Here is a 1,130,461-nt window from a genome sequence, read left to right on the forward strand (position 1 = left end):
CTGATCCTTTCCCTTCATGGGAGCGTCAAGCCCTCTCCCCAGTGCAAGCAGCCAGGGAGCTGTGGATGGTGGTATAAGCTAAGGCAGGTGCACACGGATGGGGCTGTGTCCTGTTCTGTTTCTTCCCAAAGCCCCTGCAGAGGGGGACAGAGTGGTCCAGGAGATGTGTCCAAGGGGACAGTCAGGTCTTCACCCCACTGGACCATTTCCTAGGCTGATGGGAAGAGCTGGGACAGGGCTGGTGGGAGAAGTGGGTGGGACCGCAGTGCAACGGGAGAATTTTCCGGTAGCCACATCAAAACAGGTGAAAAGAAACAGGCAGTACTAATTTTCTTTTTTTTAACATCTTTATTGGAGTATAACTGCTTTACGATGGTGTGTTAGTTTCTGCTTTATAACAAAGTGAATCAGCTATATGTATACATATATCCCCATATCTCCTCCCTCTTGCGTCTCCCTCCCACCCTCCCTATCCCACCCCTCTAGGTGGTCACAAAGCACCGAGCTGATCTCCCTGTGCTATGCGGCTGCTTCCCACTAGCTATCTATTTTACATCTGGTAGTGTGTATATGTCCATGCCACTCTCTCACTTTGTCCCAGCTTCCCCTTCCCCCTCCCGTGTCCTCAAGTCCATTCTCTACATCTGCGTCTTTATTCCTGTCCCGCCTCTAGGTTCTTCAGAACCTTTTTTTTTTTTTTAGATTCGATATATATGTGTTAGCATACGGTATTTGTTTTTCTCTTTCTGACTTACTTCACTCTGTATGACAGACTCTAGGTTCATCCATCTCACTACAAATAACCCAGTTTCGTTTCCTTTTATGGCTGAGTAATATTCCATTGTGTATATGTGCCACATCTTCTTTATCCATTCATCTGTCGATGGACATTTGGGTTGCTTCCATATCCTAGCTATTGTAAATAGAGCTGCAATGAACACTGTGGTACATGACTCTTTTTGAATTATGGTTTTCTCAGGGTATATGCCCAGTAGTGGGATTGCTGGGTCGTATGATAGTTCTATTTTTAGTTTTTTAAGGAAACTGCATAGTGGCTGTATCAATTTACATTCCCACCAACGGTGCAAGAGGGCTCCCTTTTCTCCACACCCTCTCCAGCACTTATTGTTTGTAGATTTTTTGATGATGGCGTTTCTGACTGTTGTGAGGTGATACCTCATTGTGGTTTTGATTTTTTTTTTTTTTTTTTTTTTTGCGGTACGCGGGCCTCTCCCTGTTGTGGCCTCTCCCGTTGTGGAGCCCAGGCTCCGGACGCGCAGGCTCAGCGGCCATGGCTCACAGGCCTAGCCACTCCGCGGCATGTGGGATCTTCCCGAACCGGGGCACAAACCCGTGTCCCCTGCATCGGCAGGCGGACTCTCAACCACTGCGCCACCAGGGAAGCCCTGTGGTTTTGATTTTCATTTCTCTAATGATTAGTGATGTTGAGTACTAATTTTAATGACGCATTTCATCTAACCCAGTAGGTCCAAATGCTATCACTTCATCATGTAATCAACATAAAAAGTCTTCACGCAATATTTCGCATGCTTTTTTTCCACTAAGCCTTCAAAATCAGGCACATGTTCTACACTCACAGCACCTCTCAATCCAGGCGAGCCACGTCCCAAGTCTCCCATAGTTGCCTGTGGCCATTGGCTGCCATACTGGGCAGTGCAGGGGTGCCCAGGCCCTGGATCTGTTTCCTGCAAGTCAGAAAGGGCCCGGGCTGAGCCTGGGGCTGGGGCAGCAGAGGCCCGAGGAGCTGGGCCTCCTAAGGATCGATTCCTGCCGTGTTGACCTCATGGAGGTCCACGGGGTCCTACCACCGCCGGACTCTGTCTCCTGATTTCAGTTTGAGGTGATGTCGGAGGGTTCCGATGCCCTTGTTCTGCACAGCAAAAGTCACGAAAAGTGGTTTAAACTTTCTGTAGAACAGTTAACGTTTTTAACATATCTGCAGTGAACTTTAATGCGATTCCATAAAAGCTGAACAGAACTCTGGACTAGCTGGAATAGTCAGTGAGTGACCTTGGTGTTTTTAATTAAACCCAAAGTGAAATTCAAGAATGTGAGAGTTTTACGTGGCTGGCTATGCAGAAGGAACCAGGAGCCTACAGGAGGGGACCAGGGAGTGAACGGACCACTCTCCCTGCCCAGCTGATGCTGGGTTGATCTGGACCAGCTCGTTCCCAGGTGTGAGATCAAGTAATTATTCAGTGTGTGATGCCCAATAGCTGAAAAGTTTTCCAGCAGGGCAGGAAGGACTTCTCCTGGATAACTAACTCCCACTCGACCTTCTGCCCTCACCTAGAAGACCTTGCTTTGTTTGTGCTGGCAAAGGCCACACATGTTATTACAATAATTTGTTAAACCACCTGTACTTCCTGTGGAATGGTGAGCCCAGGTAAGCTAGAGATGTGTGTGTTCCTGGGGTGAGGAGATGGATGGATGCTTAACATGAGGACCAGCTGGTAGCAGGTTGTCAGTCAAATCTGTGAATGGTCTATTTAAGGCAGAACCCAACCTGAGTTACAAAAGGGCGCAAACTGATTCCTTCACGTAGTAAATCTATCTCATCACTCCCCTCCATCCCAGGAAACGTCCAGAGCGCACTCACACATTCATCAGAGATTAATCAGAACAACTGTGTACAAACCAAACGTGGCTTCCACAACATCCCGTTCGGAAGCCTTCCTTGGCCCCCAGACAGTGATGTGTTCTTAGTTCTCTGAATCTGCTGGTCATCTCGTCCCAATTTTTTCCAACCACTTATCACAAATACAATGTGTTATAATTTCGTGCATACTTGTGTTATCTCCCCTGCTAGGTTAGAAGATTTTTAAACACAAGGTCTGGTTCATTATCTTCCTGTCCCTCAGAAGTGCCCAGCACAGAGCCAGAGCAGAGGAGAAATTCAAAACTGTTGGTTGAAAGAATTCATTGGTGAACTTGACTGCCAATCACTCCTGGCACTGCCCCCAACCCTATATCTCTTGGGTCTGATTCTTTCGGGGCTGTGTCATCTTCATCTCTCACATTCCTTTACCCTCTTTTCTTGCTTTGCAAGAACCACCATGAAAGTCTCAATTAACTACTGGGCTTGGGTGAGATGTTCTTGTTAACCAAATGAATGGGTGATTAAAGTTAACTGAAGAGTTATCGGCAAACATTTTTTCTGGCTGCCATGAAAATCCTCATTGTTGAACATCTTTCTAAGTATAGAAGTGCCCATCTGTCTTAGGAACAGCCGTATAATGAACATAACTGAGTTTCTCCTTGGTGGTTGGAGATCGTTATCTGATCATCACGTCTCACAACAGGTGCTTTCCCGGGCCGTCCCTGTCCCCCTCAACGCTGCGGGCGCTCATCTCCTACAAACTTCTTTTTTAAAGGATCGTACAGCTGTCAGGCAGTTCTTATCCTAAATGTAAGGCAACAGTCACCCGCCCATTTTCATCCAACGCTCTATGAGAATGTGGAGTAGCGGGTCCCAAATGAAAGGCCTAAATAATTCTATGAAATTTACTTTGTAAAAACCACAAAAGAAGTTGGCCCCTACCATGGACCCAAACCTGCCTCCTCGCTTAGAGAAAAAACACCTATTGTGTTCATGCATCAGGTGACCATTGATTTAGAGAAGCTGGGGACCACGCTCCAGCCCCGGGAGGGCAGGGGGGAGGGAAATAAATCTTGATTAGTTAAACCAATCATCTGGAGAGTGATCTGTTTAGGAGTTCCTAAAACAATTAGCATATGTGACCACAGGGATTGGAATCGAGGCATGAAGGACAGTCTGCTGAGGGGCTTCTGGAGAAGGTTTTCTACCTCTTAAAAGGAGGCACAAGACTGTCCTCTCTTCCTGCCCTTGGGTGATGTTTTCTAAGAATGAGATGCTAGGTGCTGTCGCAGCCACCTTGTGACCATGAGGGGCAGGTCCTGGAATTAACGCCAACAGGACGGCAGAGCAGAAAGGTGAAAAAACCTTGTCCTTAAGTATGTCACTGATCACCAGGTCAGCCATCCTGGAATCTCCAGAATTTCCCATTTTGGCTTTAGGATATTAAGTTAGTCTTTTGTGACTCAGCCCTGAAACCTTAACTGACGCACAACTCTTATCTTCTAGTCTCCAAGTAGAAGGCAGTGGAAAATAAAGAGAAAAGCACAATCTGGATAATTAAAGTATTCTAAGTGGCCTGGTTCTGGTTAGTTATAATTTATTTATATTTTTAATATTTTTAATTTTCTAGGGGCATTTTCAGCCGTGGTTTCTAACCTGCAGGGGCTCCCACACTGCCCCGTGTGTCTGCCTGGCTCCATGATGCTTTCCTCGCTCCTAAACCTCCAAGCTGAAAGCTTCGTCTTAGAGCCTCACACTGGGATCCTGAACAAGCACCTCTGTCTGCCTAGACCTCCGCTCTCATCACAAGGTGGTAACTCCTTGCTGACTATAAGCCCCTGGACAATCTCAGAGCCTGCAAGACAGCCTCACAGGATGGTTACAGCCCGTGCGTGAGGAGGCTGCTCCCCGAGTGTGGGTGTCTCTACTGGTCACTCTGCTTAAATGGAAGGAGTTGGAAATCCAACAAATCATAAAACATATTTATTTCCCCTTTGTTCTCCAGTTTAAAATTTTTTAAATTTACATACAGTGAAGTTCACCCTTTTTGTGTCCAATTCAATGAGCTTTTCCTTGTGCATTACCTCTCACAGAGCAAGTCCAGCGTCCTCAGGTCCAATTTGTATTCAAGGCCTCCACCTCCTAATCTGTGGTGACTTCTTTCTTCCTATAGTTTTGCCATGAAAATGGTGTGATATAAGATGGATGGAGCCTTTGTGTCTGGCCCTCTGTCATTAACCACAATGCGTTTGAAGTTCATCCCTGCTGTGTGAGCATCAGTTCAATCCTTTATTTCACCGAGTAATATTCCACCATCTGGATGTGCCAAAGTGTGTTCGTCCAGCCACTCCCTCACTGAAAGCTATCTGGACTGTCTCAACAAGCCTGGAGAGGTCATGAATAACACTGCTATGAATATTCACATACAAGTTTTACATGAACATTCCTTTTTATTTTTCTAGGGCGACTTCAAGAAGTAGGAGTCCTGAGGACTTCCCTGGTGGTGCAGTGGTTGAGAATCCACCTGCCAGTTCCAGAGACATGGGTTCGAGCCCTGGTCCGGGACGATCCCACGTGCCATGGAGCAACTGAGCCCGTGTGCCACAACTACTGAGCCCGCATGCCACAACTACTGAAGCTCGCGCGCCTAGAGCCTATGCTCCACAACAAGAGAAGCCACGGCAATGAGAAGCCTTAGCACCGCAACGAAGAGCAGCCCCCCGCTCGCTGGAACTAGAGAAAGCCCGCGCAGCAATGAAGACCCAACGCAGCCAAAAATAAATAAATAAATACATAAATAAAATAAATTTTTTTAAAAAAGGAGTCGTGGATCAGATGGTTGTTGTATGTGTAACTTTTTATGAAACTGCTGAACTGATTTGCAGGGTGGCTGTCCTGTTCCGCGTTCCCACCAGCCATGTACAGGTGTACCTGTGGCACCAGACCCTTACCGACACTTGGTATCATCAGTATGTTTCATTGTGTCCATTTGAACAGGTGTTATTAACAATATCTCATCAAGGTTTTAAAGGGTGCTTAACACCAGGGGTTAAAGGAAAGAGTGGCTGCAGAGAGTAGGGGACCCAGGCACGTCACCGTGGTCGTGGCACCATGATCAGTGGTGTCCCCTCAGAGCAGTGGATTTTAAAGTCAGATCAAACAGGAAAGAAGCATTTCCTTGAAATAAAAGGCTCTCCCAGTGTAATGTGTAATATTCCCCCAAGAAATAATCTCCCTAATTTTTCCAACTGAGTTTTAGGAAATCAGTCTCAGGTAGGTGACCAGGCAGTTCTCAGCAAGTGAGGTATATGAAGAGGACGCATTTCTAATGTCCGAGGATGAGAATACGATGTGAGAGCTCCCAGGAGGGCAGGCCCCCAGCCTCAGAGCATTCCAGTTTTAGGAAAGCAGACGGGTGTGTAAGGGTCTCCGTCGGGCACCGGTGGGTCAATTTGATGAAGGGGCTGGGGGAGGGGGTGCACTGCAGACCCACTGCCCGGATGTTCACAGGCTCCCAGAGCCCGACCACACAGTGGAGGTCAGGGGGGCACAAAATAGGGATGGTTAGGGGGTGTGTCGGGTGTCTCCGTGGCCTCCTCCACCACAGGCTCTGGTTCAGCAAAGTGGCTCAGGGGACAGACGGCAGGGCAGGGACCACAGGTGGAGCTGGCTTCCCGGATGGGGCTCAGCCCAGGCAAGCAAAGCCCTCTGGCTGCTTCAATGCTCCACCACATGTGCTGGCATCTACTTCCTGCCAGCTGTCCTGTCCACGCGGAAACCCGCCTTCCCGATGGAGTGGCGGGGCTGAGGTAGCCCAGTCCTTGGATCCTGGGGAAGGACTCGTTTCACCTGCACATAGTAAGGGGGTGCTTGAGCGTGTGGCTGACCCATGAATATTAAAAATAAAATACGCTGATGAATGAGAAATTTGTTTGCAGCGCAAGAGTGCTGGGTTCAGCTAGACCAGCTCTCACGGCTTAATTACTGTCATCGGAGTGTGGTTTCACAAAGGAACAGGGTGTTTTGACATGCATTGATCTGCCATCATGATCTGAGGCTTTCAGAGATGAATACCCACCCCATCCCCTTTCTGTCTGTATCAGGGACACGTCAGAGCCATTGACATCCAGCCACCTCGTATTGATAAGCAGGGAAGCTAAAAATGCCTGTGATGGCGTGATTGACCATTGCATATTAACTAAGGTTATTAGAAAAGGAAAATATGATGCTTCCCTCACCTCCACACGGTGCTGAATTTGACTATCTATCTTCCTCCTGTCCCTGGGTCTCTGCTCTCTCTGGGTCCGTTTTTGTCCCTTTTCTTTTCTTTTTTTTTTTTTATCCTCAGTGAATTACAGTCAATTAGAAGATGAACAAAATAACCTTTCCAGTGCCCCTGAGGACACTTCCTCTTGGGGGGAGTTGTTCCAAAGCAAAACCGTGGCAGGTTGACTTCAGAAAACCTCAGAGAACCAGAAGAGGAGCCAGAGATGCCCCAGCCCCTTCCCGGGGATTCAAACTCACACCAATTCCCCTGCCTGGACTTGGGTATCCTTTGTGTCCACTTGGTTTTAGCAGAGACGCGTCTTGAAGCAGGCCCTGTGTTCTGCACATTGCCCTCAGTTTGTGGGACGGAAGAAGGACAGGAGAAAAGTCTCCATCCACCGGCCGACAGAGGACGAGAAGCCTGAACCTCAAGCGTCAGAGTCCCCATCGCGCCAGCCTCACGGTGTATCCTGTGTTCTGCTTCCCTGGGGCATAGCTCCATCCTGTGTTCTAGGAAGTCTCCCTTGAAACAAAATAAAAGAACCCCAGCAACGCCTTATTCTTTCCCTCCTTAAGCATTTAGTGAGCCCCTGCTGTATGCACAGAGCTGCAGGAGGGCTGTGGGGACTGGGGACAGGAAGGACTCAGGGGACCTGTGCACCTGACAGAGGAGTGGATCCGGGCTCGAGCTCTGGAAGGAGACGTGCTGCCTCTGAGCCCCGGCCTCCTCACCTGTAACGTGGGGACAGGGCATCCGTGTCCCTGGTGAGACATGCATTTGATGATTTCCCTTGCACCCGGAAAGCCCAGCAAGTACTTTGCCCACAGCAGTGACCTGGCCACTGAGTTGACAAAGTAGACAGTCAGTGAGGTACCAGCTCGGTTTCTGCCACCTGGTACCCCGCCACGTGCCATGATGGCCAGGTACCCACAGCTGAGTGTCTCTTGGACCGTGCCTGCCTCTCGCTGAATAGCCAGGGCTCAAAACGCCTGCCTGGAAAGGCCGGAATCCTCTCGAAGCAACACCTACTCTAGTGACCTTTGACCAAGTGCGTGGCCTCCTGGAGCTTCGATTCCGGCACCTGTAATACAGCAGTGACAAAAGTCATCTCACAGCCACTGTGGTCAGAATTAAATGGAACTTTATATGCACCGTGTAGCCAGGGTCCGGCAAAGTTTGCTTTCAGCCCAGCCCCTTCGTTCTTGAAGTAGCAAGGAGGCAGGCTGCCCAAACTGTGAGGTGGGAGTTTCTTCTAGGCATCTAGGAAAGGGTCCTTTTGCTGTACTTGTCTGACAGGGAGGAGGGGGCTTCAGAAAGGAGGCGCGTGCCAGGAGAAGAGAGTCCCCCACGCCGGCTCCCGGGGCAGCGCTGAATGTGGGAGATCCTGCTGGAAACGGTCTTCCGTTACTCAGAGGTGCACCCTAACATCACGGGGTGACACACATCTGTCATTGGTGTGGATGTTTCTCCTTGATGGTTGAATTCAGCACATGGTGTCAGCAGCCCCCTTGCTGGTCCTCCAATGTGCTGAGCTGCCCCAGGGTCCCGATGCCTGCGTTCTTTCTGTCTGGAACTCTCTCTCTCTGATGTTCACGTGGCTGTACCTCCTTCGAATCTCTGCTCAGATATTGCCTTGTCTGTGAGGTCCCTCCAGGGCCATCACAGCCGCCGGTCCATGCCCTGTGCCCTGGCCTGGTTCCCTGGAGCACTTCTCACCCAGAGCATATGTGCTTACTGGGCTTACTGCTTTTCTCCTCTCCCTGGGATGCCAGCTCTGGCAGCTGGGGCTGTGCCTGTCCTGTTGGCTGCGTCCCCATGCGGCCTCGTGCTATTTGCTGAGTGATGGAGGATCGCCATGTCCTCCACCTCCACCTGGTTTTGTCCACGTGGAGCTATGCCCCATGTTCATGGTGAGGCACCCATCTCCCCATCATGTGAGCGTCGGGGGGTGATGGGGGCGGGGACAAGGAGGTCTGAGCAGGTTCACAAGCTCTTGTAACTGAGGGGCTTGGGCCCTGACTGTAGCCCCAGGTCCAAACCAGCAGGATTCAGCCCCACAAGTGAGACCTGCAGGATTGGGCCCCAGCCTGCACAGAACCTGCGTGTGTGTCCTGGGATGGCCCTAGCAAAGGGCCACACACTGGGAGGCTCACACAACAGAAATGAATTCTCCCATCGTTCTGGAGGATAAACTTCTGAAATCAGGGTGTGCCCAGGGCCAAGATCTCAGGGAGGATCCTCCCTACCTCTTCTGGCCTCTTAAGCCCACGTGAATGCAGTCTCTGCATCCATCTTCACTGGGCCTTCCCTTCTTCCCCGTCTCTCCTCTGTGTCACTTATAAAGACAGCTGTGATTGGATTTGGGGACCCTCTGTATAATCCAGGGTGATCTCATCTCAAAACACTTAATTAAACCTGCAAAGATCTTTTTTCCAAATAAGGTCACACTTCAAGTTTCCAGGGGTTAGAATGTGAGCCCACATTATGAGGGGTCACCATACACTGTTCTGTGTATCCAACACAATTGCTAACGTCCAGGAGACACCAGTGGTTGTGCCCTGTGTGGTGTGACCCCCTTGCCTTACGCCCACCCACAGGGAGTTACACTGACTTACAAAGGTAAAGGGAGGTGACTTTATCCCCATTTCACAGGTAAGGAAACTGAGGGTCAGAGAACATAGGACCAGCCTATGGCAAATCCCAGAATTCAAGTCTGGGTGACTCCCTAAGCCATGTTCCAAAATCCCCAGCCTGAGCTGCTTCTTCAGATGGAGGATGAGGCCCAGAGGCTCTGACGCTGTGGCAGACACAGAGCCGAAATCCCTTTACTTCCAGGTTTTTCTGACGATGAGCCGCTGCTCCCCTGGGACCATAACAGGTGGAGCAGCTGCAGGGTCAGATGGTACCAAACACTGGGTTACAGCTCAACAAATATTCCTTCCCCTCTCCCTTGGGGCCAGTGTACTGTGTGGCCCCACTGAAGTAGGGCTGGGACATGCGATGTTTAGCCTTCTGGAGTGTAAGCAGGGACAACGTGCCATTCCCGAGCCAAGACTTGACAGCACCTGCTTCTTCCTCATGGCCAGCTGTGCTTCTGTTGTTGCCCCTGGTAACCACAAGTTCAAGGATGGAGCGGGGTCGTGAGCAGAAGTCAACCCAGGATGCAGCCCGGAGCCTGGAGCCTGGAGCCAAGAGTCGGGAGATGAGTCCAGCCTCACCCACCCAAGGATCCGGGCAGCTGCCTGCCCACTGGTGAGTGAGAAAGAAACACTTGTTGCTTCAAGGCTCTGGGTTTTGGGGAGGTTTGTTACTCAGCATTCTTGTAGCAGCTGTTGATTGATACAGACGGGTCTGAGCTTGGATGGTTCATAGATGTGGAATGTACCTCAAAAATAACATGGATGGAGCATTCCCTGATCCAGAAAAAGAGCACAGAGACTCTTTTTGAGCTCTGTGATGACTAGATGACTCCGTGTTGACTGGAAACCAGTACTCAAGCTAGCTCTTTACAAGTTAAAGGGAAATTCGAATTTGAGACAAGACAGTCTCAAATTCAAGATGGAACCGTCTTTGGATGAGGTCTTTTGAATGAAATGCCAGGGTGTCTGTAAACCGCTTTCTTTTCAATCTAACTTTTGAAAGTTTTTTGTGTACCTCTAATACTTAACTGACGTTAGATTGTTCATATCAGTTGATAATCTGATAGGGTCTTTGAAGAATATTCAATTTACATGTAACTCAGTTGACAAACACAGTCCTTCCACCAAAGTCAGCCTCCACAGAAAACTTCCTTCCCACATTTAGTTCTAATGTGTGGACTAATTTTGTTTATGAATGACAGCTCATCTGCTTTCTCCTTGTAATAAAATTATTAAATTAGTTTTTGCCCTCCCATTTGTTTTTTTTTTCAGGGTAATCCTTTCATTAAAAGCCATGTAATGTTTTCCTGTTCTGTTATCTGCTATATTTCAACTTCTGTATTTTCTCTGCTCTCCTGTCATGTTTCTCATTAAATTTCCCCTTTTTATTCTCTTGCTGTGATGTCTTTTTAAATTTTTTTCCCCCAACACAAGCTTTGAACTAAAAGACTGGAAAACTATGTTATTTGGAATAAAAGAATGTGGAGTGTCACACATTCGCCAGCTAATGTGTTACTTCTTATGTTTTAATTTTTCAGAATGATTGTTTATGAACAAGGTCTTTTGTTTCTTCCAGGCTGGTCTGGTTCTCCGGACCCATCCTTCACAGGAAATGATAATCCTCTGATAACATAATCATCACCATGGCAACCGGACGCAATGTCTCAAACAGGATTATGACTTCAAGGACCCAGATTTGCATTTTTACCCACTCCTGAAGCAGCAGGCCGCACCTCTACTGGTCCCACTCCACAGCACGGTGTGTGAGAGGCTCTGGAGGGCTGCAGGACGGCTTCCCAAGCTGAGAACAGCCAGTCGGGGAAAACCATTGTGAATTCAGAACCCGCTGTGCTCCACCGGCATCGGACACAGGCACGAAGCAAAGCGAACGGCTTTTCAGTTTTTTCAAATCTGTGTTTTGTTGTGTCATCCTGCCTCGCCACCACCCCTCCCACTGAGGAGCGATATTTTAAAACACAGGTGAGCATTTCTTAGGTGACGGCCAGGCAGGAGCACAATGTCTGGAGCCATCGGCACTCTCTTCTAACTCAGGGTTAGCTGGTCTATCTAAAGCTAGGGGAGAACTGGCGGACAGACTGATGTGTCTAGGGTGAGAAAAGGACAGCACTGCCCCTCCAGCTCAGTGGACGATGACGTGGGGATGACCGTCTGCATTAAGAGCCCCAAATCTGGCGCTAGACCGAGTGGTTTCAACTTCTGCTTTTGAGCTTTGACAAGTTACTTAGCTGAGTAATGTCTCCGTTTTTTACAGTGGTTTAAAAAAAAAAGATTGGATTGAACTACTCAGCGTGTTCAGGAAGCCAGCAAAGGAAGCCCAGGGGCAGGGAAGTTGGTGCAGGCCGGGTCCGATGGGCATAAGTGCTCAGGAAGTCCACAGAAATGGTCCACATTCTCAGAGGCCCGGTCTGGGTCCTGCAGGCATCCCCAGAAGGTGAGGCAACTGCCTATTTCACAGATGTTGAAACTGAGGCTTAAAGAGCTTCCGTGAAGCTCCAGGTCACAGAGCTAAAAGCAGTAGGTAACGGCTCAAACGCAGACGTCCCCAGTCAAGCACTGGGCTCGGCCAGAGCCTCAGAGGACCCTGAAGGGCACGAACAGCTCTGAGGCAGCAGGTAGCTGATACAACCCAGCACGTTTACTGTTCATTAAGCACCTCGTGTGTCAGCCGCGGCACCTGGTACTTCACAGGCTCAGCTCTGGTCTAACCATGATGTCAAGATGCAGTTGTCAGGATTCTTATTTGTGCAGATAAGGGTGTGTGCCTTACACAGGAGAGTTTATAAGCAGGAGAAGCTGGGTTTGAACCCAGAGCAGTCTGCCACCAAAGTCCCTCCTCTTCCCTCAAGCCACCTGTCCCCACACTGCCAAGTCCCCTGGAAATTCACTACGAACCGAAAGCATGTGAGTGTCTGAAAGTAAACACATGCGCTGGGCATTCTATTTGCAGCTGCCCGTTGGGGTTTTATCATGTTGGCTCATCTTCCCATGATGCTGCGTGATGGGATCACTCCAAACAACCCCACACATGGGAAGCCTAACCCACTGCATCCTTCGGGATTACCGGATTCCCACTACAGGGAGTGACTATCATTCTCCACTGCAAGTCTCCCGGCTGAAATCACTCACCCTGTGGCCTAAATGGAATGTACCTGCAATGGATCACATTCGTCCAGCTCATCCTGTTCTCCATAGGCTGCTTAGCACATTCTAGCCCCTTCTGGCTGCGTAGGAAGGTGTCTGAATCTGCCCTGTTCCCCTGATGAGCCGCTGACCTGACGCGGGTTTTCTTTGTCATCCATTGAGCATGGTAACAAGTAGGATGAGTAAATATTTGTTGATGAATGAATAAAAAAGTGTACATACACCACCAGCCCCGAAGAGCATCGCAAGATGCTGGAATTGTCAACTGCAAGCCTGCAGACCGGCTAGTCTCAGAGCAGAGCCACGGCCTTTGGGACTTACCTGCCTCTGAAAGCACGGCGATGATGGATATTGTCCCCTTCAGCCTAGTTAATGAAGCATCCAAGTCATGCCAGCTTTTATCTGTCCGTAAAACACCAGCAAGCAGGGTGGAGAGACCAAGCCAAGCGTTGTTCTGAAACATGAACTTCATGTAAATCGGGAGACAAGAATGGCTGGATTTCTCTAGAAGACTCATCATAGGAAACCAGCCGACCCTCTGCCTGAGCTTCTGGGCCCTCTGTATCCGCTCCAGGACCAGCAGGGGCAGAGGTTGAAGCACGGGTGTGTCCTTGGCCAAGGGGCCAGGGACTTCTGTGGATCCTGGACAGCCAGCCCTACGTGCGCCCAGCCAATCAGGCTGCAGGGAGGAACGTGTCTCCCACATCATGTGAATTCATCAACATGCAACTGTTTTAACTCCCTAAAATAGCAATCTCATAGGCTTCCACTTAAACGGGGGAAAGGATTGTCTATTTTATTGGAAATGTCTCTCTCGAGGATGATGGAAAGATTGTCGCGTGGTTGGCTTCTGGACTCACTGTCCCCACTAGCTAACCAGCCACAGGGCCCTTTGGCCACTGAAAATCTTCAAGTCACGTTAGCCGTCTGGTCCAGTCTCCTCATCTGCGAAAACAGGGCATCGGACGGCAAAATAAAGGTAGCTGACATTTTCCAGTATTTGCCATGCTCTGAGGAATGTGCTAAGTGATTATTTAAAGACATTTAACAGTTCTAGGTGATTATCAGCCCTTGACAACACTGGGAGGTAGAGATCGTCCTTACCCTGTTTAATAGATCAGGATGCTGGGGCCAGAGAGATGAGTGGTGTCCAAGTGGAGACTCCAGGACTGGAAGGAGGGGGCTGAGGGTCACCGCTGTAGTGCTAACTCTGAGACCCCGCCTCCTTCCATGAGCGGGAGACTCCTTCCAGCTGTGGGATGTGATGATACTTCGTTGACCTGTCATCTTGCAACCTGTTCACTACTGACGACTCATCTGCAGTGGCATTCGTAGAAAGAAGCCACAAAGGCCTGCTGGTGACCAGATGTGCATGGAGGGATTGTCACTTGCTTGTCTAGATCCGGGGCCTCCCTGGATGTTGTTTAATTTCCTCCTGCCCACTGATACGGTCAATTGGCACTTAGCATCCACTCACACCTCCTCCTTGAGTGCTTCCTGTGCTACCAGTGTTGACGGGCTGAAAGGTACATTTTCCAGAATCCCTTGTGCAGTGAGCTGACACTCAGGTGGCCCCAACAATCCCTTGATGGTGGCCTCCAGCCAATAGCCTGCAAGGAGCTGAGGCCTCAGTGCCACTGCCCTGGAGGAATGGACTCTGCCAACAGTTAAGTGAGCTTGGAAGCAGGTCCTGCCTCAGTTGAGCTTTCAGATGAGACACCAGTCCTGGCTGACACCTTGATGGCAGCCTCTAAGAAACTCCAAAACAGAGAGCCAAGCCCAAAGCACCTGGAGCCCTGACCCCTGACCCACAGAAACTGTGAGACAATTAGTGTGTGCTCCACTTAAGGCAGTTTGTTAACCAGCACCCGAGGGTGAGCGTTTAGTTGTGCTGATCGGATGCTCTTGTCGAGATGTGGAACACACAAGGGAAGCATCTTCTGGCTTCCTTTGGCTGCTTTCAGCCAGTCTGAATGAGGTCACCAGCCTGCATCCCAGCAACGGCGGCCGCCAAGATGCAGTCTGAGCATCTTTGTGGTTTTGATGGCAGCCTAGTGCCCAGCTGGGAGATCACAGTCCCACGGGTCATCGGGATCAATAGTTCGGTGGCGATCTCCCAATTTCCCAGCTTCCTGTTGGCGGAAGAGGTGGTAGCCCCTGGCAGGTCATTTCTGCAGGACATCCTGTCTCTGCCGGCTGGTCAGTCTGGGCATCACTAGTGTCCACCTTCTACCCATCCAGCCAATTCATGAGCACCTGATTCCCCATATTAAGTCACTTTCTCCTTCCACTGCCTCGAGTGGTCTCTGTGTCCTGCCCTGAGCCTTACTAGATCCACCTGGTTTCTGGATTGTTTCCTGGAAAGTAAAGAAAGCCCTTCAATTTTCTCACCATGTACCTGAGCACTTTCTCTCTGTGCGAATTCAAGATACTTTGAATCTTGGCCAAACACGAATTAGACGACATAATCCTACCTCAAGTACATATGGGACATGGTAGTTTACCAAGTGGTGCTACAGAAATCATGGGCTTCACGTCTCAGAACAGCTCACTGAAGTGGGTGTATGTCCCTCCACCTGTTTTATAAACAAGGAGACCGAGACTCAGGGGGAGTCAACCTCGGCCAAAGTGAGCAGGGTCGGAGCCAGGACTCCGCCCAGATCCCAGGGCGGCTGTGGTCCCTTCCTCCCTAGGATGAGGTTTCCTTTGATTTCTTCTCCTGATTTCCTAAATCCTCCCCAGTTTCTACAAAAGAACCCAAAAGTGAAAATGGCCTTTGGACGCTATTTCCTTAAATCCATCCCCACGAAGCTTGCTTGTCCAGTGAGTAAACCCCTGCTGTGTGAGAACCAGCACACCATCTGTTAATTTCTAAAACATGAGTGCCTACTATTGGCAAGATCAGGACCTCGTCCAAAGACCCCGACCCTCAGGGTGAGCAGGGGTTGAAGTTTCCCACAAGCCCTTGGTCCCCTCTTTGCTCTCACAGAAAGGCCTTTAGCTCAGCCCTACCCCCACAGGGCTGTGTCCACCCAGAGAAAGTGCCTTTCCTTAGTTCACCCACCCAGATGGACGCTCTTCTCCTGGCACAAAGCCACCGTATCGGCTGGTGGCAGCCCTGTCCAAGCTGCGGAGACAGGTGTGAACAGGGACTTTGGAGGGCCTGGGAGTGTGTGACCAGCAGCAGGAAGGCTTCCCAAGGTCACAGAGGTCCCTTGAAGCACTTGAAACACTCTCTCTGTGTAGAAAGTTTATTCCGAGTCTGTGTGTTGTCACAGAGGTCAGAGTTAAGAGCAATGAACAGAAATGTCTGGAGAGATATGTGGGGTGTGCCTGACTATTCAGGCTCTCTGCGAAGATCCTTCTCTAACATTAATAGGGCCCGTGTCTCTGAAGGTGGTGACCTCTGTAGGAAGCAAGATCTTAGCAAGTGATTCGCGGGAGTTCCTAGAAGTCCGTCTGCTTTGACCGCTAAGATCACCTTTCAGTGCCGTTCCAGTGACCACTGGGTGGTGAATACTTTCTAACACAACTATCCTCATCTTCACTCTCAGCCCCTTCGTGACATGTACAACCCAAGCTGCTGAAGCAGCAGCCCTGGGCTCACTCCCCTGTGGCTGGCCTGCGATGGGAGACAGGTAGGCCAAGGGATAGCTTTGTCTTGTAATCAGGCAGATGTTGAATGGCAAAGATGACAAAGATACATTTTTAAAGTAAATGATGAGAAGCCGCATTAGAACATATCGTGAATGTTTGGGAAGCTACTGGAATGTAATTGGGTTCTCTAAACACCGTGCCATCTGATTCAGACTTGGGAGAAGTGATACAAAATGGACTTGAAATAAAACTCACCAATCGTGTCCTACAGCTCAAGCCCAGCGCCAGCAAAGAAGCCTAATTATCCGCTGAAGCTAATTGCTTCCATTTGGGCTGGCTGCTGGGACTTTCCACAAAAGACTTGGAAATGAGATGGATCAGAGAGTTGCAGGCCAGAGACAGGAGCCCAGGAAAGCAGGACGTGCTCATGGGAGCAGTGCACAGGCAAGGCAGCTTTAAGAGTCATTTCTTTTTGAGCTGCTGCCTACGAGCCAGCCAGAGCGAGAGGGCTGCTTCCTCTGAAGGTGCCTGGAACGACTCAGAATCTCGTTGAAAGTGGCAGGGGGGAAACAGGCTCCGGATAACACGGTGCACACACACGCTTTGATCTCCATCAAGCTCTCTGCAAGGTGAGTCCTGGTGTCAGGACTCCAATGAGCCGACACCAGGGAAGACAACCTGCTTCCGAAGGGAGCCCCTCCCCACGGATGCCCCGGGGACTGATGTCAAAGGAGCCACATCTGCACATCAGCAGCCTCCAGGGGTCACGGTGGGCGTGCCCGAGGGATGACCTGCACGGTGACAGCTCCTCTAAGAGACCGAAGCCGGCTTCCCCGCTGACACTCGCCTGCTCCTCTGCTTGGTTCCGGGTCTCCTGGAGATTGCACTCACCTGGGGAGGAGCTGCACTCACCAGGCTTTGGAATCTCGGAGGCCGCCAAGCACATGACGCTGGGCAAGAGGAAATGGGTGTCTGCTGCAGGACAAACCCCCCAGGTCAGCACTGACTCTCTCCCCTTCCCACCCCACCTCCAGTGGATCAGCTAATCTGGCCAGAATCATCTGTGAAATACACGGAGACTCTGATCGCTTCTCCCCATTTCCACTGTCACTGCTTGGGCCTAGGCCACCATTGCCTTGGCCAGGCCAAGAGCAGTCAGGGATGCAGTGGACTTTCAAGGGCACTAACTGATTGGTTTTGCCTTCATGGCCCATTCTTCCATTATAGCTACCTATCTATCTATCTATCATCTGTCTATCATCTATCTATCTATCTATCTATCATCTATCTATCATCTATCTATCTATCTATCTATATCTATCATCTATCTATCATCTATCTGTCTATCATCTATCTATCATCTATCATCTATTTATCTATCAACTATCTATCTATCATCTATCTATATCATCTATGTATCTATCTATCTATCTATATCTATCATCTATCTATATCTATCATCTATCTATCATCTGTCTATCATCTATCTATGTATCATCTATCATCTATCATCTATTTATCTATCTATCAACTATCTATCTATCATTTATCTATCATCTATCTATCTACCTACTACCTACGTATCTACAGTTGACCCTTCAACAACATGGGTTTGAACTACGCAGGTCCACTTACACAGAGTCTTTTCAATAAATGTATTTATTCCTACAGGGTCCACAGTTGGCTGAATCCACAGATGCAGAACATATGATATGGAGGACCCACAATGGGACATGATCATCTTGGTTCTTGCTATCTGTGGTAGGTTCTGGAACCAAACCCCCATGAGGGTGGATAACCAGGGACCACTGTATATCTATCTACCTACCTATCTATTTATATCACATATATAAAGCAGTCGTTGAAATATATAAAACATGTATATATTTATACGTATAAATATATATATAAATATATGTAAAACATATGCAAAACATTTGAACGACTTGTATACATGATATCAACTACAATATATGTATGTAAAGTACGTATAGATGTAAATGTTTAATGACTATGTTGGTATAAAGACAAACACAATCCAGGTCGGATTGTGTTCCTGTGTTTCTTCAGATTTTAAAGGAGATTAAACTGTTTCTTGTCCGTAAAGTCCAGGGAGCCCTGGGCCCTAGTGGGGAAGCCAGGCTGCCAGCCTGGGCCCTGGGTCTGCCACACAGCCCCGCAGGGCGGACCCTCCATTCGAAAGCGCAGCACTTTGGGAGCGTTCAGTCCTCTGCTCCAGCCTTTTATGCCTCTGCTCACATCACACCCGTGGCTCCCAGTGTGCCCTGAGCTGAGCAAGGGTCTTCGCCTGGCCTTCAGGGTGCTGCCTGCCCTGTTCTGGCCCTTCCTCCCTCTCCCCCAAAGCTCTGCTCCAGCCACACTTGCCCCCTTACTGTTTCCAGGTGCACCACCCGGCCTCTGACCCCAGGGCCTTTGCACTCACCACTCCTGCCGCGCCTCTGCTCAGAGGGACTTGTCCAAGAGCTTCTCCTGGCTGGGGACCCAGGAGCTTAGGGCCACCGTCACCATCCTGTGCTCCTTCAGAGCACCTTTACCACCCTGTGTGTTTAGCGTCCGTTTCCCCCAACTGGAATTTAGGCCCAGACTGGATCTGTGTATCCCAGATGCCTGGCATGTCAGTGGAGTCTTGGATATTACCCTCTGTCTCCATCTTTAAGGAAATGAAGGCACACCACTAGCAGGTGGAGAGATGATAAATGGATCAACGACTTGATGGTATGAATTAATCTTAATGTGTCCATAACTCTCAGACAAGTCATTGACAAGGACCCAGTTCCCCTTTGAATGCCTGGGTGCGGAGCCTACAAGTAATGATTTTATGTTCTTTTGGGGAAAAATGTACAGAATTACCAAACTCTGGATAGTCTCTGGATGTCACGTGAGACATGGAGCTGAGGGAGGGACCCCTACGAAGCTCCTAAGAGACCCGTCTTGGCCCCAGATGCAGCCCTTGGTGGCTCGTTGAGTCTCACCTGAGGGCGTCCACTTATGATTGGCTATTTCTGTGCCTCATTTTTGGCCCAGGGAACGCAAAATATGGGCCCATAGACCTTCATCCTTCTGCAGCAGTGAAGAGGTCTTGAAAGCTCTTTGAGTCCCATCTTCTTTAAAAAAAAACAAAAACCATCCAAACCAACCAGACATTTGCAAAAAGAAGTTGCTGAGCAGTCAGAGAGCAGAACCGGTGTGGGGGCTGCATTGTCTGGGGTGGAGAGTGATGGACCCGTAGAGCCCACCTCTAACCAGCTTGGATCTCTAGAAAGTTCTGCCCTGTCGTCCCCCCAAAGTAACCAAATAGTCCCGGCCCAGAGGAGGGAATCTCTGATTTCGGCAAGGACCCAAACCAAATTATTTGGCTTTCGGCAAATGACTCTGGTTCTCCTTTTGCTTTTGAATTGAGGGATAACTTATCAGGATAAAGTACGGAGAACTTAAGAGATAAATGAGTCCCTAACTCCTCACCCATGTAGTCACCCCCCCAACTGCAGACAGAGTGTTTCCAACACTCCGCAGGCTCCTCTGTGCTTCCCGCGGTCAGCTCCGCCCACCACCTGTTCTTGAACTTCCCGCCCACGCAGACACGCGGGACACACGCTTTCACATGTGGCTTCTTTGGCTCCATGTTTGTCTTCCGGGTGGGACCGCGTGTCGTACATTTAGAAGTTCACTCTCTCTCTTCCTGTGAAGCTTAATTCACTTATTTTACGTTTATACGTTTGAGTTTCAGGAAAGTAAACTGCTGCCTCTTTTTTTTTTTTTTAGATGTTGGGGGTAGGAATTTATTAATTAATTAATTAATTTTTGCTGTGTTGGGTCTTCGTTTCTGTGCGAGGGCTTTCTCCGGTTGTGGCGAGCGGGGGCCACTCTTCATCGCGGTGTGCGGGCCTCTCACTGTCGCGGCCCCTCTTGTCGCGGAGCACAGGCTCCAGACGCGCAGGCTCAGTAGTTGTGGCTCACAGGCCTAGTTGCTCCGCGGCATGTGGGATCCTCCCAGACCAGGGCTCGAACCCGCATCCCCTGCATTAGCAGGCAGATTCTCAACCACTGTGCCACCAGGGAAGCCCACTGCTGCATCTTAAAGTGGCATGAGCTGTATCAGGTGGACGTGGTGAAAACTACGAAGGCAGTAGACCATTAATTCAAGTCGGAGGGAAAAATTGGTGATCAAGAATCTGACCAGGAAGTCCCTAATCAGAGCAGAATTTCCAGCTGGAGGGAATTACAGCGGAGAAACAATGGAGAGCATCCCTCAGGTTCCGCAAAACGGGCACCACCAGTGCGAACGGGAGCTGGGTCAGGCCTTTGAGGACCTCCAGGCACAGAGACCACCAGGTCAGAGCAGGCAGTCGGAGGGGACACGGTGGTGCCCATGGGACCCGACTGATCCACTTTCCAGGCACCGTTGAGGGAGATGGAGCAGGCCAAGGCCCCGGATGGTCAGTCCATTGCTGGGCTTGGACTAGGGTTTCAGGTCTGCCTGTTCCCAGGCCCCCGTGGAGTCCCGAGGCAGGACTTCCCTTCTGCTTCTGGTAGCCCAGGCTGAAATGGACACGACTGTCCTGACAGAGACGCACACCCACCCTTTCGCGGCACCATTTTGCAGCACAGAAGTCAGACCCATACAGAGCTGCTCTGTGATGTTCGAGGGTGCACCTGTTCATTTATTTATTTTTAACCTCGTGGGTTCCCCCGCCCCGTCCTGAACGTCAGGCCTGTCCCGCCCCAGCCAGAGCCGCTGACGTCACGCGGCGACCACTGGCTGGAAGGTCTCCATGTCCATCGCTCCTGAGTTCTCACCCCTCCAGACCTGCTTTGTTGCTTGGTAACAATTTTCACGGCCACATGAACAGGAGAGCTCTGAAAAGAGGATTGCTTAAAGCCTGACAGCAATTACAGGCAAGGCAGTCCACTTCCTTCATTTCAGAAACCAATACACAAATGGATCTTCCCATTCAGTTAGTGTTTTATTATTATTTAAACAGCCTCCCCACTGTGCTCAGAGCCAGCTCTGTGTCAATACTAATTCCACACCCCTCACTTCTGAGCCTCTCAGTCACTAAAGAGGGAAGGTTCTTCCTCACCATCTTTTGACTTCCTCTTGGCTTTGGAGTTCGTGGAAGGCAGGCATCCTACACTCAGATCACAGCCCCAAGAGGAGGAGTGGTCTTATGCCCCTGCCTTGGCCAAAAACCACGTCCACGGCCGTTCCTCCTTCCCCATCCTAGTTAAAAACAAGCCACCACCAAACAGCTGGTGACCTGACTCATGCATGAATGTTCTGGACGACTCTGAGACCCCTAAGGCAACAGCAGTATGTGAGCTGATTTTCTCCAGGAAGCCCAAGGGAGTCCTGGGCCCATAAAGAATTCTCAATAAACGCTTCCCCTGTTTCATGACCCGCTGGCTCTTATACACAGAGATGGGTCATAACTTTGGTTAATTTCAACTTGTCAAAAGAGAGGTTTTGACAACATCATCAAGCTTGTAGAAAGACTTGGGCAGGCCCAGTTGACATTAGAAAATTCCCCACCCCATTCCCATTTTTTGTTTTATTTTATTCAATTAAACCGAGCTCACGAAGGCTATAATAGAATTATGTCGAAGCCCATGTCTTTTACATAGTGTGTGAATGTATATGTGTGTTGTAATTTCCACAAAGTGTATTGTACTGTACGAATCTGTATGGTGAGTTATTCAGTAGAATGCCAAGTTTTTACACCCATCCATGCTGCTATACGTAGTCAGTCTGTTCACATCAACTGCTGTCTGGTAGTCCAGACTTGACCGTCTCCCCTAAGGATGAGTAGTTTGTTTTCCCCACTATTTCCCTCTTACTAACGTACTACAGTGGACAGCCGTAGACATTCTCCAGCTGGAAGAGCACAACGCGTAGGTACCAGGTGTGGAATTGCTCAGTATAGACTCGTGTTTCTCCTGTGTTCCTAGGTGTCCTCAAATTGCACATTGCTCTGCAAGGAATGAAGATGCCCCCTGCCCCCGCCACGTGGCTTCCGCCCTCTGCACATCCTTGCCATTGTGTGGCGTTCTCTGACTTTTTTTTGGCGTCTGCAAGTCTGATCTGTATGAAATGACGTCCACTTCTGTTCACGTTGCATTTACCTAAATTCTGGTGTAGTCAAGTGCGCTTGTGTTTGTTCACTGATCTTTCCATGCGGATGACATCAACCCTGGCATGTCTGCTGTCCCTCATTTTCTCCCCCCAAACCCCTAAAACATGCATTTGACAACTGGGCCAATGTGTCTGGTGACTGTTTTGGCTTTTTCCTCCCCAATAGTGTATTTGAAGGTGATAAAATAATCTTCACTGACGCACTTTTTATATGTGTTTGATGCCAGGATAATTTACAAAGGTACAAGTCTGAAAAATTGAATAAATCCATTCCTGCTGCTTCACTTATGGTTTGGTTCCTTGTTCTTTTATCTGGCAAAAAGAAAAGTTACAGGCCAACAGAGTTCTTCTTTTTTTTTTTTTTTAGCAAAGAAAAGGCAGAAAAAAAAATGAAGAAAAGAAGGAAAGAAAGTAGAAACAGGCAAGATGTAAATCACTCTGTTGAACATGGTGCCGTGCCACAGTGGCGGCGCAAGCTCAGCTTCCCCATCTCACCTCCTGAAAGAAATACCACAATCCCACAGATCCTGTGTGTGATGCAGGGAGCTAGTGATCACTGGTAACAGCGACATCTCACACGATTGAGGGCTCACTGCCTGTTTAGAACTGGAATGACGGGTAATAATGTGATAACAGCACAACAATAACGATGACTCAGACCATGTGTTCAGCTCTCCCTTCGGGCCAAGGCTGGGCTCCAACCAGTCACCTGCGTGGTCTGATCCGCTGTCACGGTGGCCTTGGGCAGCGGGCCTACCGTTCATCAGCTGAGAAGAGGAAGGCTCGCAAGGTTTAAATAACCAGCCGAACGCCACGCTGCAGGTGACACCCAGAGATGAAATTCAAGTCGAGGGTTATCTGCAGGCAGAACCAGAGCACATAGGGACCACAGTGGCCAGGGCAGAAGGCTCAGTGCCCTGCTGGCTCTCCAGCCACCAGGGCAGCACTGCTCTAGTCCCCTGAGGCCAGCGGCACCGTGAATGCAAACGGGAAAACTGCTGCTCCCTGGAAAGACAGACCAGCACCCGCACCCCACTCCCCACTCGCCCCACCTCATTTCCCTCACTGGCCCCACTCCGTCCCCAGGATTTCCAGCCAGCCAAGGAGCGGGAGATAAAATGCAGACTGCCTCCCACATCACGGTGGGCCGCGGCAGGAGGCACAGGCACCAAAGTCCCTGGTGATCGAGCTCCTCTGTCACTCGAGTGGCAAGCAGCTGACACCCACGGCCCTCAAGGAAGCTCCCTCTCTGCTCCGTCCAATTTCTCGGCAAGCGAAAGAAACGAGACCCTTGATCTAATGAAATAGTCCAGCAAGAGGGTAAATAAACTTCCTCTCCGACTTGTCCAAACTATTTATTGTAAATGATTCAGTCAACAGGAAGTGACTCCGGCACCTGGGAGGAAGCTGGCGGCCTCCAGGGTCTGCAGAAAAGTGAAGGACAAAAGGTCCCTGAAACTCTTCCCAGGGGTGTTTTCTTTTCTTCTTTTGAAAGGAAAATGTTTCTCCTAGCAAGTTGGTAATACCAATTAAAATATAAAGATTTCTTTGTTTGGGGGTCCAAATTTCCCCAAATTTCCATGTGCAAATTGCTAAAGCAGCCCTCAGTCATTGACCAGGGACTTCTAGAACTTCTGGGAAAGAGGGGCAACACATAAAGCCGTCATACGGCTGTGAGGAGACCAGGCCGGCATGAGAAGTTCTAGCACGACATAAATAACACACTAGGTCTTAGTCACTAGTCCTAGAAGCACAGTGACCGTCCAAGAGAAACTCAGGGAGCCCAAAGCTGGTCTTTGGAAAGTTCTCCCAAATCTTATAGTTCATATTTGAAGTAAATTTGGCAAAAGATTTCTCAAATTTGAAAATGATCCAAATATTATATATGACACGGGCTTCCCTGGTGGCGCAGTGGTTGAGAGTCCGCCTGCCAATGCAGGGGACACGGGTTCGTGCCCCGGTCTGGGAAGATCCCACATGCCGCGGAGCGGCTGGGCCCGTGAGCCATGGCCACTGAGCCTGCGCGTCCGGAGCCTGTGCTCCGCAACGGGAGAGGCCACAACAGTGAGAGGCCCGTGTACCGCAAAAAAAAAAAAAAAAAAAAATTATATATGACAGGAATGAGAACATTGTGTGGTGTGAAATGAAACTTCCTGATTACTCATAATAGAACATCCATTTTCTATCGGACCAAACAACCTTCAGCAAATCATTCCATTTCTCCACCCCTAAGGTCATTGTCTGCACCCACCATGGTGACTGGTGAAACCTGGACTTCCTGAAAGGCCCCGTATCAATGGTGGTTGTTATCATTCTCATCAGATTATCAACAACCCAAAATTACACTCTTTAACTTCCCTTCCAGAGGGAGGTCACCTGGACCAGCCATCAGCTATAGGGACCTCTTTTCCCAATTCCTCTGGCCAACTTCCCGAGAACAGGAGGGGCACACACACCTGCATCTGGGGGTCCTTCCATCTGCCCCCAGAACCATTTCCCCTAAGCTGCACAGACTTCAAACACCATCTCTCTGCTGCACTTTTACCTGCCTATCCATCCTCTACATGGTATCACTCTTTTCTATTTCAGTTAATTAATTATCTGAAATTGCCCAAAACAGCCTGAAGTCTCACAGCAGTTACCCCTTACTCATTGGTGAGAAAGTGGCTGCCGTCTCTCTCTGGGATTACTTGTGCTGAGAGGTCGAAGATGGCAAGAGAAATGAAAAGCCGTTTGCTTTAGCACCATTAGTACCCTTTGTAGATAATTATATAACTTTCCAGGTATTCCTGGGGACTCACTTCAGCTGCCCAATCTTCTGAGTGAACTTTGACAAGAGAAAACTGAGGGTAATTTCTGTTTGTTTGCATACTCTTTCTATAGTAAGAAGGATAATTATTTTAAAAAGGAAGGAAGTTGTACTAGATCTCAGTCAATAAGTAAGCTCAAATTTTTCCCTTTAAAAAAAAAATGCTCACAGTGCAGATCTAAAGAGAAAGAAACAAGTAAAGGACATCTCATAGTTTTGCTGTCCTTTTTTTTTTTTTGGCTTATCTTGCAGGTGAGATATGATTCTCAATTTAATTAAAGTCGGAAGAATAATGGCCTCAGGGCTATATTTCTAGCCTGGATCCCAAATGCTTGTGAATTTCTCTAACAAGAGAAGGGTCAAGGTCACCCATGTGTTTTAAAGACAAGTGTCCTCCTTTCCCCCCACCTGCCCCCACCCATGAAAAGCTTAGCACCTCCCGCACAGTCGTAAAGGAAGAGAAAATAACACAGTCTCTTCAGCAACGACTGTCTGTTCTGTCTCTGATAGTCAAATAATTAGGCACATTTGGGCCCCAAACCAAGGCCCCCCACCCACCCAGGCCAACCAGCTTCCTTCAATTTTCTGGTTGGCTAAACAGTGAAATGAGCACATGTGCCTTTCTTCATTTGTACCAACTGGAGCTGCGCCACGCGCCAGGAAGGATGCTCTGGACCAGGGATGCGATGGTCAGACTGGCAGGAAGACATCCTGGAACCCCCAGGAGCTCATCCACCCGGTGAGCTCAGAGCAGGAACCACAAAAGTGTGACAAGGGTCCCTGCCTTCACGTCGGTTCCCCAAGAAGCAGAGCCTGAGGCAAGGATTCAAGGGCCAGACGTTTATGTGGGAGGGAGTCCCGGGAAACCCCAGCAGGAAGGAAGGCAGTCAAGGTGTGTGACGAAGGCAGCTGCCACTGTGGCACCTGGAGTTAGTCCCACTAGGGACCTCGGGATCCAGCGAGGGACCTGCACCTCAGAGTCGTCCCTCCCGAGGGCGGAGGGAGCTGGGGTATTTCCACACAGTCTCCCAAGATGGATCGATCGAGGGCCGCTCCTGGGAAGCTCTAGTTCTCTGCCACTTGGCCTGCTGGGCACAGAGGTGGGGACTGTACAGAGCAGGGAGGGCCCTGGACAGAGACGCACACGCTGGCAGAGGCAAGTCAGGCTACAGGCAAGAAGGAGGTGTGGGCGTGGGGTCTCCAAGGTGGATGAAGAGCTGGGGCGCCATGGGGACAGAGCACGGGCTCCTTCCCTGACCGCTGGACCAGGGGAAAGCTTCCAGGTGAAGGGAAGGGACGTCGGAAATGAGCCTGGAAGACGGGCAGGAGCTCCCCAGGGAAGGAAAAGGGGGGACGCTGCATTGCACGGGCCCAGAGGGAATATAAAGACGGTGATATCAGCATCCCACAAGGAGCCCAGTCCCCCTGGGGCTGAGACTGAGAGAGGGAGAGAGGAGGGAAAGAAGATGGTGCTGGGAGCCTACCAAGGCCACGTAATGGGAGAGTCCCGTGACCACCAGGGGCACCAGGAAGAGTTTCAGGAAAGAGAATGACGTGACCCAAGTTCATGCTTTGAAGGAAGGTGGCCTGTGGCCTGAAGGGTAGTTTGGAGTCAAGGAGGCCTGACCAGCGGCTTTGCAGCAGCTTGGAGGAGAGCCAGGCGGCGGCGCTGGGGCTGCAGAGAGGTGGCTGGGTAGGAGGGAAATCGATCCAATCCAGCAGCAGTGCCACTGACAGAGCTGGGGAGACACCGGCTTAGCCTTTTCAAAGACAGAATCCCAGCATTATTTTGGAAATGAAGGATAAGACCAGCCGACCTAGGTGATCAGTTTGGCCATAACTCTGGGAACCTCTGGGAAAACCAAATGCACCTGCCTTCTCAGGCCCCCACCCTGTTCCGTGAGAGGAGGACACAGCAGATGTCACGAGAAGAGACAGGAAGGCGTCACTTTCACTCCTTCCCTAAGAAAGAGCCATCGGATGCCGAGGCTTAGCTGCTAATCCAACGTTCCTGCACGTTCTCTGAGCTGAAGGCTGCCAGCTTGGCCTCCACCAAACTCACCTCCTAGACACCGATTTTATTTTTAAAGTGACGGCCGCAGTCAGATCCAGCCAGCGACTCTGCTCTGAACCTCACGTCTCCTCCTTCATCTGTGCTCTGCTGCAGAAGTTCAAACCATCTGTTGTCCCGTGACACAGTCTAACTAGACCCTTCACTACCCATTCTGACGCGTCTATTAGAGAATTATCCCAATGTGCTCCCTTGAAATGCTTTGACCAGACAAGGGCACCTAGTTTACAAATTGCATGAAATGGTCCCTGAACTGGCCCGTGGGAAACAAAAGATGCTACCCACCCTCACCAGTCTCAGCATCTCACAGACGATCCCTGTGAGATGCCACCAGCACGCTTGTCACAGCAGTCACGCTGCGGTGTTCATTTTCTACTGGGAGATGCAGAAAAAAGGCCATGACACAGCGTACTCGGGGAGCTATGGGTTTGGGACAGGCATCTTATGATTGTTTCCAGGTCCTGATGATGCTTATTCAATATCCATCAGTCCTCGTGAAGGAACTGAGTGAGCAGCTATTACGTGCTTAGTGCAGTTCGGATGAAAGGTCTGTGCTGCAGGTCCCTGTGGTCCAGGTGGGGTTCTCTGGCTCGGATGCAAACTATAGAAAGGAAAGCTGCCTGCTATAACCCAAAAATACAGAGAGAGAGGGATGGAGTTTATCGGGAGGCACTGTGATTACCCAGAGAGAGAAAGACGAAAAGAGAAGGTGAAACAGGTCCTATGGACAGAACCCCGAACAGAGCCGGGGATCCAATGCTGGACCCAGTGGAAGAATATCCCTGTGTCTCTGCATCCTGTCCATGGGGGAGACCCAGCACCCACACAGAGAGAGCATCAACCTGCATGGGTCTCTCCTGCAGTCACCAAACAGCATCCTTAGGCCATCGAAGCCTCTGCTCCGACGTCCAGTTTGCTCTCCCGTTCCTGGGCCAAGCATGGAGCCCAGCACAGCACGGGCACTAAGGATAGATTTGCTGAATAAATGATTGGAAAGTTCCCCATCAATTGTATACATGAGAGGTGATGTCACTAGCAGCGTCACTGATCTTGATATTTCATGAGAGGGAGAAGAATTTTCAAGAGAAAATTGCTTACAGTTCCCTTGTCTTCATTCAAAATGAAAAAAAAAAAAAACAGAAACTTTACTGAACTCCATGGCTGCAACGTCTACTTGTAAATTTTGGTCCATTACGCTTTTGTCTAAAGCAGGATTCCACGATCTACAGCCTGCAGGCAATCTTCAGCTGCTCCGAAGTTTTATCTGTTTTTGCAAATGATAACTTTTTACTGGAACGTGGCCGCACCCACTCGCTTACCTCCACAGCTGCTTTCACACTCTGATGGCAGAGTGGAGTAGTTGAGACAGACCTCAGGGCTTCAAACCTGAAAATATTTGCTATCTGACCCTTTATAGAAAATATATGATATTGCTTATATGTGGAATCTTTAAAAAGGATACAAATGAACTTATCTACAAGACAGAAATAGAGTCACAGATGTAGAAAACAAACTTATGGTTACCAGGGGGTAAGGGGAGGGATAAATTGGGAGATTGGGGTTGACATACACACACTACTATATATAAAATAGATAATTAATAAGGACCTACTGTACAGCACAGGGAACTCTACTCAGTACTCTGTAATCATATATATGGGAGAAGAATCGAAAAAAGAGTGGATATATGTATATGTATAACTGATTCACTTTGCTGTACACCTGAAACTAACACAACATTGTAAATCAACTATACTCCAATAAAAATTAAAAAAAAAAAAAGATCAACCTCAGCATGTTAAAAAAAAAAAGAAAATTTTGCTGTAGGTGGACATCGATAGACAAAGGGCATTGACACACAAAGATACTTACTGCATTGCAACTTCTAAATGACGTAACATCAGGCGCAACTGTGGGCAGGTGGGGAGAAAGGGAAAAGCCCTTCCCTTTAGAACCTTGAGAATTCGGGGTGACAATGGAAGATGCTCCGGGGAAGATCGGGCACAGCTCAAACGTGCCCCCAAGGACTGGGGCAGACAATCACACCCCGGGGTCACCTCCTCCCCGTCTCCATGAGGGAACACCCAGCACAAAGACCCCAGACGTTCAGTGAAACCCTGACTCATCCTAACTGCAGCCCCAATCTCACCAAACTCCCCCGAGGCTTGGCGTCCTCAGCTGAAAAGTCGAGACGTTAGTATCTGCCTCTCAGACTGAAGCCAGTGTTGGGATTAAAGGCAACAGTATGTGAGGGGCACCTGCCTACAGTAGGTCCAAAATATTAGTTCCATACCTCCTCCTAGCTCTAAAATCAGTGGGTGTTGGCAAGTGTTTAACCACCAGATTTCTGGGGGGAGGAGAGGTAAGGTCTGACTGGTAGCTTTTGCCAATCGCCGTGGTGTAAATACCTCTATCATCAAGGTGACAAGCCACCAGCGTGACATCCTGAACCCGGAGCAGAGAGGAGATGCTGACGTCAGGTCTCAGCAGGGATTCCCGGCAGCCGTCACCTGGACCCCAACGCTCTGCTGGGAGGGCAGCCTGCAGGTCCCGCCCGTCCTCTCCCTATGTAGGCAGACCAGAGTCTGTGTGTTCACAGCCATGACCTTCTGGACTCAGATGCGGTCAGAAGCAGAATATTCAAGTTCTTTCCGCAGGGAGGACCACTCATGGGCTGGTGGCAGGTCCCCTCGTCTTGGAATGAGGTGGTCATTGATGTTAAGCTTTGGGGATCAATGTTTACGTAAAGTGATGGCAAGGCGTGCGGCTTCCTCCTTGTGCTCTCTGGCGGGCGTGAGGGAGAGGGGCCAACACCGCGCCTTTGGCCCCACTGTTCTGCTCCCCCGGGTCAGAGGTCACTCTGATGGGCTTGGTGAGGCTCCTCCCACCTCCATTAGAACCACCCGTTGCCTCTGGGGACACACCTGAGCCGAGGAGCCAGCTCCTCATTGACCAGGTGGCTTTGACTATAAAACCCCAGTAGAGAGAAAGCCACCTTCCTATGCTGTCCATGTTGTTGGGCCGGCTCTCCCACCCAGGGCGAGAGGGCAGGGGCTCAGGAGGGGGGTGTCCGTGCCACACGGTTTGGCCAGAGGCAGATCCCGGCGACAGGCTGAGCTGACAAGGGCTTCTGTTCCATCGCTGCGGGGACCTCATCACCTGCATTGCTGGGCTGGACTCTTATTCTCTGCAGACTTGGAAAGAGAGAATATTAAGCAGTCATTTTTTTCCACCAGTATTTTCCAGGAGTCCAGCTCTGTGCAGCTGCGGCTTCTCCTTCTTCGGGCATTTTGTTTCCTGTCTCACACTCAGCCGTGTTAGGTGCAGCATCTTCACGGCTACTCCCAGGGCTCCGGGCACCCATTTTAGGGTGTCGTGACTCCTGTCATCTCCCTGCAGCTCATTCCAAATGAGAATAAGAAGCAGGTGATGGACCTGCTGATTTTAAATTTTTTAAAGAATAATAATACCTGGTAGGATAAGAATTGCACTGTTCTTTTTTTTCCCTCTATAATCTGCATTTGCAGCATTTTTCATCAATTCAAAGCATTCAAATAAAGATCGTCCAGCATACCTGGGATAATTACGTCTATCAGAGAACACTCATGGGTGCACAAAGCCCAGGAAATGCTATGCTGACTATTTGTTTGAAGTGCAACCAAGGAGAGGAATATCTATAGTAACCACAGGCAGGTATTCAAATACCGCTGTATTTCCCGATAATGGGTCCATTAATGAAATAGCGGTTTGATTTTCAATCGCAGTTAATGATACCTTTTGTGTAACCAACATCCCTTTGTGCCGACATGTTCCAATGGGCCATTGCAGGTGGAGGGACAAGGCGGAGAGGGGGACAATTATTTGAGGCTCAGCTGGAAGAGAAGAAGCACCATCTCAGCTGGAGCCACAACGACCTGGCTGATGACATTCAGATCAGTCCTGTGGGTTTGGAAACCCTAGGGTTGCCTAGGTCCATGCCTTCCACTCTTGCCACAGAGAGTGAACATGGGTACCAGTGGTCAGCCGAGGCCAGCCGCATAAAGGTCTAAAGAGATTAGGAAAACCCCGGGAATCAGCCCTGTGGCACTGGCTGCAGAAGTTGGAAACAGTGGTCACCCCGCCCAAGTGGAGCCCGTCAGCAAGTCCCTCTGTAGGACACGGCATTGAGCCCGAGAGAGCCTTCCATCCCTGCCGGCGGCTCAGTGCGATGGCAGGTAAAGAAGAGAACGCGAAGGAAGCCCACTTTGGCCCCGCACACTTGGAGAAGCAAAGGAAAACAGTGGGGAGCGGGAAGGAGAGGCAGAGACCCTGGGTCCATGGGACCCTCTTCCTAGTTACAGTCCCTCATGAGACTCCGGCATCTTCCTGTTCTTGGAGCCCCTAACATCGCCTTCAGTCCTTATTCTAAATTCGCCATTTTCCGGGGCCACTTGCAACGGACCCCAAGCAGAGGGACCCTGTCCTTGCCACATCAGCCGCCTCTCACCAGCCCATCTGGTGCGGGGGAAGCGTCCTTCTAACAGCCTTCCAGAAACGACACCATTTCTACCAAGACCCTCTGTCCTAGAGTTTCGGGGTCACGTTCTCCCCAACTACTTCCCTTATCTGACCCCACATGGCAGGTCTGGGGGGCATGGGGTGTCACACACACGGCAGAGCCAGGCAGCCTGGAGCTGGTCCTACAGCGTGGCAGCCCTGAGAGGCTGCCTCTTCATAATGGGCTTTGAGTGATTTTGCTGTGATTCTCCTGAAATCCCTCTCAGTCTGATCATCTGGACACACCACAAAGCTGGAAAAGAAAACACTAATATTTTGAACGATGACAGTCTCACTCTGGATCATTTTTTTCCTTCCAGTTAGAGATTGATGGAACCATTCCTAACCTGTTCTCTCTGTTTTTACATCTGAAAAAGCTCCTATTCACTTGGAAGTCAGCGCCATGTTCATCCTGTTGGGAATGTCTGGAACCAAAGGCAAGGTGAGCCTTTTAGAAACCCTTTCTTTCTAACCAGCCTCTTTTGTGGGCTCAGCCATGGGCCCAACCCCCAGCCAGGAGGGAGACCCCACTTAAAGGGGGATCAGGGTCTGCCTAAGCAGGGGGTTCGGCCACGTTTCCCAGTGTCCATTCCCTGAGACCAGAGTGACAGTCAATAACACTCCTTCTGAAACATCATTGATACCCAAAGGGCATGGCCAGAGCCTTAGGTACCCAAAGGACATGGCCAGAGCCTTAGGTACCCAAAGGACATGGCCAGAGCCTTACGTACAGGGATGGGCATTGCGGCAAGATGAATTACAATGAAAAGTTTCATGCAGCCGAAATGATCTATAAGAAGAGAACAGCTGTAATAGAAAAAATGATGCAAGAGCCACGTGATGGAATATGACACAATTCATAAATTCATTCTCATCTGAGAATACGGGAAATGCTGATGCCATGTGAATATAAGAAAAAAGCAAGAGAGAAATTTGTGAATAAAGGACTGACTCAGTTTTGCGTTGTACACACACACACACACACACACACACACACACACACAAGTAACCCAAACACTGGCAGGAGAAAATTGAAAGGAGGCATACAGGAATGCTAGGATGACTGGAGACCTCAATTTTCTTCTTAATATTTTCCCAAATGTACGTAAAAACATGCATTTCTTTTTTAATTAGAAAAATGTCATATTTGTATAAGTAAGTAAAAGAAAATATTGCAAATTCAGTACCAAAGACTGTGCAATCCAGAGATTCGTAACATGCCATGGAGTGGCGGTGAGGTGCTCAGAGCAGACACCTTCCTTGGCTCAAGGACACCAGATCACATCTTGGAAATCCATGTGCGTAAATAACAAATTTCAAACTCAGATAAAACCTTTGTTCACTGATCATTCCCCAGACGTGCTTCTCACTTTCCCACTGTACGCAGTTTCCAGCCCCAGGGGCCATCTTCCCTGCCCACCATCCTCCCCCGCTCCCCAGGGACAGGCTCGTCCCTCCATCCGAGGATGGGCTCCAGGTCCCCTCTCTGCCCCCCTGGAGGAGGAACCTGGGAGGCCTCCATCTCCCCACCCCCCGGGGGAGGTCAGAGGCTAGAAAACACACTGAAATGACCCCATAGCATGAACTGACACAGAGCATGTCCTCTGCCCAGACCCCACCCCCCACCCCAGGAATGAGGGTCTCCACGCAGTGGGTGGAGGGAGGGAGCAGAGGGTCAGAGATGCTCTGACCTTTTGACAGCACATAAACGCTGCTTCTGCCATTCTCCTCCAGCATACCATATTTCCTCATTATGCCAGACTAATGAAATAAAGGAAAACCAAGAAGGGAGTGAATTTGGAGAAACATTTAAAAACATGTAATTGTGGCAAAATTTAAAGTGTTTCTTTGACTCCGACTTAAGAGACACATTTATGTTTCTTTCTTATGCGTTCAGATAACTTCTTAATGGAACCACCGTCTCACACAAAATTGGGTTCTTCTTGGATTGATATCTTTGAAAATTAAGTTGATTTATAACCAATTTTCTCCTCATTTAAACAGTGACCTGCAAGGGCTCCTCTGGGGAGCCCGCAGGATCGGAGAAATGATGGGTCGCCAGGAAGCTCAGGAGAGCAGAATCTTGGGAAATATGGGCATATGGGAGTGGATGCTAAGGGAGCAAAATAATGCATTTCCTTGTTTTGCATCCCTGCCTTGACTCTGGAGTTATACATGCACTTTCCTGGGGCTGAGGAGACACTAACTGGGTAATTATAAAACAACCCCATCCGAATTACGATTTTCCAGAGTAACAATTGTGTTTACCTCCACTGGATCCTCAGTCCACACCAGCCAGGTTGCACCTGAGTCTGCATCTTCCGAACATTGGAGAGATGCCCCCCAACACAGGGGAGCCTGAGACTCAAGCCACCCTCACCTGAAGCTTTGAAATGAGGCCAGTGGGTCCCCCTCCTGCAGCCAAGGTTGAAAGGCCGGATTTATTTAGAATGGTCCACTAGATGCATCCGCAGATGCAAAGAGCAGACTTCGTCAGGCGGTGCACCCATCCCTGCTGCTGAGAAAACACTGTGCTTCGTGATTTTATGATTATTCCGAGTAACTTGCACACGTGTCTTTGTGGCAGGGACAGAAAACGGGTGACGTGGCTGTCCGTACAACAGGGTAATAATCAGCTACGAGTGTGGGCATCCACTGTGTGCCGAGTGTGTGTCACCCCCACCACCTGTCATGGGACTCCACCAGGCTGTTACTCCATCACCTGCTTGTTCATAAGTAAGGAAACGAGGTGACCTGCTGTAAGGATGTCCCGGCAGAGGGCACCATCATAGCCACTTCGCTTTCCCACCCACGGGAGCATGGTTTTCATGAAGCATCCAACATGATCTCTATTTCAGGCTTCACTCTGTGATCACTGTCCGTAAGTCCTGATAAGGCTAGTGAATTTCCTCACTGTTCACTGGCTGTTGAAGTCCCAGGAGAGACAGTGCTCAGTAAATATTTCCTCCATGAAGAGACGCATGCATGGTCTTGGCCATCTTCTGCTACCCGATCTAGATGATTCCAGTTCCTGTAACTCTTCCCAAACCAACAAATGACTTTCCAGAAGTGTTCCAATCCAGGCTACTAAGTTTCTGCTGTTTTCAATGGTCAGCCACATCGCCCTTAGATTTTCTGCCCATTCAGACACCCCTGGGCCTCTCCATGGCCCTGGCCTTCTCTTGCAGGGCCACCCAGGCACGTGGTCAGCCCTGGAGTGCAGCTCTGCAATGCCGTTGCATGGGCTCCTAATTGCCCCAGGGTCTCCAGTGGGCAGTATGCCTCCCTGCCTGTGAGCAGCTCCAGGGAGTGGGGTGCAGCCCAAGAGCAGCTGGAGCCAGACGGCTGGGGCCGCGGATACTGACAGACTCTTTAGGACGAGGCTGTCAGCCGCGATGCCCCAGAGTCCCCAGCTCCAGGCTGGGAAACAAAAGGAAAGGGCACTTTGGAAATAACTTGGGTCTCTGGGATTTTGTTCCTCCTGCAGCTCAAATTCCAGAGACTTTGTTTTAAAATTCATTTAATAATGAATATTTAATAATAACAAAGCAATTAAAAATTAATATTAATCCTATTGTTTTTCAGGTGCCTGGCCCACGCCAAGGGCTTTTCCAAGAGCTTCCCCTGGTCTGTTGCCCCGAATCTGAACAAGCACCTTATGAGTCAGATCCTGTTGTCAGTCTCTTTTTAAAGAGAAGGTAAATGGGGCTTTGAGAGCCTAAGAAAGCTGCATTTTCTCCCCAAATGTGCTCAAAAAATGACTTGTCCAAGGCATTGTCACCACCTCCCATCCCGACCTGGCTTCTCCTGCCTGCAGGTGTCAAAATTCATTCTGCAAACAGACGTCTGAATCATTGGGGTCACACGTATGGTCCAGTGGTTTCTCAGGGGTTTTGTTTTCGCAGAATGAGCTTGGAAGGATAAATTTACTCTTTGGGGTCCCAGGAGAGGAGGGAGGCCGTACCCCCAAATGCAGAATGGGCACCCAGGCTCACCTGCGCCCGCCTGCGTTCACCAAGCACTCAGAGAGGAGCAGGCAGGTCAGGAGCTCACGCTTCTCTTCCGATTGTGTCTTCCCCGAAAATTCCCAGTGACGTGGACCTGGATCACTTTTTTTTTCTGCGGTACGCGGGCCTCTCACTGTTGTGGCCTCTCCCGTTGCGGAGCACAGGCTCCGGACGCGCAGGCTCAGCGGCCACGGCTCACGGGCCCAGCCGCTCCGCGGCATGTGGGATCTTCCCGGACCGGGGCACGAACCCGTGTCCCCTGCATCGGCAGGCGGACTCTCAACCACTGCGCCACCAGGGAAGCCCCGTGGGTCACTTTTAATGGGGGAAAAAAAGAAGCCAAGCAAGCGACTGCCTTTTGAAAACTCAAAAGCAATGCCCCTGTATTCACAGCCCTGGGGTTCCTTTGTCTCAGTCAGGCAGGGGAGGATGGAGTGGACCCCCCACCCCAGCCCTGCCCCAAGCCCAGGAGCTTCCTTTCCTGCCAAACAGCAAGAAACCCATAAAGGCTAACAAAACCCAGGCATGTGATACTGTAAAAAGTAGAGCAATTACTCAAGAGAAATTGCTCAGAGCTCCGGTCCCTGTGTGTCCCTTCGTTTTATTCCCGAGAGGACTGAGGCTGATTCAAGGCTAACTGTGTTGTTCTGGAGGTGAAATTGGGAAGGTTATTCTCGACTCAGAGGACACAGACTGGGCCCATGGGTTACCCCCTACTTGAATGCCTCTATGGACCTGGAACTCACTATCTAACAGGGCAGACTGTACCAACTGCAGCAATCTCTTCTTTGTAGTAAGGTTACATCTATAAATTCTATGGTGACCTGTAAGAGGAAGAGGCATAGATGGGGCTGGGACCTTGATTCTAGCATCAGCCTGTGGGGCAGACTGCTGCCGGCCGTTTATTAGCTAGACTTTGGAAGAGATACTTGACCTCTCCTCATTGTAAAGTGGAGAAGCTGATGCTGTAAAGGTCATATCATTTTAGGTACTTTATATGGAATGGAACAAAAACAAGGTCTTAGCTCAAAGCAAGTGAGTTTCAGGTCTGGTTTGATCCAGGACATAAATGATGCAAAGCCATCACGCACCTGTGAGGGCAGGTCACTGCCCCTCACATCACAGCACAGACCCCCCAGCTCACCCTGTGTGACAGCCCTGGATGATTCCAAAAGGCTCAGTTCTCTCCAAGTGCCTGAAATGGTTTGCATCGTATGCAGTGACCCTGTGAGAGCTCAGGTGCTAACCATAGTAATTCAGGCGAGCAGCCTGACACTTGCTACCCAGGGTGATAATGTATACCTTGAAGAATGCCTTTAATGAAAATGTTTAGGATATCGGATTCAGCTAGGACACCTGCGGGAAAGCACTATCCCCCAGAGCAGCACGTCCCACTGCCCTGGGCCTCAGGAGGAAAACACAAGGTAAGAAGGGGGCAGGTCGGAACCTGGCTTCCCCGGGGTCGTGGGGAGCACACTGGGATTTTTTTAATTTAATTTAATTTTTACTGCATTTTTTAAATTTCGTTTTGAACTGGATGCAAGCAAATTACTGACCCGATACGTCCAAGAGCCTGGCTCCAGCAGGATGCCTTCACTCCACCAACAGATATCTACTGAGGTGACTATGTGCTCGGCAGATGTTTTCCCCGGGGGCGGCGGGGAAAGCACCCTTTGCAAACAGACCAAGCATCTGCTCTCACGGAGCTTCCACGCTTCTAGAAGAGACACAGCCCAGCCCCAAACACCTAGCCTGTCTGTCACCTGGCGAAGTGTGTAACTGAGAGCAAGGAAGCCGGTGGGGATAAAGAAGGATGCTGCCAGCCACAAGTGCCGACGCTTCCTGCACTCTGCCTCATGCCCTCAGCCCTAACTCGTCCCATCGTATTTTTTGGAAGGAAAAGCAGAGGGGACTGGAGGGAAATGTGTGGAGTACACACCGAACTCTAGCGCTGACTGTATCCATTTCCTGTGCCGCTGAAAGAGATTACAGCCAACCTCCTTAGAACAATAAACACAAACTTACCCTCCCCCAGTTTGGAGGCCAGAAGTCCAAAGTCAAGGTGTGGGCCAGCAGGGGTGCCTCCTGTTGGAGACTACAGGGGAGAATCCTTTTCTGTGCCTTCCCAGCTTCTAGCGGCACCCACATCCCTGGACTCACGGACTCTTCATCTCCAAAGCCAGCACAAAGCATCTGCCCATCTCTCCCTGTGACTCTGACCCATCTGCCTCCCTCTTATAAAGATTTTATGATCACATCAAGGCCACCAGATAATCCAGGATCAGCTCCCATCTCAAGGTCCTTAACATGATCATATCTGCAAAGACCCTTTGCCAAGTCAGGTGACATAGCCACAGGTTCCATGAATTTGGACGTGAACATCTTTGGGGACCATTATTCAGTGGACCACACTGACCAGAGAGAATCCTCTGGGCCTCTCCCTGGTTAACTGAGAATCCACCTTTAAAAATATCAGAACGTGTACCTCTCTGTGGCAGGGAGAAACACATTATTAAGGGAATTTATTGTTTTCCTTGCTAAAAGGTTTTTTAATGCAATGATTTAGGATTTCTTTGCCTTAACAACAAGGAGAATAAATATCTTGAAACAGTTGCGCCTGCTTTTCTTTTTTCAGAGGATGGGGAATCTTTTGGGGTTAAGAATATTCTTGAGTTTTCTCTCCAGCAAGTTCTTCCAGAAAAAGAAACTCCTGTCAGTAAGAGGCTTAGGACCAGCCGATGGGTCGGGAGGGGATGGATATGAGTTTACTCCGTGCATCCTGCTGTCTCACTGCTCGATCTGGGAGCCTTGTCCCCCAGTATGCCACCAGTGGGCGTGATCGCTAGGAAAGCCACTTTGTTTACACCGTCTCCATGGAAATGGCCCGCACGATGGCCCCTTTGAGTCTCTGGAATGTGAAACGTTTTCACAAAGCATCATTAACCTGCTCAAGGTTTGATGCGCTGCCACGAGGGGTGAACGGGAAAACAACAGCTCCAAGTCGAAGGGATGGGAGCAGGGAAGCAGGGAGCCGGGTGGAGACGAACATTTCCTCTGGATACTGGCTGGGAAGGGGGAGGGGCAGCAGCACAGGATGACCTCTAGGGCACGTCACTTCAGCCCAGGTGTCCTCCGTGACAAGCTTTGAAAAGGAAAGTCCGTGGAGGCCACAGGGGCCAGGGTAGCCCCCCGTGGGTCCAGTGCCCTTGTCAGAGTGTCCGTCCTTCTCTCTATGGCGTGTGCAGGGTGGAGCTTGACGGTGACTCGGGCTTCATGGACCTCGGGGAACCTGCAGTGGCTGCGGTGAGCGCACTCACTTGGAGGCTGGTGCAGAGACACTCGGCTGACACTCCCTGGCCCCGCGGACAGAGACGGTTGGCAGGACGGTGGCAAAGCTGAGCTCCCTGTCCCTTGCTTGTCAGCCAGGCGACCCAGAAGGCTGCATCTGCTGCTCTGACCTCAGGCTGAGGGAGTGCATGGCCCATGCTAAGTATCACCAGACAAAATAAAACTAAATCCCAGGACTAGATAGATGATCGGCCTGGCGAAGAGTCCAGAGGATGGGCCAGGGGTTTGGCTGTCTGTCTGCGTATCTCCTTGGTCACCAGGCGCTCAGGGGATCGGCTTCTCTCTGCTCTCCCATCACCTCTCGTCCTGCAGCCTCCAGAGGTTACCTGTGCTCATCCCCCCGGAGTCTCTCTTCTCATTCGTTTGACCTCTGGCCCAGACTCTCCTCTGTGGGTCCCATGTAAGGATTCAGTCATCGTGTGTGTGTGCAGTGCAGGGAGGGGCACGCGAGAACCCTCCAGACACACGCTGAGCTAAGTCGGGGCCCCGCATGGCTCTGGGCCTGGTCTTCTCTGCCGCAGCAGCCTGAGACTTGCTGGACCCCTCTGACGGTTTCCCCAGGAAGGAGAGGAGAGACTCCCCACGGGGCTCTGGCTGGGACGGTGACCTTCAGGGCCAGAGGAAAGAAGGTGATGCTGGCAGAAATTACAGCAAGAACATACAGTGGCTCAAGGTGTGTGCGGGGCTGCTCCTTCCGGGGGCTGTGAGGGAGCGTCTGCTCCGGGCCTCTCCCCTGCTTTCTGCTTCTTTGCTGGCATCTTTGCTGTTCCTCAATTTGTGCTTGCATCTCCTGGGTCTCCCCTCCTTTTCTGCAGGGCGTTCTCCCTTTTGATAAAGACATATTGTTTTAGGGCCCACCCTAGTGACCTCATTTTCACTTGGTTATCTCTATAAAGACCCTCTCTCCAAATAGAGGCACATTCTGTGGTCCTGGAGGCTGGGAGCTCAGCATATGAACGGGGTGGGGGGTTACTCAATTCAATTCACAGCAATAGACCACCCCCTTTCATCCTCAAGACCGGAGAGTATTATTTTCCTCCATTTACAGACGTGGAAAGTGAGGCTTAAACAGATTAAGTAATGGGGCCCGTCCGTAACATCAGAACGCTCTGAGCTATCATCAGCCTGCATTTCTGAAGCAGAGCGGGCATCCCGTCTGCAGTGAGGCGGTGAGTGTGTCATGTCACCTGGGGCTCCGGTGGGGAGGCCACAGTAGGTGCGCCAATGAAGGAGAAATAGAAGGGGATCAACCTGGATTTTGGACAGTCCTGAAGGGCTGCGGCATCGAGGTTGTGAGTCCAGGATTTAAGACTCAGGATGGTTGAGAAAGAGACTCCACACACCCAAGTCCCCAGGGAGAACGCCGGGGTTGGAGGGGAGTTTCTGAGCATGCTCCAATAATGGATGGAGATTAATTAGGATTTTTTCGGTTGCAAGAAATAGAAAACATCTTGAGCTTGCATAAGCCAGGAGTGTGAGAAGTCATGATAAGGATCCCCACGGTTCGGAGCCCTGGGTGTGGGGTGCAGGCTGAGGCAGGAACCACACCATCACCTGCCTCTCGGGGCTTCTGCACACCTCTCCCCACTTCCCGCACCAATGACCGTGAGCACAGAAGCCCCTAGGCCCCCAGGTTCTGTCTGTTTGCATTGGTGAGACACCCACACGAGAGTGTCTCAGACCCAGGTCCAAATTCCCAGGACACAGAATCCGATTACGCCCATTCAGATCAAGCGTCCAGGCAGTGGCGGCCGGATCCGACACGGGAGGCTAGGGGAGGGTGGAGGGGAGCACGGTGCACAGCTGAGCAAGGAGCACCCTACTTCCCGAGCTCTTCCTCCAGGGCGCTGCCTGCCTCTGACACAAGCATGTCTGGGCTTGGTCTTGATTCTCTCAGGACTGGATGTAGAAACCAGTGGACCATGATAAGGAATCAGAGACACCTTCTTTGTTTAAAAAATGCCCTTGTGGCTGGGACGGCGGAGCTGGGTTCTCCACAAACCAAGCGTTTCAAACCCCACGGCGAGCGGCATTTCCATGGTCTCCTCTAAACGGGCTGCTTCTTCGGTGCCGTTTCTTAGCAACTAAATACCTGACTAATATTCAATTTTTTCCAGGGCTTTAAGAGCTGCAAGATGTTAATTCAAAACAAGACATCTAAATTGTTACTCTGGAAACTTGTGTAGTACCCCTCCGTAGATTAGCTGATAAAATGCCACATTAACAATAGCCCTGATTATTTCACTAGCCTTCCCAGAAGGACGATCAGAAGACCTGTTCTTAGGTCTGTTTTACTGGCCACTGACGGCTGTGAGTGCCCCACTCCCCTCCAGCGGCCACCGCAGGAAAGGGGGCAGCTGGGGCTCAGGGTCTATAGCTCAGGCTGTGGACGTGTGCGGAGGCTGGCTTGAACGCCAGATGACCGCTCGCTGTCTTGGTGACCTTGAGGGCTCTGTAACCTCTCTGAGGCTCAGTTTGCTCCCCTGGAAGGTGGGAACATTAGTGCACTTGCAGGGTGAGGCCCACAGGCGACTAGAGAGTTCCACGCGGTGCAGAGAGCAGAAGCAGCCCTGGGAGGTTGTTGGAGACTGGGGACGGTCATTCACGATGAACAGCAATGGGCAAAGGGAACACGGCCCATCTGGGATGCCGGGATCTGTCCTAGTGGCGCTCAGAGTCAAAGGTACAGCTTTAGAGGCATTTATTAAGGAAAAATATTTATAGACAAAGGACTGACCAGTTTCCAGTTCTACATGGAAGGAGTTTGGAAGTCACCACTTCATACTAACAAGTGAAAAGCTGAACTGACTAAAAAGTCAACAATTTTTTTGGCTCCTAAAAAAGGAAGACACAGGCAAACGCTGCCCCAAGGTTGGAGAGACAGACAAACACAAGAAGCTGCAGCATCCCGGAGCAGAAGCCAGCACCAGGGCAGGAGACCCGAAGGGCACGTCGCGGACGTCCAGTGGGGACAGCGCTGAGAGCTAGAAACCCCAGGGGGACCTGGTCGTGGAGGTCCCACGGTATTGTGAGACGCACGCCCCAGAGCTGGCCAGGCTCCCGCAGTAACTATCAGAGAAAACTCCCTCAGGCTTCCAGCAGGCGGAGGGACAGGGACCATTTTCAACTACTCCAGGACTCTGTTCTTCTTGACAAGATTTGTCCTCACGGGAAACCAGTTAACCAGAGCTCCCAGAGCCTAACCTGCTGGGTTATCAGAGCCTAAATGACCCAGGGAAAGGAAATACCCAACTCCAGTCTATTCCCGTCATCCTGCCCCTTTCTCTCTACAAAGGGGAGAAAACACCGAGAAACCCTGGAGAAGTTCACAGTCAAGAGACGTAAGTTCACGAAAGACAGAGACCAAATCACAGGCTATAGGACCCTTCCCTCCCCACAGGCACTGCTCACAATGTGATTAAAGGTCTATTTACAGCAGTTCTCTTTACCCAGAACATCACGTACGGCTATCAGGAACAAGCTAAAACCATACCAAAGGGAAAAAAAGCACAATTTGAAACACCACAGCAGCCCCGGACAAGGCAAGAATGTTGGAATTATCAGACCGAGAATTTCAATCAACTATGAAAATATACTAAGCGCTCTAATGGATAAAGCCATGAAGGAACGGATGGGCAACGTAAGCAGATAAATAGATATAGGGGAAATCCTAAGAAAGACCCCAAAGAAATCCTTGAGATAAAAAGCACTGTAACACAAATGAAGAATGCCTTTCACAGGTTTATCAGTAGGCTAAACACAGCTGTGGAAAGAACCTCTGAGACTGAGGGTTTCTCAAAAGAAATCTCCAAAAACCAAAAAGCAAAGAGAAGAAAGATTGGGAAATAAAACCCAGAGAATCCAAGGACTGTGAGACAACGCCAAAAGGTAACATACACGTAATGGGAATACCAGAAGGAGAAGGAAGAAAGAAAGGAACAGAAGAAATTTTTGAATCAATAGCAACTGAGAGTTTCCTCAAATTAATGTGTCAGACACCAAATTACAGACCCAGGAAGCTCAGAGAACACCAAGCAGGATAAATACCAGAAAAAACTACACACGGCACATCATCATCAAACTATAGAAAATCAAAGATTAAGAAAAAAAATCCTGAAGTAGCCAGAGGAAAAAGCACCTCATCTATGGAGGATTAAAGGTAAGAATTACATCTGACTTCTCCACAGAAACAATTCAATCAAGGAGGGAGTGGAGTGAAATATTTAAAGTGCTCAGAGAAAAAAATCCCCACCAGACTAGAATTCGGTAACCTGTGAAGTTATTCTTCAAAAGTGAAGGAGAAAGAAAGACTTTCTCAGTCAAACAAAAATTGAGGACGTTTGTGTCAGTAGACCTGCCTTGTAAGAAATATTAAAGCAGTACTTCAGAGAGGAGGAAAATCATACAGGTCAGAAGCTCGAATCTACATAACGAAAGAGCATTGAAGAGCGGATGTGAAGGCCAAAGAAAATCTTATTTTTCCAATGCGTCTTTGATCTAAGAGATAGCATGTTATTCAAAATAAAAATGGCAAAAATGAATTTGATTATGTTTTGCCTATATATATATAATATATATATGCTTATGTGTGTTTATATATAAGTGAAATGAATAACAGCATGATACAAGGAATAAGAGAAAAGTATTAGGATTATTTTGTTATAATAAGATACACTATTCGTGAAGAGGTCCAGTGTTCTTTAAAAGTGTACTCTGATTAGTGGTAAATATATACTGAAAACTCCAGGGCAAGTACAAAAAAAAGTTTTTTAAAAAAGCTGTATAGGGCTTCCCTGGTGACGCAGTGGCTGAGAGTCCACCTGCCGACGCAGGGGACGCAGGTGCGTGCCCAGGTCTGGGAAGATCCCACATGCAGCAGAGCGGCTGGGCCCGTGAGCCACGGCCGCTGAGCCTGCGCGTCCGGAGCCTGTGCTCCGCAACGGGAGAGGCCACAGCAGTGACAGGCTCGCGTACCGCAAAAAAAAAAAGGTGTATAATTGATATGCTAAGAAATGAGAAAAAACAGAATGATATTAACTGCTTAGTTAAGATCACAAAAGGCATAAAAAGAGGAAAAGCAAAAATAGGAACAAACAACCAGGGCAACAAGTAGAAAACAGTAATGAATACAGTAGCCATTAATCCAACTACATCAATAATCACTTTGAATGTCCATGGCCTAAATGCACCAATTAAAGACAGAGATTGTCAGAGTGCCTCAATAAACAAGATCCGACTATATGCTGTTTACAAGAAACCCGCTTTAAACATAAAGACACATACATATTGAAAGTAAGTGGATGGAGAAAACTGTACCATGCCCACATGAATCAAAAGAAAGCAGGAGTCACTACACAATTGCAGACAGTGCAGACTTCAAAGCAAGGAAAGTTATCAGGGATAAAGAAGGGCTTTACACAATGATAAAGGAGTCAGTTTTCTGAGAAAACAACAATTTTTAACAAGTACGGGCCTAACCACAGAGCATCAAACTACATGGGGCAAAAAACCGGTAGAACTGCAAGGAGAAACAGATAAACCCACTATCATAATTGGCAGTTTCAACACCTCTCTTTCTCAGAAATGGACAGACAGAAAATCAGTGAGGACATAGCTGAACACAACAACACCATCAATCAGTTGGATATAATTGCCATATATAGACAACTTCAGCGATAAAACAATACACATTTTTTTGAAGCTCACGTGAACATTCACCAAGACACACCACATTCTGGGCCATAACACACTCCTTAACAAATCTAAAAGAATAGAAATGACACAGTGTCTGCTTCCAGACTACAACACACTAAACTCAAAATCCGTAACAGAAAGATATCCAGAAAATCTCAGAATATGTGGAAATTAAACAACACACTTTTAGATAGTACATGGGTCAAAGAAGAAAACTTAAGAGAAATTTTAAAATATTTTTAGCTAAATGAAAATATAAACACAACTTACCAAAACTTGTGGAAGGCAGTGAAAACAGTGCTTATAGCACTGATTGCATATAGTAGAAAAGAAGAAAGATCTAAAATCCAATAATCAAAGTTTCCACTTCAGGAAACTAAAAAGAAGGAAAAAAAGTAAATCCAAAGTAAGCAGAAGAAAACAATAAGAATTAGTGCAGAAACCAATGAAATTAAAAAAGGGAAACCAATATAGAAAATCAGCGAAACCAAAAGCTGATACTTCGAAAAGATAAAAAAATTAAAAAAGAAATCAGTAAGCCTCTTGCCAGACTAAGAAAAAGAAAGAGGACAAAAATGACTAATATCAGAAAAAAAGAGAACATCACTACAGATACCATGGAAATTATAAGGCTAATCAAGGAATATTATCAACAACTCTGTGCCCACAAATTTAATAACCTAGATGAAATGGACCAATTCCTTGAAAGGCACAATCTGTAGCAACTCACACAAGAAGAAATAGACTATCTGAATAGGCCTATATCTACTAAAGAAATTAAATAAATAAGTAATAACCTTTCAAAGCAGAAAGCACCCAGCCCAGATGGGCTCACTGGTGAGTTTTACCAAACGTTTAAGGAAGAAATGATACAAAATCTCTATTATCTCTTTCAGAGTTTAGAAGCAAAAGGAATGCTTCCTACCTCATCCTATGAGGAAAGCATTACTCTAATACCAAAACTCGACAAAGACTTTACAATAAAAGAAAACTACAGACCAATATTTCTCGTGAACATACATGCAACAGTCCTCAACAAAATATTAGCTAATCAAATCCAAAAGAGAATAAAAAGAATTACACACCATGACTAAGCGGGATTTATCCCACGTACCCAAGGCTGGTTCAATATTCAAAAGTCAATTAATGTAACCCATCACATCAACAGAGCAATGAAGGAAAATCACATGATCATATCAAAAGATGCAGAAAAAGCATTCAACAAAATACAACATCCATTCACGACAAAAACTCTCAGTGAACTAGGAATAGAGTAGAACTTCTCAACTTGATAAAGACTGTCTACAAAATAGCTGACATCATACTTAATGGTGAGAAACTTGAAGGTTTCCCCTTAAGATATGTACAAGGCAAAAATATCACCTCTCTCCACTTCTTTTCAGCATTGTACTGGAAGTCCCTGTTAATGCAATTTTTTGAATTTTAAAGAAAAAGAAATAAAACGTATACCGATTGGGAAGGCAGACATAAAACTGTCTTTGTTCACAGATGACATGATCATCTGTGAAGAAAATCTGAAAGAACTGACAAAAAGAAAACCCTCCTTGAACTAATAAGCAATTAATGCAAGGTTGCAGGATACAAGGTTACCCTACAAAAGTCAATTGTTTTCCTATATACCAACATTGAACAAGTAAAATTTGAAATTAAAAACAAAATACCCTTTACATGAACACCCCTCAAAAATGAAATACTTATGTATGAATCTAGCAAAATATGTACAAGATCTATATAAGGAAAACTACCAAATTATGATGAATGAAATCAAAGAACTAAACAAGTGGAGAGAGATTCCATGTTCATGGATGGGAAGACTCAATATTGTCACAGTGTCAATTCTTCTCAACTTGAACCTAAATTCATTGCAATCCCAATCAAAATCCCAGCAAGCTATTTTAAGGATATTGACAAACTGACTTTAAAGTTATATAGAGATGCAGAAGACCCAGAATAGCCAACTGAGTATGAAGGAGAGGAACAAAGCTGGACGACTGACACTACCTGACTTCAAGCCTTAGTATAAAGGTAAGCGATCAAGACAGAGTGGTGTTGGTGAAAGAATAGAAAACTAATCTATGGAGCAGAACACAGAGCCCAGAAAGAGACTCATGTCACTATAGTAACTGATTTTTGACAAAGGGGCAAAGGCGATACAATGGAGCGAAGATATTCTCTTCAACACATGGTGCTAGAACAACACACCAACAAGATGTCCTTCAGTAGGTGGATGGATAAATTGTAATCCATCCAGACAGTGGAATATTATTCAGCCCTGAAAAGAAATGAGCTATCAAGCCATGGAAAGACATGGAGGACGCTTATTACCTAAGATGCATATTACCTAGTGAAAGAAGCCAATCTGAAAAGGCTACAGGCTACATAATTCCAACTCTATGACATTCCGGAAAAGGCAAAACTATAGAAACAGTCAAAAAAAAATCAGTGGTTGTCAAGGTGTGGGTGGGAGGTGGGGGGGAGGGGTGATCCTATGGAGCACAGAGGATTTTTAGGGCAGTGAAAATACTCTATAATATTATAATGGCAGATACATGTCATTATACATTTGTCCAAACCCACAGAATGTACCACAGAGGATTTTTAGGGCTTTGGAAAGAGCCTGGCTTTCACCTGCTGGGTCCTTCAAGCAAGTTTCCCCCATTATTCCCCTCCTTCAGCCTCAGTCTTCTCATCTGTAAAATGGAGCAATATCTATAAAACAGGAACAGTAATAAAATCATTATTATATTATTATAATATATATTATTATATAGTGTGGGAAAAAATAATATACCATCAGAATGGTTCATGGTACATGCTGTGCAAGCATTAGCTAATGTTACTATAGAGTCTTATTTTAGTCTCACAGCAACCTTTGTTTGGTGGGACTGTCATCATTACCCTTATTTATAGGTGAGGAAGCCGAGGTGCAGGGAAGGTGAGAGTTTGCACCTGCAGAGTTTGTGGCCAGCCCTCAGCTGGATTTGTTGTCCAAAGTTCTTGCTGGAAAAAACACATGGATTACAGGCCTATCCAAGCGGGCCTGCACTGCGGGCAATAAGGCCGCTCAGTTTGGCGTCCCATCAGCTGGAAATCCTTATCAACTGGGGATCATACCATACAGTGATCATCGATATTCATAAGGAATTTAATTGAAACGAAGTTTAAAATAGCTTTAGTGTTAACTGCATTTTATTCTGATTCCTTAAAAATTGGTCATCCGTGTACAACAGATGAGGTAACAAGAAAACATGCTTAATAAAACCACTCGGTCCTGACCTTCCCAGATGCCCAAGCTCCCTGTGAGAGAAGAGGGGTCAGCCGAGGAGGGTCAGCTCCCGCATGTTGACCCCACTATAGTGGACCCCCCAAATACACCCAAGCCCTAACACCCAGAACCTGTGAATGTGACCTTATTTGGAAATAGAACTTTTGCAGAGGCGATGATGTCAAGCATCTTAAGATGAGGTCATGCTGGACTTGGGGTGGCCCCAAATCCAGTGACTTGTAAAGAATAGGCAGAGGGGAGGTCACAGAGAGACACCTGGACGGGGCAGGGCCCTCGAGGACGGAGGCTCCAGGGGAGGGTCCTTCCTGCCTCTCCCGGCTTCTGGGGTCCAGGCATCCCTGGCCGGTGGCCGCATCCCTCCTGCCTCTGCCTCTGTCCTCCCACACCTTGATTTTGGACTCTGGCCTCCAGAAGTGTGAGAGAATAGATTTCTGTGAAGCCCCCAGGTGTGGTTCCTTGTTATCACAGCCACTGGGGACTCTATAGGGTCTCCTTCGTAATCTTCTGTATGTCCTGGGGGGCGTCTCTTCCTTGTCCCACCCAGGTCTGTGAGATGTCGGTCCTCTGGTCACGGCTCCCTGCACAACCATATTCATTCATTCATTCATTCATTCATCCATTCTCGGTTCACTCATTCATTCAGAACCCTTGGAAGGCACATTCAAGTGTCACACATTGGGCCGAGCTCTGGGTACGTGCCGTGACCTCGGCAGGGCTGATTCAACCCCCAAGACCCTCCCGGAGGAAGCTCCTGATGAGGACAGATGATAAACGGCCCCCAGTGTCGGGGGATCGGGGAAGGACGCGTGCGAGTCCTCTGGGTCGTACCCGCAGCCTCCTTTGGTGGTGCCCAGCTCTTGGCCTCACCTGCACACCCAGAAGGTGAGCTCTTGCAGCTGCTTCAGGCTGGATGGGTCAGACAGCAGGGGTCCGGGGACTTGAAAGCAGAGGTGGAATGGGGAGAGTTTGGGGGCAGAGCAAGCATCGGTAATGAGGCTCAGGCTGCTCTGTCCTCACGTGAGCCAAGACCACGATCCTGGGCCTCCCACTGCCGGGTCCCCTTGGAGCCAGTGCCCACCGCAGTCCCGGCCCCAGGCGGGAGCCACCTCTGCTCCGTCCTCTGTCCAGGCCCTGAGAATGTCGTGGGAGCCCAGGAATTAGCACGTGGCTATGAGTGATGAGCCTGCGTTCTTAGAGATACACACACGAAAATGAGGTCACGTTTTAGCCACCCACAAACTCAACCAAGAACACAGCCCAGAAGAACAGCCTTTCCACGACCCTCAGAGTCCGCAGGAGCTAGCGGCAGGGGTTCTGAAATCTGCAGGGAGGACAGCCCCAGGCGTGGGCTCCTCACCGACCCTGATCTCCCCGCCCCAGGACCCCGACACCCACCGCCCAGCCCTGCTGGATCACCTCATCTCATCTCATCGAGCGCGGTGCTGCCAAATCAAAGCCCAGTCAGTCTGAGCGTCTTGGAAGCACACGTTGAAATGCAATTTGCATATCAAAAATACGGCAGGGTAGGAAGGGAGCGTGCTGGCGTTTCTCAACCCTGCCAGCGTCATCCTCTGGCGGCGTCAAAGACACTTTCCTAACGAAGTAACAAAAACACTCTGAAATTTAAAGCCACCCAAGGACATCTTTAAACGACACCCTCTCCCCTTCCTGCAACGATAAGAAGGAAATGGCTTAGATGTAACCGACCACAGTGTGTTCCCCGGGCGACCCCCATCAGGGTCCGGATATTCATACTGGTGTCTTCTCACTTATTGCCGGGTCGCCGCCCCAGGGGGCACCTGAAATACTCCTTCCAGTAGTGCTGTTTCCGTAGACTAACTGCCTACGTACCTACAGTGCCTGGTTATCTCCTATCGATTCTAGTTTCCCAAGCAAAAGTGAAGATTACTGATGTAAAATCTACTGTGTATGCTCATTCTGTCTTAAAAAAAAAGTTTAATGACAACATGCACAACTGTGAAGACAGCCAGGTGCTGGAGGGAGACTTGCCTTTAAACGAAGATGCATCTTGCACTTACTGTCTCCGGGTGTGTATATGTGAATTCCACACAGCCCTCTGCGGGAAACCGCGCCGGGTCTAAAGAAAACTCCGTGGAGGCCACGCGGAACAGTCTAGGAAACCAGTCATGTGACTTTCCAGAACTCGACGCCCTCGCGCACACCTGTCCCTCGGGAGAAGGGGAGGGTCCCTGGAGCTGGCCTGGGGAGGAAGCGTTTCCAAGCTCTGTGCCTCCAGCCCCTCAGCACGGGGCGCTGCTGGGGACAGACTGGTTGACAGGCAGTCGCCTCCCAAGAAGCAAATCCCAGATGGGGAGGGACAGGCTTTGGGCTCCCCAACCCCTGCCGTGTCCACACACAATTCTCACCTTACAATACACCGTCAGTGCTTCCTTTCTGTTGCTGTTGTTAAACACTTTATTTGTATTATTATTATTATATTAATTTTTACTTTATATCAGAGTATAGTTGATTACCACTGTCGTGTTAGCTTCAGGTGTACAGCAAAGTGATTCAGTTATACATATACACGTATCTATCAGTTTTCAAATTCTTTTCCCCTTTAGGTTATTCCAGAGTATTGAGCAGAGTTCCCTGTGCTATACAGTACATCCTCGCCGTTTATATAGCAGTGCATATGGCAATCCCAAATCCCCAATCTATCCCTCCCCCGACCCTTGCCCGTGGTAACAAGGTTCTCCCCTGCCTAGTTAATACCCTCCTCGTTCTACGCCTCTCCTTTCACACCGGGTTTGCATGGCCTGGCTCCCCTGGGCCCTGGAGATGCGCCCCAAGGCCAGGGCCCCAGAGAGGTCTCACCAGCCACCTCAACAGCCGCTGCCCCGACCCAAGTCACGCAGAGGCGCGAGACTGCCTCGTCTCTTTGGGGATTTTGTTTTCTCCATAGCACTTATCTGGAAGAATCTCGTTTGTTGCCTTTATGTGTGTATTGTCGACCTGGAGCCCCCCACCAACACCGCGATGGCAGGTCCACACGGGGTAGGGGGGGACCATGAAATTTCACTCACTGGCCCCTCTACCAGCACAGGGCTGAGCACACAGACAGCTCCCTAAACACACATTGAAAGAACCAAGGACGGGACTTCGCTGGCGGTCCAGTGGTTAAGAAGCCACCTTCCAATGCAGGGGACGCAGGTTTGATCCTTGGTTGGGGAACTAAGATCCCACAGGCCACGGGGCAACTAAGCCCACGAGTGACGCAGCTACTGAGCCCTCTGGAGCCCGTGTGCCGCAACTAAGACCCGAAACAGCCAAAAATAATAAATAAATAAATATTAAAGGAACAAAGGAACATGGTGACCCTGCTGGGAACCCAGCACGGGAGACAGAAATTGTGCCTCAAGAACTGTGCGTTGCTTGGACCCTCCTACCCACCTACTGGCGGCTTGCAGAGCATTTTAATTGTCACAGGTGAGAGCAGCACCCTGGGCTCAGATGGGGATGGCGGTTTCTGAGTGCGAGGGACATTTCATGTTCCATCATGACATCAGTGCCACTTGGACCGACTTATATTCGGGGCAGAGACCATCCGCTGAGTTCTCTTTAACGAAGGCACCTCCCTGGGGATGGTGAATGGATCAGGAGACATATGGTCACAGACCCAGAAGCAACAAGCAATGAAAGCATGAGGCTGGGTCTAAAATTCAACTCAATTTCACATCATATCCAGAGTAATGACTCTTCCAGGTGATGACCCCAAAACCCCCTCTTGGGTCATTGCCCTGCTGTCTTTTCTCAGGGGTAACTTTTCTGACACCTTCCTTAAAATTAAAGCCAAGCTGGCCCTCTCTAGCGCCCCCACTCCCGCTCATTTTATGTCTTTATTTATCCCCCACGTCCTCCCACTAGAACATATGCTTCAGGAGGCCAGTGGCAAAACATCAACGATTGAAAGTCATTGGAGGAAATGGGAAGATTGTTTCAGCAGGAAACCTAGAAACACCGCCAGGCTGGGTCAGGGCACAGGGAGAAGCCGAGGATGAATAGTGGTACCAGTCTGCGTGGCTGGGGGTTTCTCCAGAAATCCGCAGCAGCCTGGGTGTAAGTATGGAGAATGCAGACTGTTCCGTTAGCCCAGGCACGTTCTGCAAGGGAAACAGGGCAATGGGGAAGCCAGGAAAGAGAGGTTGCTTCAGGAAGAAAAGACTACGAAGGTACAGGAAGAAAGAGAGGGTGAGAGGCTTTTATCTCAGGACAGCAAGGAGGATAAGGGCGTGAGGCTGAGGGCGCTTCGCAGACGGGAGAATGGCGGCAGCGTCCCCTGGTGAGTTGGAGTGAGCACAGGACTCGGTGTCCCGGGGGGGCAGCAGCGGGCTGGATGGATGGCCCCCCTTCCTGGCAGAGTACTGGTCTCGTCCAGTGGCCCTGCATCAGCTGTGGTTGGTCCCTTGCTCCAGGACCAAGGCTGCGAGACTCCAGCTCCCCAAGTCTGTGCTGACCCTGGAGACCAAGGCAGTCAAGAGTCTAGTCCGCTCTCCAGTCTATACAAGAGCCTTGCAGGATTCCTGTGGTCCTCCTTATTTTAAAGAGAGGATGACACGATTCCCCCAAGTGATGAACGGCGTGCTTGGAATGCCCCGTGAGGGGCAACTGTATAGCCTGGAAACTTCATAACAGTCTTGGGAGTGAAGCCAAAAGACCTTGGATGGTTTAAGCACCCAGCTGTAGGAGGGATACACAAACCTTGTCTGAATTCTCATGATGTGCTGGGCACTTTGACGCTCCATCCCACTTGATTCCTAGGATAATCCAATAAAACAGGCATGTGCCTTCCAATTCTGTAACAGTTTCCCAGGCTGGATTTCCAGGGCTGCATATCAACCCTTTCTCTTCCATTCTAAGAACCAAATCCATGAATCAAGGGAATCTGGAAAGAAAGCTGGAAATGAAAGACGCATCGGGAGGGGACCCTTCCAACATTTTACAGCGTGTACATTCATGATAGGCACCACGCCTAAAACTCAGGATGTGTTTTTATTCTCCCAAACTGTTTGGAAATATCCTCAAAAGGCTGTTGAAACCAGTAGCAACTGGAATCGCTGGAATTAATTAACTGGAATTAGCAGTTAACAGAAGCACATTCAGCACCTAGGCAATGCACCCAACTGATGTATTTGCAGATTGAATTCAGTGAAGTGAATGATGTTAGATTTCAGGGATTCGGTCCTGCAGCAAAGCGCTCATTTGGTGAACTGACTGACCACGAGTTAGTTCTGCCAGTCAATGTTTTGGTCACAAAGCTCATCTCCCCCTCAACCACAGACCCTCTTGACCACTCGGACCTTCTCCAAGGAGCTTGCCCTCTGCTGTCTGCAGACGTATGTATGTTCCATTCAGAGCCTTGTTCCGTCGGTTCAGCTTTACCAATCCATAGGCTGACCACATGGACGACTCTGCTAAGCATTGTTTCCAACGCCTCAGGGGTTAGAAAGACGAGGTCGGGGAACCAGTTCCCCCTACTTTCCCGTGGAGGAGGGAAAGAGATGTGAAGTGAGTGCTTCTGGTCCAAACAACTGCAGTGAGACCCACCATCAGACGCTGTCTTGCACGCTGTGCTGCATAAACGCGGATCCAGGTTTGGCTGCTGACAGATGTTTTTCCGCCAGAGATCCCAGCCCATCCAACCCCTCCCCCACCGTCCCCATACAGATGTGACTTAGGCATCATGAATCAATCACCACATTTGGAATATCAGCTAACAGCTTTCCTCTTTAAAGGTTCGAATGCAAACTGTTAAGCCGCAGATTCCTGTGCTTTTTTTTTTTTTTTAGAAGTACCAGTTGTCTGTAAAGATGCCAAATGGCACGAACGCTATTTGGACACTGGGCTTACGGACAGGTCTTCCTTGGACAAAATAAACGCATCTCATGGAACAAACATGGGTTGGGGGAGGCGGTGCCCTGGCTGAGCTGGCTGCCACAGATTCCAGCTTGAACCAGGAATGTCTTCCAGCGGGAAACAGACCCACAGCAGAACATCCGAAATTAATCACTGCTGTTGGCATTTTAATAAACAGCTGCTTTGGAAAATGCTTTGGAATGAACACAATCCTGACCACCAAATCGTGCTGAAAGAAGGTCGGAAGTTATAAAAGCTGATGCTTCTGAAAGCAAAGAGAAAACAAACTTGAAAGTCATTCTTAACCAGGCTCCAGAAATGAGACCCTGCTACGTGGCCCTAAGCAACCCGTCATGAGGTCAGGCCCCAGAGGAAGCACAGAGCCGTGGAAAGCGTGCAGACACCTCACCCAGGGCTGCGCTGATGCGCCCTGTGGATTGAGGGAGTCTCTCACCTCCTCTTCCATGAAGCAGTGATGGGGCAGCTCCCCACCAGGGCTTTGGCAAAAATCTGACGAGGTGATGGGCGTGGCCATTCTTTGAGCGGATAAAGAGGCCCCCAGAGCCTGTCACCACTCACATCCTCCAGAATGGGACGTGGAAGCAGCTCCACTGGCAGCATAAAGAGAATTCTAGTAAAAGTCAAACCCGTGTTTCTCTGCCTGGTTTCCGAGGGTAAGACTCTCGGCCTTCTTTCCCAAACTCCCGTGGTGATAAATCGGAGAAGGAAATGATTCGAAACAACAAAAAGGTCAAATGCTTTGCCTTCCGCGGGCCTCCTCCGTGCTGGGAAGGTCCATGAGTGGACGGACGAGGGCCACCCACACCCTGCAGAGCAGGAACCCAAGCCCACCAGCCTCTCCAGTTACTGTACTCCCCCCTCTACAGATCCATTTCTGTTCCTTGAGAAGCCATGCTCCCCACGGACAGGACATTTTAAAAATTCACCCAGAAGGCAACGCAGTCACTGGAGCACTTCCTTCCCACGTCCGAACTAGAAGATGCAGCCCGGGGGAAGGAGGAGCCCTGCCCACTCCAGGTGAGGGGTCGGCCGGGACCAGACAGGCCAGGGCGGCTCCCCCCGTAGCAGCACCAGCCAGAGATGACACCTCCGCTCCGTGCCACTAGGAGCTTAGCCATGGTAGACGTGGAAGTAATTCCCCGGCAGACACTTCACGCGGCTCAGTGACAGGACAGAGATATGCCATGAACTCCAGGCTGCTGTCGATGGCCCGCATGTCGAGGGTGCCTCTGTGGGCTCCGCGGGCGCCTCACCTCCCCGGCTGGCTCTGGGGCCAACCTCACACCATCTTCCCTGAGTCTGGGGCAGGTCTGGCCTCAGTGGCTTCGGTTCATCACACGGACAGGAAGATCACCGTGTCCATGACACTTGTTACCGCCAGGGCTGGTGAAAGCGTCTCAGGCCTTGCTCAAGACAGCCGGGCCCTCTGTCTGACATCACTGGCAGCACGTCCGTGTCGGCGAGCCCTGACTCCCTGGAACCACGTCCGGGGACGTAAGACAAGAGCGAGGGACAGCTGTACCACCCGTGGAGAGCAGGGCCCCATGATTAGGAGGGAGCAGCTGACTTATTCAGGGCAGACTCAGTCTAAAGGTACCGATGTTTTAGACGATGTTTGCTTCCCATCCACCACCATTCTATTCCTACAGAGAAACTAATCAGGTGGCCTAAAGAGAAAATAAACCAGTACCTGTTGATTAGCTTAAATATAAGTTTTAAACCTTAATGTTCAGCCGGTTGAATTTGGAAGCTGAGAGGCCAAAGAGAAAGTAACATCCACTATTTCTCAGAGGCTAGATGTTGATGCTTATAAAAGTCAAAACAGAATCCAGTGTCTGAGATCTGGGAGTGGGTGGGCTGGGTAAGAAGGTGAGAACAGATAGGCTGCGTGTTCATGCTGCTGGATCTGGGGGATGGATGCTGGGAGCTCATTGTACCAGTCTCTCTACTTTTGTGTATGTTAGAAATGTTCAGTAATTAATGCTTTTTAAAAAAAAAAATCGATACAAGTACCACACTCTTAGCTTTTGGTGTTTCTAATAGTTAAGTGTTAAAAAACAATTTAGAACAATGCTCGATTGTCACTGAGACCAACCATGTGATTGACCCAAGGCTCAAGGGGAGGGGAGGGAGGCTGCCAGCTTTCCAACCTCACTGCCAGGAGGACTCTGCATCAGGCCTTCCCAGTGGCTCATGGGACAGTCGGAGTCTCTTTTCCTACCCCCTCCCAACAGGCCTAGAATCCCACAGACTTGTGACTTGAGTGGGGCAGGCCCCTCTTCTGAGTTTTAAGAACAGCCACGGTGAGCGGCCTGAACCCATCAGTCTCAGGTCACGTGCGGACACAGTGGGTGCAGGACTGGGGCACACGACCTGGGCACTGAGGCCAGAGGGGCTCGACCACTGACGAACCCAGGACAATCGCCTCGTTCCAGGCAGACCGAGACCTCTGGGGACCCTGCTTGTGACCTGAGCTGCCCCAAGCAAGGAGGATCTTGGGAAATTGGTTCAGGCCCTTCCCGCCTGTGAATGGAAGAGTGGCCGATGCCATGACGGCCACCTGGAGTCCACAGGGGGGCCAGACAGAGGAGGAGTCCCAGGGACCCACCAGAGGCCCACTCACACCTCATCTGAATCCCACCCGCCCCCTGCATTTTCCAGACACATCGGCCGACAGACACACTCTTTCCCTCCGAGCATCTGAGGCTGTGCCTCAGTTTCCTGCCGCCAGCACGACTTGGAGATTGGCTGTCACAACCCCAAACAGAGGTGTCACAGCAGTTCTTCCCCAGGTAGGCGTTTTTCCTCCTGAAAGACACAGGTCAGCTTTCGAGATGCCCCTGAGTGTATCCTGTGAGTATCATTCTGTTCCTCGAGCGCCCGGTGTCCTGAGGTCAGCCGCTGCCCTTCCGTGTGGTCTCTCTGTCCTCGGGGCTTCCCGACTCTGGTGAATCATTCCACCAGCGAGCCCTGCCTGCCCGTTAAATAAATTCAGAGCCCTGGATGAAGCCCTCAGGATCCCTGTGACAAGGTCCGGAGTTTCTCCACATCAGGATGCAGCGCCTATTCTAAGGTTTTTGTTTCCAAAGACACGTTATTATAACTAAGGGGCTTTGATAACACATTTCTGAGCAAAAATATACAGAATCTCGTCGACGTGTAAATGAGAAGGGCTCTTGCCTCGTCCTGGACGTGACGCTCCGGGCTGCATCCCGCGGAGCGTGGGGCTGCACGGCCTTGGGGGGTATTAGTGCACCTGAGCATCTCCACACGGGCCGCTCGTGACCGGCCACACGCCATCGAGACCCAGATCTCTTCTCCTCTTCTGGTTACTTAACACCAATTCTTGGGGTTCCTGCCCTCCTCCCCTCACCTCCTTTCTCTCTCTAACTTAACCTGGGTTTGGATTTTTTTTTTTAATTTTTTTTAACATCTTTATTGGAGTATAATTGCTTTACAATGGTGTGTTAGTTTCTGCTTCACAACAAAACGAATCAGTTATATATATACATATGTTCCTATATCTCTTCCCGCTTGCGTCTCCCTCCCTCCCACCCTCCCTATCCCACCCCTCCAGGCAGCCGCAAAGCACCGAGCTGATCTCCCTGTGCTATGCGGCTGCTTCCCACTAGCTATCCACCTTACGTTTGGTAGTGTATATATGTCCATGCCTCTCTCTCGCTTTGTCACAGTTTACCCTTCCCCCTCCCCATATCCTCAAGTCCATTCTCTAGTAGGTCTGTGTCATTATTCCTGTTTTACCCCTAGGTTCTTCATGACATTTTTTTTTCTTAAATTCCATATATATGTGTTAGCATATGGTATTTGTCTCTCTCTTTCTGACTTACTTCAATCTGTATGACAGACTCTAGGTCTATCCACCTCATTACAAATAGCTCAATTTCGTTTCTTTTATGGCTGAGTAATATTCCATTGTATATATGTGCCACATCTTCTTTATCCATTCATCCGATGATGGACATTTTAAACTTGGTGACTGTCACACGGGGACTTCTTTGAGTTTGCAGTTGAGTGAGGCTGACTGTACACAGTGAGACCACGCATGTGTCCATCGAGGGGTCAGAGCGGCTAATTTGATGGTACCCATGGACTCTGGACACCCTGCCAGCTCACCAGGTCTGTAGTCATCCTTAGAGGGAGCATGGCTGTTTATTTCACTTCCTCCTCCAAACTGTCCCCACCAAGGATGTTCAAAACTAGGCCCAGCTCTCCACCTAACTGGCATTACAAAGCACTCCAAGTATGGATGGCTGAGCTGGGGAGAGAGGCTCTGCGCCGCAAGACGGCCCCTGAGTCGCCAGTAGGTTGGGCCCCATGCACAGCTGCCTCCCTCTGAGATGCTCGCCTTGCCCGGGCACCTTTGCAGCTTAACTGCCCCTCTTGTGAAAGCGCCAACGGCTGCCTTGTTCCACGTGGACATTCATACGCAATAATAATTCATACCCAATAATAGAGCCCGCTACACAATGAGCGGTGTGGGTGCTTACATGGGCCCTGTGATTAACATAGCCACGCAGTGCCCTCAAAGGTGTGATTAAGCACCACCCTGGATGAAAAGGAATTTCAAAGGCAGCTTTCTCTCCCTCACTCCTTTGAATCTGCCTGTAAAAAAAAAAAAAAAATCAGAACTTGATTCCAAGCTTGTTCTGGGGGATGACAAATTAATGAACTGTCCTCATGTCGCTAAAGGCTCAGCTCAGAACTCAGGTTACCGGGCGGATCGGGTTTTATTAGTCGCCTTACTCTGGGCTCTTGGCAATTACAGCCTTTGATTGTGGTTGCAGAGGGCATTGTATGAGGCTGATGAGTGTCTCCGCACGAAGACTGAGCAGAAGCAGAGATGAAGTGGTGTGTTTCTCCCCATCCCACTCGCCTTTTACCCCAGTCAAAAGAAGCAAGAAAGAGGAATTCCAGTGGAAACTAAGCAGTGCGTAATTCTCAAACGCAATCGTTAAACGCCCATAATCAGCACAGCGGCTATTAGACCGGGGCTTTGCACAAAAGGTTCAGATGCTTGTCTTGCCTTTGAAAGGATCTGCTCCTTGAAATCTGACTTAGGGGGGATTCAGTCAGCATGAATATCTTTGAGGTACTTTCCCCACGAGATGGCTGTCAACTCTGGAACAAATCAAGCAGTTTACAACGTATTTACGCGGGGGTCCACGTGGAGGTGGCTTGAATAAGTTCATTGTGCTCCCTTCAAAGTGGAGTGATGAGGAATCAGAAGACATTTTATAAAACGGGAAGAAGGTCATTTGCCTTCCTGTGACACCTTTCATGCTCAAAGGGTCCCAACAGTGGAATACTGACGAAGGATAAAGTGCTTCTGCTCTGTGAGACAGTGGCGTTGCAGCAACAGGGCTGGAAATGAAACAAAGACGAAACCGGACATGAGTCTGAGCCAGATTTACGTGGGTCTCACTTGGGAGCCCAGCATGAGGTGGGTAGAATCTGTGCAAATATTTTAAGTGGCCAAAATCAAGCCTTCCCCAAGCTAATTTGGGCGGCAATAACCCTGCCGCCCAACGCTTCCTTGGGGCACGATGACCAGATCTATCATTTGTTCTTATCTGCTTGAGAGATGGTTGTCCCTCTCCTTTACTTAGTTTTTAAATGAATAATTCAAACAAAATTAAGACGACATTAACATGTTCTTTTCAGTTTTAGTCACTGACCTAATGTTACCCCTCCCATTCTTTCTTGGTTCCCTTTTGGTCCTGATTTGTAAGCATAAACCATTACACACAGTCACATTCCTGGGTCAGACTTTGCACTGCCACCCCGCCTTGCTGTAATCTGGGGAGCACGGCAGTCTCGGGGAGATGTGTGTTTAATGACTGGGTCCTCTGGCCCCCTCGGGGAGAACGGACGTGGGGGGCTGGTTCTTAACTGTTCTTAGTCCTGCAACATCTTCCCTGGAGTAGGTTCCTGGGAGCTAAGTGTCTTGTGTCTAAGGTTGTTGATATTTTTATGTTTATTTTTATATATCGTCAAATTGTTTTCCCAAAGAACTAGACCAATTTACGGTGCCATCGGCAATGTAGGCTCATAGCACACGATGTCCCCAACAGTATTAAAGATGACAGTTTTTTAAATATGTTAATTTGACAGATTTTTCTGCAGTTCCTTATTATTTTTTGCTACGTCAGGGATGTTGACCGCTGCTCCCGCATTGCCCACATTACAGCAGCACGTGGACCATGCGTCCAAGGGCTCCCACTGCAGCTGTAGCCCCGGCCTCACCCCAGGGCCTCCCTCATCGAATGTCTGTCGACTGCGTTAATGATTCAAGGACCCTGTTATTTCTTTAATAATGTCACCTACAAAGTGTGCTGTGTCTCTGCTTTTCCCTCCAGAGCACATCTGGGATGGGAAGTTAAGTGTATTTTCCAATGTGGCCTGTCTGATAAGTTCAGTCTGATCTTACAACTCACCTGATTTGTGGTGGAAAGTTGCCAGGGAAACAGCTCTCCCAGGAATGGGAGGCTCAGGGCCGGGCTCGCTTCCCTGCCTTGTGGGCGTGTGAAGCCCCTCTGTTCTCAGCAGGTCAAGATGCAACACAGCCCCCCGTCTGACCCCAGCCTTAAGCCAGAGAGAGCCTGAGTCCCTGCTTGGTCTCCAAGGACCCCCACGGCCAGTGGTGCCTGGTGGTTGAAGGGAGAGGCTAAGGGCAGTGAGCCCAAGCATTGGGGAGGTCAGATAGTGTCTCATGCTCACTCCGTCTGACACACGGACACAGCTCTGTGTACCCAGCACGCCTGCTGGAAACCTGTGACTTGCCTGTCCTCCACGAGTATGATGTCTGCACGTGAGACTGAGTGTTCCTTCTGTCAGCACAAGTACACGTGCGTTCAGCTTGCCCTTGGTTCTGTGAAGCAAAATCAGCACGACACGATGATTCTAGGGCACATAAAAATATTTTTAAAGCTCTATCTCCTTTTCTTGGGTGTCACACATAAAACACAGACTTAGGTGCTGGCTCTTCCTTATTGAACAGGTGCGTGTGTGGTTCTTAGCCCACAGTTTAAAGAATCACCTTGTTTTGTCAGAATAAAGTGTTATTATCCTGAACGAGGCCAACCTTCCCAGGACGCCTTTATTCAGATGGTTCCTGGAAATCCTGGGCTGGGGGTCAGCTCCTAGGTGACAGGGAAACTGGAGGCTGCCAAGAGCCCATGGATTCTACCAGCAGGATTGCGTTTCCCAATCTGTGGGGGGCGGGGGTGGGCTGTGATTCCAAGGTGCAGGTTGGGATGCCCCTGGACTTGTGCGCGGCACCGCCTTGGAGGGGAAAAACCACCCTCAGAAGACGGGAGAGCCACAGGCCCCAGGACTGGCAAGCTTCTTAGGCCTTGAGCCCCACACCCCCTAGGAGCACCTCAAAGCCCAGCCACCTCCGGGGATGGTGACCCAGCTCCACCGCGTGCCAGAACTGGGCTTGGCAGGGCCGAGGAAGGGACAGCGGGCACACCGCAGCTGAGGGTCCCGGGCACTCACTAACTGCCTGGCAATCTGGTTGCGTCTCTAGAACCGGGGGAGCAGTGGAAGGTTTCGAGGGTTTGATTCAGTCACGTGTGCCTTTGGACAGACGACTGTGTGAGCGGATGGGGAGGGGGGTGGGTGGGCAGGGATGCTCTAAAGCCCACTGCAATCGTCCGGGGGAGAAATGGTGGCAGAAGTGACGTTGGTGAGAAGAGAGAATGTCAGCATGTCAGCAGTCAGGGTGCAGGGCACGGCTAGACGAGCAAACCTAGATGGAGAGATGTCTGTCCACACATCACATACAGCTGGAGAAACAGAGGGCTTTGGTCATCTGGCCACATTTTTCTCAGGTTAAAGCTCTTGGACTCTACCCTGAAAGTGATGGGACTCCATGACAAGATCTTAAAGAAGACAGCTGACATGATCAGTTTTAAGACTTAGAAACTTCACCCTCTGGGCTGGGGAGGAGGGGTGAGCTGGGAGGGGAATGCTTCCCCAGACTTCTGTGAAAATGAATGTGTCAAATCAGTTTCTTCATCTTTAAAATGATGCTAAAAATAACTTGTCTGGGGCTTCCCTGGTGGCTCAGTGGTTGAGAGTCCACCTGCCGATGCAGGGGACACGGGTTCGTGCCCCGGTCCGGGAAGATCCCACATGCCGCGGAGTGGCTGGGCCCGTGAGCCGTGGCCGCTGGGCCTGCGCGTCCGGAGCCTGTGCTCCGCAACAGGAGAGGCCACCGCAGTGAGAGGCCCGCGTACCACCAAAAAAAAAAGAAAAAAAAAAATGTCTGGGGCGTGGGGAGCATATAAAATAGCCATTGTCATATCTATCTTCATAGTTTGCTTAGGCATCACGCCAAAGCCTTCACCTACAAAATCTCACTTAATTTAATCTTCAAAACAATCTACAGGACAGATGTGATGGCCTGCCTTTCAAGGATGAGAATATCAAGTGTCAGAGAGTTTGAACATTTGCCTAAGATCGTCCAGCTATTATGGCAGAGCAGGGCTTTGAAATCACAACTGTGGAACCAGGGAACATCAGTGTCTTAAACTTCTCGGGTCTTAAGATGCCTGCCAACAACAGCTCTGCGGTGCGAGAAGGATCTGTCAATATTTCACAGGTGAGGAACTGAGGCTCAGAGAAATTGAGCAATTGTCCCACCCCGGAAGAGCTAGTTTTAGCACCGTGCTTGTATACATCAGAAGGTAAGATGCAGATGGTTTATGCAGCTTCATCACTTGCTGAGATCCTGGCCTCATTGCCTACTAACCTCCCAGGTCCAGTGAGTGTCTGCAGATTCATGCTTTCACATAGACAAGACCTGGAGTGATTTGGAAGAGGGCGGGGCATTTTTATTACATAGAATAAAAGGAAGATTCTGGTCACAGAGTTCCATCAGAGAAGCCAGGTACCAAGCCAGAGTGAGAGACAGGGCAGATCTGGGAGAGCCAGGGGTTGGGGCCCCTGGGCTGTGGCAGGACAGAGAGCGACGAGGGTGGGGTGACCCGCTTCTGGCGGGTGATCGGATCTCCACGCTGCAGGGCGGCCCTGCTTGACCCCTCCCTGGTGCTACTGAAGGCTTTCCGTCTTCAGCAATGAGGAGTGATGCTGGAGGTGGCCACCCCGTGTCCCCACCAAGTGCAAAGACCAGATAGCAAGGGCTCTTGGAATTGAGTCTCCCCAGACAGTTTCCCTTCTGACAATCTCCTTTTTCTTGTGATTAAGCTATTGTATACAATTGCTGCTAACATCTGGATTTCCAGAAAAGCCCAAGCAATTTACTTGGGAGACAAATTCAAGCCCTTGGACAAACCACGTAGAAAATTGTGACCCAGACTAAAATTGAAGAGATGAAATGTTTGGGTCTTTATTCGGTATTTGTTTTTCTCTTTCTGTCTTACCTCACTCTGTGTGACAGACTCTAGGTCCATCCACCTCGCTACAAATAACTCAATTTTGTTTCTTTTTACGGCAGAGTAATATTCCATTGTGTATATGTGCCACATCTTCTTTATCCATTCGTCTGTCGATGGACACTTAGGTTGCTTCCATGTCCTGGCTATTGTCAATAGAGCTGCAGTGAACATTGTGGTACATGACTCTTTTTGAATTATGAGGACACAGAGGGGGAAGGGTAAGCTGGGATGAAGTGAGAGAGTAGAATCAACATATATCCACTACCAAATGTAAAATCGATAGCTAGTGGGAAGCAGCCGCATAGCACAGGGAGATCAGCCTCGTGCTTTGTGACCACCTAGAGGGGTGGGATAGGGAGGGTGGGAGGGAGACGCAAGAGGGAGGGGATATGGGGATATATGTATACATATAGCTGACTCACTTTGTTATACAGCAGAAACTAACACACCATTGTAAAACAATTATCCTCCAATAAAGATGTTAAAAAAAAAAAGAAAGAAAGAAATGAAATGGCCAGTGGCATTTTCTAAGTCTGGGTTTCTGTGAGCTTCCAGCTGGCGAGGTGACTGGACACCCAGCCTTTGGCATCAGACCCCCTGCAGCCTGATCCCATCACACCCCCCTTTCACAGAGTAGGGTAACGTGTGGTCCTTGGCTCACCAGAAACAATGAGATCCCGGGTTACTCAACCCTCACTTCACTTGAAGCACTAATTCCAGTCATATCAAATGACAGCCCTGCTGACCAGAGTCATTACAAAAATGCTTTTCAATTATTTTGTTAAATCATTGAGGTGAAAAAAAAAAAAACTGTTCCATTCTTCCTCCACTCTTTGACACCGTGAATTGCAAACTACACATTGTAAATTGAAAACAACTTTCTGGGAGGGAGGGAGCACAATACTGACTGTACTCTTTTATTTTTATGACCCAGCCTTATTTCTGTAAAATATGAAAGAGAAAAATATTGATCTTTGAATTGAACCATAAGGAATTTGCCTAAAAGAACATTGCTTCCACATTTTCCATTAACATCTTGGAGAAATCTTTAAACAGTCTCAAAGCTTTTCCTTGAATTTTACCTTAATTTAGCTTTTGGAAAATGTTTGAGGTGTGAGGAGACGACGAAAGTGTGCCACCTCTGCTTCACGCTTGGCCAAGAGCAGATGAGCATCTTCTTGAATGGTACCCACATGCAGACACAGAGCAGAACGGGAATCCGCATCACTCGTTCTAATCACTAATCACTCGTTCATGGTTTCTCTCCTATGACCATCACACCCAAAAAGATAAGGAAACCCACCTTAAGGCAGTGGCCTCAGGTACAGACTCTCAGAAATTATGAGCTGCCGGTGTATGATTTTCCTATGGCTGCTATAACAAATGACCACAAATTCAATGGTTTAAGACAACACAAATGTGTTCACATATGATTCTGCAGCCGGAAAGTCGAAACCAGTTTCCCCAGGCTCAAATCAAGGTGTGGGCAGAGCTGGCTCTTTCTGGAGGCTTCAGGGGTGGATCTGGTTCCTTGCCTTTTCCACCTCCCGTGGGCTGTGTGCATTCTGTGGCTGCATCCTTGCATCCCTACACCCTTGTGCTTTCACCTTCGTGTCTGACAATGTGTCATTGACCCTCCTACCCCTCTCTTATAAGGACCCTTGTGGTTACATCATGAGGCTAACCCAGCTGGTCCAATATAATCTCCCATCGCAAGGTCCTTGACCTAATTACATCTGCAAAATCTCTTTTGCCGTGTAAGGTGACGTGTTCACAGGTTCCACAGGTTAGGATGTGAACATCTCTGGGGACCGTTATTCAGCCTATCACAAAGGGAAAGCAAAATGAGAGATAGAGGACATCATTTTATTTTTGTGCGTATTTTGTTATATATATTTTTTCTATCTCTATTTTGACTTCTTCTTTTAGGACCTTACCCTGTGAGCTATGATTGGTGTCAGTACTGTAGCTTTGAGTCCATTGCAAATGTGTCTATTCATCCAACCAATATTAATCAGCTGGTGTATTTCAAGGTCCTGTGCTGGAACCTGGTGGATGGGCGGGCTGGGGGGGGGCACACAATTATGTAAATTAGCCTCTGCCCTATAGGAGCTTGCAAATCCAGTGGGAAGACCAGATACTCATGAAAACAGGCAAGACTTCAGAGGAGAAGATGGCATAAAGGTGAGTGGTTCAGAGAAAACTTCCTGTGGATAGGACCTCAGGGAGGGACAGCCAATACTGACAAGAGAGGGCAGGGTTGGGCACCTTGGAGGGGAAGTGACCTGGGCCAGTCCTAAAAGACACAGGTAGAGGGAGAAGATCAGCGTCTCCAAGAAGAAGAGCATGGTGGGTAAGTCCCGGAGGTGAGAACGCGTGTGATTTCTTCTGGGCGTAGAGCAGACGCTGCTGCGATGGAATTCAATGTTCATTTGATAAACGCAGAAGGTGATTTTGGCTAAATGGGGCAGAGCTGGGTTTTGAAGTATCTGCATCCAATGCCAGGTATTAGGGCTTTACCCTATAAACAGGGAAAAGTTATGGAAGGATTTTAGAGGGGAAGTGATACAATGAAGTCAATAATCTGACAACGTGAGGCACAGCGGGAGGGGAGATCCTCACTGTATAAAAGGGAGGGGGGCCTAGGAAGCCAGGGGACCCACCTAGGTGCTTGGTGGGATGGAGAGAAAGTGCATTTGGAAGGCAGCTCCGGGGACAAGTCCAGGGTTGGGCTCCTGCATGAAAATGGGTGGAGGTTGCAGGAAAGAAGATAGACAAGGCATCCGTGAACCAAGGACAGACGCGGCAGAGATGGGATGAATTTGTGAATTCACTGCTCACTGGCTGAATGGCCTTATTTCTTCCCCTATAAAATGGAGATGCCCAAAGTAGATGAATGCCCCCACTGGGTGGGTTGGTGTGAGGGTAGGAACATCGTATGCAAAATGCCAGAGCCACCTTTGTGGAAGGTGCCCAGTAAAAAGGGAACCATCACCCAACACCACAACGCAGGCTTCTATCAGCCCAACGCAGGCCTCCATCAGCCATCAGCCCAACCGTCCTCTGACACTGGACTTCCACCTTCCCCACAGCTGCCCCACATAACCTTGAGAGACTTGGTCTCTCTGCCAGGCCTCCAAAATCTGGGCAGAAGCATCTCGTTGGCTTCCCTCCAGCTCTGGCGCGAGCTCGTTCAGCCGGGAGGGGAAGGAGACCCCTCTTCCCTCTGGCCTCACCCTCTGAAGGGCTGACACACCTGCCTTCCACCTGCTCAGGATTCCAAAGACAGTAAGAGCATCTATGTGTTTAGAAGCCAAAATGGCAGCTTCCCCAGCTAGATTCCACCTGACATTTTCCCCATGGCATGAAATATTTTCCTACAATGTTACTTTTTGTAAATTCCTTGGTACAGATTAAACATTTAGATTGTTTCTCTTCGTCATCTTCTTTTTTTTGTTGTTATTTTAAACAACACTGCAGTGAACATCTAATTAGTCTTTTGGGCATATCCTTGATTATTTCCTTAGGATAAAATTCTCAGAGTTTAATTTCTATATCGATGGTGCTACAAAACCAAAGGTCTTTTGTCCTAGATGGCTAATCCTGCATCGCTTACCTGGAGACAGCAGCCAACCTTCTTGTGGTTATAACACACATTCATATGAGACATGAGCATTTACAATCGTACTGCAGCAGCAAAAGTAAAAAAAAACAGAAAACATCCTGACATTAAACATCGTGTTTCACGCGGCTCCATGGTAGCATCTGAGGTTCTGTGTTCCTTCTTCATTTTGGAGACACAGGTGCAGGGAATTAAAATAATTTCACACTCTATCATTGGTATTAAGAAAGGTTATTATTTCAATGATACGTGTACTAAATGTTAAAACATTTCTGTTGCTTAGCAAATGTATTTGCCTGTCCTTTAATAGGTCTTAGAGTTAGTATTGAAAGCATGATCAACGGGGATTTGTCCATTTCTTGTTAGCTTTCCAATGTAGATGGTGCAGTCTGAATGCTATCCTTCACACACACACACACACACACACACACACACACACACACGTATGTATGTACAGATTCAAGTTCCAACCGTACCCATTCCCAATTAAAAGATTTCAGATCAAGAATGAGACGCAAGACAGACAGAAGGTCCTATGCCCACCTTACAGATGTTGGAATTGGTCGAGTGTCCATGCAATTCCTTTACTGTAAAAATATTCTTTTTCCTGGGTCCATGTATATACAGTCCCGTTGCTTGTAGACAACATCTCCATTCTTTGTGCCTGACTTTTCAACTCTTACCCAGTGGTTTTCCAGTTAATAAGAGGGTGAGGTGCAATACAGCCAACACACAGGGACCTCAAACGGGGAGGTTTTGTAATCGATGAAAAAACTCGAACTGAATTAGTATTAGACTTTTCCTTATGTTTAATTAAGTCTAATTAAACAATGCCGACATCTTCCTGGCACCTGTGGTGCGATTATGTTAAATATTTAATGCTTGTGAAGGGTTAGGCTGCGCTTCTAATCTATAGCTAACAATCTGTTCCCTCTCTGGAGGATTTTTTATTTAGTTCTGCTTTTGTATAATGAGTTACATTTCAAAGGAAACGGTGAAACACTCCAGCACGGACTGGCCAAGGCGTCGCCTGGCGAATTGGAGAAAGACGCATCTCGCCAACGTGACTTAACATGCGCGGCGGGCTGGCTTTGCTGGACCACAGCGACAGTGTCCCAAGAAGAGAGAAAGGAGAAAGCAAAGGGCACCACAGAGGCTTCTGGAGACTTTTTTCAGCTCCATATGCTGCCAGTGATTAAGGGCTTGGAGCGTGAGGATGCCAAGTTCACATTGCAAACACCGCTGAACACTATCTCACAGCTGCACTGCCTCCATCCCCCGTTTCCCCAAGGGCGTCAGCTGTCCAGTGAAAAAATACACTTGTATGTTTTTACACCTCCTCCCCTCCCTGTCCCCAGGACCCGCACATCCATCCTCCTCTGGAAATAAAGCGTCTCCAAACCTGAGCTCCTCTTTCGAAGAACTCACTTCAAAGCAAAGGCCGTGGTTACTTCTGGAAGCAAAACTATAAATGCTGAGTAAGGGTGTTCATAGAATGTCATGCTTCTCCTCCAAAGGAAAACCGGGGCCTAATTATTCATCTTGGCCTGAAATGCTCCTGAGAAAAGAAATTCAATGTGTTCTTTGCCTATGTAACACTTGGTACAAAGACGCTTGAAACTTGCAGCTTTGTTTCATTCCTCTAATGATTCCTGATATTTTTAACATATTAAGGAACAAAAGGCAGATTTCTGTAATGAGGTTTCTAGGGGTGGAATCTGTGTAATCAATTTCTTAGGGTTTTTAACGATTCTTCTTCCTCAGCAGAGCATGGCAGCAAGTAGGTACTCCTTCCATACAAGTTGAAAAGGAGCTGCAGGAGCCCCGTTTGTTAAAGCAAATGGGCTTCTTAAAAATTGAATGAGCACAGCTGATACACGTTCTGGTGGTGGATGAATTACCTTCAACATTTGGGGCAGAGATGAAGATCAACTCGACTCCTCCCAGTTAAACTCCACGGCTTCTGAAAGAGCCCCAGAGAACGATAACCTGAAACCTGCAGCTCCTACCGCTGAAGCCCTCCCAAGGCAGGATGAGAGGGAGGGAGGGGGCAGAAAGCCAGGCACATGCTCAGAAGCAAGCCTTATCCAGGAGATGCTCAGGCAGTCGCAGAACCATGGGAACTTTTGCAAGCTGCAGCTCAGTCCATATACTTTTGGGATGCCGAGGTGACATTCTGCTCCAGAGGGGCTGGGCATGGGTGGATTTGAAGCGTCCCTCCATGGGAAGCCCCTCCCCTTGTAAGAATGCATCCCAAGTGAAAACAGGGTGGTGCCCTGTCCACAGTGGCAAAAATTAGGAAACAGCTCCCTGCCACCTGTTAGGAGGCCGAGTCACGTGTACTCAGGAGCAACAATGGATTTTCAAAAGTAACTTTGCACTTGTGTAAAATTAATAGGGTGCTCATTACCACATCCATGCAGCATCTCGTGAATCGCTTCCTGTCACTGGAAGCAGAAGGTAGAGGCTCCTTAAGCTGGGGTTGTGTTGCCCTCTAGTGAAAGAGGTCAGCATTATGCATGCAAAATTATTTTGATCACTGCATAATTAATGTTTACGAAGGGAGGCAGAAGAGAAGCCCCAGCCTGTTTAGAAGGGCTAAGTGTTTATATATATATACATATCCACGAATATATACGTGTATGTGCGTGTGTGTCCCCATCCCCCTAGCCAGCCCCCCCATCCCTTCACTTGACTTAGCATATGGAAGCCATTTCTTCTTCCCTGTCACTTTTATTCCTTGGCATGGAAGTTTCGTTTTATATGGCTATCAACAGGCAAAGATCCAAGCATAAAGAAAAAATCAACAGAGCTGATCGGAGACACAGAGCTTTAATGCATAGGTATATATTTAATGTGTCTGCTGAAAGAATGTCTAATTACCCTGTCATTGAACAAAGCACATGCTCAGCTGTGGCCAATTATGCCGCCCTTTACTTCTGCAAAACATATTGAGAGTTAGGAAAGCAGCAGCAAAGTCACAAAGATCTACCCAGTGGGACAAGCCAGCACCCAGACATCTCGGCCGCAGGGGTAAGGACAGGGCAATGCCCTAAAGGCTGCCACGTGTGGCACGAAGCAAGACCTCCCTGAGTGGCCTCTTTCTGAATCCGTGCTGCTCCTTTCTTGGGCTTTTATTGGGCCTCTATTCTGCCCTTATGAACTCCACGTTGCCACAGGCTGGATTCCAAAATGCAAACCAGTGTACATTTCAGAGAAAGGGAAAGGGAAGGCCACGTGTGCATTTGTAGTCACGCCTCTTCCCACGTGAGGCTGCAAGATCCAGACACATGGTGTAGAGTCCCTACGAAGGTAGCCCCCCAAAGGGTAATAGATATAAGACGGCAAGGTGCCCCGGTAATCTACGCCAGGTAGATTAATTTGGGGAGGGGATAAAGTGGGTTAACGGTGGGTTGTAAGAAACTAACCAAAGTGCAGCGCACTGATGGATCTAGACCATCGTGCGCTGGGATGCAGCTCAGACGGTAACATCCGAGGAGCGCCCCAGAAACCGGGGACCCAGGGGCTCTTCTGGAGCGGAAGCCAAGCAGGAGCTCCTGCTAATGTCCATCCAACGTGGATTCATTTCACCAAGTTCCCTCCCCTGCACGCCTGCCTTTGTCATTCCCACCCACCCCCCTCCTCTGCTGAGTCTTGGTTCTGACGTTTCTTCTCCCAGATGCTGGTCATCACAGGTCCCCAGACTCTCCAAAAGCCCAAGAGGGAGTCTGGCTGAGGGTCCCAGAACTCAGCATATTTATCCTGCAGCGTCAGAGAAGAAACCACGCTGTGCTCTGTGATTTGTGCAGTCCTCGGTCCCATGGACACAGAAGCACTGGGTTTCTATTTATGTCAGCAAGAGACAAAACAAACCGGGGAGAGAAAATATGAATTCATCCTGCCTGGGTATCTATGCCTTTCCTGAGAGGATGCCCAGAGTAGCAATCTGTTTCCTCAGGGGCGATTATATTTCTTATTTCTTTGATTACCTCTTGTTATAGTATTCTTTTATTTACTGACATAGAAGAGAAGGGTTTACCATGATGTCGCCACCGTGTGTAAAATATACAGCCAGGAACATCAGTCCTTTTATGCTTTACTGAATTGTGATCTATCGACTGAAGGGCCCATGAAAAAGAGAGATAAAAAATCTATTTCTGATACCATATTGGCTCTAAAATGTCAAAGTCTTCTTTATTGCTTTAGGAGAATTGTATCCTTATTTATCTTTCTCAGTTTATTTTCAGAGGCTGCTGTCTCCATGTTGTTTGACAGGCTGCTGTTTCCGTGTATCATCAGGACCCTCCCTTGCTGCTTTTGGGATCTTATCAAGGCCACCTAAGGCTGCTGAGAAAGAAAAGCCAGGGAACCCAGGCCAGCAGGGGATGACAGGTCAGAGGCACGGATGTGTCACACGGGCAGCCGTGGGCCATGCGTGCAGGTTAAGCTCTTTTTAGTGAGGACCTAAGAGACACTCTGATTCTTTGAATATTGAGAAATTGATAGACACACTCACTACTGTGCTCTTAAGGGAACATTGAGTCTGGAGTGGTTCGGCCAGAACTGAGTAGCCCAAGCTGGGCTCCATGATCATTTGAAATGGAAACACTCTGAGTTAGACAAGATTCCTCTGCTCTGGGAAACAAAATGTACCTTCAGAATGAGGCTCTGTTCCAGGATGATGGACTAAATGGAGAATGTAATCAAACAGTGCTTAAAACAAAGGAGGGGGTTGTACCAGAGATACTCACTCTCTCTCGTTACCTCTTGTGTCCAAAATGCACAAGCAGCCTCAGCTTCCCTAAGGAAAGGAAGGGAAGGCCGAGAAGACCTCCCAGCCTGGAGCCAGCAAGGCGACCAAAGCGTCCATGTGTCAGATGTGAAACTGTGCTCCCCTGTGGGGAACCCACTTCTTTTTTAAAAAAATTTTATTTTATGGCTGAGTAATATTCCATTGTATGTATGTGCCACATCTTCTTTATCCATTCATCTGTCGATGGACACTTAGGTTGCTTCCATGTCCTGGCTATTGTAAATAGAGCTGCAGTGAACACTGTGGTACATGACTCTTTTTGAATTATGGTTTTCTCAAGGTATATGCCCAGTAGTGGGATTGCTGGGTCGTACGGTAGCTCTGTTTTTAGTTTGTTAAGGAACCTCCATACTGTTCTCCACAGTGGCTGTATCAATTTACATTCCCACCAACAGTGCAAGAGGGTGCCCTTTTCTCCACACCCTTTCCAGAATTTATTGTTTCTAGATTTTTAACTGATTCACTTTGTTATAAAGCAGAAACTAACACACCATTGTAAAGCAATTATACTCCAATAAAAATGTTAAAATAATAATTTTTTTATTTTTATACAATTTTTAAAGGTTACTTTCCATTTACAGTTATTACACAGTATTCCCCGTGTTGTACAGCACATCCTTGAGCCTGTCTTACGCCCAGTAGTGTGCACCCCTGCACCCCTAGATTGTAATCCCCCCACCAACCCTCAACCACCTGTCTGTTCTCTGTGTCTGTGAGTTTGCTGCTTTTGTGAAAACTCACTTCTCACTGGGTGAAGTGCTGTGTGAGTTCTCAGTCCTGCTATAGCAGCCAGGCTGGATTCACATGGGGCGCTGCCTTCTCCTGGGCCCGATGCTCGCGGAAGCACAGCCAATGCCGCGCAGAGAGGCCGCCTCTCAGGGCCCTGAAGGTGTCGGGGGTCATGAGCTGCGACTTGAGATACTCCCTTCCTTCCAAGACGGGTGAATTGAGATTTAGAAAAATGATGCAGTAATGAGTCTGGAAAGGCCCGTGGGTGCTCCCCTGTAGCTCCTCCAAAGCTCTCAGTGCTGAACTGGGAGCTTCCTCGTCCGCATCTTGGGTGTCGTGGAACTGGCCCCATCCCGAGCAAACTGACTCAGTGATCGCAAGACACCATGAATCGCCTTCTTTCTCACTTCCTTTGACCTTTCTTAGAATTTCACCTTCCAAATACAAGCCCACGAGCTCCCCAGAACCTCCCACTAACACTCCACGTGACGGTTCTTCACTGCACACCCACATCATGCCTGGCACTGGGACTGAAACCCTGGGTCTTCAGAGCTGGTGGGGAGGGTCCATCTGCAGGTTGGGGAGGTGCAGGCTAGAGAGAGAGCAAAGGGAACGTGCGTGAAAGCCCAGAAAAAGGGCCTGGCTTCTCTCAGAAACAAAAAAACCAAGAGAAGGGAAGAAGCCTCATACTGGAGGAATATTGAAGTGTTTTCCACCCTGGCCCATAAATTAGAGCCCTGATACCTGACTGGGGTGACTGCCCCCTAGGGGACATCTGGAAACATCTGGAGACATTTTTGGTTGTCACGACTGGGAGAGGGGAGACGGGGTGGTGCTGGCGTCGAGGGAGTATAGACCGGGGATGCCCCACAACAGAGACCTATCTGCCCAAATGTCCACAGTCAAGGTCAAAAGGTTGAGAACCCTGCTCCAGAGAGACTGCCCCACAGATTAGCACTAGCTGCTCTTAGCCGTTTCCAGTGTCTTGGTTTTGTTGTTTTAACCAGGTGATTAACTTCCTGAGAGACATCTCCACCGCCCAGGATGATCTTTCATCTCCTGAGCCCCTTGCACAATGAGAAGGAGTTGTTATGTCATCTGCAGAGAGCAGTGTGCCTGGCGCAGAGGTGGCGGAAGCTCAGAGACCTGTGCCTGCCCCGCGAGGCAAGGTCACAGCCTTGGGGCAGAGGAATTGAGGACAACCGAGACAGCCACCTGGATGCCCTTGAAGAGGGTTTTCTGCAAGTAAGTTCTCCTAGAGGGCCGCCCTCCCATTATCCGAGCGTCACTGGCCCCACTGGGATCCCAAGGCAGGAGCCGCCACGACTCGGGCTCATGGTGGGCCACGGCCACACAGGCATGCCACCGCAGGCAAGAGGGTGCCTCACGGGGCCTCAGATGCCACGTTTGAAAAACGGAGTTGACGATGATAAAAACTACCTCTCAGAATATTTTGTAATAACCTATGAGGGAAAATGATCTGAAAAAGTACATATATATGTGTATATATAAAATTATACATATTTTATATATATATATATATATATAACTGAATCACCATGCTGTACACCTGAAACTAACACATTGTAAATCAACTATACTTCAATAAATAGTTTAATTAAAATAAATTTACAAGGGAAAAAACTTCACTCCCAATGTAACTCACATATTCTACAAATAGAACATCTTGAAGAGGCCCCAATGCATCTGTGTTGTCTTTGGGCTACTAAGCAACTTGAATTTGGGGTCCATTCTTTTCTGTTTTAAAAGCTGTTTGTCAGAAAGAGAAAAACAAATACCGTATGCTGACACATATATATGGAATCTAAAAATAAAAAAAAAAAGGTTCTGAAGAACCTAGGGGCGGGACAGGAATAAAGACGCAGACATAGAGAATGGACTTGAGAACACGGGGAGGGGGAAGGTTAAGCTGGGACGAAGTGAGAGAGTGGCATGGACATATACACACTCCCAAATGTAAAACAGAGAGCTAGTGGGAAGGAGCCACATAGCACAGGGAGACCAGCTCGGTGCTTTGTGACCACCTAGAGGGGTGGGATAGGGAGGGTGGGAGGGAGGGAGATGCAAGAGGGAAGGGATATGGGGACATATGTATACATAAAGCTGATTCACTTTGCTATACAGCAGAAACTAACACACCATTGTAAAGCAATTATACTCCAATAAAGATGTTAAAAAAAAAAAAAGCTGTTTGAAAAGCCCTTCCCATATTTCTACTCTCCCTCCTTTCCTTTCCTTCTTTCCATCAATAAACTCCTCTCTGCTAGATACTGTTAAGAGGAAGGAGAAGGAGAATAAGAAAGAGAAGGAGAAAGAGGAGAAGGAGAAGGAGAAGAGGGATTCAGGACCCAGTGAACTTAACATGTGTTGAAACTTTCCACCCCAGGTGCTTCGTCCACCTGTACTTGGGTCTCAGCTCTGCGTCTGTTTTGGTCCCTGACTCTGGAGCCGTGACATCAGACCAATGGTTCCAAGCTTTGGAAACATGTTATCTGGCTCTTCCTGCTGGCTATTTCTGGGAACGCCCAGGAGTGGAGTTGTGGCTGCATTCTCACCTGTGGTCAACCAGAGTCCTCTGCCACCTGTGGACATAGGCGCCTTTGCTCATGGGCAGTGGAGGATTTCATGACCCCTGGCATAAACAGGGTGCTCGAGGCCTGATTTCATTCTTTCTAAATCTTTATTCTTGTGCGAAATGCATCAGTTCTGGCTGGCTTATCTAGCCAATTTCATGATAATTCGCTGACAGAGTAGACACTGCTGCTGCAAGAGGGTCCTAGCGCCCAGTTCTCACATCAGACACGGGAGCCACCGGCCCAGCAGTGAGGGGGCCACGTGCATCAGCAATCTTAGCCTAAGGAAACTAACCACGTAGGTCAACCACCATGATCACAGCTGAGCTTGGATGGCGCCCACCGTTTTTTTTATACTCTGCACCACCTCAGCCGCCACTGTCCAGCAAAACCTTTCAACCAGGAGATCATAGCCCTCCTGTTGGTAATCAAATATAGCACAGTCCTTTCCTCTCACCTCTGCCAGGAGACAGGATAAACTGTCCAGCATTCTTCAAGAGAAGGATGCCACCTCAATTTCCTAGCAACCAGTCTATTGATAGAACAACTGGACAGGATTGTTAGCCTAGAATAATCACAATAAACTACGCTTGGCATTTTTCACTCATTGAGTAATATTCATAGAGTCACGTTTACATTTTCTGGGTAATAAATCGAAAGCAAGATACCACGGTTTCTAATTTATCTTGTAGACTCTGCTCCCGTGATATCTTGCCGCTGTGAATATTTCTCACATTTCTTAAAAATCCTAAGATAAACGGCTTCTGAATGTTGAATGTGGCGGTTATATTCATCCCCTAAAACTTTATTTCAGGAAAGGTGCTTTCTTTTCTTTGCAGTTTCTAAAGGAAGTAATATACAAATTATGTCAAGCAAGCATTAACTGTCAACATTAAAATATTAACATGGCTCAAACCCTGTCTTACAAAGAGAAAACATTAACAGTGGAGATCATCAGAAGACCTAGTACACCAACCATATGAATTATGAATCAAAAGATAAAAAATGTGGTTTTTTTCTTTTCCACAATAGACATGGAACAGGATATTGTAAGACTAAGGGAAAATAAGCGTTCGTGCTCTTGAAGCATTTCACCTGTTTATTCAGCAAAATGAACATACCCCCATTTGTTCTTTTTCCAAATACATAGCACACAGAGCATAGCTGTAGCACACAGCCGGCCAGGAGTGCCGATTGGTTGCCTGATAACAACTCTAACTGTAGGAAATTGTCGTTAATGTGGACTCTGCTACTTCGGAATTTGTGATGCAGGCAAGCTCTGGCTTAAAAACTTTCTTTATAATCTTTAGGAGGAATATTAGATTTAGTAGACAAACCTTGGTACAAATATAATTACTAGCGACAGGCACACTATTACTTAAGGGCACACCCTGATTCTAAGCAGGTAGGGGACATTCGTTTCCCTCTAAATTCTTATTATATACTAATTACAAACCATATTAACCTGTGTTTAATTTTTATTATGAAATCACATGGCTTCTTCTTTTTATCAATTTATTAATTTTTGGCTGCGTTGGGTCTTCGTTGTTGCACACGGGCTTTCTCTAGTTGCGGCGAGCGGGGGCTACTCTTCGTTGCGGTGTGCAGGTTTCTCATTGCGGCGGCTTCTCTCGTTGTGGAGCGCGGACTCTAGGTGCACAGGCTTCAGTAGTTGTGGTGCACGGGCTTAGTTGCTCCACGGCATGTGGGATCTTCCCGGACCAGGGCTCAAACCCGTGTCCCCTGCATTGGCAGGCAGATTCTTAACCACTATGCCACCAGGGAAGCCCCATGTGGCTTCTTATAATAAGAAACTAGTTCCAGCGTATGTAAAGGAAAATGTGACATGTTCTATGATCACACTTCTCTGCCGGGGAAGATGGCTCGCCCCTCTCCCCACCTGTTTTTAATAAGAGGATCCCAGTGGGCGCTTTCCTGTGGACTGAATTCAAGATGAGGTCAACTTGCAAGTAATAAAGCTGTTTTAAAATGAATTGTCACTAACTCAGAACTTCCAATGAAAGCAGAGGCCAGTCAGTCATCCGAACGTGCTCGTTTATGGCGTCCTCACTCATCCTGGCGATGTCACAGGAGTCTCACGCTTGTGTGAAAGGATGAGATTTTGGGGACTTTGAGTTTTCGTCTTCTCTCTGAGAGTGCATGTGTGCCCTTGCCCAAAAGGCAGGGCCACGTGGAGAGGCTGTCTGGAGAACACATGAAGCCCAGATTGAGAAGAGCTTAGATTCACTGAGGAGTTCCTGAGACAATGAGGAAGAGATGGTGCCTTTGAAAGTGTGGAAGCAGAGGTGGCCAGAGGATGGAGATGAAGATGGAGACTGCAGGTCCTGAGTGGTCAGGAGGGTCCAAGTCCCACCCTTATACGAGATGTGGCCCCAGGGATGCTCCTTGGGAGTGGACTGAACTTGGGGTGGAAGTTCCAAAGAGCCCCCTTCCAGGGACTGTGGGCCCTGGACAAGAATGTATGTACAGTGACCCATGAAGCCAGGTCAGGAGGTGACTCCCCAGGTTTTGGGCCCTGTAACCCCTGCTGCACACACACACCTTCGCATGGACCTGGTATGGGGCTGGAGTCTCTGCAGTGATGCCATTGGATTACCCAGCTGGGGGGCTTGTGTGCATCCGGGTTCCCAAGAGAAACAGACCAATAGGATGTAGAGAGAGAGAGAAAGAGATTTATTATAGAGAATTGGCTCCCACAATTATGGAGGTTGGAAAGTCCCCAGGTCTACAATCAACAAGCTGGAGACCTAGGAGTAGCCAAAGTTTCGGTTCAAGTCTGGAGGCAGGAAAGGAACAGCGTCCCAGCTCAGCAGTCAGGCAGAAGGGGTTCCTCTTAGTCGGCCTTTCTGTTTTATTCATGCCTTCAACTGACTGGATGAGGCCCACCCACACTGGCGAGGGCAATCTGCTTTCCTCTGTTCACCCATCCAAATGGACATCTCATCCAGAAACACCCTTGTAGACGCCCAGAGTAATGTTTGACCGAATATCTGGGCATCCCATCAACCTGACACGTAATATTCACCACTACAAAGCCCATTAATGAGTCCACACGTCTCAAACTCCAGGACGTGCTGTATGTACCTCGCCTGCCCTTGTTTACAGGATGGGATTAGCCCTTTCACAGCAGCAATGACGTTGCACTCCTCACGTGTCATCAGATGTGGACGCTGCACCATCCCTGTGCCCATCTGCCTCTCCTCCCAGCTGTCCCGCGTGGAGTCAGCCCTCTCGGACCTGCTTTACTGTATATGAAGCGAACTGTGGCCAAAACAGCCCTCTCTTTGCACGTCACCAAGCCAAGGATGCTGTGGGTGCATTTAGCCCGCGGCTAGACGAAGCACTAACAGTAAATCGTGCGCTCTCTCTAAGCATCATAAACATAAAGGGCTAGTGTGGAATGCATTGCAACTGCCTGCCCCCAGGTCTAGATCACTGCCTATTGATGGCCATGAACGGCAGGGCACCGAGCGGCCTGTGACAGTCCAGGGGCTCCCCTTTCACTTTTGGATGCTCTGTGCCAGAGCCAGGACCAACTTAGAAGGAGGAGCATTTGCCATTATTCAAATCTTGCCACTAATTAAATCTCTCCCTTGCTCGGTGACTGTTCACTAATAGACGTGCTCCTGGATGTGCCTGGTGCGTTGAACAGAAGCAGAAACGTCTTTGCCCCTGGCAGACCCCAGAGTCCTGTCCCCTCCCATGCGCCCCACGGTACAGCAGGAGCTCCTCCAAGTCCAGATGATGGAGTCCAGTCCTGTATCCCTGCAACACCCACTAGGGTCCCTCCCCAGCATGTCTGAGAGGCCCACAGGGTCTGCTTGTGTCCACAGGACTCATGCGAAGTCAGGGTAGCAAGGGCTCCTCATGGCGCCCTCGGGCTGAAACTTCTCCCTGCAGAGGGGATGGGGTCCTGGTTCACAGCTGGAAATCCAGGCAACTGGAAGAAGCAGCTGGGGTTTGTTCTTGCTGCCAGCGCCAGAGGGGACTGCCGCGCCACTGCCTGCACAACCCTGGAGCTGCCCCGTGTCCTCAGAGCTTTGCCCTACTGTGATCACCCAAGGAAAGTGGCACTGTCCCTGACGGGGCCCCTGCAGCATAGCCTGGCCTCCCAGGTCCACGCCTGCCCCTTTGCTCCACCCAACTCGCTGCGAGGGAGTGGCTTCTGGCCTTTCTGACCCCTGATGCTTCTATCTTAGGGGCCTCACCATCCTTGCAGGAGACCGGCCTCGGGTCAGTGCACACAACCTCTTTCAGTAACCTGGCACCTTGGAGGTGACTTTGGGGTCACCTTCCCAGTGGGTATGCAGGATGGTTGCTCCGTCAGAGCTGAGACTGCTCGTCCTGGTGGCCACTGACCGCCACACCCTCTGCCCAGGAAGCCCTGGAGCGCGTGGCCGGCCAGACGTTCCCTGAGTAGCAGCGTGCTTGTGATCATAGCCCTCAGGTGCCGAGCGCTTGGGGGTGATTCAAATGCATCCACTTGTACAAGAAACATTCGCATTCGGGACTTTTCTGCTAAAAACCACCTCAGCTGATTTGCAAAACTGTCAGGGATAAAGTTTTTGAGCAGGATGCAGCAAAAGGGGAGCGGCTACACCTAAATGCACACTTTTTCCCAAGCCCCTGCATCCCTTGCACAAGCCCGGGGCTAGGCCCCTGTGCCCCAGCTGGTCACAGATGTGCTGGGCCCGGGGACAAGGCTGCAGCTAGAGCCAGGGACGTGTGTGCCTTTTCCTGGATGGTCAAGCGCACAGCCAAGGTCTAGAGCCTGAACTACTCTAGTCCTTAACCAGACATATTCACACGAGGGTTACCCCCACCTTGTAGTGAACCCTTGGGTTCCAGGCAGAGTCCCCGCTCCTGCACGGGATGCTCTTCCTTCCAGCACAAAGCCCCACACCCACTGAGAGGGAGGAAATGAAGCTGTCTTGTTCACAAACATTGTTTCCTCCATAATTAAAGGGAAGAAGCATTGTGGCTGCTGTCAGAGCAGGTCTAACTACCACACTGGGGCAAGGCCCCCGAAGAGCTGATAAATCAACACGCGGACGACGGTTGCTGTGATTAACACGAAGGGATCCTAATTCAAGTGTGCACTTTGGCTGCTCCAACATCCAACGTGCCTTAAAATATCCTGCATCTGAGTGACAGAGATGTTCTCGTGCGGGCATCCCACAGGCAGAAGGGGGAGCGCGCCCGGCTCCAGCGCAGCAGCTGGTGGTCGAGGCCGCTGCCTTTTGGGACAGAGGAAATGGCTCTGGGGCCTCGAGTTCAACTCCCGGAGACCAGGTCTTCTGGGAGCCAACGGTGGGTCCATCTAGGAGGGGAAGCGCCAGAGTCATGGCCCACCAGCCATAAGGTCATTCGCCTGACCCCGTCTCCATCAGACTGGGTCTGTGCTGCAACCTGCCTCCTGCCGGGGACGGTGGCGCCCAGTCTTCCTTTGGGAAACCGCCCTCCCCTCTCTCGGTCCAAGTGGCTCAGGCTGGGCTCACCCTCTGCCAGCCCCACCCTACACGCTCACACACAGATGCACACACGCACTCGTGCACACACATGTTCCCCCACAAAAACCCCCACTCACACGTTCACACTCCACATACTTCCTCACCTCAGGCTGGGCTCCAGACATGGTCGGATGAGGAAGACTCCCCCCGGCAGCTGCGGGGGCTTCTGAGCCCTTGGTGGGTGGGGGGGGGGACTGCTGCTGGACAGACTAGGTCAGTGGGTCCCAGGAGCCGCCCTCACAGGGGAGTGGGGCATCGTGAGACCCTGGATGTGTCAACCCCACTCACCTGTGGACCCTCCTCTCCACATGCACCTGCCCGAGCTGGGTTCTCATCAGTTCCTCCTCCAAACGCCTGAGGGTTCCCGCAGACACCCCAGAGAGGATAGCACGGTCCCGCGGCAGCTGTTCCGAGCCACTGGCCTGAAGACACCTCGCCGATACTACAGGGCCCTGTCCCCTCCCTCTGGCTCCAGCTCTACCTCCCCATCCCCCGAGCCCCTGCAGTGGGTCCCAGCCGCAGGGCAATCCTGTGTGGCTGCAACCCTCTGCGACAACCTTAGCACGACAGCTTGTGAGTAACGGACCCACGAGGACTCGTGACGGGGCAAAGTCACCTCCCAAGAGGGGAGAGGAGCCGGAAGCACGTGAGCCCAGTCACCGGTGTGACGGCCACCGAGGCGGGCGTCGGTGCAGGAACACGGCACTCGGGCCGTCCTGCTGACGAGCTTGTGTGGGGCACCCAGACCCCTGCCCCTGCTCCCACCCTGAGTGCAGGCCTCCGGGCACCGTGGGCTGAGCCTCGCCTTGTCGGGACTCCCGGCTCCCAGCCCCTCCGGCCGGCCCAGCGGCGCCTCCGCCGCAGTTAAGGGAGGGGCTTCTGGAACAAGACGCCCTCAGGAGCCAATCTTCTTTTCTACCATTTCCCAAGGTTTGCTATTCAAGGCGGGCAATCATCTCCTCACGTCAAGATCCTTCACTTAATCACATCTGCAAAGACCCTTTCCAGTCACAGTCACAGGCTCTGGGGACTTGGACGTGGGGAGAGCTTCTAGGGGCCACCATGAAATCCCCCCACAGCGACTTGCTGGCAAGGCCCCCTTTGTGTTTCCAGGTGAGGCAGACGCAGCCTCAGGATCCCTGCGCCCCAGGGGACTTGATGGTTGACGGAGGCTTCTGCAGGCTGAGCCCAGCCCTGCAGGCAGGTCTCGGGAGCCAGAGAACAGACTTGGCAGCTGCAGGCCCAGGGGGACAAGGCTGCTTTGCTTAAAAAAGTGTTGACTCTGCAAAGTGAAGCGAAACAGGTGGGGGCAGGTGCTGGGAGCATATCTGGGCCCTCCTGGGTGTGCGCTGGAGCGCAGCGTGTGCCACCAGGCTCTGCCCTCTTCCCTTCCCGACTCAGCCGCTTGCCTGCAAAACAAAAGGAAGTCGAGGAGAGAGATTACGATGATGATGACAATGATCGTTTCTGCTAATAATGTACTACAACAAGCGCTGGCTGCTGGTTCCCGGGTCTGCAGACCCACACACAGGAAAGAGGGGGGTCCCTCCCCTAGGGAGTCTTCCTTCTAGAAAGAGCCGAGAGCAGTCCTCCCCAGGCAGCCTCACCGGACACATCTCATGATGGAGCTCGTTTAATATTTCCTCTCAAGTTATCCACTTTCTCCCACAGGGTGTGTTGGAAATGTTGCCTCCACCCCAGAAGGACCACACGTTTTTCTGTCCCTGGTGCTATAGGTTTTTGGTTGATTGTGTTTATTGCAAAATACTCCAGGTCAGCTATAATAAACGCAGATCACATAGTTATACGTAAAGTGAAAGCCCACCAAAACAATACCATCCACAGAGATGACGGCAGAAAACGGATGCAGGTGTGATCGTCCAGACATGTTCTGTGATGCATAAGAGCACACCTGTGCACACACCTGTATACATGTGCGCGCGCACGTGCAAGTGCAGAGGGACACACGTGCAAACCAATCCACACGTGTACACACAGAGATGAGCATATACATAAACATGCGCACCCATGCACACGTGTACACATACCTACGCATACATGCACGTGCCTGTACACACATGCACACATTTGCATGCAGAAAGAGAGACACACACTCTCTCACACACACAGGAAACATGAGTTTCCTACAGACTTTGTAACGAGATTAAGATTCGAGGATTCACATCATCCTACAATTTGCTTTTACACTTAACAATATACGAGGACCCTTCCCACGTCAGGGCTCAGGACCGTCCCACCCATCTCAGGGCTGCACCATATTCCATTATGAACGCCCTTCAACGTGCTCGCCTGTTTCTCCACTTCTGCACATTGAGATGGTGACTCTTGGCGATTTCCTGACACAAAAGATGCTGCGTTGAACCTTGTTTGTAACACATCCTTGCACACTCATACTAGTATTTCTGTAGCATAGAACTGATCCGTGAACTTAAGGAACAGACTGCCCAGTAAGAATGAGCTTCTGAAAATCATACTATGGGAAAAATAAAGTGTTCTCTTCAGTCTAAATTAAATTCTTCCAAAGAAACGGGCACGGGATGTCAACGCACCCATCTGCATGAGTCTCATCCAAATGCCAGCCCTCGAAACGTTCCATTTACCTGAAACATTCCCATAGGCTGTCTACATTAATCAGCCTCAACGGATAATTGTTTGACGAGCTACATGTTGTCATAATGTCTTTGATACTTTGGGAGGAGGTGACATAATATTGTGACAGTGTACCGTAACACTTACGAAATCTTAATAACCCATGCATGCCGAAGGTCATGAATTCCCAGCCAAGCCCAGGCCTCACACCCCGCAGTATCTTTGCCGGAGACAAATTGCCTCTGCTTGGGAGGGGCTGCAGTCTTCAGGGAGACACGAAGTCACGTCACTTCTCACCGTGCTTCATTTGTGAACAGGATGTGACAGGTCTCTCCTTTGAAATATCCAATTGGAAATATAGAAAGAGGGATTGAAGTAGGATTTCCCCGCAGCTACGTGTTTCTCCCTCCTCTCTTTGAAGAATAAAATATTCCAATTAAGACTTGGTAACTAAATAGTATTGCCTAAGGAACTACATATGAAGTCGAATGTTCTCTCCCTCGCCCTTGACAACAGCAAAATGTACTTTTAACCTTAGCAATGAGAGTCACAGAGACTCTCCTACAAAGACAGGGTTGCATTTTTTTTTTCTTCCAACCCATGAGACCCAGATACATACACGGGAAGCTTGATTTATTTTGCAAAGTGAGTGTCATCCAGAGGCTGAAGTGTTTAAAAATCAGTCATTCCATCTAATTAGACCTCTCAGTAGCTCTGAAACTTAATATTACACCAATCGTGACACTAATGAGCTCGATGATGCTGGGCGTTTTGGAGAGAACCAGCTTTGCAGGCGCCGTGGGATCTGGACACTTGGGTGGTTTTGGGGGTACGTACAGCATTGTCTCAGCCTCGTTTCTGCAACTTAATTTAGGATCCAAGAGCCTGTTTTAACAAGACCACCCGCATCCAAGGGCTCTGGCTGTTTAGCTTGCTCCATTTGGGGAGGAAAAGGGAAAATACGTACATAACCAACCACGACTTAACAGAACCGACCTGCCATTTATTCAACTTTTTTCAAAACCCCATGTTTGTAGCATCGACATCATTAAAAAGCCTCTAAGCAGGATGAGGATCTGGGTCCTGTATATATTAATACAATCATTGATTTTCACCGAGCCAACACCTCACCGGCACCGGGAAACCTAACAACACGGTGTGAAAACATCGCTCATGTCAATTTCCACTGTACACTGTTAACATCCAATTTTGAGAGCACATCTTTCATTTGTAAAAGCAAATTGCTAGGAAAAGCAATTGCTACTGGCATTCTATGTTTCTAGTTCCAGCATGTATCCTCATGGAAAATTTATAGGAAAAAGTTTGTACGTTTCTCTACAGCCCGTATAGACCTGGTGTTTATCATACATTTGGACACATATGTGGCCTGATCATCTTTTTAAATGATGACCCGTATGAATTCAAAACGAGGTTACTTTAGGATGCATCCATTGAATAACGTTTGCACGGAAGGATTAAAAATAAAAGGCAGAAAGAGAAGATGCTATAGACCTACTGAAAGACACGAGCTTGAAGGATCTCTAGCATCTCGTACGGGTGCTTCTCAACCAACAGCCCAAAGCCGTAAAGCTGTAAATCTCACTCGACTGGGGAGTTAATACGAATGACTCTGGGAATTAAAGCAAGGAAATTAAGGATATTTGTGGGAGAGTTCGGGGAAACCAATTGTTCTCTGGAACTGTTGATTGAATGATAAGTCAAGTAGTGTTAGCATCAAGCAGAGAGTGCAGACCAGAGCAGTAAATAAAAGAACGATACATTTGAAATGCAATTATTGCAAAGGGCACCAAGCAATCACCTATTAAATGAACTGCTTGGCGCTGAACGCCTTTGAAGCTCCCAGTATGTCTTTGTATGTGTGTAAAGTATAGAAAAACGGGGGGGGGGGAGGAATGTGAGTAGAATAATAGTGGGAGCAGAACTGAGAAAACCTGTCAGATCAGGCAGCTGATAATAATAATTCGGGTGACAACAGATCATGAGGCAGAGCCATAAAGTGGGTAACTATAAGTATTAATAAAAACGAGGCAAAAATGTGCTAGTATAAAAGCCATGATGTCCAGACCAGGCGCTCAGAATAATTAACCTGTCAAGGATACGATTCAAGGAGCTGCTTAGCTCTAGCCTGACCTCAGGAACGGAGCAAGAATTCAGGTTGCAGTGTGCCCGCATCTGTGGCCTGCTGGTCTGCTGTGCTTGGCTTGCGTCATGCTTTTCATTTCGGTTTTTTAATGAGCCGCCAATATTTAAGACTTGGGCAATTTTGCATCAAACACCGGGATTCCTGGCTTTCCTGGGAAATTAAGATCTGACAGCATTGTGGCCCCCTTACCACATGACTGGAAGGCACTAGAGCTACGGGGAGGTGGGGGGGAGGGGGAGTTCCTCTCTCTCCTCTGCACACCAAGTGTGTTTTACTTATTTACACACCCTGCCTGACCCCTTTTGAGGCCTCTTGTTCAAGAGCACACGTGGTGTGAGCTGCATCTTCTTTCCTAACAGACCAATGAGGCAGCTCAGTATCATTTGGTCCAGGGGCTGGGAGACACGGGCTGCCCTGGCCTTCATACGTTTATATGCATAGCAGCTTTCTTTATAATAGATCACCGTAAAGATTATATGAAGATTACAGGAGTTTGTGAGCTCCGTGTTGCCCGGGGAGAAGACAAATTTCTCATTCTTCTAAAAAGCTCACTTTGCAACTGGAATTTCACCTGAACCAAGTAAACAAAACTGTCATCTAACTTGAATGGGGAAAAGAAGTATTAGGAAAGGATCACTCTATTTTCAACTCTCCTATTATTAAGTTTGACTGATTTTTCCAGGGATGGGATTGTTACGGGGCGACTTTAAAATGAACCCAGCAGAAACCACTCTTCAGGGTTTATAATAGAAACATTTAAAAATTTAAATCACCAGTGAAAGATTGAAGCCGTGTGGTTTGGAAGCTGTGATTTTTTTGGAAGGGAGCATCTATTTTCCATGAAAAGTGCAGCCTGATGCAGCACTTGCCCCTCAGCCTGGGCCTAACCGCACGGCTGGTGAAGCCACTGAGAGGTGAGCAAGTGACCTTGGACTTGCCAAGGTCAGGGTAACAAGCTGCCTGTCTCCTGGTTGTAGACCTAGGGTACCACCCTGAAGATGCTGCTGAGAGAGAGGAAAAGCTCCTTACATTTGAAGGTGAGGACAGTGTTCCAAGCTGGCTGGGAGCCCATCTCTGTTACAAGACCCCCCCAGAGGGCTTGTGTACTCAGCGGGGAAAAAGTGGGCTTCAGAAACCACCCACTAGGCAGTGGTCCCTCCAGGATATGGATGTGCCTTATTGGTCGACAACAATTCTTGAGCACTCAGGGAGCAGTGACAGCACACGTAACATGCTTAACACACTGCCTGGCACACCGCACGTGGTAGGGATGTGCTGGCTCTCGGCGCCGAGGGACTGCTCTTCAAGTTAACGGTTCAAGGGTAAGGAGTGCAAATCCTGGACCCCTATTTGTCGTCTGGGAAAGTTATTTGATTGTTAAACTTCATCTCTAACATTAGAATAATAACTCCTACTTTGTAAGAATTCCACGAGGTAACATGAAAAATGTTAGCTCAAGGCAAGCATATAGATATTATTATTATTACTACATACGGCCTATGTCTTCCCCAGGACTCACCTTTCAGGAATTGAATGGATGTGACCTAATAAATTGGATGGCTATTGGCCCTGGCACCAATAACTCAGAACAACTTTTTTCAAACAACAATTTAGGAAATGAGGGCTGGGCAAAATACTTCTCATAGCCCGTCTACTGCGTTAACTGATTCAAAATGTGCACACGGGGGGCTTCCCTGGTGACGCAGTGGTTAAGAATCCGCCTGCCAATGCAGGGGACACGGGTTCGAGCCCTGGTTAAGGAACTAAGATCTTACGTGCCACGGGGCAACTAAGCCTGTGCGCCACAACTACTGAGCCTGCGCTCTAGAGCCCGTGAGCCACAACTACTGAAGCCTGTGTGCCTACAGCCCATGCTCTGCAACAAGAGATGCCACTGCAATGAGAAGCCCGTGCACCGCAACAAAGAGTAGCCCCCGCTCGCTGCAACTAGAGAAAAGCCCGCGCGCAGCAACGAAGACCCAACACAGCCAAAAATTAATTAATTAATTAATTTAATTTTTAAAAATGTGCACGTGGGTGTGCCTGCCAGAGGGACCGGAAACCCGAGCCTTGTCCCCACGGGCACCTGCCACCTGTTACGAGACAAAGGGCTCACTGCACAGTCTGAGCTGATGTGCTGTTTGCTCCTGGTGGCCGAAGCAGGACTTCATGACTCATGCACGATTGTAAACTTTTATTTTCTTTCGTAGACTTGGTTATTATTACCATTCCTACTCTCGAGGAAGGAAATATGGATTTAACTCAGTTCATAAAAGCATGTGGAGATAATGCCTCCAGGACCCAGGGCAGCACCAAGATACGATTAAGGGAGGTATTTGCTTTCTTGCTGTTTCCCATCAAGACCCACTGTTACCACGGCTTTGTCAAATCTTCTGCCTCACGAGGTTAACGTGGGCTTGCGGGACACTCAGGCCGGCTAGCAATCACAGTGGAACTGCTGTGAGAGCTGTTGGGATCTTCTTTGGAACAAACTACAGGCCATCCAAAGAAATAACCAAGTTTTAACCCTGTCCACGGATGTCTGTCCCAATAAAGCATCTAAATGTTCACATTACACCGTGACTGCGTAGCAGAGGGAGAAGTTGAATCGTTGCTTGAAGTATTCATTGGGTGGAATAACCAAACCTAAAATCCATGTGTTTTTTTCTTTTTAGTGGTTTGGGTTTTTGTTTGTTTGGGTTTTTTTTACATCTTTATTGGAGTATAATTGCTTTACAATGGTGGGTTAGTTTCTGCTTTATAACAAAGTGAATCAGTTATACATACACATATGTCCTCATATCTCTTCCCTCTTGCGTCTCCCTCCCTCCCACCCTCCCTATCCCACCCGTCCAGGCAGCCACAAAGCTCCGAGTTGATCTCCCTGTGCTATGCGGCTGCTTCCCACTAGCTCTCTACCTTACTTTTGTTAGTGTGTATATGTCCATGCCTCTCTCTCGCTTTGTCACAGCTCACCCTTCCCCCTCCCCATATCCTCAATTCCATTCTCTAGTAGGTCTGTGTCTTTATTCCTGTCTTACCCCTAGGTTCTTCATGACATTTTTTTTTCTTAAATTCCATATATATGTGTTAGCATACTGCCAACAAAGACATGAAAGAATGCTCAACACCATTAATCATTAGAGAAATGCAAATCAAAACTACAATGAGATATCATCTCACACCAGTCAGAATGGCCATCATCAAAAAATCTAGAAACAATAAATGCTGGAGAGCGTGTGGAGAAAAGGGAACACTCTTGCACTGCTGGTGGGAATGTGAATTGGTACAGCCTCTATGGAGAACAGTATGGAGGTTCCTTAAAAAACTACAAATAGAATTACCATATGACCCAGCAATCCCACTACTGGGCATATACCCTGACAAAACCATAATTCAAAAAGAGTCATGTACCAAAATGTTCATTGCAGCTCTATTTACAATAGCCCGGAGATGGAAACAACCTAAGTGTCCATCATTAGATGAATGGATAAAGAAGATGTGGCACATATATACAATGGAATATTACTCAGCCATAAAAAGAAACGAAATTGAGCTATTTGTAATGAGGTGGATAGACCTAGAGTCTGTGATACAGAGTGAAGTAAGTCAGAAAGAGAAAGACAAATACCGTATGGTTTGGGTTTTTAAAATCATGATTATTTTGTTTTCTAATTGGCTAGAAAATTCCATCTTCAGGTCCATAATAATTGCCTTAAATTCACCTTCTTTGGCAGACAGCGACCAAGAAGTTAACTGCAGCAAGGCAGGTGTTGGTGCCCCAAATAATCAGAACGTAAGGGGCCCTCGGGGTGGAGGGCACCAAGCACTGGAGGGGCAGCTCGGCTTTCTTTGAGCAAAGGCCTGGGGGCTCACAGGTGATTCTGGAGAGGAGGAGTGTGGGTTTCTGTCTGGGATTCACGGCCTACACCCTCCAGAAGGAAGCTGAGTGCGTCTCTTATTAAGTGGCACATGCGCACCTTTGAACACCGGATTCACCACCCACACGTCCAGGAAACAGCCGCCCACCCAAACTCGGCACCATCAGCGACGGCATTTCATCCTCTCAGTACCCCACCTTCTCAGCCAGGACCGAGAACTCCTCTGGTCGTTTGGTACGATGGGATTTGATCCTATTTTCCAGCTGGCGACCTCACTCCTCAAGAGGAAGCGCTAACAGCTTGAGGTTTTCTGGAAGGTGCCTGCAGTGGAAGGAGAGAACGTGCATGTTACAGCAACAAAAGCCCATGTCGTGAGTTATCTCTTCCTCTGTGTATTCGAGGGAAATAATTTCTCATTTGAACTCCTGAATTTTCTCCTGACCAGCAAAGAGTTTCCGGCTTCTGGGTGGGCAGCGTTCTGCTAATGGGACCCTCGAGGGCCCCTCCCACTAGCTGTCTTGCACCCGATCCTTATTTTTACAAAGACATACCATCTGCTCCCAGACACTCCGAAGGGATCCTCCATGTCTTACGGGGTGTTTATCGTATGTTAGCCATTTCTGTGCATGCAGAAATATTTTGAAAACTGCCAAGTCTACACGTATGAAAAATGCATTGAGGTTGCTATTTGTCAAGCATTTCCTGCCATTTGTCTCAATTCATGCACCAATTTCAACATCCATCTCAGAAACCCACAGCGTGGCTCTAAGCCCTGCACCCGCCCCCTTTCCTCTCAGAACCAAACTATCTACAGTCTATTTTCTAAGCATAGGAAAGATGTCACTGCATTTGGTTCTCAGTCTATACCAAGAAATGGTATAACGTATGGGAGGGGAGCCTAATTTTTACCAATGTATTGAGCTCTCTGGCTGTAATCGCAAATGGATAAAACACGGTCTGCCATTCAGAATTCTCTTTATGTCTTCAGAATCCACATTTGGAAGTGTAATTTTTATAGTGGTAGTGCAAGTTTTAACCCTGTCCGTGGGTGTCTGTCCCAATAAAGTATCTAAATTTTCACATTACACCGTGACTATGTAGCAGAGGGAGAAGTTGAATAGTTGCTTGAAGTATTCATTGGGTGTAACAGCCAAAGCTAAAATCCATGTGTTTTTTTTTCTTTTTAGTGGTTTGGGTTTTTTAAATCATGATTATTTTTCGTTTTGTTTTCTAATTGGCTAGAAAATTCTGTCTTCAGGTCCATAATAATTGCCTTAAATCTACCTTCTTTGGCAGACAGAGACCAAGAATTCAACTGCAACAAGGCAGATGTTAGAACAGCTTCTTTCCAAATAGCTCAAAGTCTCCCTGTCAGTGAAATCTCAAATTCTATCACTGTAAAAAAGTAAAATAAAAAGGGAACCAGCATATCCATTTCCATCTGTTTTATCCTCTCATTATACCTTGTTATTTAAAGGGAACACGATCAAGCCACATGACTTGTACCTGACAGTAATACTGCAAAAATGAAGTCCCTACCAGAGAACTTGAATAAAGAAGATGATTCCTACTAACGTATCAAATTGTATCAATAAACCTGCATGGCTCTTAGGTGTCACTAACAGAATTAAATGAGTGTTTAAGGGGTTAAGTAGGATCTAGTGACATCTGTCAGCCAGCAAAAGGGAGCCGGGGGCATGGGAGGGGCACTTCCGTTCCAGGTCAGTCCACCCCTGTCTGTCAGGCAAATACAATAGGAATTACTTAATTTAACACCGTTTCAGTTCTAATTAAATTCTATTTTCTAAATCCTGAATAAATACATTACAATTGTCTCTTCGGTCAAACGGAGAGAAAGAGTCATCTTTTAATGACTCCCCTGAGAATTTAATGCCTATTCTATCTGTGAGAAAAATGATTCCAACATCCCTGGAATACATTGAAGGGATAATGGTTATTTAAACATGCCAAGTCTTTATAGAGTAGATAAGTATTTGAATTTGCATTTATGAAAATCAAAAAGAGAGCTCGGGAAGCAGGTACCAGGTTGCGACTTCCCAGGCCACGGAAACCATCGAGTTGGAAGATCAGGAAGTGAGGAGGGGGAAGCTGTTCTTTCCCCAAAGGACCTTCCACTGGCCTCTCTGTCCCCCACCACTGCATTCCTGCAAGTGGTCTTGAAAACAGCGTCACCGCTGGCCCGCCGGCCGCTGGCCCGCCGGCCTGGTTTATGCCATCAGCAGCTCCCGTGACTCTGCCGTCAAGACCAGAAGAGCCGACGTGGATGCCGTGGCCAGCTTGGCCCTCAGGGCTCTTCACCACCACAGCCTGGGCACTCTTTTGTTTCCTGCCCTTCCTGCTCACTGTTCCCTTGGACCCCAGGACCTTTGCACATGCTCTTTTCTGTTTGTAAAGCTCAATCTCACACACACACACACACACACACTACAATTTGTAATCACCTAATTACTGATGTCATTATTGGATACTTGCTTATCTCTCCTGATCGGCAGGAAATTAGGGCCCTCATCTAATTTGTTCAGTATCACAGCGCCAGTACATTTTTGCCCAGCACGCAGTATGCGCTCAATAAGCTTCTGATTGAACAAATGAGTGAATCAATCAATCAATGCCCTACTTTGCAAATTCTGTTGAGCCTAAAAATAAACAAGCCATTTAGTCAAGCTATTTCCTGATTACTCCCATAATCCAATACGTCGTACATTCAGAACGACTGAATGTTCATTAATATCCCTCTAATACCCCTTTATTCCATTCCTTACAATTTTCAGAGGGGTCAGCCCATCACAATTTACCCCAGAGACGTTGAACTCCTCTCCCAGCACCACACTTAAGCCCCTTCGTTTTCTGTGCCTGTGTTTCCTTCCTGGGCTGCTTCCAACGCCCTGCAGCTACATTCCCCTCCCAAGTTCTACGCACAGGGACCGGGCTTCCGGAGACATGGGCCTCCTTCTGCCTCCACGCCCCTGCCTGAGAGGTGTCTGTGACCCCCGGGTGCTCTTTGCAAATGTGGCCGTGTGTGTTCCCCCCCGTCTGAGCTCCAAGGGACGCCTGGGGAGATGAGCCGTGGGTTCCAAGCTGGAAAGGCAGCCTGCGCCTTCCAGCCAGCAGCTCAGCTACGCCAGGGGGAGGCGTCACGGACAGATAGAGCCCGCGGGGAAGGGGTGGCTGGCAAGTGTTAACCACCAGCTTTCAGGAGAAAGGATGGGAAGGTCCTGATCTGCAATGTTCGCTGATTTCCATGGTGTAAACTCTCTCTTTGCGGTCAAGGGTGGTCAGGGATGTGGTGTCCCAAGCATGGAGGGAGGAAGAGGTGGTGAGCACAGTCAACTGTCCCAGGCCCCAGGAGCCGCCTGGAGCACCCCGGGGACTGTGGGGTTCATGCGAGAAGATCAAGGAGCTGAGAGATCTCCATCCCTTTTGCCCAGCTGGGTCCTTACCCTGCACCCACCCTGTGTCACATTCTTCACAGCACTGACCCCTCCACCTGCAGTGACGTGCTGATTTCCCTGCAGTGATGTTCAGGGGAACAGAGGCCTTGCCCGTCCTCTTCAGAGGAAGCCCGGCCCGCCGCCCGGCTCCGTGCTTGTTCATCACCTCTGTCTTGATTCCTTCCTTCAGTGGAAGATGGCTTCTGCCTCCGGCTACCAGAAGCTGCCAGAAGCAGCTAGATTAAGTCTCATCTCTAAGTGCTCACGGGCCGTTTTCTTCCCGGAGGTCTTAGAGTATTTACCTAATGAAAAGCCCGCACACCTAATTCAGATATTTCATGGAAGCCATCCCCGCAGCTCTAAAAACTTCCGTTTAAAACATAAGCAACATTCTAGAATATCTGGATGAAAATGATCAAAATAAGAATAATGGTAAAATGTGCAAATGTAGACCAGGGGTCAAAACACACGAGAAACCTCGAATCTCCAGTTCCTTTTACCTTGAACCAGAGCCCAGGAAATGCATCTGCTTAGCCTGACTCTTATATTTCAAATTCCAACCTCTCTCACTGGTCCTGCCTTCTTCTGGTAGCTAAGGAGACACATCTCTTCGAATAGAAACCCAAACATTTACATCCTGTGAAACAGGCTTGGGAATCAGACTCCAGATCCTGGGGCCTCTGGGAGCCTGGGAACCAGATCTCCCATCTGCCCTGAAGAGCCGACCGAAGGGGCTTGTGGGAGGTGGAAGGAGAGGATCCCGGGCTTGCAAAGCTCTCCAGACTTTGACTTCGTTCTGTGTTTGTTTGGGGGCGCAGGGGGTGCTCATGTCGAAGAGAGAGACAGAGACAGAGAGAGAGGGTCCTTGTTATAGACGAGGAAGAGCAGCCTCTTTGCTGAGGAGCTATATAATCCAAACGGAGGCAAATAGCAAGGCTGGAAGCACAGCTGCTTATGCAAATTTGCGTCTCAGAAGTTTGAGTCAGAGGTCAAGTATGAGCCGCAGAATCATGCCAGCACTAACGAAGCAGCCCCCCGGCCGAGAGCCAGCTTCTGGGCACGGGGGCGGTGGAGGAACGCCCCTTTCTACAGGGACAGCTGAGGATCTCCATCCGCCATCACCTCTGACGCTGGGCACAGGGAGCCCTGTGTGTGCGATGGTGGAGCAGTGGTGGGGCCCCTGCGCAACGGCGTGAGCAGCTGTCTGAAAGCAGAACTCATCTTGACAGTCGTCATTCCTGCTTGTCCCTTTACAAATTGAGCTACTTTTTAAAGGCATGATCTTGCCACCCTCCCCTTCTATTCATTGGTCCCCCTGGGATCTGTCCCCGTGGCAATGTGCCCCAACTATGCCACTGCCCTCAAGATGGTAGGGTCAGCCACCCTATTATCTTAAGGGAAATAGCGGAGTTGTCAGCCTTGTTATCTGAGTGTGACGCTGCTGAGGGTTGTGGGGAAGGAGCTCTCACACTGTTGATGATGATGAGAGAGTAAATCTGTGGAACGTCTTTACATTGTTCTTTGTTTCTTTCTTTCTTTCTTTCTTCTTACTTTGCAGGGCACGTGGACCCTATCACTTAGAAGTTAAAATGTGCATCCCCTTTGACCCAATTCCATTTCCAAATCTATCTACAGAAATAATACCCTAGACGAACAAAGACACACATATATGGATAATCATCATGAAGGATAGTAGAAACCTGGAAACAACCTAAACACTTACCAAGAGTAGTCTGTTTAATTTGAGGGCGCCCGTATAATGGCATGATCTGTGCAGCTCATACAGGGCTGCAGATCGAAAGATAATGGGGAAAAGATGCTCTCCCAGGATGTTTTAGCAATCAGTTCTGTTAAGGTATAATTGACATTTAATAAACTGCACATATCTAAAGTGTGTAATTGGATACATTTTGACATAGGGCACACTCATGAAACCATCCCCAATCTATTTATATCTTGGACCACATCCCCATCCGAGGCTGCCTCCTGCCCTTCCTCACGCCTCCCTATCCCACTCCTGCTTCCCTGCCCAGGCAACCACTGACCTGCTCTCCGTCACTTTAGATTAATTTCCATTTTCCAGATGTTTATGTAAGTGGAAGCACACAGGGCATATTCAGCTCTGTCAGGCTTCTTTCACTCGCCTAATTGCTTTCAAATCCATCCATGTTGCTGCTGGGACCATAGGCTCATCCCGTTTTTATCGCCAAGAAGTTTCCATTGCACGGATGCCTTGCAGTTCATCAGTTCTTCTGTTGATGGACATTTGGATTGTTTTATTGGGGGGTTAATACAAATGAAATAGCTACGAACAGTCTTGTATGTGTTCTTGCACAGACACGTGCTTCCTTTTCTATAAATACCTAGGAATGGAATGTCTAGATCATATGCTAGGTGTAGGTTTAATGTTTCTTTAATGAGGTATAATTGACATACGACATTGTATCAGTTTCAAGCGTACGATAAGATGATTTTATATTTGTATAAGGATTAACTTTTTAAGAAACAGCCTAACTGCCTTCCAAGGTGGTTGCCACATTTATATGCAGATATATATACATTTATATATATATTTGTTCATATATGCATAAACCACCACAAAAATTTGTACATAAACAGATTCAGGTGTGTGTATGTGTTTGTATCCTCATCACGTAGGACAATTCACATCAAATTCTTTTTTTTTTAACATCTTTTTTGGGGCACAATTGCCCCACAATGGTGTGTCATCCCCCGCCCTACAACAAAGTGAATCAGCTATTCATATACATATGTTCCCATATCTCTTCCCTCTTGCGTCTCCCTCCCTCCCACCCTCCCTATCCCACCCCTCCAGGCTGTCACAAAGCACCGAGCCAATATCCCTGTGCCATGCGGCTGCTTCCCACTAGCTATCTACCTTACTACGTTTGTTAGTGTGTATATGTCCATGACTCTCTCTCGCCCCGTCACAGCTCACCCTTCCCCCTCGCCATAACCTCAAGTCCGTTCTCTAGGAGGTCTGCATCTTTATTCCTGCCTTACCCCTAGGTTCTTCATGACATTTTTTTTTTCTTAAATTCCATATATATGTGTTAGCATACGGTATTTGTCTTTCTCTTTCTGACTTACTTCACTCTGTATGACAGACTCTAGGTCTATCCACCTCACTGCAAATAGCTCAATTTCGTTTCTTTTTATGGCTGAGTAATATTCCATTGTATATATGTGCCACATCTTCTTTATCCATTCATCTGATCACATCAAATTCTTAACCACACTTACCTCCACAAGGTACAATTGAGACTCTGAATTTTTACTTGAGTTTTGGAATAGTTTTCCAGCATGTGTTACTTTTATATGTTTTAAAAATTATTTTATAGATAATAGAGTGTGTCTGGGATTGAAAATTTGAATCCATCTCAGCCTTGACCCAGTGAAGGTCCCTGTCATCACCAACGTGGGACTTGATCCAGGTGTGCATTACAACCCACTCAGGCCTTTATCTGCACAACCCCGGGCACCTGTCCCCACCTATGGAATGACTGTAGGACCTCCAGGTGAGAGTGTGCAGTCAAGTTCAAAGGAGCAGCTCCACCACCCAGGCACCCTAGATTCTGGGGTCGACCAGCCCAGCACTCACAGCCTCTGTCTCCCCTCAATAAACGTGCAGTGTGACTCAGTGACCCCAGATGTCTGTTCCAGTGATCAAAATCCTTTGCTGTATTTTTTCTTTCAAATGATAATCATGTATCTTACAAACATACTATTCCATGAGGTTGTTTTACTAATGTTTCTGAGGGCACCTAGCCAGCCCTTTATACCATTAAAAAACAAAAGAAAGACTATTTTGCAGATGTTAGGTTGCAACTGTGTTTTGAACAGTGGCCTGAGAGCAACTTTTCTAAGCAGTGTCAGCTCTCTTCTCTTAGACTAACAGCAAACTCTGCATTTTTGAAAGACCAACTTTTGAGCAGATGCCACATAAGCTCTGGGGAAAGCTTAACAAACACGGCTCCCCATGGGTGAAGTTTACGAGACGCACCTCTGTTGGGGGCCACATCCCAGCTCCCAACGCACCACGCAGCTTACTGATGCTCTGCAGTAAGGTGACACTCGGAGGGCGTGAGAGGGGTCACAGCCATCATGCGCGAGGACCAGACCGCCCAGGGCTCCTTCCCGCCCAAACGAATTCCAACCTGTGTTGGGACTCGTCACAGTTCTCAGGAAAGAAACTCCCCTCTAAGAATTAGGACACTGCTGGGGTAGAGACCAGACACTCTTATTTCAGAAGACATCGGTTATAGCCATGGGTCCGTGCACTGGGCCGAAGCATGCAAGGGTTGCCAGAATGATCTGCAGGCCCTCTCATGCCTTTAGTTAAATATAAATGCTTCAGGGTAGAATTGACTTAAGTTACTGTTATATTAGTACTCATTTTTTAAATTTTTTAAAAGTTAGTTGTCCCCATTTGTATCAATAATATAAAATCGAAACATCATTTTGAGTCAGTTTTATGGATTTCTATAAATGGACACACAACTTACTTTATGACTTTTGTAAATTAGTGAGTATCTGTAGATATCAATTTTCTCATCTGTAAAACGAAGATAATAGCACCTGTCTTGCAGGCTGGCATGTGTTAAATTACTTAATTAGAAGCAGTAGTGAGTGCATGATAAGGGCTACGGCAGTGTTGACTATGAAAGTTCATATTATTTCTTTCTAAAGCTGGATCCCCTTTTCTGCAATATAAGACTCCTATTATCACTCATTCATTCATTTATATGACCAATATTTATTGAGTGCCTACTATAAGCAGGTGGTAAAGTCTCAGCTAGTTGTAGTGAACAAAGCAAAATTTAAAATCAGGGAACAGAGGCATGATGTGGAAGTGCAGATGCCCCAGGACGCATCAAGGGGACCCACCAGGGACAGTGATAGGAAACTCAAGGGATGGAAATCAACAAAGGCTTGGAGTGGAGCCATGAGTCCGTTTTAGAAAGAACCCTCGGCAGAGGAGCAGAGAACAGCTGCAGGGGAAGCAAATTCACAGGCAGTTGCACAGTTCTGATGGAAGGATGATGAAGTTTTGGAAGGGAGGCCAGGAAATGTAGGAGAGAGTCAGGAAGATAAGGTTTGGAGATGGACCGAATATGAGAGTTAAGGAGAAAGAAGTAATTAGGAACGGCTCCTAGATGTTGAGCTTCAGTTTTGGGGTGGGTGGCAAAGACGTTGGCTGCAGTGGGGGGACACTGCCCAAGAAATGGTTCTGTCCCTGGGAAAGGGCCACAGGGGATGAAGATGCAGCTATTCTGAAATAAGAAGGGATTATTGCTTTCATGGATGTCTTCATGGGTGTCTACCTAAGAATCTTTCCTAAAAAAATGGACTCGATACTTTTATTGAGTTATTCAAATACTGATCGTTTAATAGAAGGCACCTTACAAGACAAACCAAACGATGGATGCCTGGGTTGTCACTTATGTTAAAGGAATAATGCATAATTACACATATCACCCCATCAAAGGAGACCTAGAGAGATTAAGAAAATTGACTTTGTTCTTCAACTAAAAGTGGTAGAACATGAATTTGAACCCAGATCTGCATGACTCAAGGCTTTATTGCCTTTCTAAGGGCACCCTGAAGAATTCTCGAGAATTCTTTTGTGGAGGTTAAAAGAAAGAAATCTTGAAAGTAATGAAAAGGTGAGATAACGTCTTGCAGATTTCTAGTGTGAGATACAATTGGTAGGTATTCACGAGCCTTGGCAGGTACTCCAACAGTTTCTTAGAAGATGCACCAACCAGATAGCCAGATAAGATCAAGTTTCTGTAATGGAATTTTTGTTCACTGAGAGAGAGTGAAATACAATTCAAGCAAAGTAGAGTCAAAGACTTCAGATTTTACTTCAACGATGGAGAGACCTGGAAGGATTACTGTTTCCATCTTCAGAACAAGTAAAGGACAAACCGCAAGCCACTGACTTGTTGAACCCACCAAAGAACGTAGGTTGCAGAGTAAACAAAAACATCAAAACCTATGGAGAGGGGACTTCCCTGTGGTGCAGTGGTTGGGAGTCTGCCTGCCAATGCAGGGGACATGGGTTCAAGCCCTGGTCCAGGTAGATCCCACATGTAGCAGAGCAGCTAGGCCCATGCACCACAACTACTGAGCCTGCACTCTAGCGCCCGTGAGCCGCAACTGCTGAGCCCACATGCCACAGCTACTGAAGCCTGCGTGCCTAGAGCCTATGCTCTGCAACAGGAGAAGCCACCGCAATGAGAAGCCCGGGCACTGCAATGAAGAGTAGCCCCAGCTCTCCGCAACTAGAGAGAGCGCACGCACAGCAACGAAGACCCAATGCAGCCAAAAATAAAATAAATTAAAAATAAACAAGACCTGGGGAGAGACAGATGCTGGCGGAGAAAAAGAAGATCCACACATCTGTTATGCAGAGCAGATGTCACCTGATCACATATATACTATAAAAAATTCAGCTTTAAACTGTTCAGTAATTGATAAAGGCCGAGCATGGGTGAGCGTGAGCGCGTAAAGTGCATAGTGACTACAGGCATTGGGAAGGGTCTGCACCGTCTCACAAACACACCAAGTACCACATGTTTGTATGTAAAAATGAAATCTGTGACAAAGATGGCACAAAGGATGGGAGGGAGGAATTAGGAACATATTTCTATAAGTCCCTCACACTGCATATGAAGTGGTAGCATGAAGGTGAACTTAGATTTTTAAAGAGTATATTGTAGATACTAGGGCAAATATTAAAAGAATTAAGAAGTATAAATATGCAATAGAAGAAATAAAACGTAACCATAGAAAGGTTAGTTAAACCTAGAGAAGGCAGAGAGGAGAAATGTTTTTAAAAAGTAAAACAAACAGAACACAGCAAAGTGGTACCTTTTCACCCAATGTTATCAACAATCATTTTAAACGTGAACGGTCTAAATAAAAGACAGTTGAAAGACAGAGATTGTCGGCTTGGATTAAAAAAATGGAAGACTCAACCATATGCTGTACAGAAGAAATCCATTTTAAATGTAAATACATAGATGCAATAACAGTAGAAAGATAGAGAGTGATATACACGCAAACACAAAACGACAGGAAGCTGACGCGACTATGTTATTTCACACAAAGCAGAGGCAGAATTTAGAACAGGAATTTTATCAGAGCTAAAGAGGGGTGTTACATAACGATAAAAAAGTCAATTATCCAGGAGGAGATAATGCTCTAAAATGTACATGCAACTAACATCACAGCTTGGAAATACTTGAAGCAAAAAAACTAATCCATCCGAAAAGAGACAAAAATAATTACAGCTGGAGACTTCAACACTTTTCTTTCAGTAACTGACATAAAAAGTAGGCAAGGATCATTAGGATATGGCTAACCTAAACAATACCATCATGATTTTGACCTAATTGATATTTATAGAACAGGCCACACAGCAACAGCAAAATAGGCACTTTCTTCTAAAGTGTGAGTGTAAATTCACCAGGAGAGACTATGTTCCACACCATAAAAGAAACCTTAATAAATTTAAAAGAATAGAAGTACTATAAAGTATATACTCAAAGATTCAATTAAACTATAAAAATCCATAACAGAAATACATCTGGAAAAATCTCTAAATATTTGGAAATTAAATAACATACTTCTCAAAAAGACATGGATAAAAAAAGGACTTCTCTGGGGAAATTAAAATAATTTTGAACTGAATGGTGATAAAAATATACCATCAAAATGTGTGGGATGCAGTTTAAGCAGTACTTGGAGGACAGTTTATATTATGACATGCTTATACTAGTAAAAAAAAATTTTTAAATCAATAACCTAAGCTTTCCACTTTGAGGAATTAGAGGAGGAATGTCAAATATTCCTTAAGGAAGCAGAAGGAAGTAAACACTAAAATTTAGGGCAGAAATAAATACAATTGAAAATAGAAAAACAATAGAGAAAATCAGAGAAATTAAAAGCTGACCCTTAGAAAGTTCAGTAAAATTTACAAACCACTATCCAGGTAGAGCAAGAAAAAAAGAATGGATCACAAATTATCAGTACCAAGAATGAAAGAGAGGTGATCATTACCGATCCCCTAGATATTAAGAAAAAGAAGAAAATTTACAAATAATGTTATGTTATAAATTCAACTTAGATGAGATATACCAATCCCTTGAAAGATACAAAAAATACCAAAACTTACTCAGGAAGAAATAGATAACCTGAATAGACCTACGTATATTAAAGAAATTAAATTAGTAGTGAAAAACCTTTCAAAAAAGAAACCTCCTGATCCAGACAGTTTCACTAGCATATTCAATCGAACATTTAAAAAAGAAATATTACCAAATCGAGATAATATCTTCCAAAAATCGTTTTTTAAAAAGAGAACACTACTGCTGTTTCTAACTTCTTGGGGTGGTATATTTCGAACCACGTGTCCTTCCTATAATGAATAACATAATCTCCATTTTAATTCTTAATCACATGTATTTATCAATTTGTTAGGTTTATGTATTATTTCCTTTTAAACAAATAGACATGATTTTTAATTAAAAAAAGAGAGAACACTACTCAAATTATTTTATAAGGTAAGCTTTATCTTAATACCAATAGCAGACAAAGATATTACCAAGAAGGAGGAGGAGAAGAAATAAATACATATTCTTATATTTTAAATCTCTAGGAGTAAGACATAAAGTATTAAAATTCTAGAAGAAAACATCCTCTAGAGATTTCCTAGGGAGAAAATCTACCTGACCTGGCTTTGGAAATAAGTTTGTAGCTGTAACACCAAAAACTTGATCCTTAAAAGGAAAAAAAAATGGTAAATTGGACTTTTTAAAAACAAAAACTTTAACTTTGTGAAATATACTGTCAAGAGAATGAAAAGACAAGCTACAGACTTGGAAAAATATTTTCAAATCACATACCTAATAAAAGACATATATAGTACATATAAAAACCTCTTAAACTCGACAACCCAGTTAAAAACGGGCAAAGATCTGAATAGACACCTCACCAGATGATACATGGATGGCAAGCAAGCATAGGAATAGATGCTGAACATCATTCACTATTAGGGAAATGTACGCTAAACTGCAGTGAAACTCCCCTCCCCCTTGGCAATCATAAGTCTGTTCTCTATGTCTCTGAGTCTATTTGGAAGCTTTATTCTTAATTGCCCCAAACTGGAAACAATTCACATACTCGTTAACAGGTGAATGGATTAGCAAACAGTGGTATACCTGTAAAATGGAATAATACCCAGCAATAGAAAGGAATAAGTGATCCATTCATACAACAATATGGATAATTCAAATGCATTTTGCTAAATGGAAATAGTCAAAGCCGAGAGGGAACACACTGTACGATTCTATTTACACAACACTTGTTGTTTTGAATGTTTATTGGAGTCTAGTTGATTTAAAATGCGTTAGTTTCTGCTGTACAGCAAAGTGAATCAGTTACACATATACATACGTCTACTCTTTTTTAGATTCTTTTCCCATATAGGTCATTACAGAGTTCCCTGTGCTACACAGTAGGTCCTTATTGGTTATCTATTTTATATATAGCAGTGTGCCTTTTAAACAACATTTTGGAAAAGCAAAACCACAGGGTGGAAAAGAGACAAGTGATTGCTGAAATTTGGGGCTGGGGGAGGAATTAACTACAAGAGGCCATACAGAGAAGTAGGACATTTACATGGCCACAAAGTCTCTCTCCCCAAAGTGTTTATTAATTCTTGGAGTGGGTTTAACATATGTCCACACTTTCTTTAATATTCCTCCCTCCAGGAGATGGGGGTTGATTCTTTCCCTTGAGGATGGGCTGGTTTTAGCAATTCACTTCTAATGAAGAGAGCATGGAAAGGGAAAAATAGTAATTTTACAGAGGAGAAGTCTGGGAGACCACCTTATCCAAGTGATCAAGGTTTCCGTCATCCATAACAAATCATCCACAAGCAAGTACCCCTGTGTGGTGTGAGGTGACCCACCTCTGGGGTCTCCTTCTCCCAAGTCCGTAACCTGGATGTGAACATGAGAAAACATCAGACAAACCAAAATCGAGGAACATTCTAGGAAATGCCTAACTGATACCGGCCAGGGTTCTTGGCCTTCCGCAATCGATAGAAATTGATTAGAGGCCAGACAAGAAATTCAGGCAAGGCTTTATCGGGGCTCCTGCTGCAGCAGGGGGAGCGGAAACAAGTAACATCTTCCCTTGCTAGCTCCCCAGGAGAGTTGATCTGGTTCCTTATATGGGGTGAGTGTAGCGGTGGGTCCAGGGCTCGGGCCAGAGGTGGGGCTTGGGTGGTCTGCCCGTCCTTTTGGTGGTGTTGAGTGCTGGAGGCACGAGCAACACGCTGTTTTTCCTCCCGACCCCGCTCTGCTCTTCAGAAGTAGCAGTTGGGTTTTTCCGTCTTTTTGTATCTTCTCTTCTCAACCAGAATTTGCCCCAACGGCACATGCATGCAGTTATTTTTAGTCCTTTATGGTTTCTTTGTATTTTGTTGCTCAATGAGACATTTGTCCAGGTGCAAGCATTGCAGCAAAGGGTCCCAGGTCCCAGACTGTCCCATGACTACCACTCTTCAAACGCTTAGAGGTCAAGAGAGACAAAGAAAGATTGAGAGGTTGTCACAGATTGGAGGGGACGCAGGGACAGGGAGAGTAAACACCACGCTTGGTCCTGGATCTGACCCCGGAACAGGGGAATCTGAGTAACATCTGGAGTTGAGTTAGCAGTATGGCGTTGACAGTGCTCATTTCTTCGTTTTGATAAACATCCTGTGGTTTTATAAGAGGTCTCCATTAGGGGAAGCTGGGTGACAGATGTGTGGGGGGGGAACTCTCTGGACTATCTTTACAACTCTTCCACAAACCTAAAATTATTCCAAAATCAAACCTTTAAAAGCATACAAAAACTGGACTCAGCACAGTAGAGTGGGCTGGGCATTTCCCATTTACCACTTCGGGTATCCAGCAGGCCGGGGAAACAAAGGAGAGGAGATCGGGCAGAAGTCTCCCATCCTCACAAAAGTTAGCATTTGCGGGAACGGGGGACTCCCACCACCGACCCTCAGACACTTTCTGCTATCGGCACCCAGGTAGCCCAGATGCAGAAAGGCCATGATCGTGGGCACTATGGAAGGCTGGAAACATATGCATGGGAAGGTAGACGCCTTGCTTCTCAGAGTGTGGTCCACGGACCAGCAGGCTGGGCATTGCCTGAGAGGGTGTTAGAAACGCAGGGCCTCAGGCCCCGCCCCAAAGCTACTGCATTTCAACAAGAGCCCCAGCTCTTCCTCTGCACCTCCATGAGTGTGTCCACCCCTCCCACCCTCCATCACGGCCCTCCCCGGGGGCTGTCCCTTGTCCTGGATCACGGCCCTCCAGACACACTTGGCCTCTTTTATTCCTTACAAGATCCAACTTTTTCTGTCTGGGACACTTTGACCAGAAATGTTCCCCCGACATGCATTCACATACAAACTCACACCTGCTCCTTCACACACACTTACACACGCACAGACTTACAGCCATGCACATGTGGATTCGGGCTACACACACACACACACACACACACACACACACACACACACTGACTTCCCCTCACTCACATCCTGCACGTACGCCCCAGCTTTCTCTGGGCGTCCACACCCATGATTTTGTTGGCTCGTTCACTTGTCTGCTGCCTGTGGCTGTCACTGTGGTCCCAGCTCTGGAAGGGACTTTTGGTTCCATCCATCTCTCTTTTTTTTGTTGTTTTTTTTTGCGGTGCGCGGGCCCCCCACCGTTGTGGCCCCTCCCGCCGCGGAGCACAGGCTCCGGACGCGCAGGCTCAGCGGCCATGGCTCACGGGCCCAGCCGCTCCACGGCACGTGGGATCCTCCCGGACCGGGGCACGAACCCGCGTCCCCTGCACCGGCAGGCGGACCCCCAGCCACTGCGCCCCCAGGGAGGCCCCCATCCATCTCTCTTGCCATCTGTTTCCCCAGCACCCGGAACAGAGCCTGGCACAGTACAGAGACTCAGTAAATATTTGTGTTTGAATAGAAGAGAGAGAGGGCCCAGGTCCAAAGGAAAGGGAAAGATAAAAGGGAAGAGGGAACTGCAGACAAGAAAAGGCCCATCTTTGCTGACCACGCGTGTCACCCTCTGAGTCCTGGGACTTTTCTCTCACACAGGGGACCACAGGTCTCCCGCAGGCAGCCTTATTACAATGAAACTCCACAGCTTTGATTTGAGACAGAATATGGACCTGCCTTCCCACGAGTTACGGTCTCGTAACCAGCCAACATGGGTTCTGCTCACGAGCTAAGAATGTGTTTCCATGGTGACCTTCTGGTAATTAACTCCTTGGAAGGTAGCCAAGATAGGCCAGCATTCTCCAGAATTCAGCACCACCAGGGGTCCATCCTGCCCAGGGCTACTCATTTTGGAAAATTAACCTGCGTGTTCAGGTTGTGGGAAGGGAAATTTGTTTCCCGACAAATGTCATCAACCCTTCCTTCTGTATTTTGCAGAAGAACCGGCTGGGAGGTTTATCAATGGACTCAGGTCTACTGTGAGACCCTGGAGACAGACCCAGAGAGAGGGGTGGGATGGGCCGTTTCTAAACTTTCATCACTGTTGGCCTGGCTTTGGAAACAACAAGCAACTCCTTCTAACAGGCTGTGGAAAGGAACGTGAGTGCCGGGTGGAGGACTGAAGACAGACATTTTTGTATCATGTGTTCTTGGACGGGGTGTTTCTTGCCAACATTTTGAAATTCATTGTTTAGCTCCCTTATGCTTGAGGCAAAACCCAAGAGACAATGATAGCGCATCGTTGAAACAATGGTGATAAATCCTAAATAGCTATAATTACCCGGTGGCTTGAAAAGAGATCTGCACACAATTAATAAAGAAATTTGGCAAGGGCACGATCTAAAGAAACATATAATTTATCAAGTAAGGAAATTTTACGGAAGTTCCATCATGTAGCCCTGTGTACGGCATCTTCTGCAAGGAAGCAGAATCCCACTGTGGATCAAATGCACGGAGCAGGGATTTTAAACAGCGGTGCGTACAAATCACATGGCCCGTTCCCACCTCTATAACGCCAGTTCCAGCGCGATGCTGAAAAAAATTCTCAAGCGTCGGCTGGGAATTCATGTGCTCGAGGAAACAGGCCTGTTTGCAGCACAGACTGTCAAGCTGTTGCAGTCATACGCAACATGAGATAAGGCGGTTCAGTTCTCCGGAAGAGCTGGCATAGACCGTTTTGATGTGGAGAGAAAACTGGGCTGCATCTTTGCAAGCTGAGCAAGGTAACGAACAGAGGGGGCAGCGGGCACAATTTGGAGACATTGACATTGGTGTGAGCAAACATTCACCTGCTTCGTACCCTTCAGGGCGAGGGTTCAGCCAGCCGGGGAGCCTGGGAGTTAGGAATATGGCTGGAATTAGCCCATCTCCATCCCTCAATGCTCCCACTTATTTGCTTTGAATCTTGACAAGTTCTGTAAACTTTCTGAGCCCCAATCTCCTCACCCCTGTAACAGTTACCTCTTGGGGTTGAAGATAAAATGAGGTTAACAAAGTACCCAGCACATAGTAGGCCCTCAATAAAAAACAGCTCTAGTCTCCGCAGTGCCACTGGGTGCCTGGGTGTCCAATCAAGCATTCAGGTCCTCCTGGAATGAAGCGGAAGTCAAATTAACAGTTCGCCTTGAACCTACGTAGTAAGCATTCAATGGGAATTAACCTAAGTGCCCTAGAAGTTCAAACTACCTGGGATCCCGTTCCTGAGAGAGGCATGCGAATGGGATTCGAGGGTACCCAGGGAAGAGCTTTAAACATGCACACTTGGACTTATATACCTTTAGGAAAACTAATTTCCCTGAGTCTATTATTTCATCAGAAGGATGGAGAGGGAAGTCCTTCCGGGGGTCAGGGTGTCTGGGGTCCCCGCAATGAGCTGCGCCCCCCCGTGTCTGCAGCACTTGCTGACCCAGATCATTCTGCCGCTCTCCGGTCCTCTCCCGGCAATACAAGCTATTCCAGGCGGCAGCGACGTCCTCTCCCCCACCTCCCATTAAAACAGCTGTTTTATTTCTGATTGACTCTCTTTTGAGCAAATCCTCCAGAATCAAGTTGCTTGAAGGGTAATTGTTCCTGACAAATATCTTGTTTTTTCCTCTGTGCAGCTGTGGTTATTCAATCTCTGTCACACCATCCATTGACTGGCATATTTATTGCTTGACTTTTTTCCCTCCTTTTATTGTGGTTCTGTGTTGTTTGGTTCTCTTAGCTTGGGGAGGTTATGTTCTATACGCTTGGCAGGGGGGAGCTCTGTTTTGCTTTACTGTAGTCCTAGTATATAGTATAAGAAATGTTTATTTTTAAATTAAACTAGTTTAAAATTAAGTATCTCAATATAACATCCTAACATTTTGATATGAGTCCATTAACTGCAAGATCTGTGTTTCAAGGAGAAATTGACCAGTCTCAGATGTTCAAAGATCACCTTTACAAATTCTGGGAGCATGTGTCAATCAGTTACATGGAATCTCCCATAACTTCATACTCACGTGCATATTTAATCCATCACCAAAAATGTCTAGGAGGTAGCCATCGGCCTCCTGAAGCTGTCGAGGGACAGAAGTTCCATAATCTCACATGAGTGTTAACAACTCCTAGGGTTTCCCCCTGGGGCTGCAACTTCTAGAGCAACCTTGTAGGGGAGCAGCATCCTCTGAAGGGAAGGGTTCACAGTGAGCAGCCAGGGCACGAGTCCTAACAGAGTCAAGACGGGAGTGTGAGAATGGGGTGGAAAGTGAGTACCAGGGGCGCACAAATGAGAAAGTGTTCACAGTCTTCCTGAGCACCTGGATTGCAGACCCCAGTGTCCCCAGCAGGGTTATTTTGGAGGTACCAGCCCACCAGCTCCTGCACCACAGTCCTGTCTCGGAGAACCTGCCCCCACTCCACCCTGAAAGTCCACCCACACAACACTGAATCTCACTCCCACCACAGATGACGGGACCAGGGGTCAGAAAACAGTGCTTGTATAGGATGCTTAATAGCCAGAGAGATATGGGGATGGGGCACAGGGACGGGCAAAGAGAGAAAGAGGAGACAGAGCAGAAAGGAAAGGTGATGGACCCTTGAGAGACGGAAGAAATGGCCACATTTCCTGACCTCACAGTTTCTGCTTTGAGCCTGGAGTCCAGCCACGCTGCACTTGCATGGTACTCATGGTTCAGCACAAGCAGTTCTCTGTGTGTGTCCTCCTCTGAATCATCAAAGCTCAAGGTCCAACACCTGTGTCTGCCTGGTTCCGCACTTATGCCCAGGACACAGCTCCAGGCCTGGCACCAAATGGCTTCCAGAATAAACAAAGAGTGAGCTTTGGGCCAAGAAAGGGGTCGCAGGTCAACTAGGAGCCCACAGCATGGTGGTCAACAGCACAGGTCAGAATGACCATTGCAATTATAGTGAAACACAGGTAAATATTTTAAAGGCAAAAATTCCTTTTTTTAAAGATTAGAATAAAAAGTGTTTGATAGAGTTAGTGGTGTGATTATTAAATTGTGAACTCATGCTTTAAACAATAAGTACCTTCCCCATGGGATTTATGCAGGACACTCTGATCCATCCCTGGTTTTGATCTTGAATACTAGTCTTCCATAAGAGGAATCAGAGATCCTCAGAGAGCAACTGATCTGACATTCAGCAGAAGAATAAAGTCAAGATGGTCCTAGAGCATCCTGTTGCCAGAGGGCAAGAATTCTTTCCAAAATGTTTGGGAATAGTATGAAAAGGACAAAGGAAGCTAACCCAACATGCTCTCAATGGACACACTGTGACAATGGGACCATCACCAAGAAAAGGATAATTATAAACAATCAGAACTAAGTCAGTTCAGTGAAAAACCATGGGTCCTTACGGATACTCAAAATGGGCCAAGTAGTATAAAGTTTGCAAAGCCTTCTATGAAAGATCGATGGGGGTTGGAGACGTGTTGGTGCCGCGTTGTAACCCCACAGATTACTTGCTGGTTAATGGGAGAAAGTATAACTCCACAGTGGAGGCATCTGGCAGCCCCCTCTTTAAGCCAACAACGAAACTTATCGTCACTCGTGGTGAAGTAGCCCGACATGCATGTGTCCACGATGAGACCCAATATGAAGTACAAAGAGATCTCCTATAAGGCAGCCCCTCACTCAGACTTCTCAGGTATACGAGCCAATACTTTCCCTTCATTGTTTAAACCAGTTTGAGTTCGATTTTTAGTATAACTCAGATAAGAAGCAGCAGGTAACTTAGAGCCGAATGCACAATTTGGGGCTCCTTGGGAGAGCTTATCCTCCCTTCCTTCCGGTCACCGAGAAAAGTCCTGAGAACCTGAGGCTCCTGGAACTATGGCTACAACCCGCAGGATGGAGTGAGGGCGCCCATGCCTTTATGAAACACTGAGAGGCTTCCCTTTGCCTCCTCCACCGCACTCAGATTTACCCACAAAGCGTAGGAAGCCAGGTTTGGGGGCAGCCGTTGTGGTCTTTGTCAGGATCACAGAGGAAGGCACTCTGTTCACCACTGGGTCTTCCTTTTATTCAGACCGATTTCTCATTCTCTGAAATTCTTCTGGGGCACATCGGGGATCTCAGTGTCTAAATTCTAAATGTATCTCTTTCTAACTCCCGTTAACTCTGCTTCTCGGGGTGTCGCTTCACTTCTCAAATCTTTAAACTGCTGGCAGAAAGCGATGCCTCCTTTGGAATGCAACCGTTTTGCAGGGCCAGTAATATCTATAATTATCCTCACCACATCTGTGATGCATTTCACTGGCTTTCCACTGGAATCATTAGTGGAAATCATGGTATCACATATCTCAGTGTTTAAAAGGTTTTCTCTCTGAAAGGGGTTTAGGAGGTGGCAGTCTTCCCATTATTTCATTAACCTCCAAGAATACATCCAGGTGTGTGATGCTGAATTTCGTGCGACCGGACAGGGGAGCTGGCAGTGAGGTTTTTCTGCACTGGTTCGTTCATGCACCTTTTTTTTTTTTCTGGTATTGGGGCTCCCCTGCTCAGTGTTCCTCGAAAGCCGAGTTTTTAACAAAGACTTCTTTCCACAGCATCCAATGTATTCAAGGGACTGAGACATACATGTCAAATATTTTAAGTCATTTACAAAAGTATTGAGATTTCCTAAGCTAAATGAGTAGAACGAGGCTGTGGATGGCAAAATTACCAGTTACCTCCAGTAATTCAGCAGTTGTCTATCACCCATACAAGACACAGTGGAGAGGAGGCCTGGCTGATTTAGCAACTCATTGGATGCATCCAAAACACCACTTAGAACTTAGTATATATTTTCCGTAGAAAAGAATAACTGCACTGTTTCCTGCTGGGAAATTTACTACGCCTTCCTTCTGTTTAACCAATATTACCTTATGGGTGCTTGAAAATTATATTCACCTAAAGATCGAACAGTCATTTTCATTTGTGCTGACAGAAAAGCGTAAATTGCGATTGGGTGTACAGAGCCCAGGTTCACTCACTGTTTTGCTAGGATAACAATGGCCACCACCAAACTCACTGTCGCTCAAACTTGCCTTGTTCCTGTCTGGTGCTAAGGCTTTGCTCAGGCCACTCCCCTCACCCAGGGAGCCACTCCTGGCCAAACCTTATTCTTTCCTCGAGGTCCAGTCTTAGTCTTCCCTTTCCATGAATTTCTTTCCAGATGTGTCTACACTGACCTCTGTCTCTGTGGATGCCCATGGTAGGTGAATTCATCTCCAAAATCCATGCCCTTGCTTTGTAGCTTTCCAGCTTCTCTTACTAAACATACAGTGTGTTACCATGCACCTAAGTTTTGGTTTGGGCCACATGGTTTGTTTGGGCCAATGGGATGTGAATAGAGGGGTGTGTGCTAGTTCTAAGCCTAGGACAGTGGTATAAAACTGCCAAGCACAGCCCAGGCAAGATGGGCAAACCCACCTAGCCAGTGCACAGACACATGAAAAATAAAGGCTTATTTCTATATACAACTGAGATTTTGCAGTTGTTTGTTATACAGCAATACCTGACTGATACAACTGATATACCTACAGTATAGTTTTCAAATGGTACAATGAGTGTGGCAGACATGCAATTCAGCTAATTGATACACATAATTAATATATGACATTTTCTTCATTTTCCAAAACTCAACCGAATCCCCAGACTCCATTCTACTGAAGTGGGAGAAATTCAATCTGTCTGTTTAACTCTGCACAATCCGTTTACCCTGTGCCTATAGCTAAGTTCTAAAAGTTTACAAAGTGAGAAGACAGAGAGAGGGCAGGGCCCCCTCTGGACCCTTAATGTCATCCATCTGTACAGCCAACTACTGAGATGTCTCTCTGTTGTGGCCCACTTAGACCACCTTGGAGACATCCTCACTCATGCAGGCCCTTCTGACCCAGAGCCCCTCTCTTCCACATCTATCACATGGGGACATTCTGTATTTCCAGCCATGTGCTCAGATCCGACCTGCTCTGTGCTGTGCTCTTGTACCTTCTTTGACTCATCAGAGTAATCATGTTCTGTCTAAACTATTCCCAGGAGGAAGGCATTGCTTCCCTCTGTTGTGGGAGCTAAGAAGCCTCTCTGGGCTTAGCCTCCTTTCCTGGTGCTTAGTCCAGGAAGCAAGGCACAGGACCCATTTCTACTGTGCCAGCTAGTGATCGACCCCCTCAGATCATCCCAAATTCTCCATCACTACAACCTCTCCATCTTCCCAAGGATGCTCTTCTTGTCCCGAAGGACAAGAAGGAACGTCTGTCCTTTGCTCCCTCCCAAATTTACTGACTATTCCCTGCATCTTTTTGTTTGCCTAGGGACCTAGACTTTTGAAATACAAAACCCAGGAAGAGATTCCATGTTTCTGTACATTCTGATGTCACTATTTTCCTTCCAGTCAAGAACCACAGACAACAGTGATAACTGCTTGTCAATTTCAAGGCAATCTAACATTTTGGAGAGGGATGAAAGAAACAGTATGTGTTTCTTTATGTGTTAACAGAGCTTATTATTTGGCTCAACAACAATAACAGCATAACAAATTTAAAAAGTAATTAGTTTGTTTAATTAGTCAAACTTCACTAAAACTAATCTCCCAGTCTCAGACGAAGACTTTTATTGAGTGTTTTGTGCCACGGTTTTAGTAGAAGTCTCTATAATACAATTGGTGTTTGGTTTGTTGATGTGTTTCACTTGTCCATCTCAAAGTCATTCAATAATGACAACAGACCTTGACGGATAAATCTTCAGTTCATTGAAAGTTAAAGAAGTACAGAAAACGCAGTGATGCAGGGCAAGGAATAGAGCAAATCACCTCTGCATGACCATTTCTGATCCACTAAGCCAGGGTTATGTTATCAGCCTTGGCTTCACTTTAGAACACACTGTGAGGAAATTCACAGAAAGAGCATCTTGGAGCTTTATACAGAGTCCCCCTTGAATATTCAGCTGAGTACTGATTAGCACATACAGGTAAGGGACCTACATGTGGCTAGGGAGAGAACCACCTGAAAGGATTGGAGGGAGCAGTGGCAGGTGTCCATACGGGACCAGGAATAGTATCTCTGTTCCCCAGCCAAGTTGAAGAAACTCGTAATTCATGGGACATTTAGCAAAATATTCAGGAAGCTTTTACATCAATAGAAGTAAAAATTAGCCCTAGATTGAGAACAGCTCTCAAGCCACCTTAACCATCATAAAAGACCCCAAAGGACTAAACTGTCTCCAACTAACTTCATTGCATTTCAGGAAAAAAAAAAAAAAAAAAAAAACACTTCAGAATAAAATACAAAAATATGCAGCCTTCAAAAAGGTAGAAAACCACACAATGTCTGACATGTAACCAAAGATTACCAGACACACAAAAAGGAAGGAAAGCACTACCCATAATGAGAATAACTCATTGAAACGAACCCAGAACTGATGTTAGAATTAGCAGAAAAAGACATTAATACAATCATTATAACTATATTCCATATGTTCAAAACATTATATTGAGATATAGAAAAATGTAAAAGAGACATGAGAAGCTTTTGAAAATACTACCCCCACACAACTAAATTAAAATCTCCAGGAATGGGGCCCACGTACGAGGGTATTTTTTAAAGCCACTCTGGTGAGTTGAGTTGAGAAAGACTGCACTAACAAAAAACTAACACGACCAAAATGCTCCCAGCTTCGAAGAACTACTTATTTGCCTTCAGGAAGCCACAGAACACTTACCAGTTACTAGCCATCGAACAAGACTCCTCTAAAAGAGAAAGGAAGACTCATGGCCTGTGTGTATCCTCCCCACAAAGCCCCCGACACATCATAAGAAGAATACTTAGTACAATGACATATTCCTACCACCGCAAAATTAAACGTAAAGCCAAAGGACAAATCACAGGTTCTGGAAAAATGTGTGTGATGACTGTGACCTATTGCTGTAATGCACATATGTTTAGCAATTTCCAACACCTGACATCATTTTCCAGGTTTCGAAACATCCATAAGTTCAGTCTCTCTTCATTTCTTCCTATAGAGCACGTAGTGGGACTCAGAGATGTGTTTCTACTAGGTACTAAAGAAACACTTGCTGAATCTATTTAAATGAGGTAATACCTGGAGAATTCTCTTGTAAACTGAGCTATTTTTGATGACCATCACAAACATACACACAATTACAGACTTAGAAAATCTGTACACAGTGTGGAGCTCTGAAAATATCCGGTGCCTGGGTTCCACCCCACACCAGTGAAGTCAGAATGCCTGGGAGTGACCTCAGCATGGGTACTTTTTAGAAACACTCTATGTGGTTTCAGCAAGCAGCTACAGTTGCACAGGCAGGAGTACCAGAGTTAATTTTGGTGCTACAGGTGTGGGTGTTGACTAACAATGAGCTTATTCAATCCTTTGACTACTCAGGCAGAAAGCTTCATTCAGTATTAGTAAGTCTTTAACATGTCTTTAACTGTTGTGGGGATTTTTGGGGTTCTTTTTTAATTGAAACGTATTTGACATATAACAGTGTGTAAATGTAAGGTGTCCATGTTAATTTGATCACATATATTGTAATATAATTGCCATTGTAGCGATAATTAGCACCTCTTTCAAGTCCCATAATTATCAACTGTTTAGTATTTGGAGTGATTAAGATCTAGTCTCTTAGAAAGTTTGATGATTGTAATACAATTGTTGTCTATATTCACTGTGCTCTGCCTTAGATCTCTAGGATTTATTTCCCACTCCTTTGTGCCCTTAAGCAACATCCCATCCCCAGTAACCACCATTTTACTTTCTGTTTTTACAAGTTTGGCTTTTTCAGACTCTGCACATAAGTGTTGTCACACAGTATTTGTCTTCCTCTGACTTCTCACTCAAGTTTCATCCATGTTACAGCTCATGGCAGGATGTCCTTCTTTCTCGTGGCTGAATAATATTCCTGTGTGTGTGTGTGTGTGTGTGTGTGTGTGTGTGTGTGTGTGTGTGTATTACATCTTTTTTATTCATTCAGCTGTTGATGGACACTTAGTTTGTTTCTATATCTTGGCTATTGTGAATAATGCTGCAATAAACATTGGAGTGCATGTATCTCTTTGATATCCTGTTTTCATTTCCTTCGGATAGATACCCAGAAGTGGGATGTCTGGATCATATGGCAGTTCTATTTTTAATTTTTTGAGGAACCTTCATGCTGTTTTCCACAGTGGCTGAACCAATTTGCATTCCCACCAACAGTGTACAAGGGTTCCCTTTTCTCCACTTTCTCACCAACACTTTTTATCTCTTGTATTCTTAAATCTTGTTTATGTGTTCCCTTGACATATGGATCTCCAACCCAGAGCCTGGGAAGACAATGGTACCTTTTTCAAATTTAATAATGTTTTTCTGGTTCACTCAGGTTCCTAGTGGCTGTCAGACTCACAAATAGGCAGAGCCACGATTCCAGCCTTGCCCTGTCTGGCACCAAAGATACGATCATACAGAGCTTTTACAGATATAAAAAGTGATATAATGATACCACTTACAAGGGTCTGTGGGTTATACATTGTGTAGTCTGAAGAATTAAAGGATTAATTATTTTATTTTATTAAAGAATCAAGGAATTCATAAAGGAGACATATTTGAGGTGAATCTTGATGATGGAGCCTTAGGAGGGGCAAGGGACATATATTTCAAACAGAAATATCAGAAAGTAAAATTTTAAAGGATGTTGGGGGAGGGGACTGGTAGGGCAGGAATACAGAGTAGAGGGATGGGTCCTAGCAAGAGGTGAAATAGATGAGTGACAGAGTTTTCAATAAATGATGATGAGCAATTGGATATTCCTGAAGGAAAATAAGTTATACCTCTCATTCACATCATATGCAAAACCAGTTCAATGTGGTTTAAAGGAATAAATGTGAAAGATAATTCTTTTTGTAGATTGTAGGAAATTGTAGAGGGGAATATGTACGGTCAGGATGGACAAGCCAATCAATTGCCTATTAACTGTCATAAACTTGTGAGCAATCTGTCTTTTCTCTCTGGTTGCTTGAAGATTTTGTCTTGTCTTTAGTTTTCAGCAGTTTCCCCAAAATGTGTTTAGAATTGTGGGGGGCTTTAAAATTTTATTTATCCTGATTAAGATTAATTGCACTTCCTGAATCTGTGAATTGGTGTCTTCCATCAGTTCTGGAAAATTCTATCCATTGTATCTTCACATACTGTCCCCACCTTTTTACTTCTTTCCTCTGCTTTGGAACTCTGAATACATACATATTGTGTTTTTACCGTTCATGTTTCACGTCAGTCTTCCTCCCATATTTTTCCATTTCTCTGTCTATCTGGGCTACATTTTGGATAATGTTTTCAGATACATATTTCCGTAAACTAATTAGCTTTTCATCTGTGTGTAATCCACTGCTAAACCATCTGCTGAGTTTTAATTTTGATCCTTTCTACGTTTTCACATTTGTAATTGGTTCTTTTCCAAATGTGTTTGGCCATTTTATATTCTCTCACTTTCCCCATATTTGCAATCCTTTCATTTATTTCCATAAACTAAGTAAACATAACTTGATAATGTTAATATCTAAATTTCTACATACTTATTATACTGTCTGTTGTTTTGTTGGTCCTTGTTCACAGTGCCTGGTGTCCCTGTGAGTTTACAATTTTTGAATGAGTTCATATGTATTTAGAACTTTATCTATGGCAATTCCTTGTGCTCTGTGTTGAAGGTGAGATTACTTCCTTTTGCTTCTACACGTTTTTGAGAACGTTACCAACTAGGACTACATTAGACTACATTCTCCGTTTGAGGTTCTACAGATTCAGTATTAATATAAATTCACCCACAACGCTGAATTCTCAAGTTATCAATTTCGGGATAGATTTTCTCTTTCTCAAATCTGCCTTGAGGTTTAAGAGGACAGTGGCCTTGCAGCCCCTGAGGGTGGATTTGTTTCCACGTCCCCTTATATTGGGTGCAGCCCTTTGGGGGCCCAGGTTTATGTGGAAAGAACTCTTGGTTGACTTAGCACCTTGGACAGATGCCGAGCTTTGCTTCCTCTTCCTTCACCCAGTGGCTCTAAATGAAGCTCAGATGTGCTTGGTTGTCAGACGCCCTCAAGGTAGAGCCAGCTTCCCTGTTCTTATCCCCTCTCTGGGTCCCGAGTAGTAATCAGTTGCCGGCCTCCACGTATAATTTACTTTCTTGACGGCACATCATGCATTTTAAAGGTTTGCTTTTTTTCTTTTTCTTTAATCCATCATTTTTGGTTGGTTTCAGTGGAATTTGTCATATCTAGCCACCATTCTGCCAGAAGACATTCTTTGTAATAGCTGCATAAAATTCCGTATTATAAATGTCCCACTTTTTAATCATTGATGGATGGTTTGTTTCTGGATTGTTTTGTTTATTTTTGATGCAAAAAGGGTCCTTACGCATGCATTTTTATGAGTGTGTGCTCTCATTTCTGAAGGACTGGTTCAAAATATCAGAATGCCTATATCCATAGGAGAGCTGTATTTGTAGATACACAGACATATTCATACACATACCTGCAATATCTCACAATGTACACATTTACCTCTTCTTTTGTCCCAAATTTTTATTTTGAAAAATAGGTGCAAGACTAGTACAATGACAAGTGCGCACACACACAGACACTGATCCATGTTCTTGCAGTATATATTGTTTTATTGAACCATTGGGATCATATAGCCATCAGGACACTTTATTACCAAATATATCACCATGTATTTTTTAAAAACAACCACATAACTACGACATTGTTATCATACACAGGAAATGCAATGCTAAAATCATTTTATTATCTAAAATGCTATCCATATTCAAATTTCTCCAATTATCCCAATAACCCTTTTTACAGATGTTTTATTTTTTAATCCAGGGTCAGTTAAGGATCACAAATTGCCTTTAGTTGCAAAATTCCCTTCATTCCTTTTTAGTCTGGAACAGTTCCCTTGGCTTTATTTTTATTTCTGTCTTTCATGGCATTGATCTTTTGATGAGTCCAGGGTAGTTATTTTACAGAATATCCCTCAAATGTATTGATCTGATTATTTCCTCATGATTTGATTCAAGATCATCATTTTTGGTCAGAACACCTCGTAGGAAATGTTTCCCTCCCTGGGCATCACATCAGGGCATAAGTGCAATCACTGTTTCCCATTATTCACCATGTTAAATTCGAGCATTTGTTTAAGATGGTGTCCGCCAGTTTCTCTCCTATTAAGTTATCCTTTGCCCAAAGCAATGAATAAGTAATTTATGATACCAGACTTCGATCATGTGGATACCCTCTTCACCGGCAGTCTTTCACCCAGTGATTTTAGCATCCATTGATGATTCTTGCCTGAATCAGTAGTTATTATGGTAGCTGTAAAGTGGTGATTTCCTAGTTCTTTGATTCCTCTACATTTAGTCATTGATATTTTTCTGTAAAGAAGGGCTTTCCCATGTACCCCAGCTTTTCAAATGTTCATTCATTGGATTCTTTGTTTCTTTCTTATTCAGTGTGTTGTAACCCATTTCCTAGGCCTGGCCATGGTGTCCTTTTCTGTCTCCAATAATTTTTGAGTGCCTCCTGAATTTGGGCACAAGAGCATGTTCTTTCCATCCCTCGTCCCCTAATCCATGGGGTCCCATAGGTCCTGGCTCCTTTTGGAAAGAATCCCATTTAGAAGCCGACACCTTGCTGTTAGTTTCTGACACTCTTCCCCTTGAATTTTACAGCTGCACTTTCCCCAGCCCCGCTGCTGCGTCTGTGCTTGTTTTGCAGGCTTGTCTTGTACACACGTCTCTGCTGTTGGTCCTTCTGTGACGCCAACACAATGTTCTTCTGGTCTCTCCTTGGATGATTTCACCCACTCCCAAGGTTTTAGTAATAATTTATACACTGTCAATTCCCAAGCTGTCATCTCCCATTGCAGCCTGTCTCCTAAACTCTAGTCCACTATTTACAAGTATATCCTCAACGGCCACCTCAATGCCCTGCAGACACTTCCAACCTACTCACTTCAGTTTCAGTTAAAGGCATCTCCACCCACCCAGTCTCCCAGTCTTAAACGTGTCACCTTCTTTCTCTGTCGCTCAATTTCTCTATTTAGCAACCAGATTCTGCCAGATCTACCCCAGAAATGTCTTGGGCACTGCATTTTCCTCTCCAACCTCACTGCTATGTAAATATCAACTCTCACTCAGACGACTGTCTCTTGTTCTGCAATTCTGTGACTTGTCTGATTTCTATGCCAGAATTGCCTCCTGTGGAATAATGAGATGACATGTGTGGTGTGCATTCTTTAACCATATACCCCTGTTCCTTCTTAGAAAAATATCCTGGTGTTCATTAGCATACGTAGACACCTAACCACCTGGCTGTCAAAAGGGCTGCTTTGCTTCACACAAGCAAAAGTGTGATTTGGGATTTGATGAAGGACACCTCTCTCTCCCTCTCTTCTTTCTTCCAGACCACAGCTCAGAAGGCTGCTACTCCAGCAGTCATCTCGGACCATCAGCTGATCTGAAAGATGAAACCCATGTGCTGAGCTGATGGGCAGAAAGATGGAACCCAGAACCCCAGATGACACCACGGAACTGTTTTCTACCACATCCTTGGAGGTGTCTTCCTCCAAGCTTCTGCCTGCAAAATATCAACTTTGATCTTTCATAAGCCATTGCTTTTGGGTAGGAGAAGAGTATTTTTCTTTTGAGCAACTACCCCAATTCCAGCTGATACCATGTGGCATAGTGATGGAGCACATCACCTGGGGAATTAGCCACCACTGCCCTTACAATTAGCTGCAAGGTCTTCATCAAGCGACATAACTACTTCAAGATTCACATTATTCTCCACCAAGCATACACCTTTTCCATTCTTCAGTGGCCACTTTCTATCCTTGCTTCAATATCTAAGTTAATTGTCACCTCAAGAGCAGAGAGGCTTCTGGGTGTTGGGCATGCTCTACATCTGGACGGGGATTCATTGAAGAAAGCCATAGCTTTAAGACCTACACATTTTGATATGTATCTCTCTGTGTATAGATGATGTGGATATATATGTAGAGGCAAAGGTAGATGTAGATGTAGGGGTAGGTGTAGGTGTAGATGTAAATGTAGGTGTAGCTATAGATGTAGGTGTAGAGGAAGACGTAGGTGGAGGTGTAGAGGTAGATGTAGGTGTAAGGGTGGATGTAGTAGATGTAAGTGTAGATGTAGGTGTGGATGTAGATGTAGGTGTAGGTGTGGATGTAGATATAAGTGTAGGTATAGGTGTAGGTGTAGGTGTAGGTATAGGTGTAGGTGTAGGTGTAGGTATAGGTGTAGGTGTGGATGTAGTAGATGTAGATGTAGGTGTAGGTGTGGATGTAGGTGTAGGTGTAGGTGTGGATGTAGATGTAGGTGTAGGTGTGGATGTAGATGTAAGTGTAGGTGTAGGTGTAGGTGTGGATGTAGTAGATGTAGGTGTGGATGTAGTAGATGTAGGTGTAGGTGTGGATGTAGATGTAGGTGTAGGTGTGGATGTAGGTGTAGGTGTTGCTGTAGGTGTAGGTGTGGATGTAGGTGTAGGTGTAGATGTCGGTGTAGGTGTGGATGTAGTAGATGTAGGTGTAGGTATAGATGTTGGTGTAGGTGTGGATGTCGGTGTAGGTGTAGGTGTAGGTGTAGGTGTAGGTGTGGATGTAGTAGACGTAGGTGTAGGTGTGGATGTAGATGTAGGTGTTGCTGTAGGTATAGGTGTGGATGTAGATGTAGGTGTTGCTGTAGGTGTAGGTGTGGATGTAGATGTAGGTGTGGATGTAGATGTAGGTGTTGCTGTAGGTGTAGGTGTGGATGTAGATGTAGGTGTGGGTGTAGGTGTGGATGTAGATGTAGGTGTGGATGTAGATGTAGGTGTTGCTGTAGGTGCAGGTGTAGACGTCAGTGTAGGTGTAGATGCAGGTGTAGGTGTAGTGGTAGATGTAATCACTGTCATCTTAGGGAAGGTGTCCTTAACCACCTAAGGCAGGATCAGCACTTTGCTCATATCTCTGACATTTGACCCCTTCCTTACTTATCTATAACCTACAGGTTTCCCAGACTGGCCAGTAAACTTGAGTGTCCCCAGGACCAGCCACGCCAGGACACACACAGAGTTCTCAGCAAATGTTCCTAAACACACTGGTGAATTGAAATTCTTTACGAATAATGTGTATTTTGGGCCTTTAAGAAATGACTTCCACATGCCTGATTCCAAATTCATGAAATCACACTTCCTTTATTTAATCTAAGACAATTTTCTTTACATTGCACAAAAATACCTCCTGAAATTGGGAACTGGGATTTGGAAAACAAACTCTCCTCCCTCCCTTCATTCCCTTCATGCCTGAACACATTTCATACACATACCCTGACCTTTCCATTTGGGAAATGATGCATCCTCTGGGCCTGTCTTCTGGGGAAGCCACAGTCTCTGCTCCATGTCAGGGTGACAGCCTTGGGGATTCCCTGAGCCACGCTGACCAGCACCACAGATGGCACCCAGGTGCAGAGACCACCACCTTCCTGGACACTTGGCAGAGAAAGAAGACAAAGCCTCAATGTGGAAAAGAGGGAAATGTATTGGACTTACATAATGATCATAGTAAGGTTGCCAGATTTAGCAAAAAAAAAAAAAAAAATCTAGTTAGTTATATGTCAATATCAGATAAACAGATATTTTTTCAATATCCTAGAAAATCATTCCCTGTTTCTCTGAAATTCAAGTGCTTTGTATTGATGGGAGAACCTGAGATCGTGGTGCATTTGCCCAACCTGTACTCACCAGCGACAAAATGCCGTGTCGGATAATATCGTTCTACTCACTTCTCACAAAAGCCCAGTGAGATGGGCAGAGCAAAGGTCACTGGCTGCATTGAAATGAAGATAGTTAACAAAAATTACAACATAGGTAGCAAAACGTTTACCAGACTCAGGCCTTCTGGCTTTTATTTTACCCATCTCCATGGCTTTACTGGTGTGACAGGTGACCCTTCCCACAGAAGAAGGTGACTCATGCCTGCTTTCCACAGTTTACCATCAGGGCACCATTTTTCCTTTGGGAAGGAACCTTGCCCCATCCTGAGTCCATGTGTTCAGCTGAGACTGATCTCAGACCCAGGCATGGAGTCTGCAGAGCCCATCTCCACAGCCACAATTATCAACTCATTGCCCACACCTAAGACACACCAATGAGACACCATCACAGCACTTTGGCTGGAAATTCCTGAGAAAGAGAACTCTCTTACCAACTTGGTAGCCATCATAAAGGAAAGAAAAAAGAGAGAGAGTGAAACTTGACAAAGTAATTTGATCACCTGGATCCAGCCATACCTGAAGTCTAATGGCCCTGGACTTCTTTTGCACATGAGCCTGTACATGTTTTGTTTTTTTTTTTGTTCAGTCCAGATTTACGTGGATCTCTGCCACTTGCCAACAAAATGGTCCTGAACACCTACCTCTACATTTAAATGTCAATTATTGAAATCTGTCCTGGCCAGAAATTGGACAATCATTTATGAAGTGCTTGCTATGTTCCAGACACTGTGACAAGCGCAGAGACTCAGCGTGAGCAAGACGAGCATGCCCTCTGCCCTCGTGGAGCTGACTTTAATGCCACACAAGCTCTCAACATGCCGTGGCCATGCTGTGCTGCTCGGTCTGAGAGAACAAGACTCTCCTCTGGTCTGGTTGGGTTCCTGCCAAATGTCTGAATCCCAGGTAGATCAGCACTTCTTTCCCCCAGAGAGCAGAGCAGTGGTTCGTAAGGGAGGCCCCACCCCATCCCCGCTGTGCTCCAGTTCAAGCAGACGCCACCTTCCAGCATCACTCACCGATCTGCCCATTCTCCAGCTGCCAACTGAGGAATAAACCATCCTGTTAAAATACATAAATGCCAGACTAAGACCCCAGAAGGCGATGAGTCCTACCTAGTCCCAAGATTTATATTCCGAGTGTGAAAGTCAATAAAAACTAATTAGATGTTTACCTCATTTCCTTGGTAATGACCCTTACACGCTGCCGATTGTCAAACGGAATCTACGTACAGGCACTACCTCTCCTGGGGTCAGGGCTGTTTTCTGCACACACAAAGAAACAGCACTGTGGTTATTTATACCTGGGCCCCGGATGTTCTGTGCAGAAGCTGGTAAGCTCATTTCCACAGGAGGAGGAGCTGCAACCCCGATGTGAGTGTGCTGAGCAGGGAATTAGGTATGCAACAACCATCAACAATAACGAGAGTTATGCACCTAATTCCCCAGCATCATTTAAAAATTTGTTTTATTAAATAATGCTGTAATGTTAAGTAATGCAATGTTAAGTAACATTGACTTCAGCCTCATTAAATAATCTCCTTAACTATCATACTGGAAAACTAGTATCATTAAACAAAGGCGATTTGTCATCAGCCATGATGTAATTGTTACAGAAGGTTCCAGGCTAAGGAATTAATTAATAAACAAGTTACCACATATATAATGCCATCAGTGTACAAAAGAGAGTGTGGGCAGGTCTGAAAAATACCTTACAAGAGAGAGAGAATGCATAACGCTCCCTAATCATTAGCTCAGAAAGGGGAGAAAACACTAACCACCACCTCTGGTCTTACTCCTTTGTGCCTGGCTGAGGGCTGGCATCTGGGGGAGGCCTTACTGTGATGTGTTTCTGGGGAGGAAAGGAAACATGACTCAGTTGGTTGGTTTGTCAACCCTCCTCCCTACTAGTAAGAAACTGGAAAAAACACAGTGGAGTTTGTCTCAACATTTCCACCTTTGACATGTCACGATGGTCCATTTTACAATTAAAGCTATGATACCATAAAGTAAAACACTGAGATTTTTGCTTGCCTTTTACTATCTTCAGTAGCAGTTATCAGAACAATGCCACCCCCCTCAAAGATGGCCACATCTTAATCTTCCAAACCCGTGAATATGTTAGGGTGCGTGGCAGGGGGAAATTAAGGTCACAAATGGAATTAAAATGGCTAATCAGGGGCTTCCCTGGTGGCACAGTGGTTGAGAGTCCACCTGCTGATGCAGGGGACACGGGTTCGTGCCCCAGTCCGGGAGGATCCCACATGCTGCGGAGTGGCTGGGCCCGTGAGCCATGGCCGCTGAACCTGCGCGTCCGGAGCCTGTGCTCTGCAACGGGAGAGGCCACAACAGTAAGGGGCCCGCGTACCGCAAAAAAAAAAAAAAAAAAGGCTAATCAGGGGACCTTAAGAAAGGGGGAGGAGCCTGGATTATCTGGGTGGCCCCAGTGTAATCACAGTGGTCCTCAGAAGTGGGACAGGAAGGCAGAAGAGGGAGGTCAGGGTCACAGAAAGCAATGTGCGGATGACAACAACAGAAGCAGTGTCCGAGCCATACGATGGGAGGGCTCAACCCGCATGGCTGGCTTTGAAGATGGAGGAAGAGGCCACACGCCAAGGAATGCAGGCGCTTCTGGAAGCTGGGAAAGGCAAAGAAACTCATCTTCTCCAAGAGCCTCCAGAAAGAAAGGCAGCCCTTTTGACACCCAGGTTTTAGGCCAGTAAGACCCATGTCAGACTTCTGACCTGCAGAGCTACACAATGATAAATAGACTTTTTAAGTCGCAAAGTTTGTGGGAATGTGTTACGGCAGCAGGAAAAGACAAAAGTATCCACTATCTGGAACATCTTACTGCACTTCCCAGGTGCACTTGGACAGTTAATACACCACCAGGGAGACACCCTCCACCCACGAGCCAGCTCCTGCGATGGCTGGTGAGAGTCGGCTGCCTCGCCATAGACATTTCAGCATCAGAGGAGAGAGATTCAGGAGCACGAGATGGGCTGCCAAAGAGCACAGGGAATGAAGAGAGGCCGATATCTCCTGGGGCTGAGTCCGTCCCCGGGTGCTCTCGGACCAGCTTCCTCTCCTCACCCAGCCTTGATTATGAGGGAGGACTCTCTTGACTTTACAGCCTAGGAAATAGATACTTAGCTGGTTCAATACAAGTTCAGAACTCTTCCTAGTAAGAATCCACGAGCAGGAGTTGAACCTCCTTGAGTTTCGGCTCCCAAAACCAAATCCTGCCCGCTGTCCTGCAACTCCTAGAGTCCCAACAATTTTCAATAAACTTCTCACTTCAGTAAGAGGTCATTGCAAGGTCAGTCTTCTGTATGGGAAACATCTTCCCTCAACTGTGGTTTACTTCTTGCATTGTCCCTGTTAAGGGATCTTACAAAAGGGATCCTGAATTCACATCAAATTCTCTGGAACAGAAGAATAAACGTGAGAGCACTTTATCACTCCTCCAGGCTCATGGCTGTACGCGTTAATAGTGACAGAATTCTGAGAGGGGTGCTCGGTTACTAACCCAACCTTTAAATATGCAAACGGAAGTGCAATCAGCTAATTGCCCACTGGCCAGTGGACATCAGCTCATCAGGGATCTTCGACCAGGTCTTGTGCACTCACGTGTGTTCACTCCAGAATAAAAAAGTGTCAGTGGTATGTACATATGAGAAGTCCTCCCCTGCATTGGCAATCGCCCATTTTATTACAGCCGTGGAAGATAAAAGTGCAAAGATTCAAGGAGACAAGAAAAGGGCATGATTCGGAGGGTTGGCTCTTACTGTTCAGTAGAACTTTGGGATGCTGGAATGTTCTATATGTGTTCTGTCCAATATGTTGGCAACTACCGACAAGCGGCTAGTGCAGTGCACCCAAAGAATATAAAAGTTAGGTTCGTTTCAGTTAATTAAATTTAAATAATTAAATTAAAGTTGGAAGAGAGAAACTTTGTACTCTGGCTCTTGTACTGGACAGCATAGAATTGAATAAACATGTGTGAACCTAAAACATGTCCATGACACTGGCCTTGGGATTGGCCATTGGTCTTCAGATGGTCAGCCTTGTGGTCAGGCTCGTCCCAACCTCCAGGATCTAGATATATAATCCTTCCATGAAAACTGTGCTCATTCATCCATCACTCTGTCATTGTTGGTTTTTTTTAAAAAAAACCTTTAGTCTGAATGTCTTATATCTATTTCTTTGGCTACTGTACCTGTCAATTTGCATTACACATTGTACCTCAACTGAAATACATACCCTGGGGTACTTCCCTGGTGGCGCAGTTGTTAAGAATCCACCTGCCAATGCAGGGGTCACGGGTTCGATCCCTGGTCCAGGAAGATCCCACATGCTGCGGAGCAACTAAGCCCGTGCGCCACAACTACTGAGCCCGCGCGCCTAAAGCCTGTGCTCTACAGCAAGAGAAGCCACAGCAATGAGAAACCTGCGCAACACAGCAAAGAGTAGCCCCCGCTCGCCGCAACTAGAGAAAACCCACACGCGGCAACAAAGACCCAATGCAGCCAAAAATAAATTTAAAATAAATAAATAAATTTATTTTAAAAAAAAACATACCCCAGGGGTCCAACTTGCGGTGCCTTTTTATTGCACATGTGGAATTAATACAAGGGCTAATTACAGCCAGCAATTAAAACATCGCTGGTAATGAAAAATAACCTTGAACTTTTTGGAGTTAACAAAATCACATGTAAACGACACCTTGTCAAGTAAGGACCGTCCTGGGCGCCGCTACCCGGGTCTCCTCACTGGACGTGGGGGGGCGGGAGGAGGAGGGCTTTTTCTCTCTTCCAACTCCTGGAATCCGGTGACGAGCCTTGTAGCCACTGTCGCCCTGGCAGGATAAAGACCATTCGAGATTCACATTTTCAGCTTCACTTCAGCAGCAGTAAATATCTCCTGATGCATCAGAGCACCCAGGCCATAATCCAGAGTGAATGACATTTTTAAACGAGGAAAACAAGATTTATAGATTCACTTGCCAGTTTCAGCGTTTTGATCCTCATACTAAGAGCCCTACATTTGACAAATGTTATTTAGGATGCTGTCCGACTGGGCTTCCCAGGAGAATGACAGCCCAAGATTTTCTGGCCCTGCTACGGGATGGTGGAGATTAGCCACGCCCGTCCCATCGAACTCAATGGGAGGATATTGTCTTTTCTCCTTGAGAACCCACATCCTAGTCCAAACACTTGCTCTGAGGTTATTGTATTGATCGCAAGGGAGCGGCCGTCCTACTGAAACGTGATCTCTCAAAGTCAGCCCTGCACCCATGGGGTGTGCAGCTCTTCGATATTTGTTCCGCTAAGGCTGCTGCTGCTCCTAGACCAGCGAAAGGGCACCGGGTCAACACCGCAGGCCAGTTACATGCTCTCCCAGACATTCAGATCCTCATCTGGGTCCTCCGCATGGGGAAGGGAGACGGCTCCCTGGGAGTTCCAGCAAGAGGAAGTCAACACTCATCACTCCTAAGGAAAGACAAAAAACCGAAAACCAACCAGGGCTGGCCCAGCCTCCTACATCCAGGCACATACTGGTTCCCAGTGTGTGTTCCTGGGCACACTGCAGCGTTCTTCCTTTACAAGTCAAGAGACTGATTCCAACCACATTAAGGGAGAGAAAAGGGGTTTAGTTTTGGAGCGGCAACCTCAACCCTGGCTCTATGTTAGAATCACCTGGGAAGATTTTAAAACGTCAATACCCAGATCACACGAGCCAGTTAAAGAATACTTCCTGCGAGGGTGGGGCTGTGGGAATCAGTCCCTTTTAAAAAATATCACCAGGGGATTTTAACAGGCAGTTGGGTTGGACACGACGGACTGGGGTGTCTGGAACGTTCCCAGTGGGAAGGTGGCCGGAGAAGCAGCTTAGACAGAGAAGATCCCGAGAACCTCAGGGCTGGTCCCGCCCACAGGGCCCATCCTTCCTGCCATCCTCAAGCCACAGGCCCAAAGGCCAGAGTTCATGGAGAGCAGGCTGACGGCGCTCAGACGTGGCCAGGCCCTCTGATGGCAGGGGGTAAAGGCAGAAGGAAGCCACCCCGTCCCTCTGGCCTCTTGAATAGGTGGCAGCCGCTGGCTCTGCTTCCTGCCTCAGCCCCACCCGACGGGGCAAGGGTCGCTCCCTGGAGGGACGCTGGCGTAAGGCCAGGAGGGGGAATAGATGTCGGGCCCCCCAAATGACCCCAACAGCCTTCATCTCTGTTATCCATAGGGTGGAAATCATGCGTATTAGTCTGTGGGTTAAAAAAAATTATACAACCTCTTTGAATGCAAGAAGAGGATGTTCCACATTTTTCCAAAATATTTTTAATAACCACAAAGCCCTTCTCCCCATCATATGTTCTAAATTTACTGTTTGAATCATTTTAAAGAAGACAGTGCGGTGGCATTAAGCGTAACATCACCGCTATGTAGTTCTAGAACTTGTTCACTTGATGGTGATTTGTAGAGTGTGTGGGGCAGGCCAATCCCTTCGAAAGACACCAGGAGCCCAAGAGGGTGGATGCCAGGGGGCGGATGCACCTCAGAGCATCAGTCCATCTCCTGGGGCCGCGGCCAGGACAGTGGCCATCCCTACCTGGGCTCCTGTGTCTCTCAGGGTTGGTGGGTGATCCTGTCTAACTTTAGAAGTTACAGCCCCACAGCTGGGGCCCAGCCAAGGTCCAGGTAGGATGTGGGAGGCTCATGTGTGCTCTGCCCAGCAATGAGCTTGCGTGTGGGGGGGATGAGTCTGGTTGCCCCAGGGTCAGTTCTACTCACTCACTGCTGTCTGACTGCGGCCACAGTCCACTGTGGCCTTGGGTGTCTCACAGAGGAGATGGGGGTGCTTCCCACAGCACGGCTGGCTGGCAAGTTAATTAAATTAAGGAACTCACAAGGTGCCAGGAGGTGAGCACGTGTATTGTGTCCTTCATCCTAACATGAGGTCTAGCAATTGAGTAAATGCTAAATAAATATGTAAGAGCAGGAAGTATGCTGAATCCCTTCCATTATTGCACGGAATTACTTTTTTCTTTTTTTTCTGCAGGAGTTTAAGCCCTTAAAGCAAAACAATTCATGCACAAGGTTAGTATGTGTCTGTGTCTGTGTGTCTGTGTGTGTGAGTCTGCATGTGTCCGTACATGCATCTGTGTTTGTGTCTCTCTGTGTGTCTGTGTGCAGAAAAGAAGACTCACACTTGCGTGTGCGCGCAGTAAAGAGAGAGGGGAGTGACAGAGGATCATTCTGGGTATTTTCTTTGCATGTCTCTCTCTGCTGGGTCGGTCTTTCCTGAAACCCTTTCACCTTTATACTCCCAGAACCTAGTGTGCTCCTGGTGTAAATCGGCACCGGCAGCCACAGGTGTATTTCAGCATCCTTGAGGTTGGAGGAGAGCGAGTGAGAATAGACTTGGCTAAAAGAGGTGGAGCTGAAGGCCATAAAAAAGGATGAAATAGTGCCATTTGCAGCAACATGGATGGACCTAGACGTTATCATAGTAAGTGAGGTAAGTCAGACAGAGAAAGACAAATACCATATCGCATCACTTATATGTGGAATCTAAAATATGACACAAATGAACCTATCTACGAAACAGAAACAGGCTCACAGCCATAGAGGACAGACCTGTGGTTGCCAAGCGGGGAGGGGTGGGGAATTGAGGGATTGGGAGTTTGGGATCAGCAGATGCAAACTATTATATATAGGGTGGACAAACGACAAGGCCCTACTGTAGAGCACAGGGAGCTATATCAAATATCTTGTGATAAACCACAATGGAAAAGAATATGAAAAAGAAGGTATATATATGTACAGCTGAATCACTTTCCTGTACAGCGGAAATTAACGCATTATAAGTTAACTATACTTCAATAAAATAAATTTTTTAAAAAGAGGTGGAGCTGAAGCCCATCCAGGTTCCCCACTTATAAGAATCCCCTGGACTTTACCCCGGCCCGAACCTACACTTTCTGGGGAGCGGCCCGGGCGTCTGCATCTTTCACAAATGCTTCCAACTTAGGGAAACACGGACCTGCCCCTGAGCTTTGGCAGGCTGCCTGCGATCAGAGTCCTGCCCGAGCTCTCTGCTGCCCACTGCGTCCACCCCCTCCTCTCCGTGTCAGCATCTCAAACTGTCTTCACCCTCCAAGGCAAACAGCGGGTTCTGGCTGAAGGAGGGTGTATTTTCCCATCCCCACGTCCCCTCTGCCCTCCACGCACAGGCTCACGCCGTTTGCCGCTCAGAACACGCTCAGGGTCCACGCATGAATTTCAGGTTGAAAATTTATCTCACACACACTCTGAGCAAATTAAATCCGATCAGGCAGAAATTGTCTTAAAGGGAGTTGATATTCTGGCGAAATTCCTGCATAAAGTGGCCACACTCCCCAGGCCTGCTGCACTTAACCTATTATCTGGATCAGATAAATGAGCAAGCCAGCGGCCCTTGGGGTGGGGCATCTTTTTTGGAACTGGCCCTGGAGAGCCCCACTCACCTTGGAGCTCTGGGTTTGGATTTATGGCAGAGGTGAGCTGTCCACCAAACAGTGGCAGACGTGGAGGGGCTGTGAATGGGGACATGGGGTTGGGATACTGTCTATGCAGAATGTGCGAAATGTACACATTGTTTGGGGAGCATTTAACATAGAGGCAACAATTTTTACAGCTAGAAATTGGAAAACTCGCAAAAGCCAACAGCAGAGGGTAGGAAGGCAGATCATGAGATACAAAACGGAAGTGAAATCACCATCTGAAATGATGGTTGTAAGGCTTGGGCAGACGACTCGGGCAGCTGTGGTCACTTGCGGTCAGCAGAATAATGTGACCCCCCAAATATGCCCACATCCTAATGCCCCAAACCTGTGAATATGCCACCTTCCATGGCAAAGGGACTTTGCACCTGTGATTAAGGCTGTCAGCTTTGAGGTGGGAGATGGTCCTGGGTCATCTGGGTGAACCCAATGTCATGGGTCCTTGAAAGCAGAGAACCGTTCCCCGCTGCGGTCAGAGAAAGAGAGATGCGATGATGGAATGGGTGTCAAAGAAGGTGTGAGAAAGACTTGACTCACTGCTGCTGGGTTTGAAGACAGAGGAAGGGGCCAGGAGCTGAGAGACACAGGCACCTCTAGAAGCTGGAAATGCCAGGAAATAGATTCTCCCCTGGAGCCTCCGGAAGGACACAGCCGTGTGGACACCTTGATCTTAGCCCCATGAGACAGATTTCAGACTCTGACCTCCAGACTGTGAGATAATACATTTCATTGTTTAGGCCACGAAGTTTGCGGTAATTTGTTCCAGCAGCTGTAGGAGACTAATGCAGCTCTGGAGTCAGGTTGCCCACCTTTACTTCTGCAAAGTGGGGGCAGTGGACGTGTCTACTCTGCAGGACTGTTTGAAGGGTTAAATGAGATCTGCCATGAGGAGAGCTTGCCCCGGGCGAGTACTCCATGGGAGTTAAGCCACGATTTAGAAAGGAAGTTAAAAAAAAGGAAATAAAAAAATTTTAAAGGACTGAAAAAGGGAAAGGGCTATGAGCCACAAAAGGCGAACTTTAGAACTCATAATGACAGGACGGCTGTAAGGAGATAGAGGCCTATGGCAGAGTTCTTTTTAATAGTTACAGATTTGCAGGTCACTTATTCTCTGGTGAGGGGAGCTGATGATAATTTTCTGCCTCTGCACCACTGGCCTCGCTCTCTGGCCCTGGAGCTCTACCCTGGCTGGACCCTGGGGAGACTCGGGCCTCACTGATCTCCATGCAGTGCCCAGACGGGAGCCTTCAGCCGATGGAACAGACACAAAATATGAAGAGGAAAAGTGAGAAAACCATCTCGGGCCCCTAATCTGAGGTCAGCCCTTTGCAGTCTCTTGACAGTGCTGGCAAGGGCGGCATTGTTCCCTACACGAGGGAAAGATGTTTCATTTCCCACACGCCAGAGCGTTTTGAAATGTGAACTATTCTATTTTCTTCTTACTTCCTGGAGATAAAACCAAAGGCCTTGTATTTGCGCCTCACGATCTCTGCACTTTATTTGCCCTTCACCGCTTTTTGCAAGCAAATTCCTGCCTCTTTTCAGTTTTCCCTGCAACCCACCGCCTTGTGCATCTCATGTGTCTTCGTGGCCTGGGGAAGGACAGGATCCATCACTGCTGGTCGGATGATAATGCCCAAACCTCTAACCTCCCGACAGGCATGGCTACCGCTCCAAACCCAGCCGAGCTGCAGACAGCGCCACTTAGCGGCTGAGAGCCCCAGGCGGGCCCGGCTGCCAGTCTGGCGGGTTTCAGTGACTGAGGGAAAACCTTTTTTTTTTTTAATTTTTGTTGGAGTAGAGTTGATTTACAATGTTGTGTTAGTTTCAGGTGTACAGTAAAGTGAATCAGCTATACATATACAAATACCCACAATAGCCAGGACATGGAAGCAACCTCAATGTCCATCAGCGGAGGAATGGATAAAGACGATGTGGTGCATATATTCAATGGAAAAACGGGTGTTTTTTTTTAAATCACTTTTTCGTTTTGTCCCTAGAGCTCTCTGCATATCCTAGAGCTATGTTGGCATTCACAGACAGTAACAAACTATGAATGAAATGGAATTAGAGAATGCACACGTGTCTGTATTAATGGGTTGGCAGAACCATGTGAAATGATGAAATGGTCTAGTGGTCCAACCTAATATTTGTGTGTGGGAGGTGCTGACACAAAAGTAAGATCTATCTATCTGTCTATCTACCTACCTACCTACCTACCTATCTATCTATCATCTACTGATGGATCTATCTTACCTATCTGTATGCACATATACACACATTCCAAGGAAATAAGTGATCATGTATTTAAGAAAAACTAATAGAGCTGCACGCTCCTGAACCTAAAGATGAAGCGCTGGACCCAATAATTTATTGTATTTAGAGCCGAGCACATGTATTTCTCCACTCAGGTGCTTTTGCAGGCTGTGCGGTGAGACCCTGGATGTTCAAAGAGAAACGTAGACCCCGATGGCTGGCTTTGGGGTGAGGGTGGGGAGTGTTCCTTTGCCGTGGGGACAGGGCACACCTTTGTCCCTCCAGCAGCCGCAGAGCAAGTTGTCCACAAATGAGGAGCTCTGCTTAACCAGAGGCAGAGAGTCGTGACCGTCTGGCCGACAGTGGCCAGCATCCTTCTAAGGAGGGGTCGGACCACCTCTTTTCTTCAGTGGTTGACTTGATCGTCACACCGACTGTTTTTAAGGCAATGTCTTGCTGTTTCTCATAAGCGTCAGGCTCCTGCTCTCTGTCTGAGTCACATCTGCTTCCTTCCTGGCCCCCTTGTCCAGACAGGACTGGGATTGCCTGCCCCATGCCCACCACGTGTCCGGCTGGTTTCCCAGCTGCCGGCCACTGACCTCTGGGACCCATGTCCATCTGTCTGCTCAGCTGAGGCCAGGAGGGGCTGGCCAGAATGGGCCCCTCCCAGCTTTGGCCTGGCCACTCCCTCTGCCTGGGATGCTCTGAGGTCACCTCTTCGGGGGGCCTTCCAGATCCCCCAGCAAGGGTGGGTCCCCCCCACACAGATATTCTCCCCCAGAAGTTCTGTCCCCTGTCCTCTCAGCAAGGGTCCCCCGACTGCAAGCCTCTGGTATGTGCATCCCATGTCTGTCCTCGCCTCTTTCACCAGAAGGGAAGGCCCCTGTGAGCCGGGCCTGGGCCCGACTACTGTTTCCCCATGTGCCAAGCACAACCAGCAATTGTTAAAGTAAGGAAAGGCAACGCTTCCAAAGAGTGTGCTTCTCACCGTCAAATGCCCAGAGAGGAGCAAAGGTTTCTGTGGTCGTGAGGGAACGGCTGCTGCTCGCCGGTGGGGCCCGCGTCCATCGCCCTTGGCCTTCAGCTGGAGGTTAGGAGGTGATTCTAATTCTAGCCCTGCTGCCCACACATGGCGCTTTCAGCAGCTTCCCAGCCTCAGCACTAGTGGCCCTTAAGACCCAATTCTTCTCTGCAGTGGGGTCGTCCTGTGCACTAGAAGACGTTTAGCAATATCCCTGGCCTTTACCCACTAGATACCAGTATTGACCTCTGTCCCCACCCCTGCCCTGGTCCCAACTGTGACAATAAAAGGTCTCCAGACATTGCCAAAATGCCATGTGGGGCAAACGCACCCCTGCCCTACATGTATCAAATTCACCGTTCCTCACCATCTGCCTGCACGTGAGTCGTCATTATTTCTCTACAGAACAGGAAGCTGAGCTCAGAGAGGTTAACTCACTTGCTCAAGGTCACACAGCAAGTAAGCCGAGGAGCGGGGAACTGAACCCATGCCTCAGCCTCCCTGGAAGTCTCCAAAAACGTGTCTATGTCCCTCCACCCGTGCGGACGATGCTTTCATTGAGGTCCTCCATGTTGCAACCCCAGGAGCTAGTATCAGCCACGTCCAATCTAATGGACCAGGTCCGGGTTGTAAGTTATCCCTCTGATGCTGAGTGACTGTGATGCCGTCACTAACTGAGCAGGTGAGCACAGGGTCTCAAGTTAGAGCTCAGCTCCTGCCCTCACTAACAGCCTGCTTCTCACCTCATCGCAGGGCAACGTGAACGGAGATTCAAGTGAAGGGGGGCGCTGCACATCCCGACTCTCCCACCAGTGAGAAGCTCTCATCCGTCATCACTTCTGAGGCAGTGTGCCAGCAGGCCCCAGACCGGGGTGAAGTAAGTTAGGCCCTCAGGATGTAGGCCCCCCAGGGATGCCCCTGCACCTGTGGAGCCCTGGAGTGACGGCTGCCTCACACCTGCACCCTGCGTGCCTCCGTGATTTCCCCTGGTCCCAGTCCCAGCTCTTAGTCTTGGACTCACGGCCCCTGGATTCATATTCATCCCAGCTGCCCTGCTGGAGCCCCTGGCGTCTCCCATGCCCACCCCAAAAGCTTTCCCGGGTGCGTTCAGAGAAGGGCGTGTAGCCTCAGAGCAACCCTTCCCAGGAGAAATGCCCATCCTCCAAGAAGCCTCAGGGGAAGCTGGGCCTAGAGTGAATGGTCAAAGTCAGGCCAGCCCGGGCCAAACCCAGGCCAAACCCAGGCCAGCCCAGGCCAACCCAGGACAATCCAAGCCGAATCCAGGTCAACCCAGGACAACCCAGGTCACCCCAGGCCACACCCGGTCAATTCACTCTGAGTGGCCTTCAGCTACTTTGTCACCAAATGAATAGGTCCCTGAGCTCCAAAGATGGGGGAAACTGAGGGTGCAGACCAATTCTATCCTGTTCGAGGGTCTCTGACTGCTCGTAAAAAGCGCCTATTCCCCAATCAAATGCTGCCCATTGAAGGGTCTGACAGAGATAGGCACCTAGTAGCGGCCAAAACAAAGGCCCCACCAAGTCCGCACCCCCAGCTCCACTGTCTGACAGCACTTCCTGCCAAGGCGTCATTACACTGCCAGCAACTTGATGTCACTTTCAAACCACTGCTTTATTGCAATAATTATAAAGCTTTCTGGCCTCTGACAAATAAATGGGAATCCTTCCCACGTGCCGACAGAGCTGGGAAAGGGAATGGCACCCCAGCTGGGCCACCCTCCTGCACGGTTTCTGTTCTTCCTCATTTGTGTTTGCTCAGAGCTATGGGAAACCCAGAGGCTGGCAGACGTGCTGCTCACCTTCCACCCCTGTCAATCTTGGTGAGGTTTCACATGGATTGATTGGATATGAGTTTGGGTGAATTATTCAGGTTTCATATTTTGATGAATGGGAAAAAATGCCCATAGAGCACACGGAACTGTGTGCATTTGCACGTTTCAGGAAAACAAACATCACCTTTGCCAATCCCCATTTCTACCTCCTGTAAAGACTTTTCTGCAAATCTTCTGTGCCTGGTGAGCCAAGATCGCCCGGTGGGTGGGAGCCCTGTCTGCCCTGAGCTCGTGGGGAGAGACTTGCCCATCTCTCCGAGCGTCATCTGCCTCCTCATTCATAAGTGGCAGTGAGAGTAATAATAATGCCCTGCCCTGAGCTGTGGGACTGTTATTTACAACACGTGCCCTCAAGGACTGGGCAGACGATCCGCCATCCGCCCAGCGGTGAGGCGCTAGCCTCTCCCAGCACCATCGGGGAAACAGGGTCGCCACCACGAATGAGACTGGAGACCTTCCCAAATCTCATGGAGCTTGCGTGTAGCTTGGACCGACATCGGAGCCCCTTTGTGATGGTCTGCTAGAAGCACAGCTTCGTGGTTATTTTCACATGACAGCTCAGGATCACCAACCGCTCACACCGTCACCTCGGAGAGAAGGGGAGATGTACCCACAGATGTCGTGCCTACGTTTCTCCATCTGTAAATGAGGGGCAACCTCCTCCTGTTTCCGTAACAGCCTGCTTGGCAAGAAGACTGGACATCGAGGACCCTCAAAAACACCGCGATGGAGGGACGTGACTTTGTTTGACAGCTTCCCCCTCCCGGATTCACCCACTAGCTAACCACGTGCACGAGGCAGCCCCTCCTCTCCCTAGTCAGGTAACCCCCAGGGCGTCTGGGTCAATTGGCAATACACCGCAGTTGTTAGAAACCTCCCTCTCTTGGAAGCTGATCTCTGGTCTCCAAGCTTAGCCAGCTTCAGTGATGTGTTATTACTACACCTCCTCCACCTTGTATTATTAATTTCATTTATAGCAGAACCAATAACTCATACATTCAAGGCAGTTTGTCATGCATACCTGTAAATAGATTGAAAGTCTACTGAAGCATGCTGGGTAAACACGAGGCCCGTGTCTACTCATCTCCTGGACCCGCGCCACGTCCTTTAGAGCCAGGCCATATTTTTCACAATGCATATGAATTTATGCCTCCCCCAGCCCTTGCCTCCATCACCCCTGAAATTCCATTTAGTCTCAGCGTTACTGCTCAAACCCGCTCTGCTGGAGCCTCACCCTGTGAAGGTGAAAAGCCGCAGCCGTCATTTTCCTATTGATTTACAAGAGACACTTCGCTCCTCGGGTCTCTGTTCAGTGACCTGAGCTGAAAGCACTCCACTCCGTACGAGGGGAGCACGTGCAGGCTGGGCTACCTGGGCAGAGGGGTAGCAGGAGCCGCGGGGCTCGGGAGGCAAGGGTGCACCCCCTCCATGCTGGCCCCGCGGTGGCCTAGAGTCACGGTCATGAGGAGGGTCCGCTGTGCGGTAGTCTGAATAATTAAAGTGGCTCGTTCTGGCCAGAGACGCAAGTTGCTTGCTTAAAGCAAGTCTTTTATTTATTTATTTATTTATTTTCTTTTAGGGCTGCATCTAAAGAGAGCAAAATAAACGTTTAGGAATTTTACAAATATATGGACCTTTTGACAACAGCCCATTTCCCAAAATTTATGCTTAGATATACTCATATATAAACTCCCAGAGGACATACCTACAGAGTAAGGGCTACCTTGGGCTGCGAGGGAAGGACCCCAGACCCAGGCCTGAGCGCTCAGGCTCAGTGTTATTGTTTTGTGGGTGTCTGTGGCTCCTGCTTTCCCAGCATCCATCTCCCTTCTCCTGGTAACAGACCCTCAGTGTTCATTGGGGGTTAACTTCCCCATCAGTGAGGTTCAGGTGGATTGACTCAGCCCCTGTCTCCAGTGTGGTCATGTGACCCAGACCTGGCCAATCAGAGCATCGAATCAGCCTGGCACAGTGACTAGTTCAGAGAGCTAAGATGACCAGCTTGGTCCAATGAGGCTCATTCCAGGACTGTTGCTGAGACGGTTGAATAAGGTCAGTTATCCTGCTGCTTGTGTTACTGGGAAGGCAGGGTATGAATGTCGAGCTGCTAGTGTAAACATCTTGCTACTAGAAGGAGAAAGCCTCATTCAAAATGAAGCTATGCATGCAATACAGAAGGGGACAAGTGAAGTCTATGCAGCACCTGGATCCAGCCATGCCTGAAGCTAATGATGTCTTGGCTTTTGGGTTACCTAAGCCAATATATATTCTTCTATTTTTTTAAACATAAGCCAGTATGAGTTGGGATTCACTCTCTTCCGACTGAAAAACAATAGCCTGATAATACAACTTAGAACCCAAATACCAAGAATCAGAGTCTCCCCAACACTTTGCAATTGTTTAGATTTCCTTGCAACCACAAAAGTCTAATTCGAAGTTAGTGATAGTTTTTGAATTCCTTCAAGTTCTGTCCTTTGTAAATCCAACGTCTCAGGCTGTCAGCGTGCAAAGTGATCAGCTTGTATGGAAGAAACGCATCACTTTAAGATAAAAAGGGAAAGCAGACTTTCTCCGTGGTCTTTTCCTTGCAGCTGTGTATCGCCTATTCCTCTCGGCATTTTATCCCCAACCCACTTTTTCCTGCTTTAGAGGCAACCCGATATCCTCCCAGCCTCTAGATGGGCTTTAGTCCCAGCTCTCCCAGCTCCTGACCTTGGATTCAGAGAAAGGGTCAGATGACTGAGATCTCTGCCCAGCTGGCTGCCATGGGCTCCCCTCTCCCAATGGAGGGAACATGTGTAGATAATATGCATGAACACACTTAAGTTGAACTATTAATTTCACTTTATTTTACGTAGCTGGAGTCAATGGCATCTTGAACACAACAGGAAAGTCTATGTAAATGAGTACACACAGTTACGTATAAGGCTGTGCACACATGCCCCTGGATGCGGCAGGGCTGCCATTGAATTTTGTGACACGTGTGGCCACCATCCTGACTTTGTTCTAACCTCAGGAAAGTAGCGGGGAGCTCAGAAAATACCTGGGTTTCTGATTACCATGAAAAATGCTGGCTCGGCTGGAGGCCTGCGTCTCCCATTGAGTGGAAGCTTTCCTTCATTCAGATGAGCCTGGGAGGTAAGAGCCCCATGTCAGATGAGTGGTTGGAAAACCAGGACTTGGATTTTTATTTTATGTAAGTGTGATTTAAACTTTCTGTCTGCCTCTGCCGTAGTTTTGTGACTTTCAGGGCAGCCAGCAACGTGGTTTTGCAGAGTCGATTGCTGTGGTTGTGCAAGGCACAGGGCCAGTCTTTCTTGATGCAGGGATGCTTCTGGGGAGGAGGTCCTGCTGAAAATACACGCGGACCGCGTCTTGGGTCCTCTGGTCTCAGTTGGATTCCCTGAAAGTAGAGCCTGAGACAGAGACTAAGGTGCAGACAGTTTATTTAAAGATAATCTCAACTGATTTCTGTATGTTGTTTTTTATCCTGCAATTTTACTGAATTATTCATCCTAACAGGGTTTGTGTGTGTGTGGAATCTTTAGTGTTTTCTACATATGTGATCATGTCATCTGCAAACAGAGATAACTTTACTTCTTCCTTTCCCATTTGGATGCCTTCTTATTTCTTTTTCTTGCCCAACTGCTCCAGCTAGGACTTCCAGGGCTGTATTGAACAGAAGTGATCATCCTTGCCTTACTCCTCATTGTAAAGGAAAAGCTTTTAGTTTTTCACCCTTGAGTATGATGTTAGCAGTGTGATTGTCATATATGGCCTTTATCGTGTTGAGAGAGTTTCTTTCCATTCCTAGTTTCTTGGGAATTTTTACCATGAAAGGATCTTGCATTTTGTCAAATACTTTCTCCAAATCTACTGATATAATCATGTGATTTTCCCTTACTTCTGTTAATGTGGTACATCACATTAATTGATGTTTGTATATTGAACCATCCTTGTATCCCAGGGACAAATCCCTGGGATGGATTATTCTTTTAATGTACTGTTGTATTCAGTTTGCTAGTATTTTGTTGAGGATTTTTGCATATGTTCATCAGGGATAGTGCCTGATGAAAATAACTTTCTTGTGTCTTTTTCTGGCTTTGGTATCAGGGTATGCCAGCCTCACAAAATGCATTTGGAAGTGTTCTGTCCTCTTTAATTTTTTGGAAACATTTGAGAAGGACTGGTGTTCATTTTTCTTTAAATGTAGAATTCACCAGTGAAGGCATCTGCTCCTGGGCTTTTCTTTGTTAGGAGGTTTTTGATCACTGATTCAATCTCCTTAGTCATTATTGGTCCATTCAGATTTTCTATGTCTTCTTTATTCAGTTTTGGTAGGTTGTATATTTCTGGGAATGTATATGTTTCTTCAAAATTGTTTAATTTGTTGGTGTACAGTTGTTCATAGTAGCCTCTTATGATCCTTTATATTTCTGTGGAATCATTGTAATGTCTTCTCTTTCATTTCTGATTTTATTCATTTGACTTCTCTCTTTTTTTCTTAGTTTTTTTTCTTAGTCTAGCTGAAGTTTTGTCAATTTTGTTTGTCTTTCCAAAATAACAACTCTTAGTTTCATTGATTTCTATTTTTTTAAGTCTCTATTTCAATTATTTCTTCTCTAACCTTTACTATCCTTCGGTCTGCTAACTTTGGGCTTAGTTTTTTTTTTTTTTTTTTTTTTTCTAGTTCCTAGAGGCATGATGTCAGGCTGGGTTTGTTTGTTTGTTTGTTTGAGATGTTTCTTCTTTTTCATGTAGCCATTTATCATTATAAATTTTCCTCTTAGTACTGCTTTTGCTGCATCCCATAAATTGGGTAATGTTGTGTTTTTGTTTTCATTTGTCTCAAGACATTTTCTAAAATCCTTTTGATTTCTTCTTTGACCCATTGGTTGTTTAGGAGTGTGCTGTTTAATTTCCACGTACCTGTGAATTTTCCAGTATTCCTTCTGCTATTTATTTCTAGTTTCATTCAATTATGATCAGAAAAGATACCTGACATGATCTCGATCTTCTTAAATTCGTTAAGACGTGCCTTGTGACCTAATACATGATCTATCATGGAGAATACTTCATGTGTGCTTGAGAAGAACGTATATGCACTACCATGATCACTGCAGCATTATCCACAGTAGCCAAAAGGTGGAGACAATCTACATGTCCATCCACTGAAAATGTGGTACATACAAACAATAGAATATTATTCAGCCTTAAAAAAGAAGGAAAACTACCATATACAACAACACAGATGAACCTGGAAGGACAGATACTGCGTGATTCCCCTTATATGTGTTATCGAAAACAGTCAGACCCACAGAAATAGAGAGTAGGCCAGTGGTTTCCAGGGCCTGGGGGGAAATGGGGAGTTACTGTTCAATGGGTGTAAAGTTTGAATAAGTTCTAGAGAGCTCCTGTTCAACATGGAGCCCATAGTTGCCAGTACTTTATTGTGTCCTTAAAAATTTGTCTAGAAAGTAGATGTCATGTTAACTGTTCTTATCACAATAAAAAAAAAAAAAAAGAATGAATGAGCCAATGAGTGAATGAACTTGCATTCATAAAACAATAAAGATGGTCTCAGGAGCAGGGAGACAGGGAAGATGGAGGGTGTGTACAGAGCTCGTTTCTGACTGAGCGCCTGGGCTCCCGCTCCAAAAAGTGCTGCTCTCTGTTCACTATTAAGTGAAACGTTTGCTCTGTACAATGGGACCACTTTGCACTCCGATGACTTGAGAAGTTGTCCTGGCGAAGGATGGGAACGGGGGCAGGGGTAGTTATCCACTAAATCCCACCCACCACTGGTTGCCGGTTTCCCCCAGGAAGTGATCTGTACCCCGACCTCCGTGCACACACTTTGGGCTCAGCTGTGTGGGGCTGAGGCTCCCCTGGAGGTGGAAGAAGGCCCTGCAGGGGCTTGAGCTGGGCAACCGCCACTGGCTGCTACGTGCACCTGAGTGGTGTGACCCGACCAGAGCACACACTTCAGCGCAGAGCCCACCGCAGGGCCCCCGAGACCCCGGCCAGGACCCTAAACGTGTCTCTGCTCTTCCAGGGTCTGGGACTGCATTTGCCAAACGGCACGTCCCAAACGTCCGGGGCAAGGTGAGCTTGTAGAGCAGGGCCAGTCGGGACAAAGCCTCCTGCTGCTGCTCGGGGGACAAACCAGCTCCCCGGAGTCACCTTTGGAAGGTTTTGTTCCTTCCTTGGCCGTGCAGCTGGATTACTGGGGAGCAAGCCTCACAGACGCCACCCCTCCAATGCAGGGGTCCCTCAGCAGGGGCTCGGGCCAGTGTCACGGGGTCTGGCCTCCGATGTCAGGAAAACCAGGAATGATAGAAACACATCCCTGGCTTGGTTCCCACATTTACCCTTAGAGATGGGTTATACCCCATCTTCCCCAACAGATTTTCCCGTCACGGTGCACGTCTATTCAGGGAGCAGTAAGAGGCAACGAGTGCCCCAGCTCTCTCTGCGATTGCTCCAGACCCAACTCACCACAGCCGACCAGCACCTCCCAGGACCCTCTGGCCTCATCCCAGGCTGCTCAGTCTTTAGGAAAACACCAGGGCAGAGTCCCAAGGAGGGACGTGTAACCTGTATTTCGTCTCTTTGAAATGTATTGTTTCACTCTTTTTTTTTTTTTTTTTTGCCTTTCCCCTCCTCTTCCCCGTCTCCTTCTGGGGTTGGAGAAAACATGAGTAGAGATGCAAGACTCCCGTCTTGCTTTTCCCCTGCAAACAAGAGTGTGAGCAGAATGACGCATTTCATATGTGAAGTGGGGGATGTCAAAGGGCTTGCGCGCTGCACTGAGGCCTCCTGGGAACGGCTACTTCCTTCCGGCTGCATGAGGGAAGCAAACATCATTAGGCACACGGTTGGATTTCCAGGGTCCAGGTCCTGTGATTGTGGCTGAATCAACGAGATGCCTGGCTAACTCTGCTGTTGTGGAATGGCTGTTCCCTGCAAGCCCAGGATGAGCACACCCCTCCTCCCTTCTGCACATCAAAGGGCAGCAGTGGGACGGCCTGCGAGCTTACCTGCAACACGGCTCCTAGAAGTGATGCTTCCTCTCTGTGTCTCACCCATGAGCAGCTAAGTGAGCAGGCACTGGAGGCAGCTGAGGTGGGTCTGCGGTTTCCCAGCCTTGAAGGTGGGTGTGTTACAGCTAGTTATCCACTGCTGGGTAACAAATCACCCATAACTCAGTGTCTTAAATCATTCACCTCCGATTGCATCTCACCATGTTGCGGGTCAGGAATTGGAACAGGAATTCTGTTCCACGTGATATCAACAAAGGTCCCTCGGAGCTACTCAGCTGGTGGATGGACTGGTCTGGTGGGTCCTGGGGAGTTTCACTCATGAGGTGGGCACAGCTGGAAGGCCCCCTGCACACGGCTTTCTCAGCAAGGTGGCTTCAGGTGGTTAGACTTCTTACACGGCAGCTCAGGGGCCCAGAGAGGGGGGTCCCAATGGGCCCCCGGGAGCTGCGAGGCTTCTTATGACCTATTGTCAGAGGTCCCAGAAGTCAGTTCTATCACGGTTGCCCAAACAAGTCAGGAAGGCCAGCCGGGATTCAGGGGAGGAGAGTCCAGCTTCACTTCTCAACGGAAAGAGAACAAAGAATTGGCTGCCACCTTTAATCCCCTACAGGCAGAGTGGCTGCTTTGTCTATAAGCCTCGTTCCTTCCTGAGTAAATGGGGATCACGATGGACCCTCCTTCAGAAAATGGTCATGAGAATAAAATGAGATGATGCGTTTAAACCACTTTGGCCCAGGAATAGGGTCAGTAGCGAAGGCTCTTCTTTCCTGGTTCCATCTGGACCACGGGAGTGGCTACTGCTGGCCAGTGACGCCAGCCCTCCTCCGGCTGCATTATGTCTCTGGTACTTTCACAGTATTCCTCTGGACACTGAATTTCCAGTGCAGTAAATTGGCTCCTGGGTGGGGAAGGCCCTGGGGCCCAGCGAAGATCATTCTCTCTTAAGAGCAATGAGCATTTATTGAGAATGTGCCTTCCCCAGCAGTAATTTATAAACGAGAGAGCATTGAAATCCCCAGAAGAAGGAGACTGTTTATAAACGCAGAGTGCTTCGTGCTCGCCGCTTCCCAAGTGGGAGAGGGTGAGGGCAACTTTGTAAACGGTGTCTACAAATCCCTGCTGTGAACGGTGCTCACCAGGGCTCAGGAGACGACGGCCGTGACCAGCAGGGTCCATGGCAGGTGGCTCACGCGGGGCCAGAGGTTATCGCCCTGGAGGGGGCAGTGATGGGAGGGAGATGCCTGAGCACCATGACCACCGGCCCCACCCGCAAGCTCACGCCAAAGGCTGGGGGGGGGGGTAACCCAACCCATCCACCACCTCCAAAGTTGGGATCATAGATGCAAAGGACCACGTGAGTCAGGAAAGAAGCCGTTGGCTTATCTGAAATTCACGTTGGGGGGAAGTGGGAGAGAAGAGCCTGTAGTCTTCACTAGTTAAAAACCCAGGAGTGTCGGAAGCAGATAAGGTGTCCTTAAATAGGTGAATGGATAGTTAAACTGTGGTACATCCATACAATGGAGTGATAAAAAGATGTGGAGGAAAGGTAAAGGTAAACGCACATTGCTGAGTGAAAGAAGCCAATTTGAAAGGGCTACATCCTGTATGATTCCAGCATCCTTCTCCACCAACCCACCCAGCACCTGCCTTTTCCGAGTGCAGCGAGGATCAGTCCTAGGCCATGTTCTATGGTAGGAGCCTTGTTCCTGGGGATCGATTCTACGGAGTTTAGCTTCAGAGCTGGGTCGCCTGCTGCGTAGACCGGTGACCATGTCTGTACTGTCCCCCCCGCCTCCTTTCTTTCTTCAGGGCTTTTCTCATTTCACACACAGAGCCCAGCAGCCTTGAGACCCTCCCAACCATCCTGAGAATCCCCTGCCGTACCCCACCTGGATAGGTGATATCCCTGCCACCTCCAGACCCCTGGCCACATTTCCCTCCCTCAAATCACGCATTCATTTGGCCAACCCATGGGAGTGCCCTTTCTAGAAAGTTATCAGAAATCAAGTCGCCTTTCAAGATGGAAACATTCAGAAGTGGCTCCATGCCTTACCCTCCGGCGTGCATCCTAACTCAGCTGGGGACGTGGGGAGCAGAGTTGCTCAGGCCCTACCTGACATTAGCTCAATGGGTATCGCCGGGGCTGGCTGGGCTCCACGCACCCATATTTGGAGACACTTGTCAGGAGGTCCTGTGGCTTGACTAAAGTTTGAGAATCCCTGCCTTATCCCAAAGAAGTGAATCTCTAATGGGGGTTGTGTTTTTTGAGCAGGTGGCTTCGTCCATCTTCCTCTGCAGACTCTTCTCCATTACAGCTTCAGCCACAGACCAAGAAGCAAAGGCAAATCGAGGGCTTGCTTCTTGAGGACAGGACAGCCTCCCTGGCCTCCGCACTTAGCAGAATGCCCCCACTTAGGCCTCCGAGGCACGTCCCACTGCACCTGCGCAGAGTGGACCGGGGCTGTCACCCCCTGCCAAGGAATCCAGCCACCTCTCAACAGTCCTGAGACTGGTGTTCTGGAGAAGGTGATCAGTGCTAACCCCCCAAAGTTCAGTACTAAAACCAGGTTAGACATAACTTGAAAGGATCCGACCAGTGACTGTAGGTAGAAGCCGTTTCCCCTGGGAACCCAGAAGAGCTGAAGCCAGCAGGACATCATCCAGCTCAGAGAAGCTCATAATTCCAGGCAGATGGTTTAACTTGGGAAGGCCGCTTCCCACTTCCTTTGCATTTTCTTGGTCTCTCCTGTGTTTTATTGCCACTCTCAGTCTACTCATATTTCCAGCGTCTCCCCCGTTTTCCCCTTCCGCTTGAATCTAATATTATCTATTTTACTGTTTCATTGGTTTCCTTTCCTCACACATTTGTTTCTATCATCCTCCTCGCACTCCCTCACCCACCCGCCTTCCAGATCCCTTGCTGTTGGCGCCCTCACGCTGAACCACCTCCTCTGGCCCCAATTCTCGTCCTTCTGCCCCAGAGTTTATGAGAAGAGAGAAGGGGAACCATCCGTGTTCCTCCCTCCTAGGCGTGGGGCAAGTGTTCGGTTGCAGCATCACCAGACCCCTCCCCACTCCTCCAAAGTTGCCCAGAAGATGCTTCAGCCCTCCCGGATTTTCTGATCATCCACTGAGACGTTTATTTATTCAGAAATTTGCCCAGGCTGGGCTGGCACTGTCAGGGCTGGGGAGAGAGCCGTGGGTCAGGCAGAGGTGGCCCTGCTCCACTGCAGACATGAGACAAACCAAGAATCAGGTGTGAAAAGTCCTGGGTGACTGGGAGGTAGTTCAAGCCCTCTGCTTGCTCCGGGCCTCGGTTTCCCCTTCTGTCTAATGGGGGCATGTAGGAAGGTACCCAGACGCTCAGGGGAGCTGCTGATTCGAGCCAGAATTGTCGCTGCTTTATTCATCCAGCCACTGGGACTGGATCCTGTAGAGAGAAGTGACTACACCGGGCCCCCTGCCCTCAGACTCTTGGAGTTTCGGGGGGTGGGGGGCATAAAGCAAAAACCTCCATGACAATAGGACAGTGGGACAGTGTGAGGTGTATATGCAGTCGGAAGGCAGCCAAAGACAGCCCCTTGCCCCTGAAGAAAGGCCGGTTGGAGACAGAGGGGTCGCCTCCCACACGAAGGCTGGTGGGTTCCCGACAGAGGGCACAGTGGGGGCACAGGCGCGGAAGCCGGAAGGACGCACGTGCTCCCTGACAGGGGTCCAGGGCGGTGGCGGGCTTGGCGTGACTGGCCTAAAGGGGGAAAAGGAAGAAGATGGGGTGAGGCTGGGAACGTGGGAAAGACCACCTCCTCTGTTCGTGAGGATTACAGGAGATAACAGTTCGAAAGCCCTCCACGCAGGGCCCGGCCCACCCTAAACATCAACACGTGTTAAGGGAGAGGTGATGTCAATGAAAACAAAAACAGTAATAATAGCGGCTGTGGGGGGCGTGCTGTGATGAACTGGGCGATTGGGATTGACATGTATACACTAATATGTATAAAATGGATAACTAATAAGAACCTGCTGTATAAAAAAATAAATAAAATAAAATTCCAAAAAAAACCCCCAAATAATAATAGCGGCTGTTCTCTTTCTCCCCAGCATCAACCTTCTCCGGGGGTGAGAGTCAGTGGAATTGAAGGCAGAGAGCTGTCTGTGCTGGCCTGTCTCTCTCTCTCTCTCTCTTGCTTTTTCCTTTAAGATTGTTCTTCTGGGTTCCGTGTGGGGAGGTTTTCTCAAGCGGGTGGCAGGCTGATTGCACTCCTTTCTGTAGCGCCTGAATATCTTCAATTGTCCACAAAGATTCTGTTTTATTCTAGGGACCCGCCTTTTGCTAACTTCTCCCTGCTTTCTTTACAAAACAGTTTTTTGTCTAATATTGAAGTATCTAAACAATAATGATAAATGGAGGAGAAACAAATGAACATCAGAGGACAAGGTAGGGAAAAGTAGCCCCGATGCAAGCATTCGGTTTGCTTCCAAAGCTGAAGCCCTTCCCACCAGCAACCTCAACAAGGAGTCTTAGCAAACATCTGCAGGGCCATCAGTCAGAGGAGACCGTCACTCACAGGCTACCCTCTCCGTGGAATTTTCTTACTCTCTCTTAGAAACAGAAACACGCTCTTCTCTGGGGGCTCTACCCAGCAGCCTGAGAGGATAGCTCCTCGCCAGGTGGGCTTAGCCTGCTGGCACTGGGCAGAGCCGGGCGGCTGGAGCCCTCCCTCACGGCAGCTGTGTCTCCAACCCCAGCTCCGCCCTGAAACACCCAGATTCAGTAGGTCCAGGGTGCATGCGGCCCAGGAGGTAGCATTTATAGATGCTCCCAGGAGCCGCCTATGGCCTTTGGGTAGGCCAGTGGTTCTCAAACACTAGTGTGCGTGAACACCAACCTAAGAGGCTGTTAAAAGGCCAGGTCCTGGGCCCCATTCCCCAAAGCTCCAAGTCAGTGGGTCTCAGGTGGAGCCCAGGAGTCTGCATTTTTCACAAGCCCCTCTAGGATTCTGAAGCAGATCACGTGAGGACAGAGGTGGGCTGGAGGGAGGGTGGGTTCCCATGCAGACTCCCGTTCAGGAGGCCTGGCGTGTGGCCTGAGGGTCCGCATTTTCAACAAGTCCCCGAGGGGAGTCTGTGCTGCTGCTCTGGGGACCGTCCTCTGGAAGCCACTGGCCTGTATTTCAGACGGTCTCTTCCTTCCTCTCAGGGTGCCCTCTGCTTCATTCACAGCAAGCCTGATAAACCAATGCTCTCTACTGGACTTGCATCAGTTACTGCAGTGTTTCTGAAACCATATTCCTAAACATGTGAGTTCCCATAAGACATCATATTCAACATATTGTGTACGAGGTCTCCTCCAGCAAATGAGTTTGGCGAAGAAAAATGCTCCCCAGGCCAGGGGTGCAGGGCCGGGGTGAGAACACTGGTCCTGCAGCCTCCGCCTGGCCTCCCCACGCCTCCCCCTCCCCTGCCCAGGGGAGCAAGGGGTATGACAGCAGACAGGACGGCTCTAGGAGTTAATTCACACAAAGCTCCCCCAGGTGCTCCTCCCCCAAGGCTGACTAGAGTCAGGATGGGCCTTCCAGGTCTGCAAGTCATCACGCACTTCAGCGGACTCAAGACTCTGAGACACTCAGCGGCAGGAGACGGTGGGGGGGGGGGAGGGAGGGGGAGGGGGTTTTCCCCCAGTGTTTGGGCCTCAGGACCCCCCGACCCAACACCACTGTTTTTGTAATTTAAGTTGGCACACGTGTTTGCACGCGGAGCAGTTTCAGGAAGCACAGCAAGCAAGTGCTGGGTTCTGGAAGTCTCTCCCGAGAGCAAAATCTGCATCATACTCGGATCTTCTGAGACAAAGGCAGGTCCCCGTGATGGACATTTCAGAACTATTGCAAGGACCGTGGCCGGCCTCTGTCAGCTCCCTGCTGTGCTGAAGTACCCTGAGTAAGGGGGGAATTGGAGAGGTCTTAGCACAGCGCTGAGGAGTGGAACTTCTCCCAGCGTGGGTCTTGGGTGGGTCTGTCCATGAAACGTCACTGGTGACAAAGGATCTGTGCTGAAGTCTGAGCGTAAAGGTAAGCCAGGCACACTCAGCCACGTACAGGGGCACCCTGGCCCTATCCCGCCAGGCTGGGAACCGATGGGGCTCTGGCCAGGTGTGGCAGGCCGTTACTGATGCAGTGTCCCCTTTAACTGTCACACAGTTACTGGGTGAGAAGCCACAAGTCGCCGTGCTCTCAGATACACACTTGCCTTGCCCCTCTGCAGTTGTCTAGACCCTGACTTCCTTCAGTCCAAGGCAGCACGCTAACCAGCAGGCCCCCCAGCCCAGGTGCAAGGGTTCCAGGGGAGGGCAGGGCTGTGCTACAGCTCTCCTGCTCTCCTGCCCAAGTTGGCCCTGACCTTGGAGCTCAACAGTTCAGTCAATCTTCTTCCCCCTCCTTTGCAGCATATTTCTTAAACCAGAACTAATGTATTCTGGACACAGAGCTCTCCAAACCAAGACAAAGAAAATTTGAAATATCTGAGCAAACAAAACCACTTTTCTTAAAATCTCCAAACCAAAAGGGAACGTGCAGAAACATTTACTCACTTTCCAAGCTGTACACATTTTTCACTTGATGAGCCCTTAAGGAAGTGTTCCCCCAGTTCAGAAATCGCCCAAGCAGGCCCGCCTGGCCCGTCCGGCTGGCGCTCCTGCCCGCTCTTCTGCGGGGGAGTTTCTGCCTTTTCTTCCTGGGGCCTCTAAATTCTTTCTTCGCTTCTCAGGCCTAACAGTGTATTTTGATGCACAAACAGGAATTAGCCCCTTCCTTGGTCCTTAAGGGTCCACCACAGCCAGGGCCCAGACCTGGAGCTTTCCCTCACCCTGGGTGTCCATGCAGCCTGCAGGCCCTCTCTCTGCGCTTTCCGCTTTCCTAATCGGCTGGTCTCTCGGGGCTAATTCCTGGGAGCCCCAAAGATACGCAAGGCCAGGAGGTGGGCCTGGGACAGGAGAGTTAGTGGGAAGACACCTGAAGCATACAGGACAGATGGGGGTGCCTACCCCCACTGTGGGCCCAGGCAGGGATCTGGACTAAGGCATCAGGGTCTCCCCATCCCCAAGGCGTACCCATAGTTTGGGATCTGGGACCACCATCCCTTGTTCAGACCTCACAGCTCCCCCCGCCCCTTTTTCCCCAGTAGACTTTGTGTCCTCGGCCCCTTCGGCTGAACCGGGTTCCAGATGCCCTGTCCGGGCCGAGTGGTAAGGTGGGGCGCGGCGGCTGGGCGGGGACGCGGGGTGCGCGGGTGCGGCGCGGAGGGCGCGGCGCCTTTAAGGCCCGCGTCAGGCCCAGCGAGCGCAGGGGCCGGGCGGCGGGGCGGGGCCTCGGCGGGGCCGCCGCGCGGCTTCACCTGCAGTTCCGAACGCGCGGAACAGAGGCGCGGGCGGCTGAGAGGCCGGCGGACGCACCCGCCCGAGGGAGCCCGCCGCCGGCCGGACTTGGCCTCGCTCCCGGAGCCGGGCGGCAGTCGCGGCGGCGCAGCCTGGCTGCAGGAGCTGGGCCCGCTTGAGCGGCGGCGGCCGCGATCGGAGCGGCGCTATCGGGGCGGCGGCGGGGAACGGGCTCCGGGCGCCAGGCATCGGGCGGGCGCCGGGGCGCGGCGCGGCGGGGAAGATGACCGTGGGCTCCGGCGTGCTCCTCGTGCTGCTCTCGCTCTCCGGCGCGCTCCGGGTAAGTTGCGCCTCGCGTCCGGGCCGCTCGGCAGCCCAGGCAGCGCGGGGCCGCCCCCGGAGCCGGCGGGGCGCGCACTCGCCCGGCGGGGCTTTCCCGGGCTTCCCCGGCCCGCGCCGGGCGTCCCCGGCGCGCGCACCGCTGCATCCAGCCGGCTCCCGCGCTCCGCGGAGCCGCCTGCGGTCGGCAGGAGCGAGGAGCCGCCGGGTCAGCGGGGAGCGGCGGTGCGTTGCGGAGTGCGGGACGCGGGGAGCTCTGCCCGAAGCGGACCCGCCGAGCATCCCTCAGCCACCCCAGGTCCGCGGCCGCTGCCCCGGAGCTTGGCTCTCCCGCGCTGGGGCAGGCTGCCCGCTGGCGGAGCCGGCGAGCCCTCCGTCGCCCTCTCGCCGCGCTCCTCCGGAGTTGGCGAGCCCAGCCCGGGCCAGGGCTGAGAACGAGGGGAGCTGGCGGCGGCCGGCCGGAAATCAGGGTGTTGGGGACACCGGCTCTGGCCGCCCCTGCTGGGGGCCGGTGCTCCCGGCGCGGCGCCGCATCCGTCCTCGTTCTCTGGGTGCTGGCAGGGACCGCCGCTGCTGGTGGGCGGCGGATGTGGACCGAGGGGCATTCTCGCTGCGGACTTCCCGCGGCGCCTGCTGCAGCCAGTGTTCGGCGGGGCCCTCGCGGCTCGGAGCGGGGCCGGAGAGCCAGGCGCCAGGCAGGAGCATGGTGAGGTGCACCGGGGAGCACGGTCCGGGCACCCGCCTTCTTCCTGCGGAGCCCCGCGAGCTCTGTCCCCAGCCCTGCGCTGCGCCTGCAGGGTGCAGGTCCCGAGGGCAGCGTGCAGGCTGCGCCGGGGGGCGCCCCTGGGGTAAGGCAGCGGGGCCGCGAGAGTTGCAGGAACCCCCTCTCGTGGCCGATCGGCCTCGCTGCTCCTCCAGGGCCTCGCTGTTGTAACCTCGGAAATAAACAAGTGCCCGCGGCCGGAGGCCCGCCACTGAGGCTCCGGGCGCTTCGGTGCGCTCGACCCACGCCCGGGCAGGTGGAAACTTTCCTGGGCGAGTTAGGTATCCCCGGGCTTCGGTCGTATTTGGAGCTTCGTTCTCGAGGCACGGAGCCGCGGTGCGGAGCTTTACCCGAGGAGTGACCCTGCGCCCTGCCCTGCCTCCCCTTGGTGATTTTTGATGGGGGCGCCGCGCCCAGGCCGGCGTCGGGGTCCCGGGAGCTGCGGACTGGGGCAGCCTCCGGTGCCGAGGACGGGCGGGCGTCGGCGCGCAAGCCTGGAGGAGGCGGGGAGGTGCGTTCCGCTTGGTGGCCCCGCGAAGGCGCGACTGCGGGGCTCGGGCTGCGCCCCTGCTCCTGCGCTCGCTGCGGAGCCGGGAGCTGTGGCGCTCCTTCTTCTGACGCGGGGCTGGCTTCCCGTCGCACATGCAGCCTCTCCCTCCGTTCCCCATCCCTACGCAGCTGACCTAGCTGCCACTCCCCGCAGCCTGGGAGGGGCTCTTCGCCCACCTCCACACTTCCCTGCCCTCCCAGCGATCAGGGTTCTAGACCTCACACTGGGCAGGATAGCCCAGGGTGCGCCGGGGGACAGGACAGGAGGACACCCATCTTCTTTGGTCAGTTAGGGAAGCTCTGGCCTGGTTAGGCTGGAGATGAGGGCTCCAAAAGTGGACAAGCGTCCAAGAAGTGGAGGGGTAGGACTGGAGGGTGGGCGGAAGCCTCGGCCGCCTCCCTGCAGCCTCCCCGAGAGCCAAGCTCCGAGGTGGAGCTGAGTCTTAGAGAATCTCCTTTCCTGCCCTGACCCTCTCCTTCCTCCTGGCCACCACAGGGAGGAGAAGGCCTGCTGGCCCACCTCGGCCCAAGCCTGAGCACTGGGGTGGGAGGGTGACACGGCCCGGGCAGGAGCCTGCTCCCTTGGCCGCCCCTCCTCTGTGTCTGCATTTGCTAACTCCTGGCTCTGCTGCTGGACAGTCCTCAGACCTTCCCTTATGCCACGTGTGGGTGAGGCCCTGACAGGCCCTCAGCCTCGCCATCCGCCGGCCCTCCCTCCCTGCTGCATGCCCCCTGTCCTCGGCCAACGTGGAGACCACAGGGGCAGACCCCAGATTATGTCTGGGAGGAGGCTCTGGTGGACCAAGGCTTGTCATAGCTGGAGACCTTGCATGCAGGAGGCCCGACTAAACGTGGGTTGGATGCAATTTCTGTGAACCTGTGTTTTTTCTGACCTCTGTTGTTTTTGTTCTCAGGCCCACAATGGAGATCTTGCAGCCAGGGAGACCTGCAAAGCTGGATTCTCTGAAGAAGATTACACGGCATTAATCTCCCAAAATATTCTGGAAGGAGAGAAGGTCCTCAAAGGTAAGGCAGACATGTAAATGAAATGGCATACCATGCTCTGGATTAGGGAAACATTACCACCCACAGAAAAAGAGGCTCGGCTGGCTTTGAGCCAGGCTCTTTGCAAAAAAAAAAAAAAAAAATGGTGGAGAGGTCAGTGGAGGTGCAGCTCGGTAGACCTAAAAGGCCTTTTGCAGCACAGGTGAATGATTCAGAATCCCTGTCATTTTTGAGTGAGGTGAATCATTTCCTGGGCAACAAACTGGAATTCGGATGTAGCGTCACCCAAATAATGTGCAGAGAGAGAGACCTTCTTACCAAGTATTTTTGTGTATGAAATTCTGGATTCTCAAATTATCCCTGCTTTGAAATGCATGATAAAGCAGACGATGTTGTTGGGGACGCAGTAAATAAGCCCACAGACGTTCTGTTCGCAAATGTGCCGTGAGTTTTCGTTACTGTCCCACTGACAGCACGGAAGCACACGTGCAGGAGGGAGCTGCCGATTAGCTTCATTGTAACCGCAGGACGATATCCACATTTGTGATGGGGAAGTCGGAGGCAGCTTCAGAACTCAAATGACAATAGATCATTCTGCATATCGACCTGTTGCCCTCTCAAGACAAACTAACTAACCTTTATTTGCATGGGAGGGGAAATAAATCAGTTCTTTCTTCCTTGAGGTTTCAAATTGGCACCACAGACACCTCGGCGCGTGCCTTCCCTCCCCGCATCGGCTTCCCAGAAGCGGCTGCGTTTAGCCGATTCCAAAGTGATGGAGGGAACAAACTTTAGTGGAAGCATCAAAGCTAAGTTTCAATATTCAGGGCAAAATCATGCTCAGGCTGCTGACTTCCTGCCCAGTTTTCTGTTTTAGGGAATACGGCGTCCCCGCCACAAGCACTGACAGCAGATCCTTCGTGTGCGGGGGAACGCTCACAGAGTTGGTTGATTCTTCACATCCTGTCTGTGGAGACAGCTCGTTGACCTACTGTGTGCCTGGTTATGTGAATCAGGATCTTACTTTGCACCGAGTCCAGCTTTTCTAACTTATTTGTTGTCATCTGAGTTGACTATTAATATAGGGGTGTGATACTATTGACTCTTTCATTGATTACCAAAAAACAAAAAACAGCAACAAAAAAACCCAACCTCTTGGCAGTTGGCCTGGAAGCGGGCTGGGTAGCTGTGGGAGGGAGCATCTATGGTAAGAGTTTTCAAGAGATGCTTTGTTAATTGCACAGTGTGTGTCATTTTAGACCGCCTTTCAGGATCTGTGGGTTTATGAGAATCCCTGTGTGTGCACAGAGAAGGCCCGGAAGACTCTCTCACTCTCAGTGCAAATCAGGGGCGGCTAACTGCGGTCCTGCTGTTTGTGTGTCCTGAGGCTGGCATCCTTGCCACCTCCCCAATATGCAGCTAAACTTAAGATCTTGGCATATCAATTTTACTCAGGAATTTAAGAAAAAGTACCTCTATTTTTGTAACAGCAGATGCTACCTACTATGGAAGAGAATGACAGATGATTCTCTTACTTTTCTTAATAAAATGTAAGATTTCCAGCTAGCATCTCCTCTCTCTCCTGGTGGACCGTGCGGGTCCAGGCTGACCTGCCCTCTGCTCCTAGCCCATGTGATGGGGAAGCCTTGGTCGCTGGCTGGATGCTGGCCCGCCCCGTATGCCCCAGGAGTCCATCATCGTACGTGAACTTGGACCAGCTCACGGACTGTGTGGATGCAAGACTCATATTCTCTTCACTTACTTATACCCGCGATGAGGCCCAACCCAAACCTGGTTGAGGGGGAAATCACAGAGTATCTCCCTCACCTGCGTGTGCCACTCCCTCTGTGTTCTCAGGGACAGAGAGGTTTTGCCTTAGAAATAATTTTACACATATGGAGGCAAAAGCTACCACTGCATACACTCAAGCCACGGCAGATAAAAACCTCTGTTTATGTAGAAAACTTTGCAAACGACAGGACCCCAGTGAAGATGCATGTGTCGAAAATAAATAAGTGGCCCAATATTTCTGTTATCCTGGTAGGAATCAAGTTAAATAGGTAATGACTACTTACAATTGAGTTATGCCAGCGGAGAGAGCTTAACCTTAATTTGACAAGCAAAGCTTCACAGAGTCCCCGTTTTATTCTAAATGCGCCGTAAGCCGTTAATGACTGCTTTGCGGTTCCTTCTCTTTGCCGGAGTAAGCTCACCGGCAGCCCCAAACATCCAGGCTCCAGAAGGAGAGATTTGTTACACAGTAATTAACTTGTTGATGATAAATGGATGGAAGAAATGTTGTGGCATTTTGTTTTATGTCTAAATGAAAAAGCATTTGCATTCAAAAAATTTCACGCTAATTAGCCTTAAAACCGTTTTCCCCAGTAGGGTAGCAGATACTATGGTATTGGGATCCTTTTGAATGGCGGGCAGAACCGCTACGTACGCCGTCTGGAGTGTTTGTTTAGCTGATCTGTAGTTCCTAGATCCCCTCCGCGTTGCGTTTCCCGTCTGTGCTCCTCCTGGCGAGCACTCGAATGTAACTGCACACGCTGTTACCCCGTGGTTTGTTTCCAGGATCGTTCACTGATGGCCACGATCACTGGTGCATGGTAATATCTAAAATAGGATGGTGGAGCCCTTTTCCTTACGTGACAACAGAGCGTTCTCTGCACCATAGTTTAGCATTGGGTAGTGGCTAAGCTGGTGTCTTTTTCTCGGCTTCGTTAATAATTAACGGTCAGCCCGGCCCGAGGCTGCAGCTGATGCGCTGACCTGCATCGCTCTCTCATGGCGGGCAGAGTTCTGCGAAAACCCAGAACAGCTTCAAGGTAAAACCCCACAAGGATGGGAGATTGAGGGGCGGCTTTGTGGGAAACCAGCACGGATGGGTCGTATCTGTCCTCGCTCCTGGAGAAGAGGGTGATGTGTGTGAAAATGTTGTCTGCCAGGGCAGGGGAAGTGGGGTCTGGACATTGCCCCACGAGTTCAGAGAATACAGAAAGAGGTGCTTTGTTTCTGATGACTTCATTTACTGAGACTGCCTCAGAAAAGCCTTCCCTCTCCCATATCCCAGTGAGTTTATGACCATCTTGTGCCGTTGACCACACTTTGCTTTCTCATTGGAGAATTTATATTATCTGGTCAATCATCTTTCTTACTTAAACTGTAAGGTTCATGAGGGCAGCAGCCCCGTCACTCTGGTTTAACATTTAGAATGTTCTGGGCCAACAGGATAAAACCCAATTAACAGAATCTTAAATGAATGGGGTTTAATTTTTCTCACATAACCGTGAAGAGATAGGTAGTCAAGGACTGATCAGGTCAGTGGCACCATCTCATGCCTGATCTTTATTCTTATCGTTCTACCATCTTTAGTTTGTCAGTGTATTGCCTGATCATTGTAAACTGGCTGCTGTGGCTCCAGGCATTGCATCTGAGTTCACAGCAAGCTAGAAAAAGGAGGGAGTAGTAGCACCATCTTCATCTCTTCCCTGTATCAGAAAAACAAACACTTTCTCAGAACCCTTGCTGAAGTTCTCACTGGCAAGGACTAGGTCACATTCCACTCCTGGTGGAAAGAGGTGGGGAGGCTGGGAAGCAGAGAATTGCACAGTCTGACTTAGACCTGTTATGATCCATCACCTGGTAGATGAGTAAATTGCTACTTGGAGCAGAGTTGGGCATCTTAGGAAGGAAGACGGGAGGAATGGGTACCGAGGAGACAAGCATCAGTGTCTGCCACATAAAGGTTTCCCCAGCTTCCAGTACCCAAAGCAGAGTAACAGGCAGTGCCTTGTAGAACGAATGACTCATTTGTGTATCAAGTCACACAGAGGGAAGGATGGTTGAGGAGAGACCAAATGCATGCAGGGGTCTGGAATCGGCATCTAAGAAATCGCCACAATGTAATGACTGTGGCCAGAAGTACCGCTATCTTGTCTTTACAAGTATGTTGAAAATAGCCTCTTTACCCTCCTCTGTGAAGACAGGTAACACTCTTGCCAGGGTGGAAGGTGTCGCTAGATGCATGGACCAGACGCTGAGCGAGTCTGACTGCACACCTATCACCCAGTGTCATGCCTGCCTTGTGGGGCCGTGGGTGTGCAACCAGTGTTGTCAAGTGAAGTCATGAATAAGCCGGAAAATGCTGACACTGTGGTGTTTCTGAGTCCCCTCCGTCAACTCACAGATAAGCGGGAGCTGCTCGGAATGTTCAAATAAATGGCACGCACGACAAAGCCACCCTGTGTGCTGTGAATCGCTGGACACTGCAGGTTGCCTGTCCAGTATCCATTCTGTCCCTCTTCCTTACTAACAGAACCTCTTCCTTACTAATGAAACCTCTTCTGTCCTGATCCGGTTGGCTCACACTGAGCCCTGTTTAATATACTCACACCTCTGGTAGACTTTTACACCAAGGTGGCAATATGGCCCTTTTCTGGTCAATGGGATCTGACTAGGTTTTTCTGTTAGATGAGACTTGTGGGAAAGCTGTTTTTTTCATGGTAAAGAGTAACAGACTCAGCTGGCCGTGCCTTCTTTCTTTTGCCCTTACCTTTTTCTCCTGCCTGGAATATGAATGTGATGTCTGGGGCAGAGCAGCCATCTTGTGACTGTGAGGATGGTGGAGCGGGAACTGGATCTCAGGTGGCATCCTTGAAAAACTGCAGACCTTTCACTGTCCCCTGAGAGATGAGAAAAATAAGGATAAAACACCACAGTCGAGTTTCTTGTGACGTGCAGCTAAATGCAATCCCTGCCTTTGGGAAAGCAAGAGCTGTGCATGCTAGCAAGTGCTTGTCTTTCCCTCTGGAAGCTCAGAGCATGTTTCATGCTCTGCCCTGAGCCTCTATCCATCCTTTGTTTCTTGGGCCTTGGCCTTACTCTTGCTCTAGCGGCCTTCTGCTCCTTTGTAAATTAGTATCCACGTCCAGCACACTGGATTGCAGAGAGCATGTCTGGGCACTCGGTACATATTTGTTGAACAGATGAAATGAATAGTCACCACTTCAGACTTTCTCTTTGGCCAGGATATGACTGAATCATTACATATATTAAGTCAGGGCTATCTATCTCATCCACCCATCCCAGAATGTGAACTCTCTGCTGGCTGTCTTAGCCACCCTCTTCCAGGAAGCCAGGAGATTATGCACTGGGAATCTTGGTCTTAACAAAGACATGGAGTTGAGTGGAGGTGAAGCAGGACTGAGCCCCAGCGGGTGGCTTCCACTGGCTCTAAGCCAGGACTTTCCTTGCTCTTGAAGCCAAAGGAGGCTCCTTTGAGCACCCAGACCTCACTGCCTTCTATTGGTGGTACCTCAGGTGTCCCCTGAAAAGGAGCACCCGGAGCCCGTGGTAGTGGTGGAGACCATGGTACCCCTCTGGCTGTCTTTGGGGCCAGCCTTGCCTTTTCAGGGACCAGTGCTGTTTTGGGTTCCTCAGCAGCCTTTCCCTGCTATAATTTTGCCTGGTCACAGAGTTAAGAGGTTTAGAAAGAGTTTATATACTTAGAAAGTGGCTTCTATCAGATAAGAGGTAAGAACAGCACAGTGATAAAGCACGAAAAGCCTGCTTTATGCTCTGCCCACGCGCCAAAGCTCACGCCGATGGAGGGCCCTGATAGCTGTGTTTAAAACCAAAAGCAGGCCAAGGACTGCGGCCCCTGCCCTCGGCCACCACACCGCGTGCGGGCCCGGCCCCTGCTTCTGTTGCTCCCCCTGCAGCCCGGAGGGAGGTGCTAGTGCCTGGCCTTCCTCACTGGGTCCCTAAGGCCACGGATCAGGAGCGCCCCCCAGCACCCTCTACCCCCTGTGCCCTCTCTAGTCAACTGTCATGAAATAAAAATCCTCATCTCAGAGGCACACACACCAGTTAGACGTGAGAATGACGGACTCATCCACGCTGCAGTTTGAAGATTAAGATTTTTGCATTTCAGAAATATGTATTTTAATGGAGTCTTGGGATGAGGGAATGTGAAACTTTATATACTTATAACATTGCGTCCCAGCTGGGTCTGTGCCAGCCTCGGCGCACGTCCCGTGTAATCCTCCCAAAAGCCTTTCTGGGGAGGTAAAATTATTCCCATTGTTTGGATCAGAAACTGAAGATTGAGGAGGTTGAGAGATTGGCCTAAATGCATGCAGTTTGCTCTGTTTTCCCTCATGTTCAGACCCACGCTCTTAGCTTGTTTACATCTCCCCTGTAATGTGAACGGAGATGGTTTCTAGAGCACTTGAGCGGACAAGAGACACCCCAGATGTTCAGGGGCACCGTCATAAAACCGGCAATTATCAGGCATCCAGACGTGCTAATTGTTTCTCACCTTGAACGTTTGGAACAAACAGAGGCCCCGTTTATCCAGAAGTGCTTGACTGCAGTTGCTGATGTGGAAGGGCCCATCTGAAGCGGGTCCAAACTTGGTGGACACCTTGGGTTGGCAAAACTGGCCTTGGTTTTAGAAGAGCAGGATTCTGTGATGCCAGCAGGAATGTGCGATTCCGGGCATGTGGCAGACAGTCCCAGAACCACACTCTCACTCAGCTCTCAGACTCTGCCCACGTCGGGGACACAGCAGAGAAAGCCTACAGGAGCCAGCCGTCCTGGCACACACTTGATGGGGGCAGGGCTGAGGCTCGGGACAGCGTCATAAACCACTCCCGCTGCGGCTCAGAGCCTGGGGGACCTCGATGAGGCTCCCAAGAAGAGCTGACAACCCTGGTCTGAAGGAGGCCGCCCACCTGACCAGGCCGGGCTTCCTGGCACCACCTCTGTGGTATGCGGGGGCTGCGTGGGAGAGAGGGCCCTCCGTCTGCAGGTGGTCCTTTCTGCCTGGTTCTGGGGTCCTCAGTGTTTGCAGGGGCCCCCGATTCTAGGTCCTTCCCTCCTTCCTTCCTTGTGTCCTTCTTTCTTTTTCTTTGGAGCATGGTTAGGTGGATGCCAGAACTAACCACAAACTGAGAGCGAGTGAGGAAGCCAGCACTCATTTTTTCAAAGAATGTTCCTGTTATTCTGACTCTTTGAAGGAGCAATTCTTACTCCGATGGGGCTTCCCTGGTGGTGCAGTGGTTAGGAATCCACCTGCCAATGCAGGGGACATGGGTTCGAGCCCTGGTCCGGGAAGATCCCACATGCCGCAGAGCAACTAAGCCCGTGCGCCACAACTACTGAAGCCCGCGCTCTAGAGCCCGTGAGCCACAACTACTGAGCCCGCGTGCCTACAGCCCATGCTCTGCAACAAGAGATGCCACTGCAATGAGAAGCCCGCGCACCGCAACAAAGAGTAGCCCCCACTCAATGCAACTAGAGAAAAGTCCGCGCACAGCAACGAAGACCCAGTGCAGCCAAAGATAAATAAAATAAATAACATGTATTAAAAAACAATTCTTACTCCAAGTGAATTCCACTATACAAAATACTGTAAGCTGACTGTCTTTCCGTCAAGGGTGGAAAGTGTGCTCTTGTAAAACCTCATGGCACTTGTTTCTCTTGTAATCTTCAGAGAGGGCTGTGCTATGTTGTAAGACGGGCTGGTAAAAACGCTCCCTTTTTGCTTAAAAACTAAGAAGTTTGGTGACTTTTTGCCCAGGCTCTAGGCTGCCCTCTCCTGGTGGCCTCTGGTACTGTCTCAGCCACCTCTCCCCACCTCCACTCCTTTTCTTAAACAAAAGAGAACAAAACTGAACAAAAACCTACTTAATTATCTTGGACTAGTGTATGCTACCAAAGGCCCTTTCCCTTCCAGCCTGCATCAGGGGCACGTGGTGTTCTTTGAGGACTTATTATATGCTAATATGTACTCACATTTAATGCCTTCAAGACACCTGTGGGCTCAGGGCAGTCAGAGGCCACGCCCCCAGACCACCTGGTCTGTATGGGCTGTAGGACTTTCCGCTCCCACACTGCCTTTTCCAGGGAGGAATTTGCTTAGATTGAGGACTGTAGGCGTTTCTTAGTGTGGTACAAGTGACCCATAAATGTAGCAGCTTAAAAGACACCGATCTTATCAGCTTGTTCTTCTGGACATCAGACTCCATCCAACATGGGTCCCCCTGGGCTAACATCCAGGTGTGGGCAGGCTGGATCCTTCTGGAAGTTCCCGGGAGAATCCGTTTCCTGCCTTTGCAGCTTCTCGAGGCCCCACTGCTGTCCTTTTCTCGCGGCCCCTTCCTCTACCTTCACACCAGCACCGGTGCAGCTCCCCACGGTCACATCACCTTCCCTGACTGCCTCTTCTGCTCATAAGGACCTCGTGAGGACCCTGGGCCCCCCACCCCCCGATAGTCCAGCATCACCTCCCATCTCAGGTACTGGACTTGAGCACATCTGCAGAGGCCCTTTTGCCACGAAGGTGACGTACTCGCAGGTTCGGTGATTTGGACATGGGTGTCCTTGGGGCCTCCCGCAGGCCGCCGCCTGCTGAGGACCTGCTGTGTCTCGGGCATTGTGCTGTGTTCTTCACTCGGCTCCTGTGGACCCTCAGCGATTCATGCGGGCACCCCCGCTTCACGGAGAGGAAAGTGAGGCCCAGGGCGATTCAGTCACCCAGTGGGAGACGGGTTAGGGAGACCGGTTTGCATCCAAAGCTGCAGCTCTGAGCCCTGCCCCCCCGTGGCCCTCAACCCACCCTGCCTCACTCTAGGAGCTCCCGCCTACGGTGTCTCTAGTTAGGACTCTGGTTGGCAGCTTCCTCGTGGGTCCTGAGACGGGGATTTGCCACTCTGGAGACTCTGAAGGGTGACGGGGGCCACAAAACCCGTCCGAAGCAGCTTCCAATCCAGCTGCTTTAACTGCGCCTTGTTTAGCTTCATTGTGTTTTCTTGCCTCCTGTGGAGATTTAGGAAGGCTTAAGGTAAGCCTTCAGTGACAGATAAATATCTGCAGGGCAGGGGAGTGCCACCCCCTGCCTGTCAGGTGGGAGGATGGGCCTCCTGGAGGTGGGAGCTTACCTGCCCAGGGAGAGGCCCCGGGAGAAGCCGCAGGCCTTCCTGGCCTGGAACTGGTGTGCTTTCCATTTAGAATACAGTTTAATTCAGTTCCAGCCCCGGGGTTGGGGTGCAGACCCCATGTCTGTCCAAGGAGGGGGCCTCGCTCTCCTTATCCTTGAGCCAGGTAGAGAGGACGGCTCGCCTTCCGGACCGGCCCCCTTTGGGGGTGCGCACCCTTGCGTGTGCGTCTGACCTGGAGAAATGTAAGAGTTTCATTTTGCTTGTTTTTTGCTGCCCAGATGTGTTTGAACACCTTCAATGTTGATCTGCCTGGAAAGCTGAGAGGGACCCTCGTTGTGCACGTGTGCTAAGCTTGCCGTCCCAGTCTTCTGCGTCCAGCGGGGCAGGGGAGGAGTGAGGGTGGGGAGTTCTCCTGGGAGAAGAGCTGAATGGGGGCGGCCCTCCCTTCTCTAGGCCTTGGTTTCCTTATCTGCAGAGGGGCAGGATGTCCAAGTGTGGTCCAGGAACTGCCTGCTTGGGGGACACTGTTAAACCCGGCAGGCCCCTGGGTCCCCTCCCACACCAACTGTAGCGGGTTGGATGGTGTCGACTTTAAAAAAATGCAGTGTGAGAGTCGTGAGTTAAGTTTTACTGGGGGCAAAATGAGGACTATAGCCTGGGAGACAGCATCTCAGAGAGCTCTGAGAAATCGCTCCAAAGAGGTGGGGGGGAAGGTCAGTATAGATGTGATTTTGGCGAAGGGGGAGTACATGCAGTCAAACACATATCTTTTTGCAGAAGGTTTCTGCTAGTCACGAGGAACAGACGTCACCGTGAAGGATTTTAGTGCTTTTCTAGATACGAGGAGATACAAGAAGTGGGCTCATAAAATTGGCTCCTGAAAATATCTAACTATCTGAACACCTGTTCTGCCACTTTTTCCCAGAGCACAGAGTCCCTCATCTCTGCTCTCCACCCTGAGCTCCTTTCAGGGGGTGTCGAAGGTCAGCAGCTGCAGCAGCATGTGATTTAACCCTTGTAGAGGTGGATGGCAAGTGCCCCTGGCAAGGGCCAATTCGTGGTTGACAACGGTGGCCCCAAAAGATACATCAACCCAGAACCTGTGACTGTGACCGTGTTTGGAGAAAGGGTCTTTGCGGATTCAACTAAGCTAAGGATCTTGAGATGAGATCACCCGGGATTATCCAGGGCCCTACATCCAGTGACAAGTGTCTTTATAAGTGACAGAAGAGGAGACACACACACAGGGGAGAAGCTGTGTGACGATGGAAGTAGAGCCTGGAGTGATGAGGCCACAAGCCAAGGACACCTGGGGGACCAGGAGCTGCAAGAGGTGGGAAGGATGCTCCCCTGGAGCCTGTGGAGGGAGTGCAGCCCTGCCGACCTGGATTTCAGACTTCTGGGCTCTAGAACTTCAAGAGAATACTTTTTTTTTTTTTAAGTCTGTGGTCACTTGTTACAGCAGCCCCAGGAAACTCACAGACGCACTGAACTAGAAATCCTGGGTCTGTGCCCTAGGACTCTGCCTATTTAATCCAACTGCCAGGGAAGCTGATGTTCCTTAAAGCCTGAAGGCTTCAGGTCTAGAGGACGTTTACCTTCAGAATTCCAGCGCTCAGCATCCCTCGTGAGAAAGTGTGTTTTCCATGAGGGGCTCTGCCAGGAGGTAACCAGCATCCTAAAGTGCTGCTCAGGTGGGCGGTGGGAAGGATGCTGTGGTTTCCATCTCCCCAGAACAGTAAATGGGGCACGTCAGTATAGAAATGTAGGATCTCGTACTATAAAGCCTGACATGGAACAGTTTCATTGGAATTAAAATGTATGTGAACATTTGCTCTCTCCCATTATCCTTCCCGGTCAAATGGAATTTTAACAAGGATTATAGCTCAGATAATATCACATAGATACACTGTAAATATTTTGTTAACCTGAAGGTCTGCATTTGGGAATGTATCGTTGAACCACTGCTGCTGCAGAAGGAAAGGCACGCTCCCTCTGCCACTGTGGAGATGCGTGTGAAGGAGCGGGTGCCCTCCAGAAGGAAAGCATTCATCGAATATGCCTCTTCTCTCCCCAGAACTGCTTTACTCTGCAAATGCAAAAAGGCATTATTTCTGGCTCCCAGTGTCTCGTTTCCGCGTCTCGAGCAGCCGCGTTTTTGCTGCCTGGCCCCTTAGCTCTCCGGAAAGCAGAGGTGAGCGGGCTTTCCCCAGGAAGGCAGCTGCTCAGCTCAGGTTCCAAGGTTCTGACCCTGTCCCTGTCCGTCTGTGGCTGCGTTGCAGGTAGCCTCCTGCATTCCTGGGACCAGACTGTTGCAAGCTGCCCTGCCTGCTGGGTCTGTGTTGACGGGGAGCCCTGGATATCCCAGGGGGCTCCAGGTCTTAACTGGGAGGGAGTGGCTGTGGCCATCCTGTCTGTCTTTTGGGGTTGGGATGGGCAAGCAACCCAAGGGCCAGTGACCGGCATGGGAATGGGCCTGGCCTTTCCATGACCACTGCCACTGGGCACCAGGATTCTCAGGCCCCAGGTGCTGCTCCAGCTGGCCCCTCGGGCTGCATGCGACACATCTCCCCAAGAGTGACCCAGGGCAGCCGGAGCAGAGGCGGAAGGGCCCTCGGGTTGGAACGTTCTGGATCAGCCGTGTCGTTGCTTTCTCTTGATGGTCAGGCTGTTTGCACGGCATTGGGTTATGGACACTGTAAACTGGGTGAGCTGGGTCATGCAGCCCCCGTGGTGAGTACCAGGCTCCCACGGGCGCCCTGTCCCATGCCTGCATCCGGTCCCACCCGAGGAGTTGGGAGGACCGTTGTTCTGTTTTCTAGTCTGTGGATCTAGGCTTCCCCTGCACCAGGCACCTTGCCGGTGCCAACCACCACCCTCTGAGGAGAGCGCATTATTAGCCCCCTTTTACGAAGCAGGGGACGCTGATGCTGGATGGTTTGGGGACAGTTGTTTAAGTGGGGCAGCCTGCCTCCTGAGGCCTGCCCTTGCCCTGTTCTGTCCATCACCTTGGCCCCAATTCCCCCCACGGAGACCGGGCACCCCCGAGGCAGGGGGTCTGATAGCCTGGGTGGTGCAGACCCGGCGGCCCCGTCATCAGGTCTGCCAGCCTGCATCGTGGTCACTGCTCTTGTTAGATGACCAGACTCTCCTCCTCCTTGCCCCTGAGATGTGATGAGCTGGCCTTTGGAGCAGTAAGTTTTCCATTAGACGGCAGCTTGATTTGATATTTTTTATGGTTTTGTTTGGGGGCTTTTTCCCTTCTTGACCTTTACATTCTTACGTGTGGCCAGAGACGTTTTGGCAAAAGGCATGCTTTTAAAATTGAATAAACAAATGATGGAGAGGCTCATTTAAAGCTTTGTAGGCTCACGGGGAATGGAGGCCGCACATGAACATAATTTCACAACCGCTATTTATTAATAGGGCTGGGTATGATTGGATTATGTCATATCACATTTAATGCTGGGGCGTGACGAGCTAATGGAGTCATTAGGCAATGAGTGTCCAAAGACAGCTGTCACCATCCTGCAGGCTCCTCACTGTTTAAAGCCGGAGGCTTTTTTCTCAAGTTATCTTACTCTTTCCCACCTTCCCTCAGATGCAAAGAAGGGATTATACCACTTGTCTTATCTAGTTCTTACATTTTAAGATAAAAACAGAATACCAGCAAAGGGCTGAAGGCGATAAAATTGTGATCAAAAGTCCGTAAAATTATAGAACTATATTTTCTTGAGAACAGAGAGGTTTCACAGTGACTTTTAAGGAGCTGGACAGCTTAAGGATTTATCTGCAGAGAAGTGTAAGGTATACTTCCATGTTAGAAAAAAAAATTGTTCCGTGCTTGAAAGGTTAATGGCTGGTAAACGTCAATTTTCTACCATGCTGCCAAAATTGCAGCGGCCTTTGAAATCCATTTTGAAGTCTTGGATCCTTTGAAAATGACGAGGGGCAGGGGTACCGCCTGAACCTCGAGTGTCTTTCCTTCCGGCTGAGCAGTGGCACCTTTGCTGGAAGGGAGAGTGTCTCCCAACTGGTGGGAGTGTTTCACTGGGGTATTTTTGGTTTAAACACTTAACAAATGCTCTGGATTTCTAGTCCTAGAAACTGCAGATGCGTCTTTATGACATAAGATCTGTCCCCCACCCTGATAAACCTGAACTGTATTTGTAGGTCGTCCTGGGATATTTGCATTTGAAATACTATAAGCATAGCCTTCTCTAAAGATCTTTGATTTTAAATATGATGACAGCGACAGACTTTTGTTGCAGCCCCTGGAATTAGAATGGGGTTGTCTCCACTTTTTGGAATTCCAGCACACAGAGGTTCTGGAACTTTCCAGAGTTTCACAGGATAGACTAGGGTATGGGATGGGAGAGCCTTCTCATCTGAGCCTCTCCCACCTCTCTCCACGTCTTCTGTGCTTTACCTGGGCTGCAGGTTTGCTCGGGCAGAGCAGATGCCTGTAATTAGAGGAAACTTGTAGGGCCCGGCTTGAAGGATCATCCCTTGTGTGTTAATTTCCCAGTGCCCTTCGATTCCCGCATCTTCCGCTGTATTAAATGCAGCCCATTGACAGAGGTGCTCCTTCTTCCTAAGTGATAGAAGACGGTCCTCACGTCCAGCCTCGCTGAATCAGCGCAAGGGAGGGGCCAGGGGGCTGCCTTTCTGATTTCTTTGTGAGCAGGACTGAATTCCCCTTGGGCTGGCGTGGAGCCACAGGCCTGGGCTCCAGCATCTTCCACCGTGAGGCTTCAGCCTGGAGGGTCACGTGTCTGTGTTTAACTCCTCTGTGCTCACCTGGTGTAGCACTGGTGGTTCTCACCTGTCAGCCTCACACAGTGGGCGAGGCCACGTGAACCTAAAGTAGGAATTTGATTTTTCAGCACCGTCAGCCTGGAGGTTGTGCCTTTCCCCCGGAAGAGGTGCCGCTCACGTGATGGTTCTGTCACGATGTAAGAGAATCTTGGTTTTGCCTTTTCCCGCTTGAAAGATAAAAATGAAAGGTGACAGGTCTCCCCTCAATGCGCCAGGTTTGGTGGGGGGGGCAGGTCGGGACTCGGAGGCTGTGTTTAAATCAGGCAGCTGATTGTGGGCGGGGATGGGAAGGGGTGCTGGGCTGAGGGAGAAAGACCAGAAGAGAGGGGACTTGGTTGCTTCCTTCTTTAACATAAAATTGTGTCATGAATGGCCTTTCCTCCCCGCACAAAAGAGGCACCAAGAAGAGAATTCTTTTTTTTTTTTTAAACATCTTTATTGGGGTATAATTGCTTTACAATGGTGTGTTAGTTTCTGCTTTATAACAAAGTGAATCAGTTATACATACACATATGTTCCCACATCTCCTCCCTCCTGCGTCTCCCTCCCTCCCACCCTCCCCACCCCACCCCACCCCACCCCACCCCACCCCTCCCCTCCAGGTGGTCACAAAGCACTGAGCCGATATCCCTGTGCTATGCAGCTGCTTCCCACTAGCTATCCACCTTACGTTTGTTAGTGTATATATGTCCATGCCTCTCTCTCGCCCTGTCACAGCTCACTCTTCCCCCTCCCCATATCCTCAAGTCCGTTCTCCAGTAGGTCTATGTCTTTATTCCTGTCTTACCCCTAGGTTCTTCATGACATTTTTTTCCCTTAAATTCCATATATATATATATGTGTTAGCATACGGTATTTGTCTTTCTCTTTCTGACTTACTTCACTCTGTATGACAGAATTCTCTTCAAGCCAGGCCTGTGTCCTCCTGGCAGCCCCTGGGCTGGCAGACATGCTCCATTGTTGGGTTCTAAAAGGAGGATTCTGGAAGGATGTCACTCGGTGACATGCAAATAGAAAGTCCCCCAGTGGCTTTCTAAGGTTACAGCTTCAAGGAGGCACTAATTAGTCACCTCGTCCAGCCCCAGGGGAGCAGAAGGGCTGCTCCCAAGATAAGGAGGCTGCGGGGGGGGGGGGGGGGCCCTCCCTCCCTCTAAATCTGCTCCTCTCCGTGGGCAGAAAATCCCATTGTTTTCTCCCTTTGAAAGGTGTTTATTTTATCAGGGACGCATCCCCTCCTGCAGCTGTTTAGGCGTTGCCTTACTGCACTTCTCTCTTTTCAGTTTTGAAATATTATTTCCTTCTTAAATGCCACGCGGGTAAAAACTTTTGTTGATGGGAAATGGCATCGTGGGTGAGGGCGTTGTTTCTTGCCCAGCTTCCTGGGCTCTCTCCTGGGTGGTGAAGGCTGATGGTGAGATCGGGTGCGACTCTGGACGCTTGCCTGTATTTTTCTGAAGGAGTCTTGAGCTCTGAGTGTCAACCAGCAGCTGCGGAGGCAAACGCTTATCTGTTTATTTCCTAACATATTGTGCTGTTAATCTCAACTCAACTGTCTACCAGTGGAACTGCTCCTGGTGAGACTGTAGCCTCTCTCCAGGAAGTTATTTGATTTTTGATGTAAGGAAAAGGATTAATGCAGTTGGGCTTTGATAAGGCTGGCCGTCTAGCGTGGCACAGACACGCTCATCCCAGCCATATCACTGACAGTCGGATGGTTACAGGAGCACTGCAGAGCGGCGATACAGGACGTGCAGAGATAATTGTAGTTTCGCTATTTAAAAAATAAGTCTAGTGCTTTACAATGTTAAAATGATAACCTGTTTAGGGAAACTCGCGGTGCCTGTCTCTTGGCACAGAAAAACCTCTTCTAGCAGCTTGACTGGACCCTATTAACCTATTTTTATTTTCCCGAGCAAAAATTAAAGTCTCATTTCTGTTTGAACTCTTAAGCTTAGAACGTAGGACCAGAAGTGCGTATCTGCAGTTTCGAACTGAACATAATTCCATAGATTTTGTACCTGTGATGTGGTTATGCCTTTGGTTTTAAATGATCTGAGGGTTGAAGTTAGATGCACTTGGTTAGACTTGGGATAAGTGCCTTGATCTACGGGGGCATTTTTTTTTTTCTTTTTTTTTTTTGCGGTACGCTGGCCTCTCACTGTTGTGGCCTCTCCCGTTGCAGAGCACAGGCTCCGGATGCGCAGGCTCAGCGGCCATGGCTCACGGGCCCAGCCGCTCCGCGGCATGTGGGATCTTCCCGGACCGGGGCACGAACCCGCGTCCCCCGCATCAGCAGGTGGACTCTCAACCACTGCGCCACCAGGGAAGGCCTACGGGGGCATTCTTGATCCAGGTGCTGATCTCGGGGCTGGGGGAAGAGACGATTAGCGGCCACCGTGGAGCAGTAGATAATTGTGACCCCGTGCTTCTGCCATCTTCCTGTCCCCACACTTGTCACTAATACATTGCGTTGTTCATTTTGCCGTTGGTGATGGTGATTCACTTCATAAACCCTGTGGGTCTTTGGATTCCTAGATGTCAGAGTAACCACAGCTATCCTTGACCCATTATCAATGGATCCCGGAGAGTCTTAGGCCCTTCGTGCCATGTTCCCCATGGCTCTTTCCCTTCTTCCCCATGGCATGCCCACCGTGCCAGGCACCAGCATTGAATCACCTGCCCAGGTGGCTAGAACCTGCCAGCCCTCCCCTGCTCTGTGCCTTTGTCTCGGCCACCACCCTTCCCAGCTTGCCCCTGCATCTGGGGAATCTTCCAGGGCCTCCTGATTGAAATGTCATCTCTCCACTGGGCCCTCTTTTGGGGTCTTCTCCCTTCCCTTCTGCCTGAGCTAAGTGAAATTAATTCCCTCCACCTCCCTTGTCTCATAGTTTTATTAAAATATGCAATAATGTAATGTTGATTGTACTCTCCTCTATGGCTGCCCCAATTATGGTCTTACTCTGAGTGTGTGTGTTTTCTAGGTAACTGTGTGTTAGGTCTGGAGAGAGAAGATAGATGGCCCAGCACCCAGGGAACGCCTTCCCAGGAAGGGATCTTTGCAGGAGAAAGAGATGAGCTTTTCCCACCTTCTGGAGGAGGCAGAGGCTGGAACTGATAAGCAAGAAAATATGAAAGTGAGATAATTAGAGAATGAGGGGCATAAAATGGAAAAGCCAAAGTATTTTTCATTTTGCAACTCTGTGTTAGGACTCACTCAGTTTATTTATTAAGCCGTTATCAAAGTAAAGTGAGACACGCGGGTCTCAGTCTAATGGAATTGCCCCTCTGTGGGCCGTGTTAGCTTCAGGTATTCCGAGCATAACTGGATAACGACGACAGTTACTGCACCGGGAGTTTAGTGCCGGCCAGCCTCTCCCTCTGTGCTTTTTTCTGCACAGAGGCTCATAGGCCTTCTGATGAAGCTGGGGCAGGGCTGACTGTTCCAGCTCCAGTCCAGACCAGGAACTGCAGACTGGGTGCCCATCAGGCCAATAGGCCCTCACATTTCAGCTCCTGGCGCTTTTCTCTGTGTTGTAACCTGGGTGAAAAGCACCTCTGCTGTCATCTGGTAAACTACTCAGCAGGCTTTTGGCTGGTCTGGGTATCTGTGAGGCAGGTGGTTCCTCACCCGGGGGTCAGGGCGCCAAGGACAACCACCTACTGACTTCTGATTTGTTTTTAAAACTGTTTGACCTATGCCCCCTCCCTGCCACCTCCACCCCTCCCCAGGTAGGCCTGTCTGCCAGTATCATTTCACTGCTGAGAATCGGGCCCCTCTGTAAAATTATGCTGACCTGAGGGGATCGAGATCCAGAGGTGCCTGTGTGCTTAAATGTGCAGGAATCAAACCACTTGGCTGAGAACTTGGTATCGATTCATCTCCTTCCCCTGCTTTGCTGAGCCCACGGCCTCCCGGATGAGGTAGTGATGTTTTGGGGCTGTAGTTAGGCAGGTAGTTCTCATTCTTGATGCTGAAATGACGTGTCCGTGGGCTGAGGACTGGCTCTTTATCAGGGCTCGGCTCACAGGGACCCCAGGCAGCAGCCCACCTGGCTGGGGGTGGCGGGGGAGGGCATGCCTTTCCAGCGCAAGAACCAGAGGCCCTATCCTGGGGCTCAGTCCCCAGGAAACAGCTCAGGGCTTACAGTAATTGTTCCAAGAGGAGAACGTTCAAAGTGCAAGAGAAACAGAGGCTACTGGGCAGGAAGGGAATGTGGGAGGGGATGGAGGGGGTCTCCTCCAGGAGTGCAGAATTGAGACTCTACAGGTCACCCCTCGCTGCTCTGGGTGATGAGCCTGTGGGATGCTGGAGGCTCTGAGGAAGGGCCTGGGGGCCCTGGGGCCTCACCTGCACGGGGGGCCAACTGACTCAGTGATCCGGAAGGCGTGAATCTGATGAGCTTCACTTCTTAAGCGGGGGCTAGCTTCAGAGTCCGACAGCGAGGCTCCTTCCGCGTGGAGACTGAAGACTGACCCGCGGTGTTTGCTGCAGCCGGTGCTGTAACAGACACTGGAGGCCGTGGAAGCGTGCTGAGCTTGCTGGGAGCTGCGGACCTGGGGTGGGTCTGCTTCTGGCTGCCCCCGCCTCTCGTTCTGAGGGCCGCCCACACTCCTGCATTTCTAGGGATGAGAAGCCCTGTGGCCCCATGACTGCCTTTCCTGAGAGCTGTCCCCTCTGGGTCTCCACTGCAGCCGGGCTGCACGGAGTGCACACCCAGGAACACTTGCGTGCTGGGCAGGCGGCCGGGCACAGCCGGGAGGGTCCAGGCACCTGGGTCTCCTGCCCGGCGGATGGCTCAGTCCTCGCAGGGGCCTTGCTGCCTCTCAACTCTTGCTTTCAAATGCACCCTTTGCCAAAATGCCAGAAGGAGCTTCGGAAGCAGAGCCGCAGCCACCCTCAAGGCTGTGTTCCCTCGCTGGGCTCCTGGCTAAGCCACGTGCCCTCTGCCCCTGGTTCCCTTCTCTTCTTCATCCTTGTCCTGGGGCCCCTGCGAGGGACCCTCTGCTCTGCTCCGGGCACTACTTCCTGTCTCAGGCACTGGGCTCCTGGCCCCTCACCGGGGGGGTGTCCCTGTCCACCCGTCGCCCTCCTGGCCTCCCTCTTCTGTCTGCCTTGGGGCACTGTGGCTGCCCAGAAGCCCCTCCTGTTATCCTCTTGCCCGTCACGCCTCCCTTTGCTGCATCATGGTTCTGAGAGCACACAGGGCCTGTGCTGGCCGGGCTCAGAGGGACACTCACGGCCGGTCGCTGAGTGGGTGACAGGTCGTGTCCCTGCTCTGCTCTAATCCCGACGTCATCCACAGCCCTGCCTGCGCAGGTTCTCGTGACTGTCACACTCCTTCCCACTCCCCCACTGCAGCTCCCTGCCCCCCTCTCGCCCCCATTGCTGGAATTCCTTGGCCCTTCATCCCTTTACTTTCTTTCCTTGGGAAGGGCCTACCTCTTCTCCCTTCAGGCAGCAAGTCCTCTCTGGAGGCCCCCTGCCCCTCCTGAGGGGCCTGGGCCCCCACCTCTCCCCTGCCCCTTGGTGGTCCCTGCCGTAGAGACCATCATACGGCTCGGCCTGGGAAGGTCAGCAGCTGGAACTTCCACACACACACCCCCCCCCCAGTGCACCTGCTGGGGCCAGTCATCCACGGGTGCTGTCCTCCTGGGTGGGAGAAGGATCCTGCCCCCTGAGGCCCCCCAGGGGCCGGGGGGCAGAGGGGAGACAGTAAGGGGTGTTGAAGACTCGGCGCCTCTGAGGGTGATGCCCTGGCCTGAGCGCTGGGGGGACGCAGACTTGGCCTTGTTTCCAGTTGCCGGACACACAGGCAGTCTGGACCCTGGTGTGAAAACTCCCAATCTTGTAACATTCCACGAGCCAAGCACAACAGGTCCTGGGCCGAATACCAGGCCGACAGTCCGTGACCGCGGGTTGGACTCTGCTCTATGTCACAGGCCAGCACTCCTGTGAGCCTGTGACACCGTCTTGGAGCTGCATTGCTGGATAGGAGGGGACACCTTAACCAGGGCCCACTGGTTGCAGGGAAGAAACCTCTCTGGGGAGGAGGAGACGGCCTGGCATCTTTGGAATAGGGCTCCGTGCTGACCGCAGGCCAGAGGAGGCCCGAGTGGACGGTGGTGCCCAGGGCCTCCAAGGTAGGCCCAGCCTCCTGCTGGCCGTGAGCCTTGCCTGCTGGGGCTGGGTGGGCGGGATGCGTGGTCCCTCGGGGCTGGGCCGCGGGGCTGGGCGTGGTGCAGGCCAGCAGTGCTGTGAGGACAGCTTGTTTTGACCAGAAGCCCCCACCGAGGTGGGAAAGCGGATTTTAACCGCACTTTGCTCACATACAGGCTATCGGAGCCTGAAGACCCCCAAAGCGTCGGGCTCCGCGGTGCCTCCCCGCATCCAGAAGGATGCAGGGTTCCCGTGGCGCATGCAGCGTAGGAGAAGCCACCGCCCTTTACATTCTCTGCCAGCATCAAGGCCTCAGGTGGGCACCAGGATGTCCTCACTGTCTCACAAGGGAGCCAGCGCCAGGCATGGAGCAAGAATTGAATGATACTATTTTGCTCTCACTGCCTGTTTACAAGCGCGATGTTAGCCGGCGATACAGATTCTCCTCTTAAATGCAAGTACTTCCGTAAAACCACAGAGTCAGTTAACATAAAAGCCTTGGGGGGACCGCAGTTGCGTGACTCGGTGGCGTCGCGCGTGCAGTGTGCCCCTGCCGCCCTGGTGAGGACCTTGGGGCCAGGACGTCCTCGGCAGCTTTCCAGTCGTGCTGCTCTCCCTGGGAGGGGCCGGGGGCGAGGGGCAGCAGCGTCCACGTAGATCTCACAGCATCACTGTTCCCAACATTTTGACAGTTCTTGACAGTTGCTTCTCCTTGTGGTACGTGCTACTGGTTTTCCATTTTCCCTCGGTGATGAAATGTTTCCTTGGAAGTTGTGAATTTTTTTAGAAAAATGGGAGGGAAAATGGTAAGATGGTCCACAGATGGGGCAGAGAGCCGGGGCTGGGCCAGCTGTGGAAAGAGCTGCGCTGGAGTCCTAGACAGCCCAGCGTGTGGGCAGGCCTCTCCGGTGGCTCGGAGCTGTCAGAGTTCGCGGTGGACGAGGCTTTCCCTCCACCCACCCCCGCCACCCCCTGCCGGCTCCAGCACTAACGTGAGGCCTTGTGGGGACCCAGGCGAACCCCGTGTGCACCAGGACAGCACCAAAACTCATGGTGGGAGTCCACATGGCCAGCACCGAGGCCCAACGGGACATGTGTGTCTAACGTCCGTCAGGGGGTGGACCCCAGAATGTGCATCTCTCACAAGAGGACCCAGCGTCTTCTTGTCCACCAGCCTGGCTGCTCCCAATAAACCCAAATAAAACACCCTGCCCCTGCAGAATGAGTGATCCTTGGCCCCATTCTGGATCTGTTTGGATGTTGCTTTGAAAATTCCAGCTGCTGTGGAGAGAGCCACACAGAGGAGGAGAAAGACAACTGGGGAAGAGGCCGGTCAGGAGCAGAATTAATGAGGACATAACGCAAGAGTTAACCTCTGGGAACACATGTTAGATAAGATGCTTCTTTCTCAAAAGCAACAGCTTTTCATCCTTCTCTCTCTTACTTTAATAGAACATTTTGTGTTTTTAAAATGTCAAACAATTTACTTTGGAAAACTTGATAAGCTGAAAAACACACAAAAAGTAAGTTAGTGTAAGTTTGTCTCCCTCCCCTGAACAGCCACATTTAATCACTTGGCATGTCAGGCGTGTGCGTGTGTGTGCGTGCGCACACGCTGTGTATAGGCATGGTATGATATCACGAGTACACGTGTGTGTGTAGTCATGTGGGCACCCTTGTGTATTGTTATGTACCTGTGTGCAAGCATGTGGGTGCTATTGTGTGTACATACCACACGTGCACACACATTCAAGTGACTGGTGTGATAATGTGTGATCATGGCTATAGCGTGTGTTCGTATGTGCACATGTGCTGGATGAGAGTGGTACATGCATAGAAGCGTGTGAGTGTGGTGTGTGCATATGTGCAGACAGTTGGGTGTTTGTGCACGTGTGCATGCATGTGGCACGTATGCATATCTGGTACGTGCGGGGTGCCTGCATGGTGAAGGACTAGAAGAAGTTTCCAGTTCTTTGCTGCTGAAAATGATGGATGCTGAAGAAAATCTATGTAAACGCATCTCAGGGCACATCTCTCATTACTTCTTTATGATGAATCATTAGAGGCAGAATTCAGAATTTCTGGCTCAGAGGCTCTGTTTGTTACATGGCCCTGGATCCACGCGTGTAAAGGATGTTTCAGGGGAGGTAGTGGGAATTTGTGCTCCCAGCCAAGACTTGGGGGATACCCGTGTTCCCGGGCCTCCTTGGCCCGAGGCCTGTCATATGGCCATTCTTTTAAAAGTGTTTTGTGGCCTGACAGGTATGAGACGATGTCATTTAATTTTGCATTTATTTAATTAGCAATTAGTAGAGTGGTAGGGAACTTTTAAAAAATCTGCTTTTCCTTCCCCTTTTTTTCTTTTGCAAATTATGTGTCTGCGTTTGTCAGTTTTTCTCTCGGGTGATTGGAGTGGCCTCATACAAATGCTTTCGTTTAGCCCTATCACCACTGAGATCCCTCAGGAAAGTTTTGTAATTTTTTCCAAGTAGTTTTGGTGTATTCTTAGAGTTTGTCCCTAAGTGCGTAACATGTGCTGATGTGTGAGCAGTGTGTCTGCAGGATGGAGGTGTCACTAAAGTATGCTTGATGGAACCTATTTTAACCAGGGACCATTGTTTACAGGCGTAAGTAAGCAAAGCCCATGCAAACTGGCGGAAGTCCCAGCACAGACTCTTGGAAAGGCAACAGGGCTTTCTGAGGGCCTGGAATCGAGGGTTGAAATCTAAGGCTGCCAGGACAAGGCATTGGCAAGCTTCTTCTGTAAATGACCAGATGATAGTTATTTTAGGTTTTGCAGGATAGGTCTGGCGGGACCTGCTCACCTCTGCTGCCGTAGCACAAATGCAGCCGTAAACAGTTCGTCATGAATGGGGTGGCTGTGTGCAGGTTACACACACAGTGCCCCTCCTTTCTGCATCTCTACCAGACGGCCTGTTTTTCTGTGCGTGTGGAGGAAAACTGTTCCCGGTTGAGAACCGTTGCTCTGAGTGCATTTTTCTTTAGCCCTCATAGCCACATTATGAAGCTTGGCATTGCAGCCCCATTTGACAGATGAGCAAACTGAGGCCAGCAAGCTTTGATACCATAGCAGAGGTCAGGTAGCTAGTAAGTGGCAGAGCTGGGCTTTAAACCCACGTCTGCCTGACGGGCACAGCAGCCACGTAAGTGCCGTTCAGAGCAGGGCCAGGCACACAGGTCAGCGGCCACGGTGCTGGCCTGGGGGCTGCAGTCCTGGGTCCAGAGAGGCCGCAAAGAGGGAGCAGAGGAGGCAAGGATGCAGAGAGCTGGGTCCTCCCAGCCCCGCCAGGAGCGCTTTCTGCTGGCACATAATGCCACCATTAGGATAGCTGTGATAATGGAAAAGGAAGTGAAACATGATGAGCCCTTGGTGGATGGTGTGATCAGCCTTCAGTGTCAGATCTGCACGTGAAACTAGAGTTAAGAACGGACGACTGCTCACCTCCTTTGTGCTCTGTTTATCCCAGGTGTGGACTCGGAGAAGATGCTCCACATACTGGGCCCCGAACGCCAACGTTCGGTCTCATTAGAGGGACCGTGCTCGGGGACGTCGCCGCTCACCTGCTGGGGCCTGGATGGCAGCGGAACCCGGCATGGGCGCGGGTCGTCCCTTCCGGCGCGGGCGCAGGCCGTCCCTCCCGGCGCTGGACGCCTGCGGCCGCTCCTGCTTCCCAGAATGCCCACACTTCCGGTTCTGTGCATTCCATCCGGGTCAGGGGGCGCAGGGGGGCGTGAGGCGGGGTCAGCCATGAGCACAGGGCACCGTTTTGAGCCGAGGAGGCTCTCCTGTGGTGGAGTCCACTCGGGAAGTCCCCGCCTGTCCCCGCCGGGCGCGGAGAGACTGAAAGGGACCTCAGGTGCTCAGATGGGGGGCGAGTTGACCACAGTGGTCGCATCTGGTCGCCTCCCTTGCGATGCTCCTGTCCGTGAAGCTGAGGCTGGAAGCCGGGGCCCGCAGGTCCCCTCAGTCCTGCGAGTGGCCTGTGGCCGCTGGGCGCCTGCAGCGCGGGCGGGGAGGTGCTGGGGGCCCTGCACCAGGGACCCTGAAGGCGGGCAGCTTTCGAAGGCGGCTCTCGGTGGCACCTCCTGTCAGCCGTCCCGCCCCGGCGACGGGACCGTGGCCCGGGTGGGCGGGTTCTGTTCCTGGACTCGGGCTCGGCCGGCGGGGAGGACTCCCCAGTCGCCTCGGCTTCGCGGTCACCCGTCTACGGGCCACATCAGCGTCCCGCCTGCCGCCCGGGGAGCTCACATCCTCTGCCTGGTTGATCTGGACTCTGGGGGACAGACGCTCGCCCCAGGTTTAAGGTCAAGCGCACCGAAGAGTTAAAGCCGGAAAAGCGGCCGATGACATTGAAACACGTCCGACGTCAGACTTGTCCACGGCGCCTCCTGAATTGTCAGCTTGGTGGCTCGTCGTGTTCGGGGGACCCGGAACCCGAGAAGGAACGTGCGAGGACTCCAGGCCCGACGCCCAGCGCGTCTGAGCCTCCGTCTTCCCGCCTGTGAATTGGGGTAAGAGTCGCAACCGCCTCTTAGTGTCTTAAAGGGTCAGGGGAACGTGGGTGGCGGTGACCTTGCGGGTACTTGGCAGGCGGGGGGTGTCGCTCAGCCCACCGCGGCTCCTTTTGGGAAATAAGCCCAGTGAAGGGCGCGTCCGGGGGTGCCATGAGCCCCGGTCACGTCCCACGGTGGCGAGGCATTCTCCGGAGATGCCAGCTCCCTCCCGGGGCACCCAGGTGTGTGTCAGAGCCTGGAGTCAGGTGGACAGTCACGGGCGCGATGCCCAGCACGTCAGGGATCTGCCTCACCTGCACGGCCTCCCTGTGCTCACCTGGGGGTCCTTCCAGAAGGATGTGCTGGGGACCCGGGCGTCACTCTGGGCCGTAGGTGGGCATCCTGGCATCCAGCCGGCTCCCTGGCAGGTGAGGGTGTTGGTCAGACCCATACACACGACATCCCACGTGGGGAGCACGACCGTGACCCGGGCCCTGGTTTCTGGGGTGAAAGGCGGTCCAGGCCCGGGTGCCCGATGGTAACTCAGCGCCGACCCGTTGTCTCCTGGGAAGTGACTGCTTTGTGGCACCTCCAGGGCGGGCAGCAGTCCATTTGGGGGTAAAATATTTTCAGTGACGTGGAGTTTCGCACAATGAAAGAAAATCACAGCCGGTAGGACTTGGAAGGACAGTGGTCAGCATTTAATTATATTTATCCAGATGCACTTGGTGAAGGAAGCTGCTGGTGTGTTTCTATTCTCACGATTTCGTTCTTCCCAAGTAGAATGCATTCCCTGGTGGAATTCTCAGGTTACGTTTTCCCAGAAAAATCTCGTTTCGCGGATTGGCCGTACTTCTGGCTGATCCATAAAAATGGGATTTTCCTGTCTTTGGTTCAGGCCCCTGCAGTTGAACTGTGTAACCTGTTTTAGCTGAAAAAATCGCGTTTGTCACTCTTTTTTCTCTTGGATTTGTCACTCAACTGACAGCCACATGCCCTCACCCCCTGTGTTTAAGGTGGCGGCTGTGGGTTGGGGGGTGGCCGGGGCCACCTGTGGGGATGTGGACGCCTCTCCTTGGGGCCGGGGCCTGGGGTGGGGCGGACAGGCAAGGCCTTGCCTGTTAATCGCACGATCCGCTCAGCGCTGTCACGAGCCCCGGGAAGGGAGTGGACGCCGGGCAGCCCCTGATTAGCAAGGCTGCTTGTCCAGCAGCCCCAGGGCCCTGGCCGCGGTGGGCAGGTGCAGCTGCGGGTGCCAGGGGCCCCGGGGCAGCTGCTGTACGCGAGGCGACACCGCCAGTGAAGGCGCCTGAGACCCGGGCCTGTCTGCCCAGCTGCCCCTGCAGGCTACCCAGCAATAAAAATATAAGCAGTTCTGGCGTTTCTCTGTGCCGGGAGGGTCGAGGTGTTCGTCGTCTTCAGGCAGTAATAAAATCATCATGTTCTGAGGCAAAAGTCACAGACTTAGGCTTCTTGCAAGTAAACTGCGGCTTAAAAGGCAAGTGGCTTATTGAGATCCTGTTAGGAAAGAACAAAAAGAATTCAGAAAGCCAGGAATTAATTCTTTCTCTCCAGCCATTATAATGGGAGAGTGGTTTATGTCATGCGCACCTGCTTTAAAAGGGGCGGTTGCGTTTGCTCCCAGGCCAAATGGAAAATTCGCAGGTGCTCCCACATGGGGTTCTGGGGTGATGGGGGGCCCAGGGAAGGGGTGGCTCCACTGTCCCCCCGCCCTACTTGGCGGGCCTTGTCTGTTCCCAGGGTGACTGTGCTCAGGGCCTCCTCCCCACTGGCTCCGGCTTGTGGGTGCAGTGGCCAGCCCAGAGGGACCCCAGGCTCCGCCCTGCCCTCCAGGGCAGGTGGATCGGGACTCTGCCAGCTTTTGTTCCCCTGCCTTCCCACAGTGAGGGCACTGAGCCCCACCAGCTAGCAGCGCTTGGGAGGAGCCTCCCTGGTGCCGGCTGGGGCGGGGGCTGCCTGGAAAGGATGGCCACGGCCAGCAGCGTTTCCAGCTTTTGCATGAAATAGGCGTCAGACGCTGGCTCGGTGACCTTGTGTGAAATAGGAAGTGACACCAGAATATCCCCAGGGCCAGCAGGGCTCCCTGGGTTTAGAGCCACAGAACCCTGGCTCAGCGGAAGCGGCCAGTGTGGCAGGGACGGTGCTGTGCGTTGACCACACGTTCTGATCCTTCCGCTGGTGCGGAGGGGATGTGGCAGTTAGGAGCTGGGGGGGGGTGGGCTCCTCCAGGCTGACAGATGACAGAGTCGCAAGATGGACACAGCCCCTGTCCCTGTGTCACAGGAGGGAGAGGACCCAGCAGCCCACTGTGGGCTGGGACATGGGGTGAAGGCGCTCTGTTTTTTAAAATGCAGTTAAAGTACTCCCCCGCTTCGTGGAAAGAGTTTTAAGTTTGCTGAGGTTGGGACATGTTTATCGATGTTTTAATGCACGTTTTTCACAGAGACCTGGCGTTACAAATCCCCCCATGGGGCTCTGGAGTCTGGCAGCCTGGAGGCACACTGATTAAGTGTGTGGCCTCAGACAGGGTACCAGGCCTGTTGTCTGCACAGGAGGGTCATGATATTCGTCCCCATCCCCTCTAAGACTGTAATGATGATAAGATGCTATTGTAAATGCAAATGCACTTTGCAAACATCTTTCATGAACATTGCAAAGTGGACCTACCAGCGATGGTCAGAATGTCCCTTTGGTTTTTGGAATCTGTGATTTCGATGTTCGAGCCCACAGTACATCGATATTAATTCTAGGAAGTTGCAGACTTGCAGATAGCCTTAGGTACCTTCTGGGGGTCTTGTATTTACACAGGTGAATGGCATGTGGCCAAGAATAAGGAGACGATAGTCCAGAAGGCCCCTCACCCTCAATCCAGCCCCTCAGGCTGGTGGCCACCACCCTACCTGACATCTGCTCCCCTACTCCTCAGTGCTCAAGGGGGTGGTCCTGTGGCGGCCATGGGGCAGGGGGCAGGCTGACTGCCTTTATCCTTAACCTTGGTTATTGTCCCTGACCACCCGCTCTGGATTCCCCGCCCTCACCCCAGCCCCTGTTCTTGCTTCACGCACATGGTCCGCCCCTCTGGTATACGGCCCTACTGTCACCTGTGCACCAGTGCTGGGCTGGGCTGGACTCAGAAAATAAAGCAATAAACACGGCACTCGCCCCTCCAGGTCCATTGGAGGGAGCAGACAAAGCAAAGGACAGCTGCAGAGTGAGATGGGGCTATGGGATTGCGTGAGTGGGGGCAGCGGGAACTCGTGGGAGCGGGGACACGCCAGGACGCGGGAGGTGGTGGTTGGGAGGTTAAGGGGGTCGTGGCTAAGCTGATACTAAGGGACGAGACAGAGTCGTCTGAAAGGAGAGCAGAGTGCAGGCAGCAGGTAGACCAGACGACTGGTCTGTTCCACACTAAGGGGTCACCATGCTGGAACCCTCAGGGATTGTATGAGACAACAAGGGGTGGGTGGGTGGGTGTGTGTGTGTGTGTGTGTGTGTGTGTGAGAGAGAGAGAGAGTGAGAGTGAGAGAGAGAGAGAGAGAGAGAGAAAGAGAGAGAGAGAGAGAAAGTGAGAGAGAAAGACCGACCCACTGCCTGCCAGACACAGTTCTCAGCTCTGGAGCTGTTGTATCAATAGGTAACAAAACAATAGGTTTCCATGAGCTTATGGAACATAGAGTTCAGACAGGGTGGGTTCTGCAGGGCACAGGTTCTCAAAGATTTTTGACCATAACTCAGAAAAAAATGAATTTTAAAATGGAAGGCAGTAAACACTCCCCCTTGCCCCCATACAAACATAAATAAATCTTACAGAATCATATTTGCCTTCCTAGCGCAGGTGACACCATTACCATTCTGTTGTACTTTGTTTTAGAATGTTTTTCACAGCTCACTAGGTTGTTGGCCACAGTTAGAAAAGCACGTTTTGGAGGGCAAGTTCTGGGTGGGTGTTCAATCAGTGTTTGGAAAAAAACAGGTTTGGCTCAAGGTCCCTGAGCTGGATATTTCAGGCCAACTCAGATGAAAGGATGAGTAGATGGATAGATAGATATACAGATTCATAGATGGAAGGATGGATGGAGGATAGATGGATGGGTGGATATTAGGATGGGTGGAGGGAAGGATGGATGGATTAATTTGAGTTTCTTCGTAATGGTTATTACTCAGCATATTTTTTTCTGGAGCTGCTGGTGTTGGCAGGACTTGGGGGCTGATTTAAGTGAGCAGGACCTGGGAAGCTCACCTGAGCTTCCATTGGAGCAGCTCTCTGTTTACCTACAGTGTATTACGGTGTTCCTAACGTGGGTCCCTCTCTTTTTAAAAAGACATGGAAAAGCACTGGTCTTGTAGTGTGAAGAGTGCATCTGTATTTGGTATAAAGCAACGCCACGGATGGAGGGCTTGCTCACCACAGAGCATCCTTAGAAGGTGACTTTCAGTGATCAGTTGGTGCCTTTGCGCACGTGCACGTCATCCCACTGACAGGCCAGCTCCCCCAGGGGTCTGTCTGCCTCGGTCACTGCTATTCCTGGGGCCAAGGACAGGGCCTGATTCACAGTAGACGCTTGACTGTTTGTCCATTGAATGAAGAGATGTGTCTTTCCGCCTTGCTGTGAAAGCTGGGTTCTGGAAGGCCATGAGCACGTTCTCCACTCCCCAGGTCTCTTGTGTGATAGAGACATTAGCGCGTCAGACCCTTTAGCAGGGCTTCCCATTGCTGTAGGACGTTCCTTTAATCTCGTAAATATGCGCCCTTGGCTGAACTTTCCTGAATCTGTGGGGAGGCCAGAGTGAATGTGTGATGATTATGGGGTTTGAATGGCAATCAGGAGGTGCTTCTGGTCGCTGTGGAGACACCTAAACTGTTGGAAACTGCTCCACCTTCTTCTGGGTTTGGTGGTTCCGGCTGGCTCTGAAGGCCCACTATCTGCTTCAGGCACACCTGCACAGAATCCCAAGATGGCTTTGGCTCTCACAGGGTGGCTTCTGTGCGGCAATTTCAATAGCTCTGCTATTTGGGGAGCTCCCTTGGTGGGGCTTGGAGAAATGGGAGAAGGTAATGCCGTCAGGGTGACCCGTCCAGGAACGGGGCTCCTGGCCGGTATTTGACGGCTGCCTGACCTTGGACACCAGCAGAGTATCTTGGTCCTGGGCCACCACAGGCATCCCAGTCACTGGCTCTGAACCGGCATGGAGATCAATTAAGTCGAGTGCGTTTATGTTGGTAGGATTAGATTGAAGTCCGTGTGCTTTATTGATTTTATTGATCAATCATCCTGGACAATCAAGTTCCCTCCTAGCACCAAGGACCCGCAACCCAGGGAGGCCTGGCTCAGTCTCTCCCTCGCCCCTTCCGCTCGGCTTCCCTGCCTTCCTCTCTCCTGGGTTGTGTTTCTGGACCATTGTCACTGGCCGGGTCCTATTCAGTCCTCCGAGTATTGCAGGATGACAGGCCTGTGTGCATTTCCACAGACCGTTGGAGGATCTGGGTCCTGGTGTTGACACGTCAGCACCACTTCTGCTTTGAAACATAACACATTATTTGTGACAGACGCTCTGAGCCTTCTGGCAACCGCAGGACCCTCAAATTCTACTATAATCATCACCTTTTTCTCTTGCCAAAAAAAAAAAAAAAATTTAAAAGAACACGTAGTAAAGAAAATCATTTCCGAGTCAAGCTGCAAAGGAGTCTGAGATTCATAGTGGCTAAGAGTCAGTCCCCCTTTTTCTGTGGGAATGGCAGAAGCAAGTGCAGGTCTGTGCACGTGGTGAACATAATGCTTTGCCTAAATTCGGGAACTAGAAATGCTCTGAAAGAACAGCGTTGGTTTCTGAAGACAGTGAAGTTGCAGCCCTAGTGGCAGCATTTTGAATGAGAATATCGCTGAGTATTATGGGTTCAATTGTGTCTCCCAAGAAGATATGTTGAGATCCTTACTTCTTGGTACTATGAGCATGGCTTTATTTGGGGGGAAAAAGGGGGTCTTTGCAGATGTAATCAAGGTAAGATGAGGTCACACTGGATTAGGGTGCGCCCTAAATCCCATGACTGGTATCCTTATAAGGAAGGAAGAAGACCTTTAATCCAGTTTTGGGTAGAGACCCACAGCAGGAGGGTGGGGACAGCGCAGGCAGGCAGAGTGGAGTGATGTGTCGGCAGGCCCAGGCCGGCCTGGGAGGGGCAGGAGGCTCCCTCCCCCACACGCTTCAGGGGGAGCCTGGCCCTGTCCACACCCCGAGGGTGACTTCAGTCCTCCAGACTGTGAGAGAGTCACCATCTGTTGTCTGAAGCCCCCCAGTTGGTGGTCCTTTGTTACAGGAGCCCCAGGAGTGGAATACACTGGGGGATATGGCAGTTGTGGAGGGGCACAGGAAAACACGGTGGAACAGAAGTGTTGGTTCAAATGCATGCTGGTGACTTACCTTCTCAGTGACACCCAGGAGTGACTTTTTAGGGAGGAACTTCTGCTCTGGGTGAGTTTTCTGTTCCCAGCTCTCTTTATGATGGAACAGTGGTGTCACTGCAGGAACAGGGTTGGCATCAGGAGTCTGGGTGTCGTTTTGCTGATGTCTCAACATTGTGAGCATCACTCCTGAAAGCCCCTCAAACACTCACAGCTCCCCAAGTTGCCTTCTTGCCTTCATCCCTCTTCATCCTGTCTTGTGAGAGTTTCATAAAACCGTATTCTGTATGCAGATGATGATGAGGCCTAAAGCCGAAAAAAGCAACCTATAAAAGTGTTAGGGGCCCTTTGAAATCAGCCATAAAAATCAGCCTGCGTCTTCCCCTCAGGGTGTGATGCTTGCAGCAAGCGTCCAGGGCTGGCTGTTTTGCCGGTGTGACCATTTGAAGTTTTAGAAGGAGGACCGGGTTTGGGACCAGTTCTCATAAAGGATCATTATTAAAAATAATATTTTATGGAAGCGTGTATGTCTTAGTTCACTCAGCAAACAAGCATGGCCTGTCCTGGGTACTGATAATTTATTGGTGCATAAACAGAAGTTCCTTCCTTGGAGAGGGCATCGAACAGGAGAGGCAGGATTGACAGTCATGTGAACCAGGAGATCCCAGGGGGAGGGGTTGGTGCTCCAAAGCCAGACAAGGGGCTGAGGTCAGAGATGGGGTCGGGGGAGTGCCTGTCAGGTGAAGTGACATTAAGAGGATTCCTGAGTAATGGGGAGGAGAGGAGCCTGTCACGTGTGGCTCTAAGGAGACAGCTCTGGGCAGAGGGACAACACACACGTGCAAAGGCCCCGAGGTAGGGCGCATTCCAGGAACAGGAAGAAGCCCAGTGTGTCTGGGGCAGAAGAGTCAGAGGAGGAGAGGGGGGCAGTCAGAGCCTGTTCTGCAGACCTTGCAGGTGATGGAGGTCTGAGCCCAGGGCCTCGTTTGTCAGGACCAGCTCTCCGACTTTCCGCAGCCAAGAGCCTTCAGCTCGCCCCTGCTAAGAGCCTTGGAGTGTAGGCTGATGGGCTGCAGCTGGGCTCCGGCCCCCATGGGTGGGGAGAATGCCCAGTTCTTACCGGGTGCAGGGCTCCCCTGCCTCTGGCTGCCCTTCTTCCCACCCCACACACACTCACAGGTCCCCTGAAGTGGGGCGACGCAGACTCTTCTGCTTCCCACGATGCCATTTCTTTTGGGTGGGAAAGCCCTGGTTTTCTGGCAGAACCCCCAGGAAGGCAGGCGCCCCCGGGAAGCAAACCCCTCCGTGTCCTTCATTTAGAACATTCTAAAGCGGTAGTGATAGGCCTCCACCCCTGCGGACTGGTGGCTGGGCCCACGCTCCTGCCCATGTAAGCCATGGGGAAGCCACACGCACACGTCCTGTCTCGACTCCGCTAAGCCTCCCAGGCCTCCAGAGTGAGGAGGGAGATGGGCAGCCAGCAACCACGGCTTATGATGTGCACGGTCTCTGCCAAGGGTGCATCGCGGGGTCCCAAGCCCCCACCGGCCGCCTACATCACAGACGGGGGAGCAAGACTTCGCCGTGGCCCCTGGACAGTGAAGGGACAGACCCCGAGCCTGCCTGTCCCTGAGGTCATTCCCATAACTGCCTCAGGTCTCTGCCATACAGACACGGTGGCGGGGTGGTGGTGGTGGTGAGGTGTGGCGGTGTGTGACAGGGAGCAGCCGTGTATGTTTGCAAGGGCACCCGTGTCGACACACTTGAAGGACATTGACCGTCCCACTCGGGAGAATAGCCCCGCGCCTGGAATCAAACTTGGTTTAATTGAAGCGAGGTCTGCCTGTGCTCCCTGCCTTGGCGGGAGGTGTGTCACCGACGTTTGGGGCAGACCTGGTCTGCTGAGTCCATGTTGTTCCCAACGCCACTCAGCTTGGGCCGACGCCCTCTGGGGAGTTTTCCTGCTTCTCTACTTGTTTCCAGGGATGATCCTCAGACAATAAACTTCATCTCTAAAAATAGGTCACATAAAGGCCTTGATATTTTTTCTAATTAGTGTAAGAATATATTGAATATACATCATACGTGTAGATCACAATATTATTAAAATTACTGTGAAGACTTTACACATCAAAATAGTTCAGGCAGTGGGGACACAGGCAGCCCGATGTTCCCTGAGAATCATATCTGCATTAGCAAGATAAAGGACAATTTAGGACGATTACAAAAGTGATGATTCAGAGTACAACATAAAACTCTTCTGAGAACGAATTCGTAATGCCAGCTGCTGCTAAGCTGCTTAATCTTTATCTAGTTCAATTAAAATCTGAATGTTTGGGATTTCATTAACAGCTGGGGGTTTGGAAATTACATGCGCTCTTCCACTGTATTCCATTGCTGACGTACAATAGTGGAAGTTTCCCAAAACGTCTTCAGGTAGACTTAGGTATCATTAAAACTTAAGTACGTAAAGGACGACACAGAGGTGAGAGAAGATTAGTGTAGTTTTTCGACCAGATCCAATTGGCAAGAGTAGGAAACCCCCTTGAAAGCAGCGCGACTTTTGTCCGGGAGAGAGAAGTATCGGAGCCTGGCTGAGACGCCGTCTGAGCCCTTTGGCCACGCCTGATGCTTCAGTTTAAGGACCGGGAGCTGGTCCGGGTGACGCTGGCCGTAGCGGTGTGTGTGTGGGGTACCCTGCCGATGCCCCTGCTCCTGCGTCCCATGCCTGGTCCTCACTCCAGTGCACATGGCTGCGCTGCCTGTCCATTCATTATGCATTCTCCAGACTTTGCAGGCGGGTTTTTCTAAAATCAAACCAGCCAACGTGATGAGCCAGCCTAATGTATCACTTCACATTAAAAACGAAAAGCAGAATGAACGTTTCATGTGTGTGTTTTCCCTTGACCTGGGTGTCAAGGTCTGTTGTCGTGAACTTTATTCTCCCAAGAATGGGAGGGTCCCTTTTTCCTCCTGCAGAGGATCTGACTGAGGTCAGGGTGGGGACAGGGAATCTGCATTATTAACTGCGCCCCCCCATGTCATCCTGAGGCAGGTGGTCTCCTCGCCAGGCCCGGCACGCCCCTGAGGGAGCGTTTGAGGTTTGGGACGTACCTGCTTTCTAGACTTGGATACCTGTGTGTGTGTGGGGGGGGGGTTGCTGAATGATGGCCCCCAAACATGTCCAGGTCCTGATACCCAGGACCCGCAAATATGTCGCCTTACATGGCAAAAAGGACTTTGTAGATGGGATTTGGTTAAGGACACTGAGGTGGGAGTTGATCCCGGTGGGACCCCTATGGCCCTGAGGGCCCTTCTAAAAGGGAGAGAGGAAGGCAGAGTTAGTAGGAGATGTGACAGTGGAAGCAGAGGTTAAAGTGATGAGAGGAGGGGACCATGCACCTCCAGAAGCTGGAAAAGGCACAGAAACAGATTCTCCCGGAGCCTCCTGGAGGATGTAGCCCTGCCCACACCGTAATGTTCACCCAGTGAGACCCGAGTTGGACTTCTGACCTGACGAGCTGCAAGATGATAAATCTATGTTGTTTTCAGCCATAGGGAACTAATGCTCTGTGGGGCCTGGAGCAGGCCACTTCCCTTCTGGCCTCATTATTCTCACCTGGGAAACGGGCATGGGAGGGGGCACGTCAGGGGGCTGAGCGAGGGTGGGATGGGACGTGGATGCTGAGGGGAGCCCGCCGAGAGCGAGGAGCTGTCCACGGCACACTGCTACTTGATTGGTGCAGGTGCTGCTTTGAGGGCCCCCAGGGAAGCCGGGGGAGGTGGACGGAGGCCTCCCACATAGGCTCACGTCCACGGCCTCTCCATGTCTGTTCTCTCAGCACCTCCGGCTGCCTCTTTGCCCTCCTTCCCCCGGCTTCCCGGGGAGGTGCCTTGGGCAGGAGCAGAAAAAGGGTCCCTTACCAGGTGCCCTGTGATTTGGGGTCAGTCCCCTCCTCCCCATTTCTCTGGGCAGCGATGGAATGGCTGAGCCCCCTCTGCAAGGTGCCCACTCATCTGGGTCCTCCCCATCTCCTCGCTGCTCTCTGTCCGTCCGCCTCACCTCCAACCAATTCCGTGCCTCTGTGTGCATGGAGGAGTGGGGGAGGAGCATCCCTGTGCCTCTTGGGCACACTTGGTGACAGGGAGACCCTAGGATGGAAGTTCTTAGGGCACCAGCTGGAAGGAGGACTTTAGAGGCCGTCCTGAGTCCCACAGGTTCAGGGGACACATGGCAGTTTCTGTTTTCGTTAGTGTGGGTGACATATCCCTGCCCTTCAGTACTTCAGAGCCCACTTCGGAATCGAGTTGGCGTGACGCACTTTCTGAATTTTCAGAGAACCCAGCTCTCCCACTGACAAAGGAGCAGCATACTGCAGGGGCCCCCAAGGGCTCTGCCCCGCGATTATGAAAACGGGGCTGCAACCCCGTTCTCCGGGACACCCAGGCACTCGCATCCTGCTGTATGAGACAGACAACCGGACACTGCTCTTCTCAGCCACTGACCACCATCCTACCGGCCCCACACTTCCTCCACGTGTATTTTGTTTTTACTCCTTTCTCCCGGCATCCTCTGAACCCCTTTTTTGAGGTCGATATTTTGGGTGGAATAGAGTGGAGAGCACAGTCTTTCTCTAGGGAGGGTGATCACATGAACGGCCCCCCTAGGCAACAGTTGAACTATTCAATATTTGTCATTTCAAATCATCCTAACACTGTGGTTTTCTGTGTCCTCATTTTATTATATTTATGTCTTTCTGCCTCACTGTCTTCTCTTTAAACCATGAGCTGGAGGCTTGTGTGTGTTCTGTGTGTGTTGTGTGCACGTGTTGTACGTGTGCTCTGTGTTGCATGTGTGTTCTCTGTGTGTGTGTGTGTGTGTGTGTGTGTGGCATACAGATACTGTATCTGATACCGAGTTTGACAATCCATGAGTATATATCACATGTTTTGCATGTAAACTTGTCTTTTCATTTGGTGATTTCTTCCCTTTGTCCTGGTGGTGGGAAGTAGGGGGAAAGAAAGAAGCATTATATCTACAACCTGTGATGCAGAGTGTTGGGTGTAACTGGGACATCTAATGCCACATCTTACTTGCTTCAGATTTCTTCTTAATTTCTTCTCACACTTAATGTGTTGACAAATCACATCAGAGTCCTGTCAAAATACTTGTCCTGATTCAGAGGATCTGGGCCGGGGCCTGAGGGTCTGTACCTCTGCAGGCTCCCAGGGCTGCCACCACTGGACTGGGGACCACAGTTTATGGAGCAAGAGTCACACTCCGCCCACCCCCTGCCACACACACACCTGGTGGCCTCTGTCAGCCAAGTCCCTGCGCCAGCTCCTGAGGTTGCAAATAACCCCTTGATGCCTTCCTGCTCTCCCACCTCCTCCCCTTGGTCTGAGAGCGTCCCAGGACGTAGACGGACACAAGCTGGCACCTGCTCAGGAGCCCGGCTTGTTGCTCAAGATGAGAGTGAGCTGCCACCTTTTGGTGCTTGTACAGAAGAAAGACGTGAAGGAGGAATACTGCATGTCCCACAGGGCTCCGGATAACCCGCAGGATGGGGTGTATCTGACACCCGGCTCCCAGTGTGGAAATCTGGGCCTCACATTGATCCGGTGGGCAGTGAATGTCTATGGCCTGTAATTGCTCTTGAACTGGGTAAGCCTTCTGATGGCACCCCTGCTGTTTTTGCTCTAGGCCCTTTAACGTTTCTACAAACAGCAGCCGCACTAACACAGGTCAGAGTCCGAGACGGGAGGGACCGTGGGTCTGCTCAGTTCCTGGCTGTCCCTCCTGAAAAGCTGGGAAGCTTCCCCACTTCCCTCTGTTGCTGAGGGTTTCATTTTCATCTGTTGACTTCAAGGGTCTTTCCAAGGTCTTGGGAAGGACGGTGATTGAGAATCTCGATTCCGCAAGTTGCTTTAGAATATCGTAGGCAAAATGTCCTAGGTTCCTCCAAAACTTCAACTTATGCTACAGGAAGTGGTTGATGGGCTATGTTGCTGCAATGCCATTGGCTTTTTAAAAACTTTTGATTGGTCTAAAACTACACGCAGAAGAATCACACAGGTTGTGAGCATCCAGATGGCGAAGCTTCTTAAACTAAGCACATTGTGCCACCGGCACCAGCCTTTCTGAGGGGCTGAGTGGGACCCAGGCTCCGGGGCCTTCCCTAGTGGTCACTCCCTTCCAAAGGGGTCTGCTACACGTCGGTTTTGCCTGGTTTTGAACTTTAAGTCAGTGGAACCCTGTAGCATCTGCCATCACGCATCTGGCTTCTTTGAGCTCTGTGAGTCAGCAGATTGTGGCTTCCCCGCAGCACGGCTTCTGCCCCCTCCTCCCCTAGAGCTTTCCTTCCCGTGAGTGTCCACATTTTATTTGTCCAATCTATGCTGATGGGCACCTGGGTTTTTCTAATGGTGCCACGCCAGGCAGTGTCGCATGGGGCCCACCGAACAGCCACGTGCCAAGCTTCTGCACTGGCCTTTTGGAGCACAGCTCTCCTGTGTTAATGAAAGGACCAGAATTTTCATTTGCAATGAAAGCTGGCAACAGTGGAGTGTGTCAGGGCGGAACTCAGCGCCCAGGGGAGAAATGCAAATATCCCTGCATCTTTTAGTCCCTTCCAAGTGAGCCTCTTGGTTCTAAGTGTACGTAGTGTGTTTTCACATGGATTCGTACCATGCCAGGGGCAGTGTGATATTCAAGGGGTCTGCAGACGAGTTCTTTACTATGAAACACCGTGTGCGTGCACACACTCACCCAAAGCTGTCACAAAACTACCCTGAGCTGCACGGTTGGGCGGGTGGAACTGGTTTTCTGCAGATGGAATTAGTGGGTTCCAGTGTCTTTTGCGGGGGCGGGGAGGCAGGGAGCGGTGAAGCCCAGTGACACCGTCTTTCGAGCTGCCTTGTGCAAGAAAGCATCGCAGACAATTAATCCTTGTCCACCTGCAAATCCTGGCAGAAGTCAGACACGCTGGCAGCCTCTGAGGTTTTTCTGCTGAAACGGCTGCTGCTTCTGTTCGTCAGAGTAATTGCCTGTGCTGGGGGCTGGAGAAGGTGCGGGGAGCCGGGCGCAGCATTTAGCACAGTCCAGACAAAATGCGAGGCGCCTCTGCTTCTCCAGTGTGTGGTTTTCCTCTGCTGATGGGGACCTGCTCAGGCACCACCCCCAGCCCTGAGGTCTTGTCTCTGATGATTGCAGGTGGAGGAGAGCTGGACACCACGATCTCTGGGGCTTAGACTTTGCTGCCAGGAACCTGTCTTGGTGCCTGAAATAGCCCCTTCCTGTACATCTGAAGTTGCTCAGAACCCGTTCAAAGGCTGGTCTGTGAGAGCAGGGCTTGCAGCCCACAGTTGGCAGGAGGACTGATTCCTTCCTGCTGGGTCTTGATTCCAGCAGGTGAGAGCTGTGCCCAGACTGCCTGCCCTGACAGCCCTTGGCCGGGGCGGGGCTGGCTGCAGATTTGCAAGGCCCAGTGCATGGTGACAGTGTGGGTCCCCTCGTTCAAAATTATGAGGAGTTTTAAGATGGTGACAGCAGAACATTGAGCCAAGCACAGGCCCTTCCAAGCGCCGGGTGCCGTGGGACTGTGAGGGTCACGCACCCTGAGGCCAGCCCTGCTCAGGGGGCAGCTGGGGCCCAGAAGATCCTGTGACTTCCTTGGAGCCGGTTCTGAGATCTGGCCGAGTGCTGGGCTGTGGGGGCCGGAAGGGGCTCCCCCCATTCTTGGGAGCTCAGGCGAGTGCCTCTCTTGAACATCCTGGGATGCGGGGAGGGGCTCCCAGCACAGGCCACGCCTTGCAGAGCTGTCCTCTCCCCTCTTCAGCTGCCCTGGACGTGGGCACCTTCCTCTCTCCTCTGGACGTTTATATGCGGTGGTTTGTGTAGCATTGGGTGGGCTGTTGTGAACTGACAGCAAAGTAAAAAAAGGAAAAACTAACATAACAGAATGAAGGAAGAGAAATGGCTGGTAGGTGTTATAAAACCTCCAGAACCATTTCCCCAGATCATCAGTGCCTTTCTTTTTATTTATTTATTTTTACCTTTTTTTAAATTTATGTATATTTATTTTTGGCTGTGTTGGGTCTTCATTTCTGTGCAAGGGCTTTCTCTAGTTGTGGCAAGCGGGGGCCCCTCTTCGCGGTACGTGGGCCTCTCACTATCGCGGCCTCTCTTGTTGCGGAGCACAGGCTCCAGACGTGCAGGCTCAGTAGTTGTGGCTCACGGGCCTAGTTGCTCCGCGGCACGTGGGATCTTCCCGGACCGGGGCTCGAACCCATGTCCCCTGCATCGGCAAGTGGACTCTCAACCACTGCGCCACCAGAGAAGCCCCATCAGTACCTTTCATACCACTAGTTGCAGGAAACACATGACCTTGATTGTAATATTTAGTAGAAGATTTGAGCAGTAGAAGGACTGATTTGTAGATTGCCTTATTCATTCAATAAATATTTCTTGAATGTGTACTAAGTGCTGGGGCTTGGATATAACAGTGAACAAAGTCCAAGAATGATTTAGGGAACGTAGTCATAGTGAGTGTCTTACATGGGAGTCTTGGAGTTGAATGTGGCTAACTCCAAACCCGTTTTTAAAAGTCCTTTGGCCGGAAGAAACATGGGTGTGAAAGCAGTTTCCCGTGAGGGAGGCTGGTGCAGGTAGTTGCAGTCCTACCTCTCAGCCACCCTCTCCACTCTGCTCACCTCCACAGGATGACTGTGTCTGCAGGGGGACCTTCCTCTTGGTCAGAGAGACGGCACAGTCATCGTCAGGGCTCATGCCTATGGGTTGGCTCAGGTCACCAGCCGACCTCTGCTGACCTCCGATTGTGCCCACACAGGGCCACGTGCAGCTGGCTTGGTCTCAAACCAACCCGGGCCCAGGGTGATGGGCAGGCCTCATGCCCCCAGCCAGTGGGGGTTCCTCACTCCAGTGGGCAGGTCCTCTCCTACCAGCCGGGTCGGGAGGGAGAGTCTTCCTATATCCGTCTGCTCAGGCCACCCATCATAACAAAGGACCACAGACTGGATGGGTTTAAACCACAGAAATTTATTTCTCTCAGTTCTGGAGTCTGAAAGTCCAAGATCAAGGTGTCAGCAGGGCTGGTTTCTCCTGAGGCCTCTCTCCTAGGCGTGTACACAGCCGACTTCTCCCTGTATCCTCATCTGGTGGTCTCTCTGTGCATGTCTGTGTCCTCATCTTCTCCTCTTATGACGACAACAGTCCTCTTGGATCAGGGCCACCCCAGTGACCTCATTTTACCTAAATTACTTCTTCAAAGGCCCCATCTCCAAATGCAGTCATGTTCTCAGGTAATGGGGTTGGGACTTCAATAGATGAATTGGGGGGACGGGCACAATTTATCCCATAATACTTCTTCCTAAGGTGCCACTACTGGGCTTGGAGAGAGCCTCCCCAGGTCACAGCTGGGCCAGACTCACAGAGGCAGGAAGGAATTCTCTAGAGACTCAGGGTCGGACCTTCTGGGTGAGCTGAAGATTTAGCTGAATCCCAGATGTGTTGGTCAGACACTTAAAGTTAGCCAATTAAAAAAACAAAACAAACAAAAAATATGGTGGAATGAGCGTTTATTCAGGCTCTGAATAGTGCTGGGAACATGCTTGCTGAACAGAAAAGCAGGAGATAAAATCAGAAAGGAAAAGATGGCTGGATCTGAAAAAAATAAAGATTTTAAAAAAATTTTTACAAAAAATTTTTTCACAATGAAAGCCAAACAGATTGGGAAAAATCATTGCAATAAATAGGACACGGAATTTCTCACCTTTAAATATAAAGAGGTAATATAGAGCGGTGAGGACAATGCAAATTAGAAAAATAAACCAAACCTTAAACAAAAATTACAGAACAGCAGATATTTAATAAACATAGTGGAAAAAATGTTCAATTTCACAAGTAACCAAGGAAATGACCTGAAAACAATGTGTTGCCACTTTTGTCTACCAGTTCTACAAAGTTTTTTCTTTTAAGTGATATTACTCAAAACTGGCCCAAATCTGTTGAGTTAGCGTTTTTACACTGCATCCAGAAATGTTAAATTGAAATAGAAAAGGCATTGACGAAACGTGCCAAGAGCCACAGAAATGGTTGTGCACTTTTACTTGGTGATTCCAGATGTAGTCAATACAAAAAAAAGAAAACCAGGAGAAACCCACAAGGGTGGGTGGGGACCTGTAGGACGCAGCCCCCTGGGTGGGCAGGGGCACCTGCACTGCAGCCTAGCTTTCTGTGCTCTGTGGCATCCATGGGTGAGCGGTTCTGCTGTGCCCGCTGCGCCTGCCCCAGGCCACAGGGTCAGGAAAAGCCGTGGTCTGGCCGGCTGCACTGTGGCTCCTCCTTCCTCCGCTTTTTCTCCTTTGTGTTCCCCGTCCAACTGCCCTATGAGCTGGGAACCCCGGGAGACGGGGCCCGTGTCCCTCTGTCCCCCTGTTCCCTGTCGCACGCAGCAGATCCGCAGAGAGTGCTGACTGAGTGGAGGGAGGGGCCGAGGGCGGCAGTCAGTTCTGTGCATTGCATGGGGCCACCTTCCAGAATGGATCTCAAGTCCCTGCACCCCGGGGGGACACGTGGGGCAGCCGGCACCACCCAGCTCCTGTCCCGAGCCTCCTCTCAACCCAGCACTTCCTGCGCTTGTCTTCTGCCTGCTGCGACCCCCCAGTGCAGAGTAAAGAGCTCGACCTCCGGGCCACGTGGGAGCCGGCCAGGACAGCACCGCCCTCCCTCGTTCAATGTCCAGTCGGCTTCCCCCTCCCCCGACACACACACAGCCTCATCCCCCCGGAGTTGGGGTGAGCGCGCTTTTCTCCCGCTGAGCCCTCACCCCTCTGCTCCCCAGGGCAAGCCCCACCTCGGGCCTTCCAGAGGTGAGACGGCGGTCCCTGCACAGTGCACACCAGGCTGACGACACAGTGAGGAAATTCTTACTACAGGCTGGCCCTAATCCAGGATGGCTTTCATGTTGTGGCTTCTCAGGGCCTGGTTGTGTTTGGAATCTACTTATGCCTCCCTTCCTGATCCCGTGTACTACACGGGCCTGGTTTAGCCAAGTGTGGGATAACGGTCCTGCTAAGATGGTGTCTTTACTGGTGCTTTGCGATGAATCCCCTGCCACCCGGGCCAGATGTACCAGCTGGGGCCCCGGAGGCCGGGCCGGAGCCCAGGGGCCGGTGGGGAAGTGGGTTTAAGCGAGAACCCCAGGCGGCCCCTGTGAACACTGCTGAAGTTCCTTCAAGGAGGGCATACGTCTCTCTGGTTTCTTAGCTCCCACCAGGTTGCCCCCGGCACCTTTGTTTTAGTGCAGACAGACCCTGCCAGGGAGCCAGCAGTCACTTCTCACGGTGCATAGACCTCGGTAAATATGTTTTTAGAACCAAACAGAGGAGCTGTTAATATCGCGTGCAAACAAAGGCAGCCTTGGTCGCAGCCTGCGTGGGATGGGCTAGGACTGTCCACCTGCGGGGGCCATGGCACGTCTAGGAAGTCGTTTTGTCTCCATATATTTTAGGTAGGTGGGCCTCTTTCCTTCCAGATAGAATCGGTGGCACATGGCTGCTGAGCCCTTGTGTGGGAGAAAGGCCTTCCATCCCGGGGGCCCCACTGGACCCTCTTCCAAGCACAGCAATCTTCCAGTCATCTATGCTGATCTGAAGGACCTCAGAGGGAGGAATTAACAGTTACCAATGCCTGGGGGACACAGGCAGCTGTGCCCTGGGTGTGCAACGAGCTTACCTTTCGGACCTCAGGGGATGTGAGGGCTACTTGGGAAGCAGAGGGTCTGTTTTGTTAGTCTGTCCCTCACCCATTCAGGGATCTTTGGTAATAGGACCTTCATTCGTGTCTGAGGAAAGTGCCACGTGCTCTACAGAGGGTCCTCCCAGGCTCAGGGTCCTCTCAGGCTCAGGCTGTGTGGGGGCCAAGGGGGCCCAGCCTCATCGGCAGCACCTCACCTTCCTGCGGCCGTCCATTGTGATTACACGGGGTGGGCTCGTGATCACACAGGACCAGTAAAACGTTTGCAGCTTTCTGGATTCCTGGACAAGAGAAACTCTTCCTGGTTGCCCGGCAGGAGTCTGGTGTCCAGAAGGAGAGGAACCTCTGGAAGTGGTGCTTCCGGGGAGCACGGAGCTCAGAGCAGAGAGAGGAAGCTGACCCTGGGGACAGTGACCCCAGCAGGTGAGGACATGGTCAGACTCCAGACACCCAGCTGCAAAATCACACCAGTCCCATGTTGCTTAAGCTACTTGGTGTGAGGCTTTCCTTCTCCTGCTGCAGAAAGAGGAGTAACAGGTACAAGGGCTTGAGAAGGAATCATTCCCAAAACTGCCAGAGCCAGGCAGCGAGGGACGGGGTGAGGAGAGAGTGTGCTGGACCTCGTCCTTAGGATGCCACTCTCTGTCCTTGGGGTGGGTTAGGGGGGAGCAGATCTAGGGAAAGGTGGGCTTCCTGAGGCCTGGGAGGGTGGACTTGGGATGCGGGTGGCGAGGGTCATCCCAGGGGAGGGAAAGGCCAGCGGCTTCCCCCACCTACATACCCGCACCCTTGTCCTCTCGCCTCCCCAGTGCTGGGTTAGGATTGGTGGGCTTCTGGGAAGCCTGTGACACAGAAAATGGAAGCTCATTTTCCAAATGGAAGGGTGTTTTCAGATGGGCTTTTTGATGGATCTGCATTTTTCAAAACCCATTCCATCAGGAGAACTTAAGAAAAGGAAAATCTGATTTTCTGGAACATCGGAGATGGAAAAGGCCCAGGTCCTCGCAGATGGAGACCAGGCTTAACTAAGTTTATAATTTGAAGGCTCTAACAAGTTTGGAAAAGTCCCCTTGTCCCCTTAAATCAGGTTCAGGTGGCAAAACTGATGTGTTGTTCCAGCAGAGATGGAATAAACCTTTGGCTGGAAGGAAGAATAAAGCCATCAGCCCTCTTACGGGTTTCTGCCTCTCGCCTCTCCCCATCCACCACGTGCCGCGTCTTCGGAGTGGGATCGCTTTGCCTGTTACAGGAAAAGTGGTTGCTTTTCAGCACAATTAATTTAGTAGGACACAAATGTTGCTGACTGCTGGGAGTAAGGTTTGATCAAACAGATTGGCTAATTGGCAGTGAAGAAATGTTGACCATGTGAAAGAGGAGGAAAGTGAAGTTGGACTCAGCTGTCATTAGGGCGGCCTTGCCCCCCATTGCGTGAGGCAAGATCCTCAGAGGGATCTCTGAGTTGTTGCCCAGAGCTGGAAACTGGCCACCATTTGTTTTATAATCATTTGTTCAGTGTGATAGTCAGAGTTGAGATGCTGGCCGGGTGGGGAGACACCTGGACGTGGGTCCTCCCTCAGGCGGACATGGCCGCCTCACCTGTTCATTTCCCGGCAGTCTTCAGAGCACACACCTTGACATGGAGCTGGAAGTCTTCCACCCACCCCATTATTTCTGAAACTGGATAAATGAAGGTGCCTGAGCAGCCCAGCCTCTGGGCGCCTGCGCTGTAATTCTGTTGAATCATGCTTGAAATGAAGCCCCGAGCACATGACCTGTTTGGGGGCGGGGAGGCTGCAGCTGCAGCGCATTCGGCTAAGGCACATGCAGGGCCACAGCCCCGTCTGTCTTTGCCCTAGACCAGATGCTAGGTACCCAACCTGGGCACTACTGGGTGATTCTGTTTTGGGGTCTGTCCTGTGCACTGTAGGATGTCCAGCAGCACCCCTGTCCTCTACCCACTCCATGCCAGTAGCACACCCCCTAGTTGTGATAACCAAAAGTGCCCCCAGACCGTGCCCAGTGTCTCCTGGGGCAGAATCCCTGCTGGTCAAGAACCACAGCTCTAGACAAAGGGCTGATGTTGGTTCAAAACCTGGCCCCGCACACAGAAGGCCAGGAGAGGCCTAAGAAGGGAGCAGCCACTCCAGATGGGCAGGTGGCAGGTTTCACAAGCAGGGAACTTATATACGAGGCTTGACTTGGGCGCCACAAGATGAGTAGATCTCTGCCCCGCTGGCCAGAATCTTAAAGTTTATGTAGAGGCCTTAACGGGGTTCAGTCGGTCCACCGTCCACATGGTCTCAATCATGTCATCACATAGGATACAGTCTTGCCTTGTGTTTGGTTTCATTCAGGATCTGCTGCTTTGCATGATAAAAACCTGAGTGTGTAAAAATCCTCCAAATGATGCTCGTTTTCCCTTCCCCTTTGCCTATTTGTTTATCTCTTAGAAGTAATGTTGACTGTTTCCTAACGAAGGCTTGTCCACTCAACAGCTTCATTATTAAACAATGAATCAGGGCATCAGGGTGGCTTAGTGATGTGGATGCATCCTCTATCGGGACAGAGCAGGACAGAAGAACGGGGGTGATTAGGTCACCCCCACTTACACGCTCAGCTCAGAGCATTGCTCCTGATTAGAAAAACAAGTTCCATGAGGTCAAGGAGTGTGTCCTGTTTGGCTTCATGTCATCAGTTACTAGATAGCCTTTGGCAGAGAGAAGGAACACTGGAGAGTCATTGACTGAATCGATGACCTAGCCTGCTCCTTTCCCCATGTACTGTTTATTATCATTCGTCCCTTCACTCAGCAAACATCTGCTCGTCCTCCTTGTGCTGGAGGGCTGAGCAGAAGACCCCCCACTCCACCCCCGAGGCCTTGGGCTGGTGACCTTGGCCTTAGCCATGGCTGATTCTGCATACAGGTGTTGCTCTGTGTGTAAGGTCAACAGGACAAGTTGGCATTTCTGATACTTCCCAGGTTGGAGCATTCAGCTATCCAAGATTTCCTTCTGTAGTATACCAGGAGGTAGGGCTAGGTTGCATTTTTCTTACTGCAGATTTTGAGTCGCCTGTACCCATTCTTCCATCCGTGGACACTTGGTTTGTTTCCACACCTTGGCTGTTGTGGGTAGTGCTGCAAGGATGTCAGGGTGCAGATATCTCTCTGAGAAGCTGATTTCGAGTCTGCTGGGTGCGTACCCAGCAGTGGGATTGCTGGAGCTTGTGGTAGGTGGTTGCCGGGGCTGGGGGAGGGGAGGTGGGATGAAGTTTCAGTTGTGCAAGATGAGCACCTTCCAGAGCTAGCCGCCCACGGTCCACAGACAGGTGCTGTGACAGTCTGTTCAGAGAGCAGATCTCATGTTAAATGCTCTCATTTTTTCAGTGTCTCTGGGGCGGTGTTCACGCCTGGGTTTATCTGGGGCCCGTGTTGCTGGTACAGCAGCACCTAGGTGTGTCCAGGGAGCCCGTGAGTGAGTCGCTTCCTGAGCATCTCAGGTGTGGGCGTGTGTGTGTTCTTCTGGCTGTTTTTTCTGTTTTTGTCGTGGTCGTTCATTCATTCAGCCAGCATTTGGGGGCATCTACCAGAGGCCAGCTGCGCTTGGCACAGGGACTCATTCGGTGGTTCTCATCCGCGGTGGGCTACCCGAGCTCCAATCCCGTGACCTTGGAGGAGAAGGCAGGGGCAGCCGTGGAGGCCGGAGGAGGCCGAGCTGGGGTGGATTGGGGGAAGGAGGACCTGGACAAGGTGCAGCCTCTGCCGGGGGTCTCAGCCGGGGCTGGTCTGCGCCCACGGACTTGGCAATGCCAGAGCCTTTTAATGTTTGTCACGACTGGAGGATGGGGGTGCTGTTCGCATCTGATGGGTAGAGGCCAGGGGGCTGGTTACACCCTACAGCTTATCAGCGTGGCCCCTCAGGACAGGGGGTTATCCAGACAGACTGTCCCTAGTGCCGAGGTTGGGAAAACCTGACTTTAGCTGAGATCTGAACGGTGAACGGGAGCCAAGCAGGTGAAGAGGGAAGAAGGTCAGGGCGGGAGGAGCAAGGGTGAAGAGGAGCTGGGAGAGATGCCGGGGCCCAGGGGCGGCAGGACCGGCTTGAGAAAGGCCCTGGGGGAGGGGCTGGTGGCCGGGACCTGGGTGCCTCCGAGGGGGCAGGGTGGGCGTCGTCCTACTGCCTGGTCTGGGGAGGTGGCCTGCGGCCTGGCGCTGGCCGCTTAACCACCAGCTCCTCCAGGGTCTCAACGCTTGGATCCCCCTTGGGGCGGTGTTGACCTGCCTAGTCTAGCCTTTGGCTAGTGGTCAGAAAATGAAAGCAGCCCCACCGCACATTTCCGGGGAGAGGGGTGCTCCGTGGGTCTCGGTAGTCGTCGATTGAGGCCAGAGGGCTCCGGCGCTGATTTAACTCTGCAAATTAGACCAGTTAATTTCCTGGGAAGTGAATACAGTCGTCTTGTTGATCCGGGAAAGGCAGGTTTCACCTTAGCAGCAGAGGGTGAGGTAGAGCTGGTTTTTTGGATTCTGAAGGTGAGGTCGCATTTTAACCAAAACACCTCGATCATCTTTGCTTTTTTTTTTTCCTACGTCTCCTAAAATGAGGGCCTTGGAGTGCTGATGCTAAAATTTTCCTTAAAAAATATGAGAAGTTGCATATGCATGTGAGTGTGCGTGCATGTATATGCGTGTGTGAGTGCACGTGAGTGCATGTGTGTGCGTTGAAGACAGGAATCCCCAGAGTATGGTTGGGAGACACTGCGTATCCTCACCTCCCTCCTGGCATTCACCGGCACCGCCATTGGAGGCTCTGCAGTGAGCAGAGGCCTCTGGGTTTGTCACACTGGGCTGGTGCCGTGATTTGCTGGCAGGGCCCCCGCCTGGAGCTGTCATGCAGAGGTGCTGCTGCTCAGGACGGGCTTTGGTGAGTGCTGGTCTCCTCAAGGATCACATGATGCTGTGATGAACGGATGACTTGGTTACAGTAACCTTGGCAGCAGCCGCCGCTCAGCTTGCACCAGACCTGCTACAAATGGTCACCACGCATCGCTCACTCGATTCTCTCCATGACCTGATGAGAGCTGTGTTAGCAGCAGCACTAATCTCTCCGCATTTTACGGACGGGGAGACTGAGGCACAGAGACACCAAGTCACTTGGCAGGCGGCTGGGGGCAGCTAGGCTTCTCACCGTGAGCTCATGTCCCAGGAGCGGTTATCGGGTGTGCTCCACGCGCCAGTTGACATGCTGTGAGTTCACGAACATCATCCTCGTTGACGACCTCAACCTGTCAGGATGCTCATCACCTGTGTCTGACAGGTGATGGAACCGAGCTCAGGAATGTCTGGGACCTCACGCTCATCCCATGGGTACAGAGGGTAGGAGTTATGGCCGGCTCATCTGCCCGTTCTGCCCTCGCCTCCCCAGATTCAATGTCAGTAGTGACAGTGGCAAGAGGGGACCAAGAACAGGGAAGATTCCCTTCAGAGTCATCTGAGAATTGAGCTGAATATCCCCCCATCTCGTGTGGGTCCAGAAATGCTCTCTTCCTTGGCGGTGACTACTGGCTGTGCTGTGGGGTGACTGAGTGGATGGCTAGGTCAGCCCCTCCCCCTTGCCTTGAAGTCGTCGGCATCATTCATTATCCTGACATGCCAGGAGGGTTGGGAGTCCTTCGTGGAGTGACCTCTTCATGGGGTGGCTGCTCTCTTGGAGTTGATTGGATGGTCTGTCCAGTTGGCTGAATCCACCAGGAAAAATGATGCATCACACACAAAATAATGCACAACATGTACTTTGAAGCTACCCCTGGTCAGATCCAGTGACACTTGACTCGTTGCCATTTTGTCATGTCACCGGGGGCTTCTGACACCCCCGAGTGCCCTGACGGTAGTGATTTACTGAACTGGTCATGGCATAGATGAGTTAGTCGCCAACTTGGATAAAGTGATCAGAGCTCCTTCTGGATTCCCAAACTGCTACCTTGGGGTCACTGGGATGGGGTCCAGGTCCCTGAAGGAGGCTCCCGGTGCAAGGGGGGAGGTGGTATGCTCATCACGTGAGTAACAAAACGCCATGACCTTTGGCACGTGTAGCTGTGTTTGTGATAGATCTTCTGGGTGTCTCAAAGAGGCTTGTTGCAGTTAATGCCTCCTTGTTGGGGAAACAGTGAACTCAACAATTTATGATAGAGTGGAGAGAGGAGATTATCGCTGTGACTTACTTGGAGACACAGCCTTTGTTCCTGAAATTATGGGAGAATATTAGCTCTGCCATCAGTACACTGAGGGGAGATCACAGAGGTGATTTCCAACAAGCTGGAACTTTATGTAGCAATGATTCCATTTACCTTTGTATAAAAATCCATCTGTCTGTCCTCATCGGCTGCCAGGTGCCTGTGAGAGCGTGTGTGGTGCTAGGTGGAATTCCAGGATGTTCTGATGTGACCCTGGCCTTCAGGTGTGTCACGAGTACCAGCCCTGGGGGTAGATTTGGAGAGGGCCCCTGAGCCTTGCGGGGAACCTGATTTGTGGGGGGGTTGGGGGGCATTCTGTGTGTGCTGCAGGTCCAGGAAAGCTTCCTGGAAGAGTTTGGATATTAAATTGAAACTGTGTTAGTGTCCCAGGGCTGCCGTAACAAATTACCACAAATTGGGTGGCTTAGGACCCCTCACAGTTTTGTCTGAAATCAGGGCATCTTGGCAGGGCCTCACTTCCTCCAGAGGCTCTGGGGGAGGGTCCTTCCTCTCTGCTCCAGCTTCTGGGGGTGGCCAGATGTTCTGGTGCTCTTTGGCTACCAGGCTCAGCACTGCAACAACTGCCTATGTCATCACATGGCCTCCCCCCACCCCACCCCGTGTGCTTGAGTCACCTCTGCTTACAAATTTCTCCCTTATATGGATGCGAGCCACTGGATTAGGGTCCACCCTAATCTAGTATGACTTCTCCTTAACTTGATTACATCTGCAAAGACCCTATTTCCAGATAAGGGCATATTCTGAGTTTCCACGTGGACATGAATGCGGGGAATGCTATTTAACCCAGGACACTGCTCGGCAGTGAATATGAAAGAGGTGCAGAGGGAGAGTTTCTCACACCCAGAAAGAGTCACATTTATTCATTTATTCATCCTCAGGGGCACGGCCTTGAGGCACTGTGGCTGTCTGTCAGTCTGCACATCCCCCATTTATAGATGACACCACACCAGGCACTCTACCATGAGAAGAACTCTGGGACTCGGAACTCCCCGGGAGGTGCCAAACAAGGAGGTCCAAGATCAGCTTCCTAGACCATCACCTAGCTTCCCTCCTAAGCGTGGAGGGAATACCTATGGTCACCCCGGTGTGAATCCTGGCCTCCACCACTTGTGATCCCAGAGGTTCTGGGCAGGTGTGTAACCTGTGGCCTCAGCTCTGCCATCACAGATGCACTTTGCTCCCAGGGCTCCTGTGGAGGTTAAGTGAGATGATGCTCGTCAGGTGCTTCGCACAGTGCCTGGCACGGAGCTCACTGTTGGGAGGGTGTTTCCACTGGCTTCTGCAGCAGCATTCCTTACCCTCCTTGAGGGTCACAAAAAGAGGTCGTTGGAAGAAAGGGCTTAGCGTTTAAATGCTTTCACGTAGAAAGTCTCCTGAAGATGTTCCGAGGAACCCAACATCCCCAAATTGCGTCTCCGACAGCCGGGAGGCAAATCCAAAATAGCCTTCCCTTTCTGGTGTGAAGCTGCTGTTTTAAATTCTGTTGGTGTTTCCTTACCTGTACAGAGCAGGGCCTCGAAACTTCTCATTTTTCTGACAAAAGGTACGAAGAGAAGATGATGAATCTTTGTTGAGGGGTGTCAGGATAGGGAGGTGGGTGTCTGGGGAGCAAGGAGATGTCCTTCCATATCACTGGGTCTGGGGGGAAGAGAGCAGACTGCGGGGTGGGGTGCGGGGACAGAGTTCAAGTTCCTTGGAGTAAATGCAAAGCCAGGAGCCCTGGTCCAGGTGGAAGTCTTGACAATGTGCTCTGTCTGCAGACGTGTCATGGGTTTATTTCTATAAAGGGCTCCATGGCTGTCAGCTTTGGAGGGCAGCCTCCAGTGGTTAGGAAATGAGATGAAAACCTGCACACAGTTTGTGCTCTAATCCCAGATGCTTGATCTAATGGGTTTGATCTCCTTTTCCCGTTGGAACCCGTCCAGTTGGCCTTGTCAACATAGCGCCCTGTTACAACACCTCTCAATGTCCCTGATGATGGGGTCACCCTTCCACACCCATCAGGAAATGAGAAATCACCGTTCCTAGTAGAGATCTTCCTCGACTTACGATGGGATTGTGTCCCGATAGACCCATGGTAAATTGGAAATATTCTGAGTGAGAGACGCATTTAATACCCCTGACCTACCGACCTGCCTCGCCCACCTTAAACCTGCTCAGAACACTGACATCAGGCTTCGGTCGGGCCAAATCGTCTAACGCAAAGCCTGTTTCATAACAAAGTGTTGCACGTATCACGTCGTTGATTGAACGGTGTCCTGAGTGTGAATAACAGAGTGGTTGTTAATGTGTTGGTTGTTCACCCTCCTGGTCGCGGGGCTGTGGCCTCCACTGCCCAGCATCTCGAAAGAGGACAGGATTGCATACCGCCAGCCCGGGAGAAGGTCATGAGTCAAAAGTCTAATAAGTATGGTTCCTACTGGATGTGTATTAGCACCATCCTAAAGTCAGAAAATCGTAAGTCGGGGACCATCTGTACCATCTTTTCCCAGAGAGAAACTAAGTTGAGTGGAACTAGTTGTAATTATGTTTTCCCTTCTGTTTGCAGACACTAACTTTAGGTGACAAATATAGTGAAGGAATGAGGTAACTCTTTTGAGTTTCCCTCATGGGATCTTTATTTAGGCAGGTAATTAATAGTTACTCTCCACAGACTTCTCCACTTAAGTGATTTGTTTTAGGAAAAGTTTAGCCCAAAGTTGAGTTCACAGCAGGTTTCTATGAATATATATCAAATGAACAAATGACTGAGTGACATGTTTTGAACTATATTGTCTCACGGCTGCAAAATTGCATGCATAACAGGAAGCTTGCTTAGGGAAAAAAAATGGTTATTCTTATGAAATACATGATTTTCTCCCGAGTGTGCTGTGTGGCTTCAGAATCTCCTGGAAAATGCATAGCACACGTGTTATCTGGCCAGCTCGGAGGGTGTGGAATGTGGGCTAATCAAATGGGGTGGGGGCATGAGAGTGTCACTCTATGCAAACTAGATGACCGTTTTTCAGATTCAGTGTAAGACAATGTGATTAACATTAAATTACACTTCATAGATTTCAATTCCTCCTTGATCCAGAAGGCTCACAGGCATCGTGGAGGATGCCAGGGGGTCATTGGAGACCCCAGGTTACTGCATGTTGGGGGGGGCGCTGACCCGCTGCCTGAGAGCATTCGGGGTGAGATTCCATAGGACAGAGGCTTTTCTCTCTTAGGTCACATCCATCAGGAGCACAAAATGAGTTGTTTTTCATTTTCTTGGAGGAGAAATTGATTTGGTTTTCAGTGGTACGAGGGCACAGGTAAATGCAAGATACGTTCCTTCTTAGGACTTTTCACCTCGGTAATCCTTAAGCATCTGAAGGACCAAGATATCACTGCTGTGAAATACAGTGAGATAGATGAAATAACCATTTCTGGTATTGCCTTCCTGTATGTCATTTCCAAATAACTTGTTTGTCGGGCACATTTTTACGGACTGTAAGACAAGATTTACCTCTACCAGCACGATTAGGGCGTCCTCTTCATCCTTGCTCGCAGAGCAGTTCTGTGGCAAAGGAGAGGGAGGGTGCAGCCCTGGGATTCTGTGAGCATTGCCTGAAGTGGTCTGCTGGAAGCAAATAATTGCTTTGAAGTTTCATATTTTATCTGAAAAATTCATGTGCCCAGAAGCCATATAAGAAAAGACAGTTACATTTGTATAAAAATTAAAGTTCCTGATTGTCAAAAGCATACCATTTAAATCTTATAGGAAAACATAGGATCCTAGGGAAAATGTTTTTTAATGTGTTTGACAGTTTTCCTTAATAAATAAAGGGATTTTTAAAATCAGTGAGACAAAGAGCTCAAATTGGTGGGGAAGGGGAGCAGGCGTGTTGAACTAAATTATGTGACTTTGTAGCTAAATTATGTGAACAGGCAGTTAACGGGAAAAAAGGATTTTAGATGGTTGAGAAACATTTTCCATGCGCTCACTCGCATTCACGTAAATGCAAAATGAAATTCTGACCTACCATTTCACCACTAATATTGGCCAAGATTAAAACGTTGGTGCACAGGGTTGGGAGGCTGTGGAACTCTGCCCTTCATACAGGTGGTGGTAGGAGATGTATAGTCAATGTATTGGGTGGTCACTTGACCACATCCACAGGAGGTAAGATAGACACACCTTTTTTTCTGAATTATATACTTTATTTTTTTATAATTTTATTGGAGTATAGTTGCTTTACAATGTTATGTTTGTTTCTACTGTACAGCAAAGTGAAGCAGCTATACATATACATATATCCCCTCTTTTTTGGATTTCCTTCCCATTTAGGTCACCACAGAGCACTGAGTAGTGTTCCCTGTGCTATACAGTAGGTTCTCATTAGTTATCTATTTTATCAATAGTATCAGTAGTGTAGATATGTCAATCCCAATCTCCCAGTTCATCCCCCCCTTCCCCGCTTGGTGTTCATATGTTTATTCTCTACTGGACACACCTTTTTTTTGAGTAGCAAATTATTATTGGTATGATTCAAGGGAAAAAAGGAAAGTTTAGAGGTACAGTTTCTGGAAAAGACATATTTTCAACCAAGTCTTTTTGCTGTTTATTTGGCACCTCAAACACATACCCATCTTTATCCTTGTATGTTAAAGAATTTAATATACTAAATCCTCAAGAATTTTTTTCAAGATTTTTATAATATTCTTTAATTAAAATCTCCTTGGGAGTGGATGTGTGTTCATGTTTGTTGCAAACACACACACACACACACACACACACACACACACGCACGCACTACAACTAGTACAGTGTTCTGCACGTAGTGAGGATCTGACATGTACAATTACATGAGCAATTAGATATTAACGTTATTAATGGTGTAACGAGGTAGCACCTTGCATTTAAGTAATAAAACGAAAAATGAAAATGATATCTTGAAAATTTAAAAATCCAAATTTTTAAAAGTTATTTTTATATTTTTTTGGCCATGCTGCACAGCTTGTGGGATCTTAGTTCCCCGACCAGGGATGGGACCCGGGCCCACGGCAATGAAAGCGCCGAGTCCTAACCACTGGACCGCCAGGGAAGTCCCCCAATTTGTTAAAGTATTACTATATTAAAGAAAGCTTAATGAACATTCAGAAGCAACACGTTTAGGACCTGAACACTATCAATTTGTAGTATAAAAATACAACCACAAAGAAGAAAGGCTGGAAGGATGTACACATGCCAGCCCTGTGTGATTTGGGCATAGTCCTAAACAACAGCTCTCAATGGCATTTTGGAGGGCTACAGGCTTTGAGTCTGTTCAACCAATTTTGTGCTTATAAATTACTTCACCAAGTCACTTCAAGGATATAGATATTAACCACTGTAACAAAACAAAACAAAACCAAAAAACATCAGCATGGTTGGGGCACAGTGAGGGGGAGAATCAGGGAGAGGTGGTCAGGGGCCCCCCATGCAGGGCCTCACGGAGGGTGTGGAATCTGTGTTTTGAGTGCTCTGGGACAAGGGGGAGCAGAGGTGCCGTGGTTTGTGTCCTCCTCCAAAGATATGTCCAATCCTAACCCCCAGTACCTGTGAACGTGACCTTATTTGGAAAGTGGACACACCTTTGATGCAGCAATTCCACTTCTGGAAACTTATTCTGTGTCTGTACTCCCAGGTGTGCAGGTGTGTTCACTGAAAGTTTATTTATTATAGGAAACTGGAAACAACATCTTTATCAGTGGAGAACTGTCTCCAGTACAGAACAGAAAACCTGCCAGCCTTTATGGAGGATGAGGTATAACTCTATGAATGGCCACGGAACTTTGGTTAATAACTAACCGTATGTGAAAAAAGCAAATTTGTAAGAAGATACATTCGGACCCTGTTTGTGGGAAATAGGGGACTCTATTTGACATTTGTGCTTGTGTATATCTGTAGAACATTTTTGGAAGGACATACAGAAAATGTTACACATTCCCCTGGGGGGTGGGAGAGGGGAGCAGGGAGGGAAGGGGCTTTTCCTTCCTATTATGAGTTGTTTATGGTGGACTTGGATTGGTTTTTAACAGAATTGCTAATTTAAACAGTTGGTTCAAGGAGGAAGCTTACCTTTTCTATTAGGTGTAGAGAATGATCACATTCCCCATTATACATTGAAGTAATAAAAATATTTACAGACACTTTGCATTCTAATTCTCAGTGCAAATTGTGGCCCTGGGCCCACATGCAGGAGGCTGCTGGTCATGCTGCCGTTGCTCCAACGTTGACCCTCTCTTGTGCTCTCCTGCCTTTGGAGGGTGTGCTGGCCTCCGGGAAGCTGTCCCCTCACGCCCACAGGCCCTGGGCAGTCACTTTTAACTGTTTGTTGTCACCCACGTGGTCTGTGCTTTGGCTTAACAAGGTTCAAGCTGTAGTCACAGGTCCTTCAGGAATGCTGGTGTCTTGACCTCAGCTGCCTGCCTTCTGGGCAGTGGCACTGCTGCCTGTCCTGGGATCCTGCGGGTGTCCTGCAGCCCCGCTCGCCACCCGCACAAGCCCCTGCATATATGGCACAAATGCCAGCAGGACCCCTGCACCCGTTGGCCTGAAAAGGTCTCTACTGATGGGCACAGGCCAGTAGTGGACAGTAACATAGATGCACGTAGAAGTATGAACAGGTCAGCCCTCCAGCCCTGTCCCCACAACTGTCCCCATTACAGCAGAGCCTGGGATGTAGGCTTGTCTCAGGGGGATCATTGGAAAGAGGCTGGAACATGTAAATCTGTGTCAGAGTGATGATGGAGAAAGACCCCAGATTTCCTGGCTGGAATAGGTTTTCATCACAGTTATGGCTTCAGAGCCAGCCAGGTCCGGCAGCATCCCTAAAGAATCCAGGAAACCTCCTGTGATGTGATGCTGGCCTGCAGGGCATGGTTCCTTTCACAGGGATGCTCCTGCCTTTGCCCTGGGCAAGTGCAAGAGCTCAGAGGCCCTGGGCCACCCGCGTGGGGGCAGACGTCCCTGTTGCCCTGGGAAGAGCACTTTTCCCAGCCCTGGGGTCTCCTTCCTGTTTCTCACTGGTGCTGGGGGGATTCTTGGTGCACCCCATCATCCTGCGTGTGTCTGAACTTCCCCGGCCCAGGCTCAGACCCTTTCCTGGGTGCAGGGAATGCTGTGGGCCTTGCTTCCCTCTGCCCTGCGGGGGGTGATCCAGGGGTCTCTTAGCTGCACAAAATCCCATTCTAGGCTAATTCAGAGACTGACTTTCCACGGTCCCTCCCTTGGCTGAGAGCACCCTTGTTTATACTCATGGCTCTCGCTTGGCATCTTGAGGTAAGAAATCCGCCCTCTCCAGATGCTACTCGCCCTGCCCACGGTGGCCCTAGCCCTTCCTGGGCCTCACTCTGTTAGGGCGTATTTCGGGACAAGGCTGCAGTCTTAGTGCTTGTCCCATGGCGGCTTCTCCGCCCCGCCCCGTGGAGATCTGGGCCCCTCCCCTGCCAGACCCAGGTCCTTTCAGAGCCTCATCCAGGAAACAAAGCCTCAGCCTTGCCTGCCCCAACCTGGAGTCTTTATTTTTGGACTAAGCTGGACTTTGTTTGTGAAGGGCGGTGCTCTTCCCCTCTGAAGAAGCTACCTGGGCGTTGTGGACTGCCTGCTTGGCCTTTTGAGAGTGGGGAATTATTTCTGGCGGCGTTTCAGCAGCTCTCTTAAAGAAAAGACACAGAAGTAGGTGCAACCAGCGCTCCAGTCACACAAACACCTGGGGCCGGGGGCCTACGAGGCTCTCCTTCCTGGTTGGAGTTTTAGGGAAGATTACAAGGGGGTGGGCTTCCCTTGCAGGTGGAAAGTTCTGGCCTTTCTTGTCTAAACCCTTCTGTTTCCTTGCTCCCCCCTCCTGAAGCACCCCTGCAGCCCGCCCAGCTGGCCCCTCCTCATCGCTGGGGTGGGAGCTGCCCCTCCAGGCAGGGCACCTGTCCTTCACTCCCCTCCCAGCAGTCGCCATGGTTACTGTGTCCTCCCCTTGCCCTAGAGGGGAAGCACCAGGGGCAGCCACCTTGCCTGCTGTGTTCTGCGGTGTGGTCCCAGAGCCCAGAGGCTGCCGGGGTGGGAGTTCAGTGGTGAGCTGGTCAATGTGGAGGTTGGGAAGGGTGGACGGTGGCCTGCTCCATTGCTGCCCCAGGCCTCGGGATGAGGGACCTTCCCCCTCTGGAGGACACAGCCTGTCCAACTCAGCCAGGGGTGGAGTAGCCCAGGGGTGGGGGTGGGGGTGGGGGTCTGGCCGCAGCTCAGAGTTGGGTGGAGAGGGGCAGGGGAAGATGGGAGCTCCAGATGCCCCCAAGAGGGGAGCTGACCCCAGGAAGCACTCCCAGCCGCACCCTCTGAGGGCCCATCGGAGCCGTTCTCCAACCAGCCCAGGCTCCCTCCCTTTCCTCCCAGTTTTTGAAACCGTGTTCTGTTCACTATACAAGCTCCTCTGACCTGAGAGCAAGGCTTATGGAGCCCATGCTCTGTCAGGCTGTGCCACACGTATAGTCCCTGGTGAGTCTCGCCAACCCGTGAGACAGGCACCGCCACTAACCCCACTTTACAGGTGAGGGTCAGGCTCAGAGAGGTCGAATCCCCACCCAGGGTCACACAGCAGTGGATGGTGGAGCAAGATGTGGGCCTTGTCTCTATTCCTCCCCTTATGCTGGCAAAGCATGGCCAGTGCTCTTGACCCAGCCTGTACCGGGTACTGCGTTCATTTTTCATAACCTTTGGCTTCCTTCCCGTAATAGATGTGGTTGGATTTGCTGAGAGACCCCACCCTTGCCTCCCTCTTTCACTTGATGGCCTGAGCCTTACGCACAGGATCTTGAAACCCTCCGTTTCCTGGGCCAGTGAGCCCCGCTGTCCAGGGACGTTCCTGCAGCCACAGGTCTGCACTGCCCAGCACGGGGTGGGTCAGCAGAGGGACCGGGCTGTGCGCACTGAGCCATGGGTGTAGAAGAGGCTGGATTCCCGAGACTCGGAGTGGAAAAGCCTGCACGACATCCACTAATAACCTTTTGTGCAGTGTGCAGGTGTAAACAATAGCATTTTGGCTGTATTGGGTTACATAAAACATATTAGGGAAATCAATTTCACCTCTATTTTTACCTTTCTAACATGGCACTAGAGGTTTAGGATTGCACACGTGGCTCGCCTTATCTTCCTACTGTACGGAGCCCCCTTCCAGCTGTTTCCTCCTGACTGGCCGGGACTTGGGGTCACTTTTACTGTGGTCAGTTTCGTGGTGGGGGAGGACTGCCCACCGGACGCTCCATTCATGAATGTGACTGGATTCCTTGGGTGGGGAGGACCCACCTCAGTGGCTGTGAGGGTGAAACTCTAGCTGAGAGCCTTAAGGCGGGTGAAATGCTAGAGCCCCTTTCTCAGTCTCATCCTTTGGGATGCCCATGTGCCTTTGCACCCACTCGGCCCTCCCTGCCCGATGCCCAGCACCGTGTTCCCCCAGCCTGTGTCTGCAACCAGGTTTCAGTCCAAATGTCCTAAAAGCTCTGGGTTATTTAAGAAGAGGCTTGGCCATCTCACAAGTTGACAATTCCCTCACCCAGCAGGTCACGGGGCAGAGGTGGCTCCTGTGACTTGGGGATGTCCCATGGCCCCAGAACATCAGTTTCCTCATCTGAGAAAGGACGGGGTCTGATGCCATGTGGCTCCCATGCCTGGCTGTGCTTGACAAGCCAAAGAGTGTGGACTCTAGGACCCTTGCAGACCCACTGGGTCAGAATTCATAAGGCGGATCTGGGGATGTACGTGTGTGTGTGTGTGCGCGCGCGCGTGCTTGCATGTGTGTATTACATGCACATATGTGCACATACACATACACAGTCTCCCCTGGAGACCTCATTGTCCTCACTCCCTCAGTTTCCCTCATACCACAGCAAACTCCATCACTTCCAAAATGCGTTTGAAATCCACACACTGGGCTCCTTGTCACTCTAGACCAAAACAGGGTCATCTCCCAGGGTTCTGAATGGGAGTCTGCCCACCACCCACACCGCAGGTAGCAGAGCTGGTCTCCACCCAAACATCGCTCCATGGGGGTAAACCTGGAGTCACCATACCGCCCAGCAACCCCACTCCTTGTATCCACCTGAGAGGATGAAACCCACGTTCCACAAAAATGTGTACACGAGTGTTCCTAAAACCATGACTCATCCAACAAAGCACACCCAGAAAGAAAGCAAGGACGTTCCTTCTCACCTGCCGAGATGAAGCCGCCAGGCCGCCCTCCCTGGTTGAAGGGACCGCAAGGAAGTGGCAGAGCCTTCAGTCACTGTTAAGATCTCAGAGTCCTTTCGACAAATGTGAGCGGTATTGCGTGTCTTATTACTAAGCGTGATGGCGGCAGTAATGCTGCTGCAGGACATTAATGAAATAAGACATCCGACAACTCCCTGTAACGTGGTGGCTCCACAGACGAGGGAGTGGGGGGCATGTGGCTGTGCACAAATGTCGAGTGTTTGCGTTGACTCGCTCCTTACTGGCCCAGCCGAAGTGGAAGGAGCAGGGCCCAAGTCAGCAGTTTTCTCTCTTCCGTGTAATAGCTAAAGTCGCAGTGTTTCTGGTCCAAGGGAGATCGAAGGTAATTATATTCACTTTGTTCAGAAATTTAGGAATAAGCCACACGTGAAGCTTTTAAAGATTCCAGACACGTGGATCCGATATTTAAAACATTTAATTGCACCTTTTTTGTGATACGCAAAGTGTGATTATGTCGCCATGGATACAGCACACCTGGTTTGGATGCCTGCTTGCCAGGTACTCAGCCAGGCAAGGTGGTCTGTCCGCCCAGAGGTGGCCCTGTGAGGGCCCTGATTACACAAACGATTGTTCCTGATAAGACAGTAAAGCATATTGAATATCCATGACTCAGATTCCTGTGAAAGAATCTGCAGAAAATTCACACTGAGATGGGATTCGTACATCGTGCAAAGTCGGAGAACTCCCTGTGTGGAGAGCATCAAAGCAGAGAACACAGTGGGTCTCACCCAAGCATCACCCTGGCCAGGAGCCACAGTGCAGGGTTTGGTCCTGGTGGCTGCTGGGGAGTGGGCTATAAAGGGTTTTTACCTTCTGACTGGGCTGCCAGGGATGTTTCAAGAGTGACTTTGGTAAGAGCTGGCTCCCTAAGCCTTGTTTCTCTTACCTATTCAACGGGGTAAGAGCAGTGCCTGCCTCACTTGCGGGTCATTTTGAGGATGAAGTAAGATGATGTATGTGTGAGACGTGGCACTGTGCCTAGCACGTAGTAAGGCTGTGAACTCCTCCTCCTCCTCCATCATCAGCATTGTTGTGGTTCAGTAGGAGTGTTTCACTAATTCTCCTGGCCTGTTATCTCCTGGTACCTGTTCCCAGCATACTGAATGGTCTTTTTTCAATTCCTTTTTGTTCCCTTCCAGGAAGGCCTTTTTGTGGGCCTCTTCCAGTCTCCCTTGGTCAGGGCCAATCCTGTGGCCACAGTAGGTCCTCACTAAGTGTTTGGTGGAAGGAGGCCAGTACCTCCCATGTGCAGCCTTGTGTGTGTGTGTAGGGACCAGCTTCTTTTTAACCAAAAATGGGGGAGGTTGTCAGTATAGAATCTCCAGTCCTCACTGTGGAGGGCAGGTGGCCCAAGTCCTGGAGAATCAGATGGAGCCCCTGAGGGCCTGGAGCCTTTCTCGCTGCCCTCCTTCCCCCACTGGGCCTTACAGGGAAGGGTCTCTCTTCCCTCCCTGTCTCTCTTCTGTGGAAACAACACCCAGTATAGAAACACATCCACTCACAGGTAGAAGTAAGGACAGGCCCTCTGGGTGGAAGTTAGATTTTGGCCTCAGTCTGGCTGATTGGGAACAACCATCGTCCTTCTCTCCATGAGGCTCACAGCAAGAGCTCGAGAAAAACGGGCCCGGGCTGGAATCCTGACTGCGCTTCTTGGCCCCAGACAAGTTACTTCTCTCTGAGTGGCAGGGGCTTTACTGTTAAGTGGGGGTATTTTCTTGATTGTGGTTGGCAGAGTGCATTGTCAGGTGATGATGATGATGATGTAGGTAATGATGAGGAAGAAGAAGATGGTGGTGATGATGGTGAAGATGATGAGGATGATAGTGTTGATGAAGAACATGATGATGATGATGAAGAAAATGATGGCTGTGAGATGATGACGTTGATGACGTTGATAGTAGTGATGTTGGTGATGATAATGACGAAAAGATGATAATAAAGAAGATGATACTGATGATGATGAAGATAATAAGGATGAAGATGATGATGGAGATGATAAAAACAGAGATAATGATGATGTTAACAGTGATGCTGCTGATGACAAGGAGGGTGAAGTTGATGAGGAGGAGGAGGAGGATGGCCCTGGACAGGTACCCCCTGGGCTAGTCCTAAAATTTCTCCAGTGTTTACATTCAAGAGGCTAGGTGGGTTGTTTTCAAAGCCTTGTCCCTGAGGGCGTCCACCTCAGACATTCACACTGTGCTGCCTTGTACCCCGTGTTTGGGAGGTTTGACATCTTGTTCTGTGACCTTTGTCATCTTTAAGATTTCTCTGTCTTTGAGCTGGGATTTTTCCTTTACTGTGTGTGCGAAGTTTCCTGCTTTCCAAGCTGTGCCACACCACCGAGTTGCCCTGCTGTGAAGAAAGAAACAGCGCTTCCTTCCTTCCTTCCCCTGGTAATTTTGAAATGTGTGAGTTTCTGCCCCCGGGGTTTTTAGTTTTCTCCAACTGCAGGGGGTTAATTAGTTTGCTTATTTCACAGTAGCATTTACAGTTTTCTTATTAACTGGACAGCTATCCAAGGACTCCTACTCCTTCCTCACTGGGGTCTTCTGTGAGGTTTTACTCCCAGGGCTGGGCGTGAGTGTGGGGGGCTTGCAGAGAAGCCACAGACAGGGAGAGATTTTGAATAGCTGCAATAACCTCTAGCCGTTCCCAAGAAAATCACGGGCTAGGTTTGCCTTTTTGGTCTGACCCAGGAGAGAAATATCAGCCATTTTGCAGACCATGGTTCAACTATTCCTTTTCTACAGACTTTGCTTCAAAACACTTTAAGAAGCCCGTTATCAAATACTTCAAGAAGGGAGATTGGGAAGAGGTTGAGGAGAAGAAAATCAGGGTTTTAGAACCAGCAAAAAGTTTTTTTTTTTTTCCTGCAACTAAAAATTTCAGAGGAGAACATTCTGTCTTGGCAGACTGAGCAGTTGTAAATAAGACTTGGGCGAGAATGGGGGTGGTAGAGTGAGGGAGGCTGGTTTTCTCGCGGTGAAGACGTGTTCTCTGGAGAAAGGGAACCAGAGAACGGGCAGGCGGGCTGGGATCTAAGACAGGGCTCTCACCGTATCTTTTACCCAGACACTAGCCCCTCCTTCCTCTGTCCGGTCCTCTGACCACCCACTTTTAACTGCCCTGTACTCAGGGAGTCAGACCCTCCAACCTCATCAGTCCCTGATTGACTTTTACTGTTTATTTTCAATAATAATGTCAAACACTTGCCCAATGCAAAGATTTAAGTTGGAATTGGAAGGGAGCTTTGTAATTATACTAATGGCTCTCTGGAAAGTGTTTATTTTTTAATTGTTGGACAGTCCTTAAAGGCCATGATAACATCATCTTGGAGAATTTTAGAGAGAATCCTGTCCTTCGTCTTATGCTCCTGGAGGTCCTAAAGTGAATTTGCTGTTTCTATGTATATCCTCCAGAGACATTCTTGAACAAGTCCCCAAGGAAAATACACAGGAACATTACTGTCAAATCGTTCATAATGGCAAAATCAAACAAAATAAAACCAAAATGTCCAATGATAGGAGAATAAATGTGTGAATTGTGGCATATTCAAACAGTGTAATTGTGTGATAAACCATTTCTATATACATATCCCCGTGGATAAATCTCTAACATAATGTACACAAAAACTGCAGAGCGATATTGATTAAATGGTATCATTAATATGATGTTTCAAAATGCCCTCAAATACCATATTTTCTTTTTTTATGCAAAATTGTAATATTTTTTATTCTTTTCATAACTGTTTATCCTAATACCATTTTGTTTTTGTTTGTTTTTTAATAAATTTTTAATTGAAGTATAGTTGATTTACAATGTTGTGTTAGTTTCCACTGTACAGCAAAGTGAATCAGTTGTACATATACATATATCCACTCTTTTTTAGATTCTTTTCCCATATAGCTCATTACAGAGTACTGAGTAGAGTTCCCTGTGCTATACAGTAGGTTCTTATTAGTTACCTATTTTATGTACAGTAGTGTGTGTATGTCAATCCCAATCTCCCAATTTATCCCTCCCTACCCTTTCCCCCTTGGTAACCATAAGTTTGTTTTCTACATCTGTGACTCTATTTCTGTTTTGTAAATAAGTTCATTGTACCATTTTTTTAGATCCCACATATAAGCGATATCATATGATATTTGTCCTTGTTTGACTTACTTCACCTTCACTCACTGTGACAGCTCTAGGTCCATGAAAGTATAAACATGAGGAGAGAAGACACACAAACCAAATTCCAAATAGGGGCAGCTGATGTGAAGGAGGAGACAAGATGGAAGACAGTGGGCAGCAAGGGCTCCCACTGGGATGTGTGATCGTTCCTGAGATCAAAAGCTAATGTTTCTCGTTTCTTACATTTAGGTGGTGCGTGTGTGTGTGTGTGTATGATTATTTCTTGCACTTTTTTGCAGGCTATGAGATATTTCATAGTTAAGTATACACTGTTGGTCATGTTATGGATTTGAAGAGATCTTACATAATTGTTTTTGAACATCAGAATCTCTCAGAGGTAGAATTCTTGGGTCTAGATAGAAATTGGGGTGTGCTGAATAGGACTTTGTAGAGGATTCTGAGACAGGTCGTGACATACGTTTTCTGCCTGCACCTTGCCTTTCTCCAGACCTATGACATGAACACTCTGGTGTTTTCTCAAGCTCTGTTCCCTCCCAGGCACAGCTGGACATCATATGCCTTAGAGGGATTTATTATCTGATGGGGAATTTGAGAAGGGACCCTCCACGGGCTCAGATCAGAGCAGTGAATTCAAAACCCCATATAGAACAGCCAGTTTAGAATGTTTGAAGGGAAAAGCCCTCTGAATTAGTCATACTCTTAAAGAGTTATTTGCTTGCATGTTATAAATGCCATCTTATTGCTTCCGAGTTCATTATATGAATATAAAAAGAGTATTACCGAGATTAAAAAGATGAGTTAATTAAGAAATCGTAATTCCCAGAAAGCCTCTTTGACATAATTTAAAAACCCAGGTAAATGTAATCCCATCATTTAAAACCTTAAATCAAATGGGAGACTAGAAAATACTATTTAACTGTACAAGTAATCCCAACAAGAGGGTCGCCGGGTAGGGAAAGAAAGTTAGCAAAGGAACGGAGGTCAGCCGTTTGGAGCACGACAGGTGGATGAGGAAGGAGGCTCGTTCTGGTCCCGAGGTCACAGAAACCAGCGGGGGCATCGCGGAGATGGTTTACGTGAGCATATGGATGCGTTAGCCACGACCGGAGCCTTCCAGCAGTGGGCCACCAACCAGCATCCCTCTGTTCACCACATAAGGGCGTCGCCATCTTGGGTGGATAAACAAAGGCCAGTCGTCCATCTCAGGGATCTTGCCGGAGGGATGGTGTTTTGGATTTTCTAGATCAGATTCTATGATGACTCATATTAAAGTTATTCATCCTAAAGTAATTGCTGGGCCAAGAATTTAGAGCATGTCGTAAAACAAATGACGTTTCTTACCCCTTTGGGTTTGTGTTTGATTCTGTTTCCCTAACAAGCCCCAAATATTGAGACACAAATCATCACATCTGGCATTTGCCCAGCAAGGGCTCCATTGGCCAGATGCGTGATCACAGTTTTGGAGTGCGAACTCTAAGATGTAGATGTGTAAGTAAGATGTGTCCTTATGTCTCCCGTGGAATGGAAAGTAACCTTTCCGTTGTAGAGCAGCGGCCCGATTCCCTCCCATGTGAGGATAAAACCCCAGATCTTCCCCTGAAAGGCACGATCCCGGGCTCCACAGTTAGCACGCTTGCTGGCCCAGGGTGATGGAGGATGAGCACCGGGCAAGTGCATCCCAGTGTGTGACCGCTGTTGCAGGGTTGCTCTGTGCACCATCCCACCGTTTCCAAGACAGAAGTCACATGGTGGATGATACTGCCCTTGGTTGTGATTCAAACGGAGGTGAAGTGAGCGCTCAACACAGAATTCAGCCCGTGGCTTTTTCTCAATGAATGTTCGTCGTTGTTACTACTTCTGTGGAACTTTTGCTTCAACTACGGAAACTCAGGGGAGGCGTTAAGGACTCCACTGACAAAGCGAATCGTATGGCCTACCAGTGACCAAATTTAGGAGTTGTGAAGCAGTCCCCACACAGCATTCCCTTGGTTTGACAGAACTGTCGGGAGCAGATTACATGGTTTCATTCACTTAACGTATGTATGTCTTTATTTAAGACAAACTGGAGTTGAGGAGGGAGATGGGGATCTCTAATCTTAGCCGTCTTGGAAACTAGCAGTGAGAAGATTGGTGAATAATGCGATTCCTCAGCCAGAGCTCCTTCTTCTAAGATGATAAACACCTTTGTTGGTTAATTGCCATGTGCTACGAATAGGAAGCTGAGTAATTGGAAGTGACTGGCAGAGAGTCTTGTAAACCCATCTGTTTGTTGCATTTTTATGACCGTTTTTGGTGCAGAACATCTTTAAGGCAAGAGGGAGAAGCATGAATGGTGACGGACCAAAGACCAAGTTTCAGGGCTCTTAGTGGCCAGCCCTCACTTGCTTACTCCCTTGGCCCTGGGGAGAAGTAGCATTGTAAGGATTAGTAGACTCGGGGAGCACGCTGAAGCCTGGTTGTTAATCCAAGGTCTAGAGCTCATAAAACTCCTTGAAAATGCACAGGCCACAGTCTGTGAGGCCTGCTGGCCCTGGTGACACTGTGACAGGATCACGGATCACTGCCAGTCCTGCGTTTCGGGTCTGAAGGATGGTGAGCTTTAACTCCCTGGAAGAGCACAGATTGTGAAGATTCAGCTGCGTGATTTAGACCGTTTGTTGTGCTGTGGCGGGGAAGGTGGATGGCAAGGGTGGACGCCCTGTATGACCGCTTCTCTCTCTGGGTATCTCCTTGACTCAGAAGTGGCTTCCCCCAAATCGCCCAGGCTGTGGGAGCTGGATTAGGGATAGCAGATGGATTTGGGAAATGGGAAGTCTCTGTTTTAAAATTCTGCATGGCAATTCTGGCCGCATGTAAAGATGGCATCTTAAGTGAAATGTACATTTAGCCTTTTAAAAAAGGTAACACAAGGAACTGAAGAATCCTAAATATTTGAACCAACCGTAATGCTGTCAAATGTACCTTTCCTCTGATCCTCACCAACGACTCACCAACTATGAGGAAAAGGCCACTCTGCCTGATGTCTGGAGGCACCCGTACTATTAGTCCATAGAACTTCTAGTGGCTCGTGGTGTCATCTCTGAACTTTGCTTGCTGGTGAAGGTGGAAGATGCGCTTTGTGCTGTAGCTGGGGGAGTGAGCATTTGTTTATACCTCTTGTGAAATGTATTATGTTCCTGAAGAGTTTTTTCACTCAGCCAACGTCATGTGGACCTAAGGAGATGAATATCTGTTCTAGGCTAGAAAATGAGATGCAAATGATTATGAATTAAGGTAAAATAAACTTCAGGTTCATAGTCCTTGCCAAAAAATAATTTCCATTCAGCTTATCTCAAGAGATTGGCTGGGAGCCAAGAACATAAAAAGAACAGTATTTAACTGGAATATTTGAGCAGTTCTGTGAGGAGATGTGTGTGCAGGCGTGTGTGTGTGTATGTTGTGTCTCTGTGTGGGAACCCAGACAGATCTCAGCCAGCAGTTAGGATGTGTTCAGGGGCCTAGGTTCGTGCGTGTGGATAAGATTCCAGCGAGAGCTTGTGTAGTTGCCTGTCTTCTTGCTCCTCCCTCCCCTGTGTTCCAGCATAAAAACCTTCCACGGTTCTGGTATCAACCAGCATCGGTAAGTTATGGTTGCAGTAACAAATGACCCCAAGCTGTCAGTGTAAACCTTCTGGAAAGGTTTACATTTTGCTCAGAAAATGTTATTGTGGGTTGGCTTAGTGACTTCTTTTATACCAGAGTCCTGGCTGAAGATGTTCATTGCTCTTCTGGCACCTGTGCCTTTTAAGGCTCTTTTCAAAGCTCATATTATGAATGGATGGATTTTTTGATGCAAGTTTGTTAGGCTCTCAGCTCCAAGACTTCATGGGCCATTGTGTCAGCATCATATAGTAGAGTGCCCATCACAGCAATGACAGTTGGTCACGTCCGCTGGGCACTGTAGGGCTGAGATAAAAAGCAAATAAACAGCAAAAGGCTCCCTGAGAAACTGACTTGACTTAGACCTAAAGGATTGTATCTCCGTGAAGGACGAAGAGGGCATATTCCAGGAGGAAGAAGAACTCTGGACAAAGCCACAGAGGCATGATGGATCTTAACATGTACCAAGGACTTCCTGGAAATTCCCTGGGAGTGTTCGGTGTGAGGCAGAGAGATGCCCGATGGGGAGAGGAGGTGGGTCATGCTGGCCTCGTGGGGTCAGTAGGACAGTGCTGGCCGGGGCCGACAGGGACACCTCCCTCTTGGGGTATATTTTTGTGCTTTTCTTGGAAGGGACCTGCTGTAAGGCTTTCCTCCCACCAGGGTCACACGAAAGAGAGAGTAGTCATATGCCCTCAGTTTACGTGTTTGTTCTGGAATTACCTCAGGTTTGGAAATTATTTAGCTACTCTGTTGGGTTTTCCATATTTGTTGCTTGTCCTTATTCTTCTGTCCATATTCAGAAGGGATTTGATGTGATTTTCAATAAAATACCATATACACTAAGTGTTAAGATGGAAAGAGAGAGGGGTAACTCATTGAAATGTCTGTTACTTTCTTGTGGATGCTCTCAAGTATTTTTGTTTCCTAGCTTTGCTGTTTTTTCCAGTGATGAGGTAGCCAGGGACTGACCTACCTGTTCATAAAGAAGTAAGGAGTTGCTTTTCCCTGGTGCTTATTAATTTACAAGGTCTATACATTTTGACATTTCCTATATTAATTTTTCATTGTAAATTTTGTCTGAGTCCTTATTTTCCAGTGTCTTCTATTCAACTTTAATTTTTTGGTGAGAACTGTGATACCAACACAAATTCATAGATACACACTCAAAAGAAGACTTTCCTAAGTTTAAAATTGATACTATGAAGTCACCCTATAAAGGGACAAAATAAGTAGAATTATATAACAGTTAATCATTAGATTCTAAGGGACACGGTATAACTCCTTTGAAACAAAGTAATTTTCTGCTCTAGCCAGTTATCTGTAGAATTGGGGTCCAGGACCTATCGTGATGCTCAATTCTGCAGTGTAGTGAGTGGGATTATAGCAAGAGTCTAGGGTAGGACTACTTATGCTCTGATAATGTTAGGGGCAGAAATCTTTTTATTTTGGTTCCTACCTGTCCCTTCTGGTAAATGATCAAACTCTACCAAGAGTCAACATTCTCCTAATGAGAAATATGAATAGATTTGTATGAGTATTTTGTGCCAGTCCTAATTTGTTTCCCTCATTGTTGACGTATTTGTTAGATACATTCATCTATGAAGGTGCTGTTTCTCCCCCAGTGAAATGGAGATGGATGGCATGCCATTTCTTCTTTAATTTCTTACCTGGAGTAGCTGTGAAACGTCACGTGACACCTCTGAGCAATTATTAGCCCAGTGACATCCAAACCCTCCCGTTCTTAGAAGCAGTGTTAGTCCCTGTAATTAACTAGCCACATTTCATTGGGAATATGTTTCATTGAACAGTCAGTGTTTAATTTTTACTTAGCTTAACATAGTGTGGGCTAAAAGAAGGCCACATTGGTGGAGGAACCGTGCCTGTGTGGGATGCCTGGATGTCAAATCTGTAATAACCGTGGAAGGCAGCCTAACTGGGACAGTGCTAATAATTTATTCATCTTATTCAACTGAGCGAGTGTTGAGTAAACTGTCAGGTTTACTGTCACCTTTAACTACAGTTGGGAGAAGAGAGAGTTTGGTAGTCGTCCGTGTGCTTGGGACCTAAGTGGAAGCAGGAAAGGAGGTTCAGGGACCATCTACCACCCAGTTCTCAGGAGGGGACCCTGAGCTTTGAGTTACAGGCTCTGTGCTGGGCAGGTGGACAGTGCTGCTGGCAGGAATGACAGGAACTGTGCAGGGTGCTGTCCAAGGTACTGTTTCCACCCAACACACATTTACTGGGCACCCACTTTGGACCGAGTACTTTCCTCGGCATTTCAGCTGTAAATTCTCCTTTCCTCATGGGGATCACATTCTCGGGGGAGAGGCAAAAACACACAAGGAAGAACCTGAGTGAGGTGATTTCACCTAGGAGGGTGCTATGAGGGAAACAGAGCAGGCGGTATGACAGGAACTGCTTTCTGCCTCAGACTGAGTGCTCAGGACGCGTCTGTCGGGGCCAGGAACAGGCATGGATTCAGTCAAGCTGTGGGGCTGTTCCTGGCAGAGGGAACAGCAGGGGCAGAGGAACTGGGACAGGGATGGACCAGAAGTCCTAAAGGGACAAGAAGGTCCTCGTGTCTGGGGTACAGTGAGTTGGAGGAAGGATGCTGTTTGTGGTTGGAGAGGTCGGGGCCACAGCAGGGAGTCTGGGTTCCATTCTGAGTGAGCAGGAAGGCTTTAGAGGCTCTTCAGCAGGAGCTGTGTCTGGAGCGTGGGTTACAGGAGCAGGCGTGGAGTGGGCGCCGGGGGGGGGGGCGGTCAGGGGGAGCCACCATCGCCGCTGTGCATCCTGCAGGGGAGAGGCCTTGGGGAGGTGTCTCAGGATAGGATGCAGGTCCTACTGGTTCCATATTCAGGTGGCAGCCAGTCTGTCCCTCATCCCCATCACACATCCACAGACGGGGCAGCCCTCCAGCTTTTCTGGTTCCCACTGATTGGCACATGCAGCTAATAAGCCACACATCACACTGTCTCATACTTTGGTTTCCTCCGTCTCCCTCACCAGCCTGTGGGTTCTTCCAGGTTGGTAACCATGTTTTTCTCTTTTATCTCCAGGACCCCATGTAGGTCCTGACCTCACAGCAGGATCCCACAGCACCCCTGACTCGCCGACTCTGGTTATTAGAACCTGACATTCATGAAGCCAGCCTCGCAGCTTCATCCCCTGCGTGGCCCCAAGACCTTAGCTTTAATCTAAAAGAACCATTTCCCAACCCATCCTTGACCTGGCAGAACACTCAGTGGATGTATGTTATTAGTTCCCCCTGGTTGGCGTGTGGTGGCTGACCTGTGTTTAGCAATATGCCTGTGATCCAGTTAGAAAAGCCTTGTTTTAGATTGTTCTAAATGTTCTTGGATTTCGCTTAAATGGAAAAAGATCAACACATTTTTCCTACTTCATACTTTACCAAAGGGAAAAAAATGACAGGACAGGGACCTCCCACAATTCTTCCTGTGGTGACTAAATACAAATATCTATGACAAATCTCAGAAGGAATCATTAATGGCAGCTGTCCGTGTTATTGAAAATGAATTAGACCTTCCTATTTCCCCTCTAATGAACACTGCGAGAGACAATGAAGGTTTTTCCCATTCATCACACACCTGGATGTATGCCGTTCAGCTAAGTCAGGCATCGCAGGTGCTTATAAAGCAAAATACACCCAGCTTGAGTGTTTGTGAAATGTCAACTCACCTCCCTTTGTCTTAAATAGACTGTCTTTGTCTCAAGAGGATAGGCTGTGCTTTCTTGGTTTGGAAAAAGACCTCGGTCTCTCTGACTCCAGCTGATTTGGCCTACGGGGGTGTGAACCGCTGGTGCCTCAGGGTATGTGAAGATTCCTACGGAGAATCACCAGGTTATACTGGAGCTCTCAAGTCTTATCCGCCAGAGTGAATAGCAACTTTGTAAAATTAGGGATAGCCCTTTACATGATTAAAGAAAACTCCAGAAACCCATGTATGTGTTTATCAGAGAAAACTTTCTTCTGTGTACAAGTGAGCCTGTACCATGATGACTTCCATTGGGCTGTTTTCTCACCATAATGGTAAAAATTTCTACATTGGAAGTGGAGGAGTCAGGAGATAGTAGAAAATCGTTTGCCCCCTTGACCGAGGAATTATTGCAATTATTGCCAACAATTCTCTTTCTCTTTCTCTTTCAAGAAAGCCCAAACTTTCCTGAACCTTAAAACCAAACTTCCAATGAGAACGTCATTTTCACTTTCTTTCATTTTCGTTTACTTCCTGCGCTGCAGGAATCCAGGATCAGTTTACAGTTGATGGTCTCTTCTTCTGAAGATTTGGCCCAACCTCTCCAAATGGCATGGAGGTTATGGCTCCCAGCAGGACCGGCAGGTGTGGAGAAGGAAAAGTAAGACTTCTGGAAACATAAAGGCTTCGGCATTTCAGAAGTCACTTTCTTCATGGCTTTGAAATAAGCAATCCGATGACAGCTAATAACTGCTTCTCACTTCCATAAGGAAGAGAAAAACCATTTGGATTTTTAAATATAATAATTAACTCAAGGTTTCTAGGAACTCCTAGTTTTTGCTTTTTGTTTTCAAACTAAATTTTTTTATTGGAGTATAGTTGATTTACAATGTTGCCTTAGTTTCAGGTGTACAGCATCTATCTGTAGATATAGAGATATTCTTTTCCAGATTCTTTTCCCTTACAGGTTATTACAAGGTATTGAATGGAGTTCTCTGTGCTATACAGTAGGTCCTTGTTGTTCACCTATCTTATATGTAGTAGTGTGTATATATACATTAATCCCAACCTCCTATTTCATCCCTCCCCTCCCCCTTTCCCCTTTGGTAACCATAAATTTGTTTTCTATGTCTGTGGGTCTATTTCTGTTTTGTATATAAATTCATTTGTGTCGTGTTTTTTAGATTCCACATAGAAGTGATATTATATGATATTTGTCTTTCTCTGTCTGACTTACTTCACTTATGACAATCTCTAGGTCCACCCATGTTGCTACAAGTGGCACTATTTCATTATTTTTAATGGTTGAGTAATATTCCATAGTATATATGTACCACATCTTCTTTATCCATTCGTCTGTCGATGGACATTTAGGTTGCTTCCATGTCCTGGCTATTGTGAATAGTGCTGCAGTGAACACTGGGGTCCATGTATCTTTTCTAATTATGGTTTTCTCTGGATATATGCCCAGGAGTGGGATTACTGGATCATACGGTAGTTCTGTTTTTAGTTTTTTAAGTAAACTACATTTTTTAATAAAAAGCACAGAGATGCCCCACATGCTTCCACCTCCCTGGAGGACACAGCCCCCATCCTTTCTTGGCCATCCAGGGCTTCTATGACTGATGAGGCGGGGACAGGGGAGGGCCTTGCTTTGTCCCAATCACCCAGTATGTATTCCGCTTTCTGTCTTGCTTTATGCTGTGTCACCCTGGCATCCAGGATTTCTTGCTGGGAAATCACACTCTGTCATGGGCTACACAGGACATGGACCAGATCTCTGGAGCTGGCCTGGGATCTCGAGGATAGATCACTGTCATCACGAATCGATGATGGGGGGCCCACTGTTCTCTCTGGGTGTGCCCCGCCCAGTGGCTGCTTTGTACCAGCAGGGGTTGGGCAGTTTGAAGGAGATAGCAGAATGCAACGAGGGTTCATCCCACCCATCCCTGCTGTGGGTGGGATGTGCCATATCTACTCTGGGAGTTGCCCTCTTGAGCACTGGCTAACGTTTGCTGTGAACTGAATCCTGGGGAAAGACCAGCCACTTGAAGTGTGAGTCAGTTAATTTACAAGGTCGGTGAGGAAGAACCCCCCAAGAAACATGGGGGGCGAGCAGAGTGATTTTTCCACCTCCTCCATCGGCCGAGATGTGGGTGTGGGGCTGGGGGCAGGTGCAGACTCCGTGCAGACACACTCTGGTCGGGAGGCTGGTAGGGCCAGCAGCTCCCGGAGCCCGTTTCCATTTCAGGAGCTTGGGAATGTGCCCCGGTTGTTTTGAAGAGTAATGACATTTACATTCATGAACAGCTCAGGGGGAAAGTCATGCCCATTTGTCTGCAAAATAAGACCCCTTGGAAATGAAGCATGAGCTGAAGAGAGGGAGACCTGGTCAACAGACACTTTGCTCCAGGGGAGCAAACCGTGTCCAGGTTGGGGTTGGCCCAGCGCTCGTCCCCTCTGTGCCTGGGACAGTCTGTTTGGGGACAGTCACGTAGGAGAGGGAATGGACATGGCCCCACCCACTAGTGCAGCCCAAACAACTGTGGCCCCATTCTTCCCACACCCGAGGTCAGTGGAGACCCTGACCAGGTGCATGGAGACCAGCCCTGTGGCTGATGCATCTCTGCCCTCCTCTCTGGAGGTGGGGGGTCCTCTGCGTGTGGCCTCAAGGGAAAGGCTCAGTTTTGAGTGACTGTGTACTGCAAAATAAATAAATAAATAAATAAAATTAATTTCAGAGTCTCCAGAGAAGTGCCAAATCATGGCAGTTGCATGATGCCTATGACTCTGGCCTGTAATTTCACTTCACCACTCTTATCTAACTCATTCCCTCGTAAACCATCTTAGTGTACTGAGGGTCCACGGAATACAGTCTTCACAGGAAGCCAGAGTTTATTCCACAGCTTGAGAGTGGACACCGTTCAAATCAATCACTCCCCCTGTAGCCCATCTTTTAATTCTGGTTAATTCTGCCTTCTTTGTCTTGTTCTTTTTTTTTTTTTTTTGACCTGTAAAAGTTGCTGAAAGCGCAATATTTATGATTTGTCCCAGTTCACCTTCCAACAGACGGGCAGCCCTGCAAGTCAGAGCTGGGATGCGCCACTTTAGAAGCATCTAAACTGAAAATGCTCTTTAGCTTGGCTGCATTCATGAGATTGATCTCTGGGCACAGTGGAGAAAGGTGGTTTTTCACCCCAGTGGTCCTGCCGTGTGTTTAGAGGACTTATCTCCGGTTTCAGTGTTAGAAGACTTTGTTTTCCTATTTCTAGATATGGGGAGTACGGAATTTACAGCAAGGGCAGTGATTCTGAAAATTCTATGGCACTGGTTTTCAGCTAGGAGTGATTTTGCTCTCAAGGGACACTTGGCAATGTCTGGGGACATTTTTCGTTGTCGTGACTGGGAGGATGCGGGTAGAGGCCAGGGATGCTGCTCAACAGCCTCCGGTGCCCAGGACACCTCCCCACACAACCAAGTGTCCATGGTGCCAAGGTTGAGGCTCGATGCCCCACAGGCTCCGTGGGGGCAGGAAGAGCACAGGTTTTGCCAGCAGGCACTTTGCTGGACTCGGGGTCCCATACCTGTTGAGTTCCAAGCCTTACCTCTTATTAGCAACTTAGCCTCTCTGAACCCCAGTTTCCCATTATGTCCACTAGAGATAACTACCCACTCTTGTTGGGTCCTTATGAAGACCTATCAATAGGACCACTCACATTTAGAGTTTAGCAAAGTACCTGCAAATGGCAGGCGTCGAGATGGTACTTTCTGCTGCGTTGTTCGATATAAATCATTGTCCCAGATTTGATGACCACACTCCTCGTCAAACTAGGAGATTGTGAAACGGGCTAGGGATGCACTGGGTGGAGGCTGAGGAGGGCTTTTTGCGGGGGATAACAGGGCCCAGGGACCCTGTCCCTGGCTGTGCTCTGGCAGCTACCACACCTAAGCACACCCTGTTAATGAGGAGTTGCGGCCACGTTGAGAGTCATGCATTAACATTTTATAGGCCATTTGCTCATAAAGGAAAGCAAAGCCAACTTAATTCTTGCTGGCTTTGAGGTTTTGGCTTCACACTCGGCATATCCAAGGCAGCTCCTGTGAGGATAAAATCCCTCAAATGTGGCCGTATTCATTGAGCAGGGGGGCAAGCGCTCCACTTGGGTTCCTTTGACAAAGGCTCCCAAACCTTTAATGTCCAGGCAGTAAAAACTGAACGAACCTTCCCTGGAGAATTGCAGACCCCGAAAGGAAGAAGAAAGCAGAGGTTGAGGGAGGCTGGAGCAGAGGACTTGTCTCCCTTTCTGCCTTTGCCAGGTAAAAAAATGTGTGTTTAGATGGGAGGGAGGCATAGTCATTCAGAGAGCTTTGCATGTCCTCGGGGCTCATAGGGACTTCGGCAGGACCAAGGGGAGGATGGGGAGGGGATACAGGTCAATCTTGCTCTTGTGGGGACTTTTACATCTAAGGCAAACACCAAAAATGAAGCAAAAGGCCACCTGCATCCAAAACAGAAAACAGAGTCCATCTGAGCTCTTGCGCGGGCCTCACCGAAGACTGTTCTCTTGCACACACGTTCAGCCGTCTGGTCTTCTGGTTTAAGAGAAGAAACATAGGGCTGAAGACACACACTGGGAAATAGTAGCTGATGGTTAGGACACAGGGAAAATCATGTGGACATGTGTACGTCTATGTGTGAGTGTGTACACAATCTGTGCATCTATCTATGCATTATGTATGTGTATCTGTTTATCTTCCATCTATATATATCAGTCTGTCATTTATGCATCTGTGTATCTATCAGTACACACACACACACATTCACACACGCAAACACACAGCAGTCACAGAAACTGAAAAGCATTAGGAAATTTGGAAAATCCCCTCCCTTCTTCATAGCCCGTAAGGTGGGAACTAGATACTGATGGATTGTTCTGGAAATGATCAGGTTGTCAGGAAAGCATCCCAGGGTTTCAGAAGGCATGAAGCTTATCATGAACTTGCTAAAAGTTTGTTTCCAGAAAGGTTGAATTTTTTTTTTTTTTTTTTTTACTATTTTTCACTAGAGGAATTTTTGTTGATCTGGGCATTCCACTGAGGTGGAATGATCAGATACTGCAGTGACATTCATGGAGCATTTATTGTGTGCCCGGTGGGGAGCTGGGACATGCTGTCTCTCATTGGGGATTGTCATTATTCCCACTGAATAGATGAGGAGCCCATCTGCGTAGAGGGTCGAGCCCCTTGCCCAGGATCCTGCAGCTGGAAGGTGACACAGCTGGTCTCTAACGGAGTCTGTCCTCTTATGGTGCCCACACTCTCCCACCTGGCAATACAGCCATTTCCTGAGTTGAGAGCCACCGTTTCCTGGGAGATCCTGGGTAAATGAGGTCTTCTGTGTTAACCCCACCCGTTTCAGCCAAGAGCCCCGAGAGTCTTTATGCCCAGTTGTTTACGAGTTAAGCCAAGTGGAGAAATGCCACGGCCCGTACTTGCGTTTAATCCCCTCACCATTAATTGTCTGACTACATTTTCTTCAAGAGGCCATGCAGTTGCTTTTCTGTTTAGCTGGTTGTAAATATTCAGCCAGAATTTGATTGGCAGTGCAATGTTATATTCCCCAAAGCTTGTGCCGTATGTGAATATTTTAATTAGGATTGTAACAAGCTATTGAGAAAGTTTGAGCTAAATTGGTTCAGCTGTTTTTGCATTAGTGAAGCATGAAAAGGAATTTTTTTCCCCTCTATTAGAAAATATCCCTTTAAAAAACATTAAGCCAAAGCAACTGAAAATCAGCCAGTTTGGAATAGTTATGTAAAGTCAGGAGATTGGATTGAGGCTGGGATTAACTGGACAGATTTTTAAAATGTAAAATGAAGTTCAAAGCGGTTACTCCTGTTCAACCTCTTCCCTTTCACAGCTGTTTGGAAGGAAGAAGTGGTTCTTACAAGGACCCCATGTTCTAAGAAAGGAAGGAATCTAGCAGGTTTGGATTCCTCGGGGTAGCATCATCCAGGAAGGTGTACTGCTCGCCACCAAGTCCTCAGCACACAACCCTCACCTTCATCCGACGGACCCCCCAGACAGCACATCTCCAGCGGTGAGGCATGGCCAGATCCGCCACCTGGGAGCGCTCTGCTAGAAATCCTGTGCTGCTGGGTGGAAACATGCCTCCTTGTTCGTGCCTCTCCTTGGACATCGAGCATACCTTTTGGCTTTGGGGGAGGTTGAGTGAGACAGGAAGAGAAGGACATGGCTGACCGATAGCTCATGTTAATCCTACATGCTGCCACTACCCTGGGCTGTTGGGAAACCTCTCAGCTTCTCTGAAGCCATCCCTCTCTCTCCTAGGTCTCAGGTGTGAGGAGTTGTTCTCCATTCTGGTGGTGGTGGGCTCTTCTTACCCATCATGGTCCTATGCTCCCATTTCTGCAGGGACCAGACGGTCCCCTCAGGGAAACCGGAGAAACTGGGCAGCCCAGGACCCATCGTAGGGTCACAGCAGCCCTGAATGTGGGCCCAGCTTGGCCAGATCTTCATGTTTTTCAGAAAAAGCCAGAAATCTGGAATTAAATGTGAAATCTACCATTATCAAATATTGGCAACAGTTCACACGTTTTTAAAACACTGTGCAGGCCCCACAAAGCAGAGCCCGCTCCAGCAAGGACCGCAAGCCCAGCAGGCCTCTCCCGCTTTGAGTCAGTGATCCTTGAGAGCAGGAACCACGGTTCTCCGTTATTTTTCTCCTTGGGACCCGCTGCAGCACCTACATAACTGAGCACTTGGTGGTTGTTAATAATTTTTTTGAAAAAAAATGTTTTTTTGTTCTGTTCAACATTTAGAACAGTTTTACCTAATGCACAGTGTTTATAGATGTTAGCGTTTTAACCGTTAGTTCCAATAAGACGTGTTAATGTTAATAAATAGGAATCGCCCTGATTGTCCTCTGCCTGGATATGCACACTCTGAGAAATTCCCATGAGCTAAGCCACAGGAGTCGCTCCTGCACAGAGGTCTCAAACCCCTGGCCCTAAATCTCTCCTAGGGCTGTTAGTTTGGGATGGTCAGTGGTGCTGTCTGCTTCCCTCTCCCACTGCCCATCAGACTGTGAGTTCAGTGGGGTCTTTATCCTGCTGCCCCCTTGCTTCCCGGAAGCACCAGGCCCCGCACTCAGCACACAGGGGCATCGGCCACGCCTCACTCCCACAGTCCTGTGGTATTTCCCGTGAACTGTAAGCTGCACGAGGGCAGGGCCCAGGCCTGGCTGTTTCTCCGCCAGATGCCCATGCCTATCAAAGGGCCCTGGGCGGAGTAAACACTCCTTAAATACTTGTCGAATAAAGGCTGAATGAGCTGTAGGTTTCCCATCAGCTCCCTTCCAATTGCTCTGCTGTTGAAACGAGGACGTTTTAAATCATCAGCCTTATATTGTTAATTGGTAAAACCTGAAGTCCAGCCCCTTGTAAACAGATGGACCTGTATTTCTCTAGGAGAGGGTCAGGTGCATGGCCCTTCCCTATTCTGTTGCAGACCTCGTGCAGACGTTGTCTGGAAAGCACGTTCACTTCTGTTTTTAAGGGCTGGTGTAGAGGCTGAGGGCAGCAGTGAGCCTGGCCTCAAGCCGAAGACAGTAATTCTTACCAAAGGGAACAATCCCATTAATGCAGGAAGAAGGAGAGGAAACCACATGAAACCACGTAAACCAGTGTGCCCCGCAGGGAGCCGTCCTGCCGAACGCACGCCATCAATTTTCAGCCTGGGTGGGATGAAGGGACAGGGCTTACTCCATGGCGCCCCCGGCCTCTGGGCACAGGACGCCCCGCACTAGAACACGGCAGGGGAGGGGGTCTCTAATCAGAGGGTCTGCCGTGCTGCCGTCCTTCCCCTGTCAAGTTCAGATGGGGCAGCCAGGATGTGGAGAGAACGAGGCAGAGGTGCCCAGAAGGCAACCAGCAAAGAAGCATGCCCATATTTTACTCCCTGGCAGCCCGAGTTCATTAATTCCAAGAGAAGTTTCTGGGTCAGTGACTTATCTTGGCTTTCTTTTTGTAAAGAAACAGTGAACTCACACATCACCCCCACAGGAAGGGCCCTCTTAAACCTGGCGAGTTATTTACTCTGTGTCCTGGGCTCACTTTCATAGGCGGTGAAGGGGGGCTTGTTACGAGGGTCAGTCTGCACATCCCTCCGAAATTAAGTGTGTGCATCAGTGTATGTGTTCCTGTGTGTCCATGTGTGCACATGTGCGTGTGCATATCCATGTGTGTGCATGTCTGTGTTCATGCCTGTTCCTGTGTGTGTCCATGAATGCACATGTGCATATGTGTCTGTATCCCTGTGCATGTGTGTGCCTGTGCTTGTGTGTGTGTGCACATGTCCGTGTACATGTGCTCCCCGCCTTCCCTTTCCTGGGAAAACCCGCAGGAAAATGCATCTGGATCCAAGTGCCAGGTTCACTCAAGAAACACTCGTCTTTAAAACTCCCGAATTCCCAGCACTCAGATGGCCTGTGTTGTGATGAGGCTGGTTTGTTCTCACCGCTTCCTGCGTGGTGTGTGTGAAGGGCTGACAGAGGGCTGGGCTGGGGTCTTTGTTCTGCCCCACAAAGTGGTAAATGAAGCATGCGGCCCGCGGCCCTGGCGCTGGCAGACCCTCCGTGCCTTTCTTTGGGGATGAGGGATTTGGAGCCATCATCTCCTTTCCCACATGCTTCATCTTTCAGCTTTAGAGAGAAAGGCAGAAGGGAAGGGAGGGAATATAAAGGATTCGTTTTGCACTCACTGCTCCCATTAGAGTCTGCGGCATGTCCTGATGAAAGCCGGTTGTGATGGAGGGAAATCAAGAGGACGACAGCGATTCCACCCCGCGAGATTGCACTTTACAGGGAAAGGCCTTGGAAAGAAGTGCTTTATTGAGTAATTAGCCGTAATAAGCTGAGATAAGACAGCAGATCAAACAAATCCTCTGGAAGGAAAGTGAACAGAGACGATGACTTTCTGGAAGGAACAACAAGTAACGTCCAAAAGCTGAAACCTGGAACTCTTGGCGAGATCCAAATAGAAGTAGACTGCCACACACAGTTTTCTTCTCCCATTGAACCCAGATTATAACCAGCGTCATTAAAATCCGAGCGAGGCTGCCTTGGAGACAGTCTCTCTGTATACGTAGTATCTTGGGGAAATGAGACTCCGGATTTGTTGGGAAGAGCAAAGGACACTAAAGTGCGCCCCATGTGTGTGCCATGACCAGAGTTGTAAGACAGTGAAGGAATGAGTTCCTTACCCTCGAGGACCTTTCAGAGGGATGAGGGGTATGAGGTGGAAGTGGGGAGGACCCTTCAGTGGGAGGAAGCAGAAGAGATGCCGGTGGGGCTGGCGTTTGCCCGTGGAGGGGCTGCGTGGGGATCTCTGGATCATTTCCCAGTCGAATCCCTCCTTCCATCAGCCATTCATTCCAGGATGGTTCCCATTTATTTGTATTTGCTGTGAGCCAGGCACAGGGCTCTGCCCAGAGCTGCAGAGATAAGATGCTCCCTGTCTAGGAGCTCACGGTCTAGGGTGCCATGGTCAAAGCAGACTGTGAGGAACACAGTGATGAAGGTCCATTTGGGATGTCACCGGGGCAGAAAGAGGCCACCTGGGGAAGGAGTCCAGGAGGAGGGGAGTCAGAAGGACAGAGATACTCCTTAGGGCTCAGTTCTGCCTCAGATACCGGTGAGTCACGGGGCTTTCTGCATTTGACACAAAGTAGAAAAAAATCTTTACACAATCTGTTAAAAAGCAGCTGGAACGATCAGATGCATATAAACTCAACTTTGGGAAGAACGTTTTGATAAATAAGAGCTGTACACATGTAAACTGATGATTTTTTAAACCTGCTGCCCAAGAAGAATGTAGCCTGGCCATTCCCATCTCCACAGAGTTCCAACAGAAGGAAGGGAGGTGAAATGCAGCAGGAGGAATCCTGAGCGAGGTGTCAGAGAATTTAGATTCCAGGAAGGGAGCATCCTGTGAGCTCTGGTCCAGCCTCAGTAGATGAGAAGCTCATGGAACCTGGTTAAGAGGGTGGCCAGTGTCAGAGTTTAGAAGCAGCGAAGTTGAGATTGAAACTTTCCTGGGGGCCTCGGGGTGTTTGTCATGGTGAGATTTGGAGAGAAGAGGCCACCGAAAGCTTAAGTCTCCATCTGCATGGAGCATGGGGCTCGCCGGATGCTCTGGAGACCCTTCCAGGTCCTTCTAGACTTTTCTAGAGTCGCGAGTGGATGCCTCCCTTTGCCAAGAAACGTGTGCACACATGAGCTCACGAGTGGGCTGTGGCAGGGGAGGAGGAGGAGGAGAAATCATTTCTTAGCTTTCGGGACTGAATGTGTCAAGAAGAGGAAAGCGAACTTGGGGAACTGGAAGGTAAGAGAAGGTCTTGGCACGTTGTGTATGCAAATCCCTCCAGAGTATGATTTTCCGGGGGGAGGTGCATGCAGCGCTGGTGATCAAAGCAGATGAGTCCCAGACACGTTGGCTGGACCTCCTCCTTCTAATCCACACAGCGTCTGTCTGTCGGCTTTTGGAAGAGAAAAATGCTCCCATGTTAACTTGGTTTCTGATGATCGCGTGTGAAGGAGGCTAGCCGCGATTCCTTCCTTGAATGGACATCTGCTCAACAGCCGGTGCCAGACCAACAGGAGCATAGGGGCTGAGGAAAAAGAGCCAGCGTCCAGCCGGGAAATGGTGCAGGTGCGAAGTGAGGGGAGAAAGGGCTTTGCATCCATCCACTCTTCCACGTGTCCAGCTCCAAGCCCCCAGCGTTCAGGGCACCAGGTCCAGGGCATCCAGAAGGGGTGCTGTGATGTGGGACTGGCGGTGTCTCCCCTCCAGAAGGTCAGCCCAGCATCTGGCCACCCCTCACACACTGTTCCAGGCACCAGGGATTCTGAGCATGGTGTGCGAGTGGGCTCCTGCCTTCATGCAGGCCACAGAGGGGTGACCAGCAAGCACGTGACTAACCCGATGGGAGCAGCTCAGATGCTGGAGGGCAAACTCAGCAGGGCTGCCGGACTCCCTTTAGCAGCAAGATCAGTGAGGACCCGGCCGGGGAGCAGCCGTTTGGGCTGAGTCCTGAGGCAAGAAAGAGCCAGGCAGGCAGCATCTCGGGAGAAGAGAGGTCTAGACGAGGGCACAGCACGTGCAGGGGCCTGAGAGGGACGGGACGTACGCCGGGCCCCGTGGACAGCGGGAAGGAAGCCCTGAGCATGGTCAGCAGCAAGGGAAACGTGCAGACTCAGGGGAGCTTGGGAAGCACCAGGAAAAGGGTGATGGGTGAGCAGAAGCAGCCAGGGAATGTTTCTCCTGGTGAGTGAGTCAGAACAAGCAGATCTGGAAAGCTTCAGGTCTGAATTGTCCAGGGCCAGCATTTCCATGTGTCTCTTATACACTTACCAGGAGTTAACCGACAGACCAATATCCAGCCTGAAGCAAGGCCTTGAAAAAGCATGGTGCCTGGTTCTGATAGCACTCTCTCCACCTCCTTCATTGGGGCCTTTCCGATCAGTGGCTGGGCACCCCGGGAGGTGGCATCTCCCAGAGACGCAGCCTGTGGGCTGGGGACAAGGCAGCAGCACCCTCAAAGCCCTTTGCCTTCCTTCTGCTGATGCCTCTGAGGGCTCTCCCGCCTTCACATCGGAGACAGGAACATTCATGGCCCCACTGAAGCCCCAGGAGCCCCCCAGGGCCTGGCCTCTGTGGGGACTCCTCCAGCTGTGTCTGCAGGGCTCAGCCCGGGCTCCTCTCTCTTCTACAGTCAGTACAGAGGTTCCCAAGGGGAGCTTGGGGCCCATCTAGCCAGGTCATAGCCCACCATATTCCTGGATTTCAGGCTTCTGTGGGCATCTGCGTGGCGTATATGCTGTCCGCAAGTGGTCAGGAACATGCACAAAATGTTGCTTTCTTAGAATCCAAGGATGGCAGGCTGACCTATGCCTTGCTTCTAGTAAGTGGACTTTGAAAGGAGGGGAACATCTCTGGTTCAAACCCAAGCAATGGTGAGGCTGTTTCCATAAGAGATAATGAAGAGCAAGGAGGCTTATATGATTCCCAGCGGTTCTCAGAGTGTGGGCCCCAGGCCAGCAGTGTCAGCATCACCTGTTAGAAATTCAGATTCTCTGTGGACCTACTGACTCTGGAACTCCTGGCCTGGGGACCAGCATTGTGTTTTAACAAGCCCTCCAGGGGTTCTGATGCACTCTGAGGTTGACGACTCGCTGCCCTGGACTACATGTACATACTTGCTCCATCCTGGTTGTCAGCTGGGACACTTGTAAATACACTTTCCAGGCTGGATCAGAGGCCAGGCTGGTGACCTTTTCTCCTTTGATTTGGTGTGTGTGGTTGTTTTTATTTTAGTATTTTTCCCCCTGAGATGGTTCCTGAACAATATCTGAAATATTAATGCCAACAAGAATGTATAACTGTGTTTTAAAGAATAGAAAAATAAGCTCCCAACATAAAGATAGACCCTTACGTGTCCAATAGGAGCCCCTGCCTGACTGAATTGTGTGTTCATCATTTCCTGTAACACTCATTGTTTTGTTTTGCTTGTTGATTGAGCTTTACAAAAATGGAAAATCATACCAGATGCTCTGTGATCTGGCTTTTCTCACTCAGTGCTGAGAACCAGCCTAGAAAAAGATTAACCATGTAGACTCTGGAGCCAACCATTGGGTTCAAGTCCCAGTGCTGCCCCTGGGGTCTGGAGCAAGCCCACCCAGCCCCCTGGGCCTCTGCTTTCTCGCCTGGAAAACATACTTCTGGTGCGTTTACAAAGTGCAGTTATGTGCATCTGGTTGTGCCTGCAGCTTTTTTGTTTTTAATTTTTGGCTGCGTTGGGTCTCAGTTGTGGCACGTGGGCTTCTCTCTCCTTGTGGCACACAGGCTCTAGAGTGCGTGTGCTCCGTAGTTGCGGCACGCGGGCTTAGTTGCCCTGCGGCATGTGGGATCTTAGTTTTCCGACCAGGGATCCAACCCACGTGCCCTGCATTGGAAGGCAGATTCTTAACTACTGGACCACCAGGGAAGTCCCCTGTGCCTGCAGTTTTTTAAATTAAAAAATACATGTTTTACGTGACTCCCTCGTGTTGCTGTTATAGTTGTGATTTGTTCATTGTCACTGCCCCACAGCTTGTATGAATATAGTGTAATTTATTCACCTGCCTGTTGATGGACATTTGATTTGTTTCCAGTTTTTTTCCTTTTATGAATGGTACTTCTCTGAACTTTTTAATTTCAGGTTTCTCATGTCGATGTGTAAGTTTCCCTTGTTAACAGACCCACAATGAAATTGCTGGCTTGTAGACTAAGATCTGCTTACTTTCAACTTTAATAGAAAACATCACATTGTTTTCCAAAGCGATAGGGAAAACGGACACTCCCATCAGCAGTGTATTAGAATTCCTATTGCTCCAAGTACTTTTCAGTCTTTGGTCCGATATTTAAAAGATGTTTGACTTGTCATTGGGTGGTATCATTTCCATTTCCAAAATTCTTAATGAGGTTGAACATCTTTTCATATGTTTGCTTGACCTTTTTCTTTTATTTCTGTTGTTAAACTTTCGTTTGGTCTTTTACTCATTTTTCTGCTATCATTTCCTTACTGATCTATAGTAGTTTTTTTATATACTCTAGATACTAATTCTTTATTAGATTTGTTTTGGGAAATATTTTCTCCCTACTGGTATCCTGTCTTTCAGCTTTCTTTATGGTGTCCTTTGGTAAACACAAGTTCTTAATTGAGTGCTGGGGAAGTTATCAGTCATTTTCTGTATATATTGATTCTTTTGTGTGCCTTACTTAGGAAATTCTTCCAAAGTCGTATAAATATTCTGCTACATTTGCTTCTAAAATTTTTCTAAAAGTTCAGGTTTAAGTTCTTCATCCTTTGGGAACTGGTTTTGTCAATGATGTGAGCCAGAAATCCAATTTCACTTCATTCTTTATGAATAGCTGATTGTTCTAGACAGTAGATTGGGTAACTATTCCTTTTCCTACTAATTTTCAATACCAGTTCTTCATATGGAAATTTTTCATATGTGTGTGGATGTGTTTCTGGATTTTTTATTTGTTGAAACCTGCACCAGTGCCACCCTAGGTTAATGAAGCCCTTATTCTTAAGTCTCGGAGTCGTGTAGGCACAGTTCCCCCTCGTTCTCACCAAGACCGTCCTGCCTCTTCTTGATCCTTTGCTCTTCCATAGAAAATCTCTTTCCACAAAAATACTCTGAACTTTTCATTAGAATTTCTTTGAACCTAAAGGCCAGTCAGGTGAAAACTGACATATTTACGCTAGAGATCTCCATTATGCAGATATTCTAATTTTTCTGTAATATTGTATAATTTTCTCCCTAAAGTCCTTGCACATTTCTCGTTAGAGCTACTTATGGTTACTTCATATTTTTTATGTGATTAGAAACAACATCTCTTATTAAATTACATGTTCTACCCATTCTGTGGTATTGAAAAGCAATGAACACTTGTAAAATTCTATCTAGCAATCTGTTGTTTATTATTTTTAATAAATTATAGGTTAATTGGGGTTCTTCCAAGTGGATAATCATATCATCCATGAATACTGTTATTTTTGTTTCTTCCCATCTTTGTATCTTTGACCGTCCTTCCTTACTAATCAGTCAGTGTTAACTGGAGATATCAGTAGCAGGTGACTTTGTCTGGTCCCTCATCTGAAGACCCTAAGGACTCATCATTAGCTGGTGTTTGCTGTATGTTTAACAAGATTATTCTTCATGAGCTTTAAGAAGGGGCTCTTTCATTCCCAGTTTGCTATGACATTTTCTTGGGACTTTTTTCCTTCTGTTGAGATAATCTTGTAATTTCCCTCTTTAATCTGTTCCCGGAGAAAATTGCATGAATACACAAATTTGTGTCGCTGGGATAAACTCTGCCTGGCCATGGGAGACAATTTGCTGGATTTAGTTTGCTGAGTTTTACATCTGTGCTGAAGAGGAAGATTAACTGTAATTTATCCTTGTACTTTTGTGGCTTGATTTTGGCATTAAGGTTATACCAGCTTTGTGAAACCAAACAGGGAGGGCTCCCTCGTTTTCTGCTCTCTAGGGAAATTACATAGGATTAAAATCCTCTCTTGATTGCTGGGTAGAACTTACCTGTAAATCCCCCAGGCCGTGTTTGCATGTGTGTCCTCACATGTGTGAATGTGCGGGCGTGCATGTGGACACATGCATGTGTGTACCTGTGTGTATGAACACTGTTGGTGACCAGCGTGTTTTCCTCGGTGATTAGAGGACCAGTAGGTCCTACTTACCATCTTGCTTATTGCTGAGCTCCTGCATCTAGTTCATCTCTAGCAAGTGTCTGCAGCATTGGATCTCATCTTAAGGTGAGGCTCCTGTCTTGGTTGAGAGTCCCCTAAAAGGAGAGCCTGCCACAAGGATGGGGTGCAAGCTGCTTATTTGGGGCATGAGACCAGGAAGCTTAGGGAGGGGTGACAGAGCAAGGAGGAAAACCAAAAAAGGATGTATTAATGGGGGTCACGGACTTGAGGAACTTCAGCTCAGTCTCTCTGGGGACCCCCTAGGAGGCCAAATAGATCCCACTGCAAGGAAGGAGGAGGCCAGCCTTCACCCAGCACCCCACCCGCCAGTCACTGGCTGGGGTGTCCACCCGGCAGGCCCAGTCTGCCCAGGCACTGACTCACAAGTGTCCCAGCCGCAGTCACACTGGGGCCCAGGGTTATGGGCAGGGCTCCTGAAGTATCCTCTAGGGTTCCCGTGAACACCTGGTCCCGCAAGCTCCCCGGGTCTGAACACATCTGATGCTTGTCTTTGGTTAACTGCTCGCTCTGTGCCAGATACTTTCCAGAGCTGAAGGCGCCCCAGTAAATGAGGTTGACATTAAGACAAGCTAGTAACTAAGGAGGTAGACACACAAGTCAGCCTCAGAATTCCAGCTGCTTCTAAGCGAGGCCGGTTAGAACAGCCTTGTATACACTAAGGGAACATGCTGAAGAGACACGGGACTCAGCCTGAAGGGGCTCCTGCTGGCCCCGTCTGGGGACATTTGAGAATCAGAAACGAATGATGAATGAGGACAGTAGTGGGTCATAACCTATAGAATAAGGTAAGAATCCTTGAGTCCACACTGACAGTTAAAAAAAAATGACGGTGGGCAGGGTCAGAGGCTCCTTACAGCAGAACATCAGCTAATGAATGAGGAGTGAGTGACGGACCCAGAAAATCACCGTTTAACAAGCACATAATAATAGTTGATATAGGGAGGAGGCGCCAGTAGGTGCCAAATCTAGTTGGTGAAGGTTGAGGAGCAAAGGATGTGTATATAATACCTCTCTGAAGATACTGTTTATAAGATAAACAGTAAATTTCATGGGAGAAACCTGGCAGACACTGTCTTGCGAAGTGATCGAAGTTAACATCACCAGAAACAGAGCAAATCGTGACCGCGTGCCTCCTGGCATAAGGCACTGAGAAGGACACAGCATTCTGTGGTATCCTTAAATATCCTGAATTTACTCATGGGGAACCATCACACAAACCCAAATTGAGGAACATTCTGTAGTAACATTTACATTCTAAACTAAATGTCTTAAGTCATGAAACACAGAAACTGATTAAATTTCCAGTCAAACAAAATTTGAGTGGAAGCAACAGAGTACAATGCCCGATCTGGGATTTTTCTCTTTTTTTTCTTTTTTTCCCTAAAAGGACATGCTTGGGACAGTTAGTGAAATCTGGGTAAGGTCTGTAGATGAGATTAAATGTTGAGTCAACGTCATCGCCCTGATCTTGATACCTGAACTGGGATGTGTAAGAGGACGTGCTTGGCTCTAGAGAATATGCATGAGAGTACTTATTAGAGATCAAGCAAGTGGGGGTTAAGGAAATGTACATGAAGGGAATATGGGAATTATTTGCCGTATTCTTGTAACTTTTCTGTAAGTCTGAAATTATATTGAAATAAGAGTAAAAAAAAAAAATGTAAGTGAGCAATGTCAGATTCAGAGAGATGGGATCCAGGGAGCTCTTTAGATCAGATGGTCAGAGAAGACCCCTGCAGAGGCACCATTTGAGTTGAGATGTGAATGAGGAGAAGGCAGCGGCCACACTGATCAGAGAGAGCAGAGGTGCAGGTGGCCACAGCGGGAAGCTTTCCAGAGTCCTGGGGACACAAAAAGGCCCTGTCTTGAGGCTTTAGCTCAGGAGGAGGAGGGATAGTGGGAGAGGGGCAGGAACCAGAGCACGGGTAGGGTGTGGATTCTATCCTGGGTATTGGGGAGCCTGGGGGAAGGTTTCTAAGCAGCACAGTGTCTGGTGTGTCACTTGTCTGCTGCTGATGGGAGAACTGATTGGGGACCAGGTGGGCCTTCCAGCCAGGAAGGCCATTGCTGCCATCCAGGTGGAGTTGCCATCCATGCTGGAGGCCCACACCTGGGAGAGCAGTGGGGGAGGGACGTGAAGAGGAGTGGATGGTTCAGATATGTTCTGCAGGTGGAGCTGGGGGGCCCCGGGGGGAGACGAGGCTCAGAGATGACCCTGTCCTTTCATCTTGAGCACCTGGGTAGAGAGCTGGGCTGAATCCGTAGGCTCCGTGCTTTCAAGGAGCTCCTGGCTCTGAGATAAATGCCGATGGTGGCCTGTGTGATGCACGCAGGATGGGAAGGAGCTGGTGGCGGGCATGGGGCGTTGGGGCGGGGGGGCATTCTCCGAGGCCAGGGCATCCAGGGGCCTTTATACCTCCCATGGCCACGCCTCCTCCCTCTGACTGGCAGGCCTCTGACCTCTCGTGGGTCATTGTTTGCACCAGGACGGGGCATTTCATCCTCAAAGGTCCAGGACCAACTATTCGTTGGTTCTAAGTCCTGGAGAAGGAGTCAGACGCTGCTATCCCGGGCTTGTAACATGACCACGTTAGGATAAGACAGATCATTCCAGCGAGTTGCTTAAATACCGATTGCATCTCTTAACTTTGTAAATAAATCAGTGGTAAATTTTTACAGTATTGTTTTTACAGAGGCTATAATGTGAAGGCAATTTTTTCCCCGTCGCCTGGATATCAAGCTCTTTTAATGAGAGTACCCAAAACGACTCCGTAAAACTTGGTTTGGGGTAGGCTGCGATGAGGCTTAGTGCTGTGCCCAAGCGTGGAGGGGTCCAGGAACCCACGGCGACCCTCTTGCCAGAGCCAGGAAACAGCAGAGCGCCTGCCTTGGTCCTGTCTCTTGTCTCCGCCCCGCCTGTCCCCCCAGGATGTCAGCTGTGAGGGTGGTGGTCACTTCCTGGGAAAGATTGGGAACGCACAGCTTGGGGGTTTTTATTTGGGAGCTTGCCTACTTTTTAATTGGCCTCGGTGTGAATGAATGGATTTGTTCTGTGTGCAGCCAGCGGGGCTGGGCGCTGGAGCGTGTAATCTGATCGCAGCCTGGTGCACTGAGCCCTGCACAAGCCTCTGGAGCCGCCCTGATTGCTTTGGCCGCGGGCTGCACAGGGCCTGGTAGGGACTGTTCGGGGATGGTGGGGGGAGGGGAGAGGAGGCACACTCGGCCCTGGAGAGCCTCCACTCTGAGTTTGGAGGCCAAAGGGCACTTTTGTCAACTTGCAGCGTCTTCTGGAGACCACCCTGGGGCTTGTCCTGGGGGGAGGGCGGAGAGACAGTCTCTTCCTGGGACAGCGCCATATACACACACAACACACACCGCCAGCATCCAGGAGGCATCAGTAGACTCCCTGCTTCTCGCTCAGGAACTGGGCGACTCTGCAGACATACTTCAAACTGCCAGGCCACAGTCCAGCCAGCAAAGGCCATCCAGCTAGTGTGGTGCAGACAGACCATCTGGTCACCCTCCAGACTCCTCCTTGTTTCTCTTTCGGGGGCTTCTCAGCCCTTTGGCCATTCTGCGCTTGAACACCTCCCTGCCCCCCCCCCAGACCAGCAGGCCTTTGTCGCAGGGTCCACACCTCCAGGCGATGTGGAATGTGCGTGCTTCCAGCTTGGTCACTGGATCGCGGCCCTGAGAGTGAGGGCTGTGTGTTCCTGTGGGACCCCAGAACTGCACTGCGAGAACCCAGCGGAAGACTCGGGTGCCGGAAACCAGCTTCACCGCAGTGCTGGGCATATCTCGGAGGCAGGTTTAGCATCTGAGATCTTCCTCTGCCATGGTGTGGCTCCATCTTCTGCCCCTCACCTCTGCCAAGTGTTTGCTGCTGTCATCTGTGGACACACAGCAAGCCGGTCTCGTTAAGATGACTGAGAAGTGGGGTTTGATCCGGTGTTTGTAAACGCACTGCCCATTTCAGGTGAAGGAAATCACTCTACGTGAATCCACGTTCCCACGCTGGGGTTCCACGTTCCCACACTGGGATCCACGCCTGAATTCAGTGCTTTTGTTCTACGTCTGTGATCCTGTGTCCACCTCTGACACTTTGTGCTGGCTGGGTCTTTTGGCCCCAGAAGAAGCACGTGGCCAGCTTGGCTGCCCAGTCGTCCCTGAGGGCCAAACACCACACCCTCCCAGGCCCCATCCATCCTTTGTGTCTGACTCAGCCCCTGTCCTGCAGTCACACGGCCAGGGTGTGGCCGGAGTCACACGCAGCTGTGTCAGGACCTGGTACCCCAGCCTTTCCTGCCCAGTATTCATGTCCAGAGAAAACCAGCAAGGCCGGTGCCTCAGCACACAGGCTCGCTCTGTCTCTCAGTCACCACAGTCTTGCCCGGGTACTATGCTCCGTGGACACTGTGCTCCACGGACACCGTGCTCCGTGGACATTGCTCCCTGTAGTTTAGGAAAATCCACGTGCAGATACAGTGGCTTCACTTGGACCATGAGTGGCAAATTCCTCTCTCAATAAAGTGGGAGCAGCCAGGAGCAGCCTCCAACCTGGCTGGACCACTGGCACCTTGGCAACACTCATGAGCCTGCAGAGATCTTGGTCACCCTGGCACCACTTCTGGGGGACCCCCAGGCTGGGCCTCCCTGGCACCAACCCCAAGCCAGCCAGCTATCAATGTCATCTCACATGAGGAGCAAACCTTGTCCCCCAGGCCTTTGCCAGGTGGAAGGAGGGCCAGCTCTTTAGTAGTAGGACACGGTCACTGGGTTAGAATGCAACATCGCATGTCTAGGGTCAGGCCAAAAGTGCATTGCAGCTCCTGGCAATGAGATGAAATGTTCTAAACCTGCAGCATAAAGGCGCAGTCAGGCCAGATCCCGTGTCTTTTATGTGCCTCGTGCAGTGTTTCAGATCTTTGTTTTTTCATTCAGATGTCAACACTTAATCATATTTTTCATAAAAATCATTCTTTCTGGCTTGTTTTCTAACACAGTGGAGGCTCTGGCTGCGGGACCCATTCCTGCTGGCAGAGATGGCCGGCTGGGGCATCAGTGGCCCTTGGTCAGGATGGGTTCCCTGTGTCTTCACCGCTCCCACCCAGCCCTGTTGCCCGGGGTTAAAGTCGTGTGCCTTTGTGCACGTGACACTCAACACCAGTCAAGTCCGGGGCCCAGGACAGTCATAGCTCTGAGGGGAGAGCCAGCAGAGATCGGTGAGCAGGAAGGCTGTCTGCACCGTTTTGCACCAGATGAGTGAAACAGGCTGTGCCCTTTCAATCGCTCATTTTGGATTCTTGGAGACTCATTCAAGGGCTCCTTTTATTGTTCTAAAAACAGCAGTGATATTCTTTGTTCTTTGCAGATAGTGCAGCAGAATTTCGTCCTGGGCCTCTCAGGACCATTTGGACTTAAATCGAGAAAAAGCAGCAGATAAAACTATACAAAACCCTCGCTGTCTCTGACCTCCCCGCTAAACAGGACTAGAAACCAGAAACCAGGGCCATCACTTCTCATACCAGGCTTACACCTGAATTGTCTGGTGACCTTGGCCAGTTGTGGGCGGTATCAGGGCTATTTTGTCAACTGTGAAATCACAATCGTAATTCTTCCCTTCTGGATGCTATTGGGTTGAAAACATCAAGGGCACCATAAGTGCTCAGTGTGATTTATTCAAATGCGTGGTGGCATGAAGAGGTGGAAATACGTGTGTAACGGTGTAAACTCTTGGGACTCACATTGAACACGTGGGACCCCCTGGCCTCTGCAGAAATGACGGAAACAGACGTGGATGCTGCTACTCACAGAGCAGGGGGTGGTCCCTGGGTGCAGGTGCAGGCGCCTGGGGTGCACGTGGCAGGTTTGGGGGAGCCTAGAGCTACGAAGATCATGGTGCTCCTGATGGCAGGGAGTCAGCCAGCTTTGACAGCTCAGCCCCTCTGAGTTTCTAAACATTTGTCAAACACCTGCTGTGGATTAGGAATGGACCTTGGTGCTGGCTTTCTGACAGTAGGATGGCATGGCCCCTCCTGAGGAGCTCACGGGCTAATAGGGGAGGAAGAGTTAGAAAGGAGAGGTATGACCCCTTCACACACAGGATCCGGGAAGGCTGCTCAGAGGAGCTGATGGCCAGGCTGGCGGGTGGGGAGGGCGTGAGCTGTGAGGTCGACCAGGGCATCGCTTCACAGCAGCGTGGCATGTCAGGGCACACCTGGGGAGTTCCCAGGGAGTCCAGAGAAGGGGGTGCTCTCGGGGTTGGAGTTAAGAGTGTTGACTTGAGTCAGACTGCCTGGACTCAGGTCCTGGCTCCTCCACTACTTCCCCTGTGGCCTTGGACAAGTTACTTAAGTTGTCTGGGTCTCTGTTCTCTCATTTGGAAAATGGGATAAAAATACCCACCTCACAGCGTTTTTATAAGGTTGGTACTTAAAAGAATGCTTGGCATCTGTTAAGTGCTCAGTAAAGTTAATGGTGATGGTGGTCCTTGTGGTAGAGATGGTGCTAGGTGATGGTGGTGACCATTACGGTGGTGGTTGTGATGCTGATGGTGATGAAGGTGATGGTGGTGGTGACGACCAAAGTACTGGAGGTGATAGAACTGGTTGTGGGCTGGGGGTGGTGGTCATAGTTCATAGTGGAGGTGATGGTGGAGGTCCCTGCGGTAGAGATGGGATTGCTGATGGTGGTGATTGTGTGATGGTGCTGGTGGTTATGTGGTTGTATGGTGTTGATGATGGTGCTGGTGGTGGTGATGTGGTAGAGATCGTGGTCCCGGTGGCGACTGTTATTGTGTGTTGGTGGTGAAGATGGTAGAGTGGGTGGTGAGGTTCTGTTGTCTGCACCCCACTGGTGTTGGTGAGGTGAGCATAGAATCCGTGAGAAAGTGGCCACGAGGATGAATCACCCTGGAATTCTGTGGTGTGGAACGTGAGTGCTGTTAGAAAAAGCCTCGGGAGAGGGAGGGCCAGAGTAGCGGGGGTCGTCTTCCTGGAGAGAGCGAGGCTCGGACCGGGACTAGGAGGGGAGGCCAGCTTGCCCCGGTTGGAGAAACGGCCCCAGTGCAGGTGTGGAGGCTGGACAAGCCTGGGGCCAGCAGAGCGAGCGGGCGAGATCGAGGGGGTAGGGGCGGGAGCCATGGACTTGGGCATGGTGAGCATGGGAGACGCCTACCCGGGGCAGAGTTCAGATTAGCCGTCGGGGGAGGGCCTGCCCTGGAACAGCCGCTTCCTGTGTGTTCTTCCCCTGTGGTTCACGTGGTCCCTCCTTTCTGTGGGACCAGCACGGACCCTCCGGCCAGCCCTGGGAGGGGTGCTGAGATTTCCACGGCACAGGTGAAGGACACAGGCTCAGGGGTATGGTGAAACTTCTCCGAGTCACCCAGATGTGTGCGCCAAGCCAGGACCGCAGGCGGTATGAGGCATGCCCACACGGCCCCTCTTCCCAGAAGGTTCCCTTGGCGGGTATCCTGGAACCACCGGCTTCCTGGGTGGTCCCCATGGAAAGACGTGTTTCCTGAGTCGAAAACCCGCTTCTCCTGCCTGTAGGGCTGCCTCCTTCATCCCCACCCGGGAGCACTAGTCAGGCAAGCTCGGAGCCGTAGGACGATCAAAATACGAACGTGCACCCACCGCCAGTTCGTGACGGGCGGCTGCTGTCGTTCATGTCTGCGTTGCCAAGGTAACTGGGGATTTGGAAGGGACGGCTGGTGACATATTTTGCAAGCAGCGCTCTGTAATTATTGAAGACTTTGTGGCTTGATCTAAAACTGAGCAGGGAGCGTGGCCGTCTCTCGTGGCCTGTTCACCGAGGAGCTCGGGCTGCCGCTTCTGCTTTTCCCGCTTTCTTTAAAGAATGCTGCGGGTAGGGACTCCTGGGTTCTGGCAGGTCCAGAGGGTCCGGCCCCGTGTGTGCCAGTGGACGGCCGAGTTGTTGGGTGGCCTCTACCCTTCTGTCCCTGTCTCTCCCACTTGCACCCCTGGCCTCAGTGCGAAACATCCTGGCACCAAGACTTTGCCGAGTGCCACTTGGATGAGAAGTGATCGTTAAGGTGAACTTGAAGTGTCATCGATCCTCGGGGGCGTGTGGGATGCTCGGGATGGTACTGGGCCCAGGGGCCCTCCCACCCTGCGCAGGTGGCGACCTTGCTGCTTTAGCTCCTCAGTGCATGTAGGGACGGAACCCATCCCCATCCAAAGCCCCGATGCCCCTGGGAGCTTTGAGTAAGACTGACCTCATGCGAATTCTAAGAGCCTCTGGAACTTCTCTCTGGAAGGAAGGGAAGCTGGTCTTTCTCCTCTCAGCTCAGATCTGAAACAAAACCGCCTGCCAATGGCTTTCCGTAACCAACTGACCACCTTCGCTTCCAAACCTCAGAGTCTTTAATCAGGTCCAAAGGGCGTGCACCGAATTCTCAGAAACAATTCCGTGTTAAGCTCATTTCGTGTCCCTTTCAGAACCAGAAGCTCCTAGGCTGTTACAACGTAGGAATCACGGTTTAAGGTTTAAGGCAACCCTTCAGTGCCCTGTAAATGGCGCTACCATCCCTCCCCATCTGACTTCTTAAGGTGGCGCCCCACACAGGTCTGGACCTCACTGGGTCGACCCCTAGGACTGTGGCTGAAGAGCGGTCAGCATGGACCCCGTAAGGAGTGGGTAGGCAGGTCCAGGGTCCCTCCTTGTGTCCCCATGTGTAAGCACTACTGTGACTGCTCTGTCTTTTTAGTTCTTAATGTAGTGCTGGCTTTGCTTGATCTGAATGAACATGTTTGGGGAAAGTGGTTTTACAAGTTTCATTGGGCTACAGGTTTCCTTCCTTGAAAAGTTTGAGCGTACAGTGGACTAGGTTCCTGAGGCTGCTGTAACAAGGTGTGGGCAGGGTTGTGCCCCCTGCAGGCTCTCGGGGAGGGTCCTTCCTGCCTCTTCCAGCTTCTGGGGCCTACGTCCCTGGGCTTGTGGCCGCATTCCTCCAAGCTCTGCCTCCGTCTCCACAGGGCTTCTCTCCTCTGTGTGTCTCTTATAAGAATCCTTGTCACTGGATTTGGGGCCCAACCAGATAACCCAGGATATTCTCTTTATCTCCAGATTTTGAATTATGTCTGCAAACTTTCTTTTTCTAAATAAGGTGACATACACAGTTTCCAGGGCTTGACATGGACGTATCTTTTGGGGAGGGAGCATCATTCAACCCACCATATGTAGTTTTGGTTAGAGGAATAAAAGATGGCTTAGCATAACTGGTAAACTTTTACTTTGAAGTAATTACAGATTTACAGGGTAGTTGCAAAGATAGTACAGAAAGGTCCCTTTACCCAATTTCCCCTACCTGTAACCTGTCCCATGACTCTAGTACAACATCGCAAGCCAGGAAGTTGACGGTTGGTACCGTCCTCATATTGGAGGCATAATCTTTCGAGGGCTTAATTTCAAGCCAGAGAGATGTGTGTTTACATCCCAAGCCCCCGCTTCATAGCTGTGTGACTTTAAGTAAAGTCTTCACCATCCTGACCCCAGGGTTTTTTTGGGGTTTTTTTACTTATGAAAGGGGAGTTTGAGAATGCCAGGTAGGGTGACTGTGAAAATTAGGAGGTGATACGGATGCTGGGCTGCACCATCTCGCCTGCCTGTGGCGTGGCGGGGGCGCTTCCTTTTGATAGATTAAAGCTGGAGCTTAGAACATGGTGCGTTTCAGGATCTGCTCCTTGGGAGGGTCTGGAGATCAGATGTGAAACACATACGTGGTTTCGGAGTGAGCCACTCGGCTAGGTCTCCTTGGCTCCAGGAAGAGCTCTGCTCTCTCAGCCCCTGATGGGCAAGCCCACAGGATAGAGCTACCTTAACTGGCAGTCAGCCATGCAAAGTATTCCTGCCCTTCTCCCAGATACCAAGCAGGACAGAATAGTTACAATACATCCACGATTTTTATAGTTATCGAAGTTAGTCCAGCGTAGGAAAATCCTGAAGGCCATTAAGCAAATCCGGAACCTCCTCTCCCCGAGGGAGAAGGCACTGGTGGAGGTGCTCTTATTTAAATACCCTGTCCCTCCCTGCAGTTTACAGCGTAACTATCACTTTTTGCAACCTAAAATGGAGGAGAGGGATGGTCCTACTTTAAAAAAAAAGGATATTCAAATGCCTCATTAAAATGCATTGATTTGGCTAAGGATCCTTCTAAGGAGCAGTAGAAAAATTGCAGTGACATTCTTTCCCGTTCTCACTGTTGAACCAACTCTACTCACCGCCCCTGTGCTGGAACAGTCTTTGCTTAAGTCCCCACTGCAAGTTTTAGAAGTGTAGTGTCAACTTCAGGAATATAAAACAAGAAGAATCGCTTCAGGTAGCATTGCTTAGAGCGGAGACAAATCATTCAAAGAAAATCAGACGATAATTGGCCTTTGTTTAAAGTGGAGAGTTATGCAGATAAGGATGGCGTAGATAATTTTGTGGCAGACTTTTTTTTATTACACAGTCTAATTTGATATTGTCCTGGGAAGCCGTCCCTTTGAATATTCAACAAAAGCAACAAGGCACCCAGAGAGAAGGTATTAAGGGTATTATTTTTGCATAATTTATATTCAGTGACAGCCATTGCCTGCTTCACTTCATCACACATTTATGGGGAGACTGCTCAATTCTTCCGATCTCATTAAGCTATTTATTCATTGTAATGAATGGTTTTAATGTACAGCATTAAGGTTATGCCACACTGAACTGTTAAAAAAATCCATCTTACTGTACATATTTTAATGTTTGCGGCTAAATTAATACCTTTATTGCTGCCTCGTGGTTGAACGGACACCGTGTGGATGAATCACACCCTCTGCCTTGCCTCCCGGTCCTGGGCCACGTCTTCATGGAGTTGTGATCCCCTCTCACAGACGCCATGTCTGTGGACAGATGCATTGTCCGTTTTGCATAAACTCACAAGGTTCAGGGGCTCCTCTTTGCAGACTCTCCTTCTCCTCTGCCACCTCCCACCCACGTACACCCCTCCCTGGATCCCTCAAGATGTTGTTGGCAAGTTGCGAAGACAGGAAGATGCGGTCTTTCCGGAAGATGGAAGGGCAGTTCTAATAAAAAGCTGTCATTCACAAAACCAGATCCACTGTCACACGACATGCATTTTAAAGACCATATGAACTGTTAAATGGCTCAATATGGGCATGCTTTTTACAACTGGGAGATTTTTAATGGTAAGAAAAGGGGGCGTGGGGCCTATCATAGCTTTGGCCAAGGAGAAGTTTGGGGTTCTACAAAGAAAGATGGCATCAGAGCTCCTTCAGAGTTCTCCCTGCTGCACCTGCTTCAGAAGCCACCAGCGGCAATCACCCAGAGGAGGGAAGGACGTGGGCAAATGTGTATGTAATGAGAACACTTTTTAATCTTTTATAACCTAGCAAATATTTGAAAGCTACAAGCCATGCCGAATGACATCGCCACCATCTGAAAGCGGCAGATGGAAATTCAGAATGGTGCTTTGCAAGGGGAAGCTTGGGCGGGCCTCAGGGTGGAGCATCCTCACTGTGGAGGGCAGCGGGGGGCCTGCGCTCCCAGCGCCCGCACCACCACCTCCGCGTGAGCTGCCTGATGCCTGAGCTCTCCCTGATGTGTCCTTTGAAGGAGCCATGATGGTTTCGCCCTGAAAGGTCACTAGGACATTTGTGAGTGCCACTCGATATGAGATCCTGCTCATTTTATAGATGATATCACCAGGGCCCAATCAGGAACTTGGGCTTTGAAATTTAAGGGAGAAAAATACGTTCTTCGGGAGAAAGAAAATGCAGAAGTTTATAACAATTACTCTGGGCTTGTTTTAGACCCTGCGGAAATAATTAGTCCATCTCACACAACCCAGCAGTTGACGATAAACAAAAACGTCCACGTAGAAGATTCTTTAGTTTTAGAGGAGGAGAAACGAGGGAAGAGTGTGCTCCACGCCCCCCCCCCCACTACCCCCTACCAGGTGGCTCGAAGCTCAGAACAAAGTGACATCGTTACTAAGGAGGAATCCAACAGAATCAGTAGGGCTTGGACCTTGGAAAGTCCCACTTTGAAAATTTGAGCCACCCACCTGCCCACTCAAAGGAATGTGAGTTACAATCTTTTTTTTTTTCCCAATCTGATTTTTACATAATCAAGTAAAGGGAAAAACCTCAATCAGAAAATGTCTTTCAGAGAATTGTTGGAAAACATCACTGTCATCAGCAGAAATGTCTAATAGAAGGGATACCTGCTACCTCCGGCCAAATCCTTCATTTAATTAGAGGCTCAAATGTAAAAATAAGAAATGAGAACTAGAAACAGATTTCACTTGCTGCTTGTTAACTCTCTAGATGCTGAATGGAATTTTCAAGCTTGGTGGTGCTAACTTACTACGTAAAGACCAGGGGTGGGGCATGGGGTCCCTTTTTCATCGGGATGAGAAGAAGGAGAGGCGCAGGCTCTGGAGGGGGTGCATGTGAGCACACAGACAGGAGACTCTGATGTGGAAGGAGCCAGCCCAGGCATGGACGTCCCCGTTAGCAGGTTACCAGGGTCTCCTTCGCCACCCCGTAAAAAGGCAGAGGGCGTGACGGTGGTGTTGGTTTCCTGGGGTCATAATGAATTATCACAACTGGGCGGCTTACAACAAAAGTGTATCCTCTCACCATTCTGGAGGCCAGAAGTCTGAAACCGAGGTGTCGGCAGGGTCAGCTTCCTCTGAACGTCTAGAGGAGGGTCCATCCTGCCTCTTCCAGCTCTGGTGGCCCCAGGCATCCTTGGCCTGTGGCCACATCCCTCCAAGCTCTGCCTTCGTCATCACATGGCCTCCGTGTCCTATCTTCTGTCTTATAAGGACGCTTGTCACTGGACTTAGGGCCCACCCCAGTCAGGATGATCCTTAGCTCGATGACACCTGCAGAGACCCCTTTTCCAAATAAGGTCACATTCACAGGGTCCAGACATGATGTATCTTTTGAGGGGACACCATTCGTCCCACTAGGTCGCCCAAAGTAGGGACAGTGGGCGCAGTGGAGGGGTTGTCGGGACTGACACTGGGGCAGAAACCTGAGGCTGGAGTCAGGGTCACTCCACAGCGTGGAAACTGGGTCAGAACCGCGCCACAAGTGGCCCGGGTAGGGGTGCTGAAGAGGTGGCGTCTCATCCAGGCCCCATCCAGGGATGGAGAAGCCCCACGCCCGCAAGGGGCCGGGGGTCAGTTTGCTGCCCTAGTTCCAGGAGCTGGCCAGTGAGCTGGGGACCTGGGGGTCCCGCGAGTCTCCTTGAACTCATGTCCAGAGGTCTTACGGCTTCTCCCTCCTCCACCACCCCATGCCTCCTGACGTTCTGTCCAACCCTTTGTCTCTGCACAACGTTCTAAATAATCCCTTCCGACCTACCTTCCAGCTCACTTTGTCCTCCCACCAGTCCTCCTGCTGTGGTCCTGGCATGCGCTGAGCCTACGCTAAGCGCTCATGCCTTTGGGGGAGCAAGGAGGGAGGGAGGGTCTTGAGGTCTCCGATGGGCAGACAAGACAGGGTGGTGCTGTGAGGTCACGGGGGCCCGGGTTCCCTGGCTCTGCCATTATGCAGGGGCTTGGACAGATTCTTCCACCTCCGAAATGCTTAACTCCCCCCCCCCCGCCAGGGACGGTGCGTGTACTTCCAGATTGCTGTCAGGGTCGAATGAGGGAGCTTTGCCGAAGTGCTCAGCACGGAGCCTGGCATGTAGCACAGAGCTCAAGTCAATAAACGGTAGCTGCCGACCTTGATATTTGTGTCTTCAGGAAACTTGATTTTTGAACTGCAGGCACCAAACGGCTTCTTGGAAGAGGTCAAAGCTGGACCTTCCAGGGAGACCAGGTGTGGCCCGTGGTCCCCAGAGGAGGGAGCACTGGCTGTCCTGGCAGCCCACCCGCATGTGACCTGAGAGGGGCAGAACCCACCCAGCCCTCCTGTGACTGATTTTCCAACCTCTGATTTGGGTGGGATTCTTTTTAAAGTTTGCCATTTTGTTGAAAAGAATGATAAAAGGAAAACATACCCGTGGTTAGAAGAAAACGAAAACCCTTGCAGGTCAGAATGGTTGAAGGTGAAAGATGTGTGTCCCTGTCCCATCTCCGGGTCTGCTAGTGTACCCCACTGACAGAGCGGACACCCCGTTCTAGCTGACGCGCAAATTGAAGCAAGCATGCCATTCAGTTAATCCTAACACTTGGCTCATGGAACGTTCTCATTTTTATAAATTCATTTTTAGTAATAACCCCCTAAAACAAGAGCATAGACAGCGTTGGCACCCGCCTTCATGACCCCTCCCCCATACCCTATCCCCACCTCCCACTGCCCCACCCCTCACCTCCCCTGCCAGGGAACCACTGTCCTACATCATGCTATCTTCTGTTCCCAGTTTGACTTCTAATATGGTTTTATCACATCTGAATGTTTAACTGAGAAGTATATATTCCTTGGTTTTGGTTATTTTAATTTTAATAAATGGGCATCTTTGTACATAATTTTGGGGCACTAAGTGTTTTTCACTCAAAATTATTTTGGTAAGGGTCAGAAAGTGTACCTTTTGACCACCATCTCACTCTCCGTTATGTGAGTCCCCAGTTTGTCCACACCCCCGTGTGTGGACTTGAGGGTGTGGTCCACGTTTCCATGGACACATAGGTGAGTTTCTCTCGCTTGAGTAGAGGCTGAGGAATTCGAATGTTCCACACGTCGTGATCATGCCCGATTACTCTCCAAAGTGTAAATAACAAAATATACTCCCATGAGTCCCGGCCAAGGAGCCTGGTCCTCGCACCCCCATCACATGTGGCAACGCCGGGCTGCTTAATTTGTGCACTGGGACGGGTCCAAGATGATATCGTGACCTCTGATTTACATATTATTGACAGCGAATATGGTTTACCATCTCCTCATGTACTTAGCAACATACGTGTTACTTATGACACTCCTAGTTATCTCTTCTGACCATTTTTCTATCTTTTTGTTATTTTTTAACACGAATAGATTTACTACATGCTGTGCTACAACTTGATTTTTAAATATATCATGGACAGCATGACAGTTGATGGAGGTTGCGTGTATATAAACACACACACACACACACACACACACACACACACACACACACACACGAGACCCATTTTACTCTTTTATGGTCTGCTTTTTCTCATTTAACAGCATCTCCTGAAGCAGTTTCATAAAAACAAATTATGCCAAAACATAACTTTAATTATGCTATTGTGTGAGTACAACATCCTATATTTAACTAATCCTTTATATTTTCAATTTTTCACAATTATAAACAGCTTTGGGATAAAGAGCCTTGAAGTTAAATCTTTTTACATTTGAATTTCTCTGCCCTCAGGAGATATTTTAAGTAGTAGAAGTGTTGAGTCAGGGACATACTTTAAAGGCTTTCTGATATATTTGGTAAATGGGTGGAGGTGTTTTTTGGTGGCAGCGTTTGTTTTTGTTTTCAGAGAAAGAAAATAACCAAAAGTTCCCAGGGAAGGCGGAGTGTGAGCCGTGGCCGGGCCAGGCTGTGACTGTGCTCTGAGTGTGGCTTTCAGCAGGGAAGACAGAGGGTGGAGGCAGGGCTGGTCTTCCTCTCCCCCTCCCTCTGGCTGGCTCCCCCTCGTGGTACAGCACTGGCTTTTCCACCTTCCTGGGTGGGGTCTCGCCCCAGATACTCGTTATCCCATGGCCCCGTGCGTTTCCCAGGGAGCACTTGCTAGCACTTGGGGCAACATGTAAATATCTGTTTGTTCCCTTAAAAAAGTGAGCTTGTCTTTCTCACCACAGTGTCTCTCATACCTCATTCCAATGCCCGGCACATAGTAGGTGCTTCACAAGTACCTGTTGAATGAGTATTTGATTTGATATGATTTGATTAACGTGTAGAGCGAAGATGAGAAGAGTGCTGGCCAGCGTGTTAGAGTGGTTGTGTAGGTCAGGACAGGTCAGGACTGGCCAGCTGGGCCACATCTGGAGACATTTTTGTTCGTCACAAATCAGGGGTCAGGGGAGAGTTGCTGCTGACATCTAGGGGTGGGGGCCAGGGATGCTGCTAAACGTCCTGCAGTGCGCAGGATGGCCCACCACAGGCAAGGATCCGCCCAGGATGTGGGCAGCGCCAACTTTGAGAAACCCCATTCTAGGTCACGAGGTCATTTCTTCTTTTTCATTGTGTCAGTTTTCCAAAGTCTCTGAAATCATTTTGTAATTAAAAATTACTTATTAGAGAGGTGTTTTTAACTGCAGTGAGCTGGGAGTGAAGCAGCTGGGAGTCTCAGGAGCTCTCTGCCCACAGCCACCTGCCGGCTGGCTTTGTCCTGCAGGGGAGTCTCTGCACTTGCCCTCAGGCCTCAGAGCCCGGGGGTGCTCAAAGCATGTGCCAGAAAACTCCCTAGAGATGTGCCCACTCTGACCTGCCACGTATGTGAGCCTCAGAAAGCGGTAATTCACCCAAACGGACAGAGCCAGCATCATTTAGGGAGGGAGGTGGGGGGCCCAGAAGCAGGTGGGTGGACTGGGCTGGGCTGGGGTGCGGGAAGAACACACTCAGCTGACACCTGCAGCATCACACGTGCCAGTCAGGCAGGGCAAGAGGCTGCCCGCTGGACCCCATCCACTCCCCGAGCCCCTCTGTTGGACTAAGGGCCATCGTCTGGGCTGGACAGTGTCCCCACCACTCGAAACGCCATTCCTACAGTCTCGAGGGAAAGTCCCATCCCGCGCGCGGGGCTCGGGGCCTGGGGTGTCTGAGCTGAGACAACGCAGTGTGTTCTACGTCCGTCCGTGTTGTTTCCTGTGGGAACGTCCCTGCTTCTGGCATGTGCCTGTGCTTGGGTAGTAAGGGCAGTAGTTCCAGCTTCCCTCCTGTCTCCTTCAGGGGACATAAGCACAATAATCCTTAGGTAAAAGACGGGGAGATGATATTTTTGCGCTGGTGGACTGCCCTCCTCCAGGCCTGAGGGACAGGCAGTCACGGTGTAGGACACGGCCTGTCCCTGCGTCTGACCTGCCTGCATCGGGTAGCTCTCCTGGGCCTTCCCCAGGTGCACAGAGCCGCAGGAGAGAGAGAGGCACCCTGGCTGCAGGGTCTGGGGGATTCATTTCTGCTGGGCACCCTCCCTCTCCCTGCAACCAGCAGAAGGTGACGAGGAGCCAGCGGAAGAAATGGCCCTTCAGGAGCGGTGCACAGAGATAATCCTGGTAAACAGGAAAGCGAGGAGAGCAGGCCAGTCCCCGCCTTCCCCAGGCCTGGCACGCAAGGAGGCTGTCCTGGGAGCTTTGGGTGCCTTCTAGGGTCTGAATGTAAGGTCAGGGTGAGCTTGGCTTTAAGCTTCACGGGGGGCTTTTGGAACACACCCTTGCCGAGACCCTTGCCGAGCAGATGTGGAGACCCTCGTGCTGCAGGATGTGAATTGGGGATGGCGTACAAGAGCCCCTCTGTTTCCAAGCAAGCCTAACATTTGGCCAGCGTGGACTTTGGCAGCAGAGTGTCAGCCGGGCCACGCTCCCGATGGTTGGTGGCGACGTGACGGAGCCCCCGTGGAAGCTGGTCCCCATCCTGCAAGTCTCCGGAGCAGCTGCCCTCCCAGTGTGCGCCCTCACAGGGAGCTGCCGGCACGGAACACGTGAGACTCTGACGTTATTTTCCAGAGAACTGAGTTCCTTGCATATGAAAATTAACCTTTTTTAATAACAAAAATGATATAGTCCATTGAAGTAGGGCTGGATTTATCTTGTGACAGTGCTTGTCATGGCCTTGAGTATTTATCGAGTAGTTTTAAAACTTCATTAAACTCCAGAGATTAAGTGTTGCCCTGAGCAGTGTCCCATAAAGGGGAAATATGGTCCTATTACTTGGTAAAATGTTGTGCTCTGTGGTTAATTCAGCTCCCCTGAGCTCCCATCTTCTGATTCAAAAGACATTTTCCCATGCTGTTAAATTTGACATTTTCAAAGAACCTGGGATTGTTTCTCACAGCACTCACCAAAAACTCAATATTGCATATTTATTTCATGGTGGGGGGCAGGGCTGGAGAAACACTAGCCCCCCAGTGTTTCTCCAGAAATGTCAAATGCATTAGCCCTCACTTTTCTCCACCGCTGTCTTCCTGTGTCACTTAGCTTAGAAATAACCAGTTGACCAACACAAAGTCTCCCCAGTGGGGAGCAAGGTACAGAGGCCCTGTCTACCCTTGGGAGAGACTCGGGGCCCTGGCTGGGCTTGCCCACATCATCCACTGGAGGACGAACAGGACAGAAAGTGTGAGGGGGGAGGCACATTTTCTACCTACTGGGCCCAGTCTGTGATTAGTGCCATTTATTTTGCTTCTAATTTCTTTTTGAGTCAGTTCCCACTGAATCTCCGTAGGAATATCCTTTTTATTATCTTATTTGACCTGAGGGCCTTTGTTTGCTTTCTACAGTGAGGTCTTGGTGACATTGACAGCACTGTTTTAATTAGTCCTCACGTAGGCCAGCTGGGGCGGCTGCGTCTCCTTTTCCCCTGATGGGGGACCCCGTGTTCCTCGAGAGAAAAGCCAGAGCAGTGCTTGGCCTCCCATCAGTGTGTGGGGCCGGGGGGCCTTCCTTACCAGTATCTGATGCAAGGATGAACAACCTCCAGCCTCACTGATCCAGACGACCCCCAGGCACTGGCAAAATTCAGCCTGGAAGCTTTGATTGGCAGCAGGGGCATCCTGAGACGAGGTGCTCTCATGGAAGTGATTCTGAGTTAGTGCCCAGCCTGGGTCCATTCCCAGCACATCCATCACTGAGCAGGTGTTTGCTGAACAGCTGCTGCAGTTGAGCCCCATGTTAGGTGTCAGCCCTGTGGCTGTCATGCAAGGACGCCCCATGGCAGAGCAGAGCCAGCACGAGTTTTGGAGGGACTTCCTGGCTGTGTGTCCCAATCACTCCAGGCCTCTAACTCCTCCATCACATCAGGAGAATAAGAGCTCAGCTCACTGGGCTCTTGTGAGGATTAAATGAGCGAATGAAATGCATGTATGGAGGTAAGCATCATGCCAGGGATAAATGCTCAATAATTAATAACGACAGTCACCACCACCAGCAGCAGCAGTGCCAGCGTTCATTAAATCCTCGCACGTGCCAGGCAGTGGTCCAAGCAACACTTTACTATTAGCGCGTACAGTGTTCAGAATATTGTAGATACTCTTACAATATACATAACAGGAATATTGGGCTCAGAGAGGTTAAGTAACTTGCCCAGGGTCACACAGCTAAGAAGCAGCAGAGCCTGGATTCATACCTAGGCTGTCTGACCTGGCGATTGTGCAGCTGACCATTATAACAACAGTGTCAGCTGCTTCCGCCCTTACTGCCAAGATGGGCCTGGGGTCCACATCCACGGAACTTACATCACCTGTAAGATGGGTACGTAATGCACCAGGCAGAGTGTGCACTCAGTAAGAGTGAGCCATCACCATCCACATTGTCGTCGTCGTCATCATCATCATAAAGACTGTTACTATCTTACTATATTAATGTGGTCTGATAACAGTCTATGTGCACGTATCACACGTGTCATATCGTAATATAAAACACTTATACAAGTAATCGCACTGTTATTATCATTGGGGTTGTTATCGTTACGAATCTAACGTGGTGTGGTGCGTTCTGAGATATGTGAGAAAGGGGATGGGTCACCCTCCACCTGGAGGGATTCCTAGGTGGTGTAGGCTTGCGTCTCAGGTGAAGCCAGCAATTCCTGGAGAGCGTCTCTCCTCTCGAACTGCCCCCATACCTTCGACCTCAGGCCCCCTCCATCAGATGTGTCCTCTCTCCCCTGAGGTCCTCCTCTTCGCTTGTCAAGGCTCAACTCAAGGATTTACTCCTCACCAGAGGCTCTCCCACCCCACCGGCCTCTCTTGGGCGAGTGAGGGAAGCGGTTCTGGGAATCGCTGTATGTCCATGAAGAAAGATTGTGCTCTCCTGGACCTTGGGAGACTTGGCTTTCTAAAGCCCTTTCATGTTCCCACTCTGATGGGGACATAGAGGGACAGAAGTGAGACACTGCGCCTGAACACTGCTGTAAGGAGTGGGTGGAAGACACTGGGGAGGGTTGCGGACTGCAGCAAAGGGTGGATGTGCCTCAATGGGAGCGGTCAGCTCTCCTCCCCCCAGCAGATCCTTGAGCCAGAACCACCACGTCTACCAACTTCTCCAATGGATTCAAATCCAGATTTTATGTGAAATCTTTCCATTTTTAAATGTTGGAAGCTTCCTATTAAAAAACAGAGAAACCACAACAGCCATCTTGTGGGCCAGATCAAACACTTGTGTAGTTTGGAAGCCTCAGCAACTGCTGGACCGTGAGCGCCTCAAGCCCCCTCCCCTCGCTTCCCTGACACCCACAGTCATTCTGCAGCCTCCCCAGGGCCTGTTGTGAAAGTCTGCCCCCCGGGCTCAGAGCCGCTGGCCCGGATCCCCAGCCATGGATTCAAGCCAGGGGGTCAGCATGTCCCAGAGAATTAGGAATTGTCACCTCTCTATCTGAAGCTGGGCTCTCCCCCGGGAGGGCAGGACATGCCAGGGCAGGGCTGGGCCTTTGGGGAGCCCCTGGGGGTCCACCTTCAGCTTCTCAGTCGCTCGCCTCTTCCTAGGCCTGAAAGTTCGATGCTTTGTAAAAAGAAGATGTGCTGGGAAGCTTGTCACTGGATCAGTGGCTCCCAAACCCCAGAGGAAAATATCTGACCACTTAGCCCATATTTGCTATTTTATAAATTATATGCAGGAGCTCCTGTATTACTGTTGTTTAGTAAAAACACACAGCATAAATTGACATGTCAAAGGATGAGGAAAACAGATGTTTACTTAATTTATTAACAGTAAAAGAACTTTTCGCACTATTAATATGTATATGGCGTTATTAATAACTTTACTAATATTCTAACACAGCTTTTGAAGGTCTTGCTAACTCTGCTATCAACACTTTATCTCCAGGCTCAGTAAACACTTAGGGCAAGCTCTGTCACTAATGAGGTGGGGCTAAATCCATATTAAATCCAGAGTCTCATTAACTTCAGATGTTTGGCATGATTTCATCAAGTCTGCTTTGTTCCTCCATGGCCTTTAACCTCTTAATGTGGCTGACAGACAGCTTGGTTTAGGACTATAAGTAGGGCCGCTCTATCTGGCCCTCTGCCTGTTTTTATAAATAAAGTTTTATTGGCATAAAGCCTGCTTGTAAGGTATCGGCTGTGGCTGCTTTTACACATGACCAGGGTCTCTCGAGGTACATCTGTCCTCAGACCATCTACATAGGAAGAGTCCAGCTCACAGGGGTGCTCACAGCAGACGCACATCCTGCCCCTACCCCCACCGCCTGGTGGGTGATCTGTTGTTTTAACCACGTCTGAACCACGGCTGTGTGGCAGGGTCCACGCCAGGCACAGCCTCGGGGCAACCCGTCTTGTGTCTGGTCTCTCCCCAGCTCAGCCTTTCCAGGTCTCTCAGGCTCAGAACCCTGAGGGCCGTACGGAGGCACCAGAGGGGTAATTGTTCCCCCTCATCTCTGTCACCGCCCCACCTGTAACCCCATTTGAGCCTTGGGACACAACCCCAGGGGGCTGGACGCCCCAGGACTGGGGAGTGGGTGATAGGGGTCTGGCGGGTTTCTTGATATACTTTTTGATACTACTTAAATCTTTAAACTAGGTGAAAATTATTTTGATAAAAATATTTTTTGAAATAAGGGCCATCTAGGAAGTCTTTGAAAATGGGCCTCTTCTGGGTGATTCCTTTGGGAGGCGGGAGGCCGGGTAGTTCTAGGAGGCTGTCAGGATCCTTCCCCGATACAGGCGGGGCTTTCCAGGTGGGTTCGCTTTGTGAAAATCCATCAATCTGTACATTTATGACTTCCATGCTTTTCTGCATGTATTATGTGCTTTCCTAAACACACTTTTTTAAAATGCAGGCTTTTGAAGGTAGGCCCAAGGTGACCTAGAGTCACCTTGATGTGCTGACGGGATTGAACTTGAAACCTGTGCCCTGGGAACTGGTACTTTTTAATAGGTCCTGTCATTTTCTTCAGAAAGGCATTGTATTCTTTTCTTGTTTAAAATGTTGATGTACAGAATACAAATATTTAAATTACACTACAGTTTTCATTTGAAAGAGAAACAATTTCTGCCCAAGTAGGAATCCCATTTGGTGGGTGTGGGCAGTGCTGGCGGGGCCTCTGCACCTGCCTCAGGAAGGAGCTGTTACGTGGATGGAGGGAAGGAATGATGAGATTCTTTCATGCGTCAAAGTTTAGGAACCAGCCTACGAAGACAGTCCCGTAAGGGCCTGGCTGTGTCACGGTTACTATTTTTTAAGCACCCCATCCACAGAATGAATTTTTTGCTGAGGGGGGAGGTTTACTTGTGTGATGGACAACCAGCTGTTGACCAGTGGGCAGCTCTGCGCACCATGTACTGTGGGGAGTGAGCTCAGAGTGTTTGTGCAGGATTCACTCGCTGTTTTCATTTACAGAGACTTGTATTCTCACGTTAGCATTGAATGAGCATCCAAGTAGATCAGTCTTGCTTATTTATCTTGGGATTGATGATGTACCTCGAAAGATTTTCAGCTTTAAATATTTACGGAGGCTTGATTTTGCATTATGATAGATTTGCATCTATTTACAACTTACGTAGAGAAGAGATGATGTTCCCAAGAGTGCTATTTAGAGATAAAGAAGAAGACTCGAATCATGTTGTTTGAGACTTATAAGGGTAAAGGAAACAGGAAGGACTTTGCATTAGTGGCTTCTCCAGAGAAAGACAACTGGTAGGATGTGTATGAGTGGAGAGAGAGAGATTGACTGTAAGGCTTTGGCTCACGCAAAGATGGGGGGAAATCTGCAGAGCAGGCTGGAGACCCAGGGAAGAGTTGATTCCATGGTACGGCTGCATCGGAAGGCAGTCTTCTGGCAGAATTTTCTCTTTGTCGAGAGACCTCACCTGATTAGATGAGGTGAAGCCTTCACCTGATTTGTGAAGCCTTCACCTGATTAGATGAAGCCCATCCACATTACGGAGGACCTTCTGCTTTATTCACAGTCTACTTGTTTCGATGTTAATCTCATCCCCAGATACCTTCAGCCACCTGTAGACTGGTGTTGGATGGGACATCCGGCCCGAGTTGACCCACAGCATTAACAATCACAGACCTGGTCTGCTTCATAGGTTCACTGATGGCTGCGGGTGGGGGAACCACCTGCCTCTTGAGAAAAGCAGGTCGTGTTCTCCATGAGCCACTGAGACCTGCTCTAATGGGAAGAATTGTGCCTACCAGTGGGCAGGGAACGCCACTTGCCATGCATGCCGGGAACCCTGTCATTTCTCCTGGAGAGGAAACCAGAGCGATTAGAGGCACGAGGATGGCCTCCTCCTCTGCCAGTGTCCTCCACTTTTCACCTCCCCAAAGCCCGAGGCGTGGCACCCAGGCTACACACCCATGCCTTGGGCCAGTAGAATCCAGCTGAGCGAGGATTAATTTTGACACATTTCTTGGGCATCATACATTCTATCCTGATGTATTCAGATACAGGTCCCAGAAAAGCACTGGATTTGGACATGTTCCAGACTGCCTTTCTCATTAAGATTCTTTTTTTTTTTTTTTTTTAGCATCTTCATTGCAGTATAATTGCTTTACAGGGTTGTGTTCGTTTCTGCTGTATAACAAAGTGAATCAACTGTACATATACATATGTCCCCATATCCCCTCCCTCATGCATCTCCCTCCCACCCTGCTTATCCCACCCCTCTAGGTGGTCACAAAGCACCGAGCTGATCTCCCTGTGCTATGCAGCTGCTTCCCACTAGCTATGTTTTACATTTGGTAGTGTATATATGTCAGTACTATTCTCTGACTTTGTCGCAGCTTACCCTTGCCCCTCCCCGTAACCTCAAGTCCATTCTCTATATCTGTGTCTTTATTCCTGTCCTGCCCCTAGGTTCATGAGAACCTTTTTTTTTTTTTTAAGATTCCATATATATGTGTTAGCATACAGTATTTGTTTTTCTTTCTGACTTACTTCCCTCTGTATGACAGACTCTAGGTCCATCCACCTCACTACAAATAACTCAATTTCGTTTCTTTTTATGGCTGAGTAATATTCGATTGTATACATGTACCACATCTTCTTTATCCATTCATCTGTCTATGGACACCTAGGTTGCGTCCATGTCCTGGCTATTGTAAATACTGCTGCAGTGAATATTGTGGTACATGACTCTTTTTGAATTATGGTTTTCTCAGGGTATATGCCCTGTAGTGGGATTGCTGGGTCATGTGGTAGCTCTATTGTAGTTTTTTAAGGAACCTCCATACTGTTCTCCATAGTGGCTGCATCAATTTATATTCACACGAACACTGCAAGAGGGTTCCCTTTTCTCCAGCAATTATTGTTTGTAGATTTTTTGATGATGGCTATTCTGACCGGCGTGAGGTGATACCTCATTGTACTTTTGATTTGTATTTCTCTAATTATTAGTGATGTTGAGCATCTGTTCATGTGTTTGTTGGCAATCTGTATATCTTGTTTGGAGAAATGTCTATTTAGGTCTTCTGATCATTTTTGGATTGGGTTTTTTTGATATTGAACTGCATGAGCTGCTTGTATATTTTAGAGATTAATCCTTTGTCAGTTCCTTCGTTTGCAAGTGTTTTCTCCCATTCTGAGAGCTTTCTACTCGTCTTGTTTATGGTTCCCTTTGCTGTGCAAAAGCTTTCAAGTTTCATTAGGTCCCATTTGTTTATTTTTATTTCCATTTCTCTAGGAGGTGGGTCAGAAAGGATCTTGCTGTGATTTATGTCATAGAGTGTTCTGCCTATCTTTTCCTCAAAGAGTTTTATAGTGTCTGGCCTTACATTTAGGTCTTTGATCCATTTTGAGTTTATTTTTGTGTATGGTGTTAGAAATTGTTCTAATTTCATTCTTTTACATATAGCTGTCCAGTATTCCCAGCACCACTTACTGAAGAGGCTGTCTTTTCTCCACTGTATACTCTTGCCTCCTTTATCAAAGATGAGGTGACCATATGTGCATGGGTTTATCTCTGGGCTTCTATCCTTTTCCATTGTTCTATATTTCTGTTTTTGCGCCAGTACTATACTGTCTTGATTACTGTAGTTTTGTAGTATAGTCTGAAGGCAGGGAGCCTGATTCGTCCAGCTCCATTTTTCTTTCTCAAGATTGTTTTGGCTATTCGAGGTTTTTTGTGTTTCCATACAAATTGTGAAATTTTTTGTTCTAGCTCTGTGGAAAATGCCACTGATAGTTAGATAGGGATTGCATTGAATCTGTAGATTGCTTTGGGTAGTATAGTCATTTTCACAATGTTGATTCTTCCAATCCAAGAACATGGTATATCTCTCCACCTGTTGGTATCATCTTTAATTTCTTTCATCAGTATCTTATAGTGTTATGCATACAGGTCTTTCATCTCCGTAGGTAGGTTTATCCCTAGGTGTTTTATTCTTTTTGTTGCAGTGGTAAATGGCAGTGTTTCCTTAATCTCTCTTTCAGATTTTTCATCATTAGTGTATAGGAATACAAGAGATTTCTGTGCATTAATTTTGTATCCTGCTACTCTACCAGATTCATTGATTAGCTCTAGTAGTTTTCTGGTAGCATCTTTTGGATTCTCTATGTATAGTACCATGTCATCCACAAACAGTGACAGTTTTACTTCTTTTCTGATTTGGATTACTTTTATTTATTTTTCTTCCCTGATTGCTGTGGCTAAAACTTCTAAAACTATGTTGAATAACAGTGGTGAGAGTGGGCAACCTTGTCTTCTTCCTGATCTTAGAGAAATGGTTTCAGTTTTTCACCATTGAGAATGATGTTGGCTGTCGGTTTGTCATATATGCCCTTTTTTATGTTGAGGTAGGTTCCCTCTATGGCTACGGTCTGGAGAGTTTTTATCATAAATTGGTGTTGAATTTTGTCAAAAGCTTTTTCTGCATCTATTGAGATTATCATATGGTTTTTATCCTTCGATTTGTTAATATGGTGTGTCACACTGATTGATTTGCATATATTGAAGAATCCTTGCTTTCCTGGGATAAACCCCACTTGATCATGGTGTATGATCCTTTTAATGTGTTGTTGAATTCTGTTTGCTAGTATTTTGTTGAGGATTTTTGTATCTATGTATCTATGTTCTTCAGAGATATTGGCCTGTAGTTTTCCTTTTTTGTGACATCTTTGTCTGGTTTTGGTATAGGGTGATGGTGGCCTTGTAGAATCACTTTGGGAGTGTTCTTCCTTCTGTATTTTGGAAGAGTTTGAGAAGGATAGGTGTTAGCTCTTCTCTAAATGTTTAATAGAATTCGCCTTGAAGCCATCTGGTCCTGGGCTTTTGTTTTTTGGAAGATTTTTAATCACAGTGTCAATTTCAGTGCTTGTGATTGGTCTGTTCACATTTTCTATTTTTTCCTGGTTCAGTCTCGGAAGGTTGTGCTTTTCTAAGAATTTGTCCATTTCTTCCAGGTTGTCCTCTTTCATTGGCATATAGTTGCTTGTAGTAATCTCTCACGATCCTTTGTATTACTGCAGTGTTGGTTGTTACTTCTCCTTTTTCATTTCTAATTCTGTTGATTTGAGTCTTCTCCCTTTTTTTCTTGGTGAGTCTGGCTAATGGTTTATCAATTTTGTTTATCTTCTCAAAGAACCAGCTTAGTTTCATTGCTCTTTGCTATTGTTTCCTTCATTTCTTTTTTATTTATTTCTGATCTGATCTTTTTGATTTCTTTCCTTCTGCTAACTGGGTTTTTATTGTTCTTCTTTCTCTAATTGCTTTAGCTGTAAGGTTAGGTTGTTTATTTGAGATTTTTCTTGTTTCTGGAGGTAGGATTGTATTGCTGTAAACTGCCCTCTTAGAACTGCTTTTGCTGCATCCCATAAGTTTTGCGTCATCATGTTTTCATTTTCATTTGTTTCTAGGTATTTTTTTATTTCCTCTTAGATTTCTTCAGTGATCTCTTGGTTATTTAGTAGCGTACTGTTTAGCCTCCATGTGTTTTTATTTTTTACAGTTTTTTTTCCCTGTAATTGATATCTAGTCTCATAGTGGTGTGGTCGGAAAAGATACTTGATACGATTTCAATTTTCTTAAATTTACCAAGGCTTGATTTGGAGAATGTTCCATGAGCACTTGAGAAGAAAGTGTATTCTGTTGTTTTGGGATGGAATGTCCTATAAATATCAATTAAGTCCGTCCTGTTTAATGTGTCATTTAAAGCTTGTGTTTCCTTATTTACTTTCATTTTGGATGATCTGTCCATTGGTGAAAGTGGGGTGTTAAAGTCCCCAACTATTCTTATGTTACTGTCAATTTCCCCCCTTATGGCTGTTAGCATTTGCCTTATGTATTGAGGTGCTCCTATGTTGGGTGCATAAATATTTACAGTTGTTATATCTTCTTCTTGGATTGGCCCCTTGCTCATTATGTAGTGTCCTTCTTTGTCTCTTGTAATAGTCTTTATTTTAAAGTCTATTTTTTCTGATATGAGAATTGCTACTCCAGCTTTCTTTTGAGTTACATTTGCATGGACTATCTTTTTCCATCCCCTCACTTTCAGTCTGTATGTGTCCCTAGGTCTGATGTGGGTCTCTTGTAGACAGCATATATATGGGTCTTGTTTTTGTATCCATTCAGCCAGTCTTTGTCTTTTGGTTGGAGCATTTACATTTACGGTAATTATCAATATGTATGTTCCTGTCACCATTTCTTAATTGTTTTGGGTTTGTTTTTGTAGGTCTTTTCCTCCTCTTGTGCTTCCTGCCTAGAGAAGTTCCTTTACCATGTGTTGTGAATCTGGTTTGGTGGTGCTGAATTCTCTTAACTTTTGCTTATCTGTAAAGATTTTAATTTCTCCATCGAATCTGAATGAGATCCTTGCTGGGTAGATTAATCTTGGTTGTAGTTTTTTCCCTTTCATCACTTTAAATATGTCCTGCCACTCCCTTATGGCTTGCAGAGTTTCTGCTGAAAGGTCAGCTGTTAGCCTTATGGGAATTCCCTTGCATGTTATTTGTTGCTTTTCCCTTGCTGCTTTTAATATTTTTTCTTTGTATTTAATTTTTGATAGTTTGATTAATATGTTTCTCAGCATGTTTCTCTTTGGGTTTATCCTGTATGGGACTCTCTCTGCATCCTGGACTTGATTGACTGTTTCCTTTCCCATGTTAGGGAAGTTTTTGACTATAATCTCTTCAAATATTTTCTCAGACCCTTTCTTTTTCTCTTCTTCTTCTGGGACCCCTGTAATTTGAATGTTGGTGTGTCTAATGTTGTCCCAGAGGGTCTGACACTGTCCTCAGTTTTTTTCGTTCTTTTTTCTTTATTCTGCTCCTGGCAGTTATTTCCACCATTTTATCTTCCAGCTCACTTACCCGTTCTTCTGCCTCAGTTATTCTGCTATTGATTCCTTCTAGAGTATTTTTAATTTCAGTGATTGTGTTTGTTTATTTGCTCTTTAGTTCTTCTAGATCCTTGTTAAATGTTTCTTGTGTTTTCTCCATTCTGTTTCTGAGCTTTTGGATCATCTTTACTATCATTACTCTGAATTCCTTTTCAGGTAGGTTTCCTATTTCGTCTTCATTTATTTGCTCTTGTAGGTTTTTACCTTGCTCCTTCATCTGTAACATATTTTTTTGTCGGTTCATGTTTTTTTAATGGGTGGGGCTGTATGCCTGTCTTACTGGTTGTTTGGCCTGAGGCGTCCAGCACTGGAGTTTGCAGGCAGTTGAATAGAGCCGAGTCTTGGTGCTGAGATTAGGACCTCCGGGAAGCCTCACTCCAATTAATATTACCTGGGGTCTGACTTTCCCTGTTAGTCCAGCAGTTTGGACTCTGAGCTCCCACCACAGGAGCTCAAGCCTCACCTCCAGCCTGGGAACCAAGTTCCTGCAAGCCTTGTGTCGTGTTAAGAAACAGGAGGAAAGAACAAAAGGAACAGTATAATATCAAAGAATAAAAAAGAAAATAAAATTAGAAAGATAAATATATTAGGAAAAGTAAAACTATAATTGAAACAACTGCAACAAGGTAAAGTAACACCACAACAGAAAAAAGGAAAACAAAAAATGGGGAGGGGGGAAACAAGCCCAAAAGAGGGATCACTAACAAGGTATAAAGAATAAAGGAAAATTAGAAAAATAAAAGATTTATTAGGAAAAAGAAAAATATAAAAGAATCAACAACAATGAACCAATAGGGTAAAACAACCCCAATCTAAAAGAGGAAAAAAGAAAAGAAAAGAAAAGTAAAAAGCCTTGGCTCTCCTGCCGGAGTTTAGGTTGGGGGTGGAACTTAGGCAGGGGTGGGGTTTAGCGTGGGGCGGGACCTAGGCGGGTGGGGGGTGACTTTTGAGCCTGGGGCAGGGCCTAGGCTCAGGACCCGTGTAGCTGGATAAGGCCATGGGGGCGGGGCTGAGGTGGGGTGACGTTTGAGCATGGGGCGGGGCCTCTGCTTAGGACCTGCCTGGAAGGGGAGCAGCAGCACGTGGAAAGGCGGGCCTCTGGAACGTGGGGTTCCGGTGTTTGGGGCTAAGGACCTGAGTTGGGTGTGTGTGTGTGGAGTTTAGGCCCAGCGTGGTGGAGGGCGTCTCCGAGGGTAGACGTAGGGCCCCGGGTAGGGTGCAGGGGCGGGGTTTGGGCTCTGCGCGGCAGGAGGGAGGCTCGGAGGGCAGAGGATTAGGTCCCAGCAGCCTTCCCGCACCTGAGTGGACAGGGAAAGCGCTGGCCGCGTGCCCTTCCGATCCTCCGTGCCCCTCCCCCACTGTCTCCCCTGTGGTCTCCCCCAGGGTCTCCCCCGTCCCCGCTGCACCCCTAACCGTGGGTGGGTCACCCTGGGTGTGGGAACTCCTCCCCTCCCCCAGCCGCCCCTCAGGGGTGCAGGCCCCGGAGGTCCGGCCTTTACTTTTGCTCCCCCTTCCCTTCCCTCCCACTCCCTCAGGACCCCGTGGCTGGAGGGGTCCTCAGTGGGCAGAGGATCAGGCCGGGCTCTCAGCAGGTTCCCGGGGGCCCAAGTGGGCAGGGGAATCCTGGCCACGCTCCCTTTTGGTCCTCTGCCCTCCCAGTGGTTCCCCCCATTTCCCCCTTCGGGCATGGGATCCCTTCCCCTCCCCCAGCCACCCTGCAGGGGTGCCAGTCCGTCCCACCTCCACTTCTCCTCCTCCCTCACTCCCCCCATGCCCCACGTCCTACCCGGTCGCAGGAAGTTCCTCCCGTCCCCCTTAGGTGTCTGCGATCCCCCGCAGGTGCCTGGTAGGTGCCCTAGCTGTGTGGAGACCAAACTCCACATCCTCCTGGTATGCCATCTTGACTTCGCCCCCTCTCATTAAGATCCTTACCAAACAACATCCTTGCTCTTGGAAAAGCTAGGGAAGTGTACATTTCCTTGCTTGGTTTTCTTGTCATAAAGTTGTTGCACAGACGTTTGTTTAGAAGTGACCTGGAGCTGTGGCCACAGTTCCTGACCATGATGGTTTCAGTCAATGAAGCCAACTCTTCTGAGTCACTTGGTGAAAGCAGCTGAGCTGGTTTCTCACTCGCTCTGGGTCCCAACAGACCACCTCGGCTCAGCCACTGACCCCTCATGAATCAGGATATCCCCTGGGCCACTTAGTCTACTCTTGGAAGTTGGGCTACAATCCCCCTTTCCTTCCACCTACTGGCCTTTTCTCTAGAACGAGGAAGAGGGGCAGCATTTATATTTGCCTTGTACACACAGAGAGAAACCTTCCCCTCCACTCCATGGCTTCCTCGTTTCTGGGAAAACTGTTTTACTTGCATTAGCCATTGTTGTCCCTTAATCATAGTGACAGTTGTAAGCAGAGTACCTAGAACAGAACACCCACCTTTAGACCCCAGGATAGAACACCCACCTCAGGTTACCATATCACCCTGCAATCCCACTTCTGGGCATATATCCAGAGAAAACTCTAATTCACAAAGATACATGCACCCCAATGTTCATAGCAGCGTTATTTACAATAGCCAAGGCATGTAAGCAACCTAAATGTCCATGGACGGATGAATGGATGAAGAAGATGTGGTGTATATACACAATGGAATATTACTTAGTCATAAAAAAGAATGAAATTATGCCGTTTGCAGCAACATGGATGGATCTAGAGTTTATCAAACTAAGTGAAGTAATATAGACAAAGACAAATGTCATATATTATACGTGGAATCTAAAAATGATACAAATGGACTTACTTATGAAGCAGAAACAGACCCACAGACACAGAAAACAAATTTATGGTTACCAAAGGGGAAGGGGGGGAGGGATAAATTAGGTGTTTGGGGTTAACGTATACACACTGCTATATATAAAATAGATAACCAACAAGGACCTACTGTATAGCACAGGGAACTATACTCAATATTTTATAATAACCTGTAAGAGAAAAGAATCTGAAAAAGAATAGCTATATTTACATATGTATATAAGAAACTGAATCACTTTCCTGTACACATGAAACGAACACATTATAAATAAACTATACTTCAATAAAAAAAATTAAAATTAAAAAAAATAACACCCACCTCAGACTCCGACTGAGCAGGCCCATTCTGCCCCATCACCCCCGCCGTGGCCCCTCCTGTAAGCTGGCCTGCACGTCCGTTCCAGGATTTCTAGGTTGTGCAGCCTCTTGTAGTGGAGGCATCCCTCTCGCCTGACTGGGGTTAAATTTGTTATCAGCTGGACCTCAAATCTTTATTTATACTAATTTCTTCCAAGACTGGACCCTCTGAACAGGATTGTCAAGTTTGTTGTTTTTTTTGTTCTAAGAAAAAGGAACTACTCATTTTTTTAAAAAGATCTGTAATGGAAATTTTCAAACATACTCAAAAGTAGAGAGGAGAATATTCTGAGCCCCCAGGGTAAGTCTCGGCTTTCCAACCTGCGACATGTCTTTTGCATCCGTGCCACCACAGAATCACCTGCCCTCCTTCGCAGAAGCAGCGTAAAGCACTGAGACTGACCCACTGTTGTCTATCAGGCCACACGCCGCCTCACTCACTCCTGACATCCATCGTTAAATCCTCCACATGGCCGGTCTGTGGTTTGATATCTTTTAGCCAGTGTTGTATTTGGTGCCTGCTTTCATATGTGATGCTGAACCTTGAGAGGCTGGGATGAAATGAACTCTGCACCTGCTCTGCAGAGGCTCCCAGACAAGTGATGGCCTTCCAGGCAGGGGCTGAGGACAGGGGTCATGGGCTGACCTGTGCCATTTAGGGTGAGGGAGCTGTGAGCCCACGGGGCTGCCCCCGAGGCCAGTGGTCCTCGCACAGTCCCCACTGCAGGGACCCCACTGGACAGCTGCATTCAGGTGCCAGGGGTGGAGTGAGGGTTTGCTGGGTGGCCCTCCCACCTGGACCCCCTCCTGTCCTCTTTAGACAGGTGCGCTTGCAGGGACAACTCTTCTGGAGGTGGGTCATGGCCTGACCCTGACTGCGGAGGATGGTGACATGGAGGACGGTTCACTCCATGCTCACGGCTCTGGTCGCAAAGCAGAGCTACCCCTCCATCTTCAGGGGGCTTCTCCAGGGGGGTTTCACTCCCCTCAACTTGCAGAAACCTTTGGAGGCCAGAATGTTTTTATACCTGTTTAACACAACGCACTAGGATTTAAGGCTGTTAAAATCTTGCTTGCAATTAGCAGCATCTCTCAGAAGCCATAGTTGAGTACAGAAGTACCTGTTGAAAGGAAGGAAAGACGGAGCCTGTTAGTGTTGATACAAGGTGAGGTGGGGGTGTTGCTGAGCTGTGGCAGCCCAGGGGAAGGGGTGCAGTCCCGCTAGCAGCCTGGACGAGCTGGGGTCTGCTTGGGGGACAGACACCCCCCAAGTCTCAGGACTAACATCAGAGGTTACATCTTACTCCTCCTCCCCGTCCCCATGAGTCTCTAGGGCTCTGCTCCACACAGTCAGGCAGGGATCCAGGCTTCACCCTCTCCTTCCCATCCAAACCCGGGACTCATCTGTCACCACTGCAGCGACCCACCCACTGGGAGGAACCCAGGGCCAGGGCGTCCATTGGGCAGAATTAGACTCACGGCCATACCAGAGAAACTGAAGTCACACAATATAGGGGAAGGGCCGGGGGTGGTGGGGACGTGGGAGCACCTTCAGGTCCATTGGTGGGACAACGTGTCTCCTTTGGCATTGATGCAGCCCCACCTCACAGACCTGTCGTGGGGACAGCCAGTGGGGGTCAGATGCAGTTTACGCAGCCTGGAGATCTCCCCTATAATGTCTGCCCTGGTTATTTAGCTCTTGGATGTAGCAGGGAGTTTTTAATAATGAGTATTTGCGAAGAGCTTTAGTCTTAAGGCACATACTTCTCTTACCTGAATGAGTGTTAGACCAATTTACAGATGAGAAAACAGAAAGGTTAAGCCACGTTCTCGCAGGGCGCCATGGTGGAGTCTGTTGGAGAACATCCTTTTTCCCTCTCTTCCTTTTTTACAAATCCACAAATTTATCCAGGAAAAATGATATATCAGCCAAAAAGCTTGTTTCCTATGTTCCATTGTAGCTAGGTGTTGCCATGTGACTAAGTTATCACCAAAAATATTTCGTGGGACTTCTGGAAAGTTTTTTTTTTTGCAAACTTTCCCTTATGCCTCCCCCCTCAACCTCCTTCCTTCCTCCTTTTTTCCTGTGTGGAACATAGAAGTGATGGCTGGATATCCAGCAGCCACCTTGGACCATGAGGGGACTTTGAAGATGGAAACCCCACGTACACAGGGCAGAGAAATACACCATCCTGCCAGCAACTGTAATCCTCTGGATTGCCAACCTCTGGGCTTCATTTATGTGAGCAAATACACCTTTACAAGTTTGAGGGAGTGTCTGTGTGTACAGTTGAACCTAATGCAGCTTTTCCTACAGCATAACTTTTATTTTTGCTGGGGGAAGGGGTAGTACTTCAGTTGTAGCTTCACTCATCTTGGGTTGTTGTCATACTCTGTGGTATGTTGTCACCTCTCTAGAAGTCAGGACATTCTGGAAAGTGACCACTTTGTGCCACCAGCACCATCCCCCCCCCCATGCAGGTGCAATGATTCCAATCAAATAATCTCAGGGAAAATGTGTAAGCCGGATTCAGAGAACAGGAAAGGGTCCTTCTCCACGTCACTCATTTCTGCCCCATACTAGGGTATCACTTTCCGAATTATTCTCCAGGTGTCTGTGCTTCACCTTACATGTTTCCGTGTCTGCATCTTTCTTCCAGCAACTTCTGCCTATGTCCCGGATTTTGCATGGGACACTTTTTCTGCACAGATAATAATAGACCTTGAATTCTCTTTATCCCTTAAACCAAAAGGGCGAACGGGAAAGCAGCATTTTTGACTGTGGAATCACTTCCCCCTTTAGCTAAATACAACAACGAAGTGGGTGGCAGGACACAACTTATCAGGAAAAATCTAGAAATCGCAATGTGCTATCTTCAGCTCATGTAAATATCTCCACATGTTATTCTTAATTAATTATATTTTATTGAAGCAATTAGGTGAATGACAACCTCGGTTAAGGGCTAATGAGAGGGCCATGTCTTTTCACGTGCTACTGATCAGAAGGTGCAGCCAGGAGTCCCAGTGGCCGGACGCCAGGTGGGGAGGGTGGGGAGGGTGCCCAGATGCTGCTGGGAAGCCAGGCGGGCAGGGGCCCAGGACCACGACTCCCACCGTCCCGGCTCAGGGAAAGAGGCCCTGCACTTTCCCCCCCTCATTCCTCTGCTCTTTTCCCGTTTGTTTTAATTTCCAAAAACAATTAAGACAGCTGCTGAGTCCTAAGCAATGGCGCTTCTCTGGAAAGTTGAGTTGATTTGTCTAATTTTCACACCTTTTGCTGTCCTCCACAGTGGTAGAGTGTTTTTGTGTCAAGGCATCAGATAAATTTCATGCTTCCTGCCTTTTCTCAAATACCCAGTGGCACCAAAAGCACCCGGTGCACCTGGCCCTGCCCCAGTGCTTCCAGGCTTCATTGTGATTATGACTGTCAGAGGAGGAGACGTGATGATCCTTGACGTAGCTGAGATTGAGGGAGGGATTTGGGTGGAAATAGCACCCTGTTCTCTTAAGGCCAAATTTCCTATTAATCTGCATCCTTTCCTAAGGGAAACACCCAACGTCCGGGGCTTCAGGGATTTGCGATGGGGGAGGTCTTGTTCCTTTTAGGAGGAACATTAATAAGAAAACCATGGGTTGTTTTTACTTGTACCGTTGATACATCATCTAAATACCTTTTCAGGCTGATTTTGTTTAGGGGTCTGGTGACCACAGTTAAAGCTTTCAGTCCCCCTGTCTTTTGCACCTGCCTCCCCGGGAGGGGCAAGAGCTCTGGTCCCACTTCCCAGAAGCTATGCCAACCTCACTGCTCTGCACTGCCCTCCTCGGGCCTGGCGATTTCCTCTTGCTCTGTCCAGTGAACACTGTGCTGCTCCCACACCCGTGCCACGAGGAGATGCCCAGGCTTTGATCAAGCACCCTGGAATCACCCATCCCCGTGGCACTGATATTTCCCAGCGGGGCACAGTGCCACATCTTAGAGATGGACCTGGGTGCCCATGTAGGATCTTAGGGGATGGAATCTACTCTGTGTTCAAAAGTGAATAAGAAATTAGAGTGGTTGAACCACGTACATGTAGCTGTGGCCCTAATGCCTCCTGTTCACATTAGGAAAGTAGTTAATATTCTCACGTCTGCAGCAGAGGGGGGGGATCTGAAGATGAAGTGAAGGTGTAACCCAAGGGTCTCGGCCCCTGTAGTTGTTCAGATAAGTCGTTTTCAGTGAAGAAGAGGTAAAATTGTGTTTAAAAGTCATGATGAAGGTGTGGAAGAACTGTACTCTTGGCTGTGTTGGGTCTTCGTTTCTGTGCGAGGGCTTTCTCTAGTTGTGGCAAGCGGGGGCCACTCTTCATCGCGGTGCGCGGGCCTCTCACCGTCGCAGCCTCTCTTGTAGCGGAGCACAGGCTCCAGATGCGCAGGCTCAGTAGTTGTGGCTCACGGGCCCAGTTGTTCCGCGGCATGTGGGATCTTCCCAGACCAGGGCTCGAACCCATGTCCCATGCATTGGCAGGCAGATTCTCAACCACTGCGCCACCAGGGAAGCCCAAGAACTGTACTCTTATTCACGGCTTATGAATAGTGGTAGAAATCAGTGCAAACACTTTGGACAAGGATTTGCCAGATTTCCCTAAAGAGAAACAGAGACTTCTTTATGAGGTTTCTCTAGAAATTCTACCCCTGGGTATATTCCCAGGAGGCATGAGTGCGTATATCACAACAAAAGATAATTTTTAAAATGTTGAGGAATGTTCCTAGAAGCTTTATTCATAGTCGCTCAACACTGGGAACTGCCCAAGTGCACACACAGGGGAGAGTGGGTAAAAAGACCAGGGCACGTGCATCCCGTGGGATCCAGCACAGAAGTGGAGGGAAGGAACTATTCACGTGACATAGATGAGGATCGTCACCCGGGTGCTGAGCAAGGGAAGCCAGACTCCAAAGGGCACATGCCGACCACTCCAGTTACGTGATGCTCGTGAACAGGCCAAGCTAAACAAGTTGACACCTACACGTGTTTGCTTACAGTCCTGGGGTTGGACACCTAGTGTAGGTCAGCAGGGTCCTGCTCCTTTGGAGGCTCCAGGGGAGAATCTGTTTCTTTGCCTTTTGCAGCTTCTGCAGGCGCCCACACCCCTTGGCTCCGTATCACCCCGTCCTGTGCTTACATCATCGCGGGTCCTTCTCTGACTCCGACCCTCCTGCCTTCTCCTTAAGAGGACCCTCGTGATTACCTTGGGCCCACCCAGAACCCGGGAAGATTTCCCGTCGCAAGGGCCTTAACTTAATAGCATCTGCAAAGTCCCTTTTGTCATGTAGTCACATCTTTACAGCTTCTGGGGACGAGGACGTGGACGTCTTTGCAGACCATCCTTCTGCCCCCTACACTAACGGACGGCCACAGAGCAGCGGGCTGCCGGTGGGGTCTGTGAACGGAGAGGAGGGAGTGTCCAAGGTCTGCATCTCGGTGTTGTTTACCCGGCACCCGCATTTGTGAAACTGATCAGGCTGTTGCCTGAAAACCAGTGCACGTTACTACTGTATATATTGTTACACATCGGTACACATTTTTTAGAAAAGAAAAAAAGTTAAGGTCAGCTTCCTTGCAGACACTACACTGTGTGGAGCTGACACCCCCATGCTCAGCAGGATAAAGGAAGAAGGAGCCAGATTCTGGTGTGCGTTCGCCCTGATGGAGCTTGGGGTCTGGAGCACAGGGTGGGTGGAATGAAGCCCTGTTTTATGGATCCTCTTTCATTTTTGCATACCATGCTCATGGAAGCAACAAGCTTCTGGAAGGTGGGATAACTTACTTTTGTAACGGGGCCCCTGACAGTCTGCAGTGTGGGCCTTCCACAAATGCCTGTGGCACAAAGCTTTTTGTGATCATGGGTGCCCCAGCCACTTGTGTGTCTTCAAGGAGCCCAGCCCCATGGCTGCCAGGGGACCAGGTCCACTGGGGCTGGGGCCACACGCAGAACGTCTCCCTTTGAAGACACCGATTTCCGCTGGCTTCTTCACTCCTGAGTGTGACATTTAAGCTTCTGCACATTGAGCAGCTTAGAAAACTGCCGGGTAGTTGTGTCAAAAGCAAAGCACCATGGACATTTGCAGGATGTTTTTGGTTTCCAAAGCCCAGTGTGGGCTGGCACAGGCATGGAGGACTTGCCAATACTTCACTGATCTTGGAATAGCCCAAGCTGCCCTTGCAGCCGCCACGGGGAGTGTGGCCTTGACCTTGAGCTTGTCCCTCATTTGGTACCAGAGTCAGAACCGGCAAAGAGACGTTGAAACAGATGGGATTCAGAGAGAAACACACCACACCCCCGTAATGCTCTTTAAATAACTTCCACGTTGAAAGGGGTTCCCTCCCTCCCCATAAGGAACTAAAACGTGTTCTTCACAGATAAATATTTCAGACTAGACCAACTCATCTGGATCAAATGTTACCTTTTTAAAGATGCAAATTGAAAAGTAAACATCGGACTTCCCTGGTGGCGCAGTGGTTGAGAATCCGTCTGCCAGTGCAGGGGACACGGGTTCGAGCCCTGGTCTGGGAAGATCCCACATGCTGCGGAGCAGCTAAGCCCATGTGCCACAACTACTGAGCCTGCGCTCTAGAGCCCGTGAGCCACAAATACTGAGCCCATGTGCCACAACGGCTGAGCCCACACACCTACAGCCCATGCTCCACAATAAGAGAAGCCACTGCAACGAGAAGCCTGTGCACTGCAAGGAAGAGTAGCCCCCGCTCGCCGCAACTAGAGAAAACCCGTGTGTAGCAACAAGGACCCAATGCAGCCAAAAATAAATAAACTAATTAATTTAAAAGAAAACCGAAAGAAAATTAAGCATGAAAACACAAGGGTTCGCTAGGGCCTAGGGAGGGTTCCATGCTCAGCAGAGCCAGTGCATGTCAGAAATCGGGACCCCAGCCACCTCCGACCTGAGGTGGAGCTCAGGGCATGCTGTCGCTTCACTTTGTGTATTTTAGAGTTATTTTAAAGAGGAAATAGGATAAGACCTACTAAGCATGTCTCAAGCAGGTGAAAGCTGCCGTATATGAGAGATATGAGTCCCAGAAATCATTCTGGAAGGATTTTAGGAGCTGTTCTTTAACACTGCAATTTCCCCATGGCCCTGAAATGTCATTTATTTTTTAATGTTCCTAGTTTAGAAATTTTGAAAGGGGATCAATCAAAGCTAGCAAAGATATAGCATTAAGTAGCTAAGAATATTCAGTTTTTTTTTTTTTTTTTTTTTGCTGTACTCGGGCCTCTCACTGCTGTGGCCTCTCCCGTTGAGGAGCATAGGCTCTGGACGCGCAGGCTCAGCGGCCATGGCTCACAGGCCCAGCCACTCCGCGGCATGTGGGATCCTCCCGGACCGGGGCACGAACCCGCGTCCCCTGCATCGGCAGGCGGACTCTCAACCGCTGCGCCCCCAGGGAAGCCCTGTTCGGTGTTTTAGAACACTAATAATCTTAGTTCAGGTTTGGGAGCTTACAGACCACAGACCATCCTTGCCCAGACCTTAAGGTTAGTGTCATTTCACCCTCTTTTCCCAGACGAGAACTAGGAAACTCAGAGAAGTGAAGCAACCTGCTCAAGGGCACACAGCTCGAAACTGAGCAGGGATCTCAACCAGTCAGTCTAGGCCCTGAGATCAGGCGGCTTCCCCTCCTACGCTGAGCCAGGACGGGCTGGTGTCGTAGGGAAGCCTGGTGACACTTTAATGCCTTTCCCATAAGTTATTATAAAAGAAGAATACCTTGTGACCATACATCCATACATCCACTCAGCTACCCATCTGTTTACCCACCCACCCATCCATCCACTTATCCATCCATCCACCCATCCATCCACTTATCCACCCACCTATCCATCCATCCACCACCCCACCTACCCACACATCCATCCACCCATCAGTTCACTTACCCATCCATCTATCCATCCACCCACCCACTCACCCACTCACCCATGCGTCCATCCATCCATCCATCCATGCATTCATTCACCCACCTATGCATTCATGCCTCCGTCCATCCCAGATAGTGAGGATTCTGCAATCAAACAGGCTGACAAAGTCCCTACTCTCATGAATCTAGTGTTCTTATTGTTACTCTTCACCATCCTATACCACCCTCAAAACGGGAGACTGAGTGGTATCCTGACGAGGGTCCCCTGTGCCTCCACCTTCAGGCTCATCTAGGACGAGTCTGATTTCAAAACTGCGTTAGTCACTCCCTCGTGCGAGGACAGGCTTTCAGGGTGTAAAGGCCTTAGCAGAGACTGCACCTAGGTGATTGCTTTGGCACGGCCTCAGGTGAGACTCTTTCATCTTCTCTATTTTAGTTTTCACAGGGACAGCTTTCCCACAGGGTCAGAAGGCCCAGCTTCCACACGGAGGCTCAGCTGCCAGCTGGGCTCACTGTGTCACCACCTCAAAGATGCCGCCAGCAGCAGCGCTCCGACAGGGCCCGCCATATGCTCTGCATCTGCGCTGGGCGGCTCATTTCCTGGAGCTCTCTTAGGTGCAGAGTGAGTTTTCAGCTAAAAGAATTAATAAAAATAAAGTGAGCAGTGAGTGCTGGGCCTGGAAGGGAAGCAGTATGTGGATGGTGGGGCATATGTGCGGGCCGGGGTATGTCCACACGTGAGCGGACCAGGGCAGACCACCAGCTGGCATGTGCAGGGGGGACAGAGGCTCAGACCACGAACTGGTCAGCGCCACCAACACGCTCACTCCTCAGCGTGGTCCAGCAGGAGGACCATGGATGAGGCCACATCTCATTGTGTGACCACGGGTTCATCCCTTCCCCTCTCTGAGCCTCCTGCCTCATCCAGAAAGAGGTGGACAAGATCCCCCCACCCTGAGAGCACAAGAGCCCGGCCCCCTCGCTGTCATTCCTCTCAGCAGAGCAGGTGAAGGGCGCTTGGGTCACTGAGACAATCGACCCTCCCCTGCAGCCACCACTTTCTCCTCTGGGGTTGCCCCCCGCCTGGTTCATCACCTAATCCTGGTAGGCAGATGAGTACTGTCTTTAGCCTAGTTCATACTAAGATGAACCAGGGTAATTTCAGTGACTGTTAACAGGAAAATCTGGGTGCTGGGCATGAACCGGGGTGACTGGAGTTGGCTCGCAGCATCTCCCCAGAGCAGCCTCTCCCGGACTCTGGTCAGTAGAGGCACATAGGGGCCTGAAACTGGCGTGGAGGGAGCAGTTACACCAGGAGACTGGCAAATGCTACACATCAGCCTCCTCCCAGAGGGCCAGCTGTTAGCATCCACCAGCACCTCCCTGGCTTGGCCTCCTCCAGTTCCTTAGTGTTCAAGGCCCCTCCTGCTTTTCTGACTCAAAGTGACGTAAGGGCGAGAGGGGTATGGGGAAGGGATTTATTGGCTCACATGATGCATTTCCATGTGTTGCTGCGTCCCTAGATCTGGGGGCTCTGACTGTCCTTAGACTGGTCTGGCTCCACCCCAGCCTCACCTCCCCATGCCTGCAGCTCCGGGTCCAAACCCAGAGAAACAAGAGCTCTTCTTGCCAGGAACCCTAGCGGAAGTGCTGGGATTGCATCTACGTCTTGGTTTTCCCTCAAACCAGTTAGGGCCTGGGTCGTGTCCTCACCCCAGAGCTGTAGGGGCAGAGTCAGCCCACTGAACTCGGGGCCAAGTCAGAGGGAGCCGGGGGCCCGGTTCCGAGGACGGGCCGTGGGTGCTGGGCAGGCCGGATCCTGGATGCTGGGGTCTCCTCTTCGCCTCTGGAAAGTACTGCATTGAACCGGTTGTATGTCATACCCGTGTCCCTGGCTGTTTGACTTTGATGTTACTTCCGTGCAGAAGCCCTTCTGGCTCTGCCTGGTTTTAAACCCTCCCTCCTGAGGGCCCCCTGCGGCGCCCTCCCCGCCCTTTCCTTTGCAGCAGAGGCCCCACGCCTGGAGCCCACCCTGCACCACCGCCTGGATCCCTGCCCCTGCCTCGTTTCCTCCTTGCCTTCCTTCCTTCTAGACGAGGGAGCTCCCTGACTTGTGTCTGTACCCCTTCAGCTCCCGGCGTTGCTCTGTCCCCGGGGGGAGGGCGTGAAGGAGAGAGGGGGCCTGGCACGTTCTTTTCCTGCTGCAAGGTTGGGGAGCTGCTGGGAGCCGCTTGTCCTCCCGACGCACGTGGGCCACTCCTCCCTGGGACCAGGCTCTGCAGAAGCCTCAGGCTCCTCACCTGGAAGCCAGGGTGGTGACAGCACCGCTGCAAGCTCAGACGAGCCCAGTGTGCGCCCACACAGCGTAGGACCCAGGTCATCACTGTCACCGTGTACTGATGAGGTCACGGCCTGGCACACAGTAGGGACCCAGATTGTCACCGACGCCCCCTCCCCCGCCCCAGGAACTTTCCAGCTTCTCCCCGACACCACCCATTTGTGACCGGCTGCTTCCTGACTCCCAGCCAGCGCTTGCCCCCCACCCAGGGAAGCTGTCAGAAGGTCTTTCCTATGTGTCCCCTCGAGCCAGCGAGGTGCGGACCACAGGCACGTTTATGTAAATAGACATTTATCTACTCCTAGTCCTGGAGGCTGGAAGTCCAAGGTCAGGCTGTAGGCAGTGCTAGCTTCTCTGAGGCCTCTCCCCTTGGAATGTGATGATCATCTTCTTGCTGTGTCCTCACAGGGTCATTGCTGTGTATGTTGTCTGTGTCCTAATTCTTCCTTCTTGTGAGAACATAGTCCTATTGGATTAGGGCCACCCTAGTACCCTCATTTATCCTTAATCAGCTCTTTAAAGACCCTGTCTCCAAATACAGTCACATTCTGAGGTCGTGGGGATGAGGACTTCAATGTATGAAATTTGGGGGGACCCAGTTCAGCCCATCACATTACCCACCAGCCCCTTGCTGCACACGTGTCACATAGGGCCCCTGGAGTGGGCACACCCCCGAGCCCAGCTCAACCCTGATGCCAGCAGGCAGGGAGGGGGCAGTGGGTCAATGCATTGACCACATGTGTTTTCCCTGCACTTGGTCAGCTCATGCAGCTTGCTACTTCGGCTGCAGTTATGAGACCATCTGGGAGGAGAGGGGTTCCCTCTGTGGCCCGCAGTTCTAAAGCAGAGGCCCATCCAGCCCACTTCCACGCCAGCTCGTCATACACGCCGTTCACCAGCAAGCCCCCGGCAAAGCTGACGCCCAGCATTTCCATGTGATCTTATTGTCCTCCTGGCTGTGGTACTGATAACACTCGCATCTCGCAAGGACAGCAGAAAGCCAAGCGGCCGTGCTACGGTGGAGGGTGGGATGGCTCTGCAGTGGCTGAGGGGCTCCTCTCGGCCGGGTCACTTCTCAGAATCAGAATTCCAAGTAGAGCCACAGTTGGGAGGTTTCCCCGGTGGGAGAGGACTTTGAGAAGCCTGTTGCTGTCCTCTTGTTAAAGTCAGTTGGTCTCCTGTGAATCAGGCTTGAGCAGCTGGGCTGGACCTGCCACCCCCAGTAAATGCCGACTAGAGAACAGGAAGAGAGGCCTGTTGCAGTGGGTGCTTTGGTGCCCGTGTGCCCCTCTCCTGCCAGGTTGGGGCATCGCGGTCCTGCGTCCCTCAGAGGAAGCTGGACCCTCTGCCAACTGGAAGTTTCAGAGCCACTGGGAGGCAGGTGGCATTTGAGATCCCCTCCAGCCGTGGTTCTGAGAGCGGGGTCAGTGCCATCAGCATCACCTGGAAAGTGTTGGAAGCTCACCTTCTCAGCCCCACTGGAGACCTGCTGAATCGCAGCCTCGGGGTGGGGCCCAGAGATCTACGTGTGCCCAGCCCTGAAGCGCTGCCCAGGCCAAAATGAGGTCGTCACAGCGATTTTAAATGGTCTCATAGCCACATCAGAAAAAGAAAAAGAAACCGTTGAAATTGATTTTGTTTTTACTGTGGTAAATATACATAACATGAAATTTACCACCTTAATCAGTTGTAAGGGCCCAGTTCAGGGGCATTAAGCACATTCACATTGCTGTGCAGCCATCACCACCATCATCCCCAGGATGTTTCCATCTCCCCAGACTGACACTCTGGCCCCGTTAAACACCAGCCCCCACATGCTCTCCCCCCCGCCCCTGGCATCCAGCACTCGGCTCTCTGTCTATGAGTTTGACTCGTCGAGGGACCTCCTGTAAAGGGAATCATGCGGTATTTGTCTTTTTGTGACCGGCTTATTTCACGTGGCATAACGTCCTCAAGGTTCGTTCACGTTGTAGCCTGTGTCCGAATTTCCTTCCTTTTTAAGGCTGAATAATATTCCATTGTGTATATACCCCACATCTTCTTTACCCATTCATCTGTTGATGGACACTTAGGTTGCTTCCATGTCTTAGCTATTGTAAGTAATTCTGCAATGGACATGAGAGTGCAGATACCTTTTCAGTATCCTGTTGTCATTTCCTTTGGATAAATACCTAGAAGTGGAATTGTTGGGTCACATGTTAGTTCTACTTTTGACTTTTTGAGGAACCTCCATACTGTTTTCCATAGGCACTGAACCAATGTATATTCCCACCAGCAGTGTACTAGGGTTCCCTTTTCTCCACAACCTCAACAATGCTTGTTAACTCTTGCCTGTTTGCTGGTAGCCATTCTAACAGGTGTGAGGTGGTATCTTATTGTGGTTTTGATTTGCATTTCCCTAATGATTAGTGATGTTGAGCATCTTTTCACATACCTGTTGGCCATCTGTACCTTTTCTGGAAAAATGTCTATTTAGGTCTTCTGCTCATTTTTTAATTAGATTTTTTGTTTGGTTGTTTTTGGGTTTTGCTATTGAGTTCTGTGAGTTCCTTATATATTTTGAATATTAACCCCATATCAGGGAAATTATTTTAAATATTTTTTCCCATTCAGTATGTCACCTTTTCATTTTGTTGATTGTGTCCTTTGCTGTGCTGAAGGTTTTTAGTTTGATGTAATCCCACTTGTCTATTTTTGCCTATGCTGTCAAATCCAAAAGTATCATCTCTAAGACTAATGTCAAGAAGCTTACCTTCTGTGTTTACTTCTAGGAGTTTTATGATTTCAGGTCTTATGTTCAAGTATTTAATCCATGTTGAGTTAACGTTTGTGGATGGTGTAAGATGGTGTCCAGTTTCATTCTTTTGCATGTGTCTGTCCGGTTTCCCTAACACTAAGAGATTGTTCTTTCCCCATTGTATATTCTTGACTCCTTTGTCATATATTAATTGGCCACATATGTGTGGGTTTATTTCTAGTGTCTCTAATCTATTCCACTGGTCTCTGTGCCTGTTTTTATACCAAAAATTACCATTTTGATTACTACAGCTTTGTAATATAGTTTGAAATCTGAAAGTATGATGCCTCTAGCTTAAGATGGCTATTCAGGGTCTTTTGTGGTTCCATACACCTTTTAGGATTGTTTTTTTCTATTTCTGTGAAAAATGTCATTGGAATTTTGATAGGGGTTGCAATGATTCTGTAGATCACTTTGAGCAGTATGGAAATTTTAACAATATTAAGTCTTCCAATCCATGAGCACAGAATATCTTTCCACTTATTTGCATCTTCTTCAGTTTCTTTCATCAACGTCTTATGGTTTTCACTGTACAGGTCTTTCACCTCCTTGGTTAAATTTATTCCTAGGTATTTTATTCTTTTTGATGTAATTGTAAGTGGGATTGTTAATTTCTCTTTCTGTTAGCTCATTATTAGCGTAGAGGAATGCAAAAGATTTTTGTGTGTTGATTTTGTACCCTGTAACTTTACTGAATTTGTTTATTAGTCCTAACAGCTTTTTGGAGTCTTCGGGATTTTCTACATGTAATACCATGTCACTCAAAAACATGATGGTTTTGCATCTTCATTTCTGATTCAGATGCCTTCTACTTCTTTTCATTGCCTACTCGCTCTGGCTAAGACTTCCAATACTGTGTTGCCTAAAAGTGATGAGAGGGGGCATCCTTGTCTGCTTCCTGACCTTAGAGGAACCGCTTTCAGCTTTTCACCATCGAGTATGATGTTTGCTCTGGGCTTGCCGTGTGTGGCCTTCACTGCGTTGAGGTGTGTTCCCTCTGTGCCCTCTTTCTGGAGAGCTTTTATCGTGAATGGATGTGGGACACAAGGTTTCTGAGTATGATTTGGGGTGTGTGGGTTTATGCATTTTAACTAAAGGCAGTTTTTTTGAGCGGGTAAGACCGGGACGGTTTCTTCCTGACTTGCTGCATCGGGGCAGGTTGGGTGTCTGCACATAGACGTGGGGTGCGTGTCTTGGGAGCTGGCCCAGTTGTTGGATGGGAAGACTTTGGACCCAAGGGGAGGCTGAATTGAGATGTTTGGAAACTCTCATTTGGAATGCAGCAGGACTGGCCCAGGCCGGCTCTACTGCTCAGTAGAGAGATGCGTGGCCCACACAGCTGAGCAGAGCTCTGTGGGTGAGGCCTGGATTCTGCGGCCGCTTCCTTCTTCCGAAGAAGAGGCCTCGCTTGTGGGGGCTGGGCTGTCCGGGCCTCTCTGTCCGTGCCCCCCCCCATACCAGCAAACCTGCCGAGGTGGCCTCTTCCGCCTGGAACCAGCTGTGGGGTGTGGGGCGCCCGCTGAGGCGCCAGCTGTTGCCGCGACATATACTGCGGGTGTGAGCGGGCGCCGCAAGGGTGATGCGCCAGGCAGCCAGCGCACCCCCTGAGCCACTGTCTCCACACACCCGTCTCTGGCCGCAGTACCTTTATAGGTACTGATGTCTCAGGATGCTGAGATTGGCACCGCGCACCCGGTAGCGCATCTCTAGCTGTTTACCTCTCAGAATGTCGGCCAGTTTTCCAGACTTGCATTATTTGTTTTACTGCTGAAACAGCTCCGGGAGGGCTGGAGACAGACGCTGTGCATGTGCAGTGGGGGGAGGGGGACACACGCGTGGACGTGACCCCGTCCCTGTGGCCTCTGATCTGAAGGTGCTGCCAGAGGCCCGACTCCCTCCCCATGTGCTGAGTGCTGGCCGTCTTGGTCCAGCAGTGGGGCCAGTAACAGCCAGGCCATCTTTATACTCAAAGGCACGTTTGGAAAGGACAGGCCCCAACTATCCATTAGACTTTCTGTCTGGACACTTTCTGCCCTGTAGGAACCGCACGGGTCTGGCCCGTCCACCGCTCCTCTCTCCTCTCCGCAGGCCTGGCTGTCTCTCTCTCTGTCCTCGAGCCAAGGCCGTCCCCGCTCCCAGCCTTTGCCCCCCGTGCTGTTCCCCTTTGTCTGGCGAATGCCTGCTCGCCCTTCAGGCCGTGGCCTAACCGTCCACCTTGCAGAGGTCCCTGCTTTCTGTGCCCTGTGAACCCCCTGTGGTCTGTCTCTCCGCACTGTCCCCTCATAGCTGACGTCGATTCTGAACTACACAACCATAGGTGTCACCTGCCCGTGTGGCCCTGAGGGTGGGGATCAAGCCTGAATGTTTGCAGCCTCCTGAGAAGCACCCAGCGTGGGAGGCGTCTGTTGTGTGCACTGTTTGCAAAGCCTGTGAATTCTCATCGAATTCTAAGCTTAACCCTCTGAGTGGGCATCCATGAGCCCCATTTTACCAGGAAGCGTAGGGAGATGAGGAGGCCTCGGACCCACAGCGGTAGAAGATGCCAGGTGCTGACCCAGTACTGTCTGGCTCTTTCCCAGCGTAGTCCTGATGATGTGGTCCTAGGAGTGTGCGGCTCCTCCTGCTGCAGGGAGACCTGCAGGGGGCCTGGAGGCCTTGTTGGTGGGAGGGGACAGGTCAGGGCCAGGCCTGGTGGGGGTGGAGCTAAAAATGGCTGAAAGAGTGGGAAGAGAGAGGGGCTGCTTGCAGGTGCCCCTCACTCTGGGTGTGATCCCGTCACCATGGCAACGTGGGTGGACATCTCAGCAGGGAGACATCATCTGTGTCCTGTGGGCAGCCATCCCCACGTGGGCCATGTGAGAATGTCCCTGAAAGGCTGGGAAGATCTTACTACAACTTCCATTAACATTTTTTTTGCCAATAAAAAGAAAAGAAATGGCCCAACCATTTTGGAAACCCACATGGCAGGTCTTTTAAAGCTGAACGTGTGCATTTCCAGGGACCCAGCTACCCCCCTCCTAAGGTTATGCCCAACGAAAACTTGTGGTGTGCATGAAAATCACATCCTAGAGGGTTCACAGCAGCATCTTCCTAACAGTCCAGACTTGGGAACGACCCATAGCTGATGAATTGGGATTTCATGGAACTGAACAATATAGACAGCGATAAAGAGTGGCTGCAGGTGAATCTCAGAGATATGAGATCAGTGGAAGTAGCCGGCCTCAGAAGAGTACATGACTCCATGACCTGGAGCCCGAAATCAGGCAAAACTAGCCCATCGTGATGGAGGTCATGAACGGCTCATTTTTGTGGGAGGGTTGACCTTGTGGGGCATGGGGAGGCCAGAAATCTTCTCTAGCTTCACTGGCTGGCGGTTACATGGGGTTGCACAGCTGTGAGATTTGTCGTTAAGAGTGTATCCTTTACTCCAGCAATGGTACGCTTCAATTTCAGAAAATTACCCTTGGAACAACCTAAATGCCCCTTGAAAGAGGAAGGGATAAAGAAGATGTGGTGCATACAGACAATGGAATACTACTCAGCCATAAAAGAGAATGAAATAATGCCACTTGCAGCAACATGGACGGACCTGGAGATGATCATGCTAAGTGAAGTCAGTCAGAGAAAGACAAATATGATATCACTCACATGTGGAATCTAATTTTTTTAACCTCTTTATTGGAGTATAATTGCTCTACAGTGGTGTGTTAGTTTCTACTTTATAACAAAGTGAATCAGCTATACGTATATCCCCATATCTCCTCCCTCTTGCTTCTCCCTCCCACCCTCCCTATCCCATCCCTTTTAAAAAAGATACAGATGAACTTATTTACAAAGCAGAAGCAGGCTTACAGTTATTGAAAACAAACTTATGGTTACCAGAGGGGAAACGTGGCAGGCAGGGAGGGATAAATCAGGAGCTTGGGAGGAGCGTACACACACTGCTATATATAAGATGGATAACCAACAAGGACCTACTGTATAGCACGGGGAACTCTACTCAATATCCTGTGATAACCTGTATGAGAAAAAAATCTAAAAGGAATGAATATATGTATAACTGAATCACTTTGCTGTACCCCTGAAACTAACACAACATTGTAAATCAACTATAAAAAAAAGGAAGATAATTACCAAGAAAATCACCAGGAAATCTTCCTTAAATCCAGTAGTAAGAGGAGACTTCATAATTCTAGACAAAATGGAAGCCACCAGAAGGGACATGGGTGAAACACGTACACAAACTTTTGATCAAAGGAGCCAGACACCAAAGGGAGCATCTGGACGCTTCAGTTGATAGGAAATACCTAACAAGGTAGAATTTGTCTACACGGTTAGAAGTTGGGGTAACGGTGTCTCTTTGGGGTGGAGGGTGTTTCAGGGCTAAAGGGAATTAAGGGGGGTTTGGGGTGGTGGTTACACAAGAGAGGTAAGGTGGTTTTCACAGTGAAAATCCATCAGGCTGGGTACTTGTGATGTGTAGACCCTTCCCTGTTGTACTTTGATGTCTACTTCAAGGAAAAACAGAAGACATTGAACTTGACTGATGTTCATGATGGGGGTAGAGGAGAACGCTCTGCCTGTGCCTGGATCTGAGGAGCTGAGTTATGTCAGGAGGGGAACTGAGGGGAGCGCAGAGCAGGTGGGGCAGGCTTGCTCACTGCCTGCAACCAGCCCGTGGAGGCTGGGCTCATTGGGAGCGCACTTGGTGAAGTGTATTTATGAATTACTGCCTAGTTTTAACTAAACTCGCCTTAACACAATAGACAAGTGGCTTTCAAAGATTCCTACAGAGGAACCTCAAGCTGGAGACAGTCCTCACGGCATCAGTGTTAAGTGAGCCAGAGCTCCAGAGCTGACACCCCTTCTGGGTGAGGGCCAGCCCCTTCCCGGCCAGAGTCAGGGGTGAAAAAGCAAAAACAAACAACAAGTGATGATCCCATCACATCTGAGACAAGTCAGCCCCAAACATGCAGTGTTACCAGGAGGACTTTCCAAAATGTAAATCTATATGCATTATCCTTATGGAAGAAACCTCTCCCAGCCTCCCCTGAAGGGAACCCTGTGCCTTAAACTACTGAGTACTGACGGCAGCACGTTTACAAGCATGTAGATATCCACATAATTAGGGTGCATGCCAAAAAAGTCCTTCTGTCCACGGGGTACCTGAGCACAAAGTTTGTGGCCTCTCATCTGGAACATCCAGAGTCTGGCCACAAGTTCCGAGTCAGGACAAGGGCTGCAGCCGGGGTGCAGGTGGGAGGTGTGTGCCCACCACAGACGCAGCAGCCCCTGCCCTTGTACCTCTGAATCAGTTCCCTCCTGTGCCAGCCCTGCCCCATCCGGGCAGTGAGGGAGATTCTTCTGTCCTGGCTGCACTGGCCAACGGCAAAGCTTCCACAGCGTCCACAACAGAGACAGGGTGTGTGGAGCCCCGGGCTCTTTTCCTCTGGCTCTGGTTTTGTTTTATTTCGCAAATGGACTCAGATGAACTTGGTTCGCATCGACTCAGATGACGCTTTGAGAAATTTCACTTGCGGGAGACTTGGTGGGGGATTTCTCTGCGTGTGACTTGCATTGGATCCCTTCTCTTACTTGGCAGGTACATTTGTCATTTGCTTTTTTTTTCAGTTTGAGATCTACATACTTACACTCTCTGAGTTCTGCATGATGAATAGTGCTTTACTTGGTCCTTCCCTCTCTCTGCATCCAGGCAAGCAGTCCTGAATGCATGGTCCTACCTTATTGGAGGCTAGACTTCAGCAGCTTCTGGAACCTTCCCCCACCTGGCCTCTGCCTGCTTCTCCAGCTCATACCTGATCACACGCTCATGCACGCATGCACACAAATTAACATCCGTGTGCATGCACATACCACGCATACCCATGTGCACACATGCAGGTGTGTGAATATGTTCGTGCGCACAAATGCACATAAAAACTTACAAACACACATGTGCCGTCACACAAGCTGAAACCTGACCCACAACCCCAGAGCGCACGGGGTCCACTGCAGGAGGGGGGCCTGCGGGCTCGGGCTCTCACCCATGCAGGCACATCCGAGGAAGGTTCGCAGAGATGGGCTCTGTGTCAGGCCCTGGGGCACCAGCATCAGACAACCTCTTCTCAGGGAAATGAGAGTCAGTGCAGGAGACAGTCAGAGAGACCCACAAAGTAGGACGAGGCCGTGCTGGGCTGGAAAACCACGCCGGGCATTGTGGGGCTCCAGTGCAGAGGTGCAGAGCCCTGGAGGCCAGGGGAGGCTCTGGAGGACCGGCCTCGAAGCTACACCTAGAGGGACGAGGTTCACCTGTGAGAGGTGGGGTAGGAGAGATGGCATTTCAGGTGAGGAGGCAGAACAGGTTTGGGGTCAGGAAACCCCAAGGGTGGACCCTGGACAGTCCCTCCCTCTTTGGGTGTTTCTTGCTGCTGCTGTTGCTCTACCTGCCATCCAGGTGAGGCCCTGGTGCACCCAGTACGCGGCCCAGCCCAGCACACGCAGTCCTTCCCCGGCCCTCAGGCCGCGAGTGTCCCGTTTTACAGCCAACTCTACATCTGTGCTGTGTGCGGGGCTCTGACGGCGGTGCTGGGATCACGCTGGCCCCTCGGACCGCATACCCTCTCTCTTGAGCGCTGCTCTGCCCACAGGAGGGTGGGGGGAGGAAGGCGGCCAGGATAGCAGCTCAGCCCTGACGCTGGAGCAGCCACTTGGCCCCCTTGGGCACTTGGGGTGAAACGAGGAAGGGATCTGCCAGGGAGGGTCATCGGAGGCCTGGGCGGAGCCAGGGGGAGGGGGCAGGGCTCTAGGGGAGGCTCAGGACAGGGCGGTGGAGCCCGTCCCTGTGTGGATATGCAGAGCCCAGGTCTGCAGCAGGCACCTGCTGGGGCGCAGTCCTGAGGTCAGGCCCAGGAGAGACCCTTGAGGGAGGGAAGACACTGCAGTGATTGCCTGTGAGATGAGGTGAGAGCCCGTGGAAGGCCGTCCAGATGCAGAGACAGGGAGCAAGTGGCACCAGAACCCCAGTCGCCCCCCTAGTCCCCTAGTCCCCATAGCACCAGGGCCAGTAGTTCTGGTTGGCACTGCCCAGGAAAGGACCAGGACCACCTGCTGCTGATCACATCAGTGGCCTTGGCCCAGCCGTGAACCCAAAAGCTGCTCACATCCTCTGTGTGATAATTCAGGGAAACACACAATAGACAATTAGCAATACATCCCTCGGGGGGAGATCCCAGGGACTTTTATTCTGTGCTCTTTGCAGTTAAAAAACTGATGAGTTATTTTATGAGAAAACAAAAAATGATAAGACAGAGGAATGCATAATATATTTAATAGAGGTTACTAGTTTTTTTTTTTTTTTTAATCTGACAGTTAAAGGAATGATCTTGTTTTTCCACCGAGTAGTGTTTTAATCCCGCTGATTGTGATTGAAGTTTTGCTTGGAAAATACTCTAGCTTCATGTATTAAAGATGAGAAATACAGGGAAACGTAGGTGTATATGGTGAATAATGTTATGTCCTACAAAATGTTATCCGTAGCCATACACACTATTGCCGTTTGACTTAAGTTCAGTGAATGTACGTTTACATCATGTTGATAGGATTGTGGGCTACCTGGATCCTGGTGTGCCAGGTGGAGAACTGCAGAACCTCCACATCTTCCTCAGGTCTGAGCTTCGGAGACTGCAGAGGACACGTTTGCCTGTTTGCTAATTCCGTCCCACCACCTGCATTTCTGTTTCATGTGTGAGTGGCTCATGTAGATCCCAATTATGATTGCCGGGAACATGGCCGATGACACTGTGATGGTGCCGGGCAGGCTTGGCCTTCCCAAACTTTTTGGGATCACGGTGTTGCCTCGCTTTCCAAGGTCGCCTGGGCTGTCAACACCAGCGAAAGTGGCAGAGGGTGTTAGCCGGGAAGGTTCCCAGGGAGGATGAGGCAAGAGCAAGTGTTTGCTGCCTGGTATTCTTTCTGGGTTGTCTCAGAAGCACGGGATGTGTGTAGGGATGTGTTTGTGTGTTTAGGATTTCAAAATAAAGATACTCTTCTACGTAAAGATCTTGCTTGTGAACTTTTACTTAAAACCAGCTGTCGGCTCCTGGCTAATTGTTAGTAATTTTTCTGTTGCTGGTTACCACATTCATTGTAGGTGGTGTTTTCTTTAATAATGTCTGTGTCACTCATTTATAACCGAAGTGAGCACTGTACATATGACGGCAACTCCGGATCTAATTAGGGAGAAGAAAAATCAGAGAAGTGGGGGCTTCACGGGCTGGCATCTTTGGAACAAGCAATTAACACAATCTTGAAGCCACTACCTAGCTTTCTGCTGCATTTTCAAACAGCGAGGTGGAAACACCCTGTCTTCCCCTCTCTGCTTTCCAGCTCCGTGCTCCCAGCCCTGCAGAGGAGACCTTGGCCCTGCATTGTGTGAAGAGCACTGGTTCTGTGTGGTGGCAGCTCGCCCTGTTCTGCCCAGCTCCGTCTGTTTTGCACAGCTTTGCTGATGGGGCTCAGTGGCCTGTTTCTCAGTGGGCCAGGAGGGAGGATGTGTCTTTCTCCCGGCACAAACAGATCTAAAGGCCAAGGGCGTTCCCAATTTTCCTGCAGGGGTTTTAGGGACTGTTGCATGAAGTCAGAACATCATCATCTCTGATTCTCGATTTACATGTCATCCTGCATCAGTCAGAACTGTTTTCCAGCTGAGGTTGTCTTTGGACCACCTGGCCCCTTCCAGCCCCTCCGCTCCACCTCTCAACCCCACACTGTCCACCCCTTACATGTTACTCTCCACCTTCCCAAACTGCTGCTTCCAGGATCCTGAACAGGATCATCTACGTGGAGCCTCTGGTGTGTGCAGCCCCTGCTCCGTCTTCTGCCTGGAGTGCCAGTTCCAGACCCCGAATTTTATGACAGGCAAATGGCTATCCGGTCATTATTTACTTTTCTGCTAGTAGCTCTTTCCCACCTGCCCCTCGCACCAGGCAGTCAGTCCATACCTATCGACCGGGACCTCCAGGTCCAATATGTCAGAGCAGCTGGTATCCAACTAAGTCACCAAAAATCAAAGGTTGCATTAGGTGGGAAGAAAGAAGGAAGGAAGGAAGGAGGGAGGGAGGACGGAAGACTTGAAAGCATCAGAAAGCAACCACGGCAGCTAGGGCCTGAAGGGCCAGTATCCCAGAGCAAAGAGAACTACAGAGAACAGGGGCCAGCATCTGCGTGGCGTTTTCCCGGTGGGTGCTGACTTCTAGGCTACACATTCTCGGACGGGAGAGACGCCAGGCAGAAAGCAGCTGCTCAGGGGGTGAAGAGTGGGGCAGAGTGGGAAGGCCTGTGGTCCAGAGCCTCTCAAGGCCGGGAAGGTGGGTTCATTCAGAGTCCTCCTGAAGGGGAAACTCGGACACTGCCCACCGTGGGCAGAGGTGTGCAGCACCTGGAATTCTGACCCACTGTGGGGCGGAAGGGAGTGTCAGCCGGTCCGGCCATCAGGAAAACTGTTGACAGTTGCTATCAAAGCTGAGTGTGGGACTTCCCCTGCGGTCCAGTGGTTAAGAGTCCGCACTTCCAAAGCAGGGGACATGGGTTTGATCCCTGGTCGGGGAACTAACATCCCGGGTACCTCATGGCATGGCCAAAAAATTAAAAAAGAAAAAAATCTGAGTGTAAGCATATCCCATGCCCCAGGAATCCCACTCCAGGATGGGTCCCTAACAGAGAGGCATGTGGATGGGCACCAGGAAACAAATACAAGAATGTTCTCAGCAGCACCATTTGTGATTTCCCAGACGTCCTACTGCCCATCGGTAGTGGAATGCACAAGAAACGGTGGGATGCGTGTGCAGTGGAATACTACACAGCATTCAAACACAGTGAACGCTGCCTTCCTTACAAGGACGGCTCCCAGACTTGGTGCTGGCAGAAGGCAGAGTAGTGGCCACCTTTGCAGGTGGGCGCTGGACTGTGGCACGAGGGGGCTTCCGCGGTCCCAGTGATGGATGCTTCCAACAATGTGGGTGTGTTCACTCTGAAAGTCCATCGAGCTCTACACTTACGGTTTGTGCTTTTTACCAGATGTGTGCTTCAGTATAAATCTTAGCTAAGCAGATAGATGATGGGTAGGTAGGTAGGTGGAGAGAGACCATGATTGCTGACTGTGTTCCAGGGACAGCTGTACACAGAGCCGTTCCCCCATGTTCTCAGCACGTGTGTATTCTTCTTCCGCTTCTCTAGAAGTTTTGTTGTATTGTACTTCTTTGCATTTTTCAGACTCTGGGTTCCTTGTTCACAGGGATGACAACAGAGTGATGAAAATAAACGCAGCTTATATTTGACTGCTCACTCTTTCCAGATACTGGTCTTCATTTATGAACTCATTTAACCTTTACAAACAAGTCTTGAGGTAGAGACCGTTATCACCTCCATCTCACAGATCTCACAAATTTGAGCCTCAGAGAGCTTGTTCAGCTTGCCCAAAGTCACACAGCCACGCAGCATCAGAGGTGCCATCCCAAGCCTCACGGGCAGCCTCGGAGCCCACTTGTGCTCTGACCATCAGGCCTTCTCACCTCTCCTAGTGATGAGGTAGACTAGGCGTCAATTAGTTTAAGGCCAACTGTGGGCTGGAGACACAGAGGGTACAGCACCCAGTGGGCCTTCTCATCCCTGGGTCTGCAGTCCCAGGCAGGAAATCAGCGCCCAGTATCTGTTGGTTGAGTGGATGGATGGATTGGATTGGTGGATAGATGGGGTAGGAGTGGAGGGTAGGTGGATGGAGGGAGGGATGAATGAATGAAGGGATAGGTGGATAGCTGTGTCAGTAAGTGGGTGTGGATGGATGGATTAGATAGGATTGGATGGGTGGGTGGATGGGTGGATGAATGGATGAGATTTTCAGTAAGTGTTTCCCCTGAAGCCTCCCGCTGAGCCTGTCTGGCATCCGTGTCTGCAGGTAAGTGATTTCTGAGAAAAGCACCAGAGACACAGGCGTGCTTGAGAGCCAAGAACAGGGCTTAGAGCTGCACTTCTCACGTGAAGGTGCCCGTTAAAACAGATCTTTGGGTCCACCCCCAGAGATTCTGAGTCAGCAGGCCCCTGAGGGGTCTTGGGACCCTGAATTTCTAAGGAGCTCCCAGGAGAAGCTGCTCTGCTCAGCTGTGGGCCACACTCGAGGCAAGGTGGCAAGGGCGTCGAGAGCTCTCCAGCCCTTCTGGTGCCCATGGCTCTTGCGACGACACTTCATAATGTTTCCCTAAACCCTCTGTTAATTGGACCAAGCAGCGCTAATGGGAGGACGATTTCTAAGGCGTGTCTTAGGGGCTCTGCAGAGTGGGTGCACGCAGAGAAGGGAGGGATACGGATTTTCGGCAGCCCCCCACCTCTGCCCCGAACGTGAGTCTGCGCTCAGCTTTGAAGCCCGTCCATCAGCGTGCCAGGCAGCCTTCTGCCTCGAGGCCGTTTATAGTGCTGAAGTCTGTGCAGCTAAAGCAGTTTGATGTTAACTGCAGGAGGAAAGGGGAGCCTGCTGAGCGCGGCAGGATGCGGTGCCTTATCACGCTTTATGTGTAGCGGCTGCTTGCCGGCGTCGCCAGCAGACCCGCACCAGGGACACAACGGTGACACTGTTCATGGGCCGCCGTGTTCTGAATCAGCACTGCAGCAGTGCGATCAGAGGGAGGGAAGGAAGCGCGCAGTCACCGGCCGCTGCCGACAGTCCGGCGCGAGGCCTGCCTCTCTTATTACCTGCTGTCTGGTGTGGTATGCAAAGCAGCTTCTCCAGAAGCACTGCACCTTCACATCACCTGAAAATTGAGTTTTATTTGGTGGCCCGCATATAATTTATAGCACTCCTCCAATACACTTCAGTTCTCATTTAGCTAAAAGTGTATTCTGTATTTCCCACCGGCCAAGAGACGGAGAAAGAAGCCCGAGTGTTCCTTTGTGCTGACACCCCCCCAGGCCCCGGGTTCTCTGCAGAAGTGGGTTTTAAACTGTTCTGCCTCTTCGTTGACAAGAGATGCCCACGCTCCACAATGCCCCGAGACGAGGTGCCTCCTTCTGAGGAGGTGCCGCCATCAGCGTTAACAGAAGAATGTTCTGGAGCTGTTGTTTTTCTGCTTGGAGTGAAATGAGTCACCTGATAGGAACCACCTACCAAGTACAGCACGTCAGTCAGGGGTGGGGTGGACCTGAACCTTAAAGGCTCACTGAAGTATTTTTCTTTTAAACAAACAAGCAAAACCCCCCACCCCGACTATTTCATAAAGTACTGAATGGGGAAGATCTCTTCGACAAATCTGGAGTTCCAATGCAGGAGAAAATCTTGCTTGGTCAAAATTACTCTTTTTTTAAATCAAGTTTATCGAGATAAAATTTACATACAGTAAACTCTACCCCTTTAAGTGTACATTTCGATGAGTTTTGACAGATGAACACACTCGTGAAACCACCACCATAACCAAGATTTAGAGCTTTTCGTTCCCTCCGAAAAGCTCGCTTTGCCTCCCTGCAGTCAGCTTCCCCTCTGCCATCCCCTGGCAACGCTGATCAGCTTACTGTCACTGTAGAGTAGTGGGCATTTTCTACAGCCTTATAGAAGTGGAGTCATTTGGTGCTTGGCTTCCTTCCCCCAGTGTAACGACTCTGAGACCCGTCCGTGTGGTTTGTGTGTCTGTTGTTCCTTTCTGTTGCTGAGTAGCGTTCCCTTGTGTGGAGACGCTTTTTGTTTATCATGCACCTGCGGATGGACGTTTTGGATTGCTTCTAGGTTTCTGCTGCTGGGAATAAAGCTGCTCTAAGCATTTGGACTCAAGGCCCCCATGTTCTACCTGTCTGGGGTGAGCCCCTAGGAGTGGAACAGCTGCTGGTAGGGGTATGTTTACCCTTCCTGACAGTTTTCCAAAGTGGTTGGACCATTTTACATTCCTACAGCAGCCTGAGAGTTCCACATCCTATCCCGCAGGTGGTGTGGTCAGTCCTTTAAATTATGGCCATTTTGGCGAGTGTGTCATGGGATCTCGTGGTGGTTAATTTTCATTTCCCTGGAGACTCATGATGTGGGGGACCTTGCCATGTTCTCATTGTCATTCATACCTCTTCTGTTAAATCTTCAATCCATTCTTAGATTGCATTGTTTGTCTTCTCATCGTTACCAAACCGAACTCGGGTCGCTCTCCTGACATGTGGTACAGCCAATCTACTGACACCAGGTTGTGGTAAAGGAAAGTTCAGTGTTTATTGCAGAGCCAACCAAGGAGAATGGGCAGCTCGTGCTCAAAAGACCCAAACTCCCTGATAGCTTTTAGGAAAGGGTTTTTAAAGAGAAAGTGAGGGAGGAGGGTCACAGGGTATGTGATCAGCTCCTGCACAATTCTCTGATTGGTTGATGATGAGGTAACAGGGTGATGTTTCTGGAATCTCAGTCATCAACCTTCTGGTTCCAACTGGTCTGGGGTCTACATGCTTGTGGTCAGCACACGGTTAACTTCTTCCAGCTGGTGGGAGTCTTAGTATCTGCAAAATGGCTCAAGGATATGGCTCATAAAATTATCTATAGCCCTTGAGGAGGAACTCAAGGTCCTTGACTTAGTTTTATGGCTAAACAGTTATTGTTTTGTCTTGCTTGACTGTTTTCCTTTGTTTCTGAATTTTCTTACTTCTCTGATTAAATTTGCTCTTTGGAACTTGGGGAAGGCCAAGGAAGCTAAAAGTTTTCTACAAATGAGAGGCGGGGGACATGGGAGGAATCTCTCCCCCGGAAGGCCCCACAGGGTCCTGCATGGTTTCATTATCATTGTGTTGAACTGATCTTTATATCCTAGATATAATTTTTGTCTATATAGTAAAACATTCTTTGCCATTCAGTGGCTTGCCTTGTTTTCTGGGGAGTGTCTTTCAAAGAGCGAAAGATCTCATTTTGATAGAATCCCATTTGTCGATTTTTCCTTTTGTGGATCACACTTTCTGTGTTCTATCTAAGAAATCTTGTCCTACCCTGAAGTCTCAGCATCTTTTCTCCCATGCTTTCTTCTACAGGTTTCAGAGTTCTAGCTTCTGCATTCAGATCTGTGATCTGTTTTAGGGTGAACTTTCTGTATGGAGTGAGTTAAGGATCAATGTATCTTTTCCTTAGGGATATCCAGTTGTTCCAGCACCTTTTGTTGGAAAGACCTTCCTTTTCCTATTTGATTACCTTGGCAGTTTTGTCACATAACAGGTGATCTTGTGTGTGGCTCTGCCCTTAGACTTTCTGTTCTGTGCATTGTTCTACAGGACGTCTTTCTGCCAATACCACCTGCCTTGATTACTGCATCTTTATAGGAAATCTCGAGATCTGGGAGTGTAAGTCATCCAATTTTATTCTTTTCAAAATGTCTTTGGTTCTTCTGGGCAATTTGCATTTTCATGTAAATTTTAGAATCTGCTTGTCAATTTCTTTAAAAAAAAAAACAGAAAACCTGCTGGAATGTTGATTAGGATTGTCAAAATCACTCTTGAAAATCACATAAGTTGACTCTAAAGAGCCAATGCAAGGCTTTGGGTGTGCCGCCCTTCATGTTGATTAATCCTCATGCGTGCAAAAGTGTGAGAACCACTGTGTTTCCGTAGTGTAGAGGTTACACATTTGCCTGATAGAAGTGTGAGAACTGGGGAACTAGGCCAAAGGAGATGAAGAAAAGAATGAAGCTGTACGGCATTCTTGAAGGCCTCAGTCTGCCTTCCGAGAGCTTCCTTTTCCTTGGAGTGACCCGCAGCTGGATGGAGGGGGATTCCGTGGCATTCCTGTGGGGCCTTCCGTACTATCTTATCTGTTAGACTCTTCAACTTTAATAAGAGTTAAAAGAGTAGCTTATGGTTGAGAGGATTAAATAAGATATGGCAGCTTGCAGGTGAGCTGCAAATGTTTGTGGATTGCAGTCTAAACCCAGCTGGTAGACCCATTTACCATGTTTCTCGGTTGGTATTTCTTCAGCAGCATGGCTTTCTTGTGTCGGGGCCATCAGTCTCCTGACCCCTGGGAGGTATGATGGCTCTACGACGTGCCATTCTGCAGGGACTTCTGTCCCGGGGTGGATGCTACGTGGCTATTCTTTGGTCATTTCTACCTGTACGTATCAGGTGTCACATCAGACAGGAGCTCATGGAACTAACATTTCACCCCTGGATACCTGCCCGGTTAAGAGTTGGCTTGCAGCTCATACCCGCCATAGCTCCGTCGTGTTTCTGAAAATCCTTATTAGATATGCGCGATGTAATTCATCCCGGCTCTAAGAAGCCCCGAACGAGCCCGAGCTCTCTCTCTGAGTTTGAGAGAATAATAGATCCATAGGAGAATTCATTTGTAACTCTAAGCCCCGAGTTAAAGACGTCTCGGGGGATAAACGTGGGTGATTTGTGGAGCATTGCGATGCATTTATGAGATAGATTGCGTGTTGGCCGAGCGCGGCGAGACCAGATCAGCTTGCAGTAGAGGCACCAGGCTGTGCCCCACCTAAGGCAGCTCTCCTTTGGGGCGAGAAGGGAAGCTTTACGGAGCGCTAAGTGTGAAGAGCAGCAGTGGAAATTGCCGCCGTGGCACCGGTGCTGGGAGCAGGTCCTGCTCCTCCCTCATTTAAGCACATTAGGGGACTTGATAAATTCTTACGTGCCTCGCGGGATGCTTAATTTCTGGGCCCAGCCTCACCTCCTCTGCCGTCACAAGGAGGCCACCAGAAAGCGCGTCTTGTGGGTGTGACGGCGGAAAGGCAGCACCAGGCCCATGGCAGCATTGAGACATTGAGACAGCCTGTGAGAGGCTGAGGGCTCTTTCCTCAGTGGCCGCCCCTCCGTTTGCCCCCACGCCGTTCCTTTTTATGCCCTTCCCACACCTTCTTTCTCATGCTCCCCTTGTTAGGGACTCAGATGATTTGACCATTTGCTTTTCTGGAGCCCCACTGGGACGTAGAGTAGGTGAAACAGTGAGCTGGTTTGCCTTTCTTCTTCTTGATGCACAGATGCCACGCAGCCTTTACCCCAGCCCCCGCCCACGTGTACAAAGTTGGATGAACTGTCTCTGCTCGAGCCAGCTTGTGTAGGCAAACATGGTTTTTCTTCTGACACCGTGAAGCTCCAGGATTCGTGACAATCAGTTTTCGTAGAAGCTACGGCTTACTGCGTCTGCATGATCTCTACATCTTCGGAATCTTCAGAATGCCCGGGGGTGTGGATTCCATTGTGTGCCCATTTCCAGCAAACTGAGGCTCTGCCCAGGTCTGCAGGCAGAGGCAGAGGAAGGAGGATTCGAAGCTGCATCTCCGAGACCCAGCCTGTCTCCTGCCCTGAGCACAGCCCCAGGGATTCACTTCCGAGGCTCCTACCTGGGGCTGGGATCCCCAGGAGGGCTCTGCTGGGCCCGCAGGCCCTCCAAGGATATCCAGTCTGGCCTCATCCCGTACCCTGACCTGGGTGCACAGAGGGGGGAGAGGTGAAGGATGTAAAGTGAGGTTTCAAAGACACGAGTGGAAAGGGGAAGTTAGACAGAGGGGCCTGGGAGAAGGAAAGGCTTGCAGCGGACACAGGCCCAGCCCTGCCCACGCGGCAGCTCCCTGACCCTCTCACCTCCAGGAGGCCTGGGCTGCTCTTATTCCAAATGTTAGCTGAGGGCTGACACCCCAACAGGTGACAGGACACAGGGCATCCACTCCCCTGTGGCCTCCCCGACCTCGCTCACTGTCTGTCCCCAGCCTGGCTCGTCCCTACTGTCCTGGTGACTCATGGCTTTTTGCCCCTAGCAGGGCCTGAGCCCATCCTTTAAGTGGATTTGCCACTTTCCTTCTAGAGGCTTGTGCCCAAGGACGAATTCACAGCCTCGACAGCCACTGTATTGAGAGATCACGGGGTTTGTGTGACCAGGGGAGGAAGCTTTCCGATTAGCCACGAGGACCAGCCGCAGGGGTCGCAGGTTCTAACTGTAGAGGTGAGAGGACCTGGGGCGCCCATCTGGGTGTTGGGGAGAGTCTTTCTGGGCCTGTGGTGCTGGGAAGGGGCTCCTAGGGGGTGGGAACACCTCCTCCCTGACCATGGGGCCGCCTCCTCCCTGACCATGGGGCCGCCTCCTCCCTGACCTTGGGGACATCTCCTCCCTGACCTTTGGGGACACCTCCTCCCTGACCTTTGGGGACACCTCCTCCGTGACCTTTGGGGCCGCCTCCTCCCTGACCTTGGGGCCGCCTCCTCCCTGACCTTGGGGACATCTCCCTGACCTTGGGGATGCCTCCTCCCTGACCTTGGGGCCGCCTCCTCCCTGACCTTGGGGCCGCCTCCTCCCTGACCTTGGGGACATCTCCCTGACCTTGGGGACGCCTCCTCCCTGACCATGGGGCCGCCTCCTCCCTGACCTTGGGGCCGCCTCCTCCCTGACCATGGGGCCACCTCCTCCCTGACCTTGGGGACATCTCCTCCCTGACCTTGGGGCCACCTCCTCCCTGACCTTGGGGCTGTCTCCTCCCTGACCTTGGGGCTGTCTCCTCCCTGACCTTGGGGCCGCCTCCTCCCTGACCTTTGGGGACATCTCCTCCCTGACCTTGGGGACATCTCCTCCCTGACCTTGGGGATGCCTCCTCCCTGACCTTGGGGCCGTCTCCTCCCTGACCTTGGGGCCGTCTCCTCCCTGACCTTGGGGACACCTCCTCCCTGACCTTGGGGCCGTCTCTCTCCACTGGGGCGATACTGTCTCCTCCCAGTCCTGCCACGGGGCCTTTGCACTCGCTGTTCCTTCTGCCTGGAAGGCCCTTTCTGGGCCTGGTTAGCCCTGCTCGCCTGTCAGATCCTGAGAGAAGCTGCCCCAGACCTCTCCTTCTGGGTCAGACCTTCCTAGTCTCAGGTTGGACTCACGTTGTTCCTCTCTGCAGTACTGTCACCATCACTGTTCGCACAGGTCAGCCCATCCCACCCCAGCCAGGTGTCTTGCAGTTCAGTTCTGACACTGCCCACCCAGAGTTAGCTCAGACCCCATAGGTTACGGGCAAATTCCTCCAAAAGACACCCCCGATTCTGATGCCAGTTACAAGTCTTGAGGGGTCCGCAGGTCACCTGCACTTCTAGACACCGGATTATAAATTGGAGACTTCCCCTGCCTCCCACCCCGCCCCGATTCAGTATTTCAGGAGAAAGACTCACAGAACTCGGGAAGGCAGCACTTCTGGTTACAGTTTTACCATGAAGAGTGCATGTGGGGTGAGGTCGGGAGGCCGAGCACCCCTTCCATCCCCGTCCCCTTGGAGTCAGGGCCTCACCCTCCCAGCACATCTGTGTGTTCACCAACCAGGAAGCTCACTGAGCTTCTGAGTCCAGAGTTTCTACTGCGGTTCATTACCAGGCATGGTTGATTGCATCATTGGCCATGTGACTGTCCCCCCTCCCCAGAGGTCAGGTGGGCTCAAAGCCCCCAGTGCTCCAGGCAAGTGGTTAGTCTTTCTGATGACCAGCCCCCCTCCTGCAGTAGGCGCCCACAGTGAGTCACCTCATCAGCATAACAAAGACACTCCCATCACTCAGGAAATCCCCAGGGTTTTAGAAGCTCCCTGCCAGGGACCAGGGATGACGAAGACCTAATTCTTATTACACAGCAGTGTGGTTGTTCCATTCTTGTCTGCGGCCTCAGTGAAAGCTCGGGAAGGGCAGGGCCTTGCCTGGTTTTCCTCTCTGCTGTATCTTAGCCCCGCACAGTGCCTAGAACTTGCGGGCGCTCCCCAAATATTAACATGAGAAGGGGGTGTCAGTCTGAGTGATGGCAGAGAGCCGGCAGCAGACTCGGGAGGAGACAGGAGAAAAACTGTTCACCAAAACGCACTGGCACCTTTGAAGGCCAGAGTGCAAGCCCCGGCCCCGGCCCCACCCTGCGAGCACCCTGCTCTGTCCCTTGCTCTTTTTAACTGTTTCTCATTCAGAGAAAAAGTCCTAGGCCCATGAGAGGAATCTGTTTGTCTACCTTGATGTTGATTTTTTTTTCCCTTTTTGGTGTGTTATAATCTTCCTCTGGCAAGGTCCCTGTTTTCTTTGGAATGGTGCTTAAAATGATAGCATTTAGTGGCAGAAATAGCAGCTCTCTCTCCATCTCCCTGTGACACCGCAAAAATGCTGGGGCCAGTGGAAACGCCTCCTTCTCTGCAAGCTCATGCCGGGCATGATTGCTGAGTGAGGCTTCCTGGCCCACTAGTTTCATCCTGAGAGCAGTTGTAATCAGAGTTTCAGCAACACGGACCACGCTGTGGGGAGAGAGCACGCAGGCCGGGCTGACTTTTAAAAATGGATCTTCTGTGTGTTCAGGTAACAAAAAAATGAGAGTGTTTTTCTTTTGCTCCCAAGTGCCACTGCCTGGTGGTTTCGATTGTGTAATTCAGGTCCACTGCACTCCATTTAAGGGGAACTGAGTTGCTAGGGGTCTTAGAATGACGGCTCTGCTGTAGATCTTCTCATTGTGCAGACACGCCCCAGGAGACTGATAGGAAAATTCCACCGGGCCTGTGCCATCCCCTTAGAAAACTAAAGTCACAGTGGTAATTCCAAAGGGACCGGCCGTTCTCAGTCCAGAAGTCAGCAACCTTCCTCCATTAAGGCCAGACAGTGAATGTCTTCTGCTTTGTGCCCCTCCCTCCGTCACGACTACTCAGCTGTGCTATTACAGCAGGGAAAGAGCCACAGGTGGACGGTCTGGATTCCAGGAGCATTTCTTCCCACAAGCAGTGCAGACCACTGTGGGTGGTGGGTAGGAGTTTGCCGGCACCTGAGCCAGTCTCTGACAATGCTGATTCAACGCCCCAAGCTAGACAAAATGCACCACACATGTCCCTAATTTACGGATCCAAGTGTACCAATTGTGCTTCGAATGAAAGCCCCAGCGCTTGAGAAGATTTCATGTTTTTTCAATTTATACTATCATTAAAAATAAACATACCCACCAGTAGGAGAGTGCAGTGTCCACGAAGAATTCACATTAGAAAATACAAAAACCCATCCCCCATGTCACGTGTTATTCTTCTGAAAAGCCAGGAAACCTTTCTTTAAGTCCCAGTTTTATACGTGTGTTTTGTTCTGCCACCGAAGACCTCATAAATCAATTGGACACATTTTGCTATAAAAGAAATATTTTCTGTGTGAAGTACTTTCTTCAAGATTTTCTCTTTTATCAGGGGTTTGTAAAAGTGCAAAACGACACGTGGATATAATGGGTTGGCCATAGTCCTTAACTGTGGGTGCCTTACATCTCTGCTCATGCAAAATTTATTTGAGTGTCAGAACTTTAAGTGGACAAGGTGGGGAAGCTGCCCTGAAAACATTGTATATCAGAAAGAATGTTCTGTGCTTCAAAAAACTTTTCGCAAAACTTTGCAAACCTGTTTTGATAGGATGCTGAAGTAACCCACCCTGACCCTGTCCTGAAACATATCCCGGGTAAAAAATAAATCCTGCTATCTTATTAAATCAAGAATGTGCCCAATAACCAGAGAGCAGAAGCCCAGTTCATTTCCAAAGCCCCAAACAGATAGCAAAAATTGGTAAAAACACTTAACTCACTTAAAAACGTCAAGAAAACAGAATTCCATTATTATTCACACAGTGGAAACATGCTGGGTGAAGTGTTTGAATGCTTCTTTTATTTTTCCTCTCAGCCTAGCGTTTGTCTTCCGTGTTGACTGTTCTGACTGAAAATATTTTTAACTTTAAAAGACTTGTCTCTTAACTGGAGGATAGTTTGACTTTTTGTCAAAATGGTCAAAACAATCTTGGTGCTTGAAGTCATGTTATTGAAGATGCGGGCCTGTCTGTCAAAAGCGAGTGCCCAGGAGGAGTGTTGATGTGTGCGTTTCAGTTGCCTATCACTGCAAACAAACCCCGCCACCCACCCCCCCGCCCCCAGACTCGGAGGCCTGAGACAACCTCGTACTGCTTCCTCCTTGGTTCTGGGGAACTGTGGTGGGATGTCCCATCTGTGGACGGGCTCGGCTGGACGGCTCGTCCTGGGCTCCCAGGCACTTGCAGTCGGCTGGTGCTTGGGACTGGAGTCTCCCCAAGCCTGGGTGTCCAAGATGGCACACGTATGTGGCCATCACAAGGGAGATTGGCTGGGACTGTGGGCTGGACGTGGATCAGGTTCTAAGGGGGGATGTGTCCCAAAAGAGAGCATTACAAGAAGCCCAGGTGGAAGCTGCCTCCTGAACCGGCCTCAGGAGAACAGGAACATCCCTTGCTCTGCATTCTACTGGTCAAAGCAGTCAGTGGCCAGCTCAGATTCAAGGGGAGGAGCTTAGCAGCCCCCTCTGTGGGGAGAAGCAGCCTGCAAGTATAGAGAAGGGAGGGTCAGTGGTGCCACCCTTAGGGACCACCTACCACAGCCCCAGTGGGCGGGTCCTCACGCCCTAGCTCACTCTCGGCCCCCGTTACGAGGCTGTCTGGGGGAGAGAAGGACACCCTGGTACAGGCCTCTCATGCACTGAACTCCCACTTGAGTGCCTCTGCTTGTCAGTGCATAATGCGCCCTCTTTTTAGGTCAGTCTTAACTGATTATCCCGTGTTGGAAATAGCCCATAAGAAGCCACAAACGCAGTGTAAATTGATAGCAAAGTGACAGTGCAACATAATGCAAAAATGCAGGATTTCATGAAGATGATGAGGGTGTTTTTGGAAAACTGTAGAAATTACACTCACAATCATTGACAAATGAAGAGAAGGTGAAGTTCAGCCAGAAAATCATTGAAGAGGTGACAATCAACTTTTTGCCAATGATAGTATATGTTCATACAAAGAGAAGTATCAAAACATTAAATGATTAAGAGTACACCTTTGGGAAATTAATGAGATTCTAGACTATTTTTTTATAGAAATCACTGTCTTTACAACTGGGCTCTAAAAGTTGTGTGTAAAAGGGAGTAGCCTATAGGGGCTGCCATAGACTTTTGTTAGCAAGCTATGCTGAAGAAACAGACACTTATCGAATTATTCCTTTGCTCTAAAGATTAGCATTTAGTTGTAATTATAGTTGAAATTTTATTAAATGTAAAATAAAATCGATGTATTTTTAATATATGTTAGTTTTGTTTTGGATATTAAGTACTCGATTTAAGTGTCTCTCTGAGGGTTTGAGTTGCCTTCCGTGATAAGGATGTAAATCCGAGTGACCAGGGTTGGGATTCTAGCTTTCCGCTTAGGAATGTCAAGCTCCTCGGAGCAGGTGCTGTTGCTGGCACCCGAGTGAGGGTCCTGCTGTCCCAGGTTGCCACGTGCTTTGCTGACACAGGGTAAGGAGTGCGAGAGGTCTGGTTCCGTGTCAGGACAGAGGAGCTGCTCCCGCGAGGGTACAGTCACGGGGAGAGCCCAGGCGAGCCCGTCTGCGGCAGATTACCCACGGGAAAGGCGTCGCAGCCATCGGCACAGACGTGAGTCTGAGACGGAAGTTTCTGTTGAGTTCAGATAGAGCTTCAAAGACAATTCCTTTCTCTAGCTTGTCTTGGGGTGAAAAAGATCCAGTTGTTTGCAGTTTTCAAAGTAGGGAGCACCTCCTTGGAGCGGGCAGACCTGTGCTTTGTGACTTGAAACGCAATCTCAGACTGGAAATGCAACGTCAGAGCAGAAGCCCTGGTGTGGTCCTGCCCCTCACGGGACCCGAAGTGTCCGTCATCTGGGAAAAGTCAAAAGAGACGGGACTTGGTCTGAGCATCGGGGATTTTAGAAGGAATGGAAAGCAGAAGGAGCATCCTCACCAGCCCCTTGATTTCAGAGTGAGGCCGGGGGCCCAAGGATGGGGCCGGGACCACTCAGCGAGCTGGCCGGAAGTGGGCAAGGCCCTCATGGCCAGTCAGCAGCACCAATCGTACGGACCCAAACTGGGAGAAAAGCCTCCCTCTTCCCACTGCCATTTTATCACCAACTGGTCCATAAAAAAAGAGAAGAGTCAGAATTGTTCGTTTTGTAAAGTGTGTTGACTCAGGTTTCACGGCATCCTTCTCAACTAAGAAAACGTGGTTTCGGGAAAATGCGAGCCCTGTTCAAATACCATCTTTGTGTATCTGTGTGTCCTTCTGAATGACAGTACGGGGCATTCATCTGACCCACACAGGGGATCACCTAGAAGCAAGTGCAGCCTGGCTTCCAGGAACAGTTATCACTGTTTCGCTGCTGCTAATCAGCAGGATGGATTTTATCAGTCTTTGCTAAATTGAGCAAGTAAATGCGGATTTATTCAAGATGTGTTTAAAGGCGTGTTCGTGCAGTTTTCGCAAAGACCACAGGCAAGGAGAGCTGGCAGGTGCTGCGTCCAGAGCCTGCGTGTGAGCTGACTTGGATCGAACGTCTCCCTGACGTGAGACCCTCCACACACTGTACCTTCAGAACATACTGTTAAACCAACATCATCGCTGTCAGATCGATGAAACCTCTCTGTATCCTTTACGCTTATCCTGCTGTGAAAATGTGTGTGGTGAAACTAATAACAGAGTTTGAGAACTCCAATAAAACCACTGCCGAACTAACCACCATTTTAAGTAAAAGTGGCATTTCCGACTGGCCTACCTGGGCGTTTCCGGGCTTCACTTTGGGGGCGTGCGTGTAACTGCGTTTAAGCTGCCTGCTGTCATAAGCGGGGCTTTGCATTCTGGAGAATGAGACACAAAACCCTGGACATGAACTTGCGCTCATCAGCGCCTCAGGCACCGCCGGTGACTTCCAGACAGACATAAGGGGGCCGAGGAGGCGCCAGGGGATGTGCAGATGCAGCCCCTTATATAAAATAAGTAACAAGGAAGAACTTTAACCCTCTTTGTGCTGATTAGAAGAAATACACGTTTGTGAGAATGCGCTTCCTGGGTTTGAGCACTGTGGGGTTTCTCCACTTGGACACTATTGACATTGGGGGCTGGATCATTCTCTGCGGGGGGGCGTCCTGTGCCCTGTGGGGTGTTCGGCAGTAGCCCTGGCCCCTCCCCACCGGATGCTTGTAGCACCCCGCTCCCCATCCCCAGGTGTGACGATCAAGAATGTCTCCAGACATTGCCACATGTCTCCTGGAAACCAAACAGCACCTGATGGAGAACCACTGCCTTAGTAATACGCCTTTTTAAAAATGTGCTTTATCATATGAGCCATGGTGGAAATGCCCCAAGCCCTACCTGTGTGCAGAGCACCTCGATTTACCTGGAAGGCTCTGCACACTGAAATCTCACTTCCCAGGTCTCTTATTCGCCACAGGAGTTGTTCCTGCTCTTTAATTGGTACAGTAAATATTCCTTGTCATGCCAGAGCCCTTTAGAAGTCAGCTTTGGCACGTGGCTGCTGTTTTAGGGATCATCACACATCATCTGCTGTTTGGTGTCAAACCCAGAGCCACTGTTATTTAACACTGATTAATAAATGGCAGGTTGTCAGCACCGGTTGTAAAGACACTTGAAGGCGCCATTGTTCTTTTAAATTAAAACATTTAAACATTTAAATCCAGGGCTGGTTCTGGTGCCTCACTGTGATTATTCCTTTTGTCTCTGTGCCTCTTTCTTCTCCTGGTCACACAGCTGTCAGCTGACAGTACCTGGAGTGGGGCGCATGACAGCCCTTCCCTGTGCACTGCCGTTATTTTTACGAGGAAAGCTGGAAGCCACTGGAGCAGATACAAATTTTGTGGGAGGACTGCCGGCTTAAGTTATTAAAATGAACGTATCTGAAGGCTACAACTCATTTCATTTCTGTTTCGGGGCGGGCTTGCAGGGCTGGGCCGCGAGTGTGTGTGTGTGTGTGTGCGCGCGCGCGCGCGCACGTGTGCTTGGCGCTGGGAATGCTTCGGCCCATTCTTTTCTTTCCCTCCACTCCTTCCCTGCTCCTGATTGCAGGAATCACAAGCGACTCTGGTGTCTCCAGCAAACAGGGAATGCTGCAGACCATCGGGGGCTGCGGAAGCGGCAGGGGTTGGCCTGGCCTGTCTGGAGCCTCGCATTGTGCCCCTGGCCCTCCTGCACAGAGACCAGTTAGTGTTCAAGACTCCCATCTCCTGGAGGAAGGGTCCGGCTGGCCAAGCCCAACCTGACTCTGCCTGGTCACCCTGGGCCAGCCCCTTCCAAGTGGGTGGCAGGAGTACCCCGTACCAGGACTGAACGTAATGTGGGTCCATAAAAGGCAGACCGGAGTGCTCATGATAGGAGGGTCGGAATTCTGGAGAGAAAATTAATGGGCACCCACCTCCTTCTCTCCTCTCCTCCCCTCCCGTCCATCTTCCTTCCTGTCTCCTACAAGTCAGCAGTAAGCTAAAGGACCATGGCAGCATTACTTTTAGCTCTAAAGATGCAGTTTTCTCACCAACTTCAAATCCACCTGGTTCATGTTATATTTAGCTTGCTCTAAATTTTAAAAAGTGGGGGAAAGAAAGACACATTGCAGAATTAAACTGCTGCAAAATGCAGGACGTTCCTTGTGGGTTATTTTTATGTTCCCTGAGTCTGGTGTTCAAGGCAGTGATTCCTGGCTTGAGTCACACTTTCTGGATTTGATGCGGGGGTGGGGTGGCTGGCACTACCCCTCGTCTCTGGCGGAGGGAGCCTGGGAAAATCCGTGGCATCTTTCTCTTCCAGAAGAACCCTCACCCCAGCATCTCATTCCCTCTGGCACCTGGAGCTTGGTTGTGATGCAGCAGACAGACAGCAAGACTGATACCAGGGAACCTTGGGCAGCTTACTTACAAGTGCTGAGTCCTAGCGCCACCTGAAAAAAGACTAACACTTTAAATATATACAATTATATTTGTCAATCATCCCTCAATGATTTTTTAAAAGATAACAAAAATTTTAAAACAGTGAAGTCTGTATGTCTAAATAAAAAAGAGACAAAATGCAAATATATTTAATAAAGTTTGACACTGCATACTAGACTATAAAAAAAGAGAGAAAGGAGGAAAGGCTGCTAAAAATGAAAGATGACTTAACTCACACTTTTTTAGGGAAATGATACAGCTCATGTTCCCCCCTTAAATACAGTATAAAGGTTTCTTACATTGGGAAAGTAGTAATTTTCATAGACAGAACAACTAATCAGATATTTACTTACAGCACGTAGAAACTTGTGATATCATGCACACCCAAATAGATCAGGAAGGGTGGGTGACTATTTGGAGGAGTTAGTTTTACTGAGATCACCTCAGAACACAGACTTCCATGATCTAATTAGGAAGGAGAAAGCTTGCCGCACACCAGGCAACGCTGGCCAGAGGATTACTTACAAAAACTTTCTTAGACCAAAACGGCTAACTCCTATTTCTCTAAAAACTAATTCATAAATTTACCTTGGTTTCAATTATGTATTTAAAAAGACATTGGAGAGCAAGATTTAATGTTATGCAAGTAAATATTTGACTAATTGTTTTGCCTATGAAAGTTACTTTTCCAATTAAAAAAAAACTTTACACTTTAGTCACACCCATATTATAAATTAAAACAATTTTAAGCCAAATCAGGAGTTACCCTTTTGAACAAACATCTTTATTCTGCTCGTCTCACAATGTTCCGTACCATCAAATATGCACAGCTCCGTAAGTGTCCCATCATACGGATTATTCCTGTTTAATGGATCCACCGTATGCTAAACAGTTAGCTCGTTTCCACTTTTCATTAGGGAGAGAGTAGCGCTGACGTGTGCAGCCCTGTGCATGTTTTTCGTGAGCTTCTGATCATTTCCCTGAGGTTGAGTCTGTTTAAGGATTGTCACACCTGTTGCTGAACTGCCCTTGGAAAACCCAGCAGGTGTGTATATTCACTAATTGTAGGAATCCCAGGGTGGGGAGCACACAGGTGGGGTGCCTACCTTTATGCATATCCATTAATAAAGATATCCATTTCTGCCCGTTTGTAAGGGGAAGGTCTGAATATGTTGTTTACATTTTTACGTGCCATTATTACTGAAGCTGAACTTTCATTGCCACTAATCTATTGACCATTTGTTTTTTCCTTGTAGATTAGTTGTCTTTTTGGATTTACTTACTTATTTTTTCTCACCTAAATACATACCTTTTCCTGTTTGATTTGTACGAATTCTTCAGTGCTGTTCATGAACCTTTCTGCCTCCTTTACCCCCTGCACACATAGCCCCCAGTTTTTCTTCGGTCTTTCGGTTTTATTCATGTTTTCTGACTTAGAGTTTCACTTATTTTTTTGTCATGTCTGTTCATCTTTTCCCAAGTGCATCTCTCTTACTTGCCCTTTATCATTCAGTGTCTTTAATTTTCCCCCTTTCACTCTCTGATCTGTTTTCTTCCCTGTTCTTCTTACTTTTTGTCACTTATTTTTTCCCTGATGCTCCACTTCTTCATTTTTATTCTCATTTTGCTGACACCAGAGAGTAACCTCCCTTTTTTGATTTCACTGACTTTCCCAAGTTTCTGTCGTCAGCTCTGCATTCATACCCCTTTCCTTCAATGGGCACTGACTTCCCTACGTAACCAATTTAGAAATGGACCCGAAGAATCTTAAAAATGGGTGGCCCAGTACCAATGCCAGAGAAATTTGTCCCTAATCCTTCCGTGTCCAGAGTCGTGGGCACCTAGGGACTTGTTTCACCTTCTGCTGATGATAAAGAAGGTGCTTGTATAGTTTCCATAAGAGATTTTTTATTAAACAAACCTGCACTCTCCCACACTAGAAGGGCATTATGTGAACGTTTTATGAGCAGAAGGTAGAAATTAATGGAGAAAAAACATACTAGAAATTTGGGTTGTTTGGCATTGTTTGCCGCTCGCACCCAATGGAATACAGTTAATCGTACATCACATTGCAGGCTCCTCTCGTCTCCTTCAGAATGTGTTTTTTATTTTCATTTGCGTTGGAGGTTTTGTAAAATAAACACATGTGTTCTCTGGGAAGATAACGGGTGCTTTAAAAGGACAGAGGCGGCTCTGAGCTGTGATAGGAGATGGAGGCGTGGTTGGTCCTGCATTATCACCGTGTTGCGGGGGAAATGACTTAAATAGGCTGAGCCTCGGAAGCCACAGTTGTGTTATACCTTGTTATGGTGAACTTTCCCTGCGTGGATGTGCAGTTCTGTTTAATTAATATACAAATAGGCACTCCACACATATCCGAGGGTTTTGGGGTTTTTTTTGATACTCTGAAAAGGCTATTCTGTCTTTTTGTAGGTCAATCTGCGAGTTTAGTGATGGAAAAATAGCAATAATAGTAACAACAGCACACACCAAAAAACAAAGCGAAATCAAAAAGCCCTGAAATATTTAAATTTTTATTAGGAAACAGCTGCGGTGACTTGATTATGCAGTAGGTCATGTGGAGGGGCTTCTGGGTCTTGAATATGCAGTGCTTTTCTCTACCATTTTTAAAAACCTGGGCTCTCATGAACTTCTGTCACTTCGCACACAGCCTCCCGGGAGGGCAGTGGGGAGTGGGGTGGCATCTGCCCAGCACGACTTGCAGCACTGGGGCTGTGGGGTCATCCAGGCTTAACCTTTGCTGCCTCGAGGGGCACTAGAACCCGCGGTGCTGACGTTTTTAACCCAAGCTAAGGCTGTCCTTGGAGGCCTGCAGCATGGCACACTCATCTCCACTGGGGGAAGGACCTGGCAGCAAGGGTCAGTGCAGATGCTGGGCGGGCTGCCACCAGACCCAAGGAAAGGGGAAATTAGAGCCATTCATTTTCGTATCCTCCAGAGCTTGGTTTTCTCCCAAGCTCTTTGATGGACTAGCCTTTGCTCTGCTCATTCCCCAGGTCCCTCTGCTAATAAGGACCATCTATCCCTGCCTTCTTAGTCTCAGGCGCCATCTCACGTGACATGGAGGGTATTTTTTAAGTGAACATACAGCCCATCTTGCTTATGATGATTTTGCACAGTCTCCTAATAAGGGCAAAAGAAAGGACTTCAACTTTTATTGCTTTCTAAAACTTCTTTTAATAGTAGTGTATATTGACGGTAGAAAATTTTAATAAAAATGGATAAGAATGAAGAGCGTAAAATCGCCACCGTTGATGGTTTGATCTACAAATATCCTTTCTAGCCTTTTTCTTTAAAGTGAACAGTGAGATCATTGCCAACTTGTCTGTGAGCTGCGGCTGTTTTCCATGTTGCACACAGATTTCAACAATGTTTTTAAGAGCTGCGTAGATTCCGTAGTACCCCGTAGTAGTGTTGTGAAGTGATTGCTGTCACCAGTTCAGAATATGCTTTATTTCAGTGCTCCTGTCATTAAAGGGGGAAACGGCTCCATCAGGAACTGTTTAGGCTTTGTTCTGAGGAGTGGGCAATTTGCAGTAGGGTTGGTCTCTGCACCTGTGGCTGAGCCACACCCTTTTTTAGACTGGGAAACCAGGGGGTGTTAATTTCTACAGTCTTGACAATGATGCCATTATGACCGAAAGTGTCTTAGTGGAATCTTGGAAGTCTTCCAGAACGATTCTCTGTGGGCCGTGTTTGTAAATGTTGAACCTGAGTCTTTGAGTCAGGGCTGTCTCTGAATGAACCCCCTTCATGGGGTCACCCCCGTAGGACTGGCCCTTTGTGAGACCCCAAGCTTCAATCTCTGGACCGATTGGGGCTGGGGAACTGGTGCTTCCCAAGGAAGCTAAATAAGACCCAAGGACAGGAGACACACACACAGGCCTGAGCCCAGGGCAGTGCCCCGCCCCGGCAAGCCATCTCAGGCAGAGGACCAAGCGCTGGACCTGTCCCCAGATGCTCGGTGCTCACATAGGTTGGTTTTTGCCTGCAGTGGGAGAGTGGTTTACACCAACCCCTAACCTCTGGAACATGACTTGTTTCAACAAACCCCAGGGCTGTTCTTCACTTGACACAGGATTTATTGAGGGAGACTTCAGGCACAAAAGGTGGCTCTTATGTTGAAATATGCTTTCAGTTTTGAAAATATGGCTGGTAGTGTGTCTATTAATGTCTGGGTTTCCTTACACCTAGAAGGTGTCCGAGCGTGCTCTGATGGAGGACGTTGGGCATTGTTGTCCTGAGCAGAGACCCTGGGCTGCATGGGCACCTCCCTCTACTCTGAATGGCTCTGTGGGTCTACATGTTTTCTCCCTGGTCCAAGGGTGGAGGCCCTGGAGTGGAGGTCTCTCTGGCATCATCCCAGTATCCTGGCAGCTATGGCCACGCAGCGGTTCTGAAGGAATCCTGGAGCTGTGGACCAGCACCTGGGCAGTGCTCGATATGGCAGGATGCCACGTATCTACATGAAATCCAACACGGCCCATTTATGAGAAATTCCACGTCCCAGCGTCACATCCCCCACTGAGGGGTCTGCAATGGTCAGGAGAGACAAGGTGGTGTTCTGAGTAAAGAGCCTCGTGGCACATCTTCAGAGATAGATCGTTATAGGGCCAGAGGGACGTGCGTCTCCAGACCTAGGGTCCTACAGCAAGGATGATTCCCAGGCGGGATCTGGCCCAAAGCCCCGCGATGGGGAGCAGCCCCAGCCCGGCCACCTCCAGCTGCCACGTTGGTCTGGTCAACAAGATAGCTGTTCCTGGTCCAGGTCTAGGTCTGTCTTCCGAGGAGCCTTACCCACAGCAAGCAGGTCTCCGCTGCAGTTTGTTCCCAGAGACCTGATCTGCACAGCCAGGTTTGGAGGGAATTCACTCTCCTCCTCCAGCCTCTCCCTCATTTATGGGCACTTAGATGATTTAGGCAGAAACCATTTGAAAGTTAATTATCCACATAATTGCCCAACACTTAACTTCACTTTATAAAATGTAAACTTGATCGTCAGCCTAACGTACACTCATTTTGCATCCTCCGGACAATCGCTCTGGCCCCAGCCTGAGGACTGGGCGCCCTTGGGCATCTAATGCTATTTGTTTATTTGTTTGTTTGTCATGGGCTCAGGCTCCACTTAGATCTGTGGCTGTCGCTGTATTGTGCCCAGGTTGGGCCCAAAAACCGGTGGGCGGATTTACATGTCGAGCTTCAGGCGTCTTTGAAATTAATCTCATGGGTCAGAAAATTATACGAGATGATGCCTGATTCTGCTGGCCTGTAATGGATCTTAGTTCCTCGTTTAGAGATTCCCTTACACTGTCTGATGGAGGAGATAAGCCAAACTTAAGTAGCTTTATGTGTGTCGTTTGATTTCTGAAAAGATTGCCAATCCTAGTGGGAGTTTATGTAAAAGCACTCAGACCCTGCAGAATAGGCAAGGTTTCCATATTTATCAAGCGTGGCTCTTCTCGTGTGAATAATGTATTCTGGGGCAGGCTTGGTAAGTTGCCTTGGTTAATGAATTTCAAAGGCACAGGTGGTTGTTGAAGCATCTTATCTGGTGGGCTTGCTGTGTGAGTTTTCTGAGGTACTCAGTTTCTAAATTTCTGTGATTGTGGAAGGGTTTTCCACCATTCCGCATGGAAGTAAGGCAGGGAAAGCAAGAAATGTTGCCTGACATTTTTCTCTTCACAATTAATCCTCAAGCTACATTCTTTTGATATGTGCAAAGGCCTTGCTTGTCATGCACGCATGTTTCAGTAGATGAAGCCTTGAGAAAGCAGAAAGGCAGAGGTAGAATGGGGGTGTGATGAAAAGAGAAAAACATGGGCTTGTATTATTTCTTCCCTTTCTTGCCCTCCATCCATCCACACCCCACCCCCCAGCTGTAACTCGTCTTCCTTCTGTAATAACACAGCAGCAAACGCAGAGCTGCCGTTTAATTTAATTGCAACGTCTTCAAGTTCGACTCGTGATGTGTCCCCTCCCAAGCTAACTGTATAGGAAAAGATTTTATTAAGAAGCAAATGAAGAAATGAAAATCAAACTTCCTGGGAGGTAATTATCCCATTTTATAATAAGCCATAAGAATTTTGAAAGGAAGGGGGAGAGAAAGCAACAAAAGAGTATCTTGAGGATATTAGATTAAGTAATTTTAATGCCACCATTTAATATCTAGGAACACGAACAATTTATAGTTCTCGAAACTGTCAGGTTGAAGCATTCGTCCTTCAGGGGTGGGATGTTGGCATTGGTGGGGGTTAGAGAGCTAAGTTCATGGGGAGGGAGCTCGGATTTCACTTTGGAGACAAGTTTGGAGGGGAGAGAGCCGGGCAGAGCGGCAGCCTGTGGTCTCTGGGTTCACACACCTCCCACCCTGCTCACCGTGAGGTTCGGGGCAAGTGGCTGGACCCACCTTCGCTCGGGGTCCTGTCTCGACTTGAGGAGGGTGCTGATAGCACCGACTTCACAGGGTGTCCGTTTGGGGCCGGGTGCAGGGGGGCACTCGGCACCGTGGAGGAAAGGTGCCGGCTGTAGATTTGTTTGTGTTTAATTTAGAAGCCAAATCTTTTGCCTGTCACCCTTGATGGGATGATAGGATGCAGTCTGAAACACCGAGAAGTGCATCCCAGTGGCCTGCTGTGGTCCCACGACTCTCATGGGAATGACCTGCTCGTGGCTGCAGCCAGGGGCTAACTGGCCAGGCGCCTGGCTTCCATCCCCGCCCAGGGCTAGTTACCTTTGCAGACAAGAATCTGTCTTCAGGGCAAGAACCCCCTCTGCAGGCCTAGACCGTGGCTGGTGTGTGTTCAGGGCCTCAGCTGCTCCAGCTCTTCATCTGCCCCTGGGGGACCCCGCCCTGCCCAGAGCATCAGACACTGGTTCAGAATCACCCACCAACGTAGGTCAGCCGTGACCTCCCACTGGGCCCCTCCCGTTGAGGTGCCGTCTCTAACTAAAGACTTCAGACTTCGGCCCGTGTGTGGTTGTGAGGGGAAGAGCTCTGGGACCCCGGCCTGGGCGCCCCTGCCCTCTGTGAAGGGTCCCCAGACACCCCGAGGAGGCGGAAGCAGAAGGCGGGGTGCCCGGGAGGCCAGGGCACCATCTAGCACTGGGGGCAGCTGCTCTCAGCCCTGATCATATTTAGGGATGTTTATTTTGCGTAATTGGAAAAGGCAGATTGGTGATGGGCTCAGAGCATACGTTGTAGATTTCCTATCATTTTCCCCCAAATAAACTCTCTGTTTATGGCAAGGAGGCCTTTTCCCTGAGAGAAGCTGGGCCTCACCTTGCCTCAGTCGCAAGGCGGCCCTGGCCCTGTGCCCGCCGGGCAGCCTGCAGGACCTCCCTTCCTCTCCGTCCTGTCTGCCACCATCGAAGCATGGCAGATGGGACGCCGTGGATGACGCCAGGGCTACATGATCTCATCTAATGTTCTGTCCACTCAGACATTATAAGAGTGTCCAGCCAATGACGGCGAGGCACCAGACCCTCAGGAGGTAGAGAAGGTGAGGCGAGGGGCCTGTGGCTTGTCCAGGAGGGTGACAAGGGCAAACGTTTACGGACACGGATGCGTTAGATTGTTGATTCAAGGGCCTCAGGTCAGCGTTGCTGTCGGTGATGTAATTCTCTTACGGTGAAGAAAGTTCTGACAACCCAAAGGAAAACCTTCCTTCTGTTTCTGTGGCAGTTTCACTCCTGAAAAATTCATTGTAGATTAAACTCCTGCAAAACCAGGTGATGTTTATATGTAAAACAAAATTAAGCTCTGGGCTCAAATAATTCTAGACTTACAGGATGCACCAGTGGGCCGTACCGCTGTGTACAGATGTAACTTCTCATGCTTTGTAGGACGCCTTGGCATCCCTAGCCCTTGCCCACAAGCTGCTCTTGGCACCCAGACATTGTGATAACCAAAACATACCCCCTATATTTCCAAAACTTCTTCCTGGGGTGGGAGAGCCACCCTCATGAGAGCCACTGTGCCCGACTATGAGTTAGTTCCTCAAGGACCCTGTGTTTAGTCCTTACATCTCGTCTGTAGCATGGGCCCTGGCAGGTGTGAAGTAGCCAAACAGATGATGGATGGATGGATGGATGGATGCATGGATGGGAGAGAGAGAGGGATGGGTGGATGCATGGATGGATGGATGGATGGAGAGAGAGGAACGGATGGATGGATGCATGGATGGGAGAGAGAGAGGGATGGGTGGATGCATGGATGGATGGATGGATGGATGGAGAGAGAGAGAGGGATGGGTGGATGGATGGATGGATGGATGGATGGATGGAGAGAGAGGCATGGATGGACGGATGCATGGATGGGAGAGAGAGGGATGGGTGGATGCATGGACGGATGGATGGATGCATGGATGGCTTTAACTGTCACTGCACCTGGGAAATCCTCAGGAGCCACTGCCCAGCATATGTGCTGAATTCACCATCTCTGGCCTTCAGGGATGGACGGACCTCCCCACTCCTAAGTAGTGTGTTGATAACTTCGTGGGTGAAAATCATCATCTGGCTGTTGTACAAGCACCAAGTTATGTAAAGATCTGAGGTTTTACTGTAGGTCAGGTTCTCAAGAGCTGATTTTGCCCCCAGGGATCATTTGGCGATCCCTGAGAACGTTTTTGGTTGTTACAAGTTGGGGGAGGGTGCTACTGGCATCGAGTGGGTAGAGACCAGGGACGCTGCTAAACACCCTGCGAGCCCAAGGTAGCCTGCACATCAAAGAATGGTCCAGCCCGATGGTCAGGAGGGCTGGGCTGAGCGTCTGCTCAAGGGGCTCCGCCGTATTATTTTTTAAAGCCACCGTAAAGTAAATTAATTGACTTTGGAATACTGAAGACGGCCTTGAACAAAATGGATACACAAAGAGCTTGTGCATCTGTAGGAAACAAGAGACATGGGAGAGGCAGATCCTGAGGTGAGGTCTGCGAGGAAGTTTCTCCAAGTGTCTTTAGCACGGAAAGTGTGCCCTGTATGTTGGATGTACCATTAGCATGATTCTGTATATTTATGTGAAGACAGGTGTTCTATAAATGCAGCGACGCTTCTGAGAACAATAGGAAAACTTCTCCTGGGGGTGAGCAAGTTAACACCTAAAGAAGGAGAAGCCTGGATTCACAATGGGGTAATAAATGGAAACTCGCTGCACAAAGGAAAATCGGTGTTTTAATTTGTCAGAAAATTACTGACCAGCAAGCGGCTCTTTGTACCAGAGTTGTCTTTTCAGAGTGTGAATTTTCCTTAAAAGAGAACAAACCAATGTGTACAGTCTCTGCCGAAACAAAGTCATTTGAAAACAATTGGTACCTACATGGAGTTTGTAGACCAGCCTCCGTGTTGCAGTCACTGCCCGTGCTGAGGCTGCTGCAGCCCAGCTTCTCCGTGTACCTTGGAGGTTGACAACATCTCCAGTTAGGTTCTCTGCTCACCGGGGCTTCACATCTCCCTGTGCTTCACATCTCTGAAGGGGTGGCTTGTTTATCCTCCTTCAAGGAACTCTGTTAAAGGTAACACCTCTCTCCTGGTTCAGGAGAGAGCGCTGGAGACAGTAGCAGGGATAGAGCCACTCTGAGAAAATTAAGTGGCGGCAGTCATGTGACAATGAAGGTGGCAGTGATGATGATGAGAATGATAATAGTGCTGATGATGGTGGCGACAATGTGACTGTAGAGGTGGCGGTTTTGGTGGTGATGATGATGGTGATGACAATGGCAGTAGCAGTGATGTGACTGTAGAGGTGGCAGTTGTGGTGGTGATGATGGTGATGGTGACAGCGGTGATGTGCAGATGGAGGTGGCGGTTTTGGTGGTGATGATGATGGTGATGACAATGGCAGTAGCAGTGATGGGTGCAGCCTTGTCAGGGTCAGCAGAATGGTCCTCGGGCCCCACTTCCTCCTCAGCGATCTGCACTATTCCCCCGCACGCCTCTTGGCTGCAGCTGCCCCCAGGCATGACCTCTGAGCACCGGCCATTCCCATTCTCCTTCCATCCTGGAGCCCAGCAGGCTTAGTCCAGCCTCTGGGCTTTGCATTTCTGTTCTCTCTGGAAGTTTCTCACCCAGACCTCCTCCTGGCTGTCTCCTTTTTTGGATCGGTTTGCATCTCAGACCATCCCCTGGAGAGGCCCCCTCTCCATGTCCCGTCACCGTCTCCATGTCTTTGTGCCTGGCATTGCCTGATGGACGGGTTTAGCGTCTCTCTGGCCTGTTGGGCCATCGCCATCCGAGAAGGTCAGTCACTGAGAGCAGGTGATCGCGCTGGGCATCACTGTATCCCAGCTCCTGGTCAGTGGAGGTCAAACGGGAAGTCACCTCTGAGAACCCCAGCCTAGAGCTTTCTGTGCCCTCGCAGGGTCGCATCAGCATTTGGGTGGCTGTTAGGTCAGATCCCACGGGGACCTCCATGTGGGGGTGTCAGGCTCAGGAACCACCACGGGGTGGGGGGAAGGAGGGCGGGATTGCTGAGCGGGGAAGCCAGGAAACGGCCCGTGTATCAAGCAGGCGGCAGGCGCTGGGTCCAGGTCACGCTTTGCCAATCTGTGGATATTCTCCATTAGTAGGAAGTCAGTGACGTTTGCTAAATGAACTCGCACAGGTGTAAAATTCAAGGAGAAGAGTGTCATGAGCGCTTCGCCACGTGGCACGCAATAAACACTGAATAAGCGCCTGCCCCTGCTGTCACCCTGCCGTTGTCTGTTGGCACCTCTGCTCTGTTACGGGAAGGGAGAACGTCATCGGCTTCGTGTGGTAGCAGAGAGAGGGCACTGCCCCGCAGGAGTGCAGATGTGCCTAGGCCACTGGAAGTGCGACCTGCTTCCCTACTCTGGGCCCAGGAGCCAGCAGGTTCCCTTGCTGCCTGGCCTTGTTGGAGTGGCTGGGAGATGCGGGTCCCAGTTTTGCCTTGAACCAGTGCCGTAGGCGGCCCCAGAGCCCTGGACTAACCTGCCTTGGGAGCCGCCTGGTCTGTACGTGGGACAGAGACTGCTGGGACTCCTGTGTAAACAGAGGTGTCCCCAGGTGCGGAATGGGAGGCGGCCACTGTAAGAAAGGCACCTCTGTTGCGTGGGGGCCCCAGGGACCCCTGAGGGGTGGCAGAGCTGGCTCAAGGGAGCAGTGGGTGCTGAACTTGGCTTCGAGGGGCAGCAGGCCTCCAGGGCTAGGGGAAAGGGACCAGGTCATCCGTGGGAGCGCCCTGCTGAATCCATGGCAGCGGTCCCTCTGTCACTGCTGCATGAATAATACCACTGTCATTCCTCGGTGGCCCTCCTGGCAGCTGAAGCTCTGCACTTCAGCAACCCCATCCCATTAAGGGGACCCCCTCCACCTGATGCCCCAACAGGAGGTGTCCTGCTCCAGTCTGTTTGCACCTTTTTCCAGGGACGTTACCTTTGAGAATTCACAGAGGCCCCTGTGTCTGTGAGAATCCACAGAGGACAGAACCGGGCTGCGCTTGTAGACGTGTGTATCTAAATCCGAAATTTAAAAAGTGAAGTTGTATCACTCACCCCTCCCTCCCCCCAATTTTATGCAAAATATTTTAGAGGAATATTGGCAATTTCAGAAGCAAATTGGATTAACAAATGTGAAATCCCTCAGTCTGGAACTCTGAGCACATCAGGGGGGAAGACAGTCTTGCATACAGCCCCTCCGCTTTTCCTGCATTTAAAAAGGGTATTAAGAAAAGCAAAGCTTTTCCGGCACTCTCCCTTAATGGTCAGTCGTGCAGGGTTAATGAACTACATTAGTTCGTTGAACAATAACATACTGACTCTCAGAACTTGACACACCAGCACTGGGATGGAGCCTCCATAGAATATCTTTGTAGGAAATTAGAAGCGACTTTCCTTCCTCTGGAAGGATGAGACTGAAGGCCTGGTGATGAGGCATCTTCCAAAACAAGCTTCTTAGGTGCCCGGGACTCCAGGCAGAAGGGAAACACTCCTGAGGCCGGTGCAGATGCCTGGGAAACGCAGAGGCCCCAGGTTGTGGGGAGGCACTGCAGGGGGCGGCGGCTTGATTACTTTTCCCCTAAACTGCTGCTCTCTGGAATTGGTGTCTTGTCCTCCTGTGTCATTTCTGCATTTGTGAGGTTGTTCACTTAACCTGCACGCTGACCTGGAGTCGTCCCCGCCGGAGACGCGTGCTGTTTGCAGAGGAATCTGATGGAAGAAGCACAGACTCTTTACACTTGACTAGCAAGTGATGAGAGAGGGATTATTCAGCACTTTGCTGCCCAGAGCGCCGGAAGGCTGTGTGAGTTCCCGGGGCCAAGGAGTCAACGTGAAACCCAGTGGAAAAGTCCATGAAAAATTAAGATGCCATTAAAAATTGAGTTGACAAAAGGATTGCCACTGTTCACACTCCTGGTTCAGGCTCCAAGGTGGCATCCACACACACCTGAAATTATTGTGTGATAGTGAGGCTTTCTGATGAGAAAACTGTCAGGGACTAGGTGTTAGCGGGATTGACGAATAAATCCAAAACTAACCCAGGACTCGAAGTGCTGTAGCTTTGCAAGGCCGGCGGATGAAATGCTCTCCTCCTTCAGCCTTTCCAAAATCTTGTTACAGATTAGAACTTTCGGTTGAAATTCTGCCTTCATTTCCCCTGAGTCCTCGTGAAGACAGAAACACCCCGAGAACTCAGTAATTCAGACACCGCTCTCTCTCTGAAGGTCCAGCCCAGTCGCACGCGTGACTGGGGTTCCCCTTGCATCCTCTGCAGGGAAGGATTTGCCTGCAGGGGTGGAGGAGACCGTGTGTGTGCCAACAGTTGGGATTCTGAGAAAAATTTATTCTTACCTGTCTGTTAAATCAGAGGATCCAACAGTCCTGATTCTAAGGGTTCCCTAACCTTTTTCTGCATCTTTGTTCTGAAAGTAATAAAATCACTTAAAGTAAACCGTTATATAGATGTCTTGCCAGGTTGTCAGAAGATCCAGATCCGGAGACTCTGCCCCATCTTCTCCCTTCTGAGCCCAAGGCTCTAGGCACCACGCACATTCCTCTCTCCCTTCGTCTGGCAGCACATCTGGGTGCATCATGGGTCCTCCATCTCTCCCTCCCTTATCCCATCGGCCCCCGAGTCCTGCTGACCATACTTCCTGAAGTGAGCTCCACACCTGCCAGGACCCCGGCTTCCACTCCATCCTCCATCCTTGCCATTGGGCTCACCTTTCCCAAACGCAGAGTGGAACAGTTCTCTCCTTTGCTATCATACTGTCCTTGCTCTGTTAAAGCTCCTGATTATTTTTAGTAAAACCATGCCAAAGCGGAGGGAAGTGGACACAGTTGGCACCATAGTGATGAAGCAAGAGTCTGCGGGGGAGGCAATCAGAAGAGTGAGGTTTCCTGTGGGGAAGGGAGGCACCAAAGTAACAACAAAGAAAGAAAATCTGAACGAGGTCTGCACAGAAAAAGCATCTGCTAAATACCAAAGAACTGAAGTTCAACCCAGTGAGATCTCAGTGAGCATTTCCCATGTTCTAAACCACTGGTTCTTCTCAAACAAAGATGCCCAAAACTCTAACCCAGCCCCAGGACTGTACTCAGAATCGTAAGAATCAAAACTGTCCCAACCGTGTTTCAAGTGGACTGCCGTCCAGGCCACTGAATTAAGAGTCGGACTCACCAGTGGATGCGGATCGGTCAGGAGGGAAGACAGAGGCTTTAGAGATGCTGCCCTGGGCTCCTGGGTGAGAGATCTGAGGGTCCAGTGATGAATCCCATCCTGCCTGAGTCACGGTGCCAGAACTGCAAGAGAAAAATTGTACCCAGTGGCTGAAGCAGGCAAGAGAGGCTTTATCCAGGACTCTTGTAACAGAGGAGAGAGATTTGAACTTAACTCTGCTGGAACATCAGTGGGGGTGGGGGATTTCAGGGCTGAGCCTGCAGGGAGTCCTGAAAAGCACTGGAGGTAGGTGGTCACTGTGAGCGGACCACGTGGGTTTGCTAATTGTCACTTACGGAAGTTAGGCTCCTTCCTCCCACACAGACTGAGCTGGCCAGTCTCCTTCAGGGATTCATTTCATTCAGGTCCTTGATAAAGTCATTCCTGGTCTGCAGAAGATTTACCTCTCACAGGGGCAGGAGAAGAGTTTACAATAACGAGTTTTCTAAAGTAGGTGCTCTAAGAAAAGGAGAGTCAGGGGCCCATAGTCAGGAAGAAACTTGCCCAAAGTTTGGTCCAAGGGTGGAGTCAAGATGGCGGACTAGGAGGACACGGGACTTGTGTCTCCGCACAAGTAGGGCACCTACCAGGTGGGGGACCACAGACACCTAAGAGCACGGGAGGAACCCCAGCCACCAGCTTGCAGGAGCTTGGTTCCCAGGCCGGAGGTCGGGCCTGAGCTCCTGTGGTGGGAGCTCCAAGTCCAAACTGCTGGACTAACAGACAACCTCAGACCCCAGAGAATATCAATTGGAGTGAGGCCTCCCGGAGGTCCTCATCTGAGCACCGAGACCCGGCCCTATCCAACTGCCTGCAAACTCCAGTGCTGGACGCCTCAGGCCAAACAACCAGTAAGACACTTTCTTCTCAAGTGCTCATGGAACATTCTCCAGGATAGATCATATCTAGGGTCACAAATCAAGCCTTGGTAAATTTAAGAAAATTGAAATTGTATCAAGTATCTTTTCCGACCACAACACTATGAGACTAGATATCAATTACAGGAAAAAAAAAAACTGTAAAAAATAAAAACACATGGAGGCTAAACAATATGCTACTAAATAACCAAGAGATCACTGAAGAAATCAAAGAGGAAATCAAAAAATACCTAGAAACAAATGACAATGAAAACACGATGAGGCAAAACCTCTGGGATGCAGCAAAAGCAGTTCTAAGAGGGAAGTTTATACCAATACAATTCTACCTCAAGAAACAAGAAAAATCTCAAATAAACAACTTAAGCTTACACCTAAAGCAATTAGAGAAAGAAGAACAAAACAACCCCCAAAGTTAGCAGAAGGAAAGAAAACATAAAGACTAGATCAGAAATAAATAAAAAAGAAATGAAGGAAACAATAGCAAAGATCAATAAAACTAAAAGCTGGTTCTTTGAGAAGATAAACAAAATTGATAAACCATTAGCCAGACTCATCAAGAAAAAAAGGGAGGGCTTCCCTGGTGGCTCAGTGGTTGGGAGTCCACCTGCCGATGCAGGGGACGCGGGTTCGTGCTCTGGTCCAGGAGGATCCTGCATGCCGCGGAGCGGCTGGGCCCGTGAGCCATGGCCGCCGAGCCTGCACGTCCGGAGCCTGTGCTCTGCAACGGGGGAGGCCACGGCAGTGAGAGGCCCACGTACTGCAAAAAAAAAAGAAAAAAGAAAAAATGGAGAAGACTCAAATCAACAGAATTAGAAATGAAAACGGAGAAGTAACAACTGACACTGCAGAAATACAAAGGATCATGAGAGATTACTACAAGCAACTATATACCAATAAAATGGACAACCTGGAAGAAATGGGCAAATTCTTAGAAAAGCACAGCTGTCGTAATTGAACCAGGAAGAAAGAGAAAACATAAACAGACCAATGACAAGCACTGAAATTGAAACTGTGATTAAAAATCTTCCAACAGGGGCTACCCTGTTGGCGCAGTGGTTGAGAATCTGCCTGCCAATGCAGGGGACACGGGTTCGAGCGCTGGTCTGGGAAGATCCCACATGCTGCGAAGCAACGAGGCCCGTGAGCCACAACTACTGAGCCTGTGCGTCTGGAGCTTGTGCTCCGCAACAAGAGAGGCCGCGACAGTGAGAGGCCCGCGCACCGTGATGAAGAGTGGCCCCCGCTCACCGCAACTAGAGAAAGCCCACGCACAGAAACGAACACCCAACACAGCCAAAAATAAATAAATAAATAAATAAATAAATAAAATTTAAAAAAAAATAATAATCTTCCAACAAACCAAAGCCCAGGACCAGATTGCTTCACAGGTGATTCTATCAAACAGTTAGAGAAGAGCTAACACCTATCCTTCTCTAACTCTTCCAAAATATAGCAGAGGGAGGAACAGTCCCAAACTCATTCTACGAGGCCACCATCACCCTGATACCAAAACCAGACAAAGATGTCACAAAAAAAGAAAACTACAAGCCAATATCACTGATGAACATAGATGCAAAAATCGTCAACAAAATATTAGCAAACAGAATCCAACAGCACATTAAAAGGATCACACACCATGATCAACTGAGATTTATCCCAGGAATGCAAGGATTCTTCAGTATACGCAAATCAATCACTGTGATACACCATATTAACATATTGGAGGATAAAAACCATATGACCATCTCAATAGATGCAGAAAAAGCTTTCGACAAAATTCAACACCCATTTATGATAAAAACTCTCCAGAAAGGAGGCATAGAGGGAACCTACCTCAACATAATAAAGGCCATATATGACAAACCCACAGCCAACATCATTCTCAATTGTGAAAAACTGAAACCATTTCCTCTAAGATCAGGAACAAGACAAGGTTGCCCACTCTCACCACTATTATTCAACATAGTTTTGGAAGTTATAGCCACAGCAATCAGAGAAGAAAAAAGAAATAAAAGGAATCCAAATAGGAAAAGAAGTAAAACTGTCACTGTTTACAGATGACATGATAGTATACATAGAGAATCCTAAAGATGCTATCAGAAAACTACTAGAGCTAATCAATGAATTTGGTTAAGTAGCAGGATACAAAATTAACGTACAGAAATCTCTTGCATTCCTATACACTAATGATGAAAAATCTGAAAGAGAAATTAAGGAAACACTCCCATTTACCACTGCAACAAAAAGAATAAAATATCTAGGGACAAACCTACCTAAGGAGACAAAAAACCTGTATGCAGAAAATTTTACGGCACTGATGAAAGACATTAAAATGATACAAACAGGTGGAGAGATATATCATGTTCTTGGATTGGAAGAATCATCATTATGAAAATGACTATACTACCCAAAGCAATCTACAGATTCAATGCAATCCCTTCCAACCAACAATGGCATTTTTCACAGAACTAGAACAAAAAAATTTCACAATTTGTGTGCAAACACAAAAGACCCTGAATAGCCATATCAATCTTGAGAAAGAAAAACGGAGCTGGACGAATCAGGCTCCCTGACTTCAGACTATACTACAAAGCTACAGTAATCAAGACAGTATGGTACTGGCACAAAAACAGAAATATAGATCAATGGAACAGGATAGAAACCCCAGAGATAAACCCATGCACATATGGCCACCTTATCTTTGATAAAGGAGGCAAGAGTATACAGTGGAGAAAAGACAGCCTCTTCAGTAAGTGGTGCTGGGAAAACTGGACAGCCACATGTCAAAGAATGAAATTAGAACACTTCCTAACACCATACACAAAAATAAACTCAAAATGGATTAAAGACCTAAATGTAAGGCCAGACACTATAAAGCTCTTAGAGGAAAAGATAGGCAGAACACTCTATGACATTAAATCACAGCAAGATCCTTTTTGACCCACCTCCTAGAGAAACGGAAATAAAAGCAAAAATAAACAAATGGGACCTAATGAAACTTAAAAGCATTTGCATAGCAAGGGAAATCATAAATAAGACGAGAAGACAACCCTCATAATGGGAGAAAATATTTGCAAATGAAGGAAATGACAAAGGATTAATCTCCAAAATATACAAGCAGCTCATGCAGCTCAATATCAAAAAAACAAGCAACCCAATCCAAAAATGGGCAGAAGACCTAAATAGACATTTCTCCAAAGAAGATGTACAGACTGCCAACAAACACATGAAAGGATGCTCAACGTCACTAATCATTAGAGAAATGCAAATCAAAACCACAATGAGGTATCACCTCACACGGGTCAGAATGGCCATCATCAAAAAATCTAGAAACAATAAATGCTGGAGAGGGTGTGGAGAAAAGGGCACCCTCTTGCACTGTTGGTGCGAATGTAAATTGATACAGCCACTATGGAGAACAGTATGGAGGTTCCTTAAAAAACTAAAAATAGAACTACCATATGACCCAGCAATCCCACTACTGGGCATATACCCAGAGAAAACCATAATTCAAAAAGAGTCATGTACCACAATGTTCATTGCAGCTCTATTTACAATAGCCAGGACATGGAAACAACCTAAGTGTCCATTGACAGATGAATGGATAAAGAAGATGTGGCACATATATACAAGGGAATATTACTCAGCCATAAAAAGAAACGAAATTGAGTTATTTGTAGTGAGGTGGATGGACCTAGAGTCTGTCATACAGAGTGAAGTAAGTCAGAAAGAAAATCAAATACCGTATGCTAACACATATATATGAAATCTAAAAAAACGATGGTTCTGATGAACCTAGGCTCAGGACAGGAAAGAAGACGCAGATGTAGAGAATGGACTTGAGGACACGGGGAGGGGGAAGGGTAAGCTGGGACGAAGTGAGAGAGTAGCATGGACATATATACACTACCAAATGTAAAATAGATAGCTAGTGGGAAGCAGCTGCATAGCACAGGAGATCAGCTCGGTGCTTTGTAACCACCTAGAGAGGTGGGATAGGGAGGGTGGGAGGGAGACACAAGAAGGAGGGAAAGTGGGGATATATGTACACATATAGCTGATTCACTTTGTTATACAGCAGAAACTAATACAACATTGTTAAGCAATTATATTCCAATAAAGATGTTTAAAAAAAAAAATTTTGGTTCAGCTGAGGGGAACATTACCGCCATCTTGGTCAACAGGGAAGGGATGAAACAAGGGTTTGAACTTGAGCCTTTCTGACTATAACCCCACAGCAAGTGACCCTCCCCTTAGCAATTAATTTTCCATTCTAACGTCATTATGCCCATGAGCTTATGGTTCAGGTAACAGAATTAGTGGAACTATCAGTTTCTGGGAAAGCTGGTATGCTGGGGGCCCTGATTTGTGTTGGGGAGAAAGTGCCTGGAGGACGGGGTAAGCCTTGCTGCAGTCAGTAGCTGAACAGTATTCAGTGAGCTCCAGAATATTACATTTTTTAAAGTCCCAGTAGGTTAGTTTCCAGGTATAATATGAAGGATGTGATCTGGCTAAGCTCCACTTGGAATCCAGATTGAATGTAAAGAGTGAGTGTTTGGAGTATGTTCCTGGCCATTTTCAGCTTGTAGGAAGGTTAATGCCGCCCTATAATTTACTTAAGAAACGACCGTCCATGTTGGGCTGTTGACCAGAATGTGCTGGTTTATTATTACCTCTGAGGGCCTGGCCAAGACCTCATTTTGCCTTTGAACACAGCATTTTGTCCCTGAGTAGGCAATAATACTCGAGAAGGTTAATTGATTTGGGCAATTTTGGGCACCAACGGCTTTCCCGGATCTTGGCATTGAGGATAGCGCAGCCAGCTGGACCACAGGGTCTCTGGGATCTGGCTTTATTAACAGTCCAATAACTAACTTGGATGTATCCTCTGTCCCCGGAGGGAGAAGCAATTCAGTCTTCCTGCTGCCTGAGCCCAGTGCCCTCCCAAGCAGAGTGGACCCTCTCACCAGTATCTGCCGGTGGTGGAGGGGAGGGGGGCGGGCGCCGCTTGCTGTGGACTCGGAGCTGTTACCAAACTAATTTTCACTGAGAACAAAGAAGCCGGCTTCAAATCCAGGAGCCCAGTGAGAAGAATGGCTCCTTTATCCAGGTCATGCATTTTACATTTTTGCTGTTTAATAAGCGAAGAGTCTGAAAACGTCGAATTTGGATCATTTATGAAGCAGGTCCTGAGACCTGAGGCCTTCAGACGTGCGTGCGTGCGAGTGTCATATGCCTACACATTTAAAGGATGTGTTTGAACATCCCAGGTGACCATCAGTAGGGACTTTGATCAGGCAGAGAGAAAGGTAGAAGGGGCAGCGTATTGTGTGTTTTCTGTCCCTCTGGGAACGAGGAAGGGGTCTGTCAGAGAATTTGTAGGAGAGTCTGCGTTTTGCTTATATGAGAACAGCTAACCTGCAGCTTTCCAGTTTTTATCAGAGCATTCAGGAAGAATGGAATTTCTGTTGGAATTATGCATGAAAATAGAAAACTTACCAGGGAGATACGATAGTGGGGAGGGGCAAGTGTGTATCAAACCAGGTGGTTTTTTTTAAACCTCTGCTATATTCCCTCTATACAAACGTGTTCAGTATTTCCTAGCAAAATGTACTTACTCATGATACTGAAGTTATCCATTTATTGTCTTAAAAATGATTATACTTGGCGCAGGGAGACTCTGCCTGATAGATGACATGTGACACCTCTCTGTAGATGATACGTACATATTGACTTGACATAGAGATGGCTAAGTGCATCTGAAGGAATTGCATCTAGGTGGACATTTTTTTGAACTGCTGTTGGCGTGAAGTTAAATGGCTGTACTTTAATTTTGAATATTTATCTCCTGGTGTTTGTTTCTGTAAATTCTTGCACATTTTTAACTCAATTTTCATTTGTGAGCAAGTCTTATGCTTGCAAAGGTTCCTTTCAGTTTTGACCTCAAGGAATTGTTAGAAACTACAAACCAGAATCACACATTCTCAAGTCTGGTGTATTCGTTTATGGGGTATAAAATATGGCCTCTTTTCTTTTCTTTTCTCTTTGGACAAATGTTGACTTTCCTATGTTCTCTATGGGCCAGTTTCCAAATGACTTTGCCTGTGTGAGTTCACTGATGGAGGAAGCGTCTTGTTTGGGATGGTGAGGAAATAGGATCAGATCTCCCCTTGGGACAGTCTTTAATTGTGAGAGTGCATCAAATTTAGTGCAGCGTGTGGATGGCATGTAATGTGCTCCTGTCCACCAAAGGAGATGTGAATTTCCATTTATTTTTCTCTGTGGCTACCCCTGTACTACCACAACAGCAGGCTGAAAATGTAAAGATTTAGTCAGAGATTTGCAAAGAGCCAAGCAGCCCAGACACCAGATGGTTTGATTTGAATGATTTATTTTAAGCTTCTCTCCAGATGTTTGACAATATGTGAACACAGCTGGATTATCTTTACCAAAATAGGTGATTTCGCTGCAGTCCTATTAGATAACATTTCCTCCCATGCTTTCTTTTTCTTTTAAAATATGGCTAAGAAGGGAAAGGCTACACCACAGTTGTAATAAGAGAGCAAACAAAAAGTGTATCACATAGGACTTCCCTGGTGGCACAGGGGTTAAGAATCCGCCTGCCAATGCAGGGGACACGGGTTCAGTCCCTGGTCCGGGGAGATCCCACACACCGTGGAGGAACTAAGCCCATGCGCCACAACTACTGAGCCTGTGTTCTAGAGCCTGCGAGCCACAACTACTGAGCCTGTGTTCTAGAGCCCACGAGCCACAACTACTGAGACCACATGCCTAGAGCCCGTGCTCCGCAGCAAGAGAAGCCACCGCAATGAGAAGCCCATGCACCGCAACAAAGAGCAGCCCCTGCTCACCGCACCTAAAGTCCATGCCCAGCAACGAAGACCCAACGCAGCCAAAAATAAATAAATAAATTTATTTTTAAAAAAAAGTGTATCACATAACCAAAAGAAGAAAAGCATAGTGGGTGACTCAGCACCATCCCAGAATCACCATCCAGGACTGACAAACTCATTTCCCAAGTAAAAGATTGCAGCATCCTGCTTACAGTGATAATGAGCTGAGAATTAGTCCTCTCCGAGAGGCAGGGCTCAGCTGACCAGTCACACTGTTGTTTCTTAACCGTTGCTGAAACATTTATTCAGGTTTGAAATTCCCATCTCTACCTACTTTTCCACTGAAGCAGTGATATTCTCAGTGATTTTAATAGTATATGATGCCGTTCTGTGATTGCTTCCTCTGTGCCAGGTTCTTCATAAACCCTTGCAGCGTTATTTCTGTTCATCCCCATAGATAACCTTTGGGGAAGTTGACTCTTCTCTGGTTCGTGGATGAGGAAACTGGCCTGGGGAAGAGTCACAATGTGTGACCAAGGTCACATTCTCCTTATTACAGGTTCTCAAAACCACCACCAGTTCACCTAAATCAAGCCCACATCAAACCAATAAAGACCTGTAAAGGATGTCTTACACATGTTAACTCACTAACATTTGTTAAACACTAAGTACTGGATTTCCATTTCAATTGGTTCTTTTCGAAAGTTTACATTGTGAGGTCTTGATGTCAGTTCTTTTGAGGGGCTCTGTGGCCAGTTCTCTGAAACGTTGTCATCTTGGATAGGGTAAGAATGGGATGAGAAAGGCTGCCAGCGACAACTTCTACCCCTGTCGCCCCCTGACGGCAGGGTGTGTGGAGTTTGACTCTCCCCCAGCCATGCCTGCCCCCATCAGTCCCATTCGTGGTCTGTGCAGAGGTAGACAGCTAGGAAGTTAGAGGACAGCCCACGAGACCACCCTCACTTCGAACACCAAGTGCAGAGTTTGGGGGCCCCCGGGACTACCCTCAGTTTTGATAATTTGCTGGAACTCACTGTTATGGTTACGGCTTCTAACCTCAAAAGAACACAGATTAAAATCAGTCCAGGGAAGAGGCTTGTGGGCAGAGCGTAGGAGGGCACCAAGTGTGTGGTCTTCATTGGTTCCTCCCGGTGGAGATGGAGCAGGGCTCTTCTCCCAGCATCACTGAGTGGTACCCGGACTACTGCCAACCCGGGAAGCTCGCTCAGGGTCCAGGATCTTGATGTGGGCTCCATCACGTAGGCATGATTGACTGCCCCGTGGCTGACCTCATCTCCAGCCCCTCTGGCAGAAGACTGATAGCACGTGACCCAAAGCCCCCAGCCTATGTAAAATTGTTATTCTCTGGCTGGTCCAAGGTCCCCAGGCAAAGAAAGACTTCTATCAGGCAGGACCTTCCAAGGGCTTAGAGATCACCTCCCAGGAGCCTAAGGCCAGACCTCTCCCTGTGTAAGGTTAGTGCCTTATCACGCCGCGTAACTGTCAGAATTGTTCAAATACTTTTGTAGTCATGACTTTTTCACTTCCCAGGAAGCCACCATTATTCATGGAGTTTGTGTGGTTTGTTCTGTGAAGTCTACGTTTACCGATGAATTGCTTTAGCAAACAATACCATTGGCTCATATTTTCCCAGTAAGCAGAATTGAATACGTGTCTGCTCTGTGCTCAAGTACGAATCATCTGTTTCCCTTTTGCTAGAACAGAGACTTAAAAGTTCTCTTCAGGATTAGACTGCATGGTGAAACTTTGTTTCTACTTAATTCTCTTACAGCTAGAAAGTGTGACATAAAATCGGTGAGCTGTACCCAGCAGTGTGCTGGTAAATGGTTGTTGACAGGCCCTGATCTCTCGGGACAGGAGAGGTGAGAGTGGAGAGTCCTGATTCCCAGCGCTTGCCGATTACCAGGGTGTCATTCTGTGCTCTGTTTCAAGCTATAGCATGACATCATTGGACATGAAATTGAGAAGAGATGAAAATAATACATCATCATATGGTATTTCTAACCTTAGGTAGAATAGACTGAAACAACCTCGGTAGCATAGATATTAATAGAAAGTAGTAAAGTTATTAAAAAGTGAGAAATTTTGAGTATTCGTTACCTCTGTTTTTAATATAATGTATTAATTGTGAGTTTATACAATTTAATTTTTAACAGTGGCTGTGATTAACAACAGGCTGACACATTTTCTAGGTATTTAACAAGGGGCTCTGTCATGTCTGTAGGAGTCAGCTGCACACAGCTGGCTATGCCCCACCCCTGGGGCCTGTGGCCAGAGAGCTTGTGGGCTGGGCCCCTCCTGTGAAGAGCTATGGGTCTCCCTGCCTTATCTCAGCCAGCATGTTATTTTCTCCGACCTAAGTAGAAATAACCAACTTCTAGAGCTCACATTTTAACCAACAGGCCCATAACTTAACTCATGAGCAGAAAGTTGAATTTCTGGTTCATTTAGCAGATTGCTTGCAGTTCTCGGTTCTGTGCACTTGTAGTGAAACACATTGTGGGAGAAAAGTCCACCGTGTCTGTATGATGTTGTTAAAACAACTTTAATAAGGCAGTGAGCGTGGAATAGCTAACACAGGCACGTGCAGGCACACACACAGCACTTCTTTTTACATGCATGTCAGGGCAGAGACAACAGTGATTTTGGAATCAGCTCTGAATGCACAGCTGTGTACCGGTGGTTTTTCTCTCGCCTCTTTTGCTGGACACCAGCTCATGTTTTCATGGTGCTTCTTCTGGACTCCATCGTAAAAAGGACCACAGAATATTGGACCATATTGGTTCTCTGTAAAGATCCAGGCTGTTTTGCTGAGGGTCACAGAAGATGAAATTTAAAGTTCCTCTGCTTTCCGGATCTTCAGAAATATCCATTCAGTGAGATGTTCTTTTGTAATGGAATAGTACATTAGTATCGGTATTCCTTGATATAAAAGAAATGCAATTCTTTCGGGGTTGTAAACATCACGGATTCCCAGAGGTTGGGAGATGCAGCAATATTTTTTAGATTATTAAGAAGGCTCCTCTTCCCTGAGATTGGAAGAGAGATGAGTTTTACAATCATTGTGCCCTGGGTGACTTAGTGAAGCAATCAAACCCTCTCTTTAAGACATAATTCTGATTGCTTTCAACATTCTCTTTTCTGGAAATATCCTTTCTTTTTTTTCTTCTTTTTACCTTTTTTGATACCGCCTGGGGCATTTTTATGTGTTCTATTAAGGAAGCTCCTGCTGTGGCAGATGCTCCAGCAAATAGTCTGGAGCAGTCTGCTGCTTCTGCCTCGGCTGAGATTTTACAGCGTTACTGAGCTTCTCAGAATGTTGTATCAGGAGTGCGAGCTGCAGGGTTTGGCTGTAAACTTAGGGCTTTTCGTTGTCCATTTAGAAACCTGCTTCCCGATATAATTTATTTCCAGCATCTCTGGAAATACAACGACTCCCAAGGCAAATAAAGCACAAACAGTATCTTCCTGTTCACTTTGGATTTGTGATGCTCTTTGATTAGAGCAGCCCCCACGTAATTCATGATGTGCTTTATTTGCGAAGCCTGCAGTGTATAAACCAGCTGCGAACGCGCCGCACAAAGGGGAGATGTGTGCTATGAAGTCAGAGATTGCACGGCCACTTCTTTTTCTTTGAGCACAGGACTAACAAGCCCTCACGCACATGTAGTTGTGTCTGGAGAGAAAACTCAGCTGAACTACGGGGATAGAATTTAGAAGTGCCCACTACTCCCACCCCCAGCCTCCTTCAGACTCAGTCACCTTCAAATGCCCAGACCGATATTCTGCTCCACCAAAAAAAACTGCCCGGAGGTGCGGGAGTTCCGAAATGCAGCCTTCAAAGGCCAGGCCCCAGCCCCATCTTCGCTTTCTTTCCCTGTAGGATTTATGTCTCTCCCTCCCTCTCTCACCCTCCCTCCCTCTCCCTCCCTCTCTCCCTTTCTCTCCCTCTCTCCCTTTCTCTCCCTCCCTCCCTCCCTCTCCCTCCCCCCCTCCTCACCCCCCCACCCCCACAGCTGTGGGCTCTGAGAAGCTAGCGCTGAACTTCACACCTCAGGATAAACCTCCCCACTGCTTCCATGGGGGCCTCTCAATGTCTGTGCATTGTTATTTCATCACAGACTACAAATGAACACCACTTGTGAGATAAATTTACAAGGTGTTGATGTACTGATTTTGCAAGAAATCTTCCTTGGGCAATGTGGCTTTTGCATCTGCTTATGAGTACTGTGGCCAAAGATGGAATTCCAGGTAATGTCAGAATTATGAACCTGGTCTGAGCAAGAGTGAGAGTTAATGACTGAAGGGACCTGGTGTTGTTGCTGCCGGCACAGTAGTACTAGTAGTAATCAGTGTTATTGGATGGACAGTACCGCTACCAATAATAGTCATCTAGAAGCACTCAGAGTGCAGACTTGATTCTGGTTAATGGCTCTTGGCTGGAACATTACTCAGAGTTAAAGACCAACCGCACGATTTTCACATTAGATGTAATTTTGACTCGAGTTTTAATATTTTGTCGGCACTTCTTTGAGTTCTTATTCCAGTAATGGTTTTTTAGTTTCAGTCCCGTGTTGGGCCTTTTTTTTTTAATTTAATTTAATTTTGTTTTATACAGCAGGTTCTTATTAGTTTTCTGTTTTATACACATTAGTGTATATATGTCAATCCCAATCTCCCAGTTCATCCCACCACCACTCCCTGCCCCGCTTTCCCCCCTTGGTGTCTGTACTTTGTTCTCTACATCTGTGTCTCTATTTCTGCCCTGCAAACCGGTTCATCTGTACCATTTTTCTAGATTCCACGTATATACGTTAATCTACGATATTTGGTTTTCTCTTTCTGACTTACCTCACTCTGTATGACAGTCTTTAGGTCCTTCCACGTCTCTAACAAATGACCCAAGTTCGTTCCTTTTTATGGCTAATATTCCAGTGCATATATGTACCACATCTTCTTTATCCATTCGTCTGTCGATGGGCATTTAGGTTGCTTCCATGACCTGGCTATTGTAAATAGTGAGCTGCAGTGAACATTTGGGTGCATGTGTCTTTTTGAATTATGGTTTTCTCTGGGTACGTGCCTGTAGTGGGATTGCTGGGTCATATGGTAATTCTGTTTTTAGTTCTTTAAGGACCATGTTGAACCTTAAAATAGGAAAAATCCCAGGAAAGTGGAGAGGTATGAGTACTTGTTTCTGTCCTTGGGAAGACAGAAGTCAGAGCGAACATTTCCAGAACATTCACTGCCTGCCCAGCGGATCAATAAGTGTGTGTATGTGTTCTGAACATATGCTCCAGACACAGAGGTGTGTATGTATTTTTTCTAAACAAAGACACGACACGTGTGTATGTACAAATTTATACACATAAAGATGGACACAAGCAGTGAGGGGCCCCTCCCCCTGCCCGCCTGGCACCAGCTCTGCAGAAACGCAGATTGTGTCCAACTAGCCAGGTGCGTCGGGGTTAAGAGTGGCACGTGAGAGGAAGCAGGTGCTGGAAGCTGCTGGGATGAGGAGGAACTAGGATGGTGGTTGGGGCAGCTGTGCCAGCGACAGGTGTTTGCAAGAACTGTGCTTGAGGAACAGCTGAATGGAGACTGGAGTGGGCGGCGGGGAGGCGTGCGTGTCAGGGTATTTCAGGATACTTCTTTTGTTTGAGGTTCTTTTTTTGAACTTCTTTAATCTTTGGATTTATAGATTTTATCAAATTTGGAAACTTTATTTCTTCAAATATTCTTGGCCCCCTGCCCGCATCTCCTTTGGAGTTTCTAATTACATGCCTATCAGGCCACTCAAAGTTGTCCTACAGCTCACTGATTCTTTGTCCTTTTAATTCTTTTTTTCTGTGTATTTCGTTTTGGGTACTTTCTATTAGTATATCTTCAAGTTCAATGTTTTATTTTCTCCTGTAGTATCCAGTCTACTATGAATTTCATCTGGTGTATTTTCATCTCAGGGGCTATAGTTTCATCTATAGAAGTTTGATTTGGGACATTTCTGTGTCTTGATGTGCTATGCTTTCCTCTACCTTCCTGAACGTATGGGATAGAGTTACAAGAACTTTTTAACGTCCTTGTCCACTGCTTCTCTCGTTCTGACCTTTTTATTGATTTGCTTTTTCTCCTCATTATAGGTCGTATTTTCCTGCTTCTTCTATGCCTGATTTTTTTTTACTGGATGCCAGGTGTTGTGAATTTCGCTTTGGTGGGTGTGGGTATTTCTATATACCTGTTAATATTCTTTTTTTTTTTTTTTTTTTTTTTGCGGTACGCGGGCCTCTCACTGTTGTGGCCTCTCCCGTTGCGGAGCACAGGTTCCGGACGTGCAGGCTTAGCAGCCGTGGCTCACGGGCCCAGCCGCTCCGCGGCATGTGGGATCTTCCCGGACCGGGGCACGAACCTGCGTCCCCTGCATCGGCAGGCGGACTCTCAACCACTGCGCCACCAGGGAAGCCCATCTGTTAATATTCTTGATCTTTGTTCTGGTACGGAGGTAACTTAGAAACAGTTTAGTCCTCTGGGATCTTGCTTTTAGCTGTGTTAGGCAGGACTAGAGCAGTATTTAGCCCAGGGCTAAGTTTGCCCCACTCCTTAGGCAGGTTTTTTCTGAGTTACCTGTTCAATGTCCCATGAATCACGAAGTTTATGCATGCTGGCTCGTGGGAACACAGACCATCACCTGTCATATATGAGTTCTGGGTGTTATTCTCTCTAATGCTTTCAGGTGGTTCTTACAGGCTGGGGTAATCTTTTCACATGTGTCCTCTGATCATTTTCAGCTAGAGACTGAAGGAGACCCTCTGCTGATCTCTGGGAGTCCTGGCCCCCTCTCATATTCTGCCTTATTATGTCTATACCCTGCCCCCTCCCAGACCCTCACCTCTATCTCCTCAACTCGGGGGACCCCTGGGCTCTGCCTAGCTCCCCCTTCTGGTGCCCCAGCCTGGAAACTCTTTTCGGGACAGTGATCCGGGGCACTCCTGGGATTCCCCTTATGCGTGTCCCCTCTGAATAGATCCCTGTCCTGTGCGCCATAGCGTCCAGTGTCTGAACACCGTGGCCCATATACTTTGTTTAGATTCTCTGATCCACGATAGGTGGCATCCCCCCGCCAGCAGGAAGCCTCCTCCACCGTCCAGACTCTGGGTCCCATCGGAGGGCCTGACAAACAAATGCAGAATTAGTAGCATCTGCTGAAGATCCTCAGAGGGGCAGCTCCCTGCTCTTCCCAGGAACAAGAATCCATGTAATGATCAAGTCTTGGTGGTTGACTGGTGCCAGGGTGAGGAAAGTGCAGGAGGCTGTGGTGGAAGCACGGCGGCGGGAGCCTGGCGGGGCAGGCGGGGAGACGCCCACACTCCCCCGGAGGTCCGGGCGGCGGGGCTGTGGGAACAGAGGAGAACATCTGTGTCTGGCGGTCTGGCTTCCACTCCGGCTGCGCCAAGAGGTCAGAGAACTAGAATGCGAGTCGAGGTTTCTGGTTCCTGCACCTGCTCATTTGAATGTATGGAAGCCAGGCCCCTCCTCTGCACCTCCAAGTGTTAGGCTCTACATTGGGGTTAATGCTACATGCTCTGTCCATAGAGCGTGGGTTCGTAGAACAAAGATAACGCAACTCAGATGCTCCTGTTCATTTTAGGTGTGTTCACCCTGATTTTTCTACTTGATTCTCAGACGTCTTCTGTGAGAGGCAGGGGGCAGGCAGCTTTGTGTCTGTTCCCCAGATAGACCAACCCAAGTGCACGCAGTCTGAGGCAGTGCTCAGTGCACAGCGGCCAGAGGCCACAGCGAGGCAGCAGCCACCTCGGTCTAGAGCTCAAGTCTCTCGATGCCAGATCTCTACACCTGTCATTCTCAACCGAAACCTTGCCCCCCAGAGAACATTTGGCAAGGTCAGGACGCCGTTTTGGTTGTCACAGCTGGGGTGGGGCAGCAGGACGCTACTGGAATCTGGGGGGTGGAGGCCAGGGACGCTGCCCAGGAAGCCGCCAGAGCGGAGGGTGATGCACCCCAAATGCGGAGGAGCAGGGTTGAGGTGGAAAACCCTTAGTCCACGCCTCCCTGTGAAAGTGCTCTGAAAACCAGGAAGCGCCTTGAAAATCATATCTCACGATTCCAGCCCGATTATGCAGTAGTCGTCAAATTCCTGGCTCTGTCCCCCTCATCACAGCTAAAGGAGATGCATCTCTTTAAACCGCTTCTGCTGTCTGGGCACTCACACAGGGGGATTATGCTGGTGGTCCAGGTGTATACAGTAGGCATTTCCTTACAGGGTGTGCGGAGGTTGAATAAAAGCAAAAACCACACCTCCTTTCTGAAGCACAGCCTCGGCTAAACTGTGCTGGCTGCAGGCACCAGCAACAGATAAGACCAATTTGCTGCTAAAAATGCAATAGCAAGTTAAGAGAAGATGTAGTTTGCCTTTCATTCTAGCTCTTTGTGCATTTCTGTGTGTAAAAGAGAGCATCAGAATGGGTTTTTACCTCCCCAGGAACCGAACTGCTTCAGCAGATGCTTTTCAAATACAGTAAAATGCTCAAATTTTCAGTTGCAGTGTTGTCGTATGGTTTTTTGCAGGTCCATCCGTATCCATGACTTTCTGTTTCCCTTCTCTGTCTCTCTCTCTGTCTCCCTCTTGAGATCTAGCTGGCTGGTCCCGGGCAAAAGGTCTGTGACTTCATTTTTCAGGAAAGTGTGCCCCAAAAGTGTGCTTTTGAGCCTCTGGAACTCTGCTTCCTTTGGCCCCATCATGCCTGCTTATTCCAGTTGCTTGAATTCTCTGTGCTGCCACCTGCTCCGCAAAATGCGGATTAACAGAGGAACGATTCTGTTGGGCCCTGAAAATGTCAGGTGTTACCAGAACTCTGGCAGTGGAACGAGGCCGAAATGCCCTCATACCAACATTTCTCAGAATATTGGTGTATGTCTGTCCCCAGTTTGCATTTCTTTTATTCATAAGGAGATGCTCATGAAAACAATTGGTCCATTTCAACCGCAGGGATGGCAGTCAGAGCCCCGTTAGTGCATGCTGGTGACAGGAAGGGAGGTGGGGCTGATTTCCCCCTCCCCAGTGCCCGACTCTGGGGCCTCCTTGGGTTCTCCCCACCCTTCTGCTCACGGGCCGAGATGTTGCTCACCTGACTCCCCCCTCCAGTGTGGTTGGACATGGGGAGATGCATCATGTGACCCAGAGCCAGCCAATCAGTGTGCACGTCGCCCTGACCATGGCCCTCCACGTGAGATGGGCCATGGCCCACGTGGTTGATGTGAAGACACTGACAGCAATAGCAGCCACGGATACTGTACGCTTACCCAGTGCCAGACGCCATGGCCACCCTGTGAGATCCATTGTGCCAACATCATCCCTGTTTTACAGATGAGGAAACTGAGGCACGGGCTTGGACAGCCAGGGAATGGCCGGCCGGCGGCCTCCACCCCTGTTCTCGCCACCCCACTGAGCTGACCAGTCTCGCCCGCCTCTCCAAACTGGTCACGCCGCAGCCCTCAGCGCAGCCTCCTCTCAAATAAAAACCTGCCACCACGTTTTGTTCTTTGGCCCGAATATTCCCTTCTCAAAATTGTATACTCTTGTCTTCCCTGAGATTCTACTAACTCTTAAGACCCAGCTCCTACCTCCTCCTAAAACCTTCAAAGACCACGTCACTGGGCAGGTTCTGCTCTTCTTGACCGGTGTACCCAGGGCGTCCACAGTGGGGCAGTCCCGCCATCATTTGTCCATCCTGCTTGCCATTTCATCAGCACCATTTGTCTTCCGCTAATTCGCCACCTTGGACGCAGAGCAGCCTCTGGCTTCTGTGTCTCTCATCACCACAACCAGGCAATAAGCAGCCTGAGAGCCTGGGCTGGCTTTGTACGTGGTCCGCCCACAGTAATTTTAGTCTCCAGTATTTGCTGGGTGCACCCGCCCTGGCGGGCACCCTGGGCAGGTGTCGCATCTATTCTCATCAGATCCTTAAGACCAGTCCTGGGAGAGGAACTGTAACAACCCAGTTCCCCTGAAGTACAGAGAGGTTAAGTCACTTGCCAAGCAGCACAGCCAGGATCTGAGTCCCACGTCCTCACGGTATGGAGCCGGCTCCTAACCACTGTGCCACAGTGCCTCCTGGCGACTGTTTTATCTCATCTCTTTTCAGAGCAGGTCTGATCCGATCAGAGTGTGGAGTCATCCATGCTTCCTCCTGGGGCTAAGAAAAGACTCTTGGGCAGCACCCGTTAATTTAGCATGAAAAACTTAATGTGGTAGACCAGTTCCCTGCTAGGAAACAAGCATTTCATCCCTTTCCAGCGGGCGGTTTCATTTCATGAAATGCATTGGCACACCGAACCTCATTTTGATGATTTTGGCAAGAGTGGGGTTCTTCAAAATTAAAGTCAGCACCCCTGTTTCATCGTGGGATGTCTTTGGCAGCCATGAGCTTCTAAAGATCTCTCTGATAGAGAATTGTATTCAGTTTACTTTTTAAGTATGATTATAGGGTGACAGGGAAACCTGCCCAGCTTCTCTTACTCCGTCCCCTGAGCTCCGCCTCTTTGGCCGCGTCTCGGGCAGCTCCTGTGCATCACAGCTCCGCAGTCCTGCCCAGAACATCCAATGTTATGAAGGAGGCTGAGGCTAGCACTCCAGACTCTTGCAGACTTATGGTTCCAACCAACAAATGTGAGTTGAGCCTGTCCACTCTGCCAGGGGTGGTGTTGGGTCCCGGGAATGTACAGCCTGGGGCAGCTGACCCCAGGGCACAGGTCTCCCCTATACGCTGCCAGACATGGCCAGGTGTGAGCGTGGGACGTGCAAGGTCCCCGCGGGAGGGCTCGTCGGCCACCTCCAGGGCCTCAGTGAAGCTGCTTTGTGCCAGTGGTCAAGGATACCCCTGCCTCTTGCAAAGGGCACGGCGGCTGTGGAATGAATCAGCACTGGCTGCGCACTGCTGCCCATCTGGACACCATTCCTCCCACCAACTGCCAAGTGCGGGTTTCAGCCGACATCCCCCCGCCGACTGTCCAAGGCCTCGGGGAGCAGCCGCTGAATTGCTTCCCTGTCGGTCCTGGTCCCCACGTCCCTCTGGGTTCTTCCAATCGAGGGAATCGACACAGGGACGCAACACCGTTTCCTCTGTCTACACCTTGACGCACAAACCAACGATGCATGAGCTCACGCTCACTTGCTTAGATAATTCTCTCTGAGGAGTTAGCTGCTGGAAAGCCAGGGTGTGCATCTTGCAAAGGGAAGTGTCAAGTATCTGCCTCCATGATGAGCAGTGCTTTTCATTTCTGAGATATTATGAACCAGAAAAATCCACAAAACATAAAAGAAACTCAGCTAAAGGCAACACGTCTAATTCTGCTGTGTTCCTTTGTTCTCCCTTCTCCCCCATAGCATGCTGTGAAGTTCATACACCGCAGACACTTCATGGAGGTACAAACAGGTTTCTCTGCACAGCAGCCCCGCGGCCCAGGTTTGGGAGCACGGGGACGTGATGGGTCAGTGCCCGCTGCTGGGGTGAGGACCGAGGGGGCTGGGTGAGGGCCAAGAGCTCTGGAAGGCTCACATTCACCTGACGTCACCGTTCAGTCCCAGGGACACGTCCCGATGCCCTGCTGGACACCTCATCCCTGCGCCCTGGTTCCCACAGTGGAGAAGGCGTTATCAGGTTGCAGGTGGGAGGGTGAACACAGGACTCTAACGAACACCGATCTAATGCAGACAGAAGCGATCACGTGCCATCCTATGACTTGAGCTGTTGTTAGAAGCAAACGACTTACGTTACTACTTCAGCTGGGAATCTGCTTTCTAAGATGCAGGTTTTATTTTCCTGAATAAATATTGAAGGTGCTTGAAGGGAGTGACCGTGTCTTACTGTCGTTTATACGCAGAGCTGCCTGGTACAGTGAGGGGCACCGGCGTGTGGTAGGTCTATTCCTTCATTTCCTAATCCAGCATTATTTACTGAGCATCCCCATAGGCCTGGTGCGGAGAATGTGGACCCAAACAAGGGAGGTGACCCCTGCCCTCACGGAAGTTACAGGCAAGAGGAGAGACCACAAGTAAATAATGTCATGAGTCAATGCATATATAAATGTGAGAATGCCATGCAAGAAAAGAGATGCTCGGAAAAGGTGTAATGGCGGGGGGGCTTGTTTCATTGGGGAGGGAAGGTCGGGAATCCCTCTCTAAGGAAGGGCCTCCTTCAGGGAGGCCCCTGAGGAGGGGGAGTTGGGTGTGTATTAGTCACAGCACAGGAGACAGGCCTTCTCAAGGGAACGGCACGTGCAAAGGCCCTGAGGCGGGAGTAGGCATGTTTGGAGAAAAAGTTGAAGCCTGGAGGAAGGGGGACAGGGTGGTGGAGAGGGTGGGTAGGGGCCACATCCCACAGGGACTAGTGAGCCCCACTAAGGGTCGGGGCTTTGACCTCAGGGTGTGGCCTTTTGAAGCCAGGGAGCCACCTGAGTCAGACTGTGGTGTCCACTGAGGTCATGGGTGTAGACAGGACCGGACAGAGACCAGTGGGTGGGCTAAAGGCCTATGTGGAGGAGGAATTGCCACCTTCTGTCACGGTCCCCGGGGAGAACTCAAGGGGACTCGGCGTCTGGCTGTTTGCACCCGGGCGGCATTGGCTGGGACAGTGGTGCCTGCAGGGGGGTCGGGACAGGAAAGATGGAGAGTGCGTTTGGGGGCCTGTGAACACGGGGGCACCTCGGGGTCTCCAGGAAGGCTTGTCACAGAGATGTTTGGATACAACCCTGGAGCTGGGAGAGGGGGTCGGGCTGGAGTGAGGGGCATGGATGCCCACCTGGCCACAGACACAGAGGAAGCCGGCTAGGACGCCTGCCTGCCAGGCTTTCTGACATCCCAGGGGAAGGGGCACTTTGGTCCTTCATGGCCTGGAGGAGGGGAGGAGACTTGAGAGTGAGAGGGTTCCCAGCAGGGTGGGGGTGGGGAGGGAAACTGGGATGGACTGCCGCTTTGCGCCCTGCGACCGTCAGTGACTCTGGGCATGATGGCGATGTCTGTACTTACTTAGCCTCGATAGCGGGGCCTCCATTCCTTCCACAAGCTTTGGCCTCCATACAAACGGGACCAAGATTTCAGGGTGACACCCTCAAAGAGCGCAGGTCTCAACTTGCCCTTTTTTTTAATTTTTATTTTATATTGGAGTATAGTTGATTTGTAATGTGTTAGTTTCAGGTGCACAGCAAAGTGATTGTTACGCATTTACGTATATCTAAGTATTCTTGTTCAGATTCTTTTCCCATTTAGGCTATTATAGGATGTAGAGTGGAGTTCCCTGTGCTCAACAGGAGGTCCTTGTCGTTTATTTTACATACAGTAGTGTGTGTATGTTAACCCCGAACTCCTGATTTGTCCCTCCCCCCATCCACTTGCCCTTTTCAACAGCTGGGCTTGCAGTGCTTTTCCGGTCCTCACTCTTCACCATTCCTCCCAGGACAAGCCTCGGAGGGAAATGAACTGCCTGCTGACAAGGCAGCCCTTCAGCACGTTAATTTGTTCTGGCTCCTCGGTTTTCCAGCCGGAAACCTGAGCCGAAACGCCCTTCCCAAACAGCATCCGTCAAAGCCCAGCACGGGGCCACCCAGTGAGGGTGCGTCAACGTGCCAATCTGCTTTGCGATTGAAGTGCAACTCAAAATGGGTAAGCCCCATGCACAGAAACGGTGTGCGTGTGGTTGCAACCCCGGTCAGAGGTTGCCTTTCCCAGTAGGAGGACCCGAGGATACCTGAGTCCTCGGCCACCATTGGCGTGTCTACGTTTGTTCCTTACGTTTTTTCCTTCCACGTCGGAAGGAAAAGCGATCCGATCAGTGATTCTGTGGGGAGAGAAGGGCTTGGTCGTTCGGCAAACTCCATGTGGTTTATTTCTTCCAGATGGCCCAGACGCTCACCACTAGTCTTCGCCTGGTATTAACAAATGCGATTTGGCGTTTTTGAGAAATGGGTCGGCACGTGCTCCCTTTCCCGTGGTTCACCACCCTGACGTCCTGCAAAGAGCAGGGGGTGGGCATAACAAGCCGCCATTGCCGAGACTCAGAGTGTTTTAATGGAACAGAGCCGTTTTTAATTTCTTTAAAGAGCATTCCAAATTAACTCATTTGTTGAGTGCCTCTATAAACAAACACTTGGAGTTCACATGGGTCCCCCCGGAATGATCCTTCTAAGTGGCTTTGGCTAAGAGACGTCCTGCAGGGGTGATTGCTCTGCAATTGCTTCTGTTGGCGTGAATTATACTTGCGGTAGAATTTGTACTGGGCTAATTTATTTTCAATTGTAGGATAAGTTCTAAAGCACAAGGAGCATGTGCTCTGTGAGAAGCATCCTGGGGCCTGACTGGTAGCGGGAGGGTTGCTTGAGTGAGGAGAGGCCAAACATAAGAGAAGTCAGGGGCTTCCCTGGTGTCACAGTGGTTAAGAATCCACCAGCCAATGCAGGGGACACGGGTTCGAGCCCTGGTCCGGGAAGATCCCACATGCTGCAGGGCAGCTAAGCCCGTGAGCCACAACTACTGCGCGTGCGCTCTAGAGCCCGCGAGCCACAACTACTGAGCCCATGCACCACAACTACTGAGCCTGCGTGCCACAACTACTGAAGCCCGCGCACCGCAACAAGAGAAGCCACCACAATGAGAAGGCCGCGCACTGCAACAAAGAGTAGCCCCTGCTCACTGCAACTAGAGAGAGCCTGTGCAGAGCAACAAAGACCCAACACAGTGAAAAATAAAATATAAATAAATTAATTAATTAAAAAAAAGAGAAGTTGGCTGTTGATATTTGAGGACCCTGTTCCTCACTTTCCCAGCTTGTAAGGCTGGAAATGTCTGTGATAACTGTTTAAGAATGGGACACCACCCTCCTGCTGGCTCTCCTGTGTTCCTTGAGCATTCTCTAAGATTATGAGAATTTGGAGGTGCACGCACAATGTTTACTATGCACCCTGCTTTCTGGAGTGTGTCCTCGGACCAGTGTGCCTTGGGGGCACTTATCAAGTTTAAAGGGACTTCCCTGGTGGTCCAGTGGGTAAGATTACGTGCTCCCAATGCAGGGGGCACGGGTTCAATCCCTGGTTGGAAAACTAGATCTCACATGCTACAACGAACACCAGGCACAGCCTAAATAAATAAATTTTTTTTTAAGTTTAAAGATGCAAAGACAGGAAATAAGTGTGTCTCGCTGTTTTATGTGAGTCAAGTTTACTTTTTTAATTCATCCGTCAGTTTGGAAAAGTAATGCATTTCATCAATTCGTGCTTTGATATGTTACCTTGAGATCCATCCTTTGGTGTCCCTACTGCAGAGAACAAGTGTTTCCCAGATCTTCGTTTGGAGGCTCTGGGTATCAGTTTCCTGTCCTTCTCCTGCCCTTTGTGATTGACGGCTGTTACTCCATGGAGCTCCCAGCATCTCCTAGGAGTGCAGACAGACCCATGGTGAGACTCAGACACAACAGAAGGATGACTTGTTTCATAAGTAAAGTTGTGACCGAACAGCGCTAACTTGAAACCATGCCTGACTCGTTCTTGCCTGTTCCCAAGGGCTGAGCACCTACAGCCAACGGTCACAGCCGGGGTCGAGCTGAACCCTTGACCAGGCTTGAGTGGACAGGCCAGTTGGTTCTGATAATGATAGTGACGTGTTCTGGGCTTCATGGCTAGACTCTAAGCACCGGGTGTTTATTAAGCTCTTTCATCTTCAGTTCACAGGTTAAAGTACTTGCTGATGCAGGGTGGTTGAGTAACTTGCTTTTGGAACCCAATCCAGCTGGTCTCAGAGTCAGAATCCAACCCCAACTAAATGGCTGGTGGTCTCCAAACATGGCCCCTCATCAGCATTATTTGGGGAGCTTCTGAAAAATGCAGCTCCCTTGGGCCCCTCTCAGGGAGCTTCTAAGTCAGTAGGTGGAGGGCCCAGGAATCTGTGATGATGGACCCAGTTTGAGAACTGCTGTTTTAGCTCACAAATTCCTGGACAGCAGTCATGTTATTTGTTATCAAAAAAGAAAATCAAACCTACACTCACCCTTTGGCTCAGCTTTTCATCCCCTAAGTGTTATCTAAATGAAACGAAAGGCTTGTACCAGAGTGCTCACTGTAGGCCAAAACCTGGAAGCAGCCCAAGTGACCACAAACAGACAGGTATATCCGTGCAGTGGAATTCTGCTCAGCAACGACAAGGAGCAGACTGCTAATACATGCAGCAACGTGGATGAATCTTGAAAGCACGCAAAGTGGGAAAAGGCTCACACAGTGGAGTGCACGCTTAGTGTACGGTTCCGTTGATGCGCCATCTGAGAGAGACCAAACTAATCGATGGTTTGAGAAAAAACCATCAGGGTGTTTGCCTCAGGCAGTGGTGGGACTTCGAGTGGGTGGTGAGGGGACTTTTGGGGACAGTGACGATGTTCACTGTCTTGGCCGGGGGCTACCTTACACAGGGGTCTGCCTTTGTCACCCCAAAGATGTTTGCATTTCGTTCCAAATGCATTTTACATCAAAAAAGACCACAAATGAAATATTGAGCTCTTGTTAATAACGTGCCTGGTAAAATGGTTAGGGATGAGTCATTCTGAAGTCGAGCTTGCTTTGATGAATCCCAAAATGAGCTGGATTGTCTGGGGAGCAGAGGGATGGATAAATATGTGATAAAGCAAATATAGGCTGTGGTCCAGTTGATATCTGACTGTCTTCTGATGCAGGAGCAAAGGGGTCTCTCCCTCGTGGAGCTGCCCCGGGATGCAGGACGGTCGTTTGTGATCCCCTACTTGTGGGGGGTCTGAGGGACGCTCATGGACCAAGGAGTCGTCGTCTGTAGATTCCAGCCGTTGCTGAGATACGGGAGCCCAGTGGGGATTCGAGTAGTTCGCACTTCATCGCTGTAAGGCTGGATTGGAAAGTGGGACTGCCTGTCCTCCCCTGGAAGTCTAGACCTGGGCACAGGAGGAGCCCCCGGAAGATGGTGGAACCCCTCTGGCATTCTTTTCCCAGATCCAAATGGCAGGTAGCGGAGAGAGAAGAGGCAAGTCAGGTGACACTTAGGACCATGGTGTCTAGTTGTCCCAGGGCACTGAAGTGGCCCCAGACAGCACAGCCCTGCAAAGGGTCCTCTTCTCCTCCTGCCCCAATTAGTTCCTCCTGTTAGGACCAGGTGCCGTTGGTCTGCTGAGAGCTGCTGCCCTTTTGTAATTGGAGCAGTTTTAACCAATAACAAGGATTGCTAGGGTTTTCTTTCCACAGGTCACTGTAGAGTGGGAATCACTCAGTAGCTGATTCTCCTGTGCTTCTCCTGTGAATGTTCTTTTCCTGTCACGTCATGCACAGGAGTTGGTGCCCAGGCTGGCATGGCACACCTGCACCAGGTGAGTGGGCTCTGCTCTCAGTGTGACTTGGGCTCCGGTGACTGTTCCATGCCCAACTTGCTGTCACTCCTCACTCTCTGTGTCCTCTCAGTGTACAAGGTGTGTCATCAGCATACATCATATGCTCCCTTACCAATGACATTTCAACAGCACTGTGCCAGGGGACATCAGAGGACATTATGTCCCGGGAGAGAAGTCTTCAGGAGCAAGGTCTGAGTTTGTCAGAGGAAGGATGCAGGGCTGCCAGTGGCTGAAGCTGTCCGGTCTGGAAGGAGCAGTGTGGGCTACGTGTCACCATCACCCAGAGCTGAGCACAAGGGAAATTCCAGAATATTTATTTTCACCACCTTTCTCGGTATCGTTACTGTACCTGTTGACGTGAATTGGCATATTTTTACGTTCGCAATAAGGGGAGGTGGCACTCGCCGGGACTTCTTGACTAAGTGGGCCCTTTCATGCGTGCAGCACATGGCCACATAATTGTCATGGGACAAGCCCACTGCAAGGATCCTAAAATACTCCCTGAATCATTAACAAAAGAGAAAATGACAGTCAGGACAATCAAAGTGCTATCAAGGATGGCTCATTGGACTTTAATTGCCCGCAATGGACAGTTCCTGTGAGATTGGTGTGGTTGCACTCGAGGTATATTTGACTAATCGGAAATCCTTCCCTGCACTGAATTACTGTTTACCAGACCTCTGCTGCCTTGAATCCTTGCGGGTGAAGGGCCTACAGAAGAACCACATAGAATTTTATCGCTGGTCCATTGCAGTACAGCATACGGCACGTGATATAACCAACTGCACGTTACCTCGAAGCCCTTTACACGGGGCTCTCCAAGCACCAGCGTGTGCATCAGAAGGATAAGACCAGAGGGAGAACACCGGTTTTCGGGAGTTTTCTGTGTGACGGGCTGGACCACGGCAGCTGAGACCCAGCCTGCTCATTGCTGTGTAGATCACTGATAGGCCAGGCGTTTGGCCCTGATGTTCATCACTGACACTCCGAGGTGGACCGTCCAGAGCGTCACCCCAAACTTCTTGCGGAACAGGTGTTCTGAGCACCACGTGTGTGACTGGTGTTGCTGGTAAAAAGAGGGACAACCCAGAGTGATGTATGTCGAGTCACGTGTGTCCTGTGGGGCTGATAAAGTGGGTGGGTTTTTTTTTTGTAGTTGGGAAACTCTAGGTTTCCCAATTTCTTTACTTTAAGGCTTTTCAGAATTTTGTTATACATAATAATACGTTATTTTTCTAAATTATAATGCTATGACTTTCCATGAGGGAGATAAAATATATAGTATTTCTCAAACGTATTTGACCGTGGAACCTCCCATCTTGTTTTGTTTTTTTAACATCTTTATTGGAGTATAATTGCTTTACAGGGGTGTGTTAGGGTGGGATGTTAAAGACACACAAAAACTGTGATGGAGAAAGAACGTCCTTCCGGGGAATTTTCAGACAAGTCCACCCTTTTTTCTCTGTTCTTTGACCCTGTGTATATGTGTTTCCTCTGTTTTGTTGGTGATGTTGGCGTAGGAGGGCTTCTTTATGCGTTTGTGCGTTCCTGGTGAGAGACTCTTTTGGATGGATGGGTGGGGCCCACTGTGTGCCAGGACCAGGGGGCTGGAGAGACCGCGGTGAAAATGTCAGATGAGATGTTGTCCTCTGCAGCTCCCTTGCAGTCTTGGGAGGGCAAGCATATAATGAACAATCAACATACAATGACAGTATCAGAAGGCAAGAAGCACTAGGTACACAAGAAAAATGTTAAATATTGGTGGGTTGATGGAGAGTTGAGAGAGGGGCTACTTTCTTTTCTTTTTGAAAAACAGATTTGTTGAAGTATAATTGTCATGAAAATACTGTACATATTTAAAGCATACAATTGGAAACTACATTCAAGGTAACGAATATTTGGACTTCCCCGGTGGCGCAGTGGTTACGAATCTGCCTGCCAATGCAGGGGACACGGCTTCGATCCCTGGTCCGGGAAGATCCCACATGCCACGGAGCAACTAAGCCCGTGTGCCACAACTACTGAGCCTGCACTCTAGAACCGCGAGCCACAACTACTGAGCCCACAGCGAAGAGGAGCCCCCACTCGCCACAACTAGAGAAGGCCCATGCACAGCAGCGAACACCCAGTGCAGCCAAAAATTCATTCATTCATTAATTTTAAAAAGATAGTGAATATTTTCATCACCCACAAAAGTTTTTATTCTTTTTATTCTTTTTTTATTGAAGTATAGTTGATTTACAATGTTGTGTTCATTTCTGCTGTACAGTAGAGTGATTCAGTTATACATAATCCATTCTTTTTCGTATTTTTTTCCATTATGGTTTATCACGGGATACCGAACATGGTTCCCTGTGCTGTATGGTGGGACCTTATTTTTTATCGAGAGGAGCTACTTTAAATTGAGTGTCAGGGAAGGCCTCTTTGGGAGACCACAGTTACGCCAAAACATGGTGGGAACGAGAGCACAGACACTGGGTGCCGCAGTGGGAGGCCCTGTGAGGGCAGACTTATCAAGTGCAGCAGGACCTGAGAACCTTGCCGGTGGGCGGGGTGGGGGGCGGGGAACGGAGCGTCATTTCTGGCATTGAGTGCTGGCGAGTGTCAGGCTGGTTACCCAGGGCCTGGGTTTTGACCCGGACTGGGGAGATGAACAGAGCAGGCAGAGCTGAAGCCCAAGTGAAATATTTGAGACGCAGGCAACTCACCCAAACCCATTGAGTTTTAGCTCGGGAACTTTTCTGGAAGTTCGCCATCTCTTGACCTTTTCCTGGGAGAAGGCTGGTGCAAGCCCACCCAGACCGGCAGCGCACCCTCAGCGTGGACCCTCCTGAGCCCCTCAGCACAAGATGGGCTGCACCCGCTCCACGTACACACCTGTTTTCCCCACTCCTGGGCGATGCTCAGAAGTAACCTGTCGGTTCTCTGAATATTTTTGCTTCCTACAGAGCAGTCTTCCCCGCCGGGGGTCACTGCCTCTGTCGTCACATAAAAAGGTTTTGGGAAACCAGAAACTGAGTGCTGATGAGTTGCCATAGGGGATGCCTCATGGCCGAAACCCTGTGCACCATTGCTTCTCTTCCCCTTCGCGATGGTGGAGGCATCGACGCAAATGAAATGGCCTGGAGCCCGTGTGCCTCTCTGCATGGAACATCCCGCAGGATGGATCCCCACGTAGAGGATGGGTTCCCACTCCATCCCCGGAGCTGGGCAACAGAGAGACCCGTGGTCTGGCCTGGTTGGGTCTTTCCTTCCCTCTCCACCTCCCTCTGCTGTCCCCCTCCCCCTCCCCTGGTGAGCCTGTCTCCTTGCTCAGTCTTCTCGGGGAGGGCATGCAGGCCAGAGTCATGATAACATCCTGCCCCGTGAGGTTGGTCCCCCCTCCAAAAAGAGAGCAGATCCAGTCTGCATTCCTCTAAGTGGAGCCCCACCCCAGTCCCGGGAGGACAGGGCAGGAGGCTGTCCCTCAGATCCTGCTCTGTGGTCCTCTGTGACCCACGGACTCTCCCTCTGAAACAAGACCCAAAAAAACCGTGATGTGAGACTCCAGGCTTGTGTTTAGCTGGTTTAGCTGGATAGTTCTCCAGTAAATTGCCAGGACGAGATGTGGGGTGGGAGGAAAATGGCCATTGGATTCCAGCTCATTACAGGTAACTCGATCCCGGAGCCCGTTAGCGAGAGCAGTGTCACTGGGCCGGTCCCCGCACACTGTGCGTGAATCCCCACGCGTCCTGGAGGCTACGTCCCAGCTTGTGATTATTTTAGAAATCATTGCTCCCATTCATCCTGAAAGTTTAGAGAAGTTTCGCGTCAAATGCTGTCTTCATCTTCCTTATTTTTTCTAAGCTTGATAACGAAATCTCCCTCTCTGCCCTCACATGCTGTGTGCAAATCACCAAAATCCATAAACCTTGAGTAGATTTAGAAAATCATGCTCTGCTATGAAAGAAACCCGTAAATGAATCTTTATATTTGAAGTTTTGACATTTAACAAATGCATTGTTATCCATTATCCCTTCGTACTTAACAGACAGAAATACAGAAAGACACAACTGGGAGGGCTTTTTTCCGCTCCATTCTTTCAAAAGCGGCCATTTCCTTGCAGGTGGTAATTTTGTTTCAAGAAGAGGGTTGTTTAGTACTAGGCTTTTTAATAAAATACGTGTGAGAGAATAATTCTTCTAAAACATTCTGTATCTACAAAAATCTATATGTGGGAGAACTTGAATTTTCCCTAATAGATTTTATTACATAGCAGTTAAGAATTTTTCTAAGGGACATCTAGTCAAAGCCATCAATTTTGGGTAACAAAGCATGGGAGAGAATGGAACTTACTGAAAACTGACATTATTCCCTACTTAGTGAATGCTCTATCTGTTCTCTGGCTATCATTTTCTTTAGAAGGTAGAGCTCTTTGGGCTGTTAGGTTAGCATCATTAACCACAAATAAGTGATTGACATTTATTCACTTAACCCACATTCTCTGGACGTGTTCTGTCTGCCAGGTGCAGTGTCTGCACTGGGAAACTGAGGCAGGAAGGGGACTGCCCGGGGATCATACCTTCAATGGCAGGAGGAACAGACAGAGACTTGAATTCATAAAGCGAGGAGTGGGGAACCAGGGTAGGGAGACCCATGGCAGGGGTTCACCCGCTGTTTTAATAAATTAACATGTGATCCTGTACGACCAAATGCCAGTCACGTAGGGGTGAGGTGCAGAAAGAGAGGGCCACTTATTCAGTTGTTTCATTCAAAACTGATTGTTGCACACCTTTTACGTGTCAGGCGTGGCTCTGGCACCAAAGCTACGAGCAGGAGATACATGGCCCCAGGGCCCTGGAGACAAAAAACACTCCACCGTTACTCACGAAACGTAACAAGAAACGCGGGACCAGGGGTGCGAGGGAGTCTGGAGCTGTGGACCGAGGTGACCCAGCCTCATTCGGGGAGGCCACCGGTGCCCCCTGATAACACGGCATTGGAGGGGGTGGATGGTCAGGGATTGGCCAGGTGTGGGAGGAGGCCAAGGGGATCTGGGGTCCAGGAGGCAGAGAGCTGGGTGGAGTGAAGAAGCTTAGAGGAACCTCCCCTTCTCCTGCAGGGAGCCGGGGGCAGAGACGGAGAGAAGGGAACATGGCAGGCACCTGCTGCGCAGGGGACAGCGGCTCCAGGGTTCTCCCCTCCAGTGTGTGTTGAATGTGTTAAACTTGCAGAAAGCTGAGCGAACTCACCCTCCGTGAAAATCCTGCACTTCACGGGCTGCCGTCTTGCTTCACCTCGTACCTGTCCTCCTTCCGTCCATACGGCCGTTGTGCTTCTTACGGATTTCAGAGTGAAACTGCAGAAACCGGTATCCTTCCCTCCTAAACCCTTCAGCAGGTGTCTCGTGAAATAGAGTTCACTATTTGTTTGCATTTTGAGTCAAAATTTATAGAGAGGAAAATACACACGTTTTAACTTTGAAGAATGCATACACCTGAGTAACCGAAGCTCCTGTCCAGGTCTAGAGCATCCTCGTTGTTCCAGAAGGTCCTCTCCTTTGGTGACCCATCCCTGCCCCCGGGGCCCAGAGGCAGTCCCTGTGCTGTTCTGGTGTTTTCAGCGTACTTTGCCCGTAGTGTGTATACCAGTCCTGCCCCTTTTGGGGGGTTTGGTGTGCGTTTTGCCTTTTACCAGTTGAAAGGCTACAGCCAGTCTGGGGTGGCTGTGAAGAAAGCTGCCGTGGACGCCACCGTGAACCTGTCGTGAGAAGGTGCTGCTCTCCCTGGTGGACGTCTCTTTTCTCTGACGCTGGTGGAGCAGCCCTGGCCGCGCATGCTCACCGCGGCCCGTGCGTGTTTTTTTTTTTTTTTTTTTTGCGGTTCGCAGGCCTCTCACTGCGGTGGTGTGGTCTCTCCCGTTGCGGAGCACAGGCTCCGGACGCGCAGGCTCAGCGACCGTGGCTCACGGGCCCAGCCGCTCCGCGGCATGTGGGATCTTTCCCGACCGGGGCACGAACCCGCGTCCCCTGCATCGGCAGGCGGACTCTCAACCACTGCGCCACCAGGGAAGTCCCCCATCTCTGTCTTTAAGGGAGGCTCTTGTGGACAGCATGTGTTTGGATCTTGATTTTTTTTCTATCTTTTCTGACAACTCTGTGTTGACACTGGAGTGTTTACTCCCTTTCAGGTTTATGACTGATGCGGTTGGAGTTAGGTCTGTCACTTGATGTTTGGAGTTTTGTTTGTGTCCCTTTGTAATTTCTCTTATGCTCCTTTGTTATGTTCCTTAATTTTTCTAGAATTTTATCTGAAGTTCTCTGTTGGATTTTTTTTTTTTTTTTTTTTTTGCGGTACACGGGCCTCTCACTGTTGCGGCCTCTCCTGTTGCGGAGCACAGGCTCCGGATGCGCAGGTTCAGCGGCCATGGCTCATGGGCCCAGCCGCTCCGCGGCATGTGGGATCTTCCCGGACCGGGTCACAAACCCACGTCCCCTGCATCGGCAGGCGGACTCTCAACCACTGCGCCACCAGGGAAGCCCTCTATTGGATTTTTAACTCTCCCTCTTTACATTATGTTGCAGGAGTTGCTCTGGGGATTTCTAGGGAACCAGAGTCTATTCCAAAGTTCCTTAAAAGGCAAAGTCGAGGCAGCAGCCGTGGGAAGGATAGGTGGGCAACAGGAATAAGGCAGATGGGTTAGGAGGTGGCTGACATCGGTTAGCTGATTTCACCATTAGCTGAAGGAGGACATTCAGAACGTTCTGGCCTGGATGACCGAAAACATACAAACTCTCCCCACCTCGTAAATTTATCAGCATCTTAATAATTAATGGTAAGCAAACTCAGGGGACAGCATGGTTCCGGCTTTTAGTTACCTCTTTGAAAATAATTCAATCTAATAACTGCTGAATTTTTTAAACCACTCAATATCATTGGACAGTCAAGGGAGGACCTCCCAAAAACCCGACATGGTTTTTTTGTTTGTTTTGTTTTTGTTTTGCGGTACGCGGGCCTCTCACTGTTGTGGCCTCTCCCATTGCGGAGCACAGGCTCCGGATGCGCAGGCTCAGCGGCCGTGGCTCACGGGCCCAGCCGCTCTGTGGCATGTGGAATCTTCCCGGACCGGGGCATGAACCCGTGTCCCCTGCATCAGCAGGCGGACTCTCAACCACTGCGTCACCAGGGAAGCCCCCGACATGTTTTTTAACCGTTATTACCGCAGCTGTCTTGTGTAAAGAGGACTCAACCTGGAGTTAGGGCCCTGGGAGTCTTGACTCCTCTGGAGGACCCCCTAACCCGGGTGTGGACAGAGCCATGGGCCCTGAGCCCAGGACAGCAGACACGGCACATGGGCGCAGAGGCCGTGCCACGGGGGTCAAGTCTCCAGGCTGCCTGGGGAAGGCTTCCCAGCTTGCCCAGAGCAGCTGGGGGCGGCCTGGTGGTCTGCACTGCACACGGGAAAGGAGTACAGGCAGTGCTGTCTCTGGACACCCCAGTCCCTCGGGAACACCCTGGACTGTGGCTCAGGAGGTGGAGATGTCGTCTTTGTGTTTGGTGTACCTGAGGTCACCGAGCCAGGAGGTGGCAGAGCCGGAATTTGGGCATCGGCCTGCAAACATCCTGCAGCCTGGCAGGGCCCCCTCCTCCTATGGGTGGTGCTGTGTGCGCAGGGACCCCAGGCATCGTGCTTGAGTGCATCGCGCATCCACTCCCCGCTTTCCCCGGGGTGGGAGTGGTGCTGAGTGAGGTTCTGGGGACAGTGATGGACCCTCGTGGGCCGGGGCTACGTGAATTCATCTCAGCCCCGAGCCAGAGGCCTCCCATCAGTCCTGGCTCCCCCGGCACCTCTGAGCCTCATGTGCTCATCCCCAGATCGTGGGTGACAGTCCTGTCTGCTCCACAGGTGACTGAGGGGGTGTCCGTGGGGTAATCTATACGAAGCACTTAGGGGACCACCAGGCCCATCTCGAGTGTCACCAAGTTGTCACCTGGGCCATAAATGTTATTAATTTTATGAGCGCTCTCGTTGCCATGACGATGGCCATCCGTGTGAGGACAGTCGCTTTCCTGTCGGGAACCACCAGAGCGTCCTTGACAAGGAGGGGAGTCACCCAGCTGGGCAGGGCCTCCTTTGGCTTCAGCATGGGGGGAGGGGTGTCAGTAATTCGTTTACTGTAGCTGCTGTGTTTGTCAAATAATGAAGGTATTATAGGCTGCGCTCAGAAATGGAAATTAAATTTTAATAAGGTATACAGTCATAATCGGAAACGAGGAGCACAAAGGAGGGCCCTTTTGCAATAATTACACATTATAAAGTCATTACTCACACTGGCTTTGGAACTACATTGCGAATTAAAATGCTTGTTTGGGAGCGGAGCCTGCATACAGTACTTGCTCATTAAACTTCTGCGTTGTCGAGCGGAGAGAAGTGAATGCCAATCCCAGTGTCCACCTCCCTGGGCTTCGGGCTCCACCTCAGGCCGCGACAAAGCCGCCTCGAAGGGACTTCTGTGACCAAGTCCACTAGCGATGGGGAAAAGCACGGTAGAGACACGACCGCTTGTTGTGACTCGTGTCCCTTCCCCTGGAGGTGGGAAAGGCCTGCCAGGGCCCCGGTGCCCGAGTGTCCTCAAACCACGGTATAATGAAAAGATTGGCAGTTTGACAGCATCTCTGTAGTGTCAGGTGGAGGCATTTTCTATAAATGTTCATATCCCATCCTTATAAGTCCTGTTCTCCTAACATCATGGGCCCATGGGCTTGTGTCCTACAGCCTCATGGCCCCAAGTCCCAAACCAGCCTGGGTGCTGAATACGTGGGATGAGGCCCTCGACACGGGCAGTGCAGGTGCCCACGTGGACTCTCTCGGCTTGGACGTGGGAAGGCAAACTCATTATTTCTAAGGTTCTGCAGCATCAGCCTCTCCAGGAGGCTGTGTTATTACTGCATTCACAGCAGTAGGGCCACTGACAGGGTTCCTGATGGTGGGAGAGAAAGAACCTCCTTCTCCCATGGAGAGTTCCTGATCTCCAAGGGCTTTCCTGGTCAGCGCCAGAACAGTGTCCTCTCTAGAGCCCCGGCTGGACCAGGCCTGCTTCTGCAGAACCAGGATCAGGGAGGGGGGCCCACAGCCCAGCATCTTCATGCAAACTGCTTCTCTGTATCTGATGTTGAAAGCTTCATAGCACTGATGTCCTCGGCTGTCCCTTTAAGCCTGCAGCTTTAGATCGTATAGATAACACATTAATTTGTCTGGCTTCTGTGCAGAAGAACAGTTACAACTGGTGGAAAAGAGTTCCCTGGGGAGATGGAGAGAAATGGAGAAACGGCATTCTTAGGAAATGCCACCGATTATGGGTATTTACCTGGCTACCTGTGCGGACACTGAGTGTCCAGTTAGGAAGAATTTATTGGCGGGGGCGAGGGCAGGGTGCCGTGGGAAAGAAGCCTGGCTGAGAGATCAGGAGCCCCATCAGCCGGCCGAATCTCAACCTTTGAGCCTGTGTCTCCGGGACCGGCAGACGCCCACCCTTGCCACCCGACAGCTACCGTATGGCCTAGAGAGCACGCAGAGGAGCGTGTTCTGGGCAGCGTGACATGCCGTGCAGAGTGCAGAGGCTGCTAGTCTTGATAACTAGTGCACCTGTGCACGTCAGCCCGGTGCGTGCTGGGGAGGCTCCAGGCTCCGCTAATGACCTTTCCTTTCTCTCCCTCCTAGGTAAGTGATCCTGCTGCTAAGCGAACACGTGTCCTCACACACCTGTTTCACCTGCGAGAACCTGTCTCTGCTCCCCGGCTCCTCCTCAGCCCAGGGAAGGTGTGAGTCAGGCAGATCCAGTGAGAGCGAGCGATGGGGTCACATTTCCCAGGCTGTGACAGCATCGCTCCATCTTTCTTGGTGAAACCTGTCCTGGTGAAGAAGGGGGTGGGGGGAGAATGAGACAGCTAAGCTGGAAGCAGGAAGAAGGCAACTGATGTGGAATCTCTAACTTGAGAAGCCAGCCTGGACGACAGTTCGATTCTACTCCAACCCAAATAAGATTGAGCCCAGCATCTCGGGGAGCTCCAGAACCGGCTCTCACTGTGAGGCGCTTTTCCTATCTGAGTGACCTGGCGGTGTGGTTTGCGTCTTTTCTCGAGTCTGACCCGGAAGCAACTGCTTCTAAATTTGGCACACTTTCTGGGGTCTGCTTTCCCCTCTCCCAGGTAGTCCTTGGGCTGGCTTCTCAGGAGACTAAGGTTGCTCTTGTGGTCTGTGGCAAATGGTTCAAAGGTGTTTTCGGTTAAAGAAAATGTTAAAAGTAAATAGCTGAAGATTTTTCTCTGCTTGTGGAAAAACAGCTATGGGTGCAACGTGAGGTGTGTGTGGTCAGGAAATGCTCTCTGACCCTGAGTCGTGTGGGAAGCTCTCACCTCTAACCCTTACTACACTCTCTATCTTATGTGGAAACTTAACTTGCGTTACTCTCTAAAAAAAAAAGTCCAAGCCACTGGCACGCCCACACCTGTGATGACATAGGTTCATAGTTACCCAGCCTCGTGCCATGAAGGGAGTTAGGAATGGGGAAAAAAAGAGAGGCTAGAGGGGCAGGTGTAAAGAAGAAACAGGTGAAGGCCCTTCCTCAGCAACATAGAGGAGCCTCACACTTGGCTGTCAGCTTCCTGGTGTCCAAAGCACAGAGGTAAACATAAGCAATTAACATGGTTGCAGACATCATGAAAGAGAAACACTCATTCTTTCCTCCTTTTTTTTTCCGGCAAAAAATACTCTTACCAGAACTAACGTCTAAAAGAACAGTCCCTTATTGGGCAGGTCTCCTGTGTTGGAGACACTGAGTAATAAATATATTAGACAACATCCTGAATGTTTCTGGACAAAACACAACGGAGGGTTCTGTGTGGTGGTTTGACCATTTTATTTAATAAAACAGTGGGAATAATATTAAAATACAACTCATTGAAAGCATTTCTGTAGGCCAAGATGACTAGGCCCAAATGAATATTCCTTTCATGGCTTGGCTGGGCACCAGCCTGGAGTCATGTACCTGGAGGAATAATAGATGCTACAGACTGTGTGGGCAGCACGCTCCCTGGTGGAACACAGATGAGGGTGGATGGGGCCACCTCGCAATCCAGTCATCCCACGTGAGACCCGACTGCAAGGGTCCTGGGGTTTGGGTACAACAGGACACCCACTGTCAGGTGGGGCCCTTTGGGGAAAAGAAGATGCTCCTTGCAGACCAAGCAGAAGGGTGTCTGTCTTGAGCTCTGAGTTCGGGGAGTCTGAGTTCAGGCTCTTCAGGTGTGAAGGACCTTTTCAAAAAGGACAAAGAGAAATAGAAAAAGAGGTCCTAAGGTATTAGTAGCAGTGAATATAAAATCTCTTTTGAAAAAGCCCTGTTTTCTTGGACAGGCCCACTGTTCGGAGCATGAATGTTGGACACAAGTGTGGTCAGGATGTTCCAGCTGTAAGGGTGGGGTCCACCCCCTGCCCTAGCCTCCCTGGGTCTGTGGAAGGACATAGGTCGTATGGCATGGGTTATATGTCGTAAGGATGTAGGTCATGCTTTACCAGAAATCCAGCATAGTGTTTGGCCTCAAGGTGGAAGGAGCCACATGCTGGATGAACTGGTGAATTCTTATTTATTATTTGCTAAATGTTATTTAACGTGCCTCATAAGTCTGTGGATAAAGTGGACACAATTTTTTAAACTCCATTTGAATACTGGCATTTGTTCTCACAAGGAAACATGTTTTACCATTTGAACTCAGTGTATCTTGGACTCACCCAGAGGGAGAGGAGGTAACTGGACAGGTGGGCTGAGAGCCCTGGCATGTGGCCTGGTTTCTGTGGGGCGTCCCCTCATGCTGGCCACTTGAGCCCGGGGTTTGCACCTGGGGTTAGACGCGCTCCCCTCCCCGCTGGCTGTGGCTGCCGCCCTGGGCTGCCGTGGCCTCTCGTACGTCCTAACCTTGGGTCAGGCACCGCTCTCCTCGTATTGGAGATCTCGTTACTCACCGATGCCTCGAAGGGCACTCTTGTCCCAGAATCCTGGCGCCCAGTGCCCTAGGTGGCACCAAAGAACGGAGCCCGTTCGGGTGGGGACCTCTGTGGCCGGACACCCACCGGGGCTGGGACCTGCGATTCTGTCCAGGTCACTTATGTCTTTGTCTGACCTGAGACTGTCTGGGTCTGAGATCCTGTAAGTCTCTATTCGATGTCTGATTTCAGACCTTGTGTTCTCTACACTCTCTTCAGAGACACATTAGCTACTGAAGTGATGCTCTGACTTGGTCCTTAAACATCATCTTAAGAGGGTTTCTACACGCGGGTTACTCAGTGTGACACCTGGGCTTTCTCTTCTGTTAAGTCAGTGGTTCTCCACAGGGTGCCTGACCCCCTGGGATGTTTGGCAAAGTCGAGGCATTTGGGGTTGTCACCATTCTGGGGGAGAGGCACTACAGCATCCAGTCGGTACCGGTCAGGGAAGGGCTCAACTTCCTCCAGTGCACGGGACAGGCCCTCAGCACCAACTCACCCCACCGCCAATGTCAGTAGAGCCGAGGGTGCGAGACCCTGGGGCAACCGATGACAAAAACTTTAAAAAGCACTACTATTAATGCCGTGTAAACACCGACGTAACGATTAGGTGCAGACCTCTGTTCATCAGCTCATTTAATTCTTGGCCCCATGAGGTGCACGTGGTTCCTCCCCTCACCTCGCAGGTGGGGAAACGAGGCTCAGAGAGGTTAGGCTGCTGCCCGAGACCGCAGCACGTCAGGGCTGGAGCAGTCCATTCTGTCCTGGCTGCACAGCCCCTGCTGCATCACTTGGCTGTGTTTTATCACCCAGACGAGAGTAGGGCCGGTAGGAAACCCGCACGGTGTGAGCGGTCGCTCTGTTCTCCCCAAGTGCAGACACTGCTCCGGGGACACGAAGCTCCAGTCTCCTGCCCCTCCATTTAATAACTGGCTGCGGGCAAAATCCGGCGATCGCAGCCCTGGCGTCTCTGCCCCATGTGATTCTGACTAATGACCTAAATGGGCACCAGAAGCACAGTTACGCTGGTTCTTTCCCGGCGGCTGCAGGTGGTGACGCTCCCCTTGATCTGGGCGCACAGCAAGGTAGGAGCACACGTCCCGCTCCTGTCCACACAGTGCCTTCTCATCACTTTCCTGGTTCCACCCCGAGGGCTTGATTTAGAAGAAGTGTCTGATTTAATGGTGGGGCGGGGGGAGATGAAACAACAAAAACAGGCCATTGGGAGCCCTCCGAGTACAGGGAAGGTGCTTTTCTTTCATTACACAGCTCAGCATTCTTTGTTTCTCGTTTTAACATTTTGCTTAAGATGTAGGGCTGGAGGCTGTGTTTCTCCTGGAAATTATTTTTCAGTTCGCATCTGTTTTCATTCCCATCTCAGAAGGAAGGTCTGTGATGGGAGGCGTGTTAGGCAGGTTCCACGTGGTGCGGGGCATCCAAGAGTTTACCGCGAGCTGGTGGCTGACAGGAGCCGAACGGGGACAAGCCGGGGAAGGCAGGGCCGCCAACCGCCGTGACTTTCTGTTATGGGCCATCTAAAGGGGGGTTGAGGATGAATCTCGAACCCTCGACCACAGCTTCTGTAACTCCCTCGCCCACCAGGAGTGCGCCGTCGCCTTGGGGAACAGGCTTTGCAATCCAGTCAGTAGAAACGGGATGTGAAGTCCGCGGGGGGAGGACCCTGCTGGGACCCTCATTCTTGTCTGAGCTTCTCGTGGGTGACAGAGCCTGTACCCAGCTTTCGGCTGTGCAGCTGGCCCCTCGACGTGTTCATGAGGCCACGTGGGCCACAGAACGTGAGCCTGCTCTCACCTGTCCTGTGAAGCATGGCAAACGCACGTGTTCACGAGAGGCGGTGCAGGGGCCCAGGGGACGTGATTTTGTTGGTGATGCTGGTTTGCTTCTTCTGCTTGGCATCCTGCCTGGCACATGATATGCACTCAGTTAATGCTGGTGGAAAGAAGGAAGCTGGGAAGCGTGAGCGGATGAGCATGACTTCACTCCCAAGAGGCTAGGAGCCTGATGTGTTTCAGGAGAAGCCCAGTCGTCATGCTGACTGGCACGTGATGAATGCGTTTTCTGCTTCCTCCACAGAATATCCAGGGCCACATGAGTTCCCTTATTTAGTTTTCATTCTTAGTTAAATCTTCCCTACTCATAAAGGTGGAAAAACTCCGTTGATAAGTTGACAGAGAAACTCGTATGCATCGGAGAGGTCCAGGTCCATTAGAAGTCCAAACATGGTGTCCAAACGTGGAGCTTAAATTGGACACATGCAATTACAGCTTCATAAATTAACCTCATACCATGTAGGATTTGATATTCGTTTGCTCCCCCATAAGAATTCTGAGTGCGAATCACAGCAAAAATAAAGTGACTTTATTATTAGTGTTAAATATTTACATAGTTTATAGAGGGGCGTAAACAAAGGACGACACATTGTGATGGAAATGAGTTTTTTCCGAAATTATGAGTGAGGAAACTTGCATATTTGGTGGAGAGTGAAGGAGCTCACGCATCATATTTTCAAATGTGGTGCAAGCAGGAACCAGAACTGCAGACAATTCTCTGCCGTTATTAAGATGCAGCTACAGTAACAGCGCAGCCTTAAACTTGGAGTATTATGGATGCGATGTAAACGTTTAACCAGCTGGGTTGCATGTGATATTTCTCACCACTGGTGATCCTGTTCTCATTTGTAGCTGACTTTCAGGGGTTTGTTTGGTAAAAGAAATGTGGGGGGGGGGGGATTGGTGAAGCATTAAGTCCTATCTGCGTTACTTTTACTTTTCCCCTTTAGGACCCTCCCTTTTACTGACGCAATGAGTTAGGCCAAAATGTATCAAAGAAATAATTCAGTGAATATTTATATGGCACCTACTGGGGGCAAAGACTTCTTCCCTGGGTGATACAAACACGAGCCAGCCTGCAAGACACGGGGAAAGAAAAAGGCTTTGCGGCCTCACCCATACGCGGTGCTGACAGCAGTCCAGGGAAGCTCTCTGGGGTCCCGAGGTGAGGAGTATCGATCAGGGCCTGTTCTTCTCTAACTCTGAGCGGGACGAGGGTTGGAGGGTGGGCCATGGTGCTGGTTAGGGTTTAAATGTTTTATAAAGGAGCCCTGGTCTGTCAGCCAGGAGGTTCCACGTGCACAGAAACCTTCAAAGCCCACCACTGAGACACGAGGCTGTGCACCCCCAAGGCCACTGGGAGAACAAACGCCACTCAGCTCAGTGGCTCGTGACTACCCCGGTTTCCCTAGGATTTGGCTTTAGTGGAAACCTGCCCCGTTTGAGAGTCTGGGGTTTGTTGGGTTTCCTAAGTGAGTTTGTCACACGCTGTGTGAGTTTTTTAGCAGAATGTAGTTTCTTGAGTCAGATGCAACAACTAAAAATAAATGTACACGTACACACATACACAGACATTTACAAATACATACATTTTCTCCAAAGGTAATTTTTTCTAAAAGCCAGAATAGCTTTTGGTACCACATCTAATTAGGAGATTGTAGAACAACGCAGAACCATCTTGATTATAATAACCGTCTTCAGATAATGCGCTGTTAAATTAGCTCACGCAACATGTATTTTGTAAGTAGATTCGGTTTATTTTTAGTCCTTGTTTGAAGCCAGGAATGCAAATGGAGAGGAAGGGTTTTCAGTGAGCATGGAGACCAAGGAGACGGCCGGCGGTGCTCAGCCTGGCAGCTCCTCTGAGAAGTTGGCTTTTGCAGGAGGAAGCTTGAAAAAAAGCCCGCAGCCAAGGTGGGTGCACCGTGTCTCAGAGACAAGCTCCCGCTCTAGGAAAAACAAACGGTGGCACACTTGGAAATAAAGGGTGCCTCCTACGAAATGCCTGATGGGAAACGCCTGCAATGCGTTTACCTGGCAAGGGGTTCATGCTCAAAATAGACGCGACCCACAACTAAATGGCAGACAAACAAACAGCAACAACAGAGAAACAACTAACAACCTGATCTTTAAATGGGTTAAGGACTTGAATAGACACGTCTCCAAAGAGGACATGCAAACGATAAACAGGTGTGTATAAAAATGTTCACTGTCAGTAATTTCAGGGAAATGCAGATCAAAACCACAATGAGATAACAACTGTCACGATGGCTATGATCACAAAAAAGGACAAGTGTTGACAAGGATGTGGAGAAATTGGAACATTTACACTCTGTTGGTGGGAAAGCAAATGGTGCAGTCACTAGAGAAGACAGTGTGGAGATTCTTCCAAAAATTAAAAATAGAGCTACCATATAACCATATATCCCACTGCTGGGATCACAAAGAGATGCCGACTTTCTCAATAGACCATCTCTCCTGCATCCCAGACTGCAACCAGGCCACGTGTTCACAAAGACACAAATACCTGATGGAGAAAATATGATTGCATCGGGCAAGCTGACCATTTTCATCACATAAAGCTAGCTTAGGTAGTACCTGTATGTGTAATCACTGGAGTTATTCAGTGGGTGGTAATCAATGGCTAAGGAAAAATGATGTTTTTTATGGCACTAATGAATTTAGTCATTTAGTTTTTTCCATGTTAGAAATTGACATCAAGGTTTTCCATAAACCACATTTCCATAACCTAGACTTATTAATCCCCAAATATTTCCTTACATATTCACTGAAAAATTCCTAGTCATGATTGGGTTTCATCTATATTTCTGACGGTTGAACCTGGGCTTAAAACAGAATTTAGAGAATAACAAAACGAAAAACGGGTACAGTGAGGGGAAAAAAACCAAAAAAAACCAAACTTGACTGGCAATCCTCCAACTATCAAAGTCACCAAAAACAAGGAAAATCTGAGAAACTATCACAGCCAGATGGAGCCTAAGGAGAGTGACAGCTAACTGTCGTGTGGGATCCTGGGCAAAAGAAGGACAGCCGGAAAAAACTAAGCAAGTCTGGATAAAGTATGGACTTTAGCTAATAATAATGTATCAATGTTGGTTTGTTAATTACAACAAATGTACCTCTTTAGGGTGAGATGTTAACAGTAGGGAAGTGAGGCTGAGGACTGTGTAGCTCTCTGTGCTGTCTTTGCAACTTTTCTGTAAATTTAAAACTATTCTAAAATAAAGAGCCTGTTTTAAAACATATAAACAAGATAACTTGGAACACCCACTATTCCACCGCTGAGAAGAAAAATCACTGTCGATATTTTGGCATCTTCCTCTCTTTCTCTGCACCGTGCTTCACAGGGAGAAACCACACCAGGCACGAGAGTCCGTACCATGCTTTTTCCCGTTAATGAGGTAGGAACGTAAACATCATCCCTGTGTCACTAAAAATGATTTGGTCAGTCAGTCAGTCGGTCAATCAATATATGACTAAATTCAGTCTCAGAGAACATGACATCCTTCTGAGACTGGAAGGAAATTCAGAAATGGATTCTGCATCGCAAAACCCTCCAACCCCAGGCAGCCTGTGGGCCTCACAGTGTCGGTCTTCGTGCTCCAAGCTGGAGCCGAGTTCCGGAGAAGCCACTCTCGCCTCCTGGAAGCTGGTCGAAGAGGCACCACTGAGAGCTGCTGTGAGAATTCAGCTGGGGGGGTGGGGGAGAGGGGAGATCTACCAAGGCTTCCTGTGGGAGGTGGCATGTGAGGTGGGCCTTGAAGGAGGTTGAGGATGCGAGTGACAGGTGACAGGAAAGTTCCTCCCGAGGGCTGAACAGTGAGGCAGCGGGTGGAGAGGGAAGGGTGTATGAGGCACGTGGGAGTCATTCTGCGGAGCCAAAGGCAGAAGGGCGGGAACCCAGGTGCGGTGGTGGAACAGGGAGGGGCTGAGCTTCAGAGACTCTGCAGGGCCTCTGCTGGACAGCACCGGCCTCGGGCAGCGTCAGCCAGCACAGGGAAGGGGAAACCAGGACCACTTAGGTCTGGTCTGAGGGAAGGACGGCACACGACCACTCACAGAGGCTGATAGACAGCAAGCTTGCTGCTCGCAGCTGGAATAGGATGCTAAGGAGAGGAGCGTCGTATTTTAGGGGTGAAAAAGGAGGGAGAGAGGAAAAAGGGGTGGGGGCATCTTCCCATATGGTGAAGGTTCTCATTAGAATCAATTGTAAACTTCACTAATGGCTGGGTTCACATAATTTGAAATCGTAAGTATGAGCTGCATCTGTGTTCAGCGTTTGAAACTTCCCTTTGGAAAGCCTGCATGGCTTTGCGTGTGCTTTTCAGTGGAGTGTTGTGCATCAAAGTTGTTTGAAAGTCTGATCACAAAGAACTTCAACCCGGAAATTTAGTGATTTGAAATACGCTAGTGTCCATCCTCTGGGTGCTCCTTCTGAATGATGCTTAGAAAAAGGACAACTAAAAGCTATATCCCTGCTGTGCGCCTCGCAGTGTGTGCTTTGGGACAGGCCATGGCTTTGCGTTCTGTGAGCTTGGATTTGCGCTTGAGGATTGTGGTTTAAGGCACGAGGCTGCTCCCTGGGGGAGTGCGGGCGGAAGTTTACGGTGGAAGCTGAGGCTGACCTGGCCTCTCCCCTTCGCTTCCATCCAAGGGGTGGGGGGCACGTTTATTATCTGAAACTGACCTGCCAGAGGGGGTGACGACTCCCCCTGAGAAAGAGAGATGCATCCTGCATAAAATTCCACCGAGGTCGGCTGCTAGAAGAAAAGCCTGTGGGGTCCAGGAGGTGGCCGGCCGCCCCACCTTACTCCCTGTCATTGCTTCATGGTTGGACATCCACGTGGGACTGTTTGGGGGACTACATGAGTGATAAAAGTGGTAGAAATGAGTTTCCTAAATTATTTTAGAGGAGGCGGACCCTAAGTCCGTGAGGCTGAATACACGAGTCGGGCGGGACATGCTGTCAGTCCAGAAGGAAGTGTCCGTGTCACCTACTGTGCTACTGCTGGTGGGTGGGCGTGCGTCGGGCTCACCTGGGGGGCCTCACAGCCCCCAGCCCCTTCAGTTTTCAGAGGTAGAGCCTAGAAATCCACCCTGGGGACCACTGGCCTGGAAGACATCTTACATCTTCTTTCATCCCTCTAACATCCCTCTAATTCCGTGGCTTGTGCTGTGATTCTCTTGTCCATTCCCCGAAATGAAGAATTCCTTGAAAAAGCTCTTGCGCTAAATCAAGTTAGCTTGGATGATACTGTGGACTTAGAAACACACCCCTCCCCAGCCACCAAGAAAGAGAGTCTAAAAGAAACCTTCCCCCCTGCTCCTCTGACTAGCACTTGCTACTTTCAGACGTGTATTGAAACAATCATTAATCATAAAATAGGTTTCCGCATTAAGTGATGTGGTGACCCTTGGGTAGATGGAGGAAGAAAGGGGAGAGAGAAGGTTTAATGCTTAGCGAGTATCTGGCAGATCTCCGAGCTTCCAAATCAGAAACAGAGCTAATCGCCCTGCCGAGATTAAGTCACTCTGGACGCTCAGCGCTGATTTCCTGCCCTGAAGGCATCGATAACACTGGACTGTGAGACTCCTTTTCTTTCCTGGCTGTCCTGTAGAGTAACTGTCTGGAAAATTCCTAGGCTCCTCGTCTTAATGCCTGCAGAGAAAGAGTCCTCTTTATCTGCTCTTGAGAACTGTGAAGCTTGCCCCTGGGACACTGACATTTCACAAAGAACACCCTTCATCTGCACTGATTGCAAACTCTGTAATCAAGCCCGTCACGTAAGCGAGGTTGCTGGCTCCAAGAGAGTAAATCAGAGCCAGGCTCCCGTCCTGCGGCCAGCCAGCGGTCCGGCCTGCGCGTGTTGAATGCCCTCTCGGATCTGTGCTCGGGCTCCCTACCTGCCTCTCCAGAGCCCCTACGGTGGTGACCAGGGTGTGCATATGCGTTTAAGTGTATGAGCTGCTCTAAAGACCCCTTGAGTTTTTACAGAGGGACCCCCACGCACAGGGAGACGTGAGCCGGGATCATTTAAATTGACCATTCTCTCCTCTGAGTAGCCTGTTTGCAGATTGAATAATAAGCCTCATCCTGTCTCAGGCCCAGAACAGTGGGGGATTAAATGACTGAGTCTACGAAAACATACATCACTGAAGCCTCCCTCCTGTCATGACCCAGTTCTCCAAGTGCTGGCTTATGACAGACCAAAAGTAGGCCATCAGAGGGAGATGAAGTGGATGAGGGGGGAAATAATCATCCTACGAGCAGTCACTTAGAAATGTGCCAGTGCGGGCTTGCAAAGATCAGCTAAGAGGCTGGAGCCCGGTTCTCCAGACTCGCCTCCTCCTTCCCTGCGGTCCCTGGCGGCCTGCTCGGATGCTCCTCTGAGGCAGGTCGCTGGTGACGTGGAGCCTGCAGACAGCAGGACAGTCTGTTCTCGCCTCTCCATGTAAACGCACTGGGTTCACATTCAGCGTTCACGGGGACAGTGTTGGCTTTGTAATTCAGGCTGGGTTTTTTGTTTGTTTGTTAGTTTTGGCAAATTATAAATTCAGTCCATCAAAATCGGATTGTTTTTCCGAAGCAGACTCCGGACACCAGTCGAGTTCTTTCTTCCATGATTAAAGCGTATGTGCCCGCTAAGGGTGGCACCCAGGAGGGGAGACACACCGTCCACTCACAAGGCAGCCTTTGACACCGCAAAGGACTGCATCCCATGAGGTGGGCTTCCTTCCACTTGAAGAGCCGTTTCTGCCAACCTGGGACCACTGTCCTCCTGGAGCTGGCCCGGCCCAGCCTCCTGCTGCCCCTCCGGCCACCTGGTGTCACTGCCTGGGAAGAGGTCCCCAACCTGTGATGCCACAGGGTGCAGGGGTGGAAGGGAAGCCGCAAGGGTCTCAGTGGGTGGCCAGCGCCCAGGGCCCAGGTGGGGTCTTCGGTGTCCACTCCTCCGTCAGCTCCGCAACGCCACAGGCAAGGGTGGGAGCGTCCTCAGAGCCTCCTGCACATCCTCTCATCCCAGCCCGCAGCCCACAGGCCACACACTTACTGCCCCCCCCACCATTTACAGGGAGGAAACCAAGGCACAGGAAGCATGATACCCATAACCACAGCGATGCTTCAGCACGTGGCCACTCTTACGTCCACCTTCAACACGCCTCCCTTCCCTCCAGCCAAATCTCATCCCTGAAACACAACCAGTTTTCTTTTCTCTTAAAAACATTGAAGGGCTTCCCTGGTGGCACAGTGGTTGAGGGTCCGCCTGCCAATGCAGGGGGCGCGGGTTCATGCCCCGGTCCAGGAAGATCCCACATGCCGCGGAGCAGCTGGACCCATGAGCCACGTCCGCTGAGCCTGCGCGTCTGGAGCCTGTGCTCTGCGACGGGAGAGGCCGCGTCAGTGAGAGGCCCGCGTACCGCAAAACAAACAAACAAAAAACATTGCAAAGAAAATCTGACAACTCCAGGCCTGCGTCCTGCCGTGGCCGTGAGTCCCTGTCCTGCTCACCCTCCCACCCTCCCAGCTCTGCAGGCCTGGCCCCCAGTCACTGCCGGCGCCCGTCCTTTTCTTTGTCACGGGTCCGTGCAAGGGCCGTGGGCATCAACTGAGTGACCAGGTCTTACTGGAGCCAAATACTCATGGGGATGAAGGTGGCTGCTAATGTACTGACGTGATCCTTGCAGGGAGCTGAATGGAGAGCCATAGATTTATTTTGCCTCGGGAAACACAGACGGAATTTGGTACAAATATTCATCATCTCTAGAGCAGCTCTGGAATTGTGGTCAAGAGGATTTGGATGGCCATAAATATGACGTTTTCTAGGAGTGGTGACTAGAGGCACGTGGGCAGCCGCAGGGGGCGGGGGGAGGGGAGGCGGCTCTCTCTGAGGCCTCAGCACAATTGGCCTTGGTCCTTGCATGGCCTTGGGCCTAGACAATGGCTGGTCACCCCGCTGGGCCTCTACCCCGTACCAGGAAACAGAGGCCTGTTGTCCCTGAGTCCCCATCAAAGTGTCAGGCGCCGCACAGGCTCATAATCACGTGTGGAGGTGAGAGAAGAGGGAACTGGAGTTCTTTTCTAACATGGAATTGGCTCACTTTTACATTTTGGCAAATGGTTGAAAAGCTTTAAGTCACCACGTGGCCCAGCACCCCGCAGGCCTGGCCATTGCCCACCTCCATTTGCGCTCCTGGCTCTGGGGAGTCACCTCTCGATGTGGGCGAGCGCCCAGGGGAGTGTGGGCCCCAGAGCCTGCAGGTCCTGGATTGGCACAAAAGGACACTGCAGTCCATGAAGGTCACTGCCCCGATGGCCGGTCTGCAAGCCGAATAATTAGCCAGGATTGTGGTTTTCTAGCGGACAGAGCAAAACCCTCCTAAGACGGCTACAGAATGACCAACGGCCCGAGGTGTTGTCCCTTCCTGCTTGAGCCGTGCGCGCTCTGTGTCGGGAGCTGGGTTACCTCGCTCCCTCCCGGGGCTCCTCCCTGGGGATGTGTGTGGGCTACAGGCTCCGTCAAGTCCAGGTGTCACTGCAGGGAAATTCCAAGGACAAATGCACAGCAGTTCCTCGGTCTCCGTGCTGCAGGGCCATCCACCCACTGCAGGGCGCTGCCTTTCTTGTAACTGTCACCGGGAACGGAGACTGTTATGCACAATTACAGATAAAGGCGGAATCACTGCCTCTTTTTTGTTCTTCCAGGAAAGCTAATCTGACAGCCATCTTCCTCCATCCTGTCTCCCTCTCTCTCTGGCTTGTCCAGTTTTCGTGCACACTGTCTTCTGACATCTCCCATTGCTCCTGGGTTCAACCCAGGGGTCCTCTTCCCCTCATGGGCCAAGTCCCTGAACCCCCTAGTGTGATTCCCACACAAGGCGCCCTCTGCCCGCGTCTCTTCTCACCATGCGTCACCAGCGTGGGGGAGGTGGGGGGGCTGGGCCTTCTGGCCAACCAGGTGGGGCCGTGGGCCGGGAAGTGGGCTCAAGTCTCCTCTTCCCGCCACGGGCCTCCAGGCCTGGGGACTCAGGACAGCTGACCGCACAGCCCGCTCTAATGGGGGCCGTCCGTTCAGCGCTCCTTCCTGCGCCGCGATTGTTCAGGTGACCGTGGCTGTCATCGTGGAGCCCAGGTCGACACCATCCTGTCCCTTCTCTCCCCACTCCTCTCCTGCCTTCGAGGTAGAAACGACCTTGGCTTCCATCTTACAGATGGGGAAACGGAGGCACCGTGACCGAACGGCGTCACAGCCGGAGGCGGGACCTGCGTTCTCACCACCCTGGAGACTACGTCTGCTTCCACGCTGTCCCTGAGTCACGGCTTCATGGAAACAGTCCACAGGGTCATTTGGGAGAAAGCTCGGCAGCTGAGCTATTTTAAAGCAAAATATCAGAACCTCATGGACCGATTCTAATAACCCAGGGCCCCGCCCCGGCCTGGGAGGAGGAGTCCACCTGCGGTCCTGACGAGGGCGTCACTGCGAGTAATGGTCAGTGAGAGCGAGTCCAGCGCGCATGTCCGCTCTTTTCTGGGAACTCAGAGCTCTCCACTCACGAGTCCCGGGCCCTGGATGGGTGTCTGTAGTGCCATTGCCCCTTTATTGAGCATCCCTAGTCCCCAGGCCCAGGAAACCACATCGTCTCCACAGCCAGCCTGCAAGGGTGGTGGTACAATTCCCATTTTAGAGCAGAGCAATCTGGGGTGTGGGAAAGATCCCTAACCTCCCCCCTATGCTAATTCTTTTCCCTCTGATAGGAAAAGGACTGTTGGGGGCAGACTGGAATCTGGACCGAAGCAGAGTCTCTATTATGATGGGACCATTCGCCCACCCACCCTCCCATTCATCCATTCATCCACCATCCATCCATCCGCCCATCCTCCCATCCTCCCATCCATCCATCTGTCCATGGGACACATGCTCCTGGGCCCCCATAGTGCTGCCTCCTGCTGGGCTTTCTGTAAGGGGCTGAGTGTGAGTGTCACCTCTGAAGTGACCAAAGCAATGAAAGTGAGGTTCTTTCCTGGAGGTTTCCACTGCGGATTTCTGGGCTCTGGGGGTCCCTCAGTGTCTTCAGTCCCTTAATGTTTAATGACATTTGGCAGTGTCACAGCACGGCATGCTCTGCGGTCTTTGAAACTGACTTCAACTCACTCCTGTTAACACTTGATGACTTTTTGGAAAACTGGATGTCTCCATTCTGGACATAAAGATGTATGATGTATCCCAGCACTCAGCACCCCTGTTTCTAGCTGCTGGGGATCTGCTTTCATCCCCCTGGATAACAGTCCAGCAGGCGGAGCTTGAAGATGTAATGGTTGGGGGTGCAGCTGGTGGTTCCCTGAGGAGCCTTTTCAACCAGCGACCTGCATTTGCTGTCTGTGCTGTTGCTCCTTAAACAGCACTGTTCCTTTTCCACAAAGACCTGACGATGCAGTGGGTCGCGGCTGTCCTCACGTCCCCTGAGCAGCGTGGGCTCCGTCACTGGCAGTTGCCATGTACTGAACGTCAGGACAAGCATGCCCACCCACGGCTCCGTCCGTGCGTTTCTGCCAAGTATCTTATTTGAGAATTATTCTGCCAGGTGCCGGCAAGCGGGCATCTCAAACAGAAACGCCCCTGTGGATGGAGGCGCCAACACGAACCGCCTGGCCTCAGTCTTCTGATCTGTGAAAGGGGGTGGTGGCAGTTGGGAGGGATCAGCCAGAGTGAGGGTCAGGAACCTGACTCCAGAGCCCAGGCCCAGCCCTGAAGGCTGTGTGGCCTCAGGAACTTGTTTTGCGTCTCTGGGCCTCAGTGTCCTGAACTGTCAAGTGGAGTAAATAATAGCACCTTCCTTGTAGAATTGTCTCTGTGAAGTACTCAGAACGGTGTGAGCACAGAACGGTGCCGCCTAGGAGTCACCGTGTGACCGCACTTCCTTGTAAAGTTGCTGGGTTGGCCGAGCCCCCCAGTGGGTCAGGCACCAAGATTGGCATTTGGCCTGTGCCACCTTCTTTTTTTTTTTTAATTTTTTTATTGTTTTAACAGCCTTAAATTTTATTTATTTTTTTAACATCTTTATTGGAGTATAATTGCTTTAGAACAGTGTGTTAGTTTCTGCTGTATAACAAAGTGAATCAGCTATACATATACATATGTCCACATATCTCCTCCCTCTTGCATCTCCCTCCCTATCCCACCCTCCCGTCCCACCCCTCTAGGTGGTCACAGAGCACCGAGCTGATCTCCCTGTGCTATGCAGCTGCTTCCCACTAGATATCTATTTTACATTTGGTAGTGTACGTAAGTCCATGCCACTCCCTCACTTCATCCCAACTTATCCTTCCCCCTCCCTGTGTCCTCAAGTCCATTACTACGTCTGCGTCTTTATTCCTGTTCTGCTCCTAGGTTCTTCAGAACGTTTTTGTTTTTTTTTAAGATTCCATATATATGTGTTAGCATACGGTATTTATTTTTCTCTTTCTGACTTACTTCACTCTGTGTGACAGACTCTAGGTCCATCCACCTCACTACAAATAACTCAATTTCGTTTCTTTTTATGGCTGAGTAATATTCCATTGTATATATGTGCCACATCTTCTTTATCCATTCATCTGCCGATGGACACAGGTTGCTTCCATGTCCTGGCTATTGTAAATAGAGCTGCAATGAACATCATGGTACATGACTCTTTTTGAATTATGGTTTTCTCAGGGTATATGCCCAGTAGTGGGATTGCTGGGTTGTATGGTAGTTCTAGTTTTAGTTTTTTTAAGGAACCTCCATACTGTTCTCCATAGTGGCTGTATCAATTTACATTCGCACCAACAGTGCAAGAGGGTTCCCTTTTCTCTGTTTATGGTTTCCTTTGCTGTGCAAAGGCTTTTAAGTTTCATTAGGTCCCATTTGTTTATTTTTGTTTTTATTTCTCTTTCTCTAGGAGGTGGGTCAAAAAGGATCTTGCTGTGATTTATGTCATAGAGTGTTCTGCCTATCTTTTCCTCAAAGAGTTTTATAGTGTCTGGCCTTCCATTTAGGTCTTTAATCCATTTTGAGTTTATTTTTGTGTATGGTGTTAGGAAATGTTCTAACTTCGTTTTTTTGCATGTAGCTGTCCAGTTTTCCCAGCACCACCTATTGAAGAGGCTGTCTTTTCTCCACTGTATATTCTTGCCTCTTTTATCAAAGATAAGGTGACCATATGTGCGTGGGTTTATCTCTGGGCTTTCTATCCTGTTCCACTGATCTATATTTCTGTTTTTGTGACAGTACCATACTGTCTTGATTACTGTAGCTTTGTAGTATAGTCTGACGTCCAGGAGCCTGATTCGTCCAGCTCCGTTTTTCTTTCTCAAGATTGCTTTGGCTATTCGGATCTTTTGTTTTTCCATACAAATTGTGAAATTTTTTGTTCTAGTTCTGTGAAAAATGCCATTGGTAGTTTGATAGGGATTGCATTGAATCTGTAGATTGCTTTGGGTAGTAGAGTCATTTTCACAATGTTGATTCTTCCAATCCAAGAACGTGGTATATCTCTCCGTCTGTTTGTATCATCTTTAATTTCTTTCATCAGTGTCTTATACTTTTTTGCATACAGGTCTTTTGTCTCCTTAGGTAGGTTTATTCTTAGGTATTTTATTCTTTTGTTGCAATGGTAAATGGGAGTGTTTCCTTAATTTCTCTTTCAGATTTTTCATCATTAGTGTATAGGAATGCAAGAGATTTCTGTGCATTAATTTGGTATCCTGCTGCTTTACCAAATTCATTGATTAGCTCTAGTAGTTTTCTGATAGCGTCTTTAGGATTCTCTATGTATAGTATCATGTCATCTGCAAACAGTAACAGCTTTACTTCTTCTTTTCTGATTTGGATTCCTTTTATTTCTTTTTCTTCCCTGATTGCTGTAGCTATAACTTCCAAAACTATGTTGAATAATAGTGGTGAGAGTGGGCAACCTTGTCTTGTTCCTGATCTTAGAGGAAATGCTTTCAGTTTTTCACCATTGAGAACGATGTTTGCTGTGGGTTTGTCATATAAGGCCGTTACTGTGTTGAGGTAAGTTCCCTCTATGCCTTCTTTCTGGAGGGTTTTTATCATAAATGGGTGTTGAATTTTGTCAAAAGCTTCTTCTGCATCTATTGAGATGATCATATGGTTTTTATCCTTCAGTTTGTTTATATGGTTTATCACGTTGATTGATTTGCGTATTTTGAAGAATCCTTGCATCCCTGGGATAAACCCCACTTGATCATGGTGTACGATCCTTTTAATGTGCTGTTGGATTCTGTTTGCTAGTGTTCTGTTGAGGATTTTTGCATCTATGTTCATCAGTGATGCTGGCCTGTAGTTTTCTTTCACTGTGACATCCGTGTCTGGTTTTGGCTGCACCTTCTTCTTTAATCCTCCGAGCAGCCCTTCGAAGGGGGTGCTGATCTTTGCATCCTTCCCCAGCCCAGAAACCGAGCTGTAAACAGAATGTACACCCAGGCTCCCCTCCCAGGTCCTGAAGGCCTGATGACCCTCCTGCCTGCTTAGTAGAAATCATTAACCTCAGGAAGCGTGCAGCCTCGTTGGGAAGATGAGATTATAATCATCCAGACTACTGCAAGAAAATGAAGGGGATGATTAAGTGTTCAAATGGGTAATGGGTCCTCGCCTGTGCTGGAGGCCCACGAGGATTTGTGGGGGGCTGCAGCTTCTTAGGGGCAAATAGAATTGATATCATACTGGGAATGCAGGGGGGCCTTCCAGGCCAGAGAAGGGCCTGCACCCGTTATCAGGGATTGAATGTGAACCCCAGCACTTTGGTCTGCTTTGATTTGAAGAACACTTACAAGATGGTTAGTTTCTTTCGTGATCATTCCATCAGAAAGGACTTCCACTCCACCAAAGCTTGCTTTTTATGGTTCTCCAAGTATGTGCCACCATTGCTGGTTTCCAAGACCATGGGGAGAGTTTTGTGTCTCTGTACATCCAGCTGGACCCCCAGCTGCTGCTCGGGGCAAGGACAGCCCGGCCCATCCTGTATCCTTAGCACCTTGTGTAGCAGAGTGATGGAAAACGGCCTCTGAGATGAGGAGGTAAATCGACAGGTGAATAACACATGATTTTCTCAAACTGGATCAAACGGACCTCTCGGGAAACCCATCTTGGAAGGAAGAAACAAGTCCAAAGGGACAGTGACAAGAAGTGGGGGTGCTCAGCCTCACATCTGTGCTTTGCTGAGGGCGTTGTAAGCTGAGTTCTGGACAAACGTATCACTGAGGGAGCTGGCCGTGAGCGCACAGCACGCATTCCCTCAATCTTCCGAGGACCTCAGAGGATGAGCACGTTCCCACTTTACAAAGGGGAGACCCAGGCACAGAAAAGTAGGTTCAACGAGGTCTTGGAGTGGCCAGGTTTCAAACGCTGTCTGTGCCCAGCTCTGAGCCACATCCTGACCTGCCTGACCTGGATTTGATGGGTGGACACTCACCGTTCCCAGGAAGCCATGTGGAACAGCAGACTAGAGGACTCCGGGATGCATTTCCTACGGGAACACTGCCAGAGCTCCAGGCCCCCTGAGTGTATCATGTGAGCTGGGGCCAAGCTCAGCCATGCAGCCACCTGTCTGCCAGAGCTCTCACATGGTGCCTTCCTAGAGCTGGAACACTTGGCAGGTGGGCGGGGCCTGAAGGCGGTGCTTCCAGTTGTGGGGGAAGGAGAGCCAGCCTGGCGAGCAGGGGAGCGGGGCAGACCCCCTGCCAAAGACCCCGCCCCGCAGCTGGAGAGTTGGTGCAGGTGGAGTTGCAGCCTTGAACTCTGAACATGTAAGCGAGGCGCCTTGCCGTTTCTGACACCCGGTGTCTCATCCATTACAGTTTAATTTGATCTTTTTTAATATCACATTAAAACGTTTCCATCCTGGAATGCATGGTCATAGCAAGCTTAAATCTGCCACACCCACAGTGCTTCATTTATATTAGCTTTTATTTAACTTGGTGAAAGGTAATTTGTTTTTATTAATTGATTCATTTTCCCCCTCCGGTCAGGCAGGCTGTGGCCCTGGGGGCACGTGTGCACAACAGCTCCCGGCGCGAGCCCAGGCTGCCCCTTCACCTCTGTGGAAACTTTAATTGACCGCCCAGGTGCCTGTGCGTCTTATTATCCGCTCCAGGGCCTCTCCTCTCCCTTCAATTCTTTATTTTTAGGTTATCCTGGCCAATTGATTAGTCGGATACTTGCTACTGAGATGGGCTGCAGCCCTCTTCAGCGTTCTCCTTTAAGCCGAGTGGGAGAGAGATACACAGAACCGTTGACTCGTGGGCATGTCTGGGCAGCTACATTGCATTCAGAATGCGTGTCCTGTGGTCAGGCTGGCTGGCTCGGTCAGCCGCTGGTGCCTCGAAATGAGATGCTTCATAACAAGCAGCCTGGTTTGGCTTCTGTCTGCACTTCCTCTGCTGATGTTTCCTTGGCCCAAGTTACAGATGGGTGAATCCGGCTTCCCCGAGCTGGCTGGCCTTGTCCAGCCACCTGTCCACCCTCCAGCCGTCTCTCTAACCAGAGGTTTCCTCCTTTATGCTGGAACCTTTGAGGCGTCATCGGGAAGCTCTGTCCACTCACGGCCTGTTGCTTCCTCAGGGGATTCCTGGTTGGGTTGGAGAGTGCTCGGGGGACTGTGAGGCTAACCCAGCCTCATGTCGGGTGCACCCCTGCCCACGGCCCTCTTCCGTGGCCCTCTGGAGAGCACCCTTTGTGAAATATTTCTCCCTCCAGCAGCCTCTAGGTCCAGAGCCGTAAGTTCCACTAACATTCATTTTAGGAACACCTTGACTGATCGCAGGTGCCATGTGGTCTTCGGGGAGTCTCCAGGGCCACTTGCCTTTGGCACAAATGGCCAGGGTGGGAGTGGACATGCACGTTTCTACCATTCATTTGGGGAGGACACACCATCCACCTGCCTCCCCGACCATCAGGGTGGATAACTTTGCTTTCGTCACCTGTAAGCAGTGAGTTCTCCTCTTTACCAGGAAGATATGTACCCGTTTCCCATGTGGGATCCTACTGTTGGGTTTTGCTTTTCTATAAAAGTCAAATCAAACATGGTTAATATTCAGGGAAAATTACTTATGATAGCCAAGAGCTGTTGGTGGCTGTGTGCTAGGAGAAGCCAGACCACTTTGCTTGGTTTTTCTCATGTAAAGGGAGCAGATATCTCATTAACACAATTCTGTCTGCCTATCAAAAGGGAAAGGAAGCTACCTTTGGCTTGAATTTTGAGACAGGCTGTCTCTATAGGGCTGTTGTCTGCATTGTGCTCACTCTTCACTTTCTTTTGATGCAGTAACGCAAGCGAAAGTGATTTGTAAATACCGAAGCAGCACAGACAACGCGGGTCTGTTATTACTTACCCATGCAAATGTCCCGTAATTATAATTGGGACAAATGGTTTTTCGTGGTTTCGATGATGACATTTTATATGTATATAGTGCTTTGAACTCTTCTCAAAGTTTTTCATATCCATTGTGTCATTTAATCCAACTAATTGAACTTAAACTGGAACAAAGAAAAACATTGATAAATTAATTAAATCCAGTCCTTTTATTGGGGGGAGGGAACAGGAAGGGTGGAAAAACACAGCTGTCACAGCTGGTTTGTGGACGACTATTAAAAATGCGACTTTGGGCTTCCCTGGTGGCGCAGTGGTTGAGAGTCCGCCTGCCGATGCAGGGGACACGGGTTCGTGCCCCGGTCCAGGAGGATCCCACATGCCGCGGAGCGGCTAGGCCCGTGAGCCATGGCCGCTGAGCCTGCGCGTCCGGAGCCTGTGCTCCGAAAAGGGAGAGGCCACAGCAGTGAGAGGCCCGCGTACCGCAAAAAAAAAAAAAAAAAGAAAAAGCGACTTTATGGGAAAAACAAGAAAAACATACAAGATTTACACCCCTCCCGGCTTCAGATTATTCATATATTTAATAAAAAGGGAAAAAAAACCAGGAAAGAAATTCAGTTCCTCTTTTAATATCACAAAATACTTAGACATTGCTCCCCTGTTCTTTTCTCTGACCCGCCACCATAGCTAAGTTGTGAGAATGTTTTCTATTCTTTTCTCCGACCCGCCACCATAGCTAAGTTGTGAGAATGTTTTCTATTCTTTTCTCCGACCCGCCACCATAGCTAAGTTGTGAGAATGTTTTCTATTCTTCTCTCCGACCCGCCACCGTAGCTAAGTTTTGAGGATGTTTTCTATTCTTTTCTCCGACCCGCCACCATAGCTAAGTTGTGAGAATGTTTTCTATTCTTTTCTCCGACCCGCCACCATAGCTAAGTTGTGAGAATGTTTTCTATTCTTCTCTCCGACCCGCCACCATAGCTAAGTTGTGAGAATGTTTTTTATTCTCAAAAATACATATTTCTGCAAGGTTGATAATAGGAAGTTTTTATAAGAACGTGTGATGATCAGAAATCTTTTCATAAGAGAGTCAAAGACATAGGTCAGTGTTTCTCAACCTGGACACTGTTGACATTGGGGCTGACCCACCCTCTGTTGTGGGCTGCCCTCGGTGTTCAGCAGCATCCCTGGCCCCCACCCGCTAGGTGCCCGTGGCAGCTCCCCCAAGCTCTGACAACCAAAGATGTCTCGCCCAGTGTCCCTGGGGTGGGAGTGGGGCAGACCAGTTGCCCCCAGTTGAGAAGGGCTCACGAAGACCTGATCGTGCTGCAGAGCGTTTGACGGGCCTGCGAAGTCAGGCTCCCAGGCAGGGCTCAGCTCCCATGCAGTGGTCTGGGCGTCTGGCGCAGCGTCTCCCAGTATTGGCTCATCCTCGGATCAGAGCGTCGGGCCGTCGCCTGGATCGTGACATCAGCTCCCGCTCATCACGACCATCCATTACCTCCTCTGCTTCCACGGGGAAGAGCCTGCCGGGGCTCCCAGGGCAGAGAGGAGGCCAGGGTCCAAGCAGGGCTTCATCTTCCAGAAGCTCACAGTATCTGAGGAAGAAAACCAGAGTAATATCCTAGTAGCAACAACTGAGAAGACATCTAGAAATTGCTTCTTGATATCAGATTGTGCTCTGAGGCTCCCCCGCCGAACCTCCCCCGCCCGCCTCTCCTGCTTCAGGGAAGATGCTGTGTGGGCCCCAGACCAGGAGCTGCTGGGGCAGTGAGCGAGCCTCCTTCCCTGCTGTGTGTACCTCGTTGAGGGGCTGAGAGAGGTTTGGCCTTATGCAATCGTGCCGCTTAAATAAGACGGCTCCTGAGAGGGCGGAGCACCTACCCCAGGCGACACTGAGGCCAGGGTTCTCCGTTCATGGGGGACCGAGGGTAGACAGGCCTCCCCACGGGGTGGTGCTTTGACCCAGGGTGAGGGAGGTTTCCCCACACGCCTCCTGGGGCGGTCTCTTGGATATTTCTGGGCCGCAGGAAGAGAGTAACCGGAGCGTAGGTACAGACCATGGAGACTCCTTCCCTTTGGTCCCGCGGCTTGAGCAGCTGCAACAGGAGACTGAGAATTCTGATTTAGGACACGGACCAGAGGAAGGACGTGATGGGTTCTGCTTGCACCCGAAGGGCCCACATGACAAAGCAGGTCAGCTAAGCGTTTCCCCAGCACCCCGGTGTGGAAGGGTTATGGACACACACACACACGTGTACACATGTGTACATGCACACAAGTCGCGCATACATATGCACACAGGCACACACACAGGGTTCCTTTCCTGCATTAACTCTTCGCTAAATCCTTCAGAGTAGGGATTCATTTCATTTTGATGGTGCAAAGTGGTAAGAGGCTGAAAGGCCAGAGCAGCCCAGGGAGAAGGCTGCTGCTTTAGCTCAGTGCCCAGGAAGACGCCGGGGCCGCCGGCTAAGCTGAAGACCTGAAGGAGGAGAAGGGAAGCAGGCGCAGAGTCCCTTGTGCACGTGTTGTAAGTGGCGCGCTTCTACTTGTCTTCCAGAACCAGTACCAAAGTTTTTGAAGAGCCCGTGTTGGAATAGGGCCATGTTCCCGGAAGTCAGCTTTTTGCTTTAAAAAGGGGAAGCTCTGCAGAAGCAGATGGGGAGTTGGGAGGACTGGGCGTTGCTACGGCTCTGCAGGCCACTTCCCTCCTCGAGGGTCCCCGCCACCCCGCCGGAGCGGGGTTGTCGGGGGGGACTTGCATGGGGGCCGCGAGGTTCCGCCGGGCTGCTCTGTCCCCCAGGTGCCAGGGGAGGGGATTGTGTGCTCTTCGGTCATGAACCGTGGGGCTTCCCTAAAGCCCAGCAACAGTGTATCAGTCTGTACCTAACATTCCTCTCCGTCATTCTTAGTGCCATTTATTAAAGCTACAAAGAAACAAACTCACTGAAATTCAATAGCTGCTGTCGTCAGTCATGCTACTTTGTATTTATGCCACGGGAGCTAGAATATTGCAATGCAACAGCCATGTTTCCACTTGGAATTCTCCCTGTTGAATATGTTCAGAATAGATGCATTAACTATATCCACTTAAAAACGAGGGCACTTGGAAACTGGTAATCTGAACAGGGTCTGCCCCGGGGTTCCTTGTGTCGTGACACTGTCCTCGCCCTGCTCCTGGGTGTAAGGTGTCATCGGGGAGCCTGGGGAAGAAAGACTCAGGAATTCTCTGCACTGATTTTGCAGCTTCTGTGAGTCTTAAACTATTCCAAAGTTAAAATTTAAAAAGCTCATATTCACCACTTTCAATTCTCATTGGATAATAACCCTAGATGGATTTCTTGGGTTGAGCGATAAACAAATTCTCCAGTCTAGCCTTTAATGAAAAGAAAGCAGAGCTTCACATACAAAGGTGCCTTCTCTTTGCCGCTCTTCACCCTCCCCACCATTTAAAATTAATCCTTCTTTCTAATGTGAACATTGAAATAGGCATTAACGTTGCAAGGCTGGTTCCAATGCCAGCTTTTTATTCCCAGGTCAGAAACGACTTAGGACAGGTCATTTTCTGAATGATAGCTCTGTTGTTATTAAGCTCAAATGGTACCTTGGACAGACCTCTCAGGAGGCGAATTCCCTGGTTCATCCTAATGCCCATTTGCTCACTCATCCCCTGTATAATTTAGCACAGCTGGAAGTTTCTGGTGACGGGAGACCAGGCTGGAACAAGAGAGGTTTGCCCAAGGGGTTGAGCTGCTGCAGCTGTGCTTTTGGAAGAGCTTTCGTGGGAGTTTTACTGGGAGTGAGAGGGTCACGGGTTCGTTTCTGTGCCCCACTCGGGTTTGCACGGTGCATCCTTGGGTGGTTCTCATCGCTTGCGAGCCAGCACACCCGCTTGGGAAGGGCAGCTCTGGTCACTTCTTGCAGATGCCTCTGCAAGATGCTGAGGATGCCTTGGGAGGTGTCTGCAGGCTGCTCAGAAATGGCCGTGACCCCAGCAAACATGTCCTTTGTATCCAGGGTCCACTTCAACTGAACACCCTCCACGTGCAGGAGCCAGAGACTTGCTTAAAGCTAAGACAGAGGGAGGAAAGCAGAGACTGACGGAGCGTCCGCTGGGTGCGTGACACCACGCAGCGGCCACCGCCTGAGCCTCGCTTTCTCTGCAGCAGCCACTGTGGCCTCGTTGATTAGCTGCTGTAACCAAGAAACCCCAGCTCCCCGGGACTGTGCAAGCCCCTTTCTTGCTAGCGTCCCAGAGCTCTGCAGATGTTCCCCACTCACCCTCGCGCAGAAACCGAGACTCCTTCTGTCTTAAGAGTCCAGCTTTCTCTGGGTCCCTGGAGTTCTCTCCATCCAACTGCTGGAGTTGAGAGAGACTAAGGGTGGACACACATGTGTCTTCAGGATGGAACAAAGGGCCGTCCCCACGTGGGCATCTGCTCCCATGGAGGGGCACACGTGCTCGGTGGTCAGCCACCTGGCTTCACACAAAGTTAGCACTTGCATTACCTCCATTTTACAGATGAAGAAACAGAAGGTCCGAGAACAGCCATCTTTCCCCAGAGCACGTAGCTAAGCCAGGGGAAGGGGCTTGGACCCAGGCTGTCCACCTCCAGGGTAAACGTGCATCCCGCCGCCCCCTCCCTCTTGTCTGATGGGCACCGACCGTCCAAGTGTTTCTTTTCTGACTTTGCAGAAGCCCCCACTGAACATGACGCGTTCGAAGCTGCTTTTTCCTCTCTTTGCAGGAATGAGCACAGCCACTTAGCATCTATGTCACGCATGTCACACAGGGGCTTAGCGAGGGTTCTGTCTGAAGAGGGAATCAAAGACCTCCCTAGAGCTCGTGTCCTGTGGTCTGAATTCCCGGGCACTTCTCTACAGAACAGGCTCACTGCTGGTGTTCTGAAGGCTTCACCAGAGCCAGGAGTTTCCTTCCCATGATGGACTCATCTTTTTTAAAGTTTAAATAAAGACCGTAGCCTCATTTGTTTTTCTTTTTAAAATGTTATGGGGAAAGATGATTTATTTCATATTCTTAGATATGAATGATGGAGAGAGTGGTTTCCATTTCATTATTGCAGTTGTCATATTTCAGAACTTCCTAAATATAGCTTTGTTTTAAAAAAAAAAAAGCCTACAGCCTTACATCAAGATAAAAAGTTTCTGTCAAAATCAAATGATATGTCAGTTTTAATGAGCAACTGAAAAATTAACAAATGTAACATTCTAATCTAATTATGTTCTTCCGGAAAGCTCTTTGAAAATTGACTCAAGTTTGATTGTCAAGTGCTCTGCCCCCAAGACATTAGCGACAGCGTGTGGGAGACTGGAGAGGGGCCTTCCGGGTGTTCTGAGGGGCTCTTTGCCCATCTCAGTACTTCCTAAACTTTGGGATTGTTGGCTAACATTCTCAAACTTTTCATAAACTACAACACGTACAGAAAAGTGAACAAATTTCATGCAGTATCCCTCTGAATTTTCACAAGAGAATGAACCACATAACCAGCACTCCAGTTGCCCCCCTCCCCATGTTTTTCATAAATAAGAGCTGTTTTTAAAAGCAGAGAGCCTGTGTCTTCTGCAAATCCCCTCGTGCTCCGTGTGTTTCTGTGAAAGATGGCTGAGTCCTGCCCTGGCGTCTCCAATGGGCGGGCGCTTGGTTCCCGGAAGTGGCCGTGGTTCCCAGCTCCTGCATTTAGGAGGCATCCCGTTCCTTGTCCCACTCACTTGAGCGCCGCATGGATAGGTCGTGACACCCCACCGTGGTCACAGAATGCGGCAGAAGAGCGGCCCTTAACTAGAAGCAGCCCAGCAGACCCTCCCTTCCCTCGTCTCACGTTTGCCCTTGTTTCATGGCACTTTGGTTTTGGAGAGAGGGAGGTACGTCTTGTGCCATCAGACGCGTTGGACAACCTAGGAGTGTGATTCTGAGCTTCAGAGGTAGTAGAGGCTGGAGCGGCCCCTCTTCTTAAGGATTTTACTGATTAGCAGGGGAACAGGGCACATGCAAAAAAAAAAAAAAAAAAAGGAGAGACAAGGAGAAAGAGGAGAGAGGGCAGGAGATGCTAAGTAGCAAATGTGGGAGAGAAGAAAAGACCAGAACTAAGGGAATTGAGAGGCGGAAGACAGATTATTTAGCCGATCTAGAAATTACCTAAAAACAAAGCTTAGAAACATCATCAGGGCACAGGATGAGGGCAGTGCAAGTCCAGTCTCCTCTTCCTTGTCTCCTGGTCCTTAGAGAGGGAGGTGGTGTTGACCTTGCTTTTTGATGTGGTTTGTTCTCTCTTTACAAATGCAAGGTCTTGGTCCCTGGTTATTAAAGACTGGGTGTGGTCCACGTACTGTGCTTGCTAATGCCGGGAGATAGACAGTTTAGAAAGATTTCCAACAGAGGCCCAAGTAAAAAGGGTGCTCTGTTTCATGTAGAGTCTTCTACTCCTAATCAAGATTTAATCCTGCAGACTGTGGATTTCACATCTGTAGGAAGGAATGGCTATTTCTTGGTGAGACGTTCATACGTGACGCCTGAGACCCAAAGCCACGCTTTTGACCTTCTCTTGAGATCCTTTCTGATTGTGTAAACTTTGGAATTTGGAGATCTTGGATATCGGGAAGATAAATTGACATAGACGTATACCATAGTTCCTGTTCCTCATATATTTCACATTGCATCGTTTACATATGCTTTAAATATCCAATGAATTGTAATAAATGGGAACTCATAATAACACTGGCAATAAAATGGCTTATTCAGGTAACGCTGTTTTGTTACGGTCTCATTATGATTATATAAAATCCTTATTAAAATCTGGATCAAAGATGAACTTCTCACTGGAGGCCCTTCACAAGTACTTTAATAAATTCTATTTATTGCACAATCCCGGGGTGGATATTGGCTTTTATAATTTCGTACAAATGTGTGTGATACGACATGGAACCCCTCTACAGGAAATCTGTACCGTGATCCCTTGAGAATTTGTAGCTTTACTTTCAGAACTTCCTGTTCTTACTCTAGATTATTTCATTTGAAGAGATGTTTGCTGGGTGGAATATGTTCATAGCATCATTTTTCATCTTCAGCTGTTTTGCATGTTGCCCCCAAATGGCCGTTTTCCTTAGAGTCTCTTTCTGACAATAGCTGGGGTCCTGTGGTGTTGATGAAGGCCACAGAGGGTGGGTGGAGGCAAGCTGAGTGGACGTGTCGGAGTGATGGAGGGGCCCGAGGATTTACTCACTGGAGCCACACAGCTGAGAACTGACAAAGCCGTCCCTGACCTGGCACCTCCGGGTTAACTGGATGAGATGCACAGCAAGGCAGCAAGAACGGTCAAAGGAAACGCTTGGAGCTTCTCCAAAAACAGACCCACAACGAGGATGCTTGGCTGGAAAGAGGCTACATTGGGAGTGTCTAACATCATGAAAGAGACGGACCTGCTCCACCAGGCATGGCTGCCTGGTCCAGGAGGCAGGTCCGGGAGCACACATGCCTCACCAGAGAAGGGGGGCCTGCTTTCCGCTTGACCCAGCCGGCGGAGACAGCGTTACAAGAATCTTGCAGCCTTTTCCCTCTGTGGGATCCGTGTCTGCTGGCACGGTGCTGTGCACGGAGGTGGTGCTGCGTACGTGCTTGGAAGACGGACTTGCTCTTCGTCATTGCCAGGATGATTAACACTCATGTCTAGGGGTCGAGGGAGAAATCGAACTGAGCAATCTTAACATCGTTGGAATCACTGCCCACAGCTGCTCTCCAAACAGGGAGGCCCTGGACCCAGCCTGCCGTGTCCGAGTTCCAGACCCAGAACTCCGCGGCTGGGTGGCCTCCTCTTGCCTTGGTTTCCCTGTCTGTAAAATGGGCAGAAGGATCTGCCTCAGTGTCGCTATAGGGACTGAACATGAAACTGCTACAGGGCCTGGCATGTCATGACGTTTGCTGTAAAATGTTTCCCAGATTAATTTAAATGAATAGATTTTTCCGAATGGGACTTGCAGGCCATCCTTGGCGTGGGCTGGTGGAGGGCAGGGTGTCAATCTCATCCACAAGATACCGAGACCCTCCTGGTTCTCCCGGGCGGCCCTCAGGTGCCACGTGCAGACAGTGGAAGCAGCACTGCCTGAGTCCCCGCTCGTGGGGCCTAGGTGGGCCTGAATGAGGCGGGGAGGGGAGCCTTGGCCTGGCTGTGGAGCCCAGGGCTCACGCTGTCCAGATGCAGCCTAGAAATTGGATGTGGAAATGCTTCCACCAGCATCAGACAGGGAAGCCAATTTTAGAACTGCTTATTCGTACAGTGAGGATTATCCAGGATTCTAAAGTTTGTTCTTATCTTCTGCGCTGCTCAAGTGTGGGGACTTGAGGAGATTTGGGCCCCTGGTTGGGGATCTGCAGCTGGAAAATGCATCAGGTGGCCTCACAGAAGTGGCACCTGCGGCTGGCCCTGCGGCTTCCTGCCACCCTAGGCAGAGATGCTGATGAAAACCAGAGCCAGCAAAACGAAAATAAACCGCAGGGCTCTATTTCTGCGACTGTGGAATACGGCCAGCCCCATCTTGATCACCCGCAGAGAACGGACCCCAGATGGTTCCACAAAGAGGCTGATTCCACAGGTGCCCCAGGTGGTGGAGTCTTTTCTCCATCCCCCACCCCCAGGTGGGACGGTGACCAAACTAAATCTCTGTTCTTACCTGGTCTTAATGCATAAAGGACATTCCAGGTGTTGTGTGATGGTTCCTGCACCCTGACCAGCATGAGGGCCAGATACTGAAATGGAGGCACGTCATCAGGACCAAATATTAAAACAGATCCCTAAATCTCAGACCTCCCCACCCCTCGAGTCAAATGCAACTAGTCTGTAGAAAGACCTGCTTCACATACAGATCAGTACGAAAAAAACCACGCAACAGAAAAAAAACGGAGAAGTGGACAAAAGACATAAATGGGAAAACACAAAACAAAGTGGTAAACAGACATATCTAGAAATGTTTTACCTGCCTGGAAATCACTTAAAAGCAAACCAAAGTGCCCTGCCTGCTCATCTGAATAGCAAAAACCTAGAAGTTTGGCATCATTGTTGAGAAGGCCCTGGGGAAATGGGGCCCCCCAGTGGCGCGCCATGGGCCCGGTCCGGGGGGAGATCAACAGGTGCATGAGTACTGGTCTTCTGTCCTGGGGTCGCAGTTACCACAAACACGGCAGCTTCAGACAAGACCCACTGATGCACCCAGGCCTGTGGGTCAGAAAGCCAGGCCCGGCTCTCAGCTCAGGGTCTCACGGTGCTAAGAGCACAGGTCAGCTGGGGCTGTATTCTGTTCTCATCAGGGCCGGGGTCCCCCAGGCTCACCAGTTGGGGCAGAACTCGCTTCCTTCTGTTTCCCACGTGGCATCTTCCACAATGAAGGCCACCCAGCGAGGTGGGGCCAGGGGAGAGAGTTCTAGGCTGAGGACCCTGGGAGATTATGGGGAGGGGCCGCAAGGAGGAGGGACGGCCAAGAGGACGGTGTCGCCGAGCTCAAGGGGAAGCACGTTTTGAGGGGAAGCAGGGATCCACAACAGCTGAAAACATCGGGGCAGGTGATGCAGGGCAGGCCAGGGGCTGACAGGTGAGCGAGGCGGCCAGTCCACTGGCGCCTTGGGCTGAGGGGGTGTGCCCGCTGCTTCCCTCTGTCCCCAAGAGCGTACAGACCCTGCAGCACAGACCGGTTAGCAAGCCGTGCCCGGACTGAGTGGCCGGTGTCCCCTGGGCGTGGGAAAACCCAGTGACCTGAGAGGGCAGCTTGGTGCCAGGACCCCCAGCCAGCATGACCTCTGTTAGAGTCTCCCTAGCCGCCTTTCTCTGCAATCAGAGCTGCTCCGCTAGTGGAGACGTGAACGGGGCCACCTTCTGCTGCATTACTGAGGCCAGAACGAGCCTCCCAGTCTTCAAAGAGAATAAATAGGGTGAGGATGTGACCGTGGGTGTGAACTGTGCGAGCCTGGGGGCTGCAGACCTCACGTGTGCCAGGCCTAACTACCCCCCTGTGCTGGGAGAGGAGGTGAGAACCCCACGCGGCGTTAGACCTGTGGGGTGGAACCAAGGAAGCTTCTGGAAAATTAACCCCATGTCACCTTGAAGAAGAACAAGCCTCCCCAATTCCCACACGAGCATCTGGCCTTGCCGTCTTTCCACCCAAAACATATTTGGGGAGGTTTTTCTCACCATCCTTTTGCTTTTCAGATGGGAATCCCCGCCTGCTTTGGTTCACAGAGACAAATTGACTGAATGCTAACAAATTTGTTCTATTAAACACATTCAGCGGTAGGCAGGCATGAGGTAACACAACTGCACTTCTATCTTAAATCGTTGTTCTAATCTGGCACTTGAATATCATCATTTAATTTGTACATCCACCTGGAAATACTGATTTTTCAGAGACATTTATTCTATGCATTATGTAAAATTCTATTTGCACTTTGCTATAGAAATATTACTTTGTGGCTTAAAATATTATTGAGATTGTTCGATTTTTTTTCCCCTCATTTCCCACGTGCTCTTGCATCTCATGAGCCGGGGCACCGAGTGACTTCCCTATGGAGGTGGGAGAGGTCCAGCCGAAGACCCAAAGGGAAAAATCAGTATCTGCTTGCTTGGTTTCCGGGACTATGTGTGTGCCTAGGTGTGTGCCTTCTGTATTCAATACAGTTGTTGAAAAGCTGGTAAACGGTGAAAAGCAGGCTCGAGACTTGACCGGGGCCGGGCGCCCACCAAGCCCCCAGCCAGCCGTCCACAGGCACCTGCTCTGGAGGCCACAGCGGCTGTCGTTGGGTCAGTTGCAGGGTCTGGACCTGCAGAAGTGGCCCTCAGTGTCTGCGCTGATCAGGTTCTGTTTCTTTCCCCGAACTTCTGAGGTCTTTCCCCGAAGTTGCACCTTGTCTGGTCTCCCAAGGCCTCACCTCATGGGGATTCCATAGAGCAAGGATGCCACCCCTTGTGACAGCCTCCTGCAGGTGTGGCGGGCAAGCAACCTTCGTCCAGATTCACTCAGAAGTCACCCTGCCTGTCTGCAGGGACAGTCGGATACGGGAATCCCATGCCCACTTCACAGTGACGGTTACAGTCTTATCCGTACGGACCATCTGCCCTTAACTGAGTCTTTCGTCCAAGGGGCGTCTTCGGCTTATGTCACTGGAGCCCCCACCTTAGTTGATCTCTCGTGACCCTGGCTGGGTGGTTATAGTTATTTCCATTTCACAGATGAGGAAGTTGAGGCTCAGAAGCAAGAGCTAATGATTTACGGACTTCCATGGCAGATTAGAGGCCGACAAGGAACAGGTCTGATAGCCTCCCCTGGGTCTCCAGCAGCCCCACGGAGGGTGAGTTGAGTCACGTGGGGGCCCTGGCCATGGGGACGCCCCCCAAGGGGCCCGCGGGGCTCAACCTTACATGTGCAGATCCCATCCACGGGCCGGTTTCTTGAAAATGGCTGCTAATACAAAGCGGACAGAACTGGACTTAAAATAATGGTCCTAACACCAGGCTTAGGAAAAAAATGAATTTGTAGTTGTCCTGAAAGCCTTTTATGTAACATGTTTTTCGAAATAAATTGTATGCGGAGAAGGTCAGAGGCAGAGCCATCATTGTGGGGCCCAGTGCAAAATGAGAACACAGGGCCCCTTCTTCAGGGTATTAAGAATTTCAAGACGGCAACAGCTGGGCAGTAGGTGCGCTGGGAGGCCCTTGGCATCTAGCTGCAGAAGCCAGAGGTGCCTTAGGGAGGCAGGAGGGGCCCTGTGTCCCTTCTTGTTTGAGCAGCCTTTTCCCAGGTAGGCGGGTTAGCCTAGTCTCCTCCACCCCTCCCAACCCTCAGCTGCACCTGTCCCACACCCACCCAGCACTCCCTGCCTCTGCCAGGCAGGTGCCAGAAGTGGGGAGATTGAGAGCAGTGGGTCAAGCAGGTTTCTTCATAGAGAGCCCACCCCTTGGGCACGAGCCCTGGGGGAGATGCACCAGGCCAGTAGGACATCCTCTTGGGCCCTGGCTCCTCCAGCCCCTCTGTCCTCATTGGGGGCACCCAGGCCAGCCCCACCCCACCTCTGGGAGGGTGAGTGAGATGCCCACCTCCTTTGTGTGCAGGGAACCAAAGGCTCCGACTCTCCAGCCTCAAGCCCCTGATGAGGACACATGTCCCGCGATTTCCAACAGGGCTGATTTGCTTTGCTGAAGCCTGGGCCAAACTGTGATTTAGGGGCATGTGGGTGCAGACGCACCACTTCTAATTGGTCCAACACATATTTGCTGAGTCCCTGCTCTGGGCCCCCGGCACTGAGCTGGACTAAACCACAGGCACATGGAGGCCCCAGATTGGCCAGGGGCCCTTGGTGGGGGAGGGGGGGTGGGCCGGGATGCTGCTCCACTTCTGGAGGCTGGAATGTGGGATCGAGGTGTCGGCAGGGCTGGTGTCTCGGGAGGCCTCTCTCCTGGGCGAGCAGATGGCCACCTTCTCCCTGTGTCCTCACCTGGTCATCCCTCTGTGCAGATCCTAATCTCCGTCCTCATCTCTTCTTGTAAGGACAGAGTCCTGGTGGATTAAGGCCCGCCCCAAGGACCTCATTTTAATTTAATTATCCCTTTAAGTATTCTGTCTCCAAATACGGTTACATTCTGAGGTTCTGGGGGGTTAGGACTTCACTGTATGAATTTGGGGAGCAAAGTTCAGTCCATAACTGTGGGGGCCTCTCCTGGGCAGTTGTTGGCCATGAGTTGGCTCAGAGTTCCTGTGGCTCTTATCACATGCATCTCTCCCCCCGCACCCCATACATGTGCGTCTGTAATCATGGCAGGACGAGAGGGGGCAGAGCCCACTGGCTCTGTACACATCTCATTGGCTGGAGCCGGTGACGTGGTCACACTTCCTTCCAGAGCCTGGAGACAGTTCTCTGAGCGCTGGGACCTCGGCGAGCAGCTCCCACTCCTGCCCTGCTGCCCCCAAATTCTGAGCAGCCTCAGCCAGGGTTGGTGACCCATTAGTTTGTGGTCAGCTGTGGACATGAGGGCAGAGCAGGACTTGGGAGCCCCCGCTGTGCCCGGCACCCAGACGGGACACCCCCCTCCCCAGGCGAGCACGCAGGAGGCTGGGTGGGCAGTGAGCAAACGGTAGCGTACTTCTTATCCAGTTTTAGAAACCACAGTTAGAAAGCTCTTGCATGTGGTAGCACATTTAAAGAGCTGACTTTATTGAAAGGCAAAAAATTACATGAAAAGACCCATACAGTCCAGCCAAAAACGTATCCGTCAATATGGCTTGTGCTCTGGAATTTGGGACAGTGTTGGAAACTATTCATGAAGCCACCCAGAGCCGTGTTTGACATGGGAGACCGCAGAATACAGGGGCACAAGTGCCCCACATTTTGTTGTCTAATTCATGGTAAGTTCACTCCCCTGTGACCAGCGGGGCAAGCAAAAGTGCTCTTCATCATGTAACTTCAGCTTCTGGTCTTGGGGTTTTGGTTCCATTCATAAGCTCTGACCAGGGATTTTCAGTGCACCCCATAAATGCTGGGTGCCATGGGTGCCCACAGAGATAACTGGGGGAGTCTCCTGTCCCAGGGAGCATCTTACACAGCCACCAGTAATGAGAGATGATTCAAAAGAACCCTCCCGTCTGATAGATGTTTCCTTTTCTTTTTTCTTTTCTTTTTTAACTAATTACAATGTTGTGTTAGTTTCTAGTGTACAGCAAAGTGATTCAGATATATATATATATATATATTCTTTTGCAGATTCTTTTCCATTATAGGGTATTACAAGATACTGAATATAGTTCCCTGTGCTATACAGTAGGACCTTGTTGTTTATCTATTTTGTATATAGTAGTGTGTATCTTTTAATCCCAAACTCCTAATTTATCCCCCCCTTTTCCCCTTTGGTCACCATAAGTTTGTTTTCTATGCCTGTGAATCTATTTCTTTTTTGTAAATACATTCATTTGTATCATAATTTAGATTCCACATATAAGTGATATCATACGGTATTTGTCTGTCTCTCTCTGACTTACGTCACTTAGCATGATCATCTCCAGGTCCATCCATGTTGCTGCAAATGGCATTATTTCATTCTTTTTTATGGCTGAGTAACATTCCATTGTATATATGGACCACATCCTCTTTATCCGTTCATCTGTCAGTGGGCATTTAGGTTGCTTCCATGTCCTGGCTATTGTAAACAGTGCTGCTGTGAACGTCGGGGCGCATGTATCTTTTAAAATTAGAGTTTTCTCCAGACATGTGCCCAGGAGTGGGATTGCTGGATCATGTGGCAGCTCTATTTTTAGTTTTTTAAGGAACCTCCATACTGTTCTCCATAGTGACTGCACCAGATGTTTCCATTTCTAATATCTGATTTTGGGATAAATTCTTCCAGAATATCGATGGAATCCACGCATCTCCAAGGCGGGAATCTTCATTTCTTCGGCAGCCCTTGATGTGTGGGCGCTCAGTGGCTCCCAGTGATTAAGCTGATCCTGAACTGTTCCACTAAGGCAGTAATCAAACGGGCCGCTTGGTTAAACACCCTCCCGGCCTCTCCCCAGGCACTGAAGCCTGGCGCTTCCTTGAGTTTCTCTCCCATCCTGTTCCACCACATCCTGTCAAAAATGGGAGGGTGGGTGGGAGGACAAACTTGACGACTGCTGCCTAGAGTAGCTTATCATCTGCCATTTACCCTTGTGCCCAGAAGGTGTCAGAAGGGGAACTTAGTGTCTTCTCTGTACCTTTCCAGAAAATAGTCAAATGCCCCAGTCAGCATTAATTCCGTATGTATTTGCATGGGTTTTTAATCAAAACACAGAACTTTCGATCAACTGCTGTCACACAACTGGAGTCTATAGTTTATGCTTGTGAGTTAATGTGTAGAGAATGTTTGTGAAATTGAACACATGGGAGGGGAATAAGACGCAGAGAGTTCACACCTCAGAACAGCAACGAAGCTCTGCGTGGGGTTCACCAGCCCCAGGTTCAGCCTGGCCATCCTCAGGCTCTCCTGCGTCTTCCTGTGTGTCACCCTATGGGGTGTGTTACTCTGTTTTCAGTAAGCATACTGGTGAGCTTTGTATCTGTCCAAAGAATCAATACGACACTGAAAAGTGCAAATGACATAGCAACACTGGGACGTCCACCATCTAGAGTTAATAGATGTTAATCGATTTTTTACAGAAATAAGATCATTATAGGAAAGGTGACAACCCCTTCTGTCCCCAGAAGCAACACTTTTGAGTGTGGCATCTCTCCACCCATGCTTTGGTACTTTTTCTATATCATACACATACAGAGATTATGCCAAATTTTTATGTTGACTTATTGAAAATGTGTGTACATGGCATCACACCCTGGCATTCTGGAACTGGCTTGTTTTACGTGTTGTTGTTTCTGAGATCTCTGCAGTGTCCCCACTCTGCTCCCTCCAGAGCAGCTGAGACGGTTGCTCCAAATTGCCCCATGGGGTTGGGTGTGGCCATGCAGCTTGCTTTGGGCGATGAAATGACCGCGGGATCATGTGTGTCACGTGTGTAACCACCCCCATGAGGATGTTCAGGGCCCTGTTTCTCGTATGGAAATCCTCCAGATCAAAGCAGCATGGAAGGCTGAACCACATCTACAGGGCAGCTGCTCCGCAGGGCTGCCTAAGCTGGAAGTAAACTCCTCGTATGGGGTTAGGCTACTGAGACTCGAGGGCCGGTTGTTAGTGTAGCAGAACCCACCCTGTTTGGACTAATAGGGCCCGTCCCAGCTCTGTATCGTCACAAGCAGTGTGGCAGTGAGGAACCTCACGTGCGTGTCCTGGCCCTAATGTTCACATCTCTCTAGAGCGGTTACCTGGATTTTCTGGGCCAAAGGGCAGTTGCATTTTCAGCTTTCCTGGTGTGGCTGACTCGCTCTCCAAAGAGGCTGAATCAGCTTACCCTCCCACCGTGCACAAGACAGTCCTTTCCTCTGAATGACCCCAGCACATTTGCCAGACTGAGGAGGGTGAATTCCATTATTTCATTGCTTTAATTTTCCCTAGACGCCCTCTTTATAGACACAGTGTAAGTTGTGAGGCTCTGAAATATTAGAATTCCCTGTGATCATGAAAGTAACAACCCTGTTAATGAACAGTAATTCGTACTTCGCACAATATTGGGGAATTTTCTATGTTGACATAAGAAAAGAAGAAGCTCTTACCAGTTCAGTGAACTTTTGGTAACACACAGGGGATATTTTATAAGCAGAACATCTTAAAAGGGTCTTTCTGTTCCTTTTAATAATGACTCTTGCATTGGAAGGGCCGTCAGTCAGCACGCATCCTGTCACTCAAGATGAGGGCTGGAGTAGCTCCGGCCCTTTGGAAGCATCCGACATGACTCTACGAATGATGTTTCAATTTCCCGGGATTTGGAAAAGTGACAGTTTCTTGTGTTAGTAGAAGTTTTGATGGCAGGGTTGGGCTGAGCCATAAAACTGTTGCTGAGTTCACGGATGTCACAGCTCTGCTAATTTCACAGCCGTAATAGGTTTCATTTGTCACTCGTGACACTGCCAAACGGAGCACTATTTTCCTCCTAACTTCTGTTATAAGAAGTTTTTTAAACCCAAAATGCTGAGGGCACATCTGAGCTCCATCGGTGCTGAGACAAGGCTGAGATTGAAGTAAGAAGCCGCACAGCCAGGTGACCACACACAGCAGGGCAGCTGCAGACACTCACAAATCGCAGCGTTAAAACACCGCTGTCCTGAACGCCACCTGATTACACGTGATCTCAAGAGTGCCAGTGGGCTTTTGGTAATGGGTCGCAGAGTTGGTACCTTCCCTGCCCTAAAGCTGCTAAGAGGCAGGAAAGCTGAAAGCCGTTTGTCCGGGTGGGGCCCCTAAGGGAACCCCTGCCCCGTCACCTCGCCCCCTCCGGGGCTGTGGAAGCAGCTCAGATGCTGACCTGTGTCATCAACAAGGATGCCTTTTCAACTGGGCTAAAAAGAATATGGCAGTGTCGCCTCCTCTCACTCACCGCTGAGGCCCGAGGACCTCGGGAAGGGCCCCTCCTCCTCCAAGACCCGCAGCCGGCCTCGGTGCACATGGACCCACAGGTGTGTGATCCACCTGCTAGTGGGTCTCTTCGGAGGGAGTTTCTCACCCAGGGGCAGTTCTGCGCCCTCGCCCCAGGGAACGTGGGCAACACCCAGGGACAGTCTGGGTTGTCACGACCGCCAGGTGGATGCTGCTGGCAGCCAGTGGGTGGAGGCCAGTGATGCACTCGGGACAGCCCCACGACAGAGAATCATCCAACCCCAGTGTCACTAGTGCCCAGGAGGAGAAGACTGCTTTGGGACGGCCCGCCCTGTGGGGGTGTGGCCTCTGCCATCAGACCTGTGAGCATTCTGGGATGTTCTGGGAACCCGAGTGCATCCCGGAATCTTTGGAAGAAAGCCCGTGTGGGATGCATGTCCCTCAGCTAAGACAGGACACGTGATGGACAGTTACAGTGTCTCTCTGTTGACGCTGGAGCAGCCAGAACCCCTGACCCCAAGCTGCCGCGCTCCGCCCGGGCCCCTCCCCCAGCCAGTACCTGACCGCGCTTTGGCCACCTCCCGCGAGAGCCTGGTGCCAGTTTGGGATCATTTTGGAGGAGAGGGCCCGGAAGAACTGAATAAATTCGGCTTGGCCCGCAGGCTGGAATTCCCACTCTGCTGGCTGTTTGCTTGTGAGACGTGCTTGGCCCCTCTACTCCCCAGGAAGGAGAGTTTCTATGAATTATGAACTTGAGTTTTACACTTAGGGAAGGGAAAAGACGACTGGGATCTCGGAGTTTGGCAAATACCGGCGCTGGGTCAAGTCAAAGCTATGAAGAAAGAATTAAACATGTGGATGAATACGGAGGATCAATTAGCAAATGATTCTCGGGCAGGCCCTCCGGGGGCTCTGGGGGCCTGGCCTTGGCCTGCCTGGGGAGGGAGAGCCAGGCTGGTCTCCAGCATCCCTGGGCCACTTTCAGAGCCTGGGGTGGTGCAGCCAGAGGAAGTCACCCGCGAGCTTGGCCGAGCAGCCTTGGGTCAGCGTGGCGTTAATTGTTCCCACCTAGGAGCAAACACAGCCTTTCTAAAAGGCCAAGCCGACCAACACATTAAAAATTACCTTTAAAATGCTAAAATTGCAGCCATTTCCAGGAAGGGTACATTTGGGAAGTGGTGGGAAACTCATGAAAGAGCAATTAACATCCATCAAAGGGCTGCTGGAAATTTACTAGAACTGTGGAGGCCCAGCAGAGTCTTTTCCCTGGGGTCTCTGCTGTCAGTCTGTCACAGGCACGGGAAGGACGCCGACCGCCCACGCAAGCGTCCCCCCGGCCTCCTGCGCCTGCGCCATCCCCAGGCCCTGGCGTCGGATGTTGGGTCGTCCGTCTGGGGTCCCCCAGCCCCCACCCTGTCCTCCGCTGTCTTTCAAGTCCAGCCGAGGACGTGGGTCCCCACTTCACAATCGTGGTTCAGGTTCATTTCTCTGGTCATCCTTCATCGTCCAGCTGTCGGAGCCCCTGGAGACCAGTGCCACCCATGCTCTGTCCTGCACGTGTGCATGTGTGTGTGTGTGTATGTGATGGGAGTGTGTGCATGTGTATAGCGTGGCGTGTGTGCACATGAGTGTGTGCTATGTTGTGTGTTACACACACAGAACATGTATGCTTTGAGCATAAGCCTCAGAGGCACACACTTTGTGTTGTCAACGTGCACGGGGCTCACAGTATCTCTGGCATGTGTGACCTCCAGCTGTCTGCAGCATTTTTGAAAAGTCTCACCCCCAGAACACGGTTGACTAAGGTGCTAAGTCCTGCTTGCTTCTCAGGTGAGTGTTTACCTGAAAATCTAGCTAGGTAGGTAGGTTTGTGTTTCCCTCTCTGTTACAACAGAGAAAAGAGATTAACTGTGAAAACGGAGCTGGTAGAGTGATTTGCATGCTGCCTAGAGATGCCATCCTGAACAGGATACGGGGGCCCGTCTGGGAGGCTGAAGTACACCAGCAGGACCCAGACCTGCTTTTCTTGGGGGAGTTTGCGGCCTGGCTGGAAATGCAGCTGGGATGTGCTGGCGGCAGCTGCTGTGCCCACGAGCATCCTGCCAGGAGGCCAGGGCAGCGCCTGCAGCCCAGACACAGGTTCAGAGACTGGGTGGGGCCTCAGCTAGGGGCTGTGATGGACCGCGCCGGTCAGGATGCTGTTGGATAAAAGGTTACTCAGGAAACCAGCAGCCGCTGCCCCTGACCTCCATCTTCCACACCCTTCTCTCTAGTTTGGTGGCGTCACCATTTACTCCAAGGTTCCCTTCATTCACTCACCAGTTCATTCCAAAAACACATTCAGGGTTTTGTCCCCGGGGCTCCTGGCCGTAGGACATAGGATAGGACAGACACGCTAGCTGCCCTCAGGCCAGTGGACGTTCATTCTGTCCCTGAGGCTGGAGCTCGGGGCCCAGTCCCTCCTGTCCTGCCACGAGGCTCTGACCCAGGGGCCCCTGTGCCCCCTCTCACATGGGCCCAGAGCACAGGGATGCTTGGCCTGTTTCTCACTGAAATCAGCTCCTTGATAAAGCGGGGAGTCTGCAGGGAGGGAGGATCACTCTTCCGCCCTCTGTGATTCCTGGCGCTGTTAATGGGGGTGATGGTAGCTGCCAGTGAGGGTTAAATGATTCATGTGGACGAGGGGCTGGCTAGCACAGTGCCTGGCTCCGTCACAGGAAGCACCCCATGAATGCCAGCATTGTTACGCAAGCTATTCTTGTGTTGAATGAAACACAATCACCAGTAAACCTTTTCATTTTCCCTAAACTGGCTACATGCAGACCCTGTGAAGGCAAAGAACAAACACTCCCAGATTTCCTGCTACTGATCTAGAGCCTAATCACATTAAATCTCATGCTAGACCCATTTCACAGACCAGAAGCGTGAGTCTCAGAAAGGCCGAGGCCCTCGAGAGGCAGTTCAGGATCACGGTGAAGAGGCTGCATCCGACTCCAGGCTCAGCCACCTCTGGGCAGGCGGCTCTGGAGCTTTCTCACGGCCCCAGTGCTATGTCACCTCCCTTGTAAAATGGTCCTGCTTGGGGTTGTTACAGGACTGGGTGTGTGTGCACAAGCACATATATAAGCTTAACGTACATACAAATCTGAGTGCATGTATGCACATGCATACATGCTTATATACACGCATGTGTATGTGCCCTGTTCAAATACACACAAAACGATAATGCATGGGGTTGTTAAAAGGACTGAGTTAGGGTGCATGCACATATGTACACATGCGCACGTGTGTGTATACAGATATATGTAAACGGTGCATCTGTACACACGAACATACACACTAATATGTATGGACACACACCTATAAACATGCACACATACAACCCACATGCAGGCATGCACACATACACTGATGTGCACATACATGCCTGCTTGTTTGTTTTCTATACACGTGTGTGCATTGACACACATATGCGTGTGTGCATACATGTAGTGCTTGTGTGTGTGCGCGTGTGCATGCGTGCCTGTGTGTGCACTTACACAGGTGTGTGCGCACGAGCACGTACTTACACCTTGTACCTGTGCATATCCTCGTGAGACGCTTGGAGCAGTGTCTGGCTGCCGGGAGCCGGGTTGAGGAGTGCCAAGGCTCCAGGGATGGAGGTTTAAGCCCCTCCCCACAGCTCACTTAGCAGCCTCACGAGGAGGGCTTCCCTGGGTGGATCATCCTGTCAGATGCAGGGAGAGAGGTGAGAGGTGAGAGGCAGCAATGATAAAATGTGATGGGGCCCTGGGCAGGGGTCCCACCAATGAGCTGGCTTCTTCGGGGAGTCTTGCCCTCGGAGCCTGGCAGAGTTTGCAGGGTGACCCAGGTCCTGGCCGCCTGTTAAGTGGGTTAATATTTGAAAAGCCTTCAAACAGCGTCCTGGCGTAGAGTAAGCTTTGTATAAATATTTGTAAGATAAATAAAAAATAAAACAGCATGCCGTTTGCGCTCAGGGAGGGAGAGGCCTTGCTACCAGCTAATGTGTCCTGTCTCCCGGCTGGGCCGTGCGCTCTGTGGGGACCAGTGCGCCCCGCTGGGGAGCTGGTGGAGGAGGGGGGCCACGTGAGTGCAGCGGCCATGCCTGCGGCGCTGGGCATCCCTGGACAGGATTCCAGACCCGGGGGATCTTCCATACCGGCCTGTGGGGTGTCTGTTCCTCCAGTCACCTCCACGAGCAGGTGGAGCTGACCCCCATGGAGCCAGTGGACCGACCGCAGCCACCTGAGGGGAGCGAGGATCAAGGCAGGCCCCGGGTGAGGCCTGGGCTTGTGGGGTGTTGTGTGCACCGACCCCTCGCCAGGGCCACCGGCCTCCACAGGACACAGTTCTCTGTTGCTGGAAGGGCCAGGTGCTTCTCCAGGCCTGTGAGGGGTGAGGCAGGAGAACGGGGGTGTAGAGCCAGGAGGGTCCACTTCCCCTCGCCCCCCTGGCACCTGCCACCTTTTGCTCTGAAACGGATGAACTTGGGCACCATGGTTTAGCACCAGGACCCAGCTTGGCTTGGGGATTTCTTTGAACACACATTGCAGAGGAGGTGGTTCCCTCCGTGCACCCCGCTCACCAGCCACACTGTCATCACACCTGAAAGGTTCTCTGCCGTCCCCTGGTCCCCTGGCGTCTGCCGCGTGCACACGCCCCGGGGTTCAAATGTCATCTTTAAATATGGATCCTCTGAATTCGGATCCAGATGGGTCCACACCGTGACATCAGCTGAGGCACTTGTGAAGTGCCTTTTCACTGACTGGTTTTGTCTTTCCAGTCTGTGGCTGAGGAGACAGTGCTCTGCCCTGTAGACCCCCACTCTGGGTTTGCATCTGTATCTCCCACGTGGTGTAACAGGCTCCTCTCCCCCCGAGTGCCCCCGGCAGTGGGAGTTGGACCCAGAGGCCCCAGCAGGTCCACGGCGATTTGTTTTGGGGAAAAGTCCAGCTCTCTGAAGCCGCCAGACCTTCCATCAGGCATGTGAGTTCCGGCCCCCATGCGCTTTTAGAAGTTAGAAATGATGAGAGATGCAGGGTGATGGAGATGCAGTAGGAGAAATATTCCAGGACCTCATAACTAACCACTGCAGGTCTGCAGGAGCTCAGACCTGGGGTCAGAGGGCCCTGGGAGCTCCAGGCTCAGGCTTGGGAGGCAGGAGCGGGGCAACAGAGGGAGGGAAAGGGACCGGCCTTGGACACAGTCCTTGTGGAAGTCAGGGACCGGGGTCGGCCTCAGAGGAGAAGGTGAAGAGAGAATCGGGAACGGGCCACGGAGGGGCAGAGCTGGTGTGTCTGTGATGTTCGATTAATCCCTCCCCGTACAGCTTCAGAATATTTTACATCTTACTGTTTTAACTATCGTGCCAAATTCTTGGGGCAACATCTTTATTCAGATGGGTTGCGTTTTCATGGCTTAACGTCTATTAAAAAGTTAAAGCATGTTTACAGAAGTCTAAATTCTCAGGGTGTAGCAAATAAATTGGCTCTAAAAGCACTCGTTTTTAAGCAATTCAAAGAGAAAAGGCAGAGATTAGTAGCTTTTGACTGCGCAGCCCAACCTTGGAAGATATTAAAGAACAGTTATCGGGTACACCTCGACGCTTGTTCTTCTAAAAAGAAATGCCACCGATTAGGAGATGGAAAAAGGAGGAATTGGGATATTACAGGAACTGGCAGGTGGTTGGAATGTTATCATCCAACTAATGGATAAAGGTGGCTCATTCGGGGCAATGAATTAGGAAGATTACGGAGCTGAAACCTTCAGCGAGAAAGCGCTGGGTGTCTGGTTGTATGAAATTACAAATGGCTTCGGCTTTTCGGGGGAGAGGCGGGTGGAAGCCGCGCGGCAGGATGGAGGTTACGGGGGTAGATTAAGGCCCACAGGAGTTATTTAAGAAGCGTCGTCCGGTCACAACAAATCTAGACTTTGCAAACGCATCAGGAGAAGAACGGCAGTATCTTCCCTGCTTTTTACCGTCACGATGAGAAGCCATCTTCCTGCAGTCTTACAAAACAGTGCTTCTGACCCCAAGGTTGAGCCAATAGCAAGTGATATAAAATACACCATTAGCGCCGCTGGTTAGAGCACTGAGAGTTTCACGGGCAGGATACCAGGTGACAGATGGAGCATGCGGGCGGGGGGCGGGGGGTGTGCTGAGAGCGCTCTGCTGCCGGAAAGGAGCGTCAGGAAGGCCCTTAGAAACCACAGACGCTGTCTTGGTATCTCTCCAAGAACAAGATCCAGCTCAACGATGCTAACGTGGGCGCTGTTTTTCAAAAACACGTTGGTGCTTTGAAGGAAGGTGGCGGGGCAGGCTCTAAGCGAGGTGCTCGCCCACAGTTTGCTTTCTGTGTGCACAAACTTATAAACTCAGGACTTTCCTCGTGTAATTTCAGGATCTGCAGCCCTTTCTATTCCCCCCTCGTCCTGTTCACTGAAAGGGCATCATCCACGTCCCTATAGCATCTTCTTAATGCTGAGAGATGAAACAGCCAAGCTTCCAGGTCACGGAGGGCTGCACCAGCGACGTGGCCCAGCTTCCCTGGGGCAAGTGCTGAGCCCCCTCCTGCTGCCTAGAGGGGACGAGGGGAGCGCAGAGGGGAGTGGACTCTGAAGTCGGACAGGATGTTGGAAGCCGGGCTCCGCCTCCCATTCATGTGATGTGGATTGATGGATCCTCAGTTACAAATGCAGGTGACAATAGTTTATAAACCCCTCTTCCTAGGGGTTTGTAAAGATTTCATGAACGGAGGTGTGTGAAACATTGTAGGCACTGGAGAGCTGTTAGCTGATAAATACGTGATATTTTATTTTGTGTATTTCAGCACACAGCATACACTAAGCGCCCAATAGACGTGTGCCAGAGTAGGAAGGCTTCTCCTCCCTGTGTTGTCTGACCCTTCATCACATCAACTCAGCCTTTTTTTTTTTTTTTTCCTTCGGTACACGGGCCTCTCACTGTTGTGGCCTCTCCCGTTGCGGAGCGCAGGCTCAGCGGCCATGGCTCACGGGCCCAGTCGCTCCGCGGCATGTGGGATCTTCCCGGACCAGGGCATGAACCCGCGTCCCCTGCATCGGCAGGTGGACTCTCAACCACTGTGCCACCAGGGAAGCCCGAACTTAGTTTTTTTCCTTTCCTTTATCTGGCAAACTTCACTGGAGTATAGAATAGTTCGGAAAAGTCCCCTGACCACTGGATTGTTACAGAGTGAGTTTGCACATATAGCCAGCAAGTGGATCAAGGGACGGGACCTTTCCAGCATCCCCAGAAGCCGCTAGTGCTCTTGTTCTGTCAGTCCCAGCCCAGGAGGCGGCCCACTGCCCTGACCGGTCTCAGCACAGGTGACCTTTGCCGTTCATGAGCCCCATGTCCGAGGGAACACCCAGCACCTTCTGTGTTGTACCTGCTTCCTTCACTCACCCAGCCTGTGGGGAGGCATAGCCCGTCCACGCTCTTTGCGGGACAGTGTCCTGTTGTGGACGGGCCGACAGCACTGCCTCCCTGCCCAGCTCCCCCTCTGCCTCAGTCACCAGGTGCCACACCCAGAGGGGAAGCCATCAGCTGCTTTCCGTCTTTCTGATAATATTCACCTCTGGAGCCATTTGTGCAGGGACTAAAACGGACTTGATGTGATGAATCAAAAAATCGCACCCTTTATTCAAAAACCACGCAAACAGCAATTCCGTTTGGGATGAATTGGACCCATACAATGAGTTATGGGCTCATTAGAGTGGCACAGCGCCTTCCTTTATCATATTAAGTTTATTTAAATCACACAGAGTGTTCATTTTTAGGAACAATTTGCACTCACCTCAAGGAATCATCAGTATTGCTCCAGGAGATACGACACAATCCTGTTTTTAACGGGATGCACACAGTTTGCAATTGTCTGACAACTAGATTCCATTATGCCTTCCCTATGGGGACAGCCCATAAAGATTGATTACACATTAAAAATGGTATTAAAGAGACAGCCTGTGTCTATTCCTGCCTGTGGCTCTGAGCGTGGCCCATGCTCTGCCTGGCTCAGACGCCTTCCCTGCCGTGGTGGGATCGCTCTCGGCACCCCTACCCCCAGGGAGGCATTCACATTCCTCTGCCTTTCTTTGGAAGAGCTCTCATCACCCCAGCATGTGCTTTGGTGACAAGAATGTGCACTAGGGCATCACTGAGTCCTCACATCTTGGAAATAATGCAGGATGATCTGGGCAGATGCAGGCTTTGTTCTCTTGCAGTTTCCCAATGTGTGTGCCCCGTGGATCCAAAATGGGGTGGGGAACCACTCAGATCTTTTTATGATTAATAAGAAAGAAATCCCGGAGAGAGGCTCTGGGGTGGAGCTGTGGGCATGTGTCCTCTGTGCAGAGACTGTGTTCTGATAAAACCACCAGGACCCCCCGGGTGCTCTTCCCACAGACTTTTATTAAATGCAGAGTCCTTCAAATGAAGTGGCCGGAGTCCAGACGTGAACATGAGTGTTTCTTAACTGAGCCACGATTGAGAGCAAATGGACCGCGGGAGCTCTCTTACCCGTCCCAGGGAACTGCTGTGATCTCAGATTCCCACGCTGGGTAGCAACCCCCTGAAAACGTGCGGTCTACAGCCTGCTCACCTAGCAGTACTGTTCACAGAGGCCACGCATATAAATCCTCGAAGGCCCCAGCCTTCCGGCTTGCATGCCCCTTGGGTGTCTGCCCCTGAACAGGTGGGTGGTGGCTCGGCTCTGCCCAGGGATGTCACAGACAGGAGGCGCGAGGCGTCAGGGCACCCCACTCCTCCTTCCGCGGCTCTGGTCTCTGCCTCGATTTGGGGCCCGAGGAATAGAAATGTCACTGGAAATTGATTTTCCATTTAGTCAAAAGAGAAATTTATTTCTGGGTCTCTCCAAATGTAAGGTCATCCCTTGATGAGCTGGTGAAATTTTATTAAGTTTTAACCTTGCTGTTGCGTGCTTCTGGGTGTTGTGTTCCACGGGGGGGCAGCCTCCCTGTGAGCCGTGAGCTGATAGCTACAAAGGTCAGAATTGGCGGAGGGCAAGAGAACTGAGCTGGCAAAGGCAGCCTCACTCCCCAGCTCCTCTGTCACCAGGCAGCTCACTCTGGTTTAGAGGGTTCTGTGGTCTAAGCAGGGGTTGAGAAATGTTTTCCATGAAAGGGCCAGATGGTACATATTTTAGGCTTTGCAGCCACGGAGCCTCTATCATAGTCAACTCCGCGTGTAGCCCCAAAGCAGCCGTAGACAGTAAATATACAAATGGGGGTGGCCACCTTCCCACAGAGCTGCTTACAGAAGCAGACAGGGGTTCCGATTCAGCTCTCAGGCCATAGTCTGTTGACTTTTGGTCCAAGAGACCTTTAGTTCTGTGTGACTTGACTAAGACAACACTGGGTGTGCAAAAGCAATTCAGTTCCAAGGCTGCCTTTGAGTGGAAGTAAGTTTTATGTACAGCAAGACCTGGATCTGCTTACGCTAGATTCTGCCTATAGACTAATTGAGTTTCTTAACGTGATGGCTGCTATCCCGATGGCTTAGAGGGGTGAGAGGAGGTAATTCAGGAGCAATATTGCTGCTCGTTTACGATGTTATTCCGAATCGAGCCTTCGTTTTAACAGAATCGCTGCACTTTTGGATGCACTTGGACTTCCAGGGTAGAGGGGACCATTGAGCTCTCCTGGATTGTTTGTGAATTTCTCGGATGGATGGCTCTGCTGGAATCCACAAAGTCTTGTTAACGACATTAATGTGTAACTACCTGCGTTTTAATCACGCAAAGACAAACTCGGGCCATTTTGTTCTGGTGGAGCGTCACTAATTCTAGTTACACGATAACTAGGCGATGCTGGATTTTAGAAATTGGGCCTCCGAGATCCACTAGTGGTGTGGTGCGCGTTGCTGAATGGATGTCTGTATTATTATCAAGGTAATTCAAAACAAATTTCAAGCTGTGACAATAAAATGGTTCTTGTAGTAGGTTGGGGTTTGTACAGAAATTGCCAATTTGAAGGAGACCGGTTATGTTTTCAAGTTGGAATTTTGGTGGACTAGTTTCACTTTTACTCATTTTCATTAATTTCTGAACATTATTTTTTACCAGTGTGATAATAGCATACCAGGGCAAACTGTGATTATTGGTTAATAATGACATGGTACTTTTTCACCCCGTTTAGCCTGTGGTGGTTTTGGGTATAAGATTATACAGTTCTCTTCCATGTCCAGGAAAAAGAGGAATATTCGGTAATCACACCAGGAATCCTGTCCCCGGGAAGAGTTTGTCCTGAACCTAGGACCATCCTTTGGAGATCCTCAGGCTGGCTGTGCCTGGTTCTCAAAGCCCTATTTCTGTTCTCCTTGCCCATTTTCACTGCAACCAGTACCCATGGAGAATTTAAGTTCTGGGGGAGAAGTGTGAGTAATTAGGTTTCCTCTTAAACCCTTTCTCTTGTTCTGATGCTGGAGGGATTGGAGAAGAGCATTTTACAGCTGTCTGTGGTTATAGGACCATCCTCTGTCCCCCGTACTCCACTGTGCCCTCTGCATCTGCCTTCCCTGCCCCCCACAGAGCCTCTCACAGTGTAGTAGATGCTTAGTCAACACATGTGAAATGAATGAAGGTCGCGATCGGATCGTGTCCTGGGGGTCCCCGAGGGAGCCTTGACGAGAGCACCAGAGCCGGATAGCTCAGGAATCCCGTGCTCATCCTCTCCCCTTGCCCGGTGTCCACACTCACAGTCTTCATCACAAGCCATCAGCATCACTGACCGAATGTCCCCCATGACTCTATGTATTGCATTAACTCATCGAACCCTCCCTGCAACCACGTGGGGCAGATACCATTACTGTCCCCACTTCACGGGTGAGGAAACTGAGGCACGAGGGGGGCAAAGCCACAGAAAGAAAGTCAGCATCAGTACTGACCGTGTAAAGGTGGTTGGAGAACTTCATACTGACCTACATCCCTACGACATAGGGACGGTCCTCTGACATGTACCGCAGCGTCCTCATCTCCAGAACTGCCGGAGAGCGACGGTCCCCATGGAGAGGGCTGTGGGGCCTCTGCATGGGCTGCTGGCTGCCAGTTGGCTCCGGCCTCACGTTCCCCTGGCTAATAAGTCACCACCTGTGCTGAGTGGCTTTAAGACTAAATCCTTTTCTCCCTGCTGGGCAGACCTGAGGGAAGCTCAACAGGGAAAGAGTGTCTGCTCATTGGAACAAATGGCCTGTTCGGAGAAGGGAGGACCCGCGTGTCACGAGCAAGAGCCGGCATGCTGGTGACAGAGGAGGGGTGACGTCATCACAGTCTGAGCTTAGTGCCCCCCGTGGGTTTCTCCATCCTTTTGCTGTGTACCGAGGGCCATGCAGCTAGCTTCCCAGGGTCCCCTCGCTTGCCAAGATGGTGCTCATGGGCAGATGCTGGCCCTCTGGGGGCGCTGAGACCCTCAGCTGCACACACTTCAACTGCAAACACCACATCTGAACCTTTTGTCCATTGACATCAGCTGATTCAGTTTCCCAAACACCTGCTCACCTCCCTACGCTGCCATCAATTGTTAGGCGCCCTGAGTCCCCTGCAGTGTCTACAGAGAAGAGGTGAACCAAGCCACATGAGGACATTTTCTGCGATTATCCGGGCACCGGGTGAAGCAAGACCCCCGCGGGGCTGACAGCCTTGGGAACCCATGTAACGTCAGCACCACAGTCGGCGCTTCCTCACCTGTGGTTTCTGTGGTTTTATCAAGCCCAGGATAACAGGCTCTAAGGTCATGTATCTTTTAAATACATACATAATGTTTGGGGAGCAGCTCTTAATTGATCCGTGCGTGTGACCGTCGTGGTAAAAGTCGTTCCGTGCATGTCTCCAGGTGTCATTTTATCCAAGGGGAGAAGAGTGACAGCTCACACCGCCTGGGTCCAAGCCGCCGGCCCGCCACTTGCTGGCAGGTTATTTAGCCCTCCTGTGCTTCGGCTTTCTCATTTGGAGCATGGAGATGACAGCACCTCCCACCCTGTAGGACTTGTAGGGACTTGTGTATCCCCTCCCTCAGGTCCCACCTGGACAAGTCACTGGAAGGACCTGGGCGTTTAAGGGTAACAGGTGCCTTTGCTCCTGGACACAACTGCCCCTCCAGCCATCCCCACCCCTGAGACCCTGGGCGCATACGGACTCACAAAAGAATAACTTTCTTTTCGGCGTGACAGTAAAGACAGGAAATCAGATATCAGTTCTCTTTCCACCCTCTGGATCCGGTGGCTGTACGTAAACCGCACCCATATGGTGGGATCGAGGCAGGGGCTGCGTTAGGGGCTTCTGTGGGCTTAGCTCACGTTAGTCCTCTCTGCAGCCCTAAGAGAAGCCACACTGTTACCCCATTTTACAGACGAGAAGCTGACACACAGGGCAGGTTAGTAATCGCTCCAGGCCACACAGCTAGCAGGACCCAAAGCCTGTGCACCCTCCCACCCCAGCCTCAGCCTGCACCTGTCCAACAGCATGACGAAAGGGATCCCGTTACTTAGGAATTTCCCATGAAAAGTATTGGGGATGGGTCACCACCTTTATTCTGATGGGCCCTGGCAGGGACTGACTATGGCCTATGAGCCCAGCCTGGCCTGCTTCCTCTTCTTACAAAGTTGTCTTGGAAGACATAGTGTCCATTTGTTTTCTTACTGTCTTTTTTTTTTGGAGTATAATTGCTTTATAACGTTGTGTTAGTGTCTGCTGTACAGTGAAGTGAATCAGCTCTATGTGTACATACATGCCCTCCCTCGTGGACCTCCCTCCCCACCCCCCACCCCAGCCACCTAGGTCATCACAGAGCACCGAGCTGAGCCCCCGTGCTATACGGCAGGTTCCCACTAGCCATCTATGTTACACATGGTAGTGTATTCATGTCAAACCTAATCTCCCAGTTCACCCCACCCTCCCTTTTCCCACGGGTCCACATGTCCATTCCCTACGTCTGCCTTTCTGTTCCTGCCCTGAAGATAGGTTCATCTATACATTTTTGTAGATTCCCCATATATGCGTTAATATACGATATTTGTTTTTCTCTTTCTGACTTACTTCACTTTGTTTGACAGACTCTAGGTCCATCCACATCTCTACAAATGACCCAATTTCATTTCTTTTTATGGCTGAGTAATATTCCATTACATATATATGTACCACATCTTCTTTATCCATTCATCTCAGTGGACGTTTAGACTGTTTCCATGTCCTGGCTATTGTAAATAGTGCTGCAGTGAACATTGCGGTACATATGGTCTGTGTTTCTTTCCTGCAACCATGGCAGAGTTGAGTCATTGTGATACAGTCCTTGTTGCCCACCAAGCCAAGAATATTTACTGTCTGGCCCTTCATAGAAAACGTCTGCAGCCCCTGCTCTAATAACGTGGGCAGAAGAGAGAAACAAACAACCCACAAACACTTAAGCTTTTATCCCCGGGCTCAAGGATCAGCCCTTCTCCTGTTCTCGCTGCTGACACTCCCTCTTTCTGGGCAAAGTCTGGGACCAGGATGGTGGCAATGCCATTCCCTGGAATCTTGACCCACTCGGCTGCTGGTGCCTTAGTGTGGGGTGCCCGGTGCCTTCTCTCATTCTCGGAGCAGTCACCACCTGGGAGAACTGGGGGGTCTGCTGGGAGGTGGCCATGTGCACCCCGACCTGCAGCGTCTGGCAGGACCAGAGCACGGGGCAGCCCTCAATGGCTGGGCCTGCAGAGTGGGGAAAGTCACCATGTAATGTGGCCGTTCAGACTGGGAGTAGCTGAAGGGAGGGGTCCAAAAGCCATCCAGCTCCTCCCACCCTCCCGCAGGAATGGGTCTCTGATTTGTTATTTTAATTAGGGGCTTTTAAGCTTTAATTTTAAAAGTTTAATAAGCTGTCTTTCTGTGTCAATCGTGGCTGAGCAAACTATCACACGGTAACACATCTCAGGCTCTCACCCGACCTGAGATCACTGTCCTGACGGGACCCCAGTCCCCGATGGGCATCTCGGCTCCCGGCGGTAAGGCCAGGCCCCCTGCCTTGATCAGGGCCATTCCCACTGGCCGCAGGCACAGCCTTCATTGGCCTGTGACATGTGGGCATGAACTTGTAGGAACCCAAGCTTGGCCGTGCGTGGCGCCAGCTCTGTTTTGTTCCCGCAGTCCTCTTGCTGGCTCCAGGAAGGCAGCGCACAAGTAGCCATTTTCAAAGGCAAACACTCACTGTGTTACGACACGGCTTCTGGTTCTGAGTACCCAGCGGATACGCAGTGAACACGTCAGGATGACGCACAGGGGGCACCAGGCCAGACTCTCTGAGCTGAACAGCACCCTTTTCCTGCTGAGATTCATCAGTGCCAGCGTCCTGGCCAAACTGTTCTTCAGGCCCATTCAGGCCAATCAGCATGGATGATATGATGCTGGAGGTGCTCTGTGCGAAGTTCCAAAGGCACAGGGGCCACACACGTGCGGTTCACCGTGAAGCACAGGCGAGGAGCTGTGGGCAGAAGAGGGTAAAATAGTGTAAAAGAAACTTTCTTATTATTAAACAACGACGACAACAAAAAAAGAAGGCTGCTCTTCATTGCAGTGCGTGGGCTTCTCACTGCAGTGGTTTCTCTTGTCCTCTTCCCAGGAAGCGCCTGGGAAGAAGGTCCCTGTGGACCGGAGCGCCAAGGCTGGGCTTGCAGGCGTACCTGGTACCTGCCTGCCTCCGCGCGCTGCATCCCACATCTTGCAGTCAGCCTTGAGGGAACATCTGCTCCTGATCGTTCACTGCCCTTTGGGTCAGCGTATATGCACTGACCCGGGGCTTTGAGCTGGAGGGTCTGCTCTGGGGCGGAAGGGGCGCACTTGCAGTTAGTCCTCACAGTCGTCCTGTGAAGCAGACCCTCTGGCCGCCCCATGGGGTCTGAGGCTTGGAGAGCCTCAGAGCTGGAACCCAGGAAGGCAGGTCTCCCTCAGGGAGTTAAACGGCCGCCTTTCCCAGAATGATTCAGTCCCTAGAGGAATGGGATGGTGGATGTTGTAGATCATGGGTTTGGTCCCCATGGTTTATCGCTGAGCCTCTGAGATGCAGCTGTGTGTCAGCATCTGTTGCCGTGGGGATGAAGGGAGCGGGCACCTGGGACCCACACCTGGCTCATGGCGGGCTTGCCACGCCTTCACCCATTTGCTGCTGGGCTGCTTTGGCTCCAGCTATTCCTATGCTGCTGCCCTTGCCTCTCGTGCCTGAGCCAACCCACGAGCTCGCCCTGGGGAGTTTGTAGGGAGGAGCTCAGCCAGCTGCTCTCCGCTGTGAGCTGGTGTTTCTGTGGCCACCGGGTCCCGGCCGTCCCACCCACATGCCTGGGCCCCTGGAGGCCCACATCACTCAAGAGTTAATGTCTAGCGGCCACAGGTAAATTCCAGGAGCAGGTGGTGCAATGTCACTGCACCACGCACAAGACAGGAACTTCTTAGCCAGCAGCGGGGACAGCAGACTCCTGGCCAAGAGGACCGCTCAGCCCCGAGAATAGAGGCAATGCAGACGCGGAACAGAGGGAAGGGCTCCTGCAGGCAGCAGGTACAGATCTTCCCACAAGGGCTGCCCGACAGGAGCCAACCACCGCCTGCATCCCGCTAGCACATCCTCGCAAGGTGCCCGCTGGTGGGCGCTGAGCAGGCTCTTCTGCCGTTCCCCTCCCCTGCTGTGCCTCATCAGTGATGGCCCCAGTCCTCCCCCAGTGCCGGATGCCACCACGGTGAGCTGGGAACTCTGCCTCCCAGGGTCCTGTGGCTGCCGAGGTGGCCCCCTGTGAAGGATGGGCCGATTTAGGGTGGCTCCTTGAATTAGGACAGAGCGTGCTTGTCGAGGTCATGGCAGCATCTGGGAGCGTGAGAGGTGCCCCAAGGTGACTCACGTTGTCACTGACCATCACGACAGGGTCTGTCCCCCTGGACGGGACCCCCCCCTCCTTTATCCCACTCCCTTGCCTCTTTCACCCCATACTGGGCCTGGGGCCTCCGGGCCCTCCTGGAGGGCTCATCATGACACCCCACTGCCCTTGTTTCCTGCAGATTTGACCCAGAACCTCTGCTTTAGGGGTAGCAAATCGAATTTAGCGTTTCGCCTTTCAGTTGTTTTGGTTCTTCCAAAGATATTGAAAGAAATTGAACAACAGTCTGATTTCCTTAGGGATCACTTTTTAGCTTCTGTACCATTGATGAAGAATTGGATTAGAAATTGCCTCTACAGCGGCTGAGTAACTACCCACCTAGTTACCGAGCGCGAGGGAACTGTGGCACTCGCCAGGGCAGGACGCTTTGTGAGTTTTTAGCTGCGTCTCCTCCCAGCTGCCCTTCACTGAGGTGGGTGGGACACAGCGTGAGCTGGTGGGGGGGAAGCACTGTTTCTCTGGGCGGGGTCTACAGGGCCCAGCACCCTCTGGGGGAGGCCGTATTTACCCACGCCTCACTAAGTCACTTTCTCATTTGCCAGTCACTGCTTGAGAGTCTAAGAGATTGAAACCCCAGAGGACTGAGGCTGCATGAGGCCAGGTCTATTCAGAGAAGCGGTCTCTGGGGCCAGTAACAACTCCCTTTTTTGAAAACTCTGGGCCTGCCCAGACTTGAGTGAGCTTGGGGGTTGCCATAAGAGTCTGCTAAAAGCATCCACCGCGTCGGAACAGAGCAGAACAGACTGTGTGTCTTCTGGACCCAGAGCACACGGCACTGTCACCAGCCCGCGTGTTGCTGGCCTGGGGTTGCTCTGCCCGCCTCCAGGAGAGGTGAACGCCTTCAGTGCTGGGATCCAGGCACTTAAATCCAACCAAATGCCGTCCAAGAATCGCTGTTCATTTCTCTGTTAAAGCGGCCATCAGGGTCCCCTTTAAAATGGAGTGAACCTTTCCTGTTAGAATGTAGCCCTGTGGACGTGGCCAGACACGAGGATCCTCTTCCTCCCAGAGTCTTCTGGGGGTTGCAGTAACTAACCCGCGATCTTGCTGGTCTAGAAGTTGCAAGACCAATTTTTCAGGGAAAACACTCGTATCTCTGAGCCGGCGTGTCCCTGTCAGCACTGCTTAAAGGGGTCAGTGGTCACTGTGGGGCTGATGTGATGGGGAGTTAGTGGGAAAATAGGCAGTTGACCTAAAGCAAGTACAGCAAACATTGAAAATACCCAGGGCCTGTCCCTTGGGGAGCCTTGTGGAAGGTTCTAGAAGAGGCCTATGAAACCATAATTCCACTTCAATGATCCGGACCCCATATGACCCATGGTACCAGACAGGACGCTTATATACACACAGGAATACGTGTCTTACTTGACATTCAGAAGGAGAGTCTTCAGGTGCCAAAATGACTAGCGTGGTGTGTGAGCGACACCCGGCACCGCCGCTTCCCGGCCAAATGGGCAATACTGCTTCCATTACACACGCACAGGCCTGGATGCAGAAGTGGGTCGTGGGTCCTGGCAGCCCTGATGCTACTTCAGGCTAGATCTGTGTTGCTTGTTTCCAGAAGCGGGGTCTTCTGGGGCCGCCTTAAGGATGGGAATGAAAAGGTAGATGACAAGAGGTGGTCTGTTTGGGGTCTGGGCGTCGAGTTCTGTGCTTTCTCAGCACGGATGCTGGGCCAGGTAAGGGTGTGGTGTGTGGACGCCTCTGTTTGTAATGCGACGTTGGACTATTGATCTGGAGCTCAAGTTCCAGGGGCGCAACGCCAAATAAAGCGGGCTCAACTGGGAGAAATCAGACTCGGTAGAGGAGCTTCTTGACCCATGGTTTGCAATGATGCTCCTGTAATCAATGCTAATTACCTTCCCAATGCACCCTGGGGCTGCTGGCCTTTCTTCCTCTTCCGAGTGTGTTGGCTGCGCGTGTAGAGGCTGTTGAGAAGGTTGACAGCTTCTCCTAAGAAAACGTGGCGTCTGGGTGCCTAAGTGGCTCTGTGCTGGCGCGGGCGGCAGGGAGACATGCCTTTTAAGACTCTCCGTGTGTGTTTGTGAGGCTGCAAAGCGAGCGCCCCGCCCCGCCCCCACTGCCTTGCGCTTCTCTGCTCGGGTGGGGCGCTGCGTCGGTGGCTGCTGACTTCCGGCTGCAGGGCGGGTCAATACCCAGCCTGCGGCTGCTTTCTACTGCACGAGTGGTGTGTGTGGTCTGAATAGGAATTTCAGCCCCAGCCCTAACAGGACCCCAGGCCTTGCAGTCCGTGGACACAGCAGGTGTGCGTTCTCTGCCGACTCAGAGGTATTGATCCTGGCGTTCAGTCACCTTTCTTCAAGGTCCCCTTGACGCCCAGGAGAGAGCCAGGCTCATCCAGGGCAGAGGAGCTGGAGACTCCAGGGGCACCTGGGGCAGAGGGTGGGGTGAGTGCAGGACCAGCGGGAGCGGGGTCCCCTGGCTTCAGGGGCCTTAGGACCAGGACTGGTGAGGTTTCCCCAGGTTCCTGCGAGAGCCCAGAGAGGCGGGCGGGCGTCCCCACTCGACAGGCCCCCTCCAAACCCTCTGCAAGGCAGTTTCTGCAGGAACGGGGCCCAGCTGACGGCTGAGGTCCGGGCCAGTTCGCAGGAGCCCGAGAGCTCCAGCTGCAGCTGAGCCTTTAGAAGCTGAAACCGAGAGTTTCACTGCTGCAAGGAACGGGGGTGCTTTCCCGTCCTCCCCAGCGCCCCCTGCCCCAGGGACCTTTCCGAGTGGCACCTCCTACCAGGGCCTACACTGCTGCAGATGCCAGTGTGTCAGGTGCCTACAGAGGAGGAAACAGAGGCACAGACTCACAGGGTCTCACAGCTGGAAGGGGACAGAGCTGGATTCAGCCCCAGGTGTAGCTTCCCTCAGAGCCAAACCCTAAACGAGTGAAGCAAACATAAACAACGGGCTGGAAGCCCCAGGAGTTCTTGTTCTGGGGCCGTGGCCTCCAGGAAGCAGGGCTGACTTAAGAAGGAAATGGCCTCCCGCACACTTGGGTGGAGGCGCGTCCCCTGGACTTGGGGTTCATCACATGAGCTCTGAGCTGGGCTCATTTTGCTTAAAAATGGGATTTTCCTTTGTCCTTGATACCTGCGTGTCCCTTAGATTAATTGTGTATATATATCACACGATAGTGTATACAGTACGCATACGTGTATTAAGTTCAACAGAGCAAAGGTCGGAGTCTCCCCAGGTGGCCTTGCACAGGTGGGTGGAAGGGCAGGGCACGGGTACAGGAGGACTGGCCTGGGTGCAGTTACCTGAGTGGTGAGGCCGAGGGGAAGTGAGCAATGACGTGAGCCTGGGAGAAGCCTGGAAGGCTCGGGGGCAGTGGCAGAGACCCCCAAATCCTGCCTGCTGTCCTCAGGAAGACTCTCGGATCTGCAGAGGAAGGAAGGGCGGCTCGGAGCCATGCGACGGGGCGCCCCAGGCCCTGGGACGCTGCCCCCGCTTCTCAGGTAGAAGAAGGCCTTTCCCCACACCTCTGTGTGAGGCTGCTAGGACAGCATTTCTCAGTTTTAAACGTTCCATATTCCCACCGTCTTGCCTTGGTTTGCATCTCACCCACCAGTGAAGAATCATCTCTGTGCACAGTAAAGCAGGTGACCTCTAGGAAGAGAACCTTAAGACACACGGAAACGAGAACTGGCGTTTTCTCGCTCTTCCAAGTGCGCTGTGTTTGGATGTGGAGTGGTTGTTGAGAAGCTTGATCTTCTTGTGAGGATCCTGCTTAGAAAGTATACCTGGTTCTCCGCTGACTGAGGAGTGGATCAACTGACTGTGCTGTAGCCACACAACAGAATATCACACCGCCTTAAATAGGAAGCGGATCCTGACACAGGCTACAACATGGGTGAACTGTGAGAACGTCGTGCTGCCGAAAATGAGGCAGTCACAGGAGGACAATTACTGTGTGATCCCACTTATATGAGGTCCCTAGAAGAGTCAAATTCATAGAGACAGAAAGTAGGAGGGTGGGTGCCTGGGGCTGGGGGCAGGAGGGATGGCGGCTCATTGTTCAGTGGGTACAGTTTCAGTTGTGCAGGATAAAAAGGTTCTGGGCTGTGCTACACAGCGATGGGTGTGTAGTTAACGCCGCTGTTCACTTAAACACGGTGAGGATGCGAAATTCTACGCCACGTATTTTCTACCACAGGTTTTAAAAAGCCCCTGTTGTAGATGGATGGACGGGGGGCAGGAGCCCACCCTGGATGGGGGGGGTGTGCTCCCCCTGCAGGTCCTGCCACTGCACCAAATCTGTCTTCAGGGAGAGCGAGCTGACTGGGGAGGGGCTCCCATTTCAGCTGAGCTCTGAGCCCGGAAATGAGACCCCTGTCAGGGTAGAGACCCCCATCAGAGAGGAAGGTGAGGGAAATGCCATCCCAGTAACTGCAGGGAGGGAAGGTGGAAGCCCTATTCCCGGACGATCCCTAACGCCGGTCCGTGCTCAGGACTCGCTTTGGCGTTTACCTTGCGATTCTCTCATTTCAGAAACAAAAAAAGTAGAGGATTTGGAGATTTTTGTGAAAGTGTCACCTGGTTTGGCACTTTGGGAGGTAGACCGGATGCTGTTGAGGGTGGAACTTAGGTCCGGAGCGCACGTGATCATTCCAGAACATGGCCTCGACCCCGCGGGGTCCCCCTGGCATGTGGTCGTCTCCTGTGGGGGGGCCCCTGAGGTCCCGTGGGCAGTTGCGAGCACGCCCAGGGCACGCAGGCAGCCTCTGTGTCTCCTGGCCATGCAGAGCCGTCGGCGCACACCATTCATGGGGACCCCAAGACCCTGGTGCCCGCCGGGCCAGGAGTCAGCCCCCTGCGCCCCCATGCTCACTGCCAGTAATGCCGTCTTCTCAGCAGCAGCCGAAGAGGAAGCGGCAACAGCGTATGTGTCCTGGGTCCTCGCACGGCAGAAACTCCCTCGCGCCACAGCTGCGGTTGTGTACATAACTGCACGCAGACACAGTTGTGAGAAACTCAAACCCAGGACGACGGAAGGGAGAGCTGTGTGCTGGTAACAGCCTGAGCACCGCCAAGAACTCCGCTCCTCCCCTCGGCCCGCCCTGCCTGCAGCCTCGCCCCCCGCGAGTTTTAATGGCTGCAGCTCCTGAGTCCTACTCGGCCTCCTGGCTAATTGATCAAGGCGCCCATGGGGGCCCCGTGAAGCCAGTGGTCTGCGGGTGGACATGCCAGCCAATTAGTGCCCCCGCCCTGGGCGGTGCCCCAGGAATCTCTTTCTCACTGGCGGCCCCAGCTGGCACCCGTGGCCTGGGCCCCTCCCACATCGAGCCCTCGGGCTCCCCACTCTCCCGGCCGTGGCCTAGAAGGCACCCCCAGCCCCTCGGCTCGGTAGCCCAGCTCGTGTGTTAGATTCAAAAGAGCATCTCCTCGCTCGTAACCATGCCAAGGTTAATATTTTCATTGGGGATCTTGCCCCATCGCCACGCGAGCGGGCAGACACGTGCTCCACCGAGCGACCGAGGTGCTGGGGAGAAGGCACGTGAGCCCCGAGTAGCAAAATGAAAGGAAAACCGATGCAGGTATTTTATGTAACAGGGAAGCCAGGGAGCACACCAGGAAGGGCAGCCACCACCTTTACGTTGCTGCGGGAGAAGAACGTCGTTCACAGTCGCATCCTCGGGTTCAGGCTGGCTGCACCCCCTCCTGCATTTCTTCCCCAGGTGTGAATGCCACGGAAATCTTGTGGGTCTTCTTTAATTATAGAGAAAAAGTAATTTTCAGTTTAAGTTAAAAAAAAGATATTTCAGAGCTTCAGCAAATGACCCAAATGAGAGAAACAGTAGATTCTGATCAGATGAGCACGTTCTGACCCGGCAATCGTTTGTCATGGGCAAGATGCCTGAGATTGAGCCCCGGCTTTTCCACCGAGGGATACGGCTGTGTTCACGTCTCTGCTTTAGGAGCTGGTTGTATGCTCTTCTCTGTGGGCTCTGGACCGAGTCCAAGATTCTCATAGTTGTGCCAACTGCCATATGCCCCAGTGATGGCCAGTTAAATGCCCGGGCATTGTTCCAGTGAGGGGAGAACTAATACAGCAGAGCCTTTGCTGGGGGAAGGTCCTCTCAGGATGGAGCAGGGATAACCACCCGTAAGACGGCTCAGACGCCTGTCCACGAACCCATGGAGAGTTCTGCCACCTTAAACACTGGAAAAGCGTGGAAATGTTTCAGAAACAGAGCTCCGTGTTTCATTAATCAAATTCTTCATTTAGGACTCTTTCAGCTGTAGGTGGCCGCACTGAACTCAAACTAGCTAACCTGAAAAAGTTAAGTAGCAGAGGGTAAGATCCAGGGGGTAGCTTCGGGGGCTGAAGATGTTATCCTCGGGGCCTGGTTTCTCTTATTTTGCTACCTCCAGTTTGGCTCCTTTTAATCAAATCTCTCCCCTCAGTGAGGCAAGTTGGCAATGGTCAATCCAAGCCTACCTGTTCCCCATTTTAAGGAGAGGGGGGAAGAGAGGTTTTTCCTGGCAGTGTTAATACAACTCCCGGGATATGGCTTATGGGTTGCACAGCTCCAGTGCCAGGCTCAGTGCCACATTTCACAAGCATTTATCAGATGGGCTATCATGGTGGTCAAAAGACACAAATTTGTTCTCATGGAGTTTAAATATGTTAATGAAAGACAGACACTAACTGAATCTTGGAATGAAGAAAGAGCAATGAGAAGAAAGGAACATGAGCCTATAGAGCTGAGGTCTGCAAACTATGGCCCTCTGCCTGTTTTTGTAAGTAAAGTTTTATTGAAACACAGCCATGTCCATCATCTACATATTGTCTATGGCTGCTTTCATGCTACAACAGCAGAGTTGAGTAATTGCAAGTGACTGTGTGCCCCACAAAGACTAAATTAATTACTCTCTGGCCCTTTACAGAAAATGTTTGCGGACTCCTGCAGAGCATGGGAGACAGACGCATGCTTCCCTGGGGACACATGAACTGAAATCTCAGGAATAAATAGGATTTAACTCAGCAGAGACGTGGGAGGCAGGAAGAGAAGATGCGGGAAGGGCTGGGGATATACGCAGGGGGTTTGGCTCTAAGACATGGTGCTCCTCCTGGGATTACCTTTTATGAGTGGGAGGGGTGGGGAGAAAGGACACATGCAGGAGGAGATGAAGGACGGACGCAGAGGGTTCGTGCTTCCCCCTCTGAAGTGGCAGGCGTGGGCACTGAGTCAAAGCTGCAGGAGGAACTGGAGCACAGCTCCTGGGAGCACGGCTTCTCAGTGTGGGTTGTATCTTGACTTTTATTATGTGTGTGTGTGTGTGAACATAAAACAAAGCTTCTTCCTGCAGCAAAACAACTCGTCAGATCCATCCTCACTGGGTTGAACGCCAGTGGTGTCGTTAACCCCCTGCCACCATCCTTCCTCCAGCCAATGGTGTTTGTAGATGGCGGGCCGGGTTCAGGAGAGAATAAAGCACGCCTTGGTGCTGAGAATACCGGGCCTGAAATGGATTAACCTTCTACCCGAACCCATGTTCTTGGCTTCACTAGTGCCTGTCTGACCAGCACCTGGACAGCACCGTGTGTGCGGATGTGGGCTTGCAAAATGATGGCATCTGTACAACTACCTCCCCTTCTCCAACTTGAGGCAGACATCACTAATCAATCCTCGCTGGGCTGGATGGAGCCTCGTGAACTGCGTAGCTCAGACAGCCACTGCCACCACTCAGCACCCAGAGAAGCCCATCTGCCACCCTAGTCCTGGGTGCTCAAAAATGACGGGTGAATGAAAGAAAGAGGGCTGCTGTGAAGCTCATTAACATCTCTGTGGCAGAAAGTGTGCCCCTAAGCAGTTCGTCTGGAAGATTGAAAACGCAAATCTACAATTAGCCCCAATAAGCCCTGGGACTCTAGGGTCTTGGGAGATTTATTTATTTTTAATGCCGAACAAGAAAGTCATTGCAAGAGCCATGAAGTGCAGTAGGAAATTAAAAAGCAGCATTCAAAACTCAGCTGATGGCTGTAAGAAGCACGAGGAGACGTTTACCTGTGTCATCACGTGGATTTCTTGTGCACTGATGCCTCTGTGCATTGGAAGGACTTCATCACAGTCCGCAGCAGCTGAGCTGAATCTCTCTTCTGCCCGGACGCACCCGTGGGCCTAGGGTCTGGGTCCCGAGGAGGACAGATGGAGCTAGCAGGCTGCGCGGGGTGGCATGTTTGGAAAGCGGCCTGTTGTTCTCTCGGTTCTGGAAGCCTCGGTTGGTGGGAGTAGGCGGCTCCCCTCGGTGATTAAATCTTGCTGGTGGTGGCCCTGGGCAGCCCCAGGAGCACTCGAGGAGAGGCGTGTGTCTTGACATAATTAACATTTCTGATCCCTTTCTTCCCTTCTCGGTACCGGCTTAGAAGCAAACTAGCCCGAGGCAAAGCTGTGAATAGGCGAAGCTTGTCTTCATTTCTCTCCCATCTCATCCCTTTTAATTTCCTTTCCCTCCTTCAAGCTTCTCTCCTTCCCCCACCGCTGCGCCCATGCAGCCTCCCAACACGTCTGGGTCCGACTCCCAGGGTGGCACGTGACACTTCAGATCCACTCCCTGGAGCGCAGAGGCTCCGTCCCAGCCAGCCAGAACAGCTGTGCTGTGCCTGGTCCACTGGGCACCAGGCAAGGCGGGCAGGGTTTGGGCTTGGGCATGAACTGTGTGTGCTGTGTGGCGATGAGCAGACACGGCTCTTCTAAAACGGTGTCACTTTTGGGTTTTGTCAGAAGGTTCTGTACCACAACTTTCTGTGATTTCACTGGATGTAACTGCCGACTTTCTCTTCAAATTAATGCAGAAGGACTGGGTGTGTTCTGGCTTCCCAGGGCTGGGCTTGGAGCCGTATGTGACAGGTCCAGAAAGACCATTTACCGCTTAGCAAAGGGAAACAAGGTGCGCGGCTCAGCACTCTCCACCCGCACCCCCACCTCACAGGACGGTCATTGGAGCCGTTCGGGTGGCAGCTCCAGGTGGCCGTCTGCCAGGAACCCTCCTGCAGGTCGGGCCACCGCCTTCTCATCACAGGTCGGTCTCCTGCTTGCTGTGCAGTTCAAAGTCTGGGTTGTGAGGGACTCAAAACCAAACTCAAAATCCATCCAATAAGAGCTCATGTCCCCCAAGCATCCTTCCTTCCTCATCCTCCCATGGCATCCCTTCGTGACAGCCTGTTTCCAGTCTCCCCCATGCCCAGCCTGGGCCGGTCCCACCCTCCTATCTGCAGTAAGATGCCACCCCCGCCCCATCCAGGGGCAGAGAGAGCAGCCCCCCCGTGGGTCCGGGGAGGAGAGGGGATACTCTCTCCCCCCGTCCCTTGGCCAGGACTGGGTTCCAGCCCTGAACCACCATGTGGCTAAGGGGTAGGCAACACTGATCATCCCTTTGGGGCCCAAACATGGCACTGGGGAGGGGGGCCTGTCGCCTGAGAATGGGGGTGAGGGGCGTCCAGAAAGAGAGGCGGGGTCCCAAATGACAAATATGCATTACACTCGCTCTTCCCAGGACTCCTCGGACTTGTGTCTGCAGGACCCCACCCCTGTCCGGGGGAGCACGTAGGAGGACCACCCTGAGCCAGCTGACCTGGGAGGACTTCCTCCTGAGTCTCCCCCCTTGGCGCAGAGTCCCAGTTTGCGTCCCATGAAAACAGAGCCCCGATCTGGTTCACCTCCCCGCCCTCTTCCCCATATGCCCACGCGGAGGAGGTACCTCACTGCTGGCACATCTGCACACAGGGACAGGTGACATCTGCCTTCACTCGAAAGTCCAGTCAAATTGATGTGTAAGGCTGGGCTGCTTACTGGGAAGGCTACTCTCCCTCTATAGTAGAGTTATTCAGAAGCTCTCGGAGCCAAAATGTACCTTTTTTAATAAAATGGCTAATTATATTGCACACACTTTCTGAATAAAAAGAAAACTCTCGAATAAACATCTGTACACCAGAGGTCCATCCAGCCCGTTCCGTGCATGCTGCCTCTTTATCAGCTGGAAAACAGCCCATGTGCTGAGTGTACCCTTTCTGTTTATAACGGAACCCGGGACATAGGCCTTGATTTACAGACTCTTGTGCTGCTATGAAAAGGGGGGGAAATCTGTATAAAGTCAAGGCAAACTCTGTTTTTTACAAAAAGATGTTTGAGTGCATTTTTGTTCCCATTTCATGAGTGTGTGGTTGGGACCTGTGCAGCTCAGACCCCATGCCTTAATTGGAAGCGTATGGGCTCATTTCGGCTACGTTGCCTGTACACCAAAGGCGATTCATTGATTTTTGAGCTGACGCTCGAGAGGGGAAATCAGTCCCCTGTATGTCTTCTACTGGCTGAAGCCGAGATGCCTTGTTGTAGAAGACTCGTGAGTCTTTGCCTGCAGACCATCGCCTGCGAAAGGTGCAAGAGCACGAAATGAGATCGTGCTGACCAGCGGATGGTGGGACTTCAGAAGTGGGCCAAGAGGCTCCCCAGCCCCACTTTGTTCATGTGAAGGGTTAAGCGCTAGGGCCTTGACTCCCTGAGAGGTCAAGGTGACCCTGGACCTCACAGAGACCCCCTGAGCCCTGAACCACAGCCAATGACAGGAGGCAGCCCGTCTGGGACCCGAGGGCCTGGGGACATCGGGGTCACCGAAACGAGTCTGTCCAGGGCCTGGGTCCCTAGGCCTCTTGTCCATGCGGGCTTATCCTCAAACCGACAGCCAGTGAACACACCCCAAAGTAAACCGAGGGGCCAACTGCTCTGCTAGAATTAGGGGGAGGGGAGGGGCTGAGTCTTCCAGGGCCATCTTGCTCTTTTCTGGCCTGGTTCTCAGAATAGGCAGAAAGTGTAAGAGAGACAGAGACAGAGAGAGCAGGGGCGCCCACGGAAGCTGCCTGCCAGGGCCTGGCTCCAAATGTCCACGAGTGGGCATGTTGTGCGTATTAGCTTCTTGGTGCTGCTGTAACAGGTGAGCACAGCGGGGCTTCAAATAACACAGACACATTATCTTACGGTTCCGGAGGTCAGAAGTCCAGGTGTCAGCAGGGCTGGTTCCTTCTGGCAGCTCGGGGGAAAGATCTGGATTTCCCAGCTTCTGGAGGCACCCAGTGTCCTGGACTCACGGCCCCTCCTCTGTCTTCAGAGCAGCAGCACAAGGTCTTCCGTTGTCACATCCCTCCTCTGACCCTCCCATCTCCCTCTTAGGAGGACCCTGTGATGACACTGGGCCCCCCGGGGAATCTAGGGGCACCTCCCATCTCAAAGTCCTTAATCCCATCTGCTAAGTTCCCTTTGTCATGGAGGGCAACATCGTCACAGCTACCAAGGGTTCGAACGTGGACATTTGTGAGGGCTGTTATTCAGCCGCCACGTTATGACTTTCTGTAATGCCTGGAATCTCTCCTTGTTGCTCATGGCCGTGGGCAGCATAAGACCCCTCCCGTCACCGCCCCCCCTCCCCCCGTGGGGCTGTCTCAGAGTCCCACGATCTCACCAGGTGTGGGCCAGCCTGTCCTTGGGTTGTCTTGTCATCGCCGTGGACATGACCCTGGTGGTCCTCCCAGCGTTTGTCCTTCAAATCTCAGCGAAAACATATGTACGCAAGCCCCCTCCTCATGGAAGCCTTTCCGGCTGCCCCATGGAAAGAACCAGGCCCCCGGCTGGTGTGGGGACATCTGGGAGAGGAGGACAGGAACAGGCAGACCTGCAGAGAGGTGGACACGCGTCCTCTCCTCTCTGGGCAGCCCGGCCTCTCTCCGTTCTCACTGACATCAGGTCAGCGTCACCATTTCCCCTTCTTTTCACATTTAAGTATTTGGGGTTTCATTGTGACATCGTATTACTCGGGGTTTACGAAGCTCCTCTCCTCGCCAGCTTCTCCCCCTTAGGCCCGAGTTAGGACAGCGCTTCACGGGTGCCGGCTGTATGCGCACACTGGCCTTCCAGATAATAGACGGACCTTTAATAATAACCTTTAACAAGCATCAGGTCGGGATGCCCTCTTCTTAGGTCCTTCCCCTGGCTTCACCTCTGCTCCTGGAATAAAAGCCCTACCCCTCTAGATGGCCCAGCCCCAGCCAGCCCTGCTCCCTGGCCTGGAATGTTCTGTCCTGGGCTCTGGGTGCCCGCGGCAGTGTCCACTCCTGCAGATCTAGGCTGAGAAGCTCCTTCCGCTGGAGAGGGCTCGCTCAGCCCCTTACAAGTCAGAATGCCGCCCCGCCCACCTGCCCAGTCACCGTTTATTTTCCTCCAGGCTCTTCTCACTCTGCAATTGTCTGCCTTTAGCAGATTGATTTAGCCTGTCTCTCCCCCTGGAGAGCCCACTCGGGAGACGGCCCGTCTCACTCGCTGCTCTCTCTCCCACTGGAGAGCCCACTCGGGAGACGGCCCGTCTCACTCGCTGCTCCGTCCCCAGGGACAGCACGTCCCCGGCCACGGCAGGATGAAGGTTTGGGGGCTTTCTCGGGTGTACGATTTTCACTCGAACAGTAGGAAAATATATAGTAAACCAAAGAGACTCCTGCGGGACTGCGCGGGGGTGGGTGCTTGGATGAGGGAGGCCGCGGGCATGAGTTAAGGGAAGAAGCCCCGGGCGACAGAAGCAGTGACCCAGAGCCTGCCGTCAGGTCACTGTGAGGCTAGATGGCATAAGCGTCAGGAGGACGGAGCTCCCCCGTGAGGAGCGACGACACTTCCCTGGGAGGTCACCTCCACGGGTGCCACCGACAGCCCTCTACCTCCTCGTGGAGCCTGGTCAGCCGCTGTTGTGCGCACATCGCCCTGGGCTCTCCCCGTCCTCCGCCTGCACAGCACAGATAAGGAAAATGGGGCCCAGAGCTCAGGAATCTTGGCTCAGGGTGGCCGGTGTGGTAAGTGGCAGTGCTGGAACCCAGCCACAGGTCTGCTCTGAAACATTCCAGCAAACAGCTCTGCTGGAAAATACCATCTGTTTGGTTGAGTGTCGTGTGGAGCTGCAAAGGCTCAAATCACAGGGCCGCTGCTCATTTCCAGCTAGCTCCCCTTTGACCTGGTAGAAATTCTCCTCACCCTCAGTCTTCCCTGCCCTTTCCTACCTCCCCCTTCTTCTCCTCCTATCCTGTCAATTCCAAACCCACCGGCAAATCACTTCTGTTTAGTAGGGTCTTGTTTGGGTGCAGATCTCTTATTTATATACAGGTGTTTATGTCTTGCAAAATATATGTTATTTATGTGTCATTTCCCCTTAATTTTCAGTCTTTGTATTCAGAGGATGATTTTTCCTTCTGATTATTTGGCCAAATTCAATTCAATAGGATTTTATTGAAGATCTACTGTGGGATCCTCCTGGAATTTGGTGGCACATTAGAGATGATGGTGATGATGGTGATGATGGCGGTGGTGATGATGGTGGTGATGGTGATGGTGATGATGATGGTGGTGATGATGATGATGGTGATGATGGTGATGGTGGTGGTGATGGTGATGATGGTGGTGATGGTGATGATGGTGATGGTGGTGGTGATGGTGATGGTGATGGTGGTGATGATGGTGGTGATGATGATGATGGTGGTGGTGATGATGGTGGTGATGGTGATGGTGGTGATGATGATGGTGGTGATGATGGTGGTGATGATGGTGGTGGTGATGATGGTGATGGTGATGATGGTGGTGATGATGATGATGGTGATGATGGTGATGGTGGTGATGATGGTGATGGTGGTGGTGATGATGGTGGTGATGGTGATGGTGGTGATGATGGTGATGATGGTGGTGGTGATGATGGTGGTGATGGTGATGATGATGGTGGTGATGATGGTTTTGGTGATGGTCATGATGATGGTGATAACAGTGATGATGATGAAGACTGCAGCTAACACTCTTCAGCACTGATGGATTCCTTGGCACAGTCCTAAGACCTTTACACACATTAACTCATTTCATGCTCACAGTAGCCTTATGAAGCATCTTGCTTCTGCAGACAAGGAACGTGAGGCACAGGAAGTTGGAGTGACCTCCAGAGTTACTCGGGCAGTGAGTAGCCGAGCTGCAATCTGAACCCAGGCCGCCTGGGACCACAGGTCCTGCTCTCAACCTCCATCCGACCCACCTTTGTAGAACGCACCAGGTTATGGGAGACAAGACACACTCACATATACACAAGCACACACACCTGCATCCTCAAAGCAATTAAATAACAGTTCAAAAATTATCCACTGTGTTCATTCATTAATTTATTCATCGAACAAACATCTGAGTGCCTACTGTGTGCTAATAAGCCTGGGCATAGAAGTGTGAACGAAGCAGACGTAGCTTACGGAGCTTGAGGCGGGAGGGGAAAGCTGCCCTCGCGCTGTCCCGGGCGCCCCACGACTGAGGAAGGAGGTGTGGAGAGCAGTGCCTGCGGGATTCAGGGTCCCAGGGTGACGCAGGGACTGGAAAAGGTGGGCGTGGCTTCCTGGCATTGCGGTCTTCATCTGATTGCTGTAGAGAGACTGAGAATTGGGAGGCCTCAGGGCTCCTGGGAGGGAGGAGGGAGAAACCCCTGAGGAAGCGGTGGAGGGCCGGCGGTTTGAAGTGGGGCAAGGAGTATGGGGGACACTGCGATGGGGGAGCCTCTCCATCCTGCACCTCGGCCCTTGTCTTTCTGCTCACTTCCTCGTCCCCAGAGACCCCCACTGCAGGGTGGGGTGGTGCGTAGGTGTACAGCATCTCCTCCACTGGACTTTTATACTGATTTCCAAGTCGGTTTAACCGAGGAAATACTGACTCTGAGACCCGGGAAGAGAGCTTCTGTCTTCCTGTCGAGGTCTTGTCTTAGCTTGTCGCATCAGAAGTGAGGCCTGGGCAGAGAGCAAGGGAGGTGAGGGCCAGTGGAAGAAGGCCCACTTCCCCCTCCTCCCCCAGCCGACCCACCACCGGCACCTTCCACGTCACTTTGTTCCCGGGGCACCAGCTGGCACTGCCTGGGTGGTTGGGTGTGGAGGACCCCAGCCCGGGGCAGGGGGGTGGGTACCCTGAAGGCTGACAGCCTCACGGTAGCCCACCCAGTTCTTAACGCCTTTTCTGAACGAAAGCTAAGCAGCGGGAAGCAGCCACTTTCATTGGTATTGTTTTGACTTTAATTCATTTTTTAACTGCACGAGTAGCAGATGAGTGACTCCCCATCATTGAAAAGTCAAGCCACGCCATTCAAGTACACCACGTTCGACTGATTCTCCCCTGGGTAACCGGTGCGTCTAGCTTTGTGTGTTTACTTTCCTGCGCGGTTGAAAATATACGTGAAAGTGCACAGATCTGTTTTCCATTTTAGAGATATAAACGATGTCATGGTGCTGTTACCTCCAACTTGCTTTTCTCGCTTCGGGGATCCTTCCGAGGTGCGCGGCCTGGAAAGTACTTAGCAAAACACCTGCGTGGTAGCCGTTCTGGAAGCATCACCTGTTATTACTATTACCATTATTTGCAGCAAGCCAGAGTTGGGAAGGAGACGGAAATGGGGCTTGCAAACTGGGAGAGCTCCCGATTTTTAAGGTGCTTTCCAAAACGGTTTAACCAAGTTAACACTGAATCCAAGGCCCGGGGAGAGGACCGACTCCTTCCTGTAGCCATCCGTCTTAGGTCCTGTGGTCAGAGGTGTCATACCGTTTCCAGAAGCAGGGTCTGGGCAGGGAACCAGGGCAGTGAGGGGAGAAGACAGTGATTCTTGCTCTGTTCTATTCGGCTCACACGGAGGATCAGCCCTGCGCTCAGGGCGGTTCCAGGCCCTCGGCAGGGAGAGACAGTCAGAGAAAAGACCCTGGGTTCTATGTAGAGGGACCAGTCCCAGATACCAGGGGTCGTGTTTACACCTGAGCAATAGCACTTCCCCCTGAGGTGTTTGGACCTGAGGCACAGGTGGCCCTTGGCTTTCTTACCTGAGGGTCCTGCTTTTCCCTCCCCAGCCGACCTCCCCCTTGGACACGCACCCGCTCTTTTTCTCCTCCAGCTCAGGGCACTTGTACCTTTTATTCAACTTTCCTCCTGAAACTCACTCGCCCATGGTGGTTCTCAGTAATCTGGCTCCCCTCTCGGTTCTGCCTTTCCTGGAAAAGCCAACAAACCTTGCACCTCATAAATTTTAACAGGCTTTCCAACTGATGTACTTCATGTCTGAATTGTTTTATCTGCCTCACTTTGATTGTAGGCCCCAAGGGCCGAGACCTCGTCCTGTTTCATCCTTTGTGCAGCTCCGAGCACACTCTTGGCCCGCTTGTAAAAACACACGAGACGATAAATATATGCAAACATCTATAATTGTTTTATTTAGAGTCGTTTGCCAATAGATCAGAGATGTGTGTGTCCCTACACATCTGAGACCTGAACACGACTTCATCTCACGTCTTAATCTGTTCCTTGGGTGTTAGTAATTTATAAAGCAGGATTTATTTGCTTAGCATGTTTCTTCAAAACTTTAAACGTGTGCATACTATAAAGGAAAAATTTAATCTCCAGCGTCTGATTAACTTTGTCGAACACGCTTCTCAGAATTATCTGTGCTGCGTGGAGACTTACAAATAAGACTTGAATCATTTGTCTTTAAAAACACAAGTCTTCCTTCTGCCTAAGCATTAAGTGATGTTAAAACAAAAAGGTTCCATTGGGATTTAAGAAAGATGCACATTAATCAGGAATAATTTCTTCTTCATCTGGGCTTTTCAGTGTTCGTGGCTGGGAAATAATTGAGCTGGGTTTGTTTTAACCTCTTCATTTAACTTTGTTTCTAACGTATAAACTTTCAGGGTTTTTCTTTCTGCTGGAAAATTTCTGTTGGTGAATATAACATGCCTGTAGCTTATGTAATTCAACAAGTGACATACAGAAACAGGTGAGCCCACAAGAACATCCAAAGCTTACCTGATTTCTTCCTTCAATATGTGTTTGTGGAACACGTAGTGTGTGCCACGTAAAATAGTAGCTGATGCAGATCCAGGGGTGAAATAGAAAGACGAGGCTTCCAGCCTCAGGGACCCCCCGACTTTCGAGGGAGGCAATTAGAAAGCAGATGGAACACCACCATAAACAGAAACTGTGATCGGCACCACCAAGGGCTCCACCGGCGCTGAGACTGGTTCTCCCTGAGAAGGGGTGGCCAGGGGGCGGCTGAGGTTCCTCCTGCAGGAAGGAGAGCTGGGAGAGTGAGCCTCGGGCAGGGGAAGGACAGGTACAAAGGCCCTGGGGTGGGAGAGAACCGGGTGGCTCCATGGACAGAGACACTGGAAGATTTTATACCAAGAGCGCAAGTAATTTGATGAAACGTTGCTTGTGTTCACTCCAGCTGCTGTAGGGAGACTTGTGTGGAGGGATTAAAGGGAAGGGGGAGAGAGGGTGGCCCCTGTTCAAGGAGATTTGCAGACAGGAGGAGGGATGCCATAGGGCCAGTGTCCGGATTCGGTAAGACAGATGGAATCGGCCAGAAGGCCATGCTGAGCTGGGTGCCCTGAAGGCAGGTTTAGGTTTGCTTTGCTGTGATCCCAGGAGCCTTGGCGCCCCCTGGGCAGGTGGGGGTTGTGGAGGGTTCCCACACGCCTTCCCCGCTGCGTGCAGGGCCTCAGCACCCAGGCAGGCAGGAGGATGCAGGTGTCCAGCCACACCCTGGGGACAGGGCTGCACTCTCTCACCCCGTCAGCGACGGCAGGCTCAGGCTCATGCCAACTCTGACAAGAACCTTTTTTCCTTAGAAAATAAATGGTCTCCATGCTACAACTAAGACCCGATGCAACCAAAAATTAAATAAATAAATAAATGGAAGGAAGGAAGGAAGGAAGGAAATGGTCTCTTTGCACATTTCAGTCCAGAACAGTGGAAAGAACATTTGAAATCGGTAGATTTCTGGAATGCCTGGCCAGGAAAGGGGACGGGCAGGACACGGAGCCTTCCGCCTGCTGTGTTCTGACCACTGGGTGTCCCCTCGCGCTAAGGACCCATACAGCTCCGTGGGCCGCCGGTCAGGGGCAAGGACGGTGGTCAGCACACCGCCCACCATCCTGATGTTGTCACTCTAGATGTTGGGGTACAGTTCAAATACGTGTGCCTGACCGTGGTGGGGTCCCAAGTCTCCAGGCTCCAACCTGAGGAGTAAGGCCCATCCCCGCGCCGTGACCCCTCGCCATCGGGGCCTGCACTGCCCTGCGGAACCTGGGAGTGGTCCGGGACAGCGTCCGGCAGGGTCTCGAGGCTGCGGCTCCCCAGGCTTCAAGGTTGCCTCCTGCTGGCACCTCCTCCCCTGCCCCACTGACGCCCCCAGCCCTGCCCCTCGACCTGAGTTCTCTCCGCCTTGCCTGTTCCGTCTGCCGCCCGCCTCCCCCTTCTAGAAAGGTACGCCCCGCTAGTGCGTGCACGGTGCCTGTTTGTCGGTCATGTCCTCAGAGGGGTGCCCGGCGCCCAGGAGCTGCTCACTGAAGACTTGGTCATGGAGTGAGTGGACCTGCTAGGTCCTCCTGGCTCCGGCACTGCAGCTGGCGGTTCCCCGCAAACAGCCCTCGTGCCGCGTGCCCCGCTCCCTGCCCCCAGCCTGAAGTCTGGGATGGATGTGAAAGAAATGGGTCCACTCTGACTGCGAACTGCGGGGGTAATTCGTGCAGGAGGGGGCTGCAGAGGGATTGGCTGGCCTGGGAAGGCACCCGTGGGAAACGGCATTTAATCTGCCATCAGAAGGAAGAGGAGCCTTTATTCCAGGTCAAGGAAGTAGCCTGTGGGGGGACAGAGGTGGGCGGGGGGCATGTTCCGGAAGCAGAAGAACCAGAAGGCTGTGTGTGAGGAGGGTGCCCATTCCCGCAGGCCCCGTGGGTGCCAGTGGGGAGCAGGCTGGGCCGCCGAGAAGTGGGAGCCCTCTCTCGGGCAGGAGGTGGGGTGGGGCGCAGGGGGCAGGGGCTCCGTGGGGAGCTGGGCTGGAGCCGACCCTTGTAGTCCAGGGGCCCCAGAGTCCCGGCGTCCAGAGCCGGCCAGGCGGGGGCGGCGACTACCCCGAGCTGCCCAGACCAGGGGCCGGCACAGAGGAGTGGGAGGCGACAGTCACATCCTCCTGCCGACAGCACGGCGGCCCTGCCGTGTCAGAGCTGGCAAGTGACGCCATCAGGGAATGTTCTAGAAGGACGATTCTGGCAGCTGTGAGACCAGGTTCCTGAGACGAGCACATTAAACTTGGTCTCCCCTCACCGCTTTTCATGCGTCCAGACGGCGCAGAGCCGCCGGCCGCAGCCAGCTGCCCCCGGAAGCCGCGTTACCTGACGCCTCTGACTCCACGGGTTGGTCGGCACGGCCGTTCTCTGGGAAACGAGGAATTACTGGTCTTGCAAACGCACGGTTCCGAGGAGGCATTGAAGTGGGATCTACCAGGCAGGCCTGGTAGAGTTGCCTCTCTCCTCAGCAGCATTTCTAGTTGCTAGTTATGGGGCTCTTCAGATTTTTATTTACTTTTTCATGGCTCGGTTTTGGTAGGTTGGATATTTCTAGGAATGTATCCATTTCTTCCATGTTATCCGATGTGTTAGCACATCATTGTTCATAGTGTTCTCTTATAATCCTTTTTATTTCTGGTGGCATCCCTCCCTCTCTCATTTCTAATTTTAGTTATTTGAGTTTTTTTTTTTTCTTAGTCTAGCTAAGGATTTGTCACTACCAAAAAAAAAAAAACAGAGCAGCAAAACACAAAAGAAGGCCGCAGGAGAGGAAAGGAGAGCAATAAGACACACAGAAAACAGTAACAAAATGGCAAGAGCAAGTCCTTCCCCATCAGTCATTACTGTAAATGTAAATGGACTAAACTCCCCAAGTAAAAGACACACATTGACTGAATGGATCTAAACAAAATAAGAAATCCAACCATATGCTGTCTTGGAGCGACTCACTTCAGGCAAAAGAACACCCATAGGCTGGCTTTTTGTAATGATGTGTTTTGATTGCCTTCTCGTTTCCCTTCCTGTCTATTCTATTGATATTTTCTTTGTGGTTACTATTGCAGTTACGTAAAACATTGTAAAGTTGTAACGATCTCACATAAATTGATAAGAACTTAGCTTCAGTCGCATATGAAAACTCTCCTCCTTTACGTGCCTGCCCACCCCCCACCATTTATGTTACTGTGACACAAATTACCTCTTTTTATACTGCATGTTCATTCACATGGATTTATAGTTACTTTCTATGCTTTTTTTAGAAAAAAATTCTACACTATAATTAAAAGTGATTTATGCTCCAACGTTACAATACTGCAGGTATTTTATTTGTCTGTATATGTACTTCCACCAGGTGGTTTTATGTTTCATGTGATTTTGCATTACTGTTGAGCATCTTTTTCATGTCAACTGGAAGGACTCCCTTTGGCACTTCCCTCAGGGCAGATCTAGTGATGAACTTCCTCAGCTTTTGTTTGTCTGAGAAAGTCTTAATTTATCTTTCATTTTTGAAGGACAGTTTTGGCAGATACGGTTTTCTTGGTTAACAGTTTTTGCTTTAGCACTTGATACGTCACCCCCTCCCTTCTAGTTTGCAAAGTTTCTGCTGAGAATCTACTGATAATCTTACAGGAAGCTCCCTTGTGTGACAAGTTACTTTTCTCCTGCAGCTTTTAAGATTCTCTCTTTGTCTCTGACTTTTAATAGTTTGATTATAATGTGTCTCAGTACAGGTCTCTTTAGAATTATCATAGTTGGAGGTCTTTAAGCTTTTTGAATTTGTGTGTTTGTTTCTTTCCTCAGATTTGGGATGCTTTCAGTGACTGTTTCTTCAGATAGGCTCTCTGCCCCTTTCTCTCTCTTCTCCTTCTGAGGCTTCCATAACGCATAAGTGGTTCCACCTGACGGTGTCCCATAAGTCCCTCAGGCTCTCTTCACTTTCCTTCATTCTATTTTCTTTTTGTTCCTTTGACTTGATCATTTTGAATACCCTGTCTTTGAGTTCACCAGTCTCTCTTCTGACGCATCAAGTTCAAGGTTGAGCTCCTCTAGTGAATTTTTCAATTCAATTATTGTGCTCTTCAGCTCCAGAATTGCCGTTTCTTTCTTCTTTATCATTTCTCTTTGTTGACGTTTTCCTGATTTCATGTCGTTGTCCTCCTGCAGGACCTCTTCGTTCACTGACTGTGCTTATGATGGTTACTCTGGATCCTTTATCTGGTAAATCATGTATTTCCATTTCTTTAAAGTTGGTTTTGGGAGATTTAACGTGTTCTTTTTATCAGGCCACATTTCCCTGTTTCTTGGTTGGGATTTACACATTTGGAAAAAATGACCACCTTTCTCATTCTTTATAATCTGGCTTTGTACATGGCAGACCTTCAGCAATCGGCTGGCCAGAGACTCTGGAGACGTCTCAAGACTTTCTGGGGCTGATCTTCTCTGGGCTGGTGCATGTAATCTCCTATTTGAGAATTGCCTGTTTCTACTCAGGATTTCTCCCTAGTTTCTGTCTGTGGTACTTCAACCTCTCTGGTGCTGGACCGCCATGGAATTTCTTTTGTTTTCAGTGGCCTCCAACCCAGCTCCCTTACCTGTCAGCATTTAGGTTCAGGTGAGGCAGAAACTAGTCTCTCAGCTATTCCCCTTAAAAGTCAGAGTATTGGACCATGTTTCATTCCTCTCTTTCCCTCCCAAAGGAGAAGCCAAGAGTTGGGAGTTTTTACCAATCACACTCCTCTGTGCTAGGGGAGGGGCTGCGGTGAGTAAATGTCATGAATTTTCCTGCCAGTTTTGATGTGGTTCTTCTTGGTTCATCTCAGATGCGGGACTCTCTTAACTGGTTTCTGGATTTTTCTCAAAGGCAGTTGATCTATGTATTGTTGCTAAGTGATTGTTCCCATGGGAGAAGAATGATTTGGGGCTTCCTATTACATTATCTTGCTGATATCACTCTTAAAGAGCTCAGTTTTGAATACTCTATGCTTGAGGGACAAAAGCATCTTCTGATGGATCTCCCAGCACCCACACTCATCCCTGCAGTTAATGCCAGGGGTCTGCAAACTCGCCCTGTCGAGGGCCAGGTAGTAAATATTTTCAGCTTTGCTGCCTGTACTCAACTACTCCACTACTCAACTCTGCCGTAGACAGGATGTAAATGAGTGAGTGTGGCTGCATTCTAATAAAACTTTATTTACAAAATCAGATGGTGGCGGGCTGGCCGTAGTTTGCTGACCCCTGATCCTTGTTCAGTACGGCAGTTGAGGGATCCTGCCAAAGCCTGAGCCAGGCCCCTCACTGGTCAGCCCCCAGTACTTCAGAGAGTCCACTTTTCGCTCAAAGCAGAGTAAGATCTTTGTAGCAGCCACGCCTCTCACCACCCACCCTCTTCCTACTCTCGCCATCACTCTGTTCCGGCCGCCACTGGAGCAGCTGCTTAGTCACGTGCTGTTCCCACCTTAGGATCTTTGCGCTCACTGTTCCCACTATGTGGAATGCCCTTCCTCCTTGTATCTGCTTAACTGCTTCACTTCTTCAAACATTGTATGACCCTCCCAAGTCAGCTTGGGCGGCCATAACAAAATACCACACACTGGACAGCTTAAACAGCAGAAATGTTGTGTCTCACAGTTCTGGAGGTTGGCTGTCCAAGGTCAAGGTTTGGTCTTCCCAGGCCTCTCTCCTTGGCTGGTAGATGGCCATCTTCTGCCTGTATCCTCACAGCATCTTTCTACTGTGTATCTGTGTCCTAACCTCCTCTTCTTTTAATGACACCAGTCGAATTGGATTAGGGCCGACCCATATGACTTCATTTAACCTTAATCACCTCTCTAAAGACCCGTCTCCAAATACAGTCACATCTTGTGAACTAGGGCTTCAACATACAGATGTGAGGGGGCACAGTTCCCCCCACACACTCCCTCTGAGGTCTGCCCTGACCACCCTATTTGGTCAGCAGCCCATCTCCCCTCAGTGCTCTGAATTTCCTCGTTCTGCTCTCTCCCCACTCAGCATCACCCCTGCTGACATCCAACGGGAGGTACCAGCATTTCTACAGGCTCTTTTATATTCTGAAAACTTATTGACGACCCAAAGAGCTTTTGCGCAGACCAGTGAAATCTTTCCATATTTATCGTAGTAAACATTAAAACTAAGACCTTTGAAAACTAGTTATTGATTAATTCATTTAAAAATAAGAAAAATAAACCCATTACATGCTAACATAAATAACATTTTATGAAAACTAACCGTATTTTGCAAAAACAAAGCCAAATTAGTGAGAAGATTTTTGCAAATCTCTTTAAAGTCAGGAAAGAGACTGCTGTATCTGCTTCTGCATTCACTGTGTGATATGTTGTTTGGGTTGAAAAACATGTGACAAAATTTAGCCTCACTCAGATGTGTACATGAAAAGGAAGGGGTATTTTAATCATCTTTTCAGATAATGGTGGATACTCTCCTTTGATATTATACCAAAAGTTGATGTGTTAGTTTCTTAAAGGTTAGTTGCAGTGTGAAAGCTGAAACCATCTCATTGAACTTTTCAGACTCTGCTAAATTAAAGTCCATTGACCTATGTTGTACTTAGAATGAATCTTTAACCGATGCATAATTTTATAACATCGTGGATTAGTCTTTTGAAATTGTTTTTCTGAGTTATGTATAGCTTCAATTATATTTTAAAAATCACGTTTGTTAATATCAGCACCAGTCTCATCTGAAAAGTCTCTGATTGTTGGGACACTTTCAAGCTCACAATGGCAGACACAAGTTTTCTGGAAATCTAATTTTTGCTTGAAAATTTTCTAACTTTTATCATTGGCAATAAACGTTGTCAGTTGTTTTCCTTGAAGTGACAGACACACTTTGCTCATTTGCGAGTGAATGTCTGCCAAACACTCGAATATGACTAACTGAGGTTTGCCTGTCAGTTGTTCTTTTAAGTAATAATAATCTTCCATGAAAAAAAGTGGCTAGTTCAGCTGGCAACTCAAACAGTCACACAAGTGCTTTACATCAAGACAAACACTTTCCTTTGGTATTTACTTTATCTGTACTCTCCCTTTCATCACACTGAATAATAAAAAACTATGTTTAAGAGTCAAGATTTAATAAAAGTAATTTTTTCTCCTTCTGCTTCATCAAGGACATTCTTTAGTGAAATAATTTTTTCCCACAGTGAAGGCTTCGTGATGAAAGACATGATGACTTGATTACCCTGGTTCTTGCCAAGGCGCCCACCATTTTACCATTTTATTTTAATAAAAGTTATGTACCAAAAAATTTACTCTTTCAAAATGTAAAATTCATAGTTTTTAGTGTATTTGCAGAGTTGTGGGACCATCACCATCAATATAATTTTAGAACCTTTTCATCACCCCAGAGTAAACCCCACATGCGTTAGCAGTTGCCTCCCGTTCCGTTTCTAACCCCCCCTCACGGCGCACATGCACACACGCACGCACACACCGCCTAGACAACGGGTCACCAGTGTATTTTTCTGTCTTGGTACATTTGCCTGTTCTGGATGTTTTATGTAAATGGAATCATATAATATGTGGCTTTTTGTGCCTGGCGTCTTTCAGTTAGCACACACACACTGTTTTCAAGGTTCGTGCACATTGGGGCGTTATCAATACTTCATTCTTTTTTATTGCTGAATAGTTTTTCATAGCATGATGCCATAAACAGAACAGTGGCCCCCCAAAGAGGTCTACCTCCTAATCCTGGAACCTGCGACTGAGTCACAATGTATGGCAAAAGGGACTCTGCAGGCTGGTCCAGTTAAGACCTTGAGATGAGGAGATCACCCTGGATCATCCAGGTGGGTTCCGTGTCATCACGAGGGCTCCTATGTAAGAAGGAGGCCGAAGGTCGGAATCAGAGAAGGAGCTGTGACAGTGGAAGCAGAGGTTGGAATGGGGTGGGTCATGAGCCAGGAATGCAGGTGACCTCTAGAAGCTGGAAAAGGCAGGAAGCAGATTCTCCCCCTGAGCCTCCAGAATGAACACCGTTCTGATTGCAGATTCCAGACTACAAAACTATAATAAGTTTGCGCTGTTTGAAGCCAAGTTTGGAGTCACTTGTTACAGTAGCCGTGGGAAAATAACGCGTATGGATCTATCGCGGTTTGTTTATTCATTCTTCAGTTGATAGACGCTTGGATGGCTTCCACCTTTGGACTGTTATGAATAATACTATTAGGAATATTTGTGTACACATTTTTTGTGTGGACATATGTTTTCAGTTCTTTGGCATATATACCTGGGAGTGGAATTGCTGGATCGCATGGTAACTCCATGTTTAACATTTTGAAGAACTGCCAAATTATTATTTTCCAAAGCAGTTGCAGCGTTTTCAGCCCACCAGCAATATATTAGGGCTCTAATTCATCCACATATTCACAGACACTTGTTATCTTCTAGGGTTTTTTAAAGTTATTATTACCTCCATTCCTAGTATATGTGAAGTGGTAGCTCATTGTGGTTTTGATTTGCTTTGGTTTTCATTAGTCCATAATAATGATGTTGAGCATCTTTTCGTGTACTTATTGGCCGTTTGGATCTCGTCTTTGGAGAAGTATCTATTCAAGTCTTTTGCCCGTTTTTAATTGGGTTATTCATCTCTTTATTATTGAGTTGTAAGAGTTCTTTATGCACTCTGGATTCAGGTCCTCTATCAGATACGTCATTTGCATGTATTTTCTCCCCAGATGCTCAGACCTCTGATTTATGAGTGGTGGGTGGGGAAGGGAGCCCCAGACCTCTCAGCCAGGAGTAACCCTTCAGCACAAGAGCCTGGGGGATGGGTGTGAGAAGCGCTGAAGCCCTGCTCCTCCCAGGGAGAACCCACTGCCCTAAACGGGGAACTGTAGGCAGGGAACCCCCTTTTCGTGGCCACACCCACGTGGAGTAGGCTTTTCCCCACGCCGACCCGGAGGGGCAGGGGTGGAGCAGGTCTTGGCTCAAACGCCCAGAGACTCACACTGTTCCTACTGAGATTTAGCACGTTTTCCTGGATGAGTGTTTCTCTACTTGCTCTGTGCTCTTAGGACAATTTCCAGAGATGTTAAATGGTTGCTTTTTAAATACCTTTTACCAGTTCCATGTGTTTCACTGGGGAAGGGGTCTGTTCAGGTCCTCACACCTCCACTCCAGGACTCTCTGGGTGCAACATCTTAATATTATTATAAAAATCGTTGGACACAGCAGAGGTCCTGAAAGTGTTTTGAGGACAGCTATGAAATCACAGGAAACGGTGTGCCCTCCAGCGCAGACCTCCCCCGTCGGAACAGACGCATCCCGAGGACGTGTGTGTTGTTGGCTGACATCTCCCCAGCACACGTCAGGCATTCAGGATTTTATCATTTACCAAATATCCGGATGGCACGTGGAGATGCAGGCTCAGAGGTCGGGAGAGCGGGCAGTGTTTGGGGGGATGTGCGGGTCACCTTCAGGGCTAGGCCTGCAGCCCTGGGAGGAGCCAGAACCCACGGGCACCCAAGAAGGGACTGACTGTGCGGTTCATCTGCCATGAGGTTCTAGAATCCATCTCAGGTGACTGCCCTGTCGCTGCCCCAACAGGAAAGGGGCATCACCTGTGCATCAGCTCACTTTCTACAGCAGCAGGAGTTCCCAAAACCGCACGTTACCTGAGGAGCGAACAGGCTCAGGGGACGCCTGGCGCAGCTCAGGGCAACGCTGAGTCTCTCCCAGCCCTGAACGTCTCCTGTATCTTCGCTCTGGCCGCTAAGGACAGAACACGCTCCGGACTCCGCTTGTGTTCATACTTCCAGCAGGAAGGATAAATGGGCTGCTTTAGGAAAAGGACCTGGACGCTAGTGCCAGGTTTTAAACACAGCCTGTGCAGCCGAGCCCCGGGCCCCAGGGCCGACCACACAGCCACCTGTGGAGGCTGAGTCATTTTCATTGCACCATAGACACTGATGCTCTTCAAGACCAATAAATAGGATAAAGTTAGTAGCAAAATTTGAGGACTTTACATCCGTTATCTCACTACATCCTCACTGTGGCCAGCCATCCGTCCATCCGCCCATCATCCATCCATTCACCCAATATTTATCGAGTACCTGTTTTATGTCTGCATCGGCCGCTCACTGAGGACGTAACCGTGACCGTGGGGCCGCCCGCCATTCGGGGACCGTCATTAGGCCCATGTTGCACAAGAGGAAATGGGCTCAGAGGTCAATAACGGTCTGAGGTCGGCTCCCTATGACCTCGCACCCCCTCTCCTTCAGGATTAGGGAACCCAAGTGCCATTGTCGGCCTAAAAGCACTGGGGGTTAACCGACCCCTGCTGCCAGCATCTGACCATGTCCCCGCCTGGTCCCACCTGCCAGGCTCTGCACATGGGAAGGGCGGGATGCTGCGCGGCCTCAGACCCTGTCCTGAGCGTCGAATGTCATCAAAGCCACGGGAAGTTCCCCGAGCAGCTTCCTTCATGCGGAGTGAGCAGGCGGGGCCGCCTTTCCGGGGCTCTGTGAGCCGCCGGTGTGAACTCCGGAGCCCCTTCCCCGCAGAGAAGCCGGAGAAGGGAGGAGGGGACTTGCGATGACCCGTTCCTCCTTACTGTCCCAAACAAGTAAGAACAAGAAGAACAAACAGGAAGAACTACACAGGAGTTAACCTTTCTTTCTTTTAGGAAAATGTTTTTATCGATTCTTCTTCAGTGTTTAAAGAGCATTCGATGAGGTTCCTCGGCACCGTGCAGAACGGAAGAAGCAGGAGCTCATTTAGATTCCAGAGACAGCCCCCGTCTGTCTAAGCTGCGTGGCGCGTTATACACTGCAGACCTGTGCCGTGTGGATTAATTCTGTGGGCTGCTTTGCAGGAGTGCATTGGTGAGAAAGATTGAACTTTTGGGGACCGGGCTCTGCCTCTGATTGAGGAGATGGCTGTGGGCTTGGGTGACGGGCCTGTTTCCCATAAAAGCCTTCCCCTATAACGTCTGCCCCGGAAGAATTCAATCTCTGTTGGCTCAGGACAGGGAGAGCCCACGCATTCCCCACCAGAATGTGTGAGCTTGTAGGTCCTCCGGGAGTACAGGCGCTTTCTGTTACAGCGACAAGCCCCAGAACAAATGCATCCCTCAGCGCGAGGGAAGTTTGACCAGGTTGAGTTGAGAAATCTCCAGGGACCAGAACGGCATCAAGCACTGGGATAAAATAGCTCTGAAGTCAACCTCTAAAATTTTCTTCTCACTCTCTCTGAATACTGCCCGCCACCATGAAACAAAGGAATCCAAGGTATTTATATGGACAAGTGAAAGAGGCGCTCACAGGTGTGCTGTCATTAGGATTTCACCCCGAGGCCGACACACCCTCTCTGGGCTTGCGGAAAGGGAGGTGTCCTGGTCCAGCAGCTCACAGGACACAGGCCGCACTAGAAGGGTAACAGCTCGTTGCCGGCGGAGGTGACAAGTCCCAGTGGCTGGAGGGGCTGCAGCAGGTTTCTTCCTAAGGGAAGCTCAGTCTTCTCCATCGTCCTAATGCCCCCATGTCCATAAGAAACACTGGCTGGAGGGACAGAGGCAGCAATAGTGCTGACTGTAATAAACCAGTAGCTACCCTTTAATTAAAGTCATTTAACTTGAAAACATTAAAGTCATAAACGCTTCTTGGGCCATAAGCACCCGCTCTGGTCTGGGTCTGGGGGCACAGTGGTGAGCTCAGCAGAGGAGGTCCCGGGAGCTCTCGCGTTTAGTCATAATGATGACACATAACGTTCCCAGTGGGGCTGGTAAGTCCCCGATGAGGCCACCCGGGCTTCCCTGCTTCGTCCGCACTCTCCCAGCCCCAGCTGCTGCGCTTCTGGTTCTGAGGCGCTTGTGCCCTTGATCTTGTTGGCAGACAGTCGGAGCTGTGCTGTGATTCCCCCTTTCCAGAGCAGTGTTTTCGGATGCGTACAATGAAATTCCTTGGATCACAAAGGCAAGCAATTGTATTGGAATGTGGTTATCAAAATAGGAAAAACAAATTTGTGACATAGAAGGGTATATTTTTATTAACCTGCTAAGTAACAGTATCCAGTGGTGGGTCTAACACATTCTGAAACTTCCCAGGGGTGCTGACCGTCAGGCCACACACAGCTGCAGTGCAGGATGTGAAACCCGGCCGCCATGTAGGGCGCGCTGCCCACGGGCGTGAGGAGGGGAGTGCTGGGGGCGGGGGCTGGTGTGCTAGCTTGAGCCCCAGGCGCACGCCCCCGGGTCCGGACCCCTGGCCAAGAAGGCCCTTCCATCAGTTCCACCCGTACCTCCGTCCTCTCCTGCTGCTGTCCTCGCCCTGGGCATTTTCTCGAGCCCTGACAGCGTAGATCTCCCACGACCCCAGCCCACCGCCCTCCCCACTTCTGCCTGGATTTGTTCCCCTCTGTGCCCTGCTGTCTGGTCCTGGGCGACCTCTGTAGGAGGTCCTGGGGGGCGTCCAGGCGAGTGGAGGGGCTGATTACTTCACTGCAGGAGATGCAAACGTGTGGGGAGACGGGTCCTACTGAGGAGGGAAGAGTCGCGGGAGAGGCCGGGCGCCACGGCCGTGGAGCCCACAGTGTCAGGGTGAGTGCCGGGGCAGGAAGGGCTCTCATGGGACAGAGACCATGTGGCTGCGTACGTGTTAAGTGGACACCCCGGCCTGAGCCCCAGCCCCTGAGCCGGCAGGGCAGGCACGCGGCGCAGCACAGCCCCCCGCTGGATTCAGGGACGCGCCGGAAGGGACTGCGGGCCACGCTTTCCCTCTGAGAGCACAGACTCCTGTGAAGCAAGCCCTGAGCTAACGAAAGAGGCAGAGACGGAGAAGCACCTAGAATCTTCTCTGTGCCCCCTCCTTGATCACCACGGCCACTGCTCGGCCTTCCCTCCCCTCTCCCCGCACCTTTCTCCTCCTGACACTTCCTCTCCCCAGTCCTGGTTGAAGCTGAACCCCGCTTCCGTGCACCTCGCATGACACTGGAGCCGCCTTTCATCCTGTGCGCATCACTCGAAAAACAAAGGCAGGGACCCCGGCCACAGGACAGCATCAGCCGTTCCAGAGGGACGCAGCCGGTGCTGAGTTGAAGTGACAGGCACGTGGGTTTAATGACAGAACGTGTGAAGGCTTTGTTATAATTTAGGAGTGCTCGCTAGTTGAACAAACTGTCTGCCTATCCGGAGATGTTTCTCAAAACCGGCTGGCTCCCGGAATTCTGCTAAGAATATGGGGCGGGGGGTTGGAGGGGACATGTAAGAACGCAGCCCAGGCACGGGTGTACGCGGTGCCGGAGCGGCGGGGCCGTGGCCGTAGAGCAGCAGTTGCGTGAAACTGCAAGGGTTATGTCGTGTCGTTTAATTCTGGGCCAAAACGTTGTGAAAGAGGAGGGCAGCGGGGTCGACAGTCAGTTCCTGGATTCGTTGCTTTCCGAATCGCGAGCACACGGCACCTCCTGGCGCAGCAAAGACAGGAGCCGGCTCTGCAGCCGTGCTGTCTTCAGGCGCCGCACGTGTGTGTGATGGTTGAGGACGCAGACTTCAGTGCCAGGCAGGGATCTTCCACTTCTCAGCCACAAGGCCTTGAGCTGAGCCTCAGTTTTCCCATCTCTGTGGTGGGAACCCCAATAGTGCCCGTGTCACCAAACTGCTGTGATACTCTAACACAGGGTAAGCACTCAGCCAGAGACACCTGTGTTAATTAATATGGCCTCGTGGACCTTTTACTTTACCTGCTCACTTGCTGGTGAACTCCTACTCATCCTTCAACGCTTTGGTCATTTGTCCCTCGTTGAGGCACCTCCCCTGCCTTCCACTCCTCTCCTACCCCAAGTTCCCACACACTCCTGACCTGTGGCCCTGATGTCTGTCTTGACCTCTCAAGGCCCAGCACACAGTCGGTGCTCACTGTACAGACTCGGGACAGACCCTTGGCTTTGTTCCTCCTGTGGCTGGTTCAGATGCCACTGCCTGCCTCCCTGTACCTGCCTAGGTGCCACCTCACCACCTCTGCCCACATCCAGCCCCGCCCGCTGGGACGGGGGTGGAAGCAGAGGTTGGACCTCTTTGGGTCATCTCTGTGGCAGTAGTTGATGTCCACTGGTTTGGTTCCGATGTTCCATCCTCTGCCATCGAGGTGGTGCAGAAGAAAGTCGAGGCTCCGCCTTTTAGCTCAGCTGCATTCATCCTGGTGCCTGCTGGTGCCTGCCGTTCTCCATGCTGTTCCCTGCTGTGGAGTTCGTATGTGTATTTATTCAGAAAGTATTTGGGCAGCTGCCATGTGCCACGCACTGTGTGTGCCAGGCCAGCAGCAGTGGTGGCAGATAATAAGCGATGCCTGGCAGGCCTGCCCAGGAGCTGTGGGGTCGCTGACTCAGTAAACGTATGTTAAGCCCTCGATGCTCTAAGTGTGATCCCTAGACCAGGAGCGTCGCATCAGCTGGGGCCCTGCCCCACACGTGCCGAGTCGGGCTCTGTGTTTTAACCGGATCCCAGGTGATTTGCGGGCACGGTGGGAGCTCTGGATGCAGCAGCTCTTGTGCACCAGAGGCCGTGTGGGTACAGAGGGCACAGAAGAGGGCAGCGTGGCTCCTGCTCTCGAAACTCTCCATCTAGGTGAGGGGTGGGCCACTTCTTCGTTCTTTGAGGCAGCCAAGACCTCGGTTGACCGCTCCTGTGTGGGGGGCCCAGCGGGGGTGCTGGGACGCGGCCGTGGATGAGAGCGCCTTTTTCCAGTGGGAAGTGGATGAGGAAGCCACAGCCTGGAAGCGCTACTGGTGGAAAATCAACCCAGGCCATGGGCAGAGAGCCCTGGAACCAAGCAGCCCCTCTGAGGAGGTCGGCAGGACAGCCTGGCCACGTGCGGATCTAGACAAGGACGCACGAGGAGAGGGGAGCCCTGTGGGGCAGGAGAGCCTGCAGGCAGCATGACGGAGCTGAGAGAAGCCTGCCCCTGGGGGGAGACGGTGCAGCAGCGATGGGAGGGGGAGCCCGGAGGGACCCTGAGCAAGAAGACCTTCCCAGGCACTCACCCCAGGAGGTCCTGTCTCCCAGCCCCTCCCAGGCCCCCCAGGACAGAGTTCCTAGTGTGCAAAGTGCTGGGGATTCTAGTGAGGCTTCCTGGAAGAGGTGGCATTTGAGCCGCATCAGGAAGTCTGCAGAGGAGTTCTCCAGCTGGAGAAGTAAGGATTCCGATTCCTGTAACTATTTCTGACAAGACAGCAGATAAGGCAAGAAAAGCCTTAGGTATATAATAAGCCCAGGGAGTGTTCTATATGTGTGTGAGTATGCAGTACACGCACACACATCCACACGTGTGCACGTGGGCACACACGCACGCACACATGACGGCCACAGTCCTCTGCGCCTGGCCCTGACCGGCTCCCTCTTCTCCGCAACCTAGCAGAGACCGCGCTGTTCACACAGTGCAGCACGCTGATGTCACCGCTTTCTTCCCAATTAACTCTTGTGTCCGAAGCCAAGAATCCAATGTTTTTAAGCCCCAGAGGAAGAATCCTGAGATGGTGACCACCTGAGAGTGAGAGGCAGAGAGCTTCCACGGAGGATGAGGTGCAAACATAATTACGGCGTCTCCCTGCGGCCCTGTGCTTCCCCGTGCAGCTAATGAGCCTTTCTGAGCGCTGACGCTGATCTCCAGTGAGCCCTGCTACTGGGATGCACCTCAGATGATTGCAGAAGAGCACAGGCCCCAGAATGGGCAGTATCTGCCCTCAGAAGAGACGCTTCTCTGGCCTTTGCGTGGGCGCGCTCCCGGGCAGGGAGGCTGGCCCAGAGCCGTGCGGGCTGCTCCGGCACGCTCGGGGTTCAAGGCTCAGAAAAGACGTGGCCTCACGCTCCATGCTGGAGGCCACGGGGGCGGGTGGGAGGAGCTCTTCTGTTTGGCGTCTGCTCTTCCTGACGCTCCCCTTCCTCCACACGCGTGCACACGCACCCCCCCACACACACACGCATGGACTTCTTTCATTTTTTATTACCATTTTTTGGACAAGGCATTTGACAGACGGCTGCTCCCCGACCCGGGGGCTCACGATAAGGGTGCAATTACGGAGCGCCCGGCGAAAGTTGCTGTGGGCATCACTTCGGGCGAAACAGGGAACGGAGTAGGGATGCTCGTGTAATTGGGGGAGACGGTCCTGGGGGGGGCTCTGGCCCTGGAAAGCGCAGGTCTCGTGACCCTTGTGATCGGGACTGGGCTCAGGCTCCCTGCGTCGCGAGTGAAATTCCAGAGTGTTTTGTGTGACCACGTGGAAGGCCAGGGCCTGCCTGGTGCCTGTTTTCACTTCTCCATGAAATGCAGCTCCACACGCTCAGGAAGACCAGGCAGCGAGCCTGGAGGTGATGAGTCCTGCCCGCCCTTGGGCGTGGGTCAGCCCCCCAGGGGAGTCACTTTTGATGAAGGAGGGCCCTCGGGGACCAAGGGTGACGAGGCCCCTCCAGGAAGGCAGGACAGAGCTCTGCTGCCAGCTGGGTGGTACAAGGCGTGGTTCGTATACAGACTCTGTCACACACACGTGCACACACACGTGCACATGCACGCACACACACCCCTTTCCCACCCCCTCCTCCCTTTCCTCTGACACCTCCGTCCCAGGGAACAGTGAGAAGGGCGCCATCAGAACCTGTTACATGGCAGACTGCACACAGGATACAGGTTTTGCACACGAATCCGACATCGTCGCACCACCTTGACGCGATCCCGGTGCAGAGAGGGAGTTAGCACGTAACCCAAGTGCAAACATGCCCCCAGCAGCGGTCAGTGCTGTGGAGATAAAGCGGGAAGTAGGGCCACGGTGAAGGCACTGGACCTGCCCGCTGGGCTGGGGAGGCCCAGGAGGATGTGTTGTGGACGCGGACCCACCGCTTAGAGGGGAGCGGAGTCTGGCCATGATGGTCCTGCTGGCCTCGAGAACAGGTGGGCCCGTGATGCACCTGCACGCACTGTTTGGCAAACGGACGCCAGAACCGCCTGCGTGCAAGGTGGGAACAGCTGCCCTCCCAGCACCTGAGGGCCAGAACGAGATGGAAAATGTCAGAAAGCAGAGTGAAGCTTTGTGTGGCCTCCGTGGCTCAAAGTCCCGTCCAGTCGGTATGCTATTTACCCCACCCCACCCCCATCTCCATGTGGGCTGCCTGGGCGGCGCCACACATCCAACCCGCAGACGAGGAAACAAGCCCCGGAAACTGAGCAGAAGAGGCTAGGCAAATGGCGACCATCACAGTAAGGGCCATTCTGCCTGCGAGTGCCCACGTCTGGCAGTCTGCCAGGCGCCCGGCCTGCTGTCATTCTCTCGACAACCCTATGAGGGGTGGGGGCTACCGCATCCCCATCCTTCAGAAGAGAGGACTGAGGCACAGAGAGGCTGCGTTACTCCCCTGGCATCACACAGCAGTGAGAGCCAGAGAGGCAGGATTGGTACCCAGGCCCACCTGGCCCTGAGCTTCATCTTCGTGGCAACGTCTGAGGCTCTCTGCACAGCTAAAAAAGGGCAGCGAGTGTCCCGTCCTCGCTGTACACGGAGGGCTGTCTTCCCCTTTTAATTCTTTTGGACTCGTGTTGCTTAGTGTTGACAAAGAGACCAGAATGTATCAGGAAATCGGTGGATTCACTGTCTCCTAACGTGGCTTCATCCTCTCCACGGCCTCCCTCCACTCACGTCACACACGCATTTGCTGGTGCCCAGAGTTATTTCTGGAAGGGAAATGAATTTCTAATCTGACTCGAGTTAAGTGACTCCAGTGACCTTATTTGGAGACGCCGGTGGGAAAGGAGATGACGCTCAGACGCCACCACCTCCAGCTTGGCCTCGGGGTCCCTGCTGTGATACCTAGTGGGGCGGGGGGCATGGTGTCCAGAAGTGATTTTTCTAACTGGCCCTTGGGAAGTTGGGCCAAAGGTCTGACAGGCAGCTCGAGGCAGGACAGAGAAGGGACGGAGCTGCGGGGCTGGCCGTGGTCGGTGGCGGTAATTTGTCCATTTCCTGGTCTGTTAACCTTTACAGTCTTGTTTTAACACCATCGCTGATTTAAGCTGCCTTTGCCACGCGTCCTGAAATGCAGAGGCTCAGCTGAATACACAAAGGTGATGGAAAGCAAACAGCCGTCAGCCGAGGGCCAGATGGGTTTTGAGTGCATACATCACGGAAGTGGAATTCTCCCCCGGCCCCGGGATGCACTGACTGGGGTATTTTCCTTTTCAACATTTGTTTGCTTTTTTCCCTTCGTAAGAATGCTAAGTAACATCATGACCTTCTGGAATGCAAAAAGATTTTTAAAAATCGAAAAGCTTTTTGATTCCATTTAAGAAGAAAAATGTCCTATTTTGAAAACACATTTGGTGCCCCCACTCAGTACTTATGATTTTCTCATGAATTATCTTTCCCATCTTTTAAAAAATGGACATAAAACCTAACCAACATGGTCATGCAGAAAGGGGGAGATAGCGCACACAGTGGTTGGCAGCCGTGAAATCCACGCTGATGTAATAAGCTTCGTTAAAAACCGTGTGACTTTTTAAGGGAGTTTTCTGGCACGGGGACTCATGGAAGCCTCAGTGAGACCCGGAGGTGGGGAAGGAGCAGAGCTCTCTTCACCTGGGCCAGGGCTCCCTTGAGACCCATCTAGCTCCTGGCTGAGTTTTCATTTGGGCCCCTCAAGGTGGCCCAGGGAGATTTTTATTAGGAATAAGAAAGGGTCTTCCTGGCGGGGGGGTGGTGCTGTGCATTCATCTGGTGGCCAGTTCGGAGACCTGGCTCTGGCCCGAGTCTGACCTGCCAGGTACGCCTCCCTCCCGACCACAGCACTCAGTCAACACCTGCTCCTTCCTCCTTCCCTCCTGCTTTCCCATGTTCCGAGAACTCTCCGCTTGTTAGGTTTCAGGCGTCACCGGTGTAAAGACGAGCCTCCCCCCGGCCCCAGGTCTCACCGTCTCCACCCCCGGAATGGCTGCTGTGTCCTGGGCTGGAAGGCGAGGGATCTGGCCCTTCTGTGTGCAGCTCGCTGTAACACAGGCGCCCGGCCCAACACACACAATCTGGGGGAGGGCAGATTTATTTTTAAGCCACACCAGTTGGCAAGGAAGTGTCTTGATCATGTCCAGAAAGTGCTAACAGTACATTTACCCAGTGGCTTCAGTCAAGTGGGAAGTTGCAGCTGTCATTTTGAGAACGAAGAACGTCAATGGGTCGACCAAGTGTCCTCCCCGCCGACAGGCTGGCCTACTGCTCGTCTGAATGGAGCAGCCATGAACCCCGGCAGGTGCGTGCCAGCGCCTAAAGCTGCAGCCTGGACTCGTCAGCACCCTGGACAGAGCTCCCCAGCCTGGAGCCCGGGGGTCTCCGTGGCTGGACCGTGACTGCCCGTCCCCCCGTCCCCCGCCCCGGCAGTGGAGCTGCGGCCTGATTCTGCAGCGTTGTTCTTTGCCCTTCTCACAGTTCTGCTTTGTGATGTGAGAAGGTGCGACATGGCCCATTGCAGATTTCCTCGCTTCCTCTTATTTTATTCAAGGAGTTAGTTCCACGGACCTGCGTGCTGAATGCTCACTCTTCAGTCACGGGTCCCACCACCTGCACGTACTCATCACTGCTGAGGGTGTCTGGAGGTATTTCCCAATGAAGCCGTCACGCGCTCATCCAAACAAGGGACAAGCATGACCTCCTGGGTCAGAGGGCAGATGCCCACGTTCCGTGCAGGACCGGGCCTGGCCACCAGGGCCTGAGGCCCCTGCTGCAAGCTTTGCTCTGCCACAGCTGCCTGAAGACCTGTACATCAGGACCAGCTGTGCAGCCCCGTGCCTCATGGCAGCACTGGGCATCGAGAGCCTCGCCCAGTTCCTCCACCTTTTGCTAAATCCCAGGCCACTTGCCCCTCTCGGGCTTCAAGGCTACATGGACCCCTCAAGTGGTCAAGTGTCCAGGGCATGCAAATATGGCTTTTGAAGTTAGTCTAATCAAGCCTACAAAGGGAGGATGTCTCATTCTGTCTCCATTATCACTTAAAACCAAACATACATGAATGTTCTTAAAGCTTCTTATTGCATTCACTAGTACCTACTGACAGGATGGCCGGAAGCACTTGGTTTTACCTGCTTTGAAGTCACCTCTAGGGTTTTCTCCACTGAGAAACCTTTGCTTGGTGCCTGTATGTGGTTCGCACTAACTCCTGACCTGGGAGGTGTGAGCCCACCTCCACCCAGCGCCTTGAAGGTCTGCAGAGGGTGTTCTCTGTTTGTTTTATTTTGTTTGTTTTGCTTTTCATGTAGAGTACTTTTTGACAGTGCTTTCCAAGTTGAAGCAGATGCAAAAAGAAGAGTTTGGTGGTGGCCCTACCCTGAGAAGATCTACTTTAACGCAGCTACAGAGGCGGGGAGGGGGCTGAAGGAGAAGAGGTGGAGAGGGGAGACCTCAAGTTCTTGTACCTGATACACAAATGTCTCGTCCTGTAGAAACCAGATGTGAAACAAGCAAACCAGTGGCCACGCTTGGGTACCTCTTGTGTTCTCGAATCCGGTGGGCATAGGGGATCTCTTTTTGCTTTGATGAACATTTGTCTGATATCACGTCTTTTCATATACTTAGTTCTCATTTGACTTATACCCCATCTATGAATTCTCTACTTGTATCCTTTGCGATTTTAAAAATATATATTGTTCCTGCCTTTTCCTTGTGGTTTTGCAAAGGTTTCTTGGGTTTCATACACATTATTGATTTTACAAGGTGGAATGTCTCCAATACGGTACTCATGGGATGACTTTGTCAATTGTGGACATTACTGAACGGAAGTCCTTCATTCTGGTGCCATGTTTAGACTCTCAGGTCTTATTTAAAGAATCTCTCCCCACCCCCAAGTCACAAACTGTCCCCTCCTTTTTCCATTAATGTTACAGTTTTTTGTGTTGCACCAAGGTCTGTGACCTGCAAGGACTTGGCTTCTGCATTTGGTGTGAGGCAGGGGTTGCACACACATCTGTTTCCGGGCTCTCCTTTCTCTCGTAGGTCTGTCTGGTCCTTGGCCATCTTTTCTTCTGTCTCATTTCTTCTGCAGAGAACTCAGCTCTCAGGAACCTCTACCACTCTCTCTCTGTGTTGCGTGTGAAGCAGAAAATGATGTGGGAACAGCCCACCACACCTCTAGGAGGGCAAGTAAAGGTGTGATCAGAGGCCCTGCTTTGCCCAGAGAGACGGGCTTCTGAGCTAGCGCTTCTCATGCACCTGTTTAGAGAATGTTCATCTGTCCTCCCAAGTGCTTCCTTGAAAAATACAGGGTTTTTCCTTCTCTGTCTCTCCACCCCCCCACACCCCCACACCCCCCACACCCCCACACCCCCACACTCCCGCTTTCTGTCTCCACTTCACCCTCCCAGCCTCATTACCACAGACCCGGTCTTCACCCCAGTGCTTCAAAAAGCTAACACACCTTTGGAGGGGTTTAGAAATCCGAGCTGGCTTAGAGAGACACAGCTGCCCTCCAGGCAGAGTGAGCCCAAGGCTGTACCCCGAGTATCCTGAGCAGCTCCTCTTGAAGTGGCAGGGACCTCCGCCGCCCCCCCCCCCAATTACAGATCCGACCAGACGTTTATTTGCGTGTGTCAATCAGCAGGAGAACCTCAAGTGCAAGGTGGCGATGTTCTCACTCCTTAATATTTCCCCAGAAACATGCTTGCCTCCGAGTGAACATTTCCTTTCATCACTTCCACACTGGTGTTAGTGAGAGTCGCTTATATACCGTCCATGTCTGAGCAGAACCCAGGATGCAACACTAGAAAAACTGAAAAAAGGGGCTTCAAAAGATAAACACATCTAGTGAACTGGATACCTAAACCACCAGGGAAATAATCAGTTCTAAGAGATTTAAAGGAGAGGAGCAGCTCGGCTAGGGTGTATCCAGCCGCTGTGCCTTCGCCCCTCCTGCCCGAGTGTCTTGGGCGTCCTCGCGGACGGGTGTGTGCGGCCCGCCTGGAGGCGGGGGAGGGGCGGGGTACGGGACGGGACTTGTTTGTTTCCCCACCGCAGTTGCCGGTGCTTGATTTTCCAGATGTGCTGCAGCTAAATATTTGCATGTTTGGGGTCCCTGTGATCGCTGAGCCGGCAAGTCTCCGATACAGCTGTCTCGCCCTGCAGAGGCAGGATGTGCAGGTCTTACTAAATGTATTTCTTGCCTCTGAAAGTCTTGGCATCTCCTAGTGATGGGAGTGCCTTTTGTTCCTTGTAAGGAGCCATTCTCCATCCCCCTGAGTTTACACTAATGAGGAGACTTAGTGCCGGTCCCTGGAGAGCCTCAGAGGGGGCTGGTCACCAGAGAGACCAAGTGGTTAGAGGGTTGGGACTTTCAGCCCCACCTGCCAACCTCCAGGAGGGGAGGGGATGGGGCTGGAGGCTGAGCTCTATGAGAACCCCAGAACCGTGAGATCCTAAGAGCTCCCCGGCTATGTGGGAAGGATGGGGAGCCCGGAGACCGTGTGGAAGGTCTGCCCGCACCCACACCTTGCCCTGTGCATGTCTTCCATGTGGCTGAGCGAGAGAGGTGTCCTTTATAATAAACCAGCAGATGTAAGTAAGCTGTGCTTCTGAGTTCTGAGCCATTCTAGGAAATTATTGAACCTGAGAAGGGGGTCATGGGAATCCCCGGTTGATCACCCCAGGTGGCAACCTGGGACTTGTAACTGTGTCTCAAGTGGGAGCGGTCTCGTGGGACTGAGCCCTGAACCTGGGGGATCTGTGTTCGCTGCAGGTTATTAGTGTCCAATGGAATTGAGCGGTTGGACATCAGTTCTGTCGTTGGGGAACTGGTTGGTGCCAAAGCAAACACTCCAGAGGGTGTTAGCAAAAAGCTATGGAAAAATTCAACCCTCGCGTTTTGGGAGGTGACCAGAGATGTGGGCACTGTTGTGATGAGGGCACTGTTCTCGCAGACCCCAGGGGTGGGCCACCTGCCCAGATCCCGCCCGATGCTCTCCCTCCCCTCCCTTCCCCACCCTCGCTGTGAGAGCTCCGCACCCCTGTGGTCTGTCTAGTGACAAGTTCAGTAAGGAAACGGCGACTTCTGCCCACCCAGAGAGTGCAGGGGCCGACGGGCACCCAGCCCTCGCTGGAAGAGGCCCTTCGCTGTGTTGGAATTCCGTGTACTTGAAAGGTATTCACATATTCTGCATGTTTTCGTAAGTGAGCAACTTCCCATGATGAAAAATATTTATAATCAGTTAAACCTCAAAGTGCTCAAGTGCAGCTGATTTTATGAACTTTTAAGTCTCGGGCATTAATATTTCGTAAAGAAAAATAAGTTAATGAACGGCGGGGAGTTGGAAGCTTATATGCTAAGGATACTGCCTGTACCGCTGATAAGTCACAGTTTGGTGTTTCCTCTCTTCTCTTTGTAGTGTCTTAAGGAGAAAGTATGCATCTGGGCCCAGCCCGCTCTACGTTTCCCAACAGACCTTGTAATTATTAATGTAGGGACTTGAGAGAGAGCAGAATTAGCGATTTCTATGAAAATCATCGTGCATGAAAACGAGGGCAGCAGAGACTTGCATTTCCAGACCTAAGGTAATGGTGAGGGATAGTTCATCAAGTTGGGGAACTTCTTCTGCCACTGTCATGGCTCCTTTCTTACCAGCTGAGTGGGGGGCCGTCTCCTCTCCTAGATCCAGGAACTCAGGTCCCGAGCATCTCCATCGGGAGGAGGGGAAGCATCTCAAGTTGCCCCCGTGGCTACGGCCCCACGTGCATGGCTCTGTCACTCCTGTGAGGACTGATCCCCCAGAGAGGTGATGGGGGAGGGGCAACCGAAGGCCGAGTGCCCAAAAAAAGGGGTGCGCTGTGTGGCCTGGGAGCCACGGAAGGTTTTGTGTGAAGGAATATCTCGGATGGAGCCCTGCTGCAGGAAGATGCAGGCATGGCATGGTGCTAGGTAGGACTGCAGAGGGGCACAGAGCCCCTTGACTCCTGCTTCCTGGGCACTTCCTCCATCTTTTCTGGGATGCCCAGTGGAAAGGGGACTGCAGCTGGTGACATCTCTAGCCCAAAAGTCAGGAGGAGCTGGGCAGGGAATCACAGCTGCTTTCAGTGCTTGTCTTCTTGGGCTTCCTGTGGCTGAATAAGCTCAGGGCTGTGGGATCAGGAGGGCATCCTCGTGGGCATGGACGGATAAAGCTTTGTGCCGTGATAGCGCTAGAGGAGATGGATGGATGGGCGGATAGGAAAGAAGGAAAGAGAGAAAGAAGGAAAAGGAAGCGGGGGAGGGAGGGAAGGAAGGAGAGAATGAGGGAAGGGAAGGAAAGAAGGAAGGAAGGAAGGAAAGAAGGGAGGGAGGGAGGGAAGGAGGAAGGGAGGGAGGAAGGAAGGGAAAAAAATGGATGGGTGATGACTAGATGGATGGATAGATAGGAAAGAAAGAAAAGGAAGAAAGGAAAGGAAAAGATGGATGAATAATGATATCTAGCAGATGATACATAAATGATAGATGTAGATACAGACAGATAGATGATGAGTATGATGGGTGGATGGATGGATGGATAGATAGACAGACAGATAGATATGCAAATATAGCTAGAAGAATAGAGATAGAGGTTGCTGTTTGCCAACATGTTCCATAATTCATTAGCAAAGATGTTTAAATTATTTTAATTTTAGTCCATTTAATTGAAACCAACATCTTCCATTTCCCATTGGGCTGCCTGGAGAGAGATGTTTGTTATCTGTTTGCAGAGAGTGGCCTTCTATGCTGTAATAGGTCAGATACAAAAGCGAAGCGTTTTGGGCACACCACCCCAGCAGTCACGGGAGCTACAAGCCCGTTTTCCCAGCCCTCTCCTAGTGAGAGGTCTTCTTCCAAGGAGCAAGATTCAGCTTCCCTGTGTCTCTGGGTTTGTCCCAGTTCAGTCTGGTCCCTGTCCATCACATCTGCGGGTTTGTGGAGATTTCTCTGTTAAGTGTGTTTGTTTCCATATGTTCAAGGGATCCTTAGCACCTGTTTCTGTTTTCCAGTCACACTGTTAATACTTGCTCTCGAGCATTTCTTACTATGGCATCGCTAACATTTCTTCAGTCAAAGGTCAGTGTTGGGAACTGAGGTTTCTGTAGAAAACCCAGCCTCGGGTAGAGTCTGAATGTAAGAAAAGAGCCCTCGAACGGACCACAAGCCCAGACTGGGGCGCTGGCTCCCCGGGGCAGCCTGTTGCCCCTCGGCACAGAACGCGGCTGCCGGGTGTGTCTGCCGTCCTTGACTCTTCCTCAGACAGCACTCCATCTCCTCTGCTGACAGGGAACATGTCGCGAATGAAAGTTCATTAGTCTATGGAAACGTTACAGTTAATTGCAAAGCTAGTCCCCAGAATTGTCAAGTTCGTATTTCCATCTGTGCCTGAATGCAGTAATAAAGAATTATTTTGGACAGGTTAATTTGCCTAAAATACCATGCAGTCAGTCAGAGAAACAAAGTTGTTGATGCCTGCATCTGTCAGACAGAGCTTTCATCACTGCTGTCCTCCGGCTGCACAAGTTGGCAGAAATACAGTGAACAAGAGCGGCGGCTGCGCAGGGAAATGTTATTCCAACGTGAAACACCCAGCAGCTGGGGGCTGTGCTGGTGAGGATGGTTTATGGTTCAGGGTCCTTTTTGCAAGCGATATGTAATCATTGAGATAGAAGATGGCTTTAATATGTAATTCGGGTTGCTGATATTATTTACATGTGTTAATTTTCTATTTTACTTAATTTGCCAGGGATGAAAACCCTCTTTGAAATGAAGTATGTGTGCTTCTGTCTCAAGATCCCTAACGCACATAGGTGTTTAATTTAAAAATAAAAACAGATTACGTGCGTACACTGTAATTGTTAAAGCAGGCTCCCTGTCAAAGCCCGGCCACATAGAAAAGCGTGCTCTGCAGGTGCTGGGCAGCCGGCGTTAATTTGTGGTGATCAATGAATCATCTCACAATTGGGTCCTGTCCTCTCCGGGAAGGACCAGCCCTCAAAGACTTGCAGCAGGAGAGGCGGGAAAAGGAAAAGTTTCACTGTGATGCTGTGTGTCCATAATTTCATGCAGGAGAGCTGGGAAGAAGTGACAGATGGGTTTGTGCTGTCTCAGTCCTGCTGACTGTGACAAATTCCACAGATGGGCAGGTGAACAGCAGCACTGATTTCTCACAGTCTGGCGGCTGGAAGCCCAAGTTCAGGGTGCTGGCGGATTAGGTTCCTGGTGAGGACTCTCTTCCTGGCTTCTCGCTGTGTCCTTGTGGGGCAGGGGAAGAGAGAGGAAAGAAGCTTCCTCGTGTCTCTTCTAATGAGGGCACTAATCCCATCGTCGGGACTCCACCCTCGTGACCTAATCACCCCCCGAAGGCTCTACCTCCAAACACCATCACACTGGGGGTTGGGGTCTCAGCTCATGAGTTCGGGGAGCACAGGCTCTGTCCATACTATGCTGCATTTAACATGATGCTACATTCTCTCAGCCCATGTGTCATAGAGGAAATACACTTACATCAACCACCTTAAGTTATCACCAAAAGTGTGTCCAGACGTTGCCATTTGTCCCCTGGGTGGGGCAGAATCACCCCTGGTCGGGAATCTTTGCATTCAAGTTAGAAGTGATGGGAGATCAGGGGCAGGCTGCAGGGGTGAAGAGCTAAGCACGTCTAGGGTTCCGTGAGGGGCCAGGTCATGAGGACTGGAGGCCATCCACCACTTGGAAGCCACTTGGGGCAGTGGGATAAACATGAGCTTTCAGTGTGGACCATGATAAATTATCTAATGTCATTACACCAACTGGGGAGGCACGCCTTTGAGGCAAACTGATATTTAAAATAATGACATAGACATTTGGGTTGAGTGGGGACACAGGAGAGGTAGGGTCAGCTGAGAGCTTGGACTCGACAGTGGAATAGACCTGGGTTCACATTCCAGCCCAGCCTCGGGCCGGCTGGTAGCCAGGAGATTATTGAACGTATTTCTGAGACCCAGTTTCCCCATCTGTAAATTCAGCTGGGTCGATGAGAGGATTAAATGGGGTCGTGTCTCTCGGGGGCTCCCACAGCGCCTGAAGGTGGTGGAGTGTTGAGGACATCTTATCACTAGCAGACATCTTGTCCTCTTGTACTTGGGACAGGGGACCTTCCTGGGAGAACACTGGGATTTACCTTTCTCCACGCCAGCCTGGGACCCCTTCTCAACTCCCTTTTAGAACAGATGTTGAAGGTGCGAATTCCATATGTGTCTTCTTTATATAGATCCCACCTTTTGTCCAAGCGTTTAGGAATACCACTACAGTAGAAATGATTTCAAGAACAAGTTGAACACCTAAAAAAGCATAATTGCTTTTAATTAAACCATAGAAAGAGCCCAACAGGCTAATTGAGAGCCATATCCAACGGCCACATTGTCTGTTCTGTACATTAGCATCATTTGTTGAAAGTGTTTCACAGCTGATCTTTAGGGAGGTCCTGACCTGTCACCATGGAGCCCTGGGGACCAGCCATCAACAAGAAATCTGTTTTAGCAAGTCGTAGAGTGTAAAGTATTTTTGCGAACAGAATAAAATCTACTTAGAATCTAAACAGGAAACACAGAGAGACCACTGTCTTTGGAGAATCTGACTCTGGCGGGACATACACCCCAGCACAGTCCTTAGAGTAAACAGGCAAAGGCGCTAGAATCAGACGGCTTAGGTTCACATCTGGGCCGTGTCCTCACTCTGGGTTTTGGGGAAAGTAGCTTATTCTTTCTGCTGTTGCATTTCCTTATCTGTAAATTGAGGGTGATCATAGTTACTATCTTGGAGGATCTTGGGAGGATGAAACAGGATGCCCCAGGTGCCCAGTAAATGTTCCATGAAGCCATCCTTCTGGGCCAGAGGACAAGTGGCTGTCCTCATCATGGTGATTTCACCTCAGGAAAGGTCCCATCCCCATGCAGGGTCCAAACAAAGCACCACATTTATCCTTCTTTCCTAAAACTTGTCCCTGCAGCCATGTCAAGGACTGCTGGACCTACAGTGTTCCATTGGCCAAGTCCCAGCATCAGGCATTGTTGACTTTGGGCTTCCTGGTCTTCAGATGCCGCCCTGGGAAGTAGACGTAGCCCACATTGGGGAGCCTTGCACTCGCCCTTCCCAGCTTCCCAAGAAGGTGGTTCCAGGCAAGAGTGAGGGTGTCTAGAATTTGATTCCATCACATGGACTCCAAGGCCAGGTGGGTAGACTGTGAGGCCAGCCCTCAGTGGCCAGACCCAGGGGTGAGAGGATGAGGATTCTTGACGTGAGGATAAGGACGATGCAAAAGGAAACGACAATGTCAGCTTCGAGGGACAAAAATACTGCCAGGAAATTGCCCAGGGGGAGCAGTGGGGGCTTCTCTGGTGAGGAGACAATGAAACAAAGAGCTAAGACGTGTTTGCAGAATGGGGAGGAGTGGGTGAGGCCTGGGTGCGAGGGAGCAGAGTGCCACCTTCTTCCCAGGGCTGATCTGGGCACCCTCAGCGCCGACCCAGGTGACCCCAGCCATGCCGGCTGCAGAACTGCAGCAGTGGAGGCTGAGAGAGGGTCGACCAGTTGGCCAGGACCACACAGTTAATGAGTTAAGCCCTGCATCATTGATGGGATGTGTAAGAATCTCCATGACAAGACCCACTAGGGCAGGACCAGAGGGGAGTGTCTCTCCCACGTGGTGCCCGGAGCCTCTGCAGGATTCTCCTGATTATGCCAAGGTCCCCTGAAGCACCCACACCAGGCACGAGAACACAGGAAGAGCCGTTTTTAACAAGTTTGTTTTTCTCTGGGTATTTAATTAGTATATTCATTCGTCATTCAAATATTTAATGAGAACTTTTTCCTCTTCCATGACGTCAGAAATCTCTGACATTTGCTGAACCGACCTGGCATCTTCATTAAGGGTTTGAATTTGAGGCGTCCACAGTTTTGAGCAGTCTGTGTGGTAGTTTGTTCCAAAAAGGTTGTGTGGGAGTGGGAAGTAGGGAAAACACAGGTCTGTATTAGGGTCAGAAATAATAATCATCTACTTACCATGAGAAACAAGTATCAGCAGATCAAGGGAAACAAATCTGAAGGCAGTGAAAACAACATCATTTTAAAGAGGGGAAAAAACAGGGAATTTTGTTTGTTTTTCAGGGTTTTGTTTTTTTTTTTTAGGCTTGGCTGTCTATGCAGACACTCAGATGCTCACAGCCTCCATGCTTAAAAAAGGCTGATGTTCTCACAGACTTCAGAGGGCCTCACCATGTGCTCATCTTCTCCGCGCTGTGCTTGCCCTCAGGGCAGGGCAGTTTTGGTCTCATCACCCCGTTTATCAGATAAGGAAATCAGGGGACGGCTCCTGGGACGCTCAGCTTCCGCACACCCTGTCAGGGGTCCCCGTCCCACCTCCTCATGCAGCGCAAAGCGGGTTTTCATCTCACTTTTGGGCCCCCCCCGCCCCGTGGCTCTCTGAGCCCTGGAGCAGCTGCCTTCCTTCAGGCATCTCTAGGACTCTCCCATGCCAACCGCCACCTGCCCTCACTCCCAGAGGTCCATGCGTCTCTCACATGTGCTGTTTCCTCTCCCTGGGACGCCCTGAGCAAGGTCAGGTTGAAAATACCGACAGGTCCTGTGCTCACTGTAGAGACAGGCACCACTCACGTCACCCTTTTGCTCCCCGCCGCCCCTGCGCATACAGAGCCGGGCACCCTCCCTGGACGGGCTCTCCTCGGTTACAGCCTTTGGGGACTGCTCATGGGCATCTGGCTTCCCTACTGGCCTCCGGAGTCATCTGTTTATTTTTTAGTTCATCCATTTGCCCATGTAACTCAGGCTTCATGAATTCATATTTTATTTGTATTCATTAAAGGCAGAGCATGGGCACGAGTACTCCCACCAGGAGCCTGGCTGGTCTTCTGGGTACAGGAGAGAGACGCGTCCGTGGGCTGGCAGGGCCCCCAGTCCCACGGACCGTGCATCCAGCCTGGACGGGGGCGGGGCTGGTTGGAGAAGCTGCCCAGCTTCCCAGGCCTGGCACTGGGCTTTCACATTCAAGTGTGAAAAGCACGGATGCAGCAGAATAGTGAGAACACGCGATGGATGGATTGCATCCAGACCCTCCTGGTGCAGCCGCACGACCACGTCCACAGACGGATGTGTGAGGTCAGGAGTGCACCACGGACCGCACACCCCCTCTCACCTCCCTGCAGGGTGGGATGGTGTCTCAGACTTTCTTCATCTCTCCATCATGGTTTCAGGCAGTGCACTGCATACAGTGGGGCTTCATAAATGCTTAATGAGTGAGCGCCGGCATGTGCTTCTCCACCAAGGCATCTGGCAGACGTGTCCGGGCTCTCTCTGCGGGCATCTCTGCTCCTGACCAGAGGGCAGGGTCTCGGCTGCAGATCCCGAGGGGCCTGCCTCGTTCGCGGCTACGCAGGAAACAGGAGCGCGGGGTGGAGGGGTGGTTGCCCCGCTTGTCACGGGACAGCAGTGGCTGCCAGGGGCTGGAGTCAGGATGCTCTGGCACTCGGCGATGCCAGAAATGAAATAAAAAAAGATAATTCAGAGCCTGGGCTCCGGGGTCTCAGGAATGAATCCCCCAAGATGGAGCGAGCTGTAATCAAAGGCACGGCGGGCCCTCATCTGCCCCCAGTCGTGTCACCGCGGTGCACGCAGGTGGCTTTAATTACGGATATTTCCTTTTAAGTTAAAGATGGATCTGAGACAGCTACAAACTTGGAAGGTTTATCTTCCAATTACAGGGAGACCTGTTAGAAACGATCACTGGAGGTGGCCGCGGGCTTTCCAGCCATTACCAGAGGTGGCTGAAGCCGTGGGGAAGAACTGGGGGCTGCGGCCTTCCCGAAAACTGCGGCGCTGTCCACCCTGTGCCCTGAGTGCCTGGACGTGCCGGATCCTGAGTCCCCTCCCTCATCGCAGCTAGACGGCCCGAGCCTCGCCAGGCTTCTCCGCTAGACGGTCTTGGGTCTTTACACAGGATTCTGCTTCTCTTATTGGACAGATGGGTGCACCTTGTGGTGACCCCAGCACGGGAATCAGGGACACACAGTCCCCTGGGATAGGGAGCTCTGTCTCATCCCAGTGTCCGCCTCTCCCTGGGCTCCAAGGCGGGTGACAGGCTCTGGCAGAGCTCCTGGTGCCCATGGAGGGCTGGAAGGAGGCAGCCTCAGCCCAGGACATCCTGCAGAGCGAGCTCGGAGGGCGAATTCACCCCAGACCCTTGAGACCCCAGCCACCCTCCCCAGGCTTTCTCACCAGCCCAGCTGGGCTTGGCTGCCGTCCCGCCTCATCCTCCCGTCCTCCCAATCATCCACTCACCATCTATCCACCATCCTCCCCTCATCCCATCATCCCAGCCACCCACCACCCATCTACCCATCCATCCGTCCATCCATCCATCCGTCCACCCGTCCACCTGTCCTCCCAACCATCCATCCGTCCATCCATCCATCTATCCACCATCCTCCCCTCATCCCATCATCCCAGCCATCCACCACCCATCTACCCGTCCATCCGTCCATCCGTCCACCCATCCACCACCCATCTACCCATCCATCCGTCCATCCGTCCATCTATCCACCATCCTCCCATCATCCCAGCCACCTACCACCCATCTACCCATCCATCCGTCCATCCATCCATCTATCCACCATCCTCCCCTCATCCCATCATCCCAGCCATCCACCACCCATCTACCCATCCATCCGTCCATCTGTCCATCTATCCACTATCCTCCCCTCATCCCATCATCCCAGCCATCCACCACCCATCTACCCATCCATCCGTCCATCCGTCCACCCATGCTCCCAGCCATCCATCCGTCCATCCGTCCATCCACCCATCCATCCGTCCATCCGTCCATCCGTCCACCCATCCTCCCAGCCATCCATCCGTCCATCCATCCATCCACCCACCCATCCTCTCAGGCATCCATCCGTCCATCCTGGTCCCAGTTGCCCAGAAAGGAGATGCTGTGGGTCTCCATTGTCATCCCCAATGAGGCTCGACCCTGAGGGAAGCAGCTTTGGAATTCTGGAGGTCGGAACACAAGAAGGAGGTTTCTCCAGTGGCTGCCCAGCTTCACACACACCCAAAATCCCCTTCTCCTGAGCACTGGCATTGAGGGTACCATTCTTCTGGCTCCCGCACTTCCAGACAACCCCCCATATCCCCAAAGCTTACCCGGCTGTGGCCTACCTCATAGACCTCAGAGATGGTGGCTGGACAAAGAGAGGCCTGCAAGCTGCCACAGAGGGGTCTGCTTCTCTACTTGGAGGTGGCGGGGGCTTCGGGAGTGCTGCCAGGGACAGGGGAGGGCCTTCTTCTGAGCCCAGAAACCATGCCCTGTGACAGCCGTGCACGGCCAGCCCTCCCGGGCACAGACAGCAGGGTCTGCTGCTCTGCTCATCAGAGCTGGCTTCTGCCCCGGGACTGAATCTTGGTGTCACTGTTATTTTTCTCTCATCTCATTTCCAATATAAAGAACTTGCTACCTCTCATTCAGACCCTCGTGCTAACGGCCACTGGAGAATTCCATGGGCATTTGTCCTCTGCCTGCACACTAGGGAGGGCTCCTGGAGACCCTGAAATGGAATGTGGGGAAATCAAAACCTTTGTCAAAAGGCAAAAAGTCGATTTCTGTTTAATCTAGGAGACTTTGGCTCAAACCATTAAAAATTAGAGAGAGAAAAACTTTCTTTTTTAGAGAGGCTCTTATTACATTAATAAGTCAAGTGTGGTTTTTAAACTGGGATTTTTGCTTGAATAATTAGTTTTCTCATTTACCAGCTGAAATGGAATCTCCATCTCTGTTGAGTTCCTTAGTCTCCTGTGTGGGGCCCTGTCGGTTCCTGATCATCTGAACACGATTTTTGTGTCTCTCCTCCTGGAGCCCTTTTCGCCACTTTTCACAGGACTTTCAGCCCTAGCTGTGGCCCAGGCTGGAAGGCAGGGGTGGTGGTCACTGGTGCCCACCTGCTGCCACCCTCCCTCCCCCTTCACCACCTCCCCAGGGCCCAATCTCCCGACTTTGAGCCCACCCGTGACCCCTCCCGAGACATCTGAAACCCTCGGTCACTGGACGTGTTGGAGGCCAACAGTCTGGACTCAGAGTGTGACAAGTCAGATGCCCAGGAAGATTTGTCCAGGCTTTGCTAGAAGAGTCTATGACTGGAGTCCAGGTGGAAGGGGTGTTAGCCCCGGGGCAGGGACAGGATCCCAGCCGCACCCCTGCCAGCCCGCTGACCTTCTCTGGGTGACCCCTGCACAACCTGGAGGGGCTAGTTTAGCTGACCCTCCAGTTCTGAGCAACCCATGGTTGCTGGGAGAGCCCTGGACGCTCATCAGCTGCAGACTCCTAGATCCACCCTGGAGACGGGGATCCAGTGAGTCTCCCCGTGGCTTTGGGGTTCTGTTTGTTTTCCGGCTTGTTTTGCTTTTGTTTGTTTTTCTTTTCATACTTTTCTAACTTTTTTATTTTGAAGTGGCTGTAGATTGGTAGAAAGTTGCAGGGATAGTACAGAGAAGCCCGTGCACCCCTCCCCGAGCCTCCCCCGGTGGCTGCACCCTCCGCAGCCATGGTGCAGAAGCACAACCCAGAAATTGACCCAGTTCTCTGCCATTTATCACACGTGTAGATTCATGCAGCCCCACAGCGATCAGACACAGAGCTGTAGCAGGGCCACAGCGACCTTCCTCTTACTGCCCTAGAGTCACACCCGGCGAGGCTGTGGGCCACTCACTTCCCACCAGATCTCCTCCCAGAGCCCCTGCTCGACCCTGAAGCTGCAGTTCTTCATAGAAACCGGGAACCATCCTCTCTCACTGGCCTGTGTTGAGTTTTCTGTTAATTCACCTTCTCCCTTTCCTCTTTTTCATTTTATTTTTCTTCTATGCACTTTCCTCACGTCTTAACAAGCATCTAAACCTTATAAAATATTAGCTTTGTTCTCTTTCAGGATAGAGCATCTTTGTCATTAGAAGAAAAGTGACATAAAAATAAATAGCATGTTTACTGTATTTGAATTGTTGCTAAACAAGGTTGTCCTGCGCTGGGAGATATTGAATCTACTTTGGGGGAATAATCGATTACAAATTATAGATTGTAAAGCCCAGGAGATGTCTCCTGAGCACACAATTTAATTCTTTGTTTCTCTGATGCTCTGAATTGTCCACCATTCCCTTCACAGCCTCGGAATCCCCTGAAATGTGTACATAACGAGATATAGAATCACGTCTTCAGGCTGATTTTGGTTAGGTTTGGTTGTTCCCTGTTTGAATTATGATCATTTTCTCCTTTGGACTTGGTCTCTCTCGGTTGGCACACTCCCTTCCTGGCCCCTGGACTCAGAATCTCACTAAGAATCAGGACTGTGACTCAGCGCTTTCCTCGCTCTCGTGTCACCTGCCCTCTCTCAACTGATGTTCTTAAGTGCCTTCGTCTGAGGCTCACCTTTGAAATGGACCAGGTTGCTTTGCATAACTCTGAATGCTTTGTAAGATTCATTCTCTAATTTAAGTCCTTGTGTAAGTTCTCAGTGCCACGGGGCACCTGAAAACTCTGGTGGCCCATAGAATGGATCGTTTCTCTGGCCGTTGTCAGCCACAGGCCGCCAGTGGGGGTGACGGATGCTCTGGGCTTTGGGCCCCAGCCTCCACTCCATGCACTCCGTCCTCCACTCACTATGGAGACATGATCCTGCCCCAGCCTGGCGCCCGGACCGACTTGGTAATAAGGAGAGCCCGTTGCTGCCGACTTGACTGGCTCCGTGAACATGCAGCCACTGATCTCTCGAGTAAACTGTGGCAGCTGATCGTTCAGCTTACCACAGGCTGGGCTTGTGAAGAGAGAGTTCTGGAACGTTTCCATCCTTTGAGAGCCAGCTTCCCCCTTCCTCCCTCTCCCAGCTGCACTAGCGTGTGTTGGTTTTTCCTAACCTCCTCCTCTCCCTGTATGGTTGTTGTATTAGCTAACATTTGAGTCATATCTTCAAGACGTATGGTCCAGTGCAGCACACCCACCCCCAAAGAGGCTTCACTCAGGATGCTGGCACACAGAGGCCTGACCTCAGATTGGTCTGGTGGTGACAAGATTCTGGAAGCTTCCAGAAGAGGGCTCACTGCACCCTGGCTGGGGGTGGGGTGTGTCTGGCTTCTTGGAAAGTGGATTGGAAGCCAGATGACAGGGGAGGAGGCATGTAGGTGAATATGATTAGAGGACCCAAACCTTTCAGGAGGGCAGAGCTACAGGAGGAACCCAGGTTGGAGGTGTTGTATGTCTCAATCATTGATGGCCTCAAAGGTCCTTCCATGGAACTTGGAGGGAGACAGTGAACATAGATGGATGGATGGGTGGATGGATGGGTGGGTGGATGGTGGATGGATGGATGGATGGGTAGATGGATGGATGGGTGGGTGGGTAGATGGATGAATGGGTGGATGGGTGAATGGTGGATGGATGGGTGGATGGATGGATGGATGGATGGGTGGATGGGTGGATGGTGGATGGATGGATGGATGGGTGGGTGGGTAGATGGTTGAAGGGATGGTGAATGAATGATGAATGGATGATGGAGGAAGGTGAGGGTGAGGTCAGACAAGGTCCCCGCTCTCATGGAGCTCGTAGTCTAGTGGAGAGAGACAGTGAACATAGGGATGGATGGATGGGTGGGTGGCTAGGTGGATGGATGGATGGATGGATAAAGGTGAAGAAGTGGGGTCAGGGGCTTGAGGCTATTGGGGGAGTTGCAGGACAGCTGAAGATATGGGAAGAGAACAGCATCCACTGTGGATGAATAGGAGGGGCAAGCAGCAATACGGGCAGACCCCACATATAAGCTTTGATCTGTGGACCTCCTGCCCCAAACAGACCCTCTTCCTGATCTCACAGCACCCAGCACCGTGCTGAGTATTTACTCCTCACTGCTCTCTGGAAATTATGGTTGAGTGAATGAGTCATAAAGGGGCTTTCTAAGGAGAGTGCGTCCTGATAAACAGGAAGCCCTGTCGGTAGAGCATCCTGATGGATTGGAATATGGCAAGCTGGTCTTAGAAGCAAAGGAGAACTACTGGTGTCCTCAAAGAGATGGAAGTTGTCTTAAACTCTGGAGGTACATTTGGGAGGGAAGTAATGATGGGAAAATAGGATATAGGAGAGCTGGGTAGAGGCGTCTGGGGGTGACATGAGGTTGTCTGGAGACCAACAGGGAGAGAAGGGCTCCCGTGGTGTTGGCTGGAGGACCCGGTGGAGCAGAGATGCCTCACATTCCGTTGAAGCCACACTGTGGGTTCAGACTCCCCTGTCTTCCTTCTCTGCCCATCTTGAGTTCACTGCTTCCAGAAAGGATTGGTTTAGGGTTTTGCTTTGACATTTGGAGAGATACAGTGCAGAACAAAGATACTCTGTGTGGACGTGGAAGCAGAGGGGACCCTGAAAACTGAACCTCCCTAAAAATCCCCAAAGATCTCAGGGAAGCTTTGGGCTTCCACACAATGTGTGATGGGGGATTGGAGCCAATTCAGGTCCCAGCAGACGGGATGATAAAAATAATAGGCATCGCATGGTGTCATCACAGGAGTGATGTGAACTACCTCACATAGAGCACAGAAGTGACATGTAAGGACGTCACCAAGTGTGGTTGCTGGTGGAATGAATGAACGCATGAATGAATGAATGAATGAATGAGGAAGACCACCCACCTAGATCACGTTTCTGTGCAGGACAGGTGATGTTCTACAATATTTGGCAACCATTCTGAAGCTCGTGCAGGGCGATGAATTGGTAATGCAAGAGGGGCATGAATTTATAATGTGGGTACCTTCCCCTGCTTCAGTGGTGGTACTCAGTACAATTATGGTCTCTGCTGTTAAGTGCCCACAGATCACACGGGCTTCCCAGAGCTCTCTCTGCATCATCTTCCTCCCAAGGGGGCAAGCGTCGGACCGACTACCACCTCCCTCAGCCAACGCGGCCACCGAGCCTGGCAAGTACCAGGGAACTGATTCCTTCCTCCAGTTGTGTCAGATTGCTGCCCTGCCGTTTCCTTTGTGTGCTCGCGAACTATCCGATGTTCACAGTTCCCAACCTGAAATAAAACCATTGACGGTATTAATTTAAGCACATGACCTCTTCAAAGACATGATAAAGACGCCGGGCAGTGGGTCATCTTGATTAAAACTGGAGTTTAACGTGATGGTTGGGAGTCAAGTATTAATCGAGCTTGTGCTTGTCCAAGATGGGCCATAACCCTGCAACGTTCTAAAGGGAAAGGGGTCGTTTTCCTTAAAGCTCCATCTTGGTCTCCTCTGGCAACTTATATCCTTACTGCGGAGCTGAAGGCTTGAGCTTCTCAGGAACTCTCGCAGCTGTGAGTAGCATCTTTATTTCTTGGTGGACTGGAGGTTAGCTGGCCAATTATTTTATGTCCTTTTTTATATTAAGAATGCCACTGTGAACAGAAAACAGTCTGGTTATCTGGGCATGAAAATGCCCATCTTTGTCGTCTTGGAGCCATTTTGTCAGATGCTGAACCCAAAAGCGGTTCTGTCTTGTCATAATTGCCTTCTGTTCGGTTTTGCAGTAATTACTTTCTTATAGGAGCTTTTGCTGTTTTATCTTCATGGATGGTTCACTTGGGAGAGCCGATGGGAGAAAGAAAGCCATAGATCTGGCGTCTCTGTGAAACTTTGCAGCTTTTGATGTTTAGTGTAGATTTTGATAGAAAATCCCAGAGAAAATGGCAAGATCTCTCTTTAGCTGGAGGAAGGCACGTGCTCAAAATCATTTACTTTTCTCGGTCATTGTGACATCTGAACAGTACAGCCAGGCCAGCCTTCCTGCATGGAAAGATGGAAAGCCAGCTCGTCCGAGCACAAATAGTGATTTTAGATGTGTCTCTGCCACCAAGCCCACCACGACCCACACGGCCCCCCTCTGGTCCTGGTTGCAAGGGGCCAGCCTCCAGAGGTGAAGGCAAGCCTGCACTGGGCAAATGCAAATACAACTCCGGAGGCAGAGTGCAGTGAGCCAGATGGTTAGACCAGCCAGAGGGTAGACAGCCGCCTGGCCCTGTGCTGGCTGCCAGGGCCAATGCCAAGGGCTGCCACTGTCCAGGATTGTCAGTGAGTTTAGACAAGTGTACAAGCCACCACAACCACCGTGATAAAGATGAAAATAATCTCTAGATGTGAGTCCCCGTCACACCCCGTGGGGAGGAGATGAGGGATGCTTCAAGGGGGAGAGGGACGTGAGACGGTTCTTTAGGAGTTGGCAGGAATTTGCTGGCAGCGTTATAGAAGAGCCTTGAATACATACGTGTTTTTCCTACTGATAGAAAATTCTGCTTTTATCACCGAGCAGACTCAGCAAAGATTAATCAAACATGAGACATTGATTAATGTTTGAAGAGTAACGGGAGTCTGGGCTATGCTGTTGGTCTGTCTCCTGGCGAGTCTTGACTCTGTGTATACTAAGGACTCAGTACTGCGCGTTTCAGCTCCGGGTTAGGGGAAAGGAGTGAGAATCCATGCTGGGCACCAGGCAGAGCAGCTGCTCAGGGAATGTTCCGTGTGCATCTCTGTCTCCCTAGGGAGGTCAGCGGGCGGCCTTGTGTCTGCGTCCCGTGGCTTGCAGGTCGTACCAGGAGGCCCACGTCAGTGGGTGTTCAGTTCTGTGTTGCCTCCTGCTTGTGCCACGTGTTTGGGCCACTCTTCTTGCCTCGTTTCGTGCTGCCAAGGCTGGTGAAACGCTCTGGGCAGCTGGGATCGAAGAGGCCCTGGGGGGCAGGTCCTGCAACGTCATAAGGGGAGCCTGACAAGGAGGCAGCTTGACCAGGGGAAAGTTGCAACGTGCAGGGCCTCGCTGGGGCCTTCCACCAGTGATCTGGGGGCAGTTTCAGACTTGTCCCCATTTCATGATTGGAGAGGAGCTTGAGGAGATGACGAGGGTGGGGGATTCTTGCTAAAGGCAGGCCAAGGAGTCAGCTATGAAGGGCGGGGGAGTCTCCGTAAACCAGCCCCAACAGGATTCTCTGGTGGAACCTGACTCAGCAGGCCAAGGTCTAGGCCGGCTGGAAAAGAGGGCTCAGAGGACTCCAATGAAAGTTTGGTCAGAGAGGGAGCCCTGGCCCCGGGCACATGTTTGATTCCTGAGAACAGACACTGTCATCAAGCCCTGTAGATGTGGAGACCCACGCCAAGCCATTGGGGGTGGGGAGTGAGGGTTCGGAGCTGGTGGTGGTGACCGCAGTGCCCTGCTCCGTCTCGCCCTGTGCCCTGGAAGTGCCGCTCCCGGATCTTAGTCATGAGTCACTTACTGAGCCCCCCTGCCCCGGATTGCATGAGAGGACTGTTGACCAAGGGCAGCTGGCGGGCATGGCATGAGCTCTAGCAGGAGCAGGAAGGAGAGGTTTTCACCCACGTAGGTCCAGCAGGTGGGGAGGCCACGCCCAGACCCCACTCAAAGCAGGTGGGGAGGCCCCGACCCCACGCAAAGCCAGGGAAGCCCTACATAGGGGCAGAAGGAACTGTGTTCCTTGCACCCGGCCTCTTCCCGCGGCCCTGGTTCCTTGCCGGTTCCTGAGATGCTCTGTGAACAGGCAGCCTCCCACCTTCCAGGAAGAGCAGAGCTGACAAGCCAAGGTGAAAACCAACCTCCCCCGTCCTGTGAAGGCTCCAGAAAGCAGGCACTTCAAGCTGGATCCCAAAGACAAAAGCATTTAGGGAGGACCACTGGAGCTCGTACATCCTGGAAGGGAATTCCGCCAGCCGGATTCCAGATGCGCGGTGGCGCCCGGGAGCTGCACGGCTCCCCATAAACATAAATGAATAAAAACAATGAATAAATTGATTCAGGCCCACTTGTCTTTAAGAAAACTCAATAAAAAATATGTAAATTTATAGTTACAGTGGATACCTAGCAGGGTTTTCCTCTTTTCATTTGACAAATAGAGCCCTCCCTGTATTAGTCTGCTCAGGCTGCCATAACAAAATTCCGTGGACTGGGCAGCTTAGACACAGACATCCATTTCTCATAGTTTGGAGGCTGGGAAGTCTGAGACCAGCGTGCCAGCGAGGTAGGTTTCACGGTGAGGCCTCTCCTCCTGGCAGGTCAGCCGCTGCCAGCCCGCTGTGTGCTCACGTGCCCTTTTTGAGCGCAGGGAGAGACAGAGAGAAACGGAGACAGCAAGAGCTCTGGCATCTCTTCCAATAAGGACATTAATCCCACAGGACCAGGGCCCTGTGACCCTTATGACCCCAATTAACCTTAATGACGCCCTTAGAGGCCCCATCTCCAAATGCTGTCACACTCAGTTTACACCCAGCATTTCTGTCCCTTCAACCCAACTAGCTTCTTTGTTCCCTGGTATTCCTCTTTCTCTGCGTTTCCTACAATTTCTATGGTCAGTTGCTTATAATACTTGATCACATCTGCCACGTGGAACACTGGTTAAGAGTACAGACAGCCTGGTCTGGAATTCCAGCTCTGTCCCGCACAGCTTTGCTCTGTGACCTCGGGCCTGTTACTTAACCTCTCTGAGCAGCAGTTTCATAATTTAAAATGATCTCTAACACTTCCTGGGTGCTTCACAGTGTGAGGAACTGTTCTGATTTCTGTACGTGCATCATCTCACTACATCACCCCAAACCTGAACCAGAGGGTACTTCAATCATCACCCACATACACACAGGAGGAACTGAGTCACTGAGAGGTTAGGTAACTTGCCCAAGGACCCACAGCCTGCAAGAGATGGAGCCATGACTCGATCCTGGGCTGTCTGACCCCAGAGCTGTGCTCAAAACCAGAGTCTGGGCTCTCTTTCATAAAATAGAGGTAACAGTGGTTCCTTCCTTGTAAGACCAACCTGAGGCTCAAATGTGATTGTCTGATTCCGTTCTGAAGGGACTGGCCTCGCCCTGTAGTATAGGGAGCACGCTGCATGTTGTAACTGCCTATAGGGATTACTCACAAACCATGTCATCACTCCTACAAGGGTGTAATTGTACCCCTTCCCTCTCCCACCCTCCCCCTAAGGCTGTACACGTAGTGTTGTGTGCGCAGTGAGAAGGGGGCTCATGAGGGATTCCGCCACCTAAAGCGGGGTCATTTTCCACCCGCTGCACCCCTGGTAACACACACAGCTCCGAGGGTCACCCTCAGTCACCCTCCTGGACACTTCCCCCTCATCCTGAGCCCTGGCGTAGCCCCTTCTGCAGGGTGAATTGTTTATTTCAAATCTGCCGCGTCAGCAGAACAAGGGTTCTGAAAACATGACTCATGTGACTGTAGAAAGTCAAGTCAGAGGGGGGATTTGCATAATAAAATGAAAACTGACAAATGCCAGAAATTCGAGCTCCGTGTCTTTTTACCTCAAAGTGATAAAGGCATTGAACTGGGGAAAGGCAGGTGCACACGGGGGGTCGGCGTGTAACAGGGGCAGCTCCAGGCACCACGGGGAATCGGCCATGAGTTCCTCACCCGCCTGCTGTTCCTGGAGGGGCGTTTGCTCAGGACACATTGGCGATCTGGCCAGACCCCGTGCAAGTGGCCTCAGTGGACAGTGAAACAGTGGCCGTTACCAGAGGCGGGAAACCAAGGCAAGCCCTGCGGTGATGTCCCTGTCACTGTCTCAGCCACGTTAGTGCTCTCCCTCCACAGGGCTGCTGACCCACAACCTGCAGGGCCCGCGTGGGTGACAGCACAGGTGAGCCAGCAGGAAGCCCGCGGACCGTGACAGCAGAACCACAGAGGTCGAGCACCCCAGTTAGAATGTGCTCACTGTGGCCTGGGTCCCCCCAGCTCCTGCCCGCCCCCCACTGGCCGCCTCCCCTGCCCCTTTGGTGGGGCACAGGCGGGCGGGGCGCAGGTGCAGAACACCGGCCACCTTCGCCCCATCAATTAACAGAGAGTAGCTCCTGCAACACAAAGAGAGATGAAGCCTGTTTCACAGGCTCATTCAGCATCTGGGTCTTTCTGGTGGACCGGCAGCTGGGGAGGGGGCACAGGTCTTCAGATAGGAGCCCCCTTCCCTCTCCAGGTACCTGGGAGGAAGGAGAGGGTCAGAGGGCTGGGAGCTGCCCACAGCAGCTCACTGTCATGCATACGGACCCTCCTCCATGAGAGGTGAGGTCTGGGCGTGACGGGGCTGGGTTCCAGTCCCAGCTCAGCTGCTCTGCTTCAGTACACCCACCAGGCAGGCTGCCGTGGGAAGGAAGTGCTGGGAATGTGTGTTCCCCACCCCTTTCTCAGTCTCCTTTTGGTGAGTATCTCGTTACCCTCCTGCGACGGAAACAGGGTGAGGCCAGGGGCAGAGGCATGTAACACGTGCAGAGGTAGTGGTTGGAGCACCTCCCTGGGCTCAAGTCAAACCACGGTCAGACCCCCTTCCAAGTCTTAGTTCCTGCCTGTGTTGAAAGCATCATAATAGTAATAGTAACGGCTCTGGGAGAGGTGTGTTAACGTGCAAAGTGCTTCAATGGCGGCACCAGGGTCCGCTCTTCATTGTATTACTGTTGAAAGGCATTTCAGGAAGGAGTTCACAGTGGCACATAGGGCCTGACTCACGTTTAGGATGGCCTGAGTATAACTGTAGTCACAACTGTGCTGATACACCCCGGTTGAACCTCCCCTGCCGGTGGGACCCGCCCTCCTCTGTCGCTGCGACCAGATCTGGACAAAGCCCACGGGACACAGGGCCTTTTACATTCCACCGCCAACCTCTGGTGGGAGCCCAAGGTCAAGGGGAGAGGGCAGGAGGTGAGGTCAAAGACGTGGGCCAGGCTCGGCCCTGCTGGGGCCTCGCGGGCCAGCTGTGCAGCCTGTAACTTATCCTAAATCCTTTAGCTCTCTGTCTGGATTCTTTTTTTAAAAATATCTCCCTCTTGCATGCTACTTCATTGAACTCATTTTTGAGATTCTAGAAGTTGTACATCCAGGTCACAGTTTATAAGTTGTCGTAAAACTCCACTTCAGAAGTGAAGAATTGACATTTTCGCCTGCAGTGGAGACAGGGAATCAAGGAACTCTGCGTTAATTACAGTACATGGCTTCCTGCAGGGAGAGACTTGCAGGCTTGGCACCTGCCAGGAAAGGCTCAGGCTTCAGCTCCTGCTGGAGCAGCTGAACGGGGGCTGTGTATCAACGTGGGAAGATAGGATGTCTCAAAACTATAGGATGACTTGAATGGAGCATCTGGGCTTGTGATTAGTTTGCAAGGAAAGCAGAGAAGCTGTCTGCAGCCTCTGTGATCTCTTACTCCCAGGATGTTCCCAGGGGCCAGGGACTCACTTGGCAGTCACGTCCAGGGCTGTGACACCTGGGAGAAGAATGTTTCAGGACTTTTGCTTAGATGTTCTCATCCCCAGCTTGCTGAGAGATGGCCCGGCTGTGGAAGGGCACACAGTGCCCAGGGAGAGCTTCCTGGCTTTGCTGTCCTTGGTCCAACAGTGAAATTCACTGTAGAGGAAGGGGTGCCTGTGCTGCAGCAGCCGAGTCTCCCAAGGTTTATGTCCGTACTTAAAGGTACTAGTAACTACAGGCCTTTAGTGTAGCTAATTCCGGAATAAATATCCCAGCCCTGTCCTCCTAGGCGGCTTGCAGCTTTCCTGGTACCCCAATCTCAGGTGCCAGCTCTTCTTGCCTTTTCCGATTTATTCTCCATGCAGCTGCCAGACCAGTCAGTATTTCTGTAATAAAAATTAGATCAGTCACTGCTTTGCTTAGAATTCATCGATAGCTTTCCATCACATTTAGAGTAAGTGAAGTGGGCCCCAGGCTCTTCAGCATGACCCGCAGGCCCTCCGTGAGCTGGTGGCTGCACTCGAGCCTGTTTTCCCCCATGGTCACTGCGTCTCCGGTTTCCTTGAGCAGGCCAAGTGCTTCCTAACCTCAGAGTCCATGGCTCATTGCTGCTGGAATGCCATTTCCCCTGCATTCCACCTGGCAAGCTCCTCTTCTCCCTTCAGGAAGGTCACCCCCTCCAAGAAGTCTGCCCTGACCACCTCAGTGTAAATTAGATCCTCCCCTGCCCCTCCCTGCACTATTCTCTCACAGCCCTGTCCTTTTCCCTCTGTGCATTTTCCCATTCAGTAATGTATACTTACCATTCACAATGAATCTCTTCACCAGACTGTGAGCTCCGTGAGGACTGGGACTGTGTTTTATTTACAGCTGAATTCCTGTTGCTTAGGATGAAGCCTCGCACGTAGTCAGTATATACTTTTGAATGAATGCTGCATTTGCTCTCTATAATGTGACGTGTATATATGGATTTGAGTATATATAAAGGTAGTATATGCCTGTGTACTGGATATCTGGAAACATGGGCAAATGCTCACTGACACTGTCATTAACTAGTTCATCTTAATATTAGCCAGGAAGCTCTATTATTAAATATGTCATCCTTTTTCTCCCAAAAAATGTTTATTGAGCGTCTACTGTATGTCAGCCATTGTGCCAAGCAATGGGATGTAGTCTTGATAAGAGAGGCCAGTTGGCAGCCACATAGCACAGGGAGATCAGCTCGGTGCTTTGTGACCACCTAGAGGGGTGGGATAGGGAGGGTGGGAGGGAGACGCAAGAGGGAAGAGATATGGGGACATATGTATATGTATGGCTGATTCACTTTGTTATAAAGCAGAAACTAACACACCATTTGTAAAGCAATTATACTCCAATAAAGATGTTAAAAAAATTTTTTTAACTGAAAAAAGTAAAACATGAAAAAAAACCCTATCCTTTAGCATCAACATATGATCACCCACATGCTGTGTTTATACTATATTTTAAAAAGTTTATTTCCATACTTAAAGGTAATAATAATTACAGGTCTTTAGTGCTGCTAATTCAGAAATAGGTAGTATTTTGTTAATTTTTCCAAGAGCTAACAATTAACTTAGTCTCTCTCACTAGTGTGAAATTTATTTCATTTAGACATTAGCGAGGCTTTTAGTCAACACGTCCATCCATAGACTATCTACATAATCATCTTCTTAAATGGCCCTCATATTCATTTCTACCCAGGACCAACATCACACCTTTACTGAGGGAGGTTTTAAAACCAGTAACATTACAGCGAGGACATTCCAGTCCTCCCGTGGTGCGTGAGTTAGAATCGTGCTTTTCCATGGCATTGCCCTCTGACTGCGTCTTCATATTCAGGGAAAGACGGCCACTTCCCAGGTGAACTAAGGGTCATCTGGTCAACGTGGCTGTAGGGGACTCCCACCAACCTCCTCTTCTCTAAGTTAGAGAATCCCCAATTATTTCTTTTGCCTATGCTAATTTATTCTCCAATAATTCAATGATTTTAGTTCCTCTCTCGGGCTTCTGTCCGTTTCCTTAGTCTTAAACACAATGGTAAAAACATGGTGTTTCCTCTTTTAATTGACTGGGCTCTGAGGTTGCGGGTGGTAGGAGCTCAGAGCTTTCTGTGTTCAGGGACGAGACCTCAGCTCTGGGGTGAGAGGCAGGCCCCTGTAGTTGTCCTGCTACCCAGATGAGACTCCCCTAACAAGGGCTGGTGGATGCTGGTGGCAGAAAACAACTGATCTTCCACATGTTTACTCAGAGGATGTCCTTGGTTAGGGCTGCAGCCTGTAGTCACAGAAAAGAGAAAAAGAGAACTGAATAATATGAGGTTTGCGTCAATGTCAACATTTTTTTTAATGTCACCATTTCTTTAACCTTTTTAAAGTACATAATAGATATTCATGGTAGAAAAAGTGAAAAATATGGAAGAAAAAAGAAAAATCATTCATAACCCAATATCTATGCAAAACCACTTTTACATAGTTCCTTTTATGCATGCTCTTATTCCCATATGTAAAAGAATATATATATATTCCTTTATATATATTTATATTCTATCTATATGTTCATTTACTGCAGTGGGGTTGTACTATCTATATTAAATAGCAAGGTGCTTGGTTCGTTAATAAACCATGCGCAGCTGTCCATGTTATAAATTTACATCATCGTTTTATTTTGTTTGTTTGTTTTGTTGTGTTTTGGCAGCATTGGGTCTTTGTTGCTGTGTGCGGGCTTTTTCTAATTGCAGCGAGCGGGGACTACTCTTCATTGTGGTGCGCAGGCCTCTCATTGCGGTAGCTTCTCTTGTTGCGGAGCACGGGCTCTAGGCACGTGGGCTTCAGTAATTGTGGCACGCGGGCTCAGTAGTTGTGGCTTGTGGGCTCTAGAGCACAGGCTCAGTAGTTGTGGTGCATGGACTTAGTTGCTCCGTGGCGTGTAGGATCTTCCCAGACCAGGGCTGGGACCCATGTCCGCTGCATTGGCAGGCAGATCCTTAACCACTGCGCCACCAGGGGAGTCCCTACATCGTCATTTTAAATGACTGGATTCAATATTATAGGGAAACTGTAGTATGACCAGTCCTGTGTGACTGATGTCTATGTTAGTTCTAATTTTTCAGTATTATAAATAATGTGATAATAAATAATGTGATAATTATTTATATATTTATTTTACTTATTTATATATTCATTTTATTTATTATTTATATACTTATTATTTACAATATTGAAAAATTAATGTTATCATTTTTGCATTTGTCTATTATTTCCTTAGGATGAATTCTTAAAAATAAAATTATTAGGTCATAGTGCACGAACATTGGTAGTGTTTTTATTAGATACTATCATATTGTCCTTCAGGAAGAAAATGGATTATAGCATCCCCACTGTTAGTGTTTGAGAAAAATCCATTCAAATCCATGGAATCTTGAAATTTAATTTTACCTGCTTATTGTCCCCACGGTAAATGCCTAGGACCTTAATGCATGGGGTGATTTTTCATTTGAAAAAAGAAAACACATTTTCATTTCCTGTACTTACTCCAAAGAAAGCTCGAGATTTTCATAGAAACTGTAATTGTTAATTAGTGCATTTATATTGTGTGACAAAGAGATGTCATCTGTTTTTTAAAACGGTCGTATGCGTAGTTATTTGATCTTTTCACCTTGCTGTTTTGTAGTTTATTACAGTTTTATTTATTAGGTGTGTCTTAACCCATTGCCGAGGTTCGTTTGGCATCTATAACACTAAAAATGTTTACCAAAAAATAACATAAAACAGTTAATGAAATCAGGTAAAACAGTAAAATCAGGATATGAAATTTTATAGGGAGTGTGACCTCACCAATGAAAACCTTGACTAGAAAGGTCATTGAACCAGAGGACGGAACTCTAGGTGTTCTGGACAGACAGGGGGACCAGATCTGCCAGGTGGAGCAGTGTCACCTTGGTCTGGCCAACCCAGCAGTGTCTGTACAGAAGTGCTCCCGGCCGCCCATGGGAACAGGCAACTGGGGTGGGAGGCAAGTGGGAACCAGGGGCTCAAAGAAGGACTTTTATTTTTATTCCATTTATTTAAGTTTTGCTCGTCTTCTTAATAAGAACGTTACATTTGTAACTGTATAAAACAGCGTGCATATATGTACGTGTGTACTTACGTGCATGTCAGCATGGGGAAGTGGTTGGGAGCAAACATGGAAATACAGGCAAGGCTCCTTCCTGGTGGTGGGATTTGGGCTGAGATTTGTCTACTTTATAATCATATGTGCCCTCCAGTTTTTTAACAGATATATTACTTCTTTAACAGAAGAGATGTATGTGTGATCATTTTTACGGTACACACGCACACGCATGCACACACACACGACTCTTTCCTTTTGGCCTTTGGACGGTGAAATGGCACGCGGGACCCAGTTCAAAGAAGTGTCCGTTGTCCCAGGCACTGCCTGGCCTCCCTGACCACAGGTGCATCCCCTGCTCTGGGAGGAGAGGCCACTTCCTGCTGGGCCCAGCTTCAGCAGAAGGTCTCAGCCAAGCAGGTCATCACATCCTTGGTCATGGGTGGTTTGTGCATTCCGTTAGCAAGTCGGCTCTGAAAGCAGGTTTGTTTGCTCATTCGTTCATTCCTTCGCTCAGGTGCCTGGCTCTGTTCTAGGCACTGGGGCAGCACAGGGGACAGCCAGCCCAGGTCCCTGGGGTCCCCTCGCACGGTCCCCGGCACAGCCCAGGTGAACGCAGGCAGCTGATAAGAGCAACCAGGCACTGAGCACGCATCAGCCTGGACCAGACACAGCTTTGAAATGACCCTGTTGCACATGTGTAGAGCCTGGAAGGTGTGGCATTAGCCCTCATGGTGGTCACAGGAGAGAGAAAAGCAGCTCATGCGAGGACTGGGGAGGCTGCAGGAGTTGCCTCCGGAGTGAGGTCCTCCCTCGGTAGAGGGATGGGGCCCCCGCAGGCCGTCTGACCTGCTCCTGGGGCAAGGCACCCATGGCGGGGGTTTGCAGCTTTGGGGACGGGGTCAGGCCGGGCAGATGGGGAGACGGACCAGGGCTGGGGTCTGCATGTGCTGGCCCGGTTCTCCCACCTCGCTCTCCAAAGGGCCTTGGTGGGAGGATGTGGTGAGATAACTGCACACTTAGCCACCAATTGCTGGCGCCCGTTGTTATTTCTGCCCAGAAACACTCACCGGGGATGTGCCAGGCTCAGCTGACAGTGGCTGAGTCCCGCGGAGGCCGCCATGGAGACACCCCAGCATCTAGAACATTCTTGGACCAGAGCAGGGCCTAACAGATGTGTGAGTGAACCATGTGACGTTTCAGGGACCAGTTGTCTGGCTGGGATCCTTCCGTGGGTGGCATGCATCACGGCTGGGCCCGGTGGACGCAGGTTTTTCTCTGTCCCACACCATGAAAGTTTTGGGTTTTTTTTTTGCGGTACGCAGGCCTCTCATTGTTGTGGCCTCTCCCGTTGCGGAGCACAGGCTCCAGACGCACAGGCTCAACGGCCATGGCTCACGGGCCCAGCCGCTCCGCGGCATGTGGGATCTTCCCGGACCGGGGCACGAACCTGTGTCCCCTCATCGGCAGGCAGACCCTCAACCACTGTGCCACCAGGGAAGCCCATGAAAGGTTTCTGACACATGAACATGCAAACCTAATTGCTAACAAAACAAGGCCAACTCTTCTCCATGCTCTGAATTAGGAAGAAGTAAGTTTGTCTCCCCAGACAGGCTACTTCAGCAGAGTCTCAGATGGTAACTGGTGCACATTTTCATGAGTGTATTTCTGAGTGATTTCAAGGGTTTGGGGGTTATAAAGATAAACCCACAACGTGACTTTCAAAGCACTTACGAATGCCTATCTGATGCTATTAGTTTTATGCCCTTTTCTCTCGCCTATCAGAAACGGTTCTAAAGCACCTCTGATGAGGCAGATAAGTTGTTTTCTAGTTTCCCAGATTAGGAAAATGTAGGGCAGAGGTGTCTGTGACTTGTTCAAGGTCACAGTAAAGGGAAAAAATAAACCACTACTGTGGAGAGCTCCAGAAGGGCTTAGATGTCTGATCTCTGGGTGTGTGTGTTGCTGGAGGTACGTCAATCGGAGGGTCTCAAAATGAAGATGTTTTCAGAATACTTAATAATATAAACGCGGCATTCGCCTCATAGTGAAACGTGGCATGGCGTGGGATTTGTGATAGACCAAAACCAACAGTGTTAAATCCCTGCAAGTGAAAAGAACCTAAGCGTTTAAAAACATACTGATGTGCCCGCTTCTGGTGACCCCAGGCATGTGGCTATGGGCAGGATGCGTGGGAGGGCGTGGGGGTCACCCCTACCCACCCACGAGGTTCTGAGTCAGTAGGTCTGGGTGGGAGCAAAACTGTGCGTCTAACAATTCCCAGGGGCTGGTGGTCTTGGCAGTCGCTCTGAGCACCGCCGTCCTGACGAACAGTCACTCTGTTAGTTGCTGTGAACAATTAGTGAGACCAGTGTGTGTGGATGCTCCGAGCCCGGGGCCCGGCCACAGGGGAGGACGGACTCTTGAACGGTATTGTATGAGACTCCGGAGACACCAGTCTTTAAAAGCTTGCAGCGAAGAGCGTGGCCACCTGCCTGCAAAGGGGCGTTTCCCCGCAGTCAGCCGAGCGGTCGGGTCGATCACCCCTGGGGGGCTAGTTTGCGCAGCCAACAGTCCTGAGGGCCCAGGGTGGGGGTCGGCGCTCTCGGTACAAAGCCCCGGGGACAGGGGTGGCCGCCGGGGGTGGAGCTCGCGGAGTCCACTGTTGGGGGACCTCCCGGAGAAGCTGGAAGTGGAGGAGGAGGGGGGAGCCAGCGCACCAGGTTGCCTTGGGGTCAGGAACAGCAGGGGAGCTGCAGGGAAGATCCCGAACGAAGCCGGAAGAACAGCACCTTCCCGAGAGAGGAACAGGGGTGAGTTACAGCAGCCACCTCCTCGGAAACCCTGGAGGGACACGTTTAAACTGTTGAACGATCAAACCCACCACCCTGGACTTCTGCATCCAGCAAAAGCGCCCTTCAAAAGTGAAGGAAAGGGCTTCCCTGGTGGCGCAGTGGTTGAGAGTCCGCCTGCCGGTGCAGGGGACACAGGTTCATGCCCCGGTCCGGGAAGATCCCACATGCCGCGGAGCGACTGGGCCCGTGAGCCGTGGCCGCTGAGCCTGCGCGTCCGGAGCCTGTGCTCCGCAACGGGAGAGGCCACAACAGTGAGAGGCCCGCGTACCGCAAAAAAAAAAAAAAAAAAAAGTGAAGGAAAATAAAGACTTCCTCAGACAAACAAAAACAGGGAATGTCTCACCAGTAAACCTGTCTTGCAAGAAATGTTCTAAGAAGTACTTCCAAGCAAAGGAAAATGGTATATGGGTCAGACACTCAGATCAGAGAAGGAACAAATGAAGATAAAGTACCATCTTTTATTTTTCTCATTATGAATTTTATGAGTTGACCTCATAGAAGACTTTATTCAAAATAATAATAGCAACGAGTCAGTCTTGCTTGCCTGGTGCAGTTTTTTGCAACCAGCTGCCAACATTTAATCATCTCCAGCAACAACCGTCAGGGGGCCGCTCTGAGGCCTGGCTGGCCTCCCAGCCTTCGGAGTCTGCGGGCCTGCCCTAGGCTGGTCGCCGGCAGGATCCTCCATCCTTGTCTCCTCCAACTGAGAACTGGAGCAGAATCTGAGAGCAGATTCTAAACATCTAAAAGTGAATTCTACAAGTTCTAAAAGTATTTTTCAGAAGACAGCAGCCCAAAAGGAGGCATGGAGGGAATGGAACAGAGGAGAGGGGGAGGGGGAGGGTGGGACGGAGGGCCAGGCCTGCCCTGATGCAGAGCAGCCCAGCTGGCCTGAGACTCTGGCCGGAGCCCGGGGAGAGCAGGAGGGAAGCCGGGCTGCCCCACACCTCCCGTGGTTCTCACACAGCCCACGTTCTCTCCCGCAGGGGCCAGCTCTCCGGGGCCCGGGCAGCTGGACGGGACAGGAAAGCCCCGTCTCACGAACCTTGGGCCTCAGTTGGGTGTGTGGACGTCAACGAACCACTGGCCTCACGACCTGGAGGGAGAAAAACGTCACCACACAAACCTGAGTTCTGTATCAGGGCCAAATGGCGCCTCTTAGGAGGTCTTTAAATCAACCTGGCTTCTGATGGGTTTGTCTGACACCTTCATAAATGTCAGAGTTGGGTCTGGAAGGAAATTCTTTTTTGATAGCTGGAGAAGGGACCAGTGGTTGACACCATGTACATCATGGAGTGTGATGGCTCACGGGTCCCCTCATCAACTTCATACTTGAAAAGGGTGTCAGGAGCCTTTTGTGTTTGTCGATCTCATAGCAGGTTGTCACAGAAACGTTCTAGCCACAAAACTAGTTCCTGCTTTGGGTCTGGGCTGACCATGTTTGAGTATCAGCCCGTGGTTCTCAGAACATTGATTTAGCTCTTACGATGAGGCCAGGCCTTTGGCGAGGCCCCGAGGGGTGGGTACACCTTATATTCATTCCCATTTAGAAGATGTAATTTGTTTGATATTGTGCCGGAGTTTGCCTAAGATCAACTATTATAGGAAACCAGGTGACCGGGACTTGGGACCTCTCCGTACTATCCTTGCAACTTCCTGAAAATCTGTAATTATTTCAAAGTTAAAACCGTTTTTAAAGGATTTAATCTGTTAAATCCCAGGTGTGTTGGGCTGTCACATCCTACCTGCCTTCCCAAGCCAGGTTCTCCTGGGACTTACCTCCAAGAAGTCGCCTCCATGAATGAACCCCCAACACACATGCACAGAACCCACTTCAGGGTCTCCCCGGTCCCCTGGGCTCCAGTCTTACCCTGTGCAGAGCCATGTCCGTCTGCCCCTTCCCTGTGTCTCTTCTACCGTGAGCCCCATAGGGAGACCCCCCAGCCACTTTCTACCCTTATCCCAAAGACCACCCTGGGCCTCAGTGGTCCATGCTGGAATATGGTCATTGATCGAATCTACAAACATGTCAGTGGCTGGGCTGGGGACAGATGTCTGGAGGGAGGGAAGGTCACCCCGTAGGGCCACATGGAGCAGAATCCTGCCCTGAGTGAGACGGGGCAAATCGGGGACCATTTGAGGATAAGCCTGACTCTTTTCCTCTGTAAAGCCCGAAAGACATTGGAGTGAGCCTCCAGGCTGGGAACCACACCCAGAGGGGAAACAGGATCTTACAGGGTGGCCGACCACCTGTGCACTTAGCAAAGGTGCTCAGTACTGAGTACTTCGAGGTACCTGAGTACTTCCCAGGGGTGCTCAGTACTGAGTACTTCGGATGCCTGAATACAGAGGTGCCCAGAATTCCCATCACCCCCTCCCTGCCAAGCCCACCCCTCCTGTGACTGCCCTTCTTCAGGGGGCTTGAGGCAGGTGCAGGAGGGGAGCCTGCATCGCTCTGGATGGATAACACACCAGCGGGCTCGGTGCAGGGTGCAGTGAGTGCATGCACGGAGAGGACCCCCAGGGCCCCGGGGCCATGGTGATGAATAACTCAGGTTCTCAGAGTCTATAAATAGCCCTCACCACAAATACCAGCACCGGCCTTCCGCCTGGGGCCACCTTTGATGTTTCATTCAGGGGAAGCCCTCTCAGTCCGGGGCCTGTTTCAATTTGTTTCATTCCCCATGCTCTGCTGCCCAGTATCTATGAAAAGCTGCTCCTTATGGAACTTGAAAAAAGTTACATCTTGAGCTGTCTTTGGTGTTCTTCCTGGAAAAATTGTTTCCTGGCCAGGCAGCCTCTGCCTCTGGGCTCCGCGAGGCTGGGACCCCGGGTCACTGGCGTGGGGCTGCCCCCCTCACCCCGCTTCCTGGGAGTCATCAGAGGATGCAAGTGGTAGAACTTCCGACATGCACAATCACCAAATTAGGAATTTAATTGCATGTGACATCAGACAGGGGCTCCTGAAGATGGAGCCCCTGGCCACTCCAGGAATTAGGATTTGGAGGTGAAATCCCCATTCGCTGTCTTCCTGCTCTGCCAGGGTGGCCCTGGAATGCAAGCCGCAGGCGGCAGAAAGAGGAACTAGGGCCAGGTTCCTGGGCACCTGGGCTAGCTGGGTCAGGACACTCGGCCTTGTCGCCAGGCCACGAGGCACCGCGTGTGGCCTCCAGCCTCTTCCTACCGCCCGGCCCCCATACAGGTGTTTGGGGAGCATCCCAAGAGGAGGAGCTGTGAGGAGCACAAGAATGGCAGGACTTCTTCCAGGACCCCCAGCTCGCCAGGACGCGTTCTGTGGGCCTTGCTCTGCCGGGGGGGGGGGGGGAACGAGGACCCAGGGCAGGCACGGGAAATACAGGGGCACAGATGGAAGTGTTTGCTTTCTAACGCAAAGGCTCTTCCATCTGTTCTGACCACCTCAAGGAGAAAATGCCCGTTCTCAACAAATGTGTCTTTGATACTTGTAATCTCTTTCAAAGAGCAGGAATAGACCTCGGACACAGAACTTCAGCCAGGAAGTAACCATCAAAGCCACACTAGTAACATAGCTATGACAGTAACAATACCAGGAACACTTATGTCCTTTAGCAGACACTGTGCTAAGCCCTTTGGGAACAAACCCGTTAGTTCACAAGACTCGGTGATGTGGGTTCTTTTATTACCTCCATTTCACAGGCGATGAAACTGAGACACAGAGAGGTTAAGCAACTTGTCCAAGGTCACACAGCAAAAAAATCTCCAGAGTGGAATTTCAGCCAGGCAGTCCAGCCCCGGAGCTCCTGTTTGTAACCATGGTGCACCCTGCCTCCGAGCACTGTCTGGCCAGAACATAGTAACTTTCCTTTGTCGCTTACAATGACCCGTTCTTTGTAGCAAGTGATATGATACTGGTTTTCCACCTAAGGGAGATTTAAAGAAGTGATGGAAAAGGGCATGTGTATGTGTACATGTGCATACACGTATATATGCACATACATGTGTGTGTGCGCACCTCCATGTATATGTGTGTGCATGTCTCTGTGTGCATTTGCATGTGTGTGTGCACACGTGTTGCATGCACTGTGTGTGCTGCGTGTATATACACATATACGTGTGTGGGTGTGTTTATATGAATAGACAGTGTGAAGAAAAATAACATGCAGATGATGTGGATACTATAACACGGTGAGGTACTGGGGGCGGTAGGAGAATGCAGAGGCATCTGGGTGGGTAGGAAGCCTTTACGGAAATTTCCACGGCCACCTCTGTTCTCCGTGCATTTGGCAGGCGGGCCATCAGGAAAGTAAGTGGACCACATCTAAGTGAGTCTCTCTCCCTGGGCAGGTTGAGAATGACACGCGTGCTTGGTTCCTGAGTTACACCCCGCCATGAGGCTGCAGAGGCTGGGGGTCAGTCCTCTGGGGCCTGGCCTCACGCAGTCACCACGTGGGCACCCACGTCCCTGTTCTCTGTGAGAGGAGGCTGACGCCAAGTCCAAGATCACACACAGAGCTGCAGGGCTCACGGCGCACGTTAACCAACCTAACTGGGTGTCTTCCCCCCTGAGATTTCTCCATTATTCATCTTTAGGGAAGTTGTAAAAACACGGTCCTTCCAAATCAGACCTGATTTAAATTGCACGTTTAGATCACGGAAATGGCTGGAGGTGGAGGTGGCACTGGGAACACGCTGGAGCTTGTGCCGGCTTCCCGGAGCCACACTGTCGGTGGGGAACTGAAAGTGTCCAGGGTGTGCTGTCAGCATTCCCAGCATCAAGCGTGGCTTTGCCATTCGGAATAGACTCAGCTGCGCAAAGACGTGGGAAGAAAAGCAGTAACGAGGCTCAGAAAGGAAGGGAGGGGAGGGAGAAGAGGAAGGGTGAGCAGAGTCAGGGCACGGTGGGCAAGGCGACCTCCGTGCTTAACATCCATTCAGCCACCAAGTCAATTCAGGGGAGGGATGGGGACACTCTTTGTGGTCAAGGTGTGCTACCTCCCCTGCGGCCGTCGCAGAGCTCGCCTGGATTCCCAGCGGGGCTCGGGCCTCCTCTCCGTGGTCCCTCACAGAGGGGAACGCCCACCTCTGTGCAGAGAACCTGCCCGTCCTTCAAGGCCCTAATCCTCGCCCTGGAGCTGCCGCAGAACCCGGAATACAGGTCTTGCATCGAAGACTCATGCACCCCCTCCCCGAGGTAAACCCTGGTACACAGACGGAAAAGGGCTTCCCTCTCGGGATCCTTCCGTGAGGTCCACAGAGGTGTCTGCTCAGTCCAGCCTCACCTCCAGCCCTCCTCCCTGGTCCTTTACTCCAGAGAAGACAGCAGACACCCCTAAATGCAGAATCTTTTGTGGCAGCATTGAGTATTGGATTCCACAATGACGATTCATCTTTTCCATGTTTGTTCAGAGGACAAAAGCAGCGGGAATCGAAAGAAGTTTCTTGAAATTAACAAGTCATCAAATCCGAACAAAAACAGAAAAGAGCCTTGATAATTGAAATTATTTCTAGCAGCTCATTAGTCTGGGGTTGAGTAGATTCAGATCTTTGGTTGCTAAGAGATGGCGATTGCCGGGCAAAGACGTCGCTGGCAGTGGTGGCTGCTGGCCAGCGGTCGGGAGGTGGGGTATACGGGACCGTCCCGGCCGGGCTGAGTGCTGGAAGGAATGCGTGCGAAGGCCTGCAGGGCACAAGCTCTCCTGAGCTGATGAAAAGTCTCAGTTGCACATCGTCAACTAGAAGGCAGCAGCTACACCGGTGAGCTTGTGGTGCCTTGGCTTCCAGACCCAAGCAGCGGCCAACAGGGCATCACTCACTATAATCCAGACGCTCTTTCTCCCGGGCACTGGCCAGGATGGACCACTCACTCCTGAAATGGCACCGGGAACTCTGTGATCTTTGATCAGTTAAGTGACCCTAAAAACAAAGCAGTCTGCGTTTTCAGCTGTGGACGTGAGAGAAAAGGCTGTTGACAAGCAGACGGGGTGACTTCACGTTGGGGCTCCTCTTTGAATATGCAGTGAGTCCCTTCCCCTGGGTTCTGCCTCCTCTGAGATGCAAGATCCCTGTTGGATCCGCTGAGTGAGTGATAAACCCCGTGCCTTCGAGGGCTTACGGGGTCTGGAGAGGTCACGAGCAGGGCTTCAGGACGATAGCGAAAGTGAGCGGGCGCTCCTGGGCAGGCTTCTGTTTATCCATTTTTGATGAGGTGTGCGTAGCCAAGGGCAACCGAACTGCTTATGATACACGGGGGTCACAGAACGTCAAATTTATCTCTGACCTTTGAGTGTCTGACGCGCAGGCTGGCGGCCGCCGCCTGCAAAGTTTATACAGTGCTCCGACGTGGCCCTCGGCGCGCTCCCCGGACTGTCTGCGTCTCCGACCATCTTGGCTGCTGACAGGGAACAGAGAAAACAGCGGCGGCGGGAGAGAGGGGTCCCAGCGGCAGCACGTGAAGGTCACGGGCTGGGAGGTCGGTTCATGCAAGTCAGGGCAAAGACCGAGGCAGGAGAGGGGTCCACGCCCAGCCGAGGTGGACGCTGAGGCCCGGGTACCAAACGACGCAGATGGAAACCAGAAGCCCTATCCCAGCCTTGGCTGGCCAGCCGGCTTGCAGGCGAGGTGACTGCCCCCCGCCCTCCCAGTCAAGCTGTGGATCCCGGCCTCCGAAAAGTGGGGTGGTCTTTGCCACGTGTGGCCCGACGGCCACTGCGCTTCCCCAGAGGACGCTGCACGGACGGGAACAATGGGCTGGGCTGGGAGCTGGGGGTCTGCTGCATAGGCCAACCTGAACCACTCTCCTCCCAGGAGCCCCGAGATGTTCGCTTCTGCCCTCAGTTTTATTTGTAGCCACAAGCCCTGGTGGCGTGACTTCCCTTAGAACGGCATGGGGGCTGGCCGCTGAGGCGCCTGGTGTGCACAAGGGTCTGGGGTCATGGGTGAGACTTGGGGGCACCTGGTTTCATGTCCCTGCACCCGCTGCTCTCAGCCCACTGGCCTCAACCCCCAGGGTCCTCAGCACGTTCACTGGCTGAGCAGGTGCTTAAAAGAGCAAATGACAGAGCAGACGACCGGCTCGGGTGCCCGTCACAGGAGGGAGGCCATGGTGGGAGCGTTGCGTTTGTTCTGAGGCCACTGGGAGCCTTTGAGGGTTCTAGCAGAAGGGTGAGCTCTGGCTTCGACTGAACTTGAGTGGCCTCTGCTGTATTCTCAAGCCCAGAGGAGTTGGAACATGGTAAGAAAGTGAGAAAGGATGCCCCAGACCCCCTCAGAGAGCTAGCCGGGCGTAATGTTCCCACGCCCCGGAGAGAAGCCCTTTCCTGACATTCGAATCCGCCGCTGAGCCCTAAGGGATCATTTTCCCGTGATGGCTGTTCCTTTTGTGTGGCAGAGGAGGGCCCGCCCCCTCCCTCCCTCTCCCCTCGGCCACAAAAGGCTCTAATGAGCATAACTTCTGGCAGCTGTGTTTATAAGACACTGATGCAGGGTGGGATGTGACGTTTTCGTATAAATACGTGCAGGGCGCAGCTCTGGCTGCTGAACAGGTGGCCCAGGCGGGCTGCGGCCCCTCCCCGGATTATCCAGAGAGGGCAGCGCCTTTCAGGTCAGGGCAGCACCCTTTGTAGAAGGATCTGCTCTGATGACACGGGGTTGGCGGGGGGAACGTGGCCGCAGAAGGTGGAGCTGGCGGGACGCGGGCCTCGGGCAGGGCTTTGGGGCTGCAGGCGCCAAAAGCACAGCTCAGAGCAGCCGGGCAAGCAGCACGGCTGCCACGGCAACAGCCCGGGAGGCCTGGGTGGAGGGACGGCTGGACCCGGCGTTCGGGGGGCCCCCAGCACACTATGGCTGCTTCCCCCTCAGTTACTCCATCCTCAGGCAGGTCCCCCCACAGGCCAGTCCCCACCCTGCTGACTTCCGTCCTTGTGCTCCGGCCACCCCAGCGTCGAGAGAGCCTTCTCGCTTCCCCCATAGCTCCAGGCAAACACTGGGAATGACTGTCACAGATCAGCCTCAGCGGAGCCTCATCTCTGGACTGAGACAGGGAAGGGTGGCTTCCTGCACAGCAGTCGAGGTGCTGTCACCAGAAGAGAGGGAGCCATCGAGAGCAACGTTCATCCAGGAAAATGTGCAAAGTGCTTGCTCGTGTGTGTGGAGGCGATGAAGCAGTTCGGGAAGAGTCAGGCTGTGCCCCGTGTCCCTGCCGAGCTGGGCTGTCTCCTCCCGCGGCACTCGGCTGGGTGTGGTGGGACAGGGGCACAGGTGAGCGTGTGGCCCGAGGAGGGAAGGGCTCGGGGGAGACGGAGGCTCCCAGGACGTGCGGGACGAGGCTGAAGACGGCGTGGTAGTCGTGACAGCAGGGGAGCAGGGCGCATACAGGTCACCCGCCTCGTAGCGGGCAAGGGGCTTTCCGGTGGAGCAGAAATGACCCAGATGGGGTCTTGGTATTGCATCCAGACTGAAGTCTGAGACAGCACCTATGGCAGACAGAACAGCGGCTCTCAAAGGGGTCCACTTCCTGCTCTCCAGAACCTGTGAAGACGTCACCTGACGTGGCAGATGGGAGTAAATTAAGGAGATGATCCTGGGTGATCTGGGCAGCCCCGAAATGCCATCCAAGGGTCCTCATATGGAAGGAGGGAGGCAGGAGAATCAGAATCAGAGAAGCAGACATGATGGCAGAGGTGGGGGTCAGAGGGAGGCTGGAAGACACTGGCCTTGGAAGGGAGGCAAGAATGCAGGCACCCCTGGAGAACAAGGAAGTGGAGCCCTGCCCCTCGAGCCTCCAGAGGGAACCAGCCCTGCCCGCACCTTGATTTTAGCCCAGTGAGACCCTCGCAAGACCTCTGACCCCGAGGACTTTGGAATGACAAATCCGTGCTCTATTAAGCCGCTGCGTTTGTGGCCAGGCGTTACAGCAGCCCCTCCACACCTGTTAGCCACAGGCCTCCAGCTGCACACGGGGTCTCTAACCTTGGAGAAATGAGGACAGACAGCTCACAACCAGCTTCCTTTTCTCCAGTTGTCTTTTCACTGCATCCTTTTAGAAACTCCACAGTGAGGATGACCTCAGAGATCCCGTTGGCTGCCGTGTGCACCTGAGATCTAGCGGTCGGTCTCTTTACCCCGTGTGCCCGGTGAGGAAGGGGCTGCCGAGAAGCCCGAGGATGCACCGCGAGTGAAACGTCGGATCTGATGCTCCAGGCGGCCGTCTGCATCCTCGTCAAGGCTGCGTTACCTCAAGAGCACATGCCGGGGCCCAGCACAGCCCCCGCATCTAGTCTTTGTTCATCCTTCCCCAGTGACGTGCCCTTCGCGGGCTGACGAGGGTCGGTCGTCAGCACAGAGTTCATTAGTTTAATGACGTCTCAGGTTCACGGTGCTTTCAAGAGACATCACGAAATAAATTCAGAATGGACTATGGAGATGCCCCTGGGCAAATAATACACGCAAATCACCTCTCTGCCGAGGAGGAAATCAGAGTCCGTCTCTTGTCCAGACAGTGTGACAGAGCGAGATGGGCGTCAGGGAGCGTGTCCTTCACGAAACTCAGGTCCCTGGTTCCTCGTCACGTGAAGATGGTCTTCAAACTGGCACCGACAGAAAGAGGGCATTTTTCACGCTAAACTTATATCTTAATAGAAACAAAAGGAAGACCCCAGAAGAAGTGCTTGATGAAGAAGCAAACCTGCTTTTCATGCCCCTTGAGAGGACTGTCCGAAGGGGTAGCTGAGGGGATGCTGCCCTCCTTGTAGAGGTGGGAGTTAAGCGAAGGAGAATGGGCGTTAAGTAGGGCGTCAAGGACGGCGAGGCAGACTAGGAAGAGCCTGAGACAGATGGGGGAGCGGGAGAAGCAGGCCACCCGGGGCCGGCGGAGGGAGCCCTCCTCGGAGCAGAGCCGACCTGCAGGAATGGAACTTGACCGCTCATGCACGCTGCCTCTGCAACTGTTCATTTTCAAGTGGCTACATTTAAAACATAAACACAAGTGAGATTAATTTAATACTATTTAGCCCAATATATCCATAATTTTATTTCAATATGCAGTAAACATAAACACCAGGTTCCCTGGTGGCGCAGTAGTTGAGAGTCCGCCTGCCGATGCAGGGGACACGGGTTCGTGCCCCGGTCCGGGAAGATCCCACATGCCGCGGAGCGGCTGGGCCCGTGAGCCGTGGCCGCTGAGCCTGTGCGTCTGGAGCCTGTGTTCCGCAACGGGAGAGGCCACAACAGTGAGAGGCCCGCGTACCGCAAAAAAAAAAAAAAAAAAGATTATTAGTGAGAAATTTTTCATTCTTTTTTTTTTCATGCCAAGTCTTCAAAATCCAGCATGTGTTTTACACTGACGGCTCACTCAGCTCAGACCAACCATGTTTCAAGTGGCCAGTGACTGCAGTACCGGACAGCACAGACCTAGGCCAGGGTCAGCAGCCTCCCCGTCCTTGAGCTAAATCCAGCCCCTGGCTGTTTTTGTAAATAAAGTTTTATTGGCACAGGGCCATGCCATCATTCACATGTTGTCTGTGGCTGCTTTTGCATTTTGACAACCTGGTTAAGTAGTTGGAAAAGAGACTTCATGACCCACCAAGCAGAAAATATGCTCTCTGGCCTCAGGAAACACTGCGGACCTGCTCTATAAGGAGCTGGAGTAGGCTCTTCATTTTAAGGGCAAAGGCAGGGGCCGCAAAGGGCCTGAGCAGGGAGGGAGGCTCTGCCGTGCTGTTGGCAGGAAGCCCTCCAACCACCGGCTGGACAGTGTGTGGAGGTTGGTAGCAGGTCCAGGCAGCAGCGTGCCCCCCGCTTTGGGGGAAGGGCAGCCACCTCAGGGCCTAAGGTCTGGGCTCAACAAGCCCCTACCGCCTTTCGGGGTTTGGGGTCAGACCCTGTGCTTCAGGAGGAGCCCAAGTCCGGTGTGGACGGGTGCCTCACAGGCCCTGCCCCTCCCCCACAAAGCCCAGAAGCCCTGCCCTTAGCTTGCCTGTCTGGGACCCTCCAGGCGCCTCAGGATGTAACAGAATGTGATTAATTGCACAGTCAGTTTGGGGACCTGGGTGGCGGCCAAGCGTGGGTCGAGCTCTGGGGTTTCACCCCGTGAATGTCGTGTGCGGATGCCTCTGCATGAACCCACATCTTCCCATCAGCCCCGCTCCCACTCACCTGGCGTCGGGAGTATGTACCTGGCTCAGGTCTGTCTGCCGCCACAAGGCAAGCTCTGTAGCCTGATGGTAACACGCCCCACAGTCCATCAGCATCTCCTTTCCTGTTCTGATTCCATCCTCTGAGGCTTCCACCTTCCCCTGAAAGGACCTGCTTCCAAAGGCTTGGAAGCAGGGTGGGAAGGGACAATGCCAGGTGGGGGCCCTGGGGCTCCCCCCGGGATGGACCCCTCAGAGTGGGCGGAGCGGGGACGGCAGTTGGAAGAACAGCCGGCGGAGGCACGAGGACCACCTGCCTGCAGAGGAGGGTCAGCCAGGAGGCCCTGGCCTGGGCTGTTGTGCTGTCTCCAGCGGCTGCCCATCTAGTTGGGAGTTGCTGAGTGTGCCTGGCGCTGTTCTAGAGCCTTCCACGTACCCTGAGCAAACAAGCAAGTCCGCCCCTGGATGGAGCTGTGTGTCAGAAGGGTTTTGGAATGAAAAGAGGAAAAGGGGAATCAGGGGTGAGGCTGGGAGTGGCAGGGGTGGCCACAGTTTCCAGTCGGGAGGCCAGACCTGGTTGGGGTGACATCTGCGAGAAGTCTTAAAAGGGGATGGAGGTGAGCCAGGCTGCAGGGCCTGGGGGGGCCGGAAGTGCTGGACGGTTCGGTGGGTGAAGCACCCCCGGGAGGGCTGGGACTCTCGCTCTGCATGTCCTGGGCGCCTGGGAGAGGTCACCACCCACCTGCGGTTTGACGGGCTCCCTTTGGCTGCCGGGGGTGGGGGGGTGGCAGAGGTGCCCCTTTGCCGTCGGGGAGGAGGGCAGACTCCCGGTGCAGATTCAGTTACAGGAAATGGGCACGTAACCTGCTTAAGAGGACGGTGTGTATCAGACACATTAGCAATGCCGTTCACATGCAGCAAACGTGCTAACTGCACAGAACCAGGCAAGGTGCCGGGGAGGAAAACAGACCTTCCCTCTTCATTAGGACAGGTCCAGCCAGGCTCCTACCTGCGGACACCCAGCTCATCTCTGTTCGTGTGCTGTCATCGGTGTTAAGACTCAAAAGTGATAGACTGCTTTCTTCTTTAAGAAAAAATCAACAGCACTTTACTAAATCAGACTCTTCCAGCAGGGCCCCCAGCCCCACCAGGCCCACGTGAAGAGGGGTTAGCGTGATGTGGTCTAAGAACCGAGAGGAGGTGAGAGATGGGTTGATGATAGGTGGTCGATAGATACATAGACATGTAAATATCTGGTCGGTAGGTAGGTAGACAGATAAATAAACAGATGATGGTTTTCTGAAGATGTTAACTAGTTAATTAGTTCAGAATCTTGAAAAGTAAGTAAATACTTACAGGGCCGTAAACATGTAGATGAGCTTTAAACAACGTAAATTGTGGTAGAAGCCTTGGCGTCCCGTAGCCAGAAGAGAGCCGTTCAGCCGAGCAGTTGGGGCCTGCCCTGGGCTGCCACACGGAGTGCTGCACACTTCGGGGCTTAGAACAGCAGAAGTGCGTTCTCTCGCGGTGTTGGAGGCCAGAAGTCTGAAATCAAGGTGTCGCAGGGCTGGTTCCTTCTGGAGATCTGAGGGGGAATCTGTCCAGGCCCCTTTCCCAGCTTCGGGTGTTGCCATCAGTTCTGGGCATCCTGGGTGTCCTCGACGTCCTGGGCTTGTGGGTATGTCACCCTGACCCCTGCCTCCATCTTCAAGTGGCCATCTTCTCTCTTCCTGTCTCTGTGTGTCCACACTGTCTCTCATGCGGACACGGCCATGGCATCCGAGGCCACCCTCATCCAGCATGGGGTCCTCTGGGTCCTTACCATCATTATACCTGCAAAGTCCCTGTTTCCAAATAAGGTGACGCTCTGAGGTTCCAGACGGATGTGAATCTGGGGGACACTGTTTGATCCAGGACAGTGCACAAGAGAGCAGCATGCATGCAATGTACATGTTTTGTCCCGTGGGTTCAGCAGGTGCTTGTGCGACTCCCAAGGAGAGGCCCTGGGTGTGTCGTTCCCGCCGCACCTGGTCCTGGCCGGGTGGCCCGGGAGGGATAGACTCGAGGCTGCAGGACCTTCCCCGGCGCCCTTGCAGTTTGCACTCAGTGCTCTCCTCTCTCCCCGCAGTCCTCTGTCCCTCTGTGAAATGCGCCAGGTGACACTGTCATTCATGCCACCCTTCCTCCAATTCCCAACCTGCCAACCTTTCTGCAGCAGCACGGGCTTCTCCAGTTTGAGGGAGCATCAGGGTCCCTGAAGGGCAAAGGCTGGCCTGGACCCCGGAGACTAGGGGTGAGTCCCGGGTGTTTGCACTTCTGTCCAGTGCCCAGGGCTGCTGATGCTGCAGCCGGGAGGGGAGCGCAGAAGAGTCTGCACCCTGAGTGAGCAGAGCAGCTCCTATGTGAGAGGCAGGGGAGGGGGACTGGGAGGTGGGACCCCTGCCCTCAAGGGCTGTACCGAGGGCAGGGCAGATAAAAGCACTGAAGAGGTCAGCGTGAGGCTGCGTCGCACCTGCACGAGCCGGTGCCACCTCCCTGGAGTCCCCACACCTTACCCTGCCTGAGGCTGGGGCAGCACCTCGCCCATCACAGCCCAGTCACAGCCCCTCCGGCCGGCTGTCGCGCCTGGCACACAGGACGTCAGATGGCACAGCGAGAGCCACAGCTTACCTGGACTTTGAGGAAGAGCAGTGACCTGGGCAGGGGGCTGCAGGGCGCTGGGGTGGGAGGGGGGAGCACGGGCCAGGCTGAGGGACACGGGCACTAGACGGGGTGGGGAGACCTCCGTCTGCAGGTGGCATGGGGGCTGGCGCCCCCGCATCAAACCGAGTCAGTGCCTCCTGCACTTTCTCATCTCCATCCTGAGCAGGTGCACAGGCGAGGGAGGCGAGAAAATCAGGTTCAGAGACATCTCCCAGGCGTGGGGTGAGTCAGAAGCAGGACGAGTGCTCCAGCCTGTTGTGACAGACCAGCCAAGGGGAAAATGCCTCCGTGAAGGCAGAGGCCGTAAACTCGGGAAGAGAGAGGCAGAGATGGAGCCCGAGAGGCGGCCGAGGGGTCAGCACAAAGAGGCTCACGCGGTGACGGTCAGGGCGCCGGAAGTGGTGTTGGAGTCTCATTTCTGAAGCAATGGTTAGATACAGATGTTAAAAGTTCCAACAGCCTCAATCTGGATGCATTCCTGGTGGTGCTGGCGGGTCCTGGCTGTCTGGGTAACCCTGTCTTCCACGCCACAGGGTGAGACAGCACCTGCAAGAGCCCTGGCACCACTGCTCTGACCTAGAGTCCTCCGACGGTCAGCTGGAGGGAGGGCTCGGCCTGGTCACCTGTCTCCCAGGGGGCAGTCCCTCTCACGGAGACTCAGCAGGTGCTTCTGAGGGACCACAGCCCCTGGGGGTGGAGGCAGGGCATCCTACCTCCTGCCCTCCCCTCTCCGCCCCACTTCTTTGGGAAGACCAGTGGGTCACTTTCCAGAAAGAAAAATGTCTTTAAAGCAAAGTGGTTTCTGATACCCGTTCAACCCGGGCATTGATTAACGTATCGCTTGGCCGTATGATCAAAGGGAGAGGATTCAGATCCCCTAATATCCTTTAAGGAGATTTCACATCCTCATTGCTTTTTTTCCCTCGTTCAACCACACACAGTCAAATTTGAGGCATAATTTGATGTGAATTACCTACAAATTGTACACAGTACTTCACTGCTAAGTAGCTTTTTGCAGGGCTCAGGATGCATTGTCCCTTTTGTCCAAGTAATACCACATGCTCTTTCTGAATTGTTAAGACTCTCTGCCACGCATATAAATGAGACTTAAATCACCCAAAAAGTGGCCAAAATGAGATAGACAATTCTTTATAACTGTGTATACGTTTAAGAAATCAGTCCCCCACCCTCACTCCCAGGGGTGAGGAGAGAATGGGGTGCTGGCCTGTGCGTGGGAGGGAAGCCATGGTCCTCTAGAGAGGCCCAGGGTCCTTCCCGAAAGGCATGGGGCCCTGGCATTAGGAAAATTGGGGTGTCCTCCACAGCCTGGGATGGGGTGCCTTTGGAGTGCCTACAGTAGGGAGCTCTGTGTCTGCTTCTGGAAATGATTTCTTCATTAACAGGTCTTTGGTTTCCTAACCGGGGAGAAGGCGGAGAGAGTTTTGAAGTTTGTCTTTTGTGGGTGTGGGTGGCGTGTGTTGTTATGTTGAACCTGGTCCCGTGAGCCTGCATGAGCCGCCAGGGCCCCAGGGTGGCAAGACTGTACATCTGTGTCCCCGACGTAAGGGGGATGCATGGCCCTGGTTCTGCTTGGCTGGTGGGGGCTGAGGACCAAGCACCCAAATCTCCATCAGCACCCACCGCCCACCAGGGGATCATAGAATCGGTGAACAAAGGACAGAGGCAAAGCTGAGGTCTAAAGTCATCGGACTAAGGATGCCACAGTTCTGTGAGATGAAGGAACCAAGTGGATGTCGCCTGCTGCTGGGAAATGAGGACCTCGGCCCCCAGCTCCATGGGGCGTCAGGTCCACCTGGAGGCCTGTTAACACACACATTTGCGGCTGCATCCCTGGAGTTTCCGAGTTAGTAGGTCTGAAGTAGAGCCTGAGGAGTTTCATTCCACCACTTAACCACTGGACCGCCAGGGAAGTCCCAGGATTTTCATTTTCAACAAGTCCCAAGTGTTTGAGTCTTCTCTGGCTGCTGTAACAAATTATCACAAACTTAGTGGCCTAAAAGAAAATGATCTTCTTGCAGTTCTGGAGGTCAGACGTGTAAAATGGGTCTCGTGGGCTGAGATCGAGGCGTTGGCAGGGCCGTGCTCCTTCTGGAGGCTCCAGGAGAGAAGCTGACGCTTCCAGCTTCCAGAGGCTCCCGGCACCGCCCTTCATCTTCAGAGCCAGACCGTAACATCTGCCCATAGCATCTCCCTCTGCTCTATCTTCTTTCTTCCACCTGTAAGAGCCCTGTAAGGGCAGGGGCCCACCCTGGTAACCAGGATCCTCTCTCCCCTCAAGCTCCTCAGCACCATCGCACCCAGAGTCCCCTTGCTGTGGACGGTGGTACAGGACAGGTTCGGGGACCAGAACGTTGACACTTTTGTGGGACCATTATTCTGGCAACCACTCCAACTGGTGCTGACACTGGTGCTGTTGGTCTGGGACGAAACTTAGTCCCCGAATCAGAGGAACAGACTCAGTTCTGCCTTCCATTGATGTGATATTGGTCCCATCCCGGTTCTCTGTCTGGCCGTCTGTCCAGTTCCCTGGTCAGGTCACCACGCAGATGGGGCATCCAGACCAATCCCTGCGCCTCCTCCGTGGCCAGCCAGCGGGATGCCCCCTCCCCGGGGGGGGGGCGCGGCTCGGAATCAGCCCCTCCCCTCTCCGAAGCAGGGACTCCACACCTGCTGCCCCGGCACTCGCGTTCTCGCCACGTTTAAAGTGTTTCATTTACTTTAAGCACAAAACAGGTAGCCTTGAGGAGTGAGATGGTGTGTTCAGATCTGGTTGCCCCAGGCCAGGTCACGTCAAGTTCGTCCTTGGATGAGGCTCTGGGATGTGGCTGTGTTTGTCTAACAGCAGCAGGACAGGATTGTCCGGATAACAAGGACAGTCAGAAGCCGCCCCCCGCCCAGCACTCTCTGAGCCGCAGCCCCCGCACGGCGGGAGACACGGGATGCCCAAGCCCCAGCCGGACAGAGCCGGGTGCCCAGTGGAAAGGTGCCAGTCACACCCCAACCCTGGGCCTTGATGGTGATACCCGGCGCCCCCCCAGCTGCCGCAGGTCCCTGAGTGCCCCGATCCTGCCTGGGTTTCCGTAGCCCCAGCAGCAGTTGGGGTCCCGAGGCCACTCCTCGGTGGACCCCGTGTCTGTCCAGCTCAGTCACTGACTCCTGGAGAGCAGATAAAATGACATACCCGCGTGGTTTCCAGGAGGAGTGTGAGGGACTCAGTAGCGACAGGGAGGGAGGAAATGGTCCAATGGGTTTCAGCACCAGTGGAGCATCTGCGCTGCTGGTCAACGCATAATCGCCGGGCATCCGCCTCCATTCTGGGTCCTGGTATCTGGGCGTGTCCCCGCCTTTATGGTACTTACCTTCAGTGGACATAAGAGGATAAGGGGTGGGTGGAGGAGTGGATGGATCTGTGGGTGGATAGATGGCTGGACGGATGGATAAGTGGACAGAAGGAAGGAAGGGAAAGAGGGAGGGAGGGAGGAAGGAAGGAAGGGAGGGAGGGAGGGAAGAAGGAAGGAAGAGACAGCTGTGTGGACAAATGGATGGTGGATGGATGGATAAATGGAAGGAAGGCAAAGAAGGAGAGAATCGGGCATTAAGGATTCATTAAGGATAAAACAATAGCTGGAGGAAGTGTGGGTTTTATCTCCCCAAGCAATGCCTGATGTTTCTGGCTTATTGAAGAGGAGCCTTGGGAAAATTCCAGTAGATTCTAATCTGTGTAACACTGTATTACTGTCAAATTTGTAGGTTTTATGGCATTTGTCATGGAAACCTTTTTTTAACTGTGGGACAATATGCCCATAAACAAATATACTGAAAGTAGGTATTAGTTCCTCACCCAACCAGCATTACCCTTTCTTTGGAAAAATGCACCGAGTGAAGGGATGTATAAGAACCAATTGTGAATGGCTCCCTCTTGGCTGGTTTTCTAAAAATCCAGCATCTTTTTCTATAGCTGTAAATGACAGCTGGGAGTCTATTAAAATCAATACGAGGTCACCATGCCATTCAGGGCTGGCAGCGGGACTCACCTCCTATGATTCTGATACACTGTTTTCTCCCTGGAATGTGTTTATGTGAATTTACGTGCTGGGTATAAATATGCAGAGGGTGAATAAGTACACACAGCTGTATTCTCCACATCTGTGCGGTCTAGGGCATATGATAAATCTTGAGACCCATATGTTAGTCTTGTAAAATCCTGATCTTTGAAAGTAGTGGGTAATAGACATTAGGATGGCAGAGGGGAACGGTAGTCACAAGAGGAAATAATCCATTTCAAAGACTGCTTCCGCGACACAGAAGAAGGATCGGGCAGAATCTCTCGTCCCCCTGCCCTGAGCAGCGTGTGTTGGCTTTTGGCGAGCTGTCCCCCTGCATCCCGGTGCCCTCACACTGCGGCTCCTGGAAGCAGGGGGCAGACGCCCCGATGAGCGTGGGCTGGGCGGGGGTGGGGGGAGGGATACCTGCCCACCTGTGGGCTGGAGGAACGTGCCAGACACCGAGATTTGTCACCGTCCTGCAAACGGGCCAGCGGCTCAGAACCTTGCTTGTAACCTGTCAGCTGCCGACGTGGTGAAACACATACTTTATGTAATGAAATTTAATCTTCAAGCCAAATATTAAAATGCGTTGGCTTGCGCGCAGCGTACCTCTTTCTGGAGAAGACGGGTCACTTGACACCAGCTCCCAGTTACAGGCCTCCTGCTCTGAGCCAGGCCCTGGGCTGAGTGCATGACCCTAATTAACAGCCCTACTTTCATGAGAAGCTTCTCATGCTTCAGCAGTGTCCCCCGCCTCGGGCAGGTGTGATGAACTCTGGCTCTTGTCTGGCTCTTGTCCATAACGGAGACAGACTGGAGGCCTTCCCCCTGGCGGGGTGGGCCACTGGGGTCGTCCGGCCACTGGCCAGAGCGGGATGTGTCCACCCCTGTTCACGGATTCCTTAGCAAGAATGGCTGACACCTCGTGTGTGGCAAGGATGTAGAGAGTCCTTCCAGACAAGGCCCCCGCTCTCGGACACAGAGCATTCTAGAAACCACCAAACAAAGGAATGAAACCACTGACTTTGGAAGGGTACTCTCAGGAGTGCCGTCACTGAGGGCAGGGACGGCCTGCCAGGGTCCACGGAGGGCCCCCCACGCAGAGCCCCACGGAACTTTCCAGCTAAGGGAGCAGCAGTCATGGAACGGTGGCTTTGAGCCTCCTTGTCTTAAAAACCCATGAAGTAGGTCTGATTTAACGTGTGTGTCTCAGACCCTTTTACAGAGCACACTTTATCAGCCCAAAATGAGAGCCTGCGCCTGCTGCCCCAGCCCGACAACCGCTGTGCCTTCCGTCTCCACCTCTGCGGGTTCACCTACACCCAAATGCAGTCGCACCACATGCGGTCTTTTGTCTCTGGCTTCTTTTTCATTTAGCACAATGTTTGTGAATCTGCTTTTTAGCTAATGTCGTTTCTTGAGAGCCATACGTAAATTCCCACTGGCTTCAAAACCCATCTCCACCTACTGATCTCCGAAAGCGTCTGCCACCCCGAGCGTGAGGTGGGAGTGATAGCCCCCGGCATATGATGGGGATTGACTGTGTACACCAAGCCACTCCCACCCTGCCTGCCTCTCAGTGAACTCAGGGCGTGTCAGCTGTCCCAGGAGAGAGCGTTTCCCTGGTCCCGCCCCTCTTCCCTCGGGGCTGCCCTCCATCCTGCCGTCTGTGCTGACGGTGGTCCTTCCCATCTCCTTGCGTCCAGGTTGGACACAGCCTGTGCAGCTCGGGCTCTTGATACGGTCATTCCCACCCTTGGACAGTATGAGACCATCTTCTGGATCCCCTTCCACTGCCCTGATGTGGGGCACCCAAGACCCCACCCTCCTAGAGCTCTAGGATCCAGCCCTCCCGGGGTAAACCCTCACCCACATCAGAAGCCTCGGAAGTGCCTGGTGCGTAAACCTTCCGTCATCTTGGGCAGCGCAGATGGCCCACGGGTGACGCCCACAGGCCATTTGACATTCCAGATGGCAGCATCCTGGGAGAAAAGCTTTTCCTTTCAAACCCCTCTCCCTCCTTTTATCAGAGATTTTGAAATTCTTGAAGATTCTGATAAATACTGAAGATAAAAATAAGACCCATTCTAGCACCATCAGAGGTGGTGGGATTTTTTTTCCAGTGAAAATAGACCACTGGCGTCTGTACCAATAATTTTACGTATTTTTCTGCCAAGAGAATAAGGGTCCTTCCAGCTTTTCCTAAAAGAATCAGAATTTCCTTGAGACGCCTGGAGTTTTACAGACTGTTCGTGAATTTGATGACAGGTGGTTTCCCTGCAGAGCCATCTCCCCGGCTAGGTGTTTGCCCGTCCCCTCGTCTGCTCTGCTCAGGAGACCCATGAGCCTGCTAGACACTGATGTGTGTGTACCCCCAAATCCGTGTGTTGAGTCCTAACCCCCAAGGTGACAGTGTTAGGAGGTGACCTTTGGGAGGTGATGAGGTGGTGAGGATGGAGCCCCATAAATGGGGTTAGTGCCCTTATAACAGAGGCCCCGTCCACCAAGTGAGGACACAGAAGACGGCCATCTGTGAACCAGACACTGAATCCTTGATTGTGGACTTCCAGCCTCCAGAGCTGCGAGAAATAAGTTTCTGTTGTTTATAAGCCCCAGCCTATGGTATTTTGTGATGGCAGCATGAACAGACTAAGAGTCAGAAGCAGAAGCCCTTGTGAGTGCACGTGTGCATGTGTTGTGCACGCATGTGCAAGCACCAGCTGAGGGTGATGCGCTGATTACCGACCTCGCTCGAGTCAGATTAAAGCCTCCTTCGAAGCCCACTGGAGGCTCTGCCCCCCACTGAGAAAATGTCGCGTGGTCTCACCATCTCACGACCCAAGCACACAGTGGGCAGTGCTTTCCCCCGACAGTGGCCATAAACGGGCGTCACTGTCCTGGCCAGCCCCGCCCAATGTAACTGGCAGAAGTGGTGCTTGTCTGGCTCTCACTGAAGGGAAGCACCTCCTTTCCCGAGAGCCGCAGCATGACTGTCCCCCCTCCTCAGGGCTCCCCTGCCCATCTGTATCTCTGACACCAAATGTAATCCACTGAACAGACCCGGACGTGTCTTTTTCCCCTCTTCCCCCTGTGGATGTGACTCGTTAACAGCAGTTTCTTGCAAAACCCAGAGTCTCCAAACTAACTGTCCGGACTTGGAGGCATCCCGGGGCCGGGGCTCACCAGATGCACAGATGCCGGCGAGCAGCCCGGCAGCCCCTCTGTCCACGGCTGCGGGGAGCAGAGGGCACCTGCTGACTCAGGCAGCCCTCTAATCAGCGAGCTTGCTTTAATTCTAACAAACAGCCGGGGAGTTATTTTTTGGAGTCGTTTTAAGCACAAATAACAACCCTATTTAAAAATAGATTTTGAGGGCTTCCCTGGTGGCGCAGTGGTTGAGAATCTGCCTGCCAATGCAAGGGACACGGGTTCGAGCCCTGGCCCATGAGGAACCCACATGCCGCAGAGCAGCTGGGGCCGTGTGCCACAACTGCCGAGTCTGCGCTCTGGAGCCCGCGAGCCACAACTACTGAAGGCCGCGTGCCTACAGCCCATGCTCTGCAACAAGAGAAGCCACCGCAATGAGAAGCCCACGCACCGCAACGAAGATCCAATGCAGCCAAAAATAAATAAATAAAACAAATTTTTTAAAAATAGATTTGATAATGTGAAATTGGCGACGAACTTTCAGGCAAACAAACTCACTTCAGATTCCTTAAATTCCCAAGTAAACGGTTTGGAAATTCTTTCTCCCTTAAAGCCTGATCAAAGGGACATCTTGACACGTAGATTTGTCTCAGGGAGCATCTGCTAGTGCAAGAGCACCTGATGAAGCAGCTTTCATTTGAGAAATAGAAATGCGGTCTGTAGTCACTGTGTGTCTAGAGCATGAAGACATTTCCTAGAAAGAGAACTTGGCCCACTTCGTAACCACAGGAGAAGTGTGAGAGCTTTTCGGTGTGGGTTGGGTTTTTTTTAGTATCTGATCCTTTCTTACAAGGAAATTAACTCCCGTTAGTTAAGGGCTATCAGTTTAGCTATTATTTAGTTTCGATATTGCTAGTGTTTCACTTACATGATATTTAAGTTCAGCAGACCAAGGCCTGGACAAAAGGCAGGACCTGCCGGCCAAGATGTAACCGAGTCTCAGAAGCTGAGTCTTCAGGCTGGGGGCCTGTCCTCCAGCCCTCAGAGCTCAGAGACCCTCTCCTAAGCTGGACTATTGCCTTAACTCTAGGGGTTGATACACAGCCTGGAATATTCTTATCCAACAGGAGTGTCTCTCCACCATCATCAGATTAAGCATTTCTGCACACACAGTCACCAAATCAAGTTAAACTTACCTGCTCTGGTCCTTGTCTCCCTCCCTCCTCCCCGCTCTCCATCCCCCTCGCTCTCTCTGCCCCTTCATTTGCACCCCCTGATACCCACCACCCAGTGCTCAGATGAACTTAGTTCTAAGTGATGTTTGCTGAGCACTTGTGGAATAGCCATCATTCTAATAAAGATTAAAATAACAGCAGACGGAGCTTCCCTGGTGGCGCAGTGGTTGAGAGTCCGCCTGCCAATGCAGGGGACGTGGGTTCGTGCCCCGGTCCGGGAGGATCCCACGTGCCGCGGAGCGGCTGGGCCCGTGAGCCATGGCCGCTGAGCCTGCACGTCCGGAGCCTGTGCTCCGCAACGGGAGAGGCCACGACAGTGAGAGGCCCGCGTGCCGCAAACAAACAAATAAGTAAATAACAGCAGACAGTCTTGCTTGGGCTTGGTGGGCCTCGCCCTGCTGGCAGCACTCTGCCCCGTGGCACCGTGGGCAGGGCCTGAGTCCTCATGCCCATCCTCCTCGGGCTCAGCATCAGCACCACGCAGTCCTGCAGAGGCCCACCGGCTGCAGGCCTGTCCCCCAGTCACTGCACGACTCTGCCTCTTCCCTAGAGTGCCTCCTGAGAGCCTCCACCGTGAACCTAGAACTCAGTGTCACCCACAGGACCAAGTGCTTCCAAGGAATCAATCAGTCTTTTTAATTCCATCTTTTCTGATAACAAACGTGACACATATGATGCAGGAAAAGTTGGAACGTGGGCGCGTGTGGCATCCGTGGGGAAATGTCCCTGTAATCTCAGCCGCGTAGAGCTGCCGTGAGCCAGGCGATAGTCCTCCGAGAGCTTATCTTCTGCGTACAGTAAAACATGCGTAGACGTAATGGATTTTATTCTTTCAAAATTGAAATCCTCCCGGACGTACCTTTCAGCTCACTCTTTCACTCCCCAGCGTGCCTTGGGCAGATACGCGGTCTCCGTGTTGGCTGAGTCTCTCCTGCTTGTGGGCCCCACGTGTGGGTGGCCACCACTGACCCCCACAGCCTAATCAGGGCACCGGGGTGGCACAGGGGCTCCATTGGATGAGGACCAAGGCTGGAGGCTGGGTGACGAGTGGGTGACAAGGGTGAGAGGCCGGGCGTCAGCAGTGACTGATTCCTGGAGGCTTCCGGGAGGTGGTGAGGCTGTGTGTGACTGGGCTGGCCAGGCAGGTCTGTGTACTCAAAGGCCGGTGCTCAGCATGGGGCATCAGCTCCAGGGACGGGCGGTGACAGCCGAGGGCAGAGGAAGGACCATTGCATCCCCTTGGCCTCCCATCCGCCTGCCAAGCCTTCTTTCTGCAGGACTCTGTGGATCTCCCTGTACCCGCTCCGAGTGGTGGTACCTGAAAGGCCTCTCCAGGTGCACCTGGTGCAGGGAGAGAAGAGCCGTGATGACCCCAGCTCGCCGCCCCGAGACTGTCCAGCTTCCCCATTCGGGCGGCCAGCTGTGGCTCGTGGCCCTGGTGCTTTGATGCCAATGGGTCTGGCCTGACAGAGGAGACAAGAGAAAGTGGCTGCAGGTTTTGCAGGTTTTAGGGACCAGGTGGTGGTGTTGGTACAGATTCTGGGAATGGACACACTCCCCAGGGCTCGGCCACAGGCTCTGCAGAGCCGCCGTGAGCAGAGCATCCCTCCCAGAGATGAACCTACCGGATGACTCTTAGACTGATGATGACTGTCTCCTCCTGGGGGGATTCCACCTCTGACAGCAGCTGTAGATGAAGGGACCAGACCCCACCCCAGCCCCCCGCCAGCAGATATGAGTGTGTGTGTGTGTGTGTGTGTGTAGGTATAGGTATAAATACATAAATATTTGAGTCCTTAAAATAAATTAGCGCCCATTACAACCTTCCTTGAATTTCTAAGTATTGTGTGAATCTGCAAAGAAAAGAGCCCTTTGTTTCTGCCAAGGAAGGGAAATTCTTCACCTTGTCTTGTGCAAGGAAATTTCTAGACATGAGGGAAACTGAAGTCCATTGCGGGATAAAGATGTGTGTGTGTGCAACTTTTTATATTTGTTTGCATCACCTGTGTCCTCAAGTTTAATCAAGGAATTTAGTTGGAGTAGTTCTTTATTTCCAGAGACATCAAAAGCATTTGATTTTCTTTCTGGTCAACATATTCCTAAAAGGATCTGTTTTAAACCGATAGACTGAACTCACGCTAATCTCCCTTTAGGCTTAAAAGTGGAAAATAATATGAGAAAAAAACTCAGCATGTATCTAAAATCACATGAATTTGCTTACAGTGGGTATATATTGTGCCACGTTTCCTAATAAGCATTTATTGATCAGACCAGGAAATTTTCTCAGATATGTGCCCTCACCAGCAATTCCCTGAGCATTGGAGTGCGATGGGGCAGGGGGCAAATTTATAACAACTTTACGCCATCGCAAAAACCCATCTGTGCTCCCTAGGACTCAATTTGCAGCCACTTACGTACATTTCTGCCACAGTTGATCAGAAAAATTGATGTGGATTCTATTTTAATGCTCTATTTTCTACCAGCAAGTGAATGTTTTTTTTGCTAGATAGGGCCTCGGAAATGCCCATTGGATATTGGTCAAAAGTTAGCACATTTTCCTGAAAGCCTTTAAACAAATAGCATCAGGGGGTTTATGGAAGAAGGATTTTTTTTCAGTTATCCAATCAAAATGATCCATGAGGGCAGCCAGCCCCAGGGACACTAGGAAAAATGGTATTGGGGGTTTTGAATAGCTAGTTGGGGATCTGTTACCCCATCACCAGATCTGCGGGTCACCCGCTGGGCTCAGCAGAGCACGGTGGGATGGCTTTCTGCAATGGGGGTGGGTCCCTAGGATGGGGGCCGGTCACCAGTCCGCAGGCTCGCGTGGTCATTCTTTTCCTTTGTGCGCGCCGTTGCCGCCTGCTGTGCACCGGACACTGTGCGGGGACGTCAGCGGGGGGCCTGGAGAGTGGGCAGGAGGGGCGACTGAGAGAAGTGGGCGTGCCCCACCCTCCGGGGAAGCTTTGGGGGCCACTTCTGCTGAAACCGCTTAGGATACTTTGAGCAAGGGGAGCAAGCAGCCACGTTCGGACTCATCAGGGCCCCTGAGCACAGAGGCATCACTTCCATTCTCTGCCCCTCGGAGCCCCTGCTCTGTGGTTGCCCCCCGCCCAGCCCCCCACCACTTCCATGACTTCTGTCCATCACCCTGTGTCCCTGTGTAGCCCGTGTCGCTCCCTGGGATCGTACTGACTTGGGGTTTTCAGCCTCTCCAGCTAGAATGTTGGAGAGTAACAGCCGTGCCTTGTCTGTGTCCACCCCCGACGCCTAGACAGACCCCACAGGCAAGGTGCCCCGGAAGGTGTGCGGAATCGGACAGTGCTGATTCCCCCATAACTGTGCGTGAATGGCAGGATTCCGTGCTTTTCGTGAGAAACTAATATTGTCACTAGTAGCTCCAAGTTACCCTCCAACTGGAACCAGTTCTCAGACACCCAGAATGGCATCCTTTTCTGAACTTGCAAAACAGAAAGACAGACGGGTTTCGATGGGAAAGAGTGAGCCGGTCTCTCGTGTGTTTTGCGTTTTTCAGGAACCGTGATGTTGTTTTTTGCAATCCTATTGGCCTGTTCACCTTCCCAGTATTGACGTAGAAGAGAAATTTATTTCTCATTTAGGTCAAGGTGAAAATATAAAGAGGAAAATGAGGAAGTACCAACGTTTAACTCATTTTTGCCAGAGGAAATGTGAACTGGAATTTCAAACCAGAAAAGGAAAGTGCTTTCCTGGAGGCCATGCTCCTTGGGAGCGCCAAGGATCCCCCAAGATAATGAGCTCCCTTGGAGGAGGACTGAATCAGGACCCTGGGGTATAAGTAAAACCTCGGAGGCAGGATGCCCCACAGATGTGCAGCAGGGCAGGTTCAGTCTGCCTTGCATTTTGCAACCTCCCACGTCCTTTAGAGACCACGGTCCCCCCGACCCCCAGCCCGATACCATGAAGAGGAGATTAGCAAGCAGTTTTCTGCTTTGCACAGGAGGCACCCTCAGAAGTCTCTGCCGTGCACGGCGATGCACCGGGGATACTGCCGGGACAAGCTAAGTGAAATGTCATACTTGCCGATCTGAGGCACCACGGACGGGCTGGAATGGGGCCTGTCGTGCTTTCAGAGACTGACAGCTAAATCTTTCATTCCTTCAGCTCCCAACATATGGCATGAAGTAGGGTGTGAAAGATGGATTTCTTTGGATAGGTGCAGAAAACATGTGCACCGTTTTCACTGCTTGGCTGTAGAGAAAGATCAAAAGAGCCATGTTTTCTGAGAGCAGAAATTTAATGCTCCGAAGCCATGCCTCCCTGGTAATGTCGGTACGGAAGTAATACCTACTTAGAGTAATTAGCACTTTCACGTCACGACAGGCAGGGTGAGCCCAGCAAGGAGACACACACCTCCCTTGGCCAGAGGTCAGCGGGCCGGCCTGGAGAGACCTCCCTGCCCAGAAGCAGTACCGTCCATCGTCCACGCCATCCTAGGGATCGGATGTACTCAAGGTGGACCTGCAAACTTGCACCAGGCCCCAAGGTGGGCTGCTGGAGTGCCCTGGGGCTTCATGGTTTGGGAAAGATTGACCCCTGATCGCCGTCCAGCCCCTCCCCCCAGCGGTTCTCCTCTGGAGCCTGAGCGCCATGGATGGGGGCTGGTCACGGAGTAACCGAGACCCTCAGTCAGCTCCAGGCCCCGCGAGGAGAGGCGCGATACTACTGTGTGTCAGGGGACACTCAGAACCACAGCACAGCGCCTACACGAGGAATGAAAAACGCCAGCGAAGCAGCTGCCAGCATCTGAGCGAGAAGCATCAGCTCGGAAGCGACCGACCTGACACCTGGCCGAGCCCTGAAAGTCCTCCTCCTCTGCCTCCACCCTGACCTCGCTTCTCCAACCCCCGCCTCCCGCAGGAGGACCGCGGGCTTCCCACTGCTTCCTGGCCATGGGCCTTGGGGTTTCCTCAACACTCTACGAGGGTTTCCCAGCCTTGGTGCCGCCAACTCGTGGGGCCTCCTGGTTGTGGGGCTGCGCTGGGCATCATGGGACGTGTAGCAGCGTCCCTGACCTCTAGCCGTTAGGTGCCGTTACGTCCACCCCCAGCTGTGACACCCCAAAACGCCACAGACACTGAGCTGAGAACTACTGCCCTGGGGTCGACGTTAGGAAAAGGGAAGCAAACCTCAGGTGCGCGAGCCTGTCGGTGCCCCGGGACGCTGGTCCATGCTGCAGCCGGCTGCTAAGCACCTGTATGACTTGTCATGTTACACGAGGATGGCCTCCGAGTCCCCCTGGAGGACGTGTGTTTCCATGGCCTTTATCTGGAGAAAGACGACTCTTCCTTCCTCATCACAGCCTCGGGCGTGATTTCTCAGAACCTCAATTGCGTTTCCTTGGCTGGTCCCCCCATCCTCCTGTAAAGGTCATCGTGGCTGTAAATGCATGCTGGGGATGACTGATAAGGTTGGAGCAGAGAGGCTAGTCCCTGAGGTTCACACGCCACCCACCGTGATCAACCCGAGTGCCCCCATCCCCCAGGCGGTGTGAGACCCCAGAGGGCTGCAGGGGGCCGGGTTCGTCTCACCCTCTGGCAGCCTCTCGTGCTACGTGCTGCTGTCACATCAAGAATTATTATTTTCAGCATGTTAGGTGTCACCAGTGCCCTTGCCAAGTTATTTTTTCCGGGTCCACCCAACCTTTGCTGCTCCTTCCACGCTTGTCTCACGGAGGTCACCATGTCGTTAGGTGTTAAAATGAGATCAGAGCTGAGGATAAATCCGGATGAAAGAGGAGACCTGAGGGCACGGGCTGGGTGGGAAGTGAGCAGAAAGCCTGGGGGCTCCCTGAGGCTTTGCACTTCCTCTGTGGCCTGCGACACGCACTTCTCCCTGAGAAACCGACAAGCGCGTCTTCAGACGGGGGGTGCAGGGTTGTTAGCATGGCAGGGCTGGCGGTCCCCGCATGAGTCCTGTAGGGGTTCAGAGCATGAGAAGAGGGGCCTTCGTGAAGCCCGTGGTGGCCTCTGCAGAAAACCCCAGGATGTCAGGAACTGGGAGATGTCAGAACAGGATGTCGGGCTGCGAGTCTCACGCCGACTGGCGTCCTCACGCTGCCGGCCGCTGCCTGGACTTCACTCTGCGGCCGCTGTGTAACTCCAAACGCAGAACCACGTGGACGCGGGGGTGCTGTGGAACCACGGCCAGACGTGCGGGCACCGGATTTTATGCCACAAGAGCACACGGGGGCCTGGGGTCTGCACGTATTTGCCCACAGATGCCGACTGCTTCCTTTGGGGGTCGAAATGTCAGTCTTTGCATCATGCAAAGGCTCAGTCCTGCAGCCCCCAGGCCATTGAGAGGGCGGCGGCATCCGCCTCGGAAGTGCTCCCCGCCCGAATCTGCAGGAAGACACTCTGTATCACCCGTGTTCCTGCTGAGCTTGGTGGTGGGGATTAATCTCTGGGCTTTTAATTCTCTCCGACTGGCAGGCAGGTGCCCAGCTGGGTCCCTCGCGAGGTCACCAAATCCGCGAGAGGGGAAGACGGGTGTCTCCAAGAGCATCCCAGCGGGCGGGCTCAGACGGGCATTCCCCCACACAGGCGGGAGTTCTGAGCCCAGAGGGTAATCCCCTCCTTCCCTGGGGAGAGGGAAGGGGGCCCTCTGGCAAAAGGACGTGGGGGCTCTGCTTCTCCGGGCCCCCAGGGGCCGAGTTAGGTCCGAGCCCTCGTCCGGGGGTCCTCCCAGACCCGACCGCCCGGCGCTGCCGGCCACGGAGCCTGCTACAGTGGTGCATGCCGTCGTGCCTGCCCGCTGACGGACGTGCCCGCTCTGCACATCAGGAGGGCAGCCAGCAGCCACAAGGAGGCGGTCTCTCATCGGCGGTAATTCTGACTGCCTGGGATACACTCTTGGTCTGTCCTCAGGGCTCCTCTTAGACTCTCAGGGGCAGGCCTCCCTTGCATCAGGAGCCTGGATCTTTACTCCCATCCTTTACGGACTTCCTGGCTGGGCCACAAGCCCGCGAGGCCTCAGGGATGTCCACCAGTGCAGGCTTGCTGCGTGGAGAGTGACCCGGCCTAGACCAGCTCCACTTGGGCGGGGTCGCAGCCATCGCCCTTGCGGCTGTCTCGCCCGGATGTAGCGCCACACCGGCCCCACGGCAGGGGCTCGGGGTGTGCGCTACGCGAGTCTTTTTAAAGCTGGAGTTCGTTATCTCATAGGGAACCAAAGCCTTCCTCGGAGTGAATGTCAGCTCCCATTTTTTGTAAAACAGTTTCAAGGGATGAATTAGTTTCCTAGAGCTGCTGTGACAATGTTCCGCCAATGGGGCAGCTTATGCAACAGAACACGTCTCACAGTCTTCGGAGGCAGGCGTCTGAAATCAAGGCGTCCACAGGGTTGGTTCCTTCTGAGGCTGGAGAGCAGATCTGCTCCAGGCCACTCTCCTTGGTGTGCAGACGGCCGTCTTCTCCCTGAGACTCTTCACTCATCTTCCCTCTGTGCACATCCATCTGTGCCCAAATCCCCCCTTTTTGTAAGGACACCAGTCATATTAAGTTAAGGGCCCACCTTACTGCACTGTGACCTCATCTCAAATAATTACATTTGCAGAGACCCAATTCCAAATAAGGTCACCTTCTGAGGTGCTAGGGGCTGGACTCCAATGTATGAATTTGGGGGGGACACAATTCAGCCCATGAAAAGGGGTTTCGGCGGGGTCCTCCCTGGGGTGTCCCAGCACTGACTAGCTCCTGGGCTGTAGTTCCACCAGTTCAGCTTGGAAACTTGAGAGCTGCTGGGCGTTGCAGTGACCTCCAAGGGATGTGACCAGAGGACCCCCCCAGGCCACGAGAGTGCGGGCCAGTCCCGAAGCCATCGAGGTGTCGGGGAGTCACGTGGGTGGTAAGCTTCATTCCGATTTGGGGAAGTCGGACAAAAACAGACGCCAAACGAGGGGTCACACAGGCTGGGTCTTCAGCACACAGATCTGGGGTCAGGCCGGTGGTTGGCGAGACGTTTCCAGGTTTGGAAAATCCAGGTGAACCCGGAACAGGGTCTTCCTCAGTCAGAAGAAGACGGCCTTCCTTCTCGTGCTGGGAGCTCGATGTTATCACGAAGGAAGGGGAGTTGCTCAGGCAAAACAGAAGTTCATTCACCTCAGCTACGCCTTGTTTCCTTGTTCAGACAGCGGTGGGCCAGTGGCCAGGGGCAGAGCCAGGCTCCAGGAGGTCTGGAGAGGCCCTGTCTTCACCGGACAGAGGCGAGTTCTGCTGGACAGAAGTCACATGACTTCAAATGACTTCATTGTCATTTCCACCGTCCCCTCGGCTCTGGCCATCGCTGAGCTGAGAGTTGGCCCAGGAACAGGGGATGATGCTCTGTTCCTACCCCGTGGAGCCCAGTCAGCCTTCCTGTAGGACAGTTTCTGAGAAATGGATTTTATCGAGAACCAAGAAGAGATGGCAGAGCAAGAGTGGCTTGTGACTACGCACTCTGTGGTCCTTGTGGAATCGGGCGGCCTGGGCGGGAGCTGAACTAGGGTGAGCGAGGCAGGGACCGTCCCAGCGGATCCCTCTGCCCTCCAGAACATTCCACACCAAACCCCACAGAGCCTTGATTTGTGAAAGGAAAGCAGGGGCCGTCCTCCCAGAGCAGCCGGCGTGGCCAGCTCAGGTGCAAGTATTTGTACACTTTGTGGGTTGTGAGTCCTCACACCTGTTTCAGTGATGCCGTAACCGTTCCGCCACCTTGATTCAGTTACAGCCGCGCAAAATGGCCGCTTGTGGTTAAACACATTTTTATTTATCTGAATGTGCATCTTAAAACCATGAAGTCTGTGCCTGAGCCGCAGTGTCCTGAGTGCTCCATGAAGCCGGGGACAGGCAGTGTGGCCTGGAGAAGGCCCAGGGCGTGCGTGCCCGCCTGCCTTAGCGTGCTGTCTTTTCCAAAGTGCTGTGAAGGATTTTGCAACTAACCCGCTGTTCCATTTGATGGAAATTTGGAGTTCTTGGTCTACATCTGTCACTTTCCTCCAGAGCGATAGGGCCTGGTTTTTCCCGACGACCTGTTCATTGCACGAGGAGGTCCCCTAGGTGTGTGCCACACGGGAAAGCATGTGCGTGCGTGTGCCGTGTAGAGGGCGTTCGGTGTCTTCCTCTGCAAACCTCTGTGCCATACGCTGGGGGAGAGCAGTGATCACGGTAGACATCACCCCCTCTTGCCAAATGTATGGGCAGGCGGAGCAGAGGGCTCACAGCCCTACCAGGGCCATTGGACGCTGCAGATGCCTCAAGGACCAGGCTGACCATCAGACGTGGTCCCGTCTTCTCCCTCCTCATTGTGTCATGGAGCCCCTGCTTCCTGCCGGGGATGGTCTACGCGCAGGAACCCTGACATCACGGCGCTTCCTTCCTAGTTTGAGGAGGCAGGTGAAAAACACACATACACAGGCAAAATGGAAGGTGGCAGTAAGTGTCCCAGGGAAAGCGGGCCTGGCGTGGATGGACGTGGGTGATGTCTGAACATGGATGAAGGTGTCCTCGGAGTGCAGTTCCATAGAGGAGCTGAGAGGGCAGCGTGGCTGGGAATGGGGGTGGGGTGTGACCTTGCATTTGCAGAGTATTTAACCCAATCTTGAAAAGACGCCATTCGTGTCGGTGCCCACGAATCAGTGGGAGAAAGAGGAATGAGGTTAGGGCAGGAGGACCTGAGCCTCTAAATCCTCCCCTTGTGTCCCCTCCCCCACCCTCCCACGGGCGCAGCCATCTGGTCTACCACACAGGACTCGGTGGCCCCTCTGGACCCCGGACTGGGACATTCCCATCAGACCCTGTACCCTGGTTGGCCTCCCTCCCCTAATCTTTTCCTTTTTGTTTTGATTTTAAGCACATCGGATTGGATGTGGATTTAAGCAATATTTATTCAGAGCTGCTCTACCTTGTGTTTTGCCGTTAAAAATATTAATTGTGACCTTTCAGAACTCCCAATTAAACTCTTCCGATAAAATGAAAAGGTTGAACAAGCGTAAGCGGGGGCGGGAGTGGGAGCGGGGCAGCTCCGTGCAGTGGGGATGCCGTATGCAGAGTCCTTGCCCCTGGAGTGGCCAGACAGGTGGCCACGCCCCTGAGGTCTGGGAAACCTGGTCTCTGTCCCGAGTGTGGAGAAAGGCTGAGTCCAGAGACCCGTCCTCCTGACCTCCTCCAAGGCCAGGCTGTGAGCCCGTCAGAAGCAGCAGAATGAACCAGCTGGAGATCAGGAGTCAGTGACTGAAATTAATCTGCCGCGGTCACTGGCGTCCTGGCCATTTCACATGCGGACCGGGGCCTCTGGTTCTCCCTGTGTGGCCACCAAGTGCCCAGTCTCCACAGTGGCTAGAGGGATATGAATGCTACAGGATCCCAGCCTCCTGTCCAACAGGGATGCTGGCAGGAGCTGCTGCCTCCCTCCAAGGGGTTCAGGACCAGCTTTCTCGGTGGAGAAGGAATGCTGATGCTAATTCAGGTGGCTCGGAGTGGAAGAGGCCACTGGGCCAGCAGCAGGGGCTGCCTTTGTTCCGTGGGGTGTGCTCTGGAGTGACTCTCTGCCTCGCTTCCTGAGCAGCGCCTGCTCTTCTTGACGCCCAGCCTTGTCCTAAGAGAGACAGCAGCCTGCTTCTGAGCACGGCCAGCTGGAGGCTCAACCATGGGTTCCTGGAATCCAGCGGCTTCAGGGTCAAGGCAGATGAGGTCAACCGGGAAGGCAGGCAGCAGGGGCAGTGGGACAGGACGGAAGGGAGGGGGACCTCTAGGTGGGTGGGCTCACGTCCCACCTCCAGCTGGTGGCTGCCGCAAAGAGGCCTGGGTGTCACCAGATCTTTGGAATTTCCCAGAAAAGCTGAAAATCTGGATTTTTTTTTTAAAGGTGAAATTTGCCAGTACCTAATCTCTACAGCCTAGTCCGGGCTTTCCCAGTCTCAGTACTGTTTTCACCATGAGCCAGCTGGTTGTTGTGAGGCCGTCCTGTGCCTTGAAGGACGCTTAGCTGCATCCCTGGCCCCCACCCACTGGATGCCAATAACACACTCCCCAAGCTGTGACCACCTCCCAAGATGTCTCCAGGCACCGCCAGTGACCCCTGGGGGCCAAAATCACCCCCAGGAAGAACGAGGGATTTAGACTGTGAATCTTCCTTTTGTGAATTCTGTAAGAGACCAACCCAAAAGACCACATATGAGTCAATAGGCAGCTGGGCCCAGAAATGCATGGGGGCTCAGAGGCTCCCCTAGTGCCCAGGTGTCCCCAGCCAGTCACTGCCCCCCGGCCAGCCCCATCCCCTCTGCCTGGTGACACCTCAAGCCCAGGGCATCCCTCTCCTCAGCACCATACCTGAAGTGGGCCAGCTGCAGGCAGACCCACCACGAGCTCTGGGAGGTTGCTCCGTACAGAGACACTTGTTCCCACCTTCTTCCCAGGCTCCCTTCAGATCCTCGGGTGGGGCTGCAGGTACGGATCCCGTGACGTGAAGAGAATACTGTTCAGCCACCTGGGGAGGCCATGCCCCTTCCAGCCAGAGAGGGGCATGGCAGGTAACAGCCAGCCTGTGGGACCAGGCTTACCCCACACCAGAGTGAATGGTCAGCCCTTCAGCTGCGGCTTGCGCATTTTGTTTTATGTGTGCAATATCGTCCTGCTCCCGGGCCGACCTCACCAAGCAGCAGGGGTTGCAGCGCTCAGAGGACCGTCCCCAGCAGCATCTCCTTCAGTCTTGGAGCCCGTGGCCGACAGCCGTTCGTGGAAGCAGCAGCTGTGTCCTCTCCTGCAACTTCAAAGGGACCTTCCATCAGGAGACCCACTCGCATGGGGCTGGCTCTGACCCTTACAGGTCTGGACGGGGCATAAATAACAGGCGGATTAATGGTGGTGTTGCCTCTGCCAGTTCAGCCCACCCGGGCTTGTGAGGCAGCATCTGGTCGTCTCCAGCATCAGACACTTCAGCAAAGTTTTAAATTAGGCAGAAGCCTGCAGAGTGGCCAGAGGGCTCCATTTGCTAGGGGGCTGCTGGGCTCTTCTGCACACATTTGTGTCAGCCATGAAAAGCTGCACCACCGACGGCCAAATCAAATACCCTAGTTGTGTCAAGATTCCCCAGATGTGACGTGCAGAGCTCAGAGCGCCTTGTAGATTCCATGTTGCTTCCTCCCCTTAATGATGCCTGGAGATTTCTCCGTCACGGAGCCCTGGCCCAGCTGAGTCCCTCTCTTCCCCTCCGGGCAGAGAGCAAGTCCTCGCACCCCCTGTGCTCGCACCCCTGGGGCGGAGGGAGCAGGCCACCAGGCTGCCGCTCGTCTCTGGAAAACCTCAGGTGAGCTGCTCCCCCAGCTCTGCCGTGGGGGTCCCAGGACCCTATCTCAGAGCTGGGCGGCATCAGTCCAGCCTTTAGATTCCTTGCTGATCGGAGGAGGCCCAGGAGGGACAAGGGGGCAACCCAGGCACCGCCCGTGAAGCTCTGACAATTGGCGAAAAGCTGCCGTCGGCCTCATTTGCAGGAGACCCACATCTCTCGAGAGTAATGCATGTGGATGGTTTTCATATATTCAGTACCATGAGGGAGCAAAAGGCATGTGACAAAAGGATGGTTTCTCGGGATCAGAGGAGGTTTAGCCTCAGTGTGGGCTCCAGGGGAGAAAGGACAGACAGAGAGACTGGCCCAACTAGGCGGTGGCTTTCCAAAGCCAAGGACACGGATGGTTGGGTCTGCGGGAAGAGACGTGAGCCGAGCGGCGGAGCCCGTTTTCTCTCCAGTTGCACATAAAACGCACTCACTCCCTCATATTTAGAAAACTCAGGGCTAACTCCTCTTGCGTGTGATCGCAGGTCAGATAAACGTGAACTTCAGCAGAGCAGGGTCAGTCAGAAGTTAATGGAGAGGCTCAGCCCCGAAGCACAGCATTTGGCGGTCAGCTCTGGACTTGCCCTTGAACTGCGCCACCCACTGCGGACTTGGCATCATAAAGGGAACCCGAGCCTTTCATAAAGACGAAGGACATCTGAACCTAGGTCAGCTGGCCACCACAGAGCTTTTTTTTTTTTAAATTGGAGTATAATTGCTTTACAATGGTGTGTTAGTTTCTGCTGTATAACAAAGTGAATCAGTTATACATATACATTTGTCCCCATATCTCCTCCCTCTTGCGTCTCCCTCCCACCCTCCCTATCCCACCCCTCTAGGTGGTCACAAAGCACCGAGCTGATCTCCCTGTGCTATGCGGCTGCTTCCCACTAGCTCTGTACCTTACGTTTGGTAGTGTATATATGTCCATGCCTCTCTCACTTGTCACAGCTTACCTTTCCCATTCCCCATATCCTCAAGTCCATTCTCTAGTAGGTCTGTGTCTTTACTCCTGTCTTACTGCTACGTTCTTCATGACATTTTTTTTTCTTAAAATTACACCACAGAGCTTTGATGGTCGCACTCCACATGCCCCCCCCCAACCCCCTACTCGTGCTGGGTGAATGTGTGATGCAGGAATGTGTGTAGTGATGTAAAAACAAATCCGAAAAGGGCAGCTTGGTGTCCTCGCCTCGCCTGCGCAGAGCACACAGCATCCCGTCCTGGCGGGCAGTGAAAAGGGCGCCCCGTAAAGGGGGAATGAAGCGAGGAGCAGTGAGCACCCTTCATGTGCTCCTTCTGGGGACGCGCAGCGCTCGGAGGGATTACGACCCTGAGCTTCAACGCAGGCAGAGCCGGGATCGAGGTCCAGCTGCAGGGCCTGCAGGGCTGGGCGCTTTGCAGAAGCAACCCACCTCTCCGAGCCTCCGGATCTTCACCCGGAGAAGGGATAGAGCTCCTGGGAGGCTATTGGGAGTTGTCACTGAAGCATCTGTGCCGGGGCCAAGAATCTGGCTGCCCCAGGCCCAGGTGGAGGGTCACACGTTCCCTCGAAAGCAGCAAACTCAGCCATCATGGCCCGTGGAGAGAAAGCCAGGCCTGTGTGCATTTCATCTCGAGGAGACAGAGTCAGGGAATCCAGGATCAGGGCCACACGGCAGCGTCTGTGGAGCCCTTTTCACAACCGTGCCGGCCTGCAGCCTGTCCAGGCTCAGAGCGAGAGGTCAGCTCAGGGGACTCGCTCCCCGGGGGCCCGGGACGGCTTGGTGAGGCCGGCAGCCCAGGTCGAGCCCCCGTCCTTGGTGTCCGGCTCTGCTGGCCGCATGCAGTGGACGTCCCAGGGCTTCTTGCGTGAATGTTCAGTGCTACTGTTTTTTCCTGCCCCATAGCAGGCACCTAAGAGGTATTTGTTAGCTGGGGCGCCACGGGAAGTGACCCCAAGAGAGAAGCCAGCCTCTGCTTTGAAGGCCTGACCTTGGTTTGCAGACGGGTGCGGGGGATGGCCTCTCCTGTGCTGGTCGCCCCACCTCTGAGCAAACCGCAGGAGGACTCGCGGGCGGAACCCCAGGGGGCCAGTGACACCAAAGCCTCGGTGTGGGCCTGTGGGAGATGGGCAGCCACTGCCCCTGGGCCCCCTCAGTTCCACGAGCTGGAGCAACGCCAAGGCAGCTGGGGGAGGGGTTGTCTGGGGGCTGGATCCCTCTTCAGGGAGGGTGACAGAGAGTTTGGGGTTCATGTGGGTCAGGCCAGGCTGGGCTCCCAGGACGTGGGACCGGTTTGTCCCCAGCAGTGCCCACCTCTGGACCCGTGCCTTGCTGCCCCCTAGCCTGTCCTCCACACTCCCATGCGTGCCACCCCCTCCACGGTTCTGAGTGCCCCGTACAGTGTCCTTTTTCTTTAATTCCTCTTCTGTCTTCCAAAACATCCTCACCATCTTCAGATCAGCCAGCCAGCCCTGAGGAAATTGCTGTGATAACTTAGCAGTACCCACTGCAGCCCTTCTATAGAGCTTCTCCTGATGGGCGGGCACTGTCTGTGCAGGGACAAATGAGCAGGTGTGGTGCCTGCCCTGACCCTCTTTTATGGGAGGGTCAGAGGCTAAACATGTAATTCTGAGTACACAGAAAGCTGGGAAAAAAGGCAAATCCAGTGAAAAGGAGATATGTATACGAGACGGTCCTATCCTCGTGTGGAGCACTGCGTCTGTGCATAGAGGAACGCGCAGCAGTGCTGATGTCGTGCACTGGTGGAACTGATTCTCGCTAAAGCGTTAGTGATTGATAGGTCGAGTGTCCTATTTCCCCGGGAGTCATTGTTTTTAATGGATAACAATTCAAATGTTTCCTTATGTCAGAGGGTCTGTGCGCAGCCGTGAGATTCCAGATGGTTCTGTTTGGCAGTGGCTGGCATTTGTGTTCAAATGCTGGGGACGTGGGGTAAGGGAGGTGGGGTCTCTACAATGCAGAGATCCCAGTGCCCTGGCCACAGGGGGTGTTCTGTGAAGGAGAGAAGGGGTGGGAGTCGGGAAGGGGTTAGGCCAAAGGGGTGGCCTCCGTCGGGGGGCACGGCGGGGGGGTGGTGAGACCAGGAGAAGCCCGGCCTGGGGCTGGGCTGTGCTGGCCCCGCCCAGCGTGGATGGACTTTTCTGCCTGGCTTGTCCTCGGGGACGCACCCCCTTCTTCTTCCGAGTGGTCGGTGGCTGGGTGTGTCCCGGGGCTCCCTCCCCGCGGGCCCTCTCCCGGCCCCTCGCTGGGGTCCCTACAGCTCCCTCGCTCTGCTCTCTCCCAACACGCCCAGCTCTGGCAACTTTCCAGCTGTTTGTTTTCCCTGAAACACGGGTGGATACTATTTATACAGAAGAGTTGTAGAGGGAGAAGCTGAGAAGGGGCAGCCGGGCCTCCTTGGAAGACGGGGGCTGCCGTGGGCTCTGGGACGGGGACGGTCACGGGTGAGGTTGGGGACAGGATGCTCCCCCAACTCTGCCCACGGGTGCTGGACAGAGAGGGGGAAGGGCCATGTCTGTCGGCCGCCTTTCTGGGACAAGACTGGCCTTGTCACACTCTCCAGAGGGCAGTGGAGCCCCTCTCATCAGGGCTGCTCCATGGACGCTTCCGTGCCACCCGCTGTGTGCCAGGCCCCGCACGTGGCCCACAGGGACCTGCCCCAGACGCCCAGGCTGGTTCACAGGGACCACCACCTGGGCCAGAGGCGGGCTCTCTGGGTGGAGGAGGAGAGAAGGTCCTGCATCGGGGCGTCGGGGTTGGTGTTTAGGGTGTTTTGGAGGAGAATCGGGGTGGGGTGGAGAGGCCTGCCTTGCCCATCTCTTACTGGGAGCCCGAGCCTTCCCAGCCGGGAATTCCACCTTTCCATAGGACGCGACCATATGGTACCACCGTGTTGTCAGTAACAAAAGTAACAAACCACGCCCCAGTTTAGTGGCTTCCAGAGCACTGAACACTGATGACCGCACTGCTCTGCTTCCCGAACGTGGGGCGGCTTGGCGGAGCTGCTCTGGCTTAGGGCGTCCCATGTGCTTGCAGTCAAGCTGGTCCCCCGATGGCCTGACCAGGCTCGGGGATCCACTTCCAACATGCGTGACCCGCACGGCTGTCGGCTCGAGGCCTCAGTTGCGGGCCACGTGGACTCCCCACCGGGCTGCTTGGGCGTCCTCACGGTGTGGCGGCTGGTCCCCCAGAGCAGGGCATCCCAGCAGGGTGGAAGCCGCAGTGTGCTTACGGCCCCGACTTGGAGTCCTGTGGGTCGAGTCTGTCGCACTGCTAGAGCCCTGCTTCGTGGGGAGGAAGGTCCACCAGGACTGGCCACCATCTCTGGCCTGGCTGCCTCAGTGGAACTGGGAGAGGGCTACCGATGGCGGGTCTGCCCGGGCGGTCCCAGGGGCTGGCACGGTGGGAGATCCTCCTTTGCTCTCACACCTCCTCTGGGGGTCCTGTCCCTGCTGCTCGGCCCCCCACCCCAGCACCTCTGCCCCTGGGTCCGGGAGCCCTCCACATGCCCCGATCTCAGTTCAGGGACACGTTTTCTGGGTTTATTCCCACTGTGGTGACCCCTGACGTTATGCAACATGACGCCTGTGGAAGGATTACCGCACAGAAGCTATAATCCAGGTGAGGGGCCTGGCTGGGGAAGCGGGCTATGGCATCTGCAAGGGCTGCTGCCCAGGGGAGCGGGCGGGCAGCGCAGCCAGGTGCATCCCCTGCCCTGAGCCTGAGGACCTGCTGACTCAGACCCGGGCTGCCCTTGAGGGGCCCAGGCATTGCCATCACCCGCACACAGCCGTGGCTTCAGAGCGACAGTCCAGGAAGAAAACCCAGGTGGAAGGGCCTGCTGCAGCCCACGTGTGCTGAGACACACAAGACAACGCATGTGGAGTTTTCTTCAAAAGAATTCATCTTTTCAGAGAAATTTTAGGTTCACAGCGAAACTGAGTGAACTGTGGAGATCTCCCATACACCCCCTGCCCGCACACGCACAGCCTCTCCTGTTAATCACATCCCCCACCAGCTGGTACCTTGTCGCAATCGATGGACCTACATGGACACATTATCATCACTCAAAGTCTGTAGTTTACATTAGGGCTCACTCTTGGTGTTGTACCTTCTGTGGGTTTGGACGAACGTATGATGACGTGTATCCACCTTTACAGTATCATACAGGGTAGTTTCACTGCCCTAAACGTCCTCTGTGCTCTGTCTTTTCATCCCTCCCTCCCCACTAACCCCCTGGCAACCACTGATCTTTTTACTCTCTCTATAGTTTTGCCTTTTCCAGGATGTCATGTAGATGGAATCATACAGTTTGTAGCCTTTTTTCAGATTGGCTTCTTTCACTAATAACAGACATGTAAGTTTCCTCCGTGTGTTTTCGTGGCTTGATAGCTCCTTTATTTCTAGTGCTGAGTACTATTCCATTGTCCGGATGAACCGCAGTTTATTTATCCATCACCTACTGAAGAACAGCTCAGGTTCTTCCAGGTTTTGGCAACTGTGGATAAAGCAGCTTTAAACACCTGTGTGCAGGTCTTTGGGTAGACATGAGTTTTCAGCTTTTGGGGGTAAATACCAAGGAGCACAACTACTGGACCGTGTGGTAAGCGTATGTTTAGTTTTGCTAGAAACCTCCAAACTGTCTTTCAGAGTGGCTGCACCACCTGGCATCCCCGCCAGCAGTGAGCGAGAGTTCCTGCCTCTCCACATCCTCGCCAGCATTTGGTGGTGCCGGTGTTCTGCATCTTGGTCATCCTAATGAGTGTGTGGTGGTGTCTCGTTGTTGTTTGGAGTTGCATTTCCCTGATGACATGTGATGTGGACCATCTTTCTCATATACTTATTTGTTATCTGTATATCTTCTTTGGTGAGGTTGATGTTAAGGTATTTTGCCCACTTTTTAAATTGGGTTGTTTTCTTATTGTTGAGTTTTCAGAGTTCTTTGTGTATTTTAGATAATAGTCATTTATCAGATGTGTCTTTTGCAAACATGTTCTCCTAGCCTGTGGTTTGTCTTCTAATTCTCTTCATGTTGTCTTTCTAAGAACAGAAGTTTTTTATTTTAACGAAGTCCTACTTATCCATTATTTCTTTCATGGATCATGTCTTTGGTGTTATATCTAGAAGTCGTCACCATACCCAAGGTCACCTAGATTTTCTTCTATGGTACCTCTTGGGGGTTTTATAATGTTGCATTTTACATTTAGGTCTGTGACTCATTTTGAGTTAACTTTTGTGAAAGGTGTAATGTCTGTGTCTAGATTCATCTTCTGCTTGTGGAGGGATGTCCCGTTGTTCCAGGACCATTTGCTGAAGAGGCTCTCTTTGCTCCTTGTATTGCCTTTCCTATGTTGTCATTGTATTGCCTTTCCTATTGTGTCAAAGATCAGTCGACTGTATTTACGGGTATCTATTTCTGGGCTTTGGGTTCTGCTCCATTGATCTGTTTGTCTAGTCATTCACCAGTACACACTGTCTTGATTACTGTGGCTTTCTAGTAAGTCTTGAACAAAGTCCTCTGACTTTGTTCTTCAATGTGGTGTTGGCCCTTCTGGGTCCTTTGCCCCCTCTTCATATAAACCTTAGAACCAGCTTGTCGATATCCACAGAATGACTTGCTGGGATTTTGATTGGGATTGCAATGAATCTGTAAATCAGGTTGGGAAGAACTGACATTGTTGTTCTGACAATATTGAGTCTTCCTATCCATGAATATGGAATATCTCTCTGTTTATTTAATTCTTCTTTGATTTCGTTCATCAGACTTTTGCAGTTTTCCTCACATAGATCTTAAACATATTTTGTTAGGTTTATACCCAAGTGTTTCATTTTAGGGGGTGCTAATGTAAATGCTATTGTTTTTTATTTCCAATTCCACTTGTCCCTTTCTGGTATATAGGAAAGTGATAAATTTCTATCTATTAATCTTATATCCTGTAACTTTGCTATAATCACTTATTAATTCCCGTTTTACAGACAAAAACAGTTTTATTTCTTCTCTTGCATTCAGTATACCTTTCACTTCCTTCTCATTAACAAGGACTCCAGTGTGGTGTTTGAAAAGCAGTGATGAGATGGGGCATCTTGGCCTCGTACCTGATCCTAGCAGGAAAGCTTTGAGTTTCTCATCCTTTAGGTATGATGTTTGTTGTTGATTTTTTTGAGACAGTCTGCATTAAGTGGAGAAGAATACCCTCTATTCCTAGTTTACAGAGAGTTTTTATCATGAATAGCTATCAGATTTTTGTCACATTCGTTTCTGCATCTATTGATGTGATCATATGATTTTTTTCTTTCTTAGTCTTTCGATGTTATTAACTGATTTTTGAACATGGAACAAGCAGCCGTGCATACGTGGGATAAACCCACTTAGTCGTGGTGTATAATTTTTGTACATGGTTGGACTTGATTTGCTGATATATTCTGAGAATTTTTGTATCTGTGTTGGGGAGTGCTGATTTTCACCCACACCAGAGGTGCTGAACACTGAGCTGATCCAGGCTGCCCTCCTCCTTGCCCAGTGCACTGGCGGCTCAGCCCCCTCTGCCTCCTCATCAGGTTGGAAAGCAACTGCCCTCCTTTCTGTGCCGTGGCCCCGGTTGAAGCCACCTTTGTCCCCTACCAGGGTGATGCCTGGCGGTGTCCACCATCCTGCCACAGCAACGGGGCCTGCCTCCCTGCGACACCCTGCCCCCGGCTCCTCGCCCGGGTGCCTCTTGTCCCAGCTCCCAGTCAAGCCTCACACAGCCGTCGCAGGCCCTCCTCTGCCTGGAGCCAGCTGCTTCCCCAGCTTTTTGCAGCCCACCCCTTCCCCTCCTATGGGTCTCAGAGAGATGTTGCCTCTTCCAGGAAGCCACCTGGAATCCCCCAGCCGAGGCCCCCTCGTTCTTCCACCCGGCTGCACGGCTCTGTCTGCCCCGCCCTCACGTGGGGCAGCGCCGCCTTTGCCGCGGGCACTGCTCAGAGTGGGATCGCAGACGGACAGTGGGGAGGCTGCCGTCCAGGACGCTGGACCGCAGCCTGGGGAGGCTGTTCATTACAGAGCAGGACCAGATAAGCACACAAGAGTGAGCATTTAAGAACCTGCAGCAGCACCTGCAATCTCTCCGTCGTCGTTCATCTTTCCTGTATTTTACCAGACTATCGGCATGTGATGGAGATGGAATTAAAAACCGAAACACTGGGCTTTCAGCAGGGTGGATGGGGCAGTGGGGAGTGGGCTTTGCCCTGAGCCTACCTTCTCCCTGCACGCAGGCTCCCGGGGGGCGGGGCAGGCCCGGGATGCCTGAGACCACGTGCAGGAGACAGGCCTGAGGAACAGATGACCGGAGCCCCGGTACCCGCTGCCCATCACCCCTGCACCTGGACTCCGTGGCCAGCTGCCCACATTGTGAACCCGGGCGCGCCTGTCCCTCTCTCCAGGGAGTGGGAGCGAATTCGTGAGGCTGCGGCCAAGGCCGGCCACTTGCCGGACAGCTGCTGTCCGCAGATTCAATCAGGGCTGTCAGGAACTTCAACTTATTACTTTCTAATGACGAGTCGTTACTGCCAGCTCATCACAAGGTGAACGAGGAGCATGGCAGAGCTGGTGCTACGGCTTCCCGAGGGGATGAGGGCGAAAGGGCGCCGTGAATCGGCACGTTTTTGGCGATGCCCCCCAGAGGCTCTCGGCGTCTTCACAAACCCAAAAGAGCGGGTGCGGCTGGGAGGGAGGTTTTGTCTCCTTTCTTCACAGATGGCACAAGCTAATTATTCTCATTTGTGTAGCACCTTACACCTCTGTAGGCTTTTCTCAAAATGTTGGGAAACAGATGATCACGTCTGTTTTTGTAGCTGTGTGAGAGCTCTTCCATTAACAGGATCGGGCAGGACCATCTGCGTATTTAGTGGAAAGTTTGCCACCAGCAGCGAGTTTAAAACTTTGAAACAAGGGCTGAGCAGCATGTTTCTCACCTGTGTGTGGGCTGCCCGGGAGGGGCCGGGATGCGGTCCAGAGGCCGGGTGGGGGGCCTCCTACAGCCCTCAGCTCTTCTCAGCCGGCTCACCTTGCCTGGGCTGATGGTAATCAAGCCAGAGAGCATTCCAGAAAAACACGGTGGCGGGAAGTCCCCCTACTGCCAGCTGGTCCTCAGACAAGTGAGCTCACGTCCCCGAGCCTCAGCGCCTGGAAGAAATTGCAGCCGACGGGCCCCCGGGGCTCCCGGTCCTGGGAGGTGAGGTGGGGTGTGTGGGCCCGACGCAAGGGTCCCGAGGATGAATGGCAGCACAGGAGATCTGCAGCCACGCAAGGCCCTCCGTCTCTGTGCAGCTCCCGGGTCATCTCTCCTGTGGCAGAGCACCCCTCCCAGCCAGCTTCAAGTACACGTTTACGCAATTCGTCATTAAAGCAGCGACATCGCCAAGGGAACTCACAGCCCGCCTGCCTCGGGGGCCCTCGGGCTGCAAGGGTGGCAGCCTCAGCAGGAGCTGGTGGGCCGTGGCGAGGAGGAGAAGGGGCCTGGGGGGAGCCGGTGTGGACAGAGCCGCATTCATCCGACACGTGTTTACCCGGTGCTGTAGATACGAGGTGAGCTGATTGGCTCAGGCTAACAGGGCAGCAGACCCTCATTCATTCACTCAACAAACGTCTGCTGAGTGCCCGCTTCACATTGGGGCCGTTCTTGGGTGCTGGAGACGTGAAGGCCGGGACGGCCGGCCTGCCCGCGGGGAGCGGGCGTTAGACTCCTGTGGCCGCTGTCACGAATGCAGTGGCCTAAAGCCATATCCGTGTGTTACCTGACGGCGTGAGGCCGCATGTCCAAAACGGGGCTCGAGTCGCCCCCACGCGGACGGGGCTGCTTCCTTCTGGAGGCTCAGGGGGAGCGAGTCCTTGCTCTGCATTTTCCAGCTTCTAGAGGCCATTCCTTGCCTCACAGCCCCTTCCTCTGTCTTCAAAACTAGCAGCACAGCATCTTCCGATCTCTCTCTGACCTGCTTTCCTCATCGCATCTCCTTGAACCCTGACTTCCTGCGCCCTTCTCATCAGGACCTTGTGATGACATTTAGGGCCACCTGGATGACCCAGGATCATCTCCCATCTCAAGATCCTTAACTGAATCACATCCGAAAAGTCCCTCCGGCCCTGGAAGGTGAGGTATTTGCAGGTTCTGGCATTAGGACGTGAACCTCTTCGAGGGGCCATCATTCTGCCGAACACAGAGGGGAAGGAGTGGCCCTTCCACGGATTTGTATACCATGAGTAACACCGACGTGGGTTTGGTCAGAAAAGGCAGCGAGATACGGGGTGGAGGGCGAGGACAGGGTGGTCAAGAGAGGGGTCTGCAAAATGATATTTCACCTGCAGGGAGGGAGGGAGCGAGCCACAGAGACAAGGGGACGGTCAGTGCAAATGTCCTGGGGTGCTGACAGTGGATGCCGGCACACCGAGATGAGTCGCCGGGAAGCTGTGACAAAGGCTTCTGTGCCGCGGCAAGGGAGGGGTCCACAGGAGGATGAGCAGGTGAGGGCCAGCCCCCAGGACTGATGTCACAGGCTGGGAGAGACGCTGAAGGAGACAGAGGTGCACGGGAGACACCTCTGAGACAGAAGAGACTCAGTTCCTGGCGGGGCTGGGAAGCCAGGGGAGACCAGCGAGGTGGGTGGCCTAATCGCAGGGTGTGGAGCCCAGCAGGCCAGTGAGGGGGGCCCTGAGGTTTGAGAAGGGTGCCGGGGCCGTGCGGGTGGGGAGGGGGTCACACTGCAGCCCGAGAGGCAGTGGGAGGTGTCATGGTGGGAGGCGAGGGGGTGAGAGGGTTACAGAGGGCCCGGGAGAGGGTGCTTGGAAGCTCACACAGGCTCTGGCTGATCCAGAGCAGGCCTGAGCTGGCCGACCGCCCTGGAGGCCCGGAGAAGACGGGGAGGACAGACCCAGGGAGCGTGTAGGACGTCCCAGCTCAGTGGGAAGGTACCCAGCCCCTCCTCCCCCCGCCTCCTTGACGGCTTAAAGCCTGCATCGGCCCCACTTTTGCAGAAACAATGCTGCCGGCCCATCCCTGGTCCTACAGGAGCGTCCACTCCCAGGGACAGGCCCATAACCACAAGGCAGGGTCTGAGTGGTCAGAAGGACAGCAAGAGTGGGGGAGGGCCCGGAAGCACGGGAGAAGGGCCCCTCCTGTCCAGCTGCGTGCTGGGCACCACTTAGAGACGCCAGCGCAGTGCCCAGTGCTTCCAGCTCCTGGCCGCCTGGAGAGTCAGCCTCTGAGCTTCCAGCCGGTGCTGGTGGCCAGAATTCCATGTCAAAAGGCAGGAAGCTATATTTTTTATGTTAATGAACTAATGGGAACAAATAGCAGAACCATTCCTGGCCCACAGGGGCAGCCCTGGGGCTTGTGGCTGAGCAGTTAAGGACCACGAGGGGGATGCTGGGGGGTCCTGTGCCACCAGGGCCAGCTGCACAGAGTCGTGCTCTCATGCGGCAACCCTGGCCCCGTTTCCTCATCCTGACATTTCAGAGCAGCCTAATGTCTCCTCTGTCTGGGCAGACGCACAAAATATGCCCAAAAGGATGCTTTTAAAATGTACTCTGCACAGCCTGACGAAACACCTGCACCCACGTCCCCGGACAGTTGCCGGGTTCGAGGCCTGTGTAAGCTATGGTTTTAGGACGCGTCTTAGAATGCCGAGGTGGGGAGGCCACCCTGTCACAGGGCAGGAAGGTTGAGGTCCTGCTGCCCTCTCCAGGGGGTGGAGGGAAGAAGGGCTGTTGCTGCCTGGGGCCGCAGCGTCTTCCGGAGCCATCCTGGGGAGGTACAAACCTGCCTCTTGCCCAGATCCCTCGCCCCTTTCCTGTCTCTGTTCTTCCTGGCAAGGTGGGACCACGGGAACGCGGGCCCCCTGGGAGTTTGAGGAGACAGTTCAGGTGTGACAGGAGGAAGGCTTCTCTTGGCGTCAAACACAGAAGGAGGAGTGACTGGGCACCCTCTGCTGGGGCAGTGCCCGGACCGCCTCACCCTGCATCCTGGGCTGCACCGTGATCCGCACGCTCTGGGGGTAGAAGCGCCACTGTTTTACCTGTGCAGGTGTCGCCAGATGACCCAGGACCTCAATAGAATATTCACGTTAATCCAAACAAGAGCGGGTGCCTGGAGCTGTGCGAGTTGCTTGCCCCGTTTAGCTGGACAGTGCTGGGTGCTGGAGCCCAGCCTCGGATCCACGTCCCTCCTGCTGCCCTGCTCTCCAGGCAGCAACCGGGGAGGTCGGATTTCATCATCTGCTGAGTCACCATCCCCTACAAGTTGGGCAGCGGGTGTGAGACGCTGACCATCCCTGGAACTCGCATGGTCCCGTCTGGGCCCTGCCCTGAGTGAACCCCAAGTTCTGCAGGTGCGAGTGGCTCTCCCGGGGATGAAATCAGATGGGGAGCAGGGCCCTCCGATAGGAAGGGAGGCAAAACTGGGGGACCAGTATCCACGTCCTCAGTGTTACCTGCAGCCAAACGGAGAGCTTCAGTGGGTTCCTGTCAGAGATTGTTTTTGAGTCTTGGCCTTTTTTTTTTCATTACTAATGCAGAGAAAGATGCAGCTCACTCTTTTTTTTTTTTTTTTTTTTTTTGCGGTACGCGGACCTCTCACTGTTGGGGCCTCTCCCGTTGCGGAGCACAGGCTCCGGACGCGCAGGCTCAGCGGCCATGGCTCACGGGCCCAGCCGCTCCGCGGCATGTGGGATCTTCCCGGACCGGGGCACGAACCCGCGTCCCCTGCATCGGCAGGCGGACTCTCAACCACTGCGCCACCAGGGAAGCCCCCGCAGCTCACTCTTTGGTGCCTGAATGTAAAAGAACAGCTCCGAGCTGTAGCCTCATTGCAGAATCTTCCAAGGTACAAGTCAGCCACGAGGCCTGTTAGGTTTTTATTCCTCACTTTCAAAAACACAAGCTGTTTCTCCCCCGGAAGAGTATGTAATGTGCGAAAACATTAGGGATATTGCAAAATGGTTGCATGAAATAACTGGAAATATTTCACCAAAGCATTAACCTTCGCATGCTGCCCTCCCCTCCCAGCCCAAGGAGAGATGATAATTTCTTCGAGTCTTTATCTCGTGCCCCTATATGATTGCTGCTTTAAATCACAAAAGCCTGTAGAGTTATGAACGCAGAATGTGCAGAACTGTATTTAGACCGTGCTCACCTACAAACCTCCCGATCCAGCGCCCCCCGCCCACCCCGGCCCAGAAGAGAAACAGTGGGGAACGGGCGGGACGTCGGCGGCCTCACCCCCAAAGCGTCTGTGAACATCCATGGAGGTGCTGTACGACAAGGGGGGGCTCATGTCTTTCTGTTGGTGCTCTTTGTTCTTTCTTCCTAAAGGATGGATAATTCCTGGGAGTTTGTGTTTCACTCATAATTGTTTTTTAAATTAAGGTACACTTTGCAGCCCTGACTGCTGAGATAAAGACGTGCGTGGCTGGTGGGGAAGCACCTTGCTCTTGTTAAAAGGAAGAAAGGCGATAAGACACTGCGCTCTGGTTACTTGCAGAGCTTAGAAATCAAAGCTACCCCTGTGCATCTTGTTGTAAAAGCCATTGTCTTGTTCTTTCGTCTTCCTTGCGTTTCTCTGGGTCGCAGAAGGGGAGGCTGGGAGTGGAGAGCAGACCCTGGAGCTGTGGGGGAGGTGCACCGAGAGTCTTCACCAGCTTCCTTCCGCCCCCAGGCATCATTGTGCCGGGCTCGCTCTGTGTGCTGCCTCATTGGATTACGGCAAAAACCCTTCAAGGCGGAGGTTGTTAGTTCATCGTGGTATCTCCCTTGTTGCAGTGAGTCCATGAGTCTGACTGCGGGCTACAGGCTCGTGCCTCACGGTTGGAGGGTGATGGTGCTGCGTCAGATATGGAATCAGAGAGGTTTAGGGAGAGCTCCAAGGCCACACAGCTCATGCCACTTGCTTCCAGACCTCAGACCTTGGCAAGGCAGCTCGCCGCACTCTTTTGCACCCGCCACGGTCGGTGCACACAGTGGGTGCTGATCACATAGTAGGGACCCTGAGATGAACTGCAGCCTCCTGCCCACGACTTTCTCTTTTCAGCAGCCAGAAGAGTCTAGTCCAAAGGCTGCCTTTCTCTGAGAGATGCCTTGTCTTTCCAAGCAAAGTCCAGAAACTTCTTTCGCCGTACTCTACCGTGCACTCGGCAGGAGCGAGGCCCACTGGGGACAGATTGCGTTTGGGCCGGGGCAGTGGGCTCGGTGGGCAGGACAGCCCTCTGCAGGCAAAGGCTCGGGCAGGCGTGGATGACGCCAGGGGCTCGCCCTCTGCCTCCAGTCTTCCCCGTTCTCATTGCCTGAAAAAAACCACTCCTGGTTCATTGACCTTTCTGCACATTTTCGTTTACACTCAGGAGTGAAATGTCACGTAATCTTTATGCATCTGGCTGAGCTGCTCTGCCGCTGTGTTAAAAAAAAAATTCCTTATCAAGGTTTCATGTCAAACTTGTACAAGGGGTAATTACCCCGGGATAAATGCTGCATTTGCATACAGCTCGTCGGGCAGTGCCCTGGAAGGGAGCGTTGGAAGGTCTGGGGAACTGGGGTAAGGACTGTGCGTGGCCAGGATCCATCGCCTCCAAAATGACTTCATTAACTGGCTGCTTTTCCTGCCGGGGGTGAAGCCACCACAGTGCAGCTCAGGTGGGCGGGAATCTGCAGAGACATTCACCTGCAAGACCCAGCCGAGCGCCAGGCCCTCTCCCCTGGCTTTGGGGTTTAATGGCCAACACTCTCCATCAGCCTCCATCAGAGAAATGGGTGCGAAGGAGTGGGCGAGGGCTTCCTGGACCTCACCTTTCTGCTCAAGGTGAGCAGAGTGTCAGCATCACGACCTCCACTTTCAGGGAGTCTAATATGAGGGAAAGAACAAACAGAAAAGGCAGGGAGGCCGGGAAGCCTTTGCCAACCTGCGCGCCCCAGGCTGAGATGAAACGGCATTGGTTTTGGAGGCATCTATTAAACCTGTTTCCTTAGATGCAGGACTTGCTTTGGGTGTGTATCGTTCTAATTGCCATTTTGTTTATGGTAGAAGAGAAATCCCAGCTGGAGATGCTGTGACAGGTCTGTGCAGGAACAAGGGTCTCACTCAAGACACCGTCATTACCTTGGTTGCTACGTGCATGTTAACGTGTTACTGACAGAGTCCACCCTTACTTCATCCCACAGGGTAGGACGTCGTTCCCTCCCTCCTGGGCAGTTAGGACTGGCCTCGCGCTCTGCTTTGGCCAGTGAACCAGGAGCAAGCATCCCTCCCGGGAGGGAACCAGGGAGCCAGTGACTCCCGTTTCTCAGCAGCAGATGCGCCCAGCTTGGCGATCACGGAAACAGAAGAAACCTCTCTCAGGATTCCATAGCAGAGCCTCCCCACTGGCCCACAGCGGCAGGTCAGGTGCTTTGGGAGCTGCTCATTGCTTCGGCGTAACCCAGCCTCATGCCGACTGATACACCCTGCGTTCCCAATATGCATCTCTTCCAGTGGTCGTAGCAATGGTTTTAGGTCATACAGTCCCCTGGCCCTCGCAGGACGTCCCGGGCCCCTGGCGTCTAATGGAGATTTCCGAGAGGGAGCTGCAGTGTGCACCGTGGCCACAGGTGTGAAGCCGTGTTCCTGCCCCTCCCCCACACTGGCCCTGGACCTGGGGCCCGAGGCATTCTTCGGATGGTGATGTCGTGACCAGTAAATGATGTGCTCCTGCTTCCTTAATGCTCTTCAGAAGCGGGATTAGGACCAGAAACAACCAAACAGGTGTCTCGGGTCTTTGCCTCCTTTGGGACGGTCCCTGGCCAAGGAAGGGGATGTTTGGGGAAGACAGTTGAGAGGAAGAACCGTGTTCTTTCTTTCCGTGTCCCGGTAGAATTCACTCTTCACCACCGAGCGTTCCTCGTCGTGAACCTGGCGAATGTGTCCCCAGGCCCCGACCATCAGAGCCCAAAGTATGTCGGAAGGAGGCCCCTCCTGGAAAGCGCTCAGAGCGCACCGCGTGTGGCCCCGTCCCTTCTGAAGAGCTGCTCTGTGGTGCCCTGAAGGGCCTCATGGAGCCCAGACCGGCCCAGGGCGGGGGGCCCCGGGTCTCTGTGGGGCTGTCCCTCTGCCCAGGGCGTCTTAGCCTGGCCGGATTAGCTCCTGCCTTCCTTCAACCCCTGCCGGGGATCCACCACCAGGATCCCTCCTGGGCTCTCCCAGCACCTTGCACCCCAGAGTCCCCAGCAAGCTGCCCCCGCCTGAGCTCCTGGCTGCATTTGCTCAAGGCCCACCTGGCCCCTGAGGATGTTTCCGTCCTTGGTTGACGGGCACCCCAAGGGTCTGCTCGTCTCAAGGGGGTCCCCAAACATCACAAAGCCAAGTGTGACATGAATGCGTCCAGAACAAGAAAGCTCTGATGAGGGAAGACCCAGGGGGAGGTTGCCGGCCGTCGGTGCGATTGAGGGGGGGGGAAACGTGTTCACGCTTCCTGAGTTCTGATTCCTTTAGAAAAATGCTGGCCGCCGACCCACGTGTGTTTGCAGAGGGAGCAGCTGGTAAAGTTCAGGGGCGGGTTTGGATTCAAACGGAGACTGAAGATGTGCCCCGCGAGTGGGGTTGTCAGACACCAGGGGCCCCGAAGCCGGTGCAGGAGGGCGGCCCGGGGGCTCTAGGCTGTCTCGGCCGTCCCTCCCACCCACAGGGAGCGACCCCTCCCGGGGTGACAAGCGTGCCCCCGTCTCGGCACTGGCGACCTCAGGTCGGGGCCAGAACAGCCGGGCAGCAGCCTGGTTCAGACCCCACATCCTGCCCGGACTCCAGGGAAGTCCTCTCCCTCGGAAGCCTGGGTGACCCTGGAATTTGTGGGCTCAGAGAAATGGGGAGGAGGCCTCAGCCTTCCAGCCTCCGGGTGCCCGCTCCAGGCCGTTCGCCCACCTGCAGCCTCAGAATCACAAGTACTTCTGAATCACAGTGGTGGTTTCTACACAAATGAAGGTCCCTGCCCTGGAGACATCTCAGGTCCCTCCCAATCGCAAACATAAGCGGAGGGGATCCGGCTCATCCTGTGGCCACGTGGCCTGGGGTAAGCGGCCCAGAAGGAAAGGCCCCTTTAGCACCTCTGTGGGGTGTAAATGAGTTACCGTGTGATCGGTGTTCTCATTTGTGCACGTGGAGGGGCCCTGTCTGCGCCAGCTGCCCGGGGCTGTCCCCGGCCATCACACGTGTGCCCGAGTGCGCACGTCACTCCCTGGTGTGCGTGAGCGTGTGCCCCTGCGTGTTCCTCTGCCGTCGGCCCTCCTCCACTCACTGCCAAGAGCCCTTGCGATGTCCCCGTGTCCCGGGCCTCCTGGCCACCCTCGCCCTCTCCGCGCCCGGTCTGCCTGACCAGCCAGGCCGCCCTGTGACACCTGCCCGTCCGGCTCCCTCGGCTGGAGCGGCAGCCGCCCGAGCTGCACCAGGCTTGGCTCTGCGCTTTTTGGAGTGTCTCCCCTTTTTGGAGAACAGGGGCTCCCTGAGGAGCATGTGCCCGGCAGAGAGCAACGTGCGAGGGGTCAGTATGTGGATGGACAGATGGACAGACACAGATCGTGTGTCTGCTCCTTTCTTTGCCGGGTACCGAGCGCACTGTCCCCGCGTGAGGTGCCCCCTCCCCCGCCCCGGCGCTGGGAGGGGCCGCGGCCAGGAGGCTGATCCGGCCTCTCCGAGCTGGACTTGCCTGGAGTCACACTGCCAGATGTGGTTCCTGTGGTCACCCAGAGCCACCCTCCCGAACCTTAACCCGGCCTTAAATAGCATGGCCTCCCTAGATGTTTGGAACAGCCTTGCGAGCGCTTTGAGAGGAGAATGAAACTGAATGGGTGAGTCAGCGGAGCGGGAGTGCTCTTAAATGCTCTTAAAATACAGAGAGCAAGAAACAGCCCTTTTGGTAAAATGAAGTAAAATCATAAACCAGATCTGGGGGCCCATCCAGAGTCTCCCCTTCCTCCTGCTGGCCCCCCACCTGCAGAGAGGACGGTGGAGGAGGAGGGAGTGAAGGAAGGGGAAGTGGGGGAAGGGAAAGGAGGAAGGGGGAAGCGGAGGGGGAGGGGGGAGGAGAGGTGGCCTCTGGGGACGGGAGAGAGCCATCTCTCTACCTGAGCCTTAATTGCAGATGATTTCATTAGCTCAGTCCTGATGCGCAGGAGCTAATGAGAGAGAGGCCGGCAGGTCTAAAAATAGCAGTCCCGCTCCTTGTGTTGTAAAGGGTCCCCCCAGGGCCCGCCCCCCTGGCCTGCTGCCAGCCTCCACTCCCTCCTCACCACCTCACGAGGGCCACGTCCAGATATGACAGGAGCCCAAGAGGGGACCTGGCCCCAGGCCGCCAAAGCCGGGCCCGCAGAAGGAGAAGCTCGTGGGCGGAAGGAGCCGTGGAGGAGCTGCAGACCCACCCTGTTCTTGTAGCAGCTTGTCTGGGGCGACCGGGTGCCGGGGCGGCGCCCCAAAGGAGACTAAGGCAGAAGAGCAGCCAGGCGCCCGTGGGGTGACCGCCAGACGAGTAGGCTGCCCACTGAGCCCCGCCGGGGTAGGCTGCCCACTGAGCCCCGCCGGGGACTTTTCCACCCGGGAGGGGCCTTCGGTTTCCTCTCGGGAACCCCTGGCCCTGATGCTCCTCAAACAGAGATCACTTTGGAGGCTGCCGTCCCCTCTCTATCTCTCGGTGCCCTCACCGGTAAAACGGGTGACAGCTGTCCCTGCCCGAGCTGTGGGGACGGCGTATGGTGTGGGCATGGAGTGTGGACCAAAGCCTGGCAGGAGCCGAGAACTCTCTAAGCAACTGCAGCCGTTATTCTTACAGTGATCACCATTATTATCGTCACCAGGGCCCCTGAGAGACGTGCTAGCTTGCACTTGCCCGGCTTAGAAACGGTCATTCATTGCCAGCAACACCGGGGGCAATGACACCTCCACAGCCGGGGACGGTGCAGGGGGCCCCTGGGTGCAGCGGCGGGTGGAGCGGAGCCCTGTTCAGAGCAAGCCTGCCGTCTTCTCCCTGCGTCCGGGGACCACCCAAGCCTTATCCTCTCTTCATGAACATCATCATCGGGAGAGCAGGACGTTTTGCAGCAGGCCAGTGCCACCCTCTCCCAGGCATACGAAATCACAGCCGCAAACCTGACCCGCCCTTGTGGATTGTCAAGACTGTCAGTACGCGTGCGGCTACGTTTCTCATGGTGGCTTGAAACGTAGGTGTGACCGTGTGTTTGTGAATGGACACCTGGGTATGGTTTTTATATGTAAAGCTCTTGGTAGCAAGAGCTGATGGAAAGAATAGGGGGGCCTCGGAAATAACTGAAATGACGTAGCTGTTGGGAGGAGTGACGTTGTTTAAATAAAGCACGCGGTTCCCTCAGCCTGGTCTGTGTCCCTGGGGAAGGGCTGCAGGGCAGGGACGGCCTCGGTCACGTTCACAACCAGAAGGAAGGGGGCGCTTCTGGCACAAAACTGGGGGCCAGGAGCCCCCTCACCCTCAGCACTGGCTGTGCCACACGCTGGCCGTGGACCTGAGGGGGTCCGGTAACCTCTGTGAGGCTCGGTTCCCTCTTCTGAACCATGGAAAGCCCAGGACTCCTGACAGGTTTGTGAGATTCAATACGACACGGTGCTCCAGGTGCCTCGCGGGACACCTGAGTGACAACCGCGTCAGGAGTGAGCGAATGAAAACTCCGAATGTTCATCAGTTCATGAAATGTTGGTCTAGATCTTCAGTAAGATCACAGACTTCTTAACAGTCAAAAACCACCCCCCATTTTTCCAAAGAATCAGATGGACTCCTGGAATCTTGGACGAGAGAGTAAAGGTCCGGGCAGGGCCACCCCCTCCAGGGTCCTCAGGAACCCCCAATTCCTGGAGCACCCCCGACCACAGCCTTGGCCGTTAGCACGGCTCCCGCATCCCCGAGATGGAGCTGTGGACCAGATGGCCCTTCCTCCCTCCAGTGACGCTGGGCCCTTGGGGGAAGAACATTCCTCCCAGCCCAACTCTGAACATAGGAATGACACGCTTGTTGTCAGCCATCCTCTGGCTGTGAGCACAGCAGTGCAGCAGGGGGCCTGGGCATCTCCCACGCCCGGGCGTCTTGGCGGGTCTGCGGCCGGATTCGCCGCCGTCACCCCTGCTGGCTCTCCTGTGAGTGCGGGTGGGAGGGTTTCATCAGAGGTGCCACCAACTTAAGAGCCACGGGCTCCGTTGTGGTGGGGCGTCAGTGGGATTTACTAATGAGGAGCTCAGACCTCCGTTCTGACTGCCACTCAGGAAAGACCTTCTGCATAAATAACCCTCCTCAGACCTGGAACCGCTGCCTGCCTCCTCCACCCAATTCCTGTGTCTCCCGAGATTCCTGCATCTCTGTTTTCCTCAACAAAGGACTGTTAATTAGTCCCAGAACCTAGAGAAATCCCTCTCCTTAGGTGGGCTCAGAACCGTGCTGAGACTGAAGCCTTGTGGTGCAGTCGTGGCAGGGCGGTGGGCGACGAGCTCTGCTTCTCCCATCAGCATCCCCGTCTTCACAGGGTGCGTGAATATTAGATTAGGACCCCAGGAACTTGTCAAGGCCACACTGGGAGTGGGAGTCACGCTGGAAAACAAGTCGCTCGGACCAGGGCTCGTGGTTGTTGCCGCTACGGCTGATGTTTCCTGGACAGGGAAATGGATGTGAATTCGGGTGTTGGATCACAGCGCGGCATTCATTACCAAGGAAACCCAGAGGGAGAGGCAGGTTTCACGCTCCCTGCCGTAGACGAGATGGCATGAGACAGGTTTCAATGTTTTGCTTTAAGATGAGACTTTTAACATTTCTGAGACAGAGTGTTTTCTCTGGAGACGATGTGTCTAATGGCTGGTGAATATCCATTTTCTTAATAGATGTTACATTTTAGAGCAGTTTTAGATTTCTGGAAAGACTGAGCAGGAAGTACAGAGCTGCATGCGCTCCCTCTCTCCGTGCACAGTTTGCCCTGTTATTAGCACCTTGCATTGTTACAGTTAGTGGGGAACGTTGTTACAGTGGATGAACCTGCACTGCCACTCATCATCACCCAACGTCCATAGTCTACCCCAGGGTTCCCTCCTGGTGTTGTGTGTTCCGTGGGTTTGGACAAATCTGTAATGAGACCTGTCCATTTATTACCGTGTCGCCCAGAGTGTTTCCACCACCCTACAGATCCTCTGTGCTACCTGTTCATCCCTCCCTCCCCTCAACCCCTGGCAACCCCTGATTTTTTTAGTGCCTCCATAGTTTTGCCTCTTCCAGAATGTCATGTAGCTTCTTCAGGTTGGCTTCTTTCACTAAGTAAAATGCATTTACGTTTCCTCTGTGTCTTTCCATGGCTTGAGAGCTCCTTGGATATCCATTTTTGAAGCTAAGAGAAATGGCATCTGTGCCTTTTCCAGATTCTCAAGCAAATCCTGGGTGCCAGAGGACCCCGGTGGGAGGTGCTGGGACTCGTGCTGAGGAGGGCTGGCCCAGTGCCTCGTGGCCCAACTTACTTGGCAGGAGCGGCTGGAGCCACGTGAGCCAGGCAGTGGCCTTGGGGGCACAAAGGACGGCCCCCAGCATCCTGGGGGAAAGGGGACCCTGAAAGTGGGCCAGGGCTGGGTAGGGGAGAGCAGTCCTGCACACAGAGTGGAGGGGAGCGGGCAGGATGCAGGGTGGGATGGGACAGGCTGAGCCACAGACCACGCGGAGGGAGACCCGTGGGCAGTCAGGTGGCCCCCCATGGACATACTTGTACCGCCCAGGACACCTCGGAGTCTGCACCCCACTGCAGCAGGGCTCCCTAAGGGCCCACTCTCTCCCACGAAGTTAGAGGCTCTTCCATGCGGCTGGAGGCCAACGCTGACAACACAGTCTATGTGCGCACGTGAAACCTGGGGGTGACTGAGAAGACGTGGAAAATGCACGGAACCGATTGGAAGGAATCGGCTCTGCTCTGCGCCCACATCGCTGCAACGGGAGTTTGGCGAAGAGGCACAGAGGAAAGCGTGGGGGGAAGACTCCTCGGGTCTGAGGTTTCCAGCAGTTGCAGACCTGGCCCTGGTTCTTGCCGGAGCCTTCTAAGCAGATCGTGAAGGGACTCGGGTGAAGGGGCATGTGACTCCGCCTGTTCCCGGCCAAAGGCAGGGCCTCCTCAGGAAGGAAGGATCCCATCATGGTTTGAACGCACACCAGTTTTAAGTTTAAAGGCCCAGCTGAGAAGCCAACCACACTCATCCTCATGGACACGTCCTCCGAGAGGCAGGGCGCCCCCAGCCCCATCCTCGCGGGTGACGGGACTGGAGGGTGGCGGGCAACCTCTTGCCCGTGGTGCTGGGAGACGTGCCACAGCAGAGCAAGCCGACCCTGAGCACCAGCCCGGGGGTCCTCTGATGGGCGCACCCCCCTCCCCTGCCCCCGTGATCCGCGTCGGCCCCCGGGGGTGCCTGTCCCCCCCGCCCAGACTCGCGCCATGTGGGGCTTCGCACAGACGTCCTGCTCATGGAGAGGGTCAGCAGGTACCCTCACACTGTGCTGGAAATGGCGCTTTTCCAACTTGTGTCAGCAAATGTCCGCCTCGGGAATCTGTGCTGAGCAAAATGATGGCAGAAGAAAACAAGAAAACACAGCCAGCCACAGTCTCAGGCGTCCATCCTGGCCTGGGGCAGCTTCCTGAGGTCCAGGCGCGCCCACGGCATCTGCCGGTGACCACACTCAGGCCGGTTGCTCCGGGGGTCCGCCTGGTGGGCAGACCACCCCCGGGCTCAGTAGATGCAGGGGCTCCATCCATGACCGGCTTCCCTGACTCCACAGGCAGGAGGGGTGGGGCCGATGCCTGTGTGCGGTCAAGGGAGATGTCTGATTCGGATTGAGTGGAAAAGAGGCAAACGTAACAACATTTTATGTATAAAGTACACATTTCAGGAAAGAGTCTGGAAGGACAGCCAAGGATGCCAGTTACCTGGGGCTCCAGTGATGCCCCGTCCATCCCAAGGCTGCAGGGGGAGCAGCAGTGCGGGGCCTGCGACAGCCCGTTCTCAGGGGAGTCCACTCAAGCACAACCCCCATGCCTGTCCCACATTAGTAAAACCCACCGAACCTCTGTCCGCCGCTTATGATCACCGTGCACTAGCAGTTCTAAACAATGTCCACCCCGCCCCTGGAGTGGACAGCACTGGAGTTGAATGAAGCTCTGGGGAGAAAGGACTCAACAGCTGAGATAAATCCAGGAAGGCTCCTCGGAGGAGGCGGCCCGTGTGGTAAAGGGCGTTGCAGAGCATTTCAGGCACGGGAAACTGAGGCTGAGCGCTTGGAGCATTTGGCCCACAGGGAGGGGATGAGCTATGGGAGAGTCAGGGTGCAAGTGAGCTTGGAGAGGCAGGTGGGGTGTGAACAGCCCACGAGTCCTCTCAGCTGCACCTGGAGGGCATGGTCTTTGGGGCCACTGCGTTCAAGCTCTGCCTCCATCACTTTCTGGTTGGGAGACTGGAGGCCAGGGACGCCCCCTCTCCTCCTCGTTGCCCATCAGTAGAGCAGAGGAGGATAAAGGTGGTCTCCTCCCTGGGGGTGGGCCGTGAGGGTAAATTTGAGGATACAGTGCAGCGAAAGGCTGAGCTCCGAGTAGGGCTCTCAGTGGCCGCTTGACCATTCTCCCCGTGGCTTTAGATACAGTCAGGCAGGGAGAGGGGTGCATCGCGTGCTTGGTGCCCACCTCCCTGAAGCCTAGGTCCCCCCCAGGGACAAGTCCTGTTTTGGAGAATCAGTGAGGGAAGAGGCGTCCCTGGGGGCACTGTGCAAAGAGCAAGCCCCCCAGGGCTGTGCTCAAGGCCTCCGCTCGGCCTTTCTCACCTTCTGAGATGGCCCACACCCTGTCTGTGGAGTGTGTTTCTCTCTAAATAAATCCGCTTCTTACCTATCACTTTGTCTCTCACTGAATTCTTTCTGCAATGAGACATCAAGAACCTGAGCTTCATTAAGTCCTGAAACCAGGTGTGTGATCTCAGTTGGAAGACTGTGGGTTTGGGCTGGGTTCAAGTCCCACTCTCAGGTGCACGGTTTCAAAGGCTCAAGTTGATTCCCGCTGAGGCCTCGCACCTGGCAGAGCCACTCAGGACACTCAGTGGGGGATAAGCCGTGTTTATTCAGAATACTCATGGACCTTAGTGGAATTACTTCATTTTTGAGTCTTGACTTCCCTATCCCATCTTTGCTCCCTTTTGAACTCCACAGCAGGTCCACCAATAATGAGGCCAAGCCCGGGGAGGACCCAGAGGCCCTGTATATCACGGTGCTCCACGGGGAAGATGGTCCAGTCCTGAAGGTGCCTTTGATTCCAAATCTACTGCCACAAGCAGAAGCCAGGGAGCACAGTGGGGGATGTGGTTCAGATCAGGCCATCTCTGAGCAGATCGGTGTGATTCTGTGCACAGAGCCCTGGTATGAGGTCAACTCGATTCAACTGCATTTCACTGCTCAGATCACTCTATAACGACATAGTAACAGAAAGTACAGAGAATTCAGTAAAGCCACCGTGGAGTCCATAGAGGGGAAGTGGGGTGGGTGACCTTTACCTGAAGCATGTGCTGCCCCTGGGGCTGCCCTGGTCTCCCCTGGCTGCCCAGCCCCTGGCCGGTGCCCGGAGCGTGGAGACGCAGTGAGTGGGGGATGGTGGACGGAAGGAGGGAGGGAGGGAGGCTGACTCCGCCGGGAGAGCGTATTTACTCCTCAGCACAGTGCCAGCTACAAGCTCACCTCTGGCTCCTTTGATCTTTCTCAGCGCAACTAACAAGAAAAATAATTTAAAAAGCAAAAGGGGGGACTTTCAGCACCACGGTGCACATCTCCAGTATGCCAGACTCGGGGAGGCACAGCCCCCTGCCCCGTGAATGTCAGCAGGCTGCCGCCAGTGCGGAAGCAGACGCGGGTGTCGCTCACGCCTGTTCGCAGCATGCCGTCCCCTCGTTCTTCTCACGGAGCGAGCAATTAAAAATGATGAGGGTAGAGGGTTAAATGTAAACCCTCCTGGTGGGGGAGCCGCCGGGCTTCCTCTCATGGGTGCCGCACGTTCTCTGCAGACGCTGTGGATAAGCATGGCTGCACCTGTCTGCTGCCAGCCAGCGAGATGGGCGCGGGGGAGAGAAAAATTTTCTAAGAAGGGCTTTGCACCGTCCTGGAAAAAGGAAAGAAGCGGGTCTCTGCTGTTTAGCCGAGGGCCTAATTATGGTGCTGCACAGGCAGCGTAGGGAATCGGCGTGATCTTCATATTTCAGAACTGGTCGGAGCCAGGACCCCGTGCCGCAGTTTCTAGCACGTGGACTGCAGAGTTTTCACTTATGAGGTGGGCACACCAGCTGCAAACGTTAGGAATGCACAAAATTCTAAGAAAAGCAGGCTTGCCGCACGCTTTGCATTTTGGGCGTCAGTTAACTAGATACTAAAAGTGCCCGGGGCGCTGATGGAGAGCGCTGGTGTCTGTAGCGACTCTGGGCCTGCGTATCGCTGGGCACACTCTACAGTGTCATCTTCTCTCAGCAAATTCAGTTTGCTCATCGATAAAATGAGGGGCTGGAGGAGATGATCTCTGGGGCGCCTTCCAGTCCTGACATCCCAGAGGCTTGTGACACTCCTAGGAGGCGCTGGAGACCCGGTGAAGCTTTCGCGGGTCCCCGCGTGGTGCGGTACCCAGCACGCAGACACGCGGCACGTGAAGGCACGCAGGCAGCTTCCAGGATGGCAGCTCAGAGCCCCGCTTCGTGAAGGCTTCATCTCCCTCCCGGGCCCCAGAGCGCTCTCCCCTCCTCTCTTACAACGTCAGCATTTCCCCGTCTCTTTGGCCTGCACTTGGGCCGGGAGCGGAGAGACTGTGGGGAGGGGAGCTGCGGTTGTGGATCAAGGCTGTTTCCAGGGAGGTTTTGTGAAGCTCTGGGCACGTGGGGCCTGAGGGGGCTGGGGGTCTTGAGGGGCAGGAAGCTGAGGCCGCCCTTCTCCCTGTCCTTCCAGCAGCCAGGAGGCAGGGACTCAGGGAGGCCCTGGAAACTGCTTCAGGGTAAAATTCACGTACATAAGTTTCACCACTTCAAGTGAACAACAATGCCGTGGCGCTTAGTACATTCACGTGCTGAGCAGCCGTCAGCTCCCTCTGGTTCCAGAACTTCTTGTCACCCCAAAGGAGACCCCGTGCCCATGAGCAGTCACTCGCCAGCCCCCGGCCGCCACCCAGCTGCACCTGTCTACGCTGGCTGCAGTACCAGCCCTCCCGGATGGGCAAGGGCGGTGGTGACGGCCACCAGGAGGCCCCACAGTCAGCAGACAGCACCCTCGGGGGATAAAGGGAGACACCCACAGGGACGCAGCCGCGCCCGGCAGATGACCCACGGGAGGCTCCCTCGGGGGCCCCAGGACCAGTTCGGGGTGGCTGCATGTCCTGAGGTTTTGCCGGCACTGCTGGACTTGTCTCCTCTCCCCCTCCCCCGCAGGGTCTCCCTGCGCCGTCTCCCTGGGGATGCATCGTTGCTGGGCGGGTGGCTGAATCACCTGGTTGAGGACCCGCCCTGGATTCCTTGCTCTCTTTTTCTTCCTTTTCCCCTTCTTTTCCTGGCTCTTGAATTTCTCTCTCCCAAGCAGAAGTGTGTGCAGGAGTCCTGTGATCCACTGTAGCTAAATTTGGAGGACGTAATTCTGAAGTCACACCGGTGGACCCCTAACTCAGTTCACTGGGTGTTTTTATGGCTGGAAAAGGCTATGACCTTCTCTTAACATTGGCCCCAAAGGGAGGCCGTCACATCCGCTCAGGACGCCTCCTCAGCGCCACAGGCTGCTGGACCTTCCTAGAAACCCCTGGAGTGACACGGAGGCCCTTCCCTCATGGCGGGGAGTTCCCTAGCCCTGCCCATCTCTTGGAGTCTGCAGGTCATCCCACTGGCTGAGGACCTTCCTGTGCGCTTGTTTTGACTCTTGTTCACCCCAGCAGCCTGGTTCCCGTCACACTGGCTCTGAGTCCTTGACACCCCACACTCCCTCTGCTCAGGACCTTTGCACGTGCTGCCGTGTGGCCTTGAAAGCTCTCCCCTGCCCAAGCTCTCCTCTTGCATCCCTCGGTGCTCAGCAGAAGCACCAGGACCTCATCCTCGGGAGGCCCTCCCGCCGCACATCTGGGTCAGGCTCTCTCAAAACCGGCCTCCTTCCTTCACGCAGAGCCCCCTGCCCCCCGCCAGCCCCTGGGAGGCGCATCCGCAGTGTGACAACTCACTCCCACTCTGAGTCCATCTGACGGTCACTGTGCTTTTTGCTGACTGTTGTGTCCATAAATCAACACGAATGGATGGATGTTGGTGCCCCGGGAGCTCTGCGTGTGCAGCTGCCTTCACCACAGGGCAAGGGGTTCCACCAGGGGAAGAATCGGGGGGCAGCCCTGGGGCAGGGGAGGCCACGGGGGTTCCAGCAATAACTCAGTGGGCCCTCAGGGGACGTGTCAGCAGGGACACCAGGATGACAGACAGAGACTAACATTTACGCAGCGCGAAGGAAAATGCATCTCGATGACAGATGGCCAGCCAGGTGCGCCCCTGCCCTTCATCTGGATGGGCAGCGCCCCAGCCCGAGGCCAGCCAGCCCAGGCTGCCGATCAGCCTCAACACTGCTTCCCGATTTCACGGCGAGGGGGGAGGGGGGAGGCCCCCTGGAAGACGGAGTCCTGCACATAGTTCATGGCCTTCCCACCGTGTCCTGCTGGACGCGTTCCTGGGCGTTGGTCTCTCACGTGTGCTTCTCGCATAGCCATGGACGGTGCTGTTGCCGCTCTAAATGCTGGGCCTTTGCAGCGTCGAGTCACATTTCGGGAGCAGCGCAGACGCGGGCGGGGATCCGTTCTTCTCTGGACGGCTTCTCGGGATGAACAGGGCTTGGAACCGGAATCCGTCCTGTCCAAAGGGAGAGGCGGGCGCTGGGGGCCAGGCCTGGGCTGGGGAGGGGGAGCCAGCCCCCAGTCGTGCGAGAGGGTCAGAATGCCAAGTGCTGGCTGACCCCACACATCCCGCAGGGCTCCCCTCCCCATCCCTTGGGCCGGCCCTCTTGGTGACCCCGTACAAGCCTGTGCCAGTCCACCATCTGCGCTGCCATTTCCCAGTCGCCTCCCACCCGGAGCCTCCGCTGTGTGTTCCTAGGTAGATCCCCAGAGCCAGGCACCAGGGGGCCCATAAATGTTTGTGGGGTGAACAGCCTCGTGTGACCTTGGCCCAGTGCTCTGCTCCCTGTCTCCTCAGGTGGGTGACATGGGTACTGGCCGGAGCGCAAGACAAGTTGTGTTCATCCAGCCTCTACGCTGCGCTGGCCCCGTCCGTCCTTTGCTGCTGCTCCCAGAGGCCTGTGCTCAGAGAGGCCACTGCTGGCCGGGTCACACAGCTGGCGTCCCAGCCCCATCCCGAAGGGGCCTGCCGGTGTGGGCGTGGCTGCAGCGCACACCTGCGCCCGGAGCTCACGCTTGCCCTCCTCCTCGGCAGGCATCAGTGCATACACCTCCCCACCCTCCCGGGACCCCGCCCTCAGGCAGGTGTGCTGAGTCCTGCCCCCAGGGCCCAGCCGGCCTCCCCCCGGCGCTGGCTGCCCAGGAGCCACGGCCGCCACCCCTCCGAGGGGACGAGGCAGCGGGGGCTGTGACTGTGTGTGTTTAACCAACTGGACCTGCTTTCTCTCGGGAGTCCTCCCATCTCTTGTCACGTTTTTTTAAAACTAGTGGAAGTAGTTAGCAAGCCGCAGAGACGCACAGCAGGGCTGGGTGGTGGGTGACGAGCGCCCGGTAGGCCCCACATCCCAGCCTCGGAGGGAAGGAGGTTCTGTCTCCCTCCAAGCAGATCTCCTCTGGTGGAGCCTGAAGGAGGTTGTAAGCCCGGGGCCTGCACATCCAGGCAGGCATTTTCTCCCCACGAAGTGTGGAAGACCTTCTCGGACCCTCATGCTGGGACCACAGCACCCGGCCTGGCCCGCACAGGAGCTTGTGAGCATGCGACGGCCTGGCAGCACCCTTGCCCGTAAAAGAGGATGACGTTTAACCTGCAGAGATAGAGGCAGACTCCAGAAATAAAAAGGAAGCAAGAGGAGGAAAGTGGGTTGCAGAGGAAACAAAGATAGAAAATTGGGCAGAAAGTGCTAAGGTTGGTAAATGCCTCAGCACTGCTAGGTCCCAGCTACCACGTTGCCTCTGAGCTTCCTGGTGGCCAAAGCGAAGAGGGAAACTGCCTTGGGGCAATTCACCAGAAAAAGGCAAATGGGCTTCTGGGTGACAGGAACCGTTCCTGCCCCAAGACCTCAGACGCGTCTCTGGAGAGTCTGCCCCTCAAGTGCTCGCTTCCCTTTTTTTTTTTTAACATCTTTATTGGAGTATAATTGCTTTTCAATGGTGTGTTTCTTTTGTACAACAAAGTGAATCAGCTATATGTATACATATATCCCCATATCTTCTCCCTCTTGCATCACTTCCCATTTTTATGGCAAGACGTCGTGTTTGTAACCTGAGCAGTGTTTGCATGTTGAGAAATTTAAACCCACGTTCCTCAGGGTTTCAAACGGGAGTTCATTTGTTCAGAGCTGAAGCGCCGTGAACGCCCCTGGTGTCTCAGAAGAACAAACCTTCCTGATCTTTCCCTTTGAAAGAGAGACACAGCCCAGGCGCGCACAGGAAGGCACTGTTTTGAACTCCCTTCCTTCTGGAAAGCTGGCACCCCAGCACCGCGGGCACTCGGAACGGCCCCCATCTCCCCGCAGGCACCTTCCAGCTCCTGCTTCCTCACTGACGAGGGCTCGGAGTCTCAGACGTGATGGTGAAACCAACCTGTTGGGTTGAGCCATCAGCCAAGCCTCAGTCACACTGAAGCTGGAGGCTGGGTTCCACGTTGTCCCAAGGCCCCCATGCCTCCTCGCGTGGAGGGCCCGCGTCAGACCCAGGCTGGAAAGATGTTAAGAGCAGCTGCGAGGAGAGGCCCAACTTTATCATCACAGGTCACGTCTGGTGGTGCCACCTTTAATGTCCTGCGGGCTCCCGTCCACTGAGGACGCCTGTGCCCTGCAAGGTCCCAGGCTCCTGTGGACGGTGCTCCGACCTTCCTGTTGGGGCAGCTCCTATGAGGGTGATTTTTTTCTCTGACAGCAATGTCCACACTTCCCTCAAATGCCACCAAAGCTGTGCGCCTGTTTTTTTAAAAAATACAACGACACCATCACTTAATCCTGGAGAAACTCAGACCCTCCCACTACCGTCCAATCCCATTCATGTTATTGGAAATCTTCTTTCAGAGAACAAAGGGCTTATTCATGTACTTTGGGCTAATCTCCCGGCAATCATAGGACTGTCATTTTTATCTTTGTCCACGACAGTCGGGCATCAGAAATAATTGATCCACTCAGTTTTTTGCTGATTTTAATTTGTTTACCGACGGGGAGGACAGGACTACAAAGGCAGTTTGGAATTTTCCTGTCACTGGAAAAAGAATGTGATTATCCCCCCACTAGGGGGGCATTTCCCTGGAGCCACAGCGCACTCCTCACCTTGGCTGCCCTCAACCACCCGAGGACCCCTGTCTGCGAGCTCTGGAGTCTGTACACACACGGAAATGTCTAGTTTCCTCAATTTAAAGACATTTTTATATTAAACCAACACGTGGGGATTGCTGGGGACTGGGGAGAGTCTGAAGTGAAGGAGCTGAAACAAGGGAACGTTCTGTTACTTATTATTTCAAGGCAGCCAACAATAAAAGGTGAACGCAGAGGCAAACACTTATCAAACCTAACAGTGAGGAGCTCCTTTTCGTTTCTCGAATAAATAGTAATTAAATCATGTAAGCTGTAATTTCATGCCAGTGAAATTGCTTAAAAACACCAATCGTCCCACCGTGATTGGGAGATACCCACACTTCTATAAACACCAGGTAACTTCATCCGTCGCTTGTATCAGCAGAATGTGACATGGCTGTTGGCGCCTCGTAATTTACCACATTAGGTGGCAGCTGCGAGAGCACACGTGTGAAAAAGGCACTGATGTGATGCCGGTGAATGGGCGGCTTCCGAGATGCCTTTTCTTGCAGGGGGTTTACCAACGGTCCAGGTGATGGAGTCACTGGGGGGGGCTGACAGTTCACTGCCTAATTACTGTTTGGGAAGCACAGCAACGTGCCTGCCCTGCAACGGCAGTAGACCATCCGCCTTCCACGCCTGCTTCCAAGTCACCGAGAAAGCTCTCGGCTGCCCCAAGGTCACCAGGGAATTGGTTGAGGGTAAAGAAACTCCTCCCCCCGCAGGGCTCAGACTCAGGGTGAACCCAAAGTTGATAGTGACGGGGAGACGCGTTTGCAGGAGTGAGAACAGCTGTGTTTCAGAGCGAATGAACGTGCATTCATTGCTTGGGGTCGATGTTCCTTTTCCTAAGGCCTCAGCTAATTCCCTACGGGGTAGAGATAAAACCCAGTACCTGAAGGTCGAAAAGTCAATTAAATCACCGCTTTCTCGAAGCTCATTAGAGACCAAGGACCCGCTGCTGGAAATAAGCTGTGAGTGGGCGCCTGCCCGCCAGGCTGGTCCCCAGCGCCCTGACCTTCTCCCCCTCCTCTTGCAGTCAAGTTCAGCAGCTGCCTGGGGACCAAGGGGACACACTATGAGACCGACAGCATGGACTTCAAAGTCGGGGCTGACGGGACGGTCTTCGCCACCCGGGAGCTGCAGATCCCCTCCGAGCAGGTGGCCTTCACCGTGACCGCGTGGGACCGCCAGACGGCCGAGCGCTGGGACGCCGCGGTACGGCTGCTGGTGGCCCAGACCTCACCCACGCGGTCCGGACACAAGGTAAGGTGTGACTACATGCGGGGGGGCGGGGAGGCTGGGTAGGGGTCCTTCCTCCTTCAGGTCACCGAGCAGAACCTCTGCAGAGGCTGACACTTGAGTGGGCGGCGTGGGCTGGGAGGGGGACCCCTGACCTCCCACCTTCCCAGACAGGGCTGCCCACAGGCTCCACCCCCGCTGAGTGTAGTGCACAGCTGTCAGCACCCTTTTTCGGACAAGGGCCCCACAGCCCCGCTTCTCACCGGGCACCTCTCCTGCCTGAGGCTTGTAGCCCACCAGCCCCAGAGGCTCCCAAGACCCAGAGGGACAAGAAGTAAGACAGAGGCCACGTGGCTGGCCTTGCGAGGTGGCCAGAGTAGCTGGCGTGAGACTGATTCAGAGAGAGGGAAATGGGGAGGGGGAGGAGGGGGAGGGGGAAGGAGGGGGAGGGGGAGGGGGAGGGAGGGGGAGGGATGGCACCCTTCACGTAGACACACACCAGCCACTGTCACCGGCCTCCGCAGCCCTCCCTCCAGCTTCACCTCTGACTCGGTTGCGTGGCCCTGTTGACCGGACAGGAGGGGTGAATTCACTTCCCCTGGTCCTGAAAGGCCTCTCAGCCCCACAGGCCCCAGGAATCCAGGACCAGACCCCTCAGCCCCCAGAAATCCCCACATTAGGTTTCCCGTGCCTGAGGGGGACCAGGTCTGCTTACCTCTGCCCATCCCGTGTTTCGGCAGCTGCGTTGGCCTCCGCGTGAGGGCTCCCCGGTCAGCAGAGAAGTTGCTGCCCAGCTGACCTGCATGACGGGTCCAGCTACACACGTCCACCTACATGAAGGGTGGACCCGTGGGGAGGGAGACACCCTTACAGTCAACAGGAGGCCTCAGGTCATCAGTGTTATGATGTGTGTGCGGTTCACCAGCAAAAGAAACACACCGGTTAAAGCAGGACAGGCCATCGGGGACAGCGTTTGTGGGTATTCCCTCGGAAAAGGGTTCGAGGGAAGTAGAGGGTTAGACCAAGTTGACCAGATCCCTTTCTGCAAATTTGCCCAGAACCTCACAGGACTAAAGGGCTCAGTGAACCTCAGTGGGAGACAGTCTGCAAGTTTCCCCAAACCTGTTTGACCAAGGAACCTTCTTAATGGGACATCTTACAAGGCAGGTGTTCCGAGGAACCCACTTTGGTAAACAGGGGCTGTGTTTCATGTGTCTTGTTAAACAACATAGAGGTGGTTTTGGTGAGAAAAGGGAAAGTGGTGACTCGGTGGATAGCCTTATCTTGGTGGTGAGTGACCCCGTCGGGAAGGACGTCCTGAGCGCCCTCGCGGGTGTGCTGAACCAGGTGTTGAAACGCGCTTCTAACGGGCGCCCCCCAGATCGTGAGCCTCACCTTGGGGACGTTGAAAACCCTCAGACAGATGGATGTGGTTTTCCATTCCTTCCCGAATGGCCATGACAAATCACACCCTGGTGAGAGGGCAGCGTGGCCCACGCAGGGGCCCCTCCCTGTCGGCAGCCAGGCCAGGGACAGCAGTGGGAAGGCTTACATCCCTGACTGTGATGCAAAAACTGCGCCTTGTGGGCAAGGAGTAGGGCTCCCTAACGCCCGTGGATGGCCTCAGATAAAAGGCATTAATTAAAAATATAGGGACTTCCCTGGCGGTCCAGTGCTTGAGACTTTGCCTTTCAACGCAGGGGGTGTGGGTTTGATCCCTGGTTGGGGAGCTAGGATCCCACATGCCTCGCGGCCAAGAGACCAAGACATAATACAGAAGCAATACTGTAACAAATTCAGTAAAGACTCTGAGGATGGTCCACATCAAAAAAAAATCTTTAAAAAAGTAAAAAGAAGATAAAAATAATGACACCTTTTGTCAGGCATGTTAATGAAGCATTTCTGATGCAGTTAATCCCCGAATCCTCCAGAAAGCGTGACTGCAGTTAGTCCTTAGGACACGTGCACCTCCAACCCCACAGCAGGCAGGCCCGAGAAGCACCCGATCTGCAGATCCCACATCCCAGGCCCAGAGCATCCTTGGGGCTGACTTTGTGGGGTTACACCCTGAGCACGTGAAACATGACCCTGTAGGTGGTGGGCAGAGTCTCTGCAGCCCACCTGACCCAGTCCTTCCCTGTTTATTTCATGTCCCCTTCGTTGCTGATGGCTCTCTGCTTCCTCCTTCTTCAAATCCAAAGAGCCCTGCCCTGACTTTCTAGGACCCCACCTAGACGCTGCCCTAAGTGCGTCCACATTGATCCTCACAACATCTCCAGAAGTGGGCGCTGCCACTGTCCCCACTTTACAGGTGGGGAAACAGAATCATGTGACTGCAACCTCTTTGCTGCATGGGAGAACCGATGTTCTGGAAAGGAGTGCAAAAACGACTTTCTAGGGACAGCTGAGCCCGGCATTGTAATGGAGCCTGGCTGGCCTGGATTGTCAGTTTGAATCAAGGCTTCTCCAGCTTACTGGCTGACGTTCTAGGACAAGCATACAACCTCTCTGAGGTTTACTGCTCTCGAAAATGGGACAGCTGTGTTACCTACATCCTATCCAAGGGTTGTTGAGAGGATTATGTGAGATTATGTGAGGTCAGGCAGGGTGCAGGCTCTGTGAGAGCCCTGTCCCCAAAGAGGCAAAACAGAGTTGCTCTTACTGCTGTCGTTGGCATGGTCCCAGCCCTCTGCGTCACGTGCTCATCATGGCCACGGGGCCCTCACCAGGGTGGTGCCAGGGGGACAGGGAGGAGGGTCTGTGTGGGACACCGGGTCACTCAGTTGATGTGCCCTTACAGAGACCAGTGCCAACCTTTGAATAATGTCACTCTGTGTAAATGGGTTAAGGTGATGCCAGATTGCTGGTGTCCTTGGTCGCCTGCCAGAGGCAAACGTAACTCTTCTCCAGTGGAAGGTATCATATACCAGACCTCAGATTACATCTCCTTTTATATACAATGTCCAGCGCTCAACTGAAAATGACTGGAGGGACAAAACAAGGTAAATAAAAATCAAGAGGAGGAGCAGCTGATAATCAAAGACCCACAGGGCTCCAGGTAATAGAGTTATCAGACACAGATTTTATCATAATTATGCTCACTGTCTTTGAGCACATTAAATGCAAGATTTTGACAAAGGATTGGAAGATTAAAGAAGAATTAATTGGGCAGTTTAGGACCGAAAAATATAACAAACAAAATTAAGAGCTCAACGGACAGATTTATCTGCAGATTAGACACAGCTGAAGAGAAGATTAATGAAGCAAAAAACATCAGAAGAAATATTCAGGCCAAAGTGTAAGGAGATATCCAGAGAGAAAACACAAAGGAAAGAGTAAGAGATATTGGGAAAATGGTAAGAAGTTCTAACATGAGTATGTTTGGAATATGAGAGGGAGAGATAAAATGGAGCAAAAGTAATATATGAAAAAATATCGGCAGAAAATATTCCAAAACTGGCAACAGACATCCAGGCATAGATTCAAAAAGCCCTGTGAACTCTAAACAGGATAAATATAAAGAAAACTGCACGTAGACACTTGCTTAGTCCATTCAATAGGCTATAGCAAAATACCATGGACTGGGGGGCTTACACACAATAGAAATTCATTTCTCACTCTTCTGGAGGCTGGAGGTCTGAATCAGAGTGGCATAGGGTCAAGTTCCCATGAGGGCCCTCTTCCAGATTGCTGCCTTCAGACTTATATCCTCACATGGCAGAGAGCAAAGACAGGAGGCCAGCTCACTCACAACTCCTGTAAGGACACTAATCCTGTTATGGAGACTCCATCCTGATGACCTCCCTTAATCCTAATCACCCCCGAAAGGCCTCACCTCCTAATATCATCCCATTGGGAGATAGGGTTTCAACAAAAGAATTTTGGGAGGACACAGTCCACACTAGGCATTTTAAGGTAAAATAGTTGAAAGCAAAAGTCAAGGAGAAAATCTTGGAAGCAAATAGAAAAGACAGAGCTTCTTTGAAAGAGGAATAATTCGATGTAAAACTGACTTCTCAACAGGAACTATGGAGGTTAGAAGACAATGGAATGGTATTTTTTAAAGTGCTAAAGAAAATAGAATTCTATTATTCAGTAAAATGTCCTTCACGGAGTGAAGGTGAATAAAGACATTTTTAAACAAATAAAAACTGAAAGAATCTGTCACAAGTTGTGTTCTTCAGGCAAAAATAAGATGATTTGAAGTAGAAAACCAAGAATGAGAAGATTAAGTAGATGGGAAAATACCAGTGTATAATTACAGGGTGATGTTTTGTGGGATGTAAAGAAGATGACTCAAATTCATGACAAGAATGGCATAGATTTTGAGAAAGGATAAATGGAGTCAAAGGGATCTAGGATGCTTGTGTTGTCCTGGAAGACGATGGAAATATCAAACTAATATTATACTTGGATGAGACACATCATTAAGAGCCATAGTGATGGATGCCTTACTTTAAGGTGCATATGAAACACTGACCACGACTGACCATAGTCTAGGTCCCAAAGTAAATCTTAACTTCAGGAGTTACCTAAAGTCTACATAGTGTCTAAATGAGCACTAAATTGATAAAAGTGTATCTATTATAAAAACAGATATTTATTTCTCTTGGAATTTTCATATAATTCTAACACTACCGTATATGAAGATCTTATGCTATAGCTGGATAATTTAGTATTAGTAACACAGCACTGGGCAGGGGACAGCTAAATTCTCCCTCCATTCTAGATGTATTTCTTGTTTATTGTCACCTTTTTAGTCTTCATATTTAGGCAGTATTTTTTAAAACACCCTTAAATAACATAATTTGTCATTTTCCCCGGTAATCAATGTGAATTTTCAAATAAACATGCTTCTTAAACAATAAAAAATAGTCATAGGGTTAAGTTCTAACATAATAGATGGAAAATAGAATAATAAAACTTATCAATCCAAAAAAATGCAAGGAAAGAAAAGTGAAATTATAGAATAGGTGAGATATTTGTCTTTGAGTAGGATGGTAGATTTACAAATATATTATTAATTATAATAATTGAAAATAGATTCATTCATAATTAAAAGAAAATTGACAGGTTATATTTTAAAAAATCCAACTATATGCAGCTTACAAAAGGTACATCTAAAAAGTATAAGGATAAAAAACAAATACCGTATGCTAACACATATATGGAATCTTAAAAAAAAAAATGGTCATGAAGAACCTAGGGACAGGATGGGAATAAAGACGCAGACCTACTAGAGAATGGACTTGAGGACACAGGGAGGGGGAAGGGTAAGCTGGGACAAAGTGAGAGAGTGGCGTGGACATATATACACTACCAAATGTAAAACCGATAGCTCGTGGGAAGCAGCTGCATAGCACAGGGAGATCAGCTCTGTGCTTTGTGACCACCTAGAGGGGTGGGAGGGAGGGAGACACAAGAGGGAAGAGCTATGGGGATATATGTCTATGTATAGCTGATTCACTTTGTTATAAAGCAGAAACTAACACACCATTGTAAAGCAATTATACTCCAATAAAGATGTTGAAAAAAAAAGTATAAGGATAGAGAAAGTTGAAAGTAAAAGCATAGGGAGGGAAATACCATGCAAATACTAATGAAAAGGAAGTTGGTGACGAGGGCTCTGTTACTATAAGAATCAAATTTGTGTGCACTTGTAATATGACTTCAAAATATTTGAGCAAAAATTGATAGAACTAAAAGGAGAAATAAATAAGTATACAATCAATGGTAAATTTTAACAGCTATCTCTGAGTAAGTAACAGAACAAGCAGACAAAATATCAGAAAGGAAATAGAAGATTTGGAGCACAGAGTTAAGAAGTCTGACCTTAGTGAGATGTACATAAAACACAGAAACCGACCGCTGCTAAATACAGATTCTTTTCAAGTGTACTCAGAACTTTTACCAAATTTAGCCATAGGCTGAGCCTTCAAGCAAAATTCAACACGCTTCCAAAGTTTAGAATCAAACATAGTTTGTGTTCTTACCTCAGAGCAATTAAGCTAGAAATCGATAACAAAGAAAATAACTGAAAAATCCCCATAGATTTGGAAGTTAAGTAAGTGCCTTCTTATTAACCCTCGGGTAGAAAAGAAATCACGTGGAAATGAGGGAATATTCTGAACTGAGTAATGAAACTAGCTGGATGTAGCTGAAGCCACACCAGATAGAAACGCATAGGCTTACCTACGTACGTTAGAAGATAAAAAGGCCGAAAATCAGTGATGTTACCGTTCATCTCAAGAGATTATAAAAAGAACAGGAAATGAAACACTTTGTGTTTCCACACAAAGGAGAAGATAATGAAACAGAAAATAATAGAATCAACAAAGACAAAAGTTGGTTCTCTACTGAACTGTAGACTCAGTAAGAAAAAAACCCTGCAAATAATCTCTATCTGGAATGGAAAGAGGACGTCGTGACCAATCGCACAGACATTAGAAAGGTCATTTGCGGGCATTATGTACAATTTATAGCAATATATTTGAAAATATACGTGAAATGGATAACATTCTAGAATATAAAATTTACCAAAACTAACATGAAAGGAAAATCTGAACTGTTTTATTATTATGAACAAAATTTTAATTCAAGTTTTTATCACAAAAAAATACCCGCACCAGGATGGCTCCACTGGTAAGTTGTAACCAAGCTGTAAGGAGTTAAAACTCATCTTACAAGAGGGGTCACTTCCCCAACCAAATGGGCACCATGCTGAAACCAGCAAGAACCTTGCCCAAAGCCAGCACGAACCTTGAAAGAACAGTGAGAGAAAGGGTCATTACGTGCCAGTCCACTCATAAGTAGATGGGAAAAAGCCAAAGCAAAATATTAACACACTCAAATTCAGCCATGTTCACGTGGGATATATAATGGCCGCATTCGTCTGTTCCAAGAATGCGAGATTTGCTTTAACACTTAAAAGTTACTCCAAGTAGGTCAACACAGAATAAAGAGTAAACATCACATGATCATCTGAATACTGACTGTTAAATTTAACTTCATTCAGGATGAAAATATTCAACAAGTTAGGAAAAGAAGAGACCATTCTTAATCTCACAAAGCGTGTCCACAGCAAACATTCAGTCTACAGTCGGAATATTCGAAGCCTTCCTTGACATCAGAAATAGGACAAGGACACTCTTACATTACACGCCAGAGCTTCAAGCCAGTGAGGTGAGGCAAGAAAAAGAAATAGGAATAAATAGAACTAGCGTTATGTGTAGCTTATATAATTGTGAATGGAGAAAATCCGAAATAATCTGTAGATAAGTAACTGGAATTAATGAATGATGTTAGTTTAGCAAAGGCGCTGGATATAAAGCAATTGCACCTCTACGGACCAGGAGTAAATAGTTAGAAAATAAAATCTGAACCAGATACCAATTACAATAGCATGAAAAATTATAGTTAGGGCTTCCCTGGTGGCGCAGTGGTTGACAGTCCGCCTGCCGATGCAGGGGACGCAGGTTCGTGCCTTGGTCCGGGAAGATCCCACATGCCGCGGAGTGGCTGGGCCCGTGAGCCATGGCCGCTGAGCCTGCGCGTCCGGAGCCTGTGCTCCGCAACGGGAGAGGCCACAACAGTGAGAGGCCTGCGTACCGCAAAAAAAAAAAAAAATTATAAACCTAACAAAAAATTTTCAAGACCCTTACATATTACTGAGAACATTTAAAGAAGATCTTTAAAAATAGAGGGATGTGCCCTGCTCATAACATAAGAGACTCAAAGTTGTGAGGGTGTCAGTTCTACCCAAAGGTTTCCATAGATTCAACACAATCCCAACAAAAATCCCAGCATGTTTTTTCTTTGCTTGTCTATAGAAGGGTTAAGAGCTGACTTTAAATTTTTAAATAGAAATACAAGGGGCCAAGAATAACCTAGAAGCACACAAAGATGCGAGGACCTGGTGTTTCAGACATCAAGACTACAAGTAAAGCACACCGCTACTGGCGTGTGGGGCCCAACGTGGGCCGCCCTGTGCACTGCGGGGTGTTCAGCAGCATCCCCGACCCCCACCCGCTAGATGCCAGCAGCGCCCCAGCAACCCCGCTTGCACCCAAAGCTGTCTCCAGTCATTGCCAAATGCTCCCCAGGGGCAAAACCGCCCCATCGGAGAACCACTGAACTACAGTAATTAAATGGTGTCGTTTGAGAGCAAAACAAGTGGAACAGAATAGCAAGCCCAGAAAAAATACTTAATGTTTTAAAAAATCGTCTTCATGGAGGTTTAACTTTTATTCACCACAGTTCACCCACTTCACATACACGACTGGATGAACCTTGTCAGATGCACACGGCGCCGACACTTGATTTGAGTGGCACCAGATGGCAAAGGCCAGAAAGCTTCAGCCCACAGGTCGCGTCTGACCTGCCACCTGCCTTTTGATGGCCTGAAAGCTAAGAATGGTTTCTGTATTTTTAAATGGTTGTATAAGTGCCTGTATTAATATCCTCGACTTTGCTTCTTGGCCTACAAAGCCTAAAATATTTAACTCTCTGACCCTTTAACAAAAAGCCTGCTAGGCCCTGCTTAGAATAGTGGGTAAGGACTATCTCTTCAATACGTGATGCTGGGCCAGTCGGGTACCCTTAAGGGGAAAACGTGAAGTGACTCTGTACCACACTCCACACCCCAGGTCAGTTCCAGGTGGACTGTAAGTCTAAGTGTTCAAGACAAACCAAATGGAAGAGACTATAGGGAGTGATGTGTGGGGAAAGCTTCCTTATACACAACCCACGAAGCACGGGGTATCCAGGGCAGGTCGATGACTGGACCTGGTTACAAATAAGAATGTACTCATCAGAGCCCATACTTAAGAAAGTGAAAGGATAAGCCAGAGCTGGAGAGAGGATATTTGTGACCCTTAATGTCTGACAAAGGAGGCACGTCCAGAATATATAAAGAGAGCCTCAAATCACTACAGAAAGACAGATAACCTAATGACAGAAGAAAAAAGAACACAGGCTGTCCCCCAAAGACAAGAGCCCGTGTGTGGATCAGCAGGGCAAGGCAGATTAAAGGCGAAAATCCACCAGGATGGCTAACCTTAGAAAGACTGGAGGTACCAAGTACTGGTGAGAAGGTGCAGAACCTGGAGTTACCACGTGCTCTCCATGGGCGTGCACAATGGTGCAGCCTCTCTAGCAACAACGGGCGTTTTCATTGGAAGCTGAATATACGTTTGCCTGGTTGAAAGGAAAACCATTCCTCTTCTCACACTTCTGACACCAAAGGGGTAGGTTTTCCACCCCAGCCAGTTCTCTGACTTTCCGTGGACACCAACTGGGTGTTCTCTAATTTCATTCAGTTCTGACACTCGCAGCCCGGAGTCAGCGCAGACCCCGCACGCTCAGGGTTCAGTCCCAAAAGCCCACCCCCCTTCGGGCGTCAGTTACAAGTGGTGGGTCTCCAGGTTACTCGCTTCCGCCCGGCTCGGTTCCCACGACCCCCACCTCAGTTCAGTAATTTGCTACGATGGGTTACGGAACTCGGGGCAACACTCACTTACTATCCCTGGTTTACCATGAAGGATATTATGAAGGAACCAGAGGAGCATCAGATGAAGAGTTACTTAGGGCGAAGTCTGGAAGGACCTCAAGTGCAGGCGCTTCTATCCCTGTGGCGAGGGGGTGCACCACCCTCCTGGCACGTGGACGTGTTCACCAACCTCGAAGCTCTCCACACCCCAGAGTTTAGGGATTGTTATGGGGGTTTCGTCACGTAGGCGTGATCGATTAACTCGACCTCCAGCCCCTCCCCTCTCCCCAGAGGATGGGGTGTGGGTCTGAGAGCTCCAAGCTTCTAATCATGGCTTTAGGCTTTCTGGTGGCCAGCCCCCTCCAGGAGCCCACCCAGAGTCACCTCACTAGAACAAAAGATGCTCTCTTGCCCAGGAAATTCCTAGGGGCCTAGGAGCTCTGGGTAAAATACTTCTGTCAGCCCATCACTGCAGGGATTGGTTTTGAGAGCTCTGTGTCGGGAATAGAGGGCAAAGGGCAAATGTGCATTTTGTATCGCGCTGCTGGTTTTAGGCACAAGCCCAACGGAAGTGTGCACACATCCGTGCCGTCAGCTCTGCACCAGAATTCGATAAACCTGAAAGGGACCCAAACGCTCATCCTCATTGCGTTGGATAAGTACCTGGTGGTGGATTCATACAGGGAATTGCTATATAGCAGCACAAATGAACAAAGCAGCAGGATGGGTAAATCTCCCAGACACGTATCGAGGGAAAGAGGGCGGGCACCCAGGCAGGAAAGTGCAGACTGTGAGTCCAGACGTGGACAGCTCAGAGTGCGTGTACAGCCACGCAGGGGACCGCTGTGGGAGGCGAGAGGAGGTGGCCCTGGTGGGGGCCTGAGGGACGTGAGGGGTCCTGGGGGCAGGTGTTCATTCTGTGATCATTAGTGTGTCTGTTCACTGACGTTTCAAGCACTTTCCTGCATGTTGTTTATAATTCACAATTTTCAAACATTTTTTAATGCATGCAGAGGGCTTCCTGGCTGGGTTTGGAAAGGTGGGGTGTTCAACAAGAACGTCGCCAGCGGGAGTTCTGTTAGCAGAAGTTTCTAGAAACACAAGGGCCTCCTTCAAAGGAGCCATTTGCAGTGTTAAAAGTCCCGAGAAGCTTTTAGCAAAAGGAGCCTTGAAGCCAATCCCTGGAGGAGGGCGCGAGGGGACCCCCTAATTTCCCGGTTCCATAAATTCCACCTCTCCCGTGTCGAGGTCCTGTCAAGCGCAGTCTCCCTTGTCCGTTATTCCAGCGACTGTGGAGCCAGCAAAACTGACAGCTTTCCAGTTAGGTGAACCATAAAAATTTGGCAACTTCTCCCCTTTTCCTTTCCTTTCTTAGCAACAATTTAAAGGCGGTCTTTTTGCGGGGAATACAAGCAGGGCTGGAATCTGGAAGAACTTTTTTGTGTGCAGTCTGGCAGGAAAGCTGACAGCAATTCAATTAGAAAATTTAATTAAGTCACGCATTTCCCACGGGAATCGCCCCCGAGGAATGAGCGCAGTATTCCAGCCCAACAGTAAATACCGAAGATAAAGTTCCTCGCGCCGTTGTCATCTGACTGGCGGCGGTAGCGCCGCGGTAGCGCTTGGAATTGTCGATGGGACCTGTGGGTATAGTTTGCAAGAAAGAAACTGTTGTTTATGAAACTAATATTGGGTCTTAGAGTGTGTCAGCATCTATGAAAGATAAACTCAGCTGAGCGTTACCCAGCAGCCGGACCAGGCCCAGACGCTGAAGCGCCTTCTTTCCTTGGGGTCTTGGCCTCCACGGGTGGATGGGCTGAACTTTGCCCCCCAGAGTTCCTGTGTTGAAGTCCAAACCCACAGAACCTCAGAATGGGACTGGGTTTTCAGATGTGGTTAGTTCAGGTGAGGTCCCTAGGGCAGACGGACCCTAATCCAACATGACAAGTGAACTTATTAAGAGGGGAATTTGGACGCAGACACGCTCACGGACAGAACTTCGTGTGCAGATGAAGACAGGGATCGAGGTGCTGCTTCTACGAGCCGAGGAACCCGGAAGACTGCCGGCAGCCACCAGAATCTAGGAGAGGGGCTGGGCCAGATCTGCTTGGCCCTCGGGAGGGACAGCCCCGCCACGCCTGCGTCTTGGCCTGTGGCCTCCAGAACTGAGACATGAACGTCCACTGTGGAAGCGCCCCAGTCTGTGGTGCTTTGATTCGGTGACACCAGGACACTCAGTCACCAGGGGTGTGGCCAGTGCCTTCCAGCTGAGGTGGACGCCCAACCCTGGGGCTGTGCCGACAGACCCAAGGCAGCCTCCCAAAGGTGGGATGTGAGTCCGGAGCCGGGCATCCAACCCAGTGTTCCTGATGCCTCAAGTCCTCTCCTCGCCTCTGCTTGGGTCTCCAGGACCGGCAAGGACAAGTCTTGCCAAGACCCCGATTCTTTAAGCCCCTGGGGTCCATCACCCCCATCCCCACAGTCTGCCCCCTGCGAGTGGGCAGAGCCCATCTTGGTATCATGGATGCCCAGGTGGGTTACAAGACAATGGAATGGAGAGGGCCTGGTTGAGAAGCAATTCCTGCAACCCCCTGGAGGTGCAGCCCCTAAGGAAAGTCTGGCCCATGAGCGACCCTGCATCCCAGCATCACCCGCTTTCCATGAGCGCCAGAGGGCTAGTGCCCGCGCCTGAACCCCTACACTGCCGACTCGGGGTTTTAACCAAAGGGGGCGCGTGGCGCTTTCCACGCCAGGCGTCACCTTGGGAAGGCACCTGAAGGTCATTAGGTGGAGCTGAGTGACAGAGTGCACACCTTCAGAAAGGAGCAAGACGGTCCTTTTATGCTTTTCCAAAAGACGGCCTCAATGTGACTGAGGAACAGCAACTCCCAGAAAACAGACAACGGTGTGGTCAGCGAGCTTGCAGACAGCCGTCTACGCGCCTCTTTTCCCCCGGAGGGTGGCAGCTGCGTTAGTGATGATGAGCTCCTCGCTCCTGCAAGTTCAGATGGTGCTGCCGACGCAGGCCTGCTTCAGGCGCGGGCTTGACTGCCTGGGGGATGGCGGGAGAAACAGGTGTTTCCTTCTCCACGGCAGAGACCGTACAACTGCCGGGAAGGAGGCTGGTCCCTGTCCAGAGTCTGCGGTCATGACCACAGCCCGGCGGCCCGCCCCGGCGACAGGCGATCAGTAGTAGATCTCAGCGGATGCGCAGAGCTCCCCAGAAGACTGCAGCGTTTAACTCTGCCAGCGTGAAGGCGTGAGTGATTTCTAATTGCTGGAAGGTGCGTTTTCTGCAGTTGTGGAGAGCCACCCTGGGGTCCACAGGTGGAGGAGGTCCAGCTCGGTCTATGTTTCAGGCTGCAGACGGCCTTGAGCGAGTGTCGGGGTCAACCTTTCATTTTGCAGAGGAAAGGTGCCCAGGGTCCCACAGCCCAGGGAGAAAAGCATCACGGTCATTGGTCACTTTCCTTGGCCTGTCCCAGGGGGTGGCGGGGAGCGGTGTTGCAGCCTGGGCACCGTCTCACGGAGATTTGAGGGGGACGAGGGAATGAAGATGACGGGTGGCTCACTGACTCCCACGGCTCGGGGGAGCAAAGGGCACGAGAAAGAGGGGCCACTACCAGGCAGGGAAGCCTCGGACACGCAGGCCAGGGGAGAGGAATGGACCGCACGATCCTGCCCTGTCTCGTTCCTGTGGGCCAAGGAGCGAGAGCCCGAGGGGGCAAGTGAGCGGCGGGCGTGCTCGAAGGACTCTGAGCCCCGTGAGTCAGAAAGATCCCAAGTCGCTCCCTTGGTCACTGGGTGAGTGAAGACGGTTTGCATGTCCCCGCCGGACACTTGGTAATGTTCTGAGATGCAAACGGCATCACCGGGAATGGTCCCACGAGGGCGGCGACAGGCCTGACCACTGAGCAGCAGCCACGGGGTGGGGTGGCTGGCGAGGGGCTGGGCCGGGAGAGGGTAGAGGCTGCGCTGTGTCCTGGGGGTCAGGAGGGTGACATCTGAGTCGAGACCCGAGATGAGAGAAGCCATCTTTCCCACAGAGGGAGCATCGCAAGCGGGGGCAGGTGGCCGGGCAGGTCCCTGGCCAGGCGGCCCTTGGTCAGGCTCTGAGTCTATTTTAGGGTGTGTCAGGACCCCAGGGAGGGCTGAAAGCGGGTGGGAGGGTGGCTCCTTCTGCTGCAGCCCCGGGTCGGCCAGCACAGCACTCAGCCTGCTTCCTGCTTGTCTCTGCAGGGCTGGTTTGCTAAGTGGGAGGGAGGCCCCCAGGGGCCGGCCCAGCTCCGTCTCCCACCCCGTGGGGTCCATCACCCCTCAGCGCTGTGCTCTGGCCACTGTCCCCTCCCTGCCCTGGGAGGTCCCGCCACCCAGTACCCCTGCCTGGATCCTAGAATCTCCCCTCTCTCAGCTTCTCCTTTTCCTGAAACAAAACAAAAGCCTCAGAGAGCACGAGGCCATGCCCACCCCACCAGATCCACCACTTTGCCCCCATGTCCCTATGGGGGTGATGTCACGTCACTTCTGCAGGACCTGTCCCGCCCCCAGCAGTGCTCTCCTGCAGCAAAGCGAGCACTGTGATGTGAGTACAAAAAGGAGAGGAGAGAGACCCTCCCTCACTGCCTGTCACACGCTAACCTTCCTCCTGACCAAAGCCTTCCAGGACCACCCACACCAACAAAACTGACCATTTTTCTCACTAATTGACACCAATATGAGTGATGCCACTCGGTCCCGCTGCAAACAACTCCAGGAAAAAGTCATACATTCTGGCCTAACTTGCTAGTTTAATTTTTTTTTTTTTACTGTGATTGTATTTTTTTTCTGTAAACTACAGAGTAATTTCATTTACTTTGTTCCTAGCAAAACATAATTTTCTGGATTCTCCAGAGCCAGTTACCAGCCAGGGTACTCGCAGGAGATGCCTGGAGACAGCTTGGCTTGTGTCAGCGGGAGGAGTTGGGGGCAGGCGGAACTGCTCGGGCGCTGGGGGTCCTTGCCGTGTGGGGTGGGGAGGGGGGCGAGGATGGCCGAGCAGCCTGGCCGGGCTCGTGGAGGTGACACACACACACACACACACACACACACACACACCACACACACACACCACACACACACACACGGTGGGGCAGACTTGTCTGAACATTCGGGCATCCCGCCAACTTCCTTACCATGGCCCGTAAAGCAAACATGTCCTCCGCTGTGCTCCCATCCATTACACCTGCATCCTGCCTGCTCCCTGGGCTGCACGGATGGGCGCATTGTCTTGTGTCTTCATTTCTGGGTGGACACAAGGCTGAAGAGGGCAAGGGGTGTGCTCTGAGCGTCTGTTAAAAGAAGTGTGGCTTTGACACTACTGAAGTACGTGAAGCCTTCCCTCGGGATGATGGTGACGGATGCAAGTTGCCTAAAGAGCTGCGTCTCAGCTGTTCCCCCCGGGCTGCTCCCACCCTGAGTCCCTGGCCCATCTGCCTAGGACACGGGGGCACTGGGCGCCAGGGTCGCAAAGCACAGGCAGCATCTCCCCTCCATGTCAGGGCGCCCCCGTCCAAGCCGAGGAGCAGGGCGGGGCCGAGGGAGTAGCCTGAGTTCCGAACCCAGCCCCGTGAGCCTGGGCCAGTCCCCAGACCTCTGCCCAGGTGTGAGTGAGCACCGTGCCAGCCCCTGCCTTCCTGGGCTGTCACGGGCGTGAGTGAGCAGGCGGGAGGGGGCTGGGTTCGGAACTCCCTGCCCCCTGCCCCGCACACAGCAAGCAGCGTGTACAGGAGTGTTTGCTTAAGACTGTCCTTCCAAATATAGATGCACAAGAAATAATCATGCTATTTCATTCAGGAAAACTTTCTTTGTATGATTTCTACGGGAATTTTCAAAACAATCTCCCCTTCTTAGACGAGATCGCAAGTAAGAAATACCGTAGTGCTTTACGGGGCATAGATACGGCATTTTTCTTCCCTATAGGGTCGTGGATGTAAAAAAAAAATCCACTAAGTGCCTTTTCAGAACCAAACTCATGCAAATGTTTGTTTAGAATGGCTCCCATGCTCTGTTTGTTACAGAACGGAGATATCTTTCTGTTGTTTTATTTTGTGTTTGTTAAATACCGTTTTAGTCTGTCGGTCCTTAGCTACCATGGAAACCAGGCAGAAGGCTGCAGACAGAACCCTAGTTAAATGTTTTAAATATACATGCTTGCAGGCAAACAAAAAGTACCATTTTTCAAATGTATATTGAAAGGGAAGCGAAGGGAGAGAAATGGACAATCTGTATAGATTTTGGTGCCTCTTTTTTTTTTTAATGAAATCTAATTATCCTTAGTGAAAATCAGTACTGGGTTTGACATTTGGGAGAGTTGAGGAGTGGAAGGATGCTATTTCCCTTATTGAAGCATGTTTAACCCAAAACTCTAAGGAAGCAATGAAAACAGGAAGGCTGGGGAATCAGAGACAGGGGAGAGGGTCGTAAACAACACTGACATTTGGGGAATGAATCTCGTCTACCCTTGTTCCAGCATAAGCAGTGTTAGTCTACAATGCAGACGTGGCATGTCATTCCCCAAGTGTTCCATTTTGAGTACAGACCCATGAAATTCGTAACCCAGGGGCCCCAGGCCCTACATTGGTCGTGTTTCCGTGGCTGGGACGAGCCACCTCCTTCCCCAACATCGGGGCCACCGAGAGGGTCAGGTGAGACTCTGTGAGTGGGTCTTGGTCACTCTGCATGGAAGAAGGTGCAGGAGCCTACAGGGCTGGACGCTGGACGCTGGTTGAAAGGAAAGGGGTCCCGGGTGGATGCCCCGGTGTTGCTTCGTGCGGGGAGACACGCGGGCTGGTTGACCTTCGTGGCGAAAGAGAAGCAGCCCGGCCTCATCAGGGCTCCATCCTGAGGGCCTCCCCTGCCTGCATCTCGCGGGAAGCTCAGTGCAGGTGCAGGTCCCAGACCCCTGTCCCTGAGCTGCGCACCCACTGCCCAGAGAGGGGCTGGATGCACTGCTCCTCGGCACATGGCCCAGTCTGGAGACCAGAGAGCAGGGAAGAACAGGGAAGTTAAAAACCACAATTCCCTCCAGCCTGCCCATCCCCTGCCTCCGCATTCAGGGTCCACGCGCTGCCAGTCAGGGAAAGAAGATCACACAGGGCACCTTCCCGAGAAGGCACTGCCCTGGGTAAGGAAAGCCCATGATTCCATCGCAGGGGGGGCCGGAAAGCTGACCCCAGGCCCCTTGATCGAGAAGGTGTCCTCGTGGACGCTGGCGGTCAGCTCGCCTGGTTGGCACATCCCACGGGGAGCTAACTTGAAAGTGTCCCCATAAATGTAGCTTTTGTTGAATTGGTGGACTTGTGTTCATGCTATTTTCTCAAAAGTGGGGGGAGTTTACAGTGCTGAGGCAGGGCGGCATGGGACCCAACAGCTGTGTGGGAGGGCCCATGGGGGGTCAGGCTGTCATCTGTGACCCCATCTTCGAAGGTCAGGGCTGCCAGGCGCTCCTTAGAAACGCACTGGGATCTGGGACTGTTGAAGCCGTTTTCATATCCACGTCACCTCTTGAGGGCAGTGGCTTCTGCTGGGCCATCTTCTGGAGAACAGTGGAGCTCGTCGCACTCTGCAGAAGTGGCCGGGCGTCCGTGGGGTTCTGTGTATGGGGTGAGGATAGGGGTGTGTCCAGGGCTTGGGCCAGAGGGGTGGCTTTGGTGGTGGTGAGTGCAGGGCGCACGCGCAGGACCATGCTTTTGCTCCCGGCTCTTCAGAAGTGGCAGTTGGGTTTTTGGACTCTTTGTATCTTGTTCAGACTTGCCCCAACTGCGCCGTGGGTGCAGTTCTTTTCAGTCCCTTATAGTCTCTTTGTATCTGTTGCTCAAGGAGACGTCTATCCAGGTGCAAGCCCTGCAGCAGAGGGTCCCGGGTCCCAGGTCCCTGCCTGTCTCGCAGTGGGACCCGTCACCTACACTCCCGTCACCAGGAGAGGTGAGCAGTACATATCGCTTATTCGCTGCTAAGCAGCTGTCACCCTCCTCAAACCATGATGGCTGGGAAGGGACTTGCTGCCTTGAAGACAGTCTGCATTGTTTATATTCCCTGCTCAGCGCCGCTTCTGAGTGTTTCGTGAGTCACCTATTTGCTTATACTTGGCTCTTCATAAGTCTGTGTTCCTACCAGGCGAGTGGTTGGGTGATAGAAAAAGATGACAGATTGTAACTTCCTGCATGTAGATTGGAGGAGGTGCATATGACTGTCGTCCTCCCCTGACACTTTCCTCTCTCTTTTTTTTTCCTTTTTGAAAAAAAGAAAAAAAAAAAGAGGCGATAATTTAAAACCTGCCCCAGGTCGGTTTTACATTATTCATCTTTCACTTGTGAACGATGATGGAAAGGAAGTGACCCAGCTTCTTCCTAATGTCGGGGAGTCCCTGAAGACCTCACCTAGAAGCCACACTTGATTACTCTCATAGTCAGACACACAGAGCGACGCTCCTTACAAGGAGAGCAGGCCCCGGGCAGGCACAGGGCTGCTGGGAGCTTAAGAAAATAAGATAATATGCCCGGTGAGGAGATAAAAAACAAAAGCCACCTTGGGAAGGCGGGTGTGCGGGTCACTGCTGGGCTCCAGGTTTGGGCTGGTGCCAGGAGAAGGTGGAAAATGATGACTTTGCGGGAGGATGGCAGTCGTGCAGCTTGCCTGTGAATCCGGGGCCTCGGCCTTCCCGTGAGAGTGGAAGACGGTCCTTGTCTCCATTCCTCCCCTTTTCTCTTGAGTTCACTGAGCTGTGTTCCTGAGCATGGGGGTTTTGTCACTTTGTCCCTGGAGAGAAGATGCCTATGCCTGAGGCTGTTCCTGAAAACCTGCCGAGAGAGAAGCGCGAAGCCCAGAGACGAGGTGACCTAGAAGGGTCTTAGACCCCCGTCCTGGCCTTCCCAGACCCCCACGTGCTCTAGACAGAGCGGGTGTGCACACCCCTCGAGGGGGACCAGCCCAAGCAACCGCACAGGCACGGGGTGGCGTTTCGTCTTTGCAAAGTGCGAGTCCGCTGGGGCAGTGACTCCGTAGCTCACCTGTATCACTCAGGAGCGAGACCACGGAACCCCCCCAGGTTGTGACGTGAAGAAGCTACGCTCCAGAAAGTACCCCAGCCTCCTGCCCACGCCCCAGCTGCCCCCAAAGCGCAGAGCTTGTCCAACTCCGGGGCGGGAAACGGAGGCCCAGAGGCAGGATAAGACTCATCCCGGGCCCCAGGCCTGGCGCTCGGAGCCCAGCCTGGGGAGGCTCCTCCCCTAGTAAGTCACCATTTCAGAGCATCGTCAGCGGAACGATCCGCTGCTAAGCCCGATGGATGAAGGCTCAGTGGGAGAGGCCATCTGAGATGAGAAATGCTTTGTAAATAACAGCTGATAAGGAGCAGACGGATTTAGGGCCTCACAAATGAGCGCCTGGCCTCTGCGTGATCTGTACCCGGGAGCCACGGCCCCTGCCCTTCCTCTGCCCCTTTTGGGAAAGGCCCGCTGCCGGCGGAACAGGGCAGACGCGTGTCCTGAGCGGTCCTGGCCCCTCAAGACGCCCCTGTAAAAGCCCGTCTGCCGCCCCTTCCTGGGATCAGGGCTCCGAGGGGTCCCCAGGGGCCGCCACCCCCGCTGCACACCGTGCCCCGCTCAGCCGCTGCTTGTCGAGCACCAGCTCCTCCCTGGGGTGGGCTGGGCTGAGTCCCATCAGAGGACCAGGCGATCCCTCAGCGCTCGCCATCCTGCGAACCTGCAGGGAGCAGCTTGCTGGCTCCAAGGCCAGCGCGGCCGTCAGGACCCCCTCCGACCCCCACCAGTTACAAGACCTCTGACTTGGGCTGAACTGTGTGTAAGGAACAGCCTGTTGGGGCCGGGCTGTTGGTTCTGAGAAAATTGTGACGCATTACATACACAGAGAGAGAAACAACACACACACACACACACGTGTACACACGTGCATGTGTATATGAGACATAGCACAGAGGCACATGCACATGCGTGTGTGCATGTGTGTCTGTATGTGTCTGGCCTGTACATACATGCGTGTGCCTATGTAGGAGAACGTGCACACGTGTATCAGGAGCATAGAGGCCACATTCACGTTATCACCCAACACCCGCCATCATTGGCTCAGAAACACGGGTGACCAGGGCGCAGTGGGGAAATCGGCAGCTGTCGTCTGTTCGGAAACACCTTCGAGAGCGGCCAGAAACATGATTTACCATTAGTATGATTACGCGTCGGGGTTTGCGTGCCGCACTCTGAACGGCCCGAGGTCCGCGCGGGTCCCGAAGCGCGTGCGCGCCTCATCAGGTGACGGGTCATTGTCGTCATCGGCGTTCCTCCCCCGGAGAAGTGGGTGTGTCTTCCCAGCTGAAGCTAGTGCAGGTCTGGCATTGATCTTCGCCAGATTTTGTTATTACACTTGTCTCACAGCTTTAAAATAGTAGCCAATATGTGCAATTTATTTAAAAAACACTAGGGAAATTAACGCCATGCAAGCTCAGCCTAAGCAAATGAAGACAAAGCAGGTTTTTAAAAGGAGAACGGCTCGATGAAAACCGTGACAATTCCGAGTCTAGAATGAAGAGGCTCGGTGAGCTTCTGCAGGTGCCCAAGCATCAGCGGGCGAGGCAGACCTGCATTCTCTGTGCCGCACGTGGGAGACATGGCGGAGCCGGGACGGCCAGGCTCCACCTCCCAGAGGCCGTGCTTGTGGCCGGGACCCCTGCCCCAGCACCCCACACACGCACGCAGACGCGCTCAGAGCAAACACCAAGCGGGTCCCCTCTGCTGAGGCAAGTGCCTGTGCCGGGTGACCCTCGTTTCCTGTGAGGCCGGGAGCCCCCGCAAGGTCATGCGTCTGTGGAGCGTGGCAGTCCCCTGGAGGGCTCACTGAGCACACGCGGCAGGCGTCAGCGCAGAGGTGGGGAGTCCAGGTGGGAATCTCACACTTGGCATTTCTAACCTGGAAGCTGACGCCGCGGGAACTCAGAAATGCCTCTGCTGGTCCGAGGTTTTTCACTGACGTCCTTGGGCCTCTCCGATGGGAATGTCCATGTCTGCCCAGCCCACTGCACACTGACATGAGGACCCGTAGAGCGGATGGGGCCCCATGAAGAAACCCCAGAAGTGAGGGGGGCACACAGATCCTGCCTCTGCCTAAAGAGCTTTGTGACCTTCAGAAGTTACTTGGCCTCTCTGAGCCGCCCAGTCGCCTCCCTGGTAGAGGGGGGATGACCTTACTGTAGCCTTGGCAGCAGGGAAGATGCAGGCAGAGACGGTTCAGAACGCTCAGTGCCCACAAGGCGTTGGCTGCCCCTGACACGTGGAGAGCAGTTGTCTGCATCCTGGCTGCAAGGGGGCAGGGTGTGGCCAGGACCATCCTGAACACTGTTCTGTGATGCTCATCAAGGAGTCTAGAGATGACCCCACCCCTGTCATCGTGAGAGATGCAGGGTTGGTGACAAGGCAGCATCTGTTAGTTTGACTTGAATAGGTGTTGAGAGAATGTCATGTTTCCGTAGAAATCAAGGCCACTGGGGATGCACACACCTCGCGTGGATTCTTCTCATGAAGGATGGGAAGCGACCTAGGGAAGCCTTTCGGTTTTTAATTGCTGCAGACTCTTAAGTGCAGGAGCTCAACACGAAAGACAGCAGGACCCCTTTTCCCTGGTGGGGAAAGTCCCAGAGGGGGGTCTCTGGAGTGTGGCTTGTCCAGATGGGTTTTTCCATTGATGTAGCATCAGGTTTTGGCGTTCAGGACTGATCTGTTTTTTTGGTTTTTTTAATTAGTTTTGTCGACGTGTGTCTAACTTATTCTATGCAGCTTTTTTGCAAGAGGGAGTGGGGAAGGTTCAACGGGCAATGGCAAGACCAACAGGTTCTCACTGGGTGGGAGCTCAGCTGGAGGGTGGGGACCCCGCCGTGATTGGAGAGGGGCCACCGCCTAGGGCCTCCAGCCAGCTCTGTCCTCTCTGGCTTGGGCTGTCCTGGTCCAGGGTCTGTCTCTGCCACGTGAGCTCTCATATGCTCCTGGCTCTGAGACTCGAGTGAAATGAACATCAACCATGAGAACGGTGCGGAGGCGGCCACACGGGGCACCTTGAAAATAAACATGGAGGCGATATAGGTGCAGATGTCTTGTGTATACGTGAGTCCTGTTAGCTCTTCTAATTATACAATTTCATGTACATTATAACATTCAGAAATACAGAAAGGTAAAAGGAATAAATTAAAATAAAAACTCACTGGTGACCAGAGAAAACCAGAGTTTACATTTCTATGTATTTCCTTCCAATCTTTTTTCTATCCTTTTAAAAAACATGGGGACTTATGCTGCCTGTATACTTTGGTGCCATTTCTCCACTTCCTATCAGTGTATGGAATTTCTTCATATCTTCAAAGAGTAACTTCTTTTTTTCTTAATACATCTTTATGGAGTATAATTGCTTCACAATGCTGTGTTAGTTTCCGCTGTACAACAAAGTAAATCAGCCATATGCATACATATATCCCCATATCCCCTCCCTCCTGAGCCTCCCTCCCACCTTCCCTATCCCACCTCTCTAGGCCGTCGCAAAGCACCGAGCTGCTCTTGTGCTATGCGGCTGCTTCCCAGTAGCTATTTTACAGTTGGTAGTGGATATGTGTGATGCTACTCTCGCTTCGCCCCAGCTTCCCCTTGCCCTGCCCCGTGTCCTCAAGTCCATTCTCTATGTCTTCATCTTTATTCCTGCCCTGCCACTAGGTTCATCAGTACCATTTTTTTTTTTTTTTTTTAGATTCCATATAGATGCGTTAGCATACGGTATTTATTTTTCTCTTTCTGACTTACAAAGAGTAACTTCTAATGACACGTAGTATCCCAAAATATGAACGTAGTGTAATGCATTTAAATATTATTTACCACCATCAGACTTCCAGAATTTTTTCCTGGTATTTTTACTATTTCACATATACATAATGTTATTATAAAGACAGCTACAATGAACATCTTTATTTGGCGGGTTTGTCCACATGCAGTTCCGCTGGGACAGACTTCCAGCTATGGAGTTATGGGGTCAAAAGCGAGGACCATTTTTGAGGCTTCTGATAGCTGTTGGCAGAATGCTGCTCCCAGCAGTGAGGAGCCCCATTGACTTCAGAGCAGCCGACATTCAGTCCCGCCGGTTCCCGCCAGGCATGGGCTCTTATCAGTCTAATTTCCATAGCAACCCTCTGAGTTCAGTGCTGTTATTACCAAGCCCGTTTTATAAAAGAAGTAGCTGGAGCTGAGAGAGATTAAGGGCACTTGCCCCGTGTCACATGAATCTTTGGATGCAGGTAAACATAAGACACCAGGTCTGTTTAACGCCAAATCCCACAACCTCAACCATCACCCTCTGCTGACTCACTCACGACACGCTCCTCAGGGGGGAGGATTCATTTTGTTTACTCTTGTCAGTTTGATGGGTGAGGAGGATCTATTGCTTTAATTTGCATTGTTTGATGACTGGACATTTTTCATGAGTTTATTGATCCTTTATATTTACTTTGCTGTTAATTATCTATTTGTGTCTTTTTCCTGTTATAATGAAGTTCCAATTTTTTCTTATTGATTTGTAGGAACTCTTTATATAGTCAGGCTCTTAGCTGTTTGTCAGATTTGTTGTAACTTCATCAATTGCTTTTAGGGTATGTTTTCATAAACAAGGGTTTTAAGTTAAAATGTATGAATATTATCCTTTGTAATTTTTTTCCATCGTTTTGGGCCCTGATGTACTGGTTAAAGAGTCAGCTATATTTTCTTCTTTGTTTATGGTTTCTTAACCCCCATTTAATCTGTAGTCCATTTCTTTGTAGAGATGAGGGTCTTGCTAGATTTTTTTCCCTAACACGTCCCCACTTTTCCCAACACCATCCAATCTTTCCCTGGATCTAGGATAGTACAAATTCTAACAGATGCCTTTTCCTCTGCAACACCTAACCAGGCTTCTTTTCCTCTTCTCTCCCTTCCAAATAATGCTGCAGAAAGGAAAGAAGAGTGCACCCCTGGACCCTGTCCAGCCGCCAAATGACACACTGTTGCCGTGGCCACAGCATCAGAGCTCCAATGGTCTGAGGCGGCAGAAACGGGACTGGGTCATCCCGCCCATCAACGTGCCAGAAAACTCCCGCGGGCCCTTCCCGCAGCAGCTGGTGAGGGTAAGTGGAGACGCTCCTGCCGGTGGGGAAGCTCTCGGCTTTAGCCCCTGCCTGTCCTGGGATCTCGCGAATCAAGTCTGATGGGCTTGTTCCTGGAGCCTGGGACCGGCTCTGCACTGGGTGTCTAAGGTCAAGATTTTGCCTTTTCAGTAATGAGATAAGTAATACACAGAACAGAAAAGTCAGAAGGGCAGTTGCATCCTCCAGGGTGGACGGGCCTGCTTGCATTGGGTCCTCTCTCTCCGGTTACTGTCCAGTGACTGTTCTGGTGCGTGGAAGGAGATGGGATGGAGACTTGGGTCATGGCCTTTGACCTCTGACACCTTCCTTTGGTCTGCATGTTCACACTTCTTCCCGATTATGGCTAAGATATTGAATGGAGAATGATGGCTTGTCCACGCTGACCATGATCTTGGTGAAAAGTCAGAGGTGCTGAGACTGAGCCTGAGGTGCCGGGGGGGGGCAGTTCTGTGTCCCTTCCCTTAGGGTCACCTGCTCCCAGCAGCCACCACGAGGTTGCTTTTCCTGAAGGACTGAAGGACTCATTTTACAAATCTGTTTTTCAATGATCAAGGCCACCAACTAGCGTCATCTCCTTCCCTTTGAAGGAAGATTGCAGCCCAATCTGAACAACAGTTTGATAAAATGGTGGTGAGAACCCCGTTAGATAATCCCATCCGTGGCCAGCGCCTCTCCCCACCTGTGGAGCTGGGGCCCCTCGAGTGTTATTAGGGCGTCGGCTTCATTCCTTGGCCTGATTAGTCTGTTTTGTTTCCTGTTCTTTTTGATGCAGAAAGCTGGGGGGTGGGTATTAAAATGCAGAGCTGAAGCAGCAGACCTCGCAGGGCCATCCAGGTCAGTCACCCCACCATACACACCACAGCCACGGAGCCGTGTCGTGACTATCGCCCTGCCTTCACCACATGTGACGCTGTGACTTAGTTTGGTCTTTGTTCCTGTTTCTGGCCAGAACTCGTAAAACCCGTGCAATTTCCTAAATGATAAGAGTGAAAAAGATGTCTGCAGACATCCACAGCAAACCCCTTCTAGCACACCTGAGCTCATGTGCATGAGGGGACTTTGGGGAAGTCCCAGGGGAACCTAAGGCCGGGGCGGGTACCAACCCTGTGACTGCAGGGCTGGGACCTTCACGTTCCCCTTCCCCCCCAGCCACTCACCCCAGGAGGGAAGAGGGGCTGGATGCTGAATCAGTCACCAGTGACCCATGATTTAATCAGTCGTGCCTACGTAACGAAGTCTCCATAAAACCCCAAAAGGACAGGGTTCAGAGAGCTTCCGGGGGGTGAACACATGGAGATTCAGTGAGGATGGCTCTCAGGGAGGGCGTGAAGTCTCCGGGAACCTTCCCACACCTCGTCCTACGCCTCTTCCCTCTGACTGTTCCCGAGTTCGTACCCTTTACAATAAACCAATAATCTAGCGAGTGCACTGGTTTTCCGAGTTCTGTGAGCTGCTCTAGCAAGTTAATCGAACCCAAGGAGGGGGGTGTTGGAACCTCAGAGTTACAGCCAATCGGTCAGAAGCTCAGGTGACAACCTGGACTTGGCAATTGACGTCTGAAGTGGGAGCATCTCGGGGGACTGAGCCCTTAACCTGTGGGATGGACGCCCTCTCCGGGTAGATGGTGTCAGAGTTGAGTTAAATGGTAGCACCCCCAGCTGGTGTCACAGAGAATTGCTGGATGTGGTGACACCTCTGGTGTCAGAAGTGCTGTGTGTGGCAGTCGTGGAAAAAAGGAGGAGCAGGAGGGTGTGTCTAGCTCAGCATATCACCGAACACAAGTGTGTGTGCCTGTCGCATGGGGGAGGCCAAACAGACCGAAATGTTGGAGTTTGGAGCAGAGAAGTGTTTACTGCAGGGCCAAGCAAGGAGAATGGGTGGTTCGTGCTCGAAAACTTCAAACTCCCTGATTTGAAGGGAGTTTCTCTTGGGGGAGAAGTTTTTATAGGCAAAACTTGGGGTGAGGGCTGCAGGGTGTGTGACTTTCTTCTGACTGGTTGCTGGTGAGGTAGCAGGACGGGGCTCTAGGAATCTCGTGCTCAGCCTGGAGCTGCCGTCCTCCACCTGCGTGGGGTCCTCAGTTCCTGCAGAAGAACTGAAGATGCAGTTACGTACACTCCTTGAGCAGGAACCAGGATCCTGCTTTGATCTCTGCACTGTAGTGTGATTGTTCTCCCTTTGTTTTTCCGCATTCCCTTACTTCCCTGGTTAGCAAGTGTTTGAATCTGCTCTTTGGTATTCAGGCAGGTCTAGGAGACTGAAGCCTTTTTCCTGCAAGTAAGAAACAGGGGACACGGAAAGGCTTTTGTGACCAGGAGGGCCCCATAGGGCCCTGCTGAGTTTCAGTCACACAGAGCCACCCTCCTGCCTCAGTCCCCTGGGATGGGAGTTCACTTCCAGAGCCATCACGCGCCCTTGAGAGGCCTGCCTGGGAGGGCGGGATCACAGCGAAACGGAGGTGAGGACTGGAGGGAGGCGCTCAAGCATCGACCCCCCCAGCCCGGGCGCAGTTTCCCAGACTGAGCGTCCTCTGGGCACATGGGCCAGGCCCAGGGCACAGCCCACGCCAACGGGGGTGCTGGTGACGGCTCTGGGGCCCCCGCCAGCCTCGAGGCCTTTGCCGCGTTGGACTGCCACTTGCCATTTACTTGAGATTTTCTCTAGTAGCTCATTTTCAGTATAAATACATTTATTCCAAAAGGAGGCTTTATTGGCTCACAATTGGAAAGCTGGAGGTATCTCTGCATAAAGCAGAGGAAACATAGCTCTGGGGCGGGAGGGGGCGGGGGGGGGGGGGGACATGCAAGTGTTGACGTGTCTGAGATACACCGGAGCCAGAAGCTTCCTCTGAAGTGTCGCCAGGATTGAAAGCAAACTGGACAGGGAGCCAGGTTTTCATTGTGTGAGCCAGTTTTGTTGAAGGCCTTGGGCTGTGCTCCCCAAAGGTCATCTCTAGTAGAAATCTGTCCATCTAACTCAGGGATTGGCAAACTTTTTCTTTTTTTTTTTTTTAACATCTTTATTGGAGTGTAATTGCTTTACAATGGTGTGTTAGTTTCTGCTTTATAACAAAGTGAATCAGCTATACATATACATATGTTCCCATATCTCTTCCCTCTTGCGTCTCCCTCCCTCCCACCCTCCCTATCCCACCCCTCCAGGCGGTCACAAAGCACCGAGCTGATCTCCCTGTGCTATGCGGCTGCTTCCCACTAGCTATCTACCTTACATTTGGTTGTGTATATATGTCCACTCTCTCACTTCCTCCCAGCTTCCCCTTCCCCCTCCGCGTGTCCTCAAGCCCATTCTCTGCGTCTGCGTCTGTTTTCCTCAGAGCCCTTGGCAAGCGTCTTCTGTGAAGGACCAGGTAGTGAATGTTCTAGGCTTTGTGAGCCCTGCCGACTGGCCTCTGTTGAAACTATCCTGCTCTGCCTTTGTAGCGTGAAGGCGGCCCTCGGCAATATGTAGACCAACGGGCGTGGCTGGGTTCCGATAAAACTTTATTTACAAAAGCAGGCAGTGGGCCCGATTTGACCCGCAAGCCAGATCCACCTCATTTCCCAAACTCCGGAACGTCTGGCCGAGTCATCCTCACCAATACTCAACGCTTGGCGGGAACCTTCTAGTGACGGGTGAGTCTGTAATGAGCCCCGAGGGGGCGTTTGCTCACTCACACCCTCACACACGTGCGTTTGGCAGGCATCTTGCCGCCACTGGGATATTCTGTCGTCCTGGCTCTCAGAGCTTTCTCAGAGTTGATGATATGGGTACCAACACGAGGAATTTCCCTCCTCTGTGCCCAGTCGTACCCAGGCCTGTGAAAGGTCCCAAAAGGGAAGAAGGCCACTGTGGGCAGAGCCCTTGTCCTGCAGGGGTTCCCAAGATCTGCTGGGTCGTCTGTCATCTGCTGGACAGTGGAGGAAAGACACCCGTGTGCTTCCAGCCTGACCACTGCCGGCAGCCCAGAGGCAGAGAGGTCGGGTCTGGCAGTAGGAGAGGGGAGAGCCGGCTTCCCCGAGCAGCAGGCACTCGCGCCCCGCGGGCCTGTGGCTGTGTTGAGGGGGCACAGTCTTCTCACGAGGCCACAGTGACGTCTGTGTGCCCTGATGGGGGACGTGCACCGCTCTGAAGCAGGGAAATGAGCCCCCTCCCCAGTGAACGTAAACCTTGCAAAATCCGGCAGGAAAGCAGCGACGGCGGGAGCTCTCGGGCCCCTGCACACGCAGGCTCCTGGGGACTCTCCTTGCTGGTGATGTTTCTACGCTGGAGCTGTGGGGACAGGAGGTCCGGGCGTGGTGTCTGGCGTGCGATGAGCAGAGCTGCGTGCTCCACGGACTCACTGAGGGGCAGCCTCTCCTGTCTTCTAGTCGGCAGTGTTGCTGTGGTTTGGAGAGACCGCGTCCTCTGCTGCTCGGACCCCCCGATGTGTCCGCAGCCCCTGGAGGGAGGCTACCTCCAGGTGGATGTCAGCTCCAACGCGGACTGCAGGGAGGGCTGACGCTCTGACGGGCATTCCCACAATTTCAGAAACCGAACAGAACAGAGGTTTATTTCTTGCTCCTGGGAAGGTCATTTGGGGGCTGTCATGCGGGGCGCCAGAGGGAGGAGCGCAGGGTCGGCTGGGCCTGGACGTGGGAAACACCATTCCCGCCTGAATTCCATTGGCCAAGTTGCAGAGGACCCCGGGGAACGCGGCCCAGCTCTGTGCCCAGGAGGAGGGGTACGTGTGGGAAATGGCTGCGTGCTGCCCCAGTGGGTTTCCCCAGAGGAGAAAGTGTGCGTCCTTTCGGCTCGAAGGGCCCCGCAGCGCCAAGGAAGGGGGTGGTCTAGGTGAGCGATCAGACCTGGCTCACCTGCCCTTCTCCAAGCCTGGTCTGTCTTTACCACACTGTCCCGCTGTGCTTCCGCCGTAGCACTCAGTACGGTCTGACGTCATGCCCTGCTATTTATTCACCCAAGGACAGGCCTCCTGAAGGCAGGGGCCCTGCCTGCATCTCTGTACTGTAAACGGCAGGCACTGCGCGTGTTGACTGAATGAACAAATGAGTGAGGGAGGGAGTGATGGCAGCAATCCCGATGGCGAGCCGTCCCGGGCACCCATGGGCTCACACAGCATGCTGGCCGTGGCATGTGGCATTTGTGGGGGGGTCCTGGCACTGCTTCCCCTGGCGTCGGCCTCCAAGCTGAGCTGATCCTCATGCGGAGGATCATGCGGAGATGGTACCTCCAGCAAATGGAAAATGGAATCTCTGTTACAGTTTCTGTAAAAGATTGGTTTTTCCAATGGATTCCGAGTCATTACGGGAGAACTCAGCCCAGAAACTCATGCAGGCAGATGCACACACGCGTGCGCACACAGCCCCCCCACTTCCACGTGGGCGCACACTCGTGTGCTCAGCGTCTGCCCCCGCACCCTCCCTCGCTCCTTCTCCCCGCTTTCTCCCTTAAACTCTTACGGAGCACAGGCGAGGGTTTGGGGTGCTTTTCTACCCCACTGTGTCTGCAGGAGGTCGATGAGTTTCCTGTCAGTGGTTTGTTTTTTTTGGGGGGGGGGTGCTGCCCCGAAAGACGCCCAAATCACAGCAGCGTGACTGCAGCTTGATGGGAGTGGGAAGCTGAGTGTGGAGCTCTGGAGGCTCAGCTGGGATCAGCTGCAATTCTGCACTCACTACGGCGTTTCCTTCTGATAAGATGTTAAATGAAAAAGCGGGAGGGAGAGCAGCCGGCAGAATGTTCTTCCCAAAGAGACCTGTGTTACTTACAGGCGTTTTCCTTGGAAAGAGTATCTTGTCTCTTTGTGAGCCTTCGCTGGGCCATGCAGGGAGACCCTCGCTGAGCATTCGCTCGCCCCGCCGAGGGGGCCCTGGGCAGGGCGAGGCAGCTATTGCTGGCAGGGCTGCCGGGAGCCGTGACGCCCCGGGCGAGGCCGGTACGCACTCCCGGTGCCACGCCCACCAGACTCCCGGTGCCACGCCCACCAGAATTAGAGCGCACTCTCAGTGAAGTGGTGAGTGAGGAGGTGCAGCCGCTTCCCGGAGATAGCGCTCAGAAGATCCAGGCTGTCCTCTCAGAAGGGAGGAGGAACCAATTCACAGTCGCTAAGCTGATCCCCTGGGAAGCTGGGTAGAGGCTTTTCATTATGGCGGGGGGGGGGGAATCATGGGGAATGGCAGGAGGGGACATCCAGCAAAGATTAACAAGAGACCTTCCCACTCCCAAATTCCAGCCCTGGGCTCTGGACAGAACAGTCTGGGGTCATCCATGGGTGTCAGGCGCCGCGCAGTCACTGGGGGACTCAGAAGGGAGAGAACGCAGAGCCCTTTTGTGGCCTCAAGAGCCACCAGGCATCAGCTTTCTGCCCGTCATCCAGAACTTGGTCCCTTCCCTGCCTCGGTTAGGATTCCTTCACATGTCGACTAGAGGAGGGTTTTAAAAAGACACTTGCTTTTCTAGCATGGATGTTAGGTTTGACTTCCAGCAGGATTTAGAATGAGAATCAAATCAAACTTTTAGAAAGAGGATGCATCTCTTAGCTGAGTCTAATAAAAATTCAGAATCTGTTAACTTGAGAGGCTGTCCAGGGCGACCGTAGGAATCCGCTGTAGGTGACGAGGCAGAAGGTAATGCTCTTGGGACACAAATCCTTTAATTTTGGAAGTTGACATTTTACCAGACAAGAAGTCATGCAGACCCATCCTCGGGGTCCCTGCCAGAGAGTCTGGCAAGGGAGCTCTAAATAGAAGACTCTGGAAGGAAGTCCTTGCATAATTGCTTAGCATGAAAGATGGCCTCTTGGAAAAGGCAAGCAGGAGGCCGTTTCTAGAGCAGGGAGCTCGGCTGCAGGTGGTTTGGAAAGGGTCGTGAAAGTCAGCCCCTCACGTCTGACAATCCAAATGATCTTGAACCAACTGAAGTCAAAAGTTTTCTTCACATTTTCTCGACAATTTCGTTCCTGTTTTGTGCACGTGCACCGCGTAGCCTCACATCCAGCCACAAGTATTTATCGACCTTTTGTGTAAATGGAGGAGGATCTGGGTTTGGGGGACTAGAGCTCAGGAGCTAGTTTTGTGATGAAATGTGCCCTGGGCTGGGGTCTGCGTTATGAGACGTGTGACAGGGAGATGGTGAGTGAGCCCGTATCTGGCCGGGTAGACTCTCGGTGAGTGTTCATCAGATGTGTAAGTACATGTGAGGGAGCTGGCTGGCGTTTAACTCAGTGTTAGCCTGCAAAATGTTTGCTGGGTGACCTGTCAGTGTAATTGCCACTGAGTCCACCTAGGAGCCTATGTTCTGGCACTCTGAAGGTGTCCATCCATGAATGAACAACTGACGTGGTCATTATGCACCTTCTCGTGGAAGAAGGTGACCTTTCAAAGCACGACGTGTGTGTGTTGTTCCCCTTCCATCATTTCCCCTCTGTCCCCAGGAGAAAACCTAACCCTGGAGCACATCACACGGGGCCCCACGATCTGACTCTGCCCCTTGGTGCACCAAACTCCAGCCATGCTGGGCTACTTGTAGCTTCCGGTCCTGATCACACCCTTGGTTACCTGGAGTCCTGTGTTTTCCCCCTGTACCTGACACCCCCCAACCTGGCTACTTCCTGCCTCCTTTAAGAATGCCCCACTTCTCAGGACCAACACGGGTCCTCCCCATTGCCTGCCATTGTGGTAGAGTTTTTGACGCTGTTTTTTCCGTGATTATAGGTCTATCTCCCCAACACGGGTCCTCCCCATTGCCTGCCATTGTGGTAGAGTTTTTGATGCTGTTTTTTCAGTGATTATAGGTCTATCTCCCCAGTAAATGTAAAGGGCCTTGAGGGATAGTTCACCTGTCAGGCACAGCAGCAGGGACAGAGTAGATGTCATTAAGTACTTATTGAGTGAATGAATGATACAGCCATCATGCCCACCTCTACTAGTCAGCCTTTCACGATCATTATGAAGATGGTTAGGTTAGATAAACAATCCTTGAAAATACTGAAATTGGAAGTTCTGTTTCTGGTAATGGTGGAGTAGTTTATATCAGACTAACACTCCTCAAATAACAATTATAAACTCTAGGGGAAATTCTTTGTTAAAAACTATTTGAAGTTACTTGAGAGTGATGAATAGTAGGCAGAAACTGTAGGGGACTCCACCCGTGAAAAGAAAACAGCACTGGGTGAGACCTGTGTTTATATGGCTTTCCCTTTGAAAGCACCCCCCAGTCCATCCTTGCCTCAAAGTATGGCTAGATCTCACGAAGAAACCCAGTCTTACTGGCCAGAGGAGTTGGAAGATGGGGTTTAGAACTGACAAAGCAGCTGGAATGTGAGGGGATAAATCCTATAAAATATGTAGCCACAGATGGAGACTCCCAGATACACTTATAAGCTCTGTCCAGCTCCTTGGCTACCCCTTAAACTGTGCACGCACAAGGAGAACTCCAGAGAACCCAGAGAAAAGCAACAGCTAGAAGATTGAGAGCGCAGAGAAGAGACTTCAGCTGCTGCCTACGGCAAGGTAAACAGAGTTAAATTTCAGTCCAACCAGGTTAACAGCCTCCAGAGAAAGACAACAGAACCAGATTCTCTGTATAATATCATCTACAATGATTACAATGATCAGTATCCAAACAAAAATTACAAGACATGCAAAAAAAAAACAAAAACGAAAAAGGAAAACGTGACCCATAATTAGGCAAAAACCGCTCATAGAATCTAACCCTGAGGTCACCCAGATACTGGAATTAGCAGCAAGGCTTTTAAAATATCTCTTAGAAATAGGGTCAAGGACTTAAAGGAAAATATTGTCAGAATGAATGAATACATCGAGAGTCAGAGCAGGAGAATGGAAACTCTAAAAATATAACCAAATGGACGTGGTAAACCTGAAGAGTATAATGTCTCTAATGAAAAACGCACTGGATGGGCTTACAAATAGATTGTAGAAGGCAGAAGAAAGGTCAGTCAATCGATAAAAATTATCTAGCCTGAAGAATGGCAGGGGAGAGGATTGAAACACACAGAGTTTCAATGGGACGAAATTAAGTGGCCTAACGTGTGTAACTGGAGTCCCAAAAGGAGAGGAGAGATAATAAGATAGGGAAAAGGGTTGAAATTTCCCCAAATTTAATGGAGAAACAAACTTATATATCCAAGAAATTCAGTGAATCTCAAGTAGGATAAATACAAACAAAGCCATACCTTGATTATAGTCAAACTGCTGAAATTCTAAAACTAGAGAGAAAACCTTGAAAGCAGAGGAGAAATGCAGCACAAACAAAGGACCACAGTGGGAACAAGGGCTGGCCTCTCTTTAGAAGTGATAGAGGTCTCTGGGCAATGACATTTTCAAATTGCTGAATGAAAAGAAACCATCAACCAAGAATTCTGTATCCAGAAAAAAAAAAATCCCTCAGAATTGAAGGTGAAATAAAGGCATTTCTGATCAACAAACTTAAGGAACTCATGAGCAGCAGGCCCACATTAAGTAGTAAAGGATATCCTTTTGGCTGAAAAGAAATGACACCAGTTGGAAATTCAGATCTACAGGAAGGGATGGAGAACACCGGAAAAGATAAATGTGTGGGTTAACATAAAAGACTGTATTTTTTTTTCTCTTGACTCATTTAAAATACAGCTGACCATTTAAAGCAAAAGTATAGCACCGTCTTGTGGGGTTTATAAGCCTTGCTTGTTGCGGGGGGATTGTCCGATGCACACTGCAGTGTAACTGGGACGTGCCCCTCTGGCTGTACACCTCCCCCGGGTGCCCGAGGGCCCTCCCCCAGATGGACATTGCCCTCCTAAATTTCGGCGTGCCTCCCTTTCAAGGAGTCGCCTGGGAGCAGGTTTCAGGCAGACGCAGCTGCTTTCTAAGAGGCAGAGGCTTCAGATGCTCCACTTCCTAACCTCTCTCGTGGATCTTTAAGGCCTGTGCTGCAAAGCCAGAAACGCGTGTGGGTGAATGAAGAAGTGGATTTTCTCAGACTGAAGGCTCTGGGAAGAAACCGAGGTGGGGCTTGCTCCAGGAGTTTGCTCGTGTCTGGGTTTTCTCCCCCTTAGATAGATCGTAACAGGTTGCGGAAATGTCACCTCTGCCTTCACCACACCGTCCACTGTTGTGAGGGTCACTGGAACAGAAGGAACCAGGAACAGTTGAGGAAGAGGTTCCAGGGGCTCCAGCTCATCCCCACCAGGAGACGTACCTCCTTGAGGAGGTGCTCAAGTATTTGGAGAAGCATTTTCGTAGAAACAGCAGGACTCCTTCCCCAGTGAGGGGACGGGGGTGCCCATCACGTCACCTGCAGTGCAGGGTCCACCCCCTGCCCAGCCCCCCGTGGGGCGGGTCTGGCACCATCAGCCCCCACACGGTGTCAGTTCTGAAAGTGCGGCCCCAGCACGAATGTGCCGTCGGGGGTCTTCCGTGGCAGCCTCCAGGCCTCCCTGTAATTATACACGCAGTCGAGACCTGCGGGGAGTGTGCTCTGTCCTCGCAAAAGCCAGAGGGACACGAAGAAAGCATCCCTGAACGACTCAGCCGCCTTGGGTTCCGTGATCTAATCATTCACGCAGAAGAAACGTACAGACCCTTTGTGTTAACCGGTCCCTCATCTGAGCAGAAAATGTTCCCTTTCTTGAATCGCTTTAATGGCTATATTTATGCAGCTGAAAGTTCCTTAAGAAATGAAAGTAAAATCAAATTGCTGCAAATGCTCAGATAATTTATCAGAGAATATTCAATTAGAATATATTAATATTTTAGATTTCCATCATTAATTTAATATTCAGAAATTTGATTTAGTCATTGAGTCGCTGTAGCACCCTGGGTGGATGGGAGTTTAGGATGAGGGCTCCAGGCACCTGCGGAGCGTGGTCAGCTCCCAGGCGGCTCCCCCAAACCGTCTCCTGCCAGCCAGCGTTCTGCCTCGGCCCCAGGGCCTCGTGTCTGCAGACCAGACGTCGTCCCCAAGTGTGGGCACGTCCACGTGTGTGGTTGGGACACACTGTCAAGACCAGGGAGGAGGTCGGACTGATCAGGGCTTGGAATATTCCATAACTCGGGGAGCAGTGCCCCGTAATGGAGGGAGGAGGTGTCTGTGAGAGTGAAACCTGTTTCTCCCCCACCCCCAGCCGGCAGGACTAGTTCATCGTTCTTTTACTCCCAGCCCACCCCCAGGACAATGTGGATGTTACCGGGGAAACTGACGTCTGTCCCCTCAGGTTCCCACACTGATGACTGTGGTCCTGGGGCTGCTGCAGGGCGGGGCCTGTGGATAAACTTCAGAGGAGATACAGACTTTGGAGTATGTCAGGGCAGGGTTGCCAGTGGCCCCTTCCTGGAAGGGGCACCCTTCGCTCCTTGGTGTGGCTGTCTTTCTCGTATGAAATGATGACAGAAGGTCGTGGTGAAGGTCGTCTGTTCATCCTCACATGTTCGTTAAGCCTGCACGTGCATACTGAGCACCCCCTCTGCTGTTCTAGGCTCAGAGGACTCGCAAAGACACATAAGAGGCAGAGAGAGCCCAGCCCTCCCAGAGTTTATGTTCGGGGAGAAAGATAAGCTACCGATGCTTACATATTAGGGACCAGGGGGTGTGGGGTGCAGGTGGAGTTCCCATCACATGGTGGCCCAGAAGCCTCCTCTGGTGCGAGAGCAAATGCAGTGGCAGAAGAACCATGGTGATACCGAGGGGAAGAGCTTTCTAGGCAGAGGGAACAGCAAATGCAAATGCTCAGAGTCTTGGAGAAAGAGCCAGGAGGTCAGAGTGGCTGAATGGAGATGGGCAGAGAGAGGGTGAGGGTGATGAGGTGAGGGAACGTCAGGGCCAGGGCATGAGGTGCTTGCCCTTCAGGGGCAAGAGCTCCAGTTGGCTGCAGTCCCCACCACCCCCTGATGCCTCCCTCGCCCTGCATCACTGCACTGGTTGGGCCCCATGGGCACTGGGCAGCGTCCCCACTTTGGGCTGCACTGAGCAGCTCTAAGAGAAGCAGGCGCACAAACTTCCCCCCAGCACGTTCCTGGGAAAGACAGGACGTGCTCCTGGGCACAGAGCGTCAGACAAGGGTGCGAGCAGAACGTGGGGGCCAGGGGCCTCGGACCTGTCCGGTGGGATTGTCAGGGTGAGGGCCCAGTTAGAGGCTGGGATTCTATTTCGGCTTCACGGGAAGCCCGTGGGCCGTTCACAGCGCCAGGGCCTGTTGCAGGAGAAGCAGCCCCAAATCTCAGTGCACAGCGGGCTGCTGGCCCTCCCGCCCGCCTTCCCACCCCCGGCATGGCTCCGCAGTCCAGGCTGCTCCCACCTCCGGCACCTCCAGGGCAGGGCACAGCTTACCGGGGAGGTGAGCTCCGGCCTTTAATGCAGCCACCTGGAAGTGACGTCACTGCCGTGCCACGTCATTGGTCCACGCAGGCCACGTGGCGTGACCTGGCTTCCGGGGGTGAGAGCAAGCGTCGTCGCATGAGGAATATTGTGAAGAGAACTGGGGCCAGGCCGCAGGGGTGAGGTGTGATGTGCTTCAGGTTTTGCGGGAGGGACGAGGGGCCCTGTGGGGCTCTGCTTCTGGGCAGAGAGGACAAGAGCAGGCCCGGCTCTAGCTGCCCTGCAAGGCCTCGTCGTGGATAGGGTCTGCTAGTTTCCACACGGCCACTTGGGCCAACCTGGGGAAAGATGAGAGGCCACGTCTGCTCCTGCGTTTGCACTGCTGTGGTGCATCTGCTGCAGGATGACCCGATTCTCGTGACCCTCAGAGAATGAGGGGCTCCCTTTGGTCACTCTGCGTCCACCCCGTGGCCAGGGGCCCTGGAGCTTCCGACTCTCAGTGCGCATGTGATATGAGAAGCAGCCGCAGGGTGACCACCAGAAGGACACACCCCTCCAGGGTGGTTGCAGACGGGGGTCCTTGCAGGGTCCGAGGAGGGAGAACGCACAGTGTGGCTTTCTTTGTCTGAGACGCCTCCAGGCTTGGGAGGGAACTGACAGCAGAGGACACCGCTGCAGATAGAAGCCCATCTCTCCAGGGCCGTCCAGGTGCCCATGGCAGGTGCTCCCTGGATCCGAGAGGGAGAAACCCTCAGGCCTTCTGCCTTCCTGGGATGGCGACAGGAAACCCTCACCAGGCACGTGGTCCTGCAGGAGGCCCAGTCGCGTTTCTGACACTTGCTGTTTCCTGCTAATTACTTCCAAACCGCTGACAGCTAATTTTGAAGACTCTTCTTCTGAATTAAACGGAACCAGGCCGGGGCGCGGGGGGAGAGGGAGGGCATCTGTCTCTACAGAGCTCTCAGTTTGAGGACCTGCTTCCACTCACCGAAACATGGCGCGGAGACGCTGGCTTAAAAGCAAAGCCAATCAGAGCAGATGGCGTCCGGGGAGGGTCGTGTCTGGGAGCTCGGGCTGCCTCTGAGCTACAGGAGGCAGCAGCAAACAGCGCTGTGGCTCCAGCCTCCCGGTGAGGCCGGAGCAGTCAGACTTACGTCTCCGGAGTTATTCTTTAAAATGACGCCCGAGAGACAGACTGTGTTGACGGCCCGGCTTGTGGCTGGACTGCTGTGTGCTTTGTTCGCTTCTGGCTACAGTCCCGTCCAAGAGCGGCTGGGTCTCAGGCCACCGCGGCCCCAGGCTCAGGGCCCTCTCTGTATCAACCATCAGGAAAGGGCCTCAGAGCGGGGCTGTTGTAACCGAACCCGAGAGGCCTGAAGAGGCATCTGCACCTGCACGTAGGTGTTCGGCCTGCTGGGCTGCTTGGCGATTGAGTTAGTGTTTGATCTGGACTTTGGGGCTTCGGGAGCTGTAAATGCTTATTTAAGTCAAGAAGCTGATTTCATTTTCCTGAAAAATGGGGAGATAAAAACAAGAAAAGCCATGGAGCCTCAGTGTCTGTGTGTTCAAAGCAAAATTAAGCAGACAGCTAAGCAGCCTCTCGAAGAGGCCTGGACCCTCCAAGGCACCCCCAGGCCCGGGGAGGGCATCCCCCCGGGACGAGGAGCCAGCAGCTTCCCCACCCACATGCCGCTTACCTCTCCCTGTGCAGCGCGTCACGAGGACGCAGTGGGGGCTCTTACCTGACTCGTGGCTTTAGGAACCGTCTACACACGTGAAACAGACTAGGCAAGAGGGCTGATGGCTGATGTGTCCCGTGTTTCGGCGGAAACCACAAGGACCGGCGTTTAGACAGACCCAGACCGGGGACCCAGCAGCCTCCTTGGTCTCCAGCACCACCAGCTGGGCCCAGGAGGCCCCGAGGCTCTGCGTGGGCAGCCGTGGGCCCCCCAGGACACCCAAATGATGATGGATTCCCGTGTCACATCATAGCTTGGTCCCCGCTTGGGCCTGGGAGCACTGAGCCCTGGTGGCCACCTGGTTCTATTAGGTTGGTTTCTTCTGCTCCTAAGGAGTGACAAGGCAGTGCCCCAGGCGTGTCCTGGCACACCAGCGGCCACTGGCCTGACATGGCCTGGCGTCTGGGCCTCCTCCCGACCCCCCATCAGATGAAAGGCCTGAGGTGGACCTGGCTGGCTGGTGTGAATGGCAACTGCCCACAGGGTGGGATGCCCCCAACCCCACCCAGCCCGGCTCCCACCTGCTCCTCTGGACTCCACACTCAGGCCTCCGCTAGTCCCGCAAAGCTGTGCACAGGCACGCACACACACACCTGGATCTCCACGTTGACCCAGAGGACACTGTTTACCACACAGTCCTCAGCCTGTGAAGTAAGGGGTGATACCATTTTACTCCCACAGGCAGGGACTGAGGCTTGGAGAGGTTGAGTGACTTGCCCAAGGTCACACAGCCAGGAAACAGCAGAGCAGAACACCCACCCAGCCCTGCCCCAGTGCAGGGGACCTAAGTGATCAAAGCCCTTTCCTTCTGGCCTGTGGGCAGCGCCTTGTCAGTGGCCCAGCCGACCTTGATGAACTGCTTACAGCCCAATGTTGGTGATGCCACACAGGGCAAATCCAGCTTCGGTTCTCCCCTTGGCTCTGTGTCCTGCAGCCCCCTGGGCCCACCCCAGACTCCCACCTCCCATTTCCCCGGAAGGGAAATCCTACAGAAGCGGACAAGGTCCTCCTTGCCGTCTTCCTGGGCCCTGCAGGCCCTGCCTGGGGAGGGGAGGACGAAAGGGAGGAGGGGGTAGGATCCCATGACCTCTCAGCCGGTCAGACCCAGGAGTGGTCGACCTGGAGAAGGCAGCTCCAGGTACAGGCTGGGCTCGGCGCCCAGGGAGCTGCAGCCTGCAGCTCACCCCGCTGCTGCTGGCATGTGAGGAGAGAAGGACGGAAAAAATAGAACCGCCGAGCAAGCGCTGTTTGCAGGGGCTCCTGCTAACGTGGAAAATCTTCCACTTCATCGGGAGATTAAGCTTCATGCCACTTCCCAATGGTGACAGAAGCGCCTGTTGGGTTTGCTGGGAGAGCACCATATGGCGCTCAACTCCGCAGCTCCGTTCGGTATCCCCAGTGTCGGGGGGGGCCCGCAGGCGTGAGCCACCCTCCCTCCTGGCTGCGCGGAAAGTGGGGCCCCGGCCCAGGGCCGACGGGGGTGTGCTCTGTAGGCTGGTGACCGGGGGCCAGCAGGCCAGTGGGGGAGCCACACGAGTCCCTCCACGCCGCCGTGAGTTGAAGGGACACTACTGTCACCACCGATTAGAAAGGTTCACGCCATCCCGTGTTTTTCCTGTGAAACGTGGCAGAGCCTAGGGCGGGAAATGACCACGAAAGAGGCTGAAACATCACAGCAGAAAGGTAAACGTTTGTCTTACAGCAGAATGTGTTTCTCCAGAGCCCAGGTGTTTAAATGAAGCAAGCTCTGGTTTATGCGCAGCTATGATTGTATTTAGAAATAATAATAATAACACACCTGGGAGCTGATAAAATGCCGGTGCCAGGCCTCTCAGAGCCCTGGGCTCTGATGGAGACAGGCCGGGTGGGAGCCATGTCGAGCCCCCAGGTGGGAGGCTGGGGCCCAGGACGCAGACCTCCTATAGGGCCAACTGTGGACCCCACAGGCCCTCACACTCGGGATGCTGTTTCGCTAAAAAAAAAACCAGGCTGGAAAGCGCAGCTCCAGGGTTGGGGAAGCCAGAAAAAATTAGCCCAGCTGACCCGTCTCATTCAGAACCAGACGCTGAGGGGCGGCAGCCACTTCATGGAAGTCGAGGACCCTGGAGATTTCGCTGAGCTCTAGCCCTCCTTAATGCGAATTTTAAAAGCTTTTAATGTACGTTAAATACATACCAGCTACTTGTCAGAGCTGTGGTTATGGAGGATTAATTTTATAGCTGCTATATTTCTGATCAACGGTTACATATAATTGGCCCCTATAAATGTTTCTAAATAATCAGATAATATTTGAATAGTTTAAATAAACTAAATGACTGTCTTATTGCTTCTATCGGGAAATCACATTTAAACTGGGAAGTTCACAGAGGCAGGTCTGTGTATCTGGCTGGTATAAGGGTGGAGTTGGTTGACACCCAGCTGTTACACTCCAGGGAAAAGAACGGTTAAACGTGTTTCAGAACGTAAGAGGATTATTTTAAACATTCCCATGAATATCAGGAGGATTCAAGCAAGCCATAAACGTTCCTGAGTCCAAATTCTCGAAAGGCTCGTGGGGACTTTGTGGGGCGACACTCATTCTCACGCTCAGCTTTCGCGGCTGGCACCTGTGCCCGGCAGCCCCGGCCCGAGTCCCAGTTTGCTGTGTGTGGCCCCTCGTGGTTTCCGGGGGCAGAGGCTGGCACGCTCCGTCAGAAACATGGAGGGCCCTCCCCCAGCCGGGACGAGCGCGCTCCCTCTGGGGGTCCCGCTGCGGGTTGGTAGCTGGGGTTTCTGAAGACGGGGCTGGTGAGCTCAGCGAGAAGTTTCTGCCAGCACTGTCGCCCAGGTCCCTCGAGCGCCCTCTCCCTCCAGCCGCTCGCTCCGTCTGGGGGCGTCCTGGAGAGATGCGGGGCCCCATCACGGTGGCAATGGACTTCCCCACGCTGCCCGGCACCCACCCGTCTGCCGACCCTCGGGGGCAAGGAGTGCTGTGCCCCGTGCCCCGCTCCCCCCGCACTCCCGGAACAGCCTACTGTCCCTCCTCGCGTGTCCCAGGGCCGGGTTCCCTTCGAAGCCTCCGGCAGGGCTGATTCCTCCCCATAAGAGCCAGTGGCCTGCAGTCAGCAAGGCCCCCTCGAAGTGCTTTTTTTTTTGCGGTACGCGGGCCCCTCACTGTTGTGGCCTCTCCTGTGGCGGAGCACAGGCTCCGGACGCACAGGCTCAGCGGCCATGGCTCACGGGCCCAGCCGCTCCGCGGCATGTGGGATCTTCCCGGACCGGGGCATGAACCCATGTCCCCTGCATCGGCAGGCGGACCCTCAGCCACTGCGCCACCAGGGAAGCCCTTGAAGTGCTTTGAAGCCCCCAGAGCCAAAGTCCTGAGCAGGCCCAGGGCCCCGACCCTGTGAGTAGGAAAGACGCCACAACCTGAGAGCACGGATGCTTCTTTCCGGAAAGCTGCCCAGCTCAGTGCCCGAGAGGGTGGACAGAACCAGGACAGATCAAAGTGGCCTTTCTGGGGGGTCTCGAGCTGCTGGCAGTGGGGGTGGCAGTGTGTGGGGTGTTCGTTCACGGGGCTGCAGGGGAGGAAGCAGCAGTAGCCCAGGGACGTTTACCTACCAGGTAGGGAGGGGAGTCCTGGAGAGACCCGTGTATGAGCATCCTGTGCTCAGAGGGCCGGTGGACCGTGACTCAGGTCAGGGATTTCCCAGGTAAACGCGGCTTCCCCCGTGTGGTCTGGTGCAGAGCTTCTTGTCCGTGGCTAGACGCCGTGGAGACTCTCCTGGGGCAGCCAGGCCAAGGGGCATTCGGGGGGTCAGCCTCGGGATTCGATCCAGCTCTGGCCCTTCCCAGTCGTGTCCCGGGGTGGGGAGCATGGCCTCGCTGTGCCTCAGTGGCCCCTGTGAAGCAGGACCCCTCTATGGGCCAGCGACGGTCCGTGGGAACTCTTGGTGCTGGTCCGGCGCCTCTGAATGGAAGGAGTGCTGGGCCCCTCATCGTCCCGCATCCTCTGCAGGCTCAGGGAGAATCCTGGCCTTTTCCACCCTCTGGAGGTGCCTGCATTCCTCGGCTGGTGCGTGGCCCCTCCTCCGTCCCCAAGGCCAGCAACGCAGCGTACGCCCCTGGCTGCTACCTCTCTCAAATCCCCTCTCTTCGGTCATGTAAGGACCCTTAGGGCCCGCCTGGCTGATCCAGGATCATCTCCCAGCCCAAGAGCCTGAACGTAATCACGTCTACAAACTCGTTTTTGTCCTGTAGGGTGACATTCATGGGTCCCAGGGATTAGGACCTGGATGTCTTTGAATAGAACACCTGGTCCTGTTCAGCTGGTCAAAGGCCCAAAGTAGGATGCTGGGGGGCCCCTGTAGCTGGAGTGAAATGGAGGTTCTGTCTGGTCTCTGCCCCTTTCCCGCGACGCTCTTTCACCTGCTCTCCCAGAAACAAGGAAGCTCACAACAGCTCACCTCTACTAGCCTCCCTAGGAGCCGAACCCTTGTGACACCACCCTTGCTCTATTCAACCCCTGAGCCCTGGAGGAGAAGCGTACTCTGACCCACCTCTGTTCCCAGCCGAAGTGACAGGCTCAGAGAGGACAAGGTTCTCACTGGAGGTCACACAGCTCGAAGCACAGAGCTGGGCTTTGAATCCACAAAGTCTGTCTGAAGAGCTCCCCCATCATGCCTGGCAAAGTGTGCGGGGAGCCCAGAGCCCCCAGGTCCGGGGGGTGCCCCATCATCCCCGTTTTCACCATCTCCGAGTTAGCAGTAAAGAAATGCATTTCGGGCTTCCCTGGTGGCGCAGTGGTTGAGAGAGAGTCCGCCTGCCGATGCAGGGGACACGGGTTCGTGCCCCGGTCCGGGAAGATCCCACATGCTGCGGAGCGGCTGGGCCCATGAGCCATGGCCGCTGAGCCTGCGCGTCCCGAGCCTGTGCTCCACGACGGGAGAGGCCACAGCAGTAAGAGGCCCGCATACCGCAAAAAAAAAAAGAAATGCATTTCTTCTGCAGGATATTTCTTTGAAGGAAAACTTATTTGGGGAAAGAAAAACAAGCTTCTCTGTTGGAGGGAATTAAAAGTGGGAAAAATCTATGCTTGTGTTTTTCACGTGCTGTTTCAAGCTAATCAGCTCCAGGACGGCTGCAAACAAAGACAGTGACTGAGTCCCCGGGGCAGCGAGGGGCTGAGGACCTGCTAAGCAGAGACACCTGTGTGGGTGGGGCAGGTGACCTGAGGGGCACAGAGGAACCGGAGTCTGCCCTCCACTGGCCCCTACATCATTACTGGGGTGGCCGGTAGGGGTGCACCCTGTGTGCTTCAGGCTGGGCCCTGCACTCCCCTCCGCCTTCCTTTGCACGATGCCCACTGCCTGAGTCTGGCTCGGGTGTTTCTCCCTCATCCTCCGTTTGGGGTGGGTGTGGCAACCTCGCACATGGCAGGTGGGGAGGAGGGTCCGTGTCTGCGTTGTCGCTGCTGGAATCCGACTAGCTCTGGATGGCAAGGAGCCTCCTCTTGTCGCCACGCCCCCCTCCTTCACCCATGCCCCGCAGGCTTCGCATGACCACCTGCTAATTAACCAGCCAGTCCGTGAGCCGTCCCATCTCTTCAGTGAGGTGTCCGATGGCATCCACCACATCCGTGTGTCCGTGAGGCACTGCAGGGTCCCCTCTGGGTGTGGCCCCAACAGGTTCTGACCTCCCGATGCGTTTGGACCAGCAAGGAGCTCGCTCGCCGGTACTTGGCATGCCGGTGGCGATCCGTCCAGCCAGCGATTACCGGTGCCACTGAGAGGGACACGCAGCCAGAAAGTCTGTCCAAACCAATTTCCTCAGGCTGCTTATTTCAAAGTCTGAAAATCCCTAATTCCGGGAGGCAAGCTGTATTTAAATTTAAGCTTAGTTCCCGAATGAGCTCTTTGCCTTCACCTGTTCAACTTTATTTGGAAATACGAAACGGTAACTTGATTACATGTTAAGGTGGCTTTGGCCAGGGGATTGTAGCCGAAATCTCTGTTCCTCTGAGCTTATCCCCCGATGATGGAATCCATCCAAATTAGGAACTCGGTTCCTCTGCCGCTAGAGAAGCATGGGCCAGGCTCAACCCGGGCGTTCTGCAGGCGGGGCATCCTGGGGCACTGTGGTTTCACAGGGTGTCATCTGTGGACCTAGGAGGGGGACATGCCAGCTCCTTGCTTGGCCCCAGAGGAAGGGCCATCCTTAGAAACTTTAGTCTCGTATTTCCCAGCCTCCCATCAAGGAGGGAGGATTATTAAACTGTCGAAATGAAAATCCGTTACAAGAGAAGCTGCCGTTTCCAGAGGTTCTGCAGCTTAGAGCACCCAAAGCTGAGAGAACACAACCCCTTGGAGATGGGCCACGTGCAGAGGAGCAGCCCCACAGCCACGTGGTGTCGCCCATCCCTCTGTCTGTCCGGTGGCCCCAGGAGCCACAGCAGGCGCTGTACAGCTAATGGATTGTGAACAAGTTAAGCTTTCTGTTTTCTGCGTGAGTCTCTTGTCAGGGAAGTTGCCAAACCTGAGAATTATCTTGACAAAAAAGAGGCGCATGTTCTCCAAATAGGCTTGTTTTCTGTAAGGGGTGGAGGGATGATTGAAAACAGATATCAAGCTGGGGAGACATCGTTCAGGCCGTGAAAACCACAGCTCACCAACCGTCCAGCCTGCTGTTTAGGTGGTCTGAGAGTGGCCGTGCTGAGGACGGGACAGAACTGGTATTTCCTCGAGCCCCCGCTGGAGGCCCGCTCTGCAGAGACGCCTCCCGTGAACAGTCCATCTAGTCTGGGCTGCCCTGTGCACGTGAGGAAGCAGGAGGGGGCAGGCAGCAAAGAATGGAGAGCAGAGGGTCCCTGCCGCCCCCCCCCCGACACCCCATCCTCTGCGTGCCGGCCTCCAGCCTCACACCTGCCATCCGACTCCAGTGGAGAGGTGAGCTGCACCCAGTGGGCAGCTCTCCCTTCTCCTCCTGAAAGTGCTTGGTGCTCCTTCCTTCCTGAAGCCCCCAGACCCTGCCTCTCCTGACGTGTGCATCCTAGGCTAGCCTCCCTCCTGTCTCCTGCTTGGACCCGCCCACCGCTCACCTGGGGGCTAGTTCAGCTTCTGGTGTGTCAGGCTTGAGTTGGGCGGCCCAGAGTGGGGACCCAGCAGAGCAGTGGCAGCAGCCTCAGAAGCCCAGGGAGAGGTCTGAGCGGTGGGAAGCCGCTGCCACCCAAGTACAGAACCACGAGGGCAGAGGTCTGGAGCAGAAGAGTCAGGACTCTACCTGCAGGTGGCAGAAGCCAGCTCCCACATTTAGGGCGTGTGTAAATGGGACACGGTGAGGTGGGTCAGCTTCAGGCACGGCAGGATCTAGGAGCTCAGGCGATGCCTGCGTCGTCAGGTGGCTTTCTCCTCACCCTGTGGCTCTGCCATCCTTGACATCAGCCCACCTCGGCAGAGCCCCCAAGCCCAAGGCCCCGAGCAGCACAGGGCTCGCACACCCCCCCCCCCCACAATCCCCAGTTCCGTGGAAGGAGAGAGTCTCAGAACCAGCGCGGAACCAGCGCAGTACAGGGCCCTCTCCAGGGGTGACTGCAACACAATAGTTCTTTCGAAGACCCCAGGAACAGGGGCGTCCTCATTCCCTTCCCAGGGCTAAAGAGTGCACCCGAGGTCTCATGCCCGGGACAGAGACCAGACTCCACTTCCACCCACGGCACCCCTGAAGTCAGGCACCAGAGCCCTCACCTCACGGACCTGTACCCCGAGGACTTAGGAGGTGCTCTGCTGCCATGAAAAACCATAATGCAGGGTGGGGGGCAATTCTACGCCCATTTGAGGGTCTGAGGGAAGTTCCAGACCCTTTCCCCAGAGAAATGCACACACGTGCACAGGCACATACACACGCACGCAAGTGCACACACGGGCACCAGCAGAGCCACACGATGCTCCCGTGGGTGTTGGGCGCTGAAGCGGCATCTGGATGCAGGTCAGGCTGGCCGTGAGGGCTGCTGGGGAAACACTGCACTCCCTCTCCGTCTGGCGGCTCTTTAATTCCTGGGGTGAGGGTCGAGGGAACGAAAGGCAGAGCCGCGGGGTGCCCATTTCAGCCACACGCGTGTACAGCGCCTCTTTGCGTCAGGCTCCGCCAGGCCAGGCAGGTTGGTGGAGCGGCCGTCTGCCACCCACTGCCGTCCCTGAGAGCGATGCAGGGCCACACTGGCCCCAAGGACATAGTTAAGAGTCATCTTCCGCCAGGTGACACCCGATGCCAGGGACAGAGAGCATCTGGGCTTCTTGAAACCAGAACCACACCTTCGAGAGGAGCAGATCTTATTTTAACTACCAAGAAGCCCTCTAATAGTGGGTTGCTAAGAAACCACCACAGCAGGTGATTCTGCAAACGAAGGAGACGTTCGTTCCTGATCTATGGGTTTCCAGGGCCGTGGAAACACCCCCACCACCACCCCCCCCCCACACACACACGCACGCACGCACACACACACACACCACACACACACACACCAACATACACACACCACACACACACCACACATACACACACGCACGCACACACACACACCACACACAAACACACGCACGCACACACAAACACACACACCAACATACACACACACCACACACATACCACACACACACACCACACGCACACACGCCCGCACACGCACACACCACACACATACACACACACCAACACAACACACACACATACACACACACCACACACACACACAACACAGACACATACACACACACCACGCACACACACACACCACACACACACACAATACACACACACCACACACACAGACACACACACCACACACGCGCGCGCACGCACACGCACACACCCGCCCGGCTTTGGCACTGCTGGGGTGCGGGTAGCTCTGGGAGGGCCCAGGAGGTGCCTGGTGGCATCGCCAGGCTGAGGAGTGGCTGGTGGGGAGAAGCCGCCTCGGGGAAGAAAGCGGGTGATGTCGGCAGAAACAGTGGGTGTCGTGAAGGCCACAGTCGCTGTATTCCAGAACCGCAGGGGGGGCCAGGCCCCCTCTGCCCAGCTGGTGTCTTTGATGGGGGCTGGTGGGGGGTCTTAAAACAGGCTGTTGACAAGGATTTTCTGTGCTGTGGACTTGACTCCAAGCCTCCGATGACGGGGTGTCGGGGGTCAGGACACCAGCCGTGTCTGAGTTTGGGGCTCTTCAGGCTAAACTGATTGGCTCCAGAAACTCCCTTCCGTCCACTCCCTCTCCTGCCCGCAGGGAGCCCGAGGTCCCTGGGCCCCTGCCTGCGGTTTGGCAGCTCCGCCATCCGGGAAGGAAGGTTGCCACAGGCAGGTCTTGCACGCTGTGATATTTCTGTGAAGTAGCCACACAGTAATGACCTAAACAGTGTCCAGGAAAATAAACGGAAGCAAGAGAACAAGACGCGATGCGAAATTACTGACAGCTCTCCAGGCTCAGTCGACACGATGGAACAAACCGGGTAAGTGTCTTGTGTCAGGAGAATGGGCAGGTATCCAGGGATTCTGCACGTAGCACTTTATCAACCCCCAGGATGTCTGGAGTCATCAGTAAAGCCAGAAAGCTCACAGCCAGTAATGTCATCTGTCATTAGGTTAAATCACGTCCACGCAGTGGTGGGCTGGCGGGCATGGCGGGATGCAGGCATGGGGCGCTCCAGAACCATGCTGGGTGGACTGGGCTGTGCTGGGCGGGGCACGACCCCAGGGTGAAGAAGGCCGGTCAGCCAGCGTGCCCCGATCCAAACAGGAGTGCGCCCGAGACTGACGAAGGCCACGAGACGTACTCCTGCCACGTTTAAGGTGCCGGGAGATCACCTGTGGCCGCACACTGGTCGTGGCTGTGGCGGCTTGGGAACCTTGCCCAGACGGCTAAGGGAACGGGTGCCGCTGTGCGGGCAGGGCTGCGAGGGCACTCACCCCGCAGAGCCCTGGGTCACGAACGCTGTGTCTCCGCCGGTCACCCGGGAGTCTGCGCTTCCAGAATCGTGACTCTGATTTCAAACCTAATGGGTACGTCTGTTTTCTTGGCCTTGTTTCAAATGCAGCAATGCCAGCTGCAAAAAATACAGCTAAGCCTCCATGCAAAGACCCACTTACAACCACTGTACCCAGTAGTGAGAGAAAAAGCCTCCATTTGGACCTCATTTGAGGCCGTGGGCACGTTAAGGACCAGCTCTAGATCTTAGTGTTGTGTGGGGTTTTCTCCGGTCCCGGCTTTGCCCCTCCTAGAGCTCACGCATCTTGGAACATTAAGGGGATACATGCAGAATTCGTTCCCAATGTGATTTGAACCAGAAGAGCCACCGGCTCTGTGCCTCAGAGCAGCTTCTCAGTTCTCACTCCTCACTCCTCGTGCTCAGAGCCTACTGTCTGCCTCTGAAGTGGGCGCTGTTGCCCTGCGGCTTCCCTGTTTACCGTCAGCACGCGAGCCGCGGGGTCGAGACAGCCAGGGAGTGGGGGAGGTCTTTCACGACTCACCTTCACGCCTTCTGCCTTTGGTCAGATACCACATACGCTGCTGTTTCCCTGTGGTGTTACTTAAATCAACTCACCTGTCATATGAAACAAGTTTCTTTTGAAGGACATTTTAGGTAACCATCGTCTAATGAAAAGCCCCCATCACTAGACCTAAGGAGAACAGACCCCCCCCCCAAAATGGCAGCAAAATGATGTTATTGTTTAAAGGCAGTGTTTGTCCATCCACCACCGAACACCATCTCCAGCCCCAGCAGGGAGGCACCCGCCACCACTTGGGAGATGCCAGGGTCAGTGACGGCAGCCGTGTGGTGATGGTCCTGCCGGCTTGAGACCTTTAGCTTGTGGTGAATACGTATGATCGATTCCACCAAATGAGGCTTCTCCGTTTTCCTCAACTATGCAGAAGTGTTTCTAAGAATGATGTGCTGTTATCACCAGCCCGTCTTTCCGGGGATGGCGAGCTGGACACACAATGGGTGTGATGTGTCAGCACAGCTCAGAAATCAGTTAATCTGGGCTCTTCAGTGTTGTGGTGAATGTAAACGACACCCAGGAAGACACCCTTGCCTGTCGTCTTCACCGTTTACATAACTAAGGCCCATCCCCAACTCGGAGGCACCTGGAAATGAGGGACCTCTTCTCAGCGATCAAGGTCCCCGAGTGCTGATGACTGAGTGTAATTGTATCCGTGCGTCCGTGACACCAGGACTAATTAGCATTTGCACAGAGGAGGAGAGGCAGAAGCTGGAGCACGCAGAGGTGTAGCCCGATCCAGTTGGAGATGACGCGTGAGGAGGCCAGAGAGGGAACTCGTGTTTTAATGCGTGAGGACTTGCGACAGAAAGCAGGCTTCCTCCGACCTTGTGTTCTTGTGTTGTGTTGTGTCTTGTGTTCTTCGTGGCTGGGTTCCTCGGGGACAAAGGCAGAACCTTGGATGCAAACGTTACAACCAGCACACAAGACAGACGGGCGTCCAGTGGGCAAGGGCAATGAGGCTGGAGGGCAGCGATGGGGAGCCTTCGACTGAACCCGGAGGCTGCGGGGAGGCGTGTGGACGTTGTCCCACATCTCACGGGGTCTGTGGGGATTTTATGAGGGGAGGGAGACCAGGTGGGTTTTATCTGAAAAGACCATAGTGTCTCTTGCGGCAATATTTTTGCACAACCCCCGGGACTGCTGCTCGTGCCTGGGGGCTTGGCTGGAGTTGGAGGGATGGCCTCCACCCTCCAGCAGGGTCTCCGGACAGAAGCAGAGAAGCAGAAGGGCGGCCAAGACCAGTAGCTAACGGCCCCTGACCAAGCAAGATGCGGGCTGACCCCAGGGAAGGGGAGAGGACAGCAGATGCAGAGATGTGGGGAGAGGGTTCAGGCCTGATTGAAATCCACCCATCGTCACGGACCTGCAGTGGGGGCTATGTTGTAGCTGTTACTATTATATCATCATTCTGGCCCCTATGTGTACTGTAGTGGTTTGGCTTGTAGTTCCCAGTATTCTTTTTTTTTTTTTTGGCTGCATTGGGTCTTCGTTGCTGCGAGCGGGCTTCCTCTAATTGCAGGGAGCGGGGGCTAGTCTTCGTCGCGGTGCACGGGCTTCTCATTGCGGTGGCTTCTCTTGTTGTGGAGCACGGGCTCTAGGCGCGTGGGCTCAGTAGTTGTGGCACGTGGGCTCAGTAGTTGTGGCTCGCGGGCTTAGTTGCTCCGCGGCATGTGGGTCGTCCTGGACCAGGGCTTGAACCCATGTCCCCTGCATCGGCAGGCGGATTCTCAACCACTGCGCCGCCAGGGAAGTCCCCCAGTATTCTTTCCAGCAAAAAGTGACTCTGGTCAAGGGTGGAGGGGGAGGGGGAGCGTAATTAGTGTTTAGTGGGTACAGAGTTTCAGTTGTGCAAGATGGGAATGTTCTAGGGATCTCCTGCACAATAGTGCAAATGTGCTTAACACACTTTAACGTAAACTATACACATAAAAATGGTTAAGATGGTAGATTTAACGTTGTGTGTTTTTTACCACAATAAGAGAGAATTGCTGTGCAAAGCAATAAAATAAAATGAAATCTAAAAACCCCTTATTTTAAAAAAAAAAAAAGAATTTGTCTTTTAAATAGAAACGCTGAGCCGGATTCAAAGCTCTCTCTTTAACTTGACAAGTTTTTCTAGAATATATTTCACCGTAACTCTGATCTGTAGTGACACTGAAACGTTATGTTCCTACTTTCGCTCAAAACCCATTTCTTAAATGAAATTAAATGACACCCCACAATCCCACTGCTCGAGGTCGTAATCAAATAGAAATTGAATACAACCTGCCCCGGGGCATGTGCCTGGCCTGGATTCTCAGACCCAATTTGTGACCCCCTCTGTTCACTCAATGGGCGTGTCAGGAATCATAAAAACCGAGCCACTCCCGCTGGAGATCAGAGTCTGTGTGTGTCCCCACTGGGTTCCCTTTCGCACCCCCATCCCTTCTCCCCCATCTCTGCCGAGCCCCCTCCCCAGGCCCCTGCCAACCCCAGAGCAGCCCCGAAGGCTGTAAACACATCTGACTCTGAAATCATCCGTTCTCTGCAGAACCGAGCAGGGCCACCGTTCCTGAGAACTTCCCAACCCTGGACGCCTGGGTCACCCCCCGGGGCCTCAGAGCTTCTCCGAAGAGCTACTGCCCCCCTCCCACACTGCTGCCCAGGCTGTGACCCGCAGAGCACGGGGCCTCTGCACTTTCTGGGCCGGGCTTCCTGGGGGCTGGAGATCCCGACCTCCCGCTCTCCACATTATGCCGCATTTGTAACGGGAGCTGGAAAGGAATCGGTCACATGAGCTCACGCGCTTCATCCCTGCAAAACCGGCAGTGATGTGCTGACAGCTGCTTCATCAGCAGGCCCGGCTCCTGCCTGTCAGGCACGCCGCTCCGCAGGAACACAACAGAAAGCGCATTTCTAAAAACCGCAAACATCCCCGAACTCTTAGGGAGAAAAAAATACAACTTCTGCTGAGGATGTGATCCAGGTGGAAGTGAAAAGTTGCTGGAGGAAAGATCCAAACGACTCAGGCTTAAGAAACGAGATTTTCCTGAGACGCGGGATCCGTACTCCCGGCATCTCAGGACGGCTTCATTCGAGGTTGTGAATAAACGCGCGTGCTCGACTCGCACAAAATCACCCAGAAGGGAGCGCGGTGACCATTACTCGCCTGTAGTAAAGCTCAGACTTTGGATGGTCTGAAGCCAAGAGAAACCAATAAATAGCTTTTATGCCTTTGCGACAAGAAAAGGACACTCACCACACAGCAGTGAGCAAAGCAAATGGAATCAACTGGTTGAAAATGGAAAAGCAAATTGGAAAATGGTTGTTGCCCAGTCCGAGAGGTCCTGAGGTTCCTGGGGCCCCGGCCTCACCAGCGTCCTATCGAGAAGCCCAGCAGCTGCCCACGCAGGGGCCCCTCCCTGGCAGCCTGCAGCCCGGCCATCCGTCCTCAAGACTTTCCACTTGGGCTTTGCATCGAAGCCCTGGTGGTCCTGCCGTCCACCCACCCTCGTGCTTTTAGCGGTCTCCCCCGCCGGGGGCCTCTCAGGCCTTTCGGCCTTCTCAGTTCATCTGCTCGCAAGGGGGCTGCTTCCACTTGGCTGGGGCTTAGGTGCACGTAAAGGGGGTGGGGGAAGCGTTATCAGGAGAAGAGGCAGTGAAGCAGGATGGGCAGGGGAAGAAGCCAAGAAAGGAAGTGGTCTCAGCTAGAAACCAGCCTCAGCCTGGTCCCGGCAGCCAGGGAGGAAAGCTGTCCTCCAGCCCTGCCCACCCTCGTGCCCCGCAGCGGTCACGGCCATGGCTGCCGGGGTGGGGAGCAGAAACTTCCCGTGGGAGGGGGAACTCCCCAGCCCCCGTTCCAGCAGCTGGAAGAGAGGCCACTGCCCAGGGAGGTGGGTCCTGGCAGAGCGCCGGCTCCAAGGGCACCTGCCTCTCTCTTTGGTGTGTTTTCCAACATCCCAAGAGGATTTCTCCTGCCCCACGTGGCCTAGATCTTAAGTCAGACCATCCCAAACATAGCACTGAAAGTTGATGAGCACATTCCCCACGCTCGGTGCATAATTCAGTCACCAACTGACAGACATCCTTTGTGTTTAGGTAGAGGTGGTTCATTACCGACCCGAGCCCTCTGGGGGAGTCCAGGGAGTTAGGACTTGGACGTGTGCACTTCGCAGGGTTTGCATCTTGTGCAGAATGCACCGGGCCTCCTCCACCGCCCCCATCTACCGTCCCCCAGCTGTGTCAGAGCAGAGCAGAGCTTCCAAGCCGCTGCTCTGCGCCCCAGGCCGTCACAGCAGAGAAGGGCCTCTTCAGGCAGGTCGACGACACTGGCAGAAACAGACTGGGAAACCCCACAGCATCCTGGTAACAAACAGGACCTGACATGCTGGCCGGCAGGATGGCTCTGAGGGCCCAGACCGCGAGTCAGGATGCCACCGCGGCCACCTGTGCCTGGGTTCCAGGGGCTGCAGGCGCCGGCGTAGACTAGAGAGCGACCCAGAGTCATGTGTGCCACCTTCCTGCCCCAATAGAAGGAGAGCCATCTTAAATCACTGCTGCTGCAGATTTCAAACAGAATTTCTAACGTCCCTGGCAAACCCCTTCAGTTTTGAGAATTAACAGAGTAAACAAGATTGCAAGGGGAATGTTTAAAATGTGCTTCGAGCTCCCTCCAGCACTTCAGAGGCCCCCAGCCTCGTTCCCGTCAATCCGCTAATGAGCCTGGGTTCTTACCCATCCACCCAAGCCACGCGCCCTGGGGAACCCACACGGCTTCTCGCTCCCTCACGGAGTTTCCTTGGAGATAACGGTGCCCTCTTGTTGGGGTGCTCAGGGGCCAAGTGCTGTGCCTCACCTGCGCCTTTCACCTGGTTCCCATCTCCCAAGGTCAGATGGAGTGAGTATTTCCAGGAGGACCCTGCGACCCTTCTCTCTTCACAGATGAGGAAGCTGAGGATCAGAGAGGCTTAGTCACCTGCCCAAGGTCACACAGCTGGAAGGCAGCAGCTGCAGATCCAGGCCCGTCTGCTTCCAAAGCTGTAGTGTGACCATCAAGAGCGCCTGGCGCTCGCGCCCCAGCACCTGGGCCAGAGGAGCCGCCGGTGCCGCACGCCCGGTCCACCCGACTCCAGTCGCGCACAACGGCAGGGATGGTGCCCGGCCTCTCCTGGCTCCTGCCAGGCTTTGTTTCGTTTCCTCCACCCAGTAGTGTGACTCCCTTCCCTGGGGACCCCAGAGCCTGGCCAGCTGTCCTCTCCAGTACGGTGGACGATGGTTGCCCTGGATGCTCCAGCACGGCCCTATCGCTCGCAGCACGGACACGCGCACGCGGCTTGTGGGCCAGAAGAGCCCCCGCGGCATGGGGAGGGCTCAGCATCTGGGGCTGGAGCTCTGGGTGCACATCAGGCGCCCCTCCAGCAAGTGACTGGGGGCCACCCGCCTGCCCCTCTGGGTCCACTTCCTCGCCTGTAACATGGGGATAGTAACGGCCCGCCTCGTAGACGGGGTGAAGACTGACCCCCCCCCCACCCGCAAGAACGTCCCAGGAATTATCTCTTCTCACCTGCACCTTGTCACCTCAGCTCACAGAAAAGCAAAGTGAGGCACAGAGACTGCAGTAACTTGCCCGAGGTCACACAGCTGGGATGTAGGGGCAGGGCTGGAACCCAGGCCAGCTGAGCAATCCTTGGGGCCCTCCCCAGGGTCCAGGGCTGCTGACCTGCCCTGGGAGCCGCGTCCTCACAGCTGTTATGTTTGGTTTCTGCTGCCTCTCACTGGCGAACTGGAGGCTCCCAAAATAACTGGCAGAAAACTCCCTTGTGCAAGAGACCCAAGGCGGAGCCCCCGTTTCGAGAGGATGTTTGCAGCGTGCAATTAAACCCTGCTTGGCGGTGATAAGAAAATGAGCCCGGTTAGGATGTGCCGGTAGATACATTGCTAAGATGCTGGCGAGTCTGTCAGTGGTCCCCTCGTTAGTTCATGGTCTGCTCATCCCAGTGCTTGAGCATCTTCCGTGTCAGCTGACGAGCATGTAATCAGCGTCTGCGGGTCCTCCGGGCCAGGCATCTGCTCCCGAGTGAACATTTGGAAGGAAGCACATTCTCACCCCTGGGGTCCTGCTGCACGTGGAGCGGTATTAACACCGACACTTCTTTGCCTGAAGCCCCCCCCCCCAGTGGAGGTCGGTGCTCCTTTATGCCCCCCACTTCCCCGCAGGGCCCTCCCTGCCCAGCGGCCCAGGGCACCTTTGCGACACACACGGCTTTCCCACGCCCGTGTGAGCACAGGTGCGGGCGCTGGGAGGGCAGCTCCTGAAACTGGGATTTCTTCCAGTCCGTAAACCGAGGATCCTGTGCCTGCTTTTGCAGCAACCCGGGACCTCTGAAATAATTGATCGAATGCCAGAAAATTCTGCAGGCTGGGTGCACTTGAGTTCACAGGAATGTGTGAGCTGGACATAGCGCGTGTCCGAGGGCAAGCGGCGGAGAAGGATTCGGGGCAGAAAGGGCTCGTGCCACATGACCCGAGAAGTCCTTCTGACCCGAACACCGCGGTTCCTGGCCTGACACCTCCTCCCAGGGGAGGCCATGATGGATGGGGTCGCAGCGCCACGGCACACCCAGGTCACCCCCCACCCTACCCCCCGCCCAGGGCAGTGAGGCCACACGTCCTGCGCACCACGCTTTGTGACCTTGGGGTGTTTGTCCAGGCCCAGGAGTGGCCCCTGTGGCAGTTCCAGCAGCTTCTGTCCTCATGAGCGGGGAGGGTGGCCCACGGCTGCTTCCAGAACAATCAGATCTCCTGACCGGACCTTGACCCCATCAGTGCAGGAAGGCTGCGAGATACAAGGGAATTCGGCCTCACTCTTGGACTTCTGGAATCAAACTCCTCGGTACTCAGGAGCCCCGAAGACCCCGCTGGACCCCCCAGAGTGGAATCTATCTTTGCAGCGAAGGGGTGCGGGGTGGAGAACTTCATAAAGCTTAGCGGTTACGTTCTCCGTCCTCGGAGGCCACAGCCAGGGGATTCCAAGCTAGAAGGAAAATAAACCGAAGGAACACTGCTTTTCTGATTCTAAGTCTTTGAAACTGTTAACCCCAGATTATCGAATGCAAAATACACCCCGGACAGAAATGGAGGCTCACAGCAGGGGAGGTTTGGGGCTGGGAACTGGGATGTCCTTGGTTCTCCTGGCTGCCTCGGATATCTGTGCTGACTTTTTAAACTCCCACTTCTCTCATTTACAAAAGAGTAAACGGAAGCAATTTCTCTTGGCCTCGGCACAGAGGAGCCTGAAGTCACCTAAACCTAGGGACTCAGGCACCTCCATTTGGGGAGCAGTTGGGGGCTTCCCAGGGCGGCCCCCGGGGGTCCTCCCGGAGGCTGGTGAGGCTTCGCCGTGGAGCACAAGTCCCACGGAAGGGCAGTCGGGGGCCCGAGCTGTGATGTGGGAGCTTCTTCTGCAGCAGCCTTGGGAGGAAGGAAGCTAGGGGCGGGGAGGCTATTGCGGGAGGGGCGGCCACTTTCCCAGCCTGAAAAGTTTGCTTTCACCATCATTGGCCCAATAACAACATCTCCCTAATGTTCAGGGCGTAAAATACTCAGCACAGTGAGCAGCCTTCTCAGCTGCTCCCTGATTTTCTAAACACAAAAGTAGCGGCTCTGATGGCAGCGTGCGGCTGAGATTCTCAGCGAAAGAGGATGGAAAATTCTATTTTCCACTTCCTTAAACACCGAATTTATTTTCTTTTATCCTGTGAGATGTTAATTTCTATAATAACAGAGGCCATGTTTTTGCCAACCGGAGACATGAAAAGTAGCAGCTATTATAGATGGAAACCATGCCCTCAGCTTCTCGGGACTTATGCAAATGACTGTTTAAACCCAAATGTGACCTCTTGGCTTCCTGCAGTCGGTGAGCCACTGGTGAAAGACGGAAATCTGTCCCCAGGCAGGTGGGAGCTGGTGGAGTCTGGAAGAATTGTGGGCACGACCCTGGCCATCGCAGTTTGGCAACGGGCAGAAGTTCTCCTAGCTGACAGCAGGTGCGGTCACTCCCCGGGGGCACGGCCATGACCTCGCCGGCCTGAGGGACCTGTGGACCCTCTGCCACAGGCTGCCCTCTGGTTCCCCACACCGTCCGTGCCCACCAGGGAGTCTGGGCTCGTTCCTAACCCCCGTCTCTGCCACCTACACTTGTTTCCATAAGAAACTTCAACGTCAGAGCAGCAGCTTGTGCAGGAAGGGCCCCAGGGCCTGCAGCGGCCTAGGAGCATTTCAGACCCCAGGGGCATCTCCTGGGGACCCAGGACTGGAAGGTGCCCAGACTCCCAATAATGCAAGCAGAAGGCTTGCGTGTCATCCTAGTTAACGACACAAATAGCCGTGGGTTCCCGGAAGCTTCTTCTCATGGCCTCTGCTGGTAGGGCTGCTTAGGACGAAGAAGGTAGAGCTGTTGGGAGAGACCCAGTGGAACTTCCTGAGGTTGGCGTTGTAACAGGAGCCCCGTGGCTGCGCCCAGATGCCCCCTGCTGCCTTCTCCCGCCTCGATGGGCCTCTGGGTTCCCTCCTCTGTCCTCAGCCCCACCTCTGAGGTCTGGGGTCTTTGGACCTGCAAGGACTTCATCTCCGTTTCCCAGCAGGACCTTGCTTTGCAGAGCATCTTGGCCAGGCCCGTTAGGGACTGAGGATGAGCGAACTTGAAGGAGTGTCAGATGCAACCGCAGGGAAACAGCATTGGCCTTGAAACTGTCCCCTTCTGAGAGGGGGACCCGGAGAGAGAGACCGAGAGCGTACTGGTATTTGCATCCGCTGTTCCTTTCTCAGATGTGTTAAAGCGCGTCATCCTTTCCCCACCCCGAGGAAGATTCCAAATGCGTTTGTATCCTGGAGACCCCCTTAACCCCGTGACTGATCGCATCTCCTCCAAATACGCCATCAAGAGGATCGTCTGCGTTTCTGAAGGCGGCCGAGCGGGACCGCGACTCTCACGTTATGACGACACCCCCCTCCCCCCCCCCCCCCGCACTGTTTCGCCAGGATCTAGTACCTGTGTACACCAGTTGGGAGAAAGCACCACTTTCCATCCCCCTGTGGGTTTTTTTCCCTCCGCTGCTGATTGGTATAATTTATATGAAGCGCTAAGCCCCCTGCCGGGCTGGGACTGCTTGTGACACACGTATAATTACCAACCTTCTCCCCAGCTCTGTGTGCTCAGAGGAGGAAAGACATTTCTAAAGGAGCTATTTTAGTTGTACTGATGAAATGCATATTCATTTACGGGGCGGGGGTGGGCTTGGTTATTTAGCTATTAATAACGCACGCTGGGTTCTCGGGGACAGGACCGCCAGGCTGGGGACACGTGTTACCGATCTGACTCTGTGACCTTGAGCCGTGGCAGACCTGCTTTGAAAGGCTGGGGGTCAAACTCCTGAGGCACCGGCTCTTGGAATCTGGGGTCCCCTTTCTCCTACAAGATCTGCTGGTTTTCTCTGGGGAACGTCTCCGACCTCCCTTCATCCCCTTGGCCGCACCTTGTTTCAGACTTGGGGGTCCCCATCTCCCCCCCAACTCCATCCTGTCTTCACACTCATCTCCCCCAAGCCTTGCCTTCCCCAGAGAACCCCAAGGTCACTTAGGGTCCCGAGGGCACTGGGCCTTGGAAACAGCTGCCATTTCTCTGGGGCCCCCACGTGCCGGGCACTGGGCTCGTGTGCAAACACGTTTCATTCTAGGATTTGTAGCTGTCGTGAAAGCACCAGAACCACCCGCCTAAGCTCCACCTCCTCCTGCCTCTGTGAGCCCGTGCTTCAGCCCCACTCTTGTGCTTGCAGTGATCCCTAGGATGGGTTTGCGGTTTGAAAGAGGAAAGGAAAAGAATCTTATAATTCAGTTCAAATTTGCAAGCGTTTAGTGGGCCCCCTATGACCTGGGTACCGTGCACCTGAGAGAGACACGAGGAAGCAAACATCACCCAAACCCAAAGACACAGGCACAAATCCAGTAACCACAGCGCCACAGGGCTGTGGGGAGAGATGCCGGGTGGTATGGGGCCTCCCTCTCTCAGGACGCCACACTCCAGAGACAACATGCAAGCCTCGTAGGTAATTCACATTTTCTACCAGCCACAATTAAAAGAGTAAAAATGGGGCTTCCCTGGTGGCGCAGTGGTTGAGAGTCCGCCTGCCGATGCAGGGGACGCGGGTTCGTGCCCCGGTCCGGGAAGATCCCACATGCCGCGGAGCGGCTGGGCCCGTGAGCCGTGGCCGCTGGGCCTGCGCGTCTGGAGCCTGTGCTCCATGACGGGAGAGGCCACAGCAGTGAGAGGCCCGCGTACCGCAAAAAAAAAAAAAAAAAAAAAAAAAAGTAAAAATGAAGATGTGCAGTTGATTTTTTTGTTGTGGTCAAAGACATAGGACATAAAATTTGCAGTCATAGCCATTTTTAAGTGCACAGTTCAGTGGTTTTAAAATACATCTGTAATGTGTGCAGCCATCACCTCGCTCCATCTCCAGAACCATTCTCAGCCGGCAAATCTGAAACTCTGTCCCCACTGAACACTAACTCCCCAGGCCCCAGCCCCTAGCGACCCCCTATTCTGCTTTCTGTCTCTATGAATTGACTCCTCTAGAGACCTCACAGAAGTGGAATCATATAGGATTGTTCTTCTTGTGACTGGTTTATTCCACTGAGCATAATCTCTTCAAGGTTCACCCATGTTGTAGCACATGGCAGAATCCCCTTCCTTTTTAAAGCTGAATAGTATTCCATTGTCAGGACGGACCACAGTTTGTTTATCCACCGCCCGCGATGGCACTTGGGTTGTCGCCACCTTTTGGCTGTTGTGAATAGTGCTGCTATGAGCATGGGTGTGACGTTAAATGTAATAGTGTATTTTATTTAACTCAGCGTCTCCAAAAATGCTGTTTCAAGTTGAAATCAATATTTTAAAAATTGGCTAAGATACTTTACAGTCTCTTTTTCTGATACAAAGTCTTTGAAATCGAGTGTGTTTCCTCTACTGACAGCAAACTCAGTACGGCTCCGTCACATTTCAGGGGAGGCCACCTCGCTGTACGGCACAGGCCCAGCCAAAGGGGGCTCTAGTGACTGAGGAAGAGGACATTGAAACCACGGTCTGGGGCTATGGTCAGGCCCAGGCTCACCTTGTCACGACCTCACGGAGAAACCCCACCTCCTCCCTGAGGGGCAGCTGTCCCTCTGCCATCGCCCCACGGTGTCACCATAGACGACAGGTAACACCCTGGCCCCCGTGCCCACGTGGGTCAGGCAGGGACAGCAGTAGCTGTGCCTCCAGGGACAGTGGACAGGCGAAAGGTGAGGCCATGATGCACAGGTGCCTGGACGGTGCCTGGTCCCCAGGAAGCACTCACTGTGGGGGCTGTACGGGGGTGCGGTGGGGGGATCCCAGCCCAACTGAGGGACAGAGGAAGCCACCCCGTCTGGGACCATTAGAGCCACGTGTAGTAACGTACCTGAAACAGACCCACACATCCCCATGCCCATGCCCGTTAGCTTTTCCTGAACCAGAGGAGGCCTGATTCCATCGCTCCGAATGTAACGAACTCGGGGTTCCGAGCAGCTGCCCGAAGGCATGGGGTCCTGATCTGCGTGGACACAAGGGAGGCGTACGTGGTCCCCTCGAGGTCACATGATGCCTTTTAGCCTGGGAGGGTGACCCGCTGGCAAGGTTATCAGCAAAGGAGTTGTTTATTTAAAAAATATGTAACATTCCGGGGACTTCCCTGGCGGTCCAGTGGGTAAGACTCCGCGCTCCCAATGCAGGGTGCACGGGTTCGACCCCTGGTCGCAGAACTAGATCCCGCATGCACTGCCGCAACTAAGAGTCCACGTGCCACAACTATGAAGCCCGCATATGGCAACTAAGACCCAGCGCGGCCAAAATAAATAAATAAATAATATATATATATCTAAAACATTCCTTAGATTTTTTAAATACAGAGAAATAAAATAAGAACAATAAAATAGCTTCTACCCCCACTCAGATGCCCATCATTGGCCTTCTATTTTAAATAGAAGTAATATGTGAACATGCTTAGAAAATTCTTTTGAAGTTCCACAAAGTAACCAAGTAGAAAGTAGAGGCCTCCTCCCTCCCTCCGCCTGCTTGTGGCCTTTCCTAATTTCCTTCACGAAAGAATCAGCTGATGCAGATACACATGCACGTACGCTCGCGAGGGTCGGATGCATGTACACATGCATGTACGCTCGCGAGGGTCGGATGAGAAACTGCATCTGTGAGCACCGTGCTCCACGAGCCCCTCCACCACTGTGCTGTGGTGCTCATAGCTGTTGGTTTTGTCTCCTCATGGTCGAAAGAGGGCTGCCAGTACTCCTGCCATGTTCTCCACTTCAAGAAATGACAGTAGTAACTATCTTTTCATGCTTGTTGTCAGGAAAGCAAAAGAATCCCAGGATTTCCCCTCCAGACTTTCCTTCACATCTCATCCTTCAGATACTGGTCACAGACCACCCTGGGCTGCAAGGGAGGCTGTGACAGCAAATGGTGGCAAAATTCCAGCCTCTTCGGTGGGAGGCAGGGAAGGAGAAGGGAGCTTACTGACTGGGATCGGCCACCCCCCCGCGCATGGTCTAGAGCATGTTCTGTACTGCCGGCAGGTCCCTTCCCAACTCCTCTGACTTCAAGAGTTACTAGAAATTCTTTTTTCCTTCTTCATGGAGGAAGGTGGGGCTTTGCGATTTTATTTTTAGATAACATCTCATTAATAATTTACTTATTTGCCGTGACTGTGCCTTCAGACTCCAAGGCCAGTGCTCTAATGTGCTGGTGAATTATGTGTTCATTATGCGAGTACAACAGAAAGAGCGTCCTGATGCCTAGGAAAGTCACTCATGTAATAAAAACCTTTGTCATTTATTCATTTTAATACAATAACCATCTTGCCTCGTGTCGTGAGCGTTTTTACGGCACCTCTGATGACGGCAGTAACATGAGGAGACAGTCATTTTTATAGAGCAGAGTTACTGCCATGTTTAGATTATCAGAAATTTTTATTACGGTGCTAAAATGAAAACCGATAAAGGAAAAAAGTAGGCCGACACACCTGTAGTTCCCAGGGTCTTCCTCAGAGGCGCGACTCAGCCATCAGTCACCGAGGTGTGCAGAGGTGCCTCCTCTGTGCACTGCCCAGGGGCAGAGCTGGCGGGTGGAAACGTCTCTGAGGAAGCACTGAAGGGTGCGTCCCCTCAAAGCCCCGACGTCCCCCACAGAGGATTTCACTGGGCTTCACAGGGCTTCAAGCATGGCCGACGAGAGGCCACTGAGCTTGTCAAAATGTCCAGCTGCCCACTTGTCCTTCTCCCTGACTGACCAGGGCCGCCTGCCCCATTGGACCCCGGACATAACAGGAGGCCGCAATCCCCCCACGATCTTTGAACGTCAAATTGCCAAAGCAGCAGGTTGACGATCGCGCTTCACCCGCCCAGCAGCCACCCCACTGTGCAATCTGCCTGTCCATTGTGGCAGGGAGAGACGGTGGCATGTTATCCAGGCTTCTTCAGAGAAACAAGGCCAGTAGGGTGGACGGATGTAAAGAAAGAGACTCACAAAGAAATGGCTCACGGCAAAATCAGCAGTGTGGGCTGGCCGCCTGGGGACACAGGAGAGCTGGCCGTGTGGACTGTCTGAAGGCCGTCTGCTGGAGAATCCCCCCGTGCTTGGGGAAGGCTGGTCCTATGTTCTGATTGGAGGAGCCCCACCCACTTTAGGGAGGGCAATCTGCTTTCCTCAAAGTCCAGGGATTTCATGGTCATCTCAGCCAAAATGCCCTCACAGAAACACCCAAAAGCATGTTTGACCCAATATCTGGGGCCCCCGTGGCCCAAAAAGTTGACATATAGAAGTAACCATCATGGGTGGGGATCAGAGTCCCAGGCTCCAGGAAGCTGGCTCCAGGCTTCCAGCCCCTCACCATCCCCAGGAAGTTCTCTTTTCTCACCACCACCCCCAAAGGGTGACTGGTCTTTCTCCACAACACAGGTGGAGTTATGGTGGGACCAGCTGAGTTAAATCCAGGGAATGCCACAGGACGGTCACTCCCGATTACACTGTCACCTGGGACACCCGGAGCAGTAAAACAGGTCTAAAAACTTCTCCAGCTTCAGAAACACGCACTTGCCGCTGAGGTGCATCAGTTTCTTTTTCCTGGAATTTGCATTTTGTGTCATCATAGAAGCAGGATTTAGAGGCAGGAGAGGCATGTGTAAGTCACACCAAACCCTCACCTTACAGACAAGGAAATAAAGGGCCAGTAAGGTGAGGGCACTTGCCCAGGTCACCCGGAAGGTGTCACCAGGTGAGCACGCTGGCCGTGGCTCCCCACCCACACCGCCTCCTGCTGGATCCAGAGATGTTTTCCTGGGGCCCTTTGTCACTTGTATGAGATCCTCATCAAGGTGAGCAGCGATGCCAGGCCTCCGTCCAGTGTCCCAGGCCCGTTGGCTGAACTCACCACCCGAACACCTGGAGAATTTCTTCCCTGGACCATCTGACACTCTCCAAGTTGCAAACACGCTGGCCTCAAGGTACTAAATACAGAAAATTCTAATTCATCACAGGCAGGTTACACATCTGCAGCTTGTGATACTGGACACAATGTCTGGAATCCTTCTTGAGAAGCACAAAGTCTCAAGCTGTGAAAACACTCCGATACTCTATTCTGTTGACCCCCAGTTATGCTTGGATACAGCTGGGGGATATACCCCTGGGGTGCATTCGTCTTTCTCAGCCTGGTTAGGTGACTCGTGCGCGTTGTATCTCTTGCTCTCCCCCCTTTGGGGCAGGTGAGCCCCTCATACCATGATGACGGTGGTGGTGCTGCCGATGACGATGGTGAGGATGATGGTGGTGATGAATGTAATGGTGACGATGATTGTGAAGGCGATGATAATGGTAACACAGGCGATGATGGTGGTGGTCGTGGTGCTCCTGGTGGTGGTGTTGATGAGGGTGATGGTGATGATGATGACTGCAGTGATGAAGGTGGATGGTAATGTGAGGGGGAGGTGATGATGGCGGTGATGGTGGTGGAAGAGAAGGAAGAAGTTGCAACCACCATATCTTGAGCACTTTCCTTGAGTATTCTAAATTACAAACATCTTCCTTTTAATCCTCCTGACAGTTTTGATGCAGTAGGTACCGTCATCCCTTTGTAGATGAAGAGAGTAAGACAAAGATCAAACCTGTCCACGTGGACACTAATAAGTGGAATGAGGATTTGAACTCAGATCTATTTGCATCCTAAACCCATGCTTGTCGTTGTTGCTATAATATCCTCACCGTGAATTTGTGTGTTTTGTACGCAGCCGAATTGCTAAATCCCTTGGTGTCCGCTTAAATATTTGGCAGCATGAGAATAAATACATGTATCGCATTTATGTCGCCAGTTCACGTAAAGTCTTAAGAAAACAAGACGTGCTCTTCTCAGTGAAGTAAATTTACATCAAAGCAAGGCTCAATCAATAAATACTCTGCAGTGGAGCCATGTAGTGGGGCAGCTTTCTCAGGTGGAAAAGGTGTGTTTTATTGGAAAGATTGGAAGAGACAATGCCCTTAGGGTAGGGAAGCAATTGCTGGAGGAAGGCAAGTCTCTAAGGACCGTTACTCCGTTTGCCACAGTTGAACACATCAGCTTGTTCTCCTTCTCGTTATGATTTTCCAGCAGATGTCTGGAGCCACGGGTCCCCTGGGGAGAAACCCCGTGGTCCTCTGCAGCTCTCAGATTGGGGCTCCGTTTCATGCCAGCTTTCCTTTGGACCTCAGGGTGGTCTCATCATGCATCCAAAGGCATCTTCACGGCTGCCTTGCCACGTGCGGGCTGCTGCTGGGGAGCTGGCTCCACAGGTAACTGGTATGACTTGAAGTGAGCAGCGGCTCCAGAGCCTCATAGAGATGGATAAGGATACACGAAAGATGCTCCCCCTCCCCCTGCCCCACCCCTGCCCTGTGGATTAAGTGAATTGATGATGGGAGAGAGGCAGAAAGGAATTAAAACATAGAGACTCTTGGGGAGTATCATTACAGGGTCATGGGTCTTACCTAAGGAGGTGAAATTCTCATCATTTTCTTCCCTGTGCTGAGCTGTCTGCCTCTGTTAGAGAGTCTGTATGTGCACGTGTTCGTATTTCTAATACTGACCTCATTAATTTATTTGGAATTAACCAGGGTGAAAACTTCCGAGAAAAGTGCCAAACAAGAGATCCGGGTCAAGTTTAATCCAATTGTAGGGATATTTAGATGTGGGGAAGAAAGAATCCTTTAATCTGTAGGCTTTCTTCATCTACAGCCTTCTTCCCACTTATTCTAAAAAGGAACCATTAAATTGTGTAATAACATTGGGGCCACGTGCATCATAAGAACAGGCTTAACCCTTCTAAGATTACAAGATGAAGCTACATTTTCTGAGTGTTGGCAGATTAAACACGAGGGCTTCTTCAAGCAGGATGTTTAAAGGTTGGGTCTCTCCAAACCCCACGCTTCTCCTGGGACACAACAACCGTTTCTTTTATCTCAGAGCCACAGTTTAAATGTTTATGTTTACAGCATGAGTCAGTTTTTCTCACTTGACTTGTAGATCCTAGAGTTGGAGGATTTTTTTTTCTTTCTTCCCTCATTTATTCCTTTACCCCATGACTGTAGAAATTATCTACATGATAACACCAAAGTAAAAGTAAAAGTTTTTATAGATCCAGCCTCTGGCTCTGACCTCACCACAAGGCTCATAAGAATTCTGTTGAGCACTTACTATGGACAAAATCCTGTCCAAGTGCTTCACATACAAGATCTCATTCAAAATTCACCCAGACTTTGGAGGTAGGAACTATTTGTATTTCTGTTTTACCAATGGGGAAACTGAGGCAGAGAGGAAGGTAAGTTAACTCGCCCAAGATCACAAGGGAGAAAATAGCAAGCCCAGGATTTGAACCCAGGCAGTCTGGACCCAGAATTGACTCTGATCCACCTTGCTCTGTGACATCTCTGTTACATTGTCAGCTGCCCACTTGATTTTCAAGCTTACTATCACCACCTCATCATCAGTATCACCATCTCCAACACCATCACCACCTCCTCCATCATGGCCATCATCACCATCACCGTCACCATCTCCCTCATCACCGTCACTGCCACCATCTCCATCACCATCATCACCACCAGTAATAAACAGGAGAAACAAGACACCATTTCTATTACTCTTCTCCTCACCATCTGGAGGAAAAATATTGGTCTGCTTCTCCATGTTACACACAGCTGCCAACACAGAGCGTCATTTTTTATTTATTGTTTGTTAGACAGCAGGTTCTTATTAGTTGTCCATTGTATATATATTAGTGTACATATGTCAATCCCAATCTCCCAGTTCTTCCCACCACCATCACCTGCTCCCTGCCACTTTCCCCCCTGATGTCCATACATTTGTTCTCTACATCTCTGTCTCTATTTCTGCCTTGCAAACCGGTTCATCTGTACCGTTTTTCTAGATTCCACATATATGTGTTAATGTACGATATTTGGTTTTCTCTTTCTGACTTACTTCATTCTGTATGACAGTCTCTAGGTCCACCCACGTCTCTGCAAGTGACCCAATTTTGTTCCTTTTTATGGCTGAGTAATATTCCATTGTATATGTGTACCACATCTTCTTTATCCATTCGTCTGTTGATGGGCATTTAGGTTGCTTCCATGACCTGGCTATTGTAAATAGTGCTGCAGTGAACATTGGGGTGCGTGTGTCTTTTGGAATTATGGTTTTCTCAGGGTATATGCCCAGTAGTGGGATTGCTGGGTCATATGGTAATTCTATTTTTAGATTTTTAAGGAACCTCCATACTCTTCTCCATAGTGGCTGTATCAATTTACATTCCCACCAACAGTGCAAGAGGGTTCCCTCTTCTCCACATCCTCTCCAGCATTTGTTGTTTGTAGATTTTCTGATGATGCCCTTTCTAACTGGTGTGAGGTGATACCTCAGTGTAGTTTTGATTTGCATTTCTCTAATAATTAGTGATGTTGAGCAGCTTTTCATGTGCCTCTTGGCCACCTGTATGTCTTCTTTGGAGAACAGTATGTTTAGGTCTCCTGCCCATTTTTTGATTGGGCTGTTTGTTTTTTTAATATTGAGCTGCATAAGCTGTTTATATATTTTAGAGATTAATTCTTTGTCTGTTGATTCATTTGCAAATATTTTCTCCCATTCTGAGGGTTGTCTTTTTGTATTGTTTATAGTTTCCTTTGTTGTGCAAAAGCTTTTAAGTTTCATTAGGTCCCATTTGGGTTTTTTTTGTTTGTTTTTATTTCCATTACTCTAGGAGGTGGGTCAAAAAAGATCCTGCTGTGATTTATGTCAAAGAGTGTTCTTCCTATGTTTTCCTCTAAGAGTTTTATAGTGTCCTGTCTTACATTTAGGTCTTTAATCCATCTGGAGTTTATTTTTGTGTAAGGTGTTAGGAAGTGTTCTAATTTCATTATTTTTTTACATGTAGCTGTCCAGTTTTCCCAGCACCACTTATTGAAGAGGGTGCCTTTTCTCCATTGTATATCCTTGCCTCCTTTGTCATAGATTAGTTGACCATAGGTGCATGGGTTTATCTCTGGGCTTTCTATCCTGTTCCATTGATCTATGTTTCTGTTTTTGTGCCAGTACCATATTGTCTTGATTACTGTAACTCTGTAGTATAGTCTGAAGTCAGGGAGTCTGATTCCTTTAGCTCTGTTTTTTTCCCTCAGGATTGCTTTGGTTATTCAGGTCTTTTGTGTCTCCATACAAATTTTAAGGTTTTCTAGTTCTGTAAAAAATGCCAGTGGTAATTTGATAGGGATTGCATTGAGGCTGTAGATTGCTTTGGGTAGTATAGTCATTTTCACAATAGTGATTCTTCCAATCCAAGAACATGGTATATCTCTCCATCTGTTTGTGTCATCTTTGATTTCTTTCATCAGTGTCTCATAGTTTTCTGAGTACAGGTCTTTTACCTCCTTAGGTAGGTTTATTCCTAGGTATTTTATTCTTTTTGTTGCAGTGGTGAATGGGATTGTTTCTTTAATTTCTCTTTCTGATCTTTCGTTGTCAGCGTATAGGAATGCAAGAGATTTCTGTGCAATAATTTTGTATTCGGCAACTTTACCAAATTCATTGATTAGCTCTAGTAGTTTTCTGGTGGCATCTCTAGGATTTTCAATGTATAGTATCATGTCATCTGCAAACAGTGACCATTTTACTTTTTCTTTTCCAATTTGGATTCCTTTTATTTCTTTTTCTCCTCTGATTGCCATGGCTAGGACTTCCAAAACTATGTTGACTAATAGTGGCGAGAGTGGGCATCCTTGTCTTGTTCCTGATCTTAGAGGAAATGCTTTCAGTTTTTCACCATTGAGAATGATGTTTGCTGTGGGTTTGCCATATATGGCCTTTATTATGTTGAGGTAGTTTCCCTCTATGCCCACTTTCTGGAGAGTTTTTATCATAAATCGTGTTCAATTTTGTCAAAAGCTTTTTCTGCACCAATTGAGATGATCATATGGTTTTTGTTCTTCAGTTTGTTAATATGGTATATCACATTGATTGATTTGCATATATTGAAGAATCCTTGCATCCCTGGCATAAATCCCACTTGACCATGGTGTATGAGCCTTTTAATTTGTTGTTGGATTCTGTTTGCTAGTATTTTGTTGAGGATTTTTGCATCTATATTCATGAGTGATATTGGTCTGTAATTTTCTTTTTTTATAGTATCTCTGTCTGGTTTTGGTATCAGGGTGATGGTGGCCTCGTAGAATGAGTTTGGGAGTGTTCCTTCCTCTGCAATTTTTTGGAAGAGTTTGAAAAGGATGGGTGTTAGCGCTTCTCTAAGATGTTTGATAGAATTCACCAGTGAAGCCATTTGGTCCTGGGCTTTTGTTTGCTGGAAGATTTTTAATCACAGTTTCAATTTCATTACTTGTGATTGGTCTGTTCATATTTTCTATTTCTTCCTGGTTCAGTCTGGGAAGGTTATACCTTTCTAAGAATTTGTCCATTTCTTCCAGGTTGTCTCTTTTATTGGCATAGAGTTGTTTGTAGTAGTCTCTTATGATGCTCTGTATTTCTGTGGTGTCCTTTGTAACATCGCCTTTTTCTTTTCTAATTTTACTGATTTGAGTCCTCTCCCTCTTTTTCTTGATGATTATGGCTAAAGGCTTATCAATTTTATTTATATTCTCAAAGAGCCAGCTTTTAGTTTTATTGATCTTTGTTATTGTTTTCTTTGCTTCTATTTCATTTCTTTCTTCTCTGATTGTTATGATTTCTTTCCTTCTACTAGCTTTGGGTTTTTTTTGTTCTTCTTTCTCTAGTTCCTTTAGGTGTAAAGTTAGATTGTTTATTTGAGATTTTTCTTGTTTCTTGAGGTAGCATTGTATTGCTATAAACTTCCCTGTTAAAACTGCTTGTGCTGCACCCCATAGGTTTTTGTTTTCATTGTCAATTGTCTCTAGCTATTTTTTGATTTCCTCTGATTTCTTCAATGATCTCTTAGTTATTTAGTAATGTATTGTTTAGCCTCCATGTGTTTGTGTTTTTTACGTTTTTTTCCCTGTATGTGATTTCTAATCTCATAGTGTTTTGGTCGGAAAAGATACTTGATATGATTTCAATTTTCTTAAATTTACTGAGGCTTGATTTGTGACCCAAAGTGTGATCTATCTTGGAGAATGTTCCATGTGCACTTGAGAAGAAAGTGTTAAGATGCTGTTTTCAGATGGAATGTCCTATAAATATCAATTAATCTATCTGGTGTATTGTGTCAATTAAAGCTTGTGTTTCCTTATTAATTTTCTCTCTGGATGATCTGTCCATTGGTGTAAGCGAGGTGTTAAAGTCCCCCACTATTATTGTGTTACTGTCGATTCCCTCTTTCATAGCCATTAGCATTTGCTTTATGTATTGAGGTGCTCCTATGTTGAGTGCATAAATATTTATAATTGTTATATCTTCTTCTTGGATTGATCCCTTGATCATTATGTAGTTTCCTTCCTTGCCTCTTGTAACAGTCTTTATTTTAAAGTCTATTCTGGGCTTCCCTGGTGGCGAAGTGGTTGAGAGTCTGCATGCCGATGCAGGGGACACGGGTTCGTGCCCCGGTCCGGGAAGATCCCACATGCCGTGGAGCGGCTGGTCCCATGAGCCATGGCCGCTGAGCCTGCGCGTCCGAAGCCTGTGCTCCACAACGGGAGAGGCCACAACAGTGAGAGGCCCGCGTACCGCAAAAAAAAAAAAAAAAAGTCTATTTTATCTGATACGAGTATTGCTACTCCAGCTTTCTTTTGATTTCCATTTACATGGAATATCTTTTTCTATCCCCTTACTTTCAATCTGTATGTGTCCCTAGGTCTGAAGTGGGTCTCTTATAGACAGCATATATATGGGTCTTGTTTTTGTATCCATTCAGCGAGCTTGTGTCTTTTGGTTGGAGAATTTAACCCATTCTCATTTAAGGTAATTATCAGTATGTATGTTCCTATTACCATTTTCTTAATTGTTTTGGGTTTGTTTTTGTAGGTCCTTTTCTTCTCTTGTGTTTCCCACTTAGAGAAGTTCCTTTAGCATTTGTTATAGAGCTGGTTTGGTGGTGCTGAATTCTCTTAGCTTTTCTTGTCTCTAAAGCTTTTGATTTCTCCATCAAATCTGACTGAGATCCTTGCCGGGTAGAGTAATCTTGGTTGTAGGTTCTTCCCTTTCATCACTTTAAGTATATCATGCCACTCCCTTCTGGCTTGTAGAGTTTCTGCTGAGAAACCAGCTGTTAACCTTATGTGAGTTCCCTTGTATATTATTTGTCATTTTTCCCTTATTACTTTTAATAATTATTCTTGGCCTTTAATTTTTGTCAATTTGATTACTATGTGTCTCGGTGTGTTTCTCCTTAGGTTTATCCTGGCTGGGACTCTCTGTGTTTCCTGGACTTGGGTGGCTATTTCCTTTCCCATGTTAGGGAAGTTTTTGACTATAATCTCTTCAAATATTTTCTCCGGGCCTTTCTCTCTCTCTTCTCCTTCTAGAACCCATATTATATGAATGTTGGTGTGTTTAGTGTTGTCCCAGAGGTCTCTTAGGCTGTCTTCATTTCTTTTCATTCTTTTTTCTTTATTCTGTTCTGCAGCAGTGAATTCCACCATTCTGTCTTCCAGGTCACTTATCTGTTCTTCTGCCTCAGTTATTCTGCTATTGATTTTTTCTAGTGTATTGTTCATTTCAGTTACTGTATTGTTCATCTCTGTTTGTTTGTTCTTTAATTTTTCTAGGCCTTTGTTAAAAATTTCTTTCATCTTCTCAATCTTTACCTCCATTCTTTTTCTGAGGTCCTGGATCATCTTCACTGTCATTATTCTGCATTCTTTTTCTGGAAGGTTGCCTATCTCCTCTTCATTTAGTTGTTTTTCTGGGGTTTTATCTTGTTCCTTCATCTGGTATAGAGCCCTCTGCCTTTTCATTTTGTCTTTTCTTTCTGTGAATGTGGTTTTCATTCCACAGGCTGCAGAATTGTAGTTCTTCTTGCTTCTGCTGTCTTCCCTCTCTTATTTTTTTTAAATAGCTTATGCAAAACAGCAGTACAAGCAATTCTCAGTTATTTGGGAAAATCGGATAACTGTAAAACATGAATAAGGAGGAGCACAGGTACATTTCATTTAGGACTGCGTTGTGCTGATTTTTAATAGACCATTTTTATGAAAGTTTATTTCATAAATGCTTTTCCCAAAGTGTGTCCCATGGAGCAACCATGGTATCACAGTGGCTGTTTTGGTGGTGGCGGGTGGGGGAGACTGAAGTGTTCAGCAGTCAGATTGCGTTGGCAGATGCTGGATTAACTGAGATGCAGCATACCTCCTTCCTGCAGGACTTCTCAGGGCCTTTAGCACACGCCCACCTAGGGTGCTTCTCTGAGACTTGTTGTGATACTCAACGTTTACCAAACGCATTTGGCCACGGAACCCTTCCCCTGCCAACAGAACTCTTAGAACCAGAATAGACTAGACTAACATTTTGGTTATTTGTTTGGTTGTGACGTGGCCCCTGCAAGTTTCATCTAGTGTCACATCCAGTGACCCTTTAGCCCTTTCTCTGTGCCCGGCACATACTGCCCTCCTAGGACTCACAATCTCAGAGAAAACAAATATTAGCCAAATAATCAAATAAAGATAAAACGGAGACGGTAACAAATGCTACCAAGAAGAGAGAGGGGCCTGTGCTATGGAAGTTGACCCAATCCAGGCTGGCAGGTGTGGGTGGAGGTAACACCTAAGCATGAGCAGGAGTTAACTCAGAAAAGCAGCAACCTGTGCAAAGGTCCTGAGGCAGGGGCAGACACAGTGCATCTAAGGAGCTAAAGGAAGGCCGGCATGGTTGGGGAGGAGGGACAGAGGGGAGCATGGTAAAAGGGGGCATCAGGAGAGGATGGGGAACAGAATTACATGGTCCTGGCTGAGCAGTGAGTTCTGCCGGGAGCCCTGAGAACAGCTGCATGCAGCCCGTTGGCCGATCTCCCTGGACTCGGGACACAGGACACTTGGCTGTCGTCAGCCTGGGCAATGGCTCTTCCCATTTAGGGGTCCGTGTGGGTCCCTTCACTCATCTGTGCATCAAACACCTCCCCCCGAAGTGTCTATGGACTCAATGGTCATAACCAGTCCTCTGAAGTCATTTGGGGCCATTACCAGCAGCCCTGTCACTGACCCACCGATAATAGGCCTTAGGAGGCAGTGGGGCCATCACTTGGGCTCCCCCGATGGACAGTGCAGGCTTGGCTGGGTCTGAGGTCATCAGCGGAGTGGTCACTGCCTGGAGGCCCCAGCAGCTCCCAGGAAGGAGCCCACAGAAGGCTCTGTGGAGAGGGGGCTGGGGGTGGGGCGCTGAGCAGGGAGCCCTGCCAACCCCCCCCCAAAGGGGGATTCGTGTGCTGAGATCACCCCCTCCCCAGGGAGGCTCAGAGCCTGGCATCAGCCAGATATATGCGTTTTCTGGATCTGAGCAGATGACACCCTTCCTGGACGGGTGAGTGGAAAGAAATGTAAGAGGCCGTGTCTAGTTCTGAATGAGGCATTGGCAGGAAGATGGGCTACCGGGATGCAGAGCTTGTGAGCCGGGAGAAAGGTAAGGGAAACCACTAGAATGGTGACGTGGCCACAGTCCGATGTGGAACCTGCTCGCCAGGGATGCTGGCCACGCCCTACCTGCCCAGGACAGCCCCCCACGACAGAGAACGCTTGGTGCGAAGCGTCGACAGTGCCGAGGTGGAGACGTTCTGGCCTAAGTGGGAGGTTTTGCAGGACCCTCAGTAGCGTTTGTGGGTTTGTGGTGCAGTCCCTCGGGGGATAAGGACACAGCTGCTCCTTTTGCCTTAAATCGAAAGATCCTGAGCCAGAATCTGGGTCCCCGTCACCATCACGTCAGGTCCTCACAGCCAGTGGCGTGGCAGGTCCACTGGGCCGTGCTGTCTTCCAGTCTTTGGCAAGCCACCCAGGGGATCTCCGGAGTGAAGGACGGGGACACCCTGCTTCCCAGCAGGGCGGCCGTTCTAGGACCTGAGGCTGTCTCCCCGTGCTGCTCACAGGCTACCTGTGTCCACAGGTTTGGGGGCTTGGACATTGGTCAGGGGGCTGTGCTGGAACCTTCTGAGTGACAGCCTCAGTGGGCCTCCCCCACCCCAGCTTCTTTTATTTTGGTAAAATACACACAACATAAGATGTACCCTTAGTGACATCTAGGACATTCACAACCATCTTGTTCCAGAACATTTTCATCCCCCCAAAAGGAAACCCCCGACCCTTTAAGCAGTCACTCCCCTCCCACAGCGTCCCCCACCCCCCCGGCAACCACGACTCTGCTTTCTGTCTCCCTGCGTTTGCCTGTTCCGGATGTTTGTGGAATCGTACGGCACGTGGGCTTCTGTGTCTGGCTTCTCTCACTGAGCATGTGTGTGAGGTCCATGCACGCTGCGACCTGTGTCAGGCCTTCATGCCTTTTTATGGCCTAATAACGTCCCTCTGCAGCACCGGACCACATTCCGCTACTCTTTTCAGCAGTTGACAGTTGACGGTCGTGGGCTGTTGCCACCTTTCGGCCGCTGTAAACGCTCAGGCACAAGTGCTTCTTCGACCACCGTTCAGTCCTCTGGGCCCGACGCCTGATAGAATTGCTGGGTCCCGCGGGGACTCTTTCACTGTTGAGGAACCGCCAGCCTGGCCCCATGTGGTCTGTGGGCCTCCTGTGGAGGGGGGCTGGGGAGTGGGTGCTCCCCCACCAGCATTTACTCTGGACAAGCCATCAGGGCAGGTTTGGGCTCCAGGAGCCCCATGGAAGCACCCTCAGTGCTGACAGCCCCCAGCAGGACACGCCGGCTGGCTGAGGGCCACCTTGCTCTTGCCACGAGAGCGGCCACGTTCCTGAGGTTTGGGGGCCGATGGCTCTGCCTCCTGGTGACACGGTGCAGCCCTCTCCCTGCACCCATGGCCCCAGCTGGGGCGGGAGACAAGGGGGCCGCCTGGCTGGAGTGCCGTGGGCTGCAGACACGCCAGGACGGTGGCTGCCCCAGTGCCCCGCCTCAGCCTGCATGCAGCCTCATCCCGCACTCGCTGTCCCTCAAATAGCCCTCATTCCCACCCACCCACCCCCGACACTGTTCCTCTCCTTCCGGGTCTGGGGGCTGGTCTCCGTCCTCCTGCTCAGACCTGCCGCCTCGAGCTCCGCCTGGGCCTCCCCCAGCCCCAGCCATGGTCTGGCTGCTGCAGCCTCCGTCTCCAAGGACTGGATCCTGTCTGGGGTCATCCCTTGTCAGAGACTTGTGTGCAGGGCCTTCCAGAGGCGGGCAGGGACACACATTACGTATTAATGAAGCAGCGTTCCTGCCGAGACGCTTGACTCTTCATTTGGGGGACCAGAAATGACAACAGGCAGAGCGTGGGCAGCAGATCTGAGGGTGAACTGCAGCCCACAAGAGCCATCCGCCCCGCGGATCCCTGCCTCCATCGGGCTGAGGCAGTGTCTCCCGCAGACTCTGCTCCCTGACGGACAGGTGTATTCCTAGCCTGGGGCCTTGGAAGGAAATCTGTCTCCACTCTGGCTTTCTGTGCAGCAGCAGCCCTCGTTAGCTGTCAAGTTCAGGCATCTCCAGGGAAGCCGCAGACCTGCCCAGACTCCTTCTCAGAGCCCTCACTTTTCCAGGAGGCTGCCCAGGTACCGGGTGTCGACTAAACACCACTCGAGGCCGGGTGCTGAGTTAAACTAAACTTTGCTGCAAGCCAAGTGACCGTCTCTCCTGAGCATCTCCTGGACAGTGCAGTGGGGGAGACAGAAAGAGAGCAGTCAACAGAGGCATAAACAGGAAAAAGCTGCAATGGAAGAGCTGGGGAGACGGTGAGGCAGGGTGTGGCAGGCGCTCTGAACCTCGGCAGAGGACGGACCCCCTCACCCTGGGCTGGCCCACGGAGGCCACCTCTTCCCCCGGAGGCTCCAGAGCTCCCCCGGGAGATGGGGCTGAAGCCAGACCCCAGCCCAGCCCGCATCTCTCCTCTCCTGCCTCAGCTCCTGCAGACTCTGCCCAGGCGACCACTCACACAAGACTCCCATCTCCGGCTCTGCTTGCAGGGAACCGCACCGCACACTAGGGTGGAGAAGTCGGGTGGGCCTCCGTGGGGAGGCGGCATAGGCAGGGGCCTGGGCACCACGGGGACGCTGCCCTCTGGTTAGAGCTTCCCTGCCCCGCGCAGTGTTAAGGGCCCCTCCGACTACATCTGGGTCAGGCAGAGGTTTGACTGAATGCAACGGGGGAACCCACTGCAGCTACCCCTCTTCACGCAGACGGACTGGGAGGGAAGGCTGGCCAGCAGGTGGCTCCGGGGCCCTGGGTCTTGACAGGGAGATGGCCCTGCAGCGGAGGGGCTCCAGCCATATTTCCCACCCCCACTCTTTCTTGACTCAGCATCCACAGTTGAGAGGAGACGCTGATTGGCCAGCTCGGCTCATAGGCCCGCCTGTTGCCCAGGGCAGGGCAGGGCGTCTTGACCGACTGCTCCCCAGGACCACTCACATGGGGAACGATGACCCCCCAGAAGGAAATCGGGCCTCTGCTGCCTGAGTGAGAGCCGGGAGTGGACTCTGCCCTGTTCCCACTGTCAGCAATAATGTCTTCTGTCATCCCTTACCCCGAATTAAGTAGCTACCTGTCTTTGTTAATTTGGTACAACCTGAAGGGCACTTTTGAGAAGCATCTAATTCACTCTTCCCCACCAGGCAAATTTTGTAAGAACATATTCATGGCTTTCATTAATATTCATACGACTTTGAGGGGTTTTTTCACGATTTATAAAACTCAAAGTAACTGTGAATGGTGATGTATAATAGTGTCAATGTTACACAGCAAATGCCTTTCCCTATCACATTCTGGGTTTTTCTGCTCATTACAAGAACCTAGTTGAAAATAATTGAAAGCTGAATTTCATTGTGCGTGGAAAGTACTTCGTAAAATGGAAGAAATACAAGCATCGTCAAGCCTCTTAAAGTAACGCTCAAGAATCAAGGAAGCGCTGGGGAGGGACGTGTGGATCCCGACACCCTCAGCCCCGGGTTTGCCCCGTTCACTTGAGAGAACAGTTTTATTCTGGCCGGATCTCGCTGCTTGCCCAGCGCCATGGCAAAGGGCTTTTAAATTAAACTTTGCGGCGTCACGTAGGATTCAGTTATAATTTCATGATCACTTTCAAAGGCAATTAAAGTGATGTTCTAGTCCTGGGCCTTAGAGCCACGGTGACTTTTTTTTTTCTTTTTTGGCTGTGTTGGGTCTTCGTTTCTGTGCGAGGGCTTTCTCTAGTTGCGGCAAGCGGCAGCCACTCTTCATCGCGGTGCGCAGGCCTCTCACTGCTGCGGCCTCTCTTGCGGAACACAGGCTCCAGACGCGCAGGCTCAGTAGTTGTGGCTCACGGGCCTAGTTGCTCCGCGGCATGTGGGATCTTCCCAGACCAGGGCTCAAACCCGTGTCCCCTACATTGGCAGGCAGATTCTCAACCACCGCGCCACCAGGGAAGCCCACGGTGACTTTTTAAAGCACGGAACTTCAGCAATCCCTGTGTATTTGTAAAACCAGCTGGAATGAGAGCGACACCCGGGGTCTGAGATTCCCGTCACGGGTCGAGTGACCCTGGGGAGACACAGAGGCCTCCTGGGCCCGGTCTCCCATCTGCACAAGTGGGCACAGCTTCCTTAGCCTCCCTTTCTGCTCTTTTTTTTTTTTTTTTGCGGTACGCGGGCCTCTCACTGCTGTGGCCTCTCCCGTTGCGGAGCACAGGCTCCAGACGCGCAGGCTCAGCGGCCATGGCTCACGGGCCCAGCCGCTCTGCGGCATGTGGGATCCTCCGGGACCGGGGCACGAACCCGCGTCCCCCGCATCGGCAGGCGGACTCTCAACCACTGCGCCACCAGGGAAGCCCTCCCTTTCTACTCTTCGAAGCTTCCTAAGAAGGCAGCGTGACCGAGACAAGACCTGGGAACTCTGCCCTTGATCCTGGACTACTTGTGAAACCTTCGTCCACCCTTAGCCTCTCTGCGCCTCAGTCTCCCTACCTGCAGAAGGGGCTGGACCGAATCGTCAGTGGGGCCGACATTCTGGGGCTTTTCTTTCATTGTCCCTTAAGGAGTTGCAGGGGTGTGGGGTGGAGATTCCTGGAACCCTCCTCTTCACAGGGGAGCTCGGCGCCAGCTTCAGGCTTTCGAGGCGTAATAAGGACACGTAAGGAGGGAAACCCTAATTTGGGCAAAGAAGCCCAAGATAAACACAGTGAAGAGCAGGCCAAGGACGGGCCGTCCTGCTGTTGGTCCCATCAGCTCACCCCTCCCGGGGGCCAGCCCCTCCCCAAGCCTCCTTCCTCTCCTGCCGGAGGCCTGGGGGCCAGGTGACACCACACCCCTCGGGTTCCCGCTGAGTCTCTAGAGCAGAACCCTTCTGACTCCCTCCCCAGCCCCCCAGGGCCCCCAGAAGCCTCTGCAGACACCCGGGGGTGGTCCCCCTCCTCCTTCTTTTGCTCCGAGTTTTCACCTGGGGAGGGGTGACCACCTCTCTTCTCTCCCCCCTCCCTATTTCGCGGCTGTTTCTTTGCCCCCAGACAGTAGCCACAGGGCTGGGTGGACCGTCTCCCTCCCACCTGGGATCTTCGACCACCTGCCGCCCCCTTGGGGGCCCCCCTTCCCTCAGCCTCCTCCCTCGGGGCTCAGGGAAGAGGGAGATTGAGCACCTACTGTGTTCACCGTGCCGGGCCTGCACCTGCCATCCGTGGGGACAGACAGCACGTTTGTGTTCCTAGGGCCCAGAGGAGGGTGTGGGGCAGCGTTAGTGCTCAACAGTTGGGGGGGGGGGGAACAGGCGAGCCGTCCCTGCAGAGCAGACGGGATGACGGACACAAAACCTGAGAAAACCCTGATTCTCTGTGAGCATGAAAATCTAGAAGCCCCAGCGTCGCGGGCCAACGTGAGGGCCGTGAGGACCAGCTGAGGCCGCGGGGAAGCCGCAAGTACATTTAAGGTGAAGGAGCGCTCCTAACTCTGGCTCTGGTGAGAGTCGGATTGTAAGGAAAACTGGCCGCAGCCTCCTGGCCGGCCACAGTCACAGCCAAGTGTAGATATGCCTGCCTGCGTCCTGGCCAGCGTGGGGTGGGTGGGGGCAAAGCGTCTGCTGCCACGACTCAGAGCTTCTCCCTCTGCTGCAGGCAGCTCAAAACTCCCAAAACGTAACAAAAATGAGAGTCTGCAACCTGTTTTCCTGGGAAGGTCTCTGGGTTTAATATCATACAAGGAGAAAGCGCTGCAATACTTCACTGAAGAATTACATCCTTGTGGAAGAACTTGATCCTAAGGGTTTTGAGAGCATCTTTTGAAACATGGGGACAGGGTCGGGGAGGCCTTATTAGTGGCGTGGCAAAGCCATTAAGATGCAGAATAGCCATCGCCTTCCCAGAGACTTAGAGCAAGAGGAGGGGAGATCCAGTCGTGTGCACACATGTGCACACGTGTGTATGCTTATATGTATGTTTGCAGGTGTGTGTGTTTGGGTGTGTTTACATGTCTGTTTTATGTGCGTATGCGTGTTTCTGTGTGTGTGTATGTACACACATGTCCAGGAATCATGTACCGTGGTGGACAAGACCAAACACTCAATTTTAACTGGACATTCTTGAAAATTCTCTTTGCCCCCCAAGTCCTTACATCAGGATCTCTCACAGACCCTGTTCTTCCCCCATTTTATAATTGTCACTTTATACTGCACTGAGAGGCTGTCATTTTTTTAGATCTAATTCCTCTGGTCCATGAACCGCGTGAGGGCAGGGCTGTGTCTGTCCAGCGTGATGGGGCCTGGCACACAGCACAGGCCACGTGGGCCAAGTGAAGACATTGTTGAAACACCAGAGGCCCTGCCTGCACTGACGGTGTCCCCTGAGCTGACTGGGCCTCTGCCTGTCCTGAGGCAGGTTTTTCTCTGCAGGTCCAGTGGGATTCTCCTCCCCTTCAATTCTTTGGGAATAAACCTCCAGGGCGTTTGCAATTCAAAACCACACATGGTGACTTTTCTCCAAGTTTCAAGTTTATTCGAAATTAGGCAAATACCTTCTCCTTGGGGGAGAGCCTGCCAGAATCCTGCATTTCATCCCGCCTTTCCTAAGGACGGATCCAGCCCTCCGAGCGAGGTCCCTGGCGAACACAATGGCCAGGCACCATACGTTATTTTAATGTCGACATCACTTTAAACTAACCTTTTACCATCTGTTCTGTCCTTTAGTAACAAATGCAAAAGAGCATAATTCTCGGTGGCATCATAAAAGTGAGATGGGTGATGGAAATGCCCACCTCCACTCTTTATTCACGGTCCTTCCGGACGCTGCTGTGATGTTTTTCTCATTTTCCAGACACAAATCAAGGGGAAACTGCTCTCCCCTGATCTGGTGAATTCATCTGCACAGTATTTCTTCTTAATACAGTAAACTGTGGGAGAATTCAGGGCACCCTGTGCGTATTTCAGAAGGCGCCTGGAGAATTAAGGGAACGCGGCTCGACGGTCAGGATGTAATGAGATTTCTTTGCAAAAAATAAAATCTTGAAATGCGTAGCGGGTTCTTTTCATCCGTTTCATCACTAACTTCCCTGTGAAGGACGGGCAGCCTGGCCCGGAGACGGCGGGGTGGGGAAGCACGCTGCGTGGGCCGGTGTGTCCCCCACGCCCCCGATCTCTGCAGGGCCGTACGGGCGCCCACGCCCCCCTCAATCCAGGCAGAAGGCGGGCGGTACCCCGGCCCAGGGGTCCGTGGGGGGGCGTCCGGCCCGGCCATTCTAAGTGGTCTTGCTCAGGGCGGACAAGGACCAGGAGAACCGGACGTGACGGTAGGAGAGGGAGGAGGGCGGAGCTGGGGAAGCCGGAGCGAAGGCGCCCGTCACGGACAGTGCGTGCGCGTGCGTGTGTGTGCGCGCGCGCGCGGCTCCTCTCGGAGGCCCGCGTCGGCCCCCAAGCAGACCAGGTCGCGCTGACCTCCATGATGCCTGTGGGGTGAAAGCGCCGCCTCCTTCGGACCATCGGTTCCTGATATTTTCTCTTCCCCGTCCTGTCGCGAAGGAGGTGAGAGGCCGTTGGGGCGGCTGGGGTCCCTGCCCCCACGCTCATGACCTGGGGGGTCGACGCTGGTGTGTTAACAGTAAAAGCTGGTTTGGGAAGGAGTCTTCTATTGGACCGAATTTTCTCGGAAGTGGCGTTTTCTGGGGCATGGCTTGTTCTATGGTCCAGGTTCAGCTGGAAAGGATGTTCATTATCAAATCTCTGTGGAGCCTCCGTGGAGACCAGCCTGTGATGATGATTGTGCTACAGAAATAAGTTGCCCGAGAAAAAGCCACCCTTAGTTTCCGAGATAAATCCCACTGAGGCGTGTAGGGGGAGGAAAAGTAAATTTCTCTCGCCCCTTCTGAGTTCCTGGCTGAGACCCCCGTAATAAAAGATTAACAAGAGAACAAGCAGCAGAAGTGTATTAACACGAGTGCGTCATGCATACATGGGGGACCCAGGGAAAATGAGTAGCTCCCCAAGATGGCTGAGAATTCAAGTCTAAGAGGAAAAGGGGAGGGGAATGTAGGCCTCTCAGGGGAGAGGAAGTGACTTGTAGGAAAGATGATGGACCCTTGGAGGAGGGATGGGAGGTGTGGTCGTGTGGAGGTCGGCCTGGGTGTGCTTGTCTCTTCTAGCCCCCCTCCCAAGACTAGAGGCAATAATCCTTCTCAGGTGATAACCCCACCGTGGGGGGAGGGCATCTGTGACACCTGAGCCTCTTTGAGTCTCTGTCTCCAGGCAGATGAGGGAGCTCAGAGAAAGCCCCTCCTACACCTGCTGGTTCTCAAGGGCCTGCAGCTGAGAACAGTCACTACACCCAGCGGCATGTTTGGGAGTGGCGTCTCGCTAACCTTCATCCCCGCCTCTGACACTCCCGCAAGCAGTTTCGGCCTAGCAGCTGGGCTGGCGGGTTGCTCCGTCTCACTGAACCCATCTCTCAGTTCAGTTAGCAGTAGGCTCATTTCAGGAGGCAGGGTTGCAGGATGGCTCTGCAGGATGCAAACAGTCAGGTGTGTAATATGAGGCATTTCCATGGAAGGGAGAGAAAAACAAAGTTAATGGTTGGAACAGGCTCTAAACCCGTTTCTGAGTCCTGGGGGCAGCCAGTTGAGAAGATTTCTGGTTGGTGATCTCACAGCATCTTCTGCAGTGTGGTTGCCTCTGATGAGGTCATTGCATGTTCCAGGGAACTTTCTGAACGTCGGCATGGCAACAGGCAGGCAGGCTGTCGGTACATGAGCTGTTTCGGGGGCTTCTCTGAAGTTCATACCCAGTCATCCAGCCTTAGTTTGCAGGGCTTTGGGGAAAGGCCAGTTTTGTTCTTAGTGATTCCAAGTCAGAAAGGCAGGAGAAGGGGCTTCCCTGGTGGTCCAGTGGTTAAGACTAGGCGCTTTCACTGCCAAGGGCGTGGGTTCGATCCCTGCTCGGGGAACCAAGATCTTGCATACTGTGAGGCGTGACGGAAAAAAGGGGGGGCGGGGGCAGGCAGGAGAACATTAGAAACGTTGGTTTGGAGAAGCGCGGCCAGATATTTGAGGAAACTAGAAGAACGCGGATCCAGTCCAGTTTCAGGTAGAAAATAAAACCTCAAAGACAACAAGCAGGACCAGAATCTCAATGTACAGCTTCCTACCAAGACCTAAGTCTCCTCTACAGTCAGCCACGTTCCTGCCAAAGGCAATCATGGTAAGACCGATTTGTTTGCAAAATAAACCTGGTCTCATTTAACGTGGCCTGACCGTTTACAAAAGTGTAGCAGAAACAGGACCGTACAGGCTCCGTGGAGGTTTGCCCTGCTGGAGCTTCTAACAAGGACCCTCAGGTCACACCTGAGCCCTCCCGTTTGGATGTGATGATGGCGGCTCTAGTGCAGGTTGAACCCCACCTGCTGGTATTTCTGTTCTGACCGTAACATCTCCGTCTCTGTGTGGGATTGGTTTGCAGTTACCTTACTTTGTGCTCTCAGGAGGAGAATGGTATCCAAGGAGGATTTGTAAAACCAGGGGGATTGCTTTTTCTCTTGTGTCCTCTGCTCTGGAAAACTTTCAAACACCTCCTAGGTAAGCTCACCTGACCCTGGAGCCCTTTGCGGAGGAATTTCCTAAAGAAATAGTGGTCTCTTCACGTTTGCTATTCTTTCTAGCTGAGTTTGAAATTTTATATTTTCTCAAAAAATAAACAGTTTCGTCAAGATTTTCGACTTGGCTAACATAAAATATAAAGAATAAAATGTGCTTTTAAGTCCTATTTTTTTCTCTTAAATTTGCCAAAGGTTCATCTATTTTCTCGTGGGTTTTCCTCCGAAGTACAGCTCTTGAATCTATTTATCAGTTCTTCCAGTTTTTCTGTTTTCAGATTTAGAAATTTCTGCATTCGTCTTAATCAGTTACCTGGGTGTTTGCCCCTTCCTGCTTTGTCATTCCTCTCCTTCTGGAGCTAAATGCTCAGTTCATTCACTGTAATTCTACTCTAATGATGAAAACATTTGAAGTTGAGGGTTTGCTCTGACTCAGTCTCTGGCCAGATTCCTTGGGTTTCACTGTGTAATCGTCTTCTTGTCATTTTACTGTTTTTAAATCACCTCTAAATGTAGTTTTGATTCCTTAACCTGTGGTTACGGCAGAATGTTTTCTAAAATGTCTCTTTAAAATTACCGTTAAATTTTAATTGCATTATTCTAGTAAAATGTCCTGGTCAGTTTTGCTTTGTGCAATTTGAGGTTTTCGTTGTGGTCCATTTGATTATAAAATGTTGCCATGGTGCCCTGGGCTTTGATTTTTAAAAGTTGTGTTTTTTTAAAGGTGTATTCAGAGTTTTATGCTAATCTTAATTTGACCCCGTCAGTTATTCCTTTCACATCCTTGTGGCTTAGTTACAGTTTCCCACTTTCGGACAAGTGTTTCACGGTGTCTATGATTATTAACTGCCCTTTATGTGACAAGAGTCTTTGCTTCATCTAAATGAAAGACATACGTCTTTGTTTAATTCTGCTGGTGTCCTTTCTGTGTCCCAAAGACGTATGTTTGTCTAATGATCTGGTCAGAAGTGACATGTTGTTTCTGTGTAGCCCCACCCCACCCCACATAAAACACAGAATCGTGCATTTTTCTCTGTTCTTTCCGTTTCTTCCCCCAGCTCTCAGGCTTTGCTAACTTACTTTGGATTTGGGGCCCAGATAAGCATTATTAAATTGTTTTTTCAACAATATACAGTTTCTGTTATAAAAAAAAAAAAAACTTTGTGTGCTTGTACTCAGCTCCATAAAACCACATTGACAGCAATTTTCAGAGTTAAGTTTCTGTGTCTAAATACTGGTCGTGGGCCGTTTCTGTCGCAGCCCCCGTTCTTGAGCTCCTGGCTGTGACCCACCCCTCAGGGCCTCTGTCAAAGGCGCAAGAACACAGGACATTTTCTGCATCTTTGCGCATCCAGAAATATCTGTTCCCTCCTACACGGATGACAGCTCGGGGGCACAAGCGTATTGGCCCCGACCTTTTGCCCTCAGACCTCCGCGGAGTGTGCTGTTCCCTTGCCCTCGTCTTTGTCGAGGTTTGCTGTGCTGGGTGTTTGCACTGGGTCCTCAGCCACTTCAAACCATCATTTGCAGGCTCTCCCGTCGGTGTCATTGGCTCTGCCATGCTCGCTGCACACCCTTTCCTCTTGGAATATTGTGTCCTGTCCTCCCCTGTCACCTGGTGGGCCACCAGATGTGCAGCGGTGGCTCTCAGTAAACCCCTGGCCTCTGCTTGCCCTTCCGGTCCCCAGAGTGGACGAAGCATTGGCTGTGGCCCCAGATGCACCTGGGAGAGGCCACGTGTGTGGCCAGCAGGTGGGATGAACATGGCCCTGCTCACACTGCAGCCTGACCCTCCCCTCCACCTGCTCCTCCTTCCAGATCCGGTCCGACAAAGACAGCGACATCCCCATCCGCTACAGCATCACGGGCGTGGGCGCCGACCAGCCCCCGGTGGAGGTCTTCAGCATCGACTCCATGTCTGGCCGGATGTATGTCACACGGCCCATGGACCGGGAGGAGCGAGCCTCCTACCACGTGAGTGTCCATGGCCTCAGGTCCCTGAGCGGGGGGAGGGCAAACCCAAGTCTGTATCAGAAAAGCCCAGGGGCGTGTGGGGCACCGCCCCAGAGTGTCTGTTTCATGGGGCGGGGTGGGCCGAGAATTTGCACTTGTAACATGTTCCCGGGTGATGCTGGGAGGGTCTGGGACACACTGGGGGAGCGACTGGTAGAACTGGATCCACCTGGAAGACGTGGATCCACGTGACCTGCCAGGAGCTCTGACGGTCGGCGGGGAGGTCGAGAGGCTGCTGTGCCATCCCCGGCCTCTGTGATGGCCAGACATGCATCCTGCGGCCCTTCTGTTCCTGCCTCTCTGAGAGCGGAAAGGCAGCTCTGAAGCCAGCACTGCTGTTTGCATCTCGGAGCTATGCGTGGAGAGGGAGAAAGGAGGAGAAAGTGGAGACTTCAGGGTTCAGCTGAAAGGGACTGTCCACCCGTTTCCTCCTGGGCCTCACAGCCTGGTGGCCCATGGGAGTGGCCCTCCGCCCTGGTGCCAGGCCCCTCTCCAGGCTCTGCATCCTTGTTTGCAAGATGAGGGTCTGCACCTGCGGGCGTCACACGGGCTGGAGCCCCGCCCCCAGCAGGTGAGACCTGGGCACTTAACCTCTCCGGCCTCGGTGCTCTCTCCTGCGAAGGGGGCGGATGACCAGGCTGCATCAGCGTGTCGTTGCGAGGACTCACGGGTGACCACACATGAGGCATTTAGGACGGAGCCCAGCCCCTGGTAAGGCTGCCTTTGGGGTTATCGTCAAGACGTCGGAGCTCCCGGTTCCTGGATTGTAATTTACAAACAAAGACATTCACGTGAGAGGATGGACTTCACAGCCTTCTGCCCGTGTCGTCCTGCTGACCAGCTCTGAGCTCGCTCGGCTCCAGCCCGAGGTGCTAAGTGTGGCCACAGGCTCTGCTGTGCCTCGTGTTTGCTGGTTATTCGTTTCGGGTTAATTGTCCACCTCCTGGACCAGAAGGAAGGCTCCACGCGGGCAGGGAGCCGTCAGGCTTGTCCACACCACATCCCCTGGCCCGAGACCAGAGCCCAGCCCTTGGGGGACGCTCACAGCCCATTCGCAGAAGGGAGGGAGTGGGTGGGAGGAGGCTGATTCTGTCACTGGCAACGGTGGCCTCCCCTGAGGGACTCCTGATGTCCCGTCAGCAGCAGGTGCACCTGCGGGAGCCCATCCTGGGGGGCGGGCAGTCCCCTCTGAGCCACGAGGGTTTCCTCTCTCAGTGGATTACTTCCCTATGTTCAGGACAGCTACAGAATTTCCGGGTCCGACACAAAATGAAACAGGGGCCCCTCCGAGCTTACTAAGGATTTTAAGACAGTGACGGCAGAGCATTAAACCACACGCAGGCCCTTCTGAACACAGGGCCCGTGTGACTGTGCGGGTCACACAAGGCCATGAGGCTCGTGGCCCCCTTTGAGGTGGGATTGACAGGAAGACCGAAGCTTGAGGACCCCACCTTGTGGTTGTCTGGGCCTCCAGGGCCCCATCTGCGCCTCGGCGCAAGCGGCCCAGAGCTGCACCCAGCGTTACGTCCATTCCTGAGGCTCCCCAGCTCCGGGCACCCCGAGAGCTGCTCGATGCCGAGGACACCACACGCCTCCCTGAACCCCCTTCCGCACCCCCCCCCCAGACCCGCTGCTGGGAAGGCAGGAGCCAGGTCTGGGGAAAGGAGACCCGACTGGCAGTGGTCTGGGGTCTCCCGAGTTCCCGGCCCACCGTTAACCGCCACGGTGGGTGCACAGAACCAGCGAGACAATCCAGCCAACACGTGTTCAGCCAGCCTCGCGGCAGGAAACACACCAACTCAACGTGACTGTTGGCGCCCCACGGGGGCTGTGTGCTGCCACCACAGTGCTCACGGCATGGCTCAAGGTCAAGGTCAGCTCCCCTCGCCTGCCAACGAGTCCGTGCTGACTGAGAGACTGAGGGGAAGCGCTGGAGGCAGACAGGCCCCCAGTTCCTTGCGGCTGTTGGCCAGGGGCCGCTCCCACCCCCTGATGGCGCTACAAGTCTCTCACGCTCTCGCCTGCCGCTGGCCAGGAAAAGTGCTCTGATGTTAGAGGCCACGAGGCTACCTCTGTCCACCCAGACAGTCTCCCTGCCACTGAAGCCAAGCCCGCCACATGACTGACCTGGTCACGGGGTGAGCCCCGTTGCCCTCACTCCTGAGACCAGTGCCCCACATCCTTGCGGCCCTTTTAGAATCCTCTCTGCTCCCCCCGACCCCAGTTCCACCGGCACCTTTGCCTGTGGAGTGGGTGGGATGACCTCCCACCTGAGAGGGAGCTGGTAAACTGGACACGGGTCAGCATGAGACGACCGCGTGGAGGCCCACCAACACGAGACAGACGAGCTGTCACTGCCCTGCAAGGTGACTCCCCAGAAGCTTCTCTCAGGACTCCGTAAGAGGGCTTGCTATCGGGTTCTCCCGCATACCGTCATCTTGGGCAAGTTCGCTAATGTTCCTGCGCCTCCGTTTCCCCATCTCTAAAATAGGGATCGGACAGCACCCAGCTCATGGGTTCTTGGGAGCTGTGAGGTAAGGCAGTGCGTGTAGAGTTCTGGGGGCACCCCCAGCCCGAGCCAGGGCGCAGCGAGAGCCAGAGGCTGGTGGTGATGGAAGACAGCCTCCAGAGTCCACGTGAGGCCACTTCCAGGGCCCACATAGAATGTTCCGGGTCCCGTGCCCCAGGAAGAAACCAATGGCTCACGATTAAGACACGAAGAGCGAGCACCTGGGAGGGGAGAGAACAGGGTCCCGCACACGGTCCGCAGGCACCCACAGTGCATCACGGGAATTCGTTCGCTTGGCGTGCGATGCTCAGATTTGCAAGTCGCAGGACGTTTCTTGTCTCCGCCACCAAGACAGACCCCCGTCCCCCAGCCGGCGGCTGTGTGCACAGCCTGAGAGATGGAGGGGGCTGGGGGCGCTCTTAGAGATTTCCAGCGGACACCATCGAATGTTATTTAACCTTGGGGGCTGTGGGCGAGGAGAACCGCACCAGCCCCTTTCTGTCATCGGCTCCACTCGGGGTGCTCCTGCTGCTGAAGACAGCGGCCCAAGCGGCAGTGTCACTCTAGGTAGAAGATAACTTTAAGTTTAGCTCAGAATTACCCTTTTTAAAAGTCTTCTCAGCCTTTGGCTCAGTGCCTTATCGCCTGGCTGCACTTGACAAGATGAAGGATGGCCTGGTGGCCCGCGGGAAGGACTTCCGCAGCAGGGCAGGTGCAGACCGGGGCTCCCGGAACTGGGGACTGACGGCGGCTGGGGCAGGTGGCTCGTGGAAACAACCGCACAGCATCCTGAGACGTTTAAACACGATGCTTCAAGCCTCTGCAAGGGGGCAGCCACACCACTTAGCGGGCTGCGGGTCCCGGGAATCAGCGCTCATTTGTTCCCTTCTGATGACTCAGATCACCTGGTCTGTGAAGCCAGCCTGGAGCTCCCCACTAAACACACTGTTTCAAGGGTAAAACTCCACCCAGGGCTGCCGGGCTGGGGCTGGCGTGCTGCCGTTAGCACGAGGCCCCTCCTGCAGGCAAGGATGGGCACCGCTGCCTCTCCCCTGAGGCTGGCAGAGCACAGGGTGCAGGGCACCGAGGGGGTGGCGTGGACAACTGTGGGTGGGGCCCCTGCTCAGAGACCCCTCCCCCCGGAGGCCTGGAGCACAGGCTCTTCTGGCCACCCTTGGCTTGGCACTGTCTTGGTGTAAAGACCCTGAGATCTGGTGTGTCCGGCTTGGAGGGTAACGTGATTTCCACAGAGAGATGGGGTCCGGGACATGGCTGTGTGACAGTCACAGCTCCGGCTGGAGAGACCCCAGGCAGGTCCCTTCCACTCGCCAAGACTTGGTTTTCCCGTCTAAATCCCAGGTCCCCAGTGGTCCTGCTCCAGCCCCTGCTGCTGCCTGCAGAGCTCAGCCACTCTGCGTGCCCCACGGAGGCCTCCACACTTGCTGTCCTCTTGGCCCCTTGTCCAGGGCTCAGCTCCAACGTCATCTCCTCTGACAGGCCTGCCTGGCCTCCTCCCCACCCCAGCGGGTCGCTGTGGTCACACGCGTTCTGTACTGCTTCCTTTCCTTCTCAGGGTCCGTCTCCCTTCTACACGAGAAGCCCCAGGGCAGCCCCGTGTCTCACTGAGCCATAGTCTAGGGTGCAGCCCAGTGCCTGGCACAGATAGGCCCTCGATAGATATTGACTGAGGGAATGGATTAATGAGTGAATGAGTGAATAAAAGAAAAAAATCCAGAAGTGAAGGGGTGAGTCTGAGCAGCCCCTCTGGACGCTGCAGGCCGAGTGGAGGGGGTCTCTTCCCTTTGTACCTTCAAGTCGTTCCCAGATGCAGTTCGCTGGAGCCCCTTCCCCAGCAGAGTGGGGGCTTCCACCCCAGGGCCCCTGTGAATGGGCAGCAGGGTGGCCTCACAGTGGACCCCCAAGTTCAAGGCCCCCATGTGTCTCTCCCAGGCCTGACCTCTCAGCAGCAGGAGTCTAAGCCCCCAGCCCTGGTTGGCACGAGCGGCCTTTGTGTAGCTACTCTAGGTGGACGTGAACCCTCATGGGCAGTAGCGTGGGGACGGTCTGCGTGGGTCCTGGGTGGGCATCGGCGTGGGCCCTCGGGTCGGTTTCAGGCTCCCATGGGACACCCGGTTTTGCGCTCTCGGGACCCTTCCCCATTTCCACAGAGAGCCGAGGCTCATGACGTGTCCCCGGGCTGCCCCTCGGGGGGCCCGGAGCTGTTACGTCACCACCGTCCCAGTGCTGTGGGTCCAAGGAAGCTGCTTTCGGCTGTTCTTAGGCGGCCGGGCAGGTGTGTCCCCACCGGGCGGCCGCCGGCGCTGATGGCGTGTGCTGCTTTCCAGCTCCGAGCCCACGCCGTGGACATGAACGGCAACAAGGTGGAGAACCCCATCGACCTGTACATCTACGTGATTGACATGAACGACAACCGCCCCGAGTTCCTCAGCCAGCTGTACAACGGCTCCGTGGACGAAGGCTCCAGGCCAGGTGAGCCCCGGGCCCCGAGGGCGGGCAGGGGCCCCACGCTAGGGGAGGGCCCCCACGCTAGGGGAGGGCCACGCAGCCGCCGCGGGGGCACCGTGGGACTCGTCGCCGACGCGTTTATTTTAGCAGGTGTTTACGAGTACCTACTGCGTGCACTGGGGAGCGGGGTCCCTGCTCCCCAGACCTCACGGTCCGGAGGGGCCACAGACAAAAGAGCAAAAACAGAGAATGAAGCTATTGCAGTGATGATTAGGCTCCGAAGGAAACCCACGGGGCACTGGGTCATGGGGCCGGCTGTAGATCAGGGAAGGTCCCTCTGCGGAGGCGCCCTGTGGGCCAAGAGCTGATGCGTGATAAGGAACAGCACTGAGAGAAGGGCTGGGAGGGAACTCGGGGTGGAAAGAGCATGTGCAAAGGTCCTGGGGCAGGTCAGAGAGCAGGCCGGCCACCTGGGGCCTCCTGGGCACCCTTGGGGTTTGATTCCAAGCACAACAGGAAGCCCGTGAGAGGGCCGACTCCCCGGCCCGAGGAGGTGAGCCGAGTGCCTGAGGCCTTGGTTCCCCTCAGAGCTGACCCAGAGCCTGTCTTCCCGTGGGCTCCTGTCCAGCATAAATGGTAACGGCCACTTTATAGCATCTGGCCTCTGGGTGACATAATGACCAGGAAGTGGGCACCCCCCTCTCCCCTTTAGACTCAGGGCCTGGGGAGGTGGAGGAAGCCGCCCCGGCCCCTTGGTGTGGATGTGAGGGGGAGCCCCAGCCGATGCTGGGACCCCCGCTCAGGGACCTGCAGCATCAGCTGGGAACACGTCACAGATGCATCGCTTGTGGCCGCACCTGCTGATTCAGACTCTGCAGGTGGGGCCCCGGGGCCAGCAGCCGAGCTCCCAGGTGATTCTGCACTTGCTTCCGTTTGAGAACCGCAACCCCGCTGTCTCCTGATTGGGGGCGGGGTTGTCCTTGGGACAACTGCTCAGCTCAGGTCGAGTGGGGAGCTGAGTCAAGCACCACTGCTGAGGTCCCTGCTGGGGCTGCCGGAAGTTACCGCTAAAATATAGGACTCGGGTTACATTTGAACTTCAGAGAAACAAGGGATCATTTTTGTGCAGGAGAATCGGGAACATACTTAGAGTAAGGGGTCTTGCTTGTTGATCTGAACGTCAAGTGTAACCGTCACGTGTAACCGTCAAGTGCATCTTAGAGGCTGCCCCTCCCTGGCTCCCCAGCGGGCACCCATCCTGGGAAAACGTCCCGGCTCTGGGGAAGGTCTGCGGTGCCGGGCAACCTGAGGCCAGCTTCCCGGGCCTCTGAGGAGGGGTCAGTGGGCGTCCGGCTTGGGGGGAGGCGGGGCCCGCGAAAGCAAACATTTATCGACCCTTCTCCCTTGGCTCCGTCTCGGGGCTGCTGCTGCAACAAGGTGGATTGCGTTTATGATTGATTGTCTCTCGGAATTGGGACGCTCGGGCCAGCCTGGTGTCAGCAAAGGGAACGGGATATGACATTATTTCTGCAGGAGCCCTGGGCAGCTGGGCCCTGCAGGCCCCTGAGGGGCAGGGGCAGGCGGCGGGTGGCCATATTAGCTACCAGCAGCCAAAGGAAACGGATGAGGGCTGCCAACAGCCAGCTCTTTAAGGATCAGGGTGGGGAGTGAGGGTGAGTGAGGGTCCCCAGTGGTCCTGCTCCAGCCCCCGCTGGAGCAGGGGAAGGGGCTTTCTCGTTAACAGAAGCGGCGGGTCCTCTCTCCCCAAGACCCAGGACGCTCTGTAAAGCTGCCTGGATGTCACAAATCAAGTCTCCCGCATCTTACTTTCAAATAGATCGATAGAGACAGTTTTCCCAAATGCATAACTGCCTTTACTCATTAGGATAACAAAAGCAGCAAATTACTCTGTCGCCCCCTCGAAATCCTGATAGGAGCATCCTCGGATAGCTGGGTGTGGCCTGGGCAGGCTGAGGGCTGGTGTTGTCCCTGACTGGTCCTTGATTCCCCAGACACTTTGAGCCTTTCTGGGACCTTTTGCACTAAATGTTGGCTGACTTTCGAAGCCCCTGGGGGCTCCCAGCTGCACCTCTGTTCCCGGAACAACCCTCAGAGGGGACCGGTGAGGTGCCTCCTTGTGCAAAGCCAGGGATGGAGCTGCACGGTGCCCCGTTGGACCCGGCTTGATGCCCTCGCTCACCCTGATGTCCAGACAAAGCGGGCACGGCATCCTCGGGGCAGGAGACTCCCGGGGACTTGGAAATAGTCTCTCCAGTTTCTTCCCTTACGCCAGTAAATTACAATAATGGAAGGGTTTTACACAGTGCCTTTGTGGGATAAGGAAAAACTACCGCCAGAAGTTAGTCATTATTTTCTGGAATGATAGGCTAATGAAGGGTTTCAGATGCACGTTCTAATGGAAAACAAATAGGAATGTGTGTTCAGCATTGACTCAGCTGGATAGGAACCTTCTAAGGTTTGGGAAGTTCACATGGGGACATCAGCAAGCCAGCTGGGGCCAGATCCCAGGCCGATCCCACATCACCCCGCGTCCTTCTCCCAGCCCCGGGCCCCTCAGTTTTATGAAATCCTCTCTGGCTTTGCTGGGCTGAATGGGCTCACACACGACTGTGGCTCCTACAACTGAGAAGCTAAATTTCTCCTTGTATTTAATACAAATAGCCACGTGCCACGTGTGGGTAGTGGCTGCCGTGTTGGGTCCCCACCCAGACGGGGCCCCCTGAAGCTGGTGCTCACCGCAGCAGTCCCTCCCCTCCCCCGGGAGCATCTGTCCCCTCCTGGTCTCATTGTCCCAAATCCTGGATGGAACTGGCCAGGGGCCACCAAGCCCCTTGGAGACTCCATGCCATGCTCCAGATGAGAGCAGAAAGGGAAGCACGTCCGCTGACCCCGCTTTGAACGTCTCACCGCGGGAGCTTTGCTCCCTGTGTACACGTCACCCCTGCCTTTCCAAACTCTGCCATGTCTGCAGAGCCCCGCCTTGACACCCACCCTATACTGTGTCCCCCCAATCTGCCTTGCCCACCCCCTTGAGGCGACCACCCCACACCCCCGGGCAAACGCTGCATCTGCAGGGGCGACTGTTTTTGCACACAGGACGAGCACGTTCGCTGTTTCCATGCACTCCCTCTGTCATGATGGGAGGGCAACTGATGTGCGTCCCTGTGCAGCAAAATGGGTCTTAAGTAAGCGGTCGTTTCTGCCAAGGCCTCTCTCCCTGGCTTTGAAATTGACTCTGAGCTCATCAGTTCAGATTCGTAATAATTTATAAGAATTATCTATCTGTAATAGGGATGTTTTCCATAAAGAATTGGAGTTTCATTGATTTCAAGTTCACCAGAAAGTGGAACCAAAATTAGGGTTCCCAAGAAGAAGGGTCCCACTGAAGTGAGAGGTGAGGAGGCTCAAGAGGACTGTGGCCTGGTGCCCACTGGGGCCTGGGGTCCACAGACGCATCTCAGGCCCCTGGGTGGGCAGGCGGCAGGCGGGCCAGGCTGTGTACAGACTTGAGCCAGCTCCCCAGGTATCGCCACCCCATGGACTCCTAGATGCGCTTCCCATGGGGTCTCATTGGAAGAGATGTCTTTTTAAGAAATCTTTTTATTTTGACATAGTTGTGGATACACATGCAGTTCTAAGAAATGGTACAGAGATGCCCCACAGATCCTTCACCCAGTTTATCCCGGTGGTAACATCTTGCAGAGCTGCCGTGCAGGGTCACACCAGGATGTGACATTGGTGCAAGCCCTGGCCCTCACTCAGACTTCAGCAGCCTTGCCTGCATGCGTGTGTGTGCGTGTGTGTGTGTGTGTGTGTGTGTGCGCGCGTGCGTGTGCGCGTGTCTCCATGTGCATGCGGTTTTATCACGTGTGCTGATTCGCGTGACCTCCATGGTCAAGACGCTAACGGTTCCGTCACGAGGACCCTCAAGCTGCCCTTTCAGAGCCACAGCCGTCTCCCCACCCACCCGCCATCCCTAACGCTTGCAATCATTGCTCTCATTTGTCTCTATGATTTTGTCATTTTAAGACGTTCATATAAATGGAATCATATGGTGTGTTACCTTAGGAGACTGGCTTTTTCCACTGAGCATAATTCTCTAGATACTCATCCAAGTGGTGTGTGTCCACAGTTCATTTCTCTTCATCGCTGAGCAGTCTGCGGTGTGGATGCGTTGCCCTTGTTCACCCTTTGAAGGGCATTTGGGTTGTTCCCAGTTTGGGGCCATAGTAAACCTCCAAGATCTTTCATCCCCATACAGACTTTTGCGTGAATGTAAGTTTTCATTTCTCTGAGACAGATACCCAAGAACGCAGTCACTGGGTGGCACGGGGAACAGGGGTTCAGCTCTGCGAGGGATGGCCACGCACTCTTCTGGAGTGACGGTGCCATCTTCTGTCCCACCACGTGGGTGGCCCGGCTTCTCCACGTCCTCGTCAGCACTTGGTGGTGTCGTGTTGCTTTAGCTGTTCAGAGCGGGGTAGTGGTATCTCATGGCGGTTTTCATTTCTGTTTCCCTGATGGCTGACGACCTTGGAGATCTCATTCTGTGTTTGTTTGCCATCCGCACATCCTCCTCGATGAGATGGCTCTCCATGTCTCTTGTCCATTTTCTAAATAGTTTGCGTTTTTAATCACTGAGTTTTGAGAATTCTTTACTTACTCGAGATACAAGCCCTTTGTCGGACATGTAGTTTGCAGGTATTTCCTCCCCCTCCGGGACTTGTGTTTTCATCCTCTTCATGGCATCCTTTGGGAGCAAGAGATCTTCATTTTGATGCAGTCCAGTTTTCCACTTTCCGTCGATGGATTGGGCTTGAGTATTGAGAACTCTTCCCAGGGCCTGGGTCCTGAAGGTGCTGTAGGCTTTGTTCTAAAGGTCGTGAGACTCCGCGTCCGGGTCGTTTCTCTGCTCGTGGACGCCCGGGCGCAGATGCTATAGGCTTTGTCCTAAAGGTCGTGAGACTTCGCGTCCGGGGGGGGGGTCGTCTCTCTGCTCGCGGACGCCCGGGTGCAGATGCTGTAGGCTTTGCTCTAAAGGTCGTGAGACTTCGCGTCCAGGTCGTCTCTCTGCTCGCGGACGCCTGGGCGCAGATGCTGTAGGCTTTGTCCTAAAGGTCGTGAGACTTCGCGTCCGGGTCGTCTCTCTGCTCGCGGACACCCGGGTGCAGATGCTGTAGGCTTTGCTCTAAAGGTCGTGAGACTCCGCGTCCGGGTCGTTTCTCTGCTCGCGGACGCCCAGGCGCTCCTGCACCGCTTGTTGGAACGGCTTTCATTGAGCTGCGTTTGTACTTTTGTCAGAACTCAGTTGGGCCTATTTGTGGGTCTGTTCCTGGGTTCTCTGCTTCTATCCGTTGATCTGCGTGTCTGTCCCTCTGCCAGCCCCACACTGCCTGGGTGACTGCGGCTCCATGGGAAGCCTTGACGTGGGGCGGAGTCGAAGGCTGTTGGAACGGCGCGTTAAGTGTTCAGACCCTGGCTGTCGCCTGTGTCCTCCCCAGGTGGACTGTGCACTTGGCAGGTGGCGTCGCGTGGCACTCAGCCACGCTTCTCAGAATCCAGGCGGCCGGCCACCATGTGGCCAGCATGCGGCGTGGCGGGGCCTCTGCCAGCTACTCCCTCTGTCTCATCGTTAAATGGAAGTAATGGTAGCGCCCACCTCCTGGAGTCAGCTGAGGGTGCCCACCTGAGGCTCCTGACACCTGTGCTATCGTTAATCATGTTATTAATATTAACGGGTATTAACTTATTAATATTGTTAAACGTTCTTACTCAAAATATTAGTTCATTTTCCCAACTCCAGCAAGTACATTGTCAGGTTGAACCTCAGATTGAACCATAAGACTCACTTAAAACCAGCTGTCCTTTATGTTACGTTCCAGCGTCCCTCGGGCCAACCTGCTGGTCTCCCTGATGGCCAGGCTAGACCTCAGACATGCGTTCTTCTGAATCATCACGAGCTCCCCATTGGCCACGTCTGAACAGTGGCAGTTTCCCAGCCTGGGCTGGGCCCCTGTCCCCAGGGCTGATGGGGAGGTTTGGGTGCACGTGCCTCTCAGGGATCTGCTGGATCCCGGAAGCATCTGGGAGGCGGGAGGGAGGATGCACAGGAGAGGGGAGGGGGAGGGGCCAACCCAGGGTGAGGCCACAGCCAGGCCTTGACCAGCCAGCACCCAGCAGCAGAGGGCGCCCCAGAGGAGAAGGTGGGGCCCCGAGGGGCTGCGGGAGCCCATCCAGGTGCCGGCTTCCCCATCAGGTGCCCACTCACCCTGGACCCGAGTCCTGTTCCCAGAGCTGGATCCAGGGGCAGCACTGCAGGGTGGATGCTGAGACCCTGGGAGGCCCTCCCCTAGGGCGGCTTTCTTCATCAGAAGCAAGAGCCCTCCTGCCCCTCGGGGTGACCCTCCGGGGTGCAAGCACATCTTAAAAGGCTGAGTTCTGAGTGAAATAAGTCAGAAAGAGAAAAACGAATACCGTACGCTAACACATATGTATGGAATCTTAAAACAAAATGATTCTCAAGAACCTAGGGGCAGGACAGGAATAAAGATGCAGGTGTAGAGAATGGACTTGAGGACACGGGGAGGGGGAGGGGTAAGCTGGGACGAAGTGAGAGAGTGGCATGGACATATATACGCTACCAAATGTAAAATAGATAGCTAGTGGGAAGCAGCCACATAGCACAGGGAGATCAGCTCGGTGCTTTGTGACCACCTAGAGGGGTGGGATAGGGAGGATGGGAGGGAGATGCAAGAGGGAGGGGAATGGGGATATATGTATACATATAGCTGATTCACTTTGTTATACAGCAGAAACTAATACACCATTGTAAAGCAATTATACTCCAATAAAGATGTTAAAAATAAATGAATAAAATAAAAGGCTGTGTTCTGCTCCTTTGAGAAGAGGAAACAACAGATTAAAAACAGCAGCTGGGGGGCCTTCCCTGGTGGTGCAGTGGTTAAGAATCCACCTGCCAATGCAGGGAACACAGGTTCAAGCCCTGGTCCGGGAAGATCCCACATGCCGTGGAGCAGCTAAGCCCGTCCGCCCCAACTACTGAGTCTGAGCTCTAGAGCCCACAAGCCACAACTGCAGAAGCCGACGTGCCTAGAGCCTGTGCTCCGCAACAAGAGAAGCCACCGCGATGAGAAGCCCATACACCACAACAAAGAGTAGCTCCCGCTCGCCACAACTAGAGAAAGCCCGTGCACAGCAACGAAGACCCAAGCAGCCAAATAAATAATTTAAAAAATAATAAAAAATAAATAAAAACAACTGGGCTCCCTGACCTGAAGCTTGTGAGCCCCGACTGCCTTGTCCCTCTGCTCTTCCTGAGCTCCTGAACCTGACTCGGGGCAGTGGGGAGGCCCCACGTCTCTGCAGGAGGCCTCAGGCTCCCCCTGCAAGGGGCGCACCTTCCGCTGAAGCTTTGATTATGCAGCCATCGCAGAAACACAGCACTGACCAAGGGCCTCCAGATGCTGGGTCCTGTCCTCAGGCCTCCCGATGGGATAACCTACTGCAACCTGACAGTCCTGTGACACAGGCACTTTGGAGATGAGGGAACGAAGGCGCAGAACAGGTAAGTAAGGACACAGCCAGTGACAGGTGTTACCAAACCAAACTCGGGTCCGCTCGCCCACACGGTACAACCTACTGACACGAGGTTGTGGTGAAGGAGAGTGCAGGTGTTTCCTGAAACAGCTCCAAACAAGGAGAACGGGTGGCTTGTGCTCAGAAACCCCGCACTCCCCAGAGGGTTTCAGCAGAGCGTTTTGAAAGGCCAGGTAAGGGAGTTGGCGGTCCCCGGGTACGTGATCAGCTCGTGCAAAATCCTCTGATTGGTTAATGGTGAAGTAACAGGGTGGGGTCACAGGCGTTCACATTACAATCCTCAGGCTCCAGGAGGCCTGTGGGCTACATGCTCAAGATCATCGGGGCTACGTCCTCATAACTGGAGCCCCCTTCCCTCTGCAGCAGCCATGGGTCCACGCCCTTTCCGACAGGCTTCTCCAGCTGGAAATGGGATTCACGGTGTCACCTCCTGCCCAGAGGCAGCCTGACCAGTCTCCTGGCATCTCTCAAGCCTTTCAAGTGTGTTGACTATTTTTTTAACAAAAGGGCTCTAGTTGGAATTTGTGCTTTCCCTAACCCCTTGTAACTGTGTGAGGGCCTATATTATAAATTTTGAAATTAATGTGCTTTAAAATATTAAATAGAGAAATCTACGTGCTGCAAATGAAGTCAAAGAAACCTTCATCTGTGTAATGCAGTTTCTGCTTAAATAGATTATTAGCGGGCCCCGGTTATTTATTTCTTGTATCTCTGTGCTGGCGGAGTCCCCCGAGATTAACGCCACGGACTGATGCACAGATGGCGCCAGATACCTGAAAGTCATCTGCGTGTTGAGAATTTAAATCTTTAGCCTCAGTGATTTGAGCGGAAAGCCAATTATGGAGCTGAATTCGTTTTCAAATTAAACTGCAATTTAAGGTTTGTGAAATTAATCCTTTAAGGCGCATGGCAGCGTTTGTACACGAGTTCCTCAGAAGAACCAAGAGTTTGCCTTCTCCCCCTTTTCCTGCTGGCGCGATTTATGAAGAGATGTCCGGCGTCTTGGGCAGCGGACAGCATGCCCTCTCAGAGGAAAATACAGAGTGATGTTCAGTTTCGTTAAGAAAAATGCAGGCCTCTCTACTAGGGGGAGAGGCCCAACGAGGCCTCCAGAGAAAGCCCTAGAAGGATGATTTTCTTCTCGTTCTCACAGCCCAGGTTATGGGGGCGAGACCTAACTCTCCAGTTACTACCGATGCTGCTGCAGTGAGTGGTTCCTGGCAGAGCGCTTAGCTGGGTGACGCGGCTGAGTCGCTCCCTCCCTCCTGTGGGCAGCCCAGGTGTGCCATGGCATTGCGGCTGCTGGGCGCTCACGGCTGCCTGTGGACCAGACCCGCCCCCACTGGAGAAGGCGAGAGGATCAGGGGGACCTTGATGCCAGGGTCACGCTTTCCCAGACACGCGGAGGCTGGCCCTGCTCACACCCCGAGACGTGGTGTGGCCACTGAACACTTGCTGGAGGGTTCGGGAAGGGGCACCCTCAAGTGTAAGGGGGAGACTGAGGCACAGGACATGGGCAAGGGGGCAGAAGCAGGGTGCCACCAGGGCAGAGCCTGGCCCCCAGATCAGCAGGCGTCGCCGAGTGCCCAGACGGTGAGTGGAGGCCACCTCCCCCAGGCAGCTCTCCAGGCCTCAAAAAGGAGTTCCTTCTGCCTCCGCCCCACTCTCTTCTTCTAGGAAGGAAGTGAGAGTCACGGGGCCCTTGCTCAGTTCCAGGGCCTTGCACATTTATATTTCATCTGGGTTTGTTTCCATGGCAACCCTGCCCGTTGGCCTTCGGGCTCAGAGCACTTGGGCATGCATGGGTCACCTGACCACGGAGTGGTGGCCATGGACCATTCAAGTTTCCAGAATCTTTCTTGAAAGAAACCAAATTGTGATTAAGGCTGAAGAAAAAGTCCCATCAGTTGCCTTATTTCTTTTTTTAAGTAACATTTTACCTTCTGTTAATCAAGTGATAATCTTTGGAGGAAACTTGAGAGATACAGAGAAAATCACAAAGAAAAACATCACAGTCTCCCATCTTGCCTGCCACGCAGAGATTGCCATGAGCACAGTCGTCAAAGATCCCTCTGGTCTTATCTCCCTGCATGAACACGTTATATTAAAGAACACAGTTTAGAAACTGGATTGTTTTCCGTTTTGCTGTATATCGTGAACATTTCAAGCGTCACGAAATATTCTGGCTTTAAACAGTTCCGTCGTGGGAATGTACCACGATTTGTTTAGCCAACACCCAGTTGTCAGGCGTTCGGTGTCACGTACTAGTTGATCATGCTCCTTGCTTATCTGCACCACTGGATGTGAGCTTCGCAGGTCAGGGACTTTTTTTTTTATTTGAGACCATTGTTGACCCACACGTGCTTGTGCAGCAAAGGACAGAGAGAGTCCCTCACCCAGTGTTTCCAACAGTAACATGGAAATAAATGAAGACCAGCCAGTGGGAACCAGCAGAGGCTGTGTGTTCAGAGCAGGGGGGTCACCAGCCACCATCACAGGCAGAGACTCGAAGGCGGGCAGAGGACCAGGGAGCTTCATGGTAGAGAAGGGGGCTCAGGTGTGCCTTGGTGGGGGCTGGTAGTGGGGGCCTAGAACGGGGCGTCCCATGTGAATATCTGGGGGTGCGCTTCAGCTTCTCTGGCTGATTGCTTTTAATCTGCATCTGATGACTCTGTTATTGGAATCTCCCTGGTCTGGTCCTGGTCAGTTCTTTGTCTCTGTTTTCAGTCAGGTTTTGTCTTCTTGTGTGCCTGGTTCGTGACGTACTGTGCCTTGTGTATGAAGTTGTAGAGGTGACTTGAGGGTAAGATGTTACCTTTGTCTATGAAAGATGTGCTTTCGCTCCTGACAGGGAGTCTGGTAACCTTAGATATCAGAGCCTAAGTCACCTTAATAGAGCTGTGCCCCCGTCGGCTAGGACGGTTCCTTTCCTGTTCGCCCTCACTCCCAGCGCGCTGCCCTTCCGGGTCCAACCCAAAGACTCGAGCATTTTCCAGGCTCCACCCTCATATGGCAGGCCCTAAGCGCAGTGTTTTTACCCCCATTCCCATCAGTCTGTTGAAAGCTCCATGTAGCTCTTCAGCTGTCAGAAGCCGATTTGGAATCAGCAAATGTCTTTTTTTTTTTAATGTTTATTTATTTATTTGGCCGTGCCAGGTCGTAGTTGCGGCACGTGGGATCTTCGTGGCCGCGTGCAGGATCTTTAGTTGTGGCGTGTGGGATCTTAGTTCCCCAGCCAGGGATCAAACCCAGGCCCCATTGGGGGCACGGAGTCTTAACCACTGTACCGCCAAGGAAGTCCCTGGAATCAGCAAATGTCTTGAGAGGAAAGATGGCCCCCAGTCTCGGGTTCTCCCTTCCGGCCTGCCCCACCCTCCCTGAGTCTGTGTCATTGTATCTCTCTAGTGCCCTTAATGAGGTGTTTTTATTTCACGTTGGGTCCGGTTTTTCTAGTTTTCCTCAGGAGGAAGATGGGTTTAAAATAACATTGTCCACCATTTGCTAAAAACAGAACCTCCTGGATTTCTTTTAAATACTTAATGCCTCTGGGGAAATTCTACTGATAATTAAATTCATTAAAATTGGGTTTACAGGGCTTGCCTGGTGGCACAGTGGTTAAGAATCCGCCTGCCAATGCAGGGGACACGGGTTCAAGCCCTGGTCTGGGAAGATCCCACATGGCCGTGGAGCAACTAAGCCTGTGCGCCACAACTACTGAGCCTGTGCTCTAGAGCCCGCAAACCACAACTACTGAGACCACATGCCACAACTACTGAAGCCCGCATGCCTAGAGCCCATGTTCCATAACAAGAGAAGCCACTGCAATGAAAAGCCCATGCACTGCAACAAAGAGTAGCCCCCCTCGCTGCAACTAGAGAAAGCCCACACATAGCAACGAAGACCCAATGCAGCCAAAAATACATAAAATAAAATAAAATAAATTGGGTTTGCACACTGTTTGAGAATAGCCATTGCGTGAAGTTAGGTGGGTGTGTTTGATGAATGTTTTTCCTGAGGTTCTCAAAACACTGAAGTTCCATATTTTTTCCCCTAGAAGACACTTAATAAAGACGTGTTGAATGAATGAATAAATGTCCTAGTGGGTTTGCAACATCTTGGTCTGACTGCAACCAGTTCTCCATGAAATCCGGTGAATGAGTTAGCATTCCCACTACCAACCCTCGCCCCCCGCACTCCTGGCTGCATGCAGTCTGTGTTCTCTGCGTGTCTTCAAAACATAAATTTGACCTGCTCTCCTGATGAAAATACTGCCCTGTGGTCTTAGAATAAAGTCCAGAATCCTCGCCGTGGGCCCAGCCCACCTCCAGCCCCATCACATGCCCCCTTTCCCCGGTTCCTCAAGCGTTTGGAGCTCTTCTCTGCCCCAGGGCCTTGGCCTCCTGCCCAGAGTACCCCCCGTCCCCTCCCTACCCCACCACCCCCATCTCTCAGGTCATCCCTGCTTCCTCCGTAGCACCCCACGTACCTCATTATTCTACATATTCATTCATGCTAGCGTTCTTCCCCCTTCCAAGGACTTATTGCAGCTGGCGATGATCTGTGTCTCCCTGTTTGTTCTCTCTGTCCTCACTGGCATGTTCGGGGTGGGACCTCATCTGCTTGTTCTCTTCCTACGTCCTGAGCACAGAGCCTGGTGTCTGCACACAGCAAGTGCTCACTCAGTAATTGTGGGCTGAGTAGCCCCGCACACTGGAATGTCATTCAGCCATAAAAAGGAGTGAACCTTGAAAACGTTAGGCTCCTCGAAAGACGCCAGACACAAAGGCCGCATAGTATATGACCCCGTTTATGAGCTGTGTTCAGAAAACGCCAATCTGGAGACAGAAGGTAGATGAGCATTGCTGGGGGCTGGGGAGGAGGAGGGAGCAGCTCATTCATTCATTCATTCATTCATGCGTGCATGCTGTGCCGGGTCTTAGTTGCGGCACGCAGGACCCTCGTTGCAGCATGTGGTATGCAGACTTCTTAGTTGCAGCATGCGGACTCTTAGTTGCGGCAGGCATGCAGGATCTAGTTCCCCGACCTGGGATCGAACCCAGGCCCCCTGCACTGGGAGTGTGGAATTTCACCCACTGGACCGCCAGGGAAGCCCTGGGAGCGACTCTTAACGGATACAGGTTTCTTTGGGGGTGACAGAAGTTCTGGAGTTAGATACGCCCTGTTGACAATTGCACTGACTTGTGCACTTTAAAAGGGTGAATTTTCTGATGCATGAATTACATTTTGATAAAAACTATGTAAATCTGTGGATTGAACAAGTCGGGGGAGGGAGGCGCTGCGGGCCTAGAGCTCCTGGGCCCTCGCTTCCTGCAGCGTCCCGCCCCACCCAGGCTGGGACTTCCCGTCCTTTCAGTGTGAAAAGTCTGGTCCTGGGCCCATTCCTCTCTGATTGGTGGATGAGAATAGAAAACCTGTGCCCTGTAGACAGATTTCCACTTTCCTGTCCCTGTTTGCTCTCCTTTCTGTTGTATCGAATGCATTTGCTTTGAGAAGCTTTTATTCAGTAAAAGCTGAAAGTTAAAGCCAGTTCCCAGTCACGCCCTCGCTGCTTGCGGCGGGGCTGGACGCGGGAAGGCAGGAGGACCTGTTCTGTGCACACATCCGCGCAGCCAGAACACTGGGAGGATTTGGAAAAGGCTCCCTGCCCGGACCACGCAAGGGTCTCCACCACTGTCTGCCCAGTTCCTAGCACCATGCCGGTCCAGAGCAGGTTGCCCAGTGCATGTTTGATGACTAAAACACCCACCCGTCACCACCTTGGATCCCAGCAGGCCTGGAGGCCCGGCTGCACAGCCAAGCCCCAAGCCCAGTTCAGTCTCAGCTTAAGCCAGCGCCCCCAAGAGGATGGTGCCCACACTCCTTCCCCCCGTGGGCCCTGGGAACGTAGAGCTGAGCGAAGGACACGCAGCTCAGGACTAGGGCCCCACGCCTGGCTCCAGGGGCGCTCACAGGGCCGGGCGCCCGTGCCAGTCAGAGCTCTGGGTTGCAGGCGACGAAAGCTCAAACTGAAATGACGTGAGGCAAGAAGGGGAATCTGTCGGTTCAGGTACAGAGTCTGTAAGGTACCGTCTCCTCGATGTGCTGTGAGCCTAAAACCGCTTTGTAAAAGAAGCCCTAATTGTTTTAAGCGTGGAGGCAACAGCTTCAGGTGCCGCTTGACCCAGGGGCTGCCCGGTAGGCGGTGCTCACCAGAGCCCCTCTTGGTTTTGTTTCCTCCGAGATGGCCCTGTCCTTCACTCTCCTTCCTTGTGGCACAAAGTGACCACAGCCCCAACCTCACACGCTGACCCAGCCGAGGCCAGCAGCAGGGACAGTACGCTGGTTTCCCAGTAACCCTGCGAGCACCTCCACCTTGATCACAGGCCCTGACAGAGTAAGATGCCCACCGTGGACCCGATCACTGTGGCCAGGGGAGGGGTGTGCTGTCCAGCCAGGGCCTACCGCCGTGGGGAAAGGGGGATGCCAGTAGGAGCCCCACGTGCCGCTCTCAGGAGTCAGGGGACCTTGCCGGAGCGTCCCCTGCGGACCTCAACCCTGGCGTGTGGATGGGAAATGGCGTGGGCGGCTCACTGGCCCGGGCTCGGAGGTGCAGGTGACCACGTGTCCTCGCGCACCCTGGATTTACTACTCCATCTGCCCCTGTGCCCCGTGTGCACAGCTCCCCCCACCCCCGAGGGGGCTCTTCTCACTTAGCTTCCTCAAGTGCCTGTTGTGCCCCTTCTGTACACCCAGCCCTGTTTTTTACCGCGTGCCGAGTCGCGGCCGTGCAGTCCTCCACGTGGGATCTGGATCCTCGGCAAACGCTGCCGGCCAGCGCCTTGGGCCGTGTGGCTCAGGAGGGAGAGTGCTGGGCTCTGAGCCAGAATCGCTGGCTCCGCTGTCCCCAGGCGGCTCCCCCTCCTCCAGGGCCTCCATCTCTCTGCCTGCTGATGACCTCAGAGCAGACTTGAGCTCGGCAAGAAACCCGCCGGTGGTTCTGCAGGAGTGTGTGGGGCTGGGAGGGACGGGGCACTTCCCAGGGCCTGGCAGGCCCCCAGCCCGTGGGAGGGGAAGGACTCACACCATGTCCAGCCTCCGGGGAGACATGGTCCCGGCTGACGTCTGCCAGGGTGCGGGCGCGGGCCCACAGTGGGTGTGGTTGGTGAGTCCCACGTGCGCTGCCGTCTCTGTTCCAGGCACCTACGTGATGACCGTCACAGCCAGCGACGCTGACGACGGCACCACGGCCAATGGGATGGTGCGCTACCGGATCGTGACCCAGACCCCGCAGAGCCCCTCCCAGAACATGTTCACCATCAACAGCGAGACAGGGGACATCGTGACGGTGGCGGCCGGCCTGGACCGAGAGGTGAGGAGGCCGCCGTGGGGGGGCGGGGGGCGCTGGTGCTGCCGCCGCTGCTGGGGCGGGGGGACCTTTCCCACTAGGCACAGCAGGGTGTCTCCAGGCACTGGGCCACGTGGTCCCGCCTGGGCGAGGCTTGGCAGGGACGGTGCCCGGCGGGGCTTAAGCTGCACAGTGTAAATACGTCTCTGGGACCCGTGCCAGTGGAGCTGTGCGATGGGGCAGGTGGATCGCGTGTGCAGGCAGCGGGTCACGTGTGTAGGCAGTGGGTCGTGTGTGCATATGCAGTAGGTCACGTGTACCTGTGGTGGATCGTGTGTATTGCAGCGGATCGCGTGTATATGCGGTAGATCACGTGTATATGCGGTAGATCACGTGTATATGCAGTGGATCACGTGTGTAGGCAGTGGATTGTGTCCACAAAGTGGTGTTGTGAGATGAATGGAGCTGACTATGGAGAAATCAGGGGAGGCTTCTCAGAAGAGGTGGCCTTGCTCTGAGCCTTGGAGGCTGATAGAATCAATCATATTTTCTTCTCTTTGGGACTAAGGACCCGCTTTTCCTGAACGCTGCACACCAGACGTCTAACTGGTTCCGAGCGATCACAGATCCCACTGAGCAGGTTCCTCCTCTCGATCACTGAGCGCTGACTTTGCGCTAGAGGCTGCCGAGGGTCGGGACCGACAGCAGCACACAGGGCGAGTGGTGTCCCCGCTCGCGGGGGGCTCACTCTGCAGAGGGAGAAACAGGCAAGAGGGATTAGTCCCCACGAGATAAACGAATTCAGGCAGCGGAGTGGGTTATAAAGAAAGAGCATCGCGCACCGTCCACAGAGGGTGGGGGCTGGGCCTGGAGCATCAGGGATGTCCCTGTTCTGTCCCGGGAAGGGAGTTGTACGCGTGTCCCAGGGCTGTCCTAACAAAGGAAATTAGCCTCTGACAGTTCTGGGGACCAGAAGTCCAAGATCCCAGCGGCCTCAGGCCCCAGCCCGGCAGCAGAGGGGCCTGTCCTCCTCCCACGCAGGCAGATCCCCGCGCGCTGCCCGGCACAGCCTCAACGGGCCTCCGCCACCTCTAAGGAGCTTCTGTTCATTGCTTGATGAGTGTGGACTTCAAGTTCAGGAAACAGAGAGGCGGGGAGCAGGCGGTACCCAGCCCACGGGCCCGGAGCACCCGGACCTCCGTTAGAGATAAAGAGCAGCTCGGCTGCACGGCTCTGCTGGGAGCCTGGCTGTGATGTTGGGCCTTGGAGAAGGAAAGAGGCATTTCTGGGGCCTCTGTCTAGAGGACAAAGGGGCAGCACCCAGAGGACCCTTCTGGAAGTCTGCAGAGCAGGGAGAGGCCCCACCTCAGAAAGCTCAGAGAAGCTGCCGGTTCCGAAGACGCAGGGCGGCTCTGGGTGCCGCGCCCCTGCTTCCCTGAACAGGTGGGGTGCAGGCCGTTCCGGTTCGCATTTATTTATGAACAAACCAGCAGGTGTGGAGGGAGGGACAGACAGCCAGGAGCAGTGGGAGGAGGAATACCGCCAACGTTTCGTGGGCATTTCTGCTACTCATTTTCCATTCTTTTGTAAGCGTGTGCCGAGCTCCCGCCCGTGGGCAGAGCCTGTTCTAGACACCGGGGTGCCCCAGGGACCCCACGGGAGGTCAGTGCGGGCTAGGCACTGTACAGTGCACGTTATCACATCTTAGTCCTTGAAACCGCCCTGGGGGGAAGTTCCAGTAGTAGCATTTCTTTCCAGGTGAGACAGGCAGGGCTGCGGGGGCTCTCAACTGCCCAGGGCTGCAGCGTCTCAAGAGAGGCGTGGCCCCCGGCAACCTGGATTCTTAACCCTTTCCAGGGGGCACCCCAGGAGAGGCTCCACCCTGCCAGGTGAGACACAGGCCACCCAGCTAGATCTGAGCTGCAGACAAACACAGATCGTGTTTCCTGCAAGCGTGTCCCAAATATTGCATGGGACTTATTCATACCAAAAATTGTCAGTTGTTTGTGTGAAGTTACATATAACTGAACGGTCCCTGGTTTTTTTTGCCTCGTCTGGCAACCGAGCCTGAGGCAGCCACCCCACTCTGGGCCCGGTGGGCGATCCCTCCTCCTCAGTGCCACAGCGGCACCTGGCAGGGAGGGGCTGACAGGCAGCAAGGTCCCCGAGAGCCGGGCCTGCAGATCACGGGGAGCTGGCCGGGCGGGTGGACATGACGTGCGAGGTTCCTGCCCGGCTGGGCGAGCCATCAGGTCCCGTGAGTGTGGCCGGCACCAAGCGGCCGGGGCTGTCGCTGCGACACGACGCGCCCTGGAGCGGAAGCCGTAGCACTCGCTCGGCCGCTGGAGGCCCCTCCTTCCCCGGGAGCGAACCTGAACACCTGCTCCGCAGACACCGCAGGCCGGGGAACATCCCGGTGGGTGTGCCAGGCAGTGCACCCTCACTTCAGGGAGCCTGGTGGCCTCGTCCCTCACTTAACGCAGACCCAGGACCTCCAGAGCCACCCACTGTCTCAGGCTCTTGGTCGCTGCAGAATCGCGTGGACCTTCCTCCCGGCTCCAGCGGTGACCCTCCTTCCCCATCCTTGCCCTGCGCCCCCGCGCGGCACCTGGCTGCCCGGCGCCGGAGGGACCGGCCCCGCCGAGTGGGCGGAAGCAGCCGGATGGCACCTGGCTCCACCCTGCGTCCTCCGGCCTCCACCCGGCTCAGTCCCGCCCGGAGGCCTGGCCGCTCCTTTGGGGCGGCCGCTGGGCCAGTCACGCCAGCTGTGCACCCACCTCCCCCCAGAGCAGGTGGTTGCTGGATCTCAGGCAGGTCAAGTGAAAGTCTGTACTAACTAGTGCGTCCGCGGACCGTGGGCTGCAATGATCGCGAGACAGCCGCTGGCCGCTCCTCCTGGCCACTTTCCCCGCTGCGCCACGAGCCCTTAGGCTTGGGGTGGGCAGCCTGGGAGGGCCCAGCCCGGGAAAGGACAGCCCCGAACAGAGGGAGCGGGGGAGGGTGGCGGGCAGGACCAGCGCTCTGAGGCCCCGGCGCCCCGTGGCCTGCCCCCGACCACGCACCCTTCAGCCTTGAGCTCTCCCCTCTCCGGCCGTCTGGTCTTTTCCATCTTCTCACCAGACGTCACCTCCTCAGGGAGGCCTCCCTGACTCCCTCTGCTCTCACTGAACCGGCCCAGTTCCTGCAGAGCCCAGCGCAGGGGAGACGCCACGTGGGCTTATCTCCTCTGCTGGGGGTTCCCTCCTGCCACAGGCTCGGGGGGCCGGGCCAGGCCTGAGGCTGGGCTCCGTGCCTGGTGCGTCGAAGCTGCTCGAGAAGTGGTAGCTGTTGGCGCCACCGCTGCCATGAGGGCCCTGCTCCAGCGGGGACAGCACTGCTTGTCCCAAACCTGGACACATGCCCAGGGGTCTCCTCCTGCCTCAGCCGCCGCCTCTCCTCTTTCTGCTCAGGAATCCAGGTGCTTCAGTGTAGTCTCTGTTTATGGATAAGACGAGGCACAGAGAGGGAAGAAGCTTGCCCAGAGTCACACAGCAGGGAAGGGAAGGCTGGCATTTGAACGCAGGCGGCTCCCTGCCCTCAGCCTGTGCTGGGCTGCTGGCTGGGGCGGGGGTTGCGGGGAGGCGGGGTGTGTGAGATTCCGCCCGCCAACGTGTCCTTTCCGAGATCTGAACCCTAGGCCTCCCCCCTCCCTCCCTTCCTCCCCTGCCCCTTCCTCTCTCGGTCTCCATAAGGAGGGTTAACCTCCCATAACACTGGCCCCAGACTGAGCTTTTCCTGGCCCAGAATTGAAGCGGGAACCGTCTCCCACTGTGAGTCCGTCTGACTTCTCGCCACTTGGATGCCCCTCAAAACTGTCCCAAGTACGAGGGGGGATCCGTGTCCAGGCTTTGGGAATCTCAGATGGTCCATGGACCCTGGAGTGGCCAGTGGAAAGGAGGCCCAGCTGCTGAGTGTGCGTCTCAAGGAAAGGGAGCATGTGTACTTCCTGGCAGAAGCGAAGGGCGTCCCTACGTGTTCACTCTGTCGACGACACGTGTAGGACCCAGCATGCAGCTTCCCCACACGCTTCAGTGGCCAGGACCCCCTCCCCGCTGAGTCTGTCCGCAAACTCACCTGGCTGGCCCATCGAGGTACCCTGTTTCTTCCTTTTTTACATGTCACCCGCACCCTGGCACTGGGCCAGAGCTGCCGCCACCTCCTGCCTAGACCAGGATGGCACCCGCCCAGGCGCTCTCCCAGCCCCGCCCCCGCCCTACAGTCTGTCCTCAGTCAGCAGCCAGGCGATCGTGTCCACGTGCCAATCCGGTCGTCGCTGCCTTCTCAAACCCTCCTGTGCCTGCCCATCTCCCCAGAGTGGAGTCCACGTGGCCCCTGCTCCCTCTCCACCCTCCAGCGCCCGCTTCCCCGCTCGCTGGCCACAGTGAGCCCCTGCCCCAGGGCCTTTGCAGGTCTGGCCGCTTTTGCTGAGCGCCGCGTTTTCGAGGTTCATCCACATTGTAGCCGGGGTCAGTGCGTCCCTCCTTTTCCGCCGCACGGACAGGCCACGCTTCGCTCGTCCCCTCGTCTGATGGTGGGTGTTTGGGCTGCTTCCCCCGTGACAGGTGCTGCTGCGAACACAGGTACAGCACCTGCCTGAACGCCTGTTGCTGTTCTCTCGGGTGCACGCCTAGCTGTGGACTTGAGGTCGTAACATGTAACTTCCCGGGACCTGCAGCCAGTTTTCCACGGCGGCCACACTCCCTTAGCCTTTTGGGATAAGTCTCGATGCACTTGAGTGAACAAGGTCATCAGTCTTGGGGCTCCTCCTCCCCCCAGGGCCCATCTCGTGGGTCCCCAGTCACATTCTCGGGCCCTGGGCGGACACCCGAGGGCTGAGCACACGAGAACCAGACCCAGGCAGGAGGCCCGGCCCTTGGTGTGCTCTGTCTCCCAGCAGTGACCCTCGGCACTGGGCACAGGCTGACCCAGCCCCGGGAGCAGTGGGGACGGTGGGGTCCAAGCTGCACCGCTGGCTGCGTGTCCCGGCGGCCCTGCGTGGAGAGGGCTGAGCGCGCGCAGGGTGCGGGGATCTTTGATGCTTTTCTCGGGCAGGCCAGCCAGATGCATTATTGATGGATGTTCTGCAAAATTTAAATGCTGAGCTACGGGGAGGTGAGTGAAAACCCCAGGGACACCGCTTGCGGTTTTCTTCCCTCCTCTTGAACTTGAAAACGGCAAATCGCGTTTTAATGAACTCACTTCGGCACCACCGCTGCGCGGCTGCAGGGGATCTGCACCCGGCAGGAGCAGGGGGTACTGCTGGGCAGCGGCCCAGGCTGGCCGGCGGGGGCACCTGCTCGGTACACCCACGGGTGGCAAGCGGCTGTCGCCAACCATCCTTCAGCGGGCCGCCCACTCCCCCACCCACCTCCTTCCCGCTCCACTGGGGTGGGCGTGTCGGTAGGGAGAGCAAAGGTGGAGGAGGAACGCCGGCCGGTCCAGAGCTGGGCCCAGGGTCATCTCTTAGTCCCAGGAAGCCGGTTGCTGGGATCCAGCCTCCAACCGCCAGGCCCCAGGCACACGGCTCACCAGCCCGGACCCTGACGGAGCCACCTGGCCCACCAAAGACTCAGTGTGGTCACCTGCAGAGTGCGGAGGGTGTGACGCCCCTACTCCCCAGGGCTGGTCGGAGGTCGGGGTGGAGGCTGAGTGTGGTCTGTGGAGTCACCAGCAGGCGGCGTTAGAGCAGCACCGAAAACAGCCCCAGGCAGTCCGCTCCCGCAGGGCTCCCTCACCCGGCCTCGCGTAAACCGTGAAATGCAGTAAGGCCAGGGATCAAGGCCCGGAGGAAAGCTTTTTATTTTATTTATTTATTTTGATATTTAATTTTTGAGCTTTAATGGACATTAAACATAACATAAACTAAGGATTTAGGTATAAAATACCTATTTTTAGAGGTGCATTTTAGGATTCTGCAAGGAAGTTCAAGATGCCGTTTATGTTCCCTTTCATTGCTGTTCTGTTTATCTATTTATACATTACCACCATCTCACATTGATTCTTTTTTTGAATTTTATTTTACTTATTTTTTTATACAGCAGGTTCTCATAAGTTATCCATTTTATACATATTAGTATATATATGTCAATGCCAATCTCCCAGTTCATCACAGCACCCCCCCACCGTGCCACTTTCCCCCCTTGGTGTCCATACGTTTGTTCTCTGCATCTGTGTCTCTATTTCTGCCTTGCAAACCGGTTCATCTGTACCGTTTTTCTAGGTTCCACATATATGCGTTAATATACGATAATTTGTTTTTCTCTTTCTGACTTACTTTGTATGACAGTCTCTAGATTCATCCATGTCTCTACAAATGACCCGATTTCGTTCCTTTGTATGGCTGAGTGATATTCCATTGTATACACGTGCCACATCTTCTTTATCCATTTGTCTGTCAATGGGCATTTAGGTTGCTTCCATGACCTGGCTATTGTAAATAGTGCTGCAATGAACATTGGGGTGCACGTGTCTTTTGGAATTATGGTTTTCTTCAGATAAATGCCCAGGAGTGGGATTGCTGGGTCATATGGTAGTTCTATATTCAGTTTTTTAAGGAACCTCCATACTGTTCTCCATAGTGGCTGTATCAATTTGCATTCCCACCAACAGTGCAAGAGGGTTCCCTGTTCTCCACACCCTGTCCAGCATTTGTTGCTTGTAGATTTTCTGATGATGCCCATTCTAACTGGTGTGAGGTGATACCTCATTGTAGTTTTGGTTTGCATTTCTCTAATAATTAGTGATGCTGAGAAGCTTTTCATGTGCTTCTTGGCCATCTGTATGTCGTCTTTGGAGAAATGTCTATTTAGGTCTTATGCCCATTTTTGGATTGGGTTTGTTTTCTTAATATTGAGCTGCATGAGCTGTTTCTATATTTTGGAGATTAATCCTTTGTTGATTCGTTTGCAAATATTTTCTCCTATTCTGAGGGCTGTCTTTTCATCTCGTTTGTAGTTTCCTTTGCTTTGCAAAAGCTTTTAAGTTTCATTAGGTCCCATTTGTTTATTTTTGTTTTTATTTCCATTACTCTAGGAGGTGGATCAAAAAAGATCTTGCTGTGATTTATGTCAAAGGGTGTTTTTCCTATGTTTTCCTCTAATAGTTTTATAGTGTCCGGTCTTACACTTAGGTCTCGAATCCATTTTGAGTTTATTTTTGTGTATGGTGTTAGGGAGTGTTCTAATTTCATTCTTTTACATGTAGCTGTCCAGTTTTCCCAGCACCACTTATTGAAGAGGGTGCCTTTTCTCCATTGTGTATCCTTGCCTCCTTTGTCGTAGATTAGTTGACCATAGGTGCGTGGGTTTATCTCTGGGCTTTCTATCTTGTTCCATTGATCTGTATTTCTGTTTTTTGTGCCAGTACTATATTGTCTTGATTACTGTAGCTTTGTAGTATAGTCTGAAGTCAGGGAGTCTGATTCCTCCAGCTCCATTTTTTTCCCTCAAGACTGCTTTGGCTATTCGGGTGTTTTGTGTCTCCATACAAATTTTAAGATTTTTTGTTCTAGTTCTTTAAAAAATGCCATTGGTAATTTGATAGGGATTGCATTGAATCTGTAGGTTGCTTTGGGTAGTAGAGTCATTTTCACAATATTGATTCTTCCAATCCAAGAACATGGTATATCTTTCCATCTGTTGGTATCACCTTTAATTTCTTTCATCAGTGTCTTATAGTTTTCTGCATACAGGTCTTTTGTCTCCCTAGGTAGGTTTATTCCTAGGTATTTTATTCTTTTTTGTTGCAATGGTAAATGGGAGTGTTTCCTTAATTTCTCTTTCAGATTTTTCATCATTCATGTATAGGAATGCAAGAGATTTCTGTGCATGAATTTTGTATCCTGCAACTTTTACCAAATTCATTGATTAGCTCTAGTAGTTTTCTGGTGGCATCTTTAGGATTCTCTATGTATAGTATCATGTCATCTGCAAACAGTGACCGTTTTACTTCTTCTTTTCCAATTTGTATTCATTTTATTTCTTTTTCTCCTCTGATTGCCGTGGCTAGGACTTCCAAAACTATGTTGAATGATAGTGGTGAGAGTGGACATCCTTGTCTTTTTCCTGATATTAGAGGAAATGCTTTCAGTTTTTCACCATTGAGAATGATGTTTGCTGTGGGTTTGCCATATATGGCCTTTATTATGTTGAGGTAGGTTCCCTCTATGCCCACTTTCTGGAGAGTTTTTATCATAAATGTGTGTTGAATTTTGTCAAAAGCTGTTTCTGCATCTATTGAGATGATCATATGGTTTTTATTCTTCAACTTGTTAATATGGTTTATCACATTGATTGATTTGCGTATACTGAAGAATCCTTACATCCCTGGGATAAATCCCACTTAATGTGCTGTTGGATTCTGTTTGCTAGTATTTTGTTGAGGATTTTTGCATCTATATTCATCAGTGGTATTCGTCTGTAATTTTCTTTTTTTGTAGTATCTTTGTCTGGTTTTGGTATCAGGGTGACGGTGGTCTCATAGAATGAGTTTGGGAGTGTTCCTTCCTCTGCAGTTTTTTGGGAGAGTTTGAGAAGGATGGGTGTTAGCGCTTCTCTAAATGTTTGATAGAATTCACCTGTGAAGCCATCTAGTCCTGGACTTTGTTGGAAGATTTTTAATCACAGTTTCAATTTCATTACTTGTGATTGTTCATATTTTCTATTTCTTCCTGGCTCACTCTTGGAAGTTTATACCTTTCTAAGAATTTGTCCATTGCTTCCACATTGTCCATTTTATTGGCATAGAGTTGCTTGTAGTAGTCTCTTAGGATGCTTTGTATTTCTGCTGTGTCTGTTGTAACTTTTCCTTTTTCATTTCTATTTTTATTGATTTGAGTCTTCTCCCTCTTTTTCTTGATGAGTCAGGCTAATGGTTTATCAATTTTGTTTATCTTCTCAGAGAACCAGCTTTTAGTTTTATTGATCTTTGCTCTTGTTTTCTTGTTTCTATTTCATTTATTTCTGCTCTGATCTTTATGATTTCTTTCCTTTTGCTAACTTTGGGTTGTGTTTGTTCTTTCTCTAGTTCCTTTAGGTGTAAGGTTAGATTGTTTATTTGAGATTTTTCTTGTTTCTTGAGGTAGGCTTGTATGGCTATAAACTTCCCTCTTAGAACTGCTTTTGCTGCATCCCATAGGTTTTGGATCGTTGTGTTTTCATTGTCATTTGTCTCTAGGTATTTTTTGATTTCCTCTTTGATTTCTTCAGTGATCTCTTGGTTATTTAGTAATGTATTGTTTAGCTTCCAGGTGTTTGTGTTTTTTACGTTATTTTCCCTGTAATTGATTTCTAATCTCATAGCGTTGTGGTCAGAAAAGATGCTTGATATGATTTCGGTTTTCTTAAATTTACTGAGGCTTGATTTGTGACCCAAGATGTGAGCTATCCTGGAGAATGTTCCATACGCACTTGAGAAGAAAGTGTAATCTGCTGTTTTTGGATGGAATGTCCTATAAATATCAATTAAATCTATCTGGTCTATTGTGTCATATAAAGCTTGTGTTTCCTTATTAATTTTCTGTTTGGATGATCTGTCCATTGGTGTAAGTGAGGTGTTGAAGTCCCCCACTATTACCGTGTTACTGTCGATTTCCTCTTTTATAGCTGTTAGCAGTTGCCTTATGTATTGAGGTGCTGCTGTGTTGGCTGCATATATATTTATAATCGTTATATTTTCTTCTTGGATTGATCCCTTTCGTAGTGTCCTTCCTTGTCTCTTGTAACAGTCTTTATTTTAAAGTCTATTTTATCTGATATGAGTATTGCTCCTCAGCTTTCTTTTGATTTCCATTTGCATGGAATATCTTTTTCCCATCCCCTCACTTTCAGTCTGTATGTGTCCCTAGGTCTGAAGTGGGTCTCTTGTAGACAGCATATATAAGGATCTTGTTTTTTGTATCCATTCAGCGAGCCTGTGTCTTTTGGTTGGATCATTTAATCCATTCACGTTTAAGGTAATTATCAACATGTATGTTCCTATCACCATTTTCTTAATTGTTTTGGGTTTGTTTTTGTAGGTACTTTTCTTCTCTTGTGTTTCCCACTTAGAGAAGTTCCTTTAGCATTTGTTGTAGGGCTGGTTTTGTGGTGCTGAATTCTCTTAGCTTTTGCTTGTCTGTAAAGCTTTTGATTTCTCCATCGAATCTGAATGAGATCCTTGCCCGGTAGATAATCTTGGTTGTAGGTTCTTTCCTTTCATCACTTTAAGTATATCATGCCACTCCCTTCTGGCTTGTAGAGTTTCTGCTGAGAAATCAGCTGTTAACCTTATGGGAGTTCCCTTGTATGTTATTTGTCATTTTTCCCTTGCTGCTTTCAATATGTTTTCTTTGTCTTTAATTTTTGCCAGTTTGATTACTATGTGTCTTGGCGTGCTTCTCCCTGTGTTTATCCTGTATGGGACTCTCTGCACTTCCTGGACTTGGGTGGCTATTTCCTTTCCCATGTTAGGGAAGTTTTCGACTATAATCTCTTCAGATATTTTTCTCGGGTCCTTTCTCTCTCTCTTCTCCTTCTGGGACCCCCTATAATGCGAATGTTGTTGCGTTTAATGTTGTCCCAGAGGTCTCTTAGGCTATCTTCATTTCTTTTCATTCTTTTTTCTTTATTCTGTTCCACGGCAGTGAATTCTACCATTCTGTCTTCCAGGTCACTTATCCGTTTTTTTTTGTTTGTTTTTTTTTGTGGTACGCGGGCCTCTCACTGTTGTGGCCTCTCCCGTTGCGGACCACAGGCTCCAGACATGCAGGTTCAGCGGCCATGGCTCACGGGCCCAGCCACTCCGTGGCATGTCGGATCCTCCTGGACTGGGGCATGAACCCCCGTCCCCTGCATCGGCAGGCGGACTCTCAACCACTGCACCACCAGGGAATCCCCACTTATCCATTATTCTGCCTCAGTTATTCTGCTATTGATTCCTTCTAGTGTATTTTTCATTTTGGTTATTGTATTGTTCATCTCTTGTTTGTTTGTTCGTTCTTCGGTTCTTCTAGGTCTTTGTTAAACATTTCTTGCATCTTCTCGATCTTTGCCTCCATTCTTTTTCCGAGGTCCTGGATCATCTTCACTATCATTATTCTGAATTCTTTTTCTGGAATGTTGCCTATCTCCACTTCATTTAGTTGTTTTTCTGGGGTTTATCTTGTTCCTTCATCTGGTACATAGCCCTCTGCCTTTTCATCTTGTCTATCTTTCTGTGAATGTGGTTTTTGTTCCACAGGCTGCAGGATTGTAGTTCTTGCTTCTGCTGTCTGCCCTCTGGTGGATGAGGCTAAGAGGACTGTGCAAGCTTCCTGATGGGAGGGACTGGTGGTGGTAGAGCTGACTGTTGCTCTGGTGGGCAGAACTCAGTAAAACTTTAATCTGCTTGACTGCTGTTGGGTGGGGCTGGGTTCCCTCCCTGTTGGTTGTTCGGCCTGAGGCGACCCAGCACTGGACTACCCTGCTCTTTGGTGGGGCTAATGGTGGACTCTGGGAGGGCTCACGCCAAGGAGTACTTCCCAGAAGTTCTGCTGCCAGTGTCCTTGTCCCCACGGTGAACCACAGCCACCCCCGGCCTCTGCAGGAGACCCTCCAACACTAGCAGGTAGGTCTGGTTCAGTCTCCTATGGGGTCCCTGCTCCTTCCCCTGGGTCCTGGTGCGCACACTACTTTGTGTGTGCCCCCCTGAGAGTGGAGTCTCTGTTTCCCCCAGTCCTGTTGAAGTCCTGCAGTCAAATCCCGCTATCCTTCAAAGTCTGATTCTCTAGGAATTCCTCCTCCCATTGCCAGACCCCCAGGTTCAGAAGCCTGATGTGGGGCTCCAGTCGGTGGACTTCTGTGGTATAAATGTTCTCCAGTTTGTGAGTCACCCACCCAGCAGTTATGGGATTTGATTGTATTGTGATTGCGCCCCTCCCACCGTCTCATTGTGGCTTCTCCTTTGTCTTTGGATGTGGGGTGTCTTTTTTGGTGAGTTCCAGTGTCTTCCTGTCGATGATCGTTCAGCAGTTAGTTGTGATTCCAGTGTTCTCACAAGAGGGAGTGAAGGCACGTCCTTCTACTCCGCCATCTAGGAAGGCTTTTTAAATGAAAATATCAAAACTCTTAACCATGCTGGACCCTGCTGCTAAGATGTGAGTGTGTCTGTGTCCAGGGATGCTTCCCCGGGGTGTGCGTGGGCCCTGCCCACCCACCCCTGGCCTCTAGATGCCCCTCCACAACGGGATTTGGTAAAAGAGAAAACAGTGACCGTTATTAAGTCTGAAAAGTATACTTTCTGAAACAAAAGCCACAGCAGAGCCTGGACCCGTGTCCCCCCAGTGCTCCCGCGATGCCTAGTCCGGTGCCCAGACTGAGCTGGCCTGGATCTCAGAGGCCCCGTCCACGGGGAGGCACTGGGTTCCACTGGGTCCCAGCCCCCGTTTCTTCCTTCTTGCTGGATTTTCTTCCAGCCCCCGCCATGGCCAGGAAGGACCCCCGACCCTGCTCCGCAAAGCAGGACCGGCCCGCCCTCTAGTGGTGGTTGTCTGTACAACACACACTCAGGCACACACACATGTACGTGCACACATGATACATACATACACGTGTGCACACTTGCACACGTGTATACATGCGCCTGTCACATACACGTGTGTGCGCTAGTACACAGACATGCACATGCATACATACATGCATAACACACACCTGCATGTGTCCCCATGTTTCTCTCCAGTGTCTTCTGAGGGCAGCAGCCCGTGATGGCCCCATGTAGAGGCTGTGATTCTATGATTAAGGAGGCGAGAAAGACCGAGTGACTTCCGGCTGCAGTCAGTCACGTGACAACGGCGACACTTTTCTTCCTCTTCTCTGGTTAAGCCCCTCCCTTTGCTGTGGGCATGAATCCTCCTGTTTCCTGCTCGGCCCCGTGCAGTGTCGGCTGGTCCCAGAGGAGAGGCTGGGGTGACGACCCTCCTCCCAGCCTTCCAGCCCTGGGCCTGCCTCCTTCCCGCCGGGCGGTGAGATGGACAGAGCCCAGACGGTGAGGCCACGGGGTCTCAGGGGAAGCCTCTCCAGGTGGAAGCTCACCATCTGCTTGGAGCAAGGCCAGCATGGGGAAGGGGGTATCTCAGATGCCTCCAGCGGCCTGGGAAGGGTGAGCCCGAGGCCGTTGTGCGGTTCCTGGGTGGCCACCCACTGGGCGCCATCAGACAACAGAATCGCATCCAGCTCTGGAGGCCAGAGCTCCCAAACGCAGGCCGTGCTGCTTCCTTCTGGAGGGTCGTGGAACACCTCCTGTGCTTCTGCCAGCATCCTTCACTTGTGGCCACTCCAGTCTCTGCCCCCATCTCGAGTGGCCACCTCCTCCCTGTGTCCTGTGCCCTCATCTCCTCTCCCCAGGACACCTGTCACTGGGTTGGGGCCGCCCTAGCCCAGGTGGTCCCATCTCGAGCCTTACCTTCACTTTATGTACAGAGGCCCTATTTCCATGTTCTGAGGCTCCTGATGGGACTTATATTTGGGTTTGTCTTTACTGCCCCCAAAGAATAACCTCTGTGATCCCTGCTGGCCGACGAGACCAGGGTGGGAACAGAGGCGGGCAGCCGAGGCCCCCGCAGCCAAGCGCCGTCCGTCCCAGGCCCGCCCGCCGTGGCCCGTGCATGGCCCGTTTAGGGTGAGGCTGCCCGCGCCGGACCGTGGGCTCCTGCGCTATGATCATGTGTGTTTTCTTCCCCGTGACAGCCCACGCAAAGCAGGGCCTGGGTGGCAAAGGTGAATTTGTGGTCAGGTGGGAGACCCAGCCGGCTCCCTCCTGCTCTGCATCCCCAGCTCCCACCTCCAGATCCCCCAGGCTGGCCGGAGCCTTCCACGTCGGGGCTGGCAGAGCCTGTGCGTGCCCCGCGGTGGGACTCTGGGTGCCTCAGCCCTGCAAGGGCAGCCAGCCCTGAGGCGGTCTCCCTTCAGCACTGACCCCTAGGAGCCCACTCACCCCTTCCGCCTGCTGAGCTCTGGAAACATCTCTGCTCCAGACTTGTGTATGGGTCAGCCCGAGGGGCATCCCTGATGCCCACCCCGTCCTGTGCCCGGCTGCCCTGGGGCAGACCGATCCAAGCTATGGCCCTGGCCTCGCCGAGCTGTGCCCACAGACACCGCCAGCGCCCAGGGAGGGTGGCATCGTCCCCGCCACCCACGGACAGCGTGCAGGCGTGTTCTAGACGCCGGGGAGACGGCACTGAGTGTGAAGTCCTGGGCTCTGGAGCCCTGCTCGTGGGGCAGGAGCCGGTGGAGGGTGGCCGCGCTGACGCTGAGAAGTGAAGCAGAGTCTCGGGAGAGCGGGCAGCCGGCAGGGGGAGCGGCCGTGGGGCAGCGATTGTATTTTATTCAGGGAGGCAGGGAAGGCCTTGCTGATGGGGGCGAGCAGAGTGCCAGGGCAGGCGGAACAGCCCTGCACCGGCCCGGAGGGCACCGTGGCTTTGGGGGGCGGCAGAGGAGAAAGCGTGCGGCCAGCGGGCCCGCCTGCCCCGGGACCGGTGGACTGTAGGCCTCTGCTTGTGCCCAGGGAGCAGAGCCAGGGCAGGTCCTAGCAGAGGAGCCCTGGGACCCGCTCCGTGTTAGCCTACCAGCCGGGGGTGGGGCGGGCCCCTCTCAGCCTGCGTGTCTCTCCGCATGGCAAGAGGTGACGGGCAGCCGCTGCGGGGGGCGTCGCGTGGCTCCGTCGGCCTGGGTCCCCCCATTGCTTCGTGCGCTGGGCCTGGACACTCACAGATGGACCTTTAAAAATACACAGTCGTGTTTAGGACTAATTTCTATTTGTGGAAGGTGATGCTCGCTTGCCATTTGTAGCAGCGGCACGAACGCTTCTAAATGTGTTTACTGAAGTACAAGGAAGCCTGAGCGGTAAGGAGTAACCTATGGCAGAGCTGGGCGGGGCGCGTGGTGTCTGTCGACACTGTGGGGGTGACTCTGCGAGGCTCCATGGCGGAGCGCTCGCCACGACACCCCGACTGAGGCCACGACAGTCGGGCCCCGAGTCCGCCCTCAGGCCCCATCGGTGCCCCGAGGGTCGGGGCCGGTGGTGCTGGGAGAACGTCAGCGGAGTCCTGTTCTCTCCTGCATGAGGTGCCCGGTCGTCCCACTGTGCTTCCTGTGATGGTGTCCCTCACAAAAAGAAAGACAGTAGCAGGTGGGGCAGTCAGACCCCCTTCTGTGGCAGAGGACAGAAACGAGCTCCAGGATCAAACAAAAAAGAGGGCTAACTGGCTCACGTGATTGAACGCACAGGGCGCCTTCAGGCCTGGCTGGATCCGGGACGCTCCGGGCAGGACCCTCGCCGAGGGCACGTGGGGACCTGAGGTTCGGGTTCGGTTTGTCGGTCTGCCCACCCTGGCACTGGTACTGTCCCCAGCCTGTCGCTGCCATGTCCCTGCTGAGGCAGCAGTGACCAGAGATGACCAGCCGCCTTTGATGGGCAAGAGGGAGGGGCACTTACTCCCTGCTGGGGTCCGGAGGCACGGCAGTCGTGAAGGAGGGACCCCTGCCCTGAGCGAGGTCCTGATGTCAAGGGCGTAATGGATGTCTGAGCATATGCAGCTGTCCACACGTGGAGATGGATACTGACCGTGCAGCTGTCGGGGGGAAGCGGGTTAAGGATGGCGCTGCCGTGCCCTTGGGTACCTCGTGTGCCACATTCAGACAGAGGCCTCCTGGCAGCCTGGCTGACGTCGCTGCCTTGGCGGCACGGAGCCGTCTGCATTCACCCATCACAGAGGCGCCAACCCGCACCGGGAATCCCACGGCCACTCCAGCAGCCTCTGGTTTGCTGCGTGCCTCTGGGGACATCATGAGACTCAGCGTCCCCACCTGTGAGATGGGGCAGGGCCACATCACTGAAAGAGTGAGCAGGAAGGGAGAGCACTTCCTAGCCTGGGACAGTCACCGTGCTTCTCCCCCTCACCTGCCCCAACACCACCCCGACCCTGGGGACCCACATCGTGCCTGTCCCCGCTTCCCTGTCTGGTGAGCCCCACACTCTGCTCTGATGGTACCTCCAGGGGAAGCCTGTCCCCGCTCCCTGAGTTCATTTATCTCATGAACAGCTGAGAGGACCTCTCGCCACCTCACCGGGTGGTCGTGATCCCACCTAACAGAGGGTGGGGGGGGTCCCTGTAAATGAAGGATGGATGGATGGACGGATGGATGGAGGATGGATGGATGAGTGGTCGGGTAGGTAGATGGAGGACGGAGAGAGGAAGCAGGGAAGGAGGCAAGACTTCATCTTTTGTGGGAGAGCGTTCAAGGTGTGGCGTGGCGCCCAAGCAAGTGTAGGCTGTTGCTTTGATTTTTTCATGTCTCCTTGGGCGCAGGTTCTAACCACGTTCACAAAAAACATCATCAGCTGTTTATAGACGTGTGCTCGGTTCATGTAACGAGCACGGACTGAGTGCGTTCTGTGTACCGGCTCCAGGCTGGGCTTCCAGGGGCCCAGCCTGAGTGTGAGGCCGACCTCGGGGTGCTCTCCATCTCCGAGGAGAGTCAGGCCCGTGTTTGTTGAGTGACTGTCAGAGGGGTTGATCCCAAGGACTGTGGGGCTGTGAGGAGGGCAGGTCCATTCTGCGGTGGGGGAGGGGGTCCCCTGGAGGCGCCGTCACAGCCGGTTCTTGGCAGCGGGAACAGGGGCCCAGCACGAGGTGGGTCCCCAGGGTCTGGCCGGTGTCAGAGCAGGTGAGGGGGGAAGAGCAGTGACTGTCCTGGTCTTGGGACTGCTTTCCCGCTCGCTATTTCAGGCACGTGGCCCTGCCCCCTCTCCCAGGTGGGGACCTGAGCCCAGCACGGCACTGGGGCCCCTCCCCTCTCGCCCCCTACCTAGGAGCCTGTTCAGAGGCCCCGATGTGCTCTCCTCACTCTCCTCCTCCAGATACTTCATCCCTTGAAGGGACGCCCCAGCTGTGTGCCAAGGAGCTGTTTCCTGCTCCTCTGAGAGGCTCACTCCTGGGGGAGGCCTCTTGGAATAAGAGCCAGGGCGGGGAGGAGGGGAGTTAGCACCGCCACCCCCCAGCTGCACACCGGCCCTGGGCACGTGGACTGCGGCGCTGACAGAGGTGGAGGCCAGACATCCATCTGGGTGGGAGACAGTGTGAGCCTCCCGAGCCACCTCCCAGCTCTGGTCCACACCCTCCACTCAGCCCTCACTCATCCTGTCACCTCTGGGCAGAACAGCCCACCACCTCCTGGAAGCCTCCCTGGTTTCCCCGGCCCTCGTTCCCTGAGAAGTTTGTGGCATCACCATGAGGCCGGTCCGGGAGGTACCTGGTCTGTGATGCCTGATGTCAGAGCCCAGGGCCACCAAACGTCTTGTATTTTTTATTGAAGTACAGTTGATTTACAATGTTGTCTTAGTTTGAGGTGTGCAGCAAAGCAATTCAGTTATACATATATAAAGCCATATATTCTTTTTCATATCCTTTCCCATTATGGTTTATTACAGGATATCGAATACAATTCCCCGTGCCGTACAGTAGGAACTTGTTATCTATTTTATATACAGTAGTGTGAATCTGTTAATCCCAAACTCCTAATTTATCCCTCCCCTCCCTTTCCCCTTTGGTAAGTTTGTTTTCTGTGTCTGTGAGTCTGTTTCTGTTTTGTAAATAAGTTCATTTGTACCTTTTTTTTTAAGATTCCACATATAAGTGAGATCATATGATACTTGTCTTTCTCTGACTGACTTCTTAGTATGATCACCTCTAGGCCCATCCATGTTGCTGTAAATGGTATTATTTCATTCTTTTTTATGGCTGAGTAGTATTCCATGCATATATGTACATCTTCTTTATCCATTCATCTGTCCACGGACATTTAAGTTGCTTTCATGTCTTGGCTATTGTATACAGTGCTGCTGTGAACATTGGGGTGCACGTATCTTTTTGGGTTATGGTTTTCTCCGGGTATATGCCCAGGAGTGGGATTGCAGGATCATACAGTAACTCTATTTTTAGTTTTTTTAAGGAACCTCCGTACTGTTCTCCATTGGTTGTACCAATTTACATTCTCACCAGCAGTGCAGGAGGGTTCCCTTTTCTGCACACCCTCTCCAGCATTGGTTGTTTGTAGACTTTTTGATGATGGCCATTCTGACCGCTGTGAGGTGGTATCTGTTTGTAGTTCTGATTTGCGTTTCTCTAATAATGAGCGATGGTGAGCATCTTTTCCATGCCTCTTCGCCGTTTTTATGTCTTCTTTGGAGAAATGTCTACTTAGGTCTTCTGTGCCTTTTTTGATTGCGTTGTTTGGTTTTTGTTATTGAGTTGTGAGCTGTTTGTATGTTTTGGAGATTAAGCCCTTGTCAGTCGGTCGCATCATTTGCAATTTTTTTTTTTTTTGCGGTACGCAGGCCTCTCACTGTTGTGGCCTCTCCCGTTGCGGCCTCTCCCGTTGCGGAGCACAGGCTCCAGACACGCAGGCTCAGCGGCCATGGCTCACGGGCCCAGCCACTCCACTGCATGTGGGATCTTCCCGGACCGGGGCACGAACCCGTGACCCCTGCATCGGCAGGCGGACTCTCAACCACTGCGCCACCAGGGAAGCCCCATTTGCAAATATTTGCTGGCAGTCTGTAGGTTGTCTATTCATTTTGTTTATCATTTCCTTTGCTGTGCAAAAGCTAACATTTATTTTTGCTTTTATTTCTATTACCTGGGGGGACTGACCTAAGAAAACATTGCTACGATTTATGTCAGAGAATGGTTTGCCTATGTTCTCTTCTAGGAGTTTTATGGTGTCATGTCTAAGTCTTCAAGCCATTTTGAGTTTATTTATGTGTATGGTGTGAGAGGGAGTGTTCTAATTTCATTGATTTACGTGAGGCTATCCTGCTTTCCCCACATGGGCTGTGGGTCTGGGAAGGAGAGAGAGAAATGGAGGGACTCACGGATGGATGGAGGAGTGGATGGAGGGAGGCTGGGAGGGAGGGAAAGAGAGTGGCAGTCTGTGGCCGGTGTGTGACCGTCTGCTGTTTATAATTCCTTCCAGAGCCCCCTAGGGATCCTGAGCACATTTCCCTGAATGGCGGGGCTGAGAAGTGGGCTCTTCCCTGAACCTCTTAGGGGAGCGGGACTTGGGATCGTTCATTCCTTGGAGGCATTTCAGAAGGTCCCTTTCTGCCCTGGACCCCAGAACCCTCCCTCCCCAATGGTGCCAGTGAGAGGTGGGCTGTGGTCCCAGCAGAGAGCTGCCCACCAGGCTCGTCCTCACCTGTCACAGTTGGAAACACCTGCGGCCTCTGCTCAGAACAGGGGTGTGGAAAGGCCCCCTCTGCTGACCTGGGGTTGCTGCACCAGTGGGTCCAGGTGGAGAAGGGCTGGGTGGCCCCTTCAGTGCCCAGTGAAATTCGCCGTCCCCATCAAGCATCATTTTGCCTTTTAAAATTCACACCTGCATCTGAACGCTAACCACTCCTTCCAGACTGTGTTCAGACACAGAGTAATGCTGGTGTCTGTGTGCCTGCAGAGAGAGGGGAGAGGGCTTGACTCCCTTCTCCTGTTTGAATTTCTGGACTGAGGCTGAACTAGACACTGAGGATGCTAAAGAAATGAGGTCCCTGCAGACACACGTCTGGGGGTCGCCCCTCTTTCCAAACTGTCCACCCCTGGTCTGGCAAACCCAGCACAGCGTGCTGTGTGCTCCAGGCCCCCTTTTCCTTATTTCTACCTCGATCTACACCTGTGGAAGCCAGGCACTGAGGTGAAGGCAGAGACCTCACCACCCACCGCAAGTGAGAACTTTCTTCTGCCAGGTCACCTGCCGAGCGCCCTGCAGCCAGCGCCCCCGGGCAGGACGGGGACCCAGCTGAGTCCGTCCAGGGAATGTATTTCTTTAATGAAAGTATAAACAGCCTGTAAACTAAAACCCAAACTGATGCTGTCTTCCTCCCCCTCATGCCCTTCTAGAAAGTTCAGCAGTACACAGTCATCGTTCAAGCGACAGACATGGAAGGAAACCTGAACTATGGCCTGTCCAACACGGCCACAGCCATCATCACGGTGACGGACGTGAACGACAACCCGCCCGAGTTCACTGCCAGCACGGTGAGTGCGCATCCCCTCGGAGACGGTCCCGGGCCTTCGGGCTGCTTCTTTCTCTGCTGCCAGCACGGTGAGTGCGCGTCCCCTCGGAGACGGTCCCGGGCCTTCGGGCTGCTCCTCTCTCTGCTGCCACCTGATGGAAGGAGCTTGACAGACGAATAGACAGGCTGTTAACAAAGGCCCCGAGCGGCGGGGGGGCTGAGCGGGAGAGGAGCTCCGGGTGTCTGCAGGCCCCTACTGACCACTGGCTGACACCTGGAGAGGCTCCCAGGACAGAGGGAGTTGGACCCTCCTCCCGAACCCGGAGGAGTTGACCAGCGGTGTTTGGGCTCCAGGGTCAGCCAGTGTGGGGTGTGTGCATGGCTGCACGCGAGGCAGGACTGTCGGGGGGGATGCCTGGGGACAGGGCAGGTCCCTGCGGCAGGACCGCAGCTGGCCCTCCACGGCCCACCATCAGCAGGGGGGCAGCGGGGCGTGGGGGACACATTGTACGTCCTGCCCCTTCAGGCACGGCCAGCGGGCTGTGACCAGGCCACGTGCCAGGCTGCCCAGAACCTGAATGACCACAGGAACGCCCTAGCGGCAGAGCCGAGGGATCACAGAGCCACGCGTCACGCGCTCCCAGTTCCTCTGAATTCCAAAGGAGCTGCGTCTTTTGGGCCACGCCCCCCGGAGTGGGGTTGCTGACAGAATGGGAACATATACCCACCCTGCGGGTGCCCGTCCAGAAATGCGGCAGATGCAGGGGGCCAGATGGGCAGAGGGGAGGGTCAGTGAGGACTCCCCGGGCAGTGCTGGGAGGTGGAGGCTGCCCCCTCCCACCAGGGTGTCAGGGTTGCCTTCTCTGAGCCTCACTCCCGCGGCACGAGTGGATGAGAGGGTAACAGCAGTAACAGTAACAGAAGAACTGGAGCGCAAGCCCAGCTGTGGAGCGCCCCTCACCCCCACTCCACCAGGCAGCAGCCTGGGCTTCCTGGTCAACCTCTGGGCCCCACCAGCCCCATGAGGCTCGGGACCCAGTTAGGGAGGAGGATGCTGAGGCTCAGAGAGGCTGAGTCACTTGTCCAGAGCCACTCAGCCCACTAGGAGCAGCTGGGGCTGAGCCCAGGAAGCTGTGCTCTCATGCCACAGCGGAGGGGGTGGGGGGGGACAGAGAGGAGACCCCTCATTCTCCCAGTGGGTGGGTCAGCTTGCCGTGAAGGCATCTCACAGGCGGGAGCCCCACCAGCGTCCCTGCATGCCCTCATCCTGCTTCCCCACCTGCCCACAGGCTCCAAATTCTGGAGTCCTCAAATCCCACATCCCTGCAGTAAGGCATCTCAAGAGTCCTAGGCTCTGTGTCCGGCTGGACCAAGCCAGAGGAGGGCAGCCTCAGCCACGAGGGCACAGCGCCATCTGGTGGGCAGATGGCAGATCGCCCCACAGAGGGAGCCGCTCAGGTCTCTGCCCCCTGGTTAGGGTGGGATGGCTTCCATTCTGTTTGCTCTCCACGGCCAGTGGGCAGTGGCAGGAAGGGCTCAGGAGCAGCGTCCCAGGGAGTCTGGACATGAGGAGAGCAGCTCATTGTTCGTTGCACCGAGGTCTGACGTGCCTACAGTATGAGGCACAAATCTTGAGTGAAACCTTCCCCCCGGCCAGCAGCAACCCAGGCCCATCGTCCAAGGTGAGCTTTACCTGTTCTAGGATGTCATGTAAACGGAGTCACACGGAACGCACGATTCCCTGGAGCCGCCCACCTGGTGGCATAAGGCCTCTGGGGTCCTTCCTTGTTGTTGTATCAGTTCAGTCAGATAGGGCCCCGCCCATCTGGGTTTCTTCTGTCCTCAGCTTGGACCCTTTGGAACTAGGAACAAGTTTTCATTGCCTCGCCCGGCTTCACTTAATCATTATCTATCTCTTTTTTAAAAATTAACTTGAGTATTTGGTTAGGTAATTCACACACACGGTACAGTACCTCAAAAGGTATAAAATGACTTACTTTGAGGAGGAGCCCCTTGTGTTTTCACTCTGACCCTTGCGTTGTTTTTGGTTTTTCCGCTTATGATATGTCTTGAAGACCTTTCCATATCCACAGATTCCGAACGCCCCTGAAATTTTTTCAACATGTGTTTAGAAATAATTTCAAGCTCACAGAAAAGTTGCAAGAATAGAAACAGGGAAAAGAATAGCCTCACAGAGAGAAGACAAGATGGTGGAGTAGAAGGCCTTGCGCTCACCTAACACAAAAGCACCAAAGTCACAGCTAACTGCTGCACAGTCACTCATCAATAAACAAGAAAGACGGGCTTCCCTGGTGGTGCAGTGGGTAAGAATCGCCTGCCAATGCCGGGGACACAGGTTCGAGCCCTGGTCCAGGAAGATCCCACGTGCCGCGGAGTGTGCCACAACTACTGAGCCCGTGCTCTAGAGCCCGCAAGCCACAGCTACTGAAGCCTGCGTGCCTAGACCCCGTGCTCCGCAACAAGAGAAGCCACCACAATGAGAAGCCCGTGCACCACAACAAAGAGTAGCCCCCACTCGCCGCAACTAGAGAAAGCCTGCTCGCAGCAACGAAGACCCAACACAGCCAAAAATAAATAAATTTATTTTTAAAAACAAAAGATTATCAGCTGATTTTTTTTCAGCAGAGACTATGCAGGCCAGAAGGGAGTGGCAGGATATATCTAAAGTGATGAAAGGAAAAGACATACAACCAAGAATACTCTACCTAGCAAGGCTCTCATTCAGATTTGATGGAGAAATCAAAAGCTTTATAGACAAGCAAAAGCTAAAAGAATTTAGCACCACCAAACCAGCGTTACAAGAGACACTGAAGGAACTTCTCTACGTGGAAAAGGCCACAACTAGAAACAAGAAAATGATGAAATGGGAAAGCTCACCAGTAAAGGCAAACGTACAGTAAAGGTAGGAGATCATCCACACAAGCATGGTATCAACACCAGCCATCGTGAGAGGAGGAGAGCACAAGTGCAGGACACTGGAAGTGCGTTTGAAATTAAGAGATCACAATTTAAAACAATCATATGTTTATATACACTGCTGTATCAGAACCTCATGGTAACCACAAACCAAAAATCTATAATAGACGTACACACAAAAAAGAAAAAGGAATCCAAACACAACACTAAAGATAGTCATCAAATCATAAGAAGAGAGAACAAAAGAGGAAAGGAAGAAAAAAGACCTACAAACCCAAAACAATTAACAAAATACCAGTAAGAACATACATATCAATAATTACCTTAAATGGGGGCTTCCCTGGTGGCGCAGTTGTTGAGGGTCTGCCTGCCGATGCAGGGGACACGGGTTTGTGCCCCGGTCCAGGAGGATCCCACGTGCCGCCGAGCGGCTGGGCCCGTGAGCCATGGCTGCTGAGCCTGTGCTCCGCAACGGGAGAGGCCACAGCAGTGAGAGGCCCGCGTACCGCAAAAAATAATAATAATAGTTACCTTAAATGTAAACGGGTTAAATGCTCCAACCAAAAGACGTGGACTGGCTGAATGGATACAAAAACAAGACCCATATATATGTTGTCTACAAGAGACCCACTTCAGACCTAGAGACACATACAGACTGAAAGGGGGTGGAAAAAGGTATTCCATGCAAATGGAAAGCAAAAGAAAGCTGGAGTAGCAATACTCATATCAGATAAAATAGACTTGAAAATAAAGACTACTACAAGAGACAAAGGAGGACACTACGTAATGATCAAGGGATCGATCCAAGAAGAAGATACAACAATTGTAAATATATACGCACCCAACACAGGAGCACCTCAATATATAAGGCAAATGTTAACAGATATAAAAGGAGAAATTGACAGTAAATAAATAATAGTGGGGGACTTCAGCGCCCCACTTACATCAATGGACAGATCATCCAGACAGAAAATCAGTGAGGAAACACAAGCCTTAAATGACACATTAGACCAGATGCACTTAACTGACATCTACAGAGCATTCTGTCCGAAAGCAGCAGAATACACACTCTTTTCAAGTGCACACGGAACATTCTCCAGGACAGATCACGTGCTGGGCCACAAAGCGAGCCTCAGTAAACTTGGGAAAATTGAAATCATATCAAGCATCTTTTCCAACCACAACACTATAAGATTAGAAATCAACTACAAGAAAAAAAACTGCAAAAAAACACTAACACGTGGAGGCTACGCAATATGCTAGTGAACAACCAATGGATCACTGAAGAAATCAAAGAGGAAATCAAAAAATACCTAGAGACAAATGAAAACGAAAGCACTATGATCCAAAAGCTATGGAACGCAGCAAAAGCAGTTCTAAGAGGAAAGTTTATAGCAATACAAGCTTACCTCAGGAAAAAGAAAAATCTCAAACAACCTAACCTTACATTAAAGCAACTAAAGATGAAGAACAAACAAAACCCAAAGTTAGTAGAAGGAAAGAAATCATAAAGATCAGAGCAGAAATAAATGAAATACAGACTAAGAAAACCATAAAAAAAGATGAATTAAAGTAAAAGCTGGTTCTTTGAAAAGATAAAATTAATAAAACTTTAGCAAGACCCATCAGGAAAAAAAGGGAGAGGACTCAAATCAATAAAATTAGAAATGAAAAAGGAGACATTACAACCAACAGCACAGAAATACAAAGGACCACAAGAGACTACTACAGGCAACTATATGGCAGTAAATTGGACAACCTAGAAGAAATGGACAAATTCTTAGAAAGGTACAATCTCCCAAAACTGAACCAGGAAGAAATAGAAAATATGAAAAGACCAATTACAAGTACTGAAATTGAATCTGTGATTTAAAAACTCCCAACAAACCAAAACGTCCAGGACCAGATGGTTTCACAGGTGAATTCTATCAAACATTTAAAAAAGAGTTAACACCTATCCTTCTGAAACTATTCCAAAAAATTGCAGAAGAAGGAACATTTCCAAACTCATTCTATGAGGCGACCATCACTCTGATACCAAAACCAGACAAAAATACTTCAAAAAAAAATTACAGGCCAATATCACTGATGAACACAGATGCAAAAATCCTCAACAAAACACTAGCAAACCGAATCCAACAATACATTAAAAGGATCATACACCACGATCAAGTGTGATCCATCCCAGGGATGCAAGGATTTTTCAGTATCTGCAAATCAATCAGTGTGATACACCACATTAACAAATGGAAGAATAAAAACCATACGATCGTCTCAGTAGAAGCAGAAAAAACTTCTGATAAAATTCCACACCCATTTATGATTTAAAAAAAAAACTGTCCAGAAAGTAGGCATAGAGGGAGCCTACCTCAACATAATAAAGGCCATATATGACAACCCCACAGCTAACATCATACTCAATGGTGAAAAGCTGAAAGCATTTCCTCTAAGATCAAGAACAAGACAAGGGGACTTCCCTGGTGGCAAAGTGGTTAAGAATCCACCTGCCAATGCGGGAGACACGGGTTCAAGCCCTGGTCTGGGAATAATATCCCATATGCTGCGGAGCAACTAAGCCGGTGTGCCACAACTACTGAAGCCTGTGCGCCTAGAGCCTGTGCTCCGCAGCAAGAGAAATCACCGAAATGAGAAGCCCATGCACCACAGCAAGAGTAGCCCCTGCTCGCCTCAACTAGAGAAAGCCCGCGCACAGTAACAAAGACCCAACGCAGCCAAAAATAAATAAATTTAAAAAGAACAAACAAGGATGTCCACTCTCACCACTTTTATTCAGCATAGTTTTGGAAGTCCTAGCCACAGCAATTGGAAAAGAAAAAGAAATAAAAGGGATCCAAACTGGAAAAGAAGCAAAACTGTCACCGTTTTCAGATGACATTACACTGTACATTCATTGAGAATCCTAAAGATGCTACCAGGAAACTACTTGAGCTCATCAGTGAATCTGGTAAAGTTGCAGGATACAAAATTAATACACACAAATCTGTTGCATTTCTATACACTAACAACAGAAGATCAGAAAGGGAAATTAAGGAAACAATCCCATTTACCATGGCATCAAAAAGAATAAAATACCCAGGAATGAACCTACCTAAGGAGAAAAAAAAAAAAACAAAAAACCTGTACTCCAAAAACTGTAAGATGCTGATGAAAGAAACAGAAGATGACATAAATAGATGGAAGCATATACCAAGTTCATGGATTGGGAGAGTCAATATTGTCAAAATGACTATACTACCCAAGGTAATCTACAGACTGAGTGAAATCCCTATCAAGTTACCTATGGTATTTTTCACAGAACTAGTACAAAAAGTTTTAAAATTTGTATGAAAACACAGAAGACCCCGAATAGCCAAAGCAATCTTGAGAAAGAAAAACGGAGCTGGAGGAATCAGGCTCCCTGACTTCAGACTATACTACAAAGCTACAGTAATCAAAACAGCATGGTACTTGCACAAAAACAGAAATGTAGATCAATGGAACAGGATAGAAAGCCCACAAATAAACCCACACACCTATGGTCAATTAATCTACGACAAACGAGGCAAGAATATACAGTGGAGAAGATACAGTCTCTTCAATAAGTAGTGCTGGGGAAACTGTACAGCTACATGTAAAAGAATGAAATTAGAACATTCTCTAACACCATACAAAAAATAAATTCAAAATGGATTAAAGGCTTCAACATAAGACCGGATACTATAAAACTCCTAGAGGAAAACATAGGGAGGACACCCTTTGACATATCGCAGCAATACATCTTTGGATCCATCTTCCAGAGTAATGAAAACAAAAATAAACACATGGGACCTAATTAAACTTAAGAGCTTTCGCATAGCAAAGGAAACCATAAAACGAAAAGACAACCTATGGAATGGGAGAAAATATTTTCAAATGAAGCGACTGACAAGGGATTCATCTCCAAAATATACAAACAGCTCATGCAGCTCAATATCAAGAAAACCTAATCAAAAAATGGGCAGAAGACCTAAGTAGAAATTTCTGCAAAGAAGACACACAGATGGCAAAAAGGCACGTGGCAAGATGTTCAACATCACTAATTAGAGAAATGCAAATCAAAACTGCAATGAAGTATCACCTCACACCAGTTAGAATGGAAATCACCAGAAAATCTACAAACAACAAATGCTGGAGAGGGTGTGGAGAAAAGGGAACCCTCTTGCACTGTTGGTGGGAAGGTAAATTGGTGCAGCCACTATGGAGAACAGTACGGAGGTTCCTTAAAAAACTGAATATAGAACTACCATATGACCCAGCAATCCCACTCCTGGGCATTTATCTGGAGAAAACCATAATTTGAAAAGATACATGCACCCTAGTGTTCACTGCAGCACCATTTACAATAGCCAAGACATGGAAGCAACCTAAATGTCCATCAAAAGATGAGTGGATAAAGAAGATGTGGTACACATATACAATGGAATATTACTCAGCCATAAAAAAGAATGAAATAATGCCATTTGCAGCAACATGGATGGACCTGGAGATGATCATGCTAAGTGAAGTCAGACAGAAAGACAGATATCATCATATATCACTTACAGGTGGAAACTAAAAAGATGATACAAATGAACTTATTTACAAAACAGAAACAGACTCGTAGACATAGAAAACAAACTTATGGTTACCAAAGGGCCGGGGGATAATTTAGGAGGTTGGGATTAACATTTACACACTGCTATATATAAAATAGATAAAGAACAAGGACCTACTGTATGCCACAGGGAACTCACTCAGTGTTTTCTAATAACCTGTATGGGGAAAGAATCTGAAAAAGAATAGACGTACGTATGTGTGTAACTGAGTCACTTTGCGCTACACCTGAAACTAACACACACTGTAAACCAGCTGTGCTCCAGTTACAGCAAACACAAAGGAGAGCTGCGCACCCCGACCCCGTCGGCGCCATGCCGTGTGTGCCCGCTTCTCCCTGTAGGTGCGCCCACACAATTCTTTCTGAGCTGCTTGGGAATCAGTAGTATGCGTGATGCCCTCACATCTAAAGGCTTCTGAGTGTATTTCCTAAGAGGCTCTTCTCCGTCAGGAAACAGCTGCTAGCCCTTTTTCCACCAGAGACACCTGAGGCCGAGAGGGGTAATTCGGGCTACCCGAGGTCACACAGTGAGACAGAGTCCAACCCACATCTCCTCCTTCCGCGGGCCCACCTTCGCACCACACCTCTGTCCTTCAAGACCCCAAGTGTGTCTCCCGTCCCCTTCTGAGATGGAGCAGCGCTGCCTTCCCGGGTTTCCGCAGCTCCAGAGAGGGGCCCGGAGGCTGCCCTCACACCCGAGCTCCCGCAGGGCACATCCGCGGGGGACCACTTCCGCCCACTGTCCCGAGCCCTGATCTGGCTTTGACGAGCCCTGGTCGGCCCTGACCTGACCCTCGTGTGGCTCTCTGCTTCTAACCTGAACCTCGTCTGCCCTTCTGCACGCCAGCCGCCCTGCAAACGCCCGCTGATCCCCTAGAAAGGCCGGGTCCTAGATGGCCTGTGAGGAAGCGATGCGGCGGAGAAAAGGAGGGTGCGGTGCACCTTCCTGACCTGTTTGCGCTGGGGTGTCCACACGAGGGGAGGGGAGATGATCAACAAGATACTCCCGGATCCGCACACACGCCTGAAAAAGGGGCAGCCCGGGAATTACACTGAGACCCAGGAGGGAGTTTGCATGTGACCCAAGGAGGTGCCTTGGGGCACATCCCAGGGGAACGTTCCTGCCTGCACGCCTGGATGAAGGCAAGGTGGGCACAGCCTGGTTCCCGGGACTGTTCCTAGGAGGATGCCCCTCCGGGCTTTCGGAACGGCTGCCTCTTCCCAGAGTCGCCCCTGCCCCTCCTCCACCCCAGTCGGCCTCAGCCAGGCCCGGGCCCTGGAGGCCAGGAGAGCACATAGAGCCCCTGCCTGCTTACTGTCGGGGCTGTGGGGCAGCGGCGTGGATGTGTGTGGATTGCCTAATGTCCCGGGGTCACACGTTATGACATGGCCCCTCGGGACGGGTGGAAGGCAGGGCCCCAGGACACCGTCTGCTGGGCTCAGTGGGGGCGGGCGGGCGAAGGCCCGGGGCTGGCTGCACCCCCTGCACAGCCAGGCTAATTTAATCCAGCTTAATCAAGAGCCATCAGCAGAAGCTGCAGAGGTGGGGGTGGGGATTTGCATGATCCAGTTCCTGTTCTGAAATGTTAATTAGACGTCGTTCTCCGTTCGCCTGCTCCGAGCCTGCGCTCCCTTGCTGCCACCGCGAAGCGTCCCTCAGCACCCCTGCAGGGTGAGGCGGGTCCACGGGGTAGGGCCGAGGCCCCCAGGACACAGCCGCAGACCCGACCCAAGGGCCTCCCTCTGCCTCATCCTCAGGTCCTGGAGCAAAGCCCTGAGACCCAGCCACACACAGGCCCACGGGAGGGTCTCCTGGAGTCGGGAAGCCCCCTTCTGCCCCCCCAACCCCCGGGTCCCTCCTAGCTTTGTGCGCTTAGGCTGACAGTCGGACCTCTCTGAGCATCAGAACGTTTTCCCCTCTTGGCGCGTAAGTGTTACATGGCTCAAGGTGAAGCTGGGAGCATCCGCTCATCTACAGGGAAGTTTGCTCTCTGCCCTAAAAACGCCGCGGGTGGTACCTGACCCCCATCACAGGGGCACCGACTGGGCGGCGGAGCAGACAGGGTCCCGGCTCTGCCTTCAGTGGGTGAGGGGTCCTTAAGGTACATCGCGCTACCGTTCCAGACTGTACGTGATAAGACATACTTGTCTTTACTGTATATGTGATTGGATGACCTATTCCCCATGCCAAGGCAAGCATGAATAAAGTTAAGCTAAATGTTAAAAAAGAATAAAGGGGGGTGAGATCATGGTGGGTCCCCTCCCAGGGTCCTCTGAAGACGGAAGAGAGGGCGACAAGCACCCAGTAGCCCTTCTTTCTGGAAAGGGGGTGAACCAAAAAGCTGGGGAGGTGCTTCAGGGTCCTCTCCCTGAGCTGGCGTCCCAAGGGCCACGTCCCAGGCGGCACTCACCTGTTCTCACAGCAGCACCGCAAGGAGGGGACAAGGCTCCAGAGTCACCACCCGGGCCCCGGGCCCCAGGCTTCTCCCTGTGGGTGGAGGAGGATGGATGTGAGCCGCCAGGTCCCCCGTTACGAGCCACTGGTCCCACCCGTCAGATTCTGATTCCAAACTCAGAAGCCGACAGAAACCGTCACCGTTTTACTGGAGAGGAAACTAAATTTCAAAAGTTAAAATCGCCGGAACGTTATGCCACTACCACCTCCCGCTCCCCTGCACCAGTGCCGCGGCCGCATCCCTGGGCCGGAGCCCCGGGGCCAGGCGCTGCGGAAAGATGAAGAGAAGAGAGCAGGAGCTCGGAAGTGCTGTGGGCTGTGAGGGAGAGAAGGAGGGGAGGCTTGGAAGTTCTGACTGCAGACGATAAAGAAACTAAAGACAAAACAGCAAAAATAAAACGATAGCAATGTCAGAGGAGAAGGCACGATTTCCAACAGAAGCCAACGCAGCCCCGGGGCTTCCAGGGCGATCCCTGAGTTCCCGGCTCAGGAGAGGACTGGGTGGGGGGCACCCCCCTCGCATAACACCTTCGGTCATACCAGGGTCCAGGGCCCAGAGAGAAGGCAGCTGGGGGAGGGTCAGGTCCTCAGGCCTGAGCCGCGCTAGGACCAGCGATGGTTCGAATACTGGGGCCAGAAACAAAAGCATCATCTCGGGGAGTCTGGCATCCCCAATGGAGCAGGTGCCCTGGTGGTCCCCGGGTCTGTGGGGACAGGCCCTGCCATCCTCCATCCTCTCGGCCTGGCTGAGGGGTCTTCCCTAAATCCCGGCTGGGCTTCACTGTTCCCACCCAAATCCTCCACTCTGCTAATGTGACCCTCCCCTGGGAGCCCCCCAGATTTGTGCGGAGGAGCTGGGGTTGTGCTGGAAGGCCCAGGCACGAATAGGAAATCCACCCTGCCTCTTGAGATGGGGGTGCACGTGAATTCTGGGTTACAGCTATGCGAGAAATTCCAACACTCTTCCAATTCTTCCTTTCCCAAGTATCCGCCCTTACATCCCACGGGGCATGGGGGAGGCTTTCCCTGTGCCTGAAAACCCAAAAATTTAAATTTAAAACTCATTATGGCTACAGGGGAAGGTTAGTAAGAAAACCCTGAGCCAGGCTTCCCAGCTAAGGCACCTCTTTGTGAACCTTTATTAAACTTGCATGAATTAAAATAGACTTTTCAAATAAACTTCACCCGGAAGTTTGGAAGGAACTGGTCTCCGGGACACGCAGCTCTCCCCATGCCGTGAAACCACAGGCCCGTATTCTCGGGGGACCAGAGCAGAGTGGGTGGAGGCGCCCAACAGGGCCCCCATGGGGTGCACTGAAACTGGGCTGTGGCGGGGGGGGGGGGGCCTGTCAGTTGACGGCACCAGAACCCACCCTGATTAAGCCAGTGGCCGCCAAAGCACATGAGGGGCCACAGACTCCGAGAGCCGCGTGCATCAGGTTGGGGGCTCCGCCGGGGGTACCCCCACCTTCCTCTGCCACGGGGCGCAGAGGCCTCAGCTCCCATCTCCATCGCTGGACACGGTGCCACCACCCACCTTCTGCCACTGCAGGCGCCAAAGCACAAGGTCTCTCTGCCTCTCTTCTGAATCAAACTCATGAAGGTGTGTCCCACTGGCAGGTTCTAGATCACCTGACCAGGTCGTGGCAGTAGAGGAGGGCGAGAAAGCACGGTTCTGGAAGATAAAGAAAGGAATTCAGAAGGTGCTGGAGAGCCAAACAGCCTACTGATGTCCACTACACTGACCCTGGCAACTGAAACAAGAAGAGAATCTCCTCATCTCGCAGAAGCTGCACTGTCTTCAGGCATGGCTGGATCCAGGCTCCGGCAGTCACCCGGCGGTTTCCCTGAGCTGTGCTTTCTCTGGGCCGTGCCAAGGTCTCTTAACCTCTCTTGCTTCTGCTTCTTCATCTGCAAAATGGGGATAAGAATGGGGTCCTCCTGAGGAACCAGCAGAATAACGCAAGGGCAGTACTGGCCCAGAGTGGGCACTCGGTAACCATCGTCAGGGTTGCGCTGCTGTGAACACAACTGGAAATCTCCGGATATTTGTTCAAACTCTGTCTCCGGGTTTTGTGGCTCAAAAGCACACTGCACTGTGACAGAATGGCCACACGATTTGCATGGCCCAGTGCCACATAAGAACGCAGGGGCCCTCATTCACAAAGTATGAAGAATTTCAAGACTGTGACCGCACAGCAGTAAACCGAGCTCGGGGCTCTTCTGAGCTGGGCCACAGCTGCACAGCACTGACTCACCTGCTGAGAGGTGCTCAGATTTCCATCACCACCTCGACACCAGCACCAACACGCCCAGCCACGCACACAGTCTTTGCCTGCCCGTAACTACTGTGGCCACGTGAACCCCACTCACCGATGGGCGTGGTTTGCAGCCCTCACTGCTGCGGCAGGAAAGAAAGGGTTGAGGCTCTGTGTTTGATCATCTGCACATCTGCAGCTGCTGACCCCAGGCCCCAAGCCCACGTCGGGGACCACTGGGACGGCAGGAGCCCAGAGATGGTTCAGCTCGGGAAGCCCTCTGCAGCTGCGTCCCCACTCCTGTTCGTTTCCCATTTTGTAAGCACATTTTTAGTCTCTTGCAAGCCCCAGGTATTTGCATTGGTCCCCTGCTGCCTATGGGAAGGGCTTGAAGGGGATTTAGGAGGGGGGCCTGGCGTGCGTGCGTGCGTGCACAGGCAGGGATTAGTTTGGAGGTGGATACGTGCAGATGAGCCTCGGGCTTTGCTGGGCCTCAGCTGGAGGAAGCAGAGCCCTCTCTAGACGCCTCCTCGTCGGCACGGACATGGGATGGGCCAACCTGTGGGAGTCACCGTGTCTGGGTGCAGCTGGAAGCAGAGGCCCCCCAGGGTCAGCAGAGAACCTCTCCAGCCTCTCCAGGCTTCCACACGGGTTTGTAATGTTGTCTTTTCTTACACTTCGCAGTACGCAGGGGAAGTCCCCGAAAACCGGGTGGAGATGGTGGTCGCAAACCTCACTGTGATGGACCGAGATCAGCCCCACTCCCCGAACTGGAACGCTGTCTACCGCATCATCAGCGGGGACCCCTCGGGCCACTTCAGCGTCCGCACGGACCCCGTCACCAACGAGGGCATGGTCACTGTGGTGAAGGTGGGTGCTCACCTCGCCTCCTGCTGGGCTCCCTGAGCTCTGCCCCCGCCACGTGCCCTGAGGCAGACGTAACAGGAGTGATATTCGGGTTCAGTGCGTGCCACCCCAGTGTCCAAGGGCAAAGGACTGCGCCCGACCTGCCAGGGGCAGAGGCAGCCTCAGCAGGACCGGTCACGTGACCCCAGGGACTCTGCAGGCCTGACCTGCCACCCACCCCCCAAAAGATAACTCTCCCATCTCCTCCCTCGCACCTGGCCCTCAGCTTCTGAAGCTCAGAGGCCAAGAATCAGCCTCTTCTGCTTCCCGGCCGGGCGGCGACAAGGCTTTGCCCGAGGCAGCTAGTGAGCGGTGCCCCAGTGCCCGGAGGAGGGTCAGGGTGGCAGGAACAGCGGGAGCAGGCCAGTTTGGGGGTCGCGGTAACCTCTGCAGCTCCCAGCAAGGCTCAGCGAAAACACTTCACCCCAAGCCTCCCCCACGTGCACTGGTGCGTCCCCGGCCCTGCCCCACGAGCCTGCACCCACGCTGGGCTGCTCCCCTCAGGGTGCAGACCCGGCCCCTGGGCTTTGAGCGAAGGGTCGTGGCCACACGTGGGGGAGGCAGCTGAGCGGAGGCCCAGTGAGGCTGTCTGGCCTCTGATTGAAACTGTTGGAGCAAATTACTCACTGATTTCTCTGTTACCAATATGTTTTGTTTTGCCGTCCGACAGACTTCCGTTGGCCATAATCTTTCTGGAAGGTGTCCTCACTCAGACTGGCGACACAATTTTTAATGCATGACACGTAGCATTATTCCCTGTCCTCCAGGGACACGAACGGATAAATATGGGAGAAGGACCACTTCCTTTAGTGACTTCTTCAGAGGCACACCCACCGTGATTTTAGGAAGCAGTATATTTCAGTCGCTGCCAACACTCGGGGGGCCCTGGGGGAGGGGCTGGAGGCCTGGCAGCCGCTTAGTTCTCGGCGGCAGGGTGGGCGGGGGGGGACCTCAGCCATGAAGAGGCAAGCGCCAGGGAGGGACGTGGCTTCTCACCGGGGGCTCCAGAGGCTCTGCAGGTAACATGCATTCCTTCAGCAGATGAGGAGACCACGGCTGCAGAGGACGGGGGCTCCCGCAAGGTGAGCCGGGGGGACAGTGGGGAGGACGACGGAAGTGTCGGCCCAGAGCCCCGATCTCTGCTGCCACCTCCAGGCCTTCCCGTCGGGCAGGCACTGCGCCTTGGGGAGCTTCGTCTCCGTCCCCTTTCCACGCCCACTCAGCACTGTTACTTACTTTATAGTAAACTCTTCCCGTGCTCAATACCTTGCTTAGTAGCAGGAGCTGAGAAGGCGTGGGTTTGATGCACCAGGTGTATGACGGTCAATACTCACAGAAATCAAGGCTGAGCTGCAGGAGGAGCCCAGCGATGGGGCAGGGCTGGGCCAGGCGAGCAGCAGGCAGGGCAGCACGGCCCCATCACCAGCACCCCCGGGGCTCGCAGGACAACTGGTCCCACGAGGCGATCAGGTCCCCTCTGAGCAGAAGTGTGTCACACCATTTACCACAAACGTTTCCAAGCACATCTAGAAGTAAGAGAGACGGGTGTACCCTCTTCACTGAACTGCCACTTCAGTTTCACAGTTACTAGCGTGCTGCCATGTCGCTCCATCCGTGTTTTGCTGCCGTGTGGTTCTAACTCCAGGCCCTCTGCTCACATAGCTACAGCCGTGACAGCACCTGAGACAGACAACCACGCCTCCGTGATCTCCAATATGAGTCATTTGTTTTTTTGTTGTTTTTTTTTGCGGTACGCGGGCCTCTCACTGTCGTGGCCTCTCCCGTTGCGGAGCACAGGCTCCGGACGCGCAGGCTCAGTGGCCATGGCTCACGGGCCCAGCCGCTCCGCGGCATGTGGGATCTTCCCGGACCGGGGCACGAACCCGTGTCCCCTGCATCGGCAGGTGGACTCCCAGCCACTGCGCCACCATGGAGGCCCTGAGTCTACATTTAATTGCCCTTAATTTTCCAAGTGTCTCTTGATGGTGTGGTTTTTCAAATCTGGATCCAACCAGGGTCCCCACGTTGCATTCGGTTGTGCCATCTCTTGAATCTCTCATAATCTAGAATATTCCCCCCACCTCTGACCTGTCACAAACGCAGGGTCCGCGGTGCTGAATCTGTCCGATCGCTTCCTCTCGGAGTATCTGGTCTCTCGCTCTCTGCTCTTCCTGTAAGCAGGGCTGCAGACCTGAAGGGCCCTTCCGCGGTGAGAAGCCTGGTTGTCCCGTGCACAGCCATCTGAGCCTGACCAGTGGGCTCCGGTGCTCACAGGCCTCTCCCGTCACCGTGGAGTTGGCTCCTCCCCGTCATGACCGGCAAGCAGTCTGCAAAAGCACGGCTCTCCACCAGCCCCCATCTGTTGGTTTCATCATCTGTTGATGGTCATTGCCAAGTTCATTTCTTCATTAGGCGGTATAAAATGGTGCTTTACAATCCTGTCATTCCTTGTACAGTCCTCGGCTGGAATGCTTCTATATAAAAGAGCCCTGTGATGATGCTGAAATGCAGGCCTGCAGCTGTCAGAACAACGCCCACGCAAAGATGCCCACCCAGGTCCCAGTCTCCCAAATCTGTGCGTATGTGGCAAAGGGCACTTTGCAGATGTGAAGAAGTTAAGGATCTTGAGATGGGAGGTTGTCCTGGATAGTCCTGGGGGGCCCCCAAGTAATCGCGGGGCCCTTAGAAGAGGGACACAAGAGGACCAGAGTCAGAGACCTGAGGATGCAGCAGAGGTCTGAGAGAGACAGACTGGAAGGTGCCGCGCTGCCGCTCTGAAGACGGAGGGAGGGGCCGGGAGCACAGGCGCCTCTCGGACGGAGTCAGAAAAGGCGTCCAGGAGCCTTCAGAAGCGGCCAGCCCTGCCCACGCCCCGACCTTAGCCCAGCAGCACAGACTTTTGGCTTCTGGCCCCCAGAACTGTAAGATAACGAATGTGTGTTGTTTTAAGCCACTCAACAGGAACATGAAATTAACGCAGCTCAACAGAAAAGGCGAGAATGAGGCTTCATTCTCCACCTTTACTTCCGATTCTCAGAGCAGAACCGGTGAGCCAGCAACAGGCAGTGTCACCACCTGCATCCCGGTGTTACGGCTGCCGTAACAATTGCGTAACATGACACGCGTTTACCCTCGCACTTTTCTGGAGGTCAGGAGCCCGTAACGACCCTGGGACGGCACGTAGGGCCCACCTGGGTTATCCAGGACCACCTCCCAGCTCAAGACCCTTACCTTCATCGTGGCTGCAAAGTCCCCTTTTGCCAGGGAAAGTGACTATCCACAGATTCCAGAGGTGAGGACCTGGGTAAATGCAGAAGCAGTCAGTGAACTGCGTTTTTCACTTTCTCGTCACGGCTAAGGCTGTGCAGGTTTTTATACGCTCGGTGTGTGGTGCTCAGCTGCAGCTAGTACGGTCTTGACCTCTGGCCAGGGGGCTCCTCCGGCAGCTGGTTCTGGGTGCTTCTGCTACGTCCCTGTGTTGGGACCTGAGTGCACAGCCCAGGTTCGTCTTGCTGATTTCTTGCCTCACATCTGGGCGGGCCATTCCTCTAGCGAGGAGTGGTACTTAGAAACCAACGTCCAGACGCGAGAGGTGCTCACTGCGGCTGCTGCCATCGCTACTGGATGTTGTCAGGGCAGAGCGAAGAAGTGACACTTCAGTGCATGTGCTTCCTGACCACCTCAAAGTTACTTCACCGATGCACATGATCATTTCATCCAAATTGAACACTGGAGGGTTTTACTAACCTTTGTTGATTTTATACTTGATCTCATTTCTCTTACACTGAAAATCTTGGTTCCTAACAACAGTAAGATAATTGCTGATTTACTTTAACCTACAATATACAATCACCCCTCGGTATCCATGGGGGATTGGTTCCGGGACACACCCCCCCACAGGTAGGTACCAAAATCCACAGATGCTCAAATCCCTTATACAAAATGGCATAGTATCAGGTTGGCCAAAAAAGTTCGTTCGGGTTTTTCCATGAGAACTTTTTGGCCAACTGAATATTTGCATATAACCTACACACACTCTCCCGTGTAATTTATACCCAATACCATGTCAGTGCTGTGTAAACTGTTGCCTGTGTGAGGCAAATTCAGGTTTTAAATTTCTGGAATTTTTTTCAAATGTATTCAATCTGTGGTTGGTTAAATCCACGGATGTGGAGCCCATGGATATAGAGAGCCAATTATACATAAAAAGCTTAAAAAATAACGAATCCAAACTCCCGGCCAACAGCAAGCAAACCAGATGAATTTAAGGTTTCTTTGCAGTAACTCTTGTCCTTAGAATAAATCCCATGAAGGACTTACCGTCTAAATGCTGTCCCAGTCACGAGAAATCATTATTTTCTTGGGAGTTATATTACCATCGATATACAGTTAGTTTAATTTAACTCCGTTTGTTTCTGATTTTCAGAGATTGCTTCATATATACAAGTTTACTTGTAATACCTAAAATGTGAGAATGTAAGGTTACATGGCTCTAAAATCAAAGCTATGTGGCAGAACACACGCAGCAAACTCACACCTCCAGACGTTCCCTCCACCCTTATTCCTTCCCTCTGCTCACGGGTGACTGTTTTATGAGTTTTTGGTTTATCCTTTCAGCATTTCTTTTTGCATATTTGAGCAGATACATATGCAAATTCACGTTCCTCTCCCCCTTTCACACAAGAGGCAGCCTGCAATGGATGTTGCCTTTTCTGCTCACCAGTCGATCCTGGAGATCTCTCCGTTCCCACGTGTATCTTCCTGGTTCTTTCTTACAGCTGCAAATGTCCCCACTGTGCGGATGCAGCCCAGCCAGTGCTATGGGTGCCTGAGTTGACAGCAGTATAAATCCTCTATGAATGATACAGATGATACGTCAGTGAATATTCTTGGGCACGTAATACTCCGCACGTGTCTAAGCAGAACTGTTCAAATGCAGCTGCAGTGTGCTGTGTTGCTTGTTTTCTAGTGAGACTGTTGCAAGCTTTGCCAGGAATAATTACACGTCTCGGGGCCCCAAGTGCTTCCGTGCAGCTTCCATCCCCCCTCAAAACGTGAAGAATACCCCCCGAGACTGATCGTACCCCGGAGACCCTATAACTGTAGACAATAGAACCATACTAACATTTATCATCCGGGGTCCTGACACCCCCAAAATGTGTGTCAACTGGAGAGAATGGTCATGCAAGGGCCACGCAGAGGTGAGGGGGCTCTGTGAGACCTGGTGTGTGGGTGTCCTGGGGCTGCTGTAGCAACTTACCACAGACCAGGTGGGTTAGAACAGCTGAAGGATGCGCTCTCACAGCTCTGGAGGCCAGACGTCCAAAATCAGGGCATTGGCGGGGCTGTGCTCCCTCTGGAGGCTCTGGGAGGATCCCTCCTGCCCCGTCCAGCTCCTGGGGTTGTTGGCCATCCCTGGCTCAGAGCTGCGTCACCCCAGCCTGTGCCTGTCTTCACCTGGCCCCTTTCTGTGTCTGCAGTCTCCCTCCCCTAACTCACAGGGCACCCAGGCTTGAATCGGGGAACACCTCAATCCAGGGCGACTCCCTCTCGAGACCTTTAACTTCATTACATCTACAAAAACCCTATTTGCCAAAGGTCACAGTCACAGGTTCCAGAGGGATGTATCCTTGGAGGCCACCCTTCCACCCACCACACCTGGTGAGGCACCCTGGACGGACAAGAGCCAGGCCCTCGACCTGCCAGGCTGCAGGGAGCAGGGTGGGGCCCCCGCACTCCTAATGCGTGATGAGTGCCGGAGCCGCTGGCTAGGAGGTGTGCCTGGAGGGAGCCGTAGCCCCCGAGGAGCCCAGCTACTGCCACTCCATGACGTGGGAAGCTGGGGGACGGCACCCCTCGGGACTGACCTCCTGGGCCCAGAGCAGGGCGTGTGCAGACCAAGCAGCCCCACGGGCACCACCCTCCCTGACAGCCTCGCGGGCACCTAAGCCAGCTCCCCGTCCCGGCGCCTCTCATTCCAGGCGGTCGACTATGAGCTGAACAGAGCGTTCATGCTGACCGTGATGGTGTCCAACCAGGCGCCCCTGGCCAGCGGGATCCAGATGTCCTTCCAGTCCACGGCGGGGGTGACCATCTCAGTCATGGACATCAACGAGGCCCCCTACTTCCCCTCGAACCACAAGCTGATCCGCCTGGAGGAGGGCGTGCCCACTGGCACCGTGCTAACCACGTTTTTGGCAGTGGACCCTGACCGGTTCATGCAGCAGGCCGTGAGGTGGGCCCACAGAGCACCCTCGGGCCCTGGGAACAGGGAGCCCCGTCTTCCACAGAGAAGAGTCCTGAATGCCCAGTGAAACCTGCAACCCAGAAAGTCCCGGGTGGGCACTTGGGGGCATCCCCGACTTGTGGTGTCCCCAGGCAGGGAAGCCCAGTCTGGGGACAGCTGGCATCACCGGCCGCCAGGCTGCCCTGACACGAGACGGTGGGAAAAGCTTGAAGGACATTCAGCCGCATCTAGAGTCAGGCTGGGTCCTGACCCCGCTTGACGCTCCTGCGCTTACGATTCTGTGAGTCACCAGCCCCCTCTGCCCCTCCGTCTCCCCGCCTGTAAAGGGGGCGATGGGAGAATCTGCTTCCCAGGGTCCTTGTGAGGTTAAATAGCCCGTTCTCCTTGGAGACTTCCAGCCGCTGTTGTCACTGTCCCGCGTGGGAGGACCCCGTGCAGGGCTTCAGGGAAGGACCCCCACCCCCACCCCGCGCGCGCTCGGCAGGAGGGCGGCCAGGAGGGGCTCCTCCAGCCCCTCGCCTCACCCCTCCCCTCCCTCCCCCGCAGATACTCAAAGCTGTCGGACCCAGCGAACTGGCTGCACATTAACGCCACCAACGGTCAGATCAGCACGGCGGCCGTCCTCGACCGCGAGTCTCCCTACATCAGAAACAACGTCTATGAGGCCACCTTCCTGGCAGCGGACAACGGTGCGCCCAGGGGCAGGGAGACACGGGGCGGGGGGCCCGCCCTCGCCCATTTGAAGCCCTGGGCCTGGTGTTTCACTGATGCGGGCGCCAGGGGAGCTGGGCACTGTTAACACCACTGTTACAGCTCCCTGGGCTCCTGCCATGTGCCAGGCTCTATCCATCAGTGAGCAAAACAGACAAGAGCCTTCTCCTTTGCATGGGTGACATTCTAGAGGCCAGTGTGTCAGCTTGAACCAGGTTTGTCTGCATAATAATTATAGCAATCTTAACAAGATGGAGGTTTACTTTCTGCCACATAAAAGAAGACTGGAAGCAGGCAGCCCAGGGTCAGGTATGAGAAACCAAGCTCACTCTGGCCACTCCCGTGTCCTTGGCAAGCTGCAGCATATGGCCCAGAGCAGCTGCTGATGCTCCAGCCATCGTGACCACATTCTGGCAAACAGGAGGAGGGGGAGGCCAAGGGCACATCCCAGCCCTTCTAAGGACTTCCACTCACAGCTCATGAAAGCCAGAACTCAGTCCCGAAGCCACGTCTCACTGCAAGGGATGCTGAGGAATGTCGTCTTCTGGTTGGGCAGTGATGAGCCCAGGTAAAGTCTGGGGCTTCAGTTCTTTTATTAAGGAACAAAGAGGAAATGGATATTAGGGACAACTCAGCAGTCTCTGCCCCAGGGAAACAAGTGTGAAACAAGCCAGCCAGACAATTTCAGGGAACGGGAGGTGCCGGAAAAGAACCAAATGGAGGATGGGAGAGTGGCTGGGGTCTCCTGCTGCACTGCTGGCTATGAGTGACCTGCTGTGGGTCCAGGACCTGCGGGATTAGAAGGACAAGCCAGGGGAAGATGGGGCGGGGAGGGGCGTCCCGGAGTCAGGAAAGGGCACTCGCAAAGGCCCCGTGCCAGGCCCATGCCACGTGGGTTCTGGGATCAGCTGCATAAATAAAGCTTCAGGAGCTAGAGTAGCCGCTGCACAAAGGTTTGGTCGACAGCAGCTGGAAGCTGGGACCTGGAGACCATCCCGCAGCCCCTGCCCACCTCCCTCACCCCGCGGGGTCCACAGAGGCCCAGCCCCTCGGCCAGCCACGATGAGCGCCAGGCCCTGGTCGGGGACCGCTGCTCTGAGCAGCAGCTGCAGCACTGAGATTAGATTAGAACGTGATCTTAATGCATCAGTGGCCAGAGCAGTGGAAAGCAGGAGGAAGACACCAGAATCGGAGCACAAGTCCCGCTCGCGTTAATAGAACCTGCCGCACGCTTCTCGGACTGTGGGCTGTGCCATCGGCCACCTATCACAGCAGGCACCAAGCTGCGTCGCCTTGAACGCGCTCTGATGCGTCTCCTGGGAGATCACAGACGCGCTATGGGATGGATGTTCTACATGCTCTGCCTGCCTGCCTCGGCCAAGAAACGCAGTCGTCAATGACGGGGTCAGAGCCGCCGTCAAAGGGCAGGGCCACGCTCAGAACACGGAGGACAGACAGGCCACCTCCGGCCGCTCAGCGCTGGTCCACCCTCACTGTGCACCTGGGCTGAGACAGGGGCTGGGGGGGGGGGCGGGGGGACGGGACAGCCACACGTGGGCAGGTGTGTGCGGTTCCTGTGTGTGTGCAGCTGAGTGGCTGCATATGTCACGTGGCAGAGTGTCAGTGTGCATGTGGGGCTGTGGTCAGCTGGGGTCTGTCCCGGGTGGGGCTGGGGTCTGTCCTGGGTGGGACTGGGGGTCTGTCCTGGGTGGGGCTGGGGTCTGTCCTGGGTGGGGCTGGGGTCTGTCCCGGGTGGGGCTGGGGTCTGTCCTGGGTGGGGCTGGGGCGTGGTCCCATGCACACTGTGCGTCTGTGGTCATGGAGCCCAGGAGTGACCGTGTGATCACCCGTGTCCGGCCCACAGGGATCCCTCCGGCCAGCGGCACCGGGACCCTCCAGATCTACCTCATCGACATCAACGACAACGCCCCCGAGCTGCTGCCCAGGGAGGCGCAGATCTGCGAGAAGCCCAGCCTGAACGCCATCAACATCACAGCGGCTGACGCGGACGTCGACCCCAACATCGGCCCCTACGTCTTCGAGCTGCCCTTCGTTCCAGCGAGCGTGCGGAAGAACTGGACCATCACCCGCCTCAATGGTAAGCCTGCCTCGGGCACCAGCCCGCTGGCACCCCTGCCAGTGGGAAAATCGGACGAGTCTAGGGTGCAGGCCCCCAGGGGCCCATCACCCCTTCACAGGAGGGTCGCGCAGCCCCTTCCTGTGGCGTGGGGGCCCCTGCCTGCTCTGGGGCTCGGCCGCCAAGGAGGCCCCCAGGGCAGGCCCCAATCTCATCATTTTAACAAGCTCAGCCTTGACCATCCCAGTGGCTGTAACTGCAGACCACTTCCTATGCCATCACCAACTGATGGGACGGGCCCTAACCAATGCATTTCCTGAGTCCTATGCCATCACCAACTGATGGGACGGGCCCTAACCAACGCGTTTCCTGAGTCCTATGCCATCACCAACTGATGGGACGGGCCCTAACCAACGCGTTTCCTGAGTCCTATGCCATCACCAACTGATGGACGGGCCCTAACCAACACGTTTCCTGAGTCCTATGCCATCACCAAATGATGGACGGACCCTAACCAACGCGTTTCCTGAGGGCACTTCCCTAGCCGTGGCCTTGGTAGAAAGGGCGTCCAAGTTCTGAAGTTCTGATAGCATTTGCTTGTTCCCCAAGCCCTTACCAACACTGAATATTGTTTTAAAAAGCATTTTTCCAATTCTTTTAGCGAAAATCACTGTTTCCACTTGTATCTTTTGACTACCAGTGGGCATTTTTTCATATATTTATTGGCCATTTTTTGCTTCTGTGAACCATCTGTTCAATGTCCGTGCCTATTTTTCTTTGAAAATGGGCTTTTTTTCTAATTGATTTGGTCGAACTCTTTATACGTTAAGGAAATAATTTCATCATTCTTCGTGTTGTAACTGCTCTATTTCTCTTTTTTTTTTTTTCCTGGGCTGTGTTGGGTCTTCGTTGCTGCGCGCGGGCTTTTCTCTAGTTGCAGCGAGCGGGGGCTGCTCTTCATGGCGGTGCATGGGCTTCTCATTGTGGTGGCTTCTCTCATTGCGGAGCATGGGCTCTAGGCACCTGGGCTTCTGTAGTTGTGGCACGAGGGCTCAGTAGTTGCAGCACACGGGCTCTAGAGCACAGGCTCAGTAGTTGTGGCGCATGGACTTAGTTGCTCCGCAGCATGTAGGGTCTTCCCGCACCAGGGCTCGAACCCGTGTCCCCTGCATTGGCAGGCGGATTCTTAACCACTGCGCCACCAGGGAAGTCCCACTGCTCCATTCTTGAATTGCCAACGTCTCAACCTTATGGTATGATGCAGGGTGTGTGTGCGCACATGTGCGCACGTCTACGTGTGTCTTAGCCAAGCAGGCGTGTTAGATGTTCCCACTATCAGTCTTTGCCTCCGTTAGTCTCGCTCAGAAAGGAGGGCGGGCTGCTCAGTGAGTGGAGCCCGTCCCGTCACTCGCACCAGGTGACTACGCCCAGCTCAGCCTGCGCGTCCTGTACCTGGAGGCCGGAGTGTACGACGTCCCCATCGTCGTCACGGACTCGGGGAACCCGCCCCTGTCCAATACGTCCATCATCAAAGTCAAGGTGTGCCCGTGCGACGAGAATGGCGACTGCACCACCATGGGCGCGGTGGCGGCAGCCGGGCTGGGCACGGGCGCCATCGTGGCCATCCTCATCTGCATCATCGTCCTGCTCAGTGAGTGCAGCTGGTCCTGGGGTGACGGGTGGAGGGGCCCAGGTGTGCCCACGGCCCCATCTCCTGGCCCCGCTCTACCTGCCAGGAGACTTCCAGAAGCCCAGCCCAACCGGGTGCCCGGCAACAGACACAGGCACTCGCAGCCACACGTGCGCACCCTCCCGCGCATGCACGCCCTCGTGCAGACACACGCACACCTGCTCACGGTGCCCCCTGCCCCACAGCCATGGTCCTGCTGTTCGTCGTGTGGATGAGGCGGCGGGAGAAGGAGCGGCACACGAAGCAGCTGCTCATCGACCCCGAGGACGACGTGCGCGACAACATCCTCAAGTACGACGAGGAAGGGGGCGGCGAGGAGGACCAGGTGAGGCCCGTGGCCGGGACAGCGGGGACGTGTGGGGACACCCTCCCAGCCCTGGCGGAGCGCACACGCTGGGGTCCCCGCGTGACCTCCGGCCCTCAGGCCTGCACCCCTCATCTGCACCTTCCGCAGCCACTGAGCCCCGCCCAGTGCCGCCTGCACCCCGCGCCCAGGGAGGGTGGGCCTGGGGCGCTGCCCAGTTGGTCACTGGGGACTCGGGGCGAGCCTTAGCCCATAAAAGCTTAGTGACCACCCCCCGTGAAGTGGGCGTTCCCAGGGACACATGAGGAATGCGGTGGCAGCTGAGCAGATGGGGAAGGGGTTGACCCCAGGGGGAAGGCAGCAGGGGGCACAGACCCCACATGTGCCTTGAGGACGGGCAGGATTCGGATGAACAGAGGTGGGGTGAGCATTTCAGGAAGGACAGACCAGGTGAGGGCCCAGGACGGGGGGGCGCCCGGGGGGCCCGGAATAGGTCAATGGATATGCTCAGAGCCCAGCCACAGAACACGATGAGGACGCGCCCCACGACTTCTCTGGTGCCTCTGCCTGGTACCCCCTCCACCCGGACTGCCTTTCCTGACTCCCCTGCCCGCCCCCCAGGACTACGACCTCAGCCAGCTGCAGCAGCCGGAGGCCATGGAGCATGTGCTGAGCAAGGCCCCCGGGGTGCGGCGGGTGGACGAGCGGCCGGTGGGCGCCGAGCCCCAGTACCCGGCCCGGCCGGTGGTGCCCCACCCAGGAGACATCGGGGACTTCATCAGCGAGGTGGGTAGCCCGGCCGTGCCGGGGGCGCAGACCTGCTAACACAGACAGGAAGCAGCCCGCTTCTCTGGGGCCCGGTGCTGGGCTCAGCGGGCAGCTCCAGACCTGGGTTCACGCCGGCCCTGCTGCTGCCGGCGGGGAGCCCTGGGCCGAGCGCCTCGGTTTAGTATCCCCGCTGCAGGAGGACTAACCTGCCCCCGCCCCCGGTGGGGACAAACACGCAGGGCTTAGCAAGACTGCTGGAACTTGAGGCCACAGTCCAGGCAAGAACAGGAGGGGGACCAGCAAGGTGGCTCTGACCCCAGACTCCTGTCTGCAGCGATCGGGAGAGGCCTCCGCAGTGTCCACTCAACCCCGATGACCAGACGCGCAGGCTGCCCCTCCCCACTCCACACACACACAGGGCATCGGGGACGGCCTGGGAGGTGAGCGTCACTCCAGAGCTGACCACGTGGCCGTGTCACCCATCCTAACGCCTGGGGTCTGGAGACCATGTAGCATCAGCGTCCCAGCCGACAGCGTCCCTTTGATCATCCCCTTGGCAAGAAAAGCTGACCCACCTCTTGAAGCTGAGCCCAAGGTGCCCAACTGACATGTCCAAGGGTGTCAAGAGCGCGCCTCCCACCTCTGCTCCCGTCCTCCTGTGCGGTAAAGCCGAGGGACAGCGTGAGCCAGGGCGCGTGGCTGCACCCCAGACGCTCTCCCCCAGCGCCAGCTGCTGGCGGCCCGGGCAGCCAGTACCTCCGCGCCCACCGCGGCTCCCACAGACGGGATGCCTTCCATGCCCCGTGTAGCCAGCGCGGGTCCCTGCGGATTTACCACCCATCTCTAACACGGCTGTACTTTGAGAGGGGCTGACAACACTTCTTTCTCCACCTGTGTCAGAACCGGACTTTAAAAGGATTTATTTAAACAGAATAGAACCCAGGGAGTGGCTTGGCAGAGACACAAAAGAGATTTCTCAGAATATTCCCCGAAACAGACCGTGTCTCAGGCCGTAAATGAAATTTTTATGGCTGCCCAAAAGCCGATTCAGCTTGGACGACATTTACCATCTACAGGGTAATAAAATTTTTAAAACTCCAAAAACTACGTCCTCCCTGATGGACAATCAAAAGCCCACTTTTAAACAACTTAAGAGGAAAGCAAAAATGGAAATGACCAACCATTCCGTACTGAATAATGGAAAAGGTACTCCCCTCCCTAACGAGGGCAGGCTTAGGCAGTGCCAGCACAGGCCCCCGGGCCGTCCTGCGTCCTGCGGGAGACTCCTGGAGCCCGGCGGGGAGCCCTCCAAGCTGTCCCGCCCCCCGGGGGGAGGGAGCAGGGAGGTGTGTCCACCCCTCCCACGGTCCCCGGGTGGGAGCTGCCAGGGGCACCCTTGGCCAGTGGCCAGAGTGCTGGAGGTGGCCTGGCCAGGGGTCCCAGCATCAGGCACTGGGGGAAAGGGGCCGGGGCACGGGCAGGGGCTCCAGCCACACCTGCTACATCCCCGTTTGCTCCCGCGCACAGTTACGGTAACAACTTCAGGTGTCTGACACCCACCCCGGGTTCCCCTCCCTGTGGCAACAACCAGGGACTCGTGGAGGCCGGCCTCTCGCACAGGCCCCGGCCGGCCCTCCGCCTGGCTGTGTGCGCTGCCCCCAGGCCTCTTGCACGGCTCATTCTGCAAACACCGCGCCCCTACTCGGGTCTCTGAGGCGCCCTTGACTGACACGCAGGAGCACTTATTGAGCACCTGCTGCATACAAGGCCCCATCACTGCGCCTCCCCAACCTGCCTCCCCAGCTCCGCTCCTGGGCGCCCCTCTGCCCCCCGCCCTGCACCCTAACCCGTGTCTCCACGGCCCCCAGGGACTCCGCGCAGCCGACAACGACCCCACGGCGCCGCCCTATGACTCGCTGCTGGTCTTCGACTACGAGGGCAGCGGGTCCACCGCGGGCTCCGTCAGCTCCCTGGACTCATCCAGCTCCGGGGACCAGGACTACGAATACCTGAACGACTGGGGGCCCAGGTTCAGGAAGCTGGCAGACATGTACGGCGGCGGCCAGGAGGACTAAGCGGGCCCGCCCCAGACGAGGCGAGAGCAGCGCTCGGACGTACGGGACAGACAGCGGGCCTTCCCGACTCCGCGGCCGCGCCACCCGGCGGTGTGTGAGGGGTCCCCGCCCGCCCCCCGCACGGAGCTGTCTGGCACGAACACTTGTCAGCCCGCGGCCGCCCCCAGCGCGGTAGCTGACTCGGCACCACGGAGAGCAGAGGCACCGTCTGAGCCTGGATTTCCTGGACAGAAGCGCTGTTTAAAACAGAATGGAAGTGCCTTTTGGTACATGCGTCAGATTCCCTCACACTCAGGAGCGCCCCCCAGACAGTCCTGAGCGCCCCCAACCCCGGCCAGTCCCAGCTCTGAAGTCACGAATTAAGGAATTGGGGAGAATGTCCTTTTTTTCGATCTCCTATCAAGAAAAAAAGTGGGTGACGCACTTGACAAAACTGACAAAGAAAAACAATTTGGGGTCCAAACGCCATAAGCCTTCCGAGTGCTCACACTTTGCTTGCACAGTTGGGGTCTCCCGGGCCCCCTGGGGGTCCCCGAGGCCGGAGGCCCCACCTTCAGCTCCTGCAGCAGCGAGTCCGCCTGGGGCAGGTCAAGCCGGTGGACCAAAGGCCCGCTGTACAGCTGGGCTTCCACAGAAGCGTGCTGCCCCCGACTCCCAGATGCTGGAAATAGCTGGGCAGCTGGGGTTCCCAGCGGCTGTCCCTGATGCTCCCCCATCTCTGCCCTTGGCCACCCCCAGGGCCCCCCAATCATGAGGCCTCCCCCAGGGCCAACTGTGACCCTGAATGCCACCCAGGTCCCCACTGCCTTTGGTCCAGGAGAGTACGGTGTCCCAGGACACCACAAGCAAAACCAGCCGGCATGCCACCAAACCCTGGCGTGAGCCCTCCACCCCTCTAGATCAGACTCCCGAGGGACCCCGTCAGAGGCCCGGCGGACACCCACCAGTCCAAACCCCCGAAGGCTCTGGACGCCTCTGGCCACCGGCGGGGCGTGCGGACTGCAGGGAGAGCTGACGCTCACCGGGGTCCCAGGAGGCTGGAGACGACCGGGGGGACTGGCGGGCTCCTCCCTGCCCTGCTCCTCTGGACCAGAGTTTCTGATGCTCGTGAGCTGATGTGGGCGGCTACGGTCGGCTCCGAGTGCCGGGACAGCACCGTCGTCGCTGTGCCATCTGTCCCACACGTGCGTCTCACCGCATCGCCAGAAACAGTCTCCTTTCCTTTGGACCCGTGGCAGCAGCCAGCAGCTGCAGGGCCAGGTAGCTGCTTGAGCTCTCAGAACTGGCCGTGCCTCCTGCGGGGCAGTCTGACTCCCAAGCCAGACTCCCGAGTCAGCTCCACAGTGCAGCAAGGAGCCCCCTGCTGTGTCTGTCCGCGGCTGCGTGAGAAGAGGCGCTGGGGCAGCCCTTCGCCCAGCATCTCCCAGGACCTCCATTCTGGGTGTGAAGGCGCCTCAGGCCGGCAGGAGAGCCGCCTCCTGGGGGATCCTTGCCTGCTCTCGGGCTCCCCAGGGAGGGGCCTGGGCTGCCACTGGCCCTGGGCAGGACTTGGTGTCAGAGCCCCACCTCACACCTGCTCCTGGGGCCAGGGGAGGCCTCGGGAGGGCGGGGGCGGGGTTTCACACGCTCCCCGTGCCCTCCGTCGGGGGGTCTCTCTCCGATCCACTCCGCAGCCCACAGCCTGCCCTGGTGCCATGGTCATCCTCTTTTCTAAACAGCCTCGGCCTCAAAGATGAGCTTGAGTGGACACGTGCGTGTGCAATCCACGTGGGTGTGTCCCCCCTGGATGTCAGGGTTCTTCCCCAAACCAAACTCATCACTAATTCCATCCACCCTCCCGGAGCTGAGCTGAGCTGAGCTGAGCTGAGCTGAGCTGGGGAGACGGGCTCCGGCCTGTGGCCTGAGGGAGGCCCGTGCTGGGCTCCGTCCATCCTGACCCCGTCCATGACTCCTGGGGAGGGACGCGTGGACGGAGGCAGTGGTCACCGGTGTCACATGCCCATGCCCCTACGCAGACTGCGGTCTCCCAGACGTGGCGGGCGGCGTGGCCTGCCGGAGGGAGGGGACGCCCCCCTGTGAAGCCATGCTGTGCAAATCGCTCGGGGTCAGGCGGCCCACGAGGACTGTCCCAGTGTCTGAAGGTGTGGCCATCCAGGATTGCTGGTGGTGTCAGGGTTGGTGAGACGTGAGCCGGAACTTTGTTTTTGTTTGTCTCTGGAAAGCTCATCTCCAGTTGAAGTTCTAAGGGTGACTGTGGTGGGGCCCAGACAGCTGTGAACTCTCCTCACTGGAATCCCGAGGCCCCCTTTGGTCCCCTGGGCTCACCCCAAGGATGGGTGTGCCAGGCGCGGCCTGCGACTCGGACCCCTCGGGGCCCCAGGCGCCCTGCCTCCCCCCACCCAGGAGAGCCGGATGCAGAGTCCGTCCCACTGCCCCCTTCCAGCTCTCTTGCCCCGGCCCCTCGCCTCATCACTGCCAGGGCCCCTGCATCTCGCCTGCATCGCACAGGCCGAGGCTGCGGCAGCCAGCGGGGGACACGTCAACAGAGGGGGTGCTTCTCACACCCATCCCTGCTTCCAGGCAGCCGGACAGCTGCCCCTGGAGGCTCCCACCCCCTCCCAGAGCTCCGTCCCAACCAACGGGTTAGCATTAGCTAAACACACAATCGGCGTCAAACGTCCCTTTTTCGTAGCTTGTAGATACGACGGGTCCAGATCAGGACGCGGCCAGCGGAGGCCCAGACTCGGTGCTGGCAAAGCGCTCAGGCAGGTTCAGCGCCTGTAGGGAATTTCTGTTCTTGTGAACAGGAGACGCCAGCAAGAATGCCCTGGCCTCGGGCGGTGGGCACCCCCAGCCCAGGGCCACCGTGCCCGTCAGGCCTCAGCACCCGCCACCCCTGGCCCAGCAGGCCTTCCCTTTCCTGCGTGCTTCAGAACATCCCGGGCGCCTGACCTCCCGCCGCCAACGTGTCAGGGTAACGGCAGCCGTCAGGCCTTCCCTACTGTGAGCACCACCCACACGGGCCTTTGAGATGACAGCTCTGTTCCCTCCAAGGGGAGCGTCAGGGAGGGGAGTCTCAATTTCTGTCAAGGCTGAAAGGTGTAACACCAAGGAAGCAAACACAATCTCCCCCCCGGGGCATCCTGAGAGACGGTTCCGCGCAACCTGGCGTAGATGAGACAGGCCCCCCGCAAAGCGGGGCATCCCGGGGGGGAACCTCTGTGTATAATTGGAACGCATTCTGCTTTTCCTTTCTCTCCTTTTCCCATTCTAATTTTTTTTTTTTTGCATGTTTCTTTTTGAAAACGGACACAAAGTGTAGCAGCCCGCATGACTGTGGTTGTTCTGGGGGGAGACACTGGAGTACGATGTATTCACACTGCATCTCTGAGCATTGCGCAGTTAGACAAACGTTCCAACTTTTTTTGTAATCGTCAACAGCACAACTATTTTGTATTGTTGTTTGTATCATTTTGTACCAAAAAAAAAAAAAAAGAAAAAGAAAAAAAGGGAAGAGCGTTGATGTTTTCAACGTGTTTTCTAGCACCAGGCGGTCTCGGCTCCAAACTGAGCGGCAGCTTCGCGGAGGGGCCATGTGTGGGAGCGGGCTCGGGGTCCTGGCATGCTGCTCCAGGGCAGTAAATAAAGTCCCCCTGTTAAGTGGTCGCCTGACCCTGGCTTGTTTTTCTCCGAGTGTCCCATCCGCTCAGGGGCAGCAGATGGACGAACACGGGGGCTGAGGTGTCGAGAGGGGGTTTGAGCACCTGCTGTGTCTCAGGCTCCGCCCTAGGCTCTGAGGGCACAGACAGCAACAGGACCAGGCCCACTCCTCACACCTGTGAGGCCCCGGGGACGCGCACAGATGAAGGCCCACGGGCCGTGTGTCTAAACGTGCCGACGTCCTTAGAAGGCCCAAACCAAGCTAACACACCGCTCAGCGAGGTGTGCTCCCCCACCTTGGCGATACACCTTCCTGCCACCATGAGAAGGCTGGGTCAAGTTCAGGGTTCTCCTGCCCCTCGGATTCTCTCAGGGCCCAGCCTCCTCCCCGCCTCCGGGGACTGCAGGCCCACCCCTGACGCCAGCCAGAAACCCACGGGCCAGCGGGTCCATTCCTCAGCAGCTCTGGTCACGTGCTCCAGCCTGCCCTCGACCGCTGGCCACAAAGGTGCACAGGGGAGCCCCCGGGTTCAGTGCCAGACTCGCTGGGGCTCTGCCCACCTCAGGGAAACAGCTCAGAAAGGCTGAGGGGCACCTCGCTCACCCCACTAATAAGTGGCGCAGTCAGACCAGAGCCCCAGGGGCCCACCCTGCAGGCCAGGCTCCCAGCCCCGCCCCCCAGCCCCCACCCACTTCCAGGCCTCTCCTGGGGCTCGAATCTGCAACCAGGACAAGGTACGTAACAAAAAGTCACTCACACGAGTTGACAATTACGGGCGTGATCAGCGCTTGCTAATTTTGAGGGTGCCGGCAGCTAATGACATTCACAATTAGGTAACTGCTGTGGGCCTGGGACAGGCAGTCGCTGGGGGGCACAGCTCCTTGTAATCAGACCCCCGGGGCCAGGACCTGGGGGGTTGGGGGGACAGTCTGCTTAAGGTCACCCCCTCCCAGCTCCACAGCAGAGGGCTGTCTAGAACACAGGCTCAGCAGTTGTGGCGCACAGGCTTCAGTAGTTGTGGCTCGCGGGCTCTAGAGCGCAGACTCAGTAGTTGTGGCGCACAGACTTAGTTACTCCGCGGCACGTGGGATCTTCCCGGACCAGGGCTCGAACCCGTGTCCCCTGCGTTGGCAGGCGGATTCTTAACCACTGCGCCACCAGGGAAGCCCTCCCCTGCCTCCTGTTTCTAGAGAAGCTGAAGTCTCCCAGGCCTCCCGGAGTCACAAAGGAGCAGCTCAAGAAGCTAATGATTAGGACTGAGAGTCACAGACTCAGGGGCTGACGCACATTCCTGAGCCATTTTACTGACACTGTAACTGCCACCAGAAGGAAAAGGCTGGCTGCGTGATGACCAGGGTGCAGCCGTGACATAAGCTGCTCCACCTGGAGCAGAACTGAGTCTGTGGCACTCGAGACAACTGAGTCTTGTCTCTCGGTTCCAAGAACTGGCCTCAAGAGAATGGGATTAACATTATTGCTCACGTTAACCTATATCTTGGTGTAGCTCGTTCTGCCCGTATATGTAGGCAGGCAACTAAAGCTGTCAGCAAAGAGGTGTTGTCGACAGACCCACGTCGACATCCTCCACTCTGAGAATACGGCACCTGTGTCTGCAGGAAGAAGTTACAGAAGCCAGGCCTTCACCCCTAATCCCAGAGAAATGGAATGCTCTTCCAAGTGGGGATCTGTAAGCAGCTCTTTGCAAGAGGTCCCCTGTCTGGTCCCTAACCCTAAACCAGCCGCCCCCGGCTCTGCTCGCCTCTGGCGCAAGCACACCTTTCAAACCTTTCGATCACACGATACCTTGCTTAACGTGCTGCTTCTCTCCATAGATCAAAGAAGCAGAAATGAAGAATAAGTAACTAACAGACGCCCACACCTCTTCCCCAGCTTCCCCTGCAGTCATCTCACGAACAAACTGCGTGAACGAGACAGCATCTAAAAAAAGGCCGCAAGGAGCTGACCATCCTGCACACAGTGGGGAATGGCGGCGACCCTGACCCCAGTGTCTCCATGATTAACCGACATTACTGCCTCTTTTTCCTTAAAAAACTTTCACGGCTGAGCAGAATCTTGGGAGTAGGTTTAGGGGGACACTGAGTACGACTTCTCCCCCACGTTGCTGGTTTTCTGATTAAAAGCACCGTTTTCCATTTCTACCAACACCTGCCTCTCCAGCATGGATCTCCAAACAGCGAGCGGCTGGACCTGAGTTCAGTAACATTTTTACCTAAGGAAAAAAAAAATAAACTTCCACCCTGAGCCCAATTTTAACCGATAATCTCAGGCTGGGCACTGCCTCACAAGAGCCAGGCACACTCTCGGCTCTCCTGGGCACGTCTCCGCGTCCTCTCCCACCTTCTCCCCGCCCCTAAGTGCCCCGAGAAAAGCTCCCCTCCCCCCTCACACACACGTTCCTCCCATCTACTCAGGGACGTGCCCCCAGGACAGCCCAAGGCTGGGCAGGGGAAGCGAGGGAGGGCTCGGTCATCACGACTCTGCCGTGCCAGACGCCCCAACACAGCATCTCACAGCGAGACGCGTGGGACGCGGGGACTCCCACTCCGCAGAGGATGGCGGCGGCCAACTTTGGGGCCAGTTTGACCTTGTTACTGTTTGCCAGGAACGTGCCGGCACCACCATGTTAAGTGAGCCCACTGCTCCCCGAGCCCAAGGGGCACAAGCACGAGCCCCGCACCCACACGCGCAGACCAAAGCCCGCCTCCTGCCCCAGCAGGCCCCTCCCCGAGGGCGGGAGCGCTGCCAGCTCACCGGGACCTGCCCCCACAGTACCCAGGGCCAGGCCTCTCCTGCACAGCCGCAAAGCACCTCAGACCAAGGCGGGCGGGGCAGGGCAGGAGCACAAGCAGGGTCTCCCCGACCCTCCAAACTGCAACTTTAAGCAGCCTCCTCAGAGAGGGACGGGGCTCGTCCGGTCCCTGGGTGCATGGGTGGGAGCAGAGTAAGTGGTCCAGTCGGCCCCCTTCGGCAGCAGGACTGAGGGCGGGAGGCTCCCAGAGGGGCCCGCCCCGGAACGAGAGGACCTGAAGACCACCCCACGCTCCCCGACACCTGCTGCGCCAGCCAGCGGCCTCCCCCACGGGGGGCCTGGGGGCAGTAACCTCGTCCTGACTCGGGCCCTCAGGGGTTGTATCAGATTCGGGGCACTCTGCAGGCTGAGGTCCTCGTGAGCACTGCCTCATCCGGACAGCATTAGGCCTCGGAAAACAAGGACCCTCAAGGTTGACACTGAAAGCACAAGGCCCAGGACACCCGCTGAAGAGCCAAAGGAGTGGGGTGTGGCCAGACTCTGAGCCTGACAGACCACTCTCCGCCCTCCCAGCCCACGTGCCCCATCACATCCCCCAAATGCCCACCAATCCCGTCCCCAACCCAACCCCTACGCTCACGCTCACTCAGACTCAGGTGCGCGCGCGCGCGCACACACACGCACACACACGCACGCACGGCTGTCCTGACTCACTTAGTTGGAGGGTGCTGACCGTGGTGCTGAACTCCAGCCGCCGGGCCCCGCTCCGGTGTGGCCTCAGGACACGCCCACAGGAACTTCTGCCTGTTTAGGAAAAATCACCTGCTTGGAAATTTACCTCAAAGGCAAGAAGGGGGACAGGAGGGGTGAGGTCTGGCCCCGCTGAGCCCCTGCCACAGCGACATTACTTCTCCAGGCCCTGCCCTGCTGGGCCGGGCAGTGGGAAGGGCGCCCGGGCAGCCGGGGCTCCACATGAGCAGCAACCCCCCTGCAAAGCCCGGGAGACCCTCGTGGCCCTGAACGCTCAGACTTCTCCGTGGGGCAAGCCCCCCCGACCCGCCCTGCGGTCCTCTCTGTCCTTCCTCCTTGTCTGATTCCTTGAACAACTTCATTATTTACGTTCACGTGTCTTACCCCAAGTTCTTCCTCTGGCCTGTCTATACATCATAACAGGCAGCGACCTCCCTGGATGTCCCCACTGTGTTCCCAGCGTCCAGGGTGGCCTGGCCAGGAGGAGCTCACGTCCCAGCTGTCAAGACATGCTAACCAGGGCTTCCTTGGTGGCGCAGTGGTTGAGAATCCGCCTGCCAGTGCAGGGGACATGGGTTCGAGCCCTGGTCCGGGAAGATTCCACATGTTGCAGAGGAACTAAGCCCGTGAGCCACAACTACTGAGCCTGCGCTCTAGAGCCCGCGAGCCACAACTACTGACGCCTGCACACCTAGAGCCCGCGCTCCGCAACAAGAGGAGCCACCGCGATGAGAGGCCCGCTCGCCACAACTGGGGAGAGCCCACTCACAGCAGCGAAGATCCGACACAGCCAAAAGTAGAATAAATAAATTTATATAAAAAAAAAAAGACATGCTAACCAGGCCCCTGGCCTTCCTGGGGCAGCAGCGAGTGTGTAGCCAGAGCCTGCCCTGAGTCCAGCTCCGCTCCTCCTGGAGCTCCTGACCTTGGACAAGTCCCCTAAAGGGCTCCGGGCCAACACCACCTGCCCGGTGGGTGGTTGGGAAGATGAACTGAGATGGGCTGCAGTCCCAGTGCCCAGGAGCACATTGGCGTGGCCCCGGGGTGTGCGGGCACCCAGGGGATCCCCAGTACGTGGCCAGCCCCCAGGGACACGCGCTGTGGTCGGCAAGCCTGCAGTGTGTACACACGGGGGGGGGGGGTTGTTCACAGAACGCACACCGTCCCCACTCACCACACACCGGGGCAGCCGGTGGGCACTTTGCTCCGGTCCCATTGGCGGAGACCTCTGCCCACTGCTGAACACTGAGGAAAGACTCGGGGTGACTTAGGGAGGGGGGCAAAGAAACTTCCAGAAGCATGCCGGCCCGAGTGGCCAGGCAGAGGGTGGAGGGGGAGAGCACTCTGCACCTGGAGCCAGGAGTGGGTCTGTGCTTGCACCCTGGCCTTTTCCTTCCTTTTAAACTTCTGGAACGGTTGCCATGGAAACTCAGAGGCTGGTGGTCAGGAGTAACTGAGGGGTAGGCAGCAGTCGGGCACCGGTCAGCTGGGCCTGCTGGGAGGGCCAGGTGGGACCAGTCACCCACCTCCCGCCCCAACCCTCCACCACCACCAGAAAGAAAACCTGGGGAACCTCCCTGGCAGTCCAGTGGGTAAGACTTCGCCTTCCAGTGCAGGGGGTGCGGATTCGATCCCTGGTTGTGGAGCTAAGACCCCACAGGCCTCACGGCCAAAAAACCAAAACATAAAACAGAAGCAGTATTGTAACAAATTCAATAAAGACTTTAAAAAAAAAACAAAGTCCACATCCAAAAAAACAAAACACCTTAAAAAAAAGAAAGAAAGAAAGAAAACCTGGGTTCAGGGCCTCTCTTGGGAAGCTGTAGGATTTCCCTCTGGGCTGGCAGTCAGGGCTACAGATGTGGAGGAATCCGTGCAAGGCTGCTGGACGGGAAGGGCCAGTGACCACGCCTGGAAGAATCTGACGGGCCTTTGCGCCCTCACGGGCACGTGCCCTCTGCGGGACGGCGGGCGCCAACCCCTGCACCCCCACCTCATCCTCCGTTAGCAGGATGGGGTGACCCCGGGCAGCTGGTCAGCTACAAGCGGTGGACAGGGATGGGCCAGGCCACTTCAGGGCCTGAGGATGCTCATCTCTGCGCGTGTCTGCTTTTTGCCTGCTCTGTCCGGCCAGCCTAGGACTCTCCACGGTGGAACCCAGGCGGCCCGTGGGAAGAGCCTTTGTGGGGTCCCGGGGCCTTTCTTTTATATCTTCTGTCTGGCGGTGTGGGTGATGAAATAAAAATTCACATTTTAAGGCAAACGAGAAAAACTCATACTTTTTTTCTCTGCCCTTTGGCCTCCTGCCTCCCCTCCGGGGATACCTGCGCAGAAATAAAGATCAATTTTTCTTCTTCTGGTACCAGCCACGTAATTCCCTAAAAGATAACGTTCCTTTCTTAGTCCCATAAGGGGGCCTCAATGAGCCACCACTCGTCCTGTACGTGCAGACGTCTTTGGTGGACTTTACGGACAAGGCCACTATATCATTTCCCTTAAAGATAATGACTGGTGCAGAACAGACTAATCAGATGACCTGGGGAGATACGGGGCTGCACCCAATGAAAGTTCTCAGCTTAAATACTCACTCATGACCTTGTTAACGTCACTGCCCATTCTACCCGATTATTGGGTTTTGCGTTACCAAACGTGTGACTGAACCTCTGATAAAATTCATGACTAGGGGACTTGAAACCACTGACCAAATACACAGTTGTATAAGATCAATGATTGTAATAGTGTAGCTCTGGATGTGGGACAAAGCGACAAGAGGGAACGGTTTCCTGGACCACGACAGACTGTGAGACAGGCGGCCAGAGGCTTGGGCTATTGTTAACGGAGCCTGGTCCAGGAACAGCCCATCGAGTGGCCCATCCATGGCATCCTCACCTGACCAGGGAATGAGCATTCCTAGCGCCATGGGACAAATTGGTCATGAAATGCCTCCCAAACCTGGGTAGAAGTTAAGACCCAAAGGGAGGGGATTGTACACAAAGACCGCTGCCCACCATCCAGCTCTACGAGAAACAAGTCAGCCACTGGCGTCGCTGACCTAACAGCACATCCGGAAAGGAACTCAGAGCGGAGATCAAGGCGGAACTGGCCCTCAGGAAGTACTTTCAGGAGAAAATTTTATGAGCCCCGTTTCTCGCCTCTTCCCATACTTAGAAAAGCACTAAAACCATTAGCTAAGAGATCTGTTCCTGGAGAACAGCAGTGACCTTCTACCAAACTGTGCTTGGGTACATGTACACCATCATCAAAATCACATGTACGTGTGCTGACCTCCCCCCTCACCTCTTCTCAACAGTCCTCAGAGCCCCCTGAGAGGCGTCTGTCTCCTGGGTTATAACCCTCAGGCCGGCACCAATAAAAGTGTGCATTTCTTTCTTAGACTGCCTACTGATCAGCCTTTTCATCCACACGGAGGCGCGCCCATGCTTTTTAATAACATTTCGGTAGCTTTTCTGGAGCCTTCTGGATGCACGGACTCGTCGCCCACTCCCGCCAGGCCTGGGGGGCCACGTGCACAGCTGCCCCGCGGGGGCAATCAGCTTAGTAACAGAGCCTCTGGTCCCTAAACCTGGGCGCGCCAGCCAGGTTTTCGCCCCTCCTCCCGGGAGGTGAACTGCGGCGCGAGGCGTCTCACCGCCAAGGACCTGAGAAGCGCGCGCCCCGGCGACCCTCCGCTGGTGCCCCCACCCGCGTGCACCGCAGCCCCGCCGGCTCAAGCGCCCCGTCCCCCCGCCGTGGGTCACGTGCGCCTCCCCCCTCGCTGCCCCGTCCCCACCCGCCCTCCACCCCGTGCGCCCCGCTCCCGCGAGCCGGTGGGGCGTCCTGGTCCCGCGGCCCCACACCGCCACCTGGCGGCCCGGCCTGGGATGCGCGGAAGTGGTCCCCGCGTGGCCCCCAGGACGCACCGGGCTCCGCAGGGCGGTGGCCTCGGGCGAGCCCATTCCCATTCTCCCTCCGGCCTGCTTCCTCGCCCCGCTGGTCCTGGCCTCTGGCACAGACCCGCCGCTGCATTGGGACGGGTCCCGGAGAGCGCCCCGCAGACCCCACGCCCGCTGGTGAATTAGCATCTCTGGTCCCTCTGCCCAGGGGGCTGCAGTTAGGGCTCTTAGGTTAACCCCACTTCAGAGCTGAGGACACTGAGGCCCAGAGGGTGAAATGCTGTCTGCATCCAGAGGCGGGGGTGTGAGCCCCGACTCCGCGCTGGGGGGTCAGGGGGCCCTGGGCCGGCCCTGCCAGGAACACAGCAAGTGCGGACGCTGTGGGGCAAGGCCTGGAGACCCCACCCCTTCTTCTGGTGCCCAAATGAGAAGCCTCAGTCCGAGGATGTCACCACCCCCTCAACCTACTTCTCCGCATGTCTCCCTTCTTCCAGAAATCCCTGACATGCCCTCACCCTGAGTTTGCAGAGGCCCCCTCCCAGGGGACGGCCCCTCCCCTCCGCTCCGGTGTGGGTCCTTGGCCCAGCCAGGCTTGGGGGCTACACCAGGCTTCCTCGCTGAGTCTGCCCTAGGAGGGGAGGAGAGGGGAGGGACCGTGAGGGTGGGAGTACTCGGACAGGTTCTTTCCAGGGTGCAGTCTGCAATGTTGGGGGGTCTTCGGTCCTTCCTCAAACTCCTGGGAGCCAGTTCTCAGGGCTGGGCTGGATGTGCAGGCCTGGTTGAATTGACAAGTGAAATTCTTGTCACCACCCTGCCCCAACACGTCCAAAAAAGGCTCAGTGCTGGCCTTCAGGCACGGCTGGATCCAAGTGCTCCAAGGACACCACTCTCGTGTTCTGTACTGGCCTCACTTCGAGCCAAGCTCTCGAGAAGCAGCAGTCTAGGTGGCCCTAGGCAGAAAAGCTGACCTCCTACCAGCCCCTTTCTGTGGAGTGCCTGCATCCCTCCCCTCCCCTCCCGCGCCCAGTCCCCCCACTCCTTGCCCCCTCTCTCTTCCTTAGCACGCCCCACCCTGCCGCCACTGCTGCAGCAGCCACCGCCGCCCATCCCCCAGGAGTATAATATGCTCCAGCATCTCCCGTCTGATCCCCATGCGTCCCCATGCCCATCCCCGCTCCCCACTCGCTCCCCACTCAGCACAATCCCAACTGCAGGCCCCCCGGCTTCCTTGGGCAGCTGCTCACCCCTCTTTGGCACCCCTTGTCCCCAGCCTGATGATTAACCTTGTCCTGGCCCCGAACCCTTCACGTGGCACCCCAAGGACTCTGCAGCCAAACTTCGCCACACACCCCCTGCCCTGGACGACACTTGCAGACGCTGTGGGAACTGCGGGTCCCCCACCCCTCATCTGTCCAGCGCCAGGACGTGTCCGCCTCCCTCCCAGCCACTGCCACCTACACCTTCCTCCTGGCCACATCCCATCCAAGCCAGCGCCCCCCTAGAAACACAGCTTCATTTTTTTATCCACATTCCCTTATTTCTGCGCCTTTACCGAGATACTGCGGATGCACGGTAAACTGCCCGTATTTCCAGCGTGCCATCTGAAATGTTCCAACGCTTGCACGCACCACCACAATCAAGGTGACAAACATCCCAGGACCCCAAAGATTCCTCGCACCCTTTGCAGGACTCCCCCCACCCCCCAGGCCACCCCAACGCTCCACATAAAGGAAACCCCACGGGGCCCTCTGGCCAGGCTGCGTTCCCTCATCATCACCCCCGTCACCCCAAGACTCACTGTGGCACCGAGCGGCCCCTCCCTGTAGGAACAGGCCAACATATCCCTTCACCTGGAGAGGGACAGTTAGGGTTCCTCCAGTTTTTAGCCATTTGAGATGAAGCCGCTAGGAAAACTCGTGTACAATCTTTGCACAGACGGCTCTTCCATTCCTCTCGGGTGAGAGCCCAGGAGTGCGTCGGCAGGGTGTGGGAGTGGACGTGGTCATAACACACATCTCACTTCTGAAGAAACTGCCAGGGCCGTGCACCCTGCAGCCGCGCAGCTCCCGGGCCCTCATCCTCCCGGCACTTGGCACGGCCGGTCTTTTCCCGACGGTGTGCTGCTAGCATCTCACTGTGCTTCTGATTTCCAAACAAGCACACAAAGTGTGCTTGCCTTTCTCCCCAGCTGCACCAGCAGGAGAAGCCCTGTCCCCCCAACACATACCCCCCCCCTCTGCCCAGGCCGCGGCCTCCGCTGCGCCCTGCCACCCGGTGGGCTCCTGGCCACCTCTTCCAGCCCAAGGCCGACCCCCTCTGCGACGGCGCCCGGCCCTCTCGCAGGCACTTGCTGAACAAATACATTTCAGAAAAGCAATGGATCTGTGCAGGCCTGTTCCCCTCAGAAACAGAGTCTGGCAGTTAGGACTTAAAGCCTGATACAACCGCCTCAAGAGGCAGCTAAATTTGTAAGGAGGAACGTGACTTGTTTCCCTCGCGAGTCTCCGAAGGAAACAGGACACGTCCCCTTGGGCTGGTCCTTCCCGGGCCAGGTGACCCAGGTGAGGCCAGAACGATCTGGAGGACAGAGAGGCTGCCAGCCTGTCGCTGTGGAAGGGGAGCTCGGAAAGGCTGCCTATGTCCTGGGGCTAAGAGCATACCTCCACCGTGAGAGCATGCACTGGTTGAGCACTTGCTGTATGCAAGGCATGAAGGCTACGCAGGACTCAAAGGGGTCCCCAGGGCTGCTCAGATTGACAGAACATGAGACCAGAGCAGCTGCCTTGTGGCCTCGGATACTGGGACGGGCAAGGCTGAGGGACACTGGGTGGACTGTTGTTTCTTTTAGATGAAGTTTTTTTGTTGTTTAATTTTTTTTTAATGCTTTATTTGTTCAGCTGTAATAAGTCATTTTAAGACCTCTGTGTTCTCAGATATGTTTTTTCTTTCTTTCCCTTTCTTCTCTCTCTCTCTCTCTCTCTCTCTCTCTCTCTCTTTAGGCTACATTGGGTCTTCGTTGCTGCGCACAGGCTCCCTCTAGTAGTGGTGAGCGGGGGCTACTCTTTGTTGTGCTGCGCGGGCTTCTCATTGCGGTGGCTTCTCTTGTTGCAGAGCATGGGCTCTAGGTGCACGGGCTTTGGTAGTTGTGGCACGCAGGCTCAGTAGTTGTGGCTCGTGGGCTCCAGAGCGCAGGCTCAGCAGTTGTGGCTCACGGGCTTAGTTGCTCCGCGGCATGTGGGATCTTCCCGGACCAGGGCTCGAACCCGCGTCCCCTGCACTGGCAGGTGGATTCTTAACCACTGCGCCACCAGGAAAGTCCTCTTTTCGATAAAAGTTTACACTTGGAGACCACAGTTGTGACAGAAGGGAAAACAAGTGAACTGTGGATAATCACAAGATTTGCCTTGATAACAGCATTCCCAGAAGATCACAAGCTGTCTCCTACTTAGCACACCTATCCCGAGACACTCGCGTGCCTTCCCGCGTGGCACCACGTCACCGGCCCAGGTGGAGCCGAGGCCCCACCCAGGGGGTCCGACGCTCAGCTCTGGAGTCTTTCCCCCACGCTCTCCTGAGGTACACTTCACACACGCTAAAACACACAGATCTTAACCTGTCAGCCTAACCTTTCACACGTGTTCACACCCACGTAACCACTGCCCAGATCCCGACGGCACTTCCATCAGCCCAGAGGGCCCGGGGCCCCTCCAGCCTGGGGAACGCGCTCGGACGCCCGTCACAGCTGGGAGTTCTGCCCGTTCTCGAGCTACAGGCGAACGAACAGGGTCGGGTGAGCGGGGGCTTCCGCGGCGGGCTTCTCCCAGCGTAATTCTCAGGAAACTCGTGGGTACGTGACTGACGGCATCATCAGCGCGTTCCGCTTACTCCCGGGGAGTATCTCACTGAATAAATACCCTCTGGTCTGCCCGCACTCACCTTCCGATGGACACGCGGGCCGTCCCCATTTTACCCCGTCAACGAGCAGAGCCTCAGTGAGCATCCTCGCAAGGTGTCTCCGGAGGACAAGGCACCCACTTCCCCGAGTAGACGCAGAGGGGCGCGACTGCGGGGTCACGCATGTTTACGTTACCAGGCGTGACACGGTTTCCCGAGTGGCTCCGCCACGTTACACACTGACAGCCTGTGTGAAGCTCCACCCCCACACAACACCGTCAACCTTTATCATCTGAGCCAACGTGGGCGAGTGGTGGAATCTCACCGTGGTTTTGTGTTTCTCCGATGACCCGTAACGACGAGCACCTTTTCATTTGCCTGTTGGCTCACGGGCAGCCCTTCCATGAAGTACCTGTTCAAGGGTCTCGCACGTTCTTTACCAAGTTGTCTTCTGACTGCTGAGCTGTGGAATTCTTTGTATATTCTGGACACGGGTCCTTTGCCGGGCGTACACTTCGCAAGTATTTTCTGGAAGTCTCTGGCTTGCCCTCTCACTGTCACAAGAGCATCTTTCGATGAGAGAAAGTTTGTAACTTTAAAGTCCAATTTTCCAATGTTTTCTCTGTGGTTTGTGCCTTCTATGCCCTTAGAAATCCCTGCCCGCTCCCACGTCATGACGATCTCCGACGTTTTCCCCCAGAAGCTTTGCAGTTTTAGCCCCCGTTTCCAGGCCTGTGATCCATCTCGAAGTGATACCTGTGGTGTGCGGGCTCACGTTCCCCCCACCCACCCACAGGGCATCCGGTCGCACCAGCGAAAACCTAGTGACCGTAACGTATGGATCCCTTTCTGGACTCTCTGTTTTGTTCGTGGATCCTGTCTGTCTTTACGCCAATACCACGCTGTCCCAATTACTGCAGCTCTACAGGAAGTCATGAACTCTAGGGGTGGAAATACTTCAATTTTGTTCTAGATTGTCTTGGCTATTCTAAGTCCTCTGCAGATTCATGTAAGTTTCTAGAATCAGATTGTCAGTTTCTATGAAAATTGCTGGGATTCTAACCGGGACAGCATTGAATCAGTTGGGAGAGAACCGCTATCTTCACAATACTGGGTCCCCTCCGGGGGTACAGCGAAGTTTCTCCCTTTAGGTCTCCTTTCGTCTAATTTCAGTGTAATGCTCTTAGACATCTTTAACTGTATGTATTCCCACGTATCCCAATGTTCCTGGTGGTGGTGTTAATGCTACTTTTCTAGCTTTTTGCTGCTGGCTAAGGGATTACGGTTGATTCTGGATCCTGACCTTGCACCCCGAAATCTTACAAAACGCACAAGCACCGGAACCGTTTCAGCGCCGTGCGCATGGATTCTTTTGGGATTTCTGTGCACTCGACTGCGTTGCCTCAGGGTCCAGCCCTCACCTTCAGTCCTCATTTCTCTCTCGCGCCTTTCTGCCCGCCTGGGACTGCAGTTCCCTGGGGAGTGGACGTGGTGAAAGCAGACGTCCTTGTCATGGCCCTGGCCCATCCCCACAGCACTCTACCCCAAGCCCACAGAGGTACGCGAATCGGACTTCGGACAACTGGTGAGGTGCTGTGCTGGAACAACAGCACCCGGCGCCCACAGGAGGGAGAAATAACGGATAAGGCGCCCCGAGGCCGCTGGCCACGCTTCTGCCAGGGGTCATCCCCGGCGAGCGGCAGTCTGCCTCGGCGAGGCCCCTGGCAGAACGACTGGGCCCAGGAGGACGTGCGGAGAAGCCGGAGCTAAAGCTATTGCACCTGCAGAAACCCAAGCGCTGCTGCCCTTTACTGACTGACCTAGTTTATTTCAGGCCAAGAACTTAGTGAAAACAAAGTATTAGTCGTGACAGAAAGTCCAAGCATGACCTAATTAATCAACCGCCTTGGGCGTTTTCATGCAGGTGGAAGACTGGAAGTCGTGCCCCTGGTACTCCCTGCTCAGGCTCTGAAAATTCAGATTTAGTTTCTTTCATCATCCAAAATCACAGGCTAAGTTACAGGTTGAACTGCAATCCCCCCCTCCCTTAAAAAAAAAAAAAAAAAAAAAAGCTTATGCCGGGGTTGTGTGGCGGTCCTAACACTCCAGGACCTCAGAACATGACCTTATTTGGACACAGGGTCTTCACAGAGGTCATCAAGTTCAAATGAGGTCACTAGGATGGGCCCTCATCCCGACGACTGGTATCCTGTGAAAAGGAGAAACTCAGACACAAAGACAGATGCACACACGGCGAAAACACCACGGAAAGGTGAAGGGGCGACGCTCCTACGCCCCAAGGAACATCCAAGATGCCCGCGACCACCAGAAGCCGGGGGACCAGGGCACGTCCTCCACCACCGCATTCAGAACCAACACGGCCCACACACCTCGGTCTCGACTTCAGCCTCCAGAACGGAGACGACCAAAACCTGTGGTCTCAGCTACCGGTCCATGGTGCTCCGTCACAGCAGCCCCAGGCAACTGACGCAACAGGTACCAGAATGAGACTGTACCTCGTAAGTAAGCCCACGGATCATGGGAGATCCAGCAAATCGTCAAAATTAACGTGAAAGCCAGATGCCGAAAACCATCACGCCAGGGACAGGGTCTGTGGCTCGAGAGGCCGAGCGCTGGTGGGGACTTAGGCGGCTAAGCCTCTGAAAGGGGGGCCCCTCGGGAGCTATGGTTCATCGAGGCCAACCTGTCATGCTCACCGCCAGACGGGGCGGGGCCTCCAGAGACCCCGCCCTCCCCAGCCAGGGGGTGGGTCCACATCAGGGCTGGGGCTGCCCCCCCCACCCCGGATCTCCCCCACCCCTCGCCTTACCTTCCCTCTCCCAGGGGTGCCCCTGTGCCTCTGCACGGACGGGAGCCCGGCGTCCACGCTGCGCAAGTCCATCTGTGTCCGACGTGGGGAGCCCCAGGCTGAGGGCAAGGCCTGAGCTCGGCTTCCGGGCCCTCGGACGTGACCCACCGGGTCCTACTCTGGAGCACGCAGGTCCTGTCCTTGGAAGTGAGGCTATTTCTACCAGATTCGCTGGGTTTTAGACACTGATTCTAACAAGTAGCTCATAAATACACACCTCAGCGGAACCAGAGCTGAATCTCTGGCAGCAGAATCTACAACTGGAAAACTGGGAAAAATAGGCAAAACAAATACAGATAAATTTGTTTTTAATAAAGGAGTTAATTTTCTTTCAATCCTATATAAAACAATAGCAATTAAAAACTTCATTTCTGAAAGTAAAATATTTACATATGAACAAGTAACTGTGCAAAATTTACATGAAAAAATGGAAAGACAGGGATTTCCGAAAAGACAAAATAAAAGGTGTAACAGTTTTCAGGCGTTGGTAAAAAATACTGATCAGCATTCAGTTCACACGCGCGAATAAAGTCTAACGTGAGAATTCACACGAGAAAGCCGAAGTATTTACAGTCATAAAAGTACTATCAATAGACAATTTAATACAATAACCTCTGAAAATATAAAGAACCAATTAGTATATTTGTAATAAAAAAATAGGTACAAAGAAGGGGCTTTTGCTCTGGACGTCTGTAAAGCGAGTCCACAGCTTGCATACAGCCTCTTAGCAAAATAATTATAGCTACATAGCCGTCCTCACGTTGTGTGCCAAAGGTTATGTACAATTACTGACAAAATACACCAACCAGTTTTCAACACTTGATTCACACTGAGAAACAGTCTTCTGATGATTCTTCTCAACTCTGGTTTTATTTCGTCTAAGTTTTTTCACTTTTAGCTAAAAAACAGTGCAAGTAAAATAGATTTATGCTGAAAAGGTTTTCATTTCTTTTAACTTTACAGCTTTACAAACGATAGCAAATAAAATGCATTTGTACAGATGCTGACCCCACACATTCAGAAGGAGCCGCGTCGCCGGGCCCCACGAAGCAGAAAGGGAGGAGCCCCAGGCGCAGGCGGGCAGTGAGCTGCCTGCTCCCTGAGGGTCCTGAATGGAGGGCCGGGGACGGGAGGGAGATAAATAGTCTAAAAAAATCAGTTTGCTTTGCCAACTGACTAATACAAAAATAAAATAAATGAAATGAGGTCATCGGCTGTAGACACACACCTCCGCAGTAAGTTGGGTTGAACTAAACCAAATGCACAAACGATGTAGAAACTGCTATGAGGTGACAGAGGGCAGCTACTTATTTGCTAAACGATTCCATCAGTTTTTATATATGGCTTGTTTGGCAAGAAGGCCACTCGATCAAAGATGAGTTAAGATTTAATTGTCCTTTAAGAGTACCCGTGGGCCTCTTGTTCTCTGTTACAGAAACGTGTTTTCCTTCATACTGAAGAGTTGACTTAGAAACAGGAATATAAAACTGTTCCATTGTAAAGAGGTGGCTGCTTTTAAACAATATCCCATTTGCTTGTTACAAAAAGGCGTCATCTGCAAATATAGAAAAAGCCCCAGGCGTCGCCGGCTAAGAGGCCGCGTCCGTGCTACTTAAGGAATGCTTTGTAGAGCAACAGTGAATGGCTTGTCTCACGTTCATTTTCTAAACAAAATATGAGGTCCCTGAGGTTGACCCGCGTGATCCTTTGTCGCGTGAACTGTCTGGGGGTTCCGACGCCGGAACTGCCTGGGACCGCTGAGCCTGGGCCCGAGCCCTGGTGACGAGAAAGGAGAAGACAGCCGAGTTAGTGGTGCGCAGAGGTGGGCAGGGCCCTCGGCGCTGGAAGGAAGGGGCAGGGCCAGGTGCCGCCCCAGGACCAACTCACGTTTCCCTACAGGTGTCCCAAGAAACCCTGGCTCTGGAGGAAGCCAGGCCTACTGCTGGAGCTGAAGTGCTTTACGAGTCCCTAACGGGGAGGGGTGAGAGCAGGGGGCACGCCGACCCTCCAGGATTGGTGCTCTCAGGCACGCGCTCGAGAACACTAACCCCGAGATTCCCCCCAGAGCTCAGACTCTGGCCCCTGGGGCACGAGGAAGGAAAAGGTGGCGGCTCCTGCCCCAAGGGGACGGCAGAACAGCTCCAGGGCTTGTGGCTGGCGTCCCCGACCTCCAGGCGTCCAGGGACTCAGGTGTGCTGATGCTGTGCCCGCGGCGGCCGTGACATCCCCGCTTCGCCGGCAAAGGCACACTTCCCAAGGCCGCAAGGTCTAGACTCCTGGGCTGGGCGGGCTGGCGGTGGTCGGCTGGCTGCGCCGAGGGCTCCACAGTCACCACGTCGTCCATGGCCTGGAGGGGGCTCCCTGCTTCCCCGGGCTGACAGCGGCGGTTCGGCCGGCCTGTACCGCTCGGCGCCCAGCCTGGTCGGCCCGCGGGGGATCCGGGTGACGGCTGGGGCTCTGATGCCTGCCCGCTTGGCACAGGCGGGTTTCCGGGCGCTCTCCTGCCGCGTCGCCGCCCCTCAGCAGCAGCGTCCCGTGGTTTCAGCATGTCACCACCTCCAACCGACACTCGCAGGCATGAACCACGCAACTCCCAATCGGACAGTCCTCGGTTTTCCACTCGGAATGAACACTGAGTGTCTGTATTCTGATGGTTAAAGTCGCTCTTGTGTATTTGAAGCGCAAACCTTACAGTGGTATTTTTACAGCGTTCTCTCGAAGTTTAAGGTGGGAGCGATGAGCCCTAGGATGCTGGAGGAAGCGGCAGCACAGCAAGCAGCCAGCAGGTGGCAGGTGAGGCTGGTCCCTCCTGGGCACTCAGGGCAGCTCAGGGCACGCACGCCCTTCTTCCACCTTCCACCGTTAACCGCGTGTTCTTTATGCCCCCTTCAGACACCCCTAAACCACCGGGGTCCCTCCTCCAGGCCGGTCCTCTGGTGACACTTTTCCGTGTTTGAACAACTATTTAGGTTTTCCTGGCAGTTTCCCCTGAGTCTCCATAACGGCCCTAAAGGAGCATTTTGTGAACAAGACAAACCGCCCCTGAAAAGGGGGTGATGAAAGCACACAGTTTAGAGGAGCCAGGAGGAAAACGGGGTTCCGTCTCCGCGGCCGGAGAGCTGGCCTGCGCCGGGGGCCCTGTGGGTGTGAAGCCTCTGCACCACGGGGGAGCCTGCAGGCCAAGCCGAGGCCAGCGCCTGGCCAGACGGCTGGGGCGGGGCCGGCGGGCCGTCAGGCGGGTGGGAGCTCCTCCCCGCCCGGGACAGACAGGGCGGCGCCAGACCTTGGGGCTCGTGGAGAGCGAAGCGCTCCCTCAACCACGGGCCAGGTGTCTTCTGTGACACTCGCTACAACTCTGGGCCACGTGTGATGTTCTTACTTTCAAAACAGTTCAACGGCCAAACCCAGCTGGGACAGGGGTGAGGGCTCCCTTCAGGCACAGCATTTAAAGCTGAAACTCAAGCAATCCCTGCCAGTAATATTTTAATGAGATCTTTTTCAGAAGTCAGCAGTGCTTCCAAACAATCCGGACAGGCAAGCGTTAGCACAGCCCACAGCCAGGGCTCCGGGGCCGGGACCACACCGGCCCCACTCCGCACGTCTCAGGCTCCAAAGGTCACGACGCTGCCATGCGTCACTGTTCTACGGACTTGAATAAGAAGCCTATGTGCTCAGAGGCATCCTACTTGACAACTCAAATGACTTCTGATTTCATGGGGTGAGTGCCGTCCTTTGATCGTACTGCCCTTGGGGTGTCCTGGCCAGAAGGCGGTCACAGGAACCCAGCGCCCAGCCCGCGGGCGCAAGGACCGGTCCGGCCCAGAGCCCCATGCGGGAAGCCTGGGGAAGCGGCCCTCGGGCACGGCAGCTGAGCGACCAGCAGTGACCTCAGATGACAGAAAACTGCGGGGCAGGTGCCGGCGTCCACCTTCAACAACATTCACACTCCAGCAAAGAGGCTGATTCGGTGTGTTTTGTTTTGTATTTGCAGGCACTGGGGTTGAAACAAAGCGACCGTGGACACACGGTTTACATTCTCCCGGAGGCCAGCTTCCTCCCTGAAAGTGCTGTGTGACCATTCATCATGTCCTGTCACAGGACTGCTGAGAGGATTCATGAAAGGAGGCTGGTATCTCCTTTGAAGGCAATCTTTCCACTGTCAAAAACACCACAACCAACCTAACAGGCAACAAACACTCAAGGTGAAAACCAAATGGAAACAATCACCTCCGTCCCAACCCCACCTGGCTCGCGGGGTCACTTCGCTGGGGCCCCCAGGGCCGCGCACAACCAGCGGTGGCAGCCGGCGCAGCTTCAGACCTGCCGTGGCCGCTCGCCCAGTCGGCAGAGAGCACCAGCCCCTCAGGGACTGTCTCGGGGGGACTCGCACCACGGGGGCCTTGTTGCCGCTCCCCCCAGAGCCCCCTCGACAACAGTGAGAGGTCTGTGCCCACGAGAGGGCACCTCTAACCCGCGTGATGTCCCTGCGTCCCGGACGGCGAGTGATGAGGTCACGGCGCCAAGAGCACAGGCCCCCGCCAGCTTGCTCTGCTCCGCTTCTGCCGGCGCAGTCCCCACACTTGTCCATGAAACGGAGCCCACGCCCAGCACAGGCAGCTGGAGGGCGCTGTGAAAAGCGGCAGCGACGGAGCCCCTCGGGCGCTCAGCTCAGAACAAGGGCCACTCGCAGGAGGCTGAAGACAAGCTCACCCCGGCACCTCCCATCGTCTCCCCAAGAACCGTCCAGAAGAGGGAGGGAAACACAGACCTACCCGGGGCACGGCACCCGCACAACACGAGGATGGGGCCCGGACCCCACGCGGAACGATGCTCCTGGGCGGGGCCCACAGTGCCTCCACGAGGCCGAGCACCAGAGACAGAGCGGGGGGGGGGGGGGGGTGCTCCCGCCAGAGCGGGCCTGGGGGGCCTAAGAGCGCACAGCTTCTGAGATGAGTCCTTCGAAACTGGGCAGCGGCGGCAGGCAAAGAAGTAAGCGGGGGGAATGCAGGGGCCGGCAGGCACAGGGCCTCGCCTCCAGAGGACACTCAGCCCTCCTCACCCTCGGACAGACACCCGCGAAGCCACCGGGCTCTGCAGAATTGTCAGCAGAGGGCACCGTCGGAGGGCGAATCTTGTAAACACCCCAACCATGAAAATGCACACGAGGAAGATACGCAGGTCCACAAAGAACCACTGCAAAAAATCAGAAGATGAAACTCCACACGTATCAGAGACAAAGTCAGTCTGGAAAAACAAGAAAACTGTAAGACAACGCTTTCAACAAAACAAAATATCCTTAACATCTGAGGATATGAAAATCACCTTGAATCAAAACCTCAAAACTTAGGAGGAAAATGGATTGAAAACCAGAAAGAAATGAGAGTTGATTTGACACAAGAAAGAAATGAGAAAAAAGGACAAAAGTATCTCAGAAATTAATATAAACTGTAAGGTGCTCAGGGGAGAAAAGACTCGAATAAAAATGTAGTAAGAGGCAAAGAAGAAAGGCAGAAAAACAAGAGAATAAAAATGAGACAAAGAAAAGAAATTAAAGGGCCAGGAAAAAAAACAGGGGAAAAGGAAGCAACCAAAGGAGGACATGTACTCAGTCGTCAGAGCCCCCGGAGAAGGAAGACAAACGTGCGGCAGAGGTTAACACTCAAACTATAATCCAAGGAAACTTTCAAGAAACAGAAAACAAAACAAACCGACACACTGAAAGGGCATGTGGGCACCTGGGAAAGTTAACCCATAAAAATCAACTTCCACAAAGTCTCCTAAAACGGTCAGCTTTCCAAGATAAAGAAAACCCTCCAGGTAAAAAGAGAAAATAAACCATCAAGACGAGAGAATTAACCTGGCATCAGGCTTTCCCAAACCAACACAGAAAGCAATGCAACAGCACCGAAAAATCACTGAAAGCAAGTGTGAACCCACATTTGTATATCCAGCCTAACCGTCCTCCACACATCAAGGCCACAGAAAAACCGTTTCAACCTGCAGAACATCAGGGGACTCTGCACCTGAGCTTTGCGAAGGCTCAGCCACAGGCAGGGGCCTGTGGGAAGAGGGAAGAGCGGGGAAACCTCAGAAAAACGCAGCAGCAAGCATTTATGATATATAAACACGCAGCTGGTGCTACAGCAGAGGTGAGGGGGGGGCTGGGAAACGCCAAGCGCCGTGACAAGGCAGAAATGATGTAACGAAGCACGAAAGGGAAGGGGACGCAACAGGCTCCGGATGCAGCGTGGCCACCGGGGAGCCGAGGAGAAGGCTGACGCAAGCCGAACAGGAAACACACGTGAAAACCGGGGACCGAAGACGCCCAGAAACACTTACATACAAAAGTAACCACTAGAGCACAGTTAAAAACCATCCTAAACACAAACAAAAATCTTAATTAAGGAGCAAAGACTACACATCTCACCAAAAAACAGAGCAACTATAAAAAGTACACATCGTCATAAAGCACTGTGACCGAGTCAGAACCCACCTTGTCAGCTGTATCAATACAGATGACGGGCTTAGCTCACCCCTGACAGGAAAACGCTTTTCGACTGGACTCAGAAAACAAGCCCGCCGTGTGCTCTACACAAGAGACATACCTAAAGGAAGGGCTACAAATCAAGCAGAATGGAGGTGTTCCAGGCTGATGCAAACAGGAGAGCAGGGGCAACGGCCCTGACTGAGGACAAAGGAGACATCAAGCCCACTGGGCAAAGGCTGACGCTTTTCAATGGTAAAAATCACGACTCACGGTGAACATGTAACACTTACGGATGTTTATGTACCAAATAACACAGCAACCCCCATACAAGGCAAAAACTGCAGGAGATGCAAGGAGATAAAGACAGAAACACAAGGACTTCCCTGGTGGCTCAGTGGTTAAGAATCCGCCTGCCAATGCAGGGGACACGGGTTCAATCCCTGGTCCAGGAAGATCCCACATGCCGCAGAGCAACTAAGCCCGTGCGCCACAACTACTGAGCCTGCGCTCTAGAGCCTGCAAGCCACAACTGCTGAGCCCACGCGCCTCAACTACTGAAGCCCACATGCCCAGAGCCTGTGCTCCGCAACAAGAGAAGCCACTGCAGTGAGAAGCCCACGCACCGCAACGAAGAGTAGCCCCCGCTCGCCACAACTAGAGAAAGCCTGCGTGCAGCAACGAAGCCCCAACGCAGCCTAAAATAAATAATAAATAAATGAATTTATTAAAAAAAAAAAAAGACAAAAACACACTAACAACGGAAAGCTCTGGGACACCACATCCATCCAGCACAAAACACATCACGTGGACAAAAATAAGCAAAGACACAGTGGGCGTAATCGGTAAGGTGCACCCCCTATAAACCCAGCAAGTCCTACACCCTGCCTAAGAATACGCCTTGTTCTCAAGCACCCACAGCACATTCGCCGAAACTGAGCACCCCTGTTGCCCAACAGATCAGCAAAATTACAAACTGTGGCAACACACGCCAGGAGGCTGTGGGGAGACAGGCCCTTTCCCTCACCACCGGCGGGTGAGAACTGGCACGACCCTCCAGAGGGGAGCTTGGCAATTCCTAACGAAACTACCGACCCACTTACCTTCACCCCACAACACACACCCCCAAGAATACAACACCATCCGTGCACAAGGGAGGGGGTCGCCCAAGACACGTGGGTGCGGAGAAGCACCCCGCTTGCTGTGAAGAATGGGGAGCATCGCCACGAAACGGCATGGAGTGCGCTCCAGAACGTGCGAAGTGAAAACGGCCCACGGCAGAAGGGCGCCGACATTACGCTTCCTCAAGGGAGAGGCGGAAATCGCAAACACACGCTTGTGTCTGAGGGGGAGGAGACGGCACTGCTGGGTGCAGGCATTTGTACAGCTCTGGCTCTGAGAACCCCCAAAATAAACAACCAAACGAAAGCGGGGTGGGGGCCACACTGGAGGACAGACAGCAGAAGAGCCCAGCTGTGCCACTCGGAGGGACAGAGCCTGCTGCGGGGCAGCAGGAAAGGGCTCATCTAGTAACTCTGCGGCGCTGAGGACGCGGAACTCGGGGGCGCCGCAGGGCTACACACAGGAAGAACTGGGCAGACACATGCTACTCTGGACAGTCAGCCACTTCCTTCTCACAGGGCTTAGCAGTTGTGGATCTCCTTTTTATCTGCAAAGTAGGGTGGGACAAACAGCAAACCCACCGTGACGATGAGAGTCAGGCCTCCCACGTGGGACGCGGGACGGCTCGGAGGGCCTGTCACGTCAGGTTGGACCCACCGCCTTCGGTACAGACACAGAAAACACAGGTGGGGCGGTGCACGTATCCCCAGCTGTACCCCCGAGGGGGGTGAGCAAGACACCCAGGGTCCCGAGCACACCGGTGCCCAGACCTGGTCCCTGCACACGCGTCCCAACAAAAAGAACCGCGGCTCTGTGGAGAAACGGTCGATTCCACTGTTAGGGCAGGAAAAATATAAGGTAAGCCTGGAACATTTGTGACGTGAGAGAGTAAGAACCCTTCAGAAGGTGACAGGTTACGTCAACAGGACAGAAGAGCCCAACTGAAGGGCTCACGAGGACCAAGCAGGGCTGGCAGAATTCCAACCAGCAAACGGGGGACAGAGGAGGAGAGCCTGTCAGCCCGCGGTCACCGACCACGGGAAGCAGTGGTGCCAACGAGGAGAAACAGGAGGGCGCGGTCCCTCAGCATTTCCCACAAGACACTTTCATTACAAAGGGACACAGATTTTCCAGCGGAGATGCCTGGGACCCCCCCCCGCCCAGAACCAAGTGTTCAGAGTGATCACTCGCAGCGGGACACAGATGTCACGTACCTCCTGATACGATGCACTGAGGACACAGCATCACTGGTGCGACATTCCAGCCAAATTACATAACCTGGGTTTCATCAAGAGGAAACGTAAGATGAGCTCAAATTAAGAGACCTTCTACCAAACAACCGACCACACACTCTTCAAAGTGTCAAGATCAGGAAAGACAGGCAAAGACAGAGGACCCGTCATAGACCAGAGAAGGCTACAGAGACATGGTGACCAAATTCCAGGAGGGGTACTGGATGGGATCCTACACCTTCAGTGGAGAATGGTAACAATCAAATACACACAAAACATTTGCAAAAGACATATCTGGTTAAAAAAAAACACAACTCATCCAAACTATACAAAGAACTCCGAAAACTCAATAGCAAGAAAACAAACAACTCAATTTTTAAAATGGATCAACGGGGCTTCCCTGATGGCGCAGCGGTTGAGAGTCCGCCTGCCGATGCAGGGAACGCGGGTTCGTGCCCCGGTCCGGGAAGATCCCACATGCCGCGGAGCGGCTGGGCCCGTGAGGCATGGCCACTGAGCCTGCGCGTCCGGAGCCTGCGCTCCGCAACGGGAGAGGCCACAACAGTGAGAGGCCCGCGTACCGAAATAAATAAATAAATAAAAATTTAAAAAATAAAATAAAATGGATCAACGATCTTAAAAGACCCCTCGCCAAAGAAGCAGCACATGAAGAGATGCTCCACGTCATGCATCAGGGAAATGCAATTTAAAGCAACGAGACACCACGACACACCTATTAGGACGGCCAGAATCTAGAGCACCGACACCACCAGGTGCTGGTGGGGACGTGGAGCAGCAGGAACCTCACTCGTAACCGACGGGAATGCGACATGGAGCAGCTACTCTGCAAGACAGCCCGGCAGGTTTTTACAAAACTAAACATACTCTCACCATACGAACCAGCAATCGTGCTCCTCGGTATTTACCCAAAGGAGCTGAAAACTCATGTCCACACAAAAGCCTGCACACGGGTATTTATAGCAGCTGTATTCACAGTGGCCAAAACTTGGAAGTAACCAAGATGTCCTTCAGCAGGTGACAGATAAATAAACTGTGGTGCATCCAGACAGCAGAATGTTATTCAGCCCTGAAAAGAGAGAAATGAGGTACCAAGCCACGAGAGGACACGGAGGAACCTTAGATGCGTTTAACTAAGTGAAAGAAGCCAATCTGAAAAGGCTACAGACTGTATGATTCCAACTCTATGACACTCTGGAAAAGACAAAACTATGGAGACAGTAAAAAGATCAAGGGTTGCCAGGGGCTGCGGGGAGGGAGGGATGACAGATGAAGCACAGAGGACGTTTAGGGCCGTGAAACTACTCTGTATTATACTGTAAAGGTGGATACAGGCCATCATACATCTGTCCAAACCCACAGAACGTGCAACACCAAGAGGGAACCCGGATGTAAACTGTGGACTCTGGTGGTGATGAAGTGTCCGTGCAGGTTCATCGACTGCAACAAACGCAGCATCCGATGGGGGCGTGGATGATGCGGGAGGCTGTGCAGGTGCGAGGGGAGCGGGGGACGGGGCGGGGGGGCGTATGGGAACTCTCTGCACTTTCCACTCAATTTGGCCGTGAACCTAAAACTGCTCTAAAATATAAAGTTTCTTAACTTAAAATTAAATTCTGAAAGACCAAGTCAAATAAGGTCCCTAGTCAGCAGTATCACACCAGCGATGCACGTTAGGGCAAGCTGGGGCTATACGGGAACTCTCCGTACTCTTCGTGCACCTTTGCTGCAAGTCTAAACTGAGCTCACAGTGAATTTGCTTTAAAGACACGCCCTAAAGAAATAACCCTAACTGAAAGCAGAGAGAGACTAAGCCTTAGCCCTGATGGACAAAGGCATACGAAGGACTTCAAATTCCAGATTTCGTATTAACTGCCACACATATAACCCACGAGTACCCCTGAAGACCTAAATTAGGCACAACCAGCAACGTACGAGGCCACGCCGCAGGACCTCCGGTGGCGTGCATCCCTCCCACCACCTCCTCAAGGTGCCCCCTCACCCCACACTCCCCCCCACACTCACGCCCTCCCCGTCAGTCTGGAAATACGCGCTCTTTTTCTCTTCTTCAGAGAACGCCTAAGGCAGAAGTTAATCCACATGCCTTTCCCACGAGCCCTCCCCTCCCAGCACAGGGACCCCAGCGGCCAGAGTGGTTCAGGGACTGGTTACATTGAGCCAAAAAAAATAAAAAAACAAATATATTGAAAATAACGGGAACTCGCGTTCTGTCTGTCTGTGAAGGGATTCAAAAGTAAGGAAACGAAGAAGACTAGAAGCAGCCCTGAGGTCCTAGACTAGAATCTCAGCATCAACTAGAACACACAGGGTTGTTCTAGATACAGAAAGGGGCACGCGCGCACGCACGCGCACACTCACTTGTACACGTACATACGTTCCGGGCTCTGACTGCTGGGGGCCTGGAGCAGGGACCCCCGTAGCAATCAGCACACACAGTGCTCAGATACTGGTCTCTACATACCACCCTCCACCGCAAGGAAGCAGGCTCCTGGGCGCCACTGCGGGTGAGGGCAGGGGAAGCACAAGAGGCACCTGGACACCTCTCACGCTTACAGGACGAGGGCAACGTTTCAAAAGGATATAGGAAACCGCTTGAAGAAGCTTCCACTGACCAAATCTAGAAATAACGAGAGCATTGATTACAACCCTCTGAATACAGCAGGAATCCATGCGTCCATACACAGTGATGAATGAATGCATGAATGAATGAGGACGGAGGGAGGGAAGGAGGGAGGGAAGGAGCGAAGCTCTTCTTCACGGCAGAAGGCAACCAGTAAATGTGGAAGGCGTGATGGAAACTGAGCATCGTGACCTGGCCCCCAGCCTGGCGGTCCTGACGCAAGGGCAGTCTGCAAGGGTGCTAAGGCCGGGTGAGGGGTGATGGGAACAGAGTACCTGCGTGACCCTGGAGTGCCTCCTTACACAACACTGATAAGCGCTAAGGGACTAACTGACTACACAGTGGAGAAAGCTGCTTTCTCAGCCAGGCAACTTAACCAGGTGATCAAGGCTAAGATCACCTAGGGATGCCAAGGGTCATCCTACAGAACAAGAGACCTGCCCTCTTCAGCACCGTCAGGAACGGGGAGACTGGGAAGAGGTTCACGCCACAAGCCAGCCGGACACCGCACACGCCTGGATCAAAGAGAAACCAGGACAGGCGGTGAAGTGGGAGCAGGTCTGGGGACCCTGGGGCATCAGGGCTGATTTCCCGATGCGGGGGGATGGGTGCAGTAGTAACACAAGAGAACGTCCAGCGTTGTCAGCATTTAGGGGTGACGGAACATCCCACACGCGTACTTGTGTGTGTAAAGAGGGGGTGACGAGGGCTTCCCTGGTGGCGCAGTGGTTGGGAGTCCGCCTGCCGATACAGGGGACACGGGTTTGTGCCCCGGTCCGGGAAGATCCCACATGCCGCGGAGCGGCTGGGCCCGTGAGCCATGGCCGCTGAGCCTGCGCGTCCGGAGCCTGTGCTCCGCGACGGGAGAGGCCCCAACAGTGAGAGGCCCACGTACCGCAAAAAAAAAAAAAAAAAAAAAAAGGGGGGGTATCAAAATAAAGGTGGTAAAATGTTCAGAATTGAGAATCTGAATGGAGTTTTTTATACTGTTCTTACAACTTTTCCGTATGTTTGAAACTACTCTAAATCAAAAGAAAAACATTTTGAAAAACACTAATCATTATATTCTGGGAAGAAGATGCCAGAGGCGTCAAAGTTTCTTTGAATCTTCCCAAAGGCCATATAAAACACACAGCAACTAGAAAGCAAAACCAAACGCTAGCAGACAACATTTACAACCAAACCGGTGAAGATGAACCGCGAGCAGCCACAAGCCTATCTGAAAACTGTGCAGGAAGAGCAGTGGGGCAGCTGCGAGGCCCCAAGGCCCCCAGGGGCCAGCGGGTGTTCACCGGGAGGAGTGGCAGGTTCACTGGAGAGCAGCAGCTACAGCCAGGAGTTCTCTCCTCTCAGCAGCAGCCTCGCCCCTAGGAACTCTGCCTCCGACCTGCCAGGGCCCCGCAGCACAGGGCCTCACGCAGAAGAGAACCTGCGAGGAGCGAAATTAAAGCTGAGCAGGACAGTCCAGGACCATGGAGGCAAGAAGGTCCAGGTGAGAGTCAGGGAGCAGCAGAGCCTGACGTCTCAGACAGCAAGTTCGTCACCACGCGGAAACAACGGAAGAGGAGCTCAGTGAAGCTGGCAAACCTGCAAACCACCTCCTCCTAAAGGCTCAAGACAGCAAAATTCACATAAAAGTGAACCACAGAGAGGTCAGGTCCCAGAGAAGCTGCCCTAGGAAAAAAAGAGAATAAGGAGCAGAACAACATCCCTACAGATGATCAGAAACCGCAAAAAGACGTAATCAAAACGAGATCAAAACTGCTATGTTCTATTTCCAAACAAGCTAAAAGACACTGAGAAAATGATAAGAAGCATGAAAGAATAACATAAATCAGAATCAGCGAAACTCAGAAATGAGGTGACAAAGGCAAGGAAACATCAGAAACAAAAGAAAATTTCACCTGAGAAATGAAGACTCTCCACGAAAAAGAACACAAGAGCAAACAAACGCAACAAATGATACCTTAAGAAGGAATTAGAAGAGCGAGAAGCATAAACAGGGTAAAAGTTTTTAAAAGAGAGACTGAAAGGATTAAAGAGAAAAGCACCAATACTGATGGCAGATACAAAAGATACAGCGTCTGAGTAACAGGAATCTCCGAAGAGGAAAACAAAAACAAAGAAAGCATTAAAGAAAATGTTCCTGAATACAAAAAGGTTTAACTGCATGTTGAAAGAACACAACCTCTCCCTGAGAACGCCAACCCAAGACGGCCAATTCCAAGTAAAAGGCTGGGCTTTAAGGGAAAAGAATTCTGTGGGCATCTTTGGGCAGAAAGAACACATGAGAAACACAAGAGAAATAAAATTAGGCTATCATCAGACTGACAGCAACCTTCCATACCAGGAAAAAAATTATCGAGTTGTAACTATTTACTCAAGATAGATTCTCAAGGAAAGAAAACGTGAGCCACGGCTTTTCTAGCCATCAAAACCGCCATCGACATGCACAAATACGGGGAACGCAGCCCCCACGAAACATTCCAGAAGAATCCAACAGACGAGATTCAGAAAACCAAATGACTAAACAGACATCCACACAGACTTGTAATTAGCATTAAACATAAAGTTACTTATGGAACTAAGATGAAGGGTCCAGGGAGAGAGGACAGCGTGAAACAGCCGTGTGATGTAAGCAAAACACATGCATGAGCGGCAGTCCTCGCTGGAGTGTAGCCCACCCGACGCTCTCCCTCCCAGCATCCGGCCAAGTCGCCAAAGGCCCTTCCCTGGGAGTAAGGATCATACCCGACGTAAGACCCACCCCAACCAAGCCTAAAACCTGCACAGGGAAGGCAAGTCTGCAGGGTGAGCCCCACTGGGTGAGGGAGCTCAGAAACACCATGGGATTTCCACAGACCCTACTGAACACCAAAGTGAGACACAAGACACACAAGTTCAAGATGAGCAGCCAGGAGCTGAACTAAAACAAGAGTCAGTACTCTTCAGAGGATGACGACATGTCATCCACAAAATCCAGCATCCAAGCGCCAATGGCTAGACATGCAGAGCGACAGGAAACCATGACCCACGGTCAAAGGAAAAAGCAGTCGACAGAGACTGAATCGAGACGCCCCCGATGTCAGACTTGACAAAACCATGAGAGAAGCTTTTACAAACAGGTTCAAAGAATGCTGGGAAAATGTGGCCTCAGTACGTGAGCAGACAAGGAAATCTCAGCAAAGACTCAGCAGCCATAAAAAAGACTTAAGTGGAAATCCCAGAACTGCAGATACATCGACAAATGAAAACTTCACTGGACAGACTGCAGAGCTGACTGGAGAAGACAGGGAATCTGAAGACAGATCAGTAGAAATGATCCAGTCCGAACAGAGAAAGAAGTGATTAAAGAGGGACAAATACAGACTCAGAGACCCACAGGGCAATATCAAAAAGATCTAACAGAGGTCTAACTGGGAATCCCAATAGGAAAAGACTGAAACAGAGAAAGTTTTGAAGAAATAAAGGCCAAAGTGTTGCAAATTTGAGGAAAACTACTGACCTACGGATCCAAGAAGCTCAGAGAAGCCCAAGCAGAGTGACTAGCAAGAGAACCAAGTCTAAACACCACACGGACGAACTTCAAAGAAGTAAGACGATCGCCTCAAAACAGCTGGAGAAGTGACTCACGTGACAGACAGGAAACAAGGACTGAAATCACAGTGAGGCCCTGAACACGATGCAACAACGTCTCTAAGGACAACGACGGTCACACGTTTACGGCTGTTTTCAGGTCTAAGAATAAGAGCTCTGCAATTTTGCAAAACACATTGGGAAATCTCCCATCTTTTTTGTGATCCGGAACAAGATAACATGTCTAAATGAGAATAGGAGTTTCCCTGGAAAAGAGAAAGAGACCAGCAGTTAAGACAGGATTCAAGGAGTAGAGGAAAAACGTGAAGGATGGCTAAAATTCTTACAATCACTCATCCCTATTAGTCGGTCATTCTATAAAGTTAAGTGATGTATGTCTGGATCTGCTCGGCTTATTCAAGAACATGAGAGAAAATTACATATTAAGTTAAGTCAAAAAAACAGAGCTGAAAGAAAAAAAAAACTGTCAACATTCAGGGAAAACTTCATTCAAACTTTTGAGCGTGAAATACAACCATTTTCAGGTAAACAAAAGCTGAAAGAATCCATCACCAGCAGATTGCACTACAAGAAACGCTAAATGCTGTCCTTCAAGCCAAAGGGAAATACCACAGATGGAAGCCTGGAACTTGGGGAAGGAACGAAAAACACCAGAAATGGTAAATAAGCAGGTAAATATAAAAGACGATGTTTTCTTTCTTCCTGTGATTTACTAATAAAACAACCGGCAGTTTAAAGAAAAAATAACAATACTTTAAAGTTGGGTTTGTAATTACATATAAAGACACGACAGCAAACAAAACAAGAAACTAACAAACTTTGGACAAACAGAAACAGGCAACAACCACCTTCCTTCACGTTAACCCCAGTACCCAGGGAGGACAGTCAGCCCCACAAAGGTCAGTCTTCGGACGGAATCTCCCCATATTCTCTTCAAAGTCAGTCTAAATCTCATCGTGTTAAGCTACAGTGATCAAACTTCCTCATGCAAAGAACTTCTTGCTCACATGATATCCACAAATAGGTTGATTTGAATATAAAGTATCGAATGTACCGAGAAAACAAGTACTCCAAGGGCGGTGAGACATGTGCGCGAACGACAGCCCGTTCTCGGCGTGCCTGACTCCCTGAAGAGGCGAGCGGGACGCAGATGCCCCGAGGCCCTTCCAGCCCCCGTCCCTGCATCCGTGCGGTACCTCTACTCCCGATCCCGGTGCCGGAGAGTCCACTTTCCTCTTTTTCCTGGGCCCGATGGCAGCCAGTGCTGTGAGGTTGGCATCTCGCTGCCTCATCTGTGCCAGTTCTTGTTGCTGCATCTTTGTTTTGAAAAGGAAAACAGGGACTGTCATTTCACGCACTTTTTTTATTACTACAAAAGTAATACATAGACACCAAAGGGTTTTCTAAACTTTCCTAAATGAAAATTTCATTTGACTGTTTTTTTTTAAACAGCAAGCATATTGTGCAATCAGAAAAACACTAAAGCAATAGATGCTCACCTTAAAAAGCTCAGATCTGAGCAAATTGTGAGAGTACAGAGACTGGACTGCACCGCATGAGAAATTACCGTGAAGTTTAAAAGCACAGGAAAACACTTTTGCAAACACCATAGATCGCTACGGGAAGGCCTATTGTGCAGAGATACCATCGCCTTCTCAGCCTCTCTCTCTCGTTAGGTGCTGAGGTTGAACACAAACGTATTTTCAAGTGTGCAGTGTAGACTCTTGGACTGGAAACGCTTACCTCCTTTGCCTTCTGTTTCAACCTTAACTGCTCTGGATCTTCTTGTCTGGACCGAGACTATTTTCAAACAGGTAAAAAAGAAAGATAAGTTGTGACCTAAACGTTCATCACCCGACAAACATGTCATCTTATACGTGACATGATGACATCTAAGTCACGTGACAGAACGCATTAAATTTTTAAACGTTTACAGCCAACGGATGAAAATTTATCATCATGAAAATCAATACCATTTGGATGTAAGAACCACGCCATGGTCCAATGTGACGTGAGGACGGTGGGCCAGGGCAGCCCGCAGGGCTCCGGGCTCAGTTAAGGGACCCGCCCCACGTGCTGGGCGACCTGCTGAGGTCTGGAGGCTTCCCGCCCCGGCTGCGCTCCTAACCCCGCGCACGTGTCATCGAGGCCAGCGCCAAACCCTGCTCCGGCTCCTCGAAACCCCAAGGGTGTCCGCGAGCGCCCAGGGTGGACAGGGGAAAACTGCGTGCAGCACGAGCACTTGCCTTTGCTGCCCGCATCAAGATCTCTCTCTCCTGTTCGTCCTTTCTCTGTTTCTCAATTTGATCAAGCTGTTCAAAAAATTTGAGCTGAGCCCGGACATCACTTGCCTGCTCGTATCTGTCATCATCCTAGAAAAAAGTGAAACGACTGTTGGTCACGAACTTGGGAACCCAGCCGGACAGTCCGCGCACCGCTTCCCGCCCCCCTCGGCCCACTCCCCAGGCGGCGCGCAGACCCAAGCCCCTCTCGTCTCCAAGACTCTGCTTCTGAAGTGCTCTGGACGTGCACACGCCGCCTCAGGTAAGTCATCCGGGGGCTCGCAGGCAACTTTCCATTTTATACGCTTTGGTATCATTTGACTCTTCTAAGTTACATTTTAAATTTTTTTCTAATAGCGTAAAAAGTATTTTTAAAGCCAAGTGGCTACAGGCTTGTACTTCAAACGCTGCTCGGGCAGTGCCTGGCCGCTCCACGGTGCCCCTGAAAGAGGGTTTGCGTGACTGAAGAGGAAGGCGGATTCTGCCTGGAACCTGCTGTGAGAGGCCGGGCCTCCACAGCACACGACAGGGCACCACTCTGAGTCACGGGAGCGCGGGTGAGCCAGAGCCCCTCGGGTCTGCAGGGACAGCTCGGGCCGCAGCTGCTGGGAGCCCCCCGCGTGGAAACGGGCGGGGGGCTCCACCTTCTCCAGAGCTGAAGATGCCACCAGCCCGGACCCAGAAGGCTGGCTCCCTAACCCGGAGGTCAGATCCTCCGCACCCTCCTTCCACAGCCCAGTGGGTAGCGCCCGGAGCACCACGGGACTGAAAGAAGTGGCATCTTCCCAAAACCTCGTTCTGGGGAAAAGTCAAAACGAGCTCAACACTCTGCCGCTTCCCCGTGCCCTCCAGGCAGCACCAGACCCGGGAGCGCCGCCAGGGCATCCCCTCCAGGAAACGGCGGGTTACCTTATAAGAGAAGTTCTTTTGCTGAGCCGTTTCTGATATCTTTTCTACAAGGTTCTGCAGCCTCTGTTGCGTGGCGTGTGACACGTAACTCACCACGTCTGGGTGTAACTCTGTTATGCCGTGTTTCTTACCTGGGGAACAGGCGGTATTTTACAATCACTGAAGTTCTTTTCTTTCCTTCACTGTTTTTCCCTTATCCCCCAGTTACCACTTTGTGCAACCTGAGGGTCGGGGGTGGTCTACACCTGCCCCAACTACCTGAGAACGTCACCGCCAACCCCACGGAAAGCACAACCCTGGCAAAACAGGTGACAAGGGACAAGGGGTGTCCCCCCAAGCCCAGGACAGCTCCGTGCTGAGCACCGCAGCCGTGGTCCACACCAGGCCCACTGGTGGAGGCCGGACGCCCAGGGCCATACCTATTTCCAATATTCTTCTTTGCAGAGGCGCCGGGAGGAGGAAGGTCTCGTCTTTGCAGGACCGCGTCAGGGTGCCCACTAACTCAGAGTTCGTAGCCAATATTCTCGCACTTTCTTCCGACAGGTTCACGCCGGCCATCGACGCTACGTCATTGATGTCATCGTCGTCCCTTCAGGAAGAAGAGGAGGTGGGTCTAACGAACGAAGGGCCGCCAACTCGGCGGGCAGAGGGGCGGCTCTCCCGCGCTGCTGTCACCTGAGCACAAAGGCGATCATCTGCGAGCGAATCTGTTCTTTTAAAGGAAGAGCCACCCCAAGGTACGGCAGAGTGGGAGTCTCTGCACACAGATGTCAATGCCAAGTTCACAGAGAGCACAGCACCTACTCACTGCTTCAAGGAGTTTGTTCTGTGAAATCCTTTTTAGATGATCTCACAGCATTATTTTTAATACGATCACAACCTCTCAGAAAAGCTGGAAGAACAGTACAAAGGAAAGTCCGTGAACCACTTGAGGGTGAGCGGCCGACCTGACACCGAACCCCCAACCCCCCGGACACGGCAGTGTGGCTCCCTGTGGACAGAGGCACCCCTACGGAACCGGGGGGATGGCCTTTGAAACCGGGCCACCAGCCACGCCCAGACCCCCAGCTTTGGCTAACGGTCCCTATAGCGGCTCCCACAGCAAAGGGTCCGGCTCAGAACCACGAGCTGCGTTTTGCTGCCACGTCTCTGCAGCCCCTCCCTGACTCTCGTGCCCCTGACACCTGGAAGGTCACAAGCCAGCTGTTCTGCAGCGTGTCCTCGTTTTCCCTCTGACGGACGTCCCTTTGTGACGAGCCGCGGGCAATGCACCTTTGGCAGGAATTTCACACGAGTCAGGGGCCTTGCTCACCCTGCACACGGAGCTCCTGCGCAGCTTCCCTGCGTCGGGGCGCCCCTCCCTCCCTGTGTAGTTACGAGGACCTCAGGGGAGGTGGTCTGAGACTGTGCAAATCCCGTTCCCCTAAACCACCCACTGACTCGTTTCTAGGGGCTCGGGTTCCTGTCTTACCCACAGGTACAATGTCACTACAGACACAGCTGGCAGGAGGGGGCCACTTGGGGGCTTCTGGGAACTCTGACGCTTGAGCACTGCTCTCTGACCAAACAAAGTGCACTAACTCGTCCTGCACCCTCGCGACTCCGGCCTGGAATCAGCACCCCCCTAAGGCACCCTGGTCACCGCGGCGGAAGCAGTTTTAGACGAGACCTGGGCGCTGGGTGTGCTGCTGCCATCATGGTGTCACCAATCCCAGGCCCCTCCAGTGGCAGAGCGGGTGGCTCCAGCCACAGCTTTTCCAGAGTATTCACAGCCGGACGTCCGACCCGACCCGACCCCACCGGGCTCGCCTCGTTTGCTCCTCTCTGTATTTCTAACTCCCTCACACCTGCAGGTAGACGCATCTTCCCATCTCCGCCACCCGCCCTCTCCCTCGTGGATGTCCTCCCCACCCCTGTGGGCCCCCACCCTCCGTGCCAGACTGTGCCAGCCACCCATCTCCTTGCCCTGCCTGGAAGCCGACCCAGGCTCAGGCCACCACGGCTCCAGCACTGCCAACACCTGCCCTGCTCCCTAACAGCTTGAGGGACGAAGCTTCTGGGAAGGGAAGGGAAGGACCACCCAGGTCCCCCGACACACGCACTTTGCTACTGCTGGATCCGAACCAAAGTAGCCACTGTAGCCCTTCCTATGGCGGTGCTCAGACCAGCTGCTCGTCAAGAGCCCAAAGCACAGCATCTCTGAAGGTTCTGAGGTTGAAAGGAGGACACAGACGCGTCCTCTGTTATGACTGTGATGCACTCAGAAGACCGAGCCATCGTATCACAGACACAAATCTCCCACTGGTCCGCGCGGAAAGTCAGCTGCTCTGCCATCCCGCCCTGTGTCTGCGGCAAACGTCCCTGAGCCGCTCTGTGGGAAAACACGCACACAGCGAGCGCGCGCACGTGCGTGTTTGTGTGTGTGCGCGCGTGTGCGTGCGTGTGTGTGTGTGTGTGTGCGTGCGTGTGTAGGGAATGAACGCAGCCTCAAAGCACCAACGGCCACCGGGCGAGGCCCTTCCCTCCGGGCGCCTCCTGAGCCAGGGCTCATTCCTTACCTAAACGAGCCTCCCCCGGGCTCCTTGAGCTTGTTTTTCTGTGCAGCAGCTGCTTGTGCTGAGACAGTAGAAAGAGCTTTGGTTCCAGGTAACACGGCAGGTTTCACCACAGGGACTGCAAAACAAGAGACGAGGGTATGCCCCCCGCGCACAGACTCGGAGATGGAGACACTGCCGTCCCCGGTGCTAGGCGGGCTGCAGGGAGGGCCACTACTCCCAGCCCACCACAAGGAGGCTTCCTAAAACGTCAGAAACGTTGCGTTACTAACTCTAGATTAGAGTAAAAGCATAAGCAGCATCTCTCACGCATTTGCCTTCCTGTAGCTCATCAAACTCTTTGGAATGTAGGAACGACTACTCGTTAAGAACCCAGTCCTGAATGTGTAATTGTAAAAATCGTACTGACGGGGCGATGCCCGTACAACCCTGTGAATGTACTAACGCCACTGAATTGTACACCTGTTCACGTGACTAAAATGGCCAAGTCTGTGTTACGTGAGTTTCACCACAATTAAAAAAACAGGGAGACAGGGCCCTGGGGAGAGCGGCCCGGCCGCCGGCCCTCACCTGGCTGCAGCTGGTTCAGCTGGATCTGCTGGGGCGTGGTGAGCACGATGCGGTTGTGGGGCTGCCGGAGCGCCACCATGGGCGTCTGTGTCAGCGTCACCTGCGGCGGCCGGATCAGCGCTCCAGGCTTGGGCGGCGGCTGGATCACCTGGAGCAGAGCCCACGGGGCACGTGAGCTCACGTCCCACCCCCGCCCCCACCGCAGAGGGGGCTCCCACACCTGTTCCCTGCCCAGGGCGGGGGGTGGGCAGCCTTCCGGGAGGACCAGGAGGGTCAGCCGGGGGCACTGCATCAGGCTGCAAGCTCCTGGGGGCAGATTAACTGCTCGGAAGCCACACATGGGGCCCTGAGGCCAGCGCCTGGAGGACAGTGTTTGCTGAGCTTGCGAACCAGTGTGGAACAGACGACTTCTCCCCAGATGTGAGCACAGGTGCCGGGGCGCCCCCTCAGATCCCTTCCAGAGCCTCGAGGGCTGGATCAGAATCCAGCTGCTGAACTTTACGAAGGTCGCCTGGTGGGCACACTTAACGTTACAGCGCACTCGGGGAGGGATGGGTGGTGCCCAGGGCCGAGCTATTTCTGCAACAAAACCTATGAAAATTCACACTGTCCAGAACGAGCAGACACACGACTGCCTGCAGGAGGTTCAGGCCAAGTTTTGCCACAAACTCAGGGAAGAGCCTCCAGGTTTCACGTCTCTACGGTCTTCAAGGGAAGCAGGTGATGGACCGGTGGTGCCCGACTCTGCAAGGGCGCGGCAGAGCTCCACCCCTCCAGTGAGGGGCATGCGAGCGAGCCCTGATCTCACACCTGCACTTTGGCCCGAAGCGTGCGCGCGCGCGCGCGCGCACACACACACACACACACACACACACACACACGGCTCCACCTCCCACGGGAGCCTGTCTTCCTCACCACCAATCAAGGCAAGAACAAATGCAGATTTTAACTTGAGCAGGTGAGAGACCACCACCTTCATGACTCTGATTGCCCGCCTGGTTATCACTCGAGCATTATCGTAAGATATACTCCACAACCTACGAAAGTGACGTGAGGACCTGCGTTGTTTTAATTTTTTTTAACCGTCTGTATAGGAACAAAATCCCTTTGAAATGTTAAAAAAAAGAATAGCAAGTGCCTTTCTACACTGGGCGAACCCCGTCTGCCTGCAGGAGCGCGCTCAGTCCTGAACTCTTACTGGGCGAACCCCGTCTGCCTGCAGGAGGCAGGAGCACGTTCAGTCCTGAACTCTCCCCAGCAGACACCCTTTTCTATAGCTACACGACCAGAACCCTGGATCCCAACCACAGATAAATCCACCGTCAGCAGCCGTGCCTCCCGAGGATCTCCAAGCCCCAAACGACGGCTGCAGAGCTCGGTCCTAGACCATGAAACCTGACGTGTTCAGCGCCAAGCACTTAGAGTCAGCTTCGTGTATTTGGGCCATTGCTCCTAATCAAAGATAACGTCCAGCTAAAAGATCCACTACAAACACACTGTGTCCATTTAAACCAGGGACGCCCGAAACAGCACAGACAACGGACGTGCCAAAGGGCAAAAGTCAGTAGGCTTATTTCGTTTTACTGAGAAATAAATTTCGAAGCTGCAGGGCCTCGGCCCCTGGCTGACACCTCACTATTTCAGATCCCGCCCCAGGTCCTCCCTGACAGTCTCTCTGAGCCGCGGGCGGCCGGGCACGTGCGGGGGAGCAGGGCGAGGCTCTGGCCTCCATACCAGCGGCGTGGGCTGCCCCTGCTTGCCGACGCCCACCGGCGTGGGCTGCGCGAGGCTGATGACAGGGGGCTGGAGGGCGCTGGTCACGGTGGCCGCCGTCTTCCCGGCCGTGCGCTGCACCGAGCCGCTGAGCACCACAGCCGTGAGCGCGGTGGTGGCCTGCGAGGCCGGTGGCGGCTGCTGCTGACTCTGCTGGATGAAGGCCGCGGAGTCGGGGGTCAGCTGTCTCAAGGCGGGCAAGCTCCTCTGGGCGGAAAGACAGAAAACACACGACCCTGAGAACACGTCCTCGGCCAAACAGCGTCGGTCTGGGGCCTTAAGGAGACGCCCCGGGACGCCGGGTGCCGGCATCCCAAACCACTGTCCCCCGACTGCCGCTGAGCAGGGTTACCCTCAGTGACAACTGGCTGCAATTTGTTTAAAAAACAAAGCAGAAGCGCCACTTCTGAAATGCAGTTAAGCGCGTCAAGGCAGCCGAGGCATCTGAGCGACACCCTCGTCCCAGCGGCGCGGGGCCCCCGTCTGCGGGGAGAGGGCCCCTCGCAGTCCCCGGTGGTGACACAACATTGTGGCCTCAGTGGCGGGGGTCTCGTAACTTACAGAGAAGCCTCGAAAGAGAAAACTTAACCTTCTGTCTCAGGGGGCTTGAAACCTGCAAACGCACCGGTGACACCCGTGCAAGCCCACCCGTCCCCGGGACGCGCCCGCCCCTCCACCCGACGCTGGGTGCTCGCAGGCGGCTTCAAATTACCTTCAGGAAAGGCACAAGGTAAGGTTGAGGTGAAGAATTAAGTTCTCGGTATAACCTACTAGTGAAATCTTCTGCTTCGATTTTTCCGTCCTTAAAAATAAAATTCACATTGAAATTCCTCCACGAATACAAACGCGCACATGCATATCTTTATGCAGCATTTCTCTGGTCTCGCGTTTTAGGACTGGCTGTTCCTCACGCCAGGTCCTGCACTGGATGAAGGTGCGGGAGGGTCCGGGGGCCACATGCTCAGCTGACACGGGTTCCCGGGCGTGGGTGAGGCCCCCGGCCCTCCCTGTGCCCCGCCCCATCGGGGCTCACTGGCCCACCCCACGACTTCCCTACGCCAGCTCCCACGGGACATCTACGCGGCACCTAACCCACCGCACATCAGGCATTTTGCCAGGCGACAGACTAGCCTAAAAGTACCCTCATGACCAAGTTGGAAGGTACCGCAGACCAGGGACACCCTTACCCAGAGAGACCACACCTACGCCGAGACCCCAGAGCAGCTGGGGCACCGGCGGGGAGAAGCGAGCGCCCAGACGAGACGGCCCAGACCCCGCTCTGGAAACCAAAGCGAGCCAGGTGTGGGGGCTGGGGGGCCAAGCCCGTGGCTGACTGGGCCCAGTTCAAGGTGGGAGTGGCCAGGGCTGCAAAGAGGTCCTGTAACAAGGGCGGAACGGGGGTCCTGGTGCCCTGATAAGGGCGCAGCACAACGGGGACGGCACTGGGCTCATCCGGGGGTGGGGGGATGGATGGGGAGGGTCGACGAGACGAGCACACGCTTCCAGCGCCGGGGAGGGACCACAGACAAAGGACCGTGGGAAAAAAGGGAATGGCGTTTATTTAATTAGAAATTTTCATTAGAAGGTAAAATTGTTATAATTAAAACAAACAAAAAGCTGGGAGTTCTTGTTCGTCGCAGGAGGTGAGATTATTTTTCAATCTCTGGGTTTCCTGAAAAGATTTAAGGAGCATCTGAAGCGATCATTTTTCCTTGTGAGAGCGGGACTTCATTCCTTTCTGGCCCCAAACCCACATGGTCTGCAGAGGCGGCACAGAGCCAGCCCCTGAGGGTGGCTCCCCTCCAGCCCAAGCCTCGGCACGGAAGTGAGGCTGCGAGCGGAGGGTCTGAGCCGACGAACCCACCAGCAGGACAGAAAAGTCCAACAGCCCGTCTGCTGAGCCACCAGGTTTCCTTGCATAGAGAAACCGAGAGGAAAGGAAAACAGCAGGAAGGAGGGGACCCCCAGGTTACCAGCAACAACAGAGGCAGCTGCCACAGGTGGACCTGACCGACTCTGACCGAGCCCTGCAGGCAACACTGGACTCAGCCTCTGGGCACCTGGGGGCTGCGAGGGATCCTGTGTTCACAGGTTATGTCCAGGCATCCGTGCTAAAATATTTATGAGACTGGGGAGGGGCTGTGGGTGGCAACGGGGGCGCAGCAGATGCAAAGTCATATAAGAACTCATGACCGACGAAGCCCGCAGGTGGCCCAGAAGGGCTGTCACTCTGCTTTCCGCTTCTGTATCACTTAAAATCCTCCATGAAAGGGACTTCCCTGGTGGCACAGTAGATAAGACTCCGTGCTCCCAACGCAGGGGGCCCAGGTTAGATCCCTGGTCGGGGAACTAGATCCCACATGCATGCCACAACTAAGAGTTCCCACGCCACAACTGGGGAGCCCACCTGCGGCAACTAGGGAGCCTGTGAGCCTGTGAGCAGCTAAGACCCCGTGCAACCAAATAGATAAATATTTAAAAAAAAAAATCCTCCGTGAAAAAGGCAGAGCAGGTGGAGGAGCGAGCGAGGGCCTTTGAACACCCTCCACCTGGTGAGTTTACATCGCTCCCCTGCGGCCAGCACGCTGTGGGGCCCCGAGAAGCCGGGCCGGCGCGCGGGCGGCAGGGTGGTGGGCAGAGGGGCCGGCGCGCGGGCGGCAGGGTGGTGGGCAGGGGGGCCGGCGCGCGGGCCTTACCAGCAGGCTCTGCACCAGCTCTCTCACGTTAGCGGCTGTCTCTGTAGACTGTTTGCCAGATGAAGCCAGTTTGATTAGCGTAGATAAAAAATTTTTACATTTCTTCACATTCTCCATAGTTTCCTGGATAGAAGTTAAAAAGATGTAAGCAAAAAACTCTTAAAAGGCAGATTTTCATCACAGCTTTTAACTAAGACATGGGTATCATATAAGAAATGTATGTTTCTGGGCTCCCCGGAGGCGCAGTGGTTAAGAATCCACCTGCCAACGCAGGGGACACGGGTTCGAGCCGAGCCCAGGGCCGGGAAGACCCCACATGCCACAGAGCAACGAAGCCCCGTGCGCCACAACTACTGAGCCTGTGCTCTAGAGTCTGCGAGCCACAACTACCGAGCCCACGTGCTGCAGCTACTGAAGCCCGCGTGCCTGGAGCCCGTGCTCCGCGACAAGAGAAGCCACCACAGTAAGAAGCCCACGCACCGCAACGAAGAGTAGCCCCCGCTCGACGCAACTAGAGAGAGCCCGTGCGCAGCAACGAAGCCCCAACGCAACCAAAAATAAATAAATAAATTTATTTTAAAAAAAAAAAAGAAATGTGTATTTCTTTTCTTAAACTTCTTTGAGGAAAATGCAGTAACTCTCACGGCCTGATGATGGGAGTATAAACCAGGACATGTGCTCTGAAGGTCCAGACCCAAGTTTACAGCTCACTCAGCCCAGCAATTCTACTTTTAGAAATGTAACTAATAACCAATAAATGTAAAAAAGATGACCTATAAGACATTCACTTTGATACTGCTTACCATAAAGAAAAACTGATCCCTACCTAAGTGCACAAGAGAAGAAACTGAATTATGGCACAGATACTAAAGATGATGAAAAATACTCAGCAAAGAAACGTGAACAACGTAAGTGATAAATGAAGCACGATCCCACTGGTTTAAAGATTCACACGTGTGCAGGACAACTGCTGGAGATAAGTGTTAAGGGGGCAACGCTGCCGCTCTACAGGCCGCAACCGTCGTGCAGCCCGGCCCCCGTGTCACCCCTCTGAACACACCTGGTCCGGCTCCATCCCACAGACGTCCCCCACAGCCCAAAAGCCTCGTGTAGGGTGGTGGACCCTTCCTGCGGCCCTGCAGAGACCACTGCCCTCAGACCCACTCCTATGGAGCCGTGGAGACCCCAACGCATCCCCACGTCCGCGGCAGTGGCTCCCCTGGGCCGGCTGGCGCTCTGAGGCAGCACGAACCACACATACGGCCCCAAATCGCAGCCGAGAGGCGGCACTCACCGTGGCGGCTGTGGAGGTGGTGGTGGCCCCCGGGACCGTTCGCTGAGGTGTCCCCGTCTGAACAGCTGTCGCCGTCCCAAGTGAGGGTGTCTGGGCAGCGCCACCCAGAACAAGCTGAGGCTACGAGAAGCCAAAACACAAGGTAGATAGAGGCTGCGGGGAGACGGCCTTCGTGAGACTCCCTGTAGCAGGCGGGACCCCACGGGACATGCGGCCTCAAGGGACCACACCAGCCCCGCGGCAGACCGTGTCCCCGAGGGCCACCTTCCTGAGCACCGAGGAAGCAGTATTTTGCAGCAAAAACTGACAGAAACGAAGCCAATGGCCGGGAAGAGCCTGGTTGTCAGAAGTCGATCCTAGAAGTCACATGGTGACCAAAACAAATGATCTTTTAATAACCAAACCAGATCCCGTCTCAGAACTGAAAAGAACAAACAGAGAAACCAACTGAAAAGCCCGTCACCTGGCTTGTGCAGGCAGCTGGTGACAAGGAAGCCAGGACGTCACATGCACACGGGCAGGCCGCCCCCCATGCGGGGGGCGGCACCAGGACTCGTCGGGGTCCCGGGCTCCCCCACCGCTGCCGGACCAACCTTTCTTTGCTCCCCCAAAGCGAGTCACATCCAGAAACATCCTGGAAAGGGGGTGTTCAGAGCAGGCGGGGACTCGATGTAGTTGGTGTTGGGAGGGAGGGGCTGCTTTGCTAAACGAATATATTTAAGCCAACAAACAGCTAGACATCAAACAACAACTGTGCTCGGTCAAATTCCCGAGACTTCTAGTCTGCGTGACCAATCAGGATGCAAATATTTACTGTTTTTTTTTTTAATTAGCACTTTTCCAATTTAAAAAATGGAGCCTTCTCCAACTTTTTAAACGTTACTCTCTTACGACTTCGGAAGATAGGGGGCAGTGTAACCCCAAGCATGACTCGCCTGCGGCTCTTCTAAGCAACCAGGCCCCAGGCCGGGCAAGGGACTCAGACGGCACGGCCGCTACGGCAGGGGGTGGGCGGGCAGCTGTCTGCACCCCCAGGCTGTGGACACTGGTTTCACGGGAGGAGTTGAAAGAGATGATGGGCTCTTCCTTTATTATCTGGGTATTTTACTTGTAACGTTAAGCATGTATTACTTTTGTAACTACAAAATGGCAAATAAAAAACTTCAGAGGAGAAACGTAAAAGAACTGACCAAGAGCCACCTTTGGGCAGCAAAAGGGGAAGAGCAGAGCTGCTTCGGGACACGCAGAAACAGCCAGGGCACTTCCATTCTTGGGAGTTTTCCTTTACATCAAACTTTATTCCTCACACTTGCTTCTACTGGTCAGATGAATACACGTTTCACCTGGATGATTCTGAGATTGTGGGAACCTATGTCGATAAACTTATTTTCTACTAAATCTCATGCAAAAGCTGACCATGAGCTTCACTACCTTCTCAGAAAAGGTTCCTTTCACTATAACTGAAGTTCAGATGCGCCAATCAGACTGAACTCGGGCCAGAAGACCCCGTCTCAGGAAGCGCCGTTGCCTGGGCAGCTCCTGTTGCGGGAGACCACTGAGTTCAGTTACTTGGGACCCAACTGCTCCTTCAGCTGTTCTGAAAAGCAATGTCAGGGCTGCAGACGCCAAAAGGCAAAGGAGGACAAGACCAGGGTGAGTGGAGAGAGCACTGGACGAGGTGCGGCTGCAGGGAGGCCGGGCCGAGGCCACACCGGGACAAGGGTCCGGAGCCTCTCACACCGCACGTGTCCGCGCCCATCAGGGAGGGGTGTTGTGAGAATCGCACGCATGAACGCACATACACAGTGAGGACACATCCTCCTCGGTGCAGGAACAGTTCGCGAGCAACACGCGCGCGCACACACACACACACTCTGTGTCTCTCTCTCTCTCTCTCTACCCCCCCACCCCGCGCGCTGTAGATCTTCTCTGCTTCACAGATGCAGTTACTAAGGCAACGTTTTCAATTGTACTTCCGGCACAGTGGGAAGCTTTTAAGAATGTTGCTGGTGTTAAACTCTATGCGACTTTAAAGAAAAGCAACTGATCTACGCTGTGTTCCCCAAACTCCAAAACTTAGCATCCAGCACCCAAACTCGCGAGGCCTGACCCCTGCGTCCTGGGCACCACGGAGCCCCAGCCTCACCTGAACCCCGGGAGAGCGCTGCAGTGCGGTGCTGGGCTGTACCGTCGTCTGGGCCTGAGACACTTGCTTGATTATGGTCGTTGGGGTCACCTGCCGTGCAATAATGGGGGTCCCAGGTGCCTGAAAAACAAGGAGGAGTCGCCTAGGAGGAGAGACAAGTGAAAGTAGTCCCCAGCACCTGGCGCGCCCAACACTCCATCCTTCAGTGCAGAGCCAGCGCGCTCAAGGGCCCCCAGGTCATCACCAGCCTCAGGGAAGCCACCCCAAGTCTAAACTTTCCTTAACAAGTAAAAGTGTATGATCGGAACCTCCATCGTATAACTGTAATACACTCCTTAATAAAGTCTCCGACCTGGTCTTTAAGGAACGCATATAACCTGGGAAATCAATACTTGTGTGGATTTCTTGTATTCTTGGCCACAAGCGCCAAAAAAGTAACAAAGGCACTACAGTAAGAGGCATGTGTTCCCTGGGCCTAAAGACTGGTCACTGTGCTGCAGAAAAGGAAGTAAACGAGACACTTACAGTGAACTGTCCTACATAGTTAGGGTACATGAAGTGAAATATCCCACATCTGTGTCTTACTGGACAGACCTCGACAGACCCTGAACACTGCTCTGGGCTGCTCTGGATTTTCAGTCAGGGGAGGGCCCTTTGTGAGTCCCCAGTCTACAGCACAGGGGTCTCAACTCCAGAGGAACGCGGCTGAAATCAAAGGAGAATAGAGTTTTCCAGATCTTCTTCGTCTCCATGTTAGTCTCTAACCAGCCAACTGGCTCAGAACAGCAGAACGGCAGCACGAGACAGAAAGGCATCAGAGACAGAGTAGGGAGTAGGGAGGTGATGTGCGGGCATGGACCCAAATGGAGACTGAGAGGCAGAACCCTGGGGGGAGGGGCGAGTCCCAGGCACTGGGCTTCAAGCATCCAACCCATCCTCCCTCCACAACCCCAGGGGGCCACAGCCTCAGGGGTCAGGGCAGGCAGTAACCCCTAAAGGCTTCAATGTCTGCGGGGGAGAGGGGAGTACTGTTTAACATAATCCTGTAAAGTTCTTCCACGCCTCCCTGGTAGTGACGGCTGACACTTGCTCAGCATTCCCTCTGTTCCACTGTCCTAACTGGTCCCCGTGACAGCCCTACAAGAGCAGCACCGGCGGGATCTCCACGTTGCACAGGAGGAAACTGAGGCCCGGGAAGGTGGCGTCACAGGAGAGAAGGGGAGGGCCCAGGCGGGGTCCAGGCGGCAGACCCCAAGCTCCTCCCGCCGCATGTGGGCCATGCCACACCCCCTGCCCCGCCCCACCCCGCCCCCCACCCCACCCCCCGCCAGGCCCAGCGCTGGCTCGCACTCACCTGCACGGTGGAGATCTGCACGGGAGGGGCACTTGTGGGCGTGGCCGGGCGGGGCGCCATGGCGGTCTGAGGCTGGGCCTGGGCGTGGGCCTGGGCCTGCATCTGGGCCAGGGCCTGCTGAGGAATCATTAACAGCTGCCCGTTCTCGCTCCGCACGAGGACCATACCTGGGGGAGGAGAGCTGGCATCGGGAAACACGCCCCAGGGCCGGACTCCATGGGGGAGCCCGGCAGCTCAGAGGAGGCAAAAGGAGAAGCTGTCAAACACAGTCGCAGAACTCTATACACACCTGCGAGAAAGAGGGTCCGCAGCACTACAAAAACGTAAAAGGAGTTTTTTCCTGGATTCAAACAGCAACAGTGGGCCAGGCAGCCGAGCTGCTCACGCCGCCGTCTGCCCCTGCGCTGGCCTGCAGGTCAGGAGGCCCGGAAGCCGAGGGCCTCGTGTGCTCCCAACACGGGCTGCCCAGCGTGGCCAAGTTCACAAGGCAGCAGGTGTCTGGCGGGAGGTCGTGGCTGGAGCCTCAGACCCGAGCCCTGCCCTGGAGCAGGTGTCCACACCCCCACCCCCGTCCCCGTCCCCACGGGCTGGGCTGGGCCCTGGGAGGCTGCGCCCCACAGCCCACATGCCCAGGGCTCCCTGCCTGCAGTCCTGTGAGGCCCTGACACTCTTTCCAGAACAGGACCACTCTTGCGGGGGGGGCAGTTCTGTGCCCACGACGACCTGAGGCGCCCACCACAGAGACACAGAGACACGGAGGACCGCTCGCACTTCACGGTGCTTCAGCTACGTCACTGGAAGCCCAACCCTAGCGGGCAGGTTTGGCGTTAATTCCAGCTTCAAAAACCGGCAACCAATTATATCCTAGATTCCACTAGAAACAGCAACACAACTTTCACACTCGATTTCCCATGACGGATTAGTGATGGAGCTGCAAGGGGAGACCTAAAAACGCCATAAACACCGTACTCTTCCCAAAGCAAGGCCTCAGCACAGGGCCCTGCACGAGGCACCCCACTGAAGAGCAACACAGCCGGGCAAGGGGGTGTCGACCAAGGAGCCTGCTGCCTGGGCAGCCCCTGCGTCCTCCCATGAGGCAGCTGAAAATCAGGTCCGAGAACCTCCTGCCAGCTTCACAAGTGACATCAGGCTTTCCCCTGCTGAACCAAACAGGAGTTCGATCCAACTCACAAGTCTGAGAAGTCTCTGAAGCTGCTGGGTCCCGGCTCCTTCGACACCCATCGTGACATCAGGAAATAAGAGGCCTCTCCCTGGGGTCACATCTGCTACTCTTGATCCAAAAGAACCACGTGTATGCCCATCATGAGACCTTCCCTCCAAAACATCCCTTTTAAAATACGCCATGCTGCAGCAAAGGAAACCATAAACAAAACAAAAAGGCAACCCACAGTACGGGAGAAAATATTTGCAAGCAATGCGACTGACACGGGATTAATCTCCGAAATATACAAACAGCTCATGCTGCTCAATATCAAAAAACGAACAACCCAGTCAAAAAATGGGCAGAAGACCTAAACAGACATTTCTCCAAAGAAGACATACACAGATGGCCAAGAGGTACATGAAAAGATGCTCAACATCACTAATTATTAAAGAAATGCAAATCAAAACTACAATGAGGTGTCACCTCACACCGGTTAGAATGGCCATCAGCAGAAAGTCGACAAACAATAAATTCTGGAGAGGGTGTGGAGAAAAGGGAACCCTCCTGCACTGCTGGTGGGAATGTAAACTGATACAGCCACTATGGAGAACAGTATGGAGGTTCCTTAAAAAACTAAAAATAGAACTACCATGTGACCCAGCAACCCCACTACTCGGTGTGTACCCTGAGAAAACCATACTTCGAAAAGATACACACATCCCTACATTCACAGCAGCACTATTCACAATAGCCAGGACATGGAAACCACCTAAGTGTCCATGGACAGATGAATGGATAAAGAAGATGTGGTACATATATACAACGGAATACTACTCAGCCATAAAAAAGAATGAAATAATGCCATTTGCAGCAACATGGATGGACCTGGAGATTATCATGCTAAGTGAAGTCAGTCAGAGAAAAACAAATATCATATGATATCACTTATATGTGGAATCTAAAAAAATGATACAAATGAACTTATTTACAAAACAGAAACAGACTCACAGACTTACAAAACAAACTTATTGTTACCAAAAGGGAAAGGTTGGGGGGGATAATTTAGGAGGTTAGGATTAACATATACACGCTTCTATATATAAAATAGATAATCAATAAGGACTACTGTATAGCACAGGGAACTCTACTCCATGTTCTATGGTAACCTATATGGGAAAACAATCTGAAAAAGAATGAATATATGTCTATGTATAACTGAATCACCCTGCTGTACACCTGAAACTAACACAACATTGTAAATCAACTATACTCCAATATAAAATAAAAATTAAAAAACTAAAACTAAAAAAATAAAATAAGCCATGCTAAAAAAAAAAAACAACAGCTGCTGCAAATAACTCACTCTTCTGAAACCTGGAAACTCGTTAAAGCACTGAGGAGAGCAAGGCCTGGCAGGCTGACAGCCAGGACTGACTATGTCCGTGCCCTACGAAGTGGGCACCACGCCCGGGACAGGTGTGGTGGGCCAGGGCGAGGCTCAAGGGGCCAAAGAGGTCAGGGCTGGGCCACTGTGGCGGGTGTTGCACAGCTGCCCACCCTGGCCCATGCCTGTGCTGGGGCCCCCAAAAGAGGGCTCTCGGTGAACACCCAGCCATTCACTCACCGGCCCACTCAGACGCCCGTCCAGAGACCCCTGCTCCTCCCTCGCAGGGATCCTAGGGGGCAGGGCAGCCGAGCAGGCCCCTGCAGCTCCCACGGCTGGACACCCCAATTTCAAACTCGCTAATGGGGCAGCTGACGCCTACACTTTGATTATCGAATGCTCGTTTGCTTGAAAAATGATGTCTGCAGAAATATAAAGGAATGTTTAAATAATACTCATGAAAAGCAACGGGATTAATATGGCTATGAAGTGATGGTGGTCTTTTGGACACCAAAGTCTAGGAAAATGGACACTAGGGATGTGTGATGAGCCTCTGAGAGAGCAAGCTGGCGATGGAAGCAGAAGTCCCCCAAGAAGTGACCGTGGGACCCTGGAAGTGACGACACCTCTCTGCAGCACTGAAAAGTCTCCAGTGGTTACAGACACGGGAAAGCAACAGCCTCTGGGCATGAGGGCCACGGGGCTGGTCTGGCCAGCGGCTCCGCGGGCAGGCGTGGCAGGCGCTGCGCCCAGGACACCTGTCAGCTTCCCTGGGTACCGCGTGCACAGTCACTGGTTCTGACAAAAGCGGAGTCAGACATGCACGCGACGCCGGGGGGAATCCAAACAGCAGCGCTGGCCTCAAACACGCCGCAGTAACGGCACTATCACTGCTCTGGATCTCGTAAACTCAAACAGGTAACTACGCAGTATCCATTCAGAGGCAAAGAAACACAACTCTGTCTCAAAATGTAACTTAAATGACTTGGATAAAAGGTCATGGAAGAGCAATCCCCCACATTCGCAGCAGGCAGCATGGGTGGCCTGGGACGCACACCACCCGGGGCCCCACCCGGCCCCAACCCACGCCGGGAGGCCGCCTGTCGTCACCCCTCCGCGGGCGCAAGGCCAGCTCTGGGAGCGACTCAGGGAATGGCCTTACGGACCGGGCCACCGAGGCCGGCAGGGAAGTGACTTCCCAGGAGCCCCGACGCGGGCCCGCACAGCACGGCGCTGCCCCCAGGAGCCCCCGAGGCCCCAGCACACACACCCAGGCAGTCTGGCTTGAACAGCGACCCAGAGGAGGGCTGTATGCATGGGCCATGTTCATCCCAGCCTTACGTCAGGGAGGAGGTCAAACTTGTCACACTGAACACAGCCTTCCATTTCAGAAGGCCCTCAGGGGAGGCCAGGGGCCACAGACCCTGCCCAGGTCCCCCTCCCTGCACCCCTCACCCCTCCACTCAGGACGCTCTGGAAACAAAACAGGCCAACGTGCACGAGCAACAAGAACGACACGACGAGTTCAAGCAGCCAGAAAGCCATTCAGGGTTTCGTTTTTAAATAATTTTAACATCTTTCTTAGTATAGAGGTAAGTGTTCATGAGAGAAAACCTGAGAAACATGGAGATGTACAAGGAAGACAGAAATCTCCAGAAACCCCATCTCCTTTGGCTACTAGACTGTGTATTTCCTTCCACTCTCTGTCCTACGTGCACATGTATAACATATGTGTTTTGATAACCATAAAGAAAATTGGGGTAATTCTGTTGATATCTGGCTTGGTAATTTCTTTTCAGAACCGTAATTTTCAGTGGTTACATGGTATTTCATCCAGAATGTATTTATGATTTCTTTATTGATGAAGACAGGCATTTTCTATTTTTTGTTACCGTGGGAGCTCAGGTTCTTCAATTACAACGCGCAGCACAAACCCACATCAGCCGTGTTAAGGCCACGCTGCTTGGCTGTGACCGAGCCTCCGCGTGCTCATACATAAGACAGGCACAACACCGCCTGTTTGGGAGGCCGGGCGCCGACGCGGCCACAGAGCAGAGTGAGCTCCGCAGCGGTGGGGCCGCGTCCCCCACCGCAGCCCAAGCACAACCAGCAACCCTTAAGGACTGAATGAATCCCAGCCTCCCTCAGTCACCAGAGTTCAACATCAACTCGAGTGTTCTTACCCAATGTTACGGTTTTTCTGACCCCTTTCATGCCAACATTTTTCACTGTATTTTTAACCAAGATGTAGGTCAGCCAGAGCTACACTACAAATTAAACAGGCATTTTCTGCCCCGCATGGGAACGTCCACCTGCAAGACATCGCTTCTGGGGAAATGTTCTTCAGCACGACCTTCGGGGGCTCCGGCCTCGACCTCACCCCCGTCACACACGCTCGTCCGTCACACACGCTCGTCCTTCAACCTGGGCTCAGGGGGGCGAGGGGGGGGGGCTCCCAGCTGCGCTGGCACAAGCAGGGAACAGCGGCCGGGTCAGACGGACCAGACCCCTCCCTGCCCCCCCTCCCACCCCGACAAGGGTCCCCAGCACCGTCACCTGCTGGACGGCGCAGAGAGTGCGCTACGAAAGGCAGATCCTCCACAACCAAGATGTGCAAAACGGAACTGCCCCCAACCCCCGACGTGAACCCTGAAGAAGCCAGAATCGGATGGGAACACAGGAACCCGCGCGTGGCGTGGTGTCCCACAGCTGGAGACCTCACTCCTGAGAGCCGTGACACGTTTCCTAACCGTACAGGGGAGCTGGGGGGAGGGCTCCCAGGACCGTCCCGTCCAGACCCCAGGCCGCAGCAGCGGAGAGAGGAGCCTGGGCCTCATGGAGCATCCCTGAGACCCAACAGTCCAGGAGAACAGCCACTGGCCAGCGTGACGGTGGCCCTCCTGCCATACCACCTCCCTCAGCCCTGCCCAGGGTGCCTGCCCCTCCAGCAGGTCCCCATGGGACGGGGTCCCCCAACTACTCCAATGGAAGCAGAGTCAGCAAGACGCCAACACGGACGCTGGGGAAGCTGACTTAAATTACGGCCTCACTGTTCCTTTTGCTCCTGTGGCTGTTTGCCTTTTACACCACCTAAAAGAAAGTGCTTAAACCTGCAGAGCTGTGACTCCAGGAAGGCCAGCGTGGGGGGGAGGGGGCGGGAGGGGTTAAGACGAGTGCCCACGGGGCTCCCGCATCCTGGCCTCAACTTCACAAGCCTTAGGCATGGAGGGCAGAGCACGGCAACCGCACCAACCTGTGTGCTGCCCTGGTGCCGCCCACGAGGGAGCCCGGTTCGTGGCCAGCTCACGAGTGGGACCCGGCCCCAGCCCCCCAGTCCCCCAGCCCCAGGGTTTTGGTCCTTCAAGAGCAGCTGGGCAGTGCCTCGACCTCACCACACTTTGGGGACACTCCACCTGCCTCACCCAGGACGCCCCAGGATTCTCACCATCATTCCCGAGAATTCTCACTCTTGGCCCTGAAGTGGTGCAGGACCCACCTGCAAGTATGACATGAGCGCGGGTGTGTGAAGAAGTCGACCCACCCCTGGCGCTCTGTCCCCCTCGAAGGCTGGTCTGGCTTCTTCAAGGGGCGTCTGTGCTGTAACAGTAGGCGCACAAGGCCGTATTGCTTCTAAAACCCGCTTCCCACTAAGCCAGATGTGTTCTTTGTCATCATTGCAGGGGGCAACTGAAGGCTGGAAGCCGAAGCCGCCGGAGCAGCCCAAAGTGCTAAGAGCACTGACATTCCTGCATTCCTGAATATTCAGCTGAAGACAAGCTTCTGACCCAATTCAAGGTCCAGCGTCTGCAGCTCCCTGCACACCTCATGTGTCGTAAAATCGCGCACTTTTAATCCGTACATTGAAGACTACGAGACCCTGCCAAGGGAAATCGAGGAAGACCCAAACAGGTAAAGAGGCTAACCATACCTTGTTCATGGGTCGGGAAACTCAGAATCATCAAGGTGTCAGCGCTCCCCAAACTAACCTGCAGACGCAACGCGAGCCATCGAAACCCCAGCAGCCTCGTGCGTGGAAACAGGCAAGCCGAGTCTAAATTCATGTAGAAACACAAAGGTCCTGGAGCAACCAAAAATCGATGAAGACGTACACGGTCGGAGGCCTAACACCTCCTGTTCCAAAGATGGATTAGAAGGCTACAGGAATCGAGATGGTACAGAACTGACCCAGATTCAGCCACAGACCCCACCACACACGTGCTCGCACACAGGGCCTCTGCCTGGAACCTTCCGCTCTCCCAGCTGCCTCCTAACCCCCACTCATCACAGACCCCTCCCCCCCACGGTCTAGGGTTCCGTGCACCCTGCTCCTGCAGCTGGGTCTCCCTGAAGGGCTGGACCCAGCACCCTGGCCTCCCGCACCTGCTAAGTGGAAGCTCAGTGCGACTGACAGGGCACAGAACCACAGGGGTTCACAATGCCAGCCCCACGGGGTGTTCCGGCCCTTGTCCCACCAGGGCTGCTCCAGGCCGCAATACACCCCTCAAACGTTACTTCCTTAAATTCTCTTTAAGTACACATTAACTTTAAATGACTAACATACTTTGATAAGATTAAGAAATGACTGATGTATGTGTTTACATGTACCACACAACTTGTGTGTGGGTTTTGTTTGTTAAGGCAGCGCCTGCTGTAAGAGGGGAAGTGGACCCCTCTTACAGACCATAACCTGAAGCTGCCGACAGCCACCCGCAGACATCCTTCCCCACGGTGGCTGCGTGTCACATGCTTTACCTAATGGCTCCAACGATACACACCAGAGGCACAGCCGCTCACCCCCGTGTCAGCGACAGCTTAAATCGCTTTGATAAAACCGTCAGGAACAGGTGACTCTAGAGGGAGAGTACGCAGGTATTCACTGTATTAGTCTTTTCTGTAAGTTTTAAATTTCTCAAAATGAAAACTGGAGGCGGGAAATGCTTCGCTATGTAGAGATGCAACCAGAGGTGACGTGAGCTTGGCTGAGGGAGGGAAGGGGGAGGGGGAGGGCAAGGTAAACAGGGGCATCCCTATAACCCTACTTCCACAGGAGCTCAGGTCCCAGCCCGCGGTAGCAGGAACCCTGCTATCTGCCTGGGGCACCCGGCAAACACAGCCCCCCTGCACACGCCCCGGCCTCCAGGCACGGATGGCCCAGTAAGACCAGGGGCAGAAACCAGATGACCTACAGCGGCCAGGGACTGACCTGGGAGCTGGACAGGGGGGAGAACAGCGCTCTGTGGGGCACGGCCACGTCAAGGTGAACTGCGTGTGGAGCCGGCCAGACCGTCAGGGACGGCGCACGCAGCGGCGCCAGGAGGGCCAGTGAGCGGGCCGCAGGCTGGGGCCCCAGGGGAGGGGGGACACAAAGCGTCCCCCACACAAACACCTTTGGAGCGTGCAGGGGTCGCGCTCCGGAGGCTCAGGCCCCCGCACGTTACTTTTAACTTCTCTTCACTTCACACGGTGACTTTCAAGGTCTTGATGAAACTGAGCAACGGTTTTAAGTGAGGCAAGGCGTCCTCTGGCGCTCCTTGGACACTGCGTTTAAGAACCTCGCTACTGTGTGCACACGGGCACACACTCCACAGAACTGTCCCGCGGGGCAGGCTGGAGAATGAGAACGAAGGCAGGGTGGCAGGTGGGGGGTCGGGGACGGAGGGGGTCTTTCCCATGTCAAGCATGTCCGTACAGGCTGGAATTCTCTAAGGGACCTGGCTTAGAGCATAATTTCTGAACACAAAATTTTGCCCTAAAACTTGACTAAGTTGCCAGTAACCACAACTGTCTTATCTACTTTAAAAATTGACCATGAAAACGCCTATCTCGCAATTTCCAAAAGCAACACAAAGGGCCAAACAGCAGACGCTCAACCTCACTAATGAGCGAGGAGGGGCAGGTTTCAGGTGACGACCTTCACCCCGCTGCAGACGCGGCTCAGGGTCATCTCTGCCCTCCGCCCCGGCACAGGGTGGGCACAGGGCACACACGCCCCTGCGAGGATCTTTCTGGCAGCGTCAACATCGTGACGCATGTCCCCTGACCCGGGCTTGCTGTTTGGGGACACCCGCCTTCAGGGGCCAAGTGGCCACGACTCTGCTGTACCCATATGGTGTCCACAGGCAGTCCACCCACGCACTGGTGGGGACACGTGCCCTTGACGTGCGATGTGACTAAGACAACGGCAGAACAACACGTGGCTGGCTCGTGTAAAAGTCACGTGTGCATGCTCAGTTATGCACTTGAGAAATGAAAAACGATGGTCAAGATACACCTAAGGGGGAACTTCCCTGGCGGTCCAGTGGTTAAGACTCCACACTTCCACTGCAGGGGGCACAAATCTGATCCCTGGCTGGGGAACTAAGACCCTGCACGCCACGCAGTGCGGCCAAAAAAGAACAAAAAAGAAGATAGACCTAAGGGCACTGACCTCTCAGGAGAAGACACGTGTCCACAGTTCTTTAAATTAGCTCTAGGGTCACTTTGTCACTTAAATGAAACCACAAGAAGAAAGAGCACCAGGAAGCGCTGGGGTGACAGGCTTTCGGGGCGCCACAGGCCCCGAGGTCCCCTCAACCCTTGGGGCCCTTGGGGCCACCTCCACCTCCCTCTTCCCCAAGGCCCACCACCAAGGGTGCCCCCTGCGTGGCTCAGCTGCCAGCGCTGCTCTGTGGCCCACATGCCGCCCCACCCGTCTCGGACACTCCATGCTGCCTTGTGTGTCTGGGGCTGGCGGGGCCTCACGAGTGCAGGGCTCCGGGGCTCCAAGCGCCTTGTCATCCCACGCCTCTTCTGGGTGGTAGAGGGAAAACAACGTGCCCCCAAAAGGACGCGTCTGGCGCCCGTGACAGCACAGCGCGACCGAGGGAAGCTCTCTCTCCTCCAACCTCACCACGGACACGGGCCTCACCCCTGCCGTGGTGTCCGCGGCCCTTTACTTTCCGGTGTCCGTGCATCTGCCTAACTTAGCGCACCTGGCCGAATGCCCTCACCCCTGCTTGTACACGTGCAGCAAACAGGGAATGGCTGTATGACCTGCAGGTCTCTCTGGGCGCCTTTCGGTGGAACGCCTCTGTGGAGGACGCCTCCCGCCCGGATCCCACCTCTGCCATCCCTTACGTCCTCACTTAAAGCAGCCAACAGTGGGTTCCCAGTTCCTCACATTTTCAAAATCCCTGAAATCCACGGGCTTCAGAGGCTTCCCCGAGTTCCTCCTCTGGGGGCCCTGGACCCACAGCCAAAGTGGCCAAGGATGAGGTTTTGGGGCATCCAAACCCCACCCTCCCAGCACCAGAGCCGGTGGCCCAGAGCCTGCGCACCAGCTGCCAGGACGGCGCCCCCGTGAGGACAGCCAGCGTCCCGCGGGCCTGGGTGAGCCTGCCTCGAGCATCCCTGCACTCCTGGCAGAAGCCTGAGCGTGTTTCACCGTGTGCCTACGTCCGAAGTTCTAAATATTCCACGCTAACGGAGAACTTGTACCCAGGCAACATTTTATGGTGTTCTCTCATCGGCGGATCGTGACCTCCATTCAAACACTACTTTGCTCCCTTTGCTTTGACTGGCAGAAGCCAATCGATGCCCTCCACCACCACCCCGCACGGCAGCTGACAGAGCCCCAGGTGAGCACTCCTCCCTCAACCCGTGCCATCCTATCCTTCCTTAACCTTCCCTCTCCCCTGACCTTCTCTTAACTTTATCTTCTATTATTCTTATTATTCATCTGAAGTTCCTTCTAGAGTAAGAACGTGTGTAAACAAAAGAAGGACGAGCAGATGCTCCTCCCGACCTCAGGGATGCAGCCAGCAGGCAGGGGCCTGAAGCACCCGCCTCCCCCGCAAAGCTGTGCGCGTGTCAAGAGCAGCTCCGGAAACGGGACAGGTTGAGAGCACACAGGACGCTCTGGAGGAACGTCCCGGGCCTTTCTCAGGATCAGTAAGCAAAGAGAGAAGAACCCTCCCTATCGGAGTTCCCCGCCATAGCATGTGACTCAGCGAGCTCTGACTCCACAGACAGGTGAGTGCCAGCTTCTCTGACCCAAACTCCACAGGTCTGTCCAGATTGATACAACACCCCTACCCTTTCAGGGGTTCAACTGTTTAGTAAATCGGCCTTTAGCCAGAGGCCAGAGCAGGGCTGACCTGAGAGCCGAAGGTGGGAAGCATGGCCCACTGCCCCAGACAGAGCCTGCCCGCTGCAGGGCCGGGCTCCGGTGTCCAGGCCGAGGGCCCGTGCGAGACCTGGTTTGCGGCAGCTAACTAAACTCCAAGTGTGGGTCTACTTGTTGTCAACACACTTTGAACAGGGTGTGAACCCCGTGCACAGTTTCCAGGGAACTACGGTCAGGCGGCAGACAGACGCACGCCACAGCACTTACGGCCAACTTCAGCTACCTGGCCACCTCCCTCGTTGAGAACACCGGAGGAGAAGAAGGAGCAAAACAAGGGACTCTGAACTACATTCATTCATCCCCTAAGCCAGCCGGCCAGCCCGCCAGCGCTCACTGAGGACCTCCTACGTGCTGGGCTGTGCGGAGCCCGACCAGAACCGGAAACACACACCGGGCTGGGGCTTCCTACACGGCGGGGAAGGCAGGCACCAGCCAGAGGCCCACCGCCTCCCATCAGCCCTACAACCAATCAATGAGATCAATCAGTGCCACGGCCAATGCCACAAGGGGGAGGTGCCCGGCACTCTGTGCAACCAGGAGGTGCTCTAATCTGAGGGGCCTGGTTTCCCGAAGGAAGCAACACCAAAACGACCCAAGAAGGAAGAGTGGGAGCTGGCTGTGAGGAGGGGCAGGGGAGAGCCCCCCACATCCCAGCAAGGCAGGCAAAAACCACCTGAGGGACACGCTGAGGAGAGAGCCAAGGGGACCCGAGGGCTGAGATGCAAGACCCCTCGGCCACCAGACAGGAGGGACGCAGGCCCAGGCAGCGGGTCATGGCCCCCAGCTGCTGGCTTCAGTGCTCTCCAGGGAGCACGGGGTGGCAGGAGAAGCCAGAGGACCAGGATGGGCAGGAGCTGACCAGCAACACTGCTGGGTTTTAAGTAACTGAAGGAATCCCACAGTAGCACAACAGGCATTTGACAAACTCAAAGTCCCCTGGACTAAAAAATTAACATCCTCCGCCAAGAAAAGCAAACAACTTTAGAAAATGAGGAACGGCAAGGAACCTCCTCAACGGGATGAAATAAACCTACAAACGCCCGTCCCCAACGGTGAATCATTAGAAGCGTTTCCTCAGATTCCAGGAACAATTCAAGGGTGCCAGTCAGCACCGCTTCCACCCAACACCATACCAGAGATCCCAGCAAGCCCCGCAAACCAGAGGACAGACAGACAGGTCGAGAGGTGGGAACATGAGCACTGGAATGACACAAAACTGTCACTAACTGCATACAATAGGATTCTCTACATATAACACCCCCCCAAAAATCTGCACATACTTTTCTTTTCTTTTTTTTGGCGGTACGCGGGCCTCTCACTGTTGTGGCCTCTCCCGTTGCGGAGCACAGGCTCCGGACGCACAGGCTCAGCGGCCTTGGCTCACGGGCCCAGCCGCTCCGCAGCATGTGGGATCCTCCCGGACCGGGCACAAACCCGTGTCCCCTGCATCGGCAGGCGGACTCTCAACCACTGCGCCACCAGGGAAGCCCCTGCACATACATTTTTAAATGAAAGTGCTTGATAACATCGCTAGATTTAAAATCCATGTCCAAAATTCAACTACAATTCAACATTTCATCAACAAAGAATCAGAAAATGCAACTTTAAAAAACTACTATTTACAATAACAGGAATAAACTTAAGAGTGTCCTGGAATGAATCTAACAAAATACGTGTAAGACCTATACGGGAAAAAATATATAAGACTTGACTGAAAGATGTTATAGAAGATCTAAGCAGAGTGATATGCCACATTCATGAATACACTAAGCACTATATTGTGGATGGCAATCCTTCCCAAATTGACCCACAGATCGATAAAATTCTGATCAAAATAACCTGGGCCTCAAAGAGTTGATGCAAAAATTTATAAGCAAGATCAAAATACCGAAACTACAAAAAAAAGAAAAAAAAAAAACAAACCAAGACTAGCATAGACAATTCTCAGGAAGAACCTAGTGGGATACCAGCCCCAGTAGACACCAAGAGTCAGCATGAAGCTACACTATTTATGGACATGATGGTACTGATGAAAAGACAAATAAACCAAGAGAAAACTACCGACAGCCCAGAAACAGACCCCTACATAACATAAGACTTGAAATATTACAGAAGGGACATGCAGATTAGTGGGACAAGGAAGGTCATTCAAGTATATAGTGCCAGGACGACTGTTTATCCAAATGGAAGAAAAGTGAAAACGGAACTCTAACACACCATATGCAAGTCTGATTCCAGGAGGATTAAAGACATAAAAGTGGAAGCAAACACTAAAATTTTAGAAGAAAATACAGGAGACCATTCATATGACCTTGGGTTTAGAAAGTGTTTCTTAAACATGACTGAAAAAGGTATTTACCATAAAGAAAAAGACAGAGTCCACTCCATTAAAATCAAGAACTCGTATTCATCAGAAGATACCATAAAGAAAGTGAAAAGACCAGCCACAAACTGAAAGAACACACCGACCACACACATGACCTATAAAGGAATCGTAAGCAGAATATAAACAGAATTCCTACAAATTCACAAGAGAATTCAAAAGAAAACTGGGCAAAAGGACATAAACAGACACTTCACAGAAGGATACCCACCAACAGCAGTAAGCACGCAATGCTGCCAACTTCCTCGACATGAAGGAGAAGGAGATGAAAACTGAAACAACAGTGCGACAGCATCCCACACGCACGAGGTCTGAAGAATTGAAAACGCTGACAACACCAAGTGCTGTCAGGGACGTAAACAGACAGGAGCTCTGCGTGTAGGCAGGTAAACTGCTGTGACCAGCATCACTCATGAACCAAAGCCAGACAGCGATAACTGCAAGAAGACAACACCAAGAGCCCTCACAAACTCACAGAAAAATTTCAGCAAATCAACTATAACAGTACATGAAATGGTACTACTTCACGGCCAAGTGGGGTTTATCCTAGGAATGCGCCATGATTTTAACACTCAAAATCAAATCCACGTTAACACCTTATTAACAGACTAAAAAAGAAAATCCACAAGAGCATCTCAATACATGAAGAAAGGCATTGGACAAATTAAACATCCATTCAAAAATTCTCACCAAACTAGGAATAGCAGGGAATTCCTCAACCCAGTAAAGGACATCTATGAAAATCCTACAGCTAGTATCATACATTTAATGAAAAAAAGTCTGAGTACAATTCACCCCAAATCAGAAACAAGGCAAAAATGTCCCTTCCCATTGCTTCTATTCAACATTATACTAGAGGTCTCAGCTGGTGCAATACAGTGAGAAGAAAAATAAAGGTATGCAGAACAGAAAGGAAGAAGGAAGCCTCTCTTTGCTGCAGACAATACGGTTGGTTGCCTTTGTAGAAAATCTTAAGGAATCCACAAAACTGCTACAAGAACTAATATATGAGTTAGACACAGTCACAGGATGTAAGGTCAATACTTAAAAAGTGACTGTATTTCTAAATACTAGCAACAAATAATGGGAAATTGCAATTTTTTTTTTGGCAGTACGCGGGCCTCTCACTGTTGTGGCTCTCCCGTTGCAGAGCACAGGCTCCGGACGCACAGGCTCAGCGGCCATGGCTCACGGGCCCAGCCGCTCCGCGGCATGTGGGATCTTCCCAGACCAGGGCACGAACCCGTGTCCCCTGCATCGGCAGGCGGACTCTCAACCACTGCGCCACCAGGGAAGTCCAAGTTGCATTTTTTTAAAGTACCATTTATATAGCATAAAAATATGAATACTTAAAGATATGTTTGTTTAACAAAACATGTTAAAGACATAAACACTGAAAACTATAAAATAATTCTGAGAGAAATACTGAAAGACCTAAATAAACGGAGAGGTATACCATGTTCATAGATCAGAAGCCAATGTTTTTGGTTTTGTTTTTGTTTTTAAGATTTTTTTTTGATGTGCACCATTTTTTAAAGTCTTTATTTAATTTGTGACAACATTGCTTCTGTTTTACGTTTTTCTGGTTTTTTTGGACATGAGGCATGTGGGACCTTAGCTCCCCAACCAGGGATTGAACCCACACCCCCTGCATTGGAAGGTGAAGCCTTAACCATTGGACCGCCAGGGAAGTCCCACCAATGTTGTTAAGATGTCCATTACCATAAATCTGGTTTACAGATTCGATACAATCCCAGGCAAGATATCAGAAGACTTTTTTGTGGAAACTGACAAGCTGATTCTAAAACTTACATGGAAACGCAAAAGACCCAAGTACCCCCAAACATTTCTGAAAAAGAAGGGCAGTCAGAGGACTCATGCCACCCGAGTCCAAGACGGACTTACTATGACTGAGCTACAACAATCAGGCACTGCTGTACTGCGCAGGTAAATAAAGGCGACAGAACACCATCCATAAGTAAAGACCACACACACACGGTCAACTGATTCTCAGTAAAAGCGGCAGGAAAATTCAACAGAGAGAGGAAGATCTTTTCATCAAATAGGGCTGGTACAACTAGATATTCTATGCGGAAAAAAATTAATCTCAACCCCCTACCTTACAACTATCCCAAAATGAACTTGACTTGGATTGAGTAAAAGCTAAAACCATAAAAACCCTATAAGAATACACGGGAGAAAATCCTTGTGCCCTGGGTCAGGCAAAAATTTCTTTGATAAGACATAATGTGAACCCTGAAAGAAACTGATAAGCTGGACTTCATTAAAATTGAACACTTGCTCTTTGCAATATATTGTTAGATAAATGAAAAGGCAAACACAGACGAAGCAAAAGCATCTGTAAAACAATTCTATCTGATAAAGGGCTTGTATCTATGTTTTTAAAACTCTTACCAAACCAATAATAACAAAACGAACACCACCAAAAAAACACAGGCGAACAATCTGAGTAGACACTTCAGGAAAGATCCGCAAATGAAAAATAAGCACGTGCAAAGATGCTCAACAACGTTAGTCATTAGGGAAACGCAAATTAAAACCATCACGAGACAGCATTACACACCCACGAAATCGGCGAAGATTTAAAATACTGACCATATTAACGGCAGGGATTTGAAACAACCATCACACACTGCTGGTGGGAATGTAAAATAGTACAGCCACTCTGGAAAACATCTTGGCAGATTAAAAAGTTAAACACTCACCTACCACACCCAACAATCCCACGCCTGTGTAGCTGCCCAGGAGGAATTAAAACTTACGTCCATACAAAGACTTACAGGCAAAGCTTACAGAAGCAATATTCTTTTTTTTTTAATTTAACTATAGTTGATTTACAACATTGTGTTAGTTTCAGTTATACAGCTTCCTAGAAGCACTACTCTTAATAGTCAAAAGCTGGAAACAACCCAAATACCCACCAACTGGTAACCAGATGAATAAAGTGCAGTGTATATCCACAGCGTGGAATACTACCGTACAACAAAAAGGCATGTGCCGATGCAGGCAACAACTTGGAGAATTTCAGAAGCGCTCTGCTAAGTGAAAGAAGCCAGACAGAAAAGACTACTCGTGTATAATTTCATTTGCATAAAATTCTAGAAGAGGCACAATCACAGAGACATGGCGGATCGCTGGTTGCCAGGGGAGGGAGGGTGGGGGAGGGGCTCACTACCAAGGCAAGGGGCAAGGGGAAACTCTTCCAGGCTCTGGAACGGTTCTGTCTCTTGACTGTGGTGATGGCTACATGATTTAGGCTTGCTAAACCTCACAAAACTATACCCTGAAAAGGGTAAATTTTACTGTATGAAAACTGTGCCTCAATAAAATAGACTTTAAAAAATAAACACAATGAGATACCACTGCACACCCACAAGAACGGTTCACATGAAACAGCCTTCCCACGCCCAGTGCCGGCTCGACGTGCAGCCACAGGGACTCTCGTGCACTGCAGGCCAACCCCTCAGGAAAGCAGTGGGGGGTGGCTTCTGACGAGAATGAACATACACTTTCCACACAGGCAGCAGTTCCACCCCTGATATTCACCCAAGAGGAAAGGATGTCCACACATACGTCCACACGAAGCCCGGGCAGTAACGTTCAAAGAAGCATCAGTCACCACAGCCAAAACCAGGAAGCGACCCACTGCCCACCCACTGGTGAATGAATTAACGTACAGTGTGTCCAAACGTGCGACGCTGCTCGGCACGAACAAAGCGTCACGGACACACACAGCCACGGGGATGAACTCAAAGCATGCAGAGGGAAGAGCGCCGGACACCAGAAAGCACGTGACGTACGATCCCGTACAAATGGGATTTTAGAAAGGCAAAAACCAAACGGCAGTGACAGAAAAGCAAAAAGAACATTTGCTTGGGCCCAGGGTGTGCTAGGGATGAACGAGCGACCTGCATCTCGGTCATGACGGTGGACAGACAGGGCACCCACTTCTCAAAACTCAACCTGTTGCGCTCAAAATGGGTCCATTTTGTTGTATGGAAAGCATACCCTCCCTCAAAAGATTTTATGTGTGCTGACGAGTATTTAAAGATGAGCCCCTCGGCCCTCAGACACCACGGACCTGGCTTCTGCATCACCCCGGGAAGCTGAGGCCCCGTTCCAAGCACACAGCAGACTGGCCGGGAACCACACAGCTTCACCTCCGCGAGCAGGACCAGCCTCCGCCGGCAGCCCGACCCTCCCCGGCACAGGTGTCTTATGCCTATGGCTGCTTTTGACCATGCAGGGGAAGGTCTAATGTCCTTTCTGAACCCATTCCCTTCCAAAACTACGTTTACAAAAGTTTTAGTGCTTGAACTATGCAGGAAGGTGTCACTACTAAAAGTAATTTCTTCTCAGAGTGTACTAGATATAAAACTTAGTTTTTCAATTAAAATAAAATGCCACCAGAAAATGATCTCCAGGTTATACTGTCAGAAAAAAATCAAGGTTCAAGTCAACGTATATGCCACCTTTGGTGTAAGAAAAAGGGGGGAAAAGAATACATCTGTGTGCACACACTTATTTTTACAAAAAGACATACTTGAAAAGATGGCCCACAAACTAATGAAAATTAAATTTTTTTAAATTATCCCTCTAGGGGAAGAAGAGAGGCAGAACTAGAGGTGAAAGTGCTTCTACAGAGTTCAGCCTTCCTACCATGAAAATGTTTCACACATTCAAGATACAAAATTACAACAAACAAAACAATAGGAGGTAAAATTGAAAACAAAGTCAAACAAAACAAACAAAAAAAACTAAACCATGGGGACTTCCCTGGTGGCTCAGTGGTTAAGAATCCACCTGCCAATGCAGGGCACACGGGTTCGAGCCCTGGTCCGGGAAGATCTTACATGCCGTGGAGCAACTAAGCTCATGCGCCACAACTACTGAGCCTGTGCTCTAGAGCCCTCGAGCCACAACTACTGAGTCCTCGTGCCTAGAGGCCGTGCTCCGCAACAAGGGAAGCCACCGCAACAAGAAGCCCACGCACCGCAACGAAGAGTAGCCTCCGCTCGTCGCAACTAGAGAAAGCCTGCACGCAGCAACAAAGACCCAGTGCAGCCAAAAATACGTAAAAATGAATTAATTAAATTTTTAAAAATCTAAACCATGTATCAAATTGGTAGCATAACACACACAAAAAAGAATTTCAACGGAGTCTTGAGCACACAAAGAACCGCAAAGAAGCCTTAAACTTTACTCCAGTCTTACTCTTACAATCTTGAAACTACCTCTAAGTATATGGTAGAATAAGCCAAGTGATAAATATGTGTATACGATCAGGATTCAAGATGCTCCGTGCAAGAGAAGAGATACAAATATAATCTCAAAGAATTTATGGGGGGGAACCTGCTATGTTGGAAACACCGACAGGAGCTCCCTTCCCTCACAGAGCACACAACAGTGACAGGACACACGACCTGGCCCCAGCCCTTGGTGTTTACAGAGCCATTTTCCTTTAAAGACCGTTCCCAGGCTTCTTGGGAAAAGTCCGCCTCCAGGCCTGGGACCCAGAGCACAGGACACAGCGAGCACGGAGCGGAGGCCAGACGCCCCACCCGGCCCACGGCCACCCGTGCAGAGACGGGAGGCAGCGAAAAAAGAGGCACCTCCAGAAACGCTGCGAGGTTCACTCGCCTTACGACACACGGAGATGATCCCAGGTGCAGCCAAGGCTGCGAGGAGACACACACGTGAAGACACACCTGGTGTGTCAGGTGCCGAGAGCCCCCCAGACAGGCAGGTGAGGAACCCACCAGGCCACCCTCCGCTGCTCACACCACTCGTGCTCACGCCCACCCCAGCACAGCTTCCCCTTTCGGCAGGGCCCCCGTCACACACGACAGGCGTGGCACACGGCTGGCACTAGGCTAGCACTGAAGAGTGAACGAACGTTAACTCAGGTGCACAGCCACTAAAATCATGTTTACCAGAGAACAGTTAAGGACCTGGGAAATTCTGGAAATCAGGAAACAACGTGTCAGAGATAATTATGACCTCTTGGTGACAGAAATACAGATTACTAACCATTCCTTTCCCATGCTTTCCTGTGTTTATCGAACGTTCTATGATGGGTATGTGTTTGGAGACCAAATGTTATCTTGTTGGTCTGCAAGTACAGAGGAGGTAAGCTATACCTTACAATGGCCACTTCTGGGACAGGCAGGCCCAGAGGAAGACCACCCCCGACGGACACTCAGCTTCCTCCAATGAGGACTAGACGGATGCTTCCACTTCAATAGAAGCAAAATGGAAGCTGTGTGGGTGGTCCCGTCGGTGCCTGACACAGCACTGCCCCCGGGGGCTCCAGGGGGAAAGTAACTCCTCACAGGCACAGCTAATAAGCGGCCCCTTAGCTCAGGCAAATGGCTTCCTGGTGCTCTAGCTCTCTATTTTAAAATTACGGAAAGCGAGACTAAGTAACCAGTATCAGACCCAGAGGGCAATTAAGCCATTTCAAAGAAGCCCCTGACCAGCAGTCCCGACTTCTTGCTCTGTTGCACCCTGGTTTTAGGAGAGGGCAGACACTGGTATCCCACACAAATACACGAGAACACAGATTGTAACTCCAGCTCCAACTACCCTTCTTTCCCCCGGGACATCATGCAACACCAAGGCAGGAAGAAAAGGAGGCACCATGAACTTTTCTTGTATAGCTGTACTGAAACACAGTGTACAAAGAACAAAATATACCCATTTAAAGTGTACAACCTGGTGAGCTTGGACAAAGGCATACAGTTGTGCACCCACTGTCATAATCAAGGTCTGAAACATTTCCATCAACTTAGAAAGCCTCTGGGCAGCACACAGCCATCACCCCTGACCAGGCAACCACTGTTTCACAGCACAGCTTTTGCTAGAATTTCACATAAATGGAACCGGATCATAGCCGGTCCTGTGCCTGGCTTCTCGCACTTGGTGGACGACTCTGAGATCCCTCCGTATCGTGGCACGTGGCATACTCCATTCCTTTGTATCCTAAGTCGTGTCCCACTATGTGGACAGACCGCGTGCACCGCTCACCACCTGGTGGACACTTAGGTCACTTCCAGCGTGGGCTGTTACAAACAGGGCTGCTGCCAACGCTACCAGCGAGCCCCAGGAGGATACACGTCTCACTTCTCTTGGAGGGGGTGCTGGATACCATGAGCACATGCCGCATTTTTCAAGCACCTGCCAAGCTGTCTCCGCCTGCCTGGCTGTCCCCGTTGGCACTCACCCCACAGGGCTCCACGATCTCCACATCCACCCACAGGAGGTACGGTCGGTCGTTCTCGCTCTACCTGCGTCGGTGTAGGTGGAAGCAGTGGACGTATCCCACGGGGGCTTAACTTGCATTCCTCTGATGACTCTTCATGTGCTTGCTGGCCATTTCTGTAACTTCTCTTGCGTCTATTCCAAACGTCTGCCCCTTCTGAACAGAGCTGTCTTCTGACTACTGAGCTGTATTCCGGACACAAGCTCATCTCACTTCGCAGCCTGCCTTCCATTTTCTTAACACTGTCTGTCAGCTAGCAATAGTTTTCCTTTAATTCTCAAATCCAGTTTACTGATCTTTTCTTCGATGGTTCAGCCACCTGTGTCCCAGGAAATCTTTTCCTAAGCTACAGGCAGAAAGATCGCCACCTGCTTTCTACGTTTACTCTTTGCTTTTAGGACGGTGACTTCAGTGTCACTGCGAGTGGGACGCACTTTCGCTTCCCGGGACTCTGCATCCAGTGCCTGCCATCCCACGGCGGGCGGGCCGACGCCCTGTCTCCTCGGGAGGCCACCCAGCAGCCTGTGCCCCAGCCCTGAGATGCCACCCGCTCTGGAGAGGAGGCCTGCCCCAAGAGTGAGCAGGCACTGCGAGTGTGGGCTTCCCCTAAAGCTACTGGATTTTCACACTCCTCCCCAGCAGGGCTGAGAGTCTAGAGATTACACGGGGAAGACCCACTGTGTTCGCCTTACTTTCCTGCCCCTAAACCTGCAAAGGAACGGGAACCCTAAACCTGCAAAGGAAATTGTAAGTTCATGTGCAAGGAAAGAGAAAACCCTAACCGAGCAAAACAGGACAATGTCTTCGGTGGATCCTTGGTCTGCAACTACACTCAGGGAGACCTTCAGAGGCACAGCCTCACTTGAGAACCTGGCCTACCAGTGGGGGGTAGAATCTCACGAGGCGCGCCTGCCCACGACGCAGAGACACCAGCCCTTCCCCCTGCTGTGAAGGCAGCGCTCACACCACAGCCAAGCCCAAAGGCTCGAACCTGCTCCGGAACACACCAGGCTTTGCCAGAGGAAAAGTGACCCCTGGTTTCCATGGTGAGAGCGTGGTGAACATACATGTCTGCTGTCAAACTCCGATCATACGGAAAACGACACGGCCAGGGGAGCCAGAGATCTACCATCTCAACACAGCACCCAGAAGCCCTCACCAGGACATTCAGGCACAGGGGCTGCCTGATGAACAGGTGTCACCCAGGCCAATGCTCCCCGGGGCGCCCCCAGACCCACTATTCCTCCCACCTCACACCCTCCACCAAGGCTCGGCCCCTGCCCCCACCACCACGTCCACCCAGCAGGCGCTTCCCTCTTCCCCACCCACAGTGTGTGGCCACCAGCCCACCCCTCCCCAGAGCGGGGCACCCCTGGTTGGGGAGGGGTGCCTTCTAACGCAAGCACCAAAAATCACCCCTGAAAGTCCCGAAAGCCCCCGGGGGCTCGGGCAGGGCCAGGTCCCCTGGGCAGCGACACTGGCGCTTGTCACCTAAACCCTAGGCCAAGGAGGGGGCTTGCCCTTGGGGGGGTCCAGTTCCAGAAATGCTCTTCTCAGAACCCTGGACTCACTCGGGGACTGAGAAGAGTGACAGTCCATCCCGAGGCCTGCACAGGGCAGGAGTCTCCCTCAGGCTTTCCCTGCCAGGAGGGCTCCCCCAGCGTCCCAGGGAGGCTGCTCCCCGATGACTCTTCCCCAAATACCCCCATTCGTGATCAAAACTCTCAATAAAGGAACAGAAATGAAGTTCTTCAACTTGATAATCTACAAAAAACCAACAGCTAACATCATACTTCATGATGAGAAGCTCAAAGCTTTCCCACTAAGACCTGGTACAAGGCAAGAACGTTCCCTCTCACCACTGCTTCCAACCGGAAGTCCTCCTGACCAGCGCAAGAAAAGGAAAGGGAATAAAAGGTAGGCAGATGGGAAAAGAAGAAATAAAACTGTCTGTGTTCACAGATCATATGATCACCTATGCGGAAAATCCAAAAGAACTGGCAACAAGCAATCAACTCCTGGAACTAATAAACGGCTATAGCAAGGTTGCAGGATACAAGGTTAATACATAAAATTCAACTGCGGGACTTCCCTGGCGGTCCAGTGGTTAAGACTCCACGCTTCCACTGCAGGGGGCACAGGTTCTATCCCTGGTCGAGGAACTAAGATCTCACATGTCGTGGGGCGCAACCAAGAAAAAAAAAAATTCAACTGCTTTCCTATAAATCAACAATGGATAAATGGAACTTCAAATTAAAAAGACAATACTACTTACATTAGCACCCAAAAAGTGAAATACTTAGATATAAATCTAACATAATACATACAGGGATGAATTAAATCAAAGGAGAACTAAATCAATGAAGAGATATTCCATGTTCATGGATAGAAAGACTCAATACTGTCAAGATGTCAGTTCTTCCCAACTTGATCTGTAGATTCAACACATTCCCAATCAAAATCCCAGCACATTATTTCATGAGTATCAACACACTGATTCTAAAGTTCACACGGAGAGGAGGCGAAAGACCCAGAATGGTCAACACAATATTGAAGGAGAAGAACAAAGTAGGAGGGCTGACTACCCAACTTCAAGACTTCCTGAAAAGCTACAGTAGGGCTTCCATGGTGGCACAGTGGTCGGGGGTCCGCCTGCCGATGCAGGGGACGCGGGTTCGTGCCCCGGTCTGGGAGGATCCCACACGCCGCGGAGCGGCTGGGCCCATGAGCCATGGCCGCTGAGCCTGCGCGTCTGGAGCCTGTGCTCCGCAACGGGAGAGGCCACAACAGTGAGAGGCCCGCGTACCGCAAAAAAAAAAAAAAAAAAAAAAGCTATAGTAATGAAGACAGTGTGGTACTGGGGAAAGAATAGACACATAGATCAATGGAACAGAACAGACAGCCCAGAAATAGACCCACACAAATATCATCAACTGATCTTGGACAAAGGGCCAAAAGCAATACAATGGAGCAAAGACAGTCTCTTCAACAAATGGTGCTGGAACCACTGGACACCCGTCCACAAGCAAAAGATGAATCTAGACACAGACCTTACACCCTTCACGGGAATTAACTCAAAATGCATCATAGACCTAAATGCAAAGTGCAAACTATAAAACTCCAAGAAGATAACAGAGGAGAAAACCTAGACGACTTGGGCCTGGTGATGCCTTTCCAGAGACAACACCAAAGGCACGATCCAGGGCTTCCCTGGTGGCGCGGTGGTTGAGAGTCTGCCTGCCAGTGCAGGGGACACGGGTTCGGGCCCTGATCTGGGAAGATCCCACGTGCCGCGGAGCGACTGGGCCCGTGAGCCACAATTACTGAGCCTGCGCGTCTGGAGCCTGTGCTCCGCAGAGAACAAGAGAGGCAGCGATGGTGAGAGGCCCACGCACCGCGATGAGGAGTGGCCCCCGCTTGCCACAGCTGGAGAAAGCCCTCACACAGAAACGAAGACCCAACACAGCCATAAATAAATAAATAAATTTTAAAATAAATTAAAAGAAAAAGGCACGATCCATAAAAGAGAAAATTGATAGGCTGAACTTCATTAAAACTAAAAACATCTGTACTACAACAGACAACTTCAAGAGAATGAGAAGACAAGCCACAGACTGGGAGAAAATATTTGCAAAAGACACATCTGATAACGGACTGTTAACCAAAATATACAAAGAACTCTTAAAACTCAGTAAGAAAACAAACAACCCAACTGGAACTGGGCCAAAGACCTAAACAGGTATCTCAGCAAAGAAGATATACAGATGGCAAATAAGCACATGAAAAGATGCTTCCCGTCATATGTCACCAGGGAAGTGCAAATTAAAACAATGAGATACCACTACGTCACTCTCAGAATGGCCAAAATCCAGAACACCGACAACACCAAACGCTGGTGAGGATGTGGAGCCACGGGAACGCTCATTCACGGCTGGTGGGGATGTGAAACGCTGCAGCCACTTTGGAAGACAGTTTGACAGTTTCTTACAAAACTAAACATACTCTTACCATATGATGCAGGAACTCTGCTCCTTGGTATTTATCCAAAGGAGCTGAAAACTCATGTCCACACAGAAACTTGCGCACAGATGTCTGAAGCAGCTTTATTCACAACTGTCAAAACTTGGAAGCAACCAAGATGTCCTTCAGCAGGTGAATGGATAAATAAACTGCAGTATGCCCAGACAGTGGAATGTTATTCAGTGATAAAAGGAAATGAACTATCAAGCCATGAAAAGACATGGTGGAACCATAAGTGTATATTACTAAGTGAAAGAGGACAGTCAGAGAAAACTACAATACCGTATGATTCCAACTCTACGACACTCTGGGAAAGACGATGGAGACAGTGAAAAGATGAGTGGGTGCCAGGGGCTGGGGGAGGGAGGGATGAATAGGTGAAGCACAGAGAATTCTGAGGGTAGTAAAACTACTCTGTGCGATACTACGACGGTGGATACATGTCATTATACATTTGTCCAAACCCACAGAATGTACAACCCCAAGAGTGAGCCCTGATGTAAACTATGGACCTGAGCGATGATGAGGTGTCAATGCAGGTTCATCGGTCGTAACAAATGCACCATCTGGTGGAGGGTGCGGATAATGGGGGAGGTTATGTATGTGTGGGGGCTGGGGGCACATAGGAAATCTCTATACTTTTCTCTTAACTTGTTGTGAAACTAAAAATGCTCTTAAAAAAATTGTCTTTAAAAAAATCTGCTTTGGGGCTTCCCTGGTGGTGCAGTGGTTGGGAGTCCGCCTGCCGATGCAGGGGACGCGGGTTCGTGTCCTGGTCCAGGAGGATCCCGCATGCCGTGGAGCAGCTGGGCCCGTGAGCCATGGCTGCTGAGCCTGTGCGTCCGGAGCCTGTGTTCCACAACGGGAGAGGCCACAGCAGTGAGAGGCCCGCGTACCGCAAAAAAAAAAAAAAATCTGCTTTGGGGACTTCCCTGGTGGTCTAGTGGTTAAGAATCCGCCTTCCAATGCAGGGGACACGGGTTCGATCACTGGTCGGGGAACTAAGATCTCACATGCTTAGGGGCAACTGAGCCCTAGTGCCTCAACTAGAGAGCCCGCGAGCTGCAACTACTGAGCCCGCACGCCACAACGGGAGAGAAGCCTGCCCACCACAATGAAGAGCTCGCGTCACAACAAAATATCCCACACGCCACAACTAAGACCCAATGCAGCCAAAGATAAATAAGTAAATAAATATATTTTTTTAAATCTGCTTTTACTAGTACTTGGAGAGTCCAGGGAGGTGCCCCCAAACCCCCCTGAGAAGCAGCCTCTGGGTGGCTGTCTGACCGGTGGAACAATCTCTTCCCCCACCAAGACCCACTAAACCGAGAATAAATGAACCTAAGTGGTCCCAAGCCCCCAAGAGAAGGAGAGAATAGAAGGACGGGAGATTCCAGGAATTCCCTGGCAGTCCAGAGGTTAGGATGCGGGCTTCCACTGCCATGGACTTGGGTCCGATCCCTGGTCAGGAAACTAAGAACCAAGGAATGAAGGAGGAAAAGCAGACTCCAGGAGGAGGGGCAGGAAGGGGTCTGCCCAGCACTGCCCCCAAGGGCTCGGGGAGGAGGGTGCCTGCTGCAGGGACCACGAACGGGAACTGGGGGAGTCTGGGTAGCACAGCAGCCACGTGTCCAGGTTTTAAGCAGGAAAAACTCAGAGCCGGATTATCCTTTCCTAAGACACTGAGAACGTTCTGGCATCAAGAAGTCCCGCCTAGTCCCACCCGATCACCCAGAGACGAGGGGCGCCGAGGCACGAGCATGACCCCCTCCCTGTTCATGCCATGCTCAGACAAGCCAGGACCACCAGACACTTCAGGAACGGCTCCTACAGGACAGGGGCGTGCACACCTGCTACGGGCCAATCGCTGTCCTGCGTGCCAAGGATCAGAAGGCTTCCTTTCTCACAAAGCAACTCGAGAGAGCTGGGGAGACGGGGCACCCACAACCGGGGAGAACGCACAAGAGCAAACCACGCAGACACGACACCGTGCTCCCGACAAAGTAAAAGGAATTTCAAAGAGAGCACAGGCGCGAAATTACCAAGAAGGGGCAAAGTGCCCACAGAAACAGCAGCACACTGTCCTCAACCTGGAGAACTGGAGCGTCCAGGGGCACAGGCTCGACGGCAGGGCCGGGGGGCACCCACCCCAGGAGACCCGAGGTCCTGCAACCGGCACGGAGATGGCAACGCTGGGCTGAAGGTCCAGGCCCTCGGTGCGGCTGGGGCCCAGTGTGTCAGGGCCCCCAGGCAGAGACAGGCGTGCTCGCCACAGCCTCCCCCTGGAAGCTCCTGGAGAACGGCTCCAGCAGGATGTCAGCCCCCGGGCAGCGAGGTGGGGTGGGCACGGGGGACCCCAAGCGCCAGCCAGCGTGGCCTCTTCCCGCCGCGGGCTGCACCCCCCAGCCCCATGGGGCTGACCCACCCAGAGCAATTGTTTCCCCCTCCTGTCTGAACTCTGTTATCCGTGTCCTCCTTTCACTCTCAAAAAGGCTGCCGCTGAGCAATCGCTGACCCGTCAGCCCCGCGGCCACCCTGGACGACTCTGGGTGCTCCCACTGCCCGATTTCTACCGGTGACCCAGTGCTTTGCTGCAGGCAGGCCACAGCGCACACGGCCCCCCTCCCTGCCGCCCCCAGGGAAGGAGGCAGGGCCCCCCCCATCCAGTCCAGCCCCTCCCACCTGCCTCCTGCACAGCCCTCCCCACTCCGCCCACGCTGCCGGCCGCACTGCAGCTCCTGACACGCTTCCCCACCCCAAGGGCCGGCTCCGCACCGTCCTCAGCCTGCCCCCACACCGCCCTCCGGCTCAGTGCCCTCTGGCTCAGTGCCCAGCCCCCAGCGACCTCCTCCAGGGCCTGACCACACACCCTCCTTCCCCCGCTGCACTCTCCGTCCCCAGGTACACGTCCAGGAGCCACCTCGAGCCCCAGGAGGGGCTGTGCTGAGTCCGCAGGCGCACCAACAGCTCAGGGTGACTTGGACACGGGTAACAGCCCGACGTGATACAGTGGGCCAAAATATGCTAAAATTATTACTTTCATCTTGTCGTACGCTCATGTTTTTTGTCCTTTTTAACTGCTACTGGAAACTGAACTTTCTGTGTGGCTCACGTCACATTTCCACTGGAGAGCCGTGCTCTAAAATCTCCCATCTTTCAGAAACAAGCCCAGAAACAACCAAAGAGACTGAGACTCCACTTGCATGTGCCCCACCGACAGTCCCCAAGCACTGTCCTGACACCCCAAGGGCCCTTCTCACCTTCCCCCAGGCTGGCCCGTTCCAGTCACCAGCCTCCAGGGCCCAACCCAAGGGCAGCTCCGTCTTCACCTCCCTGCCAAGTGAAGACACTCATCTCCTTGACACACTCCTGACGCCACACCTGCCTCCCCGCCCCGCCCCGAGGGCACCCTTCTTCCCCCATCTCCTCTGCAGCACCCTTTGCTGATGCACCTGTTCCGCCTCCAGGCGTCAGAAGGTCTCAGAACACATCTGTGGGCGCTTCTTTCCTCCCTGGCTATCCTACCCGTCCCCCAAACCAGGCGAGCACACCGACCCCCTGGTTTAAAGTACCATCCCTCTTTCAGGGACCCTCCCTTCCAGGTCCCCAGCCCTGAACCCACTTCTGAATTTGACGCACATCTCAAGTCCCACCGACACTCACTTGGGCATCTGGTGGACAACCCAAACTCAAGCGTCTAGAAGCAAGAACGTGAGTTTCCGTAAGCAAAGAGCCGGCCTGTGCTCAGCATACCCCACACATTGCTGGGAAGGGGCAGCACTTCCTGGGCTGCGGTTCCTCCCGCGACAGGACTGTGCCCCCTGCTCCCCCACTGGAGCTCAGCATACCCCACACATCGCTGGGAAGCGGCAGCACTTCCTGGGCTGGCGACTCCTCCCACGACAGGACTGTGCCCCCTGCTCCCCCACTGGACACCCCAGCAAGGTGAGCGGGGCTGAAGAAGCTGTGGGGTCCCCAGGTGACAAAGGACCGCCCGCCCTACAGGAGGACGACTCCTGCACCGCGACGCCTGAGGAGCCGAGGTCCCAGAAGACGGCCCACAGCACGGCTCTCTCTACAAAGTTATGGCAAAACCAGACACACGGTTCAGCAACCTTCAGGAAGACGCCACGAGCAGGTAGGAAGGGGAAACGAGGGTGTGGTGGCCACGAGGGGGGACAATGGCTGCCGCGGCCAGAGAGGTGGGGGCCAGACAGTCACGTGGGAGGTGTGCAGGGACCCAGCTCTGCTGCCAGGGGTGTCACAGGTGCTTATTAAACTGTTACATGACCAGAGACCATGACTAATTCACGTCTACACATCTCAGATCCAAACACACTTATCCTGTCCTCCACTGGTCTCCACCAACGGCTTCCTGAAGTCTCGGCCTGTCTACTGAGCAGACAGACCACAAACACCCCCAGGCCTCCTTGACTCAGCGGCGAGCACATACGCCACGCAAGCGCCACGCTGATGCTGAGGTCAAAGAGGAGCGACACACAAGCCACGCTCCCTGCCCTCAGGTGTCCCCTGCTTTGCTGACGAGACCACAGTCAAAACCAACTGGTAACCCACAGGAAGCCCCATCCGTACGGGCTCAGAGCCACCTGCCCCGCTGCTGGGACCCACGGAGACAGGCCTCAGTGAGAGACACGTGAGACATGCAGTCCTGAGGAAGGGCCTGCTCTGCCTTGGGGGCCACAGATGCCAGGGTCCAGGAGCAGCGCAGGGGCTGGCGCCTGATGACGGGCAGAAGCGTCCAGAGAGCGATGTTCTCGGCAAAACGAAGAGCAGCCGTGACGTACGGCTGTGACCCGGGTGCTGACTGATGAGGAAGAAGGCAGGCATGGACTTCCCTGGTGGCGCAGTGGCTAAGAACCCGCCTGCCGATGCAGGGGACACGGGTTCGAGTCCTGGTCCGGGAAGATCCCACATGCCACGGAGCAACTAAGCCCGGGCGCCACAACTACTGAGCCCGTGCTCTAGAGCCCACGAGCCACAACTACTGAGTCCACATGCCACAACTACTGAGCCTGCACTCTAGAGCCCGTGAGCCACAACTACTGAGCCCACATGCCACAACTACTGAGCCTGTGCTCTACAGCCCGCGTGCCACAACTACTGAGCCCACGTGCCACAACTACTGAAGCCCACACAGCTAGAACCCGTGCTCCGCAACAAGAGGAGCCACCGCAATGAGAAGCCCGCGCACCGCAATGAAGAGTAGCCCCTGCTCAGCGCACTAGAGAAAGCCCGCGCGTGAAGGAACACACGGCACAACACAGGTAGGAACACAGATCCGAGTGGTGTCCCTGCACGGCCTCGAAAGTGGGCTCACACCGGGCCCCACCTGCTTCCTGCACACGATGTACTCCTGCCATCCGGCCGTGCTGACCTGGAGAATGGAGCCCAGATACTCTCCGCCTGCTCTGTCCGTGCCCACGCATCCCTGCACTCACCTGTCCCACCCTGCTAAGGCTAGACCGGAGACACAACACTCGTCTCTAGGGAAGCAGGTCCCCAGCGGGTCGGCAACCCACACCCACACCAGGAGACTCTGCTGGCGGCCCCGAGGTCGCCAAGCCAACAGCACCCCCAAGCGCAGCCTCAGAGCCCCCCGCGGAGGCATGTTTGCAAAGCCCCCACAGCTCCAGGACCAGGACGCTAGGCGGCACCAGGCAGCGGTTTCCCAACTGCTCAGCGTGCAAGGGAAGCAGGGGTCAGTCCACGAGGGCCCAGGCCAGGCACCGAGGCCCAGAGCGGCCAGGAGCCTTGCCTGGACCCGCACGATCACTGACAAGCTCTGGCTCAGGGCTCTCTGCCTGCCTCCCTGTGGCCCAGCTGTAGGCTATCTTTACTACATCACCCGAGGACTTCCAAAGTGAGCATTCTGAACTGAGTTTCTTAAACTGCCAAACACATAACTAAGTGGCACCAGCCCTGACTTGTTATCTAATCAGTCCAAAGCAGCAGAGAAAACTCTGGCGTCTCCAGAACTGAATATAACAGACAGAACCTCTATTTTGAGAAATTACACCAGGGGAGGGACTGACTAATGACACTGCATCTCAGAAACGACACAACACTCGGCCCACTCCTGCCCTCACGCACTGACCTACAGTGGTTCAGCAACACGACCCCATCAGAAAGGCACTCCCTGAGGACAGGACCACACTGCTTCAGCACAAGGTCGGACCTGAACCTGGTGCTCAGTTAGTGCTTGCTGACCGACGAGTGCCCAGCTCTCAAACCATTGCCCTGGCCTGCGGGGCCACGGGTAGGGCTGCTGACTGCCCACCAAGACAGCCCCCGGACACAGGCTGAAGGAGCCCACGGCCTCTGCCATCAGGAGAAAGGTCCCGGGCCTCAAGGCCAGGGTGTCTCGTGACCGCTCACCCTTTCCAGCCGGCAAGGTGGCCTCGACCGGAGCACCTGCGGCCCGTGCAGAGAAGAGCCCGCGGGCGCAGTGAGGGGCCTTTCCAAGCCGGGACCGCAGAGCACAGTTGCTGCCACCCCGAGAAGCCCGCGGCCCGGGCACTCCACGCCCTCCCGCACCTGCGTCTCCAGAACGGGTGGCGGGCACACTCACCCTGGGAACAGCCTCTCGCCATATGGATTTTCCCCGTGAAAAGCCTGGTCCCTGTGCATCAGCTGTTTCAAGTCGGCACAGCCGTGAGGGGTGCACAGGAAGGAGCAGGCACCCTGGAGGCCCAGCCGGCCGGCCTCTCTCTGGGCCCAGCCCCTCGGTAACTGGCCGCCGGGTCCCTGAAAAGCCACTCACCTCCAGTCTCAGCATCTTCATCAGGGGAGGTCATCTTCACAGGACCGACCGGCTCCAGAAACCTACAGACCCCTGCATCCCTCCATCTGCACATGGCAGGAAGTCGAGGACTGCAAATCACCTGAGTTCATCAACTCACGCACCGTGTCGAAAGTAATGATGTTCATTCTAAGCCATTTTCATAAATAAAACGGCAAAGAGGCCAGGGGATGGCGCTCCCTCAATGACAAACGTCCGACATCACAAAACACTCTTAAAACAAGTGCCCCATGTCTTTCTTCCCCAAAGAGCTGGCAGCATTCAGGGCCACCCTTTCCTGCTGACCCTCTGCCCGCCCCAACTCCGCCCCAGCAGGGGGCTGCCCACTCCCCACCTTCTCCCAGGAGGCAGCCCTCACTCGCTGGGTCTACGCTGAGGCTCCCTTGGGGGTGACCGTCCACAACCAAACATCCCATCGAATGCCACGACTCCCAAATTCTGACCTCTTCCAACCTCTCTCGCAAGCTCCTGCCTTATATTTAACTACCCCCACCTCTGATGTTTCCTCTGGGAATACGCATCTCAAACTTAACGTGTCCAAACACACACATCTGTCCCCACCCTCACTGCCCACCCAGGGAACGTTCCACCTTCTCCCGTGTCATTGTGGTCCCGAATCTCAGTCCCTCTGGGACTCCCTGGCCTTGAGCCTATCAGCAAGTCCACAGCGCTCCACCCTACGCCGGCACCCCAGGCCCGGCTATCTGCCCCCGCCTGGACGCTGCCCGTCCTGCCCCGGCCACCTCACCCCTGCATTCCACAGGCCACAGACACAAAGTGCTCTCACAACGCAGTTCAGATTCTACTGCTGCGCTGCCGAAAACCCTCCAAAGCCTTCCCAGCGCACCTGGAATAAACTCAAACCCCCAGCACACCTGGCTACACGGCTCTTCAGCCAGCCAGCCCCCACCCATCCCCCGTGGCTCCCCCCACCCCCGCTAGCCCACTCCGGCCCAGGAGCCTCTCCCTGACCTGCCCTCAGGCTCCTGCACTGGCTCCCTCCTCTGCCTGAACCCAGGTCCCGGGCGGCATGTGGCTCCTTTCTCATCACCCGGGTCTCATTTGCCTGCTCGGAAGGCCTTCCCGGCCGGCGGCGCCTGCTGGTCCCTCGTCCACTCCTCCATCAACTTAGGGTGAGAAACCCTTCCAAGGCTCCGCTTGTTTGTTCGCTGCCTGCTGCCCAGCACGACGAAGCACCCTGACAGCAGGGGCTCTGTGGAACTGGGGGCCCCCAGCTTGGACCCCGGCACCACAGCAGCCTGGCTCACTGGCTCAGTCCACACCTGGAAAGCATGAGTGGGATCGGGCCGCCCTCTCCGTCAACACCTCCACCAATCAAGGTGGTTTAATTAACCTCACTTGGTTAAAAAAAAGTGCCGTAAAACTAGATAGAACTGTCTAAAGAAGTCTTTAGAACGCTATCGATTTCTAAAGAGTCGTATTTTGGCCACGTTTCTAAAAACCATGGTTTCAAAAGCGTAAATGGTCGAGCTCTTCAGAAGACAATCTTTATCAAAGACCTGGAAGTGCTCAGCCCAGCAGACGCACACAGAGTGGACACCAGGACAGCCACCTAAGGGTCATTCATGACAGACCAGTGCACAGCAGCACAGCAGCCTGTCACAGGGGCCTGCGACGAAGCGTTGGCCCGAGGCAGTGGGGGACCAGGCGGACAAAGGGAACTTCAAAGATCACCGAGGGGTGGGAGCTGCACTCCAAACTCACGCAGAAGGCGGGCCACAGGGCCCCTCTTTCCAAACTTCCTAAAGGAATAAATCTAATTTTATGATCAGAAAAAACAGGTGAGGAAAGGAGTCATTTTCAAGTGACCAATGATTTTAATAACACAGTTACATTTTGAAAATCAATCAAGAATGCTTTCCTTTTTAATTCTTCAAATAAGTGTCGTGATACTTAAGATGCTACTATTTCACAGCATCTTTACAGATCAAACAGGCATGCATCAGGCCTGTCTCTCATGTGCTGGGCTCACTACCACCCAGCGTCCGTCTGCATAAACCTTATGAAGGTGAGCTCCCCTGTGAGAGGTGTAAAAAACTCCTTTAAACTCCTTTCCTGAGCAGCTGTCCACATACTTCAGCACAAAGTCTCGGAGTGGAGAAGCTGCCTTCTCGCCTTCTCCCCGTGATGCTGAGACACGGCCGTGTGAGCGGTGTGCGCTGCCCTCTCCCTCCCCGAAGCTCACAGGCTCCTCGCTGACCCCACAGGCCTCTCTGCCCTCTGTGGAGTGTCCAGCCAACACCTGCCACTCCGACCAGCGGACACACACCTGGCAGGCCGCGCCCAGCACTGGGGAGGAGGGCTTAGATCTCCTGGCTACTAGAGTCCCGCCCTGTCCACTTGGTGTCTACTCAGACCACTGACCACCCCCCCAAAACAAGTCACTTGAGAGCTAGAACCTTCTTACCGCTTGCCCCTAAGTTCTAAAATATGACATCCAATTTGATACGGTCGTAAGAACCGTTTTAGGATTTCCCCAACCTCTGGAGCTAGAGAACATTCGGAAACAAGCCCTGGAAGATACTAGTTCCCCAGTGTCAGCGCGGATATCCTGCATCCTCCTCTGCACCTGGTCACACGTCTCCCAAGTTTGGGCTCAAAATCAGCGTGCATGTCCCTTCCTCCCAGGCCATGTGGAAGAGGCAGAAAGTTCCCATCCAGGCTCTAACTTCAGGAGGGAAGGACAAAAGTCCAACTCAGCTTCACAGGGCTGCAGAGGGGCTCTGCACTCACAGGCCCTGCTTCAAGCCCCGCTCACGATGCCCACGCCAGGAGGGTGGGGAGCTCCCCCGGCCTCCATCCACGGCCTCCATCCACGCCCATGCAGCAGCACGGACAGGCAGGCAGCCGGACAAGGAAGCCGGACAAACAGGGGCGACGTCTATGCACTTCTCAAATGGGGGCGGGGGAGGAATCTAAATTGTGGACATATTTTGTATCTCTTTGTTTACTAAAGGTTTTAATTCCTTGGTGTAGCTATTCGAGGATATATAAAATTCAAAATTTTTAAGACTTCCCTGGTGGCGCAGTGGTTAAGAATCCACCTGCCAGTGCAGGGGACACGGGTTCGAGCCCTGGTCCGGGAAGATTCCACATGCCGCGGAGCAACTAAGGCTGTGCGCCACAAATACTGAGCCTGCGCTCTAGAGCCCGTGAGCCACAACAACTGAGCCCACGTGCTGCAACTACTGAAGCCCGCGTGCCTAGAGCCCATGCTCCGCAACGAGAAGCCACCACAATGAGAAGCCCATGCACCGCAAAAGAGCAGCCCCCGCTCGCCGCAACTAGAGAAAGCCCGCGCGAAGCAACGAAGACCCAACGCAGCCAAAAATAAATACGTTTATTTTTTAAATTTCAAAATTTCTTATTCAAAGCGTGCATAGCCCTACCCTAGAAATATAAAGTTTCCAATTTTCAGTCATGACTTTATAGCACTTGCTCTACTTCACAGAGCGTTAAAGAGCAATTATTCCAAGAAACAAGCTCTGAAGTGCGTGCGTTTGTAACTTACAGGCCAGGAGCCAGGGTCCCCTCAGGCCCAGCAGGAAACAACACAGTTCAGTCACCCGCCAGGCGCACAGCACCCAGGGCAGAGGGTCCTGCTGCAAACAGCTCCCCTGTCCTTTGGTTTTCTTACTTAGTTCGACTGTTTTATTTACTATCAAAGGCCTGATTAAATAAAAGGCTGCCGACCTCCAGCCTGAGACAAATTTCAGAGGTGAGAGCTCTGAACGGTGACTGAATCAATCAGGACAATCAAGAAAATCTGAGTCTCCTGCTTGCTATCAACACGAAGACAAGGAAAAGTGCTTCTGAGACCTATGCAAATTACCCCAAATCTCAGGCAAGTTTCTCCAGAGTCCTTCAAAATCTCTGCTTCAAGATTTTCAAAAACAGTTTTAATTATGTTTTGATCAACTCACATACGACTAGTGATTTATGAAAAAGCTTTCTTAAAAGGTATCATTTAAGATGAGGAAAGCTTACATTTACACTGAAACGGGCTCGGGAAGCATGTCAGGAACCACCGGCATCTCATTACGACTTCAAGGAAACAGACAGGTGCGCCGCTGCTCTTTCCACTGAGCCGCTTCCCCCCAGGGCGGGGTCTGAACCGAGCCGCTCCAGTTCCGATCAAACACCACTGCGGGGGGCGGGGGGGGGGGGGGGGGCAGCGGCCAGAGCCCAGGCTCCACCCCACAGGCTGGGGGGGGCGAGACAGCCGCCGCCTAGCCAGCAGACCACTTTCCCAACTGCTTCCTTCCAGAGCCCTCGCAAATAAGGACGCACCCCTCATGCAGTGGTACTCAGAAAGTTGTCTCTTCTAACTCTGGTGATTCCGCCACAAGGGCGGGACCCACTGCCCTGGAGCGCAGTGAGAAGAGACACCCCGGAGGGGCCTGAGGAACCCCTTTCCTGGCTGTTGCTAAAACGTGAGAACCACCAGCTCCGAAAGACACCCACCTACGTGTGCAACATCATCCTGATCAGTCCACGTCACCAAGACGGCTACGTCCACCCTAAAGACAATGGGGACAGCCAGGTTCCAAGGTGGGACAGAGAAAAAGGAAGAGTGACCGCCTGCTTGCCCGCCACGGGCCTCGCCTCCAAGCCGGCGGTGTGGAAGCAAACTCAGAGACACCACCTCTGCTACGCTAAGCAGAGATGCCCAGTGCTGGCCGGGTACAGCTCCCCAAAAGTTTTTTGGTTTTTGTTTTTTTCAAATGTCACTGTTATCTAAGGATGTCAAGAGAAAAACTCAGTGAAGGCCTTTGGCCTAAAGTGAGCCCCCTGCCCACGTCCACTCTCTCTGCAGACAGCTGCACCCCCTTGTCCCCCCATGGCTTACAGGACATGTCCCCCAGGTCTATGGCCCACCTGTGATGACAACCTCAGCAACTTTCTCACAGAACCAGAGCTGGCCACCACACCAGGCTCCCTGGTCACTGAGAACCTGTCCAATCTGGGCATGGTGCTGACGGGAAGAAAACTGTGTTTTAGACTTTGCTACATCTACAGCAACATACTGCTTGGAAACCAGTGAGAAACATAATGGAGCTGAGACAGCGTGTGACTAAACGCTACCTGACAGTGGTGCGTACCGCTCCTCCCAACGCAGTTTCACAGTGCTTCACAAAACGGTCAAGCTCACTTTCCACCTGGGGAAACTGAGACTCCAAAGAACCACATATTCTGTCCCAGGTCAAGAGTGCCCTCAAGTAACAAAATCTAAACTTCTAAGAACATCCGTCGTGCCAAAGCACTTCCGCCAAAGTCGGCCACCAGACGTCCAGAGCCCAAAACTCTGGGGCTGCCACCCGGCTCAGGACCAGCCTTCCCAGAACTCAACCCGGCCCACACAGCACAGTCTGCTACCCTGGACTCTTTTTCCCCTTTCCCCACCATCCAATAATTCTATTCACCAAGGACGGGAACCCCTGCCCTAGACCTCAGCAGCCTCAAGAGTGTTCATCTTAAGCCACCGGCCCCATGCAAACATTCCCGAAGCCCAGGTATGGAGGAAAGGTGTTCTATCCCGAATGAGAACCGACACTTCAGCCAAACCTTAGACCCAAAGGAGAACAAATTCTCTGTGAAAGCAGAACAGACAGACATACACTGCTGAAAATGCAAGAAAAGATAAGCTTTAGAAATAAGCATCTCTAGCGTAACACCTATCTCAAAAGATCTCTTGAAACCATCTGCGCACACGCCAATTTTGGTGTCGTATCACTTTTCTCTCCTTTCAACTATAATAATAATGTTACTTCAATGTTATGACTATTCTAAAGTGTACAGAACTAACTAGTGCTTTTCACTGTTCTTGGGTCCACTGCCTTTGCTGCAACAATCTCTCTGAAGGCTCATGTGTTCTTAATATTCCCCACAGCAGATAAAATTGAAACTCTGGTACCCTTAAGTGAGTAAATTAATTACAATAACATCAACGTCTCTTTACAAAACTGTCCTGACAAGGAATATCGAGACTGAGTTTACTGAAACCAAGTTCAACACGTGCTCACGGTGGCTGTGAGGATGAAACATGCAAGGCCTGACTGGCCCTCAGGGACTCGGTGAAACCTCTGTCCCTCTGTTTCCCCCCTCGGACTCTGACCTACAGGGAGGGAAGGCACCGGGAGGGGCAGGCCTCTCTCACCCACACTCCAACTGCCAACAGTCTGTTACTTCACTTGACACCTAAGTGTAGCTTTGAAAACCCTGCCCACCCCTAATGCCTGAGTACTAACAAGAATGAGTTATCATCCAAGCAACAGTTATTTTTACAAGTTAGTTCCACCTCCACTTTGTACATTTTTATGATGAAAAATTTCAGAGAAAAGGAAGCATCAAACAGAACTTAATATTTTCTGATTGACCCATTATACGAGGCAACTAGAATATTCGTAATCTGTCACTTTGATTTAAAGAACTAATTTGTGCTATTTAAAAGAAGGCACTCTGCTGTGGGGCACTGGTAGTAATTTTAACTATACTTTTTGTGCTTCTGTTATTAAGGTGAAGGAGCGGAATTGATCAGCGATCCAAATCAGTAGATCAACTGTGGGGGGAGGGGAGCATGACGAGATGAATGCGAATCTTTTATTTTCTAGAAAGCATTTGGCCCCTTTAAAGCACAGCTCTCAGCATTTGTCACCCAAATGTCAACATGAGCTGTTCTCTGCTCTCACACGTGGGACTAATGCAAAGACTCGTGAGAACTCATGCAAAGAGTCAGCGCTTCTACGATTTTCTTCAAGGAGTCGCCTACTTGTCACATGCAGACATCCCTAACACACCGCTAGCACAGGAGGTGAGAGGGAGTCCAGGGTCAATCACAACGAAGATGACACAGGTGCCCTTTCCAAACCACAGCTTCCTCCCCCCAGAAGAAATAAGGTAGCGAAGGCTTCACCTACGCAGAGGCCCAGACCAAGGGGATCCAGTCAACCCCAAACAGCCACACCTACAGGCACCATCCGGGCAGGCCGGAGGGGGGGATGGGGGACACGACGACGGCCTCCACCCCGCCCTGGGAGCCAGGCACAGCGCGCCAGTCTCTCAAAATTTACTGACGAGCTCACACCAGTTTTCAATAACAAAAGTGCAGCGCATGGAACCGGCCTTGCTAGGACCTAGGAAGGTGCCGAGGACCAACGAGGAGGTATTTTAATAAGTAGGTAAAAAGTATTTTGACATTTTCCATAATGTGCTACAACCCCGAATTCTCTTTTTTAAACGTTACTGAAGATCAAACATATCTTCCACTAAAAGGTCAAAAGACACATAATGAGCAAAACACAACCTTTAATAAAACCCTCCTACAAACTCAAAAACAAACAAACTGTGCTGTAAGGGGCAGCCCGCACATCTCAAGTAACTTACACACCCCTCACAGCAGGGGGGCTCCCACAACCACCCCAAAACGCTGCTCTTGGCTGGAACCTCCCCTCCTCCCACCCGTGTGACATCAGGTCCTTGCCAGACTTCACCACGGCTCCAAACCTCACAGCACTTTGACAGCAAATCCTTCCTTCCAAGACGCTGAAATCCTCTCAAGGTGACCAACCGTTCTTTTCCGAAAGCATGGGGGACAAAGGCACAGGACGTGCTGTTTCTACTACTCCTGTGCGGCGGCACACGTTACTACACAGCAGGGGAGGAGCGCTCCGAGTCCGCGCAGGCGAGGCGGAGGGCATGGAAGGGAAGACAGGGAGCCTCCAGTGCTGGAGTTTCTCGCTGCCCAGGAAGACCGAAACAAAGCAGCGGGACACGTAATGCCGTGGGGGACCTTTCGCTGGCGAACCTAAAGAGCTGCCGAGATGACGGGAGATGGAGCGTGGGGTCAAGGAGGCTCGCGGTCCTCCTGCACCGTCTGTACCTCCGAGGGACCCGCTGATGGGAGAGCACGTGCCCACCGCTGACTTCACTGGTAATAATTAAGGTAACCGGCATCCTCTAAGTGAGGACACCGTGCCTACGAGGAGTGCTGAAACAAGGTTGCAGAGCAGGCGTGAGGCAAGGGCTCCGACCAGGAAGGCTGTGTGCTCCGCGACTCCTCCAAGCTCACCTGGGAACTCTGCCATCCTGGTGTCAGCAGGGCAGCGAAAGCTTTCCGTGCAGCCTTGCCCAGCCTCGTGGAGGGGGCGTCACTCCGCTAACCTCACCAGGAAAGGGGGGGTCCCTAGCCCACCGGCAGGGGACACCAATCACAGCCCAGCATAATAAACGAGCAGGAGAGTTCAATGAGGACACAGACCACATGCCTGATCCCAGAAATCAGAGAGGGAAGTGCCAAGCATGGGAAAGCCACGGGCCCAGGCTGAATAACGCAGTAAGTTGTCCCCGGAGCACCAGCTGCTACTGCTCTCCATCGTGCGGGGACTGGGCAGGGGCACACAGAGCCAGGAAGGGAGCAAAGGACCCACTCGCTGGACTGGCAGTCCTAGCAGAGAAGCTCTGCAACGCAAAGAACTAAGCTGGAGCCAAGCACTGCACCAGGTAGGAGGCCCCCACTGCCACATCACACACACACACCCGCACACACACTCGCATGCCCAGGACCGTCCCGCGCCGGGGCAGAGGCGCACCCCCGCTCGCAGCAGGCCCACGCAGGGCCCATGACCTCCGCGTCCTGCCAGCCCGACAACTTCCTGGACGCCCAGCTGCAGGGCACGAACGCACTCGCCCGGCGGCGCGGCCACTCACCTGGGGGCAGCTGGAAGTTCTGGATGTTGGTCGGGTTCTGCGGCGGCTGCGGCAGGCGTGGGGCGAGGACCGTGGGCGTCAGCGTGGCCCGGATCCCGCCGGTGGTGGCCGAGGGCGTCCTGGGCAGGCTCTGGGTCACCGCGCTGGTCGAGCCCTTGGGCAGCCCGGTGGGGGTACCGGGGGCCGGCGGTGGGAGGCCGGCGGCGGCGGCGGCGGGCAGAGCCCCTTGCATAGTTGGCCCGAGGATCATGCCGGCCCCCGCGCCGGCCGGGCAGCTGGCCGCCAGGGTCTGCGGCGGCGGGGGCGCCGGCTGCAGCGCAGTCTTGGGCGAGTCGGCCTTGGCCACCTGCGCGGGCGCGGCGGCGGGCCCTGGCTGACTGTTGGCGGCGGGCGCCGGGGCAGAAACGGGCGCTGGGGCCGGGGCGGGCGCGGGGGCGGGCGCGGGGGCGGGCGCGGCGCTGCCCCCGTTCTGCGCGGCCACCGGGGGTCCGGCCGGGGGGCCGGGCGGCCGGGCCAGGCTGGCGGCGGCGGGCGGCGCCGGCGGCGGGGCAGCGGCGGCGGGCGCGGGGGGCGCGGCGGGCGCGGCGGGCGCGGGGGGCGAGGGGGCGCGGGGCGCGGGCGCGGGGGGGGAGCCGAGGAAGGGCGGCGTCTGGATGACAGTGGCGGCGGCGGGCTTGGGCGGCGGCGGCGCGGGCGCGGGCCCGTTGTGGAGCAGGCTGACAGCAGGTGCGGCGGCGGCGCGGAGCGAGTTCCCCAACGCGGCGCTCCCATTCAAAGTTTGCGCGGCGCCGGGGCCGCCGGGCGGGCCGTTGCGGGCGGCGGGCTTGGCGGCGGGCTCGGGCGCGGCCGCTGCCCCCGGCGCACAGGCCCCGGCCGCGGCGCCCGCCCCGGCCCCGGCGCCGGCCGCGGCGCTCGCGCCGGCCTCGAGCGCGCTCAGCTTCGCGGCGGGCCCTGCGGGGACAAGCGAAGCAGCGCAGTGAGGACGCGGGCCCGGCCGGCGGCCGCCCGCGCTCAGGCCGCGCCGCGCTCTACCTGCGGGGGGCGGCTCCGGCGCCGCTGCGGGCGCGCCCTCGGCCGGCACGGCTCCGGCTCCGACATGGTTCCCGAGCGCGCCGGCGGCCGCGGCCCGCGCCTCGGGCGCGCGGGGCGCGAGGTGGTGGTGGTGGGCCGCGCTGGCCGCCAGCTGCGACTCGAGCGAGCCCACCAGGTCGCTCACCACTTTCTCGTCCACCTCGCTGTTGAAGAAGACCTCGTCCAGCAGATCCGAGCCCGCCGCCATCTTTCCTCCTCGGCCCGCCGCCGCCGCCGCTCGGCCGGCGCTGGGCGGGGAGGAGGCTCCGCGCGGGCGGGCGGGCGGGCGGGCGGCCGCGGGGGCGGGCGGGGGGCGGCGCGCGCCGGGCGGGGCGGGGGCGGCGGCCGGGCGGGGGGCGCGGGCGGCCGGGCGGGGGGGAGGGCGGCGGCGGCGCGTTGCGCAGGCGCGGCGGCGCGCCCGCCCCCGCCCGCCGCCCGGCGCCTCGCCATTGGCCACGGTGCCCCCCGCCCGGCCGCCCGGCGCCCCACGATTGGCCGCGGCGCTCGCCTAAAAGGCGCGTCCAATGGCTGCGAGCGGCAGACGCCGGTGCGCAGGAGGGCGGTCGGGGCTCAGCGGGCGGGTGGGTAGCGGGCGGCGGGCTCGGCGCCCTTGGGCCGTCGTCGACGTGGGGGTCCGGACCGCCGGACGGGCTAGAGGCCGGAGGGCAGGAGGACGAGACGGGCAGGGACCGTGGCCGGGACCTGGTGGGGGCGGCGGCAGTGACTGGCTCTTTGTCTCCGCTCGCTCCAAAATGGCTGCGGCCGGAGCTGAGGGGAGAGCCGGGCGGGCGGGCGAGGGAGCCGGGCGGGCGGGCGAGGGAGCCGGGGACGCCGTGCTCCCGGGACCCCAACGCCCCTCATGGAGTCGCCGCCGCCGCCGCCCGCGGGGACCCGGCGCCCCGGGAGGGTGCGGCCTGGGGCCGGGGGCCGAGGCAGGGAGGCGGCCTGGGCGTCGGCGCCATTGCTGCCCGGCGGGCGCGAGACCCGGAGCTCGGCGCACCGGGCGGGGCGAGCGCTGGCCTGCCCCTCGGCCGGGCGCCTTGGTCCGCCCGAGATCCGGCGTCTCGCGCCGTGAGGGCCGCTGCTCGGGCGGCGGGGGCGGGGCGGGGGTCGGCGCCCGGGGCCGCGCCAGGGTGACTCATCTTCTCCGGCGGCGCGGCCCCCGGACACGAATGTCTGTAAATTACTGGGTGAGACGGCGGCGCCGGCCGGGACCAGCAGCTCCCGTAGGGAGCGTCCATCCTGGAGGTCTTCCTCGGGTCCTTATTTCCCGTTCTGTCCTTTTGACGAAGTAAGTTATCTAAAATAACCTTACGAGCACCTTCTCTGTAGAAACAGTTCACGTAAAGTTCTCTCCTGCGTGTTTTCGGGGTTTTTTCACCGAAAGATGGTATTCTGGGACATGCCTAGGGGTTCTCTTCTCTCCCCTTTTTTTGGGGGGGGGTGGGCGGGGGACCCAGAGAGGTGCCTCCAGCCTCGCTCCAGCTGAAGAGCCCGCGCCGCAGTCACACGGACCGCAGCACAATGCGGGAAGCTGTTGACACGTAAATGATCTTTTCTAACCGCCTAACAAAAGAACCCGCCGGCCCCCGCGAGCCCCACTCACGGGGCGGGTTTAGACAATGGGCGCGGCGGCTGGAGCCTGGAAAGGGGCCTCCATGGGCCAGTGTTAGGGGGGAACCCTGCGAAGAGAGAACCGGAATTTTGCACCCGAACTTGAGTACCCAGAAGGTGGAACAAACCTGGGGTGGGGGACCTTGCACGCGGGGTGCCTGCGCGCCATCCCCACCGCTCTTTGAGCCCAGCGGGGGCGGACAGTCTGGTTTTCGAGCCAGAGCAGAAATGTGGCATTACGTGTAACATCTCATCGTCTTTAATGTTGACAACTCATTAGAAAATGTTCAGCTGGGCCAAACAAAAGCAAGCTGACTTCAGCCCCGGGTGCGACCTCCGTCGTGGGAAACGGAGGTGTACACCGTAGTCTACACTCAAAACACTCACATCGGAGTCAGGGTAGAAGAGTTAGCAGCCGTGCTACTGGCCAGATCACTGGCTGCCGCGAGACCGTGACCCCCGGGTTCTGAGGCCCTGGGGAGGGGGTCCCCCTCCCGTCCGCCCCTGTAGTTACTCAGATCTTCAGTGAAGGGAGGAGGTGGTGCCATGTGAGGCCCCTCCTGCTTCCCCACAGTGCAGGGACTTCCTGCGTCCTCTGAAGGCCCGCCAGGACCCCTCCAACCCTCCGCGCCGCAGTGGTGCTGACATCACCCCCAGAGTCCTCCGGGGCGCCCTCCGGTCCAGCAGGAAGTGTGGGAGGTGAAGCGTCCGTGCGCCGCCTTCCACGCCCCACCACGCCCCACCCCGCTCCACCCAATTCTTCCAGAGGGGTCGCCCGCAGAGAAGGTGGGAGTTACCGACTGCTTAGGCACTCTCCCGCATCTGGTGCCCTCCAGAGCACGGCCCGCCTGGAGAGCGGGGTCGGGGCGGAAGCCACGTGGCTCCTCCCCTCCTCCCGATAGGAGGGCGGGGAGACGCTACCAAACTGTTAACCTTGGCCACCCTGGGGACTTGAGGCATTTTCTTTGAATATCGCTCTGTGGTTTTACTCGCTTCAACAAGCAGCTTCCCTGTGACTTCTGTAATTTGAAACAAAAATCCCAACTAGCGTGAAGAGAAAAAAGGGCCTGAAAACGAGTGTAAATATAAACACCAGGTTTAAACAGGGGAAAATGTTTATTGTTAAGTGAGAACGGCAGAACCCAAAAACAGTACATCCTTGCCACCTACAGCGGTGCAAACATGCAAGGCCATGGGCAAAAAGGCAGCCACCCAGGCCGGCAGCTGTGTGGGACTTTAAGGTTTATTAAGCAGTATATTATCTTTTCAATAAAATGGAGACAGCATCAGACACGCTCTCTTAAATATAAGAATAAACATAGAAGACCTAAATAGACATTTTTCCAAAGAAGATATACAGACTGCCAACAAACACATGAAAGAATGCTCAACATCATTAATCATTACAGAAATGCAAATCAAAACTACAATGAGATATCATCTCACACCAGTCAGAATGGCCATCATCAAAAAATCTAGAAACAATAAATGCTGGAGAGGGTGTGGAGAAAAGGGAACACTCTTGCACTGCTGGTGGGAATGTGAATTGGTTCAGCCACTATGGAGAACAGTATGGATGTTCCTTAAAAAACTACAAATAGAACTACCATATGACCCAGCAATCCCACTACGGGGCATATACCCTGAGAAAACCATAATTCAAAAAGAGTCATGTACCAAAATGTTCATTGCAGCTCTATATGCAATAGGCTGGAGATGGAAACAACCTAAGTGCCCATCATCGGATGAATGGATAAAGATGATGTGGCACATATACACAATGGAATATTACTCAGCCATAAAAAGAAACAAAATTGAGCTATTTGTAATGAGGTGGATAGACCTAGAGTCTGTCATACAGAGTGAAGTAAGTCAGAAAGAGAAAGACAAATTCCGTATGCTAACACATATATATGGAATTTAAGGGAAAAAAATGTCATGAAGAACCTAGGGGTAAGACAGGAATAAAGACACAGACCTACTAGAGAATGGACTTGAGGATATGGGGAGGGGGAAGGGTGAGCTGTGACAAAAGCGAGAGAGAGGCATGGACATATATACACTACCAAACATAAGGTAGATAGCTAGTGGGAAGCAGCCGCATAGCACAGGGAGATCAGCTCGGTGCTTTGTGGCCGCCCGGAGGGGTGGGATAGGGAGGGTGGGAGGGAGGGAGACACAAGAGGGAAGAGATATGGGAACATATGTATATGTATAACTGATTCACTGTTATACAGCAGAAACTAACACACCATTGTAAAGCAATTATACTCCAATAAAGACGTAAAAAAGAAAGAATAAACAACCACGAGTCAATAATTTCAGTGTTGCTCTGGCTGGGTGAAAGATATGCAGTGTTCGTTATATTTCCTATGCTTTTGTTATCTGCCTGAAATACAACATAACAATCTTAAAAAGAGACAGGCAGCTAGATGGCAGCTGGTGACCCGACCCTGTTCCCAGAGTCTTGGTTCACCAGACTTCCCTGCCGCAGCCGGCAGCCCTCAGCGCTGCAGACTCAGTCTTGCCACAGTCAAGAGGGGATCCATGTCCCAGGATGAACACATAACTGATTGTAAATGCAGGTGCATTCGTTTCTTAGGGCCGTTGTAACATTATCACAAACTTGGGGGCTTAAAACAACAGAAATTTATTCTCATAGTTCTAGAAACCAGAAGTCCAAAATCAAGGTGTCAGCAGGGTCACACTCCCTCTGGAGGTTCCGGGAGGGTCATTCCTGCCTCTTTCAGCTCCTGGTGGCCCCAGGCATTCTTGGCTTGCAGCAGCATCACCAAATGCCTTAATATAAAACTAACATCAAAGAGCTCGAGACCTATAGACAAAAAATTGTAAAACACAATTGAGAGAAGTTACAGAAAAAGTAATTACATGGAGGGATATACCAAGTTCAAGAATTGGAAGACTAAGTATTGTAAAAATGTCATTTCTCCCCCAACATACTCTACAGATCGATGCAAATGGATTTTAAGATCCCAGGCAGGATCTCTGCACAGAAATGGACAAGCTAGGCTTCCATTGCCAGTATGTGAACTCCTACTGAACTAACCTGCCACAGACAGCACTATGAACTCTGGACAACATAACGCTCACCTGGAGTAGTCAGAGTGAGCACAGGCAGGTGCTGGAGAGGAGAAGCCCTGGAAGAAGAGAACGGCCGGGTGAGCTGCCTGCTTTCACAGCTTCTAGCCTAAGGGCAGGCCATGCCATGCAGGGCAGATAAACACCAACAAAACACCTGCAGTCCTGCTGGCCTGAGAGCCAGGAGATAGAGTTTGGGCAATGACACCCTCTGGAAAGTATTTGGGGGCATCCCAGAAAGGAAGGAGTGAGAGAAGGGGAGACCCAAATTCTGTTTGTAACCTGGGCCTAAATCTCCAGGTGACATTGGAACATAGGATAGACTCCAAGCATCTTGGCTAAGAATAAAAGAACTGAGATGAGATCTGAGCTGCTGTCCAAGGGACAGTATTTGCTGTCTGAGCCCCACCAAGTCATCTTTGATTTGCTAACACAAACATAGAAATAATCAAATCAATGCTCTTTGAGTTAATATAGGAGAATCCAAGGTCAACACAAAATAACACAATATCCAGGACACAATCTAAAGTTACTAAACAAAGAAAAGGAGAATCTTGGCCATTCTTAAAAAAAAAAAAAGTATGGGCAATTGATCCCTGATACGACACAGGTGATGGAATTAGCAAAAGAAAATTTTAAACTATTGTAATCACTCATGTAAAGAAAAATAGGCTTTTAACGAGTGAAAAGATTTTTTTTTAAATCACAGCAGAGTTGGGACTTCCCTAGTGGTCCAGTGATTAAGACTCCGTGCTTCCACTGCAGGGGGCACAGACTTGATCCCTGGTTGGGGAACTAGGATTCCGCATGCCATATGGCATGGCCAAAATAAATAAATCAACTAATAAATAAATCACAGCAGAGAACTGTAAAATATATCTTAAAAAGGAAATTCTAGAACTGAAAGTTAAAATTTCCTAAACATAAAGTTAACTGAATGGGCCAAACAGAAGAGTGGAATGACAGAGGGAAAAAAAATCAGTGAACTTAAAGGTATATCAATAGAATTTATTCAGTCTGAAAAGGAAAGAGTGGGGAATAAATAAAAAGATCATAAGGGATCTCTGGTATAGAATCAAAATGTTGACATCTGTGCAATTAAAATCACAAAAAGGGAGGAAAAAATAGGGCAGGAAAGAGTATTTGAAGACAAAATTTACAGAATTTTCTGTATTCGGTTAAAGGCATAAATTTACGTGCTTGAAGAATTCCACAATCCCCAACTAAGATAAACTCAAAGGAAACTATGCACGGGCACAGCATAGTCAAACTGTTAGAAGCTGGGTGTAAAGAGAAAAATCGTATGAGTAGCCGCAGGAGAACAACACATCTCATGCAGGGAACAATGAAGTGACACTGCTAACTTCTCATCGGAAGCTATGGAGGCCAAAAGAAAGTGGACCAACACCTTTCAGTATTGAAAGAAAGCCCGTGAACCCTTTTGCAGAATGCCAAACTTTCAAACTATCTTTCCAGAATGAGGGTAAATAAAGATATTTTGCTATACAAGAAAATTAAGAGAATTCATCACCAGCAGACCTAAACTACAAGAAATGCTAAAGGAAATTCTTCAGAGTGAAGGAAAATGATACCAGATAGAAACCTGGTCATCGGGAAAGAATGAAGAGCATCAGAAATGGTAAATACCTGAACAAATATAAAAGAATATTTTTCCTCTTCATTTCTCTAAAATACATGCCTATTTAAAGCAAAATTATAACAGTGAATGGTGGGGGGTTTTACTGCATTTAAATATACTCTAGCAAATCTATAGCAAACTATGGACCTATGACATTGAAAGTGTTCTACATTTTGGGACTTCCCTCGTGGCACAGTGGTTAAGAATCCACCTGCCAATGCAGGGGACACAGGTTCGATCCCTGGTCCAGGAAGATCCTACATGCTGTGGAGCAACTAAGCCCATGCACCACAACTACTGAGCCTGTGCTCTAGAACCCGCGAGCCACAGCTACTGAAGCCTGTGCGCCTAGAGCCCGTGCTCCGCAACAAGAGAAGCCACCGCAGTGAGAAGCCCGCACACTGCAATGAAGAGCAGCCCCCGCTCACCACAGCTAGAGAAAGCCTGCACGAAGCAACAAAGACCCAGCAATCAAAAATAAATAAATAAATTATTTATTTATTTATTTTAAAAAAGTGTTCTACATTTTATGTGACTTGGTACAATGTTAAAGAAGACTGTGAAAAGTTAAGGATACGTATTGTAATCCCTAAAGCAACCACTAAAAAAATTAACACAAAGAGCCATATCTAAAAATACGATCAATAAACTAGAAAATTGAAAAATATTCAGATAATCCAAAAGAAAACAAAAGAGGACATTTTAGGACTTCCCTGGTGGCACAGTGGTTGAGAATCTGCCTGCTAATGCAGGGGACACGGGTTCGAGCCCTGGTCTGGGAAGATTCCACATGGCGCAGAGCAACTAGACCCGTGAGCCACAGCTACTGAGCCTGCACGTCTGGAGCCTGTGCTCCGCAACAAGAGAGGCTGCGACAGATAGTGAGAGGCCCGCGCACCGCGATGAAGAGTGGCCCCCGCTTGCCGCAACTAGAGAAAGCCCTCGCACAGAAACGAAGACCCAACACAGCCAAAACTAAAAATAAATAAATAAATAAAAGATTCCGCATCTTCCCCCAACGTTGGCTTTCCTTTAAAAAAAAAAAAAAAAAGGACATTTTAGAAAGAACGAACACAAAACAAATAGATGATAGACCTAAATCTCACCAACTTAACCATAATATTAAATGTTAAGCATTAAGCACTTCAATTAAAAGGATAGAAAAGCGAGACTCTGCCAATGCTGTTTTCGAGAGACACTTCAAAACAATATATCGTGCAAACACTACGCTTAACAAGGCTGGAGAGGTTGTATTAACATCAGATAAAACGGACCTCCACGCAGTGCTTGTCAGAGACAGAAAGGGACGCTGCCTAATGAAAACTGGTTAACTCATCAAGAAGACAAAAACCATAACTTGGTATGTGCCTCATAGCTTCAAAATATGTGAAGCAAAAACGGACAGAATTAAACAGAAAAATAGATAATCCAACAGCCATCGTTGGAGATTTTAACACCCATCGAACAAATGGACAAAACTCTCGGGATGGACACAAGTGATCTGAATGACAATGTGAGCTATCTTGATCTGATATTTATCAAACACCACACCCAACACATTCTTTTCTATTGCAGATAGTACACTCAGAAAGATAAACCAAATGCTGGGCCATGAAACAAAGCTCAACAAATTTAAAAGGATTGAAATCACGCAGAATATGTTCTCTGTTTATATTGGAATAAAATCAATAACAAAACAATGCAAACCCCAAATATTTGGAAATACCTAAGTAACCCATGGGTCAAAAAAATCACAAGGGAAATCTGAAAATACTTTGAACTGAATGTTACTGAAAATACAACATATCAAAATGTGTGGCCCACAAGTAAAGCAGGGGATTTAGTTTATAAATGCTTATTTTAGAAATGCTAATTCCAGAATTCATATGGAAATGCAATTGGACAAATACAGCCAAGGCAGTCTTGAAGAACAACAACTCTGGAGGACCTTCGTTATCAGATATCATAACCATGACAGTAATTGAGGCAGTGAGGTGTTGGTGCAAGAATAGATAAATAGGCCAAATGAATAGAGTCCTGAAAAAGACACATATATACAGTCAATCTATTTATGACACAATGGACAATGCCTTGCAGTGGTGGAAGGATGGTCTTTTCAATCATTGGCTCTGGGTCAATGGCTACCCATAAGGGTGAAAAATAAATCTTGACCCAAACCTCACACCATACAGAAAAAACAATTCCAGCTGAATTGAAGAGCTAAATGTGAAAAGTAAAATAATAAAATTGTAGAAGGAAATATGTTTATAATCTTGGAGCAGGTAAAATTTTTGTTTGTTTGTTTGTTTTTTCACCGAGCTGTGCAGCTCATGGGATCTTAGTTCCCTGACCAGGGATTGAACCCAGGCCACACCAGTGAAAGCACCGAGTCCTAGACACTGGATGGCGAGGGAATTCCTTTTTTTTTTTTCAAGATTTCTTTTAAAATAAGCACGAAAAGTGCTAAACACTATAAAGGAAAAAAGTTGATAAATTGGGCCACATTAAGAGCTTCTCATCAAAAGACACCATTAAAAGAATGGAAAGGCAGTGGGAGAAGCTAGGTGCAGTATAGAAAAAATGGGCACGTCACGTCTGATGGATAGAGAGGATGATTGGAATATAAAAAGGGCCCAGCCTCATCGGTCCCCAGGGAAATGCAAACCAAACCCACTGCAGACCCGCCAGAAAGACCAAACTGAAAAGGACCAACCCTACCTAGCTGGCAAGGAGGAGGAGAGTATCTGCTGGTGAGAGTAGGAATTGGTTCAACCACCTTGGAAACTGTTTGGCATTGCATGGCTTAAGCCATGCAACCACTCAGCCTGGGGCCCAACAATTCTGCTCCTCAGGCACGCAACTGATGCAAGTTCTGTGTGCCCCGTGGAAGTGCCAGAACGGTCAGAGCAGCACTGTTCAGACTCACCCCAAACTGGAATCCACCCCAATCTCCATCACCAGTGAAATGGATAAACAAATGGCGGTCCATTCGTTCAATGGCATCAGGTGGTGTGTTTGGTTTGAGAGAATGTGTCGATGTGTGTAGTTTTTTTGTAAATGTCACACTTGAGTGAAAGTCAATGAGGAAATGTGTCAGGCTCTGTGCATACTCAGCTTTCTGAGCTGGGAAGCCTTAAACACACCCCTCATTCTCTGAGAGAAGGAAACCAGAGCCCAGCAATGGCAAGTGACTTGCCTAAGGCCACCACGAAACGGGAGACGTGGACGAAAACCCAAGTTTCCTGAATTCTGGGCCAGGGCTCTCCCCAGTACAGCAAGCTGCTGTCATCAAATCCTTTTCTTTTTCTGGTTGTGGTAAAGAACACATAACATAAAATGTACCATCTTAACCACTTTTAAGTGTACAGTTCAATACTGTTAGGTATTTGCACTGTGTCACAGATCTCCAGCACGTTTTCATCTTTTCAAACTGAACTCCGTCCCATTAAACAACTCCCTCACCCCCTCCCCCAGCTTCTGGGAACCACCATTCTACTTTCTGTTCCTATGATTTTGATGACTTCAGAGACTTCATATAAGTGGAATCACACCGTATTTGTCCTTCTGTGTCTGGCTTACGTCGTTGGTCATAATGTCCTCAGGGTTCCTCCACGCTGTAACATATTGCAGGATTTCCTTCCACCTTAAGGCTGAACAATATTCCAGAGTATGGGTGGATCCCATTCTGCTTCTCCATTCAGCCATTGATGGACACTTGGGTTGTCTCCACCTCTTGGCTACTGTGAATGACGCTGCTACAGTCTGGTTGTGCAAACATCTCGTCAAGCCCTGCCTTCAGTTCTTTTGGATAAATACCCAGAAGTGGCCTCACCAACATTCTCGAGTTATTTATACTGGTAGGCTTTACCCCCTCAACTACACAGAAGGTCCTAGAAGTCAGGGATCAATCGGCCACTTAGGTGCTGGTGAGCGTTTAACAACCGTCTTCCTGAGCGGGGGGAACACCTGATTTGTGCCAACTGCCAACACCCTTGCTGTGCAGCCCGAGGAGATGCCTGGTGCTGGAAACCGGGCCCTGCTTGGAAGTGTCCAGAGCAGTGGGACCCCGGGTGGCCACCCCTGCCCCGCATGGCCAGGCAACACTACCCCCACCCCTTAAGAACTGAAGCCAAAGACACCCCAGACTCAGGGTCAGAAGCCCAGCAAGGTGGCGCTGGGGGGGTGTGGACTGGGTGAAACTCTCCACTGAAGAATTCTTAGGTTGGATGGTGGGGACATGGGTGCTCACTTTCTTCTTGTTAGTTAAAAGATGCAGTGTGATATATACACCCTTTTATATGCATGAGACATTTAGCATTTATTTTTTATTTTTATTTTATTTATTTAATTTATTTTTTTATTTTTGGCTGTGCTGGGGCTTCGCTGCTGTGCACGGGCCTTCTCTAGTTGCGGCGAGCGGGGGCTCCTCTTGGTCGTGGTGCACGGGCTTCTCATTGTGGTGGCTTCTCTTGTTGCAGAGCACAGGCTGTAGGCATGTGGGCTTCAGTAGTTGTGGTGTGTGGGCTCAGTAGCTGTGGTGCACGGGCTTAGTTGCTCCGCGGCATGTAGGATCTTCCCAGACCAGGGCTCAAACCCATGTCCCCTGCATTAGCAGGTGGATTCTTAACCACTGTGACACCAGGGAAGCCCGACATTTAGCATTTAAAAGGTAAAACACAAACACCCACACAGATTCACATGGTGCGTGCACCTGCACAGGTGTGCATTCAGGTGCACCCAGCCTCAGGTTTGGGTGGGACCCAGGCACCTGCACTCTGAAAAGATCATTTAAATGATTGTCTCGCCCACTGACACAATCAAAAGGTTGTCTCTCAGGGCTTCCCTGGTGGCGCAGTGGTTGAGAGTCCGCCTGCCGATGCAGGGGACGCGGGTTCGTGCCCCGGTCCGGGAAGATCCCACGTGCTGCGGAGCGGCTGGGCCCGTGAGCCATGGCCGCTGAGCCTGCGCGTCCGGAGCCTGTGCTCCGCAACGGGAGAGGCCACAACAGTGAGAGGCCCGCGTACCGCAAAAAAAAAAAAAAAAAAAAAAAAAAAAGATTGTCTCTCATACAAAAGATGTCTGTGCTGCCAGACTTTTTCCTGAGATTCCCTAAAATGGGGGAATAATCGAAATGAGTCATTTGCTCTTTTCTCGGGAAGCAAAGGGAGTAGCATGTGCAGAATGAGCTTAGCAGTCATGAACAAGCCGGTAAATTTCACATCTGGGGGAGGCTCACACATTAAAACGCTTCCCAGGGCTTCCCTGGTGGCACAGTGGTTAAGAATCCACCTGCCATGCAGGGTACACGGGTTCGAGCCCTGGTCTGGGAAGATCCCACATGCCACGGAGCAACTAGACCCGTGCGCCACAACTACTGAGCCTGCGCGCCTAGAGCCCGTGCTCCACAAGAGAAGCCACCGCAATGAGAAGCCCACGCACCGCAACAAAGAGTAGCCCCCGCTCGCCGCAACTAGAGAAAGTCCACACGCAGCAATGAAGACCCAACGCAGCCAAAAATAAATAAATAAACAAAATAAATTTAAAAAAAAAACCTTTCCCAAATTCATGCCAATATGCATTTTGACAGTCATATTTTATCAAAATGGGTTGTGTCATTCAGCAACTGTTTGCAAAATGAACATCCTGCCCTAAGAACCCACATGCTATTTTTTTTAAAGCTTATAGAGCAGAAGGATAGCCCAGCTCTAGAGTGGAAAAGGTTGAATCTTCTCATTAGGAGCCTGACGCCCTGCTGGCCCTCTGTGATAAACCTGAGTGGCATGAGAAAAACCAAAGCATGAACTTGAAACATTAAAGACATGACCCAGAGACCAGGAGGGAAGGTGTGCCCCAGGCTGTGGACTCACAGCTCACCAGCACTAAGTCGACTTGATCCATCTGCCAGAAACCATCTGCCAAAACCAGAGTGTTGGTTTTCACCAGCTTCAGGCTTCAGTGCTGGCCGCTGCCCTGGGGCCCAAGGCTCTCCAGGAAAAGACTGGAAAGGTGATGGGGACCTTGGAGTTTCCTTCTCCTCTGTGCTTTTTCTGCATTTATTTTCTTAAATGCATGTGTTGTTCTTTTATCATTAAAAAAAGAGAAGCACTGCTTGATTTTTCATCTCTCAACTTGTTCTTGAGGGAAAATACACACACTAGAAAGTGCACAACTCAGTGAATTCTCGCAAACTAAACACACCCACGTCACCAGCACCAGATCAAGGAGCAGAATGTGCCCAGCACCCCAGAGACCACCCCCGCCCAGCCACCCCTCCCCAGAGTGACCACCACCTGACTCCTAATATCATGCATTCCTGTAGCCAGGTTGGTGACTGGAGGTAAATGGAGTTATACGAACTTCTGTCTTTTGTTTCCCCAGTGTTTTATTTTGTGTGTGTGTGTGTATTGGGGGGGCGGGGGGTTAATTTTTTTATTGTGGTAAAATTCTCATAACATAAAAGTCACCATTTCAACCTTGTTACAGTGTACAACTTCGTGGCATTCACGATGTTGTGCAACTATCAGCCTTACCTAGTTCCAGAACGTTTTCCTCACCTGAAAGGAAGACTGTAAGCAGCCAGTCCCTACCCTCCTATTTCCTCAGCCCCTGGCAACCACTAATCCACATCTGTCCCCATGGATTTACCTGTTCTGGACATTTCATGTAAATAGGACCATGCAATATGTGTCTTCCCTTTGTGTCTGTCTTCCTTCACTCAGCATCGTTTTTTTAAAAAAATGTTTTATTAATTTTTAGGCTGTGCCATGCAGCAGGCAGGCTCCTAGTTCCCCAACCAGGGATCTAACCAATGCCCCCTGCAGTGGAAGCAGGGAGTCTTAACCACTGGACCACCAGGGAAGTCCCTACTCAGCATCTCGTTTTTGAGGTTCACCCACATGGTAGCCTGTGTCAGTGCTTCATCCCCTTTTGTGACTGAATAATATTCCATTACGTGGATGGATCACCTTTGTTTATCCATCCATCCATTGATGGACAGTTGGGTTGTTTCCATTTTTGGAGTAGTGCTTCCGTGAAGATTCGCACACAAGGTTTTGTGTGGACATATGTTTACATTTCTCTTGGGTATATTCCTTGGAGCAGAATTGCTGGGTCACGTGGTGAGTCTACGTTGAACTTACAGAGGAACCGGGTTCTCTTGTGCACGGGCATTCTCTCCCTCAGCGGTAGGTGAGGCTCATCTGTGTTGTTGCCACCCTGCAGAGGGCCCACGCTCACTGCTGCAGGATCCGTGGTTGAACACACCCAGCTACGTATCCACTCTTCAGATGGTGGGCACTGGGGGCTCCAGTTTGCAGCTGTTATGAAGAGTGCTGCTCTGAACGTTCCCTACTTGACTTTTGGTGACACAGACATTTCTTTGGGAATACAGCTAACAGTGGACTGGGCTAGCAATTAGGTGAGAAAATGAAACTGCAGACATCCAGATTGGAAGGAAGAAGGAAAACTATCTCTATCTGCAGATGATGTGACCTTGTATACAGAAACTTCTAAAGGCACAACTAGAAAACTATTAGAACTAGTAAACAAGTTCAGCAAGGTGGCAGGACAAGATCAATATACGAAATATCGATTGTAGTTCATTCAGAAGCAATGAACAAGACAAAAATGAAATTAAGTAAGCAATCCCATGAATATTTATGAGTAAATTAACAAAAGAAGTGCAAAACATATATTCTGAAAACTACAATACATTGTTGAAAGAAATTAAAGAAGACCTAAATAAATGGAAATATATCCCACGTTCAGGGATTGGAAGACTGAATATCATTAAGATGGTGGTACTCCCCAAATTGATTTTTATTTGCGCTCCCTGATACCACTTGTATATCAGACTCAATACAATCCTTATCAAACTCCCAGGTGGCTTCTTTGCGGTAACTGACAAACGAATCCTTAAATTCCTATGGAAATTCAAGGGATTCAGAATAGCCAAAACAATCTTGGAAAAGAAGGACAAAGTTGGAGCACTCACACTTCCCAGTTTCAAACTTACTACAAAACTACAGTAATCAAGACAGAACGGTACTGGCATATGGAGAGTTACATAGACCAGCTGGAGTAGTATAGAGAGCCCGGAAATAAACCCTCGCATATATGGTCTAATGATTTTTCAGAAGGGTGCTGTGATGATTCAATGACGAAAGGACAGTTTTTTCAACAAATCGTGCTGGGAAAACTGGATACCCGCATGGAAAGGAAAGAAGCTAGATCCCTCTCTCACACTAGACACAAAAATTAACTCAAAATTGATCAAAGACCTAAACGTGGGGACAAAAACTGTAAAACTTTTAGAAGAAAATATACATATAGACCTTGGATTAGGTGATTGCTCTTTTGATATGACACCAAAAGCATAAGTAACAACAGCAAAAGAGATAAATTCGACATCCTCAAAATTTAAAACTTCTGTGCCTCAGAAGACATCGAGAAAATGAAAAAAACTGAGAGAGAGGAAGAAAAAGTTCAAATCACACTTAGAAGAGACTTGTATCTAGAATACATGAAGAACTATCACAACTCAATAATAAAAAGACAAATAAGGGCTTCCCTGGTGGCGCAGTGGTTGAGAGTCCGCCTGCCGATGCAGGGGACACAGGTTCGTGCCCTGGTCTGGGAAGATCCCACATGCCACAGAGCGGCTGGGCCTGTGAGCCATGGCCACTGAGCCTGCGCGTCCGGAGCCTGTGCTCCGCAACGGGAGAGGCCACAACAGTGAGAGGCCTGCGTACCGCAAAAAAAAAAAAAAAAAAAAAAAAAAAAGAGACAAATAACCCAATTTAAATATGGGCAAAAGATATGAATAGACACTTGTCCAAAGGAGAGATACAAATGACCGATAAGAACATGAAATGATGCTCAGCATCTGGGCCAGGACCATGCCAGCCTCCCAGAGGGAGTATGTTACTCTCCACAAAACAGCCCAAGGTGACAGTGCTGAGGGCTCTCTGCGGAAGGGATGGATTCCACAAATACTGACACCGTCTCTGTGCAGATGTGGAGATGTGCTGCTCAGAGCCCCTCCAGGAAAGCACCACTGCCCAGCTGCAAGAAGCAGGGTGAACTAACTGGGAGCCTCCAGCCATTAGCTTCAAGCCCAGGTCACGTTCTTCTCGGGTGATCCCAGCGACCGCCAGCAAGGCAGTAGGTGGGATGAGGACACCTATTTCCGCTCAGCGTGGGACCCCTCCAATGGGCAGGTGCTCCGGAGCTGCCCGCTGGGCTGGCACATCGCGGCCCGGGGTCCCTCCTGCCCAGTCCTGCTGCCTCCCTTTTCCCCCTTGAAGGTGTTTCTTCCCAAGAAACCTCCGCCTCAGCATCTGCATCCTGGAGAACAAGCTGGGACTCGGAGTAGAGCGGTTCAAGAGAGCAGGCAGCCGGATGGAGCTGCAGACCGGACCACTCACCACCGGGGCAGTGAGGGAAGCCCATCCCTGACCCGAGGCCCAACTGCTAACACTTTCCCTGGGGATGACTTGGGGGACGGAGCTGGCGGCCCGGCTGGTAGCAGGGGCCGCACCGGCCAGCAGTCTGCCCAGTGTCATGATCCAAACTGAACTGGTTGCTTGAAAGGTAGAGGAGCGGGGGTGGGGGGTGGGGGGAAGATGGAACCGGAGGCTCGTTGACTAAGTTGCACTGACTTAGAGACGATAATGACAAGCTGAGGGCAGTTAAACAATTGAGAAACCTGTGTGGGAGCCAGCAGTCTCATTAGCAGCTTCAAAGAAACTCAGGCGGTAAAGCAGGAAACACTCAAGCTCCCGTTCAGACACGACGGCCAGAGGGGCTGAACTCCACAGACGGAGATCGCTCAGCCGCAGCAGGACCGCTACGCCGACGTCAGGACCCTGCCTGGGACCCCTGGGGACCCCGGGGGGTGGAGACCTGGGTGTGTGCATGCAGAATTTGATTCCTCAGAGGCCTTTAGCCACCTGAGCCTGCAGCCGTGGACCCCCTCCCCAGCTAGAGCCAGCCGGCCCCGGGGGAGACGATACAGAAATCTCTCCCCCATAAGGCAACAGGTGACCGTCCCCACACCCTCTCTGGGCCACCAGGCCTGTCAGAATTAAGTTACAGCGTAGCTGGGACGATACAGCAGGAAAAGGGCTGCAAGGCTCGGCCAGTACATATTGCCAAGACCGGTGGGGCTGGATTCCGAGGGCGCTCCTGGCGCTGTGGTGACTCTTACCGTGAATGGACAGAGCAGCACGCCAGCCTGAGAGGGTACAGTGACCAGGGGCTCAGACCCTCCTGAATGAGGACATGGCTCACACTCCCAGGAAGGCCCCCAAGATCTGCAGAGGTGACAGCTGAGGAGGGCTGTAGGCTGGAGAGTGGAGGGGCCCCGAGACCCGCTGCAAGCGGCGGGGCCTCACCCACCTTCCTCCCTCCCTCTTCTAAGTCTCCCCCAGGAAGAGAGGCTGGGGTACCCCTGGAGGAGACCCCCATGTGCAAGGGAGGGAACCTGTGGGCACAAGGGGTGACTGTGGTCACACAGATCTCCCTTCCAAAAGAGACTCACTGCCCAACACAGGAGCGGGGCTAGCAGACTGCCCGCAGCCATTAGAGGCTTAGGGTCCGCCTCAGATTTCACTGAGGTGGTGCCCTTCTCAGGGTGGCCCCAGTCAGCCCGAGCAAGGCCGTGGTCCGAAGGCCTGGCCATTTCTGCCCCACGTGAGACTCCTCCCCTGAACTCCAGAGCTCCTGCCGGCAGGCAGACTTGGTCAGGTCCCAGCCCAAGCAGACTTCCTCCACTTTTCTCCTCACCGGTGTTAGCCCCCTTAGGCCCTTTGTACCCTTACTTGTCTCAGCACTTTCTTCCTGGAGACCCTCGCACTTGGCCTTTATGTGCTGACAAGCAGGACGTCCAGGGAGGGTTGGTTTATTAGCTCAGCAGGTATTTGGGGAGGATGTGTAATAGCATGCCGGGGGCCAGGGCGTCCCCAACCTGCGTTTGCACCTGGCTCTGCTAGGATGGTAGGTACGTTCCTTAACTGCCCTCATCCTCGTCCTCCTGTCTGTAAAATGGGATGATTATAGAGCCCCACCCAGGGCGCTGCTTCAAACGTCAGACGTGTGCGCGCAAACTGCTCAGCACGATGCCCAGCGCACACTCGGCTGTGAGTTGCAATTGCTGTTCTCCTTTCTTCTCTGAGCGCTCCTTCAAGGTGTTTGCTGCACGGGCCTTATTTTTCTCTGCAGAAATTAGAATGCATAGTCCGCACTCTACAAGCGCACCTTGTTTAATTATGCTTTGCTTTATTGCACTTCGCAGATATTGCATTTTTCACAAACAAGTTTTGTGGGAACCCTGCGTTTAGCAAGTCTATCAGCACCATTTTTCCAACAGCATTATTTTAAAATTAAGGTACGTACAATGTTTTTCAGACACAACGCTACCGCACACTTAATAGACTACAGCGTAAAAATAACTTTTATACGCACTGGGAGACCAAAAACATTCATGACTCACTTTATTGTGACATCCGCTTTATTGCGGTGGTCTGGAACGGAACCCACAACATCTCTGAGGTCTGCTTGTATCAGGGCAGGGATGGTGACCACAGGCCTGAAGACCTGGAGCTGTAAGGTCTGGGGACTCCAGGCTGAAGGCCTGAGTCTCCTGTGCTACATCAGCGGTCCCCAACCTTTTTGGCACCAGAGACCAGTTTCATGGAAGACAACTTTTCCACGGATGGCAGCGGGAGCGGGGGATGGCTCGGGCAGTGATGCGAGCGGTGGGGAGCGCTGGGGAGCGGCAGATGAAGCCTCGCTCACTCGCCCACCGCTCACCTCCTGCTGTGCGGCCTGGTTCCTAACCGGCTCGGACCGCTACTGGTCCGAGGCTCGGGGGTTGGGGACCCCTGTGCTACATGACTGACTGGGATAAAAGGCTGGCTGCTTGCGCGGCAACCCCAGCGCAGCCTTCCCAGGAGCAGCCCGCCAGTCCTCTGCCAAGGCCTGTGGTAAAAGAAACCTCTATCTGCCCCGCTCATCCGAGTACGGAAGTCGGCCCCGTGGGTGACTGCTGACAGAGCATGTGGACGCCTGGTGCCAAGGCACTCCTCTGAGCAGGGAAATGCCTTTCATCCCCAAGTGAAGGAACAGCCCTGCTGAGACATGGACACCCCGCCCCAGAGAGCATCAAACGAGGACCAGGCTCCCGTCACACGTTGCTGTGGGAGTATAAAGACGTGCAGACACTTTGGAAACCCGTCTGGTGGTTTTTCACAATGTTAAACATAGACTCACCATATGAGCAGGCAATTCTACTCCGAGGTGTATACGGGGGGAAATGAAAACATACATCCACTCAAAGCCTTGTACACGGTGTTTACGGCAGCATTATTCATAGTAGCTGAAAGGTGGAGACAAACCAAATGTCCATCAACGGATGAACACGTTACACCAGCATACAACAGAATGTTATTCAGCTACAGAAGGAAACAAAGTACTCATACGTGCTGCAACGTGGATGAGCCTTGAGAACATTCATAAACGTACGCATAGTGAAAGGAGCCAGTCACAAAGACCACATAGTGTATGATTCCATGAATGGGAAACGTCCAGAACAGGCAAAGCCACAGTGGTTACCTGGGCCCTGGGGGACAGGGCGCTGGGGAGGGACCGCTAGTGGCTATAGGGTTTGGGGAGTTGTGATTGGAATGTTCTGGAATTACACAGTGGCGACGGCTGCACAATTCTGTGACTATACTAAACACCACTGAGCTGAACACCTTCAATGGGTGAATGTTATGGTATGTAAATCATACCTCAACAACGTTGCTAAGCAAACAAAGAAATGAATGAATAGGCGTGAGTTCAGTGCAGCCCAGCGTGGAGAGAGATCAGACTCGGGACCACTGGCCCCGAGATTCCAGGGAGCATGGTAAACCCATCTGTGAAAACACTTCCACGAACCCGGGGAGACTCCCAAGGCAAACGTGGTTCTCATGCTTGTTGCTTGGGAAAGACAAATATCTACTCCTGGAGGTCTGCGGTCGCTTGTATGAACAACACGAGCCACGGCAATGTGTTTTTGGTGCCGTCCGCCCCGTCCAGCTGCTGAAACCTCCTGGAAAATCTGGAAGCAGCTCTGGACCGAGGCATCTTCCTGGAGGAGAACTAGCTTCTCAGCCCGGCCCGCATGCTGCCCCTTCTGCCACACACGCCCCTGCCCGTCCGAGGGCGTCCGCGTCACGACAAGCGTCTGCCTCGGTGCCCAGGCTTGGCCACCGAGCCTTTGCGTTCAGGGGCTTAAGGCAGCCACAGAAGGGAAGGTGTATGGTGTTCACAGGGTGGACCTTCACACTTGCAAAAACACGCGTGTGCCCGGCAGGATGCTTTCCATCCACACTGCAGCCTCTCGCCAGGTGAGAACGTCAGTACGCAGACGAGGGGTCCTCACGTTGGCTCCCGAGCCCTGCCAGGTGACCACAGGCTTTGGGAGGCCTGGATTGTCTCTACCACTGCTTTATTTTATTTTTTTAATTTTAATATTTAAAATAGTACATATTTAATTTTAAATATTTAAAATATTTAATTTTTAATATTTAATATGCGGATCTTCGTTGCCGCGTGCAGGATCTTTTAGTTGCAGCATGCGGACTTTTAGTTGTGACATGCGGGATCTAGTTCCCTGACCAGGGATCGAACCTGGGCCCCCTGCGTTGGGAATGTGGAGTCTTAACCACTGGACCGCCAGGAAAGTCCCCCACCCCTTTATTTACACGACTTCATTCCTGGGGGCTGCGGTTCTGCCAGGCCGGCGCTCGTGCACCATCAGGCAGGTGCAAAGACAAGCGCCCAGCCTTGGAGCTGACTTGGAGTTCACATCCTAGGACGCTCCCCGGGTAGGCCTTTGGGTTACTGTGGCAACTCCCTGGGACGCATCCTGCATCCTTTGCATGGGGTCAAGAGAGGACAAGGTGAAGGAACTCTCCCCGCAGTGCCCAGCTGCAGCCTCAGGACAGTCTGCATCTGGGGCACCTGTACAGCGTGCGTTCCTTGAATGAAGAAGCCGCATCTGGCATCTCCCCCGCGGCTGAGCAGGGAGCACCAGGGGGCAGGGTGTCCGGGTCAGCAGCCTGAGACTCAGATCGGAATCCCAGGCTGGCCGCTCAGTGGCCGTGTGACCCTGGCCGAGCATCTAGCCCAGGCTGGTCTCCTCACCATTAGGCCCCGGGGGGCCGCCATCCTGACCTCTAACAACCTGTGTACATTGCAGGGGGCCTGTGACTCTGTACAGGGCATTTGTTCTCTGTGTGTCTTTCCCTCGTGGCCCTGTCTGTGCGGCCACGGTCTGCTCATGTGTGGTGCCCAGACTGACCCAGTCTCCTGCTAGAGGTCATGGGTCGTGGGGGTCTCCAGCTCTGCTCCAGTGAACGTCTGCTGCCAAACAGACACACGCGTTGGGCCCTTAGAGGGATCTTCTGTCGATAAATACAAACGACCCTGACTGTGCAGGCAGTGTGCTCGGGGGAACACCGGGGACCCCACAGTCCCCTTCCCCACTGCCCACACCCCTTTTCCGACCTCCTCTCGGGACCCACCAGGAGGCAAGGTGCAGGCGGCTGGCACGGAACGCTGGCAGACCCCTGTCCAGGGCTCTCTCGTGGCCCCCTTCAAGGTGAGCCAAACAGCGATGGTGCACCTGCCTCGTGCCAAGCTCTGCGCTAGAACCCGAGGCCAGCGTGGAAGCTCTTAGGGTGTGAGGGCAGGTCACCCTGAGCCGCTGGCCTCCCCGTCACCGTGGCTGACGGCACCCTGTCCCAGGAAAAGCTGGGCCGGAGGAGACGCCCAGGGCACATAGCAGAGGGCGAGGCGGGAGGAACCAGGGGTGGCCCCGCGTGCTCTGCCTCTGGGGAGCCAAACCCTCACCACTGACTCTCTTCCTCCCTAAATGAGGTGGTGAGGGAGCCCAGGCAGAGGGAAGGGGTGAGGAGGGCCTTGTGGGGTGGGTGAGGGTGGGCCCAGCTGGGGATGCTGAGGGCCCAGGGGACCTCAGCCTCCCTCGACCCTCCCTGTGTGCGTGGTAGGCCCCGGTCGCTAACTACCTTTCCAATCATCCTGCTTAGGCAGGCCCCACACATGCAAGCGGACGCTGGTGACCCAGGATGAGCGGTTACAAGGGTCCCTCCCGCACGCTGGCCTGGTGCAAACAGCTCGCTTGCACTTTCCATCCTCACAGCACGAGGCACAACCTGGGCCCCACTTTTCGTGCTAGAGGCACAGCCAGGAGGCTCTGGGGCCAGGATGCCAGCCAGGTCTGCCTGACCGGCCCTGGGTGGTGAAGGTGGTGGCTAAGGGGTCCCAGGAATGTGCACCCTAAGCTGTCCCTGAGCTCTTAAAGCCCTCAGCATCGAGGGGCTTAATCATCACCAGGAGAGGAAAGCCGACTGGCCTGTCCATCTTCCTGTTCCCAGGATGTTCTCTAAGTGTTTTCTCTCTGTATTTCTGAAGGGCCACCACGTTAGAATCTGACACTCGGGGACCTAGTGTCTGGGGCTGCCAGAGTCCCATCAACTTTGCTTACCTCTCCCACCAGCTGGGCCTGGAAGGGTGGGCCGAGGCTGCCCAGCTGGGTCTGGGTCCTAACACACTTTTGTTTACTTCCCACAGCACGCCTCATCACCAGAAGGCTCAGCTGGGTGGGCGGCCGGCGGGGGAGACAAGGAGTGGAGGTAGGGAAGGGAGAGGGGGAGGAGAGGGAGATGGAAGAGGAAAGAAGGGGTAAGGGAGAAGGGCGAGGAGAGGAGGGGGGTCCAAAGATGCAGGAACCTCAAGCCACCGGTGCTCACGGAGCCTCCAGGGAAAACAGCCCTGCAGGCCCCGGGGATGGGGATGGATTCCCACCGGATTCACAGAGAGCAGAGACCTCGAGGAGAATTCCTGGCCGTGCGGGATCAACCCTGCTTTACTGCCTGACCACAGGGGCCCTGAACACAGCCGCCCAGGCCTCCCAGCCCTGTGACCTGCCTGAAAAGCTCCTGGTACGGGTCACCTTCAAAGCCAGCCTTGCCCTTGCCACCCATCCCGCCTGCAACCCTCAGCTTCCTCCTGGCTCCTGGCTCTCTGCGGGCAAAGGCTCCCTCCTAGCAGGGGGACATCTGCCCCTCTCGGGTGTTAGGTCCCGAAGGAGAGGAGGGGACAGGCAAGGTCCCACCCTGCTGGCACGTCCCCTGCTTCAGACCCCAGACTCGATTTCTGTTTTATCTGTGTCCACCTATCTATTACTAATACATCTTTGAATCAACTCACCTGTTTTGTTTTGCTCCTACTAAGCAATGATACCTGTGAAATCAGTGGCTGGGCCCATCATTCCTTCTCAGGTTCACATCAGTCACAAAGTGGCCTTCTGTGGCCACGTGCCCCTCACCTGCTACAGGACACAGGCTGCGATGGAACCCCGGGCCGGGTCCTGGGTCCTTATCTTCACACCCGTCCTTAATAAAGGACGCTGTCCTCCAAACACACAGGGCTTGGTACGTGGCTCGTGGGTGCAGTGGAAACACAGCCAGCTGCTTCTGTGGTCCTCTGAAGGGACCCCCGTCTCCCATGCACGGGCCCCTAGCACCTCTCAAAAGCCCAGCACAGGCATCATCTTCTGGGGTCCTCACATCCAGCAGTGACATGGGCAAGACAGCTGTCTTCTCAATCTGGCAAAAGGAGAAACTGAGGCAGGGAGTCCAACCTGCCCAGGGTTTTTCGTCTTCTCAGCTCCCCTCTCTACATCCCCAGGCTCAGGAGTCTAAGGCTTGGTGATGACCGAGCAGGTGGGCACTGTGGACAGCTGTTGAGGGTGGAGGTGCTGTTCAGGGAGGGGTGTCCCCTCGCATGGAAAACAGACCACACCAATGTACTCCCGGGCCAAGTTGAGGCTCCGTACAACTGCTCCCCCTCTCAGACCTTTCACAAGTGCCCTCCACTTTGGGCAGGACACCAAGGAATGAGTGGCAGGGCCAGGCTTCCTGGACCTGTGCGCCACATATATTTTTAGCCTCTGCCCTGCCCGGGCATTTGCAGTGACCGATGTCCTCAGGGAACCACCCAGCTGTACACCCGGGGGCCCGGTGGACTCTCAGAGGTCTCCAGGAACTGCCCCCTGCCCTGATCCTGGAGCTCAGGATCCAGCTCCCCCTTCCAAGGTAGAATCGGCTCCAACTGGGGAGGAATGCATCCCCACCTCCAGTACACACAGAAGATTGTGGAGAGAGTTCCGAGGCACAGAACCTGTGACCTTAGGCAAGTCGTGTTCTGGACCTGGGGGAAGTGGGGGGCAGGAAGACCTCTGCTGTGCAGGGGGACCACCAGGCCAGATGGTCGCTGAGGTGGTCAGGAGACCTGGGGTTGCACCAACGCCACACAGGTGCACCCTGGGGAAGACTGTGTTGTGCTGTCCTGTCTCCTGTCCAAGGGCAGGACGCCCCGATGCCTGGAGACCTCTCTTACTGGAGTTGGGCTAACCCGGGGGCCGCGCTGTCCACCCTCTCCTCACCAGCGCAATTCTCCAGGAGCAGAGATGCACTGGTAAATCTTGGCAGATCTATTTAGAAGACTTTTCCATCTTCTCTTCTGCTCCTTCTGTGCTCCCTTTTCTCCAACCCAATACTGTTCTCTTACTGTTGCCGGGTGCTGGTGGAATGGGGGGATTCACAAAGGGCAGGCGGGGCAACTGTCCTGTGCTGGGTCTCAGTTTCCTCTGTAAAATGGGGAGTCAGAGCCTATGTGCGGGTTGCCGTAAGGTGTTCTCTGCAGCGGCTTTCATTTTTCGTTTGGCACTTATTGTAAGAAATACACTTCACATCTTGATCAAGTACCCACTTAAATACGTGTAAGTAAAATAAATGCTTCACAGAGCAAGCGCACTCTCACTGTGAGATGCTCTCTATCTCATTCTGTTTCATTTCTATAAAATGCTGGTCACCACTCACCAAGTTTTTTTCAGGACATAATATTAGTCGCTGATCTGAGGTCAAGAGGGAGAGACAGGCAGAAAGCAAGCGCAGACATAATCACCAATCGAGCAAAGGGCTGTGCAGGCAAGAAGGGGGTCTGGCGAACAGGAGGGGGCGGCCTGTTTCTCCACTTCACAGCGAGGTCTCAGAGCCGGAGCCGGGCAAAGCGGCAAGCAGGCCAGGTCAGGCGGGTCTCGGAGGCCCTGGTGGCCGGCTGGGATTTATTTTAAGGGACGCGGAACGCCACCGCAGGTTTGGGGGGAGGGGCGGGATTAAAAGAGAAGATGCGCTCAGCACCTTATATTTAGCGGCTGACGCGCCGGAAGCGCTCGTTACCCGCAGTTACTACTGCGCCCCACGCGCGGAGCGCGGCCCCCACCTTCACCTCCTGGGCAGTGACCCTGGTCCCCCGCCTTCGCCCCCGGGGAAGAGACCACCCCTCACCCTCCGTCTTCACTCCGCGGGCAATAACCCCGGCCCGGCCCCCTGTCTTCTACCCCGGGGAAGAGACCTCCCGGCCCCACACCTTCACCCCACGGGCAGTGACCCCGGCCCCCGTCACTCTCCGGGGAAGGGACCCCCAGCCTTTGCCCCTGGGGAAAGTGACAGTGGGGCGCATCCCAGCCTTCCGGCCCAGGAGGGGGGAAAGCGTCTGGTACGCTGCTGTTCAGCGGAAACTGAAACCGGGAAACACGATCCACAGGTTCCCCGCACCCGGGTCCTGAGAAGGGCGGTACACGCGGCGGGCGGAGCTTTGGCGCCCCGCCCCCTCCCTCACACGTGCTCCCCCGCCCCTCCCGCCGACGCGCGCTCCGCCCCGGTCGATTCCCACCCCTCCTCCAGGCCCGCCCGCCGGGTCTCGTGTTCCCACCCCGCGCGGGGCCCGCCGGGAGCCAGCCGAGAAGTGGGGCGGAGAGCAGGGGAAAGCCCGCCGGGTCAGGCGACGCTTGCTACGCAGGCGCGTAGCGCGGGTCCGCCCCCAGGCCGACAGCGCGGCCATATTTAAAGGGAGGCCGGCGAGGCGAGCCAATGGGCGGTGAGCGTGCGGGGGCGGGGCGTGGCGGCGCAGGACCCGGATGTGGCTGCTGCGACCCCTCCTCCCCCGCGTTCCCCTCAGAGCCCCCCGGCCGCGCGCCGTTCCTCGCTCTCTGGTCCCCGCGCAGGCCCTCGGGCGGCGGTGAGGCGGCGCAGAGGCGGAGGAGCGGGCGGCGAGGCGACCGCGCGGAGGCGAGCGGGCCAGGCCCGGCCGGGCGGCCGCCGCCATGAGCGGCTCCTCGGGCACCCCGTACTTGGGCAGCAAGATCAGCCTCATCTCCAAGGCGCAGATCCGCTACGAGGGCATTCTCTACACCATCGACACGGACAACTCCACGGTGGCGCTCGCCAAAGGTAGCGCCCCGCGGCCGCCCCAACCGCCCCGCCCCCGCCAACAGCCGGGCCCGCGCCTCCTCCGCCCTACCCCCCCCCGAGCGCCCCTCCGCAGTCCCGCCTCACCCCCCGGGGCGACCCCCACATCCTGCCTGCGCCCACCGGGGCGCCCTGGGCCTCCGCGCCGCTCCCGCCCCTGTCCTCCGGGGCTCGGCTTGCACAATGGGCTCCCCGGGCCGCGGTGGCAGCGTAATTGTGCGCGGCCAGCCCGCCCTGCCCGGGGTTGCGGTGGGGAGGTGGGGGCGGGTCTAGCTCCCGCGGTGCCGCCCCCCTCCCCCCGTGCGGCGTAGCCCACCTCTGCAGGTGGGGGGTCGGCGTTGCTAGGCTGTTTCCTCCCCAGCTGCCCGAGGGCGGAGGGGGCGGCTGGCGCCGAGAACCCGGTCCCTGTGGGGGAGGGGTGGGGCTAGGGGCCCGGAGTCTCCTCGGGGCCTCCCCAGAAGGCTGGAGAACGAGAAAACGCGACTTGTGCAAGCCCTTCTGGAACCTATTAAGCAGCTGGGGCCTTGAGCCTGAACAAATAACCACGTTTTAATGGATTCTCCTGTTGGGATAGGAGCATCGGTTGGCGGCTCCATGCTCCCGTTTAAAGCGTCTTCCTACTCTAATTCAGACGTTTTAGTCTGTGGGTTTACCCTTTTGTGACAGACTGCTCCCTGCGGGCGCTGGTAACCACACTGAAGTCCCTGGGAGACCTAGAGAAAGATGGCTGTACTGTGGCTTTGCCGGAGTCCAGAGCCTTTTCTGAGCGTGTTGAGGCAGGAGGTGGGCCCAAAGTTTCTTTGTCTTCGTCCTCCAGGGACGATGACTAGTGTCCTTCCCCTGCCTCTTGGAAGTGCTGAGTGCAGCCAGGTCTGCAGAAACCCTGTTTGTTTGGTTGGTCTTGTTAGGCTGGAGACACTGGGCTGGGCCTCTAAGGGTCAAGGCGCAGCTACGTGCTCCTGTGTTAGAGGGAGCCTCCTCCATCCAGGTCGCAGTCAGTTCCCAGCTCTGGGAGTAGCTCCTTTGAAAGCCTAGTATTTAAGTTTTCCGATAGATGTGTTGCTCCAGGACATAGTTTAGTACTGTAAGATTTTGTGGTCACTTGTACTCTTGGCTTTTGGCTACATTTGGCCTGAGACCCCCGTTGGAAAAACTGAGGCCCAGCGTAGTCCCTGGTCCTCAGCGGGAGTTGTGCTAGGATTAGACAGAGGCGCTTCAAGCCCAGCTCTGCCTCAGAGACCTGAGAAGGAGGCACTCGATGGGGCTCCTTGAACCCTGCCGGTAGGGGTTAATCCCCTAGGAAACCCCTCCGGAGACGGACGCTCGTGGGGTGGGTCCACGTTCTGGGCCGCTTTCTCCCATTGTTTCTCTACCAGCTCCTCCCAGGCTCGTCGTGGGCAGAAGGGTGGGGATGACACTCAACCTGCTGGCTTTTCTCAGAAGAAAACAGACTCCCCAGGGGTGGTGTGTTGCGAGGCTTCAATCAAAAAGCAGCTTTGGGGCTGTTTAATCTGCAAAGTCAGATGTGAATGGGGGGGCGGGGGGGATTTGCAAAGCAGGCGTCGTTAGTGGGAGCGCTGGCCTTCCGTGTTTGGAAGGGAGACTGTCAGGCTCTGAATCGTTCGTGGTCATCTTTGCGACCTAGAACTTTTTGGAGCGTTGCCAGCTGGGGTCTTGTAGGTATTGTCCGTTGATAATCAGGGGTGGAGCAGTTGAGGCGTGGAAGCTGCGTGCTGTGGACGGCCCCTGCGGGAGGGCTGATTGAATGCACTTGGTCGAGGATGACAACGTAACCCTTCTCTTTCTCAACCCCTGAGTGAGGTCCTTCGGTACCGAAGACCGTCCCACAGATAGGCCTGCCCCCCCTAGAGAGGAAGTTTATGAGTACATCATCTTCCGGGGAAGTGACATCAAAGACATTACCGTGTGCGAACCTCCGAAAGCCCAGCACGCGCTCCCTCAGGACCCCGCTATTGTTCAAGTAAGTGCGCTGCCCCGTGTCTGCCGTGGGCGCTGTCTCTAAGAGGCGCCGGCTTCCAGACGGAGCTGGGTGTCATCTGGCCAGAGCGCTCAACTCGAGGAACAGCCTCTTCATGAAAAGCAGTTTAACTGTGTCTGGCTCTTGGCGTTCTGTGGGAGGCTTCATCTGCGGCATGCACAGGGTGTGCTGTAGAGTGAGGCCGGCCCAGCGTGTTGGGCGGTGCAGGGGGCAGTGCTCTTAGTCTTGCCGGCACCCGGCGTTTGTCCTTTGTCTCGGGTGGGTAAGCCTGAAGCCCCGGTGCATGCCGGGAGTGAGAGAGATGCTAGTAGGGACTTGGGACAGCAGGGCTCGCTCTCTCAACACTGCCCCGATGATAAAGTCAGCGTTGTGGGATGCTGAATTCGCAGGTGTCACGCCGTGTGCCTGCCTGCTGTGTTATGACGTGTTCTGCCCAGGATTACTAGGGAGTCCAGGCTCATATCTTCTTGGCTTGTAAACCTCGACTTTCACCAACTCCTGCGGGGCTCACGCTGCAGGAGGGGCCGGGACAGAGCGTGCTCCCTGCGGGGTGGGGCTTGCACGCTGGGCTGTGTGGGCACGTGGAGAAGCTCTGGGCCAGACTTCTGAAAGGTTTGAGGTGAGCGCTCTTGGGAACTCCAGAAGAGGGAAGTGCTCGAGCCAGGCCTTGAGGGACGAAGGGGCCTCTCGGGAGCATGGGGAGCTGGAGAGAGGACGCCGCGTGGAGGTAGTTCCCCGGCTACACAGCTGTGCCCTGGCGTGTTGGGGCCAGGGCCCAGGTGGGGACGCCATCCTCGTCCCTGGCAGAGCCTGGACTCCCTGACGACCGGCAGTGGGGCCACTAGAGGGGTTCACGGAGTTAGGAGAAGGTCGTGTTAGAATTACCTGGCAGGTGAAGCTGGGGGTGAACGTGGAAAAGGCAGCTCTGAGCCCCTTAGGCCACCCTGGGGGCTCACACGCCCCTCAGTGCCGCCTCAGCCTCCAGGAGCAGGCTGACGAATCAGGCTGCCTTTCCCGGTCTGCACGGTGCTCGCCAGGCAGGGTGACAGGAGGGCCTGGAGCTGCTCTCACCTGTGTGTCTCATTGCTCAGTCTTCCCTGGGCTCGGGCTCGGCCTCCTCCTTCCAGCCACACGTGCCTTACAGCCCCTTCCGAGGGATGCCGCCCTACAACCAGCTGGCCGCCAGCTCCCTGCTCAGCCAGCAGTATGCCGCTTCCTTGGGTTTAGGTGAGTAACCTTTTTCTACCTGGTCAAGTGCCTGTGCCGTGACATCCAGGAGCGGGGCCAGACCCTGGTGGTGGGGACGCTGTGTTCGTGCCACGTTCAGCTGGCAGTGCATACTGAGCACCTTCTTCAGTGGCCCTTCAACTAGTTAGAACGCTTAGGAACTCCTCAGTTGAGTGGAAGAGGCAGCAGGGTGAGTTTTGGAACAGATGAATCGAATCAAAATTCATTTAAAGTGTCAGCCTGTGTCTGGGTGGAAGTTGTGGTATGTCTGGTTCAAAGAAGAAATAACCGATGTGTGTAATTACAGATGAGTTCTAACCATTTGCACATTTGTCAGCCTATAAATATAAAAGTTAAATGCAACGCCCACCTATCCTATCCTTTTCCATTCTCGTGTCAGTGCTTTGCTCAAAAATGAAGTCTCCCCTAAGGTTGAGTAAGGTTCGCTTCTACACGCATGGAGTGAGAGTCACCCTGCCCATAGGTTTGCGGCACATTCAAACCACAGAGTCGCAGGCATCACCCCCTTCACTCGTAAGAGTCACATGCTTCTAATAGAAGAGCCTGCTGCTCCTGGGGTGCAGGAGCCCTTCTCAGCTTGGCTCCCCGTTTCTAGATTAGGCGTGTGTGAGCAAAGTGTCCTATGAGAGATGGCTGGGCTCTTTCCAAGCCTGCTGTACACAAGACGAGTTTCTCATTACTTATTTGTGTGCCTTTTTTTTTTTTTTTTTTGCTCTTTTCTCCTTTATCTTCTTTTAGAAAAGTTGGTAAGCCCTCCAGCCTCAGCCGCGGCTTCCAGCCCTAGTTCTTCTCCATCTCCACAGCCCGTTTCAGAGCTTGACATGTCCTCAGAGTCACATCAGCTCACTTCCAAGGGTAACAGCAGTTTTGCAGAACTGCATGCTGTCTTGCGAGCCATCCTGAGCGAGGGGGTAAACCAGTAGACCAGAATGACAGTAGCTGTAGCAGATAATTTGCCAAGCCCGTGGATCAGTAAACTGCCTCTGTGTGTTTCTGCACGTAATCCTGACTCGTTAACTCCCACAGTTTTAAGGAGCGTATTAGGAAGAACCAGCAGTACACTTTGTTCGCTCTCCTGGGTCCAGGGTCTGTTTTGACCTGTACTGTGATTGCCATGTATGGGAAACGTCCCTCTGCACAGAAGGCCACTTCCTGGGGTTTCTGCCGGTCCTAAATGCAGTGTAGGTTGCTGGGTGAGACTGCAAGGCGCTCCCCCACGTAACAGGCATGCTGCTCTGGGATCCGTGCGGCACGTTCCTCACCCATCCAGGGCGTTTGGCATCGGCGCCTCGGGTGTCTTTGTAAAGTGAAGCACCATTAAAATTGGGTGGCTAGCCTGAGTTGTTGACCGGGGGAGCAGTGGGCCTGATGACTGGCTTGGTAACACTGGTTTGTCCCACCTGTCTGCCGGGTGCCGCACCTGTGGGCGGTTTTTTGCCCTTTCTGGGCCTTCTCCTTTCACCGGAGGTCTGATGTGAGAGCACCGTGTGCGCCGCCCTCACCTTTGCAGAGACTCTGTCCAAGATGATGCCTGGGGCTTTCATTATGGCACCAACTACTGTCAGTCTGTCACTTTGCATGTGTTGCTTTCCTGCATGGATGCCAGTGGATCTGAGTACAGCGGTAGTGATGTTTTTTTCCCCACTTAAAAATTGCACAAGATAGTTCATTGTCCTTAGGGTCATTTACATAAAACTGCTCTTAGGGCAAGATAGTTTGACTGATCTTTTTTTATGAAAAGCAAATGAGCCCAAGATCCTTGCCCCATCCAGTTACAGCGTGAGCAGGAAGCTGCTGTCTTGCTCAGGAAGGGCCGTGCTGAGTGAGGCGCTAGGTCAGAGAAAGTGGTCTAGGCCAATGAATGCCCATCGCAGAGGACACTTAAAAGTACCAGTAAGGGGGCTTCCCTGGCGGTCCAGTGGTTAAGAATCCATGCTTCCACTGCAGGGGGCACGGGTTCGATCCCTGGTCGGGGAGAACCAGGATCCCGCATGCCGCACGGCCAACAAAGAAAAAAAAAAGTATCAGTATGTAGGGCCTGCCCTTTGAGTACTTTTGATCCGGTTGTGAGGAATTTCTCAGAGTAATTTCTGACAGTAGTTTCTGCTCTATGTTTAAAAACAAAGGTAGACTGTCCAGTCTTCACTGTGTTGGGCTGCCCCTCCGATAATAGTTACTCCGTGGTTAGGGCTCATTTTTTTCTGTCTCAAAAGTCTGTGCACCTCCACCCAGTCCTCAGTTGTCCCATTTAAACAGTGCCCACCGGAACGTGGGAGAGGGAAGGGAGGAGATGGCCTGATGTGTGTGGCACACCCTTCTCTGTCCTCTTGCGGCAGAGGCCCGTCTCGTGAGGGGGACCTCCACTGAGGCCGGGTTCTGAGCACTCCTGCACTCAGGCTTGGTGATGCCGTGTAGTGGGAACAGACTCAGTGCAGCACCGTCTCCAAGGGCAGCCTGGGAACCCTTCGTTTCTTACGATGAGCCTTCACCCGGAGGAATGCAGGCTGTTATTTCTCTGTAGTCAGCTCTCATCACTTCATCCTTTTTGGTTTTGTTGTTTCTTAAGCAAAAACAACAGTGTTCTAGAATTTTAACTTCAAAGGCTGAGCACTGCATTTTGTGGAAGATGCCAGACTGGGATGGTTCTTGTCCAGCATGGCCCAGAGCGAAACACATTCTCAGACTGTGAATTCACCGGCATCTCGGGACTGTCGAGCCCCCTTGGGGTTAGAGCTTGTGTGGTTTGGGGGAAGCTTTTTCTAAGCCGCTTGAGAGGTGCTTATTGTGCTGGGGTGTTTTTCCCTCCTCCGGATGCCCTAACTGGGGGAGCCTGCTGGCTTTTTTGCTGCCTGGGCTAGACGCAGAGGGGATGGTGCGGGGTGGGGGCTTTGCCTGGGTTCTGTAAAACCTCTCCAGGCGGTTGCCTTCCTCCTGCCGCACAGCCAGCTGGACAAGGAGTGGGGGCGGGGGGGGAGGCGAGGGGGTGTGGCCTTCTCCTTGTCTCTGTTATTAACCTCTCCTCCTCCTCAACTCAGGAGCTGGCTTTCCGGCTGTCTCAGTCAGCAAGAGCCCCATGGTGGAGCAGGCTGTCCAGACTGGTTCTCTTGATAACCTGAACACCAAAAAGCTGTTACCTGGCAAGGGCACCGCGGGGATGCAGCTCAACGGGCGCCCAGCCCCGCCAAGCAGCAAGGCTGCCAGCGGTACTTAAATACACACTCCCCTGGAGTTTGTTCGTGTTCTCAGTGGCATAGCGCTTCCTGGGGTTCTTTTTTTATCCTTTAATTAGACACCCACACCCTGTAGGCTTTTGCAGGGCCGACTCTTGCGCAGTCCCCGGTGGCGCCGCCCTGCTCCCGTCGCCAGGCTCTGCTCCTGTCCCCGGGCTCTGCTTTCGCAGGCGCTTTGCCTTACTCTTCCTTTTTGCGCCTTAGATGTAGCTCAGCCGGCAGCTGGGCAGACTCAAGGGCAGGTGAATGACGAGAACAGAAGACCTCAGAGGAGGCGATCAGGTAACGGCTGTTGCCACTTGAGTTCTGGGGAGCCGAGAACCACCCAGTCGCACTCCGCTTACTGCTCCTGCCTGCTTCTCCGTGGGTGACGGTTTCAGGGTGAAGCGGCAGCTTCAGTGTGCTCTGTCCCCGCCTTGTCTGCTGTCTCACACCGAGTAATGTTGAGTTAGTGGCTTACCAGCCAGGGCTGTCCTTTCCTTCTCACAGGGAACAGACGAACAAGGAATCGCTCCAGAGGGCAAAGCCGTCCAACTACCGTCAAGGAAAACACAATCAAGTTTGAAGGCGACTTTGACTTTGAGAGCGCAAATGCCCAGTTCAACCGAGAGGAGCTGGACAAAGAATTTAAGAAGAAACTGAATTTTAAAGGTTTGAAAATTTGCCCCACCCTAGGAGTGTCCACGGCGCAGGTCAAGGAGAGCCTGGCAGGGGCGGGGGGCAGCTGGGATGGTGGTCGGCGGGGAAGCCGTGCTGTCTGAGGAGTTCCCAGGAAGGAGAGGAGTCGGGGGGAGGCCCGTGCTCGGGGGATGAGAGCGGGTTGCAGGGCCCAGGGGTGGACGAGGCCAGCAGCCAGCAGAGCTTTCCGCGTAGTGCAGGGCACTCCCGGCCGCTTCCCTGAGGCCTGAGCACAACCCTTGAGCGGCCCCGCGAGGACCTGTCCTGGTGGAAGGTGCTTTGCTCCTTGGCCTCTCAGTGCTCTGCTTCTCTGTGTAGACGACAAAGCTGAGAAAGGGGAGGAGAAGGACCTGGCGGTGGTGACCCAGAGTGACGAGGCGCCTGCTGAGGAGGACCACCTGGGGCCCAACTGCTACTATGACAAATCCAAGTCCTTCTTTGACAACATTTCCTCTGAACTCAAGACCAGGTCAGGGGGCTGTGGGGCCGGGCAAGGCCTGGGGGAGCTGGCGGGAAGACACTCTGCCCCCAAACTCTGAGACTGGGGCACGCTCTCTTGGAGACCAAACCCAGATCTTAGGTTCAAGGCAAATCTCTTAGGCTCACAGTTTTACTGTAATGGGTACGTCAGGCCCAGCGGTGCCAGCGGTAGGTGGTGGTGTGGGAAGCCCTGGCAGTCACAGGCACCTGAGGGATCTGACCCAGGTCCCGGCCCCTCTTTGCTCAGCTGCCTCTTTCTCATCAAGGTTGGGCTGGACTACCCTCCCTACCGCGTCGATGTTCCCGTTCTGTACCACCTCGCCTGGGCCTGCTTCTTGGTCTGACCTTGGTGGCCTGAGGCCCTTGCTACCTGAGGCAGCTGGCAGGAGTGTCCACAGTATTCTTTCACCCACCTGATTGCTTGAGGCCGGGGACTCTGTCATATGCTTTGCTTTTAGCACCCAACAGCTGGTGCTCAGATGTTGCCCGAGAACCAGCTAGACAGTAAACGAAGTCTACAGAATGGGCATGGTGTGGAAACTCAGATCCTTTCGTTCACAAATGGAGTAACAGACACACTGCGGGTACTGGGGGAACAGCAGAAAGCAAGCTGGGAGGTCCCCATTCCCCCCACCACCCCTCTTAGGTTTTGGCAGGGGAAAGAGATAACAAAAAAACAGGCGCACGAGATAACATCTAGCAGTGAGGCGGGAGAGGTTGGGGCGTGTGTTGGGTGTGAGGGGAGTGGGGTTCGGGAGCCAGTGGGAGGGTGAACGCAGGACAGGGTGTGAAGCGGAGGCAAGGCGGAGGCGGGCACGTGCAGCTGCTGTGTGGCTGGAGCGGAGCCTGGGGGGGGTCAGGGAGGAGCGATGAAGATGGGACGGTGGCTTGGGGAGAGCAGTGCTGTCTGAGGTTTCACTGCTGCTTTGTGGAGAGTGGGCAGAGGTGGGGCAGGCCTGGAAGCTGAGTGGTCACGTCAGAGGCTTTGGGGTAGTGGGCAGTGCTGGAGGAGGGGAGGGAGGCTTGGCCTCTGCCATGCCCTGAAGGTTTGCTGATGGGCTGTGAGGGGAGCCTGGATGGCTGAAGGCTGCGGTTGCTGCTGCTTGGAGTGAGGAGGGTGGGGGGGGCAGCAGAGCAGGGGGTCGGGCTGGGTGTGTTGCGTGTGAGCTGCCTATAAGCAGCCTTGTGGCACACAGTTGGACACCGGGGGGTCCTTGCTGGAGGTGCAGAAAGGAGCGTTGGCGGCGCTGGTGCTGCGTCCGCACCTCCCCCAAAGCGTACGTGCCATAGCCTTGGGGACCCTGCTCTGTTTAGCCCAGTCCCCTCATCTCTGGAGACTCGTCTGGAGGGGTCCGTGATCTGCTCCAGGTCTCGGGGCCTGCACGGGCCCTGGGCCTAGCAAGCAGGGAGGGCTTCCTTCATGGCACGCTGCTGTTGCGTGCTGGCCTTAGGTGACGCAGGTGTGAGAGGTTTATACTGAGCAGCCCCGTCCAGTGGGAGACAGGCCTGGTTGGAAATTGGGCTGGGAGCCCCTGCAATGTTGAGTCTCAGGCTCCAGTGTCCTGATGGGATTGCCCCCCCAGTGGCTCCAGTGACGAGTCACCATCTGTCTATCGGTCCTTTCTCCCTCCCCAGGCTGTGTGAGGCTGGGGCCTGCCTCGGAACGCTGTGAGGAGGTGCCCGCTGTAGTCGGTCTCATGCTCCTTGTCTTCGTTCAGTTCCAGGCGGACGACGTGGGCTGAAGAGAGGAAGCTCAACACGGAGACCTTCGGGGTGTCGGGAAGGTTTCTTCGTGGCCGTAGTTTCCGGGGTGGATTTCGAGGGGGCAGGGGCAACGGTGCAACCCGTCGTAACCCGACTTCCCACAGAGCTGGGACTGGCAGGGTGTAAGGAGGCAGCTGAAGGTGAGTGAGGGGAGCTGTGGGGTCCTTTAGTGGGAGGGCATCCGGACGGGGCTGCCCAGGTAGGAGCCAGTGAGCGTTGGTATCGAGGCCAAACTGAGGCCCCGACCCTCTGAGTGAATCCCCCAGGGGGCTCTTGGGGACGGTGGGACCCAGGCCCCGGGGTTGTCAAAGTGAGGGTCCAGGTGCAGGAGGGCTGGGTGCTCCCCACTCCGGTGTGGTCAGGAAGGAGCGATGGTTACAAGCCAGGCCTCAGCTCCAGCCTGGCCTTGCACTGACCTTGAGTCTGCATTTTTAACTAGGTCGAGGGTGACGTGTGTGCCCCTTAGGGTCTGGGTGTGAGTGGGCTTCGGGTGGGACCTGGAGCTGCCTCCCCCCCACCCCGGTGTGAACAAAAACGATGACCTCGGGTTGTGATGGGAAGGTCTGGGAAGCCCCAGCCTGACTTGGGGTGGGAGGGAGGTTCAGCAGTCCCTGTTCTTCATTCACGGTGCTGGGCTCGGGCTGGGGAGCTGCCTGGATGTGCTCACTAGATGTTGTGTCTCCTTCTCGCAGGCTCTTGCTGAAGCGGCACAGACGCCACACTGTGTCTACGAGGATGTTGGAAAACGCTGCACTTACTGCGGGAGACGTGGGTCACTTTGTTTACTGAGTTTGGAAAATTCCCATGCTACTGCTTATGTTTTGGACTGAACTGAACTTGGACGTGGTCTGAGTTAGAACCACTTTTTTGGGGGGACGTGTATGTGGGAAACCTCTTTGAGGTATCTTGGCCTACTTTTCGTTTTTAGTTGTGCACAGCCTGACGCTAAGGTTTTGGCATTTTGCAGAAAGGTTTCTAGAGCGAAAGTGTGATCCTCACTTTGTGACCTTTTTTGGACAGCTTTGATTTTTAACGTGGAACCAAATCCCATTTGGCAAATGCGGCAGCCAAGTGCATCTCTGTAATCCAACTGGCCGCTGGTGCTGCTGGCCTGACACCCACTGCCACAGGCGGGGCCTAGGAGCCAGGCGTGGCCAGCACGGGGGCATGGGGGGGCCTAGGGCATGGAAAGCGGGGTGTCCCACCATCGTGTTGTAGAAGCAAACCAGACGACCCTGACCTCAAGGTAGAGGGCGGGGTTGGGGGTGCTGGAGGTGTAGGATGGGGCCCTGAACGGGAGGGAGCTGGGAGCTGTCGCTTGGAGTGTGGCTTCCATAGGAATCCGGGCTGGGGGTGAGCGCCCAGGACGAGCTCCTCTGCGGAGTCCCTCTCCCTCCTGCCCTCTCCCTGCCAGTCCCTGACCCAGGCCAGTCAGCGTTGGACTCTGGCCGAACACTGTTCGGTGTCTCATCCACTTGGAAATGAGCCAGTCGTTTTTTTTTTGCAAGGTCGGTTGACCGAGAGCATATTTCCTCTAAGTTGTAAATAGTTCTGTGTTTTTGTTTTACTGGTGGGTGGAGGGAGGGTGGGGAATATATTTGTTGCATGAGCAAAGGGATCAGACCTTCAGTAGAAGCATGCGTCCCTCTGACAGGGCATCGTGGTGAGCATAAGCGCCTTGGTAACTAAATCCCTTTAAGTAGGCGGAACGGTTTTAGTTCTGTATCAATTAAGTTACTGTAAAAGCTTAGGTTTATTTTTGTAGGAGTTCATGGCTAAGAATTAGAACATAGCAATGCAGCTGCTCTGTTCGAGCAATGTAAACTTGTAATTATAAACAAACATGCAAACCTTTGAAACTCTCTTCTTCTCTGCTCTGGAAATAAATAATCCTGTTGACTCTGTTGCCCGAGTTACATCATGGCTCACATGACCGTCCCAAGGTAGGTGTTGTGTGCAGTTCAGATTTGGGGGACATCTGGCACTCTGGAGTGAGACCTGGCCAGTCTGGGTACAGGGCAATGAGCCAGGCCCTAGGTTACTAAGAGCCACCCTCCCGGGGTGAGTGGTGCTGCTTTCCGGGTACTCGACACTAGTTTAGAGAACCTGCTTCGGGAGTGGCCCCTTCGCTGCCATAGTACAGCTTCCAAGCTCCCCAGAACTTTCATGTCGTTGATACCTTAGAACCTGTTACAGGGCTGGACCCTGGGACTACAGAGAAAAGCCAAGACTTGGCTGGTTTCAGACTGAAAGCATGTAATTTCACTGCAGTGGGTTTCCAGGCGATTTTTTTAAATATAAATTCATTCATTTATTTTTGGCTGCGTTGGGTCTTCGTTGCTGTGCGCGGGCTCTCTCTAGTTGTGCTGAGCGGGGGCCACTCCTCGTTGTGGTGTGCGGGCCTCTCACGGTGGCCTCTCCTGCTGTGGAGCACGGGCTCCAGTAGTTGTGGCAACGTGGGCTCAGCAGTTGTGGTACACGGGCCCAGTTGCTCTGCGGCATGTGGGATCCTCCCTGACCAGGGCTCGAACCCATGTCCCCTGCATTGGCAGGTGGATTCTTAACCACTGCACCACCAGGGAAGTCCTCCAGGTGATTGTTAAAAAGCACTCTCAGGACTAAGGCCCACCTGGCCATCTGTGCGTGATTCAGGCTGAGAGGAGGACCAGACGGCAGGCCAAGCTGGCCTGTGACATCTGGATGCAGCCTTGTGTTTGGCCAGCTTCCTTTTCCGGGCTGTCTACCACTCTCCAGCAGATCCTGAGCACTGCTGGTAGTTTCAGAATTTAACGAACTCTTAGCAAATACCAATTAAAAATAAAAACCTTCCACAGCTGACCTGTTACACGCAACTGGCCTTAGCACTAATTCTAAACTAGGTAGTTTTTTTTTGTTTGTTTGTTTTTGCGGTACGCGGGCCTCTCTCTGTTGTGGCCTCTCCCCTCGCGGAGCACAGGCTCCGGACGCGCAGGCTCAGTGGCCACGGCTCACAGGCCCAGCCGCTCCGTGGCATGTGGGATCCTCCCGGACCAGGGCACGAACCCGCGTCCCCTGCATCGGCAGGTGACTCAGCACTCAGGCTAAACAGGTATTTCTCTGCTAGAGATTCTAAATATAGTTAAGTCACAGTTTACCACCTATGACTAACCTTGCTATTAAAACTTAAACTGACAGTCATTGTGACGATTAGACACTTTAGGCTAAGTTTAAAATATATTTGGGCCTCCTTACCCCTATTTATTTTGGCCGCGCCGCGTGGCTTATTGGATCTTAGCTTCCCTACCAGCGATTGAACCTGGGCCCTCAGCAGTGAAAGCACCGAGTCCTAACCACTGGACCGCCGGGGATACGCTTTAGTCCTTTTCAGAAGCTTGATGTATATATGCCATTGAAGGAGAACCCAGTACAAGAGAAGCTGTAGACAGAGCAGAGCCCTGGCGTTGGAGTCCTACCAACCACTGTGGTCAGAAGCAACAACCAGCCCAAGGACTCTTCTAAGAAGCCTTTTGTGAGTTCTCCTGGGGCAAAGGAAGCCAAAAAGCAACGCCATCACCAGGGCTGGCGGCAGGGCCTCTGGAGAAGCAGCAGAGTTGTGCAGGAGAAGGGTGGTTAGGGTTCTTCTGTAAACGCAGAGCTTAGGACCATGACTCACCCTGCTGTGGACTGGAAGCTAAAAGAAGGGTAATCTTTCTGGCTAAAAAAGCGAGGGAGGGTAGGAAATAGCCAGCACTGGAAGTCTTCAGTAGAAAACAGGAGGAGTGTTGACTTGATCTACTAGAACCAGAAATTTAAGACAAGTTCCACAGCTACTGCTCTGCAAAATGAGCTCAAGATGTAAACCGAGCACTGTGTGTCCTCGTGTCCTGACGTCATACATTCATTAAGGACTCGAACAAAGGTGTAAAAAGAAACAGTCATTCTGTTTAGAACTCCTGAATGGGAGAAACCCTGAGTTTCTGCAACCACAGCACCTGTCTGCAGCAGTGTGGACCCCGTAAAGCCTTCCCACAAACCCCAAGGGAGGAGCCCCACTCGGCCGTTGCCTTGTCTTAGAGCCTGGCGAGGAGCTGGGAGGAATTGCTCCAGAGACCCAAGGCGAGCAAGCTTTCTAAAGAGCTATCAGTACACCTAAAGGATACATTAACCCCTACAAGAAAGGTTAAGAAACAGGGACGTTTATTGCAGGACACTTGGACAGTATGGATAAATGGGACAGAAATGCCTACATGTCATTTGGAAAATCAGCCATGATTTGAATTTAAAAATCGCTACAGGCAAAATTTCATTCATCATGATGCTTTCTTTTGTTTCTTCTTTTCATTTTCTTCTTTTTCTTTTTCAATCTCAGCAACATATTTCTCAATTTCTTCAGGATTTAAAATCTATCAAAGGAACAGTGTATGGTTAGCCACACAAGGACCCCCGAACATAGGCCCCAGATGCCCCTTCCAGCTGCTTCTACAGGAAAGCAAGGCCACATGTGCCTGACCCGGGGAATAAGCTGGAACTGATGTGTAGGTGATAATTATAAAGCAGAAGCAAACGCGCACAGCGGAGGTTTTCACCCCGCGAATGCTCTCTTTTCGACTCATTTGTGGGGATCCTTGGAAAGAACCTTTCTTGGGGCTGGAGCCACAGCAGAATGGCCCTGAATGTGCACTACCCCTGCCCTGACCACTGGGAACACTCCGTAGGTAAGGACAGCAAACCACCTTGGTGATTACCTTGAGTGGTTGATCTCGTCTCATGACAGCAAGTTCTATGTTTTTGCCGCCTGACTGAACCACCTCGGAGGGGAGAGAAGAGCGTTAGATGCCTCACCCACCTCAAGACCAAACAGGGCCCGTATGTGCCCTGTGAGCCTGAACCCAGCACTGCCACACAAGGGGCGACGGTGGGACACCGGGGTCCCAATACCCAAAGCGTGTGTCCTAGCTGCACACTGATGTGGCCAGTCCTTCGCGATACCCTCCTGTCTTGAGGCAGCTGGATTTGGGCGGGGTTGCTGGTCCCTCCTCCTGCACAGCAGGTGTGCTCACAGCCCTCCCATCTGTTCACAGCCTTTCCCACCACTAAGCCTGGACGTCTGGACTCCCTCTGCCTCTGGCTTCACCCCCTAGCACCTCTAAGGACGGCTTCCACCCATTATTTCCAGCGCTTCTTAAGTCCCTGACTCTAGAGCAGTAGCTCGAGCCTCAGAAAGGCTGAGCGCTTGGGCAAGCCACCTAGCCTCTCGGTGCCTGGACTGCCCAGACGTGTAAGGAGCTGATACAGCCCCAGAGCAGTGCCTGGTGCTACGGCTGGCGCCCTCACCACCTCCTTGTTGCGCACACGTCAGCTGCTCCATTCTGCGCCGTCCCTTCCGCCCAGCCCAAGTACCAGCACCACGGCGTGCGCATCTGCAACGTATTGCCCAGATTTCAAACACAGACTTACTTCCAGGAGGGCCTTGATAACCAGCTTAATAGTCAGGTCGTCTGTTTCAATGGCTTCGTCAGTATAATTCTTCTCTAGAAATTCACGCACTGACTTGGCACCCCTGCCTATAGCGTTGGCCTGAAACAGGGATGGGTGTTACACAGCACAGAGTGCGACAATCCAGAGCCAGCCCAAGAAAACGACCCCCCCCACCAGCCCCGTGGCCCCACCAGTGCCACCCTGCTCCCATGTGCTACGGTGAGGGGCAGCCTGGTGGGAGGCGGGCCTGTACTCCAGGCCCTGCCCCATGGCTGCTTTTTGCAAAGGGCTGTTTGGAGTTGGTGCCGATTCCTACCAAGGAAGGGATTCTACTGAAAGACACGTGGGCAACTTGACTACACCACGTATCCTTACACCTCGCTGTCCTTTCCTCCCAAAAAGCAACGCTTAACGACTTCTCAGCTCCCATGTCACAAGTGTGTCGTGAGCACTTGTGTATGCGTACACACCTATGTATACGATTAGGCCAGCTCAAGGCCCCAACGGCCTCCAAAGCTGCTGCTACTGGCAAGATGGCCCAAAACAAAGCCCCTCTGTTTGTCAGGGACTCACCTTCCAGGCATGGTATGTGCCCGAGGGATCAGTCTGATAGAGTCGGGGGGTACCATCAAAGTCAAAACCCACAATAAGGGCAGAGATGCCAAACGGCCTGCGCCCGTTGCTCTGTGTGTAGCGCTAGTGGAAAAAGAGACACAGTGACACTGCTGCCTTGGCATGAAGGCCCCCCAGAACCTGCCCCAAGTAAAATACACATGGTGTTCCAAACACAGCTTTTAACGAAGGGATGAGAAAAATTAAGCCCACGTTCAGGTTATTTGCAATTCAGGCGAGAAATGAAAGGAGCCTGTGGTTTTCAGCATTCCTCCTTCTGTTGCTGCATTTTCATTCTCAGAAAGACCGGAACTGCATCATGAAGCACAGCTGGGGCTGCTTGGAATTATTTTGACAGCAGACACAATCTGGCTACACATTCTGGTTCACAGGTGACTAAGATTTCACCCGAGTGGGCGTGGCTTTCAGCCCCCTCCCAACTGCTTGGTGACTGGTCATTCAAGATGACAAGACAAGAACTACATCATTTCCCTCTGGAACTATGAATCTGGACTGCCCCATGCTACTAAGTAAGAACACAACAAATGCCACTTAGAAGGATAAATGATGGTAAAATTACAGACATAGAGAAATCAAGGCTAGGACCCTTGCGTGGAACAAGCGTGGTCTAATATCCCCACAAGTGACGTGTGCGGCCACGTGAGGTAATGCGGCAGGACGCTCCACGACAAAGCAGTGACTGCTCGTAACTAGCCGAGCCACGGCAGGCAGACACACCCACCTGCTTCAGACTGGCGATGTACCGTGTGATGTACTCCACGGTGACCGGGTCCTCCACGGTCAGCCGGTGGCTCTGGCATTCCACCCGCGCCCTGTTGATGACTATCCTTGCGTCAGCAGTGAGGCCTGCAGCGAACACAAAGAGAGCTCCCCTGAGCCACCGCTCGTCCAGCCCGTCGTCGAGGCCAGCGCAGATCACGTGAGTGGACAGCAGTTACCCTTGGCCGGTCCTCTGGTACCCAGCACCGAGATCATTCTGAGTGACCAACAGTGGAACCAGCAGCCTCTGTGAGCTTCTCTGAGAAAGCTGCGTGTACAAGGAGCTGTGTGTATTTACATAGGCTGTAAACACGCTAATTTTTTGACAAAGCAAGTCAATCTCTAGGTAAACCGACCTCCCCGCTGAGGAAGGAAACGAATGAAAACCCAGAAGTGCAAGAACATACGGCACATCCCGAGAGCCGGGTGCTGTCCAGCTCTCCCCACTTCACGGGCACACAGTTAGCTGTGACAGCTGACCTTTCTCCTGCCAGCAGCAATGGAGGCGACAGCACAGCGCCTCATCCCGGGGTGTTTAATCATTTGGCCCCTACGCTTCAGCCTCCTGGGGAGGACCTCCCCCTGCAACTGTGGCCAGCCCTCTTCTTGAAGGCCAGCCCTTTCTTTTGAATGATTTCAGGTTACCCAATTTTCACGTCCCTCAACAGCCCTTCCACCAGGTTAACCTCCAGAGCGCTGTTCAAGGAGACTGAGAAATACAGCACGGGCCCCAGACTTACCCGCGAATGCCATGCAGACATTGTCGTCCAGAGCACAGATCTTCCGCACTGTTCTTTCATCCTGCAGTTTGGCCACTGACTTCTTCTCCACACCAAGAACAACAATGTCTTTTCCTCGGACACCAACCTTCAAGAAATGGCAACGCTGCACTTAAGGAGCTGACACGAGGTTCTGCCAGCAGGCACAGAGCACTAACAGCGCATGCCAACGTGGTCCTGTGAATACCCTGGGGGTGGCACGCACACCCTGCAAACCGTGGGTCTCGATCCACTTTTGGCAGAGCTAGTCCAGGAATCACAATCTAGGTGCCTAGTCTCGTGCCTTAAAATACTAATACGTAGTTTCAGTTACAGCACAACTAAGGAATAACTACTGTATTATCAGTGTGTATGTGTACACATGTCATTTCAACCCAGTGAATCAAAGAGTCTCTGGAAGGCTTGAGTGTGAGTCCCTAACAATGAAGTCAGGTGTCCTGAAAGCAGTGTTGATGTGGTTGTAAAACTATACCAAAACATTCTCCTCTCTCTCGTGCACTTTTTTTTTTTGGCCACGAGGCTCATGGGATCCTAGTTCCCCAATGAGGGACTGAATCCAGGCCACTGGACCGCCAGGGAACTCCCCCCTCCTGCACTTCTGAAAACAATGTGCACAGCGGCGGGGAAGTGCCTGATACGACGTCAGGCGGACAACGTATCAAGTATTACAGGGAGGCCCATGGCTCTCTGTTTACGGCTGACACTGTAGCGCGGAGAAAAATGTATTAAAAACATGGGGGGAAAAAAGTCACTGACTGTCAGTTAAACCCCTCAATCGAAGCAGCAACAGACCCAAATGAGACAATCACTTGGAAAAGCAACCTCTTCTCTTAGTTTAGAGCGGGGTCTCTCAGCCTCTGCCCTACAGGCACCTGGACGAGCTAATTCGTCCATGTGAGGGGCTGTCCCTGCGCACTGTGCAATGTTTAGCATCATCCCAGCCTCCACCTCTGTAAGTCTCCACGTGGGGTGCGGAGAAGCACTGATGGGCAGTGCTTCAGATCTCAAGGAGCTTTCTCGTGAATTGTCTTCCATGGTCTTCAAAGTTCCCAAGGGAAAGAAGACCAGGCCCAGAGACAGGTTAAGAAAAGGTAGCCACCCTGGCTGACCCACAATAGTATGGGGATGGGGGTGTCAGCTGACCCCAACAGTCTTTAAGCTGAGGCAGGTCACAAGATGGATTTGGGGCCTTAATTTCAAAAGCGACTCAAGAAACGAAAAACACTTCCAAATTTACAGAATCGTGTGTGTTCTATGCCCACTCAAACCTCTGAAACACCAGATAAAAGATAAACCATCATCCATTCTGACCGATCAGCAAACTGACATGTGTCTTGAGGACAGCAGCGTATTTATTATATCTGAAGCATTGGTCTAAATGAGAGGCGCGCTCGGGTGCGACGGGACAGGGGTCTGGCGCAGTGACCAAAGCGACGGAGGGCTCAGCAGCTGGACCCAAGACGGAGCCTGCCCGCCGCGCCGGCGGCCTGGGAACTGCAGGGTTGATGCCGACACCGGCCGCTCTTTGTTCTCGAGGCCGACCCGGACTTTGAGGGCAACTGCTTTCCGCGGGGGTTGGGGGTAGTTGGCTACCTGGGAGCTGTCCAGACACAGTTCGCGGAGTCACTTACTCCCTTAAGGAGCGTTCCTGAGCGGGCAACGGGCGGGCCCTGCCTTTCGGAGTCCCGCGCCCCGGCCCCGCCCGGCCCCCAGCCCCCCAGGTCCACGCGAGGGCCCCCGCCAAGATGGCGTCGGCGCCAGGCGCGCGCACGACTCCGGACACGGACGCGGGGCACCGAAGCCAGCGGCCTGCAGAGCGCCTGCCGAGCCACTAGCCGCCCCGCTTGCCCGGACGCGGAAGCCGGCGCCCAGAGAGCCGCCCCGCCTGTCCTCACGTCTCCTGCCCGCGGCTCGCAGCGCCCCTTTCCCGCAGCGACGCCCACGTCGCGGCTTCCGAGTGCGCCCCACACCATCGTGCCGCCCCAAACCCCGCACCACCGCGCGCCCGTCAGCGCGGACCCCAGGGAAGCTGGTCGGCAAGACGCGCCCGGGCCCCACCCAGCCGCCCGGGCCTCCGCCTGCCCCGGCGCCCGGCCTCCCCGCTCACCGCGGTCGAGCCCTTCTTCACGGCCTCCTGCGCGTACTCCACTTGGAAGAGGTGGCCGTCGGGCGAGAAGACGGTGATGGCGCGGTCGTAGCTCATGCCGGCGGGGAGACGCTATCAGGACCGGGAAAAGCGCACACTCACGGCCGCGCAGGCCACGATTCACGACGCCGCTGCGCCCACCCCGCGCGCCCGCCCCCAGCGCCGGGGACTGCGCTGCCAGCGTAAGGCGGTGTCCGGAGGCGTCGGGCGGCGTCGGGCGGACGTGCGCGCGCGCCGGGGCGGGGCCGGGCGGAACCACTGGCGGCCGGGCGCGGGGGGCGGCGGGGTGGCGGCGGGCCGGGAGCGGGGCGCAGAGCGGCCGCCCGGGGGCGCCGTGTGGGGCTCCTCCTCAAGCTGAGGCGGTGGGCGGGGCGGCGGCGCGGCGGGCCCGAGGGCAACGCGGCGGCGCAGGGGCGGGCGAGCCCACGGCGCGGCGCCCCCCACGCCCCCCGCCCCCCAGCGACTGCGGAGAATGAGCGCCTCTGGCCGCCGAGAGCAGCCGGAGAATAAACCCCGATGATCTCGGGCTGATCCCGCACCCACGACCATGTCGGTGGCCTTCGCGTCCGCCCGGCCGAGAGGCAAAGGGGAGGTCACGCAGCAAACCATCCAGAAGGTGGGCTGGGGGCCGCGGGCCGGGGCTGCGGGGCCGCGGGGTGCGGGCGGGTGCCGGGCCGGGTCGAGGGCAGCCGGCGGGCGCGGGGCTCGAACAAAGCCGGGGCGCAGTCGACCGCCGCGACCCCGCCGTGGCCCGGCGCGCGCTTCGCGGCCGGCGTGCGCCAGCCTGGGCGGGGGCGCGGGGCGGCCCGCGGGGTGGTGTCGGCGGAGCCAAGCCGTGAACGACCCCGGGCCGCGCCAGGCACAGTGGGGACCCGCCGCTTTCGGGACCAGGGTCTGCGGGCAGGGGCGCAAGGCGGCGGGACCGGGTGCCCGCGGGGTGGTGTCCGCTGGCCGCTCGGCGCGCTAAGGGGACCCACCTGGCTGGTGAAAGCCGTGACTCTGCGAGGTGGGCGTCCCCGGTCCCTGCGCGCAGCTTGACTGGTGGAGGCGCCACGGGGCGCATGGGGCGACGGGGACCCGGCCACGCCCGCCGCCTTAGGTGTTGGCAGTCCGAGGCACAAAGGGGCGCATCCAGAGTGTGGGACGACGTTCCAGCAGCCCCGCAACCCTTTAAGGAGCGCGCGACAGCTCGGGGCTGACCTGCTGGCCAAGCTTCGCCGCCCTTATTCGAGTGTCAAATTGTTTTTCAGCGTGACACCTGGCCAATCTTCTCACCTAACAGAAACTTTACAGATTCGCTTTACAGCCTTGCCCGCGTTCTGTAAGTTTGGCCTCGTGGTTTTCTAGAGATAACCTTCTGGGCTTGGGGGCACCTTTAACAAAGCCTTAAGTTTTGAAATTGAGATTTAAATTTTCCTGCTGTTTGTGTTTAGAAGATAAGCTCAGAAGAAAGGGGGTGTTAGTCCTTCCCATTTGAATTTTCTCAGTGTCTTTGGTAGCTACGTTGTTTTCTTTTCTAATCTGGGGTCCTTGGCAGTATCCCTTGGTTTCCATGAGCCTCCTTTTTCCCCAAGGGACTCACCTTGATGGTCATAGCCCTTCTTCCTTGATGACGTGACAGGACCTGGGGGACTTGTCCTCAGCCTCTTGGCTATTTTGAGACTACTTTTGCTGTGACTGGTTTTGACAAATTAGAAGCCTCAGTAAATGCTAAATAGGAAAGAGATGACTTGAGGAGCAGGAGAAATACAGGTTTAAAAGTGGGGTGTTTTTATTTGTTTAGTCAACACTTATGGGGTGCTTACTGTATACCAGGCCTTATTCTGAGGGCTTTGCAGGTCTTAGTTCATTTACTTTCTCGTGGTGGTTATTGTCATCCACATTTTATCAATCAGGGCACAGGTATAGGGAGGCTGAGGGCCCACTGCTAAGGTAGAGCCCAGACAGCGGCTCTGCCCCGACAGTGACTTCTGGGTGGGACAATGGGCTGGGCGGAGTCAAGCGTTGTGGCTCAGATGCACATGCTGGCAGCCCAAGGGCCTCTGCGGACCCTGGCTTTATGGAGCTTAAGTGTGATGAGTGTAGTCACTGTTCCTGAAGGTGCCTTGGCGTCAACATTCATCCAGTTATTTGCACTTTGCACCCACCCCCTATTAAAGCTCCCCGAAGTCTCCAGGCAAAAGTGTGTGTTGGAGCACTGCTTCCAAACCTCAGACCAGAAAGACTGCATCCCGGGGCAGAAAATCTGCCTGCTGACCTTTGGAGATGGGTCTTCACCTTAGGCTGTCACCTGATTTGACCTGGTAGGGCTCGCAGTCCGTGTACTCACCTTGCTGTTCTGTCCGTAAATATACATACCCGGGGCTCTTTTACTGGTGTCCTGAGAGGGCATGAGAGGTCCGTGTTCTGCACTCTGTGTCCACAGCACGTGCTCATGCTCAGAGCATGGAGAAAAGCCAGGGGTTCCTTGGAAGCGTGCAAGGTAGTCAGAGAGCAAGAAGTATAGTCTTGTCCTTAGAGTATGTTTGGATAGGAGCCTGCCCGGCAAACTCCTACTCTGCCTTCAAGGCCCCACTGAAATGTCCCCTCGTCATGCCCCCTTGAGAGTCATGTGGTGAGTATAGCACTTTGACACATCACTTGGGCTCCCAGGTTTTCGTGTCGCTGACCTGTTCTTGTTGTCTTCCCAGGTTGGCACAGTGTCCGGCATAGTCAGTGTCTGGTACACGCTGGAGCATCTGTGACACTGGTTCCATTAGTGCAAGTGTTTGGGATAGGCAGTTGTATTCGCTTCCTGTGGCTGCCATAACAGATTACCACAAACGGGGTAGTTTAAAACAGCAGAAATTAATTTTCTTACAGTTCCAGTGGGCAGAAGTCCGAAGTCACAGTGTTGGCAGGGTTGGTTCCTTCCTGGGGTTCCGAGGGAGGATCTGTTCCAGGCTTTCCTCTGAGCTTCTGGGGTTTGCTGGCAGCCCTTGGAGCTCCTCGTCTCGCAGACGCGTCCCCCCGACCTCTGCCTCCATCTTCGTGTGGCCCCTCTTCCTGTGTGTGTCTCTGTGTCCAATTTCCCTTTTCTCATAAGGACACCAGTCACAAGATTTAGGGCCCACCCGAATCCGTGTGACCTCAAATGTAAGTTGATTACATTTGCAAAGACCCTATTTCCAAATAAGGCCCTGATCACAGACACTGGGAGTTAGGACTTGAACGTATCATTTTGAGGGACACAGTTCAACTCATAAAAGAGGATGCGTGGGGGAGGGGTGTACCAGACAAGGAGAACCAAGGAGCAGGGGTAGGAAGGGTCTCAAAGACTGAGGAAGTCTTGGGTGGTCCTGCCTTTGGTCTGCAGGGAGCAGGTACAGGCGCCAAAAGCGGCGGGGCTGGGAGAGCCAGCCTGATCTGGGGCACCTGGGCTGCGTGCTCAGGTGGTTTTGCTTGTGGTGACCAAGCATAGCATTAGTGCAGGTGCGACGCAGGTGAGAACCACAGGGGACGTGACTTTGCCAGAGGTCCTGAGGTGGAGGTGAGCCGTGTCTCAGCAAACTCCAGTGGCCCTGTAGCTGGCCAGCTGCCTGCAGGCCAGAACCTGCCCTGCGCTGCTCTCCCTGGTTTGGGACCAGAGGCCGTGCTCCAGACGCCACCGGTGGGGGTGGGGCTGCCACCGTCTCCGTGGGCTGCACAGCTGGGCTGGGGCACGTTGGAGGGGCCCCCGGGAGCGGGCCTCGGCTGCCGTGTGGGGCCTCGTTGCCGCGTAGCACATAGTAGTTGCTTAATAAATGTAAGTTTTATCATTACTGTTTGTATTGGTTTCCTTAATTTGTTTCCTTGGCCGGAGAGCGGGGATGGTGGCTTGTCCCTCTGTACCCCCAGCACCTCGTGCAGGGGGAGACAGGCTCCACAGGAGCTGTGGGACAGGTGGGCAGCTGGTATGGGCCTGGCACGGGAGAGTGAGACCAACAGGGCGGCGGCCTGGTCCCCGTGTCCTCTGTGCCTAGGGGCAGGGGCGGGCGCACAGGGGTAAGGGATGGCCATCTGGGTTGCAGGGGGATGCCCTGTGCTCTCTCAGACCTGAAACTTCTCTTATAGAATGTGGGACAGGGGCTTGCCTGGTGGCGCAGTGGTTAAGACTCCTCGCTCCCAGTGCAGGGGGCCCGGCTTCGAGCCCTGGTCCGGGAACTAGACCCCGCATGCATGCTGCAACTAAGGAGCCCACGTGCTGAGACTAAGGAGCCTGCCTGCCGCAACTAAGACCCGGAGCGACCAAATAAATATTAAAAAAAAAAAAAGAATGTGTAGGCTAATTTGTAAGGGAGGTAAATTGGCCGTTTAAAATATTAGAGCTGCCTTCACAGTTGAGGATGGCCTGGGGACTCTGAGACTCCCACGAACTTGGCTAATTAATCATTTCTGAAAGCGCTTTCTCCCCAGTGAGCAGAACCTGGGAAGGGTCTCCGGGAATGGCAGTGATCGTGTCCCTTCACTCTGGTCCTTGGGGCCAGCCCTGGGGAGGGGCGGGGATGGGACCCGGGCCAGGGTGCTGCCCCTGAGCACACTTGAACCTGCCCCATGGAGGCTCTGAGTACAGTCCCTGTGGGTGGGGAAGTGTATTCTCCGGGAGGGAACAGCCACCGCCAGGCCTCTGTCCCCTCTGCCCAGTGAAACTGGGCACAGAGCCCTCCTGCAGGCGCTGCTCCAACGCAGGTGTTGCCCTGGGTGCCCTCTGGTGGACGATGGAAGCACCTGGGTAAAGTCCACCCATCCCTTCCTAAAGCAGTCGCCTGCCTCTTCCAGGGCTGTATCTGTCTTCCAGAGTCTGGAGGCGGAGGGAGGGGCCACAGTCAGGGGCCCTGTGACACTCACTCGAGGTGTCCCCACTGCCCGGCCCTCTGCCCCTAGCCTGTTCCCTGGGCCAGTGGTCAGGGCCTGGGCACCGGCCTCTGTGCTGGGAGTCCCCTGCGATCCCCGGGAGCCCCACCCCCGGAGTGAGGGGGGCCAGGTGCTGACGTGCCCAAGCCGCAGGACCTGGGCAGAGTCGGGCCAGCCTGGACCTCCTGCTCTGTGGCGGGCACCACGACTGTGCACCCTGCCGCGTGAACGTGACGGGAGTCAAAAGGCTCCAGGGAGAAGGTGCTAGATGTTTGTGCCGCGAAGGCTCCTGAAACGTGGTCCCGGGCCCGAGCAGATGGGCGATTGCACCGGGGCTGCTCGGGGTTCTCTTTGTTGCAGGGGTGGAGGATGGGCAGTGGGCCCTGGGATGGGGTGAGGGGGGAGTCCCGTGGAGCTGGGGGGGTGTGGTTTCCTGGGTTCAGACTCTCATTCAGCTGTAACAGTGCACAGCCCAGCCCCTGCTGGGCCTCAGGTTCCTTGTTTTAAGGAGGATGACGTCGTGGTTAGACGTGATCACCTGGCACAGGAAGGCACGTGACCTTGCAAGTGACGGTCTCAGCCTTTTGATTGGACCCTTGACTGGAAGTGATGAGTGGATTCTGAAGGGGAGGAGATTCCAAACCACAGGAAGCCACCTGGAGTCCAGGGTCGAGGCAGAGGGAGCTGCGCTCACGGGGGCGGAGTGGTGGTGACTGAGACAGGAGGTGGCCCCAAGTCGCTTGAGGAAGGTGAACATGTGTTTGCAGTTGTGTCCACGTTAACGTGTCTTATCGCGTCCTTAGAGTCTTTGGAAGTTGAACATGTGTGTCAGACACAGGTAGGACCACGAGGCGGGGGCCAGCCCTTCCCAGGGACACCATGGGAGTAACGTTTGGGGTTTTTTGAAACCCACACACCTGATTCACGGATTCTCCAATCAGGTAAATATGTTTGAAGGGGTCCTGTCAGCGTCCATCAGCAGAGTCTGCGGTGCAGCTCGTGCGTCCCCTGCAGTGGTGGCTGCCCGTGTGCTGGGGAGAAGAAGCCCTGATCAATTAGCAGCGTCGGTCCTGAGAGCTGCGGTGGGAAGAAGGGTTCAGCCACCTGGTGATGCTCGCCCAGCTCTCCAGCTGGCCCCGGGCTTGTCCCACTCATGCCTCGGGTGGTTCCCAAGACTGATCTCACGTGGAGTCCACCCCATGTGTGGGGGGCATGCACTGTGGCCTTGTTTGTAGCTACAGAAGCCAGAGACTGACTGAGTACCACGTGTTTGTTTGTTCCGTGGAATTCTCTGGAGCCTAGGAAACAATGAGGGGGGCATCTTTGTGGCTGAAACGGGACAGTCTCCAAGATATCAGGGAGACTGGGAGACCAGCGGGACGGGAATGTTCCCTGTGTGCACGCAGCGGGGGCGGGGGGCAGGGGATGCTTCCAGAGCTATCCGAGGTCGGCTGGAATGGCAGCCGAGGGTGGGAGGTGCAAGGCCCACCCTTCCCTTGGGGCTGCCTGGACTTCAGCCCATCCATGAACCTCTTCCCACTTAAAGGGCAGCAACTTTGTTCATTACAAAAACAGCCACAGGGAGGTTGTGAAGGGTCTTTCTGCCCATTGTGGGGTGACCTGAGCCCCCCTCAGCGGCAAGCCTCAGGGCTTCCAGGCCCCTCTGTGGCCCCTATTCCAGGGTCGTCGTGAGGGACCACTCCCCCTTCAGAGATCCTCACCCAGGTTCCCCCGGTGGCCCCAGCCCAGCTCTTTGTGGTCTCTAGGACCCCCAGTCCCTCGCCCTCCCAGTTCCCTGTCATCCTCGCTCCCTCACCCACCCAGTCTGGACCCCACGTGTGGCGCCCGCAGCCCCAGACATGTCCCCTGAGCCGGGCCCTGCGTCCTCGCCTGCGTGTCCTCACGGCCAGGCAGGCCCACGGGCAGCGGAGCTCCCACGTCAGTCATCGGTTCCTTCACAGCCGAGTCTAGCCCCTTGTAAAGCCTGGGGTTGATGGTCACAGAAACAGCAGCCAAGGAGGGACACCCCCGGGTCTGCACCCGTGTTCCCGCCCCCACGGGGAGGCTTGGTGTGAGGCCTGTGCCTTCAGGTGCCCTCTCGGAGCCCTGAGACCACCAGGGTGACCACATGCAGAAGGCCCCGACCTGACCCCAGTGCTGAGCCCACGTGAGAGCTGCAGCAGACCCACCCTGACAGCCCAGAATCACGAGAACTAAGGAACTGTCGCTTTCACCACGGCACGTGGGGATGTTTGTGATGCAGCGGCGGGTAACAGAGGCGCCCGTGTGTGTTGTGACCTTGGTCCCATCAGCCTCTGCAGTCATCCCAGGCTCAGGTTCAGAAAGTCACCCTCTTTGCTGGGCACAGGACTCCCTGTCCCCCAGCTGCCCCACCGTTCCCCGTCTCCGACGTGCCACACCCTCTTCTCCAGGTTCCTGGAACTTTGTCTCCGTTTTTGGACGTGCCCTGCTCCACCAGCCTTTTACCTGTGCTGTCCCCTCCACCTGGGCTGCCCTTCCTCTCACCTCCACCGGCACGTTCCCGGTCAGCTTTCCAGCCATGGCCCAGATGCCATCCCTGGGTGTCCACCGGGGTGTCCGCTGCTAAAATCATGATCGACACGCTGCCGCCTCGTGGCACCAAGCAGACGTGTGCCCACGGCCATCTCTCCCCAGCTCCGGCCGCCTGCTGCCTGCTCCTCCGTGAGCATGAGTGGGTCTGGCCACCTCTCTGTTGTGCTCGCCTGGGCCTAGGACAGGCCTTCAGAGACGGGGATCTCACCACCACTCGGTGGCTGTGGCCCTCGATGCTGAGCTCCAGCTCCTCCAGATGATGTGGCCACCGTCTCTACTCCCTGCCCCCAGCATCCTCGCCTCCGGAGGCCCTGGGCCACACCTGGCACTTGGGTTTCAGCCCTCCGGCTTCAGAGCCTTTCTCTGCGACATCACCTGCCCGTCACCCCTGAATCTATAGAAAATCAGGCTTCCCAAGAGGGCAGAGAGTGAGGCATGTGCCTTCTGTGCAGGAATACACAGAATCACGTGTGAGGAAGCTCAGGAGACACAGCAATAAGTACGTGAAGAAGCAGATCGCTAATCTTCCCGTCGGTTAAGTGGTGACTTGATTTTTCAGCTGTGCACTAGGGTACACAGTTTTAGACACACACCAGGGAGAGAGAAGAGTAGGTAAGCCCCTGGACCCACCCAGCCCCGGCAATCCCAGACGCTTGAGAATCACCTCTTACGCAGTGTTGTAGATCAGCTAAACTCCAATATTAAAGAAATAGAAAAAAGGAAAAAATTTTAAAGATCAAAAAAAGAAACTTTAAAAAAATAATAAAAATAAAATCACCTTTTAAATGATAACAGTAACAAATGCCTCTCTTAGAGATTTCAGTGAACACAAAGGCATGTAAGAAATAAGATCTATATTTGTAATCTCCAATCTGGAGAGAGCCAGGGTTTCCCTCCTGTCACCTATTTCTTGTTTCTAGGTTAGATTAGATTACTCAGCAAAACCTGCCTGCACATAAAGAATCAAATAGTGCTGTGGAGCTTGTATTAAAAATTAGGGGTCATTCTTCCACCCCTGTGCTGTTTCCCACCTCCCAGCAGCACCCTCTGGCTCTCATCATTGCTAAACCAAGTGGCTACTTCTGGAATGCTTTTAGCTTTAAGCGTTGTCTGTTGACTTAATGCACTCAGGCTATGATAACAGAATACCATGGACATTCAGTAGTCACAGCAAGTCCGAGACCAAGGTGGTGGCAGAGTTGATTCCCAGTGAGGACCTGCTCCCTGGCTTGCAGACCGTCATCTTCTCGCTGTCTTCACACAGCAGACAGAGGATGCTCTGGTGTTGTCTCCTTCTCACAAAGGCAGTGATCTCCTGATGGGGGCTCTACCCCCATGACCTCATCTAAACCTAATTACCTCCCAAAGGCCCCACGTCCGGGTGCCATCCCATTGGGAATTAGGGCTTCAACATAGGAGTTTTGGTGGGACAGCAGATACTCAGTCCATAACATTTGTTGGCCTCACATGATGACGATGGAAAAGGGGGACTTGGCTCATTTGCATGCCCCTCCCCCACCACACACCTGTGCTCCCGTTGCCCCAGTATGGCTTCCTGGTGGTTGGGATTAGATTCACCTCTGGCTGTGATGATGAAACTGTTGTTCCATGCAGGATCACGTGATCATTTTTCCTGCCCAGTCTTGTCTTTTCCCTGCAGTTGGCAATCTCACTTTTTTTTTTTAAATAAATGTATTTATTTTTATTTATTTATCTTCGGCTGCTTTGTTTCTTCATTGCTGCGCACGGGCTTTCTCTAGTTGCACCGAGCGGGGGCTACTATTCGTTGTGGTGCACAGGCTTCTCATTGCAGTGGCTTCTCTTGTTGCGGAGCAGGGTCTTTAGGTGCGCGGGCTTCAGTAGTTGTGGCACGCGGGCTCAGTAGTTGTGGCTTGCGGGCTCTAGAGCGCAGGCTCAGTAGTTGCGGCACACGGGCTTAGTTGCTCCGCGGCATGTGGGATCTTCCTGGACCAGGGATCGAACCCGTGTCCCCTGCACTGGCAGGCGGATTCTTAACCACTGCGCCACCAGGGAAGACCCCTCACTTTATTTTTAATCACTTCTCACTAGTTTATCCCAGACTTTCTTCCAGCCATGGAAGCCTCCTCAGCTCAGGTAGTCTGTCAGTCTTTCTCCTCTGAAAGACACCTTTAGTCAGGTTATTCTTTTCAGAAAGTCCCCGTCAGAATTGGCTAATCCTTCCTCAGGAAATCTCTCTCAGGATGGGGTCATCCCTCCTCAGAAACTGCCTCTCAGGATCAGGTCATCACTCCTCAGAATCTCCCCCACAGGATCGGGTCAGGACTTTTCTGAAAGTCTTCCTCAGTGTCAGGTCATTCTCTTCAGGAAGTCTCCCTGGGGATTGGGTAATCCCTCTCAGAAAGTCTTTCCAAGGATAGGGTTGTCCCTCCTTAGGAAGCCTCTGACTGATCTGGGCCATCCATCTTCAGGAAGTCTCCCTCAGGATTGGGTCATTCTTCCTCAGAAAGTCTCCCTCAGGATCAGGTCATTCTTCCTCAGAAAGTCTCCCTCAGGATCAGGTCATTCTTCCTCAGGAAGTCTCCCTCAGAATCAGGTCATTTCCCCCCAGAAAGTCTCCCTCAGGGTCGGGTCATTCTTCCTCAGAAAGTCTCCCTCAGGGTCGGGTCATTCTTCCTCAGGAAGTCTCCCTCAGGATCAGGTCATTCTTCCTCAGGAAGTCTCCTCAGAATCAGGTCATTTTCCCCCAGAAAGTCTCCCTCAGGGTCAGGTCACCCCCTGCAGAAGTCTCCTTCGAGATCGGTTCACCCCTCCTCAGAAAGTCCCCTCAGATTTGCACCATCCCTCCTCAGGAGTCTCTGTCAGGATCAGCTCATCACTCCTTCGAAAGTCTCCCTCAGGATCAGGGTATCTCCCCTCATGAAGTCTCTCTCAGGTCCTGTTATCCCTCCTCAGTGTCTCCCTTAGGCTCCTGTCATCCCTCCTCTGGAAGTCCCTCGAGGATTTGGTCGTCACTCAGGGGTTCCTGCTTTTGATCCTGTCGTCGCTTCTATAGAGTCTCCCTCGCAATTGGGCCATTGCTCCTTTGCTGCCCGAAGCTTCTATCCTGTGTGGAGGTGCTCAGTACTGTGCTTTTCACTCCATTCATTTTTAGGACCTTGCTGTGCCCCAGTGTGTTTGTCAAGCTGGGTCCTTTGAGAACCTTTCCATCTGGACATTCACATCCTTCAAGTTCTGAGGAAAAGTCTTGAACAATTATTTTTGTTTTTTATAAACTTTATTTGTTTATTTAATGTTTTTGGCTGCGTCGGGTCTTAGTTGTGGCATGCAGGACCTTTCATTGTGGCGCGGGTTCTTCGTTGTGGTGCACGGGCTGCTCTCTAGTTGTGGTGTGCAGATTTTTTTTCTCTCTAGTTGTAACATGTGGGTTTTCTCTTCTCTGGTTATGGTGCACGGGCTCCAGAGGGCATGGACTCTGTAGTTTGCGGCACGTGGGCTCTCTAGTTGAGGCACGTGGGCTTAGTAGCCCCACGGCATGTCGGATCTTAGTTCCCAGACCAGGGGTCGAACCCGCGTCCCCTGCATTGGAAGGCGGATCCTTTACCACTGGACCGCCAGGGAAGTCCCTTGAGCAATTATTTTTGGATGCATTTCTTCGTTCCTGTCTTTCTGAAAGTCCTAGAAGAATTGTTTTTGGCCATTTGGATTGTCCTTCAATTTCATTACCCTTTCTGTTTTCTACATCGGTCTTTTGCTCCGCTGTCTAGGAGTTTTCTACTACTTCATGTTCCAACTCTTCTGTCGATTTTTTTGTCGTGGTCAATGTATTTTAAATACCCCAGAGCTCTTTTTGTTCTCTGTTCTGTTTAATAGTGTTATTTTTAAAAAATAGATCCAATAACTTCTTTTATCTTTGAGGATATTAATAATAGTTGGGTTTTCTTTCTTTTTGTATTTCAAGTTTCCTTCTTGCATAATCTTCGTCTCCTCCAGCTTTTGGCCTCTGTCGCTGGTTTTGTTGGATCTAATTTACAGGCTTCCGGGAAACGCTGGTGCGGGTCACCCATCTGAGGTCTTGGCTAGAGGTGTCCCCCTGCTGTCGATGTCTGGTACTTTCCTCCCGGGCTGGTCATTTTCCCTGAATCCCCCCTTGGGGACTCCTGCCAGGTAGCTGTGGGGAAGCTCCCAGAGCCTCAACCCTCCCAAGCCTGGTGGGTCCCCAGTGTGGGTCTGCGTCACATCCGGCACCTGGGTTCTGCTAATTCAGTTCTTGCTCTTGCAGTTGCTTCCGCTTCTAGAATCCTGCTGCCTGCGCTGCTGTTTCAGCTGTGTTCACTTTGTCCTGGTGAAGGGTTACTGTCTTCACCCCTTTCCCACCAGCCAGGTCTGGGAGGGTTTGGACCTCAGCGCACACCCAGCCCACCATCCTCCCCGCAATGTGTCCTGGTCTTTTTTCCATAACTTCACTGAGGTGAAGTTATGGAAAACTTCATCTCAGTGAAGTTAGTACCTTGCTTAAAAAAAAATGTCCTAACAGTGTAACATTTTTCTCCGGCTTGTAAAAACTACAAAGACGTTTGTAATGTCCGGTTGACGACTCATCCTGTGGTTTGGTTTCCTGTCATTGCTTAAGTCGTCCCGTCACTGAGCGTTTGGCGTCCCCCCTTTTCCGAGCTGACACGAATGACGCTGAAATGGACACCCGTGCGTGCGAAGTGTGTGGCCTCGGGAGAGGATTCCTGCCGGGCATCGGGAGGCCAGGAGGTAGAGCCCGTGGAGCCTTCTAAGGGTGGCTCTGAGAGGGAGAGGACATGGCCTTTGGTGGTGGTTTTCCTTTCTTAATTCATCTGGGGAAGTCTTCCTGGGCAAACGGCCGGGATGCCCAGTCCCCCTGGGTTTGATCGCCTGCCTATGGGTGGGCCCCACCGGCAGCCCCAGCCCAGAGCGCCCTCTGGTGGTTCCCTGTCTCGGGCCGGCTCCTTGGCCAGGGTGGGAATGGCTGAATTTGGGCATCATCTCCACAGTGGGGAGAAAACACTCAAGCATAGAGGAGGAGGTTATAACTAAAAAAACCCGAACAAGGGAAATCAACCCTGAAGGCTCAGGGGCTGAGCGGGGAGGGAGAGGCGAGCAAGGCCGCGGCAGGGCTGGCCCTCGGCGCTCGGGTCCTCCTACCCCCGCCCCACGTCCAGGTGGGGAGTGTCCACGCCAGGCCTCCTGGCCGGCCATGTGCGGCCCCTCCCACGCTCCCACGCGATCTTCCTCCCTCTTCTGCGGCCTCTGTCCCCTCCTGTCTCTGCGGGCCACCCAGGTGCTGTCGCCGAGTGGCCGTCCTGGGGCAGCAGCTTCGTGGGTCTAGGAGATGCTCGCAGGGGTGCAGGCTGCCCCCCCCGGAGTCCCCACCGTGTGGCCGTGATTTGTGGCCCTCACATTCCAGACTCCGGGTCCACCCTTGCTGGACAGAAGCACCGGGGCCAAGGGCCCTAGAAAACGGGTCCTGCAGGCTGTGGGTTTCCTGTGCAGAGTGAGAACCTGGACTGGGGGCGCAGGGCGGGTGTGGGGAGGGATGGGCCCTGGTGCCTGCAGGGCTGCATGCTTGGCACAGGGATGTGGAAAGTGCTTGGCCCTGCTGGATGGGGCCGTGAGGGGGCAGTTCTGCTGACGGGCACCGCTGGGCCGCGTGAGCCGTGAGCCGGGGCTCACGAGCCCCGCAGCGGGCCGCCCGCAGACGCACCGTGTTCCCCCGCTCACGTCTGCTTCTCCTTCAGATGCTGGACGAGAACCACCACCTGATCCAGTGCATCCTGGACTATCAGAGCAAGGGCAAGACGGCCGAGTGCACCCAGTGAGTGGCATGGCCGCCCGTGCCCGTCCCGGCTGCCTCTGGGGCTTGGTGGCCTGAGCGAGTGGGCCCTCAGGGTCAGCTAAGCTGCTGGGTCAGCGCCCTTGGGTGGCTCCCCAGGGAGAGGTGGGCAGGTTTGGAGGGGAGTGGGAGTGTGGGGGAGAGGGGACCACTGGGGGGGCCCAGGCCAGCCGCACCAGGGGACAGCAAGCTCCTCCAGGTGGGACCTCGTGTGACCCCAGGGCCCCTCCCATTCTCTGAACTGACCCGGCAGCCACTCCCCCTTGGCCACCAGGTCGGGGGTCTCCCCCCTCATCCTGGACCGCAGAGCACTGTGCCGCCTGCCCGTGCACGCCCTCCTCCCCCTCAACCGCTCCCTCGCCTGCAGGTACCAGCAGATCCTGCACCGGAACCTGGTCTACCTGGCCACGATCGCGGATTCTAACCAGAACATGCAGTCCCTGCTGCCCGCCGTGAGTGCCTGCCATGGGGTGGGGGGCCCAGGTGTAGACAGCGTTGTCCAAACCTTCGGGGCTGCTGTTTGGTCCAGATCTGGGAGGTGAGGTTGCCAGGGTTCACTGGTGAGCTCCACCTCCCGTCTGCCTCCTGTGATCAGAGGTGGGCTTGGGCTGGTGGGGGGAGAGCACCCTGGGAACCCGGTGCTGAGGCGCAGGACAGGCTGTGCAAGCGCCCTGGGGCACAGGGGGTGTGAGGGCCAGAGCCGGCTGGCCAGCTGAGACCAAGAGGGGTGGGGCGGGTGTGGGCAAGGTGAGGTGGACGCAGCTCCCTGAGTCCCAGGAAAGGGGGGCCCGGCTTTAAACCTCCAAGTGTGTGTCGATAGCCCGGGGAATGCTTGGCATAGCATTTCCATCTTGGCCTGAGGTGTCCGAGCCGGCAGTCAGCGGCGTCCAGCTGCATGAGGGCGGTGTCCCACCCTGGAGGTGCTGGCCGGCAGCCATGGAGTATGGCTGTGGGTCTCAGGGCGGCTGAGCCCCCGGAGCGGCTCCTGGTGGCCCTTCTCCACGCTAACCCTCTCGGTGCCCTTCCCGCTGCCATAGCCACCAACCCAGAGCCTGGCGCTGGGCCCCGGAGGGCTGTCGCAGAGCGGCTCGGGCCAGGGCCTGCACTCGCAGGGCAGCCTCAGCGACGCCATCGGCGCGGGCCTGCCGCCACCCTCCCTCATGCAGGCCCAGATCGGCAACGGTGAGCGGCCCTGGGCGCGCTGGGCTCTGGGTTGGTTCCGGGGGGCAACGGGGTCACCGACTGGGCTCCCGGGTGGCCGGCCACCGCGGTGGGGACCCTCTCCTACCGGAGGCCCTGCTGCAGGCGCACGTGCTCGGGGTGGAACGCGGAGGGATAAGGCCCTTATTCCAGGTCCCCTGCGAACTGGGGCTGCGTCACCTCAGAGCGCGGGCTTCCGTGTGGGGCTCCTGTCCTTGGGTTGAGAACCGCCACTAGCCGTCGGGAACCATTGATAAAGGTAACAGGGAGCAGGCGACCCCTCTGCGCGCTCAGCACGTGTGTGCGTTTCCTGGTCACGCGCCCGTGTCCCTCGCTCGTTGCGTCCTTGACCATGGTCAGCCTCCCCCCAACAGCCGCGTGAAGGAAGCTGGCCCGGGGGGCGGGGGGGAGGCCCTAGCGAGAGGCCAGGGCTGCCGTCAGAGGTGGTCTTTGGTGGGTTTCAGCGCGCCCCCCCGCCACCGCCCTGGCAGGTCCGAACCACGTGACCCTGCAGCAGACGGCGCAGAGCACGCTGCCCACCACCTCCATGAGCATGTCCGGCAGCAGCCACGGCTCGGGGCCCGGCTACAGCCACTCGGGACCGGCCTCGCAGAGCATCCCCCTGCAGGGCCAGGGCGCCATCAGCAGCTACGTGTCCCGGGCCAACATCAACATGCAGTCCAACCCAGGTACCATCCCCAGAGACCCCGCTCCCCTCCAGCGCAGGCCAACATGGTCCCCAGGGCCACCCTCCTCCGGAAACCCCCAAGGGGCGAGGGCCGGGGGCTGGGCGGCTTCAGGGGAGGCTCTGAGGAGGGGCAGCAGCCGCCCCGCTGGGAGGACTGGGTGGCAGCCAGTGCACAGGAGTGGGAGGCTGAGGGGCAGGTAGGGCTGCGGGGCCTTGAGCACTTGGGAAGCGTCAGGTCCCAACCAGGGTGTCCCACGACAGTCAGACGCACCGCGGTTCAAAGGCTTAGAACAGAAAAAGAGGATGGGAATTATCTCCTTAGCTCTCGCTACGCTAATTACACATTGAAGACAATCTAGTTTGGATATATTGAGTCAAATAAAATGTCACAGAAATAGATTCCCCTGTTTCTTCTCATTCTCTGACGTGGCTCATGTCCCCTGTGCTGGACGGTGCTGCCCTGGAGGGTCCCGAGCAGGGGTGGCAGGAAAGGACAGGCAGACGGGGCCCCCACTGGAGCCTTCGAGACCCGGGTCTTGGGGGAGGCGAGGCGATACGCTCCTCTGGGACCGGCCTTGGGGACTTAGGGGCGTGGGGCCGGCATTTCACATTTTATGAGTTGCCCAAAGGCGCGTTGGCGGGAAGGGTGGCGTGGCCTCGCGGGGCAGAGCTGCACAGGCCCAGCCCGGGAGGAGGGCTCAGGCGGGTCTGGGGTGCCGCCCAGGAGCTTCGTGGGTTACACGGGGTCTGTCGTGTCCCCCAGTGTCCATGATGCACCAGCAGGCAGCCTCGTCCCACTACAGCGCGGCCCAGGGCGGGAGCCAGCACTACCAGGGCCAGTCCATGGCCATGATGGGCCAGAGCGGGCAGGCGGGCAGCATGATGGGGCAGCGGCCCATGGCGCCCTACCGGCCCTCCCAGCAAGGTGAGGCCCGCCCCCGGTGCAGGGAACCGGTGGGGGAGGGGCAGTGTGTGCAGTGCGTGGGGCAGGCCTCCCCGTGTCCGCCGGGCGGGCCTGGTGGAGTGTCCTCTGATTGGGGGCCCGTTGGGGAGGTTCTGGGGCTCGGGGAGGTGACGTCCGGCGCTGTCCCCTAGGCTCGTCCCAGCAGTACCTGGGCCAGGAGGAGTACTACGGCGGCGAGCAGTACGGCCATGGCCAGGCCGCCTCGGAGCCCATGAGCCAGCAGTACTACCCTGACGGTGAGGCCGCAGTGGCTTCCATCCGCTGCTCGCTGGTCGTTCCCGATTCAGACCCCAGAGCGAGTCCCCTTTGGGGGCGGGCGGCGGGCCTCTGCTGAGAGGAGCTTCCGGCACTGGCCGCCTGGGGTGGGTGCGCAGTCCTGAGGATGGACGCGAGTTCACCGTGAGATGCTCTCAGGAAGGTGACAAGCGTGAGCCAACTGTCCCGTGACGCTCCCCTCCCAGCTGCTCAGCTACAACTTCTGCAGCTTCTTTTCCTTTTCCGTGTCACCTTTCAGGCATCTTCAAATGGCCCCAGGGTTTGTGGAGGTGGCATTTAACATGGCCGCAGAGGGCGGGTGGGATTTGGGGAGGACCCCCCAGGCAGGGTGCGTGAGCAGGCCTGGTGCTGGGGAGGTGGCCAAGACCGGGGAAGGGCAAGCCGTGACCCCCTTGTGGAATGGTGGCTGGGCCTCACGAGGTGTCACGCACTCCGAAGGGAGCCGGCGGGGGGATGGTGACCGTGTAGCGACGTTAAGAGCTGACGTCCACGTGTGTGTCACGCATCGGGCACCGAGTACACTCTGTAACCGTGGCTGGTTGGTCCTCACGCTGCCCCGAGGGGCAGGTGGCCGTCTGCACTTTAAAGTGAGGGAACCGCAGCTGCCTGATGGCAGGAAGTGCCCCTGTGGGTTCCGTCTAGGGAAACCGGACCGCACCCAGCGCCGGGGTCTCCTGACCCGACGGCCGAGTTCACGCGGCCTCTCCTGGGTTTGGGCAGCCGGGGCCTCCGCTGACTGCAGGGCACCCTGTTTGCTTGCAGGACATGGAGATTACGCCTACCAGCCGGCGTCCTACACGGAGCAGAGCTATGACCGGTCGTTTGAGGAGTCCACGCAGCACTACTACGAGGGCGGTAAGGTGGCCGGGCCTCAGGTTCCGGGCCCGACGGGCGTGGGGCGTATGGAGATGGGGGCCAGGCGCCGATAGAACCGCCAAGGTGATGTCACCAAACACAGATTTGGGAAGAAGCAGGCGTAGTCGGTTGTCACACGGTTCTCAGGTGCGGGGACGTCCTGCCGCCCCAGGGGCCCCGCGAGGAGAGGAGCCGTTGAGCTCACAGCGTGGCGTGGGCCTGGGCCTTGGTCTGGACGTCAGGACTGGGGACAATGGCAAGGCTGCCCGGGGCCCGGAGAGGAAAAGGCAGATGATATGTACAGAACAGGTGACTCGAAAATGTGACTTTTGGGGTGACTTTTTTTAAGTTGTAAAAAACGTAAAGTTTACCATTTTAACCATTTTTAAGTGCACAGTTCAGCGGCGCTAAGCACATTCATACTGTTGTGCGACCACCGTCATCACCACATCATCTCAGAGCCTTCTCGCCTCCCCAACCTGACACGCTGTCCCCAATAAACACTAACTCCCCACTTCCCCTCCTCGACCCTGCTCCCCTCCCCCTCCAGGAAAGCGGGGCTCAGCCTCCTCCGCGGGAGGGCCCCCGCCTGCCTCGCCTGCTGCTCCCCGGGACGAGCTCGTGGAAGTCTGAAGGGCACAGTTCTGTACCCTCGCTTTGGGTTGCGTACGATTGTCTTTCATAACTGATGAGTTTGCTAAAACATTCAGGGACTTCTTTTAAGGCAAGTGTGGCATATGACGCAGTTTCCTCCTGGATCTGGAAGCATTTTGTTCCGCCTTGTTAATGACCCTTGCACGTGTTAACACGGTGCCGGCCATACCGCAGCCGGTGGCCTGCCGGGTCTTGTTTAGGGTGAGAGGTGCGGGGGGGAGTTTGCTTTGAGAGGGCTGGGCGCATAAGTGGCCTGGGGCCCTGAGAAGGGCAGGATGTTGGGTGGGAGCAATAAGGGGGTCGCCTGAAGCCAACAGAAAGAACTTTATAGTAATTAGGTTTGTCCCGCAGGCGGATGGGGAACCTCGAGGGGCACGGGTGGCTGGTCCTGGGGTTGTGCACAGGAGGTGGTATCTGGCAGGAGCCCTGTGGGGTCCCCGGAATGAGAGGACCAGTGTCAGGAAGGGACCAGGGCATGGCCGACCCAGCCGAGCAGGACACTGTTGCTGTCGGGGCCACTGCAGAGGAAACCTGGAAGTCCCGATGGCATTTCCTGTCCATGAGGTTTGCAGGAGCAAGGGCTGGACAGAGCCAGTGTCCGCTGTGACACGTCCAGGGCGCTTCTGTGGCATGTTCCCCCGGGTCATGCCAGGTGTACAGGACCAGGGTGTGCGGGCGCCACCTGCTGCGTAAAACAAAGGGCGCTAAGAGCACACACACCAGAGACAGCCTCTGGAGAAACACCTGGGACAGGGATGGAGGTGGTGAGGCTGGGCGGGGGAGGGGGCCTTCCTCCCCGGACCTGTTGAAGACGGACTTGGTTTGTTTTTTTATTTCTGAATCGCCCAGTTAGAAGTCAAACTTACTGAAAATCAAAGCACTAACCCTGTGGCCCCCCAGACCCGCCCACACCCCCCAGTCCTGGGGTTGCAGCACCGCTGTTTGGGGCGTTTCCCCCGATGGCGACGGTGACTGTGATCAGGCGTTGGGGATGGTGGGGACGGCTCCGCCCCAAATGGCTGCCACGCGGGTCCCCGAGGCTCATCCTTGCTTGGCGACAAGGCTGTATAGACGGGTCGGTCACCCTGTGCATTAGCACCTCTGGCTGTCCTACGGCCACGTTCCTGCCACGTTTAATGACAACACCAGCCTCTTCTTTCACAAATAAGTGTTTCCTTTTTTCACGGCCATGTCACAGAATGTTGCAAGATTCTTAAAGATAGAAACAAATGAAAAGGAGAGGAAAAACAAGAGAAGTCGTTGTACCGGCCAGTGGTGGAGGGAAGGCCCTGGAGCCGCTGTCGCTGTCCCAGGCTGTTCTAGGAAGAGCAGTCTGGGCTCCCCAGCTCTGCTGCTCCCACGAAACCCTCCTGAGAATCGCTCAGGCTTGTTCAAAGAAGTCCTGCCTCTCTCCTTTCAGAGTTGTCCATACAGGTCCATCTTCTACTGGGATTTGGCCCCGGGTCAAGAGAAGGTTTTTCTGGGTGCGTGAGAGTTGCGCCGGGTTTTCACCCCCTGCACACCTGCTGTGTCTAGGCCACGGCGGCTGCTGCTGTGAATTAACTCCTTTACCCGTTATCCTAGAAAGAGAAAAGGGGTTGTAAGACACGAGAATATGCAGACTGACCCCATAACTCTGAAACCCTGGAGAAAACCTGCCAAGTCTCTGATGAATTTCTCCGATGCATTCCTCACAAAGACAGTGAACCTGGGTCTCCACTGGTCACTGACGCCTCCTCGGCCATCGGCCGTCCCATCGGCCATTGTTGCTGGGACCGGTCATGGTTGTGAGGAGGGAGCAGCTGTCAAGGTGTTTCCTTAGATGATGACCAATCAGAAAACCCAGCAGATTCCTCAGAGCCCACTTTGGAGAAGAGCTCCTGCGCTGTAGAGCATGTGTTCCTTCATTGTTCTGCGCAGCTGGAAATTGAACTTCCTTATGGGGTTTTAAGCCTTTCTACATGAATTCGCTCTCAATAAAGCTGTTATTCTAAAATGTACATTATCAGGATCCTAGTTTTAAAATACTTACATTTTACTGGACTTCCCTGGTTGGTGCAGTGGTTAAGAATCCGTCTGCCAATGCAGGGGACACGGGTTCGAGCCCTGGTCCGGGAAGATCCCACATGCTGCGGAGCAACTAAGCCCATGCACCACAACTACTAAGCCTGCGATCTAGAGCCCACGCGCCACAACGACTGAGCCCACGTGCCACAACTACTGAGCCTGTGTGCCACAACTACTGAGACCGCATGCCGCAACTACTGAGCCCACGTGCCACAACTACTGAGCCTGCACTCTAGAGCCCGTGAGCCACAACTACTGAAGCCCATGTGCGTAGAGCCCGTGCTTCGCAACAAGAGAAACCACTGCAGTGAGAAGCCCGTGCACCACAACAAAGAGTGGCCCCTGCTTGCCGCCACTAGAGGAAGCCCGCGCGCAGCAACAAGGACCCAACGCAGCCAAAAATAAATAAATGAACAATAAAATAAAAATACTTTAAATGAAAAAAAATCTATAAAAAACTTAATTAACTAAAAACAAAGACAAGAACAAGAAAACCACAAGCAGCCCTCCTTTCCAGGCTGTCTGGTGCCACAGGGGGTAAACACCCCGGGTCCCCTCGCCCCGCCTGCTCCTGCTAGAGGACGGGGTCTCATGCAGAGAAAGACCCACACTCTGCGGTTAAAGGCCAGACACTGTGGTTTTGAAAAAAACGATGAAACTAAACTTAAATTGGTTTTCTTATAAAGGTGTTTTGAAAACAGAATGGAATTTAGTCTCTACACCAATCTAAAACTCTTAAGACCTGCATTAGGAAGACTTCGTAGCAAGATTTTTATTAATGTATTTTTAAAGTTTTGTTTAAATATAGTTGATTTACAATGTTGTGTTTCAGCTGTACAGCAAAGTGATTCAGTTATACACACACACACACACACACACACACAGACACACGTGTATATATATTCTTTTTTTAGGTTCTTTTCCATTACACACGTAGAAAGATTTTTAAATCGTTGTTAATACTCCCTTTTTTAAAAAATTTATTTATTTTATGTATTTATTTTTGGCTGCATTGGGTCTTTGCTGTGTGTGGGCTTTCTCTAGTTGCGGCGAGTGGGGGCTACTCTTCGTTGCGGTGCGCGGGCTTCTCACTGCGGTGGCCTCTCCTGTTGCGGAGCACGGGCTCTAGGCACGCAGGCTTCAGTAGTTGCGGCACATGGGCTCAGCAGTTGTGGCTCGCCGGCTCCAGAGCGCAGGCTCAGTAGTTGTGGCACACGGGCTTAGTTGCTCCGCGGCATGTGGGCTCTTCCCGGACCGGGGCTCGAACCCGTGTCCCCTGCATTGGCAGGTGGATTCTTAACCCCTGCGCCACCAGGGAAGTCCCCAATACTCCCTTTAACTGTTGGTAATTACTTGGTAATACGTTTACTGCTCTCCCAGTTATTTTCTTACCAGGAGCTTCCTTCCAAAATGAGGCTTTAGCACGGGTGCTGGCTGGCTAGTTAGAGTTTTGAAAATGAGAATTAAGCCATTTTCTCTGGGAAAAGAAAAAGTAAGTGAACCTAAAACATCTCTGGGACTGTACCCACATATAGATGCAGAACACAAGGGCAAACGTCTGCCTCTTTTCGTTCATAAAGTCACAGGAAAACACATTACAGGTCTGAGCTGGAACCCTGGCTTGCATGTTTGCCAATAAGACGAGGGTGTCCCAAAACTTCTGGGGTCCCTTTGAACTGTGGGGATCATACGGCTTTTCCCTGTGTCTGTGTCCAGATCTCCTTCTTCTTAGAAGGACATCAGCCACTGGATTAGGGCCCCCCCCAACCTTGTATGACCTCCCTTTAACTAATTATATCTGCAAAGACCCTATTTCCAAATGAGGCCACAGGTACCTGGGGTCAGGACCTCAACAGCTCTTTTGGGGGACACAGTTTACCTACAACACTGGTATTGGTCTTTGTCTTAATTGCATTAACCTCTTCACTTTGGCGATATATTTGTATTTCTATAAGACAGTAAGAGAAAGTATTGTATTGGCCAAAAAGTTCATTCGGTTTCGCTGTAAGATGGCTCTAGTAGCGCTTAGCTGTCTTTAACTTCATTTGAAACAATTTTGTAATTTTGTTAGATTGTATGTGACAGCTGTCATACCTGTGCATTTAAAAAAAAAAAAATCAGGGCTTCCCTGGTGGCGCAGTGGTTGGGAGTCCGCCTGCCGATGCAGGGGACGCGGGTTCGTGCCCCGGTCCGGGAAGATCCCACATGCCGCGGAGCGGCTGGGCCCGTGAGCCATGGCCGCTGGGCCTGCACGTCCGGAGCCTGTGCTCCGCAACGGGAGAGGCCACAGCAGTGAGAGGCCCGTGTACCGCAAAAGAAAACAAAACAAAATTAAAAAAAAAAATCAAAACCGGTGAATTTTTGTGCAGCCATTTTAATATTGAAGATGGAAGAAAAAAAGCAACATTTTTGGCCTATTATGCTTTGTTATTTCAAGAAAGGTAAAATCGCAACCAGAATGCAAAAACAGATTTGTGCAGTGTGTGGAGAAGGTGCTGCGACTGATCCAACGTGTCAGAAGTGCTCTGCGAAGTTTCACGTGGAGATTTCTCGCTGGATGATGCCCCATGGTCGGGTAGACCAGTTGAAGTTGACAGCGATCAAATCAAGACATTAACTGAGAGCAATCAACGTTGTACCACGCGGGAGATAGCTGACATACTCAAAATATACAAATCAAGCTCTGAAGATCATTTGCACCAGCTTGGTTATGTTAATCGCTTTGATGTTTGGGTTCCACACATGAGTTAAGCAAAAAAAACCTTCTTGACTGTATTTCCTCTTGTGATTCTCTACTTAAACGTAACCAAAATGTTCCGTTTTTAAAACAAATTGTGACGGGCGATGAAAAGTGGATACTGTACAGTAATGTGGAACAGAAGAAGACAAGGGGGCAAGCGAAATGAACCACCACCAACCACACCAAAGGCCGGTCTTCATCCGAAGAAGGTGAAGTTGTGTATATGGTGGGACTGGAAGGGAGTCCTCTATTATGAGCTCCTTCCAGAAAGCCAAATGATTAATTCCAACAAGCACTGCTCCCAATTAGACCAACTGGAAGCAGCACTCGACAAAAAGCGTCCAGAATTAGTCAGCAGGAAACGCATGATCTTCCATCAGGATAAGGCAAGACTCCATGTTTCTGTGATGACCAGGCAAACACTGTTCCAGCTCGGCTGGGAAGTTCTGATTCATCCGCCGTATTCAGCAGACATTGCACCTTTGGACTTCCATTTTTTTCGGTCTTTACAGAATTCCCTTAATGGAAAAAATTTCAATTCCCTGGAAGACGGTAAAAGGCACCTGGAACAGTTCTTTGCTCAAAAGGATGAAAAGTTTTGGGAAGATGGAATTATGACGTTACCTGGAAAATGGCAGAAGGTAGTGGAACAAAACGGTGAATACGTTGTTCTATAAAGTTCTTGGTGAAAATGAAAACTGTGTTTTATTTTTACTTAAAAACTGAAGGAGCTTTTTGGCCAACCCAATAAAATAAAATAATTTGAATTGTTGTGGAAAAGAAGAGGTGCTGGAGCAGTGGACTCGGTCTAGGGAACCCACAGCTGCCCATGCCTCGAGGGACAGCGGAGCTGCCATTGCTCTCTGGAAATGAGCTCATGTCTCCTTCCCTCTGCAGGAAACTCACAGTACAGCCAGCAGCAGGCGGGGTACCAGCAGGGCACAGCCCAGCAGCAGACGTACTCCCAGCAGCAGTACCCCAACCAGCAGAGCTACCCCGGGCAGCAGCAAGGCTATGGTAAGCGGTGGCGGGGGGCATCACAGGAACGCGGTCATTCGGTGGGCGCCCAGCAGGCTTCTTATTTTGGAACAGTTGTAGATTTCTGGAAAAGCTGTGAGGAAAGCTGAGAGTCCCCCCACGGTTAACCTCGTCCATTACCAGGGCCCTGTGGTCACAGCTAAGAAACCAAGGTTGGTGCATGGACGTGGACTGAGCCAGTTTCTTCGGATCTCACTGGCTCTCCTGCATGTCCTTCTCTGTACGGGACCAGGCCAGGATCCCACATGACATCAGCCCCACAGCTCCTTGGGCTGCGAAAGTTCCTCAGACTTTCCTCATCCCTCTTGACCTTGGCACTTTTGAGGAGGGCTGGGCGGGCACTGCCTAGACGCCCCCTCAGGTTGGGTTTGTCTGGCCTGGGTTCTGGAAAGAAGACCACGGCGAAGCGCCTTTGCGTCCCCTCCTGTGGGCATGACTTGCCTCCGTTGAGTCTGGCCTTGGTCACATGGTCAAGGGCGTCTGCCAGGCCTCCCCAGTGTCGGGCTTCCTTACCTCTCCTCCTCCAGACTCTGACATCACTGGGTCCAGCCCCACTCGAGGGGGCACCGTGTACATCAGGGGTCCCCAACTCCCGGGCCTCGGACCAGTACCGGTCCGCGCCGGTTAGGAACCAGGCCGCACAGCAGGAGGTGAGCGGTGGGAGAGTGAGCGAGGCTTCATCTGCCGCTCCCCAGCGCTCACATCACCGCCTGAGCCATCCCCCCCTCCCCCGTCCGTGGAAAAATTGTCTTCCATGAAACCAGTCCCTGGTGCCAAAAAGGTTGGGGACCGCTGGTCTACAGATTATTTGGAATTCTTCTGTAGGGAAGATGGGTCTCTTCTCCTCCATTCACTTAGTTATTGACCGTTTATTTATATCGGTAGGTGCTCACGGGTATTGATTTTACACATTGAGTTACGATCTAAACGTCTTTATTTTATTGTTCAAACCGTCTCAGCCCTGCCTCTTGGGAGCTCAGGTTGGTGCCTGTGGCCCTTGGACGTGCCCCATCCTTTTGGTTTAGAGCACTTTCTTCCTTCTGGGACCACAGTGTTTCCCGTGCCCCAGCCCTAGAAACAGCCAATTTTGGAAAAAACACTCGGCCTTTGTCAGTTTCTCCTAAACCCTCTACTTAGGCTCCGGAGGCACAATTACCGTCTCGCGCGCGTTTTCACCATTTGCTGTGTGTTTGACTCCCGTGTTTACAGTGACCACCGTGACTGGTGTAAGCTGGTCCCAGGAAGTGGGCCCGGGGCGCTGAGAGTGGCCCCCAGGCTCCGTCCGGGTGGCGGTGGGAGCACAGCTGCGAACCACGCGGGACTCCGCGCAGCCGCCAGCTGTGGCGCTTTCACTGCGGCTTAATGTAGAGGGAGAACGGGTACCAGCGTCAGGGGCTCGGGCGGACGGGGGCATGGGGTGGTCTCACGGCTCCCGCGTGTGTTCTAGGGCCTGCCCAGGGCGCCCCCTCGCAGTACTCCAGCTACCAGCAGGGACAAGGCCAGCAATACGGAAGCTACCGAGCGTCTCAGACGGGCCCGTCCGCCCAGCAGCAGCGGCCTTACGGCTACGAGCAGGCAAGCCTTCTGCCCGTTTCCAGACTCGCAGCCCCCGCGTGCGTCAGACGTGACGAAGGTTTCCCTGGTCGTCAAGAGAAACAATAACACAGGGTGAACTGGCACCCAATGTCCCTCCAGAACGTTTATTCTCTGAGCCTGTAAGGTTTTTAAAAATTACCTCTTCGGTCAGACACAGCTGGCTCTGTGTCCTTGTCCTTTCACGCCTCGGTGTTCCCCGCGCGCCTAGCAGCGTCGGGCGTCTGGTGCGCGCTTGGGGGCCCCGGCGACGAGGCAGATTCCAGAGCTTGTATCTCGCCTGACACAGCCGGGCGCTGTTGGCGCCGGGATGGAGCAGCGGCAGGTAGTTCTGAGAAGAGGACCCAGAGGGCAAAGGGACAGAACGACGGGGGGCAGGGCTGGCGTAGACCAGGTCGGGGAGGCCCTCTTGGGCGACAGCGAGGCCATCAGACCTGAGCAGAGCCGCTCAGGCTCCCAGGACGGCAGGGAGGCCTCGCCCCCCTGACGAGGATCTGCTCTGCGTGGGGTGGGGCCCTGGAGGCCGTCGGAGCCTTTGGTGACAGCACGGTGGCTGCTGGAGAGAGGTGAGAGGCTCCAGGACTCCAGGTGCTCTCAGAGGTAGTGCTAGCGGGATTTGCTGGTGGGCTGGACGTGGGGCGTGTAGGAGAGGCGGGTCGGGGCGGCCCCAGGGATTTCAGCCTGGGCTGCTTGAGGCAGTTGCCGTTTCTCGGGGTGCAGAGGGCTGTGGAGAGGAAATCAAGCTTAATTTCAGATGCCTCTGACTTCCACCTGGAGGCGTGGAGGAGAAGGGCGGTAGATGATGGATGTCAGCCCCTCCTGGTGGGAGAGAAACCCATGAGGGGTGAATGTAAGTGTCCGGGGGCCTCTCAGCGGAGGTGCCACGGGGCCAGGACATGAGGATGAGGGTGAGCCAGCCTCGGGACGCAGCCGTGCAGAGGTCCTGAGGCGGCCAGGTGTGTCTCATGCGAGTCGGTCAGGAGGAGCCTTGGCGTCTGCAGCTCAGGGCAGGAGCAGGGCAGTGGGGCGGGAGGAGACTTATCCTGGGCATCTTTGGAACCTCCTTTGAAGAGAGCCCCTTGCAAGGGCTCATTGTGCATCGGTGGCCTTTTGTGCTGGGTCATAGGCACTAATGACCGTTTACACGGCTAATGAAATCTCAAGGCACCACATGGATGACGGGTGTTTTTCTCAGGTACCTGAATAGGAAGGTCCTGTATTTTATTCTTTTAAATGCTTCTCACCCTGCTCTCTAAAGAGAGATCATGAACCAGTCATACTTAGAGGATGAGTTTTCAACACGAGTAAACAAGCCCAGGGCAGGGTAATTAAGGAGGAAACCTTTTTGACCTTGAAGAGAGCAGTGTGGAATGTTCCCGAGTGTGCCGGAAGTGGTGCCAATGTCGTTTGTGGCTGAGGGAGCCCGTCACAGACCTGTTCACAGCAGGCTCAGGGTGGGGACGTGACTTGAGGCACCTGGACCAGGCCCAGCACAGTGAGCTGCTGTGTGACTGGGTGAACCAGCCTCTTCCACCCTCTGACCTAAATCAGTCGCTGCAGCCTGGAGGGTGGCTTCTGGACGGCCGCTTATCTGCCTGCCTCGTGGAAACAGGCAGAGGCTGTTTGGTCGCTTGCCTTCTATGTTCCCTCCACCTCTCATCCTGGGTGTTGGCGGGGGGGCGGGAGTCTGTCTTACCCTTGGGCGTGGACCCTCTTATGCAGGACTGTTGGGTGTAACCTGTGTCTTGGTCTCTTGCAGGGCCAGTACGGAAATTACCAGCAGTAAAGGACAAACATTCTCATGGAGGCTTGCAGCGGCATGTCTGTCTGGGATGGACAGGCCAGTGACAGTTCTGATGAGCTGTGACCTGCGGGCTGCCCCTTCACCCCACGCAGCGTCTGCATGTGAAGCGTGCACATTTCACGTGGGGTAGGACGCCGAGCGTGCACCGCCGGTGCAAGACAGCGCTTTGATGGTGTGACATATTTGGTGCTGTGTATAGTATTGTATGTCCATACACGGAGAGGTTGTCCCTTTTTGTCCGCCTCCTCCCCCCCCGCCGTGTTTCTAGCTAGCTTTAGGGGTCCTTTTGTCATCAGAGTGTTCTGTGCCCAGTGATGGGACACCTACAAGAGGCCATAGTCCACGTACTTGTATAAACAGACCTTAGGGCTGACACTCCTCCTGCACTGTCGCACCGTGGGTTGTAAACTTGTCTTTCACTGTCCGCACCGCAGCTGGACACGTGTGCACAGCCCCTGGATGGCAGCCTCTTCCTGTGCCTCGATGGAGGGGTGGGAGGCATCTTCTGTGATTTGCGTCAGTTTCTGTTACAGGATGGAAAGGATGACTAAGCCTCATTTGGAGATGCTGTGAACCGTTATTTTCAGAGCTCACTCGTTACCTGTGTCTCTCACCAATTGTGTTTATCCAAAAAGTTATATGCTTTTGTATTAAAAAGTAAAGAGGGATCAATGACTATGTTCTAAATAAATAGGAATCCATGAAGGCAATGAATGATTAGCCTTACCCAGGGAGAGTGGTATTGCTGAAAGAAGGAGAAGGTAGTCTCTGGAATTACTTTGGCTCTGGCCCTTGTTTATCTGATGGTCATTTCTGGAATTTTAATATTTAATATGCCCAATTCCAAAGTTATAATTTAAAATATTGACACCAAATTTTCCAAACTGTTGGCAAGTTGTTTATTTTATACCACTTCTTCCAGGACCTACTTATTCAGATCTCCAAGCAAGCGTTCCTTTTCTTTTAGGGATATCTGAAATTCACATCTTATTTTTATTTTTTAATTTTTCTTTATTTATTTTTTTGCGGTACGCAAGCATGTGGGATCTTCCTGGACCGGGGCACGAACCCGTGTCCCCTGCATCGGCAGGCAGACTCTCAATCACTGCGCCACCAGGGAAGCCCCACATCTTATTTTTAAAAAGAACACCACTGATTCTACTGTGTTCTTCCTAATGAGAAGGAAAGCTCTTATGGAGAGAAATTTGAGTCATTTTTACATTCCTAGGACATTAAATGCCATTTAAATTCTGTGCAGACATTAAAGACAGCTCATGTGGAAAAGTCAGGTCAAAGGAAAAATTCTACATTTCACTAATAAGTCATAAGGACATTTTATCAACTCTTACCTGGATAACAATATCCATATTTATTATGACCGCTTTAAAAACATCTTTGGATAAATGCTGACATATTTCCAAGACAACCAAGAAAATAAAAATATATCCAGTTCTTCATATATCAGGTCTACTGAAGGTGATGTTTTATTAAGTCTTAAGTTGAAAGCGGTTCTTTATCCAGAATTGAATACTTTACAGTGTATAAGACATCTTCGACGTGTTTTTACTGGAATGAACAATTCCCAGTCCACACTGGGAATATAGTGGCGATTACTTGTTGCTGTTTTGCAGATGAAGCACTACGGCTCAGAGGAAAGAAGGGGCGGGTCGAGTAGAAGTCCTGTTCTAGGACCTTCTCCCCTCCTCTGTGGAGACAGAATCACACATGCATTGGGATAGAAGTGTTTATTTTGTAGACATACGGGTTTTTAGAAACCCTTAACACTGGTAAGGGCTTAAAAATACATCTCTGTATTAAATTATTGAAATGAGAGTCCTTAACCGCTAAATGACACAGACATTAGTAATTTCATTTAGGGAGTCATTTCCCTTGATTTTGTCCTGTTCTTTCCTGACAATTTTCATAGAATTTGCAAACTCAGTCGGGGATTAAATTTTCCCGTTGAAAATGTTAAGCATTTCAGAGAACTGTGAAAATAGTTTATTTTTATTCCTTGCCAATCTGGGAATATGCCTTTTATGTGTGTGTATGTGTGTTTGTTTTTTTTAAGTGCTGTATTAATACTTTTTGAAGGAAAAGGACACTTAAAAAAACTTATCCCGAAACGTCAATCTGAAATGTCTTACATTAAGAATTTCTTGAATGTTGTGTATATATTTTTAAAAGCACTTTGTGAAATAGTTTGTACATCTATTTCCTAATTTATACATGATTGTCGGTGTTCATATATTTAATGATTAATAACAAAATGTTTATTTAACGTGCTGTCCGTTTTTATGTAATATTGTGGGGAAAGTGATGCCAGCAGCTCGTTTTCGTTCACTGTTTCGTGTCTCCTCTTCCGCAACACGAATGTCTGCAGACGCTTAGGCCCGAGAGTCGCTCGCGCGGTTAGGTGCGGTCAGTGCCGCCGAGTTGCCACGGCCGAGCCCCGGGCGGGGCGGGCCTCGAGCGGTGACCGGCGCGGCCCGCGGAGGTGCCGACAGCGCCCAGGCCGCCGGCTGGCCCCGCCGCCTCCGGCCCGAGCATCCCTCGCGCGCCCGCAGCCGCAGCCGGGCCTCGGCGGTCCGTGCGCGGCGGCCGCTCACACTCGGACCGAGAGGAGGGCGTTTCCGTGTGACTTCCCAGCCCTGACTGACCAGGTCACGCCGTCTCGTCCGTGAGCACAGCCCGGTCCCGGACAACCATCCTCACCCGTCCGTTTCTCTCCTCAGCCGGACTTTGGCGTCTAAGTTGTTTATGCCTTTGTTGTAATTAATAAACTGGCTCTTCGAGAACCGTCCTGGAGACTGAGTTTCCGTGAGGTGATGGGGAACCGGTAGGCCCGGCGGGGAGACGGCTGCCGGGCCCGGGATCCCTGCATCCCCGGGTCCCCGGGTCCCCGGGTCCCGAGGTGCGCCCGCTCCACACGCCGGAGACCACGTTCACCTCTGCGCAGACGCGAGCAGCTCCGTTTTTTCCCCTCCCAACCCCCTCCCGCGCCGCACATGCGCGCAGGGGAGCCCTGCGCAGGCGGGACCCGCCCCGGAAGTGACCCGTGGAGCCGGCCCCGGAAGTGGCGTGCCGTCTGGAGTGGTGAGTGCAAATAGCGGCCGGGGGAGCCCTCGCGTCCACGGCCCGGGCTTCCGGCTTCCCCTCAGCGCGCGTGGGCGTGCTCGGGTGGCCCGGAGACTCCTTTGGGTCGAGGTCCTGAGTGTGAAACGGTTCCTCCCGGATGTTGCTCTGGACCTGCTGTGGCGCGCGGTTGCACCGAACAGCGTGAGCGTTCGCACAGGAGCGGCGTCCTCCTGCGAGGGCGCTCTGGGCGGGCTGGGCCGGCACCGGGTACGCCGTCCGCGCCGCTGGGGACACCGGGGTCTGTCCTGCTCGCGGGCCTGTCGGGAGGAGGGAGGCGTGTCCTTGGGGCCAGCTCCCTGGAGGGGGCTTCCTTCTGTAGAGGGCCCTTCTCACGACACGAGCGGAAAGGAGATCACGCTTTTCAACGCAAGTCGGTTCCCAGGCAGATACGCTTTAGCAGAGAAAACGTGTCCACAGTTAAGGAGCACAAAACTGATCGTTTTAAAATGACCCTTGCCTCGGTTCCCTTGGATGGTGGTCGCGTACACATCCCTGATTTGAAGAACCCTGCTGTGAAATACGGGCAGCGAGGACACTGTGTTGGGCACGCGAGAGACTCTGAGTCTCAGCCTCCACTGCTTTAGAGTGGGCGTAAAGGGGCTTCTTCCCTGGCGGTCCAGCCGTTAAGACTCCGCGCTTCCACTGCAGGGGCACCGTTCGATCCCCGGTCGGGGAACTGAGACCCCGCATGCCAGGCAGCGTGGTAAACAAAACAAAACGGCATAAAAAATGTAAGGGTCAGAAGTTATGGCACCATCACTTTAGGATACTTTAAGGAGGGTTTGTAAAGGCCCAGTTGAAAGCGGAGTGTGCAGGGAAACAGCAGAGTTAGTGTTTTTATCACGCGGTAGTAACAGTGGAGTTGCTTCTGCTCCTGGACACCCCAGGATAAGGGGAGGGCCAGTTACCAGGACCAGCAGAGAGCAGCATAGACGGGGCTTCCTCGGCTGGAGGTCGACCTTCAGTCAGGATCCAGCCCTCCTGCGCCTCCCTGCAGTCTCCGCCCCACGGCAAGGTAGCTGAGAGTAGTCATGCAGGGTAGGCTTCTGAAACGGAGCAGGGTGGAAAAGGGGTCTAGAAAAGCAGATGGAAAAAAACAGCATGCACTCTTACTCCTCACAGGGTGGTTGTAAGGGATTTTTGTTTGTTTGTTTTTGGCCGAGCAGCTTGGGGGGTTCCCTGACCAGGGATTGAACCTGGGCCCTCGGCAGTGAGAGCGCAGAGTCCTGACCACTGGACCGCCGGGGAATTCCCATGGAAAAAAATTTAAAATTTCCGGGCTTCCCTGGTGGGACAGTGGTTGAGAGTCCGCCTGCCGATGCAGGGGACGCGGGTTCATGCCCCGGTCCGCGAGGATCCCGCGTGCCGCAGAGCGGCTGGGCCCGTGAGCCATGGCCGCTGAGCCTGTGCTCCGTGACGGGAGAGGCCACAACAGTGAGAGGCCCGCGTACTGCAAAACAAAACAAAAACAAACAAAAAAAAAATTAAAATTTCCGTAGGAGGATCTTAGAGGCTCCTGGCAGATAATAATGTGTATGGACCAGTAGAACTGATCTTAACACTTTACAGAACAAAGTGGAGCCCTTGCTGTGTATTGAGCGCCTTCCCAGCATTTTTTAAAGCCCCCATCCTGTAATCATGAAGTCTGATTGACTCTGGGCCCTCAGCTTTCACCACCGTCCCACCTTTTGTACTCTGCTCTGCTGGGCCCAGGAAGAGGGATGCTCCTAGGAGGAATCTGAGTTCCCACTGCACAATAAAGACCAGCGCTGTCCAGTAGAACTTTCTGTAATGGTGGAAAGGTGCTAATGGGTGCTGGCCATTGTGGTACCCACTGGCCCCATGTGGCTGTGAGCACGTGAAATGTGGCTTGTGTGACTGAGGGACTGAATTTTTACGTTTAAAATTTTTTTAGTTAATTTAAACTTAATAGCCACATGGGGCTATTGGCCAGAGCAGGTAAAGCATTAGAAGGAAAACAAAGACCAAATAGTCATGTGAAACCAAAGTGAACTTGTTCACGTGGCAAGGGAGAGCCACGGCACGCGTTCAGCAGATTTTTCCAAACACACTGAAGAGGTAAAAAGGAGGAGTACTCCACATTAGGCAAGATTCAGAGTTCAGGTCTCTGGTTGGCTTTCTGATCGTCACCTCTGATTGATCGCTTTCAGGTTTCGTGTTACCAGTGCCCAGAAGCTTGGTTTTCAACCCGGCCGGGACGGATGGCGTAGCTCTCCAACAGACTTAGCTGTGGGTGTGCTTCTTTGATGATCAGGTGGTTGGTTTTGCCCCTTGACACCCTGCTTTCGCACTCCACTCCTCCCATCTGAGAGATCTGTGACCTTGGGTAAGTCACTTCACCTCTCTTTGCCTCTGTATCCTCATCTGTACTTTCTTTACAGGGCTGTTATGAGAGTTAAATGCATTAATCCCTGGAAAACACTTAGAACAGTATCTTGCCAGTAGTGAGGTAGAGGTCTTAAATGTTTATTGTTAAGCTTATTGTTAAGCTAGATGCTTTTGTAATTGGTGTCACTGTAAATGGGATTGTTGTCTTAATTTCATTTTATAGTTTGCTGCTAGTATAGAAGAACACAGTTGACTTTTGCAAATTAACCTTGTAACCAATAACCTTGCTTCTTCCGGCGCACCGCAACGAGGAGCGGCCCCCGCTCGCCGCAGCTAGAGAAAGCCTGTGCGCAGCAACGAAGACCCAACGCAGCCAAAAATAAATTAATTAAATAAATAAATTTATAAAAAACAAAACAAAACAAAAACCTTGCTTCTTTGTATATTAATTCTAATCTTTGTTTTATAGATTTCACTGGAATTTGCTGTGGAGACAGTCATATTTTCTTCAGTTTTACCTCTTCTTTTTTATTTTATTTTATTTTATTTTATTTTTTGCAGTACACGGGCCTCTCACTGCTGTGGCCTCTCCCGTTGCGGAGCACAGGCTCCGGACGCGCAAGCTCAGCGGCCATGGCTCACGGGCCCAGCCGCTCCGCGGCATGTGGGATCTTCCCAGACCGGGACACGAACCCGCGTCCCCTGCATCGGCAGGTGGACCCCCAACCACTGCGCCACCAGGGAAGCCCTATCACGCACATTTTTAATTGTTAGGCCTTCCTGATGACTAATTCCATTTGTCATTATCAGATGCCTTTGTTCATCTTAGGAAATGCTCTTTTTCTGGAAGTCTGTTTTGTCTGAGTTACGTGTATGGTTAGGTTTAGGGTACCATTTTATTATTTGTTTTCCCTTTGTGCCTCTTCTTTGTCCTGCTGTCCCCTTTCTTTTGAGTTATCGGAAAGGCTTTTAGCATTCCATTTCGTCTGCTTATTGGCTTTGGACATATCTCTGAGATACATGTTAGTGGTTGCTCTGGAGATTACAGTGATCCACTTACCTAACCTTTCATGATCCACTTAGACTTCAGACTTGTGCCACTTCACAGAAATGTGGAAACCTTGCAGTCACCTCTGCATGCATGGGAAACCCACTGGACAGTGTTATAATTTTCTTTCTACAGTCATACATATTTTAAAACTCTTACAAGGAAAAAATAGTCTTTTTCTTTTTTTTTTAAAGGATAGGTACTTTTATTCATTTACTTATTTATTGGCTGCGTTGGGTCTTCGTTGCTGCATGCGGGCTTTTCTCTAGTTGCGGCGAGCGGGGGCTACTCTTTGTTGTGGTGCGTGGGCTTCTCATTGCTGTGGCTTCTCTGGTTGTGGAGCACGGGGTCTAGGCGTGCAGGCTTCAGTAGTTGTGGTGCGTGGGCTTAGTAGTTGTGGCACACGGGCTTAGTTGCTCTGCGGCATGTGGGATTGTCCTAGACCAGGGATTGAACCCGTGTCCCCTGCACTGGCAGGTGGATTCTTAACCACTGCGCCACCAGGAAAGTCCCCCCAAAATAGTCTTTTATACTTACCATCTCTGTTGCTGTCTCCTCATTCCTAAAGGTTGGGGTTTCCCTGTGGTGTCATTTTCTTTCTGGGGTACTGCTTGTGGAGACAGTGTCTCCCACCACCCAGCATGTCTTACTTCATTTCCCTCCCTGAAGGATATTTTCACAGGCTGTGTAATAATGCTGGGTGGGACTTTTTTTCTTTTAGCACTTTAAAAATATCTTTTAAGAGGGCTTAATGCAGTGTGGGATCTTGGAACAGAAAAAGGATATTCATGGGGAAACGTGAAATCCAAATGGCATCCTGAGTTTAATTAATAACAACATAGCAGGGTTGGTTTCTTGGTTTTGACAAGTGTACCCTGGTCATGTAAGATGCTAATATTAGGGGAAACTGGATAAGATGTATATGGGAATATCACCTTTTCTGTAAATCTAAAATCATTCTGAAATAAAGGTGTATTTAGGACAATACATTAACAGGAAGATAACAGGAGGAGGGTGTCCCCATGGAGGGGCGGCCCAGTGGAAGGGGAGAGCACCTACGTCAGGAGGTGAAGGTTTGGTTACTGTCGAGGTTGGGTGAGTAAACATACTGCAGGTAATGGAGCCGGGACTCTGACAGTCAGAGGATGGACTTGCAAAGACAGAAGGAGAAAATTAGAACCTTGTGGTGTTGAATTGGAATTGGGATTATAGGTGTGAACCCATGGTTTTCAAAAGATGCTGCTCTAAAACTGTGGGTGGATCGGTGTAGCAGTGACTACAGATGTGAGTGTTGTGTGTGGATGCGTTTACCTTCGTCTGCTCTGTCCACGGAGGGGACCCACGAGCAGCACCACCCCAGGACCCCTGAGCACCCCCCAGCATACAGGTGGCCTTGTAAATACCATTCTCCACTAAAAGAACCAGGGCTCCTTGGAGTAAAGGCTGGTTTCAGGGTCAACCAGGGAGAGTGCCCGGTGAGCGTGGAACATTGCGTGGCAGGAAGCAGGGAGCGCTCACAGGTTGAGGGGCACGTGCCAGAAGGACACCAAAGCCAAGGGATGGGCTGCCACTGCCCAAACCAGAGGCAATTTGAGCATTGGAGTAAATGATAGTAACAGCGTAGCTAACTGAATAAAATAGGAAACTGAGCCCGTAAAGATGAGTAAATGGGCAGTTTATGAGGAACGGGATTTGCACAGTCTCAGACCACCTCCCCCGAGGTCCTCGTAACTACACAGGGAGGGAGGGGCGCCCCGACGCAGGGAAGCTGCGCGGGAGCTCCGTGTGCAGGGTGAGCAAGGCCCCTGACGCGTGTGAAATTCCTGCCAAAGGTGCATTGCCCGCGGCTCGTCACAAAGGCACGTCCGTCAGAGGGAAAACGAGGACACGCTGCAGAACAGCTGGCTTGTGACCTTCCAGGTGTCAGGGGCACGAGAGTCAGGGAGGGGCTGCAGAGACGTGGCAGCAAGACGCAGCTCGTGGTTCTGAGCCGGACCCTTTGCTGTGGGAGCCGCTATAGGGACCGTTAGCCAAAGCTGGGGGTCTGGGCGTGGCTGGTGGCCCGGTTTCAAAGGCCATCCCCCCGGTTCCGTAGGGGTGCCTCTGTCCACAGGGAGCCACACTGCCGTGTCCGGGGGGTTGGGGGTTCGGTGTCAGGTCGGCCGCTCACCCTCAAGTGATTCACGGACTCTCCTTTGAACTTTTCTATACCTGATTGTTTCCGAACAAAAAGCAAAGCTTTTCAGTGCCATGCAGAGGGAATAGCTCCCACCAAGGAAGTATTTCCTTTTCAGAAGGGTCAGGAGGTGTGGAGCAGGAGGTACAGGAGGGGCTTCAATGGAAAAGGCGAGCCCTGTGTCCTCGCCTGCTGTGTTGCGCACGTGGTGGCTTTATGATTATTTTTAAAGTAACGCGTGTACATTTATATCCCTTCTGTATGTGTAGTTCGTACTTAACCATGGGAGGAAAGCCTCAGTGGTTTCCTTTTATGTGGCACACGTGTGCCTGTGAAGCGGGGACATTGGAAGTGGGTGACGTTCAGAACAGTGGACGGGGAGGGGTTGTCGTCTCCTGGAGGGCTGGGCCTGAGATTCCTCGCGTTGGCCCTCAGCACCCACAAGATATATAATTATCACGAGCTGTTTAATGAACGAGCAGTGGTGTAAACAGCTCTTAGTTAATGAAAAGTGGCTCACGCTTACTGAGTTTTCACATGGGCCAGGTACTGCTGTCGTGCCTTCTGTCCCTCCCAGCCTGGTCCGTCGTCAGATGAGTGAACTGTCCTAGGTCGCCCTGGGGGAAAGGGGCAGAGGTCCTTGTGCAGAGTCTGGCGGCTTACCCACTGCACCCATAGGAAATACCCCACTGTGTTCCAGTTGGACCATTTCAAACTGTGCAGGATAACACCATAGCGTCTGAGTAAATGGGTGTTTTTATTTTTAAGAAATTTGGATTTGAGGCTGAGATTTCCTTTTTAATATTTTCATTTAGCAGGTATTTGCTATTCTATAGGGAGTATATTCCAGAGTTGCAAGAGATTTAATGATGTAATCCTTTGTACACAGATCTTTCCCCCAAGTAGCATATAGGCTAAGGAGACTTGCTTTCGCTGCGCTGTGCAGCTTGCGGGATCTCAGTTCCCTGACCAGGGATCGAACCCGGACCTCCGGCAGTGAAAGCTCAGAGTCCCAACTGCTAGGCCGCCAGGGAACTCCCTCCAAGTAGCATATAGGCTAATAGGTCATGACTCGGGGTGGAAGGTGGTGAGTGAGGTAAGAAAGTCATTCGTTGGTTCATTTATTTGTTTCAGGAACACTCGCCAGCGTTCTCCTGTGCCAGGTGCTCACACTTCTTTAGTTTGGGTTTCATGTTCAGGTTTAAACCAGATGTCTTATTTTGCCAGTTTGCCTTTTGTTAAGGAGCCATGATACGTTCGAGGCTTTTCGCAGCGAGATCCTGGCCGGTGTTGGAGGGCGTGGGGTGCTGGACACCGTTGGCACGAGTGTTTCCCAGGCCCGGGCGGCTCCTTCCCCAGCACGCTTCTCCCAGGCTGCTCTCGGTCAGCTGTGCGGACTGCACCAAGCACCAGGAGCCCCCCAGGAAGAAGCTGCTCTCGGAGAAAAAATTGGTGAGGCTCTAACCTTGAAGGAATTTGACTGCCGTTTCCCCTCTGAAGGCACAGGGCGTTGTTTTGAGCTCTTGTTGTCTTGTCTTTGTTTATCCTTGGAAATGAGGCCGTGAGATGAAGGCCTGCGGGTACCAAATACTGGGCTGGCCTAAAACTGCGGCGGACCCAGGGCAGTGCCCAGCGTGCCAGAAGTGATGACCGTGTTCGCTCCCTTCGCCAGGAGGGCGCCTGGGGCTCATGTATCGTTAGCCTGTGCGTCTGAGATATGTACTATATATATTCTTAGGGACATGTGAATAGTTCTGAATTTATGGCATGGGGGTGTGGGGACCGGGGCATGCACCTTTAGTTTTATAGTTCTCCAAGGCTTACATGTTTTTTATTCTGTTTATCAAAACCTGTTTAAAACATGAATGATCTTTAATTAAATTCAAGAATACACATGTTTATAATCCACTTTGTTTCCTCCCAAGTACGGCTTCCAATTAAGGCTCATAGGGCAAACAGTACTTCATGTGGAAAATTACTTTGGCAGTCAGCGTGTGCACTCAGATATATCAAGTTTTCACGTGGTTTTGTCTCCTCCCCAGAATGTAAACATTGACTCTTAAGTTTTATCTTCTGTACGATGCTCCTTAGTTGTGCTTTTTTCCCATCGGGGTTGATTTCCATTATGTTCAAAATTGTACATTGCGTTTTTGAAACAGTAATTCATGGTTTTTCCATGTGGTGGTGCCAGAGCATCATAAAGTATTTCTGTATTTTCCTTTAAAAAAAGATCTGCTTATGGAGTAGTGGATGGAAATGCAGATGCCCTGGTCCCCATGGAGGGGCCATGTGGGCGGCCACGTCAGCCTGTGCACATGTGCGGGGAGCAGGTGGGCTCCTCGGGACAGGACGGCTGGGCTGGGAGTGGCGTCCTCAACACTGCACCCTGGCACCTTGGGCAGCTGGACATCTTGTCCTGTGAGCAAGCGTTTATTAAATATTAACCTGGTTAGGGGACTTCCCTGGTGGTTAAAGCTCTGCGCTCCCAATGCAGGGGCTCAGGTTTGATCCCTGGTCAGGGAACTAGATCCCGCACGCCGCAACGAAGATCCCGTACGCCACAACGAAGATCCCGTGTGCCACAGCTAAGACCCGGCGCAGCCGAATAAATAAATGTTAAAAAATATATAGATATACATATATATATATATGTTAACCTGGTTAGTTAGTTCTGATTCTTTAGGTAGGTTGTGTCTCCCTTAGGGACCTAGAGAAAAACTTGCTCTCAGATAAGGGCTCTGTCTGCATCACCACATTTAAAAAAGGAGCCCTGGGGCTTCCCTGGTGGCTCAGTGGTTGAGAGTCCGCCTGCCGATGCAGGGGACACAGGTTCGTGCCCCGGTCCGGGAAGATCCCACATGCCGCGGAGCGGCTGGGCCCGTGAACCATGGCCGCTGAGCCTGCGCGTCCGGAGCCTGTGCTCCGCAATGGGAGAGGCCACAACAGTGAGAGGCCCACATACCGCAAAAAAAAAAAAAAAAAAAGGAGCCCTGTTCAGTCAGCCACAGAAGACTTCTGTTCTTAGTTGGAAGCCTGATAATGGCCCAGGGACTGTCACTCTCATTCTCTCGTTCTGAGGAGCAGAACTCTCCATTAGTAAAGACCTGTTCTTTCTTTCTTTCTTTTTTTTTTTTTAAAGACCTGTTATTTCAATAACGTGTTTCTATTTGAAAAAGCTGGGAAGACGCTTTATTTAAGGAGTATCTCCTAAACTGCGTTTTATTTAGGTTTTTAGCGTGGAGTTCGTGACTGGGATGTGTATTCCACGCTGAGCACTTTTAACATCTGCGTTGTTGATTTACATTTGCCTACAAATAGCAGTGACTTGTGGGAACTCTTTCTTATATTTGCATCTTAGGCGTGATTAGCAATATTAATATCATTAGCTTCTAATTTTAAAGCCTGTCATGGGTAGAAAAGGTACATTACAAATGACTGCTTGGTCCTTGGGAGGACTGCAGAGTTAATAACGACAGGCCTCTGTGTGTTCTCTGCAGAAAAGGCATTTTGTGGACCATCGCCGAGTGCTTGTCCGAGGGGGACGCGGAGGTGACGGGGTAAGCTGCTTCCACAGTGAGCCCCGGAAGGAGTTTGGAGGCCCCGATGGTGGCGACGGAGGCTACGGCGGCCACGTCATCCTGAGAGGCAGGTGTCCCGAGGGGCAGCCCGGGGAAACGCGCTGTGTCTGCACGCCTCCGGGGTGGGGAGTTTTCACCTTCTTATCCTAACAGGAAGTTGGATTCAAAAATTGACCTGTGGACATCATTTTATTAAATTACGTGGATGTTCACATTTAGATAATCCACCCAAAACCAACTTTGATGGTTTTGGTTTTTTTTATTTCAGGAACACAAAGACAGTTTACTGTCAGGGAATCTAACATTCTGGTACAGTCTGTCAAAGGGTTAATCTGTTACTATCTCAGTCAAGTGCTGAAAGGGTACTGATTGCCCTGACACACATGGAGCACAAATATTAGCAAACTAGTCCCCTCAGTAACCATTCACAGCATAGTAAGTACAGCTGTTTTCAAGATGATGATGACATTATGGGTAACTTTTGAATTGTTTGAAAATTGTAGTATTTTTTGAAAGAAAATAGGAAATTAAATTTTTCAAAAAATCACATTGCGGGCTTCCCTGGTGGCGCAGTGGTTGAGAGTCCGCCTGCGATGCAGGGGACACGGGTACGTGCCCCGGTCCAGGAAGATCCCACATGCCGCAGAGCGGCTGGGCCCGTGAGCCATGGCCGCTGAGCCTGCGCGTCTGGAGCCTGTGCTCCGCAACGGGAGAGGCCACAACAGTGAGAGGCCCGCGTACTGCAAAAAAAAAAAATCACATTGCTAGTTTAGCGACTTTTGCTACAACTTTATTCCGTGGTCCCAGGTGCATTCTTTAGATTTTTTTTCATTTTTATTTTATTATTTATTTATTTATTTTTGGCTGTGTTGGGTCTTTGTGGTTGCACGTGGGCTTTCTCTAGTTGCGGAGAGCAGGGGCTACTCTTTGTTGTGGTGCGCAGGCTTCTCATTGCAGTGGCTTCTCTTGTTGCGGAGCATGGGCTCTAGGCACCTGGGCTTCAGTAGTTGTGATGCGTGGGTTCAGTAGTTGTGGCTTAGGGGCTCTAGAGCACAGGCTCAGTAGTTGTGGCACACGGGCTTAGTTGCTCCATGACATGTGGGATCTTCCCGGACCAGGGCTCAAACCCGTGTTCCCTGCATTGGCAGGTGGATTCTTAACCACTGTGCCACCAGGGAGGTCCCGTCCCAGGTGCATTCTTAACGTTCTGAATCTGAACAAAAGAAACTTAACGACATGAGATGGGTCTGCCTTTGACACAGAGGGAGATGACGCTTCTCGCTCTGACTTCCAGTTGACCGGCAAGTCAAGTCCCTGTCCTCAGTCCTGTCTCAGTACCAGGGCTTTGACGGAGGAGCCGGCGGCAGGAAGAACTGCTTTGGGCGAAGCGGCGCCGTCCTCTACATCCAGGTAGGCCATCTGGACCATCAAGCTCCCAGGTCCTGCCGAGTGGTCCAGAGGGGCCCCGTCCTCCACAGAGCAACCCTGGACGGGGACTCTGTGCTGATTTCATACCGTGTGAATGTGTCACCTGTTCAGAAAGTCATGAGACGATTATATTTACGGCGAGGGGCCCGTAGGTCTCCCCCGCTGTCTCCAGCCCCGTGGGGCCCGCAGGTCTCCCCCGCTGTCTCCAGCCCCGTGATCTGCCCCCACCTACCCTCTCGGGCACCTCCCTACGAGTGGAGAGTTTGTGCTTTCAGCATCACTCTCGTTTTCCAGATGCTTTTGTTCACCCTGATGCTTTAGACGCACTGTTGGGAAAAGCCATTTATGCAGTTTGCCTGCAGTGCAGTCAGCCTCTCAAGCCCTTTAGGGCTGGGCCCTTTCCCAGGTCCTTTGTCCCTTTGTGGAGCTTAGTTGTGCCTCCCTTCTCATGCTGCCCCTATAAGCACTTGTTATTTTTCAGGTCCCCGTGGGCACTTTGGTGAAGGAGGGAAACGAAGTCCTGGCTGACCTCTCGCACCCGGGTGATGAGTTCATCGCAGCACTGGGCGGGGCAGGCGGGAAGGGCAACCGCTTTTTCCTGGCCAACAGCAACCGAGCGCCCACGACTTGTACCCCCGGACAGCCGGGTCAGGAGCGGGTCCTCTTCCTGGAGCTCAAAACGGTGGCACACGCTGGGCTGGTGGGTGTCACCTGAAGCCCCGGCGGGAGGATGGTGGGGGACATGCCAGGAGGGCGGCGGCCGGGCAGCCCACTTTCTCCCATCAGAGCCTGTTGGCTTCGTCAGGAGCCCTGCTGTCCTCGTCCCCGGTTCCCGACCCAAGACCCCCGACCTTGGCCGTCCCCACTCTCTTCCAGGTCGGATTCCCCAACGCGGGGAAATCCTCGCTTCTCCGGGCCATTTCCAACGCAAGGCCCACTGTGGCCTCCTACCCATTCACCACCCTGAACCCGCACGTGGGGGTTGTTCACTGCGAGGACCACCAGCAAATAGCAGGTAGGACACCAGGGCCTCTCAGAGAGTCAGGGCGACGATGGGGTTCAGAGCAATGCTTATGTAACTCTTGCGTGTAGCGTTGTTTTCTTCATTTGAAAACTGTGGTTCTTTATCAGAATCAGGTTTTAGGTTTGCTTCCCACCCTCTCCCCCAGGCATCTGTTAGTGGCAGTGCAGGAATTGGAGTTTAAATTTCAAACCTGGGGAAATTATTCCTTTTCACCGCCTCTATTCTTCTCTTTCATCTACGGGGAACTCGGCACCATCAGTCATGTGGACAACGTGTGATTTAAAAAGCTTTCCCTGTACCATTTTGAGAGAAGAAAACTTTCCAGAAGATAATGTACCCATTAAAAATAGTCAGCCTGCTGGCGACGCGATTTGTGTAGCGCTTTATACTTGCAGAAGACGCTATCGTTTCTATCGGTAATCCAATTATTAATAGAGTACAGGAAGCCGTCTTCCCCTTTTTTGAATCATTTTTGAAGCCAGAAAGACTGCAATGTGTTAAGTCGTTCTTATTAGACTGATCTGTCATCACGCCTGTCAACCAGATACTTCAAAGCATTAGCAGAGCTGAAAGCTGAGATGCCTCAGATGGTAATTGGCCTGATGCATCACTGAGGCAGTAAATTGAACGACTTCACTTGCAAGGTGTTCCTTGGCAGGAGAGGATCAGAACTCAGAGGTCTCAGGTTCCCCTCCTGGACCGTCTGCTCTTCTCCTCCGCAGTGGCCGACATCCCGGGCATTGTCCGCGGAGCCCACCAGAACCGGGGCCTGGGCTTGGCCTTCCTGAGGCACATCGAGCGCTGCCCCTTCCTCCTGTTCGTGCTGGACCTCTCGGTGCCAGAGCCGTGGACGCAGCTGGATGACCTGAAGTACGAGCTAGAACAGTACAGGGAAGGCCTGTCCGAGAGACCCCATGCCGTCGTGGCGAACAAGGTCGACCTCCCTCAGGCCAGAGCCCAGCTGCCCCAGCTGCAGGCCCGCCTAGGCCGAGAGGCCATCGCCCTGTCAGCGGCCACTGGGGAGAACCTGGAGGGGCTGCTGCTGCATCTGAAGGAGCTGCACGATGACCACGTGGCCACGGAGCTGGAGCGGGGCCGCCAGCCTCTCCGGTGGTAGCGGAGGTGGTAGGCCGGGAGGTGGCATGGGCAGTGCCCAGGCAGGCTGACTGTGACCGGAGATGAGGAAGGAGCCCCAAAGAATCAGAGGCCTTGGTGCAGCGGCCTCCCCACCAGCTCAGGGCTCCCCACCAATGCGCCCCCCTGCCCTGGGCCTGGGACCTTGGGGCGGTGGACGCTCACGCACCCGCCCATCTGTTCCCGGTGCTTCCCGTGCCCGCCTGCATGCGACTGATGTGCTACGATGGGCTCGTCTGTGTTAATTGGCCCCTGATTAGCAGGGACCACACTCTGCCTGATGTCGCCAAATGCTGCCAAGTGCACACGGGGGGTGGGAGCCGGTGTTCCCTGCTGACCCTTGGGTGGCGGCAGCTGTCGCAGAGGTGGGCCCTTGATTCCACGGCTGTCAACACGCCCCGTGAGCGCAGTTTGGCGGGGATGCTCTGCTGTGCGAGGGCCGGGGGAGGGAAAGCATTTGCAGGTGCAATCCTCAGATGCCGCCGTCTGAGGCAAGCAGTGAGGGTGACACCCGCCCTGTTGTCCCAGACGGCGCCGTGCTCTTTGGGAGCCGAGCTTCACGACTGCTCCCAGTATCCGACCCAGGGACGTGTGGCTTCTGACCCACTTAGTACACGCGAACAGGTTATTAACTGCGGACTGCAGGTGGGGCATGGCAGCGCCGTCCCCCAGGGTAGCCAGTGTCTCAGGTTTGTGCTTCTAGGTGTCGATGGGAGCCGCGCCCGCGCCCCCAGCGTCCCCTGACTGCAGGTGCCCCGTGAGGACGGCGCAGCTGCTCCTAGCCTGCTCATCCGGCAAAATGGCCTGGAACTTTTGTTCCCCCCAAATAAAGTCTGATGCATCTGATGTGTCCCTGAGGGCCTAAGGGATGAGTGGAGAAGGGACCCGGGGCCCTTTGGGGATCGGCCTCAGGGTCCGGAGGCAGCTGGGCCGCTGGGTGCACTTAGGCCAGTGTCTTTTCCACACGTGGGGGTTGGGCAAACCTCGAATAATAAGCCAGCGCCTGAGCTTTCAGGAGCAATTCCGTTTTGATCTGACATCAAATTTGCAACTAGAACAAGAGTCCTTTACCTGAACCTTTATTTCAATGCCTTGTAATTTCAGAGGTCCTTGTGTTCTGGAAACCAGAGCTGGGTTTTGCATGTATTTGCTCTCTCTCAGGCCACCGCGAAGAGCAGCATTAATTATCCACGGCCTTTCATCTTGCTTGCTGGGCGCCCACCACGTGTGCTCTTCAGAGGGGAGACGCTCAAGATGCCTCCCGTAGCTGACCCAGAAGGGGTGCCCCAGAGGGCAGGGGCTCTGTCCTGTTCTCGACTGTGCCCCCAGCAGCCTCAGGACCTGACCCCAAGGGGGCACCAGTACGTATTTGTGGAATGAGCGAGTGCGTGGTGGCTGATGTCAGGTGCGTTTAGGTTTCTTTTAGTTTGAAGACTCTTTGACGGGTGGGTGGGTGCCGAGCAAGAGCCGTGGCCCGCTCCCCAGGCCCAGCTTCAGCCGGGCCCACCTCTTCTGGCCGTTCCCGCTCAGTGACCTGCTCCAAAGTCTCAGCAACTCTTGCTTCCTTGATCAGCCCGGGGCGCCACCTGTTGACCTCTGGCCCCTGGACGGGACTTCGCTTTCTCATGTCCCCCTCCCTGTGCCCTCCCCACGGCCGCACCGGGTGGCCTGGGTCTGCGTCAGGCCAGCAGGGCGTGGGCTGTGGGGCCAGGTGCTTGGCCGTCTCCGTGGGGCCCTCGTTCGCTGGGGGCTGGCACAGCCCCGCCTTGTTTCTTTGCCTGGCTTTACCTCTTCCTCTGCGTGGTGTTTGTGTCCCAGCGTCGTCCCTCCCCTACTGATTTCGTCTCCCAGAAGCTCCAGCCGCCAGCCTTTCCCTGAGATTTCTTCTCTGTGCCCTTGGCCCTCTGTTCCCATGCAGGCGGTGGGCTCAGCGCCTGGCGGGGCCTCCCGGGGCGGGGTGGCCGTCTCCTCCCTGGTCTCCTCTCCCTCCCGCTTTCCTCTCTAATTCATTGGCAAAGACCCTATTTCCAGATAAGGTCACATTGTAAGTTTCCAGTGCTTGTGAATTTGAGGGTGCCGTCAGCCCAGTCAGCACTCTATTCTAGTACCCTGCTCAGGCCCCTTGGTCTCCCCGCACGGCAGCGCAGGCGCCATAATCCCTGTATGCACGGGTCCTTCCTCCACCCCATCTTGGGCCACCCCCTCCCTCCAGCAAAGCCCCAGCCCTGACCTGGCCTGCCCTCCCCTGCTGCCCATCCCCTCCCTCTATCCTCTGCCCCAGCTGCTTCTTGGCTACACTAAGGACCCTCCAGGACAGCAGGCTTTTGTGCTGCCAGTCCCTGTGATGCAAGTGCCCGTCCTCAGACACCCTATGAATGCCCCCCAGCTGGGGGCCTCTGACCACCTGATCAAGCAGCCCCACCCACAAGGGCCCTGCCCTGCGCCCCGCCAGCCGCTGTCAGGCGTATGGCCCCCTGGCCTGGCCTTCCGCATCAGCCCCTACCGCCACGAGGCTCCTGGTCTGGGCTGCGTCGCAGGGCCGGGACAGTGCCGGCACCGGAGGCATAACAGACGTGCTGGGCAGGTTGTAGTTCAGTTGAATACATGCACGTGTGTGGGGATACATGCCAGCATGTTTACGGACAGGGCACACGTTCAAAGACCATGGAGTGGAGAGCACCGCCCAGCGACAGGGCAGCAGGCGGCTGCGCCACGTGGCTGCCTGCGGATTCCATTCAGACGGTGGGAGGGGGGCCAGCCTGGGGTGGGGAGGTGGCTGCGGCTCTAAAAGCACGAGGAGCCTGGCGGTGTCGTGTGTTGTGATGAAGTCGCACTGAGCGTTTGATGGGTAGACTTCCAGTTTGGGAAAACGAGGACGTTCCGGAGGTGGGTGGTGGGGATGGCCGCACGCCTCTGAGCTGTGCACTGAAATGGCGGAAAGGGCAAATTTTAGATGTATTTGACCATAGTGAAAACACACGTAGAACTAAGCACACACACTCACATACGCACATGTAGTTACGCAGGCACACGCGTGCAGGTGAGCATGCTCTGGGCGCTGTCTGCCGTTGATGTTCATCTTCTCGTTGCCAGGGCGGCTCTAATGCTCGGACCCACCAAGGCCAGAGTGTCGCCTCTCCGGAAAGGGCAAAAGGCCAAACGGAGTAGAGGGGACACACAGGCCTCTGGGGCGGGGCTGTGCGTGCCCGAGAAGGGGCCCCGGGCGGTCTCGTTCTGTCTTGCAATCCTTTGATTCTTTAGAGGAAAATATCTTTCCTTGCAAGGAATCAGTGGGCACCCGTGGGTTGATATTTTCCCAGAGCCAGGAAATCCTTCCAGTTTCTGCTGTGGCCTTGGGGTGGGCAGGTTGCCCAGCCCAGCCCACTGAACCTGTTACGCTCAGCACTGGGAGTGTCGCCGGGACGCCCACGCTTGTCACCCCCCCCAGCTGCCTGGTTTTCATCGTCTGTACAGCGGGGACACTAAGGCCCAGCAGAGTAGCTTAAGACCCGCGGCCTGGCCTGGGGGTCAAGCCTGCTCACTTCAGCCCCACCCAGGGTACGCAGCCCCTGCCCTGTGTGGGGTCTTGTGGGAGCCACAGGTAAGGACAGAGCAAGCCTCAGGGTTGAGAGGGCCGTGCCCCCAGGATGCCAGCACGCCGCCCCTGGCCAGGCCCAGGACTCCAGGCCACAGGCAGCCACCCGCCCACCCTCCCACCAGCCCAGCCCTGGTCCCTTCCCGTGGCTTCCAGAGACCTGGATGGATCCCTAGAGCCCAGCCCGGCCCCTGCAGTGTCTGTGAACACGGGGAGGGTCACCGGCTCTGTTAGGATTGAATTTCAGATTCACAACAAAGAATGCAGTACTTAGCTAACAGATTATTTGTTGTGACTCTGAAATCCACATTGCACTGAGCTCCTGTGTTTTACCTGATGGCGGAAGTGAAGGGGTGAGGTGCGGGGGAGGTCGTGGAATCAGCCCTCATTGATGCTGGGCCTGCAGGGAGGGCTGGGGGGCTGGGCCAACTTGGGCGAGGCTGTACCTCTGCGAGGGGCCCTGCCTTTCTCCCATCCCTGGAGGGGGCCTTGGGGGGCAGAGGCCAGCTGCCCCCGCTGTCCTTGGGGTGGACCCAGCAGCAGCCACCCCTGCCTAAGATGGTGGGTACCTGTCCGCCTGTCTGCCTTCCCCGTGACAAGGGGGTGCCAGCTGGCTCACAGGAACCACGGAGGAACGTCTGGGGTCCATGGCTGATTAAAGGGGGCAACTTGAAGCACCCGGCACTGGTCCCATGAAATATCCGTGTGGCCCGCAGAGCTGCTGGCCCACCACGGGGGTTCCGTGCAGGATCTCCGAGCAAGGGACCCTGACGTCCCAGCTGCACGGATCTGGAATCCTTGGTGAAGTCAGCGTCTGGCTCAGGGCCCAGCAGGTAGCAGGAGCTCAAGAAAGTGCAGACATCATCCACCCCCAGCCCTTCACCCACTTGGTGTGTCTTACGGTCTGAAATACCTGCATTAGAATTTGCCTTCTTTGATTTAAAGATCGAGATCATCCTCTGTTACAGTGCACATCTCCCCCTGTCCCTGGAGGAGTCAGTCCCGCACACTTCAGTATGAGTTAATGGATTGGAGGGGCTGGGACAGAGCCAAGCCTGGGCTGTCAAAGGAAGCCCCAGGCCCTGAGGGGCACCCGGGAGGGGCTGGTGAGGAATGGTCTACCCCCTGCCCCCTCCTGGCTTCTCAGGAATGTGGTCCTGCTAAGCTGGGGCCCAGGAAGGAGGGCAGAAGGCAGGCTGTTCCCCGTCCACTGAGCTGCCCCGACTCCTACACCTCTGCTCAGAACCAGGCTTTGCTGGACTCTTTAAAGATCGTCCAGCATTTAAAGTGGAAGCATTTAAAGATCATCAAATTTGTCATGTTTGAATTTGGAAACTGGTGACTTCGGAGTGTCACGGATGCATTTTTAGCGCAGTTCCCACAGCGCTACCACCCCCTCCCCCCTTACATCCAAAACCCTCCTCTCCTCTCTCCCTTCTCCCCTTTCTTCTTTCTCTTTTGAAGGATATTTTTGCGCCCTTCTGAGATTTGTGTCTGACAAACTCCAGAGCAAGGTGCCTCCTCTGGACACAGCGCCTGCCACCCTGGAGCAGGATGCCGCGTGCTGTCTGGGACGCTCTCCTTAATGGACAGGGAATCTAAGGCCAAGGCACTCGCCTGGCCGAGGTCCCCCTGTGGACAGGAAGGATGTCACAGAGAAATGGCTTGGCCTCCTGACCTTTCACCCTTAGAGCCAGTATGTTACTCCTAATATACCAAAATTCATTATTTTCCTGCCAACAATCATTACTAAATAATTGACTCACTTTCCTATTTTTTATTAAAGTCACAGACCTCCCATGGGCAGAAGTGTTCTGTTCCCCTCCCCTACCGCAAGACAGAGGGATGCCAGCTTGGGCCATCACATTACAAAACGTCATTTCATTGCCGGCTTTAGGAAGGAAGGGGCATTTGGTGACTCATGAAACTGAAAGGTCCAGGTTCTAGCTTCAGGCCAGGCTGGATCCAGGCGCTCAGACAACAGCACGTGGAAGCCGTCTCCGTCCAGCTCTCGGGTGGCTTTCCTCCGCCTCGGCTGTACCAGGTGTGCCCCCTCCATGGGGTGGCCTCTGTGAGGATAATGTCGGAGGCCGCCAGGCCGGCAGCCCCAGCTGAAGGGGAGCACAGGCCTCCCAGGGCACCAGACAAGGTCCCAGGACTGCTGCTCTCTGGCCTCACTGGAGACGTGCACCACCCCAACCTTTCCCGGTGATTCTGACCAGCCATGCCTGGGATCCATGCCCATCCTGGAGCCACTGAAGTAAACGGGGAATGGTTCCCAAAGGAGAAACGGGCTGCTGTCACCAGAAGAATGGGTGCGGCAAGAGGCCTTGGGCACACTCAGGAGCATGTGTGTGTCCCCTGAGCCTGCTCCGGGTGCCTGGGGGTCGGGCTCGGGAGAGGAGAGAGAAGGTGGCCCTGAGAGCCGAGGGCCTTGGGAAAATGGCCATGGAAGGAAAGTCATTAGCTGTGTGACCTTGAGCAGGTCACTTAACCTTTCTGTGCCTTTGTTTCCTCATCTGTAAAATGGGAATAATAGTACCTACTCTGTTTGGGAACTAGATGAGTTTACGTAAGAAGAGGGCTCGGAATGGTGCCCGGAACATAGTAAGTCTGTTCATTATAATTGTAGTCTAAGCACAGTCCCTGTGCCAGGCGCCATGGCCATCCTTCCTGGGCAGCACCAGGGACCCCCAGCCTCAGGCCCTGCATGCTCCAGGACCCCCAGCCCTGACCTGCCGGAGCCAGCATCCCTCCCCAGATGCGCCATCAGGCAGGTCTCCCCGGTGTGCTCGCCATCCCAGGGATGCAGTTGGGCCCCCAGGAAGGTGCAGCGTGGCAGGGACCCGCTCACACACCACCATCCCCTGCGGTGCCTGGGGAGAACCCAGGGAAGAGTGAGGATGGGGTCCTGGCCCCCACCAACTGCTGAGTGCGGGATATGGGGAGAGTCGCCCAGCCACCAGGGTCCTGGCTCTGGGGAGTCTGCAGAATGGATAGTTGAGCAGCCCCCCGTGGGGTGGCCACGAGGATGCAGGGCTGCAGTAAATGTTGGTGGAAATGTTCTTTGCAGCCCCGAGTCCAGCCACGAGTGTCAGGATAGGGGGTGGGGAGGCAGAGGCCAGACAGCGTGTGGCTCCCCAGATCTCAGGCCTCCAGAAGCCCTGCCGGCTGACCCCAGGCCTCCGTTTTCATGGCCCTGATGCCCCAAAAAGAGCGTTGAATAATTTGTCCTTTTGTAGAAGGATGGGGACTGCCTGCTGGGCTCCTGAGAATGTAGGGTCTTCACCCCAGGCTGGCAAGGACCCTCACCCAGCATGTGCACAGAAGCTGTTCTCGGGGGGTGCCCCAGAGCAAGCACCGGGGCGGGAGCGGCAGCTGGACATACGTAGCCGGTGCCAGACCAAGGAGCCCTGCAGATGTGCTGGCCCCTGAGGGCTGACAGCTGGCCCCGATGGGAGGAGCCAGGTCATCCACGGGCACCCAGGGCAGAACCCTGTGTCGGGCCATTGCCCAGGTCCTCAGTGCCACTGCCTCCCAGCCTCATGCCCCTGCCAGTCTCTGCACCCACTGCTAGGACTGCGCTGACACAGGCGGGCCACCCAGACTGTGCTCCATCCTAGGGCCTAAGGCTCACTCTCTGGATGCCTTATTGTCCTCAGAAGCAAGGCCACGCTCCTTACCTTAGCCTCCAGGCCCTGAAACATCACTGCCCCTCTGCACCCCTCACCTGCGGGCCCTTCCTTCAGCCTCAGGCTCGGCCTCTGCCACCTCTCGGGGCTCCCACCACTGGGCTCAGTGGAAGTTTGTGGAATGAATGAGTGAAACGTCACCTCCGCAGACAGGCTCCTTGTCCCCCCCGCTGACGAGCCAGGCCACCCACCTCCTGGTCCCCCCCCAGTCCTCAGCCCCCGCGGGAATGGCCCTGCTGATGCGCCAGCCCGTTGTCCAGCAGACAGCCCGGCACACAGTAGGTGCTCAATAAACAGCAGCTGCTGACGTGGGCGGCGCCTGCAGAGGTGGCTGCTTCTGCCTTGGGGCTCAGCTTGTCTCTGCTCCCAGCGGTCGGATCCAAGGAGAAAGACCCCCTTGGTGTGTTTGTTTGCTGCTGGACATGGGCCCAATAGACTCCCTGTCTTTCTCTCCTCCTCCATCCCTGCGCAGTAGCTCGGGAAGCGGCAGTTTGCAGAGATTGAAGGCAAAATTTCTTGAAAGGCTGCACTTTTATCTTCCAATTTGTAGCCATTTAGCAGGGCCGGGCCGAGGGGCAGCGAGGGCTCTGGCTGTGCAGGCCGCACGGAGGTGCCCACCGCTGCAGAGAATGGGTTCTTTGTCCTTCCCCAGACAGCTCTGGGCTGCGGGACGGACACCCACCCTCTGGGGGCCGGGCAAGTCTGCAGGGCTGGAGGGAAGGCCAATGGCTAGCCCGCCAGCCTCACCACGGGCCCCAGAGCTGCGAGGGCTTCCCCAAGCTCTGAACCCACAAACAGTGGGCGACCTCCCTGTCACCGCCTTCCCCGGCTGCTCCCAGCGCCCTGAGGGGACCTAAGGCTCGCCCCTCCCTTGGGCCACTAAAGAGGGGGTCCAAGAAGAACGTCCTGCCTTGAGCAGAGGGGGCCCTTCCGGTGGAGGGAAAGTGCAGAGGGGAAGGAGTTCCAGCTGGGATTCTGGAGGAAGACTTCTGGGTGCTTGGGAAAACAAAGTGCAGGTGCAGCTGAGGGGTGAGAAAATGTCTGGAAGAGGAAGGTTTGTGGGTTTCAAATGTTGCTGTGAAGAGCTTCGCCCCCTGCAGTGGTGAGACTCAGAGCTGGCGGGCACCTCACTGCTGGAGATGGGACCCATGGCACCCAGCTGTAAGGGAGGGACGTGAGGCAGCCAAAGGTCTCTCTACCTTAGGAAGAAAGGACTGTGGACGCTGGGCCAGCACGGTGGGGAGGGTACGAGAGTCTGTGTCCGTGAGGTCAGGGGAGGGAGGGCCCTCATGGCTGGAAAGAAGGGGAGGCTTCCTGGAGGAGGAGACATCCGACCCACCCAAGTGTCTATTGCCCCAAAGTTGGGCTGGTCTTGCCCCCTTTCTGAGTGGACTCTGGCACCTGGGGTGAGGGCCAGTGTCTTCCCCCTCCGTGGAGCCCACTGGGCCCAGGATCACCCAGCATCATCCTGTCAGGTCCTTCTCCCCGTACCCATCCATCACCCTCAGTCCCGCCTCCAGGCCTTTGCCCAGGAAGCCCCTCCCCTCCCTTGGCCCAGCCCCTCAAGCTCAGCTCCAGTCCCCACACCCCTGGAATCTCCCCAGGGGGAAGATCATGGCTGAGAGCGGTGAGAACTCCTGTCCTGGGGGCAGGCAGGCTGCAGCAGGTGAGGGCTGTGCCGCGTGTTTTCAAGACTGGAGTGGGGAGCGGGCGGGGCACTGCCGGGGCACACGTCGCTTGTTAGGATTAAAGCCGGGCTCGTCCGCTTGAAAAGGACACTGAGGCCGGGGGAGGGGCAGGCCTGTGCCTCATGCCCACCTGGGTGCTCTTGTGCCCCCCTGGGTCCCCGACTGGAGTACAGGGGCTCAGCCACCCCCCACAAAGTCCTCAGGAATCAGCACCAATAAAAAAAATACACTTTACTGTGGACTTTGGGGTCTGCAGGGGCAGTGCAGCAGGTACGCGGGGAACGGAGCATGCAGAGTGCCAACCAGGTGCACGGGATATGGTGAAGCGGCCCCTCTGCTGGGCACCCAGCCCCTGGTCTCCTCCGACTGCCCCTGGGAGCCCCAGGACGCTCAGGGCGCTGCTGGGTCCCCGTCAATCCCAGAAAACTCTGGTTGAGTAGATGGAGAAGGAAGGGCAGCCCGCTGGACGAGCAGGCGTCCGGGGCTTTGGCCGCTCGCAGAGCCGCCAGTCGGGGCCCAACACCGCGAGCTGGGGGGCGGGGTGGGCAGAAGCCGCTGGCGCAGCTCAGCCGGAAGCGGCAGCACAAGGAAGGAGGGCGTGGGAGCCCACACTCCAGCCCTGAGCGCCTCCGCAGTTTTGTCTCTCTTCATTAAACATCCAAGGAACAGCGAGTTCACGGATGTGTTTTCTTCTTCTCCGCCTTCCTGAAACACCCAGAATGGAGAAGCGGAGACCTGCCGCGAGGTTTCTGGGGAGTACCCGGCACTTGGGGAGCAGAGAAAGTTGGAGGGAAGAGGGATGAAGGAGCCAGGTCCCAGGCTAGAGCAGGGGACAGACAGCAGCAAAGCCAGTGGCCGGGGCTTGTCTGGGACGGGGCAGGTGTGCAGGGGTGTGCAGACGCGTGCACGTGCAGGGGCAGCGCACCGGCTCTGGAGGCCTGGAGCGCACGCCAGGCACTTGCTTTGGGAAGACACCAAGCAGTAATTGTGTGAAGCGTGGACACGACCGGCCATCCCACTGTCCTTGGGGGTGGCAGACTGGCTGGGACCCCTGGGTTGTCCCTCCCGGGCTAGAGCGGGATTTGGGTGGCCACATTCCGGTTTGGGCAGCAGGGGTCTGTCCAGCCGCCCACCAGGCTGCATCAACTACCAGCGGACGCGCTGAGAGGCTGCCATGGCATTTAGGGTGGGCCGAAGACAAGCCAGGGCTCGTGCCTGCGGGGCAGCCGGGTGGAGGGTGGCGAGGCCCGGCTGTCCGTGAACCCAGGGCCTCGAGGGTGGTGGCAGTGGAGGGCTCTGCCCCTGCATCCCAGGTGCCTGTGGAGGCCGGCTCACTTCCAGCAGTGCTCCAGGGAGCTGGGGGGCTGCACCTTGAGCTTCTGTGGGCAGAGCAGCTTGGTAAAGGCCCGGCGGAAGCTGTAGTGGCACAGCGGGTAGAGGACAGGGTTGACGGCCGAGTTGGCCCACAGCAGCCAGAAGGACATCTCGTACCAGTAGTCGGGGACGCAGGGGCCGTGGCAGGCGGCCCGGGTGATCATGAGGAGTGTGTACGGGGCCCAGCAGAGCCCAAAGGTGCTCACGATGACGGCCAGCGACTTGGCCACCTTCTTGTCCCGCGAGAGCCGGAAGCGCTGGGCGATGCTCTGGGACACCATCTTCGTGCGCTTCTCCAAGGACGCCGAGGACACGGATGGCTTGGAGCCCCGCTTGAGTGAGCGCGGCCGCTCGGCGCCCCTCGAGGAGCTGCCAGAGCTGGAGGTGGGCGAGGCCGCGGCACCTCCCCCTCTGCTGCCCCCGAGGGCCGCATCCCCAGCCTCGGCCCCAGTGCCTGGGGCTGCCTCGCCGCCCCCCACCCCGCACCTGTGCAGCGGCACGGCCTCCCCACACCCCTTTTGCCAGCAATCCCAGCAGCTGGGCGCGGCCGGCGGCGGGGAGGGCTGGGCCTCGGGGGGAAGCTCCGAGGCCGCCGCCTCGCGTGCCCCGTCCAGCCGGACACGGGTGCGTCTCTGAATGTTCAGGTAGATGCTGAGGTTGAAGAAGGTGACGCTGAGGAAGGGCGTGAAGAACTCGAGGGTGGAGGCCGTGATGAGGAAGTACCAGTTGTAGAAGAACTCGGCGTAGCAGTGGCCCTCGGGGATGGAGCTGCCCCCCGACAGGTACTCCCAGCTGAGGATGGCGGGTCCGTAGAGCAGGAAGGCCAGCACCCACACCAGCACCATCTTCCTCACTGCCCGCCGCGTGTCGCCCTGCTGGGCCCGGTAGGAGACCTGCGGTGGGACACGCTGGGTCAGGAGGCAAGGGGACTGAGCCCAGGTCGGCCGCTGCCGCTCGCAGCTCCCAGCAGCCTCTGGGCCTCTGTGCACGCCCTCCCCGGCAGTGATGCTTTTCCCTTTTCCTCCCCTCGCCCCATGAATCCCGGGCAGGCTGAGGCCCTGTCACACTCTCCTATGGCCTCAGAACCTCCCCCAGAATCCTAACTTTGTGCCGGGCTGCCTGTCTGCCATCGCCCCATCAGCTGTGCGCTCCCCCGGGGGCCCACGTCACTGTCCGATCTACTGAGTACCTGCCGTGTGCCAGTCTCTCTGCTTGGCACCTTTCGATACCATCTTATTTAATCTTCACAACTGCTCCAGCATGATCCCCACTTTCATGATGGCTCAGGCAGGGCAGGAAAGAACACAGGTGGGTCGGCTCAAGGTGCAGAGCTGGCTCAAAACCCATGCACTCTGTCCCACTGCCTCCCTGGACTAGGACACATGTGGTCCCCAGCGGAGGGCCCCGGGGTGCCTGATGGAGCCTCAGGGAGAAAATGAGATTGCACTGGAGTGACCTCTGCTTCTGTGCCGCCAGCCCGGTGCCCACAGGACACCGACGTGGGAAGTCCAGGCAGCCCAGGGCCCCTAACTCATGGTGGCCACCACGCCCAGGGAAGCTCGTGGAGCCTGTCTTCCCGAGACATGCACACCTGTGGGGAGGTACCACCAAGGGCCCCTGGCCCAGATCCTCCCTTAGTTCCAGGGACTTTGGACCTGCTCCAAGGCGGAGGCTGAAGGGACCCCCTTCCTTCGGGTCCACACTGTGCCTTCTGCCTGAACCAGGACCAGTCCTACTGGCAGCACATGGCTACCGAGTGGGCGGCTGGCCATAGAGTGCCCGATGTGTCAGGTGTGAGGCCAGTGGGGATCAAGCCCAGCCAGCACTGCCCACTCAGAAGTGGCCGTACCCCCTGCCGGGTGCGTCTCCTGGCCTCTCCCAACCACCCCTCCCCCTAGGGGTGAACATGGGCACCCACGTCCCAGACTCACGGCTCGGGTGACCGACAGGAAGCGGTCATAGCTGATGAGCACGATATTGAAGACAGAAGAGGTGCAGAGCAGGTAGTCCACCACCAGCCACAGCTTGCAGAGGCCCCGGCCAAAGGGCCAGCGGCCAGTCAGCACGTAGGGCACGTACAGTGGGATGCAGAATGCCCCTGTGGGAGAGGAGGGCCGTGGTGAGCCGTGGCTGCGCGGGGGTCAGACCCCACCCCCAGCCGAGAGACAGGCAGGACCTAGGGTCACTCGGTGGCCCTTCTGGGACCAGCGATCCTCCCTCCGCCTCATTCATAGGCACACTCTTCGCACTGCACCTGGCCTTCAACCCTTGCCCGGCCCCTAGTCCCACTGGGTCCCCTGGACTTGGGGGCAGGAGGAAGATCCAGGTGTGGGGACCGCTGGGAGCGACGAGCCCCAGAGCCTTGGTCTGGTCATCCCTGGACTTCTGCCCAGCCCTCCCAGTGCCCAGAGGAAGAAAGAACATTTCCTCCCTCTCTGGCCCCGCTGGATCCCAAGCTCCCATTCTGGCTCTTCCTCATCAGCTCAGAAACCGAGAAAGCCTTTCTCCGGACTCAAAGGGCACTTGACTGCTGCCACGCGGGCGCCCACCGCCAACCCCGCTCTGAGCGTCTGGCAGACGCCTGTCTCAGCCCCAACAGGTGTCTGGTGCTCCGGCCCCCTCCTTGCGCCCCGCCCCACAGCCTGCAGCAGTGCACAGACATGTGAGAGCGCACTCCTCAGAGCCTCTCCCCCCAACCCCGCCCGCCTTCCCCATGGCCTCCTCCCCCAACGTGGCTCTAAAAGTCTCCCCTCCATGTCCCCTTCCCCAAACCTCCCCCCCAGCGCCCTCCCCGTGTCCTGAGTCCTCTGCAGCCTTTGTTTAGCCACGGCGCAAGAGCCCCCGCTGCACCGCGGCCGCAGCGCCTTGCGCCTGGCCGAGCGCCCGCTGGCTAGGACCCCTTCCCCGGGGACATCCTTCCCCAGCCCGAGTCCCGCGGCCGGGGAAGCAAGGAACTTCGCCTGCGCCCACCTCCCCACGAGTCCCGGATGCCCCCTCCCCAGGCCGGACCCCTTAGCGGGGCGTGTCCCCGAGGCAAAGGCACCCTAGGTCCGCGTTCCAATCCCCGCTGGCCCGACCCGGCAGGGCGCCCCTGGGCTCGGGCGGGGGCTGGGGGCTTTACCCACGAGGAAGTCGGAGATGGCGAGGTTGAGCAGAAAGAAGTTGTTCTGCGTGCGGAGGCTCGAATCGGCCACGAAGGCGAGCATGACCAGCGCGTTGCCCAGCACCGTGGCCACGATGAGCAGCGCCATGAGCGCCGCCAGCACCGCGGTCCAGGCGGCGGAGAAGCCGCGCGCTCCGCCCGCCGCCGCCGCCGCCGCCTCGCCTGCCAGCGCCCCCGACGCGTTCAGCGGTCCGTCGGGCGGGGAGCGCTCCATGGCCCCGCCGGCTCACGCGGCGCCGGGGCGCAGGGCAGGGCGCGGATCGTCGGCCGGGCAGCCGGGAGGGATCCCGGCCCGGGAGCCTGGTCTTTGCGGGCTTTCGGCCCGACCGGGCTCCCCGGGGGGTACCCGGCGCATGGTCCGCGGGCGCCGAGACCGCGGCCGGGGCGGGCGGCGCCGAGGGGGCCCGGCCCGGAATCTGAGCCGAATCGGGCCAGCGGCACGACCGCTGCAGCACTAGCGGACCCGGAGCGGAGCTGGAGCCCGAGCCGCTGGCGGAGCGTCCGTGCGCCCCGAGTGCCGAGAGCAGCAGAGTGAGCCCCGGGCCCAGCCCGCTGCCCCACGCGCCCCGCTCAGCGCCCCCGCCATTGGCTGCCGCCCTCGCCCCGCCCCCGCCCCGCCCGGCGCCGGCAGCACCACGGACAGCGCCGCGTGCCCGCCGGGCAGCTGGAGCCCCGGCCCGAGTGTGCACGGCGGCTGGCGGGGAGCCCGGCACGGCGGGCGCCGGAGCTGGGGGCTCGCCTGCGTTCAACCTGCGCTCGCACACAGGAGCCAGCCTCTGGACCGCGCGGCCTGCCCCGTGCCCTCGTCCCCGGTGACCCCTGGCCGGCCCTCGTCGGAAGCCGGGGCGCCTGTGGGGATCTGGAGTGCGGTTGAGGGGAAACACCTGCGCCCGCGTTCGGGGGAACTTGCCCCACGGGACCCCTCCTCGTTTCACGCTTCGGGCAAGCAGTTCTCGGAGAAAGGAACCTCCCGAGGAGAAAGGATAGGAGAGGTCTCCGATAGCCGTGCCCGAGCCAGGGGTTCGCTCCGCACCCCCGTATGCGTGGGACTCGACTCTGAATCTGAGTCTCCCCGTGGGCAGGACCCAACGCAGCGTCCAGGGTGACCTGCAAGGCGCAGACAGATGTGGAGTTACATAAGGGAAAATGGGGAACCAGCGGACCCAGCTGGGAGGGGAGCGTGCCCACCCTGGGCTCAGGCGGCCCTAGTTTGAAGGGAGAGCGACCATCTGCTCAGAACCCAGCCACGGGTCCCCCCCGGTGGACAGCGCAGTGGGGCGGTCAGTGCTTCAGGGACCGACGAGCCCACTGCGCTCGGGGCGCAGCCGGGGCGGCGCGCTGCGTTAGCGCCTGCGGGAGGCTTTGAGGGGAGGAGAGGCGGCGGGAGGGAGCGCCCCCTCCGCCCAGGCACAAGCGCTCAGATAGCCTGGGTCAAGGACGAGACACACACAGCGAGACAGACAGACACGCCCACATGCAGACACACAGACTCCCACAGACCAGGGAAACAGTCGCCCAGCGTCAGGCTGGGGACCCACGAACGGCAGTTTGACGCGCACACATCAGACCCAGACAGCGAGGGAACAGCGCCTGAGGGAGAGGGAAGCAGCGGCGCTGCTCTGTCGCCAGCAGCGCACATCTGCCGAAGCCTCAAAGAGGAGAGAAAAGTGCGCGTCTGCGTGCGGGGGTGGGGGCTGCAGGGGGACCCCAGGCGCTGGCACACCGGCACCCGCACTTCCAGCAGCTTCCTGATCACGCTGGGACCCACCTCTCCCCCTAGCCCCGAGGTGCTTTAGAAACTTCGGGGAGTGAGGGAGGGGTGCTGGGTTCCCCTACCCCCTCCTCAGGGCTGATTGCAGGGAGGAGACCCCAGCCCCTCACCCCAGCCCCAGGGGATCCACGGTTCTATGGCTTCTCGCGGCTTGCGCTGGGGGAGAGGTGTGGGGCTCCAGCTCCCCCTCCCAGAAGCCCTCTCTGAGTCGCTGGCTGTACCCCTTCCACCAGCAAGCCCTGCTCCTCGTGCAGGCTCCCCCAGCTCCCCAACTTGCATGGTGGGCAGGGCTGTGCCAGGACCAGGCACCAGTTGGTGGTTAGACAAGCCAAGGTGGAGAGCTGCTGGAGTCCAGCATGGTGCCGCTGGGCCCCATCGCGCTCGCCAGCAGCTCCCTGCCGCCTGGACCCCGCCAGAGCCTGCTCCTCCACAGGCACCCCAAGGCCAGCTCTGGCCAGTCAGTGCTTCAAGGGCGCACCCCCACCCTATCCCAGGCCTCCAGAGATGGAGTTGGATGGGGAGTGGGGGGGCGCCTGGCTCTCTCCTCACTGGCTGGGAGCCCCCTCCCATCCTCAGTTCCGGTCCAGGGTAGAGGGAAGTCTGAGCAGAGGGCAGCCCCTTTAAAGTCTCAGTCAAGCTGGGGCCCGGTTGTCCTTGTGGCCTTTAGTGTTCGCGAGCTTTCCTTGGCAGTCTCTCACCCCACAGCAGCTAGAGCCGGGGATGCAGGGGATGGACTCAGTTCAGACCCTGGCACTTGGGTGACTTGGGAGAGTTACCAAATTTCTCTGAGTGTGGGGACCTTCCTCTTGAAATGGAGGCCATCAGGAGGAGAACCACAGCTGGCCCAGAGGTTTGAGGATGGCCATGGCCACGGGTGGCGAGCGCCCCCTGTTGGCACTTAACACCCATGACCTCATCAGCCCCCACCCCCACCCCGAATTCAGCATACAATGTGGGTAGGACCAGCAGCCTGCACAGAGCCCAGAAAGCTACCTGCCCAAGGTCACACGAGGCCAGAGGCCCCTCTCTTGATGGTTACACTCCTGGCGAAGCCCTGAGATCAAGGCCCCTGACCTTGCAAATATACTAACTCTTGGGGCTTTGACCTTGTCGGGACAGGAGCCTAGAGTCCTCTGGGCTGGGCCCAACTTGACTAAGGCAGTTTGGGGGAATGAGGCAGGTCCCCACGTGACTGTCCACAGGGCATCCTACCCTGAGGTCTCTGTCTCAGGGAGTGGGTATTCAGGCCCCAGGATGGCAGGGGACGCCCCAAGACCCTAGGAAAGGCTGGCTGAGCATTGGGGTACATGGGCCCCTATTCTCAGCTCCCCTGGACACCCCCAAAGAGCGTGGCCTGGGGGCCGAGTTTCTCCATTTGTCAAAACAGCCAGCATTTGGGGTTCAAAATGTCCAGGCCCAGATCACGTAAGCCCTAGATTAGTGAAAACACCCCTCGCACAGGAAATAGCTCACCCACTGATTGATCAGTTGATTCGTTCATTCAGCCCCTAAGATCTGCAGGGGTGACAGCTGAGGAGGGCTGTAGGCTGGAGAGTGGAGGGGCCCCGAGACCCGCTGCAGCGGCGGGACCTCACCCACCTCCCTCCTGCTGCATGGAGCAGAGAACCTGCAGCACAGACGTGTGCTGCTCAGAGGCCCCTCCACAGGGAACTTGCTGGCAGGAGGGCCGGTGACCGCCCCAGCTGAGAGCAGCCTCTTCCCGGGCATCTGGTCGGCCGCTGTCGTGTGGGACTCCTCTGTGTGCAGCGTCTGCTCTGGGGCCCCCGTGGGGGGCTGAGACTTTCCCGGGGGGCTCCCCCTTCCTACCTACCTTCTCCCTGCGCACATGTCAGGCCCACACTGTGGGCTGAACGCTCGTCACCTGCTCCCTTTGTCTTTCACAGATGTCCCCACCAACCTCTCGACCTTGGACCCTGTCTCCGCGTCTGCTCCCTGGGGGACCCAAGTTGACACAGGCTGCGTTCCGGTTCTGGAAGGATGGCCAGGGAGTCGAGCCAAGAGCTCCAGGAGGCAGCCAGGTGGAGATCTGGAGGGAGCAGCGTTCCAGGCAGAGGGGACCGCGGGAGCAAAGGACAAGGTGGGTGGGAGCGCGCGTGCGTCTGTGGCGGCCGTGGGGGCGGGGCGCGGGGAGGGCAGATGTGATGCCTCACGCCCTGTGCAGACGCTGAGGGAGGCCCGGGAGGGTTTTGAGACACAGTGAGACAGGCCTCCCTGCTTCAGGGCAGAACAATCTCCAGCAGGGCGAGGGCAGAGCCGAGAGGCCAGTGGGGAGGCTGATGCTAGGCTCCAGGCGAGGACGACGGTGGCAGTGGGGGAGGGGAGACCCGGGCAGATTCTGGGTGGAAGCCGACAGGAGCTGTGTGAGAGAAAGACGACGGGATCAGGGCTGACTCCAGGGTTTTGGCTCAAATGCCTCGAGGGTGGCATTGACACGAATGAGCTGGGGGTCTGTGGGAGGAGCAGGTTGGGGGACAAGGGGGTGCTCAGATTTGAGCATGTTGAGATAGATGATATGGCCCATTGGACCTCCTGGGGTAGAGGTCATCAGGCCCCCAGGCCCAGCCCTGGCGCTGGAGTCCGAGGCCTGGCCCAGGAGCAGCCCGCTCACCTCTTCTGGGTCTGGGGCCAGAGGGGCCCTGGGCTGGGGAGACGCAGCTGTGCATGCCAGCGTCTGAGCAGCAGGACGCTGTCCTGGTCGCCCGTGGTCATGGTCACGGTCATGGGGCAGCGGGCTCCGCCTCCAGCTGCCCCACTGAGCTGGGAAACCTCTCCTTCATCGGAGCGCCTGCCCTGCACTTGCGCCCATGGAGCCCTACCCTGCTGCACGGGACGCGGCCCCCTAATGAGAAATAACGAGGGGAGTGGAGTGGAGCCGCTGTGGCCCTCTGCCCGGCGACTCTCCTGCTCTTATGGCCAAGGCACACTTGCTGGAGCGCTTGCCAGCGTTCTGGCTCTGGTGCCGTGACACCTCTTTAGAGGAACCTCTGTTTGCCTTCTCCCTTTCTGCAAGAGCTCACTGGAATATGGGAATATGCAGGTTTTTCTTTTTTTGTTCCTTGTCCTTTTTTTTCTTTTCCTGGTGACATTCTGAGCCAGCTCCAGGTGCACTCTGATGAGCTCAGGGCCCGGGTGTGATCAGCATGTCTCCCAAGGTCACCGCTTTGGAATAAAAGCTGAGTCTGACTTCCCTGCCTTTAGAGACAAGGCTGAATTGGGCCCATGGCCCAGGTGGCAGGAAGGAGAGAGAGGACAGGAGAACCAGGGATGCAGTTGCTGTGGTCTGGCCTCGAATGACGAAAACCAACTCAAAAAAGCCTAAGGAAAGGAATGTTTATTGTTGCCCATGGCTGAAAAGTCCAGGAGGTGGGCTTCGGACACAGCTGCATCCAGGAACTCAAAGAACAGCTTCTCTTTCCACCTGTCTTTTCCCTGCGTCCACCTCATTCCCAGAAGGGAGTGTCCTTGAAGCTCCAGGCTGATCTCCTATGCTCTTGTCCACTCCCCAGGAGGAAGACAGGGCTACCAACAGCACCCAGAATTAGCCCCCTTGGCCTGGCTTGGACAGTCATGGTGGCCAGCTGGGGCAGCTTTGCTTGAGCTTACAGCAATATGGTCAATGTCACGTGAACCCCAACCTGGGCAGTCGTCCCCTGTGGGTCCCGTGTGCCTGTGCCGCTTCCCCTGGCAGTGCCTTTCTTTGTTGGCAGTGTCCAGGGAGCCCCTGCCTGGTCCTGGGGGGACAGCGGGCCTGGGCACTGAGAGCTCGGTTGGAGGTCCCCAAGATGAAGTTCATGGGTTGGGGGCAGGCGGGGCAGTGGGACTGGGGACTGCGGAGACAGCCTTCTTCCTGGGCATCTGTGTCTTCTGCTTCCTGGCTGCTGTGAGCACAGGGCCCAGCGTGAGAATGAGGGCGAGAGGGTGAGGGACGAGGGGCAGGTCTCCACACACCAGACACATCCGACCACAGAGCCTGGGCCGGAAGGTTCTGGAGTCCTCCCCAGCGGCGACCCGCAAGAAGGAAGCTGGCAGCCCTCCCTCCCGGCCTGCGCCCCCCCTCTCCTGGAGCCAGTGCTGCCAGCTTAGAGGCAAGGTCACCCCCATCCCACAGCCTGCGTCAGTGGCCCCCAGAAAAAAGAGCTCTGGGGCCTTGGTGTCCACGCGGGGGGAGCGGAGAGACTCAGGTGCAGGGACTCAGAGGCTGGAGAGAGCACAGTTTGGAGAGCTGAGGGGAGGGGGACTTGACCCTGGGTCTGAATTTCCTCACCCATTGCCCTTTCCTCCTAAGGGTGACGCCAGTGGTGATATTAACCACGAGAAAAGGGGCTCTCGGGAGGGCTCTCTGCAGGAGGTCTGATCTAAGGGCGCGGGAACAGCTGCCGGGGAGGCGCAGGGGCAACCGGGGTGGGGGCCAGAGGTAATAAACGCTCTTCTCTAAGGAAAGAGGCACCCTCACCCCCAGAAGCTCCCTCTGCATGACTCAGGTGTGGTTCTGGATGTGCCCCCTTCCCAGGTTGGCAGTTAAGTATCGATATTTGCCGAATGAATGAATGAAACTGCTTGCGTCTCTGCAGGTTCTCTCCATGCACTAAGAATGCATAAGCCAGGCTTCCCTGGCGGTCCAGTGGTTAGGACTCCACGCTTCCACTGCAGGGGGCGCGGATTCGACCCCTGGTCAGGGAACTAAGATCCCTCATGCTGCGTGGTGCGGCTCCCCACCCAGAAAAAAAACATAAGCCATGGAGAAGCAGGAAAGAAGGGTGAAGGTGGACCTTCGTCCAGGGTGCCTTCTCCAGAGCCCTGGGTGGGGCTAGGTGTCAGAAGGGCCCTCAAATCCAGCTATGGGGGGCTGGCCCCAGCCTGGGAACCTCCCTTGCATCCCCAAGAGTGTTTGGTGGGGCTTCTCGTGGCTGTGACCCAGCTGTGCCATGTGTCAGCAGGGCTGGGGACCTGAGCCAAGCTCAGACCGTGAGTCCCGGCCAGGACTCTCCGGGGCCTGTGGACTAGACCCTGATCAGACCCTGGGTAGTAAGCATCAAACCCTCGGGGTGGTCGAGCCTGGCCATGGGTGGAGACAGGCTGCTCTGATGAGGGCCCAGCCTTGGGGCTCGTGGAAGTGGGTGAGGGGGGGAGCGTGGACCCGCATGTGTAAGCAGAGGAAGGGATGGTGCCCAGCTCTGCCCAGCCCGGGCCCAGGGTCCTCGTCTGTGCTGCAGCTGCCCCCGCCCCCGGAGCTTCCTGCCATGGACTCGGCCCCTCAGCCTTTGCTGCAGGGTGACGGGTGGGGACTGAGCCATGCCTTTGTCTGCACTCCTGCTGGCCGTGGCTGGCTGCCATCCGCCAGCCCTTGGAGGCCCTGCCCCCCAGAGCCTGTCCGTGCTCTGCGCCCTGTGCCCAGCAGCGCCAGTGTCACAGCAGGTCAGAGCCCTTGTACGTCTGCCCTGTCTCGCCCTCCCTCAGGCCTCCTGTCCCCTGCTGGGCCCCTCTCGCGGTGGACAGGTCAGGTGGCCCTGGTGACAGTGCTGACGAGGCAGACGGGACCTGGTGACCCCAGTCCATTGTTCAGACCCCAGGCCTGGGGTTGAGGCTGGGCGGGTGGGGATGGGGGCAGCACGCTCCCTACACGGGCCAGAGATGCCCTCCCCGTGGTTGGAGCAGCTGAGGTCACAGTGCGGGTAGGGTCGTCCGTCTGGGACAGGGGACAGGGGGACCGCTGGGCTGGGCATGCTGGCGGCCACCCTGGGGCTCTGACTCCTGTGCACGAGCTTCCTGTCTGGCTGCTGCCCTGCTCTGCTCGGGGGGTGAGGCTGAGAGGCCGACAGCCCCCTCCCCAGACCCCATCAGGGTCCCCAAGGCCCCGTGCCGGCCCTGGAACCACAGCCCACCTCCCTCTCTTCCTAGCAAACACACCCCTGCCCCACGCCGCCCTCCCCTGCCAGCCCTTAGGGGTACTCCAGGTCTCCTGACCTGGCCTGTGCTGTTCTGTGCTGGGGTCCAGAGAGCGCGTGTGCATGTGTGTGCACGCATGTGCAGGTGTGTGTGCCATGCACGCACGGTACCAGCCCCGGGCAAACACGCAGGGCCCTCACCCTGCATGGGGCCCTGACCCCCTGCTTCGGGGGGTCGGAAGGAGGGGCGCACTCTGGGAGCTGCCTCTTGCGGGAGAGGCCAGGCCCCAGGGTTGCACCTCTGTTTACTCCCCGAGTCCCCCGGGACTCAGGCGGCTCCTTGGGGGGCCTGTGTCTGTCAGGAAAATAACGAAAGAGCTGACCGTCTCCGTGCTGGGGCACAGGGTCCTGTTAATGAAGACGTCCCCCGAGTTCTCGAGGAGGAAGGAGGGGGCCTGGGGCAACTCCCAAGGTGTGTCTGTGTGCACGTGTGTCTGCGTGTGCCGTTAAGTACATATGTGTATGCCTGTGTGCACATATGTGCATGTGTCTCTGTACATGTGTGTCTCTTGTGTTTCTTAGTGTGTCTATGTATGTGGGCCTGGCTGTGAGTCTTCGTGTGGGTATGGGTGTGACCGAGTGCGCGTGTGCGTACACGTGTGTCTGTGGGTGTGCTTCTGACCTGAGCCAGGGGTAGGGCTCCTGAAGGAAGCTAGGAAGCTGGCACTCGTCCTCCTTCCCACCATGTAGGGACAGGTCAGGTCACAGAAATGTCCCCTCCCTCCGCGGGTGGCCCTGACTGCAGGACCAGGTCCTGGGCCAGGGCTGGGGTCAAGAGATTGCTCTAGAGCAGCCCCCCCGCCCCCGGGCCGGGCACAGATCTCAGTCACTCGGCCGCACAGGCACACACAACTGGAATCACAGCACGGAAACAAGTGCGCAGCCCCCAGGCCCGGGGGCGGGGGCGCGGCTGCGGGGCAGCGGGCTGGGGTCCCGGAGGAGCACCTCCTGGGTCTTGCCCCGGGGACTGGGGGAGCTTTGTTTGGGAAGCCGTTTGCTTTTCTTAGGACACGCTGGCCAGGTGGTTGTGCTGGAAGACTGGCCTAGGGCCACAAGCAGAAAGTGGCAGTGCTGGGCTGTGACTAGGAACATGAAGTCCCTGCCCCCGGTCCCTGACCAGAGCCCTGCCTTCTGCAGGGGCACAGCGGGGCCGCCTGGGTTCTCCCATGGCCCTGGGTGTTGGTCACCCCAGTGAGACCCCTGCCCACTTCCCCATGTCCCTGCCAGACCTCTGTTTGGGTTCACCTTTTCCTGGCATTGCGTAATCCTCTCACATTTTCTCAATTTGCTCAGCTGATTCATGCAGAGCTGGAAAGGTCACGTAACAAGTACCGAAGTTCACTGGAAGGTTCTTCAGTAGGAAGCCCTGATGGACAGAGAAGGGCCCAGAGGCCTGTCCTGATAGGTAGCCGTCCTCCCCACACGTGGAGAAGGGGGCATGGAGATCTTGGCTCACCAGGGCATGCGTCTGACGGTTCACTGGTGGTGGACCTCCTTCAGGCATGGCTGGATCCAGGAGCCTGACTGCTCCTGTCAGAGCCTGTCTCCCAGCCCTGCTCTCCTCTCAGGCAGCCACTCCCCTTGGTGTGGCCCCTCCAGGCTGACAGCTGACAGCTCACAGCCCTGACAACAGATGCAGGGGCCCAAGCCCATGGCCTGACTGCTTATCTCAAAGTTGAGGCCGTGATGTCCCAGGTTCCAGTCACGTGCGTGCCAGAGGTGGGGTCAGCCTGTGAGTGGGGGTCCCCACAGGAGGATTTGGGGCTGTTCCTACAAGACAGGGGTGGATGCTGTGCAGAGCAAGTGGATGCTTGTCACGGGGGGCCACGCCCGCGCCCTCCAAGGGCCCCACCACTGGGGAACCTGAGGCTCAGAGAGATGCTCTGTTAGCAAGTGGCAGAGCCTGGACTTGAGTGGGGCTGCAGGTTCCTCCCCCCCCATCCCACCCCCACCCACCTCCTGCTGGCCTCCAGGGGCGTTCACTGAGCACCTACTACGTGCTGATCGGCTAGGAGCCCAGAAGGCATGTCGTTCCTGAAGCCGGTGAGTGGGTGGAAGTGCCGGGCCAGCTCTGTCTCCAGCGGTGCCTCGGAGAGGACCAGCCCTGAGGGCCCGAGCCCCGGGCCGTGGGACTCCTGGGCAGACTGCCTTCCCTCGGTGGGGGCAGGGCTGGCCAAGTGCCCAGCACAAGGTCTCTTATCAGCCCCTTTGCCTCTTGCCCAGAAAAAACCTGGCCCATTGGCCCAGTCTTCCCCCTACCTGGAGGGGACGGAGCCATCCGGCCGGCTGTATGCATAGTCCGCGGCCCCGGAAGCGGAGAGGCAGCACCCCGTGGGCCCCGATTCCTGTGCTGACCCTTCCTCAGATGGCTACAGAATTGTGGGTCCCAGTGCAAGACAAAAATGTGGGCCCCTCCTCAGAAATTAAGAATTTCAAGATGGCAACAGCTGAGCAGTAAACCGAGCATGGAGCCCCACGCGACTGCAGGCTGCACTCCTATCCCTGCCACTGTGGTCCCCTCTCACTCCCCAAGTGGGAGCCTCCAGGGCAGACCCCCCAACCCCGCTGTGACTGCCTGGCACAGATTGCTAGCTGCCCCCTCCTCTCCCCTTCCCTGCCTTCCTCTCCGGGGATGGGATGGGGGGAGCACGCCTATCCTCCAAAAGACCCCAAATGCCAGGCTGTCTCTTATGCAAGGCCCCCCACCCCCCTCCGCGGGAGCCAGCTCGCTTCTGCCCAGAATGGAGGTGAGGCCGCTGCCGCCAGCCCCTCCCCGCTGGCCCAGACCGCTCCCAGGAAGAGAAATGAATCACACTGCTTTGGGCCACCCCCATCCCTGCTCCCTGGGCATGTTTCAGCTTTGCCCCTTCCCACCCCCACGCCTGGCAGCTCCCCTGGCCAGGCCGGCAGCTCCGACAAGTTAAATTTAGCGCGGCCCGAGCTGTCTTCCTCCCGTTCCCACCTGCCCCACTGGTCCCCTGCGCACAGATGCGCCCACACCCCTCCGCTGCGCGTGAGCCCCTGGGAAGGGTGGGGAGAGAAGGACCTGCCTGCTTGGGGGTCCCCTGTGGCCTCCTGGACCCATATGCCTGCTTATGACAGCACCTGGAACCCAGCGCAGGGCCAGCAGTGCAGCAGGTGCTCGGCACTCAGGGCAGAGCCAGGAGGAGAGAAACCAAGCCTTCTGTCCAGGGACAGCGCTGAGGCTCCCGGCCTGGTACCACACTGGGCACACAGTAGGCACACAGGCTGGGAGCTGAGAGTGCTGCTCTGCGTCTGGCACTGCCCACGCCTCACCGGGTGTCTGCATCTCTGGGCCTGCCAGAGGACGCTGGGGGAGGCCTGGGGGCCACAGTCAGGCCTAGCCACACATAATCTTCTTCCCTGGGCCCTCTGTTTTATTCAGGCTGGAAATGCACTCAGCTAAAATGCTACTGTTCCACTGAGAGTGGCATGGGATAAAGTTTTGGCTAGTGAGATGTGAGCAGAAGTGTCTGGTATATCTTCAGGGACAGATTCTCAAAGGGAGATGATTCACCTGGTGGGGCAGCACCTCCCAGCACCTCTGCTCTTGTTCTTTCCCTTACTCCTTCTTCCTGGTCAAATATGCATGTGATGGCTGGAGCACCAGCAGCCATCTTGGGTTGTGAGGTGACACTGAGGATGGACGCTAGTATTAGAAGAGTGATACAATAAGGTAGGAGCTGGGTACCCTGCCAACCCTGGACAGCCGGGGCTTGTGCCACGTGAGAAAGAAGGACATTTCTGTTTTGCTGATGCCTTTGTTATTCTGGGTTTTTTCATGCATGCAGCTCTAACTAATCCTAAAAAGCAGGAAGCTAAGTGGGCCCAAATGTCCCCCAGGCAAGGTAGGAGGCCAATTCAGAGTCATACAAGACATTCCATAGGGAAAAGAAAAAGTTGTCCAGTTCCAATAAATCCTGGGTCTGCAGCAGGCCCTTCTATGTCTTGGAGGATCCCACATATACCAGAGTGGGAAGGGCCCTGAGAAGGGGGACACTTGTTGGCTTTGTTTAAACAGCATTCCCAAACCTGTTTGCCTGTGGAAGCCTTTCCTCTAGAAACACCTGATAGCAGCCAGAAAGGCCTTGGGATTCCACGGTACCTCATTTGGGAAAGTCTTCAGAGGGTGATTAGGGCATTTAGCTGAGACGATACACCTAAAGGTACTCAGCCCAGGGCTGGGCACACAGTAAGTGCTCAATAAATGCTAGGGCTGCTACTGAAGCTAGAAGCGGGGCCCATGTCAGTCAACTCTGAGCATGGAAGCCACCCCCCCCACAGCCCCTCATTCCTGCCTGTTCCAGGGCTGCAGCCCCCACCCTGCTCTTTCTCTCCGCTTCCGTGGGTCAGCTGGCTCCTGCGGTCCCTTCGCGGGGCAGAGTGGCCTCCTGCAGAGGCTATAGGGGGCTGGGGGCAGCGCGCTGCTGAGCTGGGTGGGCTCCACCCGGGAAGCGCTGGTTTGCAAAGCTGCAGCACTGAGGAAGGCGCGGGGTAAAAAGTTTGTAAGAGGAATACATTTTTTCTCTTTTGGCAGAATTTAACGGGTGCAGATTGCTCAGGTCCCAAAGCCATGGGGAAAAAAAAAGAAAAAGCCCTTTGCCGCTGCTATTGATAACTTGTCTCTCTCACGTGGTGGGTTCAAAACTAAAAATACTCTTCTCCGACGGCAGGGAAGCTGAGCGCTGTCACGTTGCAGAGGAGACTTGAAAGCTGTGTGGGGAAGGCTCAGCTTGGGCCACGTGAGGGCCGGGGCCCCACCTCAGTGGCCAGCCACCCTCTGCCCACCCAGGTTGCATCCAGATAGAAGATTCCCCAGCATTCCACAGAAGGGAGCAGGGAAATGTCCTCTCCATGGACCAGGGAGGCGGCAGGGAGAGGAGTGAGCCTCGGGCCGGGCCTCCCCAGGGGCAAAGGCCAGGTCAGCAACACCGGGTACCCGGCATCCTTGGATGCCCAGCTCTGCTGCAACTCTGGCCGCACACTGAGATACAGAGACCCATCCAGGCTCAGAAACCTGCTGGGGAAGGAGGCGTGAAGCCGGGGGAAGACCAGTAGGCCGAGGGCAGGGCTGGTACCACACCGCTGGCCCGCTCCGCAGGGTGACCCTGGGCCAGCCCCTCTGTTCTCTGAGCCTCAGTTTCACCACTGAAGGGGGAGCAATAGTTTCTGCTGTGCCTTCTGATGTGATGGAAGGAAGGAGGGAGGCGCACGTGAATGTGCCTCCTGAGGGCAAAGTGAGGGTACGTGCTCCCGCGCGGCTGGGGCCTCCAGAGCCCAGGACTCCCGGCCTCGCGCCACAGGCTCAGCCGCTGCCCAGGGGGCTTGTGGGCCATGCTGTCACCTGATTCTGATTCAGAAGGAGTTGGGACAGGGAGGCTCAAGTCATCCTTGCCTGGGGTGGAGGGAAGGTCACAGGCAGACGTGACTGCCAGGTTGGCCTGATCTGGGAGCAGTTCTGGTGAGACCAGTCACCCCAAAAGTTATCTACTAGCCCAGCACTTCTCAAACTCTGAGAGTGCACACACGGATGGATCCCTGGGGTCCTGAACAGACTCTGGGGCCAAGCCAGGCCCGAGTTCTCAGGATGGAGGGGGACACTACGATGACCCGCCCCCTCCCGACCACGGGGCAGGGATCAGCTGATATCGTGGCCATGAGCCGCACATCCCCCTCCACTGGTCCCAGGAACACCTGGGCACCTATTTCAGATGCAGATCCTGGTCCGGGAGATATGGGCAGGGCTCTGCCTTTCTGACAAGCTCCTGGGCTGTGCCAGGCTGCTGGGTGGCAGGAACGCACTGGGTCTGGGCCACTTCCTCATTGCAGGTCCTGGGTGAGTTACTTCCCCTGCTGAGGCTCAGTTTGCTCATCTGTACAGTGGGAATGATGATACAGAGTGTTTATCTGATTGGCGGTTGTAAACGTGAAACTGGATGAGGCATGCAAATCATGGGGCACTGGCTAACGTCAGCTGTCGTCACCATCGTCACCATTATTGCCTGGTCCCAAACTCTCTTTGTCTGCTTTTCTGCTCCCATCTTTCATCCCATTCCTGGAGAATTTTGCTGGACTTGGCCGCCTGACCTAGTGAAGGTCATGAAAAATGCTCCTGATTGGTCCCAAGGCACCCTCCTTCCAGCCTCTAACTGAAGGACGATTCCTGCCCAGTTCACAGGGACCAGGAAAGAGGAAGCAACAGCTGACCCTTGGAGCCCAGTTTATTGCATCTGGTTAAAGGGGACAAGCCGACATCCCAGCCACGGGACCCATCTGGGATCAGAGCCCACTCCTACCCCTCAGGCCAGGGCAGAGATGGCGGTGCTCAGCCCTCAGTGATCCGTGGGCAGGTGGGAGGCCCATTCATCCCACCTCTCCTCTGGCCTGAGCTCTCTGATTCTGCACTCACCCCTGGAGTTCATGGCCGAGAGCTGGGCTGGTGCATGGGGCTCAGAGTCCTAAGAGGCTTGTCAGAGTGAGGGACCTGCGCTGGACTCAGGCCAGGCGCACGAGGGAAGCCGTGGAGCATCTCCGTGGCAACCGGCCTTGTCCTTGTCCTGGCTTGGGAGACTGCACGCTGCACCCTTCCCTCTCCAGCCGGTGTCAGTTTTTTCACAGGTAACCATGGCAATGCCTTTGTTTCCGAGGCCTGGCCCCGCCTCCCTCCCGGCTTTTCTCTCCAACAGTGGCTGGGAGAGCTCCTTCTCAGTCCCTGCACGTCTCCGGGCTCCCGCTGACAGTGGGCCCACCAGTGAGCTGGGGCCAGACCCTGGCATGGGGATGACTGGCTTTCTGGGCCCAGAAATGCAGCCTGGGCCGCAGCCCTGCCGCACGTGCTTCTGCCCCGCTGTTTACAGGAGGCAGCTTCATCTGCACGGGGGCTGCAGAGGCAGCCGCAGTCCAGCCCCCCGCGCCCCCGCTGGCAATGAGGAAATGTTCTGAGGAGGGAGTGCAGAGGCCAACTGGGGCTAGCTTTGTGGAAGACGCGGTGAAGGGCAGGAACCTCAGAAAGCGCTACGTGATCAGGGGTGGTCTATCGGCACTCTTGTGGCTCCAGGGTCCCAGCGATTCTTTGGTACCACCTCCAACTGGCTTAAGCAGAAAGGAAAACGTGGCCACTCACATTACTGAAAAGTCTAGGATAGAGCTTGCTGAGGGTGCAGCTGGTTCCAGGAGACCCAGGGGTATTTGCTCTTGCTTTCCTCTGGGTTGGTTTCATTCCCAGGTGCCCCCTCCCCTAGTGGAGACATGGTGCCCATCAGTAGCCCCAGACTTATCGATGCATCTTTCTGTCACCTAGCCCAGCTCTGTGGAGGTCTGTGACCTCAGTTTTCCCTCTGGCCTGAGCTCTCTGACTCCCAGCAAAAGTCCCAGGACTGACCTTCACTGGCCAGGACAGGGTCACCTGCTCACCCCTGATCCAATCGCTGTGACTCTCAGCAGCCAGCCTGATCCATGTTACTCCACCCACCCCAAACCAGACCCAAGATTTAGATGGGATTGGGTGGGAGAAACCTGGTTTTCAAAGGAAAACCTTGGTACTCATAGGCTCAAAGAGGTTAGTTTACTTGCCCACGGCCATACAGCTGGTAAGGATGCAAGCTCGGGTCTGACTCCAGAGCTTCTGGGCTTAACCATGGCGTCACTACGGGTCAGTAAGAGCCCCCAAAGGTTTTAAACAAGGGAGTGAACGGTCAGGGATGCAGCCGGAGGGTACACTGGCGCCGGGTTTTGGTGAGTGGTGAAAGGCATGGCACGGAGGGTGGACGGTGGGAAGCCCTGAAAGATGCTTGAGCTGAGAAGGCAGCTTTAGGAGGGTGACTCCCGCCTCCGCCCGTCCCCGGGGGTTGGGAGCGCCAGGCGCGGAGGACTCAGCGCGCCATGTACCCGCGCCCCGGCCACCCGACTCGCTGTTTGTAAACTCAGCTCATCCAGCCACGCCCCTTCCTCCCACCCGCCCGCCCCTTTCGGGTCAATATCTGCATATCCCCGCCCCCCCTGCCTTGATTGGTTACCCGAGTCGTCATTCCTCCGCGTGGGCCGGACTCCCATGGGGCGGGGGGCGGGGCCGATCAGGCGGTGCTATTAGCATACTCCCGCCTCCCGGCTCGGCCCTCGGGCCGGGCGCTGATTGGGCGGGCGGCGGCCGACGCGACGGCGCCGGACGCAGTGAGTGGCGGGCGCCGGCTGTCAGTCGACTGGGCAGCCGGCCGCACTTCCGCCTTGGTGTCAGTGGGTCGCGGGCCTGCGGGGCGGGGGCGGGGCGGGCAGCGGAGCTCGGTCGGCGCTGGAAGGATCGCGGTCCAGGTGAGTGACCCGGCCGGGACCCCGACCCCGAGTTGCCTGGGAACGGCGCCCAGCATCGGGCGGGCGGGCCTGGGCTGCGGGCGGCGGGGAGGCCGGGCCGGGACGAGTGGAGCCGGAGCCCCGTGACCCCCGCGCGCCGGCCAGGCCCCGACCCCGGCCCGGCCGGCCCCCCGCCGCCCGCCCGCCCGCCCGCCGGCCGCGTCCCGGCCCGGAGGAAACTTGGGAGGAAACTTGGCTGCCGGCGGCGGGGGCGGCGGGCCTGGATACCGGGCGGTCGCCCAGACCCCGCGTCGCCGGGCAACTGCGGCCCCGGGCCGCACTGCCGGACACCGCACCCGGAAGTCGGCTGGAGAGCTGGCCCGGGCGCCCCTCTCAGCGGCAGGGATGAGTCGGGGGCCGCGCTGGGCAGGGGCGCTGGGACCCCCGACTTCCCCTTGTGTCTAAGGTAGCCGGCGCCCGCGGTCAACCAGTCAGGAAGGGTCCAGGGTGAAGAGTCAGTGTCCGCGCTCGCGGGGCAGCCCTCCCTCCGCTCCCCTGCCCGGGCGACCACCTGTGGGTTTGTCTCGACCCTGCAAGGTGTTGTGCTCGTGTCCACCCCTTCCACTGCTCTTCGTTTTGTTTTTGTCAACCTCAGCAGACGGTACCTGCTGTGGAGAGCTCTTTACCTCACACATATGTTAGATCAATTAGATTTGTAATCTGATTTTAAAAGCTTCCTTCTGTTTCCAGTTACATTCCAGAAATCAGCAGAATAAATCTTGAGACTTTATAAGCCCAGAACAAGACTGTTGGGTAATCACCAATCAGTGTTCCCGGGTTTTTCTGGGAGAAGCAACCAGGTGGTGTTACGATGTCCCTGGCCCTCTTGAGTGTGAGGGTCACCTCCCCGGAAGCTGTGTTCCTGTCCCTGGGGTTTTTATACTGACGGGTCAGTCTGGGACAAGCTTTTGCACTAGTCCCTTTTCTGGGGCTGCCCGTGCACATCTGGAGACGTGGTCTCACTCGGTTCAGTTCAACAGACATTTCTGGGATGCCCGCTACATGCTTGGCTGCAAGCTGCGGGACCTCTCCATCCACTGGAGCTGGAGAGAAGAGGTGTCGTGGGACCCCCGTCCTTGTGGCTCCTTGCCCTGGTGGCAGAGTGAAGGCCCTTGATGACTTTGTGTGCTTGGCAGTGTTTTCCCGTCTCTCCTGGCCTCAGTTCCTTCCTCTGCGACGTGTGCCGTTTACCTGGCAGGGCCGATAAGAGCAGCAGATGAAATGCTTGTCTCCAGCAGTCCCTGGCCTGTGGTAGGTGCTCCAAATTGTTCGTTCCCGTCCCCCTTGATGAAGACGGGAACCTTATCGGCTGCACTTCCCGCTTGTCCAGGGCAGCGCCTGGCAGGGTGCTGTGATTTAGTACGCAGATGACTGAATCTCCTTAGAATGTACCTTTCCCGCTTGCCTCACCTGTCCTTCTGTTAATAACAGCTCTTATCTAAGATGACAGTAATACGTGACAAGTGTTGTTCCAGGACTGCTATAAGCACATTATATTCACTTTATTCATGTGGTTTTCACAACAAACTACAAGACTTGTTCTTAGTTCCATTATCCTTTGTCTATTCATGAGGAAGCTGAGGAACAGAGAGGTTAAGTAACTTACTCTAAATCACAAAGTAGTTAGTTATGGATCAGGGATTTGAACGCAGGCAGTCTGGCTCCAGAGTCTACACCCTTAAATACCGCTCTCTACTGCCTTTTAAAAACCAACGTTTTCATTTACAAGGTCCCCTCAGCATTTTTCTGTGGAACATTTAGTTGTGCTGCATTACCGTGTGTCAGAACTTTGTTTCTTGCAGCACACATAACTGATCGATTTTCATTTTGGGTGAGCATGAATGTTTAGAAAACCATTTTATTTCTTCTAAAATAAAGTAGTAATTCTCTATCTGGCTATCCAAGATTTTGCTGAAATACCCCACCTGCTGCCCCGTTCCCTGGTTAGTAGGGAAGTCGTTGATGTTCACGGTGTGAAAAGGGCGAGTTGGCGGAGGAGGGGTGATGATGGATAGACACACTATAAAGCATGAGGTTGTGATTTTGAATTCATTTCTGAGCGAACTTAATGTGGTGAACTTAAAGCCGTAAACCGTGTACTTAGGGCTTTCCTTTCTCCTCCCATGTGCGTTCAGGGGGGTCAGCTCTGGTTTAACATTTTGATGAGCAGTGTTATTTCAGTGTTTAAAAAGTGCCACTTGACCCTCGTCCTCGTGCCTCTTATCCATGCCTTCCAGGAAATGCTAGCAAATGAGTCTTGGATATGTACTTAAAACTAGGTCGACTTTTAAAATCTTGTTATATTCAGCTAATTACGAAAGTGACAATTCTTTTTCTGGTGGCGAAATTTTGGAAACGTTTTATGTGTTCTTATACTGTCTTCAAATGATTTCCTTAGTATTCCTGTGAAAAGCCAAGGCCGTGTCTTTTCCTAGGAGTTTGGCTCTGGTGGGTATAAGGTGTGCAGGGCTTGCATCTTTGAGCAAAAGCTGTGATGACCGTCCTCAGGTGGCTAACATGTTCCACTTGAGAGTTTAAGAATCTTTCCGGAGGTGGCCTGGGGCTCTCAGGTTTTGGCCCCATTGCTCTCTAACTTTGATGGGAGGAAAGTTACTTATCTGCTCTTGCCTCAAGGGCGTTGGCCTGTAAAGTGGGTTATTGCCAGGAATATAGGTGAAAATGTAACCTGAGAGGCTCTGGTATTGTAGTAGGTGCTGAGTAGACCTTCTGTCCCAGACCTGAGAGCACTGAAATTGACCCCACCCGCCGCTGACACAAACAAATGCAGTGCAGAAGTGAAGCTAAGGGAATCTTTGGTAGGTAGGGTTGCAGGTCTCCTGAAATGAGCTACAGTGACATTTCTGTGTTATGACTATTCAAGTGGGGTTGTCTTATAAAGGACCCCTGGGCCCATGCAGTACCTCTCCTGAGGACTCAGGATGGAACGCAGACAGCGGGGTGAGGTTTCCTTTCTGAAGCTTAGTGCACTTTAAGGTTGAACGATGGCTTATTGAGACTGGAAGGGAGGTAGCATTTGAACACTACTGATTATGTACAAATACTTAAATCCTAAGAATTTGTAATATTCTAGGTTCTAGTTTGGCACTTTAAATGCAGTTTCCATGTACAGTGATTAATTTGTGTCTCTGCTGCAGTCAAAGTGTTTTTGCTGATAAATCCCAGGCGTTGGCGTTGCAGCCGTATCACGCTCTGGCTGGAAGCGTGTGTGGAGTATCGGCCCAGCCCTGCAGCTCCCCTTAACAAACACGCAATGAAATGGTCACTTCGACGTGTCCATGAACTTTGTGGGCTTATTTCCTTTTCCTTCCAAATTCAGAAAAGAACTCAGGGTCATTGGGCAGAATTTCAAAGCATCACCGTCTTTCAGCTGGATCTCCCGGTGGTGCAAATACTGTAATCTCTGCAATGAGCTAAACAGTGGAGGTCCACCTTCAGAAGGGACTGTGTGTGAGAAACATGGAGGTCTGGAGACTTCTGCCGGGTGTTTGTGTGTCTCTTTCTTCGCTTTTTCATTTCATCAGTGGAATTCTTGCAGGATTTCTTTTGAGACACAAACTCCCACGTCAGTGCTGGCTGGCTCGGCCCTGGCCCTGTAGCCTGGGAGCCTGGTGGGAAGGTGCACACTGTTGAGGGCTTACAGGGCCTGGCACTCTCTCCTGGGCACACACACACACAGCCTCCCTGTCTGTTCAGGACGCCTCTGCACCCCTGGGCGCCAGGGTCACATAAGCAGAGGGAATGGTCTGTGTGGCTTTGGGTTGGGCAGACCTGTCTAACCTCTGAGCTCATACCTTTACCAAAGGGGTGGGACCACTGGCCTTAACAAGTGCCCAGGGAAGCACCTGTTCCAGGCAGGACGCGGGTTCTTGGGGGAGAGCCTGGCGTGAGGAATGGTCTTGTAGGGAAGTCGTCCTGAATCCAGGTTCTAGAAAAGACGATGGTCGCCATGGGGGCAGGGGAGGCTGTGTGTTTTACTGAACAAACGAAAGGCTGATTGTGAGAAAAGATCAGCTGTGACCTGGCGCCTGTACCACCGTGCTTGGCTGGAAAGTGACTTCCGCTGTTGCTTTAAACCAGGTAAGCATGTGATTTGATGGCCAAACTGTGAAACTTTGAGGGTGGAAAGGAGCACCATGAAGAATTCTAGCGGTGACAGAATTCTTCGCGGGGCGCCCTGCTCGACATGCGACAGGGGAGAACCAGAGCCATCCTGTCCCTGACTTGGTACCAGTGAGGCACCAGTGCCTGTGTTCTAAAGATTAACTGTGGGGCGTGTTCTAACACACCAGGGAGAGGGTAGGGGGGTCCCGGGGCGGGGGCGGCTCCAGAGCGCTGCCCTGGGCTCTGTCTCAGAGGTAGGGCACTGTGGGTTCGGTGCTGAGGCTTCTCACCAGAAAAACCTGCGGAACTCTGTAGAAAGTGTAGGCTCACGGCCAGCCCCGGATCTCCTGGATCCAGGCTTCCAGGCGGGAGGCCCAGGGCCGTGTGTGTGTGTGGGGGGGGGGGGGGGCACACTCCCATGATTCCAGTGTGGCTGGTGTGCTCGCCAGAGCTTGGGACCCACCATGGGGTGCTAACCTGTTTTGCATCAGGGACCCCCTCCTTTGAGAACTGAATGAAGAGTCGGAGTCGTGTTCCTGGGGGAAAATGAACACAAACAGAATTTTGCAATTTTTCTCTTTTTATTTGTTTCTCTTTTTTTTGCGGGGGGGTGGTTAGAAATTCGTGGACTTCCCTGACCTTGGTTTAAACACCCACCCCGTTAGTGCTCAGGAAGCATGGTTAGGGGTGACTGGGGCAGGCGGGACACCAGATGATACATTTCTCAGCAGGGTGAAACCGGTCAGGGGCCCTCAGCAGGGTGAAACCGGTCAGGGGCTGAGCAGGTCCTACTTGGGCGAGAGCTGGCGGGAAGAACCTGGAATAGGAGAGGGAAGTGGGCGAAAGGGCGAGGCTGTGAAACCGGACCCTGCCCTGTGATGGAGGTGGCATCGGAAGCATCCTGCCCCAGTGCGTCCGGGCCCTTGGTCCTCATCAGAGATGGACAAGCCGTGGGGAGGGGCACTTCAATGGTCTGCCTTCTCCGCGGCTGTCAGCGCGCTGCCTCTGGTGTGGCTGCCGCTCTTGTGGTTTTCTCTGAACACGGGCCCAGAGGCTATGGACAGGCTCCCTGTTCAGAGCCCTCTCACCCACTCCCCAGGCTGCATTCAAACCACTCTGCTTTACTCTGGGTTCCAGAATGATGAGGTTGATTCGGACAAACGCGTCTGCACCAAAGAACATCCATTCATCTCGTGCGGTACTTGTTTGCAGTGCTCTGTGCCGGGTTGTAAAAACGTGTTCCTCGACATGCGTGGTACGTCTTCGGTGCTCACTGTTGCATAGGAAGCAGTTGGTGCGGGGGTGGGGGCGTGGCACGGGGCTGGAGGGAGTCTGTCGTGGGCGAGGATGTGGGTGGGGCTCTAGGCTCCTGCCGAGTCCCGACAGGAGGTGTGGCTCCCGTGGCCGCTCCTGGGGGCCGGGCTGGTTGCCCTGTGCCTGCCCTTCAAGGCCTCCCCATTGGCGTGGAGTATGGCAAACAGTGGGCGACTAATGCAGTTGTTTACACAGCAGGAGGTTCCTTTACCTTCCTCAGGTCTGCAAACTTTCAGTTTCTTGCCCGAACCCCTAAGCACGTTGGCCAGTCCGTGTGCTGACTGTAACCTGCTCGCTGGCGGGGATGAGACGGGAGGCCTTCCGGGGCTAGGCTGCCCCGGCCGCCGACGCTGACACCCACCCTCAGGGAAGAAGCGTTACGTTCCCCGAAGCATCAGGCAGCTGATGTCGTGATGAAGATCACGCAGCCCTGCAGAAGGCCGGTGCTCTTAAAGCTGCACAGACAGAAAGCACACGTTTACTTGTTTTGCCCTCAAAATGGCGCCTCCTGCACAACTGGGCTGAACCGGATTCCGCTCGAGTATAAGGAACCAGTGTCCAAAAGGCCACTCGATGCCTCCCCGGGGGCACCGAGACACGCGTGCGCGGGCGCTCTGCAGATGATGGCCACCCTTTCAAGAGGCTTTGCTGGGAGTAGAGTCGGGGCATTTATTTGATTCCACCACTAAGCTTTTACAGACACAGGAATATGAAGGCCTGATCTTTCTTCAGCAGCCAGCAAAATGCACATTCAGGGAGTACAAGGTGAGAAAGCCAGGGTGGCTTTGGGCATAAGAATAAAGGACAGGCTTGGCCTGATGCCCTTCTCTGCGCTCCATCCGTGGCTGGCCGTGGAAGGCTGCGGAGACTGGGCCAGCCCTGCTGCCGCCGCCTGGACTTGTGCGCAGAGGCCAAGCACTGCCGGCTCCGCCTGCCGCCTCCTTCCCACGTTCCTCCCTCTGCTTGGTGGGGCCACTGGAGCTTCCTAGGGCCCCCGTGGTGTCCCAGCCCAGTGAGGCCCTAGAGCGCTCTGTCCAGGATGGACGCCACCTGCCACCTGTGGGCAGTTGAAGTGGAAGAAATTCAACTGGGTCGCATCACAGAGAAAGAAGCATTGGCTTCCTCTCCACTTGATTCAAATGCTTAAGGTCACCCGCGGCCAGTGGCCACTGCCCTGGGCAGAGCACGTCCGAGCATTTCCAGCATGGCCGGAGGTTCTGCAATGCGGCTCTGGAATCTGTACAGGTTGAGTGTTTGTTTCCAGTTAAGTTTTGTTCTTTTTGTTTTGTTTTTTTTTGCGGTACGCGGGCCTCTCACTGCTGCGGCCTCTCCCGCTGCGGAGCACAGGCTCCGGACGCGCAGGCCCAGCGGCCATGGCCCACGGGCCCAGCCGCTCTGCGGCACGTGGGATCCTCCTGAACCAGGGCACGAACCCGCGTCCCCTGTATCGGCAGGTGGACCCCCAACCACTGCGCTACCAGGGAAGCCCCAGTTTTGTTCTTTTACAAAAGAAAGAAAGTGGGCACCATGGCATGGTGGGCGTGACTAGGATAGGGGTCGTTAGGCATCCAGGTGGGCTTACTTTGCAAAGTGGACATCTCAAAACTGAAACACTGAAACAGTCAGTGACCATGGAGGTGGTGTGGCCAGGAAGCACTGTCCTCCCTCAGTGGCACTGCCCCGTGGAGAGGGTGAGGCCTCCTGGAGGCCCCAGGGCTGGTGGTGGCCCCGGGCCTTGTGCCTTTCCCGGGAGCGGCCGGGTTGGGAGAGCCTCCCCAGGCCGGCGCTGTCCTCAGGGTGTGTTCCCATCACCTAGCAGCCTCGGTTTCACTTTTCCCAATTTAATTTTCCCATCCCCATCCTTCAGTTCTTAATTCCTCCTGATAATAATTGTGTCCATTGCGTGTTAAACTCTGTGGTTTCCACACTCAGAAGTGACACTGGTTCCACATTTTTGGTGGGCACCCCAGCCTGTGTGCTCTGGTAACATTTAGGCGTCACCATAGCATCTTTCTGGGGTGTGACAGGCCAGCCTCAGGCGGCGTGGCCAGGGTGGTCCCTGCCAGGCCGCTCCCTGGGAAGGAGAGGCCCTTGGGGAGATGCCAGTGCCTTTGGTTTGCTCTGTCACTGGCCCGTGGCGCGCTGCTGCCGTCTGCACTGGGCACAGGCCTGCCTGCTTCTGGGACGGGTTTGGCCTTGACCTTGAGAGCTGTGGGGCAGCGAGGGTCTTACGGGTGGACCGCGCTCTCGAGGGCTGCCGCTTGCTTGCTTCTGTCTCTGACTCGTTCTTGATGGGAACCCAGTTTTCTGCATCCGGTGGGTTGAGCAAGTGTCCGGTTAGTGAAGCTTGCCTCTTGGCTGAGGCCCTGGCCACGTCTCACCTGCAGTTCTTTGGGGGCACCTGCTCTGTGACCGCCCTCTGAGTGTGACCTCTGTGGGGGAAGGGGGTGGGACCAGACTTCGTGGAATCTTCTCTGCGGGTCTCCTGGCCAGTTCTTCCACGCCCTGTTCCTCAGTTTCCAAACCCGCCTCCCGCCCTGAGCCACTGCCCTCAGCTCTTCAGCTCCCTGATCTCACTTGGCCAGTTGCCTTTCCTGGTGGAAATGGGCTGCAAAGTTTATGCTGCATTGCACTGAACGTTAGAAGGAGAAACATACCCTGAGGTTTGAGTGTTGGATGGGGTTTGGGCCCTTCTGAGTGAGAGTCTGTCATTTGAGAATCTATCAAAGTTCCCAGTGGAACTTTTCCTTTCCAGAGTACTGCTGCGTAAGCTTGGCACCCAGAGCGTGGAGCTCTGTGCATAATTGTTCATTTCTTGTTTGTCCTACTTGCTAATGTATTTTTTTCCAATTAAAAAATTCGGGACTTTCCTGGTGGCACAGTGGTTAAGAATCCACCTGCCAATGCAGGGGACATGGGTTCGAGCCCTGGTCCGGGAAGATCCCTGGTCCGGGAAGATCCCACATGCCGCAGGGCATCTAAGCCCGTGCACCACAACTACTGAGCCTGCACTCTAGAGCCCGCGACTCACAACTACTGAAGCCCGTGAGCCACAACTACTGAAGCCCACGCGCCACAACTCCTGAAGCCCACGTGCCTAGAGCCTGTGCTTCACAACAAGAGAAGCCACCGCAAGGAGAAGCCTGTGCACTGCAACGAAGAGTAGCCCCCGCTCGCCACAACTAGAGGAAGCCTTCGCGCAGCAACGAAGACCCAACACAGCCAAAAATAAATAAAAATAAAATGAGAAAAATTTTTTTTAATTGTGGTAAAATACACATAGCATAAAAATTACCATCTTGACCATGTTTAAGCGCGCAGTTCAGTGGTTGTATATACAGCCATCACCACCGTCCATCCCCATCGCTCTTTTCATCTTGTAAAATGGAAACTCTTTACCCATTAAACACCAAGTCCCCACCCCCTCCCCCAGCCCCTGACAACCACCTTCTGCTTTCTGCCTCTATGAATTTGACTCCTCCAGGGACCTCAGATAAGTGGAATCACACAATATTTGTCTTTCTGTGTCTGGCTTATCTCACCGGTCAAAATGCCCTCAAGGTTCATCTGTGCTGTAGCATAGTACAGGACTTTCTTCCTTTTTAAGGCTGAAGAATATTCTACTGTATGTCTAGACCACGTTTTGCTTATCCTTTTGTTTGTGGATGGACACTTGGGTTGCTTCCATGTTTTAGCTATTGTGAACAATGCTGCTGTGAACTTGGGTGCACAAATATCCCTTCGAGACCTTGCTTTCAATTCTTTTGGGTATATACCCAGAAGTGGAATTGCTGGATCACATGGTAATTCTATTTTTAATTTTTTGAGGAACTGCCCTACCGTTTCCCACAGCAGCTGTACCATTTTACATTCTTACCAACAGTGCACAAGGGTTCCTGTTTCTACATATCCTCACCAAGACTTGTTATTTTCTGTGGTTTTTTTTTTTTTTTTTGATAGTAGCCATCCTAATGGGTGTGAGATTGTATCTCATTATGGCTTTGATTGGCATTTCCATGATGTTTAGTGAGTTGAGCATCTTTTCATGTGCTTATTGGCCATTTGTATATATGTTCTTTGGTGAAATGTCTATTTAGGTCTTTTGCCCATTTTTGAATCAGCTCGTTTGTTTTTTGTTATTGAGTGTTAGGAGTTCTCTATATATTCAGGATATTAATCTGTTGTCAGATGTATGATTTGTGAATATTTTCTCCCATTCTGGGGTTGCCTCTGTACTCTGTTGATAGTGTCTGACGCACAGATTTTTAAATTTTTCATAAAGTCCAGTTTGTCTAATTTTTTGTTAATTGCCTCTGCCTTTGGTGTCTTATCCAAGAAATCATTGCCAAATCCAAAGTTGTAAAGGTTTTGCCATATGTTTTCCTCTAAGAGTTTTTTAGTTTTAGATCTTACATTTAGGTCCTTGATCCATTTAGAGTTAATTTTTGTATATGGTGTAAGATAGGGTCCTACTTCATTCTTTTGCATGTGGATATCCAGATTCCCAGCACCATTTGTTGAAGACACAGCCCTTTCCTTCTTGAATGGTCTTGACACACCTGTCACAAATCACTTGATGGTATATGTGAGAGTTTATTTCTGGGCCCCCTCTTCTTTTCCATTGGTCTTTGTGCTAGTACCACATTGTTTTGATTACTGTAGTTTTGTAGTAAGTTTTGAAATCAGGAAGTGTGAGTCTTCTAGCTTTGTTCTCCTTTCTTCAAGATTGTTTTGGCTATTCAGGGTCGAGATTACATACGAATTTTAGAATGGATGTTTCTGTCTCTGCAAAAAACACCATTGGGGTTTGATAGGGATTGTATTGAATCTGTAGATTGCTTTGTGTGGTATTGACATCTTTTTTTTCTTTTTTTAAATTGGAGTACAGTTGCTTTACAATGCTGTGTTAGTTTCTGCTGTGCAACGAAGTGAATGAAGCAGCTATATGTATACCTATTTCCCCTCCCTCTTGGACCTCCCTCCCACCCCCCAACCCACCCATCCAGGTTGTCACAGAGCACGGAGCTGAGCTCCCTGTGCTATACAGCAAGTTCCCCCTAGCTATCAGTCTTACACAGGGTAGTGTGTATATGTCAATCCTAATCTCCCAGTTAGTCCCCCCCCCGCTCCCATGTCCACACATCCGTTTTCTACGTCTGTGTCTCTATTCCTGCCCTGCAAATAGGTTCATCTGTACTGCTTTTCTAGATTCCATGTATATGCGTTAATATCTGATATTTGTTTTTTTCTTTCTGACTTACTTCACTCTGTATGACAGACTCTAGGTCCATCCATATGGACCCAATTGACCCAATTTTGTTCCTTTTTTATGGCTGAGTAAGTGTTGACATCTTAATATTCAGTCTTCCAGTCCATGGACATGGGATGTGTTTCCATTTGCTTATGTCTTTAATTTCTTTTGGCAGTGTTTTATAGCTTTCATTGTACAGTCTTTAACCTCCTTGGTTAATTCCTAAGTACTTTATTGTTTTAGATGGTATTGTAAACGGAATTGTTTTTATTTTTTAGAAAATGTGGTATTTTTTTAAAATTAATTTATTTGACTGTGTTGGGTCTTCATTGCTGTGCGCGCACTTTCTGTAGTTGTGGCGAGCGGGGGCCACTCTTCGTTGTGGTGCGTGGGCTTCTCTTTGTGGTGGCTTCTCTTGTGGAGCACGGGCTCTAGGTGTGCAGGCTTCAGTAGTTGTGGCTCGCAGGCTCTAGAGCGCAGGCTCAGTAGTTGTAGCTCACGGGCTTAGTTGTTCCGCAGAATGTGGGATCTTCCCGGACCAGGGCTCAAACCCATGTCCCCTGCATTGGCAGGTGGATTCTTAACCACTGTGCCACCAGGGAAGTCCTTATTTTTTTAATGTAAGTGATGGTAGCTGTAAATTTTCCCCTTAGCACTGCTGTCACTGCATCCCGTAAATTTTGGTGTGTAGTGTTTTCATTTGTTTCTAAAGATTTCCTAATTTCACTTGTAACTTTTTTCTTTGATCTGTTGGTTTTTTAAGAGAATTTTTTGTTCTGTTTTGTTTTGGCCGTGCCGTGAGGCTTGCCGGATCTTAGTTCCCTGACTGGGAATTGAACCCGGGCCCCCGGGAGTGAAAGCCCGAGTCCTAACCACTGGACCACCAGGGAATTCCCAAGAGAATGTTACTTAGTTTCCAGAATTTTGTGAATTTTCCATTTTTCCTTCTGTTACTGATTTTTTTTAAATTAATTTTTATTGCAGCATGGTTGCTTTACAATGTTGTCTTAGCCTCCACTGCATAACAAAATGATTCAGCTATACACATGCAGATAACCCCTCCCTTCTGGACTTCGCTCCTATTTAGGTTACCGCAGTGCATTAGGCAGTGTTCCCGGTGCCATACAGTATGTTCCCATCAGTTGTCTGTTTTATACGTAGTACCTGTTACTGATTTCTAACTCATTCTCTTAGGGTCAGAGAAGATGTTTGTATATCTATCATTTAAAATCTCTTGAGAAGTGATCTGTGGCCTAACATATGGTCTATCCTGGAGAACGTCCCATGTGTACTTGAGAAGAAGGTGTGTTCTGTTGTTGGGTGGAGTTTTGGATACGTTTGTTAGATCTAGTTGGTTGATTGTGTTGTTCAAGTCCTCTGTTTCTTTCTTTATCTTCTATCTGGTTGATGCTTGCTAATGTATTTTTAAATTACTAAATAAAATTTATATTATTTTGAACAATTTAAATTCAGAATTGTTGTTTAACCACAAAAGTAGCTTTAGAATCTTCAATTATTGGTGAGCTTTTCTTTCTTTGTGAAGATCACACCTACAGGTTGCTTGCCCGTTTTTTATTGCGAAAGAGAAGTAAATGCGCAATTCGAGTCTCTAGCGAGTTGACCGTGGAGATTAACCCCCAGGGCCCTTAGGCAGCCACTTATTCCTCGGTGACTGGGTCTGCTTTTCTAAGAAAATGTAGAGATGGGCTTGTAACACTTGAATGCAGGTCTTCATGTACGTGGCGGTGGACACTGCGTTTGGAGCCGGGTCCTGGGAGCTCGGGGCAGCGCGGTCGGAGTGGGCACCTTGAAGAGAGCTGGGGGGCCCTGTGGGGGGCCAGGCACCTTGTGCGGACCTGGCAGCAGTGGGGCGCCCCGGCTGGTGTCCCCTGAAGAGGCCGGGAGGGAGCGCTTGGGGCGGGGCTGGAGGAGGGGCCCCGGAGGCCAGCGAAGATGTCCGGCACAAGCTTATTTTTCCGTGTTTTTCTCTAGAGTTAGAAAAGGAAGCAGCTGACCAGAAAGAGCTGATTTTAAAAAAGAAAGCCCTTTCCTGAAGCACTGTCTTCATGGATCGTTCTCTGAGGGCACAACAGGCGCGCTGGAAAAGACGCTTCTGCTCCCGCCCCGCGCCGTCCCCTCCACAGGGGTGTGGCCGGATGGGGGCGGGGCCCACCTCGGGGTCAGAGGCCACTCAGCCGGGGCGAACCGGCGGGTCCTGCAGCAGCAAGGCTTCTGAGGGGGGTCAGGTGGGGGGGAAACTGAGGGGGAGCGAGGATGCCCTGCCCACTCTGCCCCCAGAGGGCCCCCCACCCGGGAGAGGCCCCCCCATCCAGGCCTGGCCTCCTCACCGCCCCCTCGTGTGGATACTCCGTAGCAGTGCCTAGTTTCCACCGGGCAAAACAAAGAAGATACAATGTGTGAATCGCCTGCACTCTGGGTGGGATTAACTCTCCACCTTGCACACGCGAGCAAGTCTGATGGCTGCTGTGAGGCTTTTGGCCTTGACCTTGTGGAGCCTCCCCAGACGGGGCTCCGGTACTTGGTGAGGGTCGGACAGCGTGGTCCTCGTAGCAGGATCGCAGGGACTGCAGCCGTGTCACAGTCCCAGCTGTCGGCCCAGCCCGTGACTTCAGTGTTTGTCCAGCCTGACATCTTACACCCTCATTTTAAAGACTTTCCATAAGTTTGGATTGATTTACTTTTAACATTAGGACTTTTGTTACAGGTGAGGAAGCATATAAAAAAGGAAAATACCATGGCTTTAAACGTGCCTTTTATTATGGGAGATTTTATTTTTTAATAACAAAGGATGTAGTCTTTTATTATTTTTAAAAATTGTTTTTTAAAGATTTAATTCTATTTATTTTTGACCGCGTTGGGTCTTCGTTGCTGCACGCAGGCTTTCTCTGGTTGTGGTGAATGGGGGCCACTCTTCATTGCGGTGCACAGGCTTCTCATGGCGGTGGCTTCTCTTGTTGCAGAGCACGGGCTCTAGGCACGAGGGCTTCAGTAGTTGTGTCTCGCAGGCTCTAGAGGCTCAGTAGTTGTGGCGCACAGGCTTAGTTGCTCTGCGGCATGTGGTATCTTCCTGGACCAGAGATCAAACCTGTGTTGCCTGCATTGGCGGGCGGCTCCCTATCCACTGTGCCACCAGGGAAGTCCCGGGAGATTTTAAATGTACAGAGAAGCAGACAGAATAGCACAGCGGTCCCCTGTGAGCCCATTTCTAGCCTCAGCAGTTTACCAGTTCCTGGCCCATCTTGTCCCATTAATCACCCTGCCCACTCCTCCCAAGTCATTTTGAAGAAAATCCCAGACATGCTATCATTTCATCTGTACATATTTCAGTGTGTAGCTCTAAAAGATAAGGCCTCTTTTAAAAATATATTTAAAAAAAAATTTTTTTTTTGGCCGTGCTGCACAGCATATGGGATCTTAGTTCCCCCACCAGGGATCAAACCTGCATCCTCTGCATTGGAAGCACGGAGTCTTAACCACTGGACCACCAGGGAAGTCCCAAGGCTCTTTTAAAAAAATGCAATTATGACACCTGTGCCTTTTTTTAAAGTATCATTTTTGTGGTATAATTTGACATACAGTTAAGTTGCACATATTATAGTGTACAGTGAGTTTTGACCTATGTCTACACCCATGAAACTGTCACCTCCGTCGAGATAGCAAAGTATCCCTTCCCCTGTCATTCTCTTTTTCCTTGGTGATTTATTGGTTGAAGAAGCTGGGCTTTGCCCTGTAGACTTTACCAGAGTCTGGATTTTGCCCACCGTGCCCCCACGGTGGGGTTTAGCACGTTCCTCTGTTCTCTGTGCTCCGTAAGTTGGTAGTTGCAGCTGGAGGAGGGCCGGGTTCTGGCTTGCTTTTCTTGACAGGACCCCTTCAGAGGAGTCACGTAGCACATCTGGGTCTATGATAGCACAGCTGTGGATGGTCAGTGACCAGACATGGGAATTCATCAGGGTTGTACACGGCGATGCCACACACCCTGAGTCCTTCATGGATCGGCAGGAACGCCTCTAAAAAGTGGGACAGAGAGGGACTTCCCTGGTCCAGTGGTTAAGAATCCTCCTTCCGGGGGCTTCCCTGGTGGCGCAGTGGTTGGGAGTCCGCCTGCCGATGCAGGGGACGCGGGTTCGTGCCCCCGTCCGGGAGGATCCCACGTGCCGCGGAGCGGCTGGGCCCGTGAGCCATGGCCGCTGAGCCTGCGTGTCCGGAGCCTGTGCTCCGCAACGGGAGAGGCCACAACAGTGAGAGGCCCGCGTACTGCAAAAAAAATAAAAATAAAAAAATATTTAAAAAAAGAATCCTCCTTCCAATGCAGGGGACGCGGGTTCAATCCCTGATCGGGGAACTAAGATCCCACATGCCAAGGGGCAACTAAGCCAGCGTGCCACAACTACTGAGCCGGAGCGCTCTAGAGCCCGCGCCACAGCTAGAGAGCCCACTCACCACAATGAAAGATCCCACATGCGCAACTAAGACCCAATGCAGCCAAATAAATAAATAAACAAAGTGGGACAGGGAGTCTGCATAGGAAGGCCACTGAAAGGCTCAACGCTTTCCTGTCGTGTCCTCGTTTTCAAAAGACTGTGTTGGCATCATCCATCCAATGGTGACCAGTTAATTTCTTTTTCAGCATCTCTGTGAACTCAGGGACTTAAATGTATGGAATGTGTTCCATCCGTCTGGCTGTTCACGGGGCTCACATTGTCCCGTTGTCACAGTGGGAACCTGTGTAGGTTCGACTGAGCCTTTTGACCTGACCCCAGTCGTCCTGCCAGCTTCCTGCTCCTGTAGAGGGACCCGAGTCCTGGACTGAGCCATTTCTCCTCCAGGAAACACTGGTTCCTTTTAGTGGCTTCTAGAGATCGAATATATTGCAGGATGTTGTAGATGGGACCTGTCGTATCAGAGAGGAATCAGAAGCAAGTAATAACAGCTTCTCTAATTTGCCAAAGAAAACTCAACCATCAACTACTGAGTGAGGCTTTGAATGGGTGTTTCCAGAAGCTGCATAGGTGTCCGGTTCTGCTGGCTGGTTGGGAAGTTGGGAAAGGAAAAGGAAACTCTGGAAGAGCCTTTTGGGGAAGGAAGAGCGGAATGACCTAATGCCAGTTTGTTGCATAATGTAGACGCTTACATGTGCTCAGGATGGAGCCCAGAGATGAGCGCTTTGGAGGTGTCACCAAGCTCCGTGTGGCCACTCCAAGGACGGAGGATGCATCCCCCCTCGGGACCACCTGTTCCTTCACTGCTCTCAGAACTGGAGGAGAGCTCTTGGTCCCGTCGCTACATGGCTCACACAGTTAAATATGGGTCTCTGCTTATTTTCATAAAAAGTCAAACCTGTTGGGATCAGGTTGACCTCTTGCTTCAGTCTCTTGCCATTTATGAAATACTGCACTTCATGATGGGAGAAGTTAATATGCATGAGTTCTACTAAAATATTGAGCTAAAATAATTTTGAGAAAATTTAAGTTGATTACAGTTTATACTGATAACAGCTAACTTACACAGCAGTCTTAATTCTCTAGAATTGAAAATTGGTTTCAGGTTGATGTGAAATAAATGTTTTCACATAACTTTGCATTTATTTATAACCGTTTGTTCCAGCTTCTGGTAAAGATTTGCAGTGGCCGTCAGCGGAGGTGTGTTGGGGCCCCAGCGTGTGGATGCCTCACCTTAGCTAACCTGCCTCTCGAAGTGTCCACGCGCCCCCCAGATTAGTCGTTTCACTGCTTCCTTGTATGGTGTAGTGGCTTTTAAAGTAACTTCAGATAGTGGTTCCTTGTTGACGTGCTGCCCGTTGGCGGATGCGGGTATCACGACTGTTTCCTCTTGTGTGAGATCAGTCCTTTTACTTCTTTGCTCAGATGTAATTGAGATTGACCTCAAGAATGGTGAATGGGTATTTTTAAATGTTTCTAAACCATACAACTTCGGAGAGCTAAGGATACCAAAATGTTTGGGTTTTTTTTTCCTTTAGATCTCCAGTGCCTATTGGATTTTTACCTTAGAAAGTTCAGAGCGTGAAATTTCTTACAGTGTCGATGTAGATCCAGTGCAATGATTCAGTAGAAGACCCTCCAGATCAGGCGGCGAGGAGCCTGGCACTGAAGGATGAACGGAGAGGAGGAGTTCTTCGATGCCGTCACAGGTGAGCGGAGGGAGAGGCAAGTTCAGAGATCGTGTCGTGAGCACGAAGCCCTCGGACCCAGGCCTTGGACGTAGCCCGGGGACGTGAGGACGGCCCAGGAAAACTGTGTGGAGAGAGAGCTGACATGTTCCAAGGCACCAGCCTTCAGTAAAAGCATGTGTCCTATCCTAGGTTTGGGGGAAAACATCAACTTTGGACCACTAAAGATAACAAGAAAGGGCAGCTGTGTTTTAGTCTTTAAGAGTTGCCCTGGGGTGTAAATATTTTTATTTGGATCCTAAGTGAGATGGTCAGCATTCTTATATTATTTATACTTAATGATCAAAAGCGTATTGTCCTGTCTCATAACTGTATCGTGTTTTGCGCTGCTTAAAGTCTACCAAAAAATGTACCTGCTTTAATTTACAATAATTTAAAGTACATTTACCTGCTTTTGCAGCAGCTCTCACCGTGTCAGAGTTCAGCTCTGTTTCGCTTCTCACACACCACTGTGAGTGCCGGTACACAGCCTGGTGGGCAGAGTGCATGGCCGGGTGGCAGGCGGAGGAGAGGCGGGCTGGGTTGGCTCACATTTGCTTAGAACAACCCCTCCTCGTCCTTTTCCCACCTGAGGGACAGATGACCACAGGGGGCCCCAGAACTCACGTTCAAGACGCCGCCCCCCGCCCCCCTCTCCGTTGTCTGCCCTCCACCCTCCTCGGCAGCAGGGGGAGCATCACTTTGCTTTTTCTAGCGAGGGGTCCCCTTGGTGGAGACGGACTTCAGGAGACTCTTCCAGCCCACGCCTCCCTCTCAGGTGTGGGAACATAGAAACAGCAGCTCTGAAATATTACTGCCGCCGGGTTTTTCAGCACTAACCCTCCCAAGGGCAGTCAGAGGGGCACTTCCGTAATCAGTGCCAAAAGAGCGTGGTGCCCAGCACGACAAAAGGCTCTTTCCTGAGCACCGTCACTGTTCCCCGGGACACCTTTGCCGTCCCTGCTGGCACTGCTGTCTCGTGGAGCCCTGGCCCTGTGCTCCCGGGTTTCAGCGGCCATGCTTCTCCTGAGTGAAGGGTTGGAGCAGGTTGGGGGATGGGCAGCCCGAGATTATTGACTTATTCTTGTCCGAAGCCCCAGGAGGAGCAGGCCCTGAGCTCATCGCTGTTTTCAAAGGCTGAGCTGCTGAGCCATCTTATCTTCCGTGACTTCATAGCTATTGTGTCCCTTGTAGACGTGTTTTCCTGGGAAGCGTGCTTGTCTGCTTAACCCGCACGCCCATCAGTAGTCTTTCGCAGTTGAATTCCCACCAAGCGGGGTGTTTGTCAGGGAGGCATGCCCTCAGGCCGCCTGGCCCTCGCAGGCTGACCACGTCTGAGACCAAGCGGGCCCGGCCTCGGCGTGGCCTTCTCACCCGGGAGCCTCCTGGGAAGCTCCCTTTCACCTGGGACCAGTGTAGATACTCCGGAAGGTCTTTCCCCAGAGAGGGCTTGAACTGCCTGGAGTGAGGTGTGTAGGTGACCCCATCCCTGCCTCTCCGCACGGCGGGACCTCTCCGCGTGTCCCTGAGATGCAGGCGGAAGAGGCAGATGTCTAGGTGAAAATAATTCCTCGCCTCAGCCCTTTGGTTCCCAAGCAAATAACAGAAAGACGAAAAATATGAAGTCTCCCAATGCAATGAAATACCCAGTCAGTGACTACTTCATATAGAATCGGTCTTACTTTGTGACTCTAATTTAAAAAGTGTTTAAACCCAGCAGTTATTAAATGAATGACTTCACTAGGCAATTACTGGGGCTTCCCTGGTGGCACAGTGGTTAAGAATCCGCCCGCCAATGCAGTGGACACGGGTTTGAGCCCTGGTCCAGGAAGATCCCACATGCCACGCAGAGCAGCTAAGCCCGTGAGCCACACTACTGAGTCCACAAGCCACAACCACTGAAGCCCACGCCCCTAGAGCCCATGCTCCACAATAAGAGAAGCCACCGCAGTGAGAAGCCCGCGCACCACAACGAAGAGGAGCCCCCGCTCGCCACAGCTAGAGAAAGCCCGTGCGCAGCAATGAAGACCCAACGCAGCCAAAGTAAATAAATAAACAAATAAATTTTAAAAAGATAGGCAATTACTTCCTACAAGAATCAGTACCTTTATTTATTTTCAGTAGTTGTGGCTTTTGGGCTCAGTAGTTGCCACGTGAGGGCTCTAGAGCGCAGGCTCAGTAGTTGTGGTGCACGGTCTTAGCTTCTCCGCGGCATGTGGGATGTTCCCGGACCAGGGCTCGAACCCGTGTCTCCTGCATTGGCAGGCGGATTCTTAACCACTGTGCCACCAGGGAAGTCCAAGAATCAGTACCTTTAAATTGAAAGGTTTTAAAGTACATGAAAAATATGTACAGATTAAGGGTTGTAAAAAGACTAACCCGTCAAAGGTGGGTATCTCTGAGTGATCAGATTACAGATGATTTCGACACTCTCCTTTGCTTGTCTGTATTTTCTTTTTCTATAATAAACATGTGTTGTATATTAAAGCGTTAAACTGTTACGTAGTGTTGGCTTCATCAGAGCCAAGACTCCAATGCGCTTGTCAGCGAGGAGCTGCTTTGTTTTCTTGGGCACACACCAGGGCTGTGATTTAAACGAACTTTCTACTTGATGCTGGCCCAGAATCTCAGCCCTGAGGGAGGTCCTCGGAGATAGGGACACCCCTGCAGGGTAACACCAGGTCCATAGGACTGAGCATCCTTAAGCAGGGACTGCTTCAGGCTAAGTTTAGACTGGGGATTAGTAGATGTTGCTTTGGGGATAGTTAGCAAAAACTAGAGGTGACAGGCTATTTCAGAAAGCATTGATTATTTAAGAGGTTCATTTTTTTAAAAATTAATTAATTTATTATTATTTTTGGCTGTGTTGGGTCTTCGTTGCTACATGTGGGCTTTCTCTAGTTGCGGCTTTCTCTAGTTGGGCTTTCTCTAGTTGCAGCCCACTCTTTGATGTGGTGCGTGGGCTTCTCATTGTGGTGGCGTCTCTTGTTGCAGAGCACGGGCTCTAGGTACGTGGGCTTCGGAAGTTGTGGCTTGCGGGCTCCAGAGCGCAGGCTCAGTAATTGTGGTGCACGGGCTTAGCTGCTCTGCAGCATGTGGGATCTTCCCGGACCAGGGCTTGAGCCCGTGTCCCCTGCATTGGCAGGCGGATTCTTAACCACTGTGCCACCAGGGAAGTCCAAGAGGTTCATTTTTAATATATCCTTTCAAATTCATTGTGTAATAAATCTCAATGCTACTATATTTTGTGCATCTGTCAATATGGAAGAATACGAAGGAAGGTTATTTTTGCGTTTTCTCAAGGAGGCTTACTAGCAGCAGGTTTGTTTATGTTTTGTGTCTGACCATAGTCACCACCTGGCCTGTCACCCTGGGCCTCGCCTTCCTCTCGGAAATGAGGGGCTGTTATGGGAGCCCTGAGCTCCTCGTGGGCTGTGCCCTCGCTGAAGTAGTCAAGGTCATCGATAGTCAGTGGTCAGGAGCTCCCCACCCCAGCTGGAGGGACTTGCCCTGGCAGCCACAGCTCCCGTCCGGGCCTGCTGTGGAGCAGAACTTGAGTATTTTCAGTGGATTGCACTGGCTGAGTCGAGAGGACACACACTTTCCTTTCCCTGTAGGCACTGGTCGCTCTGGGAGAAAGCGTTCCCGATGCAGAAGGGGCACGGGGCACAGCCCAGGGTGGTGGTACTCTTACTCGGGGGATGGGATGGGCCAGGAGACCACACGACTGTATCTCACACAAGTCCTAGTAGTTCACTTTCCCCGAGGTTTCCACGTACGTGGCATGCCCTCTGCGTTCGCAGCCACCGTCTGCTGTTTCGGTTTCTGTTGGTTGGTTTGGTAGGTTCTGGCGGTGTGTTTGCGCGGAGCTCGGTCTTAGAAACACTGCAGCAGGTTGTGTTTCAGGACATGACGTGGAGCTTGACTGCAGCTTGTGCAGAGGAGGGAGGGGTTGCAGCCTGAGTTAGGTGAGAACACCACAGAGGTGGGCGCCCCAGGGGGTACGGTCACTGACGACAACAGGGAAAACCTGTCCTAGTGCCCAGGAGCCGCCCCCCACGTAAGGACCTGGAGAGCGTGGCGCTGGTGGCAGGGTGGTGGCATCATGCGGGGAGCCCCCGGGAGCGGTCCTCGTGCTCCGCCTCGACCTTCGGTTCTTGGGAAGAAGCGTTCATTACTCTGGACGTGTCGGTCAGAAGCACTCTCGAGCTTCAGGTGCCTGCTTGCAGAGTGAGAATTCTTAGAGGTAGGCTTTTCCATCTTCCAAGCCCTGCAGAAGTTACCACTCTGCTTGTCTCGCACAGGCTTTGATTCTGATAACTCTTCTGGGGAATTTTCAGAGGCAAATCAGAGAGTCACTGGCGTGATTCATGTGGACACCAGCAAAAGTAATGGGATTGGAAAAGTTGGGGAGAGGCCTCCTCAAGAGAATGGAATTCAAAAGCACAGGTATGTCATCCCACACGGACGTTTTGGAGTCTCCCAGCGCGCCTGTCCTCGCCCCACATCTGCAGCGGGCCCTGAGCTGGAGGAACATCCGTCCCGTGTCACCTGGGCCCTGCCCCCTGGTCAGACCCAAGGCCCTGTTCACCCAAAGACCCCGAGACCCACTGGCCCTCTGCGTGCTCCCTGGAGATCAGTGATGGTGCCTCCTCAGCGTGACCCCCGTCCGGAAGCGGACGGGCGGCCGTCCCTGCCCTGGGGCTGATGGGGGACTGAGCTCCGTGGGCGCCCTAGCGTTGGCAGGGGGCCGGGCACAGAGCCAGAGGTCGCTGGTATCAGACCCAACTGCTAGCTTCACGCAGCGCTGCCTGCGTTTGACGCGTCGACCTCTCACCCCGTGCGTGAGTGAGTTTCGGAGGGTTGTTTATTAGTGCAGCGAGACCACAGTCCATTCTCTCCCCACCAGCACTGCATTGTCATGCAAGCAGATTCTGATGACAGTGACCTAAGCCTTCACCAGCAGAAGGGGGGACGTAGGCGGGACAGCCGTGAGTCAGGCGGGTGGAGATGGCGGTCTCTGTCCACCCGGTGCTGTTTGCGCTTCGGCTCCAGGGAGCCCAGCTTCACCCCAGATCTCTGTCCTGCGCTGGCACCCAGTGTCCACCTGGGGCCCCGGAGCTGTCAGAGCACCTCCTGCCTGCTCGTGCGGCCTGGACCTCTGCTGTCAGCGCCCCGCACCCTGTAGGCGGGAATCTGGCTCAAGCCGCCCGAGGGCCCGCTCCTCCTTCCCGTCTCCAGCCCCAGGCCTGACACGCTGGCCTCCAGACGCCCTTGGGTGCCTTCACCCGCCCGCTCCTGTCACGGCCCCCTCCCACCACTGCTCCTGAATCCCCCAAGGAGGCGCCTCTCCACTGCTCCGCCCCTCCTGCTTCCTTCCAGCCGGCTCAGAGGACAGGTCTGATTGTGCGCCTTCCCGGGCAAGGCGCACGTGGCCCTGGGTGACGGGGACGGCGGCCCCTTTTCCTCTTTGAAGAGGCGGTTTGGGTCGTGAACTGTAAGGTTCTCGCTTAGGCTGAGGACCTGCACCCTGGCCTCTCTCCTGGGGCGGCCCCTCCCGTGTCTGTGGTCCCAGCCTCCTGGGGTCCTCAGTGCACCTGGCCTGTCCCACGTCGGGGCCTGTGCCATGTCGGGGCCTGTGCCATGTCGGGGCTCCATGCCTTGGCTCCGGCCCTCTGCTCCACCTCCATCTCTTCAGCTCCTGCCTCCCCAGGGTCATCCTTGGACCCCTTTCCCACCGTCCACAGAGCCACGCTCCTTCCTCATGGCTCCCTCACAGCGGGGGCCCGTCCTGCCCTGGCCGCTCGGGACCCCAGACGAGAGCTGGCAGAGTGGAGCCACGTGCTAGTTGCCGGCAGCCTGGCACGTGGTGCCTCGTGAATGTCAGTTTTCTTTCCCATTTCATCTCCCGCTGCCTTGCCCTCCTCTCCCACCTGCCCCCCCGGGCCCGTGGTCCCCCGACCCAGTTCACTGTGAGCAGGGTGTCCTGTGCCCGGACTTCCCCAGCATCGGCGGGAAGACACCTGGGGAGGAAGGTGCCTCAGGAAAGACGAGCACAGGCTTCAAAGGGGTTTAAGAGCTGGTTTCTGAAAAGGTTTTCTCTTTCTTTTTCTTTTGGCCATGCTGCGTGGCTCGCGGGATCTTAGTTCCCTGACCAGGGATCGAACCCGTACCCCCTGCACTGGGAGCACGGAGTCCTAACCACTGGACCGCCAGGGAAGCCCCCGAGGAGGTTTTCTTCATGCAGTTCCCTCTTGGGGTCCTCTGGGCTCCACCTCCGTCTGCAGCCCTGCTGCTGCTCCAGGCCGCTGGCACACGGCTGCCGGGGGACTCAGCGACCCGTCTCCCCAGCTCCGTGGAGGAAAGTCGCCTGTGTGGCCATGATTGCTTCCTAAGAGGCCCTCCAAAGATCGATGCAGAAAGCTTTCTTTGGGACTTCAGCGGCAGTCTGGTCCTTTTTTGTCTGCAGGCATGCCAGCATAGAGAAATGCTAATGCTTAGAAAGATGAAAGGAAGACATGGTCATTGTGCAGAACCGTCAGTCATAAGTGACTCTCACGTTGGTTGAATAGATACATGTCACTCTGGTTACCCCTTCACAGGACGTCGCTGCCTGCTCCGATGTTTACCAGAAGTGATTTCAGCGTGTGGGGTATATTGAAGAAGTGCATTGGCTTGGTAAGTTCAGATGGACTCGTTTGAAGTGTGAATCTCACACGTTTTTAATTCCTGTGAATTTATCGCACTACTGGTAGTTTAAGAAGATGCGCTCTGCATAGTTATAAACAGCATGATGTAAAGATAGTAAAGCAGGAAAGGAACAAGTACAGGAGGGGAAAAGGTGGACAAAAGCTCAAGTATTAATACACAGTAGGACGCCCGTTCTGTAGGTTAATCTCTGGACATAAGGAGCTTCAGATGGGTTTACACTTACCTTGGTGTTTCATGATGTGCTCGTAGCCAGCTGGCTTTGGATAATCCTCATGAACTGGGGGGCTTCGGTGGGGTTCCTGGCCACTCACCAAGGGACCGAGGCTCCGTGTCCCCCAGCCCACCCACCCTGGGCTGCAGGCAGAGTAACAGGAAAGATAGTTGGATACTTAGTGTCCAGAAGCCGTGGGCCTTTCCTTTTATGGTCTTTCCTGGCTGTGAGACTCGGGGCTGGTCCTTCTCAGGAGGGGGGAGCGCTGCCTTGAGCAGGCTGCAGCGTGCTCAGCCGCGGCCACGTCTGGTCACTCATCCTCGGGCTGCGTGAGCTACAAAAAATGACTTCACTGCTTCTCGGGTGGTCTTCAGCCCAGTCTTCTAATGCATTTATTTTTTGTCATCTTTTTATCTTGAAATAACTTGAGGCTGCAGAACAGCGAGTCTTTTACCCTTCACCCAGCATTCTGTAACGGCAGCATCTCACATGAGAACCACAGCACTCGCTCTGGGGCGTTACTGTTAACTGCAGCACGTACCTGGCTGGGCTTTCTCCAGCTTTTCCACCGATGACCGTTTTTTTTTTTTTTTAATCTATTTATTTTTACTTATTTTATTTTTGGCTGTGTTGGGTCTTCGTTGCTGCACACAGGCTTTCTCTAATTGCGGCGAGCGGTGGCTCCTCTTGTTGCAGAGCACGGGCTCTAGGTGCAAGGGCTTCAGTAGTTGTGGCGCAGGGGCTCAGTAGCTGTGGCATGATGGCTCTAGAGTGCAGGGCTTAGTTGCTCCGTGGCATGTGGGGTCTTCCTGGACCAGGGATCGAACCCGTGTCCCCTGCATTGACAGGCGGATTCTTAACCACTGAGCCACCAGGGAAGTCCCCACCGATGACCTTTTATTAGAGGATGGTGTGTAGAAACCGAGACCTGGGTGCTGGATGTGCTCTTGGCTCCTGGGGTGTCACTGCTCCAGGCCTCTCAGCAGACAGAGCTGGAAAACCTAGGAGTGCACACTGAGCCCTGCTTGCTCACACACGTCTATCTGTACACACCTGTGATCTTTAAAGTGACGTGTTCAGGATTGTTTTCTTTTAGCACCATCCTCGCCTACGTTTTCGACTGTGTGCACAGTTCAGGTCTTCACCAAAGTGTCTATCTGGGAATGTGATGAACTCAACAAGCCACTCGGTCTTGACTCCTCAGAGGTCTAAAACCAAAAGCCTCTTTTCAGCAGAGTGACATCATTGCATTGCGCTCCCCAAGGAGCTGACCGTAGGCTGGATTCAGAGTAAGGCTGGATGTAACACTCGGGGTTGGACGTCTGCATCTTGTTGGGTCGCACTGCCCCACTTCATAGCATCCATCCGCTGTCCCCCATGAGCTGCTCATCTCTCCGGATGTACCTCCAGGGAGGTGACACACCTCTCTTCACTGCCCATCAGCTCATTGAAACAGCCACGGACTAGTGAACACGACAGTTTCCGCCAGAGGTAGCCAGAATCTCACGAAGACCCCAGCCCGTCACCAGCCCTCACCGCTGCCAGTCAGGGCTAATCATGCGTCCTCCGCCCCGCCACCTCCCGCCTCCTCCCCTGGTGTTTTGAAGCAAATTCCAAACACCTTTTCATTTGTGGACATGTCTTATGTATCACTAAAGGATAAGGATTCTTTTTAAACACAACCACAATACTATTATCCTACTTTTTTTGTTTGTTTGTTTGTTTTTTTGCCATACGCGGGCCTCTCACTGTTGTGGCCTCTCCCACTGCGGAGCACAGGCTCCGGACGCGCAGGCTCAGCGGCCATGGCTCACGGGCCCAGCCACTCCGCGGCACGTGGGATCTTCCCGGACCAGGGCACGAACCCGTGTCCCCTGCATCAGCAGGCGGACTCTCAACCACTGCGCCACCAGGGAAGCCCCCTATTATCCTACTTTTGAAAGTAACATAACTCTTTAACATCATCACATACCCACTCTGTGTTCAAATTTCCAGTCGTCTGAGCGTGACTCTCCTGTGTGTGTTTTGCAGTCTGTGTGGGACTCATCTGGGTCCTTCCACCACAAGACCTTTCTGTTGCTCTTCTTCTGAATTTAAGAACTGCTGGTGCTTGGTGCCCAGACCCATTATCTCATCAGGAGTTGCAAATTGGAGCCAGGCTGATAACAATTGCCCTTCTTTCATTACCTGGAATATTTCTGTGATGAGAAAGTCCCCTCCTCTACTGTGAATGTGGTTTGCATAAGACAGTCGGGATCAATGAGTGATTCTCTATCAAGGTGTTCAAATGATGTCTTTGGTTCCCTGGCAGCAGAACTGGTCTAACCAACCAGCTCCCGGGGTTGGCCCTGCGCTGTGTCCAGTCACACTTGTCCGTCTCTGGCTGTAAGAGCCTCTTCAGGCTGGCCCGCGCTCCTTTACAAAAGATGCCTCTGCTCCTTCTGTACCTTTATTGTCCAGGGAGAGCGAGAGCTCAGGACCACAGCTGGGCCCGTGGGAGGCTACTGGATTGGTCTTGTTTCTAGGTCTTTTCAGGGGAGAGAGTTAGGAGCTGTGTTTTGATTTGTTTCAACGATGCTTCAAATTCCACGCGACAGGATTTATCTAACCTCTTCTGTCTTCTGTCTGTGTCTCTATTCCGCCCAGTTTTTCACGGCACAGGAGATGATGGATTTAGCGCAGCACGTAGCTTGTGACCCGCTGCTGCGCCCACACCCGTGGCGGCTCAGGAGAGCACGTCTGTGGCATTTGTCGTTCTTGCCCCGGGGGTGAATCTTCAGTCCCTGTGCTTTAGCGCCTCTGGGTGATTGTGCCGCCAGGGAGGTGGTGTGGGTTCATTTGTTTTGTTTCATTTGCAGTGTTTAGAGATGGCTCTTCTAAATTTAATTTTGGTTTAAAATTGTAAGTCCAGAGTCAAATCTCTCAGACAAGGTATATTCCAAGCGTTCAGCTTCCGTCCCCGTGCCCTCCCTGCAGTCTGGAGGTGACCATCAAAACACGTTCTGGTCCCCCTTCCCGCGTGTGAGAACGACGACTGCGTGACCTCCTCCCGTTCTTTAGATGAACGGTCGGCTCCTCTCCACCTGTTTCCGCCCCACAGTGTAGCCATGAGGGCAGAGCTGCTGCTTGTTCTTTTGGTCACCGTGCTGTGCTGCCCCATAGTTGACTCACTGTGGCCCTGTGGTTGGATGTTTGCGTTGTTTCTGGCCTTTTGCTGTGTATTTGCTGGAGGGACTGTGGGTTAGGCTCCTGCACATGGGGCCGCCGGACCAAAGGCTTGGTGGGGGGGCATGGCTGCGTCCCCTCCTCTCCGGAGGCTGCCGCATTTTGCATTCCCACCGGCAGGTGTGGGTGGCCTGGGTCCCCCCAGCCTTGCCAACAGGTGGGGGTCAGAGGGTTGGGGCTTTGCCACTTGAGTTGGGTGTGCAGTGGAATCTCCATGTGCTTTCATTTCCTGTCTCCTGACGTGAGCGAGGCCAGCATCTTTCCTGGCTTTGGGCCGGCAGCGTTTCTTTCCCTCCCCTCCCCCCATCTCCTCTTCCCTCCCCCTCCTGTCCAGCCCCGGTCCTTCCTTGACAAAGCCAGCCCTGCGCTGCTCAGCCGTGCTCCTGGGAGGGGCCTCTGCCTTCGTGAAGTGCATTGGAGCCTCCTCCCTGGTTGCCGGCTCCCTCGGCGCCCACTGCAGCATGGGTCCCCGAGCGTCTTCCCGGGCTCCCCCTGCACCGGGGGCTGCACACTTGCTCTGCCTGCACGGTACCTGAGAGCCGGCTGCGTTAGGGGGTCTCACTTGCCAGGCCGAGGAGTTTCCAAGTCACCCTGGGGTGACGGGTGGGAATGATGCTTTGGGACCATGGAGCTGGCGGTGGCATGAGGAGCACACAGGAGCAGGGTCGTCACTGGAGCTGGCGGCCCGGGGGTGCCTGCAGGCTCGTGTGCCGTGAGCGGGGGGCGGGCACAGTGCCCACGGGCATGTGTGCAGGCGGCTGTCTCCCAGGCCAGGCTCCCCGCAGGGCCTCTCCAGTCTCGTCCCATGCAGGCAACTGCGGCTGCAGGGAATGATGCTCGGAGCAGGGGCGGGTGTGGGGGCAGTGGTGTCTGGGCAAAGCCGCCGGTAGCGGTAGCGGTAGCGGTAACGGGTCCTCACCGGCTCCCCCTAGGAGCTGTCCAAGATCACGATGCCCATCGCCTTCAACGAGCCTCTGAGTTTCCTGCAACGGATCACGGAGTATATGGAGCACGTGTACCTCATCCACAAAGCCTCCTGCCAGCCCCAGCCCCTGGAAAGGATGCAGGTGGGCGGCGGGCTCCTTTCGGGGGGAGGGCCAGGCTGGGTGCAGCTCGGCTGCGTGCGTACCGTAGCTTTTAATGAACGTGACGCCATCAGCTTGCCCATGTGGTGGCAGGGACCCAGGCACCTCAGCAGTGGGACACCTGGGAGAAGGGCCAGTGCAGCTTGCACGGATGTTGGGGTGCTGTCCTGCCCCAAGGCCAAGGCATTTGTCGTGGGCACATTCCGTGCGGGCGTGGTCTCGGCTGCCTGGTTGTCGGGGCTGCAGGGCTGCAGCGGGTAGTGGCGCCGGCACTCGGCTCCTCTTGGCCCCTTTCAGCACCATCACCCCACGTGAGTGTGTGTGTGTGTGCGCGTGTGTGTGCACGTGTGTGTGATGGACAGGGCCTGCGAGGTAGGCCCGGGCTGGGGGTGGAAGGCGGCAGAGTTCCTACTTTCCGTGGCTGTGAGGAAGTGGCGGGTGATAAGCAGCATTTCCCCGGAAGTTCTGCAGTTTCAAACGTGTTACAAGTGGGAGACTGAAAAGGCACCCGGGAGCGAGCGAGCGGGGCGCCCTCACCGCCCCGGCTCCCACACCTGATGGACAGCCGCCCCTCACCAGCCTGTGGTTGTTTCCAGTCTGTAGCGGCCTTTGCGGTTTCGGCTGTGGCTTCCCAGTGGGAGAGGACCGGCAAGCCGTTCAATCCGCTCTTGGGGGAAACGTACGAGTTAACCAGGTAAGGGGACAGGCCCTCGTGACCGTCTCGTGCGTGAGGTGCTTCTGGCGACGGACAGGGGGGTTCCTTGTCCAGCATGGATTTCTCCAGGCTGATTGAATTGAGGGGTTTACTGCAGGTGGGAAGATGGTGCACGTACGAGAGCTGTTGTGTTAATGACATAACAGAAGCCTGGTGAAAAAACCGAGTTGCAAACGGAAGAACGCGTTAGGTTCAGGAACGGAGAGGGGATGCCCGGGAGTGTGCGGCGCGGGGTGTCGGATTGCTGGGTGCTCGTGTTTGGGCGTTCCTGCGAGGTGTGGTTTAAATTGCAGCATCTTTATACAACCAGTGGCGTGTTATGTGACCGATGCATCTTGGATTCAAAGAACCACACACTTCTGGTTCTTGGGTCCTTTATTGCATATGTGTTATTAATGGTTGAGTTTTTCCAATGGAGAGTAAATGATGGTGGGATTTGAGGATGTTGGACAGCTTAGAATGGGCACTCTTCAGGTTTGTAGAGTGTAAGCGAGTGGGTGGGGGTGTGTGTATCTGCACTGGTTTCCGACCATTTGGGGAGGAATTGTCATCTTAGTGATGCGGGCGGCTTGCACACACCTGCCCACACGTCACTTCCCAGGTTGGGAAAGCAACATTCACGTCAGTTTCAAATTCCACTGTTTCTGGCTTGTCCTGGATGGCTCAGCAGCGACCCCTTCTCCACACGCTGCTAGAGTGGGAATTCCCCCTGGGTTTTTAGTGTGGCTTAGAGGTCGGCTGGCACTGAGCGGTGGAGAAGCCGTTCTCCACATCTCATTGCCCTTGAGAAAGCTGGACGAGTTGGGAGAAAGCGTGGTGTGTGCTGCTGGGGCGCTTTGTAAATGACAGGGGTTCCGCGCGTGACCTTGGGCTGTGGCATCTCACAGCAGGCGGGGCCATAAGGCACAACCCTTTCCTTTTAGAAGCGAGGAAGCTGAGACCCAGGCAAGGGAAAGGCTTGCCCCGAGGGTCACTCTTAAGGGGACACTTCTGTCTTGAATTCATGTCGAGTTTCCTCCTTTCTTAGATGTTTCTCTCGAGCAAAGGCTTCCTCCCTCCGGTTAGTTTGCTTAGTCCAGGGTTCGGGATTCTGACCTTGTGTAGCTGTCAGATTAGTATGAGCATTTTTGTTTATTAAAAGCATCATCGAAATATCTGAAAAGAAAAATCAAAGCGTAATATGATAAAAGTTGCAGACAAAGGAAAGTAAGCAGATGGATTAAAAGCGTACGAACCCCCCAAGATGCTGGATACAGAGTGACACCCCTCATTGTTCATCTTTTTTTTTTTTTTTTTGCGGTACGCGGGCCTCCCACTGCTGCAGCCTCTCCCGTTGCGGAGCACAGGCTCCGGATGCGCAGGCTCGCGGCCATGGTTCACGGGCCCAGCCGCTCCGCGGCATGTGGGATCTTCCCGGACCGGGGCACGAACCAGTGTCCCCTGCATCGGCAGGCGGACTCTCAACCGCTGCGCCACCAGGGAAGCCCTGTTCATCTTTTTCATGAACGTAGTTCAGGGGTTGAACTATAGTTTCACAGGCTGATGGGAAACACTGACATTCTCTCTTAACTGTGTGTCGGGCCTTAACTTCTAGGTCACGCTTACGGTGTCTGCCGCATGCCACACGTGTGAGACGGAGCCGTCTTCCTGTTTGGGGGACAACATAACTAAGCCTGGCCATTCACCAGTGTCTTCTCATCCTTAGAGATTGCTCCTGGATAACTAAAAATAACACTTTCTTTTCTTAGACAAGTATTCATTTTGTAAATTACATACCTTGGTAGGCAACCTTTTTAAAATCTAATTTTTCAACTTTCCTTCCTTTGTAATGATTGGAAATTCTGATTCCAGTTAAGTTAGTAATTATGTGGTTGCGCTTTTATAATTGTTAATGACTACAGCTGTAGGTGTATTCAGGGTTCTGGAACAATTAAAAACTGACATTTTTATTGAAAAAGAGAGTGTACTAAAAATCCTATTTCCTGGCCAGGAATATCTTGGGGCATAGGACATTTCATCACAGAAATGCCAGGAGCCTTGAAAGGAGGCTGGAAAGTCCTACTCTGGGTTTACTGGGCAGTGGGCATCCCTCGAGGACTAAGGTGACAGTTTGCTGTCAGTTCTCTGAGTTCACTGGTTCTGAGAGCTCCTTGTGCACCTGCGTGCAGGGCGGGAGGCCTCTCTGCACTGTCGCTTGTTCTGCGTGGTACTGACTTTGGCCCTGGAGGCACAGCGCGTGTGCGTGTGCTGTGTGTGCTGTGCGTGTGCTGTGTGCTGTGTGCTGTGCGTGTGCGTGTGCTCTGCGTGTGGTCAGTGTTAGGCCAAGTGTGACGTCAGGAAGCCGTGTCGGATATTTCTGCCACGTGTGACAGCACGCGTGGTCCCCTTATCCCAGCGCCCCTTCCAGACGTGGAGGCCGGGTGGCCATGCGGTCCTGCAGCGCCACAAGCGCTGAGCTGCAGGCCCGCTGAGAGTGGGTTGGGCTGACCTTTCTGGGCTTTGTTGTCACTGATGCGGCCCTTTGACTGTCCCTCCTGCCCCCTCCTTTCTTTTCCTTGTTTTGTTCCCAGGGAAGACTTAGGGTTCAGATTCATATCCGAGCAGGTCAGCCACCACCCCCCCATCAGTGCATTTTACTCGGAGGGCCTCCATCAGGACTTCCTGTTTCACGGCTCCATCTACCCGAAGCTCAAGTTCTGGGGGAAGAGCGTGGAGGCGGAGCCACGTGGCACCATCACGCTGGAGCTTCTCAAGTGAGTGGGCGGCCGTGCATCCAAAGGGAAATCCGTTTCCATTTAGGACGAAGACGTCCTTCTGGTGGAGGGATCCTGCGTGTTCTGCGGGCAGGGAGCCTTTCCAGCGGCAGGGACTTGCTCTAGGGAGGCTGGAGACCTCGTCGGGCTGGCTGTTCCTGGGGGTCCTCCTCACATTTGACCGTGTTGGGTCCCGTCTTCTCTCCCCTGATCTCTGCGGTCATCACCTCCTGCTGCATGACAGCCCCAGCTCAGCAGTGTGAAACGGCACTGTCCTCCCCCGGTGTCTGGGGGCTGGAGGGCAGGGGCATCGTGGGTGGCTCTGCCGGGGTTCTGTGCGGGCGCAGCGGGAGGCCTCCTGAAGACAGGTGGGAGGAGCCTCTGCTCCCGCGTTCACTGTGCCGGCAGCTGGCAGGGGCCCTCGCTTCCTTGCCACACTCTGCTCTGTACAGCTGTGCAGACGAGGCACTGGCATCCCCCAGAGCTGGGGCCCGGGGTGGTGGGCAGACCACCACCGGGACAGAACCTGCAGTGTCTTCTGTGACCTGACCTCAGAAGTGAACACAGCCCTATGTACACGTGGTGCTGGCCACGCAGACCAGCCGTGGTTGAGTGTGCAGGGTGGGAGGCTGGGCTTGACCACCAGGAGGTGAGAAGGAAGGGGCCGTCTTCCAGGACGCCCGAGCACTGTTAAATCTAAATCTAAACGCGCCCAATCCGATGCTGATCAAAGACCCTCAAAGCAGAAACTGAGTCTCTAGCAACCGCCTGGTGCTGCAAACCCATCGTGGGCGGTCCAGGCCGAGGGGCGCAGCCGGCTCCCTGGGGTGTGAGCCTCGCTAACCGTAGCCCCCATGGGAAGCTTCTGATGTCATTGCACTTCCTGTGGCCCCGCCGGGCTGGAGGAGCGTGGTCTTCCCAGTACCCACCCCCCAACCCCTGCACCTCGGGGCAGATGAGGTCACCCAGGCACGGTGAGGGCGGCCCCTTCCTGGGGAGGGTGCCTGTCCTGTCTGTCCCGAGCTCTTGGCTTTCTCGGGTGAGGCACGGGGAAGTGAAAGGTCACAAACCTTGTCCATTAACACCTTCGGGTTCCTGGGAAATTCAAGGAATTCCAAATATTCATCACGAAATGCTTGTGCTTTGAGCTGGTTTTTGCCCTGAATTGTGGCTCTCTGAGGCAGCCTCCCTTGAGACACACGTCTGGCCACATCTGCTCAGCACCCGTTTGTGGGGTCCACACGCAGGTCCCCAAATGGCCAGGGCCACGCGCTGGGGACCTCGCGGTTCCTGCAGGCTGGGGTGGAGGGGCTGTGCTGTTGAGGGCTTCACAGGAAACCTCTTGCCTTTGTCTCAGCCTTTTCTTGCTTATTAACTTGTCCTGACATTTAAGTAGAAAGCTTTTTTGCTGCTACAAAGGAGAGAAGAAGGACATTTCAAACGAATGCTAAAGAAGTCGCCCCTGTTCAGGGAGTTCAAAGCGGTGCTCTGTTCCTCTGCAGGTTTTAAGTCAATTACGGTTTGATTCTGTCTGGTGTTTTGCTTTTGAGGTCGCACAGCGTCTTTGCTTCGCTGGCCTCTGACTTGCTGTTCTCTGGCGTCTTTCAGACATAATGAAGCCTACACGTGGACCAACCCTACCTGCTGTGTCCACAACGTGATTATCGGGAAACTCTGGATAGAGCAGTACGGGACGGTGGAGATTGTAAACCACAGGTAATGGCCCCCGACAGTCGTGCAGCGGTCAAAGCCAGGGTGGCGGTGCAGCACCCAGAGCACCAGCTGGCACCCAGCCCGTGGTTGCACGCTGCTGTCGGCTTCTCCGGGCCCCCCCTGGTCCCCCATGCCCCTCGGCCTCCAGACGGGCCTCACTGGCTGGGAGGCCCCACACGTGGTGGTGGTTGGATCTGATTCTGGTTGGCACTGATCGAAGTCATCATTATTGCTCTGTGTTGATATTTCTTTGTTTTTAGTCACAATAGTGAATTTATTTTGAAATTTTAAACTGCACTGAAGAATGGTGTGACTCCCTGATGAAAGCAGAGCGGCCGCTCTCAAGCTTGCCCACTGTCCAGTCTGCCAGACCTTCTAGGGGTTCCTGGCTGGTTGGCTTTGTTATGTCTGTTAAGATGTAATTTACATGTCATGAAATCCACCAGGAAGAGTGGAGGCTTACATGGTTTTTAGTAAATCTACTGAGTTGTGCAACCATCGGCACAAGGAAGTGCTCGAAGCTTTCCATCCCCCGGAAAGACCCCTGTGCTGTCCACTGGTCCTGATGCTGCCCCGCCCTGGGCAGCCTCCGTCTGCCCACCCTCTCCCACCCTCCCTCCCTCTTTTCTCTCTCTCTCCTTCCTGGATGTTTCATGTCTACAACAGAAGCCTGTGTTTGTTTTCCCTGCAGAACTGGAGATAAGTGTGTGCTTCACTTTAAACCGTGTGGATTGTTTGGAAAAGAACTTCACAAAGTGGAAGGGTACATTCAAGACAAAAAGTAGGTCCGCGTGTGGGTTGGGCCACAGGGTGCCTGGACGGCGTGTGTGTCTCTGCAAAAGACATAGTTGTGCCGGTGACATCTGCCAGGGAGGACGAGTTATGACTCTTTCTTGTTTAGAAAAAGCATTTCATTACTGAGCACAGAAGGAGATAATGATGAATTTTAAGTGCACCGTTCAGGGTGGTGACTGATGGAGCCCAGCTTCCCCTTCTTTGAGGGTAAAAGATCTGGCTCTGTTTTCTTTTGATAAAATGGATGTGAGAAAGTTCAGCGTTTTCACTGAGAGGTAAAACTGCAGTTGTGCCAACAGGACTGAGATTTTAGAATTTGACCATGTGTTTCCTTCCCGCTCCTGGCGTCCGTAATGGTTGTCAGGCAAAACCCAAACCCGAGCTCGTGAGCATCGTTCTCATGGGACTCGTTCATTCCAATTTGGAAATTTGGGACTTTTAAAGTTTTTGTGAGCAGAGAAATGGCCACTAGTAATTTTAACAAATTGGGGGGGGTCCCCCACGTTATGTGTTGGGTCTCGATTTCTCTCTCTCTCTTTTTTTTTCAATAAGTAACTTGGGCTGTATAACAGCCATAAGATTCCTTCCAGCTCCTGAAATACACACATTTTCGAGTAGAAAGAAGTTTCCAGTGTAAAGCAGTGGGTGCTTTTGTTCCATCCCACTCTACTGGGTACCAGAAATCACCTGTTCTAATTCCTTAAAATACCTTTAGACGTAAGACTCTGACCACTTCGCCCCTTGAAGTAAGCTAGGACCTGGTGTGTGGACTTCACGGGGCAGCATTCCTGTTAGTGGGAATAGCACTGACCCGCCCTGTGGTCAGCGCATCCACAGAAGCAGGCTGCGGGAGCAGACGCCCACCGGCACTCAGTGAGCCATGCCAGTCCTGTTCTGAGTTTCTGGTTTTCCGCCCTACATTCGATGCTCTTTCCTAATGCTACGTCTCTTGGAGACAGAGAGTGTTTGCCAGGCTCTCTGCCGAGTGAGGTCTGGCCACGTGTCCCTGCCTGCTGGCCCTCCCAGCACATCCCGTGGTGGGCGGGGCAGCCTTTCCAGGGAGCGCGTGGCCAACTGTATGCTCTCCCCCGAGGGAGACGTGAGAAAGAAAAACAAGGGCCCAACACGGTTGGCGCTGTTCCTTTGGAATCAGGCAGAGAGCTCTGGTGGCTGATCTGGAAAGATCTGTCGAGGTTATTACGAAATGAAAGATGTGGGCAGACAGTGACGGGGTATCTGACTTGAGGTTACAAAGATAAAGCAGAGACCACATCAGCTGAACGTGGGGAGGGTTGTTTATGTGGTTTATAGAAAAAGGGCTGCAGGACACACAGTACATAAAAATGTAATGTATTTCAAAAATAACAATCGGGCGCGTAGGGTGTTAAATGTAATAACGTCGAACGCTTGTTCTCACATCATCTCGTCTCCTGCGGCCCGTCTTTCGCCCTTCAGGCTTTTGTACCTTCATTTTCTCTTTTCTGCTTTTGTGAAGGAATGTGAATAGTTAGTCTCAAAAGCCACGAGTAAGAGATGCTAAAATGAAACTTTTCATCTTTGCATTTACACCCAGCAACATCCCTAAAATTTATAAGAAGACATGCCAGAACGAGAATTTGTTCCATGGTCACAGTTAAGGTGCTGCACGTTTAGATGAACGGTTTATAATTGTTAACTGGTAACTTGGTTTTAAAAAATTCCGTTTGACTACAGCAAAAAGAAGCTCTTTATGATCTATGGCAAATGGACGGAGTGCTTGTGGGGCCTGGACCCCGCTGCGTACGAGTCCTTTAAGAAGCAGGAGAGGAGAACCGATCCCCTGCGGAAGACAAAGCTGGTGAGTGGCTCCGTGCGGCGTCCCCCGCGGGGGTGGGGGGGGTGGGAGGGGTGGAGCCTGGCCGGGCCTGCCGCTTGCGGGGGACACAGCGCCTTTGTGGCCCCGGCTGCAGAGGGTGAATCACAGAACCTGTCTCTCAAGCAAAGCTGCTTGTCTTCTGATTCTGGACGGGGGCGGAGTCCACCTGTGTCCCAGTTGCGCCTCTACCCGCCTGAGCCTGGCGGAAGCAGAGGACACCTCCATTTTCCTCTGGATACTTCTCTCTTTTTGTGGCCACACTGTGAGGCACGCGGGATCTAGTTCCCCGACCAGGGGTTGAACCCGGGCCCCTGCAGTGGGAGCACAGGGTCTTAGACCACTGGACCGCCAGGGAAGTCCCTCTTCTGGATACTTCTTCGTAAACCTCCTGTTTCCCTGCACCTTGTGAGCTTAGACCCATTAAACGAGCAAGTGGATGTCACTTCTGCGTTTCTAGTTCTGAGTACCAGGTAACATAACCAATATTTGGAAAGTTTTCACAAGGATACTTTCCCCTTGGAACTTTGGAATACTGATTTTCTTTTTTTATAATTTATTTATTTTTGCTGTGTTGGGTCTTCGTTTCTGTGGGAGGGCTTTCTCTAGTTGTGGCGAGCGGGGGCCACTCTTCATTGCGGTGTGCGGGCCTCTCACTATCGCGGCCTCTCTTGTTGTGGAGCACAGGCTCCAGACGCGCAGGCTCAGTAGTTGTGGCGCACGGGCCTAGTTGCTCTGCGGCATGTGGGATCTTCCTGGACCAGGGCTCGAACCCGTGTCCCCTGCATTGGCAGGCAGATTCTCAACCACTGCGCCACCAGGGAAGCCCTGGAATACAGATTTTCTTAAGACTAGTTCTTCTTGAGCTTAAAACTAGAAGTGATAGTTCAAAAGAGGTGTCACATTTTTCTAGATGATAAATTAGACTGTACCAAACCCAAGGTGTTCATAACAAAATGTTCAGCTGCCACTGCGATCGATAGTGCTTTTTGTTTGTTTGCTTGGCCATGCCACGTGGCATGTGGCATGTGGGATCTTAGTGCCCTGACCAGGGATTGAACCTGTGCCCCTGCAGTGGAAGCGCAGAGTCTTAACCGCTAGACTGCCAGGGAAGTCTCCTGTTAGTGTTTTTTATATTGTGATATTTCATGGGTGCTATTAGACATCGTTTCTAATAATGCTCTTTTAAACTAAAAAAAAAAAAGTAAAGTTCCATTTAAAGACCATACAGTGGAACGTTCACTCCACTTAGTGGTGTGTTTTAATGCGTCAGCTTGGCTTTGTCGCCCCTTAGGGAGCCTCGCAAGGAGGGAGCGTTTTGTGGGTACTTGTCACTGAGCTGTGTCTTTATTTAGCTTCGGGCACCAAAGCACATAGCCTGCGGGTGGCGAGGCCTCCAAGGCTGTGCTTCTCGCGGTTTAAGTGTCTCGCTTCACAGCTGCCTGAATAACCACCCTGTTCTTCCCGTTCGTCCCGTTGATTTTGAAAAAGAAGTAGCAGTTGCACCTTTTTATTGAGACGTGATCCCCAGTCTAGAAACGCTAAAACACTCTGAAATCACCAAGTGCGAACCCCGTCTCAACTGAGCAGAAGCGCAGCTCGTGGGGGAATAACCCTCTGAGAGAGGCATCCTCAGCTTCCTTAGGAGGTGTTGCCCCGTCCAGTCACACCCAGAAGGCTGTGCGGGCACCCCCCACAAGGAGGGCGGTGCCTGGCTGCTGTCTCGGGGGCTCTGGGCGGGGCTGGAGGGGCTCTGGGAGCACCGAGATGCTGTGTCTTTCAGGACGACTGCCCCGAGAAGGCCGACGGTGATGTGGTGGACGCCGTGCCGGAGGCTCAGGAGACGGTGCAGGTCATTCCGGGCAGCAAGCTACTCTGGAGGGTCAACACCCGGCCCCCCAACTCTGCCCAGGTCCGCGCCCCCCGCCCCAGCCAGGCCCCCCAGCCGTCCACCGTCACCCGAGGGACTCCCTGCCCTCCAAGCCCTGACCCCGACACATCAGCACTCTGTGCACACATCACAGTACCCGGGTTACACTGCAAGCCCTCAGAGCCTATACCGGCTGCGTCTTACCAGAAGGGTTTCCAAACCCGTTTCGAGAGATTATTTTTCTGACTCGTCAGTTTAGGTGCTTAAATGCATTTTGATGTTTGTTTCTGAAAATTGCGCTTATGATTTGCATTACATATAATAAATTTATTAAATGTAATGCAAAATTATAAGTACAATTATAATTAAATATAATTTAATTATAATAAATATAATAAATTTATTATATTTACAGTAATGTATACCATGTAAAAATAATTATAACTATAACACATGTAATAAATTATATTTTATTTTAATATATTATCAGTTATATGTTAGCTATATATAAAATACATACACAACATGCTCTAAGATTTTTTATTGTATTGTCACATCCTGTAAGCAAAGCACAGCAGGTGCAAAGTAAAGGAAACAACAGAACATTCGTCAGTCAGTGCGTTACCTCCGCACAGCCACTGTTACAATTTTAGTGGAGTACAAGCTAGTCAGTACGTTACCTCAGCACAGCCACTGTTACAATTTTAGTGGAGGGCAAGCTAGTCAGTACGTTACCTCAGCACAGCCACTGTTACAATTTTAGTGGAGTACAAGCTAGTATAAAGTAATAGCAAAAAAAGCTCATGTTTAAAAATAACACTCATCCCTTTGGTTCAGTGAGCATCTACTGAGTCGGTGCGGGTGGGCCCAGGTCACCGGGAGCAGAGCCCAAGGACAGGGCAGGAGAGGACCCCGCCCACACAGCAGAGCCACCGGCCTGATGGGCTGGGGGCGGGCCTCCTGGGCCCTGGCGACCTGGAGCAGGACCTGGGGGAGGCGGGGGTGGGGGGGCGTGGCCATCCAGCTGCTTTCCGGCAGGGGAGCGGCTGGGCCCGAGCCCCACTGCTCCTGTGAGTGATGTGGGGTTGTTTGGGCAGCGAGGGGACCAGGTGGGCCCCTCTGGCCACTTGTGGAGATAGACTTCAGGGGCCAGAGCGGGAGGGAGGCCAGGTGGGAGGCGGGTCCCCAGGTCCGGGCTGTCGGGAGGCAGAGGCTGGGGAGCCGTGGGCGCAGCAGCCCCCCCCCCCCCCCGGAGGAGCTGAGCCAGAGACTCCCGTCCGGCCCCCAGGATGTGAGAAAGCAGATGTGCGGGTGGGACGTCAGGGTGAGGGCCTGGGTGCCCCGCGTGGGGGCGGAGGGGAGGGGCCCCAGGCGAGTGCGTGTCAGGGCAGGGAAGGAGCCCCGGCCCCGGTGACCTTGACAGCAGTGTCTCCAGGGAGCCGGTGACACTTGGCCGCTCTGAAGGGGTTTAGAGTGTCGGTGGCCTCCGACTGTGAAGAGTGCACAGAGAAGAGTGCCATTTATAGTAATGATTTCTGTGCCTGCTCCTCCAGATGTATAATTTCACGAGCTTCACGGTTAGCCTCAATGAACTGGAGACGGGCATGGAGAAGATCCTGGCCCCCACCGACTGCCGGCTGCGCCCTGACATCCGAGGCATGGAGAACGGCAACATGGGTGCGTGGCCCTGGCTGAGCGGGCGGGCGCTGGAAGGGAACGCGTCACACTTCACGTCTTGTAGATCGTGCTTCTCAAACCGTCTGTGGGGAAAGAGTTAAACAATTTCTAGTTTGCTGCAGCCCAGTTCTTCTCTAAATAAAATAAGATTGAATTACTAGGAAAATTAAATGAAAAAGAAGCCGTGCAAAATGCAAGTACCCTGTTTTCTTATTAGGCCCAACAGACGGTAAGATTACATTTCAAAAGCTGCACACATTGTCATTTAAAAGTCGCTTGGCTGGAGGCCCCCCCCCCCCCCCCCCCCCGCCACATGCCCGCCCAGGCCCGAGGCCCTCTGCCTGCCAGGCTGGGCCGCACTGGGGTCTGCTCTGGCGTCCGGACCTGGCCGTGCGCCTGTGCACTCGTGCCTGGGTTTGGTTTCCCGCTGACGGCCTTTACTGTCTGTGGTTTGCTAACCCACGTGTGACTTTTCATCTGGGGTCGGGTGTGAGGGGTGCTCCGGCATCTGCTCTCTCAGCCCTCAGCTCTGCCTGTCACCCTGAGCCCTGACCCAGTCCCCTGTGCTTGCACCCAGATCTGGCGAGCCAGGAGAAGGAACGGCTGGAGGAGAAGCAGCGGGAGGCCCGGAGGGAGCGGGCCAGGGAGGAGGCCGAGTGGCAGACGAGGTGAGACGCCTGGTGGCCTCGAGGGTGAGGAAGCGGGGAGGGGGCCGCACACCCACCGGGGCTCAGCAGAAGCTCCCCTGTGTCCCATAAGATGGTGGCCGGCAGCTCTGGGCTGCGTGTAAACTGATGTGTGATGTGATGGTGCCTGATGAGAGGGGCCGTGATCCCAGGGGGAAGAAAAGACCAACGACCGTGTCTTGTCTACTGGCCTCCTGACCGCCTGCTCTGTGTCGCAGGTGGTTTCACCGAGGCAGTAACCCGTACACTGGGACCCCCGACTGGCTGTACGTGGGGGGCTACTTTGAGAGGGATTTCTCAGGCTGCCCAGACATCTACTGAGAGACCGGACCGGCCCCCGGCCCCGGAGACCCGAGAGGCTAGACTCCACCAAGTGGCTGCTCTGAGCTCCGGTCACAGCAGAAGCCGGCTTTCTAACGGCTGTGCGTGGAGGTGGCTCCGTCCTGGTTGAGGATTTAATTCTAACCAACTTCGGATTGCCAGACGTTTTCCTACTGTTGCAGTCTCTTCATAAAGCTTCACTTGGGATCATCATGTTTCCATTAAGGTTTGAAAAGGAAAATTCTTTACAGTTCCCTTTTATGTGACTGAACCAGAGCTGGGGCTGGTGTAGCTTACAGCACCCTCTTAATTACAAAAGTTGTAAATAAAGGAAGTACCAGGACGGGGTCCACATTCCTCCTTATAACGCGGTGGCAGAGTGTTTCTGAAAGTATTTTAAATTTGAACCAGTAACAGGAAAAGATGGATCTGGAAAAAAGTCCCACCAAGAGGTTTATAACGGCCAGGAATTGCTTTCTAGATACAGTAACGCAAAAGTGAAGATTTTCAAAGCATCTGATTGAGTGAAACGAAAAGTTGTCAGAGTCTGTATTTTTGACCAGTCTTCAATAATGTAAAGATTACTTTTGATATTTAAGTTCAAACTACTTGAATAATATTTTGCTGAAGAGCACGATAGGCATTAACGTCACGTGTACACTGTCCAAAATGAAGCATTACCATGACAACCGAGGGTGGCCAGAAACCTTGACAAAAAGTCCCCAGACAGCTCCCAACCCCTACAGGTTTGGGAGCCCGCCTCTGGCCCCCAGGGCTCCCCTGTCACTGCAGGCCACACCCACGTCACAGAGTGAGTCTCTCACGACAGTTGGCCTGTCCCTGCAGCACCTGTGCTCCTGTCCTGCATGTGTGAAATACGAGGGACCCGCCTCTGGGGGCACCGAGGCGGGGGGTCCTAGCAGTCTGCTTCCAGTGGTGTCATTACCGTGTGTGTCCATCTCTGCACACATCTGCACCAGTGACTGTTTACTTTCTGTAGAGAAGCCAACGCCACCGGTCGTCGCAGAGCTCTTTGAATTGAAGACAATCTGCGGTGTGCACAGACGCACACCTGCATGCGCACGCGCACACGCACGCACCTGTATGCAGTGGTGGGTTCTCAGTGAGAGGGTGTCGGCATTTTGTGTCCCAGCTTCAAAATCACGTTTGTAATTAAAACACTTTTAAAAGCAAATCGTTGCTCTGAAGGCTTGGTTCTGTAGCTTCGGAAACCCGAGGCGCGGTATCGGGGTCGAATCCCAGCGCACTTGCTCAATGGGACGCGAGCTGGGCCGCCGGCGACACACGGAAGCCCCCGAGGATGTGATCTTGACGTCATGCAGAGAGGAGATTGTGACACACCCGGTCGTTAGGATGTGGGGGGTCCTGTGCCTCTGGTCGGGAGGTGGCGGCGGTGGCCTCCTTGCCCAGGGAGCGTGGGGGGGACCCAGGACGCGTTTAGAACAACAGTGTTTAGGGCAGTTTGACAACCTCCGTGGACTAACCCATTTGTCACCACCTCCAATAATTTACCATAAGGTTTGCATCTCTAGGTCCTCCCTGAGGTCAGATTCCACGTGGCCCCAGTAGCTGCTTCCTTCGCACCCGATTCAAGAGTCAAAGGACAAAGGGCAGGATGGCCGATGACCTCAAAGCATGGCCGTCGTGATCCTTTAACCACTGTGTCCACAGATGCTAACACCGACCAAAGCTGCCCCCTCACCTTGGCTGCCGTGACACACTGGGATGCTGGGTGTTTCTCTCTAATAAAGAGTTTTTCAGTGGAATTTGCTTTTTAAAGGATGACCTCCCACGATCGATGTGTCTGGCCCGTGTGGAAAGTGGTGGCCTTGTCGTTGGCCCCCAGTTTGTGACTGTGGCTTTGAGATAGGGTCCGGGTGCTTTTTCGAGCAGTCTCGTAACTCAGGACGTCCTTGTGGGATGAAAAGTAGAGCACACTTTACCCGAAGAACTTCACGTTTTGATTTTGCTCCCCCTTGAAGGTAGGATCCAGTCACGTGTCCATCGATTCAGTGCACGTTTACTGAGAGCCACTGGAGAGTTAGCCGCACAGACGTCTCAGAGCATGTTTCATGGAAGAGAGAAACGTTACGTGCACGCCGGTGCTGGCTAGATTTAACAGGCCACCTGCTGTTGGCGACCAATGGCCGTGCCTGGGTCTCTGTGCCACACAGGTCCGTGCCAGGAGGGGTACTGCTCTCCCTGGCGGGGTCAAGGGTCAGGGCATCCCCAGCACTGGCTGGCCGGCTGCGGGCCCCGGTCGTGAGAAGGCATCGGAGAAGCGGGCCCCGGCCCTCACGGGCATCACCGCGTTCGGCCACTCCGGGCTGCCGCGAAAGCCAGGACCCTCCGGGATATAGCATGGTGGCTCTGGAAGGGGTGAAACGAGGGTGCCAGGCGGACCTCTCAGCCTCCACAGGGAAACGGAAGCCGGCAGTGGCCCCAGGCAGGGCCCCTGAGGAGCAGCCCCGATGGTTTTCTTGGCCACAGTCTCCGTTTCATAGTCTGTCTCCAAGGACGATGCGGGCTCGTGGAAGGATCTTCCCGAAACACGGGGAGAAGAACCCAGTACAGCGCCGATGGCCTCCGGGCGCCCGGGCCGATGCTGCTGGCCACTTGTGCCAATGAGCGTGGAGCTGTCCAGGTGGAGGCGTTGCCATCTGCTTGCTGGGTCCTCGTCAGGACCTGAGGCCAGGAAATCAGAACAGGACGAGAGAAGGGCCGGGCATCTCCCGCGAGCCAGCCAGCCCTCCGGGTCGCCCCAGCAAGAAGCTTCCTCTCAGGACACCTGCTCCCGGGAAAAGGTGCTGCCCGCGGAGCCGGGGATCTACAGGTCTGGCAAGTCTCACGTATCCACCAAGAACAATGGAATGAAGACATCGTTTAAAATGCTAATAAGCTTCCAAAAATCGGAAGCGAGAATAGCCCTCCTCCTGTCTACCCTTGCGTGCTAGAAGGGGAGGGCACTGCTCCGTGAAGCCTCGCGTCCTGTGTGGAGCAGTCGGCCCTGCAGGAGAGTTCAGTCGATAGACAGTTCCTACTGGTCCTGGCTTCATCTTCCAAAGGATCTTCCTATGTCCAAAGTGGGTGCGAAGATTGGGGTCCCCTGACAAAAGGGCCTGTCGCCAGACCTGCAGGACGTCAAGTGGTGTTTCCCTCAGTGCACGTCATCTTTGGGCCTACCTTGTACGTTCTCAGTGTCGGTTTCTTCGCAAAGTGAAAATGCCATTTTGGTATTTCTCGATACGAGTTTCCTGGACCGTCAGCCCTCAACTGGATGCACTGCTCCATTCCGTCTTTGTGAACCAGCCACCCTGGGCCAAACGTCTGGTGAAGGGCTACTTGGTCTCTGCAGAGGGTGACAGCGCACAGACAGGGCCCTTCCTCCATTGTCCCACGAACACTGTTTGTCCTATCCGTGCAGCACGAGAACGTCAGGCGAGAAAACACATAGTGAAACGGATTTATTGTTATAATTTTGTAATACGTGATAACTGTCAATATTCTTCTATATAAACAGAATCAACCATTCTCAGATTTTTGGGGAGGCCTGGACGGATCTGTGGAGATAAATGTTAAACCCTAGCCCTGAATAGAGATTCTTTGCAAACGGGTGGTAGTTGACATTTGTTTCACACTGAACAATTTTTCACTGTCTGCTGCTCTGGCCTCTCTGGCGAGGACTGCAAAGCAGCTGTGGATGTGTCCTTGAGACCAGGCGTCAGACGTTTGGCCTGTGTGTTCTTTAGGGTGGCCCAGTTAACGGATTGTTTCAGAAAACTGCTTGTTACAGCGAAGAGGGGGCTCAGGGGCACATGAGGTGGATGAAGGGGTCTGGGTTCTCTGGGCAGCGAGGAGCTCTGATGGACTCTCTTCCCTCCTGGGGGTTGGAGCCTGTTGCTGGAAGCAACGGAATGCCCAGAACACAGTGTTCGCTTGACTCAGAGGTCCCTGTGCCCGACCTGCTGCCCTAGGTGCCCAGCAGCTGTGCGCTTCCCAGGAGGGTGAGCTGAGAGGAGGTGGTGATTCCAGTAGCCACGGCGGCTCCTGGCAGAGGGACAGACTGTCCACACGACTTTAATATCCTGGGAATGCCCAGGTGCATAGATGTGGGGCTCCACCACGGCCATGGTGTCTGACTGTGGGGACCACAGAGCATCAGCCCTGCCAGAGCCCGGGCCTGGTGTCCTGGGTGCTTAATCTCCACAATTACCATCCAGTCTGACCCATCGAGGAGGAAGGGGAGGCGCAGGAAGGTGGGCTTGCCTGAGGTTTCAGAGCAGGTAAGTAGAGGACATGGAATTCAAACCTTGACATACAGTGAAACTCACTCACCCTTGTGTGCAGTTGACAGATTGATACCATCTTGTAACCATCAACGCAATCAACATATATAGTTTAATGGCAAGGTTCAAGTGGGAAAGGACTGTCTTTTCAACGAATGGTGTTGGGAAAACTGGATATTTACATGCCAAAGAACAGAATTGATCCTGACCTCACACCATATACAAAAATCAACTCAGAAGGGATCAGAGAGCTAAACAACAAAACTCTCAGAAGAAAATATAGAGCACAGAGTTCACAACTTTGGACTTGGGAATTATTTCTTGGATATAACACCAAAGGCACAGGCAACAAGAAAAAAAAAACCAGACAAGTTGGACTTTATGAAAATGTAAACACATTTTGTGCATCAGACACTAGCATCAGAGTAGAAAGGCAATGGGAGAAAATATTTGCAAATCAAACATCTGATAGCAGATTAATATCTAGAATATATAGAGAACTCCTAAAACTCAATAACAACAAAAAAAACCTGATTCAGAAATAGGCAAAGGACTTGAATAAACATTTTTCTGAAGGAGATGCACCAATGGCCAATAAGCATGTGAAAACACGCTCAGCATCATTAATCATCAGAGAAATGAAAAAGCTACAACGAGGGCTTCCCTGGTGGCGCAGTGGTTGAGAGTCCACCTGCCGATGCAGGGGACGCGGGTTCGTGCCCTGGTCCGGGAAGATCCCACATGCCGCGGAGCGACTGGGCCCGTGAGCCGTGGCCACTGAGCCTGCGCGTCCAGAGCCTGTGCTCCACAACGGGAGAGGCCACAACAGTGAGAGGCCTGCATACCGCAAAAAGAAAAAAAAAGCTACAACGAGATACCGCCTCATACCCATTAGGATGGCGAGTATTAAAAAAAAAAAAAAAAAAACAAAACCCAAAAAATCCAGAAAACAAGAAGTTTGGGCAAGGATGTAGAGAAACAGGAACCCTTGTGCACTGTTGGTAGGAATAAAATGATACAGCCACTGTGGCAAACAGTATGGCGGTTCCTCAAAAAATTAATAATAGAATTACCATGTGATCCAGCAATTCCATTTCTGAGTATTTGCCCCCAAAAATTGAAAGTAGGGCCTTGAAGCAATATTGGTTCAGTAATGTTCATAGCAGCATTATTCACAATAGCTGAATCGTGGAAACAACCCAGGCATCCACGCACTGATGAATGGATAAGCAAAATGGGGGGTAGACGTACATACAGCGGAAGATTATTCAGCCTTAAAAAGGAAGGAAATTCTGACATGTGCTACAGCACAGATAAAACTCGAGGATATTATGCTAAGTAAAAAAAGCTAGTCACAGAAAGACAAGTACTGCCCAATTTCATATATAGGAGGTACTGAGGGTAGTCAGATCCATAGGGACAGAAGGTAGAATGGTGCTGGGGTCGGGGACAGAGCGGGTGGGGAGTCAGTGTTAATGCAGACAGTTTCAGTTTTACAAAACGAAAAGTCTGAAGATGGATGGTGGTGATGGCGTCACAGCATTATGAATGTATTTACTACCACTGAACTGTACATTTAAAGATGATTAGGATGGTAAATTTTCTGTTACGTGTTATTTTACCACAATAAAAACAAATTGGAAAAAAAAATCAGTGGTCGCCAGGGGTTACAGAAGAGGGAGGGAAGGAAAAGGCAAAGCACAGAGGATTTTCAGGGTAGGGAAGATGCTCTGTATGATGCTATAATGGACACATGTCACTAAGCATTTGTCTGACCCGTGGATTCAAGACAAAGCATGAACCCTGATGTAAACTCTGGACCCTTGGGGACATGATGTGTCCACGTAGGCGCATGGATTGTAGCAAACACGCCGCTCTGGTGGGGATGCGGATGGCGGGATGTGGATGGCGGGGAAGCCTGTGGGGTTGTGTGGGAACGCTATACTTTCTGCTCAGTTTTGGTGTGAACCTAAAATTGCTCTAAAAAAGAAAATCTACTGTTAAACAAAGAAAAAGAAAACAACAACAAAAGCACCTGCCAAACTGTTTCCTCAAGTGGCCGTGTGCCATTTTGTATTTCCAACACCAAAGACTCCACAGCACTTAGTATTGTCAGTTTTCTTTTTTTTTTAGCCATTCTAATAGGTGTGTTTTAATTTGCGTTTTCCTTATGAATAATGCCGTCCACCACCCTTTCCTGCATGTCAGGTCACCTGTACACCCTCCTTATGAGACGTTTGGGCGCGTCCTTGCCAGCTTCCTTGTTGCCACCCCTGTGCCCACAGTCGCTGCACCCCCTGCCTTTCACCTGAGGGAGGCACTGAGGCTCAGGGAGACGGGCTGGGTTCACAGAGCCCACGCTGGGGTGGGCGCTCGGACTGGCCTCCACGATGCCCGTCTACCTGTAGCTTGTTTCCTTACTGTAGACTTTTCATGGAAACTAGTGAAAGTGTATAAAGCTTTGTTTTTTGAGCCCTCCCAGGGCACAGGCTTCCTTGGCTCGGGGACAGGAAATGTGCGTTTGGGGCCCCTCTGAGGTCACTGCCCAGATGGGAAGCACCATCTCCAGGTTCTGGAAGGCTGGCTTCCCTGTGGCCTCTGGGGGAAGCTTTTTAACTTATCAAGACTTTGGACAAGTAACACCTGCCTGCTGGCCCCTTCTCAGGGAAGCCAGATTGGTTTCCTTACTTTTTTCTTGCCTGGTTTCCCAAGGCCCAGGACGGTATTGCTGCGGGGGTGGTGACCGTGGTCACAGGTCACAGAATTGCTTCACGTTCGCCGTTCCCACCGCTTTGGTCTCTGGAATCCTCTAGTTTCTCAAAAATGATCAAGAACCCCACAGAGCTTTTGTGTTATGTGAGTTTTATCTATGGATATTTACCACATTATACATTTTAAAATAAATATTAACTAATTTAAAAATAACAAACGCATTTTCTTACTAACACAAATAATATTTTTAAATGAAAAACAGCTCGATTTTCTGTAACAAAAAAAAATTAGTGAATCTTTAGATCACAAAAGAATGAATACAGAACTTGTGGTATTCCATCCATCAGAATATTATACAGGCGTTAAAATGGATGGGTTAGAGCTACACGTGTCAACATGAATAAAAATACAATGTTGCATAAAAGAATACTTTTAACTTCTATACCTTTCATAAAAAGCTTAAAAACAAATTTTACGTACACACACATTGATAGGAAATCAAGCACGCCTGGAGCAGGGAGTCACATGTTACTGTCAGTGTGGGGCTGGGAGGGCACATTGCTCCCGGTGTGTGTGTTCTGCCCTGCAGAAATGTAGAGGTGTAAATGATGGGGAAAACAAAAGCAGTGGGAAGGCAGTGCCTTACATTTATCTAGTCCAGGTTTGTGGAGGGCAGCTGCCTTCACTCTGTTCTGACTGCACACATCGGACAGGGAATGAGCGGGCAGCCGCGACGCTGCTGTTATAGGTGGGTCTGGGGAGGATGGAGGGCAGTCATGTCATCACTACTGTGGGGGAGGGCTGGGGGACCCCCCCAGGGCCCAGGGGACGACAGGGGGGCAGCCATGTCGTCACCGTTATAGGGGGTCTGGGGGATCCCCAGGGCCCGGGGAGGATGGGGGGCAGTTACTGAGCGGGGTCTGGGGGCGCGGGGCCGGACCACTGCCTAAACCCCGCGTTGTGCGCCGCACGCGCCCCCACGAGACCACCGCTCGTCCGGAGGGCGCTGGGCCCACGCGCCAGCGTCCGGGGCTGCAGTCGGTCACCTTCCCCCCGGGACGCGAACCTGAGAGACCCCGCCCCGCTCCCCGCAGGTGCGCCCGCTCGGCCAGCCCCGCGGTCCGGGGGTCCCGGGTCCAATGCCCACCGCTCGGCCCGCGCCCTACTCGCCGTTCCCGGCGCCGCCGCCAGGGGCCGCCGCCGCGCCCCTATGACACAGCAACAATAGAGGCCGCTCTGGCCCGCACGCTGCCGGCCCGCGCTTCCGCCGGAAGAGAGCCGCCGGCACGGGGGCGGGTCTGGCGGCGCAATGGGCGGCCGCCCTCACCAATCGCCCGCGGGCCAGCGCCCGTCCCTCACCTGACGGGGCCCAATCGGCGGCGAGAGCGGTAGGCGGGGCGGGGCAAGCGAGGGCTTCCGGCGGGGCCCGGCAGGCGCCGAGGAGGAAGAGCGAGCCCTGACGGCGCCTCTCTGCCGAGTCTCGGCGCGGCCCAGGTGCGGGGTCGTCGGGGGCGGGGACGGTTACGGAGGCGGCCAGGGGCGGGGCCTGCGCCTTCGGCGGCCCCCGGGCGGGCGCCGGGTCGGCGGGGGCTGGAGAGGCTGGGGGCCGGGTCGGGGGCCGAGCGCGGGCCGGGGTTCTCGGGGCCTGCCTCTCGGGCAGCTCGGCCGCCGCCCCGGGCCTGCCGCGGCCGTAGCCGAGGGCGTCGGGCGGTGGGGCCTGCGGGTGGGAGCGGGTCGGCCGGCCGCGGGCCTGCGACTCCCCAGGTGCTCGTGTTTTGTCTCCGAAGGGAGCGAGCCGGCCGCGCTGCAGTTCACTGGCGGTGTGTCCGATGGAAACTAGGTTTAGGCCCAAGTGTGGTCTCTCATTCAGTGTGGTAGCGGTGTGCCTGCCCAGATCGAGGTTTTAAATCTTTCGGAGCCGCAGGTTAAAGGACAGTTTATTTAAAAAGTACGGAAGGTGGTGGTGGCGAGGGTCTCCCGCTGTGATGGGGTCTAGATGCAGAGGTAAATTTCGTTGTTTGAGAACCACGAGAAGCTGGGGACCTGGCTCCACGGGCTCAGGTACCGTGGGGTCGGTCCACCCCAGGAGGAGTTCGGCAGCAGCTGTGGGGCGGCTGAGGCCTGTCCCCTTGCCCCCAGCAGGGGACAGCCTGGGCTTCAGAGAGAGGCCCTTTCCCTCTGCCCGTTCCCGTTCCCGCGTCGCATCTGGAGGTGCTACGGTAGTGACCGGCTCTGCATGCTGGTCCCTCTTTCAGGATGACGACTTCAGGCGCTCTGTTTCCAAGCCTGGTGCCAGGCTCCCGTGGGTCCTCCAACAAGTATTTGGTGGAGTTTCGGGCCGGAAAAATGTCATTGAAAGGAACTACTGTCACCCCAGATAAACGGAAAGGGCTTGTGTACATTCAGCAGACGGATGACTCCCTCATTCACTTTTGCTGGAAAGACAGGACATCGGGGAACGTGGAAGACGTAAGTGTCTGGGAGCCTGAACCTCATCCTAAGGACCCCCGTCCAGTCGTCAGGACAGCGTGGTTTTTACAGGAGGGCACCATGCTTGGGGCACAGAGCAGCTGTTTCCCCGTTTGGCGTGTGTTGGTGGGATGTGTGGATCCATTAGTTTAGTGCCCTCATCAGCTGTTTTCTTCTGCCTGTGGGGCTTCCTAGCCTCAATGATTATATAGATTTCTCCCATCTGTGTATGTGTGCTTAAAACTGAAGATTAGGTGCCTAGAATTGGAGAAACCATGTAAAAATCCTGATCTTTATCACAGCCCTCCAGAAAGCTTTCTCTAGCAGTCATCTTACTTAGTGTTCTTCGTTCTTCAGACTAAATCGTTTTTCGTAGGTTCGAGAGCAGGTCAGAGTTGACTTTTTAATTCATCTTGGAATGTTGCTCCCAAAACGTCTCTGTTAGAAATCCTTCAGGAGCCGGAAGCCCTCCTTCCCTGTTCAGCACCGAGCCCCTCTCCTGGCCCTCATGACCTTCGTGCGGTGCCTCAGACCCTCGTTTGTCTGCCCTGCAGAGACCCTGCTGGTGACGGGCTTGGCGACTTGTCGGCGTCTGTGTCCCGTGTCCTCTCCCCGCACCCGCACTCACTTAGGCACAGGGTCCAGCCTGTTTTCCTGGAGGTTCTGGGGCTCGGCAGTGCTGTTTTCGTGGAGCTGACTCTGCTCGTGTGCTGCTCTCTAGGACTTGATCATCTTCCCCGACGACTGCGAGTTCAAGCGCGTGCCGCAGTGCCCCAGCGGGAGGGTCTACGTGCTCAAGTTCAAGGCGGGGTCCAAACGCCTCTTCTTCTGGATGCAGGTGTGTAGGTGTCGTACAGTTAGGCTAGAAGCTTCTTCAGCGGATGGTCGAACTCGCCTTCACAGACCAGCCGGTGCTGACCGTGCTGCCGTGGAACCTGAGGATTCCAGTGTATCGCCTTGTTGCGGGGGGCATTGGGGACAGGCTCCGCCAGAGTCCAGACACTTGTAGCTGGGCTTTGGGTGCCCTTTCGAGGATGGAATTCCCTGGCTGACCGACAGGAGTGATTTCCAGGCTGGGTCCTGTCTCTGCCTGTGGTTTGCTCGTCTCCCAGGGGCCCCCCCACCCAGGGTCATGAGCAGCCTGGACCAAAAGCAGGGGTGAGCCTGTGCGGTGTCCCTTGTCCTGCCTCTTCTCCCGTGGTGTGCTCTGTGGGTCTCTGGGTGGCAGTGCACCGGGCCGTCCTCGTACCCACTGGAAGTGGACTTGCTCGTGCAGTGGGTATGCACCTGCGTTTGTAGTTTTGACAGAGGTTGTACTGCTGCCCTCCCCCCAGCACCTTCTAGAACAGGGCAGGAAAGGTTTTCCTCTGTGGGCTGGATGGTCTGTGTTGCACCTGCTGAGGTAGTGTGATAGTGGCCGTGGACGGGAAGTAAATGGATGGGCGCAGCCATGTTCCAGTAAAACTTTATTTGCAAACACAGACGGGGTCGTGGTTTGCCAGTCGCTGGTGTAGAGCTTGTTCCTCCACAGTTTCGCCAAGAAAAGTTGTCAGACTCACACCAGCCACTGCATTTTCTGCTCCCCTCTGCTCTGAGGTTAGGGCTGTGTCTTGTGTGCCTCCCCCGGCCCCCACCCCATGACCCTGCAGGCCCACTGCACACACGCTCGGTGACTCTTGGGTGCTTTGTCTCACAGTTCTGGGGGTGCCCACAGGGTGGCGCTGCCTGATGCCCCCCTGCCCACACCCAAGCGCTCAGAGTCAGTGCCCAGCTAACCCTGGAGGGCCACGGGCTGGTCAGTGGACAGTGGTGCGGTAGCAGGGTTATTTCACAGCAGTACACGTGTTGAAGGATTTGCGGTTTTAGACGGTCGCGGAAACAACCGCGTCTGGAGGGTCAGGGCGTTGCCCTGTGCTGAGCGCGCCTAGTGCTTTAGTCTCCCCGCCTGTAAAATGGGTGTTCGCACAGCCCCAGCGGGCACATCGGGCTGCTGTCCCCGTGCGACCCGCCGGGGCCTCTCCTTGCTGTGGCCGCGGACAGGTGGCACCTCTCCAGGCCTCAGGTCCCTTGTCAGGATGGTTGTTGATGGGTGGCTGCTCAGCTGCGCCTGCTGCCGTGTCCTCCCCGCAGGAGCCCAAGACGGACCAGGACGAGGAGCACTGCCGGAAGGTCAACGAGTATCTGAACAACCCGCCGATGCCTGGAGCTCTGGGGGCGAGCGGAAGCGCAGGCCACGAGCTGTCTGCGCTGGGCGGTAATGGTCCCCTTCCCGGATGTGCGGTGAGGTCAGAGTAGCTTTCTGCCAACGTGGATCCCTGCGGGTGCGGGCCGGTGGCTTTTTGGTTTTTTTTTTTTTTTTTTAAATGGTACGCGGGCCTCTCACTGCTGTGGCCTCTCCCGTTGCGGAGCGCAGGCTCCGGACGCGCAGGCTCAGCGGCCATGGCTCACGGGCCCAGCCGCTCCGCGGCATGTGGGATCCTCCCGGACCGGGGCACGAACCCGCGTCCCCTGCATCGGCAGGCGGACTCCCAACCACTGCCCCACCAGGGAAGCCCTGGGCCGGTGGTTTTTAATGGAAGTAGAGGTGTCCAGGTTAGAAGCTCCTCTCGGCCGTTCCCCCTCGGTGCTCCCACCTCCACGTGATGAAGCGGTGTACGAGCCCTACTGCGCTGGCTCGTGTCGGGAGACACTCGCCACACAGTTCGGGGCAGCCGAGGTGGGGGCCGGCCCTGGACCGTGGCAGCGGGCGTGCGCACAGCTGGAGGCCCGGGCCTGAGCGCCTCCTGTCTTGCAGGTGAGGGCGGCCTGCAGAGCCTGCTGGGGAACATGAGCCACAGCCAGCTCATGCAGCTCATCGGCCCCGCCGGCCTCGGAGGACTGGGTGAGGGGCCGCGGGCCCGCGCGAGCTTGCTTTGGAGTTGGACGCCTTGCCGCTTCTCATTGGTTCTGAGCGGCACCTGTGCATGTTCTGGGCCCTGGCCTCCCTGGGGAGGGGGCTGCTTTGCCTTAGGGTTTGACCTGGGAGCTGGGTGGGCAAGGCCTTCCAGGGCCCCCAAGGAGGACCCAGTTCCATACTTCGGGGGAGCATGGCTGGCTGAGGTGCTGGGCCTGGGAACGCGTGCTCGGGGCCCCTGGTCTCCTGGGTTGGCCTGCCTGCTGCCAGCTCCTGTCAGGCTCGTGTTTCTGGGACACTTTGGAAACACTGGTTACTTGTACGGGATTTGAACTCCACGTTACCTTGAACCCAGGTGCATTAGTAGGGTCACGGGACGGAGAGGTGATCTGATTAGCAGATTCAGCTGCCAGGACACACCTGAGGAGTCGCTGCTCCTGGGCCCCCGCGGGCCTGCTGTGGTCCCCACCTTCCCCTGCTCGGCCACTGGCTTTAGTGCGGGGCCTTTCTGCTCCTGGGCTGGGGGGGGGGGGGGGGGCGGGCCCTCCAGCAGGACGTGATGTGTGAGCTGTGTCTCCTTGCTCCTGGTAGGTGGCCTGGGGGCGCTGACGGGGCCAGGCCTGGCCAGCCTACTGGGGAGTGGAGGGCCTCCAGCGAGCAGCTCTTCCCCCAGGTGAGCCTCACGCCGCACATCTGGCGTGGCCGTGTCCCCTCCTCCACGGGGGCCAGATGTAGGAGGTGCCGAAGGACAAAATAGGTATCTGGGGAGGGTCCGTCCCTTTTCGTGGTTCAGGCTCTCCTGGGGCCCTGGCAGCACGAGGACTGGGGCAGGACCGACGTGTTGTGGCGCCTTGGTGGGCGCGTAGCCGCTGCAGCGCTGGCCTCACTCTTCCCAGCTCCCGGAGCCCGTCGGCAGCGGTCACCCCGTCCTCCACCGCCCCTTCCACGCGCACCACCCCAGCTCCCTCCGCTCCAGCAGCTGCCTCGGTGAGCAGCCCGAGCCCCGCGCCCAGTCCAGGCAATGGAGCCAGCACGGCCGCCAGCCCGACCCAGCCCATCCAGCTGAGCGACCTTCAGAGCATTCTAGCCACTATGAACGTGCCGGCTGGGCCAGGAGGCAGCCAGCAAGGTAACATGTGCTCGTCGGCCCCAGGCTGGGGGGTGAAGGTGCCTGCTGCCCCCTGCCGGCCCGCCCACTGATGGCCACCTGCTTGTGCCCCAGTGGACCTGGCCAGCGTGCTGACGCCCGAGATCATGGCCCCCATCCTTGCCAACGCGGATGTCCAGGAGCGCCTGCTGCCCTACCTGCCGTCTGGGGAGTCGCTGCCGCAGACCGCGGAGGAGATCCAGAACACGCTGACCTCGCCCCAGTTCCAGCAGGTAGGCGCGTGGCCCGGGTGCCCTGCTGTGTGCTCGCAGTGGGGGGCACTGCCCACGGCAGCACAGCCCCCGCAGTGCTGAGCACCCCTGCCCCTGTGGCTCCCCCAGTTCTCTGCATGGACTCAGGCGCCTGGCTCTTCCCTGCAGGCCCTGGGCATGTTCAGCGCGGCCTTGGCCTCGGGGCAGCTGGGGCCCCTCATGTGCCAGTTCGGGCTGCCTGCAGAGGCCGTGGAGGCCGCCAACAAGGGCGGTAAGTACTTGTCCCTCGCCTCAGTCGAGGCAGAGGTGGTTTTCTCCTTGCATTTGAAAGCAAAGGCCTCCCCGGTTGGTTCGTGGAGCTCGGGGCTGGCTTGTCCCCATGGCCCTGGCCGCCATCTGATTTCCACCTCCCAGCCCCCCTGGTCAGCAGGGCCAAGCCAGGGCCTAGAAAGGTCACCTCGTGCTTTTAAATTGGTTTTAGATGTGGAAGCATTTGCCAAAGCCATGCAGAGCAGTGCCAGCCCCGAGCAGCAGGAGGGCGGCGGGCAGGACAGGAAGGACGAGGAGGAGGACATGAGCTTGGACTGAGTCGCCTGCTGTCAGAGGGCTGGCCTGGCCGCCCGGCCGTGCGGCCTCAGCGGGGGCGTGTGAGCGCGCCCCTCCCACCTCTGTCCCAACTTGCTCATCAATAAAAGTCTTCTCTTTTATCATCTGCCAACTCTGGTTTGCGTGCCCGGGGTGGGTCGTGACGGCCCCGTCCGTCCCCCTGTCATCGGGAGAAGCCCCTCCAGGTCCCGCTTCTGACTGACTCTGAGGGACCGGCGTGCTGGGGGAGGGGCTCCGCACGTGAGCGCTCTGCTCGCCTCGGACCTCCAGACCCGCTGGACTGCTTTTCTTTTTCTCCATTTAAAGTTGACACTCGGTTACACAGAAGTGACTTTAATTTTTGTGTCAAGAAGCAGGGATGAATGACTTACAGAGCTCCCATTAAAAATTGGTGGAAGGGAAATTTCATAATTAAACTGAAAGATAAAAAATATAAAACCCCCATTTTGCAGTGTTTTACCCTTTCCCTTAGAAAGTCAGACATAACTTAAACCATTCCCAGAAATAGGACTCATCACCCGGAGAATCTGCAGTCTGTCCACATGAACAAACATACACAAACCATCTAAAAAATCGGCCGAGGGCGTGTTGTCAGCAGGTTGTGTGGAGGGGCTGGGGGTTCCAGGGTGGGGGAGGACCCTGCCCGATGGGGCGGCCTGCTTCGGGGCTCTGGGCCTGGGGGCTCTGAAAACCCTCTCCTGGCTGCTGGAGCTGGTGGCTGGGGTCCCAGAGGGGCAGCTGTGCTACGTGGCTGGGCAGCCGCTGGCCCCCACTGCCCCCTGCACGCCCGCAGCACGAGGCCAGGAGACCAGGGCCTGGTTCACCACCAGATTCCGCATGCAGCCGCGGTAGGTTGGAGGCTGCGTCCAGGGTTCTGGGGGTGGGGGAGGGAGGGAGACGGGTTGGAGCAGACGCCGGCATCCCACCAGGCTTCGGTCTCCCCGCCGGGGTGGAAAGCAGGGTGACCCCAGTGCCTGGTCCCCAGGGACAGCCTTCCTCCCTCCCCCTGCCCCCAGGCCGAGGCCACACTCACCAGGCAGGCCCCCGAGGTACAGCGGCACTGGGGCGTCAGCCGGGGCGGCCGGCGCGGGGCCCAGGGTGTGGTTGCTCTGCAGGTCCACCTCCAGCCGGAGCCTGTTCCCGCCTTTGGTCACTGCCGGGCACAGGTGTTCCTTGTGGCCGGGCTGGGGCGCCCCTCACCAGCCAGCCACAGGATCGGGGCCCTTTGCCCCTTTGCTCCGGCTTTTGAGTCCTTGCCCGACCCCCGCCCCAGGGGTCTACAGCTGCCCCCAGCGGGGGTGGGGTCAGGAGGGCCCAGCTCACCTGCTAGGTGGTGCCACTGCCCATCACACAGTGCCTCGGGGAGCGTCACCAGTGTGGCGAACTCGCCTGAACCGTCATCTGCCCGCAGCAGGACCTGGGGCAGCAGCGGGTCAGGAGGGCCCTACCAACCCAGATCTCGCCCTGAGGCTGCGGCCCAACCCGCTTACCTGCCTCCCCAGCACCCGCAGCTCCAGGTAGGGGGGTGCTGGGCCCCGACCCAAGTGGAAGACGAGGCCGGTGGCTGTCTGGGGCCGCACCTCCAGCTCCAGGCCCAGGTCAGGCAGTGTGGCCCCCAGGGTGTCTGCAGGGAGGGGCCGTGAGAAGAGGAAGGCCTCGGCCCCAGGCCCCCCCGCCCTGTTCTGGGCGTCACTCCCACCCCAGCCCAGGCACGTAGGGGACTGGGGGACGCCAGCAGGGGACAGACCTAGAGTGATGGCTGCCCCGCTGCCTGCAAAGAACAGGCCCTTCTCCAGGGGACCGGAGAAGCAGGGTGTGGCCCCCACCACCCGGGTGGGAGCTCCCAGGAGTTGCCCGTCCAACCTCAGTCTCTTCACACAACCACTGAACCCGGAGCGGCTGATGGCCACCTGCATGGGCACAGGGGTGAGCTGGGTCAGGTGCCTGGGGTGCCGAGGAGGGCGGAGAGCGTCCAGCGGGGCAGGGGTGGGAGGCTGGGGCGAGGCGGCTCTCACCGGGAGCTGTGGGCTGTGGCCGCCAGCAGGGAGGCCCCCCACAAAGAGAGTGTGTGGCCGGGGGCCTTCCTCCCCCTGGTGCCGCCGGCCCGGCCCCTCCCGGCTCTGGGCCCAGACCCCGTCCGTCACCAGCTGGATCCGAGTCTTCTCCCAACGCACGGACACCTGGGAGTGGGAAGGCACGTCAGGATGGGAGCCCGCAGGGCCAGTGCCCCACCCCACCCCGCCCCTGCGTCCCCTCTCCCCAGCCCCTCACTGTATGCCACCGGCCAGTCTGTGAACGCTGGCGGCTCTGGACTCGGAGCTGGGGCCCAGGGCCTTCCGTCTGAGCAACAAAGCGTCCGTGGCTCAGGAAGAGGGCTAGGGAAGGACTGCTGGCCGTCAGGGGGGCAGCGAAGAGCAAGAGCCCTCGGGGGGCGTGCGGGCGGATGAGCATGGAGAGCTGCGACCTGGAAGCCAGGCGGGCGCGTCAGCCGAGGCTGCCCCTACCCCGGCAGCCCCCTCTCCCCACCGCCAGCCCTGGCCTTACCAGTCACTGGTGGGGGGCGGGACGTGTGCAAACTCCAGGTGACTGGACAGGGGACCCCCAAACTGGTAGGCATCTCGTATGGCCCTGCGGGGCCAGGGTGGCGAGCAGGAAGCGTCCTGGGCGGGCTGCCGGCTGCGGCGGGAGGCCTGGGGGGTCGGATGGGGATGAGGGAATGCAGGAATGCATGGAGGCCACCTTCTGCCTACCCCAGCCCCTTGTCCCCACCTTCGTGGCCCGCAGTCCTCGCGGGCTCTGATCTGGCGCCTGGGTGCGAGGGGCCGGGACGCAGCCTGAGCTCACGTTGATACCCTCCAGGTTCTGCTGCAGGTCAAACACGCGCTGCGGCCCCAGGAGCCTGCGGAGGGCAGGGGGTACGTGCGGGTCGGTGCTGGGCCGGGCCGGTGGGTCGTCACCAGCCCTCCCGGGGCCCGCTCAGCTCACCGCAGCACGAAAACGTTGCTTATGCAGCCAGTGAAGTTATGGAGGGCGTCAGACTTGGGCAAGCCCCCCAGGAAGAGCTGACTCGACCCCTCAGGCTGGGGCTGGGGTGGCGGCCCCCGGTGGGGCCTCATCTCCTGAAGCTGGTCGTCCACATAGAGCCGGACCCTGGCGAGGAGAGCAGCGTTTCCCCCGCCCTGCCCCCGACCCCGGCTCTACTGTGCCCCCTCCCTGGAGAGGCCAGGTAAGCCGGACTCACCCCGTGGCGTTGCTGTAGAAAGTGACATAATGGGGGGCCCCGTCGGCAAAGCCTCGTCGCGTTTTCACCTCGGTCCTTGCAAGCCGGAGGGTCACATGGCCCTGCTGCAGGGACACCTCGCATGGCCCGGTCTGGGGACAGTGGCTAGGTCAGCGGGCCAGGCCGGGGGCCCAGACTCCCTCCCTTGGGCCACCAGCCCCGCCCTGCTGCCCCAGAGGTGGCGGGGCGGACGCACCGGGGACTCTCGGTGGAAGAGCAGAGCGCTGTCCTGGCTGCTGCGGAAGCCGAAGCCGGAGTAGACGTTGCCCGTGAGGGGCACGGCGTTGCTGGGGAGCGCCAGGCGCAGATAGCCGTGGCCGTGGAAAGTCATGGCCCGTCCCACCTGCGGGCAGGGTGACCGTAAGGGCCCGCGGCGGCCGGAGAGGGCGCGCAACTGGGGGAGGGAGGGGGCTCACCAGCAGGTCAGCGGTGCAGCCGGAGCTGATGCCCGTCGTGTTCAGCCTCTTGAGATCCACGTACTTGCCCAGAGCTTTGATGCCCTTGATGCAGCCGCGCACCGAGCCTCCGGAGGGGAAGAGCCGCCGCAGGCTGCGGGGAGGGTCCGCGGGACGAGCGTCAGGGGTGGCCTCTCCCAGGCCCTGCCCACCACGCCCGCCCCACCCCAGGGCCAGTGCTCACCTCGGGGGCAGCTGGCTGGGTGGCACGCCCCCCAGGTAGTAGGCGTCGGCCAGCTCCAGCGTGCTGTCCTGCTCCACGCTGAATACCGTGGTCCTCTCCACGCGCACCAGCACGCGCTTCCGGCTGCCCCCCAGCAAGAACACCTGGATCTGGGAAGCGCCAGCACGGGGTGGCACCTTCAGGGCGAGAGCTGCGACCCCCCTGCCCCTCCCCACGCCGGCCCTCCCCGAGCCCAGCCCTACCGCCTTGCTGGTCGTGGTCAGAGGCGGCGGGCGCTGCAGCGGGTCGGCCTCCTTCAGGCCTGCGCCGAAGTCGTAGAGGAACACGAGGCTGCCTTCCCGCACGGCCAGGCACAGGAACTGGTCCTGGGGGGGAGGGGAGGGTCAGCGTGGGCCGGGCGGGCTGGCGGGCCGGGCCGTGGGGACGGCGGACGTGCCTGGTGCCGCAGGAAGAAGAGGATCCCGCTGTAGGACACGAGCCGCAGCTCCTGCTCGAAGCGTTTGGTGTTGCTTAGCTGGCTCTCCACGCTAATGCGGGCGAAGCCGGAGCCGTCCAGGTAGGAACCATCCGTGAGCCACGGGTCCCCGGTCGACTTGGAGCTGCGGGTCAGAGGGGGCAGGGTCAGCCGAGGGCGGGCCGAGCCGCGGTGAGGTGGGGGTCAGGCCGCACGTACCGCGCACAAGGCTTATCCACGGCTGTGTCCAGCTGGAAGGTCTTCTCGAAGTTGTAGAGACTGACCACCTCTTCGTTCAGCGTGTCCAGCTCGATGCAGCCCCGGTAGCCGGGAAAGCGCAGGGGTTCGGGAGGCTGTGGGCACAGCACATGGTCAGGGAGCCTCCCCGCCCAGGACCGACCCAAGGGGAGGAACTCGGGCTACAGCACGACGGACCGAAGCCAGACCCTGAGCAGGACTTCCTGGGACAGGGGTGCAGGGCGGGGTGGCCGCGCACCCAGGCCGCACCGGGCTCACCGTGAAGTTGCCAGGGTAGCCTCCCACGTAGAAGACAAAGTCATCCGGCTGCACACTGAGCAGCCCTTCGTCCCCAGGGGCCACCGTATCACCCTTGGTCTCTTGGACCATCTGATTCTCCACTGTGACAGACATATGGCCATACTGGAGCGTCCTGAGGGCAGAAGTAAGAGAGGGAGGCGTGGCCGCGCGGTCACGCTGGCGGTGGGGGGAGCACCGTGAGGGCCGGGCCTCCCACCTGTCAATGCTGACGGCTGCGAACTCTTCCCCGATGTCCTCGTCGATGCTGAGGGCCGTGGGGCCTGCCGCCCCGAGGCGGTACACCCAGTGCACCTTCTGGCCACGCAGAGCCACACCCATGTAGTCGCCGGTGGCCTGTGGTGGCAGGAGACTCAGCGGGACAGGGACCCGGCGTGGGCCACCCGCTCCGGCCTGGCGCCCGGCTCCACCCAGCCCACCGAGCCCACCCGCTACCTGGCGGCTGCCCAAGTACAGCACAAACTGGTCCCTGGCGACCTGGCCGGGCGGCGGCTCTGGGCTCTGCAGGTAGAACTTGAGGGCGGTGTAAGAGGCGAGGCTGCCGAGGTCCCGAGGGGTGCGCAGCTGCACCCCTGAGCTACCGTTGAACTTCATGGGCACCTTGACCTGAGTGGGGGCACAGAGCCCATCAGCGTCTGCCTCCTGGTCTCCCAGACGCCCACCTGGCCCTGGCACTCGCACGCACCTTATCGGCAGCACCCCGGGCCTGGGCAATGAGCTCCCGCACGCGGCCGATGCTGGCCGACAGGGCCAGGCTGGCGTTGTGCGTCCCACGGTTCTGCAGGAGGCTCAGCTTGGCCAGCAGCTGCGGCAGTGTCTTCTCCAGGGTGGACACTGCAGGGGGGGAGCGGATGTGGGGAGGCAGCCCTGAGCCCCTGGCCTCCCCACCCCAGCCCGCCCTCTTGTCGGGGCACTGTGCGTCAGGGCCCACCTGAGCGGCCTGCGTCGAGCACCACCCGGCCCAGGTCCCGGCTCTGCAGGCCCTTGTACTGGCCCTGCCACCGCTCCACGTTTTTCTGCATGTCTTGAAGCCGGGACTGCACGCGGGCGGCCGTGTCCTGGGCTTCGGTGACCACGGCCTTGGCATGGGCTATCTTCTTGCTTGTCTCGTCTGTGGCAGGCAGTGTGCAGGCTCAGCGGGGGGCAAGTGAGGACCATCGGGGGGCCTCATCCCCATCTGGGGAGACCACTATAGACCCCCATGCCAAGACCAGCAACAGGGATGTCACCCCCACCCCCGATCTCGTGAGAGCCTCAGCGCGGTGGAAACGCACCCTCCGTCCTCTCCCAGACGGCTCCTCCTGTGCCAGCCTCTCTCGCCACAGCTGGGTCACCCAGTGTTGGCTCAGCCCCGCCTCCCCATGGCCCCCCCTACCCCCGCCAACACCATCTCTCCTGAGCGCACCCCCCCCCCCAAAGTCCCCGTGGCCCCAACCCAGGCTTGTGGGGAAGGTCGACTCTCGAGTCGGCAGGGATCCCTCCTCTGCCCTGAGCCCTCCTGGCCCCCCGGCCCCCAAGCCCTCAGCTCCAGCATGCTGGCCTCTGCTGCTGCCTCCACCTCCCCCTCCCCCCCTCCCCCAGGTGCCCCAAGTCCCTGCCGCACACTCCCGCCTGCCCCGCGCCACCCCTCTCCGCGCGCTCCCTGCCCCTTCCAGTTTTCACTTCTGCCCGGGGCTACGTTCGTTTGGCATCTGTCTCCGACCAGAAGCAGATCCCCAGGGCTGGGAAAGGTCCCCAGGGCTGGAGCTGCCCACACAGGGGTCCCCCTCAGCCGCCCCGGCCACCACTCCGGATGGCACAAGTGTGAACACGTCCCCCATCAGAGCCTACTGGACAGACTGGCTGATGTCTATCCGGACAGGTGTCTCTTCAGCTCTGGGGACAAGCAGTGAGGGCGGGGGCAGGAAGGAGACCCACCCTACCTGTGTCCATAGCCAGCATGGCCTGCACCTCCCGGAGTCGGGCCGCCAGTTGTTCCTTCCTGGCCCGGGCATCGCGGAGCCGGGTCCCGGTGCCCTGGAGGGTGGCCCACGCTGCGGGGCAGGCAGCCTCAGTCCCGAGGAGCCCCCACCCCCAGGGTACAGGTGCAGCCCATTTCAGTCCTCCCTCCTGACCAGGGAGGATTAAGGCTCACACGCACACGGTCAGATGGAGACATGTGGACACGAGGGCCCTCGGCTTGGGGTGGCCCTGGTGCCCAAGTCTTGGCGCAGCCTCCTGGGCCCACAGCCAAGGCAGTTATTCCCATTTTACAGGTGAAGCAATGGAGGCTCAGAAAAGCTGAGCTGTTGCTCGTGGCCACCAGTGCCCTGAGGTGCTAGCAGCAGAGGGCGCACCCCACTGCCCGCTCCCCACCCGCTCCTCCTCGACGGCCTGGCATGCACACGGCCCTCAGCCAGGACATCAGGGAAACCACGAGCTGGGCCCCACGTCCCCTTCCCCAGGCCCTTCCACGTCCCGGGGGCCTGTCACGAGGCCAGGGGGGGTGGTGGGCCTTCGCAGAGCTCCCAGGGACGCACTTGCCGAGCAGTGGGGAAAATTCCCACCGAGGGCAGCTGCGACCCTGGTTCACACGGTCACAACCCACATGGCCGGAAGGCGAGGGTCCCCACGGAGCCCGGACGCCCAGCTGGACCCGGCACTCACCGAGGCCCAGCCTCCGCTGCTCCCCAAGGACGGCCTCCTCCAGGGCACTGCTGTCCGCCAGCAGCTCCCGGGCTCGGGACGCCAGGCCCCGCTGCACGACTACCTGTAGACACAGAGAAACAGGATGCAGTTCACACCTGCCCGGTGGAGCTGCAAGGGAACAGGGGCTCCCGCCGGGGCTGTGGGGGGTGTCGGGGCCTCACCGCCCATATACGGCTCGCCTGCTGCTGCGCCTGGCCGGCGGCACCCTCGGCGGCCCGCACGGCTTGCAGAATGCTGCTGTAGGCGTTGGCGGCCTCGACGGCCCGCTGGATGAAGCGGTCCTGGTTGACTCCCTGGATGATGCTGTGAGGGGAAGCGGGGAGGATCCTAGGGTGCGGGTGGGGGCTCCGCCCACCTCACGGGCCTCCGCCTGCCTGGCGGCTCTAGACTCCTGGCCTTGCACCGCCCTGTGTGCCTGTCCTGCTTCTTCCTGCCACCCTGGGCCCAGACTTCTGACCAGCCCCTGCAGGGACACCGGCCTCTCCTTCTAAGAGCCCTCCCAGACCAGCTAGGCCACCTCCAGGCCCTGGCTGCACGCCCCCGGGCACCCTCTTTGGGCCCAGTACCTGGAAAGGTTGAGCGCCAGCTGGTCCAGCTGCCACGCGTGGGCCTCGGCGGCCTCCACCAGGTCCACCTTGCTGCTCGCCGGGGAGAAGGCCCGCATCTTCTCGAGCAGGGGCGTCCGGGCCCCGTCCAGGCTGGCAGCAAGGTGCTCGTACTCCTGGGGGTGGGTGGGCTTAGGTGGGACCCTCGTCCCCATCCCCTACTCACCCCCACCTGATCTGCCCCCGCTCAGCGTGCAGCCCTTTGGGAGGGGGGAGTGCTCACCTCCTTGGCCTGGTCCATGCCGTGCAGAAGCTCAGTGAGCCGGACCAGGGTGTCTCTGGCGGCCTGTAGAGTGGCCCCCAGAGTGGCGTTGTCCCGGAACAGCTCCTGTTTCCGTTGCTGGAGACGATGGGGAGTGAGAAAGACATGATAGAACAAGGATGAGGCAGGAAAATAAAGGGGTGGGGTGACAGGGTAGCGGATGATGAGTATGAGAGTGAGCGGGGGGGGGGGGGGCGGCGGGACTGGGGGAGGAGGGGGCGGGGCTGGGGGAGGAGGGGGCGGGGCCGGGGTCGCGGGGCAGGCTCCCTACCAGGGCTTCCTCCAGCCGCTCCTGGTTGCGGCTGTTGAGCTCCTCCGCCTCCCGTGTAGTGCCCACCGCCCTGTTCAGGGCTTCCCGCAGGTCCATGAGTCCGGCCTCGTGCTGGGCCAGCTGGTCTCGGGTGCGTGCTACCAGCGCCTGGTTCCTCTCCCAGCGCCTGCTCAGCTGCTCCTGCACATGGGCCAGCACTGGCCAAGGCCCAGGGCAGGAACGGTCACTGGGGCAGTGACTCCTGGTGCCTGCCAGTCCCCGTCCACCCTCCCAAGCTGACGGGATGCCACTCCAGGCTGACCTCAGCCCCAGAGCCCCCAGCCGGGTCCTCACCCCTCCCGTCTCTGCCCTGCTGGGGCTGACACCACTCACGTCTCTGGGCCTCCCCCAGCTCAGCCTCAGCGGCGGCTCGCGGAACCCCCAGGTCACGGGCCCGCATCTCCCGGAGCAGCCGTTCCACCTCGGCCAGTGTCCGGCGCAGCTGCTCACCCGATAGGGCTGAGGCGTTGGCTGGTGACAGGCGGTCCGTCTGGGACTCGAGCTCTGTGTGGGTTTGGGGAACGGGCTGTCAGGGCCCAGGGCTGGCCTGCTGCCCGGGCACACCTCTGCCACTAGCTTCCGAGCCAGAAACGCCCAGTCAAGCATCTTCAGCTAACCCCTGAGTAAGCCGGCGTGCCCCGGACGGCCGCCAGCTCCTGGCTCCAGGCCGCCGGCCCTCTCGCCACACCCCCTCACCTCCCAGGGCGCCCCCCCAGGATCCCCACCACTGCCGTCTGCTCAGCCCGTGGGCGGGGGCACTGGCCCGTCTTGTGGGGCCCGCGTGCCCCCACCTCCCAGCCCGGACCCACTGTTTCCGCGGCCGAGGCCCATCTCCCTGTCTAAACATCCAAACGTGCCGGTTCTTCAAGGCCGAGCCCCCTGGAGGCACGCCCCCTGCCCTGACTCTCCCCGCCCTGCCCAGGTGGGCCAGCCCCTACCGCTCAGGGCGCGGTCCACAGCCCGGACGGCTGCCAGCAGCGTCTGTGCCCGGCCCAGCGTGGCCTCGGTGCTGTCCAGAAGCTGGCCGGCCTGGGCTCGGGCCCCTGTGGCCTGTGGATGAAGTACCCATCAGGCCTCGAGGCTGAGCTGCGGGTCAGGGGTGACGCTGGATGGTTTGGGGCCCGGGGAGAGAGGCCTCTTGGGGAGGAGTCTGCTGAGAGAAAGCGGTCCCGGGAAAGGGCTTTCCTGGAGGAGAAGCATTCCAGGGGTTGGGTTCTGGGGCAGGGCTCCCCAGGCGCCTGCCTGGCCGTCCAGCTGCTGCACGTCCTGCCCGAGGCTTGAGGTCTGCCGTTCCAGTGTCTCCAACTGCTGTGTAGTCTCATGACGGGGGCCAGGAGGTTTCCGGAGCTGGCTCTGCGGGGAGGGGAAGGTGAGAGCCTGCGACCTGGGCAGGGGAGGCTGGGGGCCGGGCCGGGCAGTACCTGCAGGTCGGCGATGGAGGCGTTCAGCCTGTGCAGCCGGGCCCAGACCACGGAGCTGGCATTGACGCCACGCAGCTGCTCCCGGATGGCGGGGAGGAGAGCGCCAGCCCGCTCCAGGTCGTCCAGGAGCAACACCACACAGTGGCCACACACTGAGGGCAGGGGGCAGGTGGGCGTGGGGTGAGGGGTGGGCCTGAGACCACCAGAGAGTCATGGGGTCGGCGAGCTAGAAGCGGGTCACTAGGGGTCACGGAGGTGGAACGGGGTACTGAGCTGGGCTGAGGGTTACGAGGTTAGGGGTTGCAGAGGTCAGCGTGGGGGTCTCAGGGTCAACAGGACAGCCGTGGGGTCTCTCAGAAAATTGACAAGGAGCGCTGGGACCAGAGAACTGATCTGGAGGTGGAGGTGAACGTCGGGGTCACCGAGTCAGCATGGCGCTGGGACTGGCACCATCCCAGATGGAGTTGGGAGGGGCGGGGGAGCCGGGTGTGGCCAGGCGGCTGGGGCAGTGGGGAGGGCAGGCACACACCTTCGCAGTGCACGCCGTGGCCCCCAGGCCCTCCTGGCATGGGCACCTGGTGCTGGTGGCTGCAGGTGTCACAGCGCTCCCCACTGAGCCCCTGGGGGCACGTGCAGCGGCCCGTGTGGACGTCACAGTGGCCGCCCTGGCACTGGCAGCCTGGGGTGGGAGGGGTGGGGTGAGTGGCCGGCTGAGGGCCCTGGGGTACTCCTTGTTGCCCCGAGGTGTCCCGCCGGCCCGCACTCACGCCTGCAGCCCTGCTCAGGGAGCCCCCAGTGGCCGGGGGCACACTCGCGGCACTGGAGACCCCCAGTCCCGGGCCGGCAGTGGCACTGCCCGCTCTGGGGGTGGCACTCGGAGCCCTCGGCAGCTGGGCCACAGGCGCACGGGCGGCAGCCCCCGCAGCCCTCAAAGCCGAAGTGTCCTTCCTGGGGGCACAAACTGCAGTCAGGGCTCTGCCCAGCTCGTAAGACCCAGCTTCCTTCAGCCCTGAGAGCCTGCACCTCCAGCCATGACGTCCTGCCCCTACACCCATACCCCATCCCTCTGGCCCCGAGCCCCGCCCCTACGCCAAGGCCCCGCCCCACAGCCACAAAACCCCACCCCCACACCAAGGCCCCACCCACAAAATCAAGGCCCCGCCCCACCCTGGCAGCGCTACCTGACATTGGTCGCAGCGCTGACCGGTCACACCCGCTTTGCACAGGCAACGCCCACTACGGGGATCACAGGCCTCCGTCCCACACGGGGAGCAGTCACACCCTGCAGAAGGGTGGCTGTGACAGTAGCCCTGACCCCCACCCAGCCTCTTCCCTCCCACCCCGGGAAGCCCTTACTGGGCACCTACTCCACACGCATCTCCATCCTGCCCCAAGTGAAGCCCCCAGGCCCTCACTTTTCATCCCCTCCCTGCTCCACCTAGGTCCAAACCATGCAGCTGCCTGCTCACCGGCCCATTGTGCCCGCCTCCCCTGCAGCCTGGGCTCAGCCAGAAGACCCGTCAGAGCCCTCGTGGGGTGCCCTCCCTCAGGAGAGGCCAGAGTCCCCAAGTGACCCTCGGCCTGGCCGTGGGGTCGCCTGACCGTGAGTCCTGGGGGCCTGGTCGGGTCCACCCTGTCCACGCTGGGCCCGGCCCGGGACACAGCCTGCTCCGGGTGGGACACCCAGGGGCCCTTCAGCCCCGCCCTCCCTGCCTACGGGTGCAGTTGCCGGGCAGCAGGGCGTTGCCGTAGAAGCCGGGGGCGCAGCTCTCGCAGCGGGGCCCGGTGGTGTGGCGCAGGCAGCCGCGGCAGGTGCCCGTCAAGGGGTCGCAGTCGCTGAAGAGCATGTTGGGGTCGCCGTTGCCGCTGCAGTCGCAGGGCTGGCACGAGCTGCCCAGCACCAGGGGGTTCCCAAAGAAGCCAGGTGCGCACCTGGTGGGGCGGGATCATGGCTGGTGCTGGCAGGCAACGCAGCGTCCCCGGGGCCACGCACGCAGACCCCGCCCCAGTCAGGCACCCGCCTGCCCAGCTCACCGCTCGCAGGAGGCCCCAGCATAGCCGGGTTTGCAGAGACACTGGGCGCGGCCACCTCGCAGGATGCAGCCCGTGGCGAAGCTGCAGAGACGGAGGTGGTCGTTACACCCCAGCACGCTCCAGGTGAGCACCAGGTAAGCGGGGGGGGGGTCCCCCACTTCATGGGCCCACCCCGGATGCCCCGGCCTCCACAGAGGGCAGTGCTGACCCAACCAGGTAGGGGGTGGTGGTATTCCATTCCGGGTCTTTAAGGACTTTGGTCCACCAGTCAATGGCCGGGGCCCTGGAGGGGCTGTGGCCCAGCTCACTTGTTGGAAGGCACAGCCAGAGGGCAAGGGCAGCTGATGCAGGGGGCCGCAGGGTCCTCAGGTCCGCTGCGCACGAAGCCGGCCTGGCAGCGCTCGCAGTGGTCACCCTCGGTGTCGTGCTGGCAGCCCTGGGGCAGACGGGACACATCAGCACCGACGGCGGAGGCCTCGCTTCCCGCCAGCTCCCCCACCCCCACCCTGCAGGACTCCGCCCACTGCCAGCAGGTGCCCTGCCCAGAGCCCCTCCCCTCCCCCAGACCTCAGCGTACCCGTAACTACTGACCAAAGGCCCCCTGGTCTTCCCTACCCTGCGCCTCTGGTGGCCGCCCTCCCCTGCGGGGCCCCACTCACCACGCAGACACCCGAGCCAGGGAGGCAGCGGTCTGAGTGGCCATGGCACTGACAGGGGATGCAGCGACCCAAAAAGAGACCTTTGACGTCCCGGTAGTAGCCAGGGGCGCATTCCTGGGGGCGGGTGGGCATCAACAGTCAGGAAAGGAGGCGGGGTCAGCCTGGTGTGGGGGCAGCCGGGGACCCCGCTCCTGAGCCTGACCGACCGCTGAAGGCACAGTCACCGCCCATAAAGCCACGCAGATGCCGCGGGCTCAGGGGACCACCTCCTGTTCTCCTCCAAACACCTCTTCCAGGCGGGCGGAGGGAGGGGAGGAGGGTTCGGTGATGCTGTCTGGGTAAACCATGGACGTGGGACGGACTGGGCACTGAACAGATGAAGACCAGCTGCGTGCACGGGGGGCCGGGCAGGGGGCAGGTGACAGCGGATTAACAGACGGATGAGCAAGTGGCCGGCTCAGCCTGTGGTGGGAAGGTCAGCTGCCGGGAGCGTGATACCCAGCTGGTAGGAGGAGGGGTGGAGTGAGATGGAGACGGAGGCCAGGCGTGGACGCTCGGGGGAGGGTGGACGTGCGCACGCGGGGCAGGGCGACCCATCGGCGGCAGCCCGGTGCCTGCCCCCGCCACCTCACCTGGCACGAGTCCCCACGGTAGTTGGCAGGGCACATGCACAGCTCCACGTTGCTGGCCGGAGGTCCCCCGCCCACCTCGCTGGCCACCTCCAGCGCCACCCTGCGCAGGGAGATGGCTGAGGAGGTCTGCGAGAAGAGGGCGCGGATGTGCAGCTGCTCCAGGCCGGCCAGCACCATCATGAGCTCCTCGCGGGACACAGCGCTGCGCGTCTCCACGTGCCGGAAATTGCCCTGCGCGGCCATGACAGGGCCTCAGTGCGGCCGCCGCAGCGGGGCGCAACAGGAGCCCAGGACAGACCCTCCCGCGGGGGGGTGGGGGCACGCAGGACACATGGGGGGGACACGCGGTACAGGTGAGTGACGTCTGATCTGAGAGGCAAAGACTTTAACGCACGAAAGCACTAACTGCAAATGAAAAATGAACGACTTGGGTACATCAAATGCAAGAACGTCTGTTCATCAGAAAAGATCTTACAGAAAGACACAGGCTACAAGAGTACAGACTAAAACAAGACGATCGCAGCTCTGAAGCCAGGACACAGGGTGAACCTCAGGAATAACACGAAACCCCTCGGAAAGGAAATGGACGAAAGACACAAGCTGGTGGCCTGCAGAGGGAACCCCAGGGCCAGGTGTCAGAGGAGCTGCTCACCCGTCAGGGATCAGGGGTTTGCAAGCCAGCACTCGGCCCAGGAGCGTTACCCCCACGGGGAACCAGAAAAGAGGCGCGCTGACGAGTGTCCCGCCCACTCCTGGACCCTGTTTTCTTACACGGAGAGCAGCCCCTGCAGCCTTGGGGGCCAGAGACGGCTGCTCACCTCCACCAGCTGCAGCTCCCCGCGGTGAACGTGGCCGGGCGCCGGGTACGCTGGCTCCAGGAACGCGATGCTCATCTGGTTGCCCTGGGGAGGCGTGTGGGCGGATGAGGGCCAGGAATCGGGCTGCCCACGGTCCCGGCTCGGCTGTGCCCGCTGCCCGCCCTTGCCAAGACCACCCGGTGGGCCACCTGCAGCACCACATCTGGTCTGCTCTCCGTGGGGATGAACACGTCTCCCCGCTGGGTCTCCGAGTGCAGTTCGTAGTGGAGGGTCCCACCGTAGGACGACACCTGGAAGCCAGACAGAGGGATGCGACCTGGCCAGACCCCGTCCACGGGCCGAGTCGACGGCAGTGGTTCTAGGCACCCTATCCCTCCCTGGACACCAGCATCCTCACTGCCGGCCCCCCCCAGGCCTCCAGGAGGTCCTGAACACCCTCTGGGTGCCCTCCCAGGGGCCAATTGGCCTGCTCACCCGGTCCCCCAGGTAGGAGGGTGGGGCCTGCCAGTACAGCTCGGGGAAGGCCTCAGGCACGCGCCGCAGGTCCGCGCGAAGCAGTGTTCCCTCTGCCTGCCGCTCGTGGGGCACCACCTGCCGGTCACCACTCAGCAGCGTCCAGCCCTCCATGTCCACGAACTGCAGGGCACGTGGGTGGGTAACACAGGCGCATGCCCTCGCGTATCACAGGGCCCCGTCCTACGTCTCAGACCCCCTCCCTGAGTCCCCTCCCGTCCTGCCCGCACACCTCCCGGCGGGCGTAGGCGGAGCTCTGGCAGCGATCCGTGGCCCCGAAGCAGAAGCAGCGGGTGCAGCCTTTTGGGTTGGCCACGTCCAGGGAGAACGTCCCAAGGCGGCACTGGTCACACCGCGGGCCCTGCACGTTCTCCTGGGGGCAGGAGGGCACAACAGGGCAGGGCGGTCAGCCGTGTGCCCGTGTTGGCTGTCACCCCACAACTGGGCTGACTGTCCCAAAGGCGCCTACAACCTCCCAGAGGGACGAAAGTCCGCTGAGAAGACAAGACGAGGGATGGGGTGGGGTTGTGTCGGCAGGGCTGGCCCCAGACCGCCCTCACCTTGCAAGAGCACTGGCCTGTGAGGGGGTCGCATGTTCCAGGTGCAGAGCCTGCTTCGTGGCAGTCGCAGGGGCGGCAGCTGGGGAAGCCGTAGAACCCGGGAGCACAAGTGTCACAGCGGCGTCCGGCCACGTTGGGTCTGCACCTGCCGTGAGGGTTCAGCAGCCGCTGGGCCTCTCCTCCACCCGGCCCCTCACACTGACACGAGAGACCAGAGGTGCCCCCCACCAAGGTGGTGCCCCCCTGAGCGCCGGGGACACTACCGGGGGCTGGATGGGTTCAGGGCTCAGTGGCAGGCGACCCGGGACTGCCCCGAGGCCACGGGGACCCGCACCCTGGTGCTCACTTGCACTGGCCACTGTCCACATCACAGGTGGGGTCCATGAGTTCCTGGACGCCGGGGCCCGAGCAGTTACACTCCTCACAGCCGACCAGGGGGTGGCAGCCAAAGGTCTGGGGCTGGCAGATGACACAGTCGGGTGGGACGGTGCGCGGCGGGCAGATGCACTGGCCTGTGAGCTCATCACAGAGGCGGCCGCTGCAGTCACAGGCTGTGGGGCGCGTGCACAGGCCCCGGTCAGGGGACCCGACGGCAGACCTGGGGACACTGAATGGCGGGGGGGGGGGCGAGGCCACCCTACCCCCAGCCTGGTTCCACCCAGCTCCGGGCCCCAAGCCCCAGGCAGCTCCTCTGACGTGGCGTCAGCTGGGCAGAGCTGCTGCCTAGTCCCCGGAACCTCCTGGACAGCCCTGGAAGGCCTGGGCCCTCGCAGACAGGACGTGGCAGGGCCGGTCCACCAGGAACATGCTCCTGACCACTGTTTCCTGGAGGCACCCCTGGACGTTCCCGCGGACTGGGGTACTCACGCCTGCAGCTGGGGAAGCCCCAGTAGCCAGTGGCACAGCGGGAGCAGTCACGGCCTATGACGTGGGCGCGGCAGGGACACTGGCCCCCGAAGGGCTCACACGTGGGTCCCACGGCGCCCACCTCGTGGCAGCTGCACGGCCGAGCCCCGTTGTTATAGAAGAGGGAGAGGGAGGTGGCGGCGTTGCGGCAGAAGGACGACGAGCTGGAGGGGCTGGGGTGAGGGCGGGTGGTGAGGCCAGCTCCCAGCCCGGCCCCTACCCTGCTGCCCCCGGCCCCGAGCCCGGCCCACCTGACGTGGTAACCGTGGGTGGCGCACTGGCTGATGAAGTCGTAGGATTTGTCCAGGGGCTCCTCCTGGAAGTAGCTGGGGCTGTAGGCATCTTCGGGGACCACCAGCACATACTCCTAGAGCATCAAGGCCTGGTCACCTTCCCGCAGGCCCAGCGAAGGGTCCAGGTCGGGGGTGGGTGCCGGAGCCCACCGGCCGGGGCCGACGCCAGGGCTTCTCTGCCACAGGCCAGGGTCTGGCCGGGCAGCTAAGACAGCGGTGGCGATATCACACCCTGGCCCGGGGCCCCAGCCAGGCTGCCAGGTGCTGGGTCCCTCCTGGGGGCCACTCAGAGGGGAGGCCAGCCTCTGTGGCCAAACGGAAGCTTGGGGAGTGTGAGGAAGGGCCCAGGCTCCTGGCACCCTGTCCACCCCTCTTTGCCGGACGCCTCCCTCTCCAGGAAGGCCACTCTGACCAGCAGGGCCCCAGAGCTGCTGGGCAATATCTTGGCTCCTGGATCCCCTCAGGAGCCTCTCGTGATGGGCCTGGAGGTCCCCAGAGGCTGCTGCCCCTGGCACCTGGCCCAGGGTTGGGCCGCGGCAAGCAGGGGACACGCTGTGGCAGAGCGATCGACAGTGGTACGACAGGTGGAGGACGGCTACCAGCCCGAGAACTCACCAGCCAGAGCCAGCGGCCCTCGGGCACACGCACGGTCACGGTGAGCTCGCTGTCGGTCACATCCAGGACGGCCCGGCCCTCACACACCACCAGGGTGCGGCAGCCGTAGGCATGCGGGCAGAAGCTGGCGTTGGCATGGCCTGGAGGTGCGGAAAGGCAGGTCAGTGTTCCCGGCACACACACAGCGCCTCACCCAGGCTCGGGACACTCCTGGAGTCACCAGGGAGGAGAGGATCCCAATGACAGCACCCACCACGGAGGACCACGCGTCCCTGAACGAGACACGTGTGTGACCCGCCCGAGACCCACGTGGCTGGCCCAGTTGTGCTACGTGAGTCGGCTGTGGTCACACACGAGGCCCCACGAGGTGCAGGAAGGTCCCCGGGCTCGTCAGAGCAGAATGCAACAGACGTGCACGGACCCGGGTCCCACAGAAGGCACAGGACGGGGTGAACTCTGAACCACAGCACAGATGTGAGGGGCAGGGCCTGCCACACACAGTGGGCCCTGGGGCACCGCATGTGAGAGCTGATGGCAGGATGGGGCACGTGGCCCTGTCACAGCCAGGCAGCGGGCACCGAGCCACGGCCCCTGCGAGCTGTGGACCCGGCACGCGCCCCATCCATGTCGTGTGTGGTATCACGCGATGGGCCGTGTGGACGAGACCCCCGAGAGCCTCCTCGCCCCGGGGTCCGCCCCTCTGCTTACCCTGCCACACACGACCCCCGTTGATGAGGACCTCCACAGCGAAGGTGGGGTGGGCCGGCTGGTAGCCGTGCAGCAGGAAGGCGTAGCGGCCCAGGGCGGGCACGTGGGTGGTGAAGACCACGGTGCCCTGTGCCGGGGGGAGCAGCTCCGGTGAGTGGGCAGAGATGCAGGAGTATCAGGGGCTGCAAGTCCCACCCCAGCCACCCCCCCGGCCCCTCCCAGCCCCGGCCCCGGCCCCGGCCCACACCTGGGGGTGGCGCAGCAGGGTAGGCTCCACGTCGGGGTCCACAGCGGTTGGGGGCCGGGGCTGGGGCCCGGGCGGGGGCGCGCCCGGCGTGAGCTCCCGAGAGTGGGTCAGCGGGAGGCCGGGCGGCAGCGGCAGCACCTGGCAGTCCCTGAGCACCACAGGCTGCGGCGGCTTCGGGAAGCGGGAGGGCAGGCAGGCGGCACTGGGGGGTGGGGAACACAGGGGTGAGTCCCCGAGTCCCGGCCACCGCCCTGCCGCCGCCCTGGGCTCCCGCCCCCGGCCCCACTACCTGCTGGGGCTGAAGGCACCGTGACTGCTGATGCAGCGGACGCGGGGCTCCACGAACTCTGAGCTGAAGGTCTCCGCGGGCACCAGGGTGGCACTGTGCTGCAGAAAGGGGACAGGTGTGGGTGTGGCAGCAGGAGTGGCCCGTCCACACCCGCACCCGGGCCGGTCCTGCTCTCTGCACCGAGCCCCGGCCCCGACTCCACCTCCCTCTCCTCCAGCTGCACAGACCCCAGCCCTCAGCTGTGGATTCTGGGCCTGCAGCACCTCCCAGCTCCCCCGGAGGCCGTTCTTCCTCCCACTGCGCTCCACCCCTCTGTGGTCATAGGGCCGGGGACCCGGCACAGGCGGGCGCTCAGCGAGCGGGGGTTCGTGAGCAGGCATCTCCGTCCTGTACCGTCTACCACGGCGAAGAAACGTGTGTGACAGATACGGTAAAACGTGACACCTCAGGGGGTCTAGAAAAACCCAACAGCGAAGACAGAATACCACGTGACCATGGCGACAGCTCCATCCATCCCTACCAGGGCGTCGGCCAAAGAGGCAGCGCAAAGGAACACCTGTGTGACTCCAATTATAGAAGGTTCCAGAATAGGCAAACTAGGCGGTGCTGTCAGTGTCTGGAGGCAGTTACCCTGGCTGGGGCGGGCGGGGGGAGGGGGTGGCTGAGTGGCGTCAGGGGTGGGGCCATGTTGCTTCCTGGCCTGGGTACTGGGCTGTGGGTACAGCTCCATGGAGAGCCTAAAGTGTCCCAGCCCACGACTACAGCACCGCGTGTGCATGAGGACAGAACCGCAGGGGTTCCGATGTCGAAAAATTAGGAGGAAGCAATGTAGCATGCGTTACTTAGCAACGTGGAAGAAACGGACTGACTCCGGAAAGTAGAAAGAGAAGTGCGCAGGTGGGGCGTGTGATTACGCTTTGTTGTTGCAAGTCTGTTTTCAATATTTGACGCTTTCATAGAAATACGTGCATATGATACTCTGATAAAACTTTTAAAGGCCTAGGGAAACGTAACAGTGAGACTAGGTAATACTCTGACGAGAACGACATCACCCATTTTGTCACTTACTGAATAAACGCGTGTGCTTGGTTCTGGGCATTGAACTGACGATTAATATTGCCCAGAACGTTTAGCCTTGGGATTTAATCTTCAACTCTGTGAAGCTGACACAGAAGTTACGGGCTTCCCTGGTGGTGCAGTGGTTAAGAATCTGCCTGCCAACGCAGGGGTCATGGGTTTGATCCCTGGTCTGGGAAGATCCCGCATGCCGCAGAGCAACTAAGCCCGTGCGCCACAACTACTAAGCCTGTGCTCTAGAGCCCGTGAGCCACAACTACTGAGCCCACATGCCACAACTACTGAAGCCCGCGTGCCTCGAGCCCGTGCTCCACAACACGAGAAGCCACCGCAATGAGAAGCCCGCGCACCACAATGAAGAGTAGCCCCCGCTCGCTGCAACTAGAGAAAGCCCACGCGCAACAACAAAGACCCAATACAGCCAAAAATAAATAAACAAATTAAAAAAAAAAAAAGAAGCAAGTTACCACAACGATAGCAAATCCCAAGCTTCAGAACCCACGCTGTGTGGACCCCTTCCTAATTCGGGGCCACGAGGTGTTGTGTTTTTGTAAATTATACCAAAAAGCAGCCTTTCGTTCAGATTGCTCTTCCTACTCTGACTCCAGCGCATCACGGTCCCCTCATGTGACCGTGAACATTATTTATAAATAAATTTACATCTCATACCCACAAGGAAAAAACCCTGCAGGAGGAGGATTCTGGAAGAACCTCCACCCAATGTGAGCTGAAGATGGCACTGGTGATGGGTACCCAGGCTCATCACATTCTTCTACTTTTGCATGTGTTGAAAATCTTTGGAAAGACCTAACCCCACAGTGGGGTCCTGCGGCCCATGCAGGTGAGGGGGTTGGGGCCTTACCAGGAAGAATCGTGCCTGCTCGGCTGTGAGCCGGACGCTGGCCTCCGTGTCCAGGTGGAAGACCGCCAGATGGCGCTGGGCATCCAGGGCGGTGCCCCGGCACAGGGTGCTGGGGGACAGGCAGGGGTGGTCAGTGGATAGGGCAGCCCTGGAGCCCAGAGCCCTCCACCGGCCCCCGGGCTTAAATCCTCTCCCCACTCCCTACACACCTGTATGGGCAGGGGTGGAGGGTGAGCGCCCCCTGCTGGGGGGCCCGCTGGGGGGTGTGCACAGCTACGTCCACCTCCTGGCGGGTGTCCTCATTGGTGTACTCCACCACCAGGGCATAGGGGCCTGGCTGCGTCACCGCCACCTGAAGCTGGACGTCCACCTGGGGGGACAGGGCAATGGGAGGCCCCGCCCCAGCCCCCCACCTAGAGAACAGGACACTTCTGAACACGGCCCTTCCCATCCCCTCCCCGCACAGCCTCGTCCCCCATCTCAGGGCCTGTGTGCCCGCCATCCCTGCTGCCTGGGGCACTCCCACGGCCACTCAGCTTCCAACTTCCACTTGCTCCGAGCCCCCCCGCCCACCCGTGGCCCGCCGGCTTCATCACTGTAGAGTGTCCGGTGCCTGAAGTGAACCAGCAACTTGCCACCTCCTCACAATAAGCTGGAGGGCTGGGCCATCTGCACCCCGTGTACGGATGAGGCCCCGACGCATCGACTCCCAAGGTCAGAGCCCCAGAAGGCAGCAGGTGCTGGGTCCCCGGCTGTGCCACCCATGCTCTGCCCGCCATCACGCTTGCCCTGCGCCTGGGTCCTGTCACTGCAACGTGGACACCCCCTCCCCGCCAGGCCATGGGCACGTCTCCCCAAGTCTTGACCCCGCCCACCCCTGTGGGGTCCCGGGGACACGCACATCTGCGCCCTGGCAGGCGACCAGCAGCGGGTGGGCGGGGCTGAGCTGCTCCATGGGGCAGGGCCGGGGTAAGCTGTTGCCGTGGCGACACAGGGCCTCAGGCCCAGCGGCGGAGGGGAAGCCGTCCAGGGGCAGGTGGGTGTAGAGGAGGCAGCTGGGGGGGGCGCACAGTCTGGTGAGCACGGGACAGGCGGCCTGAGCACAGCAAGGGTCAGGCCCGCCCCCTCCCCCACCGGCCGGCCCTCACTGGTCCCCGGAGCGCTGCGCGTCGGGCTGGAACGTGCAGGGCTCGGTCACCCGCAGCTGCAGGAGGGCCGCCTCGTAGTAGGCGCTGGGCAGCAGAGCCACGTAGTCCTGGGGAGCGGGGGGGAGGTTAGGTGCCGTGGCCCCCGCCCCACGCCCTGCCCCAGCCCGCTCAGCCCCACCTCACCAGGAGCACCCCCTCGGCCTCCACGAGCAGGGCCCAGGCACCGGGGTTCAGCACGAAGGGCTCCCCAAAGCCCCTCTGGGGCACGGTGACGAAGGCAGGCTCCGTGCTGGGCGGGAAGGCCACGGGCTGGCTCTGCTCTGCGCCTGGGGTGGGGACGGCAAGACTCCTGGGCACGGCATGGCCAGCGGGAAGGGCCTGGCCTCCCACCCACGTGCGGGGACGAGGAGGGGCGGGCTGGGGCGAGGCGTGTGTGGGGCTGGGCCCAGGGGTAGCCCCCCCGCACTCACAGTTGGCGCAGGTGGCAAACTTGCCCTGGTCGTGCACGGAGACCCGCCCGCTCACGCTCGAGGGCCCACGGTTGACGTAGCGGAAGACCAGTCGGAAGAGGTCAGGGGAGGCCACGCTCAGCCTTGCCACGATCCTGGGCTGCGGTGGGGAGGGGTGGGCGTGGAACGTCAGGGCTGCTCCTCCCTGGCCATTCCCGGCCCGGCCCTGCGACCTCAGGGGCCTGCCCGCCACTCGGCCAGCCACAGCGGGCGCTCAGCCAGGCCCCAGGATGGGGCAGCACCGCACCCACCTGGATGGGTGCCATCTGCGCGTAGCCCCTCCAGCTGAAGCTCTCAAACTCGAGCGGGTTGAAGCCGAAGCGCACGGCGTGGCCCTCGGGCGTGGCCGCCTCCTCCAGCTCCAGGCGCAGCTGGTGCAGGTCGGGAAGGTAGTGGTCCTGCGCCGGCCTGGCCACGGCAGGGCCGGTCAGGGCAGCTGGCATCCGGTCTGGGCAGGGCAGGCACTGGCCCTGCCCGCTCACCAGGGCCCCCAGGGAGAAGCCCGGGGGACAAGCTGCCGCCCCAGCCCCCTGCCCGCCCGCCCAGCCGGGGCGGGGGCACCCACTTGCTGCAGGTGGGGCCCTGGGTGCTGGGGCGGCACAGGCAGGCGCCTGTCCTCGGCTCACAGCCCTGTCCTAGAGCTCCGCCAACGTCGCACTGGCAGCCTGCGGCGGGAGGGAGCAAGTCAATGTGGCCCGGCCCCCGTCGGCCCCCGCCTGCCCCCGCCAGCCCCCGCCCAGCCTCGGTGCTCCACCCACCCTCCGCCAAGAGCGGCTGGGCTGAGAGACCGCCTCACCTCCCCCAGGGGCTGCCTGCGTCCCTGGACAACAGAGGCTCTGAGTCCAGGGGCAAGGGCCCTGGGATCGGTCAGTGACGCCTGCCGCCAGGGGAAGGGTTGGAAGGGGGAAGCACCGAGGGGCGAAACCTGCCTCCTCGCTCCCACGCCCGGCACGGGTCTGGCCGGCATCTAGAAGCAGCTCGGCAGGTACCACGCCGTGCCCGGGCCCTGGCTGGGCCCCTGCCCCCTCTGCCCCTTCTGGGTCTCATCGTCCCCCAGGATGGGGTCCGAGGGCCGCGTAAGCGGCCGCTTACCACGGCAGCCGAAGTAGTCAGCCTGGTCCAGCCCGAAGAAGCCGTCCTTGCAGGCCGCGCAGGTGTGGCCGCATACATGGGGCTTGCAGAAGCACTGGCCGTTGCCCTGGGGGCCGAGGGAGAAGGTGGGACCAGGCAGGGGAGGGTCCCTACGCGCGGCTCCCACGGCCCCCAATACCTGGGTCCTCAGACTCACCGGCTGGCACTCAGCAACTCCACCCAGTGTGCCCCTGGGGTCACAGCTGCAGCCTGGGGAAGGGGCAGAGTGGGCCTGAGAGCAGAGCAGGGGGCAGGAGGCCCTGAACTCCATCCCCGCCCCAGCTCTGTGGAGCCAGCCCTCCCCCACCCCAGGGGTCTCCCCCAGCACTCCGACACCCACTCCGGGCAGACTCACGGGTGCAGCCCTCAGGGTTGCTAGGACTCAGCCCCCAGAACCCAGGTTTACAGCGATCGCAGCTCGGCCCCTCCACGTGAGCCCGGCACCTACAAGGGATGTGCACCTGGGAGAGGATGAGACTGAGGGTCAGAGTGGGCCCCTGCCCTCCCACCCGCAAACGCTCAGCCCTGGAGCCCTGTCCCATCTCTGGCACGACCCTGCAGTGACGACAGAGGAGCGGCCAGGCGAACAAATGGGCTCTGAGGTTGTCATGGCAACCGAGCAGCTGAGGAAGTGATGGTCCCTCTGGAAGTGATGGCCTCGGCCCCAGAGGGCTGACCTGGGCTCACCTCAGGAAGATCATGATCGGCTGGGGCCAGGCCAGCAGGGTGGCAGGAGCCAGCTGTGGAGAGATGCCCAGGCCACCGTCATTACTCAGTCACTGACCCCGACGGCCAAGGGCTTCCCCAGGCCTGGCCAGGACCCGAGGCTCCATGGGAGCCAACACACACGCCTCCCACACATGTGAACAGGCAAGAAACCACGTGTGCCTACATGCCCTGGTCCCCATAGCCGTGAGGGCACGTGCCCTCCCCCACCACACAGCACGTGATCATGAACACGCACTGAGAGACACACGACAGGCAAACACATGTGAAGTCATGTGAGCACAAAGCACGTGAACAAGCATGAACAGACACAGCACGTGACCACATGCAAGTAAACAGGCATGTCCAAGAACCATGTGGAGATACGCATGGACATTCACAGCACGTGAACGCACATGCACGACACACGGACACTCGTGAACGCAGCACGTGAGCCATATGAACACACGCGAGCGCACACAGAGCACAGGGACGGTCATGGGAACATGCAGCACATGACACGCACAGCACCCAACACACACACACACACACACACACACACACACACACACACACACACACACACACGGCACCAGCCTCACCTTCGCAATAGGGGAAGTTGTAGGCACCGGGCACACACATGTCACAGCGCAGCCCCGTCACTCGGGGTCGGCAACTGCACTGCCCGCTGTGGGGGTCGCAGGCTGTGTGCAGGGAGCCTTCGGGGGAGCAGTGGCAGGCTGGGGGAGGGGGGAGGAGAGCGGGGTGTGAGTACGCGGTGGGCACACGCCCTCCCCCGCCCCCCTCCCACCAGGGCACTCACGGGCACAGTCGGGGAAGCCGTGGAAGCCTGGGCTGCACTCCTGGCAGGTGGCACCCCCGTAGCTGGGGTGGCAGCGGCACACCCCGCCTGCCCCACACAGCTGGTCCAGGGCACCCCGGGGGTCGCAGGCGCAGGCTGCAGAGGACTCGGGGTCAGGCCCTGGGGACCTGCGGGTGGCCCTCCCACCCCGCCCAGGGCCCCCGAGGCCCTCTGCTCACCGTGGCACTCGGGGTAGCTGTGGTGGCCCGGGCGGCAGCGGTCACAGTGGGGGCCGTCAAACTCGGGTCGGCACGGGCAGCGGCCAGCGTCATCGCAGCCCTCGGGCAGGGTCCCTGTGGGGCTGCAGCCGCACACTGCGGGGCCGAGAGGCGCACGGGGCCCTGAGCCAGGCAGGCCGAGACCCCAGCCCCCCTCCCACCCTCCACTGGGGGCGCTGCACTCACGCTGGCAGAGGGGGAAGTGGAAGTAGCCAGGGGCACAGCGGTCGCACGCCGCCCCCTCGAATCCTGCCCGGCACGTGCACTGGCCCGAGTCGCGGTCACAGGTTCCGTCCACCACGCCGGGGCTTGAGCACTGGCAGGCTGCAGGGAGGAGGTGGTCACAGAGGGGCTGGGCTCCTGGGATCCACGAGGGGACGGAGACGGGGACGGAGCTGGACTCACGCTGGCAGCCCGGGCCGTAGAAGCCCGGGGCGCAGAGCTCACAGTGCGTGCCCTGGAAGTTGGGTTTGCACACGCAGCGCCCCACCCGTGGGTCCTTCCGGCAGGCGTTGCCCTGGGTCCCAGCGGCACTGCAGTCACAGTCTGTGGGGGGATGGGGGGGAGGAGTCTCAGGGGCCCCGTGGACCCCAGCCGCCCCCCCCAAAAAAACCCCTCCCTTCTCCACAAAACTCCTTTCCTTACACTTGACACTGCACTCATGCAAAACAAAAAAGACTTTAAAAATCCCAACAAGGGGGCTTCCCTGGTGGCGCAGTGGTTGAGAGTCCGCCTGCTGATGCAGGGGACACGGGTTCGTGCCCTGGTCCGGGAGGATCCCATGTGCCGCGGAGCGGCTGGGCCCGTGAGCCATGGCCACTGAGCCTGCGCGTCCGGAGCCTGTGCTCCGCAATGGGAGAGGCCACAGCAGTGAGAGGCCCGCGTACCGCAAAAAAAATAAATAAATAAATTAATAAATCCCAACAAGGGAAAGCTGATATTTTGGGAAAACAGTGGCCTGAGGTGAAATCAGGACCACTACACATAATTAGTTGTGTATAATGTAGAAACCAAGTCAACTGCAGGCATTGACACAACCAGAGAAAATGCAAAAACAAAATCATAACAAAGTGAAAAGAAAATTCTACTCTTCATAAATAATTCTGGGGATTAGAAATAAAAAAGAAAAAGTGTGCTAAATGTCTTAACTGATGCACAAAAAGGGGGTAATACTATTTAATTTTTGTTACTGACATGGAATAATGGTTCAGTATTTGTCAAAGCATAAGGGTAACCTCGGGCCAGACCAGAAGACAGAAACAGAACTCGCAAACCCTTGGAGAAGAAAACACAAACCAACAAAACACGTTTTGTTGGTCAATCCAGCAAAAGTCGGGAAAGGGAAAATTTAAGCAGGATGAGAGAAATACAACTGGGGCAGGTGTGACCCAAATTGACAGCAGCCACAGTCCCTCTGCTGGGCCACATCTCCTCTCACGAGATAAACCCAAAGGCATCAGCTGGACTCTTGAAGGAGAATCCAGTCATGTCCTTCTGAAAGAATGCACCTTGAACCAAGGATCTGGACAGGAAACAAAGAGCTTCCAGAAGGGAGAGTGGGTGGCACAGACACAGAGAAGGGGAGCATGGAGCGTGGTGAGCCGAAGGCACAAGCATTCGTGGAGACAAAGAGGGATGTTGTTTGTTGAGAAAAAGGACTTGCCTCAAGAGATGCAGCATACGCGAAGCTCGAAAAGCAGGATACATGTGGTCCAGGGTGCTGAAAACTAAAACTATTGTAGTTGGAGGAGAATTTGGCAAAACCATTGTCATAGAGAGAAAAACTGAATATACTGTTCCCAGAATGTGACAAAAATTAACAGCAGAGTGGATTTGGACTTGCCTGGTGGTGCAGTGGTTAAGAAACCACCTGCCAGTGCAGGGGACATGGGTTCAATCCCTGGTCTGGGAAGATCCCACATGCCGTAGAGCAACTAAGCCCATGCGCCACAACTACTGAGCCTGCAGCCCTAGAGCCCGAGTGCCGAAACTACTGAGCCTGCGTGCTGCAACCACTGAAACCCGTGTGCCTAGGGCCTGTGCTCTGCAACGAGAAGCCACTGCAGTGAGAGAGAAGCCCACGCACCACAACGAAGAGAAGCCCACACGCCGCAACTAGAGAAAGCCCACGCACAGCAATGAAGACCCAACGTGGCCAAAAATACATAAAATTAAAAAAATAATAATTAAAAATAAATAAATAAAATCTGACCATGATGCAGTAAAATTAGGACTGAACCATCAAAATAAGGATGGAATGGAAACCTAACCACCTGAAATGACAAACGCTGTTCTAAACAACTCGGATCAAAAGGAAAATGAAAACTGAAATGATACACTGCTTAGAAAGGAACAGCTGTGAGAACCCAGCATATCAACCCTATGGGACAGCTAGCCAAAGCTACCCTCTGAAGCAAATTTATAGCTTTAACCCAGGGTTTCTCAACCTTGGCACCAGTAACATTCTGGCCTGGATAACTCTTTATCGTGCTGATGGGGGCTGTCGTGTGCACTGTAGGATACTTAGCACGATCCCTGGCCCTCACCCACTAGGTGACAGTGGCACCCCCCCAGTTATAACAACCAAAGAAGTCTCCAGACATTTTCCTGCAGAATAAAATCACCCGATTGAGAGAAAATGCTTTAAACCTTTTGTAGATAATTAAGAGAGACTAAAAATAACAATTCAAGAAGCTATAAAAATAATATATAAAAAATGTACAGAAAGACAAATACTGTATGATCTCACTTATATGTAGAATCTTAACCCCCGCACCCCCCCCCCAAAAACCCCCCCACACACACACAGTCGAGTTCATGGATACAGAAAACAGATTGGCAGTTGCCAGAGGTGGGGATTGGGGGTTGGGTGAAATGGGTGAAGGGTGTCATAAGGTGCAAACTTCCAGGTATAGAATAAACAAGTCATGGTGATGTAACGCACAGCATGGCGGCAGGAGTTAATAATACTCTGCTGCATAATTGAAAGTTGCTAAGAGATTAAATCTTCAAAGTACTCATCATGAGAAAAAAATGGTAATTATGTGTGGTGACAGACGTTAGCTAGACTTTCTGTGGTGATCATTTCACAATATATAAAAATACAAAATCGTGGTGTTATATACCTGAAACTAATATAATAATGTATGCCAGTTATACTGCAATGAAAAAAAGAAAGATGGTTTTAGTTCAGAATTTTCTACACTAGGACTTCCCTGATGGCACAGTGGTTAAGAATCCACCTGCCAATGCAGGGGACACAGGTTGAAGCCCTGGTCCTGGAAGAACCCACGTGCTGCGGAGCGACTAAGCCCGTGCACCACAACTACTGAGGCTGTGCCCCCGAGCCCGCAAGCCACATCTACTGAGCCCGCTTACCTAGAGCCAGTGCTCTGCAACAAGAGAAGCCCGCACACCACAATGCAGAGGAGCCCCCGCTCGCCGCAACTAGAGAAAGCCCGCGCACAGCAACAAAGACCTAACGCAGCCAAAAGATAATTTTTTTAAAAATCTTAAAAAAAATTTTTTTTTTCCGTATTAGGAAATAAAATCTCTCTCCCAAACTAAACAGAGAAAAACTCCAGCAGATGAGTAAGCTGCACTTTGAGAACACCAATAAACTCAACAAACTTCTGCTGGGTGTAATAAAGGTAGGAAAAAAAAGAAAAAGAGAAAATAAACATAGACAGAAGGAATGAAAGGAAATTTAAAAATCATGTACAGAATGTCGTGCATAACTTTATGCCAATACCTTTAAACATCCAAATGACAAACAATTTGCTAACAAAATATAAATAATCAAAACTGACTGGGCTTCCCTGGTGGCGCAGTGGTTGAGAGTCCGCCTGCCAATGTAGGAGACACGGGTTCGAGCCCTGGTCTGGGAAGATCCCACATGCCGCGGAGCAACTAGGCCCGTGTGCCACAACTACTGAGCCTGCGCGTCTGGAGCCTGTGCCCCGCAACGAGAGGCCGCGACAGTGAGAGGCCCGCGCACCGCGATGAAGAGTGGCCCCCGCTTGCCACAACTAGAGAAAGCCCTCGCACAGAAACGAAGACCCAACGCAGCCCTAAATAAATAAATAAAAATTTTAAAACTGACTTACAATGAGATACAAAATAAACACACATAATAAAAGAAAAGAAAACCATCATCTAAGCTCTCCATGGGAAAACAGGTGTCAGGACCAGATGGTTTTTTAAGTAACTTCTAACAAGCTTTTAAGAAATTGATAATTCCTGTGATTTTTTCAAAAAATAAATTTATTTATTTGTTTATTTTTGGTTGCACTGCATCTTCGTTGCTGCACGTGGGCTTTCTCTAGTTGTGGTGAGTGGAGGCTACTCTTTGCTGTGGTGCATGGGCTTCTCATTGTGGTAGCTTCCCTTGTTGCAGAGCACGGGCTCTAGGCACACGGGCTCAGTAGTTGTGGCTCGCGGGCTCTAGAGCGCAGACTCAGTAGTTGTGGTGCACAGGCTCAGTTGCTCCGCGGCATGTGGGATCTTCCCGGACCAGGGCTCGAACCCGTGTCCCTGCATTGGCAGGCTGATTCTTAACCACTGCACCACCAGGGAAGCCTGATAATTCCCGTGATTTTTAATCTGCTCTGGAGCATAACAAAGTATGGATTGTTTTTCAAGTATTCTACAAGATGAATTACAAAACCAAAACAAGATGGTACCAAAAAAACAACAAGGCTTTCACCCAGCCTCACTCACGAATATAGACACAAAACGTTTATGTTCAATGCTGGGTCCACAGTAGGAAGGATATTAGCAGAATTCATCCTACGGTTCACAGATTAAAAGTGAAATGCTGCACCAGCACAATTACTGAGTGCTCACCAAGGGCCAGTGGAGAAAGGAGGGATTTTCAAGTTTATACCAGGGATTGGCGAACTTCAGTCCAAGGTGCCTGTGCCTGGTTTATAAAGTTTTATTGGAACACAGCCATGCCCATTCACTTGCACATGGTCCATGGCCACTTCCAAGCTGCAACATACAACAGCAGAGCTGAAGCTTTGTAACAGGGAACACACGGCGCTCTAAGTCTAAAACATTTACTGTCCGGCCCTTTTCAGAAAAAACCTGCTGACCCCTGCTTTACCCCATGATGAAAAACTAAACATTTAAACGTCAAAAAGAAAACCGCCAAAGAACCAAGAGATATGCAAATAGTTGGGTTTAGGGACCTCCATTGAGATATGACCGAGTCAGACACCAGGAAGAACCAGGTCAACAGATTCAGTGAAAAAAATAACAGGAAGGGCAAATTACCCACTGGGAGGAAAGCACGTGACGCATGAGGAACAGATAATATAGTTAATACAGAAAGAGCTCCTAGCAGCAAACCAGTGAGAAGAAAACTGAGCCACAACCTCGGATGGGAAATTCTCAAGTGAAAGCAACAGGAGTCACGAAACGCAAGAGAAGATTCAACCTTGGACCTCCCTGGCGGTCCAGTGGTTAAGACTGTGCTTCCACTGCAGGGGGCGCGGGTTTGGTCCCTGGTCGAGGAAGTTCTCTACATGCCGTGTGGTGCGGCCGAAAAAAATATATATATAAATAAACAAACAAAATGTATTTGTAAGTAAATACTTACATGTTAAAAAAAAAAAAGAGAAAGATTCAACCTTGCAAACGAGGCAAAGAAACGCAGCCAAAACCAAGGAAGTACCAAATGCCATCTGATCTAAGACACAACCAATTACAGGACGCACCACGATTTTGTACTGCTGTGAAAGGAAGACGCCGGCCAATTAGACATCAGTAAGCCGTCAACTGAAAGGCGCATCCCAATTCCAGGAAAACCGAAAAGTGGGGAAGTGAACCAATGAGAAGATTTCTGCGATAATGAATGTTGCCGGGTAGCGACAGCAACGCCCAACACACATGACGCGGCTGTTGCCATTCCACCTGGTAGACGATTTTATGTCAGGAGAGCGGTTTGGCAACCTGTGGCCAAGAAGGTCCCTGAACATGCACGTCTAGTGACCCAGAGCCTTCTTCCAGGAAAGCGTGCTACAGAAGTAGTTAAGAATTCATGGAAAGCTTTAGTCGCAAGGAGGTTTACTGTAGTGTTATTTTTATAAAATCTGGAAAGAACCTAAATTTCCAAGAATTGAGAGCAGGTTAAGCAAGAGCCACATCTGTCTGCACAACGTGGGACACGAAAGGATGTGTTTACAGGATGGCGTGGGCGGGAGACGCGATTACACAACAGCGCGCACGGCGCACACGGGTGTTTATAAACACAGCGCGCACGCAGAGGGAGGAGGGCTTGTTTGCAGGAGATGCGATTCTGCATACCTCTCTTCTCTAGCATTCCGCCCACCTATATTTTTCACGGTTTTCTAGCACAAATACGTAATATTTGCATGAAATGAAGAGCCGCAGAGACATGGTGAACAGAACGGAAATACCTGCTCTCCGGGGGCCTGGGTGTGGCCCCTCCTGCCCCACGGCTCCGGTGGGGCCCAGGGCAGGATGGAGACCTCGGGGGACACTTACGCACAATCTGTCCGGCCGGCAGCACCTGCTCCCCCGTGTCATTGTGAGAGAAGGACGGCACCGCTGAGGAAGGAGACAGCAAGTGTCAGCCAGGCTGGCTCAGTGCCCGGCCACCCGTGTCTCTCGGCATCACCGGAGATACAGGCAGGACGAAAGAGTCCCCCCTGGGGTCCCCCGCCCGGCTCCAAGCCCAGCAGGCGGGGATGCTCAGGGGCTCAGGGCCTGCCCCCGCCCCCAGGCCGCGCCCTCACGGTGGCAGCGCGGGAAGCCGCTGAAGCCTTCGGCACACGCATCGCATCGCGCCCCCGTGAAGTTCGGCCGGCAGTAGCAGCGGCCCGTCAGGTCCTCGCACGTCCCGTCCGTGAAGTCCGACTCGCAGTCACAGCCTGGGCGGGGGGCGGGAAGTCAGGGGAACCCAAGTCCAGGGCTTGCAGGCCCCGCGAAGGGGCAGCGTCTGCCTCCCCAGCCTGGGAGGTGGGACGAGAGCCGCGAAGGCCCCCAGGACACCCCGACCTGGGCAGACCCTGCTCCTGGACACCCCTTGGAATGCCCCCGCCCAGGCCACCCCACCCGGGCCGCCCCCACTCACGGCGGCAGGCATGGGGTGAGTCGAGCGGGTGGTCTGGGGAGCGGTAGAAGCCGGGCAGGCACTGCTCACAGTTGATGCCGGTGGTGTGATGCTGTGGAGGGGCGGGGCCGCTGAGTCCAGGGGCAGCCCCGCCCCCACGAGAGCCTGCCCGCATCCTCAGCCCCACGCCTGACCTCACACGGACCCCGCCCACCTGGCAATCGATGCACACGCCCCCGCCCCGGTAGACGCGGTCCTGGTTCTGGCTGGCGTTGCTCCGGTCCACCTCAGGGTCGTAGTAGCAGTCGTGGGCGTGGCCATGGCAGTTGCAGGCTGGAGAGTGGGGGCTCAGCTGTCAGCACGCCTCCGTGACCCCGCCCGACTGGGACCCCTGGGGCACGTCCCGCAAGCCACGGGTGACCCCAAACGTGGCCTGGCTCAGGGGACAGAACGTGCCACGCTGCCCGTGTGCCAACAGCACGCGTGTGGGCGTGTTTAAGCGTGTGTGAACACGCGTGAGCCGTGTACGTATTGTTAGCACATGTGCACACAAACACACAAGTGTGCACAAGCACATGCGTGTATACCTGAGTATCTAGAGTGTACATGTGTGAACGTGTGTGTGTGCGTGTGAGTGTACCGTGTGGGCGTCAGCACATGCAAGAGCCTGTGTGAACGTGTGTGCACACCATGTGCACGTGAGCGCACGTGAGAGCACCGCGCTGGCGTGTGAGCACGTGCGGGGGCACTCACACTGGCACTCGTTGGCGCTGTCCGTGGTTGCCGGCTTCCATGGCTGCTGGTTGAAGCCGGGGCAGCAGCGGTCACAGGAGCTCCCACACGTGTTGTGCTGGCAAGCGCACTGCAGCCTGTGGGGGGCACGCGGGCACAGAAAGCGCTCAGATCCGCCACGGGCCCCCAGGGACACGAGAAAGGCGGGGCTGTGCAGGGCTTTCACGGAGGGTGGGAGCTGGGGCAGGGTGCTGAGTGGTCAGCGCGAGTGGCCCCTGTCCACAGGTCAGCCTGGAGCCCTGGGCCCTTCAGGATTTAGTTCCACCACAGCCAGGACCCGAGGCCAAGTCTGCGGCTCTCCTGGGCCAGCTCTGAGACCCAGGTCTCGCTCAGCAGGCAGCCCTGGACTCAGCCAGACGCCCCCATGTATCCAGGGCACCTCCCCAGGAGCAAGTGGCCAAGAACGGCTTCCTCTTCCATCCGGGGGTGGACACCAGTCAGAGAGCTGGAATCCTGCCTGCTGTCCTGGAGAGCAGCTCCTGTTGGCTCAGTGGGCAGGTGGACAGCTGGCCGCAGCTGAGGACCGAGGTTGCAGCCACCCACTGCACAGAACCCCATCTCCAGCACACACCTCCTCAGCTCAGCCAGGTGGAGAGCAGGAATCACAGCCCCATCCCTGGGCCGTTTGCCCCTCGGTCCTGGGTCAGCACCACAGCTGTGGTGCTGTGCAGGTCCTGAGCAGCCCCCAGGAGCCAGTCCAAGAAGAAGAGACCCAGAGCTCCAAATCATGCTCTAGCCCCTCCCCCACGAGGGGCCGCAGGGCCCTGGGACTCAGCCCCACCGCTCCTTGGTGTTCAGGAAGGAAGCAGGAATAACCTGCCACAGAGAGGTCATCACAGGAAGGGCCAAGGATCTGTGACGAAGAACCTGTGGCCGGGGTTTGGTTTTTCAAGAATCTACGTAGTCAGGGCACCCCTAAACCAAGAAATGAACACAAAAAGTAGGGTGTCTGTCAAAAGCCCTTGAAACACCACGCTGGAGGGATTCTTCCCAATCCAGGGCACACCCCATCACACGGATGAAGCCCCGCTGAAGAACCTGCAGAGAAACAACCCAACAGGGTCACCCGACGCAACCAACAGCAGGGCTGCACCCCGGAGCTTCATTTAATGGAGCAATTGAGTAGAAACCATAAAAAGAGAGTGTTTAAAGATTATAACCAAAAGAACCTAAGACATAATAAAAACCACAATGCTATGAAAAAGAGGCAGATGTGACCAAAGAACCAATCAGAACTTCTATAAATGAAAAATAAAATGACTGAAATTAAAGACTCAAAGGATGGGCTACACAGCGGATCAGACACAGCTGAAGAGAGATTCAATGAACTGAAGAAGCCATCCAGAGAGCAGCTCAGGAGGCAGAGGCGGGAATACAAGAAGTCCCGAGACCCAAGGAAACCACCCACGTTCCCACCTGTATAACAGGAATTCCAGAAAGAGAGAAGAGGGAGCGAGGGGAGGGCTCAGAGTCCTAGAGGGCCAATGGCCAAAAACGGTCCTGAAATAACGAAGACACATATTTTTAAATTCAAAAAGCACAACCCTTGAGCAACAGGAAATATGTCCACTACTCAACAATGCAGAGTAAACCTGCAGAGCACTGAGGCAAGATCACAGAAACACCTAGAAGAGGCATAAAACCCACAGAGGGGCAACGGTGCAGATGACAGCAGACTCTCCCAACCACCGGAAGATGCCAAGAGACTGAAATGACATTTCCCAAGTGCTGAGAGACACGGCCAGCCATCAACCAGGAATCCTACAGCCAGCTAAACTATCACCCGAGAGTGAGGGCAGAACAGCCATCCAAGGACTAACAGACTCTCATGGAAAGTACTAAAGGAAAAGGAAACTGAGTCCCCAGGGATGCCCTGGCAGCCAAGGTGATGGACCCATTGCTGGGTGCAGATACCGTGCCTGGGGTTAGTGTTCTGGGACCCTGGGTCACCAGGGAGACAACTAGTTAAATCTGCATTTGGCGAGGTCAAGTACGCCTGCTGAAGAGGGAGGGCTACCACTGCAATCGACAGAACTAGAAAAGAAACGTAAGGGTGATCACCAATCGCCAGAGACTGAATGTTCGTGTCCACCCAAAATTCACATGTGAAATCCAACCCTGAAAGCGATGGTGTTTGGAAGCGGGGCCTTCGGGAGGTGATTAGGTCATGAGGGTAGAGCCCTCGTCAATGGGACTAGCATCCTTATAAGAAGACCCCTGAGAGCTCCCTCACCCCTTCCCCACTGTGAGGACACAGCCAGCTATGAACTAGGCAAGGGGGCCCTCAGCGGCCTCCAGAACCACAAGAAGTAAATCTCTGTTGTTTGCAAGTCGCGCAGCCTCTGGCACCTTGTTAGCCTGACTCAACTAAAACACCAATAGAGACAAAACATGTCACTTCCAAACCAAGGGATGGGGGAGAATGAACAGGGGCTCAGTACAGACTGGGCAGGTAGTCAGCCCTCAGAACGATGGCCAAGGCGACGGAGGTGGGAGAGAGCTTCCGGGGTGGGGGGGCAGAAGCAGAGGGACGGTGACAGGCCAGTGGGTGGGGCAGAGGCGGCAGGGCAGGCTGATACTGCAGGACACTGTGTGTGAGGGGTGTCAGCTTTTGTGGTTCTGGGGGAGGCGCCCCACCCAAGCCCCACCTGCAGGGTGAGCTGAGCTCCGTCAATGCCCAGGTGCAGGCGAGTCAGGGCGGATGCCGACGTCTTCCCAACAGGCAAGGGCAGGCCCACCTCTCCTCTGAGGCCAGTTTGGCCACCCAGCAGGCACCCTTCCCAACCATCACGAGTTCCCACTTGGCACTTAATATCCCAGAGCAATTAGCTGCGCCCGAGCTCAGTGCTTGAAGCTGCGGGCAGGAACCCACGCCTGGGGCCCGTGCAGAGACTGCACAGGCCAGGCGGGTCCTGAGGGCCTGCCTGAGTCCTCTGGAGAGTGTGATCACACCTCTTCCACCTTCAGACCCATCAGCCACGCCTGGAGAGGTCTGGGGCTCACCTCTTGGTGCAGCTCTGACGGTGAGAGCGGGGGTGAGCTCCTGCCCTGTCTGGGCTTCATTCGCCTCCCCTATCAGTTGGGGTGTGGACACAGCAACAAGACCCCAGCAGAAGTGGGAGCTGCGTGATCTTGAGGCGAGGGAAGCAGCAGGAGAAGCTCGCCCGCTCCCTGCTGGAGGTGCCCCTCGGGGGCGGGGGCTGGGGAGCCTGGTCACGGGCTCCCCATCGCAGGCTCTGCTTCCTCTCCCAGCACCTCCTGTCCAGCCCTGGACCTGCTTTAAGACCCCCAGCGCACTCAGCCCCACCGGGACCTCTGCGCCGGGCACAGGCCTGCCCAGAACAGGTGCTCCTGGGGCAGCATGTGTGAGCGCCACACACAGCTGCTGACGGATGGGAGCAAAGAAGGAAAGGAGGAGGGAGGGAGGGAGGAAGGAAGGAAAGCGAGGAGGGAAAAAGGAGGGAGGCAGGAACGAGCAGATGAACAAACCCGGCCTCGAGGCTGCGCGCCAGGAGGAGAGCTGGCTGAGCGCCAGGCTCCAGCTGATAACTGAGCTGCGCGCTCACTGCTGAATGTAGGGCGGCTGGAGCCACTTAGGCACGTAGCATCTAGTGGCAGCTTGTTAAAGATGCAGGTTCGTGGGCCCTGCCTTACTGGCTGACTCTGGGTGGGGCTCCGAGCCCCACTCTGGGTGGGGTCCTCCTCAGATGGGGGTCTCTGGGCTACTCCCTGTCCTGAGCCTTGGCCCCTGCCGGCGATGGGGTGTGATCACGGCTGGGGGCAGCAGAGAGTGTTATTGTTTGTGTTCTCAAGGAAGGCGGGGGAGCTTCCCCTACCCCAGAGAAGAGAACCATGCAGCCTCAGGCGGATTACCTCTCACTGACTCCCCTCCACAGGGCAGGGGGCTTCTGCTGGGGGCAGCTGGGGTGGAGGGGCAGCTGGCTTGCAGGTCCAGGCAAGACTCCGCGTCTGCCGGCAGCAGGGCAAACAGGCCCAAGCCAGGCTCCAGGCACCGCCCTTCCACCTCACAGTGCACACGGGGAAACTGAGGCCGAGCAGTGAGGGGCCAGCGCAGGTCACAAGGGCGGGGGACATGGTGGGCAATGGAACCAGGCCTCCTCTCCTTCAGGCTGGGCAGGGAGCTACAGGTCTCACCTGAAGGGGTCTGTGGGATCTTTAGCGTCGCAGACATCCGCGTGCCCGTGGCAGACACAGCGGCCGCCGATGCTGATGTCCTTGATGCTGTAATAGTACTGCGCCCGCCCGGGGAAGTCAGCGGCCGCCCACACCTGCCCCCAGATCCCAACCCCGCGCCCACGCGGCCCCGCCCACACCAGCCCCACGCCCACGCGGCCCCGCCCACACCAGCCCCCAAAGCCCCGCCTGCCTGCTCACCCTGCGGGTGACTGTGGGGTCCCGCAGTGCCTTGCCCATGAGGTGGCCCAGCAGCGTGTTGGTGCGCAGGAAGCGCAGGCGGATGTTGGTGGCTTTGGTGAAATCACGCAGCAGCGGTGAGTAGGAGAAGTTCATGGCCCCTGGGCGCCCGTTCACCAGGGACACCACGATCTGCGGAGGGGCGCGGGTCAGGCGTGGGCGTGGCTCCGGCAGGGACCGCCCGGCCACACCCCCCTCCCGCGCCGCCCCGCCCACCTCGCCATTCTCCAGGGGCACGATCCGCGAATACTCGGTGCTGCAGATGACGTCGTCGTCCCCGGAGATGCGCTCCAGTGTCCGTGGCCCGAACCGCTCCAGGCAGTCCCTCTTGGAGGCTGCGGAGGGTGAGGGCACAGGGCTCCAGGGAAGCCCTCGGAGGAGGCCCGACGGCAGCGCCCTGCTGCCCTGCGTGCCCGGACTTCCCTGGAGCCTCATGGCCTCAACCGGGAGGCAGCATCCACCACGAGGCGGGAACGCCGCCCACCCTCGAGACCTCGAGGTCTTCAGACTGTGGCACTTGGGAGGCCAGGGGAGCTCCTTAGGAGGGCAAGGCCAGGGCTCAGGCTGCCCCCGCCCCGAGCCCGGATTGCCTTGCCCGTCCCTCTCTCTGCAGAGAACAAGTGTGTCCCCTGGGTGGCCCTTGCCATCCCCATCCTTGGGGGACCATTTCTGACTGTCCTTTATAGGACTGACCGCCCCGCACTCACTCTCGGGCCTTGGAGTTTGGGGGGACACGTGTCTCAGGCCCGCCCAATCGAAGCAGACCCGTCGACATGACTGGTCAGGGTGGCACATGGAACGGCCGGCCAGTGAGCAGGGCTGCAGGGCTCCCGTGCTCTCCTGACCGGGCAGCTAAGCTGGCCGCCTCTGTCACCTCAGGAGCTGCCGGAGCATAAGGCCAGTCCAGAGCGAACCCGGAGATGGCATGAGAGACTCCTGGTACCGAGGGCCCCTGGACCCGGCCATGCCCGTTTCAGGGACACAAGCCACCGAACCCCCACCAGCCTTCGGGACATGCACCCGACAGCCCTGACCCATGCAGAAGCCGGCGTGAGGGCAGGCCTGCTGTCCGGAGACCCTGAGAGAGCGTGCGGCCCACCCCAGGGGACACCCCTGGCCCCGGGAGACTCACAGGCGAAATACTGCCATGGCTGGTAGGTGTGGCCGAAGTCCGTGGACCGCTCCAGCACCCAGAGGTCTGGCCGAGGTGAGTTGGCAAACTTGATGAGCACGTAGGCCACGTGGAAAACCTGCGGGGCAGTGAGTGTACGGACGCCCCTGAGATCCCTTCCATGCCACCTGGGCCCTCCATACCTGGAGGGCCAGCCCCACGCCATGAGGTGGGGCTCACAGTGGACATCTGTGTGTTTGCCCTCAAGGGCCAGGCACACCCAGGTGAGAGGGCCGGCTGGCTCAGGGAACAGCCCCTCGCTCACTGGCCGGCCCCTGGCCACTGAGGCCTGCACCAGGACACAGAGGTGACCGGTGGAACCCAGCATTTCCGGAGGGCTCCCCTCTTGGGCCTGGGGTGCCTTAGGGCCCAGCCCCACCCCAGGAGCTTGGAGAGCCCTGCTGTGAGGCTGCACACAGGTCTGACAGGGGCTGGAGTCAGACGGGGCACACGCGGGCAGCCTGTCTCCTGGGTCTGGGCAGTGGGGCTGGGCAAGGCCGAGGCAGGAGCTCATCCCACTGTCCCCAGAGCTCTGGTGGCCGGCCTGGGATGATGGCCAGACAGTGTCCCAAGCTCCCAGGAGCCTGTCCTCCTCGCACAGCAGGCCGGTGAAACCCTGTCCTGGGATGGGGGCCCCCGTCACGGCCTCACCCTGGTCATCGCCCCCATCATCTTCAGAGCCAACTGAGGACCCGGCCATTTCACCCGCTGACCGGCCTGCAGGGGCAGCCAGCACGGAGCAACCAGGGCCCAGCCTCTGCCTGCCGCTGTCAGGAGCCCCCAGTGGGGAGACAGATGAAAACGGGCCCTCCCAAAGCTGGCGCGGGGAAACCCTGCCAACCCAGCCCTGGCCCGTCGGGGGAGCACCTGGCCAGGGAGCAGGGAGGCTGCTCTTCCAGAGGCGTCCAGAACCCCCCAGGGCCCACCTGCTGCTCTCTCCCTGGGTCTCGGCCTGACCTCACTCCCAGGGAGGGGCCCATCCCTCGTCTCTCTTCTCCTCCTGGCCAGAGGTCAGCATCCCTGGATGTCCCTGTGCCCTGTGCCCCTGGGGGCTTGGCGGGGCCCCTCCTTGGCTAACTGCCCCCTGGCCCTGCAGCCTGGCAGGTCTTAGCCTTGGGGACTCCAGCCCCACCTGGCACAGGCCCGAGGAAAGGGCTCTGGGGCCACTGAGAACAGCCCATGGGCTCAGGCAGAAGCACCTGCCCTGCCTGTGGCCTCGATGATGAGCCACTGAGACCCCCGAGAGGGTGGGCACGTGAGCAGAGCGCACATCGGCTGTGCACCCCCACACACACCTCTGGGGGTAGCGCCCTGGTGCCCACCCAGCCTCAGCTTGCCCTGCGTGGCGACCACGGGGTAGGGATTGTGGTTTCCAGACCTCAACAGCTCTGAGGGCCAGGGAGCCCCTCCCCCATCCCAAAGCCAAAGACGAGACCATCGTCCAGGCTGGTCTCTGTGCGTGAAGTCTGGGCTCCAAGGAAAGCCGGGCAGGGCCAGTGGGAGACCTGGGCACCCACCCTGCACACGGGGAGAGTGGGGGCCCCAGATGAGGGGCAGAGACACAGCTAGTGAGCACGCCATACGTGGACGGCGCCTGTGCCCCCGCTGGAGACCCCCGGCCCACACCCCCATGCCAGACCTGCTCACAGGGGCACCCTGAGGTGGGCTCTGAACTGCCCACTAGCCTTGAGGGCAACGTCACGCCTCCGGCCGCCCGCCGTCCCCTCAACGGGTCCCCGCCCAGCCCAGAGGAGCAGGTTCCCTTCTGGTGTCCACTGCTCTGGACTTCTGCCCCAGACCAGCTGGTCTTCGGTCAGCCAGCCAGGCCCTGAGCCTACGGCCACATGGGGGCAGAGCGGGGAAGCCCTCCAGGGCCGCCCAAGGCACACAGTCACCCCCTACCCCGGGTCAGCCTGAAGCCGCTGTGACAACCCCCTCGAAGGACAGTGGAGGGAGCATGGACACCTCATGGCCCCATCCCTCAGGAGGCCAGCCTGCTAAGAATCCAGGCGTGGCAGGGGGGGGCGGGGGGGCAGGGGGGGGCAGGGGGCATGAGGTCCTGGGACCCTGAGACACGCCCATTCTGAGTCCTGCCCTTCCCGGAAGGCCTGGAGTTTACAGGGAGGGGCCCAAGTCAGGCCAAGAATGGCCTTTCCCTGGGTGCTGGGGGGGAATGAGGGCCTATTCACCCACTGCCAGGCCTTGAGATCATCTTCCACTTTGCCCTGCCCAGTCAGGGGAGGGGCTCAAGCCTCTGGGGGGATGGACCCTACACCCGGCAGGCAACTTGGCCAACTCTCAGGCATTCCAGGGAGCCCTGGGGATCTCAGATGGCCCCTGTGCCAGGAGGGGTCTTCATGAGAAAGGGGGGCATGGCGGCGTGGGGGGCCTGGGTGTGCAGTGGACGTGGACACAGGCTGCTCTGGGGGCGGCAGCATGGCCCGCATTGAAGGCCCCCAAGGCGATTAAAGCCTCCCGCCGAGCCCCCTGGGGCCCACCCCCGCCTTTCCCTGAGCGAGGCCACCAGGCTGCACCCTCCGCTGGCCAGCTCTGTCCCTCCCCCAGGTCTACGGGCCGGTCGCATTTTTCCCAGCTGAGAGCACTTGCACAAATATTGACTCGGAGATGCTAATCGGGCAGGACACAGGCAGTATGGAAACTTCTGCCCCCAGGCCCGCACGCTGGGTGCGCTCCAAGGAAGACCCTTGCCTTCTGTCCATCTGTCCACCTGGTCATCTGGCTGGCACACAGGGGCCCCGGCCCAGGCTGGAGCGACGGGAAGGCATGCGCTCAGCTCTCCCCACCTGTCCGCAACCTGGTCCTGGTTCCCAGGGCCGTACAGCCGCCCTGGGCGTGACCCGGGAGCGAGAGCGGACCCCCGGCCTCCCTGGACACGGCCCTCCCCACGCCGCCCCTGCCCGCTCGGCTCCACTCGGTGCCAACGCCGGCTGACCCCTCCCGCTGCTACAGAATTCTGTGCAAAAGGAAAAAAAGTCTTTTAAAGCAAAAGCCAAACAAAAGCCTCCGGAGTTATTTTTAAATATCAGGCTCTTCTGGGGCAGGCACGTCTCCAGGACAGCAGCCGGACCCGCCTCTCGGCCACGGCTCCCCTGATGGCCCCCACACGCAGCCTGACCTCGGAGGGCCAGGGCTCGCCAGGAGGGGATCCGCCCCATGACCGCCGCCTGGCGGAGGGGTGGCAGGGGGCTGCAGAGCCCTGCGGCGAGAGCTGGGGGCCCTGGGTGGGTCCCAGGCCTCAGCGGCTAGATGGCCCTGGGTGGGCGTGGGGCAGTGGGACAAGCACAGAGGAAGTCAGAGACCAGGGCTCAGGGTTCAGGCCCTTTCAAAATGCCGTGAAGCCTCTGAAAGTCTTGAAAGGGAAGAGGCCCGCAGAAGCTGGCAGCCACCTGGCAGGGATGCCGCAGAGGCGCCACCCAGAGCCACTCCGCACACGCTGGTGCCCAGGGGCAGAGGTGGAAGGAGGGGAGCGAACACGGGCGGGGCTGGAGTCAGGAAATACAGGGAGGGCTAGAGAGGAAACGGGTGCTGCAGACCCCGTGCGGGTCCCTGTAGCCCCAGGGATGGCGGTGCAGGAGGTGACAGCTGGTCGGCAGCCTCCCGGGCGCAGACACCCACGTCCCAGGGATTGGGCTGGGGCTGGAGCCCCTGGGAGCACAAGGTCATCAGGGCCAGCGCACGCCCCCTCTGCCTTGGCCCATCTTGGGGCTGGGGGGCCCTAGGCCAGGCCCTGTGCCCCTGTCTGGGGCAGGAGGGGCCCAGCCCCCAGCCGCTGGGCCAGGCGACATGAATCACCCGGCAGCCTGTGACTCAGCCCCGGCCCTGCAGGAAGCCGGGCCCCGTGCCGATTCCCGGGGACGGGCCAGGGTCCCAGGCCGTGGCTGGGCGGCGGCAGGAAGCCCCTCCTAGACGAGGCGTCCGGGCCGGCTCCCCACCCTCCTGGACCCCCCACCGCAGACTGCTGGGCCGGCCCTCGGGGCCCTGTGTGCTGAATCCAGTTGACCCGGCGCACCCAGGTTTGCCCTCTCTGCAGAGACCCCACCTGGAAGCCTCGATAAAGAGGAACGCCGCGGCAGGGGGGCCAGCCGGGCAGGCGTGTCTACTCGGGCCCCCAACTGGGTAAATAAGAATGGCCACCCACACAACGGGAGCCTGAAAACAGGCCACATGTGGATGCAACTCCCGGAGTGGAAGAGCCACTGCTGGAAAGAAAAATAAAACGTTGAAATGTAGAGAGGGCAGGCACAGGCCCCAGGGACCCTGACTGCGGGGCTGGGAGCCCAACACACTGGTGTGTGGAGCAGAGCAGGGGGACTTTCAAGGGCTGGGTGGGGGTGGAAGGGCTCCGACGGCTCTGTAGGAGCTCACCAGCTAGAGTGAAGGGCAAATGCCCATGTGGCCCAGCACCTCAACGGAGCTGGGCCTGGGGGGATTCAGAGACACACACCCCCACCGACCACCCAGGGGCTGTCTTGGGCCCCCTGCCTTGACGGGGGGTTTTTAGGCCCTGCCCCCACCCCATCCTCCCTACAGCCTGGCCCAGGTCAGGCCAGATGGGCAGTCCCAGGCCACAGGAAGTGGACTTTATCCCACGGGGACCCCGACGCACAAACAGTTTAGTCTCGGGCGTGAGCTGTATGGCCAGAAACCAATGCCGTGGCATTTGTTTAAAAGCAGACAGAGGGGGATTCCCTGGTGGCACAGTGGTTAGGAATCCGCCTGCCAATGCAGGGGACACGGGTTCGAGCCCTGGTCCGGGAGGATCCCACATGCCGCGGAGCAACTAAGCCCGTGCGCCACAACTACTGAGCCTGTGTTCTGGAGCCCACGAGCCACAACTACTGAGCCTGCGAGCCACAACTGCTGAGGCCCGTGCGCCTAGAGCCCATGCTCCACAAGAGAGGCCACTGCAACAAGGGGCCCACACACCGCAGCAAAGAGTAGCCTCCGCTCGCCGCAACTAGAGAAAGACCGCGCAACAAATACCTAACGCAGCCAAAAATACATAAATTAAATTTAAAAGATAAAAAGCAGACAGAGAACAGAAGCCTTGGGGGCCACCAGAGCCTGGGGGAGTCAGTGTGGGGTGGCGGGGGTGTCTGTGTGTGCCCAGCATGAGCAGACGAGTGTGCCAGGATGGCCAGGGGAGCGAGGACGAACGGCCCCCAGCCCCGGGCACGGGGGGCCCCTCGGCCCCGCATCCTCCGAGCAAAGCGACAAGCAGAGAGAGGCAGGGTCTCGCGGTTCCCACGAGGAGAGGTGGGGCCTGTGCCGGCCGAGGACCCTCGGTGGGGAGGCCATCCCGGACGCCCCGCCCTCTCCTCCGCGGGATCCCAGCTCAAGGGACCACCTCCGGCCCAGCCGCTGCACCTGTCCTGGCTGCCGGGTCCTGCAGCTAGAGCCTAGCCAGCCCAGCCACACTTCCTGCCACTTCCCTCAAGCCACCCGCTGACCCTCCTGGGGCACTGGCCATGTGGCGGAGCGCCCAGCTAGGTCTGGACAGCCAGGCCAGTGACCATGACCTCATAACCCAGAGGACTGGCGGGCACGCCAGGACCAGGAGGCCTGCCCGGGGAGCCCTGAGTGGGCCAGCTTGGAGGGTGTGTGGCCCAGAACCGCGGCGGGCAGGGCGGACCTGCACGGGGCATCCCGGCCGCAAAATGGCCGGCACGTCCGGGACCCTCAGCGCGGCGCCAAGGCCCCAGCAGGTGCTCTCTGCGCCCGCACCTAGAGAAGGGAGCCTGGCCCGGCCAAGCCCGGCCTCTCCTCCACACTGGCTCTGTCTCCCCAGGTGCTGCGTACACCCCCACGCGGTGGGGGGCAGCTGGTGCCCCCCTGCCATCCCCCAGGGAGGGCAGACCCCCGACTTTGGCATTTCTAGAGTTCCCCAACCAACACTTTCTGGCCTCACACCCAACTCCCCCAGCCTACGCTCCACCACCAGCCCAGCCTCGCTCTGCACCTCACCCCCTCCGCCCCCGCTGTACCCCCCAACCTGGTCTCCAGGCCACGCCCCTCCAGCCCCAGCCTCTCAGGGCTGGGATAAGGGGCCACCCCGCCCAGGGCACAAGGAGAAAACACAGCTCACGGTCAGCAGGGGATCTGCATTCCTCACCTGCATCTGGGGAATGAGGGCTACAGCCCGCAGGTGAGGGGCGGGGGCTGCTGGCGAGAGCCCCTCCCCACGGCCAGGCCAGGAAGCGGGCGTCTGGAGAGGGTGGGGGACGCCCCCCAGGGCCAGCCCTAACCCTGCCCAGCTCCTTAAGACCACCGGGCTATGTGGACGGGTGAGGCTCCGCGACGGGGAGCCTGAGGCGGGCAGGACGCAGGAGAGAAGCACCCACTGTGCCCCCTGGGAGGACAGGCCGGTGTCCCCTCAGTCACCAGCCGCGCAGACTGCCCGCTCTGGAGAACCCCCTTTCCGAGGCGAGCAGCCCGCAAACCTCAGACCTACAGCTCAGTTCTCTCAGGTCTGAGGGTTCCTGGCTGAGACCCACATGGTGAGCAGGGCAACGGCAGAGGCCTAGACCTCGCCACGCCCTTCCCGCCAGGTCTCTGCTCCTGGGGCCTGGTTCTCCAACTGCAAAATGGGGGAAGAGGGTCCAACGGCCCTCACCCACCCTGGAACAGGGAAGGTCAGAACAGGATGAGGTGTGACCGGAAGACAGAGCGAGCAGGCTTCCGAGGCCCCCCACAGGCAGACGCCGCAGGGACCAGGCCCCACCAGCCCTCTGTCCTCCCCAGGGCAGGAAGTCCTCCTGATGCCCAGGGCCAGCCGCCCCATCACCCCGCCCCGCCCTGCCCCGCCCCGCTTTCCCAGGGCATCCGCTCCAGCTCCCAGAACAAAGGCCCCTGGCAGCCGCTGCACTGGGAGTGCCCAGCCCCACTGCCCACTCGCTTCCTCACAGAAGCCCCAGCCCCACCCCAAAGCAAGGGAGCCCCCAGGGTTGAACCAGCTTAGCCAGGCCCCTCCCACTCGGCCTCTCTCCCCATCTGCCCCAGGGAGTGTGCTCAGAGGGTCCTGCCCTGCCTGGGGACATCCTCAGTCTGACTGCGGGCCCCCGCTGCTGCCTCACCAGACCTGGGGGCACTTGAGGATACAGACCCCGGGGCCCCTGTGAGGGCCAGCCCGGCAAGTCGGGCCCACTCCTCCAAAACGCCTCCCGCCCAGTGCCCCAGCCTATGCCACCTCCGTCCTCCCCTACCGCCTACCCCAAGTGGGGCTCCTCGGCCGACGCAGGACCTGGTCTCTGTCCCCGACCCCCGTGAGCAGGGCACCCTGAAGGGACCCAGTCGTCGCACAGTGGCCAAGGGAGGAAGGGGTAACAAGCTCCTTTTCCGAAAGGGAAGGCGGTGAACGCGCACGTCTCCCCTGAAATTCCACAGTGGCTCAGAAACGTGCCCCGGAAAGAGTGCTCTCGCCCGCGGAGCTGGAACCTGGGCCCTTCCGCTCCCCCCAGCTCTAAAGCACACTGGTGGGCACCCCCCATGCTCACCAGCTCCCACCCCAACCAAGGCTGGCAGCCCCCCGGCCCAACCAAGACGGGGCTTTGGGAAGTCAGTAAAGGGGGAAAGGAAGAGAGGAGGGAGGAGGGAGGGTCGAGTAGATGGAAAGAAGCGTTGGTGGGTGAATGGATGTTAGGTGGATGGGCTGGTGGATGGGTGGGTGGCAAAAAGGAAGGAAAGATGGGGGGCAGGGAGAGAGAAAGAATGGCTAGGTGGATGGGTGGGTCAACCTCCCCCCCAGACAGGGCTGGAAATGGCCCAGGCCCAGCCTACAGAGTCACTTGAGTCATTTTACATTTGCGTTATCTTACAGTCGGGGGAACTGCGGCTTAGAGGAGCAGGATGTACACAGTGAAACCCTCTCCCCGGCCCAGGCCCAGTCTACAAAGCAGATGTGCCGCCTGCCTCCACCCCGCTGGCCCATTTCCTACATATGGACACCGAGCCTCAGAGGCCACAGAGCCAGGGGGAGCTGAGCGCCATCCGAGCTGCCCCTCGGCCCCATCCACTGCACCTCCTGCTCCAGGCCACCCCGGGGTTGTCATGGAGACCAGGCCACTGTGCGCCCAGCAAGGGCCCTTGCCCTGCCCTAGTCTGGCCAGGCTTGTCCACGGGGGAGGAGGGGCAAGAAGGGCCCAGTAGCTCAGCACAAGTTTCCCCGATTGACCCTGGGGCAGAGGCAGAATGCACTTCCCCCTCCCCCACCCGTGGCAGTGCCAGAGAGGGGGCACCCGGGGACGGGACGGGACGCACAGGGTTGCTGAGGTCCCTCCCTGCCTCCAGGGGGAAAGAGAGCACAGATGCAGTGAAAGCCCAGGGAGCTGAAGCGAAATCGCCGCAGCCCCACCCAGACCTGCGTCAGGCAGCACCACCAGCCCCAGAGCCGCAGGCAGGGCCCGCGATGGGCAGCCCCTCCAGCCAGGCTCACAGGAGATGCTCCACCACCTCTCCTCCAACGCCCCCAGGATGACAGCGGCATGGAGGCTCAGCAAGGAGCAGAGACCCACCAGGTCACACACCGGGACCGTGGCAAAGCCGGCCTGGACTCAGGCACCTGGACTCACGGGTCTAGAGCTCCTTCCCCGGCCCCATGAACAGGGAAGGGGGTGGAGGCGAGGTCTAGCAGGATCGACCTTGTAACCCAGCTCCCAGGCAGGCCCAGAGCTGTGGCCGCTTCTGGGCTTGGCCTCACCTACCCCCCCCTCCCCCACCCCACCCAAGGAGGCATCGGGACTGTTGGCCCATTTCACAGGCCAGGATACCAAGGCCCGGCGCCTAACGTCACATGAGAAGTGGGACGCAGCCCAGGTCCACCAAGGGGGCTCGTTTGTCACTGGGAAACGCCTGGCCCCCATCCCCCACCCCTGCCTGTGCAGCGGCCTGGGCGGGCGCACCTAACCCCTCTTGGCCTCTGCAGCACAGGTATCCTAGGAATGTCCACTTTCTCTGGCCTCCTCTGCATTCCTGGAGCCCCTCCCACTCCCGCCAGTGGAGCCTGGCTCCCTGCAGAGGAATTCCTCAGAGTAAACACCAGGGCTCACAGCATTTCAGCCCCACCTCCGTGTTGTCCCCTTAGCGCCCCTCACCCTAACCCTCCACGTGACCTCTGGAAAGCCCCCCATCCAGCGCCCCTCTCTCCCTGTGCACCACGAGGATGCTGAGAAAACAAACGGAAGGTGCCCAGTGCCACGCCTCCGTCTGTACGGGCCTGCCACCAGCAGCCCGTCTGTGCCCAGCCTCTGCCCAGCCTCCCAAGCTCATTCTGGGTGGACACCTCACCTTCTGGTCCTTGCCCCACGGTGAGCCCTTTGGCCAGGGACATAGGGGACAGGCTGCAGAAGGCGAAAAAGGGACTCTACCTGGCCCAGGTCCAGGGTGACGTTGACCTCGTTGTACTCCAGCCCACGCGACAGCGGTGGGCTCTGCCACCAGCGCTCCGTGCCGTCAACGGCGTTGCTCACAGGGTGTGCCCTGTTGCTGCTTGCAGCTGTGCAGATGTCGCAGTACTGGCCCTGTAGGGGAAGGGGCGGTCAGATGGACAAGAAGGGCTGGGACTCCTTACCCCTCTGGTCACCCTCCCACCCCATCACACTGGCCGCACCCCCAATCTGTGGACCCTTGTGCGCCAGTCACTCATTCACCTGGCAAGTACACACTGAGAGCAAATATGATTCTCAACTTGGGATACGGTTCATGTGAGAGATGATCACACCCATTACAGAGGAAACAGGAGAGCAAGGAGGGAGCAGGGCACCCGCTGCAGGTGGGAAAACATGGCGGGCCTCCCTGAGAAGGTGGCATCTGAGGCCTACACCATAAGGGGGCGGGTGTGCTCCAGGCAGAGGGGCTGGCTGTGCAAAGGCCCTGGGGCAGGAAGAGCAAACAAGGAGTAAACAGCAAGAAAGCCAAGAAAGCTGAGGGGGTAAGAGCCGGTCAAGGGCAAGTCACACGTTTCTCGCCCACCCCCGCCCCTCAACCAGCAGCCACTGCAGGGGGCTTCAGAAGGGCTCTTGCAGGATGGGGCCTGGGGGGGACCTAAAGAGAAAGGAAGGTGGGGCTACAGCCAGAAGGCCCAGGCCCGATGTGAGCCCCTCCCAACCTCCACCAGCTCATCATCCCCCAAACCTCTCCACCAGGCTCTCACCCAGGCCCATCTGGATTAGGGTCTCCAGACAGGTGGAGTTAAGCCATCTCAGCGGCCTGTGGGGACAGGCCCCAGAGTGGAGGCACGCGGGCAGCCAGCAGACGAGGCCTGGACCTCCTGGCTCTGCCACTTCCGAGCCCTGGGACCGGGCCAGGTCACGGCAGCCTCAGCGCCCCGGGGTGAAGAGTGGGGGCGATGCTGGCACCTGCCTCGGCCACTGTAGGACTGACGGATCCCACACGGGGCCTGGCAGCTGCTTCTGTCATGGCCCAGCCCCCTGCCGGGGCCCTGCCCTCTGAGGGGAGAGAGGGGGCTCCCAGCATCATCCTGGCCTGCTGTCCCCATGGCAGAGGAGTAGGCGCTGGAAGCTTCGGGGGCGGGGGCAGAGGCAGAGCTGGGCCCTGGCTGCTGGCCCAGGGGAGGCCCAACCTCCCACCCCAGAGGAAACCAGACCTGCTGTCCCTCTGCACACAAAGGCAGCCCTCGGAGACTTGGCATTGTCTGAGGCCCAGAGAGGCCACGTCTGGGAAACGCGGCCACTCCACCCCTCCCAGCCTCCCAGGGGGCCAGACCTTGTCCTAGGAGTCAGAGGTGGGAGCGTGGGAGATGCCCTGCCCCACTCCCAGGCCCGGCAGCCACAGAGGGCCCCCAAGCCTCCACACACGCATGGCGCGGACACGTGTGCTCCTGGCTTCCACGGTGCGCCCGGGATGGAGAGACCACGAGGCAGCAGACTCAGGCACCGAGCCTCCCACCCAGGGGCTCCCAGGACCCCTCGTGCTGGGCGCTTTGGCTGACCCCATCTCTACCCTGCTCCTGCCTGGGGCCTTGGCACCCTGAGCTCTTGTCCTCCAGCTCAGCTGTCACCTCCTCAGCAGAGCCCCAGAGCTCCAGACCACAACTCCCATCACTGCGCTTTATTTATTCTACCGCGGGAGACGTGGAATCGTCTGACTATTAGCAATTCTCCATTTACTGCCTCCTGGGGGGCGGGGGGAGGCGCACCTGCCTCGTTCTTAACTGTGTCCCTGAGGCCACCACCCAGAGGTGCCACGCCGAGGGGCTGGAGCAATGGAGGACACCCAGAAAAGGGGTACCATCTGTGCAGGCCATACTACCAGCTCAAACGCTGAACCCCAAACTGGAACCCGGGCTCTGGCTCCCAGACCTGTGGGAGCGGCCAGAGGGTGAGCAGAGGAGGGGCTCAGAGAGGCTCACCGAGAGCGCTAAGCACGTGCGTGGGGGCTGTCTGGGGCCTGGCGGAGCTGGGGGGCTTCTCAGAGGTGGTGGGTAGGGCCATCTGGCTGGGGTGGGCCTTCCAAAGAAGGCTCCCTTGGTCAAGGGAGCCAAGGGACGTGTCTGCTCATGTCCACCCAGAGAATCAGGGGAAGATGACGACTCTACTGCCCATGTGGCCGCAGCGGGACTGCTCGGTGACGTGGTCGCTGCCGACCTCTCTGCCTGGCGGATGGGGCTGGGGAAAGCAGCCTCTCTCCGCCCCTGTGCTGCAGAGGGTCCTGCCAGGAACAGAGCAAGGAAGCAAGGAGCAGTGATAAGGACTTCCCCTCCCAGTGAGTCACCACGCCGGCAGCCGAGCCCCCGACTTCCCCTGCGGGGCTGGGCCAGCACGGAATTCCTCCGATGCCCACCTGAAGTCGCAGGGCCAGACTCCCAAGGAGCCCTCTGCCTGCCCTAGCTGCCCCGATGCCCATGAGGGCTCACCCCACACCCCAGGTGGCATGACCCTGGCCAGCTTCTGTCCTATCTCCCCCAGGGGGCCCTGGGAGCTGCTGGCCTGCAGCCTTGGGCCCACGTCCTCCCTGACCCACCCACAAGACTGGGCTCTTGGGACAGAGAGGTGCGCCTGGCCACTCAGCTCCAGCGTCTGTGGGCAAGGCCCAAACACCAACCCAACAGGAAGCCAGGGCGGTGAGCAGATCCCATTCCCCAAGAGGACAGGGCAGAGGCTCCAGTGGGTCCAGCAACTTGACTAAGGTTGGCCTTCCGTCTTTCCGGCTGGCCTTTCTGCCCTGGCAGCCTCGGCACAGGGGTGCGATGGCTGAGCGCTACAGAGTTTCAAAGAGAGGCTTCAGCTCCAACTTGCCAGACTGGGAGCTGCGAGGGCAGGGCTGAAGTGCTCACTCAGGGCCCCCTCGCTTGCCATGCACAGCCACTGCCACTTGCCAAGTGGTCACTGTGTGACGGACAGCTTCCCCAGCCCTTCAGGCCAAGCTCACAACTTCGGGTGAGGCCGGCCCTCGTGTTGTTCCCATTTTACAGATGAGGAGCCTGAGGCTGGGGGGGGAGCCACACAGCTAAGGAGAAGGCCTTTGACCCCAGGCCACCAGCTCCTGTGCGGCTCCTTTAAGCACCAGGAGGTGGTAATAAATGACCCCTCCCTCAGGGATCCACGCAGCTGCCCCTCCTCAAGGGCCTGGGCCAGGCAGCACAGGTGGGCAACAGGGCGCCTCTCTCCAACAAGGAGATGGCTTGGAGCCTGGGCTGATTAACTGCGGAATCCCAGCTGAGCATCTAGGCGGCGGCGGGGGTGGGGGGGGTGGCCAGGGCTGACCAGGCCCTCTGAGCAGCTTTGGAGACCCCCCCCAAGCGCCTCTCCTCCACCTGTCCCCTTTGATGTCACCCAGAAGCGCTAAGGGCCCGTGCTGGGGTCTCCGGTCGCCCCGCTCACCCCACCCAGATCCTGGTCTGGCTTTGGGGCTTCACAGGCCTCAGTTTCCCCACCTGAAACGTGGGCTTGAGACCTCCTGCTCAGCTGTACAGGGCGTTGAGGAGATCATGGGTCCAGGAACCGGCGGGAGGTGACATTTCTGTCCCGGATGGCTCTGCTGCACCAGGGCCCCCTCGTACTCCTCCCTCCCTGGGGGGTGGGGTGGGGCAGGCGGCAGGGAAGGGGCCCCAGCTGAGGCTCCCTCATTCATCACCCACCCCATCACTCTACTCTCCAACTACCTCCTCCCTCCCCCAGCCTCTCCTACCGGAAAGGTGGCAGCAAGTCCCCGGAGGCTGAGGCTCAGGTTACAACAGCCTTGGGGCCCCCAGACTCTCCCTCAGGTTTGGCAGGGGTGGGAGGATGGGCCTAGCACGGGGTGGCAGGGAGCCTCTGGGGCAGACCCTATCGCCCCAGGCAGAGCGGCAGCCGGTCTGTGTTCCTTTCCTCAGTTAAAAGTCCCTCCGTTTGTCCCCCTCCCACCTTGAGGGTCCCACCGACTCCCCAGACCCGCGGGAGCGAGAGCTCCGTCTGGCCCCTCCCGCCCCATCCCCGTCCCATCCCGTCGCCAGCAGGTTCCAGCCTGTCCCGGGGGAAGGCGGAGTGGTCCGCCCCCATCCCACAGGCAGCCGGCCGGGGAGGCCAAGTCCCGCCCTCGCCGGGATCCCAGGACTTGGGGCCGCCGGGGACCAGGCACCAGCCCCTCCCCTCCGGCCAGCCGCCGCCGCCGAACTCGAGCGGTGCCGGCCGCGCCCGGGTCCGCTGCGTGCCGCCTTCCCTGGGACACGCGCACTTCTCTGGCTGAGCCCGAAGGGCCGAGTTGGGGTCCCTTCCGTCCGCCGAAAGGCGGAAACGGGGCGTAGGGACGGGCGGCGGGGGCCGCGGTCCGTACCTGGCTTCTCCGCGGCCCCTGGGGCTCCTCGCCGAGTCGGGCTGGAGTTCCGGAGTCCGAGCCCGGTGCGTGCCCCGCGCCGGCGTCCCCGCCACCCCGGCCTGGCCCGCCCGACCCGCGGCCCGCGCTCACCTGGATGGTCTGGTTGGGGTCCCCGCCGGCCACGGGGCCCCCCACCAACTTGCAGTAGAGGTCCTCGGTGGGGCGCGGGGCGCCGCGCGTCGGGGCCTCCTCGCCGCAGGTGGCGGAGGCGGCGATGCGGACGCCCTCCGCCAGGTTGAAGTAGGGCGGGTGCAGGCTGAAGCCGCTGCCCGCTGCCTCCCGCGCCCGCACCGCGCCCAGCAGCGCCAGCCCGGCCAGCAACAGCGGCGCGGGGCCCCGGGAATCGCGGGGCCGCGCGCCCGGCTTCGCCATCTTCCAGCTCCGGGGACGGCGAGCGAGGCTGGAGCCTGGCGGGTCTGCAGCGCGGGGCCCGGCCCGGCTCGACTCGGCTCGCTCCGCCCGCGGACGTCAGGCCCCGCCCCGGCCCGCCTGGGCGCCCGAGCCCCGCGCCCCGGGGAGGGGGCGGGGGAGGCCGGGGGGAGGGGCTGCCGGCCGCCTTAACCCTTGGGACCCCGGTCCGGCCGGCCTCTCGGAAGGGACACCTGCTGGCCTCGGGCCGGGCCGTGGGAACGCGACGCCGCGGCGGCCCCCGGGGCGTGGCTCCCGGTCCCAAGCGGCCCCCTCGCGCCCTCGGGCACCCAGGCCCCGGGCGCGCCGGCCCGCTCTTCCCCGTCCAGCGGCTCCGCTCTTTGTTTCCCTAACTTCGGCCACCTCTCGGCGGCCGAGCGCCCCCGGCGGCCCCAGGTCTGGCGCCGCGGCCGGGAGTCAGGCACGCTCGCTCCGGGTCCAGCCCCGGCATCTGCCCCATCCACGGCCCGGCCCGGCCCCACCCGCAACCCCAGAACCGGCAGAGCGACCCGAGCGACCGCGGCCTGGGAGCCCGATCGCTGGGGTCCCCCCGGGATTGAGGGGGTGAACTCCGGAGCGCAGCGCAGCCTCGCTGCCTCTCCCCGGCCGGTTTTTGGTTTTTCACCCCTCATACTGGCCCCCATATCTGCCCCATCCAGCAGGTGTGTGGGAAGGTGCTCTCCGTCAGCTGTGAGTGGCGGTAGTAGCGAGGGAATCTGATCTGCCGAGGGACAGGGAGACCCTGATTAGGGACTCCATGCTTTTCTGGGGGGGCCATGTCAGATTCCATCCCACCCGACCCCTGCCTACCCAGGGTTTGGCTCAAAAATACTCTAAAATAGGGAAGTGTATCAGGAGGGACTGGCCCCATGGGGCCCCTGCAGTGAAGGGAGGATGCCCAGGGCTCCGCGGGTGCCAGGAAGGCTGCCTGTGAAGGAGGACATCTATTGAGCACCTGCGGGGGCTGGGGCTGCAGGGCCAGGTGGGCGCTAACCCTTGTGCCTGGGGATTCCCTGCTTTGGGGCACTGTGGACCCCACTATCTCTGTCTGCCAGTGGAACCCTCCTGCTCAGGGCAGGCACTCAAGGACGCTGGGGAAATGGGGTTGGACGTAGAGGCCTGACTCAGGATTGTGTCCCAGCTGATTCTGCGTTTGGGTGGCTTCGGCCACTGGGTCTCCTCCCCTCCAGCTCCTGGCCCAGATCGGCCTCAAGGGAAGCCCTGATGGGGCAGCTCCCCCCGGGTCTATGAGCCAGGCCAGCTGGGTGTCTGTCCCACTTGAGACCCCCTGGACAGTCCTGGGGGGCCGAGTAAATGTGTGGGTGGCAGCCAGCTGGTCCTGGTGGGAGCTCTGCCCCAGCAGCTGTTCCCGGAAGGTTGCGCCACTAGCCACATCTTCCTGGCTGTCCCCTGGCCTCCTGCGAATCCGACTCCCAAGGGGCTGGACTGCCGCTTCTCTAGGAGTTGAGAAATAGGCAGCGGGATGACCCTCCCTCTTCTCTCCCCTCTCCCCTCCCCTCTCCCCTCTCCTCTCCCCCTACTCCCAGGAAATTCCGTAACTCCACCTGGGGGAGGGGGAGGAGAGGTGGTTCCCCGCCGGAGAGGCTCTGGGTGGGGGAGGGGCTGGCCTAGATGGTGGGGGAGGGGCGACAGGCCATGCTGGAATCCTGAGTCCCCCACGCAGACGGGCCAGCTCACCAGCTAATTTATGATCCCGTGGGAGGAGCAGCCGGAGAGCCGCCTCTGGGCAGTAGCAGGGTTTCCAGATGGGGGATTTGACCTGACCCCGCCCCACCCTCCCTACTGCCCAGAGGTCCCCCGTCACGCACATCACAGCAGAGCACTTTGGCCCCCGGCACCCCCTTGACAGCTGGGGACCTGTCAGCCTGGGGACTGGGGCTGGCAACCTCCCACCCTCCACCGCCCCAGGTCGGCTTCCCAACCTCCGTGGAGGGACCAGCGGTTAGAGGTGAGGGGTGGGAGCCCTCTGAGCCTCCTAGGGGCCAGTCATCCGCCATCCAAGAGCAGGCGGGAGGGAGGGGCCGCCGCCCGAGAATGCGCCCAGCACGGGGAGGGTTAATCCTGGCCGAGCTGCTTCCAGGCAGACAGCTGCCCCAGAGCAACTGGTGGCCCGGGCCTGGGGGGAGGGGGTGGGTGAAGTGGGCAGAGGAGAATGTGGTGGAAGGGGCTGGGCGAGGTGCCCACTCTGCCCACACCTGGTGCCAGCTTATGCGTCCCAGCTGGGGCAGGAGTGGGCGGCATGGAGGATGGAGGTGTTATTCCAGTCGGGCTACACACTGACCTCCTGGCCGGTGGTGGTTCTAGGGGAAGGTCGTCAGCGGGGCTGGGCCGGGGACCCATTTCCCGCCTCACATTTCCAGCCAGTCATCTCCAAATGGCCTAGCGAGTGCATCTCCCACCTTGCTCTGACTCCTGGGCCACCCAGCTGCCTTTCCTACTTATGAATTCGGAAACTGGGGGTCAGTTTCCGATGTCGGGGGGTCAGTCAAGAGCGTGTGGTTAGCAAGGGAGAGGGAGTTGGACTGGCATTCATTTTCTCCTCTCGCACGTGTTGGGCCCCTTTTGGGTATGGGGCCCTGAGGTAGTGCCCCCCACCCCCCAAGCAGGCTGCCCTGCCCCAGCCTCTGTCCTAAATCCAGGAGAGAGATGGTCAGTCCTGGGAGGTGGGAGGTGGGTAGTGGGTGGGGGTCAGCTCATGGGGGAGGGCCGTGGAGGCAGCCTGACCGCCTCTGTCCTACTAGGCTCTGGACGTGCCCCGAGGGCAGACCCCAGACCCAGAGCCCCTCCCCACCCAGCCCCAGGGTAACAGAAGCCCTGGGACCCGTGGGAGGTCGGGCACAGGTGGCAGCCTGAGTGGGGAAGAGGTGCTCCTGGACCTAGGTAGGGGGTCTGGCCAATTCCCCCTGAGCCCAGGGGTATGGCCTCTGCCGTGTGGCCTGGGCCAGGGGAGCCTGCCCTCAGGACAGCGGCCCTCACCTGAGCCACTGCCCCGACTCCTATGGCATCCCCAGGAGCCCCTGCTCAGCCCCATCTGCGGGGCAGCTGTGGGGACCAGCAGGCCAGGCCATGGGCACACCTGCCTCAGCCCGAGCCGCAACTGTAACCTCTCGGGGAGCAGCTGCGTGGGGTGCCCCTCACTGCACTCAAGCCTCGTCATCGCGTCACAATCATAACCGATGGCTGTGCCTGACCGCCTGTTCCGGAGCCCCCTCTCTTGGGAGAAGCTGCACTGTGGAAGTGGGTCCGCGCAGCCGCGTGGGAGGAAGAAGCCCCAAGCTCTCTGCTCGTGACTGGGAGGGTTTGTCTCGGCAGGAAGAGGTTTCAGGAGAGGCTAGGCTGTGGTTTGGAATATCTGAGGCCGCGTTTCCCTCCCCCAGGGCTGCTCTGATACCTTCCAGGGAGCCCAGCTGGTGAGAACATGTCCCCCATCCGTCCATCCACAGGGCAGGCAGCAAGGCTGATGCTGGGGGCCCTGGCAGCCCGGGTCCAGCCCAGTCCTGCGGAGGGGAGGACGCAGCCCAGCTGGGCGCCCTGAGGACTCACAGCTGAGACGAGGGCTCGTTAGAAGGTTGTAAACCCAGCTGGTCTGGGGCCCGGAGAGTTCCGGGGCCTCTGGGCCATTGCTCAGCCCAGAACTCTCCCCTGGCCTTGGGCTGGCATGGTCCCCTGGAAGGGCTGGAGGCCAGAGGGCAGAGGACAGGCCTCCATGAGCTGAACGCGCACCAGAAGGCTGAGGCCAGGCTGGAGCCCAGCATTCCCGGCGGAGGAGGGTCTGGGGCCAGGCCCCTTGATGCTCCTGAAGGAGCAGCGTCTCCCCGCTGCCTGTGGCCCCAGCTGGGCCACCTCTGGGCCCTTCCAGGCCTCTAGGGCATGAGCTCTGGGGAAGCTTGGAGGCCACCAGGTTTTGCGTTGACCCCAACGAGGAGCGGACGGCTTTGACCCCATGCTGCCCAGCCAAGGGCCCCCCTCTGGGAACCTTCTGAGCCTGGAGCTCCGGAGGGTCCACCTCTGCCTGCTGTGTGCCCAGCTCATAGGCCAGCCCCCAGGGTGCCCACTGCAGGCCTGAGCCTCGGGTGTCCTGATGGGGGGGCTTTATACTGGAGGGGGCACAGACAGGCTTAGGTGTGCCCAGTGCCACGAGACGCAGGCTGGCCAGCCCCCCGGGTCCTGGGCTCTCCACGGAGGTTCCCCAAAGCTCCTGTCTCCCACTCAGCTCACCTCCTTCCCAACTGCTGTCCTAGGCAGGCAGGCCTGGCCCTATAGAAAGCACAGGAACCCAGGAAGCTCAGACATGTGGGACTCCCCATGGGGTGGTCAGCATGCTGTCCACGAGCAGAGAGCCCTGACCGGCCAGGAGCCCAGAGTCCGGCTCCCGCTGAGCGTAGGGGAAGCCCCGCCCCGCTGACGTGGGGACGCCAGGTTTTGCGAAGTACAACGCAAGCTGGAAGGCATCCGGCCGGTCACCTTGTGGGCGGGAACCCTTGCAGTAAGAGCTACGGGTGCTGGGTGGCTGCTGGGGCTGGGCGCTGGCTGGTACACGTGCCTCACCCCATCTCCTCCCAGGCCAAACTGGCTTCTGCTTGTTTTAGGGTAACAGCCAGGCGCCTCACCGCAGCTCCCTGGGCCCTGTGGGGCCTCTCAACTACACCCCGCCTGTCTGGCCGGTTGGCAGAGCCTCCAGCCTTCCCTCCCCCTCTATCTCATGGGGACTTTGGCCTTATTCCCTCTGCGCAGGACACAACAGAGCCCCTGCCCCTTTGACCACCTGGGCCTCTAGGCACCGCCCCAGAGAGCCATCAGGTATGCGCCTGGCCTGCTTTCTCAGGTGCGTTCATTTTATTAAATCCAATCCCACCTGTGTCCTGCCTTTCCCTAGCCCCAGGCCTGGCGAAGAGGAGGTGCCCAGAGAGTGCCCACTGCTCGAGGGAATGGCCTCTGGGGTTCACCCCCCGCAGGTCCATCCAGGCTGTGAAGGGCCCTGTGACTTTGGGAGGCGTTTGGAGGAAACCTCGGGTTCCCAGGAGAAGCCTCCCCGGCTATGCCCCAGGGCCTCTTCCCAGCCCAGGGTCTGTGAGCTGGAAGGAGAGGCAGCGCCTGCTGGGGAAGGGGGTGTAGGGAGGGGCTGCCAACTGTGATGCGCCCAGGTGTCTGCATCCCTGCAAGACATCACTCCCCTCCCTGGCTCACCGGGCACCCCCAACCCGGCCCTAGGCTTGAGGGGCAAATCTCAGCAGCACATCTCAGGCCCCAGCCTCAGCGGAGGGGGTGGACCGGGGTAGGGGGCCCTGGGAACCCCCGGGGAGGGGGCCTGGGACCTCCCTGGAGATCCAACCATCTCCAGAGAGCGAAGGGAGGGGATGGTTCAGTAGTGAGGTTGCTCTTAGGACCCCAGACCCAGGCACCTCCCTTGAGGAAGGGCACCATCAGGGCACCTGCCAGCACCTTGCTGGGGTGTGAAATTGGGGGTCCGGGCTTCCTGATCGCGGATGTGTGGTGGGGAGCACGTGGGGTGACCCTGGAAGACGGTAACGACATTGCATCAACCACGGCATCCTCCACGCGGGACTGCAGCGCGCACATCGGACACCCATGGGGCCAACATTTCTGCAATGTCATTTTTTTATCCTACTTGACCTTTGGCCCCTAGTACTCCCCCACCCCCATCCTCACCACCTCCCTGCTCTGTACTCCAGACTGGGCAGCCCTGAGGGGGAAACAGGTGAGGGGCGGGGGGGGGGTGCCCAGCACAGAGGGAGGGGGTGGCACCTGCGGGCCTGGGTCGCCCCTGCCCTCCTCCTTCACAGGACCCATCTCCAGCAGGCCCCTTCCCCTGCCTCGGTCCCTGGGGCCTGGCCAAATGGTTCCCGCGGGGTGAGGGCTCTGCAGCTTCTCCAAGAGGTACCCACAGAAAGCCTTATATGGCCAGGAGGACTCACTGCCCAGGCGGAATCTGATCCCACGGGAAGGGCAGGGGTGCGGGGCGGTGCCCCGGGCCAGAGCAGGCCCACACGGGGAGTGGCTGGAATGGCCGCAGCCTCCTGGGCCCGCAGTCCCCTAAAGGGAGCCACGTCAGTCCGAGCCCCTCGCCAGCTCTGGGGCATCTGGTTGGGGGCCCCATGATGAACCACGGGGGGCTTGCCGCCCCGGCAAGAGCCATGAGATTCGAGGGCAGCCTGCCCTGCCCAGCACCACCCAAACCGCACCAGGTACGGCCCTCTCCCTGCCTGTGGGGCTTAAGGCCAGCAGCCCCTGCTCTGCCCTTGACCAGCCAGGCCACTGGCCCTCAGCAAGTGGCCTCCTCCTCCCGGGCGGCCCCCGCCACCCAGAGCAGCACCGGGGTCCCTGTGCCACACCCGGGCCCCGCTGGGACTCAGCCCCCCGCCTTGACTCCGCTCCCCAGCCCTCTTCCTCTCCCTCCAGCACCCCTACCTTTCTCTCTTCTGACTCTCTCCTCTGGGCTTCTCATTCTCTGGTTACCCTCTCTCTGGCTCTGTCCCTCTGTCTCCCTACCTCTGTCTGTCTGTCTGGGTCTCTCGGTGTCTCTGTCTCTCTTCCTGCCATCTGCTGCCCTAGATCTGCTGAGCTCCGCTACTCTGGGCAGCCCTAGGGCACCCCTCCTCCGTGTCTCCTGGGGCCTTTGGAGAAGGATTTGCAGCAGCAGTGGTGGCAGAGCCACTGCCTGCCTGCCAGGCCCGTCTGCCCACCTGGGAAGCTCTGGCCGCAGGGTCCCAGTGGCCCTTGCAGGCTGGGCTGGGGAGTGGGCCGGCTGGGGATGACACAGCTCTCCTGGGCTTCTGAGTTGCCACACGGCCCTGGGACACGGCAAGTGGAGGTGGAGTCTACCTCGTCCAGGGGGGCACCACAGTCCACTGCCTGCACGTCGGGGCTGCGGCCCGGGGAGGCCCCAGGCCACGGGCAGAGGGGGACAAGGGCCCACATGGCGCTGGGTGCAGCCACTCCTCAGGCCAGCGTGGGAGGGCAGGGACTCTTGTCACCCGGCTGTTCAGGTGAGCAGAGGAGGCGGGGTGGGCCCAGATGACCCTCTGTGCCTCCCCCGAGCCAAAGGCCCGAGGACAGCGTGGGGGCCCCTGGCCCTTGCCACGTGTGCGCATCTTACCGGCAGGCTCTCGGGGAAACTGAGGCTCGGGTGGTGCTGTGGCCCAGGAAGGGTGAGGCTACAGGGTGAGGGGTTGACAGCTGTCTGTCTGTCCAGGATGTGCTCCAACGGGATGCGGTAGAAGGGCAAGGGCTGCCAGGCCGCCAGGGCCGGGTTGGAGCAGGAGGCCTGGGGCAGCACCTGCCCTGTCCGTCCTCTGTGGTCCAGACTGGCACATCCCCTGGGCTGGCAGGAGCCTGCGACATCTTCCCCAGCGCTGAGCGGGAGGGGGTGAGCTGGGGCCCTAGGGAGCCCTGGCCTGGACGCTGCCCGGGGGTTGAGAGCCACCCACTCTGGGGCCCCCAGCTGTGACAAGGGGTCGCTCCTCTCTCCGTCACCTCAGGTGGCTTTTCAGAGGCAAAATGCCCTGTGTGCCTCTGCTGGAGACTCTCCAGTGCCCCCGCCCCCCGCCCCTGCAGCTTCCAAGGCCGTCAAGCTGCCTCTCGCCCCCTTGTTGCCCCCAGCGTTCCGGCCTCACTGGCCTCCTTACAAAGTCTAAGTGCCCCCTCGCATCACAGGACCTTTGCACGACCCATACCTTCCACCAGGAATCTTCTCCCACCCAGCTCTGAGCCACCCTACAGAGCCCAGCTCCGGGCGTACATTCTTCCTTCCTTCATTCAATGACTATTTAATATTTTTATTTATTTCATTTCATTATCTTATTATTTATTTTATGTCCTGAGCCCCGTGCCGAGCAGGTGCTGGGCAGTTGTGACTGGATGCTGGGACACCTGTGCCCCATGGCCTTCACACTGGCCTGGAGGCCCCGGAGGGGGGAGGGCCGGCTGACAGGGAGAGGGCTCAGCGCCCAGGGCCCTGCTTCTCTCGTGCGGCCTGAGGGCCACAGCGCAGAGTGAAAACATCAGACAGTAACAAGTGCGGGCCAGGATGAAGCCCTACGCTGCCGGCGGGGACGCAGACGGTGCGCCTGTGGACCTAGTGTGGTGCTTCCTGAGAGGAAACGCGGCGTCCCCCCGGGGGTCCACACCCCTACTTCTGGGGGTGCATCCACAGCGATCCCGTGCACAACGTCTGTGGCGGCGCTTCCCATAGCAGCCCAGATGCCCACCAGTGGGCGAGCGGGAGTGAGCTGCTCCACACCCGCCGCAGCTCCGAGCCTGGCAGGCGGACTCTTTGAAGAAGCCGCTGGAACCGGGAGCCGGCAGTTCGGGGTGCGCCTGGGCCACAAGGCTCGCTGAGCGGGCAGAGCGCAGCCGAGGCGGGAGCGGGTGACGGCAGGTGGTGATGGCCGAGGCAGCGCTGCCTCTGGGCGCCGGACCGCTCCCATCACACAGCCAGCTCGTCCCATGCTTCCCGTGAGCGCCGGGGAGGCGCAGGCCCGTGTTTAGGGCTGCGGGGAGCCCTAGACACTCAACCCTAAACGGGAGACTGACTCACCCTGTCTCCCCCGAGCGTCCACGGGGCCCTGGGTCACACGCAGCTCAGCCCGCAGGCTCGTGCCTCGGGGCCTGACCGCGAAACCCGCCAAGTACTGGGGCTCCCCCAAGGCCACCAGTGCTTCAGATGCAAGTGACACCCAACCACCTCCGTCTCCTGTCACCCCAATTTCATAAAAGGAGGACTTGAGAGTATGGAAAGGTGGGGCCGCGGAGGGACCACCGATTGGGCCCCGTCCTGCCCGCCCAGGGCTCCGTTCTGCGGTCCCCTCCAGGACCCCCCGCTGGGGGCTCCCTCTGCCGGTGTGGAGAGGTAGGGACGGTGGGTGGGCTCAGCTCCAGGCCTCTGTTTGCCTCAAGTTTCAACATTTACAAAACATTGGTCCTCAGCTCTCCTGGGGAGATATTTCCTAGAGGAATGTAAACACGGGAGATTGGGAAGGCTCGTGCTGGGCTCCGCAGTGGTAGGGTCTCCTGAGAGCACAGTCTCCTTCTCGGAGGGGCTCTGTGGCTGGGTTTCCCCCCCGGGGGTGGTAGTGAGGGAGGTGAAGCCTGGGAGTTGAGAGTCACCCCCTCCCTGGGAGCCCGGTCTCCTGTTGCCTCCGTGCTCCATCCAGGGCTTGCTGCGTGATCTCAGGTCAGAGGCGCAACCTCTCTGGGCCCCTGAGCTGATGGGGCTGATCGTGTTCTCCTGCCTGGCTTTGGCCCCAGTCCCTCAGCGCCACCATGTCTCTGTGCCACACACCCAGTGGGGCTTTAGGGAGCTGCCGTTTCTGGTGCCCTGCGCTGGCACTGGGCGGGCGCCTGATCTGATGCTCACAAAAGCCCATTTTACAGACGGGAGACTGGGGATCAGAGGGGCTATGTGGACGCTGCCTGTCACCAGCGCTGTGACCCCGAGGCACTGTGCGACCCAGCCTGCTGGTCAGGGGTCAGGAGGCTGCCGGGTTGGTCAGTCCTGACCTTATCTGCAAGGTTGCTCAGTCCCCGTCCCGAGGGCTTGCTCCTGGCTGGACATGTGCCCACACGCTCTGTAGCAACAGCTGAGCCCAGGCATCGTCAGCGAGGCCCCAGCCCCGGGAAGCCGAGCGGGGCAGAGCCTGCAGGAGGCCGTCTGGGCCCTGCAGGAGGCTGGCACAGGCCGCCCTCAGGGCCTCCGGTATCTCCACCGGAATGCACCGAGCGCCCACCCCTGCCCACCCAGGGGGAGGAATGTGGCCGAGGCTACGGGAGCAGGGAGTCTGGTAAGAGGCCTCCCTCCACCTTCTGGAATCCTCGGCCTGCCTCTCCCCGCCCCCACTGCAGAGCGAGCCTCTGGGCCTCCTCTCCGCAGGCTGCAGGGGCTCTGGGGTGACCAGTGTGAAGGGGTGGCACCTCCCAGGGCTGGTCCCTGCGTGACAGCGTCCCTTCCTCAGAGAGGCCTTCCCTGATCACCTGACCTACGGCCCCCTCATTTGGGCCGCTGCCCTTCAGAGCCCTAGACCATGCCCCATTGGCATCCTGGGCCGGACGCCTCCCTGCAGGGCCCTCCTGGGCACCGTGGGGTGTTCAGCAGCATCCCCGGTCTCTACCCACTAGCGGCCAGTAGCACCCTCCCCTCCCCCAGGCAGGGCAGTCAGCCAGACAGTCAGTATGTCCTGGGGGGACCGTCCTGGGATGAGACCCACTGCCCCAGACCTTCCTGAGATGAGACATTAATTGTCCTCTTCCCCAGGCCAGGAGCTCCCCGAGGACACGGGTCACCCGTCCTGAACGCTGCAGGGCCCGTGCCTGCCCGGGGGCCCAGGACAGCGTCCCGGCCCGCACGGCCACCTGCTCGAGGTCACAGCAGGTCGGGGGGGCGGCGCCTCCTGGCTGGGCCCTGCAGGACATCCTGGGGCCTCAGAGTCCCAGAGAGCCTGTGGAGCTGGGCAGGGAGCGGAGAAGCTGCCCAGAGCCCAGAGGAGCTGTGGGGCCGGGCTGTGCCGGACAAGCCCGGGCCGCGCCCGCTCACGCGGGGCAGGAATCTGGATTCCGTCACTCTCCACCTGGGCTTTCCAGGCCCAGCAAATCTCTGTCCCTGGGCATGTTTCTGCGGCAGCTGACATGCTCGGCTGCCTGGTGCTCAGAGGCTGGGCTGGGCCCCACAGGCAGCCCTGTCCACCCAGGCCCCTGCTGGGTGTCCCCGGGGCAGAGCAGGGAGGTGAAGGACCTCCAAACCGCCACTTCTGAGTGCTACGTGCCTGAAAGCCCACCATTAAGCCTCCTTAGGGCTCAGCTTGGGCGGGGGGGTGGGGCAGGGGGGGGTCCTCTCCGCCGGCACAAGGGCCCATCCTGGCTGCGCTGCGTCCCACCCCTCCACCCCCAGAGCCCGAGGCTGGGTTCAAGCCCTGCCCTGCATCCTAACTCCGTGAATGGGGGGAGCCACTTCCTCTCCCTTGGCCTCAGTTTCCTGCGCTGTACATGCTGCCGGTTCCTCCCAGGGCAGGAAGAGCCGGTCCAAGGTCACCTCCCAGACAGACAGACAGATAGACCGCAGTACCCGTTTCCACTGAAGAGCACAGCAGTAAAGGGGTGGGTGGAAGAGTGGTCTTTCCCTCCCGAGATCTGTGCCCGCCCGCAGGTGTACAAGGCCCCCAGCTGCCCTGTCCTGTTGAACGCTCCCCTCCACCCATGGGGAAGGGAGAACAGCTTCGACCTTCTGATGGGGCAGCTGAGGCTGAGAAAGGAGAGGGGGGACTTCCCTGGCGGTCCAGTGGTTAAGATTTCACCTTCCAATGCAAGGGGTGCAGGTTCGATCCCTGGTCAGGGAGCTAAGATCCCACATGTCTAATGGCCAAAAACCAAAACATAAAACAGAAGCAATATTGTAACAAATTCAATAAAGACTTTAAAAATGGTCCACATCAAAAAATCTTTAAAAAAAAAAAAAGGAGAGGGGCCGGGGCCGGGGTGTCGGCACTAGAAAACAGGCCTGCCCAGTTCCCAGGTCTCAGCCTTAATCACCGTGCTGCCCCTTCAGGATGGCGGGGCCTGGGACAGAGGTCAGCCTGGAGCCAGACCCCGGTGTCCGCCCCCGGCAGGCCTGGCCTGGGGGGTAAAGGTGGGCCTTGCTGCCTGCTCTCCGCAGCCTGCTTGCTTTGAACCTGAAACTCCACCGGCTTGGCTGGAACGTCGTGGCCTGTGGCCAGCATGCTGAGCCCGGAGCATGTCCACTAGGATGAGCCAGCTGGACGCTGTGTGCGTGCCTGGGGCGGAAGTGCCTCCTTTCCTGTCCTTGGCTCAGTCCTTGTAGCCCGGCCCCACCGGAGGGATGGGGCCAGAAGATGGACGTTCTTGGGTGTCTCTGACCTCAGAGTCCTCTCCGCTGGGTGTCAGCCGGGGTCCGGGAGCCCGGCCCGGCCCCCCACTCCGCCTCCAGAGTGCCTGCGCCTGTAACTGGGGAAGGGGCCCGCGAGGGCCTCCCAGGAGCCACCCAGACCTGCCCCAATGCCAGCGCAGTCAGCAGCACGGCCTGCCTGCCTGGGGGAACATGGATGTAAAAACCCAGGGGGAAAACAAAAACAAAAACAGGGGCTTCCCTGGTGGCGCAGCGGTTGAGAGTCCGCCTGCCGATGCAGGGGACATGGGTTCGTGCCCCGGTCCGGGAAGATCCCACATGCCGCAGAGCGGCTGGGCCCGTGAGCCATGGCCGCTGAGCCTGCGCGTCTGGAGCCTGTGCTCCGCAACGGGAGAGGCCCCAACAGTGAGAGGCCCGCGAACCACAAGAAACAAAAACAAAAACAAAAAACCCAGGGGGTGGAAGCTCAGGGTTTGTGTTCCCTACCACGTGTAGGTTATACCTCAATGAAAAAATCTCATATGGTAAAATAAATAGAATGACAAAAAAAAGTAAAACAGAAGAGAACGTGACACTGGCCAGACACTCTCAGGCTCCCCCAGGCTCTGACAGCCTGCGAGTAACGATGGCCAAGGCCCCACAGCCCAGGTCGCCGAGGCTGGGCCCATGTGCTGGGGCTGCACGCCAGCTGTGACCTCCCTTGAGCCTCACGGAGACTGGGGAGGGCCGGCATCTGCCTATCTCCCTGAGGCCAGAGGATGGTCTGGAATCACGGCTGGGGGCTGTGGCACCGGGACCTGCTGGGTGGGAGCCTGCGTGCTCCTCAGCCCCTGGGAGCCCCTCTGAGGCAGGAACTCTGTCGTGAGCTGGGCCTTCTCCTGAGAGAAGAGGGCAGGCAGGAAGGGCCAGTGGTCACAGCTCCTGGCCGGGTCTGCACAGGGAGAAGCCTGTCCCTTGGCCCTGAGCTGCAGCTCACTCTGGCCCGCGCCCAGGCCCGGAAGGAGGGTTTCCTGGTTTTGGGGCTGGTTCCCTTCTACACACAATACATTTCAGGCTGACCTGGCCCCACCCGGCCCAGAAGCAGCCACTCTGGGAGGAGGAGGGAGGCGTCCCAGGAAGGCTGCGAGCCTCGCTTACCTGTCTGTGAGGTGGGCCCCCAGGATGGTGCTGGGGGATGGGCAGCGGATGCCGCACACGGACACCATCCAACACCACTAGCCGCCGTCACCCAGCTGGGCGGCCTGAGTGAGGACCCGTGTGACACTGGGGTGGTGACAGTGCAGCTTCTGGAGTCGTCAGCCCAGGGTTCAAATCTATAGCGGTGGGACCTGGGGTCACAGCATAATAACGATGGTGACAGCGGTGATGAAGAAGGTGGCAGTGATGTTGATCGTGACGATGGGGGTGCTGAGGGCCTCCTGAATGCCACATCCACGCTGAGCACTGCCTGTGTTAACCCTCCAGAGCAGTGCTCTTACCGCTGTCCCTACTTTAAAGCCAGGAGGAGGAGGAGACAGCTAAGCTACCTGTCATACAGCTACGAGGCAGAGGGAGGGTGCCAAGTCAGCCTGCTGATGGGAACTGGAAGCCAGGGCGATCTAGAGCACTTGGGGGTGCAGCGGGCGGTAACAGGGGTATGCTCTGTAGACCCGGAAGTGCTCGGGGATCCTGATGGGGACCATCCTGCTGAAGAGCCGCTTCTCTGAGCCCCTGGGAGCTGCTCCGGGAGCTGCCAAAAGGGCTCAGGACAGTGTCTTCAAGTGCCAGGTCCTCCCATCCCCAATCCCTTCATCCCACCCAGCCTCTGGCCCTTTTCCAACCTGGAGACCCCACAGGAAGCTCAGTAAACAAGTCACCCCTCGGGCAAGGGGCGAGGGGCCAGGGGCCTGAGGGAGGTGGCCGGCCCCCTTCAGCCGGCAGGAAAGTGGGCAGAGAGTGGACAGGTGAGCCTCTGCCCTTGGGCCCCTCGCAGGGCTGCCTGCAGGGTCAGGTGCAGCTCTTGGGCGCCCCGTAGTGGCTGCTGGGGAGAGTACAAGTGGGATGTGGTGACACCTCTCCCCAGGTTCCTGACCTCTGGCAGCCTCCAGCCTGAGTAGCTGCCCTCGGCCACTTCAGATGCCAGGAGGCCCTGCTGATGGAAGGCCCACGTAGGCTCCCTTCAGGGACCACTGGCTCCTCTGTGGGACCTGAGACTTCAGACAGCAGGGTTTCTTAAAGGTGGGGTGGGCTCATCCAGATTTCACAGGCCCGAGGGTGGGGTCACAGGGCTTCCTTTTGAAGATCTTGGCCTTGGGATCCCACCCCGGGGAAGATGAGACTGTGATGTCTTGTGTGTGCGCCCACATGTGTGCATGCGTGCGTGACCTATAGTCTTAAACGTTTGTTTTTTTTTTTTGCGGTACGCGGGCCTCTCACTGCTGTGGCCTCTCCCATTGCGGAGCACAGGCTCCGGACACGCAGGCTCAGCGGCCACGGCTCACGGGCCCAGCCGCTCCGCGGCACGTGGGATCCTCCCGGACCGGGGCACGAACCCACGTCCCCTGCATCGGCAGGCGGACTCTCAACCACTGCGCCACCAGGGAAGCCCCACCTTGATCATTTTTAAGTGTGCAGTTCAGCAGTATTAAACACATACATAACGTTGTGCAGCTGTCACCACCATCCATCTCCAGAACTTTCTCATCTTGTAAAATGGAACTCTATACCCCTTAGACACTAGTACCCCACTCCCATCTTCCAGCCCCGGGCTCCCACCATTCTACTCTCCATCTAAATTTGACTCCTCTAGGTACCTCATATAAGTGGAATTACACAGCATTTGTCTTTTTATGACTGGCTTATTTTAATTCGCAGAACATCTTCAAGGTTCGTCTGTACCCGTGTCACAATCTCTTTCCTTTTTAAGGATGAATACTGTTCCACTGTATGCACAGCCCACATTTTGCTTATCTGTTCATCCACCCATAGACACTTGGGTTACTTCCACCTCTTGGCTCTTGTGAAAAATGCTGCTGTGAATATGGGTGTGCAAATACCTCTTCAAGACACTGCTTTCCATTCTTTTGGGTAAATGACCCAGAAGTGGAATTGCTGGATCACATGGTAGTTCTTCAGTTTTTTAGGAACCACCATACTGTTTCCCACAGCAGCTGTACTATTTTACATTCCTACCAACAATGCACAAAGGTTCCAATTTCTCTATATCCTTGTCAACACTTATTTTTATATTATTTTTTATAGTGGGTGTGAGTGGTACCTCGTTGTAGGTTTGACTGGCATTTCCCTGATGATTAGTGGATGCTGCACATGTTTAAATGTTCCTATTGGCCATTTGTATATCTTCTCTGCTGAAATGTCTTTCGGAGTCCTTTGCCCAATTTTTTTTTTTTTTTTTTGCGGTATGCCGGCCTCTCACTGCCGCGGCCTCTCCCATTGCAGAGCACAGGCTCCGGACGCCCAGGCTCAGCGGCCATGGCTCACGGGCCCAGCCGCTCTGTGGCATGTGGGATCTTCCCGGACTGGGGCACGAACCCGCGTCCCCTGCATCGGCAGCATCGGCAGGCGGACTTTCAACCACTGCGCCACCGGGGAAGCCCCTTTGCCCATTTTTGAATTCGGTTGTTGTTGTTGATTAGTTTTAGGAGTTCTCTCTATATTCTTAATATTAATCCCTTATCAGATGTATGATTTGCAAATATTTTCTCCCATCTTTGGGTTGCCTTTTTACTCTGTTGATGGTGTCTTTTTAAGAAAATTTTATTTAAAAAAATTTTGGGGGGCCATGCCACGAGGCACGTGGGATCTTAGTTCCCCAAACCTGCACCCCCTGCATTGGAAGTGCAGAGTCTTAACCACTGGACCGCCAGGGAAGTCCTGATGGTGTCTCTCTTTTTTTTTTTTTAATGAATTTATTTATTTTTGGCTGCATTGGGTCTTTGTTGCTGTGCACGGGCTTTTCTCTAGTTGTGGCAAGCGGGGTCTACTCTTTATTATGGTGTGTGGGATTCTCACTGTGGTGGCTTCTCTTGTTGAGAAGCGTGGGCTCTAGGCACACGGGCTTCAGTAGTTGTGGCACGCGGGCTCAGTAGTTGCTGCTCATGGGCTTAGCTGCTCCATGGCATGTGGGATCTTCCTGGACCAAGGCTCGAACCCGTGTCCCCTGCATTGGCAGGCAGATTCTTAACCACTGCGCCACCAGGGAAGTCCGCCAATGGTGTCTTTTCGATGCACAAATTTAATTTTTCATGAAGTCCAATTTTTTTTGGTGGTTGTTGCTGCTGCCCGTGCCTTTGGTCTCATATGCAAGAAATCATTGCCAAACCCAATATCATGAAGGTTGTGTCCTATGTTTTCTTCTAAGAGTTTTATAGTTTTACGTATTGTGTTTATGTACTTGATCCATTCTGAGTTAATTTTAGCAATTGGTGTGAGGTAAGGGTCCAGCTTCATTCTTTTGCATGTGGAGACCCAGTTTTCCCAGCACACTTGTTGAAAAGACAGTCATTTCCTTCTTAAACGGTCCTCATCACCTTTTTGGTGCTCCGGGGCTCTAGCTGTCTCCGTCTCCTGCCTCTCAGCTACAATGTTTTTTTTTTTTTTTTTGCGGTACGCAGGTCTCTCACTGTTGTGGACCCCGTGCCGCGGTGCACAGGCTCCGGATGTGCAGGCCCAGCGGCCATGGCTCACGGGCCCAGCCGCTCCACGACATGCGGGATCCTCCCGGACCGGGGCACGAACCCGCATCCCCTGCACCGGCAGGCGGACCCCCAACCACTGCGCCACCAGGGAAGCCCCAGAGACAATCTCTTGATGACCAGGCCTAGCTGGGCTGACCCACACACTGACACAGACAGGCAGGCCAGCTGTGCAGACCCCCAAATGAGACAGACTGGCACCTGGGGCCCTTTGCTGCAGGGCTTGCACCTGGACAAACGTCTCCTTGAGCTACACAACATTGTACAAAAAAACTGTATGGGATAAAAAATAGCAGCATAATGCACACTGGAGGCAAACTATGGACAGAAAGATACAAAAAGACCAAAAACCCAGCTGCCACTTTTAAAGAGCTGGGAGCAAGAACAGGGTACACGGAGCAAAAGCAGGGTCCTGCGCATGCGCCCTGCACACCCCACCACCTAAGGGGTGGGCAGACCACCTAAGCCACCCCTCTGGCCCGAGCCCTGGACCTGCCCCTATCCTCACCCCATATAAGAAACCAGCTCGACTCCCCTGGGGAGCTAGCAAGGGAACCTGTTACTTGTTTCCGCTCCCCCCTGCTGCAGCAGGAGCCCCGATAAAGCCTTGCCTGAATTTCTTGTCTGGCTTCTTATCAATTTCTACTGATTAGGGAAGGCCAAGAACCCTGGTCGGTATCACAACCACAAACATAAACACGTAATGTCTGTGCACGTGCTGGGGGTCCTGGAAAAAGCACACATCTCTCACGGCTGGCATGAACATGGAGCGTGACCTTCCTACAGGGCGCTGGCCTCGGTGACTCACTCCTGATGCCCAGCTGCTGGCGCCCAGCGGAAGCAACAGCAGACACACTGCCCGCACGAGCACTGGTTTCCGGGTACGAGGGAACTGGTGGCCTCAGCCCCCACCAGGCCCAGATGTTAAACCCTCCCAGAGCCGCACAGAAGTTGGCAGTGACTCAAATGGGGCACCGTGTGGCCAAGCTGATGGGGAGCATTTGCACGTCACCACAGGGTGAGCAGACACAGCCCTGGGCAGTGAGCTGGGAGCCCAGACTAGGAGGATGGGGAGGGCGTGTCAAGCAAAGGGGCATTTGGACTTCGGAGACTCCACGGCCAGGCTCAGTCCGGGCAGCAGGCGGAGGCCAAGTGCGCAGGGTCTGGAGTCCACCCACGAGGGGCCTTCCCTCTCCTCCGCGAGATGAAGCCCAGGAGGATGTTTTAGTCGAGGCTGCAGGGCACGCCCCCAGGAACGCAGGGCGGTGGACCCTGGGAAGTCAGCTCTGCAGCCTGGAGTTTTCCTATTTTCTTCCTTAACGGACCCTTAGCACCAGGAGAGACTGCTCCGTGGAGGATGGAGTGGGCGTGATGTGGGGGGAGGGGTCCTGGGCAGGGGCCGGCTGGTGCAGGGCGAGGGAAGGGCTGGGGCGGCTCGACCTGGTTCTGCCACGAGGCTTGGCCGAGCTCCTTCCCCGCTCAGACACTGGTTTCCCGAGGGGTTGTCTTCCACGGCCTGGGAGGGCGCCCCCCACCCCAGCCCTGCCGCTCCTCCCTCAAGACCGCAGGGGCTCTCCCCACTCTTCACTCTTAGAACCAACGGCGCCCCCCCTGCGTCCACGTTCGTGATGCCCGGCTTGTCTCCGGGGTAAGCGCTCCGGTCCGCAGCTCTCACGTGCTGACAAGCGCGGCCCGTTCCAGGGCCCCCGGCCCCCGCCCTCGCCCCCCGGGTCCGCAGGTCCTGAGCGGCCGCGGGCACCGGGCGGTCCCGGCGACGGGAAGCGCCCGCCCTAGGCGCAGCCCACCGCTGCGGGGACCCGCCCGCGGGCGCCCTCGCGAGTCCGCGCCGGCCACCCGCCCAGCACGGCGACTCGCCCTCGAGGCGCGGCCGCGGCCACCTTGCGGTCGCCAGACGTCAGGAGGCTCTCACCCGCCGGAAGCAGAAGTGCGTCAGAGCGGCCGGCCTTGCTCTCTGCGTAGAGTCGCGGGGGCGTGCGGGACCCGGAAGTACTCGCCAAGGCCCCGCCCCACCCGCCAATAGCACTGCCGGGCGAGAAGGCCCTTCCTCTCTGCGCTCGCGCTCGTTGTGGTGCCACCAGGTAGGTCTCGCGGCCGCGGTCGGGGTCGGGGCCGGGGCCCGGGCTGGGTGGCGGCGCGGGGGCCTGGGTCGGGGCGGGGCGGGGACGGACTCGGGCGTGCGTGGGTCGGGGCCTGGGCGGGGTGGCGGCCCGGAGCCCGGGTCGGTGCGGGGCGGGGACGGACCCGAGCGCGCGGACACGGCCCGTCCTCACGGCGCTGCGGGGGGCTCCACAGACGCTCCCTCAACATGCAGAACGACGCCGGCGAGTTCGTGGACCTGTACGTGCCGCGGAAATGGTGAGCATCCTCCGCCCCGGTCCCTCCATCCCCCGCCGCCGCCACCGGCCGCCGAGCCCTCTCCCTGCCCCTCGCTCGACGAGCCCCGTCCCCGCTCACTGCGCTCCCCCCGCAGCTCTGCCAGCAACCGCATCATAGGCGCCAAGGACCACGCGTCCATCCAGATGAACGTGGCCGAGGTGAGCCGGGCGGCGGGACGGCTTGTCCCCTGGGGAGGGGCGAGGTCTGGGCGGGCCTCACGTCGATTCGCAAACCCCAGGTTTAGACCGGAAGGCGTTTGGGTGCACCTCTTTGTGACCCCCATTCTTGATTCTCGATTCATAGGTTGACAAGGTGACAGGCAGGTTCAACGGCCAGTTTAAAACCTATGCCATCTGCGGGGCCATTCGCAGGATGGTGAGTGTTCCCCGGCCTCGCTCAGCGGGCCTTTGAACCGGAGTGGCATCTCCCTCCCTGTTCCCAACCTGAGCAGGTTCGTTGGCAGAAGAGACTGCAGCGTGCTGCACTGGACTGTGCTGGCTGCCAGCCCCTTCCTGGGGGTGGAAAAGGGTGCTTGGGGGCCCAAGAAAGGGCCCACCCTGAGAAAACAGGCAGGCGATGACCTTGGAGCTTCCCAGTTATCACAGCTCCTTCCAGCCCCAGGGGTCTGACCCCTGTACCGTCAGGGGTCTGCCTGATGCTAGCATGTCTACCCTTGGACGGTTTGGACGGCAGTGTGGCTGAACCTCTGGCCAGCAGGGCGCCTGGTCCCAATGTGCGTTCTCCCCTAGGGCGAGTCAGATGACTCCATTCTCCGACTGGCCAAGGCTGACGGCATTGTCTCAAAGTAAGAGGACTGGGGTTTGGGCACAGAGGCCCAGGATGTCTTTGGAGACTAGGTTTTAAAGTTCTTCCTTTTGTTCCAGGAACTTCTGACTGGAGAGGATCCTGGATGTGGAACGTGTGTTATAAATAAAGAGTGAAAACCTATCTGTTGTTTCACTTCTGTGCTTCGGGTGGGGGGAGGGAGGGTTCCTCTGTGCTCTGGAGGGTCGGGGCTGGCGTTTTGCTGTGATTGGAAGGGGCTGGCCGGCTGAAGGGCAGCCTATGACACGTTGCAAAACCAAATTTTACTTAAAGCACAAATACATTACTTTTTGCAAACAGATCCATGACACTTGACTAGACAGTGAGGTCAGATGGCCACTTAAGCGCTCATTTAAGTCCACAGCACCTCCTAGGCACTGAGGGCGTGGCCCCAGGCCCTTGGATACAGATGTCTGGGCTGGTTCTAGGCGGTGACATTTTAGGCTGGAGTTTAATGCCTTAAATACTGGCTTCATTTGAGTACCACACAGTGGCAGCTGTTGACATTAAAAAGGACGCAGTGCACTAAAGGGAAGGTTACAGACGGGTTTGGTGAATGACTAATTCTCACTACATGAACAGGTAAAGTTTCTGTATCAGCCATTGTAACATCTGTATAGACATTTCCAGGAAGATGTGTTCCTCAAGGCTGAATTGTAAACCAGGACATACATTTTGTAAGTCGGTCCCCTGCAGTGCCTGTAACAGGAGTGTCCTTGAGACGCTGTGTTGGCTGGACAGGTCACTTGCAGAAGGGTTGCCTGGGGCCTAGCAGCTTCATCCTTCCAGCCCTCCTTGGTGCACGTCAGGTGTGGGAGCCATCTTGGGGAAGACGGGGAAGAGGCACTCCTCAATAAATAAGGTCAGGATACAGACTGGGGCTTCACGCTCCGTCCTGCAGTTGTCCCCCTCTCCTCCCTTAGCCCAAGCGGCTGACTGAGGAAGCAGGAAGAGCCGCCAGCAGGGCGGGAGCCGCCGTCCTGCACCCCTGCTGGGGTCTCAAGTTGCTGGTGGTTGAGCGCTCTGATGAGGGCTGGCCTCTGTTCTGCAAAAGCACCGGTGCACACGCGTAGGATGCAGGGTGGGGCTGTCCCGGAGCCCCTCCAGTGACAAGCTTATGGGACAGCAGTAGGGAAGCAGCTTAATGGCCCAGCCAACACGGTCCTTTCTGAGAGCAGCTGACCCGTGAAGGAGAAGCTCCAGCCCACGGTCTTCAGTGTTTCTGGTTGGGTAGCAAGTGGATGAACTGGGCCATGTGTAGCATAGAGAAGCTGGCGTGCCGGGCACACACCTGCCCAGAAGGACAACGACCGGCCTTTGGGGTCGGCTTGGTGTGGCGGCTCCCACTTCCTGCCGGGAGGAAGAACGCTGGCCCGACCCTTGCGGGGAGGCAGGGCTGTGAAGGGGTCAGTCTCCTCCCCGCTGGAGGCTCAGGTGTGGTTCAAGTCACAACTTCAGCAGACGCCGTTTAACCGGCTTCTGTTCCCTCAGGAAAAAAGACCCAAAGAACCAAATCCTACACGACAGTAAACACGGTTTCTCCACAATATTGCCTAGGAAGATCAAGAGCCAGCAATCCAGTCATCCTGAAGGTCCCCAGTGTCATGGGCAAGGGGCGGTCTTCCCGGTGAGACGGATCCTTGCGTGGGGTGGGCTAGTTCTGTGCCCAGAGGCCTGCTGGGGTGTGTGACCCCCAACAGGGCATCGGGACTTCACAGTGATGTGATCCTTGGAAGAACCGAAGTCTGAGAGTAAAAAAATGAGACTAAAACCAACCAGGGGTCTGGTATCCTTGGCTTCGGCTGACGCCAGAGCTGTGTGTGTGGATGTGGGTAGGTGGGTGCACACCCCCCGAGGGGGCTGTGCTGGGCTGGGAAGGAGCCGGGCCGAGGGGGGAGTGGGGATTCCACAGTGCGGTCTCCACGTCCGAAAACCCCAAACAGCTGAGATTAATGCCCCAACAGGTTCACGCTGGCAATCCAGCGCGTGCAGTGAGGTCTGGAGACCCAGATCTCCACAAGACACTAGTGCAGTGGCTACGATGGTAGCAGAAGGCTGGGTGATGCAAAGAGGAGAAAAGCTGTGAAGTCAGGATCCACCACCGCGCAGCATTAAGTCCTGATGCCAGACCAGGCACAGGAAAAAAAGAAACAACAAAGCCCCACATTTTGTTCACGGAGGAACGCAGCAGGGCTCTCCGAAATACTGCGGTGGTGTGGTGTGCTTTGGAATGGAAGCCATGTCCCTCCAGGGAAGCCAGGGCGTGGGGGAGCGGTGGCACCAGCCGGCGAGGGCCGCGCGTCCACACCCAGTGCCTGGAAATGCGCCCGCCGGCCCATGACGTGCCAGGAGCGCCCACAGGGGCCGGGCCACGCTAGAACTGCTGCGTGAGGCGTCGGTAATGAGGTAACACCTGGTTCTCGGGAAGGTAGAGAGCAAGTTCCAGGGCCACGAGCACCGTGAACTCAAACCCAATCAGATCCCGTCTGTTGAACCGAAACTTTTCTTCTAACTTCTGTGTTGAAGAAGACAGAGGGGTTGAGCTGCGGCCCCTCCTCCGGTTCCCGGCCAGGCGGCCAGGTGGCTGGGTCTGGGCGTGGGGGGTGGTCCTGCCTCCCGCAGCCGGGAGCGGGGGGATAGGGGCGTGCATACTCACATCGATGAGCTGCTTCACGTCGTTCTTGCGGAGGTCGCTGCTGATCTTGGCGGCCAGCAGCACGCAGGCGCCCGCACACAGCTTGCGGTTCTGCTTGTTGACCTTGCCCTGCAGGATCAGCTTCTCGAAGTACACATAGGCCATGGACACCGTCACGGGCTCCAGACCGCTCTCCTCAGACAGGTTCCACATCTCGCGTTTCAAACTGCGGGTTTACACGGGAGCCAAGGGCTTTGGGGCCAGGAAGCGCCCATGTCCCTGCTTGAGGGGTGTGCCTTTGGGCCACCAGAAAAGCGCCATTTCCTCCCAGAGGCTGTGGCCCAGCGCTAGGGCCCACGTCTTGGTGGGCGGGCAGCAGGCTGGTCTTGGTCTCCACTTGGCCCTCGGCTGGGCCCGCGGCACCCAACTGTCCTTAAGGGGACCCCCCGGAGGACAGAGTCCCCGTGCTCCTGTGGCAGTGAGGGGGCCGTGTGGGGAGGGAAGGTCAGTGCAAAGGCCCTGAGGTGCGGCCGTGCTGAGGCAGAGTCTGGACCTCTGGCTGTGGGGCCTCAACCTCGTCATCTATCAAGTGGGGACGGTCACAGGGCCCGGCTCAGGGGCTGTGGGCACCAGTGAGGAGGAGCCCTGCAGGTGTGGGCGGGTATGAGAAGCACCGAGGGCACCTGACCAAGAAGGCGGCAGGGGAGCTGCTGGCACTGGCCTGGCTGGATGGCGGGAGGGGCTGAGGAGGGGCGCGTCCCTCTCTCAAGCTCAGGGGTCTGCGTGGACCCGGCCTGGCGGCAGCGGGCTTGGGGACGCCCGCCTCGGCCCTCCTCACCTCCTGATTTTGCTCAGCGTCAGCTTGATGTGCGGGAACTTCTCCCGGAAGGTCTCGTTCATGTCCTTCTTGAGGTCGGAGGGCTTCACGTACTCTATCACTGTGGTCTGCGATGGATAAGGACCGTCCCCATGCAGCCCCAGGGGCGTCTGCACGCCACCTGGGCCTGCAACCGTGAGGCCCCGGGCCCGAGAGAACAATGCCAAGATGTGGGTGAGGCTGGGCCCAGGGCGCGTAGCTGCCCCCGCCCCCGGTGCCGACCCGCAGCCCAGCCCTGGGCAGCGCCCCTACCATGTAGGACGCGAAGATGAGGACGCGCTTGTGCTTGCCGCAGGGCCACTGAGGGTCATCCAGGAGGTCAGGGTTGTACTCCAGGGCATCCCCCGCGTCGGCCCCTGTGAGCAGAGGGCAGCCCTGACCCACCACAAGCCCCGGTGAGTGGCTTGGCCAACCCCAGCCTAGTGCCAGGCAGCAGCTGTGCTGAGGGCGTCATCGTGGGACAAGGAGAGTGGGGTCAGGGGCTCCAGGTGTGGTCCCCCTCCTCGGGGGCCGGGGTCGGGGAGGACGTCCTGATGAGGAGGGGCCCCCGCCCAGAGCCATCGGTGGGTGCAGGTTCTCTGCGGCTGGGCTCAGGGGCAGCACAGGGAGTGCGCTCTGGGGCCCCCCTCCTGAGAGGCTGCGGCGGACCCGCTCCCCAGGCTTGGGCTGAGGACTATGGGCTTGGATGGGATGCACTGGGCCACCTGCCCTGCTCCCGGTCAGGGCCCTTGGGCTACCTAGTTCCGAGCCAGCTGGCGCTGCCCTGGGCGGGATGGGTTTGCATCTGGGCCCCAGCAGAGCGCGGGGGGCACTGGGCCGGGGCTGAGGTGGCGGGCCATGGCTGTCCGGCTTGAGCGTGACCAGGGCGTTGGTGGGGTACAGGAACTTGGCGTAAGACACAACCTGGCAGGCAGTGCATCGGGCTTAGCCCCGCCGCCCCGTCCAGGACCAGAGGTCCAGCCAGGTCCCTCCTGACCGCTGCAGCTCCCGCCGCCCAGGGCTGACGCTGCTCCCCGCTTGCAGGTTCCAGAACGCCCCGCCCCTCATCTGGGATCTGCAGCCGGAGCTCTTCCCTGCCTCGGGGGCCCCGACCTCCCATCGTCACCAGGCCCCCACGAGGCGACCAGCCTGTTTGGGCGTCTGCTCCTACCTTTCCATCCGCCCCCAGCTCGACGCCTTCCAACTGGAAAACCATCTCGGAAGACACGGAAACGCCGCCGGACGGATGCCTCTGCTTCTGGCTGTCCACCCTCAGGTCACTGCAACGCACGGGACGGGACAGAGCTGCCGGCCCCGCCCCCGACCTTGCGCAGGCGGGAGCTGAGCCCCAGGGGCCCACAGCGCCCCACCTCCACACCCTCGAGGCCCTGTAGCAGCCTCAGCAGGGGTCACGAGGACTCCCGCTATGAGAGCCGTCTCTGTCTCAGCTCCTTCCTGGTCCCAGGCCCTTCCTGTTCAATCTCCCTGGTGGTGGGCCGGCCTCGGCTTCACCTCAAGTCACTTCTCAGGGGTGCGCCCTCCACCTGCAGCCACACCCTCGGGCACACAGGTCCCGATGCGCCGTCCCCACCCCGACAGCCATCTCCCTCTTCCCGGGGCTATGCGCTGGGCACAGCTGCCTGGCCTGGTCACGGGATGCACAGCAGTGTCCCGCCAGGAGGAACATCCCAGGCACCGACGTTTAGTAGCTCAAACGGGATAACGGGATAACGGTGCAGACGCGCCCCTCCCCGAGGACCAGGACCCAAACGGCCTTCGAGCTCTCAAGCAGCTTCGGCAGAAGCTGGTCTGCTGGCCCCGTGTGAGGCTGCGATGGTGTGGAGCTCCCGGCCGGTGGGGACCAGCCGCTCACCTGACACGCAGGCCTTCTCCATAGGGCAGGACCGAGAAGGCCGCACACAGGGACCGTTTGGCGCAGATGAGCACGATCCTGCGGGAAGGAGGGGGTCAGGGCAGGGCGGCAGGCGTTTCCCTTCCTGCCCAGACTCAGATGGGAACTGCCCCAGGCATCGGGGGACGCCCGGGATGGCGGTTCATACGAGAGAGGCCAGGCTGTGCAGACACCAGAGGCAGAGGCGCGTGCCCGAGGACGGCTGGTCAGGGAAGCCCATCCTCGGGCATCCCAGCAGGGCAGGGGCCTCACGGCATCAGAAAGCGCCCAGTTCCACGTTCCGAGACAAAGTGGCCCGAGAGGGGCCGCTGCGTGGGGCGCACAGCAGAGAGGATGGCCTTTCCTTCCTCTGGGCATGGCTCTGCCCAGCCCGGCCCCAGTTCAGCAGGGAGGACGACGGTGGAAGACCCCCTTCCCTGGCTGGGACCCTGGGCACCAAGGGTCCACTGAAGCCAGCCCGGCGCTCAGTCTGCCCGGGGCCTGCTCCTGGGCCAAGCCTGTCATGCTGGGGACCACGCTGGGGTTCCAGGACTGTCCGAGCTACAGCCACCGCAGGGAAGACGCAGCACTGCCCGACCAGGGCTGCCTGGTAGGTGCCTGGGCACGGCCTCCAGCAGGAAGGGGAACGGTCTGGAGACGCTTTGGGTCAGGACGATGGCCTTAAGGCCAGGAGGGCAGAGCGTGAGGGACACGGGGCATGAGGGACGGGGCTTCTACAGATGTAGGGCCTCGGAGGGCTGTGCTGGGCACTGGCTATCACTCTGCAGCCCTGTTCAGGGAAGCCAGATGCCCTCTGTGTTCCCTTCTCCCCCAGACACAGCCCACCACTCTGCCTGTTCCCACTGTGTTTCCAGCATCCCTGTGTTTTAGACTTCTACTCAAGGCTGCGGTGGCCGGGTGGCTCCTCGCCCGGACGTGCTGAGGACCCCAGCGTTTGGTGAATACGGAGGGAAGAGGGTGGGATGGGGAGAGGGTCCACTTCCGAAGGGACATGGGCTGGGCCGTGTGGGCGAGCAATTCCTTAGCGCGCTGAAGGAAGAAATGGCTGCTGACAAGGGCAGGACCCCGGACCCCACCGGGCACGAGGGAGGACCCGCTGGGCAGCCACAGGGCGGGGCTGGGCTGGCACACGCTGGTACCTGCTGTTCTTGGTGTCGTACTGCCTCATGTTCTTGATGAAGTGCGTCTTCTTCAGGCCTTTGTGTCTTGGGGATCCAGATGTATGTTTGGTTCTGCAGGTGAAAAGGAGGTCACTCTTCCCCTCCTGGGAGCCTCTCTGGCCCCAGGAGAAAGGACGGGGGTGCAAGCGGCAGGCAGGGCTCCTTACCTTTGAAGCGAGGCACATCCCACCGTGTCTTCCAGAAACTCGAGCGAGCAGCGCTGGGAGCCTACGCGCCTTCTGTAAAGAGGACACGGCAGGGCCTCAGGGTACTGTCCAGAAGCTGCCTCCTGCGCCCTCCTCCCAGAGGCCCAGCCTGCGTCTCAGGTCTCGACGGGGCCCCCAGGCCATGGGCCAGAAGCAGGTCTGCGGTGAGGCCTGAGTGTTGGGCAGGGCCACCCGAGGCCACAAGAACCTGAGGGGGACATGGCACCGGGAGGGATGGCTGGCCGGGCCCTGGTCTGCCCACCGCCTCTCGGAGCTCAGCCAGGGGTCCCGGGAAGGGGGCATGGTGGGGCTGCACAGGGTCCCGCGGTGGCTCTGCCACGTCCTGCCGACCCTCTCCCGCCCACCTCAGCGTGTAGTGCTGCCCCGGCCCAGGACACCTAGAAGCCTCTCCCCCTCGGCTGGGCCGCCCTCCCTGCACCAGCCCCCGCCCCCGGCCTCAGGGCCCTGGCAGGGGCTGTTCCCTCGGTCTGGAACCTTCTTTCTCCAGATCTTCCCGTGGCTACGTCCCCCTTGACTTGAGGCTCAGTTCACACGTGGCCCTCCCCCTCCCCAGGGCAGCAGCGGTCCTGGTATGCATGTCAGGGAGGTGTCTGCTTGGGCCTGTCGCCGGAAGCACAGTGGGCGTGCTGAGCTTGCGGTGCTCCCCCACCCTTGCCTCCTGCCTCTCAGCTCACCCCTGGGAGCATAAAGGAGCCAGAAACCCATCAACCCGCAGCCCCACCTCAGCATCGTCCAGGCCTGGCGGCCAGAACTCTTCCCAGACCAAAGCCCTGCCCAGGGACAGGGAGGAAAGCGCTTCTATTAGACCCACACAGAGGGGAGTCTGAACCCAGACATGTGGCTGCGTGGTCAGGAGGCCCCCTGGGCTGGGGAGATGGCCTCAGTGACTCCTCGGGAGGGGACACAAATGGTCTTAGGTCAGGTCTGAGGCTGAAGGCCAGAGACCCCCAGGCGTGCTGGGTGGTCGGGGAGGAGTGTGTCCCGGTGACCACAAAAGGGAACCAAAGACCAGCTGCCCGATGACAGTCGGGGGCTGCCCCCAGCCCTCTGAGGTGCTGACAGTGCTGGGGTTGTCCCAGAGACAAACCGGGTGTTTGGTCTGGTTTAAAACCATCCCAGGAGGGGGCCTTACCAGCACCCAGCACACAGGGAGCTCGGGAGGGCAGCCTCCCACCTGGCACTGGGCCCAGAAACCCTGCACAGGCTGCACCCTCAGGTCAAGGTCACACACCCAGGTTCTTGCCACCAAGGCCACCAGCAGGGACCGCTCAGGACAAAGCCAAGAAGCCGGGCTCTGCTGCCCCACTCCTCCTGGGCTCAGGTCACCGTGGTTTACGAGATGGAGGAACACGGGTGTCACACTCAGCCTGGGCCGGGCAGGTGCCCAGGTGTCAACGGCAGCCGTTCCCTGAGGCTGAGCCTCGCTGCGGAGCCGCTCCCGGAAGCTGCAGCCTGCCCTGCTGCCGCCTTCCTTGCAGCATCTCACGGGACCCTCCCCCTGGCAGGACCCCTGGTGTCCAGACGACGCCTGGCACGGTCAGGCCAGGTGGGAAGGGGGCAGCAGGAGGGGCACGTCAGGCAGACACCCAGCACCCAAGGAGGCCTGGGGTAGGGGCTGGTGAGCACCGGCCCCACGGTGGGCGATGAGGCAGGCCCTGCCCTGAGAGGGCGCCCCACTGCAGGTGGACGTGCAGGACCCGTGCCGGGAAGCGAAGCCGGCCTGGTGGAGACGGGAACGCCCCAGACAGGTGTGCGTGTCCTGCCCCGCGGGGCTGGGCTCAGAGGTCCCGGGCAGCAGTCCCGCGTGGCTTTCTCAGGCTTGCTTCCTCAGGTAATTTCCCAGGTGAGGCCCGATGGCTCCTGCACGCCTGGGACCTCGCTTACAGGGCCCAGAAGCCAGCGGCAGTCTCCACGGAGGCAGCCATGGGCCCTTGGGGGCCGGGCTGCCTGAGCTCTGGCCCAGCGCGCTCCAGGAGCCCTCTCTCACCCCACCGAGCGTCAACACCTGATCCCAGCTGGTTTCGTGCATCTCTATCTTTGTGGTTTTCTTCTACATTTTCTTCCCTGTAAGCATTTTATACGTAAACTCAATCCTCACAGCCCTCAGCGTACAGGTGGTGAAACTGAGGCACAGAGCTGGCGGGAGTTAGGGCTGGGAGCTGCGCCCTGCCCCCCGGCGCTGCCTCTGCCCCTGGATTCTGCCACCCGCCCCCATGCCGCCCTCCTGACCGCGTTGGGGGAGCTGGAATCAAGGCTGCTCCGTGCTCTCAGGGCTCCTTTCCTGAACTCGGCCTGTGTCCGCGTGATGCTATTTGGGTTTGGGTCCAGAGACAGGGACGACGCTGACGAGGGTACCCTGAATCCTGAGCACAGACCAGGCTGGCCAAGTGAGGGGCTGTTGCTTTCGAGCCTCCCACTTCCCACCTCCCACCCCAGAGGAGCTGGCCCCGCGGCCCGAGGGAGGCTGAGAGCCCCGCTGGGATGGGGACCCTCCGGGGGCCGCCAGGCAGCCGCGGGCTCGCTCGTCCCAGGACGGGGACTGGCGCCCGGCCCCTTCCGTAGGCGGCGCCCTTTCCAAACCCACTGCTGGCCGGTCGACCAAGGAGGCAGCCTCTCAGGAGTCCTGAGGCGGGACCTCCACGGTCTCCCACGTGGCCCTGGGAGGATGGCACCCCTGAGCACTCGCCACTCTGGAAACGGCTCAGAATCCCAACACTGACCACACGCTGGCCCGGGCCTGTAGGCACGACAGGAACGTTCCAGCAGCTCTACCCGAAACGACCCCCACTGGGAGCAATCCCGCCGTGGACCCCATTGGGAGCAGGCCCCTGGAAGCGGTGTGTGCAGGGCCCGGCTGAGGACCTGAGCGGGGACAGGCGGTGCCGCACCCCGGGTCCTGCTGGTTGGTGGTCAGGATGTGCACGCCTCTCCCTGTATGCCCGTTACTCTGTTTAAAAAGTGCTACAAACAAACTACAAAGAACAAAGTCTGGGCTCCTGCCGCCTCAGCTAACACCCTCCCACTCCCCGACGTGTGGGCAAATGCAAGTCCCAGGGAGCCAGGAGGCCCTCCCGGCTAAGCCGTCCAAGGCACACGGGATGGTGTCCCCCCACATGGCAGCGACTGGCCCGAGGCCGCCTGCGCTGGACTCTGTAGGGAAGATGGGGTCGGGGGCACAGGGGACCACCCCACTGGCTCACGTTCACAGCTGCCCCTTTACAAACCGGTGGCCCATACTCGCCTTCCCCCAGAGACAGGCAGGAAGAGAAATCGCCACTTTTTTGACATTGTTTCCACTTGATAAACTCCTTCACTTTGTAACTGAAAAAATGGCCCAGCTGAGAAGAGAAGGGCTCCTGCCTAGTTGGGAGACCACTCAGTCCGAGCCAGGGGCCACATGCAGGGGCTGCTGTGCGTGGGCTCAGCCGGTCTGAGAACGGGCAGGCCGCTGACAGGGGCCAGCACGACGACACTGAACCCTCCCCTGGCAGGAGAGTGTGGGCAGGGGTCCTGTCCGGCCGGCCCACCGCTTCACTCGGGCCTGAGCACGGGGCCTGGCACATCACAGGCCGTCGTGCATCCTTGTTGAGTGAGTGGGTCGCCCTAGGTACCCTGTCTCACCAAGTCCCTGCCAGCTTCCCCGGGTGACAGGACCCACATGTGGTCCTGGGCCGGCCTCCATCTCAGCAAGGCCTCTGGACCCCCTCTAGGCTCCAACTTCGGTGACCACTTCCAGCCGTTTTCCAGCTGGAGAGCAAGAAACCCCCAAATCAGTGATGTGAACAGACTGCCAGACACTCCACCGAAATCGCTTTAACTTGGACAGGCGCTCGGCAGCCTCCAGAGCGCTAGGCGGCTCCTGGCTAAGACGGCAGCTAAAATCCCAGGCCCTTCCTCGGGGCCAACCCTGCGCAAGCCCTAGCCCTTCTGAATCGCAAGGGTTTCTGCTCCCAGCTAACCCGGCCACGCCCCCGGCTCACCTTCCCCCGTGTTAGTGCCCTGGACTAACGACTAATGACGACTGCTGGGGGTTGAACAGTGTCCCCAAAATATGCGAAGTCTTCACCCCTGTCACCTGTGACTACGAGCACAGCTGCAATAGGGTCTTCACAGGTGTGACCAAGTTAAGGTGAAGCCCTTAAGCTGGGCCCTGACCCGATGACCAGCTGGGTCAGGGTGTCCTTACAAGCAGAGAGAAACGCCAGGTGAAGACAGAGACACCAAGGAGAAGCTGTGTGAGGACGGAGTCAGAGACTGCAGGGTTGTGGCCACAAGCCCAGGACATCTAGGGGACCCTTACCCCCGAGCCCTCCCAGGAGCAAGGCCCTGCCCACGCCCTGACTCAGGCTGTAACTTCCAGGACTGTGAGAGGAAACCCTGCTGCTGCCTGAAGCCTCCAAGCCCCCACCCCCGGAGAGAGGAGGGCCAACATGACAGAGGAGGGCGCAGCGGTCTAGTGGGGCAGGAAGAGGACCTGCAAGCCTGTGTCTGACCCATCCGGAGAAGCCCAGAAACCGGGTAAGTGCTAGGTGACCGTGGTGTCGAAATGAAAGCAAAGTTCTAGGGAGGAAGGTAAGGATTCTGATGAGTCACTCACTGGCTTAGCAGCAACAGCTGCACCAGACTATGCCCTGAGCATGAAACACAAACTCCCCACCGTGGGCTGAGCTGTGAGCACACCCTGGGCAACCGGGATGTAACACAAGTCCTCACTCCCCGGGCCGGGCCACCGTCACCCTCGCTGAGCCCTGGCCACCCAGCAGACCTCACAACAGCCCCTCCGGCAGGTAGTACCTAACACAAACCCATCTCACAGAGAAGCAAACTGAGGCTCAGAGAGGCTGTGCCACCTGCTCTGAGTCCCAGAGCTCCTGAGAGGTGGAGCTGGAATTCCAACCAGGTCTGTCCCCAAAGCCTGGGTCAGACCACCACACTCATGACACAGACTTTGGGAAAAGACCCTCAGGATTCTCTCCATTCCCCAGAACAACTTAGCCTCGAAGTCCACAGCCTACAGCTGGCAGCCCCCTTGCTACTCAGCAGCGACTACCTGCGGCCCTGCCTCTGGGCCCAGGGAGCACAGAGAGAAACGGACAGTGCCCACCCCGGGAGCCTGCCATCTGTCAGGGGAGGGTCAGTGACTCTCAGACCCAAGGGCTGGGCCCTGTGCTCGGCAGCAGAAACCGAGGAGGGACAGAGTCTGGGGGGGCAGGTGCGGCCCTGCGACATCTGAACGGGGATTTGAAGGCCAAGTGGGAGGGAGGGGCAGGAGAGGGCTCCTTGCACAGGCCAGGCCAGGGGAGGAGGGACACAGGGACCGTGGAGGGTGCAGCGGGAACACCGAAGGGCACCTGACTTGTGCCACATCCCAGCCTGTTCTGTGTCCTCCAGAGCCTGGGCCCCTCGCACGCTCTTCAGAAGCAGCACAAGCACCATCAAGCCCCATGGCCAGGCAGGGCTCCTGGCTACAGGCGCTTCATCGCGTCCCCGCATTCGAAGGGCTTCGCGGGCCAGGCTGCTGGCCTGTCGGTTCACAGCGAGGGCCTGGCCCCCGACCAGGGCGCCTGAACTGTTTGCTGAATGACACACGGCTTGCCCAGCACCACACACAGGGCTGCGGGGCCGGGAGAGGAGGGCACAGCGCAGGCCTGGCTGTAGGTGAGCGGGACCCTCGAGGCCTCACACAGTGGACGTCCCTGCCACTCTGCCCTGGCGTGCGGAGTGACTCGAATGGGACCTGGCGTGAAGGGAGAACTGTCCTCGGGCTGATGGCTGCCAGGAGACAGGACCACTCCGTTGGAGTCTGCCGGCTGAGGAAAGCAGGCTTTGGGGCAGGGGGCACAGACTAGAAGGGCAGAGCTCAGGGGTGGGGGTGGCCCTGAGATGGGCTGAGGCGTTCCTAGAAATGAAATCAGGGCAGGGGGAGTGCCTGCGATCTGGGATGTGACAGGCCCGGGGGCCCTGAGCTCAGAGTGGACAAAGGAGGCAGGGGTAATGGGGGGCCTCCAGTGACCAGTAGCTGTGGGATGGGGGGCTGGGAGGTCTGGCCTGGTGTGGGAGACTCTGGGGCTAGATGTCACAGTACAGGGAAGATCCCTGGCCCACATGGAGAGGGTCACCCAGTTTAGAGAACGAAGGGGAACCCAGAGGGGGTGTTTGTGAGTCCCTGTGCCAGCAGGACTGGTAACAGTGGGCTGGGGAGGGGGGTGTGTCTGGAGCTGACAGGGCTCTGTATCTGGGGGCTGATAAGGGCTGAGGGAACCCCAGACTCATGTTCAGGGGACCGACAAGATTGAGAGGACCCTGACCCCGTATTCAGGGGTGGCAGAATTAAGGGGACCATGACCCTTGAGTCTGGGGACTCACGGGGCCCGAGGAGACCCTAACATCCGTGTCCAGGGAGTTGACAGCTTGCAGATGACTCCCGACTCTGACATCTTAGGATGGTGGGGCCCAGTCAAGACTCCCTTCTGGGGCTGGCAAGGCGCAGGACACCCCAACCCTCTGTCCCTCACTGACAGGGCCCAGGACACCCCAACTGGTGTCTGGGGCTCACAGGGGATCAGGGCCACCTCCCGGTCTCCAAGTCCTACGCTGACAGGTCACTCAAACCCTGTGGCACGAGCTGACCCTGATCTTCTGTAGGTCACCTCAACCCCACATTATGAGCTGAGCCAGCCCAGGGCCACCTGCCACCCTGCTCACTGCGCTGATGGCCCCCAGGTCACCCCGACCCTGTGTCCCGGGCTGTCGGGCCCCCAGGCCACCTCAACTCCTTGCCTGGGCGACTCCACTGCCTCCAACCCTGAGCCCTGGGTGACTCCGCCAGGTGACCCCGACCCCCGCGGTGACCCAGCCCCAGGCCACCCCGCCGCCCCCCAGGCCCCAGGTGACCCGGGCCACACTCACCTCTGGCGCTGCCCGTCCAAACCCAGGCTCAGGCCGAGGCCCAAGCCGGCGGGCGCGGGCGCGGGGCTGAGCAGGCCCTGGGGCGCCGAGGCCCGGCCCGCGGGTCCCGGCAGGGGCAGGCCGGCGGGGGGCGCGGGCGGCGGCGGCGGCGGTGGCGGCGGCGGCGCGGGCGGCTCGCGGGCCTCGGTGGGCGGCGGCGGGGGCGGGGGCTTCTCGCCGCCCGGGCCCAGGCTCGGGGGCCGCCCGTCCAGGGAGATGTTGTTGAGAAAGAAGAGCGCGGCCTGGCGGCGCCGCGAATCCCCTCGCCGCCGCAGCGCCTGCGGCGCGGCCCGGGCGGCGGGGCCGGGGGACTGGTCCGAAGACCCACCCGCCGCAGCCGCGGCCATCCTCCGACTGAGCCCGCCGCCCGCCCGCCACCGCCCTCCAGCTCGCGCATGCGCCCGCGCCCGCCGCCCATTGGCCGGGGCGCACCCGTATGCAAATATATCGCCGTCACGCCCGCCCATTGGCCAGCGCGGGGCGGGGGTGGGGAGCGACTCCCTTGGGTCCTAGTGCGGGTTCCGAGGCGGCCAAGGGGGAGCCGGGAGAAGCCCCGAGGCCTGGCTCTGGGCGAGCGGTGGAGGTGCCGCGGGTTCGAGTCCCTGACTCGGAAGTCGCGGCCCCGGGGCGCCAGTGCTCTGTTCCACTTGCTGGGCTGTGGCGTTCGTGGTCAGCGTTCTTAAAGCCTCGTCTTTAGGCTCCAGCGCACTTCCCCTCTTGGGGTGTGTGTCTTTGCGGGGGCGGGGGTCTGACGTGCGGGGCGCTGGAGCTGTACCACCCGCCGGGAGCCCCAGGAATGGCCAGCGGTGCCCCCTGGCCTCCCCCAGTGACTGAAGACGACACCGCGAGTCCGAGGGGAGAAGGCACCTGCCTGGGGTGGCAGGCAGGCGGGCGGTGCTGGGCCTTCAGCCCCAGACAGAGTCCTGCACGGCCGTCAGCAGCAAAGCGACCTTGAGTCTGGGGGGTGCCAGGTCTGTTTCCTCTTCTGTACCGGGACCCCCAACTTCAGAGCCGGTGGCTTCATGCTCAGGTGCTGCCTTCTGGAGCCCCCAGGAGCCCACCTGTGTCTTGGGGGGCAGGATCCTGCAGCCACCTCTGTGCCACTGGCCTGCTCTGTCCCGCTGTGTGCCTGTGGGCTTACTTATCCTTCAGGTGGGGGACGCTGATTTCCACCTCAGGGTATGGTCAGGGTTGAGTGGGCTCAGCCCGGGGCTGTCACCAGCGCTGGGGCTTCCCGGCGGTTGGAGACCGGCACTTGCCGTGTGGTTTGCCCACGCAGCTGTGAATGCTCCTCCGTGGAACCATACACGGCACACGCATTTCTCTCCTCCGTGCAGGTGTTGGGGGACGGGGCAGACACAGCCCTGGCCTGCAGAGCGCCTCCTAGCGAGCGGGAGGCCAGTATCATCATCGTGGATCAGGGCCCCAGGGCCTGGCCCTGCTGGCCAGCTGTTACCAGTAGGAGGACCCTGGCAGGTTGGGGCGGGGGCGGGCTGCCAAACTGGTAGCTAATAGTTAAGCGGATGTCAGATGAGGAAAATGAAAAGGGGCGGTGGGAGGATGAAGCGATGGAGGGCTGTTATTTGGTTATTGGCCCTCAGCTCCAAAACCATGCTGTCTGCTGCCCGATAATGGAGCTGGGCCCTGTAGACTTTTCTCCTGTGCCAATTGGCATTATGTTAAACTTCGGTGGTGCCGCAGGGACACGGTGGGGGCGGGGGGAGTGGGCGTGGTCTTCTTCCAGGTTCTGTGTCGGGTGGAAGCCTGGGTGAGCTGCCCTGTGTGCCCTGTGGCGGTGCAGATGGCTCACAGGCCAGTGGACCAGGGACCCAGAGTGTGGAGGGGCTCTGTGTGGGGCCTGGCGGACATCCCCTGTTGTGTTCCCACAGCCCTCCCCAGAGGCTGCCCTGGTCCCTGTAATGCTCTGCAGATGGGGCTGGTTTTGATCCTGCCCTTCAGAAAGGGAGTGACTTCCCATCCCTGGGCACATTCAAGAGCCTCTTGCGTCACCTGCCCAGGCAGGTGGAAGCCCAGATGACCCCCGACCCTGCCAGCTGCACACGCCATCCTTCATTACACTTTATTCTCCGGGTGCCCTGGGACCGGCGCCCCCCCCACCCCCCACGCCAGCTTCCAGGTGCTGCCGTCAGCCTTCCTGCGCCCTCACTGCCCAGCACCCGTTTGTGGGACTCCACGAGGGGGCGCCCGAGACCACTGCTCAGAGCTCCATGCCCCGTCAGGAATGGGCCGCCAGGCTCGCAGCCCCTTGGGTCCAGGATGCTAGTGGAGTTGGTGGGAGGAGGGGGCACTGTCCAGGAAGGGCTGCCTGTGCACAGCAGGGGTGGGGGCGGGGCGGGGCGGGGCTGGAGCTTGAGCCGCCCTGGCCTCCCAGGCCCCTACTCCCTGCAAGGGAGCAGATGCTGGGCTGAGGGTGGCATGCAAGACCATTTCTGAGATGGAGGGGTTCAGAAGACCAGCCTTCTTGGCCTTCCCAACCCCTTTGGATGTGGGCCAGGACCCAGTCCGCTACGCTGCTGCTGGGGCCGTCTGCTGGCTGGCGGCATGGGCTGTCCTGGCCGCTGGCAGTCGGGTGGGGAGCACGGCTGGGCAGGCTGGGGTGCCCCTGGCTCTCTTCCCAGCTGCTGGTGCTGGGTGAGGGGCTGCCGTCCTTGGGGTCCCTCGGGCTCCTGGCTCCCCTAGGTTCCTTATTCCTCAGGATGGCTTCTTCGAGGCTGTGGGAAGTGGACCGAGGTTAGACCAGGAGGCGCAGTAGTGGCCTTGTGTGTCCTCTTTTGCAGCAACACTGGCTCTCACCCAGGGCCTCGTGGGCAGTTTCTGGGAACTCAAGAGCCCACACTTGTTTGCAACAGCAACGGACACCAGGGCAGGGTGGCCCGATTGGAGGGTGAGCCTTGGGAATTTGCTGGAAGCACAGACCCTCTCCCCAGGTGTGATCCTAGAGTCAGCCTGGCCCCAATGCCTCCCTTGCCGCCTTGCAGAGGGTCTGGGACATTCTGGATAAGCCGAGCTCACGGGGCAATTCTCTCAGAATCCCCAAGACATGGGCTAGGTGCTTCCATGGGCCTGCCTCTGCGGCCACAGGGAACGGGCATCTGGTCCTTGAAACCCTTACAGGTGGGACCTGCCGAGATACTGGGCTTCAGGCCCGTCTCTGATGCAGAACCAACTCTAGGTTCTAGGTCAGACAGATCAGGTTGGAATCCTGACCCCATGTACCAGCTCCGTAACCCTGGGCAAGTTACCCCATCTCTGAGCCTCAGTTTCCCCATCTGTGAAACAGTGATGACTCATCACTGGGCTGGGTCATGAGGCCCAAAGACAGTAACGACTGGACGCTGTCTTGAGCTGCTCCATGCGCACAAGATACAAGGGCGCTGCCCCTGGCGCTGAGCCACGTGGCACAAGCTGGGCAAGGGTCCTGTTCTCACGGATCAGCCCTGTGAGTGCCTGCTGGGGAGGCCCTGCCCCGGCCCGGGTGGGTGGGTGAGGGTGGAGTGGGCTTGACTCAGTGTGGAGGGTGGGGGCGGACACGGTGCACCCCTTTGGACCGCGCCCACCAGGACAGCTTCCAAAAATGCCCAGTGGGATGTGCCACGAGATCACACAGGCGTGCTGGCCTCCTCCACCGCTCACCCGGCAAACACAGGCTGCAGTCACCTTCCCGGCAACAATGGCGCATTGTGGCGGCCACAGCCCAGCCTGCGACGCAGGCCTGCTTGGACAAACACCAGGCAGCATGCAGTATCAGCTAGCTCAGGCGTTCTAAGGCTCTCGTGGGCGCCCGGAGGCCTGGCCTGAGCTGCCACTGTGGCCGGAGCAGGAAGTGGGAGGATGTCCTGATACCCGAGGCTGGAGCGGGGGGTGGGGGAAGCCCACAGGTACCACCCTTGGCGAGCACGTGAGCGACCCCGAACCCCGAGAGGGAACAAACACACCCACACCGTGGAGCAGCACCCTCTGCTGCTGCTCCTTTTGGAAGGTGCACAAGAGGGTCCAGGAGTGCCCACCCCATCCCGGTGGGACTGGGAGAGGGGGAGGGGTTCAGGACCACCAGGCCTGGGGGCTGCTCATGGCCCAGGACGCCCCTTCTCCCCTGTGACAACGAAGACGATACGACCATCCTCAGCTGTGTCCCTGGAATCTCACGCTAGCCCTGGTATCGCCCCCTTTCCAGAGGGAAGCAGGCTGGGGGTGAAAGGGCCAGCCCGCGAGGAGAAGTGCAGTCAGGGTTCACGCAGGCCTGACCCGGGTCTCTATCACAGGGCTGCTCCGGGAGAGGCTCCAGGGCTGGCTGCTGGGCTCCAAGTAGCCAGAAAGGTGGGGTGGGGGCATCAGTGCTATGGCCGCCCCGCCCAGCCCTGGCCGCCCACCTTTGCTCCACTGGTCTGAGGCCCGCTTCCTCTTCTGTGGGCCCCGCCCATGCTCCGTGGCGCAGAAACCCCTGGGTCCCTCGGCTGGCAAGCTCTGCGTGGCCCCCGCCTCGGTGCTCAGGCCCACCTGATGGGGTGGGGGTGTGGTCATGCTGAGGACCCTCCCCGAAGCCTGGGGCAGCCCTGGTGCCCCCACCCCACCCCGCTGTGTGGCCGGGCACCCACCTCGCTGTCCGAGGTGTCTGGCTTGTCTAGCTCATCCGACTCCAGCTGCTGTCCTTGGGCTTTGCTGAGCTCTGCAGGATGCAGGGTGTGGGTCAGGCCAGGCTGGTGGCCTGGGAGTCTAGCAGAAGCACAGGCCTCTAACTTAGCTGCCGTACTAGGACCAGTGGCAACAACTCTTCAGATGAGGAAACTGAGGCACAGAGGGACCGAGGAACCTGCCTTGGGGTTGATCCAGGCCCAGTGTCTCCAGCACCCGTACAATGACCCCACCAGCTGGAGTGTCCCCTGGCTTGGTTGCTGGGTGACGGTGAACTCCCTACCTGCCCGGAAGCCCTAATTGTTAAGATGCTCTCCCTTCATTGCCTGTGGTCAGAAACATGCCCTCCCTGAGCCCCCAACTGCTTTCTGGGTCTGTAGGTGGGGGGAGCAAGTCCGAGCCCCAGGGTTTGGTTGGCCAGGCCCAGGGCGCTGAGCCAGGTCCTGGGATAGGGGCCGCCAGCTGATGCTGACCACCGCACCTCCCGCCCCCTGTGGGACCACTTCCTGCGTTCTCGTGACGCCAGTACTCACCCTCACCCGGGTGGCCGTCTCCATCAGGCCTTTGCGGGCAAGGGGGCAGTTTTGGCCTCCCTCTGTCCTCATGTCCTGGCCCACTTGGAGAGGGCAGGCTGGGGCCTGGGAGAGAATGTGAGGGTTCCTGGGGGGAAGGAAGTAAGTGGCTTGAGTTCACACGAGGCAACTTCCCTGCCCTCGCCCGGCTCTGGGCGCAGCCTGCGGGACCCTGGCTGGGGCTGGAGGGTCAGCTGTCTCCCGTGTGGTGTGACTCAGGCGGCCAGGCTCTCCCCCTGGGAACCGGCTGGTGGAACAGAGGGAGGAGAGCAGCCCGGGGCTGCTGGGTGCTCTGGGCGGGGCGCGTGGAGGCCAGGAACAGGGCTTGGTCCCTTTACCGTGGAAGGTGGAGGCTCTTCTGCCTCTGCCTCTTCGGCCCCCTTGGTGCAGTCGCCGAGCCCCTGGACCCCAGACTGTGCAGAGGGCTCCACTCCCTGGGGTGGCTTGGGGCTGGGCGTGTGGGCACCTGGGGGGCTGAGTGATCCTGGCTGGCTGGCAGGCTTGGGGGCGCCGTCTCGGCCCCGGCCCCACTCCGAGAGGTCCAGGGGCTTGTCTGGGACATAGTCCTGTGTGGCCGAGGCCTCCTTTGCCCCGGGACTGCCTGGGCCTGCGGGCCGTGGGTGCTGCCCTCTGGGCAGGGCTGCCCAGGCCGCCCCGCCCCCGTGACCCTTGGAGTGGGGGCCGGCTGGCGGGGAGGGTGGCGCCTTCCCCGGCTCCGGTGGGCCCCTCAGCCCGGCACCGCCCGCCCGCCCCCGCGCCCACAGCTGCTGGGCCAGGAGCAGGTGCAGCGCTCCCTCCAGCCGCGGGTCCCGCACGCCCACCAGGGCGCCTGGCAGGCCCAGCAGACCCACGGGCTCCTGCCAGGCCTCCGCCTCCCCGGCCTTGAGGCCCGGGGGCTGGGGGCCGCTGGGGGCTGTGGCGGGGGCCTGGGGGCCGCTGTGAGGGCTCCCACGGGGCAGGGCCAGGTGGCGGTTCAGGTGGCAGAGGCGGTCAGCCTGGACGGAGCTCTTCGGGGACTCGCAGGGCTTGGCAGAGGGCAGAGAGGCCTGCAGGAAGCTGTGGGCGAGGAGGAGCCTGCTGACCACGGCCCACGGTCACCCCCGTTTCACAGGGAGGACCGGGCGCCCGGGGAGGTGAGGCGAGTGCCCAGGTCACACGGTGGGTAGCTGGGAGGGGAACGCCCGGGACCCCTGGGCAGAGTTGACCTGGGGCCTGGGGGCTCTGAGGAGGGACCTGGCCACCAAGGCCTCTCCCTCTTCTGGGCGTCGGCTGCCTGCCCGGTCCCCTGGAGCACCCAGCCCACCCGTGGGCCCGCTGCAGCCCTGCCCCCAGTCTCCTCTCAGACGCTGAGAGTGGTCTCAGACCATGGTGAGAGCCTTTGCGTGGGCTCTGCTGCGGGGGCTCTCGGTCCCCATCTCCAACCCCCATGTCCCCCTGTCCCGCCCTGGCCATTCAGGAGATGGCCACGTGGGAACTGTGCTACGGGCAGGGTAGCTGGGAAGGCCAAGCCAGGGAAGGGTGGGGCTCCTGGAGGGATAATGGGAGGGACTCCCCTGGGATACTGGCCCCTTCCCCAAAGGTGGGACCAGAGTAGGAGACTGGGTACCCGACTGAGGCTGCTCCGGTGGCGGCGGTGGGCTGGGCCTCACCTGTCCAGAGGGAGGCTGTGCTCTCCAGACGGGCTTGGGGGGCTGCTCCTGGGGGGCGGCAGTGGGGACGTCCCGTTGACGGAGCCCCGGTTGGCAGAGCAGGCCCGGGACCCTGGCCGCATCACGGCGATGGTCCCGTGTAGCTGGTTGGAGATGTGCTGGGGGCTCTGCACGGGGTAGATGGGTCAGCCTGGGGGCGGTTGGCTGCTGCCCTCTGCCCTTTTCTCTGTGCGACCTTGGGCAGGTCACCCACCCGCTCTGAGCCTCGCCTCCACCCATGTCACAAGGAGCTCAGGGGTCCCTGCTTGGTACGGGCCATGTGTGTGGCACATAGCAGGGCTGGCGGCTGGCGGCTGCCAGCCTCCTGCCTCGGGCTGCCCGGGGAGAGGAAGGAGTGGGCTCTGAGTCCCTCTCCCTCACCATGTCCGGGGCCCGGGGCTCAGGCAGGTTGGCACCCGGGGAGATTTTGGCTACTGGAGACGTCCCGTACCCCACCGGCCTTTCTGTGGGAGGAGAAGCAGAGGGTGGGATGGTTGGGAGGTGCTCAGAGGGGCCAGCTCAGCACAGAGGGCTCCCCGGTCCTGGGGCTCCAGTCTCCTGGCCTCCCCTGCCCCCCAGCAGCCCCTCCTCCCCGCGGACCCGCACCTGCGTGGCCGTCCTCCACCTCCTCATGGCCTTCCAGTGGCTTCTCAGTGACGGCCTTCCGGGTGCCCAGGGAGGGGAACAGCAGGGGTGACAGGGGTCCTGGGGCACCCTCCCTGAACTGGGGCTTGGCCCTGTCTCGAGAGGGGAGGCAAGGACAGGGTGGGTAAGGGAGGGCAGTGTCCTAGAGGCGATCAGAAAGGCCAGGATGCCCTCCTGGGGACCCAGGTGACCAGGAAAGACCACCATTGTCGGCTCACACCGATGTCCCCGTGGAGCCCAGGCATCAGAGCTGCCGTGGGCGCTGGGGCCCAGCTCCGCTCTAGGACCTGTGCTTGCAGAACAGGGGAGGTCGCATCTGCTCTGGGGAGCCCCTCCCCTCGGCGCCTGTGCCTGGGGCCCGTGGACGTGCTGGGCCCCTGCTGTGTCTGAGGTGTGTGGGGTGAGGGTTGCTGGGCCCTGGTGCCTCCCCCCACTCACCCTGGGCCCCGCAGCTGCTTCACCTCCTCCTTCAAGGCATCGTTTTCCTCCTGCAGCCGGGTCAGCTCGGTCGCTGCAGAAGGCGCTGATTAGGAGGGACTGGGGGAGGGGAAGCAGGGCGGGGTGGGGCCCTCACAGCCCCCAGGAGCCCCTCCTGTCCTGGCCCCAGCCCCCAGAGACACCCCCCACCCCACCCTCGCGCCCAGAGAAAGGGGCGTGTCCTCATCGGCAGACCCTATGAGACCTCATGGCTCTGCAGGACCCTCCTCATCATGGAAGGTGGGAGCTGAGGCCCCGAGAGGGCAGGGACGTCCCCTGCCTGGGTAACTGACCAGTGGGGGGCAAGTGGGCGCCAGCAGGGGGCTTTGCACCATTTGTCTGTGAGTTGGGGGGTGGGTATCCCGCCCCACCGATGGCGTGGCCCAGATCGCCTCTTCCCCTTTCCCCGAGACCCCTCGTCGGTCTGGGCGGGCCCTGGGGGATCGCCGGCCCCCACGGGAGGGACGCCGGGGCCGGGCTCACTGAGTAGGAAGACATGCTGCAGGCTCTGGAGCAGGGAGCTCTCGAACTCCTGCTGCTTCTTCCTGGCCAGCTCCTGGGTGACCATGCAGCGGTCGCACAGGCCGGCCCGCAGCCTGCGGGGGCGAGGAGGCGAGAGGCCGCTCTGAGCAGGGAGCCTGGGACCCGCACTGCCCCCCTCCCTGGACGAGCCCTGCCTTTCCCAAAGTGTGTTCCGTGGAAGCCCCGCCTCACCCCTACCCCGGGGGCTAAGCGCTCCAAGTGCCGTTGAGTTTGGGAAGGAACCTTGAAAATGCAATTTACTTAAGGCTCTGAGACGTCCTGCGGTGGTTTAGTTTATGCCGGAGCTTCCCAAACTCGTTCTCCGCAGAACCCTCCTCGGCTTCCCTGTGCACCCTGCCCCCATCGTGAGTGTGGTGTTAGGTGCCCCCACCTGTTCTCCAGCGCCCGCAGGTTCTCCTTCAGCGCCCTCTGCTGCTCCCTGAGCTGACGGTTCTTGGCACAGAGCTCCTCCGCCCTCTGGGCGTCCCTGCGGGGGACGGTGGTGGTGGGGGGAAGGGCCGCGGTGCGAATGTTGCTCTGCCGGGGCCGGCGCTGCCCCGCCAGCGTCTCCCTGGCCTGGGACTGCCTTGAGAAGTGGGGCCTTCAAGGGCAATGCCAGCACGCCCAAGCGAGAGTGTTCACGGCCTCCCTGGGGACCCTGTCTCATCCACGTGCCACCTGCAGCCTCATCTGTGCAATGGGGACCTGGGGAGCCGGCCCCTGGTCTCCCAGACTCACGACGAGTCCTCCTGTTGATAGTGATTGGTCCCGGAGGCGCCCTGCATGGACGCGGCTTGCCCAGCCCCCTGGAGGGTCCCTGTTCACTGGGGGAGGGGCTTGGACCTTGGACCAGAGACTCCCCCACCCCCCAAGCCGAGCCTCAGTGTCTGCTTCTGCATCACAGCTGGTGGCAGTTCCAGGGCCCTGGGGCTGCGGGCGTGCTTGTGAGCGGCTGGGGAGCCGCTGCCCTTCCCATCTGCTGGCCCAGGGCCTGTCCTCACTCACCGGCACCTCTCTGAGTTCAGTTCCAGAAGCTTGTTCTGCAGGCCTGGAGGAGCGAGGAAAGGAGCAGAGGGTCAGGCCCAGCCGTGCTGCCACCCCTGCAGCAGAGCTGGGGCGTTTCCTGTCCCCGGCTGTCTGGCAGGGCCCTCTCCAGATGCCTGCCACCTGGGTCCCCTCACTGACTCCCTGAGGTCGCCCCCTGGGCGGGCTCCCAGTCTGCACCTGCTGACAGCTTCCGCCCCGTCTCCTGGCTGCCTGGGACCCGGTGCGGGCCCAGCCTCTCCCCTCCCTGGGGTCTCTGGCTCTGGTGTCTGTCTGGAGATGGGGAGGGACCCTGATGCTGGGAGTGACCAGCTACCTGGCCAAGTCCCAAGAGGAATGTTTTTTGGGTGCTGCCAGCGTTGAAATAAAATGGGCCCTTGGGGGAGACCCCAGCAGACCCCCTCTTCCCCACCTCATCGTGGTCTGGCTTGGGCCCTAGGCTAGCCCAAGCAGCCCCTGCCCCTCTGGGTCTCTGGGGGAGGTGACCCAGGCCCTTTCGGGCTTCAGGGTGTGAGCGCTCTCACAAAAGTCTCGGGAGGGTGTGGCCCGGGAACTGGAGTGAAGGGAGTGGTGTGGCTGCAGCCCTGTTGCCGGCGGGAAAATCGGACTGGGCAGACCTCAGCCTGGGTGTCCTGGAGGGGAGCAGAGGGATTTCAGCTCAGCGCCCTGGAGAGCTCTAGACAGGCCTCTGGAGCCTTGAGATCCCATTGCTAGTAGGGAAGTAGGTGACCTCGCTTTTGGGGGACACTGAGGTCCCCACCTTGGGAAAGGGGCCGGTCTTGGCCAGAGCTTCTCGGGGTCTGTGACCAGGCTGGCTTTTAATTTTTGCTCTGAAGCTAGCTGACCATTCAGGGACCACTCCTCCAGGGCTGCGATCGGAGGGGCTGGTCTGAGGCTGGGCTCCTGACCGCTTGCAGCTCTGGGCTCTGGGTCAGGACTCCCCTTCTGGGCCTGGAAGGCAAGGTCCCTAGGTTTGGCGAGATTTGGAGGCGATGTGTGGGAGCCTCCCGGCCTGGCTTTTGCCCTTAGACTGCTGTCCGGGTGAGGGTTTGTCCATCCCGAGACGCTCACCCGTGATCTCATTCTCATGGACGTCCTTTAGCCGGTTTAGCGACTCCATGAAGCTCTCCATGGCTTCCCGTGGCCCTGGCCCTGGCCCTGGCCCCGGCCCCTCTGTGCTCCAGGTGTAGGGGTGGCCCCTTGGGCTCTACTGCACCTCCATTTCCAGCCTATGGAGCAGAAAGTGCGGAGACGGTCACATTAGCTCAGGAAGGGCCTGTGGGATGTAGGCTCCAGCAGTAGCCTGGAGGGGAGGTGGGTGCCGGTCCCAGGGGGTGTGGGAGTCCTGTCTTGTGACCACCCACTGGGCCATGTCCATACCTGAGGGGCACATAGAGGGATGGGACATTCTCACTTAAGCTCAACTCCCTAATCCAGTCCTCACAGCAAAGCAGATGCCTGAAGACGCCAGTTCCCGCCTGGTGCTGGGGCCGCGACGGTGCCTGCGACGTGTATTGATGAGGCCCCAGACAGGAGATGCCCATGCCTGCCCGCGGCCAGCGGATCGGCCAGCCAGGGCGCGTTCATCCGCTGGGAGAGCCCCCTCGGTGGGGTCCAGGTGCCCGCAGTGGCATGGACAGCCCCGTGGGGCCATGGCGGGGGCTTTGGGGGCCGGCTGGTTGTTTCCCCTGCAGGAGCTGGTGACTGTGCACAGGTGGAACTCTACCCAGCCGCCCCTTGTGGCCTGGGCCCTTTTTCCTGCCTGTGTTTCACCTCCATGAAGTGTTTGCTAAAAATTAAGAGTGTGGGGTTGGGAGCCTAGCCTAAGCTGGGAGCTGGACAGTGTGACCGCCGTGAGCCCTGGCCCCCCTGAGCCGCGCTCTCTTCCTTCGGGCAGTGGCCACGGTGCCTGTCTGGTGGACACTGGTGAGTATCCTGCGGGGTCCCATGGGGTCCAGCTCCTCGGAGCTGGGTGTGAGGCCGGGGCTCAGCCCAGCGACAGCTTCCTCACCATGGTGCCAGGCGCCACCCTCCACCAGGCGAGAGCCCCTCCGTCCCTGTGGCAGACCTCTGGTGGTGGGTACCGAGGCCACCATTGGCCGCCACTGTCCAGCTCTGTGTCACCATCTGTCACAGAGCTGGGAGTCAGACGCACAGCTCGCAGAGCCAGATCGGCGCAGATGCCACCAGCAAAGACCCCCGCCATCAGCGGCCCCTCTGTTCCCTCCTTGCACTTAGCCTGAGGAGCCCTGGCGGTCAGCTGACCCTGAAAATGAGCGTCCGGGGTCCTGGCACTCCCGACTCACCTGCCGGCTCCCTACCCTGACCTGTCGGCAGCGGTTCTCGGTTTGCCTTCTGTACTCCCGGAACCTGCCCCAGAACCTCACCTTTCTTTCATGGCGCCCGCCTGGCCCAAGCCACCACCCCACTGCTGGTGCACTGCCGGCTCTGCATTGGCCACCCCAGCTTCCATGCCTCTCCCCAGGAGGCACTCTCGGGACCTCTGCTCAAAGCTCCCTGCGGGAGGCCATGCCTGATTCCCCCCAGGGCACACTGAAGGAGGGGCGTGGTCTCACTTGCATTTCAAAGTTTGCCCCGAGACTCGAGTGTTTGCAGCAACAGTCTCCAAACTGGAGACCCTCAAATGCCTGCTGGCGAGTGTCCTGCGGTGGCAGGAGCGGTGACATCCCATGCCATTACGGTTCCCACACCGCAGAGTGGAGGGCCCGCTGTGGAAATCACTCACTGGGAGTGCAGAAGAGGCACAACAGCTCTGGGCTCTCAGAAGTTGGGGTGGCGGGCCCCCTGGGGCGGTGGGATCAGTAACTGAGGCAAGCAGGCCCTGTGATCCCACGAGAAGCCAGGGGCCAGGGCGAGCTGCCTGAGGGGAGACTGGACAGTGGAGCCTGGCTTTCAACTGGGTTCTCGAACCCCAGGTCAAGGTCAGAGTACCGGGGAAGCCTCGAGGCTGGGACCAGCAAGAGGACAGAGCGCAGTCCTGTGTCCTGTGCTGGCCACGGGAGCTGGCGGGAAGGGCCAAATGGGGTGTGCTGGGGGGGTGAGCGGCGGGAAGGTGGGGCTCCCCAAACTCCCTGTAGACCTGCCTGGTGCCAGGGGAGTGGGGGCGTCGCGTGACAGCTCTGTGTCGGGTGGGTGAGGGCTCTGGGAACAAGGGGGGCTTGGGAGGGTCCCCCTCCTCGAGGCCGGGAGACAGAGGGATGTCCTGGCAGGTTAGGGGAAAAGATGCTGAATTGCAGAGGCTGGGGGAGACCAGGGCTCGAGCGGGGTGTACCTGATAACCCCAGCCCCACTTCCTGAACCCATCTAACCCTGATGACGTTGCGAGGAGCCCACTTTCCAGACGGGGAAATTGAGGCCCAGAGGGATCAAGTCACGCTCCCTGGCCACCCAGTGGGAAGCGGGGGTCGGGGCTTGAATTCACTCTGGCGCTGAGGATGCGCGCTCGCCGCCTTGGACCAGGTGCCCTGCTCTGCCGGCTCTACCCTTCTTTATTTTGCGGTGGGGCTTCTGGGAGATAAGACTGGGAGGGCCCCCCCCGCCCCCCTCCCGCCATGGGCTCTGGCTCCCTGCGGGCTGGGGGAGGTTGGCCAGGGAGGGGCCGAGCCACTGCGCCTGAAATTCCACCCAGACCCGTCGGTCAGGCGGTTCTTCCGCATCAGAGCCGGAGCCTGCTGCCTGCCGCCGCACGTGGGCTGGGCCAATGCTTGTAAAGGAGCCGCCCCAGGGAGCCTGCGGTGCCCCTGGGGCTGGGAGAGGCTCTGTGGACACCAAGTCTGAGTGAGAGACCAGCACCCTTCCGTGTGGTGTGGAGGCCCTGTTGGTAACGGCCCAGGGCACCCTCTGTCCCCCACACCCTGGCTCCTCTCTGTATCCAAACCGTCACAAGCCACCCAGGGCCCCGCCCGGCTGCCCCTCTCGGGGTCTCTGATGGGTAGGGGAGACACCCCCCTGCGTGGTGGGCAGGGTCCTGGGCAGGATGAACAAGCGGCTGGGGGCACAGCTGGAAGGGATGCATCTTGCTGGGAGCCCCGCATTCCCCAGGGAGGACCAGGGCTATCCAGGCCCTGGTGACAGTGCCATGGGGGTGGTGTGACTTCCCTGGGCAGGCAGGTGACAGAAGGGCGTTTGGCCTGTGAAGTAGACAGTCTCCTGGGGCAGCCCCTGTCCCAGCCCCACCCTCGGTGCAGGGAGGGTCCAAGGAAGCGGCAGGAGGAGGAGGGAGGCGGGCCCCCACCCGAGGTGGATGTGGTGGCTGTGAGTAGGAAGAATCCCCACTGTAGAAGTGCACAGGGTCTCCTGCCAGGGCTTGGGGGCCCAGCCCTCCCCGGTGGCCGCGCTGTGTTTGCCAGGTGTGCAGAGCCGCTGGGTGGGGCGCTGGGGGTTCAGGGAACTCCAGGCAGGAGGGCTCTCCCCCAGGCCTGGGGTGGGGCTGCAGTGGTGCTAGGATGAGGGGGCAGGCCTGTGGGGTAGGGCTCCGGGCTGCTGCCTCTGGGCCGGGGGGCCTGCGTACAGGGGAGGGTGGCCTGAGTTGCTGGCTGGGGTGGGGGTGGGCCTGGGGGCAGAGGCCTGAGAGCTGCTCCCCAGGGTCCTGCGGGGATCCCAGCCCCTCCTACTCGGGATGCTCAGGCTGGGAGGAGCCCCGGAAGGAGCAGGTGGGAGGGAAGGGCCGGGGGTCAGCTGTGCCAGTGACCCTGCCCACCTGCCACTCACACAGGGCAGAGGACCTCCAAGCCCAGAGGCCCCTGTCCTGCCTTCACCCTCTGCGTGACCGGGACAAGTGCTTTACCTCTCTGAGCCTCAGTTTCCTCATCTGGGGGGTAATTCCACCCCCATATCAGGTTGTTGTTAGGCTCCACCAAGTAACGTGTGTCCAGGTGACACATGTCCGGGTGATGTGTACTCAGCACTTGCAGGTGCTCAGTTAACTGCGGGTGGAGACCCTGCGTCCCCCGCGTGCCATGCCCCCACCAGGACCTCCCCCACAGGCGGCCCCAGGAGTCCAGAGGTGCAGCTTACAGGAGCCCCTTCTCCCTTGGACAAGTTCAAGGGCCATTGCCGCAAACGCGCTTTGCAGGAGGACAAGAGCGCCCCCCGACCGAGTTCAGGGCAGAGGTCTCAGCGTCCAGCAGTGAGGGTGCACTCTCGCTCACTGAGCAGACGCTCACGGGGTCCACTGGATCTTGGCGCCGTGTCTGGGGGAGGTGCCCCCTGGACCCCCTGCACAGAGGAGGCCACCGAGGCGCCCGCTGGGGCCCCGGCCCACGGCGGTGAGGCTCTTGCTTTGCTCCTGGGTCCGCCGGGGCCCCAGACTCCTCACTGCCTGGCCGCCGCCGCCCCTGTTGGGGCCTCTCCTCCAGCAGGTCCCTCGGGTGCAGAAGCACCCAGCCCCCGGTCATACTCCTTCTCTGCCACTCATCTGTCCACCCACCTTCCCATAACACAAGGACAACGACACAGCAGTAACGATAGCGGGGCCTAGGTTTCCGGAGCGTCCAGTCAGCCAAGCACTGGGCCGGGGCCCTACACGCTGTGTGGTGTCTACTGCAGGGGCCCTGCAACGTCCCGGAGCTCCTCTGAAGAAGCGGAGTGATCCCAGGGACACTCAGCCTGCCTGTCACCAGGGGACCATGCACGGCCAGGCGCACCGTCCAAGCCCTTCGAATGTTCTTGGCACGAGCATTTACGGAGCACCTGCTGTATGCCCTGGCTCGGCCCACACGTGTGATTGGAGCTCGCCCGGCCTTCTGAGAAGGCTCTGACTGTCCCATTCTACAGATTCAGGCACTGAGGTTCGACGCAGGGAAGAGGCTCTGGTGTCTCTGTGTGGCCTCAGTGGTGACGGGTGAAGCCCCTTCCCTGGCAACTTTAGCCAAGTCACTGTCCCGGCTGTGCCTCAGTGTCTTGGGCCACAAAACAGACGGTGGGGTGTCCCGGCCCAGCTCCTGGAGGCTGGAGGGAGTCTGCGCCACCACCTCGGGCTGTCGGGTCTCATCGATGTGGTGGGCATCCAGTGCCCGTCGACCACAGGTGGTCAGGGGCCCGCCTGCCAGCCCCCACGTCCCGGCGCCCGGCAGGAGTGTCACGTGCAGTGTCACTGGGCTCATGGGGCCCAGGGGGTGGCCCCGGCAGTCCCCACTTTCCACATGAGGAACCTGCAGCTCAGAGTGATGTCACCTGTCCACAGTCACCAGCTTGCAAGGGACATGGCCAGTGCATCCCCCTAGCGACCTCATGGGCAAGGTCAGATGGCAGGTTGAGTCCACAGAGGTGCCACTGCCGGGATGGTTTCTGACACTGCCAGACACGTAGACCCATGACACACGTGCACACATGTGTGACGCCCACACCCACACATACAGACACAACAGTATCCCAACACGCGCGTGCACACCCGAGAAACACCAAGCACGTGGGTGCCGCCCTCAGCCACCTCCCCCGCTGCACACACAACACTGCACAGGCACGGGGAGAGCTGTCTGCACGTGTGCGCACATACTCGTGGGTTGCACGTGCGTGTGCACACATGCACAGAGGCGCAAGGCAGGCTGGGTGGCTCAGGTAACAGCGGGCCCTGCAACCCGACTCCTCGAGGATGGGCCGGGGGACTTCCCTGGCGGTCCAGTGGTTAAGACTCCGCGCTCCCGATGCAGGGCGCCCAAGTTTGATCCCTGGTCAGGGAACTAGATCCCACGTGCTGCAACTAAGAGTTCGCATGCCACAACTAAGTCCTGGTGCGACCAAGTTAGTAAATAAATAAATAGTTTTTTTTAAAAAAAGGCTGCGGTGCCTTCGTGGGCTGCCTCCCAGAGGCCTGGCTGGGGCAGCTGAGCCGGACCCGAGGCCCCCAGGGGACAGCGGGCTGAGGGCAGCCAGTGCCCCACCGTGCCCGGCTCTGAGCTGGGGCTGGCTGCGCCACGCACCACCCCTCACTCCTCAGCTGCACCCTTTCTGACCCGGGAGGGTCTAGGCAGTGGGGCAGGTCCCAGATGAAGTGGCAGGCCACCGGCCCCTTGCTGGTGCCCCTAGACCCTCACCCGGCCACGGGCAGTGCCAGGCCCTGCCTTGGCTCACCCAGCCCCTCTGCCCAGGAAGCGCACTGAGGTCCCTGCCCCCACTCGGTCCCCTGGACCAGGTGCCCCAGAGCAGGTGGCTGTGTCCCCTAGGCCAGCTCTGCTGCCCGGCCCACCTCCTGCCCGGCAAGCAGGGGCTGGGCCTCCGCCTTCGTGGCAGGCACCCCGACAGTGACCCCAGCTCATGCGACCCCCTCCCTTGCCCCCGACTGCTGAAGGTACTCACAGGGCCCCCCGTCCACATCGACCTCCGTGGACCTCCGCTCCGATCTGGAATGTCCTGCCCGAGAGATAGAAGCCAGCGCTGTGAACTTGCTTGAGAACAAGACATAATTTTGGCCAAACCCGCTTGACAGGTTTTTGATTCCCCCGGCCAGGAGCAGAAAAGAGGCAGAGACGGCCCAAAGCCGCCCAACGGGTTCTGCCATCGCACAGAAAGTGGCAAAACGGGTTGGGTCTGAACCCTCATAGAGATGGGATTGTTCCCCCATAATTATCGCCTGGCCCGTGCCTCTGGCCGGAGTGGGCCGGGCAGCAAGGAGAATCCAGGGCCTGGACACGGACACGAGGGGCAGGGCAGCAGGGGCAGGCAAGGTGGGCAGGAGGGAGTAGGTGTCACCTTGGGGCAGAGGCGGGCGGCAGCGGTGCCTCCCGCCTCTCCCCCTGGCTCCCGCAGGCTGACCTTTCTGACCTCAGTTTCCTTGTCTGTAAACTGGGGATAATGACGGCAGGCCTGTCCCTATCAGAGCTCTGTAGATGGACATCCAGGAGTGGGGTTGGCAGTGGCCCTGCCGGGTTGGAGGCCCCTTCCGGGCACTGCCCCCTCCGCACTCCCACCCCAGAGGAGAGCAGGCAGGTGGCCCAGGCGGGTGGGCACCTCTGGGTCTCAGGGCCGCCTGGGGTGCCCTGTGGGGTGGTGAGCGCAGGAGGAGCCGGTCCTCCGCTCCACGACACTGTGCTCCGGGGGGCCGCAGCCGCTGACCGCCCCTCCCCCGCTCGCCCACAGCCCTCCCCCACTCCCCTGCTCCCTCCGCCAGCCCCCGCCCTGTGGTCCCCTCCCCCCCAACTCCAGCTCTGCGCAGGAGCCCTCCCCCAAGGGCGCCTGAGGGAACCCCAGGGAGTGCTCAGGGCTCAGTGGGGGAGGACCCAGGCTCCAGGCCAGTGCCCTGGTGAGGTCCCAGGGGTACTTCCTGCTCCCTGGTGAGGCCTCTGCTGGTCACTGCTGGCCGGCCCCGGGCTCTCAGGGGAGCAACGGTCAGCCGGGCACGCCGCAGGCTCCAGCTGGGCCCTGGAGCTTTGCCGACGCCTCCTGGCTGGGCCCTCGGGAGAGGTGCCTGCGTGCTGAGGGGTGTTTGCGCCCGTGGGGCCCGTGTGCGTGTGTGTGCTTACCCCTTGGCTTGTGTGTTCATGTGTTTGGTGTGTTCCTGTCGTGTGGCTTGTATACCACGGGCAAGGTAGGGGCTGTGGACGTGAGTGTGGGCTGTGTCGCTTTGCGTGTGTGTGTGTCTGGGTGTCCCCGTGGAGAGGGCAGGGGCAGGGGCAGGGCCAACCCTCAGACCAGCCAAGGTCATCCTAACTGAGCCCTGTTCCCCTGCCCCCACCTCAGCCAGGTTTGAATCCTGACTCTGCCCCTTGAGAGCTGGGCCACCTTGGGCCAGTTACCCAAACTCCCTGAGCCGCGGCCTCATGAAAATGAAGCCATCGGCTTCACGACGGCGGCTGGGCCAGGGACCGCCCCAGGAGGTGCTCACCATGTTGGTCAGTGGATGGGGCAGAGGCTCCGCCTGGACCATGTTAGGAGTTGAGCAAAAGCTCTGGTCTCCTAAAGACAAGCTCACAGCTACCCCCCAACCCAGGGACCTGAGGTGCTCACAGCGCCGTGTCCATAACTATGCAGCTGGCCTCAACGGGCGCGTGGATGAGCGATCCTCGGGCCGTCCACACTGGCTTGGGAGGAGAACACCTCTGGCACACCAGCGATGCGGTGAATGTCAGGCATCCCGCCGCAGGGGCAGGGCGCTGCTCAGCAGGGGGACGCGCCTGACTCCGCTGACAAGAGCCCAGCAGGGAAGAGCCAGGGGCGGTGGGAGGCTGCCAGGGTCCAGGGTCGGAGTGCACAGAGGGCAGCAGAAACTTCCCAGTTCTGACGGCTAGTTCTATACCTTATTGTGGTGGTGCTTATTACAAGGGCGTGCCTGTTTGGCAAAACTCATCAACTTACACTTAAAAAGTGTGTTTTATGCAAATGATACCCCAATAAAGTTTTTTCGGAATGAATACACTTTATGTTTTAGAGTAGTTTTAGGTTCACAGCAAAATGAGAAGGAGACACAGTGATTTCCCATATGCCCCCCTACACACACACACACAGCCCCCCATTATCCACAGCCCTGCCCCCTACACACACACACATACACAGCCCCCCATTATCCACAGCCCTGCCCCCTACACACACACACATACACAGCCCCCCATTATCCACAGCCCTGCCCCCTACACACACACACATACACAGCCCCCCATTATCCACAGCCCTGCCCCCTACACACACACACACACAGCCCCCCATTATCCACAGCCCCCACCAAATGGTGCATTTGTTATAACCGGGGAACCTACGCTGACGCCTCATCACCGCTCAGCGTCCACAGTTTACATCAGGGCTCACTCTTGGTGACGTACATTCTACGGGTCTGGACAGATGTATAAAGGCGTGTATCCAGCTTTACAGTATCATACGGAGTAGTTTCACTGTCCTGAACGTCCTCTGTGCTTCACCCGTCCATCCCTCCCTCCCCATTCACCCCTGGTAACCCCTGCTCTTTTTACTGCCTCCATAGTTCTGCCTTTTCCAGAATGGCATAGAGTGGGATCACGCAGTCTGTCGCCTTTTCAGATTGGCTCCTTTCACTTAGTAAAATGCATGTACATTTCCTCCACGTCTTTCCATGGCTTGATAGCTCATTTCTTCCCAGTGCTATTCAGTTGCATGTTATTCAATACTCCGCTGTCTGGGTGTATCACAGTTTATTCATCCGTTCACCTGCTGAAGGACATCTGGATTACAACCAGGTTGTGGCAGTTATGAGTAAAGCAGTTATAAGCATCCACGTGCAGGTTTCGGTGTGGACATAATTTTCAAATCCTTTGGGTAAGCGTGAAGGAGCATGATTGCTAGACGGTATGGTAAGAGCATGTTCAGTTTTGTAAGAATAAAGTTGGTTTTTAAAAAGCTGAAATGCTCTCTAGGGCCGGGGGCCGGGTGTGACCATCCACTGCCCACGCTCTGCCCAGCAGCTCCAGCCCTCGGCTCCTGTGCTGCCTGCCGGTCAGCCCCAGCCTCAGCCTGGCCTTGGGGCAGGACACTGGCCTTGGGCTCTAGCCTCATTTGCTGTGTGCCCTGATTTCTTTTGGGCCTTGTCTGGGTTCTGGCGTGGCCGCTGGGCTGCGGAGAGGCCACTGCTCCCACCCTGTCCTGGGGAAGCGAGCAGCTGGACCTGACATCCCTGAGGGGGTCCTGTCCCCTCCCTCTGGCCGACCTGTTTGCACTGGAGGACAAATAGGTGTCTTCCTGCTTTGCAGCCGGGGCCCCCTATTCCCCCCGTCCAGCTGGAATCACAACAGCTGTCCTTGAATGTGGGCTAGAGGCCAAGGGCTTTCCTGTAACAGCACCTTTGCTCTCTCTTCTCGGGGGGGAAACTGAGGCCAGGGAGGTGAGGTGCCCAGCCCAGGACATCACCTGCTGAAGGACTTGAACCCAGGTTTGTCTGAGAGCGGCACCTCAGCCTTCCCACCACGATGCAGCCCCTCTGTGCACGTGGGGAGTCAGGCCCTGGGGGGCGGGCCTCCCCTGGGTGGGGTCCCAGGCTGCACCCCCTGCCTCGTACAGCCCCCCACAAGCTTCTTTCTCAAACTCTCCCCCCGCCTCTCTGTGTTCATGTCTGGCCTGGGGGCTCCTGGCCTGGGGCGCATGATGGGCTGCAAGGTAGGGGTGGAGGGTCTGAGACCCTCTGAAGTGGGTGAGACCGTGGGTGTGCTTGTTTCTAAGAGAGTCTGGGAGGCGTCTGGCTGTGACATTGGGAAGCTCTGCTGGTCCCATCAGACCACCTGTCTCCTCTGGGTATCCATACCCCCCTTCAGGGCTCAGTCCCTCCTAGACTGAACCCCCAGATGGAGACCTGGTCAGAGCCAGCACTCACACGGGTCAGGTATGCATTGGTGCGCCATAAACGTTGCTCTTTTGTTGATAAGGTTCCTGGTGCTACAGCCTGGCTCAGATGCCCAGGTGAGCCCCTCCTGGATGCCTTGCCAGCACGAGCCCCCCTCTGCCTCCAGGGCAACACTGGCACCCTGTCTGCAGGTCAGAGGTGACAGGCCCTGCTCCCCCAGGATGCTGCAGCCCTGAGGGGAAGAAGCATGTCTGTCTTCTTCTGGCCACATAGTGGGGGGCTCGGGGAGTCTCAGTCTCAGGGGAGGGTTGGGCTGCGCAGTCAGGATTCACTCCCACCCCTTCCCGTGTGGCCCACCCCAGCCTCGAAGATGGAGATGATGACAGAGTCCACCATGGACGGGGGGTAGCCCTCAGGGAGCCGCAGAGGCCCTGGCAGCCTGTGAGCCCGGGAAGGGGGCAGCGGGCATGGGGCAGATCCAGGAGTCTGGGGCGGTCCCCGCCGGCCCTGGGAGACCAGGAGCTCATGCACTGCAGCCGCGGGCCTTGCGGTTCTGGGGAAGCGGCCTTGACCTGAGGACCTGTCAGGGCCCAGAGTCTGCGGGCGTGGGGGAGAACACACAGGGCCCAGTGCGTGCCCCCTGAGAAGCCCTGCCGGGGCAGGTGGGCTGGCTGTTCTCCCAGCCCTATACCTGCCCCACACCCGCCCCACACCCAGCCCCGAAGATAATAAGGCTTCCCCGTCCAGCCAGGCCAGCGGCCACATCAGCCTGACACTCCCAGGTGACACCTCCTGCCCTTGCTGCCGCCGCTGTGTAGGGACCAGTGATCCCCGGGGGCAGGGGAGACGGGGTGGGGGGGTGGACAGCTTCATTCAGGCTCGCCCCCTCCGCCCCAGACGTGTGCGGGCACTGAACACGTGACGTTCGTTCCTGTGTTGATCAGGCCACACGGGCTGGGAGCGGTGGGGCCGGCCTGGTGCAGGTGAGCTGGGAAGACACAGCAGCCTTAGGTCCATCTGGCTGTTCACAGGGCACCGCTGTCTGCAGGCTGTGACAGGAGGGAGGTACCTCTCTCCAGAGCCCCGCTGAGTGTGGGCCCTGGTGACACACGATCGCCCTGGTCACGCGAGCGGAGCTGGTGCCGGTGCCGCGGGGAAAAGGAAGCAAGGGCCTGTTTGTGACAGGGTGAGGGCGCCCCGAGATCGGGTGCAGCGCAGGAGGCTTCCGCTGAGACCTGAGGGAGGAGAGGGCTGAAGGGGGACGTAGGGTGGGAACAGGCGGGCGAAGCTGAGTGGCTGGAGAGTGCCTGTGGGGTGGCGGAGTCCACGAGGTCAGGGAGGGGTCATGTGGTCCCTTCCCAAGGCCGGCAGCTTGGGGGACCCTGGTTCAGGCCTCAGTTTCCCCGTTCACTTGACCGGCCGATGCCAAGGCCCTGCCTGGGAAGGCTGGATCAGCTCTTTGGACATGAAAGTCCAGGAAAACGCCCTGTGAGGTCTGGGGCACCCCTCCCGCTGTGCCGCGTCTGAGGGGCCATCGGGAGAGCCGCAGCTGGCCAGGGCTCAGGCACGGGCACCACTGGGTAGGCCAGCAGCTTCCAGGAGCAGCAGGTGAAGCCTCTCTGCCTCTGGGGCCGTGGCGGAAGAAGGGGGAAGGAAGAGCAAGGGCAGCTGGGGGCACGCCCAGCCTGAGGAGGGGCGTCTGCGGGGAGGGTCTGGGGGTGAGGTCTGGGGGAGGGTCTGGGGTGAGGTCTGGGGGAGGGTCTGGGGGAGGGTCTGGAGTGGGGGACTGGGGGGAGGGTTTGGGGAGAGGGTTTGGGGGTGGGGGCAGGTACCCAGCTACTGCCCAGTCGTTTGTTCACTCATTCACTCCTTTCTTCATCTCACCATCTGCAGAGCTCTGTCCTGGGCTCTGGGCACACATGGTCGTGACCCTGATGCTAACACTTCCCTCCTGCTTAGGAGACTTTTGGCTGTCAGAATCGGGCGCCCGGAAGCGCTCTCTGAGCCTCAGTTTACTCATCTGTAACCCAGAGACAAAGATGCCCACTTTGCAGGGTGGATGTGAGGATTGGGTGGGGTTGTATCCTGACATCGTGCATGCATTCATTCAAAGTTGAAGCCCTAGGGAGCTAAGAGCTGGGGAATGGGATGGTCTAACCAGCGTCACCCGCCCCTCGGAGGGCATGTTGTCCAGGAGACTGCCGCCCTGTCGGAGCTCAGGTGTCAGAGCTCGGGGGCTGCTCCGTGGCCCCCCAGTCTTCAGCTTCAGATCGAGGCTGGAGCAGGTAGGGCCATCCCTGCCAGGGAGCAGGAAGTCAGGAGCAGCTCCCAGAACCCAGCCCAGGGGTACTCTGCACCAGACAGCTCTCCTCTCACACCTGGGGGCTGGAGCTGCGAACCAGGGCTCCCGGGCCCCTGGCCCAGCTTCCCCAGCAGACAGCTGGAGGCAAATGCTGGCCCCGAGGTGAGGCGTTCTCCGGCGCTTTCATCCCTGTGCTGGGAGGGGTCGGAGATAAGGCTTCAAAGGCTTTTGCAAATGTACCTTCAAACGCCAGGCCCGTTCTGCCTGCTGTTTGGGTTACTGCATTGATGGATGGGGTGGGAGGGTGGTGTGGGGAGCCGGGTGGGGGACACTGGCCCCCAGATAAATGGGTCACCTATTAGTATGGCCCTGTGGTGGGGGGGCTTCTGTGATGTCTGGGGCTGCGGTCCCCACCCTCACTGCAGACAGGCTCTGTCTGACCTGGCTCGGGGAGGGGCGGCCGGCGGTAGGCCTGGCCTGGGCAGTTGGGAGGGTGGAAGGGGCCTGAGATTGCTTGGGGGAGGGAGAGGGGGAGGCACCCCCAGCTCTCCCTCCGCTTGGCCTCGACACTTGCCACCCTATTTTTAAAATTCCTTTTGATAACACGAGAACTGTGAGGATGACCCACCTTGCAAAGCAGTAAAACACTCCAAACAAGGCCAAAGTCCCTTTTTATTGTCACCTCTCGTCCGCTTCCCAGGGTAGCCGCTGCTCGGGCTGCCTGCTTCCTGCCGGGTCTTCCTCTGTGTCGCCACTCACCTGTGCATTTTAGCACAGCCAATGGGAAGCACACGCGGTCTTCAGCACAGTGTGTCTTGCACACCCTGATGTTGGAGTCATCTGGGGTCCTTACTGAAAACAAGTTTTTCTGTGTCTATTGTAGTGCATGGAAGGAAGGTCAAGAGATGATAGATGGTAGACAGACAGATGGAGACAGGTAGACAGAATGATGGAGACATAGATGCGTCTGTGCATAGATGGATTGAGAGGTAGATGGATACAGAGATGGATGGATAGACGGATGGATGGATAGGCGGATAGAGAGGTAGATGGACAGTTAGATGGATGGGTAGACGGATGGATGGATGGATCGATGTCCAGGCTGGTATGGAAACTCGGAGCCAGCAGGTCCGAGGTGAAACCGGGGAATCTAGTTTTAGCAAAAGCTCTCAGGCAGTTTGTAGGATCAGGCTAGTAGTCTTAGAAGCCCGATGCCCCTCGTTCCATCCTAACAGCTCCAGGGCGTCCCTCCCTGTGAGTGACCTCACTGAATCTAGCCGTTTCTGCTCAGAGACTTTCACGTTGCTTCCATTTCTGGGATTGGTTTTAGTTTTCAACTGTGGCAAAGTGCTGGAGGGCCATCTTCCCCGAGTCTGGGTGCAACTGATTCTTGCAGGAAGATGAGAAGCGGGCTTGTGGAGTGGGCTCCACGCTGAAGGGCTGCACTCCGGCTCTGAGCCGGGCTGCGCAGGAGACCTGGCGAAGGATCCAGCTGGGCCTGCAGAGGTCTGGGTCAGGAGGAGAGGAGGGGTGTCTGTGTGGTCACAGGGTCCCACCGGGGCTGGATCTGGGTGAGGAGAGGGTGCAAAACTGAAGGCACACCAAAAGCTCAGCAAACAAGAGATGTCACATACATTTCTGGGTTTTGCTTTAAAGAAATTTTTATCAGGATGGTTGTGGAGTCACAAGCAGCTGTAAGAAATAATGCAGAGGGGTCCTGTGTGCCCTTTACACGGAAGACATGGCTGCCTTCATTGGTGATACGTTACCTGCACTGCTGTGTGTCTTAAATTCTACATGGTCTTATCTCCTCTGTAGTTTCCTGGACCCACCACCAAAGCTGAGACAGAGAACGTTCCCAGCACCCTTTGTGACCTTACGCTTGTCCTTTTATAAACACACCCCCTCCCTCCGGCCCCTGTCCCTAAACCCTGGCAGCCACTAATCTGTTCTCCAGTTCTAGAATCTGTTATTCCAAAAATACTCTACAAATGGGATCATACTGTGTGTGCCCTTCTGGGACTAGCTTCTGCACCCAGCATAACGCCCTGAGGTCCTCCCGAGTCACTGGCACTTGTGCAGCAGCTTCTCCCTCTTTACCACTGCGTGGTGGAGCTCTGCAGTGTAGACGGGCCGCACGTGTCCATTTACTCCCCCTTGAAGGACGTCTGGGCCCTGTGTGGGTGACCACACATAAGTATCTGTGAACACGAGTTTTCTTTTATTTATTTGTTTGTTTTTGGCTGCGTTGGGTCTTCACTGTTGCACGTGGGCTTTCTCTAGTTGCAGCGAGCGGGGACTACTCTTTGTTGAGGTGCGCGGGCTTCTCACTGCGGTGGCTTCTCTTGTTGCAGAGCACGGGCTCTAGGTATGCAGGTTTCAGTAGTTGTGGCACGCGGGCTCAGTAGTTGTGGCTCCTGGGCTCTAGAGCGCAGGCTCAGTAGTTGTGGCGCACGGGCTTAGCTGCTCCACGGCATGTGGGATCTTCCCAGACCAGGGATCGAACCCGTGTCCCCTGCATTGGCAGGCGGATTCTTAACCACTGTGCCACCAGGGAAGTCCCGAACACAAGTTTTCATTGCTCTGGGATATAAGCCCAAGATGCAATGGCTGTTTCGTATAGCAGTTGCATGTTTAGTTTTTAAAGAAACGGCCAATAATATTTTGATACACTATTTTAAAAGACCAAAATTCATAGGAAAGAAATCCCACGATGGACAAATTATCGACATTTGAGGGGCTTCCCTGGTGGCGCAGTGGTTAAGAGTCTGCCTGCCAGTGCAGGGGACACGGGTTTGGGCCCTGATCTGGGAAGATCCCACATGCCGCGGAGCGACTGGGCCCGTGAGCCACAGTTACTGAGCCTGCGCGTCTGGAGCCTGTGCTCTGCAACAGGAGAGGCCGCGATAGTGAGAGGCCCGCGCACCACGATGAAGAGTGGCCCCCACTTGCCACAACTGGAGAAAGCCCTCACACAGAAACGAAGACCCAACACAGCCATAAATAAATAAATAAATAAAATTAAAACAAAAACAAAAAACAAAAAAACATTTGAAATAAAGACAGGACAAGGGCGAGGGGAGGGGGGTGCCTGCTCTCAGGGTTGTACGGACTCAGGGTGGAACCTGCTGCAGGCCCCTCGGGGCAGGGAGCCCTTTGCTAATCTGCAGAGGGGCTGGCCTCACTCGCCTGCCAGATTGTTCTAAGGATGGGGTAGCTTAGGCACACAGCCCAGGGCCGGCCGGTATGGGCTGTCCCCTCTGTGGGACCCTTCCTCTTCTCCACCTGCTGCTAATGGCTCCCTGGGTCAAACTCCTGCTTCTTCAGCCCAGCCAGCCAGCCAGCCGCCCCCTCAGAGCCTTGAGGTCTGATCCCTCCTGGACGGGCCCACTGATGCCCACCTGATGGGAATCCTCTGTGGCCAGCTCTCCCCCTCCGTCTAGCCAACTCCTGGGCATCCTTGAGGTATTGGCCCAAGTACCACCTCCTCAGGGCAGCCCTCCTGGACTGCAGATTGGGTCAGGCCCTTCTCTCACAGGCTCACACGGTACAGGTCTCAGTGGCCTATCGATGGTCCGGGTAGCTTTAGAATGCCGTCTCCTTGCCCCACCGCTGGGCGCGTGGCGTGTGCTCCACACACATTTCCTGTATTTTTTTAAGATTCTTTTCCATTATAGTTTATTATGAGATATTGAATGTAGTTCCCTGTGCTCTACAGTAGGAACTTGTTGTTTATCTATTTTATATATAGTAGTGTGTACCTGCTAATCCCAAGCTCCTAATTTCTCTCTCCCCCTCTTTTCTCTTTGGTAACCACAAGTTTGTTTTCTATGTCTGTGAGTCTGCTTCTGTTTTGTAAATAAGTTCATTTGTATCATTTTTTTAGATTCCATATGTAAGTGATATCATATGATGTTTGTCTTTGACTTACGTCACTTAGCATGATCATCTCCAGGTCCATCCATGTTGCTGCAAATGGCATTATTTCGTTCTTTTTTATGTCTGAGTAATATTCCATGTATATATGTACCCCATCTTCTTTATCCATTCATCTGTTGATGGACATTAGGTTGCTTCCATGTCTTGGCTATTGTAAATAGCGCTGCAGTGAACACTGGGGTGTGTGTATCTTTTCAAATTAGAGTGTCCTCCAGACACATGCCCAGGAGTGGGGTTGCTGGGTCACACACACACATTTCTTAAACGGATGTATGAACAGGGCGATCCCAAAGTGATTCCAACCCCGGCAGATTTTGTCCACAGTTGAAGGAATAATATAAGAAAATGTCCCCAGACGGAAGGATGCACGTGTCCACAAGGAAAGGACCTTGAGGGGCCAGAACTGTGTGATGGGTAAGCCCTACATCTGGGCATCTTGGGGCCCACGCACCTGGCATGAAGAGGCAATCCTGGAAGCTTCCAGAAAGGAAGGAGAGGTCCTAGGCAGGGATCAGGGCGCAGCAGGCCTTCAGAATTCTCCTCAGTGACTCTGGAGGCTGGAGGGCGGTGGAACAAAGTCTGTGTTCCCAAGACCATGACTTCAAGCCTGCAAGCATCTACCTGGGTGCTTGTCGCCAGGCATTAAGGTGGACTCGAGTTCTTATGGGTGAGGCGGGCTCCCTAGGCAGGCTGCAGGGTCTGTGTTGCAGCAAACAGGGCGCCAGCCAAGGGAGTGCGGGGCTGGGCTCTAGAGAGGGGTCCCCACGGGGTCGCCAGGGACAGGGGTGCAGCCGGGGGGCCCGGCGGGAGGTCTCCCAGAGGCTTCGGCTGGATTGAGAAGAGATGTAGACAATGGCCGATCCGTTTGGGAATTATGTACTGATAAGAATATAGAATGAAAAGAAAAAAACAAAAAAGACAGCCATTAACCCCAGAGTGCTCAAAAATTGTGCAAAAAGGGAAAAAAAAATCTCAGTGTCTTATATAGCTCGCCTCTGAATAGTGTTTTGTTTGTTTGTTTTAACATAAAGATTTTATTTTATTTTTTTAAATTTAAATTTGCAAAAAAATTGAGAGTGAGGTACAGAGATTTCCCATAATATACCCCCTGCCCCCCACGTTCACAGCCTCCCCCATCATCCACACCCCCCACCAGATGGTGCATTTGTTACGACCGATGAACCTACATCGACACCTCATCACCACCCAGGGTCCACAGTTTACATCAGGGCTCACTCTTGGTGACGTACATTCTATGGGTTTGGACATCTGCATCCACCACTACAGTATCATACAGAGTATTTTTACTGCCCCCCAAATCCTCTGTGCTTTATCTCTTCATCCCTCTTCCTCAAGCCCTGGCGCCACTGATCTTTTCACTATCTACATAATTTTTTTCCCAGAGTGTCGTAGAGTTGGAATCATACGGTATTGTAGTTTTCTCTGACTGTCCTCTTTCACTTAGTAATATACACTTATGGTTCCACCATGTCTTTTCATGGCTTGATAGTTCATTTCCTTTTATCACTGAATAACATTCCACTGTCTGGGCATACTGCAGTTTATTTATCCATTCACCTGCTGAAGGACATCTTGGTTGCTTCCAAGTTTTGACAGTTGTGAATAAAGCTGCTTCAGACATCTGTGCGCAAGTTTCTGTGTGGACCTGAGTTTTCAGCTCCTTTGGATAAATACCAAGGAGTAGAGTTCCTGCATCATATGGTAAGAGTATGTTTAGTTTTGTAAGAAACTGTCAAACTGTCTTCCAAAATGGCTGCAGCGTTTCACATCCCCACCAGCCGTGAATGAGCGTTCCCGTGGCTCCACATCCTCACCAGCGTTTGGTGTTGTCGGTGTTCTGGATTTTGGCCATTCTGAGAGTGACGTAGTGGTATCTCATTGTTTTAATTTGCACTTCCCTGGTGACATATGACGGGAAGCATCTTTTCATGTGCTTATTTGCCATCTGTATATCTTCTTTGCTGAGATACCTGTTTAGGTCTTTGGCCCAGTTCCAGTTGGGTTGTTTGTTTTCTTACTGAGTTTTAAGAGTTCTTTGTATATTTTGGTTAACAGTCCGTTATCAGATGTGTCTTTTGCAAATATTTTCTCCCAGTCTGTGGCTTGTCTTCTCATTCTCTTGAAGTTGTCTGTTGTAGTACAGATGTTTTTAGTTTTAATGAAGTTCAGCCTATCAATTTTCTCTTTTATGGATCGTGCCTTTTTTTTTAAATTTATTTTAAAATTTATTTATTTATTTATGGCTGTGTTGGGTCTTCGTTTCTGTGTGAGGGCTTTCTCCAGCTGTGGCAAGCGGGGGCCACTCCTCATCGCGGTGCGTGGGCCTCTCACCATCGCTGCCTCTCTTGTTCTCTGCGGAGCACAGGCTCCAGACGCGCAGGCTCAGTAATTGTGGCTCATGGGCCCAGTCGCTCCGCGGCACGTGGGATCTTCCCAGATCAGGGCCCGAACCCGTGTCCCCTGCACTGGCAGGCAGACTCTCAACCACCGCGCCACCAGGGAAGCCCTGGATCGTGCCTTTGGTGTTGTCTCTGAAAAGGCATCACCAGGCCCAAGTCGTCTAGGTTTTCTCCTCTGTTATCTTCTTGGAGTTTTATAGTTTGCACTTTGCATTTAGGTCTATGATGCATTTTGAGTTAATTCCCGTGAAGGGTGTAAGGTCTGTGTCTAGATTCATCTTTTGCTTGTGGACGGGTGTCCAGTGGTTCCAGCACCATTTGTTGAAGAGACTGTCTTTGCTCCATTGTATTGCTTTTGGCCCTTTGTCCAAGATCAGTTGATGATATTTGTGTGGGTCTATTTCTGGGCTGTCTGTTCTGTTCCATTGATCTATGTGTCTCTTCTTTCCCAGTAGCACACTGTCTTCATTACTGTAGCTTTTCAGGAAGTCTTGAAGTCGGGTAGTCAGTCCTCCGACCTCGTTCTTCTCCTTCAATATTGTGTTGACTGTTCTGGGTCTCTGGCCTCTTCTCTGTGTGAACTTTAGAATCAGTGTGTCAATAGGCACAAAATAACTTTCTGGGGTTTTGGTTGGGGTTTCACTGACTCTCCCACATCCTCCTGAAACCGCCTTCGCTGGCCGCAGGGTGGAGGCTCTGGGGAGGGGGCCAGAGGGGCCTGGGGCCAAACCTGGTGCCCTGGACTGTTACCCACCTCAGCTTCCTTTTGGGGACAATGGTGGCTTCTGGAGCGTCTGCCTCCTGGCGGGTGTGGGCATTCGATGGGAGAACCGCCCGTGTTGGGGAGCCTGGGCGCTGCCTGGCCCGCTGAGGCCTCCCAGACGTGCACTCGTGGGATTGCTTGTTGCCATTTTGAGGGTCCGCAGCTGAGGAGGGTGCTGACCCCTCAGCCTTGTGGCCACGGGCTTAGGGAGCAAGGTTGGCAGCAAAGGTGGTTCTGCCCCTGGACATGGCGTCCTGGTCACCGGGGCTGTGACGCCCGTGAGGAACCAGGCCAGCAGTTCTGGGCCTCCAGGAAGCTGAAAACTCGTTTTTCTGCTTACTTGTCCCCAGATATAAACAGCCCGGACCACGATGGCAGTGCTCCCGGACGCTGTGTGTCTGCGCACAGCGGCCCTGGCTTCCTTGAGCTGCGGGAATTTATAGGAGCGCGTAATGGGAACTGTAAGTCGCTGTAGGGCGGGATGACTTGATCCGAGCTTTCAGGAGAAAAGCGGGGGCGAGGAGGTGTCTGTGACGGGAGTGATCGCAGCCCTGAGCTGGGCTGTCCACCGGCACCTCGCGGGTAATAAAACTGCATCTTCCTGCAGCGCGCGAGGGAGTCTGTGTCGACAAAGATGCTGTAATGAGGCCTCGTGGGCTGGAGTGTGAGGTTGGAAAGCCATGGCCCACACACCACGGATCCCGCACACATCATAAAGATACATTAATGGGCCATGTGTCTTTACAGAAATACTAATATTGTTGTTTTACGAGAAACGAGAGTTGAAAATATTAAAAGTCAGAATGTTAGGGCCTTAAAAAAATGTTAAATAATGAGGACATGGGAACGGAGATCAAGGTCTCTGTCCCTGCTGGTCTCAGGGCCCTGGGGGCGAGGTGCCTTCGATGCACACCGCTAGCCTCCGGCAGCCCCTCTGGGGCGGCTATAGGAGCCTCATCCTCTGGAGGTCTGGAGGGCACAGTGACAGGACGAGGGGTGTAGGGGTTTTCCAAACATTCACAGGCCTGGCGGGGGGGCCACTGCATGTTCAGGGCTGGGGCCCAGCAGCAGCAACTGGGCCTCCAACAAGCCCGGGTCCCCTGGCTCTGGTGTGGCCAGGATGCTCTGAGGACTTGCTTGTACCCCAGCTCTTTCCGGAAGGGGATTTCTGCGGCTGCCTCGTGCTCCTTGTCAGATGGTAAACTCTCTGGGGTGCAGAATTTAAGTCTTTATTTTATTGATTGAACAGCTTGAATGACCTTGTACACAAGAGCAAATTAGGGGGCCCCTGAAGGTACCGTGATGGTGGGGAGTCAGGGTGGCCGTCCCCCAGCCCTCGCACGGGCTCTCGTTCACTGGGAGCTGCCCAAGGTGGGCACTGAGAGTGCACGAGGTCAAGTGATGGGCTGTTGGGGGAATTGTTTCTCTTGTCCAGCTGTGCCTTTTCTCCCCTCCGCCCCCCGGGGTTTGCTGGTCGATTGGGTGTATGAGCTCCGGTGGCCGTGTGTACCCGGAACACTGCACACCCACGGTTAGACTCTTCTAAACTTTGATCACGTTTTATGTTTATTTTTTTATAAATTTATTTATTTTTGGCTGTGTTGGGTCTTCGTTGCTGCGCACGGGCTTTCTCTAGTTGCGGCAAGCGGGGGCTACTCTTCGTTGTGGTGCGTGGGCTTCTCATTGCGGTGGCTTCTCTTGTTGTGGAGCACGGGCTCTAGGCGCGCGGGCTTCAGTGGTTGTGGCACGCGGGCTCAGTTGTTGTGGCTCGCGGTTCTAGAGCGCGGGCTCAGTAGTTGTGGTGCACGGGCTTAGTTGCTCCGTGGCATGTGGGATCTTCCCAGACCAGGACTTGAACCCGTGTCCCCTGCATTGGCAAGCGGATTCTTAACCACTGTGCCGCTACGGAAGTCCCGCTCAGGTTTTATTTTAATTCTTAAAATTAAGGTGAAATTCCCATGATCTCAAATTAACCATTTGAAAGCGAACAATCCAGGGGCGTTTAGTACATTCACAGTGTCGTGCAACCTTCACCTCTATCTGGCTCCCAAACATTTTCATCTCTTCAAAAGGAGCCCCTGTGTCTATTAAGCAGTCACCCCCTGTTCCCCTTCGTCAGCCCCAATCTGCTTTCTGTCTTTTTTTGTTTGTTTGTTTTTGCTTTTTTTGCGGTACGCGGGCCTCTCACTGCTGTGGCCTCTCCCGTTGCGGAGCACGGGCTCCGGACGCGCAGGCTCAGCGGCCATGGCTCACGGGCGCAGCCGCTCCGCGGCATGTGGGATCTTCCCGGACCGGGGCACGAACCCGTGTCCCCTGCATCGGCAGGCGGACTCCCAACCACTGCGCCACCAGGGAAGCCCCGCTTTCTGTCTTGATGGCTGTGCCTGCTCTGGGTGTTTCACGTAAATGGGGTCCTGCCGTGCGTCGTGGCTCATGTCTGGTTGTGCTCACTCAGCATCACGTGTTTGAGGTTCGTCCACGAGGTAGCGGGTGTTGGTGCTTCATCCCTTTTTACGACTGGCTGATGATCCGTTGTGTGGAGGGACCACATCTAGTTTATCCATCAGCCCTTGATGGACACGGGCTGCTCCCACCTGCAGCTACCGTGAAGGGAGCTGCTGTGACCGCTCGTGCGTGTGCATCTGGCTTCCTGTCATCCGTCTTTCGGGTATTTTGCTCGGGATGGAGACACATTTTCTTCCCAGTCGAAGGACGTCTTGTTGAACAGTAATTACTCTTCTTGGGCATTAACTCCTGGCAGGTGTTTTTTGAAGGCATCACACAGCCCGAAACATTCAGTTTAATGAGCTTTGATGAACACGTCCAACCATGTGACCCCCAGACCGCAGCTCAGGGCTTTCCCCAGCCTGCCAGGCTGCCTCTGGCCTCTTTCTGGGGAAGCTCACCCCCTCCTGCCTCCCGACGAAGTTGCCAGGCCGCATTCTGCCACCAGAGGTGAATGCAGCCACACCGCGGGTAGTCTCTTCTGGTTGGAGTCTCGCGTTTGAGATGTACCCGACGCGTCCCCTTCGCAGCGGTCACTCCTCTTGCTGAGCAGACTCCCCTCGAGTGGATGGGCCGCACTTGTTTGTCTGCCCCCCGTGGATGCACGTTTGGCGATGGAGCTTCTGTTTGTGCAGGCTTTGCGTGAGCGTAGGTTCTCCTTTCTATGGGCAAACACCCCGGAGTGGATGGGTGACACATCGGGTCATACGGCACGCGGTTAACTGTAAGGGACAGCCACGCTGTGTCAGCAGCGGTCGTCCCGGTTTGCGCTCCTGCCAGCAGGTATGAGAGTCCAGCTGCTCCAATCTTCCCCACACAGTGTTGTCAGTCAGTCCTTTTTTTTGGCCGCTTGGTGTGGCCTGCGGGATCTTCGTTCCCTGACCAGGGATCGAGCCCGTGCACCCTGGGTTGGGAGCATGGAGTCTCAGCCACTGGGCCGCCAGGGAAGTCCCTGTCAGTCCTTTTCATTTTAGCCATTCTTGTGGATAGTGATCCCAATTTGAAGGTAAGACAACTGAAGCCCAGAGATGTGAAGTGAGCTGTCCAGGGCTGTGGGCTGAGTGGTCAGCAGACTCAGAGCTTGCCCGTGACTAAGCCCAGACTTCTAGTCCCAAACCAGGTGGCCTGTGTTGGCACCTGTGTCCCAGCACAGACAGGAGCGGCCACCAAAGAAAGGTCCACCCAGTGGCTAAGAAGTGGACACTTCAAAATCTGGGGAGACAAACAGGACAGGGTCCTCACCCCTAGACTGGGGCTGGGGGCCAGTCAGTTGGGAGAGACCCCTGGAGGCTTAAGTAATGCCCTAGAGGTGGAGGTGGTGGACACCGCCCTCCCTTGACCCCGACACTGGTGGGTGGCCGGGGGACCGGGGGACGGTTCCCTAACCCTGAGAGGCAGTGAGAGCCTCCGGGGTGGAGTGGGACACTTCCTTGCCCAGGCAGGCATGGCCTGGGACTGAGGCCCGAGGTCTGTGTGGTCCTTACATCCTATGTTGCTTTCCCAAACACGCACAGTTACATAAACCATGATAACACTTCATAAACATTTTTCTAACATGCGGAATGTTTGACATGAATTTCAGCTATTTTAGAACTAATAAACAATTGTCAATGTCACGGCCGACACGAAGCAGAAGCCGCAGGGCTTTATGGAAGATCAAAGGCGGGAGAGAAGACCTCCTCTTCAGAGGACAAGAGGACTTGGAGAAACCCATCCTGGTCCTTCTGAAGGCGGAGCCTCCCGAGTGAGCGCGGGATCCGGGCGGTCGCGGGTCCGGGGCCCCTTCCCGCTGCGCGGGCCCCCTCGGGTTCTTGGCTTGGAAATGCTTCTCAGGACCCACTGCTGCCATCGTGCCTTCTAGGGAGGGCCGTCGGGGTGGAGTCTGTGCTGGTCAGTGAGCGCCAGTGAGCTGCTGGGCGCCTCGCCAGCTGCCCGGCCTCGGGGTCCATGGCTGGCGCCAGGGAGCTGACTGGCAGAGGCCAGCCCGCTGCCCCAGCATGTACACCACGTCCTTCGGAAGACGTGCTGTGTCTGTGTGGGGCTCCGGACGTCCGGACCCTGCTCTGGGTCTTCCTGCGTGGCACCTGGGTGTCATTTGCCACTGGCAGCACACTGGGGTGGGAGCTGGAGGGGAGCTGTCAGTGCGGCCCAGACGACCTGGGCCAGAGCGAGGCCCCTGCAGAGGCGGCCGCATCTAGCTGCTCAGAGCCCGGGAGTCTGCGGGGCCGTGTGGGCTGTGGGGGAACAGGTGCACGGGGGTCCCCCATCCTTACTGGGCGACACAACAGAGGCAGGTGTATCACCTGCTTTCCCATGAGCCCTGGGGAGACGTGGATGGACCCCTCTCACCCTCCAGGCCCGAGTAGCCCAGGGCTGCGGTGAACGCACAAATGCGGGAGGCCACTGCCCTGACCACTCCTCAGCTTTGGGGCCCCCTCTCTCCAAGGCCCGGTGACTTGTGGGTCTGTGGGGCGTCCCAGTCACACCTGCAGTGGCCCTTGAGGTGCTTTGCGAGCCCGTGGCTGTGTGTGTGGCGAGAACTGTGCTGAGTCCTCCCACGGGCGGCGCTTAAATCCCTTCTCTGTCCGGTTCCCGTGGTCAGGGGGTGGGGTTCATGGGCCGCCCCGCCTCCTGCTCTGTGCACAGATCACCTCGCCGCAGCCTTTGCCCAGCCCCACAGCAGAGGCCCCATAATGGAAGGTTGAGACCCTCGCCTCCGCCCCCTCCGCCTCCACTTCACTCGGAGGAGAAGCCGGGAGGCTGGCACTGGCCCCTCACCCTCTGTTTTCTTCTCCTGCCCCCTCCCCTCTCTCTCCTCCCACCAGCCGGACGCCTGCCTCAGGGCCTTTGCACCTGCCAAGCGGCTGCTCCCCACCGTGTCGGTCTTGCCCCCACTCAAGTATTGGCTCCAGGAGGGGAGGGGTTCTGCCTCCCTCACAGCCTCCCCCTCAGAACCCAGCAGGACTGGCAGCTGTTGAGGGTGAACTGTGTCCCCAGGAGGTATTTTGGGGTCCTGACCCCCAGAACCTGTGCATGTGACCTCCTTTGGAAATAGGGTCTTTGCAGATGTGATGGTGTCAAGATGAGGTCACAAGGGTGGCCCTGATCCAATGACTGGTTCCTTAAAAGAAGACGTCCACGAGAGACACAGGGAGAAGCCATGGGCCGACCGAGGTGGAGATTGGAGTGATGCGGCCACAAGCCTAGGGACGCAGGGACTGCCCGCGGCACCAGGGGCTGGGAGTGGGGAACGACCCTCCCCCGCAGTCCCTGGAGGGGGGCGTAGCCCCGCCGAGGCCCTGATTTCATCCTTCTGCTCTGCAGGCTGTGAGAGAGTGAATTTTTGTTGCTGTCAGCTGCCCAGTTGGTGATCCTTTGCTCCAGCTGCTCCGGACACTAACACAGCACATGACGGGCACTTGTAAATATTTCTGGCTGAACTAGTAACTGAGGAAACGTCAGCCTCTGCCAGCAAGGGTCCAAGCTGACTTCTCGGCCCAGGGCTTCCCGAGTCTTGCTCCCTCGGGCACAGACCGTATGCCCAATCGACCTGGCCAGGTCTCACCCCCACTGCCTCCCTCGGGCCCCAGAATCCTCGGGCCACCCTAGCCCGGGGCAGCCAGGCCTTCCCGAGACACACGGCCTAGCACCTGGGACCTCCTCCCCCGGGGTCTCTGCTGCTCCCCTTGACCTTGAGCACATGAACCATGGGGCCGGTGGGGGGAGGGTGGAGGGGAGGAGCCAGCACAGCCCATTTCCAGGTCCAGGACCCTCACACCTGGGGTTCGCGATTCCTCAGGACAGTGACAAACCCCGGCCTGGCCCAGGAGCTTCAGAGAGAACGTTCCAGTCAGCAGACCTTTCCTCAGCCTTCCGGCAGCCGCTGTTCCTGTGGCTGTGGGGAGGACCCCTGCTGCTCATCACTGGCCCCTGTGTCCAGTTCTGCTGGCTGGCTGGTGGCCCCATGTGTCCGAGAGCCTGGCTGGAAGGGGCCAGAGGGGCGGCGCTGGGCTGCTAGGAGGGGCCCGGCCTCCCCAAGGCTCCCCTCCTTTTCACGGTGCCCCAGAGTCTGCCGTGGGTGAGACCGCCCACAGGCCTCCCAGATGTGCCTGCCGTGTGCACACACATTACCTGGAGCCCAGGGGACAGAGAGGCGGGGGCACACCCGGTGCTGGCGGCCTCGGGCATGTCAGCCCGAGCCTTGGGCCTCCGTGCCCTCGTGCATGGGATGGGGCTGCTGGGAAGGTGAACGGGCGGCGTGGGTGACGTGGCCGCCACGTGGACTCATCGGCCCTCGCCACCAACCCTCTCCCACCTCACCCCTTCAGCACGTCGCCCATGCGTCAGCCCCGGGAACACGGACCCGAGAAGTGGCGGTTGGACGAGCACCTCATTTGGAAGCTTGGTGTTGTGCACGAAGCGGACTGTCCAGGAGGTGTCCCCACGTGGCCTGCCCCTGCCTGTGCTCTGTCCAGCCCCCACTGAAAGGCTGCGGCAACAAGCAGGGCTGCTCGGAGGCACAGAGGGGTTAAGTGACTCGCCCAAGGCCGCACAGCCAGGGTGTGCAGAGCTGGGAAGGACCCGTGTGCTGTGGCCTGGGTCCTCGCTCCTGACCAGCCTGCACCTGTGCCTCCCTGATGACGTGTTACGTGTGGGGGTGGGGATCGTGCATCCAGGCTCGCTGCTGGCTGTTTGGAGGATGTGTGGGACCAGGGCTGGTGGCCTGGGCTCACCACTGTCCAGCTGCTGGCCCTGTTGGTGAGGCACACGCTGGACCTGGACGGCAGAACCTGTTGGCTCCATTGGACAGAGCAGGTGCTTCCCTGGGGCCCCGAGCGCCTCCATCCGTTCATTCCTCCCTTTAAACAGCCCTCATCCCATCCTCTCTGCAACCCGCCTTGCTCAGCCCCATATGGGTGGTGAGAAATGGGTGAGGAACCCATGGCCTGTTTCTGGAGCCTGAAGCTGACCAGGGCCCTGGGGGGGCACATGTGACACTGGCTCCTGGCCCGGACCTCCCTGGGCCGGTCCTGCGTCCCCATCCCGTGGCTGTGACTGACCACCGTGCAAAGAGGCAGAGCAGGCGGGGATTAAGGGGCCCCTTCCTCTTATCAGCCGGGCCTCCGGCAGCCCTGCTTGTAGAGCTCTCATCGGAAAATGTGAGTCTCCCCTCGCCTGGCCTCTGGCTCCCCGTCAGGCCCTTCCTTCCCTGGGGGCATCAGCAGACACCTCGGCCTGGCAGCAGGGCTGGCACGACCCCCACCCCACCCAGGTGGCCGGACCACGCTGGGGTGTCCGCCAGGAGGCTGCGTGGAAAACCCACCCCATTTGTCACTGACAAGGGCACTTTGGCGGGGCTGCACCGGGGGTTTCTGTCCTCAGAGGTCTTGTCTGCAAACCCTGTCTCAGCCTTCCTCTTTGGGGAGGAAACTAACCGCGCAGCCTGGCTGGCCGGGGTTTGGGATGGAGCCACGCCACCAGGTCCTGCCTCCCCACACCAGTGTCATGGAGAGGACCCAGGGGCCCCAGCTCCCCCTCCGCTCCTCCTCTCCCACACCTCCAGCAAAGGGGGTCAGGGCCAGCTCCCTCCCCCGCACCTGGCTCCATGTGCCCAGCTCGGGTCCCGTCTGCACCTAGGAGCCAGGTGAGGCCCCCCCTCCCCAAGCCACACCCTGCCAGGCTGCCCCCCCTCCCACGCAGGCACAGACCCCGGCCTCGAGGCCAGCTTGGGCGGCTGCACATTCAGCCACGGGCCACTCAGCTAATACGCCCAAGTGTCCATGGTGTGCGCTCACTCTGTCCTGGGTTTGGGGGTGGAAACAGGAAACAGGAGTGAGGGGCCCAGCCCCCTGGAGCTGTCTCTACCTCACGGCCCAGCACGGTGGCCCAGAGTCGCACGTGGCTGCTGCGTGGTCGGTGTGAAATACACACGGGTCACAAAGGCCCTGCTGGAGCCCAGGGGTGTGGAAGGCGGTATTTGCGCTTTCCGTGTGGCCGTGTGCCGAGCACTGGATCACGGGGCTACAGCATGTTACGGAGATGAATCGTGCCCCTTCTCTTTCCTTTCTTACGTGGCCACTAGCACGCTGAAACCACACATGTGGCTCTAGCGGCAGTCGTACTGGACAGCGCCAGCCTGGACGGCAGGCAGACACGCGGCAAGTGGACTTGAGATGGGGACGTCTCAGCTCGCAGCAGCGGCCTGAACGAACGGGGTGAGTCCCGGGAGCCGGGGTCAGGGAGCTGCTGCTGTTTATCTCAGACGCAGAGCAGAGCCTGGGCCCCCTTGACCAGAGTGGGTGGCGCCCTGGGAACTGTGGCCGGCCCACTCGGGCCTGGGGAGGGACCCCTGCCTTCCAGGCTCTGGGTCTCAGCCTCCTCACTGTGGGATGGGGAGGATGCCGTCTGGCCACCTGGCCAAACCCTATTTCCAAATGAGGTCACATGCTGAAATACGGGGCTTAGGATTTCAAAGTAGATTTCGTGGCGACAGTTCGACTCATGACCTGGGCCGGTGGGAGGACTCAGCAGCCCTCAGCTCTGGACCCTGTGTGCAGGGGGCCTCGAATATGACTTGTGCATGAAGTTGGCAGAGAACGGGGGGGCTGGAGCCCCAAGGTCAGGAGGAGTCTGTGCTGGGACACCTGGTCCTGAATGCAGCCCTGGTTCCCACAGGCTTTATTCCAACTCCTGGGACCCGTTAGTTCGGGTTTCCTGGAAGCAGAGCCTGAGATGAGACCCCTGTGTGGTGATCCCCTGGGAGGGCTCTCAGGAGAAGGGCCAGCGGGACGCAGGATGGGGCAGGGGACGCCAAGCAAGGAGGTGGTCTCGGCCGGTCTCGGAGACCAGCCTCAGCCTGAGCCCACGGGGGTCGGGGGCCCTCCGGAGCAGGAGAAGCCCAGAGGCAGGCCCACCACCGATAAGGGGTGGTCCCCCTGCCCCCGTCCATCTGTCCCCGGCCGTGGCTGCCCCTGCGCGGTGGGCATCGTCTGTCTCCAGGCACAGGTCCTGGCTCCCCCTGCCCAGGGCCGTTTTCTGGAGGAGGGGCGGCTGTGAGCTGGCGGGGCCACCGCTCCGAGGGGTGGGGAGATGGGCGGCCCCCTGCCGTGCCTGCCCGTCCACCTTTCGCACCTGCGCCCGGCACACGGGCTCTGGCCCCTCGTGGGAAATGGACGGTCATCCCTTTATCCCACGCCCATCGCTTGTGCCTGGGCTACCCTGTGAAGGGGCCCGGAGAGGAAGCAGAAACTCAGAATTCGTTCCCTGGGCCCAGGGGCAGGGGTCCTCCTCCCGTGAGAAGGGGTTCTCTGCTGCTCCCCTTGACCCTGAGTGGGCTTCTCCTGGGCGCCCCTGGCATGAGTGATGCATGTGCAGCCCTGCCTGCCCCCGGGCTTGTCCCCTCACGGCCATCACCCTGACCCGAAGTCCTGCCTGGCCACCACAGGGGTGAGCATCCCCGCAGAGGCTGGGTTACCCCCTTGCTTTTATTGCTGCCTCCTCTGGCCCAGCGTCCCCACCTGGCGCTCGCCTGCCCGAGCCCAGTGGCCTTGGGAGGTCCCAGCGCCTACAGTCTCCTGCCACACTGGGCACCAGCTGCCTCCTGAACCCTCCGCTGCCCTTTGCTTTATGGCTTTTCTCTTTCTGGGACCTTTGCGCGGGTATCCTCATGTACCCCGCATGTGGCACACGTCCCCAGGGCCATTAGCCCCCACTGCCCCGCCCAGGGCGCTGGGACGAGGGCCACCCTTTCTTGACCGCCTGGCTGCTCTTAGCTGACCCATGCCTGTCCCAGCGTTGGAGGGCGCTGGGCCTGTGTGGGCTGGATCCTACAGCCCCCATGTCTCCCCAGGGGGTGGCAGGCAGCCTCTGAATTCCCCTAGAGAGGCTGCTGCACTCGCCGTTGTGTCCCTGGGGGACCGAGGGTGTCCAATTCTGTGCTGCGCCCCGGGTGTAGGGGTGGCCACGCCAGGAGGCTATAGGACCCCAGTGGCGACAGTCTGAGGAGGGGACAGCCCAGAGCCCCGGCCGGGAGCGTAAGGGCGGGGAGAAGGGGGACAGGGTGCCGGGCAGACATCTGCAAGGAGCAGGCGGGCAGAGGCTAGAGGGCGGGAGGCTGTGAATCCTGCTGGGCCCTGGGCAGCCGTAGGCCTTTTACGTGGAGGACTGAGTGGGGGGTGGCAGACGTCAGGGGGGTAGGAAGGCAGGGGGAGGCTTCAGGTCTGCGGCCAGGGGGGCAGAACCACGTGCAGGAAGTAGAGCCTCACTTAGGAGGCAGACCAGGACGGGCCTTTTGGGGAGGTCAAGCACAGCTCTGAGACCTGGGGGAGCCCGAGTCAGGGCTGCTGACGGGTTGGGGCAGGTGAGGGCAAAGGCAGTGGCTGCCCACAGGCTGGGGGCCCGGACAGAGGTGGTCCAGGCACCGCCTGGCCCCGGCTCTCAGGGGCTCCAGGGGACCCTGCTTTTTTCCTTTTTCCTTTTTTTGCCCGTAGCTGGATTTAACTGTAAAGAGCAATAAATTACGAATCTGGAAAAACATCCCTTGTCGCCACAAAGGACAAGGCTGTCCCTGGATGACGAACGACTCCGCATTAACATTATTTAGTATTTATAACTTCCGCTGGACAGAACCTACGATGTTCCTGGGAAATCCTGTCTGCCATTGGGGTATTTTTAGAGCCTATTGTCAGCCTGACAGGGTTCTTCTAGATGTGTGTTGGTTGAGGGGGGAGCGTGAGATTCGTCAGGGTCTCGAGAGAGGCAGGGGTGCCCAGCCCCCTCTCCACAGCACTGGCGTGGGCCTGGGCCCCTTCGATCCCTAGCCTGCCCACTGCCCAGGACTGGTCTTCTTTTTGCTGCGTTGGGTCTTCGTTGCTGCGCGGGCTTTCTCTAGTTGCGGCGAGCGGGGGCTACTCTTCGTCGCGGTGTGCGGGCTTCTCATTGCGGTGGTTTCTCTTGTTGCGGAGCAGGGTCTCTAGGCGTGCGGGCTCAGTAGTTGTGGCTCACGGGCTTAGTTGCTCCGCGGCACGTGGGATCTTCCCGGACAAGGGCTCGAACCCGAGTCCCCTGCATTGGCAGGTGGATTCTTAACCACGGAGCCCCCAGGGAAGCTCCCAGAACTGGTCTTTATGGAATACTTGTTGCATGCCCAGCATGGGATCTGGGGGAGGCGGGGGGGGCGGGGCGAGAGGCTGGAAGCCCACCGCATTGTCAGGAGAGCAACCACTTGTGTGAGGGCTCTGGGGCACACCTCTTGCTGTCCCCTGGGTAAGGCGGGCTGGTGGGGTAACTGAGTCTCAGGGAGGGGCTGAGCAGGACTGAGGCTGGTGTGCAGGGGGGTCCCACAGTCAGGGAGGGGCTGGGAGTGGTGTAGAGGGATGCGAGGGGGTGATGGAGCAGGCCAGGTGTGTCCCAAGGGTCTGAGAACAGCCTCCTCTCTTTCTGGGTCCCCAGGGGCTGCATCTCCCTTTGGGGGTCCGCAGGGAGGACCCAGGAAGGGGCTCCTTCTCCGCCCCAGAGCCTGGCCACCCACAGCCCTGCGGTGGGTGAGGGAGATGGAGAGAAGGCTGTGGGGCTTGGCCTGTGTTTTGTCTGGTGGCAGAAACGCTGCATGGTCCTTGTAACCCCCTGGACGATGTGGAGAGGGGAGGATGGCCCCCGCGCTGTCGTCCTGTAGACAGAGGTGGGGGTCAGGGGTGGGAGCTGGGCCCCGAGCTGTGCTTTTATCCCACCCGCCCCGTAGCCCGGCGCCACCCCTGCTCACAGACAGCTGGGGCCCATGTCAGCCACTGATGCCCTAGCCAGGGCCTGCCCTCCGCCAGCCTGGTTAGCGCTGGTCTGGTTGCCTGTCCAGTCCTGGGAGCTGCAGACCACCCTGTGGCCCTGAGGGGTGGGTCTGTTGCCGCCCGGAGACCCCGTGGGTCCGCCCCAGCCCTGCGGACCCGGCTCTGACTGCGCTAAGGGCCCCCGCGAAGGGCTGGCGCTAAGTGTCTCTTGGCCTTGGAGTGCGGGAAGTACTTCGTTTGAGTAGTTAATGGCCCTCTCATTAATAGGTAAACAAGGGAGATTTATGTCACGTGGCTGGGACTCTCGCAGGCTCTCTGCAGGGTGCCGGGGCCACAGCGCAGGAAAGCGCTCGGAACGTGACCTGGGGAGTGGCTGCAGGCCGGAAGCGGATGGGCCAGCATTTTAGTTTGGAAGGTTCACGGAGCTGGGCTGGCGGCCTTAAATCTTTCTCCAGAGAATCCTGGCACGGCTTCGAGGAGAACCTCCCGGTCGTCAGCAGGCGGCACGCGCTGGCTCAGAGCTGTTGATTTAAGGAGGCTGCCGTGTTAAGGGTTTTCTGCTTAGTTTAAAGCTTCAGAGAGACACGTTACCCTCTCCCTAACCACCGGGCATGACTTCAGGGCTCTGGACTCTGTACTGAGGGACTCAGAGGGGCTCTCGGGGGGCGACTGTCCCCCCATCCTTCTGGGGCCGGGCAGGGGGTCACTGAGGGGAGGCCCCCGAAGCCATTCATCTCAGCTAAGCTTGTTCCCACGTGTCAGGGACGGACGTCTGGACTTGGCTCAGGAAATCATGCCACCCACGGTGACCAGAGCCAAGGGTCAGCCTGCCCGCCCAACCCCCAGGCTGTCTTCTGTCCCTTTTGCCCGAGCCCTTGCCCCCAAGGGTGAGAGATGGGCCAGTGGGGCCACGATCAAGCTGAGGGCCGTTGCCCGCCCTCCACGGGGACGCCAGCCCACTGCTCAGCCCCAGGGGCCCGTGGGACATGCTTTGCTGGCCTCAAGTTCTGCCTGGGGTGGGGGGCGGTCAGGTGGTGCCCCATCAGAGAAGCTCCCCAGTGGGGAGGTGGGAGGGTTCCTGGCTGGCGGGCCCAGCACTGTGGGCCCCTCCCGCACTCTTTTGGCTACCAGCCCCCCACCTCCGGCCCATTTTGGACTTGCTGGAAGGACTCCTGTGTGAGGGACACAGCTGGGTCCTGGCCCAGGGTCAGCAGTCCTGGCTGACCCGCATGAAGGGTTTTGGGGTACTTTCTTCAAAAGCTTTGGGAAAACTCACCTTCTTTCCCTGCAGCAGGGGCTCTGTCACTCCCTGCCACTCCCTCCGCAGGCCAAAAGGGCCCAGGTGTTCCTTGGGCCTCCCTGCCCCCAGTGTCGCCCCAGGGACACGTGCCCCAGGACAGGCCACCAGGAGAGGGGGGCTGTGGCTGCCGGACCCAAGGGCGCTTGGGGTCAGGGGTCAACGTCGCGCTTTGTCCTCTGTCTCTCTGTGTCTGTCTCCATTCTGCCCCTCACGGCCTCATTCCTCTCTCCCCGGAAAGGTGGGCAGCCTCGCCCCGCTCTGTGCACGCGGCCTGCGGCGGGTGTTCCTGCCACCAGGGTCTCCCAGAGGTCAAGATCAAGGGTCCCTGCCCACGGCCGTGTTCTGAGGTCCTCTGCGTATTAAACAGCAAAGAAATGCCAGAACTGAACTTGAAAATTGTGTAACCTTGAGCCGCTTGGCCCATTTTACACACAGGAGACACAACTCAGAGGTAATTAGTTCAGAGGTCAGACGTGAAGCGCTTGGAGCACGTTGGGGCCTCCTGCACCTCCCCCGCCTGGAGTCAATTCCAAGTTTCTGGGAACCAGAATCCAGCCTGATGCAGCCTGGCCAGTGTCCACAGGCCTTCTGGGGTGAGGCCTGCCGGCCGTGTGGCACCCTGAATGGCCCCTTCCTTTCCCGGGCCCTGCACACGGCTGTCCGGGCCTGGGAACACCCAGGGGACACGGCAGGGCCCCTCCAGCCTGCCCAGACCCTGACCCAGGACAGGCACGGTGTCTCAGCCATGTGAACTGGCCCTGGCAGTGGGGGCCTCGGAGGGCGTGAATCCAGCCCACAGGGCAAAGGCAGGTGGTCTGGGTGGTCCGGGAGGAGCGAGGCTGCAGCCCCACACCCTCCTCCCCCCACCCCGAGGGCTGTGCTTCCTGGATTCCCTTGCCCGTGTGCACAGTGCCCCACCGGTGTGGGGTGAAAGCTGGCCGCCACACCTCGGCCAGGATAGCCTCCGAGAGTCCTGAACGCCGGAGGTCCTGGGGGATGGGGCAGGGGCTGGAATGCTGCTGGGAATGGCCCTGGCTGACTCCTCCCCTCCCCGCTCCCCGCAGGCGTCTGGGAGCGCGGCCTTCCTGGATCCGCCCCAACAAATCCTCCTCTGGGGACGTGCTTCTGGGTACCCCCCTCCCCCAGGCCCCCCGGGGACCCCACCTCACCCCCTCTGTCCCTGTCCCTGGCATCCTCAGCGGGACTGAGAGCCCCGAAGGGTGACAGAGACAGTCAGAAGCCCACCACCCACAGGGTGGATGGGTGGGCTTTGTGGGGGGCCTGACTTATCAGCCCACCCCTACGAGTCAGCAGGGGCCAGGCACATGGTCCACCCGTGCATTCAGTCCTCCATCACTGAGTGTCGCCCGGGCACTGGGCTCATCGCCGGACACGGGGGAACGGGCTGGATGAGGCCCTTGCACTCAGGGAAGCTGCTTCTAGTGGGCAAGACCAAGAGAGCACGGGAATATTCAAATCTGTGGTTAGGGGATGGGCAAGCGCCGGGAAGGCCGCAGGGTGAGCAGCGGGGAAGCGCCGGGAAGGCCGCAGGATGGGCAGCGGGGAAGCACCAGGGGGCGGGGCCCTGTCTTGGAGCGGTGTGGACGAGCAGGGCCTCTCTGACCTTTAAGGTGAGGATGGACAGACAAGAAGTGACTGGCCAGGGCAAGAGGCATCACTGCCAAGGGGGAGGCACAGGCCGCCTGGGGCAGTGGCCACCGCCTGCCTTGCCCAGTTCCGTGGGGAGAGATGTACGTGGGTTCTAAGCTGGGCTCCAGGATGACCAGGCCCCCAGGGGGCCTCAGATGGTCCCCACCTGTCCTGGAGTGCCCCCCCAACTCCCCCTCCCATGCAGCCTCCTGTGGGTTTCCCCTAAGGCCCACAGTGCACGAAGAGGCAGTGATGCTGGTGGGCAGGGCTGGCCACGGAGACCCCGTGCAGGGCGCCTCTGTTGTCTTCTTCATGGTTATAAAAGCGACTCACAGAAGGTTCGGGGAAAAAATATTAGAATAAGTTGTAATTGTCCAACACTCTTTAAGGGCTCACCACATACGTTCCCTCGGCCATTTAACGGACCCCCTCTTGTGGGTCATCTGGGTCTTTCTGTGACAACTCTGCCTGGTGGATACCTGTGGATTCAGACCCTCCTAGAACAGCCTGAGGAAGGCTCTGTGGAGGAGGGGGCGTCAGGGGTCTCGACCCCCGGCCACCACGTCTCTGGTTAGGCGCACAGGAGGAAGGCGTCACAGTTAGAGGGAACGGCATGTGCAAAGACCCGGAGGTGTGATGTGTCTGGATGCTGTCAAGGGTCCCCGTACCCAAGAGTGGATGCAGGTGCCAGGAGAGGGGGGCCCTGGGGCCACCAGGCTGTCATGGCTGGGCCATCTGTGCAGTTGCTGGGGCAGTACCTGGGCCGAGTGTTTGGAAGCAAAGGAGAAACAGGCCCAGATTTGCATCATGGAAAGTCTGAGCTCCAGGCCAAGCAGAGGGGTGCGCGATGGGCTGCAGCAGTAATTGGGTGGGCGGGGGTGGACGGAGAGGAGGGCCGAAGCTCGGGGTTTTCCTGGAACCAGGGGGAGCAGGGTCTAGCAGCATGGGGGGCGCAGGTCTCAGGGGGTGTGACGTCCAAACAGGAGGTCCCCCGGGCCACTCCGCATGAGAGCAGAGCTTCTCCTTGGCCTGCTGGCTCGTTGGCAGTGGAGAAGGCAGGCTGTTGGCCGGAGAAGGAGAGGGAAAATCCAGATTCCTCAGTGTGTCCGGCCCCAGAGTCCAGTGTGGAGGCCTGCTCTGGCCTCCCGTCCCCCCACCCAGCCTCCTCCCTCCCCCAGGCCCCAGCGCGGCCAGACGCCGTCCACCCGCGGTGCCGAGAACCCTTTATCAGATAATAAATAAGGCGGCTGGAGCCGTCCGTGTCAACATCTTGGCGGGCCTCACAGGGCACTGCAGGGGGGGCTGCCCACTGTGGCTTCCACGTAGCCATCGAGGGCCGGCCACCCCCGCCCCGGCTCCAGCGGGACTGTGGGGCTCACCGGCCCCCTCTTCTCTGGGGTGGGTTCAGCCCCTACCGAGGTGCGTGAGGGAAGGACGGGGCACCCCAGGGCCTGCAGCCTCACAGCCTCAGGGGGTGTCAGGTCTCTCTGGCCTCCTTTCTTCTCTGCGGAGTGGGGGTCCACGTGGGGGCTGGGAATGGGGAGCCTGGTCCTCATCTTGCTGAATGCCTGTCCACACACCCTGGAGAACAGCCGCCCCGAGCCCCGGGAACTGCCCAAGGACGTGTGGCAGAGGACGGGCAGGGAGGACTGCACATGCGTTGCCCCATCCCTGAGCCTGCCGGCCCCTCGTGTTTGGTGGCAGAATGGCCTGTCTTTCATGCTGGTGACAGCAGCAACTGGTCTTCTCTAGGAAAGGTCCTTACTTGGTCAAATAAAGAGTCGGTAACCTGCATTGCTTTCCCCAAAGAACGATTTTCCTTCTTAATAAGCACGTTACATTTTCAGACAAGCACCTTGGAGGACTGGCACCTGTTTCTAAAGAGCGTCTTTTTCGGTAGCAAAGGGGAAACGACCCTTAGCTGCAGCCCCACCGGCAAGCTCTTGGGTCTGGGCACAGCTGGACGCGTGGCCGCGGCTGCCCTGAGGGACTGAGCTGGGGCAGGCGGCTCGGGGCAGGCCGTGGCGACGCTCCACGGAAAGGGTCTGTGGGATGAACGTGCGCCTGCCGAGGGCAGCGGATACCCTGCTGACCGATGGCAGCTGGACTCGGAAAGCCAGGGCGATGGGGAGCCGCTGGGGCTGCCACCCTGACGCCCTCTGCGAGGAGGCACGGGCGGGGCGGCTGCTTTGCTTCCAGGCGTGAGCGCTGCAGGGCTGCCCCGGGCTGCTCTGGGTCTCCCTGTTCCGCGTCTGGAGCGAGGCCATGGGTTAAGGGCTTTACATGGGAAGGAGAAGGGATGCTTTGGAAATAGTTCTGGATCAAAAAACCCCAGTCGAGGGGACGCTGGCTGTCTTCTCCCTTCTCCAGTCGTCCAGGACAGAGCCCCGCGGGGGCTCAGTAGACACTTCCCGCGGACAGAGGGGACCCTTGCTGGCTGGAGGAGTTGTGGCGCCCCTCCCCCACGGCCCCGGACGTCGGCTTTAGGTTGAAAGATGTGGGAAGTGAGGTGCGGCGGCCAGGCAGCGCAGACGAAGTGGTCTTCCTCTCCGTCCTGCCGTCTGATAAGCGCCTGCGGCTGCCCACTCCCACCAGCCTCCCCAGCCCATCCGGTTGTTTATGGCCGCCGGGCAGAGCCTTGAGCCGGGCTGGGGGGAGGAAGAGCTGCAGGAAGGGGGTGCCGGCGGCTATATTAAGGCTCCAGGTCCTACAGCTTCCGGGACCCGAAGAGGCACTGGGGAGAAAGGCTTAAATTGAGCAGCTCTGCCTGAAGCTCCTCAGGCCCAGAGGCGGAGGCCCAGCCTCCCTCCTGGACGCGTCCTGGAAAAGGATGAAAACGGAGGATGAGTTCGCTTCTTCCTTCCCTCTTTGCCACGCACTCTCCCTCGGGACCTGTCCTCGTGGGCGGGGCATCCAACCCCTCTTGTCCACCCTGCCTGTTCTGCCCATCGCCCTGTGGGCACCTCTAGGAAGACTCCTTGGGTTGGTCAGAGCGCTGCTGGGGCCCCGCGCCTGGCGTCACCTCTCTGAGCCGGGTGTTACTTCTCAGATGCCTGGGTTTCTCTCGTCAGGGAAGAGGGAGACTGGTGCCCCCCTTGGAGGGAAGAGCCAGGGATGTGCCGGGCAACACGGGGAGTGGCACCTGCCCGGCGGAGGGCCGCTCCCGCAGTGACTGTGGTAGTGGTCACGTGGCCACGTGGTCCTCGCCAGGTGCTCCCGGCCACCTCGTCTGTCCCTGTCCTTGTGGCTCCTTCCTCCAGGGCCTTTGCTTCCCCTCTGCGCCCCCTCCCACCCTGTCCCCTGGGTGCCTCAGAAGGGCTGGTCTGGTCTTGCCTTTGAGAGGTTCCGGGGGTGCCTGGTGGGGCGGCCCGCGGAGGCCACTGCCTCTTGCTCGATAATTGGTCTCCCGCTCAGCTCGGGGCCCAACGCCCCATCACGAGCCCCGAGAGGGGTGGGAGGAGGCGGGATAAGGGCTGGGAAGGGGCTCTGCCGCCCCGAGCGGGGCGACCTTTTCTGTGCTTTTTTCCTCATCTGTGGATGGGCTCCCGGGAAGGCGGCCCCAGGCCTGTGGCGCGGAGACGAGATGGCAGCGGCCTCACCTCTGGCCCACCCAGCACGGACGTCCACGGGCACAGCCCTTGCAGGCGCTTCAGTTCCCACCTCCCCGTCCAGCCCGCTCTGGAGAGAGCTAGTTGTGCTCTGCTCCAGGCCCCGTCCCCGAGGCATTTCCTCTGACGCCCGGCCCTGGCCACGTGGCTCTCAGAGTGGCTGCCAAGGGCCCTGAGTGCTTGTGAACGTGCAGGTCCCCAGGTCCCACCCGTCACCGATCTGACCCCTGGCCCTGAGTGTCTGCATTTTACTGGCCCCTCAGGTCGTCCAGATCTGGGTGGTCCGTGCCGCAGCCCTCCCTGCTGGGAGGGTAGGGGTCCCAGATCACAGAGGCTCATGACTTCGTGGGGACACCCAGGTGGTGAGAGGGGCCAGTGCCCTCAACACAGGGGGCCTGATTCATGGCTCATGTCCCCGCGTCCCCAGGGTTCACCCAACGCTGCCTGCTGTGCCCGTCAGAGGCACGAGACCCACAGGGGGCCACTGGGGCCACCACTGCCCAAATCTTGGCTTGCTCTGTGCCCCCTACCCCGGGCCAGGAGGGCAGTAGGGAGCAGGACAGGGACCTGACCCGAGTCTGCCTGACCCCGAAGTGATGACTTCCCACAGCGTGGTCCCCAGGCTGGGCCTCGCCCACCCCACCCAGTGTCCTGCCCTCATGCTGGTGGTGACGTCGAAGCCACCCAGTGTTTACGGGTCTCGTCAAGTCCTACTGATGCCCTTGAGAGCTCCTGACGTGACTCAGAGCGGCCAGTGAGGTCCAGCTGCCCGGCCCCCAGAGATGCGTTTCTAGGCGAGGCCGGGAATCCCACAGGTGATGGGGAGAGGCAAGCAAGATTGAAATCTTTATTTTACATTTTTTTTTCTTATGGCGGCATTTGTCTTAAAAAAAAAAAAAAGACAACACGTGGAAACTGAGCTGGTTTAATCTCTGAGGTACAAGTTCAGGATGAAGGAACACATTCGGAGGCTGTCACCGAGGAGGAGCATTTTAAATACGAAAGTGATGCTTTAAACAGGACGGCGCCATGGCGGCTGGCTTCGATGGCTCACAAAATTTAAAAGATTTTTGAATCAAATTGGGAGTCGGGGGGTGGGGGGAAGCTTTCATTTGGAAGACTTTACATTAAAAAAAAACAAGCCAGGTTTCTGGCTTCTGTGGAAAAGTCAGCAGTTCTTGTCGGTGAAGGGCAGCAATGGGACGGAAGGACGCTGTGGCCCTTCTGCAGGGCATGCCCCGCCTCCCCCCACCCGGCCTCTGCCCTCAGGCTGTCAGCAGCCATTCATCAGCCCCCATGGGCAGAGCTGCCCCTAGCCAGTGCCCCGACTAACTAATTTATCACCCAGCCCTGGGAGGGGACGGCTTTGTACGCGAAAGGGGGGTTATTGCTAATTCTGCTGGGGCAGTCCCAGGTGAGCCAGGACCTGTGGCCACCCAACCACCAGCCCCGAGAGTGCCCGTGTGGGTCAGAACTGGGCCCCGGGTACTCTGCCCATCAGAAATGGTTACAATCCACAGATTCAGTCAGAACAAGGCCCTTTACTGCTGTCTGGGAAAACTGTCCAAATAAATAAAAGTCCACGATGACTACGATGTGAACACCCCCCCCCCCCCGGTGGCGTCCTGGTACAGTGCGCGACCTGCACATCTGTCCCTGGCCATCCCGTGCTCCGAGGAGGGCAAGGTCTCCGTGCCGTGGCTCTATGGTCGAATGTGGGAAATGGACGGCCCGAGGCCAGGAGGCCCCCAGCGGGCTGCCCTCCTCATCCCTGTTAGCCGCCTGGCCTCAGTGATTTCACCTGTGATCCTGGTTTTACAACAGGAAGGTGGGGTTTTTCCAACGGCTGCAACCTGTAAACATGATGATGGCTAGCCTTGAGGACAGAAGTCAAGTGGGGGTGGGAGCCCCAGTCAGCCGTGGCCGGAGTGGCTGGTAGGGTTCAGAGCCTTGCCCTACATTTGGGGGTCCCTTGCCGTCCGGGGAGGGGCTCGAGCCCTTCTCCCACCAGCCTTCCTCCTGTTCTGGGGCCCGACTGCCATCTGCACAGAAGGTCTCCAGGTCCGGCTGGCTCCAGTCTCTTCCAGCGTCCGGCCTGGCGGTCTCTCTGCTGGGCTGGAGCGAAGAAGTAGCGAGGTGGGTCCTGGTGGGGGCCCGGGGACCTAGGCCAAGGCCAGCGCACACCAGGCCTCCTGGCGCAGGGTCCCGCCGAGGCCGGCCTGGGGGCCCAGGGCTGCAGAAGGCAAGGCAAAGTCCTCGGGCTCGAATTTGAACTCCAAGTGGCTGGGGGCCAGGGTGTCGTCCACCTGGGTGGAGGCCTGCAGGGAGGACACGGCACGCGTGAGACTGGGGAACAGTGGCCAGCTCACCTGAGGTTGGGAGCCCTGCGACAGGGCGATTTGCCCTAAGGGGCCTCCTCAGCCCCTGGAATGGGGTGGGGACCCCTTGTGAGGATCAACAGGGGCTCTCAGCCGGCGTCGGCCACAGGTCAGCTCCTGGCACCAGCGGCCAGCTGCGTGTCCGGCCCCAAGCTTCCGGCAGGGGCCCGTGGGGGCCCTGACCTGGCTGGGGTGCCAGGGGTCCCCCAGGAGGTGCCTGGGAGCCAGCTCTGGGCACCACACCCCACCCTGACCTCCTTACCTGGGAGGTGACGCTGGGCCCGGGGCACGAAGGGGATGCCAGACTGGACTCCGGTTTCAAAGTGGCCGCTGACATCTCCAGGTCAGGGACAGAGGCTGGCGGGGAGGCGGTGGTGCTCCCTGTGGATCCTGGGAGGGAAGGCAGGGCATTTACAGAAGCTGCCAGGTCTGGTTGCCTTGGTCATGCAGGGGGTTGGAGGTGCTGGGTGTGGCTTCCTGCACTGGACCTCCTGCCCCACTGCTGGGTGAACTCCCGCCACCCCAGCCCCTCCCCAGACCAGACCATCCCAGGACAATGCGGGGTATGTACACTTCAGGACGATGATGCTTGCACCAAACATGTGAATCTCTAATGGTGGAATGTGAGATACTCAGAGTGACTCCACACGGAGAAGGTGTGCCTCACTGGAGGGCCTGGGCTCCTCCCGGCCTCCCACAGCCCTGGCCCGTGGACCTGAGGAGGCTTTGGTCTTGGAGATGCTCTTCGGCTTCCGTTTCCGGGTCTGGATGCTTTCCTTCTTCATCGCCAGGGGCCGCGGTACCTGGTGGGGTTGGCAGGACATGGATGGCTGCTCCCCATCCGAGCTCACCCCTGGGGCCTCTTGCATGGCCACCTGCCCCGATCTCAGCCCTGCAGAGCTGGTTACTCCTGCGGCCCTGTTTGGGGAGCTGCTACCCCCGGGCTTGGCACTTTCATCCAGGCCTGGTGGGGAGAAGCCCGTCCCACCCCAGCCTCCGGGAGCCGGGGGGCCAGGAGGGCTCTGGGGGTGTCCAGCCTCTGCCCCCGGCTGAATGGCTGCGGGGAAGCCACAGTGATGCTACAGCCTCTGTGAGCCCATCTGTACCACGGGCCTAACCGTAACACGTGGGCACGTGCAGGCAGTGGGGCCACGTGTGCACAGGCGCGTACACGCTCAGCCCAGGCCCCGCCCGATCCCCCCTGCCCCCCCCCCCCCCGCTCCTCAGCCCCGCCTCGGGCCAGGGAGGGTCCCGCTCACCCCGTGCAGCTTCGCGTAGAGCCCGCAGGCGTTGCACACTGGCTCGCCGTCCGCGCTGCGCCGCCAGAGCGTCGTGCTGGTGGTGCCGCAGTTGGTGCAGCAGAGACCGGCCCGGCGTGAGGACGACTGTGGGCAGGAGGCTGGGGTGAGCAGGGCTCGGGGCTGGGGCCCTGCCGCTCGGCTCAGCGGGGCAGGTGCACCGGGGCGGGAGGGATGGACGCTGGGCTCGGGGCGTGGGGCCGTGTGGGGCTGGGTGAGAAGGCCTTTGGGCGCTAAGGTCCTGAGGCCTGCCCGGGATTCCTCGGAGCCGCGACCTGGTGCCCTGCTAGCCCTGGGACAGGTCACTTCACCCTTCTGGGCCTCAGCTTCCCTATCAGTAAAATGGGGGTGACAGTAGACCTGCCACAGGCCTCTTGTGGGGTCAGGATCTCGTGAAGAGCCCAGCACAGACAGGCCGCTGGGCGTCTGTTGCGGCCTCTTTTTAACCAACGCTGGGCCTTAGCCCCGTATTTCTGTGGTGCAGCAGCAGCCCTAGGAGTCATAGGGCCGCCCTCGGGTCCGGTCCCGGGCTGAACATCCAGGGGGCCTGCTGGTCCCTCTGGGCCTCGCCTCCCAAGACTTGGGGCTCGAGCCCGTGCTCAGCTCAGCACCTGCACCGGACTGTGGGCCGCGGGTCCCTGATGCCCACCCCTGCCTTGCTGCTCACATGTTTCATACTGGGGCAAGACGGCCCTTCCAGAACCTTCCAGAGGCCGACCTTCCGGGTCCGTATCCAACCAGGGTCCCCAAACCTCCCTGCACGTGGGGGCCCAGTGGGGACCCAGACAGTGCCCACCCAGGAGTCGGGGCCTAATGAGCCTGGGGGTCCAGGGGCTGTGCCGAGCTGGCTGGCTGGCTGGAAAGCAGCTGTCGGAGGCCTGACCCCGGTCCTCCCACCAGCTCAAGGTCCTCGAGCTCCCACAGCCCAGTTCCTCGCTCCCAGGCAAGGATTCTGCCCGACTCCCATTTCGGTGTGTGCATTGGGTCCTGTCCCCTGCAGTCTGGGAGCTCCAGATGCTCTCTGCTGCCCAGGGCCCCCCAAGGCACCTCAGGCCCAAAGCCCCTCCCTCGTCCCCCAGCACGCAGGTGGCACACCCCTCCCCAGCCCCTGCCCTCAGATGCCCTGAATCTGTCTGACATTTTCTTTCATTTGCACAGCCCCTGCCTGGTCCAGTCCCCTGCCCCCTCGCCTGGGCAGCCGGGGTCAGACCAAGTCACATGCGCTACGGTGTTTCAGTGGCACCCGGGGCACAAGGACAGAAGCCCGTGAGAATCCACACTCAAAACCGTCCCAAGGACGTGTGTTCTGTCCTCAGTACTCTCCAGCCCAGGACCAGCCAGAGGACCACCAAAAGCAAGATGGACGAAAGAAGCCCCCAGAGGAATCTGCCCCGGGGTAGGGCTGAGCTCTCCGGGGCAGCCTCAGTTGCCCCGTCTGTCTGCCGTCTCTGAGGTCCTTCCTTCTGCACTGACGGAGCTGCCAGCCTTGCTGACTGTCTCATGCCCACCCCCTTCCCCCAGGCTGTCAGCCGTTCGAGGGCACAGGCTCTCCCTGTGACTGGCCCGGGAGGGAGGGTGGGGCCCGTCTGGAAACACCCCCCCCCAACCCCCCCACCGCCGGCACCAGCCGTTCCCAAGAAAACGCAGAGCTGGAAACGCCTCCTCGCCCTCCCCTCCCCCAGGGCCAGGCTGCCGCCAGAGGCTCCAGGGAATTGCGCCCTGTTTAATCTAAGCCTCGGCCTTCGGTCTCCAGGCAGGACTCTGCCCCAGGATCCGGAACAAAAGGGCCACAAGACAAGGAAGGGATGAGGCCTTGGAGGCTCCAGAGGGAGGGCAGGGCAGGAGCTCCCGGCCTGGCTGGGGAGACCCCATGCTCTGGCCGGCGGCCTCTAGGCCACGGCTGTGTGGCGGCTGCTGCCCAGCCTGGCCCGCACCTCCAGTGGTCTCCCCAGGGCTCCTAGGGGTGGGACCTGTGCACCTGCTGGAATGGAGAGAGCTGGCGGCTGGCCCAGGCCCAGCAGAAGCGGAAGGGACGGATGGTGGGACACATTCTGAGGCAGGAGCCCTGGCCCTGGGGTCAAGCAGGCCCCCAGCCGGAGGGCCTCCCTGGGAAGACGGCGGCCACATCCTGATCTTGTCTAGAAAGCAGCTGCTTTTACTGGACACAGTTCGAGTCTCCCCCGCTCTGCTCCCTTCTCTCCTTTCCACCTGCCTCTTGGCTGCCGGGAGCTGTGTCCACATGGAGGCCCCCTGCTCTCCCGGAGCCCACTCCCAGCCCTGCTGCCTGCCCCGGCCCAGGATCCCCTGACCCCCAGTCCATCCATCTTCCTAAGGTGGGAGGAGGCCTTGGGACCTCCCCAGGGGTCCCAGATTTAGCAAACAAACAGGATGCCCAGCTAGATGTGAATTTCAGATGAGCCGCAAATATTTTGTGTAAGTACGCCCCATGCAACATCTGGGACATATTTATTCTAAAACGCTATTCGTTGTTTATCTGAAATTCACATCTAACTGTGCATTCTGTATTTTATCTGGTGACCCTAACCTACCTTCTTGGGCCCCATCGCGGTCCCCAACTCCAGCTGTGCCTTCAGACCAAGGAGGGGACCATGGCCTGAGGCCCCTCCTCCCAATCCAGCTGGGACCCTCAGGGTCTTTTACCAACAGCTGCTCCCTTCGAGTTCACATTGCCATCTCATATTCCCCCAAAATTTTAGCATCATTCCTGTAGGAATCACAGGAATGCTGTCTCCTTGGCTGGCCGTCAGGCCACTTCCTACTAAAATCCTTCCTACCGAAACACTCCTGCGAGGGAGTAAAGAGACCCACGCGAAGGCTTCACGTCAGCACTGTTTCCAACAGCACGCCCGCAAGGCTGCACACACGTGGGCACGAGCGTAGACACACGTGCACCCCAAGCGTCCCCCACGGTCGCCCGTGCGTTGCGGAAGCAGTGGAGGTACATACACCGCTGTGGGTCCTGGGGAGAAGCGACAGCAGCTGGACCGCGTGTAGGCAGGACACAAGCCCAGGTGGTGTGAACCCATCACCCAGACCCTGGGGGTGCGGGGGAATCTGGAAGCCACATTTGAACCTCTCTCCAGCGAGCATAAATTAAAATCGAGAAACTAGAAATTAGATTAAAATCAAGAAAATGGGAAAAAAGAATGACCTTGAAAAAATTCTCGCAGTGCTCGTTCCTGTATCTTCTTCCATCCCCTCAGCTGCCTGCGTTTTACGGGGTAACTGAGGCCCAGACAATGAGGGGCCGGAGGTGCGGGGGTGGTCCCGGAGGGGACAGAACCTCCTTTCTGGGCTGAACACACTCAGCGGCCACGTCCCCGGGGCTGCCCGCACCCCCTGGATGCCCGGAGCCTCCCTCTGTCCTTCCTCGCTCGCGGTCGGGACAGACTGCCAGGCCCGGCCACTCTCAGGGCCCTTAACTGCCAGGCCTCTCCAGGTTTCGTTTTGTTTTTCTTTTTTGGTCTGTTCTTTTCAAAAGAAGTGCAACTTCAAAGCCAGCAGCAGAGCCAGCCTGAGCTCCAGGCTCCGCGAGCATCCGGACACTAGGGGAATCAGGGCAGAGCTGGGTGGGGGGCTGGCGGAGAGGCGGGGGCATGGGAGAGCAGAGGGCGGCGACGCGGCTGGGAAAGTAAAGGTTGCAGGTGGTGGAGCCGCAGAGATGCTCCTGTTTCAAACGGGTCCTCTGGGTGCTCTTGGCAGGGGACACGTGGGGACACTTAACCTGATGGACGGTGGGAGCCTGGCGTTGCTCGGGGCACAGCGTGCTGAGGACACAAGTCTGTGAGGCGGGCTGTGCAGGAAGGAGCACCCGGGTCGGTGAGCCTTCGAAGGATGCTGGGCCCTCCGTGGCACCGGCCACGTCCCGGAGCTGGCGTCAGAACCGGCCTCGGGCTAACAGGCCTGCCGTCCGCGGACCCTGGCTGCTGGGCTCCAACGTTTTGGGGTCAGGCCGGGCCAAGGGGCGCTCGTAGAGCCCCTGGCCACAGGGACAGGACCACCCTCCCTGCTCGTCTACACTGATGGAAGCCTCGGGTCAAAGGTGTAACCCCCCAGCCTGTGGCCGAGGATGCACACGGGAGGCAAAGAGTAAAAAAGACAGGTTCCTACCGGGAGGGGGGCGCACGCTTGCTATCGTCACGTTCCTGTATCCTTGATGACACGCTTCTAGGACGTTTGGAATTATTTGCAAGAGGGGAGGATCAGTTCTTCCTGGAGGGGCCCCTCCTGGGGCGTCACTTCTGCCCGCACGCGAGGGAGGGCGAGGCACTGGAGCGGGGGCAGGTCTGGGGTGGCCTGCCCAGCCCCCATGGCCAGGACCACGCGGCCCGGGCTCTGGTCTCAGGACTCCAAGAATCTCAGGGTTTTCACAGCGAGCCTGGCCCTGCCAGGACCAGCCACCGGGCAAGCCGCGGGGCCGCCTGCCCTGAGTGACAGGTGGGCACCCCGCAGCCAGTCAGAGGACCCCCCCAGGATGCTGCTCAGGAGAGACAGGGAGCAGAGGGGCCCTGAGAAATCCCCCGGGCCCAGCCCCACTAGGCAAACGCTTCCTTGGCATGTTCTACAATCAGATCCAGGTGGGCCCGGACTCGGGGGTGTCCAGGGCCGGGCCGATCCTGAGGCCTCGGGGAGACAAGCAGGTGCGCAGGGATCCCTCACCCTGGGGGCCCCCCAAAGCTAAATATCCCACGTCTTCAGACTACGAAACGGGCCTCGCCAGGCCAAGTGGCCGACCCCGGCCCTCCCACACCGGCCACGCCGTCCAAGTGCTCTGCACACGCCGTCTAATTGACCTTCCCAGCAGGCAAGGGGGCAGTCCCTGAATTCATCTCACAGGGGCCTGGGCAAGAAGACCCAGGGCAGGAGCAGGGTCTCAGCCTGAGTGGGGCCCTCGTGGGAGCCTGAGGCCACAGTCCTGGTCCGAGCCCAGGGCTGGCCGCCAGCGGGCTGCATGCCCAGGGAAGTCACTCAGTGTCTCGGAGCCCCGGGTGGTCATCCGGCTGATGTGACGGTAAACGCCTCAGGGTGGAGATGGTGGCCCTGGCCCGCCCACCCCCAAGGTCAGGAATTTTCTGCTGGGAGTTGAGCCCCGCGAGAGGTGTGGGTAGAGACAGGGAGCCCTGCATCTCCCGTTCAGCAGTGTATCCTTGGCACCCAGTTTAGGGCTTGGCCCGGGGACAGTGCAGGGAGCCAGAGGAGGGGACCGGCCTGCTGCTCGGGGTCAGGTCTGGGTCGCACGCAGCCCCCAGGACCCTGTCCCTTGGCCTCAGTTTCCCCTTCCCTGAGGCCACACCAGACAACAGGCCGGTGCAGCGCGCCTGGGGCTGGGGGCATGATCACAGGGGCAGAGACAAGACTTGGGGTGATGTGGACTCTCAGAGGCACAGCATGGGTAGAGGGAGGCTGGGGGAGCCGCAGAGCCCCAAATGCCAGGCCAGGTCAGAGGAAGAGGAACAGCGGCTGCCTTCAAGCTGCCCGACCGAGTCAGTCCTGCTTCCTGCCCAGTTTGGGGCCCCAAAGCGTCTGGCCTCAGCGCTGCCATAGCTGGGCCTTCGAATTTCCAGTAAAGGCCAGCACGCGACCGCCCCGTGGCCCAGGCCAGCACGCGACTGCCCCGCGGCCCAGGCCAGCACGTGACCGCCCCGTGGCCCAGGCCAGCAGCCACGGCACGGCCATCCCACAGTGTCAGCCACGGAAAGCCCTTCCATACTCCTCGGGGCCCGACACACCAGAACCAGCCGCCTGGCCCTACAGGGCTCACACCAGCATCAGCCCAGAAACACAACCCTGCCCGGACCCGGAACCGGGAGCCACCGCAGCCTCGCTGACCAGACAGCTGGCCGACATCGGCAGGCCCTGCCACTTATCTGCAAAATTACTTGAGCATCAAAATTTGCCTGTGAAATGGTAGAGAACAAAGGAACCTGAAACCTTTATGCTGATTCTGGGACTCTGCCCTGCTGGGGGCAGAAGTCGGGCTCCCAGTCCCTTACTCGCTACCCAGCCATACAGCAGAAGAAACCAAAAGTGAAAACAAGTTTCGCCCAGGGAACAACCACAGACCTGGTCTCGTCCCATCCTCGCGGTATCAGAGGCAGCGGGCCCAGGGTCCAGGCCCCGTAACATTCAATGTCCTCCGACAAAGCCAGCATTCAGCAGCCACCTTCCCCTCCAGTCCCCTCCCTGGGGTCAGGTCACCTTGCCTCTCTGCGCCCCCCCGACTTGGCCAGCCCAAAGCCCCTTGCAGCAGCAGGGCTGAGCCCCTGCCCAGGAGGTTCAGGGCCGAGCTTGGGACAGCCGAGTTCTTCTGGGAGACCCCACAGACAGTGTGGGCGCGTGACCCCCAGACCAGGGGGCCCATGACAGTGGACCGGGCGCTGCCACCCCCCCCCGGGCCTCCTGGGGCCCTACTGGCGCCCCGGCCGTGGCCGCAGGAGCACGGCCCCCTCCTGCCCCGTGGCTGCCCGCACTCACCAGGCGCTTCTGCGGCCGCGTGAGGGGCCGGTTGACGCCGTTCATCTTGTGGTAGAGACCGCAGGCGTTGCACAGGTAGTGGCCGGTGCCGTCCCGGCGCCACAGCGGCGTGGACAGGGCCCCACAGTTGACACACTCGCGCCCCTCGCCGGGGAACTCCTCCAGGAGGTCGGCCGCTGCGGGAAGGCGGGTGGCTGCTGGGTGAGGCTCTGCCCCTTCCTGGGAGCCGCCATGTCCACAGCACCTTCTCCTTCCCTTCCTTTTTGTGCCTTTATTTTATTTTGCTTCAAAATCTACTTTAACTTTCTTGTTTAAGTTTAAGTTTACATACTGTGACGTTCGTGCCAGGTCTCCATCGCTCCTGAGGGCTGCTTTAAAAGGTGGGGGTAGGGTGAATAAATCCAACCTCGGGGCAGGTGACAGGGAATTGCCCCACGCTGAACAGGATCCAGCGCCAGCATTGGAAAGTTTAATTCGCTGGGGAGGCAGGAGCATCTGCACTGGCAGAGGACGAGGGCCTTGTCCTCCGCAAAGTGGGTCGATCTGGAGGGCGGGCAGTGGCAGTGAGGCCGAATCGGATCGCGGGATCCCACGAGGACCGCGGTGCCTTCACTGTCAGCCTGCGCGGTCTCAGCACTGTCCTCCCACTTGAGCTGCTGAGGCGAGGACTCCTGGCCCCCTCCAGACCTGGCCAGGCGCTGGAGACACTTGGGCGCCGGGTGGGGGCGGGGCGGGGATCAATCATCGCCTGGCCAGGGGTGGGCGCCAGGCGTGGGGCGCCCCGGCGGCCGGGCCAAGTGGATCCCGCTTCCTGCGCTGAGGGGCTGGGGGCGGGGTGTAGGCTAAAAGACTGGGCAGCAAAAGAAGGCGTGGCCCTCAGTTTTGAGGGTGGGGTGAGAAAGAGCCAGTGGCCCTCGACTCAGGAGGGAGGGAGGGAAGGGGAGCAACTCTCCGCTTTAAGGGCCTGGAGTCCGATTACTCAAATTTATACCCTGGAGAGCGATTGCAACTGGGTCTCAAATTAGAATACATAAACATTCTAGAACAGAGATGAGTGTGGTGGTTTACTTAGATAAACCGGTATTCTGAGCTTTAAAAAATAATCATTTCCAAAACTTTTCATAAAAACGTTTAACGTAGGCTCTAAATGGCTCGATCCCAGAATATTGGGTTCGGATGGATGAAAAGTAGAAATATCGAGGTGTGTAAAAAGAAACTCAGGACGGGGTTTTCATCTGGGGGGGGGCAGCCGCTGCGTTCCGTCCAGGTTTACAGGTCCCGGGCGTTCTGGGCCTGCCCCATGCTGGTGTCGGACCCGGCTGGGAAAGCCCTGACTCTGGGGGGTGCATTTCGTAGGGTGCGGGTTTGCACCCCAGTACGGCCAGCACCCAGGACCCCAGTCAGTGGAGCCACCTCCCAGTCCCGCACTCACCGAAGGTGGCTCTGTGGCCCGGGAGGCCAGCCGGGCGGCCCTGTAGGCTGTGCAGGACGCTGCCGTCCAAGGGTCCAGAGGTCCAAGACGGGGCCACCTCGGTGCTCACGTAGGCCGGGTACGCGGTGGGGTACGAGGAGCCCACGGGCCGCCCGAGCGGGGCCGGGTACTGCTCGCGAGCCAGCATCGCACCCTGAAAGGCGCCGCCGTCCCGGGCCCCTGCGCCGCCGCCGCCGCCAGGTCCCGGGGTGCTGTGCGCAAAGGGGAAGGCGGTGGCCCCGGGCGGCGGAGCGGCCGGCGGGTGCGGGCTGCGGGAGCCGAACGCCGACGAGTCCGCCGCGGCTGCCTGCGCCCAGCCGGGATGCCCGGCGATCGCGGGAGCCCGCGGGCCCGGCTCACACGCCGGCAGGTAGGGCAGCATGGAGGGGACGCGCGCCGGCGGCACGAACACCGGGGAGCCGGCGCCCGGGCTGTGCAGAAAGGCCCCCGAATCCGCGTAGGCGGCTTGGCTGGGGCTCGGGGCCAGCGCCAGGCTCTGGTACATCTTCCCTGGCGCGGCCTTGACCTGCAGGGAAGAGGGACGGGTGTCGAGGTCACGGCCACTGTGCCCCGCAGGTGCTGTCGCTCAGGCCGCGCTCCTCGCTCCCCAGCCCGGCGGTTCTTGGGGCGGGTCCTGGAATCTGCAGGGACAGACGGCAGGGGGCGGGGGCGGCTCGGAGCGGCTCATGGGGCATCCCGGGTGCAGCGGGAACGTCGAGCTCACCTCCTCCACAGCCGGGGCTTCGGAGGTTCCCGGGTGGGCACGGTGGGCGCTGAGAAGGAGAAACCCGGCAGGTCCGCAGGACGCAGGGTCTGGGCGCTGGGAGAAGGCGCCGGGCTGGGGAGGGGCGCGCGGCCAGGCCCAGCTGGGTACTCACTGGCTGGTCGTGAGGACCGGAGGGTGCAGAGGGCGCGGGCGCGGCAGGCGGCGACAGGCGGGCTGGAGACTGGGAGCCGGGGTCCGCGCGGTTCCGCAGGGAATCCCGGTGCTCCGGCCGCCCCTCCGGGCCGCCCCGCCCCGGCCCGCCCCCGCCGCACCACCCCTTCCCTCCCGGGGCCCTCCCCTCGGGGTCAGCTCCGGGGCTGCGGCCGCGTCGCCACGTGACCGGATCCGGCTGGGCGCGCGGGGCTCTGCGGGAAAGGCGACTGGAAGTACGGCGCGGGGCGCCCAACGCCGAGTCCTGGCCAGCGCGGGCGGCACGAACCAGCCGGGTGCTTGGTGCCCCAGAGCAGTCCAGCGCGAAGACTTCTCTAAATTTGTTTGGGGTTTTCGCACATCCACGGCCCTCCCTCCGCCAGTTCCAGGCTTCCGCTAAGGCTGGCGTAGTGTGCGGTGCCGTCTGTGGATGAGTCCGTGAACGTGGCCTCGCCATCACGGACACAGTGGTAAAGACCCCTCAGTGCGCCCCTGGTCTGGGGCCCAGAGCAGGGGTCCTGCTTCCAAAGGGACTGCTTGGCTTCGTTTCCCTGAACTCAAACCGCTGTACCGTGGCCACTGCCCCCACGAAGTCCAGGGGGAGTCCCACGGTTTCCTCAGTTTCTTACCGAGCAGGGCAGCTGCCGCACTCTTTCCCAGCTGGGGGGGCCAGGTTGGGTGGGCAGCCTCCATCTGGGTGCACTTCCTTTCCACAAGGTCCCTGCCCAGCTTCTCGCCTCCACCCCTAGGTGGGCCTTTCGCTTTGGGGGATTCCCAAAGAGTCTCCTCCAGGCACCAGAAATGTGGGATGGGTGGGTCTGGAGGTGGCTCCTGGCGCTCCCTGGGTGGGCCCGCTGGTGCCAGCACCTTGGTGAGACGGGCCACCTGAGCAGCTTCGCTGACTGATGACCCAAGCCTCCCCACAGAAGAGCAGGCGCTGGGCGCCCAGGCTGGGTGGGAGCAGGGCTCACCAGAGGAACCTTGTCTGCTGTGCTTGGGGCAATGATTGTTTTTCGTTGGCAGAAATAGGCCGTCCCTGGAGTCCCTTCTCGTAGGTCCAGGGACGCTGACTGGGGCCAGGGCGACTCCACGAGTGCCAGGGCACTTTCGCCTTGCGGAGGGGTGGGGAGGCCTGGCACTCGCTCCTCTCCATGTGCTCCGGCACCAGACTGTAACTCGGGGTGCACATCGGGCCACCCAGGGCCCCTGGAGTGTGGCAGGCAAGGCCCCCACTCTCACCCTGGGCTGGGGACCCCGCGGAAGTTTCCAGGAGGGCTCTGGACTCTTCACAAGTCTTGGCAGTGTGCCATTGGGAAAGGGAGTAGGAGTCTTAAATATCCCCTTTACCCACTGCTCCCAGGCCCTCCCCCGCCATCAGAGCCCCGGATCCACGCTGCCGCGATGGTCTCCCATGGTTACCTGCTCCCCATGTTCTCCCCTCGGGGGTCGAAGCGGCCCCTCCCCGCCCTCCCCCCTGCAGACCCCGCCAGTGGATCTCGGCTTTCTCTCTTTCGTAGTGGGCGGGGCCCCAGGAGAGCAGAGAGAGGTCCCCGGGAGCTCAGGGTCCTGGCACCTGGCTGTGCCTCGGGCTCCCGCGCGCTCAAGACTGCGGTCTCACCAGCGAGGTCCGTCAGCAGAACCGGCGCCGAGGCCGCGGCACCGCGAAGTCGGTAGAACCCGCACTGCCTCCGCGGTCCTCAGAGCCCAGGGTACGGAGAGTTTGAACGACACCGGAAGATGCCCCGCCAGCACCAGGGGTGAGGAGAAGTGTAAAAGGGAGTCTCAGCTCGATGGGGGTCGAGACACCCCTCCACTCAAAAAAAAAAAGATCCAAGGAAACATGGAAGATCCACAGCAAACCTGGGGCCTGTTGGGGCTGTGGGGGAGGGGAGGGGGAGGGACTTGCGTTTTTCGCTTGGCATAAATCCGGTAACGTCCTGAATGGGAGACCCAGCGTCAGGTGGGTGCTGTGCCTTGCCCTGTGATGTTTCCGTTTGATTCTCACACCAGTCGTATGAGGTACAGGGTGTTGTTATTATTCCTGTTACAAATGGGGAAACAAGGCACAGAGAAGTTAGCTAACCTGCCCAAGGTCACACAGCTAGTAAACGAGGTAATTAAAACAAGCTAAGAATGCAAAATATACATAAGGAGGCAACCTCTGGTCACTCTTTCTGTATTAACACATCACTAAAATGGACGTGTACTTTTTTAAAAATAATTAAAAGGCTGAGACTATTTCCTGAGGTGGGGCTTGGGTGGCAGAAGCTGCCCCCAAATCCCTGGTCTCTCCGGAAGGAGATTTGCTCTTTGAAGGCTCCTCCCAGGCTGGACCAGATGAAGGGCCGTCTGCTGGGTGTGCAGGGCTGTGCTGTCACTTGGTGAGTCTCCCAAGGTGGGATGTGAGCTCACGGCCCTGGAGCAGTCAAGACAGAGGCTGCTGGTGGTATTTCCCCACCCCAGCAGGCTGGACACCCTGCTGATGCTTGCCAGCCTTGGGGTAGAGTGACAGGGTGGGAGGGAAACTGGTTGTCTGTGACAGCATCTGGACCCCTTCACGATCCCTGCTACTTGAACCAAAAAGAGAGTCATCTGAGCTGAAACTACAAAGCCAAGTTCCCTCCCCACCCACCTGCACCTTGCCCAGCCTCCCTTACCCCCCAGATCACCTTCTAATGCTAAAGGAACTGTTTTCCTCCTTCTGTGCAACTGCCCCTGCCAGGCCCACTGGGCCCCCCGGGAGGGAGCCTGCTGTCCCAGTCCACCAGGACCTCACAGTCCCTGCCAGCCCATCCAGCTGCAAGCCTGCCTCTCCCTTAGGCCTTGGCCCATACTGCTCCCCAACTTGGAGGACCCTTCCTTTGCCCTCTTCTCTACTTGCTGAACTCCTACACATCCCTCAATGCCCAGCTTGCAAGGCCCCTCCTGTCTGTGGCCTTCCTGATAAGTTGCTCTCTCCCTTCCCTCCTACCTCATCATGTTTTGTGGTTGTGTGTTCCTGCCCTGTCTCCCCACCAGACCCTGAGCCTCGTGGGAAGCTCTGGGGAAGCAGCTCAGAGCATGAACTCGAAGCAGTCCAACCTCCTCCGGGCTCTGCTTTGCCATCTCAAGCTGTGTGAACTGGGGTGAGCTACTTTTCTCTCTGTATCTCCGTTCATCTGTAAAGTGGGGGTGACACTAGTGCCTGTCCCTCACACTGGCTTGGGGAGCAGTTAGTGGGATGGGCACTCAGCAGGCACTGGGCAGATGCTGAGGGGAGGCCAAGTGAGGGGAGCAGAGGGCTGGGGCCCCAGGAGCTCAACTGCAGCCAGGTGGGGGCCCTGAGAGCAGGGCTACTGGGATGGGTGAGAGAGGCACTGGAAGAGGGAATCTCTGCCCTAGAGGTCAGCTGTGGGTGACCCCCGCTCGTCTCCCCCAGGCTTCCCTCTCTTGGGACCTGGCCAGGGCTGCCCTGGGGGATGCGTCTGTGAGGTGGGGACCCTACCCCAGCCCCGGGGAGATAAGAGGGTTGGCTTGTTAACTCCCTGGTGACCAGGCAGAGCTGAGATCCATGATTTGAGGCCTGTGAGGGGCTGCCTGCGGGGGCCTTGGGGAGAGTGGCGGCCAGGGCCCTAGTGGCTGGGGGCAGGCTCTCACAGCTGGGCTCGGGGTGTCGTTTACCCAGCAGCTGCCTCCTCCCAGCCCCCAAGCTTGGGAACCCCTCAGATGCAGGTATGGATGGAAAAAAACGGACCTCATCCGGGGGATAAGGAAGGGTCGGGGCCTCTGGACCAGCTCCCAGGAGGGACCCGGCCCTCTCCTTGGACGCCTCAGGGCAGCCCCAGAGGCGTCTGCACCCTCGCAGGAAAGGCTCCATCAGGCTCCCTGCTGTGCATATGCTGACCTGTGGCCACTGGGGGCTGTGAGCTCTGGGAGGTAGAGCGTCTGTCCAGCCCCAGGGAGGGGTGCAGTGCCCGGGAACTAACCCCTTAGGGCAGGACTGTCTGGGTCACCGCAGCCTGCCCTTCCTGTAGTGGGGGCTTGGAGAAGGGGGCCTTGGCTGGCTGTGTCGGGTGAGGCCTGGGGTGGGGACAGGCTGCGAGGTCAGAGGGAGGTCTGCGTCCTCCCCAGGTGTACGGGTAAGCCCGTGTGCCCTCTGTGCTGGGCCGGGAAAAGCCAGTTCAAAGCACCCCCCTGCCTGCTGTCCCCGGTGGGAGGCCCCCTTCCCCTAGGCTCCACTCTCACAGGGCTGTGTGACCCGGAGTGGCCTCGGGACCTGCTGCCCCTGGGGGAAATGAGGTGGGGTCCAGGTGGAGGGTTCCAGAGCCTCTCTGATACCAACCGGAACTGCAGAACTCAGCCAGGCGGGGGAGGTTGGGGTAGGTGCCCTCCGGGGATACAAGTGGGAGGGGCTGAGGGGGATGGGCCCGGATGTGGCGCCCTGCAGGTGTACGAGTCACTGTGCACATGGAGGTGTGTGTACCTCTCCTGCAGGGACCACGGAGCTCCAGAGCCCAAGGCCGGCCTCGGCCCACCTGCCCCTCCGGCCGGTGACAGCCTGGAGCTGGGGCGAGTGGCAGCGACAGCCAGGGGGAGGGGCCCCTGAGCTGTGGCTGCTTTTGTCACTGTCATTGTCACCATCATCCCTTGGTATTTCCCGAGGGTCCCTCACATGCCTGGCTGAGCCCGGGAGCTTCTGTTTTAACTCCTTAAAGCTCACCGCCGTCTGGTGAGCTGGGGCGACTCCTGGGAGCTGTCCCACCCATTTTATAGATGCGAGAACCAGGGCCAGGGCCTGGCAGAGGCTGAGTCTGGAACCCCACTTCCGGGCACTCTTGGGCCGTGCTCTGCTGTGCTCCGTGGCCTCTTCTCGGCCCTGCTGCCTGCCCGCTCCTTGGGCCGCTGCCCCCACCGTGGTCTGTGACTCCCCGGTCTCGGTCCTGCAGCCCTTAGGGGGTCTGTGTGATTGGGTGGGGACATCATCGCCCACCCTGCCCCCAGGCTTGGTGAAAGGGAGATGCGGGACCTTACAAGCAGCCCGCCCTGTGGATGACCCAGCCGGGCCTCGAGCTGGCTGCCGAGGAAAGGGGAGCAGGAAACGAAAACAGAGGTCACGGGTGCCGTATCATTTATGTAACCGAGTCTGGTTTCAAAGGCCCTCCCAGCAGGCACTCGCGGGCAGGTCACCAGACACCCCTCGTAGAGAGGGGTCCTCCGGGGAGGGACTCAGGCGAGTTTGTTTTTGGGGAGACGTAGTCACACTCAAGCGTGTTCATCCCTCCGTTGGTTGGCGGGAACGTGCGTGTGACTGCAGTGTTGGCAAGTGTCCTGTCACAGGCCTAGGAGCTCCCCGCAGAGGAAGGGCGTGGAGCCACAGTGCAGACAAAGGGACAGGGAGATGGCCGGCTGACCACCGGGGAGGCGGAGTGATGCCTTCCCCTCACCCGCTGTCTTCCCCTCACCCGCTCACCTACTCTCCGTCTGCTTGTCCCCCCGCCCCCTGGGCCTGAGCTCGAGTGAGGATGGACAGATGGACGGACGGCTGGTTGAGGCAGCCCCTCCAGTCTATTAGCTGTAAATTACTTCACCTCGAGTGACATCACTCTGGGTGCCTGGTAACCAGGCTGGGCCTGGGGTAATAAAATAGCCTGATGCCGATGCCGGCCTCGGTGAGGGACGGCTGCCCCGTCAGATCCGCCGCCGGCCCCTCCTTGAACGAGGTCGTGAGGGTCCTGGGCCCTCGTGACTGTGGGTCCCTGACTTTGCCAGAGAAGATAAGAATGACAAGCAGATGTTGCTGTGGAATTGCAGCGCTTGGCTGCCACGTGGTGCCTACCCACGGCCCCCACCCTGAGGCTCCCTGGCCGGTGACATTCCCACAGCAGGGGGTTTCTCACTCGTCCTTCCTGGGATCTCAGTTTTGCCCCCAGCGGCTCAGGATTCAGGATCGTTGTTTATCTCCCCCCACCCCATAGGGCTCATACCCTCTGGTGGGCAAACACCCCCCACCCTGCCCCACGTTCTGCTGGACGGCGCTACGGGCATTGGGAATGCATGGCGTGCTGAAACCACGTGGTAGAAGGAAGGAGTAGCCCAGGTGGTTGGAGTTTCAGAAAATTAGTCTGCGACTCTGTCCCCAGGGGCCCAGGGCCGGCTGTCCTGGGTGAGGGCACAGGCCCGACCCTGCGCCTGCCCCTCGCAGCTCACAGTGGGGTGATGAGCAGGGCGTGTGGGACACACACTGGTGACGTGGAGGTCCTGGCTGGTCAGGGTGGCCAGGAGGAACGCCCCGTGCAGCAGCCCATGGCTGTTGAGGGCTTTCCTGGGTACCAGGGCGCCGCACCCCGTGTTCCCATGTTCACACGAGTTTCCGGCAGACGACAGGAGCCGCGGCGCCGCGTCCACAATCACGGCGCCTTTGCTGGCGAGCTCGGCGGGTCGCCAGGAGCCCAGCTGCGCCTCCTGCGGGGAAGGCAGCTCTAATCCCCTTCTCCGGAGGTTCAGAGTATGGGACTAACTGGCCTCCCCAAGGTCACACAGGTGGGAGGTGCATGGTCGGGGCCTCACGGTGTCCCTTCAGCTCCGGTGATGTGTCTGTCCTGTGTACAGAGCCCTGCTGAGGCCACTGCTGGGGAGGGCCGGGCTCTCAGGGCTGGGCCTGAGCATCTGGGCCGTGTTCCCGGGGAGGGGCTGCTGCCCCCCTGAGGAAGAGCCTGGCTGCCAAGCAGTGCCCAGTACCCACCAGCCGCTGTCCCCTTCTCCGGGCAGGCTCTGAACCTGCACGGGCGCGCCCTCTGGTCAGGTCGGCTGGCCAGACGTGGCGCTAAGGTCCCAGGGCAGGTGGGGACAGTGGGGCGAGAGGGGTACGTGCTCTTGGCGTCACTCAGCACCTCAGAAGGCCCCTGGGACATGTCCTTCCCCTCACCTGCTCACCTACTCTCCGTCTGCTTGTCCAGCTGCCCCGGCCCAGCGGTTCCAGGTCCTCCTTGCAGCTGTACCTGATTGGGAGCAAAAGTCGTTTGAGGTTGTCGCTTCCCTTTCTTTCTTCCACTGCTGTGGCCTCTCCCGTTGCAGAGCACAGGCTCTGGACGCGCAGGCCCAGCGGCCATGGCTCACGGGCCCAACCGCTCCGTGGCATGTGGGATCTTCCTGGACCGGGGCACGAACCCGTGTCCCCTGCATCGGCAGGCGGACTCTCAGCCACTGCGCCACCAGGGAAGCCCTATGCTCCCTTTCTTTTATCTAGTTATTTGGTTGTGCTGGGTCTTAGCTGTGGCAGGTGGGCTCCTTAGTTATGGTATGTGGGCTCCTTAGTTGCGACATGCGAACTCTTAGTTGCAGCATGTGGTGTCTAGTTCCCTGGCCAGGGATCGAACCAGGGCCCCTGCATTGGGAGCGCAGAGTCTTACCCACTGGACCGCCAGGGAAGCCCCTGGTCGCTCCCTGTCTTTCCTTCCAGTGTTGCTTGCTGACTTCACCTTTGATCGCCACTTCTGCTGGTGTGGAGCACACCGACTGACGACAGCCAAGTGGCTGAGTGAACGGCGCCCAGACCCAGGACGCAGCCGGGCCAGCCCTCACGTCCCCAGGTCCCACGGCCACCCGCCTTGTCGCTCCGGGGTCCTCTGTCCCCAGTGCCCTCCCCAGAGACACCCGTGTGGCCTGTTCCCGTTATGTCTTCCTGGAGATGCTCTGGGCACGTATGAGAAAACGTGTGTGCAGTGCCTGCACACACAGGCACACACGCACTCGAATATGCTGGCATGCCCACTGGAACACACACGTGCACATCAGTGCACACGAGTAACATGCATATGTTACACACGTGGGTCCATACATGTGCACACACACTCACAGACGCTCGCACACACAGGTGCACAGGTGCCCACACAAGCACCCCATGCGTGCCTATTTGCACCTTCACAGAGAGAAGAAGGCCTTTTAGGGAAACCCCAGGAGATAAAACACCCAGAAGATGTAGGGCGGCTCAGAAGCACCTCGCCTGTCTTCCCCTTACCTCCCCCACTCCCTTCGCGTTTCTGAAGTGACGTCAGCTGGGGGGGCCTGGAAAAACCCATATGTGGGACTCACTCTTTTTTTTTTTTTTTTTTTGCGGTGCGCGGGCCCCCCACCGTTGTGGCCCCTCCCGCTGCGGAGCACAGGCTCCGGACGCGCAGGCTCAGCGGCCATGGCTCACGCGCCCAGCCGCTCCGCAGCATGTGGGATCCTCCCGGACCGGGGCACGAACCCGCGCCCCCTGCGTCGGCAGGCGGATGCTCAACCACTGCGCCACCAGGGAAGCCTGGGACTCACTCTTGTGGGTGTTAAAGCCGATTGTCCTCATTTCCCACTGAGTTATCACCCCGATGGCCCGTAGCTGCTGCTTAGCCATTGGTGGAGGAGACCTGGGCACCAAACCTGGTGAGTGACAGTGACTAGGGGCTCGGACACCTCCTCCTGCCGCCAGCCTTGAGGGGGAAGGCACGTCTGGGGGGTGAGGTGTACAGAGTGAGCCAGAGGCCCCGCCCTCCCCACCTGCGCTGCCGAGCGTTCCTGGTGCCACTTGGGCACTGATCTCTCTCCATATCACCCCCTTCCACCTCCCCCTCGGCCTGCAGGATGTAAGTTACCTCCTTCCTCGCTGGTCTGGGTGGGCGAGGGACGGGGCTGGGGGTTGACAGGGCCCTGCCATCCACTGTCACTGGGCCCGGGAGGTGGGCCGGTGGGCGGTCTGTGGCCTGTCAGGCCTGCGCCCCCCGTACGTGACTCCCTTTGGAGGCCGAAGCAGCCCAGGCTCTCAGGGAAGGACCAGCGCCGCCCGATCGGTCTGTGCCCCACGAGAGGGCTCTCCAGTCCCGGATACCCCTCGGAGGCCAGGCCCAGACCTGAAGTCAGGTCATGGGGGGCGGTGGGGGGAACAGGTCCGTGAGAAACCCACCGTGGGGCACACTCTTCTAGTTTGCAGTTTGCAGCTGTCCCTCTGAAAGCGGCTTCCAGAATCTCCGTTCTCGGCCCAATAGGCGCGGGTTTGGGGCTGCCTCGGCCCCTGCAGCGTTTCCCAGATGGTACACTCACCTGGGGATGCACACGGGGCCGCGTGATGATCCTGGCCCGTGACCAGCTGCTGGGGAGTTACTGTGGGAGTGGGACTCACTTCTCACTTTCATCTCCAGGGGCTGGAGGGCGTCTGCGGGGCTGGCCCGGCCCAGGGCACAGTCTGTGTAACTCAGCCTGGCTGCGGCAGGTGGGCCGTCTCAGGATCGGGGGGGGGGGGGGGGCAGGCTCGCTTTCGGAGGCACCTGCGGCCAGTAGGTGGAGGTGCTCATAGGTGGGCGCAGCCCGGGCAGGCGGCAGGGGCCTTGTGTGATGCTTGGGGTGGTGCTGGCGCCCACTTCTCTCCATTCTGTCTCCCTAATTTGCGCTCTTTGCTCTCATCTTTAAAAAATTCCCTTTCTTTTCTTCCCTTCTTCCTTCTCTGTCCCTCCTCCCTCGCAGCCTCTCCCTCACTGCTTCTCTCTGCTCCTGCCCTGCCGCCTGCCCTGGCCCTCACCCTCTGCCCTTCTCCACTGTCTTCCTGAGGCCATCCCCCGTGAGGCGGCCGTCCTGGGCTGGGGGGTCCCCCAGGCGCTGCGAGGAGGGGCACGGAGCCCCAGGCCTGCCTCCTGGTTCTTCCCCCCGGGGCCCGCGGGGGAGGACGGCCCAGGAGCCAGCCTCCCGCCTGCCTCTGCTGGCAGGACGGTGGGGTCTCCCAGCCAAGAGCAGAAGTTTATCGCGTCCCAACCGCGTCTGCTCGATGTACAGACTTCAGGGAGTGTCAAAGCCGTCAGCCCCACTCCTGCTGGCGGGAGGGGACCGCGATGAGAATCCAGGGACCCTATAAAAGGGCTCCGAAAGCGTCAAAAAGTCTGGGTCGCAGAGGACGATTGCCGGCTGGGACCACGTGCGCCTTTCATCTTCATCGTCTACGTTTTTTGCATTTCCCATATTTTCCACAATGAACAAATAGATAAACAGAAGTGCAATGGGAAATACATCACGTTTTATAGAGTTTGGCTGAAGAAGCTCCAATGGCTGCAGGAAAACATGCTTGGGGAGCGAGCGTGCAAGGGTGCCTTCGGGTCAGACATAGTGCCGACCCCTCAGGGTTTGCAGAAAGACGGACACGTTTGCTCTACCTGAGCAGAAAGGGAGCCGATGGCGGGAAAGGAGGCTCCGGGGCCGAGGAAGGACTTAATGTACGGTAGGCAGGCCCTGCTTTAGCAGAAACCTCCTTCCTGGCAGTGGAGGCCCTGCGTTCCCCAGTAGCCAGGCGCAGGGGCCAGCCCACGGGCCCCTCAGTGTTGAGGGGCCTCGTCCAGTGCCCCCGACCATGTCCTGCTTGTCCAGGGGCTTGGTGGGCAGGGGTAGGGGGATCAAGCAGGTTCCCTGGGTGTTTCACAGGCAGGAGGGAGCCGCCACCTCCCCTCTGGGGCCCAGGTCCTCTGGGGAGGGCAGCTGGGGCCCCGGCCAGGAGCTGCTGCCTGTGGGCACCCCAGGAGACTTGCCTGTGTGAGGCTGTACTTGGGGGCCACTGCTGGGCACAGTCTCGAGCTGGGAGTTGGATGACACCTTGGAGGCGGTCAGGCCCAGCCCTGTCCCTTGGGCTCCCCGCCTTGGGTCCTGCTCTTGGGAAGGGGGGCGGCGGTGTCTCAGGGTGAGGGTCCCGGGTCTGCCTCCCCTGAATGCTGGTCAGTGGGTGGGCTGGGTCAGCGGTAGCTCTGGGAACTGGGGGCTGGCCGGTCCCTCCTGGGATGTGGGGTCACGACCCCTTGTCAGGTCATGTTTCTGAGCCCCACTTTCCTGATCTGTGCGGAGGCGGGGTGTCGTCAGGAGAGGGAAAGTGCTGCCAGGCGCCCCGGCTGGCAGGAGGGGAGCCAGGAAGTGACACCACTGTTGGAAAGTCCCCAGCCCTGGACGGCAAGGTGGGAAGAGGCGTCGCTGCTTCTGTCCTGGCCAGCAGAGCCCGGAGGGAGGGCTCCCCGGTCTAGGTGCCCCATCGACCCCTGGGGGAGACCCAGTTCTGGGCCTGACAAGGCACGGAGCTCAGTCCCGAGGCGCCTCAGTCGGGAGAGGGGGGCCGGCAGTTTGGTGGACGCCCCTCCAGGCTGACCCGAGGGCGGCCGCCTGGCTCCAGCCCGACTCTGTCCCGTCCCAGGCTGCGCCTGCCTCTGAACCCCCATCCAGAGATCGCCAGCCCCGTGCCTCACGTGCAAAGGATATCCCGTGTAGCCGCCGTGGCAGCTGGGACATCTCTGCAGCTGGATCGTTCCGAGGGAAACCAGCGTGTCTCTCCCAGTGCAGATGTGGGCTGGCGTCCCAGGTCCCAGAATCTCCCTGCCCTCGTCTGGCTTCCTTTGGAGAGAAGATAAGGGGCTGTTGGCATCTCGTGGGCTGGAGACCCCGTAGCTTGCTGATGGTGGGGATGTGCCAGAGGCGGCCGAGACCCCCAGCAGCCCCCCCACCCCTCTTTCCCCTGGGTCTGCAGAAAGGAGCCCCGGGGGCCCAAGGCCCACATCTGGCCTGGGCCTGGGTGCCTGGTGGTCCATGCTACCGGCCTGGGGCAAAGAGCTGGGAGGGGCGCCTGGCACGTGGCCGCACTCATTCTTGGGGGACAACCCTTGTTCCGGGGGGCCGCTGTCTCCCGGTTAGAGCCTGCTGGAGCTGGGCTGGGCCAAGGAGGAACAAGTTCTGACGCCTTGGTCAAGTTTGTGATGGGCCAGGCCTGGGGACACCGTGGCGAGCCTTGCAGTGTGGGGCAGACACAGGAAACACACGGGTCATGCAGGAGCTCACGCCAGGATGGGGCTGTGTGGAGGGGTCCAGGGAGTTCAGACAGGGGCTGCAGAGCAGCCACCCCGTCCCTGGGACCTCCAGCTGCCCATGACTCCATCTTGTCTGAGAACATTGAGATCAGAGGTTGCAAACAGGCAGCCATGCACAGCTGCTCACCATGTTTTACAAATGGGAAAAGTTTAAATAAAAGTCCAGATTTCTTTTCTCTTGAAAAAAATCATAGCATTTCCACCAGGCAAGAGTTCCACCTTTAGAAAAGGCGAGGGGCACTCCCAGCTGCCACAGACCACACCTTTCCCTACTGTCTCACCCGTTCCTTGCATGGTCTCCTTGCGGCCGGCCCCTGATTCAGACATTATTACACTGAAAGACCAGATTTCCCACAGGGTTTTCAGGAGACTCATTTGACCTGGTCTCAGGAGACTGGACACCCGTCACTGACTAGCTGATACGTTTGAACAGGACCCTGTCCCTCCCCGAGCCTCAGCATCTTTAAAGAAGGGGCTAATACCTCTGTGCTAAGAAGACAGCAGAGTCACAGAGGCTCACAGCCTGGGGGTGGTTCTAGAGACAGCACCCGGCGCCCGCAAGTCCCTGTGTGCGCACAACTCCCACCGCGTCTGTGCCGCTGAAGCCACACACCCCTTCCAGAGAGGCTTGATTCGTTGTAACTTTGGGTCTTAGGTATTTTCTCAACCAGTGTATGCTAAACGCATAGACTCTGTCTTGGTGGGGAAGGGTCTCTATAGCTTTGCCACCAAGAGGTAATCCCGAAGTTGGAAGGTTTAGGGATGACTTGGAGAGCCCTCGGGGCTATCTGTAGCTCCTTCCACGTGGGGACAGACCTAGGATCCCCCTCTCTGGGCCTTAAACTGAATGAGCAGAAGATGTGGAGCTTTCAGGTTTCTGAAAGCAAGATCCTGTGGCTTGGTAGGCAGTCCTTGTCTGGGATTAAGAGTGAGGGTGAAACAAAGTGAAATCGGTTTGCAAAGGTATTTGGGAGGACTTTCTAACCTTTCATATGCTGATGAGCACTGGGCTGGGGCTGGGAGAGCGGCATCCGGCATTGTCCAGAGGCACTGGCCAGCGAGCCCTCTTCTGAGGAGCGTTTCACAGGACTGATGTTCCCCAAATGCTCTTTAGCAATGCTGCACTAAGCAATATGACACACACAACGTGTCTGTCATGCATTTATCACTTGCACGTCTGTCACACCCTCTGCCCTGCTCCCCCTATGAGGAGGGGCCACATCTTGCTTTTGTCTGTTTTCTCTGTGGGTCTGCCAGGTAAACAGTGCTCACTTAAAGCTTATGGAGTAAGGAGCAGACCCACAGAGGCCATTCCTGGCCAAGGAAGTCAGGCCTCAGCAGGAGTGTGGGAGGAGTGGGGTCCCCTGCCACTGGTACCTTTTCTGGGCGCAGGTGGAAGGACGTGCTGGGCCTCCCGAGTTTGTCCACGGAGCAACCTCCTTTGAGCTCCTTTCTGGTTTCTCCTCAAACGCTGTTCACACTTTGCCCACTTACAGGGCTGATAAGTCATGCAGCCGGCAGCTGGCGGTGTTTGCTCCGTTGATTCAAGGAGGTGAGTATTATTCATGGAGATAAGCCTGTGAAGTCAGGGCTAGTCCCCCTGCTGTGACGAGGAGCAGCAAAGGCCCTGCAGACGGCTGCACGGGGTGCGGGGGTGGGGGCGGGGGCAGGGTGTTTGCCCAGCCCTGTTGTAGCATTTTCCTCTGTTGGTTTTGCCTAGTTCTGATAAACGAACCTGCTCTGGCCAGAGCCTTCCTGGGGGCTTATCCGGCTGAGTAATCCTCTGGCCTTGGCTGGAGAACACCAGCACCTCCCTCCCTGCCCCCATCCTGGCCCCTGGGGGCAGTTTCAGATGGAGGTGGAGGAGATGGAGGGAAAATACATTTCCTTCTCCCTCCTGTCACCTTTCTCAGCTCAACTTGGGGCCACAGCGGGGTGAGGAGCCTCCTCTGGGGAGGGACATCTTGCTTTGGGGGCAAGGGTCTTTTTCACATTGGTGCCCAGCTCCCAGATCTCCACGCACTACAATCTCACTGCATAGACCCCCTGTAGCTGCAGAGCGGTGTTTCCAGTGGTCGCCAAGCTCCAGACTTGGACCTGGAGTGATTTTGCTTCTGGGAAGGGTCAGCCTGCCTGGATCCACAGAAAGACGAGCTGGTACCTCTCTTGGTGTTACAGATAGGGAAACTGAGTCCAGAGGAGCGAACGGGCCCAAATCTGCACAAGGAGGCGCAGCCCTCCCCAGCCTCCTGACCCCCAGGCCTGTGCTCTGTCCCCCGTCCCACTGAGGCCTTGCTGGGGGCAACCCAGGGTTGGCGCTGGCCTGGCCTCCCTTTCTGAGGACTGAACACTGTAGGCTGAGGCAACAGCCCTGGAAAAAGTGAAACACAACCTTTGGCCAGTTAGCACTTCTCCGCCAGGCGCCTTCCGCTTGGTCCTGGGTGGGGCAGGGAAGGCATCCTCCTATCACCCATTTCCCAGGTGTGACCCTGAGCTGCCCAACCCTGTGGCCACTGACCAGCTAACCAGCAGGCCCTGGGGATCATTAGGAAGTGAGTTTGGGACCCCAAGCTGCCAGTTTTTGAATATATGTGTGTTGTTTCCAGTCTCAAAAAGAGGCCACCTGGAGCAAGGTCCAGCACATCCTTTATTTTGTTTGTCTAGGGCAGGTCAGGGCGTCCAGTGAGCCTCAGTCTCCTCATCTGAGAAGTGGGGTGATGAGCCCAACATCCCAGGGAGCTCAACCTGGCCTAGCTCATGGTTCTCACACTCATCATTGTCATCATCATCGTATCATCAAGTGTTGAGAGCCCGATGGATACAGCTCCCTCTGTCAATCCTGGAAACACCCCTGCCAGGAGGCCCCACTGCCCCGTTTTACAGCTGGAGGGCAATGCAGGGCTCAGCAAGGAAGGGCTGAGAGGCCCTCAGGTCAGTCTGACCCCCAGCCAGTGGCTTATCCACCACAGAAGTGTGTCTGTTGGCCTTGCAGAGGAGAGGGCATTTGGATAGGGCTTTGAGGTATGAGTAGGAGTTTGCTGAATGACATGAGAGGAAAGGGCTTTCAGGGGAGAGGGTTTTGAGGCACACAGAGAGTGACTGCTGTGAGCAAGTGGTTGGAACTGGGTTGACTGATGGTGGGAAGACACCTGGGGAGCATGTGTATCAGGCAGAGGAATCTTTTTTTTTTAATTTTTTGGGTCAAAGCACAGCCTTCCATAGGATTTCCTTTTGGCCTTTTTTATTCATTACAAAAGTAATTTATGTCCACAGTAACCATTTTTGAAAGGAAACCAATGATATTTCATCTTCTCTCCCCCCACTCGCCCTGGATACCCCAGGATCTGCTCTCGCTCCTGACTTGTCCACCCCTTTGTACAAACACACAGATGTCAGTCTATGGAAAGGTGCTTTTTTTTTTTTTTATAAAGATGTTTTCGATGTGGACCATTTTTAAAGTCTTTATTGAATTTGTCACAATATTGCTTCTGTTTTGGTTTTTTGGCCCCGAGGCATGTGGGATCTTAGCTCCCGGACCAGGGATGGAACCCCCTGCATTGGAAGGTGAAATCTTAACCACTGGACTGCCAGGGAAGTCCTGAAACGTGCTCATTTGTGCTCATTGCTCCTGCCGTTAGCTTTATTTTTTCCTGAACGTCTACGTGGAATCCTTCCACGTGAGCACATGTTTTTGAGCAGCCTCGCGGAATTCCGTGGTGAGACGCGTGATGGTGTGTTTGACCAGCCCCTGGGGACGGACATTCTGGTGCATCCAGGGTGATTTCTTGGCGCACGGACACTGCTGTGTCGAGTGGCCTGCTGGCATGTCTGGGAAACTTTAGAAATTCCCAGAAGGGGGCTTGCTGGGGACAGTTCTGAGGACGTGTTATTTTAGTAAATGCTGCCAGATTCTTTTCCAGAAGTGTCGAAGGACGCGGCCGCCTTGCTCCTGAGGCCTGTTTCCTCCCCTCCCCAACCCAAGGTTTTCAGTGGAAACTTTGGGTCCCTCGGGTGGGTGAAGTCCTGCGTGCACCTTGGGGCTGTTTTACCCTTAACCTCCCTGACTGTGACGGAGGGAGCTGGAAGCCTCCGCTGTCCTGAAGCAGCCTGACCATTTGGGGTTCACTTGGGCCTTTCTGGATCGCGGGCTCCGGGCTCTGCCCAGCGTCGCTCCCGGCCCCTCCTGCCCTGCTGGGCACGTCTTGGACAGACGCCCTGGCCCAGCGAGCAGGCAGCTCTGGACTTTGCGCCTGGGCCCGTGGTGCCTGGGAGAGGGTGTTTCACAGACTGTCCTGACCTTTGGCAGCACCCTGACTGCAGACTGGGGGGCGGAGGGCTAGCTGCAGTTGGGGTGCCCCAGATGGGAGGCGGCACATGGCATGGCCGGTAACTGGCAGTGACTCATGGCTCAGCTGGCCATAAAGTCGGGGTGACGGGCTCCCTGGAGCCCTGGTGCTAACCATACCCGCTTCTCCCGGCAGCTGAGCTGAGCTGAGCTCCATCCTCACAGGGCAGCTCCAACACACAGACCCACCCGTTCCTGCTCTTGGCTCCGGCTGGGGAAACGGGCCCGGGCTGGGGAGGGCTGTGGCACAGAGAGTGGACATGGGCGCAGGGTTCCTTGGTCATCTCCCCCACTCCTCTGTTACAGAGTAGGGGGAAGGGGGAGCCCAGTGTGGGGTGCTGAGTTCAGGGACAGACATGCAGCCCCCTGGGCGATTCTGGAGGGAGCAGGTTCCTGCAGGGCTGAGGACAGAGCTAAGAACGTGGACTCAGGAGCTGCAGTGACCACCTCCTGAGCCGCTCAGTGCCTCAGTTTCGCCATCTGCGAAGTGGGGTTCGGGGTTGCCCCTTCCTCACCGGGCTGGTGGAGGATGGGTGGGTGATGTGCTGTGACAGGGTCATTCTTTATGGGGCGCTTGTCTGTCCCTCTGAAGAAGGAGATACCCTGGGTGGCTCAGTCCTGGGCTGGATGGTGGGGTATTCCGGAACAGGCGGTGGCCATGTGAACTGCCTGCCCAGTGGAGCCTTTGCAGGACCCCTTGATGCTCTCCCTGGGGTCTGGCCAACCAGGAATCGGGCCTTGCGGTCCACAGGGTTGGTCTGGCCCCTGGGGGCAGGACGCATGTGCCAACCTGCCCACCTACCGGCCTGGCCTGCAGCCACCTGGGCAGGCGGCGCTCCCTGCTGGCCTCTCCAGCCTCCCACCCCACTCTCTGCTCCATCATTGTGAGAGGCAGCTTGGGGTGTGTCCACCCTGCCCTCGCTCCCTCACTCCCTCTCTCCCTTGTTTTCTCACTCCCATGAGTGTCACCCTAAACTTTGCCAGGTCTCCTCAAGACCCTGTCTCCCCCTTTTCTCTTTGTTGGCCCTCTGGGGGTCCCCTCCTCCAGGAAGCCCTCCTGGGTCCCCACCAGAATGCCTCTCGCTGCTCAGAACTCTGTCCCTGCTGGGCGCCTCTGCTCTGGCCACTGCCAAGGGTATTGCTGAGGTTTGGGTGGGAATTCTCTCTCAGCGTGATTTTGACCTTGAGGCTGGAGCTCTGAGCCAGTTCCCTTACTTGGCCCAAGTGAGTGTGGCAGCTGGAGGTGCTTCCCAAGGCAATGGGCTCCTGGGCTGGGCTTTGGAGGCTGAGTAGGAGTTTCCTGGAGAAAGCGGAGCAGCAGCAGGAGCCTGGAGGTGGAGGTGGAGAGGCCACCAGCCGTGCAGGACCTCGGTCCCCACCTACTAATGACCCATCGCTTGAACCTCTGTTGTCCTTCCCCAAAGGGCTCAATTTCTTTCCCTAAGGACCCAGGGGTTCTGGAGCCCTGGAATCTGTTTATTTTTACCGGGTAGACAGGACCACCCCTCCCCTAGGCCCCTCTTGCTGAGGGTGGGGGCCTGAGCATTAGGCCCCTGGGGACCTGCCCACCTGCCCCTGGGACGGGCCATTCCTGGAGCTCCGCCAGACCTGGGGGGGGAGGGGTGGGCTGGGAGGATGCGCCTTCCCTCCAGACCCTTGCAGGTGTGGGCCTTGTTCTGTGGCAGGTGTGGGGACAGGACAGAAAGAGGACGGCAGACAAGCTCCTGCCTTCATGGGCTCATAGGAGGGGGAAACAGTAACAAGGAAACAGAGACAGAACCCGATCGTGGCAGAGGGCGAGGAGGTCACAGAGGAAATGGACCAGAGGACAGGGTTACGTGAGACGGGCTGTCACGGAGCCCTCCCGGAGGAGGGGACCTCGGTGCTGAGAACCCGGACCGGGCGGGCAGCGATGGGGAGACCCGGGGCATCTTCCAGGCGGAGGGAACTGCAAAGGCCCTGGGGTGGGACAGAGCTGAAGAAGAGGAAGAGACTGAGTAGGGGCAGGGAGACTGGAGGGTACCACATGACCCTGCAGACTCCAGGAAGGAGGTGGGGGCCCCCGGCTGCTCAGCCTAGGAGCTCCGCCAGTCCTGGAGCTGCACTGGGCCAGGTGGATCCAGGCCCCCGCAGTGCCAGCCCAGCTCCATCTGCTTGTGGAGCCCAGGCCCTGGAGGTGGGGGGTCCTCCAGGAGCCACTGATTATGGGGGTGTGGGGAGCTGGGGGACGGGCAAGCTGAGTGTGGGTGCCTCTGCCCCCCCCAGCAGGCCCAGCCAGGCACACGTTACAGCTTCCTGAGGGAGGGCTGAGAGCTGGAGGGACCAGAGCATTGAGAGAAGCCTCTGGAGCGCGGGGGCAATGGCGGGGGGCAGTGCTGAGCCCCTGCCGTTTCGGCAGGACAGTTGTGGTGCGCCTGGCCCGGGGCCAGGGGCCCAGCGGAGAGTCTGGCTCCTTAAGAGACTCCTGAAGCCCACAGCCCCCTTGGCCTGGGGAGGGGGGAGAGGGACGCTCCCTCGCCAGGCTCCGCAGATCCCCAACCCCGACCCCGAGCCTGCCACCCCACAGCCTACTTCCTACAGCCGCGCCCCTGAGTTCCCGCCTCCCTCGGCCCTGGGTTTCCTGTGCCTTCGCCCACAGGGTGCTGTCCAGACGGCTCCTGGGGCCACCGCAGACACGCGGCGCCCCTTGATCTGGTACTGAGGACCTGTTGGGGGGCGGACGGGCTGCAGTTGGGATGGGTGCGTTGGTGTCCACTTTACAGATCAAGGACACAGCAGGTCTCCAGTGAGGGAGCTCTGCCCTGGGGCCCCGGCCCTGGCTTTTGGGTGCGGGTGGGGCCTTTGGGGTCAGGGTGGGGCCCGGCTCTTCTCCTTTGAGCAGCCTTGGGCATAAAAGCTACCGGGCTAAATATAGCCGTGGAACTTCCCGGAACACAGTATTCCAAGTGTCCAACAGTGAACGCTCCACAACGCACGGTGTCTGCCGAGAAAGCCAAGCCCACCCTGCGTGTCCCACGGGGGCAGGGGCAGGAGGGTCACTGCCCACTTCCAAGGGCTCAGTGACACCCCCTGCCCAGGAGAGGCCCGGGGGGTCTGCGGAGTACAGACGCCAGCCCCCTGGGGTGGCCAGACCATGGCTGAAGCTGAGGGTAGACAATGGCACCCTCGTCCTCCGGAATCTTCTGTGATCCCTGCGTGGAGGGCAAGGACGCACGTCAGGGCCCCAGGGAAGCCTCCTGTGCTGGCAGGATGAGCTGCAGGTGTCGCCTCCTCTGAGAAGCCCTCCTTGCTGGGGCTGGCCCCCATAGACCCCTCCGCAGCCCCAGCTACTCTGTCTGGCGAAGGGTCTTTCCCACTTCCCGGGCAGGGTGTGGAGCCCCAAGTGCAGGCTCCACTCAGTCTCCCCTGCTGCCTGCCCTGCAAAGGCCCAGGATGTGTGCTGACAGCATGATAGATGACAGGCAGCCGGGAGCCTGAGGGGCGCCCAAGCAGGGACAACGGCCAGCCGGCCAGCGACGCTTCCTGTCCCGGGGGGTCACCTGGTCCCTTGGGGCTGATTGTTGCCTGGGCCCCGGGAAGGTCGAGCCCGGTGTTCTCTCTCCCAGGCCGTCCAAGGTCCTGGGCAGGTGGTCACCCTGGATCCTGGCCCTGCCCTGCCTCCCCTCCCCCTCTTTCCCCTGCAGAAGGGCTTGTCCCGGGGGTAGTGAGGGTGACTCAGGTCGGCAGGGGTGATTTCTGTGCACAGAGGCTGAGCGCCGGAAGCATCTGAAGGGTGGTTCTTGGCCCGAGGTTGGCACCCCCTCCGGGAGCGGGCTTTCCTCTGGACGGGGCGAGTCGCTTGCTATACCTGTGGTCTGGGTGGTCACCATGACGGAGGTACCATGGGGAGGGCCTGGCCGAGCGGGCCGACCCCTCAGGTTCAGGTTCAAGGAGGCCCCACCCTTGTTCCTGCCGACCCCGCAGGGGACCCCGCAGGGTCTTGGGTGGGAGGCCCCCTTCCCATGGCCCCAGATCTGTCCTGGCTGGGGGTGTCTGCCTGCAGCCGAGGGTCTGGCGGTCGGGCGGTGGGCGCCCCCTAGTGGCCACTCGGGGCAGGGGCGTTGCGGAGGGGCCGGTCGAGACTCAGGAAGGCCCCAGGGCTTTAGGGTCTCCAGGCTCAGGGCTCAGGATCCAGAACTGGCCATGGCCACAAAGGTCTCCCCGGAGCCCCTGGGGTCATCACGCCCGCCTCCCTCCCCGCCATCCGGTCTGGCCGCTGCTGAGCCTTCTCCTCCCCACAGCTTTGTCAGCTCAGCCCCTCCTGGACCGGGGAGGGAAGGCAGTCCCTGAGGCGTCACCCCCCACCCCCCACCGGGCCTCAAAGCACGATTCCCAAGACTGAGCCAGGTGCTGGAGAGCCGGGCTCTGGGGACCTGGCAAGAGCCGCACCCCAACCCGTCGAGAAAAGTCACCGGCTGAGCAGGAGTGAGTGGGGAGAGGAAAAGCAGCGTCAGGGCGGAGGGAGCAGCGTGCGGGGAGCTCAGAGCAGCCCACACAGGGCTCTGCGGAGGGTGGGGTCCAGGAGCGAGGGAAGGGACCCCAGAGGCCTTCCCTCCCTGGCCCGGGGCCCGTCCCACCCTGAGTGCCGCCCACTGGCCTCCTCGCCAGGAGGGTCAACGCTTCCCTGCCCAGCCCGAGCTTCCCTCGTGTTCCTCTCGCACTTCCTTCCAAGACACACTCAGGGGACACTGGAGGAGGAATCATTTCTTCCAGCAAAACATCTGTATGCAATAAGTAAATTTATCTATGATGAGAGTCAGGGGAAGATACGGGGTGAGAACGGGGGCGGGGGGGCGGGGGGCAGGGAGGTGCGTGCCCCTTCCCCAGCCTGGAGAAGATGCCATCTCTGTGACATTTAATAAGAGCCCCACTCAGGGAGGGGGAAGCAGCGGCGTGGGGGGAGTGACAGAGACGTTCTCCAGGAAGCAGCTTGCCTTCCAGCCATTTGTCTGGAGGCCCAAGTTTACTTTGAAATACACTTGATGTTTGTTTAAGGCGAGGAGACTGCGGTCATGAATTATCAATTACTGTTGGCTCGAGCTGGCCCAGGGGACATGAGTGGGCAGGGGGAGACAAGGGAGGGGGTCCAGGTCACAGAGGTGGAGGCAGGAAGGGACATGGGGCCCTGGCTGACAGTCGATGGAGACGGTCCTGCCTCCACACATATGACCCCCACCCCCGAGGCCCAGACGTTGAGAGTCGCTGGGTGGGGCAGTGTCTCCTCCTTACAAGGACATTCTTGGGAAAATAAATTTAAGTACTTCCATTATTCACATATTAACACGATTTAAGAATGTTTTATGGGAGAAAACATCGTTTTATTCATGCAAATGTCATCTGGGGGTGTCAGGAGCTCTGGAAGCAGGGCAAGCTCAGGGTTGGGTCACAGCGGTGCCCCCGCATCTGATCTTGGATCAGGGAGGTGGCCTGTGCCAGGCCCTCCGGTTGAGAAAACGCCCTGGGAAGGTGGGACTTTTCTCCTTGGGGTGGTGCGTGTTGCGGGTGTCACCACAAGGGGGCGCCCCGAGGTCTTGTCTCTGATAGGGGTGCGAGAGTGTGTGCGAGCGTGTGCACACGTGTCTGTGTGTGTGTGTCTGTGTGAGTGTGAGCGTGCGTCTGAGTGTTGATCCTGTGTTCATGCGTGTGCAGGAACGTCTTACCCTGTAAGTGGGTGTGAGTTGTGTGTGTCTGTGTGTGTCCTACAGTACCAGTGTAGAAGTGAGCGTGCATCTGTGCATGGGGCTGTGTCCGTGCGTGTGAGTGTGTGTTTGAGCAAAAATCCGCGTGCACGGCTGTGGGATGGGAGTCACGAGTCCCATGCAAACCCAGAAGCCCCGGTTCTCCGAGTAGCTGGGGTGTCACGTGGCATCTCGGTTTCCTCGGCTGTAAAGCGGGGACCCCCACCCCTGACCTGGGTGGAAACCAGCCTTGAGCAGTGGACGTGGCTGCCCACCTGCCGGCTGCTGGCCCAGAACCAGAATCTTCTCTCTGACTCTGTGTGACCCCAGCACCCTTCGGATGCTTCCTAGGGGTTTGCGAGTAGCCACCTGGGTGGGGTCTCAGAGGGGCACAGTCAGTGCCCCCAGCCCTGGCCAAGCACCCCTGAGGCAGAGCCTGAGGGTACTTGCTGAGCGTGGGGTGGCCTGACCAGGAGGAGTCCCCAGGGTGTGCCCTCCTGGTCTGGGGTGCCGGCACCCTCAGCAGCTGGCTGGTGAGGCAGAATGCAGGGTCTGCCGGCGTGGGAGCCCCGCACTCCTAGGGAGGAGGGGGCCCTGGCCAGTGGGGCTCAGCTGGGGCTCCAGCCAGGCCGTGGCTCAGCGCCCCTCTGCCTTCCCGTTTGGAAGAGCCTCGCCGATGGGAAGGGACTGTGAGTCCGCACGTGCTGGGTCCCCTCTGAGACCACTCCTACCGCCGTTTCACGGTCTTGCCCTGGCGTGCCCACCCTGACTGGTTGTCAGGACCCCAGGGTCTCTGCCCACAGCCCCTTGACCTCCTGGAATGCGCTTGGGACTGCACATCTGGGGTCTGAGCACAGGTGGAGGAGGGGAAACTGTTGAATGTGGTGCAGCCAGCAGAGAAGGGCTGCTCTGAGAGCACCTGCCCCTCGGCGGGGACGTGTCCCTGCTCCGCTGGAGGCCCACAGAGGGGCCACCTGCCTGGCCCCCATGAGCCTCAGTGCTGTGTGTAGAAGAAGGTCGTGTGCTCAGAGCTGAGCTCAATAAATGCTTCCTGCGTGGCTGCGGGACCGGGACGAGGCCCTCTGGGGGGGGGGCTGTGACTTGTGCCAGGTCACCCGGTGGGCCCCTCCAGGCTCTGTAGCCTTGTGACCTAGCGTTCAGGGGCCGGGGCATCAGGCCAGGCTGCCCCTGGGCATCACCTCCACATCCCGGTGTGTGCAGTGGGGGTAACGATAGCTCCAGGGAAGGGCGGGAGGCCAGCTAGGGGGGCCCAGAGACCGCTGATCCCACAGAACTCCTCCCTTACCCCGCGCAACCTCCGAGGCTGCCCCTCACCCAGCACGCTGAACCTGGTTGTCGTGGAGCCCCTGGTGGATCCCAGGGCAGACCCTGGGCGGGTGAGATGACAAGGCCCTGTCACTGATGTATGTCTTTTATTTATTTATTTTTTTGTGGTACGTGGGCCTCTCACTGCTGTGGCCTCTCCCGTTGTGGAGCACAGGCTCCGGATGCGCAGGCTCAGCGGCCATGACTCACGGGCCCAGCCGCTCCGCGGCACGTGGGATCCTCCCGGACCAGGGCACGAACCCGTGTCCCCTGCATCGGCAGGCGGACTCTCAACCACTGTGCCACCAGGGAAGCCCTGATGCATGTCTTAAAGGACCTTCTGATGGGAATATTTTTAAAAAATTTATTTATTTATTTATCTATCTATCTATCTATTTATTTATTTTTGGCTGCCTTGGGTCTTCGTTGCTGCACGCGGACTTTCTCTAGTTGTGGTGAGCAGGGGCTACTCTTCATTGTGGTGTGCAGCCTTCTCATTGTCGTGGCTCCTCTTGTTGTGGAGCATGGGATCTAGGTGCACGGGCTTCAGTAGTTGTGGCACGTGGGCTCAGTAGTTGTGGCACACGGGCTTCAGTAGTTGTGGCATGCGGACTCAGTAGTTGTGGCACGCAGGCTTCAGTAGTTGGTGCACGCGGGCTCAGTAGTTGTGGCATGTGGGCTTCAGTAGTTGTGGCTCATGGGCTCAGTAGTTGTGGCTCACGGGCTCTAGAGCGCAGGCTCAGTAGTTGTGGTGCACAGGCTTAGTTGCTCCGCGGCATGTGGAATCTTCCCGGACCAGGGCTCGAACCCATATCCCCTGCACTGGCAGGCGGATTCTTAACCCCTGCGCCACTAGGGAAGCCCTGATAGGAATATTTTTAAGCTAAAAACATTGAAGCCAGGCTCTCCAAGCTGCAGAGGGTGAAGTGCACATTTACCTCCTGGTGCTGCCCCCACCCTGTAGGATGCGGTGCCCCGGCCACCTCCCCCACCTCCGGACAACCCCGAGGGCCACCTAGCCTGGGTGGGTAACCCCTCACCGGACACGGGAGGACCGCATCCTGGGCCCCCCGGGGCAGGCTCCATGGGACCGCTCCCAAGCTTGTTCCTGCCTCGGTCCTGCAATTCCCGCCGTCTGGAAGGCTTGATCCTCAGTGTCCCGGTCCTCCCCTTGGTGTCACCCCCTCAGAGGCCTCCCCAGCTCTGGACAGGGCTGTGACCTCAGGGCGCTACGGGGCAGCGTCAGGCTCCTCGGTCCCTCGGTCCCTGGCTCCTCTGATAACAAAGGTGTCAGACAGGAGGCAGAGACATAGGAGCTGCCGGCAGCTTCATGGGCCGAGTGTCCTCTCTGGGGAGGTGGGAGCCGCGTGGGAAAGGGGCCTGTGGTCACCTCCCTCCGTCCTGGGTGGCCTGGGCATGCACCCACCTACAGGGGCCTGGGGCATATCCTGGATGCCAAGCGGGGGCTGGCGGCGTTAAAGTGGGCATGGGTGTAGGAGCCACTGGCTCCCTGGGCACCCCAGTCAGGTTTGTGGGCTAAAGGGGCCCTTCTCTGGCCCTGCGAGACTTGATGCCCAAGTCATGTGAAAGGAGAGAGGATGCCTGCACTTCTCTCCACCGGCCTCTGTCTCCTCCTGACCTTTGGAAGTCCGGGAGCTGCCCAGCTGCCCACCAGCCCACCCACCTGCCTTGGGGTGTCCACTGGGCGTGGGGTGATGGTGGGCTCTTCCTCCAGGTCAGCCTCAGAGCACTGGTCCTCAGAGGACTCCCGAGTGGTCCAGTCCGGCTCATACAACAGAGGGCAGACAGGCTGGAGAGAAGGGATCTGCCCTGGTCCCTCCAGGCCTTTCTAACGGGCGCTGGGCACACCCTGAACACGCCCTCTGCTAGCCCCATCCACCCGGAGACAGAGCAGGCCTGGGGATGGCGTTACAGCCAGTGTCGGGACCACGTGCCCCCCGTTAGTTTATGTCTCCTGAGTCCGCACCTGGAACCCAGAGCGGGGGGCTTGTCTCCCCCATCAGACTCACTCTCGCTGAGCTGCAGGCTGCTGACGGCATCCGCTGTCACCAGGGCCTCTACTCAGAGGGCCGGGGCAGTGCTGGGTCTGGAAGAGAAGTTCAGGGGAGACAGCGAGCCCTGCCCGGGCATCCAGTGAAGGCCCAGAGGCTGCCCTCAGCAGGGGGTTCCTGGAGTCTTGAAGGCAGGGTCTTGGCCTGAGCGCCCCCAAACCTCCCCAAGGAGCAGGCG

General features: G+C 54.1%; 14 protein-coding genes and 1 long non-coding RNA gene across 33 annotated transcripts; 7 read left to right on the plus strand and 8 right to left on the minus strand.

Moving 5' to 3' along the window:
- The first annotated feature begins 149,431 nt into the window (after positions 1-149,431).
- On the plus strand, positions 149,432-698,387 carry CDH4 (cadherin 4). 4 transcript variants are annotated; one of them, XM_060284119.1, is made up of 17 exons: positions 149,432-149,715; positions 151,941-152,052; positions 543,826-544,052; positions 561,373-561,477; positions 567,521-567,694; positions 627,830-627,985; positions 632,879-633,023; positions 647,834-648,006; positions 667,925-668,062; positions 681,008-681,193; positions 687,211-687,464; positions 688,023-688,165; positions 690,052-690,285; positions 691,682-691,915; positions 692,140-692,279; positions 692,880-693,044; positions 694,895-698,387. In XM_060284119.1, exons 1-17 carry the CDS (start codon positions 149,659-149,661, stop codon positions 695,099-695,101), a joined length of 2,850 nt encoding a protein of 949 aa, XP_060140102.1. In that variant the 5' UTR covers positions 149,432-149,658; the 3' UTR covers positions 695,102-698,387. The 4 variants fall into 4 exon arrangements, with proteins under 4 accessions (XP_060140102.1, XP_060140103.1, XP_060140105.1 ...); XM_060284122.1 differs by lacking the exon at positions 149,432-149,715 and adding an exon at positions 150,895-150,988; XM_060284120.1 differs by lacking the exon at positions 561,373-561,477.
- LOC115844484 (uncharacterized) lies at positions 667,714-688,008 on the minus strand. 4 transcript variants are annotated; one of them, XR_009558884.1, is made up of 9 exons: positions 686,490-688,008; positions 685,950-686,082; positions 685,550-685,690; positions 679,812-679,976; positions 679,603-679,740; positions 678,022-678,098; positions 670,038-675,784; positions 669,734-669,902; positions 667,714-668,205 (listed from the first exon to the last, which is right to left on the minus strand). It is a non-coding gene; the product is annotated as an uncharacterized lncRNA (long non-coding RNA). The 4 variants fall into 4 exon arrangements; XR_004036141.2 differs by having other exon boundaries at positions 670,038-670,146; positions 671,301-675,784; positions 685,950-688,008; XR_009558883.1 differs by adding an exon at positions 682,564-682,755 and having other exon boundaries at positions 685,950-688,008.
- A 14,857-nt stretch (positions 698,388-713,244) lies between the features above and the next one.
- On the minus strand, positions 713,245-784,884 carry TAF4 (TATA-box binding protein associated factor 4). The gene is made up of 15 exons (XM_030841631.3): positions 783,560-784,884; positions 743,612-743,778; positions 742,258-742,377; positions 740,112-740,231; positions 738,818-738,940; positions 736,834-736,923; positions 736,083-736,328; positions 734,349-734,496; positions 733,782-733,896; positions 731,643-731,812; positions 731,224-731,354; positions 730,279-730,404; positions 729,776-729,832; positions 729,229-729,348; positions 713,245-714,714 (listed from the first exon to the last, which is right to left on the minus strand). Exons 1-15 carry the CDS (start codon positions 784,836-784,838, stop codon positions 714,547-714,549), a joined length of 3,180 nt encoding a protein of 1,059 aa, XP_030697491.2. The 5' UTR covers positions 784,839-784,884; the 3' UTR covers positions 713,245-714,546.
- Positions 784,885-810,007: 25,123 nt separating this feature from the next.
- LSM14B (LSM family member 14B) lies at positions 810,008-821,667 on the plus strand. Of its 2 annotated transcripts, XM_030841715.2 has the most exons (10): positions 810,010-810,346; positions 812,182-812,345; positions 813,455-813,590; positions 814,350-814,466; positions 816,647-816,814; positions 817,046-817,123; positions 817,331-817,492; positions 817,838-817,988; positions 819,718-819,903; positions 820,456-821,667. In XM_030841715.2, the coding sequence occupies exons 1-9, from the start codon at positions 810,220-810,222 to the stop codon at positions 819,887-819,889; spliced, it is 1,275 nt and encodes a 424-aa protein (XP_030697575.1). In that variant the 5' UTR covers positions 810,010-810,219; the 3' UTR covers positions 819,890-819,903; positions 820,456-821,667. The 2 variants fall into 2 exon arrangements, with proteins under 2 accessions (XP_069899663.1, XP_030697575.1); XM_070043562.1 differs by lacking the exon at positions 817,046-817,123 and having other exon boundaries at positions 810,008-810,346.
- A 2,250-nt stretch (positions 821,668-823,917) lies between these two features.
- On the minus strand, positions 823,918-829,719 carry PSMA7 (proteasome 20S subunit alpha 7). The gene is made up of 7 exons (XM_030841647.3): positions 829,499-829,719; positions 827,353-827,479; positions 826,575-826,699; positions 825,794-825,916; positions 825,200-825,319; positions 824,488-824,550; positions 823,918-824,145 (listed from the first exon to the last, which is right to left on the minus strand). Exons 1-7 carry the CDS (start codon positions 829,592-829,594, stop codon positions 824,053-824,055), a joined length of 747 nt encoding a protein of 248 aa, XP_030697507.1. The 5' UTR covers positions 829,595-829,719; the 3' UTR covers positions 823,918-824,052.
- Positions 829,720-829,996: 277 nt separating this feature from the next.
- SS18L1 (SS18L1 subunit of BAF chromatin remodeling complex) lies at positions 829,997-859,506 on the plus strand. 3 transcript variants are annotated; one of them, XM_030841639.2, is made up of 11 exons: positions 829,997-830,153; positions 842,731-842,807; positions 843,193-843,277; positions 843,863-844,007; positions 844,517-844,714; positions 845,477-845,638; positions 845,809-845,913; positions 846,716-846,808; positions 853,167-853,286; positions 854,755-854,882; positions 856,660-859,506. In XM_030841639.2, exons 1-11 carry the CDS (start codon positions 830,085-830,087, stop codon positions 856,684-856,686), a joined length of 1,209 nt encoding a protein of 402 aa, XP_030697499.1. In that variant the 5' UTR covers positions 829,997-830,084; the 3' UTR covers positions 856,687-859,506. The 3 variants fall into 3 exon arrangements, with proteins under 3 accessions (XP_030697499.1, XP_060140698.1, XP_069899727.1); XM_060284715.1 differs by having other exon boundaries at positions 843,992-844,007; XM_070043626.1 differs by lacking the exons at positions 829,997-830,153; positions 856,660-859,506 and adding an exon at positions 841,646-841,726 and having other exon boundaries at positions 854,755-856,628.
- A 227-nt stretch (positions 859,507-859,733) lies between these two features.
- On the plus strand, positions 859,734-873,425 carry MTG2 (mitochondrial ribosome associated GTPase 2). Of its 4 annotated transcripts, none has more exons than XM_060285167.1 (8): positions 859,734-859,800; positions 862,014-862,189; positions 866,643-866,867; positions 868,913-869,060; positions 870,288-870,403; positions 870,903-871,121; positions 871,298-871,436; positions 872,168-873,425. In XM_060285167.1, exons 3-8 carry the CDS (start codon positions 866,664-866,666, stop codon positions 872,560-872,562), a joined length of 1,221 nt encoding a protein of 406 aa, XP_060141150.1. In that variant the 5' UTR covers positions 859,734-859,800; positions 862,014-862,189; positions 866,643-866,663; the 3' UTR covers positions 872,563-873,425. The 4 variants fall into 4 exon arrangements, with proteins under 4 accessions (XP_060141150.1, XP_030697500.1, XP_030697501.1 ...); XM_030841640.2 differs by lacking the exon at positions 859,734-859,800 and adding an exon at positions 859,807-860,049; XM_030841641.2 differs by lacking the exon at positions 859,734-859,800 and adding an exon at positions 859,807-860,049 and having other exon boundaries at positions 866,659-866,867.
- An 8,563-nt stretch (positions 873,426-881,988) lies between these two features.
- On the minus strand, positions 881,989-886,305 carry HRH3 (histamine receptor H3). 2 transcript variants are annotated; one of them, XM_060284697.1, is made up of 4 exons: positions 886,050-886,305; positions 884,860-885,026; positions 883,046-883,821; positions 881,989-882,933 (listed from the first exon to the last, which is right to left on the minus strand). In XM_060284697.1, coding segments are annotated over exons 1-4 (1,200 nt in total). In that variant the 3' UTR covers positions 881,989-882,932. The 2 variants fall into 2 exon arrangements, with proteins under 2 accessions (XP_060140680.1, XP_030697508.1); XM_030841648.2 differs by having other exon boundaries at positions 881,989-883,821.
- A 15,751-nt stretch (positions 886,306-902,056) lies between these two features.
- On the plus strand, positions 902,057-949,870 carry OSBPL2 (oxysterol binding protein like 2). 4 transcript variants are annotated; one of them, XM_030841649.2, is made up of 14 exons: positions 902,057-902,156; positions 918,884-919,054; positions 923,377-923,521; positions 925,675-925,750; positions 930,152-930,286; positions 930,901-930,998; positions 933,590-933,772; positions 935,381-935,488; positions 936,177-936,266; positions 937,994-938,117; positions 939,916-940,044; positions 941,556-941,679; positions 942,257-942,347; positions 942,584-949,870. In XM_030841649.2, exons 2-14 carry the CDS (start codon positions 919,018-919,020, stop codon positions 942,684-942,686), a joined length of 1,443 nt encoding a protein of 480 aa, XP_030697509.1. In that variant the 5' UTR covers positions 902,057-902,156; positions 918,884-919,017; the 3' UTR covers positions 942,687-949,870. The 4 variants fall into 4 exon arrangements, with proteins under 4 accessions (XP_030697509.1, XP_030697510.1, XP_060140422.1 ...); XM_030841650.2 differs by having other exon boundaries at positions 923,413-923,521; XM_060284439.1 differs by having other exon boundaries at positions 902,080-902,156; positions 918,943-919,054.
- A 439-nt stretch (positions 949,871-950,309) lies between these two features.
- ADRM1 (ADRM1 26S proteasome ubiquitin receptor) lies at positions 950,310-957,136 on the plus strand. 3 transcript variants are annotated; one of them, XM_060284059.2, is made up of 10 exons: positions 950,310-950,453; positions 951,961-952,174; positions 952,896-953,012; positions 954,305-954,428; positions 954,969-955,055; positions 955,659-955,740; positions 955,964-956,196; positions 956,290-956,447; positions 956,595-956,697; positions 956,908-957,136. In XM_060284059.2, the coding sequence occupies exons 1-10, from the start codon at positions 950,422-950,424 to the stop codon at positions 957,012-957,014; spliced, it is 1,257 nt and encodes a 418-aa protein (XP_060140042.1). In that variant the 5' UTR covers positions 950,310-950,421; the 3' UTR covers positions 957,015-957,136. The 3 variants fall into 3 exon arrangements, with proteins under 3 accessions (XP_060140042.1, XP_030697457.1, XP_060140043.1); XM_030841597.3 differs by lacking the exon at positions 950,310-950,453 and adding an exon at positions 951,073-951,199; XM_060284060.2 differs by lacking the exon at positions 950,310-950,453 and adding an exon at positions 951,552-951,766.
- LAMA5 (laminin subunit alpha 5) lies at positions 955,606-1,009,759 on the minus strand. Its single transcript, XM_030841592.2, has 80 exons — positions 1,009,428-1,009,759; positions 1,004,891-1,005,043; positions 995,469-995,586; positions 994,553-994,671; positions 994,298-994,468; positions 994,058-994,155; positions 989,864-989,979; positions 989,325-989,443; positions 989,132-989,222; positions 988,794-988,928; positions 988,543-988,605; positions 982,438-982,578; positions 982,219-982,356; positions 981,994-982,128; positions 981,776-981,910; positions 981,555-981,692; positions 980,935-980,987; positions 980,603-980,708; positions 980,405-980,457; positions 980,209-980,314; positions 979,682-979,781; positions 979,368-979,524; positions 979,078-979,216; positions 978,791-978,933; positions 978,608-978,714; positions 978,361-978,514; positions 977,669-977,829; positions 977,460-977,568; positions 975,521-975,618; positions 975,232-975,433; positions 974,985-975,111; positions 974,277-974,416; positions 973,620-973,735; positions 973,330-973,541; positions 972,809-973,013; positions 972,463-972,607; positions 972,135-972,275; positions 971,864-972,025; positions 971,578-971,679; positions 971,390-971,473; positions 970,572-970,802; positions 969,940-970,053; positions 969,589-969,716; positions 969,281-969,361; positions 968,964-969,178; positions 968,428-968,528; positions 968,014-968,194; positions 967,776-967,925; positions 967,247-967,398; positions 967,068-967,178; positions 966,764-966,875; positions 966,159-966,329; positions 965,787-965,983; positions 965,477-965,593; positions 965,215-965,369; positions 964,810-964,951; positions 964,607-964,709; positions 963,883-963,993; positions 962,892-963,071; positions 962,646-962,794; positions 962,396-962,566; positions 962,160-962,296; positions 961,922-962,075; positions 961,625-961,758; positions 961,388-961,550; positions 961,194-961,316; positions 960,952-961,100; positions 960,729-960,861; positions 960,509-960,655; positions 960,274-960,404; positions 960,018-960,182; positions 959,802-959,931; positions 959,577-959,722; positions 959,304-959,496; positions 959,048-959,212; positions 958,780-958,942; positions 958,523-958,656; positions 958,356-958,449; positions 958,066-958,185; positions 955,606-957,906 (listed from the first exon to the last, which is right to left on the minus strand). The coding sequence occupies exons 1-80, from the start codon at positions 1,009,707-1,009,709 to the stop codon at positions 957,776-957,778; spliced, it is 11,058 nt and encodes a 3,685-aa protein (XP_030697452.2). The 5' UTR covers positions 1,009,710-1,009,759; the 3' UTR covers positions 955,606-957,775.
- Positions 1,009,760-1,028,346: 18,587 nt separating this feature from the next.
- Positions 1,028,347-1,029,680, plus strand: RPS21 (ribosomal protein S21). Its single transcript, XM_030841691.3, has 6 exons — positions 1,028,347-1,028,434; positions 1,028,649-1,028,711; positions 1,028,827-1,028,890; positions 1,029,036-1,029,107; positions 1,029,482-1,029,537; positions 1,029,617-1,029,680. The coding sequence occupies exons 2-6, from the start codon at positions 1,028,662-1,028,664 to the stop codon at positions 1,029,624-1,029,626; spliced, it is 252 nt and encodes an 83-aa protein (XP_030697551.1). The 5' UTR covers positions 1,028,347-1,028,434; positions 1,028,649-1,028,661; the 3' UTR covers positions 1,029,627-1,029,680.
- Positions 1,029,681-1,029,835: 155 nt separating this feature from the next.
- CABLES2 (Cdk5 and Abl enzyme substrate 2) lies at positions 1,029,836-1,043,762 on the minus strand. Its single transcript, XM_060285401.1, has 10 exons — positions 1,043,257-1,043,762; positions 1,036,288-1,036,359; positions 1,036,100-1,036,192; positions 1,034,922-1,034,999; positions 1,034,220-1,034,328; positions 1,033,807-1,033,972; positions 1,033,322-1,033,425; positions 1,033,031-1,033,137; positions 1,032,214-1,032,418; positions 1,029,836-1,032,072 (listed from the first exon to the last, which is right to left on the minus strand). The coding sequence occupies exons 1-10, from the start codon at positions 1,043,760-1,043,762 to the stop codon at positions 1,031,932-1,031,934; spliced, it is 1,581 nt and encodes a 526-aa protein (XP_060141384.1). The 3' UTR covers positions 1,029,836-1,031,931.
- Positions 1,043,763-1,044,496: 734 nt separating this feature from the next.
- RBBP8NL (RBBP8 N-terminal like) lies at positions 1,044,497-1,054,028 on the minus strand. Its single transcript, XM_070043731.1, is given in 16 exon segments — positions 1,044,497-1,044,678; positions 1,045,792-1,046,027; positions 1,046,974-1,047,121; positions 1,047,258-1,047,338; positions 1,047,687-1,047,813; positions 1,047,912-1,047,982; positions 1,048,482-1,048,608; positions 1,048,859-1,049,576; positions 1,050,170-1,050,336; positions 1,050,590-1,050,677; positions 1,050,799-1,050,949; positions 1,051,278-1,051,364; positions 1,051,814-1,051,926; positions 1,052,244-1,052,339; positions 1,052,858-1,052,900; positions 1,053,968-1,054,028. Coding segments are annotated over 16 exon segments (2,496 nt in total).
- A 40,355-nt stretch (positions 1,054,029-1,094,383) lies between these two features.
- GATA5 (GATA binding protein 5) lies at positions 1,094,384-1,104,572 on the minus strand. The gene is made up of 6 exons (XM_030841714.3): positions 1,104,029-1,104,572; positions 1,102,597-1,102,772; positions 1,096,063-1,096,188; positions 1,095,519-1,095,606; positions 1,095,066-1,095,193; positions 1,094,384-1,094,743 (listed from the first exon to the last, which is right to left on the minus strand). The coding sequence occupies exons 1-6, from the start codon at positions 1,104,570-1,104,572 to the stop codon at positions 1,094,588-1,094,590; spliced, it is 1,218 nt and encodes a 405-aa protein (XP_030697574.1). The 3' UTR covers positions 1,094,384-1,094,587.
- Between the last annotated feature and the right edge of the window lie 25,889 nt (positions 1,104,573-1,130,461).

This window comes from Globicephala melas, chromosome 15 (genome assembly GCF_963455315.2).
Source record: "Globicephala melas chromosome 15, mGloMel1.2, whole genome shotgun sequence".
In the NCBI taxonomy this organism is placed as follows: domain Eukaryota; kingdom Metazoa; phylum Chordata; class Mammalia; order Artiodactyla; family Delphinidae; genus Globicephala; species Globicephala melas.

What these genes read in the sequence shown, in the direction of transcription:
- CABLES2 (XM_060285401.1), bottom strand. Translation starts at nt 1,043,762, where the DNA reads ATGGGCGGGCGTGACGGCGATATATTTGCATACGGGTGCGCCCCGGCC. An exon ending in TTGGACGGGCAGCGCCAGAG is followed by an intron (nt 1,036,360 to 1,043,256) that starts GTGAGTGTGGCC and finishes TCCTCTTTACAG; the next exon opens with AAGGCGCGTAGGCTCCCAGC. An exon ending in AGCTGGGGGCGGATGGAAAG is followed by an intron (nt 1,033,973 to 1,034,219) that starts GTAGGAGCAGAC and finishes ACTGCCTGCCAG; the next exon opens with GTTGTGTCTTACGCCAAGTT.
- GATA5 (XM_030841714.3), bottom strand. Translation starts at nt 1,104,572, where the DNA reads ATGTACCAGAGCCTGGCGCTGGCCCCGAGCCCCAGCCAAGCCGCCTAC. An exon ending in CGCGGCCGCAGAAGCGCCTG is followed by an intron (nt 1,096,189 to 1,102,596) that starts GTGAGTGCGGGC and finishes TCCTGCCCACAG; the next exon opens with TCGTCCTCACGCCGGGCCGG. An exon ending in TCTACGCGAAGCTGCACGGG is followed by an intron (nt 1,095,607 to 1,096,062) that starts GTGAGCGGGACC and finishes CAACCCCACCAG; the next exon opens with GTACCGCGGCCCCTGGCGAT.
- LAMA5 (XM_030841592.2), bottom strand. Translation starts at nt 1,009,709, where the DNA reads ATGGCGAAGCCGGGCGCGCGGCCCCGCGATTCCCGGGGCCCCGCGCCG. An exon ending in CCGATCATGATCTTCCTGAG is followed by an intron (nt 980,709 to 980,934) that starts GTGAGCCCAGGT and finishes ATCCTCTCCCAG; the next exon opens with GTGCACATCCCTTGTAGGTG. An exon ending in GTACCTCGGGGGCCTGCCTG is followed by an intron (nt 957,907 to 958,065) that starts GTGAGTGTGGCC and finishes CCCCACCCCCAG; the next exon opens with AACCCTGGACGCAGCCTCCA.
- CDH4 (XM_060284119.1), top strand. Translation starts at nt 149,659, where the DNA reads ATGACCGTGGGCTCCGGCGTGCTCCTCGTGCTGCTCTCGCTCTCCGGC. An exon ending in TTCATGCAGCAGGCCGTGAG is followed by an intron (nt 687,465 to 688,022) that starts GTGGGCCCACAG and finishes CCTCCCCCGCAG; the next exon opens with ATACTCAAAGCTGTCGGACC. An exon ending in TCGGGGACTTCATCAGCGAG is followed by an intron (nt 693,045 to 694,894) that starts GTGGGTAGCCCG and finishes CACGGCCCCCAG; the next exon opens with GGACTCCGCGCAGCCGACAA.
- SS18L1 (XM_070043626.1), top strand. Translation starts at nt 841,646, where the DNA reads ATGACGCTGAAATGGACACCCGTGCGTGCGAAGTGTGTGGCCTCGGGA. An exon ending in CCAGCAGTACTACCCTGACG is followed by an intron (nt 845,914 to 846,715) that starts GTGAGGCCGCAG and finishes GTTTGCTTGCAG; the next exon opens with GACATGGAGATTACGCCTAC. An exon ending in GCAGCACTACTACGAGGGCG is followed by an intron (nt 846,809 to 853,166) that starts GTAAGGTGGCCG and finishes TTCCCTCTGCAG; the next exon opens with GAAACTCACAGTACAGCCAG.
- PSMA7 (XM_030841647.3), bottom strand. Translation starts at nt 829,594, where the DNA reads ATGAGCTACGACCGCGCCATCACCGTCTTCTCGCCCGACGGCCACCTC. An exon ending in TGAAGAAGGGCTCGACCGCG is followed by an intron (nt 827,480 to 829,498) that starts GTGAGCGGGGAG and finishes CATTTCTTGAAG; the next exon opens with GTTGGTGTCCGAGGAAAAGA. An exon ending in GCACATACCATGCCTGGAAG is followed by an intron (nt 825,320 to 825,793) that starts GTGAGTCCCTGA and finishes TCCCTGTTTCAG; the next exon opens with GCCAACGCTATAGGCAGGGG.
- HRH3 (XM_030841648.2), bottom strand. Translation starts at nt 886,305, where the DNA reads ATGGAGCGCTCCCCGCCCGACGGACCGCTGAACGCGTCGGGGGCGCTG. An exon ending in CATCTCCGACTTCCTCGTGG is followed by an intron (nt 885,027 to 886,049) that starts GTAAAGCCCCCA and finishes CCTCTCCCACAG; the next exon opens with GGGCATTCTGCATCCCACTG. An exon ending in TCCTGTCGGTCACCCGAGCC is followed by an intron (nt 883,822 to 884,859) that starts GTGAGTCTGGGA and finishes GTCCCACCGCAG; the next exon opens with GTCTCCTACCGGGCCCAGCA.
- LSM14B (XM_030841715.2), top strand. Translation starts at nt 810,220, where the DNA reads ATGAGCGGCTCCTCGGGCACCCCGTACTTGGGCAGCAAGATCAGCCTC. An exon ending in AAGCAGCAAGGCTGCCAGCG is followed by an intron (nt 816,815 to 817,045) that starts GTACTTAAATAC and finishes TTTGCGCCTTAG; the next exon opens with ATGTAGCTCAGCCGGCAGCT. An exon ending in ACCTCAGAGGAGGCGATCAG is followed by an intron (nt 817,124 to 817,330) that starts GTAACGGCTGTT and finishes TCCTTCTCACAG; the next exon opens with GGAACAGACGAACAAGGAAT.
- MTG2 (XM_060285167.1), top strand. Translation starts at nt 866,664, where the DNA reads ATGATACGTTCGAGGCTTTTCGCAGCGAGATCCTGGCCGGTGTTGGAG. An exon ending in CGGTGGCACACGCTGGGCTG is followed by an intron (nt 871,122 to 871,297) that starts GTGGGTGTCACC and finishes ACTCTCTTCCAG; the next exon opens with GTCGGATTCCCCAACGCGGG. An exon ending in GGACCACCAGCAAATAGCAG is followed by an intron (nt 871,437 to 872,167) that starts GTAGGACACCAG and finishes TCTCCTCCGCAG; the next exon opens with TGGCCGACATCCCGGGCATT.
- RPS21 (XM_030841691.3), top strand. Translation starts at nt 1,028,662, where the DNA reads ATGCAGAACGACGCCGGCGAGTTCGTGGACCTGTACGTGCCGCGGAAA. An exon ending in CTGTACGTGCCGCGGAAATG is followed by an intron (nt 1,028,712 to 1,028,826) that starts GTGAGCATCCTC and finishes CTCCCCCCGCAG; the next exon opens with CTCTGCCAGCAACCGCATCA. An exon ending in TCCAGATGAACGTGGCCGAG is followed by an intron (nt 1,028,891 to 1,029,035) that starts GTGAGCCGGGCG and finishes CTCGATTCATAG; the next exon opens with GTTGACAAGGTGACAGGCAG.
- ADRM1 (XM_060284059.2), top strand. Translation starts at nt 950,422, where the DNA reads ATGAGCGGGCAGCCGCGACGCTGCTGTTATAG. An exon ending in CCTCGCCCCAGTTCCAGCAG is followed by an intron (nt 956,448 to 956,594) that starts GTAGGCGCGTGG and finishes TCTTCCCTGCAG; the next exon opens with GCCCTGGGCATGTTCAGCGC. An exon ending in GGAGGCCGCCAACAAGGGCG is followed by an intron (nt 956,698 to 956,907) that starts GTAAGTACTTGT and finishes AATTGGTTTTAG; the next exon opens with ATGTGGAAGCATTTGCCAAA.
- TAF4 (XM_030841631.3), bottom strand. Translation starts at nt 784,838, where the DNA reads ATGGCGGCGGGCTCGGATCTGCTGGACGAGGTCTTCTTCAACAGCGAG. An exon ending in AGCTGGTGCAGAGCCTGCTG is followed by an intron (nt 736,924 to 738,817) that starts GTAAGGCCCGCG and finishes TTTATTTTTAAG; the next exon opens with GACGGAAAAATCGAAGCAGA. An exon ending in AAAAGAACTTCTCTTATAAG is followed by an intron (nt 730,405 to 731,223) that starts GTAACCCGCCGT and finishes ACTTTTTTCTAG; the next exon opens with GATGATGACAGATACGAGCA.
- OSBPL2 (XM_030841649.2), top strand. Translation starts at nt 919,018, where the DNA reads ATGAACGGAGAGGAGGAGTTCTTCGATGCCGTCACAG. An exon ending in GTGGAGATTGTAAACCACAG is followed by an intron (nt 935,489 to 936,176) that starts GTAATGGCCCCC and finishes TTTTCCCTGCAG; the next exon opens with AACTGGAGATAAGTGTGTGC. An exon ending in CATGGAGAACGGCAACATGG is followed by an intron (nt 941,680 to 942,256) that starts GTGCGTGGCCCT and finishes GCTTGCACCCAG; the next exon opens with ATCTGGCGAGCCAGGAGAAG.